The following is a 1153433-nucleotide window of genomic DNA, read 5'->3' as shown; positions in this document are numbered from 1 at the left end:
TCCCAGGTGGTACATCTCTTAAGGCCTGCAGGATTCTCTTAAATGTGTCTGGCATTGAGTTTTATCCCCAGTGTGTGTCATGAGAAGCATAAAAATGTGATCTCTTGTTTCCAAGTGTCCCCTCACCCAGGCGTGATGAGGTCAGAAATTCCACCCTTGCAGACAGCAGGGGTTTTTTGGGTTGAGCATTGACTGTCTTCCTGGACCCTCATTTGGAAGGCAACCAGTGCCTCAAAGATGAAAGACTTCCACAGCTGACCTCTAGCCTTGGGTAGGAAATTTAACACCAATAACTGTACCCTTGGGACAGGACTTCGCAAAGGTCCAGACAGTGGTGGCTTAGTTCCATTCTCAACCCGGCCTTCTAAGACTATTGCTGCTTTGTATTCATTATCTATGAGTGGTTTGCACCTTTGGTTGCATGTTAGAACCACTTGGGGAGCTTTTAAAAACCTCAAGACCAATATTCCATTGGTAGTTTCTGGGGATGGAGCTCAGGCCTTAGTAGCTTTTAAAGCTCCCCAGGCGACACCAGCGTAGCCAAGGCTGTGAATTGCAGCTCTCCTGGGAGAGCAGAGAATGGAATTGTAACCACTTCTAAGTCCACTGAGCTGAGAACAGTGTCCTGCCCACAGGAAGCAGTTTTTTAATCCACATTGCACTAACGGTGGCAGTTAGATTGAGTTCCAGTACAAGTAAAACTCACGGGACCTTACATGGCTATGCTGACCAAGCTAAGATTTATTTCAGGAAAAAAATACAAGATATTAAGACCATTAAAATGAGGATATGCATCAGGGCCAAAGGCTGCCTCATAGTGAGGGGTTCTGAGAGTCAGGGGAGAGCTCCAGTTGTTACACTGATGTGGGACAACCATGTGCTTTTTCTTTCAGATCAGGATCTACTGATGCACCTGAGATATTAGAATCAGGAAGCACACAATGGAGGGCTCATCGTGTAGGCACACATGCTGCGTTACCAGCCCCGGCACTGCACAGGGTTCCCTGAGGGAGCCCCTGAGGCCAGTTGCAGGTCGTCAGTCTCATTGTGACCCCCAAACAATGCTGACAAGCTGATATCAGACACCCTGAAACTTGTCTCCACCCATGGTCACCAGTCAGTACCCTTCATGCCTTGCCCGGGGGTCCATGCTGTGCAGGCACATCTCTTACTTCAGCAAAACAGCCCAGGCTGATTCCAGACCTGCTGCAATGAGCCCTCAGTGCACCTGGGAGGTAAATTCAACCTGCTTTTCTTGAAACCTTGATACTCAAAGTGAGGTCTTGAATGAACAGCATCAGGGTGACCTGGGAGCTTTAGAAACGCTGGATGGCAAGTCCCAGCCGAGAACTACTGAGTCAGAACCTGCATTTTCACAATGCACTTCCCCCTGGGAAGTCCTGTGCACATTGACGTCTGAGACTCACTGCCTTGAAGGCCACCACACTCATGCTGTTTCTCTTCCCACTGTTCAGGCTGGCCCTCATGCCAGCCAGGCCAGTGTGTTAAGACCAGTGTGAGCATCCCAAGAAGAGGAAAGCCCCTGCATCACGGCCCAGACCCTAAGCCCATCATGTAAACTCAGGGGGTGCAGAGTGCATCTATAGCCTGGTCCCCTTCACTGGGAACCATCATGACTGAGGGCTGGGTGACCTTGTGCTGGTGGTGCAGGGTGATTTGTGTCCAGGGAACAGGTGGGCACTTCTATCATTGCCACTTGTCTCTCACCCAACGCATATATTCAGATGAAGTCAGGGCAGAGCTGCAGCCAGTGCAGCCTTGAAGGGGAAATTCGCATGACTAATTTACTATTACCATGGCCACTCGCAACAATAGCTAACGTTGAATACCCATCTTTGAGTCACCTTACTATCAGCTAGCATTTATTTGGGCATCTGGTATGTGCCAGGCACCATGCTCTTTATTCACACTAACCTATTCATCAGCACAACTGTCACTACATTGATATATTGTTCAAGATCACCCAGACTGAAGAGGCAGTGCCAGGATTTGGATCCAGGTATCTGATTCCAAAGACTTCACTCTTAACTCTTACCCTGCTCGTCTTTGAGAACTGGCCCATCCAAACATGTTGCAGGAGTGAACACAATAGATACAATGTCTGCCTTGTGGTCTAAAAGGAGTAATTCCTGAGCATGTGTGGTGTGCACTGTATCATTTATTTACACAGCAACCTTAAAAGGTGAGGGTATTATGATCCATATTTGACACATTGAGGTAGGGCTCAGAGAGGCTGAGTAACTTTCCCCAGGGTCACACAGCTGGGTCTGGCAAGAGTGGAAGGGGTGGATGACAGCTCCAACTTGCCTCTGTGAGAGCTAAAGGGCTCAGGGTGTGTACCTGAGTACTGGGGCTTTTCCAAACTTCCCTGGCTCCTTGCCAGCTTTCCTCAGCCAGAATTTGGGAGTCCTCAAAACCCCACAGAGGGAAGCTAGCATCTTCTTTGTTACACTCTGGACTTCCCGGAGGCAGTTTCCCTGTCCCCAACGTGCTGCATGTGACTTAATCCCTCTGAGCCCCTGCTTTCTGGTCCGTAAATGAGATCTTGAGTGGTCTCATGCATGGTCATTGGCAGGGTCAGTGGGATGCTCCAATAAAACAGCCCATGGAGGAGTAGCAGCAGCAGTGGGTGCTGACACATGGCGGCTCCTTCTCTCAAATCTCAGGACGGCTGTGAGGTCTGGGAAACCCACACCCCCATTGGGAGAACATTAGCTAATAGGAAGCATGAGGAACTTTTCTTCTTTTTAGAGACAGGGTCTCACTCTGTTGCTCAGGTTGGAGTACAGCAGCACAATCATAGCTCACTGCAGCTTCGACCTCCTGGGCTCAAGCCATCCTCCCACCTCAGCCTCCTGAGCAACTGGGACTACAGATGTGCCATCCTGCGCAGAGGAAGTTTTAAACTTGACCAATATCTCCTAGCTAAGAGAGGGGCATGAAGCCCAGGCCCCAGAGACACGATTCCTCTGGCCGCAACCTTTGCTTCCAAGCATCTGAGTCTAACTGCCCATCAGGGATCAGGGGAAAGAGGCCCTTCCAACACCAATGCAATATTCTTCTGCTTGGCCACATGAGGGCAGCACACGCCCGTATAAAGCCCAGCTCTGACTACAGCTATGCCTGGGGATGAGGACGTCACTCAGCTTCCAGAAGTAAGAACCAGCTGAGTTCATGCTTGCAAAGCCACCAGAGCTCTGGGCCCTACTGTGCCCACTCACCCTACTCTGCCCAGTGTTCACACCACCCTTGTTCACAAATATCATACAATCCTCCTCCAAGGTGTTTACTTTAAGCGTTAAAGCTATAGGCTAAACACCCTCCCATCATTTGCCATTCAGCAAATATTTACTGTGCACCTGCTTCATGCCAGGCACTATTCTTTGTGCTGGAGACTCAGTCACAAAACAGGCAGAGATCTCTGTCGTCACTGAACTCAGTCTCATGAAATGTGTGGGCTGCTGTCCCCCATGCAACACTTTATTATGTAAAATGTTCAAACATGCAGAAAAGTTGAAAGAATAGCACCCACGTAGTGAACCCCATAGAACCACCATCTTTATCACATAACTGCCCACTTATATATCTCCTTATTCATTCATTCTACTTTTAAATGCATTTCCAAATAAGAAGGAGACTTCACAATATCTCTGCTTGATATTGTTACCCAGAGGTCAGTTTATTTGTGCCTTTTAAAGGTAAAATCAACATGTAGTGTGATGTACAGATCTTAAGTGACCCATCAAATGACTATTGACAAATGCACACACTTGTCCACCCAAATAGAATCAAGATAGAAAACATTGTTAGCTGCCTTTTATTAGCTCTGCAATTTTGGGCTGGTTATTTAACTTTTCTGGATTAGTTTTCAGAGTTAAAAAAATAAAGTTGTTGAGAGAATTAAATAATATGTGACAGTGCCTGGGGCACAATAGACACACGGGTTAAGCAGTCAGCCTGCCTCAGTGGAGTTCCCACTCCACTATGTTCTGGCTGTGTGACTTTGGACAATTTGCTTAACCACTCTGAACCTCTGTTTCCTTCTCTGAAATCAGCCATAAAACTTACTTTTTAGCAACATTCTTAACCATGGCTGAAAACTAGAATCATCTAAGGAGCTTCTAAATATTACTAACAGTTCCTAATTATTTGAAAATCTGTAAATATACTTTTGGATTAGAGAATGGTTAGAGTTAAGAGAACTGGGTTCCACTAACTTCTGCTAACATGGGTGTCAGCTCTCTGGGCCTCAGTTTTTCATCTCTAAAATGGATGCATCATGGGCTTGTTATGATATATGAATGAGCTGATGGGTCTGAGAGAAGGTTGAGAGCTGTGAAATGTTCCACCCTTATTAGATATCTTTATTTAGAAACATTGGCATCAGAAAGGGCCTTCTAGATCTTAGTTGGACAGAATTAGCCATTTTAGAGAAGAGGAACCAAGGCACGTGGAAGAACCAAACTTTTTATCATACCTTAGAAAATTCATTCTGGCCTTGATGATGCCTCATGCCCCAGGGGTACAGTGATCCCAAACAGGTCATATCTTACCTTCCTCAGGCAGCCTCTCCCAATCACACAGTTATCTTTCTCTTTCCTCTCTTGTCTGCTTTATATAGTTAGGAATTTGTTAGAAACTCTCATGTTTTCTACTATATAGAAGCAAAGAAATGAAATTGGTGGCACATCTACCTCCACTACCCATGCCTGTGCCCCAAACAGACATTAATAATGGATTGCTGAACTTTTTCCCACTGGGTCCATGACTGCCTTAGCTGTCTATCCTACAGAATACTCAAGCAGACATAATCAGGTAATCACTGTTGAAAGGTTAAATAAAATCTCTTTTGCTATTTTTCTGAGATGAAATTTAAATAAATATTGGCTGGCAATGTGAGTTGCTTTGTTTCCCCAAATAGAGTATCAATTCTTCAAGGACAGGACCATATATTATCTTCTTCCATATTCTAACAAATGTCCAAGCATTTTGGAAAGCAGATATCTTTAAGCTACCTTTCTTTGGCTGGAGAAGCAGTGTGCCATGGTGGGCAGCACAGGGTCTCTGGAATAGACAATCCTGACTTTTAAACATAGTTCTGCCACTCACTGGTTGGGTGCCCTGGGGCAAAATGACTTCATTTTCTGAGCCCAGTTTTCTCATCTACAAAATAGAGGAACATACTTGCCTCTTTCAAGAATATTGCAAAGATTTTGTGAGCCCATGCAGGTAAATCGCCTGGCACAGTGATTGGTACATGGCAAGCGCTCAGTAAATGACAACTTTGTCATTAGCACGATTGTCAAGGTGGAGGAAGGAGGATGTGAGCTAAGTCTATACAATCATAAGTCAGACTCACTCACTGGAACCTGACACAAAATAAAAAAGACAGCCATCGGTGCCTGGAACAGGCGAGCACATAAGTATGTGTCACTTGCACGGCAGTTAATACAGGTATTTGCCATTGCAAAGGTAACGCTTTCTGGGACAGAGCTAGATCAAGAAATGTCTGGGTGAATTTGTGCCTGGAGAGCACATGGGACCCTGGAGAGAAGGGAGTGAGGGCCTCACCATGCCAACTAGTCGGAATAGGGCAGGTATGTCGGAGTAGGGCAGGTGTTACCTGTCTGCAGGTGATGGGGAAGAAGGCGAGCCTGGCAGGTAAGACTGGGTGTGGAGAGGATGGGGGCTGGTGAGCCAGTTGGTGTCCCAGCAGGTGAGTGGAAGAACACAGCCACTTGTGAGAAGCTGAAGGGCAGAGACCCAGGCAGGTAGGTGGGAGACAGTTGGCACCCACTGCATGTGGAGGTGCAGAGGAGGGTTCCAGGTTTGGGGGCAGGGATGGCAAAGAACAAAAGAGAGAGACACTCAGTAGGGGGTTGGGTCTAAGAAGGAGGCTTCATTCAGTTTAGCAGCCAAAGGGAAGTGCAAGGTCAGAAAGCTCTGTCATGCATCCCCCAGAATCAGCAGTGATCTAGGGGTGGATGTGCTGTGAAGCCCCCCCCAAGGCTGCCCTCAGTGCTATTGAGATGCCCCAGCCCCTGGCTTCCCCAAGCAGCTCCCTCGTGCTCAGCAGGATGGCACAAACATCACTCGCTCTCCTTGTCAGCGGCTGTCACAGCAAATTTGTGGCAGCAGCGTTCATCCATGCTTCAGGAAGTTGGTGAGGCTGGGTGCTTCAGGGAATGGCCAGATTTAGCGATGCCTCATATCCTCGGATGACATCAGGGGACTCACTCCCTGACCAAAGCAGTGGAAAATGGGACTGGAAAACAAAAAAGAAGGAAGAATAAATCTATTCAAATGCTACCTCCTTCATTGCATGGGGCCTTTTAAACATGTCCTGAGCAGGGACAGAGAGAGAGGCCTCAGTTCTCATCCTTAGTTCTGTCATGAAGTAGCTGTGTGTTGCAGAAAATATCACTCTGGGCTTCAGTCGCTTCACCTGTAAAATGAAGATAATTACAGCTGCCTGGAAAAATGGGGCAAAAGTGAGGCTTGGATGGAGAGCACAGACTCACAGGCAGGGGTGACAAGTGCAGGTTCTCTCGGGTGTCGACTCTGCCTGGTGGTGGCTGCCTGATCCCTGCGTTGAGAAGAATGCTGAAGCCGAGGCCAAGCTGAGCCAGAGAGAGTGCTATGATCGATTAGCTATGCCTCCCTCAGGTGCCAGATTGGAGGGCGCTCCTGCTATGCTATGTTTGCCATTTCTGTCCTAAATGGTTTTTAGGTATCATTATTATCATTTCTTCTTTACCCAAAGCCAAAAACACCCTGAGAAGAGGCCAATGGGCAGGTCTGCACTCAGGAGGCTTTGGTGCTAATCCCACAGCCCTCTTTTTCTTCCTTTTTCTTGGTTTTGTTTATTATTATTTTTTCCTTTTTCTTCCTTTTTTAATTTTATTTTTATTTTTTCTGGGTAGCACAACCAGGTGAAGGAGACTCAGGTGAGACTTCAGGATGAGCATCAACAATGTCAAGCTCTGAAAGGCAGAAGGAACTGGAAGCCAATGTCAAGTTGGCAGAAGTCAGAGGCAGCAGAAAGAAAGCAGACAGCCAAGCCCAGCAGCAGAGGCAAGGCGCCTTTTGGTGGGCAGAGGTCAGACACACCTGAGGGCTGGAGGTGGAAGTGAGCATGAGGAAACTCGGCAAGAGGAGCAAACCCTTCCTCTGCACACTTGCAAAGAGTCCCAGCTCTGCTGTCGGCGCAGCACTTTCCAGCTGCACGGCTCAGGGGAGCTAGTTCTCTCAGAGCTTCAGTTTCCTCGCCTGCAAAACAGAGGTTGTTGTGAAGGCTAAATGACACTACATCATAGCAATGTCTCATGGCACCCCCCCTCCCACCAGCCTTTGGATCCCAAGGTCACCCTTGCAGGCCCAGCCCGTCAGCTCCATCTGGGAGACCCAGGGCCTGAGAAGTAGAGTGGGCCCGTGAAAGACAGGAAGCATGGTCTGGGCCATCAGACACTGAGAGCCTCTCTTGTACCTGCTCCCAGGCTTTGACCCATTCACCATATCCCAGATTCTAAGTTGCCTGGGATTTAGACCTGTTTCTGCTCTGGGATCTCCAGTCCCTCTAGAAGCAGCTTGGAGTGGTCTGGGAGGGAAGACACTGGTGGCTGCTCCTTTGTAGCAGTTCTGGAACTTGCAAGCACAGGACAAAGATGATCATGATCATTTTGCTCATCCCTCGGGGCTCCAGCCCCTTCCCAGAGAGTGCTGTCAGGCTCAGGGCCCTGCATGCCAGTCCCGACAGGCCACTTCCTGGCTCAGAGACCACCGGCACCACTCTGGGCCTCAGTTTCCTCATCTGTCAGCTCCCTCGCAGCTGGGTGGCCATAGGCCTAAATAAGATCACGTGAATATATGAAAGGTCTCTGTAAACTGCAAAGTATTAGCTGTACGTTAACCTCTGTCCTCCCTGAAATTCACAACTCACGGAATTACTGGGGGTCTTTTCTAACAGGACAGTGACAGGGGAGCAGATGGCCCCGGTTCTCTGAGTCACACTGCATGGTCATCCCACCCCCACAACTGCCTCATTTTCAGCTGCGTCCTCTTCCCTCCACTCCAGTTCAAAGAGCCTTTCTGTTACCCTAATCACTCTACACATTACTTGCAGGCCTCAGGGCCTGTGCTCAAGACATTCCTTCTGCCTGGAATGCCCTTTGCCTCCCTGCTTGGCAAACTCCTATGCATCCTTCAAGACACAATGCCGATGACAGTTCCTGCCTGATACCTTCCCAAGGCAAAGGGTGTTCCTCCCTCAATGGGCTCCCCAGCCTCTATTTTCGAACCAGAGGAGTGAGAACAAACCGAGTTGGCTTGACGGAGGCACCCCAGCCCCGCACACAGTAGGTGCTTAGCTGGTGTGTGGATTTGAACCTGTTGCCTTCGCCTCACTCACCCAGGACTGGTCTTGACATTCAGAGCTCAACTCACACCCTGGGCTGTGTCCAAGCCCTCTATTCTGTTTGGCTCAGATGGCCCCACGCTCCCTGGGGCAGAGCCGTCCCGAGGCAGCCTCTGCCTTCATGATGCTGTGTCTCTGTGTGTTGGGGTGTGTGGCCGTGGAGGGGCTGTGGTCACAGAGGAGCCAACCAGGAGCGCTGAAGGCCGCCCGTAGCCATGGAGACAGGGCCCCTGGGCCAGCCAGGCCCGGGCTGGTCAGTGAATGAATAAACGTGGCCCATTTTTCTGCCTTTGTCCGGAGCCTCCCTGGGGCTTCCTGCTGTCAGCCCCAGCTGTGGGGAAGGCGGAATTTGCCTGATATCGCGGAGCCGCCGCCTGGCAGCGCCGAGCCTGGCCCGGGCCGCCTCACGCCAAGATTCATGCCCGGCTAACAAGCCCCACTTTGTTCCTGTGGGAAAGTCCAGCCTCTCAGGAAAGAGCCCTCTCTCCGGCCGGCCCCTGGTCTGGGGACTCAGCGAGGCAAACAAAGCCTCCATCCGCTGGCAACGATTCTCAGGCCCTGTAGTCCACCTCCGTTCCCCGGCCAGGGGAGGAGCTGCTCTGGGAGGCGGAACTCAAGCGCATCCCTTTGTCCCACTCATCCCGGAGGCCTGAGATGCCACCTGTCTGGCAAGTCTCCCCCACTGCCCCTGCCTTGCCTCTGGCTACAAAGTGTGGGCTCTGTCAGAGCAGCTGGCCTGGGCTGGGGTACCCAAGGCCTTGGGGAGCTCGGCCTGGCCCCTGCTCCCTGAAGTTGAGGCCCAATGGACCTGCAGATACGCCCCAGGGACTGGGTGGAGTCCTGATGGCACAGCTGTCCAGACGGTGACCTTGGCCTCATCATAGCACCTCAGCAGGCTCAGGACAAGGACACTAAGCCCGGCTGCCCCCTCGGGTGTTGGAGTTATCTTCTCTAACCACAATGACAAGGAGTGGCCTTATTTAGCACTGGGCCTGTGCTGGGCTCTCCACCGAGGGCATTGCTTGGGTGAGCCATTGGAGAGGTTCTCCCATTTGTGAGCTCGGCTCAGACGTCTATAGAGGAGGACAGAAAGGTCACGGGGAGGACAGAAAGGTCATGGGAAGGACGGATGCTGCTCTGGGGATGGTGCAGCAGGCACTCCGCCCCGCCTAGCAGGTCCCCAGTGACGCAGCTCTGGCAGCTGTTAACCCGTAGAAACATGGGTCCAGCCTTGTCCGATCTTCTGATTATCTTTCAAGGGAGTTGAACATTTCTATTTTGATGTGAAACTTCCCAATTTGTAAAAATGTAAAACGAAGCAATATATCATGGCTGAAAGCCCTCAGAGTCCAAGTTTTCTTATCTGTAAGGGAGGTGTCAGAAACAGGTGGCATAGGGACTAGATGCGACCAGCAAATAGGGTTTATCTGGTCCCCAGATAATTTTACAATAATTTATTATGGAGTCTATGTCATGCATTCCAAAGAGGAATATATAATGTACATGTAAGGCATAAAGAATCATGAAATACATATCCCTGAACCCACCTCCCAGCTGAGAAAATAGACCAACCCCAAGACTGCCCCTGCCAGCCCCTCCCCCCGCACCCCAGAGAGGTAACCACTGTGCTGAATTTTGTGTCTACTATCCCCATGCTTTACATGTAGTTTTATATGTAGTTTTGTATCAGTTAGTGTATTCAAGGCCACACAACACAGCTTTTGCTGACTCCCATCTTTTGGGTCCTTCCAGAAGCAGAACCTGAGACAAGGGTATGAGGGCAGGAGATTCCAGAAAACACCAGCAGGGCAGTGTGAAGTGAGACAAGGATAGGAAGGAGGCCCATGAAAGGTGTATTATCAAGTGGCCCCTGTGTGGCAACTGGAGCTCAATCCTACTGGGGTCATCTGGGAGACTGGGTAGAGTATGCATCTCCAAGCTATCCTACCTAATGGACCAGGGAGCTGGGGTATTTATACCCCACTCCCATCAGTCACTGGTTCAGGGCTGCTCCCAGGAAGAGCTAATTCTCCAGCAGTTCTGGCCTGTTATTTGGAAGGGCAGAGTGGCTCTAGGGCCAGAGAGAGACCTCAGGAAAGGGATGCAGGGCGGGCAGTGGAAATCAGGCAGATGTGCACTGAAGGGGTCAGGCGAGGGGCTAGACCAGGACACCCACAGTGTCTGCTACACTACTTGAGCTGGCTTTGAATCCAGCAGCTGGGCTTCCTACACTATGGTTATTTGCCTGCTCAAATTCACCCACCAGAGGTGCTTTCTATCCCACACCTACTGAACAAAAATTGTGTATGGGGGAACATCTAGGCAGTCATGTTTTCAACACAGTCTCACAGCATCTAGATACTCACTGAGGTCACGAGCCACTGGCCCAGGAAATAAAGTGCATATGCTCAGCCTGTTATTCAAATCTGCTACCACACTCTGCTCCCACCCTTCCCTTCCCGTCCCTGTCCTGCTCCCTAGGCCACAGCCCTCTCAACCTGCTGGATTGTCTCTCAGAGGAACAGCCAGCCTCAGGAAATGCAACACTTTCAGGGAAGTTCATGTGCACCAATTGCAGACTGGTGGGATTTAAGAAATGACCCAAATTAAGGGTTTCTGAATTACTCCACTTATCTCTTCTTGGCCTTAAGATTGCTTTTTATAAATTGAGATGATGGAAATGTTTCTCTCTTCCCCTGAGAGGCATAAAGGGAACCAATTCCATTTCATAATCCCAAACATAAGCCTTGATTTTCCATTTCCTCTGCAGCCACAGTAAAGCTGCTAATCCTTAAACCTGTGCTGATAGTCCTCATGTTGGACATCAAAGGAATCTATAAGCTTACCCTGCTTCCCTGTGGTTTATCTGAATTGAACCCTGTACAACAGACGTGGGAAGCAAAAGTCTTGAGATTGTTAGGGGGTCCTTTAAGACAAGGGATGTATTTGCACTCTGTTGTGCAACATTTAGTGAGCAACTACTATGTGCCTGGCACTGCACTGGATCAGGGAGACACAGAGGTGAGTAAGTCCCAACCCCTACCTACAGATGGAGCAGCTGATTACTTTCTTACTATACGGTGAGTGGGGAGGTACAAGATGCAGGAGTATGACCCTGATGGTGGTGCTCTGGCCCCATGAATTACCAAGTGATGCAGCAGTCAAGACTTCTCTTTGTCCTACCCAGGGATGACTCAAGATTGAACCTATGTGGAATACAGCTGAGGCAGTTTCTACATTAGCCTTTTTCTCACTCTTTGCAGGTTCAGTTCTAAAGACCACTGGCCCATCTGGACTGTCCTGGACATTCTGGCTGCAGCCTGTCTATTCAGCAGGTGCAAGAAACTGCTACCAATCCACCCCAGCCTCTTCTTGAATGTTGACTGCTAGATCAACCCTGTGGACCACCAGTTCCCAGATGGATCATCCCCATAGAAGTGGTTCCCAAACCTGGCTGCCCATTGGAATCATGAGGGGGATATGGAGAGCTTTTAGAAAATGCCCATGCTTGTTCTGCCCACAGAGATGGTAAGGATATTGGTCTGGGGTGCAGCTTGGCCATCAGGATGGCCTTAAAAGTTCCACAGCTGATTCTAATATGCAGCTAAAATGACGAACACTGACCTAGAAGGACAAGGCAGTGGCCCCGTGGACTATCTCCTTCTTTAAAATGGACAATTCACTTGGTATTAAAGGCTCTGAGACCCTGCAGTAAAGACTCCTGTTTAACTCAGTGCTTCCAAACTTATTTAATCATGGAACCCTTTCCTCTCTGAACAGCTATTGACATTGGAAAAATAGCATTCTGCAGAACACACGCTAGGGCATGCTGGGGACGGAGCACCCATGGAGTCAGGGGTATGTGGAATAAAGAGGTTTCAGACAAGTCATCCTTTAGGGTGAGAAGGTCCTGGGAGTACTAAAAATGAAACTCTATAGAGGCAGAACTCATTCTGACCTTTGCCCATCACGAAGATTGTATTGTTGATCAAAAGATGCTCTCTCCATATGCTGGCAACTGGCTTGGCCATGTGACTTGCTCTGGCCAATGACATACAATAATAATGACATTTATCCCTTCTGGGTTGACGCTTTAAAAGCTGTTGCCTGGCACCATTGAGTTCTCTGGTTTCCTTTCATCATGAGACCTCAACATCCCTGATAGGGGCTGCTCCCTTAACTAAGGTCCCAGGGTAAAGGAGACACAGAACAGAGTACAGCCAATCCCCCATGGAAAAGTAACTTCAGCAAGAAAGAAATCTTTGTAGTTGCAAGCCACTGATATTTGGGGGCTCACTTGTTACCACAGCATAGCATAGCTTTCACTGACTGATGCACTCATGGAAATGGTGCTGGTAACATGCTTGTTCTTGCCATAAAGCACTGAACATTTAGGCTGAGCATTCAGACCATCTCTATCATTTGAATCTTTCCTCTTGAGCATGTATTCCATTAAAAAAGGAAAATGTGTTTCAAGTTTTACCCTCATGGTGACCGTTGTAGATGAAATCTCTCTTCTGCTCAGGCTGGCAGGGTCAATTGGAAGCTCTAAGTGCATTCTTTGCTCAAATAAGACAACAAAATGCCTTTCCTGGAGGAGATGCCTAACCTTTAAAAAGCATTCTTTCAGAACTTAGATGTGCAGAAGGGAACGCTTTGGGGGACATGACTTTAAGACCAGTGAATGTTATTTTTGGTCTCTGCCCAATACACACAGGCTCTGGGTCACCCACCTGGAGGGGAAATGGCTCAGTCAAAATGTCAAGGCAATAACTTCCACAAGACCTTTTGGTTTCCTGCTCTGGGGACAATTAGGCAACAGAGAGTAATGTATATCCAGCTCTAGAAGAGATGTCCAGGAACAGCATGGAGCTCGGCCTCCCGCTGGTTCACCGAAGTCAGCTGGATTCCCTAAATCTGACCCCTGCTGAAAAACATTTCCCTCACTCAGCCTATCTACTGTGGTGCCTGTGATCCCGCATTGCTGCCTTATTCCTTGAAGTTTCCCGTAAAGCTCTGTGATGGCGTTTTGCCCAATGGAGGCCAAAAGTGAGCTGCTGACTTATGAACAGGAATGTGTGATTGGTGTAAGGTTTGAGGATCAAAAGCATGGTGTTATGGGATGCAAGTGAGCCAGAGGCAGCAGCACATGCTGTTCCTTCTGGGCCCAGGCAGGGATGAGGCTAAGATGAAAATCAGCCCAACACCACAGACCTGGTCAGGGCTCAGCAACAGGCAAACTGGGATTCAGCTGGTACACACTGGGGCACCTGAGCCTGCAGCTGAAATATGGAAATACTTCCCCCATGTTGTAAATAGCTGCTGTCATTGAGGATTAAAGCTTTAGTGGGGGAGTCCCAGGTGCAGTGACAGGCAATAGGAGGGTGCCAGCTACTCCTTGAGGTCCCACTCCCACCCTCCTTACACTCCCATCCATGCAGAAACCAAAAGACATGGAGCTACCTGGTCGCCATACACCTTAAAAGTGATTTGTTTTTTTGCCAGCTGAGAGCAAGGCCCATGGAAACAGAACCTAGCTGGTAGGTTACCAAAAAGTGAAAAAGAGGCACAGGGGGAGGTAGAGGCAAGAAGAGCCCAGAGACAAAATTCTCCAGCTTCTTTATGTGCAGCAGAGCCACAGTGCACTCTGAAGAAGAAGGCAGCATCAAGCTGCTATTCAGAGCTAGGGAGGAGTCTCTTGAATGATTGTATTCAATGGTTTTCCATTGGGACCAGAACTCCTGAAGTCCTCAGGATGAAATGTCTGAGTAAGAGGTAGGGAGTCTTCATAAAGGACCTAAATACCTAAACAGTGTCCATCATAAATAAAGAGCTCCTGCAAGTCAATAAAAAGGCACATATCCCAATAGACATCTAGGTAAAAGATTCGAACAGGTACTTCACAAAATAGCCAATAAGTATATGTAAGGAGGTTCAACCTCATTACCAATCAGGGAAAGGCAAATTAAAACCACCAACGTAACATCAAAGTAAAGAAGCCAGACAGCAAACAAACACTACATACTGTAGGACTTATTCATATACAGTTAAAAAGCAGACTGGTAGAACTCAGGATAGTGGTTATGGTTGCTGTGGGCGGGGGCTCATGACTGGAGGGGGACTTTGGGTCAACAGAGACTCTAAGATGCTGGTGCTAGAAGCTTTTTGACCTGGGCGCAAGTTTCATGGATGTCTAACGATTAGTTTGTGAAACCCACTGAGTTATCACTTAGGATTGTGCATTTTCCTATATGTCTGTTAAATTTCAGTAAAGATCAATGGGGAGAATCTCCCAAGAAGATAATTCTATATTCATTCTCTCAATTTTCACACATCTGGGGACAGAAAAAGTACTGAGAGAAAGATCTTTCCTGAAAAATATTTACCTGACTACATTTCCACCCCTTTCCTCAACAGTGAGAGAACAGCCATGTCTGCTAGCTAACACGTGCTGTTTATAAAATGTGTTTGGTGTGCAGAATCTCCACATGGACAAGCCAGAGGGCTCCCTCTGAGAATTGTTTGTGTGTCCCCTTCTAGGGGACAATTGTCTATCCAGCAGCTATGCATGCTGGGAACTTCCGCCTGCGTCATCCCAAATCAGGCTCCCAGGGAGCTGTGACAGAGACTCGGTGAAGGAGAGTTGGCAGCCTGCACTTTACAGCTAAGGAAGCGGAGACTCAGAGAGGGATGGCAGCACTCACAAGACACCCAGCCATGTGCCAGGCTGGGAGGCGAGCCCCTGGGCATCTGGCTCCATGTCCAGCCTTCCTCTGTCGGGTCACAGCTGTCTATTCTCATGGGAGCAATGTTCTGAAACTTGAAAGCAATGCAAAATCCAAACCAAGCACCATCGTTTACTAATTGTACACAATTTCCCTTCCATCCATATATTTCCTTTTAATTCAGGCAAACACACATCCACATGCTGCCCAAGCAGCCTGAGCCCAGGCCTGGGGACTGGGTGCCCTGGGGGCCCCAGGGTTCTGGGGGTGGGTCATGGGGAAAGGCTGACTGGGTCCATGTTTGGGCAGTTCGAGGATGGCTGTGACTTTTTCCTGGAGAGCAGGGACCTGATATCTGTCTAGGGGCCTGACACGGCCTTCAAGACAAACTTACAGATGCCAAGCCCTGATATTAACTACAGGGAGGAACTTCTGTCCCACTGCAGAAAGTGGGGAGGGGTTTTCTGACCCTGAGTGATGGAGGGACAGATGCCTGGGATTGGGCATCAACTCCAGCCTCCTGGAGGTAGGGATGTTCAAGCCTATATGCATTCATGTTGGTGAAGCTCTTCCTTTCTCCCTCTCACCTCCTCCAGGTTCCTGGAGAGCCCACACCTCTCTCTTCTCCTGTCCTCAAGGAAAGGCCCAACCACCCTGATGTGTGACCTTGGCCAAGACCTCCTCTCGCTCCCAGCTTCGGTCTTCTCATCCAGAAAACAGGAAATCTGGACTCTGTAATGTCACAGTCCTTTTCGGCTTTCATATTCGGAAGTTTGCATGCTTTGTTAAAAGCAAAATGCCCAGGCCCATCCCCTATAGATTCAGGATGTCGTGCAGGCTCAGGCCAGGGTTGGGACTTCTGCAGGTTTCAACATCATCCCTGAGGAGTTGTCTGATGTCTATTAAAGTGTACCCTCTATGACAGTGTGTCCGGAACATGGCTGAGTCAGTCTCTTGAGAGTTCTTGCTGGAAATCAGCATTTTTTTTTATTATTATACTTTAAGTTTTAGGGTACATGTGCACAATGTGCAGGTTAGTTACATATGTATACATGTGCCATGCTGGTGTGCTGCACCCATTAACTCGCCATTTAGCATCAGGTATATCTCCTAATGCTATCCCTCCCCCCTCCCCCCACCCCACAACAGTCCCCAGAGTGTGATGTTCCCTTTCCTGTGTCCATGTGTTCTCATTGTTCAATTCCCATCTATGAGTGAGAACATGCGGTGTTTGGTTTTTTGTCCTTGCAATAGTTTACTGAGAATGACGATTTCCAATTTCATCCATGTCCCTACAAAGGACACGAACTCATCATTTTTTATGGCTGCATAGTATTCCATGGTGTATATGTGCCATATTTTCTTAATCCAGTCTATCATTGTTGGACATTTGGGTTGGTTCCAAGTCTTTGCTATTATGAATAGTGCCGCAATAAACATACGTGTGCATGTGTCTTTATAGCAGCATGATTTATAGTCCTTTGGGTATATACCCAGTAATGGGATGGCTGGGTCAAATGGTATTTCTAGTTCTAGATCCCTGAGGAATCGCCACACTGACTTCCACAATGGTTGAACTAGTTTACAGTCCCACCAACAGTGTAAAAGTGTTCCTATTTCTCCACATCCTCTCCAGCACCTGTTGTTTCCTGACTTTTTAATGATTGCCATTCTAACTGGTGTGAGATGGTATCTCATTGTGGTTTTGATTTGCATTTCTCTGATGGCCAGTAACGATGAGCATTTTTTCATGTGTCTTTTGGCTGCATAAATGTCTTCTTTTGAGAAGTGTCTGTTCATATCCTTCGCCCACTTTTTGATGGGTTGTTTGTTTTTTTCCTGTAAATTTGTTGGAGTTCATTGTAGATTCTGGATATTAGCCCTTTGTCAGATGAGTAGGTTGCAAAAATTTTCTGCTATTTTGTAGGTTGCCTGTTCACTCTGATGGTAGTTTCTTTTGCTGTGCAGAAGCTCTTGAGTTTAATTAGATCCCATTTGTCAATTTTGGCTTTTGTTGCCATTGCTTTTGGTGTTTTAGACATGAAGTCCTTGCCCATGCCTATGTCCTGAATGGTAATGCCTAGGTTTTCTTCTAGGGTTTTTATGGTTTTAGGTCTAACGTTTAAGTCTTTAATCCATCTTGAATTGATTTTTGTATAAGGTGTAAGGAAGGGATCCAGTTTCAGCTTTCTACATATGGCTAGCCAGTTTTCCCAGCACCATTTATTAAACAGGGAATCCTTTTCCCATTGCTTGTTTTTCTCAGGTTTGTCAAAGATCAGATAGTTGTAGATATGCGGAGTTATTTCTGAGGGCTCTGTTCTGTTCCATTGATCTATATCTCTGTTTTGGTACCAGCAGCATGCTGTTTTGGATACTATAGCCTTGTAGTGTAGTTTGAAGTCAGGTAGCATGATGCCTCCAGCTTTGTTCTTTTGGCTTAGGATTGGCTTGGCGATGCGGGCTCTTTTTTGGTTCCATATGAACTTTAAAGTAGTTTTTTCCAATTCTGTGAAGAAAGTCATTGGTAGCGTGATGGGGATGGCATTGAATCTATAAATTACCTTGGGCAGTATGGCCATTTTCACGATATTGATTCTTCCTACCCATGAGCATGGAATATTCTTCCATTTGTTTGCATCCTCTTTTATTTCATTGAGCAGTGGTTTATAGTTCTCCTTGAAGAGGTCCCTCACCACTCCTATTCAACATAGTGTTGGAAGTTCTGGCCAGGGCAATCAGGCAGGAGAAGGAAATAAAGGGTATTCAATTAGGAAAAGAGGAAATCAAATTGTCCCTGTTTGCAGACGACAGGATTGTATATCTAGAAAACCCCATTGTCTCAGCCCAAAATCTCCTTAAGCTGATAAGCAACTTCAGCAAAGTCTCAGGATACAAAATCAATATACAAAAATCACAAGCATTCTTATACACCAATAACAGACAAACAGAGAGCCAAATCATGAGTGAACTCCCATTCACAATTGCTTCAAAGAGAATAAAATACTTAGGAATCCAACTTACAAGGAAATCAGCATTTTTAAACACCTCCCAGAAGATTCCAATGAGTACACGTATGAAAAATGCTGGCCTCCAGAGAAGGCAATTTCTGCTGGCCCAAGCTTCCCTAGTTGGGACCCAAGTCTAGCTGCCTAACTGTGCCTCAGTTTCCTTATGTATAATGTGGAAATCATGGCTTCCTTTAGCCTCTAACAGGCAGGCAGGAGACACAGCAGATTCCTGGAGCAGTGTGGCAGGGTGCCCGATCCTGGACCCCCACTGGGGAGAATTCCAGCCTCTGTATCTCCCGGACTGGGCAGGGTTGGGCTGGGGAGGGAGGGAAGCAAGCCCAGCCCCACCTCATAAATCACAGGCCAGGAAATGCAGGGCAGGCGCCCCTGCCTCCATATATCGCACACATTAGATGCTTCACTGGTGTCCCACAAGCGAGCTTTGTGAAGCCAGGCTCAGGGAAGAGGGGTGGGCAGTTACCAGAAATGAAACCTCAGCCAGCTCTCTCCGGGGTCGTCTGGCCCCACAAGTCTCCTAGTGCAGTGGCTGGAAGCACGGCTGTTATTATTTTTTTTCTTTTGGAGGGGGAGCATTTGGCCCCAGGTTTGAGGGCACACAAAAGGCCCTCAAAAAGGAGACAGAAATCTATTACCCGCCTGGCCAGAAATAGCCCTGGGGGAGGCTGGGCTGAAGCCAAGGCCAGAAGCTGTCCAGGGGACCTCGCAGAGGCCTCTGCCAGGGGAGCAGGGGACAGCTCGCTGGCTCCCCCGTGGGGCTGTCGACTGCAGGGAAGAGCTGTGAGGGATGTTTTAGCCTCAGGAAATATTGGGTTTCATTTCAGGCTCCCTGACAGGAGGGGTTCCTGTTGAGGAGTGACTCAGGGCATCTGGAAGCCGTGACTGGTCAGGGTTCAGGTGGGCGGGCTGTGTCCTGAACTGAGGGCACTCAGGTGAGGCTGGAACCCCAGGGTTGCACCCACCAGAGAGGGCGCCCTAGTGTCATTCATCTGCCCAGAGTGACAGCCTCAGCCCCATTTAGACAAAGACTCCAACAGGCATCAGGAGACCCTGAACAGACTTCCCCACTTTGCCTGGCCCAGGGGAACGTCAAGGAAAGGGATATGCCTGTGCACCGTGGCTGAGCAGGGGTCTGCAGACCAGTAAGGGCACTGGGATAGAGATGGAGGGGAGCTGATGTTAGGCACCAGCAGATGGGGCAGTGGAGCATCAGGCAACAGGATAAGCTGCAAGGACACCCATGTCAGGGCCTCGAGGAGGAGACGCTCCTGGGGTGTGCATTTGCTCAGCCTAATTAACAGTGACTGTGCCCATTTGTGGAACACTCACTCTGTGCCGGACACTGTATTAAATGCGATTTAACATTGCATTTGGGAAACAGTTCAACTTAATGGTTAAGAACACAGATTTATTGTCAGATCTAGTACTTCCTAGCTGTGTGATCTTGGGTATATAATTTCACCTCTCTGTGCTTGAGTTTCCCCAGCTATAAAATATGGAAAATGTCGTTGCTTTGAGGATTAAGTGAGACAGACCATGCACGTGAAGAACAGAGTCTGGCACACAGTAAGTGCTCATTACTTGTAGCTGCTATCTGTATGATCCCTTTAGCTCTTCACAACATGGAGAAATGATTACATATTGGCTAGGCTAATGCCAGCTGCTATAACAAATAAACCTCCACAATTCAGTAGCTTAATGAATATTTTTTGCTCAAATAGTACAATGCTGGTGCTTCTGGTTAACAGGCAGCTCTCCTCCATGTGGTGATTCAGGGACCCAGGCTTAGAACTCTGGAGTCCCCTGCATCTGGGAGGAAGCTCAGAGAGATGGTGAAGAAGATAAGTTGGCATCTCAACCACGCTGGCCTGGAAGTGATAGGCCTCCCTTCCACTCATTTTGTGGGTGACAACTAAATGATAAATAGCAGTCGGTTCAGTGTAAGGAATGCCCAGAAATGTAGTCCCTGCCCAGGCAGCCCCCATCTCATTTTGTGCTATGGAAGAGGGGGGACAAACCATGGGGGACAGTTAGCCATCTCCGCCACATATCATTTAAGTGTTAAGATGCTGAATCTCAGAGAAATTAACTCACCCAAGGCAGAGCAGCTTGCAAATGGCAGTGCTGAGATAGGAGCACATAGCCGTCTGCCTCCTACTCTTGATATCTTTCCACCAAACACAACTGCCTCAGCCCAGGGCATTTCATCTCTTTCTGCCTGTCTGAGGTCAGGTTCTTCAACTGATGGGAGGGGAAGAGTGAGGACCTGACTCTCAGGTTGCAGCTGTACCAGTCTCATGGCCTGAACAGATTCAAGGGCCTTAGTTGATGCTGGGAATGGCTGCCACTGGGACAGATGGAGAGAAGAGTGGGATGGGCCACTCTTAAATATGGCCCAGATGATGGGCCGTATTTAAGACCTCAGTGGGCAAGACTCCAGCTGGGAGTCAGGCCTCAGTCCTGAAGGTGGCCTGAGATGCAAGTTGGAAAGGAAGTGTAGGGAGAGAGGGAGGCCCAGCTCCTAGGCTGAACCATGTGGCTGATCAGCAAGGGAGAGTCCTTGGGGGCGCTTGTCCCTGAGCTGGGGGCAGCTAGGGGATTCTGGGAATGATGTGTGCAGCTGTCCTGGTTTGGTGCTCTCTGAAATACACTTGAGACAAGCAGTCAAGCATGAACAGTTTATTTAGCAGGCGACCCTAGGAAATACCAGTTGACTGGGGCTGGGGAGAAGGAGGCATGGGCAAGAAGGCTGTTATGGAGCACGTGACCCTGTGGGTAGGCAGAGCTTAGTCTTGTTGTGGACCTCTGAAAGACACTGTAGAACATCCCTCAAAGCCGTCCCAGCAAGGGCTTTACCCACCAGTTCTCCATAGTAAACCCGCCAGCACGTAGAGGGAAAGTGGGGGGTCAGCAGCACCTGCCCACTGGGTGTTATTTTCCTGAGGCTCAGAATTGCCAGATGTGGCTGGATATTGATGCCAAGGCTGCTGGCATATTTCCTGGGTTGGCTTAGAGATTGGGGTGCATGTTCAGGCAATGAATGGCCAGGTATGACCCATGAATGGGAAAGAAGGGAAGTAAGTGTATCCTCCTGAGGCAGGAACAAAGGCAGGGGGAGGATGACCCAGGAGCCACAGCCATGCTTCCAGGGACTCCCCACCAGCAGAACGTGCCCATTCTCTCTCCCTCCCCTCTCTGTACTTACTAAGTCTACATCCAGGCTGCCTCACTCGAGAGCACACAGCAATTCTCCATGCTGCACATCAGGGCGGTCGAGCAGGTACCCATGCGAGCAGGGAAGCCGGGTGGCTGGGGGCTCCTTCTGAAGTAAGCAGGGCCCCCCATGTGGCCAGCCTGGCTCCATAGAGAAGGTCCTTTAAATCATACCTTTGAGGTATTTTCTCTCCTGTTTCAAAAGTTTCCGTGGAAGATTCAGGAATGAATGCTCCATTAAATACATTTTAAGGTAATGAAGTATAATTTCCCTGCCAGAAATACGAAGGTGGCAGGTGGCTGGTGGGAACAGCAGCACCTTTCAGCCAATTCTTGGGCTCCCAGATTTGTGTCCAGGGAGAGATGGAGAGTTTGGAGGGGTGAGGAAGGATGCTGGGTATGGGTCGGTGACTTTGTCCTACTAGAACAACACAAGGACACTCAGAAGTGCCTGGTGAGAGTAGGGTAAGTGTTCCGTGGAAAGGAGATGTGGCTCACACCAGCAGTCAGTGCTGAAGCCCCTCGGCCTGGCTGTAGAGGGCTGAGTGGGGAAGACTGCCCCTATTGGGGTTGAAGTTTCAATGTTCAAGTTGGAGAGAGCCTGAGCTTTGCACCAGACACGATTGGGATTGAATCCCTGGTTCATTACTCACATGTTCCCTGACCTTGACCAGGGAATCTCACTTCTTGAGCAGCAACTTCCTTATCTGTAAAATAGGAACTATGGTTGTTGAATCTACCTTCAAGGGTGGAGGGGGATTATGTGGGAGAAGCCATAGAAAGCACCTGACGCACAGCAGGCACTTGAATGTCATTGATTAAGGAAGACAGACGGTTGTGGTATAATAAAACGGATAGAAACTCACAAGGTGCCTACTATGTGCAGACACTCCCGAATGTGCTACAGGCATTTGCTCATTTACTTAAGCAAGAAGCTGGGATCAGACAGAAGTGGAGAATGCACAAGACTAAGCTGGCAATAGGCAGGGTCCCATGGATGGTCAGCCGGGGACAGTGGGAACACTGCTCCTGGGGTTGGTTGCAGCAGGCATCCATAGAGAGGGCGCCTGATGTTCTGGGGGTGGCAGGAGAATGCAGGCTGCAATGACACTTGAAGTCTAGCAAGCAGCGGATGTGACCTAATTGGGATGCCAAGTCTGTGGCCTGCCTGCCACCACTCTGCAGCCTATATCTCTGGCTGACATAACAAACCCATTGCAGAATGTTCCCCCTGGGAATCTCTCTGTCCCTCTCAATGAGAGTTGCCAAGTGAAGTTATATCAACTTGCCGCCTTTGTGCTTACAGATGAACCCACAGAAAAGAGGGTGGGTGTGAGAAACAGAGGCCTTCACGTGATATTAGGGTGCAGCTCTTCGACCCTAGCCTTAAAACAACTTCCTCCTCTCCCCATAACATACACAACCCTGTGGGATAGGATTGACTCAGGAAAGGATCGGGAGCTGAGTCTCCAAGTTCGGGAGCTCCAGGACTGCAGCTGAGCAAAGGCTGGGGCTGGCAGAGGCCACTGACAGCCCCTGGCTCAGCCAGTGCCTCAGTTCCCCATCTGGAAAATGCAGGGCATGTGTAGGCTCTCCAATGGCCTCCACTTTCCTAAAACCCAGCCAGCTAAGAATGTCTCCAGAGAAGATATTTGTGGCAAGGAGCCCACACTTGGGTCTTGCCCCCAGGAACTCCCCCTGGGAAAAGTTGAGGGTGCAGAACCAAGATTGGAAACCTCCACAAGTCTGACAGGAACCCAGCTCCATCAGGCATATTGTGGCATTTCTCAGAGTCTCTCCTGTTCTCCAGCTTCCTCCAAGTGTGAATTGTTCATTTTATGTTTTCCCTGATTCCATCACTCAATTAACCCCACAGCAGGTGCCACCTCCTCCATGCCACCTTTAGCACAGCACAGGAATTACTAGAAACTTCTGCCCTGCGAGGACTGGCATTCCTTCTATTTCATGTTCTGCTCCATCCGGGACACTACCCTCCCCTGCCAGTTTCTCCTGCTCACCACTCATTTCCATATGTGTCTCTTGTATTTCCTTGCTGTCACTCATCTGAGCTTTCTCAGCTCAGAGTTGTAAATTGTGACTTAAAATTCTTCTTCACCCTGTTTCATATGCATTTTGACTGATGACATATATGTTGATGCCTTTTTTTTTTTTTTTTTTTTTTTCTGAGACAGAGTCTTGCTCTTTTGCCCAGGCTGGAGTGCAGTGGCGCGATCTTGGCTCACTGCAAGCTCCGCCTCCCGGGTTCACGCCATTCTCCTGCCTCAGCCTCCCGAGTAGCTGGCACTACAGGCACCCGCCACCGTGCCCGGCTAATTTTTTGTATTTTTAGTAGAGATGGGGTTTCACCGTGTTAGCCAGGATGGTCTCGATCTCCTGACCTCGTGATCCGTCCGCCTTGGCCTCCCGAAGTGCTGGGATTACAGGCGTGAGCCATCGCGCCCGCCCTGTTGATGCCTTCTTAGAGACTGATCATGAGTCAGACTGAGCAGGTGCATGGATTTTAGGAAAGGATAAAGGAATTGTGTAGATCACAATGTGGAAGCCATTACTGAGATTGTTTTCAGTGTCTAAAACCCTTTTCAACGCCTCTGGCTTTCTCTTCCCCACAGGTGCTCCTTTCCCCTTATTCTTGTTTATTACCTGCCCAGAATGATTTCCACTTCTTCCTACCACCTGTAATCAGATCCAGGAGCTGGTGAGTGAGCTCAGGCATAGTCGGAGGCCCCAGAGCCACAGGGGTGTGAAAGGCAGGTTGCAGCCAGGACAGATGGGGAGATTATAGGCCAAGGTCAAAGAACCAGGAACGTTAGCTGAGGTTGCAGGGTGATGGCGACAGGTAATCAGTTGCTAAGGCAAAGCTGGGCTGGGCATTGAGATACAAGAAAACTACATCTTGGGGTAAGGTCTGAAAGCAAAGTCTCCAGGGCCAAAGTCCTCACTGTGCATCTCTCTATACAGCCCAGTGTCACCAGGCAACTTCCCCGGGTGTTTTTGAGAGCACACCCCATTCCCAATAACACCATTCACACAGCAAGTAGGTGTATCACCCTGCATTGCTCATCACTGTTGCATTTGTGGACACCTCATCTTGTGAGTGAGACTGTAATACTTGGTGAGGGGACACAGGATCTCTGTCTTCTTTTTAAGGCCCCAGGCACTCAGCACAGAGGATAGCGGAAGTAGCAGTGATGTAATTCTGGCTGGCCTGGGTTTGGAAAACAGGTCTGCTGCTTATGGCTGTGACTTGGGGCAATTCACCAAACCTCTCTGTATTATTCAGCTCAGGGATGAATAAGGTACACTGGAAAAGGCTGTTTTGAGGATTGAATGAGATTATATAGAAATCACAGGGTCCCTGGTTGCACACAGTAACTGTCCATTGTCCGTTCTTCTTTATCAATCAGTATATGTCTACTGATTGCTTTTCTTGGATGAATGATTTATTTATTTGCAAATGTCAGGGCACTAAGGCATAGGAAATGTTCTCATCCTTCAAGCCCCTTCTGCTATTTTGGGGTGAAAAGGAGATTCAGGAAGCAGGAGTTGAACGGCTGCAGCAAGTGTAGTGAATGAGAGATGCCATGACTTCCTAATTCCCATGATCATCTTGCCTTCTGTGTTAGTTTGCTGAGGCTGCCATAACAAAACACCATCAATCGGGGGTGGGCATAAGCAATAGACATTCATTTCCTCAGAGTTCTGGAGGCTGGAGGTCCAAGGTCAAGGTGCTGGCAGGGCTGGTTTCCTCTGAGGCTTCTGTCCTGGGCTCCTTCTATACATGGCCATTCCCCAGTATGGGCACCCCTGGTATCTCCTTCTGTTCCAGAGGGACACCAGTCAGATTGGATTAGGACCCATTGTAATGGCCTCCTTTTAACATGATAACCTCTTTGAAGACCCTCTCTCCAAATCCAGTCCTATTCTGAGGTACTGGTGGTTAGGGCTTCAACATGGAATTTGCAGGGGATGCAATTCAGCCCACAGCACCTTCCCCGCTTGCTAACTACGCCACTGCACAGGGCTTCGTGCCCTCCTGTGAGCTCAGTTCCTCGAGAGTCCCAGCACCCCTGAGCTCCAGCCACAGGGATCACCTTTTCCAGGCTCTGCTGACCTGGGCTGGCAGCAGACCTATCTCATGTACATACAGCTCACTTATGCAAGCTCTGTTCTCTCTCCTGGGGGGTCTCCTGGCCACGCACTCCCCAACCCAGAGGGCCTCCCAGGAACTGCAGCCACCTTCTCAGCAACATGGGAGGCAGGCATCAGGAAATTGCCTGGCTTGGAGCTCTCCCCCGCTCTCGAACCCTTGCATTCCCCAGTCCAAGGTCCTGCTCCTGGGAGTGGAAGGAGGCAAATCTCAGCCCCTCCTTCCCACTCCCCATGGCTAGGGTGGGGTATGGCTCATGGATCCCAAACTCCTCCTGCAGGGGCACCTGAACTGGAGTCCGAGCTCAACCTCTGGTGCCTCCTGCCGGGGAGGTGCTAGATACAAGACAGTCTTTCTAAAGCACAAAGGAGGTGGTGACACTCCCCCATGCAGCCTTCAGTGACACCTGAGGTGACACGTGAGGCTCTGCACCCTGGGGCCCACCTTCTTGCAGGCACATCTGCTGCCACACCCCAGCAAGCAAGCTGTCCGTGTGTCCCTTTCTGCTGTTTGCTCAAGCAGTCACCTCTCCCTGGATGCCCATGGCCCTTTTTCCACCTGGCCGGCCCCTACCAGCCCTGCCTTGTTCTCTGCTCCCCTAGTATGGGGGGCAGGGCTTTGGGAACTGACCTCCGTTTCCACCCCAGTACCATCATGCTGCAGCTGGCTGGTCTCAGCCACACCAGCAAACATACCAGGTCCGCTAATTTTTTTTAAAAAATCCCATTTTCAGAATACTGGGGTTAATCAGACTCACATTCAATGTCCTCCCTGTTTCTTACCCATCTTCACAGCCAGCAGAATGAAGTGCCTGGGATACCTGGCAAACCTTATCATCAAAGACAGATTCAGTGATATCCCCTGGACACATGGGTGGCCTAAGGCCCTGACTGCCACCCTGTGGCTGGAAAAAGGGGACACCCTGGGTATGGGGAGCCTGAGGCCCTTGAGGCATTGGTGAGTGCTCTGTATGACCCAGCACGTGAGGTCACCCTCTCTCTCTCTCCCCATCCTCCTTTCTCTCTCACTTGAAAGCACTCTTCGGTGCTCACTCAACACTCTTCGGTGTCCTTGTTGGTCATCTCACCCACTTCCTTCGCCTCACTATGCATGCACCCAGGCCCCAATGACTCCCAGGTATATTTCCCTCTCTGGCCTCTCCCACACACTCCAACCCACACAGCCAAGAGCTGCCTGTACACACCCACCTGGATGCCCTCTGGGCAATACCACTTCATGTGTTCAACATAAAAGTCATCATTTCCTCTGATGGCCAGTCAGCTCTTTCTCCTGGGCTCCACAGCTCAGGAATGCAGCCTGTATCCAGTCAACCAGGCCAGGGCTTGAGCACCTCGTGAAGCTCTTCCTTCACTCACTGTGTCTGGCCAAACCTACCTGGCTTGCCGAGTGGTTCTGTCATCCAGCCCTCCTCGTCCTCCGAGGTCCCTCTCTGATGTAGGCCACCTGCATCTGTCTTGAGGATGAAAGCAACAGCCCTTTTCCTCATCACGTCACAGTCTTCCACTTCACTGTCATCCAGTGATTCTTCCAGAACATAAACATCTGCTCCGGTCATTCTCCTGCTTATGCGAGTGCAAGCTGCGCTTCATGAGAGCTGGGACCTCGTTTATTATTTTGGGGAGTCATGGTCCTGGGGAGAGACAATGGCACACACACCAAGCTGAGGAACTGAGGAAAGTTTGGTAAAGGGACCACTTACAAGGATATGGGCAGAGTTTAAAGAGAACAGCAAAGATGGTGCGACACCCAGGATGAGTAATGGTGGGGATCCATTGCCAACCTAGCCTGGAGGGTCCCAAGAGGCAGCAGTTTCCTTGACCCAGAGAGAGTTGTCTGGAGAGGGCAGCCTGCCAGCAGCAGTGGCCAGGGGATTCAGTCACCGCTGGCCCACAGGGGAGGGGAATGGGGTGATAAATAGCCCATCACTCTCTCCCTTTGCCCTCTGGTCTCTTGCTAGTGCATCTAATTTGCCACCTCTAACCAGCAGCCAGAGGGCGGGGGGCCTGCTGATGTGGTCAGCCTCTCAGGTCAGAGGAGGGTGCCCAGAGGACCTGAGGAACCAGTGGAAGATTCCAGCTCAACACTATCTCTCTGGCATCCAGGGACCAACCAAGCAATGAATCAATAAAGGTTTCCAAATGCACGTGAGGATGATGCCAGACTTCTTGGCCTGGCATTTAAAGTCCTTCATGAATCTTACCCTTTCACATGTCCTATACCCAACTTCCTGCTAGGTAGGTACTACTCCTTCTCTAAGGCACAGCTCAAGTGGCATCTCTTCTGGGAAGCCCTCCCTCACTCCCCTGAAAAGTCAGCCATTCTGCTCCTACAGACCTAACTCACCCCTCACCTTTCCAATAATATGTATTGCTTTCTATTCAGATCTCTTCACAGGTCTCTCTTTCCCAGCCATGATGAGCACCATCATATTTATCTCTCTGTCTCCAGCATCTGGCACAGAGTAGGTGCTTAATAAAACATTAGTAAGTTAATTTAAAATGTCAGGATATAATTGAGATATGATCATTCCTAATGCCTACAATGGAGGCAGTGATTTTTCTATGCATTGTCAAAGACGCTTCAGGGTTTTTTTTTCACCTTATGATTTAAAAAAAATGATTGTGATATCTTACCGATCTGAGACAGAAAGTTGATTTAATTTTTTTAATGTATAATAAAAGGCCCAAAATATAAGATCAAAAGGTGCTTACATTCAGACCCAAGCAAAGCCAAAACCAATGAAGCTGGCACAGAGGGAAAGCTCCCCCATTGACCCTGAGGTGTGCCAGCTTGCAATTCCTGCTTAGCCTCTCAAGCATCATAAACTAATGGAATTGAAAGCCACTATTTGGAAGCAGAGTTTACAGTCCACTTACTGATGAAGAGGCATTTTGTGGACATAGGCTATGAAGCCTGTTTTCATTTTGATGTTTTTAAAATCTAATTTCCATGCAAATAGGAAAGGATGTGTTTAAGAGTGTCGACTTTGGGATTTGTTTGAGTGTCAAATGGCATGACTAATATTTGGTGATTGAAAAGTGTCCAAGGACACTTAAGGAATTCCAGTATTACAAAGGGAGCCAAATATGTTGTGATTAGAGCATTCACTGTCCCAAGAAAATAAATGAGCTGGCTCAGAAGACAAGCCACTTTGCACTGCCCATTGGCTTCTGAGCAATTCTGTTCCCAAGAATCTGCGATCATGGAAGTAGACCCATTGTTGCAACACTGGTTAAAAACTCATTTATTCAAGTGTTTTTAAAATGAAATTTTAAATATCCAGAGGGGAAAAAAGTTGCCGACGTTTAGGCCTGAGGGGAAGCGCTGTACTAGTAGAGTTTTAACAGGTAGTTTGTTTTTGCATTGTTTGCAGTGAATAACATTGATAGCCTGAAATTTAAAACAGTAGTAAGAAGGGAAGTAAGAGTTTAGTTGTCTGGGGTCACTGTCCTGATTAAAAAGGAAAAGAGTCATGCAAAACTAGTATGAGGAAATCGGGTATGTTTTAAGAATATTTTAAGAAATCTTTTTAGGAGTCAGGCATGGTGGCTTATGCCTGTGAGCCCAACACTTTGGGAGGCCAAGGTGGGAGAATCGTTGAGCCCAGAAGTTCAAGACCAGCCTGGTCAACATGGTGAGACCACATCTCTACAATAAATTAAAACACAAAAAATTTAGCCAGGCGTGGTGGTTCACACCTGCAGCAAAAGGATCACTTAAGCCTAGGAGTAGGAGGCTATAGTGAGCTATGATCACAACAGCTATGATCATGCCACTGTACTCCAGCCTGGGTGACAGAGTGAGACCCTGTCTCAAAAGAAAGTCTTAGAGTACAGCATGCAAGAATTCAGCTTTGCCCTTCAGGTAGAAAAAAAATTCTTATATTTGAATAGTACAGAGTAGAGGTGGGGGGTGCAGTGGGCAGAAATGAGGCAAGAGAGGTAGTTAGCATAGAAAATTCTCAAGTTGAAATCGTTTGAAAAGGGTAATTACCTCCTTCTATCTGAAAAGAGCAAATGAATAGTTAAAGGCTTTTTAAAGAAATAACTTGAAATCCTCACAGAGAGAAATAAGAAGTTGAGCGGGGGACCCAGGAGGCCCAGAAAGCCACTGTTTCTTCCTAATGTCACACCAAGGACCAACTCTACATATGCAACATTAGAAACCAGTTGAAGTTTAATACAAGAGGCTATCCAAATTGGATTTGTAATTTCCCTATTTTATTCTAAATCTGATATTAAGACTTTATAGTTTTAGAGTAGTTGAATAGTATTTGCCATTGTTCTGATAAAGAGTTGGACCTTTCTAAGAAAAAACAGACACACACACATGCACACACATACCATTTGATCTTAGTTACACACACTGGGTCTATTGCCCCAGATCTTCACGAATCACTGCCTCCCCTAGTGGTCATTTACATAATTGCAGGCTTGTGTCGTTTGCCCATTGGCAAAGGCCCCCGGGGAAATTTACTCTCAGTGAATTTGATTTTACAAAGATGTCTGGTTTCTTCTTTGTTCCAGGGCACCACTGACACAGAGGCATGAGTACCAGGGGCTCTGAAGGTTCAAACTGTGATTCCTTATCACATGCCTGGAAACTTCCATTTTGAAGTGGAGCCTCTGGTTCTGGAAAGACATTTGCCTCTTTCTTTCTTTATCTAGATTTAAATTTAATTTGCAATTTCTTTCTTCTTTCTTGATTTCTTGGTGCATAGCACGAGAAGTACAGATATGTAGCCCTTCTCTGTCCCAAGCATAAGTCCCCTTAAAGGGCCAAAGAGCTATTGGTCCTTCCTTCCCAGACAGGAAAGGCTGGTTGAACCCAAAAGGTCTGTGGCTTGACATCTATTGTTGTGAATATTGGTTTAATTCTTACTCCTGCTCACAAATCTCCCAGAGTGCATGTCTGTCCCCATTTCAGTCTGGTGTCCTGGCAACCACCTCCAGGGTTCTACTCTCTGACAGGAAATGCAGTAGGGATGGAGGGTGGCAGAAATGTTTCTTAATCACTTCCTCCAGTGTTGGGGAACTCAGTTTTCTGACTCATGCTCTATTTTAACAGCTTCCAGGAAATCCTTAGCCTGAGTATTTGGGGTGATTGGAGGAAGTGATTTCTAGAAACATTGGAGGAAACACTGAGGAAAGAAGAGGGGATGTGAGGGAGGGGAATGTGGAGAGAGTGGGGAGAAGGAGGAAAGGAGAGAGGAAGGGAGAGAAGGAAGGGATGATGGGGAGGGAGAGAAAACATGGAGAGAGAAAGGAAAACAAGGAGAAACCACAGCAGGGAAACGGAGGATTGTGGCCACCAGGCGAGAAGTCACCTACAGGCCCTAATACCTCAGTAGTGACCCAGGACCAATGAGTGGGTAAAATTGCTGCCCTGACATTTGCCCTGTTCCAGCCAAAGATGGCTCACTCAGTGACCCTGAGAACTTAGGATGGTCCCTGCTTCCTAAATGAGAGGGTTGCGCAGGCTGCTGGGCAGAGTGCCCTCTGTTAGGAGGTGAGTTTAGCTGAGGGACTCATGGCTTGGCCTGTACTTGTTTCTGAACCTGACCTTGCTAGCATCACCCTCAGATCCTAGAGGATTATTTTCTGACATGCACTATTTTAACAGCACCCAGGAAATTCTCGGCCTGAGTATTTGGGGTGATTGGAGGAAGTGATTTCTAGACTGGTTCTTTACCAACCAAAAGAAGGTCAACTCTCCTGAGCACTCCTGGTAGTAAGAACATGTACAACAGTTTTCCTTGGAAGTTGAGAGACTCCTAGCAAGCTATATTTTCCATTCTATCTTAGCACAGAAGATAGGCTTAGCAAAAGAATGCCTCAGGCACTCTAAAATATACCCCCACCCTGCTGGAAACCAACAATAACCTTTAAGCATACGCTTAACAACAAGTGAAATGTTGTCACACACTCCTGTAATATTTTCCCCCAAAATGTTGAGATGACTTTTCTGGACTTGCCCATTGGCCACAGTCGTGTGTTAATAAGCTAGAGCAAGCTCTCTGGTTCAGGAAACTTAACAGGGAGCTGATGTTCATGCTATCATGCTGAAAGAGGAATGTTATGCCATCATCCCTTGAAAAACACAACTTGCTGAAACAAAAACAGAAAAAAATAGTGAACCTGAGAAGTCCTATATTCTTTTTTTTTTCTTTAAAAAGACAACTCTTCCTACACTTTAAAAAATGCCAATCTTACGTTGTCTTTTCCAGAAAACAAAGAGGGAACATTTCCTGCCTTTTTATTTTGAGAAAAGCATACACCTGATGCCCAAAACTGACAAAGATATTACCAGCAAAGACCATCATAGGCCAATATTTATCTTGAATATAGATGCAAAATCAGAAACAAAATATTAGCAAATTTATATACAGTGATATATATAAAAGGATAACAGCATAACTGAGTGAGGTTTAATTTAAAAATGCAAGAGCGATTTAACATTCAAATATCAATATATTTTACCATACTAACAGAAAAAAATCTCAAGAGATTTAGAAAAAAAAGCCTTTGAGAAAATTAACACCTATTCATGATAAAAATCTCTCAGCATTAGGAATAGAAAGGAACTTCTTTAAACAGATAATGCATATGTACAAGATATCCACGCCTAACATGATGAAATGTTGCATTTAATAATGAAATATTGCACTCTTTCCCCTGTGGTTGGGAATAATGTAAGGATGTTCATAACCTTGCTCCCAACCTCAGGGCCAAAGCAAATAATTAGAATAAATAAGTGAAATGTTCAAGGTCACTAGATACAAAATAAATACAAAAAATTAATAAATGTAAAATAATTTAAATTATGTAAATAATGTTCTTAAATCACAATGGAATTAAATTATAAATCAATATGGAAAGAATATGGAAAATTCTAAAATATTAAAATACTAAGCAACAAAGTTCTAATTAAGCTATGGGTCAAAGGAGAAATTACAAGGAAAATTAGAAAATATTTTGAACTGAATGAAAATAAAAACACAACATATCAAAATGTGTGAGTTGCAGCTAAAACAGTGCTTAAATAAAATTTTATGCTAATAAATTTATACTAATGTGCTAATTTTATAATAAGTATAGCATTTATATTTAAAAAAGAAGACAGGTTCTATGACCTAGCTTCTAGCTTAATAATCTAGAATAAGAACATAAATGTAAATAAAAAATAAACAGAAAAAAAGATAAAGTTAACAAGATCAATGAAATAGAAAACAGAAAAATAATAAATAATAAAGGCAATCAAAATCCCTTTTTAAGATCAACAAAAGTGATGAACCTCAAGCCAGATTAATCAAAAAATTTAAAAAGAGAAGAGATAAATACAGAAATGAGAGATGGGATATCACTACAGATCCTATTGATGGTAAAGTTACTAGAGGAATATTATATACAATCATATACCAATACATTTAACAACTTAGATCAAGTGGAAAATTTCTTGAAAGACACAAATTACCAAAGCTTACTGAAGAATAAATTTATATCCTAAATAGCCCTATGCCTATTAAATAACTTGAATTTGTAGTTAAAATCCTTCCCACAAAGAAAACTCCAGACCCAGATGGCTTTACTGGTAAATTCTACGAGGCATTTAAGAAAGATAATACCAATTCTACACAAACTCTTCCAGAAAATTGCATAGAAAGGATCACTTCCCAAAAAATTACATAAGGTCAGCATTAACTCAATAGCAAAATTGAAGACATTACAAGAAGAAAAAGGAGGAGGAGGAAGAGGAGAAAAACTACAGATTAGTATCTTTCATAAACATCCTTATAAAAGTATAAAATTTTAATAAATCATAACTATAATATATAAAAAGATTATGACCAAGTATATTCCAAGAATGTAAGGTTGGTTTTACAACTAAAAATAAATTAATTCATCATACTTAAAGACTAAAAGAGACCAAAAAAGAGTGCAAGCATATAATCATCTCAATAGATACAAAAAATAAGAAATTTAAAAATTGACATAATTCAACAACCATTTATGACAGAAACTATGAATAGAAAGAAACTTCTTCAACTTGATAAAGATGATCTATAAAAACCTAGCTAACATCATCTTACTTAGTGGTGAAAGACTAATTTCCCCACTAAGATCAGAACAGGGGCAAGGATGTGCAGTCCCTCTATTTCTATTCCACATTATACTGGAAGTTCTAGCCAGTACAAAAAGGCAATAAAAAGAAACGTACAGTTTGAAAAGGAAGACGTACAACTCTACTTATTTGCATGCCAACATTCTATTTTTGTAGAAAATCCTTAGGACTATACAAAAAAATACTAGAACTAATAAATGAGTTTAAAAAGATTATAGGTTACAAAGCTAACATACAACAATTAATTATACTTTTGTATACCAGCAAGAAACAATTTAGAATTGAAATTTTTTTTAAAAAAACTTAACAATAACATCAAAAAATATGAAACACTTTGTGATAGATTTGAAAAAACTGATACACAAGTCTTGTACATCAAAAACTACAAAACACTGCTGAGACAAATTAAGTAGATGGAGAAATACATGATATTCATGAATTGGAAAACGAAATATTGTTAAGATGCCAATTCTTCCCAAATTGTTCTAAAGATGTAATCAATCCCAGTCAAAATCTAAGAAGGATTTTTTTGGAGAAATTTGACAAATTTATTATAAAAGTCATATGGAAATCAAAGGACCTAGAATACCCAAAGTAATTTTGAAAAAGAATAAAGTTGGATGACTTAGCCTATCTGATTTCAAGACTTATTATGACTCACACTGTAATCGAGGCAGTGTGGTATTGGCAAAAGATACAACTTCAATGGAACAGAAGAGAAAAATCCAAAAATAGACCCTCAGATATATGGTCAATTGATTCTCAATGAAGGTGCTAAGGAAGTTCAATGGGGGAAAGGATATCTTTTCAACATATAGTCCTTGAACAATTGAATATTCAAAAGCAAAAATTGAACCCAGGTTCTTACCATATTACTCTATGTATAGGCATTAACTCAAAATGGATAATAGACTTATATGTAAAAGCTAAAACTATAAATCACTAGAAGAAACAGTGAAAGAAAACCTTAGTAACCTTGGATTTGGCAAAGATTTATTTAAAAGGACATAGAAGAGACACGCTGTAAAGGGGAAAAAATAGGCTAATTGGACTCTTTCAAAATTTAAAACCGTTGCTCCTCAATGGATACTGTTAGAAAAATGAAAAGGCATGCTACAGACTGGGAGAAAATATTAGCAAAATATACATCCAACAAAGGACTTGCATCTACAACCCAATTAGAGATAGCCAAGAGGTTTGAACTGACACTTCACCAAAGATATTCTGGTGGCAAATAAGTGTATGAAAAGGTGCTCAACATCATTAGTCATTGGGGAAATGCAATTTCACACCACCATGAGATAGATATCACTATGCAGCCAATAGAATGACTAAAATTAAGACTGACACTCCAAATGTTAGCAAGGATATGAGGCAACTGGAAATTTCACTCTGCTAGTGAGAGTGCAAAATGACATAGTCACTCTGGAAAACAGATTGCGGTTTCTCAAACTGTTAAACATACCTCTATGACCCTAGTCATCTCATTCCTAGGTATTTTTACACAAGACAAGAGAAATGAAAATAAATATCCACTGGAAGTCTTATGCGTGAATGTTCATAGCTGCTTTATTTTTTAACAGCCCCAGTGTGGAAATAGTTAAAATGTTCATCAGCACATGAATGGATAAGTGAACCGTGTTATATCTGAACACTCAGCAACAACTGTTGATACATGAAGCAACATAAGGGATAGGAGTGTGGATAGCAAAGTGGCACAAGGAAACCTCTGGGGATGACGCACGTCTGCATTATCTTGATTGTGTGATGTTTCACAGTGTGTTATGTGCCTCGAAATTCCCCAGCTGTATACTTCAGTCATGTGCAGTTCTTTTGTACCTTAATTATACATTAATTAAGCTGTAAAAATTAATTGTATTCTATCTTACAGCTTAATTATACCTTAAGCTGTAAAAATTAATTGTATTCAACTATATTTTTATATATTAAGCAACAAGCACTGGGAAGATGAAATTTTTAAAATGCCATTTATAAGAGCATCAAAAATGTCAAATACCTGAAAATAAATCTAATAAAAGATGTGCAATCCCTCTGCATTGAAAGTTAGAAAACATGACTGAGAGAAATTAAAGAGAACATACAAAAATGGAAAGATATTCCGTGTTAATGATAGGAAGACTCAATATTTTCAAGATGTCAATTATCCTCTGAGTGATCTATAGATTCAGCACAATTGCAATCAAAACCCCCAATGGGTTGGAGGGGTGGAAATTGAGAAATTATTTTTAAAATGTATATGGAAATGCAAAATATCTAGGATAGTTAGGATAATGTTAAAGAATAAGACAAAGTTTGGTGGACTTATGTTACTAGATTTTAAGACCTAGTAAAAAAACTACAGTAGTTAAGAAAGTGTGCTATTGGCACAAGAATGAACAAATAGACTGATGGAACAGAGGGTCTTGAAGAGATCCACATGTATATGGTTACACAAGTGTCACTGCAATTAAGTCAAGAAAGGATGTTTTTTCAATAAAGGCTGCTAGCGTAATTAGATATCCACATAGAAAAAAATAATCTTGCCTTCTAGCTCATAACATACACAAAAGTCAATTCCAGATGGTTCGTAATCTAAATATGAAAGGCAAAACAATATAACTTTTAGAGGAAAACATAAGAGAAAATATATACACCCCTGAGTATGCAAAGATTTCTTAAACTGAAAAAAAGCACAAAACTTGAAAAAAATTATGAATTGCATTTCATTATAAGTAATTAAAATATTGGAAAGGAAAGCCACACAGTGGGAGAAGATATTTGTTACATATAGTTACATATATCTGATGAGACTCATACTCAGAATTTAATAAGAATTCCTATAAAAAGTAAATTTATTTATTTATTTATTTTTAATATTATTTTTTTTTTGAGACAGAGTCTCACTCTGTCGCCCAGGCTGGAGTGCAGTGGCGCTATCTCGGCTCACTGCAAGCTCTGCCTCCCGGGTTCACGCCATTCTCCTGCCTCAGTCTCCCAAGCAGCTGGGACTACAGGCACCCGCCACCATGCTGGGCTAATTTTTTGTATTTTTAGTAGAGACGGGGTTTCACCGTGTTAGCCAGGATGGTCTTGATCTCCTGACCTTGTGATCCGCCTGCCTCGGCCTCCCAAAGTGCTGGGATTACAGGCGTGAGCCGCCGCGCCCAGCCAAAAAGTAAATTTAAAAGGCAAACATCGAGACCATCCTGGCTAACACGGTGAAACCCCGTCTCTACTAAAAATGCAAAAAATTAGCCGGGCGTAGTGGCGGGCGCCTGTAGTCCCAGCTGCTCGGGAGGCTGAGGCAGGAGAATGGCGTGAACCTGGGAGGCGGAGCATGCAGTGAGCCGAGATCACGCCACTGCCCTCCAGCCTGGGGGACAGAGCGAGACTCCGTCTCAAAAAAAAAAAAAAAAAAAAAGGCAAACAGCCCAATGGAAAAATGGACAGGCAACCCGAACAAGCATTCCACAAAGGGTAATATCTAAATGGTCAATAGACATATGAAATGTTTTAAATGTCATTATCCTCAGATAAATATAAAAAGGTAAATTAAAAACCCAAAACAATACTGTTACACACCCAGGAGAATGACTAAAATGGAAAAGGCAGACAATACCAAGTGTTGACAAGAACAAGGAGCAAATGGAACTCTCCTACATTACTGTTAGGTGTTGACTACATAGCCATTGTGAAAACTCTAGCAGAATTGACTAAACAGAGCATACATATACTCCATGATTTAACATTTCTGCTTCTTGGGTATATACCCAACAGAAATGTGCGCATGCGTTCACTGAAAGACACATGGAAATATTCACAGTAGCACTTGCACTATCAGCCAAAACCAGAAACGATTCAAATGGCCATCAAACTACAGAATAAATAAATGGCAGTATCTTCACATCATGGAAACAAACAAAACTATAACTACATGGAGGAAGCTCAACCATGTGGTTATAATGTTGAGAAAAAGAGCCAGATACCAAAGAGTACATATGGTAGGATTCCATTTGCATAAAGCTCATACCCAGGGAAGAGTAATCTACAATGTTGGAACACAAGGTAGTAGCCATTCTCAGGAGCAGTAGTGACTGACAGGATATGTGAAGGGGGCTCCGGGTGCTGGCCCTGCTCCATGACTTAATCTGGGTTCTGGTTATGAAGGTGTGTTCACCCTGTGAAAATTCACCCAGCTGTACCATTGTGATATCTACACTTTTCTTATATATGTATGTCACACTTAAAAAACAAAGATTGGCTTTGCTTACTGTGGAAAGTGCTGTGATGGAAAACAACAGAGTGCTGGAGAGAGAATCTGGCTGGGGTGGTCAGTCAGGGAGGGCTCCTTGGAGGAAAGGATGTTTGGCTGAGAGCTGGAGAGTGAGGAGGAGCCTGCTACAAGAAAAGCAGCGGGGAAGAGCTTCCAAGGCAGGGGGGAACAGATGGACAAAGGCAGGAAGGCTGGGATGTGAGTGAAGCAGTGATGTGCAGGAAGCTGACTTGTGCCATCAACAAGAGCCAGTTCTGAGCATCTGGCCCCAACTGTGTTTAGTGAGGTCACCATGGTGGCTTGGAATATGCAAATGATGTGGGAAATCAGCAAATTCTATCAATCTGGATTTTTTTTTTTCTCAGAAAACCGCCAGCTGTACAGCAATGACCATAGCTTGGCAGACCTGTCGTGATTGGTCATTTAACTGTCTTTAAAATTCACTCTGTTACATCCTTGGCTTCTTCTCTCTCCTGCTAGAAAAAAAAAAAAAAAAAAGTTTCTTTGGATGCAACCAAAGAGAACCTCTGGCTTCAGCCTGTCTGTTACTTACTGTTAGCTGTTAATTCTTTTTCTTTCGTGTAAAATAAGAGTCGGCGAACTGCAGCCCTTGTGTCAAATTTGGTCCACGGCCTGCTTTTGTAAAGAGTTTTATTTGTTTTTCATATTGTCTATGGTTGCTTTTGCATTACAAGAGCGGAGCTGAGTTGCTTCCACAGAAATCTTATGGATGGCAAAGCCTAAAATATTTGCTATTGGCCCTTTAAGGAAACCGTTTGCCGACCCCTGTAGCCTGGCAATAGTCATCCAATCCCATGCATCCTTGTGGCCAGTATTTTCTGCACCCACGTCAAATACCCAGCGCAGCATGCTGCTAGTACATTCCCTTCCACAGGTACACCCTACCAATCCCCTGCTGGTTAAATGTTTAACTTTTGGGCTGTCTCTGCTCAACAGCCACCAGTGATGGGGACCTTCTCCCCAGCCAGAGGTGAGGGATCTATTTCCCAGAGCCCACCTCCTCACCTGCTCTCTCTAGACCAGTCCCGGTGCCAACTGTTGAAGGTTGGTTTCCCGAAAAGTAAAGGCTGAGGAATATTTTGAGTGCAAGATGCTTATTAGGGGGTCAATACCTGTGGAAGGAAGAGGGAAAAGTCTTGAGGGTGTGATTTTTTAGGGGGAAAGGGGAGCTCTGGTCCAGTCCTGACTACCAGGGTATCCAGCACCAGCTGAAATGGCTGGAGATCTATACACCCAACTGGGAAGGGCACAACCTCAGTGAGGGGTTCTCCACAGCTGAAGCTGACCCCGAAGGAGCCAGTGCTAGAGGCTGCTTGCAGATAGCACTCTGCCATTGGCAGCAATGTGTCCCTAAAGGAGGGGCTGGGCAGCAGGCACCAAGGTCTGCCATAATCCGCACCATGGCGTCCCTGATGTCCCCACTTTTTCCCCACCGTGGCAGCCTTTTATCATTTCTTCCCACTTCCTAAAGCACTACTTCTGAGAAACTAACCACACTGATGAAAAGGGAAAGAACTTCTGTCTGTCAGCAGGCTACTGTGTGCCAGCTGCCCTAAAGAGGTGACCTCGTGAGGGAACCCCGTTGATGCTCCACTCTGCAGATACAGAGACTGAGTTTCCCCAAGGGGAACTGAACTGCCCACGGTTACACAGCTGGGGAGTGCAGGGCTGGTATTCAGATATAGTTTGCCTGGCATTTTAATTAATCTACTGTTTTTTTCCGCCCTAGCCCACCACCTCTTATAAAGGAATTATTGTGTATCATAACCCTTTATCAATCAAAGACAAATAATGGGCCATCAGATCTTCTGGCCTGTGTGAGCTGGTCAGAGTAACTCTTGCAGAGACATAGGGACATGTTGAATTGCACGCTCACCAGGTGTCAGGTGCCACACTAAGCAGTCAATGTGGATAATCCCCACGGCAGCCCCTGAGGTAGGTGCTGCTATTATCCCACTTTACAGATGGGAAATGGAGGCTTAGGAGAGGTTGAGCAATCTGTTGAAAGCAAGACATAGGTCTGTTTAATGACTGGACACAACTTCCTCCTTTCCTGGGTGGAAGAAAGTCTACCGCCAACAAAAGCAATTACTGTGTTTTTTCCCTTGTGTCCTCAAGTGGGGATCTGCATAATCTTAAACTCTTTGAAATATTTAAAGTACCCCAAGCAGTCTCCATTGCCTTCACAGGCCTGCAGGACCCTGGGCACACAGGATGAGACCTACTTGCCTATGGTAATGACAGGGCCTGGGAACGGAGTGCTGGAGTGGTGTCCAGGTGTAAGGAGAGGTATAGGGATGAAAGCCAAGTGATCTTGGGATTCTTTTCTCTCCACTGTTTTTGTTGTTTCATTTCTCCCTTAGAGATCCAGAATTACACAAGGAAGCATTTACTTCACTTTGTTTTGTTTTGCATATATATATATGATATTGGTAAACAGCATGGGCTCTGGAATCAGGCAGACCAGCATTCAAATCCCGATTCTGCTTCTTACTACCTGTGTGGCATCCACCAAATGGCTTCACCTCTCTGAGCCTCACTTTCCTCATCTGTCAGGTCTGACTTAGAACATCCCTATCTCCTGGGCTGTTGTGAGGGAATGTTGATAAATCTAAACACATAGCACAGCCTGCAGGAACCTCAACAAATGGCAGTTGAGCTCTGGTCTCTATGGGACCCCAGCTCTTTGGCCACTCAGGTTGATGCTTCTTGTTTTCAGCCCAAGATCATCCTCTCAGCACAGAAGCGTCAGTTCATATGTGGCATCTCTTCTTCCCTCCTCAATTGCCAGAGAATACTATCTCCCTGACCAAGGATGGATTCTTCCTGTCACTTCTGAAGAACCACATAGTGAAGAAGTGAGGAGGAGTTGGCCCTTGGAGCCAGGCTGGTTTGAGTTTCATCTAAGTCATTTCTTAGCTGTGTCACCCTGGACAAGTTTCTTAACCTCTCTGAGCTTCCAACGTCTCATCTGCACAATAGGTTCAACTGTACTCACTTTGTGAGATCATGGTGAGGGATCAATGGGCATCACATGGGAAAGCTCCTTACATACTGACTGGTACACAGAAGGTGCTCAATAGATGCCTGTTCTCATCTCCTTCTGCTATTTCCACTTATTCTAAGCCAACACTTTCACAAGAGACTCCTAAGAAGTTGTATCCTAGCCCAGGCCTTTCTACAATCTTGGTATAGCTATTTAAAACGACAAAAATCAGTAATAACTTTGTTCTTTATAATGACAACAATAATAAAATGGCTACAGTATTGCATATAAAATCAGTTCCAGTTCATGCCCATATGATGCTTACAGTCCAATGGGGAGAGTGGACATTCATCCACAAACCACAATCTCTGGGAATGAGAGGTACATGTGACAGTGCACTTACTTCTCAGAAGGATCCTATAAGTTGGAGACTATAATTATACTCACATTTCAAATAAGGAAACTGAGACTTGGAGAAGTTATGCCTTTTTTCTCTGGGCCACCCAATTGGTAAGAGGCAGAACTAGGATTTGAGCCCATGTTCTTCTTCTCATATTCTAGCTGTGAAACAAATATGGGGGCAATAGATAGACCTCTCTGTTATGCAGAGGCTAGCCATTCAAAATTTTCAAGTAGGAGTCAGCTTCAGTTATTAAAATTGTTATTTGAAGTGTATCCGAGAAGGAGAGAGGGAGGACAGACCCCTTAAAAAGCCAGTGCTTTGATGTCTTGATTTATTCACAGTCACAGAGAAATCACTAGCAACAGATCACTCTTTGTGGCTATATAGCAAACCCAAGAAAAGACTTTGATTGGTTCTCATGGGTCACTTGCTCATTCTTGCACCAATCATTGTGGCCAGAGAGCAGCTATAGCAATGAAAAGGAGGGTAGAGCAGGCACCCCAAGTGACAGCTCCATCAAAACCAACCATTCCTCCTTGAGATGCCACAGTACTGGATGCTGTTCAGGGCATGGGTATGAATGTTACCTCCTCAGGAGGCTGCCCCCAACCACTTTACCAAAAGTAGACCCCACCCCTGACCCTGTTTGCCTGTTTAATGTTCTCGATAAAACTCACTACTCTGTTATTGTCTTCCTTATTTCTCTTTCCTTGCTGGGATATAAATAAACTCCTTGAAAAGAGGGGACTTGTCTGATTTCTTGATTACTCTGTTCCTGGTGTCTAGAACAGGACTTGGCTTATAAAGTTGCTCGACAAATATTTTTGAAAGAAGAAATAAGAGCCTTTATTCTTTAATCAGACAAGTCCCCTCTTTTCAAGGAGTTTATTTATATCCCAGCAAGGAAAGAGAAATAAAGAAGACAATAACAGAGTAGTGAGTTTTATCGAGAACATTAAACAGGCAAACAGGGTCAGGGGTGGGGTCTACTTTTGGTAAAGTGGTTGGGGGCAGCCTCCTGAGGAGGTAACATTCATACCCATGGTGCTGGGGAGGAGCCAAGATGGCCGAATAGGAACAGCTCCGGTCTACAGCTCCCAGCGTGAGCGATGCAGAAGACAGGTGATTTCTGCATTTCCATCTGAGGTACCGTGTTCATCTCACTAGAGAGTGCCAGACAGTGGGCGCAGGTCAGTGGGTGAGTGCACCGTGCGCCAGCCGAAGCAGGGGCGAGGCATTGCCTCACTCGGGAAGCGCAAGGGGTCAGGGAGTTCCCTTTCCAGGGGTGACAGACGGCACCTGGAAAATCGGGCCACTCCCACCCGAATACTGTGCTTTTCCGACGGGCTTAGGAAACGGTGCCCCAGGAGATTATAGCCTGCACCTGGCTCAGAGGGTCCTACACCCACGGAGTCTCACTGATTGCTAGCACAGCAGTCTGAGATCAAACAGCAAGTCGGCAGCGAGGCTGGGGGAGGGGCGCCCGCCATTGCCCAGGCTCGCTTAGGTAAACAAAGCAGCCTGGAAGCTTGAACTGGGTGGAGCCCACCACAGCTCAAGGAGGCCTGCCTGCCTCTGTAGGCTCCACCTCTGGGGGCAGGGCACAGACAAACAAAAAGACAGCAGTAACCTCTGCAGACTTAAATGTCCCTGTCTGACAGCTTTGAGGAGAGCAGAGGTTCTCCCAGCACGCAGCTGGAGATCTGAGAACGGGCAGACTGCCTCCTCAAGTGGGTCCCTGACCCCTGACCCCCAAGCAGCCTAACTGGGAGGCACCCCCCAGCAGGGGCAGACTGACACCTCACACGGCCGGCCAGGTACTCCAACAGACCTGCAGCTGAGGGTCCTGTCTGTTAGAAGGAAAACTAACAGAAAGGACATCCACACCAAAAACCCATCTGTACATCACCATCATCAAAGACCAAAAGTAGATAAAACCACAAAGATGGGGAAAAAACAGAGCAGAAAAACTGGAAACTCTAAAAAGCAGAGTACCTCTCCTCCTCCAAAGGAATGCAGTTCCTCACCAGCAACGGAACAAAGCTGGATGGAGAATGACTTTGACGAGCTGAGAGAAGAAGGCTTCAGACGATCAAATTACTCTGAGCTACGGGAGGATATTCAAACCAAAGGCAAAGAAGTGAAAAACTTTGAAAAAAATTTAGAAGAATGTATAACTAGAATAACCAATACAGAGAAGTGCTTAAAGGAGCTGATGGAGCTGAAAACCAAGGCTCGAGAACTATGTGAAGAATGCAGAAGCCTCAGGAGCCGATGCGATCAAATGGAAGAAAGGGTATCAGCCCTGGAAGATGAAATGAATGAAATGAAGCGAGAAGGGAAGTTTAGAGAAAAAAGAATAAAAAGAAACGAGCAAAGCCTCCAAGAAATGTGGGACTATGTGAAAAGACCAAATCTACGTCTGATTGGTGTACCTGAAAGTGACAGGGAGAATGGAAACAAGTTGGAAAACACTCTGCAGGATATTATCCAGGAGAACTTCCCCAATCTAGCAAGGCAGGCCAACATTCAGATTCAGGAAATACAGAGAATGCCACAAAGATACTCCTCGAGAAGAGCAACTCCAAGACACATAATTGTCAGATTCACCAAAGTTGAAATGAAGGAAAAAATGTTAAGGGCAGCCAGAGAGAAAGGTCGGGTTACCATCAAAGGGAAGCCCATCAGACTAACAGCGGATCTCTTGGCAGAAACCCTACAAGCCAGAAGAGAGTGGGGGCCAATATTCAACATTCTTAAAGAAAAGAATTTTCAACCCAGAATTTCATATCCAGCCAAACTAAGCTTCATAAGTGAAGGAGAAATAAAATCCTTTACAGACAAGCAAATGCTGAGAGATTTTGTCACCACCAGGCCTGCCCTAAAAGAGCTCCTGAAGGAAGCGCTAAACATGGAAAGGCACAACCGGTACCAGCCACTGCAAAATCATGCCAAAATGTAAAGACCATCGAGACTAGGAAGAGACTGCATCAACTAACGAGCAAAATATCCAGCTAACATCATAATGACAGGATCAAATTCACACATAACAATATTAACTTTAAATGTAAATGGACTAAACGCTCCAATTAAAAGACACAGACTGGCAAATTGGATAAAGACTCAAGACCCATCAGTGTGCTGTATTCAGGAAACCCATCTCACATGCAGAGACACACATAGGCTCAAAATAAAAGGATGGAGGAAGATCTACCAAGCAAATGGAAAACAAAAAAAGGCAGGGGTTGCAATCCTAGTCTCTGATAAAACAGACTTTAAACGAACAAAGATCAAAAGAGACAAAGAAGGCCATTACATAATGGTAAAGGGATTAATTCAACAAGAAGAGCTAACTATCCTAAATATATATGCACCCAATACAGGAGCACCCAGATTCATAAAGCAAGTCCTGAGTGACCTACAAAGAGACTTAGACTCCCACACATTAATAATGGGAGACTTTAACACCCCACTGTCAACATTAGATAGATCAACAAGACAGAAAGTCAACAAGGATACCCGGGAATTGAACTCAGCTCTGCACCAAGCGGACCTAATAGACATCTACAGAACTCTCCACCCCAAATCAACAGAATATACATTTTTTTCAGCACCACACCATACCTATTCCAAAATTGACCACATACTTGGAAGTAAAGCTCTCCTCAATAAATGTAAAAGAACAGAAATTATAACAAACTATCTCTCAGATCACAGTGCAATCAAGCTAGAACTCAGGATTAAGAATCTCACTCAAAACCGCTCAACTACATGGAAACTGAACAACCTGCTCCTGAATGACTACTGGGTACATAACGAAATGAAGGCAGAAATAAAGATGTTCTTTGAAACCAACGAGAACCAAGACACAACATACCAGAATCTCTGGGATGCACTCAAAGCAGTGTGTAGAGGGAAATTTATAGCACTAAATGCCCACAAGAGAAAGCAGGAAAGATCCAAAATTGACACCCTAACATCACAATTAAAAGAACTAGAAAAGCAAGAGAAAACACATTCAAAAGCTAGCAGAAGGCAAGAAATAACTAAAATCAGAGCAGAACTGAAGGAAATAGAGACACAAAAAACCCTTCAAAACATTAATGAATCCAGGAGCTGGTTTTTTGAAAGGATCAACAAAATTGATAGACCACTAGCAAGATTAATAAAGAAAAAAAGAGAGAAGAATCAAATAGATGCAATAAAAAATGATAAAGGGGATATCACCACCGATCCCATAGAAATACAAACTACCATCAGAGAATACTACAAACACCTCTACGCAAGTAAACTAGAAAATCTAGAAGAAATGGATACATTCCTCAACACATGCACCCTCCCAAGACTAAACCAGGAAGAAGTTGAATCTCTGAATAGACCAATAACAGGAGCTGAAATTGTGGCAATAATCAATAGCTTACCAACCAAAAAAAGTCCAGGACCAGATGGGTTCACAGCCGAATTCTACCAGAGGTACAAGGAGGAACTGGTACCATTCCTTCTGAAACTATTCCAATCAATAGAAAAAGGGGGAATCCTCCCTAACTCACTTTATGAGGCCAGCATCATCCTGACACCAAAGCCTGGCAGAGACACAACAAAAAAAGAGAATTTTAGACCAATATCCTTGATGAACATTGATGCAAAAATCCTCAATAAAATACTGGCAAAGAGAATCCAGCAGCACATCAAAAAGCTTATCCACCATGATCAAGTGGGCTTCATCCCTGGGATGCAAGGCTGGTTCAATATACAAAAATCAATAAATGTAATCCAGCATATAAACAGAACCAAAGACAAAAACCACATGATTATCTCAATAGATGCAGAAAAGGCCTTTGACAAAATTCAACAACCCTTCATGCTAAAAACTCTCAGTAAATTAGGTATTGATGGGACATATCTCAAAATAATAAGAGCTATCTATGACAAACCCACAGCCAATATCATACTGAATGGGCAAAAACTGGAAGCGTTCCCTTTGAAAACTGGCACAAGACAGGGATGCCCTCTCTCACCACTTCTATTCAACACAGTGTTGGAAGTTCTGGCCAGGGCAATTAGGCAGGAGAAGGAAATAAAGGGTATTCAATTAGGAAAAGAGGAAGTCAAATTGTCCCTGTTTGCAGATGACATGATTGTATATCTAGACAACCCCATTGTCTCAGCCCAAAATCTCCTTAAGCTGATAAGCAACTTCAGCAAAGTCTCAGGATACAAAATCAATGTACAAAAATCACAAGCATTCTTATACACCAATAACAGACAAACAGAGAGCCAAATCAAGAGTGAACTCCCATTCACAATTGCTTCAAAGAGAATAAAATACCTAGGAATCCAACTTACAAGGGACATGAAGGACCTCTTCAAGGAGAACTACAAACCACTGCTCAAGGAAATAAAAGAGGATACAAACAAATGGAAGAACATTCCATGCTCATGGGTAGGAAGAATCAATATCATGAAAATGGCCATCCTTCCCAAGGTAATTTACAGATTCAATGCCATCCCCATCAAGCTACCAATGACTTTCTTCACAGAATTGGAAAAAACTACTTTAAAGTTCATATGGAACCAAAAAAGAGCCCGCATCACCAAGTCAATCCTAAGCCAAAAGAACAAAGCTGGAGGCATCACACTACCTGACTTCAAACTATACTACAAGTCTACAGTAACCAAAACAGCATGGTACTGGTACCAAAACAGAGATATAGATCAATGGAACAGAACAGAGCCGTCAGAAATAATGCCACCTATCTACAACTATCTGATCTTTGACAAACCTGAGAAAAACAAGAAATGGGGAAAGGATTCCCTATTTAATAAATGGTGCTGGGAAAACTGGCTAGCCATATGGCGAAAGCTGAAACTGGATCCCTTCCTTACACCTTATACAAAAATGAATTCAAGATGGATTAAAGACTTAAATGTTAGACCTAAAACCATAAAAACCCTAGAAGAAAACCTAGACATTACCATTCAGGACATAGGCATGGGCAAGAACTTCATGTCTAAAACACCAAAAGCAATGGCAACAAAACCCAAAATTGACAAATGGGATCTAATTAAACTAAAGAGCTTCTGCACAGCAAAAGAAACTACCATCAGAGTGAACAGGCAACCTACAAAATGGGAGAAAATTTTCGCAACCTACTCATCTGACAAAGGGCTAATATCCAGAATCTACAATGAACTCCAACAAATTTACAAGAAAAAAACAAACAACCCCATCAAAAAGTGGGCGAAGGACATGAACAGACACTTCTCAAAAGAAGACATTTATGCAGCCAAAAAACACATGAAAAAATGCTCACCATCACTGGCCATCAGAGAAATGCAAATCAAAACCACAATGAGATACCATCTCACACCAGTTAGAATGGCAATCATTAAAAAGTCAGGAAACAACAGGTGCTGGAGAGGATGTGGAGAAATAGGAACACTTTTACACTGTTGGTGGGACTGTAAACTAGTTCAACCCTTGTGGAAGTCAGTGTGGCGATTCCTCAGGGACCTAGAACTAGAAATTCCATTTGACCCAGCCATCCCATTACTGGGTATATACCCAAAGGACTATAAATCATGCTGCTATAAAGACACATGCACATGTATGTTTATTACGGCATTATTCACAATAGCAAAGACTTGGAACCAACCCAAATGTCCAACAATGATAGACTGGATTAAGAAAATGTGGCACGTATACACCATGGAATACTATGCAGCCATAAAAAATGATGAGTTCATGTCCTTTGTAGGGACATGGATGAAATTGGAAATCATCATTCTCAGTAAACTATCGCAAGAACAAAAAACCAAACACCGCATATTCTCACTCATAGGTGGGAATTGAACAATGAGAACACATGGACACAGGAAGGGGAACTTCACACTTTGGGGACTGTTGTGGGGTGGGGGGAGGGGGGAGGGATAGCATTGGGAGATACACCTAATGCTAGATGACGAGTTAGTGGGTGCAGCGCACCAGCATGGCACATGTATGCATATGTAACTTACCTGCACATTGCGCACATGTACCATAAAACCTAAAGTATAATAATAATAAAAAAAAAAAAAAGAAATAAGTAGGTGCCAAGAAGACACCACAGGGAAAGGATAATCTTTTCAACAAATGGTGCTGGGAAAATTGAACATCCATGTGTAGAAGAATGAAATTGGATTCTTACACCATACACAAAAATTAAAATGAATTAAAGACTTAAACATAAGACTTGAAACACTACATTCTGAAAAGAGAACACAGAGAAAAACCATGTTGACATTGGTCTTGGCAATGATTTCTTGCATAGCCACCAAAATCACAGAAAACAAAAGTAAAAATAACAAGTAGGACTATATCAAACTAAAAATCTTCTGCACAGAAAGGGAAACTATCAACTAAATAAAAAGGCAACGTATGGAATGGGAGAGAATATTTATAAGCCATGTATCTGATACAGGATTACTATCCAAAATATATAGGGAACTCCTACAATGTAGTTGTAAAAACCTCTCAAATAATCTGATTTTACAATGGGCAATGAAACTGAATAGACATTTCTCCAAAGAAGACATACAAATTGCCTATAGATATATGAAAAAGTGCTCAATATCACTAATCATCAAGGAAATGCAAATCAAAATCATGATGAGATATCACCTCACATCTATTAAGATGGCTATTATTTTAAAAATAGCAGAAGATAACAAGTGTTGTCAAAGATGTGGAGAAAAGGGAACCTTTATACACTGTTGGTGAGAATGTAAATTGGTGTAGCCTCTATGGAAAAGAGTGTGGGGATTCCTCAAAAAATTAAAAATAGTACTACTATATGATCCAGCAATCCCACTTTTGGGTATATACCCAAAGAAACTGAAATCAGGACCTAGAGAGGTATCTGGATTACATGTTGACTGCAGCATTATTCTTGATAGCTAAGAAATGGAAGCAACCTCAATGTCCATTGACAGATGAATGGATAAAGAAATGTGATATATACATACAACAGAATGTTTTTCAACTTTTTTTAGAGAAGAAAATCTTGTCATTCAAGAAAACATTGATGAACCTGAAGGACATTATGCTAAGTGGAATAAGCCAGACACTAAGCACAAATATTACACAATACCACTTACAGGAGAAATCTAAAATAGTCTCATAGAAACCCAGAGTAGAATGGTGGTTCCCTGAGGCTGGGGGGAAGGGGAAACCAGAAGATATCAGTCAAAGGGTACAATGTTTTAATTATACAACATGAGTAAGTTCTAGAGATTTGTAGAGCATAGCACCTATAGTTAACAATATTGTAATCTATGCTTGAAATTTGCTAAGAGAGTAGATCTTAGTCTAAGTGTTCTTATAATCATCATCACAATAACAACAACAATCATAAAGAGGGCCCCAGGTAGAAGGAAATCTAGGAAATACCATTTGGGACATAGGCCCTGGCAAAGATTTCATGATGAAGACTCCAAGAGCAATTGCAACAAAAACAAATTGACAAGTAGGACCTACTTAAAGAGCTTCTGCACAGCAAAAAAAAAAAAAAAAAAAAAAAAAACTGTCAACACGGTGAACAGACAACCTACAGAATGTAAGAAAACATTTGCAAACTATGCACCTGACAAAGGTCTAATATCCATAATCTATAACGAACTTAAGCAAATTAACAAGCAAAAAACAAAGAACCCCCTTAAAAATAGGCAAAGGACATGAACAGACACTTCTCAAAAGGAGACATATACATGGCTAAAAAGCATATGAAAAAATGCTCAACATCACTAATCATTAGAGAAATGCAAATAAAAACCAATATGAGATACCATCTCACACCTGTCAGAATGTCTATTATTAAAAAGTCAAAAAACAACAGATTCTGGTGAGGTTGTGGAGAAAAGGGAACACTTACACACTGCAGATGGGAATGTAAATTAGCTCAGCCACTGTGGAAAGCAGTGTGAAGATTTTGCAAGTAACTTAAAGCAGAACTACCATTCAACCCAGCTATCCCATTATTGGGTATACAGCCAAAGTAACATAAATTGTTCTACCAAAAAGACATGTGCACTCATTTATCCACCATAGCACTATTCATACTAGCAAAGACAGAATCAACCTAGATGCCCATCAACAGTGGACTGGATTAGGAAAATGCAGTACAAATACACCATGGAATACTCCACAGCTATAAAAAAGAACAAAATAATGTCCTTTGCAGCATGAAGGATGCAGCTAGAGGTCATTATCCTAAGTGAATTAATACAGGAAGAGAAAACCACTTACCACACGTTCTCACTTATAAGGAGGAGCTAAACACGGAGCACACATGGACACAAAGAAAGGAACAACAGACACTGGGGCCCACCTGAGGGTGGAGGGTGAGAGGAGGGAGAGGATAAAAAAACTACCTAACAAGTGCTATGCTCATTACCTGGGTGATGAAATTATTTGTACACCAAACCCCAGTGACATGCAATTTACCCATGTAACAAAACTGCACATGTACCCCCGAACCTAAAATAGAAGTTGGAAGAAAAAGAAGGGCAGGAGGAAACTTTAGGAAGTGGTGGGTGGGCTTATGGCATAGATTGTGGTGATGGTTTCACAAGTATATACTTCTCTCCAAACTCATCAAGGTGTATACATTAAATATGCACAGCTTTTTGTATGTCAGTCATACCTCAATAAAACAGTTTAAAAAAAATGAGTGGGGTATAATTTTCCAAAGGATCTGGAGGAAGGTAAAAGGTAAAGAAACAAAGCTTCTGAGTAGACATATACTACTGCCCACAGCAGCTTACTATGGAGTTCTTGGCAATTCATTTTTTTAAGGAAAATCAATAAAACAATTATTTTTTTCAATCACAGAAAAAAGAACGTCGGTGGGAGGTCTGGGATCTTTGGCTTCTCATCTATCTCCTGGACTAGACAGAGACCTTCTTGATGGCAGAAATGGGGAAATTATTCTTCTCTGTATGTTTAGCACTTATCAGAGCCTGGCACATAGTAAGTGCTGAAATCAGCGTTCTGGATGAATAAGCCCAGCTGTAATAACTTAGTCTGGGTTTCTGAAATGTTACTGTGTATTTGAATCACCTGAACATCTTGTTAAACTGCAGACTCTGACTCAGTAGGTCTGAGGTGGGACCAGAGATCCTGCATTTCTGACAAGCTCCCAGGTGATGCCAGTGCTGCTGGTATGGACCACCCTTTGAGCAGCACATCTCAGTCTTCTGACAAGGAATCTGTGGGCGTCCCATTATGCAAAGAGGTGACATAGAGGTCCAAGAAGGGGCTCTAGGAACAAAAAGTGATAGGAGGGTCAGGAGACCTGGATTCTAGTTCCAGATCTCCCGCCTAGGAGGTGGGGAACTGGGGCAAATTTCCACACTCCTCTGAACAACAATCCCAGCAGCCAAGTCAGGATTCCCTGCCCTGCCCTGCCCTGTCCTGCCCCGCCCTGCCCTTCTCACCAGTGTCTGAGCTGCTGTAGTGAAGGCTGGGCTGAAAGGGCGGCATTTAAGGCTGAACCAGACTCATCACTGCCCTGGATAAGCTCTGAGATCACATACATTAATATGTTTTGCAAGGATGTGAGGAAAAGTTAAGATCAATCAACATACCTTGCAGAAAAGAATGCCTGAACTCTCGCAGCTGCCTCAGATTTTATATTTAGCCCTACTTCATAAATTCTCTGCCATCCGTATTCTGGTAGTCGTCATTTTTTCTAAGCCAGCTCTTTCTAACCAGATGGACCCCCTCTTTACTAAGGACCTTCTGATCTCTGACTCCCACCCCACCCTCTTCCTGAAGAAAACAAAATCAAAGCCCCTTTTATACCTTTGCAATGCCTCACAAACAATACTAAAATCATAGCTCAACATTTATTAAGTACTAACACTATGCCAGTTCTACTGATAAGATCCTTACCTAGATTATATTAGGGTTTCCCAAAATGTGGGGAACATCGATTATAGCACGTGATACAGACACGTGTTGTTTTGATCATTATATTATTTATAAGTTACCTTGTATTTACGGTAACTAGTACTGTCTTTCCACTTAGGGTAGCACTGTAAAGTCTAGTTTAAAATAAATATAAATAAAATGAGTCAACATAAGAGAAAAGCAAGTCAAAACCACAATGAGATACCACTTCATGCCAACTAGAATGGCTGCAAGAAAACATATAAACAAACAAGGAAAAACCCAGATACTAACAAATGTTGGCAAGGATGTGGAGAGGTTGGAATTCTCATCCACAGCTGGTGGGAATATAAAATGGTTCAGCTACTTTGGAAAACAGACTGGCAGTTTCTCAAAAGGTTAAATAGAAAATTACTATGTAATCCAGCAATCCCACTTCTAACTATATACCCACAAAGAAAACATATGCCCACGTAAAAATTTATACAGGGATCTTCCTAGAATTATTCATAATAGCCCCAAACTGAAAACAACCCAAATGTCCATTAACTGATGAATGGATTAATAAAACGCTATGGAACATTATTCAGCATTGAAAGGAATGCAGTAGTCATCAATGCTGCAACATGACTGAGTCTTGAAAATATTTTGCTAAGTAAAAGAAGCCAGCCACAAAAGGTCACATATTTTATAATTCTATTCATATGAAGTGTCCTGAATAGGCAAACCTGTGGAGACAGAAAGTAGATTAGTGGTTGTCTAGGGGTGACAGGAGGAGTTTTAGGTGGGGAGAATAAGGAATGACTGCTAAAGGGTTCAGGGTTTCTTTTGAGGGGGTAACAAAAATTAGGGTGTTTGAAAATTTCGTGTGGTGATGGTTTGCACAACCCTGTGAATATACTAACACCACTGAGTTGCATACTTTCAATGGGTAAATTGTATGACATGTGAAGTATGTATCAATAAAACCATTATAAAATATGTAAAGAATGTATTAGATAATACTATAGTCAGAAAGCTGATCACAGTCTCAAAAGACACAATCTCCAGTGCCATAATCCCAAATGTTGAAATCCAGAAAGATCACCTGAAAATATAATTCTGGAAAAAGAATTTTACTAAGTACTTTAAAGGTATTTATTTACATTTTTAAAAGGAGGTTTGGGGCTGGTCATGATGGCTCACGCCTGTAATCCCAGCACTTTGGGAGATCGAGGCGGGTGGATCACAAGTTCAGGAGATTGAGACCATCCTGGCTAACATGGTGAAACCCCGTCTCTACTGAAAATACAAAAAAATTAGCTGGGTGTGGTGGCACACGCCTGTAGTCCCAGCTACTCGGGAGGCTGAGGCAGGAGAATGGCATGAACCCGGGAGGCAGAGGTTGCAGTGAGCCAAGATCACACCACTGCACTCCAGCGTGGGAAGCAGAGTGAGACTCCATCTCAAAAAAAAAAAAAAAAAAAAAAAGGAGGTTTATTTGAAAAACACATAAAACCACAACAGAACTCCTCATAGGACACTTTATATAATAAAAGAGGCAATAATAGGTATATATTTTTGCAAAAACGGGTGTAACAGTTAAGAACAAACGAATCTTATTCATAAAAAATAGGTCAAAAAACAAAATGTATAAATGCATATCACTATGGTTGGTAATTGTATGCACTCAGCTCTCTAATTGCAGTTATCTGAAATACGGTGATGGACAACTTAAGCCTTTTGACAAGATTGGTCAAAAACATGGATGGGTCTGCATTGCATTATCATAGCACCAATCGCCCAATAGTCAAGATCTTGACAAATTTTAACTTTCACGAATGTAGATGTACAAAAAGGACATCCTTTCATTTATTGAGGGAGTTTTAATGTTTTTATGTACATGCACAATGCTTACACACGAAATCAATGTTGTGACAATGCACTTTCATGGAGTCACATTTGCAAAAAATGCATGGAGAGAATGAGGACTCTCTAAAAGCCTTTACATAATTTACACCTTCAGGATTGGAGATGATGGGAAGAAATACATAGCATAGTGATTGTAAAAAACAATGCTGACAATTTAAAACAGTAAAAAAAAAAAACTAAAGAAAAAACAAAAAAGAAAAAGAAAATTTGACATACGAAAATGTATATTACAGGGGTGGGTAGATTATGAGCAATCGCACAGAGTTAATCCGTAAGAGCTGGCCAGCTCTCACGATCGTTAACTCTATTTTGAAGTCATGTATCACAATGAATAGCTGCTTTTTTTTTTTTCTTTTAGGACATCGCTTTCCTTGGAGAACATATTAATATTCAATTTCTACCTGGCACTTTTCTTTTTAAAATTCTTCTATGATTCGATATACATGGACGTGAGCATTCCCTATTAAGTTTTCCCCTCTTCTGTGCCATGATTCTAATCCCGTTTTGGGTACCCAGAAATCCATTTCATGAGTACTTATACAGACCACAAATTTGGTGGAAAGAATATTGGTGATCAAACAGCAGCACCACTGCATAAGTGTCTTCTTATCCTATCATTTACCTAATTATTTTTGAACCAGTCAGTAACCGCTTAATTTCTTCAGACAAATGTAGCTTTAATTCATTAAAAGCTCCTGGAACGTCATCAGCTGGAAAGGAATGCCAACGCAGGAAAATAACACATTTTTAACCCAAAGTTTCCCTCGTATGGCATGGCCGGCCAAGCTATTCGTCTGAATTTTCTGCCAAATGCATTGGGCTGAATGGAAAAAACAAACTTTATTGGTAACACCTTGAAATGCACTTCTAGAAAGCTTAATCACACCTCATTCCAAATCTGTTTCTATGTTTGGAGATTTAAATTCGTTTTCTTCTCCATAAAGGAAATAACAAGGTAATAATTCTTCTTGACATGATGCAACTATTCTGTGATTGAGATTTTCAGAATTTTAGATGATAGGGATTTTAGACTTTAGGGATTTAGACTTTAGGAAGTTTGATATTTAGGGATTTCAACATATGGGATTATAGCTTCTGAGACTGTGTTTTCAGGATTATGGTCCAAATCCCTACAGATGGCACATGAATATTAAAAAAAAAATTGGAGAGGCTGGGCGCGGTGCTCACACCTATAATCCCAACACTGCGGGCGGTTCACAAGGTCAGGAGATGGAGAGCATCCTGGCTAACATGGTGAAACCACGTCTCTACTAAAAAAAAAAAAAAAAAAAAAAAAAAAAAGCTGGGCGTGCTGGTGAGCACCTGTAGTCCCAGCTATTCGGGAGGCTGAGACAGGAGAATCGCTTGAACATGGGAGGCGGAGGTTGCAGTGAGCCGAGAACACACCACTGCACTCCAGCCTGGGCAACAGAACGAGACTCCATCTCACAAAAAAAAAAAAAAAAAAAAAAAAAAAAGAAATTGAAGAGATAGTTATGGTAAAGTTTAGGAAACACTAGATATAGATCAGCAGTCCTTCCAATAACCCTTTGAGATAAATGCTACTTTCTTTTCCTGTTATATAGGAAACTGGCTCCCAAGAGTTAGATTACTCATCCAAGGATATAGACTTCAAGTGAGTTTTGAACCCAGACAGCTGACTCCAGAACCAGTGCTCCTACCTGACATGCTACACTGCTTCCAGGGTCCCCAACCCCCAAGTTCAGCCCTAGTCAAACTTTGTATAATGATGCCCCTTGCCAATCTCTCTGATTTGGATCTGACCTATACCAGTAAGCATCACCTACTGCTTGACATAGGCTGTAAGATGACACAGAAAATACTAGTGGTAGTTCCAGGCAGTGGGAAAGAACAAACTCATTGTACAGAGGGGGAAACTGAGGACTAGCTCATATAGATAGTCAGAGACACCACCAGGACTCCTTGGGAGAGCTCTAGGGCCAAGATGGCCAATTGTTCACCAAATATCATCCCTTCCAAAGGAAAGGCTATCGCTGGGAAAGGCCTGCTCAGCCAGGGACTTCATTTTCCAGATGCCCTTACAACTACATGTGACCTCAGTGGTAGCCAGTCTTCAAGATGGTCCTCAATGACCCCTGCCCCCTGTGTAGCCTCCTCCCACAGTGAATATGACTGGCCTGTGTAACTAATAGATATTACTACAGAAATGATGGTATATAATTTCCAAGGGTAAATCATAAAAGATACTGCAGCTTCTACCTTGCTCTCCTAGATCACTTACTTTGGGGAAAACCAGCTGCCACGTTCTGAGGATACTCATGCAGCCCTATGGAGTAGTCTATAAGACAAAGAATTGAGGCCTTTTGCCAAGTCATGTGAGTCAGCCACCTGGGAAGCAGGTCATCTGGCTCCAGTCAAGCCTTCTGAGCACTGCAACCTCATGAGAAGCCTGAGCCAAAACTACTCAGCTAAGCGTCTCCTTAACTCTTGACCCACAGAAGGTAATAATACTTATGGCTTTAACCACTAAGTTTTGGGATAATTTGTCATGTTGCAAGAGATAACTAGTATACCCTATGACTAATTCTTGCCAATGGAATGTGACCTGACAGGTTATGTGCCACTGCCAAGCACATATGGTTAAGATACAGTTTCTTCCCCCTCCCAGAGAGATTTTTTTTTGAACAGATATCTATACACCCAGGTTCATAGCAGCATTATTCGTAGTAGCCAAGAGGTGGAAGCAACCCAAGTGTCCATCAATGGATGAATGCAAAAACAAAGTGTGGTCTACACATACAATGGAATATTATTCAGCCTTAAGAAGGAGGGAAGTTCTGACACACGCTATGTACAGTATGGAAGAACATTGAAGACATTATGCTAAGTGAAATAAACCAGTCGCAAAAGGACAAATACTATATGATTCCACTTAAGTGAAGTACTTAGAATAGCCAAATTCATAGACATAAATTAGGATGGTGGTTGCCAGGGGCTCAGGGAGAGGGAATGCAGAGTTAGTGTTTGATTGGTATGAAGTTTCAGCTTGGGATGATGAAAACATTCTGATGATGAATAGTGGTGATGGTTGCATGACAATGTGAATGTACTTAATGCTACTGAACTGTACACTCGAACATAGTTAAAATGCCAGATTCTATGTTATGTATATTTTACCACAATAAAAAAGGCATTGTGTGCCCAAAAGGAGTTATTTCTTCTGCCGTCCCCTACACACTCAACTAAATTTCTGCGAGAGCTGGGGCTTGTGGGTTGAGTAACATCTTTTTCTAGCCACTATTTGCTGGGCAGGGTCCTGCTGTGAACAAAAAGGGCAGGATCCCTGTATTTAGGATCTAGGTTAAGCAGCATGTGACAGGTATCCAAAGCAATAGTGGCTTAAGCCAGACAGAAATTCATTTCTCCTGCATAGAGTCTGGAGGTGGCAGTGTCAGGCTGGCTCCTGACTCCATTCCATGAGGTTATTCAGGGAACCAGGCTCCTCTCTTGTACTCTGCCATCCCTAGGATGTTTCTCTCACCTATGTGGCTCAAGATAGTTTACTACCAAATCCACTTTAAGCAGCAAAGAGAAGAAAGAAGAGAAGAGGCATGTTTTCTGCCTTCAAGAAACCGTCATTTTTGGTCTCTGTACTAGAAGTGGAATGCAACTACCACTCGCTGTACTGTCTGTCCCTCACATCCTCCAATGGGAAGTCCCCCACAGAGATCTTGGGAGCCCCATGTTGAATATGATAGAGCCCCAGCATGGGTAGAATCTGGATCCCTGCATCACTGCATGGAAGGCTGTCTGCCAAACACCTGCATAGGACTTTGCATAAGTAAGAATAAACCTCAAAGGTGTTAAAGTACTGAGATTTCAGAGTTTATCTGGTATAGCCACCAGCATTATCTTTACTAATACAGTCTTATGATTGAAGCTTGGGAAGCCGGATGACACTATAAGACTGAGGCCAGGTTGGGCAATGAAAAGATGGTTCTAGAGTCAGGAGACCCACATGCAAGTCCCTTTGACCCCACTTACAAACTATGTGGTTTATTCAAACTCTTCCAGTCTTGGTTTGCTCAAATGTAAATTGGAGATAATGAAAATACAAACCACACTATTTGTTGTGTGGACTGAATGAGAGAATCTGCAAAAGAGACAGCTGAGAAAGATCTGCTTGGGGCAGTGACAGACACCTGTACCCTTGCCATTCTCCAAAGAGGAGAACAGATGGGCAGTTAGACTTGGGCACAGCACATCATAACTCACAGCTTGATGTGAAGTAAATGGCCCACTGGGGGTGCCTAATCTCTAAGTCACGGCTGAATACCCATACTCAGGCAGGAAACCATCTGACTTGGATTTGGCGATATCTCCAATTTGAGACCTAAAATAGCCCAGCCAAGAACTTACTTGGTTGGCTTCTGGGTACTTAAATTGGGTTTGCAGCATGGGCCAATTTTTTTTTCCCAGGTAGCCCAGGAATGAGAGTCAAGTCCTCCTCTCTTTATAGCTCAACTGGACAGTGCTGGCTTAGAAAAGCAGGCATGCTCACTGCTCGGGCTGCCACTCTGGGGAGTATGACAACCACATAGGTGTCAGGGTCAAAGCCACAGATGCTTCAGAGACTGCACAGGGAATGTAAGAGTGTGAAGATGCCAGGGCTCACATAGCAGCAAGGGGTAGGTTTTGTGAGTCATATGGCACACCAGGCAGGTCCACAGGCTCATTTCATCCCATAGCTGAACGAAAGGCTCAAATCTGAATTTACTGCCTTCTAGTGCCCCAACTTTTCCAGATTAATCCCCATTAATTGAAATATAACATGAGTCACATAAGTAGTCTTCTTAGCTTGTAGGGTTACTATAACAAAAATGCTACAGACTAGATGACTTAAACAACAGAAGTTTATTTTCCCACAGTTCTGGAGGATGGATGTCCAAGATCAAGGTGTCAGAAGGGTTGGCTTCTTCAGATGCCTCTCTCTCTGTGGCTTGTGGGTGGCCACCTTCCCCTGTGTCCCCATGTGGCATTTCCCTTGGGCATGCACATCACTGTCTCTTCCTCTTCTCATAAGGACACTAGTCCTATTGGATGGAGTCCTCCATTAACCCTAATCACCTCTTTAAAGGTCCTATCTCCAAGCACAGTCACACTCTCAGGTACTAGGAGTTAGGGCTTCAACATATGAATTTTAGGGGAATGCAATTCAGTCCCTAGTAGTAATTTAAAGTATTCTAGGAGCCATACTTTTAAAAATATGAAGAAAATAATGAGATTAATTTACTTAATTATTTAACCCAATATATCCAAAATATCATTTCAATATGTACTCATTATTAAAATATTAATGAGATATTTTACATTCTTTTAAAAAATACCAAGTCTTCAAAATCTAGACTGTGTTTTATACAGCTCCATTAGGACCAGCCACATTTAAAGCACCTAGTAACCACATGTTCTAGGTACTTGATGCCCTCAAGCCCACCAGGCACTTTCCATGTCTGGGACTTTGCCTACACTGTTCCCTCTGCCTGGAATAGCCTTCTCTCGTTTCCCCACTCATACTTCAAGGGTTTAGTATTACATGTTACCTTGCCCCCAAAGTCTTATGCAATCCCCCAGAAGGAGGGTTTCCCTTTTTCCCTGTGTCCTCACAGGACCCCGTACGCATCTCTGTTTGAGTGCCTGCCATACCAGCTTATTATCTTTTTAATGTCACTGAAAGGCCAAAACCATTTCTGAGCCACCAGGACATAGCACATTGCTTGGCACATGGTAGACACACAATAGTCATTGCTGGTTTTAGCGGCAATTGGGGGCTTGCTCTGAGATGAAGGTATTAGATTACCAGGAAAATTTCTTTTAAAGTTCCCCCATTATTGTGTGTGTGTGTGTGTGTGTGATGGGTCACAATAAAGAAAGTGGTAGAAAATATTGCTTAGGGTATTATTGTTTCCAGAGAGACTCTGAACCAAGGAGTTATGATTTGGGGCTGTATGTAGCTTTAATAGTTGTTCGGTTCTTAGTTTACGATCCTCTCTAAGAAATGTTTGGGCCTTGATATACAGCTACAAGACACTGTACATCTGAAGCTGATGGGCTTATAATCATCAAGAAATACATGATTAATTACACAAGGGTGGCAGGGCAGTTTACCAGCTGAGTGACTTAAGGGCAGTTTTGACCTATAATATGGGGCTCAGGGCCCCCCTGTTGCACAACTCCAGGGGGCACTGCAGAGTGACCATGTGAATGGTGTCCCTGGAGCTGAGCATGCACAGCCTGTGTGGCTGGATGCAATCGTCCTGAAAGCCTACCTGTAGGTGAACATCTATGACAGACCACTGACTTTAGACATCTGAGCCAGGATATCAAGGAGATTAAACACAGGGAAACTCAGAACATAAGGAACTGTGTGCGTTCACACACACAGATGCTGCCCACATCCAGAAGAACTGTAGCACAAAGGCCAAGTATAAACTCAGTGTTTGGAACTTGGAAAGCATTCTCTCATAGAAACAGGGCCCACATAGGGGCTTTTCTTCCCAGGTTAGCATCCAGGACACAAAGATTATTTTTAAAAACAAAATAAAAATATTTCACAATATTGCCCAGGCTTGTCTCTAACTCCTGGGCTCAAGCAATCCTCCCACCTTAGCCTCCCAAAGTGCTGGAATTACAGGCATGAGCCACCACCGTGCCCAGCCCAATGATTAAGTTTTAAGCTAACATTCTTGGGCTTTTCCCCTCAGATGAAAAAAAGGACATGAACTTCCCCTTTGTCCCATCTATTTTCTACTTAAATCAATTAGAGAAGACAAACCTCATGTGGGTAAAACCTCTTCTGGCTAGAAGAGGACTGAAGTGGGACCCTCTAGGATGTAGAGTATAAGTCAGAGAACTGGGTTTGAATTCTGGCTCCACCGTGTGATTTTGGACAAGTTGCTCAACCTGAGCTTCAGTTTCTTTATCTGTAAAGATATTACCATCCCTACCCCATAATGCTGTGCAGCATAATAGTGACAGGGTACATGAGGGCCTAAGCACAGGCTGTGCAAAGTGTATCAGTCAGCTGTACTGCGTAACAATCTCGAAATCTCAGTGGCAAATAACAATGAGCATTTATCTCTCGCTCCTGTGATTGTAGGTGGGCTGGGGCAGCTCTACTTCAGGCTATGGATCTGAAGTTTTGGCTAAGTTATCTCTGCTCCATTATCTCCTTTTGGGGCCCAGTCCGGAGAGGCAGCAGCTAAGTGAAGTGTGTTCTTTCCACAGTAATGAGGCAGATAAGGGGGCAAGCCCAACTATGCAAGCACATTTCAAACCTCTGCTTGGCCAAAGTGAATCATATGGCTGAGCCCAAAGTCAAGGTCTGGAGAAGCAAAATCTGTCAACCATGGGCCACAGCAGGAGTGAGGATGTAGAATATGATTATGAGGGAGTGAGAAGTTGGGACCAATAATTCGCTACTACAAATAGAAATAGTATACAAATAGAATTATCATCTATCTGTTCATGTTCACTCATCCAAATATTTCAGTGGAACAAAATGGGTAGTTCTTATAGTATTTTCTTCTTTCAAAGAAATGTCTTAGGCATTGTGGCAGAAGATGAGTATATGGTATAAAAATTCAGGAGATTGCCAATGGGTAAGGGGAAGGACATGTTACCAGGAGAGCTCGCCCCATCCTTCCATCTTGATTCTGGACCTAACAGTAAAAAGATCATGCCCCAAACCAGCACTGAGGGCATCAAAGGAAGAAATGTTTCTACAGTTACCTGGCCAGGGTAGCCCCTAAATCTGGTATGTAAAGGTTGCAAAATGATGCTTCATCTTGGGTGTTACTGTCATCAAGGAGCCCTGAGAGTTGAGAGGGTAGAGAAATCATTTTAGAATTCATCCAGAAGGTAAGGATTAACCCGGGCTTAAGAGGATGGGTTATATCTGATAAGCAGAGGGGAGCTTTCAGAAAGGGGAAGGGCATGAGCAGAAGCCAATACTGGGTGGCTCAAAGCAGCAGACATTTATTATTGTAGCTTGTAAGTCATGAGGCTGGAGGTTGGCTGATGTGGGTTGGGTTTGCTCATACGTCTTTGAGTCTGATGAGGCCTTTGCATTAGTCTGGGATTTCCTGGGGGCATCTCAGCTGGGGCCATTCTACTCTGTGTGTATCTAGTTTTCCTCTTGGACCCGCAGACTGACCTGGGGACATCCTTCTGTGGTCATGGCAGAAGTCGAAGAACGCAAGGCTTGGGATTGACACGTATCAGTGTATCAATTCTGCCTCATTCTAGTGGTCAAAGCAAATCATATGGCTGAACTTGTGTATTGCAGGGGGCGCTGCAAAGTTACATGGCAGATGGCATGCATACCAGGGAAGGGTGAAGAATTGGGATCATACGTGCAAACCTACTAGAAAAAGCCTGGTGGTAGTAACAAGATAAGGGTTTTACAGAACATTACAATTTCAGACTCTCATGATTCAGAAATCCCATCTCAGACTCCAGTGACTTGGAAGTCCCCTCATGGTATCCCTGCCTTAGGCTATGACAGCCCAGCTTCTAAGTCTACCTCTCCCGTGTGGCTCACCATGCCTGGGGCAGATTATTCTGTCACTGAATGACTTGTATGAAGTTCTTCCTGGCATCTAACTCCTTCCTGCTTCCTCTCCAATTCTGGTTCGCCATGTAGGCTTTTGGTTTAGCAGCCATCTACACATCTGAAGACAATCGACTGACCCAGTGGTTCTGGTTTATCACACCCTAAGTGAGACAACTGTGGGTGCATTGGCACAAAGTGGAGGGAGACTTTTTCCCTCTCGATGGGCTGCTGTAGCTCTACTAACCCAGGAGATGTTCTTGACATCTCTCCCCTCACCTTCATATCCAGACCTAGTCAAGTCCTGTGAGTTTAGCTTTCAATATCACTCTCCCTTCTCCAGTCTAAGCTGCCATCACCTCTTGCTTGGACCAGTGCAGTAGCTTCTTCACCGCCCCCCGACAACCACTCTACCCTGTAATCTACTATTCACACTGCGGCAGAAGTCATCTTTCTACAATGTGAATGTGCTCTCATGGCACCCACTGCTAAAAATGCTTCACCTTCAAGCACATCTTGTTCCACACCATGCTCTCCAGCCTCGACCCTGGCGAGCATCCTCCAGAACCCCAGACCCTCCTTGTCCAGTTCACTGTTCTTCCTTCAGGCTCCCGCTCATCTGTCACTTGCTCAGGGAGCTCTCCTTTTTCTCCTTGCCAAGGCCAGATTGCTGGGTTACAAGCTCTGTAGCAACGCAGCCCTTTCCCTTGTACATCGCCCAGCACCTCTAACTTTCATTTCTGTGATGGCTTGGTTAACATCTACCTCCGCCGCCATCCTGTAATGGGGCTTGCACACTGGCTGGGGAGGATAGGGCTGATCTGTGGCACTTGCAAATTCCCATGGTGTAAATACAACCACCGTGGAAGATGTCAAGACACCAACAATGGCGCCTTGCAAAATGCCTGAAAATGCAATAATCAGCTGTCATGAGCTAGTGTGAGCCAGCTCTAGCATACCATTGAGGTGGGCCTTATACCTGGTATTGCTCCCTAGTGACCGAAATTGCATCTGGAAAATAATTAAAGAGCCAAAGCAAGGCCAGGCATGGTGGATCACGCCTGTAATTCCGGCACTTTGGGAGGCCGAGGCAGGCAGATCACTTGAGGTCAGGAGTTTGAGACCAGCCTGGCCAACATGGTAAAACACCATCTCTACTGAAAATACAAAAGAAAAAAAAAAAAAAAAAGAACCAAACCATTTGGTGAATGAATGAATGAACAAGCAATGCTGAAGTTTAAATGAGCCTCAGGACAGCAACTGCTATTTCCAGAAGATGGAAGACATTGAGTACTTGCCCCAAGAAAGGAATAAGGGAGTCATGACATTTCTGTCCTCCGAAGACTGCTTATAACAAACATGTCTATATCAGGCACAAATCCAAGTGCTTTACAAATACTAACACACTTAATCCTCATGACAACTAAAAGGTAGATACTATTACTACCCTGATTTTACAGATAAGGAAACAGAAACTCAGAGACATGAAGTCATTTTCCAAGGTCATTTGGAGTTGGCTTTGAAACCAGGCAGTGTGACTGCAGAACCAACATTGTTACCCACTGTGCTCTGTTGCATTACGGCCAGCCCTGGGGATGAGATGTGTGTCCCATTTGTGTCCCAATGCCTGTATATCGACCCCACAGATAGTGTGTGCTTTTCAGCCCACTGTCCCTCAACAAAGAAATGATGAAGTGGCAAAGGTCTAGAGATGAGGTCCTGCAATGATGAAGCGGACGTGGGCTCTTCTGGTTAAGGACAGAGTAAAAAGATCAAGGCATTTCAAGGGCCATAAAATAACCAAGGAGATGGACTTTAAATATTTACTTACTAAATTCAAATAGGAAATTGACCTGGCTAACTTTTACAAAGGGAACAATTCAAACCTGAGAGGTGAGTTTGCAACATCAGTATTTGCACAATGTTCTTCCTTGCGTGTGATCTCATTTTGCCTTGATGACCACCCTGGGACATGGGAATAATTGTGCTCATTTGAATGAAATGAGGACACCAGAGCTCAGAGAGATTGGGTGATGTACCCAACACCACAGAACCATCCATCAGCAGAACTGGGCCTGGGTCCCAGACCAGATGATGGCCAGCTCCAGCCCTCTCATGCTGGTTCAGTGTTACTTCCCAAGCAGGTCTGGTAGAATCACAGCTGCTCAGAGGAAGTCAATTCCTGGAGCTAATTATGCTGAGTGCAAGCACAAAGTGAAAATGTAATTAGTTTCAAAGGAGCTTTGCACAGATTCTGGAGTGACAGCCTAATATTGCAATAGTAAGATTCAGAAATATGTCTAACTTTTTTTTTTTTTTTTTTTTTTTGAGACGGAGTCTCGCTCTGTAGCCCAGGCTGGAGTGCAGTGGCACGATCTCGGCTCACTGCAAGCTCCGTCTCCTGGGTTCACGCCATTCTCCTGCCTCAGCCTCCCGAGTAGCTGGGACTACAGGTGCCCACCACCACACCCGGCTAATTTTTTATATTTTTAGTAGAGATGGAGTTTCACTGTGTTAGCCAGGATGGTCTCAATCTCCTGACCTCGTGATCCGCCTGTCTTGGCCTCCCAAAGTGCTGGGATTTACAGGCGTGAGCCACCACGCCCGGTCAGGAATATGTCTAACTTTTGATGTACTTGTTCGTTTAACAAATTGACTCCTAGCTACTATGTGCCTACTCTGTGTAAGATCATTGAGGTTGAACATAAATTCCTTCCTTCATTCCCCATTCTATATACAGCATGGAGGATCATCAAAAAGAAAATAAAAATAATGATGTCTTAGTGTGGGAGAAAAATGGCATTCAAAAATGGTAGAAGGAAAGGTTGGGACAATTTGATTGAGGGGGAATTTTGAATATTAGGGCCAGGAATTTGGTTTTATCCTGTAAGAAAAGGAAGTCCAATGAAGGTTTGTTTGTTTTTGCAGTCAGGGTCTTGTGCTGTAGTCCAGATTGGAATGCAGTGACATGATCATGGCTCACTGTAGCTTAGAACTCCTGGGGGAGTTCAAGCTTATACCATCCTCCTATCTCAACCTCCTGAGTAGTTGGGACTATAGGTGTGCACTACCACGTCTGGCTATTTTATTTTTTTTTTAATTTTAAAGATAGGGTCTTGCTATATTGGCCTCCCATTATGGCTTTTAAGCAAGGGAATGAACTAACCATCCTCCTCCTCCTCACAATAAAAACAATAGCTACTGGCCAGGTGTGGTGGCTCACACCTGTAATCCTAACACTTTGGGAGGCTGAGGCGGGCAGATCACCTGAGGTCAGGAGTTCAAGACCAGCCTGGCCAACATGGCGAAACCCCGTCTCTACTAAAAATACAAAAATTAGCTGGGTGTGGTGGTGGGCACCTGTAATCCCAGCTACTCGGGAGGCTGAGGCTGGAGAATCGCTTGAACCTGGGAGGTGGAGGTTCCCACCTCCATTGCACTCCAGCCTGGGTGACAGAGTGAGACTCCATCTTTTAAAAAATAATAATAAACAACAATAATAGCTACTGTTCACAGAGCTCCTACTGAGGCTTTTAACCCACACACCCACCCTATGAGGTCAGAACTCATGTGAAGCCCACTTAACAGGTGAGAAGCATAAGGCAAAGATAACAGAGCACCTAAGGAGCAGAGCTTGGATGCGAAGCCACATCCATCTGAATTCAGTATACTCTCACCCTGAACACCGCAGGATCTTTGCTTTTAAACATAACCTGGGCAGCACATGGGGACAGAGGTTTGGGAGGCACCCACATTTAGTTCAGTGGTTCAAGATATGAGAAAGGCTGAATTTAAGGAGAGAGAAAGGAGAACCAGAGAAGCAGGGAGAGAAATGGTAGCTGCAACAGGCAATGCCAAGAAAATCACACCAGTGGGAATTTTAAGAAGCAAAGGAGGGAGCAACGGTGCAGAAAGTTACCTAGAGGCCAGGCAGGATAGGGATGGAAAAGGAACCGTAGAATTTGCCAAATTGAGAGGGCGTCCGGGACTTCACAGCATTTTCAGAGGAGAGGTGGGGGTGGGTGCCAGATTGCTGTGGGCCAAGGAAGTTGTGGGAGGTGAAGACAGGGCTGGCAGCCTGTCAAGTTACTCTTTCAAGAAATATGATAGTGGGGGGGAGGGGAAATGGGAAGATGGTGGAAGGAAGGGCTTTCTGGGGAGATGGAAGTTGGGAGAGACTTGAGCAGTTGTGAGCCAGAATGAAAGGAGAAGCGGAAGGCAGGAGTTTGAAGGCTACAAAGCAAGGAGCCTGTCCCTAAGAGAGCTCCAGAGGGAGCTCCGAGGGACAGATGGAGAGTAGGGTTGGTGGGGGCTCATGTGGCTGGACTTCTCCAGGCCTGTGCAATGGAAGAGGTGGAAGTGTTCATCTCTGTGGCCCCCAGCAGCTTAACAGTCTTTCCTTCTTCCCCTTTTCCTCTTCCTTCCTTCCTCCCTTCCTCTCTGGCCACAAATATTTATTGAGCACATACTATGCACCAAGTCTTGTGCTAGGTTATATGGCTATTATAATGAACAGGGCAGTGTATATCATCCTTACAACTAAGTGAGGAGACAAAAATTATACAAGAAGATGGACAAATGTATGTCTACACATTGTATAATACTAACAATGGGTAATGTTCATTGGGCACTTACAAGGTATCAAGACCTTTATAAGCATTTCTTAATAACCTTTTACCTAAAAATCCATCCCCTACATTAAAACCTACAAGATACTACTGATATTACCTTTTGGAGATCAGGAAACTGAGGCACAGAGGGATCAGATGACTGGCCAAAATCACACAACTTAGATTCACCTGTTTCCAGACGCAAGCACTTAACTGCCACACGGTCCTGACTATGTTGAGAGCTGCGGACACCAGTATGAACAAGACCTGCAGGGTGTCTAGGGCTGGGAAGAAGCCACGAATTCATTTACTCCCTTTTCCTCAAGGTGTGGTCCCTGGACCAGACATATCAGCGTCACTGGGGAGCTAGTCAGACACGCAGGCTCTTCAGCCTACTGCAACCTACTAGACCGTGATGTGTAGTTTAAACAAGACCCGCAGGTGTCTCGTGTGTAAGTTCAAGTTGGCGAAGTCTGGTCTAGAGCCCATTCCTCTTATTAGAGACAGGAGACCGAGGCCCAAGCGTTTGAAGGTTATGGACAGTGGTAGAACTTTGGGGTTTGGTGAGTGGAGCCAGCCTAGGCCTGAATGGGCGCTTCCACTCTTGTCCCAGCAGGCCAGTGGGTAGGGCTGCGGGAAGGACGGGCGCTGCAGGGGCTCGGCGCGCCCAAGGTGCTCGCGGGCTCCCGGGCCCAGCCGGGCTGGGGTGGCGTGGGCGCCCTGCGGGCCGGGCCTCCGCGCCGCGTCCCAGTCCCAGTCTCCGCGCTGGCCTGGCCCGGTCCCTCAGCTCCACCCCCTGCCTCCCCCTCCCGCCCGCTCGCGCCTCCTGAAAAGCCAGCCCGCCCGGGGCGGCGGCGCAGAGCCGGGCCGGCGCACGAGGCAGCCAGCGCGGCCATGACGGCGGAGAAGGCGCTACCCCTGGGCAATGGGAAGGCTGCTGAGGAGGCGCGGGAGTCCGAGGCGCCAGGTGGCGGCTGCAGCAGCGGGGGCGCGGCGCCCGCGCGCGACCCGCGCGACAAGCGCGACAAGGCGGTCCACGAGCGCGGCCACTGGAACAACAAGGTGGAGTTCGTGCTGAGCGTGGCCGGGGAGATCATTGGGCTGGGCAACGTGTGGCGCTTCCCCTACCTGTGCTACAAGAACGGAGGAGGTGAGGTGATAGTGAGGAGAAGGGGAGGGGGCGCCACCCGCTCGGTGGGGGCGGGGAGCCAGGGGCGAGCGCGAGACCCCCTCCCGCGCCTGCGTGGAGCGGAACCCGAGCGGAGAACCTCGACTCCAGGCACCTGGCGTGTGAGCTCGCCCCGGAGTGCGGCCCACCTGTGCCAGTGCGCACGCGCACGTGCCAATTCGCACCTGAGGGTTCCACCTGCCAGCGCGGGGACTTGCCCGCGTTCTGTCCCCAGCATGAGATGCAGACCGAGGCCAAGGAGCACTTGCTTTGGGTAGGCGCCCTGGTGTTTCAGGCACTTGGCCCCTTGGAGCCTCAGCTTTCCTAACTGGGAAAACGGCCTGTAGGGAAGGGATTCCTGATGATCAAAGTGGTCTCAGTTTTTGCGCGCTTACTGAAGTGCCGAGCACCTTTGACCATATCATCTCATCTCATCCTCTCAGTCACTTTCGTAGGCAGGGGTCTACCCATTTTGCAGGTGAGGACACTGAGGGTCAGAGAAGTCTCACTCGACCAAAAATAAAGATGAGATTCCGATGTCAAAGGCCTTGTTTTAAACTGGGACTGGACTCACAGCAGGGAGAACTTTTAGGCGAGGCATTGCTCTATGGTTTCCTGCCTAGTCTTTCGTCTGCTCTTAAGCCTATTTCTAGGGCCAATATTTGGAGCCCCTCTGGTGGAAGAATTGACAACGAACAGTTTATTTTACGGGTCTGAGAGTCACCCACGACAAACAGCAACACTGGTTTAATGTTGATGCTCTGCATAGAGATGTAGAAGGGGCGAGGGAAAGGACAGTGATGAGAGAGTCCTTTCTAGTGACAGCCTCTCAAAGTCAGTTTGGCAAAAGATGCAGCAGCGAATCCGTAACTCTCCCAGCTCAGGGAAGGGGCTCCAGCCTTCAGGACCCCCTCCTGTCATATCAGCAGGTCAGCTGGGCTGATCCATGGCAAGGGATCTTATAAAACCTCCTTCGGTGGCACAGTTTCTCGAAGGAAGAGCCTGTATCTGTATATTCTCTCTTCTCTTTGCTGTGCTCCTGCCCCTCCAGCAAATTCCCAAACCCCAGCGAAGGTGGCTCAGAAGCTGGCTGGCAGGGACCGGGCTGTGAGTCTGTGCAGAGCAGGACTTCCTGTGCGAGCAGCTGCCGGGAGAGGGAGAAGGGTACTGCTTGGCCCAGGCCCTTTCTTTGGGGACATTCATCCTGAAGGCACAGGCTGCTCCAAGCCTGCTCTGCACTGGTAATGAAGTGGCCGCCGGTGTTGGTGGCTTGGCAAGGGAGAGAGAGGGAGTGGACTTGGAGACTCCCAACGTGCCCTGTGCTCTTGGCTGTGAATCCCGCCTCTCTTTGCAGATACAGCGTTTGTAAGCTGCGTCCACTTGGAAACCTGTGCACACCTAGGGTAGTCCCCAGGCACAAATTGTTTTAACATCTTTTTTTTCCATACAGGAAATTGTTGTGCCTAAACAAAAAGCATTCCTAAAAGCAGAAAACACAGTAAATTGGGTTAATTACAAATTCTGTCACAGATTTTTTTTTTTAAAAAAAAGGTTGTAGTGAGTAAAGTTTTTAAAATAAGTCATTGTTGTTTTTTGTTTTTTTTTTCTGACTTGCCAAGAATTTCCTTGAGATTCATAGATCTCCTGGTTTGACTGAGTTTATTATCCTAAGGATTAGTAGCTTTGTGAATACACAGGTCAAAAGGCTTTCTGAAAGTGTCATACATTAAATTCTAGAGGTTTCATAGGTAAATAACAGCATGTTAGGGGACCTGCTGCAGCTAATTTTAATCACTTAGATTTCGATTCAGTAAACAGATCCTCTTATCTCCTTTTCCACACTTTTTGCTTTCTAATGTAGTTGGGATATCTGCTTCTCAACTGTTTACCTTTTTAAAAACATCCTTACTGCCCTCCTTATAGATCCCAACAATAGTTTAAAGTATTTCTTTCCCAATATGAAACTTTAAATTAGCTGCTTGCCCAGAAAAGCTAAGACCCTTTCAAACCCTGATAGATAAGGTCCTGCTATTAACCCTTGCAGTTAAGGAGACTTCATTTGGCAAAAAGCACTTTCAGTTAAAACCTTCATTTGTGAGATCAGATGGTGGCAAATAGCATGTGTTTTCATGCTTTGTTATTAGACAGGAGGGACAGAATGAGGGATTTGGAAAAATCCCCATTTTGGGTGTAATAGTTCATGCTCACCTCAGTTATTTAATTTTTTTCACAGAAAGGCCCAGGCAATGGGTATTGTGTTTCAAGATAGGAACACTAATGCTTAGGGTGGTCTTTTCCTGGACCAATTCAAAGCCAGCCTTTGCTAGATAGATTCTTGTTGCAAACTCCTTGCAAGTTGACACCACACCTGGGCCTCATGTGTAGGGGTACTTAATTCTTTAAGGCTTAAAATTGTTCCTTGTATAATTCCCTGAGAATGCTCTTCTTTATGACAAAGATTGTTTGCAAATCACTTCCAAAGTAAGAGGAAGGGGTGCCCCTCACCTGGTCTGTTGAGGTCACTTTAAAATGAAAAAGGGTGCAACATTCAGGGAGGGAATGAATTTGACCCATGCTGGAGGATGAAATGTAACAAATTTTTTTAAATGAGCCAGTGAAACAATTTCTTTTACATTATCATCTTAGCTGCATTACAATTCTATGAGGGAAGCAGTGCAGATATTAAAAACTAAAGCTCCATTTTACAGATGGAGAAGTTGAGGCTTGGAGATGTGAGGTAGACTTACACAAACCTAGCACTGTTTTCTGACTCTGGTCTTCATAATGAGAACTTGAACTCAAGTTCAAAGAACATCATGTCTGGCCTGTAGTAGGTGTTTATTGAAGAGTTCTTGAGCCAAGTATGAAACAGCAGGGACAGTTTTCATTTCATTCCTTTGCATCCTTACAGGGGCATTCCTGATTCCCTACGTGGTGTTTTTTATTTGCTGTGGAATTCCTGTTTTTTTCCTGGAGACAGCTCTGGGGCAGTTCACAAGTGAAGGTGGCATTACATGTTGGAGGAAAGTTTGCCCTTTATTTGAAGGTATGTGTTGAGTTAATGAGAAAATAAAATTGTGCCCAGGGAATGTCAACTGCAAAGGCAGATTGTTTTGAAAAGATAGACTCAAATTCCTTCCTTTCTTTTGTCCTTTCAGGCATTGGCTATGCAACGCAGGTGATTGAGGCCCATCTGAATGTGTACTACATCATCATCCTGGCATGGGCCATTTTTTACCTGAGCAACTGCTTCACTACTGAGCTACCCTGGGCTACCTGTGGGCATGAGTGGAACACAGGTATGGCCCTACGGAGGTCTCTCTGCTGGTCCTGCTGGGTGATCTGGGATTGGGGTTTGTTCATGCCCTTCAGGCCAGTCCTGGTCCCTGGCCTCTCGTCATGAGTCCAGTTTTCTAGGGTAGTCTTGCTGAAACTGGGGTCAGCTCTGTACCTGTTCTGGTACGTTCTGTGAGTTGCAGCCCTAAAGCCTGAGCTGAGCATTGGCCCAGAGACTGGCATGGTTAGGAGAATGGAGATGTTCTGTCCTCTGTTTGTCAAATGCAGAGACTGAGCCCTTTGGGGGCAGGATGGGGAAGAGCACTAGACTTAGACTCAGGGGACTAGGGCTCCAATACTAGTCTTGACTCTAGTGTCAAATTTTCCCCTGTAAAACAGGTTAGACCAGATCAAGGGCTGCAGACAGAGGACCTACAGGCCAACCAGGCTTTAGATCAGTGAATGGCAGACTTAAAAAATAGATTTGGTTGCCAAAATTAAAAAATTGGAAGACTTCACGTGAAAAATTCTGGTTTCCAGCCTATCTTAAAAACTTTAACGATCTGGTGACACCAGACCCATCTTCCTGCTTGACAGAAGTGGCTGCAGCCAAGAGGTGGCTTTTGCCTTCAATGACTCATCCGTCCTTGAGTTAGCACAAACCCCACCCAGCTCACTTTATTCATTTACTTTATCAATCCAACCCAGCTGACATTTGAATTTAGCCCCAACCCCACTCCTGCTGGAATGGATAATCTTTTAGATTATTTTTGATTCTGATGTATTGTTTGTTTTTCCATATATCCTCCTATTAGCACTGAGTTTTATAATCCAAGGAAGGCATATCCCTGCCCAATCCCTGTCTAAGCTGGCCATGCTCACAGAAGACATCACTAATCAATTGTAGCACTCTTTCCTTCTCGGTCTAGTCTTGGCCTTAGAACCCTTCTCTAATAGTGCTCCAGAGAGCTGCTGCCTTTTGACTGGAACTGGCGCATACACTTTGACCTATTCACCATCTATATGGTAACCTGTGGTTAGATTGGGTCTGGAAGTGGCCTGCCATCATGAGGGCTGAGATCCAGTAAGATTGGGTAGGATGTTGGTGACCAGTAGAAGGAACAGCAGGTGGTAGACCTAGGAGATGCTGCAGTCTGGCTTCTAGCCCTATGTGATGCCTGACTCTGCCCTACTCCCCCACTCCACCAACCCCTGGCTGTTGCATTTTGTGGAGCTTTTGCTGTTTCTCTCTTTAGGGCCCTAGTTTTTAACCTCCCTTTGGCCAGGGAACTCATAGAAATGCTTATCAAACTAAAATTCAAGGACATTTTCTTGGAGGCCTGTGAGTCCTCTAGGATAATTTAATTGTGTGTACTTATTTTGAGGATACTCTAAAAATATGCGCATGTTCTGGATGGTCTGAGCAAACACCTTATAACTGAGGACAGTCAGGAGATTCCAGTGGCTGACTTTATGCATGTTTATAATTTAAGATGCATTCATGGCAAATAGAATGATAATGGCCAAGGGAAAAAAACCAGAAAGATTTGATTCATAAATAGAGCATTAGTACTCAGTGAAGTCCAGTTGAGAATGCAACACACCATAGGAATGAAGGTTTTGCAGAAGTGTAACCAGAGGAAAATGGTGTAATCAAATCTCAAATAGTGCACGGAGGAATAAACCACCTAAACTCAACAGATTCTGCTTCTTACATGTCAGTTTCATTTTTCTGTTGGGAAAGCAATATAATTTTACCAAATAGCATTATCCTATGCATCCATTTTCTGTTATCACTTTAAATTGTGTTGGTTCTGTAGTATAGTTGGTATTTAATTTATAAATTTAATTTGACTTTTATAATTGTATGAATACTATAATCACAAAAACTTTATAACTCATTGTTTATTTGTACATGGTTAAATATTTTAATAAAAATAACTGTTCAACTTGGGTGTCCAAGAAATTTTTTTTTTAACTCTAGGATGAAAAAATAATTGAGAAATCCTATTTTAGGGAATCCGATAAAAGTCAAGGTCTCCTCTCTCCAGAAAAAGGCACAGGACACATTCAGAAATCTTGCTGACAATTTCAGGTTTCCAGGCTCCTCTCAAGCCTGACTGGGGACCCCTAGACCACCTCCTTTCAGAACATACTTAGCACTTGCCAAGAGGAGCAAGAAGCAGGCAGACAATCTGGATTTTCCCCAGTGGACTGCAAACCTCTTTCTTCAACTGGTTTGCAATCCCCTTTCTCTAAAGGTGTGTGAACACTTGCAATGTGTGAAACATCACACGTAGGAGGTGATTCCTGCCTGCAGAGATTACAGATGGGTTTGGAGCATTCATACATATGTGAGATGGAAGACAGGCAAGAGTGAAGCCAGCCAGGCTCCTGCTCCATGTTGGCCATGGTGCGGGGTGCAGGGGCCTCTGAGGTGAATGGATACAGGAGGCCTTGCCCTCGGGGAGCTCATGGTCTGGTGCCCCAGGTGTCTCTAAACAGAGGGACATGGGTCCCATGGTGGTGGACTTTTCTGGGCAATACCCGTGGCAAAGTAGATGGAGCCCTGGCTGGAGTTTATTACAGTTCTATCCACGCTGGCCAGTGACTTTATAGAGGAGGAAGAGGGTATAGGTGGGGGTCCCTTGACTGTTTCTGAACCTTAGATTCTTATTCCTCAAAATAAAAGGAGTTGGAGAAGGTGACTGCTTGGAGGGCCTTTGAATTCTTGCTTTCTTAGATTTCAGGGGAGGGAGGTTGGGGAAGGCCCCCTGGAGATGGGGTTAAGGCCCAGGGGCACTGGGCCTTGAAGGATGAACACTAGGTTGCTTTTACTTGAGATTAAATCTCCCTGGGACATCATATTTTGTGAAATGAGGAGGCATTCCGTAAGTCCTTTCTGATTGACTGGATCGAGTGAGGGAATGATGAAGAAACCAAGGATTCTTGACATATGTTGGCTCACACCATTTCCTCCAATCATCACGTCTTGATGAGACAGCTGTGGCATTAGCCCCTTTTCACATAAAGTAAAACTGAGTCTCAGCTGCATTACTGCCCCAAGGTCACCATGGACGATCCATTCCTTTAGTCCCTCTATTCCACTACAGCCCTTCAGCCAGACAGATAAATACTACTGATGGGCCTTAGGCAGGGAAGCGGAAAAAATAAAAGAAGATTTTGGAACAAGGGTATAGGAGACAGTTTGATAGGGAGTGTTGGTTAGGAATGGGAGAGAGAAGGCTCCCTGCCCCATAAACCTTTCCTCCTGTTCTAATCAGTGCAAGCCTCTTAACTGTAAAGTATTGATTTTCCCCAATGCCCCTTGACGCATGTTTACTTGGAGTGGCTAGATGAAAATGCCTAGTTGCACATCAGCTCTGAATGTTTTTCAGGATTCAGCTTTCATGGAGGTTAATTTTCTTCTATTTCTTGTCTTGTTTCCACTGTAGAGAATTGTGTGGAGTTCCAGAAACTGAATGTGAGCAACTACAGCCATGTGTCTCTGCAGAATGCCACCTCCCCTGTCATGGAGTTTTGGGAGTAAGTGGAGAAGAACTTGTCTCCCTTGGCCTGTGGGGGCTCTGTCCTGGTTCTGCTCAGTTGGTCTTGCCCCTATTCCTGGAAAAAGCCTGATCCTTCTTCCAGCCTGGCACTTCCTGGCTTCTGTGAGCATTCAACGGCTTCGGAAGCAAGAGTGCAGATCTTCAGAGGTTTCCCAAAGGGGCAGCTGAGAGAAATGTTTTCTTGTTCTTTGATAACATGTCAGCATGCATAGTGGGTTATTAGGGCAGGAAGTGCTTGGTGAAAGGATAGACAGTTTAAAAATTCATTTTGAGCAAAAGAGGAGATGCAGCCTGTTTGCAATAAGCTAAGTCAAGAGTGTATTTAGCCTGGAAAGCATAAGTCTCTAGGGGGGATGGGTTTGCTTTCTTTCAGTAGCTAAAGTGTCATATGGAAAAGAAGGAGATCAACTTTAATGGATAGAGATTATAAAGAGGCAGGTTTCAAATGTGTGTAGGGAAGAACTTGGTCTCACAGCATAGCATTGTCTGGAAGTACTTCAGAAGGTTGCGAGCACCCATCCCTGGAAGATGACCAGTATAGGGTTGCCAATCATTGTTGGGGGTGTGTCTGAATCCACTGAAATTGTAAGTAGTACTTGTGTGGATGGGCATTTTCCCAGAAATTGGCATAGTTTTATCAGAGTTCCAAAGGATCTGTGACCCTTACAGGGCTGCTAAGTGTGGTTGTGTATATTGCACACTGAACAACCCAAGGGGCCATAATTTACCTTATGAAATATACATTCCAGAATTGTGTGGTGCACGACTTGTATAACCATACACAGTGGCCCTGACTTGCAAGTTTGTTATAAAGGTAGAAGGATCCCTTGCCCCAGGTATTGGAGAGAAGTTTCCTGTATGGGTCAAAGGCTGGACTAAATGCTTTCTGAAGCTTTGCAATCTAAAAAGGCCTGGCTTCACTGAAGAAGCCTCCCTTACTCTGATGGTGATTAATAGTAGTATATGTGTGTGTGGTGGGGCAGTGGTTTATGAGTGATTTTTATTCTTTTCCCAGATACCATTCGTCTCCTGCCTTCTCTAGAGGTCATTATGCTGAATTTAGATTTACCACTCTCATATAAATCTTTATACTTTTCATATATATATGCCCCAAATAGCACCTAGGTCTTTCTTGCATATTTTTCAAATTTGTGTTACTAGCATCCATTATTTACATTTTTTATAACAACTTTATTTCTTTGCTCAATATTGGTTCTTAGATGTATCCATATTGGTACATGTAGCTTTGGTTCTTTCATTTTTCTACCAGAGTATTTCATTGTATGAATGGCCTATGTTGTATTTATCCAGGTCCTCTTGATGGGCATTTAGACTGTTGCCCATTTCTCACTATTATTAAGCACACTGAGTGAATGTCTAGTCTGTGCTTCCTCGAGTGGAATTGCTGGGTTGTAGCATACATGCATTGTCAGTGTTATCATATAACATAAAATTGCTTTAGAAAGAAATTAATCTAGGCCAGGCATGGTGGCTCACACCTGTAATCCCAGCACTTTGGGAGGCTGAGGTGGGCGGATCACCTGAGGTCAGGAGTTTGAGACCAGCCTGGCCAACATGGTGAAACCCTGTCTTTACTAAAAATACAAAAATTAGCTGGGTGGTGGTTCATGCCTGTAATCTCATCTACTCAGGAGGTTGAAGCAGGAGAATCACTTGAACCTGGAAGGCGAAAGTTGCAGTGAGCCGAGATTGCACCACTGCACTCCAGCCCGGGTGACGGAGTGAGACTCTGTCTCAAAAAAAAAAAAAAAAAAAAAAAATTAATCTAATTTACACTCCAAACAAGAGTTTGTGAGAATTTCTGCAGCTTCACATTTTGGACAGCACTTGGTCTGTTCAGTTTTTGTTTTGCCAGTGTAATGGGCATTAAATGATATCTTACTATTTTAAATTCACATTTCTCTAATTACTTGTGAGGTTAAGCACCTTCTCATGTTTTGTTTTGTCTGTTTTTTGCGATTTGATTTCTGTACCTGTGAACTTAAGGTTTACATTCTTTTCTATTTGGATTGTTTGTCTTTTCTTACAGATAGAAATTGTTGATACATTCTAGATATTATCTTTTCCCAGTGTGTGGCTTTTCTTTCTTATTTATGGTGTACAGAAGTTTCCATTTTATTGAAGTCGAATTTGTCGATTTTTCTTTTGGGTTTGCACAGTTTGTGTCTTATTTAAGATATATTTCCCTACCCCAAAGTTGAAAAAATTTTCCATATTTTCTTCTAAGAGATTTACAGGTTTTTTTTTTCACATTTAGGAATATAATCCATCTGGAATTTTATGTTTTTAATGTTGTATTAGGTAAAAATCCAGGTTTTAATATATAAATAACCTATTTTCCCAGCAGGACTTACTGATCATTCATTCTTTTCTGATTTGTAATGCCATCTTCTATACATAATTTCCTTTAAGCACAAGTCTGTGTTTGGGCTCTCTGTTCTGTTCCATTGGTCTCTTTGTCTATCTCTGTGCCCATACCACACCTATAGTTTTATTGTAAGCCTTGAGCCTGTAAGGCAAGTCTCTCACTTTGTTCTTTTCCAAAATTGTTTTAGTCTTCTAAATGAATTTCAGAATCAATTTGTTGAATTAAACAAGAATAGCAATAAAAAAATAACTGGGAATTTTGATTAAAAGTCTATTGAATTCATAGGTTAGTTTGAGAAAATTTGACATCTTTATGATTGAACCTCTCTGTCTATGGACATGGTATAGCTAGTTCTCCATTTGTTTATGTCTTTCAAAGTGCCTTTTAGAGTAGTGGTACTTAAATGTGGTCTACAGAGTAGCAACATTTTAATCACCTGGTTACCTACCCCAGGCCTACTGAATCTTAGTCTCAAATAGAGCATCCGTTAGATATGTGCTTGAAAGGAGACTTCTGTGCTGGGTGGGCCTGTGTGGTCTTTCCCAATCTCATTGGGCTGAGGTTTCCTGGAAGAATGTCAGAGACTTGTATTGGACCTGCACATTTAGGGGTCTGCAGAACAGTTTCTGTGCTCCTTTAGAGAATTCACTCTGAAACTCCAGAATGGACAAGGTCTCTGTGTTAGTTACTGTTGTTTTTGTACCATTCATTTCCTTTGTAACATATATGGAAAACCTTAATTAAATCATCATTTGTATAATGTATTTGTTCATTGTCTGTATTCCCCAATAGGCAGTCATGAAGCAGAAACTTGTCTGGTTTTACTCATCATTGCCAGGCTATGGAAGGCCCTCAGTTAATATTTATAAACTAGATGGATGGATGAAGAAGGCAGACAGGCAGGCAATATGTCCTAGGAAATACTATATGAGAAGAGTCAAAGTGGGCTCTGGCAAGAACACCTGCTGTCATTAAGCCTTTCACCCAACAGCATTGATTAATTCCAGGATCCCTTTGCAATATCCATATTATCCATTCATTTGGACACCAAGGGCAGGCAAGGGCAGTTTGTGTGCATCCTCATCAGTATAGACCATCTTGCCAGCTACTTGGTTACTCAAGATGAAAGTTCCTGGGCAAATGAACCCATGGTTCTAGTTTTCTATTCAGATTGCATCTCTGTCTGTATCATCCATGTGGTGTTGAATCCTGTATCCTAAAAGTACTCAAATACTAGTGGGACACACACCCCTTCATACAATTATGCTTTTGTCAGACACCTGTAATTCCTCTTTGCCCCTGAGCTGAGATTGGAATATAGAGATTGTGTGAGATGTTCATATTATCCTATGAAAAGCTTGTGAGCCACATAAGTTTGAGAATGGATGAAAGCTATGTCCTTCAGTAAGAATATCCATTTACCTTTGCTGAACCCAAATTTCCAAACTTATTTTCCCATGGAATAAATTAGAATCCCTTCCCTCTCTCTGCCCCTGCCCCAGTGTACTTCACCCCCTGAATGCTAGCATTCCACTAAATGCAGTCTGGGAAACATTTTGCTAGGAATAAGTTCTTCCTTAAATTCAGCCAAAAGTTGATTTCTGGGGCTTTGGTAGAGCATACCTAATTCCTTTTCTGTGTGACAGCACTCTTCGAGTATTGGATCAAGCTTCCTCAAACACATTTCTTCACCTCTCTTTGTTGTTTCCTTGTGTGGCTGGTTTGATGGGCTCCTGTTGTCCTTTTCACACTGCCTCCAACTCCAGGGATTTCAGTCAGGGCCACATTGCTCAGTCAAAGTAGACTGCCTAGGCTGTCTGCTATTATAGTTCATTCATTTGACAAACATCTGAGCTCCTGGTACACATAAAAAAAACATGGTATCTTATTTAGGGGAAGCAAAGATGGAAGATGAGGTTCCGGTCTCTAGAAGCAGAGGTGTGACAAGCCCACAGATTACCTTAAAATCATCTACAAGGCACTACTTCTCTGCCTGCATCTGGCCATGGCTTTGCCTTGGTCATGGGTACCTGGCCTGCCCACTCCCCATCTTGAAGTGTCAATTCCCTTTTCAGATGTAATTAAAATTGCTGGCTTAGCCCACGAGAGAAGTTCAGGCCCTACATCAGTCCTGGATTCTGACTCTTATGGGGGTCCTACAGGGCCAGGGCTGCTTGTCTTCCTAATGTCAGACTTCGAAATTAGGCCATCCTCGTTTCCCTTAGTAACCCATTATGCATCTGGCATCCGTGCATTTATCTAAATATGTCTGCAGTTCTAAATTTTGAGCCTGTACCCTCTGGTGGGATTGAATGCTATTAAGTGCATAACCAATATTGTGGCATCAGATGGACATTGATTCATCTTCACTTCCCTTTCTCAAGCCCACAAGTCCCATTAGTCCAGGGTTTGGGGAGCAACTCCATTCTTGCTATGTATACAATCAAAATTGTTTTTGCGCGGCGTCCCTTCAACAAGCACATGTTGAGCACATATTGTGTGCTGGGCCCAAATTAAGCTCTAAGGGTATTCAGTTCTATTTATTCGGAAGGATGAGGCCTTGTTTTTCTGATTTATCTTCACTGGAGGAGTTTCGTTTTTAGTGTTTATTTTTGAGTCACGTGAATGTTTTAATTAATTTTCTTTGGACAGGAGATTTGGGATCAGAGGAACTAGAGTGAAGGTTGGTTCTTTCTGTGGGACTGGGGTGACTCCTTGCCTCTTTCCCAGGCCTATCTTCCCCTCTGCACATTACCCTCCTCCACACTGGCCTTCTTTCTGTCCTTCAGATGTACGGGCCTTGTCCCAGGGTCAGTCTCTTGGCTTTTGCTTTTGCCAGAAGATTTCTCACCAGATCCTGTGTGTCTGGCTCCTTCTTATCATTGAGTCTTAATTCAAATGTCAATGTCATATGGGGAGCCCTCCTTGACCATGCCCATGGAACCCATACCCCAGTCCCTCTCAACCCCATCACTCTTTCTTAATGCCCCATCACTCTTTCTTAATAGTTCTTATCTGAAATCCTTGTATATTTATTTGATTATTCTCTCTTTCTCCATCAGAATTTAAGTTCCATGCTGGCAAGGACGATGTCTGTTCTGTTCATTATTGTCTTGCCAGCACATTCTAGGTGCTCAATAAATATTTGTTGAAATGAATGAATGGAAGAGTGAATGAATGAATGAATATTTCTTACCCCTTGGAGCTCAGTGTCCACATCTGTAAATTGGAAATGATAACACCCACCTGAACACCCACCTGCACGGCTGAGATGAGAATTGAATAAGACTTCTCCTGTAGGAAGCCCAGCCCATCTTAAGCTCTTTGGAAAGGTTTTAATGTGTAAGAAGATTTTTTGCCATTGGTTCTCCCATATGTGAAATGGGGTTAACCCTGTTCCTTGCCTTACCAACCTCTCCAGGCTGCTGTGAGGATTAAATGAGATAACACATTCTGAAAACTTTGATGGGTCATAAGTGGGGTGCCTGTGTTAGTTCTGGCTACTGGAGGCACAGGGTCCCTTCCAGCCTCATCTCTACAGGTACAGAGTCATGGTTGGGCCCAAGCTGCCAAGGTCTGTGCACAGTTGGTCTGTTTGCCTACAGTAGCCTTCATGCCTCCTGATTCAGCATCGGAAGTGCCCTTTGGACCCTTTCCTAGGTCAGCACTGCATGCTGTGTAGCAACATCTAGTTCTGGTACTTTGGATTACCTGGCCTCACCGTACCTCCAACCCATCACCCCATGGCTAAAGTGTAGATTTTAGCAGCAAGTTCTAGAGCCCAGTTTAAGCAGCTGCCCCTTCCTCCTGTCAAGTGTGTGTGACCCTGGGCACCCTATAGAGCCTCTATCTGCTCCTCTGAAAATAGGATGATGTATGGTAAACATACCCACCCCTTAGGCTTGTCAAGAGCATGGAATGAGATGATGCTTACCAAGCTCCTAGCATGTGATAAGTGCTAATAAATAGTAGCTGTTTTTACACAGGAGACTTTATCCAGATCTCTGCAGGTCTATGTGGATTCTTTTTAAGATTCTTTAGAGAAGGCTTATCAAGCAAGGCCTTGTTTTCCCCTCACAGTAGGCATGGTGAGCTTTCTTAGTGCATTTTTTCTTCACTTAATTGTTCTTTTGACATTTTTCTTAGTAAATACTGGGTGCTCTGCATCTTATAAGTAGCCAGAAAGATGAGGAGGACACTGGCTCTCCCTGAAGAAGCACACAGCCCAGGAGGGGAAGCTGGGAAGTAGGAAAAAAAAAAAGAGTTTTTGAATTACGAGGTAACAGATATATCTGTAGGATGCTTGCAGAGTGAGGCTGGGGAACCCTGGATACCTGGACTTTGGGGAAGGCTACATGGAGTTGGTGATACTTTAGCTGGGTTTTGAAGGATGAATAGAAGTTCATGCAGTTGGCCATGGAGTGAGTAAATGACATACCAGGTGGAGAGAATAAAAAAAGCAAGAGCACAGATACCTGAACTTGTGTGTTGCATTTACCCACAATGCTACTGCATTTAGATCCTAGGGGCTAAGGGGAGACTTTACTTACTTTACTTTAAGAGCAGGCAGGGGCCAGAGCATCTATGCACTTACAGGTCTTTATTGAGCACCTACTATATGGCAGGTCTCATTGTAGTTTCTGGAATGCAACATGAATAAAACAAAGACTCATCCTTATGGAGCTGAGAGCACCAACAACCAAATAAGCAGAAAATATTGGATTAAGTTGAGATCAGTTTCCTGAAGAAAAAGTCAGCAGGGTTAGGGGGCAGAAAGTGTCCAAGGGTCAGGGAGGGCCTCTCTGAGGAGGTAGCATGTCAGCCAGGGAACTGAGAGAAGTGAGGGAGCAAGCCATGTGGAGGTCCCAGGAGCTACAGGGCCGAGGGAGCAGCGGGGGTGGTGACTCCATAGTGAGAGGCTGTTTGGGGAATGGCAAGGCAGTCAAAGAGCCTGGAGAAGAGCATGAAGGGCCTCTGTGCCCTTCTAAAGGGTTTGCAGTGATTCTTTGGGATGCCTCCAAATGTTCTATCCCTAGAGTTGTGCGATCAGGCCTGGGGATAAGGCAGCCTCCCCAGGCTGCGGGTGGAGGCCCTGGATGTGGTCCAGGTGCAGCAACCTAAGGCTCCTTCCTCCGGAGGTGGAAGCTGGGTGGTGGTGCCCTGCACTGTTGGGAAAGAGGGTGGAAGCACTCTTGCCATGCTTGGCCATAGAATACACTAAAGGGAGTAAAAGAATGGTCTCTCTGATGTATTAATTCCTCCACAGCCTCCCACTTGCTGCGAGGTCTTCTAACCTCACACGTCCTCAGTGAACTTGTTCTGAGGCAGGCAGATGGGCAGCTCTTAATCTGCCTGAACTCTCAAGTCCCCGTTTTTTTTTTTTCTAAACAACAGCAACAGAAGCCAATTTAGCAATAACCCGCAGCACTGGGGCTGCACATAAGTTTTGTCCCCAAATCCTACTTCTGAAAGTTTCTTCTGCGATACGACCTCACTAGTTACACAGAACCTGAGCATGTCCTCAGCAGCACTGTATGTGATAGTTAAAAAGGACATGTAAAATGTTCTTAAATATGATACTGATTAAATTATACAACTGCTAAAAAAGAATGAGGCAGAAAATGTGTTGACACAGAAAAGCTAACAGTAAGTGAAAAAGGTGAGGTGTAGAATGTTGTATATGATATCGTATATATGTGTTGTATATGCCTTTATAACCATAAACCATATCTGGAAGTACACACAAGAAACTATTAACAGATTACCCAGGAGTGGGACTCGGGGGTAAGTGAGGTTATAGGGAGAGAGGCTTACTTTTTGCTTTGTACTTTTTTGTATTATTTAAATTAGAAACAATTAAAACTAAGAACATGATTATTTCATAATTTAAAAAATAGGAGCCACAGGGTTAGTGAATAAGCTGTTATGTGTCATAATGAACCCTCCTATTTGTGTAACAAATCCCATTTACAGTAGTCTGTAGGCATACATTGTGAAGAAACTAGTAGTTCTTTCTTTCTCCTATATGCGCCTGTAGGCCCATAGAGATACCTAGCCCTGAAAAGTGAAATGAAGCTTGCTTTCTGAATGGTTCATCATTTACTGTTTCCTTCCAGTGAATGGAAGATTTTAACACAAAGGAGAGTTTGCAGGCAGATGTTGAGAAGAAGCTAGTAGAAGCTTCCACCTTGTTAATCTTTATGTATTTATTTAGTTATCAAGTCATTTGTCTTGATATTAGTTCATTTAATTTTTTAAATGAACTAATGCCTGTAATGCAGGCAGATGAAAAGAATTCAATTTTACCATTAACTAAACATAATTTTGGAAACGCTGAGGGATTTCCCAGAACCCAAAGCCAGCCTCTTGGCTCCTAGTGGCCCCGAGCAGCCCTGGTGCCCCGCAAACCCACCCACCAGCTGCCCCACAGAGGATCTCTTCTCTCAAGGAGAGGGCTGTTGTTACCCCTCCCCACCACCACGGAGGCACTGGGGATCCTTGATTAGGGTTCGGGGGAACAGGAGGAGGTCCCGTTGAGGACACATACCAGACTTGTGCTGAGTAGGGGCTTGGGCCACATGCGGCACTCTCATGAGATTCGCCAATTCACTAAAGCAAACCCAGATCAACACTTTGTTGCTCTCATAGGGTGTTGTGACCTTCTTATTCTAATTGTTAATATTTAACTGATGTTAAAAATGGTGATTATTGTTGTAAGCAATGAAAACACAATAGACATATAAATGGGATATGTTTGTATGTCAGATTAAATATAACCTATAAATATGTCTCCCCAGCCCTGCTCTCTAAGAGAGAACTCTGTTCACAATTGAGTCTCCTCCTGCCAGTATTTCCCTGTACTCTTAGTACCACTCCTGTTACTCTCCTTTTTGTCCTGTCTGTCAAAGCATACAAGTTCCCAGGTTCAGAAATTTAATTCTCCTCTTCCGTCAGTTCCCTTTCATAGAAGCGGGTTTTCCAGTGAACACTTGATTTCTTTAGTGCAAAAGTGATGTGTGTCCTTTTTTGTAGAAAATGTAGGAAGTAGGTTTAAGTAAAACAAGAAAATACAGCACACAACAGGATTTGGATTTCCAAGCTGCTGAAGTAGGGAGGGGCATGCCAAAGTCTGCAGTTCCACTCCCTTGTCCCCAGCCAGACCCACCCTGGCGGCCATCCCTGAAGCAAGAGCCAGGATCCCCATCTGCCAGGCACCAAGAAACATTTCTCCATTGCCAATTATTATTATTATTATTTTTTTGAGACAGAGTTTCGCTCTTGTCACCCAGGCTGGAGTGCGATGGTGCAATCTCAGCTCACTGCAACCTCCACCTCCTGGGTTCAACCAATTCTCCCACCTCAACCTCCCAAGTAGCCAGGATTACAGGTGCTCGCCACCACACCCAGCTAATTTTCGTATTTTTAGTAGAGACAGGGTTTCACCATGTTGGCCAGGCTGGTCTCAAACTCCTGACCTCAGGTAATCCACCCACTTTGGCCTCCCAAAGTGCTGGGATTACAGGCATGAGCCACCATCCTTGGCCCACTGCCAATTAAGTGTAAGGGGTGGAGGCCTAAGGGAGAACCCAAGGTCTATTTGCCCTAAGCCGTCAATGCCAGGGATGGCTCCTTGCCTGGAACACCTTCCCAGAAGGACCAGTTAATGCTTCTGGTGATGACGCCATCCGAATACTATACTGAAGGCCCTTTAGCCGAGGATCAAGCTTCTGCTTGTATGCACGGTTGTTGAAATGCTATTTAAAAGTGCCGTGCTGTGGTGTGGTATGGGGACCTAGAGACCTGGGCTTTGGGGCCAACAGTAAGAATTTGAATCCTGCTGCTTCCACTTGTTAGTCTTGGGCTTGTTGCTTAAATCTCTCCACAATTCACTGTCTTTGTCTGCAAAATGGGAATAATTGTTGTTATAGCACTACTAGTAGTAACTGGGCTTAATAAATACTGAATAGCTGTGGTCTCCTGTTATTATGAGTTCTTGATCATTACAGTAAACATATTTGTGTATAAAATTAGCCAGACAGGTATTTGTATTTTTCACATTGGATGTCTTACAGTATAGAACAGGAAGCAGTAACTTACTGAACTGCAAGAGTTTTGTCTGAGGTTCTTTCTACATCCTGATGAGTGCAGTAGAGAAAAGGAAGTCACATTTGGTTACTAAGCACCTACTGTATACCCTGGCCCTGCACAGGGCCCTCTAAGCACATGACCTCATTTAACCCATCCACCCAGGGGATAAATGATGTGGTATCAGTATATGAGTTCTCATCTCACACGGGGGATTCTGAGGGCATGAGAGATTAAGGGACCTGACGGAAGTGCCTCTCATGGTGGGCCAGAGCCTGAGCTGGTCTGAAACCCAGCCATCTGCATCTCTCTGCCATTCCAGGCTTCTTCCTGTGTGTGAAATGTGGTCAGCTGCCTGCTTTATCCCAGGTGCAGAGTTGGACTGCTGTGTGCCGCCTCTCTGCAGCCCCGTGGACTCAGGCTCTGGAAGTAAGTTCCTTTTTTTTTTTTTTTTTCCAGCAGATGGGGAATATATTTGATAGGAAAAGGGAGGAAGGGATGAAGGAACTCATGAGAAATGGCTTCACAGAAGCCTTCAGCATCCAGCAACAACAATGTAAGCCCCGTGGGTTGGGTCCTTCCTGAGTTTCAGAAGGTTTCTTTAGGAAGTGGCTTTAGAGTCAGGACCCATAAGGAGCAGAATAACTCGACCAGGTTGTTTTTAACAAAACAATGAGGAAGTATATAAAACTCTCCAGGGTCGCACATGCACACCCAAACACACACATCCCTTGCTTGTGCTTTGCACTCTTCTCACTAAGGGGCAGACGGAAGACATGCAGGATGGGGGAGAAGCGCCAGAGCTAGGGCAACCTGACCTTTTCACTTAGGAATTGGGACCCTGAGCAGGTAATGCCGAAGCTCAAGTTTCCTCCTCTGTAGAATGGGTGTAAATACACTTAAAGGTGTAGTTGGCATGAAGTGAGCTGTGGACAGCGTGACGTTGCTGGTCAGCGGTAGCTCCTCACAATCCATTCCCCTTCCACAGACCCCCCCATCCTCACTTCCATTTTAGAGCTGAGGTGGATGAAGTGACATTCCAAAAACAGGTGACCACCTGTGGTCTCCCAGTGGGATGCACCCAGGCTGGGACCAGACCCCCCACTCCCCACTCCGACTTCCTTGTGCAGGGCTGCTCCTGATGCTCTCATGCCTATCCTGGCCACCACCCGTCCACGACACACAGTGGCTTCTTGCAATCCTTAATGCAGACCACCTCAGAGGGGCCAGGGCACAGGTGGGCCAGCTTTGCCTGAGCTTCCGGCTGCTCCTTAATGCAGATTTGCTTCCCCTCGGACACACGTGGAGAACCTGTAGGGCAGCCGTGACCTGGGCAGCATTTTTAAGCTGCTTGAGTCCTGGGAGGAGGAGTAAGGGGCAGGAATCTGAGGGCCTGGACCCCAGCCGTGGGGTGGGGGAGTCCCTTCCCACCACGTGGGATCCACGTTCTGCGAGAGCGAATGGCTGCGTTATGAACCCTTGATGGATTCCTCACAGCTGCGGCAGTTCCTCCGTCTCTCACCTTCCCCTTATGCACTTTGCCTCCTGACCTGCAGGACCTCTGTTCACTTCTCCCTGTGAGGCCTAAGTTTTGAGGCATTTCCATGAGTTCCTGCTCCTCTGTAAAGTCCCCACTTTTAGATTCACTCTCCTCCCCACACTCCCTCCTGCTGCCCTCAGTCTCACCCTCCAGCCACAGAGGGGCAGCGCAGGCATTAAACTTGGGATCAAGAGACAGGTTCAAGACCAGGCTCTGCTACCTACCGGTTTTGTGATCTTGGACAAGGTAGCTATTTCTGTGGAGCCTGAGTTTCCTCTGAACAATGATGTACAAGATAACATACACAAAAGCACCTGACACATCTTCCCAAGTGTGTGTTCTGCAGGATGTTAGGAAGTACTGCTTTGGAAAAGCAGAAACAGGGTTGGGAGGGGGAGCCCTTCCTTCTTAACTTTTTAGAAAGTTTATTGTAGTTTACATGCCATAAAATGCACCCCTTTTAAGTGTACAGTTTTGAGTAAATTTACCAAGTGTGAAGCCATCACCACAATACAAGTTTAGAACGTTTATGTCCTCCAAATAAGAGCTCTCTGCCCATTCACCATTAATCTCCATTCCCATCTCCAAGCAACACTCAGTTATTTTTTTTTATCTCTGTGAATTTGCCTTGTTTAGACATTGCATATAAATGGAACCATACAACTTATGGTCTTTCGTGATTGGCTTCTTTCATGTAGCATAACACTTTCAAGGTTTATATATGTTGTAGCATGAATCAGTACTTCATTGCTTTTGTAGCTACATAAAATACTGTTGCATGGGTAGACCATATTTTGTGTATCCATTCATCAGTTGATGGACATTTGGGTTGTTTCTACCTTGGGCTATTACGAATAATGCTGCCATGAACATTTGTGCACACATTTTTGTTTGAACATATGTTTATTCTCTTGGGCTTATATTCAAGAGAGAAATTGCTGAGTTTTGTGTTTAACTTTTTAAGAAAGTGCCAAACTGCTTTCCAAAGTGGCTGAACTATTTTGCATTCCCACCAGTAATATATGAGGGTTCCATTTCTCCACATCTTCACCAACATTTGTTATTGTCTGACTTTTTGATTATAGCTATCCTAGTAGGTGTGAAGTGGTATTTCTTGTGGTTTTAATTTCCATTTCAATGAGGAACACTTCTCAATAAATTTGAGAAACATTGAGTTAGATAAAGCTGTACAAATGTATTTGTTTCAGAACTTCTCAGAGCCTTTCGTATTCTACTAAGCATTGAACATCTCTAAGGAAGTCTAGTGTTCAGTATTTTCTCAAATGAGAGCCCAGTGTGACCTGGGAACTCAGGACATTGGAGGATTAGTGTTCTTTGGGAAGCATTAGCCTAGGACAGGGGTCAGCAAACTACTGGCCAAATCCCAGCTGCTGCCTGTTTTTGTAAATAAAGTTTTATTGGAAGAAAGCCACACCCGTTCATTTACAAATGACCTGTGGTTGCTTTCACCCTGCAGGAATAGAGAATAGTTGGGACAGAGACAGTATGCCTTGCGAGACTGAAGAAATTTACTCCCTTGCCCTTTACAGAAAAAGCTTGCTGAACTTTGGCCTGGGAGTCCCTGGTACACAGTGAGGTGCTCACTTGCTTAGCCTGGGTGGCAGGAGGGGCTGGCCCTGGGGTTGGGGTGGGGACCAAGGAAGCACTTGTGAGGCTTAGTGTTATTTGAGCTGGTGCTTGAAGGATGGTTAGAATATAGATAACTGGGGAGAATTGGGAAGGATGTTCCCAGCCGAGGGAATCACAGGAGTGAATTCTGCAATGTGAGGAAGTGCAGGATGTTTGGGGACTGATGGAGACTGGTGTGTGGCCAAAGAGTAGGATTTTGCAGGGACAGAGGGAATTGGAGAGGTAGCTCCAGACCCCTTAGGCCTATGTCGGTCCCTGATTGCACTCCCTGGCTCCCCAGGGTACTGGCTCCACTGACACTCATAATCACACAATTCCCCATCTTTCCCAAGACAGGGCAGTGGTTTTGAGCTCTGCCTCTGGCCTTGAACAGATATGGCTTCAAGATCTGTCCTCACTTTCTGGGCATGTCACCTGCCTAAGCCACAGTTTCCTTATCTGTAGAGTGGGAATAATAGCTGTCCTCACCTGAGAAGATGCAGAGAAGGTCAGATCAGATTTTACATGTGGCGTGGTGAGCAGGTGAGAAATGCAAGCTGTAACTGTCCTTGTTGATACCATTATACCCCTAGACCGTAAGTTCCCTGAGGGTGGAACAGCCTGCTTATTCATCACTGTAGCGTGAACTGAATGAGTGTGTGATGTAGAGGCCTGAAATTCCTGCAGAGGAGGCCTGGCTGAGTCCCTGGCTTGGTTTAGGGGACCCTGCCGTGGACTCTGTCGGAGTCCCCCATAAATGTGGAGAGTGCAGGGGACTGTACTTCTTTCTTCCTGGAGAAGTGAGAGCAGACTCCCCAAGGCAGCGGCCAGCTCCCCTGGCGGGGGCCAGGAAAGCACATTTGTTTTGGTGATGGGCCTTTTTTGGTTTGTGTGCTTGTTGCTTTGGGAGACCAGCAGGGCTATTTATAGCTCAGCCCCTCAGCGCCAGCTTTTAGGGCGGTCTTCAGGGCCCTGGCAGCACTTTCCTCAGTGGCAGGTTAAAGAAAGGTGATCTGTTTGCCGGCTCCGTGCACGACATGAAGATGAGGCCACCCCAGGCTGGGCTGGGACCTGTTCCCACATGGCCCTCCTGGGTGCCAGGCTGGAGGGAGTTCTGCTCCAGCTCTGCTCTCTCGGCAAACCAGCCCTTGTGCTGGGAGCCGGAAGCTTCAGGTGGGAGACTGTTTCCTTCTCTCCAGACTCAGCAGCTGTGTGTGAGCTGCCCAGAGGGAACATATGTGGGATTCCAGCCACTGTCCTTCGACCATCAGGCACAGGAGAAGGCCTGAGTGAGAGACACCCTCCCAACCTTGGGCTCACTTTCTGGTGTAGCAGTGAGGAGTGTCGGCATCAGAAGAACTTGGTTTCAACTCTCAATTTGGGGGCAGGGCATGGTTGGCTCACACTTGTAATCTCAGCACTTTGGGAAGCCAGGATATGAGGATCACTTGGGGTCAGGAGTTCAAGACCAGCCTGGCCAATATGGTGAAACCCTGTCTTTATTAAAAATACAAAAATTAGCCAGGCTTGGTGGCAGGCACCTGTAGTCCTAGCTACTCAGGAGGCTGAGGCAGGAGAATCACTTGAACCCGAGAGGTGGAGGTTGCAGTGAGCTGAGATTGTACCACTGCACTCCAGCCTGGGCTATAGAGTGAGACTCTGTCTCTCTCTATATATATATATATACACACACACACACACACACACACACACACACATATATATATATCAGTTTGGGCAAGTTGCTTCACCTCCCTGAGCTTCCTCATCCATAAAATGGATATAATCATGCCCTGGCAGTGGTGTTGCCATGAGGACTGAATGAAGTGAGATGGGGGAGGGTGTCAGGTGGTGCCGAGCACAGTTCTCACCACTGCCATCTCCTCCCAGTTCTGCTCCTTCCTCCAAGTCTCTTAATAAGGAAGGATGTAGTTTGCTTTTAAGCTACCCTCTTGGTTTCCCCCACTCCTTCCCTCCTGTCAAGTAGAAAGGACGTCTCCATGCCTGGATGGCCTAACACCTCCACCTGTGGATTCTGTCCCTGCCACCATCGTAAGGGTCTTCACTTCTTTTCCTCCTCTCTTATCCCCCATTCCCTCCTGTTTCTGAAATTTCTCCCTCCTTCCATCTCTTTTGGGTGAACTAGCCCAGTTACACCAACCTGAAAACAAATGTGGATCAAACAACCCTTGTACCCTGTGGCCCCTTTAGTTGCCACCACCTCTCCATAACTCATCGGAGCCAAACTTCCTGAAGGAGCCACATGGCTCAGGGTCTCACCTCTCATCTGCCCCCGACCCAGTCTACCCTAAGACCAAACAGTGGCTCCTGACCTCCCCACTCCTGGTCCCAAGTCCTGCAGGCATTGCCCTGTCTCACCAGGCTGGCCTGCAGCGTTTGCAGGTCGGCTACTTGCCTGCTGGAGATGCCCCTCCCTCTGCCTTGAGGATACCCCTCCTTGGGTTGCTCCCCTGACTTTCTGCCCACTCCTTCCCTGCTTCTCCAAGGGCTACTCCCTTCCTTTTGCTGCCTTGAGATGTTGGGGTTGTGGGGGCTTGGTCTCAGGCCCCATCTTTCCCCCTTCTTCAGGTCTCCCAGGATACTCCAAAGGCTGAGGGCTCAAGAATGAATCCCCTGTCTGCATGTCTTTTCTGGGTGGCATTCGGAGACCCAGTAGCCTCTGGGCATTGCAGCAACCTGAATGTCTTGCCAACACCTCCAAATCATCTTATCTAAAAGAATGATTGGCCATGATCTCTTCCTCTATTCCAAGCACCGCTTCACTCCTGCTCAGCTAAAGACCCACCCTACCCATCCAAGGATCTATGCCGTGAGCCTGGTGTCAGCCTAGCCCTGGCTCTTCCTACTGCTGGCTGCCCCAGGCAGTCACCTTGTGCCTCTGCTGTTCTCCAGTCACCCATTCCTCTTCAGGACTATTCCCTTCCCTATTGCTTGCTCAAATGGAGGCAGACTCCTCTGCCCTACCCTGACCATTCATTTTTCCCATGGCAGCTAGAGTGTTCTAAAACACACATCTGATGGGGGCTCACCACTGTTGACCACTTCCCTAGGCTTCTGTCACCCACAGGAAGCAGCCATGGCCCCTCAGCAAGGCTCACAGTCTAGTCCCTGCTCCCCATGTGGCCGCCTCCTCACCCTACTTCTCACCCAGCCCTAGCTGCACTCACCTAGCCCACCGTACCCTTCTTTGGCCTCGTGGTGTTCTCCCCAGCCTCCTGGCTTTTGCCTTTGGGGGCCTTTCTCCTGCATATGCCCCCCCCCGCTTCTTTGCTAACTTTCCTCCTACCCTTCAGGACCCCCAACCCCACACTCTGATACTGATCCGCACAAGGGTCTCCTGCTATGCCTGGGAGCTTCCCCCACCTTTCTCTGTGCCTACCCTCTCCACATGCTGCTGTCTCCTTATCTGCCTTCTCCACTAGACCATGGGCTCTTTAAAGACCCCCAGGCTTAGCTCTGTGTCTGGCACACTGATGACGCTTTCGTAAGTATTGTTTAAACAAATTACTAAATGCGTGAATGCCATGTTCCATACAATCCTCCCTCCTAGTACACAAAGACATGTAAGGCAGCTTTGGGGTATGCATTTACCGTAGCTTTAATTTGTTAAGAAGGGAAAGTGGCAGGTGATGTTAGGGTTATGAGGAATCAAGGCTGAAAGTGTGGGTTCTGGAGCCAGGATCCCTGGGCTCAAATCCAAGCTCTGTTTCTTGCTAAGGATGTGCATTTGGGCAAGTTACTTCGCCTCTCTGCACCTCAGGTTCACTGTCATTGAAATGGTGATGATAATTGTGCTCATCTCAAGGACTGTGGGGAGGGTTAGATGCATTCATACTTGAAAAGCCATTGAAGGTAGGTATCATTATTCCCATTTTACAGATGAGGAGCTGAGACTCAGAGAGGTGATGCCGCTTCCCCGAGGTGGAGCAGCTGGTAAGGAGCAGGGCTGGGATTTGAGCAGCTTCTGGGTGGAAAGCTCCAGAAATACTCTACTATGGCCCGAAAAGGGTGCTTCATGAAGAATCTGCTTTAGGGTCTGGCACATAGTAGGTACACACTAAATATTACTTATGTAAATGGATCCCTCTGCAGAGCCCCATCTAGGCTTCAGCATTTCCCGCTCCCTGAACAGTGTCGGGGGAGGTCTGTCTCTGGGTCCTTTTTGGCCAGGGTGTTGGCAGCAAACTCTTCCTTATTCAGACCTTTCTTCTGTCCCAGCGTTTCATGGGGGAGGCTCATTAAGAAAGCTTTTTCCCAGGAAGAGCTGTGCCTTCTCCAAGTCTCCGGAGTTGAGTGCCCCAGCCCCCAGCCTCTCAAAGGCTGCCCTTGTGGGTTTCAAAACAACCCCACTGCCCTGCAGGCTGAGAATCTGGCCCCTGGGCCCCCTTTCCTTTGGAAACCAAAGGTCTGTTCGTAGTTAAAGTCAGCATTGGTAAAACCTAAGGAAAATAGTTTGAGGATGTTTTCAAATAGTGTCTGGTGGAACAAAAGAGCAATTCATCCTCCGTAGCTTTTAGTAATCTGCTTCCCATTCTGGGAATTAGATTGTTCAATTAAGCGAGAGGGTGCTGGAGCAGGCTGCATGACTCAAAAGTTTGCAGCATCCACATTGTAGAAGAGAGGGAATCTGAGCCAGTTTGCGCCTGGCGGGCCTGTCCCTCTTTCTCCCTCTGTCCCCACGCGGGTTCCAGTTTTCAGGTCCCAGATTCAGAAAACAACTACTTCAACAAGAAGGCACGTGTGTGTGTGTGTGTGTGTGTGTGTGTGTGTGTGTGTGTGTGTGTGTGTGTGTGTGTGTGTGTGTGTGTGTGTGTGTGTGTGTGTGTGTGTGTGTGTGTGTGTGTGTGTGTGTGTGTGTGTGTGTGTGTGTGTGTGTGTGTGTGTGTGTGTGTGTGTGTGTGTGTGTGTCCGTCCAGTGACAAGCTAAGCATCTGGAGTGGGCTGGTGCAGAGTACACCTGGGCTGTTTCTGTCAGCAGCAGCCCTGATTCCTTCCAGCTCTGGGTTGTCCCTTATAATTCACCAGCTGATGGGCATTGGGGATGCTTTGGGTGGCCGTGTGTAAGGCAGGGTAAGCCCACAGGGCTCTTAATCTGGGCAAAGGAGAGCCAGTAGGTACCCTAAAATTCCTGCAGCATTTTGGGAGCTGGTGTTTCTCTGGGGAGAAAGTCCATCCCTTCGGTAACTTCTCAAGGGATCCATGACTTCCTCCCTCAAACCCCTCTCCTCCCTCCCTCCAAAAAACAAGTTTAAAAATGATTCGGGTGGCATTTGTAGATCACTCCTTCATTACCAAGAAACTCTACTTCTGTGGTGCTCAAGCCTTACTGTGTATGAGAACTCCTTGGGGAAATCACAAAGTGCAGCTCCCTGGGAGCCACTTTGCAAAGCTTGGGACCCAGTGGGTCTGGTGGGGGTGCAGAAAGGTTTGTATTTCTGGCAGGTGCCCAAGGATCATGCTCTGGGACATGCTATTCTGTTATACTCATAGATTCTCTTAAAGGCCTCATTTAATAAGGCCTGTAGTTTTAAAATGAATTAAAGCCAGAGACTGCTAAGACATAAGAAGCAAATAAAATGACAGTTGTTATTATAATTAAATGGCTGCCTCCTTTCTTTCATAAATAACTTGGACCTTTTTTTGGTCCACCTTATCCTAGTAGAGAGCAAGGGCCATATGATGCTTACCTTTTTTATCCTAGGGTCTAACATAGTGCCTGGTGCCTAGTAAGTGCTCAGTAAATGTGTATTGTATTTAAGTGGATGTTCCCACTTCTCCTGGCTATGGGTATGAGAGCTGATTTCCTTTTGAGTAAATCTATGGCTGCACACAGTCTGATTTTGTTTGGGGGCCTGCCTGATTTCTCTGGCGGGGCTGGGGCTGGAGGGAGCCTGTAGACCAGTGCTAATTGGTGTCATTGAGTAATTAATGCAGAATCAGGCCCCAAGCGGATTCCCAGGGAGACAGACACTGAGGGTGGCTTTCAGGCTTGGTGGGATGGGAGCTCCTTTCTCAAAGGACGTTCCCAGAGTGCCGAAGCGACTGGCATGGTCTGATGGGGGTTGGTTTGGCAGCCGGAATGGGGTTCGTGGAGCAAGCTTGGAGAGGGGGTTTGTGTTGGTGCCATAGTTCTGCACAATATGGAGCGTGGCGAGTTTGACTTTAAAGGAACACAAACCCCAGGCGTGGGTTGTGCGAGCCAGGCCTGTGTCAACTCTGAAGAATTGATGGGTTCTGAGGGAAGTGAGCCTGGTGGCATTAGCTTAGCTCACCCGGAGTCCTCCCTGTCCTGTGGCCTGGGCCCTCTGGGAAGCCTCTACACTTTGGCATGATAGTCAAGGCTCCCCGTGGTACTGCCTCTGCTTACCTTTCCTGCTTTTTCTTTCTGATCCCTGCACCCCAGCTTGCTATTCCCAAAGCACACCATCCTCTACTTCTGGCCATGCCGTTCCTTCCACCTAAAACCATCTCCACTTCCTTCTTCTTCTAACCAAATTCCACTTATCTTTCACAATTTGACTCACATATCACTTCTTCCAGGAAGCTCTCCCTGACCCCCTGTAGCAGTCAGGATAGGTTGGGTTATGCTGCAGTAATAAATGTCCCCAAAGAGCTCAGCAGCTTCAAGCAACAAAGTTTATTTCCTGCTCAGACTATGTCTCTGACACAGTGGCAGGTGGTCACTCAGGAACTCAGGCTTTTCAAGGCTTTATCTTGACACAGGCTTCCATAATGACAGCAGAGTTAGGGAGAAGAGACGATGGAGAACCATGCCACCAGTTTCTGGAAGCTTCTATCTGAAATGACACCTGTTGGCCAAACACTGGTCAAAGCAAGTCCAATGGCAGGGCAGGATGTATGGGCTCCCTTCAGGGAGGAACATAGGATGTTTATGACTGGTAATATGATCTCCTGGGAACCCCAAGGTAGGCTGGGTGCATCCCCCATCGGAGCCCTTTCCACACTGTTCTTGTACTACATCTGCAGGCTTGCCTATCTTTTCCCCCAGAGAGTGAATTCATGATCCAAGGTCCAAAGGGCTGGGTCTTGTTCCTCTTGGAGGCCCCAAGTCCTCCCCAGAGGAGACATTTGGCCCATGGTGGACGTGGGTGAATGAGCACATGGGCCCATCCCTGCTCCTCTGCAGTACTAGCTTTGCTGAAGATGGGCCAGCCCCAGCCCCAGTGACTCTCCACCCTCCCTTCTGCAGGCACCGGGTCCTGGCCATCTCCGACGGGATCGAGCACATCGGGAACCTTCGCTGGGAGCTGGCCTTGTGTCTCTTGGCAGCCTGGACCATCTGTTACTTCTGTATCTGGAAGGGGACCAAGTCTACAGGAAAGGTAAGAGGTCGATCTTCAAGCAGCTAACCGTGGCAGGGGAAGGCACAAGCTCACAGATGACCCAGAGAGTAACAGGGAGTTCATGTTGCAGAGGCCAGCACTTAAGTTGGGAGAGGGGAGGAACACTGGACCAGAGTGAGCTCTACCCACCCTACCACATATTGGCTGCCCACCTTAGGACAGTTCAGTTTTATCTTCTGAGCCTCAGTGGCTGCCCACCTTAGGACAGTTCAGTTTTATCTTCTGAGCCTCAGTGTACGCAACTATGAGATAATAAAGCCTTGCCCTGTCTGTCTTATTGAGTTGAGAGTTATACAAGGTAAGGGGGTTAAAGTGCTTTGAAAACTGGGAAATGCTGAACTACTACAAGGGTTCTTTGGTAATGAAGACAGGGTTCTAGGTGTGTGTGAGGGCAGGTGATGCTGGCTGCCTCCACTGACAGACCCCAAGATCTCAGGGGTATATTTCTCCCTCGCCTAGAGTCTGGAGGGAAGAGCAGCTGCTTCATCTTGCAGCCTTGCTGTGCCACCTGTACCATGCAGCCTCCAGGGTTGCTGCCTCACCAGGGAAGAGAAACTGGAGGAGGCTAGCTTTTAACTGCCATGGCCTGGGAGTTACACGTGGCTCTTCCACTCACAGGCTGTTGGCCAGAACCTGAGACACGGTGTCACCTACTGCACAGGGGCTGGGAAGTAGAGGGGACCATGGGGACATCTGGGGAGTGAGCATGCTATGCACTGCAAGGGTCAGTACAGAGGTTAGAAACATGCGGCTGGTGGCCAAGTCCAACTCACTTCTGTGTTTACTTTAAAAAGGCGGGGAGGGGAAGAATTCATTGACAACATTTAGAAATCAGGAGATTTCGTGTGGAAAAAAGAAATCTGATCTGGCATCCCTTGGAAAGTAAGATTTGGCAACCCTGGACTTGCCTGCCCACACAGTGGCATGTGTTTGAACTGAGCAGCTGCCATCTCCTTCCAGGGGGCTCTGGTTGGCCACAGTCCCCACCATTCCATATCACCCCCAATCCTGTGGCTAAGTGTCAATGCCAATGGTTTCCTCATTTTGCTATTCATCTTTTTCTTACGAAAAAGAGGGAAATGAAGCGTCTCTTATGCCTGGATTGCGCTGACCACATCCCTCCTTGCCGGCCTCCTTCCCATAGGCAGTTGCTCATAAACTCTAAGTTCTTGGCTGGGGCAGCTGCTGGAGAGAAAACCTCCAAGGAAACAGGAACTTAACAACTCTGGGCCCTTTTCCAAAAGATGTTCCCCTCAGCTCCCACAATGGTGGGTAGGATGAAGAAGAAACTGCTAGAAAGTTTGAGGTGGGCGGATCTGCAGGAAGGAAGCCAAGGTGCTCCATGCTACGGGCTATCTGGAAGCTGAGGGTGCACTTAAAACAGCCACACAGATGCACTGGGACTGCAGAAAGTAGAGCAGAGACTCTCATGTCCCTGCAGCCAAGGTGATTTTGCTTATATTTGCTTTTTGTAGTTTGTATCATGAAGACAATAGGATTTTTCTTTTTCCAACTATGAAATTGTGTCATTACTGATCTACTTCTTCAGACTCCACTCACAGTCTCCCATTCTCCTCCTTGCTGCCTCTTCCAGGAAAAAAGCTGGAGGTAATAAGAGCAAGGATTCAAACCCCAGGTCTGTCACTCTCTAGTCATGACCTTGGGCATGTTGCTCAACTTCTCTGAGCCTCACTTTCCTCTTCTGTAAGACAGGATTGATAAGTGAGCTTACCGCCACATGGGGTGGTTGTGAGGATGAAATGCAAGGAGAGTTGATTATGGTCCGTGCTCAACAGAGTGAGTAATAGTGAATGCTAAGTAAGTGGCAATTTTTTAAAATCTCATTATAAAGATAATTCAAGTCATTGTTTCTGAATATTTACTATATACTTAGCATTATTCAACGGGTTTCTAAAGATGAGTAAAACACAGCCTCTTCCCTACCCAGACAATATATGAAAGTGCTTCATGAACCGTGAAGAGAAGGGAGGAGGTATCATGGTTGGTATTATTACTACTTTTGCTGTGGTTACCACCTCATGGGAGTTGACACAGAGGCCTGTGGGGTTTGGCGGGGTGGTGGCTGTGCATGGGTGCAGGAAAGGTTGCCTGCACAAGGTTTGTGTATGGACATGCTTGGGCTGTTCCAGGACCTCATATGGCCTTGAGCTGCAGGCCCCAGGCTGTGGGCTACAGCAGTGCGGTTTCGCTTTAGCCATAAGGAGAAGACTCAGTCCCGTAGTGAGGCCCTTCGCTGCTGACTGGGGATTAAGTCTGAGCGTTGGAGAATTCTAATGCAGGAACTGAGTTCGAGGAAGGGCAGACAGCTATGATCTTGGAGATTTCACAAGAGACTTATGGGGAAGGCAAGGGAATAAACACTTATCCACTGCCTTCCACTCCCTGGCACCTTGCAAGTGCTGCAGATCCTCACAGTCTGGGGAGCTGCTGCCTCTACCTTACCAGTGGAGAACCTGGGGCTAAGGGAGGGTGGGCAGCCTGGCCATAGTTGCACAGTGACCCTGCCTCAACACTGACCCCAGGCTACTCCCTCCTTGCCTCTCCTTGGACTCTCGATTAAGATGTAGAACACTGTGTTGTTTTGAGTGGTGTCCTTTCACACATCTTCCCTGAACCTCCTTTTTCTCATCTCTGGTAGAAGTGGTAGTGATGGCAGTATGATAATCATCAGTAGTAATGGTTAATATTTATGAGTGCTTCCTTTGTGCTTCACCTGCCTGCTCCATTTAGGCTTTGAACAGCCGCATGAGATGGGGGCTATCATGATCTCCATTTTAGAGATGAGGAAACTGAGGCATGGAGGGATTCAATAATTTGCTCAAGGACCCTCCGCTGGGAAGCAGAAGATTGGGATTAACTTCCAGCATTGGGGACCATGCAGTCCATGTCCTGGATAGGCTACTGTCATACCTGTCATCTGCGATGTGGGGACTATGGCGATTTTCTTATGGACCGGTTATAAAGAGGTATTTAATGAGATAGCACATAGTAGGTGCTCAATGATTATTGGTTGCAGCTCTTTCTAAGTGGTACTTTTAAGGGAAATGCTGAAACCAGATGAGCCAATTAAGTATTTTCCTGAAGACTGGGTTTCTCCTCCATGTGTCCTGTGCCCAAGGCCAGCATTAGTATCTTGGATGAGATGCGGTTTGCTGGAGCTGTAAGAATGCTTAGAAATGGTTTGGGCTACCTCTGCCCTTATTTTATGGATGAAGAAACTGAGGCTCAGAGAGTGGAAGGGCCTTGCCCGAGGTCACATAGTGAATAAATGTTAGGCCAGGAGTGAGAGCCTGGTCCCCAGTTTCCCAGCTCATTATGAATGATGAGGTTCTTTGGGGTAACATCTGGCAGTTTAGAGAAACCCGAAGCCCGTGGATTGATAGGTAAGCTTTTCAGGGGAGGATCTGGCACTTTTGTTCCTGTTTATGACTTGCTTCACTTTGGAGATGAGCCCAGCATCCAAAGATTTTTTGGGGTTCTGTACAAAAACAGCAAAAAATAAAACATCAGGTCATTTGAAACTTCCCATGTGGGCAGACGTCACCCCTGCCCCTGGCCTGTGGGACCCTAGCCAGATCCTTTTTCACAAGGCTGTTCGAGTAGGAAGAAACCCATCTCCCAGCTATTGTCCAGCTGCAACTGGCTTTGTGTTCCCTCTTCATCTCTTCCCTGAAGTTCCAGCTTGCTGTCCATACTCAAGCCTCAGCACAAATTTCCATTTATAATAAATGTTCGTTAATTCAAGAAAAAGTCCCCAGACCCTTCCTATCTCCAAGGAATATTAAAACAATATCCCCAACTTTAAGTCAATTTAGTGAGCATTTCACCTGTTCAGGGAGGCAGACACTGTAGACCTGGCCTTTCAGCAGTAGACCTGGCCTGCATCTGCGATGTGGGGACTATGGCGATTTTCTAAGTGAGGATTTGGGATCAGGTCACAAATAAGTTGATCCCAAATGGGGCTATAACAACACCAGAGGTGAAGTCCCAGAAGCGCTGGCATTAGCATCTCCTTGCCGGGACAACATCCATACATGTTCTTCTCCACAAACCCCCTTGGGCACCTCCCAGTATGCCTCACAATCTTTTGATGTTAGGCATGTGGGATTTTCCCCGACCCCAGGGTCTGATGAGCAATCTGTATGCTCAGAAGCAGCTATTCTGAGCTGGAGGGAGATTCCCTACACCCCAGCTTCAGTAGGTAGCAAGATGCCTGCCACTAACTGTTGCTTAATAGACATTTGTGGAATCAGTGAATTCCCCCTGTGCTTTGGGCTCCTTGGGAGGTGCCGGGGATACACCAGAGAGACACTGGACAGCCTTGTCCCCGCAGAGCATGCGACCTGCTAAGGTGAGGTTCAGACAAGTAAACAGTTTAACTCTGAGTATTAGCTCTGGCATTAAACAATACAACTTGGGGATTCTCATGGCTGAGAATTGGCTCTAGAATATTAGAATGTAGCCTGTCAGAGTTGGGAGGCATCTTGGTTTTGAAGACCAAATTTATTTCACAAATAAGGCCCAGAGAGGTTGCAAGATTTGTCCAAGGCTACCTACTTGGAAGGAGCCAAGCTGGAATTCAGACCCAGGCTGCCTTCCTTAAGTCCAGTCTTCATCTGTATCTCCAACTTGGAGTTACTGTGCAGATTGAACACAAATGCATTGATCATAGTTCTGAGCTCACAGTAGGTGCTCATTAAGCAGTTTAGCTCCCCATTCCAGTAAAATAGCTGCAGTTTTAGTTCTTCATAGATATTTTCCCTCACTCTAGACACTATTGGAAATTTCAGAAATCTCCTATGGAAAAAAAGGCCTTTCTCAATTGTATATTAAGTCCTGAGAAAACATAGGATTCTAAAGTGCTTGCTTTCTTCAGGAGGAAACTTCCAGACAGTATCTTCTGGATGATACAAAGTTTCACTTTGGATAATTGGAATGGGGATAATTGAAATTAAGTGACCAGAAAGTAGAGACGTCTTTGTGATTTTCCTATGTCTTTGTTTTTTTTCATCAACTGAATCCATCTTGCCCATCCCTGCCACCAGCTCCTTCTCCTGGTCTCCTGGGTCTGAAACCACTCAGCCATGTTGGATACCTCTCATCCAATTATTGACCAAGTCTATTTTTAAGAAGAAAAACACCAAAAACATCCTGTCCTCTCCATTTTTGTTTCCCACGCACATATTCAAGAAACATTGAACCTTCAGTAGCTCGCTAGTACCTCCAGAATGAAAATTGCCCTTAGAATTTCCCATTTGTACAAACATTGCAGACATGCAGAATGATACAACTGAAATGCTTTATATTCTATGAAACAATAATTTCACATAAATTCAAAATTGTAAATTCTATCTTAGGCCAAAGCATGTACAACAATGTTAGGGTTTTGTGATATTTTTCTAGTATCTCTGTGCATACTTGTTGAAGCCAAAAAACAAAAAACAAAAAAAAACCCTTTTCATTACTGTGTGTCCTTCTCTTGTGGTTTTGGTAAGCCTTAATCCAATCCAGGGATTGGCCAACTGTGGTTTTAGGGCCAAATCCAGTCTGCTGCCTGCTTTTGTAAATAAAGTTTTAATGGAACACAGCCACATCCATTCACCCATATATTATCCCTGGATGTTTTTGTGCTTCTATGGAAGCAATGTGGAGTCACTGCAGTAGAGACTATATGACCCATAAAACCTAATATATCCATGACCTGGCCCTTTATAGAAAAAATTTGTGGACTGATGGTCTAATTTATTAAAATAATTTATGCAAACAAATTCCCACTTAACAAGAAGCTAATATGTAAATTGCTATCACCCGAAGTAAGAGCTATTTCAAATATTAAAAAGCAACATGATGGTTTTCAGTAGAGAGCTTTTCTAAAGGATCCTTAAAAATTTCACTCCAGCCTTCCAGCTCCAAATAGGATATTTCCCACGTCCACATGTTCACTTGCTAGAGAGGTTGCTCATTCACTCGCTCATTCATTCACTCACCCAGCAAGTGTTTACTGTGTACCTGCTACGCCAGGCACCAGGCTGGGGATTCTTTTCAATGGCAAGTGAACCAGACCATGGGGCTTACCATGGGGTAGAAAGATGGAAAATAAACAAGCAACATAAGTATAGTGAGGGGGAGCACAGGGCTGGGAGAGGGAAGCATGAAGGCAGGTGACCTCCTCAGAGAGGTCAGGGATGGCCTCTGTGATGGGAAGGATGGGATGGGGCCAGCGAGTGGCACATGTGAAGTCTCAAGTGGAAAGGACTTGGTGAACTTGTGTGGCAAAGTAAAGGCAGTGATTGAGAAAGATGGTGGCATGAGATCAGAAGGGAAGCGGCGGGAGTCAGGCATCATAGAATTTTTTCTAAGTGTGTTGGAGAACCACTACAGGTTTTCTAGCAGGGATAGCATGGTCTATTTTCATCCCTGCAAGCTGGCTGTGGCTGCTTGGTGTGAATGGACTGGTGGGGAGTGGGGGGGCTGTGGCAGGGAGCCCTGTTAGCATAGGACCAGGGAGGAGGTGGCAGGAGAATGGAGAGAGGTGGTCAGATCAGAGATACCTCTTGGGGTTTCATCCTTGTTCTGCAGGGCCTGGTTCCATATAAGATTTTGAGACCTTGCTGTCCTTTTGAACAGGGGTGGTTGACCCGGCCTTTGGCCTGGACACTGCCCTCTGCAGACAGCCACCCCTGCCCAGCGGACAGTCAGAGTGTCCCCCCACGCTGCCCCTACACCCTCCCCAGCTGGCTTCTGTTCCTTGCTCTCCCTACTGCCTGGTTCCTTCTTCTGTCCTTCTCTTGGTGGATGATTTATGGATTTTTCCCCCTCATTTCCTGGTCTCCAAGAGCAGTGGCTGGGAGGGGAGGGAGCTGCAGAAACAATTCTGGTCCCTTCCCCGCCTCCTCCTATTGCCACTTTAAAGGAAGCTGCAGGATTAGCTGGGATTTTAAGAAGAATCATGCCTTTTCACTGCTTTGGGGCTCTGTTTTTATTCTTTTCAAAGCTCTAGGACACTGAGGCAAGGAAAAAAAAAAAACCACACACACAGACAGACAGACACACTCACACAGAAACAGCTGCAAAGAGCCTTGAATTGATTTTTTTCTTTCCCTTCCTTCATTCACCCACAAGTAGAGGAATTGGAGGTGGCACAGGACTCTTAAGCAGATCGTGTTTTCTGGAGGATGGTCATTGCAAGGCCAAGGCCTGAGTGGCACCTTCTTCCCTCCAGGCCCTGCTCCAAGGCCTTAACTCATTCAGTGCTCACAACAACCCTATGCGGAAGGTGCGAGGATCGTCCCCATTTCACAGATGAGAAAACAAATGTGCATGGTGCGTAAGCCTTAAGATCATGGGGGGATGCTGTCAGAGCCCATCAGGGTCGGGGAGGAGCTGGGAGGGGCCCTTGGCCACTGGGCAGGAGGCAGTTTTTGCAGGTGAGGGCACCTGCTGCTTACCATAGGGTAAGCCAGCAGGTCTTGGATCTGCAGATGGAGGCATTTCTCAGAGGGGCTGCAGGAGGCTCCTCCCCTCCCCCACTGCCACCAAGGTGGGCTGGAGCACCAGCAGGGAGAGCCATCAGGAGCCCCACATAGAAAACTTATTCTACAGGAGCACCCTATAAAGTGTCTAATGGCTCAATGAGGCATAAAGCAGGAGTAGAGGGGAGCTGGGGAAATAAAAGGAAGGGATGTGTGAAAGAGCAGAGGACAGGCCCAGGAAAGGAACTGGGCAGCACTGTCTCTGGGCCCTCAAGTGGCCTTTGTTGCAGTTTCAAGCGAGAGGAGAGCTGCCTTGGTGGCAGGACTCTCCCAGCGGCCGGGGCCGATGTCTGCATTCAGAGAGGAAACTAGAACGTTCATGAGATGCATGCAGAACGCCTGGGCGGCCAAACAGGAGAGCCCCTGCCCCAGGGCCCTGAACCTGAGGACACCGAAGCCACCATGCCTTTGGGAGCACTTCTCACACCACTGTGGCTTGGGGAGAGCAGTAGATTGTGACTTTAAGTCAAAAGAGTTCAGCATCTTGATTCAGCCCTTTCTCTGGCCTTGAATGACAGGGCTTCACCTTTAGCGGGAACCCTGGCAGCAAGGAAGCTTGGAAAGGAGGGAAGTTTTGCGACTTGGTAATACCGTCTTTATTAAAGCACAAAGGCCCCCCAAAGTCCCAGTGATTGCTGGGTGGGAGGGGGTTCTGTGGCTGGTGGCCTGGAGAAGGCCAGGAGTCCCAGTGGCGGGGGCTGGCAGTGGTGCTGCAGTTAACCCTTACCGAGCCCCTCCTGGCACTTGGCGCCTGTGCAGCACTGTCCCCGTGCACATGGGTCTCCCTGGGAAACGGGAAGCCACCCTCCTGTTTGGCAGGCACCAAATAATCAAAGTGGCTTTGCTCTCAGTGCAGGATGAGGCACAGTGCTTTGGAGAACTAAGCCAGAAATGAGTGGGGAATTTATTTTGTATCTACTGAATATTAGCTCTGTGCTAGGTGCTATGGGGAATGGTAAAAGAATGATTAGCTCTCAAGAATTGGGGAAATAAGATAAGATGAGGCACGGATGGTGGCCAAGGGGAGTGGAATGAGCAGGAGCTGGGAGTCAGGAGCCCTGCCCCGCCACTTGCCAACTGTGTGAGTTAGCGTGGGCCATCCAGGGCTGCTTCACCTCTCTGGGCCTCAGTTTTCCCTTCTGTCAGGGTTAAAGCATGACACATGCAGTGACAGTGGAGTGTTGTTACTTGTGAAAGAACGAGCCCAGGCTGGGATGATTGAGTCGGGTGAGCCTGGCAGCCAGGGTGGGCTGCAGTGGAGAAAGGTGCCCCGGGGCCAGCATGTCTGGGCAGCTCCAGGCAGAGGGACCTGTGAGCTGCCTTGGACATATGTGGCAGCAACAGTGATGAGCAAAAGCTCAAAGGGCCATTTGAGGTAGCAGAGAGAGATGACATGAGCCTGGGACTGGATGGCTAAGCCTCAGCTGGCATGCTGCAGGGGCACCCCGCTTGCTGTTGCCTGCGGGCAATGGCCCACTCACCCCAGTGCAGTCGGGATTGATGTGGAGCTGGGTTCCCCTCCAGAGAACCTGCCAAGGCCGCCCCTCCCCTCCATCCCTGTTGCTACCTATGTCAGTTGGCATCCAACCAGAGAAGCAAAACCAGTAGGAGATATAGAGGAAGAGCTCGAGTGGAGGAATTGGTGACTGTGGGGGCAGGCCATCGGAAGGGGCAGGCTGGGACTCTCTACACAGCTGAAGCTGCTATTCACAGGCAGAACTTCTTCCTCATTGGGGGAGTCTCAGCTCTGCTCTGTAGACCTTTCATCTGAGTGACTGAGGCCCATCCCGGTTATCCCACATAATCTCCTGAACATAAAGTCACCTGACCATGGATGTGAATCACATCTATGAAATACCTTCACAGCAACACCTTGATTCATGTTTGATGGATGACTGGGGACCATAGCCTTAGCCACCTTGCACGTGATAGAGCCAGCACAGCACCTTCATGCAGGCATGCCCTGCCTCACACCTGGATGGTAGCACCAGTGGTCCACCCTACTGTGCACCCTGCCAGGGCCCTGGCTTTCTTGTGTACCATGGCCAGACTCAGCTTCCTTCTGTACGGCTTTCATTGTGTAGCTCTCTCCTCAGAACCCGACAGTAACTCCCCATCACCTGTGGCACTGACACTGATTTTTAAAAATTGTCCAAACAATATTTTTAACAAGCTATTTCTAAGCAAAAGAATAGTCTCACGTTTGTAATCCCAACACTTTGGGAGACTGAGGCAGGCGAATCACCTAAGGTTAGGAGTTCAAGACCAGCCTGGCCAACATGGTGAAGCCCCGTCTCTACTAAAAATACAAAAAATTAGCCAGGCATGGTGGTGCATGCCTGTAATCCCAGCTACTTGGGAGGCTGAGGCAGGAAAACCGCTTGAACCTAGGAGGCGGAGGTTGCAGTGAGCCGAGATCGCACCACTGCACTCCAGCCTGGGCAACAAGAGTGAAACTCCATCTCAAAACAAAACAAAACAAAAAGACAGAATAGTCTCCTCCAATCCCACCAGCATACATTCTCTAGTTGTTTATGTGTTGCCCTCTAATCCTTAACATGTGTAATCAGAGCTAACACTGCTAGAGGCTTGGCCTCAGGCAGGTGTTGTGCTAAGCACCATGCAGCATCCTCTCTGTTAATTTTCCTAGCAGCCTTCCAGGGTCTCATGCTGTTATCCCCCTCCCGCCTTTTATAAGGCAGAGAGAGACTAAGGAAGCCATTCGAGGTCTCAGAGACAGTAAGTAATAGAGCCAAGATGCGGATGCAGATCTGTCTGGTTCCAGAGTCCTTGCCTTAATATCACTCCTGAGCCCAGCATTCAAGGTCCTTCTCTGTGTCAGTCCAGTCTTCCTACCTCTTGTAACGTAGACTTAGTATATTTATAACTTTACTGTATGTTTATACACGTTTGTCCCGTTGTAAAATAAGCTCCCGAAGGACAGACTGCCTGGTGCTGAATCAGGTGCCTAACTAAAAAATGGTGAATAGGTGAATAGATGGATGGGTGCGTAGATGGATGGGTGAATGGGTGGGTAAGTAGATGGATGGATGGGTGGGCGAGTAGGCGGGTAGGTAGATAGGTAGGGAATGGGGAGATGGGTAGGGGGCCAGTGAATAGCTATGTGGTTGGATAGACAGAGGGCTAATCAGCAAATTCAGTCCTCTAACTTTACTGATGAGGCTGTGATATACTTGAGAACACACAGGTGACAATTAGCTAAGTAAAATATCTCCTGTTGACACAAGCACCCTGTGGAGTAGATACTAATCACCGCATTTTGCAGATATGAAAAACTGAGGCTCTAAAGGTTTAAGTAATGGGCTTGAGATCAATTTTTAGTGGCAGAACTATGACAATGAATCCAGAGCAACTTTCTGCCTCTAGAATACTGTACAGACCTAGATTCTTCATCCCTTACTTCTTCATCCCTTTTGTTTCTGCCACACCCTGCTGTCTTCTACTCCTGCAGGAAGCCTTCCCTGACTTCTCCCACCCTCATCCTTCTTGGCCATCTCCTCACTCCTGCCATAGCTCTTAGCAGCAGCAGCATCCAGCTAAGCATCCCTGTTTGCCTCTTGTGTCTCTGTCAAGCTTGTGGGTCCAGAGAGATTTCTTACTCCGTGAGACAAATATTAAGCCTGTCCTGTGTACCATGTCCTGTGCCAGGCACTGCAGATATCAACTCTAAACAAGATTACAGGCTGGAGTGCAAGTCAGACTAGTAAACAGACAGTTACAAAATCTCCCTGTGGTAAAGATAAACGTACCCTGGGGAGCCAGTGGCATTAAGCTGAGGGGTGAAATGTGGATAGTTGTTAATTTCCCAGAAGCAGGAGAAATAGGGGATTCCAAGGTAAAGAAACCGTGTATACAATAACCAGAAAGCTAACCTCCTTCCCTTTTCCTTCTTTCCTCTCTTCGGTTTTCCTTCCTCTTTGCCTATGTTGATTGGGAACCCATTGCATGCCAGGGACTCTTAGAGCATGTATTTTTTTATTCCTAGTGTGAGCCACATGGGGTGTGCTATGAGTGGTCACTTGTTGATTGATTCCATCAGCCAGCAAGTCTGTGATGCCTGTCATGTGCTAGGACCCATTTGATTGATTGGGGTGAAAATGCTAGCATTTCATGGCAGTCACTCAACCAGTTGCTCTTCTCCCCCACCCCTGGCGGTGGCTAAGGAAAGAGCAGAGGGAAAACTTCTCTTGGGGAAGAGGAGTGACAATCGGGAAAGGATTGATAGAAATTGTGTGTGATTCTGAGTGTGCAGCTCTAGGTGCGAGACCCTTGTCTGATAACCAGGAGCAAATGGAGGGAGACTGCAGGTTGAGAGGGAAGCAGGGAAATGATGGGAAGAGCGAGTCCCAAAAGCAGTGGAGTCAGACAGACCCAGGTCCTTCCTGCTGAGCTGAGGCACATCGTTTGCAGAGCACCTACCACATGCTGGACTTTGGCCTGGGCCCTCCACTTTCATGATTTAACTTAACCTTCACAACAGACTGTCAGGCGAGTGTTGGCAAATCCACTTTACAAATGAAGATATTGAGGTCCAAAGAGGTAAGTGATGTGCACAGGGTCACACAGCTGGTGGAGGAGTCAGGATTTAAACCCAGGTCTACCAAGGTGGAACCCAAAACCGGTGCTTTTCCCCCTGGTACCCACAGAGTCTTCAACAAGCATTGGCCCTCCCTCCTTGCCTTGGCAAACATTCACCCACCCACCAGACCAAGCGCTTATGATGTGCCGGGTACCCGTGGTGGGCTGGGTCATTTGAAAATGGGTGGGTGGAAGAGAGCAGAGCCCATGGGCTCCACCACCTCTGGAACCAGGCAGGCCCCGGTCTGAATGGTTGCTGTGTCTCCACGGTGACCTTAGGCACAGGCCTTCTTTTCCTCTGAGCTGTTTCCTCAGCTTTACCTGGGGACACTGAGAAACCCCCACCTCACGGGTTGTTATAAGGCTCAAGTGAGGCAATGTGTGGAAATACTCCCCCATGCTTGCATTGCAGGGAACACCCCAATGTTAGTCTCATCATTATTGCTTGTAGTTTTTACAAATCCATGCTCCAACTTCAAAGTGCTCTCTATTTAGTGGGGAAGTAAGATTGGATTCATTCACCTGAAGATAATCAACATGATTCTGGAGTAAGTGTTGTCAAATCCTGGCACAGTCTGTGTAGGTACCGAGTTTGGATAAGGAGGTTATAGTGGCCCGGGGTGGTCTGGAAAGGCCTCCTGGAAGAGGTGTGATTTCAGCATCACTTTGAGCAAGGGGAGGGGCTAGAACTGGACCTCACATTGGAGGAGGGGTGTGGAAAGGGAGAGCCAAGGATGGCTATAGGGGTTGGGAAGCCATAGGCTGGGCCAGACTTCAGAGTAGGGGAAGCACAATTATCAGAGGAAGGTCCCATGGGCAGTGGGGAGCCATTGATGTTCCTGAGTAGGGGGTGTATTTTGGGAAAGTGGAGGTGGCACCAACAAGCCTCACATTGTGCTCTATGCTGGGTAGCAGCTGTCTTCTTTCCTGTTTGACAACCCCTGATGTGTAATGAACTAGAACCCCCAGTGAGAACATTGGAGCAGACGATAATTCACTCGGCTGAAGCCAGAGAAGAGCCTTATCCTGAATCACAATTAAGTTGTGTCATAATTGTGATTGGCTCAGTATATTGATAATAGTACCAACACCCAGGAAACAAATGCTTACTCTATGCCATCCTTGGTGCCAGGGCTTTTACAAGCCACTCACAGACCCTGCACCCCTTGTTTGTGACAAGGATTTTGTAACATGGCTTTTGTCACCCTGAAATGCAACTCATAAATAATCTGCCTGCACAGATAAGTTCAAGAAAATTGATATGATGCCCTAGCTATATTATAAAGGAAAACCAAAAAGAGAGCAAATTATAAATAAAACAGCATGTATTTCAATATGTAAATGCTCGAGCACACAAGAAAACATAATGAAGTAGTCAGGTGCTGGCACCAGCTTGTAAGAAATACATATGGATGTGAGACAAGAGAGCCGATGCACCACTGAATATTGTCCATACTTTTTCTCCATGTTTTACATCTTTAAATAAGAACTAGCCACATATGTTATTATAGAATCACCACAAATGCAATAGCTGGAATAGTGACTAATACAAGGGTGGTTGTGTCAATCACTCACATTCTATGGACCGTACAGCCATTAGTGACATGATTTTCTGAAATGATGAACAATGCTTGGTAAAGTACTGAATTAAAGAGACAGCCTTTCCTCAATTTACATGGTAATTGCATTTCTGGAAAATTCAGTCTATATTAAAATGAGGTTAAAAAAATCTTCGAGGATATATGTAAAACAGAGTTAGCTTCTCACTCAAATAATTATAAACAGCTCCCCCCCATCCCACAGGAAGTGGAACATGCAGAAATCTTGAGAAGTAGGAGAGTTTTTTGCTGTGTGAGGATGGTCCCACACACTGTAGGATTCCTAGCATCTCTAGTTATTGGCCATCAAATGCATCACCTCCATCTTTATGATGACTCGAAATGCCTCTACATGTCTCCAGGTTGCCCCTTGGAGGATGTACTGCTCTTGTTGCAATCAGTAACTTATGTTATGTCATTTAATCTTCACAATAATTCTTTGAAGTAGGTATTTTTGTTTCCAGTTTATAGGTGGGCACACTGAGAATTAGCGAGGTACAATAACCTGCTCAAGGTCACAGAGCTGGGACTGGAAGCCCCTCTGTTTTTCTGTCTCACTATGGCATTTAATACTGAGTTATTGTTTTACGGAGCTATGTGCCTTCAAATTAATTCAACATGCATTTATTAAACACCTACTGGGTTTTAGGTATTCTGGTAAGTCAAGGAGACATAAAGGCAAATATCTAAGACTTGGTCCTGTGCAGCATGTGGGATTGTCCAGAGAGAGAGAGAGAACATGGCTCTGGAAAGGAATGGAACATGTTCTTTATGCCCAGAATGGGCAGCCCTCGAGGGTGTATGAAGAGAAACAGGCTGGATTGGTAGGTAGAGATCAGTTTATGAAGGGCTTGTAGACAAGCCTAGTAAGAAATTGCGAGCAATGGAGAGGCACCAAAAGGCTTAAAGCCAGGGGATTCTATGACCAAGCTTTATAAAAAGGCCACCATAAAATGTGGCATGTGGAATGAATAGGAGGGGGCTGAGACCAGGACACATGCCATTAAGTAGTTTAGGTAGGAGATAGTGACAACTTTGAGGTAGAGAGAGAGGAAGAATTTGTGAAATAAGCAAGAGTATGAGTCAGCCCTCTGTGACCCAATGTAGAGGGTAAAGGAGACACAGCAGCCCAAGATGAAGCCCAGCTTTCTGGCTTGAGTGCCCAGTGCTCAGTGGTGCTGGTAGGCGAAATGGAGAAATATGGTAGGAGGCAGTGTTTTGGCTGGAGTTGAGGGAGACCATTCTTTGGGGACCCATTAAGTCTGCAATGTCTGTGACTCTGCAAGTAGAGATGTTTGGGTAGCAGACAAGTATGTCTGAGCTCAGGTGAGAGATGTGTGCAGTGGAATCGTTAGCATATATGTTAGGATTTCTTTACCTGGAGCCTGTGGATGTTTCAAGGTATCCATGAACCCCTTGGAATTGTATAAAAATTCTGAGATTGTGTGATATGTAGTTTTTTCTGTACATATTTTTTCTGTATTTTTTCTGTACTTTTTTCACTGTAGATATCGTCTTATTTTTAAGGGACCTGTGTCTTCCCAAAATGAGAAACCTCTAATATGCCATATTTTGTCTAATCTAAGTTACATCATTATTTTATGTACCAGAAGGTACATAATGCTTTCAATTAAGAACATTTACCAGAAGTAAAAACACTTCCAATTAATCTACTATCCACTGCTTTAACATTATTCCTGTGTGACACATGGAATAGTCACACCAGACTCCATTGTTGCTTTGAAGTTTCTTCCAAAGGAATTGGCAGATTCTTCTGATCTCAGGTGTGTTTTCTGGGGTATTTTTTGGCAATCAGTTTGTGTGTATTGTGGTAACAGAATGTAACATAGCTTCATTTACTTGGGGATATCTTCTTTTCTTGGATCCATAAAGTAATTGGCTGTTTCTTTGCAAGAAAATATGGAAGCATAATCATCTCACCAATGATTTCTATTTTCTTTACAGTATCAAAATTTATCCCTATTTCTGTGCCTTTCTGCAGAGACATAGTGTAATCTTTTTAAAAGACATTCTAAATCTCACACAGCAATTGACTAAATTAATTTAAAATATTTTATCCAACAAAACCCTTAGCTCAGCTATAGTGATGAAATAGGAACAGCTATGTCCTTGGTCCCTTCCATTCTGGCAGTGGAAACTACATTGCAGCTGCCATGTGGGAGCCATCCTGATTTCAGAGATAAGGTGAACCATTTTTAAAACATGTATCTTAGAATTGATGGAATTGAAGCTCTGGGAACAAGTGGGACAGCCAGGAAGAGAATGCAAGAGAGAAGAGCACAAGAGTGAAGATGGGACTTGGGGAACACCAACATGTAAGGGGCTGAGAGGAAGAGGAAGCTGAAGGGTTCCCTGAGAAGAAGGGAAAATCCAGACTAATGAGGCTTCAAGGCGGGAGAAGGAGGGCGAGGGTTGTAAGATGTGTGCTGGGCTGGGCATGTCCATTGGAACTGGCCATACTGGGTAACAGCAGCTTCCATGGAGTGCTGGAACTTCCAGGAAGTGGAGCCAGATTATGCATTCCTCCCTGTCAAAAGGTTTATCCTTGAAGAGGGGGAAGCAGGGAGGCTGAAATCAAAGAAGACACATGGAGGTTGTAGCTTGGATGACATCATTATCTAAAAGGGGGACACAGAAGGAGGAACAGATTTGGAGGAGACAGTAATAATTTTGGTGTTGAGTATGTAGAATTGTAGGTCTTCATAGGAAATCCAGGTAGATATATACACAAGAGAGTTGAAAATATGGGTCTTAAATTCAAGAGATACTACTGCGTGAGGAGGATTAAAGAGCATCAGTACATTGGTGGCTCCTAAACCCATAGAAATAGGAAAGAAAACCCAGGAGAGTGTTTAGAGAATAGGATCCAGGTGAGGCCCCACTTCTGGGAAGCAGTTTGGAAATCTGTAGAGAGCAGCTTCCTTTGAGAGCTACCTGTGAGGCAGGACTTGTTCCTATGCCTAACACAGTAGCTGGCAGATAACAGATGCTAATTGAAGTTGATTGATTGATTGGCTATTTGATTAATTGATTGAAAGAATGCATGAAGAGGCCGGGCATGGTGGCTTAAGCCTGTAATCTCAACATTTTGGGAGGCCAAGGTGGGAGGCTTGCTTGAGCCCAAGAGTTCAAGACCAGTCTGGGCAACATAGCAAGACCCCATGTCTACAAATAATTTAAAAAATTAGCTGGGCATGGTGGTGAACACCTGTAGTCCTAGCTACTTTGGAGGCTGAGGTGGGAGGATCACTTGAGCCCAGGAAGTCAAGACTGCAGCAAGCCGTGATTACACCATTGCACTCTAGCCTGGGCAATAGAGTGAGACCCTGTCTCAAAAACAAAAACAAACAAACAAACAAAAAGCAGGAAGTAATGAATCTGTGAAAGAGACTTAAAAAAATCATGGAGAAAGGAAGCAGAATACTAGAAAAGTCCAATGAAGGAAAATTTTAAAGCTGCAAAGATAGGAGATGAGCAAGCATGAAGAAGCCATTAGGTTGGACTATTTTAATAGTCCCTGGGGGACCCTGGTGTCCTGTGGGATGGCTGCCAAGTAGAGAAATGAAAGAAAGAGGATAGACAGCTTTCAAGTGAGGCGAGAACAAGAGGTGAGCATTGATTCTTCTTCCAAGAAATGAAGCAGTTTTGAAAGGAGCATGTTGCAACCATCATGGGTGAGCTGGGAGGGATCCATGTTGCTCAGGATCCCTGAGGAAGGGCCCAGGAGAGCCCAGAGTCCTTGGCCAATTGGATGGATGGGAGGAGAGTCTGCCTTTCAGAACAGGGGATGCTTGCAGGAACAAGGCAGCACCTTGCTCTTTCTGGCTCCAAATGCAGCCCCTGAGTATCGGATCCCTCCTCTCCACAACTCCATCCCAAGTGTGTTTAAGGGAGTAAGAGGACATGGGGTGGTGCTTCTCATCTGGCAGTGTCCCCCCACTGGCACATCCTTGCCTGGGGAACGTGTGGTTTAATGGTGCCCTTGGTCGCCATGGTGACACCAGCCTTCTAGTCTAAGAGATGGATGGGGTTTAAATCATTATTAGCCAAGGTTCCGAGTATGTTTTCCAGGCAGTAAATAATAACTCCTAATACCAGTGTAAGCTTGGCTGGGCACTGTGTGGAATGTTTTTGTTGCTTGGGCTTGTTTTCATTTTGGGTTTGTTTTCTTTTCATGGTCTTTATGGTAGAGCTATGTAAAAATCAGTAGCATTGACTCCCTAGCTAACCTTAATTCACCATGAAATAGGCTTAAACACTAGACTCCCTCATCCAGTGAATTTTAGATAGCCTGTGGACAGGGATTTAAATTGGGCTCAACCTTCTTAATGAGCATGGTTACTATTTAAGTATCTTGTCACTGTTGCATACAGTGCTTGTGTCTTTCCTTGGAGGTGATTTTTCCCAGCCTGGAGAACTCTGCCTGCTTTGTGTCCTGGGTTCTTCTTGCTTTAAGGACTTTCTTCATGTAGCACATTCTAGATCCGGACTCTGGAGCAATGGGAACATGCTGTGCCTCCTTCAAAGTTCAGCTCCAGGAGGAGCTCTCTGGCACACCACTGCCAGCCAAGCTGCTCACATCACTGTGCATGTGCCTGAGGCCCTCTGCTGCCATTCTATGAACTGTCAGTCATATACATCTGTTCTAGGGTTAGCTCACACACCCTTGAGGGCAGGGACCCAGGTCATTCATCAGCATGCTCTCAGAATCCAGCACAGGGCCTGGCACACTGTGGGCTCAGTGGATGGATATGAATGGAATTCAACTGCGAGTGTTTTACTCTCAGATGGAAAGGCTGAAATGAGAACAGGGACTGTTCACACCAGAGCCTATTGCAGACATATGGGGTTATGTCCTGTTATGTTCTGTTTGTTCTTACCGTGTTATTGAGGTCTGAATTTATTCATTCATCAACTATTTGCAGTCTATGTAGGTCTTCCCAGGAAGTGTTTCAGAGCCTGTAGAGATGAATAAAGCCCTTGCCTTTGAGTAGATAACAAGTAAAGAGAAAGCCAGGTCTGTGAACAGCTGACCGTATTACAAGGCAGAATGAAATAAGGGCTAAGTAGAAGGAGGAAGGGAAGCTACTGTCTCCTGAGGGCTGATTTGTCAGGTCACTGTACCTGGTGCTGTGTAGACATGGGCTCATTTAATCCTTACATCTACCAAGAGAGGTGGGAACTATGGTCTATGATTCACAGATTAAGAGCCTGAGGCTTAAAGGGATTGAGTTCATCTGCTGCATTGCTATCCCCATTTTACGGAAGAGAATATCAAGACCTAGAAAGATAATAGCTTGCCAAAGGTCAGCCACATGCATACAGAGTGCCAGAGGCTGGATGTGAACTTACATTTTCTGAAGCCAAGGTGGCTCCCCGTATCTGTATGCCACATTGCTCAGTGTGTTGCAGGCTGTGACAGGAGTGTTTTGTTCTGCCTGGATGGCCTCTTACTGAGTCCTAGAAGACATGGTCATTGAACTGGTCTTGAAGGTCAGCAAGATTTTCATAGGTAGAGAAGAGGAAAGGACCTTCCTTTGCTCACCTCCACTGTCCCACTCAGGTGAAGGGTGACATGAAAGCAAAGGTTTGTAGGCAGGGAAGTGCCCGGTTTGTTCAGGGGACACAGGAGGACATGGTGTGAGATGAATGTAGTTGGCTCATAGGGGAACTTGAACTCCCGAGGGGTCCGTTCGGGGCTTCGGAGTTGAATGGCTCTGAGCTTGAATCCTGCCTTTATCTAGCTTTGGAATCATAGGTCAAATGCGCAACTTCTGGGTGCTTCAGTGTCCATCTCTGTGAAATGGGAATAATATTTTCTGTCTTCTAGAATTGGATAATGTAAGAATAAGGCACATCAAGGAAATGGTAAATGTCAGTCCTATTATTATTAGCTATCTTCTGATCTTCCATTTCTCCCAAGTGAAGCATTTTTCCCTCTTGAGCCCTCTGTGTCCAACTAGGATGTCTCTCATTACCAAATAATAGAGTCTTGGACTCTCAGGGCTGGAATGAGCCATGGGTGTAGGTGATCTTTATGTTCTCAGCCATCAGTGAGAAGAAAGAGTGACACTATTCCCTAAGCTCTTAGATGTTTGATTTCTTATCCCAGCCCCGATGATGCCTGACAGGAAAACACCCCTCCCTTGTGACCTCTCAGGGTTGGGAGGGGCATTTTCCTGTCAGTATCTGAGAAGTCTCAGCAACTTTCCCCCCATAACTGCGCGTGAGCCCCTAGCAACCATGTACCCCTCACTGGAGAGCCCCCAAGCTCCTTCCTCACCAGGTTCCTGGCATATCCCAAAGGTTGGAGATATTCGTTGACCTTGGCTACTCCTGAAAGCCTGGCATCCCTCTTTACAGGGCAGGCTTCCTCCCTGTTGCGTGTGTCTGTGATGGTGCAGTTGGGTCCCCTGCTTCCCTTCAACTCAGCTTTGATTTCCTTCTATCCTTTTAAATTGGAGTATGATCTTATTTGGTTTCATCCAGATATAATTTTTTCCCTTCCTTCTAGGCACTGTCCGCACCCTGGCCCATCAGCCACCACAGTTAGGACTTCAGAGAGGATTCTCATCCATAGTGGCCGCTCTGGCTGATTCCCTCTGTCCTTCATTTGAGTCTGGCTGCTGCAGCTCCCCCAAACAGCTGTGTATGCTTCTCCTCTGTCCAGAGGTCTTTCTTATCTCTGGGTTCTATTCACTCAGATTTTCCCAGCCAATGGATTATCACCTCTTAACACCAGCCTTCCACTGCTGCCCCTATCTATCAGGGAGAAGATCCATAAGGATTGTCAAGAGCCATTTCCCAGTGCCCCTCACAGCTGAGACAGAGCTGATTCCTGCCTCTTTGTCTGTAGTCTTGAACCCCCAGATATGTTGTTCTCTGCCAGCCAAGGCCACTCGCTCACTGGGTTGGAGAGGCATTGCTTATTGCACAGTGATGGTGAGTAAAGGCAGTCACAATCTTTCTAATTATTGAGCAGTCTTCATGTCAGATGCTTTGCAGAGTGATCTCTAACCAATCCTCATGACATCATTTGAAATAGGCATTATCCTCATTTCACACAGAAGATGGAAGCTTAGGAAGGTCTCATGAACCGCCAAACCTTGTGCTTGATGATGGGGCCCATGCCAAATTTGGCCATCCCATCAGGCCCATTTTAAACTGGCAGAGAAGGCTAAAACTGTGGTGGCCAGGCACGGTGGCTCACACCTGTAATCCCAGCACTTTGGGAGGTCAAGGTGGGCAGATCACAAGGTCAGGAGATCAAGACCATCCCGGCGAACATGGTGAAACCCTGTCTCTACTAAAAATACAAAAAATTAGCTGGGTGTGGTAGCATGCACCTGTAGTCCCAGCTACTTGGGAGGCTGAGGCAGGAGAATCGCTTGAATCCAGGAGGTGGAGGCTGCAGTGAGCTGAGATCACACCACTGCACTCCAGCCTGGCGACAGAGTGAGATTCTATCTCAAAAACAAAAACAAAAAACCTTGTGGCTTCCCAAGACATGGTGATATCTTTGGTAAAGCTGTTCTAACTGCTCTTTACACAGACAAAACTTTCTGAAGACTTCCTGATTCCATTTATTGCTGTTCCAGGTTGACTCCAGGTATAGAAGGATGGTCACTCTTAAGGGTCCACCTTCAGCCCCTGGGTTGTCCTCAGAATCTTCTCTTCCTGTCTGAGTAGAAGGAAACAATGTGGATCATTTGGGCTAGTGCCTCCATTTGGTGAAAAACAACAAACTCAGGGCAGCAACAGGACCCACCCAAGATCACAGAGGCAATTGGTGGTTAGATATTTAGCTTCCATGTTTGACTCCTTATAATGGAGACCTCAGAGAACAGAAGCATAAACAAGATAGTTTATTTCTCTCTCCCATAACAGCGTGGGTGTGAGCTGCCTGGTTTCAGGGACCCAGACTCCTTCTGTTCTGTTGCTTTGCTTTCCTTAGGGTGTTGCCCTCATTTACATGGCCTAAGATGGCCCAAGACTGTTTTCATTTCAGCCCATGGGAAAGGCAAGAAAGGAAGGATGGGATACAGCCCTTCCCTTTAAGGACATGACCTGGAAGCTGTACATGGCACCTTCATTTCTATCTTGTTGGCCAGAACATAGATGGCCACGCCCACCTACAAAGGAAGCTGGGAAATGTCTTTATTTGGGGCAGCCATGGGTCCTTTTGAAAATAAGGGGTTTTGTTACTGCAGAAGAGGGAGAATAGAGTCATGGTCTCTGTGCTGTGGTGGGATGAGGACCACCTGCTGGGCTGTTCCCAGCTCCAGTCCTGCCCCTCAACACCTTTCTTCTCTTCCTCCTCAACCCAGCCCAGGGATAGTGCCCTGAAATGTGGATCCCACATGGGTCAGTGTTTAGTTAGATTATTTTAGGCCCCACACATGGGCTAATTTCACAGCTAATGATACACCACTTGCACTTGTACAAAAATTATAACTTTAGCTCTTCATGGAAATACCACTGCATTGTTAAAATACCATTACCCCCTTGAAGAAATGCCACTGTTTTCTTGTGAAAACATGACTCTACCTATTTAGAATTTGGTTGCTTAAAACAGAAAGTTTTCCCCTACATTTACTATTTCTGTTAGAATGTTCTAGAACAACACCTCCAACAGTGGTAAAAATTGTGAGGAGGCCAGAAGTGTCCAGGGTGGCCTTCCTTCTTTAGATATGCATTCTCTTGCATTTTATTCCCAAAGATAAATAGTATCTTTGTGGGAGTTATGCCAGACTGTTAGTTGACTGCTCAAGTGTTCTTTCCTGGGAATGCAGGTAGTGGTCTCTAAAAAACCAAAGGGGAGAAAAATCAGTTAATATTTAAAAGAGTGATTGTCCAGGGATTGGATGTTCAGTGCCATGCTTTCTGGCCATATGGGATGGGCAGATGCACCTGAGAGATAGAGGCGAGACTGGCTGGAAGGGGATGCAGGGGAGAGGCGAGACTGCACAGTGTCCCCCTGGCTGGGAGAGTGGGCGATGGATTATGAGTTGCTGCCAAATGTCAGGCAAGCTGAACACTTGAGGTTAAAAACAGCCAGAGGAGACGACAAGATGGCAGCACCTGGCCACATGTGTGGCAGAGTGCAGCATGTGTGCTGGAGAGAGCAGACTTCTGAGCACTTCCAGCTCTGTGACCTAGAATTCCCTAGGCTTGGAGAGATTTTTGTCTGCCTAGGCTCGGAGGAATTTTTGTCTGCAAAGTGGGGAAAGAACCTACTCAAGTGGTGTGAAAATTAGTTAGAGATACTGTATGAGATATTTCTGGCACCCAGTAGGTGTTCAGTTAATAGCAGCATTTTCCAAGGCTCTGGGTAGCAGGTTCACAGAAGGTTCAACCCAAATCCGTGTCAGGACCCTGGATAGCTCCAAGGAGTCCTGGTCCTTTGTGGCTGAGAGAGCAGGGAAGGATCTCAGAAACCATCCATCTGGTCCTTTCCCACAAATCCAGAAAGAGTTCTTTCCACTGGTGGTCCACGGGATGATTTCGGTGATAATCCATGAACCCAGACTGCAGAGCATCCAATTACGAAGTGAGACAGCTCTTCCCTTTTCATGTCCCTTAAGGTGAAAGGTATGCTGAGGTGCTGGTTTATCTTTAGCACCTCTCTATAACTTGCTTCTTCTGCTTTTGAACAAAGACAGAACACAGCTCAGACTCAGAGCCTTTGGCTAGAATTTAATCACATTTTATTTTCGTCACATTTATTTTTGTAGTTACTTTCCATTTGCAGTAAGAGATCATAGTTTTCTGTTTATGGTGGTAATTCACAGTTTTCTCATTACGTATATTTGTTTAACATAAAAGAGTGTACTAATATATAGAAAATATTAAGTTAATAATACAAAGGTGATATGTGTATATGGCAAAAAAAAAAAAAATACTGGGAAGATGCTATGAATGATTGAAGTTTGGATTAGTCTATCCTTGCCTCTTTGTAGATGGTAAATGCCAGCCCAGAGAGGGTGTGGAACTGGCCCCAGCTGCCCAGCACATTGGATCTTCTGATTTTGTGGTCCTAGGTTCTTGCCCCACGCTGCCCTGCTTTTTTGGATGCCTTTTGAACAAGACTTGACTTTCCAATTGACTCCATTATCCTGGAAAACTTAGGATGGGGTGGCCCTTCTACAACGTTTGTGGCATTCCAAATGATCAGACAATCTCCTTGCTCTGAAATAAATGGCCGTGTCCTGGATGTAGAGGGAAAACCACCCCACAATCCCAGTATTGGGATGTAAATGAGCAATTAGCGTCAATTAAAACAGGATACAGTATAATTACCACCAATTGTGCTAACCTTTGTATTCAGAAAGCCTTGACCTGTGAAAAGGGAATTAAACAATAGTGAAAACTCTTTCTTAACCAAGGGGTGTGTTTTGGGCAGTGATGCCTCCTTTCATGGACTGAGGGTTCTGACAGATTAGACCTTCCTTTCTCCACGCCCACCCTTCTGGGTCTGGGCCACTACTGGCAGTGGCCAGGAACAGCCAGGCTTGATGGTACCTTGTCAGAGACCTTATTAGGCCCATCACCAAATGCTGCATAATTCAGCATAATGCCTGAACCCTGCTGTGGCCTCTTGCCTCTTCCAGACAAATTCTAGGGCCTCAGACATCTTGAAAGGGACACTTTGCCAGGAAGCACCTTGCACCTGAGCTGTCCTGCCCTCTGTATATGACCTGGTCTGTCTTTTAAAGCCAAATCCTTTGTGATGTCCTTGTTTATAAATATGCCTCTGAAAATCCGATTCAATTTTCTGAATTCCGTTTTATGTGGACCCAGCATCACATATGGATGCAGCACAAAGCAGTGTTCCTAATGACCTGCATTGTAACCTCAGAGTTCCAGATCTCAGCCTGCTTCTTTGTTCCTCTGTCCAACAAATATGTATTGAGCACACCTTATGTGCTATATACACTGTTCTGGGTGCTGTGGATACAGCAGGGAAAATAAAAGACCAAACCCTTATATTGTAAAAATCTTAAACTTACAAGGCAGGAAAATTGCTGATGGAGAGCAGCTTTAGGTGCTGGGAGGATGCGGGAATGACAGGGGTGATGAGTGTGGGATGGGGCTCAGGGAGGACAGGGCGATTCATCCTCTCAGCTACATCTGGGCAGACAGTGTGGTTTATGAGGCTAAGAGGGTGGCTTCTGTAGCCAGACAGACATTTTAAATGGACCACTCTGAGCCTCGGCTTCCAGACCTTTAAGATAGAAAGGACAATGAGTTCTCAACTGGAGGGCAGGGCCCTGACTTGGAGGAATCCTCCGCCTGTGGGGACTCAGACACACACAGGACGAACGTCTTGGGTGGCCGAGGAGCTGGGGATGGACTCTGTGGACAAAGAGAGACTGAGAAAAGGCAAGGAGGCCTAAGAGGCCTGGCACGTTCCCCAACAGCAGGGAACCTGGTAGTCTGGGGAAGGGTGGAGACTAGCCAAGTCACACGGCAAGCCCGGGCAGAGCCAGGACTGAACCAGCGTTATCCAGCTCTAAGCCCAACCCTTTCATCATATCCCACAACCTTGAATGCGAGGCTGAGGAGGTTAGACTCAGGAACAGGGAAGAGACATGCAGGATTATTATTTTTGTAACTGCAGCTGCATTATGGACAGTATAGGCTGTCAGTGACCAAGAAGAAAGGTGATGAATGGCACCAGCAATGGGGGTGAAAAGAGGGTGTAACTTCAGAAGGTAGTTGGAGATCTAGTTGGCAAGACTTGATCACTGATTGAATGTGGGAGAAGCTGAGAAGAGAGGTGAACCTAACTCTGAGCACACCTGAGTGACAACCTGGAGGTTCCTGGATATACGAGGGGGCAGACAATACCCTCTGCCTATTTCTATGTCCTTGGCTAGTTCCACATCTTCCCTGCCTGACCCAACTTCTCCCATTCCTGCTTATCTTTGAGGACCAAGCTCCAGCCCATGTTCACAGACAGGAGAAGGCTGGATCCCTTCCCAGAGACTCTGGAAGCACCTTCCCAACCTGTCTCCATAGCCTCCTTTTCTTGTATGACCCTCGTTGTGTGGTGTCATGATCCCAGGAGTTTCATTCCTAGATGCTCATGTGCATAAATTCCTTCCTCAAGGACTAGACCTGGGTCTTACCATTCTGTTGACCTGCAGGAGAGTCTGAGAAAGCATAAATGAAACATGGACTAGACCAAGGGTAGCAGATAGATGGGTTTCATCCCAGCTGTTTATGGCAGGTTGCCTGGGGTGCTGTGCGGAGGGTTCTGAGGCTGCATCCAAGCTTAGCTGCAAAGAATGCTGTGAGCTATTAGTGATGTCTGGCAAGGCACAAGAGGGAAGAGTGGCAGTATGTGTGTCACTTATGTGCAGTCTCTTGATGACAAGAATCTGTATGGTTTTGACAATGCACAGCTGTTCTCAGGAAAAGTGAAAGATGATGTCCAAGTGTCTGGCATGGCCAAGGGTAGAAACAGATTAGAAGTAGCTTTTACAGAGCCACTTTTTAAAGCGGCTTTAAAAGAGCTATAGACACAGGCTATCCTCAGCATTGAATTTCAACCTTCATACCACTCTCTGCTTGTGTGCCTTACATAACGATGCCTCTAAACCACCTTTTGTACCCTGACTCAAGGCTCTCAAACCTCAGCTTACAAATGATTTTTTCTGAGCTAATGCCTGCCAGCCAGTGGTTTCATTTTGGCAGCCTATCTCTTTGTCTGCCCTGTGATCTTTGGGCAATTCATTTGAATATTTTATTTCCCTTGGTTTCATTTCCCTTGGTTTATGATTTTATAAAAGAAGTGTAAAATGAAGGTGTGAATAGCAGTGGAGGGAATGTAGTTCTCCTAAATATAATGTAGAAGCAGAGCATCGATTCAGAACTCTAAACAATGGAATTGCTTCAAAATTATCATCAGCCACTTAATAAACTATGTCACTGTAGTAATTGAGGAGCAGTGTTCTGTACATGGTGCCTGGGAACAGTGAGGGTACATTTGGCCAGGTTATAAGTGACCCTCTTAATGACACCCCACTGGCTCAGTCTACCCAATATAGACTGGACATAGCATAACCAGCAAGCATAGTCACATCAAAGTGGTCCCACAGGTGAAGGACACATTTTTATGATTTTTGAGTTGTTCTTATGTTTTACATGGTAATGTTCTTTTCCTTAAATTTTGCGAGCATTGGGAATTAAGATAGCTGAGTTCCAAATATTATGTATCTGGAACAGGTCAGCTCCTGGACATTCTGGATAATTAATCTTCTGCCACACAACAGAGACAAAAGTGGAAATTACTAAATGAAAGCAATGGGTTATTAGCCTCAACCTGATGTTTTATAGACTTAAGCTGATTGGCTTTGGTGGGGGAGGGGGGGGTAATTTTGAAGGAAATGAATCAAGAATGTATATGAAATGCTGAAGATCTATCCTAGATGCTGCTAAGTGAAACTGGAGATTTTATAGCACTTTTAGCTCTCTGCAGAAACCATCAAGCCTTGTTGATTACTGGCCTCTTATTTTTATTAATATTAATATTGATTTCTGCTCTTTTATAATGTATTTGATCTGCGCCTTTTCTGGATTACATTGCATATGATAACAAGAGATTGTGTTGGTTATGTGACATGTCAATTGAGCCGATGGTTGATTTGGAAACAGGGATGCAGAAATTGGTGGTGCAGGGGCCATGAGTGGGCTGGGGAGGTTGCCATCATTGCAGAATAGAGACATTGTCTGAATAAAATAATCCAGCCTTTCAGGATGTGTCCACAGGACCCACTATCACCAACCTTTGCTGGTTCTAATTTCCTATTTTTGAGGACTGGGTTTAAAATCTCTTCTTTGTCATTTACAAATGGAATGACTTGACTTTTCTGAAAATCTCATCTCTAAAATGGGAAAATAACACAGGGTTTGCATGGCTGTCGTGAGGGTTGCAGATTGCGTACATAGGTAGCCTGGTGGTTGAATGTGTGACCTTGGAGTCAGGCAGGACTTGCCATGACCCCCATATCTGGTTGTCGTTCATTCACTGGGCAATCCTGGGCAAGTTATGAGTAACTTCTCTGACCTTTGTCATGTGTAAAAAGAAGATAATCATGCCTACTCATTCTTGTTGAATGCTTCATGTGTGGAAGTGCTAAGTAAATGCAGCCATTGTTATTATCATGTGTAAAGGGCTGGGCATGGAGTGAGGATGTCTTGTTCCCTTCTTCCTTCCATCCCCATTTTCCAAGTAATGAATTCCTTATCATCCTTTATGGGCTGACACTTCTTTGGAGAAGCCCTTCTGGACTGCTCTTGCAGTGAGGGACTCACTCTGTCTGTGCTCTTCCATTCTTTTTGCTCCCCTGATGACATGAGGCATGACCTCCTGTCTGTAAGTCTTTCTTTACTACTAACTGGAAGTTGCTTGAAGCAGAAATTCCCCTCCTGTGATTCGGTCTTATTTTAACCTTCCAGGACCTAGCTCAGTTCTTGGTGCCTGAGAGTGTTTGAGTGAGTGAGTGAGTAGGTGGATGAACTGAGTCAATAAAGGAATACATGAATGAACAAATGGGTGGAGGACTGAAGCACTGGTCAAAGAAACCCTGGGTTAAACAGGAGCGAGAGGCTAACTTAGAAAGCTGGAAGTCTCAGGGCATAGATTCTTTATCTGGGAAATTGGAGTCTCTGAACCAAAGCTTGCATGCGTATCTGCATCTGAGCACATTTGGAGGGAAGGTCTTCAGATTCTCAGAAGTGTCCCTGGACCCCAAATGTTGACAAGTTGCTGATCCGAACAGACGGAGGAGGCAGGCCCCACTGAGAGGACAGAACCAAGTGATTGGAGGAGTGAATGTGACAAAAGAGAAAAGTCAGAACTGGCAGGACACTGAGTCCTGCAGGGACCTCAGTTAAGGGGTGTGGCCGGCATCACAAGCAGCCCCTGGGACGGGAACTCCTACAGTCCCTGCGGGCCTTGATGCCTCCTTCTAGGCTGCTCTTGTGCGAGGAAGCTCAGAGGAGGTTTGTGTCTTTCACTGTCTTGATTCTTATCCAGAATCCGCTAGCTAAAAGGATCTCTCGGGTTCATTGGGTCCAATCACCTGCCTCCAAATGGACCAAGCCCAAATGGTTCCAGGCAGGCACTGAGTTTTTTCTACCCCCAAAGTTTTCTGCCCTTTTCTTCCTTTCCCTCCCCTCTTCTCATCTTCATTATTTTATCCTATCCTATCCTATCCTATGCTATCCTATCCTCCCCTACCCTACCCTACCCTATGCTATCCTATCCTATGCCATGCCATGCCATGCCATCCCATCCCATCCCATCCCATCCTATCCTATCCTATCCTATCCTATCCTATCCTATCCTATCCTATCCTATGCTATCCTATCCTATGCCATGCTATCCTATCCTATCCTATCCTATCCTATCCTATCCTATGCTATCCTATCCTATCCTATGCCACGCTATCCTATCCTATCCTATCCTATCCTATCCTATCCTATCCTATGCCATGCTATGCTATCCTATAGTATGCTCTGCTCTGCTATGCTATGCTACCCTATCCTATGCTATGTTATCCTATGCTACTCTATGCTATCCTATGCTATGCTATCCTACACTATCCTATGTTATGCTATGCTGTGCTATGCTATGCTATGCTATGCTATGCTATGCTATGCTATGCTATGCTATGCTATGCTATGCTATGCTATGCTATACCATCCTATCCTATCCTACGTTAGTCTAGCCTATACTATCCTGTGCTATCCTAGTCTCTCTTTAACTATGAATACTTAACTTTCAGTAAGAACTGTGGCTTTAAAAATGTGGGTATTGACTCAACAGTGAATTCTAAAGTGGATTTAGAAGATCATGACCAGCTTATTTTAAAAAAGAATATAATAGAAAATATTAGCACGTATCACACATGTGTTATTTTGTGAAACTTCCTTTTCAGCTCTATATGTGCTGGATTGTGATATATATTTCTTTCTGTGTTGTGGTCAAAAAAATTCAACAAGCACCACTCTCAAGCACATCACAGGCACTCAGTAGATAACACTGAAAGACCTAGCGTTTGGTGAGGTATGAGGCAGGAGGACAGGCCATGTTAGGGGTTAGTTCTTGTTGCTGCACCAGGAAGCCCTTCTTTCCTTTACCCCCTCTGTGGCCCCCTCCTATCACCCCTGCTTCCTTTTCCTTTTTAATTTTATTTATTGTGGTAGAACACTAAACATGAGATCTGCCCTCTTAACGTATTTGTAAGTATCCAATGCATTGTTGTTGACTGTAGGTGCAATGCTGTCCAACAGGTCTCTAGAGCTGATGCATCTCACTACTGAAACTTTATACCTCTTGATTAGTGATGCGCCATTTCCCCCCTCCCAGTTCCCCACAACTGCCATCCCACTCTTTCATTCTATGAATTTGACTCTTTTAGGTACCTCACGTGAGTGAAGTCATGCAGTATTTGTCCTTCTGTGACTGGCTTGTACAGATGAATGGATCAAGCAAATGTGGTCTATACATGCGGGGGAATGCTTGTCAGCCTTGGGAGAGAGGGTCCTGGTGCAACATGCGACAACACAGATGCACCCAGAGGATGTTGTGCTGAGTGAAGTAACTCCATTGCTCTCACCCCCTTCTTGATTCTCTCCTCTCCTCTTGTGCACAGGTTGTATACGTGACCGCGACATTCCCCTACATCATGCTGCTGATCCTCCTGATACGAGGCGTCACGTTGCCCGGGGCCTCAGAGGGCATCAAGTTCTACTTGTACCCTGACCTCTCCCGGCTCTCTGACCCACAGGTAAGAGTCGCTTGCTCAATGTGCAGCATCACCCACCACCACTGAGAAGCCTTCTGCAGAGCCCCTGCCACCGGCCACTGAGATTCAACAGCTGGTTGAACAGTGGAAAGCCTGTGGACTCTTTCCCAGAATAATTTTAAATGCATAAATTAAATACATAGGAAATCAAATATTTTGAAATACCGTTACCAAAACATTTTAAAAAGGCAAATTTCTGACATGGTAATAGATGCACATTTTAAAACAAGGACATTACATAGCCAGATCCAGCAGCGAGTCTGATGACTACTGTGATTTTAAAGCAGCAATGAGCATAAGTGACATTTCAAGATAGCTCCACCATGATATGAAAATATCTTCTATTGCTAACAGGACTGCAGTTCGTTGCCTGCATCTAAAATTGAAACAAATACTAAATTTCAGTTAGAAGTTAATTAAAAATTTTAAAAAAATTTCTACCCCAAATCACAGATCTCTGCAGTAGTGCATCTCGGTGAGAGAAACTGGGTCTTTGTTTGTGATTGATTTTCTTTGTGGGAGTAGCTCGTAGTAAAAAAAGAGTTGGAGAAACTGGCTAAGCTATCAGTTGTCTTTGATAAGGCATTGGTTGTTCTGAATGGTGAGTAGTAACTGTGCATAAGGTTCTCTAAGTGGGTACATGGTGGTGTGCCTTGGACTACATTAAACAGATAAAAACAGAACATCTCACAATGCCTGGTGGTTCTCAACCTCAACTACATGTCAGAAGCTCTTGGGGAGTTTTTGAAAACCCTAATTCCCAGAGCACAACCCAGACCAATTAAAATGAACTCTCTGGGTGTGGGTTGCAGGTGTAAGTATCTTTTAAAGGCCTCTAGGTCATTCTAGTATGTGAAGTAACTTAATCAAAGACATTTGAGCAGGCGAGCAGGCACTCATTTTTCTGTTAAAACACAGAACACATGGAATCAGTACAGTTTCCAAATAGGAAATGAGGCTTGCAAGAAGTTTCAAGTCTGCGATCTGTGGCTTCCAGCCACCTCCTGTTAGGGGAGCTTGTGGGGGAAGCGTTTGTTGAGGGATGGTTAGTGCAGCTCAGAGGCCCCTCATCACAGTGGGCAGAGTGGGAAGTTAGCTCATTTTTGTCTCAGTTTGCCATGCCTTGCAGGGCCTTGAGGCTGAGGATACCACTAGGCACCTGCATGGCATTCTGAATTGCAGGCAGAATCCCTGGGAAGAAGGAAATTAGCTTCACCTGTTGGCTTTGCCAGTTCCTGATCTCTGATGGCAAAGGCTCAGTTGAAGGAGCAGTTTTGGAGAACATATTCTACAAACCACTGGTCGGTGTGTTTTTATGAGGTCCATGCATTCTGCCTTGATCCAAGACAGATTTCCCCGTCTCTCCTCTGCTTATGGGCTTCTTTCTTCCTGGTAGTCATTCAAGAGCCACTGAGTGTCACCCAGAGTTTCCAAATCTGGCTGATCATCCGAATACCTTGGAACTGGTTAAAAATGCTGATTCTAGGCCCTACTCCTGGAGATCCAGTTGCAGTGGGTCTGTGATGGCACCTGGGCATCCATATTATTAAGAACCCTCAGAGGTGATTCTTATAATCAAAAAAGTTTGGGAAAATCCAGGTGGCACCTACAACTTCAGAGCCCCCCTCCCCCACCTCCCACAGAGAGAGAGAGAGGAAGAGAGAGAAACGAATGAGAATGAACACAGAGGTGAGGCAGGCCAGGCTGTTTTCTACCATCTGCTTCCTTTTAGACCCTGGCCACCAGCCAGTATTAAGTAGCGGAGAGCACATTGGTCTGAGAGTTGGGACTTGGGTTCTCCTGGTTCTGCCATGGAACCTGAGTGCCTGTGGACAAGCTCCTTCGCCCTTCCCTCGTTCTGGGCCTCAGTTTCTTCACTGGTGACATGAAAGCGTTTTCAAAGTGGATTTGGAGAGCCCCCACTTTTCCATGAGCATAGGCTGGCAAACTATGGCCTTCAGGCCACATCCAGCCCTCTGCCCATTTTTATAAATAATGTTTTATTGGAACACAGCCTGTTATTTGTTTACATATTGTTATCCATGGCTGTTCTAGCACTCAAAGGCAGAGTTGAGTAGTTGAGACAGAAACCCTGTGGACCCCTGTGTCGGGGGGTGGTCCCAAGATTACCTACATATTTGGTAATTTAGGATTCACAGGACACAGAAGCAGTTATACTCATGGATGTGGTTTGTTTCCATCATCAGCAAGACAAAGACACTCACCAGGCAGAATGTGGAGGAATCCATGCACAGGCTTCTCACTTTCCCTCCCTCCTGCCTGGAGTGGGTATGCAGACTGTGTTCCTTCCTCCAGCAAGGAAATGCAGCAGCATGTGTGCAGGGTTTCTGCCCAGAGAAGCCTTCCTACGATGCAGAGTCCAGGTTTTTAGTGAGGGTGTTTTATTGACTGCACAGGTACTCCCTGCCTCCATGATCAGCCACAACCCTCTGACTTCCAGACTCTCAGAAGAAACACAGGTGTTCACCAGAAATCACATTGCTATACAAATGGTCTAGGCAGGCAGACTTTATGGGATTCAGTGTTCCAGGCATACAAAAACAACTGTGTCAATTTGTACCACAGGGAGCATCCTAAAAGCCCAATTCCCAGACACCAGGCAAGAGCCAACACTACAAATGGGCCGGACTTTGGAGCAACATTGGGCCTGCTCTGTTGACTCTTTCCTACAGGCCTGCAAAATCTCAAGTGTTTACCACTTGGCTCTTTCTAGAAAAAGTTTGCTGACAGTGCACTGGGGTACCCTCAGGGGCGTGTGAGCAGGGGCTGATGGGCCCCACTCCACCTGACCCCTGACTCCATCCTTGTTGCTCTCCACCCCTGCTGCCACCAGCCTAGTCCAGGCCACCACCATCTCCCACTTGAAAACTGTAGTAGCCCCCTAACTGGTCATCCAGAAACAGCTGCTTGACCATCTAGGCCACTCCCCACCCAGCAACAGAGGGATCTTTTTGAAATGTAAATCCGATGGGCACCTCTTTTGCTTAAATCCTCCTGGGATTCCCTGTGGTCTTTGGAATAAGATCCAAATGGTGGAGTCCCCACTGTCCTCTGTGAGCTGCCTCCTGGCTGCATCCCCTACCACTCTCCCCCTCTTTCAGCTCATTCCAGGTATTGACCTCCTCTCTGGGCATCCAATAGATGTGGCCTTTCTACCCCAGGGCCTTCACACATGCTGTTTCTCTGCTGGAAACACTCCTTCTTTCTTCCCCAGACACTCCTTCCCCAACTTGACTGACCAACCATCCACTCATCCACTCATCCTTTTTTTTTTTTTTTTTTGAGACGGGGTCTTGTTCTGTCATCCAGGCTGGAGTGCAGTGGTGCGATCTCAGCTCACTGCAACCTCCTCCTCCCAGGTTCAAGCAATTCTCCTGCCTCAGCCTCCCGAGTAGCTGGGATTGCAGGAGTGCGCCACCACACCCGGCTAATTTTTGTATTTTTTTTTTTTAGTAGAGATGGGGTTTTGCCATGTTGGCCAGGCTGGTCTCAAACTCCTGACCTCGTGATCCACCCACCTTGGCCTCCCAAAGTGCTGGGATTACAGGCATGATCCACCGTGCCCGGCCCACTCATCCTTTAGGACTCAGTTTAAACATCACTTTCTCAGGCAAGTCTTTTCTGACTGCCCACCATGCACTACCCCCAGCACCCCATACTTATTTTCCAAAGCACCTACATATCCTATATATTTACAGTAAGATATTTATGTGTGTATATAATTGTGTGTGATCTTTATTTGTTCAATGTCCATTTACTTGTTGAACAGGTATTTTCTGAGTGCCTACTCTGTGTCAGAGATTATTGTAGGCATTGACAATTTTCCACAGGGTGGCCACTGGCTGAGAAGGCAGCTTGGGAGCAAGGTCTGTATCTGCCTTTCCTACCATTGTATCCTCAGTCCCTGATGAGCTCAATGCCTGGTACACAGTAGGTGTTCCTTAAATGTTTGTTGAATGATAGGAGTAAGGGCTATTTTCATTTTTCATGAGAAGGTTCTCTTTAACAAAAAGTCTAATAACCTCCAGATCACCAAATCCGTGAGCTGTAATATTTTTTGATTCTCTGTTAGTGATGGCTAGGAAGCGTGTATGTGTGTTTGTGTGTGTCCCAAAAGCAACTATGTCCCCAAAAAGCAACTGCTGATTTTCTGTGGCATAAATAAGGATAGCGACCCCAAGAGGGAAAGGAAAACAAAACCCCATATATGTTGGTGTGTTTTGGCAGCTGGGGTATGCTGCAGGAAGAAGCCCAGTGTGGCCTAATTCCAGCTGTCCCCATTTGTGAATACCCAGCCCATGAAGAAGCAAGAAGTACTGGTTTCCATTCCTGCTCTCTGCCAGTGGTGATATGACCTTGAGTAAGGCTCCTAGCCTCTAGGGGGCCATGTCCCCTCCTCCCTCAATCACAGGTTGCACCTGCCTGCACCAGCCAATGGCCTTGAAGGTCAAGTTTGATGGCCCGGTCACGGAGGAATATTTTTTCTTTTGAATTATGTATGTATGTTAATAGGCATTAGGAATAAAACCGGGACATAAACCATATCAAAATCATGGCTTTATTGCTATCATTGCTAGAATGAGACTATATATATGATATGTATGATCTCATACACACACATATATACATACATACATATATATACAGGTTGAGTATCCCTAAACACTCCAAAGTTTGAAACTTTCTGTGTGCCAACATGGCTCTCAAAGGAAATGCTTCAATGAGCATTGGAGCTCATTGGAGCATTTCAGATTTTCAGATTAGACATACTCAACCTGTACATACATACTTACACATATATGTCATATATATGATTAAAAGTGAGGCTAATTTAAAGGCAAATGTTCAAAAAATATTAAGACAAACATGGACATGACAAATGTAGTGCAGGTGGAAGGTGGCTGGCCAACATCTGAGGCACAGTGCTGTGGGGGTAGAGAAACATCCTAAGCTAGACTTAGGACTTCCATAGCCACATGGTCACCCTACAGACAACTGAGGCACAGCTCCCAAAGTTAGGAAGAGTAGATTAGGAAGAGGGGTCGACTGGAAGTATTTTGTCAGGAAGTCAGTGAAAGTTTCCATCTTGTGTCTCTTTGTAGTGTTGTCCTCTTAGCAAGTCCAGATTGTTTGTTTGTTTTCTGAAAATGATCCTTAGTTTCCTGTACTTCTAGAAATGATCCTGCACTTCAAATTGCACCACGAAGAAAAGTTCCCAGATAGTGTCCCTAGGCCTGGCTGTTGGGCTAGTCTGGGAGCATGGGCACCTTTGTGTCTTTGGGATAATCCAGCAGTTGCAGTATTCAGGCCTCTTGCAGCTATGAGAAATTTAAATGGGTGACTCTATAGCCAGTAAAATCTCTCCCACAAGTGGAGAAATAGGAAATAGGAAGGAGAGGTGATTAGGGGAGGAAGAGAAGCCTGTGGGGAGTCAGAGGGCTGGGCCTCAGGCTGAGCTCCAGGACGCATTCAGGTCTCCAGCCTCTGAGCCCCGTTGGTCCCCAGGGCTGCTCCATCTAGTCCCTTGGAGGATGAGGGTGAGCTCAGGTGGACTGAGGGCCAGGAGGGGGTGAAATGAGCACTTGGTGGGGAGTCCTTCCTAGTCTGTGGACTCCAGGATGGCAGGGATTACAACAAACATGTGTCCCATTCATCTATCACCAGAGCCCAGCAACCCTTCCTTAATTTGTTCCACTGGTAGTTATTGCAGCCCTGCCTGTGCCAGCTACTCAGCATGTAGAATGAGTAAGAGCCTCCTTGTCCCCAGGGAGCACGCAGTCTGATGGGAAAGGGTGGAGTCTCACCTCTTCTGGGGTTCCCTCCCTAGAAGAAGAAGGAAGTGGGGTTGGATGAGACCAGAAGTTCTCCTCCATTCTTACAGTCTGTTGAGAAGGAGTAGCAAATTGTTGTTGGTAATCATCTGAGTACCAGAGCCTGTGAACGACTTGTGCCTTTTATACATTAAAGTGGGCTTAAAGTGACTGCATTTAGGCTGGACACAGTGGCTCACCCCTGTAATCCCAGCACTTTGGGAGGCTGAGGCAGGCGGATCACTTGAAGTCAGGAGTTTGAGACCAGCCTGGCCAACATGGTGAAACTCCATCTCTACTAAAAATATAAAAATTAGCCAGGTGTGGTGGCACACACCTGTAATCCCAGCTACTCTGGAGGCTGAGGCAGGAGGATTGCTTGAACCTGGGAGGTGGAGGTTGCAGGGAGCCAAGATAACGCCACTACACTCCAGCCTGAGGGACAGAGCGAGACTCCATCTCAAAAATAAATAAGTAAATAAAATAGAGTAGCTGCATTTATACCATCACTTTCCCTCTCTTGCCTTTCTAGGAACTTCCTGGAAAGGTCCACTGGGAAAGTCAGGAGGGCTGTTAGCTGGTGCACCTTGCATTAGAACCCCAAAATTGCCTTGTCTCTTGTGGTTCCGTGAAGGGCCAGCCTGCCATCATGCTCCAGTAATAACCGTGGGGATGGCATTTTATCAGCAGAGTTTACTTCTCTGCAAACATGTGTGGGGTTCATGAAGCCTGGGCCTGGGCCAGGACAGGTGGGCATGTGCAGGTCAGCAGGGAGAGGAGAGTCCCCTGGCACCTTCCCAGAGGATACTCTTCTGCCCACATCCCCACCAGAGCGATGAGGAGCCCCAGTTTAGCCCTGTGGCCCCTCCATGATCCAGGATCTCCATTAATTCCAGACTGATCCCCAGCTCCCCTTCCCTCAGGATTACAAGGGGCTCAGACATGCCTATTTGCTGTGTCATTTACATTTCTAAAGGGGAAACAGGGCGTCTGACTGGTGCAAAGCCCTGGACTCCAGCTTCCAGCCTTATACAAGGACGTTCCCTGGGAGGGTTCTCCTGCCCCTCCACATGTGGGCAGCAGGGATTCTGCATGAAGGCTGATAAAGTGTTGAGCTGGGTGGCTGTGGCTGCCTTCATGGTGGCCCCATTCGTCCTCCCTCCCGGCCAGTAAAGCCAGAAAGGGTGAAAAGAGCTCAGCTGGGAAACCTGAGGGCTGAGACGGCACAGCAAGTCATTTCTACTCCTTCTTTGGAGCCTTGGGAGCCATTTTACTTTCCTGCTTTTTATGCAGAAGTGGGGAGAACACGTTCTTCACTGATCAAGAGAGAGAACTGTGAAAATTGTTTGAAAGTCTAACAGGGTGCACACCCGACCAGTGCAGTCACAATGAAGGTCCCAACCACCTTATTTAAAATCGCGCCACCACCCCCCGTGCTCCTGGTGCATCTCATCTGTCCTCCCAGCTTGCACTCATCACCATCGCAGATACCATTCATTTTGCATCACCGTTCTCCACCCACTAGGATATATGCCCCATGCAGGTGGAGAATTTATCTGTTACCTGCCCTGTTCAATCTCCAGACCTGGAACAGTCCCTGCAACACAGGAAGTGCTCAGGAGATATTTTTTGAATGAGTCGAAGGAAGGACCAAACAAATGAACAAAGTAAGGAAGGAAAGACAGAAGGAAGAACAATTTCTAGTACAACCAGTGTTATTTTGCGTTATGGTTGCAGTTGTGGGTGTGCTCTTCAGAAAGAGGTATTCTTGGTGTAGTGGGATCTGGTGTGGAGGCGAGGAAATGGGAGTAACTCTGCTGCCACTGGCCAGATGGTGACCAACAGCCTGCCCCTTGACCTCTCTGGGCTCCAGGTTCTCACCTGTGCATTGTGGGTAAGAGTATCGGCCGCACAGGGAGGCAGTGGGGCAAGTGTACACATGAGGCCCAGAGCACCTCCACTTTTCCCTTCTGGCACCCAGCCTAGGGCCTGGGAGCCAGAAGAGCTCTGGAACACCAGCGGCGGTCTTCATTTTTGCCTCCACCTTGCTAGCTCTGGGCAGGACGAGTCAGGGCCCCACAGCCCAAGGGGGCAGTGGGGGGAGGTGGGGGGGCGCTTTGAACTTGGAACCAAGGACCTTTATTGTGGATCCAGTAAATTAAGTTTCTCGTCAAGAACTTGAAACAACATAGCATCTTGCCGCTTTTGTCCCTCAGCAATTTGCATTCCGTGGTCTATTATAACTTTCTAAACATTTGTTTGTCTTCACTGTCAGCCCCATGTTCTCTCTGAAGTGTGAAGTACTTCCACTCTATTTTTCCCCTCAAATTTTTACTTTCTGTCTTTTCAGTCTTTGGGGAGCTGAGGGGATCTTGCAAGAAATCACGTTGTTTCTGCCCCAGATTCCCGCTCCTCTCACTCTTCATTGTGTTTCAAGTGTGTGTTTTCAGGGCAAGAACAGAAAGGCCTGTCACAGATCCAAATGGTGGGGTCTGCTTTCTCCGGGTACTGGTGCACCAGTTCCCCAGATCCACCTCCTCTGTGCAGGGAACTGGAGCCTGAGGCTAAGGTGTCCAAACGCTGGAGCTGGGATGAAAGATGCCCACACTATGAGAGCACCTCAGAACACCAAATCTTCCCTGCCTCCCCACCCCACAAAAAGAGAATCAGGGAAAACAAGACCCCAGTTCAAGACCCTACCTGCTGAACCTCACAGATGTTACCATGGAATTGCTGCCACCTGGTGGCAGTGTACTCTGATTCTAACCAGGGACCCAAAGAAAATTGGGCCTTCTGGCTGTTGGACTTTCAAACCAAAATGTCCATATTGACATCAACATAGAGACATTATATATGGTTTTGAAAATATTGCAAGCCTCACTGAGGTGGGGGCCACTACTTGAGACTGAAAATCCCCCAAGGTTTCCTTTCAATGTATTTGTTTCTGAGTTAGGTTCATTGTTCCTAATACCAAGCACTGAAATGTAAAATCAGATCATCACACATGACTCTTATCTTCAAGGAAATGACAGTCTCTTGACACAGACACATGATTAAGACAATGACAACAGTGGTGCCAGGCGGTGCTGGGGTTGGAACTGACCTGACAGGTGTACTCCTAGTCAGAGGGTAAATTCCTCCGTAATTAGAGACGCATCACTGATCTAACATCATGCACGCTTAAAGGTAGTGGATATTTATTCTTTTCTTGTTTCATTCCTGGCTGTTTCAGCAGTGTCTTATGATCCACAGTCCTGGAGGTTGAAACGCTGCTTGGGTACTCATAAAACTACTGATGCTAGTTATCATTGATTGATTGCTGACTTAATGCCAGGTACTGTGCTTTAGAAACTTGTCTTTTAATTTATCCAATCAGCAAATAGTTGAAAATTATTATATTTTAGACATAGGAGCTAAATGTTATATATAGGTAAAAATTCTCATGACCCATAAGATAGGACCTGAGGTCTTTATACATTATCTTATAAGTCATGAGAATTTTAAAGCCTATGTCTTAAACGTTTTAACAATGCGGGGACTGAGGCTCTGAGGGGCTGAAGCTTGCACAGCCAGCAGCTGAACCCAGGTGAGTCTGACTTGGCTGTGTGAGGGATACAGTGCTGAAACTGTGTTGTGTCTGATTTTCCTGACCTCTCTCTATCCCTGCCCAGTCCTGGGCTGGCAATCTGGCTCTGGAGTCTCTGAGCATCCCAAACCTATGTGACAACTTTGCAAGAATCCTAGAATCTTAGCCTTGGGCAGCTTTAATCTCCATTCAGTGCAGGAATCTTCTCTGTGGTAACCTGGTCAGCCTCCGGTTGGCCCCTCTGAGAGGGAGGCCTGTCACCTCTACTTTGGGACAACGTTCCACTCACCTGGTTCCCAATGTTGAGACATTCATTAATTCTATAATTTGATTATTCTTTCTTCACTTACCTGCTTTAGTTTGTCAGTCCCCCACTTTGAGGGTATCTACCAAGGTTGAGCATACTAAGTTAAGTGCAGCCTGAACAACTGAGGCACAAGTCGGACTCCTCTGAGTGAATAGAATAGAATCAAATCACCTCCAAGGTGGGCTTCTATCTCCTCTTGATCACCGCTGCTTCCTTTCTCACATGGCAGACCAAGCAAGCTTGTTAAAAGGGATCCTGGATCGTACAACCTTCTGACATTGTTCTTTGAATGTATTTTCCTTTAATTATTTGAATGCATTTATATTATATATTTATAGTAGCTTCTTTAAAATCTTTTATACTATTTAGTTTGATTACTAGATGACCACCTTAACCTTGTGTAGGCTCAACTTTGTTTTCTTAGCGCAGGTCTGTAGAAATCTGGACTGTTCCCAAGCCCCTCTAACTCAATAGGACTTGATAGGATTCCAAGCTCTGCCTCCCCTATAAATCTCATCAGGGTTTGGCTTTAGACTTAATTAGGATGGGTGTAAAGTCATTCTGACTCTAGAGCATGGGTCTCAACTGAGGAAGCTTTACCTCCCAGGAGACATTTGGTAATGTCTAGAAACATTTTTTGATGGTTACAATTGGGGGATGTTACCAGCATGTAGTGAGTAGAGCCCGGGGTGCTGCTAAACATCTTACAATGCACAGGACAGCCCCTATGACAAAAAAAAAAATCAGGTCCCAGACGTCTGTAGTGCTGAGGTTGAGATACCCTGCCCTAGGACATGGTTCTTGCTCCTATGATAAGGTCTTTCTGTGTCTCAGCTGGGTGCCAAGCATGAAAACTTGGGGTTGACCAGATCTCTCCATTGTGGCAGGGTGGGAGCCCCCATCCCCTTGCCTCCCTCCCCCTGCCGTCAGCATCCAGACTCCAGGGTCTCTATTCCACTCATCTCTGTAGCAATGCTCTCTGGTGAGCCTTGAGCGGTCCCACCTAGCCAGCCCTCAGCCCAGCCTCACGGAGAGCCTCCACATGGGCTTCTGGGTCCCCTCTGTGCACAGCTCCCTTTCCAGCACTCCCACTGTGGATTCCAGCTATTCCCACTGTCCTCACTCTGGCACTGCCTCCTCTGCCCAGGGAGACTGCATGCTATGCTCAGACTCAGCTCTCTGCATGGTGGTCAGGAAGTTGTGACCAAGCAGCAGGCTGGGCAAACCCTCTCAGGGGTTCCCATCTCTCAGGATTTCAGTCTAGCCCTGCACGTTGTCTACTACCTGAAAATAGTGGTTTCCTATATTTTGTCTGCTTTAATAGTTGCTATGGCAGGAGGGCTGGGCTGATCCCTGTTACTCTGGTGTGACCAGAGGCAGAGATCGACTCCCTTGCTCACCACTCCATGGCTGCATCCTCTTGCTTCAGGATTCAAATCAAGACTGCTCCCCGTGGCCATGGTCAAGGAGCCCTCTGTGGCCTGGTCCCTGTCCCATACAGCCTTGGGCATTCCAGGATCGATTCTATTGCAGGGCTCTGACTTCTGCCTGGATCACTGTCCCCTCAGATATTCCTGTGGCTGGCTCCCTGTCATCCTGCAGATCTCAGCTCCAAAGTCAGGTCACCTCTGACCAGATGAGCTCAAACATCCCTCACTAGGCTGGACGTGGTGGCTCACGCCTGTAATTCCAGCACTTTGGGAGGCCAAGGCAGATGGATCACTGAGGTCAGGAATTCGGGACCAGCCTGACCAATATGGTGAAGCCCCATCTCTGCTAAAAATACAAAAATTAGCCAGGCATGATGGCATGTGCCTGTAGTCCTAGCTACGGGGGAGGATGAAACCAGAGAATTGCTTAAACCAGGGAGGTGGAGGTTGCAGTGAGCCAAGATCATGCCACTGCATTCCAGCCTGGGCAACAAGAGTGAGACTCCATCTCAAAAAAAAAAAAAAAAATTCCCTCCCTAGACCCTATGACATAACAAAGCCCTTGTTTTATTTTATTCACAGGGCTGATGGCTGTCTGAAGTAATCTCATGCTTATTTGTTTATGTGTTCATTGTTAGTATCCCCATTAAGAAAGTGACTTCCATGTGAGCAAAGAATTTGTCTTATCCGCTGTGAACTTCTCAGCACCTGACACAGAGCCTGGTGTATGAGAGGCTCCCAGTCAGCACTGGATGAATGTATGGACAGATGGATGGATGGATGGGCGGACAGACGGATGGACGGATGGATGGATGGAAGGAAGGAAGGATGCACAGATAGATGATAGATGGACTCATGAATGTGTAGATGGATGATAGATGGACAGATGGATAGATGAATGATAAATGGATAATGAATGGGCAGATGGATAGATAGATGCATGGATGGATGATGAATGGATGGATGGTTAATGAATGGATGATGGATGGATGGATGGATGGATGGATGGATGGATGGATAGATGGATGGATGGGTGGTGGATGTCATATAGTGATGCCAGATAAAGGAACATAGACAATCAGAGAAGAACAACATTATTTTCAGTCACATGTCCTGGAAAAGACTTTATGACACACACAGTCTTTTCTTTTTTTTCTTTTTTGAGATGGAGTCTCACTCTGTCACCCAGGCTGGAGTACAGTGGCGTGATCTCAGCTCACTGCAACCTCTGTCTCCTGGGTTCAAGTGATTCTCCTGCCTCAGCCTCCTGAGCAACTGGGATTACAGCTGTGCGCCACCACATCTGGCTAATTTTTGTATTTTTAGTACAGACAGGGTTTCACCATGTTGGCCAGGCTTGTCTCAAACTCCTGACCTCAAGTGATCTGCCCGTCTCAGCCTCCCAAAGTGCTGGGATTACAGGTGTGAGCTACCGTGCCCTGCTGAAACAGTCTTTGATTTGATCTCTGCAGGATTAGGAAGAAAAGTCTTTTCAGAAAGAAGCAAAGATCAGAGGTGGAAAGTCTGCATATATGCAGGAAATGGTCTGTAGTTCAGTGTAGCTACAGGATAGACTTTGTGATAGGGAATCATAAGAAATAAGATGAAGTCAGTAGACTGAAGCCCCTTCATTAAGAACCTTGACTGCCAAACCAAAGAGTTCAGATTTCATTTATTGGTCTGGAGAGAGCTGTTGAATGTTTTTGAGCAAGAGATGACTGGCATGAAGAGAGCTGTAACTTCAGAAGATTACTCAGATAAGAGAGAGGCTCAGCAAAGCTCATCAATGAAGAGTATGAGTTTTCAGAGCAGCATGTGAATGCCTGCTCTTCATTCTCCACTGTGTGACATTAGGCAGGAGGCTCACCCTCTCTGAGCCTCAGTTTCATCTCTCGTAAGCTTCTAGAGGAGAAAGCCTTATCCTTTACACATCTGCTTCCTCCAGGCAGATTTGGTAACGTTAGGTGAAAAAGCACATATTAGCTGTTTAGAAAGGGCAAGCGAATAGAATGAATTTGGAGAATACAACCAGTTTGGAGGAAAAGGAGGCTGCTATCAAATGACCTTGAGTTTTGAGGAGTATGGCAAGGAAGAATCTGACTGAGGATGGAGAAGGCTTTGCAATGTCATGGGGGTCTGGCAGCTGTGATGTTACAGCCTATGGACAGTTGTGGCTGGAGCTAGTACCATCGTGTGAGTTTGTCTGGCTACCTCCAGAAGTTCAAGAAGATCAACACAGGAAGGAGACAGTGGAGTCACTTCAAAGAGATGTCAGCAAACATTCAAGGTGCACGTACTGTGTGCAAGGCCCAGCCAAGCAGTGAGAGTACAGGGATGAAATGATGGTGTTTTCACCCTTGAGAATTTTGCTGTCTCATAGAGGAGAGATGTTGCCATGGCAGGGGATGGTGAGAACCTTGGAGAGTCATGAGCTGAGCTGTGCCAGCACAAAAGAGGAACAACTGAGTGCCTGTCTTCAGGTATCCTCGGGCTGTTTTGTTAGAATTCCCACCTCATGTTTATTCATCCACCAAATATTTGTTGAGTACCTACTCTATGCCAGGCATGATGCCAGGCTTTGCTTTTTAAATTAATCAGGAGAAATTTACCAAGTATCCATTCTTGCTAGATATTTCCTGGGCACTGTGGGAGTGGGGTGGAGGTTGGGTGGGGAGGATGAGTAAGACATTTTCTGTTTTCTCAGACAGGAGTTTTTAAGTGGGGGAGGATCTTTAACCTCCCTCCCCAAAATTGCACATTAAATTTTGCAGATTAAGTATAGTTTTTTTAGATTAATAGATTTGTATTAATTTTAGCTGTTTTAAGTTTACAGAAGAATGGAGCAGAAAGTAGAGAAAGCTCCCATATACACCCCACACCTCCTCCCAACGCCCATTTCCCGTATTAGGAACATCTTGCATTTGGGTGGTACATTTGCTACAATCAAGGGGCCAATATTGATATATTATTATTAGTTAAATCCATGGTTGACATTAGAGTTCTCTCTTGGTGTTGTACCTCCAAATGTGCAATGTTGTAGCTCCAGTGAATGTGTAATGACACGCACCCACCATTGCAGTATCACACAGAGTAGTTTTCCTGCCCTAGAAGTCCCCTGTGCTCTGCCTGTTCAGCCCTTCCTTCCCCTGAACTGATCTTTTCCCTGCTTCCATAGTGTTGACTTTTCCAGATTGTCACATAGTTGGAATCATACAGTCTGTAGCCTTTTCAGAGGAGCTTCTGTCTCTAAAACCTTATTACTACTCAAAGTGTCTCCAGGCCTAGCACCAGCCTTATTTGGGAGCTTGTCAAACATGCTGACTCCCTCAGGCCCCATCATATAGTGATTCTCAAGCCTGCTCAATCAGCCTGCTCAAGGCTGCTCAATCAGAATCTGCATTTTAGCAACACCCCTGGTGGTTTTTATACACATGAAAATTTGAGGAGCACTGGTCTAAGAGAGCACTGAAGGCAGGCTGAGGCCTGTCAGACAAACCAGTTAGGGCTTGTGGTCAGGGGAAGCAGAAGTTCTGGGGCCAAGTAGTCTAGGCAAGAAGGAATTCCTGGGTGTTGGGGCCACCCACCTGCCCTCGCTCCCACTCCAGCAAGGAGAGAGAGAGAGAGGATCACCTCAGAGCTTCCTGCAAAGGGAATGGAATGGATCCCTTCAGCAATTTCCACTTTCTAGAACTACATTGTCCCATACAGTACCCATAAACCACATCTGTCTATTTAAATTGAAATTAAATAAAATTTACAACTCAGTTCCTCTGTTTCATTAGTCAAATTTCCCATGCTCAATGCCCATCTGTGGCTAGTGGCCACCATAGCAGAGAGCACATATATAGAACATGTCTATCTTCATAGAACATTCTATTGGACAGTAGTGCTTTATAGGAAAAAAGTCCCAAGAAGCAGGAGGGTGTGTAGAAACTGGAGCTCCAATTGTGCCAGGTGCTGGAAATGGAGCAGTCACTCCTGGTGCCCTGAAGTCACGCTGACAGCCCTTGTGGGTTTCCTTCCTAAGAATGAAACAGCAGAGTTCTAAGAATGCCCACTGAAGAGTCAGGACCAGAACCATGGCCACAGTTGTCTTTGGAAGAAAGGACTGCAACTAAAGTCCATCTGTGAAGTGCTGTGGGAGGCTGTGATAGCTGTACGTGCAGCACCACTGGGTTGGGAGGAAAGGGTCTATCCCTGAGTGCAGTGCAGAGATAGGAGTTGTGGTGCTGACTCAGTCAGCGTGGCTGTCAACTATCTTTTTCCTCCTTCTGAATAAGAAAAAATACTCTAGCACACAAATTCTGCTCCAAATCCCATGCTCTCATCATCCCTGTGATATTTACTTTTTGATACTGCCTTATTACTTCTTAAGAGTTGATACTTGTATTTCACAACATGCTTTACTGATTTCTTTGCTCCCCATTGTTTTCATTCCTTTCTACATGATTACATTTTCTTCTTGTTGGAGTTAATCCTTTAGTAGTTCTTTGAGCAAGGGCCTGGAGTAACTAAGCTCTCTTAGTCTGTGTATTACTGGAAACACATTTATTTCACTTGAGTGGTAGTTTAGCTGGGTATGGAATTGTAGGATGGTAATTTTTAAGTTACATTTTGAACTTGGATGCCCATATTGCAAGAGTAGTGTGTAATCATACCCATATCTGGCGCTTTCATGGTGAGCTGAGGGGTAGTTTCTAACTTCTGGCTCACTATGGGACAATCCTTTCTAACTCCCAGCTCTTTTCAGTAAGCCTAATTAGCTTTTGGTCATACCCACAGCATGCAATCTTAACTCTACCATTGGGCAGGAATGAAACCTCAGCCTCTCAGACTTCTATTTGCTCAGATGTCCCTATGGGTTGCTAGGTCTGTTCCTCCTCCTCCTCAACTTCAGTTTTGACTTCTCATTTCTAGCATCTGGGAGAATTTTTTATCTTCCTTAAAATGGATTTAAAATGTTACAGATTTAAAAGGCTGTGATTTAAAATATTTCATAATTATCTGTTTTCTGTCACTGTCATAAAAATATTAACCCTCAGCATTTACTTTTCTTTATCTGCTAGTCTTGAACATGATATATTGAATGTTCAAGTAGCCAATTAATATTAAGGGAGATACCCTTATTCATGCTTAATTCAACAGCTCAATTTTATTCACAAAGTCATGTGTCAGTGGTGGTGATTTCATATTTCATAATTTCCATGGTTTTATATTCTGACACTAAATTTGTTTCTTACACATAGAGTAAAATTATACTCATGAAGGTATTTGGCAAAGAACTCCATAAAGCTCATTTATTTGCTATTTTAATAAGTTTAAGAGCCAGTATGTAGGTCCAACTTCTTCTTTTGTTGATGAGTACCTGAGTGCCAGAGAGAGGATATGGCTCACCCAAGGCCACAGCTGGTGGAGAACTGGACCAGGACTGAGAACCTCCAGTTGAAACATTTGCCACTTTTCCACCCCTTTGAGTCTATTTGCTCATCTATGAAATGAAGAGGTTAGACCAGACATGGAATCAGGTCCTGTCTCACTAATTTTGTGTCATTGGGCAGGTCACGTAACCTCTCTGGGCTTCCATATTAGTAAACCCTACTCTGCCCACCTCAAATGGCTGTGGAAAGCATCAAATAGGCAGATGTGTGTGAAAGAGCTCTGAGCAACACAAGGGCTACAGAGCAGCTCTTGTTATTAAGTTGCTATAACTGGTTCCTGCAGCTCCTCCATAGTTGGGAAGACGTGTGCTTTGCAGATGCAGTGTGTTCTGATGATTTCTGATCTAGCACAGCTTTGTAAGAGAGCAGGAACTTCTTCTGTGAGCAGCAAGATGACGGGTCTTTGATACCTCTTAGTTGGCTGGGATTGTGACACTTGATGTCCTTCTCTGAAAACTCATTGGTGTGTGAATCTCATGTTCCATTTCTCTCACTTCTCATATACAAGCCAAGCACTGGAAAGCCCTACAGGGTGAGTGTGGCGTCCTGCATAATGTTCACACAGAGGCCAAACATAGCTCTGCCTCCTTGCTTAGGGTCTCAGTGACGTTCCAAACAGTAGAGGCAAGTGGGTGCTGCTCAGCCTCCTATGCTGTACACATCTCAGTCCTTCATGTCCCACTGCTTATCCCAGGAGGCATTGTTGCATGGTACAAAACTCCCAGCCTAAGAATCAGGAAACCCAGCTCCACACCGACCTTGAACTGTCACTGTTCACCTCCTTGTGCCAGAGTTCCATCAGCTGTAAAATGAGAGTGTCTAGTAAAATCACTGTCTTCCTTTTTTTTTTTTTTTTGCTATCAATAATCCCTTTTATTTTCCCCCTTATGATCCACCAACATGGGCCATGTTGTGCTGACAGGAAGTTCCTATTAGCAGTTGTGTGTGTCTGATTAATAAAAGCTGGCAAAGCCCAGGAATTAGTCTTTAAAATGTCCTTTGGAGGAGACAAAGCTCAGAGAGAAGAGATGATTTACCTGTGGTCATGAGAAGATTTTTATATCATAAATCACCTGGAAGGGAGAAACTGCACATCTCCAAGGTTATAGATGACAGTGCATTAGGATTTCCCAAAGCTGTGGAAGTGCGTGGGGGAAACGGGTTGGGTGAATGTCATTCAAAGCAAGCGTATGATTAACGTTCCTGGGGGTTAATCCAAGCTACACTTGACCAACCCTTCCAGAACGTGAACATTTTATTCAACTCTACCTCTCCTATGATGGCTTGCAAACTGCCTAGCACATAGTAGGTGCTCATTAAGTGCATATTGTAGCATGTGGTTGTCATCTCAGAGTTAAGCTCCTGCCTGGGATGGTGAGCACCATAATTGTCCTTCTTCTTCAGCCCTGTCACCTGATTGGAGCTTTAAAGAAAATATTCTCTAAGAAAGACAGATGAGGAAAATAAATAACAGATACAGACCTCTTTAGTGAATACCTCAGAGACAGAATATAAAATTAATCCATAGGTTTGTGCAAGGTAAGGTTGGAGGAATGCAAACTTCTATCTTCTCATACTTGCTCCCCTTTCTCTCTCGACTCGTGGAAGACTTCTACCTCGCCCAGAAGGGAAACAGCGGAAAATGAGGCTTAACAACTGCTCAGATGAATCTCTGAATCACAGAGGGATAATATCAGGAGTTCAGAGGTGTTTTTAATCTTTGAGGGGATGTCAAGGAGGAGACAACTGATCCCAGAAAACTCAGTTTTTCTGATCTGAGACTGAACATTGGTTTTGGTTTCTGACATCACCTGGCAGGGTAGGAGTTTCCTGTTTCCCCCCACTGATGCAAGCATGAGTTACTGGGCACAAAGCATAGTCTTCTCACCAAAGGATTCCTGAGAAGTGTCGTGAACACGTCTCTTCCAGTGAGGCCTCCAGTTCCCACTGTGGGACGAGAGTATTCCTTCTGCTGTCTTGTGGGTTGGTTCTGCCTGCACAGAGAACCCCCACATGCCCACCCCCGGTCTCTACTATGGGTGTTTCACTATGTCAGCTTTACCACAAACCTTTCTAGCCCCCATCCATGTATTCTATTTTATTTTTTGATACACTTCAAAGTAAGTTGTAGACATCAGTACACTTCAGCCTTAAGCACGTTGGCATTAATGTCTGTAACTTACTTTATTTTTACCTGATCATTCTTAGTTTTATGGCTCAACCCAAAGCCCTGAAAAATCGCTGAGGGAAGCATGAGAAATGAAGGCAGCCCCTCCCTCACAGTGGCTTTGCCCCAAAGCCAAGGCCACTGTGTCCCACACATTATCCAGGAGGGCGTGTTGTGGTGGCCTGCCATCTCCCGTTAGTCCACCGAGGTTAGCTGCCCCTCCTGGTTTCCTGCCTGACACAGCCCTGCATGTTTACCCATTCCCCCAGGCCCCTGGGTCCTGCTGCTCCCACTGGCCTATGTGAACCAGGATGCTCCGTTAGTCAGATTCCCAAGGAACTGGCGCCATTTAAAGCTGTCACTGCTTCCATTCAGATGAGCATAAGAGAGGCCATGTGAGCAGGTGGCAATGTGACCCTGAAGGCTGGCAGGACCTGAGAGGTGGAAGGAGAATGGTATCTAAGCAGGGCAGGGAGGTCAGTGAGTGTCAAGCAGTGAAATCCGTTTGGACATTGGGCCTGCAGAGAGCAGAGAGACAGGTAAGATAAGAGCGTTTGGCTCCAGGCTCATTTACACCACCTCTCCTCTTGGTGAAGATGATGGCAGTCTACTGGGAAGACGAAGGTAAGCAGCAGCCAGGCAATGCACAGAAAGACAAATATCATGTGATCTCACTTATCGTGTATGTAGAATCTAGAAAAGTCAAACTCACAGAAGCAGAGAGTAGAATGGTTGTTCCCAGGGGTTGGGTGGGCAGGGTTGGAGAGACTGGGTCAAAGGATATAAGATGTCAATGCCATAAGTGGAATGAGTTCAGGAGATCTATCGTACAGCGTGGTGACATAGGCAATAACATGCAATACAATCAATCATGTGTACTTGAAAATCGCTAAGAGAATAATTTTAAGTGTTCTCGCCACAAAAAAAGTAAGCAAGGCAATGCATATGTTATTTAGCCTGACTTAGCCATTCCATAGTGTTTATGGATTTCAAAACATCATGTCTAAACCACAAATATATAGAATTTTTGTCAATTAAAAGTTAAAAAATAATTTGGAGCATATTTTTTAAAAAGTGAGGGCTTTGGGATCATACAGATCTAGGATTGAGTCTTCCAGGTATCAGCTGAGTGATCCCCCAGGGCCTCGTCTTCTTCCTCTGTGAAGTGGAGATGATAATAGTACCAGCCTATGGTGTTGTTGTGAGAACTCAGGGAGATAAACAGCCTGGAAGTGCCTAGTAAAGAGAGGGAGGCCCATGAGGATTCCAAGGGCTGGTTTTCTGCTGCTGAGATAATGCAAGAGAATCCACTCACCTCTTTTAAAACTTAATTTTTTTAATTTGAGAGAGTGCATTTTATTGATTAAAAAAGAGAGTTGGTAATACTACTTTTTGTAGAAATATGAAGACAACATGAAGTTTGGACTAATGACTCTTGGGAACTTGGTACTTTTTTTTTCTAATCTTATTTAAGTTCCAGGATATATGTGCAGGACATATGCACTATGGAATACTATGCAACCATAAGAAGGACTGAGATCATGTCCTTTGCAGGGACATGGATGGAGCTGGAAGCCATTATCCTCAGCAAACTAACACAGGGACAGAAAACCAAACACCTCATGTTCTTGCTTATAAGTGGGAGCTGAGCAATGAGAACACATAGACACAGGGAGGAAAACAACACACACCGGGGCCTGTTGGGGGGATAGCAGGAGGGAGAGCGTCAGGATAAATAGCTAATGCATGTGGGGCTTACTACCTAGGTGATGGGTTCGTAGGTGCAGCAAACCGCCATGGCACACATTTATCTATGTAAACTTTTTTAGGAGCAAGGGTTGTCTTTGCATGTGCAGGTAATGCTCATATGGGTAGCTTGCATGGCTTCTCAAAGGTCGGGAGCGCATCAGGATAAATAGCTAACGCATGTGGGGCTTACTACCTAGGTGATGGGTTAGTAGGTGCAGCAAACTGCCACGGCACACACTTATCTATGTAAACTTTTTTTAGGAGCAAAGGTCGTCTTTGCATGTGCAGGTGATGCTCATGTGGGCAGCTTTTGTGGCTTCTCAAAGGCCCATGATGAGAGGATGTCTCCTCCTTTCTCCTAATGCTGCCCAAGGTGAATGCCTGCAGAGAGACCGAGAGGCCCCAAGGCCCGGTTCCTTAAGGTCTGTCCACTGGGCCTGGCAAAGGAGGCATTGACCCTGCAGTGAAGGCTGGGCAGGGCGAGCTGTTGTAGCATTTCTGGGACAGAGCAAGTGGGCCTGGCCTCCTGCCCTTTGTAGAACATCCACACCAGGGTGGGGAGGAGACAGTCAGGGCCTCTGAGGCCAGCTCCTCCCAGGGCTAGAAAAGCTGGCTTTTCTTCTGTTACCCCAAGTGGGACCTGCCTAGTCAGCCCCACACACCCTTCAAAGATGCTTTTTCAGGCCCAAAGGAATGACCCCTCTCTAGCCACTTAGCATTTACTGTGAGCCAGGTGCTCTGTGCACACTCTAAAAACCTAGTCTCATTTTGTCTTCAGAACAACTCTGGCAGCTTGGAATGATGATTTTCCCCATTGTACCCACAAAGAAACTGAGGCTCAAAGAGGTGACCTCCTCAAGGTGGCCCAGCAGAGCTGGAACTCAACCAGATCTGTCTGATTTTGTGAGATTTTATACTTGCTCCCCTTTCTCTCTTGATCTGTGGAAAACTTCTACCTTACCCAGAAGGGAAACGGCTGAAAATGAGATTTAAGAACTGCTCAGATGAATCTGTCAGTCACAGATGGATGATATCAGGGGCTTGCTTGACTTTCTTTTTCCTCATATGCTTTCTAGATTGCAAGGCCCTGAGCACAGGATGGGGAGCTTTATTCTTTCTATAGTCTCCATGTGCTATACAGGGTGCTCAGGAAATGTTGAGGAGCATAGACCCACTAACATTAAGCTTCTTAGCAGCAGAAAGCCCCAAACACCTTTTGCCCTAACTTCCAATGAAATACATGTATTAGTCCATATTCACATTGCTGATAAACACATACCCGAGACTGGACAATTTACAAAAGAAAGAGGTTTATCGGTCTTACCGTTCCACGTGGCTGGGGAGGCTTCACAATCATAGCAGAAGGTGAAAGGCACATCTCACATGGTGGTGGTAAGAGAGAGACTGAGAGCCAAGTGAAAGGGATTTCCCCTTATCAAACCATCAGATTTTGTGAGACTTATTTACTACCATGAGAACAGTATGGGGGAACTGCCCCCATGATTCAATTATCTCCCACCAGATCCCTCCTATAACACGTAGAAATTATGGGAATACAATTCAAGATGAGAGTTGAGTGGGGACACAGAGCCAAACCACATCATTCTGCCCCTGGCCCCTCCTAAACCTCATGTCTTCACATTTCAAAACCAATCATGCCTTCCCAACAGTCCCCCAAAGTCTTACTTCAGCATTAACTCAAAAGTCCACAGTCCAAAGTCTCATCTGAAACAAGGCAAGTCCCTTCTGCCTATGAGTCTGTAAAATCAAAAGCAAGTTAGTTAGCTCCTAGACACAATGGAGGTATAGGCATTGGGTAAATACAACCCTTCCAAATGAAAGGAATTGGCCAAAACAAAGGGGCTACAGGCCCCATGCAAGTCTGAAATCCAGCAGGGTAGTCAAATCTTAAAGCTCCAAAATGATCTCCTTTGAGTCCATGTCTCATATCCAGGTCACGCTAATCCAAGAGGTGAATTCCCATGGTCGTGGGCAGCTCCACCCCTGTGGCTTTGCAGGGTACAGCCTACCTCCTGGCTGATTTCATGCGCTGGTGTTGAGTGTCAGTGACTTTTCCATGCACATGGTGCAAACTGTCAGTGTATCTACCATTCTGGGGTCTGGAGGACAGTGACCCTCTTCTCACAGCTCCACTAGGCGGCGTCCCAGTAGGGACTCTGTGTAGGGGTTCTGACCCCACATTTCCCATCCGCACTGCCTTAGCAGAGGTTCTCCATGAGCACCCTGCCCCTGTAGCAAACTTCTCTCTGGACATCCAGGCATTTCCATACATCTTCTGAAATCTAGGCAGAGGTTCCCAAACCCCAATTCTTGATTTATGTGCACTCCCAGGCTCAACACCATGTGGAAGCTGCCAAGGCTTGGGGCTCACACCCTCTGAAGCCATGGCCAGAGCTCTACATTGGCCCCTTTAGCCATGAATGGAGTGGCTGGGACGCAGGGCACCATGTCCCCAGGCTGCAGAGAGCATGGAACAGGAACTCTGGGACCAGCCCAGGACACCATTTTCTCCTAGGCCTCTGGGCCTGTGATGGGAGGGGCTGCTGTGAAGACTTCTGACATGCCCTTGAGACATTTTCCCTAACATTTGGCTCCTGGTTACTTATGCAAATTTCTGCAGTCGGCTTGAATTTCTCCTCAGAAAATGGGTTTTTCTTTTCTATCACATTGCTACAAATTTATCACATATCACAGGCTACAGATTTTCCAAACTTTTATGTCCTGCTTCCCTTATAAAACTGAATGCCTTTAATAGCACCCAAGTCACCTCTTGAATGCTTTGCTGCTTAGAAATTTCTTCCACCAGATACCCTAAATCATCTCTCTTAAGTTCAAAGTTCCACAAATATCTAGGACAGTGGCAAAATGCCACCAGTCTCTTTGCTAAAACACAACAAGAGTCACATTTGCTCCAGTTTCCAACAAGTTCCTCATCTCCATCTGAGACACTTCAGCCTGGATTTCATTGTCCATGTCATTATCAGCATTTTTGTCAAAGCTATTCAACAAATCTCGAGGGAGTTCCACACTTTCCCACACTTTTCTATCTTCTTCTGAGCCCTTTAAACTATTCCAGCCTCTGCCTGTTACCTATTTCCAAAGTCACTTCCACATTTTTGGGTATCTTTTCAGCAGCACCCCACTCCCAATACCAATTTACCGTATTAGTCCATTTTCATGTTGCTGATAAAGACATACCTGAGACTGGGCAATTTACAAAAGAAAGAGGTTTATTGGACTTACAGTTCCATGTAGCTGGGGAAGCCTCACAATCATGGCAGAAAATGAAAGGCATGTCTCACATGGTGGCGGCAAGAGAGAGAATGAGAGCCAAGCAAAACAGGTTTCCCCTTATCAAACCATCAAATCTCATGAGACTTATTCACTACCATGAGAACAGTATGGGGGAAACTGCCCCCATGATTCAATTATCTCCCACTGGTCCCTCCCACAACATGTAGAAATTGTGGGAGTACAATTCAAGATGAGATTTGGGTGGGGACACAGAGCCAAACCATATCAGTGCAGAAATTTCCTCTCTGCATCTCCAACTGTGCTTGGTTCCTTCTAGCCACATGAGCTCACCCCAGGACTGGAGCTCTCAGCCAGGGAGGAGACTCTTCCACTGTTGACTATGCCTGTTCCCACCCCCCAGCCACCACAGATATCCCCTGGGAGCCTCCTTGGGGCATAAATTTGAGTGTGTTCCCATTCACTGTCAGAATTCTGTTTCACATGGAATTGAGTAGTATCTTCCTGCATCCTTGGTATGGCTACCATAAGCATTTTCCTACTTGGGAACTTTGAGTGGTTTCTGCCCAAAGATATAGTGATGAATGAAACACAGCTCTGAATTCCATGAGATTCTGGAAGATCTATTCCATTTCCCCTCTCAGCCTCTTGCTTAGAAGCATTTCTGCTGGGCAGCTTCTGACAGATTTCTCCTTTCCTGCCCTCTAGGCCTTTGCTGGTAGCATTTATTCCACTGGAATAGCCTGCCACTTTCTGCCAGCCTTCCAGGCCAGCATAAGTGCCAGAAATCCACTAAAAACACATATCTCCATCAGTATGGTGTCATTTTCCTCCTTCCTTTCTGTGTCCCTTGTGTTTGATGTGAAGTTTGTCCCTAGTATGGAGCAGGAGCTTAAATACAGGTGTTCCAGTGTCTTCCTGGGCTTTTAAAACTGCAAGGTTGAAATGCCCTATGGAAAATGGGCTCAGCTGACCCAAAACCATAACCCTATTATAAAGCCTGGGATGGCTGGGCTGGATGATTCTCTCTTGCAGGTTTCTGCTCACTCACTCACTCTGACAGGTGGTGGATGTCTTTCCCCATAGCTACACTGAAGGCAGAAGAGTGCTGTGATTGATTAGTAATGTCTGCCCTGGGCAGAAATGGGGGTGGGATGTGCATGTCACGTACTTGCCATCTCCATTGCAATGTAGTTCCCTTATTTTACAAGTTGGAAAACTGGGGCTAGGAGAAAATAATGAACTTTAGGGAGAACACACAGGAACTTTAAGGGCAAGCTGCAATCGGAGCCAGGTGTCCTGTCCCTCTCAGTCCAGTATGTTCTCCACTTGGCCTGGTAGTTAGGACTTGGTGTGAGCTTTGAGCACCCCTTTCCTGTGTGCTGGAGACCCTAAGCAGCTGTGGGCACCCTACAGACATTTCTTGAGTGCTTATCATGTGTCAGCAATGTGCAAAGGGTTGGGGATTCAAAAGTGAGAAAGCAGAGCACCCTGCTCTCAGAAAGCTTCCATTCTAGTTGGGGGAGACAGACAATAAACAATGAATGCCACGATGTGATCTTAGATATTTATTTCTCTATCTGCAGCCAGACACAGAAGTGGCTATCTTCACCATTGTGGCTGTTTTCTTTTCCGTTCTCCTCCCAAGGACGTCTTTTCTATTGCTTGAAGTTTAGCTCCCATTCGGCTCCTCCAGGGCATGGAGCACCCCGGCTTGCCGTTTCATTTCCTGGCTTTGAACAAGTTCCATGGTTATTAGCAAAGAAATGTGGTTCTAGGGGGAGATGATGAGGCTTCATCCTAACTGTCTGCTCGGCTGACACAAAAGAACCTGCCTGATCAGGCTGGGATTGGAGGCAGAAGTCTGGCTTGATCTGGGAGCGCCTAGCCCAGTGCTGCCTATGGGATGTGGGTTCTGCAGCCCCACCATCATTGCCCGCTCTGACTCCCCCTGCCTCAGTGGCTCCTAGCCAGGACTAGGCAGGACTGCTGGCCCAGGGTCATTTAGAAACAAGCGGGGGCATAGTTTTGGCTGCTAGAATGAATGGGAGACTTCTAGCATTTAGAGAGTGGGGGCTGGTGGGCAGACATCCTACAGGGAGCAGGACAGTCCTGCACAATGAATTATCTTATCCAAAATGTCAAGAGCCTCCCCCTTAAGGAACACTCCTCAGGGGAGAGCTTGGCCTAAACTGTCTTTCCCTGAGTCTGTGTGGACATCCTGAGTCTGCGTGGACATCCTGAGTCTGCGTGGAAGAGCTTGGGGCTAGGAATTGCCGTCTTCAGGCCTTGCTCAGGCTCATCCTTCTCTGAGCCTCCCGCATTTAGTACTTTGGTAAAATGGGGCTTAAGCAACTGATGTGATGGATTAAGGGGAGGCCAACTGCCCATCTGCCCTATGCACTCTCCATGCCTGGACATGGCTATCCAGCCTCCTGGGCAAAAGCTCAGCCACAGTGACCCTCGTTCCCTGCTCCACACAAAGGGGCCACCGGGGTCAGCCTACACACCCAAACTCCCCCTGCACAGGATTGAACAGCTCCTCACCGCCCGCAGCGCAACCCTTTAGCCCAGTGACACTTTACTGGCAGGGCCCTGGTTGGCCCCAGGGCCGGCTGCCCAGGGAAGGGCTTGGCACCAGAGCGAGAGGCTGCAGAACATATTTCCAGTTGGGCTTACAGGCCAAGAGCCTCAGCCCCTTCCCACCACTGTTCCCACTGGCCCTGCCCGCCTGCCCAGCACATTAGCATTTAAATATCTCCAAAGTCGTCTCCACCGAAGCCCTCTCCCCCCATGGAATCCACCAGGGAGGGAGCATTTGAATCCCTCTCCCAGACTCCCCTTTCCTCATAATGGCCATACTGTATTCATCAGCTTCTGTATGTGGCATTAGCCGAAAGAAGGAGCAAGGGCGCCTAGCAACCCAGAGGAGGCTGAGAAAGAGGTGGGAAGGAAGTGATTTTCATGTAATCATTCACTTCTACAAAAGCCGTTGTCAGGTACACACTGGAAACACAGCTGTTTTATTATTCTCCTAACCTACTTTTAATCTTTTGAGAATCCTTACCAATATAAAAGGCAAAAAGAAAGAGCTTAATTCAGCCATTTTCTGCCAGGCCATATAAGTTATATTTTTGCCTCAAACCAAGGCTCTGCTTACAAAAGTTGTATGTGCATGTGTCTATGTGTGTGTGGGTCTGTGTGTGTGTGTGTGTGTGTGTGTGGGTGTGGTAGCTGTCTGTTTGAAAGAAAATGTTGAAGAAAGAAAAGGCTGTGGGTTGGAAGCCCCAGGAGGGCCCCAAGCTCTGTTCTGGCTTCTTGGATCCAAAAGCCCCCCATGTGCTGTTGGGTCTGACGGTTTTCACACATCTTGGCCAGGCGCTGGAACAGCAAGGAGCCTAGGAGGGATGAAGTATTGGTTCTTCCCATCCATCCCTGTTGGACCCAAGCTGGTAGCCCTAAGAGGCATGTGTATCTGCTTTAATGATGGGCAATTCAGCATTTGGTGCTTCTCAGAAGTCTGATTAGTTCACCTGATGGGAAGGGAAGCTGGGATGTTGGAAAGGACGTGGGCGCTTATTTGCATAGTATAGTTGAGAATCGTCAGCCACCAGAAGAAACCAGATTAAAGGGATGGTACCAGGTACTCCACTACACACTTTACATTCATTATGTCTTTCTTTCACAGGCAAAGAAGTTGAGGTTCAAAGAGGTGAAGTAATTTGCCCAGGGTTGCATAGCAGTAAGCAGAAGAGCAGAGCTCCAAGCTGGGTCTGCTGACCCCAAAGTTTTTGCCCTTTTCATTAAGCTCCTGCAAGGCTCAAAGCATGGAGCCTGGCTAGAGCTATCTCGTTTAACTTAGGCCCCTTTTGCTTGGTGTTTCAGTGCCTTCTTCCAAGGTGGGCCAGATTCCTGGGGCAATTAGGAGATTCATTTGTTCGTAAGCCCAAAGTGACTCCTCACACTGGCCAGTGTGTACATTTCTCTAAAGTAAATGGACAAGTGACTTCCTCTCCCTGGGTGTTAGTTTATTCATCTATAAAAGGGAGATAATAAATAACAATGGCACCCACCTTAACGGTGTGGACGAGGTGAGTTTAATACCTGTAAAGCACTTTCCATCTGGTATGTCATAGGTGCTAATAAAAGTTAGTTGGTGTCATTGTGATCATCAGCATGACTATCATCATACACCCTCTTACTGGTGCTTTCATGGCAGGATGGGTTAATGCTGCATTTGTCAAAGACCTAAGGCATTACCACAGCAAACACCAGCCAATTCCAGGACATAGAGATGGATTTAGTTGGTTGGTCGGCTGATGCTGGCTTTGGTGACAAGCAGAGGCATGCCCTTCTGCTCTGATTGACAGCTCTCTTTGCAGATTTGAAAGCACATTTCTAGGGTAGCTTTTTTTCTGTAAGCTGTTTTGCCATAGATGCTGTATAAAATCCCAGAGCAGCATCTGTACCTTCATGGGTAGGCGGGACCCTGGCCCCTACTGCCACTGAACTCACTACTACACTGAACTCATCTCCCATACCCCTCCCCCACAAGTTGTTCCTCTCTGCCAGATGTTGTATGAGAGCTTATCTGCCTTTGCTTGCTGTCTGTCTCTCCCACTAAAGTGTAAGCTCCTTAAGGGTAGGAGCTCTGTAACATTTAGTGACAGCTTCAGCCTCCATTCCTGGGACTTGTGCCTGGCACATGGTAGACACTAAATGCATGCTTATGGTGGGGGGAAGAGGGAATAGGCTTTTTTGTTTCCTTCAGGTTTTTGAGTACTGGAATATCCTGGGAGGGAATGAATGTTGACTAAGCACCTGCTGCTCATGAGGGCTCCTGGCTGGGTTTCTCAATACTCTCCAGAGTATTTCTCAATGCTCTCCAAGAGCCAGGACGGTACTGAAGGTTTGTTTCACAAATGTTATTTCAACTTCTGTGTGTGAGACAGACATGCTGCCCACATATGCACGATGACCGTCTCCCCAGTCTCCCCAATTGGATAAGTCACTCCAAGAGGTAGGAAAAAGAAGTAAAGTTTCCTCCCCCAAACATCTAAGAAATTAGACATTCTACTTGCATGATCAATGTAGGAATGTGGAGAAAAGGTGAGCGTGTTTCCAGCAACCCACCTGTGTCTAACCTGGGGATGATGATGCTCACCTCAGGGCAGTGTGTGGGACACACAGATCATAGGACATACAGTATTGTAAACTGTAAAGTGCTGTCCATGTGGACTGGGACAGCGTGTGCTGAGTATCCATCATGATGACTGTAGCTAAAGTGTGGGTGGGGAAAATTTGTCCTTTTCCATCCATCCTTTCTTGCTTCTCCCAGCAAATGTCATCAAGGAGCTACTCTGTGCAGCCCTGTGGCCCTAGCTGGGAAGGTGGGCTACGCCATTATTCATTGCTCTCTGTACCTACTGTGCACCAGGGCTCATTGGAACCAGTTGCCTTGAAAGAGGTGAGGTTGCCCCAGAGCTGGAGGCGGGACCACCTCTCTTCTAAAGGGGCCCCACTCCCCTGTTCCCATGCAAATCTGTCCTCCAAACCTCTGAATGTGGACCGCCCACAGCTGCACTGCCAGAACGCCCCCCATTCATTGCTGCAGAACATGGAGAGTGATCCCTTTCTCAGCTACTGACCCAACTTCCTTAGGGTTTGTTTTGTTGAGACTGTTTTCCCTTCAAATTGTGTTGAGAAATAGGAAGCCCTTTCTCCGCTGAGCTGCTCCCTTTGTAGCATCCTGGGAGATGCTGGTCAGTAGGGCTCAGTTGCCTGGTCTTCCTTTCATTGAGGTGGGGTTGCCTTTGTTCTGTTTGACTTGACAGCTGCAGAGCTGTTTAAATCCCAGCTGAGACTACAGGCCTACTCAGCAGACCAGGAGGTCCTAGCTTTTCTCTGTAAAGTGTAGAGCCAGAACGCTCTGGGTTCAAACCTGACTCTCTCCCTTATAAGCTGTTTGACTTTTCAGGAGCCTATTTCCACTTCTGAAAAAATGGAGACAATAATACTTACCTAGTAAGATCATTATGCAAATTATGAGATTGTGTACATGAGCCTGTAGTACGCACTAGGTTTCAGCAAACATTAACTCAAGGTTTTCACTTCTTAAGGCATTACCAAACCTATGGAAGGGCTGGTTCATGAATGTTCTGTTAGCTTATTTTACTAGACTTTCTTTCTCCTTTTGTCAAATCATTCTAATGCCCACCATGATTTTGTTTGTCTGTGCTTGTGGAATTTTTAGTTGAAGAAAGTAGCTGTAGGTGAAATAGATTTGGGATAATGCTTTGGCAGAGATAATGCTGTGTTCATCAGTCATTTATTTTTCTCTTCTTGAGTAAATGGGAAGACTACATTCCCCAGAGTTCCTTGTATTTAGTTTGCAACCAAGTCACTTGGGTGTGGCCAATGATACGTATTTGGGAATGAAGACAACCCTCAGGCCTAATCCTTAAAACCTTCCCAAGCAAACCTCCAGTTTCTCTGCCTCAGAGGCTGTGCTGGAAGCTTGTGTTGAGGGACGGTGGTGTCATAAAGGAAAAACACTTAATATCACAAATCATTGGGTGCAAGAGAGCCCCTTCACAGGGGCTATGCTTTAATCTTTGTGTGGGTGAGAAATAAACTTTTATTGTGCTAAAATACTGAAATCTGTGGGTTTATTGTTTAATACAGCGTAATCTAGCAGTAATTATCTTAACAAGTACACCACCTCACTGATGAGTTCATTAGTTCCTTTCTAGACTGAGAGGCAAGGATGACATTTGGAGCCGTGTTGCATTTTCACAACCACAGGCATCTGTTTAAGAAACAAACATATATCAGTTATGCTTTCTGTAAAGAGCCTAATGATGCAGACTCCATGTAAAGACATCCCATGGTTCTTCATGGGATGTTTTCAAGAAATCTAATCCTGTACATTCTCAGGCTCTGCTATGCCCAAATGAGTATGTGTCTCAGCAGAAAAGCTGATCTCAACATTGGTTTTTCAAATGTGAAAAATAGAAGAGGCAAGAGAAGAAAATTTTAGATCTGGAATCAGAGAGATGTTAAGTTACTGCTAAAATCCTGGTGATGATCAAATATATGTCTCTAGCCCAGACATCGATATGTAGCCCTAGACTTTCCATGTATCTCTTGAACATCTCACTTGATGTCTCAAACTTCCCTTCTCCAAATTAATACCCATTTCCCCACTTTATACCTTCAACCACCCTTAAAAACACCTGGATCATCTAGTGTTGCACCCCCACCCACCATATTGCTCAGATCTGGGTATTCGTCTCTCACCTCCAGCCAAGATCAATCTTGTATAACTTGCCCTCTAAAGATTTCTTGAGAATCAAGAAGATAAGGTGGCAACAGAAAAAAAAATTATTTTAACTTCCTGGAATCTTCTCACCCAAACAGAGAAACAAGGGTAGTAAAACAAAAACCCTATGGACAGCACCTTCAGCACAGTTAGGTGACACCATGAACCACAAAATGTGAATAGATGGGGCCAGATGCCAACAGCAATGATATCTGCATGATGTCAGTTCTGTAGGATAAGATGAAGATGAACATAAAGGCAAAGAGAATTCTGAAGATCCAGCACCAGGAAACCCAGAAAGCTCTAACATGTACTGGGAGAGGACTCTCTTTGGGGGTAGAAGCTTAGTGGACCTATCTGAGAACATCACCTCGAATGAGGAGGGGGTCTATGCAGTCTCTAACCCCTAGGTAAGTGGGGGAGGACTGCAGCAAATCTGGGCAGAGGTCTGGGCCCTGTGAACACTACGCACTAACCAGTTGAGTCTTCATGGTCATTAAGGAGAAATTATGGGAAGCAGAATCCAAATTGAGCAGGACAGAGACACTAGAGGAAATGAAAGGAGAAATTTTGGATAGGAGTGGGAGAAAAGAATAGAGAACAATAATTTCAGAAAGTACTATCTGTATGGCCATAGTTTTAAAGAGTTTTTGGCAATAAAAGAAGAAGGAAAGTTCAGACTGCAAGTCTAGAAAAATCTATCCTGGACCACTCTCATTCCTCTATGCAAGGAAATCCTCTCCTAAGAGTACAGGAAAATCTATCTCACCTAAACGTGAGCAACAGAAGAGGACTGTGATAAAAACTTATGCAAAGCTATGATAAGGAAAATAATTATGGGGAGAATATTGTCCCAAGGCATTGCACAAAGACAGAACCACAAAACAGTGTAACACTGAAACTTAATATTTCAAAACAAGCTAAAGGAAAATAATAAACCAAAGATACTATGAGACAAATAGCGTAAATGAAATTGTTAGACAAAAAGACTATTTAAAAAGAGAGCTGACAGGAAGGACAACTTACAAAAGAAAAACTATTTCAGAAAAAATAACTAAAATGAAGGAATAACAGTGAATACAGACCATGGATGATATGACAAAGTAAACAGAAGATGGAAAGGAGGAAAAATGTAAAAATAAAGTCAGAAATGAACAAAGACTTTTTAAAGAATGAAAGAAACAGTGATAGGTATAGAAGGTGAGCAAAGAAGGTCCAACATACATACAAGTCCCCAAAGAAGAGACCCACAGCAATGGAAGAGAATAAATACAGCAGTAATTTTGGGATCTTTTTTCTCCTGAAAGAGAAGAATTGAACTTGCATCCTGAAAAAATATACCATGAGCCTGAGAAAATCAACACAGATTAGTCACTGTTGGACTTTAATAAAGTGTAGAACAAAACCTGTTGGACATCCAAACCAAAAGAATAAGTGCTTTATAAGGGGAAGCAAGTTATATTGGCACCAGACCTTTCTACCGCAGCACTTTGTGCCAGAAAGCAACTAAGCAATATATTCCAGATACTCGAGAAAAGAAAAAGAGAGCCAAGGATTTTATATACAGCCAAATTGCCTTTCAAGTATGAAAGTCACAGATCAACTATTCTAAACATGCAAGAACTCAGCTAACATTATTTCCTATGAGCCTTTCCAGAAGAATTTACTGGAAAACAAGCTACAGATAACAAAATTGACTGGAAAGGTATTAACATAAGGGCTGGGGGTGATCGTTAAATTCATAGTTTCCTATCAAATTCACATTAAGTAATGACTATAAGGAGCCTGGCATGTTGGTGCATGCCTGTAGTCACAGCTACTCAGGAGGCTGAGGCAGAAGGATCATTTGAACCCAAGAGTTCAAGGCTGCAGTGAGCCATGATCACACCACTGCACTCCAGCCTTGGCAACATAGCAAGATCCCATCTCATTCAATCAATCAGTAAAGGCTATTATGTGATGGTTGTATGTTCTGATAATCTAGATAGTATATTAAAAATGTGAAGATAATAACATATATATGAAAAGTAGAAAAAGTTTACAGATTGACTTGTAAGTATTAACTGGAAGCAAATGGATATTTCTTCAAATTGGATGCTAGTGGGTAGGGAGGGAAGACAAATGGAGGCTGTAGCTAATTTCAGTATTCCTCACAGCAGAGAACCAACAGACTGTCAAAAAAGGGGAGGATTAAGGATATTGTGTAAAGGTGCTGGTTTAATGGTGAACATCAGAATAAAAATGACAGACTTTTCCCCATAGAGGTAGGAGAGCAAGATGGAAAAATCATTTGAGAACATACCCTTAAAGATTCATGTGAATCTTTAAGCCCAACATGCTCTCTTTCATCTCTTCTCCAATCTCAAAAGGTATGCCTCCTCCAGGCAGCCTTCTCTGATTGCCTTAGCAATCAGAGAAGTTTCTCTTTCCCCCCCATCTGTCTCTCCCAGCTACTGGGCACCTTGTTTTGTGAATGTTTTATCTCACCTGAGGACAGAGATGGAGTGCTATGTAAAATTGAGTGGTATCTCTTTCAGAGTGTGACACAGGGTTCTGCACAGTACACAGGTGAATGCACTCAGTGAATGCTGGTCCATCAGTAATTTGGGATTGATTAGAGGATTTGGGCTCATACCTTCTGGGTTTTTCTAAGAGCTAAATGTTGCTATTAGCTTGAGTTTGAAGTGAGAACAATTCAATCCAACTTGACTTAAATAAAAGAGGAATTTATAGGCCTCTGAAATGAAATGTTCTAGGATAGGTCTGATTTCAGGTCTGATCCAGGGAGTCATGTGCTAATATTGGTCTGCCTTTGCTCTAGACTCTGCTTTCCTGTGTATTGGCCTTAATTCTCAGGTAGACTCTTCCTTCATGGTCAGTGATGCCCCCAGCAGTTACAAGCTTAACATCCCCAGCAAAAAAAAAAAAAAAAAAAAAGTGTCCCATTGACTTGCCTTGTATCATATGCTCATCCATAAACTAGTCACTGTAGCCAAGAGAAATCCTTGGATTGGCCAGGCCTGGGTCATGTGGCCAGCCCTGAATCTACCTCTGAGTAGAGAAGAGGTAGCTTTCCAAAGTAAAATTGAGGTGCCGTTACTGAAAAGGGAAAGATGGATGCTAAGTAGGCAAAAACAGCAGATGTCCATTTCAGTGTTGATGTGCCCAAAGGGCAAATTAAAAAAAAAAAAAACCTGCAAGTGAAAATTGTTGGTTTGGGGGACATATCTTTGGGGCTTGTGGGTCGAAAGCTTTCTTTGGTGTTTTTCTAACTCACAGAGCATTTATTTACCATGTTACGGGGAGGGCCTGCTCCAATGAGTGATGGGATTCAGTCAGGATTGGGGAGCCAGCTCTCCCACAAGTCTGAGGGCTTTGCTCACTCTGGCCTGCACACTCTGGCCCAGGACATTGAAGGAGGGACACCTGGTTTGTGGCTGCATTAACAAGTGTGACTGGAGGCCCAGTGTCTGGTCAGGCACTGAGTAGCTCTGAGTTGCCACTGGGATTTGGCCTCCCATTTCCTGGGTCTGCTGACCTGCTGCACTGCTTTTTGCTTCCCCATGTGGCTCACTGGCCTTACTAAGCAGAACAGGCAATCCACTGAGGTAGCAAATGGGGAAACTGAGACAAAGCAGGAGGAATTAAAAATACAACTACTTCTTCTCAAGTCTTTAACACTTTTTTCTCCACTGGACCCTTCCTACCAACATTTAAGCATCCTTAAGCTTCTATCATTTCCAAAAACCTTCCCCAAATTGTATTTGCCCTTTTACTACCAGCCTATCTCATACCCCCCACACATCGAAATGTCTGGAGTTTGTTCTTGTCTTTCCTCTTTCCAGTTTCTCCTACCCCATCTCAGTGCACTCTGGTCTGCCGGCACTACCTGCCTCCCCCTGCCCCTGCACTTCATGAAAGAGCTCTCCCTAAGTTCCTCACAGAGCTCCAAGACCCTAAACCCAGTGATACTATTGTTAGAGGAGAAAAAAATACACTTATTTCTCAGGTTCAGAGGCAGCATTATGATTTTCCATTTTAATAGGCAATTTGTTGAATGACTTAACACAGTTGAGCAGACCCACAATAGAAAGACTTGTACCATGTAATCCAGTTCTGAAGAAGGAGGAGATACAGATACTTTGCCTGGAAAGGAAAGAGTTCTGGGGTCCAGTGGGCATGAGTATTTTCTTTGAATCTTTAAAATGCTACCACATGGAGGAGAGGGATGTGGCCTGGGTGCCCCCAGAACGAGGAAAACAGAAAGAGAGAGTTCATCTCATCTTAAAAAATGTTCTAATAGTCAGAGCTCTCTGAAGAAGAAAGGGTCTGGGTCAGGAGATAGTGAGCTCCTGGTCGCTGGTGGTAAGCAAGCAGAGACTATTCTGTCAGAAGTACTCAGAAGAGAGTCCTGTGTTGAGTGAGAGGTTACACCACAGGCCTTCTGAGGCTGATTCCACATTGGAAATTCTGGGACTGCATGAGCATACATCTCTAGAGGCAGACCTCCATGGACTTGCATCTGCCACTTCCCAGCTGTGTGGTTTGGGCACATTACTCAACCTCTCTGTTCCTCAGTCTCCTCAGCTGTAAAAGGGGGCCAATAATAGCACCTACCACATAGGGTTGCTGTGAATTTTTTTTTTTTTTTTTTTTTTTTTTTTTTGAGACAGAGTCTTGCTCCGTCACAAAGGCTAGAGTGCAGTGGTGTGATCTGGGCTCACTGTAACCTTCGCCTCCCAGTTCAAGCAATTCTCGTGCCTCAGTCTCCCACGTAGCTGGGATCACAGGCCCCTGCCACCACACCCAGCTAATTTTTGTATTTTTAGTAGAGACAGGGTTTCGCCATGCTGGCCAGGCTGCTCTTAAACTCCTGACCTCAGGTGATCCACCCACCTCAGCCTCCCAAAGTGCTAGGATTACAGGCATGAGCCACCCACCGTGCCCGGCCGGGTTGCCGTGAATATTCAGTAATGCATGAAGGGCAGTAATGCGTGGTGCCTGTACATTGAGAGGTCAGTGTTTCCTGTTTTTTATATTTAGTGCCAGCCCTGTTCTGTAGATGGCATTTGATACCTAAGCATGAGTCTCATCAGCTGCATTTTGATTTGAGCTCTGGATTTTCCTTGGCAACTTCTAGGGGCTGGGATCAAAGGGAGCCTGGAGAAAGTGTTCGAGAAGCCACTGTCATTTCTGTTGTGCATGTCATGCTGTCCACAGCAGTTTTTATCAAAAGGGAGCTTGGGTACTAGGAAAGTAGTTATCTTGTGTACCACATAGGAAGCCTAGAGTGGGGGAATCTGTTCTGAAAGTGAGAAGGACATGGTGGGCCTCCCTCACTCCTCCCCTCCCTGCCACCTTTTATGCTGAGGTCAGCTATGCAAATGTATCACCCTGGACAGAATCTTATGACACTTTTCTCATGGTGGCCTTAATCACAAGGAAAAGGAAGCATTCATTTTACCTTAAACATGACTTACCTTGCAAGCAGGCACTAGATCCCAGGGGCTCATGGTCCTTCTTGCATGAATCCTTGCAACAGTCCTGGTAGGGAAGTTTCTTCCCTACTTTGCGGATAAGGAAACAGCCTCAGAGAGGTTAAGTAACTTGTCCAGGGTCACACAGCTGAGGCTGGGGTCCTAAGCATTCAAATTCTTGCTATTCACTGAGCTATTATTCATAACCTCTGGCAAATTCTGGAATTAATTGAGGACATTTACACTTGATCATATGGTCCCCAAGAATAGAACTCTTTTAAAGGGAGTCCTGGGTAGGTTAGGAAGTTTAATTATCCCTTATGGAGTTTTTCTGAAGGGTAGAGTGTGGGTGGGGGATTTCAGAGACCAGGGCCACCCTCTCACCACACATCTGACTTCTGTTTATGCCAACATCTTTGTGCCTTCCTACAGGTCTGGGTAGATGCTGGAACGCAGATCTTTTTCTCCTATGCCATTTGCCTGGGCTGTCTGACCGCTCTGGGAAGTTATAACAATTATAACAACAACTGCTACAGGTGAGCATTTCCCTGGGCCCTGCCAGCTCTCCACCAAACCCTGAGAGCCCTCTAACCTGCCAGGCTAGTTTATGTTTGTCTGCCCACCTTGCAGGGCCCCAGGAGGAGATAGATAGGCTGTTGGCCTCCCGCTACCGAAGGAAGGGTCAAAGAGGGGCCACCAAGGAGCTAGGAGAATAACAAATGTAGTCAGAGTCTCTCTCAGGCTGCAAAGCCAATCCCCCACCACTACTGGCATCTCATTCAGGTCTCAGTGCCACCTCGTGTGGTAAAGACGTATTCCAGGGTGGATAAGTGACTTTCCCGAGTCACAGAGCTAGTGCATACACCAAGGGCCTTGTTCTCTCGGCTACTATTTAGAAACCTGCTTCCTGCCCTTCGTACTTGACTGTAGGGTCATCTTCTGCCCCACCTGGGGCCAGTGCCCCACTTTGCCCCTCAGCCTAACACGTCTCTCTGGCCTCCTGTAGCTGGCTGCACCAGGGCTGGGAGGGGATTCAGGTGAGGAGGTGAGCCCCAGTGTCTGACCCTTGGCTGCCTGGCCTCTCATGCCTGCAGATTGAGTTCTACAGCAAGGCTGAGACCCGTGGAGGGCGGGGGACCTGCCCAAGGTCACCCAGCTGTGTGTGGTGGAAGTGCTGATCTAGGATGATGGTCAGTCTATTGAGGTTTCGGTCTATTGGGGTCTCTGCACCCCTGAACTCAGTGCCTGGTACACAATAGGTTAATATTTCATGGTAGATGGACAGTGCATCTCTTCCTTAGAGTCTAAGAGCTCCTTAAGCAGGGATAAGACCATGGAATCATGACAGTGCAACGATCCCTTATCACAGAGTAGTGGAGAAAGGAAGGAAGGTTGCTTTTTTTTTTTTTTTTTTTTTTTTTAACAAATGGTTCTGAGATAGGATAAGTATTTTGGGGAAATCATCAAATTAGATTCTCATATATCATCCCATCTTTCCACCGTAATAAGTGTCAGATTGATTAAAGAGTTAAATATTTTTTTAAAAGAAAACCACCCTATAAGTAGGAATGAAATACTGATTTCAGAATGGGAAAAGATGTAGAAAACATCAAAAATAATTAAAGAAATCACAAAAGAACTAAGTGGCAGATTGGTCCACATAAATATGGAGAACATCTAAATTTCTGGAAAGAAACACAGAAACTGTTCAAAGTAGCCACCTCCATAAAGTGAGACTGGGAAGTCAGGGGTTGGGAGGTGGGCTTTTCCCACTTCTACCTTCTATACAGCTTAAATGGGTACGTTTTGTTTAGTTTCTTTTGTTTAACTTTGAGTACGTATTGCTTTTATAATTTTTAAAAAATTGTTAATACAAATACAAATATCATCTACATTATTTTATTTCCAAATATGAGAATTTTCTATAAGACTAACGAGCATCCCAACAACATACGATACTCAAGGGGTTTATATCCACAATATATAAAGAATACAAACAAGTCTATGGGAAAAACACTAAAACACCAGTAAAAAAACAAGCAACACACTCTTTTTTTTCTTTTTCTTTGAGACGGAGTCTCGCTCAGTCACCCAGGCTGGACTGCAGTGGCATGATCTCGGCTCACTGCAAGCTCTGCCTCCCGGGTTCATGCCATTCTCCTGCCTTAGCCTCCCAAGTAGCTGGGACTACAGGCGCCCGCCACCACGCCTGGCTAATTTTTTGTATTTTTAGTAGAGACGGGGTTTCACCGTGTTAGCCAGGATGGTCTTGATCTCCTGACCTCATGATCCGCCTGCCTCAGCCTCCCAAAGTGCTGGGATTACAGGTGTGAGCCACGGCGCCCGGCCCACACACTCTTAAAATATTGAGAGTGTTTTTCCCAAGTCCTGTTAAACATAGGTGAGGGTAGGTGAGCAGGTCATGCCATACCCCTGCTGGTGGGACAGGAACTTGGAATTAACCACCACATCACTGGGTCATCGTGTGGCTCAAGTGGCACCGTGCATTTGAAAGAACTTTTACCAGTGATAGCATCCCTCCCACATTACCCCATCTTTGAGACAGGGAATGTGAAGCTGGTGGAGGCGGTACCTTGCTAGACGTGGCAGGGCCTGGACTCTGACTGGGGTCTCTCGGTGTCCATCCTGGCCTCCCCACTACATCCTTTCTGAGAGCTAGCTTAGCGGTCACATTATGAACTCACCTGTTAAGTCGGCAGTGTTTACTGTGTGTCTACTAAGTGCGAGGCCCTGGAATCGGTGCCATGGGAGCTGCAGACAGCAGTGGTGCAGCCTATAGAATTTGTAACTTGGGGAAATCAAGACAATGGGGAAGTTAATGTGGGCAGGTCCAACATGCTGAAAAGAGAAGCTGTTGTAGAATCCAGTGTGCCATCAGGCCGCCGTGAGTTCTGCTTCTAGGGTTCTTTGGGTGAGAGGTATTTGGGTGACCGGATGACAATGAGATGCTAAAGACAGACAGTCAGAGCAGGCTGTCCAGAAGAAGGCGTCTAGTTTTGTGGAGGATGTGGGCATGGGGGATGAGAAGTAAAGCTCTTTGTCAGCCATAATGAAAATGTTAACCATGGACAGGAAGAGAGAGGCACCCAGATGGGAAGAACAGCACGTGCAGGCTTCCGAGCTGGGCCAAGTCTGACCCCCTTGGGAGTTCTTTCAAATGTACACTGTCTGTGTACAGTATCACCCCATCGGTGGCTTACGGTCAGCATGGGGACCTCTGTGCTGGGCCCTTCAGAGATCACTTGGTCACTGTCCCCTGCAGCTAGGCTGTCAGCACCATGAGGACATGGGCCAGATGTTCTTGTTGTCTGCTGCATCCCTTGTACTTAGTTTAATGCTGGCTTCCATGCAGGGAAGTCAGAACGAAACCACCCCATTACACAAGCAAGGAGACAAGACAGCGGCCCGTGGAGCTCGAGTCCCTTACTCCTGTTTACATTGCCAGGGATGGAGTGTGGCTTTTCACCTGAGTCTTCCTGGCTCTTGCACCCCTATTCCTCACTACCAGGGGTGGCCAGCTCTTTCCCAGCTACTGGAGTTGAAGAGGGTTTGGCCAAAACTGCCTTGTCTCCAGCCTGTGTCTTGGGGCAGTGGCAGCTTCATTCCCCACTGAGTGCATGGAGGATGTATGCTGTCAGCCATGGGTCCCTTCTGCTTCCCCCTCCAGCAGGCAGGTTTTATTCCATCTCTCCCATCAGCAGAAGAAAGCAAATTCCCTGGGTGGCAATGCAAAAATTAGAAGATTCATTTTATTTCCTTTTCCAAATTGTTCTGCAAGTGGGTCTTCTCAACTCCAGTGGAGTAAATTAGTACCCTCTCTCCTGCCAGCATAATAGCTTCTGGAGGTCTTAAAAGCCCAGCTCAGCGCCTGCCGACTTCAAAGCACTGTTACATAAGCGTTTTACCTAGACGTGGGAGCTGGGGAAGGAATTAGAGGGATGGAAATGGAGCGAGCCAAGCAGGGAAAATCCTTACTTCCGAAGACACCACTAAGCTCTGTCTGCTTGAAGGGGTGGGTGTTCTGAGGACTGGAGGGGAGAAGGGACAGGTCATGCATGGGGCTGGAGGGACCTCAGGTCCCTAAAGAGCTTCTCTGTCTCTCCTTCTGTCTCTCCATAATGTGAGGAAGTCACTCAACAGACCTGTGCAGGGAGATGGGAATTTTTTAACAAGGGACATTTGTTTTTCAACACCTGTGTGGATGCCCAGAGACAATTTTTTAAAGTCAGGATTTGTTCATCTTAATTTTTAGGGTGCATCATTTTTGTTTAGCTCCTAACAAAAACATGGGCTTTGATCTATGTGACTCATCTCCCTCAGCCTCAGGATTCAGTGAAACCTAGTCCAGGGCTGGCATACTGCAGGTCCTGAAAGCATCATGTGGGAGAATTCCAGAATGGAGAGGCTGTAGACCAAGGCTTTCCTCCCTGGTATCATCCAATGTCCACTGTTTGATATAAGTCAGGGCCATTTTGCCTCAGACTTCAGGAAACAGGCACAAGGAGCAGATGTATCCCAACCTTAGGAATAACTCTGCCCTTACCTGGGCATAGCTGAATTTCTTTTTGAGCCGAGGTAAATCAGACTTGCAGATAAAGTCCCCACTTATACCAGCCCAGCCAGCATTCACAATACCAGAAGAGTTATTTGAAGGGACCTGTATCAGTCATCTATGGCCACAATACTGCTATGTAACAAACAACCCCAGCACACAGGGGCTGACCACAGCGAGTGATTGCTTGTATTGCTCACAAGTCTGCTGGTCAGCTGGGGAGACTCTCCTGCAGGCTGTAGACTGAAAGACCCTGGGTTTGGCTCCAAGGTCCAAGCCAGGGTCAAGTCAACTCCACGTGTGTACATTCTGGGGTCCAGGCCGAACGGATAGCAGCTCCCCTGGGGAAGTTCTCATGGAAAATCACAGAAATGATATAGGACAAATCCAATCATGCAAGCCCATCTCAAGCCTCTGTTTATGTCACATCTGCTAACATCCTGTTGTCCAAAGCAAGTCATGTGGCTAAGCCCAAAGTCGGTGAGGGCAGGGAAATATACTTCACTCCAAGGAAGAAGGTTGTGAGAGTGACTCCTTGCTGAAAAAATGATTTGATCTAGCACAAGGCCAAGAAATTCTGTTATCCAAGCACCTTGTATAGCCAGTGAGATCAGGTTCAAAGAAAAAATATTGCAGGGAGAATTGGAATCCAAGGCTCTCAATCACCAGTTCAGTGCTCTCTCTACTTTACCCTTGATTCCTAGGGTCATTGCAAGGCAACAGGGTGTTACAACCACCACCAACATTAATGTAACCTTTGGTTGCTTTATAAAAAGTATGACGTCAGAAGAAGAGGAGGTGAGAGTCCTGCTGTATTATTGAGAATAGTTCTGGATGTGACAATTGAGGAGGGACCGGATAAGCTGGAGTGTATTACAGATTTCAAGCAAAATAAGGAATTTGTAAGGGAACTGGAATGTGTAACGGAGAACAGAAAACTGAAGGGGCTATAGGGCCATTATCTTCAGATCTCCCAAGCCTGAAGGAACTCCAGGCTGTTTTGGAGGGTAAGGCTAACTTTATCAGAGAGAACAAGCATGGGTGAATACAATATGAGAAAGTTCTTAGCACTCTAAGCAGTAAGAGCTGTCCAACAAGGGGAAAGTACTACTGGAAAAAATGGCCAGCTCCTCATGCCTGGGTGTGCAAGCAGAGGTCAGCCGGCCACCCGCAGGGATGCCATGGAGGCTAGTCATGCCTCTGGCAGGAGGTTGAACAAGGTCACCTGGCAGCTCCTCCCCTATAAAATGTGGTAGTAACATGGATTGTATGCCTGAGTCTCAGTCCAGGCACTGCAGTGGTTGAGATTCTAAGAGGCCAACTTCCTGACTTGGTGATTTTAGGATGCCGGGCCTGAGGCAGGACAGGCCGGGACTCGAGGGTACCGTCTTCATCTTGACAAAGTTCCATTGTTTCTAGTCTGATTTCTCCTGGGCCATGGCTTTATGCTGGTGCTTCTTAGCTGGTGAGTCCCCCCTGCCCAAGAGCAGGGGACAGTCACTGCTCTGATAAAACTCTCCATGCAAGGGTTCAACCTGGAAGGGGCTGCTCCCTCGCAGCAGCAGAGCAGAGACAGACTAAGGTCTGGCAGATGCTGCTCCAGTAAACAGCTTGGCCAGGATGAATGTCACCATAAAGCCTCTCCCCCAGAGGCTGCCGGAGCTTCAGGTGCAAGGCCCTTCATTGCTCCCCTGGCTGAGAAGCCCCCATTTCTCCCATGGAGGCTTCTCCTGCCCTCCTTGCTTTGAGCTCGCAGAAATACTTTCCCAGGCTTTCTCTCCTACCAGGGACTTGGAGGAGTGTCGGTGTGTTTTGGAGTATTTTCTCATTAGTTCTGCACTTTCCCATATGCCAGCCTCTCTTTCCATGCTGGCTCCATGCTTCTGATTCGTGACCTACCTTTACCTTCTAGAAATTCAGGAGAAGCTGTGTGACCATGGGCCGGCCACCTAACCTCTCTGAACCATGAGTGCTCCATCAGAAAAACAGAGCTGCCTGTGCCCGCACTTCCCTGCCTGTCCCACAGGACAGCCATGGTGCTCGGGTGGAGAACGTTCGAGCCGTGCACCGGTTCTGCCCGCTCTGACCCTAGTGCCTCTCGCTGCTTCCCCACAGGGACTGCATCATGCTCTGTTGCCTGAACAGTGGCACCAGCTTCGTGGCTGGGTTTGCCATCTTCTCAGTCCTGGGTTTTATGGCGTACGAGCAGGGGGTACCCATTGCTGAGGTGGCAGAGTCAGGTAAGTTCGCCAAAGGTGGGGATGGAAAAGGCGGCGAGGGAGGCCGGGAGTGATGGTCATCATGGAAATGCTATCTTCCTCCTCGGCTCACACATCTCCTGGATTCAGGCCTCAGAAAGGGGCCCCACCGTTCATCCACAATCCAGGATCCTGGGAATTACCTAGGAAGAAAGTCTTGACACCTCCTCCCTCCCAAATCCAAGGCATCCCTAAGTTTTGTAGATGCTGTCGCCCACTTCATTCATTTCTCCCAAGCTTCACTGTCTCCCCACTAGCCCAGGCCACCATCACTGCTCACCTGGATGGCTCAGAAACCTTTCACTGGACTCTCTGCTTCTGCTATTGTCACTTCCACTCCATGCTCTACCCTGCAGAGGGATTTTTTTTTTTTTCAAAATGCAAATCTGAACATGTCTTCTCTGATGAAAAGCCTTTCTTGGCTTCTCATAGTGCTGGACTCAGCATGGCCACAAGGCCCTGTATTGCCCGGCTCCTGTGGCCCCACCAGCCTCACCACCCATGATTCCCCCACATTCACTCGGCCCCACCACAGCAGTCTGCTTCACTTCTGCAAGTTAACTCTCTCCTCCTCCCTTAGGGCCTTTGCACATGCTTTCCCTTTGCTTGGAGAGCACCTCTCCCTCCCTCCCTTTCCCTGTTCTAGACATAGAATCACCATGAGTGTGACAGCCTTAAGTATAGATTGACATGTGTTTGTAGCAAACCCACCACGAGCAGGGTTATCATTGTTTGAGTGATTGTGCAAAATGGTGAAAAACTCTTTCCTTGATTTACATGGTATTTGAATTTCCAGAAAATTAAGTGCATATGAAAAAGTACATAGTTTGTGTTTACATGACAAATGGAGTCTAACCTCAGATAAGTATAAATAGGTTTTTCACCTACAAGCATGTCCAGTGGGACATTTTTTTAAAGAGCAGCACAGGGCATCTGGCCTCCCTGGCCTCCATCTACTCAAGGCCAATCCTGCCCCCACTCATTGTGACAACTGACCCGCCTCCCTCTCAAGCCCCAGTCCAGGGTGTAGCTATTTAGGTTTGGCGTGTGCAGTCAGGGAAGCACCCCTCTGACCCACCAAGATCGGCAGGCCAAGGGGTGTGGATGTCAAAGGAGGCAGCTGATCAGCAAGCTCTGCTCCATGACTGCTAAGAGTCCACCTTGCTCTTGGTCATGTTTATCAGAGATGCAGGGGCCCCTGCTGAAATCAGGGGTACAAGCTAGACCAGAGGATACGAGTATGATCAAAGCTCTCAATTGCTGGGCACCTACTCATTGGACAGGAACTGTTACACACATCATCTTACATGATGCTCAGCTCAGCCCTCTGAAGTGGCATTTTTGCTACTCCCATTTTACAGATGGGAAAACTGAGGCTCAGGGACGTGAGGTCACTTAACTAAGGACACACGGGCTGGAAGCAAGAGAGCTGGAACTTAATCCAGGCCATCTGGCTATCAAACTCATGTACTTCCCACTGCATCCCACTGTGGCCGGGACACCTAGCCCTTCACAAAACACCCCTGCATCTTCCTCATGTTCAACCACAGGCAGCTCTGCGAGGAGGGATCATTGCCTTCTCAATAGTAGCGTTGCTTTCTGTGAGAATCCATGTCCTCCTCTGTAAAGTGTGCACCCTGAAACTCCCTCGCAGTGTTGCGTGAGACAGAGCATCCACAGCACTGTTGTTGCTCATTTTATCATTGCTCCCGTTTTGGAGGGGAGTCCTAGAGAGGAGTAATAGGAAGAAAAAAATCCAACTAAAATTAAATGTTGGACTTTTTCTTATTCAAATTGAAAGAATACTCATTGTGGAAAAAACAGAGAAACATTAACAGAAGAAAAAAAATTCAAATCCAACGCAACACCTTGGGGTTATCCCGCTAGGATTTTTCATACATATATAGCTATAAGCGTGGTGATCAAAACTGGATCATATTATCCTTGGCGTTATGTAGGCTGAGTTCTTCCATTTATAATAAAGCATGAGGAGCTTACCCCTCAGTAAAAATAGATTGCTATCGTTGAGTTGTGTGGTATTCCATTGAATTGATACACTGGAATTGACTTTCTCTGTCCCACTTCTCAGGCCGTAAGATAGTTGTTTTTTCATATACTACCTCATGAAATGCTCCTGGCACCTCTGCAACATAGGTTTTACCAGGGCCTCCATCGTGGCTGTGCAGACTATGCCCTGCACAACTCCAGCAGGCACTATTCACGCAGCAGTCCTAGCTTTTACAGTGCCTATTACAGACGAGGACCTTGTAGCTGAGAAAGATGAAGTGGTTCATCCAAGAGCATATAGTCCATAAGCAGTGCAGCCTGGATCTGGTCTCTTCTGCCTTGCTTTTTTGTGTTGCTGTTGGCATCAAGCAGGAAAGCCTGCTCTGTGCCCCTGGTTGGGGGTGTGGATCACACAAGACCCTCTTTAGGAGTCTGCCAATTGGCGAAAATGCAAGTTACAGCTGAATATGTAGTCAGCTCACCTTTCTCAGAAGGACCTGGGCTCACTTTCTGAGGCATGATTTTTGGAAAATACTTAATTAGATGCCAGAACACTCAGTGGGATGTCCCAGAACACCTTGGAGACTGAGCCAGGGAGACGGAATGTACTTTTTGCAGGGTTCAGATTTTGTTCTGTTCTAAGCCTAGTGCCTGAGATTTGCTGACCTTCCCTGCATGCCCTGCATGTGTCTCTCTGATGCTGTTACACTCAGGATGCTCTCTCCTAGGGAATGATTTTACACAGCTTATAGTTGGGTCTTGCCTCTTTATCCAGCCTAATAATCTCTTAACTGGAGTATGTGGTCCATTTGTATTTTGTAATGATTGATGTGGTTAGGTCCTGAGGTCTGTTTTAGGGCAGAAAATGTCCAAATAATAATCAGAAGTGGGAAGTGTCAGATGTGTGGTAAAGTGCAAAGTGATATGTTATTAACTCGAATAAGTTATGACGTATAGTCTTGGTCCAATTGCTTACAGAAAAATAATAAGAGGTAGAGCTAAAAAGCTAGTAGATGAAACAAAACTGAAAATTAAAAATATTTATTAACCCAAAAGAATGCAAGAAAGTGCCACAGAGTAAAACTAAACAAAATAAGCAAACAAAAACAGAAAACCAAAAAGAAAACAAATACAAAATAGTAGACTTAAATCCAACCATATTAATACTTATATTAAATTTAAATGGACCAGATACACTAATTAAAAGGCAGAGATTATCAGACCAGATTTTTTTTAAAAAAAGACCCAACTATAAAATGTCTAAAAGAGACACACTTTAAAGACACAGATAAAGTATAAAAGAATGGGAAAAGATATACCATTCAAACAATAAACATAACAAAACTGGCTTGACTATTAGTGTTGGACAAAGTAAACTTCAAGTCAAAAAATATTAGCAGAGATAAAGAGGAACACCTCATATTGATAAAAGGGGCAATTCATTGAGAAGACATAACAATCCTAATGAGTTTGTACCTGAAAGCAGAGATTTGTTATATAGGGAACTAAAACTAATAGAACTAGAGGGGAAAACAGACAAATCCACAAGCATAGTTGGAGATTTTAACACCCCTCTCTAACTAATGACATGAAATGTCATTAGTTATATGAAATGTCAATAAAGACATAAAGATCTGAACAATACTATCAACCACAGTGACTTCATTGATATTTATCAAACAGTGCACTCAGTACCTGCAGAGCAGAATTCTTTTCCAGTGGACATGGAACATTCACCAAGATAGACCACATACTGTGCCATAAAACAAGCATCAGTGTATTTCAAGAAATTGAAACCCATTAATATAATGTACCATGTTAATAGATCTAACAAAAAAACATAAGATTAGCTTCATCGATGCTTAAAAAGCCTTTTACAAGATTTAACACCAATTTACAATATAAAATAATCAAGAAAATAGAAGTTGAGGAGTACTTTTTGAAATGATGTGTGTGTGTAAAAGTTTTTAAAAACCAGATGTCTATAGTATCCTACCCATTATGTGAAAAAAGAAGGGGAGAAGAGAAAATATGTCTACTCATTTGTGCAAAAGAAATACAGAAAGGATTAACTAGAAACAAACAAGGATGGTTATCTTCGGGGTGGTCGGAAAAGGGGTGGAAAGAAGGGAGGAATGGGAATGAGGGAGGAAGAATGAGAAGGAAGCAGTGCTTCTCTGAATATATCATTTTTTTATTCACTCTGAGTCTTGGTAATATTTCACATACCACTCAAAATAAACAATGATTTTTTTGTGGTGGAACCCTAAATGGAATACAAACAGTAACAAATGAACCTAACTGTACTACAAATGAACAATGTCACCATGCTGAAGGGAATAGGGAAGGAAAAACTAACCTATGTAACTTTGAGAAACAGCATCTTGACTGGATATTTTAAGGCTAAAGACAAAAATAACGGCACTGTGCTCCTGTTAGTACGGGGTAGCAATTCCACAACTGTTGTAAGTGTGTATATTAGGATTGAACAAATAGGTAAATATTTTATAGATAATTAGTCAGATTTCTCACTGAGAAAGAAGTTATAAATAAGGAAAGGAGAGATGCTAGAATGTCTTTTATTGGAATTGGAAGTATCAGTATATTAAAATTCATGGTTTTCATCTATGTACAGATAGATATAGAAATATTCATGTGTATATGCATGGATAAATATACATATATTTCCTATCTTTGTGTGCTGAGAGGGCCTAAAAGCAATAATACTCCACAGTTATGAGCACACCTAGGGCTCAGATCTTGGTTTCTAAACACTATTTTTCAATTAAAAAAAAAAAAAAACAGGGCTCCTTGGCAAAGCAGTTGATTTCAGGGCTAGGGCAAGACAAGGTGAAGCTAGAACATTTTTGTGATGCCAAAAAATAAGGACGTGCTCAGAAAAAAAGGTTGGAGGCATGTCAAAAAGCCATGGAAATCAACCTGAAGGAACTCCCAATGGTCAAAACTGAAATAACTTGAACAGCAAAATAAATAATGATAGTATTGGATTGTAACCCATAGAATAAACTACCCAGGAGTCCATACTCACATACATAAATAATTGAATAAATAAATGGTGTGAAAGGACAGCTATTCCTTGGAGAAGAATTATAATTAATAAATATAGAAGGAATGAGGGAAATATCAAATCACCATTAGGCAAACACCATTGTAATCATGGTTGCAGGCAAGACCCACCAGTGGATACTAAAATCAGTAGGTAAAAGTTGGAGTAGAAACATGGATGTTTTCATAATCTCAAAATATTTCCTCCTGCAGGAGCGTTAACAATTACAAAGAGAAAAAGAGTAATTGTTATAGTGGAGAAACCTAGCAGACGACAGTTTAACCTTAACCTTAAGTGATCAAGGTAAACATCACCAGTAATAATATTGATTGACATGTACCCCCTGATATAATACACCAGAAAGGATATAACATCACTGCTGTGGTTTTCTAGCCAAAAGATGTACAACCTCAGCATAAGTCTTGAGGAAACATCAGACCAATCCACATCAAGAGACATTCTGCAAAACAACAACCAGAACTCATCAAAAATGTTGAGTTTAGGAAAGACCAAAAAAAGGCTAAGGGACTGCCACAAACTGGAGAAGACTAAAGAGATACAACCAATAAACAATGTGGAGTTCTGAATTAAATGTTGGAACAGAAAAAAAGGGGGCAAAAGGAGAAAAACTGGCAGAATATGAATAAGCTCTGTGGCTTAATTAATGGTATTATACCAATATTAATTTACCAGTTATTAAATATTGAAAGTGTTCCCCTAAAATCAGAAACAAAGCAAGGATGTATGCTGTCTCTGCCTCTATACCATATGGCAATGAAGTTCCTAGAGAGTGCAATAAGGCAAGAACAAGAAAAATAATTAGAGGGAAGAATAAAAATTTTCTTGATAAACATACTGAGTGAGTCAAAAATCCTAAGGAACCTACAAAAAAAGTAATAAGTGAACTTAGAGAGGTCAAAGGACAAAATAGATAAAATCTATTATACTTCTTTACATGCTAGCAGGAAACAAGTGGAAAGTTTTTAACTTCTGCTCTTCACAAGACACCATTAAGAAAATGAAAAGGCAAGCCATAGACCGGGAGAAAATATTTGTAATAACTCCTCTGATAAAGGATTTACATCCTAAACATATAAAGAACTCTCACAATCAAATAAAAAGAAAACAACCTAATGAAAAAAAATGGACCAAAAAATCAAGCCATCAGTTCACAAAAGAAGACATATGAACAGACGATAGACATGTGAAGATACTCGATGTCATTAGCTATCAGGCAAATGCAAATGAAAACTATGATATAACATCTCACTCCCACTGTAATGACACATCTTAAAAGACTGGCAATATCAAGTGTTGGCAAGGATGGGGAGCCACTGGAAATTGGAAACATTGCTGGTAGGACTGTAAAATGGCATAGCTACTTTGAAAATCAGTTTGGAATTTCTTAGAACGTTAAACATATGATTGCCATATGACCCAGCAATTCCACTCCTAGGTAGAATAGGCAAAACTAATCCGAGGACGAAAAAAAATTGAATTGATGGTTGCCCAAAGTGAAGATGAGGAACGGAGGCGAAGAGACAGCAGAGGGTCCCAAGGGGCCAATGGCAGTGTTCTATAGCTTGATTGCCATGGCTTGATTGTCGTGGTGGTTATCTGAGTGTATACACTTTTTAAAACTTCATTAAACTATTGTATGTAAATTATACCTTAATGAAGCTGCTCTTTAAAGTAAAAAATCGTCAGATTTCATGTCTATTAAGCATTTACCTGCTTCAGTGCTTTCCATTTATTGTGTCATCTCACTGAATTCTCAAAACCACTTTTTTTAGGTAGGACTTTATTATCCCCATATTTCAGCTAAGAAAACAGATTTGAGCCCAGGCCACCTGGCTACAGAGCCTGTCCTCTTGACCACTGTGCCACAGGGCTAAACTCTCAGGTATCTGTCTGCTGACATTGATAAAGTTCATCCAGAGGACACGCTAACCCAGCCCTCTATGTGAAGCAACTAAAACAAGGGAGTGCAGACCTGGAAATGAGAGTGGAAACCAAAGGAAGAGGCTGCCAGGGTGGAAGAGCATTTCTCCAGCCTGGACCCGACCTACCTACACCACAACCACTGGGTACCTGGTCCTTGCCTCCCCCTGGGCAGACAGAGTCAGAATCGCTGGGTAGGCCTGAGAATCTGCATTTTAACAAGAAACTGCACCTTGCCCCTTGATAACAGTAGAGAAATGTCCAGAGGAAGGTCCATGGATCAGCCCAACCTAGGCTTGAATCCTGACCCTTCCAAGGCCCTTGTTTACCTCTTTCTGCCTCAACTTGCTTATCTGCAAAATGGGCATCAGAATAGCACCAACCACATGGGGTGGCTGGGAAACAGAAGTGATTTGAGTGAGAGGCAGGCACAGTGCCTGGCGCCGAGGAGGCACTCAGTAAACACTGGATTAAAATAGCAATTGTATGAGGGATGGGACTCCACCCAGTGGCTTTCTCTCTCTCCCTCGCTCCAGGCCCTGGCCTGGCCTTTATTGCGTACCCCAAGGCGGTCACCATGATGCCTCTCTCCCCACTGTGGGCCACCTTGTTCTTCATGATGCTCATCTTCCTGGGCCTGGACAGCCAGGTAAGGGGCCATGGGGAGAGGGAGCCCAGGAGGGAGGGGAGCCTGGGCCAGGAGGCCAGACGCCACCCTTAGGAGTGGCTCCCCAGGCCCAGCCACTCCTACCTGGCCCTGGCATCAGGGCCCTGCCACTGTCCCCCATTCCACCCTCCACTTCCCTCCCAGCAACCCTTGCACCCCCCCATCCACCAGGTGGGCTCCATGCTTACCCACAAATGTCTGTTCCGGCCCCTCTAAGCCTTCCCAAACACTGTTTTCCTTACCGTAATTCCCAACTCTCAATTCAGGTTTAGAAAAATTTGCTAAATACTTCCCTTCTGCTCAACCAGTCCTGCCAACAGCACTGCCTGGCACAGCAGAAGAGAGTCTCAGAGAGTGAGTCCCACAGCATGCATGTCCCCATCCCAACCCAATCATTGAGGACACGGACACAGAGAAAAGCACCTCCTCTTCCTCCATCTCTGTCCTGGATGCTACCACCAGCTCTGCCCTGCCACTGCCTGCCTGCCTCTGTGCTCGGCCCTCCCTAGAGGCCCCTTGCCAACCTCCCCCTGCTTGGCAGCCTCCTTCCCTGATGAAGGGGGTAGACCTGGAGCTGGTAACTCACCCATGCACTCGGTTTCCCTTTGTTGCCACACAGCGCGCAGGCGCTCGCTTCCCGCACTGAGCACACTCCAGACTCCCATCCCAGGTGCCCGGCCTCTTTCCCAGACCATTCCCCCAACAGTCCCTGAAACCCACCCTTTGCCTGCTGGTCCTCACAGCTGTTTTCCCTAGGAGCCCTGGAGAACTTCCCCCAGCCACAGCCTCCCTGCCTCAGAGACGGGTCTCTCGGCCAACCAGTGCTGTGCTGTGCAGGGGGCTCTGCAGGCAAAGCAGTCAGACCCCCAGGGAGACACACCCAGCCCAGCCTGTGGGAGTGCTGCCCTCACCCATGACCTTGTGCCAGTTGAGTCACTTGGCACCCAAGCCCCACAGCCAGTATGTCTGTCAAGCCATCAGAGTCCAATTCAATTTCTTCGCCTGATCGGTTTCCCAGAAGCTGCTAAGCCAAATCACCGGGTGTTTCTGCTGATAATCTTCCCTTATTGTTGCTGTTGCGGGCAGAGGCCTCGGAGGGATTGGCAGCTTATGCGTGACAGGCCAGGCCTGCCTGGCAGAGGGAGGCAGGGGCTGGGGCCTCGGCTTGGCGAGTCCCTGGGCTGAGCTAAACCAGCACTTGGGCCTGGGGGCCCGAGGTCTGGCACAAAAAGTGGCGGCCACTCTGCCTACCCCCATGCATGCTGCCCTTGCTGTGTGCCTTGGATACATTCTCAGTTCATTGTCACAATACCACATGGGCTGGGGGCTCTTTTTTCATTGCCTCCATTTTATAGAAAAAGAAACTGAGGTTCAGAGATACTGAGTGACTTGCTCGGTCGTGCACCCGGGCCCGTCTGCCTCTTGGCCTACACACTGCGGTGTCTCGTCAGTTTCGATCCTGGATAAACAACCTCCTTTGCATCCCATCCTCTTCCCTAGGACCTGGAGAAAGGATAGACAGAGCCAGCCCTTGCTGCTGAGGCAGAGCAGCTGCGAGGCCACAGCCTGGGCTTGAGTCCCAGCCCCATGACTTGCCAGCTGTGTGCCTTGGGCTAGTCACCTCGCCTCTCTGTGCCTCATTCCCTTTGTCTGCACAAGGATTATTGAAACACCTTTTCTGGGGAGGCAGAGGTGAATCAGAAAGGATTTGGAGCCGACAAATGGCTCCAGGGAAGGGGCGCGTCCCAACAAGGTGGCTGGCAAAAGAACCCTTGACTCCTCCTCCCTCCCTCAAGGCAGGGCAGTGGGGTGGGTAAAGCCCAGCTCTGGAGTAAGATCACCTCGTTCAAATCCAGGCTTTGCCACTTATCGCCTGTGTGACCTTGGGTAAATTGCGTACTTCCTCCTCTGTGCTTCTGTGTCTTCATTTACAAAATGGGAATAATAATAGTACAGACCATGCAGAGACTACATAAATTAATGTACGCTAACTGCCTAAAACAGCCTGGTACATCGCAGGTATGATGTGTTTGCTATTATTCCTGTAATTATTATTAATTTAGCAAACATTTCCTGAGCCTCTCCCTCCTCTGTGCCAGGGGCCCTGAGCTAGACACAGGAAATAGACAGATGACAATGATGTGGTCCCTTCCCTCCAGGATCCCACCTGCTTGTAAGGAGACAGATATAAGCAGGCAAGGACCCCCAGAGTGAGGGGTGTGCTCAGGGCACAGAGGAGAGGGATGGGCTGTCCTGAGTGGGGGACAAGAGTGATCAGGAAAAGGTTCATGCAGATCTGCCCCCAGTGCCATGAGAACCAGGTGAGGGGGTGGTTGGTATCCTAGGGTATTCAGGCTGGCTGTTAATGTGTGGGTAGGAACTGGGCAGATACTGTGTACCTGGCCCTGTACTCAGCACACAGGATACAGATGCTTAGTGGCTCAAACTCAGCCATTGATGCCTGCGTCGTTTGGCTGGGGCCCAAAGACACCCAGCAGAGACAAAGAGCTGGAAGTTGGCTCACCTCTGATTGCCCTCCACCCAGCAGAGGGGCCTCATCTGCCAGAAACAAAGGGCAGGGAAGCATCCCAACCCCAGAGACCACAGAGACAGACCAGAGCCTGCCATCAGCAGAGCACGTAACTCCCACTATGGGCACAGAAATCCCAGCCTTGCCTCAAGGGCAGGGGCTGGTCTCATTTAAGTTGTCGACCCCAGCACGGAGCCCAGCACACAGGCATGTGACAGGCAGCATGTGGGAGAAGGAGTAGTACTAGATTTGGAGTCTGAAGACCCCAGCTCAAGTCCTGACTGCCACGTCTTTGCTGAATAATCTTGGGCAGGTCACTCCCCACCTCTGAGCCTCAGCATCCTCATCTGTTAAATGGGCATGACTAGAGCTCCCCTAGTGCTGGGATGACTGTTATCCTCAGGCCCCTCGTCTGCATCAATGGGTGTGGGAATGAAGGAAGCCCAGGGTTCAGGCCTGCTGCGCTTGCCCAGAGCCTGGGCCACCAGGAGCAGCCTTGTCCTTGAGTTTCACACCATCGTATCTCCCCGTCCAGTTTGTGTGTGTGGAAAGCCTGGTGACCGCCGTGGTGGACATGTACCCCAAGGTCTTCCGGAGGGGTTACCGGCGGGAGCTGCTCATCCTAGCCTTGTCTGTTATCTCCTATTTTCTGGGCCTCGTGATGTTGACAGAGGTGAGTGGCATGGTTCGGGCTGCACGGGGTGAAGTGGGTGTGTGACATCAACTCCCAACTCTAAAAGTGACCAGCTGTGTGACCCGGGTCAGGTCTAGTGCCCTCTGCCACTCGGTTTATGCTTCCTCCTAGCGGGTCATGGTGAGGATCTAATGGAAGTTCTCATCAAGCCCTCAGCACAGTGTCTTCATGTGCAAGTGCTCAGCTAAAGGCCGCGGCTGTTATTCACAGAGGGGAGTCACACTCACCAGGGGAACGCTGGGTTGATCTGTCATGGTGAGCACATGGACGCCTGGGCCATCCCTAAGAATAACTTCTGGGTGAAGTAACAACGTCAGCTACTGGCCTCTACAGCAGTTACCTATGACTGGTCTCACGTTCAAAGCAGGCTTTTCTGGGCATCTCTGAGAATAGGCTCCCATGATGATATTGGCACCTTCGGGCACCGTGTGCACCAGCCTGGGACTTCTATGTGGGCCCCTCTTCTCATTGTCTCTGCTGGGCCCTCAGGTTAGGAGAGGCTCTCCATGACCTCCAAATTAAGACCATCTGATAAAACCATATTTTTCTCCCCCACCTCCCATAGCCATCCTGTCAAATAAATACCTTCTTATGTATCTTGGGAAGGTAACATTAGGTATTTTTCTCCCCATATGCACACAATTAATTAATTTAAAAAGAAAAAAAAGAACTGTTGCCTAGAAACAAGAATCGGCTTTGTAAGAAACATGGAAAGAAATGAGGGAACTCAGAATCACTAAAAGCAGCTGATGTAATATTGAGGTCAGGCTAGAAAGCATTTGGGTTCATGCCACCTTGTTGTGTCTACTCATCCCCCCACTTTCCAACTCATATGCTACCTCCTCCTGGAAGCCTTCTTAGCTTGCCTTCCCTCATTCATGCCCTCAGCTCCTAGCACTTTGTTTGCAGCTCAGTTCAGTCTCTTCCCCATTACCGTGATCTACGGTCCACCTGTTCACCTGTCTCCCCCACCAGACCTCAGGGGCCGTGAGAACAGGAACCAGCCCTCATTTGGCTTCATGCCCTCAGAGCCAATTCAGCACCTGGCACGGGGTGGGTGCTCAGTGGACAGTGGCTGACATCATTACCTTGCCCAGTCATTGTCACATTAATGAGAGTGATAATCAGTGTTGGAGCAAATAAATGTTACGGCGCTTCCCAGTTTCCACCTCACTTCTCCCCACTCGGAGAAACCGGGCGCTGCAGTAAGCAGGGCCTCATTAAGCACTGATTAATTAGAGTCTCTCATCACAGTCTTGTCACATACAAATCGGGGGGTTAGCCTGATGCGTTAAAGAGGCTAACGGACAGAATTCCAAGAGGAGCAGATGTTGGCACGGGCATCAGCTGCTTGGAGAAGGCAGGTGGTGGAGGGTGCTTCTTGAACCGCCTGCCCCAGGTGCCCCCAGCTCACCGAGTCTCTGATACCCAACCTCTGACTGAAGCCTCACATCTGCCCAAGGGGTGTTTCATGGCCCCCAGAGGCCATCAGGGAGCCAGCAGCACAGTCACCCAAGACTGTTAATCAGCAGGCGCTTGGGCTTCACATGCCAACCTTCCGCCTTCTCGGAGGAATATCTGTGATCAATTGCAGTGGAGAAGTTCAAATTGCCAAATGGGCCGTGCCGCCTTGGCCTTCATGGTAATTGCTGGAAGGAACTTTCCCTCACTTATACACATTTAAAGCTCAGCTCTAAGAAAAATAGGCCACAAACTTCTTTTCTTCCACCAAGGCACTGTGATGAGTGGTTGAGAGTATGGGCTTTGCAGACAGATGACCTGGGTTCAATCCTTAGCCCTTGACTAGCTGGCTGGATGACCTGCAGCAGGTGTTGTCGCTGCTCTGTGCCTCAGTTTCCCCATGTGAACAGTGGAGATAACACTAGTGGCTGCCTTGTAATTGCACCATGAAGGACCAACTGGATTAAGACACAGGAAGCAGTTTAATACAGCCTGCTACTTGCTGAATGCTGCATTAAGGTTTCTTTGTTCCTTTGTAAAGTATGATGTTCATGGGAGGAGAGCAACTGGAGGTGGGGGTGGGTCTTAGGTATTAACTCAGAAAGCCAAGCCCCGTACTCCACAGAGAGGTGCCTCAGACCTGCTCCTGACCCCCACAGACCTGAATATTCACTGTAGTTGTCACAGATGGGAGAACCCAGGCCAGGCATGGCCCGCTGAGAGATCCATTTTGTTTCACCTTCTCTGTGTTTTTTAAAAACACGAAGTTGCCAACAATTATAACAGAAAAATTTCCCATACAAATCTGCATTTCTGGTGTCTTCCAGAAAATCTGCAGATCTGGCCTCACAGCTGCATTCCCCAGCAACTGCCCTCCAGAGGTGTGTAGCTAGATGGGGCCCATACTCTCCAGTTAGCCATGGTCCCCACCACTCCCTGGTACCACACCCACCCCCCTTTTCTCACTTGTATCGTCTGTCTGGCCTTGTGGGCATTGAGATGTTTCTCCCTGTCTAGATGAAGACATGAACGAGTCCCATGGTGTGTGGTCTGTGAGTGACAGGAGGAGGCCCAGGGCACCCTGGGAGCACAGAGGGGAAGCAGAACTCCAAGGAAGTCCCCATGGCAGACGCACAGGAGGCTCTCCAGGTTTCATTCCAGCCCCCTAATGCACTGTCCTGGTATTCAGACTACCCCACCCCACCTGATCCTTCCTAGCTCTTTGACACTTTTATTTCCCCTGCGTTTGATTGCATCCCCTAAGGACCCTCACTGTATTGTAAAGATTTTCTTTAGAGACCCCCGCTGTCCCTATATCTGCGGCTGGTGTCCTCTCCCCTTCCCTCCCTCCTAGAAAACCTTTCCAGATTACCTTGGTCAGCTGAGCTCACACATTCTAGGACATCACTAAACTCAATCATCACGGATTTGTATGCTACAGAACTGGCCTGTGGTCATTTCTTCATCCCATGAAGATGGACCACATACCTCCTGCGTGCCAAGCCCTGGGCCAGAAACTGGGACCCAGCACTGGGCAAAGCCAGTTGGACTCCCTCCCCCATGGAGATCACACTCCACAGGATTTAACTTACATTTATCACCCCCTACTGTGCGCCAGCCCCACTCCCCTCTTTTTTAAATTGTGAGTCCACAAAACATGCTATGAAGGCCCAAAGAAAGAATGAGGCCATCAGAAAGGGCTTCCTGAAGGAGGTGGCATTTGATCTGAGCTTTGAAGGAACTTACCAGGTGAAAGGGAATAGCATGTGTAGAGGCACAGAGGTGAGGCTGTCCCTTGGTCTGTCCAGGAGGGGCTGTGGGAAGGGAGATGAGGCCGATGAGGAGGGCAGCAGCCATGACTGGCAGGCTGAAAGGAGCCAAAAGGTCACTTTAAACTACCATGTGTTTGGTTGGATTTGCACGTTTCAGAGAAAGGTTCCTCTGAAAGCTGGCGTGCAGACAGATTGGAGAGGGTGAGGCTGGAGGCAGGGAGGCCAGTCAGGAGGCTGTTATAGCCATCCAGGGATGGGTGCTGAGCCTCCCCCATCTCGATTTTCTGTGTAGTCTCTGGCCCTTGGGGAGCTGGAAAGTGAGGGGCTGAGACAAGACAAACCATCTGCAGTCCCAGCAGCCCCCAAAGGACAGGGAATTAGGGGGCACCCAGCTGGGAGGGTGCAATTTTCAAACTGGGAAAACTAGGGAGAAACAGATTCCTGGCAGTGGTAGCCACAGAGCAGAGAGAGGGACCTTCCTGGGGCCAGATGGCTGATCCTGCTCTCCCGTGTGTCCGTTCACCTACCATCGGTCTGTGTGTCTGTTCCCCGACCTGCAGGGTGGCATGTACATCTTCCAGCTCTTTGACTCCTATGCTGCCAGTGGGATGTGCCTTCTCTTCGTGGCCATCTTTGAGTGTATCTGCATTGGCTGGGTGTATGGTGAGTAGCAGCCAAGCCCGTCCACACCCCAGCTGCCCACCAGGTGCCCAGGATCCTGGTGCTTGGACTCTGGTTGGCTCTGGTTCTCTGTGGCTTATCTTGGTCTATACTGGCCTCTTCTTACTCTTCAGGGATTCCTTGGCCTTTTCCCACTGTTGGTAGACCTTCTGCTTTCATGCCATGCAGCAGAAGAAGGAGTTCAGGGCTCAGGCACTATGATCTTGGGCCAGTTCTGCCCCTGAGGCTCAGTTTTCCCCTTTGTAAAATAACAGTAGTCATCAACATGTCTCCAAGTGGGAGAAAGTGTAGTTGAGCAGCAGCCTGCATGGTGCCTGGCCTTCCATAGACAACCACCTCAGGTCCTCCTGCTCCCCAAGCCCAACAAGTGGGTGAGGGTTGCTGGGCTCAGTGATGGTCACTCCTGCCATGAGTGTGGCTTGGGAATGGATGCCTCTGCAGGCCCCCGCTCTGTAGCAGCCCTGCCAGGCCCCTGCCTTCGAAATCCTCATCCCCACCCCTGATTGCCTTGCCTCCAAAGGGATCACCTTCTGCCTTTCTCCCAGAAATTCATCATTTCCTGGGCCTGAGGCCAGGAGAGCTCTCTCCAGTAGGGGGCCAGCATCCCTCCTGCTGCTCTTTATTCTGAAACCTCATACATGTAACAAGATGGTCATTATTTAAGCAGTACAAAGGTTCCTGCAGCAGTTTTTCTGTCTCAGGCTGGAGAAAGCAAAGACTCCTAGCCATTCCTCTGACTCATGTACAAAACTTCTCTGGGGTGTGTATGTTCCCCTCTGATTTATTCCGGACAGGAAGCAACCGGTTCTATGATAACATTGAAGACATGATTGGCTACCGGCCACCGTCGCTTATTAAGTGGTGCTGGAAGATCATGACCCCTGGGATCTGCGCGGTAAGGGCCCCACCAGGAGCCACCTCCAGCCATCTACCCACCCATCTACCCGCCAACCCATGTTTCCACTCTGTAGCCCCCAGCCTGGCCGAGGCTGGACCTGAGGAGGCTGATGTCCCCTGGTTCAGGCCACCTTACAAAGCTGCACCCATGGGCACAGGCTCTGGGCTTGGCCAAGGAGTGGCCTCATTGGGATCCCAGTGTTGCTGTGTGACCAGGAGCACAGTGCCTCCCTTCTCAGGACCTCAGGTTCTGCATACACAAATCGGGTGCTGGATCCGCCTCAGAGGGCTGAGGACTATGTGGGGAACAAAGACCTGTCCCCATCTTATTGTTAACCATGAAGGCAGCAGAGCCGAGGGTGACACTGGGGTTCATGCTCTGCCTGAGACCAGACCACAGCGGGGCCTTTGTGAGCAGACATTTAATTAAAAAACACCCAATCACTCCTTATCCATTTCTTGGCACTGGAAGTAACTCAGCATCTTCACAGACTGTGGTAGTTGTGAGAAGCAACTTTGAAACCAGTCCCGAGGAGTAACTAGAAAAAATAAAAATTCCTAACTGGGCAGAGGCCGGGGAAGAGGCTCCTGGGGGTGGGGAGAGGTCCTCACAGCCCAGCGAGGTCCCAGAACCCAGGGCCACATTCCCTGAGCATCTGTTGCCTGTGGAATGGGGCTCCAGCCTGCTGTGCCTCAAGCTCACTGTGGTCCTGGCAGGGCCTCACTTTTCACGGCTATGAAACAGGGCCAGCTTCCTCCCCTGCCAGCCTCCAGCTAGTCTGTGCCTGGGCCTCAGACCCCTCATGGCCTAGCAGGGCTGAGGGCCCATCCCCCAGGCACCTGCCCCCATCTCTCTGCAGGGGATCTTCATCTTCTTCTTGATCAAGTACAAGCCGCTCAAGTACAACAACATCTACACCTACCCAGCCTGGGGCTACAGCATTGGCTGGCTCATGGCCCTGTCCTCCATGCTCTGCATCCCGCTCTGGATCTGCATCACAGTGTGGAAGACGGAGGGGACGCTGCCCGAGGTGAGACCGCCCCAGGAGGGCTGGTGCGTGTGGGCAGGGTTCGCGCCTTGGGTCCCAGTTTCCTCATCTGCATGGTGCGCGATGATGGCCTGCGCCCACCTGCCTCAAGGGGACGCTGTGGCAAACTCCTCTCTGGCCAATGCGCATTATCGTGGTTGTGCCCAAGGTGTCTCTGTGAGGTCTTTTGGCTGAGCCAGTTTCTAGGAGTCCAGCCTCTGTCTTCCTGTCTGTAAAATGGGATAACCACAGTACCTAACTTATAGAGGCTGTGAGAACTCAGTGAGTTCAATATAGGAAAAGCCCTGGGACCTGGACCTGGACCAGAGGGTAACAAGTGTTAGCGCTGACTGTTTTGTGAATCCCAATCATTCTGACATGTCACTGTGCCAGGCTGTCTACCTGCTGTATCTCCTGCCATCCTCAGAGCAAACTGGGGCGATAGGCATCATTTTCTGCAGTTAGCAGGTAGAGGAAACAGGTTCAGAGAAATCAGGTCACTTGCCTGAGGTCACACAGCCAACAGTTAGCAGATCACATTGTTAAAGACAATTTCATCAAAGTAGATTTTAGATATCCTAAAATTAACCCATTTCAGCTATACAATTACACAATTTTTAGTAATGTTCCACATTGTGCAGTCATTGTCGTGAATCCGTTTTAGAATACTTTCATCATCCTAATAAGAGTCCTCATGCCCATTCACTGTTAACCCCTGTTCCACCCCCAGACAACCACAGATCTACTCTGTCTCTGTGGATTTGCCTGCCCTGGATGTTTCCTGTCACTGGAGTCCTACAGTGTGTGGTCCTTTGTCAGCAACTGAATCGTTACCGAGCCCATCTTACTCCAGAGCGGCACTCCCTATTCACTCTCCTTCCCTACCGCTGGCAGCCCGATGGTTTGAGTGGGTTTCTGCTTATTTAGTAAACAGCACAGGGTGTTTGTTGTGTGCCAGACGCTGTTCTAAGCAGTTTACAAATACTAAGTCATTTAATCCGCATAGCAATCCTGGCAGGGGGTGGAGATTGTTTTTGTCTCCATGGATGAGGAAACTGAAGTACTGAGAAGTGAAGCAACTTGCCCAGGGGCACACAGCTTCTGAAGGATACAGCAGAGACTCCGGCATGTGTGGTCCTGTCCCCTGAATTTCGCTGCCTCACCTTCCTCTGCTGAACCAGTTGCACTCCACTGTGCGGCCCTGTCTCTGCCCCAGGGCCACACCCCAGGGACTGCAGGAGTTGAACTTGGCCACCCAGGAGGCGATGGGGAGTGGGGGTATGCAGAGCCGGAAAGCAAGCTCCAGCTCAGAGTCAGCTGCACCCAGCCCACCTGCCTGCCCACCGAGGGGCCTGGGCTCCAGAAATAGTCATGCATCCAGCCAGAAGGAGCCAGCCACAAAGGAAGGTCTCTTTCTCAAGCCTGCTCATGCCCCAGAGCAAGTCAGGCTCCTCAGCGCCTGCAGGGAATGTAGGTCAACGGCAGTTGGTTAATTCTGATCTCAGGCCAAACACGTCCAGAGGGAAGCTGACCTGGGGCTTTAAAACCTTGACCACTGGAAGACCCCTGCCCAAACTTCCAGATGGCCTTTTGGTGTTCAGAAATGCCTGGTGTTGCCTGCTAAATCCTCCAGAGATCATCTCCGGCCTGGTGTGGGCGGGAAAGCAGGGGAGGGAGCCTTCTTTCCTAAGCCCCCTCCATCTCCCTGAGCTCACACATCTGCCGACGTGGACAGCAGGGTTTATAGGACTTCTTTGGAGGTGTCAGACCCAGTTTCCAGGCCCTCCTTACCGAGAGTCCTTGTGCCAGGTAGTCCACAACCCAAGCCTCAGTTCCCACAAAGCTGCTGCTGGGAGACGGGAAGGATCTAGAGGGAAAAATGAGGACAGAGGTGCCTCAGTGATGTGCTCTGAGGATGCATCCTACTGATAGAAGGTAACATGGTGGCCGCTCAACTAATCTGATCCTTATACTAACCCCGGAAGGCAGGTACCATTATTATCCCCCTTTACAGATGAGGAAACTGAGGCACAGGGGGTTAAGCTTCTTGCCCTTGTTAAATGGTAGAGCCTGGACACAAACCCAGGCACCTGGCTTTGGAACGCGTGCTCTAGCCCCAGATCTGTGCCAGAGCCTGGCACAGTGCCTGGCACAGAGGAGGCACCTATTAATCGCACAGGTGAGTCTGCCTGTTAATCCTACCTGGACAGTGTGCCACAGCAGGTACAGCAAGATCTGAACGAGAACACAGAACCTCGATCCTGAGAAACCAGCCACCCAAAAGACTTTGCAACCTTCCTTGGGAAATGGTTTATGCCCAGAAAGGGCCCCCCAAATCCTAGCCTGGAGTCTTCTCCCAGGAAACTTGGGGAGTGCAGATGAAGCCAAGGGATAGGGGCCTGAGGCAGGGCCACATCTGGCCTGAGGGGCAGGGCTGTGGGGCAGAAGTCTGCATCCATCAGAGCCAGCCAGCTGGTGCGGACTGCTTTGCAAGGCAGCCTGAGGCTGTGAGCCTTGGGCTTTATGATAATGCTTCTACCTTTGAGCACAGCTGGAGGAACACCCAACACACACTACACCTTGCCCCACATGATGGCACCCCTTCCAAGGGGAATGCACCCAGGTATCCAGCAACTGTCCTGTAAACAGCGCTGGAGATGCATTACCACCCAGCAATTCACACCCCAGCTTCTCAGTGTCCCCCGAGGGCAGGCACCAGGCAGTGGACCCTGATGACAGCTCTGAGTCCCAGCCACCTTTCCTAGCCAGGTGCGAGGCTAAGCACTTTCCATAGCCTCTCCTTACTCTTGACCTAATGCCAGGAGTAGGGACCTCTATGGTCCCCATTTTTCATAGGAGGAAACTGAGACCCAGGGAGGTTGTTCATCATCCAGGACAGAGCTGTAAGAGGCCAAGCTGGGGCCCGGACCTTGGTCTGAGAATTCTCCAGCACCCAGGTGTCCGCCGTGTGCTTGGGAGAGGCCAAGGCAGACCCTGGACCCTGGCAGCTAATCACTCAGATCTTCCCCTCCTCTCCAACCATCCAGAAACTCCAGAAGTTGACGACCCCCAGCACAGATCTGAAAATGCGGGGCAAGCTTGGGGTGAGCCCACGGATGGTGACAGTTAATGACTGTGACGCCAAACTCAAGAGTGACGGGACCATCGCAGCCATCACAGAGAAGGAGACGCACTTCTGAGCGGCCACCAGCCACCTGGGGCTCTTCTTCCTTTCTTCCCCCCGTGTATGTAAATGAATTCCTGAACCCCATACTTCACCTAATGGTAGGGGCTTGCTTGTTTTGCACAGGATTTATTAACAAGTTAATTTTAAGGTGGCCACTGTACACTGCTCTAAAGTCATATCCCCTCCCCGCCCCCAGTCGTCATGGAAGTAACCACTACAAAGAGATAACACTGTACAGGGACTGCCAGATCTTCTGTCCTAGGGCAGTTTTAATCAATGTTTTCTAGGGATTAGGAAGAAGTGTATAATATTGTAAAACTTTTTTTACTGGGGTTGTGGGCCAGGTGGGGTGGGGAGTGATGGCTGTCCTCCTCTGTCAGCCTTTTAATGACTGTTCTGTGTCCCATGTTTGTCTCTGACCATCCACAGCCGCCCCTCCTCCATACCCCAGGGATAATTTTTCCTTCAAACCTTCCCTTTCCAAGGGACACTGGGTTTGCAGACAGCAAGGCTATGTGGCAGAGAAGAAAAAGTCCAGCAGACTCAGGACTACTGGGCTGCAGACCCCCCTCTGCCCTGATCCCATGAAGTGACCTTGGGCACTCCCTTTCCCTCCCTGGGCCTCAGTTTCCCCATCTCCCAAATGGGAGGAGAGCCGGATTGGGTTATTTCTTAGGGATTCTCTTTGTGTACCTTGCTGGCTTCCAGACCTGCCGTGGACCTTGGCTTCCTCTGAAGACTTGCAGGCAATAATCTCCGCCCTCCCAGTTGTGCCTCCTCCCCGCCTGCTTATTTAAAATCAAGTTTATCGTAGAAATGGTGTGGTGTTGATGTGTGTTTTCCCTAAAACTCTAATTTCATCTCATCTGTGGGTAGCTCTGCTCTCTGGACACCAGTGGGTCCTCAGCCCCCATGGCAGGGGCTCCTCTGTCTGGCCTGCCTTTTTTTCCTGGTCAGCTGCTCTTAGCCCCAGCTCTGCCTCTCCACCCTTGGCAGGACTGGCTGGAGTTGCTGTGGGGACTGATTTTCTGGGTGGGGAAGCAGCCATCTATTCTTGCAGCCACCCCAGCCAGGATCTATGTCTTAGGACCTTCCTCCGGCCTTCCATGAGAAGCAGCCACAGGGGGCCTGGTTTCCTCCTAAGGCCCTTCTCTGTCCCAGGCCACCTCTTCTCCCTCCTCCTGTCCCCTAACCTCCACCTACCACCATCCTCTCAGTTCTCTCCCATCCTTGCCCCTGGTTCAGGAGCCATTCTACCTGCCTCTGTGGCCAGGCGCAAGGCTACAGGTGCAATCACCTGTTCCCTGCCACCTTCCCTCCCTTCTTTGGCAGAGAGAAGTCTCAGCTCTCACTAGAGGGAAGACCTGGACATCCTGCTGGCTCCTGTCTCCGTGGGGCCTGGAGTCTGGTGCTGTTCCCCAGCCAGACTGGCTGCAGACCTCTCTGGCTGATACGCTCTTCTTCTTTAATTGGACTTCATATCAAGCCTCTGCCTTGGTTTCTGAGCTATATGAGGGTGGGGAAGGCACACTCTTTTTTCCGTTTTCCTTAGGTTCCCAATATTATTTGGTGGAAACGTGGGCTTTCTCTAAACCAAGGCTTTAGTTTCCTGTAAGGGTCCTCTGTGTTTGATTCACCCAAAAGTCTGCAAACCCTCAGCATCTCTGCTCTGGCCAGCCCTGATCTGAAGCCTGTGTCTACTAAGAGGGATGCCCAGTGCCCCACTGGGCAGGACGGGAAGCCTAGCCTGGGCCCCCTCTGTGCACGCAGCTCAGGCCTGCCCAGCTTCTTATGGGCAAGCCACTATCTGACTCTCGTCTCCCTGAGCTGTCTGGTTCTGCGGATCCAGGAAGGGGCAGGCTGGGGCCCGCTTGTGTTTATCCTTGGCTGCTGTCTTCCCAGCAAGCCCCGGGCAAGAAAGCTTCCCACTGCTGCTGCTACCGGTTCTCCACACCAACTCTCATGGACACACAGATCCCTGTGGTCCGCCATCGCCAACACACACACACATCGTACATGTGGCTGTTAACACTTGACTCACTTAACACTACTCATGGGGCAGGGCGGAGGGTGGATTGTTGTTTTTTGTTTTTGTAATTTCCTACTAGTACTTGGGTAACTTTTGGGGCGGGGAGGGCAATGTGGGGGCAGGGGAACATGTCATTGTGATGACTTTTTTGATATTCATTAGAAACAATATATCCTTTCTGAGATATTTACAGTATTATTAAAAAATGAAAAAGGTTGTACTGTTTTGCATAAGGAACATTTTTATTGGGCATTCAAAGGGTACAAGATTGTCTGCTTACTCATTTTTAAAAATTAAAGAAATGAACAGTCAGTGTGGCTATTCCTAGCAAGGTGGTATTCGTTGGGTTTTTTGTCCTGTTTTTATTCCCTCCATGATATGCCTGCAAAACCATCCTGGTTCCCTGTGTGGAAGCTGCAGTCTCAACTCAGCACTACAAATTAGAAACAAAAGCAGTGGTGTTTTAGGAGCCCAGACTTCTTTATGTTCATGTATTTACCATTTGCCTACTATGTGCTAGATGCTTTACAGAAGTTGTCTTTTTAATCCTTACAACAACTCTGTAAAGTAGGTACTTCTCCACTTGATTTATGTATTGCTTCATTTCTTTATTACTTCCCCTATTTTACAGATAATTCTTGCAGCCACCCCAGCCAGGATCTATGTTTTAAGACCTTCCTCCAGCCTCCCATGAGAAGGAGCCACAGTGGGGCCTGGTTTTCTTCTAAGGCCTCTGTCCCCAGCCACCTCTTCTCCCTCCTCCCTCCTCCTTACAGATGGGGGATTTTGAGGCACAGAAAAGTCAAGCAATTTGCCCACAGTCACACAGCTAGTAAACATCAGGACCAGAAAGAGAACTCAGGTGTGTCTGACCCAAAAGCCCTGTCTCCTGACCACAATGCCTTATTGTTTCTCATGCTGTGAGGCCTATTTTCACCCCTCACAGTGGTGAAAATAGCTGCCACAAAACTTATGCTTGTGTCCTAGTAGGCAGACACTCATGTTTGAGGCAGGCAAGACAGATCACAGAGAGATGAGGATTTGGAGTATGCAGCCCTGGGTTAGGCTCCAGGATCTGCCCTTGCCAGCCTCAGTTTTCTCATCTCTAAAATGGGGATAATAGCTCCTGTTTCAAATACAGAGTCTACCTCTGATGAGGTAATGCAGGCATCACGGGATCATGAAGATTCCGTGAGCTCTGTGTGTGAATGGTAAGGTTCTGAATTCACACTAGTTATTATCCTGAATAAATAATGTCTAAGCTCAAAAAGTGTTTGTAGCATTGCCTAGAACTTAGACTAAAGCCTCTAAATTTGTGTCTGAGATTTCTAAACGGCCACTCGAGACCAGAGGCATGTTTTGTCCTGCCAGCTCATGACAGTAAGATCATCTCATGCAGTGTCTACTCATTCCTGTCTGGTCAACCTTTTTGCTTGAAATCCCTGATCTCAAGTCTACCTGACCCTGTCTTGGCCTTTGATCCTCTCTGAGGTGGTAATATCTGCTCATAGGAAAGCATCCCACAGACTTCTGGAATTCAGAAAGTCTCTGTGATCCACAGCCAGGGTCCCTGAGTAATTCCTACCCTCACAGAGCTACAGGGATTGCTGCATCTGTTCCCTGCCATCTTTCCTCCTCATGTCTGAAAGTGTCTTGCATTAAGCAGCTGTCATATGCAAGAGGAGGCTGGGTCACAGAAATATGAGTTTCACTCATTCCCAGGAAACTTCATTTGCAGACTCTTGAGCCTATAGAATTAATAGCATGAGGAATTAATTGACGCACTAGACCCCTCCAGGCTGCAGTGTGTGCTAGTGGCCCCTGCTGGCCAAGTGGGACACTGCAGGCTGCCTCTACTAGACACTGCCAATAACCAGAGAAGGGGAAAGGAGCTTTGGAAGTGAAGTCAAGGCTACCTCAGGCCTAACAGCATTTCCCATGGGGGAGGGGATCAGGCACCAAAGAGCAGGCATATTCTGCTGAAAGTGGCCAACTTTGGAAAATTGAGTCCTTTCATGCATTCAGCAGCCCTTTACTGAGCAGCCACCATATTCTTTGTGTGGACTTAGGACTAACAGCCCCTTCCCTTGAGTGTTCCTACTCTTAGGAGGAGAGGTATCCATATGCTTCTGGACAGGAGTAAGTTCACAGGGAGATGCTGTTCTAATTCTGACCTCCTGTTCCTAGCCGTCTTCCAGCCAGTTAGAGTTCTTCAGTGTGGCACCGAGCAAGTCTGCCCACTCCTTGGGCCTCAGTTAGCCACTGGTAGAATGGCAAAGAAATGAGACCCAGAGAGGGAATGTGATTTGTCCAAGATTCCCCTAGAACTCTGTATTCCCATCTCATAATCAGTCCCCTGCACCATCTCAAGCTGTTAAAAAGCAAATGAGCTTGGGCCCCTCATTACCCATTAGGGAGAAAAGTCAGCCTTTGTTGCCAACTCTGGCCACTTCTCTCTCATTTTTAAATAATGCCCACTTTGTGAGGGATACTGGAAAGAGTAACACATGCAGCACTCTCTGAACATCCAGCGTGGCTCAAGTGTCAGAGCCACTTCACAGGAAACCATATGGCAGGATGTGCCATGGACTGAGTGCTGGGGAAGTACTGCAGGCAAGAATAAGAACTGTTTATGGAGCACCTGCTGTGTTCCAGGGTCGTGCCTGCATTACCTCATCAGAGCCTCACAACAAATCTAAGAGGTAAGTGTCATTAATCCCATTTTTCATAGGAGGAAACTAGAGTTCAGAACTGTAAATAATTTGCTCTAAGAGATACAAATTACACCTCCTGGCAAGTGGAGGAGCTGGGCTTGGATCCAGGTTTGCTGCATCTAAATAAGGCCCATGCACCCAGCCACTTAACCAAGGATGTGGGACTTGAGTTGCACCTTGGGGGATGGGAAGATTTAGGCAGAGAAGGACATTTGAGACGAGGGAACATCCCGAGTGATGACAGAGGCTTTGGGAGAGCAGGGAACCAGGGTACTCCATTCACTGCAGCCTCCACTTTCTGGGCTCAGGTGATCCTCCCACCTCAGCCTCCTGAGTAGCTGGGACAACAGGTGTGTGCCACCATGCCCAGTTAATTTTTTTTTTTTTGTAGAGACAGGGTTTCACCCCAGTCTACTTTCTATAACCCCTCATGTATCTTCACCAATCTCTCTGGCAGAGCAAGATCAGGTAACACCATGCTTATCATGGAATGGCATCTGATGCAGGTCCCTCCACAGGACAGGATCTTGGATGAACAAGTGCCCAGCTTGCCCCAGAGTGGGGAGCCATGGGAAAAGGAATACATAGGCATTGAAGGCCTACTCAGTGCTGGAGACCACACCAGACACTCTCCTATGCATTACCTTGCCCTCAACCACCTTGTAAGTTGGCATGGTGTTCACATTCTACCAGGAATGAGGAAACAGGCTCAGAGAGGTAGATTCAGCTACCCAAGGTCACAGAGCTGGAAAGTGGTAGAGCTGGGGTAACAGCCCAGGTGTGTCTGGCGCCAAGGCCTGTGCACTTTCCACTGACCACCTGTAGTAGTCAGGCTTCTCTAGAGAAACTTCTGTAAAAATTGGATATAAATATATAGAAAGAAACTTATTATAAAGGATTGGCTCATGCGATTATGAAGGCGGAGAAGTCCCATGATCTGCTATCAGCAACATGGAGACCCGGGAAAGTCACAGTGTAGTTCCAGTCCAAACCCAAAGGTTTGAGAGCCAAGAGCACTGACGTGCAATGGCAGGAGAAGATGGATGTCCCAGTTCAAGCAGAGAAAAATTTTCCCTTCACCTTTTTGTTGTACTTGGGTCCTCAAAGGATTGGATGACGCCTGTCTGCCTTGGTGAGGGCAGGTCTTGTTTACTAGGTCTACTGACTCAACTGCTAATTTCTTCCGGAAACACCTTCACAGAGACGTGAGGAAAAATGTGTACCAGCTATCTGGACATTTCTTAGCTCAGTCAGGGTGACACATGAAATTGACCATCACAGCACTGTTGGGAGCCACTGAGTGTCACCACAGCCATCAGCATTGAGAGGTTAATTAAGGCCATGGAGAAGCTACGGATGGTGGTGGAGGCCATGTGGGGAAGGTCTGAGGGTCTTCAGGGGCTTTGGAATGCCTTTGGTGACACTAGGGACCTCTGGAAACCTTCACAGTTTCCCAGAAACGATAGAAGGCCATGAGAGTTCACTGATAAAGACAAGGGGATGTTAAAGCCAGTGAGAGGCATTGGAAGTACCTGGGAACGCCCAGAGACCTGAAAGAGATGTTGCAAGGGGAGGGGGCCTGGAGACCCAGTAGAATTATGTGGAGCCATTTGGGAGTTATGAGAGACTGGGAGTGACAGGAGTATATGAGAGTCATAACGGCTACTGAAAAAAAAAAAAAAAGAGGCTCATTGAGAGGTGCTGAGAGCCATCAAGAGTTATAAAAAATATCTGGGCCCTTGGTCATGACTGGGGGTTATTTTAGTCATCCAGAGTCCTAGGGAGTACTTGGGGTCACCTTGGGGGGCCCTGCCTGGAGGAGCAATATGCAGGATGTAGCCTTGAGGAAAGGGGAGGAGGGTAGCTCGGAAATGCTCTTACAGGGGGACGCAGAGACGGGGGAGCTGGAGCCAACATGAATAAAGGGGCCAGATGCCCAACTGGCAGAGATGGAAAAGCCAGGCCAGAACTCTGCAGACCACGAGAAGCGGCCAGCAGGTACATGATGGGACAAGGACTTTTTGACCTTGATCTTCCTAGGCTTGTACAGGCCTGAGTTTTCTTGAGATTCCCAACCTGGATGTGCCAGATCCCCCATCTGGGTCTAGCCAACACTTGGCTTTTCTTATTCTCCTGGGAATTTTCTCTGCCGTTCTTTTCAAAGCCAACCATTCCTGAAGTGAGGAGGCTCTTGTAGCCCAGGCTGAGCCAGGAGCTCAGCCCCCCACCAGAGGCAAAGGGTTTAGGGGAAACCTAACCGAGGAATCTGGGCCTGAGCTCTGGGAGCCCCTGGTCAGATGATGGAGAGAGGGGCAGAGGACAGTGTAGACTGAAGGCAAGTGTTATTTATTGAGCACCTACCATGCACCTAGGATGAGGTGAATGTTTTCCATAACCCTCAAACCAACCACTGGAACTGTGATTTATTCTCATTTTACAGATATGCACACAGGCTCGGAGAGCTAAATGGAGGAACTTGCCCAACATCACACAGGCTGTGCCAGAATTCAAAGCCAGGTGGATCAAACCCAGAATTCTTGGCTTTTTTCCTCTATACCAGGCAACTATTGGCTTGGCCCAGGTCTCTAGCAGGGAAGAATGAGCCCTGAGCCTTCCTGCCCTTATCCACTCTCCCCCACCCCCACCCCTCCATCCCAGTCCTGGGCTCAGAGGGGCCTGTGGCTGGCAGATCCAGGCTCTGTTAGTAGCAAGTCAGCCACCAGGTGGCACTGCTGCTAAACCCAAGCCCCCTCCCTGTGGTCCAGGCTCAGGCCAGTGAGGTCAGGACTGGAGCTGGGACCCCACAGTTGAGACTAGAGAATCCAGAGGTCTCACTCTGGGTGCCCAGATAGGGAACAGAAAGCCTGCCCTTGTCAAACGCGCACAATTCATCCTTCTCACCCTGCCCCCTCCCTAGCTCACGTTTGCAGCACTACCCCAACAGCCAGAAGTGAAAGTTCTTCACTCTCTCACTCCTTCGCTGTGTGACCTTGGGCAAGTGACTTTCCCTCTCTGACTTCAACGTCCTCTTCTGTACAAGTGGACAGAATAAGCCACTCAGGGGTGCCAAGGGGATGAGATGAGATGATGGTGTATGCCAAGCGTCTGGCACACAGGGAGAACGTGGCTCTCCCAGTGAGCCTCCTTCCTCGGGGCCATGGTCAGAAGCCCCAGCCGGTGTCAGGAGACCTGCACCCTAGCTCTGAATTCGCTGTGTGCCTTCGAAAAAGACACGCTGCCTCTCCAAGTCTCGGTTTCCTCATCTGTAAAGCAGTACTAATCACAGGAACTTTCTTTTTGGTTATTCTGAGGAAGAAATGAGAACATGGCTATATGGCATTTGTTTTATAAAGCCCCACATGATCAGGAAAGGTGATTATTGAAAGTATTTCTGCAGCAGCTTTCAGGGGGTGGGGTTGGGTGAATGTGTAAATGGTGGTGAGGTGGGAGAGGTGACCGGGCACATGGGACAGGCTGCGGGTTTTGCTCTGTGTACCTAGCAATGACACAGGCCCCTTGTGCCACACCCTACTTGGCATCTTCCCAGCCATGCCCCAAGCCCCTATCTTGCTCCATCTATCCTGGAGTCTTGCCCCAACCCATTTAAACACAAAAATGTATGAGTGCCTGCACGGAACGAAGATGAGAGGCAGAACACGGAAATGCCGATTGTGATTATCTCTGAATGATAAGGTTTGGGCTGATTTTTATTTTCTCCTTTTTCTTTTATTTTTTCTGTACCATCTAATTTTTTTTAACAAAGAACATCTATTGCTTTTATATTCCAAAAACCAGAATCAATAAAGCTATTTTTAAAAATCCTTTCCTTGCCATCAAGAGGTTGGTTATAAATGAAGGCTCCAGAGAAAGAAACGATGATTCTCCTGTGGCTGGAAGATGTGCCCAGAGGGAGATGGGAGGGGAGAGGAGACGTCACCACGTAAGCTGCCTTCAGTCCTGTCTCCAGCCTCCCCTGGGAAGCCAAGGAAGAGGCAGATGCAGCAGGACCCCTCCTCCGGGTCACAGAGCTCCCCGTAACATTTATGGGCCAGCATTCCAGGGGCCTTGAGCTTGCCGCTTGTCTCTGGGAGCTCGTCGTGGTTGTTGAAGGAAGAAGGGAGCAAACAAGCCGGGAAGCCATGCTTGGTTGAGGGCTATTATCTAAGTGCTGCCGCCTCTATTAACTCGTCAGACCTCCCTCCCCACACTCACCTGTTGAGGGAGCTGGGCTTATCAGCCCAGTTTACAGATGAGAAAACTGAGATATGAACTTACGTATCTGACTGCCTTCTGGATCTCTCCTCTTGAACATCCATTCAGCATCTCAAACCCAATTTTCCCAACTGAATTCACCTCCTCCAACCCTTACCCCTGCCCAGCCTATTCCTTCCTATCTCAATAAGTGACACCGCTGTCCAACCACTTCCTTTATTCGGCAAATATTGATGGAGCATCCACTATGGCCCTGCCCTCGGGGAGCTCGCACTCTCGCCAGAGGAGACAAGACCATGGACATTTTGGAAAGTAAAATTATGCAGTGTGGCAGAAGATGATAAATTATCTGGCTAAAAATAAAGCAGGGAAGAGGTATAGGAAGGGTCAGAGTGGGGAGGTTGGAATTTTAAACAGGCTGGTCAGGGAAGGCCTCATGGGGAAGGTGAAGGACGGGGGCGGTGGCTGTCCCAAGAGGAGTGTCCAGGCAGAGGGATCAGTGTGTGCAAAGGCCCTTGGGTGGGCACTCATCTGCAGTGTTCCCGGAGCAGCTAGGAGGCCAGGGTTGCTGATGCAAAGTGAGCAAAGGGGCACTGGTGGACGGGGAGGCCAGAGAGGTGGTGGGCAGATCACGGAGGGCCCCAAGGCCAGTGCAGATGTGCAATGAGGATGAGTGAGGGTTCTCAGCAGGAAAGGGACCTGCTCTGATTCCTGTTTTAATAAGGCCCCTCGGACTGCTGGCAGGGGCTTGGGTGGAAGCATGGAGACCAGGGAGGAGGCTGTTGTCCTCCAGGAAAGAGATGATGGTGGCTGTACCAGAGAGAAGGGGATTCGGTTTCTGATTCTGGGTATATTTTGAAGGTAAACCAACAGGGTTTCCTGGTGGATTGACAGAGAGAGGAGTTGAGGATGACTGAGGTTTGGGGCCAGCTTGTCAAGCGAGAAAACCTCCTCATTCCCCGCATTCAATCCACTGGTGAGTCTCATTGGCTCTTCCTCCTTTAAACCTCTCAAGTTCACTCACTGCCTCCGCCCCAGCCACTGCTTTGACCTCCCACCATCCCCTGGACTGCCGTTACCTCCTCCTGGCCCACTTGCCCTGCCTTCTCCTCCAAGGTGCCTTCCCCTCAACCCCTGTGATGGGGTGGTTCATGCCTGTTAGCACTCATGGCAGACCTGAGCCAGAGCCCACCACTGTCAGGGAACTTCCCTTCTGCCTGAGAGTTACCACCCCAAAAGGAAATCAGAGGGCCAACAGATGGGGGATGATGCTGGCTCACCAAAAACCCACCATGTCCACCACCAGGGCCAGCTGCATGACAACCAGGCATCGTTCAGCAGGGAGAGGAAGGAGGCCCCAGGGTCGGCAAAGGCTGGGCCTTTGAAGAAGTTCATAGCTCAGCGTGGTCTCTGGCATCTCAAAGGTGTGGATCTGAATCATGGCTCTATCTCTTACACCATCTGGGTGACCTTGAGCAAGTCTCTTCACCTCTCTGAGCCTCCCTTTGCTCATCTGCAAATTGGAACCAATAATCTCTGAGCCTCAAGATTTTTGCAAGACCTGGGAGTTCCATTAGGGTGTTGGCTTACGTTAACCTAAAACAATGCCTCCCAGGGCCCAGTGGGCCCCCCAAGAAAGGAATGGACACAGCTTTGGAGCCAGACAGACTGGATTCCCATCCCAGCTCAGCTGAGTGACCTTGGGCAAACCTCTTCCTCTCTGAGCCTCCATCTCCTCCCCTGCAAAACAGAGCCCCCGTCTCACAAAAGAAGCAGGTGTACATGCACCCAGCACACAGTAGGTACTCAGCCACCATGCTAGAGAGTTTGGACTTCACCCTGGAGGCAGCTGGACCCACTGCTCCCACGCCCCACTTCCTGGGCCAGGGCAGCTGCAGGCCTGATGGGGTGTTTTTATCTCCAAGCCGCAGTGGGCTCCGCAGAGCTCGGCAGAGTCCCTGGGCGCATGGACAAAGAGCTGTTGTTCCCTCGAATCTAAAATTGCCTCCCTCTGATTGCCGCTATACAAACCCAGGCGGCTGCTCGCTTCCCCCATCCAGTTGGGTCTATTTCAAGAACACGCTGATTAGCGCTGATTGCGCCTTGATTGTGGCGGGCGCCTTGCCCAGCCCCCTCCCCGTGTGCAGAGTACATGCTCCTGCTCCCCCACCACGGCTCCTGCTGTCACCCAGGGGCCACCAGACCAGGAGACCGGGCGAGTGGTGCAGCACACATGAGCTAGGGTCCTCATTCTTCCTTTGGGCAGATGACCTTCCCTCTCTCAGATCTCTACTTCGTCTTCTGCAAAATCCTTCTGGGCTCAGAAGGGTATGGAATAAAATAGTATGTGGAGGAATGCGGCTTTCATGGTGGGCATTTAGACACTGTGACGGGTCAGTGGCCAGGGGAAGTGGCTCTTCAAAACACCCCATCACACACACACTTGGACACACATATGCACACACATGCAGACACACACACAAACTCACAGAAGCCATTCATGCCTCTGGCTGCACTTGAGGCCACCCTTGGTAGGGGCGGGATGGAGCTTTAATAATTAGACTTCGCTGAACTGGCATCTGACACTTGCCTTGGGCACATCATCCATGCAAACCCCACAACCATCTTTTCAGCACATATTTTGTGCCCATTTTGCAGATGAGGACCCTGAGGTTAACAGAGGTAATGTGACTTGCCTCACGTCTCGCAAGGAGGGAATGGTGATGTCAGGATTTGGCCCAAGCTCCGTGTGAGGCAGAAGCCAGTGTTCCCACCACCCCATAGCCTGCTCGGGGTTTGCGCCCGTTTGAATGGAAACTATGAGTGGGAACAGCTTATAAGACATCTTATGCTGGTTATTTTTACTGTATTCATCCTGTGTGATCCTGGAAAAGTCTCTTCTCCTGGTGGGGCCTGTTTCTTCCTCTGTAAAATAGGGTGCCCCTGGTCATGGACTGATTCTTGGACTTTCCTGGAAGCACATTTCAAAAATGCAGATTCTCAACTATGTCCTTAGAGGTCTGGAATCAGTAGGCCTGGGACGGGCCCAGGAATCAGTATTTTAAGACACTCTCCAGGTAACAGTGGGCACCAGAGGGACACTGGTTTGGGGAAAGTCTCCTCCCTGGCGAGTTAAGCCTCCTCCCTGGCAAGATGGTGAGTTAAAGCCATCTTGTGGCCCAAGCCAGAAACCCAAACATCAATCAGTCCTGTCCCAGACTCCCTCGAGCAACTGCAATCATTGCAAGATCTACCTGTTTACTCTCAAAGGGGCCTCTCTGCACCCCTGCTGCCCCCTCACTCACCCAGCCCAAGCTCCATCACCCCCACACCTGGATCACTTCAGGGGCCTTCTTCCAGGACTCCCTGTAGCCACAGTGCCCACCCCCACCCTCCACTTCGGTCCATTTTCTACACAGCAGATAGAATGATCTTCTTGAAATGCAAATCTGAGCACCAGCCCTGACCATTCCCAGCTTAAACCATCAATGGCTCCCTATTGCTACAAATATTAAGATTAAACCCTACATAGTGGCCTACAAGGCTCTGCAGAGACTGGCCCCTGTCCCTCTCCAGCCTCATTTTACACCACTAACTCCCTGGTCTTCTCTCAGACTTAAGATTTTAATCCACTCTGCGCCTGTCCACCAGAGGGCCTCTGCCTTGCCGTGTTTTCTTCCTGGATAGAGGATCTTGTCTCCCTTCTTCTAGTTAACTCTGGCCCATTCATTAGACTGAGCTCAGCCCTCACTTCCTGGAACTATCCTGAGACGAACTCTGCTGTCCCGGGGATACTGAGCTCCCCCAGTAGGGAAAACACCATCAAATTCTGCATATCTGCCTGACAGGAGGTCATGGAGAGGATGTCTGCTTTGGGCCTGAGCCCTGGATCCTTCTCCCTCCTTAGGAGAGCCTGTGGTTCTCTAGGACTAGGGAGCCATGCCCTCCTGTGATGGGGGGAGTCAGGGGGGCAGCAGAGACCTGGCCTGGGTCCTTGGAATCCCAGGCAGCCTAAGCCAAGGCCTGTTGGCAACAGCAGGAGCTCCAGAGCTCTGGCTCAGGGACTGGAGTTCTCACTGGATTTTCCACTTGGCCCCCAGGTCCTGGGCAGCGCTAGTAAGTGGCATAATCTGAAGACCTCTGACTCCTGGTTGGTAGGTCCTTGCAGCCTCAGTGGCTTCTGAGGGGCACGCATCAGTTCCCTCCCCTCCGCTGTCTACTTCTGGGAGAGCCCTTCTCTCTCAGGCATCTCCCACCCCTTTCCCACTCCCTTCCTCTGTCTCACTGCCTCTTTTTCTCTTCAACACCTCTGCTCCTCTCCCACCTCTCCCTCTCCCCTCCTCTCCCTCCTCCCCACCCCTACTCCCCCAGGCTCCTTCCTTTCCTCTCCACACTCCTGTTGCCTCAACTTCCTCCTCCCCTCTTTAGGCGCCCCTCCCTGTCTGCTACCTCCATGCTGCTTATCTCCCTACCTCAAACTCTCTCTCTCTCACACCCCACTCTGTGCACCATACTGAGGAGGCCTGCAAGCGCCCTGCAGCCCTTGGGGATGTGGCTCCAACATTCCATCCTGAGGAAGAAGAGGAGGAGGGAGACGTGGCTTTCAGAAGTCCCTCCCTGCTGTCCTGGAGCAGAGCAGAGCACCTGGGGAGTGGGGAGGAGGCCTGGGCTGTGGTGACAGGAGGCTCAGAACAAAACAGGGACTTAGGGGAGGTCTCATCAGGTGCAGGTTCAAGAGCACAGGCTCTGGAGTCACACAGGACTGGGTTCAAATCCTGGCTCTGCCACTTCCTGGCTGTGTGACTCAGGGCAAGTCACTTGAACTCTCCGGGCCTCAATTTCCCCATCTGTAAAATGAGGATGAAGCTAGTTCCTGCCTCCTGGGGTTGTTGTGAAAATCCAGGGAACTCATGCAAAGTGCTTGACACCAGGCCGAACATACAGGGGGCGATCAGTATCATGAATAGGGAGTCAGCGACTGGCCTTGGCCCCAGACTTCACATCTGGGGAGTGGGCTGGGCATCTGAGCCATGCATTTCTAAATGAACCCTCAGAGGAAGGAGGGGGGGTCCAGGGTTAAGACTCCCAAGGCACCTCCACACCTGCCATCACAGTGAGGACTGGAATGACTTGCTGCCATATTCTTCCAATGCCGAGAAAGGTGAGGCCACTGGCCCCATATCTCACAGCACGCTTAGCAAGGCCAGCACTTGAACTCAGTGGCGTGGCTCCTCCAAACCTGTCTCCCTCCATCACCTGGAATTGGGTCCCAACTCTGGGGATCCTCCTGAGGTTGGCACAGATGGGCTCTTCAGGGCCCATGTGTGGGATGTGGGAGACAGACAGGATGTTTGCCCAGACTCCGGGATTCTGCAGACCCCCGCCCCCTACCCCCTGTTGCTAGGCAACAGCTGCTCATTGCTGAGGGTACCTGAAGAGGTGGAGCAGAGGGAGGTGGAAGCAGCTGGCTCTGCCCTTCACAAAGAGTCCTATGGATGCTGCTCCCAAGTCAGGTGCAGTGAGGATCAGAACCTCCAAGATGAGCATGGACTTGCCCAAGGTCACTAGAGATGTGGGCTAACACATCCTACTGCCAAATGCCAGAGCAGGCAGGACCTGTAGAAAGCTGGCTAACACGGGGCACATGTATTACCCTTAAGTGCTGAGCCCAGAGCAGACGTCACTAAGCACCGACCATTCTCCTTCCTACCCAGCCCAGCCCTAGCCTCAGAATTCTCAGCACAGCAGTCAAGCAGCTGCTGCAGCAATGGATCAGTGCTGGCATGCAAGACAGACCTATTTATCATTTCTTATCTACCCCAACCCTGTTATTTTACAGATGGAGAAACTGAGGCCCAGAGAGAAGATGCAGTAGAATGAAGTGCACATGGGGCCTGGGAGTCAGATGACCTCCAGGTCTTAGCTCCGTGCTGTCTCAGCTCCGTGCTGTCTTGCTGTGTGACTGCGGGCAAGCCCCTCTACTTCTTTGAACCTCAAACTTTATGTGTATAGAATGGGTCTGAGGAGAGCAAGCCCTCCCTGTTAAAATTAAATTGGGGAGTGGGTGCAAGCACTCCCTGGGTGGGAGGCACAGAGTGGCACTCGGGCGTCTTTCCACCCTTCACTCCTTTCTTGTCTCTCATCCAGGTCCTGGCAGCAGCAGGCTAACATGCAGGCCTTCTCCGCCCCCAACACACCTCCCTCAGTTCCAACTTCACCAGCTGCTCCATTCCTGGGCAGATGTTTGCCCCACAAATGGTTTTAACTGTCAGGGGGTGAGGGAAGGGGTCAGATTTGGAGCTCACGGGCTCTGAGTGTAGTGGGAGGAGGATGGAAAAGGTGGTCACCCAAGGGGCTGAGACAGGTATCTGCTGGAGGGGGATGGTTGCCTGGAAACCACCACGGTGCGCACGAGTGTCTTGCTGGCTGCGGGGAGGTTTGGAGTCAGCAGTCCCCTCTCCCTCTCTTCTCTTTCTCTCCTATTCCCCTGGCTCAGCCCCCACAGCCAGCTCTGCTTCCATCATGGCTGCTAGGGGAGAACTCAGCAAGGCTCCCCCAACACACACTCTTAAGTGAGCTCATTCACCTCCACGACATGGGGAGAGTCACTGGCCCCCAAACCAGGCACTTACCATGGGATCTCACGGGATCTCCTGGTCTCGGCTTCTCTAACCCTGTGCAGGACACGTCAGGCACTGGCCCACAACGAACTCCACTCACCCCAGGCCCTGCAAGCTCCCTTTCCCCAGCTGCTCTCAGCACAGCATGGAAGGTCTGAGTCCCCCTCTCAGGGCTCACCCAGTCTCCACATCCAGGCAGGGTCTCCGCTTAGGTGTCTCCGTTCACCCTGACACACAGTAGATGCTTTTAGCAAGTGTGCGTAGCTGGCACTCAGGGAGCATTGCTGTGTGAATGCATCAGTGAATGAATGAAAATGAATGAATGAACACTGCTCTGGGCCATGGATTGGAACCTGTGTTGTTCCCCTGCAGGGACTGTAGTAGTTCAAGCTTTAAATTGAGAGTCAGGAGACAGGATTCTGCCCCTAGGTCAGCCCCTAACTGACTGTCCAAGCTTGAGCAGTCCCTCCCCTCCCCAGGCCTTGGTTTTCTCATCTGTCAAGTAAGAAGGTTAGCATAAACGGTCGGGTTCTGCCATTAGGAGTGTCTATGGATTTGGTTTTTATTCCCCACAGTCTTCCCACCCCACCATGGATGCAGTTTGTTTAGGAGCAGTTGACGTGGGTGAGAGGAGAGAGGAAGTCTTCCCTCCCCAGTGAGTCCACACTTGGGACATCCTTTGTTAGAGACAGGCCCTCTGCCTGGATCAGGAAGGACACTGTGATGTTTACTGTCCAGTGGACTGGGAGGTGAGTGTTGAGGGGGCTGTGCAGAGAATGGTGTTGGGGGAGCTTCCTGTAAAGATCCTCTAAATGAGGAGGTGAGATTTGAAATGAAAAGCTCCAGGGGAAATGTGCCCACATGTACAGACACACCATGCACACACTACATGCATGCACACATGTAAACATGCATGCACACGTATGCACACACCACATGCACATGCTACATGTATGCACACATAAACACACATGCACACTACGCACATGCATTGCATGCATATACACATGCTGCAAGCATGCAGACATATAGACACACCACACACATGCACACATACACACACATGCACCCACACACACGGACCACACTGCATACACACACACTCGCTGATTTTCCCTGTAGAGCTGTTTAGTTTTTTCTCCCCTGAGATGTTTCCACTGTCTTCTTGATCTTTTCATCTCAAATATGATCATTCCAGACCCAGCCAAGGAGAACAGACAGTTTCAATGTTGAGCACTAACCACCAGGGCTCCAGGAGGGGTGGGTGACAGTGGAGGGGCCCTGGCAGCTGAAGGCAGGGGAGCAGGCACCAACTGCCCACCAGTGGTCAGCTTCACGTGGCCCAGGTCTTGGCACACTTATCCAAACTGCAAGGAGGGGGCCAAAGGCCTTACTAGGGGAGCAAATGTACCCTGACTCCAAGCCTTAGGCAGCCTTCTTTGCCCAGCCACTCTGGCTGCGCTGGTTTTCATTGCTCCTCTTTGGACGAAGGACTTCCTCACAGCCTTTGTGTGTCTGTTTTGATGGGTTTGAGGACTCTCACCAGAACCGTTGTTTGCCAGATCTCTCTATATCTTGTCAAAGTCATCTTTTCACTCTGATGTGTCTGCTCCTTTTTCTCTTCCATTTTCAAAGGATCCAGAAGCGGCAGTGAGCCAGGGGCAGGAGCAAAGATCCCCAGTTAGCAGCTCAGGTTTGAGATCATTCACTAATCATTCATTAATTCACTAAACGAAATCTTATTGAAGAGTGTTCTGAGCCAGCCACCATGCTGGACACTTGTTTCTTGCCTCATGGAGCAACAGAGGAAATACACCCAACAGTAAATAAATTATGACAATGATGTGTGCTCAGAAGGGTTCCTGGGCCTGGGAATCCTAAGGCTGGACACAGCTGTTCCTGATGGGATGATGGGCAGAGGCCACCCTGAGAGAGATGCTGTGGGAAGAAGGAGCCAGCTGGGAGGCATGCAGAGAGCAGCATCTTGGAGAGAGGAAACTGTGAGTGGAAATTCCTCGGCAGGACACAGCAACAGGCGGCTGAAGTGCAGAAAGGAGACCAGGGTGACAGGAGGGTTTTGAGTCGCGGAGAGGCACGACAGAGCTCAGACAGTTGAGCAGGGCCAGTGATGGGTCAAGGCGCAGGGACATGGAAGAGGACAGAACCACAGGGGAGTCAGTTTCTGCCTTGGGCACTGCAGGCCATTCCTGCACTTTGTTGAGGGCCTACTACGTGCCACAGCCAGACACTTGGCCATGCGTCTCCTGTTCCCAGGGAGGCCATTCCAGGCAACCCATAACCATAGCCCAGGCCAGGACTGAGCCCTCTGGCCAGATGGGGCCTCAGCCAGTGTTCAAAACAGCAGCTGCAAAAACATCTCCTTGCTGCCTTAGCCTGACCCACAGCCTCTCCCAGCATGCAGCCCCCGGCAGACTCTCGACGGAGGTTCAAACCTGCTGAGATTGAACGTGGATAGCTTAAAGGAGGTCTGGCACCCACAGAACAAATTCCCTCATGTTCCAGGCATTTCTGTCTTTGTGTTTCCTAATGCTGGGAATTTAACCCAGGCAAGGACAGAAGGACACCTGGTCCCAGTTACTAGGACCCCACACCCTGAATTTACCTTCTACATTCACACTGGTTCCTCCTTAAACTGAAGCTGCTGCCAGGACCCCTGCCCAGGCCTGGCCACCCCCAAGCCTGGCTTTGTGGCCTCTGTTACACTAGAATAGGCATCACAGCTTATCCCACCAGAAACTTCCAAAAAATCCAGACTCCCACGCCCATCCCTTACTTGCCAGTTCCAAATCTCCCAGGGAATTCTGTTATTTTTAACAAGCTTCCTTGTGACCAGGAACCACAGCAAGCCTCAGCAGAGGACAGAAGAAAAACCTGGGGCTCTGGAAGTAGAAAGCCCCAGGCTTAAATCCTAGTAGACTCACTGTGTGATCCTAGGCAACTTGCGTAACCTCTCTGAGCCTCCCTTTCCTCATGTTTCAGGGGAGGTTGAATATAACACTGATCCCTCCATCCATTGCAAGGAATCTTTACAAGGTATGCCAAGTTCCCGGCACATAGTGAGTGCTTAATCAATGGCAGGCATTTTCACAGTTGTCTTTGAGGCACACCCGTCTTGTGGATGTGTAGACAGAAAACATGGGCTCATAATGGCTCCCCAGATAATTTCCAGGGCCAGCGAGCCGCTCCTTGTCCTTGCTCAGATGAGCATGCTGGAATCTCTCAGGCAGGTCACTTTGGCCGCAACTGAGGGTGTCAGGCACATGCTCTGCCCAGCAGATGCAGAAGCAGGAGGGAAAGATCCTCCCAGTGTCCCTGGCTCCCATGTGGGTGGGGGACAAGCTGACTCCCCCAGTCTGACAGGAAGGGGAGGAGGGACCTGAAAAAGGCTTACAGAGAGGAAACAAGCCCCAAAGTGGGTCAGCACTGCCCTGGACACTAACCCATTTCCAGTCCCTCCTGCCCACAGGCCCGCTGGCCATGGGACTGTCATCTTGCATTCTCTCCCATCCTGCTCGGGCCTTTGACCCTGTTTTCTACCTCTTGCCAGTCTAGGGAGAAGGAGGCTTGAACACTCAAATACAGACCATGGGGGCTGCAGGGAGGGCCTTCTGGTTTGCATTGGATGTTCTAGGAGTATTTCCCACCCATCGTCCTGACTTTATTTGCAGTGGGGCTGATGTGGGGATAGGGGAGCAACGTGGTGCTCAAAACAGTACAGGCTTTAGGACCACCAGATGCAGTTCCAAACCCAGCTTCCCCATTTCCAGGCTTCACAGTCTTGTGCAATTGGTTCCGTTTCTTCCAAGCCTCTGTTTCCTGACCCATACAACGGTTCAATGAGATGGTGCCTACACAAATCCTAACTTGGGGCTTGTGGAGAGGAACACCCCGTAAACAGTAGCAGTGATGCCCGCTATTCTACTGTAACAGAGGCCACAAGCTAGGCTTGGGATGGGGCCAGACCTGGGCAGGAATCCTGGCTCTGCCCTCCTGGCTGTGTGATTTGGGACAGGACTCTGCCTTATCTCCAGCACTTTCTTCATCTGTGAAACGGAGACGCTCACCTCCTAGGCTTATGTGAGGATACGTGCATCGATGTTTGAAACAGAGCCTCGGCAGAACAAGCTGTCACCAGTGCAAGCCGTTCACGGTGATAATCGAGAACGATGTGTGAACTTACTCACCACATGTTTATTGAGCATCTTTCTGCGTGTGGGGCCCTCAATCCAGCAGGGAGGCAGACGCATGAGCTCCAGGCTCACCGACAAGGGGACTGATGATCCCAGTACAGGTTCTCACCCCGCTCCATGACCCAGGACCCTGAGTGGAGGACACCTGGCTTAGTCTAAGCTATTTGCTCACCAGAGGGGTCTCAGGGAGGGTGCTGGACCCCAAGTCAACCAGCCAGGGAGGGAGGCCAGGGGCCCCAGCACACCACACTGCCTCACTCACAGCATCTACCCGCTTGATAAGCCTTGGCCACTGCCCAAGTGGGCTGAGGGGAGCTGGCCTTGAGCTCTAGGGAGTGGGGCATTCAGAAGCAATCAGTGGCACTTGTGGCTTGGCGAGCTTCCCAGCTATTTGTGACCCAGCAGCTCTCCTTCCACAGCTGCTGGAAATTGAGCCATGGAGGCCACTTGATCTAGGCAGCTATTGCTCAAGAGTTCCTGTGCCCACATCTCCAGGACATGAGCACCTATTCCCATCAGCCATGGATGGGTGGCCAGAGGCAGAGGGAGAAAGCCAGGAGGGACCTGCAGAGAGTGGCCCCACGGCAGGCCTGAGGGGTTAGAAGGGACACCTACAGGTCCTGAGGACCAGGGAGCCTATTCTTCCATAAGTGCCAGGGACGTGCTCTTCCCAATAACCCTCCCCAGGAAGTGACCTGAGCCAGTGGCTGGCCATGTGCTACTGAGGTAAAAATGTCCCAGGACTCCTTCTGGGGGTGGGCAACTTAGAATTTGGGATCTCATAAGAGAGGAAGTAGAGCCTCAGGCTCTGGAGCCAGGTTTGTATCCAACCATTGCCACTTACTACTCGCTGGGTCTCAGTTTTCTCATCTGTAAAATTGAAACAATAATAACAGTACTGACCTCGCAGGGCTGTAGGAAGGTTTAAATGAGTTCATACAAATAAAGTGACTAGAGCAGGGCTTGGCACATACCAGGGACTTACTGAGTATTAGCTGCTATTGTAGTTCCCCCCCTTATCTACACTTTCACGTTTTGCAGTTTCCGTTACCTTCAGTCAACTGCAGTGTGAAAATATTATATACGATAATTTTGAGAGGGAGAAAGACATTCTCATAACTTTGACTACAGCATATTGTTACAATTATCCTATTTTATTGTTATTGTTAATCTCTTACTGTACCTGATAATTTGTCAGTTTTTAAGCTTCATCATACGTCTGTATGGATAGGAAAAATCATAACACATATAGAGTTTGGTACTATCTTTGGCTTCAGGCATCCACTGGGGGTCTTGGAAAGTATCCCCCACAAATAAGGGGAGACTGCTGTGTTACTATGCAGAGTGAACAGTCCTGCCAGGGGCAGGGAGCTCAGGTGAGCTGAATTATCAGGCAGTTACCTAATGAAAGCAGATGGAAATACATGAGTGTTTTGCTGCTGGAATGCATTTGATACCTCTGCTCTTGACCCCTCTGATCTCACCACAGCTGTCTATGCAGGCTCTTCCTTTGCACTCACAGGTTATGCTTAAGGACGTGCCAGAGTCTTTGCCTATATGTGGTGGCGGGTGTGCGGGGGGACACCCACAGAGCTCACTGGGGCCCCATGCACGTGCAACTCAGAAGTCCAGGGAAGTTAGCAGCCCGTTCACTGCACCCCTTGAGAAATGAGGGACTGGAGCTGATGGGCAATTGTGGAAGGGCTTCTGTATGCCCCTCAAAGATCCTGGCAGATTCGCATCCCTGTTGCTACCATGGCAGCCTGGACTGCACGGCCTTGTATTGGCTTCTCTCTCCCTGCCTCACTTTTCTGGCTCCCTCACTCCTATTCTCAGGTGTCACCTCTCACACCTCTCACACGAACTACCTCAAGCCAGTCCTTGCCTGAGATTCTGATGTCAGGGGAACCTGTGTCTGGTGTAGAAGCCTGGGTGCTAGCGCTGGCTCTGCCATGCACACACAGTGTGGCCCTGCACAGGCCAATGCCGTCCTTTGGGTTTTGGTTCTTTTGTCAGCCCCATGAGTGGGTTGGATCTTTGTGACCATGACCTGTGGCATGGATGACACAGGTATTAGGGGAAGTCTGGATGCTCCCTAGGTGGCCTCACCCTCCCTGCCAGCCTCAGGGCCTCTTCTTCCCCCAACTTCAGTCCAAATCCCTTCCTCATCCTCCAGCTTCCTCCCACCACTTGCCTTCTGTCTGCCCCAGAGCAGTGTGTGATGATGCAGAGGCCAGGAGCCAGGGTCTGTCCACACACAGTTTCACACATGCATATGCTCATGCCCCGTGCACGTGCAAGAACATGTGTCTGAACACGTGGGCCCACGTGCGCGCGTGCAAGAACATGTGTCTGAAAGCGTGGGCCCACGTGCGCGCGTGCAAGAACATGTGTCTGAACGCGTGGGCCCACGTGCGCGCGTGCAAGAACGTGTCTGAACGCGTGGGCCCACGTGCGCGCGTGCAAGAACATGTGTCTGAACGCGTGGGCCCACGTGCGCGCGTGCAAGAACATGTGTCTGAACGCGTGGGCCCACGTGCGCGCGTGCAAGAACATGTGTCTGAACGCGTGGGCCCACGTGCGCGCGTGCAAGAACATGTGTCTGAACGCGTGGGCCCACGTGCGCGCGTGCAAGAACTTGTGTCTGAACGCGTGGGCCCACGTGCGCGCGTGCAAGAACATGTGTCTGAACGTGTGGGCCCACGTGAGCGCGTGCAAGAACATGTGTCTGAACGTGTGGGCCCATGTGTGCATGTGTATGCGTTTTGCTCAACCTCCAGACTATGGCCCCACATGGCCTATGGGCCCTCAGACAATCCAGCCACAACTACAATTAGGCAGAGGGGATCCAAGGTGCCCTCTGCCTGAGTGAGAGGCCTGCAGATCACCTTTTTGCACGCAGGCCTGGCCAGTCAATCCCAGGGAGAGCAGGTGGGGGCATGAGGAAACAAAGGTGCTCTCAAGGGGATGGACTAAGTAGGAGAGAGGGAAGAAAGGACCTCAGTTACTGGTACCAAGTGTTCACAGATGTCATCTCCTCTTGTCCCCACAACCAGGAGGTAGGGATTGAGACCCCACTCTATAGATGGGGTAGTGGAGTGTGGCAGGGGAGGGGGGGTGTATGTAGACTTGAAATTCAAATCCTGGATCCATTACTCACAGGCTTTGGGAAAGGGCCTTGATATCTCTAAGTTTCAGCATCCTAGTCTGTAAAATGGGCCATTGATTTCTCCTCCTCAGGATTCTACTGGGTGTCAGGGGGGAAAATGAGCACAAAATGCTTTTATAAAGCCCAGCATCTGGCACAGAGAAAGTGGCTCTAAAGAAGGACTATGATTATAGATAGGGGCTAAGATGACATGAAATGGGAGTCAGAGACTATGGACCCAGACTCCCACCTTCCCCCATTACTGTCCCTTTGGTGGCGCTGGTCAGCCCCTTGTCCTTGATGCAAGGTGGAAGGTGAGTTCCTGGGGGCCTCCCCTTTGCCCTGCCACAGGTGCACCCACCGCTCATAAGCAGAACATTGGGGAAGGCAGCTCTGGGTGGGTGCCTGAGCCCCTCCCACCCTCAGAGACAAAAATAAAGTGTATAACTGTCAGAAGCATTATGGAACTGTCAAAGGTAAATGAAGTCATTCCCGTGAATTATTAATAAGTCACGAGCCTACCTATTCGATGACAATATAAAAAAGAAAAAATGTTTATCAAAAACTTTTTTAAAAATTAGGGTGGACAAAGTGGCTCATACCTGTAATCCCAACACTTTGGGAGGCTTAGGTGGGAGGACTGCCTGGAGTTCAAGACCAGCCTGGGCAACATAATCAGGCCCTGTCTCTACAAAAAATAATTTTTGAAAAATTAGTCAGGCATGGTGGTGTGCACCTATAGTCCCAGCTACTCAGGAGGCTGGGGTGGGAGGATCACTCAAGCCCAGGAATTTGAGGTTGCAGTGCACTGGCTGTGATCACGCCACTACCCTCCAGCCTGGGTGACAGAGTAAGACCTTCTCTCTTAAATAAAAAAGAGATATTTAAAAAATATATAAAACCAAAAGGAAAAAAGAAATGCTGTGGGCTGTGGGAATAGTTTGCCATGAGTTTGCAGAACCCAGGAGCCAAGTGTTAGGAGAAACCATGGGCCCTGGGCACAGAATGTTTCAGAGCCATGGAAAGTGATGCCCATGCGAGAAGAGGGGCCCATCAGCTTCACCTAGGCACTTGGTCCACATGGAGCGCTAGATGAGCAGTGAGAATTGCCCCTGACATCGCTTGTTTCCTGTCCCCATGGCTCATTGAATCTGAGAGCAGCAGCCTCAGCTGTCTGGATCTTCATCCATCCTGCTCCAACCTAATTGCCTTTGCCTAGACCACAGTCAGAGTTGGTGATTTTGCCAGCTGGGGCCTCACCTCCCTAGACTCCAGCTCACTGTGGAAACTACAGAGCCCAGTGACCCATCACTTCCACTGCAAGAAAGGCTGGAGATGCACTCTGACAATAATTGCCTTTCTCCGAGCAATTCAAGGTAACTAATCAGCACCATGATGCTGGCAGCTGTGACTGCTAATGGAGCTAGAAACTGTCAAACTGAAGGTAATAATTGTCTCCTTAAAAAAAAAAAAAAAGAGAGACAGAAAAAAACGAGTTAATTAGCATAATCAGGGAATAAATGGGCCAATATTCCTAACCCAATGTGGGAGATGAATATGAACTATGGGGCCTTCAGGGTTTCCAGTGGAGAGAGCAACACCAGCCAGGAAGTTGGGGGCTACCAGCACAGAAGGGAGAGGAGAAGAGGGTAGGAAATGCCTGTGTATTTGGAGGTATTATTGTATAAGTGCTTCTGGAGATGTTATTTTATGTAAAATGCATGCCTGTCTTCAAGGCAGTGATGTTCATCTTGGCATTTCTCCAATCCATCCCTTTGATGTGTACTTACTGAGCACCTGCTGGGAAGGCAGCCAGGATTTGTTCTTGGCAAAAAAAAAAAAAAAAAAGTAGTTCACAAAGCGTACTCCCATCCTCTAAGCTGCTTATCCACCTTCCCACCCCAAAGAAGGGTCTGTTCTCTGGGTTGTCAAGGTAAGATGAGAGCTCATTCGAAGTCATACGTGACTGGTAAGGACACCTAGGGGGCCCTGGGAATTGAAAAACAATCTCTCAAAGTCATCTCTCAAATCATGGCAGGCATTGACTGCCTGATATTTGTACCATTCTGATGGGTGTGTTCAGAGAGACTGGGGAGAGGCATGAACTAATCAGAGTAAAGCAACCCTTCTCTAGACTCACTGTGTGCTGGGAGTTTACCATGACTATACATACATTTTTTAAGTCCTCCTCATGAGACTGTTAGGTGGGTACCATCATTATCCCCATTTTATAGAGGAAGAAACAGAATGATTCTCATTCCTGTGTTATTTCGAACTCAGCACATCACTTCTCAAGCTCCAGATAATAACACTTGCTCTGATGTTCATATGAGCCCAGAAACAGACTGGGAATGGGAGCAGGTTATGTCAAAAGTTCCCGCCAACTTCCGCATCCATGAGATGTGTAGGGCCCTGGGAGCAATGTGGTATCAGCACCTTGGACAGCTTCCAAAGGCGTGGTCCTGGCCCTGGTTGCTCCCCTCCTTCTTAGCAAGGACTCCACAGTACCTGAGGCCCTCCTGTGTGTTAGTAAAGTGATTTGTCTGGGCTCCACAGCTAGAAAGGGGCAGAGCCAGGACTCATACTGTCTTTGAGAAGTGCCTTACCTCTCTATTCCTCAGTTTCCTCATCTGTAACATGGAAATAAGGCAGGCTCCATGAGTATGTGACTTAGTTTATGCACACTATGCTCTGCAATCACTGTCTTGAAATTCTTAGCAATTTTTAAACAAGGGGACCAGCATTTTCATTTTGCACTGGGCCCCTCAAATCACATAACCAGTCCTGCAAGAGAAGAATAATACACCTCCCTCTCCCGGAGATGCTGTTTCCCCTTTTCGGCCTGCTCTCCACTCTTCTCCACACACTGTATGGTGCGTGAAGGAGGCTTATAAGGGCTACATCGACAGGCTCCTTTGTCTTCTGATGTGTATAGTTGGGTTCAGCTGATGGGAGGCCCTGGCAGGGGACAGGAGAGCAGGAGGAGTGGGTGCTTGGATCCAAGGACATGCTACCCACTCCCCAGGGGAATGTGTTTCCCCTGCTCCTTCCCTGCTGGGTCACAGAAACTTGGCCACATCTCTGTCCCTGCATGGAAGCAACAGCTCCATCCCTGCATGGAAGTCTGTGTGGAAGCCACAGCTGTGTCAGGCAGCCCTCTCCTAGAGCTACGACCACTTTTGCAATGCTCCAAACATCTCCTTCCCTTGGTCCACTTAAATCCATGCTTGCTGACCTCAGACACCTCATCATCCTCTTGTTAAATGCTCCTCAATTTCCTCCTGTGTGTGCGTCTTATATTTCCCACCAGGACCCTGCCTAATATACTCTCTTGTGGAGCTGATGGGAAGATTAAATAAAATCCCACATGTAGCACACTCAACACAGTCCCTGGTACATGATCAGTACTGGGCAGAGGTTCACTGTTACTATTGGCTACCTAGCTGCAAAGGCCCAAAGCTCTGAACCATTATCCTACACTGCCACACCCCTCCCAACACACACATGTGCATGCACACATGCACACACATGTGCCCCACTGTAAGACAAACAGGTGGTTTGGTGGAGTGCAAAGAACAAAAGACCTGTAGGGAGTGAGGTTTGGAACCTAAATTGTCCCTAAAGACCTCTTGTTTCCAGCCCATGGGCTCTGGGCCACTCTCTGACTCTCACTGGAAATTTATCTCTCAGGCTTGGTTCTCTATACCCTTGATTCTCTTCTGGGAACACAGGCTCTGTTACATAACAAGGCAGAAGCCAGGACTTGGTTTCTCTCCCCACTTGGATGAGCAAATCATGTCACAGCTCTATTGCACTTTCAAGTAGGTAATTAGGGAAACTTGCAAGACCAGGAGGTATAAAAGGACCTCCACGATGTGGCCAAGATGGTACCAACACCACCAACCAAGGGTGCAAACAGTGATTGATGCTGCCATGGCCAAGAGGAGTGCTAGGGACCCTAGGAGGGTGGGCTCAGTTCCCTTCTCCAGAGCCCCAGTCCAAGAGACTCCTAGACTCCTGCAGCCTGGAGCTACCACAGCCCTTGGGGTGGCCATGTTGTCCCAGGGCCATGTCTGTCCTGCTCCCCGATGCAACCTTGGACCCTGACAGATGGGGTGGAGGCTCATAAAAGTATGATGAATAAATGAATGAATGAACACTTGAGTCCATAAGGTAGTTCAGGAGGCAGTGGAGCTCTTCCTGTATTTCAGGCCAAATGTATTTCAAAGTCCCTCCCCGCACCACATATGGCCTGAGGATTCTATGGAAAAATCCCCCTGCTATCCCCACACACAAGACATTTTCCTCTTAGTAGTCTTTTGATTCAGCCAAATAAACACTCGCCAGGCCTATGACAGTTCTAGTTGGAAGGAAGAAAATGCTCCACTACTTTCATTAATTCGTCCTCTCCCATGTTGTCCAGGTAGAATTTCGCAGGAAAACCGCAAGGGCACTTTTAAGAAAACCACAGAGAGAGCTGTTGGCTGGAGAAGCTTGGCCAAGCTGGTGGGGAAGGGATGGTGCATGCTCCCCATGAAGTGCTCACCCAAGAATCCACCTGTCTTCAGGGTTGGATTCTCCCAGAAACAGACCTTGAGACAAGCGAGCAGTTAATTTAGGAGGAAGCACTAGTGGGGCAGGGAGGAGGAGAAGGAAAGGAAGTAAATAGCCTATTTCAGAGCAGGCTACCACCAGTGGCAATGGGGTCTCAATCCCTCCTACACAGACCCCACCTTGGGGCCATCCCACAGAAGGGCAGCAAGCTGGGTACTCATCCTTCACTTCTGTCCCTCTCCCTCACTGTTCAAGAGCTGCCACCAGGGCTGAGAAGCTCCCGCATGTCCAGCCTCCCCTGCACAGCCAAGAGAAAGCCCTTGGGTGGAGGGGTGCAGGGCATTGCAGGGTGAGCTACCCACACCACCATCACCTGATATGCACCATTAATCAATTAATCACCCATCAGCAGGCTGGAGCCTCCCATGATGCATGTGCGCTTAGGCTGTGTCTGCAGGTCTGCCCTTTATAGCCCCGGCAACAGAGCTGTGAGATTGTGAGAACTGCTGTCTGCATTTTACAGATGATGAAACGGAGCCATAGAGGTGACTTAACTTTCCCAAGGTCTCATCACTAATAGGCAAGAAATAAAAATTCCTGCACTAATATAGCTTAAATTCTAGGAGAAGAAGACAAACAATAAATAAAATGGATAAATAAAATGTGTGGGATTTTAAAATGCAATAAATGCTACAGAGAAGGGGGCAGGGGACAGGGAATACTGGGGTGGGGAGAGGTAGAGAATTCAATAGAATTCAATAGAGGTAGAGAATTCAAAAAAGGGTTCCCAAAGATGACAGCATTGAAGCCAAGACTCGAAGGAGGTGAGAAGAGAAGGGATCCATGTGGCTACGTGAGGGCACCGAGTCCCAGGTAGAGGGAACAGCAAGTACAAAATGCTGAAGCAAGAGTCTGCCCAGGGCTGGGCATGGTGGCCCACGCCTGTAATCCTAGCACTTTGGGAGGCCAAGGCTGGCAGATTGCTTGAGACCAGCCTGCCCAACATGGTGAAATCGCATCTCTACTAAAAATAGCAAAATTAGCCGGGAGTGGTAGTGCACGCCTGTGATCCCAGCTACTGAGGAGGCTGAGGCACAAGAATTGCTTGAACCCAGGAGATGGAGGTTGCAGTGAGCTGAGATCATGCCACTGCACTCCATCCTGGGCAACAGAGCGAGACTCTGTCTCAAAAAAAAAAAAAAAAAGAGTCTGCCCCCAGGGTGTCCAGAACAGGAAGCCAGGAGGACTGTGTGGCCGAGATTAGGAGCTGGTCATCTCAGGAGATGGGGGCCGGGTCATACAGGTCACTACAGGGACTCTGATTTCTACTCTGAGTGAAGTGGATTCGGAGCAGAGGAGCAACGTGGTCTGACTTGCATTGAACAGAGTCACTCTGGCTACCAGGTTGAGAGGAAAATAAAGTAATGGGTGAATTAATGAATGAGCGAGTGAATGAAAGAATCAATGAGTGTCCTTGTACCTTCTTACAGATGAGTCTGAGCCACTTACTTTAATGGAGAGACAAGGGGCAAGACTTTAAAGGGAAGCTGGTGAAACCCACACTGCAAAGGGTGGAATTCAAGCCCAGCAGACAGCAGCTGGGCCTGGCGGGAGATGCTGGTCTTGGCTGTGTCTGCAGCTGCCCCTCCACCCCTGTGTTTCCGCCCTGCCAGCACAGCCCCAGGGAGCAGCTGTGATCACAGACATGAAAGCAAGCCCCGTGCAGAAGATGATCAGAAGCCTTGTGACAACAGTTGTCCCTCAGAGTGCTGCTTTCAAGAGGCCTCGGGCCATCCCAGGGAGTCCTTCTCATCCTCCTCCAGCCCCTGGGCTGCAGAGCCCAGGCCATGACACTCTTACTCAAAAACAGCACACAGTTTCTGAAATAATAACACAGAGATTAAGGCTCCCCTGCTCTGAAGTGGGGGAGACTCACAGCTGCCTATGAAGACACCTTAGGGGTACTGGTCAAAAATGTGGCTGACAGATGCTGAAATCTACCCCCCATCAGAGCATTTTGAATCAAGCATTTTTTTTCTCCTCCTCCTCCTCTGTCTCTCTCTGCCTTTGTGTTGTAAATTGGGAAGTTAGAAAGGAAGGAAGACAGGAGGTGAAGGGAGAGAAAAATGAAGGAAGGAAAGGGAAAAGAATAAAAGAAACGGAAGACCCTTGTATGAACATCAACTAGGGGCAGGACACATTACTGAATACTTTCTATTCTATTCATTAGTTCATTTAATCCATTCAACAGCCCTACAAAGTAATTCCTATCAATAGGCCTATTTTGCAGATGTGGAAAATGAGGCTCAGAGAGGGTTAAGGCACCTGCCCAAAGACACAGAGTGCAAAAGTGATGGAGCTGGGGCTGTGTGTTCTAATGCTGATTCTGCCTACATGCAACAGTCTGATGGGGGGCATGTTCTGTGCCCCATTTCTTGGCAGGGTCAAGAATGGACACCCTGAGATAGCTGCATCCCAGGCTCTGTGCCTGAGGGAGTGATGGAGCCTGGAGAGGGAAAGATACAAGGTGAAGGAGCCAGGGCTCTTCCTCTTTTTAGCCCCCTGAGCTCCCCTCTGGTTCAGCCACCTGGCATCACTCAGCTCCATGTGCCCTGGTTTCTCCACTCACCCACCATCCATGAGCTGAGCCATGCTGTGGAACCCAAGAGGATGCAAACCTCAGCCCTGCCCACATGGGGCTCTAGGCCAGGAGGCACACGCAAGTGAAATCCAGGGTGAACATTTTCAACTATTCCCAAAGGACGTCCCTTCGATCTCCCACGGGATTTGACTAATTCCATTTATTCCCCACCATTCCCTAAACACCCCTCCATGACATGCTAGTGTCTGACCCTGGGGCCACAATGGTGCACAAGACAAGGTACCTGCCCTCTGGAGCTCTCAGCCAGGCTACCAGAGGAGGCAGATGTGTACACCAACAGATCCAGAACAAGATTATAAGTGCCTCAGAGGCAATCTTTTGAAAGTTGAGTGAAAACTCAGAAAGAGCTCACTGTAGAAGGTAGAGTAGACATTGGAGCTGGGTTTTTGAAGCATAATTAGGAGTTTTCTCAAACCAAGAAGACAAGCCTGGGCATTCCAGGTGGAGGGAAGAGCTTGGGCAAAGGCCCAGGGATCTGAAAGGACATGGTGCAGCCCTGGAATTTCCAGAAGGCCACGGCAGAAGGAGGCATAGTGTGCCCATGTCTCTTCTTTTTTCTTACTATGCAGTCTCTAAAAATCCCCTCTACTGCTGGAGCAATTCCACTCTGCCCTCAATGTGCATCCCTCAAATGGTAATTAGTCCGGCATTCCCACTGGAGATCTTACCCCTCGTCTCCCCCAAAAAGTATACAAGCATTCATCCAAATAAAACAGGTCTCTCCCTTGGGGGAGGTCCGCTGCTGAGAGCATATGATTTTCCTCACATTGTTACTCAGAAGATTGGAGAGGTTATTTCCTCCCATTGGAGGGCAGGAGTAAGGAGAGAGGCTGCCATTCCAGCGAGGAGGCCGAGTGACTTGGCAGTGCTATGGGAGTGGATTGGGGAGAAAGGAAAAGTGATGGGTGGGATGGAGAGAGAGGCTGGATCCAGATGGAGGAGGCCAAGGGCCCAGGCTGGGCTGCTAGACATGCTGATGGGGTAGGGGGTGCGTGGGCAGCTTGGTCAACCTAGGCCCTGGATGGCACAGCCAATGGCACCCCAGCTTTGCTTGGGGTGAGCACAGAGTTGGCTTTTGGAGCTGTCAGAAGTGATTAATTCATCAAAAACACAGCACACTGGAAAACTGGCTGTGACTCAATGGCTCATTAATACTCAGACTCTGATCAGCCCGCAGATGCTAATTAAAGCCACTCCGAATAAAGGGCGGCCTCCTGAGAGCTCCAGCATGAACCTTTCCCTCACTCCCCTTGGCAGGGCACCCTCAGAGCCTGGGGGAGGTGAGCATAGTGGGTGGGCTCTAGGCCTCCAGTGAGGACAGACTCATTCTTGGTAGCTCTTGAGTGACAGGGCCCAGTGGCATTTGGAGAGGATCTGTTCCAATGCCTGCCATTTTGCAGATGGAGAAACTGAGGCTCAGGGAGGAGGAGGGGCTTTCTCAAGGCCACTTAGCAAGAATGTAACCAAGCCTGGGCTCAACTGAGGCCTGAGCCCTTCCTATTCTGTTCCTCTTGACACTGTGCAGGCTGAAGGAAGGACAGGAAGGTGAACACAGTGTAGCCACAGCCCTCAGGTTGATTACAGGTCAACGGGAGGTCATTTCTGGGAGGGTTTCAATCTCGCCTTGTTCAACTCCACACCACAGCCCCCAGCCTAGAGCCTGGTACAGAGAAGGTGCTTAACAAAATGCTGAACAAATTTATGCATGAGTGGACTATAATTTATGCCAGAATGTGAACAGATGCTTGAATCAGATACAAAGTGCTCTGTGAGTATGCAAGAAGAGGAGATCAAGGAACACTTCCTGGAAGAAGAAGCATCAAAGTGAGCCTTCAAGTAAAGAGGCACCGACTGGCCCTGCCTGAGCCTGCTCTGAGTATCTTCTCATTTCATCCTCACAACAACCCAACCATGATGATAGCAATGATTATACCCATTTTACAGATGAGGAAACTGAGGTCCAGTCAAGTTAAGTCCTTTCCCCAAGGTCCCACAGCCAGAAAGTAAAGGAGTTGGGACTTGGATCCAGGTCTTCCTGGCATCAAAGCCCATCCCTCACCAGTGTCTGGAAGCTCAGCTAAAGAAGTCCTGCCAGAGGTGAGTCTTCCCAAACTCCCCCAGGATGTGGCGGGATGCCTACATCCCTCCATCCCAACATCATGCCTGCCTCCTCCTGTCATAGGGTCTAGTCAGGTGTGTCTGTGGAGGGGATCAGGATGGGATCACCACGTCCACATCCAGCACAGGTCTTGCAGCCTGGGAGCCACCCACCAACATCTGTTGAGGGGACTTTAACCCAAACACCTCCGCAGAGGTCTGCTGGGAGGATTCCATGAACCAGACTCACAAACTGAGCACTGGGCATGCAGTGAGTGCCTTCCAGGAGGAGCAAAGGTTGCATTTGGGCTGTTCATTGTTATTCGCATTTGACCTGCCTCCCTTCCTGGATTCAAAGTCACTCTTGTCTCCAGAGAGGAGCAGACCAAGGACAGTCATGGGTCACACAGCCACGGGAGGCTCAAAGCCAAGTTTTCCAACTGCTGACTCCCCAGGAAAGGTTCCTTGTTCTCAGAAAACTGCCCACTCAGCCAAGGTTGAGGTCTGTGTCCTTTGACAACATAAAAGCCCCTTCTGATGAAATGATTCAACTGCATTTCCACCAGAGAGCCAACATCTGCTTCCCACCTCATGCTGTCCCCACTCCTCCCTGGTCCCGATCAGAGGCTGGAGGCACTGCACGTCAGACTCACCTGGAGTGTGCTGGGGAAAGTGCATGAGCCCAGGGGAGTGTGTGTGTGTGCCCAGTGTGTGTGCCCAGTGTGTGTATGAGAGTGTGAGGGTGTGTATGAGCTCAGGGGAATGTGGTTGTGTGTACCTAGTGTGAGCCTGTGTGTGTGCATGAGTCCAGCAGGAGTGTGTCTGTGAGCCCAGGGGAAGCATGTGTGTGTGCACATGCCCAGTGTGAGTGTACTTGAGTGTGTGGGTGTGTGTAAAGGGTGTGAGACCGATGTAAGTCTGTAGGTGGTGTGTGTGAACCCAGCAGTAGTAGGGGGGTGTTGTTTCAGTCAGCTAAGGCTGGTGATGCTGCAGTTGCAAATTGCCCCCAGTCTCAATGGCTCACAGCAGCACAGATTTACTTCTCAGCATCTACTGGTTAATTTGCAGATCACCTATGGCTCTGCTCTCTGTCAGCTGCATCCCAGGACCTAGAGTAAATGGGCAGCCTCTAGCTGGAACACTGCAGGTCACTGTAGCAGAGGGAAAAGAGCATGAAGGAGCCATGAACTGGTTTTTAAGGCTCCTGTGCAGAAGTGACACCTCGCTCTTCCACCCTATTCTATGGCCAGAGTGGACACACAGCCGAGCCTGACTGCAACAGGATGGGAAGTGAAATCCTCTCTTGGGGAAGGCCAGGAAATACCTGTGAACAAGGACACAGGCTACACCCCTGTGATTCCATGAGGAAAAGCACACGGCTTCCTTGACTTCTCCCTTGCATGTGGGTCCAAGTGAAAAAGAGCCAGTGTGCAAATCTGCCCTTTGGGGTGTCTTGCTTCTGGGTGCGAACACATATAGGCTGGTGTTTCTGGATTACATAAATGTGTGATCACTGTGTGCAAAAGCCCGTGGACCAATGGACAGGTGCCAGAGCACGTGTGATGGGAAGAATGCGGGAAGGCAGTGCGTGTGTGTATCCTCACCCTCATCGCAGCACTGTCTGAACCCGTCTGTATATACACCGAACGCCCCCCACATTCACACCCGAGCATACGCTCCCTTCCACAAGGAAGAGGCTCTCGCAGTTGGAAGGTGAGATGCTCAATTTCCCAACTGATGATTTAGCAGGTTCATTCACCCCTCATTTGTGGCCATCTGTCACCTTCCACAAGGTGGCTGTCTCCACCTGGCCTGCACACTATGGTTGCAAAGGAATGGCAGCAGGACCAAAACGCACAGCTTCTGTCCTTAGCTACCAACTCTGAAGATGGGATCCCCCTCCCAGTTTCAGGACTGTCCTTCTAAGAGCTGCCCTGAGGGTTAGAAGCCCCGTAGGAGACAGGTCAGCCTTAAGCCTCCCCAAAAGATACATCTCTTAATGCCTTAGACTCCCCCAAATCTCCAGCAACTTTTCTCTCCTCCTAATCTGTCCCCACCTTCCTTAAATGGGCCTCCGGTGGGAAAAAGCCAGCCCCTAATAATCACTGAATCGCCACTCCTTGGGTGCTGGTCCTTGTGCCAGCACTTGACACGTCTCATTGACCTGTCATGAAACCCGGCAGACAGGGACTTCTGTTGTTCCCATTTGACAGATGAAGAAACTGAGACTCAGAGAGGTGCCCAACCTCACACAGCCCACTTACAGCTAAACGAGGGCTTCTACTAAGGCCTCCCTGTTCAGCCTTTTTCAATGGGTCCAGGCTGCTCAGGTCACCTCCTCCAGGAAGCCGGCCGGACCAACGGCCTGGAGGGGCTGTGGCAGGACAGGAGCCCTAGATGTGGATGTTGAGGGAGGGAGAGCAAGCAGTCCAGGTCACTGTGTCTTCTTCTCTGGCAACACTCACTCCTCACCCAGGGAGAGATCCTCCCTCAGATAGACCTCCCTTTGGCCCTGACTCCAGCCCCTAACACATCCTTAAAAACAGCCTTCTGAGCTGTGGGTGATTTTATCAAGTCCCATCTCAACCACCACCTGCCCTGGTGCCCCATCCCCCTTGGGATGAGACTCAGCCTCACACATGCTCTATGAGGCCTGCGCACCTCTCCAGCCTTGGCACTCTATGCTCCCTCCTCTCTTCCCTCCTCACACCTCACATCCGCTGCACTCCTTACTCCCTGGTCCCCTACCAGGAGCCCCTTTCCTTCTCCTTCCTGCTTTCCCTGCCCAACTCCTGACCAACTCAGCAAAGTCTTTCCACAACAGGGACCCCGTAGTTCCCTACCCCACCCAACAGTGCAATAGCACCCCTCACTCCACAAGGCAACCGCATCTCCACTGCTGAATTCCAAGTTCCCTGTTAACTGCCGCATCCCTGGCTAATCACTTAACAAAGATCCTTGATCTCCCCCACCCCAGGCCAGGTATTACTATCCCAGAGGCCAGCGTTATAAGAAAACGAAAATGGAAGGCAGGATGGAGAGTGACTCAGACTGGGCAGCAGCTGTCAGAAAAGTGGTCAGGGAAGGCTGGCAGTGACAAGCGTGCAGAGACCCAAACGATGAAGGGAGCCATCCCATCCGTGCAAAGCTCTGAGAGGAGGGCATGGCTGGCAGACGGAGGAATGGGCTTGGCATATTCAGGGCACACTCATGTGGCTGGATTTTAGGCAGCTGGGGGAGGACAGGGTTTCAGCAAGGGAGCAAAGAGTTTCAAGAACGTTTTTATTCCATCTTTGAATACCCCAGGCCACCTCCTCCAGGGAGCCTTTTCTGATTGCCCATCCTTCATGTCTCTGAGCTCTCCCAGCCCCGACCCCTGAGGTAGGTTCCCGAACACCTCTTGGCCCCCTTAAGATGGACAAGTCTCAGAGGATGGAAAAAGCATTTTACAACAGGGCCTTCCTCTGGTCCCAGGCACCATGGCCAGGAGAGCATCTGTGGGGTTTGGATAGGGTCCCAAATGGGACAGTTGTCCTCTATGTCAGCTCCAGCTCCAGTTAGCAGGTCCTTCGGGGAGGCAGGCTGGACTGGCTGGAATGTGAGGCTTGGTTATTTATGGATTTCAATTTCCCCACTCCTGCATCTCCTGGGTGTATCACAAGGAGGCTGCAGAAAAGAATTTTGCCTCAGACTAGCAGAGGGATCCAACTGCCACGTGAATCAAACACCCCTAGGGGACCCATGGACATTTAGGGGTAGTGTCTGAGAGATAAAAAGAGACTGCACAAAGGGCTCTAGGCTGGGAGTCGGAAAACCAGGTTTCTAGTTCTGGCTGTGCCCCAACTTTAGGGAAACCCTTCTCTGGGCCCCAATTTCCACCTTAATAAAGAAAGACATTAATCTAGGTCAGGGATCAATGAGTTTTTTTGGTAAGATGCCATATAGTAAATATTTAGGCTTTGGGGGTCTTATGGTCTCTGTCACAACTGCTTAATTCTGCTCTACAGCCATAGACAGTATGTGAGCAAATGGGCATGGCCGTGTTCCAGTAAAACCTTACTACAAACAGGTGGTAGGCAGAATTTGGCCTGCGGGCTATAGATTGGTTTCCTGTGACCTGGGTGACCCTTCTGATAGGTTGCAAGCAACAAAATTCCAATGCCAACTGCTGTAAGCTAAACATTATCTAGGTCAGAAGGACTTACCAGGTCACATGAAAGTCCCAGGGAGGTATCAGACATGGCTGGATCCAGGGACTCAAATGATATCATTAGGACTCACTAAACACTCTTTTATGGGGGAAACATGGCTGTCAGCATCAAGAGTTCCAGGATTTATTCTGATTGGACCAGCTTGGGTCATGTGCTCCTCCCTGAACCAATCACTGTGGTGGAAGAGATGACGTTCTCCTGATTGGCCAGGCTTGGGTCATGTGCCCATCTCTAGCACTGGAGGTGAGTCGAGCCCCACCTAAACTGCGTGACCTGGACAGGGTAAAGGGGTGGTACTCCTGAGGAAATTTGGGGTGCTCTCGCTGAAAGAAAGGGCAATATACAGGGCTGCACTTGCATATAGTGAACCTTCATGTAAATTAGAACGGCACCCCTCTGGGTGGACGTAGCCCCATGCTTTGGCTTGGCCAGTGGAGCACAGACGGGATTTCAGCCCACATTCCCCCCACCCCCGGGTCAGACACCTGTGTGGGGAATGACATGCACTCATAGTGTATGGGACGGCCCTGGGAGTAGACACCACCAGATGTCCATGTGGCCCTTCCAGGTGGAGAGTCAGGGGTTCATTGCATGGAGTTTGTTCTCAAAGTTTTTTGTCACGATGTCATTGTTTCTCTCTGGATAATAGTAGGCACCTCCTGGATGCCTCTTAGTCCCCAGTCACTCTTCCCATCCAACCCATACACACACCATCACCAGATTAATTTTCCCAAAGCTTCCAAGTCAATCCCCTGCTCAGAAAACCTAGTTAGCTTCCCATGGGCACCAGAGCAAGGTCCTCATACCTCAGTCTCATGCTCAAGGTATCCAGTGGTCCCTCCTTAGTTTCTCTTCTCAGGCTCATCTCTTCCACTTTTTATGCTGGACTAAGAGTTCAAGACTTGAGTTGGCCCCATCATTCATTAACCATGTGACCTTGAACAAATCCCTGTCCCTCAACCTGAGGAGGCCCGCAACCTCCTCATCTGTGAATTTGGGGATTACCATTGATGTATCTTGAGAAACATGAGTCATTTTTACACTATAAAATATTATACAAACACCAAGTGTTACTATTATGTCTCCTCCCCTCGTAACAGAAGCCCTCATAACAGTCATAATTCACATTTCACTAGAGTGCAGGCCCCAGATTGACCTGAAAATTTCACCCAAATATGTCTGGGAAGCCCCAAGAGACATCTCCTAGGTGCTCACCAACCAGCCTGGCAGCACCAGTTGCCTGTGGCAGCTGCCACCCTCTATCTCTCCAGCATCTACATTTGCTGTCCCTGCTGATGCCTGGGCTCAAGATGCTGTCCTCAGCTGTCTCTCAAGATGCTGGACTGATGCTGTAGCCAAGCATACCTGGGGACAAGAAAGGGCTCCTCTCTTTCACACCTGTGGGGCTGGGCAGAGCCCCCTGGGCCCAGGGCCTCATGCAGACCCCTGTGGAAGAGACCTCTTCAGCTTCCACCGTAGCCTCTTCCTCTAACAGCCCAGCTCAGGAGTTTCTGGCCTGCCATGGTGCAAAGAGAACTCAGGAGGTCCATGAACTTGCATGGAGAAAACATTACAGCTTTATTCTCATCCATTTCCTTACAGTAGGAATAAAGATAGCAAGCCACAATGGTGTTAGCTGTACCTATGACTCTGCAGCCAGTAGCAATCACGTGTTTTCCTATCACCTTGCAGTTGTTACAGCAATCTTTTCAATATCGTTTACATTCACCAAGACTTTGAAATCACAGTAGTGACTAGATCCAATGTTAGATCTTGTTTAACACATTGATGGAATCGTACATATTTGTATGTGTAACAATTTTGATTTTTAAGGTATTTTGATAACCATGTTCCTTTGTTATCCGGTATATTGTATTTTATGCATTTAAAAGAATTTTTCTCAGAAAGAGCTATATACCAGCATGCTAAAATGGCCCATGGCACAAACAACGTCGTTAGATGTCAGGATTCTTACCATCCCGGCTCTCCTTTGCCTTCTCCTCTTTTCTTCTTCCTCCTCCTCTTCCAAATGCATGCAAATAAGGGACGCACACTTCATCAAACAGCCCTAAACCTGTCAGAGCCGCAGCTGCTAGCAGAAGCCAAGTTCATGCCTGGCTCTCTCCCGTCTCCTGTGCCAGCCCCCACTGCACGCCCTCCCAATCCTAGTGCTTTTTAAAGTGAAAAGCAGGTAGCTACTGTGCCAGTGATAAACAGCCCCTCCCCCACCTCCCCTCAGCCTGCGCCCTCTTCCTCTCTCTGCTCACCAGGGCTCCGGCATCACATTCCTGTGCCTGGAGACAGAGCGTGGTTCTGTAAACAGGGCTGTGGGCTATACCACACTCCCTCCCTCAAAGCACTGACCTTCTCCCCACTGCTGAAGAAAGGGACTTGTGCCTGTGGCCCCCTGGGAACTGAGTCTGACCCAGAAATCATGATGACTGGCAGGCTCACCCCAAAAGAATGAGAGGCATTTATTTCTCCTCTGTTCTCTGAAGAGGAAGAGCTCAGTTATGTGTTCTGAAGATTGCAGGCTTCCCCACTCTGTCTGAGATGGAAGGAATCTACCACAAGGAAAGCAGGCCCCAAACCTGCCAGAGAAATGGGGCAGCCGTGTCCAGGCAGACCTGGTTGCAAGCACAACTGCCTCTCTGTGAGATGGAGTATGCAATCTCATGGAGACACGTCACCCATCTCGGTCTGCATGAGCAGCTGAGATTGTATTAAAAGAGGTGTATCAGCCAGGCATGGTGTCTCATGCCTGTAATCCCAGCACTCTGGCAGGCTGAGGGAGATGGATCACCTGAAGTCAGGAGTTCAAGACCAGCCTGGTCCATATGTCTCTACTTAAAATATACAAAAAACTAGCTGGGCCTGGTGGTGCACGCCTGTAATCCCAGCTACTTGGGAGGCTGAGGCAGAAGAATCACTTGAACCCGGGAGGCAGAGGTTGCAGTGAGCCAAGATCGCGCCATTGAACTCCAGCCTGGACAACAAGAGCAAAATTCCGTCTCAAAAAAAAAAAAAGAGGTGTATCTCCAAGGGATCTTGTTTTGTAAAAAGAACACAGTGAAAACTGGCGGGGCCTGGGGAAGAAAGGATAAAGGGAAAGGGAAGGAGAGAAGTTCTGTAAACAAGAGTCCCCTGCAACCCAGTCTGCAATGGCAAAGAATTGAAAATGCCTGAATAACCATCAATGGGGAAGTGCATATGGCCCCTCTAGGCTGCACTTTGGAATACTCACAGCAGTTCAAAGAAAAAAAATGAAGAAATCTGTTTATTGCATGGCAAAGTGCAATATCACCGAAACTATTGAGTGAGAAAAACAAGTGGCCTAATGACAGCATAGTATGATGCCATTTTTATAATGTCAACACACACAAACACAAAAAACCCACCAGCATGTGTTTTCTAGGTACATATAGATGAAATCGAGTGGAAAGAACCAAGCCTGGAAGGACATGCCGTAAACAGTTCATGGTGGTTCTATCAGAGGAGGGACGAGGAGTGAGCGATGATTACGTGTGATGATCAAAAAGAACTGTCTTAAATGTTGTAATAGTTTACAAGGAGTAAATGCCTGAAATGCTTGCATAATTTTTATTATTATTATTATTATTTGAGACAAAGTCTCACTCTGCCGCCCAGGCTAGAGTGCAGTGGTGTGATCTCGGCTCACTGCAACTTCCACCTCCTGGATTCAAGTGATTCTCATGCCTCAGCCACCTGAGTAGCTGAAATTACAGGCATGCACCACCACGCCTGGCTAAGTAGTAGAGACAGGGTTTTGCCATGTTGACCAGGCTGGTCTCAAACTCCTGGCCTCAAGGGATCCACCTGCCTCAGTCTCCCAAAGTACAAAGATTACAGGCATGAGCCACCACACCCAGTCTAACTTTGTTTTTTGTTGTTGTTGTTTGTTTGTTTGTTTTAGAGACAGAGTTTCGCTCTCTTGCCCAGGCTGGAGTGCAGTGGCGTAATCCCAGCTCACCACAGCCTCAAACTCCTGGACTCAAATGATGCCCTCCCCACAGCCTCCTGAGTAGCTAGGACTACATGTGTGCGCCACCACACCCAGCTAATTCTTATAAAACATTTTGCAGAGATGGGGTGGGGTCTTGCTACTTTGCCCAGGCTGGTCTCAAACTCCTAAACTCAACCAATGCCCCCACCTTGCTTGGATTATAGGCATGAACCACCATGTCTGGCCTGTAATTAGTATTTTTAAAGAGGGAAAATGAAAGAGAACAAAATAAGAAAATAAAGGAGAGAGAGTGGGGGAAGAGTGAATGAAAGTTAAAACTGGAAGTAGAGAGAGGAGGGGAGGGGGAAGGGACGAAAGGGGTGGGAAGGAAACAGGTGCAGAAACACCCCGTGGTCCTCTCTTCTCCCACCTACCAATCTCTCCCCAGTCCCCATCAGCCTGGGGCAGACAAGCAGAAATCCAAGGGCTCTGCAGGTTTCTCTCCCATTAAGATTTCAATTCCTGTCCTGGTGCCCGCCTGCCCCCAGCCATGCCTCCTTTGGAGTGCTTCATTCCCCTTATCAGAGAGGACCAGTAAGGACCTCAGCGCTGGCCCTGTGCCTGGCCCACTGATTGCCAATTGTTTCTGAAGGAGCATTTAACGGTGGGCTTTCCCTCTCCCAGAACTATTCTAGGAATGTCAATAGCTTCCGTTTGGGATAAAAATGCTGAATCCATTTTTTTCTCCTAAATAATGATATTGTGATTAGCTGCCACTCTCATGGCAAGTAATGAGAGCAGAGCGAGCGTTTGCTGCTTCTGGATTTCCTAAGATAGAGATGTTTGGATGCCATGAGCCTTAATGGGACAGCCACTCCATGCTAGGTCTTGAGTGCACAAACTCCTTCCGCCTCTCAACACCTCTCTTGAGTATTCACGGCTGTGCCCATGAGAGAAAGGAAGAGACTGAGACCCAGCTAGGAAGTCCTACAGGAACTGGGGCCTTCTGACTCCAAGGCCAGGATTCTTGCCTCTGGATTCCACTACCCACTACTCTTGGAAGGTGAAAATCCCAGAAAATGAATAAGGTCTCAGGGTAATTCTCACTGGCACAGCCCCATCAGGCATAAGCTACCTTTGCAGTGCCCACCCGTTTCCCACTAAAGGAGATGCAGTGTGCCACTCGTATCTCTAGACTTTACCTTTCCCAGCTGGTCTGGCCGACCTTCCACCACCATTGCCTGCACCTCTGTGCCTGGGGGCTTTTCTACAACCCCAGAAGGCTGTTGTGCCCAAGTGATCACTAGTCCAGAAGACTGAGAAACTAACACCCTGAGAAGCAGCCCTCAACTGATGGCTGGTAGGAGTTGGTGTACAAATACCCCAGCTCCCTCTCTCCTTAAGTAGGATAATTCTGAGGTGCATGTGCTACGCTATTTCCTAGAGTTTCCTCCAGGCAATTAAACTCTGGTTGCCCACCCTGGTAGCTGGCTCAATCGTACACCCTACATTGGCTGCCTTCCCTTCCCAATCTCACTTCCCTACCCAGGTTCCCTGCATCTCCCAAATAAACTGCCTGCACTCAAGTCCTCATCTCAGGGTATGCTTCTGGGAAAGACCAAACAGTAACCTCCTTCAGAAGCTGAGATCCAGACACACTCTAACAGAAGCTTTGGTCACCAACAATATGTCTTCTAGAAGGAACTTTCTAAGACTCAGATCCAATCACATCCTTCTCCAGGACTCCTACACTAAGTTCAAACTCTTTCAAGTGGTGACTGGACATATATAAAGGTTTTGCCTGTTCAGCAACCATTTTCCCTGACCTAGTTACAACCCTCAATTGGGCACGGGGGTAGGAAATTACTTCTCCAAATTCAGTCCTAACAGGACACAGGATAGTATCATGGTCGAGACTATAGTTAAGAGTGTGTGGATCTGAATCCTGCCTGGGCAACCTAGGGCAAGTACTTCACTTCACTGAGCCTCCAGTCTTTATATGATGGGCAGCAAGGATGGGACCACCCACATGGGGTCTCGTGTGGATTAAATGAGTTCATACACACAAAGGGTTGAGTATAATAGCTGGCAGTACCCGGCATGTGGTTCAGGTGGGTTAATTCCACCCCTGGTTCCGTGGAAATGGGGTGGATGTGACTCAATCTTAGCCAGAAAAAGACAAATACCTCTGACCACAATGACTGGCTCAGGAATGAGTCTGTGGGCCAAGTTAGCCCCATGAGAACCAGCCCTAGGAATTTGCCGGAAAGGCTGGGAATGAAAGAGTCTTTCCTCTTGAGAGGATAAGGGTGTTTGTCTAGAACTGCTGACAGCCATGCTGTCAACACGTGGGGAGAATGAAGCCAACTCTCAGGGAAGCAGAGCTGAGAAATGGAGGCGGGGGGGCGGGGATGGATCCAGCCATGCTGACAAGATATACTCCTGGCATTTTAGCTGTGCAAGTCGATAAATTTCATTTGATGTTTCAGGTGGTTTCAGCTCAGATTCCATCTCCTGCAAGCAAAGGAATTTAGGATGGAGTCACACTCTAGATCTGAATTGAATGAGTCAGATGGCCCTTTGACATCCTAAGGCCAGTGACTTCTAGGTTTTATCTTTAGCCAAATAAAAATTGTATCGAAATAATCAGTAGCCCTTTGACATCCTAAGGCCAATGACTTCTAGGTTTTATCTTTAGCCATGCAAAAATTGGATCAAAATAATCAATAGCCCTTTGACATCCTAAGGCCAGTGACTTCCAGGTTTTATCTTTAGCCACACAAAAATTATTTCAAAATAATCAGTAGAAGTCCAGCTTATAAAAGTGCAACTGTACTAGTTGAATTCAAGATAGATACCCTTGAGCCCCTCAAATCATGCCCCTCAAAGTAGGGTGCATGATTAAGCCAGCTACCAGGGTGGGCAATAGGAGTTTAATTGCATGGGGGAAACTGTATCACACAAGGAAATATCACTCACACGTAACTGTCTCCCAGAGGCACCTCCACAGGAAGATCCAGGGATCACTGGGGTCCCAGGACTGGGACCATTGTCCTGTACCACCCCTGTAACAATCCAGCTGAACAAACAGAAAGTCCAAGAGGGAAAGTGACTTGCCCAGAATCACATGTTTGAGTGACAGCTGGAATCCAGGTGAGCCACTCTCTGCACATCCCCTGACCGTATTTTTTAAGTTTCCGTGACTCACACGCCACATCAAAAAGGTTTTTTTGAAACGTTCATGCCACTGTTTAGGAATTTTGCCAGGACTGCACGTACTCAGATTGTCATTGACTTAATATCTTTCTTTAAATAAATCCCTACTTTTAAGCTACAATAAACTTATTTAAAAGGAAACATTCCACCACTGCCACTACAAATAGAAAGCCAGTATTTCTTGCCAAAATAGAAATTGTTAAAATAAATACAACAAACATAACAAACAAAGAGCAATGTTATTAAATTCTAGCCAGACTCCGTTTCAGGAAGGAAGCTGAGGCCAGCTCTGTCTTTATTGAAAAAGGAGATTAGCAAGGATTGGAGGGGTGTTAAATTCATGGCAGCACCATGGTGAGACTTTCTTTTTCATGTGAGCAGAAGGATTAGGTGTGAATTGAAGAGGAGGTCACTTTCCACGTTTGCCAGTCTGTGTCATCTAGTGCCAGGTCCAGGTCTCACCCGGAATCCTCTCCTGGCCCTCTAGTGGTAGAATCTGACACTAGGGAAAATTCTGCCATAGGCCAGTGCTTCTGCAACTTTAATGTGCAGGTGAGTTTCCTGGGGTTTTGTTAAATGCAGATTCTAATTAAACAGATTGGAGATGAAGGGCCGAGATTCTGCATAATAGTAAGTTCCCAGGTGAGGCCGGTGCAGCTGATGGTCCATGGATTACACTTTGAGGACAGTCTAGACCAGGGGTCAGCAAACTATGAATTATCAGCCAAGTCTGCAGCCCCACAACCTGTTTTTGTGACTAAAGTCTTCTTAGAACACTGCCATGCTCACTTGCTTATATATTATCTTGTGGATTACACAGCAGAGTTGAATAGTTGCAACAGAGATCTTACGGCCTGCAAGCCCTAACATATTTACTACCTGGTCTTCTTCCAAGGAAGTTTGCTGACCCCCTGGTCTAGACAGCAGACCCTTAGGCCTTCACAGTTCCCTGACTGCCAAGGCCATTGGGAAAGGGGCCCGGCAACATGTCCAACTGTCATCTTGGCCACCCACTCCTCAGCAAAGGCAGGTGCTAAAAAACTTTTTTTTTTAATGTAAGTAAAGATGCCTGTATAGAATGCAGTATCAACAAGAGTAGCAATGGGTAAATATTTTAATAGGTTAAGGATCAGGGCTGTCAGATGAGGAATTAAATTGCCTTTGAACCCTCTGAGTCAAAGGGTTGCAGACCCTCCCTTAGCACCGTGGATGTGGAGCCAGAGCCCTGTGCATGTCACCTTCGGCCTCAGAGCCCCTTCTTGTTGAAAGAGGCAGGTTTGGCTTCTTAGTAATGGAGACTCAGAGCTCTTAAATGGGCTGCTGGCATATCTACCAAAGTTCAACACACACCTCCCCAGGACCTGCAATCCCACTCCTAGGTATTAGAAAGACAATTCTGCAAGTGAGTCTTGGCCTAAAAATGCATGGCTTTTTATCATGAAATCGGTAAGTGTGGAAGAAGAACCACTGAACAGAAGTGCATTCACATGTGCACCTGAAGGCATGTATACAAATGTTCTCAGCAGCACTATTTAGAGTACCCTGGAGCAGAAAACAATCCAATGTCCATCAACTGGAGAATGGATAAATACATTGCAGCATATCCGTACAAAGGAATACTATACAGACCTGAAAATAACAAATGATTGCTACATCCAACAGCATGGATAAATCTCACCAACATGATGTGGAATGAAAGAAGCCAGGCACATGAGAGTATGACTCTATTTGTGTGAAGTTCAAGAACAGGCAAAACTAACTTATGGTAATGGAAGTCATTATAGTGGCTACCTCTTGGGGTGATATATTGACTGGGAATCTCTGGAAGGTAAAAGTGTTCTACAGCTTGCTCCAGCAGTAGGTACATGGATGAGTGTACATGTAAAATGTCACTGAACTATACACTCAGAATTAGAGCTCTTTCTGCACTTTATTGTATGTTATACCCCACTTTGAAAAAATTTTTCATAGGCTGCTGGCCAGCCCTGCAGATAAGGTGTGTTGGCTGCTGTGGGTCACTCCAGCCCCATGGAGAGGCAAGAAAGCAACTTGATGAGATCTAGTGGCTGGTGGCTTTTGTCACCACCAATTATGGGCGCAGTGGGGTCAGGGAGGCACCCAAGGGCCTGGCAGCAGGGAAGTTATTCTCCCACCTTCTTCTTAGAAGCACATTCTTCACAGATGCTTATCTCAAGAGCTGCTTCCAAGGTGATATCATTTTTAAAAGCCACCAAAAGCCCTCTCCTAGGACTGCCTTTGTATAAACTGCCACATTTGGCTGGGCACAGGGCACTTGGTATGCATCGCTCTATTGAATCCAGGCAACCAGCCCTAGAAGCAGAGACACAAGCAGGGATGTTGAGGAACTTGCCATAGGCCACACGGCTGTGAGGACATGCTGTGATTTTTAACTCTTTCCTTCCTTCCTTCCTTCCTTCCTCTTTTCTTTTCTTTTCCTATTCTTTCTTTCTTTCTTTATCTTGGTAGATATGGGCCCTCACTATGCTGGCCAGGCTAGTCTCTAACTCCTTGCCTCAAGTGATCCTCCTACCTCGGCCTCCCAAAGTGGTGAGATTACAGGTGTGAACCACTGTGCCCAGCCACCCTTTCTTAATTACTCTAACAGCCATACTTGCATCTGCACCACACATCAGTGCTCTATAGATAAGACCAAGAAAAAATCCTTAGAGAGGTGTGACACTTTATACATATGAAGACACTTTCTACATAGTAAGAAAATGGTTAGAAGCCCAAGCTAAACTACTTGGTTTCAAATCTCAGCTCTAGCACTTCTAGGTGTGCCTTTGGGCAAGTGATTTAACCTCTCTGTGCCTGTTTCCTCACCTGTAAAATGGGGCTATTGATAGTACCTATCTCACAGGCTTGTCTAAGGATTGCTGTACAGCCGCTTGAATATTCTCTGGCACAGTAGGCTCTCAGTAATGTTAGCTATTTGCATGTTAGTCAATACAAGTCAGCATTTACCGAGCCCTCTCCACTACTGCAGATGACCTCATTCAGATTTCAGGGCCATACTGGGAGTCTTTATCTCATTCCCATTTCACAGACCATGAAAAAGAAGTTTGAAGAAATGAGTGCCTTTCCCAGAGGCCCCAAGAGAGTAAGCAGCTCACCAGGGTTTAAACCAGGTCTTACTGGCTGTGTGACCTTGGACAAGTTGTTTCACCCTTTGAGTCTTTTTTTTTTTAATATACTTTAAGTTCTAGGGTACATGTACACAACGTGCAGGTTTGTTACATATGTACACATGTGCCGTGTTGGTTTGCTGCACTCATTAACCTGTCATGGAGTCTTAATCTATAAAAAGGGAATAACACCACCCATTTTGTGGGGTCTTTTGGAGGAGGATTGCAGTGGTTCATGTGAATGGCTCCAGCACTAAGAGAACCTCCATAAATACTTACATAGTTACTTGGTATTTTGAAGACATGACTTGCCCATGGTGGCATAGCTCCTGGATAACTCTCTGGGATGTGAATCCAGTCTTCCCTCCCCAATGCCCACATTCTTTCCACAGCATGGACTGCCTCTTTGTGCCTTCCTTCCAGGCCTGTCTTTCCTCCAGCCCAACCACCTCGCTGCCCTCCAGATAAGCCTTGGGTTTCCAGATAGATGTGCATCGGTGTCCTCCGTGTGCAGCATGCAGGACCCAGTCTGGGTTAGTTGTCAGACACCACAGGTGACCGGTGACATTCCAATCCTTGCCAACTGGGCAGGGCTCTTATTCCCAGGAGGCTGGCACTGCCCGGGGAAGAAAAAATAAGGGTTTTTGAACTCTGAGCCCTGCTCCTCACATCCTGTCCATTGAGGGGTGGATGCCCAGGCCCTCAAAAATTTATACTTGAGTGAGACAAAAATTCATGGTTTTCCTTAGTACCTTCATCTATTCATTACATATTTATTGCATGTTTCCAGCTGGGGGTGGTGGCTCATGCCTATAATCCCAGCACTTTGAGAGGCCGAGGCAGTCGGATCACCTGAGGTCAGGAGTTCAAGACCAGCCTGGCCAACATGGCAAAATCCCATCTCTAACAAAAATAAAAAAATTAGCTGGGCATGGTGGTGCATGCGAGCCTGAAATCCCAGCTACTCAAGGGGCTGAGACAGGAGAATTGCTTGAACCTAGGAGGCAGAGGTTGCAGTGAGCCAAGATCATACCACTGTACTCCAGACTGGGTGACAGTTTGAGACTCTGTCTCAAAAAAAAAAAAGGATATTTATTGCGCGGGCCAGAGGTGTCCCAGTGGCACCCAAGCTGAAACCTGCAGAGTAAGAAAGAGTTTACCAGGAGAAGAGAGAGGATGAGGGAACAGCGTTTCCAGCAGAGGGAACAGCATATATGAAGGCCCAGAGGTGGAAGCCTTTTGAGGGGCACTGAAAGTAGCCTCATTTGGCTGGATGCAGGCAATGAGCGTGGAAAGGAATTCAAGAGTCCCAGGCACCCTGCAAGAGGATGTAAGGGTGACAGTCAACAAGTATTGAGCCCTGTTGTGTGTAGTAGTCCAAGGGAAAACAGTCCCTGCCCCCACCAAAGGGAGAGTGGTAAGAAGCTGAAGGAAGGCAGTAGTAAGGTCTGTGTGGGAGTTTCAGTGGAGAAGAAATCATATGTAGTTGGGAAAAAATCAGTCAAGATTCTTGGAGGTGGTAGCATTTGAGATTGACCTTGAACCTCAACTAGAATCTTGTCAACTGGGGAGGTAGGGCATGGAGATTCCCTGCAATTCACAGCAGAACAATTAACATATACTGAGCATTTACCACATACCAGGGCATTAGCTGGCTTTCTCCAAGCAACCTTCTGAGGTAGAGACTACTATCATTCGCATTTTATAGACAGAAAACTGAGGCCTAGAAAGGGGAGGTCACATGTCCAAGGTCTGTCTAGCTCAAAGCCAGCATAATACCTATAGTACAATGTGCCGTGGAGAAATGTTTATGAAGCCATCTCCTAGGGGGCAGGCTCATCTCCATGGATGCTCCTGGCCTGTCTTTTCATTGGTTGCCCATTTGGAGGCATTCGCCTGTTGAGTGTTTAAGTATTGATCTCAGCATGGTATGACAGGCACAAATATTTAAACATTCAGCAGTGAGGCCTCGCTGCCCAAGATCTGTCCCAGCGTGACTCGGGGACAGAATAACAAAATGAACTTAGGTCTTATTATCTCCTGCGAGGCTTATTGTGGTTTCTTAAGTGATTACGCACATTAATGCAGGGACTCCTTTCGCTAATGGGGGAATTACTGGCATGGAGGGGGGTGTGGTTAAGGTAATGACATTTCTTCTGAAAACAAAAAAACGAAGGCCCGCTTCCCTACAGGGGATATTTTCTTAGGTTGAAGGGGGGCTTCTCAGTGTTACTACAATTTTGGAAAGCCTGGAAGATGGGATTCTTTGTTGTCATGGAGACAGAGGCTGCTATGAGCAGCAGATGGGGTCCTGGACGGGGGCCTGGACAATGGGCAGGAGAGCAAAGCAGGTTGGTGACAAGTCTAGGGGTCCTGACTCCCAGATTGGGTCTCTTCCCAGAGCGTCACCTATAGCCTAATGAGAGGCTCTCTGGGGCGGCAGAAAAACTCCCTGGCAGGATTCATGAGCTTACAGGCCCAGAGCCCTGACTTTGGAGGAGACCAGGCCTGAACTGAGATCCAGTCTCTGCTCCTCTCCTACTGTGTGTCTCTGGGCCAGTGGTTCGTCCTCTCTGCACCTCTGTTTCCCCATGTGTCAACCATTACCATGCAGCAAGTGCTCAAAAATGTAGCTAGTAGGCATGGTTTTCATGGCTTTGCCAGCAGATAGCCAAGTACTGTCAGGTAAGTCAGTGCCTCTCTCTGGGCCTTAGTTTACCTGCAAAAGCATTCAACTAGCTAATATCTAAGGACCATTTCTAGCCTAATGACCTGTGAGTCTATGACTCCATGAACTCTCCCAAGTTGAGAAAGAGAGAGGACTATGATAATGACATTCACAATCATCATTTCCACCATCTATTGGGTGCCTACTATGTGCTGGGAACCCTGCTGGGCACCAGGTCCTCCTCGTCTCACACCTACAGTGTAGCCTCCTGACAATCTTCTCACTTCTCATCTTCTCCCTTTTAATCCATCCTGCATACCTGGCCAGTTTCAGCTTTCTTAAATCCTGCCTGCTCCTTTGCTCCAGAACACTCAGTGGCTCCCCAGTGCACCTCAAGGTCAAGACCCAACTCCTTAATGTGACAAGCGAGCCTTCCATGCTGAAGCTCTTCCCTTTCTCATGGACTCTCCGACAGACTGTGTTGTCTCTTTGTCTAGTCCTCCCCATTCCTTCCTCGTACTCAGTAGGTGCTCAATAAATATTTGTCGAGTGAATGAACACATGGATAAAATGTTTCTCTAAATTAGGCTACTCAAACTTTAGTCCTTTGCAAAGCAGCCACAAGAGTTTTGCAAAAATCTGCACACCATGTCTATTTTTATTTACTTAAATATTTTCCTTTTTTAGATTAAATAAATGTATCTCAAAAGGAAACTTTACATCATGCTATAACTAGAAGGCCAATATTACTTGCCAGAAATAGGTCTCCATTAAAATAAATACAAGGACAAATGAGCAAAGCATTCAATTCTAACTAGATACTGTTGTCTACCCAAGCTGGCGGCCTCTCAGTTAAAATGGGATTAGTCAGTGCTTTGGAGAGGTGTTAAAGACTAAACTAGCACCAACCTGAGACTTGCCCATTGACAGAAATCACAACATGTAACAAAGGGATGAATAGGGAAGAGCTGTTTCACTCCAAGTTATTTCACTCCACTGAAAATTACCCTACCTACCATCAGAGGCTGGCAGCCTACATTTTGGAAACCTTGTTCTGCAGAGCCCACAGCTCCAGCTCAGGAGGTATGCATATGAGTTCTCTGAAAGACTTCAACTCAGGCTTTTTGAAAGAGTATTGGAGGCCCTGCATGCAACTGCCTCGCCTTCACAATATAGTGTCCCTATCTGAAGTCTCATTGCACCAGAGACAGCTCTCAGAGCTCTACTGTGATAAGAGTTTGTTGGAAACCATCTTCCTGGTGGAATAATGAGCTCTCCCCATCCTTGCAGAGATCCAGACATATGCTGGACAGTCATGGGTGTAGGGCAGGGACAGGGAATGTCGGCGGGGGCAGGGAATGTCGTGGAGATAATTCAAGCATCAGACGGTCAGCCTATGAAATTGACCTGATAGCTAGAGTTTGCTTTCATATGTAAGCAAAACAAATCTAGAGGGATGAAAAGAGAGAGGAATTCATTTCTGGTCAGCAACGTAGAAAAAACAGAGAGACAATTGTGAATGGGGTTACCCAGAAAACATGAAGGACAAAAGGGGGATGGGAATGGCTATTATTATTCCTTTTTATAATGCTTCATAATTCTCAATCCAACACTGGATTCATGAAGACTATTTTGGTTTTAAGCAGCATAAACTGAATTCAAACTTGTGTAGCATAGGAAAAACAATTTAATGATATAAATAGCTGACACTGCCTTCAGGTATGGCTGGATCCAGGGACTTGATATACATCAAGACTCACTCCACTCTCTGTCTCTCAGTTCTGCTTTCTTCTATGTTGGCTTCATTTTAGGTAGGGTCTGCTCAAGTTCTGCAAAGATGGCTGCCAACAGCTCTATGCTTAGGAGCTTTGGTGGAGATTGAGTTTCTGTTTGACAATAGTTTTAGCAAAAGTCCCAGACAGAGTTCTCATTGGCCCAGCATATGTCACATGTCCCCTCATTGAGGTCAGAGTGATGTGCTCTGATTATCTGTGCCCTGGGTCACATGTCTGTCTCCAGGAGGAGGGAGCCCCACCCAACCACATGAATATGAGTGAAGGAGGGGAAGTTTCCCAAATGAAAATTGAGGTTCTGTCACCCAAAGAAGTTGAAATGAATGTCAGGCAAGCAAGAGTAGCCTTCATTTTTGCTACCCTTGTACCTCCACTCAAGGCTATGCCCCACATCTCCATCCAGACAGCTCCTACTCGTCCTTCAGACCTCAGTTCAAATGGCGCTTCCTTGAGGAAACCTTTCCAAACCATCCCACACTAGACTGGAATCCCCTGCTGGACTAGAATCCCCTGCATGTGTGCTCCTGGCAGAGCTTGTCATTCTGGGCTTGTGCGGTTATCTGATGAAAGCCTGTCTCCCATACTGGACTGGGATCACCTTGAAAGCTGTGGCCTGCCTTGCCCATCGCTCTGTCCCTGGAGCCTAGGACAGTGCCTGGCACACAGGTGGAGCTCAGTAAATATTTATTTGAAATACCAACGGAAGTCCACAGCACATATGACCTGGTGATCTGTGGTGGGAGGTGAGTGGGTCAAGAAAGACACCAAGATTCCCTGCTCATGAGTGAGAGTGTGGGGAAACAGGAGAAGTCAGGGTGACCTTGGTGAGCACTGCCTTGGGAGACTCGAGGATGGATGAAAGCGGGGAGGAGGCCAGATTAGGTGGGGTGGAGGACCGGAGGTCCATCATCAAAGGCCATCCCTGGGGACAAAGAGAGGAGGGGAAGAGTAGGTCAGGGCTGGAGAGAAAGAATCTTTTCTCTGGGTTCCTGGGGAGCCCAGAGGGAAGGGCAGATGTGGCCCCATTCCCAGAAGCCTTTATAAAAGAGGGTGGGGAGGTCAGGCCTTGGCAAGGACAAGGGAAGGAGTCCCTACGTGCTGGATTGGGATTGGCTGGAAAGGGGACTTCTCTGGGAGAATCCCTCAAACCTCAAGAACTGAGAGAAGGGTGTCTGGGGCTCCTGCCACCATCCCTGTTTCCCTTTTGAGTAATCTGTTTCCCCATCTGTCCATCCATACACACAGCCACTTGTGTCTCCACGACCAACCGCTGGCAGTGGAAGGGTGTCCTTCCCACCCCCACTCTTACACACACTCGCAGCTGGTACCCAGAGCCTGGTCACCCCAAGCCAGGCCTGTGTTTCCAGGTGTAACAGGCAGGAGACGCTGCCCTAGGACTAGAGCAGGGAGGGGGCACGGGCCCACCCCCAACCACAGCGACCCACAGAGGGCGAGAAGAGGACGACCGCAGAGAGAAACGGAAAGGACAGGCCAACGGAAGCAGTGCTGCAAGGCTGGAAGGAGAAAAGCCAGGAGGGGAGTGCTTGCTGTGAAAGACAGGGAGACAGAGACCAAGACGAACAGGCAGACAGGCTGGTGACCCAGGATGAGGCCGGGAAGAGTCATCAAAGGAAGGAGAAGGAAGGAGAGAGATTGGAGCGGGACGGCGGGGCAGGCGAGGGAAGGAGGAGGTGGGGAGAGGGAGGGAAGAAGAGAGAGGGGAGAAGGAGGGAGAAGGGAGCGGGAGAATGCGAGAGGAAAGAAGGGAGAGGGGAGGCGTAGAAGGGGAGAGGAGGTGAAGGGAAAAGGAGAGAGGCTGCTGGCGGTGAAGCTGCAAGAGGCAGCTGTGGAGGGAGCGCGCGGCGCGGGCCGGGGGAGCGCTGGGCGGGGGCGGGCGGTGTGGGCACGGCCCTCCCCGAGCTGGGCGGGCTCCGGGAGCCGCGGGCCCCGCCCTCCTCCTCCATCCCTCCGGTCTCACTCCCCCCTTCTCTCCCTTCCCCGCGTCCCTCCGCCCGCCCTCGGAAGACCGAGACAGCGGAGAGGTTGCGGGTGAGCTGCGCTGAGCCTAGGAGCCGAGGAGTCGGGAGGGCAGCGCAGCCCGAGCTCGAGTGGCCCCGCGTCCCAAGCGCATCCGAGCGGCCGAGCCGCCCGGCGCAGCGCCCGTCCCGGGCAGCGCAGCCCCGGCTGCAGGTAGGAACGGGCGGCCGGCGTCGGGGCGCTGGGCGCAGAGCCTGGGATAACGGCGCAGGACTGGCCAGAGCCCCGAGCCGCCGCCGCGAGCCGGGCAGGGTGGGAGGCGGACACCTAGAGATTCAAGCCCCCGCGCCGCACCTTCCCTGAGCCACATGAAGGAGCAGGGGCGCCACTCGGACCCCGACGTGCGCCCAGGCCATCCGTCCCCTGGGACACGCGGGAGGCAGGAGGGCTGGAACAGAGGCGAGAATTGCATGCCCCTTCCCTCCCGCGGTGCCCCACTGGCCCCGCAAGTTGGTACTGGATTCTGCTGGAGCCGTCGAAGCTCCCTATTCATTCCCCAGGGCATGGAGCGGACGCGGAGTGAATGACACGAGCAGCGTTGGGGGGCCGTGCGCCACTTTCCCAATCCTGGGGTCAACTGAGCCGAGTTAGAGCTATGCCCCTCATTGGTTCTCTGCGGGCTACGGCGGGGTCGGGTGCGACTTGAGGATGGGACACCTCTGGGACAGCCCAAGCTCTCAGAAACGTTGGCTTAAAAGCACACCGCGGCTTGGGCTGAGTGCACCGGAGCTAAGCCTAGTGCACCAGAGCTCGCGCCGCGCTCCCCCAGCCCCGACTTTCTCCAAGAGATGTGGGGTGCGGGCGGTACCTTAGAGGGCTGGAGGACTGTGCCTCCTTGCTGCTTCGGGAACTGCGCTCCCCTTCTTGCTTTTGGTCTCTGCGTTTACTCCCCGGCGCGACACTGCTCACCACGGTAGCCTCGGGCAGTGCCCATTGGGTTCTGAGCACACGTCCCCACGGTTGGCACCCACAGATGTCCTGTTCTAGGCTTGGCTCGGTCTTCAGACAAGAAACTCAGACCGGGCAGTCCCCTATTGAGGCTCTGAGCTAATATCCTCCCAAAATAGACATAAACCTCAAGGAGAATTTTTTAAAAGCCAAATGATAACACCACGTTCCTTCCCGATGTGGGGCTGGAGCGCTCATTCCCTTTCCCAGGAAGCTCAGCCTTATCCCCATGAAGAGCTGGGGGGGCGGGGAGGGAGGGAATAAAATGGCTCCTGAGATTTGTGACACCCCAAAAATCAGAGACGGTATCAGAATGAGTGGCATTGGGGATCTACCTTTGTTTTTCTATGACACACAAGGTGGGTGTTTGGCAAGAGAGTAGGGATGTTAGGTGCTAGATAGTGCCTAGATTCTGTGTCTTTGGGAACTTTGGGGGAAGTGTCCTCCTAAGGGAGCCTAAAAAGGCTACTACCCCAGTCCCCCAAATTCCAAAACAAAAGAGGTCAGTGAAAGCTACTCGCATTTTGCATGTTATCTCTTTATCTTTGGAGCGCATTGGGAAGGACTGACCCAGCTCCAGATCAGGGTCTGGTTGGAGCAGGCACAGACCCTCTCCAAGGCAGGGAAGGGGAAAAAGAACTTGCCCTTAGAAGTGGGAGTCCCTGGGGTAGTGGGACAGACCTTTTCCCAGAGCAGCCCTGGCAAAATGGCCGAGCCTCCCTTGAGCCTCAGAAATAAATCGTCAGGCAGGCAGCAAACAAAGAAAGAGCTCTGTCTCCAGCCAAGCACTGGCTCAGTGGCCAGTCCTTGGAGGACAAACAGTGAGCCCCAAGCAGAGAGACGCAGCCCGGCCTGTCTGGCAGAGCATCTGGAAAGTGGGGTTCCCCTAGGAACACACAGGAGAGAGGCAGCCACTCTGGAAGTAAAATCAGGGACCCTCTGTCCTGATGTGGGACACTTTATTTCAGGTCTGGAGGCTTGATGAGAAGTGGGTCTCCAGGAACTTAGATGGGGCTGGGAAGGATGTCTGGAGACCAAGGAGTAGGTAGCTTAGAGGGTAAAGATGAGGCAAAATCAAGTCCATCGAAGTCGAAAGATGCACAGTGGCCATGTCTCTCCTGCCTGCCACAGATTTTACATGCCTGGTGACCCCAGAGCAGCAAAGGCTATAAATTTTTTTACACGTGGCCCAGCACACAGCAGGACCTCAATAAATCTCTTAGAATAAAGCCTGCATGGATGGAAGATGATGCTATCACTGGCATGGACCTACCTGCCATCTGTACCTGTCTCACTGAGCCAGAAAGCCTATAAAATGTGGCCCCTTAGTCCATAGCCAGGAATGAACGAGCCCCAGATGAGGGTTCGCTTTGAGCTGGGGCATTGCCATTTCTGGCCAGGTGACCTTGGGTATGTTCTTGTTCCTGTTGGAAGGAAGGAATGGAGTACCCAAAGCTTCCAATGTGCCAGGGATTATTCCTACAAGAACCATGTGGAGCAGGCACTATTCTAATCCCCACTTCAGAGGCAATGAAACTGGATGCAGAGAGGGGAAGTGACTTGTCCAAGGTCACATAGCCAGGAGGAGGAAGGGCAGGGAACTTAACCCTACTGTTCTAATTTCCAGGCCAACTTTGTCCTATCGTGGGTCTCTGGGCCTCGGTTTTTCCATCTGTAAAGTGAAGTGATGGGGTGGTAGTTCCTGTGGGATTTCCATTGGAGCAGTGGCTGGTCTTCTACCTTGGTGGCATATGACATGCGGAGAGCACCATGAAATAAATAAAGCACCAATATCAGGCCACTTCTTGCCATCACACAAAGACTCCATTCCTTGGCTTGGCTATGAGCTCTGCAGCTGAGATAGAGTTCCACGCTACTTGGAATTTGGAGATGTCTTTTCCACCCTCTTTCTTGTCTGTGGGTCACAGGCAGAGTGTTAATGACCGTTGATTCAGCCTTGGCACCACCTTTAGCCACCTGCATCCTGAAGTCCACCTCCTTTGTCCTTAGGAGCCCATCCCTGTTGCCTAGCCCAAAATGTGCCCACCTTCCCCTTGACCACCACCCCTGCCCCAGCAGCCCCTCTCCTCAGCCACAGCCCCAATGCCAGACCCAGTTAGAGCCACTTCATCGCCTCTCTGCCCAAATGGAAACTAAAATGCGAGCGTCAGCAGGCCTGTCTATGCCTATGTCGGGACTACCCCTTCAATTCACCCGTGCAACGTTGCCTAAGCTTCTCTGTGCCTGGAGAATGGTGGGCAGGGTATAGCCCCGCTGAATGACAGCAACCTCGAATTGACTTCAGTTGCCAAGAGCACTGGGCACTGCCCCCACAAGGTGAAAAGATCATCATGTGTCCACTGCTCTGTGGCTTGGCGTGCCTCGATGCTGGCTTCTCAGACAGGCCCTGCTCGGGTGGCTCTTCTTGCCAACTTTACCCCATTCTCTGAAGGGCACTGGGAGATGGAGGGGAAGAGGTTGGTGCTTGAAAAAGAAAAGATTGGGAGGCCAGATTTGCACCCCAAAATAGGACTTCCCAGGAAATGGGTCTCAGTGAGCGTATCAACATCCAGCATCTTCATCTACTCCATGCTCACCTAAGACCTCTGGGGTCAGGGGAAGGGGCTATGGAGTCAGCGGGAAGTGGGCCAGTAGCAGACAGGAGAGTTGCCTGGCATAGGCAGTAGGTGTGAATGCAAGCTGTGATATTTCAGCAGAGACCTGGAATTCAGTCATAAACAGAAAAGGAAGAAAACACTAAATATTGTTCCAATGCAATTGTATCAAAAACAGTAATAACTGTCAGTTACTGCATGTTGGCAATATGCCAGGGACTATGCTGTGTGCCTTACTTATATCGTTGCAGTTAATTTTCACAAAACTCTGTGAGATACGTAGCATAATGATCCCTGTAAGGGTGAGGAAACTGAGGAGGAGAGGGGCTAAAGCACTTGCTGCAGGATCACTGGGCTAGTAAATAGCCTTAAAGCCCAAACTCAGTCACAGCATGCTTAAATCCCTGCCACTGAAAAGCCCCTGACACTGCTTACTTGGCAGTGACCATGAGCACCCCCCGCTGCCTCCACCTCAGTTAAGGAGCTGCACAGTTTACAAAGCGCTTCTTCATCCATTCCATCTGTGGAGCTTTGCCACAGCTCTGGGAGGCTGGGTGGCATGATAGCTTCTGCGTGATAACTGGGGAAGCTGACTTGCAGAGAGATGAATTTGTGCCCAAGGTCCCTCAGCTGCTAGGTTGCAGAACTGGGGTTCAAATTGAGATGTCCAGCCTGTTACAACGTATTTGGGACCTAGATTTTAAATTCATTTGCAGCTAGTGCTAATGTCGTGCACTCAGCCACCTTTCCCTAACTCTTGGGTATCTCCCAATTTTGTCTCCACCATCTTACTGCTCAGGAAGCTATTGAGAGTGCCCTGACAAAGCCATCAGCTGCGTTTACCATGATCTGACATGACACAAAAGTGGCATCCGATTCTATGCAAGCTGCCTGCAGCGAATGGCCTTCTATTTTTACATTTCTCACAAATTGGAAATTACAAGGAGGCCAGGTCTTGCAGAGAGATTGGCTGTGGTGCTCTGAAAGCAGAGGATGTACAACTAGATGGAACAGGCCACTTTAGGATGCCAGGGGCCCTGTTGGCTGTGAAAGGGGCCCCCTGGCTGCTGGGGCTGGATGGGATCCTGGCACACAGGCCAGGCTTGGGGATGCAGGAGTTAGTGACTGCCTTGGACGGTGACCTGCAGCTCTGCCCACCTGTCGGCTGCCTGGTGTCTGCAAGATCTGTGTCTCGTGCCAGCTCGTGAGATAACTGAGCCCTGGCCAGAGGGACATTCAAGGTCAAAGATGCCCTGAAACATCGACAGCAGGTTGCTTTCATGGATGTGTTGTTTGATAAGGAGATTCTGTGCAGGGAGAGGGCAGCAGCCACAGGGAGGTTAGCAAAGACATTTGGTATCAGTGTGGCGGTTTGCTGCAACTTAGTGCTGATCACGATACTCCCGGTCATCAGAACCGCACTTTATACTTTGCTAAAAATGCTCTTGCAGCTGCTCTTTCTTTTGATCATGTATGAAGTATTCCATGGGAAGAAAATATGGTCCTTGAGATCCTGGAGAAGAATCCTCTTTCCAATAAGAAGTGATTTTTTTTTAAGCTAGTTTTCTCATAAAGCCCAAATCAGAATGACCTTGACCCAAATGAGGCTCCTTTGCACACATGTGCGTACATGCACACGTTAACACTTATGTAGAATTTCAGTTTTCAAAGTGTTTTCTCAGTCGAAGCTTGTGACAGCCCTGGGAGCTTCAAGTGAAGGTAATTTTATTGTTATTATTGGTACCATTATTATCCCCATCCAAAAGATGAAACTGAGGCTCAGTGAGCCCTGACTCCTCCTGTCCCCTAGTTTCCCAGCTGATGGAAATCACCTTTGCTAGGCTGAAATCCAAGTTCACCAGGTAGCCCCTTGAGAAGGAGCCCAGATGAGGCCAGATCTGGTAGGAGGCAGAGCACAGAGCACTCAAAGATCGAGACTTACAAGAGAGCGTGGGAAGGCATGGCTGTGAGGCTTGGGAGAAAAGGGCCGTGGCATCTTGTTGTAACCTTACCTGAGCTCTGGCCAGAGATTAACATCTCCTTGGTTATGCCCAGAGTTTGGGGTCCAAAGTGTGATCATTTGGCTGGGGGGGTCCCAGCAGTAACCAGGCCTGGAGGGAGAGGAAGGGATGGTTGCTCTCACACACCTATGTGCACACAAGAATGCTTTTCTCGGTGAATTGGGGGAGAAATGAACACCAGGGGCCCCATAAGATTTCATAGAAGGATCTAAAGGTCTTGGTAGCCAGGAAGGTTGTGGGGAGTGTTTGTATGTGAGCCTCAGCTCAGACCCACTGGAGGAGCAGGCTATGTGCTTCTGAGCCATGCCCAGGCAAGAGGGCAGGGATCACTCACCTCTGCCTTTGGACTGTTGCCATGCTGGAGATTGTGAAATATCACGAGTTCTAGGAGCTTCCCTCTGGGGTGCAGGGGGAGGCAAGAGACCTGAGGGTTTGACAGTTCCCTGGCTGGATGGTGGGGAGAGAACTTGTCCAGCTGGGCCCTGACAATGAGTTCAGAGGGCCTGCTGGGCACTGGTCCCTGAGCCAAGGCTGATACTAGATGATAGGTGCTACTCTCTCCTTCTGCCAGAGGGGACCCTGAGCCCAAGGGTGGTGGAGTCACTCGCCACAGGGTGCACAGACCAAGTTTGGACCCAGGTCTTAGTGATGCCAACCTCATGCTGCTTCTGAAAAGCACCTGAGACAAGATAACTGTGGGGGAGCCAGGGGCTTTTTCTCTGTATTCGCCATTTCTGGCTGTGCCATGCAAGGGCTGAGAAAAAGTGAAAGCAATACAAAATAAAAGTGGCCAAAAGCAAAAGCCACCAGCTTCCTGGGCACTGTCTGAGCTGCCAGACTGCAATCCAGGCTTCACTGCTGCCTGAGCTGACTAAGCCCCTTTCCGCCCAAGTCAGATGTTTCCAGAGCTTAAGATCAAGGACCCACCTATGATTAAAAAAAAATAATAAAAAGTAGGCCTGGGGAGAGGGAAGAAGTCATCTTACTGAAGAGTATTTTGTAAAGATGGAATTTAAATGCACGCATGTATTACATATGCATTTTTAGCAGGTTGGTTCAGCATAATGACACAGAATGATCTGATATGTACATCTCTCAGTCTTGGGCTCTGCCTGTGACCTAGGCACTGAGCCAGTACTTCACAAGCATTGTTCCAGGATCCTCAATAAGGAAACTGAGGCTCAGGGAGCTCAAGAAGTTGCCCAAGTTCATACCACTGACACGGGGCAGAGCTGGGTATCAGATCCAAAGCTGCAGGGCTCCGAGGCCTGGGCTTGCAGACCTGAGAAAGAAGTGGGAGAGCTGCCTCCTGCTGGGCCTCAAGCCTGTGGGGGACCGTGGGCAGGTTCTTTCCCCTCTTGGCTTTGCATACTCAGTTCATACAGCCAAGAAGTTTGGACCATTGGATAGGACGGTCGGCTGCTCCCCGCGCCAGGCGCCAGTTCTCCAGGCAAGGGGAGGGAAGTTGCACGCCCCACTTCCTCCTCTCCTCCTCCATTTCCCCCATAATAGCCTCCCCGAGACTAATGACTGAGGAAGATAAGAGCCCTTTCTCCAAATGGCAGTGAATGCCACTAATGACAGAGCAGATGCAGCACTGTTAATTATTCCACGGGTATTAAATGAAAACGCCAGCCCTGGAGGAGTTAAATAGCGCCACTGATCGGGCAACGTCTGTGCTTAAAAGTGGTGCCATCAGCCCGGGCTGGGGCAGAGCAGCCCCCTCCCCAAACTTGGAGCTAGACAGGAGTCACAAAGTAAGGGTCCCCTCATTGGTCACAGACCCCTCTTCAGCTCAGGGTCCGAAGCAGCTCCTTGGAGACATGGATCAGTGGCTGCTTTGGGAGAGTTTCTTAAAGGCCCCTGGGGGGCCTAGACTAGTTATCCTCAGGGGCAGATGTGGACAAACAATTGGACCGAATAAAACTCTGAGCACCTACTGTGTGCCAGGTCCTATTTTGGATTGTAGAAAGAAACTGGATGCTGTTCCTGCCCTTTGAAGATCCACTTGCAGTGAAAACCGTAGATTCCTTAAGAGCAGGAATGCTGTGTTGTTTGGAGTCTCTGGTCCTGTAGTCAAGAACACAGAGTGGGTACCTCTGTATTACTTTGATTATCTGCTGGTTCCTTGAATGAGAGCCAGAGGCCACACAGATTGTGGCCAGAGCAAGATCGGTGGTCAGAGGGACTGGGCCAGAGTCAGGCTGTCTTCTTCAGGTACAAGCAACGTGACCTTCATGGACAGCTTAGCCCCAGGTTCTGAAACAAGCCATGACGTGGATGAAGAGCTGGGTTTTCCACTTGCTGAGGCGCCACAGGCAACTCCTTTGCCCTCTCTGAGCCTCAGTTTGCACATCTGCAAAATGGGGAGGATAAGGGCTATGATGGCTGCAGGCAAAACAACTATCTCCTAACCAATCCTGGCCCTGAATCTGGAGGATCACAGAGACCTCATGAATGTTTGAAGAGTGACATTCTGGAGGCAATTCAGCAGACAGAGAGAGTGTAGTCCCCAAAGGCAGCATCTGATTCTTCCTGTGGGTCTCACTCAAATCTCACTCCAACCCCCAATTCATCTCCAGCAGCTCAGGTCACTTGTTCCCAGCTTCCTGGACCTGGAAAGCTGTTTCTCAGGTCTCTCTAGGCTAGAGAACATCACAAAACCTGCCCATTTCAGACACACCTGTGTTATAGATGGGTAAACTGAGGCCTAGAGAGGAAGAGTCCTAGGTCTTGCAGAGGCTAGGACCCAGAGCTTCTAACCCCTAACCCAGTGCTCTTTCCCTTCCACCAAGCCAGCCCAGCTCCTCCGTTAAGAAATTATTAAATAGAGTTGGTGGAAGGACTCTGGTTGCCGTGACAACGGAGCCTGTGTCCTCGGGAGATAATGGCGTTGCACAAGGCAGAGTGATGTGTGTTGAATGCTGATTCAGGAGCTGCTAGAGTGAGAGTGAGTACAAGAGGAGAGTGGAGGGGACCGTGTCTAGAACTCGAGCTTCCCCAAGAAGGAGGTGCGGGACTGGTAGGGGTGGGGCAAATCGCCTCCTCTCCTTCCATCCTTCCTACAGCCTTGTCAGAATGGGATACTTCCCTGCACTTCGTGGAGGTGCAGAGTCAGGTGAGGAGAGGTGAAGTGACTCACCCCAGGTCACGCAACCAGGAAAGAGCCAGAGCTGGGATTATACCTCCAACCAACACGGGGGCCTAGGCTATAGGGAGGGCCTGGAAGGAGGCTCATCTGCAGGGGCAGGGGATGGTTGATGGAGACCTCTCTAAAGTCTTAAGTGCTTGTGGAGGTCCTAATGGTCCAGGAATAACAATTCCAGCCCAAGAGGAAGAGAAAACAGAACATCAGGGTAGCTAAAAGTATCAGCTTTGGAGCCAAAGTCACATCTCTCCCTGTCACTTCCTAAACTGTGTAATCCTAGATGAGTCACTTTCTCTCTGAGCCTCAGTGTCCTCATCTGCAAAATGGGGATAATACCAGCACCTACCTCATAGAATTGTGGTGAGACTGCATATCATGAGGAAGATAAAGCATCAAGCCCCAATCCTGGCCATAGCTCAATCATCAGCAGCTGTTGTTATGAACCAAAGGGGAGAGGCTGGGAAAAGGGTCCACTCCGAACCATGTATCAGCTTGTAATTTGTGGTGTTGGAAGAGTTAAACTGGCTAACACAGTACAAGCATGATACATAACAGGGCTCTTCATTCCAGGCTAGTAAATATCACTAGAACAAATGAACAGCTCCATCACCAAAAATATACATAAATATTTTGCATTTGAAGAGTGTGAATGTTGTACCTCACTGCAAATGTACTGTCCTTAAAAACCTCGATGCACACCTCACTGGGGGAATTTGTGTTTTCTCTATGCCAGCTATCTAAATGACCCCATGCTGCAAACGCTTTTGGAAAATAAACACTCTCACCCACACACCTAGTTTCTCTTCTAGAAGCACAGCTGGTGCAGTGTACTTACCTCCCTAATCAGGGATTGGAGAACATGGGGTTAATACCCTGTGAAACCCCAAAGTGCATCATTTGCATGCTGGCAAAGATGCAGGCTGGCAGACAACCCCATTCCATTTTGGAAGCGGAAAGAGGGTGCTGGACTCAGGCATTTGGCTGTTTCAAAAGCGCTGGTAAGAGCTGGGATCCTAATGATTTAGATGCAAGCAACCATTTTGTTTGTTTCCGCAAACCTGTTTGATCAAATCCACCCCCAGAGATAGCAACCTGTTTCTGGGTCCCCTGAGAGAGAGAGTCATTTGTTCGCTGCCGTTTCTGGGGCTGGATGCCAAGCTATGAGGCAATGAGCTGAAGACCTTGGATCCTGACACCCCTATTCTATGCGGGCAGGAGAGGGGTCAGGGAGACTGATTCAGCGGACAAATAAAGACAGTTGACATTTAACCAGGATTTTAACGGGTGTGCCAAATTGCAAGATACATACACATGTCCACTTTGGGAATCGTGTTTAATAAACAATTTGCCCTAAGAATTTGATTTGATCAGCATCTCCCAGTGACTCCCACCATTCCTTTATATTGATGGCCTATAGGTTAAGATAGCACTGGGCCTGGCGCAGTGGCTCATGCCTGTAATCCTAGCACTTTGGGAGGCCGAGGTGGGCAGATCACGAGGTCAGGAGATCGAGACCATCCTGGCTAACACGGTGAAACCCCGTCTCTACTAAAAATAGAAAAAAATTAGCCAGGTGTGGTAGCAGGCGCCTGTAGTCCCAGCTACTCGGGAGGCTAAGGCAGTAGAATGGCGTGAACCCAGGAGGCAGAGCTTGCAGTGAGCCAAGATCGCGCCACTGCACTCCAGCTTAGGGTACAGAGCAAGACTCCGCCTCAAAAAAAAAAAAGATGACACTGGCCTGCCTTCCACCCAGGACTTTTTCCCATCACTAACTAAAAATATAAATGGAAGCCCTGATCAGGTGGTTTATTATAATATCTGCCAGGTATCAAGCATTTACTATGTCCTAGATGCTGTACTAACTACATATTTCCCCATTTAATCCTCATAACAGCCCTAGAAGTAGGTGTTATCACTTCTGTTTTAGGCAGAGAGGGTAGGTGGCTAACCTACAGTCACACAGCATTGAACCGGAGGTGAAACTCAAAACTAGGTGTCCTTGCCCCTAGGGAAGGACAAATTTTCTTTAAGTCCCACGAACAATGAGCATACTTATAAAGAGCTCCTGCTTGGGATATCATAGAGTGATCAGAAGTTTGTTTGTCGGAAGCCATGGTAGGGGCAGGCAGAAGAGGGCATTGCTCATTGTTCGTGGGACTTAAAGAAAATTTGTTCAATAAAAATCTGATTTTTAGCCAGACATGGTGGCACATGCCTGTAGTCCCAGCTACGTCGGGGGCTGAGGTGGGAGGATTGCTTGAGCCTGAAAGGCAGAGGTTACAATGAGCTGAGATCATGCCACTGCACTCCAGCCTAGGTGGCAGAGTGAGACCCTGTCTCAGAAAAAAAAAAAAAAAAATCTGATTTTACCAAATGGGTAGACTCGTCTTGCTACACAGGTGTTTCCACTTTACAAAAACAAGGGTCTCTATATCATAAAATTCCTTTCCACAGCTAAGTGAGTGAGTCAAGAACAGATGCACTGGTGAACGTGAGCATTCAAGTCTTTTAAAAATAAAATTAGCCTTTATATTGTGGGAAAATATTTTAGGCCCTGGAATCTGACCCTTAATTGACTCTGAAAATACACGCCTCCCTCATTCTTGCAGAATATTCTAAAGCAGAGTCTCTCTGCAGTTTTTAAAATCCAACTGAGCTTTTATTAAGAGAACAATAGGATTTGTTGTTTCCCAAATATAAAACTATAACACCAAACATGCTCTTTCAAACTTCGCCACCCCCAAGAGTTTGACATATCCCCTAGGGAAGGGGCAATATTAACCCTCATCCATCTTCCACTGCTTAGAGAAAGAGTTCTACTGAGTGACTAAGATTGCACCGTGTATACAAGGATTGCAAATTCAGGGGCCATTGAGGGCAGACAGGTCACAGAAATGAGTAAAGAGGTCAGTGATAGGATGACAGTAATGGTGGGACTTGTAGTAAACTAGAAAACACATCACCACTTCCCTTCTCCAAATCATGCAAATTCAAGTTCTAAAATTCAAATCTGATACCACTCAACCAAACATATTTGTGGGACCCATTCGGCTCAAAACCACCACATTGAGATCCCTGGTTGTTCTTATTGTGACCTTGTGTGATCTTGATCCAGACAGTTTCTCTTTGGGGCTCAGTCTGATTGTCTCTAGAAGGGGCTTATAGAACCTGCAGAGCTGTTGAGAGAGAGAGATTCAGTCCCAGGTGTGGACACTTGATAAAGAGCCGTGGCACTGTCTGCAGCCACTGTCATGGATGTGCCTTCTGCAACGCTAAGCCAGCTCTCTGTTTGGGCTATGCTCCTGCACGTGACTTATTTAGTTCATCGTTTAGTTCAGCCAGCCCTTGCAGTGTTATTTTTTCTTTTCCCCAAATCTGAGTTCTTAAAGGGCCTTTATCTTAATGCCCGTCGCAGCCTTCCAAGCACATCCTGAACAGGAATGAACAGCTGTTTTAACCCCACGGGCTTCTTACAAGTGTGTTTTAAAAGGCAAAGAGCGATGTAAAAGAATGGCAAAAGGTCATCGTGCTGCTCTTATTTCCTGGTCTGAGTCAATCCTTTCTGGCCGGTTGAGCACAGGGCTTTTACAGAGGCATCCCCTGGAACTGAAGTCCTCCAGAAAGCCCCACACCCCTCAGAGGCAGGAGGAAGAAAGGAGCCTGGAACAGGTGGTGAGGGTGCAGAGGGTGGGCACCCAGACCTGTTCCACAGGGGCTTGCCCTCATGCCCAGCACAGGGTTGGTTGCTCAAGCTGGCAATGGGAGGCAGCTGCCCTGAGTGGAAGGTTGAGACTAATGGGCTGGCCCCCAGCAAATACAGTCAGAACCAACTGAAGGAAGTCAGTGGAAGAGGCCCTGCAGCCTGGGTTCAAAAATCCCGGCTCCTCAGCTGCTTTTGACCTTGGCCTCTGCCAACCTCAGGCTTCTCTTGGCTGAAAGGTAGGCTCCTTCCCTCCCTCCTTGGGTTCAGTGACCTGACACAGCGGAGCCTTGCACAGCTTACAAGCAGTGAATGGCACATCTGCTTTCTCTTCTGTCCTTCCTTCCTTCTGCCCTTGTTTTTCCTCTTTCCCCTTTCTGATCCCTTCCTGTGCTCCTCCTTTCTTCTTCCTGTTTTCCTCCTCATCACTCTGCTCCTTTACCCCAGCCTCCTCCTTGTGTGTTTCTCTTCTCCTCTCCTTCCATACCCTTTTGTCTCCTTTCCCCCTCCTTCCCACCCTCCTCTCTCTCCATTCCTCTCCACTCTTTCAAATCCACCCAGGGAGATGCCTCTGAGTTCCTGTGTCTGATCCCAGGATTCAATGTTCCTCATCCTGCAGCAGACGTCTCTGCGGGCACCCACCAGCCCCAGCATGCGCTCCAGGGCCAGCCCAGGGGTTGACGTCCAGGGCTTTCCTTACAGGAAGCAATTAAGAGGGTTTCCAGCATTAAACCACTCAGGAAGCAAGGCCAGTTTCTGCCCGAGAGCATGCCTCCCTGGCCCCACAAGAAGAAACAGGCCTAAGGCTCACTGGTGTGCTGGAGCCTGCTCACAGATGGCACATACCCAATCCTATGACCTCATATTAGTACCTTGCACAGGCAACGGTGGGAGTGTTTACACCACAGAAATCAGCAGATGCTGCAAATTGAGGCTTCTGTTTTGTTTCCTGAGAGCCCATTGTTAAAGCTTACCAGCACACCATCTCTCTGTAGACCTGCCACCTTCTCCGAAGCAAACGTTTCTGTGCTGAGGCCTTGTAAGAACAATGTCCTCTGCCATAGAGGGCAGAACCCAGAAGAGCGCATGCATATCTAGCAGTGTTCAAGCTGCCTGCTGTCGGGGAAGCAGAGCAGGTGGAAGACCTGGGCCCCGTTCTTGCATAGGTGACAGTGCAGCTGGGAAGCTGAGACAGAAGAATCCGTAATTAGTCAGGAGAGAAGCCACATTGTATAGGGCAACCAGGCCTTCCTCCTCACCCTCACCATGGTCCTGGCTCAGGCACTGTCCCTCATCCTTGCACCAGCCCTGTTACAGCAACCTCCACCCATGCTCCCTCTCCTCTCCTCCTCCCCACACAGCTGCTGGGCGGTCTTGCCACGTCACCATCACATCAAATCTCCCCACCTTCCACGGTTCAGGTGGCAGCCCTGGTGACCACCCCATGCCCACAGTGGAGAGGGATAGTTAAGAACATGGGTTTGGAATCAGACTGCAGTGTCCGGGAGCTGGGAAGTTGTTTTACTGTCTGAACTTCGGCTTCCTCATCTATACAGTGTGCAGTACAGAAATGCAGTAAATATATTAAGCACTTCCTCAGCCTTCCGTGTGATCATCATTCTCATTACAGGGTAAGATGTGCCCTCTTTTCCTGCATCAGAGCTCTTTACTACTACTGGAGGCTTCCTGGCCACATTTTCCTAAATCACCCCAGATTCTAGCCCCCAACAAGCCTCCTCACTGTCTCCAAATATGTTCTGTATTTTGGCTTTGTTCTCTCTGCTTGGAATGGACCAGGAGCAGTTAGGGTTGCAGTTAAGAGCAAGGAGTCCAGTCCTGCTCCTCTAGCTGTGATTATTTTTGAAATATCCCCACTTCTGCTCCCTTTTCCACCAACTGCAATGCTACCCCTCCCAGTAGCCTGCCTGAACCCAGACCCTGGGGCAGGGTGCCACCTCTCCTTCTCTGCGTGCTGTGGAAGAACTTACCCCGTGGATGTGGATTGTCCATGGCCCATCTCCCAGCTGTCCCGAGGGCTCAGTGGCAGCAGGACTCAGACTCCAACTTGCATCTTTGTCCCTCAGCACCCAGCGTGAGACCTGGCTCCCCGGAGGTGCACAGTCGATGCGGATCAGATTGAAAATTGCCTTGACAAAATGAAGTTCTCAGTTGGGCACTACAGATAATTAGGGGCCAGAACAGACGTTAGTAAACCACTGATCGTGTGAGCGAGACAAGCAGGATTGGATCAGAGTGAGGTGCAGCTGGAAATTGGAGTCTGACTGTCCTGCTTGCACACAGAAGCAAGCCGAGGCACAGAGAGGGGAAGGGACTGGCATAAGGTCACACAGCTAGTAAGTTTAGAGTGAGATTTCAAACCTGTGTCTACTGGACTTCAGGGCGTCAAGCTAACTGCCCTTCCTCCTCAGGTCAGCTCCTTGCGGCAGCTGCAAGGCACAGGCCATGTCTGCAGTTGGAGGAGAGCTGGGGTCTCCAAGAGGGGAGTGCTGCCCCTAGAGGCTGGCTGCCTCCTGGGGACTGTGATTAGAGCCTCCAGCCCCACAGCTCAGCCAGAATCCCACGTGACCTCCCAGGGACTCCCTGGATACCTGTAGGGTTTGTCCAGCACAACCATAGGAGCCATTTTGGAGCCAGAACTCAGAGGCTCTCATGTTAGCAGCCTCTCTTCGGTTTCTTAAAAAGAACAGCAGGCCTCGTCCTTGTGGAGGTTTGTCCTGGAGGGAGGTGGCTGCTGGGGATGGGCCATACTTGTACACCCCAAATGGAGGGCTTGGGGGGTTCCACAGGTTACCCTGTTAGAGACAGCAGAGTGGTTAAGAGTTTGGACACAGGAGCCCAGCTGCCTGGGTCAAGGCTTGGCGCCCCTAGCTCCTAACTGGGAAACCTTTGGCACGTCACTTTAACCTCTCTGTGCCTCAGTTTACCCATCAATAAAATGGGGGCTAAAAGCAATTTAATAGACAAAAAGCATTTAGAGTGGCCCCAGCACATTAGTAAGTGTGTCCAGCTCACTTCTTCCCTGTACTGAGCTCTTCTTTTTCTTTCACTCGTTAATGAAAAGTTGGGGAATTTTTCTTTTCTGTAGGCAGCTGCAGAAGAAGGAGAACCATCCTCCTCGAATCTGTTTCACCATTGGATGGGTCTGTTATATTCCAGTAGTTGCAAAGTTGAATTTGTTCTCGCCTGGGTTGTTGGGGTGGGGATGCCCTCTGGCCTTCTTCCACATTGTGGTTTCAGAGGTGTCCTAGAAAGCCTGACTTCTAGGCTCTCAGAGGCTGAGAGCAGAGGGGAAGGGCTAGAGCTTCCATTTATTCATCTGTCCTAGGACAGTGAGGCTAGGCAAACTCATCTCCACGCAGTCACATTTCTCTCCCTCTGGCATCCAGCAGTCATGCTTGGGCAGGTCAGGTCATGAGGCCTGATAGGTCTAATGGCTTCAGGGAATTTCACACAGGCCAGTGCCTGGGAGGCACTTCCAGGACAAGCAAATAGCACCAGACTATAACTCAGAGGGCCTGGGTCAAGTCCTGTGTGACCTTGGGCAGGTCATTTGACCTCTCTGGGCCTTAGTGCCATCATCTGCAAAATGGGACCAGTGATCATTTTAGCATCAATGTATTTAGCACTTGCTGAACTGGGCACAGTGCTAGAAAATTCAAATCCAGTCATCACAGAGTGGGAAGTGCTTATTATTGACCTCTTTTATTGATGAAGAAACAAAAACTTTTTTTTTTTTGAGACGGAGTCTCGCTTTGTTGCCCAGGCTGGAGTGCAGTGGTGCGATCTCAGTTCAGTGCAAGCTCCGCCTCCCGGGTTTACACCATTCTCCTGCCTCAGCCTCCCGAGTAGCTGGGACTACAGACACCCACCACCACGCCCAGCTAATTTTTTGTATTTTTTAGTAGAGACAGGGTTTCACCATGTTAGCCAGGATGTTCTCGATCTCCTGACCTCGTGATCTGCCCACCTTGGCCTTCCAAAGTGCTGGGATTACAGGTGTGAGCCACCGCGCCCGGCCAAAACAAAAACTTTGAGAAAATAAGTAGCTTACTTGAAAGTCACAGTGGGATGTTGTGAAGAGTAGGCATGCAATAAATACTACTGACAAAGACACCTGCTTCTGCAAATTCCCTCTCAGGTACGTTGAGGCAGCTGAGGGATTTATACCAAGGCATGAAACTGCTTTCCTTCATCTCTTGAGTAAGAGTATGCAGCTGGCTGGGAGTTGGGAGTCCATAAGGTTCAGGCCACTCTCATGCTGTGTGACCTTGGGCCAGCCACCAGTCCTCGCTGGGTTTTTTCTTCATCTATAGAATGCCATGGTAGACCAGGTGCACCGGTTTGGCATGGAGCAAGTCTGGACCAGGAAGGAGGCTGCTGGGTCTTGGCCCTAAGCACCACTGTGCATGGGGCTGAGGATCCAAGAATGGAGGCCTCCCATTTAGACCCCAGGCTGTCCCAACCAGCTCATTTCTCCTGTAGCCTGCATCCCACCACAGGCCTGGCTGGCCTCTGAAATCTTGTTAAAATGCTGGGCCTTGGAGACCCTCTCTGGCGGCTCCCTTTCCATTAGGGCACCTTCTCCAGGGAGCTTTCCCTGACCTCCAGGACAGCGCATGGCAAGCGCTGCCCACAGCACCGGCTGTCCCACACAATTCCAACCTCCCTCTAACCTTCTGTACCTGATCATCCACTATTAATTGGTCTTCACATTTGTATAACATTTTTCAATTACAAAGCACTTTTGCGGCCATTCATCTCTTTGAGTGGCAGCCTAAGCTGCTATTTATTGACACTTCCTGTGTGCCAGGCCCTTCGCTGGCCTCTTTCCATGCATTATCATGCAATTCTCAGAGCAATTCTGTGAAATCCACATTTACAGATGAGAAAATTGGGACTCAAGCAAGCCAGATATGTAGCCCTTTTACACAGAGATTTGAACGAAGTCCCATGAAATAATCTGGGTCATCCCTAACAACAGCTTCTGAAGCTTTCATATGTGCCTAAATCACGGGACCTGGTTAAAACTCAGCTTCTCATTCCACAGGTCTTGAGTGGGGCCCAAGATTCTGCATTTCTGACAGGCTCCCAGGTGATGCTGATGCTGTCTCTTGAAGAACCGCACTTTGAGAAGCAAGGCCCTGAATCACTGGGCAATTTGAGACCCCAGGCTGGCAAGGCTGTTGTTTCCTTATCTGTCAGATGGGTGAAGTAGCCCTGGCTTACATAGATGGAATGACTCCTGGATGATATAGTGCCTGCGAAATGCCTGGCACACAATAGGCGCTCAATAAATGCTAGCTCTTCTCCTTCGATAGGAGCTGGCATGAGTCTGGGTACACAACAGATGCTCAATAAAGCCTTGTCCAATGGATTGAGCCTAGCATTTTTCCCGAAGGCAGAGAATAACTGTATTATGTTTCCCCTTGGAATGAAGCCAAACTCAATATTAATTTCTTTCTTGAACCACGGAGTTTCAAAAAGAAATAAAGGCAAACTAGAGTGATTGCAGTCTGAAGCGAGCCTCTGTAATTTCTGTAATTACAGAATGAGAGCAAAGCAAAGCAGGCATGAGCACAGTCTCATGGAGGGAGTGGGGTGGGGGTAGGGGGAGGGGAAGAGCAGGCCCTACTCCCAGACCCACTGCTCCCCCTCCTCACTTCCCTGGCTTTTCAGGGCTCCCCACTCACTCCGTGGCGGGGCCATGGCCTGGGACAATGGCAGCCCTGAGACTCCAGCCCTGGCCTCTCAGTCTCTGCCTAGGTCCCCACCCCACGCAGCCGCCTGTCCCTCTAATGCAGTGGGACAGAGGGAGATTGTCCGAGGCAGCTTCCACGCACTTCCCTCCCCCTTGCCTGCCATCTGGTCCAGGGCTGGGCTGCTCATAGCCAATCATCCAGCAAGGCCCATGGCCCACGGGCCCCACCTCCAGAATAGATCCTGGGTGTCGGTGACACTTCCCCCCACTTCTGCCCATGCAGCCACCCCCATGCAAGCCGCCATCATCTCTCTGAACTGGCAGCCTCTGATCATGTCTCCCTGCTTCCCCCTTGCCCCTATACAGCCTTTTCTGGGCATCCAGAGGGAGACTCTTAAACTAACCGTAAGTCAGATCTCCCCCACCACTTCAACCCCCACTTCCTCCCATCCCACTTAGAATGAAACCCGAATCCTTGCTGTGACCTCTGAGACCTGTGTGACCTGGCCTCTGCCCACCACCTCCGCCTGAATCCATTTCCTCTCACACTGGACTCCGACCACCTTGGCCACCTTAGTGTCTTTCAAAAGTGCCAGGCTCATTCCTGCCTCAGGGCCTTTGCACTTGCTGCTCCCTCTGTTTGAAATACTGTATCCCAGAGAGTCCCATTTCTGGCTCCTAATTCAGACTGAATTTTTTTTTTTTTTTGCTCAGGCCAAATAAAACAAGCCCAAGGGCCAATTTTGACCCATTTTGCCACTTCTGATGTAGGGCTTCCAAACTGTACATGTTTTCTTTCCCTTACAAAGCATCTTGTCATTCAGAGATTGGCAGAGGAATTCTTTGTGCTTGGTTTGGCCCCATTTTTATCAATGGCTTTAACACTTGGTCATAGAGCATGCACTGAGGAAGGATGGGATATCCTGGGAATGTTTTACCATCTTCCTGCCTGGAGTGTCTTTCACTAACTCCGTCCTTCCCAGAGGCCCCATGAGGGAGTCATCTTCTGGTTTACGAATCTGATCCCATTATCAGCCCTGCCCTATCCCTGCAGCTAGTCCCCAGGTTCCTTAGCCCAGTGTCCAAGACCCTTCATATACTGACCTTCCTAGCTTCACACTGTATACTTTATTTAGTACATGTGTTTCCCTCCACTTGGAACGCCTTTTCTCTCTTTTTAAACCTGATGAACACCTATTCAACCTTCAAAGCCTTGCTCAAAGGACCCCTCGCCTAGGATACTTTCTCTGGCTGTATTAATGCGTTTCTTCTAGGCCTACCGTGTCTTGTTCTTACACCCCTTGCAGCATTTATCACAGGGTATTATGATCAGCTATAGGCAGAAATATTTCTCCTTCTAGGCCATGACCTTGACAAGGGCAAGGGTTTTGTCTTATTAAATTCTCACACCCTGAGTGTCCACACCAGCTCCACCCACATAGGAGGCCTTAGTAAGTATTTACAGAAATGAATCTTTCTGCTGGAACCTGTTAGTTCACTGATTCGGATTCTGGTGACCAGGGTGTAGTTCAGAATACAAAATGCTTGAAGAGATGGCTCCATTGTTGTTTCAGCACACAGCATGTGCTTAGTAAATACTTGCAGAATGAATGTGTTAGTGAGTACAGAGGACCTGACCTGTCATCACTGGTGGTCTCACATTAATAGTGCCCTTTGAATGTGGCTTTGGTGGAATTAAGTTAATCATGGTATAGTATGCACCTGAAGGAATGTGGAGCCGGATTCTGGGTCTGCAGAATGTTGTCACCTGATGAAGAAGAACTGGAAGACGCTGGAAGAAGGCTTTGGAAAAATGCCCAGATCATGAGAAGGTGAGAGGTGTTTCTTCTGCCTGCTCCACCAGCAGGTAAAGGAGGCTGATCACAGGCTGGCACTCAGGGTGAGGTGGAAGAAACGCGTGGTCTTGCCACTACAGACCCGCAGAGCTGTCCTCCAACATGATCCAAGAGAGCCACAAAACACAGGGGTGTGTCTTGGGAAACGAAAAGTAACAACTTGCAAAAAGGTTGGTTCAGAGAAATGTTCTAGAAAGACAGCCAAGTTGCCCTGCCGTGAACTCACACACACCTGTGCTTTCTGCATGTTATTTTCATAGGAGAGGGAAGTGCCAGGAATTAAAATTGCTGATGCACTGTTCCCCAGGTGTGTGGGTGAGGCATGCTTCCTGGGACCACTCCATTTAAGCATTGGGTCTCAGGCGTGTTCACTAGCAGGAGGCTCTTTATCAATTTCCTCCCATGGACCAGATGATTGGGATATTTTTTTCCACCAGACTTTATTACAGAATGATTATTTTTGTATTAACTAAACAAACAAATGTACCACTCCCAGCTTCTGACTGGCCCAAGGTGCTGAGCTAGACCTCTTTGCTTTGGTACAAAGAAAGCCCAAAGCCCAGAGATTTGGCATTTCTGTTAGCTGGTATTCCCCAGGGGGACTAAAAGGATGATTTCCATTGGAGTTTTTAAAATGCTGAAGACACTGAAAGACCTGAATAGTAAGCCCTTAATAAACATTATTCGGTATTATTATTGTTGTTGTTGTAGCCTTCTGGGAAGTTGCGAATGCCAGATTAAGAACAATGGACCCATACCCAGATGGTGGCGATTGCAGTGATAACAATGGCTGAGATTTCCTAAGCCCTAACTATGTGCCAGGCATAGTTGTACATGCTTTACACACATGATCTCATTTAATCATCACCATAACCCTCGGAAGGAGGTATTATTATCTTCCCATTTTATAGATGAGGGTCAGAGAGGTAAAGTAACTCATCCTGCATTAGTAGGTGTTGGAGGAAGCCAAGGTCTGTCTGACTCAGCACCAGGGTGGCTTTGCTGCTGTGTAAGTCAAAGAGTCTTCTCAGTTCTAAATCCTCAAAGAAGTATGAGTTATATCAATTCATGGCTTTACTTTGTTCATCTTCATATGTGCCACATCTTCTAAAAGGAAAACTCCAAATATAGTCATGTAGCTCCTCCTAGGGAATTATAGGCATTTGGCTGAATCTGAATACGTATCCCCGTATTCCAGAAATTGGAAATCACATGTATGTCTTCTTTATGGTGAGGTCTTCAGAGCAGCCACCATCTCTGATCGTTCAGGGCTTGGCATGAGGATGTGCTCAATATAGTCATGGAGAAGAACTCATGGACTGAACTTCCTGGTGAACCAGAGGGATGGTGCAGAGATTTAAGATTGCAACAGGAACCCCCAAGCCAATGTAAGCAAAACATCTATTTCATGACTATGGGAATGTTTTGTAAAATCCAAGCACCAGCCTGAAGAAAGCCTGGAACTGCAAACTAGGAGCTTTGAGACACTCTCTCTATCTTTTGATGTCTAGTTTTCTCCTTGCTCAGCAGACCAAATCTCACTCTGAGTACAAGATGGGCAGAGGATGGCTGCCCCAGAGTCCCCAAGTCACTGGCAAAACTGCCCTTCTTCCTGGGTCCCATGCCAAATTTCCAGGGAAGGAATTTGATTGGCTAGCCTGGGTCAGGTGGTCAGTCCTGATCCAAGGTGATTGGATCATTTTGAACAAATATGGCAGCTGGAGCCCACAAGGGTAGATCATGGGACAGTTAAGGGCCTCATTGTTATGAGAGTTAATGGCTGAGGCTGCTCTCTCCTGCGTATCCCAAGACTCCCTGGTAGACCACAGAATCGGCCGCCACCTACTATCCTGCCATTCTCCAGAAGGGGAGGCAGGCACCCTACTGAGTCCAGAGCTCTCTCTAACATTGCCATGCCCAGGCCAGGATCTAGATGGGCATCCAAGACCAGCCTGTGTGCGGTGAAGTAGTTCAAAGTGAGCAGGCCATCCCTGAGAACGAGGAGCAGGGGTGTTAGGAAAGTTTGGATTATCTGAAGATGGCCTGGTTCTCCGTGAACTCTGGGAGGAGACGATGGTGTTTGGTAATGGGGACTGCATGTGAGGGGCTGGAGGGCGAGTGCACAGCAGACTGGGCCCCCGCCGGGCAAAGCTGAGGGGAGGAGGGCACGTGGGAGGGCCAGGGCCAAGCCGCACCTTGCTTTGGCGCAGCTCCACCTCTGAGGGTCCGCAGACTGGTGCTTCACATGTTCTGGTTTGTTCTGAGGGTTCCATAAGTTTATTTTTTGTTATATTATTAATTTAAATTGGTTTTGTAGAGCATTATAGAAATTAAAAAAGCACAAAGAAGAAAACAAAAGTCACTCAAAAACTAAGCATTGTAACCATCTTTGGGTATATCCTTTTTAAAAATAGATGTGGGGGGAGGGGGCAAAATGGGTTAATTCGAAATAAACTGTCTGGAAACCTGCCTTTCTCACCCCAAAACAAGGTGCTTTTTCTCATGTTCTTACGTGGTCTTTTTGTAACATTTCCACAAGTTTGGATGGAGGACAGAGAAAAGTCTCAGCAGCCCCTCTGTTGGTTTCTCTTTTCCTCTGATAAAATTATGGAATGTCTTCTCCACGCTGCCCTCATCCCATGCCCACAGCTGTCCCTAGGGCAGCGGGCCCCACTCCTGCATGTTCCCAGCACCCCAAGGGCCAGTGCCATGCTGCATGGACTCGCTGCGGCCACCCTGGCTGGGGACGCTCTGCGGGACACGCGCACAGCCCCGACGCCCTGGCAGGCTTCCTGCACCCCTGCTGCCCTCTGTAGGAGCTGCCTGCATGCCCCATAGCTGCTTCACCGTCCCTCCTCTCCTCCCCTTCTCTGCTTTGCAGGATCTCACCCAGGGTGGCAGAAGGAGGCCTTCTGGAGCTGACCCACCCCCGACGACCATCAGGTAACGTCAACAGCCCCGGTAACAACATCCATGAGTGGAGTTCTCTCTCTTAACCAGGTTGGCGAAAAGCACTCTTGCAGCGATTACAGCTGAGTTTTGATGCAACTCTACAAGCCGGAGGGGATTGCCCCTATTTTATACACGGGGAAACTAAGCACACACAAGAGCAGTACTTAGTAGTAGTATTGAGTAGTAGTACTGAGCAGTAGTACTCAGCTGGTAGAAGGCAGACTGGAGATTTGAACTCAGGACTAGTCTCAGCCCAATTTCCTCCACTGTACTGTACCCGACGCTGCCCCTGGAACTAAAAAGTTAAGAAGGCTGCAGAGTGTCAGTAGAATATCTTGGGGTGACTGAAGGCTGAAAGAGGTCGTCTAAACCAGTGGCCCTTAGCTGAGAGCCAGGGCTGGGCTGCCAGTATAAGAATCTCCTTTGGCAGAGCTTGTTAAAAGTATAGACTCAGGGCTTCCTGCAACCCAGTGAGAGATGTACCAGTGCCATCCTCATTTTAAAAGATAGGGGCACACAGAGGTTGAGTGTACTTAAAGTCACACAGCTCAAAAGTGATAAAGTCGGGGCCGGGCGCTGTGGCTCACGCCTGTAATCCCGGCACTTTGGGAGGCCAAGGTGGGTGGATCACAAAGTCAGGAGATCGAGACCACAGTGAAACCCCGTCTCTACTAAAAATACAAAAAAATATTAGCCAGGCGTGGTGGTGGGCACCTGTAGTCCCAGCTACTTGGGAGGCGAGGCAGGAGAATGGCGTGAACCTGGGAGGCGGAGCTTGCAGTGAGCCGAGATGGCACCACTGCACTCCAGCCTGGGCGACAGAGCGAGACTCCGTCTCAAAAAAAAAAAATAATGTGGTAAAGTGGACTGTGATCAGAGGTCGTAACTCCTAGGCTCTGTCGTCTTCACCCAGACCCCTCCGTAGCGGGGACACCTTTCTCCCCATTCAGCCACAGGTTGAGCTTCTTTCTTGCTCACCCTGGCGATGGCTAGTATGGCCGCAGAGTGTGACAAGGCTCCCAATTGCATCCTTGGAGGCAAAGTTAAAGATTTTATGATTAAATACTTAACATTTCCTGTTGGAAGTTTGATGGCCTCAGATTTCTCCTCTGAGCAGGACATACAACAGAGGGTTGGACACAGATGGCCAGAGTTGAAGCTAGGCCAGGAAATATCGCTGTGTCTTTGGAAACAAAAGTCACCTTCCTTCCTCCAGGAGCAAGGGCGGGTGAGAGGAAGAGGGCTTACAGAGAGCCTTTTCAAGCCCCTAGCTTGTTTATGGGTTATTTTGTTTTTGTCATTTTAGGGTGAGGCAACTCCAAGGTCCTACTCTCTTTCTGTGCCTGTTACCCACCCCATCCTCCTAGGGTGCCCTTGAGCCGCAAAACTGCTGTCCACGTGGACCGGGGGTGACATCGCACGTCCATCTGCCAGGACCCCTGCGTCCAAATTCCGAGACATGGCGACCAACGGCAGCAAGGTGGCCGATGGGCAGATCTCCACCGAGGTCAGCGAGGCCCCTGTGGCCAATGACAAGCCCAAAACCTTGGTGGTCAAGGTGCAGAAGAAGGCGGCAGACCTCCCCGACCGGGACACGTGGAAGGGCCGCTTCGACTTCCTCATGTCCTGTGTGGGCTATGCCATCGGCCTGGGCAACGTCTGGAGGTTCCCCTATCTCTGCGGGAAAAATGGTGGGGGTAGGTGCTGGCCTGGGGACCTCCTGGCTGGGTCTGGACCCTGCAAAAAGGATCTTGCTTAGGCATTTTTCTGGGGCAACTGTAGGAGAAAAGCCCCCCTAAAGACTCCAGAGGGAGCACCAGGCCCCATTTCTTGTTTCTTGTCCCTTTATCAAAAGATTCCCGAAGGACAATTGTCCTCTGTTAATTATACCAAGAAGTTCATCTATTCACCTGCAAAAAATGGGATGTATTTCACGTAAGGCTGTCCTTGGGCCTGTGGTTGGCTGTGGGTCCTGCTTCTGAGGCAGGTATAAAGAAATACTGGTTGGGGACCCAGACCCACGGCACTCCCTCTACCAGGGCGGGTCTTGAAAGTCTTGGGGCCACGAGCTCTGTCTTCTTTACCTGCAGGAGCCTTCCTGATCCCCTACTTCCTGACACTCATCTTTGCGGGGGTCCCACTCTTCCTGCTGGAGTGCTCCCTGGGCCAGTACACCTCCATCGGGGGGCTAGGGGTATGGAAGCTGGCTCCTATGTTCAAGGGTAAGTCTGCAGAGCAGGGGCCTGGGTGGTGGTGCCCCTGCTCACACACACCTCTTGCCCTCTGGAGAGAGCGAGCTGTCTACCCAGACCAGGGCTGACATCACATATCCATCCACCAGGTGCATATATGAGCAGAGTGAGGGCTGTTGCAGGGGGCCAGGTGGCAGATGACAGTGCTGGTCAGAAACTAGGGAGGTGGAGGTGGAGAGGCCCAATCCAGAGTCCCCCGCATATCAGCCTGCTCTGTCCTGTTAGCCCATTTATTTCCCCTGCAAGGGCTGGGTGTGACTTTCTTTGCCTCCTGCTCAGTGCCTGACAGGCACCCAGGTAGATACATGGTGAGTCATGCTCACTGACCGAAGGCCTGGGCCCCACCTCGTCCGGCAAGCTGAGACCCCAGCCCTGCCTGCCACCAGTCTGCACTGGGCCCCAGACATGAGTCCTGGCCCCCTGGCTTGCCAGATGTACATGACCTTCAGCAAGTCACTGCCTCTCTCTTAGCCTCGGTGTCCTCAGTAATGCCTGTCTCCGAGATCAATAAGATTGTAGAGGTCATGGAACATGCCCGACAGTTCATGTTAATTCTGTATTAAATGGATGCGTGTCTGTGTTCCGCTCCCAGGCGTGGGCCTTGCGGCTGCTGTGCTATCATTCTGGCTGAACATCTACTACATCGTCATCATCTCCTGGGCCATTTACTACCTGTACAATTCCTTCACCACGGTGAGTGGTCCCTTTGACCACCCCCTCCAGCGGAAGCCCACCACGGCCACTACTCTGCTGACAAGGCCGTTCCTCCAGGAGTGGGGAACTTGGTTTGTCTTTTGTGGGCCTTGGTCTCCCCACAACAGCCATAGCCTCACAAGTTTAGCATCTCCTGTGAGCCAGGCACTCCTTGTAGGCTCACATCCAATCCTCATGACACCCCTCTAAAGTGGGTATTGTTAGCACATTTTATATGGACACAGACAGCCTGGGTTCAAATCCTGACTCTAGTATATACCAGCTATGCAACTTCAGAAAAGAGACTTAACCTCTCTGAGTCTCAGTGCCCTCATTTATAAAATGGAAATAAAATTAGAACCTGCCCCAGTTCCTCAAAAAATTAAACATAGAATTACCATATGATCCAGCAATTCTGCTTCTGAGTAGATACCTGAAGAATTAAAAGCGGGCTCTCAAAGAGATATTTGTACACTCCTGTTCACAGCAGCACTATTCACAGTAGCCAAAAGGTGGAAGCAAGCCAAGTGTTCACTGATAAATGAATTGGTAAGCAGAATGTGGTCTATACATACAATGGAATGTAATTCAGCCTTTAAAAGGCAGGAAATTCTGACGCATGCGTCAACATGGATAGACGTTGACGATATTATGTCAAGTGAAATAAGCCAGTCACAAAAATACAAATAGTGTTTGATGTTGCTTATATGAGTTTCCTAGAGTAATCAAATTTATAGAGACAGAAAGTAGAATGATGGTTGCCAGGGGCTGTGGGTAGGGGGATGAGGAGTTGTTGTTTAGTGGGTGGAGTTACAGTTTTGCAAAATGAAAAAAGTTCTGGAGCTGGATGCTGACAATGTTAGGCAACACATTTCTCACAATGTGCTCCCATTGTTAAGTGACACATGACTGTATTTGCAGAGGTGTGGCAGGGTTCAAGGAGCTACATTATGGGTATACTTAATGCTTCTAAACTCTACAGTCACCAATAGTTAAGATGGTAAATGTTCTGTGTATTTTATCAAAATTAAAAAATGAAAGAAAACAAAAAGTGAAACCCACCTCATAGGGTTCTTGTGAGGATTAAGGAGCAGATATGTGTAAGGAACTTAGAACTGCGACTGGCAGAGAACAAGCCCTGTAAGTGTTTGCTGGTGTCGTTGCAGTGAGAGTTAGATGGGCAAGGTCTCTTGCTCAAGGTCACATGGTGGGGAAGTAGCCCCGGCTGCAGCTTGGAAGGCTGTTCTCATAGTGAACAGGTTGAGGTTCAAATCTCAGCTCTGGCACTTAGTAGCTGTGCATTCTCAAGCAAGTCACTGTCCCTCTCTGATCTGTCAAATGGGGATCATAATGCTACTTACCTCCCAGAGCTGCTGGGAAGGGGAGGTGTGAGGAGGCTTGGGGACCATGAGGGTGGGCAGGGTGCACTGGGACCACTCATGCCAGCCCCTGGGAGCCCAGCAGGATGCGTCCTCATGACTGTGTCCTTGCAGACACTGCCGTGGAAACAGTGCGACAACCCCTGGAACACAGACCGCTGCTTCTCCAACTACAGCATGGTCAACACCACCAACATGACCAGCGCTGTGGTGGAGTTCTGGGAGTGAGTATGGGGCCATCAGGGGATGGCAGGGACGGGGCATGTCAGCCAGAGCCCGGCAGGAGACAGAGGCCCCTCAGAGGGGTAACAGAAGAGGTGGATAAAGGGGCTACAGTCATGTGTCACATCATGACATTTTGGTCATCAGTGGACCACATATGCAATGATGGTCCCATAAGATTATAATACCATATTTTTACTTTACCTTTTCTACGTCTAGACATGTCTAGTACCGAAATGCATTGTGTTACAGTTGCGTACAGTATTCAGTACAGTCATGTGCTGTACAGGTTTGTAGCCTAGGAGCAATAGGCCACACCGTGTGGCGTAGGAGTGTAGCAGGCTACACCATCTAGGTTTGTGTAAGTACACACTATGATACGCACACAACAACAAAATTGCTTAAGAACACATTTCTCAGAACATATCCCCGTTGTTAAGTGACACATGACTATATACTTGCAGAGTTATGGCAGGGCTAAGGCAGCCACAAGGGATGCTGAAGGCCTTTTCTCCCCAAAAAGAGTTGGACCATAGATAGAGCCATGAGACACACAAACTCTGACCTTTGATAGCAAAACCCAGCTACTCACAAAGTCAAGGTCCAGCAGGGAGAATACATTCCCCAACATCTCTGCCTCTAATCTCCTGCCAGCGCCTCCCAATGGTCAAACCCAGCTAGAAGCCAGAGGGCAGGGGACCAGATAATGTGGCCATAGTCGTCAGCATCCTGGGGCCTGGCACAGAATGGTCAAATGGGAGAGTGGATCAGAGAGGCAAACGGAGGGGAATAACCAGCATAGCCCATTAGAATCACCTGGAGAGGTCGAACACTTCCTGATTCATCCTGAAAACCAGCCCGATCTACTTACGAACCTAGAGTCACTCGGAATAAACGTGCACACACACTCTGGCCATAGTGAAGGCCGTGCTGATTGTATCTTCAAGGGAGTACCTTGTAGAGATGTGTGTTGGGGGGCACTGATGTGACACAATGAGGTGCTGGGGCCCAGATCTCTCTGGCATGAAGGAAGCATCCGTGCTGGACAGCTCAGAAGGATCCGGGAGCAGTCTAGAAGGTCTCAGAGCACCTTGGATAAGCTCCCAGGAGGAGCTGTTCTCAGGCAGTGTCAGAATCAGAGTTGCCTGATCTCTTCATGGCCAGTGTCTGTGGTTACACTGTTTCTTTACAAATCAAAATCAAATTCTGCTCCGGTAGGTTCTGCTTTCTGGCATCTCCCGCATGCCGCTCTCAGGCACGTTCGGACTTTTCATTCAACCATTTATTCAGTAAACACTTCTTGAGCTCCTACTATGTGCCAACTGATGACAGGCACGGACATGCAGACAGGCAATGGCACCACCAGGCGGCCAAGCAGAGAGGAGGAAAGCCCAGGCGGCTGGGTTGCGGGGACCTCAGGGAGTCCCCTGGACCAGCCCACGTCAGGAGCGGCATCTAGAGGAGAAAACTGCAGGGCAGGCAGGTGCTGGAGAGGAACAGTGTGAAGGCTGGGAGGCAGATGAGGTCAGGCCAGGCACCGGCAAGCAGCTGCAGTGAGTGCTGAGAGGAAAGAGAGATGCAAGGGCCTTGAAAGGCTGGCCAGGGAGTTTGGGCTTCATTCTGAGAACAAGCGGGTGCTATTCATCGCAGTAAGCAGAGGAGTGACATGATCAGACTTGCAATTTAGAAGGCTCTCTGGGGCTGGAGGGGGGACAGAGCAAAACTGAAGGCAGGGTCCCACTAGGAGGCCACCGGGCCATCCAGATGAGCAGTAGTGGTGGCTGACTAAGGCCCTGGCAGGTCCTGTTCTCTTTGATCTCTTGACCAAACAGCACTTTCTACTGATTAGTATAATGGGCCTCACAGTCCCCAGCTACCTCTTGAATCACGGTGATGACGGTGTCAGCACAGTTCTAGGGTGGAGATATCGTCTGTGGCCATGCCCTGGGCACCCTTGGGTCACTCCAGCTCCCACCAGCTCTGTGTGACTTTCTCCTCCCTCCACTGTTTGACCAGGCGCAACATGCATCAGATGACGGACGGGCTGGATAAGCCAGGTCAGATCCGCTGGCCACTGGCCATCACGCTGGCCATCGCCTGGATCCTTGTGTATTTCTGTATCTGGAAGGGTGTTGGCTGGACTGGAAAGGTAAGGGATATATGTGCACAGTGGGGACAGGAGGGCACTGGATAGAGAAACAGGTCTACAAAGGAAGCTCTGCCCACAACTCCCAGGAGTCCCATCCAACCTTGAGTTAAGCAGGTCCCTTCATCACTCGGTGTGTCAGTTTCTTTTACTGTGAAATGGGAATAATAACATTACCTTACCTTCTAGGGCAGTTGTGAGGATGAAAGGAAATAGTGCAAGTCAGGTACGCAGCACAGTGTGAAGCTCACAGCGAGTCCCATGGGATTCCACTGGGCCCAACAGAGTCATCTCAAAACAGAGGGCAAATGTTGCTCCCGGACTGTTGAACAAACTTTCCCAGAGCATCTGCACTGCATCAAGCCTTGTGCTAGGTGCAGAAACTCCAGAGATGACAGCTTCACATCCTGACCCTTGAGGAACAACAGAGACTCAGGCTCTGTATTAAGCAGTCCATGAGTTAAGATCCCAACCTCACCATTTACTAGCTGTGAGCTCAGGCAAGTCACTTTGCCTCCCTGGAACTCAGTTTCCTTCTCTGTAAAACAGGGCTAATAATTATACTTATCTGTTGGTTTATTATGACAATCAGATGAGATGGTGATTTTGTCAAGCACTCAGCACCTAGCAAGGAGAGTTGTTATTGCTCTTGTTTTTATTATCAGCAAGTGCAGAGCAAATGCCAAGCTGGGATGTTTAGCCCAGGGACACCCGGGAGGTGGAAAACTGGCCTTACTCCACCTCTTCTCCCTTTCAAGCCCTACCCCAGGAGCTTGGGGGCAGAAGATGGCAGTCTCTCACTGGCCCTGACCTGAAGGGAACACAGAGGACAAGTGTGTTGTCTCAGATTTTATGGCAAGTCAAGGGCAGAGAAGGGATTTGTACTGAATAAACTGGGAGGCAGGAAGGTCAGAACAACCCAAGAAGTGGATGCAAGGTTCTAGAAGCAGTAGTAGAAACGAACCAAGCAGAACCTTAACAAATTCCACACTTGGGCAGGGCAGAGCTGATGAAAAGCTACCCTAGTTTCATCTAGTGGGAACTTCTGGACCCACTGGGTTCTCAAATCCAAGGCTGGTGTAAAAGTATCTCTGATCCATTCCTAGGACTAGGGACGCCGGAGGAGTGCACAAGTATCTCCCAGTCTAACTTTCAGGAGCAGAAAAGTATAGGGCTTGTGGGCTTTGGAAGGGTTTGAATCTCAGTCCCTGAGCTTCTAGCTCTGTGCACTTGAGCAAGCCATTTCATCTCTCTGAGCCTCAGTCCCCTCATCTGTTCCATGGTCACAATAACAGTACCTTACAGGGTTGTCCCAAAGACTGAGGGAGATGAGTAGAATGCTTAGCATATGCCTTACACATAGTAAGCACTCAATACATAGTATCAATTACAATCATTTTGGTGTGGTAATTAGAGTTCCTGCTACATTAGGAGACTGGCCACTTCTTGGGGACAGAGAGTAGGGCCCCCTCACTGCATACATTGAAGATGTCAACAAATCCATCCACAAGCATTTATTGAATACCTACTATGTGCCTGGCTTCATGCTGAACATGGAAGGCACGGGGAAGTACGAGACAAAGGCGACATATAATAAGCTTGCGGCATGTCCTGATGTGACTGACCTTTCTGAGCAGTAGGTGTGACTGTGCCTGATTCCGGACAAGAGAAAGTGAAGCTAAGAGAAAATACGACATTGACCCTAAGTTACACAGCTTGTGAGTGACACAGATGAGTTTGAATTCCCTTTTCCTAGCTCCAAGTACAATGAGTTTTCTCTTGGATTGTGGCTGCCTTCCTTAATCCTGCAGAATCTCGGGATCAAGTCAGGGAGGTGAAGCTAAGCCAGTGAACTGTCCATGCTGACCGGGAAACAGGCTCACATTAGACTCTGAGATACAAAGGTCATCAAACTTGAACATTGCTCTTCCTTACTAGTGAGCAAAGAAATGCAATTTTAGACAATGATGATCAATTTGACAAAAAATAATTGTTTAAATGATGATACCCAGTGCTGGCCTTGTGACAGGAAGACACTCTCTGTAATGCCAGCTAAAGTTCCATTTCTCGAAAGCAACAAGGTAATATGGATCAAAAGCCTGTGATGAACTTATTCCTTTTAATTCAGTAATTCCACCTCTAGAAATTTTTCCCAAGAGCGGTATAATAATTTTGTAGCTGAAGATTTATATACAGGGGTGTTTAATGTGATGTTATTTAGAGTCACATAAAATTGGAGGTAACCTAAATGCATAACAGTGGGGAAGCTTAAAAGAGAATGGTAGGACCTTCTGAGAGACTGTTTTGTGCAATTAAAACGTCAAATTGTTCATGAGGCAATAAAACAATGTTTAGTGAACAAAACGCGAAACAAACCTGTATGTACTGTGTTTTTCTTTTTAACTCTAAACATGTTACATGGAAAGGCAAGTACCTAATTTGAACCTCATTTTGTAAGAAAATGTGATTACATCTGCAAAGGAGAGTTTCAGAGGAGCATTAAAGTAGGAACATCCCTGCATTTATGTGTTCGTCAGACAATTCTTGAATGTCTACTATATACGGTGGACTGTTCTAGGCATGGGGATGTGAACGACACAAGCCCTGCCCCCCACATAACTTACATTCTAGGTGCTGGTGAAGGGAACTTTCATTTTATGTGTGTGTGTGTGTGCATATGTAATTTAAAAGTTTTCCTGTCACCACATGCATTACTTGGATAATTTAGAAGTCAAAAAATAGGAGGGGACAGGGGAAGGGAAAAACCAAATGTGAGCTGGTTGGCTCAGACTCCAAGGAGGAGCTTCAGATAAGTGGCCAAGGAGAGCAAGGATCTGGGAAGGCTTTCTGGAGGCGGAAGAACAAGCCCAGAGCCACAACAGATATGGATGTAGGGGAAATGGGGGAGGAGGAAGCAAGGGTGTACAGGAGGAGGGGTCACCAGTCACTCACTTTCCTCCCAGGTGGTCTACTTCTCAGCCACATACCCCTACATCATGCTGATCATCCTGTTCTTCCGTGGAGTGACACTGCCCGGGGCCAAGGAGGGCATCCTCTTCTACATCACACCCAACTTCCGCAAGCTGTCCGACTCCGAGGTGAGTGCCCCTCCCGGCCCGGATTCTGAGCCACCACTTAGCAGCTTTGAGACAAGCTTTTGCATCTTTCTGACCCTCACTGTAGACCGGGTTTGTTGCCAGGGAGAGCTGGTGGGCACATGGAAAAGGCCCTGGGTAGCTGTGGCTATGATGATTACTTTTGACAGTCTTTGATAATTCTGCCTACAGGTGTGGCTGGATGCGGCAACCCAGATCTTCTTCTCATACGGGCTGGGCCTGGGGTCCCTGATCGCTCTCGGAAGCTATAACTCTTTCCACAACAACGTCTACAGGTTCGAGAGGACAGCTGCGGGAGCCCCTTCCTTCCTGGCTGAGCCCCTCGAGTCCACACCCCGCAGTCATGTGTTAGGGGCCTCTTTGGCCACTTGGCACTCTCAGCTTAACCTCTCCCTGAGCCAGTCCTTTGTGTCACTCCTTCTGGAGACACAGACATTCCTGTTGTCCCCCTTTCCTGACCCTGATCCTCTGGCTCTGCCCTCCTCTAGCTTGCTCTTAGGGACTGTGCTTCTGGGGCCCATTGTGTAGCCCTGTTCCCAGCCTCCTCCTCCGGGCCACCCCTCCATAACCACAGCCAGCAGCTACACTATCTGCCAGCCCCACCCTCCTCACCCCACCCCTCCCTCTCTCCAGGGACTCCATCATCGTCTGCTGCATCAATTCGTGCACCAGCATGTTCGCAGGATTCGTCATCTTCTCCATCGTGGGCTTCATGGCCCATGTCACCAAGAGGTCCATTGCTGACGTGGCGGCCTCAGGTCAGTGCAACACTGTGTGGGGCCGGGCTCCTGGTGCGGGGGCACTAACCATGCTGGCCTTTGCCGTCATCACCATTACCACCACCACTGTTGCTCACTGGCCTTGAACACCTGCTATGTGCCAGGCAATGCACTGACCATGTTACATGGACTGTACCCGTGATTCTTCTCAACACTTTGCAGTACATGCTGTTGTTAGCCCATTTCATAGATGAGAAACTGAGACTCACCTCCTAAGGGCATGGAGCTAGAAAGATGGTGGATCTGGAGTTGGACCCCAGGTCTGGCTGACTCCCAAGCCTGGGCTCTTAGTCTCTTGGCTATACTGGCATGTCCAGCACAATCCTGGACATTTTGGGGAGGAGATCCACTCTTGCCTTGGGAGTATAAACTTTGGTATTGGGGGAAATTCACCCCCGATATTTCACATAGGTTCATTTCTATTTTCCCTAAGTGTCAGCTGGTCTGAGAAATAAAGGGAAAGAGTACAAAACAGAGAAATTTTAAAGCTGGGTGTCTGGGAGAGACATCACATGTCAGCAGGTTCTGTGATGCCCCCAAGCCACAAAACCAGCAAGTTTTTATTCATGATTTTCAAAAGGGGAGGGAGTGTATGAATAGGGTGTGGGTCACAGAAATCACATGCTCACAAGGTAATAAAATATCACAAGGCAAATGGAGGCAGGGCGAGATCACAGGACTGGGGCGAAGTTAAAATTGCTAATGAAGTTTCGGACACGCATTGTCATTGATAACATCTTATCAGGAGACAGGGTTTGAGAGCAGACAACTGGTCTGACCAAAATTTATTAGGCGGGAATTTGCTTATCCTACTAATCCTGGGAGCGCTACGGGAGACCGGGGCTTATTTCACCCGTTATCTACAATTGTAAAAGACAGACGTCCCCAAAGCAGCCATTTCAGAGGCCTCCCCTTAGGGACGCATTCTCTTTCTCAGGGATGTTCCTTGCTGAGAAAAAGAATTCAGCACTATTTCTCCTATTTGCTTTTGAAAGAAGAGAAATATGGCTCTGTTCTGCCTGGCCCACAGGCAGCCAAACTTTATCTCCCTTGTTCCCTGAACATCACTGTTAATCCTGTTTTTTTTTTCAAGGTGCCCAGATTTCATATTGTTTAAACAATTTGTGCAGTTAACGCAATCATCACAGGGTCCTGAGGCAACACTCATCCTCAGCTTACAAAGATGACGGGATTAAGAGATTAAAGTAAAGACAGGCATAGGAAATCACAAGAGTATTGATTGGGGAAGTGAAAAGTGTCCATGAAATCTTCACAATTTATGTTCAGAGATTGCAGTAAAGACAGGTGTAAGAAATTATAAAAGTATTAATTTGGGGAACTAATAAATGTCAATGAAATCTTCACAATCTATGTTCTTCTGCCATGGCTTCAGCCGGTCCCTCTGTTTGGGGTCCCTGACTTCCTGCAACATTTTAGCTCAATTCATACATGTTCATCACCATACTACAAAGACCCCTAAATCCATGCTTTTGTCTCAGCTCCAAAAATGTTCTCACCAAGTGGGCCATGCCCACTCTGCTCACCACACAGTCATCAATGCCACAGAGCCCAAGGAAAACCCCAGACAGCCCTTCACTGCACGGCCAAGCAAGCAGCCAGTGGGAGGAACCTGCTGTGTGCAGGGCAGAGGCCCCTGAGGCTCATGGAGGCCACACGACTGGTCCCTTGAAGAAGTGGGCTGGTTCCATGAAAGGAGCATTCTCTGCTCAGGTTCTAATCTCCCCTTCAAGGGCAGCCACCATCTCATTTCTCTACAACTCCGCAACCATTCCCCCACCCCCATCCAGAGCCAGACCCAGGGAGGTTACAATCTCTTTCCTTCTCATTCCATGATTTCCTGATCTCTTAGACACCCCCACCAAATACTCAAACACAACACATGCCAAACAAGGCTCCAAAGCCTTCTCCTCCACTATGCTCCCCATCACAGAAGGGTCCCATCATCCAGTGCCCAGGGTGGATACCTCAGCATTGTCCTGGGCTCTTCCCTCACCCTCATCCTGCAAGCCAGCCAATACCAGGACCTGCCCCTCCACCCCCCACATATCTCTCTATCTGGTTGCCTCTCTGCACCTGCACTATCCTCACCACTGGCCAAGCCATGCCGTCCTCCATCGAGATGATGGCCACAGCTCCTCACTGGTCCTCTTGCCTCTGGGCACAATTACTAAGGCCCCTCATCCCCCACCCTCTTTCTGCACCTGGAAAAAGGGACTGAAAACACTCACTCAAAAGGTTACTCTGAAGATGAAAATGAAATAAGGCTTAGAAAACGGGCAGTGTGCTGGAAAGGCTGTAGGTGCTGAGTACCTTTTATTTTTCTTCTTTTTTGCCCTTCTCTGTTCAGGCCCTGGGCTGGCGTTCCTGGCATACCCGGAGGCGGTGACCCAGCTGCCTATCTCCCCACTCTGGGCCATCCTCTTCTTCTCCATGCTGCTGATGCTGGGCATTGACAGCCAGGTGAGGGCACCCCCTGCACCCCAGGAGCTCTCCATCCCCAGACTCCTCAGTCCCCGAGTAAACAGGGAGAGGAGGCAACTCTTAGGCTGCCAAGAAGATGACCAAAAATTCCAGGTCCCTAGAATGTTCCACTGCATGAAATTTCAGGAAACAGCTCAGCCACCTTCTCCATTTTCCAGAAGGGGAAACTGATGCCCAGAGGGGAGGGACTCTCCTGAGGTCACAAAGTGAGTCACAGGCAGAATCAGGCTGGACCCTGGGCTCTCCTGGCTCGGTGCTTCTGGGCCTCCCGTCCTTCCTTAGAGGGCTAGGCTTTGGGTGGGTTGGGGCTGGGGCTGCTGCAGGTGGCTGATCTCTGTTCCCACCTGAAGTTCTGCACTGTGGAGGGCTTCATCACAGCCCTGGTGGATGAGTACCCCAGGCTCCTCCGCAACCGCAGAGAGCTCTTCATTGCTGCTGTCTGCATCATCTCCTACCTGATTGGCCTCTCTAACATCACTCAGGTAAGCTCAGTAAGCACCTGGCACTCCCCCAGCACTGCCCAGAGCCACTCCCAGGGCCTCCTTTCCCCTCCTCTGTTGTATCCCACCTTTCCTGCCTTCATTGAGCATCATCTCTGTGCCAAGCTCTGGGCACATAACAGTGACTCAGACGGGGTCCCTGCCCTCCAGAGGCTCCCAGGCTGGTGGAGACACAAACATTGAGCTAGGACATATAGGACAGAGCTAGAGAATGCAGCACCTAACTGGACTTGGGGCACCAGGGACTGCTTCCTGGAGGAGGGGATGTAGGAATTGAGCTTTGAAAGGCCCACAGAGGGCCTGGCATGGTGGCTCATGTCTATAATCCCAGCACTTTGGGAGGCAGAGGCCTGCAGATCACCTGAAGTCAGGAGTTTGAGACCAGGTTGGCCAATGTGGTGAAACCCCGTCTCTACTAAAAAAAATAAAATAAAATAAATAAATAATACAAAAATTAGTCAGGCACTGGGGCAGGTGCCTGTAATCCCAGCTACTCGGGAGGGTGAGGTAGGAGAATTGCTTGAACCCGGGAGGCGGAGGTTGCAGCAAGCTGAGATCACACCATTGCACTCCAGCCTGGGCAACAAGAGCGAAAAACTCTGTCTCAAAAAAAAAAAAAAAAAGACAGAAAAAGAAAAGAAAGGCCCACAGAAATTAGCCAGAAAGTCAAATTGGAGTTGAGCCTTTGAAGTTGACACTGCCCAAAGCTTTTTTTCATTCCCATTTTTCTTTTGTATTGACATGAATGAGAAATGCTCACATAGCTGGTGAATTGTGCAATAAATATAAACGACTCTAACAACATGAGTTCAGCACTGCGGGTCTGATTTTTATAATCCACAAATCACGCCCCCCCCGCCCCAGATCCAAATGTGGTTCTGCTCCAGAGTTAGTATTCATTCATCCCTTCATTCATAGTTGTCGAACACCTACTAGGGGCCTGGCATGACCCTGGAAATTCGGCAATTAATGTGACAGATACTACCATGTCTGCTGTCTTGGAGCTTACATTTTGGTGGACAAGACTGACAGACAAATTAGATGATTTTGGAGAGTGTCAAGTGCGCTGGAGAAAAGAGGATAGCAGCATAGAGAATGGCCAGTGGGACAGGAGGGGCACTCCCTCAGACAAGGCAGTCAAGGGAGGTCTCTCTCTCCAAGAAAGCGACAGTTGAGCTGAGACTTAAATGATGAGAAAGAGCCAGCCAGAGAACGATCTGGGGAAGGAGAGCAGCGTAGGTGCAAAAGCCCTGAGGCATTTGAGGGACGGGGGAAGCCAGTGTGGTGGAGGCAGAGGGAGTGAGGCAGTGGGTGGGAGACGAAGAATCAGCCCATGTGGGCCTTGCAGGCCAAGACATTTGGATGGGATGGGATGGGATGGGATGGGATGGGATGGGATTGGATTAGATCTCTCTCTGCTTATTTATGTGTTATATTATTGTCTCATTTAAGTCATGAAAGGTTTTAAGTGGGGGAGAGACCTGACTGATTTACACTGTAAAAAGATGGCCCTGGTGACCAACTCCTCTTTCTGCCCTCCAACCTTACTAGAAATTAGCATTTTCCTCTACCACCTGGACAGTCCAGGGATTGGGATTTCCTTCCCAATCCCTGGACTGTCAACATCCACATCCTCCCGTGGTCACAAAGCCCTCAGTGCTTCATCTAATCTACCCTGAAGCCTAATCCCAGCCCCATCAGCCTCCAGAGTCCATGTCGTCTGTGAACTGGATGCAGTGGGCACCAGGGGCAATGCACCTGTTCTCACCTCTTTTCTTCTTGCAGGGGGGTATTTATGTCTTCAAACTCTTTGACTACTACTCTGCCAGTGGCATGAGCCTGCTGTTCCTCGTGTTCTTTGAATGTGTCTCTATTTCCTGGTTTTATGGTGAGTATCAGCCCCTCCTCCCTTATTCATTCCCTCATTCATCCATTCATTCCTTTCTTGAGTCATCATTCAACAAGTGCAATTTGAACCCCAGGTCTTCTCCCTACATTTATGTATTTATTTATTCTTCACGTTACAATTCAATGAGGTTAATCCAGGGGCCCCATGTTTAGAAGCTATAAGAGCAGTTAAATGAATTCATTTAAAATAGGTGCCAACATTTCTTTATAAATTTTGAAATAAAAAGGGTTTTTGGAGATTTTATCCAGAAAAGGGAAACCAAAACTACTTTTTAAAGTTTTAAAGTTATATATTTAACAAAAGCTAGGCTGTAATTAAAAGTGTGTGCTATCTTAAAACAAATAACAAAAGAAACATTGATTTTGTTGATTTTGTGGCCTAGGTTTCTTAAGCCAACTGCATGATGGTAAAAAATGACGACATCCTTTCCTGCACCTTTGATTGTCCCATCAAAGCAAATATTTTTAAAGAAACATGATATTTTGTGTCCCCCTTTGCAATATCTGCCACCTCGTCCCCCTTGTCATTGTCCCTTCTTTTTTGTTTGTTTTATGTTTGTTTTATATGCATAAATTTAAGGGATACGAGTGCAATTTTGTTACCTGGATATCTTGTGTAGTGGTGAAGTCTGGGCTTTTAGTGTACCCATCACCACATAATGTACATTCTTTTTTATTTTTGTTTTATTTTATTTTTTTTTTTTATTTTTTTGACGGAGTCTTGCTCTGTCGCCAGGCTGGAGTGCAGTGGTGCAAACTCAGCTCACTGCAACCTCTGCCTGCCTGGTTCAAGCAATTCCCCTGCCTCAGCCTCCCAAGTAGCTGAGATTACAGGCATGTGCCACCACGCCCAGCTAATTTTTTGTATTTTAGTAGAGACAGGGTTTCACCATGTTGGCCAAGATGGTCTCGACCTCCTGACCTCATGGTCTGCCCATTTCAGCCTCCCAAAGTGTTGGGATTACAGGCATAAGCCACCATGCCCAGCTGTACATTCTACCCACTAAGTAATTTCTCATCATCCACCCCAGCTCCCATTCTCCCACCCTTCTGAGTCTCCAGTGTCTATTATTCCACCTGTACCCAGTGTTTAGCTCCCACCTTTAAGTGAGAACATGCAGTATTTGACCTTCTGTTTCTGAGTTGTTTTGCTCAAGATGATGGCCTCCAGTTCCATCCAGGTTGCTGCAAAAGGCATGACTTCATTCTGTTTTATGGCTGAATAGTATTCCATTGTGTATGTGAACCGCATTTCCTTTATCCAGCTATCCACTGATGGACACTTCGGTTGATTCCCTATCTTTGCTATTGTGAATAAACACATGAGTGCAGATATCTTTTTGATATAATAATTTCTTTTCCTTTGGGTAGATAGCCAGTAGTGGGATTGCTGGATCAAATGGTGGTTCTATTTCTGATTCTTTGAGAAATCTCCGTACTGGTTTCCATAGAGGTTGCACTAATTTACACTCCCAATAACACCTTCTGTCTCTAACTGTTCTAACATGGTCAGATCCTCACTGGTCAGTGACTCTGCTTATAATTTGAGCAGTGCCCGAAGCCACTCTGGTGAACTTCAAGACACCAGTTTGGGGTTTGGGGTTTTTCTTTTTCATGAGATTTGCTGTTCTTTGCAATTGATTGTCAATTTCTTTTTCATTTATTTATTTATTTATTTATTTTTATTTTTTGAGACGAAGTCTCGCTCTTGTCCCCCAGGCTGGAGTAAAATGGCGCGATCTCGGCTCACTGCAACCTCCACCTGCCAGGTTCAAGCAATTCTCCTGCCTCAGCCTCTCGAGTAGCTGGGATTACAGGCGCCTGCCACCACACCTGGCTAATTTTTGTATTTTTAGTAGAGACGGAGTTTCACCATGTTGGCCAGGCTGGTCTCGAACTCCTGACCTCAGGTGATCCTCCTGCCTCGGCCTCCCAAAGTGCTGGGATTACAGGCATGAGCCACCGTGTCCGGTAGATTGCCAGTTTCTTATAGCATCTGACCATCAGGGAAAAACAGCCCCTGCCCAGGAAAGCCTTTGAAGGAATGGCTGGGATAGATGTTGAGTGGGAGGGACATTGAGAGTGGCAGGGGTGGGGGGGATCATCTTGTCAGTCTCCTTTTGTTGGTAGATATCTTCACATTAAAGTGACTTGCTCACCTACACAACCCACTTGCTGTGAGAATTGGGCTATTGAAAAATACTCGCTAACGAGGACCCCCAGAGCATTACTCCCATGGTACAGACAAGGAAACTGAGACTCAGAGAGGTTAGGTGATTCACCCATGGTCACACTGTGAGAAAGTGGTAGAACCAGGCTTTGACCCTGAAGCACCCACAGCTCATCCACCCCTCCTGCTCCCAATGTCACAGGTGTCAACCGATTCTATGACAACATCCAAGAGATGGTTGGATCCAGGCCCTGCATCTGGTGGAAACTCTGCTGGTCTTTCTTCACACCAATCATTGTGGCGGTAAGAACAAGGCCTGACTAGCCCTGTTAGGATGAGGCTAGACCAAGCCCTGGGGGGACTCAGGTCCAGGGAGAAACCTCTAGAGGCAGAGGCAGGTGGAAGAGGCCCCCAGAAACCCTGTTCCTTAATAATACTTCTCTCTACCATTTGTCGGGCATCTATTCTGCACCCTGCATGGTACAAGACACATCCTCCACAAACCTCAGAAAGGAGGCATTATTGTCCCACTTTACCGCTGCAGGATCTGGGGCTCACCTAGCCAGCATCACCCAGCTAGTCAGCACTGGGATTCGAACCAAGCCCAAGCTCTTGGCACTTGGAGACTCTCCTTCTCAGGGTCCCTCATCCCCACAAGCAGGAGCTGAAGCAGCAGCGGGCCTGGAAGGGGCCACCCGAGGTTCTTGAGGTGGGGGCAGAGCCACTGCGTATGTCGTGTCCCACAGAAGGGGACCCTGCCAATGGCACACTGGGAGCTGATACCTCACCCTTGCTCTGCTTTTGAAGCTGGGGACTTAGAGGAAGGGGTTCCCTTTTCTAATTAGTCTCCCTAGAGGGGTTGCCTTTTCCTACTGATCTTCCCTGAGAGGATGTCTTTTTCTGTCGTGCACAAGGGCACCTTATGTGCTAGCAGTGGTGCTGACTGCAGGACTCCCAAGACCTTGGGCCTCTGTAAGGGTCAGCCTCGGGTTGAGGGTGGAGGGCAGTCAGCCTGCTGGCTTCAGGGTGGTCCATAATGGGTGACTGACTCCTCCCCCTTCCTCCTCTCCCCTCCACCATCTCCAGGGCGTGTTCATTTTCAGTGCTGTGCAGATGACACCACTCACCATGGGAAACTATGTTTTCCCCAAATGGGGCCAGGGTGTGGGCTGGCTGATGGCTCTGTCTTCCATGGTCCTCATCCCTGGGTACATGGCCTACATGTTCCTCACCTTAAAGGGCTCCCTGAAGCAGGTAAGCCCTTCCCCACCCTTCAAATTGCCAGTGTCCTTCTCCCACTGTGCCAGGCACAGCCCCACCCCTTGTGGAGCTCACAGTCTAGCTGGAGAGACAGACAAGTCAATAGCCAATGACAGTAGATTATTAGAGACACTGAGATTAGGGAAAGCGAAGGGGGTGGGAGAAAACAGCCCTGCCTTAGCCCTACCTGGGTTAGGGGGGACTAAAGAAGGCTTTCCAGAAGAGGGGATAACAAAGGAGAGGCCTGGGGATAAACCAAACTTAAAAGTAGAGGCAGAAAGAATGTTCCTAGAAGAGGGAGGGGAGGAGAGGTTGGAAAGCATGTGCAAAGGTCCAGGGGTATAAACTGCATTGGGTGAACTGAAGGGAGATCAGTGTGGCTGGAGGGTAAAGTGGAAAGGGGTTTGAGGAGGGGGCGTGACAAGAGATGAGGTTGGGATGCAAGAAGGTCCAGCCAGATCATGAAGGGCTTTGAAAACCAGGACAAGAACTTTGGACTTTATCCTGGCAGCAATGGGGTGTCATGAAGGGCTTGGAACAGACAGAGGGTGGGATCACATTTGCCCAGGGCTCACTCTAGATCTCATTTGTAGGGTTGATATAGAGAAAATGTGGTCTTACCCACAAAGAAAGACAAAGCACAAAAGACCTGCTGCCTGCAGCAAGGGCCTCACCATCACATAGGGTTCTCTGTCCATGCCCGCACTTTGTTAAATTGCACTAAATTCTTGAGGGAAGCAAAGAAGTGCTGGAGGTGCCAGGCAGGTGCCTCATTGATGAGGTGTGTGCAGGCTGAAAAGATGCCACTGGGAGAAGTGGAGAGTCAGAGCGTGAGGGCCGCCCCAGAAGGCCCTGGATGAGTTGCTGTCCACTATAGTTCCCTGGGAAATGCACCTGCCAGACCCAGGGAAAGTGCTCTCAGGTCCGAGATACAGGGAAGCCTGGCTGCAGGTTATGTGCCACCACGGAGTTACTGGCCCATCTTCCTCCAACCTCAGATGAAGAAACTGGGGAACCACAGAGGTTGAGTAAGCAGGTTCCCAGCTCAGGAAGCTGTGAGCAGAGCCAGGGCTTGAAGCCCTTTCTTCCCAATGCAGGTCCAAAGCTTTCATTTTCCATGACACACTGGAGAGCCTCAAACAGCAGCTGGGTCTTAGCGTGGCAAGAGGTTAAGGGGGTGCCCTTGCAGAAAAGAGCACAGCTTGTGCAAAGGCCCAGCAGTAGGAAGGGCCAAGACATACCTGAGGCCAGGGTGTGAGCTGATGGGGCAGGATGGCGAAGGCAGTGGGGGATCCATCCATTCAGCACACATGGATGGAACCCTGATGATGTACCAGACACTACTGTCAGTGCTGGGGACACAACCATGAACAAGATAAGCAGAAATTGCACCCTCCTGGAGTTCCCATTCTGGGAGAGGAAGATAAGCAACTAACAAAATAAAAGCACGTGAGGTGGGGAGAAGCACTATAGAGAAAAATCAAGTGGGTAGAGGGTTTAGGGAGTGCCGGATGAGGCCTCACTGAGAAGGCGAAACATTTGAGCCAAGACCTAGGGAAGTGGAAAGCGAGCTGTCGCTATCTGAGAGGAAGGCTGTGCCAGACAGAGGGCACAGCCTGTGCAAACGCCCTGGGGTGGAAGCGTGCCTGCTGTATTTGCAGGGCGTCGAGGAGTCCCATGCAGATGAGGTGGATGCGGGAGGAAGAGGGGAGGACACTGAGGACTGGGAGGTGGCAGGGGCCAGGTTATGTAGGGCCTTGGAGGACTTTGGCTCTGCCTCTTGGTGAAATGGGAGCCTTCATTCGGTCCTGAAGAGTACAGGGGCATGATCTGAGTCTGGTTTTCACAGAACTCTCCTGCTGCTGTGTTGACGACAGAAAGAATGAAGGGGTGAGAGGACAGAATGAAGGGGTGAGAGGACAGAATGAAAGTGAGAGTGGAAGCTGAGGGCTGATTGGGAGTTGTTCCGATAACCCAAGTGAGAGGGCCTGTGGCGTGGCCCATGTGAGGCAGTGGCGGGGGTGCAGGAGGTGGGGATGTGGCTGGAGTCTGGGTGTGGTTTGGAGGCAGAGCAGACAGGATGCACTTGAATAGAGGGCAGGAGAGGGAAGCGGCCAGTTCCCCACCATCCCAGGCTGGGATTTTCCCCAGAGAGCCTCACACCTTCCTCCCCGGTACCCACAGCGCATCCAAGTCATGGTCCAGCCCAGCGAAGACATCGTTCGCCCAGAGAATGGTCCTGAGCAGCCCCAGGCCGGCAGCTCCACCAGCAAGGAGGCCTACATCTAGGGTGGGGGCCACTCACCGACCCGACACTCTCACCCCCCGACCTGGCTGAGTGCGACCACCGCTTGATGTCTGAGGATACCTTCCATCTCAACCTACCTCGAGTGGCGAGTCCAGACACCATCACCACGCAGAGAGGGGAGGTGGGAGGACAGTTAGACCCCTGGGTGGGCCCTGCCGTGGGCAAGGATACCCGGTGGCTTCTGGCACCTGGCGGGCTGGTGACCTTTTTAATCCAGGCCCCATCGGCATCCCACGATCAGCCTTCGTAACCGCCGCAGTAGATCATTTTTATCCCGCCAGGGAGTGTGATGCAGCGAGGCCACACGTGCTCCTGGCTTTTAAACCTGTTCCTGACTGTTCTCTTACTGCTGAAACCCTTGACTGTTATCTCGGACTTTGCAGGAGTTCCTTTCCCTCCGAACGCTGCTCCATGCACAGGAAAAGGGCATTTTGTACAATGGGGACTTCCCGGGAACGCTTGCTCTTAAGTACCAGAAGCCGGCGGAGCTCTGGCTTTCGTGTTTTTGGTTTTCTCCTTCCCAAGGCAGCTGGATCAAAACAAAACAAAACAAAACAAAAAAACCCAGGGGCCTCAGTCGATATTCCCAGGGCCGCTTCTCCTGCAGTCTGTGGAGCGTCCTTGTCCCCGCCGCCGGAATGAATGAGCATTCTGCAGCCCGATGTCCCTGTCCCCTCCCCGCCGGGCCATTCTGATTGGACCTGGCCCAGTGCAATCCGTCCAGACAAGCCCTGCTTGCTGGAAAACTGCCACAAGCACAATTGATCTCTTTTTATCACCATTCCAGGGGCCTCAGGTCCTACTGGGGAAACTTCCTATTCCGGAGCTCCAGTTTCTCTTAAGATGCCCAATTTCACAGAGTACAAAATAGTTGTAGGGGAAATCAAGGTGAAGGATCTGTCCGACAGTCAAGACGGATCCACAGTTATCTTTCGGTCTCCTTCTTAAACTACCACCCTCACTGCCACCCACCCCAAGCGGCTGCCACCTCACCTTCCTTGAAATTCCTCAGCGGGAGTCTCCTCACTGCCACTAAAACCCACCCAGCCCACTAACTGAGGAGCTAGTGTTAATCCAGAGAACCCCCCACAATGTGCTTCCGAGATTCAGACTGCTTCATTGGGAAGTATGATTTGTTCCTTTCTGGAATTGGGCTCCGTGGTGGCGGCGGCACTTCAAGCAAAGACAGTTTCTTGCAAGCTCCAGTAGCTCCGCGTGTCTCATTTGCCAGGAAGATGGGTTCCCACGTAGCAAATCGTACATTGTGCCCTGTAGCTCCTTAGCTAGTTAGCTCACAAGCCGTGTTTTATGACTAATCCTTAATAACTATGGTAAATAACTGTGACTGTGGGGTTTTTAATCTCTTGTCATTCTCATCCGAAAGTGACCAGCATACCAGTTCTTGCAATAAGATATTACCCTCAGAATATTAAGCACATTATTGTAGAGAAAAAAAAAATATGTGTACACATATCAACGCACAACATGCACATTCATCCTCACGTGTGGCACGTAAGGTCTCATTTGATATTGTGTAGGAAATCTGAAGCCTTTTCCTGAGGTCATCTGTAAAATAGTCTCATTGCCAAGGCATCCCCAGTGCCAGCTGGTGAATCCATGATCAAAATGCATACGTATTGTTAAATGATAAGGTTTAGAATGACAGGAACCCATCACTGTGTCTCATGGTCCCACTTCCCCATCTGTGTGTGAATTCCTTTAGACTAAGGGCAGGAAGACTTCCAACTTTCTCTTTGTTCTTCAATGTGAAACTGAGACCAAGTCTCTCTAAGATAAATGCAGTGTATTTAATGTTTGTAAGCAATTCTAAGTGAGATGTTTGGCAAGAAATCCCCTAACTGATTTCCATCCAAACCTACCTTATAGAGCACAATATTAAGTGTCGTACAATTACTGTGAGAACTGTGAATATGTGTAACTTTTTTTTTAGTATTTGCCCGGGGGGAAAAAGATATTGTATTATCATATATGCTTTTTTTGCAATAAGGATTTATTCTCAGAACACCAAGTAAATCTATCTCTATATAAAAAATATATGTAATATATACATATTCAAAGTATATACAGAGCCTGTTTTAAAAAATACAGTATTATTTAGTAAAATTATCTGTTCTATGGACCAAATGTAAAATATTTATAAATGAAGATGCATTTTAAATGTCTATAAATGGTGTCATAACTAGAGCACGGGCGTTATGTAAGTTTCTAAGAATTTAGAGGATAAATAATAAAGGTTCTATGATATACAACATCAGATCTTCAATTCTTTGGGGTGGGGGCACAATATCCTCTTTCATCAGAACAACAACACATACACATAGATTTATTTCTCCCCAGCAGAGAGAGATTGGGGCTCAAAACCCAACAAAACGGAGCTGGACTTCCCCAGAGTCTTAGAGTCATAGAAAATGATTGTGCGCTCCACGAAGGAGGTGCTTTCACTGTGCATGGGGTCAACTAAATAAAGATCTAAAACCGCAGGAGACCAGGAGCACATTTAGTGAACAACGGCACTCATTCATTCACTCACTGATTCCTTCCTCAACATTTTTATCTTTTTAAATCGTATTTAGAAAAATGTGAATTCTACAGAGAAGTTGTAAGAATAGTTCTGTGGACACATCTGCACTTCACCCAGATTTGCCAGTTGTTAACACGTCGCCACTTTTATCTTCACTAACTCTGTCAGTCAAGGTTTAGCCTGGCAAGTGGAGCCACTGGATATGATGGAATCAGGGCTTTATTACAGGAACGGACCTTAGACCACTGTAGGGCAGTTGGAAAGTAAGAGTCTGCAGTTTCTCTACCTGGTCTGCTCTTCCCAGGCTGTCCTCACCACTGGTTCCTTCCTTTCATTCAGGTCTCTGCTCAATTGTCACCTCCTCACAGAGGCCTTTCCTGACCACCTTCGCTAAAATAACATGCTCCTTCATCTCTCTCTGCTCCCTCACCCTGCTTTATTTTTCTTATTCTCAGCGTTTGCAAGCTTACTAATTTAATCTCTATCTCTCCCCACTATAAAGGAAGCTCTGGGGATGGGCACAGTGGCTCACACCTGTAATCCCAACACTTTGGGAGGCCGAGGTGGGTAGATCACTTGAGGTCAGGAGTTCGAGACCAGCCTGGCCAACATGGCGAAACCCCATCTCTACTAAATATACAAAAATTAGCTGGGCATGGTGGCGGGTGCCTGTAATCCCAGCTACTCGGGGGCTGAGGTAGGAGAATTGAGTAAACCCAGGAGGTGGAGGTTGCAGTGAGCCAAGATCATACCACTGCACTCCAGCCTGGGCAACAGAGCTCAAAAAAATAAATAAGTAAAATAAAAATAAAGGAAGCTCTGGGAAGATAGGGACTTTTGCTGATTCACTACTGTGTCCTCGATGCCCAGAACAGTGCCTGACACACAGTAGAAGCTCAACAAATGCATGCATGAATGAACGAATGAATGAATGAATGAATAGATGGACGGATGGATGGCAGGATGGATGGATGGGCAAGGAATGGCGATGGAACAGCCATCGCGGGCACTGGCTTTGGGGTCAGACAGCTCACCATGTGAGTTCCGGCTCTGCCGCTCACTCTCTCAGCAACTCTGAACACGTTGCTTAAATCTCTTTGTGCCCCAGTTTCCTCACAAAATTGTTGTTACAGTGAAATGAGTTAAAACAAGGAAAGCACATAGCATGGTGCCTAGCCCAAACTGAGCACTTAAAAAAAAATAGTGGTTTTATTACAGCAATGGTTCCTGAAATGCTCCCTTAGAAGAACCTCCTTAATCAGGGTCCATCCCCCACCCAGAGCCCCATGTTTTGAAGGATTTTGTCTACCAAACTGTCGCTTAATAATGAAGCAATTTCCCCCCTTTTTATTAATCAGATGTGGCTGCTAATTAGAGCTCCTGATTAGCATGAGGTAACCAGGGTGACAGCACTAAGCTGATATCATTCCAGGCAAAAGCAAAGAAATGTGGCATTTGGGGTCCTCAGCTTACCCAGATGGTTTGTAATTATGTGATTTCCTCTGGGCTCTATAATATGGAAAAAGAGGTTCTGGATGTCCCATTGACTTTTCCAGGGACACTCACAGGTTCAGGACCTCAGGTGGGGTCTGTGTCTCACAAAATGTTTGGCTGCAGACTTTGTATTTCTCTTTCTTTAAAATCAAAGGTTGCTTTGAGGAGTAAACATTTTCCGGGCTAGGTGACCACGACCTTTGATCCAGCTAATACAGATCATGAAAATGGCTCACAGTTTTGAAGCTCAAGTTTTGTGCACATCTCTATTTCTTTCTAATAAACTCCCAGCAGTGAAATTGCTGAGTCAAGTGGTCTGTGCATTTTTAAGGCCATTCATACCTAGTGCCAAACTGTCCTCAGGGAAAGTGGTGACCATTTTTATTCCTCTCAGAAGTACATGGTAGTGACAATTTCCCCACACTTTTTCCAAAATTACGTCTTACTATTTTTAAAAATCTTTTTCAATTTCACAGCTAAAGTTATCTTAATAGTTGAGCTTGTACTTCTTTGAATTTTACTGATGCTGGACTTTTTTTTCATGTCCTTTCTGGCCTTTTGTATTTATTTTGTGAATTTATAGCTCATGAGCATCTTGTTGTTCTTTAGAGACGGGCTCTTGCTCTGTCGCCCAGGCCGGAGTGCAGTGGTGCAATCACAGCTCACTACAGCCTCAAACTCCTGGGCTCAAGCCATCCTCCTGCCTTGGCCTTCCCAGTATCTGGGACTACAGGCATGAGACACCACGTTCAGCTAATTTTTTAATTTTTCTTTTGTAGAGACAGAGTCTCGTTGTGTTGACCAGGCTGGTTTCAAACTCCTGGCCTCAAGCAATCCTCCTACCTTCGCCTCCCAAAGTGCTGGCATTATAGGCATGGGCAACTGTGCCCAGCCAGAATCCTGTTTTTGTATTTGTCTTATTTGTTTGGAAGAGTTATTTTTAATATATTGAGGATATTAACCCTATCTTATGTATGTTGAAAATAAATCACAGGATGTATATGGATAGGTATATGTGTATGTATATGTACATGTATATGTATATGCATATGTACATGTATATGTATATCTATATGTATGGATATATGCATATGCACATGTATGTGTGTAGATAGATATAGATCGATAGATGATAGATAGATAGATAGATAGATAGATAGATAGATAGATAGATAGATAATCTCTTCTCCTAAGGAAGTCTTTCTGTTTTCTAGTTCCTGGCTTCTCTACATCCAAACCTTTTACAGTTTGAGCCAAAGGCTGGGAAAACATTTTCGGCCATCCCCTTTTCCAACCCTGTGCTAGTGTAGCCCCTCTCTTGGGTGGAAATGTGAGAGCAATTGCATCTTCCACTCAGGGCTGAGGATTCATGGCTTAGTAAGTGTCAGGTGTTTAGAACAGGGCCTGGAACGTAGGAAACACTCATTATTGGGCCATTCTGATGACTTTCTGTGACCACACAATAGCGCCAGCTGCTTATTCTTCTCTCTGTCCTCACAAACCAGCCCTTTTATGATCCTCATGGAACCTTCCCAGGGACACCCTTCAGCCTCACTGAGCCACTGTCAGGGCTGCTCAGAGAAGGCTGGTGTTGAAGTAGTGGCAGTTCATGACAACAGTGATAATGATAACAACTATTCATTCAGGCCCTACTAAGTTTGAGGCTCTGTACCAACCACCCCACAAGATTTTTCTCACTTCTCCCTTGGGACCACCCCATGAGGTATGAGTGACCCCTCATGTCTGTGCTCCAGCCATAGCACTGAAGTCCCTTTTCCATCTTCATTTTTGTACACACTGGCTCCCGCCGTGCCTGCACTCTGACATCCAGCACTTCTGTCTGCGTTAGACACGAACATTATTTTTATAATAGGAAATACATAATAAACTATATTTTTAAATACACAGAGTCATGGCTAGGCACAGTGGCACATGCCTGTAATTGCAGCACTTTGGGAGGCCAAAGCAGGAGGGTCGTTAAGACCAGGAGTTCAAGACCAGCCTAAGCAACATAGCAAGGACCCATCTGCAAAGAAAATATTTGAAAAGTTAGCCAGGCATGATGGTACATGCCTGCGGTACTAGCTATTTGGGAAGCTGAGGTAGGAGGATGGCTTGAACCCAGGAGTTCAAGGTTGCAGTGACATGTGATTGCACCATTGCATGCCAGCCTGGGCAACAGAAGGAGACCCTATCTCTAAAAAAACAAACAAAAAAAAAAAAACAGACAAAGTCACATGGGCTTGTCAATGTGGAGGACAATTTACTGACAAGGCATCTCATTATAATGCACATACAATTAAGGACTGTGTATATTTTGCTTTTGGAGGAAAATTTTCTTTTACCAAAAAATGCTAATGGGACATGGGTGAGGAGGCCAACCATGACAGACAACTCTAATAATATCCTAACATGAGCAAGGGAGAAATCAAGGGTTCCAGTGATGTGTTTACTGATGTTTCACCTGATACTGTCAAAGAGAATGTCTTGGTGTTTTACTTGAGGTTGGTGTCAGTTCAGGTCCACCAGGAAGCAGATGCCAAGACAAATGTAGCAGCAAAATGGACCTGTGGGTAAACACCTTGAAATTTTTTATTGATGTATAATAATTGCACATATTTATAGGGTACGTGTGATATTCTGATACATGCTTACAATGTATAATGATCAAATCAGGGCATTTAGGATGTCCATAGCCTCAAATGTTTATCATTTCTTTGTGTTGGGAACATTTCAGATCTTTTCTTCTAGCTATTGGGGTAAACACCCTTAAATGACACAGGGGAGAAAGGGCAGGACCAGGCAGGAAGACACCCAGCCTCATTGATGGTTGGACAACAGAAGAAGGAAGGAGGCATGTGCGGGAAGAGGCATAGACCGCAGTGCAGTGCTGGGACAGTCTCAGCCAGCCCGCCAGGGAGCCCCATTGCAAAGGCTGTCCTTTGAAGAGTTCCACATTGAAGAAATGTCCAGGCCCTATTAACTCCACTATGCATTCAGTGCTTCCAGGGACAGTGTAAACTTGGCTCAACACTGTGGGACATCCCAAAGGCACTGCAACTGGGGGCCACTAGCCTACTGTACTCTCCACAGCAGTTCTCCAAATTACAGGAATGTAGAGGCAAGGAAAAGATATCCTTATTTCCTGAATGCCTTCTGTGTGCCCAGCACTTTCTCATGGAATACTGTTTACTCCTCATCACAAACCTACAGAACATTGCAGGTAATTACTGGCATTTTGATATGGTGTGCATGTTCATCTCCTTCAAATCTCATGTTGAAATGTGATCCCAAATGTTGGAGGTGGGCCTAGTGAGAGGTGTTTGGGTCATGGGGGCAGATGTCTCATGAATGGCTTGGTGCCCTCCCCATGGTAATGAGTTTGCACAAGAGCTGGTTGTTTAAAAGAACCTGGCATCTCTCTCACTCCCTCTCTCATATGACACACTGACTCCCCTTCCCTTCCACCATGAGTAAAAGCTTCCTGAGGCCTCATCAGAAGCCGAGAAGATGCTGGCACTATGCTTCTTGTACAGCCTGAAGAACTATGAGCCAAATAAACCTCTTTTCTTTATAAATTACCCAGTCTCAAATATTCCTTGATAGCAGCACAAAAAGGACTAACCCACATTTATAGATGAATATCCTCAGGCTCAGAGAGGGAAAGCAACTTTCTCACAAAGCCACAGAGCTGAAAGTCACAGGACTGGACCCCTGAGCCCAGATCCTTCCACTATAGCACAGTGGCCTCCATGGTCACAAACATGGAACAGGGTATAAGGCAAAGATCTAAGACCAGGCAGAGTTAAGGCAAGAGGGGGATCAGGAAAAGCCCATGGCATCAATATGGGGGGTGTCTGCCCCTTGCCTGCTGGAGTCTTGTTATAGCCCAAAGGGGTTCTTCTTGCCCACTGCAAGATAAAGCCAGAACATTGAGACAGCAGTGTTGCTGTAGAGAAAGGGTTTAATTATCACAAGGTAACTAAACAAAACGATGGGAGATGTTTTTCAAATCTGCCTCCCCAAGAATTCAGAAGCTAGGGTTTTTAAGTGCACTTGGGCAGGCAGAGGGCTGGGAAACTGAAACAATTGATTGGCTGGGGACAAAATCACAGGGGTCTCTAAACTGCCTTTGAACAGCTGAGTCAGTTCCTGGGAGGGGATTTCAGGATCATGTGGCATCTCTTAATCTCCTGAAATGCTAAATCTGAAAAATATCTCAAAGACCCGTCTTTTAGGTTTCACAATAGTGAAGTTATCTATAGGAGCAGTTGGGGAAGTTACAAATATCGCGACCTCCAGTTATGTGACTCTGGGGCAGTAAGCAACTTCTAGAAAAGCAAACTAAACAAGCAATGGATGGTTATAGTTCAACCTATTCTTTAGCAAAGTTGTAGGCCTCTAGCATCATTCTAACCTTGTTACCTTTTGTTAGTCTTTACAAATACGATTGCAATTTCCAAACAAAGAAGGGAACAGCTCCAGAAAGGGGCTACTATGGCCTCCGCACAAGAATGAACAAAAGCAAACTAGCCTGGTAGAAGCAAGATGAAGTCAGGTATGTTCGATTTCCCTTACTACTACAATTTTTGCAAAGGTGGTTTTAGCTTCAGAAATTAGCCCTGCATCTTCTGCTAACCCCTCCAGAGGCAAGGGCCTGCACTGACCTCGTGGGCCTGCAGGGGCTTCAGGGTAAAATGCACAGACTGAATTTACAAGGACCATGCCAGGAAACACCGGCCCAGAAGCCCAGTGCACAAACCTTTAGCTGCATCTTCAGAAGAAGAAAGCTTTAACCCAGCAGTGCACATAAGAATCAGAGAGTGTGCTGGGCAGAAAGCTGATCCCCAGACCCCATCCCAGACACTCTGATGCAGGAAGTCTAGGCTGGTGCCCAGAAATTACATTCTAATAAGCACCTCAAGCCTTTCTAGTGGAGAAAGTCAGCCACACATCACATCAAGAAATACTGTTAAAAGCAATCCCGGAACCAAAATTGAGGAATAGTATACAAAGCAACTGGCCTATGCTCTTGAAAAATGTCAAGGTCATAAGAGACAAAGACCAAAGAATTGTTCAGATTAAAGACACAGCAACTGAACGCAATTTTATCCGGAAATGGATCCTGGACCGGAAATTTTTTTCTCTTGCCGTAAAGGACATTAGTGAAACAATAGATGAAATTTGAATAAGATATGTAGATGAGATAATAATATCATATAATAATGTGATAATTACATGATTTTGATCAATACACTGTGGTTATGTAAGAGAATGTCCTTTATTCAGGAAATGCATGCTGAAGTATTCAGGCTAAAGGGGAAACTTGTCTACAACTTATTCTTAAATGACTCAGAAAAAAATAATACAGTATAGGCTGGGTGCTGTGGCTCACACCTGTAATCCCAGCACTTTAGGAGGCCAAGGTGGGTGGATCACCTGAGGTCAGGAGTTCAAGACCAGCCTGGCCAACATGGTGAAACTCCATCTCTACTAAAAATACAAAAATTAGCCGGGTATGGTGGTGGGTGCCTGTAATCCCAACTTCTCAGGAGGCTGAGGCCAGAGAATCGCTTAAACCTGGGAGGCAGAAGTTTCAGTGAGCTGAGATTGTGCCACTACACTCCAGCCTGGACAACAGAGTGAGACTCTGTCTGAAAAATAATAATAACAGTACAGTATATACATATGTAATATGTGCATGGAGAGAGAGCATAAAAGAGAATGATAAAGCCAGCAAATGTGGAAAATAACATTTGGGGAATCTGGGTAAAGAGTATACAGAAACTCTTTATAGGAGTTTTGTAACTTCTATTTATTTATTTATTTATTTGTTTGTTTGTTTGTTTAGAGATGGAGTCTTGTTCTTTTGCCCAGGCTGGAGTGCAGTAGTGCAATCTCAGCTCACTGCAACCTCCATCTCCCGGGTTCAAGCAATTCTCCTGCCTCAGCCTCCCGAGTAGCTGGAAGTACAGAGGTGCACCACCACACTTGGCTAATTTTTATATTTTTAGTAGAGATGGGGTTTCGCCACATTGTCCAGGCTGGTCTCAAACTCCTGACCTCAAGTGATCCACTGACCTCAGCCTCCCAAAGTGCTGTGATTACAGGCATGAGCCACTGTGCCCAGCTGAGTTTTACAACTTCTAAGTCTGGAATTATTTTAAACAAACACACAAACAATATAGGAAGAAGCTGGGTATCACCTTCATTTGATGAGAAAGGTACAGGGTTTGGAACAGGTTCCCACGGTGGGGAGGGGGATGGTGGAGCAGGCTCTAGCTTTCACCAGGACCTGCCCCCACTCACATATTCCCTGTCATTGCCCCTCTTTTCCTGGTAAACTTCTCCTCAGGTCCCAGCTAAGAAGTCACCTCCCAGGAGCCTGCCCAGGATGTGCCGGGCACCCTGCTGTGCTCCAGGCTCCTTGGCACTGTGCTCCTCCCACCCCAGCCTATGAGCCTCTTGGGGGCTGAAGGTTGTTGGGGGAGACTGTGTCTCCATTTTATTTGTGTCCCCAGGCCTGGCACAAAATTTGCCACATGCCAACGATTAAAAGAGATCCACTTTTATTAATAGTTTCCTATTCCTGAGAGCCAGCATTTTGCAATACACACCAGCTAAGTGCTGCCTAACCTCTGTGTCATTAATACCTATGAAAACCCATAGAGCAGGTCTAATTACTCCCACTTAACGATGCTTAGAGAAATGAAGTGACTTGCTTTAAAAAAACATTGAATGAATGCATGCATGCGTGCATGAAGGAAAAAGGTGCAGAGTACTCTGTGACCCTAGAGGAGCCACAGGTGTGTGTATTGGGGGTAAGAGGGGAACTTCAGGAGACAAGCTCCAGCACCTAAGGAACTGGACATTCTCATGGTCAGGACTGTCCAACAATAGAACCAGCTGCCTTGGTAGTGAGTGAGCACCCTGTCCTTGGAGGTGTGCAAGCAGAGGGCCCCACCTTAACAGGAGTAAGAGGATGGTGGCTGGATGCCTGGGAGGGGCTGACTTTACGATTCTCCTGGCAGCAGGTGGCTTCTGAGTTGGTCCAATGGGAGAAGGGACCTGGGACATGGGGTAAGACCCACATTGGCTCTTTTCACCCCCACCTCATGTATCCAAGTCCTGGCCCATTGAAACATTCACTTTAAATTGGCCCTTGCACTTAAGGAATTTTTAAGCTGAAGTTTTGCAACAAAACAATAGCCTCATTAGACTTTAAAGAGGGAAGTGATCCCCAAACAGACTAATAGTGGTCATGTGGGCCTGCAGTTGGCCCCATCTGGGGCTTGACAGCCAACTGGGACATTCAGAATCTCACCTCCTCAGCTGCAGCCAGACCCCGGCTCCCCAGCCCCAGACTCCCACAGCCTATGATGTGGGGCCCTGACCTGGGCTTCTCCCCTGCCCCGCCCCATATATCTCAAAGCAGGCCTCTTCTTTCCAGCTCCCCCTGCCAGACCACTGCTAGGGTTCACCTGGCAGCCATAAGGCCAGCTTCCACTCAGTGCTCCAACCCATGGCCAGAGAGCTCTTTCTAAGGCACAGCCAGGAGGGTTTTTGCCTGCTGAAAACCCTCCAACTGCCTCCTATCATGCTGATAATCAAGTTCAACTTTCTCTCCTTACCCTGCAAGGCCCTGTCTGATCTGGTCTTCCACCTTCAGCCCCATCTAGCTGCCCATGCGCACTCATCTGGCTGCTCTCCTCTCTGAAAATTCCATATGAATTTTAAGAACAGCTTACCAATTTATGCAAAAAAAAGCTAGAATTTTGATAGGGTTGCATGAATCTTTCAATTGATTTGGGGTGTATTGCCATCTTATCAATATTACCTTTTCTAATCCATGAACATAGGATGTAGAGGACTTTGCCCTCTGCCAGATGTGCCCTTTTCAACTCTCTGGTCCCCTTGATGAACTCCTGCTTCTACTCCTGGATCCCTGGAGGAATGAAGGATGCACCAACCCAAAATATGCCAGATTGGTATATTGATTACTTTGAGTTGAAAACACTGGAGTAATTGTAATTTCCAAAAGGGCTAGCTGACCTGTCTGTTCCTGCATGTAGCAAGTGATAAAGATTCCTCTGGGAGGGGGACCCTTTGCTGTACCAGGGTGAGAAAATAGCCCTTGTAACCACAGACTGAGACTTAGGGGCTGCAATGGATAAATATGACTGAATATACATACCATAGTAACCCTCAACATCCACTAGTTCCACGTGCCAGTACCCCATATATATCCTAGTGGCTCCCCTAGAAAATTTGCTGCTCCTATCAAGATTTTCTTTGTCCTGTCATTTCTTCTCAAATTTATAGTTGTCTAAAAAGAATAAAAGCATCTTGCTTTGGCCACTTCTGACTTCACTTTCTTGTGAAGATCCCTGGGTACATGTAAAACTAATACAATGTGTACACTTTCCTCTTGTTAATCTGCCTGCTGTCAGTTTGGTTTCTATCCTGCATAAGAGCTAAAGGAGTTTGGAGGTGATCTCTGCCCCGCTGCAACCCTCTGGAGCATCCTCTCCCCCAGAACCTTTCCCTGCACCAGGCCCTCCTCACTGTGTTCTGGGGACCTCTGGACTTGCCCATCTGGGCGCAAGTGTACCCCATTAATCTTTTCCCATTTTCATTCCCTAGCTAGACTTGTCAGTCCCATGAGGACAAGGACTGTTTTTCCTGACATTGCTTCCCCAGCACTGAGCACATGCCTGTTGCATTGTGAAGATTCAACGACTATGTGGATTGCAATGGCTGGCTGGAAGAACCAGTGAGAATACCTAAAGGCACATTAAACATGCTTCCCCAACGAAACAAACAAACAAGTATACACACAAAAGAATGAATGAACTGATGCATACACAAATGTAGGTACATAATTAAGTGACAGAGCATTCCCCCAAGCTTTGAAAGCAATGGTTCTGAACCCTGGCTCCAGGTTGGAACCACCTAGGCCTCCATCTCAGATCAATCAACTTGGAATCTTTAGAGGTGGGGCTGAGCTTCACCTTTTTTTAAGTTCCTGGTAATTCTAGCATGCAGTCAGGGCTGAGTGGTTCCCAAAGTGCAGTCCTGGAGCAGCAGTGTGAGCGTCACCTGGGGACCTCAGAGTTTCTCAAGCTGCATAGAAATCACTGGAATTGGGATGCCTGGGGTGAGGGGTGGGCCTGACTATGTGTGTGTCTAACAAGTTCTCAGATGCTGCTGAGGCTGCTAGTTGGGGGGTCGCACTTTGAGACCACAGGTCCAGAGGTCTTCTTTCTCTCTAGTCCTTTAGTGAAAGAAGGGTTGGAGGAGGTAACAGATACTGCTTCCTGGTCCAGGGACGAGAAGCCCTAAAAGGGCGGGACAGAGATTGCTCTAACAATTGTTCTTCTTCTTTACTTTCCCATTTTTTGTAGATTAGGAACCTGAGACCTTGGGAGGAGCAGAAACTTGCCCAAAGCCCAGGATCAATCTTGGAAACACTGACTTAGCAGAATATTTCCTGAGCACTTGTGACGTGCGAGGGGCACATATGCTACATGCTAAGCATTCAAGGGCTGGCCTCTTAGCTCCACCCCACCTCTTCCAACTTGACACCAGCACCCCAAGATCAGAACCCTAGGGACGGGTGGGGGCTCAGCTCCAACTCACCTGGCCTGCCAAGGAAAGCAGGGCTGGGTGCCAGGCATCCTGCTTCCCTCATGCCCTGATGGGAGAAGCTGATCTTCCCCCTGCTCCCTGAGCTCCCTGAAACTGCCAAAGCCCAAGGGGAACGTCAGGAGGAGCAAATGAGGCAAGGAAGCCAACTGTCGGCTCCCACTCGCAGCCGTGCAGGAGACGCCTCCTCTCCCTGGGGGAAGCTCAGGTCCCACACAGCCCATTTTCTTGCCTGTCGAGGTGGTCTCTGAAGATGGTGTGAAAAACTCAGTTGAGTGGTGAAGCAACAGCCATTTCCCTCTTCCTCCTCAATACCAGACTCTGATCTTGCTCAGGTATCAGGTGGCCTTGTGCTACAGAGGGGTGGGGGGCAGGGCTCTGCCCTCGTTCCGGGGCGTGACTGATGCATATCAATCATGCCACTCCATTTCCCTGGAAGTGATTGGTGGAGTCATGGGCATGGGAGCAATTATAGCCAATGAGGTGTAAGGACGAGACACGGGAAGTGAAACTGGAAAGGTTTTTGCTCTTATAAGTAGATACTGGACCAAAAAAGAAAGAGAGAGAGATGGATGAATAGATGGATAGATGGATGGACAAACTATGAAGATAAGATAAAGTAATTACAGTAAAATGCAGAGTGCTAATGGTATAATCTAGACGGTTAAGTACACAGGTGCTCACTCTATTATTCACTCAAATTTTCTGTATGTTTAAAACTTTTCATAATGATGTGTTTTAAAAGCATGATGCCTGAGTGTCTACTAAAGTTGAATATATGCAATTCCACTCCTAGGTATATGCCTAACAGAATAACAGAAACACATACTTTTTTTTTCTTTTTTCTCTTTTTTCTTTTTTTTTCTTTTTTTTTTTTTTTTTTTTGAGACAGCGTCTTGCTCTGTCACCCAGGCTGGAGTGCAGTGGCACAATCATAGCTCACTGCAGCTTCCATCTCCTGGGCTCAGGTGATCCTCCCACTTTAGCCTTCCAAGTAGCTGGGACTACAGGCATGCCACCATGCTCAGCTAATTATTTTATTTTTTGTAGAGCTAGGGTCTTGCTATGTTGCTCAGGCTGGTCTCGAACTCCTGGGCTCAAGCAGTCCTCCTGCCTCAGCCTCCCAAAGTGCTAGGATTACAGGCGTGAGCCCCCGTGTCCAGCCAGAAATGCATTCTTAACGTTCACCAAAAGATATGTGCAAGAATGTTCATAGCAGCACTATTTATAATAGCAAAAACCTGAAACAGTCGAATGTTTGTCAACAGAAGAATGAATAAATTGTGATGTATTCGTGCAATAGAATACTACACGGCACTGAGAATTAATGGCAACTACACACAACGACAGGGTAAATCACACTAATGTAATGCAGGGCAAAGACACTATAAGTACAGAATGCATGATTACATTTCTATAGAGCTCATAGCAGGCTGACATGAACTGTGCTGTTAGATTTCGGAGATCGGTGGCCCTTACTGGAAGGTAGCAACTGGAAGGTAGGGCAATGGGAGCTCCTGCAAGGCTGGTGATATTCTGCTGGCTGAGCTGGTGCTAGTTACAGGGAAGCAACTGAGATGCATGCTTTTTTTTTATTTTTTTTGCACCGTTCTTTATGTATGTTATGCTTCGATTAAGAGTTCAAGATGCATATGCTTGAAGGGAAGCTTCCCCCTTCTCTGATTCTCCGTATAGCTAGGTGAAGTGAAGATGCTGGAGTTTCTGCTGGCATCTATGATGCCAAGGAAATGAGCAAGCCCCCCTAGATGGCAAAACAGAAAGATGGAGGCTGAGCCTAGGTGACATTGTTGTCAACCTTGACACTGGCACAACTGTAAGAGGTGGGGACTATCATTGTTCCCGTCTAATCCCCCAGGACACCGAGGCTTAGAGAAAAAGCTTAGAAAGTCCCCACCCCACCTCGGAGTGGACATTCTGGTTGTTCCTGGGTTAGAGGTGAGCATTCAGAATAACAATACAAGGAACGTCCCACCAAAAGAGGAGCTGGACAGTTCAGTGGCGGTGGAGACCACTGTGGGCTGTGGTGTCTGGGGAGCTTTCCAGCTAAGATCTTGTTCTCCGGTTCCTGCTGCTTCTCTCACTATTCACCACTCCCTTCTCCCAGCCACCTACGACCCAGTCTCTGCTCAGCCGCACGGAGTTCCCCGAAACTCTACTGCTCTTCCCCTGTTGGCCTTTGCACAGCCTGTTTGCTCTGCCTGGAGCACTCACCTCCTTCCCTCCAGCAGCCTAACTCCAACCTCTCTCTCAGTCTTGGCGTTGGTGCTCTTCCTCCAGGAAGACATCTTGGACTCTCTCTTAGGAACCTGAAGCCCATGAAGCCAGAAGAAAGACAGTAAACCCCCACACTCGCCCACCTCTGGAGAGGCAAGTCCTTGTTCAGTCCTTCCAACAACCTTCCAAGGCAGGCAACACTGGTGTTCTCAGCCGCAACTGGCAGATTGAGAAACTGAGGACCAGAGAAGACAAGAGACTTCCATGAAATCACACAGCACTCTTTCCATCAGGAGACAGGCCCTGAATTATGCCTGTAGAATTTGGCAACCACAGCAACAACGATAATGATATCCACTAAGGTTTATTTGGCATTTGCCAGGAAGGGCTCTAAAAATTTCATCTGTATTAACTCATTTAATCTTCACAACATCCCCATGAAATGCATATTATTATTGTCCCAAATTTACAAGGAAGAAACCAGAGGTGCAAACAGATGAGAAACTTGCTCTCTTAACTACCAAATACTCATCATCAAATACCAAAATACTTACTAGTCACCAAATACTGAAAGCAATCAGAAAGATCTTCCTCATCCATCAAGTCTACAGATCTTTCAAAAATCATAACTGGCAGCATCAGAATGCAGAGAAATAAACACATCAGAGACATAGTACAGATGCATAGGTTGATTTTTTTAAACTTTCTGATCATAATTTGGTAACAGTATTTAGTAAGAATTACTCTTTTTTTTTTTTTTTTTTTTTTTTTTGAGACAGAGTCTTGCTCTGTCACCCAGGCTAGAGTGCAGTGGCACGATCTCAGCTCACTGCAACCTCCGCCTCCCGGGTTCTAAGTGATTCTCCTGCCCCAGCCTCTGGAGTAGCTGGGATTATGGTGCCCACCACCATGCCCGGCTCATTTTGTATTTTTAGTAGAGATGGGGTTTCACCATGTTGGCCAGGCTGGTCTCGAACTCCTGACCTCAGGTGATCCACCCGCCTCGGCCTCCCAAAGTGCTGGGATTAGAGGCATGAGCCACTGTGCCTGGCCTGCGTATTCCCTTTGACTCACCAGTTCTATGTCTAGGAATCTATTTCTTGGGGAAATACTCAGAGACCTTGACTCAAATTTGTACTCGAAAATATGCTTTGCAGTATCACATTGAACAACGGCAACGAAAGAAAGGAATTCACCCAGAAGTTCAGCAATAGGGTTGGTAGGATAAATGATGACACTCCCATCCCATGAAACATGACTCAGTCATTAAAAGTAATATTGTAAGAGAAAAGTAAATATCATTTTTCTAAAGTGTCTAAAATTCAAGGATGAGTAAAAACAGAAAACAAAACTATATGCACACAGTATTATTTGCACTGTATTGCATGATATTATTATACACCCGAAGGAACCCTCTCCAGGGTTATAGATGTGTGCAGCAATACTGGTTGAATCTGTTGAGCAAGGCCAGGATGCCTTCCTGCTCATAACAACCCCGTGAGACAGCCGCTACAGTATCATTCCCATTCTGCAGATGGGACCCCCGAGGCATAGGAAAGTAAGGTCCTCACCAAGGCCAGGACTGTCTGACTCCAGAGTACACATTCAGGCCCACACCAGCCTCTGGGTATGACATTATGGGTGGATGGTTAAAAGTTTTTGTATACTTTTAAGAAGCTATTTTCCAAGCTATTTCCAATGAACATCTATCAATTTTATAATCAAGGACAGGAGGCAATAAAAATCATTTGTTTGTGCAAAGTGTCCAAAAAGTTCCGGAAGGCTGTACATGCCCAGGTGTTAGCGACAATTATCTCCAGCTGGCAGGAGGCCTGGAGCACTATGGGCTCTTCATTTTGCTCTATTTTGTCACTTTTCTGCAGAAAGTGAGCACATGAGTTATTTAGAATTCGGGTGTTTGGTGCCTGGGACTTCCGTCAGGGTCTGCGGTGTCTGGAGTGGGGCCGGCTCTGATCTGGTTGGAGGTACCTCTAGACCCCTGCCCACCTTCTCCCCACAAGCCTAGGTCATGGCCACCCCCGTCCCCACCAGAAAACCATGGCACCAACACCAGCTTGTGCCTCTCCTCGTCCCCTCCCAAGAGGGCCGTGTCCTTGTTCATCTGTAACTTTCAATTAACCAGGCACCAGGCTCCGGCTCAGAGGCTGAGCAAATGTTCCAAGGAGGAAAAGAAAATCCAGCCCAACAGCTCCAGGAGGACGCTTCCTTTTAATTAAAGTGAGGATCATGGCGGCTCTAAAACCCTTTTCTGATGAAACGTGAAGGAGGCCAGGGAGGCGTCCTTGAGAGCAGGGCTGGGTAAGGCAGGGTGGCAAAGGTGTGGTGAGGGAACCAGCCTCCCACCCCTGCATCCGTCATTAGGCTCCTGCAGGGCCGGGGCCTTCTAGCTGCGCTGAGGAAGGGCGGCTGATGTCAGAGGGCCCTGACAATTAGAATCCAGGACCCCCGAGAGGGCTGCCACAGGATGGTTGCTAACACTATCCGTTAGGGGTGTTTGGGAGGGGAGAGCGTGTGCTGATCAAATCTGGAAACGAGGCTCTGGACTTGGCCCGAGCAGAGCTCCAGGCTTCCTTGCTCCTCCTGTTCCCAGGGTCAGCCTGGCTTCTCTGGTCTTCTGTTTGAACAGAAGGGAGGGAAGGAAGGACTGTGCTCACTTCTTTTGAGCCCATTTCTCAGAGGCCCTCAGACAAAGGATGTATCCAGCCCCAGCTCAGAGGAAAGAAGGCCCTTGCCTTTGTGTCTCACTCACATCACTCCCTGCAGCAGGGCTGGAGGTTCCCGCAAGATGGTGAATGGTGGTCACGGTGGTGGCTGCAGTCATACAGCCAAGGTCTGTGGAATGTAACTACTGCTCCAGCGGGGCATCAATAAGATGGCGGATTTGGCAGCTTGGCCTTCGTGGGTTTGAATCCCAACTCTGCTACTCCCTAGCTATATCACTGAGGGCAGCTTCATTCCCCTCTCTGGGCCTCAACCTCCTCATCTGTGAAACGGAGCTGACAGTGATGCCTGCCTCACAGAGCTGTGTTGTGAGGATTAAATTAGTGAACATGTGTAAAGTGTAAGAACAGTGTCTGGTTCGCCTGTCCTCAATTAATGTCAGCTGTTACTAAGACATTTTACATTTATTCAGATTAACTCATTAATTCTTCCCAATACCCCACATGGTAGTCACTTTCATTACCCCTTTACATGCAAAAATAGGCACAGAGAGGCTAAGAAATTTGCCCAAAGTCACACACCTTTTACTAAGGAGAAGAGCCAGGCCCTGTAGCTCCATAGCCCACATGCTTGGCTATCATTTTATTTAATATTTTGCTCCTCATCGTGGACATATAGATGTAGACATGTAGGCATGGATGGTATTCTGTGGCAAATTTTTACAAGATGGCGAATATTAAGGGAGTGGTTGGCAGAGTTGAATAGGCAGGGGCTCTGGGATCAGGCCAGCTTGAGCTCAAGCCTCGGTTCTGCTGCTTTCTGGGTGTGTGCCTTGGAGCAAGACACTTTTCCTTCCTTCCTCGTCTGTAAAATGAGACTTATAGTCGAGTCCCTTCTGAGGGAGGCAATGGAGTAAGAGGAGGTGAGCAATGGTCTGCAGGAGGGGTTGTGGGAGGGGAGAGGGAGGGAGGGAGGAGGAGCACAGGGGAAGGGCCTGTCCCCTGTGGGTTCCAGACCCCTGCCCCTGAACAGGCTGCCTTTCCTTCTCTGCTCCCTGCCCTTGCAGCAGCCCAGAGCCCATGGTGCAGCTAGAGGCAGAGCCCCAAAGCCCCAACCAGCATATCACTCAAAGTGATGAACTCTGGCTTCAGATCCCAGAAAGGGCGTCACTGGCAGCTGGAAGGGGTGCTGCTAAGGGCCGCTGGAATGAGAAGGGTCCAGTGAGGACACCCGTCACTGGACCATCTGGGTCCTGAGGATTCTCCTAGGAACACACTTGTATCCAATGCCTCTTCTTCTTCGCCTGGCTCCTCCCTATCTTCCGCCTCCCGGCCCACCCCCTCCAGTCCAGCCTCTACACTGCAGCGGAGGGATTAGCCTAAAATGCAGACCTTATCAGGTTGTTTTCTGGCCTAAAACCTTCCCATGGCTCCCCACCACCCAAGATCTTTGCCTTGACCCATGAAGCCCCATCCACCTGTTCTGAGGTTGCCTGTGAGTCCCTCTTCCATCCTTTGGCCACTGCACTCTCCCCCTCAAATGCTAAACTCCTACCACACTGGACATTTCTTTGTGCCATGTTCTTGCACCACACTGGGGCATTTGATCTTACAGATCCCTCTGCAAGAAGCACCTTTCTCCCCTTCTGGCCACCACCACCCCCAACCAAAACACATCTTCTGGGTTTTCTCCTGTTTATTCTTCAAGGCTGCACTTAACACACTGCTTCCCTGAGGAAGCCCTTTCCATACTCCCCTGACCCAGCTGGGTCAGCTGCCCTGCTTCGTGTTCCCACAATCTCCCAAGCTTCCCTCAGGGAGCATTTACCATAGTCTATTGTAATTATTTAAGAGTGTGTCTCTTCCACTGGACATAGGGAACCCCTTGAGGATAAGGACTGATTTTGAGTTGCTTATTATTGAAATTATGATGCTTGAGACAGAGAAGGGGCTAAAGGGTCTGCTGGGTGGATGGATGGATGGATGGATGGACGGATGGATGGATGGACGGATGGATGGATGGATGGATGGATGAGACCATGGCAGGTAGGTGGGTGGGTTGGTGGTTGGATGGATGAACGGATGAGTAGGTGGGTGAATGGGTGAGTGGATGGTGAATGGGATGGATGGATGGAGGCATGGTAGGTAGGTGGGTGGGTGAGTTGGTGAATGGATGGGTGGGTGGGTGGATGGATGGAAGGATGGAAGCATGGCAAGTAGGTGGGTGAGTGTTTGGTGAACGGATGTGTGGGTGGGTGGATGAATGGATGGAAACACAGAAGCATCGCAGGTAGGTGGGTGGGTGGGTTGGTGAATGGATAGGTGGATGGGTGGATGAATGGATGGATGGAAAGATAAAAGCATGGCAGGTAGGTGGGTGGGTGGGTTGATGAATGGATGGGTGGGTTGGTGAATGGATGGGTGGATGGATAGGTGGATGGATGGATGGGTAGATGGATAAATGGATGGATGAATGGGAGCATGGCAGGTAGGTGAGTGGGTGAGTGGGTGGATGGATGGATGGATGGAAAGATAAAAGCATGGCAGGTAGGGGGGTGGGTGGGTTGGTGAATGGATGGGTGGATGGATGGATAGGTGGATGGATGGATAGGTGGATGGATGGATGGGTAGATGGATAAATGGATGGATGAATGGGAGCATGGCAGGTAGGTGGGTGGGTGGGTTGGTGAATGGATGGGTGGGTTGGTGAATGGATGGGTGGATGGATAGGTGGATGGATGGATGGGTAGATGGATAAATGGATGGATGAATGGGAGCATGGCAGGTAGGTGAGTGGGTGAGTGGGTGGATGGATGGATGGGTGGTTGGACAAATGGAAGTATAGGCAGGTAGGTGGGTGGGTGGGTTGGTGAATGGATGGGTAGATGGATGAATGGATGGGTGGATGGATAGGTGGATGGATGGATGGGTAGATGGATAAATGGATGGATGAATGGGAGCATGGCAGGTAGGTGAGTGGGTGAGTGGGTGGATGGATGGATGGGTGGTTGGACAAATGGAAGTATAGGCAGGTAGGTGGGTGGGTGGGTTGGTGAATGGATGGGTGGATGGATGAATGGATGGGTGGATGGATAGGTGGATGGATGGATGGGTAGATGGATAAATGGATGGATGAATGGGAGCACGGCAGGTAGGTGAGTGGGTGAGTGGGTGGATGGATGGATGGGTGGTTGGACAAATGGAAGTATAGGCAGGTAGGTGGGTGGGTGGGTTAGTGAATGGATGGGTGGATGGATGAATGGATGGGTGGATGGATAGGTGGATGGATGGATGGGTAGATGGATAAATGGATGGATGAATGGGAGCATGGCAGGTAGGTGAGTGGGTGAGTGGGTGGATGGATGGATGGGTGGTTGGACAAATGGAAGTATAGGCAGGTAGGTGGGTGGGTGGGTTAGTGAATGGATGGGTGGATGGATGAATGGATGGGTGGATGGATAGGTGGATGGATGGATGGGTAGATGGATAAATGGATGGATGAATGGGAGCATGGCAGGTAGGTGAGTGGGTGAGTGGGTGGATGGATGGATGGGTGGTTGGACAAATGGAAGTATAGGCAGGTAAGTGGGTGGGTGCATGGACGGGTGGGCAAGTGAGGAAACAGAGGGAATGATACATTGATGGATGAATAATAAAACAGATAATAAAATAAATGGTGGAAGAATGGATGGGTGAGTAGGTGAATGGATGGATAGATGAATGATGAGAAGGCTGGATGGATGCACAGACAGACAGACGGATGGATACAGTCCTTCTTCAATCGTTAGAGAGAGAAAAGCTCCAGTCTTTGGATTTCAAGGTTTGGAAGGTCATTATACCTCTCCCAGCCCTTAACTTTAATGGTCACAATGGCAGTAACATATTTTTAAATCACGTTTTTAAAAATTAAGGTCAAATTTACATAACGTGGCTGGGCGCAGTGGTTCATGCCTGTAATTCCAGCACTTTGGGAGGCCAAGGTGGGCGGATCACTTGAAGTCGGGAGTTCAAGACGAGCCTGGCCAACATGGTGAAACCCTGTCTCTACTAAAAATACAAAAATTAGCTGGGTATGGCAGCGTGCACCTCTAATCCTAGGGCAGGCTGAGGCAGGAGAATCGCGTGAACCCAGAAGGTGAAGGTTGCAGTGAGCTGAGATCGGGCCACTGCACTCCAGCCTGGGCAACAGAGTGAGAATCTGTCTCAAAAAAAAAAATTCACATGATGTAAAGCTAACATTTTAAAGTGAACAATCCAGTACATTCACAATGTTGTACAATCACCACCTCTATCTAGTTCCAAAACATTTTCATCATTCACAGAAGATAACTCCGTTAAGCAGTTTCTTCCCATCGTCCCCTCCCTCAGCCCCTGGAAACCACTAATCTACCGTCTGTCTCTGAATTTGTCTTTTCCGGACATTTCAAAGAATGCAGTCATGCAATTTGTGACCTTTTGTGTCTTAAATAAGGCTTTTTGTGGGCAATAAAAACTAGTTTCTGAGGGCGGAGAGGAATCTGTAAAGTGGGCATATGACACCCCCTGCCTGGCCACTCCTGCTTAGGAGACCAAAGCGCTCCTGGAAGCAGCAGGGGCTGACAAGCAGGTGGGGGAGGACCCCATGGACGCAAGCTCTCCTGTGACAACCACTAGCAAGCTGGACAGGGACTGGAGACATGCTAAGGTCCCTGGTTGTCTACCACCTGGCTTAGGGTCTGGCACTCAGTGGAAACTTAGTAAGTAGGAGCTGGAGTGGCCTTCACTGACTGGCGTGAGGAGGGATAAGGATTCCCCACCTCCTGGCTGTGTCATGGTCCCAGAGGGAGCCTCTCTTTCCCGTGCATCAGTCCCCACAGAGCCTTGCCGTGTGCCAGGAGCCTCAGCAAGCCTCTTCACTTAATGTCCCAAACAACTCTGCAGAGCGGCTGTCAGAAGACGCATTAGCAGAAAGGTGGCCAAGCTGGGTTGAGTGTGTTCCCCAAGTATACAGCAACAGCCCCCGTGCTCTTTCCGCTGCAACATCCTGTCCCTTCTCTCCTCTTCCTCCTCTCTGCGGGATCCCTGCTATCGACACATGATTCAAACCCTAGGGGATTTAGGCCCCTGTGTCTCACCCACAGCACCCTTTTTCTTAATCATTTCCTGCTGCCTCCGAGCCCCAGACAGGCTCCCTCTTTCCCGGCATCTCTCTATGCTCCCCTCTGCAGGCAGCAGCCAAAGGCATCTCCATGATACAAGTCGGCCATCTGGTGTCTACATAGAGTATAGCAGCCACAGAGGGAAATCAAGGGTGAGAATTCCCTGCCAGGGCAAGAGCACGACCTCACCTCACAGCTCAGGGAGGAAGGTGCAGGGGATGGGGCCCTAATTTAATCTGGGCTCTCCATCTGTGACTTGCCCTGTGCTAGATGCTTTACCTGCATTGATCTCAGTTGATCCTCACATTAGTGCTACAAGAACTACTCCTTACTGTATGTAGTAGGGGCTCCAAAATACTTGTGATTAAAGGACAAATACTCTATGATTCTACTTACATGAGATCCCTAGGGCAGTCTAATTCATAGAGACAGAAAGTAGAATGCTGGTTTCCAGGGGCTGGGTGGGGGAACAAGGAGTGAGGGTTTCATGGGTGCAGTTTCAGCTGGGAAAGATGGAAAGAGTTCTGGAGATGGATGGTGGTGACTGCACAGCAATGTGAGTGGACTCAGTGCCACTAAGCCGTGCACCTAAAAATGGTTAAATGGTAAATCGTATGTTACATATATTTTACCTCAATTTTTTAAATAACTATATGTGAGTGAATCAGCTAAGAAGAAATGAATAAATGCATAAGTGAATTGATGAATGCATAATGAAGATAATAATACCATTTATGGAATACTTAGTATGTGCCAGTCATTATGCAAAGTGTGTTTCAACTGAGAAGTGTTTTTATGAAGCCCCAACCCTGGCAGGCCCTGCTTGCGACTTTTGGGATACAGCAGTGAGCTAAGTTGCTACCGCGCTAGAGCTGACATTTTGTGGGCGAGATAGTAAACAAGGGATATTAAAATGTCAGAGGGTGGTACTTGCTATAAAAGAAAAAAAGGCAAAGCGAAAGGATGGAGAATGGCTTGGAGGAAGGTGGGAGAGCTCCTTCTGATGGGTGTCATTTCAGTTTCACAGATGAGGCATGGGAGGCTCGGGGGCTCATCCAGGGTCACACAGCTAGGAAGTGGTCCAGGCAGGAACTGAACCCAGGTCTGTCACAGCCCAGCCCTGGAGCTCCTAACCACGCCGTGACCACGCCAAGGAACGGTGTTGTCTCTTGGCTCATACCCTGAGGCACGCACTTCAACCCTCTGAGGGCCTCAAAGCTGAGTCCCAGGGTATGAGCGGGGTCTTCCTCTCCCACAGGCCGCCGGCTTCTGGAGGCGCAGATGGATCGTGTGTCCAGCAGGTGGCGCCGCGGCCCTACTCGGGTGCCCCAGCAGAACCAGCCTGCCAATTGAGTCTGTGCCAGGCTGGAGAGCGGGGCGCGGGCAGTAGGTACCTGAAGCAAGGCTCGGCCGGAAGCTTCAGGCAGAGATGTGCTGCTGTCAGTCGGGCAGGCCAGCTTTAGAGGCTCAGCCCTGCGGGTCACTTCCAGTGATGGGACTTCGGCCCACTGTGACCTTCCCCCTCTGAATGGAACCGGGCTGTCCACCCCTTCCTCCAGGCTGCCGGAAAACGGCATGAGCCCACGCCTTCATCCCTTTGACAGGTGACAGCGTGCTGGCAGCCCTTGCTCGCTCTTGGAGCCTCCTTGGCCTTGTTGCCCACTCTGGCTGCGCTTGAGGAGCCCTTCAGCCCACCGCTGCACTGTGGGAGCCCCTTTCTGGGCTGGCCGAGGCCGGAGCCAGTTCCCTCAACTTGCAGGGAGGTACAGAGGGAGAGGCGCAGGCAGGAACCGGAGCTGCGCGCGGGGCTTGTGGGCCAGCGCGAGTTCCGGGTGGGCGTGGGCTTGGCGGGCCCCAAACTCAGAGCGGCCGGCCGACCCCGCTGGCCACGGGCAGTGAGGGGCTTAGCACCCGGGACAGCAGCTGCGGAGGGTGCGCCGGGTCCCCCAGCAGTGCCGGCCCACCGGCGCTGTGCTCGATTTCTCGCTGGGCCTTAGCTGCCTCCCCAAGGGGCAGGGCTCGGGACCTGCAGCCCGCCATGCCTGAGCCTCCCCCAAAGCCGTGGGCTTCTGCGCAGCCCAAGCCTCCCTGACGAGCACCACCCCCTGCTCCACGGCACCCGGTCCCATCCACCACCCAAGGGCTGAGGAGGGTGGGTGCAAGGCGTGAGACTGGCAGGCAGCTCCACCTGCAGCCCTGGTGCAGAATCCACTGGGTGAAGCCAGCTGGGCTCCTAAGTTTAGTGGGGACTTGGAGAACCTTTATGTCTAGCTAAGGTATTGTAAATACACCAATCAGCACTCTGTGTCTAGCTCAGGGTTTGTAAATGCACCAATCAGCACCCTGTGTCTAGCTCAAGGTTTGTAAATGCACCAATCAGCGCTCTGTGTCTAGCTGATCCAGTGGGGACTTAGAGAACCTTTATGTCTAGCTAAGGGATTGTGAATACACGAATCGGCACTCTGTATCTAGCTAATCTAGTGGGGACTTGGAGAACTTTTTTGTCTAGCTCAGGGATTGTAAACGCACCAATCAGCACCCTGTCAAAATGAACCAATCAGCTATCTGTAAAACAGACCAATCGGCTCTCTGTAAAATGGACCAATCAGCAGGATGTGGGTGGGCCCAGATAAGAGAATAAAAGCAGGCTGCCCCCAGCCAGCACTGGCAACCAGCTGGGTTCTGCTTCCAGTCTGTGGGAGGTTTGTTCTTTGCAGTAAATCTTGCTGCAGCTCATTGTTTGGGTCCACGCTGCCTTTAGGAGCTGTAACACTCACTGCAAAAGTCTGCAGCTTCTCTTCTGAAGCCAGTGAGACCACGAACCCACCAGAAGGAAGAAACTGTGAACACATCAGAACATCAGAAGGAACAAACTCTTGACACGCCGCCTTTAGGAACTGTAACATTCACTGCAAGGGTCTGAGACTTCATTCTTGAAGTAAGTGAGACCAGGAACCCACCAATTCCGGACACCCATTCAACAGTGTTTCATTGAGAACTTCCTGGGTGCCAGGCCCTGAGGACTCAGCAGGAAATAAAGTCCGCAAACCCCACTGCCCTCTCCTCGGGGAGGCTCTGTTCTGGTGGGGAGACAGACAATAACCTAGAGGAACGAAGTGCGCATTATGCTAGGAAAGGGGACATGGAGCAAATAATGAGACGGAGAAGGCAGAGGGGAAGTGTGTGGTCACAGGTTAGACATGTAGATGGTCAGGCGCCAAGGAAGACCTGCTGAAAAGCGACCCTGGCGGAAGGGAAGTGAATGGGGAGCTGCACAGATGCACAGGGAAAGGCACCCGGGCAGAAGGAAGCCAAGGGGGTCAGTGGGCTTGGAGCGCTCTGAGCCAGACGAGTGCGGAGGGAGGGAGGGAGGGGGGAAGGTCACAGCAGGGGCGGGTGGTGCAGGGCTGTGGAAGTCATGGTGGGAGGAGTTGGACTTGGACTCTGAGAGGGATGGGAAACCAGTGGCATGATAACCCCACATCTCAGTGGCTTAAGTAAACAAGTTTATTTCTTGCTCACATCATCAAGAGGGATTGACCTGGGTGGGCGGGGCCCTTCACTTAGAGACCCAAATGATTTTATGAGGCCGTCATTTTCTTGCAAAGCATCAGCGTCCCAGCTGGGGGATGAGAGTGGTGAAAAGTGGAGCAGCAGCAAGTAAATGCTTCTGAATGGAAGTGACATTCGTCACTGCCTCTCATATTTCGTGGGCCAGAATTTGAGACAGGCCATGCCCCATGTCAAGGGAGAGGGGACGCATAAGCCTCCAGGTGCTCAGTATAGAGGACATCAGATTAGTGATGGACAGCACCTGCTAGTGCTGTGATTTCCACGATAAGCCTCCATTCCCGGCTCAATTTTACTTTTTTTTTTTTTTTTTTGAGATAAGAGTCTCGCTCTGTCACCCACGCTGGAGTGCAGTGGCATGATCTCTGCTCACTGCAAACTCTGCCTCTTCACGCCGTTCTCCTGCCTCAGCCTCCTGAGTAGCTGGGAATACAGGCATGTGCCACCATGCCTGGCTAATTTTTGTATTTTTAGTAGAGATGGGGTTTTACCATATTGGCCAGGCTGGTCTAGAACTCCTGACCTCATGATCTTCGCCCCCCCCCCCCCCCCCAAAGTGCTGGGATTACAAGCATGAGCCACTGTGCCTGGCCGGGAAATTTTTAAAAGAATTTCCATTTGCAGTTTGAAGGAGCCCAACTGGGAAAGGGAAGCACCTTGTTTTGGTGAGGACACTTTGGGGGCTTGTTTGTTGCTGTAGCAGTTGGATTGTGTTCTGGTGATTGTGTGTGTGTGTGTGTGTGTGTGTGTGTGTGTGTGTATGTGTATGTCATGAGAAATTAGACTTCAGTAGATTTGATATTCTTTTGCAATACTTTCGGCCCCAATATTGTTTGGAATGTGGAGTTTGCTATTGAATGGGAGAGTGAGATATGGAGTCCATGTAGCCAGGCTTTTGTGCTGCTGTTCTAAGTAGGGTTGGTCTTGGTTAGTATGTGATGCTCTCCCTTGGTGCCGTTTGACCCCAGTGTTCTTTGGAGTCTGGGGAGGTTTGGCCCTTGAAAAGCAAACTGCCATGGAAACTGCTTTACCCAAAACTTGGTTCACAGCCTTCACTGGATTACCTACTGGGGCAAAAAAAGTATAACCATGTAAAACCGGTGAGTTTGTATTGCTATCTCATGGCTAGAGTTCCAAGGTATTATAAAAGCTGTTGAATCTTTGTGTGTGTGTATTCATGTCTAGATGTGTTTATGTGTATGTAAGTCACATGTTGTATCTACCAAATTGGCTTATAAATAAAACAGCGCTAAAAAATTAAGAAAATAAATCCACTCAAGTTCACATGACTTAAGTAAAGGTTTGCTAAACAAGCTGGCTTTAAAATTATTGTTAAAATGAGGCCTGGCGTGGTGGCCCATGCCTGTAATCCCAGCACTTTGTGAGGCCAAGGTGGGCGGATCACCTGAGGTCAGGAGTTCGAGACCAGCCTGGCCAACATGGTGAAAACCCGTCTCTACTAAAAATACAAAAATTAGCCGGGAGTGGTGGCCTTGCCTATAGTCCCACCTACTCGGGAGGTTGAGGCAGGAGAATTGCTTGAACCTGGGAGGTGGAGGTTGCAGTGAGCCACGATGGTGCCACTGCACTCCAGCCTGGGCAACAGAGCAAGACTCTGTCTAAAAAAAGTTATTGGTAAAATTGAATTGTTAGCATACGTTTTTGTCTGGATTTTATATTTGTCTCTGATAGATATTTTGAGGTGTCAGGGTTTGGCATAGAAGCTTATAAAACTATAAACCCAGCCAAAACAAAATGATCTTTGTGCAAATTTTTGATAACTAAAACTAATTATGTTATTGGTTTAATGAAAACAGCTGAATCTTCTGAATTACTGGTGAAAATGTCCATGTAGTTAACTTTAAGATTCTTATTTTGATGAACACCTGATATTCACAGATTATACAATGGTTAATAAGGAAATAACTAACCTTAAATGATGGTGCCTAATATCTCAGTTTTCAGAAGTAATCTAGATAAACTGTTAAAAATGAAAGAATTGAGTATATGTAAATGGAATAAAGGTTTTAGATAAATTTTTTGTGTAATTAAAAATCTTAAAATTATTTTTGATGCTCATTGGATATCTGGGTCATCTTCAATTAAGAAAGGGTTATGATATGGGGAAATATGTTTCCAAAGATTATGTAATTTTTGTCTATAAAATGCAAATATCTGATTGTTCAGGATTTCTTCCTTCCTAGGGTTTCACTACAATTTTAGGGTAAGAATTCTAGTTGACATATGATTCTATATAAAATGCACCCAAAAAGATATTATTAGTGAGAAAAAGCATAATTTTGTCTAATTCAGAAGTTATCTAAAATTACTTCAAATTATGGACTTGAAAATGGTTATTTATGAAAACAAGGTAGTAAGAAACCAGTAAGTAAGAGAGAGAGATGTGAAGAAAGTTGAATATGAAGATGTATTTTTGGTAAAAATGATTATAAAGAAAAGATAATAATTTTGTATGAGAGAGGATCTTACATAGTTAATTTTCCTCCTGGAGTAAAATGACTGTTTTTTAAGAAAAGAAGAAAAAGAAGAAAGTCTGGGACTGAACAAAAAGTCCGGTCGTGTCATGGATGGTCTGTATAAATCAGATGTAATTTTTCCTGTTTCTCTGTGTGTTTATCTTCATGCACATACAGAGAAAATAGAAAGTTGAAAAAGTTTAGCTAATAAAATATTCTTTAAAACCTGATAGAGAATTGGAGAAATTTGGCTAATTAACATTTTCATAGTTAAAGCTCTTAGTCTTGATGATTGGGACAGAAGGCAGGGAAATATTAGGTAAAAAAGGGCAGGGTCCCTGGCGAGGGCTTCATCCTCAAGCCTGGACCCAGGGCACAAAGTGAGAACATCCATTCTTGTTTTCCCACCCAAATGTTGCCTTTTCCAAAACCACTGTGGCCCACTTCTCCCCACATCCTATACCCATAAAAACCCAAGTCTCCACTGGCAGAGTGGTGCAGCAGAGGAGAGAAGAGAAGAAGCAGCGTGACGTCAATGAGAAGCAGCTTAACTTCAGAGGGATGGCTTGACAGTGGTGCCTCAGAGTCCCTGGCCAAACTCCAGGGGAAGACCACCTTCCCATTCCATCCCCTTTCCAGCTTCCCATCCCACTGAGAGCCACTTTCATCAGCAATAAAATCCTCAGCATTTACCATTTTCAATTCATTTGTGCAACCTGATTCCTCCTGGACGCTGGACAAGGACCCTGGTGCATGTGCAAGATGTTGTCAAACTGACCCTCCACTGAGCTGTCTAACACTTAAGCTGTCCATGAGTGGCAAAACTCAAAGAGTGCACTGTAACACACGGGGCTCTGGGGGTCACGGGCAACCCCTAGACGCTGCTGCAGGCCTGCACAGAGTTCTGCTCCTGCCAGTTGCCCAGAAGCACTCCTCCTTACCTCTGCACCTGCTCACCTGTGTGCTCCCCCTCCCATGAGGGGTTGAGAGCTGTGGGCTGAGTAAGCAAGCCACCCCTTCATGAATCCCACAAAGGGGTCAAGGGAACTATCTCATTTCATTGATGAAGGTAAAATAAGAAATAATGTAAAGAAATGCATAGGCAATTTGACAATTCTTTTGCACTAGAATACTTAAAAATAATTACTAGTCATGTGTCTAGAGTGCATTTCTGGATTGCACAGGATGTATAGTAATATTGGTGGACTTAAGGATACTGAATTGTGTATCACGAATAAAATATTCATTATGTGGAGTTTTGGGGCTCTAGGTAACACTGTAGCCTCTGGGGTAGACCGAGTGGGGGAAAGGTTGGAGGTTTGGAGGTAGGTCTCTTGTTTATTTGTTTTTGCTTCTTTTTTTTTTAGGAGTCTTACTCCGTCCCCCAGGCTGGAAGTGTAGTGGTGCAATCTCAGCTCACTGTAACCTCCACCTCCCAGGTTCAAGCGATTCTTCTGCCTCAGCCTCCCGAGCTGGGATTACAGGCACGTGCCACCACACCTGGCTAATTTTTGTATTTTTAGTAGAGATGGGGTTTCACTATGTTGGCCAGGCTGGTCTTGAATTCCTGACCTCAAGTAATCCATCCACCTCCGCCTCCCAAAGTGCTGGGATTACAGGCATGAGTCATGGCACCTGGCCTGTTTTTGCCTCTTTTATTTGTTGTTCATTCTTCTTTGGATTTTGTTTGTGCATGCATATATACTATAGATTTTTTTTAGCATCTAGTGGAAGGTTTTTATTTGGTTCTGTGAATAGTTATTTTGTTTCATATGAACTTCTAACAAGTTGTCATTTATTCTATTTATCTGGAATGCCTAGGCTGCCTTTGTTGGGCCCGCAGAAATTGATGGTGCACACCAGCCATTTGGAATTTGGTTCGTTTTGCTTATCTCTGATGATGTTGAAATCTATGAGAGCTTTAAGGATCCTGGCAAAAATAAAAGACTTGTTTTTACAAGTTCTGAGCAGAAATAAAACATTATGTATTTCATTATTTGGAAAAGTAGGTATGTTTAAATGTAATAAAGTAGGTATGTTTTAAAGTAGTAGAAATGTTTAAGTGATGTTTTTTCCAAGGTAATTCAGTTAAATCAATGATTTGAGTTGGTTTCAGATCTTTTCCTTTAATGAGGAAAAACTGTGATATGGGTACAGTTTTAATGTTCAAGAAAGACTGACTTTGTCCTTAGGGAAATTATATTGGTTAGGATTTCTCTCAAACTAATTGAGTTGTGTTGATCATTGTTAAAATTAAGGAACATTCATTTGGATTAAGTACTAATAAAAAATTCTGAGACTTTCTAGTGATCTCTGATCCCAGGCCATTTATCACTGATGGACCTTCATGTGTATACTTGAAAACAAAATATGTGCAGGCATTGCACTGGTTTGAAGATTTTGGTGGTAAAAGTTACCTAATCAGCTGTCACTACTGTCTCTAGAAACCAGTCTTGGAAATGTGGGATGATGCTCTTTTAAATAACTGAAAAGAAGTTATTGTGTACTTGTCCTTACTTTGTCCTTGTGGTGTTGTATGATATTTAAGTGAAAGGAGATTATTTATCCTCTTACGGAATTGACAAAACTGACATTTGCATTTATCATTTTTTTAATGATGGAGAGAAAAGCTGGCTGTCTTATTTTGCCATAGGACCTATCACTTTTTGATGCTTTTGGTCACAGTTTTGTCACTAGAATACTAGCAATTAGATATATTCGGTGAGTAACCTAACTATGGTTTGAAGTGCTGCAGGCAGTAACTCCTAAATGCCAAATTTCAGTGTTTTAATTTGTAACATGTTAGTGTGTCCAGAATTGGTGGGTTCTTGGTCTCAGTGATTTCAAGAATGAAGCTGCGGACCCTCGCAGTGAGTGTTACAATTCTTAAAGATGGTGTGTCCAGAGTTTGTTCCTTCTGATGTTCGGACATGTTCAGAGTTTCTTCCTTCTGGTGGGTTTGTGGTCTCGCTGGCTTCAGGAGTGAAGCTGCAGACCTTCACGGTGAGTGTTACAGCTCTTAAGGCAGTGCGTCTGGAGTTGTTCGTTCCTCCCGGTGGGTTTGTGGTCTCACTGGCCTCAGGAGTGAAGCTGAAGACCTTTGCGGTGAGTGTTACAGCTCATAAAGGCAGTACAGACCCAAACAGTGAGCAGCAGCAAGATTTATTGCAAAAAACAAAAGAGCAAAAGAGCAAAGCTTCCACAGTGTGGAAGGGGACCCGAGCAGGTTGCCACTGCTGGCTCAGGCAGCCTGCTTTTTATTCCCTTATCTGACCCCACCCACATCCTGCTGATTGGTCCATTTTGACAGGGTGCTGATTGGTGCATTTACAATCCTCTAGCTAGACATAAAAGTTCTCCAAGTCCCCACCAGATTAGCTAGATACAGAGTGTTGATTGGTGCATCCACAAACCCCAAGCTAGACACAGAGTGCTGATTGGTGCATTTACAATCCTCTAGCTAGACATAAAAGTTCTCCAAGTCCCCACCTGACTTAAGGAGCCCAGCTGGCTTCGCCTAGTGGATCCCGTGCAAGGGCCGCGGGTGGAGCTGCCCACCAGTACCGTGCCATGCGCCCGAACTCCTCAGCCGTTAGGCGGTCGATGGGACCGGGTGCCATGGAGCAGGGGGCAGCACCTGTCGGGGAGTCTCGGGCTGCACAGGAGCCCACAGTGGGGAGGGGGGCAAGCTCGGGCATGGCGGGCAGCAGGTCCTGAGCCCTGCCCCACCGGGAGGTGGCTGAGGCCCGGCGAGAATTTGAGCGCAGCGTGGGCAGGCTGGCAGTGCTGGGGCACCTGGCGCACCCTCCATGGCTGCTGGCCTGGGTGCTAATCCCTTCACTGCCTAGGGCCAGTGGCGCCTGCTGGCTGCTCCGAGTGCGGGGCCTGCCAAGCTTGTGCCCACCCGGAACTAGTGCTGGCCTGCAAGCGCCACACACAGCCCCAGTTCCTGCCCGTGCCTCTCCCTGCACACCTCCCCACAAGCAAAGGGAGCCGGCTCCGGCCTCAGCCAACCCAGAGAGGGGCTCCCACAGTGCAGCGGTGGGCTGAAGGGCTCCTCAAGCATGGCCAGAGTGGGCGCTGAGGCCGAGGAGGCACCAAGAGCAAGCGAGGGCTGCCAGCATGCCGTCACCTCTCATTAGAATGATAGAACTTTCCGTAATATAAACATTGTATTAATGAATGCTTGTGCTGTTAAGTTACAGGGCTTTGACTCTTGGGTCTGAAGAAGGCACCAGCCCCTGCTAAATTTTGTGCATTGACACCAGTTGAAGCTTCATCCTCAGACTTGGAAGAAGGTAACAATACAAATGAACTGTTTTTGTGAGACACAGGCCAGAAATTAAAACTATTCAATCCCTCTAGGCCCAGAGACTATTGCAGAAGAGGTAGGCATGTGAACTTATAAGGGCTGATTTTGAGGGATAAGATTAATTCAGAGTTTTTCTATAAATTAAACATTAATATCAAAAGCTCACTGATGAAAGGCCAGCATCTGGGCCCACGTGTTGGAATAACAGGGTTTTCTTGGAACATTTATCTGTTCTTTAATAGAAAATTGGAAACAATTATTAAAAGTTTATGGAAATCTCATCTTATGGTCAAACTGATTGCAATTTGATTTTTATAAGGTTTTATTAAAATTAGCTTTGACATTAGTAATATACCATACAAAGGTAAAATATGGTTTTCTCTTTTGAATAAAATGTTTGTGTAATACTGAGAGATAAAAGATGATGTTGACCTTCTGAGTACACTGCAGGGAGAAAATGGAGTGGGGAGAGAGATTTAGTTGGCCTCATGCTGTCTTTATTAGGTCTTACTGTTTGGGAAACAATCTATCAAAAAGTAAACATCTTTATTTTATCACCTCTGTTAAATGAATGACTATTTTTACAGTGACTTGTGATATAATTTTGTGCCTAAAACTTTGATATTTGGCAAACTTTTTTTTTCTTTTGAGACGGGAGTCTTGCTCTTTCGCCCAGGTTGAAGTGCAGTGGCGCCATCTCAGCTCACTGCTAGCTCCACCTCCTGGGTTCACACCATTCTCCTGGATATTTGGCAGACTTTCTAAGAGCAAACTTTCAAGTTCTAAATTCAGTCTCTTGACCTTAAACTAACTTTCTTGGATATTAGGTTCCCTGAAGTCTGAGAGAGACATATTAGGCTGATTTGTTATGTTAGGATTATGCAAGAAGCATTGCCAAATCTGAGATGATATTTAACTTCCTTTGGGTTATATGTATATAGATGTATTGTTAGTATGTGTTCCAGGATTGTATGAGAGTCCTAAAATTCTGATATGTCTTAATATATGTTGTCGGTAGTAATTATTATTATATTGTTTTATGCCACAGAAATAATTAAGTTGCCTTGTCAACTGTGTCTTTAACTATGGCTGTCTGAAGACTTTTGTCATCCACAATTGACGATTTGCTGTGATCCTTCTCAAAAGAAAAAAAGTGACTTACAATCAGCTATAATCCAAAGCTTCCTTCTTTGGAAGAGTTCATGAAAAAGACTCTTGAATGCAGGTTTCTGATAACTTTGGAGATTGTGCCACTAGATTAGAGAGAAAATTTCCAGGGCACTAATTGAAAGGCTGATGTGCTCATAAAGATTCCCAATCCAGTATGAAGCAGAGCAGGAGATGATTGCATGGACTGAACAAATGCAGGACAGAAAGAATTTTTTATGGCTTTTGTTGTTTGAAATATTGCTGATTCTTTTTGTTTTTCAGAGTCTGGAGAATCTTTTTCTTTTGAACTATTTATTTATAGCCTTTAAGTGTATTTATAGTCTTAAAGGGTATATACTTCAAGGATATTGAATGGAGTATGCTTTTATAAACAGAATTTGAGAGATACTTCTCTCTCTGCTTAATTTATCCAGAATATGGAAACTCTTTGAGAATATTCTTAATTCATGTAACATGTTTGTTTGCATACAATTAATAACATGTTTTCTTTTGTAATGGGACACAGTTGGAGTAACTGGTTATTTTCTCAAGGTTTTGACTAAAATGGCCTTTTGAGATTCCAGCAAAGCCCATTGGGGAGTCTATATGGACGATGATTCTTATTGCACTTTGTGGGTTATCAGGCCAAGTATATGGAACTGAAGCGTATTTTGCAGGTAGATTGGTCCTGCTGTGATTGTCTTTGGTGGAAGTGGGGAACTGGAGAGAGAAAGATTGAGTGTCAGAAGAAAACTCTATATTAGATTAACCTTTGATTCCTGGGTGGCCACTGCCTTGGACACCCATCCTCAGAATGAAACAGCCAGAAATATTGAGACCAGACTCCTCATGATTGAGGGATTGATAAATAGAAAGGGGAGACTGAAACCAGCCCAATTGCCCCATAGACTGTTATTTTCAATAACTATAGAAATTGATCCTTCTGGGCTTAAAGCTTGAAATTTACATCTGTTTTATGTGAGTTCCTTCCTCAGGAAAGGAACTTCAGGCCTCTCAAAAAAGTATCAAAGAACTGAAACTCACCAGATCACTGCACCAGATAGTACCCCTTATTCTCATGATTGCTTCCTTGCCCCCCCCAGTTCCTGTTTTATTACATATAGTTACATTTCTTCCCCGCTATTTAAAGCCCCAGTTTTAGTAGGTCAGAGAGATGGATTTGAGGCTGAGCTCCCATCTCCTGGACTGCAGCACCCAATTAAAGACTTCTTCCTTGGCAGTACTCATCTCGGTCATTGGCTTTCTGTGTGGCAAACAACAGGACCTACATCAAACCCTTGGTGTTTTGGTAACCAATTGAGGGACCTGATATCAGTGAGCAGCTTCCCCTCCAACTCAGCTTTCCACCTTAGGGACCCAGGCACCAGGTTGGACGCTTCCACACCCTCCCTCCCCATATCCAGTCATTAGCTCCTGTTTATTTTACCTCTTAAAATACTTCCCAAGTGTATCCATGTCTCACAACCCCAACCACAAACCACTGCCCAACTCCCATGACTGCCATCCCTTGCTGCAAAGCAGCTGAGCCTTCCACTGGCCTCTCCACCCACATTGCTGCTGTGGTCTGGTGTCTGGAATTGGTTCCTTCCAGTGGGTTCTTGGTCTCACTGACTTCAGGAATAAAGCCAGGGACACTCGCGGTGAGTGTTACAGTTCTTAAAGATGGTGTGTCCAGAGTTTGTTCCTTCAGATGTTCAGATGTGTCCGGAGTTTCTTCCTTCCAGTGGGTTCATGGTCTCGCTTGACTTTAGGAGTGAAGCCGCAGACCTTCGCAGTGAGTGTTACAGCTCTTAAAGGTGGCGTGTTGGGAGTTGTTTGTTCCTCCCGGTGGGTTCATGGTCTCGCTTGACTTTAGGAGTGAAGCCACAGACCTTCGCAGTGAGTGTTACAGCTCTTAAAGGTGGCGTGTTGGGAGTTGTTTGTTCCTCCCGGTAGGTTCATGGTCTCGCTGACTTCAAGAGTGAAGCCGCAGACCTTCACAGTGAGTGTTACAGCTCATAAAGGTAGTGCAGACCCAAAGAGTGAGCAGCAGCGAGATTTATTATGAAGAGTGAAAGAACAAAGCTTCCACAGAGCAGAAGGGTACCTGAACAGATTGCCACTGCTGGCTTGGATGGCCAGCTTTTATTCCCTCATTTGGCCCCGCCCACATCCTGCTGATTAGTCCATTTTGCAGAGCACTGATTGGTCCATTTTACATAGTGCTGATTGGTCTGTTTTTACAGAGTGCTGATTGGTGCATTTACAAACCTTTAGCTAGACACAGAGCACTGATTGGTGCATTTTTACAGAGTGCTGATTGGTGCGTTTACAAACCTTTAGCTAAGCACAGAGTACTGATTGGTTTGTTTTTACAGAGTGCTGATTGGTGCATTTACAAACCTTTAGCTAGACACAGAGCACTGATTGGTGTGTTTGCAATCCTTTAGCTAGACAGAAAAGTTCTCCAAGTCCCCACCCAACCCGGAAGCCCAGTCGGCTTCACCTCTCAGTCCTTTTAAAATGCCACTCTGGCCATGTCGTGCCTCTACTTTCTCTCTAGTGGCTCTACACAGTGTCATAAAACAACCCAGTGCTTTCCCTGGCACCCAAGGCCCTTTAGGATCCAGCCTCTCACCCTCCAGCCTCCCTGCCCATGCTCCAGACCCCGCAGTCACCTAGCTCCTCTCTGTTTTCCCACCTCTGTGCCTTTGCACATGCTCTTCCTTCTGCCTGTGGTCCCTTTCCACTGTCTTTAGTGGGAAAACTCCTGCACATTTTCAAGCCCCCAGTTCAAATGCACTTTCTGTGTGAAACCCCCCTGGTGTCGCCTGGCAGAGGGACTGAGCTCCACCAACACCCCCAGCACATCTTCACTGTAGCACCCGGCATGCAGTATTGGCATCTGCTTCTGTGCCCGCTGTCTCCAGCGCTCTGCCCAGAGATACATTGCACGTTGAGATCCTTTTCCCACACTCACATGCACAGTGGATACAAAGGTTTCCCAAACATCATTTTCCCCTGCTGCTTGCTATGCACACTAATATCTTCTATTATAGTCTGTTCTGTTTCTTTTTTAAAAAACATGTTAGTCCATCCATTAAATTCATTTTGCTACAGTTTGAAAAACATTGCCCTGGAACCTCCTGTAGGGCGGCAGGGACTGTATCTGTAATTATCTCTCTATCTCCCAGAGCTTAGGACAGTAATAAATGTTTGTTCTAATAAATGAGTAAATAAATGAGAGAGTGATTATTTAAATGTGAGTGTATTATTTAAACAATTATTTAAATGTGGTTTGATGTAACGGAATACAATGACAAGTGAGTAGGTGAATGAATGAGTGAGTGAATGAATAAATGAAGAGACTGGTTATGTCGTGGGGACTGGCAGCATAATTCAGTGGGTTACCTCGGTCCCTGTACCCCTAGTGCACGGTTTCTTCAAGTGTGGTTCCTGGACTTCCCCCATCAGAATGTCCTGGAGAGTATAGTGAAAACACTGGTGCCTGGTACCCACCTCAGGCCTACTGAATCAGACTTTCTGAGTGGGGCACAGAAGTCTTCATTTTTTGAAGCTGCTCAGGTGATTTGGGGGTGTGTTAATGTCTGAATGGCTGCCCCAGGACCTCCCTAAGCTGCTGTTGGAGGGGGCATGGTAAGAGGAGCAGAGCAACAACAACAAAGACAGGTAACAGCTCCCCACATCCTCCCTTCCTCCCTGACCTGCTTCAGAAGGAAACGGACTTCGGGTGAGCCTGCTCCTCCTCCACCTCGCCCTGCGCCCAGCAGTGAGAGGACACCACAGCCCCGTCCAGCACTGCTGACAGAAGAGCAGAAGGCAGTGATTGCCATGGCAACGCATTAAGAGATGCGGAGCCACCTCCAGTTTTAGCATCTGGAAAGGGGTCAAGCCTTTGGGGCATAGAGTGGGAAGGGAAATTCACTCCCCCAGAGTCTTCATAGCTAACAAAGCCATGGCACAGTGCATGTTACAAAGCCCTTTCACACAAGAAAACTAGGAAGTGGTATCCCCATTTTACAGATCAGAAAACTAGGGTGGGAATCTCCTGCCAAGCCAATCAGTGGCAGAGCTAATGTTTGAATCCAGCCTTCCTGATTTCAAAGTCGACACTCCTGCTTCTCTAATAGTTGCCTGTCTTGGGTAAATTGACAAGACAAGGACCCAGAGACCCCAGAATCCTGCTGGTGTGAGGGTTTGGGAGCACATGTGTTGGCCCACTCTACTTGACACAATCCATGGCCCACTACACTTGGCACCTATCTGGCAAGGCTCACACCTGCACAGATACACAAGCAGGAAAGCTTCCAAAATTGTTCATGCATGCATGCATGTTGGACATGTAGACACATCCAAAGGAAGTGTACACACAAACAGCCTCACATACATACACGGATGCCTGAACACACACATTCACCAATATAGACACATATGTCTGCAAACACATACGCAGGCACACACTGGTATATACATGGAAGCAGATGTAAAATTAATTGTCTTCCTGGTCCTGAGTCATCACCCCTCCACATACCCACTTCTTTTGACATATGACTTTGCAATTCCTCTCTTCTGAGAGGGAAGATCTATTTCTCCATCCACTGAATCTGGGCTTGGCAGTGTAACTTGCTCTAACCAATGCAATATTAGCAAATACGATGCAAGCAGAACCTTAAAAAAGTGCTTGTGTGGTTCTGCGTCTGTCTCTTGGTCCTTGCCATCACTGTGAAAACATACTTGGGATGTAAAGGAGGAGACACCTGGTGCAGAGGCAAGGCACCTCATTTGCCGCAGCTGAGGCCATCCTAGATCAGACAGCCCATGGCCAACCACCATAAGTGGGAGATGAGGCTGGGCACAGTGGTTCATGCCTGTAATCCCAGCATTTTGGGAGCCCGAGGTGGGCGGATCACAAGGTCAAGAGATCAAGACCAGCCTGGCCAACAGGGTGAAACCCCGTCTCTACTAAAAATACAAAAATTAGCTGGGTGTGGTGGCATGCGCCTGTAGTCTCAGCTACTCAGGAGGCTGAGGCAGGAGAATTGTTGAACTTGGGAAGCGGAGGTTGTAGTGAGCCAAGATCATGCCACTGCACTCCAGCCTGGGTGACAGAGCAAGACTCCATCTCAAAAAAAAAAAAAAAAAGTGGGAGACTAGCTAGCTAAAACCAGAAGAACAGCCCAGCAGAGTCTAGCTGATTTGTGAGCCAAATAAATATTTATTGTAGTGTGCCACTGAGGTTTTGTGCCACTAAAGTTCTGTGGTTGGTTGTTACAGAGTATCTACTCTACTGATAGATAACTGATACACATCCCCAAACTGATACATTCCCAAAGGGTAATTTATCATGGGAGAAGGCCCTAGCTATGTGTTTACCTGGTCACATGGTTTTGTAAAACTCACAAAAGTAAAAATCTTTAAAATAATAGCTTGATTGAAATATAATTCACATACTGTAAGATTCACCTTTCGACGTGTACAATGCAGTGATTTTTAGTATATTCACAAAGATGTACAACCATCACCATTATCTAAGTCCAGAACACTTTAATCATTCCTAAAAATCAACCATTAGCAGTAACTCCCCATTTCCTTCCTCCCTGGCAACCACTAGTCTTACTTTCTGACTCAATACATTTGCCGGTTCTGGGCATTTCATATGAATGGAATCATACAGTTTGTGGCCTTTTGTGTCTGTCTCCTTTCATTTCACATATGTTTTCAAGATTCATATGTGTAGTAGCAGGTATCAGTGCTTCATTCCTTTTTTGTAGCCAAAGAATAATCCATAGTTTGGATATGCCACATTTTGTTTGTCCATGCATCAAATGATGAACATTTAGGACAAGCAACACATTCTATCCACAACTGGTTAAGACTCCTAGCTCATTCTACTCACACTTCCCCTCATGACAGGTGGCATTTGGGGAGAGTTGACTTGGTGATACATTTAGTTTGAGATCAGAGCAGATATGGATGTGGTTCACCACCTCTTCCATATATAGGTTATTATTATTTATTCTAGCTCCTATGGTTTGAATATTTGTCCCCTCCAAAACTTGTAGTAAAACTTAATCCCTAATGTGGCAATATTAAAAAGTAGAACCTGTAAGAGGTGATCGGGTCATGAGGGCTCTGCGATGGGTTATTATGGGGGTGGGACCGGTGGTTTTCTAAGAAGAGGAAGCAAGACTTGAACTGGCACACTCAGCCTTTTTGCCATGTAACTAAAAAGTGGGACCTGTCAGAGGTGATTGGGTCATGAGGGCTCTGCCCTCATGAATGGATTAATCCATTCAGGGATTAGTGGATTAATGGGTTATCCTGGGGGTGGGACCAGTGGTTTCCTAAGAAGAGGAAGAAAGACTTGAAATGGCACACTCAGCCCCTTTGCCATGTAACTAAAAAGTGGGACCTGTCAGAGGTGATTGGGTCATGAGGGCTCTGCCCTCATGAATGGATTAATCCATTTAGGGATTAGTGGATTAATGGATTATCATGGGGGTGGCACTGGTGATTTTCTAAGTAGAGGAAGAAAGACCTGAACTGGCACACTCAGCCCTTTTGCCATGTAATGCCCTGAGCCACTTTGGGACTCTGCAGAGAGTCCCTAGCAGCAAGAAGGCCCTCACCAAATGCAGGCCCTCAACCTTGAACTTCTCAGCCTCCATAAATGTAAGAAATAAATGATTTTTCTTTCAGGTATTGTGTGATAAGCAACACAAAATAGACTAAGACACTGGCATAGCAATGACCTCCAGAATAGCCCTATTGCCCCCATGCCAACTTGCCCTGCATCATGATATGAAGGAGTGAGGCCTGTGGCTGTACCAAAATATCTCAGTGTGTGGTCTGGTGCCCAGTACCAGAAAGGTGTGGGCCAAAGAAGCGAAACAGTGCTGGAAATGGACAGAGCCAGAAATGGATATAGAAAATTATTCAGATCATCACAGACAGTATTATAATTGGATTCAGTTCTCACTGACACCTAATCAAAAAAAATTTTTTTCCATTTAGGCATATGCTTGATAATGCAGCATATCCCCAATAAGGTAATATATAGCATTATAAATATACCATACATTCTTCTTTTTGTGATGGAAAACATACAAAGTTGAATTTATCAGAATTCTTGAGTCTACAGGACCCAAACCCAAAGCTGTGCTGCAAGAAGCAAGTATGTATATGAAGTTACATCTTGTGCATCCTAACTCTTGGTGAAAAAACAAATTTCAGTCGACTATGTCAGAGGAAAGGGTGACTTATCATTCTTTTCTCTATTAGAAAAGATTATTAAAAATCATAAACATATGAAGAGTATGTAGCAAAACTAGCATGAAATGCATTTCAGAGGGTATCAGGAAGTTAATTAATACATGTCATTTTTCTAGATTTTGTGGTGTTTCTGACCCTTGTCAATTTTTTAAAATTTTGTAACCTTATGATTTCTTTTTAAATTCTAAATATGCATATGCATACCTAAATTAGTATTGATAATTTTGAAATCTTTTCCTTAAAGAGGGTCCCCCAAATTATATAAACTGAACCCCCTTCACTGCAAAATGTGGCTCCCTCCTGATACACACACCAGTGCATGCACACACATACCTATGCACCCCGAAGAGCCGACGCTGCCCAATGTCAGGGATGGAAGAGGAATCACAACTCTGCCCTTAGGCGGTGAGTGACTCCTTTGGTCACAAATAGAATCCCACCTTTGAGAAACCACAGAGCAGCTCAGAGACACACCCTACCACTGGCTCATCTTGGACAAACAACACGATAGCTTTTGCAGGCTGTGGTGCTCTGCCCTACTCAGACACCTCCCATCCATAAGGCCCAGCCCTTACCTCTCCCTCCATCCCGGCTTTTGGAAATCTTCAGCAGCCCTGTCTGCCTCCAGAATGATCTCTTCAGCTACTCCATACTCAGGGTATAAATCAAGGTGAAAAACTCTTCTCAGAGGAATATTTGTGAAAGCAATGCTTGTCCCTAAGGAATAAGCCACTGATGGTGGAGTTTTGTCATGGTGAAGAATGACAAATGGAAATATTTTTGGGAACTGCAGCCTTCCCACCTCACGTATTTTGGGGGACTCCTCCTCTCTCTCTCATTTTCTGTGTGCGTTTTGACTTCACTCTTCTTTCTGCTTCTGGCTGCTTGTATCTGCTTGGTCTCTACACCAGGGGTCAGCACACTTTTTCTAGAAAGGGCCAGATTGTAAGTATTTTAGGTTTTATAGGTGGCACAGTCCCTGCTGCAACTACTCATCTCTGCCACAGAGTGAAATCAACCCTAGACAACACTCAAAAAAATAAGTGAAATCAACCCTAGACAACACTCAAAAAAATAAGTTAAATCAACCCTAGACAACACTCAAGACAAATGAGTTAAATCAACCCTAGACAACACTCAAACAAATGAATGAAATCAACCCTAGACAACACTCAGACAAATCAGTGAAATCAACCCTAGACAACACTCAGACAAATGAGTGAAATCAACCCTAGACAACACTCAGACAAATGAGTGAAATCAACCCTAGACAACACGCAAACAAATGAGCACAGCTGTGTTGCAAGCAGGCCAGAATCAGCCCACAGGCTGGACTTTGCCAACCCCTGTTCTAGACTTTAAGCTCCCTGAGGGCAGGGCCTGAGTCTGTCTGTTACACCACTGAATTCCTAGGGCCTAACGGCATGCCTGGCATGGATTGAGTGCTCAGCACATATCAGCTGGCTGTGGCTCTCTGTGTCTGTCAGTCTGTCTTGTTTCCTTCTCCTCTGTCTCCTCCATCCATGAAAACTCACTAAGCCTCAGCTTTTCAGAAATGAACCACCTGCTCCCAAGCGAGTCAGACAATAAAAACAGCCTCACGCTCTAGCAATCTGCTGCTTGGCACAGCTCTCACAGGGCATTTAGGCAGTGAAGGGAGCCTAGCACTTAATTCAGCCTCTCTCAAAAGGCTCAACACCAACCTGGGAGAAGCATGAAGATGGAGAGGCTGAGGGAACCTTTGGAGGGCAGGGCTGGTGTCTCTGCAAGATGGACAGCCGCCTTGCAGGCACACTATGCTGCTGCTTCCCTTGCACACAGCCCCCAGTCCCTTTCTCCCTTCCTGTCATCCTTCATGCACTCATTCAATATTTACTGAGCTCCAACCCTGTGCTAGAAAATTAGCCCTAGCACAGACATGGAAATCCCTCCCCAAAATAACTTGTTAACAAATAAATGAATGATCGGTTGGACAAAAGAGTGTTTAGAGGTAAGAACTGGTTCTGCTGGCAGCAAACAGGCACGTTTTTCTTATTTTATTTTATTTTTTTCCAAGATAGAGTCTTGCTCTGTCACCCAGACTGCAGTGCATTGGTGCGATCTCGGCTCACTGCAACCTCTGCCTCCCGGGTTCAAGCAATTCTCCTGCCTCAGCCTCCTGAGTAGCTGGGATTACAGGCACACACCACCACGCTCAACTAACTTTTGTATTTTTAGTAGAGACAGGGTTTCCCCATGTTGGCCAGGCTAGCCTCAAGCTCTTGACCTCATGATCCTCCTGCCTCAGCCTCCTAAAGTGCTGGGATTATAGGCGTGAGACACCGCTCCCAAACAGGCACACTTTTTCTGAGGATAATCACCCTGAGATCTCTCAACAAAGGGAGGCATTAGAAAATGACCAGAGTCATCCCCAGTGTCGTCCACAGGGAGCCCAGAACAACCTCACCCCAGATTCTGCCCCAGAGCAGGAGGCTGTTCCAAGGGCATGGGGTAGTAGGCACATTAGAGATGGGGACATGAGGGCCAGTGGCAGAGGTGACTGTCAGAATCTCACCACCACGATGTCCAAAGTGAAGCTGAGAATGCTTCAGAGAAGATGATGTGATATAAACGTGTGTTCTTGATTTTTTGCTATGACTCCAGCGTAGTCAGTTGCCTCTCCTAGAATTCACAGTCCAGGGGTGGCCAGCTGCCATTTTCACTGCAGTGTCATCTTCACTGGCTCCAGAAGCCACGAGGACAAGGGTTTCGTTTGTCGTTAGTGCTGATCAACACCAGTGGCTCAGCTGATTAGCATAATGACTGTTAAAAATAAATAAGTTTTCAGAGGTGAAATCAGTGGCTTGTTAGCCACCTTAATGGATGCTGGAAACAGGCACTTGATAAAATTAGTGGGATTCAGAATATACAACTCGGTTAAAATATTTTAGAGGCACTTCCTTCCCTGGCACAAATTAGGTTGAAGAATCCAGCAAGCCCCAGGGATGGCACTTCAGGCTGCTCCCTGGTAGGTCCTGGGTCCAGCCACTGGTTAAGAGTGATTCTGGCCCGGGCACAGTGGCTCACGCCTGTAATCCCAACGCTTTGGAAGGCCGAGGTGGTCAGATCACTTGAGGTCAGGAGTTTGAGACCAGCCTAACCAACATGGTGAAACTCCATCTCTACTAAAAAATACAAAAAATTAGCTGGGCATGGTGGCAGCCGCCTGTAGTCCCAGCTACTTGGGAGGCTGAGGCAGGAGAATGGCGTGAACCCAGGAGGCGGAGCTTGCAGTGAGCCGAGATTGCGCCACTGCACTCCAGCCTGGGCGACAGAGCGAGACTCCGTCTGGAAAAAAAAAAAAAAACTTAGCAGGGCATAGTAGCATGCACCTGTAATCCCAGTTACTCGGGAGGCTGAAGCAGGAGAATCTCTTGAACCCGAGAGGTAGAGGTTGCAATGAACCAAGATTATGCCACTGCACTCCAGCCTGGGCAATGGAGCGAGACTCCATCTCAAGAAAGTGATTCTGGTTACCTGATGTGGCCTGTAACAGTCACAGAATGTGGCTCTGGAATATTGTTACGTCTGCCTTGAATCTGCTGAGTTTAATAAATACATGTTGCATGAACTGTCTGGGACCTGCTTGCTCATAACAGTTGCCTACTAAATGTCTTTATGGGGGCAGAATTCTGTCCACAACTTGCTTTCATGTGAACCTGGTAGCAAGACTGGGGGAAGCGGCAGTTCCTCATTCACTGCTAATTGTTGGCTAACACCGCTGGCCACCAAGAAGAGCCTAGAGTTGTGCACTTCAGATTGGCTTAGGTCTTTTTGCAATAATGGCTCAAGGAGTCACTGGGCCTAGAACCAGATCTCCTCACTGCCGGCCACTGCTCTGTCTATGTCATTTGGGAGGGAACAAAATGCAGCTAACCACCTCCCTGCAGGCATCTTCCCTCCAGCCCCTGGACTTGGCCCCTGGCCAGAAGCTGTCAGCCTGGTACACAGGATAGTTTAGGGAGAGTAGACAAGGGTGGGGAATGCCTTGGGCTTCCTAAATTTCATTAGAGTTATGCCATACATTCCTTTTTTTGGGGTTTCTGTGGGCACCAAAAGGCTTTCTAGAGCTGGCTCACATGACCCAAACCCCAGGCCCAGGCAGCCTTCTGTCTTCTATAGGTGGTCTGGAGATTTCCTGCCTTCTGAAGCTTGTCTGGGAGGCAGGAAGACCACGGCGGAGGAGAAAGGAGCACTTCTACACACCTCCTCGTTGACACCCCTGCCTGCCTTTGTCAGACCTGCGGAGGAGGCACTCGGTGGAGAAAGTGCTCCAGCTGACACTCTGAGTCGTGCAGCGTGGGGTGGGGTCCGGAAGATGTACTGTTCCAGGAAACGATTCCACTCCAAGATGGGGGGCCAGCAGAATCGCCCAGGCCAGGCTGTGGCAGATGAGCCGTCCCTCTTACAGGCAGGTGAATCGGGAGCTGTCCCTCTGCCTGGAATACTCCCCTAAGGCCCTCCAAGCTGCATGGAAAATGTCACCTGCTGCAGCTGACTCATCTGGGCCTGAACTCTGGATGGGCCGGATGGCTGCCCTTAGGTTCCTTTGACTGGAAGGACACTGGGAGAGGTGCCTGGGCCTCCCTTGGTGATGTCCCTTGTCCCTTTGCATGGACACTACCAGGAGGCCCTCTGTCCCCTCCTCAGGTGGTCCCAGGCATAGCCAGTCCAGCTGCCCACAGGAACGACCCTGATTGCAACCTTTATGCTGGCCTTCCTCCTGCCTGGTCTCACCTCCCCACTCCTCCCCTGCTGCTCCCTGGGTCCGCTCCCAAATAAACCCCCGCACCTAGGTCTCTGCTCCAGGCTCTGCTCTCAGGGGAGCTCAAGATGAGCCTCCTCAGGGAGGTCTTCCCTGACCACTTAGAGGAGGCTGGGTCACCCTGTTGGACACTCTAGCCACTCCCTGCACTTCCCGTACTCAGCACTTAATGGCCTTGTGATTAAGAAACTTTTGGTATAGTTAGTTATTCTTCTCTCTCTCCTGACTAGGCTATAAACTCCCCAGGCAGAGAAGAGTCTGTCCTGTTAACCATTTTTGCTCAGAGTGCATAGTAGGTGCTGAGAACTAAAAATCAAATCCTAAGCCCTACAACGGACTGAACAGACCCACTCTTGGCCAAGGGGACCCAGGAGAAACCTTAAAAACCAAGTTGCTGGCCATGATGGGACAGAAGGCTAAACACATCTCGGTATGCCCCTTATTTATTGACTTTTAACCAAAATTCCTTCCTAAGGAGTAAGCAGATCTGGAAAACAAGAAACAGATGACTCATTCCTTTATCACCTTTAGCCAATCGTGACCATACCAATGAGGCCATGACCAGACTCCCTCTTCCTCTTTGCGGTTTTGACATGACAGCTCACCAGTTTCATAATGGTATCCCTTCCTAAAACCTGACCACCCTCCAGCTTTAAAAAAAAAAAAGAAAAGAAACAGCCAGTGACCATCTCTGGGCCAGTTTTGGCCAACCTGTGGAAGATGTGCAGTGAGGGTTTTCATGTTCTTTGCTTCACCTTTTGATGTCTGAGGACCAAAAATTCCACCCTCGTGGATCATACTAACACTGTTATTATTTGGACATGCAACCCATGAAGAGGCATGAAGCTGGGCCACGCATGTGCATATTTCTCCTTTCATCAGTATTCATGGCTCCTCCGGTCACTGGTTACGTGTGTATATTCAGCCATCTCACTCAGCATAAGTTCCTGTTCCCTTTACCCTTCCCTCAAACTGCTTGCTCTCTGCAGAGCCAAAGGCCATGCTGCCCAGCCTATGGGATGGCTGGCATGCAGGGTGCCTCCGTTTATGATAAATAAAGATCTCCTTTCCACATGTGTGAACCTCATCATTCTTCAGTTGACAGTGCTTAAGAATATTCCTTGAATGAATGAATGATGGATGGGAAACAGAGTGGACACAGTTGTTATCGCATTCCAGCTCTGCCACATTGACGAAGCCACTGAAAGTCTCCCTGGTAAGTTTCCTTCCCTGCATGTTTGGAACAAGGTGTCCTAGGCCACAATGAAGGTTGAAGGAGACCACGAGCCCTTAAATTTCCTAAAGGACTGAGCAGAAGAAAATGATGACTGCCATGTCCAAAGAAGTTCTGAGGTCTTCTCAGACCTGCCTGTGTGAGGTTGGGGGAGCAGGAATTAGCATTTATTGAGCACCTACTACTTGCCAAGCACTTGATTGACATCATGAGATGTCAATGTGTTAACTCACGTCCTACTCCACTCCCCAGAGCCTGGTGAAGAACTATGAGAGGGAAGTCTTGGCTCTGCTCACTCTGCTGGGGCATTCATTATTCGGTCAATAAACCATGTCAGACCCATCTTTATCTCTAATAGCAATAATAGAAGACAACACTTACTGGGCACAAACACAGTGCCCTAGTAACGCTTAGAGGTAAACACTGTTGTTACCTTGTTATTGAGGATCAAAGGGATTGCCCAATGGCACGCATATTTAAAAGAACAAGACTGAGATCAAGCCCAGGTCTGTCTGACACCAAAGCCCAGACGCCTTGCCTTTCCCTGGAGCAGGCCTCCTTTGCCAGGTTTCCTGATGGCTGGAGGAGCCAGGAATCCTGATGGTTTCCTGAAACCCAGCCCTGCTCCCAGTCCTTGTCCTTAGGTCCACGTGCAGACAGCCTGCAGAATAAGCACACACCAACTTTGCATTAATGGCAGTGAGTTGTCATAATGCCCTGGAGCCAGAATTTTCCTGCCATGGCAACTATAGAGCACAATGGCAAGCCAGGAAACCATAGGTTGTGGGAAGCGGATCCTGGGCCAGAGGGTGGGCTGGGAGTTGGGCCCCCAGGGTCCCATGTCACTGTCAGAGAAACCCCGCAAAGTTGGCATAATTATCCTTATTTTACAGAGGAGGAAAGTGAGGTCCACAGAGAGGAAGTGACTTGCTCAGGTTCACATGGCCGGTCTATGACTGCATTGGGACGCAACAGTTTAAATCTTTTCAGTGGCCGGGCGCGGTGGCTCACATCTGTAATCCCAGCACTTTGGGAGGCCAAGGTGGGTGGATCACGAGGTCAGGAGATCAAGACCATCCTGGCCAACATGGTGAAACCCTGTCTCTACTAAAAATACAAAAATTAGCCAGGTGTGGTGGCACACGCCTGTAGTCCCAGCTACTCGGGAGGCTGAGGCAGGAGAATTGCTTGAACCCAGGAGGAGGAGGCTGCAGTGAGCCGAGATCACTCCACTGCACTCCAGCCTGGCGACAGAGTGAGACTCTGTCTCCAAAAAAAAAAAAAAAAAAAAAAACACTTTTTCATGTTCCAGAAACAGAATAATTTTAAAAAGAAAAAAAAAGCTGCTATAGTATTACTGAAATTCAGTTCCATTGCTATAACTGATTAAAGCTCAATGATATTGCTCTGATTGGTAGACAGCAAAATTGAAGAATAGAGAATTCTTAACCATTGTCACCCACCCAGATGATGTCTGCGTCCTACCACTTAAGAATTTTCGTTAGCCTCCAGTCATTTTATTTTTTCATATCTGTTATCTCAGTGCTATCCAACCACTCTATAAAATCGATTCCAGTCATATCTATAGTTTACAGATAAGGAAATGGAGGCCCAAAACTTAAGCAGTTTCCCAAGTTAACACAGGCAGGAAATGGTAGAGGCGGGATTTGAACCCAGCCTGAATCCTGGGCCCATTCTTTTAACTACTGCACTTAACCAGGCTCTGTTCAGTGCTTTGCAATCATTACTCCATTTAATCCTCACAATAATCTTCTAATACTTGTGCTTTTATTATCCCATTTAAAGTTAAAGCAACAGAAACTCAGAGAGGAGAAGGCATGGTTCAGGGCTCTCAGCAAATCTGAGAGGAAATCTCAGCAAATCTGGCCACAAGGAAAGTCCCAGAGACAAAGGCCACCAGGAAATTCCAAAGTCATTTCGCATGGGAGAACAACAGCCATGTTCTTCCATCACATGTGCTGAGCTTTTCGCCTTGCCCTGGGGCTGGACAGGAGGTGAATTATGGGGATGCCTATGGAAACTGCCTGGCTTGCCCAGGATCTGGGATTGGGGGGGCTTCAGTAACTTAGCAAGTCAATGAGTTGTGGCTGGTGACTTCTCAGCCATCAGCCAGACCAGGGGAAATGACTCTTCACCATCCTCCCATTGTTGTCCCGTTGGATCCTTGAAATCTCCCAATAGAAATGACTCTGCATTTTGCAGAGGAAGAAACTTAGGCTCAGTGGGTGAAAACGACTCACTCAAGGCCACACAGCTAGTTGATGAGGAAGCAGGGATCTCAACCCAGGCTTGCCCAGCGAGCCCACTCCGTCCTTTGCTCCAGACACCCCAAATCTTGAGGCCCCATTCTAGCGAGTCTCCCGAGGTCTTGAAAAGTCCATGAAAACATGGCAGTTACCTACTTAGGACCTTTCTCTTTTTCTCGTGGCTCAGCTTCCGCAGGCTCAGCACCAGGCTGGGGCTCCACTCCAAGGCCGTGTGACACCAAGGCCCAGCTCCATGACCTCTGGACCACATAAGCCTTGCCCTTTTCCTGGCCTCCGTTTCTGAGATAGGAGCCCAGGGAAATCTATGCAGACAGACAAGGCCAGGTACCAGAGTCCTGAAAGGCATGAGGCTCTTGCCAAGGAAAATTTCAAACTTCATAGGAAGAAAATGGCCTCCCACACACCCCAACCCTGACTCTCACTTCCCTACCTTTGCTTCTGCCAGAGCCACCCCCTGTCTTCAAGCCACTCTAGGCTGTAAATCCAAATTTATAACCAAGAATGATGTATTAAGTATCCACTGCATGCCAGGAAATGTGTCCCCCAACACCATTGTAAGATAGATGCTATTATCATCTTCAATTTACAGAGGGGGAAACTGAGGCTCAGAGAAGTGGTCACTTGTCCAAGGTGACACAGCTACAAAAGGTCTGAGCCAAGATTTGAACCCAGATCCATCTGAATTTCTGCAGCTCTTCTATTGCAGTAAAAAGATAGAAATAAAGGAAATCACTCCTGGAATGATATCTTGGGGCTGGTAGACTAGCATCTCTGCAAGGCTACCTGAAAAATACTTAACCCTATATTGTGTTTTCTGGCATGTCAGACCTTGGTGCAAACAGATTGTTTCTTGTGAATTATGTTTTTCTCTTTTATGAACATTTGTAAATCCATCTCACTTCATAATAGACAAGTCTTTGACAACTTGGAAGTAAATTGTATTATATACTCTTGGGGGATTGTATACATAGAAAAACTGTAAGTTTGGGCAACATGGCGAAACCCCATCTCTACTAAAAATACAGAAAATTAGCCGGGCGTGGTGGTGCACGCCTGTGGTCCCAGCTACTCAGTAGGCTAAGAGTGGGAGGATCACCTGAGCCCAGGAAGTCAAGGCTGCAGTAAGCCGTGATTGCACCACTGCACTCCAGCCTGGGCGACAGGAGTGAGACCCCATCTGAAAAAAAGAAAAGAAAAGAAAAACTGTAGAAATCCTTTTAGGAAGTAAAGGATTAACTTTTTCACATCTGATTAAGAGATAACAGTGAGATATGGCGAGGGGGAGATAAACAGCCCCAACTGGCCAGAGAAGTAGAAGACTTGATTTGGCCTTAGTTCTGACCTGACAAACCTGTGTGACTTTGGACTAGTCACTTTCCTTCTCTGGGCCTCATGTGCAAAATAAGAAAGTTTAGACAGATGATCTCTAAGTTTCCCTCCATTCATCCCTGACATCGTGTTTACTGAAATTCAATATTCTCTACATCTATTACGCTTAAACTAAATTGGCTCTTGTCCATCAATGGGAAACTGTATAAACAAATTGTGGTATAGTCATATAATCCAATACTATTCAGCAATAAAAAAATGGTTACTGAAAAATGCAACACCATGGATGAATTTCAAGTAACACTATTGATGAGTGAAAGAAACGAGACAACAGGCTGCGCAGGTGGCTCACGCCTGTAGTCCCAGCTCTTTGGGAGGCAGAGGCAGGCAAATCACTTGAGCCCAGGAGTTTGAAACCAGCTTGGACAATGTGGTGAAACCTTGCCTCTACAAAAAAACAAAAAGCAAAAATTAGCCAGGTGTGGTGGCACATGCCTATGGTCCTAGCTACTCGGGAGGCTGAGGTAGGAGGATCGCCTGAGCCTGGGAGGTCAAGGCTGCAGTGAACCATGATCAGGGCACTGCACTCCAGCCTGGGCAACAGAGTGAGACCCTGTCTCTAAACAAATAAATAAATACATACATACATATGTAAACAAACTAGACACAAAAGACTTTAGACTATGATCCCATCACACAAAGTTCAAAAACAGGCAAAACTGAATTGGAGTGATAAAAGCCAGATGGCAGTTGCTTTGTAGTAGGTGGTGGGTAATGCTATTTACTATGAAGTTGCACAGGGAACTTTCTGGGGAGATGGAAATGTTCTGCTCCTTGATCTTGGCAGGGGTTACAGCAGTATAAACAGAGGTAAAAATTCATCAAGCCATACACCTAAGATTTACTCATTTCATTGTACTGTAATCATAATTCAATAAGATACTATGAATATACAATTATATATAAATCCTTATAGATATGTAAATGTTTATATGTTTGTACGTGTATGTGTGTGTGTTGCTTCCAGAACTACGCACAATAAAAACCATTAGGAAGTATCCAAATGCCAAGTTTTCACAAAACAATTAACGAAGTCTGTCCCCTGGGTGTGATCATGCTCTAAAAGGAAGAAAAATGATCTGATCCCTCCTGATAAGAACTGGTTTTGATGTGACCAAGCTTTGGAAAATGCCACCTTGTCCAAGAGACAGGAGAAAAGCATGCTTCCAGTGGGAGGACGTCTATTTACAGCTCGGGGAAGCTATGACAGCACAATGTGGTGTGGACACGTCGGAACGTGGCTGGCTGCCCCCACGGGCTGCCAGAGCTATTTTCCAGATATGGCAGCATCCCCACCAAGCCCTGCCCATCTCAGCACAGCCAAAAGCCCAGACGGGGAGCCTGCATGTCTGGCCTCAAGCCCTGACCAGCCTCCAGCCTCCAAGCGCCTCCTGAGGCATCTGCCCTTCACCCCCAGGCCACGCCCCACCCTGTGTCCACTACATTCTTGTCCCACCAGCCCCTTTGAAGTCTGCATCTCTGACTGCAGGTTCCAAGTAAAGCTCCTCACCAACCCTTCAGGATTCCAAAGAAAGGACAGAGCTTACTGGCAAAGGCCCACCCCCCATGGCCAGGTCATCTTTCCAAGAAAGGAGCAGCTGAAAGGGGGACAAAGAGGGCGCTCATCTAATAGTGATGGCCATGGCGGGCCGTCCAGAGCAACCACTGCTATCACGCTGGCTGCAGCAGGGAGGTACGGGCGGTGGCAGCAGGAGCAGCTGCTAGAGCAGCGGTGGTGCGCCCTGAGTCCCCAAGGCAGCTAACTATGTCACCCCCACCCTCACACAGCTGGACAGGACCTGCTCCCAGGCCTGGAGCCTCCACCACGGCCTCAACCTCACTCCCTGCTGCGTCTTGGGAGCCTGCGAGCACCCAGTGGAAGGCGCAGCCGGGACTCGTGGAGCCAGCCCCAAAAGCGTTGGGTTCATTTGTGCGGAGTTGGCCAGGGCCACCGTGCCACCTGCATCTCACCCACCACCACCCGTGGGAAAATGCGGAGAGGAGGCAGGCAGTCCCCAGAGCCTGCCCCCAGGAGCCTCCCGGAGCCCGCCACCCTGGGAGCTGCCACAATTGAGCTAGTCTGAGTGACCTGCTGGCAGGGGAGCAGTGTGGTTGGACACTGAGGGGTGGACAGAGAGGGCAGAGCTGGGCCTGGGGCAGTGCTGCTACTCCACGGAGCCACAGGGAGCAGAGAGCAGGCAGGGGCACTGCCCTCCTGGGCACAGCTGCAGACTCCCAGCAACGGCTGCAAATCCAGGCATCTCTGCACTCTCTGTCAGCCCTGTCCCTGCAGGCTCGGAGATGTCTGTTCCCACTGCCTACTCCCAGTGCCCACTCTGATCTCAGAGTAAGTATGGGGCTGAGCTAGGGCACCGTTGCAGCCCATCCGGGCTTGTTCGCCTTGGAAGAAACATCCTGGGCACTACGAATGGCAACAAGAGGCAGACAGGCTCCAGTGTCAAGGGGGTGGGTCCCTGGTGAAGCCCCACCCTCAAGCTGGTAGGACCTGATGCCTGGAGGCCAGGCTTCCAGTCCTGTGGACTGGAGTGGGAACTTGTGGTGCCTTTTCTGGACCCACCTGTGGCCTCCCATGTACCAATCTGCACACACTTCCTCCCCTCTGAGGCCCATAGAAAGCCTTGGACTTAGCCAGACCCAGGAGACAACAGTACAGCCAGCTGCAGAGAGGAGCTACTCACCCCAGGATCCCCTCTCTGCTGACAGCTGAACACTTGTTGGGATCACCTGCCTGCAAAAAACAGCTACCCTCTCTACTGAGAGCAGAACACTCGTCTGGACAACCTGCCTGCAGAGAGCAGCTACTCTCTCTGCTAGGAGCTGAACACTCGTCAGGACACCCTGGCTATAGGGAGGAGCTACCCACTGCAGGTTTCCTCTGAGTGGGTCTCCTCTGAGCTGTTCCATCACTCAATAAAACTCCTTTTCATCTTGCTCCTCCACTTGTCTGCGTACCTCATTCTTCCTGGACACAAGACAAGAACTTGGGACCCCCCAAATGGCAGGGCTGAAAGAGCTGTAACACAAGCAGGGCTGAAACATGCCTCTTGCTCATCACATTGTGGGTGACCAGAAGGAGAGAAGGAGAGAAGAGCTGTGACCCTTTGGGGAGCCTAGACCTAGGAGCTCCCTGAGCCAGGGCTGTGACCCCCTCCTTAGGGCTCTGAGGTTCCTGGTGTCTCCAAGCTTCCAGCCACCACCACCACATTCCCCATTGTCAGCCATGGAAGCTGCTTATGGTATGCCTGGTCCAGCTGCAGCCTCACAGGGACCCTGCACCTATGCTGGCATCTGGAGTTGCCTGCCCCACCACAGTGGGTATGCCTGGCTGTTCACAGTGGTCAGACCACACACTCGCACACACACCCCTCACCGTTCCACACCTGGCTCACCCTTGAGATGCAGGCCAGTAGTGCGAGCCAAATGCAGCCCTCCAGGCTCAGTGGGCAAAGCAAGCCCAACGGGCCAGAGCAAAATGCAGGCAAAGGCGCCACACTGGCCACAGAGGTTTCCAGCTGGCGAAGCAACATCCTAAGAATCCCGTAATAATAGCTATGTCTATTTCTTAGGAAGTAATTAAGCCTCTGCAGTGCAGTTCCTGGAACTGGGGCCTGAAACTGACAGGATAAGGGATTCCTCCTCAGAGACTAAAAGGGTCCATTAGGATCTAGAAGCAGGATAAGCCTGCCCCTCTAGTGTGAGTGGTGAACCTATGAAAGTGGAATCACTTCAGAAAAGAAAAAGGGGGGGAAAGCTAACATTTACCAAGGGCCTACTATCTGCTGCTAAACACAATATATGACAGGCTCTCAGTTCTCCTGAGAGGTGACAGCGTGCTTGCAGCCCTCGCAGCCGTTGCTCGCTCTCGGTGCCTCCTCAGCCTCGGCGCCCATTCTGGCCGCGCTTGAGGAGCCCTTCAGCCTGCTGCTGCACTGTGGGAGCCCCTTCCTGGGATGGCCGAGGCCGGAGCCGACTCCCTCAGGCTGCGCGGAGGTGTGGAGGGAGAGGAAAGAGAAGCACCGGCAGAACTGGGGCTGCGCGCGGCGCTTGTGGGCCAGCTAGAGTTCTGGGTGGGTGTGGGCTTGGCAAGCACCGCACTCGGAGTGGCCAGCCAGCCCCAGGCAGTGAGGGGCTTAGCACCCGGGCCAGCAGCTGTGGAGGGTGCCCCGGGTCCCCCAGCAGTGCCCACCCACCGGCGCTGCTCTTGATTTCTCACCAACCCTTAGCTGCCTCCTCGCCGGGCGGGGCTCGGGACCTGCAGCCCGCCATGCCTGAGTCTCCCCTACGAGCACCGCCCCCTGCTGCACGGCGCCAGGTCCCATCACCGCCCAAGGGCTGAGGAGTGCCAGCGCCCGGGGTGGGACTGGCAGGCAGCTCCACCTGCCTCCCCTGTGCGGGATCCACTGGATGAAGCCAGCTGGGCTCCTGAGTCTGGTGGGGGCTTGGAGAACTTTTATGTCAAGCTAGGGGATTGTAAATACACCAATCACCACCCTGTATCTAGCTCAAGGTTTGTAAACACACCAATCAGCACCCTGTGTCTAGCTCAGGGTTTGTGGATGCACCAATCGGCATTCTGTATCTAGCTAATCTGGTGGGGACTTGGAGAATCTTTGTGTCTAGCTCAGGGTTTGTAAATATGCCAACCCACATTCTGTATCTAGCTAATCTAGTAGGGAGGTGGAAAACTTTTGTGTCTAGCTCAGGGATTATAAACGCACCAATCAGCACTCTGTCAAAACGGACCAATCAGCTCTCTGTAAAACAGACCAATTGGCGCTCTGTAAAACGGACCAATCAGCAGGATGTGGGTGGGGCCAGATAAGAGAATAAAAGCAGGCTGCCTGAGCCAGCAGTGGCAATCTGTTGGGGTCCACCTTGTATGTTGTGGAAGCGTTGTTGTTTTGCTCTCTACAATAAACCTTGCTACTGCTAAGTTTTTGGGTTCATGCTGCGTTTATAAGCTGTAACACTCACAGTGAAAGTGTGCAGCTTCACTCCTGAAGCCAGCGAGACCACGAACCCACAAGGAGGAACGAACAACTCCAGACGCGCCACCTTAAGAGCTGTAACATTCACCGTGAAAGTCTGCAGCTTCAATCCTGAACCAGCGAAACCATGAACCCACTAGAAGGAAGAAACTCCAAACACATCCGAATATCAGAAGGAACAAACTCTGGACACGCTGCCTTTAAGAACTGTAACACTCACTGTGAGGGTCTGCGGTTTCATTCTTGAAGTCAGTGAGACCAAGAACCCACCAATTCCAGACACCCTCCCAGTAACCATTCTGAGCAGGCATCATAGTTTATCCATGTCCTCAGCGCAGGAAGCTGAGGCTCAAAAAGGAAGAGCAACGCGAGCGAGATCACACAGCCCACAAATGGCAGAGCTGGATTCAAACCCAGGTCTGTCTGACTTCAAAGTCAGTGTTCTTTCCTTCCGTGAAGTACAGTGGGCTTTTAGAAGGAGACAGTGACATCCCAGGGACGTTTCTAACTCAGTTTCTGGAAAGCCCCATCCAAAACAGACTAATGTGTTGGATAGACCAGGTAATGCCCAGTGGCCAATTCTCAAGTTGCAGGTAGTAATCAGGGGAAAGGGTGTAAGCAGGTGACCAGATCTTCCCTTGAGATACATGGCCTGGCTCAGGATAGGTGTGCACAAACATTTCCAGGTGCGTGGAAGTAAGGCAGGATGATGGGCAAGCTGGTGACACCAGATGGTAGGCAGCCACTGTCCCAAGTCCCTGAGGGCCTCCCACCACTACCCCAACCACTTTCCTTGGTCACCCCAAACTGCCTTATGATTCAGGAACTAAAGGGAGCCTCCAGGCCTCAGCTGCTCTGCCAGCCTCTGGCTGTTAAATATGTTTGATATTGCTCCTGCTTAGACACATAGACTAGATTCTCAGCCTGCCCTGGGGCCAACCGTGTTCAATCTACAGTAGGCAGGACACATGCATTTATGTTCCTAAGTCTTCTTTCTCATGCAGCTGAAATAGACTTACTATTTCTTCACTGCCTATTTTGTGACGTCACGTAAGTTCTGGGCAGTGGGTATTTTACCCCCTGTAGGAGTCGCCGTTGGGGCTGCAGAACCAAGCCAGTGTGCCTATCCTCCAGCTGTGTAACAGCTTGCAGCTGTCCCCATTCTCCTGTCTCTTTTAACAGGAGCATACACGGTTGGGAACCTCCAACAGCATCCCATATTAATGACTGACATGGGGGTGCAAAAGTTGCCCCTATCTCAGCAGGGGCAGGAACAACTTTGTAGGGTATGACCAATTCTATAGCCCCCAGTGGGTCAGACCAAAGCCAAACTTACTTAAGGCTGCTTCAATGCTCATCCAATTCCCCTTCCATATCCTGCTTTCCCACCCCTTCACACCTTCCCCTAAAGAGCAGCCTTTCAATAACTGACGTGTACCCAAAGACCTAAGGTGTCTCCGCTCCATTTTACAGATGTGGAATCTGAGGCTTGCATAGGATGTCCTCTAGCTTGGTCTGTCCCTAAAATTCAAGCCCTTTCTGTTCCTTCATCCTGCCTGGATGGAATAGAAAGCAGACAGTTTGGGAGCGGAAACCCCACATCCCCGCAGGGATGGGCAGCTTTTCCTCCCACAGCTGCAGCCGACCTCCCTGGGCAGAGCAGGCGCCTCTCGCCTCCTCCCCCGCAGTGAGTCATCACCCACGCTGAGCGAGGAGAAAGCCTGAGCGGGCGCTGGGCTGGCGGTAACACTCCAAATGAGATTTAACAGAAGCCTCCGTCGCGCTCTGCTTAGGAAAGCAGGGGCTGTGGCTGTGGGGGAGGCTCTTCACTCCTGGTCCCCCGGGGGCTGGGGACGGTTGGGGGAAGAGGGGTGCCAAGGGTGCCCTGCCTCCAGCTGAGCCTCTCCTCAGAAACAAGCTTTCCAAGGTGTTGCAGGAAGGAGGAGGCAGATGAGAAAGCCCAGGCACTGGGGGCTAAGCTGACTCAGCCACCAAAGCAGCAGAGCTGAGCTGAGGGAGCCACAGTGTGCCCGGAACACATGGCAATACTCAGCCAGGTCCTCCTGCCACCTGTTTCAACACCTCCCATGGCTCCCCAGGGCCCTAGAACACTAGAGTCAAACGCTTTAGCCCCGAAATTCTGGCTCTTCTCATTGGGCTCCAGACACTGTCCCTTCAGTCATCACATCTGCCCCTCACTTTTTACATTTTTTTTAATTGAAGTGAAATTTACATATATTGAGATGCATGGATCTTGGGTCACAGATAAATGTATTTTGATAAGTGTATACACCTGTGTACTCAACACAGTTCTCAGGGTAGAGGACATTGCTGCCACTCCAGAGGGTTTTCTCATGTTTCTTTCCAGTTAACTCTTTTAGGCAATTGCTGTCCTGATTTCTATCACCATGAATTGGATGTACCTGTTGTGGAACGTCATATAAATGGAACTACACACTAAGTACTTTCAGGGGCTAGCTGCTTTCACTCGACATCATGTGTATGAAACTCATCCATGTAGGGCTGGTCACAGTAGCTTCTTCCTTTTTTATATTTATTATTTATTTATTTAGAGACGGAGTCTTGCTCTTTCGCCAGGCTGGAGTGCAGTGGCGCGATCTCGGCTCACTGCAACCTCCGCCTCCTGTGTTCAAGCGATTCTCATGCCTCAGCCTCCCAAGTAGCTGGGATTACAGACACGTGCCACCACACCCAGCTAATTTTTGTATTTTTAGTAGAGATGGGGTTTCATTATGTTGGCCAGGCTAGTCTTGATCTGCTGACCTCGTGATCCACCCGCCTCGGCCTCCCAAAGTGTTGGGATTACAGGCGTGAGCCACTGTGCCCAGCCAGCTTCTTCCTTTTTATTACTGAGCGATATTCCACAGTATGAATATGTCACAATTTGTTTATCCATTCTCCTGAGGTAGACGTTGGATTGTTTCTACTTTTGGCTGTTATGAATAAGGCTGCTATGAACATTCTTGAGCAAGTCTTTCTGTGGGCATATTTTCATTTCTCACAGATTAATAGCTAGGAGGGGAATGGTGGATCATAAGGCAGGTGTTGTTTAACTTCATAAGAGACTAACAAACTGTCCTCCAAAATGAATCTATCATTTTCTACTCCTACCAGCAATATTTGATTATTTGAGCTGCTTTATATCCTCAAAACATTTGGCTTTTCAATGCTTTTGCTTTCGGGAATGCTAGTTCCCTGAAGACTTATGAAGTTGAGCACTTCACATGCTCAGGGGCCATTGGTGTATATTATTCGATGAAGCATCTGTTCAAGTCTTTTGCCCATTTAGAAACAGCCTTCTGGTTTATTTGTACTTTTTGTTAACTTTTTTTTTAAACTAATGAATAGGAGTAAAATGTTCTATAAGTCAACTTTTCTTAACTCATTTGTGCTGCTGAGCTAACATAATGCAATTCCAAGATGGGATTCTCCTTGTTCTGAGCTAACATGTTTGCTAGATGTCCAGTGATTGGAGAAGGGAACCTCCCTGGAGAATCTCTGGCAGGGAGGATGGCGATCATGGTGCATCTTTGATTGGTACTATTTCATCTTAAATCTCCCTGGAGAACACTGGATTTAATATTGTCCATGTACTTTCTTCTAGCTCATTGAATACATTGATATGAGGTCAAATATATAAAAATTGAATTAATCATATGCTATTGAGATAACTTAATAAAGGTATTGCCTTTCTATCCAGCATCTATTTCTCCCCATCCTTCCTACTTCTTACTTTGTTCAGTTTCCATCTCCTTCTTCACCCAGCCAGTCATTGCAGTGAAAGTGGACATCACCCCAAGATCTAGGCTAGGCCTCAACAGTCTGAAATTAATCCCATTCCTGTTTGCAGTGATTATCTTAGGATGGGCACATGAACCAGTTCTGGCCATGAGATGTAAGTCCCAATCTGTTGAGGGCTTTGGGGAAATTTTTCCTCCTTCTTAAGAGAACAGCTTAGGAAAATAACTATTTTCTTCCTAAGGACTTTGTTTTGTCCAAATGTGATGTCTGGAATCATTTGATGTATCTCACTATCAGTCCAAAGATGAAACTGACCCTGATGACTACAGAGCAGAGATTTTTTAAAATCAGGGTTTTGACAGCAACATTCAGCTACTGAATCAACTAATCCTGAAGGTTCCTTCTACCTCTGGACTCCAAGTTTCATGAGTCAATAAATTTTCTTATTGATTAAACTAGTGAAGGTTGTATTTCCAATACCTGCAGCTAATAACCTAATACAAATGCTGTGCATGCATGTTATTCTTTTAATCCTTTTATTGATCTATTTAACATTTTAAATGAAGTATATTGCATATTATAGCATTTGCCCTTTTAAAGTGTACAATTCAATTTTTTAGTATTAATGTATTCACAAGGTTGTGCAACCTTCACCACTACCTAATTCCAGAACATTTACCATAAGGAAACCTCATAATCAGTAGCAGTCACTTCTAAATCTCCTCTCCCACAGCTCCTGGCAATCCACTTTCTGACTCTACAGATTTGCCTACTCTGGACATTCCATATAAATGGAATCATACAATATGCATCATTTTGCACCTGGCTTCCTTCACTTAGAATAATGTTTTCAAGGTTAATTCATGTTGAGCGTGTATCAGTACTTCATTCCTTTTTATTGCTGCTTTTTTCTTTTTTTTTTTTTTTTTTTTTTTTTTTTTTTGAGACGGAGTCTCACTCTGTTGCCTAGGCTGGAGTGCAGTGCTGCAATATTGGCTCACTGCAACCTCTGCCTCCTGGGTTCAAACGATTCTCCTGCCTCAGCCTCCCGAGCAGCTGAGATTGCAGGTGCCTGCCACCATGCCTGGCTAATTTTTGTATTTTTAGTAGAGATGGGGTTTCACCTTGTTGGCCAGGCTGGTCTCAAATTCCTGACCTTAGGTGATCCACCTACCTAAGCCTCCCAAAGTGCTGGGATTACAGGTGTGAGCCACAACACCCAGCCTATTGCTACATTTTGTGTATCCATTCATCAGTTGGTGGACATCTGAGTTATTTCTGCTCTTTAGCTCTTATAAATAATTCCACTATGAACATTCGTGTACAAGTGTTTTTGTGAACATATGCTTTCAATTCTCTTGGGTATATACCTAGAGGCAGAAATGTTGGGGTCATACGATAATTCTGTGTGTAACTTTTGAAGAACTCTTCTACAGCAGCTGCACCATCTTACATTCCCAGGAGCAATGTATAACAGTTCCACATTCTCCACATCCTTGCCAGCATGCATTATTGATATTTTGTTTCTTTGATTGTAGCCATCATAGTATATCATAGTATTGTAGTACATCATAGTAGGTGTGACATAGTATCTCATGTTTTTGATTTGTATTTCCCCAATGATTAATAATGTTAAGCATATTTTCATGTGTTTATTGGCTGTTTCTTTATCTTCTTTGGAGAAATGGCTATTCAAAGCCTTGTCTATTTTTAAAATGAGTTATGTGTCTTTTTATGATTGAGTTGTAAAAGTTCTTTATGTTCTAGATACTAGAATATGATTTGCAAATATTTCTCCCATTGTGCATGTTTTATTTTCACTTGTTTGATAGTGTCCTTTGAAGCACAAAAGTTTTTAATTTTTAAGAGGTTTTCGTTTTTAATTTTTTTTTAATTGAGACAGAGTCTTGCTCTGTCACTTAGGCTGGAGCGCAGTGGCGTGATCTCAGCTCACTGCCACCTCCGCCTCCTGGGTTCAAGCGATTCTCCTGCCTCAGCCTCCTGAGTACCCGAGACTACAGGTGTGTGCCACCACTCCGGGCTAATTTTTTGTATTTTTAGTAGAGACGGGGTTTCACCATGTTAGCCAGGATGGTCTCCATCTGACCTCGTGATCCATCCACCTTAGCCTCCCAAAGTGCTGGGATTACAAGAGTGAGCCACCGCACCCAGCCTTAGTTTTTAATTTTTAAATAATTCCAACTTATTTATGTTTTATTTTGTTGCTTTTGCTTTTGGTGTCATATAGGAAACCGATGTCTAGTCCAATGACATGAAGATTAATACCTGTTTCTTTTAAGAGTTTTATGGTTTTAGCTCTTACACTTAGGTTTATTATCTATTTTGACTTAATTCATATATGGTATGAGGTAGGATCATTCTTTTGCCTACAGCTGTTCAGTTCTCCCAGTAGCTTACATTGAAAAGACTTCTTTTCCCATTGAATTGTCTTGGCTCCCTGTTGAAGATCAATTAATCTAACTGTTGGGCAGTATTCTGGATTCTCAGTTCTATCTCATTGATTTACATGTCTGTGCCTATTCCAGTAAATGTAATCTTGGTTATTGTCATTTTGAAGTAAGTTTTGAAATTGGGAAGTGCAATTTATCCAACTTTTTTCTTTTTCAAGACTTTTTTTGGCTAATCTTCATCTCTTGCATTTTCATATGAATTTTAGGATCAGCTTGTCAGTTTTTTGCAAAAAAAAAAAAAAAACCAGGCAGCTATAATTTTGATAGGGAATGCATTGAATCTGTGAATAAATTTGGGCAATATTACCGTCTTTACAATACTAGGCCCTCCAAACCATAAACACACGTCTTTCCACTTATTTAGGTATTCCTTAATTGCTTTCAAAAATGCTTTGTAATTTTCTGTGTACAAGGCTTTTGCTTCTTTTGTTAAATATATTAAGTATTTTAATCTTTTTATTATAAATGGAATTGTTTTTTATTTTCATTTTTGGGTTTTTGTTACTAGCATAGAGAAGCACAGTTGATTTTTGATATATTGTATATTGATCTCACATCCTGAAACCTCCCTGAATTCATTAGCCCTAGTTTCTCTTTCTTTCTTTCTTCCTTCCTTCCTTCGTTCCTCCCTTTCTTCGTTCCTTCTTTTCTTTCTCTTTCTTTATTTCTTCCTGCCTTCCCTCCTTCCTTTCTTTTTTTTTTTATTTTATTTTATTTTATTTTTTCTTTTATTATTATTATTATTATTATTATTATTATTATACTTTAGGTTTTATGGTACATGTGCGCAATGTGCAGGTAAGTTACATATGTATACATGTGCCATGCTGGTGCGCTGCACCCACCAACTCGTCATCTAGCATTAGGTATATCTCCCAATGCTATCCCTCCCCCCTCCCCCCACCCCACAACAGTCCCCGAAGTGTGATGTTCCCCTTCCTGTGTCCATGTGTTCTCATTGTTCAATTCCCACCTATGAGTGAGAATATGCGATGTTTGGTTTTTTGTTCTTGCGATAGTTTACTGAGAATGATGATTTCCAATTTCATCCATGTCCCTACAAAGGACATGAACTCATCATTTTTTATGGCTGCATAGTATTCCATGGTGTATATGTGCCACATTTTCTTAATCCAGTCTATCCTTGTTGGACATTTGGGTTGGTTCCAAGTCTTTGCTATTGTGAATAATGCGGCAATAAACATACGTGTGCATGTGTCTTTATAGCAGCATGATTTATAGTCCTTTGGGTATATACCCAGTAATGGGATGGCTGGGTCGAATGGAATTTCCATTCGACCCTCCTTCCTTTCTTTCTTTTCTTCCTTGATGGCAGAATTTTCTATATACAAGGTCATGTCTTCTGCAAATAGAGATAGTGTCCTTCCTTCCTTCGTTTCTTCTGTCTTTCTTTCTTTCTTTCTTTTCCATCCATCTTTCTGGGTGCCTTTTATTTATTTTTCTTGCCTAATTTTCCTGGTTAGAACCTGTAGCACACTGTAGAATAGAAGTCGTGAGGGCAAACACCCTTGTCTTGTTCGTGAACTTGTTGGGGAAAGCTTTCAGTCTTTACCAATAAATATACTGTTACCTGTGTTTTTTTTTAATCAATGCCCTTTATCAAGGTATGTTCATTTCTATTCCTAGTGTATTTTTTTTTTAGCATGCAGGGGTATTTGATTTTGTCAAATATTTTTTCTGCATCTATTGAGATGATCTTGTGATTTTTTTATTCTATTAATATTTATTCTATTCTACTTTTATTGTTTTTATTATGTTGGTAATCTATTGGTTGATTGTCAGATGTTGAACTAACCTTGCATTCCTGGAATAAATACCACTTTGCTATAATGTATAATCCTTTTTATAGGTTGCTGGATTCTGCTTACTTGTATTTTGTTGAAGATTTTGCATTAATATTCACAAGGGTTGTTGGTCTGTAGCTTTCTTTTCTTTTTTTACCCTTTGACTAGCATTTTCCCAACCCCCAACCCCTGGTAACCACCATTCATTATCTACTTTTATGAGTTCAACTTTTTTATTTTTATTTATTGATTTTATTTTATTTTGAGATAGAGTCTAACTCTGTCACCCAGGTTGGAGTGCAGTGGCACGGTCTCAGCTCACTGCAACCTCCGCCTCCTGGGTTCAAGCAATTCTCCTGCCTCAGCCTCCCGAGTAGCTGGGACTACAGGACCACCACACCCAGCTAATTTTTTGTATTTTTAATAGAGATGGGGTTTCACCATGTTGGCCAGGCTGGCCTCGAACTCCTGACCTCAGGGAATCTGCCTGCCTTGGCCTTCCAAAGTGCTGGGATTACAGGCATGAGCCATCATACCTAGCCTGAGTTCAACTTTTTTAGATTCCACATATAAGTGAGAACATGCAGTATTTGCCTTCTGGTGCCTGGTCTATTTTATTTAACATAATGTCCTCCAGGTTCATCTATGTTACCACAAATAATAGGATTTTCTTCTTTTGTAAGACTGAATAATATTCCACTATGTATATAGACCACATTTTCTTTACCCATTCATCTGTTGATAGACACTTAGTTTGATTCCCTATTTTGGCTACAGTGAATAATGTTACAATTAACATGGGAGTGCAAATATATTTTGGACATATTGATTTCATTTCCTTTGGGTATATACCCAGTAGTGGAATTGTGGATGATATGATAGTTCAATTTTTATTTTATTTATTTATTTATTTATTTATTTATTTATTTATTTATTTTGAGACAGAGTCTCGCTCTGTCGCCCAGGCTGGAGTGCAGTGGGGCAATCTCGGCTCCCTGCAAGCTCCACCTCCAGGATTCACCCCATTCTGCTGCCTCAGCCTCCCAAGTAGCTGGGACTACAGGTTCCCACCACCACACCCAGCTAATTTTTTTGTATTTTTAGTAGAGATGGAGTTTCACCATGTTAGCCAGGATGTTCTTGATCTCCTGACCTCGTGATCCACCCCCCTTGGCCTCCCAAAGTGCTGGGATTACAGGTGTAAGCCACTACGCCCAGCCCCTCAATTTTTAATTTCTTGAGGAACCTCCATTTTATTTTCCCTAATGGTTGTACTAATTCACATTTCTACCAACAGTGTGCAAGAGTTATCTTTTCTCTACAACCTTGCCAACACTTGTTGTCTTTGGTCTTTTTGATAACAACCATTCTTACAGGTGTGAGGTGATATCTCATTGCAGTTTAAATTTGCATTTCTCTGATAATTAGTGATTTTGAGCATTTTTTTTTACTATAACTGTTCATCGTTTATATGTCTTTTTTGAAGATATTCAGATCCTTTGCCTTTTTTTTTTTTTTTTTTTTTTGAGACAGAGTCTTACTCTCTCGTCCAGGCTGGAGTACAGTGGTGCGATCTTGGCTCACTGCAAGCTCCCCTTCCCGGGTTCACGCCATTCTCGTGCCTCAGTCTCCCAAGTAGCTGGGAGGGACTACAGGTGCCTGCCACCATGCCCAGCTAATTTTTTGTGTTTTTAGTAGAGACGGGGTTTCACCGTGTTAGCCAGGATGGTCTTGATCTCTTGACCTCGTGATCCACCTGCCTCAGCCTCCCAAAGTGCTAGGATTACAGGCATGAGCCACCACACCCAGCCCTTTTGCCCATTTTTTAATCAAACTTTTTTTGTTACTATTGAGTTGTTTGAGTTCCTTGTATATTTGGATATCAACCCCTTATCAGATATGTGGTTTGCAAATATTTTCTCCCATTCTGTAGATTGTCTCTTTATTCTGTTGACTGTTGCCTTGGCTGTGCTGAAGATTTCTACTTTGATGTAACTTTATTTATCTATCTTTATTTTGTTGTCTAGGCTTTTGGGTTCATATCTGTGATGGTTAATATTGAGTGTCAACTAGATTGAATTGGCAGGTGCAAAGTATTGTTCCTGGGTGTGTCTGTGAGGGTGTTGCCTTCATCTTTCTCCTGTGCTGGATGCCTCCTGCCCTCGAACATCAGACTTCAAGTTCTTCAGTTTTTGGACTCTCGGACTGGGGCTCTCTGGCCTTTGACCACAGACTGAAGGCTGAACTGTGGGATTCCCTACTTTTGAGGTTTTGGGACTCAAACTGATCTACTACTGGCGTCCTTGCTCCTCAACTTGCAGACGTCCTATCGTGGGACTTTACCACTTTACCTGATTGTGTGAGCAAATTCTCCTTAATAAACTCCCTTTGATATATACATATATCCTATTAGTTCTGTCCCTGTAAAGAACCGTGACTAATACAATATCCAGAAGATCATTACCCAGATCTAAATTTTCCTCTATGATTGGTTGTTGTATATGGTATAAGGGTCTAATTTCATTCTTCTGCATATGGATATCCAGTTGTCACAACATCATTTATTGAAGAGACTAGCCTTTTCCCATGGTGTGATCTTGGCACCTTTGTTGAAAATTGATTCACCATAAATGTGTGGATTTATTTCTATGTTCTCTATTGTGTTCCACTGAGCTATATGTTTGTTATTATGCAAGTACCATGCTATTTTGATTATTATAGCTTTGTAGTATATTTTGAAGTTAGGTAGTGTGATGCTTTCAGCTTTGTTCTTTTTGCTCAAGATTACTTTGGCTCTTTGGGATTTTTTATGTTTCCATATAAATTTTAGGATTATTTTTCTGTATCTGTAAAAAAATCATTGGAATTTTAATAGAGATTGCGTTGAATCTGTAGATCACTTTAGGTAGTAATCCATAAACCTGGGATATATTTTCATTTTTTGCATCATCTTTAATTTCTTTCATCAATTTTGTTTTGTTTTGTAAGAGACAGGGTCTCACTATGTTGCCCAGTCTGGAATGCAGTGGCTATTCACAGGCATGATCATAGCACACCACGTGGTCTTGAACTCCTAGACCCAAGTGATTCTCCTGCGTCAAGTCCTGAGTAGCTGGGACTACAGATGCGTGCCACCACATCCAGCTATATCAATGTTTTATAGTTTTCAAGTAAAGATCTTTTGCCTCCTTGGTTAAATTTGTTTCTATTTTTTGTAGCTGTGCAAATGAATTTTTTTTATTTCTTCTTTAGATAGTTCATTGTTGGTATATAGAAAGACTACTGATTTTTGTATGTTGATTTTGTATCTTACAACCTTACTGAATTTGTTTATTGGTTCTAACAGTTTTTGTTTGGAGTCTTTAGGTCTTTCTACATATAAAGGACATTTTAACTTCTTCCTTTCCAATTTGGATGCCTCATTGCTCCTTTCCAATTTCTCTTGCCTAATTGTTCTGGCTAGGACTCCCAGTATTATGTTCAATACAAGTGGCTAAAGTGGGCATCCTTGTTTTGTACCTGAACTTAGAGGAAAAGCTTTCAACTTTTCACCATTGAGCATGATGTTAGCTATGGGTTTGTCATATATGGCCTTTACTGTGTTGAAGTACATTCCTTCTATACCTAATTAGTGAGAGTTTTTATCATAAGGTGTGGTTTTCTTATTATGCATTTTTCTGGGTTTTTGTGTCAAAGTAATACCAGCCGTTTATAGTAATTTTTATTCTGTAAAGTTGGTAGTAATGGTTCATCTTTTATTCCTGATTTTAGTCACTTGAACGTTCTCTCTTCTTTTTCTGGTCATCTAACCAAAGATTTGTCAATTTTGTTGATCTTTTCAAAGAAACAACTTTGATTTTCGTTAATTTTCTCTATTGTTTTTCTATACTTTATTTATTTCTACTGTAATCTTTATTATTTCTTTGCTTCTGATTGCTTTCACTTCAACTTGCTTTTCTTTTTGTAGTTTCTTAAGGTATAGAGTTCAGGTTTGGATTTACAATCTTTCTCCTCTTTCATGGGCATTTATAGCTCTAAATTTCCCTCTGAGCACTGCTTTGCTGCAGTTGTCGCATAAGTTTGGTGTGATGTGCATGCATTTCCATTTATTTCAAAATGTCTTCTAATTTCCTTTGTAATTCTGCTTTGACCATTTGACCATTTCGGGGGGAGTGTATTGTTTAATTTCCATATTTGTTAATTCTCTAAATTTTCTTCTGTTAATGGTTTCTGATTTTATTCCATTCTGTTCAGAAAGCATGTTTTATGTGATTTTAATCCTTTAAAATTTATCAAGATTTGTTTTAAGCCTTAATATGTTCTATTCAAGAGAATGTTCTATGCACACTTGAGAGCATGTGCAGCCTGCTGTTGTTAAGTGTTCTATAAATGTGTGTTAGATCTAGTTGGTTCATAATATGGTCCAAGTCTTCCATTTCCTTTCTAGTTGTTCTATCCATTATTGGCAGTGTGGTATCGAAGTCTCTAACTTATTGCTGAATTGTCTATTCCCTCCTTCAATTCTGTCAGGTTTTGTTTCATCTATTTTGGGTCTTTGTTGTTAGGTGTATATATGTTTATAATTGTTATGTCTTCTTGATGCATTGACCCTTTTACCATTATAAAATGTCCTTCTTTGTCTCTAGATTTTTAAAGTCTGCTTTCTGTCTAGTAGCTTTGTGGTTTTAGCTTTACATATAGCTTGGTAAGTCATCTCAAATTACTTTTTCTGTATGGTGTGAGAGATTGAGGTTCACTTTTTCCATAGGATTATCCAGTTGTTCCAACACTATTTTTAAGGTATCTTCTCCATTGACATTCCATATCATCTGGTGTCAAAAATCAATTATCTTTACATGTGTGAGCCTATGTCTAGACTGTCTAGTCTATTTTATTAATTTGTTAGTCTGTCACTGTGCCAATACTACACTGTCTTAATGACAGACTTCATAGAAAGTCTTGAAATCAGGCAGTAAGAATCCTCTAATTACACTCTTTTAAGATTGTCTTGCTTATTCAAGACATTTTGTATGTTCATATACATTTTGGAATCACTTCGTCAATTTATATACTTTTTAAAAGCCTGCTGAAATTTTTGATTGGTATTGCATAAAATGCAGGAATCAATTTTGGGAGAATTGATATTTTAACACTACTGTTTCCTAGTTCATGAGCATGGTATTAGGTTCATGCAAATGTAATTGTGGTTTTGCGGCAATTAACCATTAACCATTAACCCATTAACCATTATTTTAATGGCAAAAACCACAATTACTTTTGCACCAATCTAATGTATCTGTTTTTTATATTTTATGGTTTTCAAGGTAGAGGTTTTACAAATCCTTTATTACATTTGTTCCTAAGGCCAGGTAAGGTGACTCATGCCTGCAATCTCAGAGCTTTTGGAGGCCGAGGCAGGAGGATCACTTGAAGCCAGGAGTTTGAGACAGCCTGGGCAACAAAGCAAAACCCCATCTCTACAAAAAATAACATTTAAAAAAAAATAGGCAGGAGTGGTGGTGTATGCTTTCAGTCCCAGCTACTCGGTAGGCTGAGGCAGGAGGATTGCTTGAGCCCAAGAGTTCAAGGCTATAGTGAGCTATGCACATCACTGCACTCCAACTTGAGTGACAGTGTGAAGCCCTATCTCTAAAAATAAAACAAATTGTTCCTATTTTAATCTTTTTGATGGTATTATAAATGATATTGCTTTTAATTTTTATTTTTCTATTTTTGCTGCTAGTATATTGAAGTATGATTGATTTGTATATATGAATGTTGTACTCTGCAAGCTGTTACATTCACTTAATATTTCTGATAGATTTTCAGTAGTGTCCTTAGGATTTCTTCACAAACTATTACTTTTTCTGCAAACAGAAGTGGTCTGACTTTTTTCTTTCTAATATTTATGCTTTTGATTGCCTCTTCTTGCCTTATTACACTGACCAAAAAACCTCCAATACAATGTTAAATAAAAAAGGTAAGAGTGGACATCCTTGCCTTGTGCTTAATCTCCAGGGATAGTGTTCAGTATTTCACCATTAACTGTGATGTTAACTGTAGGTTTCTCATAGCTGTACCTATCAAATTGAGGAAACACTCATCTATTTCTAGTTTGCTGAGAGTTTTTAAAACATTAATGCGTAATGGATTTTGTCAGTGCTTTTTCTGCATCTGTTGAAATGATCATATTGTTAGTCTTTTTTATTTTGTTAATGTATAAATACACATTGATTTTTAAAGGCTAAATAAATCTTGCATCCCCTGGGACAAATCCCAGCACACCAAATAAATATATTATCCTTTTTCTATATTGCTGGATTCAATTTGTTAATATTTTGTTGAAGATTTCAAATCTTCAAACAAATATATTGTCCTTTTTCTATACTGCTAAATTCAGTTTGTTAATATTTTGTCAAAGATTTCTGTGTCTTGTTTGTAATGGATATTGGCCTCATAAAACAAGATAGAAAATATTCCTTCATCTTCTAATCTCTGAGATCATTTGTATAAGGTTGATATTATTTCTTCTTTTAAATGATTAATGAAATTTACCTCTGAAAATATTTGGACCTGAGTTTGTTGGGAAGGTTTTTGAGGATCGATGCAATTTCTTTTATAGATATGGATTTTCTGTTGCTTCTTGAGAAATTTTTATAATTTGTATTTTTCTCAGTTTGTCAATTTTTTCTAAGTTCTCAAATGAACTGGAATAAAGTTGTTCATAATGTTTCTACCTTATCTTTTTGATATCAGTAGGATCTCTAGTACTATCCCTTTCTGCATCCCTGACGTTAACAACTTTTGTTTTCTCTTTTTTCTTGATCAGTCTTTCTAGAAGTTTATCAATTTTGTTAATATTTACAACAAACCAACTTTTGGCTCTGTTAATTTTCTCTTTGGTTTATCTGTTTTTTAAATCATTAAATTTATGTTGCACTTATGTTGTTATTTTCTCTTTCCTACTTGCTTCTGCTTATTTTCTCCTTTCTTCTACCTTCTTTGGGTTTAATTTTCTCTTTTTTGATAGCTTCTTAAAATGAAAACATTTTAATTTTTGTTTGCATAGTAAAAGTTACTCTTTTTGAAGTTGTGAAACCACAATCACAATTAAGATATACACAAAAAATTCCCTTTTGCTACCCTTTTGTAGTTAACACTTCTCCCCTTTCTCTAACTCCTAGCAACCATTGATCTATTCTCTGTCCCTTTAGTTTTGCCTTTTCCAAAATGTCATGTAAATGGAATCATACAGTATGTAAACTTTTAATTCTGACTTATTCAACTTACCATAATGCCTTTGAAATTCATTCGTGTTGTATTAATATTTTGTTTCTTTTTTCTTGCTAAGTAGTAATGCCTTGCATATGTGCCACAGATTGTTTATCTCTTTCCCATTTGAGGAACATTTAATTGCTTGGCAATAATGAATAAAGCCAATGTAAATATCCACAGGTAGATTTTTATGTGAACATCGGTTTCCACTTCACTTAAGTAAATACCTAAGAGTAGGATGGCTGGGTCATATAGAAAGTGTATGTTTAATTGTATAAGACATTGCTGAACTATTTCCCGAAGTGGCTGTACCATTTTTTTATTCCCATCAGCAATGTGTGACAATTTCAGTTGCTCTGCATCCTTGGCAGCACTTGTCAATTATTTTTATCTTAGCCATTCCTATAGGTATGTAGTGGTATCTCATTGTGGTTTTAACTTACATTTCCCTAAAAACAGCTGATGTTGAGCATCTTTTCATATGCTTATTTATCATCTACATGTTTTCCTTGGTGAAGAGCTTGTTCAAATTTTTTTTCTATTTTTAAATTCAGTTGTTTCATTTTTTATTGTTGAGTTTTGAGAGTTCTTTGTACATTCTGGTCACAAGTCCTCTGTGAGATTTGTGATTTGCAAATATTTTCTATCAGTCTATGGAGTTATCTTTTCATTATCTTACTAATGGCTTTCATGAAGCAAAAGTTTTTAGTTTTAATGCAGCCTAGACAATCTTTTATTTTCATTGCTCATGTTTTTGGTGCCGTAGCTGAGAACTCCTTGCCTAAACCAAAGACACAGCAATTTTTTCTCCTGTGCTTTCTTCTCCAAATTCATGGGTTTTTTTCCCTGCTATGTTTTCTACAAATTTTAGGGTTTTATGTTTTCCATTTAGGTCTCTTCCATTTTGAGTTAATTTTTATATAAGCTATGATGTATAGACTGAAATTCACCTTTTTGCATATGGATATCCAATTGTTCCTACATCTTCTGTTAAAAAAAAAAAAAAAAAAAAAAAAAAAAAAAAAAAAAACTATCCTTTTCCATTGAATTGTATTTGCACCTCTGCCAAAAATCAGTTGACCATGACTGTGGGTCTTTTTCTGGACTCTTTATTCCCTTTCATTCATCTATATATCTGTCGTTTTGCAAATGCCTCATGGTGTTGATTTCTGTAGCTGTATAATAAATCATGAAATCAGGTAATGTTAGTGTTCCAATTTAGTTCTTTTTCAAAATTGCCTATTCTAGTTCCTTCACCTTTCCATATAAATTCCAGAATCAACTTGTCAACATCTACCAAAAAAAAAATCTTGCTGCCATTCTAATGGGAATTGCATGCAATCTATATAAAAAGTTACAGAAAATTGAAATCTTAACAATCAAGTCTTTTAATCCATGAACACAGCATGTCTCTCCATTTTAGATTATTTATTCTAACCCTTTTTGTTTCCTAATATAAATACTTAAAGCTATAAATTTAAATATTTATAGTTGCAGCATATAAATTTTGATAATTTTGTGTATAAAAATTACCATTTAGTTCAATAAATTTCCTTAGTTTCCTTGTGATTTTTTTCTTTGACTATGGCTTATTTAGAATTCTTGTTTAATTCTGAGATTTATAAATTTTTCTAGTTTTACTTATTGTTGATCTTTTGCAGTTTATCAAGACATTTTAAGGCTCATTTTATGGTCTATCTTGGTAAATGTTCTATGCACCTGGAAAGAATAGGTATTCTGCAGTTATTTTGTGTAGGTTCTATAAGTGTCAATTAGATCAAGGTGATTGATAGTGTTCAAAGTTTCTATATCTTTGCTGATTTTTGACTACTTTTTCATCAGTTACCGAGAGAGTTGTTAAATTGCCAAACATGGTGGTAGATTTATCTATTTTTCCCTTAAGCACGGGGCTTTGTTTCATTTATCAAGAAATTATGTTATTAGGTGCATAATACATTTGGGATTGAACTGACTCTTTTATTCTTATGAAAAGTCTCTATCTCTGATAGTACTCTTTGTCTTAATGCTTTGTCTGATGTTTACAGGGTAACACTAGCTTTCTTTTGTTTTGTTTTTTGTTGTTGTTTTTGGTTTTGTTTCGTTTTGTTTTGTTTTTTGAGATGAAGTCTCACTCCATCGCCCAGGCTGGAGTGCAGTGGCATGATCTCAGCTCACTGCAACCTCCTCCTCCCAGGTTCAAGCAATTCTCCTGCCTCAGCCTCCCAAGTAGCTGAGATTACAGGCGCATGCCACCACGCCAGGCTAATTTTTGTACTTTTAGTAGAGATGGGGTTTCACCATGTTGGTCACGCTGGTCTCAAATTGCTGACCTTGTGATCCACCCGCCTCGGCCTCCCAAAGTGCTGGGATTACAGGCACAAGCCACCGTGCCCGGCCAAGTTACATCAGCTTTCTTTGGCTTACAGTTTATGTGGTATATATTCTTTCATCCTTTGACTTCCAGCCTATCTGGAATACTACTTGTAACAGGATATAATTAGGTCTTACCTTTCTTTAATGTAGTTTGACCATCTCATCTTTTAACTGGAATGTTTAGTCAACTTACACACAATGTAATTATTGATACAGCCGAGTTTTAGTCTACCAATTTGCTATTATTTCACACTTTTCTTTTCTGCTTTTTGTTCTTCTGTTCCTGCTTTCATACCTTCTTTTGGGTTAATCATATATTTTTCTATATCCCATTGTAGTTTATCCACTGTCTGCTGTACCTTTTTGTGTTAGATTTTAATGGAACTACAATATGGGTCTTTAATTTATCACAGTCTACTTAGAATGTTGTATTATTTATGTAAAATATAAGATCCTTTAAACAGTGTGTGTCTTCTTACAACAGTATGTGTATATGTATACATATATATATAAATACACACACTATTCCATCCCTTGGAAGATTAGTGTTTTATATTTTACTTCTACATATATTATAATCGCATAATATAATCTTAATATTTTTGCATTTATCAGTTGTCTTCTAAAGAAACTAAGAGAATTTTTAAAAATTGTCTTTTATATTTACCCCCGCCCCTTTGTTATAGTCCTAGGGCAGGGTTTTGAGTGATAGAGTGTGCTGGGCAGTAGTGGTGAGGAGGGGCTGGAAAGGGAGAAAGACATGGGCATGAGCAAGGACTTCATGTCTAAAACACCAAAAGCAATGGCAACAAAAGCCAAAATTGACAAATGGGATCTAATTAAACTAAAGAGCTTCTGCACAGCAAAAGAAACTACCATCAGATTGAACAGGCAACCTACAGAATGGGAGAAAATTTTTGCAATCTACTCGTCTGACAAAGGGCTAATATCCAGAATCTACAAAGAACTCAAACAAATTTACAAGAAAAAGACAACCCCATCAAAAAGTGGGCGAAGGATGTGAACAGACACTTTTCAAAAGAAGACATTTATGCAGCCAACAGACACATGAAAAAACGCTCATCATCACTGGCCATCAGAGAAATGCAAATCAAAACCACAATGAGATACCATCTCACACCAGTTAGAATGGTGATCATTAAAAAGTCAGGAAACAACAGGTGCTGGAGAGGATGTGGAGAAATAGGAACGCTTTTACACTGTTGGTGGGACTGTAAACTAGTTCAACCATTGTGGAAGACAGTGTGGCAATTCCTCAAGGATCTAGAACTAGAAATACCATTTGACCCAACCATCCCATTACTGGGTATATACCCAAAGGATTATAAATCATGCTGCTATAAAGACACATGCACACGTGTGTTTATTGCGGCACTATTCACAATAGCAAAGACTTGGAACCAACCCAAATGTCCATCAATGATAGACTGGATTAAGAAAATGTGGCACATATACACCATGGAATACTATGCAGCCATAAAAAAAGGATGAGTTCATGTCCTTTGTAGGGACATGGGTGAAGCTGGAAACCATCATTCTCAGCCAACTGTTGCAAGGACAGAAAACCAAACATTGCGTGTTCTCACTCATAGATGGGAATTGAACAATGAGAACACTTGGACACAGGAAGGGGAACTTCACACACCAGGGCCTGTCATGGGGTGGGAGGAGGGGGGAGGGATAACATTAGGAGATATACCTAATGTAAATGACAAGTTAGTGGGTGCAGCACACCAACATGGTGCATGTATACATATGTAACAAACCTGCACATTGTGCACATGTACCCTAGAACTTAAAGTGTAATTAAAAAAAAAAGAAAGAAAGAAAGAGCTGACTGGTCAGGAGGATACTGTGGGCCTGTGCCTGGTACGGGAGATGAAGACGTGATATAGTGGATATTGAGAGGGAGGAAATAGGCTTTCCCAAGGAAGGATTGATGGGACAGGTTAGCCACCACCTCTGAGTGTCACATCCAGTTTTAGGTAGCACATTTTAAGATGTCTGTAAACAAGAAGTTGCATACTGCTGCCCAGAGGCTTTTGTTTGCCTGCATAGTGTTAACGCATATAGTTCTGTCTTCTTATTAATTAGCAATCAACTTAAATTATACGGACATTTTAAATATAAATTTGAATTCCTTGTTTCTACTGGAAAGTGAGATCTGACAATGCTGAGTCCTCACTTCTGCATGGCAACAATTGGCTGAAACTCCTTTTGGCCACAGTCCCCACCGTCCCTGTTGTTATACTACACGCACCAGTGATCTTGGTTCACTGCAACCTCCGCCTCCCAAGTTCAACTGATTCTCCCACCTCAACCTCCCGAGTAGCTGAGACTACAGGTTTGCACCACCACATCTGGTTAATTTTTGCATTTTTACTAGGGACAGGGTTTCATCATGTTGGCCAGGCTGGTCTCAAACTCCTGGCCTACAAGCGATCCTCCCATCTCCGCCTCCCAAAGTGCTGGATTACAGGCCTGAGCCACTATGCCCAGCTTTTTCCTGACACATTCTGTCTTTTCCTACTAAAGTTTCAATTACATGCATATTGGACTGGTCACTGTGCCTCTGTTCATTTTCTTATGCTATCTTGTTGTTATTCACATTTTTTTTTACTTATTTTTAATTGACAGATAATAATTGTGCATATTTATGGGGTACACTATGATGTTTCGATCTATGTATACCCTGTAGAAAGATTCAATCAAGCTAACTAATATATTCTTTTTCTCCTGTTCTTCAGATTGGAAAATGTCTATTGATTTGTCTTCAAGCTCATTGACCCTTTCTCCTGCAGTCTCCAATATATTGTTAGATTCACCCAGTGAATTTCTTATTTCTCATATTGTATTTTCCAGTTCTAGAATTTCCATTTAATTCTCTTAGCTATTTTCCATTTCTTTACTGGATTTCTAATATGCCCTCTCTAAAGTTCACCTTTTCTTTTAGGTTTATGGACATATTGATAATAGCTATTTTAAGGTCTTTATCTGCCAATTCCAACATCTTGATCATTTGGGGATGTCTGTATCTCTTAACTGCTTTTTACTTTGATGTGGATCAGAATTTCCTGCTTTCTCACATGGCTATTTTATTCTTCACATTATTGATAATATTGTAGGCATTTTAGATGAGGTTTTCTTCCTTTAGAGAGTATTGAGTTTTGTTCTGACAGGAAGTTAAGTTGCTGGCACATCCTCTTGGCCCTGTCAGGTTTGGTTTGGTTCTTGATTATGGCTACGGTTTTTTGGTTTTGTCCTCTGTACTAGAAGGTGGACCTAATGCTTAATCCTTCTGCCTAATGTGTGGACTTTCTGAAGTCTCAACTCAATGTCCCAGCTATTCAGTGAGGCCTCTTCACTCTGGCTGGGATGAAGTTGCATCATGTGACCACCAGGATCTCCACTCAGCTCTCGGTGACAGCGTTCACTGTCTGTGGGGCTTCATGGAGTCTCACCCTGTACATGTGCACACCAGCCCTTGACCAAGATCCTATGAGAAATCCTCCTGCAGACTTCTTCTCCTCCTGCCACCCTCCCCTGCATAACTCCCTCCTCCCTTGTATTCTGCCCTGCAGATGTCACCTGCTCCAGCAGCTTCAAACTCCAATCTCTCCCACCACCCCACACTATGGTCCAGACAGTGTCTCCAGGCTAGACATCCGGGGACCTGGGGCTTCCCTCATGCCCTCAGGTGCCTCTCTTCTTTCAAAGGTTACTCCTCCATTAATGAAAGTAAAATTCCCATCATTATTTTTTAATTTCATAAATTAAAACACACAGTAGAAAAAATAAAAGTATACAGAAAGTTACACAGTGAAGAGTGTCTCAACCATCTTGACCCTAAATATTCTACTTATTCTCCCCAGAGGCAACACCAGAATGTTATCTGTCTCTTCAGAGTTATTCTCTATATCCATATAAAGATCAATTCCTTGGTGAAGATGGAAATGGCAGTGCACCATAAGCAGTGCGTAACAGACACCAGCAAGGTCCCCCTCCCAGTCACCATTTCCATGAACACCAACCCTGCTTCAAACCCCAGTGCCTGAGATTCATTGCACTAAGGCAGTCTGAAGTGCCAGGAAGTCAGTGCTCCCCCTTAAGAGCCAATCTCAACCAGCGATTCATGGGAGTTGGTATAATTGCACCATTCTCCTGCCTTTCCTATTGGGACAACTTGGAGACACATCCTACACCATCTCCCAGCAGTCCCCATAGGGATTGAGCCCAAGTTTTGCAAAGCAGTAACCTGCTCAATAACACACCTTTGCTGGCTTCCTTCTCTCCCTGTCTTCCGTCCCTCTCTCTTCCCAGTGCTTCCTGGGATAAACTGTTTTCATTCCTTTCCTCTCAAGGTCTGCTTCTGGGAAAATGTGGCCTAATACATTGTCCTTTACATCTTGATTTGTCGGTTTAACAGTATGACTCAGATCCTTCCACATCAGTTCATATTGATCTGCCTCATTCCTGTATCCAGCAGCCACCCACTTCACACCACTACCATCTGGCGCAAGCCACCACCACCTCCATCTCCCACCAGGATGACTGCAGTGGCATCCTAACAGGCTTCCTGTCCCCCGCCTATCCCTACCAGAGCAGGAGGGATCCTGATACCTCATTCAATGTCACTCCTCTGCTCAGAGATCCCCCAGTGGCTCCCCTCTTTCAGTCTCAGAATGAAGATTGAAGTTCTTCCTGGCTCTCAGGGCCCCACCCTCTCGTCCTTACTCACTTCATTCTGGCCACACCGGCCTCCTCGCTGTTTCTGGAACAAGCCAAACACTCTTCATTCTTGGGCCTTTCAATTCACTGTTGCGTTTGCTTGGGGAACTCTTTCCCGGGTATCCCCGTAGCTCCTGCATCACTTCCTTCAGGACTATTGATATGGACATTCCTGGCGAGGCCTCCCCTAGAAACAAGCTAAATTTCAACACTCCTCCCTCACCATTCCTGCCTTCCTTCCCTGCCTTACCATTTTTTTCTCTTTATCACGTCTGACTAGGACACATGCCCTGGGATACTATGATCTCCTCACTAGCCAAATAGGAAACAATCCCAGTATGGTCTGTTTGTTAGTATCACCGTCACCGGCATCACCATTCCTGTTCAGATCTGGTTCATAACCTGGGCACGCCACACTGCAGTTATTCTCATGTCTGTCTTCTTCACACCAGGTCCTCCTCCCGGGGTTGGCGAAGAGCTGTTCCAGCTCCATGTCCCCACGCCCAGGACAGAGATTAACAAAACAAAGGCCCTCAGAGTGTTTGCTTAATGAAGCCAGGAGGCCCTTTTCTGGCGCCATAATGAGACAGGACTCAGATAACCAGACCAAAGATGAAACCGGAAGGAGAAAGCTTTCTTGGGACATCTGGGATTGACCTGGCTGCCCTCAGGGCAGCAGGAGGAAGGCTCCAATTCCCCAGGCTTAGCTGGTGAAGTCCTGAGCACACATGTTAGGACTGCTGGGTGCCAAGGCAGACACAGGGCTGGGGACTCAAGAGGAGCTGGGTTTAAACCCAGATCTGAGCCCAGCGGTGCGACTGTGGACAAGTTTCCATAGCATCGTTGCCTCATCTGTAAAGTGGGCATCATAATACTCACCTCAGAGTGGCTGTGTGCATGCGGGAGCCACTGTGGCACCTGACACAAAACAGATGCTGAGCAAATGACGGTAAGGATGGGCAAAATTGACTGAGCCCCTGCCATGCGCCAGGCACCACAAAACAGCACTGTACAAACATGGTCTCCTTTAATCCTCACAGTATCCTCATCAGGGAGATGCAGTGTTATCTCTGATAAGGTTCTATTGTCATCCCCATTTCACAAATGAGGAAACCAAGGCTCAAGAAGTAATGTGATTTTGCTGAAAGTGATGCAGCTTATTCATCACAGAGACTTGGAGCCCAAATCTGCCCAATGTTCTTAGCCAGCACCACACTGATTAGTCAGCAAGCACACCCTGTGACTCTCCTTACCCTCAGCCACTCCACCACCACTCTCAGGATCCTCCTCCCCTCCTGCCTCTCAAGGAACAGAGGGCAGCACTGCCTCCTCTGCACCCCAGCTCTGTCACTTACAGGTGTGTGGCCCTGGGCACGCCGCATGCCCATTCTGACCTTCAGTTTCTGTACGAGTCTCCCAGGGCTGCTGTGATTAATCACCACAGATTGGGTGGCTTAAAACAACACAGGCTTGCTGTCGCCCAGTTCTGCAGGTCAGAGGCCCAGGGCGCTCAGCCAGGTACTTGGCTGTAGGGCTGAGGTCCTTTTCACTGCCAGCTGTCAGCTGGGACCAGTCTTTGATTCTATGGCTGCCCACATTCCTCTTCTGCTTTCCATGTGTCCCGTCCAACCACAATGGGTCAAGTCTTTCTCAGGCTTTCAAACTCTCCAACTTCTCCTTCTGCTGCATCTTTCTGACTCCAGTTGGAGAAACTTCTCTGCCTTTAGCAGCTCATGTAATTAGACTGGGGCCACCAGGATGATTTTTGTTAATCCCCTTATTTTAAGACATGTAAGTTTAATTATATCTGCAAAGTCCCTTTGCCTTGTAACACAACATACTCACAAGTCATTGGAATTAGGGCATTGATATATTGGGGAGGCCATTCTGCCTATCACCGTATCTTTTCCTTTGCTCATTTTTTATTTCTTTTTTTTTTTTTTTTTTTTTTTTTTTTTTTGAGACGGAGTCTTGCTCTGTCATCCAGGCTGGAGTGCATGGCGCAATCTCAGCTCACTGCAAGCTCTGCCTCCCAGGTTCACGCCATTCTCCTGCTTCAGCCTCCGGAGTAGCTGGCACTACAGGCACCCGCCACCACGCCTGGCTAATTTTTTTTTATTTTTAGTAGAGACGGGGTTTCACTGTGTTAGCCAGGATGGTCTCGATCTCCTGACCTGGTCGTCCACCCACCTCGGCCTCCCAAAGTGCTGGGATTACAGGTGTGAGCCACCGTGCCTGGCCTCCTTTGCTCATTCTTTCAACAAGTATCCATTAGCTTTGTAGCAGACACCATGGGTGCCCTGCTTCATGTCTCCCTCTATGTCCTTCAGTGCCCACCCGGTTCCCCACTGCCACACCCACATCACCTGGCCCGAGACTTCCTGACTGCAAAACCCATAGAGTCAGACAGAAGTGCTAGGGAATTCAGCCCCACCTAAGAGCAACCCTCAACCTAAGACTGACAGGATTTGGTGGATAAATACCCCAGCTCCATCACCCTTTCGGGGGGATAACTAGAGGTGTGTGCCTATACTGGCTCCTAGCAAACTTCCTCTCCAGGTGTTCATAGTAGCAACTCAATTCCTAAAGCATCCTATTGGTGACCTTCCCTTCCTTACCTCAAATCACCCCAAACAAAATACTTACACTAGCATCCTTGCCTCAGGGACTGCTTCTGGGGTAACCAAGACAAGCACTTGCTCTATGACAGACACTACTCTATGCTCTGTTATTATCTCCATTTTACAGATGAGGACACTGAGGCATGGAGAAATTAAGTAACTTGCCTGTGTGGTTAGCATCTGGCAGAGCTAGGATTCAAACACAGGCAGTCTGGCTCCTGGGTTCCTACTCTAAAATAAAATTATACCAGTTTTTTCCTTAGCTGCAATTTGAGGGTAATATTCCCTATTTCATAGTGTCACCGTGAGGATTAAATGAGATAGTGCTTGCAAAGGGTTATTTGGGATGTGGTACACAGTAAGCATTCAATAAATAACAGCTTAAAACAACACTACAGCTACTATTACCCTAGTGCCAATGAGAGCTGAAACCAAACTCTGAGGCCAGAGGTTGGGCTGGTGGCCTGCCAGCTTAAGGGGACCGGTCACTCGGAAGGCAGATCCATTATCTAAGAGGGAACAGACAGCTAAGTGCAGAAGAAGGTGGTGGGTGTTGTTATAGCAACTGGTGAGCCTTTTTGTGTCCTCATAGCCAAGAATGTGGTGGAGCAGGAAAGGAAGAAGCTCCTGCCAGCACCCAAAGGAAGCCAGCAGGAAGTTAAGCAAGGCTAAGACCCATGGGACACCCCCCTCCCAGCCAGACAAGCCCCATCTCTCTGCCCTATCCTGGCCAGGGAGCCCCGACTTCCATACCCTGGGCTGGGAACAGCAGGGGGCCAGGCAGGTGCTTCCTGGCTGAGGCTGGGGGAGAGAGATGCTCAGGCCAGGCAAGGAGAGAGAACAGGGCAGGCCACAGCCCCCAGGCCTCAGCTGTGGGCAACCACAGGCAGTAAGCTTTGTGGGCCAAGGAAAGCACATTCCTTGCCCTGGGTGTGATGAGGGCTCCAGAAGCACCGTTCAAGCCCAAGGTCTGGCAGCTCCACAAAGGAACAGCCTGGCCCTCGTGGACTCCGACAGAAGAGCCTGCCAATGGCTAACAGCATAACCATCCAAGCTGAGAAACCAAGTCACTTCCCTTCTCTCTCTCTATCTTGTATGGTACTGATTTATATCTATGCATTGTCTTCCTCCATGACTGTGAGTTCCTCATCCATCCATCCAGCCAGCCATTGATTCATCCATCTTCCTATCCAACCTTCCATGCATCCTTTAATCCATCCATCTGTCCACACATCCATCCATCCACCCATCCATCCATCTATCTATTGATTTGCCCATCTATCCATATATTGAGCTCTAATATATGCCAGGACCTAGCTAGGCATGCAAGATTTGGCTGTAAGCAAGAGAATCATGATCTTGGCCCTCTCAAATCTCATAGTCTTATGGGAAAAGCAAATAGGCAGACAGGCATTGACCACACTGAGAAGGAAGCACACGATGTCAATGGTAGGCTGGGAGTTTCAAACTGGTGGCCTATGGGATAGATTCACCACAGATGTATTTTAATTTGGCCTTGAGACTGACTGAAAATAAAGAAAACTTTACATAAATTTAAATCATGTACAAAAATTTACATAAAATTAAATTTAAATCATTTACATAAATTTAAATTTTCAGGTTTTCATGAAAACCCAGGATATCTGGCCACACTGAGCTTTCATTCTTACATAGCACCAATCACTAGAACCTAACAGCAGAAACTCTCAAGTTCTTCCCATTCACCACCAGTCCCTATTGCCCTACACCTGGCCCGATCCCTCCAGACATTTTAGCCAGCCTGTCCAGGAATGGGTTCAAGAGGACTTACTATGGCAGAAAAAGGACCTGAACCTCAAAGGTTTTTCTTCAGAATGGCAAACAAGGCTGAGCCATGGTGGAAATCACAAGCCCTCAACTCTGGGGATGTCATGGATAGTAGTATGTAAGCTGGGATGGGAAATTGGACTGGAGTGTTCAGGTAGCATCAGCCTACACACAGGCTCTGGGGCCCTCAGGATGAAACTACCAGGTATGAAGCCTCAGGAACATAAACCACCCCAGTTAAGCCTCCAACCCAGGTGTCCTGGCTGCCTCTCCAAGGCCACATCCACCTCTCCAGCATGCCTGACTCAGAGCATTCTCAGAGCTCACGTCTCCCCTAAGATGTTCTTGGCTCTCCTAGAACTCTGGGCTTGTCTTATCAGACTTGGCATTAAATAATTAATTATTCAGTTTGTGGCTAAAGGTCTATGCTTCACTTAAGGGTCTTAGGGTGCAAGCAACAGAAGTGGACTCAGGCTAATATTAATATATGCCAAAGGGAACTTACTGGAGTCATACTAGGGGCTCATAACCAAGTGAAGACTAAAGAACCTGGCTGGAACCAAGGCAGGAAGCAAAGAAATGTCTGAGGGCTGGCTGATGGGCCACGGGTCAGCCCCTTCAGGGAAGAAGGAGGGTCCTAGGCTTTACTCCCATTAGCTGTAGCCAAAGAGTGGAGGTAAGCCCTCAAAGGGAAATTGTCAGGGAATTAATCTGGATGTGCCCTGGTATAGATTTCAGCTGGGAAGTATCCATCCAAGTATCTTATACAAATGTAAGACAAAACCAAAATTTAAAAAAAAAACACTACAAGTAAAATGAAACAAACCTACAAAAACCAACCACACAAATCATTTTTTTAAAAGAACAGTAATTTGATTATACATCCTTGGTAGGATATACCCTGAAATCCTTAAGAACAAAAATAACTGCAAAAAAGGAGAAAGGTACTTGGTACCCACCATACATCATGTCTCTGTAGATGCTATGAAATGGTGATAAATAAGCTAGGCATCTCTACCCTCCTCTCTACCCTCCACCATCCATATCCCTTTCCAATAGCATCCTAATTTCCTTAAAAACGTTATTATGGAAAACCTCAAACACATACAAAGGTAGACAGAATCGCATAACAAACACTCATGTATCCACCACTCAGCATCCCCCATTATCCATCTTACTTCATTTTACCCCACCCACTTTTCCCCTCCCATATAATTCCGAAGCAAATTCCAGACAATATAATTTCAGTATACCTTTATAAATATTTCAGTATGTCTCTCTAAATGATGACTTTTAAAAAAATAAACACAATACCATTATCACACCTAAAACAAATAAATCCTTAATATCATCAAATATTCAGTCAGCATTCAGATTTCCAATTATTTCATAAACATTATAAAATGTCTCACAGATGGTTTGTTTCAACCAGAAAACAAACAAGGTTCACACACTGTGACTGCTTGATATGTGTCTGAAGGCTCTATTAATTCGTAGGTTCTCTCTCCAGTGCTTTCTCCACCTTATAAGGTATGCCTCAAAAAAAAAAAAAATGGCCAGGTGCAGTGGTTCTTGCCTGTAATTTCAATACTTTGGGAGGCTGAAGTAGGAGGATTGCTGGAAGCCAGGAGTTCAAGATCAGCCTGAGCAACACAGTGAGATCCCACTCTACAAAAACTTAATTAGTTGGGCATGGTGGCACACACCTGTAGTCCTACCTACTTTGGAGGCTGAGGCAAGAGGATCACTTGAGCTCAGGAGTTTGAGGCTGTGGTGAGATATCATGGCACTCCAGCATGGGCAACAGAGCAAGACCCTGTCTTGGAAAAAAAAAAAAAAAAAAAGCTGGCTTGATTTTCCTGTAGAGTTTCCCACAATGTAGATTTTGCTGATTGCATCCCTGTGGTGCTGTTTAACATGTTCCTCTGTCCTCTGAATTTCCTGGAAGCTGGTAGCTGATCTAGAGCTGTGCTGTGCAGTGCCATGGCCACCAGCCATATGTGGCTACTGAGCACTTGAAATGCAGTTGATCCAAATTGCAATGTGCTGGAATTGTAAAATACAGCCCAAGTTTAAAGACTTCATATGAGAAAAGAACAGAAGCTATTTCATTGATCACTTTTTCTACTGATTATATCTTGGAATGCTAATATTTTTGATATATTGAGTTAAATAAAATATGTTGTTAAAATCGACTTCACGTCTTTCTTTGTACTTTTACAAATGTGATTTATAGAGAATTCCAAATTACAGGCATGACGTGTGACTCCCACTGATGTGTTTCATTGGATAGTGCTGGGCTAGAGGCTTGATCAGATTTAAGTTCCATTTTCTGGCAAGACTCCCTTCAAGATGATGCTGTGTTCTTCCACCAGGAGCCACAGAGTGTCTCCTGGCCTCTCCTTCTGTGAGGTTTGCAGTCACTGGTGCCCAAAGCCTGATCCATTAATCCAATGAGGTTTGCAAAATTATGATATTCTCCTTCTACTATTTTATCTTTATTAGCACTTTTCTGTAAAGAACAACTTCTTGTGACCTTAGGGAAATTAAGTCACTTCCTCAGAAATGTCTTCCTTGATGTCCCTGTTGAAGGGAATCCACAGTAGTTCCTTTCAGTGCACTATTTGTCTCCTTCATGGCCCTCTCTCCTATTGGCCATTATCAATGTATTTGCTTGCTCGCCTGTTGATCGATGGCATCCTCCACTGTAGTGGAAGCCCCATAAGAGGAGGGTTTTCCTCTGGCTTGGTCATCCTTGAAGGCTTAGCCTCCCAGCCCGAGATGCCAGGGGTCTATGTGTGGAAGGGATAGAGGGATTCTGAAGCAGACAGAACCCCAGACCCTAACACGGGAAACCTGAGTTCTAATCTTGACTCTGCCATTTACTGAGGGACCCTGGGTCAGGCCCAACTTCTGTGGGCCTGGGTTTCCTCAAATGGAGCAGGCAGGTGGGCAGTCCTGGTTGCTGAAGCATGGTTGCAGCTCTGAGGGGCCCTCCCTCTGCAAGACTGGCCTTCTATTAGCTCATGCTTCTAGAGGCCTCTCTCCCACCAGGGCTGCACAGGGGCCAGGTGGCAGATGATTAAAGAGACACCCTGCAGCTAAGAAATCCAAAAGCTAATTAACCCCTGCTTGGCCGACTCAAGAGAAGCCAGTCTGGTACTGCACTGATGGCGGGTGGCATTAATACCTAATGGTTCATAAATTGCCCTCCTTCCCGAAATTCCTCCTGTTTCCAAAAGCACTTTCAATCAAGCAAAAAGCATCCACAAAGTGCCTCTGAGCCCTGTCCCCTGGGAGAAAGAGGCCATGAAACAGAAAGCCACCCCACCAGGAGCTAATGAGGGAACTGAACAGGCAGGATTTAACATTCACACACGTGTCAAGCAGAGCAGGGTGAGGAGTTTGCTTTCCCCCATCTCGCAAAGTTGTTGGAAAAATTCAGGGAAATAAGGGATGTGAAAGCTTTAACACTCTGTCTGGAGCATTCTAACTGCTCACAATCAGTCTTGGTCTCTCACAGTCCTGCAGGGTCATCTCAGTAGACAGGAATATCCCCACCTGGCCTTTTGGGAAACTGAGGCTCAAGATAACTGACTTGGCCAAGGTTATACAGCTACTGGATGGCAGAGCCTAACTCATGCTGACTTATGCATTCACTAAGAAATACTTCCTGGGCATCTTCTGTGTGCTGGACCTTATGCCAGGCATTGAGGACACACAGGTGTGAGTCAGGGACTCAACTGGTCCCACTGAGAGGCAAAGAGACAGGATTGGTATCCCATTCCCATGTCAGTCACTGGCCACAGTTTGTCCTGGATATGAAAGGTAGGAGCTCCCAAACAAGGGGTGTATTAGTCCATTTTCACACTGCTTTGATAAAGACATTACCTGAGACTGAGTAATTTATAAGGAAAAAGAGGTTTAATGGACTCACATTTCCATGTGACTAGGGAAGCCTCACAATCATGGCAGGAGGTGCAAGGCATGTCTTACATGGTGGCAGACAAGAGAAGAGAGCTTGTGCAGGGAAACTCCCCTTTATAAAATCATCAGATCTCTTGAGACTTATTCACTATCATGAGAACAGCACAGGAAAGGCCCGCCTCCATGATTCAATTACCTCCCACCAGGTCCCTCCCACAGCACGTGGGAATTGTGAGAGCTACAATTCAAGATGAGATTTGGGTGGGGACACAGTCAAACCATATCTAGGGGGCTCCCATTTGGCTGAGGACAATTCTCAAAATGGGAGGGGCACCAATGGCACCCACCACAGACGATAAACAAGACAAGATGCAGCTTCTACTCCCAGGGGCCTCACAGTATCAAAAGAAACCCTCAGAAAACTCACTAAGGCCTCCTAATACCAATTTATCAAGGTTGTCCCTTTTTATGGGAAGCAAGAGGGATTATCAGTCATTAAAGACAACTTTGTGAGAAGCTACTGCATGCCAAACACTGTTGTAAGCCCTTGAAACAGAAGTGACAAAAGGGAAAAAGCAGAGGTTATATTCCAGTGGAGGGCAGGGCCACCCTGTTGTCCAACTCCAGGAGTTGCCATTGCTGCATTACATTGAAGTCAATGAGAATGGTGACCTCTATGGCTGTACAGTGCACAGCCTGTGCAGCAGGACATGACTGTCCCAATTGGGAGAGGCAAGTAACAAACAACATAGATAAGCATAAGATATCACGTTAGGTGGTGATAAATGTTGAAGAACACAAAGCAGGGACTCCAGAGAGGATATGGGCATGGGTAAGGGTGCTATTTTAGATAGGGTGACCAGGGACAGCTCACTGAGAAGATTACTGCATCAGTCAGGGCCCAACAGAAAGTGGGTCATTGGAGGAGAGTTAGCAAAGGGACTATTTACAGCGATGTAGGCAGGATGGAGGGAAACTATAGGGAGAGTGGGGCTATTCTCCCCTTGTGGCAGAAAGGGGAGGACACGTGACAGACCACAAAGAGAGAGGGCGGTATGGAGAGCCCACTTGACCGTCACCTGGAGAGCAAGCCTGGGAATAAATGTCCTGGCTTAACCCCTCTCTTCCGTCTGTCAATCTTTACACAGTGCCCCCATGGGTCAAATCCAGTGGAAGCCAGAGGGCCAAGAAGCATGTTGATTTAATACTAGTCAACACCTGGGGACACAGCAGAGTGGACACCGGTATTGAGTGGATGGACCAAAGACACTCCCACAGGACACTGAGCAAAGCCCCAAAGGAGGCAGGGAGCAGGCCAGTGACGCCTGCAGGAGAGAACTCCAGGCAGAGGGGCAGCATGGGCGGGTCAGTGGACGCCTGCAGGAAAGTGCCCTGGGTGGAGGGGACAGCCTGGGCGGGTCAGTGATGCCTGCAGGAGAGCACCCCTGGCAGAGGGGATGAACTTCGCCCTGAGGTGGAAGTGTGCCTGCTGCATCTACACAATAGCAATAGCGTACAGGCCTCTGTGGCCACGGTAGAGTGAGAGAGGGGTGGAGGAAATCAGAAGAGAGCGGGGTGCTGGGCGGGGCTGATTGTCTCGGCTTTTGACTGAGATGAGAAGCCCTGGAAGGATGCTGAGATGGGGAGGGGCATGGTCTGACAGGTTTTAAGGGCTCCCTCTGGCTGCGGTGTGGAGAACAGAGGGTACCAGGGCAGAGGTGGAGGCAGGGAAGTCAGGGAGGAGGTTGTTGTAGAGGTCCAGGAGAGAGATGGTGGGGAGGTGCTGAAACAGGAGTGAGAGGAGTGAGGTGGTCACACATGGTTGGATAGTGATTCTACTTGAAAGTAGAGCAACGGGATTGGGCTGAAGGGTGTTCCTATGGTTTGAATGTTTGCCCCCCACAAAACTCATGGTGAAATTTCATCCCCATTGTGGCAGTATTGACAGGTGGGGCCTTTAAGAGGTGACGGGATCATGAGGGCTCTGACCTCATGAATGGATTAATTCATTCATGCATTAGTGAATTAATAGGTTAATGTAACGAGTTATCATGGGAGTGGGGCCAGTGGCTTTATAAGAAAAGGAAGATAGACCAGAGCTGGCATGCTCAGCCCCCTCACCATGTGATGCCCTGAGCTGCCTCTGAACTCTGCAGAGAGTCCCCACCAGCAAGAAGGCCCTCACCAGTTGCAACCCTGCAACCTTGCAACCTTGGGCTTCTCAGCCTCCATAACTGTAAGAAATAAATTCCTATTCTTTATAAATTACCCCGTTTCAGCTATTCTTCTGTAAGCAACAGAAAACAGACTAAGACAGGTGTGAAAGAAAAAGAAGTTGTGATTCTCGGCTGGCGTCCTTAAGCAACTTATCCACAGCCTGTATACGCCCCTTTTCAGACATGGCTTGCTTGTAATTGGTGGAGAAGGAGAACCTATAATGTCTGCTAATTCCCTGTAAAGTCTCTGGAGATGACTGTTGGCTGCAGGTAGGGGAAGAAGCATAATGTTAGTGTTATGGTTCTGCTTAAAAGAGGACGTCCTTGTCTCTTAGAGTTACATTCTGAAATACTTGCAGCTGAAACGATGAAAAGATATACTGCAAAACTATCTTTGCAATATATACTGCAAAATAGTTTGAGGGTAGGTGAGGCTATAGAGGAAACAAAATTGGACATAGAGAGTTTTGAAGTTGGGTGACGGTACATGGTTGCTTATTATACTATACTCTTTACTTTTGTGTAGTTTAAATTTTTCCAAATAAAAGTTTGGGCCAGGCGAGGTGGCTGGCCAGGCGCGGTGGCTCATGCCTGTAATCCTAGAACTTTGAGAGGCCAAGGCAGGTGGATCACCTGAGGTCAGGAGTTCGAGACCAGCCTGGGCAACATGGTGAAACCTCATCTCTACTAAAAATACAAAAATTAGCCAGGCGTGGTAATGGGCACCTGTAATCCCACCTGCTCTGGAGGCTGAGGCATGAGAATTGCTTGAACCCAGGAGGCAGAGGTTGCAGTGAGCTGAGATCGTGCCACTGCACTCCAGCCTGGGTGACAGAGCAAAATTCCGTCTCAAAAAAAAAAAAAAAAAAAAGGTGGTTTTTTAAACCCTTTTTAGAGACCCATGTGATGGAATTGTTCTGTATTTACACTGTGGTGGTGGTCACAAGAATCTACATATGTGATAAAATTACAAACATTAATTATACACATGCACACACACACAAATGAGTGTATGTGAAACTGGCGAAATCTGAATGAGGTCAGTGGATTCCATCAATGCCAATATCCTTGATGTGATATTGTACTATAGTGACATCAGATGTTAGCACTGGGGAAAAATGGTGGGAAAGGATATGGAACCTCTCTGTAGTCGTTCTGACAAGTAGCTACATGTAAATCTATCATTATCTTAAAATTTTTTTAAAAAATTCCCAAAATAATAGGGGAGAAAATAAAAAGTACTGGCAAGGATGTGGAGAAATTGGAACTTTTGTAAATTGTCGGTGGGAATGTAAATGGTGCAGTGGCTGTGGAAAACAGGATGACATATCCTCAGAAACTTAAACATAGTATTACCATATGATCTGGAAATCCCATTTTGGGTTTATACACAAAAGAGTTGAAAGCAGGGACTCAAACAAATATTTGTACACCCATGTTCATAGCAGCATTACTCACAATAGCCTTTTAGCCAAAAGGCAGAAAAAACCAAGGCTCTATTGATGGATGAACTGATAAGCAAAATGTGATCTCTCCATACAATGCAATATTACTCAGCCTTAAAAAGGAAGGAAATTCCAATCCATGCTACAACATGAATGAACCATGAAGACATCGCGCTAAGTGAAACAACCCAGTCACAAAAAGATAAGTGCTATATGATTCCATTTATAGGAGGTACCCAGCGTAGTCAGATTCATGGAGACAGAAAGCAGAATGGGGGGTGCCTAGGGCTGGAGGAGGAGAGGTGTGGGAGTGTAATGGGTGCAGAGTTTCAATTGAAGATGAACACGTTCTGGAGATGGATGGTGGTGATGCTTGCATAACAGTGTGAATGTACTTAATGCCACAGAACTTTACACCTAAGAATGGTTAAGATGGGCTGGGTATGGTGGCTCACACCTGTAATGCGAGCACTTTGGGAGGCCAAGGCGGGCGGATCATCTGAGGTCAGGAGTTTGAGTCCAACCTGGCTAACATGGTGAAACTCCATCTCTACTAAAAATACAAAAATTAGCCAGGCATGGTGGTGATGGGCGCCTGTAATCCCAGCTACTCGGTAGGCTGAGGCATGAGAATCTATTGAACCTGGGAGGCAGAGGTTGCAGTGGGCCAAGGTTGCACCACTGCACTCCAGCCTGGGCAACAGAGTGAGACACTGTCTCAAAGAAAAAAAAAGAATGGGTAAGATGGTAAATTTTATGTCACGTATATTTACCATTAAAAAATGATTAGGGGAAACGGATCCATCAGTTTCTCAAAAAAAGTAAAAGTGGGATATAATTGGATGCTACCAGGGCCCCTTGTTTTCTGCCCTGAATGACACAATAAAAGGCAGAGGGAAAGCCTTTGACAGACTCTCTGGGTGCCCTGCATTTCCATTTCGATGCCATATAAAGAATCCCAGGCAGTGCTCTCTCAGACAAGGGCAACATCCCTGATGTGGGAGTCCCTACAACAGTGAGGAATCAATTGTCAGTCAGCCCACACCGTGGTGACAGCCCTCCAAGACAGGTCCCTCCGCTTTGAGAACACGTAGAGGGAGCCTGAGCAACCAGCTAACTGCTACACAGCCTCCAGATCCTAGCTCCAGTGCCCCTTTCTCAAGAAAACCTGTGATTTTCAGAACTAGGTCATGTTTCTATATCTCAGGATCCCTATATATCCCAATTCTCCAGGAGAGTCCCAGTTTATGCCAGTGTCCAGGCATAATTATTAACGGCACCCACTTCCACTCTCAAAGCGTCCAGGCTTAGTAAGTAAATTATGTGGTCACCCCAGCTATTACAGACTTACAGAGCTGCTCATAATTGACTAAGTAAGAAGATGTAATGTCTGTCTCCCTGGGTCCTAGAGGGCAGGGACATGCCTGTCTTCTTCACTGTCACATGTGCAAGGCCTAGCACAGAGCTTTGTGTATAGCACTACATGTACTATAGCATACAAGAGTTCTCCCAATAAATCCCCGGCACATCTGCTGTCTCAGTGTCTGTGTCTTAAAGGATCTGAACTGGCCCCCCAGCCATTGCAATAGCACTGTGAGGTGGGAACCCGAGTCTGTTTCTCCCGTGCCGGCCAAGGCGCCCTGCTTCCCTCGGTAAGGAGGTGAGACCTTGCCCAGCCCCCTCCTCCAGTGCTCACAGCCAGCAGTGGAGAAATGCAGTTTCTGGCTAGTGCCCTTGTACCTTCACAGATTTTTCTTTTCCATTTCTCCACCTTGACCAGTTAACTCAGGAAAATACCATTCTCTCTCTCTCTCTCTCTCTCTCTCCCTCTCTCTCCCCCACCATCCCTCTGGGTCTCAACCTTTGAGAGTTTCTCGCCAACTCTTACGTCCTCCCCCGCACCCACATTTAACTCTCCCATCCAAAATCAGCCTTATAAACATGAGTTTCATCCATGGCATAAGCTAAATCGAGAACACATATAACAAGAATTACACGACATGTGAAGCTCTTGAATGTATCCAGACATTGTCATCTGCATCTTCACAAATGTCTGGCCTCCACTAATTAAATTTGCCTTTCTCCAGCTGCAATATTCAAGATCAATGAGATAGAAAAGGGCATTGATTAAACTGCTGTAGCTCTAGTGGTGCATAAGCCTGGCTGCACTTTAGAATCCCCAGGAAACTTCTAAAAAACAGCAATGCCCGGGCCCCACCCCAAGAGATTTAGATTTAATTGCTCAGTGGTGGGGCCTAGATATCAACTTCGCTGGGGTATGAGAGTGCGGCCAAATTAAGAACAACAGTTGCAAGAAGCTTTCTACATGCTTTAGCTAATTCTGTCAGGTGAGTGCTAGGATCTCATTTTGCAACATGAGGGAGCTGGTGCCTAGTGACCTGGAAGGAAATGGAACTCAGATGTCCCAAGTCTGTGCCCAGTGCTAGCCAGAGGCAGCCTGGGAGCTAGGAAGAAAGCACCAAGGAAAGCATTTCCCCTCTCCCTCCCCAGTCCCCTCCACCCAGCAAATTATCCAGCTGTTGCTTACGGAGCTATTCTTCACCTTAAGACACCAGTCCCTGGGTTGGGTTGGGGTTTTCTTATGCGAACATCCTGGAACAATTATTTATCCAATTATACTGAGGGGAGAGAGAGACCCTCTCATATTGTTTTATATTGTTTTATACTTAGTACCTGTTTTAAGAAAAAACAACAAGGAAGTAAAACCAAAGACAGGCAGTCCGGCGCCAGGCCCAAAACCAGGCCTAGGCCTGCCTGGCCTAAACCCAGTAGTTAAAAATCAACTCATAACTTAGAAACTGATGTTATTCATAGATTCCAGACATTGTAGAGAAGAACATTGTGAAACTCCCTGCCCTGTTCTTTTTCACTCTGACCACCGGTGCATGCAGCCCCTGTCACATACCGCCTGCTTGCTCAAATCAATCACGACCCTTTCATGTGAAATCTTTAGTGTTGTGAGCCCTTAAAAGGGACAGAAATTGTGCGTTCGGGGAGCTCGGATTTTAAGGCAGTAGCTTGCCGATGCTCCCAGCTGAATAAAGCCCTTCCTTCTACAACTCGGTGTCTGTGAGGTTTTGTCTGCGGCTCGTCCTGCTATAAGATAGTGCTTAGTTGTCATGTCTGTCTTCCTCGTCCCGGAGATCTGGGTCTTACTGTCATGGATTTGACTGTAGAACCCAGCACAATGCTTGGCTCACAGTAGATGCTCCAAGAATGTTTGTTAAAGATTGTTTGGGCACATGTGGAATGGGACAGAGCGATAGATGGGCAGTCAGACAGGCAGGAATGGATGGTTGGGTGGATGATAAACAGATGAATAGATGAATAGATATAAAGGAAGGCATGGCAATCAATTGGACGAGTGGATGGGTGGATGAAAGAATGAATTTGTCTGTGCCCTGGTTTGTGTCACAAAGGATTTGAGATGCTTATAGTACAATTTAAAAATAAAATTTTAGCGCTCTCTCTGTACCTGGCTCTGTTCTAGGCCCTTGGAATACATCAGTGAGCAAAAGATAAAGATTATTCCCCTTGCAAAGCTTATATTTTAGCTGCATGAGATAGACAATGAACAATAACCATAATAAATAAGTGGATCATGAAATATGTTAGAAGGTTAAGGGCTAAGAAACAAGAGAAAAGTGCAAGGAAGTGAGAGTGGAAAAGGCGAGGAGGTGGGGGTGGGACGCAAGTCTAAATGGGGAGGTCAGGGAAGGCCTCGTTGAGAAGCTGAGCAAAGAATTGAAGGAGGTGACGGAGGTGCCTGCAGAGAGCAGGGCTTGAACTGCCCAGGTGGAGGAAAGGCTTGGAGTAGACACGTGCTGCTGTGTCTGTGGGACCATAGCAAAGGAGCCAGAGTGGCTGGAGGAGCAGAGAGTGAAGCGGGGAGTAGGAGGGGGTCAGAGGTCAGGGGGTGGCCAGGTCCCATAAGGCCTTGTAGGTGATGGTGGGGACCCTATGCCAAGTGACATGGGAGCCATAGAAGGGTGTTGAGCAGAGGAGGGCTATGATCTGGGGTATATTTTTAAAGGATCCCTCTGGCCACTCTGTTGCAAATCAGTAAATCATAGGAGGTCAGGGCAGAATTAGAAAGAGGCACACGAAATTTGTCCAGCTGAGAAGGGATGGTGGCTCTGACCAGGAGAGAAAGTGGTCAGAGTCTGGATATATTCTGAAGGTAGATCCAGTCTTCATGGTGGGTATGGGGTGTGAGAGAAAGAAGGGGGTCAAGTTTAATGCCAGGGTTTTTGGACTGAGCAACTGCAAGAAAGGAATTGTCATCAACTGAAACGAGAAAATCTGGGGCCAGGTCAAGGGGCAGGGAGGAATTGGGAGTTTAGTTTTGTACACAAGGGGTTTAGGTGGGCATTGGCTACCCACTGGAGATGTCAAAAAACAGTCAGAAGCCAGGCGCGGTGGCTCACGCCTATCATCCCAGCACTTTGGGAGGCCAAGGTGGGCAGATCACTTGAGGTCAGGAGTTTGAGACCAGCCTGGCCAACATGGTGAAACCCCTTCTACACTAAAACTACAGAAATTAGCCGGGCATGGTGGTGGGCACCTGTAATCCCACTTACTCGAGAGGCTGAGGCAGAAGAATCATAGTGAGCCACGATTGTGCCACTGCACTCCAGTCTGGGCGACAGAATGAGACTCCATCTCAAAAAAAAATAAAAATAAAAACAGTTGTATTATTAGTCAGAATTCAAGTGAGAGGACGAGGCTAGAGATGTAAATGTGAGAGTCACATGTAAATGATATTGCAAGCGATGAGATTGGGTGAAATTACCAAGAGAGTGAGTACAGAAGGATAAGCGAAGAGGATGGAGAACTGAGCCTCAGGTCATCCCAACATTAAGAGGTTGGGGAGAGGAGACAAAAGACAGAGGGTGAGACCAGTGAGGTAGCAGGAAAACTAGGAGAGCATGAGGCCTGAAATCAAACAAAGCAAGGGCAGTCAACTGTGCCAAGCCCAGAAGGATAAGGGCTGAGACTTGACCATGGATCTTGCCATGTGGAGGTCATTGGTGACCTGGATGAAGGGCACCAATTGAGCAGTGGGAGTGAATGCCTGATTGGAATGTGTTTAAGAAAAATGGGAGGGAAGAACTGGAGAGACTGAGGACGGACAGCTCTTTGGAGGAGTTTTGCTGCAAAAGGGAGAATGGTGGTTTGTGGCTTGGTGGCCCACAAAAGAATCTCATCTCTTGGTATTCAAGTCTTTGTGCAGTTTCCTCCCCTTGAATCTGGGCTGTCCCTGTGGTTTGCTTTAACCAATAGAATCTGGCAGAAGCAACACTGTGTCAGTTCTGACCTAAAACTTAACAAGGGTTTTTGTTGGTGGTATTGTTGTTGTTATTTCAAAGATGGGAGAAATAATAGCATTGTGTACGCTTGATAAAAATGATCCAGAGGAGGTAAAAAATGATGCTGTGGCAAGAGGGACAATCGCAGGAGAGATGTCCTTGAGCAAATGAAAGGGGCAGGGTCTAGGGCACAAGTACAGATACATAAGTGCACCATCAATTCATCTCTGGTGAAGCGTGTGGGTGGAGATGCTGATGGGCGGGGAGGTGTGTGGTGGGGTCTCAGGACATTCTGATTGCTTCCATTTTCTCAGTGCATAGGAAGCAGACAGGACAGGAGAGGAGGCATTAAGGGTTTAGGGGAGGAGAGGAGTCAAACAGTCCCTAGCAGAGCTGGAGAGAGAATGACTAGGGAGGCAGAGTATAATTGCTAGGCAGCATTGAGAGTGCTCTCAACATTCAAGGTCATGACTCAAGTGAACACAGTCAAAATGGTTGTGAAACACCATGTGAAAAACATGGCTTTTTTCTAGGCATGTTCTGCTGCATGGGGGTAAGGGAGGGTTGGCAGAAAGTGGGATACATTATGACCAGAGTGGTGGCTTAGCCAAGCAAGTTGGAAAACATTGATAATAAATGAGGAAATAAAGAACCTGAGAAAATGTAATTCAGATTAAAAGCCCAAGACCAGGGGCAAAATTAGAAAGCAGAGGGAGAGAGAAAGAAGGAGAGTGGGAGAGAGTAGAAGAAAAGAAAGAAGGAAATGTGGTCATGTTTTACATAGGGTTTTGTTTTGTTTTGTTTTTGAGAGAGAGAGATGGAGTTTCGCTCTTGTTGCCCAGGCTGGAGTGCAATGGTGCGATCTTTGCTCACTGCAACCTCCGCCTCCCGGGTTCAAACAATTCTCCTGCCTCTGCCTCCTGAGTGGTTGGGATTACAGGCACCCGCCACCATGCCCAGCTAATTTTTTGTATTTTTAGTAGAGGCAGGGTTTCACCATGTTGGCCAGGCTGGTCTGGAACTTCTGACCTCAGGTGATCGAGGCCTCCCGAAGTGCTGGGATTACAGGCCTCGTGAGCCACCACACTCAGCCCTACATTGGTATGATTAGGTAACTGTGCCTTAGTGTGCATGAGTTCCAGATCTTGTATAGAGAAAATGTTTTCATAGGAAGGGTAAGGAGGGGCCTGAAGCAGACATGGAGGTGACAACTGAAGCACCTCCCCCTGTCTCCACCCCACCCACAACAAAACCAGCTTTTTTGTTGTTGTTTTTTTGAGACAGCATCTGCTCTGTCACCCAGGCTGGAGTGCAGTGGTGTGATCTCGGCTCACTGCAACCCCCACCTCCTGGGTTCAAGCGATTCTCCTGCCTCAGCCTCCTGAGTAGCTGGGATTACAGGTGCCCACCACCACACCCGGCTAATTTTTTGTATTTTTAGTAGAGATGGGGTTTTGCCATGTTGGCCAGGCTGGTTGCAAACTCCTGACCTCAAGTGATCTGCCTGCCTCGGCCTTCCGAAGTGCTGGGATTATAGACGTGAGCCACTGCGCCCGGCCCTAAACCCAGCTCATTTTAAACATTGGTTTCAATTCCATTCACCCTATGATGGAGCATCCTGCCCCTCCCCGACAACTCCCATACACCACTGAGCTCCCCCTACCCCAGGTGCCTGCAAGCCCCTCAGAGACCAAGGCTGTGTGCCAGGGCTTTTCTCTCCCAGAACATCCTTGATAGCCAAATCTAGACAACAGTCGCCAGAATGGCCTCTGTATTCCCAGCAGTTTGGCAGTGGGAAAGCCAGTTTTTGGCTTCCAGACAGGAAAAGCAAGGCAGGCTGACCACACACAGCCTGCACCTCAGTGACTCTCTGGCCAGAGGCTGCCTTGGGATTCTGGGAGGAGAGCTAGACCTGGTTCCCAGCAGCAACACCTCGGGAGGTTAAAAAATACAGATGACTTGGTCTCTACACCAACTCAGCAGTAGGATCCAGGGATCCTTATTTCTAACAAACTCCCCCGATGATTCTAACACACGTCAAGGCTGGAAACAACCGATTCGTTTCTTTGGGCCTCAGTTTGCCCATCCAACCTAAAACTCATACAGGAGTCTAGATAATCTTCTTTGAGCCTCACGGCCATCTAAAAAATGTCATTATTCCCACTTTTGAGATGGGAAGAATGGAGGTTTATAGAGGCAAAGGGATGAAGGGGTGGGCCACATGGTCATTAGTCTTTTTCGGCGCTGGGGTTTGAAGATCCTAAGACGATCTAAGGAAGGCAGCTGAATCCACCTTCCAAACCCCTGGGGTAGACTCAGGCTCTCACACACCCAGGGGAGTCATTTCTAGGCACATCTTCTCGGGTGACTCATGAGCACCAAGGCAGGACTGTGTGTCCAAGTTCCTGCACACGCAGAAGCGAGGCTCCTTCCCCTAACCGGAAGGAACCCTTACCGTGCCCCTAGCAAACTCCCAGCTCTTGCCTGACAAGTTACTGCCTAACCCGTGACTTATTTTGGGAATCCCTGACGCATTTCTTTACCGTCCCTCATTTCAGAGCACACCATGCCGGCAGGGCTTGGAGGTGGTATGTGCTGGGAAACTGACCAACAGTTCAGTCAGACTGAGTCACTTCAAGGAGGGGAGTGGAGACAGCAGTGGGTGCCAGATGACACGGAGCTGTCGGCTTCCGTGTGCATTTTCTTTTGACAGTAGCTGTAGAGAAGTTGTCAGCCAGGCAGCCCCCTAATGGGATTTTTCATTTAAGAAAAATCACTCTGCTTGTGCACTGATGGAGAAATGAACTACAAGAAGCAAGCCCTGAGGTCTGGAGGCAGGAAGCTACTGAAACCAGCCAGGTGAGAGGCAATTACCGCCTAGACTCCGCTGGGACGTGGGGAAGAGAATGGAGGGGTGACGGGCTCTGGGGGCTGATTAGATGCTGGGATGATGGTGGACGAGTCACCATGGGCTGAGGTGGCTGATTGGATGCTGGAGTGATAGGGAGGAGTTACTATGGGCTGTGGTGACTGATTGGATGGTGGCACAAGGTGGGAGGAGTCATCATGGGCTGTGATGGCTGATTGGATGGTGGAGTGATGGGGGAGGAGTCCAGTCAGTCCCCAGTGTTCTGGCTTGAGCGTCTGAGTTATTGATTGAGTCCTTCTTGAGGATGGGGAACAGGGACTGGAACGGACCCTGTTATCTTCAGATTCACATCCTCCACGCCTGGCACATAGCAGACCATCTGTAAAGGTACTGAGGTACTAAGTTGTCCTCTTGAGTGAGGCCACTGATACACTTTCTTTTGTTGTGGCGGGAGAGTATCTGGTGCTCTGGCTGAGGAACTAAGGTCCCTACCAGCCCAAAAGGAGCCCCGGTGTAAATTAGAAAAAGGCAGTACCCAGAGAATGGGAGAAAATACTTGCAACTCATATAGTACACCTGATACAGGTGTACTATCCAGAATACACAAGGAACTCTTTTTTTTTTTTTTTTTTAAATACAGAGTCTCGCTCTGTCGTCCAGGCTGGAGTGGAGTGTCATGATCTCTGCTCACTGCAAGCTCCGCCTCCCGGGGTCACGCCATTCTCCAGCCTCAGTCTCCCAAGTAGCTGGGACTACAGGCGCCCGCCACCACGCTTGGCTAATTTTTTTTTTTTTTGTATTTTTAGTAGAGATGGGGTTTCACCGTGTTAGCCAGGATGGTCTCGATCTCCTGACCTTGTGATCCGCCCGCCTCAGCCTCCCAGAGTGCTGGGATTACAGGTGTGAGCCACCGTGCCCAGCCTACACAAGGAACTCTTACAACTCAACACTAAAAAAACAAACAACCCAACCAAAAAATGGGTAAAGGACTTGAACAGACATTTCTCCAAAGATATACAGATGGCCAGCCACAATGAGGTACCACTTCACACTCACTAGGAGGGCTATAAGAAAATGGACAATAACAAATGTTGGCAAGGATGTGAAGACATTGGAGCCCTCAAACATTTCTAGATGGAATGTACCACAGTGCAGTTACTTTGGAAAACAGTTTGGCAAGTTCCTCAAAAAGTTAATCATGGGATTACCACATGATCCAACAAGACCATCCCCTGGTATATACCCAGAAAAATGGAAAACATCTGTTCACACAAAAACTTGTACAAGAATGTTCATAGCTGAATTTTTTTTTTTTTTTTTTTTTTTTTTTGAGTGCAGTGGCACGATCACAGCTCACTCCAGCCTCCATCTCCCAGGCTCAAGCAATCCTCCCACCTTGGCCTCCCAAGTAGCTGGAACTACAAGTGTACACCACCATGTCCACCTAAATTTTTCATTTTTTATAGAGACAGGGTTTTGCCATGTTGCCCAAGCTCCTGGGCACAAACAATCCTCCCACCTCAGCCTCCCAAAGTGCTGGGATTACAGATGTGAGCCACTGTGCCTGGCTATAGCTGCATTATTCTTTTTTTTTTTTTTTTAAGACAGAATTTTGCTCTTGTTGCCCAGGCTAGAGTGCAATGCTGCCATCTCGGCTCACTGCAGCCTCTGCCTCCCAGGTTCAAGTGATTCTCCTGCCTCAGCCTCCCAAGTAGCTGGGATTACAGGCATGCACCACCATGCCCAGCTAATTTTGTATTTTTAGTAGAGACGAGGTTTCACCATGTTGGCCAGGCTGGTTTTGAACCCCTGACTTCAGGTGATCCACCTGCCTCAGCTTCCCAGAGTGCTGGGATTATAGGCGCGAGCTGCCTGCCTTTTTTTTTTTTTTTTTTTTGGCGGAATCTCGCTCTGCTACCCAGGCTGGAGTGCAGTGGTGCAATCTCCGCTCACTGCGACCTCCACCTCCCGGGTTCAAGCAATTCTCCTGCCTCAGCTTCCCAAGTAGCTGGGATTACAGGCACCTGCCACCACACCCAGCTAATTTTTATATATTTAGTAGAGACAAGGTTTCACCATGTTGGCAAAGCTGATCTAGAACTCCTGACCTCAGGTGATCCGCCCGCCTCAGCCTCCCAAAGTGCTGGGATTTCAGGCGTGAGCCACCGTGCCCCACTTATTCTTAACAGCCAGTGGATATAACCCATATGTCCATCAACTCACGAAGGGATACACAAATTGTGGAATATTCACACAATGCAATGTTATTCAGCCATAAAAAGGAATGAAGTACAGACCCATACCACAACATGGGTAAAACTTGAAAAGTTTTAATGCCAAATGAAAGAAAACAGTCACAAAAGACAGCAAATTATAGAACTCCATTCATATGAAAGCTCAGATTCATGGCTGCCAAGAGATGGGGAAAGGGGGGAATTAGGAGTTGTGGAGTTGTTTTTTGGGATGATGGAAATGTTCCAAAAACTGATAGTGGTGATGGTTGCACAACATTGTGACTCTACTAAAACCACTGAACTTTATACTTTAAAGTGGTTTAAATGGTAGATTCTATGTTATGTGAATTTTAGCTCATAAAAAAAATTTTTTTTAAGAAAAGAAAAAGGAAGCATTCCCTCTGGGCAGGTGCAGCCTTGCAGGCACATGGCTTAGTAAACAAAGGGCAGTCCGGATTTCAGTCCCTTTTGGCATAGTGCCCATGTACAGTGAACGACCCGCGCAGCTGTTCTTAGCTGCCCTGCAATGGGACATAAAAGCTTCTGCCCACATCTGGACCTCTATCCACCCCATCTGACAGAGAGAAGTAGTGAAGATTGAATGCATTTGCTAAGGCTGGATGAAACCCCGCCCCTCCCCCAAGGAGAACTAAATCACAGGAATGATTTTCACCCAAGAAGCAAAATAAGCGCCTTCTTCCCTCCTTAGGCATGGGAGTTGACTTTGGCCCCAATACCAAGACCTCTCATTCTGCACACACCCTCCAGCTGCAATTCCACCTGACACACCAAGCCTCTTCCACACGCCCAGGCTTGCTCATTCTTTCCACTCCAGCTATGTTCGCCTCTTTGCCCTCATACACCCTGGGAGCCCCTAGGGACTCACTGTGTTTCCTTTCAAACCCTCCCAGGCACGATCCTCTCCCCGAAGCCACTTCCCCATTCTCAGAACCCTGCTCCCGGGTGACCTCTTCCTGGAACCTCCCTCAGAGGAGCCCTGCCTACCTCCTGTCATACCCTTAGCACTTGTAAAAACACCCAGTTACTGGGTTTTACCTGAACTCTGCCACTTCTAGGCTGCTTGGCTCTGCAAGAATCACACAACTTCCCTGGCCTCAGTGTCCCCATCTGTAAAGTGTACAGGGCCACGCTTACCTGCCAGGTGTGATTCCATGGAATTAGGGATGTATAAGGCTTTGTAAGTGCAAAGTGCCAAGCCCTTAAGATGGGTTGTTGCTTTTCATTATTACTGTACAGGCCTGTGTGTGTTTCTGTGCAGAGAAATACCACACATTATGCGTAAGCATCTGAACTTTCTCCCCTTGATTAAGCAGGTGCTCAAGGGCAGGGAAAGTGTTTGCTGCCTTTGGAGTGTACCCTCTGTCATCCCAAGCTATGAGGCCCAAGTAGAAGCCAGAATCCAAAATTCCTCTCCCTCTCCCCATCCTGGGATCTCAGAGGCATATTTTGCCTAGAGTCATAGGTTTTTGAGCTTCTGTCTCTCAGATCTGACCATAAAACCCTTAAAGTCAGGGACTCTGCAGGGAAGAGACTTCACTCATTCTGAACCTCAGTTTCTTTGTCTGTAAAATGGGGATAATAAACATACCTATCTCACAGCATTACTGGAAGGGTTAAATGAAAAATCACACACTATGCTCCCAATAAACATCAGTAATGAATACAAGGGTGATGTATTCATCATCTATTGCTGCATAATGAATCACCCCAACATGTAGTGGCTTAAAACAACAATAATAATTTATTATCTTTCATAATTTGGGGGGTCAGGATTTCAGGAGCAGCTTAGCTGGGCAGTTTTAGCCTGCTGTCTCTCATGAGGCTGGGGCTTCAGTCATCTGAAGGCTTGACTTGGCTGGAGGATCCACTTCCAGTTGGTTCACTCACATGTCCCAAGCTGATGTTGGCTGTTGGTGGGAGGCATTGGTTCTCCTTCAAATGAGCCTCTCCACAGAGCTTCTTGAGTGTCCTCACAACATGGCAGCTGGCTTCCCCCAGTAGGTGATATAAGAGACCAAAGTGGAAGCCACACTATCTTTCATGATCTAGATTGAGAAGTCACATACTGTCACTTCTGCAGTATTCTATTGGTCATAGAAATCAGCCCTAATTCCGTGTGGGTTACCCAAGAACATGAATACCAGAAAGTGTCAGGGCCATCCTGGACACAAATTATCCTAGATGATGCTATGTACATTCTTCATCTGTTATCACATGTAGGGCAACTAGAAAGTGACATAGCCAAGATTTGAATTCATGTCTGCCTAGCTCTTGTTCCCAGCTCTTAACACAGCCCTGTGTTGTTATCCACTATCTTCATGCACGCAAAATCTTACTCTTTCGACAAGCCTTGTCTGAGCACCAAATGTACTAGATATGGGTAATGCCCTCTGCCCTCAAGTACCCCTTGGTCTACAAGGTATGTGGGTGGCAGAGCTAGACCAGGTCCCAAGTTCCCTGGCTTCTAGTTCACTGCTCTTTCTACCCTGGCATATGCACCAGAGGGAAAATCAGCAAAGACTGGCAGCCCCTTTGGCAGAAAAAGGTGGAAGAGAATTGCGGAAAATGAACTGACCTTAGAGGCAGGAGTCCTGGAGCCTAGGTCTGTCTCTGACATTGATTTGTAGGACACCTTTGACAAGTCCCTTCTCTTCTCTGGGCCCAGCTGCCTTATTTGCAGAATTGCCTAAGGACTTTGCCTATGCAGATAGTTCATTCAATTACCATTTATTGAGGACCTACTCTGGGCCAGTCACTGCTCTAAGTGCTGGGGGTACAGTGAGGAACAAGATAGAAACCCTGTGTTTGAGTCATTTGCATTCAAATGGAGGCTTAGACGCAATAAACAAGTAAACAAAGAAAAAAGACAATCAGAGACAGCAGTGAGGACTAAGAAGGCCAAGTGATAGGCAGGAGCACTACCCTTACCCAGGAAAGTCTTCTCCAATGAGCCACAAGTGAGCAAAGATTGAATGATGAAGCCAGGCATGGTGGCTCATGCCTGTAATTCCAGCACTTTGGGAGGCCAAGACGGGCGGATCACGAGGTCAGGAGTTCAAGACCAGCTTGGCTAACACAGTGAAACCCTGTCTCTACCAAAAATACAAAAAATTAGGTGGGCATGGTGGCAGGTGCCTGTAATCCCAGCTACCTGGGAGGCTGAGGCAGGAGAATTGCTTGAACCAGGTAGGTGGAGGTTGCAGTGTGCTGAGATCACGCCACTGCACTCCAGCCTGGGCAACAGAGCAAGACTCTGTCTTAAAAAAATAAAAGATTGAATGATGATGAGGTGTCCGTGGCAAGATCTGGGGGATGAGTGTCCCAGGCATAGAGAACAGTGAGTGCAAAGGCCCCAAGACAGGACAAAAGCTTGCTGTGTTTGCAGGGCTGCAAAGAGCTGGAGGACAGTGGGCCCAGGGAAGAGCGAAAGGAGGTGAGGACAGAGGGGACACAGGGGTCAGATGATGTGAAGCCTTGTAGGCCACAGGGAGGTGTGTGGAGTTGCTTCTAAGTGGGGCGTTTCTAAGTGGGGTGCTATTAAGTTGCTTATAAGTGGGGTGAGAAGTCTCTGTAGGGTTTTCAGTAAGAGTGATCTGATGTGTGTCCACAGGGCCCTCAACCTGCTGTGTGGAGAGTGGGTTGCAGAAGGCAAGGGTCTTGGTTCTTTTTGGTCAAGACCTGCAGATGTCCCAGCCTGAGAAGGCTTGTATGACTTGGGGCAGGAGAAGGGAGGGACATTACCACCCTGTATTACTGGGACAGTTCACCAGTCCCTGAGCTCACCATCTATCCAACTCCTGAGAAAGCTGATGGGAAAAACAACATGGAGTTCTCACCCCAGAAGCGATTCCTTAAATTCCCCACGAAGTTTTCCCAAACATCCCTGGAACTTCCAGATGCCTATTCTAGTCCACAGGTTCATTGGTTGGGTTAATCCAAACTCACCCTGGCATTCCAGGCCTGCCTGGTCTAACCCCTCCAGTCTCCCTTGTAGAGGAGTAGATGAATGGTGACCCCTGGTCTGGTCCCTGCCAATGAGTCTGCCTGGAAGACTCATCTCCCCCACATTCTCCAGTGTGGTCAGGCCAACCTGACTACCCACCATCCCCTGAGTGTTTCCTTTTCTTTCCTGCCTCCAAGGGTTTGCTTGTGCTGTTCTCTCCTCCTGAAACACATCCTCCCACTTCAAACCAGATCTTTTTTAGGTATCTTCAAGCTCCATCCCAAAATGCATGTCCTCCATGAAAAGACATTTTTCAAAAGATATACAAGTGGCCAAAAAACATATGAAAAAAATGCTTACCATCACTAATCATCAGAGAAATGCAAACTGAAACCATAATGAGATGTCATCTTACACCAGTCAGAATGACTATTGCTAAAAAGTCAAAAACCAACAGATGATGGTAGGGATGCAGAAAAAGGGGACCACTTACACAATGTTGGTGGGAATGTAAATCAGTACAACCTCTATGGAAACCAGTATGGAGATTTCTCAAACAACTAAAAATAGAACTACCCTTTGATCCAGCAATCTCACTACTGAGTATCTACCCAGAGGAAAATAAATTGTTGTATCAAAAAGACACCTGCACGCGTATGTTTATTGCAGCACTGTTCACAACAGCAAAATCATAGAATCAAACTAAGTGTCCATCAATGGAAAATTGGTCTAAAAATGCGATATGTATATGAGTGTGTGTGTGTGTGTGTATATATATACATACACATATATACACACACACACATATATACACACACACACATATACACACACACACACACACACGCCACACACATACATACACATCATGGAATACTACTCAGCCATGTCAAAGAATAAAATCATGTCTTTTGCAGCAACTTCAAGCTGGAACAAGAGGCCATTATCACATGTCCTACAGCCCAGGGATGGGGTCACCACCACTTTAGCTACATAGCCTGAGAACAGGGAGGAGCAGGTCTTCCTGGGACAGAGTTCTGACTAAAGCAAAAGCAGAAGCAGGAGCCAAACAGAGAAAAACAACATCTGGCCAACCGCGACAACACTTATAAATGTAGCTCTTCCTGAATTGCTTGAACCTGGGAGGCAGAGGTTGCAGTGAGCCAAGATCATGCCACTGCACTCCAGCCTGGGTGACAGAGTGAGACTCCATCTCAAAAAATATAAAATAAATAAATAAATAAATAAATAAATGTAGCACTTCCTATCTTTTTCTCAGTAAATAGCTCCACCTTGCCATGAAAGGCAAGAACCCATGAGTTTCCTTAATGATTTCCTCTCCTGTCCTGCTATATTGCTGGTTACCAAAGTCTTCCTCCTAAGTATCTCTGGAAGCTCTTCTCCCAGCCCCAATCCCCATGGCTGCTGTGCTAGTTCAGGCCACATACCCCATCTGTGGATTACTGCAACCACCTCTAAACCGCCTTCCTCCCTTCCTCCAGAGTGGCCTCCTTAAAGTCCAACTCCAATCACAACTCTTCAGAGCCTCCCTTGGGCCTCCCTTTGGCTTGTGAGGCTGTCAGATCTGACTCCCATTGACATCTGTGGCTTCGTCGTTTGTCCTTTCCCCACACCCTCCTTCTCTCAGTCAACTTCTTTTGGGATGCTATGAGTGCCCTTGCATGCTGTTCCTTGAGCCTGGAATGCCCTTAGCCTTCTCTTTGCTTGACTTTCAGTACAGGTCCTTCAATGTTTAGCTATAACCTTTCACAGGAAGCCCTCCTTGAGTGTTTCTCTGTCCCTACTGCACCCCACACACTGTGTGTCTAATGCCTTTTCCAGGCTCTCATAGTAGGGCTGCCTGCTTGCCTCTATATCTCATCTAAGGTGAGATATTGTTTTTGAAATGTTTGCCTCTGTGTTTTTTTAAGGAAAATGAGATTTTTTAAATTGAGGGACAATTTGCATATGGTAAAATGTATAAATATTAAATGTAAAGTTCAATGAATTTTTGCCTATCTATACATCTGTGTAACCATCCCAAAGATCAAAGTATAGAATTTTTCCAGAACTCCCTTCTCAGTCAGTAACAGTACCCCTCCTTCTCCTCCAGAGGTAACCACTTCTAAAATCATAGATCAATTTTACTAATTATTTAGATAACTTCATATGAATAGAATGATATGTTTACTTTTTTGTGTTTATAATTATCAAAGTAGTGATTTTTACTTTCTTTCATGTTGTTGTAGGCAGTAATAGTTAGTCTACCTCACTGCTGTAGAGTATCCCACAGTATGAATTTATTCAGGCTTCTATTGGTGAATATTTAGGTTGTTTGCAGTTTGGGCTATTATCAACAATGCTGTTCTGATTTATGTACAGTCTTTTGTGGGTATGTATTTTCATTGCTCTTGGAGACATGACTTAGAGTGGAATTTCTGGATCATAGGGTAGATTTATGTTTATTAAAGTTGCCAAGGAGTTTTCCAAGGGATCGGTATCATTTTGCATTCCCATCAGACACGTATGGAGTTCCAGTGGCTCCACATCCTGTCCTACACTTGATGTTGTCAGTCTTTTACATTTCATCCATTCTGGAGGAGACATGGAAGGAGCTCATTGGGTTAATTTTCATTCTTGATGATTTCTGTTACCCAGGAGACTTACCTCCCCCTATTTTAGGCTATTGTCTTGAGGCTACTGTCCTTTTCTGGCTTTGTAGAAAAAGAAAAACCAGAGTCTTTTCCAGGCTTTTGAGTTTCAAAAGACTAGCATCTCAGGGGCAACAAGAAAAGGATCTTGTGCATTGATGAGATGGTCCCTATGGGGAAATGCAAGGGATTTAGGAGCAAGGCTCTGCCCCCCTGAAACTAAAGAAGTGTTTCCAGACAAGAATGAGGGAGAGAGCTGGAGCAGCCACAAGGGATGGGAGTAGGGTGCAGGTCCCCGAGGTAGGAGGCACCTGAACCTGCTCCTTCTCTAGGCATGGTCCTGAGCTTGGAGACAGAAACCAAAATTCCCAAAGGAGTTTGAGAAAATTAAATGTAGAAAGCACCTGAGCACTTCCTAGGCAGAAACTCTAGAGGAGAAATGAATGGGTGTTTGGGGGTGGGCAGAAGAACCTCATATGTCTACCAGAATTCTCTGTGTCCTGGCAGCCGTGGCAGCTGATCAAACATTCCTGTGCACTTGAAAGGGGCTCTGGAAGCAGCTGAGAGAGGGAATGAGACCTAAGAATAAGGGACAACTCAGCAGTGACCTGTGTGGATGGGTGGCCCCTCCTCAGATAGGAATGAAGATGTCTCAACAAATGATAGTGTGGGTAAGTGATGATAAACCCCAAAGAAATAGGAAAAACTTGACTTGCCAAAGGTTAAGGTTTCCTCATGTGTGATGGGAGATCTTAGCAGAGACTGAGTTCACTTACCAGGAAAGTTACCATTCTCACTCACCTGAGTTTGCAGACTGAAATTGGACCATGGTCCCACTTTTCACACTGTACTATGCTTATTTGTTTTCCTGTTCTCTTCTTGAGACTCAAGGGCAGGGATAAGGTCTGATTCTTCCTGGAATCGGCAACCTCCTGACCCAGGGCCTGCCACAGAGCAGGGGCTTAATGAGGATTTGTTAAATATTGTTTGTAAGCCCCTTAAAGAAAGGGAGAGAAAGAACCACACGGTTGAGCACCCACTACATCTAGAGTCCTGTGCCTTTTAATACACATTGACCACTCTATGAGATAGGACTATGAACATCCCACTTTATAGATAAGCACATAACAGCCAGTATTTACTCATTTACTAAGGACCCACAATATGCCATGAAGCGGACAAGAATATGCCCTCAAGATATTCCAGCTGAGGAGAAAGATATCCAAATAAGCTACCTCAGCTATGATATGAGGTCAATACTAAAACAACGATGCGACAAGACTGCGATCCCATTCCGGTAGGTGTAGGAAAAAAAAAAAAGACTATGGTTTGCCTCTTAATAACCAGTCTCTCAATATCATTGTTCTAGGCACGTTACATGTATTAACTCATAAGATCCTCACTACAACCAGATGAAGCTGATACTATTATTATCCCCATTTTACAGTTGGAGAAACTGATGTGTAGAGTGGTGAAATGACTTTCTAAATATCATGATGGACTTTAAGCCCAGGCTGTTTGATTCTAATGCCCATGTTCCTTATTCCAGCCCTGTTTCCACACTCCCTGCCTGGTCCACTCTGTTTGAAACTCTCTTCTGGCCAGGTGTGGTGGCTCACGCCTGTAATCCCAGCACCTTGGGAAGCTGAGGTGGGTGGATCACGAAGTCAAGTGATCAAGACCATCCTGGCCAACATGGTGAAACTCTGTCTCTACTAAAAATACAAAAATTAGCTGGGCATGGTGGTGCACACCTGTAGTCCCAGCTACTCAAGAGGCTGAGGCAGGAGAAACACTTGAACCCGGGAGGCAGAGGTTGCAGTGAGCTGAGATTGTGCCACTGCACTCCGGCCTAGCAACAGAGTGAGACTCTGTCAAAAAAAAAAAAAGAAAGAAAGAAAAGAAACTCTTCCTTCTCAATCCTGCCCATCTCACTGACTAACTCTTCACAACCTTCACATCACCTCTGACTTCCTCAATGCCCAAGAGTGGGAGATATTCACTCCTCCCTACCTTCACCACTGTTCCCATAGCACTTTATTTTTAGGATTCATATAAGTTAGGATCTGGTTTATCTGCATGTAAGAGAACATCCAAAACATCAGTAACATATGCAAGACAGAAGTGTCTTTATCATGTAAAAAAAAAAGTATGGAAATAGACAACCCAGGGCTAATATAGCAGCTCCATGGTGTCAGCGACTGAGGTTATTTCATCTTGCTGCTCCATCATCTCAGTACATGGTTCCTTTCCAAGGTGACACAAATGTGACTCAAAATGGCTACCAAAGCTCCAGGCATTACATCTACATTCCAAGCAGCAGAAAAAAAGAAAGGAGAGTTTCCTTGTTCCCTTTAAAGAAACTTCCCAGAAATCATCACAACACTTCCCCTCAGATCTCCTTGGCCAGAATTTGGTCACGTGGCTACACCTTGCTACAAGGGAGGCTGGGAAATATAATATTTTAGTTGGATATTGAGAGAATAGTTATTAAGAGACAAACCACAGTCTTTTTTTGTTTGTTTGTTTTTTGTTTTTTGCCACACCAGCTGGAATGGGATCACAGTCTTGTCACATCATTATTTTGGCACTGATCTCATATCACAGCTGAGATAGCTTATTTGAATATCTTTCTCCTCAACTGGAATATCTTGAGAGCAGATCCTTGTCCTCTTCATCCTCATATCCCAAAGGCTAGCACAAGTTGTAGACACTTGAGATAGAGTGACTAGGTGTTATGTTGCTTTGCATGCTCTGTGGTCAATAGCACGGTTCTCTGCCCATAGCAGGCCTCCAAAAATTGTTCAACTGAAATAAATTTAAATGTTCTTGACCTCAGTTTCCCCATTTGTAACACAGGTATAAATGGCCACAAAGGTCAACCCAGTTTGGGTATTCTTAGTATCTATTATATAAAATTTGCAAACTATATATATATTTTTAAAAACTAACCAGAGATAGCCACTGTGTATAGCTTTTGCTCTCTCTTATTTCTTCTGCATAAACACATATACATGCTTTGCATATAAATAGAAGTTCACTGTACATACCATTTTATAATCAGCCATTTTCACTTAATAACACAGGAAGAGACTTTTGCTTTTGCCTATGAAAAAACTAGCTTGTGAAGATCAATCTTCTCCATAAACAATTAGAAAACCTGGGTAGAATTGTTCAAAGAAAATAAAAATCTGTTAGAAGGCACGAAAGAGCTATCCAGGAAGCCAGAACTTGAGGGATCAAGATCTCAGGGTGAAGAGAAATGCATGGAGCAGGGGCCTGACATTCTATGTGCTCTTTTCCATGAATTTGCCAATTCATAAACAGCTAAACGGAGAGACGGAGAAGCTGAGAAGAAACCAAATGCTAAGAAGCAGAGAAGCTGAGCAGAACTTTCAGCAGTCTCACAGGACACGAAAGACAAACAGAATTTATGCTGAACACATTTCTGAGCCATTACATGTTCTCCTACAATGTATATGAACATTCACTAAAGCTCAAAGACTATCCATATGGAGAATTCCTGGAAAGAACTCCAGAAATAATGAAACCAAACATCTAGCAATAGAAACCCAGAGACACTGAGTGACTTGCCTAGGACCACAGAGCCAATTGGTCCAGCCTCCTGGTCCAGTCTTCATTCACTGCAGTGCTCTGCAGCTGTGGCTTCTGCTCCCAGCATTCACCTCCCCATTTCTCCCCACACATCCTTGCCAGAGAGAAAGATCAACTTAATTTCACTTCTCACTGTGATCTTTTAATAAATGAAAGTGCCTTTCTGAAAGGAAATCAAACACAAATCCTTTTATAAAAATTACTGGTCATTTTTTCTAATTGCCAAAGTAATACAAATTTGCTAAAGAAATGTTAGAAAATACAGATAAGTAAAAGCAAGCAGAAACCAAAACTCTGGAGCTGAATTACAGCCAAGTTGAAAATGGTCCATTTTGATCACTCTAAATAACATGCTGGCCCCTTGGCCACTTTGGTCCTGAAGGATGCACTTTGACTCTCACAAAGTAAGCAGGAAACAAATCAAGAGAAGGGCCATCCTGCCCACTTGGGGCGGCTGCATGAGAAAGAGCCATTTGGATTTCTCAGCACCCAGAGGGTGCAGTCCCCAGAGGAGACGGCTGACTCCATGATGCGATGGGTGGAGAGCTGGACCAGGCTCCCTGCCTGGACATCTCAGTCCACAGCTTGTTGCACAGCCTGGGAGCCCAATGTAGTGACACTCATTTCCTCTGGACCTTAAGGGCTTTGTGATTTTCCCATCTCCTCTGTGCAAATGCAAAGATGACTCCCTTGGCTAGTGGAGGATTTAAAGTTATCAGCGAAGACTTTAACTGGAACTTGTTTCAGAGTTCGGGGACATGGGTTCTGTGGCTAATTAACTGGGCAACTTGGGCAAGTAACTTCCTCTCCCTGGGCCTTCCTCGATTTCCCCATGTGAACAAGGAAGCAGTTGGGCTGGATTTGGTTAGCCATGATTCCTGTTTCCTAGAGGAGGGAAGAAGGAAGGGGATTTGGTTACTGAGCATCTACCAGAGCCAAGCACCGTGCTGAGCACTTTGCCTGCATGAGCTTATCTAATCCTGACAACAGCACTGTGAGGGAGAGGACATCTGTGTTCTTGCCTGTCCAGAACCCCTGTTATTCTGCTAATAGCACCTCGATTTTCTTTTAAGGAACCATCTCTCACCCACTCCTAGTTCCAGTGGCCTACAGCAGGCTGACTCTACCCCTTGACTTCAGATACAGGCATGTGACTCAGGCTTAGCCAACCAAAACAACTATAATGGTTTCAGGACTGGGCATGTGATCCAGGCCAAGCCAATTGGAGTCAACCCTGGGATTTTTGCTGGAAATATTTGGAAAGACGTGATCTCTTTGCCTTGAGGTTGTTTAGCCATTTCCACCTCCCTATGGAAAGAGCCAGCCTGCTAATAAAAGTGGCACATATGTATAAAATAAAGCTGACAGAAAAGAAAACAGAGTCAAGACAGAGGGAGACAGATTTATGACAATTACCTTTAAGCCTCTGAAGCATCTGAATCCAGGCCTACCTCCTAAACTTTTTCATTCAAGAACACTTTATAACCAAAGCCGGTTATAATTGGGTTTAAGTTACCTCTATCAAAAGAAACATCATGAAAATTCTTTTTTTTTTTTGTGGGGGGTGGTGGAGGGTACAGGGTCTTGGTCTGTGGTCCAGGCTGAAATGAAGTGTTCAATCATAGCTCACTGCAGCCTTGATCCCCTGGGCTCAAGCAATCCTCCCTCCTGAGCCTCCTGAGTAGCTGGGACTACAGGCTCACACCGCCACGCCCAGCTAATTTATTTATTTTTTGTAGAGACAAGGTCTCCTCCCCGTGTTTCCCAGCCTAGTCTCAAACTCCTGAGCTCAAGTGATCCTCCCACCTTGGCCTCCCCAATCCTACCTGGGGATTACAGGGGCGAGCCACCATGCCCGGCCCATCACTAAAATTCTGGGTGTGACAAAGGCATTACTATTCTTATTTTACATACAGATGAGGAAACTGAGGCTCAGAGAAGCAAAGTAAACACAGAGCTAGTAAGTGGCAGAGCAGGTATTTTTAATCTACTTATTTCTTCTCATTGCCTTCAGCCTCTACTCAGGCATTGAGGTTGTCCCTTTTTTCTGCTTCTTCCACAAAGCAAAGAAGTAGGAGTGGGGCTGTGGGTCCAGACTGCTCCAGGCTCCAGATCTGGCTCAGCTGCTTCCCACCTGTCTGATCTTGGGAAGACTTACTAGCTGTATACTCTGAACAAGCTCCTTCATCTCTTTGTTTTCTCATTTGCAAAACGGGATGACAACAGTACCTACCTCATGGGATTGTGAGGAATTGGTGCATTATTTAATTATGTAAAGCTCTTAAATCAAGCCTGACACCCAGTACGCAGTAAGCATGGGGCTGTTACTTTTCTGCTGCGGCCTGTATGTTGTTAGTAAGTTGATTGTGCCCTCCTGCTCCCCAACCCCTCATACAGCCTGGGGTACCTCCTGATCTGTCAGTTCCAAATGCCACAGCAAAACAACCCACACTCTGCTAACCAGGGGCTTGAAATCATGTCTAACATGTTGTTTCTAAGATGCTGATTTTTCTAAAAGTGCTGATCACCATGGGTTTAGCAGGCCTAAAACTAGCCCAGGAAGTGAAACTTTGGGGAGGAATTCCAAATAACCAAGCCTTTGCTGAAATGCAGAATGGAGAGAGGAGGGATGAAAGTGGACGCAGCCATTTCCCAGGCTTCCCCCACCAGCCCTGCCCCCATCCCCCCTCCCACCTCTATCCCCCGCTTACCTCCCTTAAGCCCCACAGCTATAGAGAGAGGAAATGTATTTCCTTTAGAGTTTATAACAGTTGCTATCCTGAGTGCTAACTCAGTTCCAAAGGGTGCATTAGTCTGGTAAAGTGTAAAATATGGAGGCCCTGGAGAATCACCAGGGAGTGGGAGAGGGCTTTCGTGGATCCAGGGTGAGTCTTGGCTGTGGGGTTGTGCTAATGTGCAGAGAGCTGGCCAGAAAAACAAATGGGACATCCCTGACTTCTCGAATCCATAATGCCCAGGACAGTGACATGGCCTGCCACTATCCCAAGGCCAAAGTCTCATATCACTGGGCATCACAAGGGCGTTTAATCCCCACCTTGCAGATGGGATCAGTGGTCTCTGAGCTACCATTTATGGAGCATTAAGCCCTTTATAGAAATGGCATCATGAAACTTTCCAGCAGCCCCACAGAGATGAAGTTATAACAGGACCTTGGACCTTGGGGCCAGGCTGTGTAGGGTGGATCCTCAGTTCTCCTACATGTGACCTCGTGCAAGTTACTCAATCTCTCTGTGCCTTCATTTTCTCATCTGTAAAACAGGGATAATAATAGTTCCTACCTACTAGGACCTATTATTGTTGTGAGGATTAAATGAGTAAGCACCTGTAGCACTTAGAAGAGCATCTGGCACAATGGCCTCTGTCTTTATGAACCCTTGTGTTACCGACATGGGCCCTGAGGCCAGGAAAAAGGACCATGGACCTACCATATACAGCTTGTGAAGCTGAGCCTCAGACCCAGCTCTGTGTGGTCTACAACCAGGTCTGGTGGAACTGCTCCTACCGGGAGGAGGCTAAAATACCCCTCTGACCCCCACCCCCACACCCCAACCCACCATGTCCCACCTTCTCAAACAGCCTCCTCTCCCTGTGAGCTTAGGTGGTCCCTTAGAAAGTGCTGGGGTAAAATCTGAAATCATAACTGTTCAAAGGTTCAAATGGAGTTTTCCCGGCACTGAGAAGGGAGAAAAAACTCGACCTCTCTCTCTCCCAGCTCTGGAAATGAAGGCAGCCAGGAAGAATCCACAAGCTCCCAGAGCCAGGGACAGAGGTTCCCGGGGACCTGCAGAGGGGCCTCACCCCCACCCCACTCCTCCCCTTGCTGCTCGGGGTGGCACAGGATGCTAATTAAAACACATCCTATTTTGAAATGTGGGCTCATTCATCAGGACGGGCTAGGGAGAAACAGAAGAGAGGTGTGAGGTTGTAGACTCTGGGGTCTCTTTAGTTCCCGAAACCTCTAGGGGTAGGGTCCCTATCTGTCAGTCTTGTTCCACCTCTGTCTGACTTTGCCTTTTTCGATTTTGTCGCCCCTAGCAGGAATGAGGGACGCAGGTATCACTATTTGTCTTTTTCAATCTATCTGTGATTGACTCTGCCAAACATCGTTTCATCTCTATTTCCATCTGTGCCTCTTTGTCTTGATTTATCTCTGTCTGTCGTTTTGTGTGCCCGCAGGTGCGTGGGTGGGGGTGGAGTTGTCTCACCAAGGTTCTGACCCTTCTGCCACCCCTCTTTCCAAACCCAAGGAGCAGTCTGCCTCACAGAGCCCGAGCCCGGGTACCCAGCGGGAGCAGCTCCAAACCTGGGGCGCGAGCTGGGAGAGGGTGTCCGAGCGAGAGGCGCGCCCCTAGCGCCCCCTCTCTCCGCGGGGGCGGCCCTGGGCTCGTGGAACCGGGTGCGGGGGCGCTGCAGGCCCGCAGGGCCCAGGTCCCCGCCTTCCCCGCTGCTTGCGGGTGGGCCCCTCGAAGCGGCTCCTCCTCCGGCGCCCCGCCTCCCCGAGCGCTCCCCGGCGCCCCTGCCGACGCCCCCGCGGCACACCCAGCAGCTTGGCCGCCGCGGCCACCGCGCCACCAAACTTTCCCCGGAGCCGGCGCCGGTGAGTCGCAGCGGGGCGCGGGCTTGGGCGGGAGCAGGGCCGCCGCGGCGGGGCGAGGCTGCGCGCTGGCCAGGCTGGGTTCCGGGCATCCCTGCAAGGCGGCCGGGAACCCCGGAGCCGGCGGCTTGAGATGGGCGCGCTTGGGTACCCTCGCGACGCGGGTGGCCTGGGGAGGGTGGCGGAGCGCGGCTTGCTCGGTGGCACCGCTCCCCTCTCCACATTGTGGCCCCAGCACTCGACGCGCAGACACCTTTAGCCTCCCCGGGCTTGGGCAGGGTGCGCGCCCTGAGCGTCTGTCTTTGGGCTCGGGCGCGCAGAGGGGGAGCCTCGTTTTCTTTGAGCCTCCCCAGGGTCTGAGTTTGCTGCTAACCGTAGTGCCAGCCAGTTGAGTGCGTTCTCTGTGCCAGGCTTTGGGCATCCATTATCTGTTGCAATATTGTTATACTCATTTTACAGAGGAGGAAACTGAGGCTCGGGGAGGGAAAGTTGTTCCCAGGAGCATCAGCTGGTTAAGGGGAGAGAGTCAGGGTTTTGCTCGGAGTCATCCTGATCCAAATCACTTGAATACACTGAGGTAAGCCCCAGGCTCAGCGTCACCTGGAGTCGGGGGTGGGAAGTGTCCGGACCACCACCCGCCCTTCCCTTGCAGTTTGGCTGCAGCTGGGGGTGTGGAGCAAGAGGCGGATCGCCTCCTCCTCATTGTACCGAGAGAGGAGGATGCTTTGGGAAAATGAGTGGATATTATGGCCAGGGAGTGGATTCTGGTGACAGAAAAGCATCGGGGCTGCTCTTTCAGAGATCAGATTCTAGAAGTTGCTCTGTTTTTCTCGAAGGAGCCCAGGAAGCCAGGAGCAGGAGCTGGAGTACAGCAGCTCCTCAAGGAAGTCACGTCTCCTGCTCTGCTACCCCACCCCCAGCCCCCAGTCCTCCATGAGGATTCCACCTCTTCCCTCCTAATTCCCTGATCCCTCTGAGGTGTCCGCTTGCCTGGCAGCTGGTAGTGCAGAGATGTTCCAGGCAGAGTGGCTGTCCTCCGGCAGAGGGCTCCCACCTCAGTCTGGAGCAGACAGGACGAGGCAGGCTGGGAGTCCTGGTGAACAAGGTTTTCAGGCTGGAAGGTGCCTGAATAACTCATTTCATGGTTGGGGGGCCAGAAACCTGTGACAGGAGCACAGACGGAGTGTGTCCCTGGAGCATGAAGGAGAGGGGAATTGAGGGTCTTATAGGAAGAGTCTTGGAGGCAAACAGAAACCAGCAGAGACTGGGAGAGAGGGAGGGTGGACACATGAGAGCATCATTATTCATTATCCCATCACAGCATTCCTGGAAGGTTAAGTACTATTATTGAACAGATAGTCTACTGAGGTTCAGAGAGGTAAAGTAATTAGCTTGAGATTGCCCAGCTGGTCCATGGCAGAATTGGGGTTTGAACACCCGTGTTGCCTGACTCCTTCTAGATTATGAATGAAACTGAGGTGGCCGATGGGACCTTAGCTCCTTCTGTGCTTGTGTCTGGCAGCAGCAAAGGATGAATAGAGGAAAGCCAGGCAGCAGGTCCGCTGCTCACAGGAATCCCGGACAGCCCCATGTAAATCCCCGAGTGTGATTCAGGCATTTCTCCTGGTGTGGGGAGAATCTATGGAGAAGGGCAGGGGATGCCTGGCATTGTTTTCGTTTTCAAATGTGACAGAGAATCCCGTGGAGGCAGGAGATGGAGAAGTGCTGCCTGTCCATGATTTCAGGGCTGGGTGGAGGCCGGAGAAGCCTGCCAAGAGACCCTGCACCCCAGAGTGGTTTGGCCAATGCTGGGCTGGGAGTGGTCCTTCCTGACCCTCAGCTGAGTGTCCAAGGGAGGAGGGACTTATACATGAGCCTCCTCCTCTTCTACGCTCTCAGAATTCTGTGTTGGCACTTTCCTCTTCACAATGAAGGAGTGCCTGGCTTTTCCTTAGCAGAGAAAACATATAGCAAAGACATCAAAAGTGTGAGATTCTGGAGCTCACCTATCTGGGTTCAGATCTCAGCACTGTTGCTTATGAGTTTTGTGGCCTTGGTCCAGTTGCTACACGTCTCCGTTCCTTGGTTTCCCCATTTTTAGAATGGGGGTATTCCTGACACCTTCCTCACTGGGTTGGTAAGAGAATTAGGTGTGTTCATGTGCATAAAGCACTTCAGTGGTGCCATGTAATACCTAAAAGTGTTAAGAGTCCATTGTTATTGTTGTTGCTATTAAGGTCAAACAATCCCAGCTCTGTATCCTTTCTCTGCCACCTTCAAATTGCCCAGCCTCTGCAGGCCTCTTGTTTTCTCATCTGTAAAGTGAGAGTAGGTCTGGTTAGATATAGTGTGTGCCCCAAAGTCTTACTGCAGTCTCAAGCTTTAAATAGCCTGAAACTTGAAGTCTCAGTGTGGACCTGTATAAACTTCTGATACTCTGCTAGACACTCAGCAAACGCTGGCCATTGCCACGAGTGTCACTAGTGTGGATGATATTGCTGCTACACAGTGCAGCTTGAACTTTGTACTCTGGCTTTGTTCTGACGAGCATGGATTTGGGACAGTTTTCAATCAGATGTTTTCTAGAGGGACAGAAAGCTTAGGGTTGGAACCCCAGCTCTTGCCCTTAGAACCGAGAGACCTTGGGCATCGGCTTCCTTATCTGCAAAATGGCCATTCGTTCTATTTGCCAGTATCTGTTTCTCAGGATTAATGTCAGGATGGAAATGTGGAGAAAAGAAGGAAAAAAGCGGATGGTATAAATTGCAAAGAATTACATACAATTGTAAGTAATTCTCATTAGCATTCAGGCCGGGAATTAGCTATAATTGCTCCTGATCCAAGATGTTTTATCTGTAAGATGTACCTGGCAGAGGATCATTCAAGCCCCAGTCACCTGCTGCCCTCCCTTTCACAGTGACACTGAGCATTTCTGAATCTCGGGATGTAATTATAATAAAGCTCCCATATCTCATTTATAAGTGACTCACTTCTGCCATTAATGGTTGTAGAGGACTAAGATGCATACTCTTAGGGAACAATGCTGCTGATGCTGTTGGAGGGGGGGCCAGGATGCCTTGCCTCTTTTATGCATTCATCCTCCCTGCTGTAATTCTCCAGTGATAATGCAGGGGGATCACATGGGCCAGGATCGAAGCTGACAGCTCTCAATTTGTGCAACAGCTTGGATGGCAAGGGCCATTGAAACTTGCTGTTGCCAGCAGAATGCATGTTAGAAACTATCACATCCCAACAGAGAAATGAGCAGAAGAGGTTGAGGAAGCTGCCCCTAGGGAGTACTTAAAAGCACAGACTCCAATGTCCAACAGACCTGAGTTTGAATCTTAGTTCTGCCAGTGTATTCGTTGAGGTGTGATTTCTGGCTGTCTTTCCAACCATAATGTCAGCTCTACTAGAGCAGGGAGTACATTTGTTTTATTCACCAGGACATTCACAGCTCCTAGCACGTAGAAGGTATTCATGAATGTCTACGGAATGTATGAATATGTGAATGACAAATTGCTTAATTGGGCCTCAGCTTTCTCATCTGTAAAATGGGGCTAATATAGCACCTTACAGGTTGCTGTGAGGTCTGAATGAAGAAACGTTATGAACAGAATAAACAGTCAGCAATGCCCTTGATGATAAATAGATGGGCATAAGCAAGCAAGTTGGCTTAGTCTGGGACATTTAACTTTTTTCCCACCCTTGGACCAACAAGGGACAAAAATACTAGTTGTAAGAATCTCCTGTATTTATACAGCACTCTGCAAAGTGCTTTCTTATCCATTGACTTCTAACAAGTAGGCGGAAATTATTATCCTTGTTTTATAAGAGAAGAAACAGGCTCAGAGGGGTTGGTTAAATAAGTTACAGAGTTTAGAAGCAGCAGAAATTGGAATATAAATCCAGGTTGCTCTGATTTCTAAATAGCAGCTGTTACACTGAGCTTTCCATTGCCCTCTAGAGGGTGGAAGGTGTAGTATTTAGTCTTCCATGAACATGGTATCTCTCTACTTATTTAGGATATTTTTAACATCTTTAATATCTTGTGGCATGGTTTCCTAATTTTTGTTTTGTGTTTTTTTATATCTTTTGTTATATATATTTCTATTATTTGATAATTTGTATGCTATTATACATTTTTGTTAGAAAAATTCATGTTCTGTTGGTTACTTGTTGGAGAAATATACTTGGCTTTTGCATATTGATTTTGTATCCAGAAATCTTGTTAAACTCTCTTACTAATTCAAAAAAATGTATTTGTAGATTCTTTTGAAAACACCATATACAATTGTAAGAGGTACAAATAACAGTTTTGTTTCTTCCTCTCTAATCCTTGTATTCTTTCCTTTTTATTCTTGCCTTACTACCCTTCTAAGACCTTAGTACAATAATGAATCGAAGAATGGCCGGGCATGGTGACTCGCCTGTAATCCCAGCACTTTGGGAGGCCGAGGTGGGTGGATCACCTGAGGTCGGGAGTTTGAGACCAGCCTGGCCAACATGGCAAAACCTTATCTCTACTAAAACTACAAAAATTAGCCAGGCATGGTGGTGCGTGCCTGTAGTCCCAGCTACTTGGGAGGCTGAGGCAGGAGAATTGCTTGAACCTGGGAGGCAGAGGTTGCAGTGAGCTGAGATTGCACCACTGCACTCCAGCCTGGGTGACAGAGTAAGACTCTGTCTCAAAAAAACAAAACAAAACAAAAAGACACTGGACATCTTACCTTTTGCAGCTCTTATGGAAGAGCTGTCCACATTTGATAATGAGGTATCATGTTTACTCTAGGTTTTTGGTAGATACTCTCTATCAGATTAAAGAAGTTCCTTTCTATTCCCAGTTTGCTGAGTGTTTCTTTTATTTTTAGTTATAAATGGAAATAGAGTTTTAACAGATGCTTGTTCTGCATCTGCCCAGATGGTCACGTGATTTTTCCTTTTCAATCCATTAACATGATGCATGACATCGACTTCTGCGTTTCTGGAATAAACCCAATTTGAGTCATCCTGTAGCATCTTTATTTCCAGCTTATATTTACAAACCCTTTTGTTTAGGATTTTAAAATCATGAGTTCATGAGTACTGTTCACCAGTGATTTCGTTTCTCATGCTTACTTTTCAGGCTTTGGTATCAAGGTTATGCTGGCTTCACAAAATGATGTGGGCAAGAGTCCGACTTTTCTGTTCTCTGGAAGAGATTACACAAGATGAGCATTGTTCTTCCTTGAGTGTTCAATGAAACTCACCAGTGAGGCCCCCAGTGGATGGATGCTAACATGGAGGGTAGGGAGGAAAGCCAGTTTTGAAGGAGGAACTTGCTACCAATCAGAGGCTCAGCCTGCCTCTGGTGGAAGTAAACAGAGACTGCGAACCTGTCTGTCCTGAGTACCATGGGGAGAGCCCAGCCTTGGACTCTGGATGAGAGTTCTTCTCTAACCAGACATCCAGATGAAGGGGACTCACCCTAGGGTGAAACCTTAATATCTGCTGAAGTCTCCATCTGCTTCTAAAATTGCAGCTGCTGCAGACAGTATACCTGTGTATTGTTATTCCCTGGTGGCCACAGATTCAGGGACAATCAGATTCCACTGACCATTCCTGTGCCAGTTTTTAGGCCAGGCTCTCCTTCTCTGTCATGTTATCAGTTTTTGTGGAATCTCCATATTATGACCTAAGGACCATGCCCCTCTCTGCAAATTCACCTTTTCCCTACCCCCAGGATAACTAGAGTTGAGCAAGTTTCTTGGCTGGAATCTTGCCTCAGTCCTCTTTTTAATAAAGTGCCAGGCACTGTCCTAGCTTGAATCATCTCTCTTAACTCCCATAACAATTCTATGAGGTAGTTACTATTATTCCAATTATTCAGATAGGAAAACAAGGTTTCTCATTGTCGTTAGTTTAATGGTTTCATATTTTAGACTAAATTATCGCTCTCTAACCTATTTGGGTTTTGAAGAAAGATAAAAGTCTAAATTAATTTTCCTTCTCACATATTTAACCAATGGTCCTCATCCTGTTCCCCTTCCTGTTTATTAAATCTTTCTTTCTTTCTTCCCCACCTTTCTTTCCTACGTCACCTGCAGCAGCACTAAATTACAATATATCTTTGGAGGCAGAGCCACCAAATCACACTCAACTCCAGGGAACACCATTTGCACAGTTCTGTATCTTGGGCCTTAGGGCATGTAACCTGGAAACCCAGTCATTGACAGTAGATCTCTTTCTGAGCTGTCTGTTCTGATCTGTTGAACCATCTGCCGATTCTAATAGCTGACTATCAGACAGGGCCATGGCAAAAAACAGAGGGTACATCCCAACTGGGTGATTGAGAAAAGTTTTGATAAAGAGCCTGTTACCTTGTATAGACTTTTTGGTCTGGGGAGCTAACATGAGATAGTGCAGTACCCTAGAGTATCAATGGGAAGAGGAGAGTTGTTTCTGCCTCCAAGTTTGGAGGAGCAAGAGAAGAGAATAAACACTCAATGTCATTCTCCTCCTGCCCTGCCTGTGGCCAAACCCAATGAGAAGTGGGTGGACAACAAGAGAGCCTTTGATGTGGTTCAGGGGCACAGAGCACAGGAGGAGGACCGGAGATCTGTGCCATGCTGGTTTGATGATTGTTTCTATAGGTTGTATTTTAATAGCTAACAAAAGGCATCTGCTTTCCCTTCTTTTTTCATTTCTTTCAAACTTTTCCAGGCAATTTTCACTTGGTTTGCTCTTTCAAGAGTGTTCCTTTTATTTACTTGCTAGCTTTTCTTTGTTCCTGGAGAGAATCACTAATCATCATTAAATAAGTACATCCTGCTGCCCCTTTCCCTCGGCCCAGGTGAGGCACAATTCCACCACCAGCCCACACCTGTGGTCTGGAGAGTCTGTGGATGTGATTGTTGATCCCAGGCTCATATGGGAAGCCTGGTTTTCTTTCCTCTGTCCTTGGCGTCTGACTACTTGAGTGGCGGGGCCACCCTGATGAGCCTAACATGGGCCTCTGGTAGGGTCTGCATTCATAACAGAGCGCCTGGCACTTCATGGTGCTCACAAACCTTTGAATGGAACGGCTTTCCAGGCATCTTGAAAGTGGTAGGAAACACTGGGCAAGGATAAGTTATTTTCCCTGTTGTATCAGGAGCTCAATAAATATTTTTCAGTTGTTTATTGATTGATTCTCACAGCAGCGGGTTTCACCTAGCCTTGAAAACCTCCATTAACAAGCCAGGAACTCAAGATGGAGTTTTCTCCCACTGGTCTCTCCTGTAGGGGGCAGTGGGAAGGGCCGATGAATAGCACTCCTCTGCCCAGCCTGAGCTCTGTACCAATCGAGAATGAAGACAAAAGGCAAGACAAGGCAGCTGGAGAACAAAATGTCATGGTTATTACTAATCAGAGTGACAGTGGAGCGTGTGGGCTCGCAAATGCTGAAGGCCAGGATGGGCTAAGTTGCCCACTCAGATACAGGCAGTGCTGGGCTCGCAGGAGGTGGCCCCTCCCTGTCCTTCCTGGGAGAGAGTGGAAAGGAGGCATGCTCCCTGCAGGCACACTGGCTCCCAAAAGAAGGGGCTGAGTTATACTTACCTATTTCATCTCTCAGATTCACTCATAGATACGATCACCATGCCCGGAACCAGGGGAGGAGCCGATGAGGAGCTGGGGAGAGACCTGGGTTATAAGGTGATGATGCTCTCATCGAGTGGCAGGATATATGAGGAATGGGCAAGAAGCATTTTCCTCTCCTTGATGGGGGAGTGCGGGCAAGGGGGTTGGGGTGATCCAGAGGTCCCTAGCACCTGCTATTATCTGGTCCAGCAGGGTATGGGAGAAATAGAATCCCTGACCTTTCTGACCCTCCTGTCCTGATGACTGATGAAAAGAACTACTATCTGTTGAGAAAGCACTCCGGGGCTTTCCATTTGTGTTGTCACCCAGTCCTCAACAGCTCTACGAGATGCATATTCATGTGCCCATTTTATAGATGAGACAACTGAGGCTAGAGACATGGAGTAACTTATGCTAGAGTGTAACTGGGGAGACAAGTAACGAGGCTATTGCTGTCATCCAGATGGGAGAGGACAGCTGCTTGGACTGGCAGTGGCCAAGGAGAGAAATTGAGACTGGTTGGACAGATTGAGACTGGTGTGGAGTCCATGCTTAGGACTGGACAGGTGGCTGTGTGTGGTGAGGCTGAACGAGCTGTCACTAGGAGGCAGGGTTAAAGCAGTATCTTGGGTAATTTGTGGTTATTCTTGTGTTTTGTTTTGTTTTGTTTTGTTTTTTTGTAAAATAGATGTGACCCTCCTAGGCAAAGATTATTCAAAGAATTAAGAATTCCACAGGCACCACCACATCTGCACATCTTAGTGGAGCTGAGGCTGCTGCTCACTTGCTCTTAATTGGAAGTGCTAGCTGGAGCATGCTTAGGGGGAATTAAAATGTGCAGACCTGGAAGAGGTCTAGTTGGGAAGGAGATCCTGAGACAGCCTCCCCCACTGCCTTCTTGCCCTTCTGATCACCTTAGAGGTGGTCACTGCTGCATCCCGCTGCACCGCGTGTTTCCCGAGCTCCTCTCCACTGTGCATCTCCCCATCCCAGCCTCAACGTAGGCCTCCTCCTCCTTCTGCACACCCAACACAGGCTTCTCTACCTCCAGGCAGCCCCCTCCTATCCCCAGAGGTCCCTTTCCCAGGGACATATCTGACCATTTCACTTTCCTGCTCAAAATCCAGTGATATCCTCTGCAGCCATTAAATAGAAGGAAACCTGAATTGTACCATCTGGAAAGATGTCCCTGATAAATGCATTGGACAAGAGCAAGTGGCAGAATGACCTGGCCAGCCTCAGAAGGCAGAGCATAGTGGTCAAAACATGGGCTTGGAGGCTACAATGAGTTTGAACCCGAGCTCTACCACTTAGTCACTGTATGACCAGGAGCAAGTTCTGAATTTCTCTGTGCCTCAGCTTCCTCATCTGTGAAATGGGAATGATAATAGTCCTCTCCCCTATAAGGTTGTGAGGCCTCACCCCTATAAGGTTAATATGTCAAATGTGCTAGTCCAGTGCTGCTCCTAGTAGCATCCAATAAACACTAGTTATTACGTTAGCATATAAGTACATGTGAACACATATAATCATAGGTCACATCGATGCCTATGATTATATGTGTTCTCATGTATTTATATACACCTCTCTCTCTTTTCACCTCATTCTTCAGGACTCAGAGGTATTCTCTTCCAGGAAGTCTTCCCTGAACACCCCCCCGCCCCGCCCCTACGGCTGGATTAGGATCCTTCTCTGGCCTTACAACACCCCCAGACTCACATCTTCCGTACATGTCCTTATTGTCACCATCGGTCCCCCGGTGGCTGTGAGCAGCTTGAGGACATAGGCTGTAACTGATTTCCCTCCATATCCCTGGCACCCATCGACGTGCAAGGAACATAGTGCACTCTCTGGAGATACTTGTTGAATGAATGAATGAATGAATGAGTGAGCAGGACTTTGAAACATAAGGGATCAATGGGTAAAGACATGGAGGGAGAACAGCCAGGTATAGGGGATGGCCTGAGACAAGGCATAGAGGTAGAAAGGGATGCTCCAGAAACAGCACACGGCCCGGGCTGGCCATGCCTTAGAGAGCGACAGGGAGGTTAACAGGAAGTAATTAAGATGCTCAAGGTGGGTAAGGGCCAAAGGAATGTTCTGTGTAAAGAAGGGAAAGGAGATGTGATGGGGTGGGCGTGAAGAACGGAGGGATGGATTGAGGGACAGTGTTGCTTCTTTCATTTAAATCCTTATCCCCCAGGCTAGTTTAGATGCTTCCATGACACCGTGCACTCATCAGGATGTAAAATAAATACCTGGTTTACCTGTTTCTACCACCAGCCTGGAAACTCCTCGAGAGATGGAAATTGATGGTATTTTTTTGTTTTGTTTTGTTTTTCTAAAAATCTTGCACACAAAGATAAGCTATTTCCTCCTCCATGCCTACTTTTTCTCTGCCACGTAGGGCCACAGATGTAGATGGTGTTGTGCATTCTGATAACTGGATATTAATAGAAGTTACTCCAGTTCTTGCAGGAATAGAAAATTTATAGCTTCTCCAATTCAGTGGAACCCATTCTGTCAACCCTACTTCCTTTATTGAGTCCTTGAATCAAGCTGGAAACAGAAACAGCAGTGCAGTACACTCCTGGGTCAGATGCAGACGCAGGCATTTTGAGCAGTGACTCGCCAAAGAAAAAGTTCTCACTGAATTTCTTGGTGCTGAACTGAATGAACTTGAACTGCTTGCCACACCCAACAGGGAAGGGTCCCAGCAGCAAGGTACAGGAAGGTAAAACAGGAGTTGGAGTCTGTTCATGGTGATCGTGTGCCTGCTGTGCGGTGGGGATGCTGGGACAGACATGGCTGCTGCCCTTACAGGTGACAGAGTGAAGAAGACAGCTGCTAGGCAGGCCAGTAACCACAAAGCAGGATGTGACATTCTCATATGAGAAAGCACAGTGCTAAGAGAGTCTCAGAGAGGCTAAGTGACTCACATAAGGTCACACAGCTCATAAGTAGCAAGGTTGAAATGGAGATCCTTGACTCCTTTACACTGTGCTGCAAAGCCCCTCAAGGTATGATGCTAGCTGCCTGAAACATTTGGGGCAATAGCCCAGCACTTTGTAATCCTTCTCATTCTCTGCTTGGTATCTAACATTGCAATCATCCATTAATTCCCTCCACCTATAAATATCAAAAGTGCCTATTTCTAGGTACTGGGCATATATCCTTTTTCCTGAGTTCCAGGCTGGATAACAGGAATAAGTCCCAAAACTAATCCTTGAGTTTCTGATATTGAGTGCTCTCCAATACCCAGAGATTTAGGGGTTTTTTTTCCTCTGTTACAGAGAAAACACACACACATATGCAAGAAGAGAAGAAAAAGCAAATGAGCAATTAGCTCTGTAGATCGAAGCACAAACTTTGAGGAAGTTTCAGGGATTTGAACATTCAAGGTTTGGAACTGACATTGGGCTGGGTTGCCCCATCAGTGCCAAGAATCGTTACGGTGATCTCACAGTGCCAGTTCTGAATACAGAGGGCTTTCTCTGCATTGGTCACTAGGAGAAACGTCTCTCTGGAATCAAGCATTTTTCTGATGAATGCATTTTACTTCCTTTCATCCCAGACACAGAGCTGTGTGTCTATCTGTGCACTAAATGTTACTTTGAAAACACTGCAATTTGGAGCTGATCTCAGCTTCTGTGCTTATTAGTTTGTAATATTGCCTTCCTGAGTTTTCTTGGCATTGCCTAACACGGAGTAAGGGAATAATGGTGTATATTGAGCATCTCCTGTGCTGAGAACTTTATATTTGTGTCTTTGTGCTGAGAACTTTATATTTGTCGCTTCATTTGCTCCCCTAAACAACCTTATGAGGTCAGGACTATGGTGATCTGCATCTTGGCTCTAAGCAGGACCCATAGGCTCTCTGCACCCTGGCCCCTCCACACTGAGCAACCAGCCCTTCCTCAGACACATCTTGTGCATCCTCATCACTGCCCACATATGCTCCCACCTTCTCAGCCCACACAAACCCCATGGCCCCATTGACTTGTAGACTTAAAACAAGTGAATTTTGGGGTATTTTTTAATTGTGATAAAATATACATAACAACATGAGTGACTGCTAAAATATGTGAATTATTACCCCATGAAGCGTTGAAAAGGAAAGACAAGAAGGGGAGAAACGCACTTCCCAAGTTCCCCGGTCCATGCACATACCAAATAACTCTCCTCTATTCTCCACTCCACCATTCATTCAACAACATCTATTGAGCACTTCTGGTGTATGAGGTGCTCCTCTAGGCAGACCGGATTCCTGCAGAACAGAGCAGACAAGCATTCCTGCCGTGGTGAGGCCTACATTGTACTTTCCGGCTTCTCCAGGCCCGTGACATCTGCTGTCCCCTGGATTCTCCAGACTGTGACATCTGCTGTCCCCTGGCTTCTCCAGGCCCACGACATCTGCTGTCCCCTGGCTTCTCCAGGCCCGTGACATCTCCTGTCCCCTGGATTCTCCAGGCCCACGACATCTGCTGTCCCCTGGCTTCTCCAGGCCCGTGACATCTGCTGTCCCCTGGCTTCTCCAGGCCCCTGACATCTGCTGTCCCCTGGCTTCTCCAGGCCCGTGACATCTGCTGTCCCCTGCATTCTCCAGGCCCACGATATCTAATGTCCCTGGATTTTCCAGGCCCACGACTTCTCCTGTCCCCTGGCTTCTCCAGGCCTGTGACATCTGCTGTCCCCTGCATTCTCCAGACCAGTGACATCTGCTGTCCCCTGGCTTCTCCAGGCCCATGACATCTGCTGTCCCCTGCATTCTCCAGGCCCGTGACATCTGCTGTCCCCTGCATTCTCCAGACCAGTGACATCTGCTCTCCCCTGCATTCTCCAGGCCCATGACATCTGCTGTCCCCTGGCCTCTCCAGGCCCGTGACATCTGCTGTCCCCTGGATTCTCCAGGCCCATGACATCTGCTGTCCCCTGCATTCTCCAGGCCTGTGACATCTGTAGTTCATGGTTTGTGCAGCCTCATGGTTTTTGATTTCTGCCCCTGAGCCCAATCAGTCGGTACCTCCCTGTATGTTTCACATTCAACCTCCAAAGAGGGAATTTGTTTAGTTCAGTCAGCAGGTATCCACTTGGCTAGAAATGTTGCTGTAGGCTGCCCTGTAAATAGCCTGTGAATGATTGTGTTTGGGCAAGTGCTCATGGGTAGTCATGACATCACGTGCTCAGCTCTCCTGAGAGGGAGGCTTGGGGCCTGCCAGGCCTTGCCCATTCACTTGACAAATATTTATCAACAGTTAATATTTTCTCTGCCCAATAGGTGTCAGGGATTGTTCTGGGTGCTGAGATACAAGGATGAACAAGGCGGGAGAACCTGCCTTCCTAGGGCTTCCATTCCAGCAGAGGGACATGCAGGAGAGGAACCAAGGTGTAAGGTAAAATGCAGTGGTGAAGATGAGCGAAGAGCGTGTGGAAGAATGGAAGGGGTCCTTCTACATAGGGTGGGATGGGCAATGTTCGAGTCAAGAGAGGATTGAAGCATGCATGCCCGTATCTCAGGGGAAAGCATTCTGGGCAAAGGGGACAGCAAGGCCCAGCTAGAAGGGGTTTGGAATGTTCCAGAAAGAGTGAGGAGGCTAGAGTGGCTGGGCGCAGTGAGTGAGGGTGAGTGTAGGAGATGGGGTCAGAGGTCACAGGGCCAGACATGGAGGGCATTGCCAGGCACTAGGAGGACTCGGCTCTTGTTCAGAAGACACTGAGAGCCTGCAGGGTTCTCAGCCTGCAAGGATACAATGGGATGTGTGGACGACGCACAGAGGAAGCAGGGGACCCCACTGGAGGCCAGTGCTGTCCAAGCCAGGGTGGCAGGGGCCTAGGCCAGGGTACAACGTGGGGGCAGTGAGAAGCGAACAGCTTCCAGGTCTGTTTCGAAGGCAGAACTGAGTGTAAGGGACATCTCTCTGATGTGCTTGCCCCAGTCACCCCGGTGGACTCAGGCACTGCCGCCACACGGTGCCACAGTTGGTTGCCTCATCTATAACATGAGTGTAATCATTTTGTCTGCGTCCCGGGGCAACAGTGAGCATGCAGGGCCCTAGCAGGACTCCTGGCACAAAGCAGACGCACAATGATGAGAGGTGCTCCTGCTGTGAGGAACTCCAGGGCTGGGGGTGCAGGCTGTATGTAAAGAACTCCTCTAATATGGAGTTTGCCCCATGGATTTGGGGCACCGCCTAGCAATGCCCCATCCAGGAACCTGGGAATGAGGTCTCTCTGGTTGGAAATGAAGGGAGAGACCCCTTTGCTGAGCTCCAACCAGGAGCCTGGGGTTTTCTCCAACTTATTTAAATCCCCACAGCCTTACAGAGCAATGGGACTTCCAGTTCCTTTGCAGAGCCTGGGGGAGTGAAGGGATTCACACACAGGCCTGCAGCAAGGAGCTGAGCTCTCACCTGAACAACTGACCCCTAGCCACAGGGCAGGGTGGTGTAGTGATTAAAGGCCTGGGCTTGAGGTCTGCAGGAATCTGAGTTTGAATCATGGCTTTGCCACTGACTGGCTATGTGACTCTGAGCATGTCCCTTCTCTCTGTGCCTCAGTCTCCTCCTCTGTGGAATAGGATCATACTGGGCTCCTCGCCTGGTGGGGGTGAGGAGTAAGGGAGGTGACAGATGTAGCGTCAGACAGAACCCATATGTGGGTGCTTAACAGATAGGAGCTCCCTTTCCTCACCCCCAGGCCTGTGTCTCGGGCTCCTGTATGGTATCCCTGCCAGCAGTTTGAAGTAGACGCCTCATTGCCAACTGCTATCATGGAAACGAAGAGATGGGGGAAGTAGGAGAGGTCCAGAGGAGTGAGGAAGGGCCATCATTCCATTGCTCACACCCCAGCCCACCTTATCCAGCTCACTATAACAGGGGGGGCTCAGAGCACAGAGTGGGGGCTGGAAGACAAAGTAATGGAGGGGACAAAGGCTGGCTGGGGCCTTTGTTCCTATAGACAGTGTGGGGTAGGGAGCAACCCCTATGAGGTATGGGCAGGCTGGAACCCGGATGTGACTCATTCTTGAAATCCTCATCTGTTGGCCCTTCTCTCTGCACTCTTCAAGAGGCAATACATCCTATTTCCCTTTGATAAAGCTCCCCATCCCATCTCCATCAAGATGAAGCTGATGAGCCTTCCAGCTACTTTTGTGATTCAATATCCACGTGAGTTGCTAACTGTCTTGCAGACAAGAACTGCTCTGTTTGGGGTTTGGACCCAGCCTCCCTCATCCAGGTGTCCTTCAATAACTAGATCCCTTTTTGACATCTCATCCTTAGAAAAGGGTCCCATGTCCCTTCTCCATGCCCTAGCCCTCTGGGACCCCATCCCGCAACTCTTACTGTCTCCTCCTCCCCACAGTATGCAACCCTTGTTAGGCCCAACTCCCTCACTAGGAATGCAGATTCCAGCTTTGCAGGCCCCAGAACTCAACAGAAGGGTACCTTGGAGCCACCCAGAGCTGAGCTGGAATCCCTGCTCTGCCACCACTAACAAGCTGTGTGACAGGTGAACGACCCTGCTGAGTCTCAGTGTTACGATCTGTTCAAGGGATTGAAAGCTGGAGCTGCTTTCCATGAGTTAGCCCAGGCCAAGCTCCTGCAAACTATATTATCATGATTGTCATTTCATGCCTTTTTAAAACTCAGGAACAAAAAAAGAAGCGAAAAGCAAACCACAAACATGCTTTGTTTATAAAATTAAGTCGTTTCTCTTAGAGATGGAAAGAAGCTGCTGAACTCTTCCCTTGGAGGAGATGTCACCAGCTTTGGATAAGCTTGCCACATATTTATTTGTGCACCTACTGTGTGCCACACCCCACACTGGGCAGTGGGAAGATAAATGGGGACAAGGCATGCTCCATGATTTTGAACCTGCGGCCTGGTGGGGAAGGCAGACCCGGAACGGGCAGTATCCCACGGGCGAGGAGCCCACTATGATCCTATTCCACAGATAAGGAGACCGAGGCACAGAGAGGGGAAGGGACATCCTCAGAGTCACACAGCCAGTCGGTGGCAGAGCCAGGATTCAAGATTGGTATCATAGTCAGATGAACACAAGGGTTACGAGCACACAGAAGTTGTCAGGGAGCACTTATCTCAGCCTGAAGACCCGGGGAAAGCCCCCTGGAGGATGAGGTATGCCAGGAAAATTTCAAAGAGGAATAGGATTTAATTCAGCTAAGTAAGGTGAGAAGGGCTTTCAGGCAGGAGGTATAGCTGAGATGAGTACAGTGGTCTGAAATGGCATGGTGTGTGCAGGAGGCGGTGAGGAGATAGGTTAAAGTCAAGCATGAAGTCAAGGTTAAGGGCAGGGTTGTGGGAAATGAACAAACTAGAGAGATAAGCAGTGTCATATTGTTGGGGGACCTTTCATAATGAGGGATTGCCTCCCTCCCTGTCTTTTTCTAACCTAGAATCTCTTCATCAAAATGAGTCTGTTTAAGGGACACCAGGAGACCAAGAGGAGTTGCAGTTGCAGGGTTTTGGGTTTTTTTTCCTTTTCTTCTCTTTTTTCTTTTTTTTTTTTTTGAGACAGTCTCACTCTGTTGCCCAGGCTGCAGTGAAGTGGCACAATCTCAGCTCAGTGTAACCTTCTACACCCGGGTTCGAGCAATTCTCATGCCTCAGCCTCCCAAGTAGCTGGGATTACAGGCATGCACCACCACACCCGGCTAATGTTGTATTTTTAGTAGAGACAAGGTTTCACCATGTTGGGCAGGCTGGTCTCAAACTCCTGACCTCAAGTGATCCACCTACCTTGGCCTCCCAAAGTGCTGGGATTACAGGCGTAAGCTACTGTGCCTGGCCAGGGTTGCAGGGTTTTGACTGCCCATTCATTCTCTGGGATCTTGCTCATCATGCAGTGGCCCCCGCAGCACCAATGTGACTCAGGAGCTTTTTTTAAGAAATGCAGAGTCCTAGGCTCCACCCCAGACCTGCAGAATCAGAATCTACATTTTAACAAGCTCCCCGCGTTACAGATTGAAATGCACTGGGCTAGCCCATGCAGTGCCAAGAAGCATTCAGACATCTGCCTCTGGCATCCTGGCAAAGATGAACTTCTCACTCTTCAAACAGTCCAGGACCCCTGAATAACCATGTGTCATTGGTCTTAGAGGACTAGGAGGGGACTCCCCCAACTCTGGGACTGCGCTCAAAAGATGTCTGAACCCCTTTTATTACCTCCCTGTGTTCCTATCTCTGTTATCTCATCTGAAGCAGGATGAAGTAGGATATCTAAACTCAACTTGCTTGCTTACTCAGTAAGGGGAAAACTTTTTTCTGTGTTCTGTGTTATGGTCTCCAGAGAAAATATATTTGTGCAGGAGATTTTGTAGGTGCTACTTGGTTTCTTCGATGAGCTGATTTATCTTCAAGGACAGGGCACCTAGACCTTGTGTTGTATCACTTGTATCACAGCCTATGTTTGTTCATTTGTGTTCTCTTGAGAAAGGGAAAATGATGACACAGTCTCCCCAATCTCCAGAGACCTTGAAAACCAGGCCAAGTGTTTTGGATTTTTTGCTGGGGCACTACAGAGCCATTGAAGAATTCTGAGGAAGGCAGTGTCAGGTTCAATGTTGTTTATTGAGACACCACTCTGCCAGCAGTGAGAGAGTGGCAATGAAAGTCTGGAGATCTCAGGGTGGAGGTGCAGGGGCCCAAGTAGGAAAGATAAGGCCTGGGTCCGGACAGTAGCCCTGTTGGGTCACACTGCCCCAGCCCTCAGAGGGCCCCTGCTTTCTCCTACTAAGCAGGCAGTGGCTTCGGGAATTCTGAATTCATTTTCTATTTTGTCTGCTGAACACTCAAGCAGCAGATAAGCTTAAAGCAACAATTTAGAACTGAGAATAGAAATTGGAACCCTCTATGGGTCATATATGACTGATGAAGTCATCTATTTAGATCTGAACAATTTAGGAGCTGCTTGCTAGAATCTCGACCTCTCCTGGGAACCCCTCCTCATGTTTACACCAGCCCCTGGGGCCTGCTAAGAGACTCAGGACCCCCAGACCCAGCTGAGAAGGGGAAGAAAGAGAAGCAAAGCCTTGAAAATACTTTTGTGGCTTTTGGCGAATCTTTTTTTTTTTTTTTTTTTTTGAGATGGAGTCTCGCTCTGTCACCCAGGCTGAAGTGCAGTGGCGCGATCTCGGCTCACTGCAAGCTCCGCCTCCCAGGTTCACGCCATTCTCCTACCTCAGCCTCCTGAGTAGCTGGGACTACAGATGCCCGCCACCACGCCCAGCTAATTTTTTTGTATTTTTAGTAGAGACGGGATTTTCACCGTGTTAGCCAGGATGGTCTCGATCTCCTGATCTCGTGACCCACCCGTCTCGGCCTCCCAAAGTGCTGGGATTACAGGCGTGAGCCACCGCGCCTGGCCAGCTTTTGGCGAAACTTCTAGGAGAAAACTAGAGCAGTGTTTCCCAAAGTCCCTCTGTGGGGCCCTGGATGAAGAAGTTCCCTGGCTGAATAAGCTTGGAAATGCTGAGTATCATATGCCCTTCTTAGGGGCTTGCCATACTTAGTAAAGAGTGGGGACTTTGGGTCAGAGACTACCTGGCTTTGAATCTCAGCTCCACCATTTACTGTATGATCTTGGAAAATGACCTTTTCTTGGGTTGATTCATTTTTCTTGTCTGTAAAATGGAAATAATGATCATGCTGATGAAATAAAGTTATTATGATAATTACTGACGTAATACATAGCACAGGTCTGGCACATTAGGAAATAGTCAAGAAAGGGTAGCTGTCAAATAATAATTATATATATATATGGGTTTTTTTTGTTCGTTTTACTTTGTTTTGTTTTTTGAGATGGAGTCTCGCTCTGTCGCCCAGGCTGGAGTGCAGGGCGGATCTCGGCTCACTGCAAGTTCCTCCTCCCGGGTTCACACCATTCTCCTGCCTCAGCCTCCGAGTAGCTGGGACTACAGGCACCTGCCACCACACCCGGCTAATAATTATATTTTTGATATTTATTATTAGATTATCCTTTATAAAAATGTATTTTAAATATATATAAATTAGTTTTTGTTTCACTCTTAAAGGCTCTGAGAAGTCCTGTAGTAGAATCTGCTTGACTTAACTCAATGTTTGTAAATTTATTTGATCTTGGAGTCTCTTTTTTCATATAACATAGAGGAATTTCCTGAGGAATTCATCTTCTGTGGGACTCACTTAGAGAAATACTGATTTTGTGTTTTGGAAACAGTTTGGGGAGGCCAATGTGTCTGAGCCAGGATTCAGTCCAAACACAGACTCTGCCAGGTGTAAAGAGTTGTGTTTCAGCCTCAGTTCTTTCTTCATTTCCTCTTCCCGCAAGACTGTCACTCAGGCATGGGATAACCACGCCAGAATTGTAGGGCTAGGGGTGAGGAGTAGGGCTTGAAGATCTAGCTCAGCCCTGGGACAACTCCTACTCATCCTTCAATACCCCATTCCAATTTTAACTTCTCAGAAGCCTTCATATCTTGCCCAGGCAGAATTAGTGGGCCATTCCTGCAACCTCCAAGGCCTACAACCTCCAGTAGAAACCTCACAATCAATATGTACCACATTGAACTGTAGTTATCTGTTAGTGACTGTCTCCCCAGCTCTTTAGGGAAGCATCATGTGTGTGTCATCTCAGTAATACCTGCTAGCACTTGATCAAGACCAGATTCCATGGCTCACCTTCTAGGGATTTCTAATAACTCAGCTGGGGCAAGAGGTAGCCCTGGGGAGAGGCCATCTCAGCGCCAGCAACTCTGCTGACTCCCAGAGCCTTGAGGGAAGAATCAGAGCTGATTCCCTCTGATTGCCAAAGGCGTGGCTCAAAGTCTTTCTGGGGTCTCTGAATGCAGGGGCCCAGGGGGCAGGAGATGATGCCTGTTGGGACTTCTTTTGACATGGACTTGTTTAGAGAAGAGAAAAACACAGCTTCTGTGGTGAAAAAGCAGAGAGAACCGCAAAGGAAGGATGATTAAAAAAAAAAAAATTCCCAATCTCCACTCCAAAGTTCATATGCCAATGACTGTAAAACTGGTGGCGTGTTTAGAGTTAGGTCCATGGATGTTTATCTTGGAGGAAGATAATTGTCTCCAGTGCTCTGAAGACTGGGGGTGTCTGTCTTGCAAAGGGGCTGGAACATGGGAGCCTGCTCCCAGCTGGCCCCCACGGCCTCGGGATTCAGATCCAGGCATGCCAGGGCCCCAGCAGTGCTGGTGAGAAGCTGGAAGCCAGTGCGGGGTCTGGGTAGCTGTTGGGCAATAGACTGCCCCTCCATCACTCCTGCCCAGGGCAACATTCAGTAAAGGAAGAATGGGTCCCGGATTCAGGCCTGGATCCAACAGGGTCCCACTTGGGGTGTCTTGGTTTCATGGTTCATGTGGATTAGGACCCCTCTCCCCATCAGTGTTTGGTGATACAGAATGCTGAGCCAGGATACAGTAGACAGAAAGTGGGAGGGCAGGGCTGGGGTTGGGACACTAAGGATTGGTCAGGTCTCAGAGTCCCAGCTGGGGAGGATTCCTCAGAGAAATAACAACAAAAATAATCATGATAATAGCAGCTTCTGCTATTGAGCACTTAACTTGTGCCATTAAACCCTTTGAAGTAGGTATTTATCCCCATTTTGCAGATGAGGAAGTTAAGGATCAGCAAAATTATTCAGACACCCCCAGGTCATTTAGCTGGTAAGCAATAGAGCTGGGTTTCAAATTTAGGTCTTTCTGGCTCCCAAACTCTGTCTCCTGACCATTAGGCCATCCTGCCTATATCCCAGGGGAAATGGGATGGGTTCCCAGTTGTATAGATTATGCTAGTGGGTCTGAATCCTTCAAACCCAGTGTCCCTTTTATAACAAATAGTTTGCAAAGCCCTCTTCAGCACCCTGAAATGCAGTTAATAGATTATATAATCCACCTACAAATACCAAAAGCAGTAGTAATAATACTGATATACTAACCACACAGTAAAGGAGAAATAAAAGGAAAGCCATTTGTAATAAAATAAAATAATAATACATATTTCACTACATAAGTATTTGGGCTGCCTACACTGGAAGATTTTCTGAAGCAGTCAGATGCCTGTAACCACATCTAGAATCAGGTTAACAAAAATGCAGATGGATACACACATATGTCGAATCGACAATTCAAACACCAACAAGGGACTCAACCCATGGTGAGGCCCTGAACAAACCCATGTATCATCTTCCTTCAAGTTACGTGATCAGAGCAATCTTAGAAAATTCAGAATAGGCCGGGCGCATGGGCTCACGCCTGTAATCCTAGCACTTTGGGAGGCCAAGGCGGGCAGATTGTCTGAGCCCAGGAGTTCTAGACTAGCCTGGGCAACATGGCAAAACCCTGTCTCTCCAAAAAATAAAAATAAATAAATACAAAATTAGCCAGGCATGGTGGTACACACCTGTAGTCCCAGCTACACGGGAGGCTGAAGTAGAAGGATCACTTGGGCCCCGGGAGGTTGAGACTGCAGTGAGATCACACCACTGCACTCCAGCCTGGATAACAGAGTGAGAACCTGTCTCAAAAAAAAAAGAGAAATTCAGAGTAGATTAAAACTATGTAATGAGTTTTTGCATTTACAGGTAAATGGAATGATGAACTCTGGTCTCAGATAATTATAAAAAGATTTTTCCACCCACCTATAGTCCAGGGAACATTTGAAAGGTGGACAGGACAAAGGACAATTCTTCACCAGATGCCAGTTGTGCCCCCCATGTCATCGTGATAATCCAAAACGCCCCCTCCCACTATTTCCAGATGCCTCATGGAAGGTGTTACACCCCGCCCCATTGTGCACCATTCTCCTAGGCTAACGTGGGGTGGGGTGGGGTGGGGTCTGAGGATTTGTGAAGCAGCTGGGTACCAATGGTACCCACCCCTCCAACACACACTGTGAACTCCAGGGCTCTGGCTACTGCTCCAGGTATGGCCTACTAGCGGACCTGAAGGTGCCTAGTGTCTCTGGTTGGCTCAGGAAATCGGCTAGCTAAGCCTACAGCCAATCAGGATTAGGGAAGGGAGAGGAAAAATTAATGACTATCGCACATCTCCTCTCTGCCAGGCCCAAAGTCATGCTGCTAATTATAAAATAATAGAATTCGAACAGGACTATCTAACTCCAAATGAGATGCTTCATACTTTACTTTTAAAAATTAAGATAGTAGGCTGAGCATGGTGGCTCATGCCGGTAATCCCAGCACTTTGGGAGGCCAAGGCGGGTGGATCACTTGAGCTCAGGAGTTTGAGACTGGCCTGGCCAACATGACGAAACTCCGTCTGTACGAAAAATACAAAAATTAGTTGGGCGTGGTGGCACACGCCTGTAATCCCAACTACTGGGGAGGCTGTGGCACGAGAATCGCTTAAACCTGGGAAGCAGAGATTGCAGTGAGACAAGATTGCGCCACTGCACTCCAGCCTGAATGACGCAGTGAAACTGTCTCAAAAAAAAAAAAAAAAAATTAAGGTTGTAGTCAGGTGCAGTGGCTCACTCCTATAATCCCAGCATTTGGGGAGGCTAAGTAAGGTGGGAGGATTGCTTGAGGCCCAGGAGTTCAAGACCAGCCTGGGTGACAGAGTGAGACCTTATCTCTATAAATAAATAAATAAATAAAGTTAAGCTTGTAATTTTAGGGACTAATGGTGTGGGAGTCTAGAGATAGCATCATGCAGTATCCAGCGCATAACCAGGACTCAAGTACAACCCCAGACCTACTGCCCATCAACCAAGTAACCTTTGAAATGCACTTCTCTCATTCTTTTACTGATGAACTCTTGTGCATCCCTTAAGACCCAACTCAAACATCACCTCATTCGTGAATTATCCCCATTTCCTCCAGGGGGAAGGAGTGTCCTCCCCTCTGGGCTTCTGCGCTCACATCCATAACTCTTACCACAGCACTCGTACCCCTGAGCTGTGATTCCTGCTGTGTCTATCTTCCCTTCTAGATGCTGAGCTCCTTGAGAGCAGAGACTTTGTCCAATTTATCTTAAGGCCCCCAGCCCCCTTCCCTCCAGTGCCCAACATAGTGCTGGCCTAGTACATCCCAGGCATTAATCAATGCAGAATGAATGAATGTTTGATGGAATGAATTCACTTTGCTTGCTAAGTTGCTCATGGAGCAGACCCTTTGTGCTGAGTGACTAAGTGGAGCAGGTCCCAGTCACCTGAGATTCACCAGCTGTTGATGGCCTCTCTCCAAACAGCAGATTCTCACTTGGCACAAAGGCAGGAGTCAGAGTGTTCCTGCTGCCACCCCGCCTCCCTCTGAAGAGATTTGTCCAAGAGTTCCGTCGGTGGGGTTTCTTCCCAACATGCACGCAGCCTGCCATCATCTCTGTTATCTGGGTCCATCCACTCCCAAACCAGAGCTTCTAGCAGCAGAGAAGAGGTGGTGTGATGACATTTAGATCCAGGCCATGGAGGGAGAGTGCTGCTTGCCTGACCCTGTCATCGTCCTTCAGCTCCCATCACTCTATCTCATGCATACTTCGTTCCTCTCTTGTCCCCTCTGGGGCCCAGGTTCAAGTCCCTCGCCAGCTTCTGACTGCTGGGCTCAGCCCTCCTTTCCTTCTGGTTCTAGCTCATCATCCTCTCCTCTGTGACACACACATTGGGAATTTCTGCCAAGCTTAGCCTATGGATGATCCTTCTTGAAAAGGCTGGGGACTTGATGGGCTTTGGGGACAAATGTGGTTTCAAATCCCAGGTCCCTTATTTCCTCGTTAGGTGCCTGGAGGTAACAGTGTTAGTGTTCTGCCTAAATCCCCTTGGATCTCTTTACAGTTTCTGCGCAGCCCTCTTCCAACCTGGCTGTACCTTTGCCTCCAAAGGCATGCACCTGTGATCTTTCTGCAGCGGGGTGCTGTGAGGCTGGGAGCCATTTTGTCTGCAAGTGCAGAGTCCAGAAATGCCCAAGAATTTCTACCTTCCACCCCACCCCCTGCAACCTTTGACAGACGACTGTTGAGTCCAGGGGCATGAAATCCCACCTCCCTTGCCTTGGTTGGGCTAACTCCAAGCTGTGAGTTACACTTCAGGGTCCTCCTGCGGGATGACACAGGATTTTACCCACCACCCAGACCCTTTCTGCTTTCTCCAAGAGCCCTTCCTTCATACGTCCCTTGTCTCTGGGGTGGCGTCTGGGGAACCTGAGCTAAGATGGCGACTTGGGTAAATCACGTCACCTCTTGGAGCCTCAGCTTTCTCCCTTGTAACTGTGAGTTAGGAACTCATACTTTTTAGAGGTGTTGGCAGGATTAAGTAAAATAGTGCCTGGCGTGTAGTAGGCCCACAGTTCCTTTAATGATCCCTCTTTTCAGAAGAAAGTCAGCCAGGTGGGGCACAGTGACTCACGCCTGTAATCCCAGCACTTTGGGAGGCCGAGGCAGACAGATCACCTGACGTCAGGAGTTCAAGACCAGCCAGGCCAACATGGCAAAACCCTGTCTCTACTAAAAATACAAAAATTAGCTGGGTGTGGTGGCGCACACCTATAATCCCAGCTACTTGGGAGGCAGAGGCAGGAGAATCGCTGGAACCCAGGAGGCAGAGATTGCAGTGAGCCAAGATCGCATCACTGCACTCCAGCCTGGGCTACAGAGCGAGACTTTGTCTTTAAAAAAAAAAAATTAAAATTAAAAAAAATTTAAAAAGAAAGTCAGCCAGAAGGATATTGCCCTGGAAGGTAGGGGGCCTGACTTCAGTTCTGAACTCACTTATTTGAGTAAGTCTCTTTGCCTCCCTAGGCCTCAGTTTGTTGCTTTTGTTGCGTGTGTGTGTGTGTGGCTTTTTTTTTTTTTTTTTTTTAGAGACAAGGTCTCACTCTGCCACCCAGGCTGGAGTGCAGTGGCACGATCATGGTTCACTGCAGCCTTCATCCCCTGGGCTCAAGCAGTCCTCCCACTTCAGCCTCCTCAGTAGTTGGGACCACAGGCATGCGCCACCATGTCTGGCTAATTTTTTGTAGAGATGGGATCTCACTGTGTTGCCCAGGCTGGTCTCAAACTCCTGGACTCAAGCAGTCCTCCTGCCTTGGCCTCCCAAAGCGCTGGAATTACAGGCATGCACCACCACACCCGGCCCTCTTTTGTGTTTTAAATGGCCTTATTAAGATGTAATTCACATACCATATTATTCACCTATCTAAACTGTACAATTCGGTGGTTTTTAGTGTGTTCATGGAGATGTGCAACCATCACCACTATCTAATTTTAGGACTTTTCCATCACCTCAAAAAGAAAGCCTCCAGCCATTACACTCACTCTCTACTTCCTCCTACACCAGCAGTCCCCAGCCTTTTTGGCACCAGGGACCAGTTTCATGGAAGACAATTTTTCCACGGATGGGGGGTGAAAGGGATGGTTTGGGGATGAAACTGTGCCACCTCAGATCATCAGGTATTAGTTAGATTCTCGTAAGAAGCGTGCAACCTAGATCCCTCGCAATGCACAGTTATCAATAAAGTTCGCGCTCCTATGAGAATCTAATGCCACTGCTGATCCGACAGGAGGCAGAGCTCAGGTGGTAATGCTTGTTTGCCTACCGTCCATCTTCTGCTGTGTAGCCCAGTTCCTACAAGGCCACTGACCAGTACCTGTCCTATACCACTCTCACCTCCAGCCCCTGGCAACCTCTATTCTACTTTCTGCCTCAATGGATTTGCCTGTTGTGGACATTTCATACAAATGGAATCCTACAATATGTAATGTCTGTGACTGGTTTTTGTCACTTAGCATAATGTTTTTAAGGTTGATCTATACCATAGCATGTATTGGTACTTTACTCCTATTTATTGCTGAATAATATTCCATTGTATGGATAAACCACATTTTGGTTATTTATTCATCAGTTGACAGATATTTAGATTGTTTCTACTTTTTGGCTATTATAAATAATGCTGCTATGAACAACTTTCTGTGTGGACATACACTTCTCTCAGGCATACACACACACACACACACACACACACACACACACACACACACGGCCAGGCGCAGAGGTTCATGCCTGTAATCTCAGCAGTTTGGGAGGCCAAGGCAGGAGGATAGCTTGAGCCCAGGAGTTCAAGACCAGCCTGGGCAATATGGCAAAATCCCATCTCTACAAAAAATACAAAAATTAGCTAGGCCTGGTGGCATGTGCCTGTAGTCCCAGCCACTCAGGAGGCTGAGAGGCAGGAGGATCTCCTGATCCCGGGAGGTTGAGGCTGCTGTGAGGGGCTGTGAGCCACTGCACTCCAGCCTGGGTGACAGAGCAAGACCCTGTCTCCAAAAAATAGTAATAATAAAATATATACACATACAATATATCATTCATGTATATATAATGTAGGAGTGGAATTTCTGAGTCATATTGAGGAATTTCCTGTTTTCCAGAGTGGCTGGACCATTTTACAATCCCACCAGCAAGGTGTGAAGGTTCTGATTTCTCCACATCTTTGCCAACATTTGTTATTGTCTGTTTTATTTTAACGACCCTAGTGTGTAGGAAGTACTATCTCATTGTGGTTTTGATTTGCAGTGATGGCTAATGATGTTGAGTGCCTTTTCATGGGCTTATTGACCATTTATATATCTTCTTTGAAGAAATATCTATTCAGATCCCTTGCTCATTTTTTTTTTTTTTTTGAGATGGAGTCTCGCTCTGTCGCCCAGGCTGGAGCACAGTAGCGCGATCTCAGCTCACTGCAAGCTCTGCCTCCCGAGTTCACGCCATTCTCCTGCCTCAGCCTCCCGAGTGGCTGGGACTGCAGGTGCCTGCCACTGTGCCCGGCTAATTTTTTGTATTTTTAGTAGAGACAGGGTTTCACCATGTTAGCCAGGATGGTCTCGATCTCCTGACCTCGTGATCCGCCCACCTCGGCTTCCCAAAGTACTGGAATTACAGGTGTGAGCCACCACGCCTGGCCCCCTTGCTCATTTTTAAATTAATTTGTCTTTCCGTTGTTCATGCGTAAAAATTCTTTCTTTTATGTTTTTGAGGCGGAGCCTTGCTCTGTCACCCAGGCTAGAGTGCAGTGAGACAATCTCGGCTCACTGCAATCTCCACCTCCCTGGTTCAAGCAATTCTCCTGCCTTAGCCTCCCTAGTAGCTGGGATTACAGGTGCCCACCACCGCACCCAGCTAATTTTTGTATTTTTAGTAGAGACGGGGTTTCACCATCTTGGCCAGGCTGATCTCCAACACCTGACCTTGTGATCCACCCCGCCTCGGCCTCCCAAACTGCTGGGATTACAAGTGTGAGCTACCACGCCCGGCCTGTAAAAATTCTTATATTTTCTGGATATTGCCCCTTATCAGATATATAGGGTCTCAGTTCCCTCGTCTGTAACTTGCTGTTGTTCCTAGATTAAATACAAAGTACGTAATGGGCCTGACATACATCAGGTGGCTGTTAGCTGTTACCACTAATAGAACATTCTTTTAATTCATGGAACTTCAGGGCCATATAAGCCTCCAGATGTCATCCAGTCTGACCCTCCCCTATCTACCCATTTCATGGATGAAGGAACTCAGGCCAGGGAGGGAAAGTTACTTCCTGCTCAGGCCTTCAGCAGTGGTTTTCAGCACATCTGGAATGAGCCCAGCTGCGTGCCTGTGGGCAGGTCATCTCAGTGTATGCATCTGTGAAATGGAGGGGAGGGAGGATGCTGCAGCAAGCCTGTATGGAGCTTCTCCAGTGTGGTAAGCACTGCCCCAAAGCATCCTGCCCGTATCCTGTTCAGTCCTCCCAACTGTCCTGTGATGTTCCTGTTTCACACAGGTGTAGAAACTGATACTCAGAGAGGTGAAGTTTCTTACCTAAGGGCTCATGTTTAGGAAGTGACAGAATCAGTATCAAACCCAGGATTTTCCAGCCCCAGTGCCTGTCCTCTCTTTTGCTGCCACACCTTGCCTCCTAGGATACTCCATCTCCTGGGACCCCTATAAAGCACTTTTCCCTTTTTTTCCTTTTCTGATATTTGTTGTTATTATATCAGAAATGTTCTAATAACCACAGAGCAACCTCAAGAAAATGGAAGATGCACTCCCCCCACCCCCTGGCCATCTCTGATGCTTTCATCATCTCTTAGACCCACTAGAGCTGAAACTTTCTAATGCAATCCAGGCTCAGCCCATTCCCACCTTTTTAAAGTGGTGGCCTGAGGAGGCTTGGAATGTAACCATGTCCAAGGCCAACCTCAGCCTAGACAGTGCTGAGTTTGGGGGACAAGTATTCCTTGGGGCTGTCCTGTACGTCAGGCTGATCTGCTTCCTCACGGCGGCAGGGTCAGGTGGAGGTGTCCTTTGGCAGGAAACCTCAGATTCTAAAGCAGTTGTTGTTAGCCAGAGGTGATCTTGACCCTAGGGACACTTGGCAATGTCTAGAGGCATTTTTGGCTGTCAGAACTCGCGAAGGAGGGTGCTACTGGCAACTAGTAGGTAGGGGCTAGGGATGCTCCTAAACCTCCTACAATGCACAGGGCAGCTCCCAACACAGAATTTTCCTGCCCCAAAGGGCCTGTAGTACAGAGGTTGAGAAATCCTGCTCTAGGCAAACACAGCTACAGAACTGGTCCTGCTCTCCCCGTGGGCCCCGCTGAGGCGGCGGCAGGCACGTGCATGAGGGTGAATCCCACAGCTAAGGAAGACCTTCTTTCCTTGATTTCCAGGGCATCTTTTTGTGCCCTGTTTGCCTTTCCATGCTCTAGGCTGGAAATTTCCTTTTTTTTTTTTTTTTTTTTTTTTTTAAGAGGGAGTCTCGCTCTGTCGCCCAGGCTGGAGTGCAGTGGCGCAATCTCGGCTCACTGCAGGCTTAGGCTGGAAATTTCAAATAAGCTTGTGATGAAACCCACAGTGGGAAAGCTTGCTTTTTTTTTTTTTTTTTTTTTTTTAAGCACTGGCCATCTTGTTCCCATGGCAGGTCCTTGCTGCTCAGACAGGCAGGCGGTGTGACAGGTCCTTGGTGCTCAGAGAGGCAGGCGGTGTGATGGTTTTTGCCATTTCTCTGTGCCTGGGACCTCCTAAGGTCAGGCACTGTGTCTCATTCACTGCTCCATCTCCAGTGCCCGGCACAGTAAATGAACAGAGCCAGTGCTCAGGCAGAGGGTGCCAAGTGAAAACAGGATTAAAAGTCCCCCAGTCTTGGCCATAGCTGGCCCCCACCTTCCACCTCCAACTCAAATCTTAACATAATGAGAGCAAATCATTACATAAAACTTACTATATCTGACAGGCACAATTCTAAGTCCTTTACATATATTAACACAGTTAATCTTCACACAACCTATGAGGCAGATGCTATTATTATCCCCGTTTTACAGATGAAGAAATAGAGACACAGAGAGGTTAAGTAACTTGCCTAAAATCGCACCACTCAGGAGTAGCAGCAGAAGCGGAATCTGAATGTAGGCGGTCCATCTCCAAGCTCTTCACCACTGAATGTCTTGCTTCCTCTCTTAGAATGGCCAGTGGAGCACAGCCTACCCTCTTTTGTGTCTGAGGTCGGCTTCTTCCCAGACAGGCATAAATTCTCAGAGCTTAAATTCTTCCCTGTCGTGTCAGGTATTATCAGGAGTAGGAGAAGTGCTTTCCTAACACGCCGAGATAATAATTTCTAAGCACAAGGAAAAGAATCAGGCTAATTTTGGCCGGGCCCGATGACTCACACCTGTAATCCAATAGTTTGGGAGGCCGAGGCGGGCAAATCACCTGAGGTCAGGAGTTCAAGACCAGCGTGGCCAACTTGGTGAAACCGCATCTCTACTAAAAATACTAAAACTTAGCTGGGTGTGGTGGTGGGCACCTGTAGTCCCAGCTATTCGGGAGGTTGAGGCAGGAGAAATCACTTGAACCTGGGAGGCAGAGGTTGCAGTGAGCGGAGATCAGGCCACTGCACTCCAGCCTGGGCAACAGAGCCAGACTCCATTTCAAAAAAAAAAAAAAGAATCAGGCTAATTTTGATAGGCTCTGTGGACATGGGGTTTAGCCATCGGCTTTGTTTTTCCATTGCATTTAAAGTTTTTATTAAAATGAACAGTACTAATTTAAAAAAAAAACAAACCCCTACCAGTAGCTTCCCATTGTATCGCGGGCCCCAAATATACATCCTCAGGTAAAAACTTGGGGACTGTGAAAAAACAATTGAAGTGCCTGGGCCCTAGTGCTATAGATTCAGATTCAGAAGGTCTGGGGTAAGGCACGCCTGGAAATTCTAAAGGATAGCCAGAGAGGGCAGGAGCCTGGAGCATAGCACTGGGGCTCAGGAACCTGCACTTTCACTCGTTGAGGACTAAACTGCTTCTCACTGATGAAAACATCCTTCAAGTTCTGGCTTGTAAGTCACCTCCTCTGGGAGGCCTTCCCTGAATTTTCAAAGTAGTAAGTCACTCCCCTGACATCCCACAGCACTTTGTATACCCATTAAATGTGGCACTGCAGGATAATTATTTATTTGGTTCTTTTGAGCAAGAACTGTGTCTCACCTGCCTCTGTATACCCAGCACTCTCAGTGTTGAGGATGAAGTTGGCACTCCGTGAATGCTTATTGAGCAACTAGAGGACTAAACAGACACCCCACTTTGGCCCCTGTCAAGAGTGCCTTGTGGTCTGGCCTTTAGACCAAGAAGACCTAAGTTGTAACTTTGCCACTTTCTTGGGTGACCTCTGTCTGAGTCTTCATTTGCCTATCTGGAAAATGGGGATAATGACAGTCCCTCCCTCCTGGGGGAGCTCCGATGACACAGGCCAACAGTGGTGATGGTGTTTGTAAACTCTGAGGTGTCGTGTTGGTGCACATGTGTGGAGGAGGTGGGGTGGGGCCTGTTATTCCTGTCCTGGAATGTTGGCACTCTGAGATGTTGTTTACGGTGACTTCTGGGCTCTGTGCCTGACTTCCCGGGGCTCCGGCACTTGCTGGGGTAGATGGCAGTTCCATGTATGGGCATGTGGTGCCTCCCAGGAATGGCATCACCAGATTTGTTAGGTGTTCTGTGGAAGCCCCGACCTCCAGTCTCCTGCAACCCCCTTCCAGATTTCCTGCTCTGCCCAGAATTCCCTTGCTCCTCCTGCCCACCTTGCAGAGCCTCCAGTGGGTTCCTGGGCCCCTCCCAAGCAAGATCGAGCCCTGTTTTAAGCCCTTTCAGTGCTGAGCTTTGAGTCAGGCTTGGCATCCGGACAACTCCACCCTTTCCTGTTTCTAGGGACCTGCCTGTAGGAGTTCTATACCTTTTGGATGTGGGCAGCCTGACCTTTAGATGTACTGACCAGCTGTCATAAAGCTATGCCACTTGCGCCCTGCTAAATTGCAGCCAAAGTGATGGGCATTATTTGCTTCAGAACAGGAGAGAGCTGTTCTGCCATCATGCCAGTGCCCTTATTCATCATAACCACAGCTTTTACCATTGCACCTTTGCCCAGTATCAGATGAGTGGATCCTTGCAACATGGCATAGATATCATTATTATTATAACCATTTTGCAGATGTGAAAACTGAGGCCCCAAGAGGTGAGCTAACTAACCCAAGAGTAATCTACCCTTGAGCCACTCACTGTTTCATTTACTCACTGAATAAATGAAGAGGAAGGAAGAGCTGACTTTAATGCTTGGAGCGTCTCCTTGCCTTGGAGGTCAGGATCTGAGACCACTCTGATTCCTCTCACAAGGCTCAGGGACCATCATCACATAGTTATGGGTGTTCAAGTAGCACAGGCTGGGGGACCTAATTTCTAGTCTGTTGTGTGCCACAGGTTGTTTTGGGCTAACACGTTCAGGTCTGAGAGTGCCTGGATCTGCTCTAGGTAATCAGGCAGACAGGCAGCACAGAAGACAGTTCAGAAACAGACTCAAATGCAGATAGGAATTTAGTATGTGTGAAAGGTGGCATTACAAATCACTGGAGAAAAGATAGATTATTCAATAAATGGGCTTGGAGCAATTGAAGAACCACGTGGAAAATATTAAGTTGGATTGCAAGACACACCTTTCTCCAGAATTAATTCTAGATGGATCCAAAATTTAAATTAAAAAAGATAAAATTATACAAGTACTGGAAGATATGACGTCTTAAAATAATCTCAGGGTTATACAATTCCAGACCTTCCCTTTCCCAAGCCTCAGAGGAGGCTGGGGCCAGAGGGGATCCTCTGGCCTGGAATAACCCAACTTCAGGATCGTAAGTGTGAGCCCTACTTTCCACTACTGACAGAGATATCTTTTTCTCTGCTGAACAGAATTATTAATACTTAAGCAAAGAGTTTCAGTCTCCTGTGACACAAACACAGATATTTGTTAAAAGGGTATAGGAGGCTCCTAAGAAACTCGGATGGGCCATTTGGAAAGTCAGCTGAAAATCTGTCCTTAATTTTTGTTTTCTTTTAACTACAAAGGTTATATAATAGAATTACAAAACATTTTGAAGAGAAAAATAATATCTAAAAATATAATAATATATAAAAATAATAAAACACATGACCTTGCACAGACCACTCAACCTTACTGAGCCCATTCTGTAAAATGGGGGCAAAACCTTCCCTGCTCACTCAGAAAGTTTCTGGGAAGGTCAGAAGAGATAACTGATGCAAATATACTTAGTTTCTAAGTCCTGCACACGCTGTAGAAAAGTCAGGTATGCATTATTTCATATTTGGCAAACTTATGCATGAAGGAACAGGAATGAGGAAATTAAGTCTAATGATACTCCTGTCTTCAGGAAGCATCAATCCTCAATCCCAACCCTCAATCCCAACTCATACTATGATTTGTATTTTTGTGTTGTTGTAAACATGTAAACATGGTATACATTCTGTTTTCTATCCTGCTCTTCTTTCTTTAACATATGTCCTAGGTGTTTTTCCATGTTGCCGAAGTCTCTGTAGCCTCCAATTGTAATGGTTGCATAAGGTTCCATCAACTGCTTTTGCCTCGATTGACTTAACATTTCCCAATTGCTAAACATTTCAATTTCATCTCATTTTTCCTGTTATTAAAATGTGTGATGCAAAGCTTTCCTGTGTATAACAAAGAAAATAATTCTTTAAGGGTATGTTGTTCAAGCCAAGTCAGCAAAGAGATACAAATGGACAGAAAATGTTTGGGGGAAAAATAGCCACCTTCATTAATAAGTAAATTAAAATTAGGATACATGTGAACTATCATTGTTTAACTTTATCAAGTTGGCATTCAATTTTTTTAATTGACAATATTTAATATTGGTAAGAATGCAATCAAAGCATAAAGCAGCATGGCTTTTAAGAAGAGCAAATTGATTATATGTAAAGACCTTTAAGAATATCCATGCCTTTTGATTCTGTAATTCCACTTGTAGGAAGTTATAAAGAATCAGGCCAGGTGAGGTGGCTGACACCTGTAATCTCAACACCTTGGGAAGCCAAGGCGAGTGGATCTCTTGAAGCCTGGAGTTTGAGACCAGCCTGGCCAACGTGGCACAACCCCGCCTCTACAAAAAATACAAAATTTAGCCAGGCATGGTGGCACCTTAGAAGGCTGAAGCACGAGAATTACTTGAACCCAGGAGGTGGAGGCAGCAGTGAGCTGAGATTGCGCCACTGCACTCCAGCCTGGGTGACAGAGCAAAACCCTGTCTCAGAAAAAAAAAGAAAAAAAAGAAAGAATCAGATACACACCCAAAGATTTATATATAAGGACGTGCATTACAATTCTATTTATATTAAAAAATGAGAAACACTCTTGAATGTTCAACAATAAGTTAATGGTTAAGTAAATTATGGCAAATCTGTATGATAGAAATTTTAGGTAGCTATTAAAAATCACGTTCTTGAAAAATATATGATGACACGGAAAAAAGCTTACAATGTCGTGTTTAGTGAAAAGTAGAGGATGTAAAACCAAGACAGCCAAAATGGCATCATCCTAATTTTAGAAGAGACGTATGTTAACAGATCAGGTCCACAGAAAAAAGTGGGTGTCTGGTTTGCCCTTCTTCTTCTTTAAGATCTGAAGTGCTTCCTGAAGACAGGAGTATCATTAGACTTAATTTCCTCATTCCTGTTCCTTCATGCATAAGTTTGCCAAATATGAAATAATGCATACCTGACTTTGCTACAGCGTGTGCAGGACTTAGAAACTAAGTATATTTGCATCAGTTATCTCTTCTGACCTTCCCAGAAACCTTCTGAGTGAGCAGGGAAGGTTTGGCCCTCATTTTACAGAATGGGCTCAGTAAGGTTGAGTGGTCTGTGCAAGGTCACGTGTCTCCTGTGTAGATGCGACCCCAGATTTCTGTATCCTCAGACTAATGTATTACCCTTCCGAGTCCAGGAGACACGCTCAGACTTATGTCATAGACCAGCTGAGTGGGTAGGAGAACAGCTCTGGATTCATAATCACCTTAGATTGAATCCAAGTATTCAATCCTTCTCTGACTCAGTTTTCTTGTCTGTAAAATTGGGAAGATAATAGTACTTACCTCAAGAATTAAATAACCTAATACATAGAAAGCTCTTAGAATAGTGCAGGGGACATCGTTAGCCCTCAGTCAGTAGTGGTCAGTATAACGAGATCCTTGGCATCTGTGGATGTAACAAGTTTCGCAATTCTCTAGGGACCCCTCTGGTCCATGACAGGTAATGGTTTGTTGTTTTGCTGAGACAGAAGTTAACTGCTCTCATGGAATGATATTATGACAATTTGAAAACACACACGTACACTTCTTTGTGAAAAGTGGCCACTGGCTGGGCGTGGTGGCTCACAACTGTAATCCCAACACTTTGGGAGGCCAAAGGGGGTGGATCACTGGAGTTCGAGACCAGCCTGGCCAACATAGCGAAACCGCATCTCTACTAAAAAAATAAATAAATAAAATTAAAATAAAAATAAATAAATAGCCAGGCATCATGGTGCACGCCTGTAATCCCAGCTACTCAGGAGGCTGAGGCACAAGAATCGCTTGAACCCAGGAAACGAAAGTTGCAGCAAGCTGAGATCATGCCGCTGCACTCCAGCCTGGGTGACAGAGTGAGACTCTGTTTCAAAAAAAGAAAAATGGTCACTGAAAGAGCGAGAGTGGTAAAAACGCAGGAAATGTGGAGGAGAGGAATGCTATGCCTCTGAAAGACTGTGATCCGGAGAAGCCTAGCCTTTCTGGTGTGTTCTAGGGTGCCTTTGGGACACCCTGATGGATGTTTATACAAGGGTGTCATCAGGATGATGTTTAGCCAAGGACCCAGGAATGCCTAGTCCTGCCCTCGATCAGCTGTCCCAGCCCAGAATGTCCAAAGAGGGAATGTAAGTACCCAAAGAACACTGACTAGTCTGGGTGTGGTGGCTCACACCTGTAATTCCAGAACTGTAGGAGGCCAAGGCAGGAAGATGGTTTGAACCCAGGAGTTTAAGACCAGCCTGAGCAACACAGTGAGACTCTGTCTCTAGAAATATATATATATATATATATATATATATATATATTTTTTTTTTTTTTTTTTTTTTTTTTTGTAGAGACGGAGTCTCACTCTGTCACCTAGGCTGGAGTGCTGGAGTGCAGTGGCACAATCTTGGCTCACTGCAACCTCTGCCTCCCAAGTTCAAGCAATTCTCTTGCCTCAGCCTCCTGAGTAGCTGGGACTACAGGCACATGCTGCCATGCCCAGCTAATTTCTTTTGTATTTTAGTAGAGACGGGGTTTCACCATGTTGCCCAGGCCAGTCTCAAACTCCTGAGCTCAGGCAATCTGCCCACCTCGGCCTCCCAAAGTGCTAGGATTACAGGCGTAAGCCACCACAACCAGCCAAAAAAAAAAAAAATTAATTAGCTGGGTGTGGCCTGTGGTCCCAACTACTCGGCAGGCTGAGGTGGGAGGATCGCTTGAGCCGTGAGGTTGAGACTGCAGTGAACCCTGCTCACGTTGAGCAGCGAGTCACTGAAATTGTGGCTCCAGAAACCCTCCTGGCCTCTAAGTGAGACAGGAAGATCCTCCTTCCTGGTCCACACTTGGGCCTCAGTGCTTGCCACACATGCTGCCTCTGAGGCCACACTGACCTGAGCTTCTTGTTCAGGTCTCCCGAGGACAAGGTAGCAGGCCAGTCATCACATGGAAGGAAGAGTTCACAGTGCGCCCCCTTTCATCCCTTGTTCAGCACCGCGCAGCCTCCACCCCTGGCTCAGTGGCCAGCAACCTCCTTGGCCTTGGAATCTGGCATCCTTAGTAATACGTCCTTCCTCCTCAGTCGCTTTGTCTTGCTTAGGGAATCAAAGTTCAGGAATACTTAAGGAATTAGAATGTTGATATGTCGGACTGTGCTAACAGGACCTAATTATCTGTAATGGGGTATATGCTTGCAGTCAACATATCCTGCTACTAAAACCTGCAGTGAACAGAAAGGGGTGGGGAGCCATGAACAACCCTTTGATTGTCCATGTCAAGCATGTTAGTTTCTCAACACACCTGAAAGGGTCTTAGTGAAGGAAATGTCTGGTGGAAAAGGAGAGGTCAAAGACCCACCTCCCCCTCTTCCCACAGCACCAAAGAACCATATTCCAGGAGCTTCGGGTGTTAGTGGAAGGCTGAAGATGGAATTGGTTTGGCAAACCATATCTCTTAACTTGCCTGAGTGTCTATAGAAGCCAAGTAGAGAATCTGTAATTCCGAGCAACTGTCTGATCTTCATATGCACTCCCCACCTGACTGGGCTCTTTCTATGGGAAAGATAGTAGGTGCCAAAGTCCCCAGACCCCAGGGGCCAGGATGGAGACAGCCCCAGACTCAGTTACTACATCATTGCTAATGAACTAAAGGAATTAAGTATGTAAATCCAGCCAACCCTTGTGGTTTAACTCAGGGTTTCCTCACAAGAGCACAGTTGGCATGTCGGGAGATAATTCTTCACCTAAGAAATGTGGGAGCCCCTGCACATTCCTGGCCCAGCCCATTAAATGCTATAGCAACCCTGGTCCCTAGGACCACAAAAATGACCCCATGCATTTCCAAACATCCCTATGGGGCTGGCATGGCCCCTGGCCTTGTTGAATTGAATGCAGTGCTAGACTCTTCTTATGGGGAAAAGAGGCCCACGGGTTTAAAAGATTGGGGTGGACAAAGATGGACGTGGTTTGAGCCCCCTGTCCCCTTGGGTTTCATTCTGACTCCCACTGGCCAGACATTGGCCACTGGGCATGATGAGTCGCCTATCCATGGACCTTTATTAGTAGCAGTGGTAGTAGTAGTACTTTTTATTGAACTATAATATACATGAAAGTATACACATGTCGTATGCACAGCTGGGTAAATTTTCACCAACTGAACACACCTGCATAACCAGCGTCCCAGTGAAGAAAGAGAACATGACCAGCACCCTGAAGCCTCCTAAGGCCCCCTTCCAGGGCAGCCACTATCCTGATTTTTAATAACATAGATGGCTTTTGCCCGCTTTTATGCTGGTTTTTTTCTCTTTTAGCTCTACCTTATGTTTGTGATAACCATCCATGTTGTTGTGTATAGCTGTAGTTCATTCATTGTCATTGCTGTGTCATATTCCACAGTGTAAATACACAGAAATGTATGCATCTACTGTTGAGGTAGGTGCAGGGTGTCCCGTTTGGGGTGATGATAAATAGGGCTGTTGTGGACATTCTAGGTCTTTTGGTGAACATATGCATGCATCTCTATTAGGTCACAGGTACTTGTTTTTGTTTGTTTGTTCAATAAGAGTAATCACTTGCAGTCCCAGCTACTCAGGAGGCTGAGGCAGCAGGATCACTTGAGCCCAGGAGTTTGAGACCAGCCTGGGCAACATAGTGAGACCCTGTCTCTAAAATAAAATTTTACAAAGAGCATTCACAACAATTGAGTCGGGTCTCCAAGTATCATCTAAGCAGATAAGATGGGCACTCAACAGGCCACCTATCCTAGATGGAACCCAGTCTTCTTATAGTTCTCTGTCCCTTCATCCATCAGAGCTGGGCCTTGCCATCTTGGGTTCATCTCTCCCAGGGCTATTAGAGGTACGGGCTAATCTCTTATTAACGTCCTTCCCTCTTAGAGTCAGTCAGAGAAGCTATGGCTCAATCATTATAGACTCAGCTGCTTTATCATGTTTTAGGAGACCAAGTTTAGTAATAAATAAAAGTTAAAGCATGTTTATTTTCTGGTTGGGCTGATCAGTACAAAATTATTTCTAACTCATCATATATTATAAGCCAGAACATCAACAACATCTAAATATAAGCGTGGTTGTATAACTCACATTTTACTCTCCCTGAGGGCAAGCTAATCATAGCAAAATCCTTTCAGAAATATGCCATATGCAGGCTGATGCCTGCTCGTTTTCTCCTCTTCTAAGTTAAAATAATTGCAAACAGAACTTTTAAAAAATATCTGATTCAGTTGGCAAAATGAAGCTAGCAGTAAATTACAAACTATTAATATCAGGCTAGCAGTTATTCTGCCTTATGGTTTTGAGGTGCTGTCTTTTTAAAGTGGGTGTCTCAGTCCATTCAGGCTGCTATAACAACGTATCATAAACTGGGTGGCTTATAAACGACAGAAATTTATTTCTCACAGTTCTGGAGGCTGGGAAGTCGAAGATCAAGGCACCAGCAGATTCAATGACTGGTGAGGGTCAATTTTTGGTTCATAGACCGAACCTTCTCACTGTGTCTTCATGTGGTGGGAAGGGTGTCTCAGTCCATTCAGGCTGCTATAATGAAATGTCATAAACTGGTGTCTTATAAGCGACAGAAATTTATTTCTCACAGTTCTGGAGGCTGGGAAGTCCAAGCTCAAGGTGACAGCAGATTGAGTAAATGGTGACGGTCAACATTTTGGTTCATAGACTGAGCCTTCTCACTGTGTCTTTGCACGGTGGGAAGGGTGAGGAGTCTCTGTCAGGCCTCTTGTGTAAGAGCACTAATCCCATTCAGGAGGGGTTAGAATTTCAACACATGAATTGATGAGGAACAAATATTCAGACCATAAGCAGCTGGATAGGGAGAAAAGGGAAAAGATTTAGGGCAACTTCACAAGGTATCAGCTTACATATTTACTACAGTGATGAGTTGTTTTCTGCTTTGCAGAGGAGTGTTCTTTATGAGGTTTGTGGGGAAATAAAAATTATGTTGCTGGTCTTGAAGTTTGTTGGTTTGGTAATTGGTTTCCAAGCATAAATGCAAATGTATGTGTAGTATAAGCGTGTGCATAGGGATAAAATGGGCTGTGCCCCAGACCTGGGGCCTTTATGAGATGCTTGTATGAAGGACACCTGTTTTTTCTAGAAGAGAGAAAGGATACTTTCTTATTAAGGGTAGTACAGTGTAGTTGAAGAGTCAGAGAACTCAAAGCAAACAGACCTAGGGCACCTTCTGACTGTATGCATTTGAGCAAGTTTTTTCATTTCTGCAAGCCTAGCTTTTTCAACAGTGAAATAGGAATAACAATTCCCACCCTATCTGTTGTGAGGATTAGAGATAATAAAGGCACTCATTAAACAGTGGTGTCACCTCAGGCTCCCACCCCGTCTCAGACTCTGTGCCAGACACTTACCCACGCTTCATCTCAATGTTACATAAATTTCACAACTTTTGCCTCCTTCATATATCAACTGTACTATTATTTACTTAATAACTTTTAAAGTCAGCTCACAGCAGGGTGTGTTGGCTCACGCCTGTAATCCCAGCACTTTGGGAGGCCGAGGTGGGTCAGGAGTTTGAGACCAGCCTGGCCAACATGGCGAAACCCCATCTCTACTAAAAATACAAACAATTAGCCAGACATGGTAGCATGCACCTGTAATCCCAGCTACTCGGGAGGCTGAGGCAGGAGAATTGCTTGAACCCAGAAGGCAGAGGTTGCAGTGAGCTGAGATCGTGTCATTGCACTCCAGCTGGGGCGACAGAGCGAGATTCTGTCTCAAAAAATAAATAAATAAATAAATAAGTAAATAAAGTCAGCTCAGTTTTTAATTTAAGCCTCATCCTGAGCAATAAAAGCTGTGAAATTGCCAGTTTGATGTGTTTTTTTTCTAATATGCCTTAAAATTGATGCATAATCCTTAAAACAACAGCTTCTTTGTGAGATACGGAAAAAATAATCACTGTGCTTACCAACATTTCTATGCATACCACACTTTGGGGTGCTCCAGATTCCCCAGAGACATCCTGGAAAGAGGAGCACTACCCACTTCTTAGAGACACTGAAATGGGTTTCCCCATCAATATCACACATCCAGCTGAAACCTTTGAGAGGGCAGTTTGGCATCCCTCCAGGACATTTTCCTTTTAAGCAGTATCTCTCAGATTCTGAATCCTCTTGTTACCTGTAACCAAGAGGAGCAAAACATCGTCAAAAGTGGTTCCTTGGAAAACAGGCAGCTTCTGCAAAGTTGTTTTCCCTTTGAAAAGATTCAGTTTCCTTTTAGTCCCTTGTAAATCAAACTCAAACTGCCAACGTGAGGAGAAACCATAAACAGCTGTGCCTGGGGCTAGCTGGACAGTCCCAGCCGCTGGTCTTGAAAGCCAACTGTACTTCCAGCTGGCACCACATTGAGGCATATCTGCCATGTGGTTCCTCAATCCCCCACCACTGGAAGTTCCCTCCACTTCAGCGTATAGAGTGGGAATGCCTTGGTGTGGCTGTGCTCAAGGGTCTACGTGTATTCAGCAGAACCAAGTGACTCTCATGACAGTGTTGGATGAAATGAGCTATCTGGATAATCTCTTCCTGGTGTCCTGCTTCTTGCCCTTTTGAAAGCCTCAATTCACGTGCGTTATCCAGGACTCTCTAGGTTGCAAGGGACATAAACCACCTCAAGGAGCTCCTCATAGGGATACAAAGCCGTCCCAAAGAAATCAAGGCAGAGCTGCAGATGAGCTTCAGGAAGGGCTGGAACCAGGGGCTGAAATGTGCAGACCACCCCCCATCCCATGCTTGTCCCCACCCCAAACATGCTGTCTCTTTTCCAGTTACTTCCTGTGTGTCTGATTCATTCTGTTCTTAGCAGACTGTCTGTCACTGTTTCCAGCATCCTGTGGCAGAAGGCAGCCAGCAACAGCTTTCGAGTTTTATGCCCCCCAGGGAGAGACTAAAATGCTTTCTGTCTCAAGCCTAGCTCCACCCTCCCAGGAAGGGACTCTGCACTCTGGCCCCCCCAAGTCCGTTCTCTTTCCTGCAGCCAGAGTGATCTCTTCAAAATGTAAATCTGGCTGTATTCCCTCCTCCCTCTTAAAACTCCTCGGTGCCCCTGGTGTTCTTAGGCTGGAGGCAGAACTCTCCACACGATCTTGCATGGTCCAGCCTCTGCCTAACTCTCCAGCCGCATCCCTCCCTGCCCCTGCGCAGCAGCCTCACTGCGGTTGCCCAGCTCCTCAGCCAGGGCTTTGCCTGTGCCATTCCTTCATCCTGGAGCACCCTTTCCTCCCTCTTCAGCCTCCCTAATCAGGTCACATCCCCATCTTATAGACATTCCTCACATTTGTCACAAAGGCACTGTTACATTTGTCCATGTGATTCCTTGATTTTTTTTTTTTTTTTTTTTTTTTGAGACAGTTTTGCTCTTGTAGCCCAGGCTGGAGTGCAGTGGCGCGATCTTGGCTCACTGCAACCTCTGCCTCCCAGGTTCAAGCAATTCTCCTGCCTCAGCCTCCCGAGTAGCTAGGATTACAGGCACGTGCCACTAGGCCTGGATAATTTTTTTGTACTTTTAGTAGAGACAGGGTTTCACCATGTTGGCCAGGCTGGTCTAAACTCCTGACCTCAGGTGATCCACCCACCTCGGCCTCCCACATTGTTTTTTTTGAGATGGAGTCTTGCTCTGTTGCCCAAGCTGGAGTGTAGTGGTGTGATCTCTGCTCACTGCGCTCTCTGCCTCCCAGGTTCAAGTGATTCTCCTTGATTTTTACTCATCTACCCCTCTTCAACTGCTCACTCCATTACGATAGGGACATGCCTGTTTACTCACCTAGCACATGGGAGTTGCCCTATACTGATGGTGAAACTTAATGCTTGCGCCTTTTGTTGAGTCATCTCTCAGAGCCCTTCAGCCCATATAAAATATTTGAGAAGCTTCCCTTTTGGAAACTGTGTATGATGCTGTTACAGGGTATTATATCCCCAGTCATATGTAGCTGTTCAGCTAAAGTGTGATCCATGGACTAGCAGCATCAGGATCACCTGGCAGCTTGTTAAAAATGCAACATCTTGGCCGGGCACGGTAGCTCACGCCTGTAATCCCAGCACTTTGGGAGGCCGAGGTGGTCAGATCACGAGGTCAGGAGATCGAGACCATCCTGGCTAACATGGTGAAACCCCGTCTCTACTAAAACTACAAAAAAAAAAAAATTAGCTGGGCATGGTGGCAGGCGCCTGTAGTCCCAGCTACTCAGGAGGCTGAGGCAGGAGAATGGCGTGAACCTGGGAGGCAGAGCTTGCAGTGAGCTGAGATCGCGCCACTGCACTCCAGCCTGGGCTACAGAGCGAGACTCCACCTCAAAAAAAAAAAAAAGCAGAATCTCAGGCTGGCCCAGCCATATTCAACTGGAATCTGAAATTTAACAAGATCCCCCGGTGATTCATGAGCGTGTTAAATCTGAGCAGCATTGGGTTAGGATACCCTTTTTTATGTTCCTATAACTTCCCTTGATTTCTTTCAATTTATAATTGCTTCTTTGTGTTTGACTTCTCTCCTAGGCAGTGAGCTTCCTGAGGGCTGGCATCCTGGATGTTTTGCCCAACTTTATAACTTCAGTGCCTGGTACAGTGCCTGGCATCTATAGGCAAAGATATTTCTCCCCCTAAAATTATCCCCCAGAAAAGGGGCCATACAGAGCCTTTTATATTACAGGATGCTGTATAAATTACTTTGTTTTGAGCAAAAGCTACTGTCTGGGAAAGGCACATTAATCTGAAAATGACCTCAGTGCCAATTTGGATGTTTATAGCGGTCAATGAATTCAATAAAAAATAGGTAAAGAAATGCAATCCAATTTAGTAATCATTTCTGGAAAGTATGACTTCACAATTGTAATCACTGGTCATCACTGTAAACATGCCTTTTAAAGACCATCTTTTAAAAGTATTACAGTACATGGTTACATTCTGGGGTCAGGACGTACATCCACAAAACTAATTGAAGGAAAAAAACAGCTCATTGCAGGCTCCTCTGCTGTCTACACTGTTTGTAGCCCTCCAGCATTAACTCTTGGGAACTGAGGAAGGACCACATTTGGCAGGTCTGTGATTGGGAATTCCTGCTCTGCCTTTTATTAGCTGGTAATTGGAGGTGTGTCTCTCAACTCCAATCTCATTCCCTGCCTGGGAAATGCGGAGGCTGCGCTCGACTCTTCTTGTCTTTCGGCATCATTTATTCTACTGTTTAGCTGAAGCCTCAGTTGCCCGGTTCTCCTTGGGCCCTCATTACTCCCCAATACCCTCAGTCATCTACCTCCTTTCACTAGCTTTAGCATGGGGGAAGTGGAAGCTTCAGGCTCCGCGTCTGCAAAGCTGTGAGGTCCTAACAGCTGCAGTTTGCTGTTTGCATCCTCACGTGTCCTGTCCTGGGACATCCCCTACCTTGCCTGCCGAGGAGTTTGGGCCCATGGTGCCTGCTCATTCCCCTGAGTGTCTGCCCTTCCCCACAAAGTCACACCCAAACCAGCTTCCATCCCCCATCCCCCCGCATTCCAATTCCCCGTGCTCTAAACATTCTCTCCCTCTGATCTGTATCATTTCCATTTTTCCTGCTGCCAGGATTTTATTTAATGAAGGGACAAGATGACAGTAGCAAGTGAACGACTGAGAGACCCAGCTCTTATTATTATAATAATCGCTGCTGTTCATTGAATGTCTGTTTTTGCCTGGTTTCTGGATTAGAGGTGCAGGTAAATGGTAGTGCCATTCTCTGAGATGGAAAAAAGAGAGTGGAGACTTCCTGTCAAAATGCCTGACGGAGACTGGGCACAGTAGTTCACTCCCATAATCCCAGTGCTTTGGGAGACCAAGGCAGGGGGATCGCTTGAGCCCAGGAGTTCGAGGTTACAGTGAGCTGTGATTGCATCACTGCACTCCAGCCTGAGTTAAAAGAGTGAGACCCTATCTGAAAAAAAAAAAAAATGGGCTGACTGTTTGAGCTGACAATCTTCATAATAACCATAAGAAGATAATTACAATAGTTAAGAATGTACACTGTGGTGAAAACTTTATAGATGTGAACTTTTTTGAACCCCACACCACCCTGTGTATTGTAAACTCTCTCTCTCTACACACACACACACACACATTTTTTTTTTTTGAGACAGAGTCTCACTCCATCAGTCAGGCTGGAGTGCAGTGACACTATCTCAGTTCATTGCAGGCTCTGCCCCCCAGGTTCAAGCGATTCTCATACCTCATCCTCCCAAGTTGCTGGAATTACAGATGCATTCCACCACATCCGGCTAATTTTTGTATTTTTAGCAGAGGGATTTCACCATGTTGGCCAGGCTGGTCTTGAACTCCTGGAGGCTGGAACTCCTGGAGGCTGGAACTGGAGGCGGGAACTCAGCCTCCCCAAGTGCTGGGATTACAAGCTTGTAATCTCTATATTATAGGTGAAATAGTTCAGGGATAGAGCGGTTAAGCAGCTTGCCTATGGTTGTATTTTCCATTAGTGGTGACTAATTTGAGCAACTCTCCTTAGAGGTCTAGTGCTTACTTATGAAGCACACTGCCGGTCCCAGGAGCTGCCTCATTCGCCCTCACCTCAGGGCCTTTTCTCATGCTGTTCCCTCTGCCTGCAGTGTCCCACTATCTCCTTGCCTGGCTAATGCCCGTTCTCCCCTCAGGCCCTGATTTTGACAATGCCTCCTCCAGGAAGCCTTTCCTGCGCACATCCTTCCTGTCCTGGGCAGTGAGCTGCCTCCCCAGTGCTCTCACAGTCCCCACTTCCCTGCTGCAGCACCTGTCCTGCATGTTGTAATTGCCTGCCTGCCTATCTGTTCCCCTCCTAGGCAGAGGACTGTGTCTGTCTGGCCCCTCCTAGTCCTCCCAGCACCTGGCACAGAGCCCGGCACACACTGGGGACCCAGGCATATTTGCCGCTTGCTGTTGATGGATCTAAGAGCATGCTTGGCTGGAGAGATGTACAGTTGACCACATTGCTGGCTCCATTTCAGGTGCTCCCCAGATGAGGAACCTGAGAAATGGTCATTTGGGTTGGTTCATATGATAGTCACAGTTGGCAGCCATCCCCCTGCCTGCTGGTTAATAGAAGCTTCGTCTTGTTCAGGTAACTATCCTTCAGAGAAGGTGACCCCATTCTCAGCTCAGCCCATCATGGGAAACCTAATCCTGTTGCTGGTGATTTGTTCAGTAGTGGACATGACACATGTGGGAGATTGGTGAGGCTGGGGTCCAGGTGCCTCTAGAAAAGTTCTCCTTGGTCTTAAGAAAGAGACGCAGAGAGAAAGATCCTTGGATATTGTGTCTGGGTGTGACCTCCGGGGCTGTGGCAGCCATCTTGCAACCAGGAAGCGATCTGGTTTGAGGACACGACTGACAGATGCAAAGAATGGCAGAACCAAATATGGAAAGGACAGGAGTCCCTGATGATGTCTTTAAGGTGTGAAACTAACCAGCCCTGGAGACGCCCTAACTTGGGACTTCTCATTAGAGGGAGTATTCATTTCCTTATTACATAAGCCAAGTGAGTTGGGGTTTTCTATTACCCTTAGCCTAGATCATCCTAATGACTACTCTATGCCATAGAGAGACCATATGGTCTGTGACTGTTTGGAGAATAGAGCAGGGACGTGGGCTCAGCTCTGCCATTGAAGAGCCTGGGACATCCTTTGTGCACAGATTGGATGACACTTCTCCACAAAGCTTCCTAGAGGCCAGGCCAGGAAATCATTCCTCCCTCCTCTGTCTGGCTTCTCCATGATCCAGGCATTCATCTCTTCCTGCAGCTTGTGAGCTCTCCAAGAGCAGGAACTATGTGCTGTTCATTTCTGCATCCCCACACTTATACCTTGCACAGAGTAGAAACTTGAAAACTGATTAGGGAATACATGGAAGGGTGAGGAAATTAATATTAATATATTACCATTACCTAACCCCTAAGCAGAAAGTCATTTCCCCTGATCATTCCATTTGGCTTACAAATGAGTAAGGCATTTCCCTGCTCTGGGGCTCAGCTCCTTCATCTGTGAAACGGGAAGGCTGGACTAGATCACCAGCTAAAAAAAACTCCATGACTTAATATCATTTTATAGTAATGGCCTACTATGTGCAGGGCTGTGAAATAGAGGAAAAGATTAGACATATCCCCTTCCATTGAGATGCTGAGGGTCTGGAGTAGAATTCTTTGTTTTTTAAGGGGGAATAGATCCCTTTGAGGGCCTCTCCTCAGAAAGATGCTCCTGCCCTCAAAATGCTGTGTGCAGTTTTCGGGGATCTATCAGTGGATTCGCTAGAGAAAGGTATCCAGAGGCCCGCTGCTGCTTACTGGCCCTGTCCAAACTGGAGCTCAAACAGAGGAAACATGCCATCTTTCTCAGATGATCCCCTCAGTCTAGAAGGGGAAGCAGATGCACATAAACCAATTGCCCTACGGCTGGACAGGGGCTGACAGAGGCAAGCCTCTGATGTGCAGGAGAAGGATTTGACTTGCCCTGCTTGTATGGAAGTTAGGTGCTCAGATGGAGGAAGCCCTTTTATAGGCAAAGGGGACGGCATGTGCACAAGCTCCAAAGTGTGAAAGCGCACGGGGTATTATGGGATGGTGAGTAATTGTGCAGCCAGAGCAAAGTAGAGAGACTAGACTTGGGGGACGGTAGAGGGCGGTGGGAGGGGCAGAGAAAGGCATGAGGGAGAGGAGCTAAGAGGAAGTCACTGTGTCTTGGATGCTTTGGGTTGTGTGCCTAACAGTGGGGATCAGAGTGAGGGAAACCTCTGCAGAGGTTCATAAGGACCTGAGGTTAAACATGGGGTTCCAAGAAACAGGCTGAAAAAACAGCATATCCTTAGACTAGTTGGAGAAGGGCTGTCTGAAAATTCCAGGTGTCACCAGGGCTGTTGCCACACCCTCAAGGGGGACATGCCCAGGAAGAAAGCTAGCCTGTTTGGGCCTTGCCAAGTGCCTGCTGAGTTGCTCACAGGAAGCATGTCCAGCTCGGAAAAATAAAAGCAGGGACCTTGCCCCTCTCTGTGAAGTCCAGGCTATTGTTAACTTTTCCGAGAAGTTAAAGGAAATCATTTATCTGCCGCCCAGGCCTGCGGCAGTGTTGGGGAGTCTCTTGTTTTGCCAAATTGCCTGGGCTGGCTGTCTCCGCATACTCCCCCTCACCAGGGGCAGGCATCAGGACGGAAGAGCTGGAGGTCTTGGGGTAATTCAGAGGTGGGGAAAATGGATTCTTCCTTAATACATGCGGTTGAGTTTTGTGGTAGATAAAATTATTTCTAATTTCTAATAAAAGGAAAGATTAAAAGGAAACTTCGAGGCTGGCCGCTGTAGCTCACGCCTGTAATCCCAACACTTTGGGAGGCCAAGGGGGGCAGATCATCTGAGGTCAGGAGTTCATGACCAGCCTGGCCAACATGGTGAAACCCTGTCTCTACTAAAAATACAAAAATTGGCCTGGCGTGGTGGTGAGCGCCTTGTAATCCCAGCTACTCGGGAGGCTGAGGCAGGAGAATCACTTGAACCCAAGAGGTAGAGGTTGCAGTGAGCCGAGATCACACCACTGCACTCCAGCCTGGGTGACAGAGCAAGACTCTGTCTCAATCAATCAATCAATCAATCAATCAATCAATCAATCAAAATAAAAGGAACCTTTGTTTGGGAGCCACTTTAACTAGATGATTTCTAAGACTTCTTCCAGCTTTTAGCATCCTGACCCTATGTGATATTGACCTCCTGGCCCCCACCCTCCTCCATCCCCTAGCCAAGATGTTTTGTTTTGTTTTAACGAAGACTTTATTTTTCTTCAAGCAGTCTTAGGTTCACAGCAAAATTGTGCTGAAGATATAGGGATTTACATGTACCCTCTGTCCTCACATATGCACAGTCCCCCGCACTGTCAACATCCCCACAGAGTGGTGCATTTGTTACCACAGATGAGCCTACATGACACATCATTATCACCCAGAGCCACAGTTTCCATGAGGGCTCCCTCTTGATGTTGCACTTTGTGTGGGTTTGGACAAATGGATAATATGTATCCACCATTCTAATACCGTGCATTTTTTACTCTCCTAAAAATCATCTATGATCTGCCTATTCATCCCTTCCCCTGCCCAAATCCTGCTAACCATTGATCTTTTTACTGTTTCCAAAGTTTTGGCTTTTCTGGGACATCATACAGTTGGAACCATATAGTATGTAGCGTTTTCAGATGGGCTTCTTTCACTTAATGGTATGCATTTCAGTTTCCTCCATCTCTTCCCATGACTTGTTAGCTTATTTATTTTTAACATTGAATAATATCCCATTATCTGGATGAACCATAGTTTACCCATTCACTTACAAAAGGACATCTTACTTGCCTCCAAGCTTTGGCAATTATAAATAAAAATAAAGCTGCTTTAAACACCCGTGTGCAGATTTTTGTGTAGACACAAGTTTTCAACTCTTGGGTAAACACCAAGGAGTATAATTGCTGCATGGTATGATAAGAGTATATTTAGTTTTGTGAGAAACAGCCAAACTGTCTTCCAAAATGGCTGTACCATTTTGCCTTCCGCCTTCTCAATTAAGTATTTCTTTCAAGGAGCATGCCTTTGGTATTGTATCTAAAAAGTCATTGCCAACCCAAGGTCATCTAGGTTTTCTCCTGTGTTATCTTCTAGGAGTTTCATAGTTTTGGTTGTTGCTTAGGCTTATGGTCCATTTTGAGTTACTTTGTCTGAAGGGTGTAAGGTCTGTGTCTAGATGTACTTTTTTGCATGTAGATGTCCAGTTGTTCCAGCAGCATTTGCTGAAAAGAATTTTCCTCCATTGTATTGACTTTGCCCTTTTGTCAAAAACAACTTGACTATATTTATGTAGATTTATCTCTGGATTCTGGATTCTGTTCCATTACTCTGTTTATTCTTTCACCAATACCATACCATATTAATTACTGTAGCTTTATAGTAAGCCTTAAAGTTGGGTAGTGTCAGTCTGCCAACTTTGCTCTTCTCCCTCAATATTGTGTTGGTTATTCTGGGTCTTTTGCTCTCCATATAAACTTTATAATCAGTTTGCTTATATCCACAAAATAACTTGCTGGAATTTTGATTGGGGTTGCATTAAATCTATAAATCAAGTTGGTAAAAACTGACATCTAGACAATACTGAGGGTTCCTATCCATGAACATGCTGTCCTTTAAGCTACCTATATGCCTGCTTCTAACTTTTCCGTAATTGAAAGGCATGGGAGAATAGGTATCTCATTCATCAAACACCTAGTGTGTGCCAAAAATCATTTAATGGTTTCACAGCACCATAAGGATGAGATTATGGCTCCCACTTGACATTCGCTGAGGCTCAGTGGGATGTTCATATCCATCCATTAAACAGACATGAATGAGACCTACTATGTTATAAGCCCTGAACCAGGAGCTGGAGATGCAACAGAGAACACAATAGAAGTGTTCCCTGCACTCATGGAGCTTACTGTTTGTGGGAGAGAGAGGGACACGTATTAAATAATCCCATAGATAAATTATGTTAGGAGAGTTTATTCTGGGGCTAGGGAAGGCTTCCTGGAGACGGTGCTATTTGAGCTGAGATTGGAAGGATGAGTAGGTACTAACCAGGGGTCAGGTGTTCCAAGCAGAGGGAATGGCACTTGCAAAGCCCACAACACAGGAAGGAGCTTAGAGCCTTCCCAGGACTCAGAAGTGTGTATGGCCAGAGCATGGAAGGGAGGATGAAATAAGCTGACGCTCACTGAATCACCGAAGAGGAAGGCCGGGATCAGCTCTGCACAACCTCGTGGGCCTCAAAAAGTGAGGGCATGGAGAAAGAGAACAAACTACGTGTTAGATGCTTTACCAGGTGCTAACACACACGCGATCACCTTTGATCCCTGCAGCTACCCCATAGTAAATGTTATCACCATCTCCATTTTACAAATGAGAAAACAGAGGCTCAGAGAGGGTCAGTCCTCCACTGGTCAGAGGCAGAGGCAGGCTTCCCAAAGCTCGATTCCAAATCCCATAGTCTCCTCAGTTCACGAGCCTTGATGCACCAGGTGCAGTCCCCGCTGGGTAGCGCCTGGCCCCTCCTTTCCCAGATGCGAGGTTTCCTGCAGGGAGAGCCCAACCAGGCTCCCTCCAGCCCCACGTTTTTGGCTTCTGGCCTGTCTCTGTGGCATCTTTGCTTGAAATCAGAGAGAGAAACGTGGGGTCTGGTAAATGTATTCCATTAAGCCTAATTAAGATGCAAATTTGCACAGTTAATGAAGAAGGCAATTTGGAAGCAATTTCACCAGTGACACAGGACTCTCATCAGCGCGGCTGTTCTTGGTAGGTAGGTCTGAGGAGATGGGAATGTATGCACTGCCACCCACCAGGCTGCATCTGGCCAGTCTCCAGGGAGAAATTCTTCCTTCTAGAGAAGGACAACCCACCCTAAATAGAACGCATTGTACGGAAACTGCTTGTGTCACGTGATCCCCTGTGTGTAGATCATCCAGCTCTGGACGCCTGGAGTCCCACCTGTAGGCTCTGCCCTGCCCTGGCCCCTTGATAGGGGCAGGAGGGCCTGAAGCAGTTCTCTGGAAACAGACTGCCTGGGTTCAAATCTCAGCTCCACCACTCACTAGCTGTATGTCCTTGGGCAAGTTTCTTAACTTCTCTGGGCCTCAGTTTACTCCTCTCTGAAATGGGATAACAACATCAACTGAGAAAGGCTGCCATGAGGATGAAATGGAATTATGCATGGGAAGCACTCAGCAAGCGCATGGCACATGAATGATGTACATTTTCATGAGCTCTCCCAGCACCCCATGTTTTGCATGGGCAAGAGCTCTGTCCCCCAGCCCCCAGGTTCACAGGTTTTCTTTTTTTTTTTTTTGAGACAGAGTCTCATTCTGTCGCCCAGGCTGGAGTGCAGTGTCACAATCTTGGCTCACTGCAACCTCTGCCTCCCAGATTCAAGTGATTCTTCTGCCTCAGCCTCTTGAGTAGCTGGGACTACAGGCGTGCGCCACCACACCCAGTTAATTTTTGTATTTTTAGTAGAGACGGGGTTTCACCATATTGGCCAAGCTGGTCTTGAACTCCTGACCTTGTGATCTGCCCGCCTGGGCCTCCCAAATTGCTGGGATTACAGGCGTGAGCCACTGCGCCTGGCCCACAGGTTTTCTTTTGCTGCTATCAGATGGCTGCCATTTGGGGCTGGATCTTCCTCGGGCCCTGGATGCCCCGTCCCTGAGGTCTGTCTGGCTTGAAGCTGGGGCACACCGTGGTTGGCTGTTTTCACATCTTTGTTTTTTTGTTTTTTTGTTTGGAGACAGGATCTTGCTCTGCCACCCAGGCTGGAGAGCAATGGCACAATCTCGGCCCACTGCAACTTCTGCCTCCCAGGTTCAAGTGATTCTCCTGCCTCAGCCTCCCAAGTAGCCGGGATTACAGGCACATGCCACCACACCTGGCTAATTTTTGTATTTTTAGTAGAGACAGAGTTTCACCATGTTGGCCAGGCTGGTCTGGAACTCCTGACCTCAGATGATCTGCCTGCTTCGGCCTCCCGAAGTGCTGGGATTACAGATGTGAGCCATCATACCAAGCCTGTTTTCACATCTTTGTATACCAAAGTTGGCCTGCTGGCCTGGACATCCTCCCAGCACTTGACTCCACTTATTCACTGCTCCTCCACTTCAGTGGCCAGTTTTGTTTCTAAGTAAGTTACTTAACTGACATTATTGTTATTATAGCTAAGATTTGTGGACTGTTCACTGTGCCAGGTGCTTTACCTATAATTATGTAATTTCATCCTTACAGCAATTTATAGATGCAGGGACCAAGGCGCAGAGAGGAAGAGTGACCTTCCAGGGTCATACAGCTGGCAAGGGGTGCCCCTGGAAGTCAAACCCTCTGTGCCTGACTTCCAAACTCATTGTTAAGCCTTCTATTCAACCTCTTCTGTAGTTCCCAGGTACCTGTGCCTGGCACGTGGAGCAAAGGAGATGCAGAGACCACCGTCTGCACCCTCGAAGGGCACCAGGACCTGTGGAAAGGGACAGACAAGGGAAACTCAATGACAGAACAGGGTGGGAGAGCTGAGGAGGGGGAAGCTGGAGGAGGAGTGTGGGGAGGTCTGAGGAGGGCTTTTGTCTTATCAGGGCGGAGTCAAGGAAGGAGGGATTACAGAGAAGGGCACACTTGGCCTGAGAGTTGAAGGACGGATGGAAGTCTCTGGAGGTTTGCAGTGGAACGGGCTTCAGGGAAGGCACAGCAGGCACAGTAGCATGGAGGTGTGAGATACTGGGGTGTATTGAAGTTTGGGGTTTGGGGGTTGATGGTGGGCAGGGGGCAGCAGTGGGAGGGGAAGACGGGAAAGGTAGACAGCAGCCAGGTCATGCTGAGCCCTGAAGGCCAGGCTCAGGCAGAACTTACTAGAGGTTCAGAGTGATGGGTCCTAGAAAGAGGCTGACCTGGGCTGGGCACGGTGTCTCATACCTGTAATCCCAGCACTTTGGGAGGCCGAGGCGGGTGGATCACAAGGTCAGGAGATCCAGATGATCCTGGCTAACACAGTGAAACCCAGTCTCTACTTAAAAAAAAAATACAAAAAATTAGCCAAGTGTGGTAGCAGGCGCCTGTAGTCCCAGCTGCTCAGGAGGCTGAAGCAGGAGAATGGCGTGAACCTGGGAGGCGGAGCTTGCAGTGAGCCGAGATCATGCCACTGCACTCCAGCCTGGGCAACAGAGCGAGACTCCGTCTCAAAAAAACAAAAGAAAGAGGCCGCCCTGAACTGGAGTGTGAGCTCCTTCGCTTACTTGCTGTGTGATCTTGGACAAGACCCTTGACCTCTGTGTGCCTTAGTTTCTTTTTCAATAAAATGGGGGCAATCAAAAAGCTTCCCTCGTAGGGTGATTCTGAGAAGGTGTGCAAGAAATTTCAGCTCTTTGTACATAGTGACCCCTCCATCAACAGAACTGCTCCCCCTACTTGGAGGCCCTCGGGAGCCACTGCAGGATCAAGGGAGAGGAGTGGGCATCACCATGTACCCAGCAGGCCTGTCTGGCCCATGCCCTGACATCTGTCAGGAAGGGCGGGTGTCATGGACCACCAAAACTGGGTCAATGGATAAATAAAAGAAGAGGTTTTCCCACTAAGATGTTTATCACTTAGAAGCAAGAGCAGACAGTCTTTCCACACAAGAGCAAGATGAAGAATTTAAAACTGTGTTTGCCAAACTTTCACACTCCCCTTTGCCATTTTGTCACATCTCTTTCCTGCCTGTTCTATTATTTCCTCAACACTTTTCTTTAAAGCAATTTTAGATTGACTCCAGTTTTTTCTTTTTTCTTTTTTGAGACAGGATCTCACTCTGACACCCAGGCTGGAGTGCGGTGGTGCAATCTTGGCTCACTGCGACCTCTGCCTCCCAGGTTCAAGTGATTCTCATGCCTCAGCCTCCCAAGTAGCTGAAATTCCAGACATGTACCACCGCGCCCAGCTAATTTTTGTATTTTTTTGTAGAGAGAGTTTCACCATGTTGGCCAGGCTGGTCTCCAACTCCTGAGCTCAAGAGATCTACCCGCCTTGGCCTCCCAAAGTGCTGGAATTACAGGCATGAGCCACCACTCCCGGCCACTCTAGTTTTTTGTTTTTTTGGGTTTTTTTTGCTTAGCTTCCTAACACAACACTATCTGTTAAATCAAAAGTTTGAAAAAATATCACTTGAAATCCTTCTACCAAGATAAAGCCACTGTGAACAATCCAGGGAATATTTTTGTAGACTTTTCTGCAAGCATACACACCCATACATACGACGTTACAGAAATATGATTATGTACCGTTTTGTCATCTTCTTAATTTGACAAACTATTATGGACACTTTCGCATGTCAGCAGAGAAAGCCGCATGATTATTAATTGTTGTATACCATCCCAGTGTTCTTGTGTGCTAACATGGGACCAGTCCCATAATGACTGCTGTTTATATTTTGTCCCATTTTCAAGTAATAAAAACAACACTATGGTGAACATCTTTTTGTACCCTGTGGGATGAAAGATTCTCAGAAGCAGAATTGCAGAGCCAAAGAATATGTACATTTTAAAGATTTTGAGTAAAAGCTACAAAACTGCCCACAGAGAGTAATAATTTGCATCACCCCAGCCGTGAGATGCCAGTTTCCTTCACCGTCACCTGCCTTGTATTGCCCACGTAGACGCTAAAATCTAAACAGCCCAATCAAGAAATACTTATTAACAGAGAGATTTGAAAATAATTGATTTGTGATGGTAATTTTTTTAAGAGTCTTGCTCTGCTGTCCAGGCTGGAGTGCAGTAGTATGATTATAGCTCACTGCAGTCTCAAATGCCTGGGCTCAAGCAATCCTCCCACCTTAGCCTCCCAAGTATCAGGGACTACAGGCTTATGCCACCATGTCTGACTACTTTTTATATTTTTTGTAGAGGTAGGTTCTTGCTCTGTTGCCCAGGCTGATCTTGAACTCCTGGCCTCAAGTGATCCTCCCGCCTCAGCCTCCCTAAGTACTGGGATTAGGGGCATGAGCCACCGCACCTAGATTGTGATGCTAATTTTTAATTGCCTAGAGATTCTTGACTCTTTTTCTTTGTACCTTTAGTTTGATAATAAAACTACTTCGGATCTGTGTGATGGAATTAAATGTATCAGTGGTTCACAGTGTTTGGCTAGTAGACCTAACTTCCAGAATCACTACTGTTTTAGTTCAGGCTGCTGTATATAACAAAATATCATGGACTAGGCAGCCTTAACAGCAAACATTGATTTCTCACAGGTGTGGTGGTTGGAAGTCTGAGATCAGGGTGCCCCCGTGGCCAGGCTCTGGTGTGGGGCCTCTTCTCGTTTGCAGGTGGCTGCCTTCTTGCTGTGTCCTCACATAGCAGAGGACCGGTGACTTATTACTCCATTATTTTGGTGAATTAGTACTCCATTTTACAGAGGAGGGAGCTGAGGCTCAGCTAGTAAGGATGAGGCTCAGATGTGGAGGTGAATTCTAATTGCTTGCTCATCCTTATTCTGCTGTGCTGCCCAGATAGAACCTGAACTTCTGGCATCAGGGACCTTGTCTTGCTTGTCTCTGGATCCTATCCCAGTGTCAACACAAGTTAGATCGCATCAAATGCAGTTGTCATGAGACACAGTGAAGACCTTGGCGTTAAATGACTTCAGTTTGAATTCCGCCTCTTCCCTTACTGGCTGGGTGACTTTGTCATTGGTTTTTATGTCTCTTATGTGGAGTTAATAGGGCCACATGCAGTGGCTCATGCCTGTAATCCCAGCACTTTGGCAGGCTGAGGCAGGCAGATCACTTGAGCCCAGGAGTTCAGAGAAGCCTGGGCAACATGTGAAACCCTGTCTCTACCAAAAAAGATACAAAAATTAACTGGGCATGGTGGTGAGTGCCTGTGGTCCAAGCTACTCGGGACGCTGAGATGGGAGAGTTGCTTGAGCCCGGGAGGTCGAGGCTGCCGTGAACTATTGAACGCGCCAGTGTATCCAGCCTGGGTGACAAAACGAGACCCTGTCTCAAAAAAATAAATAAATAAATGGGGTTAATAATCCCGACCTTGCAAAACTACTCTGAGGATAAAATGAGATGGTGTGTACACCCAGTACATAGTAAGCACTAAATAAAAGCAGCTATTGGCTGGGTGCGGAGGCTCACACCTGTAATCCCAGCACTCCGGGAGCGGATCATTTGAGCCCAGTTGTTTGAGGCCAGCCTGGGCAACGCGGTGAAACCCCATCTCTACCAAAAAATACAAAAATTAGTCAGGTGTGGTGGTGCGCATTCACAGTCCCAGCTACTGGGGAGGCCGAGGTGGGAGGATTACTTGAGCCCGGGAGGCAGAGGTTGCAGTGAGCCAAGATTGTGCCACTGCACTCCAGCCTATGCAACAGAGCAAGATCCTGTTTCAAAAGAAAAAAAAAAAAAAGCAGCTGTTGTTATTTTTTGTGTATCTGCTTAGTCCCCAAAGACCACTGGATCCAATAAGTAGAGCATCATGCAGTTAGAGATGACTCCAGGGCCCTCAGAGCATTGTAACATTCATTCATTTATCATTGATTGATTCATTCAGCAACTATCAGTTGAGTGCCTGTTATGTGCAAGGCATCAAAATACAGTGTTGAACATGACAAGATCATAGCTCTTAAAGAACTTACCTTCTAGATGGATTGAGGCAGATGATAAAGTAGCAAGCAAATAAATCAATTTGTAATTCAAGTAGCGGTGGATGCTCTAAAGGAAAATAAAGTAGGCTAAGAGGTTAGAAATAACAAGAGAGGGGCACTGGGGAAGAGAGTCATTTAGACCAGTGGGTAAGGAAGATGGCATCTGAGCAGAGATCTCAACGAAGTGGAGTGCACCACAGGAAGATTTTAATTAGCAATGTTGGTGCCCAAAGCCAGCAACTGACAGGGCCCTCAGACCAGCTTTGTAATTCATGAGGAAGGGGTGTGAGCCAGGGCTGCATCTGGTGGCTCCTTATTCCAGTAAATTACAGTAATAATAGATGCAGGACCCTTTTGTTTCCACCTGCTAAGGCAGTACCTACTGTCAACATGTAACTTCAACAAATTAAGACGTGAAACAGTGTTTCATAATCACAATTAGGCATTTCTGTTATACTTCATGATCAGAGGCTTAGGCAAGGTCTGGCCCCCTCTCCAGCTATGGCTTGTATCCAAGACCCAGGGCAGCTCCATGCCCCAGCACCGGGGCCTTCCTGGCTATGAGCCAGAGAGCAAATGCTGGGCAGAGTCCAGAAGCTCAAGTCAGGAAGATAAATGAAGAGAGTTGGAATGGACAGGGGCAAGGACTGGGATTTCAAGATTCTCCACCACTCTGATCTGGCCAGGAGCATTCTGACCTCTGCCAGGAGCTAAAATGTGCCTCTCTGTGGTCTGAGAAAGGATTGGAGTCACTTCATCCTTTAAGCATAGATGCAGAAGGCCGGGGCTACTGGGACTATTCCTGTGGTTTGGAGAAGTGTTTCTTAGACAGCCTGTATCAGAATCATTGGAGGTTCTCTATTTAAAATGCAATGTCCAGGCTTCCTCCCAGACCTCCGGAATCAGAGTTCCCAGAATCTGCATTTTAACGTATGCGCTCCCAAGTCTGAGAATAGCTGGTTAGTTGGCAGTGGGGTTGGGGGAGGGGGGCAGCCAATCAGAAGAATATTTGCTATTGGGATTGTCCTGGGAATGCCAGGGCACAAGCTTGCTGTCCTGCCGTCAGATGGCCACATCCCCAGATATGATATCCTTTTGTCTCATAGAATTGCGACAGGAATAAGGACAGGAATTTCAGAAGTTTACAGAGTAGATTTTCCTGCTGTGAGGCAGTGTATGTGAGAAGGCTCTGCCTTCCTTCAAATGAGAAGGAAAAAGAAAAGAAAAAGCTTTATATATGTGTATATATATTTTGGAGGCAAATGTGTCACTTTCAGATAGGTTCTTTTCCAGTCTGGGCACAATTTTCATTTCTCTCTGGTGAGTCATTGCAGACATTGGCTTTTTCTCACTGCCTCTTGTTAGCAAAGGACATATTTCATGGAAGGGCTGAGACCCATCTGGCGCAGGCCTGGAAAATCTACTCTGCAAATCCAGGTAGAAGACCCACTGGGGCCATCACAGGGCCCCACACAGTCCTGCGCTGTGGGAGCCTCAGAGACTCCCGGCAACCAAGGCAATGGGCACTTCCCCCATTCCTAATTAGCCCTCCTTGTTAACTCACATCTTGCCCTTCCATGGGTTGTTTCTAGACTCTCTGGCCACCATCCTGCTGGTTTTAATGAGAAAAAGTCCGCAAGTACCTTTTGGCATTCATTCGTGTAATCCATCAGTAGTATAGCATAGCAATTAAGGACATGGGTTCTGGGAGTTGTCCTTTAGTGGCTCCCTGTTTCATCAAAGTCAAAACCGAAGTTTCTGCCATGACCACGAGGCCCTCCATGATCTAACCGCTGTCACCTAAGTTTATCTCCCCTCACTCACTCAGCTCCAGCCACACTGAACTCCTTGCTGCTTCTCTAACATATCATAGATGTGCCCACCCCACGGCCTTTGCATAGGCTGTTCCCACCTCCTGTGATGTTTTTTCCTGCAGATCTCTGCATGACTCATTTCCTTTAGATCTCTGCTCAAATGTTGCCAGATCACCTTGACCACCCTATATAAACAGCAGACCCACTTCAGCCATCACTAACCCTCTGTCTTCCCCATAGCATTTATCACCACCTGACACAGTATTTATTGACTTGTATTTTTCTTTAGGATATGTTTCTTCCCGCTAGAATGGTAGCTCCTTGTGGACGAGCACTTTGACTTGATTACTGTTATTTTCCCAACATCTGGACTTTGACTAGCACATTATAGGCCTTTAATAAATAAGTAAATATTGGTTGAACACATTAATGAATTTATTAATGAATGAATGTCTGGACCTGTTCCTTACTAGCTGTGTGACCTTGGGCTCCTTAGCATCTCTGAGCCTCAATAAAATGGACATGGCTATAGAGGTTTGCAAGATAAAGGAGATAATACAAGTCTGTTTGTATGCTTTAATAAAATACCCAAGGCTGGATAATTTATAAAGTACAGAAATTCATTTCCTCTGAAGCCTAGAAAGTCCAAGATCAAGGTGCCAGCAGGTTAAGTGTGTAGGGAGGGTTCCTTCCTCATAAATGGTGCCATCTAGGCGTCCTCCTGTGATGGAAGAGATGGAAGGGACAATGTGTTCTCACATGACAGAAAAGACAGAAGAGCCAGGCAGCTCTCTGGAGCCTCCCTTATGAGGGCATTAATCGCATTCACGAGGGTGGAGCCCTCATAGCCTAATCACCTCCCAAAGCTCCAACATGAATTTTGGAGAGACACAAACATTCAAACCATAATGGCATGTAAGTCCTTTGCATGGTGACTGGCACACTCAAAGCTCTCGATAAACAGTGGCTGCCCTGGACTGTTACTACTTTAGACCAGCAAAATAAGGTGGAATGTGCTAAAGAAAATCGAAGGTGCTTACAAAGGACTATCACGTGAAGAGATGGCAGATTTTCTGCCCAGGTGGTTGGAATGAGGGAAGGCTCCTTGGCGGGTGGCATCTGAGGTGGGCCTGGGGCCGGGCAGGGTCTCAGTGGGTCAGCGTGGGGTTTGTGGAAGGGTGGTGTGGGAAGATGGAACAGCACAAACAAAGAGGCAGAAGGGAGAATATTCAGGGACAGGTCAGATATGTTCCCCGAACTCCAGAGGCTACAAAACAGGAGGGGGAGGGGAAAGCAGAATAAGGAGATGGAAGCATTTTTTTCCTTTCTGGAAGAAGAGAGGCTGGTCGGTGCTCCCCAAAAGCTGTACAGCAGTGAAATAAAACAAGAAGTCTGATTTGCAGCCCCTTTCCTGGGGCAGAGTGCTTCGCAGTTAGTAACGCAGTCTTCTGGGAATCATTTTGTTGGCGTGTCACAGCCTTCCTGAAGAGAGGCAGAAGTTATTAGTTGTTTATGATTCTGGTATTGAGGTCACCTGCAAATAACCCTGAATGGGATATCACATCCAAAAGAAACCAGTCGGCAATGGTGGGATTTCTGGGCACTATGGCCTTCTGCTGTCCTATAGACTGGGAGGAAATTCAGAGCACAGGTGTCGGGGAAACTAAGAAGGATGATGTGAGGGAGAAAGACTGAATGGTGAGCTTTGGAAAGCAGGAGACCATGCATTGTCATTCATTCATTCATTCATTCATTCATTCATTCAATGAACACTGAATGCTTACCATGTATAAAACAGTATATTCAGTCCAGGGGCCCAGGGGCCAGGACTTTAGACACTTTGTATATGTTTAATTTTCTACCTGATTTTTTTAAAGCCTTCTGTAACCTGAGGAGGTTGGGGAGGCAGCATAGGTTTCATGTCACATGACATGTCATCTCCAGTTGATTTGTTGTGGCTAACCAGAGAGTTCTGATTCTACATTGTGGATTTAGCAGGATAAAATCTGGTGATGGGTTCATGATACCAGCCATGGGTTTAGGATGGGAGAATGGTAGGACAAATGCCACATATTTGCCACTGCAGGAATGAATTCTATAGACACCTATAATATGCTGACCTGAAGGTTTGCAACAGAATAAAAATAGTCTCTTGACTCTACATAGTTGGTGACTATGATGTGGCTGATCACTTACCATGGAGAGCTGTGAAAATTCAGGACAATAAAGGTGAAAAGAATTGGCACTCTAGGTGATAACTCAGAAAGATAGTTCCCCTCCAAGAGGTGGTGTCCCAGGCTTTTACCCTTGTCTCATCCACCCCTAATTTAACACTTGTTTAAGACATCTTCTCCAAATATTTGACTTTGCTCCCATGGAGACTTTTTGCACTCATTTCACCTTCTTGTGTCATGTGTAATTCATTCATACCATATATAATACAACTAGAATAAACAAGGTTGGAAACAACTAACTTGGGACTAAGGTGACTCTTACTCATTGTACAACTGAATAGTTGGGAGCGGAAGGTGTAAAAATGAAAGCTGTTGGGGTACTGTGTTTTTGTTTTTTGTTTTGTTTTGTTTTGTTTTTTTTGAGATGGAGTCTCGCTCTGTCGCCCAGGCTGGAGTGCAGTGGCACGATCTCAGCTCACTGCAAGCTCTGCCTCCCGGGTTCACGCCATTCTCCTGCCTCAGCCTCCCAAGTAGCTGGGACCACAGGCGCCTGCCACTACACCTGGCTAATTTTTTGTATTTTTTAGTAGAGTCAGGGTTTCACTGTGTTACCAGGATGGTCTTGATCTCCTGACCTCGTGATCCGCCCGCCTCTCAGAGTGCTGGGATTACAGGCGTGAGCCATGGCGCCCAGCCGGGTCACTGTGTTTTACAAGTGGCAGGAGTGAGGGACTTTGACTAATTCAGTGAGTCAGTTAAGTGAAGGTCAGTTAAGACAGCTCTTCCTACTAATACACAGTTGTCTTTTTACCAAAACTATGGATTTACCCTACACATACACATTCTGTTTTGTAGCCTCCTTTTTTTTTAACTTAAACAAGTATTAGCGACATCTTTTCATGTCATCAAATACTCTTCCACAACAATATTTTAAATGGCTACATGGGATTCCATGTTAGGCATCTACCATTTAATGGATCCCCTGTTACTGGACTTGCATGTAGTTCCCAGTTTGGGACTATTAGAGGGAACATTATTACCTTTTGGATCCCAATATGGTTAGTCGAGGGCCCTGAACACTCCCTGAGTGGTGAGTGGTGGAAATGAACATTAAAAGAGCATAAAGGATGAGAATCTAAAACGGTGCAGCCACTATGGAAAACAGTATGGCAGCTCCTCAAAAAATTAAACATAGAATTACCATGCCACCCAACAATTCCGTTTCTCAGTATATAACCAAAAGAATTGAAAGCAGGGTCTTGAAGAGACGTCTATATACACCCATGTTCATAGCAGCATTATTCACAGCAGCCGAAGAGTGGAAGCAGCCAGTGTCCATCAGAGGATGAATAAATACACAAAATGTGGCGTATTCATACAATAAAATATTATTCAGCATCCAAAAGAAAGGAAATCCTGTGATATGCTACAGCGTGGATGAAACCTGAGGACATTATGCTAAGATAAATCAGCCAGTCACAAAAGGGCAAGTAGTATATGAATCTGCCTATATGAGGTCCCTGGCGTACTCAAACTCATAGAGACAGAAAGTGGAGACCAGGTGCAGTGGCTCACACCTGTAACCCGAGCACTTTGGGAGACCGAGGCAGGTGGATCTCTTGAGGTCAAGAGTTCAAGACCAGTCTGGGTAACATACTGAAATCCCGTATCTACTAAAAATACAAAAACTTAGCTGGGCGTGCTGGCATGTGCCTGTGATCCCAGCTACTTGGGAGGCTGAGGCAGGAGAATCACTTGAAGCCAGGAGGCGGAGGTTGCAGGGAGCCAAGGTTGTACCACTGCACACCAGCCTGGGTGACAAAGCTAGATTCTGTCTCAAAAAAACAAACAAACAAAAAAAAACAAAAAAAAAACAGGCCGGGTGTGGTGGCTCATGCCTGTAATCCTAGCACTTTGGGAGGCGGAGGCAGGCAGATTGCCTGAGCTCAGGAGTTCAAAATCAGCCTGGGCAACACGGTGAAACCCCATCTCTACTAAAAATACAAAAAAATTAGCCAGGCATGGTGGGGTGCACCTGTAGTCCCAGCTACTCAGGAGGCTGAGGCAGCAGAATTGCTTGAACCCAGGAGGCAGAGGTTACAGTGAGTCAAGATTGCACCACTGCACCCCAACCTGGGGAACAGAGGGAGACTCCGTCTCCAAAAACAAACACACAAACAAACAAAACAAAAAAAACCAGAAAAACAAAGTGGGGCCAGGCACAGTGGCTCACACCTGTAATCCCAGCCCTTTGGGAGGCTGAGGCAGGTGGATCACCTGAGGTCAGGAGTTCAAGACCAGCCTGGCCAACATAGTGAAACCCTGTCTCTACAAAAATACAAAAATTATCCAGGCATGATGGCAGGTGCCTGTAATCTCAGCTACTCAGGAGGCTGAGGCAGGAGAATCGCTTGAACCCGGCAGGCGGAGGTTGCAGTGAGCCAAGATGGCGCCATTGCACTCCAGCTTGGGTGACAGAGCGAGACTCGGTCTCAAAAAAAAAGAAAAAGGAAGTGGAATGGTGAGTGCCAGGGGTTGAGGGAGGGGGAAATGGAGAGTTGTTCAGTAAATATAGAGTTTCAGTTTTACAAGATAAAGAGAGTTCTAGAGATTGGTTGCACAATAATATGAATGTACTTAACATTGCTGATCTGTACACTTTAAAATGGTTAAGATGGTAAATTCTGTATTATATATATTTTACACAATTAGAATTTTTAAGAGAACAGAGGAATAGATATAGGTATTAAGTATAACAGCTGCTAAGATTATTAGAAAATGAGACAACCAGACATTATATACCACCTAGAGAAGCCAAGCCCCACCTGCAGTCTGACCAAAGGGATCAATCCTGAGCCTGAGCCAGTCTCTGGATTCAGCTGGCAATTCACAGGACGATCACAGGACAGAGCAGTGTGTTGAACAGAACCTCGAGTGTGCGGTCAGCAATGTCAGGCCAAGGGAGATGCAACAGTCAAACTTCCAGATTCTTTCAAAGAAAAAGTATGAGGAAATAAAAGGATGAATGAGGAACCCACAAATTTAAAAAGAATTAAAAGGCAGCAGATTTTTCAAATGATCAAGAATGTAGTATCTAGGTATGTACATTTGAGTAAGAAAACAATTTTAAGGTCAGACAGTGGCTCACGCCTGTAATCCTAGCACTTTGGGAGGCTGAGGCGGGTGGATCACAAGGTCAGGAGTTCGAGACCAGCCTGGCCAATATGGTGAAACCCCGTCTCTGTTAAAAATACAGAAAAAAATAGCCAGGCATGGTGGCAGGTGCCTGTAGTCCCAGCTACTCAGGAGGCTGAGGCAGGAGAATAGCTTGAACCTGGGAGGTGGAGCTTGCAGTGAGCTGAGATTGTGCTACTGCACTCCAACCTAGGCAACAGAGTGAGACTCCATCTCAAAAAAAAAACAAAACAAAACAAAAAAAATTTTAAAAGACACAAGAGTGATTCCTTAAAAGTCAGGACAGTGGTTTCTTGTGGGGGCCATGGGTGGGACGGGACACATATGAGGGGCACACAGCAAAGTTCTCTTTCTCATTTATTTATTTATTCTTGAGATGGAGGCTTGCTCTGTCGCCCAGACTGGAGTGCAGTGGCATGATCTCGGCTCACTGCAGCTTCCACCTCCCAAGTTCAAGTGATTCTCCTGCCTCAGTCTCCTGAGTAGCTGGGATTATAGTGTGGGCCACCACACCTGGCTAATTTTTTGTATTTTTCATAGAGATGGGCTTTCACCATGTTGCCCAGGCTGGTCTCAAACTCCTGACCTCAGGTGATCTGCCCGCCTCGGCCTCCCAAAGTGCTGGGATTACAGGCGTGAGCCACCGTGCCCAGCCTTATTTATTTATTTACTTACTTATTTATTTATTTTTGGAGACAGAGTCTTGCTCTGTTGTCCAGGCTGGAGTGCCGTGGCATGATCTCGGCTCACTGCAACCTCCCCCTCCTAGGTTCAAGCAATTCTCCTGCCTCAGCCTCTGAGTAGCTGGGATTACAGGCATAAGCCACCATGCCCAGCTAATTTTTTGTATTTTTAGTAGAGACGGGGTTTCACTATGTTGGCCAGGCTGGTCTTGAACTCCTGACCTCATGATCTGCCCACCTCAGCCTCTTAAAGTGCTGGGATTACAGGAGTGAGCCACCGCACCTGGCCTAAATTTTCTTATAAACTCATATTGCCATGTCTAAATACCTCAGGGAGCAGTGACTCCAGAAAACCATAAAAACCTAGCACATGAATTAATGGATGATTATAAGAATTCTGGAGATGGATGGTGGCGATGAGTTCATGGTTGCGTGGTTGTGAATGTAGTTAGTATCATTGAACTGTGCATATAAAATGGTTAAAGTGGTAAGTGTTTTACTGTAGGTATTTTGCCACAGTTAAAAATAAATAGGCTGGGCATGGTGGTTCATGACTGTAATCCCAGCACTTTGGGAGGCTGAGGCGGGTGGATCATGAGGTCAGGAGTTCAAAACCAGCCTGGCCAACATAGTGAAACCCCCGTCTCTACTAAAAATGCAAAAATTAGCTGGGAATGGTGTTGCGTGCCTGCAGTCCTAGCTACTTGGGAGGCTGAAGCAGGAGAATCGCTTGGACCCAGGAGGTGGAGGTTGCAGTGAACCGAGTTTATGCCACTGCACTCCAGCTCGGGCAATAAGAGTTGAGACTTCGTCTCAAAAAAAAAAAAAAAAAAAGGAAAGAAAATTTAATTTAATGTGTAACAATTCAATCAATGCACCAATGCACTGGTATCTGCTGCAAGACACGTCCATTCAGTCTACCCTGAATTCCCAGGAAGATTTCTTCCTAAGATGACCTTAAATTGACAAATCCTTTAATGTCAGACCTTGTCAAAATGCTTTAAGGAGCTGTGTAGTTTCTTTCTTATTTATTTGAATTGTGGTAACTTAATGTTTTGTTTTGTTTTTTTACCAAAAATTTTCTGAAAAAGGAGGGGAGGAAGTATTGGCTACAAACAGATAGAGTAGTCACGCAGACCAAGGTTAAAATCCAGATTCTGCCTTTTGTTAGCTCCGTGACTTTTGGCAAATTACTTAAGCTCTCTAAGACTCAATTAGTAATCTGGAAAAGTAATTGTAATAGTAATTACCTCCTAGCATTGTGGTGGGACTTTAATAAAACAATACCTATCAATCCCCAAGCACCACGCCTGGCCTGGGGTAACTGCTATAAATGTTAGTTGTTTGGTTCCAAAAAGAATTGGACCTGGGTCTAAGAAACCCCAAGTGCCACTGTCAGCTCCACCCCTGACTTGCTGTGTAGTCTTGGTAAAGCCGCCTGTCTCTGAGGCCGGTTACCTCATCACTGTCCTGAGAATCCCTGTCCTCTGTGAGAACAGTACTGCTGAGGTGGAGGGTCCTGTTTGTTGATACGCAAGGGGCTTAGGAATGAGGCTGCTGGTGCTTGGGTTTCCTACAACCCAGTGCAGAGCCTGCAGCCACTCCAGTAGGCAACCAGCAAGAGGCGGTGTGGAGCTGCAGGGCTGCCCAAGCACACCGGCGAGCGAAAATGCGACTTAGACACACAGCTGAGACGGTATATTGGTTTCCGTCATCCTGTGCAGGGAAGACCATGCTTGTTTTTCCCTTCTTGTTGGGCTGCCTCTTGTAAACCTTGTTTGCCCTCCTTTATCGGGCTGTGCTGAACTTAAAGAACAGACAAGTTGAGGTTCATTATAGCAACCCCGGGGAAGGGTGGCCTACCTCTCAAAGATTCACTTTTTCCCCCTGCATTTCTCTGTTTTATATAAGTAGAATAATAATGTACATATTATTTTGCTGCATTTCATGATTTTGTGATTGTTCTATGTCAATAACAAAAAAAGAAAACCAATCACAGAGACAGTCAGTTTTATTCAGAATACTGCTTCTCCAGAAGCATAAAAGAGACCAATCCCCAATTCTTTAACTGAGATGAGAAGGAGAAATCAAGTTCAATGTTAAATAGAGTGTCTGGAGTCACTACCCCCAAAGTATCTGGGCGTGGGAATATAAGAAAACTTGGTTTAAAGTGTAACAACTCAATCAATGCTCTCTACCACAAGACACCTCCATTCAGTCTACCATGAATTCCCAGGAGGATTTCTTCTTAAGATGCCCTTAAGTTGACAAATCCTTTAATGTTAGACCTTGTCAAAGTGCCTTAAGGAGCTGTTTAGTTTCTCGTTTATTTATTTTTAATTGTGGTAAAATATCCATAACACGGGGCCAGGTGCGGTGGCTCATGCCTATAATCCTAGCACTTTGGGAGGCCGAGGTGGGTGGATTACCTGGGCTCAGGAGTTTAAGACTAGCCTGGGCAACACGGTGAAACCCTGTCTCTACTAAAATACAAAAAAAAGTTAGCCGGGCGTGGCAGTGTGCACCTGTAATCCCAGCTACTTGGGAGGCTGAGACAGGAGAATCGCTTGAACCTGGGAGGCGGAGGTTGCAGTGAGCTGAGATCACGCCGTTGCACTCCAGCCTGGGCAATGGAGCGAGACTCCATCTCAAAAAAAAAAAAAAATATATATATATATATATATATATATCCATAATAGTTACTACGTTAACCATTTTATATGCACGGTTCGGTGACACTAACTACATTCACAACCACACAGTCATGTGCCCATCACCATCCATCACCACCATCCACCTCCAGAACTCTTCACTTTGCAAAACTGAAATTCTGTGCCTATTAAACACTAACTCCCCTTTCCTCCTTCCCGCAGCCCCCGGCAGCCACTATTCCACTTTTTATCTCTATGAATTTGATGGCTCTAGGGACTTTATATAAGTGGAATCATGCAGTATTTCTCTTTCTCTGATTGGCATATTTTACTTAGCAGAATGTCCTCAAGGTTCATCCAGGTGATACCACGTGCCAGATGCCCTTCCTTTTTTAAGGCTTAAAAATATTCCATGGTATGTGAGGACCACATTCTGTTTCCCCATTCATCCGCTGATGGACATGTGGGTTGCTTCCACCTTCTGGTTATTGTGAATAATGCTGCTATGAACATGAGTATATCAGTTTCTCTTTAAAAGTGTCCAGTAATCCTTTATTCCAGTGATGGTGTAGTTGTTCAGATTGTACAAGGGAGCATCTCGGCTAGATACCAATAGTCACTTAATACCTCTCTTGAACACCCACAGTCAGGAACTGGGTAAATAGCAAGGTGGCAGGAGGCACAGGACAGGGTGGGAGTGAGGGTGGGTGCAGCCACAGCTGGAAGTGTGCACAGCTGTAACTTCCCAGCATTGAGCAGGTCCTCATGGGGACAATTTATAAAAACTATGATTATTTTTCCATTTCCTAGACTCTGTGATTGTTTTCACAAGAAGCTAAGTGGTTTCTGTGTGATTATATATCCCAGGTGTTGTGTGGAATTTTAACTAAAATACCAAAATCTAGGGCGATTTGCCTATCACGCATCCATTTATTCAACTTCCTCCAGCAAGTTCACAGCACTATGTAAAATGCTTAGAACCAGTGGAGGTTTTTGTGAGTTCTGGAAAACAAGAGGAGGGAAAAATCAATGGAGAAAAGTAGGAGTGAAGCAGATAGACACTTAGAAGAAGAAGATGGCAGGCTGACGGGAAAGTACAGCGGCCAAGTGTCTGCTGGCGAGCTGTGCATCAGGGCCCACTTGCACAAATGGTAAGGCAGAACTAGTGGCCCCCTAGACCCAGGGGGGTTTGGAGGCCCTGGGAAACATAAACTCTCCATCCTAAGACAACACTACACCCTCCCACTCCTAATCAAGGCCCTTACATTCCACCATTCAAGCGCATTAAATAATAGTTGTCCAAATGTGTGGTAAAGGATTTTCTCTTTTCAGAGCCCCTCTTTTAAAATGCAGATGCTCCAGCCGGGTGCGGTGGCTCATGCCTGTAATCCTAGCACTTTGGGAGGCCAAGGCAGGCGGATCATGAGGTCAAGAGATCAAGACCATCCTAGCCAACATGGTGAAACCCTGCTTCTACTAAAAATACAAAAATTAGCTGGGCGTGGTGGCGCGTGCCTGTAGTCCCAGCTACTCAGGAAGCTGCGGCAAGAGAATCGCTTGAATCCGGGAGGCAGAGGTTGCAGTGAGTCGAGATCGCACCATCACACTCCAGCCTGGCGACAGAGCGAGACTTCGTCTCAAAAAAAAAAAAAAAAAAAGGCCAGGCACAGTGGCTTATGCCTGTAATCCCAGCACTTTGGGAGACCGAGGCAGGTGGACCACGAGGTTAGGAGATCGAGACCATCCTGGCTAACATGGTGAAACCCCGTCTCTACTAAAAATACAAAAAAAAATTAGCCAGGCATGGTGGCAGGCGGCTGTAGTCCCAGCCACTCGAGAGGCTGAGGCAGAAGAATGGTGTGAACCCGGGAGGCGGAGCTTGCAGTGAGCAGAGATGGCGCCACTGCACTCCAGCCTGGGCGACAAAGCGAGACTCCATCTCAAAAAAAAAAAATGTGGACGCTCCTTACAAAGCTCTCTGAATTTCAAGGCCCTTTAGAGTTCAGCCAGCTTGACTGTTCTCAAGCTGCTCTGAGGGGCCTCTGGGGAGTGTGGGGCAAAGAGGGGGAGTCAAGTAAACAGGGCTCTGGGTTCCCCCACTCCACTCCAGCTACAGCAGCAAGCTGCTTCTATCTGTCTTGTATAAATTGTTACATAAACGAGTAGTTGCGCTACCAAGAAAAGGGGGAAAGGGGAATGTTTGAAAAATCCGTGATCTTGAGCAACGCCCTTGTTTAACAGAGGAGGCCTGGAGAAATTGAGAGAAGCGTTCAGCGTCACACAGCAAATTCATTCAACAAATATTTTCTACTGTGCCAAACACACAGTAAACAAAGATGAGCACACAAATCCTTGCCCTGAAGACTGGGCCCTTCTCTCCAGGATGACTCTTCCACAGCCTTGAGGGGACACAGAGGGCACTGTCAGCAAGGAGGGGGATGGCCATCCCCCATGACATGTTCCAGCCACATCATCCTGACACCCCAAATATGATTGAGGCCATCTCTCCTGTGCATGCAAAAGGGAACACACATTTGTTCTGTTCAGTGTATTGTGCCTCAACCATCTCGTTTCACTCTTTCTGAAGCCGTGCAATGTGCATGCCTACCATGTGCCAAGCAGTTCTAGCATGTGAGGCTGAATAAGACATGGCATCTGCTCCCATGGATCTTCCAGCCAAACGGGGGAGAGAAAAGCTCTACATAAATGATCACAGTACAGAGTCAGCTCTACACACTGACAGCTTATCAGCCTTGGAGTCTGGGTCAGGGAAAGAAAAGATACATCTAGCTAGGGGAGGAAGCATTAGAATAGGGCCTCACTTCTCTTTCCAAATTTCAGGTTAAAAAATTGGATGTTGGAGGGCCGGGGCGCAGTGGCTCACGCCTGTAATCCCAGCACTTTGGGAGTCCGCGACAGGCGGATCATGAGGTCAGGAGATCGAGACCATCCTGGCTAACATGGTGAAACCCGGTCTCTACTAAAAAATACAAAAAAAAATTAGCCGGGCATGGTGGCGGGCACCTGTAGTCCCAGCTACTCGGGAGGCTGAGGCAGGAGAATGGCGTGAACCCAGGAGGTGGAGCTTGCAGTGAGCCGAGTATGCGCCACTGCACTCCAGCCTGGGCAACTGAGCGAGACTCCATCTCAAAAAAAAAAAAAGAAATTGGATGTTGGAGTCAGGCAGCCCTTGCTTTCAAGCCCAGTGGGCCTCATAACTGTGTGAGGTTGGAGCAGGGGCATAGGTTCCCAGAGCCTCATCTGAAAAATGGAGGTGCTAATTATACATACAAAGGCTGTACCCAGGCAGGGAGAAGAGAGGGGAAAGTAGGCAACGTGAAAGTGGATGCTCCACCTGCGGCTGCTAAGAGCCACTCACAGGAGGAGTGCTGGGAAGTGCCACAGGAAAGGGGGAGCAGGGCCAGGAGACCGAGGGACCCCTTCAAGGCCAAACTGAGGACTTGGGCCCCTGGAACTCATTTGTGAGTTCTAAAACTTTTCTTGTGGATTCTCCAGGATTTTCTACAAACAAGACCATGTTGTCTTCAAATAGTCTTACTTCTTTCCTTCAAGTCTGGGTGCCTTCATTTCCTTTTCTTGCCTAATCGCTTGGCTTCTTTTAACTCCTTTTATTTTTGATGCTATGAGAACCAGGCCTGGCCGGCTGGAGTCGGAAAGAGGGACAGACTGCTCTCTGGAAGGCTGGCCAGACACGGGAGGATATGTAGGCCTAGTCAGGTGATTGCCAGGGCAGATCTCTCAAACTCTGATCTGGCAGGCACTCCAGGTATCCCCGAGGGATGATCAGGGAAGGGGTGACAGGTGAATGCCTCTTTGGAGAACTCAGTGACGGGAACATATTTCTGGAGCATTCAGTAACTTCATTAAGCACCTCCCCAGTTCTTGGCTCTGAGGACACAGAGATGACTCAGACCCACATGTGACACCCACAGTCTAGTGAAAAAAGTCTGATCAGTAATTAAGGGATTACAACCTAGCTTTATTATTTATTTATTTATTTACTTACTTACTTTTGAGACAGAGTCTTGCTCTGTCACCCAGGCTGGAGTGCAGTGGCACGATCTCAGCTCACTTCAACCTCTGCCTCCTGGGTTCAGGCGATTCACATGCCTCAGCCTCCTGAGTGCTGGGATTATAGGCATGAGCCACCACACCCGACCACAACCCAGCTTTATAAGGGTTGTAATTGAGATCTGTGCAGAGTTCAGCAAAGCCCTGGAGAAGGAAGTGAATTAAACCAGCCCGGTGGGACGGAGGAATGCCTAAAAGGAAGTGACATCAGAACTGGGTTGTAAAGAACTAACTGAATGTCTTGCCAGGGTAAGAGGATGAGAACAGGCATTCCCGGCAGGAGAGCAGCATTTGTAAAGGTATGGGGTGTAAACAAGCAGGGCCTATTTGGGGAGAGTGGAGAATCAGAGATGAGGCTGCACAGTAAGGTGAGACCAGGTGGAAAAAGCTCTGTGTGATGGGTCAAAGATATTGAGATATACTAGCCACTGCCCGGCACCCTCCCTCCGTTTCCAGAGTAGACCTGTTTGCTTATCTCGTGGGCATTTGCCAGGCTGATTGGAGTAATGAGTAAAGAAAAGAGGGCACTGGGAAAGCTAAGTTCATTTGTATTAGAAATTACGTGATACCCTTCAATAAATCAGAAAGATTGAAGAGTGGGTGAAAGAAGGGAAAAGGGAATTAAAGGGAAACCAAGGCAACCTGAAGTTTTTGAGAGAGAGAGCAGGAAGATTTGAGGATGAGCAGCTGATGCTGTAGCTGGCACTATGTAGCGACAGATGGGAAAAGAAGTTCTTTGTGATGGTTTTGCCTCTTTGAGAGTCTTCAGTAAAGGTTGAAGTTACTCTTCCATATCGTTTTATTTTCTGGATGTTGGACTTGAATTTCTATTTAACGTGATCATGGGGCCGGGCGTGGTGACTTATGCCTGTAATCCCAGCACTTTGGGAGGCTGACGCGGGTGGATCACTTGAGGTCAGGAGTTGAGACCAGCCTGGCCAACATGGTGAAACCCCGTCTCTACTAAAAATACAAAAAAATAGCCAGGCGTCATGGTGGGTGCCTGTAATCCCAGCTACTCAGGAGGCTGAGGCACGAGAGTCACTTGAACCTGGGATGCGGAGGTTGTAGTGAGCCAAGATGGCACCATTGCACTACAACCTGGGTGACAGAGCAAGACTCAGTCTCAAAAAAAAAAAAAAAAGAAAGATACCATGGGTAGACTGGATGCAAAACAATCCAGTTTTATTTGGGTTGTTACCCTTGTATCACACATGTGGGGTCAGGGGGCTTCTGTATATCCTGACAACAGTGGCCAGCCATTAAAGAGTTTTGAGTAGGGGAATTGGATTTGTGGTTTTAGAAAGATCATTTGGCTTCTGTGTGAAAGAGGCCAAAACCAGGAGCAGAAAGACCAGTTAGGAAGCTGTGACAGCAGTTGAGAGAAGACGTTGTCAAAGTCTGCAGCAGAACAGAACAGGGGTGACCCCACATGTACATCATCTCTGCTCTTCAGTCACCTGTAGTGCAGAGTTTTGAAGTAGGTCTTAGCGTGGGACCGTAGTGGTTGGGAAGGAAATGCCATTTGCCTATGGGGTGATTAAGATCTTTTTTTTCTGTTTTCTGAGACGGAGTCTCGCTCTGTCGCCCAGGCTGGAGTGCCGTGACGCGATCTCAGCTCACTGCAGCCTCCGCCTCCCTGGTTCAAGCAATTCTCCTGCCTCAGCCTCCCAAGTAGCTGGGATTACAGGCGCCCGCCACCACGCCTGGTTAATTTTTGTATTTTTAATAGAGACGAGGTTTCCCCATGTTGGCCAGGCTGGTCTCAAACTCCTGACCTAGGTGATCTGCCCACTTCAGCCTCCCAAAGTGCTGGGATTACAGGTGTGAGCCACTACGCCCGGCCTTACATTTTCATTATGTAAATACACACCCAGAAGGAGGCCTGTCTGAGCTGTACAGGACTTTGGTCTGCACCTGAGCATCTCCCTTTCACTTCTGGAGTGCTTGGAGAGATCTAGACAAGACCACTTTCTTTGTGGTTTCTTGACTTGCCCATACCCCCTAGGAACTTCCTCTTTCTGAGAGTGAATAGAGTCTGTCCTTAGATAGCACTTGCCCGAGGAAGCAGCCAGAAGTAAGATTTGCTATCAGTTACTAGGGAAATGATTGCTGTTGGAGCTGGCCAATTAATCAGCAGGACAGAAAGTTCTTGGATGAACTAGGACAGGCCCCAGCCATCCCTAAGGCATATCAAAAACAAGGGGAGAATTCGGAGTCTTATTCACATTTCCATCTCTAGTGGCTTGGCCTAGCATAATACCTGGTACCACATTATTGTTTAATTAATAGTTCCTGAATATATTAATGAATTAGCATAGCATGAAACTCTGAATGTGGTCATGTTGGGTCAGAACTGTGGTGCCTTAAAGGCAGGATTCATCTACTTATTCATTCATCACTTACTGAACTCCTCCTACCATAATTCAGCTTTAGTTAGGAAAGTGATTCACAATATTGGTTGCATTGGAACCATCTGGAGAGTTTTAAAAATCCAGGCCAGGCACAGTGGCTCGTGCCTGTAATCCTAGTGCTTTAGGAGGCCAAGGCAGGAGAATTGCTTGAGGGCAGGAGTTCAAGGTCACAGTGAGCTGTGATCATGCCACTGCACTCCAGCCTGGGGAACAGAACGAGAACCTGTCTCTAACAAATTTTTTTTTTAATCCTGAAACCCAGACACACCCCAGACCAATTACATCAGAATCAAATCCAGGAGTGGTGAGTCCTCAGCATCAGTATTTTTTTAAAGCTCTGTTCATGATTCCAATGTGCAGCCAAGTTTGAAAGCCACTGGGCTAGGTGCTGGAAATATAAGTGAATATCACAGTGCTCCTGCCCTTGTAGGGATCAAAGTGTACGTGAAGGGCACCTGAAATCATTCCGTAGAATATAGTGGGCCGGGCACAGTGGCTTATGCCTGTAATTCCAATACTTTGGGAGGCCGAGGTGGGTGGATCACCTGAGGAGTTTGAGACCAACCCGGCCAATATGGCAAAACCCCATCTCTATTAAAAAAATACAAAAATTAGCCAGGCGTGGTGGCGCGTGCCTGTTGTCCCAGCTACTCGGGAGGCTGAGGCAGGAGAATTGCTTCAACCCAGGAGGTGGAGGTGGCAGTGAGACGAGATCTTGTCATTGCACTCCATCCTGGGCGACAGAGTGAGACTGTCAAAAAAAAAAAAAAGAATATAGTGTTAAATGCCCTAATTGAGATATGGAAACAATACTGTGGGAACCCAGAAGAAGAAATGCTTAGATATGGCTAAGGGATACAGGAAAGCTTCAAAAAAGAAGGAACAGTTAAGATGGACTTTGTAGAATAAATAGAAGTTCATTGATATTTTCCTTCCCTCTGCCTCCCTCCCTTCCTTTTTCTTCCCATCTTCTTTATCAACCTTTCCACCTCTCCTTTGTCCTTTTCATTCTTCTCACCTACTTTGTTCCAGGTGGGCTCTGAAATAGGCCCATAAGGAGACAATAGTAAGTATAAATGAAATGCTAATCTGCAAGACACATCCTCTTCCTGGAGAAGAGAATACTGTGTGTAGAGCCCCCAAAAACTGAAAGAACCGGGGGTGTTTGGGGACAGCGAGTTCATTTTTGCTGGAGTGCTGTGGGTCAAAATATGGAGGAAATGTCATACCAACAGCCTAAGGAGTGTAAACTTTTCCTTCAAGGCATTTAGGAGCAAAACAATATATGACGAGATTTAAGACAGTGTTTACCACATCTTGGGTGTTACCTGAAGTGACTGTAAATGGTGCAGAGATGTACCATTAATTAATATTGACTCACACAGATTTTCAAGTCTTACTTGTATATTTCAGTCCTGATTACTTCCAAGAGAGTCTCAATTTGGTGCTGGGAGGTTTTTAACACCCATCTTACTCTTGCTAAGGTTTCTCTTTAACAAAGCAAAGCCTTCCTCACAATATCTAGCTAGAATTAAATCACATTGTTTTATTGTCATCTTGTTTATGCCTATGGAAATTTCTGTAGATAACAAAAAAATGATAACTTGTTTTTCATATGTGGTAGTGAAATAAACTTAACCAAAAAAGTGGATCCATTTAAATACATATATAAAGTAACTGGTGGTATAGGAAAGACATAGATCAGCAAAAACTATAATGGGAATAAGTTAGTAACTGAAGGAGAGAAATGTGGATTTAGAAAGATTGCTTGCAGTTGACATGGGTGGGGACTAGAGGGAGTGAGATTGGAAGCAGGCTGGCCAGATAGGGGGCTGTTGCAGTATCCCAGGTGAGAACAAACTTGAGCTTAGACCAAGGCAGCCTCCAAAGGATGAACAAAAGGAGTAGGCGGCTGGCCTCTAGAAGGCCAGTGACGGACAGGAGACACCAGAGCATGTTCTAGGGAAGTGACACTGACTGAAGTCCACTGGGTAGGTTCAGGGGCAGATGAGAGAGACCAAGTTCCAGGGCCTGACTCCAGGTCTAAGGTAGTGAAAGTACTGGGCATGAAGACAAGAACTTTAAATTCCATTATTGGCCTTGGGTGCCAAGATGAGCTCATACACAGAGGAATCAAGGAGCAGGAGGCAGCTTGCTGCTGGATCCCAAACCTGGCTGGGCACCACATTTCACCAGGGGAGCTATTAAAAAACAGAGTCATCGGCACCAGTCCAGACCTACTGGATCCTACTGAATCGACTAAGCTGGATCCCAGTGTATGATATATTTCACAGTTGCTCTGATAATTCTTATGAACCCAACCTGGATGTAACCATAGTGTAAAAGCCCTTGCTACGCAGTGAGGTTCGTGGGCCAACAGCATGAGCATCACCTGGGAGCTTGTTAGAGATGCAGAATCTCTGGCCCTACCTCAGACCTCCTGAGCCATTTTAATGAGACTCTCAGAAAGTTTATTTGCATATGAAGGTTTAGGAAGCACTGGCCTAGACCACTGATTTTTTTTTAATCCTGGCTGCACCCTGGATCACCTGGGGACCTTTAAACCATAGTGGCTGGGAATTTGGGAGTGCAGCCAAGGTATCAGTATGAGGTTTTTTTACATTAAGCCTTTTAGGAACACTTAGTTGTAGGAAATAATATAGAGCAATCCTGCATACACTTTACTCAATTTCCTCCAGTGGTAGCGTATTGCAAAACTGTAGTAAAATATCACAACCAACATATTGACATAAAGACAATGAAGTACAGAAGAGTTCTATCACCAACGTTGCCCTTCTATAGCCACATCCCCTTTCCTTCTCACCTCCCCCATCTCTAACCCCTGGCAACCACTAATCTGTTCTCCATTTCTGTAATTGTGTCATTTCAGGAATGTTATATAAATGTCACACAGTTAGTAACCTTTTGGGACTGACTTCTTTCACTTCACATAATTCTCTGGAGACTCATCCAAGTTGATGGGCATAGGACTGGTGCATTTCTTTTTACTACTGTGTAGTATTCCACAGTTGGTTGGTTGCTCGTTCACCCATCAAAGAGTATCTGGTTGTTTCCAGCTTTGAGCTATTATGAATAAAGCTGCTATAAGCATTCATGTTCAGTTTTTTTGTGGGCAAATACGTTTTAGTTTCTTTGGGATAAATGTCCAGGAGTGCAATTACTCAAGTTTATGGTAGTTACATGTTTAGTATTTTAAGAAACTGCCATACTCTTCCAGAATGGTTGTATCATTTTACATTCCCACCAGAAATATATGAGTGATACAGTTTCTCCGCAGTCTTCATCAGCATTTGATGTTGCCACTGTCTTTTAATTTAGCCATTCTGATGGCTGCGCAGTGATATCTCATTGTGGTTTTGATTTGCACTTCTCTGATGGCTAGTAATGAACATCTTTTCACGTGCAGATGTGCCATCTGTATCATCTATTTGATGAAATGTTTCCTCATGTCATTTGCCCATTTTCTCATTGGATTGTCTGCTTTTTACTGTTGAGTTTTGAAAGTTCTTTATATATTCTAAATACTAGTCCTTTGTTAGATATGTGGCTGGCAAATATTTTCTCCTTGTCTTTTTATCCTCTTAACAGGGTCTTTCGTATAAGGTGTAAGGAAGGGATCCAGTTTCAGCTTTCTACATATGGCTAGCCAGTTTTCCCAGCACCATTTATTAAACAGGGAATCCTTTCCCCATTGCTTGTTTTTCTCAGGTTTGTCAAATATCAGATAGTTGTAGATATGTGGCGTTATTTCTGAGGGCTCTGTTCTGTTCCATTGATCTATATCTCTGTTTTGGTACCAGTACCATGCTGTTTTGGTTACTGTAGCCTTGTAGTATAGTTTGAATTCAGGTAGCGTGATGCCTCCAGCTTTGTTCTTTTGGCTTAGGATTGACTTGGCGATGCGGGCTCTTTTTTGGTTCCATATGAACTTTAAAGTAGTTTTTTCCAATTCTGTGAAGAAAGTCATTGAAGACTTAAACGTTAGACCTAAAACCATAAAGACCCTAGAAGAAAACCTAGGCATTACCATTCAGGACATAGGCATGGGCAAGGACTTCATGTCTAAAACACCAAAAGCAATGGCAACAAAAGCCAAAATTGACAAATGGGATCTAATTAAACTAAAGAGCTTCTGCACAGCAAAAGAAACTACCATCAGAGTGAACAGGCAACCTACAAAATGGGAGAAAATTTTCGCAACCTACTCATCTGACAAAGGGCTAATATCCAGAATCTACAATGAACTCCAACAAATTTACAAGAAAAAAACAAACAACCCCATAAAAAAGTGGGCAAAGGATATGAACAGTCACTTCTCAAAAGAAGACATTTATATAGCCAAAAGACACATGAAAAAATGCTCATCATCACTGCCCATCAGAGAAATGCAAATCAAAACCACAATGAGATACCATCTCACACCAGTTAGAATGGCAATCATTAACAAGTCAGGAAACAACAGGTGCTGGAGAGGATGTGGAGAAATGGGAACACTTTTACACTGTTGGTGGGACTGTAAACTAGTTCAACCATTGTGGAAGTCAGTGTGGCGATTCCTCAGGGATCTAGAACTAGAAATACCATTTGACCCAGCCATCCCATTACTGGGTATATACCCAAAGGACTATAAATCATGCTGCTATAAAGACACATGCACATGTACGTTTATTGCGGCACTATTCACAATAGCAAAGACTTGGAACCAACCCAGATGTCCAACAATGATAGACTGGATTAAGAAAATGTGGCACATATACACCATGGAATACTATGCAGCCGTAAAAAATGATGAGTTCATGTCCTTCGTAGGGACATGGATGAAATTGGAAATCATCATTCTCAGTAAACTATCGCAAGGACAAAAAACCAAACACTGCATGTTCTCACTCATAGATGGGAATTGAACAGTGAGAACACATGGACACAGGAAGGGGAACATCACACTCTGGGGACTGTTGTGGGGTGAGGGGAGGGGGGAGGGATAGCATTAGGAGATATACCTAATACTAAATGACGAGTTAATGGGCACAGCACACCAGCATGGCACATGTATACGTATGTAACTAACCTGCACATTGTGCACATGTACCCTAAAACTTAAAGTATAAAAAAAAAACAAAAACAAACAAAAAAACAGGGTCTTTCACAGAACGAAATTTTTCCTTTTGATGGGGTCCAATTCATTGTTTTTTCTTTTTATGGATTTTTATGGATCATGTTTTAGTCACAAGTCTAAGAACTTTTAGCTTAGCTGTGGATCCTGAAGATTTCCTCTAATGTGTTTTTCTACAAGTTTTGTAGTTTACATTTTACATTTAATGGTCTGTGGAGCATTTTGAGTTAATTTTTTTTTTTTTTTTTTTTTTTAGACGGAGTCTTGCTCTATCACCAGGCTGGAGTGCAGTGGTGCCATCTTGGCTCACTGCTACCCCTGTCTCCTGGGTTCAAATGATTCTGCCTCAGCCTTCCAAGTAGCTGGGACTACAGGCGCGTTCCACCATGCCCAGATATTTTTTGTATTTTTAGTAGAGATGGGGTTTCACCATGTTGTCCAGGATGGTCTCAATTTCTTGACCTCATGATCCGCCTGCCTCGGCCTCCCAAAGTGCTGGGATTACAGGCATGAGCCACTGTGCTCAGCATGAGTTAATTTTTTTACAAGACATAAGGTTTAGGTTGTTGTTCAGTTTTTGCCTGTGACGTCCAATTGTGCCAGCACCATTTGTTGAAAATGCTTTCTGTCCTCCATTAAATTAATTTTGCACCTTTGTCAAAAATCACCTGAGAATATTTGTGTGGTTCTGTTTCTATTTCTTGACTCTCTGTTCTGTTCTATTGATTTATGTGTCTATTCCTTTGCCAGTACCACAAAGTCTTGATTACTGTAGCTATTAATATATAGTAGTTTTGAAATTGGCTAGGTCGATTTCTCGTATTTTATTCTCTTTTTCTCAAAATTATTTGAGTTATTCCAGTTTCTCCACCTTTCCCTATACATTTTAGAAGAGTCTTATCTATATCTGTAACATCTTGCTGATATTTTGATAGGAATTGCATTAAATCTGTATGTTAATTTGGGAAGAATTGACATATTTACTCTGTTGAGACTTCTGATCCATACACACTCTCCATTTATATACATCTTTGATTTATTTCATCAGCATGTTGTAGTTTTTAGCACACAGTCCTGTACAAGTTCGTCTGAGATGTGTTGATTTCCCTTTATTCCTTGTAGATATTTTCACTGAGTATAAGAGTCTGGGCTGACAGTTCTTTGCTTTCAGCATCTGAAAACTGTAATGCCGTTTTCTTCTTGCCTCTATGTTTTCTGTGGGAAATCCGCTGTCATTCTCATTATGGTAAGATGTTTTTCTCTGACACTTTCAAGTTTTTTTGTCTTTCTTTTTCAGGAGTTTAATTATTATGTGTTTTGGTGTATATTTGGGGGGCTTATCCTGTTTGGTTAACAGCTTCTTGATTCTGTAGATTTAGGTTTCTTGCCAAATTTGGGATGTTTTCAGCCATTATTTCTCAAAGCACATTATCATTGCCACCCTCTTTCTCATCTCCTTCTGGGACTATGATTATATGAATGTTAGATCTTTTGTTATAGTCCCATAGGACCCTGGAGTTCTGTTTGTTTGTTTGTTTATTAGTCTGTTTTCCCTCTGATGTTCAGATTTGGGAATTTCTATTGTTTTATCTTCCAGTTCACTGATTCTTTCCTCTGTTCCTACCTTCTTGCTTTTGAGCCCATCGATTGGGTTCTTTTTTTTTTTCAGGTAGAAATCATGTTTCCTTTTAATTGAATACTTAATTCACAATGTTCCCTCTCTTGCTGCTACTCTGGTAATAATTAGGTCCCCACCTCTCAAGAACATTGCACCTGACCAGACTGAGAGCCTGTGTGAACATGGGCCCCAAACCAGGGCTTTCGGAGTAAGAAGGAACAGCCAAGCCAGCCTCTCCCTTCACTTAGAAAGGGACTGTGAATGGGAGGGTCAAAATCTTCGTTGTCCAAACACAGAAAACCAGGAGCTCAACGCCAACATGGAAACCAAAATGTATTGGGAATGAAGTACAGTACCCCTTCACATATTCAAGGTCAACATGGGTTTGCAGAAATCATATCTGATCATCTGGCCCCTGCTAGTAGAGGCCCAACCCCAGCATTTTTAAGAGAAGACGTTTTTGTTTCTATTACTTGTATTATTTCCCCAAGGGGTATAAAATCTACTAAAAGGAATATAATGAATCAGAATAAATCAGCTCACTCACAAGAAACCGTCCTGGGTAATGGTTTTCAGTTGCTGAGCTTATTCAGCACATGATTTAAAAGTGGCAAAATTCACGGCAATCTGAGAAGAGAATTCAAAAGTGGCGGCCACAGGTTTGGGTAGGACACACATACATACAACCCCCATTTTTTTTCAGTGTATATGTCAAGAGGTCAAGACCCCTGATCATCAAAATAAGTTATTTTGTATATTACAGTGCACAGGACAACAGAGGGAAAGACACTTTCTTGAAAGGTGACGACAAGGCCTTTTGCAAAAGGTCCACTCTGAAAGGACTGGAGCCCAGTGCCTTGTGGCCTTCATTAACTTGACCCCTCCTCTTCTTTGGTTGCAGTGGCCTCAGTGGGAGCTGTTTCTTCTGCTTGTTCTGCTGGCTTCTTCTCTCTTTCCTCTTCCTCATCCTCATCCTCTTGGGGATAGAGGTCTGGGTATTTCTGCATGCATTCCTGCATGGCCCGGAACCGGTCTACACAGTCTGACCCCTTGATCTCATCCGTGCTATAGTGGAAGCAGGAAAAGGCCAACTTGAACTGTTCCCCACAGGAGCTGCTGGCCATTCCCCCAAGGCATGGGCAGTTCCAATTAATGTCTCCATTGGCAGTATCAATCCATGCTCCTCGTATGGATCGTTGGGGTCATCAGCCACCAATTCTGCATTGCTTGGAGCTTCATGGTCTTCTTTGGTTGCAAATATGATTTGATCCTTCCCTTCCTGCCGGCAGTAGGACATGGCTGCAGCCCTGCCCTGAGACCTTGCAGAAGCGGCGGCGGCAGCAGCTGCAGCTTCACACCATGACCTCCCTCTCCTCAGGCAGGGCGGGCACCTCTGGGTTCTTATTTCAATTATTATTTCTGTTCTAAATTTCCATTGCTTCTTCTTTATATTTTCTGTTTCTTTGCTGAGACTTATTTTTCTCATGTGTCTCAAGTGTGTTCACATTTGCATGTTGAAGCATTTTTATGATGATTATTTTAAATGTTTTGGCCAGGCACGGTGGCTCACGCCTGTAATCCCAGCACTTTGGGAGGCCAAGGCGGGCGGATCACAAGGTCAGGAGATCGAGACCATCCTGGCTAACAGGGTGAAACCCCATCTCTACTAAAAATGCAAAAAATTAGCTGGGCGTGGTGGCATGTGTCTGTAGTCCCAGCTACTTGGGAGGCTGAGGCAGGAGAATAGCTTGAGCCCAGGAGGCAGAGGTTACAGTGAGCCGAGATCGCGCCACTGCACTCCAGCCTGGGCGACAGAGTGAGACTCCATCTCAAAAAAAAAAAAAAAAAATCCTATTTGAAATCCCTTCTCATTTTTTGATGTGAAAAATGATTTTCAATTGAAATATGGAAATATTAGGTATTATAAGACCTAGGATCATATTTAAATCTCCTGATTTATCTGCTTTTGACTGACACTGCTGTAGCAGGGGAAGCCGGAGGACATAAGGGGAGAGTATGCTGCCTCATTACTTCCAGGTGGAGGTAGATGTCCTGGCTCCCCACTTTGCTTCTCTTGACACTTGAAGGGCATGGGTTCCTCACTATTGCTGAGCAGATGTGGGAGCTCCATCTCTCCACTAGGGCTCTGCAGATAAGTCCCCAGCTGGGAGGGATGAGAGTGCCTTCTCACTGATCCCCATGCACCCCTACTGACACCGTGGGGGTGGGTGCAGGGCTTGTCACCACCTGACAGGATGCAAGTCCCGGCTCCCTGCTAGGAATGGCAGGGACGCCACCCCAGCAAGGGGAGTTGAGTCACTTCATTACAGCTTGACAAGGGTGGAAGTCTTGGCTCCCTTCCCCACTTTGCCTCATCTGGCTAGGACAGGAGCGGAGCACAGTGTTTTTCTGTGGTGTTTGGCTGAAATAGAGCAGGTGTTGTCTAAAAGTTTTCTATTTTGCTAGGCAGCCCCTTTCCCAGTCCTTTGGCTAGACACAGCAGGCTTTTGTTTTGCCTGTGCCGATTGCCATTTCTGAGCTGCCAGCTTCTTCAGGTCAAAATCTCTGATGTATGTGGCCAAACAAAAGCCCAGGGAACTCATCACAGTGTCACTCATTGGGCCCCAATATTCCTCACTGCTTTGCCTTTGCCTCTCCACCTGTCAGAGTCTTCTTGTGTTTGCTTTAAATATAACATCCAGAGTTTTAGCTGTACTTAGCAGAATAGAGAAAAGTACCTCCACTCAATCTTCCTGAAAGAAGACATCTCAATATGTTTTAAAAGCTTTTGACGCAGTGGCTCACGCCTGTAATCCCAGCACTTTGGGAGACTGAGGCAAGTGGATCGTTTGAGACCAGCCTGGCCAACATGTTGAAACCCTGTCTACTAAAAACAAAAATTAGCCAGATGTGGTGGCAGGCACCTGTAATTCCAGCAACCTGGGAGGCTGAGGCAGGAGACTCACTTGACCCCAGGAGGCAGAGGTTGCAGTGAGCTGAGATCGTGCCATTGCACTCCAGTCTGGGCGACAGAGCAAGACTCCGTCTCAAAAATAACAAAACAAAACAAAGCTCTCAGGCAGGCAGAGTCAAGAATTACTGGTATAGGCTGGCACCTCCATGAGAATAGGAACTGTATTCATCCCGTGGCTATCATAATATCTGTACCTGGCAAGAATATTCATCAGTGAAGATTTTGTGGATGGTTTGATGGAAGGAAGGGAGAATGAATGGATAGATAGATGAATGAATAAATGAATCATCTGTGAATGTCAGAATAGAACTAGGAACCAGATCGAGTCACACTCATCTATGCCCCTATATATAAATAACTTCCATATATAAATATATAAATAACCCCTGTATATGAATACCCTGACCCCAGAACCAGCAAGAGGGCTTGACCAGCAGGTGGTGCTAAAGAGCCCCAGGTGTGGGATGAAGTGGCAGCTTCAGGCAGGTGTCCATCAGGTCACCTGACTGAAAGAGACAAAAGTTACAGGAACTGGTAATCACCTGGGAGCTCTCTCTTATAAATGCCGCATCTGCCTCTCTTTTTCTGCTGCCAGCTCTTTTATTTAGTTCAATATCATCAATCACTTTTTTTTTCCTCAAGAAGAGAACAGCCTGAATAACTTTGGTCTTTGAAAGTATATTTCTCAGAGTTTAATCTCCAAGGATTCGGAACAAAATGAAAACATTATTCATCATATCCTGAAATGATACTTGTGTGTGTGCTGGGTTTGGTGTTGTAATCACTGTGTCCTTGTCTCATGTTAGCACGGATATCCATATTTTCGAATTCCTTGGAATCTTTATTTAAAGTGTTTATTTTCCTCTTTTCACAGTGAAAAAGAGGATGATGTATTCACTGTATCCTTTTCTCACGTTAGCACGGAAGTCCATGTTTTCAATTCCCTGGAATCTTTATTTAAAGTGTTTATTTATTTCCCTCTCTTCACAATGAAAAAGAGGATGGGGTGGGGGGAGTATGTGAAGTTCACTGGAAGGTCTTAGCAGATGGGTGCCACTTGGGCCTTTAAGTGAAACTTGCTCTTCAGTCACTCTGTGATCTCTTAATGCAGGCACCAAGCCCTAAAAACTCCAGAAGCCTCTGTTTCCACGTCATTAAAATGGGAGGCTGAGGGCAGAATTATTTTGGTGAGGTTACCAGCACGGTGAGGATTAAACAATGCGATATGGAAAATCTCCCAGCCTGATGCAATCCTGAAAATATTTCTTTTCTTTTTCTTTTTCTTTTTTTGTTTTTTTTTAGATGGAGTCTTGCTCTGTCGCCCAGGCTGGAGTGCAGTGGCGCGATCTCAGCTCACTGCAACCTCCACCTCCCAGGTTCAAGCAATTCTCCTGCCTCAGCCTCCCGAGTAGCTGGGATTACAAGCATGTGCCACCACGCCCTGCTAATTTTTTTGTAGTTTTAGTAGAGACGGAGTTTCACCATATTGGCCAGGGTGGTCTCGAACTCCTGACCTTGTGATCTGCCCACCTCAGCCTCCCAAAGTGCTGGGATTATAGGCGTGAGCCACTGCGCCCAGCCTCTCCCTTGCTTTTTGAGGTCAGAAAGTAAGAAATAACTGAGCTGGGCTTTTAACGCTGCCTTTTTTTTTTTTTTTTTTTTTTTGCCATTTAGTGATAATATCCTTCAGCTTCCCTTTCCTGCACTTAGCTTTAAAAATCCTAGCTTGTCACAGCAGGGCTGGGGGTTGTGGCGAGTAGACAAACAATCAAACAAGTTCAATCTCTTAAACCAAATTATAAAATGAGAGATCACAGACGTGCGGGAGGAAAGGGTTTGATGTAGCTCAGTCATTCCTCTCCTTCTACTTCTGATGACTAATTTAGAAGTTACGCATAACATCTCACTGCCCCTTTAACAAGAAACCATGAGATCTATTTTATCTAAATCTTGGTTCTGGCTAAAGCAGTTCTTCTACTAAGCAACTAGTTTGTTTTCATATAAATGACACTGAGGAATCTTATAGCTGATCCTATTTCCCAGCACTGGTGTAGTGAAATAGATTTTAAAAACAGACAGATCTGGAACCCAAAGCAGCCTCTTTCTTAATCCACCGAAAAATTTTAAAAACAACTTGATTGAGGTGTAATTTACGTATCATAAAATTCACCCATTCTAAGTGAATCATACAATTCAGTTATTGTTAGTAAATGTACAGAGTTGTATAATTATCATCAGAATCCAAGTTTAGAACATTTCCGTCTTTTCCAAAAGATCCCTTCCTGTTCCCCCCTCCACTACCAGGCAACCACTAGTCTATTCTCTGTCTCTATAAATTTGCCAATTCTGGACATTTCATATAAATTGAATCATTCAATGTGTTGCCTTTTGTGTCTGGCTTCATTCACCTAGCATGATGTTTTTCCAGTTCACCCATGTTGTAGCTTGGAACAGTACTGTGTTTCTTTTTATTGACAAATAGACCACATTTTAATCAAAATCCATTTACCAGTTGATGAACATTTGGGTTTTTTCTACTTTTTGGTGGTTGTGAATAATGCTATGAGTATCTGCGTACAAGTTTTTCTGTGGTCATACGATTAGTTCTCTTATGTATATATCTAGGTGTGGAATCACTGGGTCATATGGCAACTATGTTTAACCATTTGAAGAACTGTCAGATTGCTTTTCACAGTAGCTGCACCATTTGACATTTCCACCAGCAGTGTTTCAGAGTTCTTCTTTCTCCACACTTCACCAACACTTGTAATTGTCCTTCTTTTTAAATTATAGTCATCCTAGTACATGTGAAGTGGTATCTCACTATGGTTTTGATTTTCATTTCCCTAATGACTAATGATGTTGAACATCCTTTCATGTGCTTTTGAGCCATTCCTCTATCTTGTTTGGTGAAATGTCTATATAAATCCTTTGCCTATTATAAATTGGGTTATTTATCTTCTTATGATTGAGTTGGAAGGGTTCTTTATGTATTTTGGATACATCAGATATATGATATATCAGATATATGACCTATAAATATTTTCTTCCATTCCATAGCTTTTCATTTTCTTAGTGGTACCTCTTGAAACCCAAAAGTTTCTCATCTTGATGAAGTCCAATTTAGCAGTTTTTTAAAATTCCTTATGCCTTTGGTGCTGTGTCTCAGAAATCTTTGCCTAAATCAAGGTCACAAAAATTTTGCTCTTACATTTAGGACTATCATCAATTATGAGTTAATTTTTGTATATGATATGAGGGAAAGGTCTAAATTCATCCTTCTGCTGGTAGATCTCGGTTGTTCCAGCATATGAATTATTGCATTTTGTCTGCTGCCTTCTTCTATCCCCTCCTCTATTTTAGCATTCCCAGAGATAAGCAACACTCCCCCTCTTGCCCCCAGTGGCAGACCCCCACCCCCACTTATAAAATCTGGAGTTTTTGCATGAAATCTTTTAGTTTTTAAATGCTGTCAATTATTCAATTGTTTCATTTGTCTTCTTGATACATCAGATATATGATATATCAGATATGTGAGACCAACAGACTGTCTTGATGGCACAACTCCAATTCCAATGTTCTAGAAGAGAGAACTGGGCTGACTGGTCTGTTCTGGGTCAGAGACAACTTCTGCTTCAATCATGTGTGCCCAGGGGTCAGGGTTACATAGTATAACTATGGCTGCCAGAGCCCACCCAAGGTGAAATGATGGTTTTCAGAGAGGAGGCTTGACTTGAGCTGGGCAAATACCCCAAAAGGTGTCCACTCCTGGGTCATTATCTCATATTCAGCATTCTGCATCCCCTATGAACCAGCTTGAGGTTTCTACCTGGGGGCTTACAAAATTTGTTTTGTTTACCCTGTGTAATGTTCAAGAAGACAAATGAAACAATTGAATAATTGACAGCATTTAAAAACTAAAATATTTCATGTAAAAACTCCAGATTTTGTGTTTCCTTTTAAAAACAGGCAGATCTGAGTCTGCAGCACTTGGTGGCATGTGAGTGGCAGCTGCCCTCTTCAAGCACAGAACAGGCTCTCCAGGTTGCCCCGATCCCTACCACTCCCTCTTGCTCCACACACAGTCCTCTGTTCTTAGCAGCTTTTCTTCTCTGACTCTGTAGACTCTTTGCATGTGTACCTCCACCCCTGGAAAACCCACTGGGGCCACTGCCTGTCCACAAGGTCATCTGCCTCTTGCATCTTACCCAGAGGCTGACTCTTAAGCCAGAACTCCTCCAGATTCTAAGTCAGTCAGGTTCCTGTAATACTAGGCCCATAATGGCATTTTGCTATTTGCAGTCTGCTCTGTTCATCACAACCAGTGGCACTGATAAGCCTGGGTGTTTCATGGAAATTATGACCTGGCCAGACTTAATGAGATTATGCAGTACTGCAGCACCTTCATGCATGACACCTCTTTCTCAGAATTAGATACAAGAAATTAATGTTCTGACTTACTTGACTAGAATAACCAGCCTACAAATGAGGAAGAGGATAGAGCAGTTTGGACTGGGGAGTAGCAGGTGAGGCAGTTTAGAATGAATCAAGAAAGGATTCCCAAACTCTCACTTTGTACTAGAGAAAATAAAAGATGTGCTAAGCATGTGGAAAACGTTTCTTTATTTTTATTTTTTTATTGAAGGAATCTATATTTTGTTTTATTTTTTTCAAAATGAATGCAGTTAGCTCTTATTGTCCCTTTTATAAAATGAAGACAATCTCATTGTTGAAATCCTGAGAAATACCAAATATAATAAATATCATCCAGTACCCAGAGAAAACCATGGTTGATGTAACATAACAAAGATTCACCCTGGATAGAAGCCTGTTAGTTAACAGAATTGACATTGTCCTGTACAAATAAACCACGTCTTCTATAAATGTAATTTCATCATAAGTATTTTACCACCTGATTGCTGGTGCTCTGTAGTGATTATCAAGGGCCCAATGATATTCTATTCTGTAGCTACTGAGAGGTGAAGCCAGCTGGACTTCCTGGATGGAGTGGGAATTTGGAGAACTTTTCTGTCTTACAAGAGGATTGTAAAGTGCATCAATCAGCACTCTGTAGCTAGGAGTGTAAAATGCACCAATCAGCGCTCTGTAGCTAGCAAGGGGATTGTAAAATGCACCAATCAGTGCTCTCTAAAATGCACCAATCAGCACTCCGTAAAATGCACCAGTCTGCACTCTCTAAAACACACCAATCAGCAGGAGTCTAAAAGTAGCCAATAGTGGGGACGACTGAAAAAAGGACACTCTGATAGGACAAAAACAAAACAGAACATGGGAGGGGACAAATAAGGGAATAAAAGCTGGTCATCCCAGCTAGCAGAGGCAATCCGCTTGGGTCACCTTCTAGGCTGTGGAAGCTTTCTTCTTTCGCTCTTCACAATAAATGTTGCTGCTCACTCTTTGGGTCCTTGCCATCTTTAAGAGCTCTAACACTTGGCCGGGCGCGGTGGCTCATGCCTGTAATCCCAGCACTTTGGGAGGCCGAGGCAGGCGGATCAGGAGGTCAGGAGATCAAGACCATCCTGGCTAACATGGTGAAACCCCGTCTGTACTAAAAATTCAAAAAATTAGCCTGCCGTGGTGGCGGGTGCCTATAGTACCAGATATTTGGGGAGGCTGAGTCAGGAGAATGGTGTGAACCTGGAAGGCAGAGCTTGCAGTAGCCAAGATCACGCCACTTCACTCCAGCCTGGGTAACAGAGCAAGACTCCGTCTCAAAAAAAAAAAAAAAGCTGTAACACTCACTGCAAAGGTCTGCGTCTCCATTCTTGAAGTCAGCGAGACCAGGAACCCGCCGGAAGGAACCAACTCCGGACACACTACCTCAAGATACATTTAGTTCCCAAATGCCAGCTCATTTCCCTCTGTTTCCTATCATAAATAATGTTGCAATGAGCATCTTTGTGCATAGATCTTTATTTACATTTTAGATTACCATGAGATAAATTTTTAACTTTAAAGTGTTCAGGGAAAAGTAGAAAAGTGGACCAAAAGGTATGGTACAATATTCGTCAATGGGATAAATCCTACCTCAAACTTCAGTAAGTCTGAACTTCCTTTTGAAAATTATGCTTACACTTTCTGCATTTAGTACATCTCCCCTAGCTTCTGCTGCTCTATGTTGGTTTGGGTCTCTCTTTCTTTTTTTTCCTTTCCTTTTTTTTTTTTTTTTTTTTTAGATGGAATCTCGCTCTGTCACCAGGCTGGAGTGCAGTGGCATGATCTTGGCTCACTGCAACCTCTGCCTCCTGGGTTCAAGTGAGTCTCCTGCCTCAGCCTCCCCAGTAGCTGGGACTACAGGTGCCTGCCACCACGCCTGGCTAATTTTTGTATTTTTAGTGGAGATGGGGTTTCGCCATGTTGGCTAGGCTGGTCTCAAACTCCTGACCTCAGGCAATCCACCTGCCTTGGCCTCCCAAAGTGCTGGGATTACAGGTGTGAGCCACTGCGCCCGACCCTGGGTCTCATTTTTTCAGGGCTCATCCAGTAAACCTCTGTTGAGCACCTATCATGTGCCAGCCTGGTGCCAGGCTCAGGAGAAATGACGGCAAACGAAAATGCAGGGTCCCTGCTGTCAGCGAATGGGACGTCCCCATGGTGTTGCACTTCAGAGACAGAAATAGTGGACATCCTCCATGCCCTGGAGTTGCTCCCCATTTAGTTGGAGGAGAATAAGCTAAAGAATGATAATCCCACAAGAAAGTTGATATAAGAGAGGCATGTTAGAAGTTGAGGATACCAAGAGAAAGGAACAAGTAAGAGTTTCAAGGCAAAAGAATGTTCCAGGCAGGGGAATGGCATCAACGTGTACAGGAGCTTACTTACACCTTGGCCCCAGCATGTGCTTCCAGACTCATCGTTCTGTGCTCCAGGCACTTCCAATGACTTCTCCCAATTCCTCAAACTCAGCTGTGTACTTTGAGTCTTTCTTCTACTGAGCCTTAAATACCTCTTTCTTCCTGCTGGCGAAATTCCACCCATCCTTCAAAGCCTAGCTTGCATATCACTTCTTCTCTGATGTCCTTTCTGACATCCGCATTTTGCCTTGAGAGAGGCAGTTCTTCCCTCTGCTGTCCAGCTACCTGCCTTGATCTTACGCCAGTCACCACGTTTGTCCCAGCTGCATTCTAGGGTTTTTAATTTAATTGTTTTGATGCTGTTTATCTTGTGTATTTCTTCGCATGCTAATTTATCAACTCCTTGAAGTCAGGGACAGTGTATCAATTAGGATTCGAGTTGGCTGTATGTGATAGAAAACACTAGCTAATAATGGCTTCCGTGAAATAGACGTGAGGTCCAGAGGTGGGCAGTCCTAGCTGATATGGCAGCCCCATGATCATCAGGGACCTCAAGTCTGTCCCGATGGCTGCTTCACTTTCCTAATTGTGTGGCTTTTCCTTATGGTCCCAAGATGGCTGTTTAAGCACTACTCATTATATCCACATTCCAGCCAGCTAGAAGAATAAAAGGCCAAAGAAAAGTACACACCTTTATTTTAAGGCTGTTTTCTGGAAGTTGCAAACAACACTTGCATTTACATCCCGTTGGAATTTAGTCACATGGTCACACCCAGCTACAAAGGAGTCTGGGAAATGTAGTTTCTATTCCAGGCAGCTGTATACTCAGCTGGGAAGCAGAGTTCTAGTCTTAGACATGAGAGGAGACTATTAGCAGCTTCCACCACAGTGAAAAACAAGGAAAGGTCAAGGATGAGTCCTCTGATCCTGAATGGGCCAGGTACAGGATGGTGGTGCTCACCAAGAAATGGAAGAAAACACAACCACTGCTATTAATTGAGCACCTCATGTATGCCAGACACTGTACTAGGTGCTTTATCTAAAACCAATGTTGCTGAGCTTTATTTAGGTAAATAATTGCATTGCCCTTGAGAAAGTTTGGAGTATTTCTAATTTGGAATCAGATCCAGGTTGCCTCTTCTTCCATGCTTCCCATGTTGGGGAGCTTACTGCCTTTCTCAAGGTAACTTGTTGCATTGTTGGATAACATCTTTTTTAGAAAGTTCTGCCTTACTTTGAGCTGAAAGCTGCACTCTTGGGTTGGCAATGGAGTGTAGTAGTTCAGGGTGCATGTTCTTCAGTTAGATCAGTGGTTGTGTCCCCCAGGGGATACCTGGCAGTGTCTGGTAACATTTTGGGTTGTCATGACTGGGGGCTCGCAGCTACTGGCATCAAGTGAGTGGAGGCTAGGGATAATGCTAAATGTCGTCACCCAGTGCACAGGACAGCTCCCCACAATGAAGAGTCATGCAGCCCAAATGTCAATGGTAGGACCAAGGTTAAGAAACCCTGAGTTAGGGCCAGGTGCGGTGGCTCATGCCTGTAATCCCAGCACTTTGGGAGACCGAGGCCGGCGGATCACTTGAGGCCTGGTGTTTGAGACCAGCCTGGCCAACATAGCAAAACCCTGTCTCTACTAAAAATACAAAAATTAGCCGGGTATGGTGCTGCACACCTGTAGTCCCAGGCACTCAGGAGGCCGAGGCAGGGGAATCACTTGAACCCGGGAGGCAGAGGTTGCAGGGAGCCGAGATCATGCCACTGCACTCTAGCCTAGGTGACAGAATGAGACGTCATCTAAAAAAAAAATAGAGAAACCCTGAGTTAGATAGACCTAGGTTCAAATCTTAACTTAGCAACCACTTCCCAGCTGTGTGACCTTGAGTAAGCTGCTTCACCTCCTGAGCTTGAGCTGACAGTTTCCTCCTCTCTGCCCAGATATGCCTCTTGGGCTTGCGGGCATTTAGTAACTGATGTGTGAGAAGCTTGGCTCCTTACTGTTTCAGCTGCCCACATTGGTGTCGCAGGATGTGCAAGGAGCGCTGACTGGGTTGTTTGCTGGCACATGGGCTTGATGGAATTAGACTGTAATCACTCTAGTAAAAGCCCCTCCCCACCTAATGGTTTCAGAATGGAGTCATTGCCTTAATTCAAAAATGATGGTTTGCTTGTACACTCTTAGAGAATAAGAGTCCATTTCTGCTTTTTACCAAATAATTGCAGAGCTTTCCCACTCCACTGTCTCAGTTGATCCTCCCAATGGCCCAGGCAGGAGGGCTTACTATTCTCTCTACTTTAAAGGTGAGTAAACTGGCACCCCAAACTGTTTACTCAAGGTGCACATGCTCACACACATTCTTACACACTCACACATACACACACACTCACTCATACACACTCATACACACACTCCTGTACTCAAAAACCACACACACACTTAGACATATACATACATACACTCACACTCATACACACATTCACACACTCACACATACACACACAGACTCTCACACACAATCACACACATTCACACTCACACACACAAACACACATGCACATACACATTCACTCACACATTCACACACACTCATACAGCCCAGCAAGCAGCAGAGCAAGGGTGAGGACTCAGCTTCTGCCTCTAGAGCTCTCCCTAGGCTGCTACTCTGAGGACACAGAGCTAGGGAGGACCTACAGGTGACCGCCTTCCTTGCAGACAAGCCCTCATCTCACATGGCTCCTCTAGCTTTTATTCTCTCTGCCCAGAGCACACCCTCTGTCCAGCACTGTTTTCATAAGCATGGCTTTATCCTCAGAGAGGGCACCTCAGACCCAGCAGGGTCTCCTGAGTGACATGTAGTGACATGGGATCCATGTCCCCAAATATCTCCCACACTCTTGGCCATAGTATCGGACTTTTCTTTGAAATTTATGCAAGGAAAACCTCAGGGACCAGATTTTTCAGAATGCAGGTCCCCGAGAGAGGGAAAAGCACCTTACATTAGTCATCTCACTGACCAGAACTATCCATTCAAGCTATTTGTTTATTGATTTCACAGTACGTTGGAGACATTGTTAGATTTCACCACTAAATGTTTAAAATGCTACAGTAATTTTTAGTTTGGTGATGTCAATTCAATCATAACTTTTCTTTCTTTAAACAAAAAGGAAAAATACAGATTCTTTTTAATAAAAACAAATCATGGCTGGGCACGGTAACTCACACACCTGTAATCCCAGCACTTTGGGAGGCTTAGGAGGGCAGATGGCTTGAGCCCAGGAGTTTGAGACCAGCCTGGGCAATACAGTGAGACCCTCTCTCTACAGAAAATACAAAAAATTACCCAGGCATGGTGGTGCGTGCCTGTGGTCCCTCCAGCTACTCAGGAGGCTGAGGTGGGAGGATTGCTTGAATCATTTTCTGTCAAATATAATTGTTAGATGATAAATAGTGTATACATAATTTTTAAAAAATGTTTTCTCCAACGGGCACAGTGGCTCACACTTGTAATCCTAGTACTTTGGGAGGCTGAGGCAGGTGGATCACTGAGGTCAGGAGTTCGAGACCAGCCTAACCAATATGGTGAAACACCATCTCTACTAAAAATACAAAATTAGCCAGGTGTGGTGGTGCATGCCTGTAATCCCAGCTACTTGGGAGGCCGAGGCAGGAGAATTGCTTGAACCCAGGAGGCAGAGTGTTAGAAACAAGTGCCTGGTGCCGTGAAGAAAAACAGCACGCAGGCAGAAAATTCCTCAGCAAGGCAAATTTCCTTCTGCAGGAGGGTGCAGCTTGCATCAGTCACGATCGCAAGAGCACATTGAGCAGGGTAGGGCAGGGGTTTTTATCCTTAATGCAGTTCCTAGCACTTCTGTGTCCTTTCCTCATTGGCTAAGGTTGGACCTCCCAATCTAAGCTGATTCAATTGGCTAAGGTTTAAAATTGAATAGGGTCTATTAGGCGGGAAGGAAGAGGGACTGTCCGTTACTAGGTGGGAAGGCATATGTGGATTTGTCTGGGCGTGGCAAAGGCGGGAAGGTTGTTTACAGAACAGGTAGCTAGGAGACAAGGAAGTATAAGGAAGTTGGTCTAAGAAACAAAGAACAGGGAACTAAAGCTTTCTGAAGAAGAATTTATCATCTCTGACAATTTCCCCCTCTTGATTTTATAGTTTTTCCTCTTCAAAATGCCTTAGCATATCTAGGCTCTGTTGTTCTTCTTGGGTGTCAAGAAGGAAGAGTTTATCTGAATAAGGTGGGGGGGAACTAAGGGAGGTTTTGGTGAGCGCTGTTTCTATAAGTCTTTGCACTAAACCACAAATACAGGGTATGATACAGCATCCTACAAGAATGAGCACACCTGTAACGATTATAAGGGAGGTGAATATTGAGGTCATAATTCCTTTCCATTTCCCGAACCATTTCTCCATGAGGGTTGTAAAGGGGTCATCTATTCTAGAATTTTTAGCTAACTCATTTATTTGATAAGGAGATAAGGCCTTGTAAGGCTTTTGTTATTGTTGCATCGGGGGTGGTGTTATTAGGAATAAAAGTACAACATTGGACTCCAATCATGACACAAACCCCTCCCTTTTTCAGCTAATATCACGTCAAGGGCTATTCTGTTTTTCCCAGGCCATTTGGCTGGTAAGGCCTAATTGTTCAACTGTTCCTTTAATTGCATCTCCAGTAAAATTAACAAAGTGTTGTTGATTATAATAGATATAATTTATTCAAGCTACATTCTTGTTTTACAGTTGACCACCAGAACAATATAAATTTGAATCCTGCAGCTGTTTGATTTTGGGCTTTGAATTCATCTGGTACCCCTAGTGGTACTCCGATAGCATCTATATAAACATGAGGATCAAAGGATCCATGAGGGACATCTCTCTTTTTACGATATTCTGTCTTCAGCTTTCTTGGTCGATGAAATGCCAAGGTGAAAGGGATAGCCAACTGAATTACAGCACAAGTGCTGCTCCAGGTACTTGGCAGAGTACCCAACAATAGTCCCCCACAATATCACCACACATCTGCTCCGGAATGAACAAGGGCATACTGATTGGTAAGCTCTTGAAAAGGCTTGATTTCACTGCACCCTGTTAGGTCTCCAAGGAATGCTAACTTCTCCCCCTGCCATGAAAGGCAAGAGGTGAAGTTAACATCAGGGGCTGCAGGCTGGATGGCCCTCAGGGGCTGACCTGCAGGGCTTTTGACTTCAGGGAAGAGCAGTGGAAGAATCTTGCATGACTCATTACACCAGGCTGTGGGGTTCTGGAAGAGAGCTGTCACACAGCTCATGCCTCGTTGGTCAGATGACCATCCAAGCGGGAAGGGGACAATTTGGGTTTCTGGCCTACCTGTCGCACAAGCCTAACAGTCGCTTTTATTTAGCTTGCGGATGGAATAGTTAATCCCTTCCAACCAGGCATTTGGATCTTGACATCCTGTTTCAATAGCTAGAGTTTGCTTTAAATCTTTAACTTCTATAATGGCAACTTTAGTTTTATCATTGGGTATGAAGTGAGAAAAGATTTGGTTAGAAGAGGGTTTAGGGCCGGGCACAGTGGCTCACACCTGTAATCCCAACACTTTGGGAGGCTGAGGCAGGTGGATCACGAGGTCGGGAGATCGAGACCATCCTGGATAACAACAGTGAAACCTCGTCTCTACTAAAAATAAAAAAAAAAAAATTAGCTGGGCGTGGTGGCAGACGCCTGTAGTCCCAGCTACTCGGGAGGCTGAGGCAGGAGAATGGCGTGAACTCGGGAGGCGGAGCTTGCAGGGAGCTGAGATTGTGCCACTGCACTCCAGCCTGGGCAACAAAATGAGACTCTGTCTCAAAAAAAAAAGAAAAAAAAAAAAAAAGAAGAGGGTTTAGGAGGAGAGGAAGAAGGGGGTGAAGGAGGTGGAGGAGCGATGAAGCACATTTCGAAATATATCCTGTAGGGTCTGTCCATGAGACTTCTGCTCCTATACCATAAAAACGACTCAAGGAAGGGTAAGAACCTTGGGAAGGTGGGATAGTAATGGAAATTTGTACAGGATTACACTGGTTATATTGGCAATTGGGAGGAGTACTCCCTTTAGTGAAACCAATGTATGGTTTCAGGAATATACAACTACTCGTTGTGGCAGTCCATCCCTGGTTTTTGGTGGTCAATAGAACATTGGACCAACTATGGCAGAGATGCTTAGGCTCTGCTTTAGGAGGACAAGATTCCCAATTAACGGAATCTCCGTTAAAATCTTCCCAGACTAATTGATCCCGGTTAACGGATTTCCAGTCTGAGGAGAGCCAGGAAGGACAAAGATACTTTTCTGAAGTAGAGTTGTCTTTGACCCTGCAGATCTCCACAGGGTATAACAAGACAAGCATTGAAAGTGATAGTTTGAGGTGAGTTAGACTTAGTAACATTAATAATAAGATGTGGGGTAGCTGGGGTAAAGAGGAAAAGGAGGAAGAGGCAGATTAAGCTTTTCTGTCTTTTTTTTTTTCTGAGACGGAGTCTCGCTCTGTCGCCCAGGCTGGAGTGCAGTGGCTCGATCTCCGCTCACTGCAAGCTCCGCCTCTCGGGTTCACATCATTCTCCTGCCTCAGCCTCCCGAGTAGCTGGGACTACAGGCGCCCGCCACCACGCCCGGCTAATTTTTTTTGAATTTTTAGTGGAGACAGGGTTTCATCGTATTAGCCAGGATGGTCACGATCTCCTGACCTCGTGATCCGTCCGCCTCGGCCTCCCAAAGTGCTGGGATTACAGGCGTCAGCCACCACGCCCGGCCGCTTTTCTCTTTAACGTTACTTTGTCGGGGGTAGGTACTTTGGAGAGGGGTACTCGGGTATGATGCGTCCATCCTCTCTCAACGGTCCGGACTGCTGTCTCAGTTGTGAGGAGCACTAGGTAAGGTCCTTCCCAAGTGGGTTGGAGCTTTCCCTCTTTCCAACTTCTGATAAGGATGTGATCTCCAGGCTGGTGTTGATGAACTGGTAATTCAATGGGTGGAGTTTGTGCTAGGAGGCCTTGAGTCCTGAGGGAGGAAAGGGTAGAAGACAGACCTAATACATAGTTTCTAAGAAACTGATCTTTTGTTTCAAATGTGGGAAGATCAGTAGTAGAATGTAGATAAGGCAATCCAAAAAGCATCTCATAACGGGGTAGACCTATGTTTTTTCAGGGAGCAGTTCGGACTCTCAACAGGGCAATAGGCCTTTCTACTCTCCCTAATGAGGATGGATGCACGGCATGTGGTATTCCCATTTTCTTTAGGTTGTTTGTTGGTTTTTCTGTGCACTATGAAACTATCTGCAACTTGTCTAGCAAGGGTATAAATTCCTATGCATCCATAAACTCTGAGGACTGCATCACACATAGCTTGGGGGCCCCAGTGAGTTCCTTGATGTCGCTGTGACAATGTCTCTGGCATGAAGGGCCTAGACAGCATTTCCCTCTTGTCTGGTTGTACCCATTTTCCCTCGTGGCTTTCTTTGGCTCCTATTTCTTTTAACTTTTCTTCCTGTCTGCGGGAGAAAATAGGGACTGCAGCCAGAGGGGGAAGATAAGGGGTTAGGTGGAAAATGGGTGCTGCTTGAGAAGAGGCAACTTGTTTGGCCACTTGGTCAGCTAGATTATTCCCTCGGCTCTCAAAGGAAAGATTCTTCTAGTGACCTGGAACATGAACAACTGCTGTCTCTTCTGGCGGCTGTAAGTTCTCTAGTACTTGGATTATCAAGTCTCTATGGACTGTTTTGGCCTTTACCGTTAATAAGGCCTTGCTCTGCCCAAATTTTCCCAAAGGTGTGGACTACTCCAAAGGCATACTTGGAGTCAGTATAAATAGTTCCTTCCTGGTTTTGCAGAAATTTTAAGGCTTGATTTAGTGTAAACAACTCACATGTTTGCTCAGACCAGTCATTAGGTAGAGTGTCTCCATCTACTACTGAGTACCTGTTATGCCTTTTCCCTTTTATTACTTGAGAAGAACCATCTACAAAAAGATGTCTTCCGGTTTGAAAGGGAGTTTATCTAAACATCTATGCCCAAGTTCTTCTGGTCTGGGGCATGGGTTTTTTTCTGGGTTTGAATTTCCTGTTAAGAAGGCAGCAGGGTTAAGTGAATCAGCAGTAGTTAGGATTAAATCATCTTTTTCTAACAAGATAGCCTTGTATTTTAAAATTCTTGAGTCAGTAAGCAATCTTTCTGCCTTCTGATTTAGGATAGTTCTGACCTGGTGAGGTGTGCTCACAATGGGGTTTCCTCCAAAAGTTATTTTTCTACTTTCTTCTGTTAGCAAAGTAGTTGCCGCTGCAGATTGAATGCATTTGGGCCATCCGTGGGTTACTGGGTTAAGAATTTTTGACAGGAAGCCTACGGGTTGCGAGTGGCCTCCGTGATTTTGGGTAAGTACTCCCAAGGCTACGCCCTTGTTTACATTGACAAAAAGATGGAATGGCTGCTTAAGGAGGGCAAAGCTAGGACAGGGGCAGTTACTAATAGATGTTTTAACCTTTACACCTGTTGGATTTCTGGTAATTGCCAAATGATGGGGTCTGGCTCGTCTTGTGTGAGCTTTTTGTATGAGAGTTTTGTTTCTAGGGCATAAGAGTCTATCCATAGATGACAGTATCTGACTAATCCTCCTTCAATCCGTTCAAGCCCAATTTTCCGTTTGCCTTTGCTAATTAAATGCCCTAAATATTTTACTTCAGGTTCTACAAATTGGAGTTTGTTTTTCAAGACCGTTGACTCTTCATCCCACAGAAAATTTAAGACATGGGTTGAGAAGGCTGCTACTTCTTTTCTATCATCTCCTGAAATTAGAAGATCATCCATGTACTGGAGGGGGCATATGCACGAGGGCAGGGAAAATTTCTCTAGGACTTGTTCTAATATTTGACTAAGTAAATTTGGAGACTCCATAAACCCCTGGGGTAAGACTGTCCATCAGTATTGCTGTTTTCAACCGGAGTGAGGGTCTTCCCACTCAAAGACAAATAGGTCCTGGCTGCCCTCTGCTAATGGACAAGCCCAGAAGGCATCATTTAAATCTATTACTGTACTATCTGATTAATAGCTCTAAGGTCTTGCACTAACCAGTATGACCCGTCTGGCTTCTTTAAAGGCAGTATTGGAGTGTTACAGGGAGACATACAGGATTTAAGAAGCCCACCATGGAGAAGACCTTCAATTACAGGTTTTAAATTTACCCTGGCTTCTAAAGGAATAGGGTATTGCTTTCTCTTTACTACTTCCCCAGGGGTTTTAAATTTAACATGAATCAGAGAAATCTGTAACTTTTCTTGATCCCATCTTTTGACCATACCTCGGGATAAATGTGTTCTTCGTCTGTGGTGGTGAGCAAGATTAGGGAGGGGAGGGGAAGGAATTTTACGTGATTGATTTGGAGGCCTAAGCCTAATTTTAGTATTAAATCACTTCCTAATAGATTTGTCCCTACTTCTGGAATTAACAGAAATTTGCTACTAGCTGACCAGTTTTTACATTTCACTTTTGTCTCCTCTAAGATTTTCGCTCTAAATCCTTCTCCTTTTACCCCAGAGATAAAAAGTTTTTCTTGTGAACAAGTTACACTAGATGGAAGATAACAAACTGAGGAGTGAGCTGCTTCTGACTCGTAATAAGCTCAGGTTTAGGTCCCACTTCTAAATTTACCAAGGGCTCTTGGTGGGACTCAAGATAAAAAGATAGAGCCCCTGACTTCCCTAGTCTTCAAAAGCCATAAGTGGGATGACTTTTTCTTCTTTTTCTCATTTGGGACATTGTCTTTTAAAGTGACCTATTTTTCCACATTTGAAACATTTGTTCTGTGATTTCTTAGTAATATCTGGCCAGCTATTGGTGACAAAGTGAAGCTTTAACATTCCTTGTCCAAGGGGGTCTTCTGATTCTAGGCCAGCATATTTTTCTCATTTGCTCTTTAAGCCTTTCTAAAAATTCTATCGGTCCCTCATCTTTTCCCTGTTTTATATTAAAGGCCTTGGTAAGATTTTGGGTGCGGGGCACTGATTCTCAAATTCCTTTTATTACCATCTCCCTAAGGTCTCTCATATTTCCTCGATGGGCTATATTGTTGTTATCCCATTGAGGATCCTGGGCTGGGAATTATGTTCAGCCGCTGGAATGTTCTGACCGGGAGGGTGTTCACATTCCCAAATGGTCATAGCGGCCCTGTGTATCATGCTCCTTTCTTCTGAGAATAAGATGCCAAAGATAGACATTAACTCGTCTAAAGTATATAACTGGGGTCCTAAAACTGATCAATTTGATCTGCCACTCCATAAGGGTCATCTAAGAGTGGTTTAAGCTCCTTTTTTAGGGTTAGGGGAAGGGTCTGTGGTGGCAGCTGCTTGGGGGAGAGGAAGGTTCTTCAGTCCAAACAAAACAGCAGTATTTTATCATTTGCTGCTTTTTCTTGTGTTTGGTCCTTCCATTATCCTTCCAATATTCTAATGTTAGGCCTAGGGGACTATCAGAGAGGATATTATCATGATCATGACATTTCCTATCTTTTTTCTTACTTGCTGTATTTCCCATCCTGGAGAAAGAGTTTTTCCCTGAGTCCGTGAGGCTCAATCTCTCTTACTAGAGATTTTTTTTTTTTTTTTTTTTTTTGAGACAGAGTCTCCCTCTGTCACCCAGGCTGGAGTACAGTGGCGCGATCTCGGCTCACTGCAAGCTCCGCCACCTGGGTTGATGCCATTCTCCTGCCTCAGCCTCCCGAGTAGCTGGGACTACAGGCACCCACCACCACACCCGGCTAATTTTTTTGTATTTTTAGTAGAGACAGGGTTTCACCGTGTTAACCAGGCTGGTCTCAAACTCCTGACCTTGTGATCCACCTGCCTCTGTCTCCCAAAATGCTGGGATTACAGGCGTGAGCCACTGCACCCGACCTTCTCTTACTAGAGATTTCTTGCACCCTAGCGAGTCTGTGGGGCTCAACCTCTCCTACTAGAGATTTTTCACACTCTTCAGCTTTTGCTTTATCCTTCTCCATCTGCTTCTCTTGTGGGAATTTTCAAGTCCCTCTTAGCATAGGCAGTTTGGTATAAACCCCACAACAGGCAAGCTGCCTTTAAGCCATATGAGGTGACTACAGAACCAGATCCGGACTCTGCATTTGCTCTGCACTCAATTGTGCATCTTACTCACACATTTTCAACCTCCAGGATGTCCTGACCACCAAGAAAATACTTTACTGCCCCCAAGGTTTTTCTTACCTTGGTCTGTGCACAGAGTTACCTGGTCGCCACAGTATCTGTCTGCCTTTTCTTCCTGCATTGCTAGAGTCCAAGTCTGTTCATCACACCAGGTGGGTCTAGATCCCTTACCCTTGAGGCCACCGCAGCAAAGCAGCGGGCTGCATCTTCTCACGAGAGATTATCTGAGACCCTCCCTGGAGGAGAATGGGAATCCCAGACGAACCCCCAAAATTTGTTAGAAACAAGTGCCTGGTGTCACAAAGAAAAACAGCACATAGGCAGAAAATTCCTCAGCAAGGCAAATTTACTTCTGCAGAAGGGTGCAGCTTGTGCCAGTCACAATCGCAAGAGCACACCAAGCAGGGTAGGGCAGGGGTTTTTAATCCCTAATGCAGTTCCTAGCACTTCTGTGTCCTTTCCCCATTGGCTGGGGTTGGACCTCACAATCTAAGCTAACTCGATTGGCTAAGGTTTAAAATTGAATAAGGTCTATTAGGTGGGAAGGAAGAGGGACTGTCCGTTACTAGGTGGGAAGGCATATCTGGACTTGTCTGGGCACGGCAAAGGCAGGAAGGCTGTTTACAGAACAGGTAGCTAGGAGACAAGGAAGTACAAGGAAGTTGGTCTTAAGAAACAAAGAAAAGGGAGCTAAAGCTTTTTGAAGAGGAATTTATCGTCTCTGACAGGAGGTTGCAGTGAGCTGAGATTGCACCATTGCACTCCAGCTTGGGCAACGAGAGTGAAACTCTGTCTCAAATTAAAATTAAAATTAAAAAATAAAAAATAATGTAAAATAAAAAACGGTTTCTCTCCCCTCTATGTGCGAGACAATGAGGAAAAGAGAAAAAGGAGACACCTCTGGAAGCCAGGGAGCTGAGAGCCACCTTGAGAATGCCAAGCTGGGGAAGTGTCTAGGGGAACTACTTCCTGCTTCCTTCCGAGCAAAACAGTAAAAAATAAAAATCCCTGAGACAATACTTCCTTAAGCCTTATGAACCCCGAAAATCTGAGACAGGTCTCAGTTAATTTGGAAAGTTTATTTTGCCAAGGTTGAGGACGCACGCCCATGACACAGCAACAGGAGGTCCTGACGATGTGCCCAAGGTGGTCAGAGCATAATTTGGTTTTATACATTCTAGGGAGACATGAGACATCAATCAATATATGCAAGATGAACATTCCTTAGGTCTGGGAAAGGCAGGACAACTGGAAGCCGGGAGGAGGCTTCCAGGTCTTAGGTAGATAAGAGACAGATGGTTGCGTTCTTTTGAGTTTCTGATTAGCCTGTCCAAAAGAGGCAATCAGATATGCATTTATCTCAGTGAGCAGAGGGATGACTTCAAATAGAATGGGAGGCAGGTTTGCCCTAAGCAGTTCCCAGCTTGACTTTTCCCTTTAGCTTAGTGATTTTGGGGCCCCAAGTTATTTTCCTTTCACAGCCTACTTTCTTCCTTCCAGAAGTGACTGTGGACAATTCCACAGGGTTTGGACTTGATCAGGGCAGAAGGTGAAGCTGCAAGGTATTAGATGTGGGAATGGAGAAAAATACAGGCTGGAGCTGTGGGTTTGAGTGTTGTCCTCATAGGAGGTGATGGCTGAGGGGTAGGGAAGTGAGAGGATGAGATCCCCGAGGCCGACAGCACAGAGTGACAGGAGCACAGGGCAGGACTTTGGGTCACCCAAGGAGACAGTGATGCTTTTGAAGAAGTCAGAGGAGGCCCCATCAGCAATCAGAGGATTGCTTTGATTGGCAGCTCAGAGCTGGAGGACATCAAAAAATACCGCTGTAAGAAAGAGATCTGGAAAAGTCTTTAGAGATTGTCTACCCCACCCTACCCATATGACACATGAGAAGATGGAGGCCAAGAGATCACTGAGAAAATAAATGGTAGAGCTTGGGCAAAATCAGTGCTGCCCAAAATGGGGTTTTTCCAACAAAGACATTTAAAAAGTTCCTTTCACAAGTATCAGACACCTTGGGGTTTTGATTTTTATCTGAAAAAATTATATAAATTTAGCCTTCTACAGGCCAGGCACGGTGGCTCACGCCTGTAATCCCAGCACTTTGGGAGGCTGAGGCGGGCGGATTATGAGGTCAGATCAAGAGGATCCTCGCTGATATGGTGAAACCCCGTCTCTACTAAAAATACAAAAATTAGCTGGGCGTGGTGGTGGGCGCATGTAATCCCAGCTACTCAGGAGGCTGAGGCAAGAGAATCACTTGAACCTGGGAGGCAGAGGTTGCAGTGAACCGAGATTGCGCCATTGCACTCGTCTGGTGACAGAGCGAGACTCCGTCTCTACATAAATAAATAAATAAATAAATTAATTAATTAATTAATTTAGCCTTCTACTCAAGAACTTATCTGGCTTTGTCTTAATGTAAAAATAATTTCTTTTTGCTAAATTATTGAGAGAAATTTACTATTTATTAGTGTTTATCAGTTTTCTTTAAACTCACCACTTTTTGATGAATATGAAAATCTAAAAACTTGGCCAGGCGCAGTGGCTCGCACCTGTAATCCCAGCACTTTGGGAGGCCAAGGTGGGCGGATCATCTGAGGTCAGGAGTTCAAGATCAGCCTGACCAACATGGTGAAACCCCTTCTCTACTAAAAATACAAAAATTAGCTGGACGTGGTAATGGGTGCCTGTAATTGCAGCTACTCGGGAGGCTAAGGCATGAGAATCACTTGAACCCAGAAGGCAGAGGTTGCAGTGAGCTGAGATGGTGCCACTGCACTCCAGCCTGGGCAACAGAGTAAGACTCTGTCTTTAAAAAAAAAAAAAAAAAAAAAAAAAAAAATGCTGGGCGTGGTGCCCCATGCCTGTAATCCCAGCACTTTGGGAGTCCAGGGTGGGTGGATCACCTGAGGTCAGGAGTTCAAGTCCAGTCTGACCAACATGGTGAAACCCCGTCTCTACTAAAAAAATACAAAAAAAAAAGCCGGGTGTGGTGGCACACTCCTGTAATCCCAGCTACTCGGGAGGCTGAGGCAGGAGAATCGCTTGAATTTGGGAGCTGGAGATTGTAGTGAGCCGAGATGGTGCCATTGCACTCCAGTCTGGGTGACAGAGTGAGACTCCATCTCAAAAAAAAAAAAAAAAAATCTTAAAAACTCCTTCCAGAAGATTTAATACTTACTTTCACCCAACCACCCGACTTGAGGATCACCAATAACAGAGGATACAGTCCGTTTTCAGTAGAGCCTTAGTAGCAAAGGGTTTTTGTTTTTGTTTTTCAGATACAGGATCTTGCCCTATTACCCAAGCTGGAGTGCAGTGATGTGATCATAGCTGACTGCAGCCTCCTGAGTAGCTAGGACTATAGGTGTGTGCCATCACACTGGGACAATTTTTTAAAAATTTCATTGTAAAGACAGGATTCCACTGTGTTGCCCAGGCTGCAACTCTTGGCCTCAAGTGATCATTCCACCTTTAACTCTTGCCCTCAAGCAATCCTCCCACCTCAGACTCCCAAAATGCTGGGATTATGGGTATGAGCCACCATTTCCAGCCTACTAGCAAGGGTCTTGTTACATATTACTTGGCATGATTTATGTAATTTAAAAAAAATTGTTTGTTTTTCAAATAGAAAAGTAAAATAACAAATACGCTTTTCCAAATAACATAATCCCCTTCTCACTCCAGAATTTTCCTCTAAAAAGATATGCTAGATTTATTTCATGCTTTATGTGCCTCTTGTATGTCCCCTTATAACCTCCTCCATATCAGGGATGGTTTTAGCTGCAAGTAAGAACTCCCACAACAGTGATGTAAGCAAAAAAAAAAAAAAAAAGCAAAGCAAAACAAAGCCCATTTAATTAATTCCCATAATAATAAGTCTGGGAGAAGAAGATTCCAGAGTTGGCTCAGCAGCTTTGTGACAGCAAGGCCCTAGGCTGGCATTTTTTTGGCCTTCCCAATGGTCCCAAGATGACTCTCATGGCCTCAGACATCACTTCCTCACATCCTGTCAGGAAGAAAGAGGCAAGTGAGCAACAACAATTTTTCTTGTTTTGCTCATTTGTCAGAGAGGAAGCACGTTCCTAAAAACTCCACCTCTGCTGTTTGACATCCTCATCCTATTCCTTGGCCATGGTGGTATCTCATGGTCACTTGTCTATCTGCCACTATAAAGAGGAACTAGATTGCCATATTCCGCTTAGACACATGAGGATGCAGCCCACCTTCCCAGAACATGTGCAGAATTAGATTTCTACAAACTCCTTATTTGTCTTTGTTCTGCCCAACTCTCTCATTAGAATGCACATTCCATAAGGGCAAACATTTTTGTCTGTTTTGTTCACAGCTATATCCTCAACACCTAGAAGAGTGACAGGAATTCAATAAATAGTTGTTAAGTGAGCGAATGAATGCATGAATAAGGAAAAGGGGACATGGCTGTTGAGTAGGTAACCAGCAGTGTCTGTCACCCTTAACAGCATACAACTCCAGTCTGATGAACATCATGCTACTAAGTGGCCACTCATCACCCAAGTCTCTGACCTTACTTTTTCTCTCTTTTCTCCCAGGGAGTGAGTCATAACTGGCGGCTGCTCTTGTGCCAATGAGCCTCCCCAATTCCTCCTGCCTCTTAGAAGACAAGATGTGTGAGGGCAACAAGACCACTATGGCCAGCCCCCAGCTGATGCCCCTGGTGGTGGTCCTGAGCACCATCTCCTTGGTCACAGTAGGGCTCAACCTGCTGGTGCTGTATGCTGTACGGAGTGAGCGGAAGCTCCACACTGTGGGGAACCTGTACATCGTCAGCCTCTCGGTGGCGGACCTGATCGTGGGTGCCGTCGTCATGCCTATGAACATCCTCTACCTGCTCATGTCCAAGTGGTCACTGGGCCGTCCTCTCTGCCTCTTTTGGCTTTCCATGGACTATGTGGCCAGCACAGCATCCATTTTCAGTGTCTTCATCCTGTGCATTGATCGCTACCGCTCTGTCCAGCAGCCCCTCAGGTACCTCAAGTATCGTACCAAGACCCGAGCCTCGGCCACCATTTTGGGGGCCTGGTTTCTCTCTTTTCTGTGGGTTATTCCCATTCTAGGCTGGAATCACTTCAGGCAGCAGATCTCGGTGCGCCGAGAGGACAAGTGTGAGACAGACTTCTATGATGTCACCTGGTTCAAGGTCATGACTGCCATCATCAACTTCTACCTGCCCACCTTGCTCATGCTCTGGTTCTATGCCAAGATCTACAAGGCCGTACAAAAACACTGCCAGCACCGGGAGCTCATCAATGGGTCCCTCCCTTCCTTCTCAGAAATTAAGCTGAGGCCAGAGAACCCCAAGGGGGATGCGAAGAAACCGGGGAAGGAGTCTCCCTGGGAGGTTCTGAAAAGGAAGCCAAAAGATGCTGGTGGTGGATCTGTCTTGAAGTCACCATCCCAAACCCCCAAGGAGATGAAATCCCCAGTTGTCTTCAGCCAAGAGGACGATGGAGAAGTGGACAAACTCCACTGCTTTCCACTTGATATTGTGCAGATGCAGACTGTGGCAGAGGGGAGTAGCAGGGACTATGTAGCCATCAACCAGAGCCATGGCCAGCTCAAGACAGATGAGCAGGGCCTGAACACACATGGGGCCAGCGAGATATCAGAGGATCAGATGTTAGGTGATAGCCAGTCCTTCTCTCGAACAGACTCAGATACCACCACAGAGACAGCACCAGGCAAAGGCAAATTGAGGAGTGGGTCTAACACAGGCCTGGATTACATCAAGTTTACTTGGAAGAGGCTCCGCTCGCATTCGAGACAGTATGTATCTGGGTTGCACATGAACCGCGAAAGGAAGGCCGCCAAACAGTTGGGTTTTATCATGGCAGCCTTCATCCTCTGCTGGATCCCTTATTTCATCTTCTTCATGGTCATTGCCTTCTGCAAGAACTGTTGCAATGAACATTTGCACATGTTCACCATCTGGCTGGGCTACATCAACTCCACACTGAACCCCCTCATCTACCCCTTGTGCAATGAGAACTTCAAGAAGACATTCAAGAGAATTCTGCATATTCGCTCCTAAGGGAGGCTCTGAGGGGATGCAACAAAATGATCCTTATGATGTCCAACAAAGAAATAGAGGACGAAGGCCTGTGTGTTGCCAGGCAGGCTCCTGGGCTTTCTGGAATCCAAACCACAGTCTTAGGGGCTCGGTAGTTTGGAAAGTTCTTAGGCACCATAGAAGAACAGCAGATGGCGGTGATCAGCAGAGAGATTGAACTTTGAGGAGGAAGCAGAATCTTTGCAAGAAAATCAGACCTGTTTCTTGTAACTGGGTTCAAAAAGAAAAAATAATGAAAATAAAAGAGAGAGAGAATCAGACCTGGGTGGAACTCTCCTGCCCCTCAGGAACTATGGGAGCCTCAGACTCATTGTAATTCAAGCTTTCTGAGTCAAATGATTGACAACTGAAGGGACACGTGGCTAGGGTTCCACTGGAGAATTGAAAAGAACTCTTGAGCCCTCCTGGAATGGAGCTGTATAACTGTGCAGAGACTTTATCCATGCAAATAGTTGCTGTCCCCTTCCAGGGGTCACCTTGAGAGGCATGACAGCTGTTCCACAGGGGCTACCCCTTCTCAGAAAACTTCTCTTCTGAGCCTCTTTTACAGCTTTCTCCAGGACCAGTGTCTGAACCACCCTGGAAATTCTGCCTTATTATTTCTTACTCAAACATGTTTAGAGTGGATAGAAAATTATGCAGCTTGCACACCCATCGTCTTTAACCCCAAATTTCCTTTGGCTGTTAAAAAAAGTGGTGGCAAAAGCCGTCTTCAAAAGAAAGAGAAATGAAATATTTTTGAATGGTTGCACGTTAAAAATTAAAAGAAGGAATGGGGGCAGAATGCCATATTTTTGAGGGCTGTACTAGGTTTATCTCATTTAAGCCCCACAACATCCCACAGGAGGGTAATTTTCTAACTCGAGTTTGCAGAGGAGCAAATTGAGGTTCAGCAAGGTGAGAGAGGTACCCAAGGCCACACAGCTAGTTACATGAGAAAGTTAGAATACAAATCCTCTGAGGTTTCAGCTTATTGTAGCATATTTTCTCCGAAAGGCAAAAATGTGCCCTTTTGGCCAGGCGTGGTAGCTCAAGCCTAGAATCCCAGCATGTTGGGAGGCCGAGGTGGGCAGCTCATTTGAGGCCAGGAGTTCAAGACCAGTCTGGCCAATATGGAGAAACCTTGTCTCTACTAAAAATACAAAAATTATCTGGGCATGGTGGGGCATGCCTGTAGTCCCAGTTACTTGGGAGGCCGAGGCACGAGAATCACTTGAACCCGGGAGGTGGAGGTTGCAGTGAGCCAAGATCACGCCACTGCACTCCAGCCTGGGCAACAGAGCAAGACTCTGTCCCAAAAAACATAAATAAATACAATATTTTAACAATGTGCCCCCTTAAGTGTGCACAGATACACATACACAGTATTCCCAAGAGTGGTGGCAGCTCAAAATAATGTTGAGTAGACGAACAGCTGACATGGAGTTCCTGTGCACCTACAGAAGGTGATGCTTTGAAGGAACCAATTGCATTTTTATCTGTGAGTTCTGTTGTGTTTGTCAAAAAGTCATTGTAATCTTTCATAGCCATACCTGTTAAGCAAAAACTAGTAAAGACGTAGGAACATATAGTTTTACTTGGTGTTTATGTTGCAATCTGGTTGTTATTTATATTTTAAAACTTGATGCTAAACTATAATATGTATAGCAAATGGAGTGCCTGTACAAGCTGATATTTTGTATTTTGTGTTCCTCTTTGCATGATCTGTTAAAATGAGATATTTTTACCTACCTAAAATATGATGTTTAGGCTGGGCGTGGTGGCTCACACCTGTAATCCCAGCACTTTGGGAGGCCGAGGCAGGCGGATCACGAGGTCAGGAGATCGAGACCATCCCGGTTAACACCATGAAACCCCGTCTCTACCAAAAATAGAAAAAAATTAGCCGGGCGTGGTGGCCAGCCACCTATAATCCCAGCTACTCCAGAGGCTGAGGCAGGAGAATGGCGTGAACCCGGGAGGCAGAGCTTGCAGTGAGCCAAGATGGCGCCACTGCACTCCAGCCTGGGCGACAGAGCGAGACTCCGTTTCAAAAAAAAAAAAAAAAGATGTTTAAAAGCATACTGTATGTGATTTATTTATTTCTACCTTTCTAAGTCTCTTGGACTAAGAAGATGTATTGAAATGTACCATCAAATGTTAACAAAGTTTGATATGGGGTTTCTCTTTGGTTTCTCGTCACATTTGTAAGTGTCTTTTCAAAAGGATTTACTTTTTATAAAAAGCTTCATTCTCACTCTGCTTTGCATCCCCCAAACTTCTTGTTCAAAACGGGGGGAGTTTAGGAGACTTTAATCCCGGTTTCAGAAGCTGCAGCTGGTCTGTTTCCAGGTCAGAAACCATTGTTCAGAAGACCTCCCTGTGAGAGAGTTGCTCCTCAGGGTCCCTCAGGACCAAAGAACACTCAAAAAGAGCACTTCACACAGACAAGTAGCTAAGTGTCCATTATTTATCATGAACAATCAAGGCAACTAGTGGAGAGAACTGATTGTGAGCTCTGCTTCTGGGTCAAAGAGACCTGGATTTGAGTCTGACAAGAACAAGAAATGGTCAATAAATATAAATTACCAGAGTCTAAGGAACAAGCTCTATGCATTATTGTATACAGTGTCTCTAGTGCTTGTATAGTGTCTGGTATACAGAGGGTACTCCTATGCATTTTTAAAACATGCTGAGCACATATCATGTGCCAGGCTTTGTGTTTTATCTAATGTTATCTAATGGTATTGTTGCCGTTATGTAATGTTGCCTTTACAACAACTTCATGAGGGAGATTTCCATCTTTACAAATAGGCAAACTGAGGCCCAGAGAGATTGAGGAACTGCTCCAAGTTCTGATTCTGGAATGTGCTTCCTTTCCACTTTATCAATCTGCTCTTCCTACTCCTGTCTGAACGATGGAAATTAATTTTTGAATGTATAAAAGACAACAGACTATAATACAGAAATGTCAGCCCCAGCCCACTAAGAAAGCCCCAGCCCATCAGTGGCTGATGGCTTACACAAAATCCAGATGAAGTGAGGCCTTCTTCCCTAAATACTAAAATAAGCACCTCATAAGAGAAGGCTGTCATAGGGACCTTGATCATTAAGTAAGAACCTTGCAGACCCAGAAACTCCTTCAGGATTCTTTTCATGGGCTTAAGGCTGATTAACTTCAAGCCAGTTCTTCAAATGACCAATTGCCCAATTTACCAATTTACCAAACATTGGCTTCTTTGTAACTATTCACAAAGTTTAATACAATTCATATTGGATGAGGTTTCTAATCACGTTTTCCTACAATGGTTGTGAAGTTGCCGTAAGTGGTTTTGGTTTTTCTCATGGCAGCACATTGAAAAATGTTCAATTTGTCTTTGCCTCCAGCTTGCTGCTACTGCAGGGAGAGACAGGAGAGGAGAAATAGAGGTAAAGAGACTGCAGATGACAGAGGGGAAAAATAGGAGGAAATGGGGGTGGGAGACAGGGCATCAGAGAGGAAGGACTAAGGGGAAAAGGTGGGGAACAGTGAAAAGGAGAGAAAGGGCAAGGGATGTGCAGGAGACGAGGATACTGAAAGGCAGAGATGGGGAGTGAGTGTAGGAGGAGACTAAGGTAGAGAGGAGCTGGGCATGGTGGCCTATGCTGGTAATCTCAACCCTTTGGGAGGCTGAGGTGGGAGGATCACTTGAGCCCAGGAGTTGGAGGCTGCAGTGAGCTATGATCACACCACTGCATTTCAGCCTGGGCAATAGAGCGAGACCCTGTTTCTAAGGAAAAAAAAAAGAGAGACAGATGAAGATATGAGGAGGAGGCAGAGGGAGAAACTGAGACAGGGAGACAGAAGAGAAGCAGAGAAAGGGAATGAAAAGAAAGTAAACTGAATGGCATAATATTAATACACTCAAGAAAAATCCACATTCAGGAACATATTCTTCATTAATGTATTCATAAGTTAAGTATATTCAAAGGCAGAATAAACCACCCTTATATTTTGATAAATAGAAAATTCCTTAAGATACTCCTCTGAAAATAAAATGAAAACCAGTCAATTACAGTATCACATCAATCTTTAAAAGCTTGTGAAGCCCTTCCATTCAATAGAAATTGCTATAAACCTTATACGTTGGTAATGTTAGCAAAGTGTTCATTCAGAAAATCTGTGAACTAGCAAATTGTCCATTTAATAAATTGGTCATTTGGCTACTTGGCTTGTGGACAATCTCTGACCTCTTTTGAAGATGGGCACTGCATGGACTTCCAGGAGGTGGATTTAATAGTCTTAACTCAGCATGAAAAAGTTGCTGGGATGCTCCTGGCTGTTTATGTACCGTAAGTGCCATAGAGACATGCTGTTGGCCAGGCATGGTGGCTCATGCCTGTAATCCCAGCACATTGGGAGGCTGACGCGGGCAGATGGCTGGAGTCCAGGAGTTCAAGACAAGCCTGGGCACTATGGTGAAACCCTGTCTCTACTAAAAATACAAAAATTAGCCAGGGGCTGTGACACACACCTGCAGTCCCAACTACTTGGGGGGCTGAGGCAGGAGCATCACTTGAGCCCAGAAAGTTGAGGCTGCAGTGAGCCAAGATTGGGCCACAGCACTCCAGCCTGGGTGACAAAGAGAGACTCTGTCTCAAAATAAAATAAAATAAAATAAAATAAAATAAAATAAAAAAGAAACATGCTGTTAAAGATCTTATTTGCCAATATTTATCATTCCACAATTTGTCAGGCTTTCAAAGCCTAGCTTGACGTGACATATAGTTCTCATTGTGGGGAGCATGTACTCTTTTCAACTGAGATGCAAGACAAATGATGAAGGTGGATTGACCTGAATCACTGTAGCCTTGAATAAGTGTCACAGGGCCTCATGACCCTGCTGTGTCTGAGAACATTCTCTGCATTTTTAAGTCTCCTGGGTCTGCATCTTTCTTAATGCTCCATGGTCTTGGAGCCCCAATGGTCTGCCTACCCCATTCCAGGCAGCAGAGGCAGGTCTTCTTCCTTAGCCTCACCCTATCTTCCTGCTAAGAAGGAAGCCTCATTTGTCATCTGAGCAATCATTAGCTCTGGTCCCCATATCTATTTTGGATTCCCAGACCTTATCTGTTAATTAACAAATATTTTTCCAGCACTTCTTATGTCTGGCCTGAGACAGAAAGACATGATTTCAACCCTGTGGAGCTACTTCAGGTTTGCAAGTGACAGAAATCAACTTTGTGAATAGTTACTAGAGTATCTTAGTCTGTTTTGTGCTCCTATAACAGAATATCACAGACTGGGTAATTTATAATGAATAGAAATTTATTGGCTCACAGTTCTGGAGGCTGGTAAGTCTAATATCAAGGTGCTGGCATCTGGTGAGGACCTTCCTGATGCATCATGACATGATGGAAGAGCAAAGAGAGGGCAAGAGAGAGCAAAAGGGAGCAATCCCACTCCCGTAATAAAGAACTTACTCCCATGATAACAACATTAGTGCATTCATGAGAGTGGAAACCCATGACCTAAACACCTCTTAAAGATCCCACCTCCCAATATGATCACAACGGCAAATAAATTTTGACATGAGTTTTTGAGGGGACAAATGTTCAAGCCGCATAGCATTGCATGCTTTGTGGAATCTAGTGATACTTTGGATGACTGCCTTGAGGAGGGCTTGAGTCAGGTCAGCCATAGGATTCTCAAGCTCAGAATTCAAGGAAACTCCCTCTCTAGGATACTGCCAATGATCTACATAAACTAATCCTATTCCCACTCTATGAACATCAGTTCAAAAGTCCCACACTCAGGATAAAGTATCGTCCCGTGTCCACTTTACTCCAGTCAACTCTGGAGGGGGTGGAGGCTGGGGTGGCACAGGTGGTACAAACATAGCTGGAGAATCAGCAGTTCCCAGAGAAGCAAGGATTACTGTGAGTTGGGCAGAAGCTCTAAAAGGTGTTCATTATAAAATCACAAAACCCAGCAGTGGAGTCAAACTTATAAAGAACTAACTTTAACTTAGGCTCATATATGCTCAATAGAGTAAAGCCTAGAGGTGGTGGGTATGAGGCATGCCTTCATATAGGAGGTGACATCCCTACTGTTTGTTTTTAAAATCAGCTGGGTGCGGTGGCTCACACCTGTAATCCCAGCACTTTGGGAGGCCGAGGAGGGGGCAGATTAACTGAGGTCAGGAGTTTGAGACCAGCCTGGCCAACATGGTGAAACCCTGTCTCTACTAAAAATACAAAAATTAGCCTTGTGTAGTGGCACATGCCTGTAATCCCGGCTATTTGGGAGGCTGAGGCAGGAGAATTGCCTGAGCCTGGGAGACGGAGGTTGCAGTGAGCCTAGATCGTGCCACTGCACTCCAGCCTGGCTGACAGAGTGAGACTCTGTCTCAAAATAAATAAAAAAATAAATAAAATCTAGTTTATTACACACAATACATACAATAAAATGCACCCATGTTAAAGGCAGAGTTTGATGAGTTTTGATAAATGTATATACCTGTGTCAGCCCTACCTCACTTAAGTTGTAGAACATTTCTATCACCCAGAAAGCTCCTCATGCTGGTTTGTAGACCATGCCACACTCTGCTCCTGGGAACCACTGATCTACTGATCTGACTTCTATCACTGTGTCAGAGGCATTTGAACCAGAGCAACTCCACGTTAAGTAGTGGCTGAGTAAAGTAAGGCTGAGACCTATTGAGCTGCATTCCCAGGAGGTCAGGCATTGTTGGTCACAGGATGAGGTAGGAGGTCGGCACAAGATAGAGGTTACACAGACCCTGCTGATAAAACAGGATGCAGTAAAGAAGCTGGCCAAAACCAAGGAGTGGTTACGCATGTAATCCCACGCATGTAAACCAAGGATTACGCATGTAATCCCAGTACCTTGGGATGCAGAGGTGGAAGGGTCCCGTAAGCCCAGGAGTTTGAGAAAGCCTGGGCAATGTAGAGAGACCCTGTCTCAATTATTCTTTTAAATAAGTTAAAAAAAAAAAAAACCCTGACCTCTGATCATCCTCACTGCTGATTATACGTTAATTATAATACATTGGTATACTAAATAAAACTCCCACTAGTGCCATGACAGTTTACAAATGCCATGGCAACTTTGGGGAGTTACCCTATATAGTCTAAAAAGGGGGCCAGGAACGGTGGCTCATGCCTGTAATCCTAGCACTTTGGGAGGCTAAGGCAGGTGGATCACCTGAGGTCAGAAGTTCAAAACCAGCCTGGGCAACATGGCAAAACCCTGTCTCTACTAAAAATACAAACGTTAGCTGGGTGTGGTGGCGCACGCCTGTAATCCCAGCTACTCAGAAGGCTGAGGAAGGAGGATCGCTTCAACTCCGGAGGTGGAGGTTGCAGTGAGCCGAGGTCGCGCCACTGCACTCCAGCTTGCGTGATGGGAGCGAGACTCCATCTCAAAAAAAAAAAGTGGGAAGGAACCCTCAGTTCCATGAAATATCCGCCCCCTTTTTAGCATACAATCAAGAAATAACTGGCCAGGCAGGATGGCTCACACCTGTAACCCCAGCATTTTGGGAGGTGGAGGCAGGCAGATCACTTGAGGCCAGGAGTTCAAGACCAGACTGGGCAACATGGAGAAAACCCATCTGTACTAAAAATACAAAAATTAACCAGGTGTGGTGGTGCGCACCTGTAATTCCAGGTACCAGGATGGTTGAGGCATGAGAATCGCTTGAACTCAGGAGGCAGAAGTTTCAGTGAGCCAAGATTACACCACTGCGCTCCAGCCTGGGTGACAGAGTGAGACTCTAACTCAAAAAAAATAAAGAAGTATAGGTATATTCAGTCAAACAGCCCATAACGTTGCTGTGCCTATATAGTAGCTATTCTTTTTTATTCCTTTTTTTTTTTGAGACGGCATCTTGTTCTGTCACCCAGGCTGAAGTGCAGTGGTGGGATCTCGGCTCACTGCAACCTCTGCCTCCTGGGTTCAAGCAATTCTCCTGCCTCAGCCTCCTGAGTAGCTGGGACTACAGGTGTAAGCCACCACGCCCAGTTAATTTTTTATGTTTTTGTATAGACGGGGTCTCACCATGTGGGCCAGGCTGATCCTGAACTCCTAACCTCAGGTGGCCTGCCCGCCTTGGCCTCTCAAAGTGCTGGGATTACGGGCGTGAGCCACTGCGCCCGGCCTATTCCTTTTCTTTCTTAATAAACTTGCTCTCATTTTACTCTACGGACTTGCCCAGAATTCTTTCTTGTGAGAGATCCAAGAACCCTCTCTTGGGGTGTGGATCGGGACCCCTTTCCGGTAACAACTATAGAGATTAGTTTTGCTGATTTTAGAACTTTCTATCAGTAGAATTATTTAATATGTACTCCTTTTTTCCATCAACATTTTGTCTAAGATTCACCTACACTTCAAATGGGTTGTGAAGACTGAGAAAGGCTTACACAAGCACAGCAAGTGTGAGAGCATTGCAGGGATGGAGATATAAAAGAGCAGAGTGTGCTTGACCAGAATTAGTTTAGTGTGACTCATGCATGCAGTTTGAGAGGGCAACGGCAGGAGAGGAACCTGATATAGTCAAGAGTTGGCAGTGTTGAATTTTACTTGGACTTTTTGCTCTTGGAAAACAGTAATGTCACTGGAAAGGGGTCCTAGCTGGGTGCAGTGGCTCACGTCTATAATCCCAGCACTTTGGGAGGCTGAGATGGGCAGATCACTTGAGGTCAGGAGTTCGAGACTAGCCTGCCCAACACAGTGAAAACCCATCTCTACTAAAAATACAAAAATTAGCTGGGTGTGGTGGCGCATGCCTGTAATCCCAGCTACTTGGGAGGCTGAGGCACGAGAATCACTTGAACCCAGGAGATGGAGGTTGCAGTGAGCCGAGATCGCGCTACTGCACTCCAGCCTGGGTGACAGAGTGAGACTCCGTCTCTCTCTCTCTCTCTCACACATACACAAAAAAAAAAGAAAGAAAAGAAAAGAAAAGGGGTCCTGATCCAGACCCCAAGAGAGACTTCTTGGACCTCACACAAGAAAGAATTCCAGGAGAGTCCATAAAGAGAAAGAAGGTTTATTAAGAAAGCAAAGGAGGCTGGGTGCGGTGGCTCACGCCTGGAACCCCAGCACTTTCGGAGGCCGAGGCGGGCGGGCCACCGGATGTCAGGAGTTCGAGATCAGCCTGGCCAACATAGTGAAACCCTGTCTCTACTAAAATATAAAAAAGTAACCGGGCTTGGTAGCATGAGGCAGGGAAATCGCTTGAACCCAGGAGGCGGAGGTTGCAGTGAGCCAAGATCATGCCACTGCACTCCAGCCCGGTGACAGAGCAAGACTCTGTCTCGGAAAAAAAAAAAAAAGAAACCCCATTTGTATTAAAAAATACAAAAATTAGCCAGGCATGGTGGTGTGTTCTTGTAATCCCAGCTTCTAGGGAGGCTGAGACAGGAGAATTGCTTACCAGCTTCTAGGAAGGCTGAGGCAGGACAATTGCTTGAAACCAGGAGGCGGAGGTTGCAGTGAGCAGAGACGCGCCATTGCATTCCAGCCTGGGCAACAGAGTGATACTCCGTCTCAAAAGGGAAAAAAGGAAGTAAAAGAATGGCTACTCCATAGGCAGAGTGTGGTGGCATGCGCTGCTCAACTGATTATGCTAATAGTTACTTCTTGATTATATGCTAAACAAGGGGTAGATTATTCAGGAGTTTTCTGGGAAAGGGGTGGGCAATTCCTGGGACTGAGGGTTCCTCCCCTTTTCAGACTACATAACGCAACTTTCTGACATTGCCTCGGCATCTGTAAACGGTCATGGCAATGGTGGGAGTGTCTTTTAGCATGCTAATGCATTATAATTAGCATATAATAAGCAATGAGGATGACCAGAGGTCACTCTCGTCACCATTTTGGTTTTGGTGGGTTTTGGCATGTTTCTTTAGCACAACGTTTATCAGCAAGGTCTTTGTAACCTCTGTCATACCCCGATCTCCAGTTTTACCCTGTGAGTAAGAATGCCCAACCTCCTGGGTATACAGCCCAATAGGTCTCAGCCTTACTTTACTCAGTCCCTATTCAAGATGGAGTCACTCTGGTTCAAATGCCTCTGACAGTAAAGGTTAAGAAATCCTTCTTGGCCGGGCGCTGTGGCTCACGCCTGTAATCCCAGCGCTTTGGGAAGCCGGGGTGAGCAGATCACCTGAGGTCAGGAGTTTGAGATCAGCCGGGCTAACATGGTAAAACTCCGTTTCTACTAAAAATACAAAAAATTAGCCGGGTGTGGTGGCGTGCACCTGTAATCTCAGCTACTTGGGAGGCTGAGGCAGGAGAATCGCTTGAACCCGGGCGGTGGAGGTTGCAGTGAGCCGAGATTGCGCCATTGCACTCCAGCTTGGGCAACAAAAGTGAAACTCCATCTCAAAAAAATAAATTAAAAAAAAAAAAAGGCTGGGCGCGGTGGCTCACACCTGTAATCTCAGCACTTTGGGAGGCTGAGGTGGGTGGATCATGAGGTCAGGAGATCGAGACCATCCTGGCTAACACAGTGAAACCCCGTCTCTACTAAGAATACAAAAAATTAGCCGAGCGTGGTGGCAGGCGCCTGTAGTCCCAGCTACTCGGGAGGCTGAGGCAGGAGAACGTCGTGGACCCGGGAGGTGGAGCTTGCAGTCAGCCAAGATTGCGCCACTGCACTCCAGCCTGGGCGATAGAGCGAGACTCCATCTCAAAAAAAAAAAAAAAAAGAAAAGGAAAAAGAAATCCTTGCTGGGCAAGGTGGCTCACACTTGTATTCCCAGCACTTTGGGAGGTGGAGGTGGGAGGATCACTTGAGTCCAGGAGTTCAAGACCAGCCCTGACAACATAGCAAGACCCAGTCTCTACAAAAAATGAGAAAATTAGCCCGGCATGATGGCATGCACCTGTTGTCCCAGCTACTCAGGAGGCTGAGGTGGGAGGATCCCTTGAGCTCAGGAGATTGAGTCTGCAGTGAGCTATGATCACTCCATTATACTCCATCCTGGGTAACAGAGGGAGACCCTGTCTCAAAAAAAAAAAAAAAAAAGATAAGGAAGAAAAAGAAATCTTTCTTAACCTTTTTGTGCTTCAGAAAATGTTCACTACAAAGAAATACCCATTCTCATGTCACTTAAATGACTCATGGTTGCCTCCCTTGTTTACTGTGGCAAGGTCAAACACAGTCCTTCTGAATTCCCATTCTTTGCCTCATAAATGATTACAGAGCTGCTTGTCTCCATTGACCAGTTGGAAAAAATGCTTATTAACCAAACTTGGGTTAAGCTTCTTTCCTTTCCCCAGGCTCCTTACTTTAACCCACTCTCAGCTTGAACTAGCATATTGTCTCATGTGTCCATGTGTAGAGACTACCAAACAGGCTTTGTGTGAGCAACAAGGCTGTTTATTTCACCTGGGTGCAGGCAGGCTGAGTCCGAAAAGAGAGTCAACAAAGGGTGGTGGGATCATCATTGGTTCTTATAGGTTTTGGGATAGGCGGTGGAGTTAAAAGCAATGTTTTGGGGGCAGGCGGTGGATCTCACAAAGTACATTCTCAAGGGTGGGGAGAATTACAAAGAAACTTCTTAAGGGTGGGGGAGATTATAAAATAATCTTCTTAAGGGTGGGGGAGATTACAAAGTACATTGATCAGTTAGGGTGGGGAAGAAACAAATCACAATGGTGGAATGTCATCAGTTAAGGCTATTTTCACTTCTGTGGATCTTCAGTTGCTTCAGGCCATCTGGCTGTACATGTGCAGGTCACTGGGGATATGATGGCTTGGCTTGGGCTCAGAGCCTGACACACACAACCCCTGAGAACAGGTTGGCCTCAAGATAAAACATTCTCTAATCTACTATCTGATCAAGCCACCCCTTCATCCCACTTCCCATATTCGGTTGTTTCTAGCCTTGTTTACCTGCCTTTGGGGAGGGTGGGGGGTGGGGGAATCCTCTTTTTCCCTAACCATTGAAACATCTGAGGATTTTTTGGTCAGAGTGATCTCACTATTGCAATAGTCTCCCTCTGCTATTGCACAGTTCCTTCTCTCCCACCTCTCTCACTTCTTGCAGTAATCCTTTCTAATAAGTATCCTTATTAGTCTGGATTTGTTTTCTTATTTGCCAGAATCAAACAAACTTCAGATAACGTTCCTGGCCCAAAAGCCCTTTAACTTTCAGCAAGCCACCTAACTTTTCTTAGATTCTGTTCTTTCATATATAACTTGGGGATACGTTTCAGGACTCTTGTGAGGATTAGAGATGTAAAACCCTGAAAACATGGTGGCTAGTCAATTAATAGCAGTCATCGCTCTTGTTGTTATGAGTCTAGAGTGGTATATCAGAGTTAACATCGCTCTTGTTGTTGTGAGTCTAGAGTGGTATATCAGAGTTAACATCGCTCTTGTTGTTGTGAGTCCAGAGTGGTATATCAGAGTTAATTTGTGAAAGGCCTTGCAGGCCAGACAGAGAAACTTGTCATAATCACTGCTGTATCTTCAACATCTGTCCAGTGCTTTGCACGCGCAGAGTATCCAACCAACAAGTATTGAGAGTGAATAACTTTATCTCACTGACAGTGAGGAGCTGTGAGAATGATGGCTGGTTTAAAAAGGGCAGGTTGGTCACCGTCGACGTTCAATGGCCTTTTCCTACTAAAATTCTCATCTCCTGGCTCTCCACACCTGCCACCCTGATGGCCCCTGTGCTGCGTTTGATGCCGCCTCTCCTGGAGAATGGCCATGGTGATCATTCCTGTCATACTCTGAAATCAAAAGAGAGAACGTGGGGCACTTTCTTAAAAGCCTGAAGGGAATGTAGACACTCCGACATCTGGTAAGGGAGACGCTCTCCATCGCTTCCCCCGGGGGCGTCACCGCCCCCTGATGCCCCGCCCTCCCCACGACTCAAGCTCCTCCCACTTAGCTCGGTGCTAGGGGCGCATTTCCCCGGCTTGCCTCTGCTCCTTTGCGCACGCGCGCCGCTTCCCAAGTGGCAGGCGCGGGGAGGGCCGCGTTGCGTCATCGGGGCGCGCGCCTCAGAGAGCGCTGTGGTTGCCGGAAGTTGAGCGGCGGTAAGTGAGCCGCGGCGGGCGAGGGTGTAGTGGGGTCTTGCTGGGCCGGTTTTGGAGGCCTGGAGTCAAGGGGCGAGCTCGCCAGGGAGGGCGAGGGTCACAGCAAGTCTCAGGATCCTCCTATGCCAGCTTCTGGGTGGTCCTTTCTCCTCCAGGGACTCACTGATTCCGGCTGTCGCCCTTCGTCTGTAGCCGCGTCCCCTCAGACTGGTTCATTCCGGGGTCTTCTTACTTGGAAGCTCGTGCCGATTTCCTAAGTCAGCCCCTCCTGTCCTCTTGGTAGGCAGTGCTCAGAATCTTCAGTGTTGGAACACGGGAGATGGGACATTTGGATTCCCAGCCTGGCTGTGTCTGGATTTGCTGTCTCTGGCACGTTCCTTCCCCATCTAAGCTGCTTTTCCCTCATCTGCAAAATGGGAATGATAATCCGCCATTTGTTAAGTGAGGAGGTTAAATAAGTTTACTTTCTGAGAAAGAAGATTCTCGATTCCTTGGTTACAGGGTTAGAACCTAATGCACAATAAGAATCAATCCGGTAAGGTAAATGTAGGTGTTAGAACATTTGTCAGAAATAGAGTCAAACTTTTAATTTTATCGAAATGAATTTTATAAGTACAGTACTAACGTACATGATGTTGGAGAAGTACAAGCCAAACCGTGTGTGTGTGTGTACGTGCGTGCAGTTTCCTGATTTTTAAACACTGGCGACTGATGCCATTTTTTAAAAAATTGGCAAGTAATTCTGGGTTTTAAAAACATTGGCAACTCAGTTTTTACAAAACCCTGTTCAACTGTAACCAGTCATATCTGTGGGTGTCAGTTTGGGACCTCTGGATCCCAGACTCCCTTTTTCATTGACTACTTAGATTTTTTTCTCTGACACCTCTGCCCACTGGCCAGATTTGTTCAGTGACAGAAAGCTTTCTACTTCTGGTTGCTCCTGTTTGGTCCTCCCCCAGTTCTGACTCTTAGGTTGAGCTGAAAGCAGCTACTCGGTAATCTTAGCTCACTGTTCCTCCTTCAGGCTCTTGGAATCACCCCTGCATTTAATTGCCCTATACATCATTGAAAGCTACTAGTTTGTCTTCCTCTTCTCACCTTTTCTTCTCTAGGCTAAGTATATTTAATGTATTTGCTCATAGTAAACTTAACAGTGACAGCAAATATTTGTCATGTTTTGTTATATCCCCAGCATATAGAGCAATGCCTAGCATATTATATATGCTCAATAAATATTTGTTGGATGAATGAATAAAACAAATATTTGCCTGTTATGTGCCTGGCATTATTGTGGGCACTGGTGATCTATCAGTAAAATAAGAAGAAAAAGAACCCTGTTTCATGGCACCTTCTAATAATAGAGGCGGTGGTGGCATTGTCAGTAAGGGTTGGTAGGTGTTTCCGATTCTGAAACGTACAGGGTCATGGGATGGAGAGTAATTGGGGGGAAGCATAAAAGCTAGCTAGTCAGGGATGGCTTCCCTGAGGAAGTGACCTAACACTTGAATAAAGAAAAGTCCAGTCTTGGAGTGGCTTATGTTGCTAAACTGCTCTCCCATCCCCCAACGCTGCTCCAGTCTTGTTAAGCTGCTTGCAGGTGTGTCTCACCTATAGCCCTTCGCTTCTGCTGCTTCGAACATCTCCCCTTCCCCTTCCATTTATCTTGGCCAACTCCTTCCTGCCCTCGTGTGACATGATTTTGAAATCCTTTAAGAGCTGAGTACTGGACTTTCCATTACTCAACCACAGGTTCCCTTTTTTGTTCCCAGCCAGCATCTCATTATAGAGAATAAACATTTATTGAGCTTCAGCTATGTGTCTGGCACTGTGCTGCAAGCTGGGAATACAAAAATGAGTAAGATACACATCCCTGTCCTCAAAGAGTTTACTTTTTTTTTTAAGTCAAGGAGATAGCAATGGTATGGCATGAAGCTATTGCAGAGATTTGGTAGAGGAAGACTTAGGGTAAGCATAAGTCAGGCAGACTCATCAGAGGTTTCAGTGAGGAGGTGCTGCTTTAGTCAAGACCTGAAGGATGAACGAGATTTGACAGGTGAAGAGTGGTTTGAAGTGAGATGAGCAAAGGGCTAGAGGTGAGAATGCATGGCCTGCTTGTGGTTCACCGGAGTGGCAGTGTGGAGGTGTAGGTTGAGAGGTGACTGGAAAGGTAAGCACCAGCCACATCGTGAAGGGCCCTGTGGACAATAGCATGTTAAGCGCACATAGACTTTGGGATCCAAGATAGCTGCATACTGATATTGCCATTGCCACTGAACTAGTTTTGTGACCCTGGGCAAGTCACTTCCTTTCTAAGCTTCAGTTTCCTCATCTCTAAGAAGGGGAAATAAAAACTGAATGAGGTGATATGGTGTTACTCACTTGGCACTGGTAGATGATAAATACTCAATAAACAGTAGTCATTAATATTGCCAGGCCCAGAAGTTTGGACTCTAAAATGTGGGGGTGGGGGCGGGGATGGAGAGCAGGACACTGAAGATTTTAAAACAGATGCGACATCCTCTCATCTGTTTTAAATTACCCAGGCAACAATGTGGTGATTACACTGGACAGAAGAAGACAAGCAGGGGACCAGTTGGGTATAGTTGCAGTGATCCAGGTGACAGGATGAAGATCTGGATGAAGGCAGTGACAGTGGAGATGGAGAGGAGTGGGAGGAGTTGAGAGATTAAGGAGGTGGAATTTGCTGGACTTGGTAACTGATAGGATGAAACAGAGGAAGGGGACAAGAATCAGGATCCTGATGGCGGGAGGGCAGAAATGAATTTGCTGTGTGGAATTGAGCAGTAACAAAATTATTTGACTAGTGTCTCTAATTGATTAACCCTGACCTCTGATTTTATTTGGAAGTCAGTTTGCCTCTGTCGTCCACTTCTACCCATGGAAATGACGTTCACTAATGTCTTCCAGTCCTCTTTTTTTTTTTTTTTTTTTTTTCTTTTTTTTGAGATGGAGTCTCCCTCTGTCGCCCAGGCTGGGGTGCAGTGGCACAATCTCGGCTCAATGCAAGCTCTGCTTCCTGGGTTCAGGCCATTCTCCTGCCTCAGCCTCCTCAGTAGCTGGGACTACAGGTGCCCGCCACCATGCCCAGCTAATTTTTTTTTTTTTTTTTTTTAGTAGAGATGGGGTTTCACTGTGCTAGCCAGGATGGTCTCGGTCTCCTGACCTCGTGATCTGCCCGCCTCTGCCTCCCAAAGTGCTGAGATTACAGGCGTGAGCCACCGCTTCCTCTCCTCTTTCTATCTCCTGATCTCCCCACCCTTCTCCAGTGTGATTAAGGCCTGATTGTATAATCAAGGGAGAATAAATACTGGAGGTGCTGCTCTGTTAATTGGTAGTCAATAGGTGTTGAATAGACTGAGGAACAGCCTATTCATTCCATCTCAGACCGGCTTCAGAATGATCACTTTTGGGATTTCCTCACACCTTCATCCCAGTTACCATCCTTGAACTTGCTCCGGTTTGTCAGCCTCTCTTTGAGTGTGTGATACAGAAAGGAAATCCTCTTTCCTTGAGGACTCTAACCATGCAGAGCAAGACTGCACTTTTCTTGTGGTAACCTAAAGCCCTGCCAGCTCCATTATAGACACATTGTGCTTTTGACACTGTTACACTAGTGTGCCACCAAATAGGCCCTCAGCATGGCTCAGCCCTCCCCATATCCTCAGGCAGCTCTCTTGTCCATTTCCCTTTATTGTCTTCCTCATATTAATTCCTCTCCTCAACCTCCTGCCTTGACTTTTGCTCCACTAAGTTGCAGCCATCAATTAAGGCATCTCAGCTTCCTCTTCTATCCTTTACCAACTGATCTTTAGCTGACCCTATCCTTTTGCCTTTTATTCTAATTCTGTGAAAGAAATGGTGTTTTAAGACTAAGTCCTCTATTTGTGCTTGAGATCCCATCTCCTGCTTTGCCTCAAGGACGGGGTTCCATCATTTGTTCATTTTCTTTCCTGTTTCATCAACCCTTCTCATTTAAATATTCTCTGTTTACTCTCATTTTGGAAAAAACAAAAACCCTCCGATTAACCTATGCTGCACCCTGTCACGCCTCTTTTACCCAGCCACCTTTCTTGGAAGAGTTATCTAGAGTTGCTACCTGTACTTCCCTAAGTCATCACTAAAATCCTGCTCTCGTCCCACCACTCCTCAAAGTCATCAGACCTCGACATTGCCAGAATACCTGACCATTTTTCCTTCCTTATCTTTCTTGGCACATCTGACATTGCTGACCTTGCCCCTCACTTAGGAAAACCCAGTCCTACTTTGTATTATCTCTCTGGCCATTTGCCCCTCAATTTCCATTGTGGGCTCCTTTCTTCCCCTTTGTCCCTCACATGCCAATTTTTGCCAAGACTCTGCCCTCTACTATATTCTTTTCAACCGCAGCTTCAAACTTGTTTATATGCTCATGACCCCTGTTCTGTATCATGATCCCGAATTTCTCCTGAGTGCTACCCTCAAACTCAAACAAGCCTAAAACTAAGCTCCTCATCTTCCATTTGAACCTGCCGTTCTTTCTCCATTCTTGAATCTTGCCAATTCCCCTCCTTCCATTTAGTCACCCAAAACAGAACCCTGAGAGTCATCTCAGACTCTTCCTCTGGTACTATCCCTCCTTTCCATCTTCCAAGTCCAGGTAGTCATCAGAGTTCTACAGATTCGACTTTGTTGCTATCTCCTGACACACATCTCCTCCATTTCCTCCCTTGTTCCCTCAGTTCAGGCTCCCCTCCCTTCCTGCCTGTCTTTCTGCACAGCCTCCCAGCTGGTTGCCCTGCCTCAACAGTCTGGTCCTCACTGCTGTGGATTGCCTTTACTAAAATAGAGATCTATGCAGAAATACAGTTGCATAGCTTTTCACATAAGGCTCTTCATGATATGGCCTTTGCCTGCTTTTATGGCATGGTCCATCTACTCTGCCCCATGTGCCTCTCCTTGCTGCCATACAGAACTCTATCAGGGGAACCCGCCCCCAATATTTCAACGTACGTTCTTTCTATTTTCCATAAGTGTCAGCTGGCTGAGAAATAAAGAGAAAGAGTACAAAGAGAGGAATTTTACAGCTGGGCCCCTGGGGGTGACATCATATTTGTAGGACTGTGATGCCCACCTGAGCCGCAAAACCAGCAGGTTTTTATTAAGGACTTCAAAAGGGGAGGGGGTGTGCGAACAGGGAGTGGGTCACAAAGATCACATGCTTCTGAGGAAACAGGACAAGGACAAAATCAGAAACTCCTGAGAAGGATCTGTGTTCAGCAGTGTATGTATTGTCTTGATAAACATCTTAAACAACAGAAAACAGGGTTCGAGAGCAGAGAACTGGTCTGACCTCAAATTTACCAGGGCGGGGTTTCCCAATCCTAGTAAGCCTGAGGGTACTGCAAGGAGACCAGGGCATATTTCAGTCCTTATCTCAACTGCATAAGACAGACACTCCCAGAGCGGCCCTTTATAGACCCTGCCCCCCCAGGAATGCATTCCTTTCCCAGGGTCTTAATTATTAATATTTCTTGCTAGGAAAAGAATTTAGTGATATCTTCCCTACTTGGACGTCCATTTATAGGCTCTCTGCAAGAAGAAAAATATGGCTGTATTCTGCCCGACCCTGTAGGCAGTCAGACCTTATGGTTGTCTTCCCTTGTTCCCTGAAAATCACTGTTATCCTGTTCTTTTTCAAGGTGCACTGATTTCATATGTTTAAACACACATGTTTTACATTCAATTTGTACAGTTAATACAATAGTGGTCCTGAGGTGACTTACATTCTCAGCTTACAAAGATAACAGGATTAAGAGATTAAAGACAGGCATAAGAAATTATAAAAGTGTTAATTTTTAGAACTGATAAATGTCCATATTAAAATGAAATCTTCACAATTTATGTTCAGAGATTGAAGTAAAGACAGGCATAAGAAATTATAAAAGTATTATTTGGGAACTGATATATGTCCATATTAAAATGAAATCTTCACAATTTATGTTTCTCTGCCGTGGCTCCAGCTGGTCCCTCCGTTTGGGGTCCCTGACTTCCCGCAACAGAACTCATTTGTATTTTCTCAAACATACTGTCCTGGTTTGTTCATTCATTGTTTCAGTCGTCAACAAGTATTTACTGGGCACCTATGAGGTACTAAGACTGGTGTTAGAAAAACAGTGATGAATAGGGGAAAATGAGAAGCTGGCACGGTTCCTTTCTCATAGAATTTTTATTTATTCATTCATTGTTTCAGTCATCAACAAGTATTTATTGGGCACCTATGAGGTGCTAAGTCAGGTGCTAGAAAAACAATGATGAATGGGGGAAAATGAGAAGCTGACATGGTTCCTTTCTCATAGATTTTTTATTCTACTGAGGAGGATAACTGCATATGTGCTATGAAGGTAAGGTAGTTGGTGCTCTTTGAGGACTAGAATACAGGAGGATCGACCTAATCCGGAGCTGAGGGAGTCAGGGAAGGCTTCCCTCAGAAGTGATGATTGAGCTGTGATTTGAAGTGAGCAAAGAAATTCACTAGATGATGGGTATGTGGAGGTGGCCAAGAAAATTCTAAGCTTATGCAGAGGCCATGGGGTGTTTCTGTAGTTGACAATGTGGAGCTGAGTCAGCTTCCTTCCTTTGCCTGGAGAGTCCCCACTCCCTACCTCTAGCCTCCTCATCCAGGGGTCCTTGCATGGGGCTAGTGCTGCCATCTAACCCCCCCTTTCTCAACCATCAGGGGCGGGTTTAGAAGTTTGTGGAGCTGTTTTATTTTGCTTTGTTTTGTGACATTGACCAGAGGGTATTACTGCATTTATTGAGAGAGAGCCAGAGATGCTCAACATTCTGCAGTGTGCAGGGATAGCTCTAAACAAAAAAGAATTGTCCCATCCAGCATGCCAGTAGGGCCCCTGTTGAGAATCTACTTGGATGTTCTTAAAACCTTGGCTTAAGGGTTTCTATAGGATATTCTTAAAACCTTGGCTTGGCTGGGTGTGGTGGCTCACGCCCGTAATCCCAGCACCTTGGGAGGCCGAGGCGGGCGGATCACAAGGTCAGGAGTTTGAGACCAACCTGACCAACATAGTGAAACCCTGTCTCTACTAAAAATACAAAAATTAGCCAGGCATGGTGGTGGGTGCCTGTAATCCCGGCTACTCAGGAGGCTAAGGCAGGAGAATCGCTTGAACCCGGGAGGCAGAGGTTGCAGTGAAGCCAAAATTGCGCCACCTCCCTCCAGCCTGGGTGACAGAGCAAGACTCTGTCTCAAGACTCCGTCTCAAAAAACAAAAAATAAAAAGCAAACAAACAAACAAACAAAAAAACCCACCTTGGCTTAAGGGTTTCTATAGGAAACACTGTTGCCTCATCAGTCTAATTTAGATGTCCCTCCTCCTATAACATTCTGTACAAACACCAGGCTATACTGTATTTGTTTTACCTCCAAATTGCTATACTCCGATTCCTCTTCTGTTTTGCTGTTTTGGCTTCAAAATTGTTAGATCTTTAAAGGTGGGGACCATAGTTTTTTTTTGCCATTGAACCCTGAAATGTAGCACAGGGACAAGTATGTAACATAACTGTTTATTGAAGAAATAACTAATGGAAACCCTAATTTCTTTTCTTTTCTTTTCTTTTTTTTTTTTTTTTTTTTTTTTGAGACAGAGTCTTGCTCTGTCACCCAGGCTGGAGTGCAGTAGTGCTATCTCAGCTCACTGCAACCTCCGCCTGCTGGGTTCAAGCAGTTCTCAAGCTTCAGCCTTCCAAGTAGCTGGGATTACAGGCGCCTGCCACCATGCCCGGCCTTTTTTTTGTATTTTTAGTAGAGATGGGGTTTTGCCATGTTGGCCAGGCATGTTATTGGTAAACAATATGATGTTAGTCCTGCTTTTTGAGTGTCTCCTATGGGCCAGATGTATGCATTTTCTAGTTGAATCTTCACACTAATTCTGCACGGTAGGTGGTATCCCCGTCTAACAGAAGAGGAAACAGACTCGGAGAAGTTGAATGACTTGTCTAAGATGGTGTGGCTAGAAAGTAGCAGAGACAGGATTTGAACTCAGGTCTCTCGGGCTCATGAACCTATGCCCTTTCCAGTCTAGCAGACCATCTGCCTTGTCCAGTTGTTTTCTTGAACTTAGATTTAGGGCCCTAGATTTACCTCTATGAAATTTCAAATCTTGTTAAAATAGGCCTGCCATTCCAGATGGTCGGAATTTTTTTTTATCCTGAATTTTAGTCACTTGTATTGCCTGTTTCTTCTTGTGTCATGAAATAGATAAGCAAATCTATATCATTATCCAAGTTATTGGTAAAATATGGTAATAAGAATACTTTATTGAATATATTTATTTGCCTATTCCGCCTGCTCTTAGCCCCAGCACAGGGTTCAGTGCACATGAAATACTTAGTAAATGTTGATAAATATTCATTTCATGTGGATAAATAAAATAAATTGGACAGGCCCAGAGACTAAGCCAAAGACCTACTGCTATTAGCTCTTTCTAATTAACACTAATTAATTCAGTAACCAAGATCCTTTGAATAAGATTATTTTACCAGTTCTTAATACCTCTAATTATGTCAGGATCCAATTCCTGTATCTTCACCTTGTCTACTGGGATTTCTAGAGCAGCCTTGTGAGAGACATTTCTGAGACCTGTATGTCCTGTGTCTATGATTCTTCCCTGATCAAGGTAGGAATGCAGTTACTCTGTCATGACTTTTTCTTAGAGAAACCATATTGGCCTCTTGTGATTACTTAGGGCTGCCTCATACAATTATGCAGGCTGTGCACTGCACAAGAGGCCACATCAAAGGGGGTTCCATTTATATCATAGGTATTGTGGGTGCATTTTTGTAATGACAGTGGCAGAGAAGGCTACTATGTCTTGAGCTAACCTAATCAGTATATTACAACATTTCTCTAACTAAAGGAAATAAAATCTTGAAGCAGGGGTGTAATTTTCTGATTGTACAAAGGTGCTAAGTGGACTAGAGTGGCCCATATGGGCCTTTCCTGGGAGCAAAACTTCTGTCCAGTGGTCTTTAGAACGCATCTTTATTCTTATCTTTGAAAAATCAGGCCGGATGTGGTGGTTCACGCCTATAATCCCAGTACTTTGGGAGGCTGAGGCAGGTTGATCGCCTGAGGTCAGGAGTTTGAAACCAGCATGGCCAATATAGTGAAACCCTATCTCTACTAAAAATACAAAAAATTAGCTGGGCGTAGTGGCAGGCGCCCGTAATCCCAGCTACTTGGGAGGCTGAGGCAGGAGAATCCCTTGAATGTAGGAGGCGGAGGTTGCAGTGAGCCGAGATCGTGCCATTACACTCTAACCTGGGCAAGAAGAGCAAAACTCCATCTCGAAAAAAAAAGAAAAGAAAAAAAGAAAAATCAAACATTTTGAAAATCGGAAATCAGGACTTTGCTTGGCCCAGTTTTTCAGTACTTCTCCCATTTCTCAGGATTCTTTAAAGATCACCAGAAATGTTATTATTTAGAAGCAAGCCTTAATAACTCAGCCAGCTTTTAGGAAACCATCATAGATTTTAGTTGTTGGTTGGCATAGGGCTCCACAGTGATTCAGACAAATCCAGGTGGCTGTCTCTCAGATGAACAGAGAAATGGGCAACAGTTGGTCAGTGGAGGTAACAAAAAGACTCAGAAGGAGGCACACTGCCCTCCATCTTCCTGGCAGTATTGCTTCCTCTCTCCTCTTTCCCACATTTTCTTAGCCGTCACTGTCCCTCCCATGTAGGCTTCTCAAACCCCATAATGCTGGTATCCAGTGCATCCATTCTCAAAAACTGAAGCTGATGGACACCAGATTGCATGTGAAGGTGAAGGATATTATAGCAGAAGGAAACCAAAATAAAAGAAAAACAGCTCCTGGAAGTAACCAATGAGAAGGACAGATAGAGTTTGAAGACTGTGGATGTGACTGCTTGTTCTCTGGTTGACCCACTGAAGAAGAAATCACGCTGATTCAGAGTTGGCTCGGAGGTGAGGAGGACAACTCACCCATCATAGCAATTTTCCTAACTGCCAGTGTGATCAGCTGTTACCACAGAAATCACCTGAAAGCACAGTCACAAACCAATTTGGCTGACTTGATGACTTGATGTCTTGTGGAGATGTTAGTTTTGCTCAGGGACATCTTGACTCTAATGCAACTTTTAAAAGGAAGTGAGGTTTCTGTACCCAGCTGGTTTCCCTGTAGGAGTCCTGAGTTCTCATCTTCCGGTAGAGCCTACTCTTTCTTCTAAGTTTAGAACTTTTTTCCTTCTTTTGGAAGAGAAGGCTTTAAACCTCCCTCTTTAACAGCCTTGCAGATTGTTTCCGAAACTCATGAGGTTGCAGAAGCATCATTTGTCTATAAAATGTGCATTGGCTCCGTATGCCAAAGCAGCCCCTTCCCGACTTCTGGTGATCTCTACCTCCTTTTTACACATCAGCAGCTAAGAACATATGCTGTTTGTCAGCGGGACTTGGTCATGTGGTTTGGTGCTTATTTTAATGACTGCCAGAGCTTGCAGCCCTGCAGCTGGGAAAATGAGAATAGAAGCCTGCTCTGTGTGCTCCATTTTGGCCCAGAGAAGGCACTTCAGGGCCAAATTGCAGTTATTCTGGCACTTCTGCTAAGTGAATGGCCCCACATGGGCTCAGAGAAATCGGACACTGAGTGCTCGCTGCCCTTTAGAATTTGTTCTTTTGGACTTCTTGATGACCTGTAGTGGGAGACTGACCATTTCCTTTTAATTAAGCCTCTGTTGTGATTGCAGAGCTCTTTTGAGGGAGGTAGGCTTTAAATGAGGCATGTTTCAGGCAGAGGAAATTTTCATAGTGAGCATGGGGAAGGGGAACCACATTAGTCAGGCATTGTTGGCTAATATGGGGCAGTGACGAGAAAAACTACCAGCAGCTACCATTTATTGACTGCTTGCTGTATGTCAGGCACTGTAGCAAGCACATCACAAACATTTAGCCCTCCCAGCAAGTTCTGGAGTAGGTATACCTGTCCTTATCTTACACCTGAGTAAATCCAGGTGCAGGGGAGTGAAGGAACCTGCCCTAACCTGCCCTAGGCTTCTCAGCCAATAGGAGGTGGAGGTGGAATCCACACTCGGGTTTATCTGACTAAAGACCAGATTCCTGACTGCATTACATTACCTCTCCTTTTAGCATCCTTTCCCTGAACCATTAAAAACTCTCCTGCTGTGGTGGACATGGCGGCTCACGCTGTAATCCTAGCACTTTGGGAGGCCAAGGCAGGTGGATCACCTGGGGTCAGGAGTTCGAGACCAGCCTGGCCAACAAAGCGAAACCCTACTAAAAATACAAAAATTAGCTGGGCGTGGTGGCACATGCCTGTAATCCCAGCTACGTGGGAGGCCAAGGCAGGAGAATCGCTTGAACCCGGTAGACAGAGGTTGCAGTGAGCCGAGATCACGCCATTGCACTCCAGCCTGGACGACAGAGCGAGACTCTGTCTCAAAGAAAAACAAACCAAAAAAACTCCCCTGCTCTCCTAAAGCAAACAGACAAAAAACTAAAACACACACAGAAAAATTAGAATGTGATAATTTTTAGCATTGTCAGGCTGGTTTATGGAAACTAGAGGCCTGTGTGTCTAGCTTCCCCTAAAGACAGTTCTTTTTGTTTTTTTCTCTCCCTCTGTTTTTTATTTTTACAATTACTTCTTCACTTTAAAGTGAATTACTTTTTCATTTAAAAAATCCTGTATTTCTTCATTAAAAAATATTCTACATTTCTTCATTTAAAAAAATCCTATACTGGCTTGATTATTTGCTGTGTCCAATCCTAGAGGGAGAATGGTTGGGCAGTCTCACTCCAGGAAGCACTCCTGCTTCAATTAATTCTATAAGCAGCCAAGCCAAAAGACTTCCATCCTTAGCTTCTTTAATCACAAAATGCCAGAAAACTTTATGGAAATGATTTCTCATTTAGCTCCTTATTTAGAGTAATGAATTGCTTTTTACCAAAGCTAAATTTAAGTAGGTCATCTGTTAACTGTTGGATGAATAAATGAAGGTTCTCTTCGTAGGACTGGTATAGTTTAAAGATAGGGATTTTGTTCTACTTTTTTATTTTATTTTATTTTTTGAGACGGGGTCTTGCTGTGTTGCCCAGGCTGGGATACAGTGGTGCAGTCATGGCTCACTGCAGCTTGGATTGCCTGGGCTCAGGCGATCCTCCTGTCTCAGCCTCCTGAGTAGTTGGGACCATAGGCGTGCACCACCACTCCATAATAATTTTTTTAAATTATTTGTGGAGATGAGGTCTTACTATGTTGCCTAGACTGGTCTTGTCTGGGCTCAAGTGATCATCCTGCTTTGGCCTCCCAAACTGCTAGGATTTCAAGTGTGAGCCACTGTGCCTGGCCTTTTTTTTTTTTTTTTGAGATGGAGTCTCGCTCTATCGCCCAGGCTGGAGTGCAGGTGCGCAATCTTGGCTCACTGCAAGCTGCGCCTCCCGGGTTCACGCCATTCTCCTGCCTCAGCCTCCCGAGTAGCTGGGACTATAGGCGCCCGCCACCATGCCCAGCTAATTTTTTTTTTTTGTATTTTCAGTAGAGACGGGGTTTCACTGTGTTAGCCAGGATGGTCTTGATCTCCTGACCTCGTGATTTGCCCGCCTCGGTCTCCCAGAGTGCTGGGATTACAGGTGTGAGCCACCACGCCCGGCCTTTTTTTTTTTTTTAATTCCTTCCTGTGACAGGTTCTCACCCTGTCACGCATGCTGGAGTTCAGTGGTACAATCATGGCTCACTGCAGACTCGACCTCCTGGGTTCAAGTGATCCTCCCACCTCCCACCTCAGCCTCCCAAGTAGCTGGGACTACAGGCGCCTGGCAAATTTTTTTGTTTTTTGTAGAGATGGGGGCCCACTGTGTTGCCTAGGCTGGTCTTGAACTCCTGGGCTCAAGCAGTCCTCCTCCTTCAGCCTCCCAAAGTGTGGGGATTACAGGTGTGAGCCACCGCACCCGGCCCTATTTTACTTCTTTATTCATGGATAACATACATAAAGTGCACTGATAGCAAATGTTTAGCTTGTGGCTTTTTACATAGATATATGCCTTGTAACCACCACCCAGCTCAAGATATAGAATATTTCCATCTCCCCAGGAGCCTTCCTCGTGGCTTTCTCAGTCAGTAGCTCCACCTCACCCTGTAATCACCATTCTAACTTCTGTCAGGTTGATTGGTTTTGCCTGTTGAACAAAGTATAAAGCTGTATGTATCTGGGTGATAAAATTATTCTTACTATTTTATTTTGGAACAGTTTCAAACTTACAGAAATACTGTAAGAATAAGACAGAGACCTTCTATTTATCCATCTCCCAGAGACTCCCATTCAGTTTTTGTCTCAATAATGCCCTTTTATAGTGGAGCATCATCCCAGGATCACACGTGGTCCCCAGCTGTCACGTCTTTGTGGTCTCTTTCAATCTGGGACAGCTCCTTGTCTCCCTTTGACTTTTAAGACCTTGGCACTTCTGAAGACTATAATCCTGGTCATTTTATAGAATGCTTTTCAACTTGGGTTTATCTGATGTTTCTTCCCATGAGATCCAGGTTGTGTATTTTCATCCAAACACCACAGATGCTGTGTTCTTTCCATGGCATTCTATCAGGTAGCCCACAGTGTCTGTTTGTCACGTTGCTGCTGGTGTTAACTTTAATCTCTTCATTAAAATGCTATATTAATGACCAGATATTGTCACTAGTAGCTACCAGAATGCTTTCAGAAAGAAACATTTATACTTGACTACTTTCATATGCAGTTGAGTAAGGTTTTATTTGCACTGATTTGTGCATGCATGTTTCCTGCCCGCTAAGGTCTTAGTCCTGAAAAAACAATAATAGGTTTAGAGACCTAAGTTATATGGCATATTGTCATATGTTCTTCATGATTCCTTACTCCATATTCTGTGGTAATTGGCTTCTGGGGTTTGTTCTCATAGTCATAGAAGTTTGGGTTATTTCTTGCTTTTGTTTCTTTTTGGGAGGATATCTATAGAAAGTTCCTTGTTTTTGTTTTGTGTTTTTTTTGTTTTTTCTTTTCTTTCTTTCTTTTCTTTTTTTTTTTTTGAGACAGGGTCTGGCTCTGTCACCTAGGCTGGAGTGCAGTGGTGCCATCTTGCCATCTTGGCTTACTGCAGCCTTAATCTCCCAGGCTTAAGCGATCCTCCTCCTGAGTTTCCCAAGTAGCTGGGAACACAGGCGCATGCCACTGCCATGCCCAGCTAACTTTTAAAATATTTTTGGTAGAGATGGAATGTTGCCCATGTTGTCCAGGCTGGTCTCAAACTCCTGAGCTCAAGCTATCCTCCCGCCTGAGACCCCCAAAGTGCTGGGATTGCAGGTGTGAGCCACTGCACCCAACCTTTTTTTTTTTATTATTATTATTTTATTTTTAAGTTAATTTTTTCTAGAGATGGTGTCCTGCTATGTTGCCCAGGCTGGTCATGAACTCCTGCCCCCAAGCAGTCCTCCTGCCTCAGCCTTCCAAAGTGCTGGGATGCAGGTGTGAGCCACCGTGCCTGGCTGATAAAAGGTTTCTAAAATTTATCCTAGTAATGTTTGAGAGCCACTTACAAGGGACTAGGGACATTGAAAGGAATATGAGCCAGGATCTGTATTTGTAGAGTTTACAATCAAGTTTGGTGGAGGCAAACAGGTAAGCAAAGAGTTGAAAACCATACCAAATGTCTAGGTGGCTTAGAGGCAGGAGTGATTAAATATAGCTGCCAGGGGAGGAGTATGAGGCGAGTGAAGACAGGCGAGGCACCTCTGAGAAGGCTTTCCCGAGCAGGTCACCTCTGAGCTGGCTTTTCAAAATGCCAGGCAGTCACAGAAGCAAGGTGAGGGAGAACAGGGAACGCTTTTCAGACAGAGGGGCTGTGGGTTCTAGGCCATGGGGGCCTGAGAGCTGCTGTTAAGGAGCATCAAGTCAGAGGTGAGGGGTGACAGGGCCGTGGGGTAGAACTAGAAAAGTTGGAAGGCAGCAGCGGGGGTCTGGGAGAAAGCACAAGGAAACCATCAGAGGTGTAGTCATATGCCTGCTTAGGATGTAGAATGCTGCTGATGCAGTCTTTCCGGAACGTTATGAGCCTTAATAAATATCAAATGAGCTTCGTCTTGGCTTAATGATGCTGAGAGATGTGTGAATGTTTTGAGTAGACTATATTTACCAGTTCATAAAGAAGTATTTGCAGCATTACAAGGTGCCTATTGCAGACCAGCAGATGTGGCCTTAGAATCTGGCCTTCGCCCTCAGCAGCCCTCACTGATCTTTACTGCCCTTTAAAAAGATTATGCCAAAAATATCAGTCTTCCTCAAAACAAAATACATTATTGGCACCTTCAAAGAATCAAAAGATAACAGGTTTGGAAGATCATTTAGTCCAGGAGTCAGCAAACTATAGCCTGTGGATCAAGTCCTGCCCGAGGCCTTTTTTTGTGCAGTCCAGGAGCTAAGAATGGTTTTTGCATTTTTTTAAGGGTTGTAAAAAAATAAAATACACAGCAGACTGTTTGAGGCCTGCAGTGCCTTAAAATATTTACTATCTGGCCTTCTTCAGGAAAAGCTTGCCAGACCCTGGTCTTGTCTGACTGCCTGATACAGCAATCCTTTGTGCAGTATTACATGGCAAATAATCATCCAATATATGCTTGAACACTTCTACTAATGGAGAACTCATTATCTCTCTGATCTATTTCCTGTTTGGACAATTCAAGCTATTAGTAATTTTTAAACTCTGCTGAAATTTATCTTACTATATAGCATCCATCCATTGGCCCTTTGTGGGAAAAGAGAGCTATTATTTCATTTCAACCTTTACTGAGTTCTTAATGTGATCCAGACACTGTGCACAGTCTTGAAGAAAGATGAGTAAGACATGGTTCTTGTTTCAAGGATCTCCCAGCTATGATTTCTTGGAACCAAAGCAGTTGAGCTGCTAGTCTTTTATCTCTCTCTTTGTCTTCTTGCCATTGGGTTAGGACTTTTTTCTTTAATTATTTTAGTTATTTCTGTATTGTTATTTTATACACATAATACAAACTTTAAGAGGCAAAAAAGGTCATGCAGTGAAAATAAGTCTCCCCACACTCCTCTCTCCTGACCCCCTAGCAGCTTTCTTGGGAGGCAACCGCCACTGCACATTTCCTGTGGGGATTTGATCTTAAAAAACAAAAGATTTAGATCCATTTGGACAGACACTTTTAATAAGTACTCATTCAGTGACATTTTCTGAGCTCCTACTTATGCTGAGTGTGACTGAGTTTTATTTTCATTAAAGTCTGAAATTTGCACCAAGTTTGGGTGGTAGACAGCCCCAGGGGGGTTGTATTGGTTAACCACACATGCTGCTATTTCAGTTTAATCTTGACTGAACTTCTTGGCTACTGCAGGCTTTCTTACACCGCTAGAGTTCTTGCTCATTACAGTGTTGAATCACTATCAAAACCTTTCCTGTTTAATTGGCAGTGACACAATCCCATCTTGTGTAACTCAGGATGTTTCACATCCTGAAATAGTTTGAAATAAAATTGAAACACACTTACATTGATGCCTATGTTAATTTCTTTCCTTGACTGTGTCTGAATATGATGTTGAAGTGTGATAGAAACAATCCTTTATCTTTCTAAGCTAAGCAGAGGCTGAAGTTTCACTTGCACTGTCCAGGGTTATACAGGCAAGCCTTACTTTTTCAGGAAGCAGGTAATGTTTGGATTTAGATTAGTGACACATGAATAACTCTACCTATGACTCACTTCCCCCCAAATTCCCCTCCGACCATTACTTCTTAAATCTTCCCTTCCAGCTTAAGCACTATAGTGATATGACATAGGTGTGTATGTTCCTAAGTGATACCTTTACCATAGATTGTCCTGTTTAGGTATTTCCAGAAGATTCCTCATCATACTTGATGTTGCTTAAGACTTTTCTGTTTTCAGCCTGTCAGGGAACAGTTTCAGCAGCTGAACATCAACTATATCCTCTTATGAAATAGGCCCTTGGGTTCTGTTCAGAATTTCCCTAAGGCCAAATAAGTCAGAAAATATTTGAAGGATGTGCCTCTTATGCAAATTACTTTTGTGCAATCATGGCTCACTGCAGCCTCAACCTCCTGGTGGGCTCAAGCTATCTTCCTACCTCAGCTTCCCGAGTTGTTGGGACTATAGGTGTGCCCTGCAATGCCCGGCAAATTTTTAAATTTTTTTTGTAGAAATGGGGTCTCACCGTGTTGCCCAGGCTGGTCTCAAACTCCTGGGCTCAAGCGATCCTCCTGCCTCAGCCTCCCAAAGAGTTAGGATTACGGGCATGGACCACTGCACTGGGCCTTTTTTTTTCTCTCTTTGTAAAAGTAGTTTATTTGTTCTGTTTACAAAGTACAGGGAAGGAATAAGGGCAATACCTGGAACCCCTTTGGTCGCACATCTTCCCAGTCTCTGCTTCTATAAATAACGTTTGTACAACAGCAAACTCATATTGTCCCCATGTGTTTTCTCACATCCTAGTAGCTGCAGTCTATAGTGTAGACTGGTTGGGAAATAGATGACTCATTCACAGGGTACGGCTCCCCTCCAATTAGTGTTCCAGCTCACTTTTGCTAATATTGAAACAGAAGTAACTAGTTGTTCTTAAAAACTCTCTCATGAACAAGTAGGTCATAGGCAAGTTATGTCTGCACAACTCCTAGAATTGTTTCAAATAACTTTATAGAAAGGCAGTGACTAAGGCCCTTTCCTCTTTCCCATCTTTCTAAGTCCCAGGCTGCCTTCAGCACCTGGACTGCCGCCTGGGTCCCCCACATCCCAGCGTGGTGATGGAGGAGGGGCAGGCCAGGCCAAGCATGAGGAATAAGCAGTCTTTACTGGGCTCAGACCAGGAGCCCATGGTCTTGAGGAACTCTGTATTTATCAGTTTTCTTCTCCACATTCTCTTCTGCCTGTTTCTGCAGCCTCATGGGCTGTTTTTACTTCTGGTAGTGGATCTTGGCCTTCTCCTTCCTCTTCTCCTCCAGGTAGCTGTCACTGCCTGGTACTTCCAGCCAACCTCATGAACCACCCACCCCCAGCTAGGCAGACTTTATTTTAGGCTTCAGACGCACAACCTTGAAGGCACCAGGAACCACTGTCTGCAATTAATATACAAAATGTCTGTTATCTTTTTTTTTTTGAGATGGAGTTTCACTCTTGTCGCCCAGGCTGGAGTGCAAATGGCACGATCTCAGCTCACTGCAACCTCTGCCTCCTGGGTTCAAGCAGTTCTCCTGCCTCAGCCTCCCGAGTAGCTGGGATTATAGGCATGCACCACCATGCCCGGCTAATTTTTGTATTTTTAGTAGAGACGGGGTTTCGCCATGTTGGTCAGGCTGGTCTTGAACTCCTTACCAAGTGATCCACCCACCTCAGCCTCCAAAGTGCTGGGATTACAGGCGTGAGTCACTTCACCCGGCCATGTCTGTTATCTTCTAAGTAGTCATCCTTAGTCACTTTTACCCAGCTACCTAAGTGCTGTAGAATAGAGTTTTCTTTTTTGTCTTTGTGATTCTGGCACTGGTAAAATTCCATCTTGATGTCCTTTAGCAGGTCATCAAAATTATGATGAAAACAAGTTACATTTGTCCTTTAAGAGAAAGTTGTGGATGACTGACATATGTAGGGACTTGATGATCTGTCACACAGAGGATTTTAGATGAAATCCTTTTGTACCACTGTCTGCAACTGTGTTGATTTCCTTCCACATTGGATGATGGCTCTGGCCAGGGCCTTTTTGTTTTGACTGTTGGAGAGGAGGTTAGCTTGTGAATGTTTTTCGAAACAATTGGTTATTTTTTAGCATGTGTGAGGCTGATGGGCAGTAGAAAGTTCCTGAAAAGAAGTTTCTTCCTTCAAGGCAGTGTAATATAGTGACGAGAATAGGGGCTTTGAAGCTAGCAGACCCGGGTTATCATCTCAGCTCTACCACTTCCTGTGTGACTGGGCAAGTTACTTAAGCTCCCAGTGCCTCAGTTTTCTCTTCAGTAAAGTAGGCATAATCTTACCACTGGGGTTGTCAAGGGAATAACATGTAAACTATTTAGTGTAGTGCTTGGTACAGAATGAACATCTAATAAGAACAGTTACTAATATGACTATTACTACTGCTGTTATTTAAATAGTTTTTAACAGTATTATCAAAACAGCAAGCACAGTTTTGGTGGTAAATGCCCTAATGGAAGTGTTCATCTGTCACCATTGAGAAGGGAACTGTTAATATCCACTGACTGTTACTGACAGCTTCATAAGGACCTTGTAAGATGAGAAGTACTTTTCCTGGTAGAGAGGGGAAAGGTTTCCTAGGAACATCAGCCATGCAGAAGATCAGAAAACTAGCAGGCTAAAGCTGCAGCACCTTATTCTCTGTGTAGTAAGGCCAGTAAGCTTTCGTTTGTTTGTTTAAACAAGGGAGCCACCTGTGCAGATCATTCCTGGTGGCAGTTTGTCATCTTGTTTGGAGGAGACGGGCCAAAGGCAGTGACCCATGAGTATATCACTGCAAGAGCCGAGGTGTGAGTTGATGGAGACTGGCATGTAGCAGCAGGAATGGAGAGAAGGCAGGCAGACCTAGACAGGAAGTCATGAAGTTGCATGAGGAGCATGGGCTTCAGAGTGGCGTGAATCTGGAAGCTGAATCCTGGTTCCCCCACTTTCCTAGCTGTATAGTCTTGTGAAATTTTTTTTTCTTTCTTTCTTTTTTTTTTTTTTTTTTTGGAGACAGAGTCTCGCTCTGTTGCCCAGGCTGGAGTGCAGTGGCACGATCTCCATCTCGGCTCACTGCAACCTCCGCCTCCCGGGTTCAAACGATTCTCCAGCGTCAGCCTCCCAAATAGCTGGGATTACAGGCGTGCACCACCACACCTGGGTAATTTTTATATTTTTCGTAGAGATGGGGTTTCGCCATGTTTGTCAGGCTGGTCTCGAACTCCTGACCTCAGGTGATCCGCCTGCCTTGGCCTCCCAAAGTTCTAGGATTACAGGTGTGAGCCACCACACCCGGCCTCCTTGTGTGAATTTCTTACCTCTCGGGACCTCAGTTTCTTCCTCTCTAAAATTGGAGCTATTCCTTCTTAGGGCTTCTGAGAGAATTGAATTCAATTGAACAACCCTTGCTGCTGTGCCTAGTTTTGGTCTGTGTTCAGTAACTGTTAACCTTCATCTCATTCCAGAGGACTGTTTAAGGTTGAGCTTCTAGGAATTAGTGCTTTATTGCATTGAGAGAGAGAAAAATTGAAGATGACTTTGAGATTTCTCTCTTGAACGTAAGGTGATACTATTAAGCAAACTAGGAAATACAGAGAAGGGGGCAGAATTTAGGGAAAATATATGTTGAATTTTGGATTTGTTGAATTTGAGATTCTGAGGAATCTAAGTCCTGGCTTTAAAGGACACTTAAATATATGTTTAGAGGTTAGAGCTAGAAGTATAGTCCTGAGATTCATTGGCATATAGACAGAAATTGTTGTAGAGAGTGAATGATTTGGCCAGGTGCGGTGGCTCACGCCTGTAATCCCAGCATTTTGGGAGGCCAAGGCGAGCAGATTGCTTGAGGTCAGGAGTTTGAGACCAGTCTGGCTAATATGATGAAACCCTGTCTCTACCAAAAATATAAAAAACTAGCCGGGTGCGGTGGTGCACGCCTGTAATCCCAGCTACTCAAGAGGCTGAGGCAGGAGAATCACTTGAACCCGGGAGGTGAAAGTTGCAGTGAGCCGAGATCGTGCAACTACACTCCAGCCTGGATGACAGAATGAGACTCTGTCTCAAAAAAGAAAAAAGAAAAGAAAGTGAGTGACTGGTCGGGCGGGGTGGCTCACATCTGTAATCCCAGCACTTTGGTACATCAAGGCGGGTGGATCACTTGAGGTCAGGAGTTTGAGACCAGCCTGACCAATGTAGCAAAACCTGTCTCTACTAAAAAATATAAAACATTAGGGCCGGGCGTGGTGGCTCACGCCTGTATTCCCAGCACTTTGGGAAGCCGAGACGGGCAGATCACAAGGTCAGGAGTTTGAGATCAGCTTGGCCAACATGGTGAAACCCCATCTCTACTAAAGATACAAAAAGTTAGCCGGGCATGGTGGTGTGCGCCTGTAATCCCAGCTACTTGGGAGTCTGAGGCAGGAGAATCACGTGAACCTAGGAGGCAGAGGTTGCAGTGAGCCAAGATCATGCCATTGCACTCCAGCCTGGGCGACAGAGCAAGACTCCGTATTGAGAAAAAAAAACCAAAAAAACATTAGCCAGGCATGGTGACACACACCTGTAGTCCCAGCTACTTGGGAGGCTGAGGCAGGAGAATCGCTTGAACCTGGGAGGCCGAGGTTGCCGTGAGCCGAAATCGCACCATTGCACTCCAGCCTGGGCGACAGAGCAGGACTCCATCTCAAAAAAAAAAAAAAAAAAAAAGAAAATGAATGACTGAATGACTGAGGAGAGGGCTGAGCATGGAACCCTTCAAAAACCAACAGTAGAAACAAAACGCTAGCTGCATTGTAGAGGAAAAGAGGGAAAGGGAGAGATTAGAGGCCCAGGAAACAACAGGAGGCTGTGAGAGTGTTTCTACACATGTGTGCCTCAAATTCTCAAATCACCTGTTTTCTTTTTATTTTATTTTATTTTATTTTGAAATGGAGTTTTGCTCTTGTTGCCCAGGCTAGAGTGCAACTGCAACCTCTGCCTCCCAGGTTCAAGAGATTCTCGTGCCTCAGCCTCCTAAGTAGCTGGGATTACAGGTGCACTCCACTACACCCGGCTAATTTTTTTTATTTTTAGTGGAGATGGGGGTTTCACCATATTGGCTAGGCTGGTCCTGAACTCCTGACCTCAGGCGATCCCCCACTTTGGCCTCCCGAAGTACTAGGATTACAGGCGTGAGCCACTGAGCCTGGCCAAATCACCTGTTTTCCATTGGGCAAAATTATAAAAATTCTTTCAAACAATTAAAAGCCAAAAAATATTTAATAGGAGTTGAGGGTGCATTCAAATACATTTGAGGTGATTTTGAGGTGGGGCCTCCAATAATAAGTGCCAGTGACCTGTAAGCATCAAGATAGCACCAAACCTACAGCAGCATTACCTGAGGCGCTAGGCAAACTCCAGACTCCTGGCCTCCATCACTATCCCTTCTCTTATTGAATCTTCTTTCCTCCACAGGAAGTGGGAGTGAGACCCAGGCATCCTCATTTTTTAATAAGTGCTCAAAGGCCGGGAGCAGTGGCTCACACTTGTAATCCCAGCACTTTAGGAGGCCTGGGCGGGCAGATCACATGGTCAGGAGTTTGAGACCAGCCTGGCCAACACAGTGAAACCACATCTCTACTAAAAAACAAACATTAGCCGGGCATGGTGGTGCACACCTGTAGTCCCAGCTACGCAGGAGGCTTAGGCAGGAGAATCGCTTGAACCCGGGAGGCGGAGGTTGCAGTGAGCTGAGATCGTGCCACTGCACTCCAGCCTGGGCAACAGAGCAAGACTCTGTCTCAAAGAAAAAAATAAATAAAAAATAAATAAATATGTGCTCAAGATGGTGAATGTTTGAAAACGCTTGGTCAGGCACTATCTGGGACGTGATGCTGCAAGCCATACCGAGGCAGTGGAGAATTTTGTTGTCTTTTGTGATCAATGAAGCTTATCAGTTATATAGAAAAATATTTATTATAATTCCCACCTCATTCCTTCTGTTTGCTTTTCAGTTTTTTTAAGCCCTCGTTGTGAGTCTTTCATTCATTCAAAATTGGATTTCTGTTGCCAAAACATCTTTTTAAATGTGGAAAGCATATTCATCCTGTTGAAAAATAACAACAAACCACCCACTAGGAATCCAATGGCAAACTAACCTGCCCCCCTGGAACTTGCTAGGGACACAGTCAGTTACTCCCCTCTGGTGATTCTGCCTTTATAGCTTGTTCTCTTTTAAGCAATCCACAATGAAATTGCATTTTAGAAAGCCACCACCACACTCCTTTTAAACATTAAATACAATGGCATTGACCAGTCATTTTCTTTGATTCCTAGTGTCCATCATTACTCTTCTCAAAGTTTTTTACTGCTTAGAGTTGGTAGATATATGTAATGTCCTGGTGTTCCAACTACAGCTTTCTTTGTTTTACTGGTTCTATTTCTTTCTTTTCTTTTTCTTTCTTTTTTTTTTTTTTTTTTTTGAGATGGAGTTTTGCTCTTGTTGCCCAGGCTGGAGTGCAAGGGTACAATCTCGGCTCACTGCAACCTCTGTCTCTTGGGTTCAAGCAGTTCTCCTGCCTCAGCCTCCCAAGTAGCTGGGATTACAGGCATGTGCCAGCACACCCAGCTAATTTTGTATTTTTAGTAGAGACGGGGTTTCACCATTTTGGTCAGGCTGGTCTCGAACTCCTGACCTTAGGTGATCCACCTGCCTTGGCCTCCCAAAGTGCTGGGATTACAGGCATGAGCCACCGCGCCTGGCCTACTGGTTCTGTTTCTTTTTACTCCTTAACTGCGGACGTTCTCTAGGACTTTGTGGGGCTTTTCTTTCTCTGAGTAACTTCTAAGAACTGATCATTGTCACCTGTGTTAGCTGTTCTCTCAATATCCATGTCCAGTTTCCTTGGCTTATCTTTGCCCTGCTGTTGTCCATAGCTGAAAATGTCTTTCATTATTACTCTTCTGAAACTTGCTTTGCCTCTCAAGGTCTTCTCTTTCACTCAAGCTGCCATTCTCCTAGCCATTTGTGGCTTGACACCCCAAGAGCTTTATTGTCTCTTTTCATTTATTGAGTCCACCAAGATACCAAGTTAGGTCACCTTTTATTTTAAATCAGCCCCAACAAGGGTCCCCTCCTTTTCAGTTTTACTCCTCTGCTCTAATCCAGGTCTTCATAAATTTTTGGGCTCTTAGCTGATTTCCCTGCCTGCCTCCTTCAAAGCCCTTTACCCACTGCAGAAACATATTCACCATGCAGGACTACCACTGGCTTCCGCCTCCGAAATTCGTTAGCCTCACACTTGAGGCTTCTCCATAGGTGTTCACCCATGTCACCTGCTCAGCTCTGTGTGTGCTGCTCCTGCACAGCACAAACCCTTCACATGAGGACAGCTGGTTTCACGTGTCCCTATTTCTGGCATGAGTATTCCTCTGCTCTTCTTGTTCCTTCTGCCCTCCACCCATCTTCCCACCCCTTATCCATCCTTTTCAACATCACTCAGTGCCCATCTGCTTCATGGTGTCTTTCCCAGGGCTCTGCCCCACATTCATCCCATTCTTCTTGATTTGAATACCTTTTATGTAGGAGCACTAACTTTGTATTTCATTATATAGTTTCTATCAATCCAAAGCTCCTTATCTCTAATTCTAAATCCAACAAGTTTGGAAAACTGAAAGCTTTTTAATAGTCTTGGCACAAAACTCAAGCAAAACCTCCCTGAGTAGATATGAGCTGTTTTTAAAAAATATATCCCATTTGGCCAGGTGCAGTGGCTCATGCCTGTAATCGCAGCACTTTGGGAAGCCAGGGTGGAAGGATCACAAATCCAAGAGCTCGAGACCAGCCTGGGCGACATGACAAGATCTGGTCTCTACTACTGAAAATACAGAAAGATTAGCCAGTCATGGTAGCCCATGCCTGTAGTCTCAGCCACTCGGGAGGCTGAGGTGGGAGGATTGCTTGAGCTTGGGAGGCTGAGGTTGCAGTGAGCTGAGATTGTGCCACTGTACTGCAGCCTGGGCAGCAGAGCGTGACCCTGTAAATGTATCCCATTTACAGTGACTGTTCATATGTTCTGCTGTAGAAATACTTGTATGTCTGGTTGTGGGGTAATTGGACAGAATGGAAAGTGAAGGGACCCCATCAATTTGCTTTTTGGAGCTGCCAGATTTCTTTAGTATTGTTCTTCTCAAACTGGGGTATGTTACCCCTGAGAGTGTGTAGGGATTGTAGAAAGTTACAGTATATGTATGCATGATTGCCAGGAAGGTCAAATTTATTAGATGATTTGAGGGGGAAATGAAATAATAAAATATATATCATGGCACAAAATACAAAATTTCCATGCATTGAAAAGATAAAATATGAGATTTCAAAGAAATTTAGGCACTGTGGGAGGTGGGGAGAAATGTATCCTCATTATCTGCTTCAGCTAGAGGTGTTAAAGCACTGCTCTCAGACAGACAGAATTCTGACAGTTTGGGTTGTTGCATTTCTGAGTGGCTGGATTTAGGATTTTGTACTTGCAGAGTTCTCCAGGACCACACAAGATGGCAAAAACTTCTGAGACAGTGTCTGTGTCAAAGAAGGAATAACAGTAGTGCATCAGTCAGACTGACTCAAGGAAGGAAGAAGCATAAACATTAAGGCCACAAAGGTTACTTAGAAAAATCACTGTGTCATTGGTGAAACCCTGTCTCTACCAAAAATACAAAAAATTAGCTGGGCGTGGCGGCACGCGCCTGTAGTCCCAGCTACTTGGGAGGCTGAGGCAGAAGAATTGCTTGAACCCGGGAGGCAGAGGTTATAGCGAGCCGAGATTGTGCCACTGCACTCCAGTGCAACAGAGCGAGACTCCATCTCAATTAAAAAAAAAAAATCACTGTGTCATGAGGAGAATCAGCTTGACAACACAGGCCAATTAGGATGGTTTTCAAAGTTGTGTCTTAAGTGAAATAAGCCAGTCACAAAAACACAAATACTGTATGATGCCATTTACATGAAGTAGTCAAACCTGTATAGACAGAAAGTAGAATGGTGGGTGCAAGGTCCTAGGGGAAAGGAAATGGGGAGTTATTGTTTAAAGAGTATAGAGTTCCAGTTTTGCAAGATGAAAAAGTTCTGGAGATCTGTTTCACAACATTGTGATTATACTTAATACCACCTAACTGTATACCTCAAAATAATCAAGATGGTAAAGTATATGTTATGTGTTTCTTACCACAATCCAAAAAGAAGTTGTGTTTCAAGGTAGCCTGTAAACATCTCGTTACTTTTTGTTTGTTTGAATTAAACTTCATTACAAATGTTCTTTCTCACTAGGTTTTGCATGGATATGTTATTTTGCTGTGTTCTGTTTTGTTTTTTAATAGGCAAGAAATAATGGCGTCAGCTACGGGGGATCCTGGACTCTCTAAACTGCAGTTTGCCCCCTTTAGCAGTGCCTTGGATGTTGGGTTCTGGCATGAGTTGACCCAGAAGAAGCTGAACGAGTATCGGCTGGATGAAGCTCCCAAGGACATTAAGGGTTATTACTACAATGGTAGGTGATTGTAAATTTCATTTTCCAACATCTTGTGTTATCCTCTCTGTCCTCCAGTATAGTGTCAGCTTTCCTTTAGAAAGAGACAGCCTTGTCTTTTATAATCAGTGCTCTTCACTAGTTTCTATTTTACTTTCTGACTTTTTGATCCCAGTTCATTTTCATTTATTTTCTCTTGTTGTGGGGAAAAAGAAAGAGAGTAGTGAAACTCAAATTATTAATCCAAATAATACCCATTACTTAGCATTGCTGTGGGAAGAGATTGGAAATATTTTTTCCATTGAATCTTTTTTACATTCTTGGCAAATGTCTCATATTCACAAGAGCTCTGTCACATTCTGCCATTATCTATCCATAGATATATTATCTATATAGCATAGATAATCAGAAATTGGATGGGGCGCCTTGGGCTCAACAAAGAGAAGAAAACTATTCATAAGCATTTTTGTTATGAACGCTGCTATTTCTGACTTGTCATTGAAAATGTCATAATGCTTCTGTCCAGGTGACTCTGCTGGGCTGCCAGCTCGCTTAACATTGGAGTTCAGTGCTTTTGACATGTGAGTATTTATTTGTTCAAAATCTGAAGTAAAGAGTACTACTTTTGGCAAGGAATAAGCATGCTTACCTCCCTCATAGGTGGACCACAGGAGGACTAGGGAAGTTCCCGGTGAGCAGAGTCAGCCCCCCTCATGATTCTCTTATACCTCCCATAGAGATGAGTGCTAGATACTTAGGTCTGTCTGGTTCATTTTTCACCACCTATTTATCAGAGCCAATTAGGTGCCAGGTGCCATCTAGATTGATTGAGACATAGATAATATCCCTCTTGATTTTAATTGTAGTTAATATTTTGTGATCTTTTCTTGATACCGCTCTCGATTCACTCCTTTAGTCCATGGGCATTGATCAATGAATGTTTATTAGGCTACTTCTATATACAAGCCACTGTGCAAGGCATTATAGTGCTATACAAAGGAATATGATAGATATATCCTTGAAGGATTTTTTTTAATCTGCTTGGGAGCTGTGGGGAGTTGCTGGAGAGAAGAGACACACTTTTTTTTTTTTGAGACAGGGTCTCACTCTGTCAACCCAGGCTGGAGTGCAGTAGTAACAATCTCAGCCCACTGCAACCTCTGCCTCCTGAGTTCAAGCTATTCTCGTGCCTTAGCCTCCCAAGTAGCTGGGACTACAAGCTCACGCCATCATGCCTGGCTAATTTTTGTATTTTTTTTGGTAGAGACAGTGTTTCACCATATTTGCCAGGCAGATCTTGAACTCCTGACTTCAAGTGATCCACCTGCCTTGGCCTCCCACAGTGCTGGGATTACAGGATCGAGCCACCACACCCAGCCAAGAGACACATTTATTGAGCACTTAATTAGGCATTTTCATAAACATCTGTTCTTTCAGACTCGCCAGGTGTGATTTTTCTCTCTTTTTTCAGATGAGGAAACCATGGGACAAAAGGTAAAAATGGCTTGCCCAGGGTCACACCTAGCACAATTTAGAAAGCAGGGGCGAGAGAAAAAAATGTATTTATAAATGTATTTCTGAAACCCAGTATGAGTAGCTGCAGGGATTTTGCTATCTTCTACAGAAATAGAGAAACCAGGAGGGGGATACAAATTTAGGAGGAGACAAGTTTGGTTTAGAATATGTTGAGTTTGAGATGACAGTGTCTACTAGAAATGTCCAGGAGGAACTGGAGTCGGGGAGAGAGGATCAGACTAGATTTGGGAGACATCCAGGTAGTGGAGAAAGAGAATAAAGATAGTCTCCAACTTATGGTGGTTTAATGACTTTTTGACTTTATGATGGTGAGAAAGCGATACATATTCAGTGGAAATTATACTTTGTGGACTCATACAGCCATTCTGTTTTTCACTTTCAGTACAGTATTCAATAAATTACCTGAGATATCCAACACTTTATTACGGAACAGGCTTTGTGTTAAGATGATTTTGCCCAACTCTAGGCTAATGTAAGTGTTCTGGGTACGTTTAAGGGAGGCTAGACTAAGCTATGTCTGGCAGGTTAGACGTATTAAATACAGCTTTGATTTATGATTTTTTTTCAATTTATGATGAGTTTATCAGGACATGGTAAGTCGAGGAGCATCTGTATAGTATAAGAACAAAAGGCGCAAGCGGTGAATGGTTGTAATTAGGGAGGTGAAAGATGATACAGAACTAGCGAAGGACACAGGGGTTGTCAGAGGAAAACCAGAAAAGTGTTACAGAAACCAAAGGAGGCAATGCTTTCCGGAGGGAAAGAGAAACTAACAGTGTCAGAAGCACAGAGGTCAATGCGAGGGCCATCGTGTTTGTTGATTAAGTCATTGTGGTCCTTAAGAATTCAGTTTGAGAAAGGGTGGAGCTGAAACCATGATGAGGGCCTTTAGGATTATTGAGAATTGAAAAAGGCTACAGTGTTTTTTCTGCTTTATTGTACCTCAGCAGTAGCAAGATGGGGAATTTTAGGAAGGTGAAGAAGTTTTTATAAGGTCTTTCTGGCTTTTGAAAGTGGCAATGGTCAACTATTAGGATATTTAAAATAAAGTGTCCCTAGAATTTTTTTAATCTCAGAAAATCAATACTTTTTTTCCGTTTATCTCAATCCAGTTGGAAAATTTGAAAGCACGATGTACATCCACAATGATGTTAGTATTTGTATCTTTAAAAATGTATGTGTTGGTGTTTCTTGTTCCCTTCAGAGCTTTCTTGCTCCATCGTAAACTCTTTGTGGTTACCTGTCAAAAGAAATAAAATCCTAATAATCTCTCTCTTGTTTTGGCAAACTAACTTATTTTGGAGCCAGTAAGATATAACGAGGAAAATACTGGAAATGTACAAGCATTAAATTGTCTGAAGATGGTACGGGGGAGCATCAACAGTCTGTTTTGTGTAATCTGGAGAGCCTCATATTTACCTCAGACTAACCTCACTCCTATCCTTATCCCTCTACTGCACTGTTTGTTTTATAAGGTTTTAATAATTTTATTCTTTAGAATAATTAATTAGAAAAACGCAGTTCACGGAAGTTAGGTTTGAACTTACTACAAAATGTGAGCATCTTAAACTTAATTAATCTAAAAATTTTGGTTGAAGGAGATAAGAAAATCTGTGATCCTGCAGCTATGACTTTCACACAAATTGCTCATTTTCACTCATCATATTTTTTCTTTAACCATTGAATACCCTCAGTGTGTGAGGCACTGTGGTAGACAGTGGGAGGTGAGCAGAAATAAGATGTGGTCCCCATTGTGTGAAAATAGTCCTGGATTCAAAGTTTGAAGATTTGGAATCTATGGCTAATTAACTGTGCTACTTCAGTAAGCCCTTTTAGTTTTCTCAGCTTTTGTTTCCTCATCTTTAAAATGGGTTCTTGCTTTCTAATGTTCTTTCCAGTTTTAAAAGTCTGTCACTTTCTGAATCCCTATTAGGATGGCTGGGAAGTTTAATGAAAGTGCTTGGGACTTCTCAGAAGGCCTGATTTCTTTATTCCAAATTATTTCCTTTATTATTACGCCATTTTTGTTTTGATTGCTGTATACCTGCATGGGTTGGTAGAGAAAGTCTTTATGAATTTATTTATCAAAGAAGGAATATCTACAATGTGCAGATGTGTGAGTGTTAGGAATACAAAGACTTATGAAATATGTTCTCCAGAGCTCCTCTACTGTATGAGAGAGAGAAGTAGAAGGCAAATATTTGCATTATAGTGTGCTCAGTGCTGTAATAAGCATGGAGAGGTAATCATTATTTCAGGAAAACTTATTGATTGCTTCCTCTGTGTCTTGATAATAGAATGTGCTAGGTGCTGGGCATACAGACAGGAATGACATACAGTTGAATAGCTAACAATCCCAGTACTCACTTGTAGATGTCAAGAGTATCTTAGCTTTGCATAGCACTGGATAAGTCTCTTCTACTCTGTGCCCCCGGTAGTCTTATGGATCTCTGCACAAGGATCCTGTTCTCTGAATTGTATTAGACGAATTGTCAGTCAAGTAGTATTTTATCAGGCACCAACTGTCTTAAACTGGAGTATGCTGTCTTGAGTTAGGGTATCCTGCTGAATCAGACCCAAAAATGTAGGGGCCCAAACACAAAGAAGTTCATTTCTTGCTCATCAAATAGCCCAGGGCTGCTGGTCCAGTCTTCTTCCATGTTGTGGCGCCCTTGTCCCTGAGGACTTTGCATTTGTGTGCTGATTAAGACAGTTGTCACTTTCAGGTAACAACAGATTAATGAGGAAAGACAGCTAAGGTGCAAATAGGTGGAAGAGACACACCTAGTCTCTTAAAGGCCCTGGCGAGAAGGGACATGCATCACTCCACTCAGATTCTACTGAGGAGAACTCGTGGCCTCACTTGTCTTGCAAAGAAGACTGGGAAGTGTGGAACCCAGCTAAAACGTTATGTGTGCTTTCTCTTTCTGTTGACAAGGAGGAAAATGGATTTTGATTGACAATCTCTGTACCTATGTGAAGCTGATAAAAAAAAAGAAATTTTCCGCTGGGTGCGGTGGCTCACGCCTGCAATCCCAGCACTTTGGGAGGCCGAGGCAGGCGGATCACGAGGTCAGGAGATCAAGACCATCCTGGCTAACACGGTGAAACCCCGTCTCTACTAAAAATACAAAAAATTAGCCGGGTGTGGTGGTGGGCTCCTGTAGTCCCAGCTGCTCGAGAGGCTGAGGCAGGAGAATGGCGTGAACCCGGGAGGCGGAGCTTGCAGTGAGCCGAGATCCCGCCACTGCACTCCGGCCTGGGCGACAGAGTGAGACTCCGTCTCTAAAAAAAAAAAAAAAGAATTTTCTTTTCTCTGGGCTTTAAATGATCAACATTTGAATGAAGAACATTTCTGTGGGTTTCTTTCCCTTGAGGAATATTTGTCTTTATTCATAAGAAATTTTCTTTTCGGCCGGGCGCGGTGGCTCACGCCTGTAATCCCAGCACTTTGGGAGGCCGAGGCGGGCGGATCACGAGGTCAGGGATCGAGACCATCCTGGTTAACACGGTGAAACCCCTTCTCTACTAAAAATACAAAAAAAAAAAAAAAAAAAAAAAATTAGCCCGCCATGGTGGCAGGCGCCTGTAGTCCCAGCTACTCGGGAGGCTGAGGCAGGAGAAAGGCATGAACCTGGGAGGCGGAGCTTTCAGTGAGCCGAGATCGCACGACTGCACACCAGCCTGGGAGACAGAGTGAGACTCCATCTCAAAAAGAAAAAAATATTTTTCTTTTCTTTGCCTCAAGTTGGACCTAATTAGAGAAATAGGAGGCATAATTCTTGCCCTCAAAGAACTGAAAAGGTAGTGAAGGAAGTAGGAGTCTTACGCACACTCATATGTGTGGGGCAGAGGCTGTGTCTTTCTTATTCTCTGTTGTATCACCAGCACCCAGCACAGATCTGGGGTGTACTATTTGCTCAATAACTGCCTAATTGAATTACAAGCGGTCTAAGCACATGGCTGTCAAAATGATATGTGGTGTGGTTGATGGAAAGACACCAGTGGACTGTGTTAGAGGATGTTACAAACAGAAACTCTGCAATTGCTAGGGAAGTCAGGAGATGACAAAGAAACATGACCCCCAACTGACTGTGACTTTCTGGGTTCCCAACGTTCCCTGTGGGCATGTGAAGCTGTGTGCAAAGTAGATTCCTCCAGGTATGAAGAGCACAGGTGCTCTTCCAGAGGATTTATTCCGTTCTGACCACCTGCCTGCCTGTTGGCCAAGTGTAAATAACTGGTGCAACACAGCCCCAGCACTTTCCTGAGTCATCACTGTAAGACTGAGTGAAGTGAAGGCCAAGTGTCTAGCTGTAATGTCCCCAAAGCAGGTCCAGTCTTCCGGCCTTTGTGAGATCCATTTTTACTAGGTTAGTATATGCATTATTGCAAGTTCGCTGTTGGCCTTAGTATGTGGAGAAAATTTCTAATTCAGATTCTTTTTAGCAGCTATGTTGAGATATAATTCACATACCATAAAATTCACCCCTTAGTTTAAAGGGGTACAATTCAGTGGTTTTTAGTAAATTCATAGAGTTGTGCTGCCATTCCTATTAATTCCAGAACATTCCCATCTCCCAAAAAAGACACCTTTAGCAATTACTCCCCATCCCCCCTCCTCCATACTCACCAGCCCTAGCCAACCATAACTCTACTTTCTGTCTCTGAGGATTTGCCTATTCTGCATATTTCATGTAAGTGGAACCATAGGAAACTAAACTAGTAAGTGTCAGAACCAAGATTTGAACTAAATTCTGTCTCCAAGTCTCAGGCTCCTTCCCTCTCATTATCACTTTTTAAATTCATTTTCCTGCCACCTCCCATGGTGGAACTTTAGTCATGAAAGATGCTTCTCCTTCGAAGCTTCCGATTGTCCTGGCTAATTAACTTGCATAAGTGCTGATGCTCCTAAGAGCCTAGCTATCTTGCAGTTGCTTGAGTTCTTGGTATGCAGTCTTCTCCTTTCACAGAGTGAGGCTTTGGTATGGATCTCACACACCTGGGAAGTTTGGGAAGAAGGGTACCTTCCTCCTCTGTGCTTGTGTCCAAATTAGATCATAGCATCCTTCCTTCTGTTTCCACATCCTGTTTCAGCAGTAATTGCATGAAGCCAAGTCTGAATGTAGAAGGCCTAGTTTACCAACTGCTCTGCTTTCTTTGCCTTCCCTCTGGGCTTAATCTTTTCCCTTTGTGATTTCTCTCTCTTCAAGACCAGCTTGGATGTCCTCATCTCACCTGGATGAAAAATATTCTTTTATTGGATGAGCATGGTGACAAACAACTTGTGATTTGCTGACTCATACCTCCCAAGAGAAGGTTCTGGCCATTGAAAGCTAGCTCTCCCTGAGGACTTGGCGTTTGAGCCTGATAGACGGCATTTGACAGAGCCATGTCATTCATTGCACCCCTTCATACCTGTTCTAGGTTTAGATTTCTACTCCTTCAGCCCCATAAACCCAATTTTACATGGACTTTAAATGAAAAGACATAGGTTATTCTAAACTATGCAGCTGTCATCAGTGCAATCAGTAAGAAGGCATTCTGTCTGCATTAGCTGTGACAACATTAGTAGGCTACTAATGAAATGAATATTTTCATTTAACATCTGTAAACTCTGAAATGCAAGTTAATCATTTCAGAGAAGAGACCAGATTTGTCCACATCTGAATTCGTATTCAGAATCAACTCCTCTTCTCTTCTCCTGACTTTGCTTACTCTGAGGACTGTGAGGCCTTTGGGGGTAATGTAGAGTGTTTTGTAAACCTGGTGGCACGACAGATTGACAGGTAGCCCAGGTGTGAGACATTTTGTCTGTGAGACTCAGACAACCATCAGGGGCTTGCCCAGCAGCAGTTTTATGCAGAGCCCCGTTTGGGGTGGGCTAGGTTGTGGGGCAGTCAGGAGAACACGTACTTTCTATCCTCAAGGAGCTTACTGTCCTCCAGCTGGGTGGGTATGACTGTAGTTCTTGAAAATGCTCGAAAATATTATGCTGAGTTTTATGTGCCAACTCTTAGCAGAGAAAGTGGAGATAGCTTTCCGGAAGAGGAGAGATTGATTGGGGCAGGACCTTGAAGCCTGGGAGGGTCTGAGAGGTGGCGTAGGCACAGCACGGTACCTTGGACTCAGCTAATTCTGGTTTTAGATTCAAGCTCTGCCTATTATTATGTGACCTTAGGCAAGTTGCTTAAACCTTTAAATGGGGGGAAAGAGCTGTTATGAGAATTCAAACTGTGCACAGCTCAACAAACAATATTTCCCTCAGGTTAAAGATGGGAAAGAAGAACAAATAGGAAATGAACTTCTCTTTGGGGGACAGTAGAAGAACAGCATCCTGATAGGTTAGAGTATAGGGAATATATAGGCTTTTGGGGGGGAATGGTGCCTGTTTTTTAGTTCTTGAGTGATGATATTCATCTTTTTCCAAGAAAACATACAGTTAATCTTCTGTTTGCCCTACAGAGCAATACCCTTTTTATCCCACTACGGTGGTGGTTAACTTGTCTCTCCCTGGCTGAGTCCCAGCTGTGCCTGGCTAACTGTGTTTCTCCTGTATCTAGGAGTGCTCCCACCCCAGCCCGTTGCTGCCCAGCTGTTGGAACACTGTATAACACCAACACACTCGAGTCTTTCAAGACTGCAGATAAGAAGCTCCTTTTGGAACAAGCAGCAAATGAGGTTAGCTGGGAAAACGTGATGTATGTGTCATATTTCCTGTGGTCCTGGCAGGTGCAGTGTTTGTGATCAGGCACGTGGGTCTGCTGCAGAAACTGGCATATGAAGGGAACTTAAAGACACTTGTGGGCTTTGGTATATTTCTCCAGAGAGAGTACTCCCAGCTGTCTCCTTCTGTATTGGTGGGAAGGTCAGGGAGAGTCCATCCAGGCTCTCACCTGGGATAGGCTGGAAATAACATGGCAGGGCAGAGATTAAGTAATCAGTTTGCTGCTCATCTCCAGCCAGCATTTTGAAGCAGCCAGACTTCTGAGAGTTGTGTTCCTGTGGCTGAATGCCTCTGGGCACTCTGTTTATTGTGCCTTGGAGAGGCTTGGCAATCCTGTGCACCATGGCGGTAGAGGAGATTATCATGTAGTCTCTCCAGTCTCTTCACTTATCTAATCTATTGCATCTGATTTTCAAGGCCTCTGTGTCCTGGCCCTGTTTTCCTCTTTTCCTTTCTGACCTCTCTACTCTTGCCCTTGCATTCTCTGAGTCTGTCATAGCAAATCACATGTAATTCCCTCCACCTACTTTCTGTTCTGTCCTCTCTCCTTGGGAATACAATATCCTCTCTGCCTGGAATGTCTTTCCTTTGCTTCTTTACATTGGAGTCAGTGAGAGGAATTAAAATGGGAGATGGGGGCAGTTTATCCCAATCCTGTCTAACCGCTGTAATCGAGGAGTCTTTATACCAGTCTTTATCACGACATGAATCTTGTTGGTGTGGGTGCAGTGGTCAGGTCCTGAGGCAGGCTTCCCTCACATCCCTCGGGATGGACGCAGCTGTGACTCAGGAGAGGATGGTCGTTTTTCTTGACCTATGGCTTGACTGCTCCTGGGCCTCCTGCTTTGGCTGCACATTTAAAAGGGAGTCTCCAGAGTTGGGTCAGGCCTTAATCATCTTGGAAAAAAGCAGGTTCCCCCCCACAGGAACATCCCACCCCTCAACTGGGGCCCAGAATTCTCCTGGCAGCTCCTGCCCCATGCCCCCTTGGCTTACCAGAAACTGGGGGCCTCTCTTCAGTGGTCCAGCTCCTCCAAGGCCAATATGTCAGTAGCAGGAACTTACTTCTGCTTACTTATTTCCCTCTTCCACCCATACTTAGGGAATGATTCCTATTAGTGCAACTGTTTTGTCTTGCTTAGTAACACCAAGTTTAGCTACGAATCTTAGCTACAAAAACATCTTGTGATCCACAGCTGCTGACCAGCACCAGCGTTTGCTCCTAGTCTCAGTACTTGCTGAGTATACATAAATTTGAAGTTCGTTCTTTCTTCATCTCTCATGGCAAGATAATCTCAAATAAGGCTTTAGGAAACTCCTATGTGTATTTCACAGCATTTCCTTTGAGAGCCCCTCCCAGGCTCTTTACCCTCCCAGTTCCCCAGCAGAGTCTGCAGAGAATTCCTCCCGTAAATTCTACCTACTTCTGTGACAGCAAATCCTACATGGTGGTGAAGTTATACATTTACGCCGGTGTGTTTCTAGACTGCGAGTGTCTTGAGGGTAGGGACTGACTGTGTCTTTTATTTCTGTAACCCTGATATGCCCGGTATATAGTAGACAATAAGTAAATATTTGCTGAAGGAGATTGTGAAGGCATGAAAATGGCCTGGTTGCCCCCTCTGTGCCGAGATCTGCTGAGAGGAGGCACCTGGGCTCCCTCACTTGGCTTAGATGTTGAAGGGAGTGTGGCTGGGAGAGAGGCAGTGTGAAGTGGGCAGAGTGAGGTAACAACCCACTTCATTGTTTGGGGTAAGTGGTGCTGGGCCTGTAGGAAAGAAGAGCCTGGTGCTTTTCAGCTCCACACTTCACCTGAGAGTGAGAAACTCAGAGATGCCTGGTAACCTGCCTTGACGCTTTTCTTCTTCTGGCAGATATGGGAATCCATAAAATCAGGCGCTGCTCTTGAAAACCCTGTACTCCTCAACAAGTTCCTCCTCTTGACATTTGCAGTAAGTAAATGGGCCCTCGGTTGCACTGAGGTTGGTGAAATCCCCTGGCTTAGCCCAGTGTACCAGTAGAACAGTCTGCTCTTCTCTCCAAAGCTACTACCTTCTGTTATTTAAATAATAGCTGTTAACGAAACGCTCATTTGATTAGTGGCCAGTTAGTGCTGGCACCTATTACCAGTGCTAACTTAATTCACCCCTATGGATCATACTGGCAGTAATGCATCCGTATGGATCATACTGGCAGTAATTGCATAGTTTATATAACACAGGGCATGATAAAGTCAGGTTCAGGGAATGTGGTTTCATTGTTGCTAACGCCTTTGTTAAATACTGTCCTAAATACCATCTAAATAAAGGAAAGGAGCTTCTGGATTAAAGGAGATCACACTGCATAGCTTGACCACAAAATTGCTTGTTGATTTTTTTTTTGTTTTTTGTTTTTTTAAAGACAGAAACACATTTTCTGTAAGCAAAATCTAATTAAAATGAACATTAAGGGCAGCCTTGAAAAGGAAATCGTATTAGGGTAACATGTGCTGCCCAGTGAAGAAGGGGTGGGATGTAGATGGAAGGACCTGGCCTTGGTGAGGGAAAAGGTAAGGGTTGATTATAGAGATACCAGCTATGCGTGCATGCGTGTGTGTGCGCACACACACACACAGATACCAGTTATACACACAGGCACATGCACACACACAGCAACACACAGATGTGTGTATATATATCTGTGTATATAAAACTAATTTATATCCTTTATTATTATATTGACTATATAACATTCTGTCAAATGTATGTTCCATAGATTCCTGTTATATATTTAGGTGGTTTCTAATATTCACTATTATAAAAAATGCTAGTCTGGGCACAGTAGCTCATGCTTGTAATACCAGCACTTTGGGAGGCTAAGCAGGTGGATCACTTGTGGCCAAGAGTTTGAGACCAGTCTGGGCAACACCTTGTCACTTCAAAAAATACAAAAATTAGCCGGGTGTGGTGGTGCCTGCCTGTGGTTCCAGTTACTGGGGAGCTGAGGTGGGAGGATCGTCTGAGCCTGGGAGATTGAGGCTGCAGCATGCCATGATTGCACCACTGCACTCCAGCCTGGACAACAGAGTGAGACCCTGTCTCAAAAAAAAAAATACTGTGGTATATTGAAAAATATATAATATTAGCCATATTGATCTTTTCTCCTGCTCATTTTACTTCTTTAGAATAAGTTCTTTGGAGCGGGCATATAAACACACTAATGTTGCTGTGTATTAAGTGTGCTGTTTCACCACAGCATCATCAGCTTTGGACATTAATCCTCTTTCCCACTTCTTTTTCTGGCAAGTTCTCCTTCCCCGACCTCCCACCGTTCCTCCTAGATTCCTAGATGCAGGGGAGGCCTCTGATTTATTGCCCAAGGCAAAGGAGGGTATGATAGCAATCAAACAAGGCCAGTGGGTGGCTATCTACAAGGAACACATTTTCTAACAAGTTATAATGCTTTCTGTGTAATAGTGGAGGAGAGAGGAAAATGTTTAAATTTTTTGTCTGATTACTTGGCTTAATTTGGCATTAATAATTTGTCTATACATTTGGGTAATTCTGTAGATTTTTTTTTTTTTTTTGAGACGGAGTCTCGCTCTGTCACCCAGGCTGGAGTGCAGTGGTGCGATGTCGGCTCACTGCAAGCTCTGCCTCCCGGGTTCACGCCATTCTCCTGCCTCAGCCTCCCGAGTAGCTGGGACTACAGGCACCCGCCACCACACCCGGCTAATTTTTTGTATGGATCATACTGGCAGTAATTGTTTATATAACACAGGGCATGATAAAGTCAGGTTCAGGGAATGTGGTTTCATTGTTGCTAATGACTTTGTTAAATACTGTCATAAATACCGTCTTAAATACCATGTAAATAAAGAAAAGGGGCTTCTGGATTAGAGGAGATCACACTGCATAGCTTGACCACAAAATTGCTTGTTGATTTTGTTTCGTTTTGTTTTGTTTTTTTAAAGACAGAAACACGTTTTCTGTAAGCGAAATCTAATTCAAAGATTAGATTTAATTAGAGGGGGTTTCACCGTGTTAGCCAGGATGGTCTTGATCTCCTGACCTCGTGATCCGCCCGCCTCAGCCTCCCAAAGTGCTGGGATTACAGGTGTGAGCCACCGCATGCAGCCTGTAGTTTCTTTACTGGGATAAATGGTAAGCATTGCTAGTTAAAGATTTCTAGTTACTTGAACGTCAGTACGCTTTCTGTACCAAGAATTCTCATAGTAGAACATGCTGACAGTTTGCATTTAATGAGAAAAATAACATTAGCTCTTACTTAAAGTTTTAAGGTTTGCCTAGAGTCAGTATGTGTGTTGGTCTTGCTGCCTTGTTTACCGAGCATTCTTAGCCTGGCTTAAAAAAAATTGTAAGTATGTACTTTTTAAAATCTTCACACACTAAGGACTTTATGTTTAATTTAATGGAGTTCATTTCTATCCTGAAAAAAATCCTAAGGAATGCAAGCCTTTTGGCTTTTGAAGATGACCTGATAAAGTTTCTTAGAATTTGTGAGGTCCCGCCGGGTGTGGTGGTTCATGCCTGTAATCCTAGCACTTTGGGAGGCCGAGGTAGGCGGATTGCCTGAGCTCAGGAGTTTGAGACCAGCCTGGGCAACATAGTGAAACCCCGTATCTACTAAAATTAAAAAAAAAAATTAGCTGGGCATGGCAGCCTGTAGTCCCAGCTACTTGGGAGGCTGAGGCAGGAGAATTGCTTGAACCTGGGAGGTGGAGGTTGCAGTGAGCCGAGATCATGCCGCTGCACTCCAGCCTGTGTGACAGAGCAAGACTCCGTCTCCAAAAAAAAAAAAGAAAAGATTTTGTGAGGTTCTTCATCTTGAATTGTTTAACCTTTTACTAAAGATCGGTTATGACAAATCATTTAAGTACAAAGAAGAGAAAATAATCTCTGGAGGTGTTTTTGCTTTCCTTCTGCTGTTTTTAGGACTCATAGGACTAGACAGTTCATTAATTTCAGCTTTGCAGTTCATTTTGCCATTGTGAAGAGGGAATTTGTTCTTAGTTGATCAATGAATAGCAGAATCAGAGACTGCAGAGATTACAATTATTAGACTTTCTCATCTGTACACATGATTACATATACATTTACATTTTAAAAGTCATCTAGTATGATTTCATTTATATGAAAAGTCCAGACTAGGAAAATCCATAGAGACAGAAAATAGATTAGTGGTTGCCAGGGGATGAGAGGAGGGGGAATGGGGAGTCTCTGCTAATATGTATGAGATTTCTTTTTGGAGTGATGAAAATATTCTGGAATTAATAGTGATGATGGTACAACCATATCACTATACTAAAAAGAAACCACTAAATTGTATACTTTTTAACATGGTGAATTTTATGGGATGTAAATTATATCTCAATAAAAAGTCATCTAACAACCATCCAATTTTAATTCTTAGCAAGATTCAAGAAGAAGTATTAATTAGCTACATGAACTGCATTCATATTCAGTGGTCACAGGCTTGTAGGCAAGCTGCCAAATACCCACATATGTCTGGAATGCTACCATGAATTTAATTAAGGCCCCAAAAGCTGTAGTAATTCTGAAGCAAGAGCCATTAGTGTGAATGGGAACAGTGTCAAAGACAGCCTCACAAATCCTTTCCCCTGGGTCACCTACCCTGGTGGGGGATCGGTCAGATACACCCGTGAAGATGTAACCTCTTCTATTCACCCATCCAGCTTGCTACTTAGAGCCTCTCCGTGGCTCTAATCATGTACTCGCTTTATCTCTGCTCTGTCCACAAAGCGAGTTGCCTGGTGTCTGGGACTGGGGTTTATTCATCTTATTGTCAGTGTCTTATGTTTTGCCTTGTACATAGCAAGGACTTGATAGTTGTTGACTTAAATCCACTAAGCCATTTCCAAAAGCAGTATTGTATTATTTCAGGCATGCATAGGTATGTGAATAGCACAGCTTCCTTAATAACATGTAATTTATTTGATTGTGAAGAGAATGGTAACTGTTTGGAAGTTGTGCTTCTGTAGATAGTACATTAAGTATGTATGGTCAGTGGAAAAAAGCTTAAGTTTTGGAAGCAGAGTTCTGATCTCTTCTCTGCCCCTTGCCATCTTTTTTGTTGTTGTTTAGGTTTTTTACCCCTTTGTAAGATTCAGTTTTCTGTTTATAAAATGGGATAATAATAATTACCTCCCAGGGGGGTTTTGTAGGTTAAAGGGTGATGACGATAATATCAATTACATATTGCACATTTTCTTTTAGCAAGTGGCCAATAAAGTATATTATGTTTGTCATCATATTATTAGTGGTGATATATGAGACTATTTTGGGAATACAAAAGTCCTTTATTCGATCATGAGTTCTGTTGGGGGTGAGGATATTTGATAAGCTGGACAGACTTTGTTTGCATCAGCTTTGCTATCGTAAGTGGCCTTGAGAAGCTACATTAATAGATGCATTTCACCTTAACTTAATGGTGCTATTCTAATAACCTATTTATATTTTTTATTCTAGGATCTAAAGAAGTACCACTTCTACTATTGGTTTTGCTATCCTGCCCTCTGTCTTCCAGAGAGTTTACCTCTCATTCAGGGGCCAGTGGGTTTGGATCAAAGGTTTTCACTAAAACAGGTATCAACAAATAACCAAAATGCACATAAAATTGGGTTGAATGTGCAAGAGTAGTTATCTAGTTCTTTCCAAAGACAAACAGGTACTTCTCCGGATGAAGAGGTGGTAACTGAAATCCTCCAAAGGTGGTACTAGGAGCAGACTTACTTAGAAAATGTTTGTAAAGTCATTTTTTTGTATACATATTTATATATATTTTGAGAGTGGGTCTCACCCCCATTATGCAGGCTAGAGTGCAGTGGCACGATCACAGCTCACTGTAGCTTCAACTTCTCAGGCTCAGGTGATCCTCTCATCTCAGCCTCCTGAGCACCTGGGACTACAGGCATCCCATCACACCTGGCTAATGTTTGTCTTTTAATAGATATGGGGTTTTGCCATATTGGCCAGGCTGGTCTTCAACTCCTGGGCTCAAGCAATCTGCCTGCCTCAACCTCCCAAAGTGCTGGGATTACAGGCATGAGCCACCCTGCCTGGTCTGTAAAGTCATTTTGAAGATGTAGTGAACAGTAATTTTCCAGGTTTTCAGTGGTATTTGGTGAACTGCTAAACCAGTAAGGGGGAATTATAGGAATATTTTGAAACACCAAAAGAATTTACCAAAATGTGGTCTTCATTTTCAATATGGGGAAACATAAGGCAGTATACTCTGGGAAAGAGTCTTTGAAACAAAACAGAAGGCATTCTCCTACCCTCGTACCAAGTTGCAGAACTTTTCTACCTGGAGCGGTACATGCAGAGTTAGTTGGTGACATTTGGGATAGATAATAAGTTCATTAGAGATGGTTCCCAGAAGAGCAGTTAAAATAATCAGGCTGGTAGAACAGAGACCCTAAACTAGAGAATTCTGATTGTTGTTAAGGCAAAGATTATGTGTCAAGATGATTTGAATTCATGAAACACATCAATCACTAAAGCCCTGAATACTGAAGCCATCATTCAGGGAGATTTCTTGGCGCTGTTCAGGGAGCAGCCATTATTGATTACATTTTTTTGTTGTTGTTGTTCGTACAAATCCAAGGTTGTGGTTTTGTGGAACTAATTTCCCAAGAAGAAATATAAGTAGGGAAAAAGGATTTTGGATGAGGATTGACTGCTGGCAGGTATGGGGTTTCTTTTATTGAGGACAAAAATGTTCTGTAATTATTATTGCTGTGGTGGTTGCATAACCCTGTGAACATACTAAAAAAACAAACAACACATTGCATTATGTACTTTAAATGGGTGAATTGGGTCAGGCCCGGTGGCTCACAACTCTAATGTAATTCCAGCACTTTGGAATGCAGAGGTGAGCATATCACTTGAGCTCAGGAGTTCAAGACCAGCCTGGGCAATATCGTGAAACCCCATCTCTATAAAAAATAGAAAAAAGTTAGCAGAGCATGGTGGTGTGTGCCTATGGTCCCAGCTACTCAGGAGGCTGAGGTAGGAGGATTGATTGATTGATTGAGCCCAGGAGGTCGAGGCTGCAGTGAGCTGTGATTGCCTGGGTGACAGAGCAAGACCTTGTCTCAAAAAGTAATAAATGGGTGAATTGTATGGTATGTTAGTCATGTCTCAGTAAAGCTGTTGAAGATTATGGAAAGGTTCGGGGTAAAATTCATCAGGGGTAGATTCATGTTGGGTTATCATAGGAGAGAAAGAATGTTTGGTTACCGCTCTAAAACTCTGATTGACAGCTTAGGGAACTACCATGTTGTACCATAAAATGTCCCTTTGTGCCCCTAAGACACACACCACCATGCCCCTGGAAAGTGTTATATAAAAGCTAAGTGGTATTATTTGGAGGCATTTCTGTGTTCACTTGCTGTAATAGAGTAAGAGGAGTGTGATCAGTCATTTCTAGTCTTCTGGTTTTAAGGTACCTTTTTTTTGAGTTAGTTTTTAGCCCAGAACTAGATATGTAATTTTCTAGAGAATAACGATGTGTTTTCTGTTTTCAGATTGAAGCACTAGAGTGTGCATATGATAATCTTTGTCAAACAGAAGGAGTCACAGCTCTTCCTTACTTCTTAATCAAGTATGATGAGAACATGGTGCTGGTTTCCTTGCTTAAACACTACAGTGATTTCTTCCAAGGTCAAAGGACGAAGGTCAGATAAACTTTGAGTATCATTTTATTATATAGTTTTTTAAAAAATCTGAAGTTCATGTTACAAGAGACCACTGCAAAATTCAAACTTGTTTAGATTTCCTTAGCCTTCAAAGGATGTTTAAGAACATTTCCTTATCTCTACCTTCTCCCACCCCTGCAGTTATCGAATCAGCTCCTCTAGGTTTTTCTAGCTCTACTACAGCTCAGAGTAATTTTGATACCTTACTCTTTTCTTTTCTTTGTTTGTTTGAGACGGAGTCTTGCACTGTTGCCCGGGCTGGAGCACAGTGGCGCGATCTCGGCTCACTGCAATCTCTGCCTCCCAGGTTCAAGCGATTCTCCTGGTCAGCCTCCCGAGTAGCTGGGACTATAGGTGCCCACCACCATGCCCGGCTAATTATTTGTATTTTTAGTAGAGGCGGGGTTTCACTATGTTGGCCAGACTGGTCTTGAATGCATGACCTGCCTCGGCCTCCCAAAGTGCTGGGATTATAGGCGTGAGCCACTGTGCCCGGCCAATACCTTACTCTCTATTAGTGCTAAAGTTATTTCCATTTTCCCTCCTGATGTATTTTACCTCTGTGTTTTAATTTTTATTCCCAGAACTACCCTGTAGTTCAGGCCCCTCATATCACACTCCTGGACACTTAGAATCTTGTTTCCATCTTGTGCAACACTACTATAGAAGAATCTCCCTTGAACTACCCACATTTAGTATATCATTCATTGACCAAGAGCCTAATGGTGTCTTCCTTCTGGCTCCAAGCTGCCTTTCCTGCCTTATCTTCCACTATTTTCCTCATAAAGCATTGCTCCAGCTAATCTTATCTATTTTTCTCCAGAATCTCCATCCCTTTCCCATCAGATACACCTGAAACTTTTTTTGTTCTTTCTTTTTCCTCATGTTGTATCATCTTCCTAAAACATATTCTACTTGTGAAAACCCTAAGAAGTTCTCTCTGTCTTATTGAAATTCTATCTCCACTGTGAAGCATTTTCATGGTGTGGCCATATATGATCTATCCCTATCTGAAGTCACTGCATTTATTCCCTGATCCTCATTTGCAGGTCCAGTACCTTGTACAAGTTTCTTTTTGTGCCATATTAGACTGTAAGCTCCAAGAGGGCAGGGCCCAAGTCTTATGAATTTGTGTCTGCATAGTGTCTAGTACTTGTCTGAGGCCCTCAATAAAATTCTTTTGAATGAATGAAAGAGTACTGTAAATGTCTTTTAGAAGTGATCAGATATATAGGAAGCTGTCTTAGCCATACAGGAGACTATGAATTAAAAATAACAAAGATTTATGAGTGTTATGAAGTTGTGAAATCAAATAGAATCATCTCCATAGCCATGTGAATATATCAGAGCTGAAAAAAGGGAAGCCTTTAACTGACGGTCTGGTTATTCTTTAGCCTGAACTTAGGGTGACTTTTTTTTTAAAAGCACATTTTAAAATCTACTACATTTACATTTTATTTTTCAGAGGAAGCCCCCCTCCCCTTTTTTTTTGTATTTTTATTAGAGACGGGGTTTCACCGTGTTAGCCAGGATGGTCTCAATCTCCTGGCCTTGTGATCTGCCCACCTTGCCCTCCCAAAGTGCTGGGATTACAGGCATGAGCCACCACTCCTGGCCCAGAGGAAGCCCTTTTTAAATTGAGGACTGAAGATTGAATTTTTATTAAAATTGTTTCCCCCAGGTGATTTCACAGAACCACAGCTAAATTCGTATAGCAATAAGACTGTTAATAATTTAAAGTCCAATCTAGTGTGAAGTCCTGTTGTCATAGCAGGCAGGATTAAATGGCCTGTGTTTGGAAGCGACCGTAGGTCAGGTTGTATGTGGTAAATAAGTGGTCCTCCCCAAAGTGCAGCTCTGCCAAAATAATAACAGTTTGAACAGTGCTTTACAATTAATTTAAAAGGGACTTTCACATACTTGATCTTTTTATGATAAGTCTGTGAAACAAGTGTTAGTTACTAACTGTGGTTAGTTAATTAGTATCTGCATTTTCTGTTTGAGACTCAAACTCACACGACCACATTGTCTGATTCCGAAGCCTATGCCCTTTCCTTTTTTTTTTTTGTTTTTGAGGCAGAGTCTTGCTCTGTCGCTCAGGCTGACGTGCAGTGGCACGATCTCGGCTCACTGCAACCTCCGCCTCCCAGCTTCAAGTGATTCTCCTGCCTCAGCCTCCCAAGCAGCTGGGACTACAGGCACGCACCATCACGCCCAGCTAATTTTTGTATTTTTAGTAGAGACGGAGTTTCACCATATTGGCCAGGCTAGTCTCAAACTCCTGACCTTGTGATCCACCCGCCTCAGCCTCCCAAAGTGCTGGGATTATAGACGTGAGCCACTGTGCCCGGCCACAAGCCTATGGCCTTTCTACCATTCCCTTGACCTTGGGGAAACTGCATAACTTCTCTTTGTATTAGTTTATTTGTTGAATGGTGGTAATGCCACCTCCTTATAAGGTTTTGTGAGGATTAAACATGATAATGTGAATAAAATGCCGAGCACATGGTAGATGCTCAATATGTATCCACTTCCTTTATGTTTCAACAGCAGTATATTTTGAAAGACAACAAATCTCTGGGGTTTCCTCTGAAGTGCTCTGGGGGATTCACCAGTGTCCTGTCCCTGAGACTAACTGCCTGTCTGCTTGTCGGATTCAGGCACGTTGTCCTTCACTTGGTTAGGGTAGTATCTCAGGAAAGCCTGGAATTACTCAGCACATGTGATGAACACCTCCTTATGGGCCAGAAATTTTGAGATACAGTTGTACTTGTTCTTACACCACCTAAGGTCTTCTAGAGGAGATGAAACATTGACCTGTGGAAAGTTAATAGAAATTCAAGTAATGGAAGATAAGTTCAAAGAATTGATACGGGTGATACTTTGGTTGGTCTTCTATGCCTTATCTTATTCTAGGAAAGATCACCAGAAGCCTTAGAGTGTGATGGCCTCATAGCAGTTTTATAGCCTTCATGCTGCCTTTCCTACCTGTGGCCCTGAATGTTCCTGCCTCTCCTCCACACTGCTGTCCAAGTACATTTTCTAACGTGTAAATTTGATCATGTAACTCTTCTACTTAAAACCCTTCTAAGGTTCCTGTTGACTTCAGGATAATGTTGAAACTACTTAGCTTGGCATTTGAGGTCTCTTCAGTTCTGGTTCCTGTCTACCACTAGCCTCATTTGATATTTCCCAAGTTACATCCTGTGCTCTGGCTACCCCTGTGCCCTCCAAATGCCGCATGCTTTTCCCCCATCTCTCTGCCTTCAGACATCTCTCTGTCTCCCTTCTGTCACCTGGCTGCTGCCTCACCTACCTTTCTGATTCATTACCGCAGGAAGCACTGGCTGATTGCTTGCACCATTTCATTTCTCTCTTCTGTGTTCTGGTAGCAGCCTCCCTCCTAGCACTGACCGGTCTCCAAAGTAATTGTTGATTCGCTTTTCTGCCTGCCCCATATCCCCAGACTGTGAGCAACTTTAGCACAGACTCTTGTTTGTCCCCACTCTGCAGCCTCAACATTTAGTGCAATGCTGGACACTTTAAGAGACATATGATGTGAGAATGCTGAGAGGAAAGAGAGAGAATTGTGGACTGGTATGAAAATTAAAGAAGGCTTTCGCTGGGGGAAGGGCCGAACCCCAGAGATAATTTCTAGACATCATTTTCCGTGGTTCTTGCTTTTATTGCATTAACCTCGTTCACTCTCTTTGGCATAATTCCAGTTTCCCTTTGAGCCACGACATTTCCTTGAAGGTTTTCACCCTCTTTTTTCAAAAATAGGCATTCTTTTCAGTATGAAATCCTGCACTTGTGTTCTGGCTTCATGTTTTACTCGATTCTGCCCCCTCCTCCTCCTCCCAGCACTTTGTTCCCTGAAAAGTCACTGCTGCTCTTTGAGCCCTGTGTTCTCATGTGTAGGATGGAGAAATGTTGGAATCCCTCTGAGTTTCTGTCTTCAACCTGTTTCTCTTCTGGGTTATCTCATTGTGCCTACAACTCCAGAAATCATTTCCTCCCAAGTAATTCAATTTTCTCCCACTGGCCTGAACCTCCCTCTGGACCCCGGGCCATATTATCCAGCCGCCTGCTTGCCTCCTTCTGCACCTTATAATCTTTGCCCCAAGGCTGGTCCTTTTCTGGCTTCATTGGCTCAGAATGATGCTGCTTCAGTCCAGTCACACGAGCCAGAAATCTGGTTATCCTACTGGACAGCTGTCTTCCCCCTACCACCCCTGTGTCTTGTGGATTTCATGTCCTGAATGTCTCTCAGCCTGCCACCTTGCGTTTCTTCTGCCACCACCTCAATCTCTGCTATACTGCAGCAGCTTCCTAACAAGCCTTCTTGTATCTACCGTGGGCCTCTCCAGTTCATTCCCACATCATCCCCACAGTTTTCTTTAGAAAAGCAGATCTGATCGTGTCCCTATCATAATGAAACACCTGAATGTCTTCTTCCCTGTGCTCTAAGAATAGGGGCTAAATTCTTTAATACGGCCTACAAGAGTCTGTGTGGCCTGGCCCTTGTGGGCATCCAGCCCCAAGTCATTCCGTGTTCCCTGCCACAGGGCTTTTGCATGCACCTTTTGCCTGGAACTCTCTTCTCTCTCTTTTCTTTACTTCTACCTCTCCCTCCCCTACCTCCCCTTTGCTCTGTTAAGTGCTCACTCTTTCAAGGAAACCTTCCCTGAGCTCTATAAAAAGGTTTATTCCTTCTGTTATGAGCTCTCATAGCACTGTGTATCCCTTCCTCTTTTTTTTTTCTTTTCTTTTTTTTTTTTTTTGAAACGGAGTTTCACTCTTTGTTGCCCAGGCTAGAGTGCAATGGCATGATCTTGGCTCACTGCAACCTCCGCCTCCTGGGTCCAAGTGATTCTCCTGCCTCAGCCTCCTGAGTAGCTGGGATTACAGGCATATGCCACCACACCTGGCTAATTTTTTTTATCTTTAGTAGAGATGGGGTTTCGCCATGTTGGCCAGGCCAGTCTCGTACACCTAACCTCAGGTGATCCACCCACTGCAGCCTCCCAAAGTGCTGGGATTACAGGCGTGAACCACCACATCTGGTCCATAATTTTACATTTTCTTGAGTGATCTTTGATTAATATATTTTTCTCCCATTTAAATGTAAGCTCTACCAGGACAGGTACCCTATCTTTGATTTCCCACCATTGTGTCTGCATCCCATAGCATCATGTTTGGTATGTAAAATGCAATGGAAGGATTAATTCGTACATAAATGAGTTGTGAAGACTGGAGATTGCTCATGGGAAGCACCTGGGTCAGTGCCTGGCACATAGTAGGCCTTCAGTGAGTAGAGGGTAGCTCTTATTATTAGTTCATTGTAAGTGTTCTCTTTAATGTGAGCATTCTGTTGTTAAGGCCATGTATTTTACAAAGACTTTCCCAAATTGTCTGTACACCTCAATTTATGTCTAATGAGTTACACACATGATTACTGGTGTGACAGGAGACAGAATACAGGGGAGGTATATGATCTGCATGGCTGATTCAGAGCAGGGGTCCTTAATTTGGAGTAGGGTGCAAATGCATAATGTCTGATAATTTTTTGGAAGCAATGGATCCTCACCCTAGAAAAATACACATCTACACACAGTTCTGCATCTAATGTCAGAGATGCACAGAGCACTGACATGCTTGGAGGCCCTGGCTTGGAGGAAGATGAAGGAAAAGACAGGAGTTACCCTGCCTAGTGGGGAGCCTCTGGATTGTTAAGGTCAGGAGGTGAATGAGTCCTCTTTGTTCCAAGTCGGAGTGGGAGCTTTGCGTGTGAAGGTACTATTCACTTGTATGTGAAGCCTTGGCTGACTATGAGAGAGTGGGTACCTGCCCCTGAAGAGGACACATTGCCAGCCACCAACAGCTGGGACTGCCATGGTCTCAGTTTTGACCATGTGCCCAGCATGCAGCTAGTCACTTATACATGTTATCACTTGTCCTTACACGCCCTGCAAAGTGAGTAGTGTTGTCTGCATTTTACAGATGAGGTGAATGGAAAAGAGACTAGGGAATGGAAGCCTCTTCACATGTGAATGATCTTACCTCCTATGGTCAGAATGCTTCCTATAGTGAAAAAGGAGGCAGCCATTTTTTTCTGCTCAGCTCACAGTGTGTTGGGGTAGAGTAGGAAGGCCAGACTTCAGTTCCCAACAGCTTAATGGACCGAACCCTCTGAGCCTCAGTTTCCTCAGTGTGTATAAGCATACAGTAACAACACCCCCTTCCTTGTAGGTGGCTGTGAGAACTAAGAGTCATTAAGTTTCACTCACATGTTCTAATTGTTCCCACTATATTTTCTTAGAATGTTTTTCAGTTTTCATTTTCAAGGAAAATTTTCTTTGTATTAATCCCAGTTTCCAGCTATTCCATAGAAATGGAGTTTTAAGGTCCCGAGTCACACAGCCAACTCTGCCTTTACCAAAGGAAGGCACAAGAGAAGCCCCTCCTGAGACTGGCAGGGTTGCCAGTTCAGCGGCCCCCGGGACATCCAAGAAAGTTTTACCAGTTCACTGATGGTACAGTCTTTAAGTGAAAGCTCAAAAGCAAATGCACCTGTGATTGGTTTCATCTCACTTCTTGGGTGATGTATGGTTGTTACTGTGATTGCTTAATGCTGGAGTTCTTTGTCATTTATAGTTAAAAATACCTGTTATAACCCAATATATGTCTTTGAATCTGCACCCACACATACGTATAACAAACAAGACTTTTGCAAAATAATGCTTTCCTTTATTCTGTTTTATCTTTTTGAAAAATTCTAGTTGTGACCCAGTAAATGATTTAAGAATCGCAAATAGCTCACCACCTGCAGTTTGAAAAATGCTTTGTGACCGTTTTATGACCATTTTGGAAATACTGGCAAATAAATGAACTGTACTAGATGAGGTTCCATTCATTAGTTTTATTTCCAGCTGTATCTCTCTGTTTTTAAAATGTCACAAAAGTTTTCAGCTATTCTTTTATGTTTTCAGATTTTTTTAATATACCAACTTTTTGTATATTTCCTTCTAATCCTGTGCATTTTTTAAAACTAAGATTGTACAGTATTTTGTTTTATTGTAGCATTTTAGCATAATAGTATTATATTCTACATCAACATCCTTTTTAATGGATGTATGATAGTATTTTTACCAAGGTTTTGACATTTATATTTCTCATAATTTTTTCACTATTAGGACTGCTTTGTGCATCAAATTTTTCCTCTGTCTTTTTCCTCTCCTTATCCCCTGTATTTTTAATTATTTCCATAGAAAAGATGTCTAGATGTGGAATTACTGCATTACAGAGTTTGAGGCTGGGCGTGGTGGCTCACGCCTGTAATCCCAGCACTCTGGGAGACCGAGGTGAGAGGATTGTTTGAGGCCAGGAGTTCAAGACCAGCATGGGCAACATAGCAGGACTCTGTCTCTACAAAAAATTTAAAAATTAGTTAGGTGTGGTGGCACACACTTGTAGTCCAAGATACTCTGAAGGCTGAGGCAGGAGGATTCCTTGAGCCCAGGAATTTGATTCTGCAGTGAACTGTGATCGTGCCACTGCATTCTAGCCTGGGCAACAGAATGAAACTGTCAAAAAAAAAAAGTTTGAACATTTGAAGGTTCATAATCAGCGGTGTGCTGGTAAATGTTTAACAACCAGCTCTTGTGAGGTGGGAATAGTCCTGATTTTGTAGTGTTTTCTTACTTGTATGGTACCAGTACTCCCACAATGGCCAATTGCAGGCTACCAGTGTGAAGTCCTGGAATGCCAAATTGAAAACATACATTAACAGTTGGCTCCCAGAAGCCTGTACGGGCCAACTCCAGCACAACACTGCTTATCATAAATGTTTCCCCAAGACCCTGCCAGCTTCCCTCCTACCAGCTGTGTACCCTTACCAGGATCAGATGTTGTAGTATTGTACACATGTGTTAGGTTGAAAATGGGCCTTAAGTTCTTCTCTCAATGAAATGTGGATTCCACAGTCGCACTCTATTGCTACAACAGATCATCATCTTTCAGGCCAGTTCTTGTGATTACGTTAAAAATAGCTCATAACGTTGTCCCATTACCAATCTTTTGGGGAAGGTTACTGGACTCTTCTACTTCATTCAGAGCAGTTATTGAAGATTGAATGTTTGGGAAATGTTGTGTAATTTCAACAACATTAGCCTTTAATTCTAGGGCTTTAAAATCTGTGGACAAGAGCAATAGCCAAGAAGCAACGATTTATATGCTATTAGTTGGGCTCTTTCTTCACTTAGTGATCTCTCCGCATCTTGGCAGCTGTCTGTGACTTTGAAGTGCATTAGGTATTTCAATTTTTTCCCCCATACTTTAAAAACGTGTAATCTCCTTTGTGCATTTCCTGTTATATCAAGTGTTTGAGTTATAAAGACAGCCATTTGTTAGATTAGCATGTTTTATGGGATCGTTGTGGAAAATGTTCTTGCTGAAGACAAGCAAGTTGGCAATTTTGCCCTCTTTTCTTTCTCACAGTGTACTTTTTCAGCAAATTGCTTGGCAGACTGATCATGACGGAATCATTTCAATGAATTGTATGCTCTCAGCCAAGTAGAAAGGAACATTTATTTCATAAAGCTTCTAAACAAAGTTTTTCTTCAGTTACGTTGTGCTTCTTTCTGCTGATTTGTATTACAAAAGGAAGTGATTTGCCCAAGTTCGCACAATTAATTTGTGGCAAAGCCAGTTCTAAAACCAGAACTCCTAGTCAGTGATTATTTATGAAAAATATTTTTAAAAAAATTCTGTTAACCGTAGTATAAGCTGGCTTACTTAGCATTGTGCCAACTAATCATTCCTCCAATAATTAAAATAGATTCTGAGTTGATTCCTAAAGCACTTAAATATTTTGGGGTCACTTTTGAATCATCAGAGAAAGATTAAATGATGTTCGGCTTAGTGTTAAATGGATTTTTTCATTTTCCTATTTGATGCCTGCCTTCTGCACTTATGCCTCATATGGGTGGGAAAGTTACCTTAAACCATTTTCAAGCTGACCTGCTTTTATGGGTAAGTGGTAGATTTTCCTCCTTAGCAGATCATTCCTGCTGTCTATAGCCCATGTTAGGTTAGGTTGCTCTAAGAAACTTATTCCTAGTCTTTTCTGCTCAAAAAAAGATTTGTTTTCACTATTCTACCCCATTGCCCTTGTCCTTAGGGTAAGAAATATGCTTATTCTTTGAAATTAAGCATCCACTTGTAGCATCTAACATAATATTCTTGTTTATATAATTTAGATATTATTTAGTTCCAACTCTACATTTGCACATGATAAAGCCTAGACTCTGAGAATATTTGATAGACTAGAACTTATCCCTTTATTTTCTTTGCCAGTTAAGAAAAAATAACCTTGAAACTGAAGACAGCTAACTATGTACAGTCACATGCCACATGATGTTTCGGTCAACAATGGACCACATATACGGCAGTGGTTCCATAAGATTATAATACCGTATTTTTACTATACTTTCTATGTGTTTAGATTTGTTCAGATACACAAATACCATTGTGTTACAGTTACCTACAGTATTCAGTATGGTCACATGCTCTCCAGGTTTCTAGCCTAGGAACAACAAGCTATACCAGGTAGCCCAGGTGTGGTGTAGTAGGCTATACAATCTAGGTTTGTGTAAGAACACTCTGATGTTGGTATGACGGTGAAATTGCCTAACGATGCATTTCTCAGAGTGCATCCCCGTCGTTAAGCATGACTGTCATGGTGATGGATTGGACTGAACAAAGAGGTCAATGAAGTTACTGCAAGAGAGCGTATTTATGTTGTTTTTGTAGTTACTATTTGTTGAGTGCTGGCCTCATTCTCAGTTTCTGTGCTAAGTGCAGTTAAGAATTATCCTATAGGCCAGGCGTGGTGGCTCATGCCTGTAATCACAGCACTTTGGGAGGCCGAGGTGGGCAGATCACCTGAGGTCCGGAGTTTGTGACCAGCCTGACCAACATGACGAAATTCTGTCTCTACTAAAAATACAAAATTAGCTGGGAGTGGTGGCACATGCCTGTAATCCCAGCTACTCGGGAGGCTGAGGCAGGAGAATTGCTTGAACCTGGGAGGCGGAGGTTACGGTGAGCTGAGATCGCGCCATTGCATTCCAGCCTGGGCAACAGGGGCGAAACTCCATCTCAAAAAAAAAAAAAAAAAAAAAAATTATCCTATAGATGAGAAAATTAAGGCATAGAGAAGTTAAGTAAATTGCTAAAGGTTACACAAGAGCAAGTGATCCAGAATGTTTGATTAAGGGCCCAGGTTTATGAAGTCATTTGCAAATTACAACTCAGTGTCTCTGTAGGAATGGCATTTTCTAGATTGATACTGCCTAGGTTCTTCCTAAGTAACCCTATTTAATAGCCTTTGTGTGTTTTTTGTTGTTTTTCCTTTGCTGGTTTGAATACCCTTTAGATACTCTGTAAGATTGAGCTTTGATATAGTCTGTGTTGTTTTGTGACCTATAGGGTATTTTCTTCTTAAACATTCTCTAAAGTTCTGTGATTCTGGAGCCCGAAGAAATCCTTTGAGATGAAAGGTTCAACCCCTTCATCTTGCAGGAGAGGAAGGAACTTCCCCCAATGTCTTAGCTGCAGAATTAAAACACATACCTGCTTACTATTAAGCAAGTGAGTTTTTCACTACATCAGGCCATTTTTTAATTGTAAGCTGTTTCAATGTTTTGGAAGTAGAAATGCCAGTTTCTCCCTTCTCCCCCTTTTTACACTGGATAGGGTTGTAAATGCTGCTTTTTTTTTTTTGAGACGGAGTCTCGCTCTGTCACCCAGGCTGGAGTGCAGTGGCGCGATCTCGGCTTACTGCAACCTCCGCCTCCTGGGTTCACGCCATTCTCCTGCCTCAGCCTCCTGAGTAGCTGGGACTACAGATGCCTGCCACCACACCTGGCTAGTTTTTTGTATTTTTAGTAGAGACGGGGTTTCACCGTGTTAGCCAGGATAGTCTTGATCTCCTGACCTCGTGATCCACCCACCTCTGCCTTCCAAAGTCCTGGGATTACAGGCGTCAGCTACTGCCCCCGGCCTAGAGTTGTAAATGCTTTTTATGAATAAAAGCAATGTGATGTTGAAGTGACGATTGCTAAATAAATGTAGTTGTCTGGCAGACGCTATCTGTCATGATTGGCAGAGGGGAACAAAATAAAAAGATGTCCCTGATGGAAGAGTAGCAGGTGGGGTGGCCACATGGACCAGAAGAGCTCAAGGAAGACAACTTCTTAATTCGGTGGAAGCCCTAGACTGGAAATCTTGTTCTCAGAGTTCTCTCGCTTCTCATCAGAAGCCCTCTTTTTTTAAATCTTACTTTCACATTCTCACCTAGGAGAATCCCAGGGTGAAAATGCCATGAGACCCTGTAATGTTGAGAAAGGAAAGAAGGAAGGAAAAGGAACTTGCTGAGATGCTGCATCACAGTTTTGTATGGAAGCTTCAGGTCTGCATCAGTCAGGCATCACTTTTCCTGCTCTAGCTGCCTCCCAGGATCCCTGCTCAAGATCTTTGCAGAGGGGGAGTCCAGGTATTGAAGCCTGGAGAAATTTACTAGTCTGTCATCTATTCAGTAGATACTTGCTGACTCTCAGGCACTGTGCTTAGGTAACTAGAGATGGAAAGATGAATACACTGCTCTTGCCTTCACAGAGAGTTCTAAACCAGCAAGACATCAAATATAAAATGCATCCTGTGTTTTCTTTATTCTAAAATGCTTGTTTCTCCATATTTTAATTTTTCTACAGTCAGGAATTTCTTACAATTGTGTATATTTATGCGATGAACCCTCTTTTAAGTAAATATTTTCTTCTTTTGACTCTAGACAGCTAGTGCTAAGATGATAGTGTACATAAGAATCACATGTGGTATTCATTGGACATGCAGGTATTGGTTGGTGGTACCTAGAGAGGTCTGGGATCAGATTGAGTGTATGTATGTGTGTGGATAGGGTGTTGTGCAAGTTCATCAAGCTTCTAGGCAACTCTGCTGCAGGTGATCTCTGCTGGACCATACTTTGAGAAATTGCTGCAGACAATCAAGAAGTTTGTAACTTGCACATTAGAATCACCTGAGGATCTTTTAAAATAACCAGTACTCAAGCCAGACTCCAGATCGATTAAACCAGAACCTCTGGAGGTGGGACCCAGGTGGCAATATTTTTGATAGCTCCCCAGGTGATACCCAAGCATCTTCAAGTTTGATATCCACGGCCATTAAAAGGTTGAGGAGAGCAGTGCTTCTGAAACTTCCATGGGTGTATGAATCACCTGGGTTCTTACTAAAATGCAAACTCTGATTCAGCAGGTCTGGGGAGGAGGCTTGGGATTCTGCATTTCTGAAGGCTCCCAGGGAAGGCTGATGCATGCATGCTGCTGGGGCATGGACCACATTTTGAGGAGTATGGGAAGATGTAGGGCCAATCCAGAGTTTTCAAGATAATGACAGTTCAGAGATGTTTTCTTTTGTCTGTAAGAGCACCCTCTCTAATACACCCCAAATTCAAGTCCATAGAGTGGACCAGCTGCATCAGAATTATTCAGGAGCCTGGTACAGATAAAGATACAGATTGCTGGGCTCACCACTGGAGATTCTATCACCAATAATGATATTAGTAGCTCTATGTATGTGCTGGACTTTTCATGTTTAGTATCAGCTCATTTAATCCTCACTACAGCTCTATGAAACAAGTAATATATTATTTCCTCCATGATTAAACTGTGGCTTGGAGGGTTGAGTACTTTTCCCTAGGCCTCATTTAGTAAGGGACTACTCAGCGTAGTAAGCTCTATTTTTAAAAGTGCCCTAGATGCTGAAACCTTATCTCTGTGGGAAAGGAAATCTCAAATAAAAGTATTTCCTGAAAGGATGACCATATCTATGAACCTGTTTGTATTAAATTAAATATGAATCTGTCTATTTGCATTTAAGAAATGAACATGCATTTAGACAAAAAATGCTTCAATTTCAGGAATAAGAAAATTGTGTATAACGGAAAAGGTAGCAAATATTTTAAAGAGTGTCTTTGAAATAATACAGTAAATATCTGCTAAGACCGTAGTAAAATTCATTTTCAGAGATTGAGCAGATGAAGACTACTTAATTGTCCTTCAAAAGGAAATAGAAAAAAGTTTGGTACATCAATACAATGGAATGCCATTCAGCCATTACTCACAATGGTTATAGAACATTTACTAGCATAGAAGACAGTTCACAATACAATAAGAGATATGAAACAATATTTAGGCCAGGCGCAGTGGCTCATGCCTATAATCCCAGCACTTTGGGAGGATAAGGCCAGTGGATTGCTTGAGGTCAGGCGTTCGAGACCAACCTGGCCAACATGGCGTAACCCCATCTCTACTGAAAAAATACAGAAAATTAGCAGGGCATGCTAACGCCTGCCTGTCTGTAGTCCCAGGAACTAGAGAGGCTGAGGCACTAGAATTGCTTGAATCCTGTGAGGTGGAGGTCGCAGTGAGCCGAGATCGTGCCACTGCACTCCAGCCTGGGTAATAGCGTGAGACTCTGTCTCAAAACAATAACAACAAAGTATTTATAGCATGATCCCATGTTTGTTTCAAAGTCCTAGTAATTAAAATACATTTATGCAAAGAATAAGTTCATGGGCAGTTATACACCAAGATGTTAATAGTTCTCTCAGGATGGTGGGGTTATGGGTATTCTTCTGAATATTGGTTAAGCTCCTACTTTGTGGCTGATACTATACCAAGCATTGTGGGAAATAAAAGGGAGTGTTTAGGGTGATTCCATTCTTACAGAACTAACTGGATCTAGATTTAACAAAAATTTATCAGCCATGTTTTCATTTAACCCATGCTATGCTTATGAAGGAAACCTACGGGTCAATTTATGGTTCTCTGCCAGCAATTTCCCTCCCTCACCGCTAGTCACTCTACATTCTTCCTTTCTTTCTTCCACCCATTTATCCATCCATCTACTTTTTTATCATACAAAAAACATTCACCGAGTGTCTGCTCTGTATTTATGAACTGATCATGGAGAGATGAAAAAGATACTTTCTGCTCTCCAGATGCTCTTTGTCTTCCTTTTATTAAAATAAACTTTTTATTTGGGGATAATTTTAGATTTACAGAAGATAGTGGCAAAGACAGTACAGAGAATTCCCATATACCTTCACCCAGTTTCAGTTTTCTCTAATGTTGTCACATTATATCACCACGGTTCATTTGTGAAAACTAAGAAGCCAGAATTCTTACATTACTATTAACTCAGTTCTAGACATTTCTGATTTCACCAGTTTTTTCCCGTAATACTCTCTTTCTGTTCAGGATCCAGTCCAGGATACTACATTGCAATTCGTTGTTATGTCTCCTCCTTAGTTTCCTCTGATCTGTAATTGCTTCTCAGGCTTTCTTTGATTTTTTTTGATGACCTTTCCATTTTTGAGGAGTACTGATTAGTTATTTTTATAGAATGTCCCTTAATTTGCGTTTGTCTGATGTTTTCTTGTGATTAGACTGGGGTTATGGGTTTTTGGAAAAAATACCACTGAGTCAAGTACCCTTATCACCTGATATCCACATGACATCCTTGGTAATGTGAAATTGATTGCTTTGTTAAGGTAATATTTGCAGGTTTCTCCACTGTAAAGTTACTATTTTTTCTTTGGAAGTAAATCACTAATTCCAGCTACCTTTAAGGAGGGGAAGGTTTAAATTTTGCTTCTGAGGAGGGCAGTATTTGCATATATTATTTGGAAATTTTCTTTAAGGAAGACTTGTCCCTTCACATTTATTCCATTCTTTATTTATATCAGTGTGGACTCATAGATGCTTATTTTATACTTTGGGTTATAATTCAACATCATATTATTTATATTGTTACACAAATTGTTCCAGCCTTGGCCATTGAGAACACTTACAGTTGGTGCCTATATCCCCTTGGCATGCCCCAATTCATTTGTTTTTTGAGTACCTCTTCCTTTCCTGGTATTGTAAGATGCTCCAAGCTTCTCTTGTATTTTCCCTTCCTGAACCCTAGAATTAACCATGTGTCCAAGGAGCCCTGATTTATTTTCTTGGACAATGGTATTTAGAAGTCAGTATCTGGGTGCTGGGTGCTCATTGTCTTTGAAAGGAAGGAGACAGAAAATGAAAACTGTTATATACAAGGTACAAAGAGCTATGAAAGCAGCAAGGACAGGTCGACTACTTCTGCCAGCAGAAGTCTTCACTGAAGAAATGGTATTTTAAATTGAGTAGAGTTTTCCAGATGAAGATCGGGATTGGAGTGGGATGGGAAAGGAGAGGGAGGAAATATATGTTAGCAAAATCAAGAGTAACTGGCTGTTTAACTTGATCTGACTGTAGACTTACATTGGTAGTGGCCCTTCTTTGATTTTCTCATTACATAAAAATGGGCCATTTTCACAGATTATATTTCTTTGTTTACAAGAGGATTTTCTCTACAAGCTCTCTTGACTGTCCTCCTTCATTCCCCATCTTCCTTCCAGTCTTTTTTCCTTCTACATGTATTTAGCTCCTACTTTTGCCAGGCACAATGCAAGGCACAGGGGGTGCAGACAAGAATTTGATAGCCCCTGCCATCAAGAAGTTCTGTAGTGCAGTGTGAGATCCTGTGGCTTTCTTCTCCTCCCCTTAGCCCTTTACCAGACGTCTAATTTTAAGGCTTTGCAGAAAACATAAAAAAGCAAAGAGGAAGTATGAGCAATGTCTGTATTGTGAAGCTGACATGATACTCAACTTACTCAGAAAGTCTTTTTTGTTCACAGATAACAATTGGTGTCTATGATCCCTGTAACTTAGCCCAGTACCCTGGATGGCCTTTGAGGAATTTTTTGGTCCTAGCAGCCCACAGATGGTATTTACAAGAGTGTGTGTTTGTCTGTCTGTCTGCCTTTGCCAGTATGTGTTTTACAATGTGTCTGTTTCTATTTGTATCTCTGTTTTCCTAAATGCATTTTTTTTTTCATTTTGGACATGGAAACCAGGTAATCAATAAATCAGTCATAACCCAATTTCCATACTAGTGAACCTTAAGCAGGTCTGTTAGGGACCTGCATACTCTGATCATTGTATGCTAAACATGTTTTAGTGTATGGTAGAGTTGGTAGCCAGAGGTCCTGACACAAATTCTGTAGCCCTCCCTTCTAGCTGTCTGGGTTTCTTTCAGATAGGATTTTCCTACTGCTGTCATTCTCCATTTTTCTTAACCCTAAAATAATTAAAACAGAGGATATCTTAAAAGCCAATATACATTTGAAAAGATGCCGAACATCATGTCATTAAGGAAATAAAAATTAAAACCATAATGAGATGCTACTACATATCCACCAAAAGTATTTAACAAAAACATCTGTACCAAGTGTTGTCGAAGATGTGGAGCAAATACTGCTGGAAAAATGTTGGGCAGTATCTACCAAAATTAAAAATATCTATGGCTCAGCAATGTTACTCTCAAGTATATTACTCACTGAAATACCTACATAGATAGAAGCAAAACACATATACAAGAATGTTTACAGAAGCATTATTCTCAATAACCAAAAGCTGGGAATAGCTCACATGTTCTTCAGTAATTAAATGAATAATAAATTTTAGTATATCCCTTATGATGAAATGCCATGTAGCAATGAATCTGAGTGAACTATTAATACAGAAATCAACATGGATGAATTTTAAAAACATAATATTAAGTGAAATAAGTTGGACCTAAAATAGTACATACTCCATGATTCCATTTATGTAAAGTTAAAATAGGCAAAACCAATGTATGGACTTAGAGTAGTTGTTACTTTTGAAGGCAGTGCTTAATGACTGAGAGAAGGCATAAGACAGCCTTCTTTATACTTGGGATTTGTGTAATGTGTCTGCTTTACTTAAATAAAAATGTTTATTTAAAAATATGAAGATAGATAAATTATAGGTTGTTCTCTGAGGGAGACAATCCACAATTATCCAGGTGGTAAGTCTACACAGTGCAAATGGGCTTCCTAACTACTGACTGAGGTACTATTGCTTAATTTGGAAGTTCAGATGGGGAGAGCAGAGGGAACCAAAAGAACCCACGTCCTAGAGGATTTTTTCTAAATGTCTTGTGAGCATTTTTTCCTTGCATTTAAAAGATTTACTTGTCAGAATTATTTATGTGCAATATGATTGTAGAAAGAAATTCACCTAGAAAGAAATCACAGCCAATTAATTGTTCAGCCTCTAAACACTTGGACAGAGGAACCATATATGAACATGTTCAAAAGAGTTAAGGCCATCTCCTGTGGGTATCAGAGAGGCATAATTACAATGCATTGAATTCTCTCCAACTGGTTTGCTGAAGCTCTTATGTGAGCTTTTTCTTTTCCTTCCTTTAAAAAAAAATAATAAATAAATAAAAATCCGGGCATGACAACAGGAGTAGCAGTTTCCAGTCTGTTGAAGTTCTTTGCTTCCGTGACCGTACCATGCAGGGGGCGAGAGACGTTGCCCACAGCATCATCTTCGAAGTGAAGCTTCCAGAAATGGCATTTAGCCCAGGTAATTTGCCGGTCTTTGAAAATGCATATAATTATCATTTATCAGAAACGGAACCAGGTTTACTTTCTTTTCATCTCTTCACAATGGCAGAAGAAAGGAAGAGAAAAGTACAACTTGTGCCTCTTTGCCAATGCAGACACCTACTTCGAACAGAGAGCATGCTCTGCTATTCAGACTGGAACAAAGGCAAAGATTGTGACCAGGAAATTTTCTCTAGGCAGTTTTTTCAGTCTTCAGGATTTGTTCCCCTCTGCTCCCCCCGTTTTCAATTTTACTTTTCTTTAACACAAAATCTTTATTCCTGTCCATTCTTAACAGAAGGATGAAGTATTAATGCACTTAAATATTTATTTGTTATATACTTAAAGTTGTATGTGATCCTGTTCTCCATATAGTAAACCAGTCAGGAAAAATGCCATTTCTCCTTCCACATTTAATATCTTCATTTGATCCTTATGTGACAGTTATCAGCTTTTACCCCCATTTTATAAATTGAGAAACTTAGACTGAGAGACATTTTATCTATAGAGAGATATATGTGTGTGTGTATATATATACACACATATATATATTTACATATGTCACAGAGATGGAATACATATTCAAGTTTGAGTAAAATAAGGATATAATGCCCAGCTCTGGGAATATTTCTTTTCTTTTTTTTTTTGAGACAGAGTCTCGCTCTGTCGCCCAGGCTGGAGTGCAGTGGCGCAATCTTGGCTCACTGCAAGCTCCGCCTCCTGGGTTCACGCCATTCTCCTGCCTCAGCCTCCTGAGTAGCTGGGACCACAGGCGCCCACCACCACGCCCGGCTAATTTTTTGTATTTTTAGTAGAGACGGGGTTTCACCATGTTATCCAGGATGGTCTCCATCTCCTGACCTTGTGATCCGCCTGCCTCGGCCTCCCAAAGTGCTGGGATTACAGGCGTGAGCCACCGTACCCGGCCAGCTCCGGGAATACCCGGAATCCATGTCCTATGTCAAAGTCAGAGCACAATGTCTGGCACATCATAGGTGCTTAATAAATGTTATGTAAATTTCCTAGCTTACATAAAGTCCAGCACTTTCATACTTCTTGCCAGAATAATTCCTCATCTCTATGTGATTTATATGCTTTTCAGAGCACTTTCACAACATTTATTATTATTATTATTGAGGCAGAGTCTAGCTTTGTCACCGAGGCTGGAGTGCAGTGGCATGATCTCGACTCACTGCAACCTCCGCCTCCCAGGTTCAAGTGATTCTCCTGCCTCGGCCTCCGAAGAAGCTGGGATTACAGGAGCCCGCCACCACGCCCAGCTAATATTTGTATTTTTAGTAGATACAGGTTTCACCATGTTGGTCAGGCCAGTCTTGAACTCCTGACCTCAACTGATCCACCCACCTTGGCCTCCCAAAGTGCTGGGATTACAGGCATGAGTCACTGAGCCTGGCCTCACATACATTATTTAACTTGTTTTTCCTTACATCATCCTCATGGTTCCAAGGCACATTTCTTTCCTTATGCCATAGATATGCCTTAAAATGTGTGTGTGTGATGGGGGAGGTGGTGTCAAAATCTCTTCCAAGGCCAGGCGCCATGGGTCATGCCTGTAATCCCAGCATTTTGGGAGGCCGAGGCGGGTGGATCACCTGAGGTCAGGAGTTCGAGATTGGCCTGGCCAACATGGCGAAACCCCGTCTCTACTAAAAATGCAAAAATGAGCTAGGTGTGGTGGCGGGCGTCTGTAATCCCAGCTCTCAGGAGGCTGAGGCAGGAGAATCGCTTGAACCTGGGAGGTGGAGGTGTAGTGAGCCGACTGCGCTGCTGCACTCCAGCCTGGGTGACAGAGCAAGACTCTGTCTCAAAAAAAAAAAAAAATCTCTTCTGAAATATCTTTTGTAGAGTGCTACAGTCAGAAGGATTCAGGATTGGCCCACATGACATTTTTTCAGCGATTCTATGCTCTAACACAGATGTCTTTACACACTTCTCAGAAAGATTGACAGAGTACTTCTGCTTGATCAAAGGATGATGCTGCTTTTCAGTTTAGAGCCTTTGCCTTTCTGCTGTTTTTAGATATTTGCATTGGATGTAGCACCCTCTCCTGGCAAATTCTAAAATAGCTCCTGTGTAATGTTAACTTACATGCTATACCTTTGTTTTATTAAACCACACTTAAAGATAGTCACAGTGGTGTCCAATCTTTTGGCTTCCTTGGGCCACACTGGAAGAATTGTCTTGGACCACACATAAAATACACTAACACTAATAATAGCTGATGAGCTAAAAAAAAATGCAAAAAAATCTCATAATGTTTTAAGAAAGTTTATGAATTTGTGTTGGGCCACATTCAAAGCCGTCCTGGGCTGCGGGTTGGACAAGCGTGGTCTTAGGGAATAGGTGAGAGTTAGCTAAAAAGTAATGTGGGTCTGGTCTGTGTGTCTGACAAGCTGCCAGGCACCTTCCATGAGGTAATCACTTAATTCTGCCAACTACTCTGCAGAGAGGCAGTTTTCTTTCCACTTTTATGACAAAGTCACTGAGTTATTCTTACATCCTACTCTCTATGATGAGGCTCATGCTTGATGATGCTGACATTTTTTTTTGCTTTTTTTGAGACGGAGTCTCGCCCTGTTGCTTGAGGCTTGAGTGCAATGGCACAATCTCGACTCACTGCAACCTCCGCCTCCTGGGTTCAAGCGATTCTCCAGACTCAGCCTCCCAAGTGGCTGGGATTACAGTCGTGTGCCACCACGCCTGGCTAAGATTTTGTATGTTTAGTAGAGATGGGGCTTCACCGTGTTGGCCAGGCTGGTCTCGAACCCCTGATCTCATGATCCGCCCGCCTCGGCCTCCCAAAGTGCTGGGATTACAGATCCGCCTGCCTCGGCTTCCCAAAGTGCTGGGATTACTGGCATGAGCCACTGTGCCCGGTCATTTTTTTTTTTTTTTTTTTTTTTTTGAGACAGAGTCTTGCTCTGTTGCCCAGACTGGAGTGCAGTGGCAGGATCTCGGCTTACTGCAATCCTGAGTTCAAGCAATTCTCCTGCTTCAGCCTCCTGAGTAGCTGGGACTACAGGTGCACACCGCCACACCCGGCTATTTTTTTGTATTTTAGTAGAGACGGGGTTTCACTGTGCACCCAGGCTGGTCTTGAACTCCTGAGCTCGGGCAATCTGCCTGCCTAAGCCTCCCAAGGTGCTAGGATTACAGGCGTGAGCCACACGTCCAGCCGATGCTGACATTTAAACCCAGGAACCACACCGTACATTTCCATTTGAAAAAGGTTTTCTGTCGTCCACTAATGCCTTTAACACATCTTCTTTATGCCTGATATTAAATGTAGATTATTTATCTTAGGAAAGGCAAATGTATTTCCTGTTTTTCATGTAAATTAATATGTTCCCTCTTAGCTGTAAATAAAACTTTATGGTAAATACAACTTTATAAAGAATTTTTCTATATCATAATGTAAACTGAAAATATAAGTATGGTTGTACTTTTCAATACTTCTAAGACATCCCATAGTTGCCTAGGTAATGGTATAAGGAGTATTATTTTAAATTATTTTATTTTATTTTATTTTTTGAGACAGGGTCTCGACCTGTCACCCAGGCTGGAGTGCAGTGGCAAAATCATAGCTCACTGCAGCCTTGACCTCCCAGGCTTAAACCATCCCCCTAGCTTAGCTGCCCGAGTAGCTGGGACTACAGGCATGTGCCACCACACCCGACTAATTTTTGTATTTTTTGCAGAGACAGGGTTTCACTATGTTGCCCAGGCTGGTCTTGAACTCCTGGGCTCAAGCAATCCTCTAGCCTCAGCCACCCAAAGTGCTGGGACTACAGGTGTGAGCTACTTTGCACAGTCGAGGAGTATTATTTTAAATATCGTATGTCTTATTTTGCTTCCTCATGGTGTGTTACAGCTCTGGCACCTGCTGGAGGAAGATGGCAGACATTGCTGCGGGTAGAGATCCCATCATCTTAACTCTGTTTTTTCCTGTGCTCCTCCTGCTTGCCCACTATGGGAGACAGCACCTAATTTTTCCCTAAAAAATATTTTCTTGGCCAGGTGTGGTTGCTCATGCCTGTAATCCCAGCATTTTGGGAGGCCAAGGCAGGCAGATCATGAGGTCAAGAGATTGAGACCATCCTGGCCAACATGGTGAAACCCCGTCTCTACTAAAAATACAAAAATTAGCTGGGCGCGGTGGTGCACACCTGTAGTCGCAGCTACTCAGGAGGCTGAGCAGGAGAATTGCTTGAACCCGGGAGGTGGAGGTTGCAGTGAGCCAAGATAAGTGCCACTGCACTCCAGCCTGGCGAGACAGCAAGACTCTGTCTCTCTCTCTCTCTCTCTCTCTCTCTCTCTTTCTCTCTCTCTCTATATATATATATAAAATTTAATTTGGTGTATGTCTTATAGGTATAGATTATATGGAGGCAGGTATGGTAAATTAAATACTATTGTCATATGTGGTATTTTTTTCATTATTAAGTTTAAAGGGCATCTAATTTTCTTAGAAATGGCTATAGCCTTTATTATTATTATTTTTTTTTGAGAGATGAGGTCTTCTTATGTTGCCCAGGCTGGCCTTGAACTCCTGGGCTAAATCCTTCCTCCTGCTATCTTTCCTCCTGCCTTAGCCTCCCAAGTAGCTGGGACTACAGACATGAGCCCAGCATCTGTAACCTTTTGAGTATGGAGAGCTTTTAATTTGAAATTATGTCTTATTTTTGTCTAATAATTTCTTACCTGTATCAAGAGAAAACCTAGGCTGGAGTTACAGATTACAATACTAGGCTGTGATTCTGTAGTTCTTGTCAAGTTCCTGTGCTATGTATCAAAGACACATTAAAAAAAAAAAACTTTTATTTTCGGTTCAGGGGTATATGTGGTTTGTTATATAGGTAAACTTGTTTCCCAGGGGTTTGTTGTACAGATTATTTGATCACCCAGGTACTAATACCTAGTACCTAGTATTTTTTCTGATCCTCTCCCTCCTCCTACCCTTCACCCTCAAGTAGGCCCCACTGTCTATTGTTCCCCTTTGTGTCCATGAGTTCTCATCATTTAGTTCCTACTTATAACTGAGAACATGTAGTATTTGGTTTTCTGTTCCTGTGCTAGTTTGCTAAGGATAATGGCCTCCAGCTCCATCCATGTTCCTGCAAAAGACATGATCTCGTTCTTTTTTATGGCTGCATAGTATTTCATGGTGTATGTGTACCACATTTTCTTTATCCAGTCTGTCATTGATGGGCATTTAAGCAGACTCCATGTCTTTGCTGTTAAGAGACACATTTTTAATTCAATCTAAGTAGTAATAAAATCAAACAAAATATCAATTAATGGCAGGTGGGAACTCTTTTTTTTCCTCACAGAAAAACAATTCTGAAATCTTAACCTCTTTATGAAACTCAAATCTGACTGGGTATGGTGGCTCATGCCTGTAATCCTAGCTGCTCCGGAGGCTGAAGCTGGAGGATCACTTGAGCCCAGGAGTTCAAGACCAGCTTCAGCAATATAGCAAGACCCTGTCTCAAACAAGAAAACTCTATTATTTCAGTTTTAATTTTTCATGGCATTAAAAAATACCACATCAGAGTGCCCTATTTAAAAGGGGGAAGGACGTTTGTTTTCTGGCTTCTTGCTGTGAATGATACCCTCAGCCAAATTGGGGCCCAACTAGTTTTCAAGGGTAATTGGCCCTATGGTTTCTCATTGGCCATCCTATCCCAGAAACAAAAGATCCTGTAAAGGAAATCAGTACCTTCTAGGTCCCATAATTATATTGGGCAATACTATTTTTTTAAATGTCAAAAGCTGAAAAGTTTCCCAAGGAAAGGAAAATTGCGATCTTGATAGAAATTCAAAAGTAGGAGAATGGACAAAGAAAACCAGTGTACAGGCCGGGCGTGGTAACTCATGCCTGTAATCCCACCACTTTGGGAGGCCAAGGTGGGTGGAGCACGAGGTCAGGAGATCAAGACCATCCTGGCTAACACGGTAAAGCACCATCTCTACTAAAAGTACAAAAAATTAGCCGGGCATGTTGGCGGGCGCCTGTACTCCCAGCTACTCGGGAGGCCGAGGCAGGAGAATGGCATGAACTCAGGAAGCGGAGCTTGCAGTGAGCCAAAATCGCACCACTGCACTCTAGCCTGGGCGACAGAGCGAGACTCTGTCTCAAAAAAAAAAAAAAAAAAAAAAAAAGGAAAAAAAAAACCAGCGTATAATTAAAAACAAAATTTAAATTCCCTCAGTCCTATACATCTTAACTTCAAGGAGTTTCTGTTCCCGCAGAGTCTGTTGCTTAAGGCAGACAGTGGAGGTGATGCTGGAAGTGCAGGCTGTGGTGGGGTGAATTTCTTGCTTAGGAGTTCAGGCTTTATTGTGAGCAGTGGGAATTAAATGAGAAAGGGACAGTAGCAGAGGTCCTGAGATGTAGGGAGCGCAAGAGAGTGGGATCCACTAGCAAGATTTACAAGGCTGTGGTTCCACCAAGGCAAGCAAAGCTTTCATTAACATGAGAAGGTAGCAGGCATGTTCTGCAAAGCAATTGAGATGTTTAAGAGAATTTTGCAGCAGTAGAATAGAGCAATGTTTCCCTGAATGTGTTCCTTGAGATTGTAATTGGTATACAGGGAAATGAAGGGAGATATGGAGAGCCATGTAAGTTTGGGAAACACAAAGCCAAATCAAATCACGTGGGTTCTATACTGCAGGTTTCTCAGAGCTTTTATCTCCCTCATGTGCAATGTGAATGACCAGGTTTGAGTGGTAGTGGGGGCTGGATATAGAAGATATATACAAGTATAGAAGCATTTCCCAAGTCTGTTTAGCTACAGGATCCTTATCCTCTGAGATTATTGAATAGGACACACTTTGGGAACTGCTAGAATTGGAGTTAATTGGAGTTACAGAGGCTCCCATAGCAGGGATTAAAAGAGGGCAGCGGGGAAGGGAGAAGTCAGGGAAGGGAAAGTTCTGAATGGATAAAGATGAGCTTAAAGGAAAGGGCAGCTTAATCAAATGACAGTCACCTTGGACTGTGATCCATTCACAGGTGCAGTGACAGAAAGGCTGAGCAGAGGGACATGGTAAGGATAGGCAACAGAAGGGACATACTTAATTTAAAGGTTCAAATCCCAATAGGAACCTCAGTGAAGGGGTGCTACAGTTACATTGGCTTGGGTTGCTTAGATAGAGAAGCCTCAGTGAGGTTATACCTACCCCAGATAAGATTGTCTTTTTTTTCTTCTTTTTTTTCAGCAACTTCCAATAACAGTAAAAGTTGAGGCACCTTGGGCCAGAGTTGAGGGCTATTTCAGAAGCTTCTGTACAGGAAAATTGCTTGGGTTTGATGGTCCCTAAAGACTCCCAGTAGTTGAGAAAGATGGAGAGGCAACCGTGGCAAGTCCATAGAAATTCAGGCCCTCAAGTCTCTTTTAGAAAGAAGCAAACCAAAAGCTTGTCAATGCATGGGCCATTATGAATGTCGATCTTTTTTATGTAAGGTTGCTGCTTGATCTGCTTGTTTTTATTCTTCCCTCCTTCATTAAACTTTGTGTTTTATTTGCCTTAAGATTGTCCTAAAGCAGTTGGATGGGAAAAGAACCAGAAAGGAGGCATGGGACCAAGGATGGTGAACCTCAGTGAATGTATGGACCCTAAAAGGTATATTTGGGAAGCTGTTTTCTCCAGTCGGGCTTTTTGTAACCAAGACACACACCAAGTTCTGTCAGGCCAACACAACATTGTGTAATTCAGCCCAGGGGGTGCCAGTCATGCTGCCATGTGTTATTCTGCTCTTTAATTGAAGTTTGATTGGGAGAATTAATATTAACAATGCATATCCTGAAGGGCACACTGTTCATCTGTTCTAGACATTCTAAATTTTGTTCTTGTTTCAAGCTCATGCTCTCAGACCACCAGCATACCTGTACTGTCTTTCAGTCCTTTATGCGTTGTCCTCTAGCTTGGTCCTATTGGCCCACTCCCCCCCGCCCCCCGCCCCGCCCCAGACGGAGTCTTGCTCCGTGCAGGCTGGAATACAATAGCGCGATCTCTGCTCACTGCAACCTCTGCCTCCTGGGTTCAAGCGATTCTCCTGCCTCAGCCTCCTGAGTAGCTGGGATTACAGGCACATGCCACCATGCCCTGCTAATTTTTTGTATTTTAGTAGAGACAGGGTTTCACTGTGTTGCCCAGGCTGGTCTCGAACTCCTGACCTCGTGATCCACCTGCCTCGGCCTCTCAAAGTTCTGGGATTACAGGCATGAGCCACCATGCCCAGCCCTTATTGGCCCACCTTGAAGGATATTAGAAGAATTATTTCATGGAAACCAGTATTGTGTTTAAGGACAAATCTGAGTGCACTCTTTTTTTTTTTTTTTTTGAGACAGAGTCTCGCTCCTGTTGCCCAAGCTGGAGTGCAGTGGCATGATCTCGGCTCACTGCAACCTCTGCCTCCCGGGTTCAAGCAAATCTCCTGCCTCAGCCTCCTAAGTAGCTGGGATTACAGGCGCCTGCCACCACACCCAGCTAATTTTTGTAATTTTAGTAGAGACAGGGTTTTACCATGTTGGCTAGGCTGGTCTCAAACTTCTGACCTCAGGTGATCCGCCCGCTTTGGCCTCCCAAAGCGCTGGGATTACAGGCATGAGCCACTGTGCCTGGCCTGAGCGCACTCTTTATTAAGGAGATATGGGAGAAATTTCTGTTTTCAGTACTAGGAGAAACTTTCCTCTTAATCAGATGGTGTGTTTTTATTCATGGACACCATGATTCCTATAACTGGTCATGCTCTTCCCTTTTCACCTTGGCTGCTGGAACTCAGTATCAAATTTGTGGCCCCCTCATTGCAGAGGACTCCAACAGCATGCTGCTGGGTGGGAAGCTTTCTCCTCCCTGCTTACCCTCCAGTTTCATTTTCTTTTTCCTTTGATCCCAATTTCCTTATTATTTCTTATTTTCTCGCATAGCCACTTGAAATCTTTCAGAACAAGATTATTGCACAAAGGAGTGACTGAATAAGTAAATCTCTCCTTTTCTAGGTTAGCTGAGTCATCAGTGGATCTAAATCTCAAACTGATGTGTTGGAGATTGGTTCCTACTTTAGACTTGGAGAAGGTTGTGTCTGTCAAGTGTCTGCTGCTTGGAGCTGGCACCTTGGGTTGCAATGTAGCTAGGACGTTGATGGTAAGTCGGAGGTGGGGGGTGCAAATGGCACCTTTGAAGTTGTAGCTTCTCTTCTTGTTTTACTCTTCATGATTGCCTTCCATCTCCCAGCTCCCCATCCCCTCCATCTCTCCCTCCCTTCCTTTTTCCTTTTCTTATCTTTTTAAGTGTAAAAGAAATACAAGCTTTCATCATCAGATAGAAACAGAAAGTCCTCCACACCCATCGCAAGTCCCATTTCCTATTAAGCAGACTTTGTAGATTAGTATGCACCCTTTTTCCCAGATGTTATTGTAGACATATCTAAATACAGAGAAATCAGTATCTTTGCTGATATTTATTTGTATTTATAAAGATTAGATCATAGCATACTATCTATAACAGGTTTTTATTTTTAACTACATAGAAAAATGACTGTGGCTACCTTTCTGTGTTTCCATAGTATGTATATGTGGTATTTTGTTGTATGACTATGTTCTTTATTTAATCAGTTTCAGATTACTTTCTATTTTTTTCTATTAGATACTGTTCTCTATTAGAGAACATTCTTATACTTGTATGTTTATATATCCATAGGATTTTTTTTTTAGGAAAAAAGCCCTAGACATAGAATTGCTATGTTAGAGATAGTATAGAATTTGAATGTCAGTATTTTATATATTTGTTTGTCATTAATTTTTTTTTTTTTGAGACAAAGTCTCACTCTGTCACCCAGGCTGTAGTGCAGTGGCATGATCTCAGCTCACTGCAACCTCCACCTCCTGAGTTCAGCGATTCTCCTGCCTCAACTTCCCGAGTAGCTGGGACTACAGGTGTGCACCATTACACTTGGCTAATTTTTGTATTTTTAGTAGAGATGGGGTTTCACCATGTTGTCCAGGCTGGTCTCGAATTCTTGCCCTCAAGTGATCCGCCTGCCTTGGCCTCCTAAAGTGCTGGGTTTACAGGTGTGAGCCACCGTGCCTGGCCAAAAATTTTTTTCAAATGAAATTGCCTTTCAAAAATGTTACACATATGAGACACAGAACTTTTTTTCCACGCTCTTGCCAAAATTGGATATATCAACTTTTGAAATCTCAGTCAGTTAAGTAACATTTATTGTTTGAATTTGTGTTTCTTTAATTAGCAAGGGTGAGTTTAATTTTATTTCTTTTGGGAGTTTTATTTCTTTTATTCATGTTCTTTGGGTTGTGTCTTTTATTGATTTAGAGTTCTTTTTATTGGGGCAATTAACCTTTTTTTTGTAATATGATGCAAGTATTTTTCTCAGTTTATCTAAGGTGTCTTTAGCCATATAAAAGTTTTTTTCAGCTTTATGTTATTATATGTGTCAGTCTTTTCCTTTGTGGCTTATGGAACTCTTGTTTTTACGTTAGAGCTTTATGAATGTGGAAATTTTTTGGTTACATGATAAGGGGTAAAGATCTAGCTACTTTTGCACAAAATGGATTGTTAGTTGTTTTAATGGCATTTATTCAGTAATCTAAATCATCATTTTTCTGTCTTTATCAAATGCTAAACCCCCTTCTATACCTGAGTCTCTTTATGGATTCTCTATTTTGACTCATTGATCTATTTTTTTATTCCTATATTCATACTCACTGTTTTAGTTGAAATTACAATGAATTTATGGATAAATTAGAAGGGATTGATGTATTTTTATGACATTCATCCTTAGTTCTGGGAGCATGGTGTATCTCTTAATTAGATCATCTTTGTCTTTCAGTAGCATTTTCTTTATATAGGCCTTGCATGTATCTAATTGAGTTTAAATATGGTATTTCTACATATTTAATGATGTTTTTTCCTTTAGAGATACTTTCTCCCATTAAACTTTCCAGTTGACTGTTACTGGGATATAGGAAAAATAGTGAATTTTGCATATTTATCTTTGGCCATCTTTCTAAACTCTCTTAGTTCTAAGAGTTTTTTGATTCTTTTGTAGCTTAATAGTATTCCTCACCAACACTTATATCTTTCTTTTCCTTGTCTTATAAGATTGGCTAGAACTCCACAGTAATGTAGAAGAATGGCAGTGAGAGTTGATATCTTTGTTTTATTGCTGACTTTAATGAGAGTGCCTCTTGTTTTTACCTTTAATTTTGATGTTGGTTTCTGGTAAGTGTTCTTTGTAATTTAAAGAGCTGATTTCTGTTTCTGCACGTTTATATCAGAAATGTTGAGCTTTATCAACTACGTTTATCAAGACAAAGTATTCTAATGTTGAGCATTCCTAGAATAAACCCTATTTGTACGTGGTATCTTATTCTTCTCATATACTCTTGAATTCAATTAGTAATGTTTTGTTTTTAAATGTTACATCTCGGCCGGGCATGGTGGCTCACACCTGCAATCCCAGCAGTTGGGGAGGCCAAGGTGGGTGGATCGTTTGAGCTCAGGAGTTCGAGACCAGCCTGGACAACATGGTGAAACCCCATCTCTACAAAAAAAAATATAAACATTAGCCAGGCTGTAGTGGCGTGTGCCTGTAGTTGCAGCTGCTTGGGAGCTGAGATGGGAGGATTGCCTCAGACCAGGAGGTTGAGGCTGTAGTGAGCCAAGATCGTGCCACTGCTCTCCAGCCTGGGTGATAAAGCAAGACACTGTCTCAATCAACCGATCAATTAATAAATTTTACATCTCACTTCATAAGTCAAATTGGTTTATAGTCATGTTATTCCTTGTTCTATCTTTGTATATTTTATAGCTACATTATGCTAGCTTTATAAAATAAACTTAAAACGTTCTGCCTTTTTCTAAGCTCCAGAACAGTTTAAATAATGAATTATCTGTTCCTTGATGGTTAGGTAAAATTCAGTTATAAATCCGTCTGGGCCTGATGCATTTAAGAATTTTGTTGGACCGGGCACGGTGGCTCACGCCTGTAATCCCAGCACTTTGGGAGGCCGAGGCGGGTGGATCACGAGGTCAGGAGATCGAGACCATCCTGGAGAACATGGTTGAAACCCCGTCTCTACTAAAAATACAAAAAAAATTAGCCGGGTGTGGTGGCAGGCACCTGTGGTCCTAGCTACTCGGGAGGCTGAGGCAGGAGAATGGCATGAGCCCAGGAGGTGGAGCTTGCAGTGAGCGGAGATAGCGCCACTGCACTTCAGCTGGGTGACAGAGCAGGACTCTGTCTCAAAAAAAAAAAAAAAAAAAAAGAATTTTGTTGGTTGGGGCAGTAGGGGTGGTGGGAATCTTTGTAAACTTTTACAGATGTTTCTGTGTTGACTCACCTTTTTAGATTTTGTACTGCTTTTCTAGCTTTAAAAATTAATTGACATACATATGGTATTCTCTTATTTTTTAAATCTTCCTTTTATCTTTTAAAAAATCTTTTCATATTCCTAATGTTGTATATTTGTGTTTTCTCTTTTTTTCTCATATTCAGCCTTGCTAGAGAGGCTTGTCTATTTATCAGTTTTTTTTGAGCATTACTTTATTTATTCTATAATTTTTGTTTTCTATCTCATTTTGCTTTCAGATCCGTAAATATCTACTTTTATCTTTATTAATTTTTTCCTCCTTCTGTGGAATTTATTTTACTGTCTTTTTCTAGGTTCTTGAATTTTTAGATGCTTAGATTTTCCTAACATTTTTCAAAATTTCAAAGTCAACATAAAACCATTATAGAAAATATAAAAGTCATAAAGCAGGAAAGAAGACACTCATTTTCCTACCACTTTTTCACTTGTCACATTTCAGTGTTTAATATGTATTTTAACATTTTATTAGATATATAATAATGTCCTTTGCTGTTACCAATTAACATGTCATTAAAAATGATGCCTGTCTATGAGGCCTTTTTATTTTTTGAGACAGGATCTGGCTTTGTTGCCCAGGCTGGACTGGACCTTGTGATCTTCCCACCTTGGCCTCCCGAGTAGTCGGGACTGCATGAGTTCACTGCAATGTCTGCTAAAGCTTTATGACTGTAGAATATGCCTTCTGATATGATGAAACATAACTTACTGAACCCTTCTCCTAATGTTCAGCATTAACATTGTTTCCAGTTTTTTAAAATTGTAAATCGTGCTGCAAAGAACATCTTTGTGACTGCATCTTGGTCAGTATGTGAGATTATTTCTTAGGATAAATTGCTGGAAATAGGTCATAGGATATGGGTATTCTTAAGATTCTAGAAACATACTGCCAAATTGCTTTCCAGAAAGATTAGACCACTTTAACATTCTCAATCAGTAGGATGATTTTCTCCCTACCACATCCTCACCAGCATTGAGTATTGTGATTTTCTTTAATCTTTGCAGATTAGCCATTTAAACTGTGTAGCATTCCAGGAAACCAAAAGTTAAGTGTGTGAAAATACACCTGCATGTGACTAACCTATGGCATGTTTGTAATGTATCTGGCTTTCTTCCCACTACCCAGCATGTTCCCAGACTGCCTTCCTTGCTATCCACTCATCAGTTGCTTTAAGGAATGCAAAACTACTTCAGAAATAAACATTCCCAAAGCAAGCACAAGTGACTTTATTCTCCCTCCATGGTAGGTTGCTTAGATGATGAAAATAATTTACAAAACTGTTTGGGTAGACCAAAAGGTTACCACTGGGCTTCAAAACAGCCAGTCTAACCTATGCCTATGAAAGGCAGATTCTGGCCTGTCGTTCTCAGCACGGAAAACGAATCTTGGGTCCTCGTTGGCTGGATCTCTGAAACCTTCAATCTAATTGAGTCTCTCAGTTTCTAATGGAAAGATATTGAAATAAGAGAGAGCAGAATCTTAACCTTGTAGCCAGTCATGGCAGGACATCTCTTAGGTCACTATGTTTATTTATGATCTACTAAAATATACCCACTGTACCCTACCCCAAGAAGTAGGCAACTTCATTTGGTTGCACCTCTGAAGAGCTCATTCATTCCCACAATTAACCAGATGTATCCCTTAGGCAAATCACTTATCTTTCCTGGGCAACAGTTTCCATATCTGTAAAACAAAGTAATTGGACTAAGGATTTTAGAGATCTCATCTACCTTTAAAATCATATGGTTTTATAAAACTGTTATAGGAGACATAATTGAAGCCTATAAAACCATGAAAACTATTTCTAAGAATAGACTTGTTCCCTAAATTCCAGATTATTAATAAGGCTTTGCCTCTTGAAGAAATGGTACAAAATGTTCTAAAATATCATACAGTGGGAAATAATTTGTGAGTCATTTTTTGGAGGAGTTCATTCAGGCTTTAAATGAGCTTCAAGAGTAGTTGTTATTTGTACTTAATTATTCGTTAAGGGAAATCAAGGACATTTAGCGGCTATTGCTAATCTTTTTAAAACAACAACATAGACAATTCTTATGGGATTCACCTCCAAATCTTTGGTGACACTGTCAAAAATAATGAATTATTAGTCTGTCCCACTTGACATTTTTTAGTCTCATTACAGGAAACCAGGCGCTGAGTATATAATTATGTCGTTTTTTAAGGAAAGTCAACATTCTGTTTATCATAACCTGAATTTGCACAATTCAGTTTCTGAAGTTTCTTGTATTTTGAGGTTCCCAAGCTTCTCCAAACCAATATTTTTTTTGAGATTTCAAGAGACAGCACCCTGTGAAATGTTCATCAGAAACACACCATGATCTCCTGTTTCCACACAGGGTTGGGGCGTGAGACACATCACATTTGTGGACAATGCCAAGATCTCCTACTCCAATCCTGTGAGGCAGCCTCTCTATGAGTTTGAAGATTGCCTAGGGGGTGGTAAGCCCAAGGCTCTGGCTGCAGCGGACCGGCTCCAGAAAATATTCCCCGGTGTGGTATGTTGATACTTTTGCAGAGGTTTTCTGTTATATCTATAAATGTTTAAGTCTTGGGAAATGAGGCCCTGTGGCATTGAAGAAAGAGAGTCAGATATCTGTCACTTTCTACTAGCCACTCGCTATGTGGCTGAGCCTCTGTTTCCTCATCTCAGAGAGGGATAAAAAAACATAACCAGGCCAGGCATGGTGGCTCATACCTGCAATCCCAGTGTGTCCGGAGTTGGTTCTTTCAGTGCGTCCTTGGTCTTGCTGACTTCAAGAATGAAGCCGCGGACCTTCATGGTGAGTGTTACAGCTCTTAAAGATGGTGTGTCCGGAGGTTGTTCCTTCAGATGTGTCTGGAGTTTCTTCCTTCCGGTGGGTTCGTGGGGTTCCTTCTGGTGGGTCCTTGGTCTTGCTGACTTCAAGAATGGAGCTGCAGACCTTCGCAGTGAGTGTTACAGCTCTTAAAGATGATGTGTCTGGAGTTTGTTCCTTCAGATGTGTCTGAAGTTGGGTGGGTTCGTAGTCTCGCTGACTTCAAGAATGAAGCCACGGACGTTCGCGTGTTACAGCTCTTAAAGGTGGTGCAGACCCAAAGAGTGAGCAGCAGCAAGATTTATTGTGAAGAGTGAAAGTACAAAGCTTCCACAGTGTGGAAGGGGACCCAAGCGGGTTGCCACTGCTGGCTGGGGGGACCCAAGTGGGTTGCCACTGCTGGCTGGGGTGGCCAGTTTTTATTCCCTGATTTGTCCCCGCCCACGTCCTACTGATTGGTCCATTTTACGGGGTGCTGATTGGTCCGTTTTACAGAGTGCTGATTGGTGCGTTTACAGATCTTTAGCTAGACACAGAGCGCTGACTGGTGCCTTTTTACAGAGTGCTGATTGGTGCATTTACAATCCTTTGGCTAGACATAGAGCACTGATTGGTATGTTTTTACAGAGTGCTGATTGGTGCGTTTACAATCCCCCAGCTAGACACAGCACTGACTGGTGAGTTTTTACAGAGTGCTGATTGATGTGTTTACAATCCTCTAGCTAGACACAGAGCGCTGATTGATGGGTTTTTACAGAGTGCTGATTGGTGCGTTTACAGTCCTCTAGCTAGACACAGAGCGCTGATTGGTGCATTTTTACAGAGTGCTGATTGGTGCATTTACAATCTTCTAGCTAGACAGAAAAGTTCTCAAGTCCCCACTCGACCCAGGAAGTCCAGCTGGTTTCACCTCTCACTAGCACTTTGGGAGGAGCCCAGGGGTTTGAGACCAGCCTGGGCAACATAGTGAGACTCTATCTCTTTAAAATAAAATTAGCCAGGTGTGGTGGTGGTGTGCATCTGTAGTCCCAGCTACACTAGTGGCTGAAACAAAAGGATTGCTTGAGCCTGGGAAGTCAAGGCTGCAGATTTTGAGCTGTGATAATGCCATTGCACTCAAGCCTCAGTGACAAAGCAAAACCCTGTCTAAATAATAATAATAATAAATAATCTGTCTCACATATTCTTGTGAAAACGAAATGAGGAATGTATGAATAAATATTTTGTAAGTTGCAAAGCATTATGAGTTTAAGTGAGGAATTTAGGAGTATATATATTTTTATATCCTGCCTGGTTCCAAAGAGATTTACAGTGGCTCAGATCTAAGGTGTTATTTTTCCTCCATCAACAGGATACTTGGTAGTTACTTAGTACAGGTTTATGAAATTAAATTGAATGCAAGTCTTCATGCAGAAGAAAGATTGGGCTGAAAGTTTAGCTTTTTGCTCTAGCTGCTTCTGGTTTTTGAGTTATATCATTAGAAATACCAGATAACAAGAGAAAAGTCATTCAGCTCCTTTCATTTAAAATCTTGACAGTTTTCTTTTTTTAAGGTCAACCAGCAAATGATATCCTGCCTCTTGAAAACTTAATCATTTTATCTGACAGGAGTTAGATTAGGTGTCTCCAAAGCATTTGCTTATACTTAAAGGGCCAGAAGAGGGTCTCAGTTCTAACAAAACAAACAAACACACAAACAAACAAACAAACCCACTTTCTCAAAGTTTCTCTCTTTAGTCACTTTGTATTAGATTCATCCATTTTAAAAATCTTTGCTTTAGAAGCATTGTTAATGTTTTCGTCCATTTCACTAGAGTCCCTGAGGAACATCATTTATTGGGTTTAACAGTATTAATTGACCACCCACTATGTAGCCAGCTATGTGCTAAATGCTGAAAAAAATAAGAATAAGTTGCAACCCTGTCATTGAGGAGGCATATTAGTTAGATTTCTGCTGTGACAATATTGCATGTCACGCAATCCCAAAATCTCAGTGGCTTACAGTTGCAAACATTTATTTAATGTTCATGGGTGTGCAGGTTGGCTGTGGTTCAGCTGTGTCACCAGGCTGAACTTACTCAATAAGCCACATAAATTCGAGTCAGGTTCCAGTCCATTGTATGTGTTATTTTCAAAATCTAGGCTAAAGGAGGAACAGTCATTTGGGTCCTACTCTTCCTATGGTAGAAGGTTTAAGCTTAAAAGGGTTGGTGATTATTATGCCTTAAAGTCTTAGCTCAACAATGGTACAGTGTGATGTCTTCCATTTCTGTTACCAAAGCAAGTCACAGGACCAAGCCCAAAGTCAATGACGTTAGTCAATGTACTCTTCCTGGTAGGAGGTCTTGCAAAGGTCATGTTGCAAAGAGTGAGGATATATAATATTACTAGAGGGAGGAGGTGCCTAGTTGGGAAGAATAATACAGTCTAGGCTGCGCACAGTGGCTGAAGCTTGGAAACCCAGTGCTTTGGGAGGCTGAAGTGGGAGGAGATCGTTTAAGGCCAGAAGTTCGAGACCAGCCTGGGCAACCTAGTGAGACCCTAGCCACCCCCCCCGCAAAAAAAGGGAATAATCCAATCTATCATTGGAGAGTATTATGAACTCCCTTTAGGACCCAGACAGACCTGGCTTTGAACCTGAGCTCTGTCACTTATTAGATGCCTGAAATTTTTGTTTACCCAAATCCTAGTCATTGTCAGTGACCCAATACAATTCCCCCTTCCCACTGTTTATTTGTTTAGTTGCTCTATTACTTACTTGTGTGTCAGGTAGTGTATTTAAGACCTCCCGTGTTCCAGGGACAGGGGAACTAGACAGACATGTGGAGCTTAAAGTCTAGTGGGGGATGGTCATTAACAAATAATTTCACAAATACTTATCATTGTAATACATGCAGGAAGCAGGAGCTCAGTTGCCATGAGAATATATAACAGGTAGGCCTGACCTAGATGAGGGGTGGACTGGGAAGACTTGAGGAAACAAACCCCTGAAGGATGAGTGGGAGTTAGCTAGATTGAGGGTAGCAGAGCTGTCTGTGCAAATGCCTGAGGTAGGATGAGCATGGTACTTTTGTGGAACCGAAAGAAAACCAGGGTGGCTGCAACATAGACGTCAAAGAAGATGAGGAGGAAGAGAAGGCTGAGGTGGGAGCAAGGGCCGCCATGCTGGGCCTGAGAGAGCAAGTCCAACTGTTCTTGGAAACAGCCCCCTGGCATCGAGCCTCTTCCTTCACACTTATATTGTGTTACTGTGTTTTCCCTGTTGGACTATTAAGTCCCTCAGGCCACGGTCCAAGTCTTTTATACTTTTATCCTTCATGTCTTATAAATAATAGTAGGTAATATACACAACCCATCAAAGTACTGGTGTAATTAATCACATTCATGAAAAATACTTGTGAAACTATTTAACTTATTGGTTAGCTACCCTTAAGGGGCTTTCCTTATATGCTTGATTTAGTGTAGTTTCTTTTTTTTTTTTTTTTTTTTAATTGTACTTTAAGTTCTAGGGTACATGTGCACAACGTGCAGGTTTGTTACATATGTATACATGTGCCATGTTGGTGTGCTGCACCCATTAACTCGTCATTTACATTAGGTATATATCCTAATGCTATCCCTCCCCCCTCCCTCCACCCCACGACAGGCCCCGGTGTGTGATGTTCCCCATCCTGTGTCCAAGTGTTCTCATTGTTCAATTCCCACCTATGAGTGAGAACATGCGGTGTTTGGTTTTCTGTCCTTGTGATAGTTTGCTCAGAATGATGGTTTCCAGCTTCATCCATGTGCCTACAAAGGACATGAACTCATCTTTCCTTATGGCTGCATAGTATTCCAAGGTGTATATGTGCCACATTTTCTTAATCCAGTCTATCATTGGTGGACATTTGGATTGGTTCCAAGTCTTTGCTATTGTGAATAGTGCCGCAGTAAACATACATGTGCATGTGTCTTTATAGCAGCATGATTTATAATCCTGTGGGTATATACCCAGTAATGGGATGGTTGGGTCAAATAGTATTTCTAGTTCTAGATCCTTGAGGAATCGCCACACGGTCTTCCACAATGGTTGAACTAGTTTACAGTCCCACCAACAGTGTAAAAGTGTTCCCATTTCTCCACATCCTCTCCAGCACCTGTTGTTTCCTGACTTTTTAATGATCACCATTCTAACTTGTCTGAGATGGTATCTCATTGGATTTAGTATAGTTTCTTCATTCAACAGATACTTATTCATTACCTTCCTTCTACCAGGCCATGGAGAAAAGGCTTGACCTAAGTAAACAAGACATGGTTCTGCCCTCATAGAGCTTATATTTTATTGAATTATAATTGAAATACTAAATGCTAAAAAAGGATAAGTAGACATTGCTCAGGAAATATAGAAGAGCAGGACCTGGACAAGTGTGGGGCATGTGCCAGGGAAAGCCTTCTTAAGGAAGTAATATTTGGTCTAAGCTCTGAAGGAATTAATCAGAAGGGGTCTTGGGGAGGGAGGCAAGGACCAGAGAGTGGTGGGAAAGGCCAGGGGCCAGGAGGAGCATTCCAAGGAAGAAAATTGGTCTTTTGAAGGTAAGAACTGTGTTAAATGCAGACTTCCTAGATATTTGCTTACCTGGAAAAGTTAGAAAGATTGGTTTTATTAATGCAAGATTATCTAATTTGGGGTATTCCTTACTTGTTAAGTTATTGCAAGATTCTAATCTCAGTGCTTGAAGTCGATTGACATTTGACTTGGAAAAGAAAAAAATAATGGGTGATAGACCCTTTAAAAATGTTTAAATTTTGGGTCAGGCACAGTGGCTGATGCCTGTAATCCCAGCACTTTGGGAGGCTGAGGCGGGCGGATCACGAGGTCAAGAGATCGAGACCATCCTGGCCAACATGGTGAAACCCTGTCTCTACTAAAAATACAAAAATTAGCTGGGTGTGGTGGCGTGCACCTGTAGTCCCAGCTACTCAGGAGGCTGAGCAGGAGAATCATTTGAATTGGGAGGTGGAGGTTGCAGTAAGCTGAGATCGCACCACTGCACTCCAGCCTGGCGACAGAGCGAGACTCTATCTCAAAAAAAAAGAAAAAAGAAAAAGTTTAAATTTTGAAATAGTAAATTCATAGGAAGTGATTTGATTTGGATGTTTGTCCTGTCCAAATCTCATGTTGAATTGTGATCCTCACTGTTGGAGGTGGGGCCTGGTGGGAGGTGTTTGGGTCATGGAGGTGGATCCCTCATGAATGGCTTGGTGCCCTCTCCACATTAATGAGTGAGTTCTCGACCTCTTAGTTCACGTGAGTGACAGCTAGTTGTTTGAAAGAGCCTGACATCTCTCTTGTTCCCTCCCTTGCCATGTGATGCATCTAATCCCCCTTCGCCTTTCACCATGAGTAGAAGCTTCCCTCATCAGAAGCAAATGCCAGCACTATACTTCTCATACAACCTGGAGAACCATAAGCCAACTAAACCTCTTTTCATTTAATTGCCTCAAATATTCCTTTATAGCAGTGTGAAATGGACTAACACAGGAAATACAAAGAAGTGTACCAGGAGGTCATGAGCACCCTTTACCCTGCTTCTCCTGGGTGACAGACCTTAAGGACAGGGTGGTTTCACTGGATAGCTGGCCTGAAAAACCTTAAACACTCCCTCAGAACTAGAGTTTGACTTTTGTTTTTTGCTTTAAAATATATTTATCCCAGACTAACCGTATTCTGGCCCCAGACCTTCCAGTATGTCAAATGTCAGCTCATAAGAAACCCTTGCATTTTATCTGCATGGTATTCTTTCACTAATTCCTTCTCTTCTACTCCAGGACATAGGTGTCACATTGACCCTTCCTTTCCAGGTGCCTTTGAAAAAGCTATGATAAAATTACATGAAAAGAACTGATCTGCTACAAATATCACACCTGATCCTGGGGAAGAGTAAATTGAATAAGAAAACAACTGATCTTTTATAAATCAAATAGCTATTTGAGGCAATAAGATGTCAGATTATGAGGCCAGGCGCAGTTGCTAACGCCTGTAATCCCAGTGCTTTGGGAGTCTGAGGCAGGTGGATCATGAAGTCAAGAGATTGAGACCTATCCTGGCCAACATGGTGAAACCCCGTCTCTACTAAAAATACAAAAATTCGCTGGGCTAAAAATTAGTCTCAGCTACTTGGGAGGCTGAAGCAGGAGAATTGCTTGAACAGGGGTTGCAGTGAGCCGAGATCACGCCACTGCACTCCAGCCTGGCGACAGAGCGAGACTCTGTCTCACCAAAAAAAAAAAAAAAAAAAAAAAGATGTTGGATTATGGAGCCACACTTGAGGTTTTAAAACCCAAATTTGGACATCTGCTTCAACCCTGATGAGTAGTGGATACTGGACTAGCTCTGCCACCATAAACAATTACACACTGGGACAAAATACGTAAAATGACTCTTTTCAGACAGTGAACGGTAGGTAGTGAAAGACTGTGGTCATAGGTAGTGAAAGACTGTGGTCCCAGACAGAGGGAAGGAAAAATTTGTCAGCTTATTACATGAAGGCACTTTCTGGCCCATGCCATAGCCCGTGGGAGCCCAGGGAGATGCTCTTGGTCTCGGTGAGCTGAAGAAACAACCAGAGTTCAAAGCAGCTGAGGTGGCTGGAATTTGCAGGACATAGTACCAGAAATGAGGGAGCTATGCACAGGAGTGCCTCGGTAGCACCTTGAGTTTTTGACTGAATAGTGAGCTGTGTGTACTCACAGCGCGACTCTGTCAGACCAGGCAAAAACACACTACCAGAGAGCTATGAGCAGAATGGAGATTCCAGAGTTCACGCAAGCTGGGAGACACTGAAGTTCTGTATACAGAGTGGAGAGACCTCATTGAATACTCTGAGCCCTTAAGTCATATGCAGAATGGCCCCTATAAAGTTTCGAGGGGAAAGCATCTTAGTGGTTTTGTGATTAAAGATTTCTTAGGACCTAGTAAATACTATAAACAAAAAATGGTAACTTAGTTAACTTTATAAAAATTTAAAACTTCTGCTTCTCAAAAGATGCCTTTCAAAGAAGGAAAAAACCAGCCAAACTGAGAAGACATGTGCAAGATAAACAACTCCTACCACTCAAGACACACAAACCAACTTTTTTTTAAGGGGAAAAAAGCTTGAACAGGTACTTAATTTATGGCGAAGATCTATGAATGGCCATTGAACATGTGAAAATGCTCAATGTCAATAGTCATCAGGGAAATACAAATTAAAAGCAGAGAGATATATCACTATACACCTACTAAAATGGCTAAGATTAAGAAGCCTGACAATGCTAAATGTTGTCAGGGTGTGGAGCAACCAAAACACTTATACATTGCTGGTAAAATAACTACTTTGGAAATCTCGCTGTTTCTCATGAAATTTAACATATGCCTACCTTGTGACCCAGAAATTGTACTTTTAGATCTCTACCTAAGAGAAATGAAAACATATACATGAAAATACTTATACAAAAGTGTCCATAGCAACTTTATTCAAAACAGCCCAAATCACCATCAACAGGAGAATTAATAAATAAATTGTAGTATAATTATACCACGAACGGAATGTATTATTGATACTTAACAATATGAATGAACCTCAAAAGCAGTATGCTGAGCAAAAGAAGCCAAACACAAACAAGTATATACCCTAGCATATCATTTATGTGATATGTTCTAGAATAGTCTAATCTATGGCTTATGAAGTCAGATCAGTTGTCATCTGGGGGCAAGTGGGGACCGACTGAGGGGGAGCACAAGACCATGTTCTGGCGTCATGGAAATATTCTATATCTTGATAACTGTATGCAGTGGTTAATCTATCATTTGTCAGAATACATTGAACTGTGCATGTGAGATCTGTGTATTTCACTTTATGTAAATTATGCCTCAACCTGGCTACACCTTTGAATCATCAGGGGAGTTTTAGAAAATATTGGTGCCTGGGCTCATTCTTAGAGATTTCCATTTAAATGGAAAAGCCTGGCCATTAAACTCTGGGGAGGCTTTTCCATTTAAAAATGGAAAAGCCTGGCCATTAAACTCTCTAGGTGGTTCTGATATACAGCCAAGTAGAAAACCACTGTGTTGAAAGTTGCTGAATTCCAGCCTCTGGGGTGTAGACATAACTGATGGGCTCTTACGTTAGCTTACTGACTGAAATTTTAGCAAGTACAGATTTATTTAGGTTAGCAAAGTTATTTTATTATTCAAAAGTTCAGAATTGGTATTGCATGATTATACTTCCATCTTGGTGTCATGAAAATATATACTTAATAGTTATGTGGATCAAGCTACCACCATTTAACATGCTTTGTCAATTGTAGTATGTCAGTAAGGTATTGCAGGTATTGTTATTATTACTGTAGTTGTTGCTTTTATTATTGCTTATTACAGCATTTGGTACATAGTAGGTGCACAATACTTAATGGATTAATTAATGAGATCCTGATAGCTGTGCTAGTCTCATTGTTAAAATAGATGTGTTTTTGCACCTTTCTTCTTCCTGAAATCCTTTCTGCCTCAGGTCCTTTCCTGCTTTGCTTGCCACTCTTTTTTACATTCCTTTTGAAATTGTTGTTTTTCCTTTCTTGAATTCCAGAGATTAGGTTTAAAGTTGAAGATAATAAAAAAAATCCACAATCTGCAAATTTGATATTTCTTTGTAAAAAGATCTGCTTGCCCTGTCCCTTGAGCTATTTTTCCAGTAGGTGACGGGTTTTGGCAAATGAGTGAAAAAGCTGATGTTTTCAAACACTTCCCTATGGCCAGTGGTATACAGGGGTTAAAGGTACAGTTTATGATCCTAGAACACATTTTTTGTGGAAAGTCAGTGTCCCTGGCTTCATTAGCACCCATATGTGGCTCACTGTTAATGTGCCAAAATATTATGTGGTCATCAAGGGGCAGATGGTAAATTATAAAGCTGTTCTAAAGCCTGTGTAAAAAATCCCAATTCAGGGGAACTCAGGTTGATGGACAGCTTCTACTTTTGGACAGAGAGTGAAGCCTTACTCTGTCCCACACTCTGACATCACCCACCGTAACTCCTGCCCCGATAAAAATGTCTACATACTCCTAAGTAGATTTTTTGGCTCTAAGTTAGCAAGTAGAGTTTTTTGTATTTGAGGTTTTTTAAAATGCATATACCCCCTGAAAGGATTAAGACAAGATCATCAGTCATTCTAACCTTATGTGAATGTATTAAATCAAATTATATTTGCTAGAACACTCCATATGGAGGTGTTTAACACTGAGGAAACAGAAGGGAGGGCAATTTAGAAGCAAATAGGAAGAGATAGCCCAGTTGGAAAGAGGTACTTAGTCAGGGTACAGTGGCTCATGCCTGTAATTCCAGCACTTTGGAGGCCGTATCAGGAGGATTCCTTGAGCCAAGGAGTTCGAGAGCAGCCTGGGCAACATAGTGAGACCTATCTCTACTAAAAATTAAAAAATCAGCCAGGTGTGGTGATGTGTGCCTGTAGTCCCAGCTACTTGGGAAGCTGAGGTGGGAGGATCCCTTGAGCCCAAGAGGTCATGGTTTCCGTGAGCTATGATTGTGCTAGTGCCCGCTAACCTGGGTGACAGAGTAAGACCTTGTCTCAAAAAAAAAAAAAAAGTAAAGAAAAGAAAAAAAAAAGAGTTACTTGGGTAGGCAGAAGGTGCTGTGATAAAGTTTCTTGGCCTTGGATGGCTGGAAAGAGCCAAAGATACACAGTTTTCTCCAGTGTCCTTACCTCAGGTAGGATGTGCCCCCTCCACTTTGGAACTGAGATCCGTATGCCTCTGTTTGCTGCCCTGCCCTGCCTCAGGGCCCTGGGGTGATAGGTCAAGGTGTTCTAGGATGCAGAGGTGAAGAAGAGAGAGGGCATGGGAAGGGTGCAGCATAATAGTGCACAGGAGGTCTCATGTAAGTGAACACAAGTAAGTGCAGACAGCTGTGGGAAGTGTGGGCTCTGAGATGTTACCTATACCGTTGCTCCAGACATAACTACGTCCTGGTGTTTCCCTAGAATGCCAAAGGATTCAACATGAGCATACCTATGCCTGGGCATCCAGTGAACTTCTCTAGTGTCACGCTGGAGCAAGCCCGCAGAGATGTGGAGCAACTGGAGCAGCTCATCGAAAGCCATGATGTCATCTTCCTGTTGATGGACACCAGGGAGAGCCGATGGCTTCCCGCCGTCATTGCTGCAAGCAAGAGAAAGGTAGGCCCTGTCTCTAATTATGATTTATGATTTAATGCACCACCACTCCAGAGGGAGGAGTGTCCCTAACCTTCCCTTCCCTAGGGCAGAGATGTGGTTTGTGTGACCTGGTAGCATAGTGCCAAAGGGCTTCTGCTTCAGACTCTGTCTTTGCCTCGCACACCATCACCCAATGCAATAAGTACTATTTACTGCTTAATTTTCATAATAATCTTTTGAGATACTCTACACTGAAAGATATACTGTACTTACATTAAAACGTAAGCTCCAAGAGGACAGAGACTTGGTCTTATTCACCACTACTTGGTCACAGTGACAACTTCAAGGGCCAACAATATTGAATAGTGAACTAAATCATGGTGCATACCTATGATGGAATAGTATGCAGCCATTCACAGTTATGTTTTCAAAGGACTTTAATAAGATAGAAAATGCCACATTATATTAAATAAGGAAGATACAATATTGTATATATTTATACCAATTACGTTTATATATAGACATTGATATGTATTTTCTTATGTATCTACTTATCTGTCTATTGAGAGAGGATAAAGAGGACAAGAAGAAGGGAGAAAGAGAGGGAGAGGATGGGAGAGAAAGGGAGAAAATAGTAGGAAAAAAATACCCCAAACTATTAATAGTAATTTTTTGAGCTGTGGGTTGTGAGTGATTTTTGTTTTCTTTTGTAGTGTGCTTATTCTTATTTTTCAAACTTTCTATATAATCAGAAATTTGGGATAATAAGTTAAATTAGAACTATGAAAAGTTGTTATAGTATAATGAAAAAAATGGTTTCTTAAAAATTTATGTGTTGGGCTGGACATGGTGGCTCACATCTGTATCCTAGCACTTTGGGAGGATTGCTTGACCCAGGAGTTTGAGACTAGCCTGGGCAACATGGTAAGACTCTCTCTCTAGAAGAAAAACAAAAAATTAGCTAGGTGTGGTGATGCACACCAGTGCTCCCAGCTACTCGGGAGGGTGAGGCAGGAAGATCACTTGAACCTGGGAGGTCGAGGCTGCAGTGAACCGAGATCACGCCATTGCATTCCAGCCTGGGCAACGGAGTGAGATCCTGTCTCAAAAAAAACCCAAAGAAACAAAAAAAAACAAAAAAAACCCAACTATGCGGAGCCAGGCATGGTGGCATGTGCCTGTAATTCCAGCTACTGGGATACCAAAAAAATTCTATGTGAAGAGTGAATTATATGGTATGTGAGTTATATCTCAATAAAGCTGTTATAAAAACAAATCTATGTGGACATGACAGTATAGCATAATGGTGGAAAGAATGTGTTTGAGAACTATGTGGACTTGGTTTTATATACCTACCTCTTGCCAGATAAGTGACCTTGGGCAAGTTATAGAACTAACTTCTCTGACTTTCAGTATCCTCATCTATAAATAAGAAATGTTTATTATGAGTTTTTTTGTTTGCTTTTTTCTTTTTTGGAGATAGAATCTTGCTCTGTCACCCAGGCTGAGTGCAGTGGCGGAATCTCGGCTCACTGCAACCTCCATCTCCCAGGTTCAAGCGTTTCTCGTGCCTCTGCCTCCTGAGTAGCTGGGACTACTGGTGCAAGCCATCATGCTTGGCTAATTTTTTGTATTTTTAATAGAGACAGGGTTTTGTCATGTTGCCAGGCTGGTCTCGAACTCCTGACCTCAGACAGTCTGCCCGCCTCGGCCTCCTAAAGTGTTGGGATTACAGGTTATGAGCCACTGTACCTGGTCTGTTATGAGTTTCAAATGAAATTAAGTGAGATAATTTATATTCATCACTTATCAAGTCTGTTGTACTTAATAAGCCCTCAGTAGTGGGTAGATTTTATCATCATTAGCTTTTATAATCTAATTACACTTACATGCAAAAAATAAATTTTAAAAAGTTGAGCAAATATGGAATTAGCCACAGCTTGAAATATATGTATCTTTTAACTCTGCTCTTTCATTCCTTGAAACCTGCAGCTGGTCATCAATGCTGCTTTGGGATTTGACACATTTGTTGTCATGAGACATGGCCTGAAGAAACCAAAGCAGCAAGGAGCTGGGGACTTGTGTCCAAACCACCTTGTGGCATCTGCTGACCTCCTGGGCTCATCACTTTTTGCCAACATCCCTGGTTACAAGCTTGGCTGCTACTTCTGCAACGATGTGGTGGCCCCAGGAGATGTAAGTGGATTTCTCTATAGTTCCAAATATTTCCTATCACCAACTTGTGCACTGAGGCAGACAGACTTGGCCCTTTCATTTATGACTATTTAAATATTATCTTTTAACAAAGAGAAGAATTCTCCAATTTGGGGAGGATGGCATTATCTCATTATGAACCTTGACTGGCATCATCGATATAAACGCGACTACAAACCATATTTTTGGAAAGCTTATTGAGGAAACCACAGCAGACTAGTCCCTGATAGCACTCAGTATTGTCTCCGGTGCTTCTCTTAGTCAAGATAACATTACAAATTAGGAGTCTAAAGACCAGATTCCATCAATGCTTTGACACTGCCTCCCAGGTAATTCTAAAAAGTCTCTTAGGTTCCCTCTACCTTTGCAAAATAGGAGTGGTGTGTAGGCTTGTCAGATTTAATAAGTAAAAATATAGGATTCCCAGCTAACTTTGAATTTCAGTTAATAATGAATTTTTTTTTTTTTTTTTTTTTTTTTTTGAGACAGAGTTTCGCTCTGTCACCCAGGCTTGAGTGCAGTGGCACAATCTCGGCTCGCTGCAACCTCTGCCTCCTGGGTTCAAGTGATTCTCCTGCCTCAGCCTCCTGAGTAGCTGAGATTACAGGTGTGTGCCACCACACCCAGCTAATTTTTGTATTTTTAGTAGAGACGGAGTTTCACCATGTTGGTCCGGCTGGTCTCGAACTCCTGACCTCGTGATCCGCCTGCCTCGGACTCCCAAAGTGCTGGGATTACAGGTGTGAGCCACCAAGCTCAGCCAATAATGAATAATTTTTTGGTATATTTCCTATGCAATATTCAAGACCCACTTATACTAAAAATTTATTTATCTGAAATTCAAATTTAACTGAGTGTCTTGTATTCTCCCTAGCAATGCTAATAGAGGAGGGAAGAATACTTGCCCTGTCAACTCACAGTGCAAAGTGGGTCAAGTGCAACAGTGCGTTGAACAGCAAGACTACACTGTACAAATTAAGATTCTATGGCTTTCAGAACTCCACACAAGTCAGTCTGTATGTAGGGCTGTTCCTTTATCAGAACAGATAACAATTTCCAGTGAAACAATGCAGAGATGTTTTCTGTAACCTCCCCTCTATTTTTCCTTTGTTTTAAAACTTTTCCCTTAATAACTCATATCTCTTTTGGATGGCTGGCTTTTATGTCCTCCCAATATAAAGAAAAGAAGATGACCATTCTCTTTTATAGAGGAAGATGGCTTGATGATCTCTGTCATGGTGTTATAATGTACAGCTGGTCTTGTTATTTAGTTATTGTCAACAAATACGATTAGTGGTCCCTTGCAGTAAAGTCCCATCTGCTCATAAGGTAAAATTTTTATGGAGTCAAAAATATCTCTAACAACCTCTTAATTTGCCCAGAGTTGGATGGTTAGACTCTCTTTGGTTGAACCAGCAAAGGCTTGTGCTTAGAGCCATGTTGTAGAAAAAAAAATACTTGTAGTAAACCCTAGAATCACACAGAGAAGTGATGCCCATGTTGTGAGAGGCACATAGGAACTGAGGGCTGCAGGAATAGTAAATTGTTGCTCCCATCTCATGGTCAGTTTGAGGTGTTAGCTCAGTTAAAATGGCAGGGCAGAATCATTTGCACTTTTCAAACCATTGTTCCTTTCTGTGTCTCTGTCACTTAACTACCAAGCACAGTAGAACTGAATTGAGTCACTTAAAGGAACACATGATGCAGTTCCATTATATGAGGCAGCTAAGCCCTCATTTTTGATTGATATCCCCCAATGTGTTTAAGCTACTGATCCTTTTTAGCATATTACCTCATTTAGTTACCTAAATTGTATATTTTATCTTGATAATCTCAAGAAATGATGTACTTGAGGCTGGATGTTCTTTGCCAACAATGAGCATCTGGTTATAATTTAAAGCTTTGTCACAGAGGATTTCATACTTGAGACAGCTAGAGTTGAATGGAATAGAACGTTCAGCACACACCAATGATTGTTTCTTTGCAGTCAACCAGAGACCGGACCTTGGACCAGCAGTGCACTGTGAGTCGTCCAGGATTGGCCATGATTGCAGGAGCCCTGGCCGTGGAATTGATGGTATCTGTTTTGCAGCATCCAGAAGGGTGAGTTTGCCTAGTAGGAGATGAGTATTTAAACAAAGCTTTTGTAGGCAGTCGTTCATCAGTGTCTCCCATAGCCTTTTCTCAGTCTGACTTTACAGAGAATTTTACTACTTTACCCTCAGAAAAACAAGACTAGAAAAAGCAGGTCTCGTTCTTTGGGCTGAGATAACTTGGCATGTTTCCTTTGTGGCCACATTTCTGCATCTTTCCGGACAAAGTCATTATGGTTTATTTTATTTTTCCAACGCTTATATAGGGCTTACTTTGTGCTAGGCACTGTTCTAAGCACCTTAAAAATATTGCCTCCTTCAATCTTCTTTTTTTTTTTTTTTTTGATGAGATGGAATTTCGCTCTTGTTGCCCAGGCTAGAGTGCAATGGCATGATTTTGGCTCACTGCAACCTCTGCCTTCTGGGTTCAAGTGATTCTCCTGCCTCAGCCTCCCAAGTAGCTGGGATTACAGGCATACGCCACCATGCCTGGCTAATTTTTGTGTTTTTGGTAGAGACGGGGTTTTGCCATGGTGGTCAGGCTAGTCTTGAACCTCTGTCCTCAGTGATCAGAGGTGATTCACCCGCCTTATACTCCTAAAGTGTTGGGATTACAGGTGTGAGCCATTGCACCCGGCCTCCTTTAATCTTCATAGCAAACATATTAGGAAAGAACTATTATTATTAGTCGCAGTTTTGATGGGGAGATCAAGGCATAGTGAGGATAAGTAAGTGGCCAAATTTACATAGTAAATGGAAAAGCCAGGGTTTAGCTCAACCAGTGTGGCTCCAAACTATGTTTAATGACTTTGTTGTGCTGTTTGCAATACAGGCAGCAGAAAATCGAATTTTTGAAAGATTTATTTTTCCAGTTCTCAGAAAGTCAATATGCAAATTAACATGAATATTCTATTTCTTGTGTGACTCAAAGCTTGCCTCAGCAGTTGAAAATTGTGGTTGTATATGTAACTAGTATGAGTACTCTGAGATAAACGAAAAGCAGGGCTTTTTTGTCTTCCTCTTTGTCATGTACCTTAGCTATCTGTCATTTAAGTTTATTGCCACCCTCTGACAGGAAGTATTTGGGATAAAATCTTTGAGAGCTGACTTTATGCTTCCTTGACACTGACCCTCTGTCTGCCACATTTGCCCTAGTCATAGTTTAAACACCAGGTCCTGTGTCACATCTCTTAGGTGACACAAGTATCACTCCATTGTTCAGAGAGTAGTGTATTAGTTCTGCCCAATTCATTCTTCACTTTTATTTCTTCCATTTCATTAGCATTTATATCAGCTCAGGAAGTTAAGGTTAGAAAATTTTCCACTTCAAATTTTCAGTACAGAAATGTGCTGTGATGTTTGAGAAGACTATCTCATAGTAAGTGAGTTAATGTTTATTGGCCTCTGATATGCCAAACATTGCACTCGGCAATTGATGTAGTAGATTCCTCATTTATTAATCAGAGCTCCCTCATTCCTACTTTATAGATGATGGATCTGAAGCACAGAGAAGTTAAGCAACTTGCCCTATGGTCACAAGCTCAGGTCTTTCTGACTCCAAACCATGCATGTTTAAATTACTCTTCTTGCCCTTTGTCCCAGGGAAATTAGTTTTTTGCTAACTTACACTGCCCAGCAAGGGGCATTTTAGTTATCCTTATGAATCTTATGTAGACTTCTGCTAGATCATCCTCCCATGTGTTAAACTTGGATTAAATGAGCAGCTCTGATTGTTTCCTGTCCTCAGGGGCTATGCCATTGCCAGCAGCAGTGACGATCGGATGAATGAGCCTCCGACCTCTCTTGGGCTTGTGCCTCACCAGGTTAGTGATTTGGAAGTGAAATCACAATTCTTTTGGTGCAGGGGGAAAGCATGTGGGGTTTCTTTGCCATTCCATCTGCCCAGCCCACTTCATATCCACCCCACTTACCCTGCAGCTGGGATTTCAATGGGAGAGCTTTCTGACCACCTGGAAGGTATTCCATTCTGTGGGATAGTGATGGGAGGAAATCACGAACGAGAAGCATTGCCCAGAGTCTTTGATGCGTTTTGTAAACTGACTAGAGGCCTCATAATGCAATAGGAACAGAAAAAACAGGCTTTGGAATCAGCCATACAATGGTTTAAATCCCAGCCCTGCCGTTATAAAGATGGCCTTCCTTGGCCAAGTCACTAAACTTCTCTGAGGCTTAGTTTTCTTATCTGTAACATAGAGAAAGTAATACTGATATCACCTGGTAGTGTATGGATTATGGATGGTTGCTAGAAAGGGCTTAGCAACAGTGTATATCATAGGCCCTCAACAAACAATGCCTGCTGTTTCTTTGCTGTTGTTCGTTATTATTATTGACTCTGAACCCAAATAGAAAACCTTTATAGGCAGACATGGGAAAAACATTAAAAGCATGCAGGGTCACCAAAAAGCGGGGTGTCTTTTCAGAAAAAGAATCCAAAGCATCATGAGGAAGTTCCATCCCTTAGGGAGTAAAAAGAAAAAGGCAGTGGGATGAACATTTAGAATTCATGTTGCCTCTTCAGTCATTTTCATTACTATATTTTTGGGAGATTGAAGAGGTTTTCCAGTCTTATTTGGAAATCATTTTTTTAGATTCCATGTAAGTATCCTCTCCTCTAATGTGATGACTGTCCCCATCAGTGAAATGGTGATGGTGCCCACCAGTCCTCTCTGAAGATTTGCAAGGACAGACTCAGACCTGAGTGCAGAGAGCAGAGTGACTCAGCTCATGCTTGTCTGTCTCTTCCTCCTCGCCACCCACCTTCTGCGAGCTAGGACGGCACTGTCATATTCAGTTTAGGATGAGAATCAGAAGAGGGGAAATGACTTCTTCATGGTCACAGAGACTTAGTGGATGAGCCACAATCCATACCTAAACTTGGCAGTCTGACAAATGTTCTTTCAAAGGTCTTGTGAGTTGAAAGATCCGTGGCCTGCATGTTGGGAGATTTTGCTTCCTGTTGGTACCCAGCCCCCTTGCACAAAACCACCCATAATAGAACTTGTGGGCCAGGCGCGGTGACTCATGCCTGTAATTCCAGCACTTTGGGAGGCCGAGGCGGGTGGATCACGAGGAGAAGAGTTTGAGACCAGCCTGACCAACATGGTGAAACCCCGTCTCTACTAAAAATACAAAAATTAGCTGAGCGTGGTAGTGTGCGCCTGTAATCCCAGCTACTCAGGAGGCTGAGGCAGGAGAATCGCTTGAACCTGGGAGGTGGAGGTTGCAGTGAGCTAAGATCGCGCCATTGCACTGTGGTCTAGGCGACAGAGTGAGACTCCATCTCAAAAAAAAAAAAAAAAAAAAAAAGAACTTGTAGAGTTCACTTAGCCTCCCAGAGTCTCAGTTTCCACATCAAGAAAAGCGGGTGCTTTACTTTGTGTCCAGGATTACATCTGACACAGCCTTGAAAACCACAAAACACTATGAAAATGTGCCGCCCTCCGTCCCCCACACACAAGGTGGCATTTTTTTTTTGACATGCATGTGTTAATCTTCTCTACAGAGACATTTCATGTAGGACCCAAAAGACACGGTAATAACCATCTATCATAAGGAATCTGACCTCCAGAGCCGACCTCTGCTATTTATGCTATCGTGTCTCATTTGAATCTTTCCCAAGTCTCCCCCCTTCTTCTGACCTTGAGATGTGCCCTCATCTCCTTTACAGACTTTATACTGAGAAGGGCCTTAATTAAATTTTCAGTCATGCCCCTGCACTGGTTTCCTTCTTTAAGTCCTTTATGTTAAATTACTGCAGTTGTAGTTTTCTCAGTGCTGAGGCCAGAGGGCAAAACAGTCTCTTTATAGAAGGGGCCCAGTGTCAAAATGCATGTGCCCATGTTTTTAAAGTACTATGGCAACTAATCCCTCTCGGTGTTATTTATCCCCATTGAGCCTCACAATTGTTTGTCATTCACCAACTCTTCTAGTTCTTTCTCCTCGTTTTCAAATGTCTGAAGGATTATTTTGGTTGTTGGCCATCTCTTCATTTGCCCTTTTCAAAGACTGAAGAATAATGCAGCCATATATGGGAAAAGCCCAGCGTGTGTGTGTGTGTGTGTGTGTGTGTGTGTGTGTGTGTGTGATTACTTGCTTACATTATTACAAGTTTCAAGCCTTTATTTTTAGCTACTTTCTAAAAAAGAAAGTGGAGAAAGAACTTCAAAAATTAATCAGGGTTGTGTGGTCCCCATTTATAGGCTTTAAACAACTTTTTTTTTCCCCCTAAGTGGAGTGAGTCCATTTATGCAACCATGTTTTGATTAGGGGAACATCGTTTCCACAAAAACACTGGGCTGTGTTGCAATGCCCTGTTGCAAACTCAGCACTTCCCTCCTCCTCTTCCTGGCTCTTAGAGACAAATGATTTCCTGTTGGAGAGGAACTTGGTAAACTCCTTTGTGTACTTTGTATGCAAAGAATGACCAGTGAAGTTTACTGGGCTCATTTTTCTCATTTCCCTAGAGGAGAAGTTTTATTAATTGGCCCCTGTGGAAGAGATGTAGTAGAAAAGTGATAGTCCTTGGACTGAGAATCACAAGGCGCCCCACCAGCAACTCATTGTGTAATTTGGAGAAAGTTCCTTAACTTTTCCTGTGCTCTCTGGGTCTTTGCTCTCCTCTGTGTCAGACCTAGGAGGCCTGAGGATTACTTAGTTGTTCTGTCTCTGGGTCCACAGGCAGAATTTGGCCCATCCAAAGACTGGCCAAGTGCCAAAAAAAAGGCCTGATTAGGCCCTGAAATTCAGTGAAATTCTGCCTGAAGAAACCTCTTATTGAATTTGAAAACCATAAACCATTTCAGGTGAGCTTATGGGTTTGTTTCAGGTTTGTTTTTTTTTTTTTTTTTTTTTAAGTCTCTGGCCCAATGTACGTGGATTAGATTCTGCAAGCAGGCAGCAGTAAGTATAAGCTAATTTCTGTCTATAAAAAGAATGATTTAAAAAAAATCACTTTGTTGATGTGTAGAATAGGTATAGATTATCACACACATCATTAAGTGGTAATGTGATGAATGCTCACAAAACGAACAGTCATACCCAGCACACAGATCAGAACAAAGTAACTATCAAGCACCTTAAATGCCCCCCTCATGCCTCTTCGGATTATTATTGCATCCTTCCTATAGAGAGGTAAGCACCTCTTGATTATCAACACCATGGGAGATGTTTGTCTGATTTTGAACTTCTGTAAATGAAATCATATAGTATATACTCTTTGGAATCTGTTGTCTTTTGTAGAGGGAACTTTTTCATTATGAATCTTATAGTAGTGTTGTTCCTTCTTCCCATCAACAGTGTTCTTTTACTTAAGAAGAAGAAAGAAAGACTGATTTTTCCTGGCTGGTGGCTGAGCTCTGCAAGGCCAGATCCTTTTTCTGGTTCTTTGGTGTAGGAGGCACAGTTCAGGATTTATAAAATGTACAGGCCACTCTTGATATCTCCAGGAAGTTGGTTTGCCGGCTGGTGAGAGATCCTGGATGTGGCAGAAATTAACAGCCTGTTGGCCTGCTAATTCTTTGGCAGTACATCCTCAAAGGATGATAACGAGGTGACAAGGCTAGGCACAGTGGCTCACCCCTGTAATCCCAGCACTGTGGGAGACTGAGGTGGGAGAATTGCTTGAGCCCAGGGGTTCAAGACCAGCCTGAGTAACATAGGGAGACCCCGTCTCTACAAAAAATTAGCCAGGTGTGGTAGCACGCACCTGTGGGAGTTTGAGGCTGCAGTGAGCCAGGATCACACTACTGCATTCCAGCCTGGGTAAGAGAGGGAATCCCTGTCTCAAAAAAAAAAAAAAAGGAATCAAGGTGACGCTACAACGGTTGTCCAAACACCAAGGTAATTGATGGGGCATTCCTGCTTTATCCCACTTGTGGACCAAGCAGTTCACATCTTTTGTCTTTAGGTGAATGAACTCTTGGTTCTAAAGTACTGATAAAAAAAGACCCTGAATGTGTATAGGCCATTCTTCTGAGCTTGGAATTGCCAACCCCAGAGTTTTCTCAGCTTCATGAATTCTTTTAGCTTCAGAAAAGTAATACAAAGCCAAAACGAGGGCAGGACCCTGGGAGGGACCTGGCCTGGGAAAACTCTAATTAAGTCACATGCTGAGGTGGAGCTGGGATCTCTAGCCATATCTCGGGATATTTGGCCTTTCTGCACAGGCTGTGTCCCCCAAATCCTCAGGCCTTTAGATTTTGAAAAAATCTCTTTACTGTGTTCAGAAATACTTATCTCAGTGTGCTCTTAGGGACATGGACAGATGGACTGCTGAGGAGGGAAATCTTAGCAGATAAGCAATAAGAGCATATTTCCTGAGATGCAGCCCAGGAAAGGAGCCTCCTTTACCTCTCTGGTTCTAAACCTCTCTGGTTGATGATGATGGATATAGCAGAAAAAATGGGCAGGCCTCATGTTTCATTGTATCAGGTGTTATGGTTTGTGACCTCTTCATCTTATTTCCCTCCTTCCAGCCATCCCCTTAACAGGTAATCTGACTCTGCCAAGTGCCAAGCACTATGAAGTTCAGAGAAGTAAAGTAACTGGCACAAGATCACCCAGTGTTGAGTTCCATTTGCGTTTGGGGTAATCTAAGGTGATGGATGTATCCCAAGCCATTTGGATGTAGTAGAGTCTGGTTCCAGTGGGGAGGCCTCTGAATACAAGGAAGGATCCGGGTATAGGTCTAACAATGTCCAATGTCTGGGCTTCCTCTGTGAGGTCCCAGAAGAGTCAAGATTGCTGTTTCCCTGGAGGATAAATTATAATGTCAGCGTTCAGAAGCATCTCAGATTGCATCTCTTGTCCCAGGAGGAGTTGGGCCTCACTTTATAGGTTGAAGGATGTCACTTTGCCCCATGAGTTTTACCCACTGGATGAGGCTGTCCTGTTTAGGAGGTGCGTGTTTAGGAAGGCAGCCTGAAGGCTTTGTGATCATACAGATCTGATTAGAACCCCAGCTTTGTGTCTTAATTTCACATTCACTATCTCATTTTACAAAACCAGTTGAGGCAGCTCTTAGCACTTGTCCCTGTGTGACCTTGGGCACGTTACGTATCTTCTCTGAACCTCATGTTTTATATCTGTAAAATGGGGATAATGTAATAAGCTTCTGGAATTCATGGATGGATTAAGTCACACGTACTAAGCATTAGCACAGTTCTGGGCACATAAGAGACACTTGTAAATATTGGTTTCATCTTTCACTTTTAATGAAAATGGAAACTTACCCACTCTCCTAAAAAGGAATTTATAAAGACTCTCATAAAGCTCTGAAAGCAATGAGTAGAGAGGGAGTGGTTGGGAAGATTTGCTCCATTCTGCAGTGTTTTTCTAAGGGTAACACTGGCTCATGTCCAGCTTAGTTTTTCTGCCCCCTTGGTGACTCTAGCTTAATAGTGAGAGATGGGTCAGTGGTGGGAGCTGAAGCTCTTAGCTGAAACAAAGACCATTCTGGTGTGCTTAGGGTTTTGCAGTTGCTACACTCTCCATTTTGGCATTGAACTTGATTAAGACTTTTCAGCATCCAAGATCGATCTGGAGTTTGGAGTTAGTTTTTATTTATGCGAACTCCAAGCTTTAGAAATATAGCCAGGCCTGCTGGAAGCTAGTGTGAAGTTAAAGCAGCAAGTTCCAGTTGTGGCTGCAACTGTGCTTTCTCAGAATGGCTGTTTGTTGCTGGGCATTGGATCTTAGCCTCCCATCGAGGCCTGGGTCTGAAGCTAATTTTATTCAGCTTAGGTGAAAACACCACCAGGGGTGGGTGGCCCAGAAAGAAAGAGGACCCTATCTATTCCTGATCTATTTATTTTGTGGCCAACTGGGGATAATTGACTAAAGATAATTGAATCCACCTGATAGGTATTAAGCCATCTGGGTGTTGAGTTTTTGTTTGGGAGGTTTTTTTTTTTAATTCCTCTAGCCTCTTTCTTCCTTTCCACCTCTTTGCTTTTCAGCTATATTCCTCAGGCTTTAGAGCCAGAAAGAACAAAATTCAGATTCCTGGCTTTGCCACTTGGTAGCTGTGGACCCTTGGGCAAGCCATGTCACTTCCCTGAGCCTCCTATGTTCCTATTTGGAGATCTGTGCCACAAGATGGTAGTGAGGCCAAAATGAGATGCAATGTGTGAAAACACCCAGGAGCCCTGAACACAGGCATGGAATTCAGTAAATTTTAGTGCTCTCCTCCCTCCATTCTCTGGGGTATCATTTTCCACATTATTCGAGGTCATGCCTTCCTGCCTGGCTTCTAGGGTTAAGAGGGAACATTTGTTTATTTGAAAGGGAAAAGGAAGAGAAGTAAGTGCTTTAGCAGGGGGACATAGAACAGGCAGAAACAATGGCTGGGAAAGGTGCTCAGTGAGTTTGAGGAAGGGAAAGGCCAGTTTACCTGTGAGATAGCGAGTAGAAGGGGCACAGCAGAGAAGGCAGGAATGCAGAGGCCATTGGAAATGCTTGGACCTTCAACCCAGGGGCACTGGGAGTGAACACTGAGGTGTGATATGATTAGATTTGGTTGCTGCATGGAGAATAGACTGGAGGTGATACGAGTGGCTCTGGGAATAGGATTTGAGTCGTTCGGTCTTAAATCAGAAGACAGCCTAATCCAGGGATTCCCATACCTGGCCTTCCATCAGAATCACCTAAGGAGCCATTTCAAAATACACATTTCCCAGCCCATCCCAGAGCCACTGAGCAAAAACCTCCAGGGACATTAGGCATTTGAGAACCACTGCTTCTGTCCATGAAAAAATGGCTTCTTGATAGCATCACCTGGGACAAAGTACTTAACTCCTTAAGGTAGCAGACCAAATCCTGCTTTTTGAATTTTGTGCTTCCACCAACACTAGTTGTGTTTCTAAAAGGACCCTTGACACCTTGTCCCCAGTGCACATCTCCAGCCCCAACAGGTGTTCCTGCCTGAGAGCCTTTGGAAGCTAATTAGACACGCACAGGTGTGCCTAATGAATTCCTGCCGGAGCACACGCTGTCCAGCTGGGAACAGCCCAGGAGTGAGGCCAAACGACCATTTAAAGGCCCTATTCTGATGCATTTTGCATCCTGTCTGCCGTGTTTTCATTCCCCACGGTGAGGACTGTGTGTCCTGTCTCCTAAGGCCCTGTGAGCCAAGCTCAGCTACAACCTGGTGCCCCACATCTTACAACAGGGATTTCCACTCAAAGTGCTTGGCCCTTTTGGGCCTGGGGGTGATGAGTGGGACTGGAGCCAAGAAACCACAGGTAATTGGGATTCTTCTAGGCTCTGTGATTCCCAGGTGGGTTTTTTTTTATATTCAGGGAGTAGCAAAGATACAAATATTGTAGAGCTAGTTTAGGCATACAGTTTTTTTTTTCTAGACGTTTCTACGGAACACTAATGTTGGTGATTATTTTGCAGGGAGAGGGAATGGAGGTAACAGGGACTTAGGGTTTTCATTTTGTACTTTTCTGCACTGTTTTGAAAAATTAAGATTATAAGCCATTTTTTACAACCACCTTTTTCAAGACATAACTGATATATAGTAAAATAAACCCATTTTAATATGATTTGACAAGTGTATACACTCACATAACTATCACTTCCACAAATGAGATACAGAATTTTTCTGTCACCCCAAAAAGTTCTTTTGTGCCTTCTCCCAGTTCATCTCCCCACCCTCAGCCCCAGGCAACCACCAACCCAATTTCTATATGGACCATTTTTATTTTTTTCTGTATATTTTTCTGTACTAAGGGAAAAAAATGTAATGGAAATCTTAAAATGTGCAGAGGGAGGCAAGGTTTGCCCACTCTGAGGAATCCCTCTTACTAGCTACAAAGTTGGTAGGTAAGGGGCGGGTGTGTGTGTGTGTGTGTGTGTGTGTGTGTGTGTGTGTGTGTGAAATTGGCCGTGTTTTCCCCTTGTGGGGAGAGGGGAGAATGAGAAAACAATATTCAGGGGAGGCTGTTTAAAAGAAAGTTAAATGTTTAGATAATTTTTTAAAAAATAGGAAAATGGAAGTAAATATGGGAGTATGGGTTATTGTTTGGTTTGCTTGTTTGTTTTGTCATGTGTTTATCGTTTTTATTACAGAAAGTTAACTTTTTTTTTTTTGAAAAGCTGTTTAATGCTTACCCTACTATAAGGAGAAACTGACAACAAATAGGAGTAGAGCAAGAGTTGAGAGTAAGCTGTGTGAGACTTAAGTTATGACTAACTCCAAAAGGTAGAAAATTTACTTTGAGCAAGAGGCTTTAGTTTCCTGTGTGGATGGAAAAATACCTTTGATATCACTTTATAAAGCCTTTTAATTTAAATGTTAATTTAACATGAGCTAAATTAGGTGGTGTGGTGGTGCTATTTTTAGAAAATGCACAAAGAATTGGAGGCTTGCTAAGTGCTTCCATCCGTTTTCTGACAGCTAACAGGTGATGCTGAGTGGTACAGCGCAAACCACAGGAGAGTGTAACTAAGGTTAGTAACAAAGCATCCTGTTTCCCTTGCTTGCCTGATGGGAACCACCTGGAGCTCTTGTTAAACCTGCAGATTCTCAGGCCTTTCCCCAGACCTTTTGAATCACGTTCCAGGGGCTTCTTCTGATGAGGCAAGTTTAGAAAAACACTGAGCAACACTTTGCTTTAAAGACTTTGCACACTTCTAAGTAGGAAGGTCATGGTGAATTTTTCTCCACCCAAGCAAAGGACAAATCTTTTTAACTTCTTTGGGAGTTGCAGCCTGGCCTCTCTCAATAGGTATGTGTATATTTATTAGGACCTTTGCATAAGGTACTTGGATTTTAGATTGCTCTGGGATTTCTATGCATATGTAAGTAAGGTGCAACTTTTGCTCTTTAAATTTTATGCAGTTCTTGTAAGATTGAGGGAATGCAATGCAGAGCATATGAATGGTGGCAAGTCAGAGTTTTTCTTGTGGTTTGTGTGGGACCTGTTTTCTCTGTATAGTCCAGATTTGAATAATTTTGTAAGCTTTGGGTTGTTTTTGTTTACTTGATTATTCATTTCATAATTTATTGTCTTATGAGCAAATCACTGTGCTGTGAGTAAATACAAGTAGCTCAGCCTGTGTCTTGTCCTCTAAAAGCAAGCAAGAAAAAAACATTTCTTAATTATAGTTTTCAGACTGATCCTCAAATTCATATGGAAATGCAGGGGACCCGAATACCCAAAACGATCCTGGATGTGAAGAACAAAGTTGGAGGACTGATACTTTCCAGTTTCAAACTTAGTACAAATCTACTGTAATCAAGACAGTTAAGTACTTGCATAGAGATAGAAATATAGATCAATGGAAAGAATTGAGAGTCCAAAATAAACCCTTAATGGCCAACCGATACAGTTCAGTTGGGAAAGAATACAGTTTTCAACAAATAGTATGGAGACAGCAGGAGTCCACATGCAAAAGAATGAATTTAGACCTTTATTTCATACCATGTTAAAAAATTAACTCAAAATAGATCATAGTCCTAAATGTGAGAGCTAAAACTGTAAAAATTCCTAGAAGAAAATATCATAAATCTCTATGAACTTGGATTAGACAATGGTTTCTTATGTAAGATGCCAAAAGACCAAGCAATGTAAGAAAAAATGGTAAGTAGGACTGCACTAAAATAAACTGTTGTGCTTCAAGAAAGCGCAAAAAGGCCATGTGCGGTGGCTCACGCCTGTAATCCCAGCACTTTGGGAGCCCGAGGTGGGCAGATCACGAGGTCAGGAGATCGAGACCATCCTGGTTAACATGGTGAAACCCTGTCTCTACTAAAAAAAATTCAAAAAATTAGCCAGGCGTGGTGGCGGGTGCCTGTAGTCCCAGCTACTCGAGAGGCTGAGGCAGGAGAAGGGTGTGAACCCGGGAGGCGGAGCTTACAGTGAGTGGAAATCACGCCACTACACTCCAGCCTGGGCAACAGAGCAAGACTGTCTCAAAAAAAAAAAAAAAATGCTGGGCATGGTGACTCATGCCTGAAATCCTAATGCTTGGGAGGCCAAGGTGGGAGGATTGCTTGAGCCGTGAGTCCAAGACCAGCATGGGCAACACAGCGAGACCTCATCTCTCTAAAAAAAAAAAAAAAAAAAAAAAAAAATCAAAAGAATTAGCTGAGTGTGGTGGTGTGTTCCTGTAGTCCCAGCTACTGGAGAGGCTGAAGATCGCTTGAGCCCGGGAGTTCAAGGCTAGAGTGAGCTGAGATCACACTGCTGCACTCCAGCTTGGAGAACAGAGCAAGACACTCTATCAAAACAAACAAACGAACAAAAAAACCAGAATGGGAGAATATATTTGCAGATTATATATTTGATAAGAAACCTTTATCCAGAATATGTAACAAACTTACAATTCAGCAATTTAAAAAATGTTTAAAACTTGGCAAATGATTTGAATAGACATTTCTCCAAAAAAGACAAGTGGTCAAGAAGCACATGGAAAGTTGCTTGACATTACCAGTCATTAGAGAAATGCAAGTCAAAACCATAGTTAGATACCATTTCATACTCACTAGGATGGCTATAATCTGTAAGAGACAATAACAGGTGTTGACAAGGACGTGAAGAAATTGGAGCCCTCACACTTTGCTAGTGAGATTTTTTTTTTCCCCCTGCCCCCAAGATGGAGTCTTGCTCTGTCATCCAGGCTGGAGTGCAGTGGTACAATCTCAGCTCACTGCAACCTCTGCCTCCCGGTTTCAAGCAATTCTCCTGCCTCAGCCTCCCGAGTAGCTGGGATTACAGGCATGTACCACAACACCTGGCTAATTTTTATATTTTTTACTAGAGATGGGGTTTCACCATGTTTGCCAGGCTGGTCTTGAACTCCCGACCTTGTGATCTGGCCGCCTCAGCTTCCCAAAGTGCTGGGATTCAGGCGTGAGCCACTGCGCCCGGCCAAGATTTTAATATAATGTGGTCACTTTGGAAAACAAGTTGGCAGTTCCTCAAAATGTTAAACAGTTGTCATATGACCCAGTAATTCTACTCCTAGGTATATTTCCAAGAGAAATGCTCATCTACTGATGAATTGCTAAATAAGTGTGTTATAGCAACACAATTGAATATTATTTGGCAGTAAAGAGTAATGAAATGCTGACATGTGATACCATGTGGATGAAGATATGCTAAGTGAAGCCAGTCATGTGTGATTTCATTTATAGTAAATAAGCAGAATAGGTAAAACAATAGAAAGAGAAAGTAGATTAGTGGTTGCCAGTGTCTGAGAGAGGGGAAAATGAGGACTAATTGCTGCGTTTCTTTTGGGGGTGATGAAAATGTTCTGAAATTAGATAGTGATGATGGTTGCAAAACTGTTCATATACTAAAAACCACTGAGCTGTACAGTTTAGAAGATGAATTTTATGGTATGTGAATTATATCTCAAACCTGCTAGGAATTTTAAACTCCAAAAGTATTCCTCAAGGTATTTTGGGCATAAAGATCAAAAGGATTTCAGAGGTGAGAGATACTATTTCTAGGTTGGGTAGTAGATTGCGAATTTGTGAACGAGGTGTGTTTGAGCTGAGTGGTTTTTAAGGAAGGTGAACACTTAGATATGTAGCTGTCACCAAAACGAAGAGTGTTGAGTCACAGAATTCAGCATGAGGCAAGCTCAGGAAATCAAGAATATCTTTGGGAGGGAAGTTGTAGTTCAGCTTAGCAGTTGTACAGAGTCTGTAAAAAAAAAATTCAATCCAAAATTTAATTGGAAAGGTGGGTTGGGCCTAGAGCAGAGGGACCTTGGAGTGCAAGGAATTCTCTGCCTTATTTATTTATTTATTTATTTTTAATTTTTTGAGACGGAGTCTTGCTCTCTCCACCAGGCTGGAGTGCAGTGGCACCATCTCGGCTCACTGCAAGCTCCGCCTCCCGGGTTCACGCCATTCTCCTGCCTCAGCCTCCTGAGTAGCTGGGACTACAGGTGCCCACTACCACGCCCGGCTAATTTTTTGTATTTTTAATAGAGACGGGGATTCACCGTGTTATCCAGGATGGTCTCGATCTCCTGACTTCATGATCCGCCCTCCTCGGCCTCCCAAAGTGCTGGGATTACAGGCGGGAGCCACCGCACCCGGCCTTGTCTGCCTTATTTTGTCAGCTATAGGGAGTGGGTAAAAAACGATAGGCCTCGGAGTTGTGTATTAGGAAAATTGACAGCTGAGCCTTTGCATTAGCTAGAAGGGGGGGAGCCCACCTGTGGAAGTGTACCCCCTTAGGAGTCTTTTGCAGTCGGGTTGAGAAGAAGGGTTTCCTGTCTTAAATTATCTAAAACTGGAATTATTTTGGTTAAATTGTGGGCCTTCTGATACAAACTTGGTGAATTTGAAAGTCCTCACACACATATTATTCTACTTCATTTTCTGGGAAAATCTGTTTCCTAGTAAAGAACTGCCTGGGACTGCTGAACAGTGGTGTGTGGACCCTCACTCAACCAATCGCGTGCGCAGCATCTCCTTTTTATTCCATTCCTCGCCACCTGTGTTGTTGTTGTTGTTTTTCTTCTCTATTTCCTCTCTCGCCTTCTACCACAACTGGATCTACTTTCTCCCTGTCCCTCAGCTTTACCTGCTCACCTCCAATGGTAAGACAGTATCAGAGAAAATTACCAGTATTTGTGCAACATAAAGTAAGTTTGATGAAAACCATATTAGAGAAAACAGCATGCAGAAACCTTTCCGTGAAACATAGATGGACACATGACTTGTAGGCCATGTTAAAAAAACTTTAATGGAAAAATATGCTAAATGTGATGAAGTTCTTTTCTAAGTAAACTTAATATAAAAGTAATTGGGGTATAAGTATTCTCAAGCCTGTAACTTCAGAGCTCATGAAGATTTCAGCATTCCCATTTGTGACTTGCTATTAAACTCTTTTCTGCTATTTTGATGTCTCCTGTTTTGACATCCTGAATAGCAAACTTATGACCCTGATTATGCCTCAGGTCATGGATTATGAAATGGTTACCACATTCCTGAGATGTTAGGAACTAAATAGTTGTCATATTTTCGTATGTTTATAATGAGGCTATCTAACATACCAGTTACCAAATTTATCTTTTTTTTTTTTTTTTTTGAGATGGAGTCTCGCTCTGTCACTCAGGCTGGAGTGCAATGGCGTGATCTCAGCTCACTGCAACCTCTGCCTACTGGGTTCAAGTGATTCTCCTGCCTCAGCCTCCCGAGTAGCTGGAATTACAGGCGCCCACCACCACACCCAGCTAAGTTTTTTTGTATTTTTAGTAGAGATGGGGTTTTGCCATGTTGTCCAGGCTGGTCTTGAACTCCTGGCCTCAGGTGACCTGCCTGCCTCAGCCTCCCAAAGTGTTGGGGTTACAGGCGTGAGCCACCGCGCCTGGCCCGAATTTATCATTTCTATCAAACACTTGATCTTGTATTGCATTAAAAAACACATAGCATATTGATAAAGACATTTTAAAAATTTGGCGGGGCACAGTGGCTCACGTCTGTACTCCCAGCACTTTGGGAGGCTGAGGTGGGCGGATCACCTGAGGTCAGGAGTTTGAGACCAGCCTGGACAACATGGCAAAACCCTCGCCTCTGCTAAAAATACAGAATAATTAGCCAGGTGTGGTGGTGCGCCCCTGTAATCCCAGCTCCTCGAGAGGCTGAAGCAGGAGAATCACTTGATTCTGGGAGGCAGAGGTTGCAGTGAGCTGGGATCACACCACTGTACTCCAGCCTGGGTGACAGAGTGAGACTCCATCTCAAAAAAAAAAAAAAAAAAAAAAAATTGCTGTAGGCATTTTTTTCCAGGTTTGATTTTTCTCCAGAGAGAAGTATGCACAAACAGTTAACACTGTTACAGTGTGAGCATCAGGATGGAGTTATCCAAAACTCAGAAGAAGCCTTTTTCTTTAAAGAGTTTGTCAAGTTGTTTGTTTTTCGGGGGGTGGAGGATTTGAGGGAGAGGGCATGGTGTTAATACGATGGCTAAATGGTGGTGGATTGGGTCTTTTGTTCTATTCAAGTGAGAGTTAAAGTTGTGAGGAGACCTAGTGTTGAAGACAAACGGTGTGATATTCTGAGAGGGTTGGAAGCAGAGAAGCTCAGGCCTGGGGCAGGTTCACATCAGGAGGTCCATTTTTGAATCTTGGCTTCATTACTTACTGTTTACCTGAGCCAAGTTGCCATTCTTCCTGAGCCTGAGGTTTTTCAACACAAAATGGGGTATTTGAAAGGTCAAATAAATTAATTCATAATATTTGTGTTGTCTGGTTTATTATAAACGTTGAGTCCTATGAAGACTTTAGAGATGTTACCATTCATATTTTTATCATATATAGAACAGCTTAAAGCTCCCCCTTTGGTGTAAGTATAGTATATAGAGGTATAATGTTCTGAATAAATTACTTCAGTGATAGTTTGTGAAACCTGATTATAGCTGATACTCTGGAAATGTAACTCAGTTGTAGTCCAGAATTTTATGCTCAAGGTGGTGCTGTTTCCCCATAAATCTGATGATTTACATTTTATCTCTATCTGTTCCAAATCAAGTAAATAACTGGATATGTCTAGGGCCATTTCTGCCTTCCACAGTCCCCAAGCCATCTTTCCTTGTGAGATGTCGTAGAAATTCATGTCGTAGAAATGTGTATTTACCCCATATTCACTAAAACACATGTAGGAGCTTAAGAGTTGAGTATACCAGTGGACCTGTTACATTTTGGAAGACATTTATTAAAAAATACTTAGATACTACAGCTTGCTTTTTGTATTTTAGATTCAGTTTGTTTTTAGGTCAGAAATATTTGAAAAGCTTGTAAGCCCTAGCTCCTAATGGAATAAAGGACCTAATATAGTTCTTCTGCAGACTGATTACAAGAGAAAATACTCATTTCGAACTTATTTTTGCTCATAATCTCTATCCGAGCCGCCATATTAATCATTTCCTACTTCTTGTCAGAAACCAGACATGCATTTCATAGATGTGGTCATTGTGTGTTTGATGTGAATTGTTTTGTTTTGTTTGTTTTTAGATCCGGGGATTTCTGTCACGGTTTGATAATGTCCTTCCCGTCAGCCTGGCATTTGACAAATGTACCGCTTGTTCTTCCAAAGTAAGTCATTTTGTATTGGAGGGACTTGTTTTTAAAAGTGAGCCGATAGCATTTGACCACAGCCTCACCAGCTGGAGCCATTGAAACCAACTAAGGGCTTTTTGTGGGGGAAGGGTGGGGTCTAAACCCTCAGAAAGGACTTTGTTTTCATGGATCTGTATTCATTCTCACAGTGTTTTAAAACCAGCCTGAGAAAATGTGTAGGGAGACTGAGTTAGAATATTTCAACTCTGTATCAATACTTGCATCATGCTAATTTTGTCTTGAATTTGAACTTTACTGCTCTTTGTTCCTACTCAGAGGGTTCCCTCCTACCCGGGACCCTCATAGAGCAATTTTTTAAAGCGTTACTCTGAGGGTGAGGCGGCCCTGGCTATGCATCTTCTGCAGATCCACATAATTACAAAGAAAAAGTAAACAGAGATTAGGGGCCTGGATGGGGAGCCACTAAAAGGGCCCCTTCAGCTTTGATCTTTCCAGAAGCTCTAAAAATAGAGCTGGTATGTTAGCCGTCGTAATGGGAAACGGCTGATATATCTCAAAACTACAGTGATGGCATCTCATGTTTTAGTAGGCTTTCAGATACCGTCTGAGTGATTTTTACATGTACACTGTATGTGATAGCTGATTTCCTTTCAAGTGTCCCTTTCAGCCTTCTACTGCCCAGTGACTTGACCTGGGCTTTTAAGGCTCATGATTGCTGATAAGTAAAGATTTTCATGTTGAAGTGCTATACAAAATAATGTTGGTGACCACTAATCCCCAACTGTGGCTTCTCAGTTATAATTTGGGACTATTTTTCGTGTAGCCTTCATCTGTCTGCCACTGTGGAAGAAAGAGAATTCTAGGGATGTTTTTCTCTATTCTGAGTTGACAAGCTTCCTTTGAAAACTGTACTTGGGCTATATTTTATGGGAAGCACAATCCTGACCAGTTTCTCTAAAAATTGAATGTAGAATTGACAAGCAATGTTGATAAATTTGGTTACGTTTAGATGCTCAAAAATTTAGACTAATTATTTTCTTTTTGCTTCCGAAGTAAAATAAGCCCGTTTTATTATGCATCCCAAGTGCCTATGTTGAGATTTCAAGCTTAGACTTTGTCAGTAAGTTACCCATGAGCCCATTCTTTCTGTAGTTTCCTTTAAGATATATCTGCTCAAGCCAGGGCCTCAAGGATGTCTGCATGCACCCCCATCTTCAGAAATGCAAGTTTTAGGGTTGTATACTACATCTTTAGTGGAGCAGATTTTTTTTTCTTTGAATGGTTGAGCTAACTGGTCTCAAAATAACTTGGTAGTATTAATTTTCATACTGAAATAATTTAGCACAGGTGCCAGGTTTTCTATGGCTTTATGTTGGTCTGGCTAGTCAATGAAATAAAGATAATTGGGTTCTCTAAGTGAAATGCAAACACTCATTCATTCTTGTTCTATTTCTAATTAAATTAGCCTTTGAGATACTGTTTATAAAAGAATCACAAGCATACCAACTAACTGGGCGTTCCTCATATACTTTAAAAGAGAATAGCTTAGCATTTTTCTTTCACACTTATTGTAAGCTTTAAATTAAATATAGGTATCACTTTTTTGTTAGCAAAATTATTTCCTCTTGGTGATCATTCTGAGAGTCCTGCTTTACATAAACATGTTGGACGATTTAATACAAACTGACTTGGATTTTAACAGCTGTGCTATTCCCATAGCGATCACTTTTCATGTGGTCTGAGTATTAAATTTCTTTTGTGCTGGAAAGTTTGCTTCATTGGTGCACGTATTTCCTTACAGTAGAAACGCAGCATTTACTTACTTGGCTACCTTCTTTATTCGCTTAGGAGATTGTCATTCTCTATTATCTGCAAACCCAACATTAATACTTTAAAATGACAAATCCAATTACATCTTCATTTCTGTGTATGTGAATTTTTCTTAATGTATATTTAGTATAATACATGTTATACAGAGTCATGTCATAGTTGTTGTTTCAAAAGATTGGGGCTAAAAATGACTTTTAAAAATGTATCCTTTGACATTCATGAAGTAATTTTTTCCTTTGGTAGTTTTCAGTATGTTTCCTCCTCCCCGCCAGGATCAAGGCCATGCTTGTGTCTCGATTTAACCACAAATAGAGACAGATTGGGGAAGTAGAATAAGTTCTGCTGAATAGTAAAGCACTTGTTCATTATCTTATTTATTAAAAACAAACAAAGCAATACATTATATATATACACATATATATAGAGAGAGAGAGAGAGAGAGTGAGCACGCGCGCACGCAAGTGAGAGCTTTTCATGTAGCCTGAGGTGGGGAAGAATACAGTGCTTTGCTTCTAAAGCAGGAAAGTTGGAACATTTACCCACAAATCATTTCTTATCCTATTTGATCTTAGGTTGGCACATAACGAGGTGAATCGTTCCATCTTAGGGGAAAAATATTGAAGAATGGTGGGGAGAGGTGGGTGGTGAGGAGTCACTTTCATTCCAGTTTCTACCTATTGTCTTGCAGAACTTTCTAAACAGATGGTATTTGTCAATGAACTTTCAAAAGACCTTATTTGGAGTTTATATGAGTTGCTCTTTACTTCTAAAAGAAATTCCAAGCTAACTAGAGTATTGTGGCATTACTATCAGAGGGAAAAGTATAATTTTTAAAATCAATATTCCTGAAAGAATTTCCTGTTGTGCATTAAATTACTTTGTTATTGTTAGACTTTCACCTAAATGTTTTTTGGCGGTAGAGTATTTCTGGGTAACTTTCTATTTGATATAATTTTAAGCTTAACAGAAACATTGCAAGAATATTACAAGGAACTCCGGTATACACTTTACCCACATTCATCCATTGTTAACATTTTGCCCCATGTATATGTGCTGTCGTCCTCCAATCCCTCCTTCTTCCCTTCCCCTACCCCATTTTTTTCTTGAAATTTTGAGAGTAAGTTGGAGACATTGTGATCCTTTACAACTGAATACTTCAGTGTAAATTCCAAAGAACAAAGACATTCTCTACCTAAACACAATACCCTTATCAAATTCAGGTAGTTTAATGTTTGCACAATACTATTTTCTAATCCACAGTCTGTGTATTCAATGTTATTGTTTATACCAGTTAATGTTCATTATAGGTTTTTTCCTTCCAGACCAGGATCCAGTTGAGGATCAAACATTGCATTTAGTTGTCGTGTCTCTGGCTCCCCTCAATCTGGAAAAGTTACTTCATCTTTCTTTATCTTTCTTAACTTTGATGTTTTGATATTTTGCCAGTTATTTTTGTAGAATTTCTCTCCATGTGGATTTTTCTGATGTTTCCTTATGATTCGATTCAGGTTATGAATTTTTGGTGGAAATACCAAAGAAGTGATGCTGTCTTCTCATGTCAGGAGTTATATAATATATACCTTTTGGTGATGCTACTTTTCCCTTTTCCATATTTCTGACTACCTTCTCCAACAGTGAGAAACCTGCGATCTCGGCTCACTGCAACCTCTGCCTGCCTCCCAGGTTCAAGCGATTCTCCTGCCTCAGCCCCCCCCAAATAGCTGGGATTACAGGCACTCGCCACCATGCCTGGCTAATTTTTTGTATTTTTAGTAGAGACAGGGTTTCACTCCGTTGGCCAGGCTGGTCTCTAACTGCTGACCTCGTGATCCGCCCGCCTCAGCCTGCCAAAGTGCTGGGATTACAGGCTTGAGCCACCGCGTCCAGCCGTATCCTGGATATATTTACTCACTTGCTGAAGTCTAGAATATACAGGAAGTAGTTTCAAAATTGCTAGCCCATACTACTACAGAAAATAAACCTAGAACCTACAGTTCCTATTTGTGCATAGTTCTTTTTTTCGTAGGTAAAATTTATATATGGTGAAATGTATGAATCTTAAAACAACTCTGTAAGTTTTAACAAATGTATACACCCATGAAACCCACACTCTTCCCATCAAGATATTAGAGTTTTTCCATCACTCCAGAAAGTTCCCAGGTACCCTTTCCCAGTCAATTCTGGGGGAAGGGGAAGTATGTTGTATATTATGACTAGTCCTTCTCTAAAAGGAGTAAAGCTAGGCACCTTCAGGTGTTCTTTGCAATAATAACCTTGTTTCTGGGACCCAGAAGTTGACCAAAACCTTTTTTCAGACCTGCAGAGTCAGGAGCAGGACTGTGCAGGAGGAGACTGTGTGCAGAGTATTCTTGCTCTTGTTGCACAATTCTATTACTCACAACCTTCTTGATATTGCAGGAACAGCCTGTTGTGAAGAATCAGGCTCCAAACTTGGTTTGCATACCATCTGGGACCTGCGCAGATGCAGCAAGATGTGCCCAGAAACCTGATCTTGAGATTTTAGTGATTAGCAACCCTAACAATACACTCATTCTGGTGTTGACTATGCAATAGGTTCTTCTGTTGATGGGTTATGATTAAACTCCTCAAAGTGACTTGCTATTAGCTTTCTGTGTGTATCTGGGCATATCTTGAAGAGTGATAGGGTAAGGGTTGGGTAGGAATAATAAATGTCAGCTGGTAAATCGTACTTTGTTTTGGCCTTTGTCCTCTAGCCAGCCTGTCCATTTATTTTTTGATATTATATAATCCTACCTACCTTCTATCATATTTTCTTGTTACTTATGAAGCATGAAGGGCTAGGCATGGTGGCTCACGCCTGTAATCCCAGCACTTTGTGGGGGCTGAGGTGGGCAGATCACCTGAGCCTAAGAGTTCGAGACCAGCCTGGGCAACATGGTGAAATCCTGCCTCTACAAAGAATACAAAAATTGGCCAGGCGTGGTGGCCTATGCCTGTAGTCCCAGCTACTTGGGGGGCTGAGGTGGGAGGATCCTTGAGCCCAGAGTTTGAGATCATGCCATGGCACTGTGGCCTGGGCGACAGAGCAAGACTCTGTCATGCCCATGCCCCCAAATCCCCGCCAAAAAGAAAAGAAGCATGAAATACCAAAAAGTCAACTTAGTTACTTAAATAGTGTTTTTTTTTGGGGGGGGCGGGGGACGGAGTTTCCCTCTGTTGCCAGGCTGGAGTGCAGTGGCGTGATCTCAGCTCACTGCAGCCTCTGCCTCCTGGGTTCAAGTGATTCTCCTGCCTCAGCCTCCCGGGGAGCTGGGACTACAGGCGTGCGCCACCACACCCAGCTAATTTTTGTATTTTCAGTGGAGACGGGGTTTCACCATGTTGGCCAGGATGGTCTCAATCTCTTGACCTTGTAATCTGCCCACCTCGACCTCCCAAAGTGCTGGGATTACAGGCGTGAGCCACTGCGCCCAGCCAGCTACTTAAATGTTTAAGAGAAACCTCTGTCCCAAAGCAACTTGTCACCTAAGGGCTTTGCAAATGCACCACTTAGAAAGGCAAATCATAGATTTGAAAGGAAGGGTTAAACTGTTACCGTGTGTCTCTTAGCAGTCATTCATTTAATTCAACTGATATTTGAGTCCCTGCTGTGTGCCAGAGATACAAAGATGATTAAAATAGCCACTGTCCTCAAGGAACACTGTCTAGAGGGTGAGACAGACTTATAAGCCAATAACGATCTGTTCCGTTGTGAAATGCCCTACAGCAAGTCTGTCTTCTTGTTATGGCATCCCAATACCAATTAATTTTGTAAATGTGATGACCAGGGAAGGCCTTGCAGAGGATGACTTCTGAGTTGATGTTAAAGGGTCAAGCAGGAGTTTCTAGAAACACCTGGGGGAGAGAACACGAGGAATTCCAGGCAGTGGAGAATTGCATGTATAATAGCCAGAGACAACAAAACATGGCACAGTTAGGAAGTTGTTGAGTAGAGCAGTTGTGGCTGAGCCTGGGACACCCAATTTTCTACAAATCGTCCTCTTTGTGAGTGCCATTTTAATTTTGGCCAACCTTGGAGTTGGAATCTGGTATACGTTGTCTAACGCTTAAAGCTGCTGTTCTGAATTTTACAATAATGTGTAAAACTCTTGCTCACCTAGCACCGAGCTTTTTAGGGGGTTTCCTAGCCTAAGGAATCCGGCAGCTGCAGCAGGGTGGTGTGGAGGGCAGGAAGTCAGGGGATTTCCAGGGTCCTGGCTCTGCATCCCTTGCTGGACTGCCAAGTGACCACAAGCAAGGTGCTCTCCCACTCTGCCCGCCTTCATTTATTTTCTTCAATGAGTCAGTTGAATGAGATAAGTTCTGGCTCTCTATTGACACTTTATTAGCTTTTATATTTTATATTTCCTTTATTTCACAAGCAATGGATTTTTAATTGCAGAAAAATCAGAAAATATATTTAAGAAAGAAAATAACCACGATCCAGCCATTTAGATCACTGTTAATTGGTGATGTCAACACTTCTTGACTTAAAAAATATATATGTATATAGGTATACATAGACATCATTTTTCCCTGAACATTCCTACTATAAGGGATTTATGGTGCCGTACTGAGGATACTCCCTGCTTCTCAGATTTGATAGGGTTTTAAATCTCAATCATTTACAAGGACTGGCCAGAGCCCAATCGGAAGAGCTCTCCACAGCCTGTGCCAGGAATCTTTGCATACAGCTTCTCAGTGGCAAATATTACTCAAAACTGGGCTGCAGCCAGATTTTCCTTCTTTCCAAAAGGGATATAAATCTGTGATTTGGAAAATGATGAGTAACCCTCAGGTTCTCTTTTCCTATCTCATTTACCCAGCAAGGCCTCAAATCTTCTATTTTAATGTGTGATGGATTCCATATGTATGATTGTGTGGTGTAAAATGTATCCCACATCTTGTCCTTAGCAACTAGTGTTTTCTCCAATCTCCATAACTGCTTGGTTCCCAAAAGGAGACGGAATATACAGCCAGAGCTGGTGAAGAGTATTTAGCTACAAGCCTTAACCTCAGAACTCTTGGCTCTTCACCGCCTTGAAAAACCTTGGACATTTCTCCCTTTGCTTCTATTTCCTCATCCATAGATGTTTCCCAGGGAAATTGCAATGGCTGACGTGTATCCAGTTCCCTGTGGCCAAGTACCAAGGCCTTTGCCCACTCCTGGGACTGGTGTTGACATCAGAAATAAGAAAACAAAGACCCCTCTGATTGTGTTAGGTCTCCTGAGGTACATGCAGCCTTTTGTGGGCTCACTGTCCACACACAGGTATAATGGGAGGAATTGAATCAGGGATTTGAAGGCCAAGGCTGCCCTGGCTCTGAAAGGCTGCAGAAACCTTCCGTTCATGTCTCTTGACAATGACAGCCAAAACCTTTTCCATGATTCCAGAGAACATGGCCTTGCTCGTTACTTTTGACCTGTGGTTTTTAAGACCACCTAATTAGTAGTTACAGCTTGTGATGATTACTCCTTTCCCTGTCACCTGTGGTCACAAACACATCTAGTTTTCCCAGAAAATTTTTTCTTACAGGATCCCTTTTGCCACTCAGACCAGAAAGTTGAGGGCTGTGTTTTCCTTAGATGGTTCCATTGGCAGCCTGGCCCAAGCATAGTCTTCAGGGTATTGAAAACTTGAGTTCCTTTTAGTTTGGAATTAATCTCATTCACTTCTAGTCTTATCCCCAAGCCTATTCTTAAATTTTTTTGAGTCATGGATTGTGTTCCGACTGATGAAAGCAGTCACCACTGTTCCCCTTAAAAATGCAAAGCTGGCTGGGCGTGGTGGCGCACACCTGTAATCCCAGCACTTTGGGAGGCTGAGGCAGGTGGATCACGAGGTCAGGAGATGGAGACCATCCTGGCTAACATGGTGAAACCCTGTCTCTACTAAAAAGGCAAAAAATTAGCCAGGCGTGGTGGCAGGTGCCTGTAGTCCCAGCTACTCGGGAGGCTGAGGCAGGAGAATGGCATGAACCTGGGAGGCAGAGCTTGCAGTGAGCCGAGATCGCGCCACTGCACTCCAGCCTGAGTGACAGAGCAAAAAAAAAAAAAAAAAAAAAAAGCAAAGCCACACAGTTTTACAGACAATTTCAGAGGCTTCATGAAGTCCCTGAAACTTATCTGTGGATCCTCATAAAGCACCGTTGCTCTAGGAGTGTTTCTTTGGTACCATTCCCAAGCTCTCCTAGATGAGACAGTAGTAGGATATGAGAGTTGCAACCAGTCCCAGTCCCACCATGGCTGCCCCTATGGCTTTGGGAACTCAACCATCTATCTCTGGGGACTCCTTTTCCTCAACTGTAGTAAAGGGAGATGCAGGGGCTGATTTACCACGAGTTTTTGTGTCTCTGAGATTGTGCAGTCTCTCGATCAACTGTTTCATTTCTTTAGGCCCAGCTGTATCCAACTGGGTGATGGAGGACGGTACTAACTCTGCTCAAAGGGTTAGTTCTCCCTCTGCTAGTAGGGTGCATTGACTTGACTCCTGATGGGCAAAGGTCCCCAACTAGCCACTGTTTATGTTCCTTCTTTTTTTTAAAGAAAGAGTCTTGCTCTGTCGCTCAGGCTGGAGTTCAGTGGCATGATCTCGGCTCACTGCAAGCTCCGCCTCCCGGGTTCATGCCATTCTCCTGCCTCAGCGTCCCAAGTAGCTGGGACTACAGGTGCCTGCCACCACGCCCGGCTAATTCTTTGTACTTTTAGTAGAGGCAGGGTTTCACCGTGTTAACTAGGATGGTCTGGATCTCCTGACCTCATGATCCGCCTGCCTCAGCCTCCCAAAGTGCTGGGATTACAGGTGTGAGCCATCGCGCCCGGCCCCTTCTTTTTTTTTTTATTTATATAGTACATTCATCTTCATCCTCTTGCCTATACCCTCAATAACTTTGTAAGATAGGGAGGGAGGAACATGGACTTGTAACTGCTACCCAGCTGCTGAAACAAGGGAGCCATCAGCTGGAACTGGGAAAGCTTTTATGGATATATATGCTCTTACACACAGAGGCTTTATACAATATATATATATCATTAGTTAAATAGATTATCTTAAATACCTAAATATAGGCCGGGCATGGTGGTTCACGCCTGTAATCCCAGCACTGTGGGAGGCTGAGGCGGACAGATCACCTGAGGTCAGGAGTTCGAGACCAGCCTGGCCAACATGGCGAAACCCTGTCTCTACTAAAAATACAAAAATTAGCCACACATGTAATCCCAGCTACTTGGGAGGCTGAGGCAGAAGAATCTTTGAACCCAGGAGGTGGGGGTTGCAGTGAGTCGAGATGGTGCCACTGTGCTCCAGCCTGGGGAACAGAGAGAGAGACCCTGTCTCAAAAAAAAAAAAAAAAAAAAAGAGATGTGAAGAACTGTTTGAGAATGTCTTATTCCTGAAGTTATCTTTATGACTTGTTCATATAACATCTTATACTGTATTTATGATAGTGATATGGATATGAACTTAATCATAGTTTTCTAGAGTGTCTGACCTTCTCTAGTTTTGTATTAATTCTTTCATTATGAAAGTTTTGTTAGTGCTTTTTGTTTTAAACACAGAATAAGCTACATGGTTCTCTTCTCTAGAATATCTAATGACTGGTTAAATCACATACCAAAGTTAGACATCTTGAATTTACAGCCATCAGACTAAGATGGGAAAATACCGCCTGTGTGGGCCTTAAGCTACTGCAAGTGTGCCAAATGTGAACAGTCAGTGGGAGAATACACATGAGCAAGTTTTGCAAATTAGAGGAGTCTTCTTGACAGTACACAAGTGTGCATTCAGAGTCGAGTAAGGGCAGCATCATTGGAATATATGCTCAGCCTCCCACGAGGACTACTGTGGAGCGTGTGTTGAATTGTAATCTGAACTCACCTGTTGTCATAAGTCTAGGCAGCTAAGGTGTCTTTGTAATTGACTCTGGATTCATTGAAGCATTTGGATATTTTAAAGAACTCTATTGGCCTTCCACCTTGGGATAGGAATCCATGCCAAAGCATATTTTTGTGTTATGTGCGAAGGCCTGGGAAAAATTTGGATTTCTCTTAGTTCTCAGTTGTACTTTGCATTTTCCTTTCTTTATATGTCAGCTCTTCCACAAAGGACCTTGAAGGGAGAGGGTAACGAAAGTGGGGATTGAGGCAAGTGGTAATTACTCTGTTGTGTTGAAACCTCCTACATATCCCAAACGTGGAATGTGAGCTCAACATCGCTGTTGCTTAAAGAAGACCATTTATTTTGTTGCCCGAGTAAAACCTTCCATAAAATTGCTAATACGCCTATGTACAATATTTTCATTATTTCAATTTGACTTGACTGATAAGGAAGATTGATTTTAATCATAAGGCACACAGATTTTTAAAAAAAGAGTGCAAAATGACTTGCTAATAGACTAATGTCTGAGTAAGAAAACAAAAACATGTGTGTCTCCCAGCTCTATTGGAAGAGCAAGAGTTTCATTTAATAATATCTGCTGTCTTTGCCTAATCACTCACTAGTTGCTATTTTTGAGAATATTCCAATAGGCGCTGAAAGTATACCTGGAAAATGAGACCTATGTCATCCTATCCCACTCAGCAGAAGGACTGCAGTCCCAACAAATGCACCCTGTCACAGTGCTCCCTGGGGGAGACTGTATGTTTCTGTTGGGCTGTGCTAGTTTGATATGTTCTTCTTGGGAAACTGCTTTTACTCTCACAGTATTTTCCTCGTAATAGCCTCATCAGTGGTAACTTTTTGACCTTTCTGGGTGGGTTTGATTTTTTTATTTTATTTTATTTTTTTTCGGAAAGTAATTTGAAGCTGTGTGTTGTGAATAAAGAGAATGAGCAATTTGCAGGAAATTTTTTAAAAACTGTTTAAGGTACTGCAAGGCTTAAAATGGCACATGGGTGTGAACAAATGAGAACGTTAGAAGGGAATTCGAAAGTATCCTATCTTTTGAGCTAAGAGCTGGCAGGACATTTTGATATGGCTAGTGCAGCAGCAGTGAGCACTGGCTTTATCTGCTGCCCACTAACCATGTGTCCTTGAGCGAGTATCTCAAACTTTGAGCTTTAGTTTCCTCAGGTATAAAGTAGTTGCAGTACCATAGCCATGAAGTTGGAATAAGAGCTCGTGTGATGGGTGTCATGTAGTTGGCACTGTCAGTGTTTTCCGTTGGTCCTTCGTCTGAACAGAGATCAGGTGCCATTCCCATTTCCTTTCCTGAATATACTCATTTTTGTCATTTACAGCCATAAAAAACTTTCCATCTTTAGAAGTGGACAAAAAAGGAGGGGAACAAAACAGGGCCTGGCCTCAAGACGTGAGCAAATACTAATGTGCAGGTTTTTAGATTCTTTGTCTTTTTTTTCTTTCCTTTTCCCTTTTCTTTTCATGTCAGCTGTAAATCTAGGAGCTTAATTATTAACCAAAATGAAGCTGAGGTTTAATGTTCCCCGGAGCATGCACTGATGGGGAAGGATGAATTCTCATCTCCTGGAGGCTGAAGATCTGTGCAGGTATCTGTGGCCAATGTTAAGCCTATGACTTTAGATGAGCTGGCATAAATCTTGGGAGAGGTTTCTTGTCTGTGTTCCCTCTGAATTTGTCTGTCCTGTTAGAGGCAGGGACAGAAGAGAACCAGCATGGCAGTGCTGGGCTCGGTGATGCCTGCTGCCTGCCAGCACAGCGGTTTTTGTCCCTGTCCCACATTGCTTCTTGGAAGCCTTTTTACAGCCTCAATCATTTGCTTTTTCTACCGCAGCTATAAATGGGTTGGAAGCCAGTGCAACATGGGCAGGGAGGACTTGGTTTAATCTTTTCAAGTGCTACAGCATTTCTCTGTTCCTTTGGCATCGTTTTATGGATGTTTTCCCAGTATCCCTTTCCAGTGTCTTATGAATTGGCTAGCAAGAGCGCTTCCCAGTCTATCAGATGGAGAGAGCATTAGGCTCAGAGAAATTACATGAAAGTCCAGGATTTCCAACTTCTTGTTCACTTTTCTACCATATTAATCGTCTCTCAGACAGTGATGTGGTAGGATTCATATGCATAGAATTCCATTGTACTTATTTGGGGGGGGGGGGAATAATTTCACTTTAAATTTTTAGCAGCTTCGAGGACTTGATTGGTTAGGCCCCTTCAGGCTGTCTTTGGAAATCTTGTCCTTTGAAAAGGGAATGCTGATACCCGGAGGAATGTATTTCTTATGGTCATGTTTCAGACTGTAGCATCTTGAAAGTCATGTGGGCTAGAGCAACTTCTAGGTGTCCTTTAGCACAGATGCAGGCTGGGGGTTGAGAGTTTAAAAGCTTTTTCTCAAACTGTTTATGACAAACATAGTTCATCTCCCATTTTGGTTAATTTTCAGCTTAAGTATTTTAAGAAACATTTGGAGGGCAGGGACATGCAGCTGCTAAGAATCCAAGACAGTGCTGTTTTGAAAATGCAAATATTTCTGGTTTGCATTTACTTGAAGTAGGGTAGCTTTCTCCCATGTATTCCCTTGAATACAGATATTCTTTAAATGACATCATTTTGAGTAGAATACAGAGTCCAGGTGGTTTTGGGGAAATCATTTAAAAAAAAAAAAAAAAAAAAAGCTTAGGTATCATTGCATTCTAGGGGCCAAGAAACAGAACGATGGTATTTTTGGCAGGCGCCCAGGCCCAGCAAAACCCACACCCCAAGGCTGTCTCTGTAGCTTCCTGTGGTTTTCCCACTGAAGAGAAACAGCCTTTCTCTTGGAGGGCCTGGGATGGCAAATACGTATATCAGCTTGATCAGAATCATAATATTCCTGCTTTGAGGTTATGTCCCAACAGGCTTCATTTAGGAAATTTGATGCACCACAATTGTTGCAAACTGAGCTGAACTGATTTTGTGGCTCCTAATGGTGCAAGTTTTTTGTTTGTTTGGTAGAAACTGGTAACGTCCTATATTAGAAGTTATGCTACCAGGTGATTTGTAACAATAAAGTCAAGTCTCAGACTAAATTTTGCCACAGATAAGAACATTAGCAAGCAGGCACAAAAGTTAGTCATTCAGCATGTTCCTGTGGACTGGGAAAGGCCCCAACCTGTCCTTTGGATATGTATCTCACATCAAAGGTTAGGTAGAAACAGATGCAGAAAAATTCTCAATACAGGACACATCTAAACTTTTCATTGGCGCAGGTGATGGAATCCTCTGTTAAGTGTCCAGACCCAGGACCAGAGTGCCGCTGCAGAGAGTGTTAGGCTGCCTGGTTTGCCAGATTCTTATAACCCACATATATATGCAAGGTTAGAGATCCCTGTACAGTATTTCCAGCCAACACATACATATATTGAATTCTATTGTTTTCATCGGAAAAATTATTTCTACCATCCTTTATACTTGTGAGGAAATCCTCTAGTATAGATTTCAAAGCTGTAGCTGATGCTTTTGTAATAGCCACACCTGGGGTATGCACTCCTGATTAGGGTACCTCAGATACTAACTAGCTACCCATAAGAGGAAGGGAGGGAGGGAGGGAAGAAAGGATTTGTGTGTCTTCCCATATACTTGCATGCATTCACACTGTGTATTCAGAAATACTTAAAAATAAATTACAGATAACAGGTATCTCTTTATTTGACCCTGGAAATATTATGTCTTGTATAATGTTGCCGCCATTCATGAGTGACTTGAAATGTCAACTGACCTTTGCTTTGGCATGCCATGGTGTTTTAGTCAGAGCCATTGATGAATGGCTCGCCGTGGGGCAGAGAAGAGAGAAGAGAATGATAATTTTTGTTAGTTGTGTAGGTTTTTTTTTTCTTTTATCTGTTTCTTGAGACAGTCTCGTTCTGTTGCCCAGGCTGGAGTGCAGAGGTGCGATCTTGTCTCACTGCAACCTCCACCTCCCAGGTTCAAGGGATTCTCGTGCCTCAGCCTCGCAAGTAGCTGGGAATACTGGTGCATGCCACACCAGGCTAATTGTTGTATATTTTGTAGAGATAGGGATTCGCCATGTTGCCTAGGCTGGTCTCAGACTCCTGAGCTCAAGCAGTCTTCCCCCCTTGGCCTCCCAAAGTGCTGGGATTACAGGCATAAGCCACCACGCCTGGCCAGCTTTGTAGGCTTTTTCAAGCTTTGTTGCATTCTTTCATTTGATATTCTGGTATTGTGGAGATGTTGTATCCCCCACTCAATTTTATACACAAATCGTTGTCCAGGGTCATAGAATGAGTAAATTACAGGAACTATAACTTGAACAAACTCTCATCCTTTATAGTTCCTCTGTACTATAAGGGCAAGTTACTACCAAGAAGAGCTATTACTATTCTTCAAAGAATACCATAGAACTTTTTCACCTTGGGGCAGTTACTGCCAAGGTAAGACCACGTACTAAGGATATATTATATAACAGAATGCTGGGAGATTTCTGTCTTAACTAGTGATAGGACAGGTGATTTAAACCAGCTCTCTTACTGAAGTCACCTTAAGAAACTGGATCAGTTGCTTCTAAAATTCTTCTTGAACATCAAATCACTATTATAAGGAGATACTGAGTTGAGCTTTGAGAGAGAGTGTAAGCACAGAGGAGCAAAGCCGTAGCATTGGGGCCATTTTTTGTTTTATGGCCATTTGCTGATCAGGAAAAGGAAGTTGAGAGCGTGAGCCACACCTTTAGTGTCCTTTCAAGGTGAAGGAGATAAAACTTGTAGTCTGGGTGCTTTCAAGCCTGAGAACCCTTATAAATCATTCTTCACTTTGGGTTGGAACTCCATCAAGAGATACACCTAGGAGTAAGGGTGAAGTGGAAGTAAACCATCCCTCACATTGGCTGTAACAATTTCACATTATTTAAGTGGCCCGGAAACCTTAAGGCTTACTTGCATTAAGATAATTCTATTTAGCTAATGCCCATAGGTGCCAGGTAAAAGCAATGAAATCTTACAGGGAAATATGATCCTAGTCCTAAAATTATTTATATAGATAATTTTGCTGTTACAATATCCAGCCACAGAGGTAACTAGGCACACAAGAAGAGAAGGTACCATAAGTGAGAGTTGGCAGAAGCAAAGACAAAAGAAATACAGACATACAGATTCTAGATAATAAGACATAGTGTATGTCTTATTAGACATACACTATGAAATACTATTCTTACAGCATTAAAGGAAGTAAAAGCCCAAATTTTAGTTGTATTGGGGACTGGAAACTCTAAAATATGGCTTTTCAGATTTAAAAAACTGAAATCTAGAACTGAAAATTCAAAAACAAAATGAATAGGTGTATAGGCAATTATATACATCTAAAGAGCAAATTAGTGAAATGGAAAATAGGTTAGAAGAAACTTCAGAGTGAAGCGCTATATACACAAAGATGGAAAATATAAAAAAAAAGGTAGAAGATAGAGTGAGAAAGTCTAACAGTCATAATTGGAAATCTAGAAAAAAAGAGAAAGAATGGTTCTATAGCAATATTGAATGGGATTATAGATAAACTTTTTTTGAAACAAATGAAAAACCTCAAGCCTCAAATCCAAGAAGTCCAACAAATTTATAACAGTACAAATAAAACTAAATCCACACCAAGACCCATCATAATCAAACTTCAGAAAATGGAATATAAAGACATCTTAAAAGCAGCGGGGGATGGGAAAAAGACATTAACTTCTGAAGAATAATGGTCAGGCTTACAGTTGACTTGCAGAGTGTGAGCCAGATGACAATGGAAATAACTTCTTTAGTGTGCTGAAGGAAAGAAACACATCCCACAATTTTAAACCCAGCAGAAAATACTGTTCAAGAATGAAAGGGCTGGGCGCAGTGGCTCACGCCTGTAATCCCAGCACTTTGGGAGGCCGAAGCGGGCAGATCACGAGGTCATGAGATCGAGACCATCCTGGCTAACACGGTGAAACCCCGTCTCTACTAAAAATACAAAAAATTAGCCAGGCGTGGTGGTGGGCGCCTGTAGCTACTCAGGAGGCTGAGGCAGGAGAATGGCGTGAACGCAGGAGGCGGAGCTTGCAGTGAGCAGAGGTCGCACCACTGTACTCCAGCCTAGGTGACAGAGCGAGACTCTGTCTCAAAAAAAAGAGAGAAGGGTAAAAGTGAAGGTATAAAGATATTTTATATAGACAAGAACAGAGTCTACCACTAGGATGTTTATATAGACAAGAACAGAGTCTACCACTAGGATGTTTACACAAAAAGGACTTTTATTGGGTCTTCTGCAAGTGGGAGGAAGGTGATCCAAAATGTTAAATCAGAAGTATAGAAGAAAAAAAAAAGTATAGAAAGTGGTTAAAGATGGGGATAACTCTAGGCCAGGCACGGTGGCTCATGCCTGTAATCCCAGCACTTTTGGAGGCTGAGGCAGGTGCATCACTTGAGGTTAAGAATTCGAGACCAGGCTTGCCAACACAGTGAAACCCCATCTTTACTAAAAATACAAAAATTAGCCAGGCGCATGCCTGTAGTTCCAGCTACTTCAGCAGGTTGAGGTGGGAGGATTGCTTGAGCCCAGAAGTTTCAGGCTGTAGTGAGCTATGATTGTGCCCTGTACCCCAGCCTGAGGAACAGAGCGAGACTGTCCCAAAAGAAAAAAAAAAGTGGGTAACTCTAAATGAACATTTGAACATTTACTGTATAAGAAAATACAATATTGAGTGGGGTTTTTTTTTTTCAAATAGAAATTTAAGGCCGAGGTGGGCGGATCACTTGAAGTCAGGAGTTTGAAACCAGCCTGGCCAACATAATGAAACCCCGCCTCTACAAAAAATACAAACAAAAGTTTAGCCGGGCATGGTGGCAGACACCTGTAATTCCAGCTACTCAGGAGGCTGAAGCAGGAGAATCACTTGAACTTGAGAGGTGGAAGTTGCAGTGAGCCGAGATGGCGCCACTGCACTCCAGCCTGGGCTACAGAGCAAGACTCTGTCTCCAAAAAAAAAAAAAAAAAGTATAAAAACTTGGAGGATGTGATTGGAATTAGTCTGTTCTAAGGTTCTTGCATTGTCTTGGAAGAGGTTAAAGATACGAATTAATGCTTGACTGAGATAAGTCAAAGATATATGTTGTAATTGATAGACTAAACAGTAAACAAATAGAAAAATTGTATAACTTCTGATTAAAAAGGAAAAAATTGAAAAAGATGATTTAAAGAAGAAAAAAGTACAAGATACAAAGCACAAGAAGTGGTGGTAAACTGAAACCCACATGTATCAGTAATTATATTAAACATAATTGGTTAAATGCTGGTGGTAGAAAGATTGTCAAACCAGATTTTTAAATTTATATGCATTATACAAGCAATATATTTTAAACTTACAAAATGACTGAAAATAAGATATAAGAACATAGTATTTTAGTATTGAATTTTCAAAAATCAGGTGAAAATAAACTTAAATACTAACCACAGGAAAGCTGCTGTAGCTATATTAGTATCAGACAAAACAGATTTTAAGGCAAAAAGCATTAATTACTTTGTAATACAATTACTTTATAATAATTGGTTTTAATTCAGGTAGAATTCTAAATTTGTATGTATTTAATAACATGTCTATAAAATATATAAAAAATTTACAGAACTACCAGAAATAAATGATTTTTTCCCCCCAAGATGGAGTCTTGCTCTGTCACCCAGGCTGGAGTGCAGTGGTACGATCTTGGGTCACTGCAGCCTCCATCTCCCAGGTTCAAATGATTCTCCTGCCTCAGCCTCCGAGTAACTGGGACTACAGGCGCATGCCATCTTGCCTGGCTAATTTTTGTATTTTTAGTAGAGACAGGGTTTCACCGTGTTGCCCAGGCTGGTCTCGAACTCCTGACCTCAAGTGATCTGCCCACCTCGGCCTCCCAGAGTGCTGGGATTACAGGCGTGAGCCACCACGCCCAGCCCAGAAATAAGTGATTTATAATCATAGTAGAAAATTTTAATGAATCGGCTGGGCGCGGTGGCTCATGCCTGTAATCCTGGCACTGTAGGAGCCTGAGGCGGGCAGATCACCTGAGGTCAGGAGTTCAAGATCAGCCTGGCCAACATGGTGAAACCACATCTCTACTAAAAAATACAAAAATTAGCTGGGCATGGTGGCACATGCCTGTAGTCCCAGCTACTTGGGAGGCTAAGGCAGGAGAATTGCTGGAACCTGGGAGGCGGTGGTTGAAGTGAGTCGAGATCATACCACTGCACTCCAGCCTGGGGGACAGAGCAAGACTCTGTCTCCAAAAAAAAAAAAAAAAAAAAGGAAAATTTTAATGAATTATTCTCAGTCATTGATGAAAAAAGGATACCAAAAGAAATCAGGAAGGGTTATTGAATTTGATTAACATGATTAATAAGCATATTCTAGTGAATACATATAGAATACTGCACCTAACTGAAGTACATATTCTTTTCAAGCACACACATAATATTTTACAAGAATTTGCTGGAATAGATGGGATAATTAAACAAGTTTCAACAAATTTCAGAGTGAAATTATACACATGTATACTGATTCCACTGTAATTATGCAAGAAATCAGTAATAAACGGATAACTAGAAAATCATCCCCATGTGTTTGGAAATTCAGATATATACTTATAAAACTCATTAATTAAGGATGACATAATGGAAATTAATAACTATTTTAACTGAATGATTTAAAAAATTATACCAAAATTTGTAGGATATATGGAGAAAGCAGTACTTAATAAAAATGTGGCTCATGCTTGTAATCTCAGCACTTTGGGGGGGTCAAGGCAGGAGGATTGCTTGAAGCCAAGAGTTTGAGACCAGCCTGTGCAACATAGCAAGACCCCGTCTCTACAAAAAATTAAAAAATTTGCCAGGTGTTATTGCACATGCCTGTAGTCCTAGCTACTTGGAGGCTGAGACAGGAGGATTGCTTAAGCCTGGGAGTTTGAGGTTATAGTGAGCTCTGATCATGCCACTGCACTCCAGTGTAGGTGACAGAGTGAGTTTGAGCCCTTGTCAAGAAAAGCCTTAAAACAGGCCCAAAATTAATGAGCAAATATTTGTATCAAGAAGTCAGTAAAAGCAACACAATAAATGCAAACAAGTAGAAGGTAGAAATTATTACAGAGAAGAGCAGAAAGACCTGTAAAATTGCTAAACCTATGATGAGGCTGAGCAAAAGGAAAATTAACTTGTATCTTAGCATTGAATTTTTAAAAATCAGATGCAGGCTGGGCGCGGTGGCTCACGCCTGTAATCCCAGCACTTGGGGAGGCTGAGATAGGCGGATCACTTAAGGCCAGGCATTCAAGACCAGCCTGGCCAACGTGGCGAAACTCCTTCTCTACTAAAAATTAAAAAATTAGCCAGGTATGGTGGCCTGTACATATAGTCCCAGCTACTCAGGAGGCTGAAGCAGGAGAATCGCTTGAACCCCAGAGGCAGAGGTTGCAGTGAGCTGAGATGGCGCCACTCTACTCCAGCCTGGGCAATGGAGTGAGACACTGTCTCAAAAAATAGAAAAATATAAATCAGATGCAAAAGAATAAATTTATAGTTCAACATTAAAAGACAAAATGAAGTGATAAGGAGGCAGGCAGATTTAGGTGAAAAATTATAAGGAAAAAGTAGAGAAATTATTATATAAGTCACTGGTTTTAAGAGGTAACTAAGGAGTTGTAATTTAGAAGTGGCCTACCTTTCCTTCCTTCCTTTCCTCCTTCCTTCCTTCCTTTCCTCCTTCCTTCCTTCCTTTCCTCCTTCCTTCCTTCCTTTCCTCCTTCCTTCCTTCCTTTCTTCCTTTCTTCCTTCCTTTCTTTCCTCCTTCCTTCCTTTCTTTCCTCCTTCCTTTCTTTTCTTCCTTTCCTCCTTCCTTTCCTCCTTCCCTCCTTCCTTCCCCCTCCCCCCTCTCCCCTCCCCCCTCCCTCCCTCCCTTCCTTCCTTCCTTCCTCCCTCCCTCCCTTCCTTCCTCCTTCCCTTCCTCCCTCCCTCCCTCCCTCCTTCCCTCCCTCCCTCCCTTCCTTCCTCCCTTCCTTCCTCCCTTCCTTCCTCCCTTCCTCCCTCCCTTCCTCCCTTCCTTCCTCCCTTCCTTCCTTCTTTCCTTCCTTCCTTCCTTCCTTTTTTGACAGAGTCTCACTCTATCACCCAAGCTAGAGTGCAGTGACACAATCTCGGCTCACTGCAACCTCCACCTCCCGGGCTCAGACGATTCTCCTGCCTCAGCCTCCCAAGTAGCCGGGATTATAGGCATAAGCCACCATGCCCAGCTAATTTTTTATTTTTAGTAGAGACAGAGCTTTACCATGTTGGTCAGGCTGGTCTTGAACTCCTGACCTCAGGTGATCTGCCCACCTCGGCCTCCCAAAGTGCTGGGATTACACGTGAGCCACAGTGCCTGGCGTGGAAGCGACTTTGTAGGGACTTTGGATGTAATGTGTTGATGATCTTGACTGGGTTGTAGTTACACAGATGGTCACTCTACACTACTTGTAGACTATAATGTAGCCTATAGACTATATTTTACTTTTCTGTTATTTCACAATGAAAAATGTTAAGATAATAAATAGGTGTTCGGTATGTATGCTTCTGCTGGTGTGCCCATCATTTACACTATTCTTTATGCCAGACAGGAAGGGTCACAACCTGACACTCTATCTTTCAGAGAATGCTCATCCCAGCTTGAAGGCTCTTAACACAAGAATTTCCAATTAGTAGAGGTAACCTGCTGGTGGATCATACAACTCATCAACCTTAGGCTGTAAGAGACTGAGTCCAATGTAAGTTTTCAATAATTTACCCACCCACACCATACTTAATTTAAGCCAGTGTATATGAACTTCTTGAAACTGAAACCGTTCCCTCTTATGCTGAGTACCCAGATATGCAAACCTATAGGGGTAGGCCAATAAATAAATGAGCAGAGAGGACTAGCTTGAAGACAACAGAAAATAAATAGGGACTGTGGCCAACTAGAGCTCAAGTTCTCTCTGTGGAGCAGCTGCAACCAAACTCTGGATGATTGTTACTTGCAGACTACTGGGAATAACGTTGCCGTATTTTCTGATTTTTTTTTCCTTCGAAGAGTAGATAGAAATGTGGATTTTAATGTGCAAGTACCTGATTTTTAAGTGTTGGTTCACACCGCACCTCCCACCCCGAAATACTGCTTGAGTCAAACCAAACCTGTACCTGGGATATGTCCAGTTAGTTATGAGAATAACCTCAACAGCCATGCAGATTGGAGAGAGAGAATAATGTATAAAATAATGTACTATAACCTTCTTGATGGAACTTGCCTGCCAAGCATGTTCTTATACAATTCTCAACTTCAAAATTAAAAGAAACTCAACAAAAATTCATACATTATAAATGTCACTCAGGGTAATAATTTTCTTAGTGAAACCTGGCTCTCTCTGCAGGGGAATGAATTTTTTTTTACCGTAAGTAATTTATTAAAGGGATTGAGTAAAACTGCTAAATAGTGATATCATGCAAAGCAATTTCTTTTAGGAGAAATAGCTAAAGATGGACTTTAAAAATGTGCTGCTTAATGGGTTGAATCCCAAGATGTTGTGCTCCTGTTTAGATGTAGCAGGCATTTTCAAAGTGGTCCGAGCACCATCAGCATCAGTGCTATCTGGGAACTTGCTAGAAATAAAAATTCTCAGACCCCGCCCCAGACCTAATTAATCAGAAACTGTGGGGTTGGGCCCAGCTACTTTTGTTTTGACAAGCCCTCCTGGGGATTCCGAAGCATGCTCAAGTTTTGAGAAACCACTGCTATAGCTTTTGTGCTTTGTTACTTTTTTTGTAGAATGACTTTAGAAAGTTAAACTTTGTTATTTTAAGGTTTCAAGTGAATATTTTCTTCAATGTTAACATCTTCCAAGTATCCTTCAAATAATATCTTTGGTTTGTCTTATGTCAGTAAAGCATGTGTTGGTTTAAAAAGATGACTGAGAACAGAAAGTTGTATCTTCTAAAAATTCATTTTAAAGTGAGATTCGTATGTAACAGCAGACACAATTTTATCCTTTTTCTGCCTTTCTTATCCACTACTCGTGATATCCACTCACAGCCTCACTAAGGAAGTTAGTCCACTTTATGCTCAGCTTTTAACTTAGGGGTTTTTTTAATGTATGCATAGGATGTATCATGCACAGAATGCCATAGAATCCTTCTCTGACCCCTCCTTCTGTTTTATAAGCCATTCTGTGCATAAGGCCACAGTGACTTCACACTGGACTCTGGTTCTGCCTCCTACTAAATGGCAGAGTCCAGGAGGGTCCCACAATCTGTGTACTCCAGGCCCACAGACTATAAGCTCTAAGTAATGGATGCTCGGCAAATATTTTTTCTTTGCTCTAGGGTGTCAGCTCTCAGCAGGATTAATAGCTGTTTAATGTACGGTGATCCTTTTATTAGTTTGTTACAGTAAGAAATGCATGTTTTAATTGGATTGGAAGCCTTGAACCTTTTCTTAAATAATAAACATTTTTATGTTGAGGTATAACTTACAAACAGTAAGTACACAGATGTTAAGTGTACAACTTGGTGGGTTTTTTTTTCCACATGTAAATGCCCATGCAACTGAGACAGGAATAATAACAGGGTGGTCGCAGGAGAATAGAAAATTCCAGGCAGCAGTTTCACATGACTAGCAAAAGGAAACTTGAAATAGCTGCATAGACTGGGCGTGGTTGCTCACGCCTGTAATCTCAGCACTTTTGGAGGCCGAGGCAGGCAGATCACTTGAGGTCAGAAGTTCAAAACCAGCCTGGCCAACATGGTGAAACTTGGTTTCTACTAGAAATACAAAAATTAGCTGGGGTGTAGTGGCAGGTGCCTGTAATCCCAGCTACTCAGAAGGCTGAGGTGGGAGGATTGCTGGAATCCAGGAGGCAGAGGTTGCAGTGAGCCAAGATTGTGCCATTGCACTCCAGCCTGGGCAACAGAGTGAGACTCCGTCTCAAATTAAAAAAAGAAATACTGGATAAGCTAGGGGCTGATAAGACCCTGAGAAACCAGGGTGTGAGCCAAGCTGGCTAAGAATGACTGCACCCAACATGGCGTGGATTTGACCTAGGTTTCACCTAGAATGCCATTATACATTCATTAACATATCACACATGCACTAGCCCGTGAAAGTCAAGGCCAGCCTGGGCAACATAGTGAGACCCCATCTCCAAAAATATAAAATCACAAAATAGAAGGAAAATCAACTGTCAGATGCTGCTGAGAGACTGAATAAGATGAGGATTATAAATGGCAAGATACAGGTCTTCAGTGGTCTTTTTATATTAATATAACACATTTTTTAACAATTTTTTTTTAATGGAGTCAGGGTCTCATAGCCACCACACCCAGTTTATTTAACAATTGATGTCAACAATTATCTGGTTACATAGACTTACCAGATTAATTTATCAATTTAGCAGTTAATCAAATTAGATTTCTCCTGTTTTAAAAATATTGAATATAAATTTCAATGCTTTTAAAGTCTTAATTAAAATCAGGAATCTATTCCTTAAATGCTTAAAGTACATTAAGACATATCAAATAAACACTTCACTGTAGTGATTACAAGGTTGAATAGTACACTAACATACCATTTATAAATATGTTGATGCTGTGGATTTAAATTTGTGTTTCTTAAAGATTTTCTTATTCAACAGCTTTATTGAGGTATAATTTACATACCATGAAATCCACCCATTATAAGAATAGAGTCTGATAATTCGTAGTAAATATGAACTGATGTGCACCTATCAATCTGAGGAAGTCTTGACAAGAGTCTTTTTTGGAGTGCAGAGAGGAAGTCCTCATTGGAGTCAGTTAAAGAGAGAATGGAGAATAATATAGATGTTTCAAGGGTTTTCTTTTCTTTTTCTTTTTTTTTTTAAATCTCTTAAGGGTATTGGGGGAAAGTAGTAAGGAGAAGGAGATTAAGAGGGATTATGTCTAAAATAATTGTTTCATCTTGTTTGTGTTCAGAGAAAATATTGAGGGATAGCTTGTCTGATTCCTTCTGTTTATATAATAAAGGATGAAAAGACATTATCTAAGAAATAGAAACTAGCAAATGTAAACTTTTATGTAGTTTTTAAGGTCTTTTTTTTCTGGCGAGTTACTTGCATTTCATTGGGAGAAAAATCTTCCTTTAAATGTTACTGGTAATCAATTATTAAGTAGGTGAAGCAGTCTGGTTCCTTTTTCCTCACATTGCTTTAAAAATTAATATGAATGCTAATGAAAAGGCAAGGAAAATAAAAACCAACAACATATTAATGACCCTGAGGTCGAAGTATGAATATTACAAGGGCAAAAATAGTTCTACACATTGGGCGTTTCAGTGGATATTGGTTACTCCTTGACAAAAGATGGCACCCCTTATGCAGAAACACACTGGATTTCCCAAAGAAGCATATAAACTAGAGCAGGTTCTCTTAAATCTTTGAATGAATGCACTGAGTTAGTTTTGGCTGTTACTGCTCTTGGAATGTCTTTTTGTTTGCATTTTTCCGATTTACCTCCTTGTTGACATATCAATATTTAAAAGAAATCTCCCCTCAAATTTTTGACCTACAATAGTATAATCTCAAAAGATTGGATTAATTGGTCAGAGCATCCATTTAAACATTTTGATTTTTATAATGTCCTGCTTATTAATGAGCTCAATTTTTTTTTTTTTGGCGATAGAGTCTTACTCTGTCGCCCAGACCGGAGTGCAGTGGTGCGATCTTCTCGGCTCACTGCAACCTCCACCTCCCGGGTTCAAGTGATTCTCCTGCCTCAGCCTCCCGAGTAGCTGGGATTACAGGTGCTCGCCACCACGCCCGGCTAGTTTTTGTATTTTTAGTAGAGATGGTGTTTCACCATATTGGCCAGGCTGGTCATGAACTCCTGACTTCAAGTGATCTGCCCTGCTTGGCCTCCCAAAGTGCTCGGATTACAGGCATGAGCCACCATGGCCGGCTCCAGCTCAAATTTTTTTTAACCAGCCTTCAGTGCTCAGCAAGCCATTAATACCTCTGTCTTGCCTTTTATTGCCTGCTTGCATTCTTAAGGTCAGCTAGACTGAGTTTAGGGCCTTCTCAGATCTTCCCTGAGCAGGTGTGTGGTTTTGGGCATGTACCTAGCTTTGTGCCTGTGCCATGTTGTATTAGTCTGTTCTCATACTGCTAATAAAGACATACCTGAGACTGGGTAATTTATAAGGGAAAGAGGTTTAATGGACTTACAGTTCCACATGGCTGGGGAGGCCTCACAATCATAGTGGAAAGCAAAAGGGAAGCAAAGGCACATCTTATGTGGCAGCAGACAAGGGCTTGTGGAGGGGAACTCCCTTTATAAAACCATCAGCTCTCGTGAGACTTATTCACTATCATGAGAATGGCATGAGAAAGACCCGCCCCCATGATTCAGTTACCTCCCATTGGGTCCCTCCCACAACACGTGGGAATTATGGGAGCTACAATTCAAGATGAGATTTGGGTGGGGACACAGCCAAATCATATCACATATTTTCTAGATTCTCAAGAATATGCTTCAGCTTTTCAAAGCCTCCTTTAGTATTTTCCAGATTTTTTTTTTAAGCTTTTTGTTGGCTTATTGTTACTTCAGCTGTTACATACCAAGTCAGGAGATCATGATGTTAAACAGTTGCCTCTGATAGTTTTCAACAGTTGGCCCTGGAAAAAAAGGCTGGGTGAATTCTGAATCAGGTCAAATGAGGACATTTTGTCAGTGGATCTTCCTGACACCATACTGGTGACATTTTCTAAAAATGGAGATTTACAGAAGCTCTGACCCTAAACTCCACCCCTACCCCCTTGCCCCCACTGACTATTGGGCTGCCGGTTTTCACTGTGATTATGTGTTACTGATGTTCAAGGCTACCATGGAGCTTGAGGGGGTGAGGCGATGAGAATAGGAGAAGTTGAAATGCCAAAAAGCTTATTGCTTTATCAAGATTCAGTTTTTCTTGAATACGCAGCCCCAGATTTTGTCAGCATTCTCTTTCCCCTTATAGAAAGGATTTTCAGAGGTTCTTACTCCACTATTTTTGCTGACATCACTATGTGTCATCTTGTCATGTATTTTCTGTTTATCAAGGCCTATTTGGCAATAATTATATTTTACAAGTAATAAGTGTGTAGCATTTCTTTTTTTATTATTTTTATTTTTGCGACAGGATCTCTCACTCTGTCATCCAGCCTGGAGTGCAGTGTTGTGATCATGGCTCAGTGCAGCCTCGACTTCCCAGGCTCAGGTGATCCTCCTACTCCAGCCTCCCAAGTAGCTGGGACTACAAATGCATGCCACCACACCTGGATAATTTTTTGTAGAGATGGAGTTTCGCTATGTTTCCCAGGCTGGTCCTAAACTTCTGGGCTTCAGACATCCACCGCCTTGGCCTCCCAGAGTGCTAGGATTATAGGCATGATGCCTGTAATCCCACTGCACCTGGCCATGTGTAGCATTTCTCTTTTCCTTCCTTTCCTCCTTTTCTTCCTTCCTTCCTTGCTTTTTTTTTGTTTTTGTTTTTGTTTTTTTTGGAGATGGACTCTCACTCTGTTACCCAGGCTGGAGTGTAGTGGCATGATCCCAGCTCACTGCAACCTCTGCCTCCCAGGCTCAAGCGATCCTCTCACCTCAGTCTCCCAAGTGGCTGGGACTATAGGTGTGCACATCCCCATAATTTGTGTATTTTTGGTAGAAATTGGGTTTCATCATATTGCCAAGGCTGGTCTCTAACTCCTGGACTCAAGTGATCTGCCCACCCCAGCCTCCCAAAGTGCTGGGATCACAGGCATGAGCCACCATACCCAGCCGATATGTAGCATTTCTATTGCCATGTTTTTTTGAGACAGTTTCTTGCCCCATCACCCAGGCTGGAGGGCAGTGGTGCAGTCATGGCTCACTGAAGCCTCAAATTCCTGGCTTAAGTGATCCTCCTGCCTCAGCCCCCCACCAAGTTACTGAGATTACAAGCATCTGCTACTGTGCCTGGTTAATTAAAAAAAAAAATTCTGTAGAGATGACATCTTGCTATATTGCCCAGGCTGGTCTTGAACTCATGGCTTCAAGCAGTCCTCTTGCCTCAGCCTCTGTATTAGTCCATTTTCACACTGCTGATAAAGATATACCCGAGACTGGGTAGTTTACAAAAGAAGGAGGTTTATCAGACTTACAGTTCCACATGGCTGGGGAGGCCTCACAATCCTGGCGGAAGGTAAGGAGGAGCAAGTCACATCTTACATGGATGGCAGCAGGAAAACAGACCTTGTGCAGAGAAACTCCCATTCTTAAAACCATCAGATCTCATAAGACCCATTAACTATCATGAGAACAGTATGGGAAAGACCCACCCCCATGATTCAGTCATCTCCCACTGGGTCCCTCCCATAACGTGGGAATTATGGGAGCCACAAGATGAGATTTGGTTGGGGACGCAGAGCCAAACCATATCATTCTGCCCCTGGTCCCTCTCAAATTTCATATCTTCACATTTCAAAACCAATCATGTCTTCCCGACAGTCCCTCAAAGTCTCAACTAATTTCAGCATTAACGCAGAAGTCCACAGTCCAAAGTCTCATCTGAGACAAGGCAAGTCCCTTCTGCCTATGAGCCTGTATAAATCAAAAGCAAGTTAGTTACTTCCTAGATACAATGGGGGTACAGGCATTGGGTAAATACAGCCATTCCAAATTGGAGAAATGGACCAAAACGAAGGAGCTCAGGCCCCATGCAAGTCTGAAATCCAGTGAGGCAGTCAAATCTTAAAGCTCCAAAATGATCTCCTTTGACTCTGTGTCTCACATCCAGGTCATGCTGATGCAAGAGGTGGGAAGGCATGATTGGTTCCCATGGTCTTGGGCAGCTCTGCCCCTGTGGCTTTGCAGGGTGCAGCCTCCCTCCTGGCTGCTTTCACAGACTGGCGTTGAGTGTCTGGCTTTTCCAGGTACACAGCACAAGTTGTCAGTGGATCTATCATTCTGAGGTCTGGAGGACAATGGCCCTCTTCTCACAGCTTCACTAGGCAGTGCCCCAGTAGGAACTCTGTGTGGGGGCTCTTACCCCACATTTTCCTTCCACACTGCCCTAGCAGAGGTTCTCCATGGAGGACCCCACCCCTACAGCAAACTTCAGCCTGGGCATCCAGGCGTTTCCGTACATCTTCTGAAATCTAGGCATAGGTTCCCAAACCTCAATTCTTGATTTCTGTGCACTTGCAGGCTCAAAACCATGTGGAAGCTGTCAAGTCTTGGGGCTTGCATCCTCTGAAGCCACAGCATGAACTCTGTGTTGGCCCCTTTCAGCCACAGCTGGAGTGGCTGGGATGCAGGGCACCAAGTCCTTAGGCTGTACATGGCACAGGGACCCTGGGCTCGGCCCTTGAAACCACTTTTTCCTCCTAGGCTTCGGGGCCTGTAGTGGGAGGGGCTGCCACAAAGTTCTCTGACATGCCCTGGAGGCATTTTCCCCATTGTCTTGGTGATTAGCATTTCGGCTCCTAGTTACTTAAGCAAACTTGTGCAGCTGGCTTGAATTTCTCCTCAGAAAATGGGATTTTCTTTTCTATTGCATTGTCAGGCTGCAAACTTTCTAAACTTTTATGGTCTGTTTCCCTTATTGAAACTGAATGCCTTTGACAGCACCCAAGTTACCTCTTGAATGCTTTGCTGCTTAGAAATTTCTTCTACCAGATACTCTAAATCATCTCTCAAGTTCAAAGTTCCACAAATCTCTAGGGCAGGGCAAAATGACACCAGTCTCTTTGCTAAAACATAGCAAAAGCCACCTTTGTTCCAGTTCCCAACAAGTTCCTCATCTCCATTTGAGACCACGTTAGCCTGGACCTTATTGTTTATATTACTATCAGCATTTTTGTCAAAGCCACTCAGCAAGTCTCTAGGAAGTTCCAAACTTTCCCACATTTTACTGTCTTCTTCTGAGCCCTCCAAACTGTTCCAACCTCTGCCTGTTATTACCCAGTTCCATATTTGCTTCCACATTTTGGGTATCTTTTCAGCAACACCCCACTCATGGTACCAGTTTACTGGATTAGTCCATTTTTATGCTGTTGATAAAGACATACCTGAGACTGGGCAATTTACAAAATTAAGAGGTTTATTGGACTTACAGTTCCACATGGTTGGGGAGGCCTCACAGTCCTGGTGGAAGGTAAGGAGGAGCAAGTCACATCTTACATGGATGGCAGCAGGCAAAGAGAGAGCTTGTGCAGGGGAACACCTCTTTAAAACCGCCATATCTTGTGTGACCCATTGACTATCATGAGAACAGCATGGGAAAGACCCACCCCCGTGATTCAATAGTCTCACACTAGGTCCCTCCCATAACACGTTGGAATTATGGGAGCTACAAGATGAGATTTGGGTGGAGACACAGAGCAAATCCATATTAGTCTCCCAAAGTGCTTGGATTACAGGTGTGAGCCATCTTGCTGGCCAGAGCATCTTTTCATATGCTTACTTGTATATCTTCTTTGGTGAGGTATCTGTTAAGATCTTTGGCTCATTTTTTAATTGGGTTGTTTGTATTTTTATTGTTGTGTTCTAAGAGTTCTTCATGTATTTTGGATAATAGTCCTTTATTAAATGTGTCTTTTGTAAATAGTTTCTCGTGGCCTGCAGCTGGTCTTTTCATCCTTCTGATGGTTTCTTTTTCAGAGCAGAAATGTTTAATAAAGTCCAGCCTACCAGTTACAGATGGTCCTTGACTTAACAATAGTTTGACTTAATTTTTCAATTTTTCAGTTTACCATGGTGTGAGAGTAATAGGCATTCATTAGAAACATATTTCAAATTGTGAATTTTGATATTTTCCCAGGCTAGTGATATGTGGTATGATATTCTCTTGAGATGCCAGGCAGTGGCAGCAAGCTGCAGCTCCACTCAACCACATGATCGTGAGGGTAAACAACTATTGACTAGTACTCTATGTTGCACTGTGTTGCCAGATGATCTTGCCCAACTGCAGGCTGACATAAATGTTCTGAACACTTTTAAGGGAGGCTAGGCTCAGCTATGATGTTCAGTAGTTAGGTGTAATAAATGCATTTTATACTTAGGGTGTTTTCAACTTATAGTTGGTGTATACCCCCATCATAAGTTGATGAGCATCTGTTTTTCTTTCATAGATCATGCCTTTGGTGTTGTATCTAAAAAGACATCGCCAAACCCAGAGTCATCTAGATTTTCTCCCATGTTATCCTGTAGGAGGTTTATAGTTTTGCGTTTTATATGTAGGTAGGTCTGTGATACATTTTGAGTTATTTTTTGTGATGGGGTGTAAGGTGTGTGTCTAGGTTCTTTTTTTTTTTTAATGTGGTTGTCCAGTTGTTACAGCACAATTTGTTGAACAGATTATCTTTTCTGCATTGTGTTGCCTTTGCCCTATTGTCAAAGATAAGTTGACTAAGGTGGGTCTAATTCTGGGCTTTCTATTCTGTTCTGTGATATATTTTTTTATTCTTTCACCAACCACACTGTCTTGCTGACTGTAGCTGTACAGTCGGTCTAGAAGTTAGGTAGTGTCAATCCAACTTTGTCCTTCTTTAATATTAAGTTGGCTAATCTGGGTCTTTTGCCTCCCTATAAAAACTTTACAATCAGCTTGTTTTATAGCTACACAATACATTGCTGTGATTTTTGATGCGATTGCATTGACTCTATAGGTCAAATTGGGAAAAACTTGACATGTCTACATATTAAGTCCTATCCATGAACAAGAAATATCACTTAATTTTTAGATTGTCTCCAACTTTTCTCATCAGTAGTTCTCCATATGTACATCTTGTACATATTTTGTTAGATTTGTACCTAGGTATTTTTGGGTGTTGCTAATGTGAATGATATTGTATGTTTTTTTAAAATTAAAATTTGATAGTATTTGAACATCAGTTCAGAAATTTGTCTTGTTGACAAATGTACTTTATTCATAGATTTTTCTTTCAATTTTTTAATGTGATAAAATACATATAAAATTTGCCATTCTGTTTTTAAATGTACAGCTCAGTGGTATTAAATTCCTTCATAATATTGGCAGTTATCACCACCACTTACCTTCACAATTCTTTTCTCTTATAGAACTGAAACTCTGTAACCATCAAACAGTAACTCCCCATTTTCTTCTCTCTCCAGCCCTGCCAGCCACTTTTCTAAGTCCCTCATAAGTAGAGTCATACATTATTTGTCTTTTTGTGATTGGCTTATTCCACTTAGTATAATGTTCTCAAAGTTCCTCCATGGGGTAGCATGTGTCAGAATTTCCTTCCTCTTTAAGGTTGAATAATATTTCATTGTATGTAGCATATACTACATTTTGTTTATCCATTCATCCCTGGATGGACACTTGGATTGTGTCCACATTTTAGCTATTGTGAATAATGCTGTTATGTACATGAGTGTACAACTATTTCTTCAGTTCCCTGCTTTTAATTATTTTGGGTGTATAGCCAGAATTGAATTGCTGGATTCTTTTGGGTATATATCCAGAATTGAATTGCTGGATCTTATAATTCTCTTTTAATTTTTTTTAGGTAACTGCCATGCTATTTTTCATGGTGGCTGCAGCATTTTACATTCCAATCAGCAATGTAGAAGGGTTTTTTATCGTCACATGCTCATCAACACTTGTTATTTTTCTTTTTTCTTTTAAAATAGTAGCCATTCTAATGTATGTAAGATGGGGTCTTACTGTTTTACTTGCAGTTCTCTAATTATTAGTGATGTTGAGCATCTTTTCATGTGCTTATTGGACATTTGTATGTCTTTAGAGAAATGTCTGTTCACATCCTGTGCCCATTTTTAAACTGGGTTGTTTGTTGTTGAGTTTTAGAATTACCTGTATATTCTGTATATTAATTTCTTATCAGGGCTGGGCACGGTGGCTCGTGCCTGTAATCCCAGCACTTTGGGAGCCCAAGGTGGGCGGATCATGAGGTCAAGAGATGGAGACCATCCTGGCCAACATGGTGAAACCCCGTCTCTAAAAATACAAAAATCAGCCGAGCATGGTGGTGCGTGCCTGAGTCTCAGCTACTCAGGAGCCTGAGGCAGGAGAATCACTTGAACCCAGGAGGTGGAGGTTGCAGTGAGCCGAGATCACGCCACTGCACTCCAGCCTGGTGACACAGCGAGACTGTCTCCAAAAAAAAAAAAAAAATCTTATCAGATATGATTTGCAGATTATTTTGTCCCATTCCAGAAGTTGCCTTTTTACTCTTTTGATGTTGTCCGTCTATGAAATTCAGTCTATTTTTTTTTTGTTTCCTTTGCCTTTGATGTCATATCTAAGAAATCACTGCTAAATCCATTGTTGTGCAGCTTTTGCCCTATGTTTTCTTCTAAAAGTTTTATAGTTTTAGGTCTTCCATTTAGGTCTTTGATCTATTTAGAGTTAATTTTTTAATATGGTGTGAGGTGAGAGTCCAATTTCCTTCTTTTGCCTGTGGATATCCAGTTTTCCCAGTATCATTCATTCAAAAGACTGTCCTTTTTTTACTGAAACACCAGGTTTCTGTCTAGGTCCTGCTGCTGCTTGGTGCACAGAAAGCCAATCACTGAGACAAATATGGCCAAGAAAGAAGGCTTTAATCCAGTGCTGCAGCCAAGGAGATAGGAGCTCAGTCTCAAATCCATCTCCCTGACTGACTAAAACTAGGGCTTTATATAGCAGGGAGGAAATGTAACAATATGTAAGAAAATAAAAACTAGAGAGGGGTAAGGAGGCATCTGGTGCCGTGATCTGTTGAGTTCCAGTTGTTTGATTCTTTTTTTTTTTTTTTTAATAGGCCTGAAGGTCCTTTCCTGAGGGAAGGAACTCAAGATAAAACAAATATGAGTTTCAAGCTTTAACAGCAGAAGGGTCAATTTCCATGTTAATCCAAAAACAACTGTCTGTGAGACTCTTGGGTTGGTTTCACTTTTTTTCATTGGATGATCTTGGAACCCTTGTCAAAAATTGAGATTGTGAGGATTGTTTCTGCGCTCTCTATTCTGTTTCATTGGTCTATGAATATGTCTTGTCTTTATGCCAGTACTACACTGAACTTTATAGCTTTGTACTATAGTAAATTTGATTACTGTAGCTTTGTAGTAAGTTTGGAAATCAGGAAGTGTGAGTCCTCCAGCTTTGCTCCTCCTCTTCAAGACTGTTTTGGCAATTAAGTGTCTCTTAAGATTACATATGAATTTTAGGATGGCTTTTTTTTTAATTTCTGCAGAAAACACCATTGGATTTGTATAGAGATCACAATGAATCTGTAGATTTCCTTGGGTAGGATCTTAACAATACTAATTCTTCCAATTCATGAATATGGGGTGTGTTTCCATTTATTTATGATGGGTTGTATTTCCATTTATTTATGATGTCTTTAATTTCAGCATTGTTTTATAATTTTTATTGTATATGTCTTTCACCTCAAGTTAATTCCTAAGTATTATATTCTTTTTGATGCTATTGTAAATAAACTTACAGTTTCTTTTTTTAGATTGTTCATTATTAGTGCATAGAAATGTAACTGGTTTTTATGTTAACTTTGTATCCTGCTGCTTTGCTGAATTCAGTTTTTGTAGACTGTAGGGTTTTGTACATGTAAAATCATATCATTTGCAAGCAGAAATCGTTTTACTTCTTCCTTTTCAATTTGGATGCCTTTTATTTATTTTCCTTGACTAATTTCTCTGGCTAGAACTTCTAGTACTGTGTTGAATAGAAGTGGTGAAATTAGGCATCCTTGCCTTTTTCCTGATCTTAGAGAGGAAGCGTTTCTTCTTTCATCACTGTGTATATTTGCTGTGGGTTTTGTTGCATATGGCTTTTATTATGTTGAGGCAGTTTCCTTCTATTCCTAGTTTAAGTGTTTTTATCATGAAAGGGGCTGAATTTTGTCAAATGCTTTTTCTGCATCAATCGAGATGATTGTGTGGCTTTCCCCCCGCCACTTTCTTCAGTTTATATGGTGTGTTACATTGGTTTTTCATCCTGGCATTCCAGGAATAAATCTCACTTGGTCATGTTGTATAATCCTTTTAATATAAGATATGATCTAATATGTAGAAAACTGTAAAGGTGTCACAAAAAACTTTGACTTAATAAATGAATTCAGCAAAGTAGCAGAATGCAAAGTCAACGCAGTTTACTGTTATTTCATTGAGGATTTTTGCATTAATTTATAAGTGGTATTAGTCCATGGTTTTCTCATAGTGCCTTTGTCTAGCTTTGATGTCAGGCTACTGCTGGCCTCATAGAATGACTTAGGAAGTGTTCCGTCTTTAATTCCTTAGGAAAGTTTGAAAAGCAGTGGTACTAGTTCTTTAAATGTTTGATAGAACTTACCAGTGGAACCATCAGGTGCAGGGCTTTTGTCTGGAGATTTTTGATTACTGATTCAATCTTCTTATTGGTTATAGGTCTATTCAGATTTTCCATTTCCTTGTGATTTCATTCTGATGGGTTTTGTGTTTCTAGGAATTTGTCTGTTTCCTCTAGGTTATGGTATTATGTTTGTAATTTCAAATTCCACTTGTTCATTGCTAGTATACTGGAAAATAATTGAGGTTTTTTTTTTTTTCCTTTTTGACATGGAGTCTCGCTCTTGTTGCCCAGGCTGGAGTGCCATCTCGGCTCACTGTAACCTCCACCTCCTTCCAGGTTCAAGTGATTTTCCTGCTTCAGCTTCCTGAGTAGCTGGGATTCCAGGTGCACACCACCACACCTAGCTAATTTTTAAATTTTTAGTAGAGATGGGGTTTCGTCATGTTGGCCAGGCTGGTCTCAAAGTCCTGACTTGAGGTCATCCACCCACCTCGGCCTCCCACAGTACTGGGATTACAGGCATGAGCCACTGTGCCCAGCCTAGTCTTATTTATTGACTATGTATCCTGCACCCTATGTATCCTGCAGTGTTGCTGTGATTGCGTGTTAGTTCCAACAGTGTTTTTATTGATTTGGATTTTCTACATGGGCAGTCATGTCATCTATGAACAGTTTTATTTCTTCCTTCCCAATCAGAATACCCTTTATTTCTTTTTCTTGTCTTATTTCATTAGCTAGGCTTTCTATAATGATGTTGAAAAGGAGTGGTAAGGGGATTTTCTTGCCTTGTTCCTGTTTTCTTGCCTTCTTGCCTTGGAGAAACTTCTGGTTTTTCACCATTAGTTAAATTCTTAGATGTAGAGATTTTGTGAATGTTCTTTATCAAAGTGAAGTTTCCTTCTATTCCTAGTTTACTGAGAGTTTTTTGTCATAAATGACTGTTCAATTTTGTAAAATGTTCTTTCTGCGCCTATTGATATGATGTGATTTTCTTTTGCCTATGGATGTGATGGTTTATATTGATTTTCAAATGTTGAACCAGGCTTGTGCACCTGGGATAAATCCTACATGATCGTGGCATATAATTCTTTTTATATACAGTCATGTGTTGCTTAATGATGGGGATACATTCTGAGAAATGTGTTTGGTGATTTCATTGTTGTATGAACATCGTAAAGTGTCCTTATACAAACCGTGACAGCCTAAGCCTACTGCACACCTAGGCTATATGGTATAGCTGGTTGCTCCTAGGCTGCAAGCCTGTACGGTATGTAACTGTAACGAACACTGTAGACAACTATAACACAACGGTAAGTACTTGTGTATCTAAATGTATCTCAATATAGAAAAAGTACAGTAAAAGTATGGTATAAAAGATTTTTTTTTAATGGTACACCTGTGCAGAATACTACCATAAATGGAGTTTGTAGGGCTGGAAGTTGCTCTGGGTGAGTCAGTAGTGAGTGACTGTGAAGGTCTAGGACATTTTGTAAACCACTGTAGCCTTGATAAACAATACTAAACCTTAAAAAACATTTTTCTGTCTTCAGTAATAAATTACCTTTAGCTTACTGTAACCTTTTTCACTTTATAAATGTTTTGATTAAGAACTTTTTTTACTCTTTTGTAATAACACCTAGCTTAAAACACAAACGAATTGTACAGCCATACAAAAACATTTTTTCTTTATATCCTTATCCTATACACTTTTTCCTTTAAAAATTTTTATTTTATTATTTAAACTTTTTTGTTAAAAACTAAGACACAACATACACATTAGCCTAAGCCTACACAGGGTCAGGATCATCAGTATCACTGCCTTCCACCTCTACATCGTGATCCACTGGAAGGTCTTCAGGGGCAATAACATGCATAGAGCTGTCATCTCTTACGATAGCAATGCCTTCTTCTGGAATGCAGTTAACTTTTTTTTAATAAGTAGAAGGATTACACTTTGCTAAAATAATGCTAACATGTATAGTATAGTAAATACATAAACTGATAAAATAGTTGATTATCAAGTATTATGTACTATATATAATTGTACGTGGTATCCTTTTATAGTACGGGCAGCACAGTAGTTTATTTACACCAGCATCACCACAAACATGGAAGTAATGTGTTGCACTATGACATTGTGATGGCTACAGCTTCACTAGGGATTAAGAATTTTTCGGCTCCATTATAATCTGTGGGACCACTATTGTATATGCAGTTCCTCCTTGACTGAAATGTCATGTGGTGCATGACTGTATCATTGGATTCGATTTGCTAATATTTTAAGATTCTTGCATCTACGTTCATGAGATATATTGGTCTGTAGTTTTCTAGTAATGTCTTTATCTGGCTTTGGTATTAGGGTGATGCTGGCCTTATAGAATGAATTAGGAAGTATTCCCTTTGCTTCTGTCTTCTGAAAGAGAGATTGTAGATGATTGGTATAATCTCTTTCTTAAATGTTTGGCAGAATTCCCCCAGTGAGCCTATCTGGGCCTGGTGCTTTCTGTTTGGGAAGGTTATTAATTATTGATTCAATTTATTTTATAGAAATAGGCCTGTTTAGAATTTCCATTTTTTTCTTATTTGAGGTTTGGTGGATTCTGTCTTTAAATAATTGGTTCGATTCATTTAGTTTATCAAATTTCTAGATACGGAGTTGTTGATAGTATTCTTTTATTATCCTTTCCATCAATACAGATCTCATAGACATGAAAAGGATAATAAAGGAATACTATCACTAAAAAGCGATTCTCTCTTTTTATCTTAGTCTAATTGGAGGCTTATCAATTTACCTTGTCAAAGAACTAGCTTTTGGTTTTATTGATTGTTTGTTTCTCCATTGATTTTCTGTTTTCAGTGTCATTGATTTCTCCTCTAGTTTTTATTCTCTTTTCTTCTGCTTACTGTGGATTTAATTTGCTGCTCTTGTTACCTAAAGTGTAAGATCAGATGATTGATTTTAGGTCTTCTTTTCTAATATATTATTTCAGTGATACAGATTTCTCTCTCTAAGCACTGCTTTCCCTGCATCCCATGAATTTTGATACATTGTGTTTTCATTTCTATTTAGTTCAAATATTTAAAATTTCTCTTGAGATTTTTTATTCATGTGTTATTGTTTAACCTTACATATATTGAGATATTCCAATTATCTTTCTGTTGTGAATTTCTGGGTTCCATTGTGGTCTGAGAGCAGACTCTATATGATTTCTATTCCTTTATATTTGTTAAAGTATGTTTTATGGCCCAGAATGTTCCACCTTGGTGAATATTCCATGTGAATGTGAGAAGAATGTGTATCCTGTGGTTGTTGGATGAAATAGAGAGGTGAATTCTATCCAGTTGATTAATAAATAGTGTTTTGAGTTCAAGTGCGTCCTTTTTAACCTTCTGTCTGCTGGATCTTTCTGCTTCTGATAGAGCAGTATTGAAGTCTACAGCTACAAAAGTAGATTCGTCTATTTCTTCTTGCCGTACTGTTAGTTTTTACCTCATGTATTTTGATGCACTGTTGTTAAGTACAATACACATTAAGAACTGTGTCTTACTGGAGAATGGAGCCCTTTATTATTATGTAATGCCCTTCTTTATCTAACATTATTTGCTTTGAAGTCTGTTCTATCTGAAATTAATTCAGATACTTCTACTTACTTTTGATTAGTGTTAGCGTGGCGTATTTTTTTCCATCTACTTTTAATGAATAAATGTCTTTATTTAAATTGGTTTTCTTTTAGATATCATATAATTGGGTTTTATTTCTTGTTCCATTATAATAATCTGCCTTTTAATTGGTACATTCAGATCACTGTGATTATTGATATAATTGGATTAATATCTACCATATTTGTAACTATTTTCCATTTGTCACCTTTGTTCTTTATTGCTATATTTGTCTTCTAGTCCTTTTTCTTGCCTTTTATGGTTTAATTGAGCATTTAAAAAAATTATTTGTGTGTGTGTGTATATGTGTGTGTATATATATATATATATATATATATTTTTTTTTTTTTTTTTTGAGACGGAGTCTTGCTCTGTCACTCAGGCTGGAGTGCAGTGGTGCATCTTGGCTCACTGCAAGCTCTGCCTTCCGGGTTCACGCCATTCTGCTTCAGCCTCCTGAGTAGCTTGGACTACAGGCATCCGCCACCATGCTTGGCTGATTTTTTGTATTCTTTTTAGTAGAGACAGGGTTTCACTGTGTTAGCCAGGATGGTCTCGATCTCCTAACCTCGTTATCCACCCGCCTCGGCCTCCCAAAGTGCTGGGCTTACAGGCATGAGCCACAGCGCCTGGCCTGTATATTTTTTAAGGTAGGGTCTCACTCTGTTGCCCAGGCTGGAGTGCAATCGTGCGATCTCAGCTCACTGCAGCCTCAACCTCCCGGATTTAAGCCATCCTCCCACCGTAGTCTCCCAAGTAGCTGGGACTACAGGCATATGTCACCATACCTGGCTATTTTTTTAATTTATTTATTTTGTAGAGACCTGGTCTACAAAATGTTGCCCAGGCTGGCCTTGAACTCCTGGACTCAAGTGATCCTCCTACCTCAGCCCCCCAAAGTGCTGGGATTACAGGTGTGAGCCACTGTCCCCAACCAACATATTTCAATATGGCTTCTTTTATCTCCCTTTGCAGGAAGCAAAAGAGATTTTTCTCGAGTATTTACTGAGAGAACCTGGTTTAGCTCCTATAAGTAAAACTCACAAAAGCCTGGGGGCCTCCCTATAACTAGGTCCCCCTGGAGTTTTTATCACTGGGACTTGTCCACACCTAGCAATTTGTCAGCTACAGTTTGTTTCTGCTCCAGCCTGTTGTGATTCTCTGTATCCACCTGACTGTCTCTCCAGTTCTGGGAGCAGTGGTGTATTAGTCCGTTTTCACACTACTATCAAGAACTACCTGAAACTGGGTAATTTATAAAGAAAAGAGGTTTAATTGACTCACAGTTCCACATTGCTGGGGAGCCCTCAGGAAACTTACAATTATGGTGGAAGGGGAAGCAAGGCACTTCTTAATGGCGGCAGGAGAAAGAGAGAGCAAAGGGGGAAGTGCCACTTTTAAATCATCAGATCTCATGAGAACTCGATATCACAAGAACAGCATGGGAAACTGCCCCCCTGATCCAATCACCGCCCACCACGTCCCTCCCCTGACACGGGATTACAATTTTAGATGAGATTTAGGTGGGGACACAGAGCCAAAGCATATCAAGTGGTTTCTCCTGTGACCTCACTGAAGTTTTTGAGAAATACATGCATGTGTATTTTTTAAATCATCAAGAGCAAGTAAGTATAATGCTAAACAAGTTAATAGAAACTTCATGTTTCCTCCCCTCTTTGAAAATACATTAGCAATTGTTTTTAGATAGAGTGTACATTTCCTGGAGTCATTGTTTAAGAATAATAGACAAACAAGCTGGGCATGGTGGCTAACACCTGTAATCCCAGCATTTTGGGAGGCCGAGGTGGGTGGATCGCTTGAGGCCAGGAGTTCTGAGACCAGCCTGGGCACCATGGCAAAACCCCATCTCTAACTAACAATACAAAAATTAGCCAGGAATGGTGGTGTGCGCCTGTGATCCCAGCTACTGGAGTGGCTGAGGCAGGAGAATTGCTTGAACCCAGGAGGCAGAGGCTGCAGTGAGCCAAGATCACGCCACTGTACTCCAGCCTGGGCAACAGAGTGAGACTCTGTCTCAAAACAAACAAAAAAAGACACTACAAACCCATTTTGCTTTTCATGAACTGAAAATCATTATATGGTGTTGTCAGGAGGTCTTAGACTCTGTGAAAGGCATTTTCCAGAGAGTTGCCAGAAATTAGAAGGGTGTGGGGGGTGCTGAAATGCCTAGGCAGAGAAGATAGGTTTGATGTAGTAAAGAGTAAGGAGTCACCAAAGTGTCTTAGCAAGGAAATACTCTAAGAATCATGTTTTAAGAAGAGATTCTACCATCTTTGTCCGGGGTGTGTGTGTTCATAGAGAAAACCTAGCCTCCCAAAACAAGCAAGGAAAATCATGGATTATGAAAGGATCTTTCTACTAAAAGAGTCATTATTACTTCTCTATTTTGCAAACTCTCTCAGTACCTTCAGAATATTTACAGCCTTCCACAAATGTAATGTGTAACATTCTCAGGACTATGCATAATGCAGTTCACTTAAGAATTGTGCTATGTTTTACATAGACTGACAGGTTCTTGTTCAAATTCTTTGTGATAACATCTTTTCATTTTCTTTTCTTTTTTGGGTAGTTTTAAATACATTTTCCTTTTTAAGAAGGCTAGGATGTTTGGGGGGAAAAATCCTTGTACTTTTTGTAAGCCACTTACAACACAGATTAACTTCACAGCACATAAAAAGAATACTGGAGAACGCTTACATGATTAAATATGCCCCTAGAGGATTAAGTTTTTCCACATATTTTTAAGCCAATGCTATTAATAATGTTCCAGCATTAAACTTTCTGTACATCCTCATTATGGAGGAGGCCTTTTTATTTTTATTTTTTTCATTCTGCCCTTGCTGGCTGTTAGTTTTTCCATGGTCAGATATGCAGCACTATAAAATTATCTGTGGAAACATACAATCTGAATGTTTAACTGGAGTCTAACAAAATATCATGTCTAGGTCTGTTCCAATTTTTATTCAAAGATGTTGTCAATTTTTCAAGCTTAATTGTTCTTTTGTCTTACTGGAAACCTGGCAGAAGATGGCTATTTACAGGCATATCTTAGATTATGGGGCAGACCACCACAATACAGCTAATATCGCAGTAAATCAAGTCTCACAATTTCTTGGTTTCTCAGTGCATATAAAAGTTATATTTTTACTATACTGTAGTCTATTAAGTGTGCAATAGCATTATGTCTAAAAATATATGCATACCTTAAATAATACAAAATACTTTTTTTTTTTTTTTTGGAGACAGAGTCTTGCTCTGTTGCCCAGGCTGGAGTGCAATGGCGCGATCTCGGCTCACTGCAAGCTCTGCTTCCTGGGTTCATGCCGTTCTCCTGCCTCAGCCTCCTGAGTAGCTGGGATTACAGGTGTGTGCCACTTTGTCCGGCTAATTTTTTGTATTTTTAGTAGAGACAGGGTTTCACTGTGTTAGCCAGGATGGTCTCGATCTCCTGACCTCGTGATCCGCCTGCCTCGGTCTCCCAAAGTGCTGGGATTACAGGCGTGAGCCACCACGCCTGACCACAAAATACTTTTTTTGCTAAAAAAAATGCTAACAATATTGAGCTTCCAGCAAGTTGTAATGTTTTTGCTGGTGGAGGTTCTTGGATTGATATTGATGGTGGCCACCTGATCAGGGTGGTAGTTGCCAAAGGTTGGGGTGGCTGTGACATTTTCTTAGAAAAAGACAAGTTTGTTGCAGCAGTTGGCTTTTCCTTTCAGAAGAGATTTCTCTGTAGCATGCAGTGCTGTTTGATAGCATTTTACCCACAGCAGAACTTCTTTAAAATTGGAGTTGTCCTCTCAAACCCTGCTGCCACTTTATCAACATGATGTTCTAAATCTTTAGTTGTCATTTCAACAATGTTCACAGCATCTTCATCAGGAATAGATTCCATCTAGAAACCACTCTCTTTGCTTACCTGTAAGAAGCAACTCCTCATCTGTTCAAGTTTGATCCTGAGATTGCAGCAATTCAGTCACATCTTCAGGCTCCACTTCTAGTTCCCTTGCTTTTTTCACCACATCTACAGTGACTTACTCTTGAACCCCTCAAAGTCATCCATGAGGGTTGGAATCAACTTCTTTCAAACTCCTTTTGATGTTGATATTTTGACCTCCTTCCATGAGTCACGAATATTCTTACTGGTATCTAGAATGGTGAATCCTTTTCAGAAGGTTTTCAATTTACTCTGATCAGATCCATCACAGAAATCACCCTGTATGGCAGCTATTGCCTTATTAAATGTATTTTTTAAATAATAAGACTTGAAAGTCAAAATTACTCCTTGACACAAGGGCTGCAGAATGGATATTGTCTTAGCAGGCATGAAAACAACATTTATCTCTTTGTACATCTCCATCAGAGCTCCTGGGTGACCAGGTACATTGTCAGTGAGCAGTAATATTTTGAAAGGAACCTTTTTTTCTGAGCAGTAGGTCTCAACAATGGGCTTAAGATATTCAGTAAACCATGCTGTAAACAGATGTGCTGTTACCCAGATTTTGTTGTTTCAGTTATAGAGCACAGGCAGAGTAGATTTAGCATAATTTTTAAGGGCCCTAGGATTTTTAGAATGGTCAGTAAGCATTGGCTTCAACTTAAAAGTCACCAGCTGCTTTGGCCTTGACCAAGAGAGTCAGCCTATTTTTTGAAGCTTTAAAGCCAGGCATTGACTTCTCCTCTGTAGCTACAGAAGTCCTAGGTGGCATATTCTTCCACTAGAAGGCATCTTCTTCCACTAGAAGGCGGTTTCATCTATGTTAAAAATCTGTTGTTTAGCCACATTTCTCAATTTTCTGAGCTAGATTTCATAATAACATGTTGCAGTTTCTACATCAGTACTTGCTGCTTCGCCTCTCACTTTTATGTTATGGAGACAGCTTCTTTCCTTAAACCTCATTAGCCAACCTCTGCTAGCTTCCAGCTGTGCTTCTGTAGCCTCCTCTCTCAGCCTTCATAGAAGTAAAGGGACTTTTAGCTTTGGTCTGGGTTAGGCTTTAGCTTAAGGGGATATTGTGGCTGGTTTGATCTTCTAGATCACTAAAACTTTCTCTGTGGCTCTTTTACTTTATTTTTGTGTGTTCATTGGAGTAGCACTTCTAATTTCCTTCTAGAACTTTCCCTTGGCATTAACAACTTGGCTGTTTGGTGCAAAAGGTTTAGCTTTTTTTAGCATGTCTCAGCTTTTGACATGCCTTCCTCACTATGCTTAATCATTTCTAGTTTTTTTTTTTTTTGGAGACAGAGTCTCACTCCGTTGCCCAGGCTGGAGTGCAGTGGCGCAATCTCAGCTCACTGCAACCTCTGCCTCCTGGGTTTAAGTGATTCTCTTGCCTCAGCCTCCCAAGTAGCTGGGATTACAGGCGTGCGCCACCATGCCCAGCTAATTTTTGTATTTTTAGTAGAGATGGGGTTTCACCATGTTGGCCAGGCTGGTCTTGAACTTCTGACCTCAAGTGATCCACCCACCTTGGCCTCTCAAAGTGCTGGGATTACAAATAGGCATGAGCCACTGTGCCTGGCCTATTTCTAGCTCTTGATTTAAAGTGAGAAATGTGTGACTCTTCCTTTCACTTGGATACTTTGAGGCCATTGTAACTGGCCTACTTTCAGTATTGTTTTGTCGCAGGAAATAGGCCCAAAGACAGGGAGAGAGATGGAGTAATGGCCAGTTGGTGAATCGGTCAGAACACATACAACATTTATCTGTTAAGGTCACCATCTTATATAGGTACAGTTTGCGGTGCCCCAAAACAGTTACAATAGTAACATCAAAGACCACTGATCACAGATCACCACAACAGATATAATAATAATGAAAAAGTTTGAAATATTGTGAGAATTACCAAAATGTGACAAAGAGACACGAAGTGAGCACTTGGTGTTGGAAAAATGGTATTGATTCCTTTGCTTAATGCGGGGTTGCCACAACTTTCAATTTTTTTTTTTTTTTTGTAATCACTAAACACATAGTACTTACCATTTCAAAAAAGATCACTTAATTTCAGTGCACATTTTTTCCTGACGTAACATTCTGGTTTATAAGGAATCTTGTTATTACTGAGGGATTGAGTTATTTATTAAATGCCTTTTTTTTTCCCCCAGGGGTTAGGTTGTCAAATTAATTTCCCATGGCTAATCAGCCTGGGCTTGATTCTACACACGTAATGGTCCTCCACTCCCCGCTCTCTAGGACTTGCAGTCTCTCTGATCCCAACAGCCTGCAGGTCTTTTCTTACCAGCCAGAACTCTTTCCCAGTCCCTTCAGTGGTGCTCACCAGCCCCTCAGTTTCTCTGATCTTAACCTTTTGATCCTTATTCTGCCAGTCCTTCGGCTTAGATGGGTTCTTAATTTCTTTTCTCCCCAAATTTGTATCTTTCTGTCCTGACCAGAGGTGTCAGATTGTTCCACACGGTTTAAATGTGCCAGTCAGCCTCTCTTCTCTGACTCTCTGCACAGCTGGGCCTCAGGGTCACCACTCTTCTCAAGCCCCATAGTCTAACCCTTCTCGGGTCACAGAGGACTTCCTGCCTGCTATCTAGACCCTAGAGCTCCCCTGCCCCCTGTCCCCGGTCCGTTCACTTTTCACTGCTGCAGCTTTGCTCATCCTTCCCTCCTCATTCCTGCCCCTGGTGGAGAGCTGCCCCTCCTTGCCAGTGCCAACCTCTTCATCAGTGCTTTAGAGTTCTGCCTCAGCACTAAACAAAAACACAAACCAACTAAAGATTTTAGTATTTTTATATTAATATTTAAAATTGTCTAATTTTAATAAATGTTAAATAACATTTGGTTTTTAAGAAATATTATTAAATATTTTATACTACAAGGCTACAGTAACCAAAACAGCATGGTACTGGTACCAAAACAGAGATATAGATCAATGGAACAGAACAGAGCCCTCAGAAATAACGCTGCATATCTACAACTATCTGATCTTTGACAAACCTGAGAAAAACAAGCAATGGGGAAAGGATTCCCTATTTAATAAATGGTGCTGGGAAAACTGGCTAGCCATATGTAGAAAGCTGAAACTGGATCCCTTCCTTACACCTTATACAAAAATTAATTCAAGATAGATTAAAGACTTAAACGTTAGACCTAAAACCATAAAAACCCTAGAAGAAAACCTAGGCATTACCATTCAGGACATAGGCATGGGCAAGGACTTCATGTCTAAAACACCAAAAGCGATGGCAACAAAAGCCAAAATTGACAAATGGGATCTAATTAAACTAAAGAGCTTCTGCACAGCAAAAGAAACTACCATCAGAGTGAACAGGCAACCTACAGAATGGGAGAAAATTTTTGCAACCTACTCATCTGACAAAGGGCTAATATCCAGAATCTACAATGAACTCAAATTTACAAGAAAAAAACAACCTCATCAAAAAGTGGACAAAGGATATGAACAGACACTTGTCAAAAGAAGACATTTATGCAGCCAAAAGACACATGAAAAAATGCTCATCATCACTGGCCATCAGAGAAATGCAAATCAAAACCACAGTGAGATACCATCTCACACCAGTTAGAATGGCAATCATTAAAAAGTCAGGAAACAACAGGTGCTGGAGAGGATGTGGAGAAATAGGAACACTTTTACACTGTTGGTGGGACTGTAAACTAGTTCAACCATTGTGGAAGTCAGTGTGGCGATTCCTCAGGGATCTAGAACTTAGAAATACCATTTGACCCAGCCATCCCATTACTGGGTATATACCCAAAGGACTATAAATCATGCTGCTATAAAGACACATGCACACGTATGTTTATTGTGGCACTATTCACAATAGCAAAGACTTGGAACCAACCCAAATGTCCAACAGTGATAGACTGTATTAAGAAAATGTGGCACATATACACCATGGAATACTATGCAGCCATAAAAAATGATGAGTTCATGTCCTTTGTAGGGACATGGATGAAATTGGAAATCATCATTCTCAGTAAACTATCACAAGGACAAAAAACCAAACACCGCATGTTCTCACTCATAGATGGGAATTGAACAATGAGAACACATGGACACAGGAAGGGGAACATCACATTCTGGGGACTGTTGTGGGGTTGGAGGAGGGGGGAGGGATAACATTAGGAGATATGCCTAATGCTAAATGGCGAGTTAATGGGTGCAGCACACCAGCATGGCACATGTATACATATATAACTAACCTGCACATTGTGCACATGTACCCTAAAACTTAAAGTATAATAAAAAAAAAAGAAATATTATTAAATATTTAACGTTAATAAATATTGTTTATTAACATTAAATAAAGGTGGGAGGATCACCTGAACCCAGGAGGTTGAGGCTGCAGTAAGCTATAATTGTGCCACTGCACTCCAGCCTAGGTGACAGAGCAAGACTGTCACCAAGGAAAAAAACACTGTTTGCAGCAACAAAAGTTAGAAAGCACTACCCTTTAACAGAGAGCTGATTAAGTTATGGTGTATTTATTATCAGTGGCAATTAAATAATTTTAATTTTAACAAATATTAATTTTTAATATTAAATATTTAAAAACCTTATTTTAATAAATATTGAATAATTAGTAACACATGCACATGGATTTAAAAGTTAAAGTAGTATAAAATAATCTACAGAGGCCACTATTTGATGTCAGTTTGTGTGTATATGCATTCTGCCAGAGATATTCTTCCATAGATGATACATGCATAATCAAGTATGTACATCCATGCATTTCTTCTTCCTGTCTCCTCCTTCCACTCTTTGAACACAAATACTATCTATACACAGTCTAGATATTGCTTTTTAAATATATTGCTATGTTTTGGAAAACAATTTGTGTCAGTACTATAGACCTGCCTCATTCTTTTAATGGATACAAAATATGCCTTTTTTTTTGTTTTTGAAGACTCTGTCACCCAGGTTGGAGTGCAGTGGCATGATCATAACTCATTGCAGCCTCAACCTCCTGAGTTCAGGTGATCCTCCCACTTCAGCTTCCCAAGTAGCTGGAATTACAGGTGCACTCCACCACGCCTGGCTAATCTTTAAATTTTATTGTGGAGATGAGGTCTCACTATGTTGCCCAGGCTGGTCCTGAACTCTTAAGCTCAAGCAGTCCTCCTGCGTTGGCCACCCAAAGTGCTAGGATTACAGGCGTGAGTCATCGTGCCTGGCCCAAACAGTGTTTCAGTAAGCATCCTTACAACATAAGTCTTTGTGCCCATGTACAGCTTTATCAGTATGAAGTCTTAAAAGTGGAATTGCTGGATTAAAGGGTGCCTGCATTTTCATCTTCTGAAAAGAAAAAAATTCTAGTATTATTACTGTTTTGGTCTGTTTATGCATTGTTGATTTCTTAGATATGTCTTCAATGTCTGCTATCTTTTTAAAGCATTCATCTCTTTATTTCTTGTGAGTTCCCAGAGAATTTCTGAGGCATTCTGGTTCAGCGTTCTATGTTTCACAGTCCCTGTGATCACTGAATTCCTAAATGTGATACTCATTGTTTCTAAGAACTCTTTACTGTTCTCATATTCTCCTCTCAAGTGTATAGGCCTTTTATTTCTTAACTTTCTATGTAAGGATAACATATACCCAAAAAAACACACAAATCATCTGTTCAACTTAATGAATTCTCAAAAAGTACACCTTATGTAACCAATGGTTAGGTAAATAAATTATTACCAGCACCTTGGAATATCCCTTGTGCGCCTTACAGTCTGTCTATGGGTAGCCACTATCTTTTCTTTTACACCACAGATTCATGTTGCCTATTTCATTTTAATTTTATATAAATGTAATTGTACAGTACATACTGCTTCTCCTTTCTTTTGTGTAACATTATGTTTGAAGGTAGTTTGTTCTCACTGATATATAGTATTCCATTGTATGACTATACCACAATCCATTTGTTCATTCTACTGTTGATGGTCACCTCAGTGGTTTCCAGTTTTGGGCTATCATGAATAGCGCTGCTATGGACATTTTTGTTTGTGTCTTCTGGTGCACATATGTACACATTTTTGTTGGGTGTATATACACATAGAGTAGAATTGCTGCATCATAGGGCATAGAGTCCTGGTTGTTCCACATCCTTGCAAGCACTTGGTATTTTCTTTGTCATTTTAGTCTTTTTGATAGGTGCAAAGTAGTGTTTCATTGTGGTTTCAGTTTTCATATCAACTACTCATGCCATGGAGCCCATTTTCATGTTTATTGGCTCTTTGGATATCCTCTTCTGTGAAGTACCTATTGAAATTTATTTTTCCATTTAAAAATCATTTTTAAAAATATATTTGGCTAGCTCGTATGTCACACTTTTTTGACAAAATCCTTTCTCCCCTCCCTTCTCATTTATCCTTTTAAATTTATTTTCTTGGCTTTTCTCTCACCTGTTCTTTTCTAACCAGTGAACTTTAGAGCCACTAACTAATCCTAACTTCTAGAATTTTTAGTGAATTTGCATGAAATTTATTTTGAGAAAACATTGGTACTCAAACTGGAAGATAATGTTGTTATCATTCTAAGAAGGGAAAAGATGATAAATACTAAGCCGTCCTAGTTTTTTGGCCACTAGATTGCATTATTATTCCCATATTTAATTCTCATTTTAATTTTATTTTTGACAAGAGCTTGTTAGAAGTGAAAGTCTTTTAATTTGCATTTTAAGTCTAGAGCCTCCTTTTTTAAAAATGTAAATGTTTTACAGGTTCTTGATCAATATGAACGAGAAGGATTTAACTTCCTAGCCAAGGTGTTTAATTCTTCACATTCCTTCTTAGAAGACTTGACTGGTCTTACATTGCTGCATCAAGAAACCCAAGCTGCCGAGGTAAGAACAAAACAAGCTTTCTGTAGTGAAGACTGACATGCTTAAAACTATTTGATATTCGCCATAATGGAAAAGGAAGAAAGCAATTAATTTTAATTTTTGTAACTCAGAGCAAATATCACTAAATAAGTCTGCTAGTTACCAGAGAATGAATAACCTTCAGCAAGTGCTGGATACTGATGTGTGTAGGTTGCTGTCCAGTAGGTGCCTAATACACAAAATCACTGTGATAAAGGAAGTATAGGTTGTAGATTTCCAGGCACCTCTTGTCCTTACTGAAGATCTGCATGTATATGACCATTGGAGAGAGTTGGCTTTAACGTCCATATATTAAAATGTAAGTTGGTAAAGACATTGGACTCCAGCTATGTTCTTTAGAAAGAAGGTATTGGACTCTGGCCATGTTCTTCAGAAAGAACATGCCTGGCTTTTTCACGATTTGATCAGTCTTCTTAGACCCTGAACTCCACCATGAAATGGCTTCCCCAGACACAACCTGAGAGAGTTATGCTTTGTTTCTCAGCTAGAATATTTTGCAGATCTTAATTTCCTGGGTCATTGCATCATTTTTTTTTTTTTAAGACTGAGTTTAAGAAAAATTATCAGCCGGGCGAGGTGGCTCACGCCTGTAATCCAAGCACTTTGAGAGGCCAAGGTGGGTGGGTCACAAGGTCAGGAGTTTGAGACCAGCCTGGCCAACATAGTGAAACCCTGTCTCCACTAAAATAAAAAAATTTGGTGGGCATGGTGGCAGGCGTGTGTAATCCCAGCTACTTGGGGGGCTGAGGCAGGAGAATTGCTTGAATCCCGGAGGCAGAGGTTGCAATGAGCCGAGATTGTGCCACTGCACTCCAGTCCGGGCGACAGTGCGAGACTCTGTCTCAAAAAAAAAAAAAAAAAAAATTATTTTGTTTTTCCAAATGCTCGCTGTTCTTAGAAAAGGGAATACTGTGTATGGTGGTAGAGCTATTTGGATCACTTGGCAAAATGTGCAATTCCTCCCAATTGATGAGTGAGATTAAATCAATATCTCTTCCCCTTAGTTACCTGGATAAAGAAGCCATGAGGAGAAATGTAGCTTATGTTGTGTTTCCACAAACTACATAAGGAAAACCTTGACTTCCTGTGTCCTGCAGGGGTAGTGCACTTGCCATTAGTCCTTTTAAGTTGCAATTCTTCCCATCAACTAAAGAGAAATATATAAATTATTTCTAGCTAGGTGGCAAAACTTCCCCCAGCCATCTTGTCAAATGATTGCATGGGTGCAAAGATCTATAAATTCCTCCATAGGTTGCATATCCTCACCATTCAGGGAGGCCCCAAGTTGTCAATGAATAGATGACCAGGCCCAATACTGGACCAGCCAGTGGTGAAAGGGCTGCTGTTTGGAGAGGTGGAGCTAGTGCTGAGTATAGGAAGACCATGTAGAAATACCAAAGTCAGACCCATTGGAGCTTTGAGCAGATTGTGAGATTTTCAGGTACAGCAAGGAGGCAAGATAGTACATCTCTAGTGCTGGACTTACAATTGAAGGCAGTCCTTCTTTAAATTGTTTTGGTGTCCTCTGGGCATTAAACAGATGCAGTCTTCCACTTATGGCCAATAGTTAGAGCCACAAAGAGTCTATTTCAAGTTTCAGGAGATGAATGGCATCTCTGCTGCTCTTTGAGAGACTTTAAGGTATTTTTCCCCTGAATTGTGATTGGGTTCCCAGGCAGGGTTCAGAACATTGTCTTTATTGTCTGCTGTATTATCTTTTAAGCAGTGCTGTACTGCCTGATGGTATGGAAGAGGTAACACAGATGTTTGTAAACATGCAGTCATTTGATGGCTTAAGGAAGTTTTGCCACCCAGCTAGAAGTAATTTACGTATTTGTTAGCTAGAAGAATTTCAACTTGAAATTGACCCAGTTTTTCACTCTTTAAAACAGAGCAGATGCTAGAATAGTGGGTAGGTTTCTAGATTTAACCTGGTTTATCTTACATTTTAGTTGGTCAAACCTTAATGGCTTTTTCAAAGAGTTAGAGAAAGTTTAAAAGCAATAGTGACTAAATAGGTGGTGGAGCAGAAGGGAGCATGGTTTCATCCACGAGCCTGAGTTTTCTTTTTGAATTTTCCTCTACTAAATTATATCTTTAGTTTTGGAATCATACGTCACGTCAAATTTTAGATTAGAGATGGTAAACTGTTTGGCCTATGAGCCAGATATGGCTTGCAGGTATGTATTTTTTGGCCTGCCCTGTATGTTAAATTCTGAATAAAGCCATCGTTTAAAAATCACAAGTTTTAGGCTGGGCGTGGTGGCTCACAGCTGTAATCCTAGCACTTTGGGAGGCCGAGGGGGACAGATCACCTGAGGTCAGGAGTTCGAGACCAGCCTGGCCAACATGGTGAAACCCCGTCTCTACTAAAAATGCAAAAATTAGTCGGGCATGGTGGTGCATGCCTGTAATCCCAGTTACTCGGGAGGCTGAGGCAGGAGAGTGACTTGAACCCGGGAAGCAAAGGTTGCAGTGAACCAAGATTGCGCCACTGCACTCCAGCCTGGGCAACAGAGCAAGACTCCATCTCAAAAAAAAAAAAAAAAAAAAAATCACAGGAGGGTCTGAGTTTTCCCATTTCCAACTTTGAAAAATCAGATCCGGGAACTCCAGACATGCATCTCTTAATAGTGATGGTTAGCTACTGCCACGAAGCAAAGTTTATAGATAATGCACTTTATATAAAATTAAAATGTATTACAAAATATTCTGGGCTGGGCACGGTGGCTCATGCCTCTAATCCTAGCACTTTGGGAGGCCAAGGCTGGCGGGGTGCCTGAGCTCAGGAGTTTGAGACCAGCCTGGGCAACACGGTGGAACCCCATCTCTACTAAAAATACAAAAAACTAGCCCGGCATGGCAGCGTGCGCCTGTAGTCCCAGCTACTCAGGGACGAGGCAGGAGAATTGCTTGAACCAGGGAGGCAGAGGTTGCAGTGAGCTGAAATCACACCACTGAATTCCAGCCTGGGTGACAGAGCGAGACTCTGTCTCAGGAAAGGAAAAAAAAAAATTCTGTGAAAAGGGAATCTTCCTTCTATACATGTCCCTTAGCTCCTCAGTTCCTTTCCTGGAGACAAACACTGTTGTTACTTTTCTGCCCAGAGATATTCTTTAGGTTATATTCTTTATTTAGATGATGCCCTTTAGTAGGTGACCCTTAACAGGTATTTGAGTTTATAACCCCTGTCTTCAAAAAGGATCATTATTTTTCTTAACTCTGAATAGGACTGTGTTTTAAGATAAGGTTTGAAATACAGTACTTAGTAGAGGACCTCATAGCAACAAAAATTACTGTTCTAACTACATCATTTTATATTTGAAAAATGTGTGCGTATAAGCAAAATATATAAATATATGTTAAAATATATATATATCTTTACATATATCTGTGTAAAAGTAGTGTTTTGATTTACATACTTGATTCTCAATGCATTTACAGGTGGTCAGTAATAGAAACACAAAATTCTTCATTCTACGTAGAAAGGTCTCCACTTACTTATTTTAGCAACACAATCAAGATGCTAAATTAATTCTCATTTTGGGTTAACTATTTCCATCAATCAACATTGGAATTGCAAACGATTCAACTAGATAATTATATGTGACATTACCATTATATACTTTGTTTATAAAATATGTGTTTAAAAAATATACTGAACATCTTTTGAAAATCTGATACCAAGCACTGTGCTAGTAACTGAATACAGAAGTTAATGAGACACTGACTTTCAAGGGCTCGTAGTCTAGTGTGAGAAGCTGACATGTAAATAGTGAGCTCTAATGCGATAAAAAATGTTTTAGTCATTTGTATATTAAGTGCTGAGAGAGCAGTTACTTCTGCCTAGGGGAATAGGGATGTCAAGAAAAGCTTCACAGGAAGAGAACAAATATTTCACTTAGTTTTAAAGGATGACTAGACTATTTTTAAAAATAAAAGTTGGATTTTGGCAGAGAAAGAGTAGAGAAGGGAAGGGCAAGAAGCCTAGGGCGTTCTAGACTGAATAACGGTCTCTGAGGCCAAGTCTTTAGTGTATTACTCAAAATCATGAGTAGTGTGATGTACTTGGAGCCAGAGTTACCTGAAGTCAACATAATGTTTTTTAATAACAGCTTTATTGAGTTAATAATTCACATACCATAAAACACACCATTTTGGCTGGGCGCAGTGGCTCACGCCTGTAATCCCAGCACTTTGGGAGGCCGAAGTGGGTGGATCACTTGAGGTCAGGAGTTTGAGACCAGCCTAGCCAACATGGCGAAACCTTGTCTCTACTAAAAATACAAAATTAGCTGGCTGTGGTGGCATGTACCTGTAATCCCAGCTACTTGGGAGGCTGAGGCAGGAGAATCACTTGAACCCGGGAGGTGGAGGCTGCAGTGAGCTGAGATCATGCTGTTGCACTCCAGCCTGCAAGGGCGGGGGGGGGATAAACAACCACCACACACAACACACACACACACACACACACACACACACACACACACACACACACACACACACACACACACACACACACCCCTTTTTAAAGTGTGCAGTTCAGTGGTTTTTAGTATATTCACAGACTTGTGCAACCATTACCACTCTCTCAGTTTAGAAAATTTTCATCCCCCCCACCCAAAACAAACTCTGAACCTATTAAATGGTCACTCCCTGTTCCCTCCTCCTTCCAGCCCCTGGCAACCACTAATCTTCTTTCTGTCTGTAAGGATTTTTCTATTCTGGACACATCACATAAATTATCCTTTGTGTCTGGCATCCTCTATTTAGCACAATGTTTTTAAGGTTTATTCATGTTGTAGCAAGGTACGTAATTGTTTTTCATTTAAAGAAAAAGTCTCAATGCTATTACAATTTTCCATATTCTTTGCACCTGTGGTCTGTCTCCCTAAATATAGCCCCTTTATGAAGGAAGAGTGCCAAGCTGATCCAACTAGAGACTACAAATTCCTTTATATTCTATATTTATATAGAAAGGGGCACATAGTAATGAATTGGAAGCCATATCCAAGCTAGAATCATCTAGATTTAGTGCGATTGACTAATGCAACCCAATTTTTTGCGCTCATCCCCTGTCCATCAGATACCTGAAAATGATTGCAATCATTTTAAACTAGGTTACTAGAATAATCATACTGCTGTTGAGGTTAGCAGGCAAATTACCAAGTTAGTTTTTATTGGAGGAGAGGTCAATGTGCGAGGGTGCATAGTGGAGACTGGGGACCAGGCTGACAAAGATGAATTGTTTTAGGTAGTGATGACTTGATGACTTTGAGGTAATGGGATAAGTGAGTGAAAATGACTGGTTGGCATTGGAGATGGGATGGAGATGGAGCTTGGAGAAAAAGAATAGCACTAGTCAATGGATTTAGCTAGACAAAGGAGATTTACTCTATTCCATTTAGCACAGTGAGGAGAGGCTAGAGAGCTAGGATGCAATAAAAAAAAGTTTAATGAGAATATCTCAAGTTATAGATTAAAAATTTTAAATACCACATAAATGCCATTTGCCTTTGCTAATGTTACATTTTTATGAAGAAGGAGCCTTGCATAAGAATGATATAATGGACTTTGGGGACTTGAGGGAGAAGCTTGGGAGGGGGGTAAAGGATAAAAGACATATTGGGTGCTGTGTACACTGCTTGGGTGACAAGTGGACTAAAATCTCAGAAATCACCACTAAAGAACTTATCTGTATAACCAAAAATCACCTCTACCCCAGAAACTATTGAAATAAAAAAAAAAAAAAAAGAAGGGGACTTGGACAGATAGCCATATTCTTTGCCAAATTATAGTTAACATTCTGCTCATGGGGGATTAGGAGGTTTAATGGAAGAAAGGCCCCACTCAGTTTTCTCCCCTCTTAAAATGTTGCCTTGTGAATTAGGGAATTTCGCATAAAGCTCTAACCTTTACTTCCAAGGCCTTTACTGAGAATGGGTTTGGATACTTGGAGATTGATCCTGACTCTCTGTCCCTCCTAGATCTTTATTTATCCTATTTGGAACCCAGGGAAATGGCCTTAAAGTTGATGAACCACAGGGTGTCCAAGTCATGGAGCTATTGAGGTTCTCACCAAGTATCTTTTAAATTGCTGCATTTGGGATGGGCGCAGTGGCTTACACCTGAAATCCCAGCACTTTGGGAGGCTGAGTTGGTAGGATTGCTTGGGTCTGGGAGTTTAAGGCCAGCCTGGGCAAGATGGTGAGCCTCTGTCTCTATTTAAGAAAATTAGAAATTAGCCAGGCATGGTGGCACACCAGCTACTTATAATGCTGAGGCAGGAGGATCACTTGAGCCCAGGAGTTTGCGGCAGATAGTGAGCTATGATTGTGCCACTGTACTCCAGCCTGGGTGACAGAGCAAGACCCTGTCTCTTATTTAAAAAAAAAAAAGCTGCGTTTGTTGAAGAAATGCTCAGTCTAAATCAAACGTATGAACACCTTAGCCATGTTGCCAAAAATTTGCTGTGACTTACCTTCTTAGAGTTATTTCTCATCCTATGAGTAGAATAAGTATCAGTTCACATGTATTTATTTGTTCCAACTGTGGGTTCAACATCATACTATGAGAAATGCCAGAATATTTTCGAACTGAATCTAACTAGAGATAAGACTAATTTATAAAAGAGTTAATAGAACAAGCTGTATTGGTATATCCCTGAGAAATTCAAATTCCTAAGTCCCTTTACCCAATTTCCCTGAAATACTTCATTCCTATTCGTGAAAGTTTGCACGTTCCATGATTCCTGGATTAATTTTAGGCTGTTTTACTTCCTTGCCTTGACCATATTGTCAGTATTTGATGTTGTACCATGCAGTTATGATTTCAGGGTTGCAATTACAGTGCACCATTAATATAATTTGCATTTTGTCAAGGTTCTACTAAATAGAACTTCCTTTCTGCAGATTTGAGGATTAATGAATGATCATCTAAAAAGAAAGTTTAGCAACAACCATAACGTAGGCTATAAAATCATAAACAGACCAGCAGAAATGAACAGGGCTGAGCTGATTAATTGATTATGAATTAAAATGTAGATTGTGATTCATTCACTGTAGAACTCAGAATTCTAGAAAATGCCCATTTCTCTCATAGCCAAAAAGTCATATGAAAAACATTACGGTCATGTGATATGACTTCATTGGCACAGCAATTTACTATTCAGCAAAGTAAATAACACAATTAACAAGTGTTTCTGCTGGGCCTTTTGCACTTACACTGAGATTTTGGCCTCTCCCCCACACAGCTGGTTTTGATTTGGTTCCTGTGGAATATTTTTTTTTGTTTTGTTTTGCATTTAACAACAGTCAGATATTTATGTACAGCTTCATCAAGAGCCTCTGATGACAAATATGCCTTTGGAGGCCAGTAGAAGCTGTGGGAAACCCCCGTGTCAGCACTCAGACCTGTTTCCAGTGGAGAGAAATCGCTCTGGGGACTGAACTAGCCTGCTCATGAATCCAGTTCCCTTTTCCCAGAGCGTTCTGCTAGCTCACTTGCAACCCGCGCTGGCCATCCTGGGACTGTGCCCTGCCTTGATTTTTCCTTATGAAGCAATCCCTCAAGACACAGCCTTGGCTCTCTCTCCTGAGTGAGGGAGGAAAGGCAGAAACAGGCAGAAAGCCATTTACTTCTTAGATTGGAAACTAGAGCCTGGTTTTTGAAATAAAGCTTGGCAGTGTCTCACTTATAACTTACTTTATAAAATGTGTACCTTTTATTTGCTGTCAGAGTTATCTACATGAATTTGAGATGTTTGGATAAATTGTTATTAGGGAAAGTTGCAATTGGAGAATAGACAATGAAGTCTGGGCAGAGTTCCCCACCCTTTGGAAAAGAGTCTCAGATGGTATAATCCGCTTGGAGAAGTCTTAAGGGAGAAAGAAGGGGGGAAATCATAAATGCTAAAAGCAAAGCAAAGACAGCTAATATTAGGAAATAGAACATGGGAATCCAGTCCTTACATTGTACTCCTGGTTCCGCCAGTGTTCTCATGAATGACCTTGGATGAATCCTTCAGTGTTCTGTGCATGCTTCCCCACTTAAAATGAGAGAATTGAATCATGTGAAATTCTTTTTTTTAAGCCTCCTTTCTAGAAAAAAATGAAATGCTTTTCAACTCTAATTTAGTGATTTTGATTCAAATATATCATGTATAACCAAAAAGGAAAAAGATGGACAATTTTTACATAAAAGTGTTTAAAAATATATCAAAGTACTTACTTTTTATACATTTTATAAATATTCTTTGGTATCTATTATATCTATCTACCATTGCCAGAAACAACTTTTGCAGATTTTGAGATTTACATCTACTTTGAGCCTTAATAGAACATTGCTTATACTTTGTATTGATGTGTGTCACTGTACGTATAAATCTAAAATGGTATAATTCAGCCTAATAATTTACCTTCTTCACCAGACTCGGTGCCACTTTTGACTTCTTTATAAACTCAAACTCACCCTGGCCGTAATTGGGTATGTTCACGAAACATGCTACTCACTACCTCTCAGTACAGCTTCCAAAGATGAGTTCCAAAGCCCTCTTACTTTAATAGCATCCTTAGAATGCTGAATGTGTAATAACAGGGGAGTTTCTTTAATAATCAGCCATATTACATTAGAATACTCATAAAGTGTATGAGTAATCCGAATCCTGGCCTGGTCAGAAGGTCTGAGTTCATACCCCAGCTCCCACACATTGCCAGGACTGCCATGTTCCTCTGTGTGGGCCGTGTCAGGCAGGACCATGTGCAGCAGTCATGTGAGACCTTGGGTTATTTACTTCATTGACCTTCGTTTCCATCATTTTATAGGACATGATTAATAATTCCTACTCCTCACAATTACCATATTAAGAAAGCACCTTACAAAAGAAAAAAACTGGACTCCATCAAAATTTTAAACTTTGTTCTTCAAAGGACATAATCAAGAATATGAAAAAGTGGGCCACAGTATAAGAGAGAACAGCATTTTGCAAATCATACCTGATAAGGTTCTGATATCTAGAATATAGAGGGAACTCTAAGCTGGGTGTGGTGGCATGTGCCTATAGTCCCAGCTGCTTGGGAGGCTGGGGTGAGTGCATCGTTTGAGCCCAGGAGCTGGAGACTAGCCTGGGCAGCACAGTGAGAACCCATCTCTAAAAACAACAAAACCCAGAATATATAGGGAACTCTTACAACTTAATAATATAAAGACATAGAACTCAATTAAAAATGGGCATTAGATTTAAAACAACATTTCTCCAAAGAAGATATACAGATAATCACATGATATCATAATCAAATAAGATGCCCAACATCAATAGCCATTGGGAAAATGAAAATTGAAACTACTGTGAGATGGCATTCATACCCAGTAAGATGGCTATAATCAAAATGACAACATCCAGTGTTTATGAAGATGTAGGGAAATTAGAAGCCTCCTACCTACTAGTGGGAGTGTCAAATTTTGCAGCCACTTTGGAAAACTGTTTAGCAGTTCCTTGAAAAATTAAACATAGAATTACCATGTGACCCAGGAATTGTATCCCTAGATATATAGCCAAGGCTACTCTGGACACCCTGCCTATAGGGTAGCCCTGTTCCACAAGGAGCAGTACCAAAAATTGTATATGTGTGTGTGTGTGTGTGTATAAATATAGCCCAGAGAAATGAAAATGTGCACACAAAAAATGTACACAAATGCTCGTAACACCATTATTTATTCATAATTGTCAAAAAGTGGAAACAATGCAGATGTTCATTAGCTGATGAATGCATGAATAAAATGTCAGCTATCACACTGGAATAATGGAGTATTCAGCAATAATAAGGAAGTACTAATACATGCTATAGTATGGATGAACATTGAAAACGTTATGCTAAGTGAAGAAGCCAGTCACAAAAGGACACATTTTGTAGGATCTCGTTTATGTGAAGTGTCCAGAGTTTTAAAATCCATGTAGTCAGAAAGTAGATTAATGGTTGTCAGCAGGTGGGGATGGGGGATTAGGGGAAAATCAGTGGCTACTTAAAGATAAGTGTTTCCTTTCAAGGTAATGAAATGTTCTAATCTTAGATAGTGATGATGGTTGCACAACGGTAAATATACTAAAACCATTGAATTCTATACTCTGAATGGATGAATCATATGGTGTGTGAATTATCAATACAGATGTTTAAAAAGCAAGCCAAAAAGTGCCCATAGTTGGGGCATTTTGTTTCTCCTTCCCTCTCTCCTTTCTCTGGTTCTCTCTGCATGCAGTGTTGATTTTCTGTCTGTGACAGGCTGTCGTAGGATGTTAGCTCATTGTTTTTAGGAATGCATTTTCTGTAGATTATGACAAGGATCTCTTCCGTTTTTATTGGGCCTCAGTTTTCAAAGCCTTAGTCTCTGTGCACCTCCTTTAGCCTTTTCTTATGCTATGGATAGCCTGTAAACCCTGGGGGAAGAGATGGAGGGGCCTACCAACCAAATGCCTCCCCTCTGTGCTTGCTGTGGGGAGAGAAAGCCACAGTTGGCTCCATCCATAGAAGACATCGCAGATAAAGGGGTTAAGGGAAGATGAGAGCACTTTGCTTTCTACTTGTGTAAGTTTAAGCAGGTGTTTAGAGGATCTAAATCCCAACCTGGATCTGAATTTTTAAAATTTCCCTGTTTACCACACGATTTTTCCCCCAAGAATTTTTAGCTTGAAAATTCCCAAATATACCAGAAAGTTGAATGAAAAGTACAGTGGATACCCACATACCTCCTACCTGGATCCAGCAATTAACATTTTGCCACATGTGGTTTATCTCTCTGTGTATGTGCATGCACTCCCCCCACATCTTATCACAGTTCACATATACACTTGCTCGTTTTCTCTTTTAAACCATTTGAAAGCAAATTTTATATACAGTGGCACCTCACCCCTAAATTTTAGCATGAATCTGCTAAGAATACAGACATTCTCTGATGTAAACAGAGTACCATCATCACAGAACAACAAAGAATAATTCCAGAATACCACCTAAAATCCAGTACATGTCCGAATTTTCCCAGAAATGCACAGGATTTTAAACTATTGTTTGCTTTTTCCTCAAATTGGTAATGTTATACTTAGAGTTTTTTCCAATAATACTTAAGCACTTAATACTTTATCACCAAGTGATATCCACTTGAGCATATCTTTTTAATTCCCTTGACACCCTTACGTTCCTCTCTAAATGGGGAGACACAATTACCCTATTAGGCAACATGCCCCTGAGGTCCTGCTGCTCCAGCAGGCCTCTTCTAGGTGAGCATCTTCTCTGGGTGTCACCAGGGCATCCTGGTCTGATTGAAGCAGCCCTGAGAGCCAACCAGCCCTGAGCAGTGGTTCCCACCCATCCTCCATCCAGGGTCCCCAATGGTGGAGGCTTTTAAGGAGGTAGGAATGGGACTATGAAGGCTATTTTCAATATTTTGAAAAGTCAGACAGGAATAAAACATTTAGGACTTGAAAAGATTTCATTGACCAACTAAACTATCAAGATTTTAGCTGGGCATGGTGGCTTGTACCTGTAGTCCCAGCTACTTGGGAGGCTGAGGTGGGAGGATCGCTTGAACCCAGGAGGTGGAGGTTGCAGTGAGCCAAGATTGTACCACTGTACTCCAGCCTGGGAGACAGAGGAAGACCTTGTCTTAACTAAAACAAAACAAAAATAAAGTTTTTTTTTGTTCTTTTTAAACTAAATTCTGTTGTCTCAGAATGGAATGGCATACTGTTATCTGACCTGGCCAGAAGCTCTGATTGGTAGTTATGAATCCCTTTGAATTATTAAAAAATTAGGTAAATTAGTGCATTTGATGGGTAGGAGGGGTTTTTCAAGATCTAATGTGTGAGAGAGAAAGTGAAAACTAAAGGAATTCTTGGAGATTAGGAAGTGGAGAATCTCTGGCCTGTGGCGCTGCTGAGCCTAACTTCCTGACTTCACATCAGCAGTGGAGGCTTCCCTGGGAGGTGTTCTTGCAGTTTGCCCTGTGACCGCTATTCCAGGGGCTGTATTTTTACAGCTGACCCTTCTCACTTGCAAACATAACAGCTGCTATGTGTTGTATTTGGGGAGTTTCCATATTTTGAGACTGTAAAATTAAATTGATATTTAGTTCTGAGCTCTTAGTCTTATTTTCTTTTTCTTTTTCTTTTTTTTTTGAGACAAAGTCTCACCCTGTTGTACAGGCTGGAGTGCAGTGGTGTGATCTTGGCTCACTGCAACCTCCGTCTCCCAGGTTCAAGCAAGTCTCCTGCCTCACCCTCCCGAGTAGCAGGGACTACAGGCGCCCACCACCACGCCCGGCTATTTTTTGTAGTTTTAGTAGGGATGGGGTTTCGCCATGTTGGCCAGGCTGGTCTCGAACTCCCTACCTCAAATGATCTGCCTGTCTCGGCCTCCGAAAGTGCTGGGATTACAGGCGTGAGCCACCGCACCGGGCCTGAGCTCTTAGTCTTGATCCATCTTACTTCTCAGCTGTAGGGGAGCAGGGAGGGAAGGGAATGTGAAATATCCTAAGGTGTATGTTTTTTAAAATTAAATATTGTTGATCTTTTATCATGGCTTCTATCAGTCAACAGATATTTATTGACCCTTTGCTGAGTTCATGGTGTGGGAATCAAAGAGGTACAAGCCAGGCTTTTAGGAGGCAGACGCAGTATAGTTGGGGAGATAAGACAGGAAAGTCACTAGAACTGCAAGGCAGTGGGTGTGCGCTTAGTGCAGTAAGTTCTGCAGGGTTTCAGGAACATCAGGTGCAAGAGAGAGCTCCAGGCAAGAGTTAGGTTTTGAGCTGGGTCTTGAAGGTTGGAGCTCCAAGTGCAGGAGAGAACAAGGCTTTCCAGAAGGGCCTGTGGCATGACCACATCCAAGTCTCTGATGAAGAGTACCAAGAGAGGTATAGCAACTAATGTTAATTGCGTTATCTGTGATTTTCAGGGCGCTTTTGTACCTGCCCTTTTGATGCCCATAACAATCTTATGAGGTGGCTATTATCCCATTTTATGGATGAAGTTGTCAAGACTCTAGCTATGCTCAGGATTTATCTACATCTTGAGGTTTACAGTACACTTCATAAGGCTGGAATCAGAGAGGAAGAAGTGCATAGGGTGATGCAGAGGCATTCTGCTTTATAGAGCGTATCTCTACTTTCATATTGAGCCGTTTCCAAAAGCGGTTTTGCTTTTTGTCTGTGTCCTTACAACTGCTTCTCAGATAGCATAGTTTCTTTCACTGTACCATCCTGGGGCCTGGTCAGCCAGCATTACTGTACTTTCTTACTCTTAAACTGGCTTCTAATAAAATCTGTGGGAATGAGATTTTACTTGTAGATGAACTTGTGACTCCAATTCCAACTTACCATTGGGAAAAGAGCAGGTAACAGATAAGTCCTTTCTTTTTGGCCTTTACTCTTAATTTCCCTTTACAATTTAGGGAAGAGTTGGTCTCCATTTGCTTTTTTTTTTTTTTTTTTTTGAGACGGAGTTTCGCTCTTGTCACCCAGGCTGGAGTGCAATGGTGCGATCTTGGCTCACTGCAACCTTTGCCTCCCGGATTTAAGCTATTCTGCCTCAGCCTCCCAAGTAGCTGGGATTACAGGCGTCCGCACCCATGCCTGGCTAGTTTTTGTATTTTTAGTAGAGATGGGGTTTCGCCATGCTGGTTAAGCTGGTCTGAAACTCCTGACCTCAGGTGATCCACCTGCCTCGGCCTCCCAAAGTGCTAAGATATAGGCATGAGCCACTGTGCCTGGCCCCCATTTGCTTTTATTCAGCTATCTGGTGAAAAAAATTCAGCATTAAACTAGAAATATTTATATCGTATTGTTGCAGGACAAAGTTGTTGAGGTTCTAATAACAAATATGTAAACTGCTGTGTGATATTTTTGTTTTGTTTTAATTTGCTTCTAGCTTTAAAGCATTTGTGTTTATCCTCCCTTAATCCTCTTTGAAAGAGGCCGTACTTAATTTTATCCAACGCTTTATTAAAAGGAAAGAAAGTTGGATTTTTAAATTTTTTAATTATTTATTTTTTCAGATAGAGTCTCACTCTGTTGCCCAGGCTGGAGCGCAGTGACATGATCTCGGCTCACTGAAACCTCTGCCTCCAGGTCTAAGAAATTCTCTACCTCAGCCTCCCGAATAGCTGGGATTACAGGTGCATGCCACCACACCCAGCTAATTTTTTTGTATTTTTAGTAGAGACAAGGTTTCAGCATCTTGGCCAGGCTAGTCTTACACTCATGACCTCGTGATCCACCTGCCTTGGCCTCTGAAAGTGCTGGGATTACAGGCTTGAGTCACCGTAACCAGCCTGCATTATGTTTTAAAGCACCAGTTTGGAACCAGTCTTTTAGAGGTAACTGTTACAAGTTTCTGTACCCAAATATTGGTTTATCTGTACTCTGTTTCCTCCTTCCCCTTTCTCCTTTTTTTTTTTCATTTAATTTAATTTTTTTTTTTTTTTTTTTTTTTTTTTTGAGACAGAGTCTTGCTCTGTTACCCAGGCTGGAGTGCAATGGCATGATCTCAGCTCACTGCGACCTTTGCCTCCCGGGTTCAAGCGATTCTCCTGCCTCAGCCTCCCAAGAAGCTGGGACTACAGGCGCCCGCCACCACACCTGGCTAATTTTCATGTTTTTAGTAGACACAGGTTTCAGCATGTTGGCCAGGCTGGTCTTGAACTCTTGACCTCAGGTGATCCACCCACCTCGGCCTCCCAAAGTGCTGGGATTACAGGTGTGAGCCACTGTGCCTGGCCCAATTTTTGTATTTTTTATAGAGATGAGGTTTCACTATGTTGCCCAGGCTGGTCTTGAACGCCTGGCCTCAAGCCATTCACCTGCTTCAACCTCACAAAGTTCTGAGATTACAGGTGTGGGCCATCACACCCAGACTCTTCTCTTTCTTTCAACAGTAACCTGTGGAAATACAATGTTATCATCCAGTACCATGATCGCTAGGCTGAAGTAATAGTAAGCCAAGCTCTCTTCAGCCCTTAGCAGTGTGGGCCCAGAAACAGGGTGGTCTTATGGAAGGGAGCATAGGATGTGGGTCCTGAAGAGAAGGTATTCACTCCTGGCCCCATCACTAGTTGCATCACTTCATCTTGCCTGGGTTTCATCTGTAAAATTGGATAACGCCTACTCCACAGAGTTGATGTGCTTTGAAATCTTTAATAAAAACATTCATTATTGGAAACTAAATACAAATGAACCAAATGGAAAACTAGATTATTTTCATAAAAATGTTTCTGGATATATATCATAGGCCTTTGAACGCAAATATCTTGAACTTTAAACAATCATTAGCCATTAACATTTTAATGTGTATTAAATGGATATTATTAGAGTGTCAAAGTGATTAGCAATAGGTGGTTTCATTGTAGAATAACCTATTTTAAAGTATTTTAGGGCCAGGTGCGTGGGATTACATGCCTGTAATCTCAGCACTTTGGGAGTCTGAGGTGGGAGGATTGTGTGAGACTAGAAGTTGAAGACTAGCCTGGGCAACATAGTGAGACTCCATCTCTACAAAAAAAAAAAAAAAAAAAATTAGCCAGGTTTGGTGGCACATGCCTGTAGTCCCAGCTACTTGGGAGGCTGAGATGCTGAGATGGGAAAATTGCTAGAGCCCGGTAGTTTGAGGCTGCAGTGAGCTAAGATTGTGCCACTTCCCTCCAGCCTGGGCCACAGAGCAAGACCTTGGCTGTACAACAAACAAAACAAAAGGAAAAACAACTATTTGATTTTAGTCAGGGTATAAGAATATGTATTATTGTCCCCAAAAAATCTGGGTAAAAACTTCATAGTGTGAAACAGTGGCAACTGCTTGATTAAAACATCATTTAGAAAAGACATTCTTCCCTGTTTTGAAATTGACTCCTCAAAAGGACAGCTGAACATGGCCTCTTCTCCATGTGTCGCCATGCACTCCCTCTGTGCCACCATACACACTTCTGTGTCGGACGTGCTCCCACCTCCAGCCTGCTCAGCTGATCTTTTGTTCGGCAATGCCTGTCTATTTCCCCATGGGATCCACCTGGCACTCCTACTAGTCTTAAGCCATTGTCTCCCTTGAAAAATGAGTTCTGGCTCACTCCTTACTACTAAGGCTGAGGGGCAAAAGAGATTATATAAATGAAAGCACCATGCATGTTTGAGGTGGTTTCCTTTTCTTCGTTGTTGTTTTTTTGAGACAGGGTCTCACCTTGTCACCCAGGCTGGAGTGCAGTGGCACAGTCTTGGCTCACTGCAGCCTCAACCTTCCAAGCTCAAGTGATCCTCCCAACCTCATCCACCTGAGTAGCTGGGGCCACAGGCATGTGTCACTATGTCCGGCTAATTTTTTGTATTTTAGTAGAGACAGGGTTTTGCCATGTTGCCCAGGCTGGTCTTGAACTCCTGGGCTCAAACGATCCACCCGCCTCAGCCTCTCAAAGTGTTGGGATTACAGGCCTGAGTGGGATTACAGGTCTGAGTCACTGCACCTGGCCAAGGAGGTTTGTATTATTACTTGCGAATAAAGGAATAACTTGAGCTTTAGAAAAGTTAAAATGACAAAGATCAAGAAAATTTCCCCCCTGCCTTTTTCTCTTATATTTTAATATTTTCAAATGAGCTGTAACATATGCAGAAAAAAGCTTAAAACATTTTATATAGAGAACAAGTATGATTTAAACACCCAGGTCAAAAAATACTCTATTGCCCTTCACCCATCTCATATTTTACTTTCTGACCACAGGCCTAGAAGTAACTAGTAACTAGAAACAGTAAACTTTTCCTGTACAACTTCAGTCTGGTATATGGGTCCTTAAACAATATAATTCTATTTGCCTGACTTTGAATTTTTCAAACAGAATTATGCTATAATATGTAGATTCTTTCGTGTCTTGTTTGCTCAATATTGTAAAGGTTACCCATTTGGTGTGCAGCTAAAGTTCATTTTCATTGCTATATAGTGTTTCATAATTGGATATATTGAAATTTCTCCTCTACTGTGGCATTTCTAGTCTCAGATTATAATGAAGTGTGCTGTTTGGAGCATTCTGGTATATATCTCCTGGGGTTCATGTGTAGCATTTCTCTGGGTGTTTCTCAACCTTCTTTTCATTATCACTCCTTCTAGGGGGATAATTTAATGCCAACAGTTTAGAATTTAATACTAAAGAATAGGGTTTGTCAGATAGGGCTGAGCTTTGGAGAGCCACTAAACACTGTCATATCTAAGATTTCTTTTGCCTGCCAAAGACCAATTTTTGCTCCTTTGGGGGTGATATCACCCTCTTTGTGAAGGCATACTATAAGTTATTTACCTCGTACTAGAATTGTTGGGTCGTAGAAAATATGCCTCTTCTGGATCATGGACTTAAATGTAAAACCCCAAACTATTAAAACCCTGGAAGACATCCAGACATCCTAGCCCTTAATTCTGGACATAGGAACAGGCAAAAATTTCATGATGTTATCAAAAGCAATTGCAACAGATGCAAAAATTGACAAATGGGATCTAATTAAACTAAAGAGCTTCTGCACAGCAAAAGTACTATCAGTAAATAGATAATCTACAGAATGGGAGAAAATTTTCTCAAACTATGCATCTGACAAAGGTCTAATATCCAGCATCTACAAGGAATTTAGACAAATTTACAAGGAAAAAACCCCATTAAAAAGTGGGCAAAGGACATAAACACACACTTCTAAAAGAAGACATACATGTGGCCAAAAAGCATATGTTAAAAAGCTCATCATCACTAGTCATTAGAGAAATACAAATCAAAACCACAGTGAAATACATCTCACACCAGTCAGAACGGCTATTATGAAAAAGTCAAACAATAGATGCTGGCGAGGTTGTGGTGAAAAAGTAATGCTTATGCACAATTGGTGGAAGTGTAAATTAGTTAAATTGTTGTAGAAAGCAGTGTGGAGATTCTTCAAAGACCTAAAAACAGAAATACCATTTGACCCAGCAATCCCATTACTGGGTATATACCCAAAGGAATATAAATCATTCTGCCATAAAGACACGTGCACACAGATGTTCACTGCAGCACTGTTGACAATAGCAAAGACATAGGATCAACTTAAATGCCCATCAGTGGTAGACTGGATAAAGAAAATGTAGTACATATACACCATGGAATACTATGCAGCCATAAAAAAGAAGGAGATCATGGATGGAGCTGGAGGGCTTTATCCTTACAAACTCATCGAGGAACAGAAAACCTAATACCATATGCTATCACTTATAAGTGGGAGTTGAATCATGAGAACACATGGACACACAGAGGGGACAACACACACTAGGGTCTGGTGGAGGATGGAGGGTAGGAGGAGGGAGAGGATCAGGAAAAATAACTAATGGGCACTAGGCCTAATACCTGGGTGATGAAATAATCTGTACGACAAGTCCCCATGTCATGGGTTTACCTGTATAATAAGCCTGCACATATACCCCTGAACTTACAAATTTCAAAAAAAGAAAATATGCGTCTTCAATTTTATTAAATCATGACTGTTTTCCAAAGCAGTTCACTGACTTACATGAATACCAGTAGTATATGGTAGTTTCTGTGGTCCCATATCCTTGCCAGAATCTTGGTACTGTCATATTTTTAAATTTTTGCCAATCTGTATAACAGTATCACATTAGGCTTTTACTTTACATTTTCCTGATCACCAATGGAGTTAAACATCTTATGTATATTACTTATTTGGATTCTTCTTTTCTGACAGTTTCTCTACTTCAACTCCAAAAATTTTTGTATGTTACGCTTGTGTAGCCCCTGTGAAAAGAAAGCACAGTAGGATGACCTAGTTATTCACTTGAAAAGTATGATGGAGCCCGGCGACCTTTGTTCTAATCCCAGATGTTTGACTTGGTCAGAGTCCCACACCTCTGGCCCTCAGCATCCTCGTTTGCTAAATAAAAGTATTGGCTGGGTTAGAGCAGCAGTTCTGAGCCTTGGCTGCCCATCAGAATTATCTAGGATGCTTTAAAAAAAATGTTTAGACCACACCTGCACCAGAAAGCCTGATTAAATTGGATTAAAGGTTACTATATCCCTTTCAACATTCTGTGATAACGATAGAATAAGTCTTTAACACCTAGATTTCATGGTTTCAATCATCTTCCTTGTCTGCAGCCTGAATTAAGTACGCCAGAGACTCTTTATTTGTAAGACTATAATCTAGTTTTGTAAATGAGTTATAAAAAGGAGGAGACTCCTTAATTTAGTCCGTAGGGGAAACTTGGTGTCATCATTCAAAATACTTTCTTGTATCTGGTTTACTTTTAGCACTAAGAAGATTTTCTTACATTGGTACCTACTGTGACAAAACACACATCCAATGACAGTGTTAAAATGTCATAAATGAGCCTTTAAAAGAATGAGGCACATGATACATCATGGTACTTGAGCAGACTGCAAGCCTGACCAGACTGAATTCATGAATTCCTGACTTTTGACTTCTTCCTGTAAGATGTTACCCTACTGCCAGGGACTCAACCTCTAAATCCAGTCAAGGGGCTACTTGGGCCTGGAACCAAGGCACAGTCAAGGTGAACCAGCTATGCTCCAGGGGGAGGTGGTTGAAATCACTGCTCTCCTGGACTGGGCCATGAGTGATGGTTATTGGGGCTGGGGAGGTATGAGAGACATCATGTTGTCCATCTACCTCTGTGTATCTTCAAAGGTCTCTGTAATAAAAAGTTTTCTGAAATTTACTGCCTGACATCAAGTCAGTGGTGTTTTTTAGTGCCCATCTGTCACATGTAACCATATCACATGTGATCAGTATCTGACACTTGGGTGGCACCTTGTCTTTTTCAGAGGGCATTTACTTGCATTTACTCAGTTGATCATCATAGAAGTCACTTTCAGTGAAAAACCTTTTGTAGCCATCCATACCCTGGTTACAAGTGATAGAAACCAAAAGCTTGAACTCTTTTTAGCGTAAAAGAGTAATTTATTGGCTGGACACAGTGGCTTACACCTGTAATCCCAGCACTTTGGGAGGCCGAGGCGGGTGGATCATGAGGTCACAAGTTCGAGACCAGCCTGGCCAACATGATGAAACCCCATCTCTACTAAAAATGTGGAAAAAATTAGCCTGGTGTGGTGGCAGGCACCTGTAATCCCAACTACTCAGGAAGCTGCGACAGGAGAATCACTTGAACCTGGGAGGTGGAGGTTGCACTGAGCTGAGATCACACCATTGCACTCCAGCCCAGGCAACAGTGTGAGACTCCGTCTCAAAATAATAATAATAATAATAATTTATTGCTTAATGAAACCAGGTCATGAAATCTGGGCTTCAAGGACTCTAGATGGGGGGATTTAGTGTCAAGACCATCTTAGTGTTGATCAGCTCTGTTCTTTGTTGGCTTTATTCTCTCTCACTACCAACAAGTTCTTTTCTTCCCCATATAGCAAGAAACATGGACTCAGGCAGTTCCAAAATCTCATTCTTCCATTAAGAAATCTTTCCTAGTGGCTCCAAAAAGAAAATCCCAGATAAGGACTGTGATTGGCCAGGCCTGGGTCACATGCTGTCTCTGGACAGCTGGCAGTAGAAAGGGAAGGGCTGCCATGATTGGCCAGCTTGGGCCAGGGGCAGGTCATAGTGATTGGCAGCCTCCCTCAGAACTACATGGTTGGAGTGATGGGGGATGGTTCTCCTCAACAAACTGATGCAGGTGGATGGGTGTTGGGCATATATGATAGAAGTCCATTATAAGTTCAGTCTCCTCTTAATTCTATTCCTGTGTCTGTTCCTGTCCCTTCCAAACAATGCTGCTTTTCTATCAGCAATTCATTAAGGAGTTGAGTGAAAGTCATGAAATTCCAGTCCCCAGATTTGTCCTCAAGCTTGACTCACTCTGCTTTCTGGATTTACCCCCATCTTCTCACCTAACCACAGGTACCAGAAAAGAAGTCTTTATTCACTGAGGCTTTGAACAAACTAGCTGCATAGTCTTCCTTACCACCACCTCTGAAGAAAGAACTTTCTCTGAGATTGGAGCACAGTGCCTCCTCCTTTCTCCTGCTACACAGAAGCCTCATTCTAGGCTTTTCCTCCTTCCAGGCTCCTCCATACTATCCTGAGGCCACACCTCTTGGGGCGGGGAAGGGGAGTGCTCTGGCTGCTTTTGCTCACCCAGGGTGGACTCAGGAGCTGGAGCCCCTGAGGTCAGCGTGAGGCTTCATCTCTCAGCCCAGATGGCCAGGCTCAGTGACAGCATCTCTGCTTCAGGACATGTGCCTTTAGTCTCCTCCACAGTCCAAAAACTTACTTGCCATGCTGAAACTTGTTGATAAACCCAAATCTGTAATTAGGAACATAAACCGACACAATACAGGCCTTGCACAAATGAGCAGTTGTGGGGTATTATGGGCCCCTGTGGATTATTTGACTGAAGAGAATGATGGAGGAAAAGCTGGTTGTTGTTGAACAAATTACTACCAGATGTAGATTTCAATAAACACCACGCTGTTGTTCCCCTGCCCGAAGGTGCTATGAATTTCTTGAGGCAACAGAGGAATCAGTAAACGGGGCAGTAGGGTGGCTTAGGGGGTCGCTGTTCCAATACGAATGGAGCCTCCTAGTGTTTTCTGTCCCTGGATGTTTGTCCACAGAATCCAAGGCAGGCCCTGGGGGCCTCTCTCCCTTACCTGACATTTTACACCAGAGTAATATACTTAAATTGTAGCAACCAGACTCTGTGGAACCTAAAAGAAACCTGGAATTAGGGTAAAAATGTCACACAAAGTCTGTATTGGGGGTTAACTGTAAGACATGATGAACAAAGCACACCATCCTTCCCTTCATTGAACTTACAAATGGGAGGGAGATGAGTGCTAAAGCAGTAATTACAAATAAATAACAGACAAGCCTTCAAACATCCTGTGAAGGAATGCAGCGTGAGCTTGTAATGCAGAGGCCACTGTCTCTTCCTTCACCATCTGCTAAGTAATAAGCTAGGTGGGCCAAAATATGAGCCTGTTAGCTGGGCATGATGGCTCATGCTTGTAGTCCCAGCTCTTCAGGAGGCTGGGGTGGGAGGATTGCTTGAGTCCAGAAGTTTGAGGCTGCAATGAGCTATGATTGCCACTGCACTCCAACCTGGGTGATGGAACAAGACCCCATCTCTTAAACCAACAACAAAAAAACCCCCTGAGATTTGGGGCCTGTAAGGCCCCAGAGTCTTCACTACCCTTGGTGGCTATACTTTTAAGGGAATGGAAAGGAGAGAGAGATTGAGATTGAGACTGAGAGGGTGAGAGAGAGTATGATTGGTTTTAGTTAGTATACAAACAAGCTTCTCATGTTCCATACAACGGAGTGATTCTAGAGAGAATGATTTTCCCGACCCTTCCCTTGGTTATGGCTCACTAAATCAAGCATCAGATGAACGCTTGGCCTAAATCTAACGCGTGTATTTGGATCACCAGAGAACTATGTGGTTTTCTAATCCCGTTGTCCCAGTTAGATGCAAAGCTTCTGGAGGACAAGGGCCACACCTTTCCCGCTTTGTGCCCTCAAACACTAACAGGCGCTTTGCCATAGTACTTGGAAAAATATATATTAGTTGAATGAGAGGACAAAAAAAGTGATTGTAGATGGAAAACACGTTAACTGCTGAGAACACGTTTTCATTTTGAGTTGTCTATAAGAGTTTAAGGGGCATGGAAGCCCTGGAGTTGAAGTAAATTCAACAGCATCAAGTTTCTGTTTGGCCCTCAATAAACTAGTCTCTCTGTACTCCTGGCAGGGGGTGGGAGGAGTCCTGGGGGAGCTCCCTTCCAAGTCTTACAGGGTGGTCTGTTTCTTCTTTGGATAATAATGATGTAATGGCTAGTCTCTTGAGAACTTGCTGTGTTCCATACATTGTACTAAGCATTTATTTGGATTATCTCATTAAATCTTCACAATCACTTTATTTAACAGATGGAGAAATTAAGGCACATGGAGCCTAAGTTGTTCAAGGTCATGGAGCCAGTAAGTGTTAGAACCAAGTCGTTTGGCTCCAGAGCCTGTGTTCTTAATACTACTTTGTAGTGTCTTTCTTACAAATTAGTTGGGCCTGTGTATTGCTAGTTGAATTCCTCTTCCCAGTGGCAGGCCTTCACGTGTTTGACCATGGTTTTCATGTTCTCCAAACCTCAGTTCTCTAGATTTGTACTTTGGTAGGTCATCATTTTCCACAGATCCTACATCTTTAGGTCAGAAAATCTTGCCAGTTTATAAAGACTCTCTGGGACTAACTCCCACAAAGCAAGCTCACAAGAGATCAATGTACAAACGAAGCAGTTCAGTGTGTTTTGTCTACCATTCTCCATAAGTACATGAGAGACAATTGGTGATTGGAAGGTTTGGTGTTCACCTCATGGAGCTGTGATATCTCACTCACCACAGAGATCTGCTCTTCTGAGGGACCATCTTGCCAATTTCCAGAGAGTTGCAGGGATATTAAATTTTTGCACATTAAGCTTCCTCTTTCCAAGCTCCACATGGGCCCTGCTACCGTTTGTGAACAGTCTTCTAGAGTGATATAGGTTCTAGCTTTCTTAGTTAAGATCGTATTTTCTGAGGCCACTCCCTTGTCACTTTGCCTGAAATGAGGAACTCCCAACCTCAACTGCTTTTCTAGTCTCTTCCAATGAATACCTTCCAAAGGGCTGGTGTCCTCCAGGGTCTATTAGTTGTTACTAATTTCATCCTCCAAGGCTGATCTGATTTTCAAGATCTGCAGAGAGACCTTAGTATATCGCCTTGCCTGTACCAAATACAGTCATTATGGCACAGGAAAATCTCAAATACCTTATTGGAAACCCAGGACAAATATTTATTTGACCTTAATGAAATGAAAAAGACAAATTGGATGCATACATTTAAAGACAACCCAAGACTTCGGAATCTTTACCAAGGAGGGTATATTTTGAAAAGGACAGGCTGGTACAAGAACTTGATAAAATAGAAGTAAAGGTTGACACCTTTTTTTTTTTTTTTTTTTTTTTTTTGAGATCTATATCACTCTGTCACCCAGGCTGGTGTGTAGTGGCACGATCTTGGCTCACTGAAACCTCCACCTCCTAGGTACAAGTGATTCTCATGCCTCAGCCTGCTGAGTAGCTGGCACTATAGGCATATGCCACCATCCCCAGCTAATTTTTGTATTTTTAGTAGAGACAGGGTTTTACCGTGTTGGCCAGCTGGTCCTGACTTCCTGGCCTCAAGTGATCCACCCGACTCGGCCTCCCAAAGTGAAAGTCGATATTTTACTAGCCCTGTTCAGCACATGAGACAGGGCACTGGATGGTGTCTACCTAATGATGTTCAACCCAGGGGCCCTTGGCCCAAGCGTATCACTGGTATAAAGGGCCTCTGCCAGCTAATGTGAGTGTGAGTGTGGCTGTTGTGTCCATGAGAGAACTCCTGGGAGTTCTACATTCAGCAAACGTTTGTTGTTGCACTATGAAGGCGGACACAGATTTTATACGAATTTGTGATGCTAACATCTAGCATAAGAATTGGCATCCATAGAAAATACTACATTTATATATATATACATATTATATGTGTATATATATGTGTGTATATGTGTATGTTCGTGTATATATGTATGTGTATATGTGTATATATATGTGTGTGTATATATATATGTATATAGTCTCAAAAAAAAAAAACCCCCAGGCTGCCCTGTCTCCTCTCTCTCTCTCTCTCTCTCTATATATATATATATGCCTTTACATACACACACACACACACACACACACACATATATATACATATATATATATCTCTTAGATTCTATTTTTGTGAAGTGTTCAGAATAGACAAATCCATAAATATATAAAAACAGATTCATGGTCACCAGGGACTTGGGGGTTGGGGGGGCGTGGGAGGGAAATAGGGAGAGACTACTAATGGGTACTGGGTTTCTTTTTGGGATAATGAGAATGTTCTGGAGCCAGGCGTGGTGCCTCACATCTGTAATCCCAGTACTTTGAGAGGCTGAGGCAGGCAGATTACCCTGAGGTCAGGCGTTCAAGACCAGCCTGGCCAACACGGTGAAACCCTGTCTGTACTAAAAATACAAAAACTAGCTGGGCATGGTGGCACATGCCCGTAATCCCAGCTACTTGGGAGGCTGAGGCAGGAGAATCACTTGAACCCAGGAGGTGGAGGTTGCAGTGAGCCATGATCACGCCACTACACCCCAGCCTGGGCGACAGAGTGAGACCCTGTCTCAAAAAAAAAAAAAGAAAATGTTCTGGAATTAGTAGTGATGGTTTACACAGCTGTGACTATACTAAAAGCCACTGAACTGTTAAATTGGTGAATTTATGCTACGTGAATTATATCTCAATAAAGCTGTTACTTTAAAAATGAACAAGAAAGTAAAACCCATAAAAAGGTCCTCTAGGCACTTCAGCAAACAGCATGGTAGGGAAAAGACCAAGGAGTTCTTAGCCCTGGAGGAATGGAAAACCAGTTAACATAGTTTATTCACCCAGGCCTGAGATCCATAATAAAGGCCATTTTTAAAGTTGAGTCACCATAGGGTTGAAGACTGGTTAGGATTGGAGGACTTGAGGGTTAGAGAGTGAAGTAGAAGGGATGGCACTTTTCTTGATAGGAGACAATTATTGCAGATATTAGTGTTAAGACCTATTCTTTTTAGTGTTTTTTAAAACACAAAGTAACACCTCCATGTTACCAGCAATATTTCACATTTCACCAGTGTTCACTAAGCACCTATTGTGTGCCAGTTCATATCTGTTGGAAGTGCACGATTCCGTGGGCTGTAGCGAGCACAGTAGCAGTCCATTGGGCCCAATTACTGCTGACGTGAGCAATCTGTTAAAACCTGGAAAGGGTATTGGAAGCAGACAGTCCTTCCTTTCTTACCAAGCCTGGAGGATCTACAGCTCTGTCCACCACGCCTTTAGAGAGGCACACCCAAATTGGAAGATTCTCTGTACAGTAAAAAGAGGGAATGTCCAGTTCAATGTTGAGGGGGCTGAGAGTTCTCTGGGTTCCCCAGGCGGAGAACGGACGGGGGGCGTGGGCCTTCTTGCCATGTGGTCTGAGCACTGAATGTCCTGAAAGTGTGGAAAGGCCTGTCCCCAAGCTTTAGTAACTTTTTTTCCACCTAGAAGCAAGCCAAGTAGTTTCAGAGTAATTCTCAGGGTAATCCAGAGCCATCTTCTGAAAGATAATACTAGAAAACTCAGAGGTATAAAAGGATATGCTTGCTGAGAAGATTATTTCCCGCCGTGGCTGTCCCTGCAAGCCAACAATAGTACACCCTTCGTCAGGATGTAACCAGTGAGAGAGAACAGCTAGAAAAGGGTGGAGAAGTAGGCGGGAGGAAGCTATTTAAAAGACCCTAAAGTGCTGCAGCTGTTTTGGCTAATTTTTCTCATTTCAGTGATGTTCCAAGCTCTTTGTCTTCTATGTGGGGCGACTTCATTTAGCTCTCTTATGAGTCATCCTTCCCACAAATAATCTCTCTTGGAGTAGCCCTTATGAAAACAGACAAATCACATTGCATTGTGTGAATTGGCAATTGTGTGTCCCTTCCCTGGGTGGGCCATCCTGCATCTGCCTGCATCCACACATGTAGGACTTCTAAGGTCTGAGCAAACCCTCAGTGATGGGGGAGTGCAAGGGGGGGACATCTGGAGCCTGAAGCAGGCATGGAAAGCCACCAACAGTGTGCCCGGGTCAGCTGACTGCTCCATCTTAAAGGTTTCTAGATACCATAGTTGTTACCTTTCCTCACAAGGGTTTTATGAGAATTATCTAGGAAAAAGCAGACATCAGAGGAAATTCCATGTAAATAAATGTGACTGCCACTTCAAACCTCAATCTTGCTAAACTGAGCTTTTCTTTTTAGATAGTCTTTTCTTCTATCTGGCTAGCAGATCTGACCAGCATTTTAATTAAGGCTTCCCTAGAGAGACACTGAGCTCTTTAAGATAGAAACTAGACTGGGTATCTGCTGGTTTTTCTACCTAGGAAAATGTGCTCTCTTTCTAATGGGTACCTTGATTTTTACCCAGAGAAGCACAGGGTCTCACTCATCCCATGTTTTTCTGGTAGAGTTGACTCCTCCCTTGGCCCATGGTTGGGGCAAGGTAGTTGGGACCCCAGGCAATCAGCACATCGTGTTTCCCTGGCCAAAATGCTTGGGTCAGAAATGGGCACGTGACCCAATCTTAACTAATGAGGTGTGGTGAAACTTTGGCGAAGAGGCTGCGATTAGAATTTGGAATTTGACGACATGAGTCTGGGCTGGGGCAGCCTTCTGGTGATTGTGAGTGGAGAGCCAGTTTGAGTGTGGAGACCACACGTGGAAGAGAGCCGAGCCTGATTGGGCTGAGAGAGTGAGAGGGTGGTCGTGGTATTGTTCTCTAAGCCCAGAACCAGGCTTCCCTGAAGGTACCATTATCCTGGTCTTTCTGGGCATATGAGGCCACATTTCCCTTTTAGCTTGAGTAAATAAGGGTTGAGTTTTCTGTCCCTTGCAACCACAAGTTCTGACTTGTTCAGGGGCAGCGTTTCAATCTACCTAACATCTAGCAGAATGCCTGGCAGGTAGAAGGAAGCTCAGTGTGTGTTTACTGAATAGATTCTCATTGAGTTAAACAGATGTTTATGAAACACCAATGAGGCTAATGGCTACCATATTGGATGGTACAGATATAGAACACTTCCATCATTACAGAAAGGTCTATAGGATAGCACTACTATAGAGAGGACAAACTCAAACCCTGCCTCCCAGAAGCTCTATTTTTGAGGGTTTTTAAAATATTATCAAAACTAGATAGCATAACATATGGAAAGATAGCCTGATTTACTGATTTATAAAAGTACAGCTTTATTTCTCGAGTACAGTTATTTACATATAAATTCTAATGAAGGAGTTTAACAACAATTACTATACAGATAGAGTCACGCATTATATGAAGTAAGGTATGCCTAAATATTCTTTTACATATGAGGAACTAGATAGAATTTACTGGGCCTAGAAACTAAAGCAATGTAGAATGCCTTGTTGATTTTTTGCAGCCTTTTCATGAAGCAAGTTATTGATTTTAAGTAGAACTTAACTACAGTAGTAAAGTCCTAAAATTTCTCACAGAACCTATTCCATGTCCTTACCCAGTAAGACTAGCACTTGCCACCCAGAATGATGACAATTCTAGAATAATGTGGTTTAGAGTAGTCAGTTTTTGCAAGTGATTCCTGGACATCCCAGTGCACCTGTTCTGCTCTTTGCTGGTCCACATCTGGTGGTCCACTCATACCTCCTTCAGAGTAGGGCATCTGAGCCTATTCTGGCCTCCAGCCTACTCATTTTGTATAAAAGCCATCCCTGTGCACAATTCCTTCTTCCGGTGACATCCATTTTTCCTAAAAGTGATGTGAGAACAACTGATCATGAGCTTGTCCATGTATTGTTCCTTGTTGGCCTGAAAACCAGGAGCACTTGTAAGGCTGAATGGATTCTGCCCAGACCAGGGCTGTCTTAACCCCTCAGAGTTAGCCCGAGCTGGCCACAACTACATCTTCGGCCTGATATCTTTAGTTCTACAGTTACAGATCCCACCTTAATCAAGCTGATTTACTCACTGTCCCAGAGCACCTCTGACCTTGGGCTCACACCCTTCCCTACTCATCAACCCCACAGATGGTTAATTACTTCTCCTCAAAACTTACCTCGAATACCTAACCTGTCTTATGTTCTTTCAAACCATCTAAGCCAGAAATTCTGTATCGCTTCTTTGAACCCCGATAGCATTGTCTATATTCTTGTTTTGTTGTAGTAGCTTTATTTAGATGTAATTCATATGCCCTACAACTCACTCTTCAAAAATATACAGTTCAATAATTTTTTTTAATATTCAGAATTGTGTAACCATCATTGTCTGTTTAGAACATTTCATCACCCCCAAAGGAAACCCTGCTAAAGAGCAGTCATCTCTCAGTTCCCCTCACACCACCCTCCGGCCCCCTAACCCTGAGCAATAACTAATCTTTCTGTCTCTTCGGATTTGCGTGTTCTGGACATCTCATATAAATGGAATCCTGTAATATATGGGCTCTTGTGACTGGCATCTTCCACTTAACATGTTTTCACGGTTCATGCATGTTGTAGCATTATCAGAACTTCATTCCTTTTTAAGGCCAAGTCATATTCCATTGTAGGATCCACCACATTTTGTTTATGGATTCATCAGTTGACAGGCGTCTGGATTGTTTCCACTTTTTTGCTGTTATGAATTGTGCTGCTGTGAACATTTGTATACAAGTTGTTGTAGGAAGTACATGTTTTTGTTGTTTTGGGTATATGCCTAGGAGTGGAATTGCTGGATTGTGTCGTAACTTTTTTGTTCTATTCTTTTGGCAATATGATATATTCTGATACTTAAACCCATGGTGTTTCGCTTAACACTAATACACCTTGCCTCCCCTAGGAAATCTAAACCCTTGAGAGCTGAAAAGAAGCCTTATTTCTTTCTACTCCCCCCACTACTGACCACTGTGTCTAACAAAAGCCACAATCACTGTTTGGACTCAAAAATGTAATGGAAAGAAGTAGACACTTGTGAAGTTTTTTTTTCTCTCTTCCTACTTTAACCCTAAACTGTGTCACATTTTTTCGTGTTCACACTGTATGTGTACTCTTTTCTGAAAGTGCTTGTCCTCTTTGAGGCCCCAGTATTGGAGGCGACTTGATGTGTAAGTAGTTGGTGTACAGCACCTCTCAGGTGTGACCATTCCAAGGGAGGAGATCAGCTTCCAGCATGTCTCCTCCAGACAACAATACACGCTGTCCTGCTGAACAGTCAGCTGTGGAGTAATAATGCACCTCTGCAAGGCTTTGCAGGGTCTTTACTCACGTATCACCAAGGATGAAAATGGGGCAGGACACAGTAGAAGACGTTAAAAGGAAATTATGTCTTCTTGCCTTTTCTCCCTTGATCAGACCCTAAGAAAACAGCTTACCCAAATGAGCGGAAAGATGCCAGGTTTATAAAATGGAGTCAAGCAGCTGTCTTTGATTCTACCTTGGGATGAGGTTAGAAGTATTGTTTCCCAAACTCTTGCGGCAGGAAGATCTGTACTAGGTGGGACTGCCGGTAAATGGTGCTTTTCTCAGCCGGTAAATCACTGGGGAGGAGAAGCAGCTGCTGTGAACTGAGTGGCGTGGCAACTCTGGCTTTTGATTCCCCAGCAGCAGATGGCAACTGTGAGTAATGACACACATAAGATAGAGGCTGTGCTTCCTTATCTGAAATGGGAATTTCAAGTGAAAGATAACTGGAGTCTCTTCTTGGGGCATAATTGATCTTTCATAAGCCATTATCCAGGGTTTTTACAGTACCTACAAAAATTGTTCTGTACCCAGGAGTTCAATAAACACTAAATGTGTGAAAGAACTTGCATTCTTTGCCTCCGGATCAGGGGGAAACATTTCCGGAACATACATTAAGAACTTCAAATTGCATAGCATTTAGTAGGCACAAAGTGACTATATTAGTTAAGGGATGACAGATCAATTTCAATTTGTGTGCCCCTCGCATATGGGTGTTTGGAGGGTTGTATTGGGAAGGATTGCTGAGGCCAGTTAATAAATAAATTAATACATTGGTTATGTCTGTCATGAACACCTAAGAGACTGTGCAGTGGTAGCGCTTGTGTTGAATATTTTCCCTAGACCTTGAGCTCCTTGAAGGGCAAGGACTGTGTCTTAGATAACATACCCTCAGGACCTAGTGCATTGCCTGGTATGGAGGAAGTAACCAGTAAGTATATATTGGTTGAATGAATGATTTGATTTCCTAGTTTTTGGAACTGGCCCATGATTCTAAGTGAATGAGCTCACCTCAGATGCCTTAATAGTAAATGAAATTTTGCAGCAGAAATATTTTCTAAAATACATTGATTTTTATGGAACTAGTGTCTTGTTTTCAAAACAGCCCTCTGTTTTGCTACAACAAAACATTTCAAGAGTTTCAAATTTAAATTGGCTACTCAAAGCCAATTTCTTCATTTTTTTCCTAGCTCAGTGGTCTAGAGGGGCATCTTGGTATTTTAAGTGGAACACAGGCTTAGAAGTCAGACTTGGGTTTTTTTGTTTTGTTTTGTTTTGATGGGGTCTCGCTCTGTCGCCCAGGGTGGAGTGCAGTGGCACCATCTCCGCTCACTGCAAGCTCTGCCTCCTGGGTTCACGCCATTCTCCTGCCTCAGCCTCCCAAGTAGCTGGGACTACAGGCGCCTGCCACCACGCCTGGCTAATTTTTTGTATTTTTAGTAGAGACTGGCTTTCACCATGTTAGCCAGGATGGTCTCAATCTCCCAACCTCGTGATCCGCCCGCCTCTGACTCCCAAAATGCTGGGATTACAGGCATGAGCCACTGTGCCTGGCCTAGATTTGGGTTTTACTTACAGCCAGCTCAGCTATTAACACATTGTGTGACCTTAGCTAGTTACTTTTCCATGCTGGAACTCAGTTCCCTCTAAAAAATTGGAGAACTGAAGCAAATGAGCTCTGTAATTCTTTGAAAATAAATGCAGAGGATAAAAAAAGAGAACTTGTTTCAACAAGATAATTCTCTGTCTTTGGCCTAGTTCAGGGGTCCCCAACCCCCAGGCCATGGACCGGTACTGGTCCGAGGCCTGTTAGGAACCCGGCCGCGCAGCTATAGGTGGGCGGGGTAAGTGAGCATTAACGCCTGTGCTCTGCCTCCTGTCAGATCAGCGGAGCATTAGATTCTCTTAGGGGCGGGAACACAGTTGTGAACTGCTCATGCAAGGGATCTGGGTTGCCCACTGCTTATGAGATTCTAACACCTGATGATCTGAGGTAGGACAGTTTCATTCATCACTCCCCCATCTATGGAAAAATTGTCTTCCTCAAGACCGGTCCCTGGTGTCAGAAAAATTTGGGACTGCTGGCCTAGCTGATCGCTTCTCTGATTTCAGCTTAACTTTCTGACACAGGAGCAATAATCCTAAAGTGAGGAGGGGGAGTCACTTTAAAAAAAAAAAACAGCAAAAACATCAATCATTATGGTGAAATGTCAACATAGTAAGTCTTTTTTAATATCTCTGCAGAATGCTACACGAGATTTGCCCTAATTCATAGATGGCTATGGTATGTGTAATACATAAAAATATAATGTATCATCTCAGACATATGTTTTGGCTGACATTCAGCACCAAGAATCTGACAAATGTTTTTATATTTATGTACATTCTGCCTGATTTCAAAAACAGATTTAAGATAGCTATACTCAACATCGTAGAAATAATTAATTCTGGAAGTCTTTAGAATGAGAATGAAAACAAGAGCCAAGTGTTTTTTTTTTTAAGTGATTATGTTAGGAAACTTAAACTCTGAGAGCTTCCAAAATTCAACATGAATTGTAACTTCATGGTTCCTGGCAGCCAGAGCATACAGGGAAGTAATGGCCTACCTAGCTCTTCTTGTCTGATAACAGCCAGAGTAATGGGCTTTGTGGGGAAAAGGAAATATACTGGCACAATTCTACCTCAGGCCAGTTCTGATAGCCTTTTGTCGAGGCAGTAGCCATTAGTTTATAATGAAACCATTGAGTTACAAACAAGAGTGGCAACATAGACCAAGCCTTATTTGTTTGTGGGGATTTTACTAGTTGTTTGGTAGACTTTAGCCAGGCCACGTATAGTAACAGTAGATGATGCTTAATGTGCCAGATGCTATTCTAACCATATTAACATATTAAATCCTTACAAGAGCCCTGTGTGTTAGGAAGAGTGCTTTGGGGTCTGTGCTCTTATCCACTGCACCATACTGCCTTTTACATGTCTGAAATCGTACAGAGATTTATCTTACTGCAGTCACACAGCTCAGCATCCCAACTCTGGGTGATCTCAGGAAAGAACATCTCATTTAAAGCAATAATAACCAGTTAAAATGTAGGCAGCCTCAGTGCTACACAATCAACCAGCTGGATCAGCTGTTTACTCATTGAGCCCACTGGTTCTTTTGGCGTTGTTTTAAGGTGGCTTCTTGAATGTTAAAGGAACAATCTAGGCTCTATCTGAACCTCCTTTTGCATCTTTCATTGGTGACATGAGGAGCATACATAGCCCATGTGTCCTCTTGTCCTTCAGTATCTTATCTACCTTTGGGCTGCTAAATATGCCAAATCAGCTTCTCTTGTGTGCCAGCTCACTCAGCAGGGGTGGCTGACTAGAAGACCGTGTTGAGAAGGGCTCTCAGGCCTGGCTCAGATGTTGCGAGAGAAGGGGTCATGACTGAGTAACAATGCCTGATGTGGGCAAGGGAGAGGGTAGCACTAGAGCGTTGCTTTTGCCAGCCATGGCCTAGTTCAAGATGAGGGCTTGCCTCTATGCTGCATGGCTTCTGAGGTTATTTTCCCTCAGAGTACTTCCTATTCAAGAGGAGAACAGAATGTAGCAATTTACAGAATTCATTCCATAAAAATGGAATGAATTCCCTCCCTGTACAAGACACACAATAGGAAGATTAATAATTCAAAATCCCTGCCCTCCCTCTCCCAAATTTCATCCCAGTCAAAGACATATAAATTTTGACAAATAATATCTATACAGTGAGATAATGATTATTCTTATAAAGTACTGAGGGAACACAAACAAAAGAGTCACTGTCTATGCCTGGTAAGGGCAGACAGGTCAGGCTGCATGGAGAAGGTGCCAGTTGGCCCTAACCCTGATTCCATCCATGTGTATGGAGCCCAGAGGGTGTGTGTTTTGAGAGCCACCTGGTATGACCAACATCCTCAATATGTCTTTGCAACGTTCCTTTTCAGAATATATACAGTACCACCAGTAGTAATCATCTTTTTGGAGTCTTGATATAATGACACACCTGAGAGGACGGATGAATCCAATTTATCACAATGGGTCAATATTTTAGAATTTTAGCTGTGGCAAAGACCTTTAGGGAAGGCAAAGGGTGGGGCAGGGTTTGTGGAAGCCATGGATATAGGGGGTCAGTGCTGGACAGGTTGAATAGACTTTTCTAAAACGAAATGGAAAAATAAATGCAGAGACAGCCTGCACTGGCATTTTACCCAAGGCCATTCTGTGTCCCTTGGGAAATGTGTTCTTTACAGGGATTTGAAAACTGTACGGAATAGTGATTGGGGTCAGAAATGGCATCACTGGGGCTAAGAAACCAAAGATAAAGTCACTTTGGAGCTAACCTTTGTATTCAGAGAGCTTTGTCTTAATCCTGCTTAGAATTTCCACAGCATCTTTTCTTCCCTTAAGAGAAATCAAAAGGCTTTCACTTTTCCCCTCTCTGCCCTGTGAAGACAGGCATTCAAAACCTCGTTTTGCAGGTAAGGAAATTGAGTTCGTGGTCTAAGATCACACAGTGAATTGAACAGACTCAAAAGCAAGCATTTAATCTCTCTCACTCTAGCATTTGCTCTTAAATGTAGTTCTTAGAATGAGAATTCTCAGTGGTTTTAAGAAAATGGTAATGTTTGTATTATAATTAACCCCCAGAAACAGAACATCAAAACCAAGACACTTTGGCGATCGTCTTATCCAGTGTTCTCATTTTAAAGATGTGGACTCTGGGCTGGGCACAGTGGCTCATGCCTGTAATCCCGGCACTTTGGGAGGCCGAAGCAGGCGGATCACGAGGTCAGGAGATTGAGACCATCCTGGCTAACACAGTGAAACCCTATCTTTACTAAAAATACAAAAAAAAATTAGCTGGGTGTGGTGGCGGGCGCCTGTAGTCCCAGCTACTCAGGAGGCTGAGGCAGGAGAATGGTATGAATCCGGGAGGCAGAGCTTGCAGTGAGCCGAGATCACGCCACTGCATTCCAGCCTGGGCGACAGAGCAAGACTGTCTCAAAAAAACAAAAAAACAAAAAGAAAGAAAGAAAGATGTGGACTCTGAATCTAAGGGACAACTCCAAATAACTCGAGGATATCTGGTCATTAAAACCTACTCGGCTCTAAAGGTTTCCATTTCTAACTGGAAGCCATTGCCTTCATGAGCTGTTTAAGAGCCTCTGCCACCCTTCTAGAACTCAGTTTAAGGACTTCTGCTGGAGCCTTGGAAGGTTCAGGGCCCTCTCGTTACCATTGCTAAGGGCCGTTTTATGTTCTTTTATGAAATGGTCTGTTAGGTGCAGCCACAAGAAGGAGACACAGGAGAGGCTCAGGAAGACAAAGTTTATCGTGGTCACAAGTCCTAGAGGCAGGAGGCATGGCACACCATGCAGGGCCACAGGGGAAAGACACCAGGGCAGTCAGGAGGCAGAAGACAGGAGCAAGGGGAAAGCATTAAGGTAAAGCCATGATGGGGGTTTCCTTGGAAAAGGCAAGGCAGGGCAGGGTGAACACTTTAGGGTTGGCTAGTTTGAATAATCTCAGGGGGCCCCTAAGCTATAGGAGTGGTCCCTAGTTGACTGTACCTGGCCCTGGGATGATGAAAGCAGAGGAATTTTGCCTCTTTGGGTGTTGGGCCAGATAGAGTAGGTGTGGCTCTGAATTGGTTAGTTCGCATGTCAGAAGTGTACTCCTGGCTGGGCCCTTTGCTGGCTCTAAGAATTAACTATCCTCTCGCCACCCCACCAGGGGCAGTCTCCCCAGCTAGAAAGGTTTTTTAAAAGATGTCCAAACATTGTAACATACATAAATATGTAACACAAGGGCCCTGGCTCCTCTCAGATATATTTATTTATTTATTTATTTTTGAGACAGAGTTTTGCTCTTGTTGCCCAGGCTGTAGTGCAATGGTGCGATTTCTGCTCACTGCAAACTCTGCCTCCTGGGTTCAAGCGATTCTCCCACCTCAGCCTCCCGAGGAGCTGGGATTACAGGCATGTGCTATCACGCCCGGCTAATTTTGAATTTTTAGTAGAGATGGGGTTTTGCCATGTTGATCAGGCTGGTCTCAAACTCCTGATCTCAGGTGATCCGCCCGCCTCCGCCTCCCAAAGTGCTGGGATTATAGGCATGAGCCACCACGCCCGGCCCCTCTCAGATATTTCTATTCATTGTCATACTCCCACTGTTTCCCTAACTACTACTGACTTCAGCTTGCAGTAGAAAATTCAGCCTTTGTAAGCTCGAGAGGACTCAGGTTGCTGACCAAAGGCAGAAGAGGCCTCCCTTCAAAATGTATGGAATGTTGCAAAAAGTAGACAGTGATCCTCAATAATCAGATACTTTCCTCAGAATGGTCTGCTAAACCTTCAGTCTTGTTGAACCAATTGGTTCAGTACTTTGTAACAGAACTTGGGAATTTCTCCACCCTGGATGGGATATTTCTTATGGCCTCCCATCCCAATTCATGTCAGCCCTTCCCGCATTTAGACTCGGTTACTTTCAACTCTCTACTCCTAGCATTTTTAAATGATTCAGGACTCTTGGTTTCAAGTGACATAAACCCACCTTGAATTATCATAGGTGGAGGAGAGCATTGGAGCATTGAACATAATGGAAAGAACAGTTAGCTTTTTTCTACAGTTCTGATAGGAACAGGTTCTCTCCCTGCAGACTGGCGTCTTCTGCTAGACAGGAAGTGTGACTACTGGCAGCTCCAGAGCCTCATAATCCATAGCTTCAGTTGCCTGGCATGCACTGGCCCTGGACTTCTCACACCCCAATCTCTCATATGTGGGCCCAGCTGGCTCTCTTGCTCATTTTGGGACCAGTCAAGTTAGACTAGAGATGCAGAGTCTGTAAAGGAACGTGGTTGGTGTGGGGGAAAGAACAGTTTCCATAAGAAGGTGGTGGTCCCAGGAAGACAGGATGGTGGCAAAACCAAAGGTGTCCGTGACAAACCTGAGACCATATCAGGAGAAGGAATGATTAAATCATTTAAGTAACAACAGCAAGTTGAAAAACAACAGGTGTAGTATGCTTTTGTAAAAAAATTGGCCAGGCATCGTGGCTCACGCCTATAATCCCAGCACTTTGGGAGGCCAAGGCAGGTAGATCACTTGAGCCCAGGAGTTTGAGACTAGCCTGGGCAACATGGTGAAACCCCATCTCTACAAAAAATACAAAAATTGGCCAGGCATGGTGGTATGCACCTGAAGTCCCAGCTACTTGGGAGTCTGAGGTGGGAGGATTGCTTGAACCCAAGAGATCGAGACTGCAGTGAGCCATGATTGCACTACTGCGTTCCAGCCTGGGTGAAAGAGCAAGACCCTGTCTCAAAATTAAAAATTAAAAAATTATGTATTCAGTAAATCTTTTCTAATTGACTTTCCATTAATGGAATGTCCCAGTTGATTAACTCTGCACCCCCTCGGTAAAGCATGGGGGGAGGCTGAACATTCTTAGCTGGCAGCCTGGTTTCTAGGACACCAGCACACTTCTGCTCCCACCGGCTGAGGCCTGGGCTTTCCAAGAGTCATTCTTGTTTCTTGCCAAACCTGGGAATGCCAGATGGACTTGTTGTTTTAATTATACAATTTAATTAAATATCCCCCAAACGAAAGACAAATACAGAAAGTTATTTCTGTGAAAATCATTGCGAGTAGCTAGAAGCAGTGGCTTTTTGCAGAGGGGAGAGGGCTTTTACCTTTTATTGCCGAATAGGTTCTGGAATCTGACCCCCTATTTTCAAATTCTAGCTCCACTGCTTCTTTGCTGTGTGACACCTTGGGCAAGTTGCAGAGTCATCCTAGGACTTGGCCTGTTTACTGTAAAATGGAAATAGCAACTTTGTTTGGGTACTGTTAGGATTAAGTAATATAATGTATTTGAAGCACTTTGCACAGTTCTTGGGCACATAGTAAACACTCAACAGATGCCACAACTATCATCATCATCAACAATCACAGCCTTGTTAAAGATGTAGAGAGAAGTCATTGGCTGTAAAGGAAAAAATTTTTTTTTTTATCAAATCAATCTCTAAAAACCTAAATTGTGTGTGTGTGTGTAAGTGTAAGGACACCTCCAGAGAGTTCTAGAGCTGAGTGAAAACCTGGTTTATTAAAATGAGCCTGGGCTGGGCATAGTGGCTCCCAGCACTTTGGGAGGCCGAGGTGGGTGGATCACGAGGTCAGGAGATCGAGACCATCCTGGCTAACACGGTGAAACCCCATCTCTACTAAAAATTCAAAAATTAGCCAGGCGTGGCGGCGGGCGCCTGTAGTCCCAGCTACTCGGGAGGCTGAGGCAGGAGAATGGCGTGAATCCGGGAGGCAAAGCTTGCAGTGAGCCAAGGCAAAGCTTGCAGTGAGCACTCCAGCCTGGGCGACAGAGAGAGACTCCGTCTCAAGAAAAAAAAAAAAATGAGCCTGTAAGTCTGGGTGCACACCTGTAATCTCAACGCTTTGGGAGGCCGAAGTGGGAGGATTGCTTGAGGCTAGGAGTGTGAGACCAGCCTGGGCATGAGTGAAACCCCATGTTTACAAAAAGTTAGTAAAAAAATAAATAAATAAATAAAAATTAGCTGGGCGTGGTGGCACACGCCTGTAGTCCTAGCTACTTGGGGAACTGAGGGAGAAGGATTGCTTGAACCCAGGAGGTCATGGCTGCAGTGAGCAGTGATTGCACCACTGCACGCCAACCTGGGCGACAGCGAGACCCTGCTTCAAAAAAATAAAAATAAAAAAGCCTGTAGCCCCTCTTCCTTCCCTAATATATTTGGCTTCTGTAAAAATTAAAAACCCAGGGATAGGAAGAAGGGGAGAGAATTGGAAAGCCCCTGGTTAGCTTTAAGGGCCTCTCAGTGTAGCAGAACCCATGCTGGCTCTATTCATAGCTTTGCTCTCTGGATCAATATTCTGAAAGTTGGTACATTCTTTTCATTTGTGTCTTTCACAGAGGGCAGTAAAATTTAGCTCTAATTATATTTAGGGCATCTGGATTCTAGTCAGCATTTTCTGGCTCCGTTTTAGAACCTAAAGTCTGCGGCTTATTCCTAATGTGGAAAATGGAATAATCCCCCAGGCATGAGAAGAACTCCAGCATTGAGGCTGCTGTTCCTCTAGCGAGAAGCTGCTGCAGACATCACAAGACTTGTTATACAAGGAAACATGATTACAGTGGATTAAAGAAACTTGCCAGGGGCTTGAAGGATTTATTGCTTTTTGAATTCTGAATGAGACATAAATATGTTTTTCCCCTCTTAATTTTGGACCCCATACGGATAAGGTGAGAAAATTTTTCAGCAAATTCTAGAATGCTTAGCTGCTAAAGATCAGTTGGTTTTGTGTCCACGTCATATTGCAAAGGGCATGAATACTTGCTTGGCAGAGACACAAAACAGTCACTCATTTCTTTCTGTTCTGCCAAGTTAGTTACTGCCTTGTCTCCCAGTGGGAGAAAAATGTAACTCCTTGGGGACTCTTCTGGAAGGCAGCATGGTGTAATGGAAAAAGCACTGTAGTCACAGGCATGAGGCCTAGACTACAACATCCATGCTTATAAGCTCCATTATTTCCAACAGGTTTCTTAAACTCTCTAAGCCTTTGTGCTCTTACTACTCTTTTCTGAAAAAGCAGTTCTCAGAGGGTTGTATGAAGGATTATAGCACGTTTATGTTCAATATCATCTATAGAAACTCAAATGTTGGATGCATTAGCATCAGAATGACAGCTTGTAGTACACTCGTTTGTGTTCACAGATCTCAGAATTTTTATGTTCTAAATGGAGGGACTTTTAAAAATAATGATGGGGCTGGGCGTGGTGGCACACACCTGTAATCCCAGCATTTTGGGAGGCCGAGGTGGGCAGATCACCTGAGGTCAGGAGTTTGAGACCAGCCTGACTAACACGGTGAAACCCCATCTCTACAAATATAAAAAATTAGGTGTGGTGGCGGGCACCTGTAATCCCAGCTACTTGGGAGGCTGAGGCAGGAGAATCACTTGAACCCAAGAGGCAGAGGTTGCAGTGAGCTGAGATCATGCCATTGCACTTCAACCTGGGCAACAAGAGCGAAACCCCATCTTAGAAACAAAACAAAACAAACAAACAAAAAAACTGATGGCTTCTTAACCCTATCACTTCTGCAGATTCTTTGGTTTCTCAGGAAGCCAAAGAGATAGCATGGGGTAGTGGTTAGGAACAACTCGAGAGTCAGACAAACCTGAGTTTAAATTCACTACTTATTAGCTGGGAAGTCTTTGAACAACTCACCTAACCTGTTGTCCTCATTTTCCTAATCCGTAAAATGGACATAAAATATTACCTCAACTGTATTTCGTTTTGTTTTGTTTTGTTTTGAGATGGAGTCTCCCTGTGTCACCCAGGCTGCAGTGCAATGGCGTGATCTCGGCTTACTGCAACCTCCGCCCCCCAGATTCAAGTGATTCTTCTGCCTCAGCCTCCCGAGTAGCTGAGATTACAGGCACCCACCCTCATGCCTGACTAATTTTTGTATTTTTAGTAGAGACGGGGTTTCACCATGTTCGCCAGGCTGGTCTTGAACTCCTGACCTCAGGTAATCCACCTGTCTTGGCCTCCCAGAGTGCTGGGATTACAGGCGTGAGACAACGCGCCCGGCCCTGTTTTTTTATTCCTTTGTCCTGTTTCCTATGTGGCACTTATCACCGTTTGGAATTATTATTCATTTGTGTTCTGTCTCCCACCCCAGCCCCACTCAAATATAATCCCCATAAAGGCAAAGACATTATATGTCTTATTTACTGCTTTATATGTCTTGCCTAAGATAGTAACTGGTACATTATTGTTACTTAATCTTTTTACCTTTGAATTTTTTTTGCCAAAATAATACAGAATTAGAAAGAATTCATCCCCCAGTGTCATGGCTAAATTTATATACAGTAGCTGACTTGGAAACTGGGCAGAGTTGTTTTGCGTTTGGAAATACTGGTGTTCTTACAGTTGAGTTTCTATTTCCAAAAGATGCTTACTCAGCCTTTGATGGCACAGTTTGACTTGTGACATCAGAAGGTTGACAGGCAGAAGTCTGACTCAGAAATTCAGCTATGGAAGAGCATGACTTTCATCCCTGCTCCGCCCTTTGAGGTATGGCTGGACACAGCTCAGAAAGGTCTTGGATTTCAATTTATCTAGGAAGGTATTTAGCAAATTATTTTTACCATTTGGATTTGGTACAAATCACCCAAGGAATCTGCAGTCTCTGTGTTAAGTGAAGAATGAGACTGGAAGGAGTAAGTGGAGCCCAGTGGGAGAGCACAGGCCACCCTGCCACTTCCCTGGAAGAACTGATGGCTTTTTCCAAGGCCTGGATCATGCCTCCCCTATCCTTCTCCCCACTCCATGCCCCCAGTCCATCCTCTGACTTTTATTTACTTAGCCCCTCGGAAGTCATAAGATTCTGAAGTTTTCCACAGCTGCTGGGACTTAGGCACTGGGCCACTGAGGACAAGCTGACAGGTCAGTGTTTGGGCTCTGGATTTCACATCATTCATTAGCCCTCTCGATCCCCACAGGAGGGGACATTCATGCTATGAACTGTGTCGTGGAGAAAACGCAGCCCTAGAAAGAGGAACTCTTGATCCCCCACTACTTCATTCTTCCAAGCCCTGTGACCTGTTCCTCTAAATGCCTGTGGGACCACAGGTGGGCTTGGGATGGGGATGCTTCCTGAACGCCCAGGGACTGTACGCAAAATGTTGCATGTGTGTGTATTATGGGCAGCCAGGGAGGCTCGGTTTCATCAAACTCTCAACAGATACCATCTTTGGTCTAAAATAGATTTGGAACCATGACCCTGAGTGGACCTAATATATTTTTGTAATGTTTGTAGACTGCACACTTGCCCCTCTGGCCCTCCAGGCTGTGTGTGGGCAGATTGAGGATGGAAAAGCTGAAGCGGTGCACAGCTGCCCGATCTTGTTGGGTTGTTGCATGATGGCTCTCTCATCTCTTCTTGAGTTTGCTTATTTACACAATTAAGCTAGGCCCATTCTGAATCAAGTCCTGACCTGTCAACAGAAGATGGGATGGTTGAAGAGGGTAGCAGGCAATTCTGTGAATAAAATATAGCTATAGATCTGGCTTTAAGAGTAAAATAAGGCCGGGTGCCAGTGGCTCATGCCTGTAATCCCAGCACTTTGGGAGGCCGAGGCAGGTGGATGATCTGAGGTCAGGAGTTCGAGACCAGCCTGACCAATATGGAGAAACCCCATCTCTACTAAAAATACAAAATTAGCCAGGTGTAGTGGTGCAGGCCTGTGATCCCAGCTGCTTGGGAGGCTGAGGCAGGATAATTGCTTGAACTCGGGAGGTGGAGGTTGTGGTGAGCCAAGATCGTGCCATTGCACTCCAGCCTGGGCAACGAGCGAAACTCCATCTCAAAAAAAAAAAAAAAGTAAAATAAAACCACGCCACCAGCAAACCTACCTATTAGTCCACTGATTTTCTTTCCTCAGTGACAAAATGTTCATCTCCATACTCTTAAAGGAGTGATGATACACTTGGCCTTTCACCTGAGGAAGTGTAGGATGGGAGCTGCATGTCCCTGCTCAGGAGTATTGACGTTCCTCTTCTCAGTTAGCCCTGTCCACTGCAGCCTAGCTAATGTCTTACAGGCCATTAGAGATGGTGTACTGGGGCCAGGCATGGTGGCTCCCGTCTGTAATCCTAGCACTTTGGGAGGCTGAGGCGGGGTAGATCATTTGAGTTCAGGAGTTTGAGAACAGCCTGAACGACATGGTGAAATTCCAACTCCACTAAAAATACCAAAAAAAGTAGCCAGGCATGGTGGCTCGTACCTGTAATCCCAGCTACCTGGAAGGCTGAGGCAGGAGAATCTCTTGAACCTGGGAGGCGGAGGTTGCAGTGAGTGGGATTGTGCCACTGCTCTCCAGCCTGGGTGATGGGACAAGACTCTACCTCAAAAAAGAAAAAAAAAAAAGGGAGAGAGAGATGGTGTACTGGGCTGTGCGTGCCTCAGCTACCCAACAAACACCTCTACCTTGTGCTTACAACGAAATTCAGTTAACTATAAGATCTGGAAATCCCTGGCAAGTGAAAAGCTGCTGCCTGGTGTGAGTATGTCTTTGTTTTCTAGCAGTGCAAATTACTTCATTTTCAGCAGGAGTGTGGCACCTCTATAGTCACACATCACTTAACGATGGGGATGCATTGTTAGGCGACTTCATCAGATGTCACCTTACACACCCCTAGGTGGCATAGCCTGCTACACACCTGGGCTATATTGTCCAGCCTATTGCTCCTGTGGTGGAAACCTGGATGGCATGTGAGTGTACTGAACACTGTGGGCAACTGGAAAACAATAGTAAGGATTTGAGTATGGAAACATAGAAAAGGTACCACACAAATGTGGATTTTGTAATCTTATGGGGCCACCATCATATGTGCAGTCCATTGTTGACCGAAACGCCATTATGTCGCGTGTCACTGCTTATTGAGTGCTGATAACATGCCAGGCTATGTGCAGGGTGCTCTACAAAATCTGTCATGTTTCATCCTGTCCTTATCCTGAAGTAAATGTCAGCATTCCCATTTTACAAATGGGGAAGTTGAAGCTCAGAGGTGTCTCAGTGAACAGGTCTAAGAAAAGGTGTGGGCTGACATAACATGAGGGCCACAGGGGCCACCAGAGGACATGGAGTAGAGGCCTTCCCTGAAGGACCCCGGGAACTGAGCTGAGCCAGGAGAGGAGATGGGATTTATGCTGAGGAGAGAACACTTGGGAGGAGCTGGGACTCCAAGTCTGAGGAAGGCACTGGCATTTATTACCTTCTTGCTGTATTACTCTCGTTCAGTCTTTCTCCTTAGAGGTACAGATAGTCCCCTTCTCCAGAATTCTTCTCCAGTCATCTGCATGGGATTCGTTTTCAGTGTTTTTTGAATTAGAACTGTAGACACTTCCCTCCTAGTCTGGCTTTTCTCCATCAAACTCCCCATAGCCATTTCTCATTGACTAGAGCAGGCCCTAGCGAGCCCAGCCCTTAGTCTCTATCCCCTCCAGGCTACCCTCCATGATAGCAACCAGGCTGCCCTTTTGGAAACACACATATAAGTATGTTACTCAGGGACTTCAAAGGCTGGCTAGCCTTTGCTTCAGAATGAGATCAGCTCTTCAGCATGGCAGCGGCAGACAGCTCCTACTGCTGGCCCCAACTTCCTCTCAAGCTGGCCCTGGCACTCTGGACTCTTCACGCTTCTGCCTGGCAAACACCTACTTGGTCTTCAAGCCTTCATTCTTCCTAGAGGCTCCTCGGGTTCTGCCCCACACCTGTCACCTGAATTGTCATTATGTGTGAGCTCCTTGAGAAAAAATATATGACTTGGTCATCTTTGTACCCTCAGTACCTAGCATAACACCTGGCACATAGTCAGCACTTAGTAAAAACATTAAAAAAATTTTTACTCTCTCCATTTTGCAGATGAAAATAAGAAACTTTAAATGAATAAATGTTTGACTCTTGGGGTCAAGGCCATAATAATTAGAAAGTCTCCTTTCACTGTGTGTTGTGTCATTTATATTCCCCAGGTGATGGTCAAATGGTATAAGAAATGCAGGTGGTTCCCCAGTCTCGGTGTCTCACATATTCCAACTCTTTTTTTTTTTTTTTTTTTTTTTAGAACTCAGAAAAGTACTTCATAGATTAGCTTTTTAGATTTCTTTTTTTTTTTTTTGAAATGGAGTCTCTCGCCCAGGCTGGAGTGCAGTGGTACAGTCTCGGCTCACTGCAACCTGTGCTTCAGGTTCAAGTGATTCTCCTGCCTCAGCCTCCTGAGTAGCTGGGATTATAGGCGTGTGTCACCATGCCTAGCTAGTTTTTGTATTTTTAGTAGAGATGGGGTTTCACCATGCTGGCCAGGCTGGTCTTAAACTCCTAACTTCAAGTGACCTGCTCACTTGGCCTCCCAAAGTGCTGGGATTACAGGTGTGAGCCACCACACCCAGCCTTTTTCAGATAATTTCTTCAAGATTAAACTCTACAAAATTATTGTATTAGTCTCTTTTGTTTGGAGGTTAGACTCTCACACAGATTTAAGCAAACATGAGAATGTGTTTGTTCTTGAACCTGAAAAATTCATGGAGAGTTCTAATGTAACCTCCACTAGATCCAAGTGTTTAAAAATGTCAATAGCAAACTTTCCATCTCCCCCTCTTGCCTGGCTTTTCCTTGTATCGCTTCATTTTTAGGCAGGCTTTTGCCTCCTGGTAGCAAGATGGCAACTGGTAGCTCCAGGCTTACGTCCCCAAGCTAAGTGACTCCTGTGGAAAGAGCGCTGTTCCCAATGGCACTAGCTAACATCCTGCTTGACTCATCCACCAGTGACCCTGTCACTATGATAGAGGAAGGGGGAACTGTAACTCTTCTTGGTCGGATCTGGGGTATATTCTTATCTCTAGGGTTAGGGGTGGAATAGCCCCACCTAAGTCACATGATCTGAGAGCCAGGGAGAAATTGGTGAAAAATTAGAAAACCGGTGAGATTATCAAAGGGCTGAGCAAGCAAAGCAACAGATGTCCTCTGTGGTTATCTTACCTTTCTTTTTTGTTGCTAATATGTCTGTTATTTCCTAGAATGGTATGATAGACCCCAAGTAGGTGGCTTGTGTTGTCCTTTTTCTGTAAATGCATACCTCCCAGGACTTTTGAAAATGGTTCAACTGCTGTCTTTGACTTTTTTACCCCAGCCTTTGTGATTGGTCTGACAGCTCCAGTGTTTGTGCTGGAGCCTTGGAATGCCAAATGTGCTGATTTGCACACCGTTTTTCATGAAATCTTATTTTTCTTGATAAGATCAGGGAATCCTTAAAATTCCCAGTGGTTTTGAGCTAGAATCCTATTGTGAGTTCTCCGATATTACATAGATTTAAAGCAAATGCATTTTTCAGGAGCATACTTCCCCTTCACTGTTTTTTTGTGACTAATCAATGATTTCTGACATTCAGTGACTGCTTGCTTCTGCTATTAGGTGACTTTCTGATATTCAGCCCTGACTGCCACTTGTCCCTCTGACCTAGCCATAAAATACTAATATTTGCAGCTCCCTCTTATGTGGTGAGGAATAATAAAACATTATAGCACTTTGGGCTTTATTTTATTTCTTCCCATTGATAGCTTTTTTCCTGCCACTGTCAGCATAGCTATTTCCCAGCATGTTTTTCCCTCCAGTTCAGCAGCCACATAGTATTTTCTGACTGCTGTCACCTACCCAGGAAGAAAATTGTCACTTACTGAGTACCTGTTTTCTGTTAAGTATACCAACAGGACTTTCCTGCAAATCATCCCATTTATTTTTCATAGCATCCCTTTGTGGGATGGGTATCATTATCCCCACTTAAAAAGATGTGGAAAGTAAGGCTAAGGGGAGGATAAATAATTTGCCAAATGTTTTAGAATGGATGGAAAAACCTGGGATTCAGTTCTGAGTCTACTAACCCTGAAAGGCCATTCTCCAAGAATAAGGCTAGAAGCTTTAAGATACTGGAAAAGTATGAGACCCCATTTCTGACCTAAAGGCAAGGACCAAGACTAACACATTTGAAACAATGAGAGTGAATTTAAGATAGAGTCATTTCTAAGTGCTATGTGTGATATCATCTAATTTATAGTGCTATTCAAATTCAGAAAACAGTTCTGCCTCCAAATTCTATTTATTTTTGAACCTGACCAGGAATATATATTAATATTAAATCAAGACTTTATTTTTAAATGTAACCCTAGTGCCAGTTTCATAATATACCAATTCACTATTTGGTTACTGTGTTCTGAATTTAGACATTTGTGTCTCCTCAGACTTCTGTTGAACCCCAAAACATCAGCAAGCCCTCAATATCTATGCATACGTTCAAACCTCAGGTCCTCTGCTTTGTAGATCCCTTGAACTCCCTGATAAGCACAGGTCACATTTACGAACTCTTCATTATACATCTGATTTGGCAAGACAGTGGCCAGGGGAAGATGTTAATCTGTGCCCAGGATATATGCCACTTAGTTGAGTTCAGTTCAGACTTACCAAGTGTGTAGTAAGCTAAGTGCCACCACCTGGCAGGTGATGTGCAGGGCTCACTGGGGGATACGACATATTCATCCAGTGTCTTCTGAATGCTCAGCACTCTTCTAAGCGCTGGGGACAGTGGCAAGACAGACAAGGCAGGGCCTCTGTTTTCATGGAGCCTACTTTTCTAGTTCTATAAATAAATGAAAAAGGTCACTTTTGGCTAGTGATGAGCACAGTGATTAAAATAAAACAGAGGCTGGTGCGGTGTTTCACACCTGTAAACCCAGCACCTTGCCGAGGTAGGCGGATCACTTGAAGTCAGGAGTTCAAGACCAGCCTGGGCAACATGATGAGACTCTGTCTCTACAAAAAATACAAAAATTAGCTGGACATGGTGGTGTGTGCCTGTAGTCCCAGCTACTCTGGAGGCTGAAGTAGAAGGCTCATCTGAGCACAGGACTTGGAGGTTGCAGTGAGCCAAGATCATACCACTATACTCCATACTGGGTGACAGAGTAAGCCCCTATCTCCCCATCTCAAAAAAAGAAAGAAAGAAAACAGAGTGTTTGGATGAATTGGTGTGGAGGGTGGGAGTCGAGAATAGATGTCAGGAGTTAATTTAAACTGGCAGGTTGTCAGTAAAGGTCCCTCAGAGTAAGTGGCTTCTGAGCTGAGCCCGGAATGCAAAGAAAGGAGCCAGACACGTGAGGAGCTGAGATAACCCTCGTCTAGGCGGAGGGAACATCCCAAGTGAAGGCCTAAGCAGGGAATAAGCATGCTCAGTCTAAGGATGGGGTGGAGGTGGGGGGCCGGAGCCAGTATGGCAGCAGTGCAGTGAATTAGTGGGGAGTGGTAGGAAGTGAGGTTGGCAATAGAGGGAGCAAGTGACACAGGCTCTTGCAGGCTGTGAGACCTAGCTTATGTTGTGTTTTAAGCAGTAGAGTAACAGGAGTGACTTAACTTTTTTTTTTTTTTTTTTTAAATCCTGGCCACTGTGTGGGGAATGGATTGGGTTATAGAGGAGTAGAAATAAGAAGGTTTGGGGTGAATGCTAGGCAAGGTAGATTATGTTGTTATTGTTATTGACATCATAGACCAGGCCAGGGAATTTGGATTTGCTCCTAAAGCTAAAGATGTATAACAATAATAGCTCCCATCTCTTGAACACCTACTGTGTTCCAGTCATGTGGGTTTATGTGCATTCCCTCCTCAAGTCCTTATACACACCCACAAAGCCCCTATCCACTGGGCTTATTATTAATGTCACCTCCTAGAAAGGAGGAATCTGAGGTGGACAGAGCCTAGGTTCTGAGCATTTCTTAGTGAGGAAAGGGAACCAGAGCTGCATGAAGGGCAGGGGGCTGGCGAGATGCGTCAGGATGCACATGGCAGGACCTGGAGTTTGGCAGGGACTTTGAGGTGCAAAAGAGAAGACCCCTGTTGGGAGCACACATCCCAGGGCGGCCTGCATGTAAACTGCTGGGGAAAGGGCTGCGGGGGAGGCTTAGATAAAACAGATGCGGATGCTACCCTCTGCAGTCTGCAGATCAGCAGATGATCAGGTGATCAGGTAGACCTCTCACCCAAAGCAGAACATGGCAAGCTCCTGAAGGACAATTTGTTGATACTCTTAACTTAGAATGTCAGAAGAATGTCCCAGTGTCAGAATTGAATTCCTATACTTGCTAGGTCAGTTTTAAGCTAAAATGATCTTGCAAAACCTGTTGACCCATTGATACCCTGTACCCTAAGTAGGCAGTTGGTATTATTTCTTAACTTTGGTTTGTCTGTGTCCATCTGACACACACACACACACACACACACACACACACACACACACACACACACACACACACACACACACACACACACACACACACACACACACACACACACACACACACACACACACACACACACACACACACACACACACACACACACACACACACACACACCCCTCCCTCCCTCCCAGAGTCCAAGCATTCTAGAGTTTCCTAACAGTACCAGGGCAGTTGTCCTGTCTGAAATGTTTACCTTGGGGAAAAAATGAACCCCTTCTGTGATTTTGTTTCCCCACAGGCTCTAGGGGTCTTTTTATAGCCGCAAGACATCATCACAGCTTCCCAAGGACTAGGGTGTTTATGTGTGCACAGAAACCACACTGCAAAGGGTCAGGTCCTGCTCCTTTGTACCCTAAGGTGTAGAGAAAGCTGGACCTCAAAATGGATGTCACCTGTAAGAACAGTTTTTGCTTTGGTTCTGGCTTTTTCTCTTCCTTCTTCCTTGAGAGGGCTTACTATGTTGCTATTAGTTTTCTCCCAGCATTCATTCACTCTAGCAAAATCTGGCTACATATCAGTTTGTAGAAAATGGGCACAATTCTAGGAATAGCTGTCCTAATGTGTTAGCTCAATACCCTGGATGCATCAACAATGGCTGGTAGCTGCCAGTTGACCTGAGCTTTACGTGGTTTTTTTGTTTGTTTGTTTGTTTTCCCTTAGATGAGAACTACTGTTTGCTAGAGCTGAGATAAAACTGTTTCAATTAGAACCTTGTATCAGAATATAATTACTCCTCCCAGAAATAGAGTCCTGGCCTGAAAAGTGAGGACAAAAAATAAATAGGGACAAATAGAAGGAGAATGATTACTGGTACAAGGTAGATGGAATGGTAACTCACTTTATTTTCAATGATGTTATACAAATCAAATAAAACCCTATTCCCATTTATTTTATTTTAGCCAAGTATTCTTGTCCAAAATGAAAATCAGATGTTTTTCTTCTTTTTCATTTTTTTCCAAAGCAAATGGTTACAAACACTTACTTAATATAATTTACTGGAGCTTTTTTCTGAAAGAACATTTATGTTAACTTTCTTTTATGCATGTAGTAACTTTTGATCAAAACATGACTCCACTCCCTTGTTTAATGTTGAGCATCTGGATTAAAGGCTTCTTTTAATCTTAAATACAGATTATGGCCCTCTTTCCCTTTAAGCAAACTGCCATAAAACCCTGGCACCTTTCCAGTTTTCCTTATTAAAGCCCTCTTTATTACAGTGTTTTCGGATGGCAGTCATTAAATGATTGTTATGCACAATGGGCACTTGATTATAATTATTTAACTGGCAATCAGTTATTGCAGCAATTTGGTGGTGTAATTAAAAGGGAGCATGTTTGTACCTGCCAGCATCTTTGAGATCTTCGGCTCTGGATGAAGCAGGAGAGGCAGAACATAAACAAATGGACGGAAGAATCAAGCACTTCTGTGAATGGAATCTTTTATTCCTCGCCAATCTGATTCTTGGCTTCTTTTTTCCATAAGGTAGATGAACAATGATGATAAAATAAAATGTAAATAAGAATTTTTGTGCTACAAACTCCTGAATCAATAAATACGTTCAGTAATGAACGTAAGTTTCTCCATGTGCTGTGAAATGCTAAATGGATAGAAGTGTATTTATATAATTCTATTTCTTTTAAACACAAGCATCGGCATGTTTTCTTCCTCTAATTTATAAATGTCAGCACTTATTTCTTGATATATAAATTGATACAGGATGCCACAAACAAAAAGTTGCCACAAACAAAAAGTTGCCGCAAAAGATAAGGGCGTTTGTTAGCACACAGCTGGAAAGCTTTTAGTCACTATAGAAGTTAGCAGGAATGTGATTCCAAAGTTAAGATGGCCCTCCTGAGTTACTCAGAACTCTTTCAGTTGTAAGTTGCAAATTTTAACCAACCTGAACAAGGGGGAATTTTCTGCTTATGTAGTTGGAATGTTATTGGAACTACTCATAGGATTACAGGAAGAACTGCAGGAACCAGGACTCAGGGCTAGGAACTAGGAATCCATACGGCCTAGACGCATTCTCTGTCCATGTCTCAGCTGAGCTTGCCTGTGTTTGGCTTCATTCTGAGAATAGGCTCACAGCTTCTTTCTCCCTGTTGCAGGAAACAGGCCTGATATCAGTAGCCCCAGACTCCCATCTTCCTAGCTTAACTCCAGTGGAAAGCAGTCTCTATCTTCTACCTTTCATAAATCGGTCTCGGGAAAGGATTCTGATTGGCCCTACTTGGCTCATATACCCATCCCTGGACTAATTCCTGTTGCTAAGTAAATGGCACAGTATGATTGTCCTGCCTGGATCCCATGTAATACCTGTGGGTAGGGCAAGGAAGTTGGAGTCCTGTGACCGACAGTCTTGTTAGAGACATTATTAGTATGACCCCATCGGTGGTAGCTAATGACTGAGAAAAACATGGTGATTATTTTCAAAAATGAGTATGAAAATCTAAAGTATCCAAACTTAAAAAAAAATTATTTAAATGTTTTCCCAGAATGAATCTCCATCTCTCTTTTAGAAACATCCCATTTTGTAAGACCAAGGTATGAAAGTATTCATCTGAGTTTCAAATGATTGCCTGATCTTACCTGTAATCATTATTGAGAATCAAACACCCATTAATGGTGTGGTCTAAGGACAAGGTCCTGAAGAGATGAGACTGGCGCATATTAAAGATGCCTGCTATGATGATGTGGCTGTCATGGCTACATTATCATGAGGGATTTGGAATCTGGGGTTCCAGAGAGCACGTTTTTAGCCACTATCTCTGACTATTAAATCACTTACAACAGCTTTGGATAATAAAATTCTCTGTTTCTCTCTTGATTTGGTTCCATATTAGAATCTGCAAGTGCAAAGGCAAAACAGTCAGCAAAACAGCAGACTTAAATAGAAAAAAGCCCCAAAAGGAAAGGAAAACAATTGAAAATTTAAAAGAAAAACACCCCCACCCCCGAACATGATCTAATCAGTCTTCCTTATGGAGAAGTTATGAATCATCCTACTTAGCAAATAAGACAATTGAATGTGCAAGCTCAAACTTGAATTAAAATAAAGTTATTCTCAACTTCCTGTTTCTCTTATTAACGTGCATTTATTATTTAATAAGTATTTATGTATATAATTGAGATATTTAAGCTCTGGGTAACTTAAGTGGCTATAGAATACTACCTGAACACACAGGAAGAAATAAGTTTTGAATATATGCCTGTGTATTTACAACACACACACACACACACACACACACACAGTTTTTTACTTTGTGGATACTGGCCACCACTCGAAGAGTTTCTTGGGAATCTAATCTTCTCAATGGCAGGCTCCAGCATTGCCTTTGCCAGTAGTTTAGTTCATATGGACTTGATGCCAATTTTCTTTTCACATATGTGAAATAACAGTTTGGCACATAGCAAATAAAACAGTGACTGCACAGAGAAGACTGGCACTTTTCAAAAAGTGAATTGGGCAGGTTCAGAGCTAATTTTTTCTTTAGGTGAACTGAGTTTAAATTAAATGTTGCAAGAGATTACCATATTTGTGTGAATCTCAAGAAGTCAAAGGCCATGGCAATAAAGTATTTTTATTTTATAGAGTTTTTCTTGGAAAGGCCACACACCATATGACAGCAGAGTGCTTAAAACCCAGAGCCTGGTGCCAGCACAAAATCCAAACATCGTAAAGTTACTTCCAAAGCCCAGATATTGACCGATCCCCTTTCTCGGAGCAGTGCATCTCTCAACTAGTCCAAGTTCACCAGCCCAGAATCACCCTCCCAGCCTCAGATTTCAAGTTGGAAGCCCAAAGTAAGGCATGTTTTCTAAAAAGGAAAGGAAAAGCTATTCGATAGCAATTGTCAAGAGTCAAAAAATAAATAAAAATACAAATAAAATCATCCCCAATGGAGGAGCTTTAGCAAAAGAAAAGGGAGACAGGCCATTGGTCACTGCTGCATGTATGCATGGTCCCTCGGTTGGTTTTTAATAAACCCAGCTAACCTCCCTCCACCAAATTGCCTATATCTCTCCTTCTCTACTTAGGGCTGTGTGCCCTTACTAGAATATGAAATACTGATTTGAAGGGGTCTTTGTTCAGGTTTTCCAGGCTTCTGCACTGCTTGCCCTGGAATCAATTTTTTGAGATGGAGTCTCCCTCTGTCGCCCAGGCTGGAGTGCAGTGGCACAATCTCGGCTCACTGCAAGCTCCACCTCCTGGGTTCACGACATTCTCCTGCCTCAGCCTCCCAAGTAGCTAGGACTACAGGTGCCCACCACCACGCCCAGCTAATTTTTTTTTTTGTATTCTTAGTAGAGACGGGGTTTCACCGTGTTAGCCAGGATGGTCTCGATCTCCTGACCTCGAGATCCACCTGCCTCGGCCTCCCAAAGTGCTGGGATTACCGGCATGAGCCACTGCACCCAGCCTGGAATCAATTTTTAAAACCTGTCTGGGCGTGGGTGGCTCATGCCTGTAATGCCAGCATTTTGGGAGGCTGAGGTGGGAAGATCGCTTGAGGCCAGAAGGAGTTCAAGACCAGCTGGGCAACATAGCAAGACCCTGTCTCTACAAAAACATTTAAGATTGGCTGGGCATGGTTGTGCATGCCTATAGTCCCAGCTATTTGAGAGGCTGAGGTGGGAGGATTGCTTGAGAGCATTGTTGGGACGGTGGCGATGGTTTGCAGTGGGGGGCCGAGGCTGTAGTGAGCCATGATCACATGACTGCACTCCAGCCTGGGCAACAAAGTATGAGACCCTGTTTCAAGAAACAGACAAAAAAACCTTACAATCTGTGCTCACTGGTTTCCTCGACTTCACCTAAAGGGTATCTGGGAAGGTTTTGCCTCCCCTCTGGGCTGGGAATGGATGCAGAAGTCCTCTTTGAAAGCTTTGCTCACAAGGACTTGAAACCCAGGCTTCTCAGTGAATTTCCATAACAGTTCACTGCCAAGTCACACAAATCCGTCAAGGAAGGCTTTCCTGGGAGAGCGAGGAGGACCTATCCACTGGGTGACAGCTCGACAAGTAGCCTCCAGTCCTGGCTGGCTGGGCCTCTCTTCTTCCCAGTCCAGCATTAGACTTCACTACCACCTGCTAATACATCTGAGGAGAGCAAGAGGTCCTGGTCACAGCAGATGATCAGAGTTGGTGCCAGGAGTGTAAACAAGTCATAAATTACTCTTAATTCTTCTCGGCAAGGGATACTATTAGTCTTCAGTTGTGGAAAAAATGTACTCCCTTTAATGTCTTATTTATATAATAGTTGATCCTCTTGTATGACTATAAATGTGTTTTCTTCGGCAAGCATTTCCCAAGCATGTGCTTTGTGCAGAGCACTGTGTAAGCAACTACTGTTGAGAACAAATATAGGAGTTAGGGTTTAACCGGTACAAGGTTTCAGGTGGGGGCAGATGAAAAAGTTCTGAGATGGATGGTGGTGACAGTTTCACAACAGTGTGAATGCACTTAACACTACTGAACTATACAGTTAAAAATGGTTATAATTGTAGGTTTTGTTAGATATATTTTACGATGATAAAAAAATTTAGGGTTCTTACACTTTAAGTTAAGGTGAACTATGTATTTGCTGTAAGTTTTAAGTTTCACATATTTCCCCTAGCAAAATGTAAGTGTATGTGACTTACCACAAAGACCTAGAATTTCACATTTCTTACATTTTACGTGCAGGTGCTGAGGTCATTATTTCTCAGATTTCTCCTATTATGAGAATATTACCTAAGATCTTATTTAAGTTAACAAATGATTATCCTTTGCATCAGAAATAAGAGCAGGATCTCCTCTAATGAAGTGTATAACCTTTCCTGAGTTGGGCCTTGGACTTAATGTCAGCACCACCACAGTGCCAAGAATGACGAGAGCTTTGTTGAGCTTGGAGCACAGGGCTTCAGCTCCTATCTTGAGACTTGGTGAAGTGGATAAAGTCCTGAGCTTTAGGCTCTGGTTCCTGCCTCTGCCTTTGAGTAGGGGTGTGACTGTGCACCAGTCATTTAATCTTTGTGGACTGCAGTTTCTTTGTCTGTAAGATGGGAGTGAAGGCCAAAGGCCTTCGGCCTGGCAAGAGTTGTCAGGCCCAAACACGGGAACATTTGTGAGAGCACTTAGTGCTATGCTGGGGACCTAGCAGGTAGTAAGTCAGTGTCATGCCCCTTGCCCTTGAGGCTCCTCCTGTGACAAAGGGCTGTAATGAAATGGGGCTTCAAGGAGCCCTTAATTCTCCGCGTGTGGGAACTCATGAGCGGTCCTAAGAATCCTCGTTTCTCTCTCCTGATGCCCTGGTCCCTTCTCTCATCACTGCTTTTTGTGCTCCACTCTGTCCCGCTTCCTTCCAACTGGAAAGTTCATGAGAGAAGTATATTGATGTTGTGTGAGAAGGGGAATGGCCCTCCCTGAGCCCTTGGCTGGGCGCCACAGCAGCTGTCGAAACACAACAGTGCTCAGCATCTCCTGGTGTTTGGGCTCTGAGCTCTTTCAAGAAACACCCCACGGCCTCACCATCTCACTCCTCAGACCCACCACCTTTCCCTTAGGTTGGAATCTCTTCCCTTGGCTTCTTCTGACCTCTTGTCCCTCAGTCTGTAGCCAGCAGCAAAGAAAGATGCTTATTACTACCATATCTTTTTGGTGGGTACTTTGGCCTGCTGACTCCTTCAGTAGAATGGAAAGTTGTATCTGGGGGCTGTCACCCTTCCCTTCTTCCTTGTAGGTCCCCCTGCTCCTCCTGGCTCTAGGGTACAGTTGGGCCTTACTGAGAGCTAGAATTCCATTTGTTGAAAGACTAGAGTACTTTGATAGGTGGTGTAATTGATCAGCCTCCCCCAAATTTATAGTATCCTTGTATATGTTATAAACATCTGAGTGATAGAGAGCTGACCTCTTCCATACTAGCACCATGATTTATAGGGGATATCTAGTGCCAGGCTACTAATCCAGTGCTTTTCAACCCTTTTATTATCATTTTTGTACCTTTTTATTTTTTGAGGTTTATATCATTTGTATACAGTTAAGTGCATATATCTTAAGTATACATCTCACTGAATTTTTATTATCTATATACCTGTGTAAATACCACCCAGATTGGGAGATAGAACATTTCCAGGACTTGAGAAGCCCCCCTTGAGCCTCTTACAGTCAGTACCCCTAATGATAACTACTATTCTGACCTCTATCACCCTAGTTACTTGGGATTCTCAACGTTTTTCCACCTATACCCACCTTTAAGTCCCACCTCTCCCATTTAATATGCAAGAATGCAAAATTATCATCTATTGTGGCAAAAAGAAACCAAAGTAGTGGTAAATTTAGAAATCCTTTTTCTGCTCTCCTTGCCCCTCACATTTTAATAAGCATTCTCCCCGTCCCCCTGCCCCTAACCCAGGTCATGGAGAGGTAAAGTGATATCCCCATCCTGTCTGGTCAGTCTTGCCATGACAGAAGCTTGACGAGAAGAGAAACAGACACCAGGGCACCTTCATCCTATTTTCCAACTGCCTAAAAGTCACCATATAGTCTTTCTAAGAAGAATCAGACTGTGGTTCTTAGAATTGTCAGATATCCACTGAGCTCCCAACACGCACAGATCTTGCTTTCCTTTTTCTGTCAAAGTAGGATTATCTTTCCCTTGATTATGTTTGTTTGAGTTTTCTTGGGGGTAGGAAATACATTTGAAGAGGAGTAACCACTGCACTCCCCTTCCGATGTGCGAATGTCAAGCATGTTGAATTGTCACTGGCAAGGAATGTGATGAGCAGGTTATTTTACAGGAGGTACACAGAAAGCCCCCATTTTGGCTGCTTCTGCCATATTCAAATCCTTGTATATAGAAGTGGAGCTTAATCTGTTTATCCTACAGTAAAAATATCTACAAGACACTATTATTATATTGACACTGGAGCCAAATAGGAAATCGGAGGACTCACAGATGTTATCTGCTTTAATGCAGTGGGTTTTGTACACAATGACTCTGCAGCCAATCAGGATGGACTCTACGGTAGAATTTAAAGAACATCTTATTGGCACAATGTTTATTCCTTGGGCTTCGTAGGCTACATTGTGTTCCCAGCATTCTGAGGGCAAGAAAGATGGAGAGAGAGAAAATGAACCTAGCAAGAAAATATTGGGATAAATTCCATCATTACCCTAAAAATATAATTATAGCACTCTTTGATATAGGGTAGAATTTGGTATAATTTGACAATTATATATGGGTATTTATTATATGGGTAATATTGCACAAGGGAAAGTTTGCAGCCTAAGAGGAAGGTGATATGCCAAAACGGTTAAGTCTTTAGGCTGGGCATAGTGGCTCACACCTGTAATCCCAGCAATTTGGGAGGCCGAGGCAGGCGAATCACTTGAGACCAGCCTGGCCAATACAGTAGAACCCCGTCTCTACCAAAAATACAAATATCAGCCAGGTGTGGTGGCGTGCACCTGTAATCCCAGCTCCTCAGGAGGCTGAGGCAGGAGAATCACTTGAACCCAGGAGGCGGAGGCTGCAGTGAGCCAAGATCATGCCACTGTACTCTAGCCTGGATGACAGGAGACTCCATCTCAAAAAATGAAAAAAACAAAAAACAAAAACGACAAACCCAAAAGGGTTAAGTCTTCAAAGCTGTCTTTTCCAGCATTTTAATCCATAATTTAGGACAAAATTGGCACATCTAGCAGATTCATGGTGATCCAGGATATTTTCTTGACACCCTTTGCTGAGGGACTCGCGACAGGGGTTCCCTGTTTACTCAGTCTGTCGTGTTCAACTCCTCACGGGAGGGAGCACGTGAATGAATGAGTTCAGGAACCAGCTGCTGCTTTGGGTGCTGGCAGGAGCAAACTCCGTTAACTTGGGCCCACTCACTCCACCCTCACTGGAGGGAATGCATAGGTGAGCAAATGCAGGAACCAGCCGGTCACTTTGGCACTGGCAGGACCAAACTCTCGTTTCCTCAGGCCCATCGCACTCCACCCCTTGCAGGAGGGAGCATGTAGGCCAGCGAGTGCAGGAACTGACTGGCCACTTTGGTGCCAGAAGGAACAAACTTCGTGCAGGCCCCATGGCAGTGTCCAGATGGGGGTGCCTGAAACCCCCAGGCCCCAGAGGGCATGTTACAATGCTCTCTTAGCTCCGCCGTCCATGGACAGCAGGGTGTTATCAGCTCAGTGGGCCCTTTGCCTTGTCACATGGGGCAGATGCCCTCCACCAGCAAGGGCAAAGGGCCAGTGTGACAGCCTTTTTGGGTACCCACACTTGGTGGGTCCCAAATTGTTGTCCAGTGCCAAGGAAGAATGAGGTCACGTAGACGAATTGAAGTTATGGTGAATGCGGAGAATTTTATTGAGTGATGAGAGCAGCTCTCAGTGGAGAGGGGAGCTGGAAAGGGGACGGGAAGGTCAGGTCACTCTCCCCTGAAGTCAAGTCACCTCTCTGCCCCTCTTCTCCAAAGTCAAGTTGCCCCTCTCTTTTCCATCCAGCCATCATCCCTGAAGGCAAGTCGCCTCTCCCCAACATCCAGCTGCTTCTCCTCTCTACCAGCTGAGCCTGGAGTCTTTATAGGCACAGGATGGGGGGACAGGGCTGGCCATAGGTAGTTTTGCAAAAGGCAACATTCAATTGGTAAAAAGATATTATTCAGAAAGAATGACTCAGGAGAGAGCAGGCAAACAGGAGAATAGAAGTTCTCACCCTGGGCCAAGGGTTTCAGGCTACTTCTGGCTTGAAGGTGGAGTTTCCACTGGGGACCTGCCCCTGTCTGCCTAGAGTTTCTCTGCCTTCTGCCTCTCTCAATAGGTGATGCTAAACCGGGAAGAGTAGTAAAATCAGGATCCAGAGAGATCAGGACAGATAAGAGCCTAAGCCTAACCAGGTAAAACACAGCAGGCACAAGGTAGGTAAATACTTAGATACAAAAAAACAAAAGTTTCCGTGATATAGCCTGGGGGAAACATGACTAAGTAGTCCTGTGAAGAAGAGGTTTTTGATGCTTGCAAGCACAATCTGGGGCATCACAAAGAGATTCGGTACCAAGTTAAACTTCTAGAAGTTGAATGGACAGAACCCATGCCTAGAGGACTGACTTCACTGCAGATTACTACACTTAAAACTGCTGAGGGGTATTGAGAACCATGATTGGAAACTATGTTATAAGAAGCATTCTCAAATGTAAGAAGGAGTAGTTAGGTGAAAGAGAAAACCAAAGAGACACCAATATCCCATCCTCAAATGCAAGGTGTTACCAAAATGCCAGGGATTCAGTCTAGGTCCCGCGGCTCGCCACACAGAAAGCCAATCACTGAGACACAATGACTGTTGCCAGGGAAGAAGGCTTTAATCAGGCGCTGCAGCAGACAAGATGGGAGATCAGTCTCAAATCCATCTCCCTGACTAAAATCAGGGGTTTATATACCAGGGAAGAAATGAAACTACATGCAGGAAAACAGGAATTAGGGAGGGGTAAGGAAGAGGAATTGGTCAACAGGAAGCAGGTGGTCACTTAGGCAGTCATGATGGGTGAGGGCTCTGGTGTCTCATTGTCCAGCTGCAGTTATCAGCTCCTTGATACCATCTGGGTAGGCCTGATGGTTTTCTGAGAAGGGAACTCAGAAAAGACAAATGTAACTTTAAGTTTGAAAACTGGGAGAGTCCATTTCTGTGTTAATTCAAAAGAAATCATAAACATTGGTTCTATGGGACAGTTGGGCCGGTTTCAACGGGCTGTTCTGTATGTGAGGCAGGTGCCCTAGAAGGCAAAGCTAGGATTAGGAAGAAGTTATAGGAAATAGTCTTTGGTTCCATTTGGCAAAGTCCTTTTTCATCACTTTAAGCTGTTGAGCAGAGCAGAATAGATCATCTCTTGACGGAACACAGATGTGGAGGACTCACATTTATGGAGGTTGTGTCAGATACTAGTCATAGGGCTTTGGCAGCCATTTGTCAGAGGTGTTGAGGAGGGGACTCATGCACTCTGTAAAGGCTTGAACAGGCCAGGCGTGGTGGCTCACGCCAGTAATCCCAGCACTTTGGGAGGCCAAGGCGGGTGGATCACGAGGTCAGGAGTTCGAGACCATCCTGACCAACATGGTGAAACCCCGTCTCTACTAAAAATACAAAAATTAGCTGGGTGTGGTGGTGCACACCTGTAATCCCAGCTACTCGGGAGGCTGAGGCAGGAGAATCGCTTGAACCCGGGAGATGGAGGTTGCAGTGAGCCGAGATTGCACCACTGTAATCCAGCCTGGGTGACAAAGCAAGAGCAAGGCTCTGTCTCAGAAAAAAAAAAGGCTTGAACAGATGTTCTCTAAGGCCCTATCCAAACCTGACAGTCTATGACTGCGTATATGCTCATGTAATCAAAGCAGACAGGGCAGGCTCAGTTGAGTACGTGCTTTAGACTCCCCAGGGAAGGAGGCGGGGATTGTCATGGACCTTGAAGTGTGGACAGAATTAAGGATCATGGGATGAATGATGAATAAAAGCTGGAAAGTAGGAAATGGAGACTGGGGCTTCCTGCTACAGGTAGTAGTGTACTGCTAAAGCTTTACCAGGTGAGGGATAAAATGTCTCATCCTAAGGAGAGATGAGGCACTGAAATCCATGGACACCCTTGCTCTCAAGTGGTCTCATACAAGGAGACAGGCTGGCAGAGACCCCCAGACGTCTTGATAATGCCAGCAACTCCCTGCGCTATTGGTCGATAGAGAGAGGGTGCCCAGACCAAGCCACTCACTAGTTGTGCTCCAGAAGGGTGCAGGCAGTTTCCTAACGACTGGAAAAAGACAACCTGTTTTGGAGATGAGGAATTAGACTTAATGATCCACCTATGGCCGTATTTGAGGTTTCACGTTTCTCCTAATGCTGTCTTTAAAACTATCTGAATCTGTAAGTCAGTCATGACTGATGGCCATCATTCTAACAGCCGTGGATATCACCAAGTTTCTATTTTGCCATGTTTCATAAATGTGGTTCTAGAGAACTCTAGCTTTGTTCTAGCCACTAGCACACATTTTCAAGTTTTATTTAACTTCCCACATTCTCCCTTTATTTTCTCTTAATGGAGTGGCCAACAGCAAGATGCAAAATATATATAATGGATGTTAACACAGTTCATGTGCACTGTAAGGACTTATACTATATTGTGTCATTTTCACAAGCGCGTCACGCTTGCATTTCCAGGCACTTTCCACACAGTAGCCCTATGCCGTAAGTAAATTTGGGCATGCTCCCTGCATCACAGATGAGGAGGCTAAAGCAGGAGAGGTTAAGTGACACAGTGAGAGTGGGTACACAAGTACGGAGAATAGCCCATTCCATGAGAGGAAAGGCCATTGAAAGGAGGACGTTATCACTCTTTAACTAAAAAAAACATCCACAGAGAAAGGGTTTGGCATTGGCAAGGCCAAGTTAAACAGGATGCAGCATTCTCTCCAAGCGTTTCCACTGCTATGCAGCCTCTCCTCACACCGGTGCTTTTGGGTCACTTCCTAATCCCTGAATGGGTTCGCTGACCTGTAAGGAGCAGTGGGAGGTGGAGATTGCTTGCATAAACTCATTGAGGGAAGTGATCCTGCAAGTTTCCCAAGGATAAGAGAATGTTTTTCCCTCCCTCCCTTCCTTTCTACTCTCCCTCCTCCCCCACTCTTGAAACAACCCTATCCTACCTACCATAGCACAAGCTGTAATACCAAGTTGCTCTTCTCTGAGGGCTGCTGAGGCTGGGACTTTGTGTCTTCGCTGGGCCAGTGCATTAGGGACTATCAAAGAGATTACAATAGCCAACGGCCGTTTAAAGAAACCAGAGAATGCCTGCATGACTCTTCATGAAACCCTGACATTTAATAATCCCATCACAGGAGGGGGTCCCAAATACTGTCTCATTTGATCTTGTTGTACCCTGTTTGAGTAAAGAATTGAGAGTGTTTTATGGGCTAATTCTGTGGGATGTATTATCATACTTTCTGAATCTGGAAAAGAAAAAGCTGTTAATACTTGGATCTAAAATAAACAAAAATCCGTAGGCCTTTCCTTATGTCATTTCTCTTTATTATTTTTTATTTTATTTTATTTTTTGAGACGGAATCTCGCTCTGTCACCCAGGCTGGAGTGCAGTGGTGTGATCTTGGCTCACTGCAACCTCTGCTTCAAGTGATTCTCCTGCCTCAGCCTCCCGAGGAGCTGGGATTACAGGCATGCACTGCCATGCCCAGTTAATTTTTGTATTTTAGTAGAGACGGGGTTTCACCATATTGGCCAGGCTGGTCTCAAACTCATCAACTCAAGTGATCCGCTTGCCTCGGCCTCCCAAAGTGCTGGAATTACAGGAGTGAGCCACCACGCCCAGCCCCTAATGTCATTTCTGATAAAACCTTTATTGTGTATTTCTCATGTTTGTAATTATTTCAGGTTCAAAATATGTTATTCTGGCCGGACACGGTGGCTCATGTCTGTAATCCCAGTGCTTTGGGAGGCCAAGGTGGGTGGATCACTTGAGATCAGGAGTTTGAGACCAGCCTGGTCACCATAGTGAAACCCCGTCTGTACTAAAAGTACAAAATATATATATATACACACCCATATATTTTTTATCCAGGCGTGGTAGTGGGTGCCTGTAATACCAGCTACTTAGGAGGCAGGAGAACTGCTTGAACTTGGGAGGTGGAGGTTGCAGTGAGCCAAGATCACACCACTGCACTCCAGCCTGGGTGACAGAGCGAGACTCCACTTAAAAAAAAAAAAAAAAAAGTATTCTGTCCCCCTATTTCCCCTGATTTTCCATAGTCTTTACCCTATCTCACTTGGATGTTATTCTATCTTAATGCAGCTCGTACAGTGCTTGTCTAGTCCCTCGAGATACAAAGCAGATCAGTTACTTAATTTTCATTTTAAATGTTGTTTGTGAGCCGTTGTCGAAGGGCAACTTTGGTACATGAGGCTGGTTTTAGTTTCCCATGTCTCTGCCAATATTCCCATCTGCTGTATACATTCACTGCTATTATAATAATAATAGTTCACAGGAGCCCAGATTACGATATTTTAATAATATAGAGCCCTTTGTTGACATAAATGGTTCACGAAAGTTGAAATGAAATATTAAAGCCACAATTTTGGTTTTACTTATCATTGCATGGAAAAGACTGGACCTGACTCGTCGGGTAGACGTGAGCCTTCTTTGGAGATTTAATATTTCTTTGCATCACAAGTCATTGAGTCCTCATTTTAAGAGTGAGGTTGAGGGCTAGGACCCTCTTTGGTGGTCAAATTAGAATTCAACCCCATGTCTCCTGACTCTCAATCCAGTATTTTTCCTCCTATTCCATGAAATCCCTGTATATATACACACATATACATAAATACGTATGTACATAACCCACCTCTTTCTCTAGAATTGAGGCTGTAGTCTCCAAGCAGAATTTCCAAAAATTTGATTCCAGTGTGCCCCTATTAGAATTCCAAAACAGCAATCTTCCCAGCACAATCAAGGGACACAATTCCTGCTATCTGGGATGATATTTTTGGCAGCTTTGCAGTGCAGTCCCCTGTATGGCACTGCTGCTGAAGAAGGTGGCAGGCAGCTACTCTGTATTGTCATAGGCTTTTGCTGTGTTGGTGAATGGCTTTTTTCAGGTGCTATAATTTCCTTCACCTGCTATATGGGCCACCTGCCTCTACCTTCTCATTCCTCCAATCCATCCACCACCTCCACTAGGATTAATCTTCCAAAAACATTGGTTTTCACCGTGTCACTCCTGTGACCAAACCCCTCCCCACTGCTACCAGATTAAAGCTTCTAACTCCTCAGCTGGTCTTCCAAGACCTGCTGGCCAGACTGGTGAGGCCAGGTGTCCTCACCAGTGTCCTCACTGACTCTAGAAGAGGCTGTGTTAATTCCCAAACCTCTTTTTCCTCTTTTCCCTTCTACGTGCTCTTTCCCCTTTCTGTGGGTCAGCCCTTCATACCACACAGGGGCCAGGCCTATCCCACTTGTTTGACTCTGTCCTAGGCTGGGCTCCAGGCCAACAGTGCTCCTCCTCTCTCAACTCCTGAAATGGCTGCTGATCCTAGGAGAGTGTATGAGCCTAACTGTTCACATCCTCATTGATCACTGCCATGACTTCTGGTCTCTGAGTTCAGCTATGAGCTCCTGCAGAACAAGTTCTCAAACCTGTTTGGTCCCTGCTGCTCCTAGAGTCTCAGGAATTACTCCACAGAGCCCTAAAAAGAAAAAACAGTCCATAGCAGTTCCATTTATTAAGTAGTTAGGACCAAACAATTTCATAGGTAATTATGTCCTAACAATTTAGTAGCCATTTGGAAAACTGCACATAAACTGAAAGAAAATACAATCATTTTATTCTGAAATAACCACAGTTATTTACTAATGGGCTGTGTGCTCCTGTTGGGGACTACACAGCTTCCCAAACCTTGAAATCAGATGAGACATTGCCACATTCCTTTCCTGTTCTACATGGGTTTTCACACAATACTTGCTCTTATGAAACGACTGCCAACAATGCAGTTTTCCAAAGATATGAGATCATCAGAAGGAATACAGATTGAACTAATGTTGAAGCTGTGACCCACCTTGATCTAGTGGTTTGTGCAGTGCCTGACAGATGTTAGTATCATGTTGCTTTCCTTGAAAATCTAAAATATGCCTGGGCGCTGTGGCTCACGCCTGCAATCCCAGCACTTTGGAAGGCCGAGGAGGGCAGATCACCTGAGGTCAGGAGTTCGAGACCAGCCCGGCTAACGTGATGAAACTCTGTTTCTACTAAAAATACAAAAAATTAGCCAGGCGTGGTGGTGCACACCTGTAGTCCCACCAACTCGGGAGGCTGAGGCAGGAGAATTGCTTGAACCGGGAAGGCAGAGGTTGCAGTGAGCCAAGATCACGCCATTGCACTCCAAATTGGACAACAAGAGTGAAACTCCATCTCAAAAAAAAAAAAAAAAAAAAAAAATCTAAAATATCCCATGGTGCAGATTCACTGCAGTGTCCAGGGCACCTCCACACACAGTTTGGGAGCCACAGTGCTAGCTCTGTTACACAGGTGTAGTATCATACCAGTCTTGTGCATCCCCCAAGGTGCATTGGGCAATGCAGTCCTCATAGTAGGTGGCCAACAAATATTTTATGAGCATCTTAATCCTTATTTCCTGATGGGCCACAAACGCCACAAGTTTAGGAGTGTTCTGAGTTCCCTGGTCCAGCAATAATTCAAATAAAATCCATTTTAACATCTTTTGGGGATGCTGTAAGGGAAATATCTGTACTAAGTGGAGGTTGGCTTAGATGAGCTTTTAATTCCCTTCCAGGGCTAATGCTCTTTAATTCAATAGCAACAATATGCAACATAAAGAACAATATGAACACAGTTCTATGGCAATGGTGAGGATGTAATGTCTCAAACCCCCATGCCAAAATATTAAAAATTTGAATTCTAACATGTAGAATTTGGTTGGAGTAAGGAGGTGGAGACATAAAACTCCTGTTTAATTAATACGATATTAATGCATTAATTGATGACTCTTCTTAGTTGCCACAAAAATTGATCATATCGAGTAGGACACCAAGAAAACCACAGTAAATGCCAAAACAGTAGAAATAACAATAACATATCTGATCACTATGCAATACAACTAAAAAATACAAATTAAAAGACTAAACTAGAAAATAAAACTCCACCTTTGGGAAATTTTAAAACTCCCCTTAGGTCAACAAGGAAATCAGAACCAAAACTCTAGGCCATGTAGAAAATGATGTGAAAGTTCTACACGTAAAATTTTTGAGTATAGATAATACAGTGCTTAGGAAAATTTCTTCAACTTAAGGTTTTTTTGTTTGTTTGAGATGGAGTTTTGTTCTTGTCGCCCAGGCTGGACATCTCACTGCAACCTCCACCTCCACCTCCCAGGTTCAAGCAATTCTCCTGCCTCAGCCTCCAGAGTAGCTGGGACTACAGGCGTGTGCTACCACACCCAGCTAATTTTTGTATTTTTACTAGAGATGGGGTTTCACCATGTTGGCCAAGATGTTCTCGATCTCCTGACCCTGTGATCTGCCCATCTTGGCCTCCCAAAGTGCTGGGATTACAGGCGTGAGCCACCGTGCTGCCCAACCTAAGTTTTTGTGTAAATAACAGAAATGAATGAAAATAATAGGGCCGGGCATGATAGCTCACCCTGGTAATTTCAGCACTTTGGGAGGCCAAGGTGGGAGGATCACTTGAGGCCCAGAGTTCAAGACCAACCTGGGCAACATAGCAAAACGCTGTCTCTACTAAAAATAAAAAATTGGCTGGGTATGGTGGTACGCACCTGTAGTCCCAGCTACCTGGGATGCTGAGGTGGGAGGATCACTTGATCCTGGGAGGTTGAGGCTGCAGTGAGCCATGATCGTGCTACTGCACTCAGCCTGGGCAACAGAGTAAGACCCTGTCTGAAAAGAAAAGAAAAGCATAGAAATTTTGTATCACGCTTAGGGAGTTATAAGAGGAACAAGAAAATTAACCCAGGGATATCAGAAAGAAAACCTGAGAAAAGTGCCTAATATATAAAAAGCACTTAGTAGATACTAGCTGTTATTATTTGTCAGAAGGATTGAGAAGTTTCTATTTCAGTGGTATTTTTGAGTGGTACAGAAAAATCTACAGTGTTACATTTAGAAAGTAAAGTTCATTTTTGAAACAGTTGAGGAAATTTAAGTACGGACTCCATATTATTAATAGATAATGATATTGCATTGATGTTAATTTTCATAGGTATGATAATGTTATTATGGTAGTATAGGAAAATGGTTACATAGGAAATTATGTATTATGGTTGTATAAGAAATTCCCTTTATTCTCAGGGAATATATGCTGACGTATTCTGAGGTTAAGTATCATGATGTCTGCAATATACTTTTTATTTTTATTTTTTAGACAGAGTCTCCCTCTGTCACCCAGGCTGTAGTGCAGTGGTGCAATTGTGGCTCACTGCAACCTCTGCCTCCCGGGTTCAAGCAATTCTCCTGCCTCAGCCTCCTGAGTAGCTGGGATTACAGGTGTGCGCCACCACATCCGGCTAATTTTTGTATTTTTAGCAGAGACAGGGTTTCACCATGTTGGCCAGGCTGGTCTAGAACTCCTGACCTCAGTTGATCCACCTGCCTCGGCCTCCCAAAGCGCTGGGATTACAGGCGTGAGCCTGGGTTTACTTTTGATCCCTCTTGAAGCTTCCTAAAATGGTAGCAAACATATATACACACATACACACACACGTATGTTTATATTTTTGCTGTCATGTAAAATAACAGTAACATATGTCATGTGATATATGCAAAACTCTGAAGGATAGTGAGAGAATAAGAGTACAAACAAGAGCAACAAAAATTTTGGAGCCTGAAAAGATGGACAAGAACGTTAAATTCTAAGAGGACCAGTAGAGAAAGCCAGTATTTCCCATAGAGCCTCCTAAAGACTTGGATTTGGGACCATAGATGCATCTGAAAGTGTGAAATATGGGGCTTAAATAGGAGAGTTGGTTGAACTTCTTAAGAAACAATTAGATCCCCAGGCCCCCACCTTAGCTTTTGTGCAATAGGACAGACAACTGCCCTCTCTTATTCCATTTTGGAAACTGAAAGGTTACTTTCTGTTTTTGGATTAGGATACACCAGCCAGAGTTGAAAGTAGCGTGTATACCACTGAAAATATGGGATTAAATGAATGTTTACATACCAGATACAGGGGTATCCGAGCTTCTCCCCACACTGGGATCCAACAACACAGGTGGTCAGGCTCAAATACCTTCCAGGCAGGAGAGTGGGCAATCCTTCTCAGAGCCTCTGACCAGCTCAAAAGAGCAGTTGTCGGGGGCTCTTTGAATGACAGTCGGCCAGATAACCCTATACTGAAGGCCATAGTGGACTTTAGACAGCTTTTGAGTACCTTCTTCTTAAGTAGGAGCAGAAACCAAGTATTCCCAGATGTCTAACTCAAAAGAGACTAGACTAAATTTGAAGAAAAAAAGACAATGCAAGGAGATAAAAATGTTACATGTCCCAAAAAAATTCCACTATCATTTATGTTCTCAGTAAGAACATATAATATGTACATATATCTTATCCCTCAGTGAAAGAGATACTACATTCATGAAACAAAAAATACTATTAAAAAAAAAAAAAAGGATATTCAGGCCAGGCACAGTGGCTCACGCCTGTAATCCCAGCACTTTGGGAGGCTGAGGCGGGTAGATCACGAAGTCAGGAGGTCAAGACCAGCCTGACCAACATGATGAAACCCCATCTCTACTAAAAATACAAAAATTAGCTGGGCATGGTGGCGCGTGCCTGTAATCCCAGCTACTCAGGAGGCTGAGGCAGGAGAATCGCTGGAACCCAGGAGGCGGAGCTTGCAGTGAGCCAAGATCACGCCATTGCACCCCAGCCTGGGCAACAGACCGAGACTCCGTCTCAAAAAAAAAAAAAAAAAAAATTCAAATGATTGAAAGTACTCTTAGAAATTAAATATATAAGTTTAAAATTCAGTAGAAGGATTGGACAGTGAAATTTAGAATATCTTCCAGAAACTAAGCAAAAAGACAAAGAAATGGAAAATAAGGGAGAAAAGATGGATCAGGCTAGAAGCAGTATTCAATAATAGAGTTTGTGGAAAGGAAAACATAGAAAACAGGCCAGAAAAAATAAGGAAGAAATTAAAGGCAGTTACCCACAATTGAGAGAAACAAATGTCTCCAATGGGAGAGTCTACCAACTGCCCAGAATAGTAGATGAGACTACACCAACACTAAGGTTCATCATAGTGAATTTAAAAACAGTGGGAACAAAAGACAGTCGGCGGGGGCGGGTGGAGGATGGTTATATACAAAGAATAAAAAATCAGAGTTGTTTTTGGACTTCTGAATAACTACACTGGAAACTGGAAATCAATGCAACAACGCTTTCAAACAATAAAGGGAAATTATATCTAATCTACAAGTCTGTATCAAGCCAAACCATTCATTGAACATGAACATAGAATAGATACTTTCAGATACACAAGATCAGATAAACAAAACATTTGCCTCCTAGTCACCCTATGCAAACCATTGGAGGATGAACTCCAGAAAAGTAAGAGTAACCAAGAAAGGGAAAGAGATGGAATATAGGGAATGGGAGATCCCACAAAGGAGAGATTGAAAGGCATCCTCAAAACAGTAGCAAAGGGAAGCCTGGGGTGGCAGCTGGGCCTGAAGCACTGAGGACGACTAGAACAGACTGGATCAGGCCAGAGGGCTGCAGGACAGATTGTGTTAAGATTAAATGGCTTGAATACCTAATGTGTCTGAACATATATTTAGGAGGTTTAGACAGCTGGCAGAGAGTTTGTGATTAAATTATTGATAAGTACATAGAGACAAAGTAGAACAACAGAAAAGACAGTTGTTAATTCCAGGGAAAACAAAGTTGTACAAGAAAGAATAAGTAATCCTAGTATATTACATGGCTTACCTAGATACAGCAATTAAACAGTCAAAATAATGTCAACACTGGATGTAGATCTAACCAAAATTATAGTATAATTATGTTGAAATGGTGGAAAGATAGGGAGGTAAGAGTTTGCCATGACAGGGGTAAGGGGGCTCACAGCAGTGAAAGAGCCAAATCCTCATTTACCAAGCAAAATGGGAAATATATATAATGCCTAAACCTGAAAAGATCGAGAAGTTAAGAGGTAACAATATGAGCATGTTATTTTAACATACAGAGGTAACCAAAACTATCAGGTAAGTCTCTATGGAGTATAGTATGGAAGCTGGGAGCCTGTTAATTTTCATAACAAGCCTTGGGATTATTTGGCTCTTTAAACTATGTTCATACATAATTTTACTCAAGTGAAAACGTTCTAAAAAGAACAAACAAAAGTGCTATGAGAATGGGCAGACTGGGTTTTTAAAGGATGAGTATGAGTTCTATAGGCCTAGGGAATGGAGGAGTGTGCGCGCAGGTAGAGAAAAGAAGACTAGCAGTAAGCCAGGTGTAGCCTGGCTCTAAGGAAGCTTGGGATGTAGGATATAGTCACACTTAAGTATATGGGCTTTTCTCCCTTTGGTGTCTGTGTTGTTTAGAATTGAAGACATGGACCTTTTGTTACTGAGAAAATTATAACCTATTACTATTTTTGGTTATTGTTTTAACATAACATTATTCTTTGAATTGATCTCAAAGAGAGGAAAATCAGAGGTCACTGAAATGATGCTGGCAGTAAAATTTGCTGAAAAGCAGCGTCCTTTACAAGTCCTTACCTCGGACCGCAAAAGAGTCTTCTAAGGACCACTCTCAGCCCTCAAGGGTCCTTGCAAGTCAGTGACGCCACAGGAAATGGGAACCTTGCCAAGAATTAGGGAAATTCAGGTGTCTGCAAGTCCCTAAACCCTAGGGCCAAAAAAAGGATTTAGCAGATGTTGGTGTGTCCTGGAGGCAGATGGATGAAAGTATCAGTAGGCTCTGTGGCTTAAGTGCTAGTCAGTGCTCGCCATTGGTCTTTTGCAGTCTTGTCACTTCTGACTGTATGGAGGCATTCAGAGAGCTGAAAGGTACACAGTGCAGTGGTAACGTCTGGAATTGACCCCTGGCTCCACCATCTTCATGATTAGTAAAGTCACCAAGCCCCTTTGAGAGCAAGATCAAGGCAGTCACAGTCACGGGGCATTATGAGTATCACGTAAAGTCATATATTCATATATGGGAATGCTTTGTAAATAGAACATTTCTGTATAAATCTTGCTTTCAGTTAGTGAGTTTGTATTTTTTGAGTTGGTCTCTCTATAAATGTGCCTTCTTTCCCTAGCACATTTATGATTACTGAGTCCAGGTACGTTTGTGTATTAGTTCAGGTATAGGCTAAGGTACTATAATAGATCCCAGAATATCACAGTTTAAACATGATAGAAATTTGTTTCTCCATGTAACAGTCTAGAGCTGCACCATCCAGTGCGGTGGCCACTAAGCACATTTGACTATTTAAATGTAATTCAAGCAAAATAAAAAGTTAACTGCCTCAGTTGCACTGGCTGCATTACAAGTGCTTAGTAGCCTCTTGGCTAGAGACTACTGTATTGGACAGCACAGATGAAACATTTCCATCATTGGTTGGGTGTGGTCATCCTATGTGCTCATGCCTATCAGCACTTTGGGAGGCCAAGGTGGGCAGATCACTTGAGGTCAGGAGTTTGAGACCAGCCTGGTCAACATGGTGAAACCACATCTCTACTAAAAAAAAAAAAAAAACCCAAAAAACCCAAAAATTAGCTGGGCGTGGTGGCAGGTGCCTGTAATCCCAGCTACTCAGGAGGCTGAGGCAGGACAATCACTTGAACCCAAGAGGCAGAGGTTGTGGTGAGCTGAGATTGTGCCACTGCACTCCAGCCCGAGTGGCAGAGCGAGACTCTGTCTGAAAACAAAACACAACCAAAAAAAAAATGCTTCCATCATCACAGAAAGTTCTGTTGGGCAGCCCTGGTCTAGAGGAGTGGTCTAGAACTTGATGGGTGCTCTGCTCTACAAGGTCATCCACAGGCCTGAGTTCCCTAAATATTATTGCTCTGCCATTCCCTAGGTAAGGATTCATAGCATTTTCTGTGCCATGGATCCCTTTACAGAGTGACAAAGCCTAGGGACCACTTCACAGACTAATGCTTTTAAATGTGCAAAATCAGGCTGGCCGCAGTGGCTCATGCCTGTAATCTCAGCACTTTGGGAGGCTGAGGCAGGCAGATCACTTGAGGTCAGGAGTTTGAGAACAGCCAGGCCCAACATAGTGAAACCCCGCCTCTACTAAAAATACAAAAATTAGCCAGGTGAGGTGGCACGCAGCTGTAGTGCCAGCTACTCAGGAGGCTGAGGCAGGAGAATCGCTTGAACCCAGGAGGTGGAAGTTTCAGTGAGCTAAGATCACACCACTGCACTCCAGCCTGGGAGACAGAGTGAGACTCCATCTCAAAATAAATAAATAAAAATTTTGTTTAAATGTGTAAAATAAAACACAGAGTTACAAAAGAAATTAATTATGTTGAAATACAATTATCAAAGTATTTAAAAAACCCAAAACTTATGAATAGTAATATGTACTTTATTAATACATCAAATAATGATCTAGTGTCAATTCTAAAGGCTATTGTAATTCCAAAGTAGTGATGAGTATTTGTGATATTTTAAGACAATCCATAAGTATAATGTGATATGAAAATACCTATAATTTCGGTTATTGACAGAGTCATGGACACTGCTAATAATGTGGTTTGTTCCCTCCATTACAGCTGAAGGAAATGCTAAAGTTATGGGTGTCTTTTTTTTTTTTTTTTTTGTCCTTCCTAATTTAAAGACCAGTAAATTCTATTCATGGACTCCTTGAGGGTCTGAGGACCCCAGGGTTAAGAAGCCTTGCTGGGAATTATCAAAGCTAGTCCAGCAATTTTAAGTCCACACTCTAAATGTGGGAAGGAAGAGAGGAAATGGAAGGCAACTATTTCCTGCTTAAAGGACTGGACCTGGCAGTTGCTCACATCCCATCTCATTGGCCAACATTAGTCACATGGGGTGTTAAGGCATGCTGGGAAACACAGTCTGTAGTTGGGCAACCCTGAACCTTGCTGGTAATTTAGAAAACAAAACAAAACAAAACTGGGAGAGTTCATCAGTAAAAGGAAGAAGGGAAGAATGGCTAGTAGGATAAACAACAGCCTCTACCACAGCTTGGCTCATCTCTATGGAATTAAAACAAAAGTGTTTTTTCAAAAATGTGCTGTTTACTCTCTGACACTTTGTATACCTTCAGGTCTATAGCAGATGTCAACAGGAAGCATTTCACTCTTACTAGCTATGGACAGGCCCCTATGGTGGTGCCAGTTCGTGAGACACAGTGTCTAAGGTGGGGGTGTCCAATCTTTTGGCTTCCCCGAGCCACATTAGAAGAATAATTATCTTGGGCCACACATAAAATACACTAACACTAACGATAGCTGATGAGCTTAAAAAAAAAAAAAAAAGGAAAAAAACTCATACCATTTTAAGAAAGTTTACAAATTTGTGTTGGGCTGCATTCAAAGCCATCCTGGGCCACATGCATTAGACAAGCTTGGTCTAAGGGATATAGCTTTATTTTTAAAATAAGAGACAGAGTCTTGCTCTGTGGCCCAGGCTGGAATACAGTGGCCTGATCATAGCTCACTGCCTACCACAAATTCCTGGGCTCAGGTGATCCTCCTGCTTCAGCCCCCCAGTAGCTGGTGCACCACCATGCCTGCTAATATTATTATTTTCTTGTAATAGAGACAGTGTCTCACCATCTTGCCCAAGCTGGTCTCCAACTCCTGGGCTCAAGTGATCCTCCTATCTTGCTTTCCCAAAGCGCTAGGATTACAGGTGTCAGCCGCCATGCACGCCCCTATGTAGGCTATTTGGAACTAATAATCCTCAGTTCTGTGCCTGTAGTTGCTGACAGAACCAACACTTCACAAGTGTTGGCTTCTGAAGTGTGTTTGTCTCTTGCTTGAAGCAAACTTGGTACAACGTGATCTGCATTTACAAAACTAATAACAAATTAATAACAAATTAGGTCTCTGCTCCTGTTACCAATGACCAATATTCTATGGGCAAGAGAGCATAAGTAGAAGGAGACAGACTTTTTCCAAACAAACAGATCCCTTGAGCAAATGCCCTTTAAAGTTTAAAATAACAAGCCCCTTGGGTTGTGCAGGCCTTTAACTTTTCAGAGAGCTTTAAGTACCTTAACTCTTCTTATTTTATTAAAACACCCAGGTCATGGGTTGGTTTTTTTTCGTTCCAAGTTAGTTAAATAAATAAGCAATTATGACGCAGCGCCACATGGCCAACAGCTTTTAGCTTATAAACATAGAGTTTGAAAAGCAGTACTTAGAGGCCAACTTGGTTGGCTACTGCCAGCAGGAGGGAACAGAGCTGTTCCCGGCCCAGATAACACTTAAAGGGCCAGGCTGGCCCTCATGCATGCACATTTGTCTACATCCAGGGAGTTGGTTTTTTTTCTGATGCAACATGAATTTCAGTGTTTTTTTTTTTGTTTTGTTTTGTTTTTTTAAGTGCCAAATTGTGAGTTCCTGATGGCCAGACACTTGTGTCTTTATAAGCCTCCACAAAGCCTGGTGCAACTCCTTGTATGTCACAGGCATAGACATGTTTGCTGACAAATTGTTTGTATTTTATGAGTGTTTATAATGGCCTTTTAAGTAAGTGACGTTTCAGAGTTTGCTGAATGAAGGGTGATTTTTATTTAGTCTCAGAGGCACAGTTGTTTGGTGTGGTTGGTTTTTTTTGGCCACCCCTCCCCCAATCTATCTCTAATTTTAAAATGTGATTCACTAGGAAAATATGATTCTGTTAATTGAATTCATTTTAGAGCCAACTTTTCAGGAACCTATCTATTTCTGTAAAGTGAGAGCCACTTGTAAATGTACCGTTTGGTGCCAACACTCAAATTTTCCCTGACTCAGTTGCTCCAGTGGCGTTTAAATATCTTCCCATAAATCAGGCAGCGAGCGCTCCATACTTATTTACTGGGTCTTGTGATTCAGCCCAGGATCCTGATAGTGATCTTGGATGGGTGATATAAATAGACTAGGATTTGCCAATGGCTATTTTTATAAGGGAAGCTTTCTAAGTTGATTTCTTTGAACCCAGAACAACTTCCTCCCTCTGGCTTCCCCTGTTTTCCTCCAAGACTAGGGAGATCCTTTCTTTATTCTGCCTGCCCATCTTCTGCCCCTCCCCCAGCCAGCTGGTGTCTGCACAAATCCGAAGGAGGGTACGTGCCTGACACAGAGTTGCCTGAAACCATATATCTTTACCCCCTTTCGGGATCATCTTTCTTTCATCCGGCCCAAGAATGGCACCTTCCCCGCCCATCAGGCCACCTGCACTCAGGAGTCGGCTGCCTGTCCTGAAATAGATCTCTACCAGCTCTCAAGCAGAACAATTCCTTGCATTCATACTTGAATGTATAATTTATGTTATTACCTCTTACGTGTCTTTGTTAAGTTTGTCCCTGCCCCAGTTAAAAAAAAAAAAAAAAATCTGAGTTACTGCTACTGAACCAAAGGGCCTCATTTGAGGTCTTCTTTCTCCCCACCCCCTCCCCCATCCCAGTGATACAGATGCTGCCTTGTCTGGTCAGGCCTTCAGGGAGGATGTCCTGACCCCCTCAACCCCCCATCTCCAAAGCTGTCCCCTCCCTCTTTGTGCAACTTGCCGCCCACATCCAGCACAGTAAAAGCAGGCTGTCAGCTGGGAGAGGCTTGCCTGAGAGGACTGTCCTTTCTTTACAACTTCTCCCTAGGTCTTCATGCTGCAAAACAGCACATTCTCAACATGAAACAAAAATGGATTCTGTTTTCTTTTTCACCTAGTGTTTTTGGCCATACTGTTCATGACAGTCAGACTTCCAGGCTTGGGGTAGAATCGATAGCTTAAAAGATAAATGTTTACACTGGTCAGCAATGTGCCATTTGGAACCTCGGTGCCCCTGGCTAACTTGCCAGAGTCTGTGGCTTCACCCGCCCAGTGGCCTTGAGTCTCCTTAACTTTCCAACTAGCCTACCTCCCAGAGGTCCCCCACGCCCCTCTCCCCTCCTTCGGCCAGCCCTGAGGGCCAGGCCCTTTCTCACTTCCTGAACCAAGTACTGGAAGTAGAAGAAACTGTTGTCAGTCTCCGAGTTCCACCCCTGGGTCAAGGGCTCCAGAGCCTGGTGCTGCAGCTTGGCCAAGGGAACCCAAAAACCAGGTCAGCAGTACATCCACTCTCTGAGCTTTGGTTCTACCATTGCACGGGATTAATGTTCCATCTCAGATTAACTCTGAAATCAAATGAGGTAATGTATTAGTACTTGTGTGTTGAGAATTGGTGGGTTCTTGGTCTCACTGACTTCAAGAATGAAGCCGCAGACCCTTGCAGTGAGTGTTACAGTTCTTAAAACGGCAGGTCTGGAGTTGTTCGTTCCTCCTGGTGGGTTCGTGGTCTCGCTGGCTTCAGGAGTGAAGCTGCAGACCTTCACGGTGAGTGTTACAGCTCATAAAGGCAGTGTGGACGCAAAGAGTGAGCAGTAGCAAGATTTATTGCAAAGAGCGAAAGAACAAAGCTTCCATAGTGTAGCAGGGGACCTGAGCGGGTTGCCACTGCTGGCTCCGGCAGCCTGCTTTTATTCTCTTACCTGGCCCTACCCACATCCTGCTGATTGGTCCATTTTACAGAGAGCCGATTGGTCCATTTTACAGAGAGCTGATTGGTCCGTTTTGACAGGGTGCTGATTGGTGCATTTACATTCCCTGAGCTAGACACAAAAGTTCTCCAAGTCCCCACTAGATTAGCTAGATACAGAATGTGGACACAAAGGTTCTCCAAGTCCCCACCAGAGTTGCTAGATACAGAGTGTCAATTGGTGCATTCACAAATCCTGAGCTAGACATAGGGTGCTGATTGGTGTATTTACAAACCTTGAGCTAGATACAGAGTGCCGATTGGTGTACTTACAATTCCCTAGCTAGACGTAAAGGTTTTCCAAGTCCCCACCAGACTCAGGAGCCCAGCTGGCTTCACCCAGTGGATCCCACACTGGGGCTGCAGGTGGAGCTGCCTGCCAGTCCCGCGTTGTGTGCCCGTACTCCTCAGCCCTTGGGTGGTGGATGGGACTGGGCAACGTGGAGCAGGGGGTGGTGCTCGTCAGGGAGGCTCGGGCTGCACAGAAGCCCGCAGGAGGGGGAGGCTCAGGCATGGTGGGCTGCAGGTCCCGAGCCCTGCCCCGCAGGGAGGCAGCTAAGGCCCGGTGAGAAATCAAGCGCAGCACCAGTGGGCCGGCACTGCTGGTGGACCTAGCGCACCCTCTGCAGCCGCTGGCCCAGGTGCTAAGCCCCTCATTGCCTGGGCCGGCAAGGCCTGCCGGCTGCTCTGAGGGTGGGGCCTGCCAAGCCCATGCCCATCCGGAACTCCAGCTGGCCCACAAGCGCGGCTCGCAGCCCCGGTTCCTGCTCCTGCCTCTCCCTCCACACCTCCCTGCAAGCTGAGGGAGCCAGCTCCGACCTTGGCCAGCCCAGAAAGGGGCTCCCACAGTGCAGTGGTGGGCTGAAGGGCTCCTCAAGTGCCGCCAAAATGGGAGCCCAGGCAGAGGAGGCACCAAGAGTGAGCGAGGGCTGCGAGGGCTGCGAGGGCTGCCAGCACTCTGTCACCTCTCACTTGGAGTGCTTTATGAAAGGTAGAGAGCATAACAACAGCAAGAATAAAAATCGTAGCTGCTGTCTTATGAACCTCTACTGTGTACCAGGCACTGGGTTTATCTTTTTTTGAGGCAGGATCTTGCTGTGTCACCATTGTGCAGCGTCGATCTCCCACGCTCAAGCAGTCTTCCCACCTCAGCCTCCCAAGTAGCTGGAAGAACTATAGCTACTCATGTGCCACTATGCCAAGCTAATTTTTTTTGGTTTTTTAGTAGAGACAAGGTCTCAGCCACTGTGTTTAGTGCAACACATGACTATCTCATCTAATCCTGATAAGTACCCGTGAAAATATTAACACCCCTCTTTTATAGGTCAGGAAAGTTAGGCTCAAAAAGATGAAGTAAGTGGCCCAGGATGACAAACCCAAGGAAAGTGGTTGAGTCAAGATTTGAATCTGGCCAGTGTGACTTTTAGACCCATGTTCTCATCTACTAAGCAAACTGTTTTCCTTCCCATAATCAGGATTTGCAAGAGAAGCATAATTAACTTTGAAGATGGGTGTTTGCAATTCATTTTCTTGGGATACCCATCTGACCTTCCCTTTTCAGATCAGCAGGCAGTTTCCTGTGCTTAGGCGTCATTCCCCTCTGCAGAAGGAACTCTGGTGATTTTCCCACTGGGAGAGGGAGACATGAGATGTGGCTTCCTGTTCCAGGAAATACCGCCCAGTCTTTTTACCCATCCTCAGCCACCCCATGCACTGACTATGTTAGTCATAGTCAGTGCATGGCGCTAGCCAGTTCTATGGTGATTCTGCCAGGTAAGCCACTAGCTGTCGAGATGACCAAAGCTCAGAAAGTGCTTGCTGCATTTCTGTTTCTGTTGTCGACAGTGGCCTGATATGCATAGCATACTTACATAGCTCCACTTTTCAGAGACTCTGGCAGGTACAAATTAATCAATCCCCTGGCACAGCACAGTGCTAACCACAAGGAGAAAAGAAAGAGAAGTATGTTCCACGCAGGAGAAACTGCCAAGTGCATCTGGTCTAGGTTTTTTTTTTTTTTTTTGGAGACAGAGTCTCGCTCTGTCGCCCAGGCTAGAGTGCAGTGGCACGATCTCAGCTCACTGCAACCTCCACCTCCCAGGTTCAAGTGATTCTCCTGCCTCAGCTTCCTGAGTAGCTGGGATTACAGGTGCGCACCACCATACCCAGCTAAACTTTGTGTTTTTAGTAGAGACAGGATTTCACCATGTTGGTCAGGCTAGTCTTGAACTCCTGACCTTGTGATCTGCCCACTTCAGCCTCCCAAAGTGCTGGGATTATAGGCATGAGCCACCACGCCTGGCCTAGGTTTTAAAATGCTTCTTTCCTGAGAAGATCTGATAGAAGTTGAATTTTAGTTTTAATTCAAGAAAAGGGACACTATAACACTTACCCACTTTTCAGTGTGTTCATGTCTCAACTGAGAGGTGGTGTCGGCGTTTCTACTCACTGTGTCTCTTGCGCGCGCGTGTGTGTGTATGTGTGTGTATATGTATGTATTTTTGAGACGGAGTCTTGCTCTGTTGCCTAGGCTGGAGTGCAGTGGCACCATCTTGGCTCACTGCAACCTCCACCTCCCCGGTTCAAGCGACTGTCCTGCCTCAGCCACCTGAGTAGCTGGGATTACAGGCCCGTGCCACCACGCCCAGCAATTTTTTGTATTTCTAGTAGAGACAGGGTTTTGCCGTGTTGGCCAGGCTGGTCCTGAACTCCTGATTACAGGTGGGATTACAGGCAGGAACCACCCCTCCCAGCCTCAAGTGTATATTGACAAGACATTGTCCCAGGGGTAATGGACAGAATTGAAAATGGTGACATGGGGCAGTGGGCTGCATGGCCACATGTATACATTAAGCCTCATAGAACTGTTCTCTCTGTCTCTCTCATACACATACACATCAGTTTTATCACATGTGAATTTTTATTTTCTTTAAGTAAGATAGACCCTTTTCCTCAAAGAGTGTAAGTACAGTTTAATGGGGGATAAGACAATGAATTCTCTTGCTGGGCTAAAGACAGTGTAAACCACAAGAGAAGTTGAAAAAAGCAGTGCTGTGGGGCTTGAAGCCAGCATGAGACACTGCTGGCCACGGGAAGTCTCAGCCTTGATGGTTGGGTAGTGTGTGCTCAAGATCAGAAAGTTTGTGGAAGGGCAGGGTAGAAGCATGGGGGAAGGACATACGTTTTGGGAACAGCTCACATTCCTTTTTTTTTTAAAAAAAAAAAAAACATGGGACATAGTTCCTAAGCTGATGTTTGTTGAGCACCAACTCTGTACCAACTGCTATGTTAGTTTCTGGGGATTCTGAGATGGAAAGAATGCATCCCCAACTCATCAGGGAAGATATACAGATGGCAAATAAACACATGAAAAGATGTTCCAATAGCATTAGGAGATATACCTAATGCTAAATGACGAGTTAATGGGTGCAGCACACCAACATGGCACATGTATACATATGTAACAAACCTGCACGTTGTGCACATGTATCCTAAAACTTAAAGTATAATAATAATAATAAAAAAAAGATGTTCCACATCATATGCCCATTCAAATGACTAGATACCACTAAACACCTACTAGAATGGCCAAAATCCAAAACACTGACAACACCGAATGGTGGTGAGAGTGTGGAGCAACAGAAACTCTCATTCATTGCTGGTGGGAATGCAAAATGGCACAGCCACTTAAAACTAAACACACTTTTACCATATGATCCAGCAATTGCACTCCTTGAGATTTACCCAAATTAGTTGATAATAGGTCCACACAGAAACCTGCACTTGATGGTTATAGCCGCTTTATTCATAATTGCCAAAACTTGGAAGCAACCAAGATGTCCTTCAGTAGGTGAATGGAGAAATAAACTGTGGTCTATCCAGACAATGAAATATTCCATAATAAACATAAATGAGCTATCAAGCCATTAAAGACATGGAGAAAGTTTAAATGCGTATTACTGAGGCTGGGCGCAGTGGCTCACACCTGTAATCGTAACACTTTGGGAGGCTGAGGCGGGTGGATTACTTGAGGTCAGGAATTCAACACTACCCTGGCCAACATGGCAAAACCCCGTCTGTACTAAAAATCCACAAATTAGCCGGGTATGGTGGCACGTGCCTGTAGTTCCAGCTACTCGGGAGGCTGAGGCAGGAGAATCACTTGAACCTGGGAGGTGGAGGTTTCAGTGAGCTAAGATCGCGCCACCACACTCTAGTCTGGGCGACAGAGCAAGACCCTGTCTCAAAAAACAAACAAACATATTACTAAGTGAAAGAAGCCAATCTGAAAAAGGCAGCATACTGAGTAATTCCAACTGTATGACATTCCAGAAAAGGCAAAATTATGGAGGCAAAAATTAGTTGGGCATGGTAACGCATGCCTGTAATCCCAGCTACTGGGGAGGCTGAGGCAGGAGAATCGCTTGAACCCAGGAGATGGAGGTTGCAGTGAGTCGAGATCGCACCACTGCACTCCAGCCTGGGTGAAGAGCCAGACGCCACCTCAAAAAAAAAAAAAAAAAAAAAAAAAAGAAAAGAAAAAACAGTGATGGAGACAGTAAGATCACTGGTTAAGGTTAAGGGAGAGAAGAGGATGAATAGGTAATGCACAGAGGATTTTTGAGGCAGTGAATTAAAAGAAAAAAAACTCGATCCCTGTCCTTATGGATCTCTGGTCTAGTCAGAGTCAGCAGGCACAAAGAGGCCTGCTGAGATGGAGAATGACGCTCAGATTCTTCCTCTGTATCCAGAAGAAGCCAGAGGGAGGGTACTGTCTGGCCCTGGGAGGCTTCACTAGAGGTTTTTGAGAGGAAGATGCACGTCTAAGGTGTGATGGGAAAAGGCCAGAAAGAGAATGAGGGAAGAACATTCCAAGCCACAGAAATGACACGTGGAAGAGAGCAGAGATGAGAGGAGAAACCATCTGTGACTTAGGTGGCTCAGCAGAGCTGGAGAGAGTCGGGCAATTGAGTTGAAGCACAGGCCGGGGCTGGGCCATGCAAGGCTTTGCCAGCTATACAAGGGCCCCACATGCCGTGGGGAGAACCAGAGTGTTTTTAGCAGGGTGGTGTGATCAGATTCCTACTTCAGAAAGATGGGCACAGTGTGAGGGACGGATTAGGGGTGATCAGGCTGGCTCAAGGAGTCCCGGTCAGAGAGGGCAGGCTAGAAAGAAGTAGACAATTGAATCAATATTGAAAAGATAGAATGTACAGGCTCTGATGATTGGTTGGATGGTGAGTGGGAGAGAGGGAGGGGACCAAGGTGCTTCCCTGGGGTCTAGTTTAGATGGGTTGAGGGCGGGGCAATCAGAGAAAGACTAGTTGCAGAGAGAGGGAGCAGGAAAAGGGAAATACAGCTAGAAGGTTGATTAGAACCATGCTGTGAGGATACTGAATGCCACGGTCAAGACTGTATTGAAAAACCTGAGACGAGGCTGGGCACAGTGGCTCATGCCTGTAATCCCAGGACTTTGGGAGGCCAAGGCGGGTGGATCACAAAGGCGGGTGGATCACAAGGTCAAGAGATCGAGACCAGCTTGGCCAACAATGGTGAAACCCTGTCTCTACTAAAAATACAAAAATTAGCTGGGCATGGTGGCATGCGCCTATGGTCCCAGCTACTTGGGAGGCTGAGGCAGGAGAATCACTTGAACCCAGGAGGTGGAGATTGCAGTGACCTGAGATCGTGCTACTGTACTCCAGCCTGTCAACAGAGCGAGACTCCCTCAAAAAAAAAAAAAAAAAAAAAAACCTGGGACAAAACAATCTTAGTGCAGATCACTCTTTGTTACTCTGTTTCTTTGCTACATCAGACTTTGACCAGAACCTGAGATAGAGATGGACATCTGGGAGTTGTTGGATTCTAGAATAAACATTTGACGGCCTTTCCCAGAGTGGCCCATACCCAAATTGATAATCAGGATTGTGGAAGCATAGGGAAACACTTGATAGGAGCTGAAAAGCAATGTACTTTTAAGAGACTAACTTTCACTGAATTTTAACAATTATTTCTGAAAGTATTGAATTCAACTGGTAAGGTAAACAATCTTAATCTCTTATGACCCCAAGTTTCTCAGCTGGTAAATGAAGGAAAAAGACCTGTTGATCTCAGAATTCTCTTGCAGCTCTGCAATTCTAGTCTAATAAAAATTTTCATCAAGATTTAAAAAAAAAAAAAATCCTTATATAAGTAAATAGAGTCCAGTGCTATTTTTCATTGATCTTCAAACATTTTTTTCCCCAAATTTTAATTCTGAGACACCAACTTGCCAAATTCCCAGAGTGCAAATCCCCTGCCCAGTGAGCTGTTATTATTTGAAAATATTGTGGCCTCTAAAGCTGACTTTATCTTTAAAAAACAATTTTTTTTAAACCAGCAAAAGAAATAAAGTTCCATGTTTATACCAATGAGTTTCCTGAAACTAAGAAAAACTAACCATTATATTGTTTCATGTAAGGAACTTTGGTACTATCATAATCCCCATTTTAATGATGAGGAAATAAATAGGCGAAGGTAATTATTTCAGACTCTGTTTCCTTGATGCAGTATTTCTGGATGGTGAATGTTACTCAGATTTTGTTTTGATGCTATTCTTGGGATTGACTTGAGAAGCACCAGCGGCTGACTCTTTCTCAGTGCAGAGGGGCAAATTGGGAACAAGCTGTCTTGCTTTCATATTATTTGCTGTCATCATGAAAGGCAGGCAGTGAGAGGAGTTTTTTGTTTTGTTTTGTTTTGTTTTGTTTTTGAGACGGAGTCTCTCTCTGTCGCCCAGGCTGGAGTGCAGTGGCGCGATCTCGGCTCACTGCAAGCTCCCGCTCCCGGGTTCACGCCATTCTCCTGCCTCAGCCTCCCGAGTAGCTGGGACCACAGGCGCCTGTCACCACGCCCGGCTAATTTTTTTTGCATTTTTAGTAGAGACGGGGTTTCACAGTGTTATCCAGGCCAGGATGGTCTCAACCTCCTGACCTTGTGATCCGCCCGCCTTGGCCTCCCAAAGTGCTGGAATTACACGCGTGAGCCACCATGCCCGGCCGAGAGGAGTTTTTATACTACCTTAAACATCTTTTGTTTCAAACCAAATCATCTTCACTTTATCCTTCCCCTCCCCACTTGCAGATAATGACAGATTTTTTGGCATCTTAACCATGGAAATAGCTTTGGGGCCACCTTCATACAGCTCAAGGCTGTGCTGATGTTGCAGGAGTGAGGGAAGGAGAGATCCCGTCCCATCCCCCAGATGGCAGCTGTGTGCTTGAGACTTTTGCACATGAATTTGTTTAATTTTCACCAAGGTCTTGTGAGACAAGGAAACTGAGGCTCAGAGAATGTCAGTAAACCCACCCAGAGTCACACAGCTAAAAGATGGCAGAGCCAGGATTCTAACCCACTTAGGCAGACCCCAACTCATGCTCCACACCTCGATATGTTCCTCTACCATGAGTGGGCAAGCCCTGGTTTATTAAAACTTCTCCAGCAGTGTTCAAGTAGAGAACTCCAATGTCCGAAAGGCCATTCTCTTCCATTAGTTTATTCACTCAGTAAACAAGTGGAGCTGATACATCTACTTCCCTCCTATTTTGAGGGATATTTTGAGGATTAAAGAGCTATAATTCCGCTTATAGCTCAGCAGTGAGTGTGTGCTAACCAGTAGCTATTATAGCTACTGATGGTGTCTGCCGTGCCAGGCACCATACCAGATGGGGATGAGGAAGATGCCGTGCTGGCCCTGGAGGAACACACACACAGGCAGCAGAGGAAATGGCCCCACAGCAAACAAGTGTGGGTGAAAGCAGGGCCTCAGCACACACATTCTACACTTCTGAGCTCGCCCCGTATCTCACAGCAGCCATTATGGCCACCTGATAAGCTTGGTCTCACAGTCCTCATTCTGTGGATCTGGGCCTTGGCTTGTCAGTAGCCGGCAATGTGTCTGGGAAGTGATTTTTCCTTCATTATGTCAGCATTTAATAATAATAAAGAAAAAGTCAGCATTTAGTAGGAGCTGCCCCACACCTCACCCGCCAGCATTCTTCCCTGAGAAGTAGGCACAGTTGGTTGTGAGTCTTCTCCATGTGGGGCCAACCTTCTGTAAACAAGTGAGCATTTCCTTGCACTTAAGGCTGCCTATTAGCATCAGGGGAGTAGCAGTTGCTCCAGGCCCCATGCAGGAACTTGAGAGGGAGAATAGCAGAGTGGACAGCTGTAGACCGTTGGGTTCCCTGTTTCCCCTTCCATGACATGGGGATCATGGTAAAAATGCCTGTCTCGCAGCAATGCTGAGACATAGTTCCAACAGATGACAGATCATGAGATAATATGTGTGCAGCATTTTCAGATCAGTAGAGCCCTAGGCAGACATTGGTTGCCATAGGCAGTCATGAGTTGAGAAGGCCAGTGCCACGGGAGCACAGGGGCTTAAGAACGCTGGCCATATGTGCTAGATGCCGACAAAGACCAGGGGAAAGCAGAGTGTGACTGGGACCGGCACAGGAAAGGGTGGCTAAGAGTCACAGAGGGTGACCTCACCTGGGCTCATAAACCCAAAGATGAGGGACATGTGGTGGTGGAGAAAAAGAGGTGATGCTCTAGGTTGGGGAAAAGGCACATCGCACAGCAGGGCAGGGGGAAGGAGCGAGCCAAGCAAGGGATCTCCCCCTGGTCTGCTGCCAGGGCTGCCGCAGGAGCAGCATGGCCCGGCCAGCCCAGGAAGGGCTTTTTTTTTTTTTTTTTTTTTTAAGATGGAGTCTCGCTCTGTCACCCAGGCTGGAGTGCAGTGGCGCAATATCAGCTCACTGCAAGTTCCGCCTCCTGGGTTCACGCCATTCTCCTGCCTCAGCCTCCCGAGTAGCTGGGTCTACAGGCGCCCGCCACCACGCCTGGCTAATTTTTTGTATTTTTAGTAGAGACGGTGTTTCACCATGTTAGCCAGGATGGTCTCGATCTCCTGACCTCATGATCCACCTGCCTCAGCCTCCCAAAGTGCTGGGATTACAGGCGTGAGCCACCATGCCCGGCCCCAGCCCAGGAAGTTTTGTGGGGAATTTTCCTGACATGGAATGACTCTAGACTGCTGCCATTGCCGACAACAATAACAAAGTAGATAAAGCCTACTGGTATTGCACTCAACTCTTTATGCCATTGGTCCTCACTGCAGTCCTGACGTAGCTACCGTTGTTATCTGCATTTTGTAGAAAGGGACACTAAGGGCCATAGAATGTTAAGGGACTTGCCCCTAGGTCATCAGCTAATAAGTGATCAAGCCAGGGTTCCGTTTCAGATCTGTCTATCCCCAGAACTCAAGCTCTTAACCCGAGCATTACAAGGTTATTCTTGGGAGGAGAATTGTATGCCTTCCAAGTGCATTCACCTCCTTTCAGCTAGCTGTGCCCTACTTGGGAACAGCCCTGTGGAAGAGGTAAGTCACCACGCAGAGGCTGGCAGATCATGTTGATGGAGTATCAGGGAACCCTGACACCCTGAAGCTGGGAGAGTCATGTATTTTTAGAACTTCCCACCTTTTGTGCCTTCACTCCTTTCTCCTAACTATAGGTGGGTTTACAGTAATTTGGAGATGATTCTGGGCTTGCTAGGGGACACTGGGGAATTCCGGAATAAGCTTATGATTTATTAATGAGATGAGCGAATGAGCCTCATACTGTTCACAGTTCTGCAGGTCGGCTGAGTTAGTCACCAGGACTTAGGCAAGGCCACTGAGACACTCCTGTAAGAAGCTGGACAGAGCTGGGAGGGGCTTGAACCAGAAGGAGTCGTGCCCCAAGGCAGCAGACATAATTATTCATAGAATTTAGACTAAAATTCTAGAGATCATTTATACCACAATGGTCTACCCAAAGCTTTCAGTGGGTAATTTCATATGACTGTGAACAATAAATTCAAGTAAACCATAACCTTCAGAATCGCCTGTCAAATGCCCACCCCAGGCCTAGACTGCTTTGAGCTTGTGGTGCAGACTGTGAACATGCATGCTGTTTTGATTTAGTGTCTGAAGGCTCCCTTTCACAAATCAGTAGACAGTTCTGGATCTAGAACCAAACGTATCTGAGGTCAGGTCCCAGCCCGCCACCTACCAGCCGTGTGACCTCAAGCCACTTGCTTTTCCTCTCTCAGCCCTGTTTTCTCATCTGTAAAATGGACACAATGATACCTTTTGGGCTTTTCAGAGGTGCTGATGAAATAGCCTGTACTTTATAAAGTATGTTGTTGTAAATGTTGCTGACATAATTTTGTGTCCTGTAGGAAATGCTTCCTTGGGTGCTTGTATTATAGCCCAACCCAAGTCATTCCTGAGAACATCCCCAGGTTGTAAGGATTAGTCAGAAGTCATGATGACTGTTCTATATAAATGTTTGGCCTATTAACTAAAATTAGTACCCTTCCATTTCTTCTCTTTCTTGGGCGGGGCAGCGGGGGAGCGCAGGGGAGGGGAAGTAGGGAACGTTCAATTGTGTTTTAAGTAATCCTCTTAAAATTCTTAGTCAAAGATAATCTTGCCCTCCACCTTGGCGACCCACCGCATACGGGGTACATCTATCTGGCCTGTCTCTAGGCCTAGACAGAAGAAACAGGGAGGATTATTGTTAACTTTTACCATATGTATGACTTGTTCCCGGACAACCCATTCTTCCTTTAGGCAGAGGTGATGTGCACTGAAGTGTTTGATTTAGAGTGATGGAGAAGTCTGTGCTGCCATTCCTCAGGGAGTCCTAAACGTTGATTTGCCTTTGGGAGGGCCGGGCTTCACGAAAACCTGATTTACGGTGTTGCTCTGGGCCTGATTTTCTTTGCACACTCTGGAGGAAGTGCTCTGGTGATGTTGGCACTGAGCAAGCAACAAAGGTTTTAAAATCTCGGCCCTGGAAACAAAACTGTACCTTGTGATGTTAGAATAATTATACCACACTTGATCTCTGATTACGGCCAAAACAGCAGTTGCTAAATCCAGCTAACATGGAAAAACTAGAAAAAGTGAGGGGAAATCAGCCAAATGCATAGCAAGGGATGGGGAAAGCGGACCTGGACTGGACACAGAATCTTCTGTTTCCACTTGTCTGGTAATAACTGCAACACTCCATGGTCCCCAGCCCCAGCCCCCATCCCCCAGCCCCCACCCCTTCTTTTCTAGAGCCATTGCCTCTGCATGTTGACACTAGCTGTGGGAACTCTGTGATTTAAAGTTGAGTTTAAAGAACTGCTTTTATCATTTCAAGTATGCAGCCCCAGGCCAAAACAGACAAAACAATTTTTTAAAGTCTCAGTTCAAAAGCAGCTTGAAATATTCTGTTCCATCAAAAGGAACCCCAAATCTCTCCACTGTTCTGTGGGCCCCCTTCCTCTGATTGTCTACCTGGCAGGCTCCCCTTAGCTAGCTGTGCTGTGGCTTAGTTAAGCTGAAGTTGAAACACAGACGAAGGAAGGCATTGCTTTCCAGCCACAATGGAGAAGCCCATTCCCACTCTTGTCCCCACTGGAAAACTGGGTTAGAGTTCTGAGAAATGGGATTTGGGGTTTCCCTTCAACTGTGAAATATTACAGAAATACACAAGTTCCATACAAAACGGTGACAGCTGCTACATATTTCTCAGAAAAGCAGAATTCTAGTAAAGAATGTATAGTCTGTTTTTTATGCTTTAATAAATACCAGGCACAGTGACTCACACCTATAATACCAGCACTTTGAGAGTTCTAGGCAGGAGGATCACTTGAGCCCAGGAGTTCCGAGACCAGCCTGGACATCATGGTGAAACCCCATCTCTCCTAAAAATAAAAATAATAATAATTAGTCAAGAATGGTAGTGCATATCTGTAGTCCCAGCAACTCAGGAGGCTGAGGTGGGAGGACCAGTTGAGCCCACAAGTTGGAGGCTGCAGTGAATTATGATCATGCCACTGCGCTCCAGCCTGGGCAACAGAGAAAACCCTGTCACTTAAAAAAAAAAAAAAAAAAAAAAAACAGAAAAAAACAAAACAAACAGGCATTCTGAGTCGATAGCAGATCTCATTGTCCTGTCATCCTCCAGGTGAGGTTCTGTGTCTTACAGATTAAGAACATGACCCTAAATCAGCAGCAGATGTTTAAAATAACACAGAAACCTCGTATATTCTGTATTTTCCCTAGCTGCTTCAGAATTTGCTATGAAATTTAAGGGTATTTATTCCTCTGTCTGTGCAAATCTCACTTTATTTATTTATTTATTTATTTATTTATTTTATTTATTTATTTTTGAGACTGGCTCTGTCATCCAGGCTGGAGTGCAGTGGTGCGATCTCAGCCCACTGCAACCTCCACCTTCTGGGCTCAAGTGATTCTCCTGCCTCAGCCTCAGCTGGGACTACAGGCATGCACTACCACACCAAGCTAATTTTTGTATTTTTAGTAGAGATGTGGTTTTGCCATGTTGGCCACGGTTGTCTCGGACTCCTGACATCAGGTGATCTCCCCGCCTTGACCTCCCAAAGTGCTTAGGATTATAGGTATGTGCCACTGCACCCAGCCAGTGAAAGTAGAAATTATTTATTTATTTAATTATTCCTTGAAAAGAAGAAACAAAATGTCCCCTCTTTAGCCTGAATGATTAACTTTACTCATAAGAGGTTCACAGTAAGACATGTGATGTTATTTTTTTTTACTCCTTTGCCGTTGTATGTGACACTTATTTGTTTGTTGATGAACACCTTTTACGCAGCCAACATTAATATCTAGTTATAGCCTTTTTTTTTTTGAAACGGAGTCTTGCTCTGTCGCCCAGGCTGGAGTGCAGTGGCGCGATCTCGGCTCACTGCAAGCTCTGCCTCCTGGGTTCACGCCATTCTCCTGCCTCAGCCTCCTGAGTAGCTGGGACTACAGGTGCCTGCCACCACACCTGGCTAATTTTTTGTATTTTTAGTAGAGACGGGGTTTCACCATGTTAGCCAGGATGGTCTCGATCTCCTGACGTTGTGATCTGCCCACCTCGGCCTCCCAAAGTGTTGGGATTACAGGCGTGAGCCACTGCACCTCGCCAGTTATAGCCATTTTTAAATCAAAAGACCACTAGCAGCTGCTGAAAAGTTCTGTCACCTTTAATTCCTCATGTATAAAGTAGAGACTCTACCTCTCTCACAGGATTATTTTGAGAATTTAAAATGTTATTGTGATAGTTGACTAGACTTGGTAAACTGTTCAGTGCTGTGCTGATATAAATGTGATAACTGCTGCTGTTTCCCAAATTCACAGGCAGAATATGAAATTCTGTACTCTTGAATCATAATCTTCATCAAGGGCCAGGCACCATGGTGCATGCCTGTAATCCCAGCACTTTGCGAAGCCGAGGTGGTCAGATCGCTTGAGCTCAGGAGTTCAAGGCTAGCCTTGGCAACATGGCGAGACCCCATCTCTACAAAAAATACAAAAATTAGCCGGGCCTAGTGGTGCATGCCCGTAATCCCAGCTACTCAGGTGGCTGAGGCAAGAGAGTCGCTTGAGCCCAGGGAGGCCAAGGCTTTAGTGAGCCGTGATCACTCCACTGTACTCCAGCCTAGGTAGCAGAGTGAGACTCAAGTCTCAAAAACAACAACAAAAAACCCCAGACAACAAGAAACATAATCTTCATCAAGAACTCTTACCATAATAGAATTTTGACTATTTTTTAAGATGCTAACTTATAAGCAATAGGATTATTAGCAATGTCCCTGATTCTACTACATTTTTTCAAAGTGGTTATTATTGGTGTATAGCAAAACTATTGATTTTCGTATGTTGATTATATATCCACCAGCATTGTTGACCTATCTTGTTAGTTGTAACAGTTTGAAAATTCTTTCAGATTTTCCACGTAGACAGTGATATCTTTTGCAAATAACAATAGTTTATACTCTTGTTGTCTGTGTACCTCATTTCTTTTTCTTGTTTTACTGCATTCACTAAGGCTACAAAATAATGTTGAAATGAACTACTTATGGAAGATTCCTTAAATTGTTCCTGACTTTGTTAAGAATGAATCTAAAGTTTTACCATTTACCATCATGTTTGCTGTAGATTTTATTAAGGAAGTTCCCTTTTGTTACTGATTTTGTTTTATTAAAATTGTGAGTGAAGATAAAAAACCTTTTCTGCATCTTTTGAGATGTTTAATTTTTTGTCCTCTTATAAAAACTAATAGTGTGGTATATTACCATATATATATATATACACACACACACACACACACGTGTACATTTTTTTGAGGTGGAGTCTCACTCTGTTGTCCAGACTGGAGTACAGTGGCGTGCTCTCGGCTCACTGCAACCTCTGCCTCCCAGGTTTGAGCGGTTCTCCTGCCTTAGCCGTCTGAGTAGCTGGGATTGCAGGCACATGCCACCACACCCAGCTAATTTTTGTATTTTTAGCAGAGATGGGGTTTCGCCATGTTGGCCAAGTTGAACTCCTGACCTCAGGTGATCCACCCACCTCGGCCTCCCAAAGTGCTGGGATTACAGGCATGAGCCACCAAGCCTGGCTTTTTCTTCTTATAGTGAACCATCCTTGTCTTCCTGAGATAATGTCATTCTCTTCTACCTGTCCCTGGGTAACTATTTAATACCATAGTTAAGAATTTGCATTCCTGGGAACTCATGGGATATCATTAGTGGCACTGAACTATTTTTCATGCTACATAAACACCTCAATTATCAGTATTATTAGGATTGCATGGGAAGGAACACAGAGATCTGTGGTCATAGGCATGACAGTTACAGTATATGACCCACAATCATATAGAAGGCAAACATATCAAAGTTTGAGAAAACTCTATCCTAGAAAGGATTTTAACTGCTTTAAGATTGTCTGTAACAAATGGGTTATAGTTTAAAGAGGCTGAGTAACACTCTTAGTTTTAATATAAAAAACTCACAAGTTACAGTTATATAAGGCCTTTCAGATGTCTTTTCTATTTCAGATGTTGTAACAGCCAACATAGGTAAGATTTTGTTCCAAAGAAGGTATTTTCATTTCCTTGTTTGTGACTACAGACACAGTAATTTATTGCCCGTATCCATGCAGAAATGCAAGAGTGGGCTGATTTGTGATGCATCCTGTAGTCCTGCCTGTCATCTTGAATCATTAAATCTTCCCTGCTTTGCCTGTTACTTGAAGATCACCCATGTGTGGTCCCTTCTGTTTCAGTTGTGGGCCTTCTGTTGCCTTCTTGTGTTGGGGACCAACATGAGAAGTAAACGAACAGTTTAATGAAGTAAAGTTCTGTTTACTCTTCTGGTTTGAAAGGGCAACCATTTCCCAGGGCAAGGTTTTCTGTACTGAATCTTCTTTATAGCCCGCAACAATATTGACTTCATTCAACAAATATATCCTGAGCTGCTGTTATTAAATCAGCAAGGAGCAGCCCCTGCTTATGTGCCCAGGTTTATTGAAGTCATAATGGCACATACCTTAAAAAACGTAAGATAGCTATCTTACCTTCAGAGGAATCGCAGTCAGTCACTTATAGTCACCAATATCCAGGAAGTCAGATGGTCACGTACCTCCTGTGTGTTGGCCATCATCAGAGACCTTGAGAAGCCTACAGAGAAAAATGCTTACCTCTGATATCACAGTCTGACATAGAGCCTACCAGAGGACACAATACAAAATGCATATAGAAAGTTAAAACAGTTCGGGCGCAGTGGCTCATGTCTGTAATCCCAGCACTTTGGGAGGCTGAGGCGGGAAGATCCACAAGGTGAGGAGTTCGAGACCAGCCTGGCCAATACGGTGAAACCCCATCTCTACTAAAAATACAAAAATTAGCTGAGCATGGTGGCGGGCACCTGTAGTCCCGGCTACTCGGGAGGCTGAGGCAGGAGAATTGCTTGAACCCAGGAGGCGGAGGTTGCAGTGAGCCGAGATGGTGTCATTGCACTCCAGCATGGGCGACAGAGCGAGACTCCATCTCAAAAAAAAAAGTTAAAACAACATTATGAGAATAAAATCACAATTCAGGGACACAGCAGAAGATAAGTCATAAATAAGATGTTGGATTCATGACTGCGTATCCAGTCAGACTGTCAGCTGCGGGGAGAGAGGTGCAGAGAGGCTTTCTGCAGAATGGATGGGAACTGCAAAGGTGGGCTTGGAGGACATTTCAGGTAGAAGAAATACCATATGGAAGGCACTGTGGAAAAAAGGGAGCAGTACATTCAGGTGACAGTGGAAACTACTCGTGTAGGTGGGCAGGAGGGCACGGGAGGGGGACGGGGCAAGGAAGGCCTGGGAGTGAAGAGGCTGAGGCTGACATCCTGGGGCACCTCCAAAGCCAGCCAGCGTAAGGAGCTGGGGGTTTGCTTTGTTTTTTTGAGACTTAACAAATAAATATTTAGAGATAATATATAGCCCTCTTTGAAAGTAATTAAGATCATTGATTGGGAGGAAAAATCCAATAACATTTAGGAACCATAACACAAGAGAAGCTGCTTACTATACCCCTCCTACCACAAGCAGCACAGCCTATAGATGACATTGATTTTATGTTCCCAGATACGTGGCTTCAAACAACAGAGAATTGCTTTAAGTCTTAGTCATATGGATGAAAGGCCTTCTTCAAAATCAGGACTTAGAAATACAGCAGCTTGTCCTGTTGGCCTTGGGCTGGTAGTCAGATGAGGTCAAGGGCCTGTTTTCATGAGGGAGACTTGTAGATACTTGGAAGTATACGATGTTATCAGCAACATGAAGTTTGTCCCTGTGACCACCTGGCTCTTGAATACCACAGCCTTAAAAATAGGGAACTTCTTAATTTTTTTCTCATAATGTGAGGCTTCACCTGGTTAGCAACGTCCTGGGTCTCTTCAGTGGCTAGCATGGCAGGGGACACCCCACACATCATCGTGGTAGCAGTGGGAGGGGACGGCAGAAAAGACCAGAGAGTTTATGTCTCTGCCCAAAGGTACCAAGGATGCTGAGATGGCTCTGTGGTCGTCAGCCCTTCAGGTGTTGGCTCTGTCACCTTTTGCTCCTTTGCCCTTACTCACCCTAGCATGACCCATCTGCACCACCATCCTCTTCCCCGGGAGACAGGAGGGGCCCAGAGACTTCCCTCTCACTCCTTTTCGTTTGAAAGTGCATGTATGTGTTTTGGACAGAGGAGGACCTTCTACTTGGATCAGAGGTGTCGTTGGCTTTTTTGAGGATGCCTCTCAGTCTTGGCTGGAGGGTGGTGGTTGCAGGCAGGCCTGAGAACTGGATGACCCACGCAGAAAGAGCCAGCACAGATGTGTTATAATACTCTTCCCACCTCAGCAGACATGACTAAACAAACTCTGTCTGCTTTGAACAATTAAAGCATTTGTCAGAGCGGCTCCCAGAGAGAGCGAGGCCCTGCAAGCAGTGGCATGCTCTCAGAGGAAAGCAGTGTGTGTGCGGTGCGTGTGCAGTCCCTGTGCTGTTAGCAGGCTGCCTGGCCGTACTCTGAGAAGCACTCTGCATTGCCACCTTCTGCATTTAAACAGCCAGAATGATCTGAGCTGGGTACAGGAGTGTAGCTTCCAAACTGTCTTTCATCAGTTTTGAGAAACTTGGATGCTGAATTGGGAAATTATGATTTGCTTTAAAGAAATGCAAGAAATGCAAAGATAAATGCAAGAAAAACCCCAATTCTTTCCAGTCGGCGCCCGTTCCAGACTTGACGGTGAAATGAATCCCCTCCTCTGAGACCAACCGCTGTTGCCCTCCTGACCCCACCTCCAGCAGTGACCCCCATTGAGCCAGTATCTTTCTCTCTTCAATCCTTCTTAATAACAAATAATAATTTCCACATTCTACCTTTAAAATGAAGACTGAGCCTGTAATCCCAGCACTTTGGGAGGCTGAGTCAGGCAGATCACTTGAGGTCAGGAGTTCGAGACCAGCCTGGTCAACATGGTGAAACCTTGTCTCTACTAAAAATACAAAAATTAGCCAGGCGTGATGGTGCACACCTGTAATCGCAGCTACTTGGGAGGCTGAGGCAACGGTGTTGCTTGCACCTGGGAGGCAGAGGTTGCAGTGAGCCGAGGTTACGCCACTGCACTCCAGCCTGGGTGACAGAGTGATACTCTATCTCAGAAAATAATAATAATAAAATGAAGACTGCCTTCCTCACCGTGGTCCTGGCTAAGTGTCTGCTCACCACAGGACTATGGAGTCGGCAGAGCGGGCTTCTTGCCTCTCTGGCTGGTTGGCAGGGAAGGGCTGAGGCACAGAGAAGTTCTTCTCCTGCCTGGTGCTGTCAGCAGTAGGTACAGAGTCAAGACTAAAACCCCGTTGTCCTGCCCCAGGTCTGGCAGTCTAGAAGAAAGGGGCTATGCAGGGTACCCAGCCAAGGCAGAGTCCAGAGGAAGTCAAGGAAGAGTATGAATGTGAGTGTGGGACAGGGAGCACTGTGCATTAGCCTGAGAGGTGGGGGGCACAGAGGAACAGGTCACTTAATGCTTGGCACTTAGGTCTGAGCCTGTTTATGAATGCACTGGGGTGCAACCCACCTGGCGAGGCAAAGCACCTTCCTGAGGTCCCACCACCCCCTGTGTGCCAGTCCATTACTGGCTGGCATTAGGGTGCTCACTTGTCTGTAGAATTCCTGAAGCCCAAGGGGCAATCACAAGGTCTGCAAGTCTGCATATTGGTTTGCACTAAACTCTACCCTGACAACATACCATAAAAATGGTCTAGGCCGGGTGCAATGGCTCATGCCTATAATCCCAGCACTTTGGGATGCCGAGGGAGGTGGATTGCCTGAGCCCAGGAGTTTGAGACCAGCCTGGGCAACATGGCAAAACTCTGTCTTTGCAAAAAATTAGCCAGGCATGATGGCACATGTCCGTAGTCCCAGCTACTCGGGAGGCTGAGGTGGGAGGATCACCTGAGCCCAGGAGGTTGAGGCTGCAGTGAGCCCAGATCCCACCACTGTACTTCAGCCTGGGTGACAAGAGTGAGACCCTGTCTCAGACAAAAAAAAAAGTCTAATAACAGAGTAGCTAACATTTATTGAGTGCTTACTGTGTGCCAAGCACTGCGCTAAACACTTTGTTGGCATCATTTTATCAAATTTCTCCCAGAATCATCTCTTAGAAAATGATTACTTGTTTTGACTTAGAAACTAAAATATTGGATTTTATTCCTCCTCCTCCTCTTCCTCCTCCTCTTCCTCCTCCTCCTCTTCCTCCTCTCCGCCCCCCCCCACCCCGCTCACCACCCCGTAAGGGACTATGGTCACTGCAGGGCTGGGGTTCTTGCCCCCAAGGTTCCTAAGATTCAAAAGAAGAAGAAGATTTGCTCATTCAACAAGCATGTATTGAGTATGATTTCTGATTTGTTGAGCATTTATTGATGCAATGCACCACATGAGATGCTGCAGACACAAGACTAATGCATACTCGCTGATCTCAAGGAGCCGGTACACATCATCTGCAAGGGATAAACCGGAAGTGTTGTGTGCTGTGGCCCAAAACAGAGGAAACGGAGGAGGACAGAGCTGAGTCTGGAAAGAGGAGGTGGAGGCACAGAGGGGGAGATGGAACCAGTGGTGAGGAACACAGGCTTCTCAGGCTGGGTGCAGTGCCTCATGCCTGTAATCCCAGCGCTTTGGGAGGCCAAGGTAGGAGGATTGCTTGAGCCCAGGAGTTAGAGACCAGCCTGGGCAACATGGCAAGGTCTTGTCTGTTCATAAAATTCAAAAATTAGCCAGGTGTGGTGGTGCACACCTGTGGTTGCAGCTACTCAAGAGGCTGAGGCAGGAACACTGCTTGAGTCCCCAAGGCCGAGGTTACAGTGAGCCATGACTGTGCCACTGCACTCCAGTCTGGGTGACACAGTGAGACCCTGTCGTAAAAAACAAAACAAAGAACACAGGCTTCTCTCCCAAGAAATGAGGTTAACAATAACACCGTCTCCCCTTGTGGCAAGGATGGGTCTAGATACTGCATGAGGTGTGGTTAGCATGGTGCCTGAAATGCAATCAGCAGTTGGTAAAAATGAATTATTTTGTTGAGAGTTAAAAGTGCTTTGGAGGAGGACCTGAGTCTTGTTATCTTTGCACCACCCCAGCCCCCAGAGTCAGCACTGCCTCACATGAACACCGTGCCCCAGGATGCTAGCTAGTAAGGTGTCGCAGACAGGGTGGGGAGGAGAAGCAAGCCCCAGCCTGCGCGGGAATGACTGGAGGAAAGGCCAGAGACAGAGCAGCCTGGAGGTGCGCTGGTGCGCAGAGCAGAGAGTGGAGGGTTCAGTGGGCAGTGCTCTTCACCCCGGCTCTGAATAATGCCCGGGGCTTGGGAGGCCCCTTTGGCTGGGCACTTTCTCAGAGTGGCCATGCTGAGCTGCTGACCCCCAGCCCTCCTCTCCAGCTCCCTTTCATCATTACCGTGAGTGTTCATTTAAACTCAGCAAGACCCATGCCAACAAAAACAAAGAAAATGATCTCTTAGTGGTTATTTATATTGTAAACCTCCTCTGGGGTGATTTTTTTTCCAGTCCAGCTTGCAATAATTTCTTAAGAAAAGACAAAGTGATTTTTAAGTGTAATTTTAAAGAGCAGGCCCATACGTTAGCTTGCTTGCTGTTATTCTTCTGTTAGGGTTTGATGTTATTCACAACATGAACTTTGATTTGTCTTCTCTGGGTAGTTTGGGACCACAGAGAAAAATCCCTATTCTGTAAAAAAAAAAAAAAAAAAAAAAAAAAAAAGGCCATTACACAAATACTTGAAAGCAGAAACTCTTCTCTGAAATGACGACAAACTCATTAAAAACTGCTTCCTGAGAAGGTAGAACAGATGCAAGGGAACACATGGAGCTGATTCTTTAAAGATGTTATTTTTTTGAAGGCACAGTTGTTATTTCTTTTCTGTTATCCAAAATGTAGCCTTCTGAACTTAGCACCTCATATTTATCAGCAGAGAAAGAGAAAAGAGTAAAACAAAAGAAAGCAGAAAACTTTCAGAAGCAGAAAATTCTGAATTGTTTATAAAATGGGCTTTAAAAATACTTACTAAGAGAATGAACCATGCTTTCCTATTTTGCTCTTAAAAATTTAAGCACTTTCAAGTGATGGCTGATTAAAAAAACTTGGAGCGCATCTTGAGGCCCAGGTTTCCCACCATCAGAAATGTGCAGCTACAAAGGAAAAGTCCAGAATTTCAGCACTTGTGAGCCGTGCCACTGTCAGAGTTGGAAATGTACTAGCCAGCAGAAAGCCTCCTCCTCCTCCTCCTCCTCCCCCCACAGGGGAAAGCTGCCAGCCTATCCAGTTGGCACAGCCATGCCCCTTTGCTCAGGGCTTGTCACCTGCACACACACATGAGGATGTTCAATCTGAATGAGAAAGGAACTGGAGATTCCAGCAGAACCCTAGGTCTAGGAGTGAAAAGCTCCCAGAGTCTTAGCACTGTGCCCTTCTGCCGTAAACTGGACTGAGTCGATTCTGCGGCAGCAGGCAGATGCCCGTTCTGCAAAGGCATCTATATTTAGGTAGGGACACCAGCTTGCCAAGGTAAAGAAGGGCATGATGGGTGTCGCCTCAGAATGCTGTTGGTCTTGGAACAGAGGCCCTCAGCATCTGTCCTCACATCTTCTGCTCACAGGCAGGTCCTGTGTTGCCCTGTGGGTTAGACATGCTCATGGAGGAGAGGACGGCTCCCCAGAGCCAAGGCGGTCTGGAAAGCATCAGGGTTCTTCCTGAATGTGCGTCCTTCATGCCGGGTGGCTACGTGCTGCCAGGCAGGGACTGCACACTGCGGTTTCGTAGTTGCTGTGCTAAGGGGAGCTGCCACACGCCGTCTGTTAGCAGGACATAGAGTTGTGCCCCAAATGGCCCTAGTGGTGTCAAAAGCAGATGTCTTCAACCCACAGTGGGAAGCTGCTCCCTCCCAGCGCAGTCTGGTGGGCCTCTTGACCACCTGGGGGGAGTCACTGTCTGCCTCGACGCACCTGGCCACTTGGGGACTGCACAGCATCCCTTCTACCCTAGGGAGGAGTAGCTCAGCTCAGCTCTTCTTCCCCAGGCTCAGCCTAATGAGCTTCAGGCCCACATAGGCGCAGCCCTGCTGCGGAGGCCCCTCTGCCTTTCCCTTTGTGACTTCCTGGCAGGAGCCTCCACTCCAGCTGCAATTCAGTGCTCGTCTTACACATTCTCACCCCAAGGTCTTTGCTCCCTGAATGGCCCCAGCTATATGGTCCTATCCCTGCCCTTGCGGGTCACCTCCTCAGGAAATCTGTAAAGGCCCAGTGGATTCTTCTTAAGATGTGTTGGTTGGGGGCCTCCCTTGAGGCTGTGCTGACATTTCTGTTGGAATATTTCATCCTTCGGGGCCTGGACCCAGGCCGTGCCCTGCTGAGCCTTAGCTGAGTGCCCAGCCCTCTGTCCCCTCTAGCTCAGGCCAGTCTTTGCACCCCTTCATCAGACACCCTGCCTGGTGTCATCTGAGGTGTCCTTTATCTGCCTGGCCGGACTGAAGGCTCTCAGAGGGAAAGGCCATCTTGTGTTACTCATCTCTGTCTCCCAGTGGCACCCAGCATGGTGCCCAAGTCCCTGTGGAGGAACCCTGGCTTTTGTGATTCTCAAAGTCATCTGCGTCGGCCCTCCCTGAGCAGGTTTGTATGGCAAGCACAGGGGCCACGCAGGTCTCACGGCAGGCTCCCTTTGATGGATTAGGGGGAGGTGGTGACAATGGGACAGGAGCCCTGCCTGGAGACTCTCAGGCCAGTGAACCGAGGGGACAGTTACAAGCCCTACAGGAGGACTCAGCTCTTCAGCAGTGGACTTGACAGATGATTGACAGATGAGGCACACAGGGTCCCTCTGAGGAGGGCTCAGCCCTCTCTCTTTTCAACCAGGCTCCTTGGTGAAGAAGTGGGGGCGTGCGCTTGGGGGAGAACCCTGTGTTCTCACTCTTAGGAGAGCTGTTCTCAATTCCCGCCTTCCCAAGAGCCCTCTGGGGCATTTCAGAACTTCCCTGGACCTGCCAGCTTCGCACCCTTGCTTGAATGGTGAAGCATATCAGTCCTTTTTAAAGAGTGTCTGCAGATCCACTAAAACAGGAGCCCCAAAGCTTATGCTCCTTAGCAGAGAAAAGATGATTCCATGTGGGATGACGCAGTGTTGCCTGCCAAACCAGCCATCAGGCCATCCAGTGCAGCTGTGGGCCCAGGCCCAGGAGTCCCCCAACTGCTGGGGCCTCCATCTCCATGGGTTGTAAAGGAAAGGGGCCTCATAACTGACTAGTTGGGGCAAGGAGACCACCCTCCCAGCCCAGCCAGACTGTTTTCTCAGGGCTGGTCTGTGGGTGGGAGGAATTAGAAAGGACTGCCCCCGGGCCAGGGAAGTGAAATTGGAGGAGAACCGAGAGGTTTTCAGTAGATTGAGAGGCTCATTAGGGGTGAACTAGGTAGCCAAAGAAACATCTTTAAGAACTGCAGTTACTGAATACAGCCCCTCATCAGTGCTGAGGTTGGTCCACTTAACCTTTGGTCCACTTAACTTTGCTATCAATGTGGGCTCAGGGAATGTGCCTGCCAGGACAGGAAGACAGCCTTGGGCTACAGGCCCCACCTGGCCAGTGCCCTGTTCCCACAGCAGGACCAGCTCTTTCCTAACTGCTTTTGTTTTGTCCTGGGACAGAGCCTGGATTTTGGGTTAAGTTTGTGCCTTCCAGGCTGGGGAAGAAGCCAAAACTTCTGTTTCCCATGCAAAACGCCACCACACACCTAGGGAGGATGTTTGTGTTCCACGGAGGTCGGCACCCATCTGTTTTCAGAGTAAACGTTTGTGTGAGCGCACTCCGGTGGGGAGTCCCGAGAGCGGACCCTCTTGCCACTGCACCCATAGGCGCGGAACGAACCTGCTGCCCTGACCCTGCGGCTCCGACCGGGGCCGAGCAGCGAAGGACCACCCCTGGTCTGGTCCCCTAGGATTCTGGGTCCAGCTCAGCTGGTGACCTTGCTTAGGCCACACCCCTCTCTGAGCCTCCATCTTCCCTTCAGCAGCTGTGCAGGGTGAACTTAATGTTGTGCAAGATCATGTCCAGCTCTGGAATTTTAGGATTATGAGCTTATTTACGATCAGCCTGTTGATTCTACCTCTAAAATATAATCTGAACCTATACACTCCCCTCCATGTCTCCTGGTACTCCATGATCTTGTCGCTTCCTGCCCGAGTTCTGCAGTTTAGAATAAACCCAGGCCCCTGTCTGCGGACCCTCTGATGGCAGACTTCCATCCCTCTGCACAGGGCCTCACCCACCCAGCCACGTGCTCTGCCGTCAGCCCCCTGGAGCCCCTGGGATCTTTGCACCTGCTGTTTTCTCCGTAGAGAGCTGCCCTCCCTCCACTCCTGGATGGGCTGGCTCCTTCCTTCCTTCCCATCTTTCAGAGCTCAGCTTCAAGTGTTGGCTCCACTGAGAGGCCTTACCCCCAAGTCCCTTTCTAAAAGAACTGTTCCTCCATCATTCCACCTCTCACCCCATGTTTTTTTCTACATTTTGTAGCTCTTTCCTTGGGTGGATCTGGTTTTGTGTTAGTCTCTTGTCACCTCCACTAGGCAGGGACCTCCCAGGGCAGGGACGCACCTGTCCCAGTCATGGTTGATCAGCGAGACCAAACATATCATAGCACATGGGGTACTGTAGGTGTTCAAAGAATGCTGGCTGAATGGATGGAGACTTCCTTCATAGAGCCCCATTTTCCTTCCTGATTTCTTAGTCTCGGTTCCTATTTTCTCTCAAAGATCCAGGGGTCACAATGAGAGTGATTATAAAACAAACTACACATGCAACATGAACTCCTCAGTCAATCCCAAGAGGGCTTTCACTCCACACTTCATCATCTGCCCTGTGGCCTCAGATTAAAACTCAGGCTTAACATTTCCTGAGGCCCTGCTCGGTGCCAGGTTCTGGGTCTGTGCTTTCCAGTTGTTTTATGTATCTTTGATAACCTCTGTATGGTTGGTGGTAAAATGGAGAGATGTATCTTCCTGTGGGGAAACTGAGTCCCGAGAAATGAGCTAGCCCACAGAGAGCCGGTGGCTGGTAAAGCCCAGATCCAAAATTGGGAGCGTCTTGCCACAAGTCCAGTGCTGTTTCCTTTATACCCAATGCCACGGAGCCAAAGTGGTACCTGGCCGAGATCTGGCCCTGAATGTAGAAAAGACCAGGGAAGGGTAGAGGGAAGAGGGCACAGGTCCCAGTCTGGGATTCCAGATGACCCGTATTGTCCAGCTGGCTAAGAGATACATGGACCCCAGGGCTGACAGATGTTCCTGAGGGCCACGGGGAACCTGATGGAAGGTCGGTGGCATTTCTAGAGGCATGTGGTCAGAAAGAGCATGGGGGATTTGTGGGGACTGGGAATAACCGAGGGCCTCGTGGCAGGCTGGGTGGCACTGCCCTCTCAACGCTGACCTGTCCGCTGGTTCAGGAAGGCCTTTCTGAGGCCAGCACAGACTCTATCACACCATGGCCCTTCAAGAGATAGCTCTCTTGGCAAAACACCCTTTTGCCAGACCTAATTGCCAGAAGCTGCAGTGGAAATGAGAACCCAGGACATAGGACGAGACAGACCTACGTGTGGATCTCAGCTCTGCCATTTGCTAGCTGTGTGGCCCTGACAGTCACCTGCCTTGTGAGCTCTGAGTTCCTTAACTGTAAAAATGCCATGGTATGGTAGAGAGGAAAGAGACTCATATTTGAATATGACACAGAATAGGCCCTTAGTGCCAGCCTCAGTGGCTCACACCTGTAATCCCAGCACTTTGGGAGGCCGAGGCAGGCAGGTTGCTGAAGCCCAGGAGTTCGAGACCACCCTGGTCAATGTGGTGAAACTCCATCTCTAAAAAAAAAATACAAAAATTAGCCCCCTCAAAAAAAAGCCAGATGTGGTGGTGCAGGCCTGTGGTTGCAGCTACCCAGGAGGCTAAGATGGGAGGATCATCTGAGCCTGAGAAGGTCGAGGCTGCAGTGAGCTATGATTGTGCCACTGCACACATACTGGGCAACAGAGTGAGACTCTTGTCTCAAAAAAAAAAAAAAAAAAAAAAGGAAAAAAAAAGAAAAAGCCCTTAGTAATTCTTGAGAATGCGTGACTGAAGGAAAGAATGGACACGTACCTAAGACGTCCTCCTGGAAGACAGCATGGAGAAGGGATCTGAGCTTCTTGCTATTTTCAATGTGAAAAGCTTTAATTTGGCTGTAATACAAGGGCGATTACCCACAGCTTCCAAGAACTTACCACAAAATGTTAATGATATCAACTGAGATTTTTTTTTTTCAGGTTGTAAAGTTGTGTTCTCCATCCTTGTAAGCAAGTAACAACACAGATGTCCCTGCATCAGGCACAGTTCTGAGCACTTTATGCCCATTAACGTATTTCATGGTCACAACAGCCCTATGACGGAGATAGCATTTTTGTCTTCATTTCTCAGATGAGAAAACAGAGGCACAGAGAGATTAAATAAATAGCCTGAGGTGATATAGCTCGTCAGTGACAGAGCAGGACCCAATCCTGGAAGTCTGGCTTCAGAGACTGAGCTCTTAACTCCACCTGATAGTGATTAATGGCTATAGCAGAATCAGATCAGGGTAAGAGAAGGCATGGCACTGAGCCGGGGAGGCCAGGGAAGGTTGGGCTGGAAGGATTCTGTTCTCCTTAAAATGGTTGGGAAATAAGACCTCTAACTAAATGAGTAGGAGAATGTGTTGGTGCTTTAGGGGAAGTGGGCCCGCTGGGGGGGGGGGTCGCCTACCTTCCACCTTTGGTTGTTCTGAAAAAGACACGATATTTCTCTTATGACATTTTTGGTAATTATTATAAATATGTTTTTATATTGTGAAACTCCCCCCATCTTAAGCTATATTCGTTTTCTCTTACGAATTTAAAAAATCAAATCTATTGATGCACATACAATAAAATATATGTAAAAGTGCACATTTCTGAGCTTCAAGAAACGTACTCGCTTGTGGAACCAGCACAGTTCGGCGACATCGAGCAGGTCTGTCTGGCCTGTCCCACCCTGCACAGCCGCCTGGAGGTTCACCTGCATCATTGTGTGTGTCAGCACTTGGTGCCTTTCTGTCGCTGAGTAGCGTCTCGCTGTGTGAGTGTACCAGAATTGTTTACTCACTCACCTGGTGAGCTGTTCTTGGGTTGTTTCTAGTTTGGAGCTGTTACAAATGAAGCTCTGATGAGTGAGTGTGTTTTCACTTCTCTTGGGAGATTAGGACTAGAATTGCTGGGTCCTATGGTGGAAGTATATGTTTAACTTTTAAGAAACTGTTATTTTTCAAATTCACTGTGCCGTTTTTGCTGTTCCCACCAGCAGAGTGTGAGAGTTCTGGTTGTGCCATGTGCTTGTCAGCACTTGGAAGCTGGTAGTCCTTTTCATTCTGGCCATTTGAGTAGATATGCAAGTGGCATCTCATTGTGGCTTTTATTGTAGTTCTCTGATGACAACATCTTTCCCACATCTCTGATGGGGGACATCTTTTCATGTATTTATTTGCCACCTACAGATCTTATGTGACCCTTCTTTCAAATCTTTTGCCCATGTTTCCATTGGGTTATTATCTTATTGAACTGTAAGAGTTCTTCCAGTTTGAGCAACATGGCAAGACCCTGTCTCTACAAAAAATAAAAAATAAAAATAAATTCACTGGGCATGGTGATCCACACCTGTGGTCCCAGCTACTCAGGAGGCTGAGGTGGGAAGATCCCTTGAGACCAAGAGGTGAAGGCTGCAGTGAGCAGTGATCGCACCACTGTCTTCCAGCTAGGGCAACACAGTGACACCCAATCTCAAAAAAAAAAAAAAGTTCTTATATTTTCTAGACATGAGTTTTTTGGTCAGATATTGGTATTGCATATATTTTCTCAATGTCTTTGGCTTGCCTTTTCATTTTCTTGATGTTGTCTTTAAGAGAGAAAAAGTTTTGAATTCTGAAGTTCAGTTAATGATTTTTTTCTCTTACAGTTCCTGCTTTCAGTGTCCTAAGAAATCTTTGCCTATGTCCAAAGTCTTACTGATTTTTCTTTTTTTTCCTAAAAAATTTATAGTTTTAGCTTTTTTTGCGGGGGGGGGGGGGGGGCGGAGGGGTGGAGTCTTGCTCTGTTGCCCAGGCTGGAGTGCAGTGGTGCGATCTTGGCTCACTGCAAGCTCCGCCTCCCAGGTTCACGCCATTCTCCTGCCTCAGCCTCCCCAGTAGCTGGGACTACAGGCGCCCGCCACCACACCCGGCTAATTTTTTCTATTTTTAGTAGAGACAGGGTTTCACCATGTTAGCCAGGATGGTCTCCATCTCCTGACCTCGTGATCCACCCGCCTCGGCCTCCCAAAGTGCTGGGATTACAGGCATGAGCCATCGTACCTGGCCGGTTTTAGCTTTTACATATATATTTGTGATTGATTTCAAGTTAATTTTCATGTAGGGTATGAGTTAAGGGTGAAGGTTCATTTTTCTCTATGTGGTTATCTAATTGTTCCAGCAATGTTTGTTGAAAAGATTGTCCTTTCTCTTCAAATTACTGTGGCACCTTTGTTGAAAGTCACCTGCCCATGTTTGTGGGTCTGTTTCTACCTCTGTATTCCTGGTTATCCTCATCTCAGTACCAAACTATCTGCTGCCTGAAGCTTTATAGAGTCAGTGAGTCAGTGTCTGCCTTGTTACTTGGTCTCCGATGGTCCGGCCCAGTGGCAGAGGATGTCATCCTGCCAGCACATGCCTCCCTAGGATTGGATCATGCCCCTCTCCTGAGAAGCCATGTCACCTGCATTTGCATTATTTGAAGGTGCAAGATGTCCCTTCTCACCAAGTGAAGTTGGTGTGTTTATATCCTGCGTCCTCCCCACCTCACCCTGGAACTCTGAGCTCTCCAGTTTTCCTCCTCCTCTTCTCCCTCTCTCTGATGTTGACCCCAAAAGCCCTTTGAGGTGGAGAACAAACATGTAAAAGTGTCCGCCTTTTTAAAGGGAAACTTTTTAAAAACTTTTCTAAGGAACTGGAAATAAGAACTACGTAACAGAAACCATTTCACAACCTTCAGCATGGCCATTTATCTCAACCATTTCATTTAAAATGTGGGCCAAACATATAAATCATATCTTGAAAGAAAGCATGTTGGTGCCACAAAAATCACCCTGTATTCTTACCATCTAATTTTAAAAATGTGTTTTGAAGCCGGGGAGAAGGCAAACAAGCCTGGGGCCCGTGCCTTCCTCCCCCAGGGCCAGGGATGCAGTGGACAGGCCGAAGCACTGAACAGCACACCCTGTTGTTAGCCATTCGCGTCAGCGGCGGGAGCCACTGCTCTTGAAACCTCCCTCCTCTGAATGTCACTTGGTAAATTAGGAGCTGAGAGCCCCAAAGCCAGTTTGCTTCTAACCAGTGCTTGGACAAGCCCTTGCTCTTAGGCAGTAAACACTCCGGGAGAGATTGTAGATATTGGTGCTTATTTAGCGACATCCCCAGAGGGAGGGCGCTAAATATAGCGGGACCCTAAGGTCCATTTTCCAGACTAATAAGAGGGGGAGACCTAGAGCAGTGGCCGTGGGCTGGGAATTCCAGAGTCTTCTGCTGGAAGCCTCACTAAGGATTGCAAGGCTAAGATGTCAGCATTTCCTCTTGGCAGGTTTCGTATTTGCTTCTTAGTACTTCCTGGGAGGGAGAAACAAAAGACACCGGCAGATGTACCTTGCCATGGGCCATGGCCCTTTCTGTGGCCCGTGTACCTCTCACCTGGGTCCCTGGAGACACCAGTATCCCCACTGCTACACTGACCCTTTTTTCTCATCTGGTCTTCCATATTTCCTCTTTCCCAGCCTAGTAGCTGCTCTCAACCACCCTCTGCTTCCCTCTTACTCCTCCTTTAAGATGACAGTCCCCTGGGCATCCTCCGGGGCACCCCCTCCCGGGCGTCAGGTCTCTGTGTTTCCAGCCTGGGCTCTGTTCTTGAGAGTGAAGAAGGTGACGTTTGGAATGGCTGAGCATAATCTGCCTCGAGTGTAGCTCGGAGGTGCTGACCACCTTCTGGGTCTAGGTTCTGAGGCATGAGACTGTTCCTTCAGACTCCTCGCTCCTTGTCAGTTGCAGCCCTGAGCATCTTTGTAGGGGGAGTGGGGAGGATTTGGGGGATGGAATGCCTCTGGAGGTGGCATGCCAGCCCACACGTGTGCACAGGCCCGGTCTGCTGCCCCCCTCCCTGGATGTGCCTTTAATCAGCTGCACAGGCCACAGTGAGATGGTGGCGTCCTCCAACTGACCCCACGGTGCGGGAGCAGCCCCACCCTGCCAACATGGAGCCTGTCGTTTTCTCCTTTTAATCTCCTCATCCCTGGCTGCCTGATGTTCCTTGTGTAAGTCACGCTTTACCTCTTACCAGCTGCCTTGGCCATGACTGTCTTTGTAGTAGAACCTTAACCTTGTTCCTGGAACCCCGGAGCAGTGGGTGTCATGGGGCAGTGCACACACACTCTGGAATGGCAGCAGGGGGCTGGGGTTGGAAAGGCTGGGAGAACTCCTCCCTCAGAAGACTCTAGAAGTAGACCCCACAGTTCTGTTTCCTTCTTCCTCCCATCTTCCCCTCTGCCTCAGCCCTCAGCTGCCTGTGTCTGGAGAGCTGAGTTTGGGGCAATGGTTCCCTGAGAAGAGGGATTTGGTCTTAATTCCTCTGCCAAGTCTGGTGCCCAGGCTCAAGGAGGCAGTGAGTGCTCAGAGTACAAGAGTGGGAAGGCAGGCGGGTATCTTTCCAAAGGGAGGCACCGGGGTGGTGTGTTAGGAGGAGCACAAGGCCTGCCGCGGTGGCTCACGCCTGTACTCTCAGTGCTTTGGGAGACTGAGGTGGGCGGATCACCTGAGGTCAGGAGTTGGAGACCAGCCTGGCCAACATGGTGAAACCCCATCTCTACTAAAAATACCAAAAAATCAGCTAGGCGTGATGGCGCATGCCTGTTAATCCCAGCTACTCAGGAGGCTGAGGCACGAGAATTGCTTGAACCGCAGCCCTCTGGGGACGGGAGGGGGAGGACCCATTTCATCTCTGCTGAAGGATGGCAACAGGCTGGGGATGGAGGGTGGGCAAGGGCTGGGGCTGTTGGCAGCAGACATCAAGAGCACCCAAGTCCCTGCAGGGTATGAGCCATCAGCCCCAGGCTGGCCTTGCCATCTGCTCTGGCCTTCCCTGCTTTGTGCAGGCTGCCTGCTCCCTTCCCTCTTGGTTCACTCCTTCAGGCTGCTCATCTGCCCGCACCAGCAGGCCGAAGGAGTCACGCTGGCCATCCTTGGCCCAGGGGTGAAGGGATCTGGGAGCTTTTGCTTCTGGATTCATTGTGAGAGTAGGCAGGGCTAATTCTGAGTTGCCCCAGGTCCCCATGCTGTGATGGGGCTCTGGGCAGGAATCTGGGAGCCAGGAAGTCAGACCCTGGGCCTTTACCCGGCAGTACTTCCCTGTGGCCCTCTCCAGGGCCCAGGTATGGCCGCAAAATTAGACCAGGGTCCAGCAAGGGAACTGGTTAACCCGTGAGGCCTCCCTGTCTGCAGAGCCCCACAGCTGCTGCCTTGCAGAGCACCCTTTTTCTGACCAGCCCTGATCCTGCCTGGGGCCTCTTAGAGTCCAGAAGCAAGAAGTACCCACCGCTGTGCGTCCCTGTGGCCTCTGGCCCAGAGCCAACCCACAGTGAGGCTAGGAAGGAGAATGAGGGCGTCAGTGGCTTGGGACCCAGACTTCTCTCAGAAAGCTGGCCTACCACCCCACCTGCTCCCGCCTGGGGATGCCCACAGTGCTTGCCCCCACCCACCCCCGTCCTTCTGGGCCCTAGAGTCCAAGGGCCTGACATGCTGGAGTCCTCAGAAGCCAGCTGGGCTGAGGGGCCCGCCCTTTACTGTATGTGTCTCAGGTATTATGGTCATACCAAAAATCCCCCTTTATTTTCTGCCCTGTGGAATCATATCCAGAACAGATGGTTCTGAATCATTGTTCCTGTAAAGCCTCTCTACTAGGCCAGGCTCTGAGCCGGGGCTGGGGACACAGTGGTGACCAGACAGACCAGGCCCTACCCTCACGCGGCACGCAGCCCCCTGGGGAAGTCAGACAGATGGACAAGACTACAAGGTGACAGCAAATTATGGTGGGGTCGCAGGAGGAACCAAGAGGGCTGAGAATAAGGTAGGCCAGCGGGGAAGTCGCTGCAGACCCAGCGGAGCCAGCTGTGCGGGAGGGGCTGCGGAGAGGAGCCTTCTAAGCCAAAGAAGCCTGTAAAAAGGCTGAGCAAGGGGAGAGCCAGGAGGCGGCGGCTGCTGGAATCTGGTGGGCCAGAGAGAGGTTGCGGGGTGGGGAGCTTGGAGGGGTGCGCAGCGGCCCTGAAAGGAGTTTGGACTAAACTCTCCCTCTGTGCAAGGGGAAGATTTTGAAGGCTGTAAAACTTGGGAAAGACACGATGGGATTGTTTTTTTGAGAAACTCAGTCTGATGCCCTGTGGGTGGGAACAGTGCCAGAGGCTTATGGAGACATCAGAAGAGCCAGGGTGACGGAAACCTGTGGGGACAACAAATCCTTCTCTTGTGGGCATCGAGAGCCTGCGCAGTGACCCTGGAGCGAGCCCTGCCTCCCATCCTCGGCTCCTGGCTGGGGAGTCTCCATGGCCTGCAGCCGCTCCCTCCTCCTCTCCGCTCTTTCCTGCCCCTGCCAGGCCACCTCCTCCCTGTCTCTTCTTGTCCATAAACCTGACCTAGGACTTCACAGACCAAGCCCTAGCCCACAGCCTGCTGGCCTTGGGAGCCCTGCCAGCCCTGTCCCCACTCTGGGCCTCGGGGCTGTGCTTGGGCTCCATGTCCCGATCAGCCCTGCCAGGCCCAGCTCTCCTGGGCGTGTGTCTCTCTGTTGTCAGCCCCACCAGCAGTTCTTTCTTGGAATCATCTTCTGGATGTCCCCTCTCCTTTTTCTCCCCTAGTCCCTGTAGCCACCCCCTGGCAGTGCTCAGTAAGGGCTAGCAAACTAGCAGCCTCCTGCAGAAGAAGTAGGGGTTAGCACCCCCATTGTTTCCTGGAGGCATTTTGGGAGGCCAAGCCAGAGGACTGCTTAAGCCTAGGAGTTTAAGACCAGCCTGGGCAATATAAGGAGACCCCATCTCCACAAAATATAAAAAATTAGCTGGGTGTGGTGGCATATGTCTGGAGTCCCAACTACTAAGGAGGCTGAGGTAGGAGGATTGCTTGAGCCTGGGAGGTGGAGGCTGCAGTGAGCTATGATGGCACCACACTCCAGCCTGGGTGACAGAGTGAAGCCCTGTCTCAAAAAGTAAAGAAATGCCAAATGTGGATTTTTTTTTTTTTTTGAGATGGAGTCCTGCTCTGTCTGTCACCCAGGCTGGAGTGCAGTGGCCCAATCTCGGTTCACTGCAACCTCTTCCTCCCGGGTTCAAGCGATTTTCCTGCCTCAGCCTCCCGAGTAGCTGGGATTACAGGCACATGCCACCATGCCCAGCTAACTTTTGTATTTTTAGTAGAGAGGGGGTTTTGCCATGTTGGCCAAGCTGGTCTCGAACTCCTGACCTCAGGTGATCCACCTGACTCGGCTTCCCAAAGTGTTGGGATTACAGGCGTGAGCCACTGCACCCAGCTTTATTTAAAAGTGTACATTTAACAAATGAACACTTTTAGCGGACACACAGAAATATAATTGTGCCATTCACAAGGTAATTACAGTGTTTATAAAAGAAGAACCTTAGTTCATGGCATGCTTCAGGCAGTGTGGTCCAGAAATGGGACCCAAGTTTGAAATTGGATGATGAGGGCTCCTTTCAAACCCGTCTGTCTCCTTTGGAGAGAGTTAAACTTCAAGGCCCTTTGGGTGTGTGCGGTCCAGGCTGAGCCTTCTCCCTCATTCCTTGTGATGGGCCCAATTGAAAGGTCTTTCTTCCCCTAATGCAGAGTGGCAGCCCAGCCCTGCCCTCTTCTACTGCAGGGCAGTGGCCAGTGGGGAGCGCTGAGGTGCTCAGGTCAGGCTGACCAGAGGGGCTGAGCCCACCCTCGCCAGTGGAGAGCAGTACAGGCTGATGCCATACTCTCCCTAGCCGTCCAAGCCACGGGCTCTGCCTTCTGAACTGGGTCATACCAAGGTGGGGACTCGGGAGCCAGGTCAGGAGCTGGCCTGGCCTTGCCTTTTGGCGGCCCAGGTTTATTCATGGTGCTGGTGGGTGTGTGCTGTTGCTCTTGGGCACCTATTGCGCATTCCCGTGACAGGCGGTGAATGGAAGAGTGTCTGGGGCCCAGGGGGCAGAATCAGAGACCGTCCTTAATCGTCTTTAGAGGGAATTATGTTTAACAGGAAGTAGTGAGAGAAAGTGGAAAAGGCCTCTTCCTTCGCCCTTGCTAGCTTGGTCTCCTTGACAAGTTCTACTGTTTTCTCTGTGCTTCAGTCCCCTACTTTGTAAAATGGGGGCAAACTTGTGACACCATTGTCCTCAGGGCTGCCGGGAAGAGAGTGGAGGCAGGGGTTTGACATTCCCCTGTGTGGACAGACCACGTTTCGTTTATTCATCAGTTGGTGGAAACTGGATTGTTCCCACTCATTTCCTATTATGAATTCCACGTTTAACTTTTATGAATACTTTCCTATGAATACTACTGTGTTTGTGTACAAGTTTTTATGTGGACATGTTTTCGTTTCTCTTGGGCAATTACCTAGGACTGGAATTGTTGTACCATATGGTAACTGTGTTTAATTTTTGGGTGAACTGCCAGCTGTTTTTTATGAGGTGGCTGAACCATTTCACATTTCCAGCAGCAATGTATGAAGGTTCTAGTTTGTCCACATCCTTGTCAACACTTACTATGATCTGGCTTTTTCACTGCAGCCATCCTAGTGGGTGTGAAGTGGTAGCTTATGGTTTTGATTCACATTTTCCTGATGACTAATTATGTTTGAGTATCATTTCATGTGCAATTTGTGTGTTTTTCTGGAGAAATGTCTATTCAACGTCTTTGCCCATTTTTTTGTTTTGTTTTTGAAACAGGGTCTTGCTGGAGTGTAAGTGGCATGGTCATGGCTCACTGTAGCCTTGACCTCCTGGGCTCAAGGGATCCTCCCGCCTCAGCCTCCAGAGTAGCTGGGACTATAGGTGTGCACCACCACACCCAGCTAGTTTTTAAATTTTTTGGTAGAGACAGGATTTCCCTATGTTTTCCAGGCTGGTCTTGAACTCTTGGGCTCAAGTGACCTTCCCACCTTGGCCTCCCAAAGTGCTGAAATTACAGGCATGAGCCACCACGCCCGGACTTTTGCCACATTTTTAAATTGTGTTATTTGTCTTTTTATTATTGAGTTGTAAATGGCCTTTATATTTTTTCTTTAATTTCTTAAAGATGGGGTCTCACTATGTTGCCCAGGCTGGTCTCAAACTCCTGTCTTTATATATTCTAGATACAAGTCTCTTATCAGATACATGATGTGCAATTATTTTCTCTCATTCTGTGCTTATCTTTTCTCTTTCTTAATAGTGTCCTTGGAAGCACAAACATTTTAAATTTTGACTAACCCCAGTTTACTTATTTTGTTGTTGCTTGTACTTTTGGTTTCCTTTTTTAGTCTTTAAAATATGTAACGTATATGATTCAAAATTAAAAGGCATGCTCAGAGCAGTTTCACCTTCATCCCCACCTGCCCTCTGTAGGGAAGCATTTAAATTAATTTCTCCTTTTATAGTTCCTGTGTTTATATTTGCAAAATTAAAAGCCTTTTTTTCTTAAAGGTGGTATGCTACAGATACTCTGCATTTCTTTTATTTTCTTTCACTAAAGAAATCCCGGAACTGAGCCCCCATACCAGCTGATTGAACTCACTGTGTTTCAGGGCCACAATAGTTCAGGTGTGGATGTGCATCAAATGGTTTAGTCAGCTGGTTCCCCGTTGAGGGCCTTTTGGGCTGTTCCCAGTCTTTTCCTGTAAGAGATCATGCAGCAGGGGATAATATCCTTTTGTATAGTAGAGGTGTGTCTTCAGGACAGACTCCTAAAAGTGAGAAGGCCGGGTCAGAAGTTAAGCCGTAGGAATCGTGGCTGTTGCCAGACTGTCCTCTGCAGGGGTTGGACTGTTCTGTGCGTCACCAGGGAGGTATGAGAGTGGTTCCCCAACAGGCTCACAAACAGAACATATTGTGAAGCAGTGAGATTCTTCCCAGCGTTATCTCAGTGCAGCTTTTTTTTTTCAATCAGCTGTATTGTGTGATTTACATACAATGAAATACACCCACTTTAAGTGTCCAGTTTGTTGAGTTGTGACAAATTATCTACTTCCCGTCACCACAGATGGGTTTTTGCCCTTCTAGGATTTCATATAAATGAAATATGAAGTATGATATCTTTTGTGTTAGGGTTGTTTTCTTAAACACTGTATATATTCAAAGTGTATAAGATATCTTGATATCACATAGTGAAATGGTTACTACAGTCAAGGAAATTAACACATCTATGAACTCACATAGCATGTGGTGAGAGCACCTAAAATCTACACTTAGCAAATTTCCAGTATACAATCCAGCATGATTAACAGTAGTCCTGTGCTGTATATCAGACCTCCAGACTATTCATACTACGTAACTGCCACCTCGTACCCTTCAACCCCATTCCCCACCCCTTCCAGTTGGGCTTCCTTGACCCAGGATAAAGACACTGAGATTCACATGTGTTGTTGCATGCATCAGTACTTTAATGGCTTAGGAGTATCCATTGTACGGATACACCACAATTTCTCTGCTTTCCCGTTGATGAGCATTTGTGTGGTTTCTAGTTTGTACCTATTCTGAGTAAGACTGCTGTGGACATTCTGGTTCAAGTTTTTCTGTGGACATGTGTTTTCGTTTCTTTGGAGTAAACAGGAGCGGAATGGCTGGATCACATGGTGAGCGCACACTTCAACAGTCACTAGACCTTTCTCCAAAGTGGTTTTGCCACTTTCCATCCCCACCAGGAGCAGTGTGTGGGCCCTTCCTGCTCCACATCCTCACAGACATCAGGCGTCGCTGGCCTTTAGCTTCAGCTCTCCGAGGAGGTGGGGTGCGCTGTCTCTTCATGGTTTTGATTTGCATTTCCCTGAGGACTGCAAGCTGCGTGTCTTTTCTTATTTGCCATTAGATTTCCTCTTTGGTGAAGTTTCTCTTCCAATCTTTTCCCCAAAAATCAAGTTTTTGTCTCTTTATTATTAAGTTTTAAGAGTTGTCTTTATTTTCTAAATACAAGTTATTTTAATTTAGAGATACTTTCTCCTAGTCTGCAATTTGCCTTTTCATTTTCTCAGTGGTATCCTTCCAAGATCAGAAATTTTAATTCTTGTGAAATGCAAACCTTTTTTGTTTTTCTGGTTAGTACTTTTTGTGTCTTAAGAAACCTTTGCATTTCCTTTATTATGAGTAAGGCTGTGCATCTTTTTTCTGTTTAAGGGCGATTTGCTTATTTTTTCTGAGAACTGGCCGTGTCTTTGGCCACTTTTTAAAAATTTGGTCTATTGGTCTTTCTCTTCTTGATTTTTATTTATTTTTTTGAGACAGGGTCTCACTCTCTGTTGCCCAGGCTGGAGTGCAGTGGTGCAATCACAGCTCACTGCGGCCTCTACCTCCCAAACTCACACCATCCTCCTATCTCCTGAGTTGCTGGGACTACAGACACATGCCACTATGGCTCATTTTTAAAAAATTATTGTAGAGAAAGGGTCTCCTTATGTTGCCCAGGCTGGTCTTGAACTCCTGGGCTCAAGTGATCCTCCCGCCTCAGCCTCCCAAAGTGCTGGGATTATAGGTGTGCCTGGCCTCTCTTCTTGATTTCTAAGAGCTCTTTGTCTATTACTGAGATGTGCCCTTTATGGTATGTTGTTATGTTTTCTCTCAGTTTGCCTTTTGACAGTTTTCCTGTGCATATTGCATGCATGTGTTTTTGCAGAGTCCAGTGTATCCATTTTTTTTATTGCTTATGGATTTGGGATCATAGGCCTTCCCTACTCCCAGGCTATAATGAGCTCACCCGCATTTGTATCTAGTATTCTTATGGTTTCATTTTCTCTAATGTTTGGATCTTTATCCCATTTGGAGTTGATTCTAATATGCGGGGTAAGGCATGGAATCAATTTTATCTTTTTCCAAGTGACTCTCTACTTCTTTTCATATCATTTATTTAAAAAGTCTATCTTTTCCTAATGAGCCAAGATGGCACTCCCCAGGCCATTATCATTAAAATCCTTGATTTCCACATGTTCTTGGACATGGTCTTCTCTTGTTTCTGTACTCGTCGTGTCCTGCGGGCCATCTGAGTGTTCTGTGCTGACGCACTCTCTCCTCCTCGGGGGTTTCATGGCGTCTCCCTCGGCCCATGGTGGGGGCTTCTCACCGCTCTTCTGTTCGGAGGGTTTCCTGGGTGTCTCTCCTTCCTGTTTTTCCACATAGCCTAGAACCAGCTCGCCCGGCTCCAGAAAACATTTGTTAACTTTGAAAATTGAGACTTTGTTAATGTATTCACTTTGAGAAAGCTGACATCTTTATGGATGTTGAATCGTCCTATGCAGAAACAAGGGGTGTGGCTCTATCTACTCCAGTTTACGTCTTTCCAGGTGAGATTCTTCTAGGGCCGTTGCAGCTGTTTTAGAGGCTTCATATGGATTCTGTACATCTGATGTTAGGTTTATTCCCATGTGTTTATCTTTTTCACTGCTTTTATAATTTTTTTTAAATTTTTATTTTTATAGAGACAGGGTCTTGCTCTATTGTCCAGGCTGGTCTCAAACTCCTGGCCTCAAGCAGTCCACTCGCCTCAGCCTCCCAAAGTGCTGGGATTACAGGCGCGAGCCGCTGTGCCCAGCCAATATAATGGGTTCTTTTCTTTTCTTTTTTTTTCTCAAGACAGAATCTCACCCTGTCGCCCAGGCTGGAGTGTAGTGGTGCGATCTCAGCTCACTACAACTTCCACCTCCTGAGTTCAAGCCATTCTCCTGCCTCAGCCTCCCAAGTAGCTGGGACTACAGGTGCCCACCACCACGCCTGGCTAATTTTTGTATTTTTAGTGGAGACGGGGTTTCACCATGTTGGCCAGGCTGGTCTCGAACTCCTGACCTCAAGTGGTCCACCCGCCTTGGCCTCCCAAAGTGCTGGGATTACAGGCGTGAGCCACTGCGCCTGGCCTTTTTCATTCTGTTTTGAACTAAACATTGTTTGTACTGTATGTGGTGGGTTATAATTGGTTGTTGTCAATTTTGTATCTTGCTCTTACCAAATACTTTTTCATTTGTATTCTAAGGATATCTTAGCACTTATTTTATTGGGGTTTCCAGGTGTGCTTTGATATTACCTACAAAGAGATCATTTTTCCTTAGGGTTGAACGTTTTTAAAGGTTTGTATTACATATTGCCAAATCTTTTTAAAAATATGGTACCAATTTATACCTCTCTTGTGGCAGTGTTTTGCCATACCCTTGTCGGCACTGAGTATTGGTATTTTTAAAAATGTGCCAGTTTACTATGAGCTTCATTAAGAGGACATTCACTGTGCCCCTTCACACCAGTTGCACTGCCAAGGACACAGCTGCGGTGAGCACACAGTAGGCAGCCTGCAGATCCCAGCCCCCCGTCCCACTCCAGTCCCTGTCCCTATCCCCAGGAGTCCCTGTTCTGGTTGTTTCTTGAGGTTTCAAATGAAGACGGCTGCTGCCCTTTGAGCCCAGCCAATGGGACAAGGCCAGCGGAGAGCCCGTCCCTGCCCCAGAGATTCGCTCTGGAAAATCCCTGAGTGGTTTTGTAAAATGCATTTTACAAAATAATAAGCCCCGCACAATAAGCCTTCTGGGTGTCTCACAGGATCCCCTGCACAGCTCAGGCACTGCCAGCAGCTGCAGCCCCTCGAGTGGCTGAATCTGTCCAGGAGCAAGGGGTCAGCCAGGCACCTTCCAGGGCCAGTCCCAGGCCACCCAGTCCCAGTGTGGCTGAGCACCTATGCCTCTTCCCCATAGCTAAAAACCCAGTAAAATGGATGATAAAATGGGTAACACCTCTCTGAAAGTTTCTACTTTCCTATAAAGCCCAGCCCTGGCCCAGGCCCTAGTCCTCTTATGAACAGAACAACCCAACCACCCATTTGCAGAGGGCGCTGCTGTTTGGTACTGACCCTGCCCTGCCCAGGCTGGCAGCCCTCCAAGGAGGCTGGGCAGGAGGTCCCAGAGGACATGGCCCACAAGGCTCACCCTTTTCATTCTCCATCTTGCGCCATCACGTCCCACCTTGGCCCCTTCCTCCAGGCAGCCCGCCCTGCCCTTTTCCACACACCCCTGGTTCCCAGCACTGAAGCTTGCTTGCTGTGTGATCTCAGGCCAATTGCCTTACCTCTCTGGGCTTGTTTCCATCTTCACCTCACAGGTAGATGTGAAGAGTGAAAGAGGGAGTATTCGCAGCAGGTCTACACAGTGCGTGGCACAGAGCAGGCTACATGAATGTGTGTTTGTTGAATGGGAGAGTGAAAGAATGGATGGATTGTGCTGGCAAACCCTCCAGGGGCTCAGTTTCTTCCACTCAGACCATCAGAACCCAGAGATCAGATCCAGGAGCTCCTAAATGCAACCTTTGTTAGAAACACAGCTACCCTGCCCTGCACTGCTCAATCCCACCCTGGGGGAGTTTCCAGCCGCACTGAGGATGAGCTCGGTGGGGACCTGACCCAGAGAAAGGGACACCTGGTCGCTGGACCCCAGACTGGCCCATCCATAGCCTGGCTGGGCTGGCATCTAGACCTCGCTTGGCAATCCCCTCCCGAGAGCTCAGGTAGTTTGGCCTCAGGGGAGACAGGGGCAGTGAGAAGGCTGCCTCCCCTCAGCCTGGGAGCTGGGTCCTCAGGAGAGAGGAAATTTCCTTCTATTTATTTTCGACGTCCTTGACTTTGAAAACCAAGCTGGTGTTGATATTTACCTTGGCCAGGCCTCCCGTCTCCCTGGCCAGCCTCGTGTAAACACGCTGTTCCTTCTCTCAGCTCTGCTAGCACTGAGGTGGCCTTTTGCAACCAATTCTAGGAATTTTGAAAGTCTGAAAGCGTAGGTTCAGGGACTGGCCCTCCAGGGAGCCCTGGGTGCCAGGGGCCCTGGGACCTGCTGTGCTGGCCTTGGCTCTCTCCCTGGGGGTTCATGCCAAGGACTGCAGGGAATGAATGGGCCTGGGCCCATGGGGGTGTCGGCCAGGGTGGCTCTTGCTGGGTCCCTCAGTTCTCCTCAGTTCTCCTCACAGCCACATTGGGGCCTCCCACTCCCCAGGTTCACTGCGAGGCTCAGACTAGGAGGACACACGCATTGAGGGACTGTGGCAGGATCTGGCTGTCTCCACTGGCCTGCTCCAGGCCACCTCCACCCTGGCTGGTGGCGAGGGCCTGCTCTTGAGCCAGCTCTCTAGTGTGAGTTGGGAGCGTGAGCAGCTGGACTACAGTTAGAGGGAACATGGAGCAGGTGCCCAAGGTGCAGCCTCCCAAGGCAGCACGTGCCCACGCCAGAATCCCTGCCCTCAGGGAGCTTGCCTTCCAGAGGGCAGGTGGACCGCAAGGAGAACAAGCTGGCTTGGGGTGGGGGTGAGTGCTGCAGAAGCCAGGATGAGCAGAGGCTGGCTGGGTCAGGGATGGTCCCCTGAGGTGGACATGCAGGAGGTGAGCAGAGGCACATTCCCCAGTGCAAATCCCAGCCCTCCCGTTGGTTCCACCAGGTGGTTCACACACTAGTGATGCCTTGGCAAGTCTGAGATTTGGTTTCCTTGTACAGAAATGGGGTGACAGTCCCTCAGAGACAAGGGAGTGGTTCTGCAGGTGGGAGCTGCCATGACAGCTGCGGTTTTGAAGCATCTGTGTGCCCCTCACCGGGCAGTGGGACATCTCGGCTGAGCCTCTCCCTTTCTCCACGCAGATCTGGGACATGAGCGACGACGAGACCATCTGAGATGGCCCCGCTGTGGGGCTGACTTCTCCCCGGCCGCCTGCTGAGGAGCTCTTCATTGCCAGAGCAGGACTGCTGACCCCAGGCTTGGTGATTCTGGGCCCCTCCTCCATACCCTGAGGACTGGGACCCCCCCTCTGCTGCCCAGGAGCGGCCAGTGTTCGGCGTTGCTCGGGATTCAAGATGCCACCAGTTCAGAGCTAAATAATAACCTTGGCTTTGGCCTTGCTATTGACCTGGGACTTGGTCCTCCATGCAGTTTTTATTTCTTGTCACAGTGACTGATAGCCATCCCCCAGGATCCTTTCCTCTTGGCCCTCAGGGGGTGACCCAACGCAGACCAAATGGGGAAATGAGCAACCAGCTCCTGCCCAGAGCCACTGCGGGAGGTGGCACCCTCATCCCCAGAATGTGCTGCCAACCGCACTGCAGGCTCCTCCTGTGGGGGCCCTAGGCATGGGTGAGGGTGGGACCCTGTGAGCGCACTGTTACCCTGGCCCTGGTGGAGCGGGAGGAGGAGGAGAGCCGAGCTGGGTGCGAGACTAAAGGGCCCACATGACCCAGTGACCCCAGATTTCCACTGAGGACGGAGTGAGCTGCCCAGACATGGCTTTCTGCTTCCCAGCCTGTCCTCCACTGTGGGCATAGCATCTGTGCCTGCCTGCTTGCTTGAGGGAGAGGAGTTTCTGCTGCTGCCTTAAGCTGGGGGAAGAGCCCAGGGGCAGATCCTGGCAGCTGCCTGGATGAGGCTCCTCCCTGCCCTTATGAGCATGCCAGGCCCAGAAAGGCCGAGCCTGGGCTGCTTTCCTGCCCCAGCCGAGGGGGAGGGGTCAGACGGCTCTACCATGGGTAACTCAGGCAAGAGCTGGTTTTCCTCTTTATTCGGGTGTGTGCAGCTGTGAGGCCCCAGCCCAGGAGAGGCCATGGCCTAGGTACCTCTGACCACCCTGCCCCGTGTAGAAGGCATCGTCTTTCCTGCTATTTTACTCTTTCAGCTTTCGTCTTAGGCCCAGAATCAAAGTGAAAATTGAGTCCAGCTGACCCTTACAACAGTAGGATTTAGTAGGGTAGATTTCAAATGAGGCTTCTCCCAAAGTAGCCAGTCCAAGTTCCAGTGGCTGTCGTTCAGCTCATGGGAGCTTCATGGGGACACAGCCGGCACAGGTGCAGGGCCCGAGTCCGCCCACCCAGCCTGGCGCTGAAACTCTGGGGTTGAAGATGCACACGTGTACACTATGTGGTTTAAGAGCACTTTATTATTGTTCTTAAGGCTACTTTTAAGTACAAAAAAAGATGGCCTGCCAAACCTTTTTTTTTCTTCTTCCAGGAAAAACAGGCCACAGAGAATGGTATATTACAGATTTACACATATGGAGAGAAGGTCAGAGCGCACTGCAGGCAGCGCGGCTCTGGGAAGAACTTCACGGAGCCCCTTCTTTGAGCAGGGAGGGGGCTCTTTCTCAGTGAAATGTTTGGTTTTCTGCTGCCTCCTCTGCCCCAGGCCCCCCTCCAGGGTACTGCCTATCCCAGATAGGTCAGTGCACCAGGGACCTGGCCGCCAGCACCGCCGACCCCTCCCAGAGTGACGCCCTTGTTCACTGACAAAGAGACCTGTCCCAGGAGTGTCCTCCACCGAGCCGGTCAGCAGTGGGTTGTTTTCCTGTTACGACGCTCAGTAGCCTGTAGCAATAACAAACTAGTGGCTATGAATGCAGATGCAGTGTTCTCATAGAATAACTGTGTTCCTGCACTTTTACAGACAAATCTACGACAAAAAAAGATCAACTTTTTTTTTCCAAACAACAAAAAAAATGAATGATTACAATAGGAAAGGGAAAAATTAAATAGCTACATATCATTAACAAATTAATGTTCTTCAAAAAATACCTACAAATTTCTCTGTACATTCTTTACGCACAGCGTAATGATGGTCTTAAAATTACCTATATAAAAAAAGTGTTCTCAACGATTTTTCCTACAGAAAATATAGGGGCCTGAATGCCAAAGCTTGGAAGCCCAGTACAGTGGGAGTGAAATGTGTGCGGGGCAAGGAGAAGGGCTTTTCTTTCCTCCACTTTTCAAAGGCCTGCAGCCACTCTGTGACTACAAGAAGAGCCAGTCCCTCCGACCTTTTCACCCAGTGCCAATTTCCAAAATTCAACAGCTAAACTGTAAAACCAGGGGTCGTACAGTGTGCAGAGTCCACAAAGCCTTGCAGGTGAGGTGACCACGCCCGCGTCACCTGCTCAGGTGCCATCGTCGTGAGCCTCTGGTGGGCCAGGTGGGACACAGCACACCCCAGGGGGCGGGGATAGAAACGCTCATTGACCAAAAAGGAGCAGCTGTGACCTCCACAGCTGTGTCTGTCATGCTTGCTTCATCTAATTTCTAGTTAGTAGCTATTAATATAGCAAATAATAAATGCAATAATAACAGTATAAAGTTAGAGGAATGTATACTGCCTTGGCCCCAGCGTACGAGGAAGCGTATAAAACACCATATCACAGATTGTCAGTAATCTGCTGTTCAGCCAAGAGAGTTCAAAGGGAGCAGTTTCTGCATGTAGGGAAGTTGGAAGACGCAAACCCCACCTCCCCTGGGAGCTTGTAACAAAGCAGACAGGGATGCAAAAATAAATGATGTCAGCCTGCAGCCAAACTCCAGCATCCCACACCGCAGCTGACCCACTGCTCATCACGAGGGCCTGCCAGGAGCTGGCCTCCCGCACTACTTGTGAGTAAAGTGAATATCAAATACAAATCTTAGAGTACAACTGTACCAGCAGTAAGTATATCTAGGACTGTAACTGACAAAAATAAACTAATTCTGAAAAGAAGATAGTAAGTATTAAGGTTTTTGTTTACTGTCTATATAATTAATAGAAACCAGCTATTTTTTTCTCCATTAAAACATGCATCACGTTTAAAGCACTATGGAATCCTCCAACCTCAGCTCTAGTCTAACAAACTGCAGTGTTCAGAGAAGGTAAAATGCCCGTGATTGGTAGAGTCTGCAGTCCAGTTGCAAGCACCTGAAATCTAGAGAGAAAGACCTATAACCTGTATGAGACTTCCCCTTCCAAAGCTGTATTGTCTAGATTAAAAAAACAAAAACAGTAACAACAACAAACACACAAATGGTCAGAAATGTCATCCTTAAACCCTTTGTTTTTCAGCAGTTTGCCCTCAAGAGTTCTGGCATCACACACAAAGTTGTCAGGCAACTTTAGTCCTCCTCCAATAGTGCAAATCAGACACGACAGTTCTCTTCAAGTATACACACGCGCACACATGGACCGAACCAAACACGCCGTGGAAGCTGAGCCACACACACCCCGGTCTCAAGAAGCAAAGGAAAAAGCACAAAGCGTCTGAGTCACCAATTCATCATGGCTTGTGACTGAGAAAGCGCTGTGGAGTCCTGGCCCCGTCGGGGCAGCAGACCTGCATCAGAGGTTTCTTTGGTAACTGAGGCAGGAAGTAAGGATGCTACATTAGACAGATGTTCCACACGTAGTTCCTGCTATCATGTTTGAGGGCCCCCTTGTACGGATACCAAGCAAGTACAAAAACAGAACAAAAATCCCAACAACATGGTTTTTGCGAATAAACCATCCCTTCCCTTCCCCCCACCCCACCCCCATGATTTTTTTTTTTTTTTTTTTTTTTAAGTACTGACTGTTCAAAGCTCAGGCAAACCATGCAGATCCACGTGTTGTTGGAGGAGGCGCTCCCTTCAGGAGACCACAGAAGGGGAATGACTGTGGTTGACCATGTGGGCAGAGGGGCTGGCAGGCTGGCCCCTGCGAGAGGCGGACTCAGGGCTGCTGGATGCTCCGTCCTTGGCCGCTTTGATCTGGAGCCACGTGTCACCCAGAGCTTTGGCAAAGTGGTCGTCCACGGAGCCCGTGATGGACACAGAGTTGGGTGCCGGCTCGGGCTCCTTGTAATTCTTGCCCAGGCTCCTGCGGAAATGCTCCTCCACCACGGGGTCACAGGTGGTGGCAGCTGCAGGCAAGCAGGAAGGCAGTCAGTCAGACACAGCTGGCTGCAGACCGGCACAGGTGCAGCACTCTCCCTCAGGCAGCCCAGAACTGGACTGGCTGCCACCATCAGTACTGGCTCTGCAAACAGAGAACCCACCTCCCCCGGCTAAGTCAGGCACTTGGGCAGGTCACTTTTCTGTAAAATGGTGATGTACCGACTGCACTGGGCCAGAGTCCAAGTTCAGAAAGAGAATGTGGCATTAAATTTAAATAACAGTAGCTGCTGCCCTCCCTGCAACTAGGGCATGAGATCCTGGAACTGAGTGGGGCAGTGTGTTTCTCCTGCCCTTCCCACCCAACTCATGCGCAACGCTAGGCGCACACTGGACGTGCTCAAAAAATACTTTTTCAACCTCAGCAATAGATGGGCTCAGGGGCAAGAGGTTTCGGCCAACAGCATGACAGAGAAGGGCTCTGCGGCCACTAGCACAGCTGTGACAGGTGAGGAGGCGCAGGACACTCACCACTCGGTGGCCTCCGGTAGCTGGCGGGCCCGGGCGTGGCACAGCCGCTGTGCGCGATGGGGCAGTGGGAGAGGTTGCAGTTGCGGGCGCCAGCCGAGGCACAGGTGATCACGGAGGGCCGGTTCTGCGGGGAGGAGTGGTGTCAGTATGTGGAGACCTGCCTCAGCACTGGGCACCACCCCTGGGGCCCTCCCCAGCACCCTTCAGGCTCTGTCCTGGTGCCCTTCCTGACCCAGTCTGCCACCTCCCACTTCAACACTGGAGTCCCGTTGCTAAACACAGCCAATCCAGAGTGAGCGCAGCTCCAAGGGTGTGTGTAGTGGCCCTTGGTCATGGGTGTCTGGATCAGTGAGGGTACAAAGGACAAAAGCTCAACTGTTGAGTTGGTCTGTACCCATCTCTCAAATCTGTTAAGACAAACACCGGGCATCTTGTGGAGGGCAAAGGGTTGCAGGAGGGACCTCGCTTCTCCCATTAACGTCCCCAGAGCCCTTCCCATCATGTCCACTGAGCCGCGGGTGTGCCTGGAGCCATCCAGGACACTTCAATACACGGCAATTAACTGGAAGCATTTTGCTTGAGCCAAAGCCAGCTCGAGTTGGCCTCAGTGATGACCTACAAATCGGGACAGAGAGGAAATGGAGGAAATATGCCTAAGTGTAGAACGGCACACATCCCACCCCAGCCCGATCTGCCCTGTGCACAGCCTCACTCTCTCCTTCCCCGCCACCCCCACGCTGTCTGCCCCACGCTGTTCAGATCTCTCTGTGAAGCCTTTCACTGGCCACCGCCGCCCCCCACCACCGCTTTTCACTCCTGCTCCCCTAACCCACCAAGATTCAGCAAGTGCATCAGTCTGTCCAGGTGCTCCCGTAAGACCATGCACACCACGCTGTATGTCTGGCCCCCCAGCTTTGGTGCGGAACCTGGGACAGAAAATATTTGTGAACTAAACAGAACTTCCTCAGGTTCCCCCCAGGAAAAGTATCTTCCAATACCCCCAAGGACAAGGTGATGGAGTATGTGGGCTGAGTTCCAGGACAGCCAGTAAGGAGCTGGTTGAAATCACCCCACAGGGACCAATGGTGACAGCAGTGTCAGCCAGAGGGACGCTGGGCCTTATCCTCCCCAGCCTGCCCTTTCCATTAAAGTCAGAGCAGTAGCTGGTATAAAAACACAAAAGGCTTGCATGCCAGACCTTCTCATGATAGACAGTGATTGGGAATGGCGAAAATGGATTCTAGGATGAAAATGTGGATCCACAAGGATGAACTGGGATTAAACATAAGGGCCTGTGCTTGGGTCTAACAAGAAATGACACACGCCAGGGTAGGGGGAGATGTGGCTTAGCAACAGCAGACAAACCAAGAATTCAGGGTTTCTTAGTGGCGCAACACTTCACCAGTGGGACAGAGCTGCCCAGGGTTCGTATGGCCATGGTGTGCACAGGTGGCGGCGCAGAGAGAACCCGGGCAGGTGGAGCTGGGCTGAATGTCCACGTTCTGCCTGTGGACAGGGCCTCAGGTGAGGGACTTCACAGTGCTGAGCAGACAGGCTCAGAAAGGGGGTTGGGGACCGAAAGATGAGGCCTGGAGCAGATCTCACACTGGCTGACCACAGGGGTCAAGCAACAGCAAGAGAGCAGGATACCGAGACCTAGACACGCACGGAGCCAGGAGGAAGAAGGGCCCTGCCCCTGTCCAGCTCTCAGTGAGACGGCCAGGCCCTTCCCGAGCCTGGCTGTACCCATGACCTTGGGCTCTAGGAGACCCCCCCAGGGTCCTCCCAATAAGACTCCCTTTTGTGCTCAGCTGGCTTGTTCTTTGCAGCGAGCGTGTCCTGACCCACGCAAATGTGGGGAACTGGGGAGACATTTCGAGCAAAGGGAGGGGCAATCAAGGAAGATGAAATGAGCTCACTCTCCAGCCTTTATGTCAGTCTATCCAAGGCAGGAAAGGCCACCTCAGAAGAGACTCTCTAACAAGGGACCAGCAGGGCAGGCTGGCTGACTGGTATCAGACCACCTTCAGGGCATCTCCTGACCTGAGCTGGGGCGAATCGCCTTAACCGGTCACCTACAGATGTGAAGATGTTCAGTGTCTGGACATCCTCTCCTCCTTCCTACAACCCAGGCTGCAGGGTGGCCCGTGAGCCCTCCTGGGACTGGCTCCACCACCCGTCCTCCCGAGCTGGAGTCAGGCATCTTGCCCCCGCCTCTGTGGTTGAGTGCAGGCTGGGATTCGTCCACCTAGAACAGGCCCCAGGCCTCTAGATGGTGAGCGTTTATGGGATCCCGAGGCTCCCCTCCCCCACACCCTTCTTTTCCAGATGGGGAAAATGAAGACCAGAAACACCCTGCTGGAAGTTACGCTGCGGATTTGTGGCAGGTCCAGGATGAGCCCTGTCACTACCCCCTTCACCCGCTGCCCCACCCACCTGTGACTGTCCTCAGACAGAGGCTGCCCCGGGGGAGAGGGCTCCCACCACCTCTCCTATCTGAAAGCAACCCCCGAGGCTGGCTGCGACAAACTTTTTTTTTTTTTTTTTTTTATTTTTAAGACAAAGTCTCACTCTGTTGTCCAGGCTGGAGTGCAGTGACGCGATCTTGGCTCATTGCAAGCTCCGCCTTCCGGGTTCAAGCGATTCTCCTGTCAGCCTCCCGAGTAGCTGGGATTACAATAGGCATCCACCACCACGCCTGGCTAATTTTTGTACTTTTAGTAAAGACAGGGTTTCACCATGTTGGCCAAGCTGGTCTCGAAATCCTGGCCTCAAGTGATCCGCCGCCTCAACCCCCCAAAGGGCTGGGATTACAGGTGTGAGCCACCACGCCCAGCTCTCAATGTGCGAACCTTAACCCCATCCTGCTCTCCTCACTGGCTGCTGCCCAAGGCAACCCTCTTGGTGTTTGTCTATCCTGAGCTGCTATCACAAACATGAAATGGGGGGACACTTTCTGTAGCCTCCCCATACATGCCCCTCTGGGAACTTTCCTGCCCCAGTTCCCAGAGATCTGAGTCACATTTTCTGCCACACAGAGGAAGGCTTCCACTGTGTCCACCCCACAGGGCTGCAGCATGCGTCCTGCCTGCCTGTGGACACAGAGCTTTGCTGTCAGCCCAAGAAGCCCCCTCCCCACTGCCATTTCCCTGGCTCTGAGCTGCAGGATGACACCCAACAGACTTCCAGGAAGGGGCCTCGGAGCTGCTGGAGCACAGGCAACGTGGCTGCTTGGTGTCCTCAGCAGGGCGCCCGAGCCCAGCTCGGATTGGAGTGCATGGCCTCGGCCCCGCCACGCTGCCGCAGGAAGGAGCCCCACGAATGGTTACGACATGAATGACATGTGCTGACAGCAGCCACAGCAAGGAGGGCAGGATTGACCAACCCCAGCCTAAAGTGACAGCTCCAGCCAGGGCCACCGTGCCCTTCCCAGGAAAATGGGCAGCTTGGCCCCTGGCTTTGTCCTCAGTCCAGGCCAGGATCCCATAAGGACATAGCTGGGGAGTCGAGGTTCTTCCTCCTAGGAAAGCTGCTCAGGAACCCCAAGGCACGAGAAGGGGCCCTTGCCACGTGTGCCGTGGGCAGCCAGGCCCATTCCAGGTTGGGGAGAGGGGGACAGGGTAAAGAGAGTCAGGCCACTCTGTTCAGCAGTTCAGTTTTTGCAAAGCAACTGTGACCGAAAACCAACTGCAAGATTCTCAAGAGCCCTGAAGAGTCAAGGAAATAAATCATCCAAGGAAACACTAAGCCCGCCAAGGGCCCACCCTGACCCTGTGGGCAGAGACAGCTTGTGAGGCTCACAGTGACGTCCCCCAGGTCATCAAGGGCCAGAGGCTGGATGTGGGTGCTCTGAGATTACAGCTGAATCCTCCCCTCCATACCCGTGTCCTTCAGGGACTCCCCAACAGCAGTGGCAATGGCCAGAGAGCCAGGTTCTGCCTGCACGGTTCAGGCCATGGCTCATGGCATCATTACAATGCCTGTTGAGCTTCACAAAGTAGAAAGGTCCACTGCCCACCCCGGGGGGCAGTGAGCGGGTCCCTGTGGGTCGCACTGCCCACACGCCTCTGTTCCAGCCCCTGCTGCTGCCCAAGAGCACAATCCTCTCTTCTCACGTCTATTTCCCCAACCAGACTGGGAGCTCCCTGTGGCCGTGACAGTGTCCACACACACATCTCTGGCTGCCCACAGCTCTGCTCTGCAGAGGGCTGGGTAAAAATGGTGAGCACTAGTAAAACGTTGAAATGAACAGCAGTGATAACTTGGCCCCGGGTTCCATCAGACACATCAGCGATCTTTCCTCCAGACTAAAACTGAGCGTGCTGAGAACAAAAACTGCATCTTGCTTGACTGGCTTCTGGTACCCCCTGGCACACAGCAGGGGTCTGTGCCATTTTGTTAAATGGATGAATCAAACAAACAGGATTACCATGTCAGGCTCTGAGGCAAGATGGGCAACTGTTCTCAGCTTCACCGGGATTCCCAAGCACCAGAACCACCTCTCCCAACTCCCAGGGCCTACCCCACCTGCAGTTCCAACAGACCCCATCAGAGACGGACACCAGGCAGTGCTGCTTGGAGGGAAGCCCTGGTGGGACCACAGGGACACAGAGGCTCTTGCAGCTGAATGCACAGAGCCCGGAGGCACCCCCTCGGGGCACGGCACCATCCTCTCTGTCAGTCTTAGCAAATGCTGACTACTGACTAAGGACCTATTAGGTCGCAGTCCCTGGAGGTTCAGAGAGCTCAAGCAGTGATTCTGAGCCTTCTCAATGCTGCTGCCTTCTCCCATATATTTCCCCAGGAACCCCATTTTTAAAAAGATTTGTTTCTACCAAGCAAGCTGTGTTTATTAAGCAATCATTTAATTTCCTATTTTCCTTTAATAGAAAAAGATCCCTATGTACCAATCATAGGCTTCTGACCAGCATGGGCTCACAACCCTGTGACCATCAACTGTGCAGGACCCCAGCCCCAGGCAAAGCAACCTGACATTTCCCTTCACCCGTGTGACCTTCTAAAGGAGAAATGTAGGAGCCCCCCTGAGGATGACTACATTGATCCTAAGAGAATCAGGCCTGCCACAGAAGACTGCTGGAGGAAACACCTCAGTACACCACCCTTGTACTGGGGGAGGAAAGAGATAAAGCCCCAGTGACATTCACCTTGCCCAAGGCCGTGAGTGCTAAGAGGCGAGGCCCGGGCAGGTCTGGGCAGGAAGTAAAAGCAGAAGAGGACTCCTGTTCTGCTGTCCCTTGTCCCAAGTGCAGAACAGAGGCGAAGGGTGGCATCCCTCACCACCTCCCTCCCTCACCACCGCCCTTGGGGTCCTCTGCTCGGGGATCTCCATCCAGCTCAGTCCCCCAGCCCCTGGACTCCCCCTGCCACCCTCCCAGATAGAGGCCCACCTGCTGCCGCTCCCCCGGGGTCAGTGTGGGCGAGAGGCCGGCTGGCCTGCTGGCGTCCAGGCTGTTCTTGGTCAGTGCGAGGGGCTGCTCCAGGCCAAGGCTGGGGAGGGAGGTGTACAGGTGGCTGCCGTGCAGGCTCATGGTGGGGGCCACGGCACGCTCGATGGGGCTGCGGCTCCTCTCCCGGGGGTCTTTGCGGCAGTCTCCATTGGCAGTCTTGTTCCTGAAAAAGAGGAATGAGCATTCAGGGGGCGTTTTCTGAAAGGCAAAGGGGACAGTGACTGTGTGCCAGGCACTCCGTGTTGCTTATTTAATTTTTTACCCTGAAGCTCAGGTTGTGTGGCTGGGCAGCAAGATGAGGAGCCGGTTGCCAGCCCGGGTCAGCCGGACACCAAAGCCTCTGGGTGCCGGAGAGGCTGCTGCCAGCGGAGTCCAAAGTCAGCTCCATAGAAGATGGAGCCCCTGACTCAGTGGCGTCCTCTGCCTGATTCTCTGTTCACTTCTATAATAATCTCCACTCCCTGGGAGCCTGGGGAGCTGGAGGCCAAGCTGGTTTGATAAGGACCTGCCATTTGGACAGGACGGGGACACTAACAACGATCCAGATTCACTGGCTGCGTCCTACATGCGGGGCCCTATTCTAAGCCTCCACAGTACTGCTCAGCTCATCTTCCTAACAGCACTAAGCAGGCAATGCCGCCACCATCCCCTTTCCAGACGAGAACCCCAAGACTCAGAGTGGTGGAATAATCAGCTCAGGCTCCTGGCTGACAGTGGTGGCGTGTGCTCTGGTGCTCCTGGGGCGTTGTAGGGAGCCAGCGCGCAGCTCTCTCGTCCAGGACACACGAGCAAGAGTGACCTGCGTCCAGAAGGTCCATCACTAGCCCTGGCCACGTGCTGAGCACCCAGGCGACGCCACGTGGAATCCAGGTGAGACAGTCAGCACCACCTCCATCTGATGTGTTAGTCTGAAGGTAGCGTTACGTGTTGCATCTATGAGACACCAACCCCACATAGGTAAGGCACGGCCAGCCCTGGTCCACCCTCCCTGCTTTATTCCAGGGGTCCCACAGTTCCATCTGCCTTGGGTCTTGCCCCTTGAATCCACCATGTTCTCCGCTGACAGAGTAATCTTTTTCCATAACTAATGAGCTTGTCTTTTAAAGAAAAATGTGGTGAATTATGATTTGAGTGAATTTTAAGAAATACAAATTATTTTCAGAGTCTGTAAGTAGTCACCTGTCTTAACTAGCAGAAAAGCCTGGGCCTGCCCTGGTGAAGCAGCAGCCATAGCCCCCGTCCCGGACTGGCTGAATATGTTACACACACAGACTGAATATGTTACACACACACACACACACTGAATGTTACACACACAATGTTAACGCATGCACACAGAATGTTACACTGAATGTTACACATGCACGCACACACTGAATGTTACACAAATGCACACACTGAATGTTACACACACACGCACACACCACACACACACGTATGTGATAGGCATACCTATCACTGTATGACTGTAGATTAACTTCAGCTGTCAGAAACAACACACAGCCATCCCATGTACCCTTTACCTTGACTCTCCCAATGGTGACATCTTGTAAAACTACAGTACAATATCACAACCAGGATATCGACAATGAGACAGCTACCAACCTTATTCAGATCTCCTGTTTTGCTTGTATCCATTCCAGAGCAATCTCTTTATAAAGCAAATCCAACCACATCCAGCCCTTAGTGAATGTTTTTAGCAGCTCAGCACGGGCCTTGGTAGCCTCTGGGCCTGACCACCTTCCCATCCTCATCTCTGGCTTCACGCCTCCAAATGTTGTGTTCCGTAGTTCCAACCGTCTACTTGCCATTCCTCAAATAAGACGCAGCCACTCTATTCCTCTGCATGCGGTGCCACTCTAGCCTCCCTCCTCCCCCTGTCCTGCACTGCCAACAACCACAGCTGCAGTGTAAAATCCCAAAGTGCCCCGTGCAAACCTTTAATATAGAACCCATCACCCACTGTCAACGATATCTTCATCTATGCACCCGCCCCTCCTCACACATGGGAGCCTCTGAGGGCGCTGAGTCCCTCCTGTCTCATTACCTTTGCTACCGTGGGTGCACGGAGACTTAACGAGTGAATGAAGAGAAGCAGCGCATGGGTGACCGGGTAAGAAAGGCAGGTATCATGGAGTGGAACTGTGGATGGGCAGAATCTTGGAGAGCTGGAGGGCTGAGGAGTCAACTCTGCAGCCCAATCGGTGAGCTGTTAAGGGCTGAGCAGGAGAAGCACCAGAGGGGGCCTGAGCGCAGCCTCAGCTGTGATGTTGTGACATCATTCTGCGCCATCTCTAGCAGGGGCATGCGCTCAGCTTAGTGCCCCGAGGTGTTCCGAGCCTCGGCGTCCCCATGTAACCCTGTGGTCGTAGTAAGATCCACCCAGAGGACTCTAAATGGGGGACAAACAGCACACAAACCAAAACAATCACAGCGGCGCAGGGCAGCCCTCAGTGAGCGCCAAGAGAACCCTGTCAGCTCTAAACCGAGTGTATTGATTATAGGGTGATTAGCTGTACAAGACCCAGTATTCGTTTACGGGTTTTTTTTCTTCCCCTTTATTCTCTGGCTGATGACACAGAATGTCTTAAAAGCAATTAAGGATTAAATGTTCAGCCCATTAAGACAACCATGGAAGAAAATGTTCCGGCCAGAGTCTAGATAGTAGGTTCCATCCACGCCACACAGATCCTGGCGATTTTCAAAACGTTAAAATACTAAAAACCTTAATACTGAAACAGCCTGTCCATAATGTCATCTGTCTGTGGCGATTCAGAAGACAGCACAGGTTTCTGCAATGAATGCCTCAAGGGTTATGATCCCAGACGCCAACGTCACCAGAAGACCTTCCGCTGAACGGACGTCAGGCCAAGCAGGCCTGAGATCCGCTGGCTTCTACCTAAACGGGACTTGGTTCCTGAATACTCAGTTCATCAGTGTCACCACACATCCTCATCTTCAGTGTCCCGCTCCCTTCTAAATTCAGATAAAGATACAATTTCATAGTTAACAACATGAGTGAATGGCTTCTCTCCACCCCAGCTGATGCTTCCACGGGCCGCTTCATGAAGTGCAGAGACCTGGGGACTCATGTCCCAAATTCAGGAGCGCCTCAGACACAGTCTGCCTCCGCATTTAGACTTCTGTTTACTCGACCAGTGCTAGTTAAGTCCCTATTCTGTGGAGGTTACAGAACTGCAGGGTTACAGCCCTGCCTTCTCATGGGCTTACAATCTAGCAGGGACAGAAAGGCCCGGGAGGGGTGGCAGCTCCCAAGTGACAGCTCTGGCTCCAGGCAAGGTGGCACCGCCGCCATGGGAGCTGGCACAGGGCTAAAGAAGTCCAAGGATAAAGACACCCCTGGGTGGCATGGAGGAGCAGCCTAAAGGTCAGGCCGCGTCTGCCCACGTCCAAAGCCAAGGTTGTGGTACATAAGGCATTGCCCACTCCTCGCACCTTATGTCCTAGGGGCACGGCAGAGTCACGCAGATGACTCAGCTGCGCCTCAGGAAATCCAAGCATGACTATGAGACCACATCACAGAGGAGAGGGTTGCTAGGGCCGCCAGCTGCCAGGGCAGAGGTAAGGACGGGGCAGCCCTGCACCTAAATCTGCCATCTGTGCTCCCACAGCCCCACTGTGCGCCCACCCCACGCAGGGCAGCAGGGAGAAGGGGACTTCCAGGCACACTAACTGGAAAGACAGTCCGTGGAACACAGCACAGTGGGCACTATGGGTCAGACAAAGACACTGAAACCAGCGAGCAAAGGCCTGGAGAACTGGCTGGTTAATTTTAGTAAAATTATACATTACTCACATTTCCAGCTCATTTTCCTGGTTCCCGGAGCTTCAAGACAGACATTGTTTTCCAGGCCTGGCTCGCCCGGATGAATCACCTCCCGGCCACTGCTTCCCAGGCGTCATGTGCTCCCGGGGACGGCAGAAAACCGCACGCATCCTGACTGGGAGATGGAAGTCGCCTCCGCTCCTGGTCAGGACTGTGCCCGAGAGAGCCCACGGCATCCCCGTGAACACCCAAAGGACTCTGAGTGGCTCCGTGCCAGGCCCATCGGAGCCGCTGAGGCTGCACGGCACCCGGCCCTGCCCCGGGCCTCATCCCCATCCTAGGCGGGCACTTCCAATGCCAGCTGCCCACGCAGAGAAAGATGGAAAGAGAAGGGAGGGAAAGAGAGGCCTACGACACTATCATCCAGGACAGAGTTTTCTGAGGACTGAAGGCCATGCGCTCTCTAAGCTGAGAAACCAAGAATGTCTTAACATTTGGGGAAAAGTAAACCAGATTCCAAGCAGCGACATTGAAAGAATCCATCATGTGAAAGAAGTGTGCTGCGTCTATCTGATGCTCATTAAAATGAGTTTCCCACCCTCCAACAAACACGCCCTGGGATGCTTAGCCCTTAGCCCCATCACCTGACGTTCTGAGCCTGCGCTGGGCTTCATTCACCATGGACCGCCACAAGCTACACTGATCTGAGTCTGAGTTCTTCTGCCTGAGGAGGGGGTATGGGTACAAGACATTTTGAGGATATATTCTGGGGTCCCCAAAGGCCCCTGAGCACCATGGCATGGCAGGTGCTCCCACTTGGTGAAAGAGATGAGGCCCAGGGCAGCCTTGGGCCCTGGCCTCCCAAAAAACAACATCCTGAGGCGGCAAAGCAGCCCGTCCCCATGCCAGGCACTGCCTGGCAGGAGTAGACTGAAGGCTGTGCAGAGACATCCCCCAAGCACCAGAGTCCAGGTGGAGACAAGAGATTCAAAGGAGGAGGGGCCAGCACAGGGCCAGTGAGTGGGCCAGGACACAGCCCCATCTCCAGCCCTTTCGTCCTCTCTCCCCCACCGCAGCAGTTACAGGAGAATCCGACCTCTGAGAACTGGCAGGACAGCCAGTCGTTCACACAGTCTTAACACATCATAATGAGGTTGCTGGCTGGGCATGGTGGCATGCACCTGTGGTCCCAGCTACTTGGAGGCTGAGGTGGGAGGATCGCTTGGGCCCAGGAGGTGGAGGCTACAGTGAGCCATGGTCACGCCACTGCACTTTAGCCTGGGTGACAGAGCAAGACCCTGTCTTTAAATAAATAAGACTGCTAGCACATCTTTAATCTTAAAAAGCTTCCTCAGAAAACAGACTTCATGCCACTGAACGGTGCCCTTAAACCTGGTTAAAGTGGTCAGCTGTATGCTCTGCTAATTTACTATAACTTTTTAAATAATAAAATTTTACATGTATAATATAGAAAGAACTTCCTCCCAACCTTTACCCGCTGCCCCCTGGGGTTTCTGATGTGCACAGGGCAGGTCAGCAGCATCCCAGTTTTACAGAAGAGATGGCCAAGGCGGAGAAGATGAAGGCTTTGCCTAGACATGCCACCCACCACAGACACCGGCCCTGTGGCATCAGCCGCTCAGGGTCGCCACACCAGGCCCACCAAGAGACTCTCCATCACCTCCCAGCTCCATCCCAAGTTTCCAGGAGGCCTTTCTGACCCACCAGCACCATTTCCACCCACCTTCCTGCCCCAACTGCAGAGATGCAGGAAAGGAGCAGTGCGGAGATGCCGGCCACCAAGACCTGTCCCCAGACAGTCCTGCCGTGCTGGCTTTCTCAGTCAGTAAGCTCCTGAGGCACAGCTCCCAGGGGACCCCCGTCCCTGGCTGGACCGTGCACTCCTGGGAAGGCTGACACTGCAGCCCCCATGCCCTAATCTCCTTGGTTCTGCACAGGTGACCACATACCAGATGTTCTAATAACTGTCCATAGAGTGAATGGATCATTAAGGTACACATAGTATGTGTGAGTCCAGTTAACAGCGTTTGTGGCAAATGACAAGGGAGTTAAGGAGATTTCGGAGAAAATGACTGGTGGAAAAGACTTTTCTCTGAAAAAGCAGAATTTAAGGAACATTTAAATGTTGGGCATAAACAGTGGGAGATGTCTTCTCCCTTTAGTTCCTTCCTTCACCTTCTGTTGTCCTCCTCACCTCCTCCCTGCTTCTAAATGTCCCCGAGCTCATCCAAAGCGCCCCACAACACACACACAGGAATGAACTCATCACCGTGGCTTCTCTCCCCCTGTGAGTGGGAGAATTCACTGCTTCCCAGCGAGCAACAAGGTGCCTGGGTGTGTCCCCAAGACATCCTGGTCAAGCTGCGTCACTCCTCTGTGCCAATTTTAGACGGGAAGTGAGGGAGGTGGTTGCAAAGGAAGGCCTGGGTGAAGATGATGTTTGCAGACGTGGCGGAGGCTGAGGCAGAGACACCCTCCTAGGTACAAATGGCAAGAAGTGTGTCGTGGGCAGGAAAAAGCTGGGAAAATACTGGCATTCGGACTGTCCCAAAGACAGAGATGACCCTGAGGCTCCTGGCTTCAACAGCGGGACCCATCCTTGCCGGCAGGGACACAGGGCGGAGACTGTCTCTGCCTTCTATGCGTCAGCAACTACTGCCATAGCTTAACATTGCTTAATAATTGAGAAAAAGCCACCAAAACGTCAAGGGAATCAAACCCGAGTGCGAATGCCACCACTGCAGCCAGCATCGCTGCCACAACCATCCACCCACGTAACGTTTCCCCCATTAACTCTCTACAAAGGGGCCAGGCACAGTGACTCACGCCTGTAATCCCAGCACTTTGGGAGGCCAAGGTAGGTGGACTGCTTAGGCCCAGGAGTTCTAGACCAGCCTGGGCAACATGGTGAAACCCCGTCTCTACAAAAAATACAAAAATTAGCTGGGCATGGTGTTAATGCCTGTAATCCCAGCTACTCAGGAGGATGGCTGGAGCCCGGGAAGTTAAGGCTACAGTGAGCCATGACAGAACCACTGCACTCCAGCCTGGGCAACAGGGTGAGACCCTGTCTCAGAAAATAAAAATAAAATACTCCCCACAAAGGTAGTGTCCCTCTTTTTGCTGGTTCAGATTTCAGAAATCAACTCCATGGACCAGGCAACACAGGACTCATTTGCTCCATCTATCGCAAGACAGCTGTGGCTTGCAGTCCCAGAGTGAGAAGCGTATTGGCCGGGCACAGTGGCTCACACCTGTAATCCCACCACTCTGGGAGGCTGAGGCCAGCAGATGGCTTTAGCCTAGGAATTCAAGACCAGCCTGGGAAACATGGCAAAACCCTGTCTCTACTAAAAATACAAAAATTATCTGGGCGTGGTGTCACGTACCTGCAGCCCCAGCTACTCTGGAGGCTGAGGTGGGAGGATCACCTGAGCCCAGGAGGTGAAGGTTACAGTGAGCTGAGATCTGCACCACTGTATTCCAGCCTAAGTGACAGAGTGAGACCCTGTCTCAAAAAAAAAAGTTGAGGAATCTCTGAGTAAGTGATTGACGTTGATTATCTTTATTATCATCAGCTCTCATTTACTGAAGGACATGCCCAATCATATGCTAGGACCTTATCTTAGTAAATTCACTGCCCCACTGCAAAATAAGCATCATCTCCGTTTTACAAATAAGTAAACTGAGCTTCAGAGAGGCTAAGTAACTTTTCTAAGTTTACAAAACTAGTACAACGATTCCAATATATATTGGACTGGCTCCAAAGCCTTTCCATTTTCCAGGAGGGAGGAAAACACAAAGACCCATGTACCTACCACTCAGAACTAGCAAATGAAAATGCGCTCTCATATTTGCTTCGGGCCTTTTCTTTCCTCTGGCCATGATGAAAGCAGCAGAACATGCAGACGCATGAGGTCCCTGCTCCCGGCCCTCCTCAGTCCCATTCCCCTCTCTTCATCCCCTGGGGCATCCTCTGTTTTGTATTTGGTGCCTCCTGCTACCTGACTGTCGTCCTCTTGCCACACGTGGATGTGTCTGGAAGCACATCCATAGCATGCCTCACACTCCAGCATGCCAGCACACTGTATGTCTTGTTGTACAACCGTGTCTTTCCCTTATGTGGTCTTGGAGCTCTACCCATGTTCCAACACAGAGACCTGGCTTATCCATGTTATTTGCCTGCTCTGTGGTATTTTTCCATACGAATACACCACTGCATATGTACCTGTTCCTTTACGGACTGGCGCCTGGGCACTCTTTGGTTTTTCCTTATGAAAAATGGCCCCCATAGGCCAGGTGCAGTGGCTCACACCTGTAATTCCAGCACTTTGGGAGGCCGAGACAGGTGGATCACCTGAGGTCAGGAGTATCACCTGAGGTCAGGACTTTGAGACCGGCCTGACCAACATGGTGAATCCCCCTCTACTAAAAATACAAAATTTAGCTGGGCTTGGTGGTGGGCGCCAGTAATCCCAGCTACTCCAGAGGCTGAGGGAGGAGAATCGCCTGAACTTGGGAGGCAGAGGTTGCAGTGAGCCAAGATCGAGCCATTGCACTCCAACCTGGGTGACAGGGCAAGACTCTGTCTCCAGAAAGACAGAAAGACAGAAAGACAGACAGACAGACAGAAGGAAAGAAAAGAAAAGAAAAAAGAAAAGAAAAGAAAAGAAAGAAAGAAAGAAAGAAAAAGGAGAAGAGAAAAGAGAAGAGAAGAGAAGAGAAAAGGAAAGAAAGAAAGAAAATGGCCCCAGAGTGCTTAAGTCCTCAGACATGTCTCCTGGTGCTGGGGACCAGGGCTTCTGACATTCTTTCAGGTCAGTATTTGCAGGTCATCCACCTTCGACTTCAACACATGTGGCCAGAAACCTTCCGAAGGCGGCCATCCACTTTGCTGTCCCTCCGATGGCCGTGGCTGACCACTGCTGCTGCTGTGTATCCTCGGTGACATCTGGCCTTGGCAGCCTATGGATTTCTGCCATTCTCCTGGCATGAAATCACTCCTTCTTGTTGTTTTAATTTGCATTTCTTCAGTTACCAGCGCAGTTGAGCATCTTTTCATACACTTACTGACCATTCTACTTTATTCTGTGAATTGCCTTTAATTTCTGTAATGGGTTGAACTGTGTCCCCCTGAAAAGACACTGAAGTCCTAACCCCCTAGGTTCTCTGCATGTGAGCTTATTGAAATAGGGTCTTTACCGAATACCAAGTAAGCTGTGGTTATGAGGGTGTGCTCCAATCCAATATGACTGGTGTCCTGTTAGAAAACATTGGAAATCTGGATACAGTGACAGACACATACGGAGGGAAGAAGATGTGAAGACAGAGAGAAGACCGTCATCGACAAGCCATGGAATGCCAGAGGCCACCAGCAGCTGAGAGAAAGGCTGCACAGACGCTCCCCATAGCCCTCAGAAGGAGCCAGCCCTGCTGCCACCTTGATCTCAGGCACCAGGAACGGTGAGACCATATGTTTTTCTTACCCTAAGCCACCCAGTTTGTGGCCCTGTGTTATGGCAGCCCTAGCAAACTAATACAATTCCCTAGGCTGTACCCACCCGCTGCCTTGCTTTACACGGCTTTAGATATTCGCCACACCCATGTTTCTTCTGCTTTATCTATGATCAACCTAAAAGTTTTTAAAGCTTCCTCTGGACATTTAAAGAGAGGTCCTGAGATCCACTGGGCCTCGGTCACCTGTCCTGTATGCCTGTCATCCTGAGGCACTGCACAAGCACCACACAATGACAGTCCAAACAGAGACCAGAGCTGGGGAGGCCAGGTCAGCCCAGACCTGCCAGTAAGAAGCTGAGGGTCCCAGAGGCTGGGAAGGGTAGGGAGAAGGTAGGGGCTGGAGAGATTTGCTAAAGGATACAAAATTACAGCCAGGTAGGAGGGGTAAGTTCCAGCACTATGGTCACCTAGACCACTGTAGGGTGACTGCAGTTAACAATAATACACTATATAGTTTCACTGTAGGGTTACTGCAGTTAACAATAATACACTACATAGTTTCAAAAAACATCCATATATTGGATGTTCCCAGCACAAAGAAACGATAAATGTTTGATGATGGAGGCTAACCACCCTGAGCTCGTCACTCTACATGACACATGTCAAAACTTCACTATGTACCCCATGACTATGTACAATTACTGTCAATTCAACTATATGTGTGTGTGTGTGTGTATATATGTATGTGTGTGTATATATATGTGTGTATGTGTGTGTGTGTGTGTGTGTGTATCTATTTTAAAAGCTGGAGGGCTAGCTGCCCCCAAATATGGTTCAGGAAGCCAGGAAAAAGAGCCCCATCTTATGCGCCTACATACAAGAGGGAAGAAGCTTGTCGGCCGAGTTACCATCCAAAACCCTTTTGGCTCGGCGGTGTTTGGGGAGGATGAAAGAATAAAGCCGCAGATCTTTTCACTACTCCTGCACCTCCTCCTCTCTCTTCTTCAACGCTCGTGCCAACCCCCATTCCCACTTTACACCAAGGAAAAGTGGATTGAGAGGTGGAGGGATCTGCCTGGGGCCATGTGGCTGGCAGGTGGCGGAGCAGGGACTCAGGTCCTTGCTCCCCTGCTGCCAATGCCCGGAGGGTTTCAAAAGCAGCTCAGGTCTGTGGTGCTAGAGGGAAAGCGGCCGCACTGAGTGCTGTGAGAGCAAACGGGCATCCACTTCTGCTGCTCTCCTGTCAGTGTGGACTCTGTCTCTCTAACTGCGCCAAGGGTTTCCAGTCACTGTGCTCTCAAAAGTGACAGTCATTAAATCAGCACAGCCAGCATCTCCACATGCTCCAGCCTTCAAGTTTCTTTTGACTCCCTCCAGCAGCTCAGCTGGAATTTGCATCGTGTGTGTCTGCCCCTCTCTCTCCTTGAGACTGGAAGGAGCTCTGAGGGCAAAGTGGGTCCCTCCTTTCCTTGGGCACAATTGGTCCTCAGATCTGTGCAAGGGAAGGAAGACACTTGGGAAACCTGGCGGATCCGGAACCACACTGTGCACTTACCCAGAGGCAGCCGCTTAAAGAAAGATCCCAGACACCAGCCTTAGGAGAGAAACTCTAAGTGATTTTAGTTAGAGACCTGTCGGAAACGCTGCTGCTGGTAGTCTCCATCTTTCCATTCTCCCTATGGTGGCCCAAAAAGCCAGGTGGCTGGTTTGGCTAGAATGAGGCGTAAAGTCAGAGCAAACAGGTTCTGAGTGAGTCCGGGGCCAACCCCTGCAACTTTCCCATATCCAGTTCCAGCATTCAGAGACCCTCTTCGCTTGGGAATGTGTGCAGGCTTTCCAGACCTGTTGCCTCTAGAGAGGCGTGACTCACGGAAATGCTGGCCAGAGGCGCGGAGCCCGTCCAGGTTGCCCAGATCCTCAGGTCACATTTCTGAATAGCTCAACTCTATGTAAATAAGGTACCAGTTTTCTTTAACCAGAACTGTCTACATGTGTTTTTCATTATTAGCTTTAGTTTTTTAAGAAAAACTGATGTTTGAGAAACAGGTCATGGCTGAGAACGTGACCGGTAAAGCATCTCATCTGCCCCCACGTTAGCAACTGTTGCCAGGGAAGTAGCTGTGAGAGCACAGCCAGTAGTGGATGCCCACCTGCGGCCGGGACCCCCAGAACTTAATTCAGATGGGGCAGGAATCCATGTGCATGCTAAGCACTGTTTACAGGCAAAACAGATGTGTCCCACATTAGAGTTTTCAAATGAATGGAGATGTTGCTGAGATTAATAAAATTGAAAAGAATTTAAAATTCCTACTGCTGCTAATTTGTAGTTGTTTTTGTCATTATGTAATCTCTCAAGGAATATGTTAAAAATACAACCACTATCATATTTTTGAAATTAAATAGAGCCCTTGTATCATAGAAGGGATGAAAAACACTCTATCTTTCCTTCCTCACTGAGCTGCAGTATCTGAGGTGGACAAAACCCTGGGAGAGACGGCGATCTCTGCACAGCAGCAGAGGCATCAGCATGTCGACATCCTGCCTTGCCATCCTCCAGGGACTACTTGAGACAGCTGAGGCAAGGACTAGAGGGAGGGGTGAAGAAGAGGCATTTGACCACTAAGACCACTCAGTGCTAGTCAACCCAGAAGTCCCGTTCTCCCTGCTGCTTCACTCCACCCCGCACCCTCAATCTGACTCTGAGCTCCGCTGGAAAGGCCTTCCCTGTGCTGGAAAAGTGGAGGGCAGGACCCACTGCCTCCAATGCCCACCTCAGGAAGGCAGAGGGTGGAGAGAGAGCCCATCCGCCAACTCAAGGCTAGGAGAGAAGACACATTCCCTCTAGACACTCCTGGAGGGAAACGGGAACAGTGACTGCTCGGTAGGCTGCTCAGAAGTGTCTGCAAGTCAGTGTCTAGAACAGTGCCTGGCACACAACTATTTTATGAATGAGCCAACCAAAAACTAAACAAATTCTCAGGAGAAACCAGCAGCAACAGGTTAGAGTCAGACAGAGGAACTCATGAAGCTGGGTGACCCAGGGCTGGCCCATCTATGGCCCTGGGGCTCCTGGGGAAACCCAAGGAGGACAGCCCTGGCCAGCGCCAACCCCCCAGAAATGAGTGGTCTGAGGAGACCAGACCTTCCGCCGTTCCCTCTCTTGTTCTTCCGGCTGGCACTGTCATCTTTCATAACTTCAAATTCTTTTGAAGACTCACTCTTGTTTTTACTCCATATTATACAGCAAATTGCTGGAAAATATTATAAAACTGTTTAGTGGCCAGGTGTGGTGGCTCACGCCTGTAATCCCAACACTTTGGGAGGCTGAGGTGGGCAGATCACTTGAGGCCAGGAGTTCAAGACCAGCCTGGCCAACATGGCGAAACCCCGTCTCTACAAAAAATACAAAAATTAGCCAAGTGTGGTGGCACACGCCTGTAGTCCCAGCTACTTGGGAGGCTGAGGCAAGAGAATCTCTGGAACCTGGGAGGCAGAGGCTGCAGTGAGCCAAGATCATGCCACTGCACTCCAGTCTGGACAACAGAGCAAGACCCCACCCCCCAAAAAAAACTGTACAGTGTAAAGACTGGATGCTTTGTCCAACTCAGGAGAACACTTCACACTAAAATGGTTTTAACAGGAGAGAGATGTGGAATCCCAGCCTCCCTCAAGGAGCGCCACACAGCTGCTTCTTAAACACTATCCAGACGGCTGCCTACCTCCTTCCTAAAGGTTCTCCCTCCTAATGAATGAACTCTGCCTTCAAATACAATTCTTTGGTCCCAGGTCTGCCCTTTGGAAAAATTCAATGACTCTTATTTCCTCTTCCAACTACTGAAAAGGACTTCTATGTCAACCTTGCCATGCCCAGAATTCTCCTTCAAATTACTCTGACATAAGACCCCTTATCCAACCTGTCACCCACGGGGCACACGACACAGGTGAACATTCATATTTAAGAGGGTCACACTCCAGAAGCAGCCTAAGGAAATAAGGCACACAGGTAAGGACTCACTCCCTTCCATTTATTGTAGCACGTTTCTGAACCAAACACCAGCATAGACAGTCTAACAAAAACTAATCTTCAGCATCAGGATTATTCCAAGACCTGCAGTCACCAGTACTATCCTTTCATCAAAACAACCCAAGATGCCAGTAGGCGCTTCCACACCCATGTTGCACAGTGTGGTCGCATAAAAGTCTCCAGTCCTTTTCTTCCTATTATTTCAGCTTTGTGGACCCCATACTGGCTAAGGACCAGACATGAATGAGTGCGTGCAGACATATCAGAGACAAATAATCAGACTTCCTTTCTGCGTCACGTGGTGTGTGGCAGTCTCCTCCTCCCCACACACCAGAGCATGGTCACAACTGCCTGAATGCCAGCCGCCTTCCCACGGTCCAGCCCTAAGGTTGGTAGCAACCAGTTCGAAATTATTTTGCGGACTTCTCCGTACTACAGGAAGACCTCTGGTTCAATAAATTTATTCAGCACTAAATAAAAATATCAAATCTGATTTTCCTCTTAAAGTTACCGATCTACCCTGACTGAACTCAGAAACTCTGCAAAAAATAATAATAATAATAAATAAATAAACCCCAAAACTATTGAGCTAAATTATCACACACCCATTGAAAATCTGAGTATTGAGTATACGAAGTGATTAAATGCTCATCTAGTATAAGATTTTGAGGCATCTACTGTATATTCTTTTTTTTTTTTTTTTTGAGACGGAGTCTCGCTCGGTCGCCCAGGCTGGAGTGCAGTGGCGTGATCTCTGCTCATTGCAAGCTCCGCCTCCCAGGTTCACGCCATTCTCCTGCCTCAGCCTCCCAAGTAGCTGGGACTACAGGCGCCCGCCACCATGCCCGGCTAATTTTTGTATTTTTAGTAGAGACGGGGTTTCATCGTGTTAGCCAGGAGGGTCTCGATTTCCTGACCTCATGATCAGCCCACCTCGGCCTCCCAAAGTGCTGGGATTACAGGCGTGAGCCACCGCGCCCGGCCTCTACTGTATATTCTTTAAAGTACTAATAGACTGTAAGGACCTTCCTCCCGAGAGCCAATCATGTAGTGTGTTAATTCTCAACACGAACTGCCTCTGAGCATCCAGGTAGTCAGGGCTACGCTCCATCTTTCCAAAACTAGGGGGAAAGGGTTGGCCAAGCTAATTTTCTAAAAAAAAAAAAAAACCAGACACATTACAGAAATAAGATTTACATTACTTAAAGAAAAAATTATTTTGAGGACCTCCAGGTGCTTAGCAAGGCTACTGCTTTACTGACAATGGACACCCTAATGACAAATAAAGCAGAGTTCCTATGGGAAAAAACAGTACTGAGAGCCTATTTCATTGATCTGAGTTATAAAACTGCATTTCTTTTAAAATAGTCTCGTTTTCAAATTCTGCAAAAACTTCAGAACTAACCTGTCTACGGAGCTTCACTGTAACATCACTCACATCTAGATGCGACCCCCTGGCTATAAAATCATATTTCACCCAGAAGCGTTCATCTGTGGAGTGTGCAGTGTGGAAGACTGAAAAGAACGTGGGGGGAGTTCAATCATTCCATTTAACACTGAAGTGGCATCTCTTCCCCCAAACTCCTGAGTTGATGATTCAAATAATGCCTCCAGAGAATTCAGAAGCACCCTCCCCCCAAGTTTCATGCACCCCAAGTTTCATGCACCTTTCCTTTGTACGAGGGCTTCCAAACCAGATGGTAATGGTGACTCTTAACTACTCTTTAAATTAAAATTACCACCCCCAGTGGTCATCACGCATCATATCTGTTGATTATTAGGCACCAAATACTGTATTCCTGGAGCTCGGTCTGCCCTCCAAGGTGCCTGACTCTCCTTCACAGCCTCAGTCACCCCAGGTGAGTATGGAATATAAAGGATTCACACACAATTGACTCATTAATGTTTATTCAGCTGACCTAAGTTGGTCATCACAGTTTTTCGTATTTTTTTTTACTATGGTAAAGTACTATATACATAAAATTCACTTTTCAGTGACAATAAGTACACTGGTATGTTGTGCCACCAACCGCACCATCCGTCTCCAGAACTTTTTCCTCTTCCCAAACTCTGCACTCATTAAACACCAACCTCCCATTTCCTCCTTCTTGCAGCCGCTGGAACCACCATTCTACCTTCTAGGACTTTCACTACTCTAGGAACCTCATGTCAGTGGAGTCATACAACATTTGTCTTTCCGTGACTGGCTTACACAAGGTGCATCTGTGTGGTAGCGTGGGTCCGAATCTCCTTCCTTTTTAAGGCTGAGTAATATTCCATTGTGTGTACAGACCACATTTGGTTTCTCCATTCGTCCGGTGATGAGCACTTGGGTTGTTTCCAACTTTTGGCTATTGTGAATAATGCTGCTATGAACACGGGTGTGCAAGTATCCATTCAAGTCTCTGCTTTCAGTTATTTCGTGTGTATACCTATAAGCGGAATTGCTGCATCATATGATAATTCTGTTTAATTTTGAAAACATCATTGGTAGTAAAGGAGGTGGGAAGTATAGGATGCATTTTTCATTTGTTTGGCCCTCTCTACTAGAGAAAAATTAAAGGTTTCCAAAAGGATGGATCTTGTCCACAACAATAACTGAAATTGTAAGCCTTTGTGAAAACAGCCCAAGTGGTTCATGAGAGAAATGAATGTTCATGAATAATGTAAACACTGGACATAAAAGTTAAATCAGCAAAGCATATCCACCACCCAGCTCACTAAATCCAGCAAACTTGGGCACACAAGGGGCCCACTGCAGTCAATGATGTTGTAATCAACAGTGAGCATTTCAGAGACTTATAAGCTACATATTTGTGGTTCTCATTTCTCACTGTGAACCTTTAAAAATTGTTTCAAGTCATCGGAGGATGGCTAATGTTAACAACAGCAATACATAGTGACCATTTGTATAACATTGGTGTACAGTGTCACGAAGTGCTTTGCATACACATTATGTTAATAGATCCTCTTCAATCTGCAACTCCTTTAAAAAAAAAAAAAAAAAAAAGATAACTCTTGCCCTGTCGCCCTGGCTGGCATGCAGTGGCACGATCTCAGCTCACTGCAACCTCTGCCTCCTGGGTTCAAGTGATTCTCCTGCCTCAGCCTCCCAAGTAGTTGGGATTACAGGCATGCGCCACCACGCCTAGCTAATTTTTATATTTTTAGTAGAGACGGGGTTTCACCATGTTGATCAGGCTGGTCTCAAACTCCTGACCTCAGGTGATCTGCCTGCCTCGGCCTCCTGAAGTTCTGAGATTGCAGACGTGAGCCACCGTGCCCAGCCATGCAACTTCTCTTTAATGGCCAGAAAGTGCATTTCTCGAATGATGAAACTAAAACCCGGAGGGTCCTCATCTGTGCAGGCAGGTGAGCATACCTAGACACCCGGCCCTCAAGCAGTCACTTACTCCACTCTCCATTTTCAACCTAGCTTCATTCGGAACAAGGAGGGGACAAAAGGGTGGGAGGAGAGGCTGCTCTGTGGAATGACTGTACAAGTTACTGAGAGATGAAACAAAAGCATTCATTTTCTATTAAATGTGAAAGATCTCTCAATCTCTAATTGGTCCTGCACTCTAAGGCAACTTAGGAGGGACTCAAGTACAATTTCCACGAAGGGAAGTGGTCAAATAGCTGAGGTCAAACCCTCCGGACTCCAACTGTGGCCAAGTGCTTTTATTTCCCTTGTAATTTTCTTTAAGAATAAATGTTAAACCTAAAACATACCCCCTTTTGGAGGCGATCTTGGCAGCTGGACTGAGTGGGAAGAAAAAGCACCTTGTACTCCCTGAATCAGCAGCCAAACTATGCACCATTGTCTAGAGGCGGTCACATGACAGCCATCACCTGAAACTTGGTTACTTCCAATCCATGAAGGAAACAATCACTAGTGTGCCTTAACCCTTCCAGCTCCTGCAGGGAGCCATGCTGCAGCTGCTCTCAGCAGCCCTCTCTCCCCTTCCAGTCCCCGCTTAGGAGAAACTGTGCATGGCACAAATCTGATTGGGACAAGGTGGCGTTTGGGGAGAAGGGAGGGACGAGAAGGAAAATCACTGCTGTCCCTTCTAAGCAAAGACTACTCTACCTCTCCCAGCACTTGCTGTCTCGCAGTTTAAATTAATTACAGCTGAAAATACAGGGTTGCCATCTGCTTTGAAAAAGCAAGGATAAGGGAATAAAATGAAAGGGTTCTTGGTACTAACCTCACTTTAATCATTGCCAAAGAGCATGAAGACAGCCCAGCGTCCTCCCACAAGAAAGCCTTGGGCCTCACAAACTTGGCAAGCAGTCTCAGGCACAAAACTGGATGGGCGGGCGCCTGTCAGAATAAAAGTCCTCCCTGAAAGGAGGGTTACGAGGTAAGGGGCCTGCTTGCCCCCTGCACTGCAAGAAAAGTTTCCTATGGGTCCTGGGGTAGGTCAGGAACTCCTGGGAGGGTTTATTTACAGAGGGTGCCTTGCCAAAACGCTACACGCATCATTACAGTTGCATTTGGTGAGAAAATAGATTTGCTGTCAGAATTACAGCATGCGATTTCCTCTTTCTTTGTTTCTCCATCTTCCATAACATAAGGCTTTTATAAAACTTCAAAATAAGGCTAAAGAAAACACAGGAGAGGAAGGTTGCTGCAGAAGTGGAGGAGCTCCGAAGGCAAGATGCATGCAACTCCACAGCAGGGCTGCAGCCAGCCCCTCAGAGAAGGAATGCCAGAAATCCCCTATTCTCTGCTGCAGCCGCGGCTACAGTCTCACTCCTGCACTGTAGGAAGCAACTTCCTTCTGCCTCCCTTCCACCAGCAGAATCCTAGGTGAGAAGCTTTTCTCTTAGGACTCAGGCTGCCACAGATGGTGACTCCAGGCACTGGAGAAGCAAAGGTGCCACAGCCATCCTAGGTTTGTCTTGGTGAACTTGTAGATTGGGTGCAAGAAGTTGCCAGGTCTGCAGATGTCTTAGCCATATGCCAGCATCAAGTAGCCCAGAGAAGTGAAGCATAAGATTTTCAGCCCAATTTAAATTTCCGCCTGCCCACTACCTGAGTTCTTTTACACCCAGGTCAGTCTTGCAAACAAGACCCTGATATACCCAAGCTCAGCTGCTTTCAGAAAGTAACACCAATTGAAGCACCATGGTATTTATCAGAGTAAACTCTGATCAACCAGATATAGTATTTTATAAACCAGAGGTTCGAATTATAAAAGACAAGATAAAAGCAGATTATGAAAACAGCATTTCTGTTCTGGTGAAAAACACATCTTCAACCCCAAAATGATGTGAAAATTGTCTTCCAAATCCTGCCCTGACAGAATCACTGTCTATAGCAACAGTGTCCATAACATTCCAAATCTCAGGAGTGTAACTTTCTAGTAAATGGTACATCTGTCAAGCCACAGGAAACATCTGGTAAAATGGTTAAATAAAAGCAGAGTTTAAACTTTTCTCGTTTCAGAGCTTACTAATGGTACTCAACAAGAGACTATCAAATACTCTAAAAGCTCAATGTGACAGTGAAAAATATCCTGGAGGGGACCAGGTGAGAAAAAGAGGACAAAAAAAGAAGACAACCCGGGAAGGAATGGGCTGCAATCCCACTCTCGTCACGATGACGATGCTCCCATTCCAGGCGTGCCTCTGGGAGACAGTGGCCATAGCCCCCTCAGCTCCGCCAAGGATGGGCACATTCCTGCCCATCACCGTGGCAGAAACCTTCTCCGGCCTAGTCAAGTTCCTCTCTACCCAGGGCTGACTCCCCCAAGCATACTCATGTCTCCCCAACACACCCAACCCAGGAGGCCCTCAGGAGAGGTTTGGGGGGATGGACTGACGAAGTGATGACACACAAACAATAAGCTTCCCTCCATTCCACGGCAGACGTGTGTATTAAACACATAACGATCATTCTACCATCAAGACACATCCTGGCCAGGTGTTACGCAATACATTTCAGTCCCTTCCAGAACATTTTACAAGGCTTTTCCATTAAATAAAAGATTTAATGATTTGGCCACATCCAAATTTTAAAAATCTGTATTTCTAAAACACAGTAAATAATGCTGAAAAGCAAATAACATTACTTATTTTCCCAACGCATTTGACAGAGCATCCTTAATATGAAGAGTCGTAACATATCAAGCGAAAGAAGATGAATACTCTAATTTACAAAAAAGACAGGGTATAAACAACATCATAGTCACAGAAGAAGAAATGCAAACGGCCAATAAGGATATGAAAAGATCATTCAAGTTCTCTAGTAGCAGAAACAAACAAACAAACAAAAAAACACACAATAACAATGTTTCTCCCCAAGAAACTTGCAAATATTATATAAATGAATAAATGGTAGCAGTCACCTGTGAGACGATGCCGAGAAAGAGACAAATGCATACAGTTGCTGGTGGGAACAGATCAGTAAACCATATAGAGCGAGAACACACCAGCAAAAACAGACATGGAAGACCTCTGATCCAGAAATTCCACTTCTATAAAAGTGGGAATATATGAGATAGGAGGAAGGATGGAGATATTCGAAGTTCTGCAAATGACAGTAAAACAATGTAAACAACCCAAATATCTGTATTTGTTAAAAAGTTCTTTTGTTTAAAAGCAACATAAAACAAACCTAGTTTAAGGAAAAAAGGGCAACGTACTGGAAAGATACTATGATATTTCTTGGAAATAAAAAAATGCTGAACAACCAATCCTTGAAAAGAGAGAAAAAAAAAAACGAGGTGGCCCCAGGGATCTGGGCTTCAGGAGGCGGAAGGTGCCCACGGTGGGTCCATGTGCAGCCTCTCACCAGAGCCTGCCTTCTGCCCTCTCCCAGCACCAGGGTTCCACCACCACCACCACCACTGGCTCCAAGTGTCACAACTTGGTCACCTTCCTAGGTCCTACGTACATATCATCCTCCAATCACAGCTCCATTAAGGAGTTATTAACATCAAGTCAAAATCCCAAGAACTCTTTTTATTATAAATCAAATATGCTGCTAAAAACTAGAACATGCCCCAATACACACTTAAATGCTACCAGTTTTCACAGTCAAGAGACTTCACTGGACTGGACACAGTGGCTCATGCCTGTTATCCTAGCACTTTGGGAGGCCGAGGCGGGCAGATCACTTGAGGTCAGGAGTTCGATACCACCCTGGCCAACATGGTGAAACCCAGTCTCTATTAAAAATACAAAAATTAGCTTCACATGGTAGCGCATGCCTGTAGTCCCAGCTACTTAGGAGGCTGAGGCAGGAGAACTGCTTGAACCTAGGAGGCAGAGGTTGCAGTGCACCGAGATTGCGCCACTGCACTCCAGCCTGGGTGGCAGAGTGAGATTCCATCTCAAAAAAAAAAAAGAGAAAGAGAGAGAGGGCGAGAGAATTCAGTGGAGACTTGAATGAATTATTTATAAGTAAAAAATTGAGGGATCTCCCAAGACAGAAATCTATTACAGTCTTGTTTCAGATTTGTAGGTTTAAGGAGAAAAAGGGACAGGGGAATGTTCCACCTCTGCCATGAATAAGATACTGGATTTTTTAAAAAAGTAAAACTGCTGGAATTGTTGGCTAGAGATGAGCCTTTGGGGGCAGGAAATCAAATTTTATGAAAAGGTGATTTATCTTAGAGCAGGCATGAGGTGTTTAATTTATTCCATGTATCTCGCCATCTTGCATTCCAAATCTTCTGCCTCCTCCGACAGCTCTCTTGCTTCCCTTGTCCCCTCTTTCCGAATGCACACTTCCCACCACAGAGGAACCACACATATCCTAAATCCCTCCTTTATCATATATAACGTCACCCCTCCCAGTGCTGATGGACAGGCGACCCCCTGCCTTTGGTCCCTGGGTGTTTCAAAGAGAGGCCCCGAGGACCTGACACTCCAGAGCAGTCTCTGGGTCCCCTCTTCCCTCCCCATGAAAGCCCCCATCCCACGAAAGCCCCCAACCCTTCCCCCTGCAAAGTGGGACAACTCCTAGATTAAAGATTGCTAGAAAATACAATGACTAAATGTAATGTGATTCATTACCGATTCTTGAATTAAAAAGAATATAAAAGAATTTTTTTAAAAATCTCATAGTATAAAGGGCATTACTGAATATGAAAAGATGATGTGAGATCGTATCATTGTCTGCACACATATGAAAGAAAGATAAAGCAAATACAGGCAAATGTTAACAACTGATGAATGCAGGGAAGGGTATGTGAGTGTTCACTGTGCTAGTCCTTCAGCGTTTCTGTAGGTCTGAACTTTTTCTAAAATAAAAAGTATCTATGGTGAGGAAACGGTGCAGGAAGGATACAAAGAGGAGATTATCACCAAATTTGGCTGGAATATGTAGAATGATGTGACTTAAAGTGCAGGTAATGTGGTATACACTGCCCTCCATATCCTCAAGTTCTACATCCACAGATTCAACCAATCATGGATGGAAAATGTAGTCAGGCCTCTGATGGTATAGACTTTTTTCTTGCTATTATTCCCTAAACAATACAGTATAACAACTATTTCCATAGCATTTACATTGTATTAGGTATAAGTAATCTAGAGGTGACTTAAGTATACGAGAGGATTTGCATAGGTTATCTGCAAATATTATGCCATTTTACATGAGGGACTTGAGCATCCTTAGATTTCTGTATCCTCGAGGGTCTTGGAACCAATCTCCCAAGGATATCCAGGGATGGCTGTATATGACAATTGCTTTGTCGGGAGCCCTCGAATTCCCCAAGAGTTGGCATGGGGATACCAGGAGGCGCCTGTGTGATGGAGAGAGTCCTGACATGCATGAAAAGATGCCACTGGCGACAAATATGTTAGTTTCAAATATTAGCCTCAAAATGAAAGTCACAAGGGAAGTTGGAGAATCCAAACTGCTTGCCCTGAATTGCATGAGACCTGCTTCTTACACAGACAACTCTGTGTAGCTTGCTGAAAGTCGAGAAATAATAGCAGGGATTTAAATAAATTATTTTGGAATTAAACCATGGCTAATGGCCAAAGAGACTTTCAAGGAAAGGCCAAGGAGGCCATCTTCTGAGTAATAATACTGGGAGAGGGAGTTTGGGAGCAGATCATCAAAGTCCTTGATGGTCATCCTAAAGAAACTGTATCTTATTTCATAGTCCAAAGGGAGCCAGAGCCACAATCCACTGATAAACTCAGCAAAGTCCTCCAATGAGGTTCTAGAGAAATCTCTGCCGATGAAGGAGCTGCACGGCTCAGGCGCCTTTCTGCAATGCCTCCCCTACCAAGCGTAGCCATGGTGGACAGTCAGCTCCTAGGTGACATGGAGTGTCTGTGTTTCTATCACTGGATGTAACTTGCTCAAAAGCCAAAGGCCTAAGACAAAATGATGTAGTGTCATTCAAAACCAACACACAGAGATGACAGCTATTAGTGATACAAGCACAAAGCTGTCACACAAAAATAAAATAAACACAACAACAAATCTACTAGAAAACAGCTGAAAAACACTTTGGCTTTGAGGACTTTTTGGAAAAATCTGAAAAATACCAGAACTAGTACATACTTGGGCCGAGATGTGCTTGCTTTTCTAGCAGAGTATGAGCACATCTGTACTTTGGGTCAATTTCCACCCAAACGAAATGTCTGGTCATCTCTCTTCCCTGTGAGACTCAACCCAAATGCACTGAATTCCTCACTTCCATATACCTCACTTTATGTTCACACTTGGACTGGAGCCAGATGCATAAGCAAGAAATATACAGGAATGAAAAAAATCATTTCATCCACACAAGAAACCGGGGGGGCTTCTTACTGAGAGTTAACACCAGGATGACATCACGTGCCATGAAAGAAGCATCACGGGCAGGGCTGGTGCTACCGACGGAACTTCGTGCATGTGTGCATTTCCGCTTTTCTGTTTTCAAGAGCTTAGCAGGGAAAGGAGGGCAGTGGGGCTCTGTTCTGGCACTTGTGGAAGAGTAAACATCAAGGCTACAAGGGAGAAAATGGAAGTATACTAAGTGGTGCCACTCAGGGTTTATATGGGTTTAAAAGTGATTCTTAACATCTGTCCCAAAGGGAAGAGTGTTTTCACAGAGCTCTCCTCATGACTCCTTTTTCATTCATACATTTACTCAGCACCTAGTTGGTGTCAGGCACTGGGAGGGTATAGTGCTACAGACCTGAGCAAATTCAGCCCCTGGTCTGGTGGAACTTGTAGGCCAGGGAAGGGGACGGACAGCTGGACACCCAATTGTAGCAAAGTGTCATCATTTTACACAAAGTAGTATTCACCTTGAAGCAGGAGGAAGTGCCACTTGCCAAAGGAGGTGGCTTTCAGAACCACACTGGAGGATGGAGTGTGCAGGCCCCCAGTTGGGCTGCAGCCCAGGGGGTCCTACAGGCAGACACCCATGGAGATGGGCCTTGGCAGTGTCACCCTGTGGTGGACTGGGACCGTGGAAGGATTCCAAGCAGAGATGAATACTTCAGAAACCACCTTCTGACACTCGAGCACCAGTAAGACCAGTCAGGAGGGCACTGCCATGCAAACGGGGGTCTAAACTACAGCCCCAGCCAGGGCCTACTGGGAAGTTAGCAGGCTGATCCACAGGCAATGACCGGAAGAAGGAAGAGGCAACGTCCCAGACAAATGGAAAGAGACTTGTATCAGTCATGAATAGGGGGACATAAGACAAGGAGTAGACTTGGTGAAGTGCTGGAAGAACAACGGAGCAGCTGATGCCAATTCCAGTGAGGCAGTGCTGGATTTAGGGCACACATACAACACCCAGTGAGAGGGTGGATCTATGGGGTGTGAAGGCTTGGTCTAGGCTAGAGGTAAAGATATGGGACTCAACCTATTGTGGCAAGTCCAGCCACGGGTTCACGTGTGACTTGGTTAGAAGGGTCTGTGCAGGCAGAATGCCAGAACCCTGGAGAATGCCAATAACTACGAGTCTCTGGAAGATCCTGAGGAGCGGCCACAGAGGTGGGAAGGGACCAAAGAAAGCCAGAAAAGGGCCCTACAGGAAGCAGGTGAGGAGAGCCCTTCAGGAAAGAGGAAATCAAATAAGACAAGGGACTGCACTCTTTCCTGAACCTGGCAACCAGTAGGTCACTCCTGAATGCAGGGAGAGGATTCAACAGAATTGTTGGTATGGATAACAGCACTGGACTAGGGAGTGGATATCAAAGAACAGGTGATCTCTCTAGAAATAGCTATGGAGGCGGGGAGAGGTAGGGATGGAAGATAAGCAGGCACGGGGTCAAAGGAGGACAGAACCTCAAGTTTCCCCAATTTCTCCGGCCTCAGTGAATTTCTCTGAAAGCCCCAAGCATTAAAGATGGCACCCAGCAGCCCCAAGTCAAGGAATTAAACACCATTTCATGTTCATACTTAAGCTTTACAGCACCAGAGCTTTGCAAGTCTGAAAGTTTGTGATAAGAGAATTTTGGAACCAAATAAAATGCTCCTTTTGTTAGGCAATATTTATGGGGCAAGTATACGCCAAGGAATATTAAAAATAGGTCTTATGAAAAGGGGATGAAGGATTCTGTCTTAGCTTGAGCTGCCATAACAAAATACTGTGGACTTGGTGGCTTAAACAGACGTTTGTTTTCTCACAGTCCTGGAGGCTGGCAGCCTGGGATTCGGATGCCAGCATGGTTGGTGTCTGGTGAGGGCGCTTTTCCCGGCCTAGAGACAGCCGCCTTCTTGCTGTGTCCTTATGTGGTGGGGAGACAGCAAGCGAGATCGCTGTCTCTTCTTATAAGAGCACTAATCCTAACAGACCAGAGCCTGCCCTCATGACCTCATGAAACCCTCATCACCTCCCAAAGGCTTCATCTCTAAAGAGCATCACATTGGGGGTTGAGGCTTCAACACGCGAATTTTGAGGGGACACCACTCAGTCCATAACAGATTCAATGGCCAATTCCATTTGAGAAACTCGGCTAAACAGTGTTTCTGTGCATAAGACTTCTCAAAGCCTGAAAGGTGCTAACATGCAGGAGCAGACCCGGGAGACTGAGTTTGGGACCTGCTAAACTTTGACCAGGGAACACTTCCATTTCCCTTAGAACATCTTGAGAGAAGAGTATTTTGAGACAATCTGAGCAGTGGCGAGGGGTGTCACTCCAGTTGTCAGATGCAGCTGAGGAATGACTCCTAACAAGCTAGAAAACTCATAACCATCCCCAGTTGGGTTCAATGACATGGAAATTTAGGGATTCAGCAAGATTTCAGTTTTCAGATGTGCTTCTACATTGACCTGACCTAATAGGAGTTGGTTTGTCCTTTCTACTTGGCGTTGACCCAGTTTCTGGAGCTTGTTTCTATGTAGATTCATTAGCTGCATTATTCTTAGGTCTCTTCAAGAAGAAAGGCAAGAGGTAGTATAAGAAGTTGGAAGAGAGGGCAGTAGCAACAGTTGCTTCCTTCTATTCTGCAGTATGTGTTGCCTCTGCTGGGGCTGGAAGGCTCGGATCCAGAACTCAGATCCCTTGTCTGGCACAGTTTCTAGCTACTGCCAGACCCAGAACATTACTGCAACATTAAGCCCTCTAATTATGTTTTGGAGACAATCTGTGAAGAAATTTCAAAATGAAGACAATGTGTGTGGGTATGTGTGGGTGTGTGTTTTAACCCAGAGAAACAGCAAAATGGACAGAGAGCAAGACCTGCTATTTAAGTAAAAACTATACCAGATACAGAATGTGGAGCTTGTAAACCACCTTGCTATGTTCCAGCTGCATGTGACACAGGCAAATAATTGCTTTATCAGCAAGAAATTAGAGGAAAATAAAAGAACCATCAATAGCCACACCTAGCCAAATTTCTTAGCATCTCTCTTCCCAGTCTTCAATCAAATCTATTAATGTAGATTTGGGACAGCACTTCATATACATTCAGGACAAACTGATTTTGTGTCACAGTAAGAGGTCTATGAAGGTCATAGGCAATGTCGGGGTTAATCCTCTAGCTACGGATAAAAACAGCTGCTACATATGTGCCCAGAGCAGAAGCATCTTCGCAAAGACAGCATTCCAAAAAGCACACTCAGAGGATCAGGAAAACAGCAGAATCCTGGGTTGTTTTGTTTCCTTACATTTTGAATACACTTGCATCATGTTAAAAGGTGACTCTGCACAGACCAATGCACATTCTGTCACATACCCCAAACGTCCTCTAATAGGCATTCCTCTTTGAGAAAAAAGTCCTTTCAAGGTTTTCGTCCCACTTTTATGAACTTATGGCACAGATTAGAACCACAGAGGCTAAAGCCTAAGTCCCCAGTGCAGCCTGGAACAGCCTTTGTTCTGCTTCTCTGACTCCTGCCCCTTTTGGCATTTCTTCATTCTGTGTCGTCGTTTGGCCAGAAAAAATGCCAGCAGCAAGATGGGGAACTGCCTTCCCAGCTCTCTGCGAAGACTCTTAAGGCAGAAGCGAGGCCTGCTGGGAGAAGGCTGATGTCAGCTCTTAAGAGCACAGCTCCCTGCTCGGATAAGAAGGCCTTTGTTTTCAGCTCAACTGTGAAAATGAGAAAATGCCTCTAGCCTGACAAACAAGAAACCCACACAACACAGGTCAGGCCTGTGACCTTTACTTAAAGGTACCACACTCCATTAGCAAAACACTTCCAAGAAATCTGCAGATGCAAGAGTGGCCCTCAGAGAAGAGCAGCTCTGCTTCCACCTCAGGAAGGCAGGTTACAACTCTAAAGCAAACCTCACAGAGAATCAGTTCCTAGGTGATGATACTCCCTAATGTGAATGGAAACAAACACAACTGATATACAAGGGGCGAACTGAAGGGCGGTGCTAAAAAAATTAAAAATCCCGATGTAACAACAATATTGCAGTTTCCACATTAGTAATTTAGGACAACTACATTTATGACCATAAAATATCCTCTTAAATCCCCAGAATGCCTTTGGGAATACTTGTAAGATAGCGTATGAAAGTAAAGAATATAGAATTTCAGCACTGACCCTACCAAGTTTAGACTATGCCAAGGAGGCGTGCCAGAAAGAAAGAGCAGATAGTTGGAAGGATTCCATTCCATAGGCTTTGATTTATGAAATCTGGAGGGAAAAAAAAAAAAGACATGTCTTCAAATACTTAAAGCAAATTATAAAATGCTCTAGTTTGAATCTTTTAGGCTAAGGTTACTATTGGCTTGGGCCACTAACTTAAAACTGAGCCACAGATTTTAAACAAGAATTAAAACAATCGAAAAAGCAGCTTCCCGAGCATAAAGAAAACCCTTGTTTGTTCCTGTGGGATTCTCACCTGTACAAAGATTCATTTCAGGCCTCTTGGGGGCAGCTGGATAGCACTCCCCCTTCCACAATCCCTGAGGGAACCCTGTTGAGGCTGTGGGGACCTGGAGTGTGCCGAACTACTAACGTCCCGGGGCCTCCACCCCTTTACTTCCCTCCATCCTCCTTTGTGCGTACTAAAATGAACAGTCCCCACCTCCCAAATATCCTCAGTAGTGTGTGGTTTGAGAGTGCTTAAGCTGCATCGCCCCAAACTATCAGGCATTAGGGTCCAGTATCGAATGATTCATCGCAGTTGGATATGTGTGCTATTAACATAAATACCCCATGGTGGCTGAGAGCACTGGCTCTAGGATCAGACAGCCTGAGTTTTTAATCCTGGCTCTGGTACTTACCAGAGTGTGTGACCCTGAACAAGTTACAGAACTCTCAGTGTTACCATCTGTAAAGGAGGGATAACGATAGTCTCCACGTCATAGAACTGAGGATAAAACGATCGTGCCCATGAAGTACGCAGCACAGTGCCAGCGCACAAGGGTTCACGAGTTGCTGTTATTAACAAGCCCTGAAACAAAAGCCCTCCCAATTCTCTGGATGCTGAGAATCAGGACCTACCATCATTCTCCATGATGAAAAGTTCACCTCTCTCTAAGGCTTATGTAGACATGAACACAATAACATGTTTTGCCTATAAATACACATTACTGTTTACAACGTCCCAGTTACTAGCAGGGTCAAGGGACTAAAATAACCTCAGCTTTTCAATTTCCTCTGGGTTCAGTTTTAACCTGAAATGAAGAATTGCTTCCTTCACTCTCATGCAATTTGTGAAATAGTCTCCTGGTAACTGGTCCATATACATCCAAACTAAAGGCTCTAAAGACATAGAAGCAACAGCTGCCAAAGAGGGTATGATCATGTTGCCAAAGATTTTACGTCCAGATACCAAAAACTACAGATACTGCAGAACATTTGAGGTCTCATATATATAATCAACTCTTCTGCAAAAAATAAAGAAAACCCAGGGAAAACTCCCAATCCCATTTTAGCCAATCATCAATTTCTTTTTCTTACTGAGTTCCTATTATATGCCCAGCACTTGATTTCAAAGGCGTCCTCCAACCTTTTGTCAAGCTGAATGAATTCGTGGTTTTGAGTTTGTTTTTCCCTCTTTTTCTATTCACCCCTATGGTGAGAAAAGTGAAGTGACAGGGCCAGGAAAAAAACAAAACAAAACAAAACAAAACATCAGATGAACAATGAAGGATGAAAGGACAACGCAAGCAAAGGAAGAGGGAGGGAAGAGGAGGAAGAGGAGCTGCAACAGGAACCAGAGAGCCCAAGCCTGGAATATACACTCAAGGGCACACCAGAATAGGGACATCGGACTCCAGCAAACACTTCAAAGGAAGCGTCATAAAAGCAAAGACAACAAGGGGCCCATCTCACACCAGGACGGTGTTTCAAATGCCCCCCCCATCAGCGAGGGGAGGCTGCGTTTTCTTTCACTGGGCCCTTCCTCGTTCATTATGGGTTGCTCAGTGGGTCTGTGGCAAACACAGCTGGATGGAGCACAAGGCTAGTGACCATGGCTTTGATCCCAGTGTGAGCCTAGGGGCTCTGCCCTATTCTGTGGCCGGGGGCAAACACACTGTAAATGTATACTGCTGATCAAAGAGAGGATGCCTGCTCCAACGGGAACGCGGGCTCAAACAGCACTTCCCCTGGAGACAGGGTCCAATTCAAGTCAACATAAAATTATTTAGCACCTAACACATGCCAGACATTGGACTGGTCAAGTGTCATCTTAAATACATGATGTGTACCTCTAAAGCTGCATGTAATTCCCCAGGGGATGTAGCTATGGCATCATCAAATGATCACTGGTGTTGGTGTCACACACAGCAGGGTTAATCCCAGCTGCCAACAACTTAGACACATCATCCTCTCACAACCTCAATTTTTGCTTTTATAAAATCAATCTGATATAGACAAAAAGAGATAGACAGATAGATGTAGAAATGTGCCTACCTAGTTTAAAGGGTCACAATTATTGTGAGAGTTAAATCAGATAATATATTTCAAGTGTCCAACCCACGGCCAGTCCGAAGTAAGCACTCAATAAATGTTCCCTTCCTCACAGGTGACACGTCCCACTCTAAGTCTACACACACACAGGTGACAACCTCTTCATTTCAGCACAGAGCCCTCTCAAGGTTCTACCCGCCAAGCAGCCTAGAATAACTCTCACAACCGATATGAATCTACCATACTGTTACACTGCACCCATTGTTTGCCTTCAAGAGTTTTAATTCTATTACAAATAACACAAGATATTAAAATGCATAAGGTCATCCACTGCAGCATTGTTAGTATTGTAAAGCACCTGAAATTGCCAAAATGTCCAAACATAGGGGACTGGTTGGATGAGCTTCAATGCATGCAGGTAATGGAGTGCCACGCAGCTGAAATCCAGAGTGAGGAGCTGGTAGGAAAATATTTCCACGATGTGTCATTGAAAAACACAAAGGTGTCCAGGCACGGTGGCTCACGCCTGTAATCCCAGCACTTTGGGAGGCCGAGGTGGGTGGATCACCTGAGATCGGGAGTTCGAGACCAGCCTGACCAACATGGAGAAACCCCATCTCTACTAAAAATACAAAATTAGCCGGGCATGGTGGCTCATGCCTATAATCCTAGCTACTCAGGAGGCTGAGGCAGGAGAATCGCTGGAACCCAGGAGGTGGAGGTTGTGGTGAGCTGAGATTGCCTCATTGCACTCCAGCCTGGGCAACATGAGTGAAACTCCATCTCAAACAAACAAACAAACAAACAAAACACCAAGGCTAAAGTGAGTATACACAGTAGGCTATCGCACATGTAAGAAAGAAGGTGAAATGATAAAACATTCATGTATTTGCTTGATTTACCAAAACAGAAACACAAGAAGGATGCTTTGCTTCCAGGGAAGGGAGTAAAAGGCGTGAACAAGACAGGGTAGGGAGTAACATTAAAAGTACACTTTTTAGTACAGTTTTAACTTTGGGGAGCATGTTCATATCTTACATATTCAAAAAATAAAATTTGAAAGGATGGAAAAAGTATAAAACTGAATGCAAACAGAAATGAATGAACCTAACAATATATTTCAATAACACGACAATACTGAGGAGAAAAGGGAAAGTAACTCTCAAATTCATCCTGTGACTATTATACCCTCAGCATGGGAGAAGGAAAAACCATAAACAAATCCTGAACTCTTTTTAGTTTATTTTTCAAAGTGGTATTGGCACCGTGCTTCTGAAACTACCTGACGTGCACTGCAGGAGTGGACCACGAATACATGTGTGGATGTTGTTCTTACTGGTGAACCAGGGAGATACGGTATGGAACGGGGAGGGTGAGGAGGAGCTCGGGAGAGCTGGGTTAGCCCTGGAGCATCGCCAGGAACTCGTTATCTCCTAGCTCTTTCCATGGAAAGGATCTAGAAACAGTGCTGTTCAATAGAACTTCTTGTGATGATAGAAATGTTCTGTATCTGTGCTGTCCGATATGGTAGCGACCGGCCACATGTGGCTACTGAGCTTGAAATGTGACTCCTGCAGCTGAGGAACTAGATTTTTAATTTTAATTTTAAATCAACACCTGTGGCTGGTGTCTGCTGTACTATTAGACAAATCAAATCTAGAAGCAATGTCATCATAGTAACAATAAGTTACCATGAAAAACTATGTAATCCATAGTAACGATAACACCTAGCACCTGGATCTGGGCTTCTAAATCCTATTTCCCACTAAAAGGATCTGGAGTCTCCTGGAAAAACGGCTAATTCCATGGCTGGAGCAGGTAGGCCATAAGATGAGCCTAGAACAACTTGTAGGCCAGAAAATAAGAAAGTGCTCAACAACCACAACAAAATAATGGAGGTTACGACAAGGACATAGGACCAGTGGACAGGGTTCTTATTTGTCAACTCTGGGACAGCTACAATTCATTCAGTAAGACAGGACCCCCGGAGTCCATATGGATAATAAGTAGATAAATAGGCAGGCAGGCAGGAGAAAGAGGAAGAGTTCTTTCTTACCAGATTGCACTTGAATATCAAGGGCCATTAAAAAAAAAAACTTGTTGATTTTTCCACAAGATGAATCCCACTCTACCTCTTCCCATCCTTTAATCCACTCTTTCCAAACACAGAGTACTTTTCAACTTCCAAATAGATGTTCATGTTCTTAAGACTTTTCTTAAGAAATAAACAGAAATAATGTATTTCTCAGGGTCACCGTATTGGAACCAACCCAACAGTCCCATAGATAGGTTAATGGATAAACACAGAAATTGACCTTTCTAGTCTTAAAACTTACATTTGTTTTATCTGAGGTCCTTAGAAAAAGACCTTCAGTCCTCTCAAAAAAAAAAAAAAAAAGTCAAAGAACTGAAGCCCACCAGGTCACTACATCCAGACAAAGAGATGCAGGACCCTCCTTCATTATGAGTGTGTCCTTGTTCCTCCCAAGTTCCTATTTGTTAAATCTTGTTTCATTTCTTCCCTGCTATGTAAACCCCTAACTTTAGTCCATCAGGGAGATGGATTTGCCCCATCTCCCGGACTGTAGCACCCAATGAAAGCCCTCTTCCTTGGCAATACTCCTCATCCCAGTCATTGGCTTTCTGTGTGGTGAGCAGCAGGACCTAGACCAAACCCCGGGTGGTTCGGTAACAATATCAACAAAAAAAAATTTATGATGAGTCCAAATACGCCAGGTCCTAAGAGGCTGGAATAAAATCCCAGGAATTCTAATTTTCAAAATTCTGAAGAAATCACTAAGGGAACCGCTTTTTTTTTCCCCTTCCCCTAAATCAAACTGGATAGATCTCAGTCTTATTCTCTGCTGCCTCTCTTTTTTTTTTTTTTTTAAGACATCATCTCGCTCTGTTGCCCAGGCTACTGCAACAGCGTGATCTCGGCTCACTGCAACCTCTGCCACCTGGATTCAAGCAATTCTCCTGTCTCAGCCTCCTGAGTAGCTGGGACTACAGGCGCACACCACCACGCTCAGCTAACTTTTTTTGTATTTTTAGTAGAGACAGGGTTTCACCATATTGATCAGTCTGGTCTCAAGCTCCTGACCTCATGTGATCCGCCCACCTCGGCCTCCCAAAGTACTAGGATTACAGGCACGAGCCACCTCGCCCGGCCTCTGTCGCTTGTTACTCTGGCTCAGAGCCACCTGATCTCTCCATCTTTCTACTAGAAAATGTCTCCATATGATGCTTATAATAAAACGCAGCCAAACCACACACCTTTCAGGCCTTGTTAGCTAGCTACCGAAACTATTTTTCTTTCTTCCTCTCTCTCTCCCTTCCTTCCTTTTTTAGAGGCAGGGTTTCCCTTTTGTACCCTGGCTGGAGTGCAGTGGTGTGATCACACCTCACTGCAGTCTTAAACTCCTGGGCTAAAGCTATCCTCCCACCTCAGCCTCCCAAGTAGCTGGGAGCAAAGGAGCACTCCACCAGGCCAAGCTAATTTTTAAAATTTTTTGTAGAGATGGGGGTCTTGCTGTATTGCCCAGGCTGGTCTCAAACTCCTAGGCTCAAGCAATCTGCCTGCCTCAGCCTCCTAAAGTGCTGGGACTTACAGGCATGAGCTAGCACACCCAGCCAAAACTCTTTTCCAATAACACTCCTTTCTCCAGAATTATTGTGATTGCTTTAGTGATAAAATACATCACATTTTCATTACGTTATTAACAAACTCTAAGAAGATAAAGCACAAAAACCATTTTGTAATCTCCTTAAAGAGACAGATACACTAGGCTATTCCTTTTCAAATAATTATGAATCTGTAATTTATTGCAGGTAACTTCTTAGGCACCAAATATAAAGGAGGGAGCATGCTATAGCCCAAATAGGAAACATTTCATCAAACAGCAGCACTAAATACCCTACAACACGAAGAAGTAAGACAGGCAGCATCTTTCCAATCTGCCTGTGAAATCTATCATTAGGCTCTTAGAAAACACAGTACAAACGATGGTAATGTTACTAAAATAACTATCACACAGTAAACAAGTTAACACTCAGAAGGACCTAACCACACACCGATTGCCTTTCCTCCTTACACTGTACACTCAAAAACAGCTAAGAAAATACATTTTATAATATATATATTTTTTACCACAATAAAAAAAAAATGAGGGGGGAGTCACCTGGCTGGTGTAAGGGAGTCTGAGAGAGGAGGTTACTCCTGTTTCTATTTTCCTAAAACTTTCCATAATAATGTCAATTGTGATTTGCACATAAAATTTGGCGATTCTATTATTTACACTTAAAATTATTTATAGTGTCATCACAGACCCATACATCAAAGTCTTATCTGTAGCCACCAAGAGAGCTACAAAATTATTTTTTCTTTTCCTTTTTTTTTTTTTTGAGACAGAGTCTCGCTCCGTCGCCCAGGCTGGAGTGCAGCGGTGCGCTCTCGGCTCATTCCAAGTTCTGCCTCCCGGGTTCATGCCATTCTCCTGCCTCAGCTTCCCAAGTAGCTGGGACTACAGGCGCCCGCTACCACGCCTGGCTAATTTTTTGTATTTTTAGTAGAGACGGGGTTTCACGGTGTTAGCCAGGATGGTCTTGCTCTCTTGACCTCGTGATCCGCCCGCCTTGGCCTCCCAAAGTGCTGGGATTACAGGTGTGAGCCACCGCACCCAGCCTTTTTTTTTTTTTTTAAAGACAGAGTCTCAGCTGGCTCACTGCAACCTCCACCTCCAAGGTTCAAGCGATTCTCATGCCTCAGCCTCCCAAGTAGCTGGGATGACAGGCATGCACCACCACACCCAGCTAGTTTTTTGTATTTTTAGTAGAGACAGGGTTTCGCCATGTTGCCTAGGCTGGTCTTGAACTCCTGGCCTCAGGTGATCCACCCACCTTGGCCTCCCAAAGTGCTAGGATTACAGGTGTGTGAGCCACTGCGCCTAGCCACAAAATTATTTTCTGAACATTTTAATATTCTAATAATAATATTAACAATGACTAAAGCTGAGTACTTACTATCTGCCAGGCACCATACTTAAGTCCTTACAATAATCCTATGAAGAAGGAATTAATATTATCTGTGATGAAAGATAAAGTGGGAATTGAACCCAGGCATTTTGATTAAAAGGCACATACTATCAAACATTAAATCCACCATATATACATATGTATATATTCTTATTCTCTATCATCATAACCACTATCTGAACAATGGAATAAAAATAACAGCTCCCATCAACTAAGTGCTATACCATGCCAAGCTCTTTGCATATTTTAACTCTAGTCCTCATAATAGCTCTATACATTATCATTGTCATTGTCATTGTCCAATGACAAGGATATCACTGTCAAGGATACTGGGCCCAGCTAAATTAAGTGACTTGTCCAAAGCCTCACAGCTGTTGTGTGGCAGAATCAGGATTTAAATTAAGGCATGTTTGTCTGCAGGCTACCTTCCCCTTTCTTACTTATGAAAAGAAAAAAAAAAAAAAAAAAAAAGACCAAATGCTCTTATTTGGGTTTGGGAAAAGCGGATGGGAAACTATAAGAAATTCGTAGGAATAAAAGAATGAACTGCAAGAGCTGAGCACCCAGGAGTTAAGCTAGCCCTGCCTGTGGAGTGCATTGTTTGCAGGGCCTTCCTGCTGGATTCCTGATGGTAGCAAATTCCAGGGCTCCAGACTGCAGGCTCAGCCTCTGACTAACACTGCAGTGATTTATTTGAGGATAAATACCTCTGTCAGTGTCTTATGACTGAACACAACAGTCCAAGCTGACTGGAACGAGTGGAATGCGAGGACGCTGGAGCTGAGGCAGCAGAGGCGGGAGCTGGGCCACCTCTCTGCGGAAGCTCTGCCTCCAAGGAGGAGCCCTCCCTGCTCTACCTTCCTGTGGGGAAACAGCAGTGCCCTCAGGAATTGGAGCATCTTGAATAATGAGGAAACACTGACTCATGCCAGAGTGAGCGCTTGGGAAGGGGGAAGGAGGAGGACCTCTGTACCTGCACACGCAAAGCTACTCCCTCCAATACTCAGTGCAACCTTGCGAGGATTGGCAGGATAACTCCGAGAACACCAACTGCCCTCACCACTGTACCTGTAGACTCTCTGGGCAGCTGGTGTGGCGTCTCCAAGTCCTGAAAACTGGGGAGAAGCCTCTCCCTCTGCGAGGAGGGTGTGTGCCGAGAGGAGAGTGCAAAGGGGAGAAGCTGGGTGCACGAAGCGGGAGGCTTTTCCAATGGAAACATGGTAACGTTGCACAGATTCAGAGATCTGTGGTTTCAGCCTGTGTTTCACAAATAACAAAACTGAGGCCCAAAGAGTTGAAGCAATTCGTGTCAAGAAGGTAGACAGTGTCAGTGGCAGATCAAGGACTGGCTGGATGTGAAGAGTGGCACCTTGTCATGAGCATAGGAAGCTGGCTTCCCTTTATGGGAAGGTCCCAAGTTTGTACCAGGGGCACATAAGGTGGGATGAACACCTCTTCGTGTGTACAATCCTAGACTCCTGAGTAAGAACTTTACAGATGTCTGCTCGGTCAAAAAAGGTGCTGAGCTTCCCTTCTATTTGTCTGGTGCATAATGACATTCACTAAATGTTGATTCTCCTAAAAACAATCAATATGTACAGGCAAAAAAAAGCGAAGCTTAGCAGACGACTACTCGACTACTCGCAGAAGCTCTGAGGGGACATTAACTTATATGGAGTTTAACATGCGGAAGGTCCTACAAGTAGGCTGGAGGGAAGCCAGACTTCCACCTCACCACGAGTTATCAAAAATGAGTTTACTACCTTCTTTTTGGCAGATGAACACTATTTTTCTTTTGGAAATGATATCCTTTTCAAATAAAGTATGCAAATGATAACATCAGAATTAGCACAAAGTTGCAAAACAAATAGGGCCCCAGCATGGAGCACCCTTAAGCCAAAATAAGAACAGAGGAACTCACAGGTGGGGGTTGAAGATGCGACTCATCTTGGAGACGTGGTCGTTGTCACAGTCTAGGTCCTCGTCACCTGGCTCCATGCTGAACTTCCTCTTGCTGGGGCTGATTGGGGGAGGGCCGGTGCGGTGACTGCTGAGGGCAGAGGCCACCGGCAGGGTCTGCATTCTGGGTTCTCCCCTAAGAGCAGCTTCACCTACACAGAGAGAGATGATGTAGTCACTAAGCAGGAGAAGGCCCCCATCTCAGTCCCCCAGGCTCCCCGCCCGCCCAGCCAGCCCCTTGCAAAACTACTCCCAGTGGAAAGTTTTTGGCAATGGGACGGGGCCGCCTGCCATCCTCTGAACATGGTTTGAGTGTGGTTAGCTGCCAACCATAAGACATTTTACATCAACGTGGTTTTCTAGCACAATCACTCTTTAGGGTAGAGTTTAAAATAAAAAGTTGCAATAAAATAGCAGGAGGGAGGCAAAAAGCATTTGCTATAAACAATTTCAAAAGTTAATTTAAAACACCAAAGGTCTTTTCACGTGTGGGTATTCCACTCGATATGGATAGGAGAATGACCTCACTGCATTCATGAAACCACTATGCCCAACTCACTTTTCCTGCTTGTTCTGTTTTTTTTTTTTAATATAGTCTTGGTATTTAATTTCTTTTAAAAGAATGAGGAAAGTTTATGGGCTAATAGTTCACACATTTGTCCCTAAAGTTAACAGAAATATAAATACATCGTTTAATGGGAAATAAATGTTTAATTATTAATAATTAAAAATAATTAATGGGAAATAAATGTTTAATTCTCATAGTACACTAAAAATCGCACATTAAAATATTATCAGCACAAAGCTTCAGCATATAACTTATGACAAGCATAATATGTAGGTAGGTGCAGTTCTGAAACATGTTTCGAAGTTAGGCAATCAAATTAGGGTCCTAATGTCCATTTGATTTGACATCTTGGTGTTTTTCATTACTATTTTAAAAGGTTTTATACTAGGCAATCACTTTGTGCCTCGCTGTGAATTAAAATAAGCATAGCCTTTCATAGTAATAAAGGTTGTGTACCTTCTAAACTTTATAAAGACGAATGATTAAGAGAAAACTTCAAACTTTCTAAGTCACATGGGGGGAGCACCTAAATTTTTCACAAATAATAACCCTTTTGTTGTGCTGTACATTTTGGTCTCTCGGACCTGACCAATTTTGTTTCCATTTGGTCACAATTTGAGAGTAATACGAGGATAAAGTCAACTTCATCTGAGGCCTTGTGGTACCTAAGAAAAGGAATCTTTGTTTGCCACCACTAATTTTCATATCATCACAGATGTGTGGACAGTGTTAACAGTCATTTACTTCATACACATATGACAAATATGATTTTGTTGGAGAAAGGAGTGAGGAAAAACCCTCTGAATATTTACCAGGAAAAATAAAAACTTGGCCAATTTACTCAGCAAGATATAAACTAGCAAATATACAGTGACCCATAATACTCCTCCAGCCAGGATTTCTTTTAAGGATTCTGGCCCCAAGGCAAACTGGAACTTTCCATTTTAAATGAGATACCTAAAACACAGGCCTCACGCTGGCCTGCCACACTCAGAAACTCAGAAATTCAGTATGATCTTGGTTGGCCTATACTCCCTATTTAGCAATTTTTCATTTCAAAAAAACAAAAAAAGCAGTGCTCATCTTTATACCTTCATAAATTAGAAAAATATCCTTTCTAATTATCTCTCTTCTTTGTGATACTTCCTCCTCCACAAAGAGAGAAGAGGGTGTTTCCAAGGGAAAGCTTCAGAAGCCCAAGCCCAGCTAACTTTCTGGGAAGCCCTGATGATACCCCCAGGAACGCAGCAACTGCAAATCAAACCTCATCAAAATGGCACCAGCTGACCCTCCTCTCCACCCAGGGTTTCTCAACACCCCTGGCAGGATGCGAGGGGATGAGGAATCCTCGGGCTTGGACCCCCGAACTGTGGTCATCATTTCATCAGATGCCAGCTGTGTAGCAACAAGAGTTGCTATGGAAAACAACCACTACAGCAACAGACTGAAATCACTCCAAAAAAGGAGCCGTCACTCATTCCACCAGCATACACTGTGACGCGGAAAGCAAAACCCTTGGGTTAAGAACAACATTCCCACTCCCCTCCCCAGTTTCCATCCTAGTAAAAATTCTCGTGCTTGTTTGCATTTTTAAGTTCATCCAACGGATGCAGTGCTTATCTTTAAGACTGAATCACTGATGTCTAACATAGAAAAAAATTCCACAAGAATCCTCAAAAAACACTGGAGATTTCCAACCCACGGGTGGGGGTGGGACTGGGGCTGGGGCTACAGGCCCCATGAAGGCACTCCAGGTGTCCTTCACCAGGGACTGTGACAGAAGCCTCCACCAGGTCCCCTGGAGACGGTGGTAAATGCGTGCTGTAGTACTTCAGCATCTCAGTTTGCCAGCACTGGAAGGAGCCCAGGAAGCATGGCTTGCCTCATTTGATGGATGATGAAGCTGTGCCCCAAAACATAGCGTGACTTACCCAGGATCCTCCAGTTAACAGGTTAGCTGGAGGCAAGAACCCATGGCCTCTGCAATCAGACAACGCCTCATCGTAAGACTGTGCAGCCTCACACAAGGCTTAGAGCAAAGGAAAAGAATCCGCACATAAGGTCAGGGACAGGTCCGTTCAGTTATGTGCCTTTATGCATCTTTGGGGCCCCTCGCTAGATGGCCCTAACCCAACACTTGTATTTTAGACAAGAGTGGTTGGTAACTGTTGTATGTGTGGTGGGGTTAAAATTATTTTAGTAAAACTGAAGCAAACATTTGGTCTGGGAGACAAGACACTTGCATTGCAATCTTGACTCTTCCTTTATTTAGGATGGGGTGAATGTGGGCACGTGCTTCCCCTCTCTGGACCTCCCTCCATACAACAAGGGGTTGGACTAGCTAATGTGTCATGTTCTTTCCAGCTCTTAGAATTACTGATGTAATTCTATGATCAACAAGTGACCAACCAACTAACCAACATTTACTAAGAAATTGTTACTTGTGTAATGGTGAACTAAGACAGCCAAACTCAAGGTATGTACCTCAGATGTTATTCATTGAAAAAAACAAGGGTGACCCTGGGGTCAAATAAATTTGGAAACCGTGAGATTGAACAACTTTTACAGGAGTTTAACTACAGGCCTTTCTGTCTTCTAATGCATCTCAGTCTCTGAGATGGAAAGCCAGCACAGCTGCTTTCAATCCCCCCCCGCGCCCCCGCCCACCCCTAATCCTACACAGCTCTGTGAATTCCATCTTCCAAAGCGCCATTCTCACCATGTTGGCCCATCCTCACCCCAGATATCCAGTGACTGCAGATTTCTTCTGCATTCGAAACCCCAACTGCCTTTCTCATTTTTATTCCTAGTATTCCTCTTTATGAGCCCTGAAAATTTCAGCCCAAAAAGTTAAACCAGACTCATCACCATTCCACAGAGAACTTGTTCTTCCCCCAATCTTCTCATTTAGGTTCACACATCCTGCAAAACCACTTAAAATGCCTCCTCCGTCAGGCTGTCCTCCTTGATTCCTCCAGCTGAAGGTCATCTCCTCCTCCTCTGAACATCTATAGAAACATCACTCTGGTGCTTCCCTCCCTACTTTATTTTGTGCTCCTGGAAGCAGGTGGCATTTAATTCATTTAATAAACCTCAGAGTGCAGAGCACAACTGACCTACTGAATCAATGAGGCAAGGTGACAGGGCGGGCAGTTTACAGAGCTTTAGGATATGTTAAAGATCAAAGATGCTATAGAATAAGGAGTGTTAAAAGATCTATTTAAAAATATATGAAGAACTCTTACAACAATTTAAAAGATAACAAAAAACAGAAAAGGATCTAAATAGGCATTTCCCAAGAGAAGATATGAAAATAGCCAATAAGCACATGGAAAGATGTTATATTAGTCTGTTCTCACGTTGCTGATAAAGACATACCCAAGACTGGGTAATTTATAAAGAAAAAGAGGCTTAATGGATTCACAGTTCCACACGCCTGGGGAGGCCTCACAATCATGGAGGAAGCCGAAAGGCATGTCTTACATGGTGACAGACAAGAGAATCAGAATGAGAGAAAGGGGCGTTCCCTTATAAAACCATCAGATCTTGTGAGACTTACTACCACAGGAACAGTACGGGGGAAACCACCCCCATGATTCAGTTATCTCCCACCGGGTCCCTCCCACAACATGTGGGAATTATGGGAGCTACAATTCAAGATGAGATTGGGTGGGGACACTGCCAAACCCTATCAGATGTCCAACATCGTCAGCCATCAAGGTAATGCGAATCAATACCACAAAGAGATACCACTAACACCCGTTAGGATGGCTATGATCAAAAGGCAATACAAAAGCGTTAGCAAGGATGTGGAGAAGTTGGAACACGTGTATGCTGCTGGTAGAATTGTAAAGTGGCATTGAGAGGTGAAGCCAGCTGGACTTGTGGGTTGGGTGGGGACTTGCAGAACTTTTCTGTCTTACAAGAGGATTGTAAAATGCACCATCAGCACTCTGTAGCTAGGATTATAAAACGCACCCAATCAGTGCTCTGTGGCTAGCTAGAAGTTTGTAAAATGCGCCAGTCGACGCTCTGTAAAAACGCATCAATCAGCTCTCTGTGGCTAGCTAAAGGTTTGTAAAATGGACCAATCAGCACTCTGTAAAATGGACCAATGAGCAGGACATGGGCAGGGACAAATAAGGGAATAAAAGATGGCCACCCCAGCCAGCAGTGGCAACCCACTCGGGTCCCCTTCCACGCTGTGGAAGCTTTGTTCCTTTGCTCTTCACAATAAATCTTGCTGTTGCTCACTCTTTGGGTCCGTGCCACCTTTAAGAGCTGTAACACTCACTGCGAAGGTCCCCAGCTTCATTCTTGAAGTCAGCGAGACCAAGAACCCACCGGAAGGAACCAACTCTGGACACAGCATGGTCACGGTGGAAAACAGTCTGACAGCTCCTCAACTGATGAAACACAGAGTTACCACATAACCTAGCAATTCTAGTCGTGGGTACATAACCAAGAGAAATGAAAACATGTCCACACAAAAGCTTGTACATGCATGTTCATAGCAGCATTATTAAAATAGCTAAATAGTGGAAACAACCAAAATGTCCATCAACTAATAGATGTAAAAAATGAAATATCCATGATGAAATATTATGCAGCTATAAAAAGGAATAAGATACTGAGATTCATGCCATGGCACAGATGAACCTAGAAAACAGTATGCTGAGTGAAGGAAAGCAGACACAAAAGGCCACCTACTGTCTGATTCCATTTCTATGAAATGTCAGAAGAGGGAGGCTCACAGGCAGAAAGCAGGTGAGTCAGTGCTGGGGGCTGGGAGAAGGGGGAAGGGGAGGTGACAGTTCACGGGTGGCAGGTTTCTTTGGGGAATGACAAAAACCTTCTAAAATTGATTGTGATAGAAGTTGCATAACTCTAAATGTGCTAAAAACCACTGAAGTGTATTGTAGACTTTAAATGGGTGAATTGTATAGTATGTGAATTATGTCTCAGTAGTAATGTTACCTCTTCCTCCTCCAAAATAAGAATATATTTATAAGCAGTATAAGGCTCCAATATCATTAGATTCTTTTTTCTCTCAGGCTTTTCACACTAAACTATTAAACAATTAAGAACAGGCATTCATGAATTTCCCCAGAAATAAAAACAAACCTTTTGTTATTATAGTTACATCTCCCTGCAATATTAAAGTCAGATAATTTTTAAAACATTATTTATTAAGCTAAAAAAAAGTCAAAAGTCAAATCAGTGAACCACTTGAGGTGACTTAGGCTCTTGGATTCATCAGATCCTATAAAGCTGCAGCTCAGCTTTTAATCAGTGTGTCGAGTGCCTGTGACACGCTGAAGGCTGTGCAAAGTACTGTCACAAAAATAAATGATGAAATGTATACAGACCCTGACCACAAGGGTAGGAGGCAAAAGTACATACACCAAAAGGAACTTATCTTGGGAGTGCAAGAGGCTTTTTCCTCTTGTCCTAACATGTATTCTAAATTTCACAATGGTCTGGCAATTGAAAAGGGAGAAAAGATTATCTTTCTTTTTCAAGAATAAACAGAAGGAAGATTTGAGCTGAGTAACCCCGTATTTTAAGCTTTACAAGTTGGCTTAACTACAACTGTCAGTTTTACTTCTTTCAAATTCCCAATGACAACTAAAGAAGTTTTATTTTTTAAATGCATTTGGCCTTTTACATGAAGATAATTTTACCTAGGCACACATTAGAAAAATGCCTAGATAAAATGAAGAAAAATGCCTAATATATACAAAATTAACTCCTGTGGTTTTTTGGCATGGTGGCAATTCTAATATATGGATCAACAATATTCCTTCAAATTTCCCCAAAGAAGATAAGCAAAGATTTTGGCCTAAGATTTCACAAGAATCAGCATGCTTATTTCAATGGCAGAGAAGTTTAACAGTGAGAAATGAAAAAGAGAATCACCTTGCTTTATGCTGTGCTATATAATATGATTTTGATAAAATATCACAAGAAAATTCTGCTTTCAAAGTCAAAATGGAAAGAGGGGAGGAGGACAGGGAGGAACTGTGGCCAATGTAACCCCATTGTATAATCCTGTTATTACCGTATCTCAAAGATTCTACGACTATTTCCTACATTTTAATATTGCTAAGACTGAAGTTTATCTTACAAATAATTGGCATATATTAACAGCCAAGATTGCTTCTTTTTCAGTGGCACATAAAATAATGATTCACACAGAACCTAACTCCAGAGGCTTCAAAACAGCACTGGTCTCTTCAACCTCCATTTCTTTTTTTTTTTTTTGGAGACAAGAGTCTCACTCTGTCACCCAGACTGGAGTGCAGTGGCGAGATCTTGGCTCACTGCAACTTCTGCCTCCTGGGTTCAAGTGATTCTCCTGCGTCAGCCTCCTGAGTGTAGGTGGGACTACAGGCACTCGCCACCATGCCTGGCTAATTTTTTAAAAATTTTTTAGTAGAGATGGCATTTTACCATGTTGGCCAGGGTAGTCTAGAACTCCTGATCTCAAGTTATCTACCCACCTTGGCCTCCCAAAGTGCTGAGATTACAGGCCTGAGCCACCGAGCCTGGCCTAACCTCTGTTTCTTTACTCATAAAATTAAGTGGTTTGATTAGATCATCTTGACAGCCTACTTTTGGCTCTAATGGACTACATCTTACATAATAGATATATCTTCTAAAGTTAAGTTTCCTTTTACTGCTAATCAAGAAATACTTTCCAAACTTTTACAGAACACACTTTACATAGTGGTAGAAAAAGCAGATTCAACAAAGTAATCAACTAACAAAATTTTTTGAGATTGGCTAATTATTAGCATCTCATGATTAAGGGAGATTTCATTAAAAAATAAGGACTCCTCTAGTTCTCAAAGTTCCAGCAACATTCATTTATTCGAATACTACAAGAAAGTTGTAGCCAGCTGAAACCTGGACAAACAGAATCTGGTTCACCAAATGCAGATTCGATTTTCATAGAACAGAACAATCAAGGCCATGACCTTCAACACAGAGATGGGGCGAGTGATTGGGTTTCAGGGGGATTAATGGACTCTCTCAGGGATAAGGCGGCGTTAGCATGGGAACCCGGGTCTCGGCCACATGGCCCCTCACCAACTGTGTGGGCCCATCGCCAGATTGGGGTGTAGGCTGCATAGGAGGTGATGGCATGGCTCCAAGCAATTAATCAAAATAATGGTATTTATAGGCATTTTCTGGAGATTAGACCAACAGCACAGGGTGAAATGAGAATGTCTTTATGGAGAAGGAGAGGGTAAACTATAGTCAAATGTATCTTGCTATAACTTTTAAGGACAGATTTTTGACAAAGATCTCTATGCCGTGCCGAACAGAGAGTTTAAGTCCACAACTTAAATCTCCACTGTGTCTAAGGCTTTATGTTCAGCCCCCCTCCCAGCCCCTTTATCATGTTTGAACCTAAATCAAAGAAGCAAAACCATAGCTCAGTCGGCCAAGCCAGCCGTGCTGCACTGATGTGTCTCCTTCAGGCTGACCACAGCCCATGGCAACCGACTGACATCATGTCCTGGCAAGAGGGCACCCTGGTAAGAGGACCCTGCTCCCACATTCCACGCCCCTCTCACATCTCACCCTCTCATCACTGTGCAGGGCAGAAGCCCCCGGCAGCCAGGGCTTACTCACTTTCTTTCAAATAATACTTCTTTGTCTCACGGTCGAGCAGCTGGGGACAAGACACGGTGAAGTCAATCTCCTTCAAATTGTTCAACTTGTGGCTAGCCCCATTCTGGCTCACTTTTTTCTTTTTTTATAGGACGCCCATTGCAATGCGAGCCGGCAGATAAAAGCCGTGACGTGCTGTCTGCCCAAGCGCAAGGATCGCCTGCAATTCCCCCAGCCCTTGGGTGGCAACACAAAGCACCTCTCATACTATAATGCTCCGGGCGGCCCCAGGCTCAGCTCTAATCGTGCAGAGCCCGACCTCGCCTCGGGGGAGCCGGCTGGACTGGGAAGGGCTGTGCAGGGGCCACACCCTGGACTGGGCTTGGTGTGAGCAGCTCTACTCTTTTTTTTTTTAACAGCAAAGATGAGATTGTGTTGAGAGAGTACAGCCTCTATCTTGGACTGCTAATAATATAGTTAAGGATAACAACAGCACAATAAAACTGGCAGAAGTGAAGCATATGCCATCTTCACTAGAATTTCAAGGAATCTAAATCATTTCATACACACTATACTTTGTAGAAGCCTTCCTGTATCTTCTATGAGTGTATTTTATTTTACAAGCATATTACAACATGATCTATTGTTCTGACTTTTCTTAACGCAGCCCTGTGAGGGAGGTGGGGAAGAAGAGCTCCCGCCTTGCAGCCGAGGAAACTAGTGTTTCAAGAATTAAGTGAATTTCTCAAGGTCGCAAAGCTGATTAATGGAAGCACTGGAAGTAGAAACCTGGGATTTAGACTCCCCAACTTCCATCATCTTTCTAGGTGTGCAAGATGCTTCACTGGTTGAGGAAAATAAATGGGAGGAAGACAGTTGAGGAGGGAAGAAGGCGGAGAAGAGAGGGGGAGGGGGCGAGAGGAAGGGGAGCTTATTGGCCGAACCATGCCCACCCCTGGAATTAACACATTAAAGTCCCGAACCCCAGTACCGCAGAGAACATGGCTGTATTTGAAGACAGAGACTTTAAAGAGGTAATTAAGGTGAAATGAGATCATTAATCCAATCTGACTGTTGTCTCTATAACAAGAGATTAGGACAAAGACACATTACAACAAGGCCACCATGCGAGGACACGGGAGAAGGCAAGGCGGCCATCTGCAAGCCAAGGAGAGAGCCCGCAGGAGAAATAAGCCCACTGACTCTTTGATCTCAGACTTCCAGCCTCCAGAACCAATGAGTTAATACATTTCTGTTGTTTAAACCACCCAGTCTGCAGAATTTTATTCTGGCAGCCCCAGGAAACTAATCCAGAGAGGAAAGAACAGAGGGCAGGACTGAAACCTGGTTCTGACACCAAAGATGAACAGCTGCAACTGTCCCATCTGTCTGACCTAACATAGTGGGACTGAGATGAAAGCAACTGAACATACAGATGCTGCTTCCAGACCAGAACCACCTGAGCACAGGAGGAAACAAACACATGGGCTGGCAAGGGAGGAGAATGGGTTTCCTGGCTGGGCACTGGGGAAGTGTACAGCTGCGGCCTGCCCCTCTGACTTGGTGATCATCTGCCCTGCACTAGCCAGAGGAACCTCGACCTCCCAGGAATTCTTCTGCTTGCCTGTAAGAGAGGAGGACTAGGTTTGTCTTCACAAACCAGGCTGGGGCCTCCTTTGGATGGGGAGGCAGTGGGTCTGAGGTGGGACCTGCTCCCAGACATGTTGTACTGATGATGCTGGTGCAGGAGGGATGGTGTCTGCCGGCGCCTCTGGTTTTAAGTATTAATAGCTATAATTTTAACAGGGGCTTAAGGGGAAAAGATAAAAGAATGCCAAAGAAATTATGTCTATAATTCTCAACATCCATTGTGAATATACACTAAAGTGTTTTTTAGTGAACTGAAGTTACTCTGAATACCAAAAAGCACTAAAAATACTTTAAATTAAAACTTGTTATCACATCCACATATTGTTATTCATTTAATTAGGAAGTTCTATACTGCTTAAAATGATTTTATTGTCTTCAGAGCTAATAAAAGTCCCTGCTGTCTCATCTACCCTGTTGGATTTAGTTTACAACTGAACTGTATCTTGATAGACTATGTAATACCGCAACCTCCGTGGAATTAACACTGAGTAAGTGGGGTCAAACTAATGTCTTACCATACATATCATTTTGGCTTGAAGAAAACTCAGGTGTGTAACAACACAAACAGCCTGAAGATCAGCAGATCTAGGTTTGAGGTTGGGTTTTAGCTTTGTAAATCTTATGTAAGTAAATCATAAGATTCAAAAAGATCAAACACAAAACAAACAAAAAAGATTGAACACTCATCCACTTCCCTGGTTTCCTGATGCAGATTTAGTAACGACACCTACCTTCTATTCTCGGTCCTCCATTCCCTAGACTCCGGCTCTCAGGCAGCCTCAGAGGCCTCTGAGTAAACTAGGAAAGTGCAGTCCCCGCTTAGAGTGCGAGCTCCGCTGTGGCTGTGCTCCTGCAGGCTAAGGACTGGCATCCGCCTGAGTATTAGAACAGTGGGCCAAAGGGTCACATGCACTGACAAGGCCCCGATACATCACCGGTGAACCCCAAGGAGACAAAGCCAGCTCAGAACCTTTAACACCAAGTGCACGGTCCTCCTTAATGGAAAAGGCTCTTAAAGCCTGGCAGAAATTCTGCACTATATTTACTTGCAAATCTACTTTTGTAACATTTTACTGTTAATGAGAAGGAGGAGAGTTATGAAAGTAAATTGTTAGCAGATGGTATTGCAATCAGGCACTTTGCTAGGGGCTCAATTTCCTCCCTGGTAGAGCTTATAAATGTTTAGAAGGAATAGCTGGATGAGGGTAAGCAAAAAAAAAAAAAAGAGGCTTGTTCAAACCTCTTCAGCAGTTGAGCCAAGCGTCCGTAGGGACCCTGGTTGCCACGTAACAGAGGGATTAAGCTGGTAATGGTATGACCTCTTCGAAATGTAAGTGTTTTGGTAAAAATACTCAAAAAACTTCTGTCTGCAAGCCCTGTACCAAGTGACAAGTTAAGCACCGAAGGTCATATGCTACTATCCGCATTTTCAAAACATTCCTTAATTGGAGGGAATTCCAGAGGGTACGACTTTGCCACAGGCCCTGAGATGGTTGAGTCCTAGAATCAGTCACTGATCACTAGAGGAGGAAAAAAGAGACAGTCTTGGAAGTGCAGAGAGAGAACGGAAAACTAAACTTTCCCTCTTCTGATCTCCCATTAACACTCCGAGCCTCTAGAATGGCCCTGCCCACAGGCTGCCTAATGGAAGAATTCACCACGTGCTGCTCTTCTCTGTAATACCTCGCACGTGGTCCCGGGTACTGTTCTGGGAGGCACGGAGCAGCTCATTCATTTCTGTATCCCTGACCACTCTGCCAGTGACAGAGAAACATAGTAGAAAGTGGGCTGTGGAGTCAGAAAAATGTATGATCTTAGCAATCTCTTCATCTCTCTTGAGCCTCTATCCAACTACCATGAGGGATTTCTATGCGAATCAATGAGAATTCATATAAAGGTCCCAGCCCAGAACAGGCAATTTATTTATTACAGTTTGTTGGATTCCATATGTTGGTGCAATTCCCATTTGAAGGATAAGATGGCTGAACAAAGGAAACCTCTAACTGTCCTTCTCGCTACTCATGAGAGGCCCCTGCCTCAAATACAGTCAGCACCAGCCGATGGAAGGGGTCAGGAGACACAGTGCCCAAGAGCCTGGGTTAGTGGGTGCTCCGAATCTGCTCCACCAGGAGCCGGCTACGTGATCTCGGAGCAGCTGCCTGACTTGCTATGACTGTTTCCACATGTGTGAAAATGGTAGTGTGAACCCACACACAGGCTCAGAGCGATACTCGGCACAGGGCCGCCTCCTCCCCACACACACTCTAAACTTACAGGCTTTCTTCCATGCACCTTTCTCCCTCCCTAGAATGTGTTCAGAAGCCCTCTCTGCCAATGCATACTCATCTGCACTTTCAAAACCCGACGTGAGTGCCTCTTGTCGGCCTCAGCCCCAAGAGCACCCCTTTTGGTGCCATCTACCTGGGCTGAGCTGCCTGGCAGCATCCTATGTGACGTGCTGCTGGCTCCAACTCACAAACTACTCATTTCTCAGCAACACCATCGTGTGTGCTACTGCCAAACAGGCGATCTTGCTCTCTGCAGTAGGTTCCAGTCCAGACCCTGAGGAGTAAGATGGTGGTCCCGGAAACCAGTTCAAATTTCTCCCTGGCATACAGAGTGCTGAAGGAAGGCTGTGTATAGGCCCCCTGATTCTGATAGTGAAAATCTCATTATCAGTTCCAAGCCCCCCAAGGAGCTGCAGCGGGCAGGTAGCTGGCACTGCAGCGGGGAGGTAGCTGGGACGAGACACATTCCCAAGTCAGATATCTCAGCCAGCCATTCAGGTTTCCCACAGAAATTCATTAACTCACTGTATTCCTTACTATTGCTAAATATGCTGGTTTCAGAAGCCACAGAGTGAATTTTCCAAGCATTAAAATAGGACACGAAGTTCAAAGATGTCTCAGTCCTGACACAGTGGAAGCAGCATTAGGGACTTGGGCACGCACACCATTCAAGAGCCTGACAACCCTGAAGACAGGTAAAGCGAGTAACTTAAAGTCAGCTTCAGTCAACCTTACTGCTGAAACAGCTAAGTGCCCAAGTAAATCATTTTAATTTTTCCAACTTTTAATTTCAAAAAATGTTAAAGCTACCCAAAAAGTTGAATGAGAACAAGAACATCCCATTCTCTTTACCTTGATTCACCTATCATAAGCATTTTTGTCAGTTTGTTTTAGCTACATGCATACACGTTTTCTTGCTGTGATTTTTGAAAGTATTAATAAGTGGGAGACATCTTATTTCACCCATAAATACTTAAGAACAGGGACATTCTCCTTCAGAGCCACAGTACCATTATCACACCCAACAAAGTTAAAGTTGACATATTGTCATTAATATCCAGTTCACATTCCAACTTCCCCAACTGAACTGTCTCTTTTTTGGTGGCAGGGAGGGTTGGGGGAAGACTTGATTAATTAAGGATCATATGCTGCTCAGTGAAGTTGTCATGTTTCTTTAATCTCCTTTCATCTAAAGGAATTCCTTTCTCTTTCGTGACATTGATGTTTTTAAATAATGCAGACCAATGAGCTGTCCCTACAAATTTTGGTGGCCTAATCATTTCCTTATGATTAGATCTGAGTTAAATCTTTTTGGCAAGAATACTACCCAGGTGATACTCGGCGCTCCCACCACACTGCACCACACCGGAAGGACCTGGTGCCAGCCCATCCCATCACTGGGGAAGCAGAGTCTGCGGTACACAAAGACTGCTCCTTGCTCTGTTAGAAACAAGCTCCTCCCTTTTGTAGTAATAGTTTGGGGGTGTGAATCCTGTCATTGTCACTCAATCACATACTCATTTTTTTGTTTGGGTTTTGTTTTTCTATTATTTTTATTTCCCATACTCATTTATTACACACCTTTTATCTGCAGTTTGAGAGTGCAGAGCTAAGCTGGATTAAAGACAGGGTCCCCAGTTACAATTCAGCACAAGTCCAACTGGGGACACATTTTCCTACAAAAGACATTGAAAGAAAAACAGACAATACAATCAGGAGTAACTTATACTCTGCCTGGAATAAAGCAGGTGTTTAGCAAATATCTGTTGAATAAGGGACCTGTATGGTTCAGGCAAACAAAAGCTATTAGGCCAGACTGCATCCTTTCCATTCTTCCTTCTCACATCACCTCACCCCTGGAGCTGAAAGGAAGTCTTCCAACGTGGCCACCCTGCCTCCCCCCATGAGATCAGGGTCCCTGACTGATTGGATTGCTGGAGTAAAGGCTAAACTGCCTCAACCTGATCAGCCCATCTCACCCTATCTCTCTAGCCTTACCCATCTCTCTTTCTCTTCCCTCCCCAACCCCTCAGACTCCACTGCTCCTGCGGTCTGGTCTGCACACGCAGGGGATGCCTCCCACCTGCCTGGAACAGTCCCTCACTTGCAGGTCTGGTCTAGAGTGCAAGCCTCACCTTCTTCAAGCTCTTCCTCAGCAAGTAAGTGTTCCTTGGTCTTCAGTGTCTGAAAACATTTACAAGCATCCTGCGTTATGGCTCTTAATCCTACAGCCTAACTGTGGTACTATTTACAAACATTTTCACAAGGCTAGGAAGCCTTCAGACCACTTCCTAGACCCAGCTCATTCCCTAGGGCCTCCTTTCCTTTCCTAGAGCAGGCTCCAGGGGTAAGCCCTGTCCTTGTCCTTTGCTATGTCCTTTTTTTATTTTTTTATGGTATAGATTTTTTTTTATTATACTTTAAGTTTTAGGGTACATGTGCACAATGTGCAGGTTAGTTACATACGTATACATGTGCCATGCTGGTGTGCTGCACCCATTAACTCGCCATTTAGCATTAGGTATATCTCCTAATGCTATCCCTCCCCGCTCCCCCGACCCCACAACAGTCCCCAGAGTGTGATGTTCCCCTTCCTGTGTCCATGTGTTCTCATTGTTCAATTCCCATCTATGAGTGAGAACATGCAGTGTTTGGTTTTTTGTCCTTGCGATAGTTTACTGAGAATGATGATTTCCAATTTCATCCATGTCCCTACAAAGAACATGAACTCATCATTTTTTATGGCTGCATAGTATTCCATGGTGTATATGTGCCACATTTTCTTAATCCAGTCTATCATTGTTGGACATTTGGGTTGGTTCCAAGTCTTTGCTATTGTGAATAGTGCCGCAATAAACACACGTGTGCATGTGTCTTTATAGCAGCATGATTTATAGTCCTTGGGGTATATACCCAGTAATGGGATGGCTGGGTCAAATGGTATTTCTAGTTCTAGATCCCTGAGGAATCGCCACACTGACTTCCACAATGGTTGAACTAGTTTACAGTCCCACCCGTTCCTATTTCTCCACATCCTCTCCAGCACCTGTTGTTTCCTGACTTTTTAATGATTGCCATTCTAACTGGTGTGAGATGGTATCTCATTGTGGTTTTGATTTGCATTTCTCTGATGGCCATAAAAGCTGCCACCCATGCTCTCTTATTGAGACAGTCCTCATCCCAAAATGATAGTGAAGTGGGACTTGTGTCCCTGCCACATCACTCCAAAAACTGACACATGGACATGGAACCCTTATTTAAAAGGCTAATTGCTGAATCCAGTCCTGTCTAAAGAATGTATACAATTTAGGACTGGCAGAAAAAAAATCAAAGGATGTGGTTCATTCAAAGGCATTGTTGTGGCTAGGATGTTTGTAGGACTACTCCAGGAACTAAGGAAAACACACAGATGGTTTGAGATCTGGTCTTTGCCTCAAAAATTTTAGTTCTAGTGGGAGTGATAAGTTATGGAGATAAAGAACTGTAAGGATGGAACATTATAAATGCCAAAATAAATCAGATGCTCTTGAAATGGGTGAATTGCATGGTATATTAGTTATATCTCAATAAAGCTGTTACCAGTCAAATACTGAGGACCCCCAAAGAGCTTCTGGTTATGTAGGTTAATCTACTAACATTTATCATAGTAGGAATTAAAATGGGGAAAGTTTTAAAATATTAATTTGAAATAAAAAATAAAAAGAGATGCACTTTTTATTTTAAAAAAAAGAGAGTGATGCCATACACATTTTATATGAGGAAGACAATAATGCTAACTCTAATAGGAGTGGGATTTGAAAAACAGGCAGGATTTGGACACTTGGAAATGATGAGTATGAGCATTCCAGGCAGGTACAAGAGTATGAGGAAATGATGAGTATGAGCATTCCAGGCAGGTACAAGAGTATGAGGCAAGGCAGAGAGCAGGAATGATGCCATCTTTGTGCGAGAGCAATGGGACTAGAACAACGGGTTTGTTTCCTTAGACTTCAGGCTGGATACAGAGAGGTGGGTCAGATAATAAAGGGCTCTGAACACAGGTGAACGGCTGACACCTGACGAGGCAGGCCACTGACAGGGAGCCACTGTAAGCATTGACACAGCTACAGGGAGGCTTCCGTGAGGCGTGCTCTAACACACCATGCCAGATGGGTGCACACACCTGAGCCAGGGAACAGGGCAGGGATGCAAGCGTTAGGTGAGCTTCAACAATGTTCCTATCAGTGAGGATGAAGAAGTGGCAGGTTGAAGACACATTTTAAGGAAAGATCAGAGAGCTGGTATTCCAGCTAGTATTAATACATTCACCTGATCTTTCCAAAACAGGCCACCCTCAGCTTCTTCCTAATAACTCTCTCAATGTTGATCCTTCCTTCGTATAAATTGAGAAACTGTGAGATGAACAAGCCAGGAAGCTACACTTGTTCCCTAGCTTATCAATATGTAACAGGGAAAAGAAAGAGTGAGTTAGTGCTTAGAACTCCATATTTTAAGTTTCACAGATTGACCTAACAAAGTCTAATTAACCTCTCATATTTACATTTTAATCACTGTCAGGTGACGTTTTTATGTCCTAATAAGATTCCATTTTTATTTTTGGAGAAAACTGTCAGTATACTCATTTTCTTTAAACAATTTAGATGTCTACTGTTTGATGGCAGGGGTTGTGCTAAGAGCTTCCATTTATCCATGATTAATCAACATTTATTCAACAGACATTTCCTAAAATCTGAGTTGTGAAGAACATCAAACAAATCAAATAATAATGCATACTTATAGAGGGAAAAATCTGAATATTGATTTTTAAAAACTGACTCCAATGAAATCTACCTATATTAAAATAAACCAATTCTAAAAAATCATCATCCTTCATTAGATTGGTGTCAGGCTAATATACAGATATGTTGGGTTTTTCACAGCATATGGTATATTCTGGAGTGCTTTTACAGATAAATTTTACTCAATAATTATAGTTTATGTAAGCTATTATTAAAAGATGTCTGTATTATCCAATAAAAAAACTAAGAGGCTATTAGAACTGAAGTCTAAAAGTATATGACTAGCTTGAGAAAGTATTAAAATATTTATTGGAGAGTTACTGGAGAGTCAAACAGCTAATTTCATACAAGGGTAAGTAATTAAATACCAAAATGTATTTATTTCTTAAGAAAAATGGCTTAATAATGGTGTTCAGCATAACCAAAGAATAGGTAAATCTGTAAGCTGCTTTTTAAAGGCACGATGGCAGACTTATTCCGCAGATTCTAATGTTAATGGGAAATCATAAGATCCTTACGCAAAAATTATACACAATCAAGGACTTTTTGTTTCCTTACCAAGCTCCAAGAAAAGAGACTATTAAATAATAAAGTAAAAAAGTCATAGAATTTAACCTGAAAACAAATATTCCATTAGCATGTAAAATTTAATGTGTTTCCTAAACAAAATCATCCCCATGATGCCAAGAAGTTTTCTACTCGAGTGTGAAGGTGAAGGAGGTTTCCCCAAATTAATCAACCTAAAATATTGGGGGATGGGGATGTTGCTTACTTTTTATTTCTGTTTCTTTCTATCCTCCCACCTCTCTCTCTTTTTACATTTACATTACCCAGTGAGCAAATTTTATCAATGAGAAGCCAGGAAGGGCTGACTCCCTTTGGTATATTTACTTAAGATATAAAGGCCAATCAACCATTGTGCTCAGAAAAGTTGCGGCCGTTTCTGGGCCTACTTCAGATCTCTCCTTAGCTCCAAGTGACTCATTATGAAGCCAAAGAAAGAGGAAAACTGAGCTGATCAAAGGCCGGGCTGTCATTAAGTGAAAATGATGGAAGATGAAAGGCTTGCCCTGCACTTCAAAGGTACAGCTGAGCTCGGGTGAGCTGACAGCAAGCGTTCAGGGATCAGAGAGGCAGGCGGTGGCTTAATGGACTAGATGACATTCCTAGAGCCATTCATCTTTATACCAATCATGAAAAATAGAAACATAACGACAAACATGCATTTAAATGCTTTCCTACTGGATATAAAGAAGAGTGGGTAACCCAAAAACATAAAGTGACATACATCACATCTACACTTGCAGAATATAAAATAAAGTAATGAGGTCCAAGAACTGTTGAAGAAGTTGGCATCTCTAAGCAGTGCAGAATTACATGTTAAGTTTTTCCTTATGCCCTAGGGTGTGTAATGCAATGAAGCTTAATTTTGAGAGACCATAGATGCAGCAGTCTCACTTCCCTGGTGGGCTAACGCAGAACACTTGGTGTGTTGACGCGGAAGGGCAGTCAAACTTGCTTAAGACTTTGGGGTTAGAGCTGGTCTAGAGCCACCATAGGGCTGGGGAAGGAAGGTCCGAAAAATCAGGCCGATTGATGATTACACAATATTCCCCTTATTCCACCCCATTCAACCCTGCACAGTGCCCTCCCACCCATACACAGAACCTCAGCAGACAGAGGTCCCTCTAGGCAGCAAAGATGTTACACTGTAAGAGGCCTCAAGCCATTAACTCGAATCTCCTTTCTTTTCTTTTTCCTCTGTAGGAACCAACATGCATCTAATCTTCTAAGGCTCCCTAGAATGACTTTAACACATGCAACAATATTATCTACACTTCTGGTCACACTGGAGACTTTTCAGGGAATTGACTGGGTTTTTCCTCCCTATAGTTTATAGTTAGTGACGGCAGCACCTGCAAAGAGCAGAGAAAGAGAAGAGGAGAGAGTGCCACCCCGCCCCCACCCCCCCCCCGCAAATTAGTAATCAGGATGTTGGGTACTGAGAAGAGATGCTCTAGAAGCTTTATATATGTGAATTCATTTCATACTCCTATTTACCTGTGAAGTAGGCACTATCATTAGTTTCATCTTCAGGAGGAAATGGTCACCAAAAGTGGCTCAGCAACTTGCCCAAGGTCACAGCTAGAAACAGGAGAGACTGGATTTACACCCAAAGGTCTGGCTCCAGGGACTATGTTTCCAACTCCTATACCACTCGGAGAGGTTTCACAGAGCAGATGGTGAAGGGTCAGCAGGAGTGGGCCAGTGAACAAAATCCTGCAAGGTCAGCACAGCCTGAGGGGGCAACAGCACAGCACCCCTGAGCCAGCAGGGTGAGGGCAAGGGTGAAAGAGCAGCAAGAGGTGCCGGGGGGCAGGGTGAGCCTTGGCCATCCAAAGGCGTTAGCACCCCAGGGCCCCTAAAGTAAACATTGATCATATGTAAAACCTTTGCTTGCACCTCTTCCAATCAGACCTGCCACTACCAAAACTCTCCTTCTCTATGGAAATTCCAGAGCTACCTTTTCTACAGAGCCACGCTAAATAAAGAGCTGAGACTTATTTCGCGGACTATTTGGGAGCCAATGACAACATTCAAGCTGGACAGCAACAAATTCACAACTCCCCTTGGCCGTCTCTTTCCTGGGCCCTTGCTGACCGCGTTCACCTGGAATTCCATCCCCTCCTTCCCTCTCACCCCCAGGACCCGACGGTCCCACCCTGTGTGCACATATCATTCTCTGTAAAGATCATCTGAATGTACATGTAGGATGTCAGTTTGCTTCTTGTAAGATAGCTAGCACTGATTATAAAGAAAACAACAATTCCAGATTGTCAGCTTCTCAAGAAGGGCCCTGGGTGGGGTGTCCAGAGAGCAGCAGTGAATGCCCCTTACCACCAGACACAAAGCCTGGCAATCAGGTGTTCTCTGAATGACCGATAGGTGCCATTAGTAAGGTTTATAATTGAGCTAATACTTTGCACAATATTTTAATGTAAGCAAATGCACACACAGAGAACTTTGCAAAGAATGGAATGAATGGAGCAACAATATTCTCCACATTAAGTCTCCAACTTTTATAATAGCTTTATTGACATATAATTCACATGCCATATAATTCACCCATTAAAGTGTCTGACTCAATGTGTTTATAATTGTGGGGTTGTGCAACAATCACCATGATCTAATTTTAGGACATTTCTTCACCCCCAAAAGAAACCCATACCCATTAGCAGTCACTCCCCATATTCTCCTCTCTCCAATGCCTAGCAACCACTAACCTACTTTCTGTCTCTATAGACTTGCTGATTCCAGACATCTCATATAAACTCAACCATACAATGATTTGGTGTCTTTTGTGTCTGGTTCTTTCACTCATAATGTTTTAAAAGTTCATCCATGTTGTAACATATGTCAGTACTATATTTCTTCATATTGCCAAATAATATTTCATCATATGGAGAGACCTCATTTTATCCATTCATCAGCTGATAGGTATTTGGATTGCTTCTACTTTTTGGCTATTATAAATAATACTTCTATGGACATTTGTGGACAGATTTTTACAGGGATGTTTTCAATTCTCCAGTATGTACCTAGGAGTAGAATTGCTGGGTCAAATGGTAACTCTATGTTTAACATTTCCAGCAGCTGCAAAACTGTTTCCAAAACAGCTACACCATTTTACATTCCCACCAGCAACGTATGAGGCATTCCAATTTCTCCACATCCTCACCAACACTTGTTATTGTCTTTTTTATTTCAACCATTCATAGTAGGCGGACCTCACTGTGGTTTTGATTTTCATTTTCCTAATGATGATGAGCATATTTTTCTGCAATTGTTGGCCATTTATCTTCTTTGGAGAATTGTCTATTCAAACCCTTTGCCCATTTTTAAATAGGAGTATCTGCCTTTGTATTGTTGAGATGTAAGAGTTCTATACATATTCTTAATACAGGTCCCTTCTCAGACACATGATTTATAAAAATATTTTCCCATTCTGTGAGTTGTCTTTTCCTTCAAATCTATTATTATAGTTACCTACAGCCTTCAGAGGTACCAACAAGAAACCTTTACAAAAACCTAACCTTCATCTTACATCTTTTACAAAGCTTATGAATTTGATTACAAATGTTCTTCAAAATGTCATTATCTTCCCATCCTGTTTCTTGATAGGCCAGCCTATGCTGAAGCCCCAGCCATTGCTAAATACCCACCACCTACAGCTGGGTAGCAAACTCCTGGATAATAAGTAACAATGATATTTACCACTGACATTCTGGCATTTCAGAAATTCAATCTGTTTTCCCAATGCCTTATTTTAATGGTTTTTACAAAAAAAAAAAATCATACTATTACTAGATGGCGAAACCTAATGTGTGTCTGGCCAACCTATTTTCTTTAAAGCCATGCTGACAATGATTGTTAAAACTGCTCCCATGCTAGAATGCTCCTCAATTGTTTCGGTCTTGACACAAGGTCAATGGGGACTAGAGTAATGAAGAAATAAAGCAAAACTAAAACATTTTAATTTGGGGTCTACAAGACTATATTAACTTCTAGCAAATTAAATGGATGAGTGGTTTGCAGCCACTGACATTTATATTTCATGATTAGTTCTCTAGGCCCCTTATTCTGTCTGTGCCATTAACCTTTAGGGTGTAGCTCTTTGTCAGTCTCACTTCAATTATGCTTTCAAGGGATTATAGAATTAGCAATTCCAGTTTTGATGGCACGAGCTCTGTCAAATCAGAAAGGCAGATGTGAGCTCATGTAACTGAGAGGCTTCCATCTGTTGGACTGAGAACTGAAGCCTGGAAAGGCTCTTGTATTTCCTTTCTTACGCTTCCTTGGGCTGTTCCAGCTTGGAATTACTCATTTACTTACACACTTGGTATTTGAGCAAATATCTTAAATAGCTGAGGTAGCAACCTTTCTTGCCAAAGGTGGATGGCTACTCACCATCCACCTTTTAGTTATGGATTCCAATGGTGGTGACAGAGGAGAAAGTGATGTCACCTCATACATATCCAAATCCTAGCATCCACAGGAACCCACACAGAATCAAGGCCCCTCACTAAGTTAACAGGTCATCCACTGGGATCGCATCAAGGCTCTGTCGACTGGCTGGAAGGAACAGAAGGAAGAGCCCATGGAATAGAAGCAACAAAGGATTTTAGTTTCAGCAGAGTGAAAATTAGGTGTTGTATACTAAAGAGAAATTAGTCATCCTTTGGTATATATACTCAGGGGATTGGTTCCAGGAATCCCACCAATGCCAAAATCTACACATACCCAAGTCTCAAAGTCCACTCTGCAGAGCCCGCTTATAGGAGAAGCTGGGCCTCTACACACATGGGTTTCACATCCTGCAATATTTTCTGTCTGCAATTGGTTGAAAAAAAAATCCTGAGTTGAAGTGGACCCTCGAAGTTCAGATGGTATTGTTCAAGGGTCAGCTGTGTATTCTTTCTGTCAGGGTTTTCTGTAAGTTGGGAATGCTGAAAATTTCTACAACTGTCTAGGTGTAACTGTCTGCATGTGACAAATGTATTTCTGAAAATTAGATAGTAAATTAAATCTGATCGTGATTTAAAGGCTCTACTGAGCTCATATGTAAAGCAAAAGTGGTTCTCAGTTTAATTTCACCAATCTGTGAAAATTTTTCTCTTTTTTTTTTTGAGTCAGGATCTCTGTCACCTAGGTTGGAGTGCAGTGGTGCCATCATAATTCATTGCGGCCTCAACCTCCCAGGCTCAAGTGATCCTCCCACCTCAGCCTCCCGAGTAGCTGGGACTACAAGCGCCCTCCACCACGCTTGGTTAATTTTTTGTATTTTTTGTAGAGATGGGGTTTTACCGTGTTGCCCAGGCTGGTCTCGAACTCCTGGGCTCAAGTAATCCTCCCACCTCTGTCTCCCAAAGTGCTGGGATTACAGGCACCAGCCACGGCACAGGGGGAAATTTTCCTTATTGTTTTTCATCCAGCCACTCCTATTTCATGTCTAGTACAATGCTTTCCAAAGTGAGTTCCTGGATGACCTATGTCAGAATCACCTAAAAGACTTATTTAAAATACATATTCCTAGGTCTGGCTCCAGTCCTAATAAAAAGTTGTCCAGGGACCCCCAAGATATGTCATTTTAGCATACCCCAAGGAGGTGTCTCTTCTCATGCCTCTTCCACTTTCACAACTGACCAATACCAAGATCAGTCAACATCACATCAGACATTTCTAAGGACGTGTCAGCAGTGACGTGGCACATGAGAGAACTGATGATGTATCTTAGTGCTCACATCCACTCAGGAAATGCCTGATGAACGAGTTTCAGAAAGCAAGATTTAGGCCGTCGTGGTTACCTCCTGCCAACACTAACACGTGAAACAGCTCAAGACCAGCTTTAGGAAGGCTCACCTCTATTTTCAAACAATGACGTCATTCTCTAATTTTTTTCCTAATGTTTGCCTCTTTAGAGATCAGGGACTTCATTAAGTGACCATCCCATGCCTCTGTTTCCCCATATGGAAAATAGCTATACTATCCCACTGCCTTCTATTCCTATAAGGCATACAATCATATACTTCCTATTTGTCTTTCGCACAACAAAACAACTCATTCCCCAAAAGCTTTGAATTAGGCTTGCAAACATAGTCCTTAACTACCAAACTGTAAATTTCTCAAAGTCTAGAAAAATGAGAGGGGCAAGGAAAGAAACAAAAAGAAACTTAGGCTTAACTGTACCAGCTAGTCTCAACTTGATCCGAAGGAACACTGCTAGCATTCTCTCAGCTAGCTTCTCACGATTACATTTAAAACCACCACAAAGCCACCACGATCACGCTCTGAGAGGCCGCCGCAGGTAAACAGAGGGATAGGGTAGGAACAGCCCAGCATAACTGACAATGCTCTTTAGCAGATCTGCAGATCCTGCCTTCTCAAACATCTCATTTCACTTCATGAATATTTACAAAATATTTGCAAAAGAAGAACTAAGGCAATGAACATGTCCAGAAAGAATCACATGCTAACTTCTAAAGGTTTCTCTCTCCAAAAATTCAGTAGTGCCAGAGGCTTGTTCTTTTGTCCCAGATTGTTTTTCAAGTGCTACCTCATGACAGAATGGATCACTCATAATAACTAGACGTTAGCATTTGTGTCACATAATTCATCTCTGGCAGTCCACTTCTTTTAAATTCTAATAGTAGGCCTCCTAAATAGGATTGCTAGCATTTGGCATCTCATCTGACTCTATGACAACAAAACTCTACAAGACGTAGTTTATAATACATTATGGTTTCAGCTGAATGACATTTGGTTCTAAAGTCTTTGAAAGTACAAGTTTGAAAATGCCAAATTTTATCTATATCCATATCTATAGCTCCATCTGAAATTAGACAGATTACCAAACAGAAAATGTCACTCAGATGCTAAAAATAAGCTATACTATTGCTCCAGACAGGTTACACCAGAGGGTTAGGACCATGACATTTTGCTGGGGTTCAAGTGCAAATCAGCAAACAAAATGGCATGTTTTTCTCTTCCTTTTTCATAGCTAAAGATTAGTGAAGAAGGCATTGTAGTCTGTGTAACTGCTCAACCCAACCTTTATCCAGGAGCTAGTACTGCTTCTTTAAAAACATTTTTTTTGGTAAATAAAATGTGGTACAGCCATACAAGGAACTACTACTACTCAACAATAAAAAGGAATGAAGTAACAAAAGACCAAATATTGTATTATTCCATTTATATGAAATGCCCAGAATAAGCAGATCTATATAGAGAGACAGAAAGTAGATCTGTGGCTGCCAGGGACCAGGAGGACAGGGGAATGGAGAGCGAAACGGGTCAAGGTTTCTTCTGGGAGTGATGAAAATGTTCTAAACTTTGATCACAGTGATAACTGTACAACTCTGTGAATATATTAAATACCATTAAATTGTATACTTTAAATGAATGAATAGCATGGTATATGAATTATATCTCAGCAAAGCTGTTAAAAATATTAACTTAAACTATCATCTTTTAAAAGCTATAGCAGAAAGAGAGCCAACACTGGAGAGAGTAAATATGGTGGCTTTTCACATTTCCAAGAATCTCAATGAGCCCTGGGCATTGCAAAAATTAGTCAAGCAACTGTCACAACTGCAGTGGTAACCAAATACGGAAGCTGAATCAAATACGGAAAGGAAATTCTTTTGAACTCAAAGACACAACCTTTCCAAAAAAATACACTGCAAGCACACAAAGACCACACAAAGTCAAAACAAAACAAGTACCTGCGTGGGTGGAAATGTATCCAAGTGCCACTCTTTTCTTCAAGTCTTTCATTCTCCTCTTGTTACTTCAAAGATAAGCCCTGGATGGGCAGGAACTAAGTTGTTTTGGTTTTTTCTCATGACACAAAAGATCTGGCAGAGCTGGAGATTTCATTACCTTTAAAGGCAGTAATATTTGAAGGTACCATGAATATTCCCTGAACAGTGCTCTAAACACATTGTGGTGGCTAAGAGCTATGGTTATCCCACCTCTTCAATGAGAATGAGGCATTCATTCTACAGAAAGCCACTTACAGACCAAATGGGTATCACATCATCCATAAAATGAAGTAAAGAACAGTTGGCTGAAACTTCCCAAACAGCCAGTTACTCCATGTGATATAAATGGGTTTGCAAAGCTGAACAAAGGAAGACAAGCACTAGGAAGGCAAAGCCAGTCTTCCTAGCATGATAACCAAAAGTGTCTCAGCCCTCTGGAGTAAGAGCTCTAGGATCTCAAACCATGTGCACGATACAGAGAAGTGCTAATGGTAGAGGGGATGCACAAGAGATGGTAGATGTCTTGCCCTCAAGGAATTCATACTTTAGATAGGGTGGCTGGGGGTGGGGGTGGGGAGCAGTGAAACTGGATTATTTTTTGGCAAACATGCAAACGAGTGTTATCACTTAAAGGCAGTCATACTAGAATGACTTGACCCTATTCCAAATAAAATTGCCACTGATTAAAAGACATCTGCAAACTCCACTTGTGGAACTGGCTTCAGAATGACAGAGAAAAAACTAGCTCTTCACTTTATAGGCATACTTACGTAGAAGCGTGGCAAGGAGTAAGCACTGTGTTTGTTTTACACACACACACACACACACACACACACAGTCTCTCTCTCTCGGTTTCTCTCTCTCTCTCTCTCTCTCTCGGTTTTTAAATTACTGGCCACTGTTTAGAAAACCATCAATGTGCCCAGGCGCAGTGGCTCACACCTGTAATCCCAGCACTTTGGGAGGCCGAGGCGGTTGAATCGTCTAAGGTCAGGAGTTTGAGACCGGTCTGGCCAACATAGTGAAACCCCATCTCTAATACTAAAAAAACAAAAGTTAGCTTAGGTGTGGTGGCAGGCGCCTGTAATCCCAGCTACCCAGGAGGCTGAGGGAGGTGAATCGCTTGAACCCAGGAGGCAGAGGTTGCAGTGAGCCAAGATCGTGCCATTGCACTCCAGCCTGGGTGACGAGTGAAACTTCATCTCAAAAAAAAAAAAAAAAAAAAAAATCAGTGTTCTGAGAATAAGATCATCACAGTATCACGTTAAATGTATAATTTTCCAAGGTAACTATTACTTATTTAGATGTGTAGGTTGTTACATTTGTTTGCTTTTCATCAGTCACATTTACATTAAAGACAATAAAATACAAGGTGATATAACTGCCAAATGTATATTACAGACTATAAACTCAACAGAAATCCAAAAGAGGATGATATAAACATATCACACATTGAAGGAGGACAAAGCATCTTGCTAGGCACTGACATTTTAAAAGGTTAAAGTACAAAAGTTACTTTAGATAGGAGGAATAAATTCTGCTGCTCTAGTGCATAGGAGGATTACTATGGTTAACAGTAAAATATTGCATATTCTAAAATAGCTACATGAGAGGCTTCTGAAGGCCCTCACCACAAATAAATGATAAGGTAATGAATACAAGAACTACCCTGATTGTATCATTATACAACACAAATACGTATTAAAACATCAAATTGGCCCAGCACGGTGGCTCATGCCGGTAATCCCAGCACTTTGGGAGGCCAAGGCGGGCAGATCACCTGAGGTCGGGAATTCGAGACCAGCCTGACCAACACGGAGAAACCCTGTCTCTACTAAAAATACAAAATTAGCCGGGCATGGTGATGCATGCCTGTGATCCCAGCTACTTGGGAGGCTGAGGCAGGAGAATTGCTTGAACCCGGGAGGCAGAGGTTGCGGTAAGCCGAGATCGTGCCATTGCAAGCCAGCCTGGGCAACAAGAGTGAAACTCCGTCTCAAAAAAAAAAAAAAAAGAAAAGAAACATCAAATTGTACCCTAAAAATAGATACAATGTGTTCACTAAAAAATTTATCAAAAAAAGTTTAAATGTTTTCCCAAATATGAAAAGTTAATAAGCATTAAAAAATTAATCAATCTCAGCCGGGCGCGGTGGCTCACGCCTATAATCCCAGCACTTTGGGAGGCAAAGGCGGGCGGATCACGAGGTCAGGAGATCGAGACCATCCTAGCTAACATGGTGAAACCCTGTCTCTACTAAAAATACAAAAAATTAGCTGAGCGTGGTGGCGGGCGCTTGTAATCCCAGCTATTCGGGTGGCTGAGGCAGGAGAATGGTGTGAACCCAGGAGGCAGAGCTTGCAGTGAGCCAAGATCACGCCAGTGCACTCCAGCCTGGGTGACAGAGTGAGACTCTGTCTCAAACAAAAACAAAAACAAACAAACAAACAAAAATCAATCTCACTGCTAATAACTTTAAATTTAAATATGAGATACTACTTTGGACCAAACAATTGCCAAAGATTTTGGGGAAAGCATGCTGATTAGCATGCAGTAAAACAGGCACTTCCATAATCTATTAAGACCTTTCAAATATAGGAAATATCCTTAATGACCAACTACAGAGAGGTGTTTGCATAAATGATGCCATAGCTATAGGAAAAATAAGCAGACATTAATGATTTTTTTGTAGAATTTCAAAACCAAAGCCAATTTTCACAATACTGAATGAAATAAAATTCAGAATATAAAATTTTAAACACACTATGATTTTGGTTGTGTTAAATTATATATACTCAGGAGAAAAGACTGAAATCAATAGTGCAATATGGTTGTTTCTGGGGTGTGGCCAATCTTTTCCTATTCTTTATACATGCCTGTGTTTTTAAAAGATTCTACAATTCTCTATATTTCTTTGGTATTCAAAAATAAAAGCAGACAATAGGAAGAGATATTCTTCCCAAAACATGTAGATTAAAAAAAAAAGGGTTAAGGTCCAATTCCTGCCTATAAGATCTTCCAGGTAAAGTTTCATAAGACGAGGTTGGGCCACACCTTGAAAGATACGTAGAATCCACATAGCTGGGGCCGGAACTGGGGGCTCACGCCTGTAATCCCAGCACTTTGGGAGGCAGAGGCAGGTGGATCACCTGAGGTCAGGAGTTCAAGACCAGCCTGGCCAACACAGTGAAACTAAAAATACATAAAATTAGCCAGGTGTGGTGGCAAGCGCCTGTAATCCCATCTACTTGGGAGGCTGAGGTAGAAGAATCACTTGAACCCGGGAGGCACAGGCGGAGGTTGCAGTGAGATGAGATCACTGCACTCCAGCCTGGGCTACAGAGCGAGACCGGTCTCAAAAAAAAAAAAAAAAAAAAAAAAAAGAATCTACATAGCTGGAAAGGAGTAGAAAGGGCATTCCAAATGGGAGAAAAAACTAAAAGAATCTAAAGAGGGAATGGTTGGCAAACCAGAAGATAAATCAAATTGGAGCTACGAGAGCTTAATCCTTGAGCTTTATTTTAACAGGCCAGTGGTTGGATGAATCACTACCAAATAAGAAATAAAGCAAAGCTACGCTAAGCTAAAGGAAAGTGTTCTCAAAAAAGAGTCTTCTGTGCCACGTTGGTGTTTTTTCACATCCCTCAATCTGGCTGCCTGCTGGTTTCCATGGCTTAGATTTACCCATTTGGAAAAACAACCCCTCCCCTGACAATACCAAAATCACTACCTCTGCCATGAAATTTGGCAAGAAATATACATACTCCAGCCTCTAATTTAGACAATAAACTTGCCAAAAGTACAGAATATATCTTTTTTTCACATAGTACCAATCAACGGTGTCATAATAGGCATTCCAATAAGTAATGAATTACAAGTTAACAATGAGCAACACCTTAATACTGTCCATAAATCCCCACCAGAACTGAAATTTTAAAAGTTGGCAATATCAATTATTGGTAAAGATTTAGAGTTCCTGGCCGGGCGTGGTGGCTCACATCTGTAACCCCAGCACTTTGGGAGGCCGAGGCAGGTGGATCACCTGAGGTCAGGAGTTCGAAACCAGCCTGTCCAACATGGTGTGACCTCGGCTCTACTAAAAACACAAAAAATTAGACGGGCGTGGTGGCAGGCGCCTGTAATCCCAGCTACTGGGGAGGGCGAAAGAGGAGAATCGCTTGAACCCAGGAGGCGGAGGTTGCAGTGAGCCGAGATCACGCCACTACACTCCAGCCTGGGCAACAAGAGTGAAACTCCATTTCAAAAATAAAAAAAAAATAAATAAATAAATAAAGATGTAGAGTTCCTGAAATGCTTATACACCGCTGGTAGAAGAGTAAGATGTTATAACCACTTTGGAAAACAGTTGTGCAGTTGCTTAAAAAGTTAAACATACCCAATAATCCAGCAATTCTACTAAGTATTTACCCAAAAGAAATGACCACATATGTCCACAAAAAGCTTGCATAAAAATGTTCGGAGATTGTACAACAAAGTATACATCTAAAAATGGTTAAAATAATACGTTTTATGTTATATATATACTTGACCACAATAAACAATTCTGAGCAACTTCATTCATTACATTTGAAAACCGGAAACTTAAAACATCATCCATCAAGTTTAGAAGAGATGAGCAAATTGTGGTATACTCATAAGATGACAATGCCAAAGAACAAACTACTCCAGGAACATGCATGAATCTCAAAAACACTATGTTAGGCACAAGAAGCTGGATCCAAATTACTTTATATGACGTTAAAGACCAGGCCAACCTAATCTATAACTACAGAAGCCAAAACAGTGGTTCTCTTTGGGGGATGTGCGTACTGACTGGTAAGGAAGCTCGAGGAGGCTCAGGGGTGATGAGAATGTTCTCCCTCTTGATCTGGGTAGTCAGCCCCAATCAAAAAGACTGTTAACAATAAATACAGAATAATGGAGGCCACAGTTCAGACAGCCCAAGGCCAACCACTCATAACCAAAACTTAAGTCATCCTGATTTCCCCAAACACTAAACCTAAATATAAAAGAAACACAAGTCCGAGTTTTTTGTCCTTATCAGTAGATAAGGACAAAAATAAGGTTTGATAAGGATCAAACCCATCAGCTAACAACAGATCAGCTTAAACAGCTGTCTGCCTTAAGGATATATACATGACAGCCATTCATGAAAAAGGTCAGATCATTCCTCCTTTATGCTCTAAACTGCACCGTAACTGCTATAAAGTGAGACTGTGACATTTTTGGGTTTGAGGTCTCCCAGTCCATGAACTCTCCTCTTGTATGTATGAGAAACACTTAAAATTCTAACTTGATCTAATTTTACGTTTGACAAAACATGGGGGGAAAAAATTCACGAAGCTATACCCTTAGGAGTTCATCATAATTAATTATGCCTCAATAAAAATAAAGGAAGAACGAAAACAGAACAGGTGGAAAAATCCCAGTCCATTATCCCAATTAAGCCCAAGGTTTGCATTTTATCTAGCCCTCACTAAGTACTCCACTATCATGAGGTCAGAGCTCATAATCAGAAATCCCCCTTGGAGTGCTGTAGTGTCTGTCCTATTCAGGGCACCATTAGGTCTGACCACAGTATTTTCAGAACATACAACTAATCCATCAATTTCTTAAGCCTTTTAAAATTCACTGAACTTGGCCGTGCGCAGTGGCTCACACCCGTCATCCCAGCACTTTGGGCAGGCAGATCGCCTGAGGTCAGAAGTTCAAGACCAGCCCAGACAACACAGTAAAACCCTGCCTTACTAAAAATACAAAAATTAGCCGTGTGTGGTGGCACGCACCTGTAGTCCCAGCTATTTGGGAGGCTGAGGCAGGAGAATGGCTTGAACCCAGGAGGCAGAGGTTGCAATGAGCTGAGATCGTGCCACTGCACTCCAGCCTGGGTGACAGAGCAACACCCTATCTCAAAAATAAAAAATAAATAAATAAAAATAAAATTCACTGAATTTAAAAGTTCTACATATATTTCATTCCTATGAAGACCCAAGGCGAACCATTTCATCTTTCCTTTTAAAAAAGGCTAATAACACTTAAATAAATGCTAGTTCCCAGTATAGTGACAGATACAATGGAGTGAGGCAGTCCAACTCTGGCCATAGTTAACAGACCAAGGAAAAAAAATCCCACACTCCTAAGATTCCAAAGAAATTTTCTGCAAGTTTCCTTAATGTACTTTAAAATCCTTCAGAAGACCATGGGGAAAATAAATCATCCTCTCAAATTTATATTCTGAAGTTTGAAAATAAAAGCAGTTCCTTTTCATGTTTGGATATAGTCACTCTGAATAGTAAATCAGCTAACAGACATCAACCTGGCTTAAGACTCTTCATAACCTGTAGTTATCTTCTTTATTTCCCTGTGACTCATCTGTCTCCCCTGCTAGAACATACACTCCATACAGTCAGGGATCTTGCTGTCTGTTTTGCTAGCAGCCATATCCCCAGCACATAACCTGGCACATAATGGGTATTAAATATTTTCCCACCAGTGATCAGTTCGTTTAGCAGACTGTCCTAAGTAACTAGAAAGCAAGACGAACAAGGGCAGCTATCTGTAATCAAGCAGCCAACTTCAAACATTTTCCTACAGAAGCTAAGTCCTAAAGAGTTTTTCTTCTCTCTCTTCCCCTCTTATTAATATTCCTCCTTTTCCCAGCTATCTTTCCTGCCTCTAAGAACAGTATTCTAAGAATTAAGAAACTCACTTGTATCACCAACTCGCTGAGTATCCTTGGGCTAGTCACACAATTTCAATGTTTATCTTTAGTCAAAAGACACTGGAGTAGAGTCATTTATAAGGAAACAACACTTGCCTGGTGTGAAGAACGAGGAGCTGCAAAACAAAATCCTAGCCCTCCCAGAAATTAGAGTAAGCCAGACAGAGGAGGGAGGTAACACAGCGAGATAAATTCCATGGCAGAAGTATGCACAGCATGCCATGAAAATACAAACACCTAATCCCTCCAAGAAGGCAGAGGAGGGCAGGGAGCGGTGGCTCACACCTGTAATCCCAGCACTTTGGGAGGCCGAGGTGGGCAGATCATGAGGTCAAGAGATCAAGACCATCCTGGCCAACACGGTGAGACCCCCGTCTCTACTAAAAACACAAAAAATTAGCTGGGCGTGGTGGCACGCACCTGTAGTCCCAGCTACTCAGGAGGCTGAGGCAGGAGAATCGCTTGAACCTGGAAGGCGGAGGTTGCAGTGAGCCAAGATTGCAGCACTGCACTCCAGCCTGGGCGACAGAGCAAGACACCGTCTCAAAAAAACAAAAAAAGATGAAAAGAAGGCAGAGGAGAGGAGGGTCACTTTCCAGAAGAAGCCCTTGCCCTTGAGGGACTAATAGGAGCCACGAGAAAGGAACAGGGAGATTTCAGATAGAGGCAAAAGGGCTTGCTCACAGGAAGCAGTTTCACGTTATGTGGACCGCAGGGTGTGAGGGAACATGGAAAGTAAGGCTGAAGAGGTAAGCCGGAATGATATTCTGGTAATATTACAGATGTAAACCTAGAAGGAAATGAGATTAGAGGCAGGGAGCAGTTTAGAGATTATTTTAGCAATTAAGAGGAAAATTAATGGAGACCTCATAAGAGAGGAGTTCCCAGGACCTCTTCAACCTGTTCTACCCTTTGCCCCTAGATGACCGTGCTCACTCAAAGCTTCAAGTATTCTCTATCCAAATATCTCCAGCAGCAGCCTCTCCTGAGCTCTAGAACCATATACCCAACTTTCTATTATTTAACTCTTCTTCGAAATCTCAAAGAGCCTTCAAACTCAACGCAGCTGAAGCTAAGCCTATGATCTCACCCCAGAACCTAGTCCTCTTCCTGTGTTTCCTGTCTCTGCAGATGGCAGCACCACCCATCCGCTTGTAGGAGCTGGAAACCTGGGAGGCACCCTTAGTGTCTCCTACGTCCTCTCCCTCATCCGCTGTTCAATCCATCACCAAGCCCTGCCAGGCTCCTCCCTAAGGATCTCATACATCTATCCACTGCTTTCCTCTGTGGCCACAGTCAGAACTTGGCTTACCCCTATCTCTATCTCTATCTGTGAACCAGTGCAACAGGTTCACATCCTCTCCTATTACTATTTCATCTCTTATTCCCTTCCAGTCCATTCTCAAACTGCAACAAAAGTTTGTTTTTAGTGCTCATCAGCCTGCGTCACCCTTTTATGCCCGCCTACTCACCCCGAGGAGCTCCATCAAGCCCCTGTTCACTGGTGTTGCTCACCATATGTGCACCAGCACCTTATTCCTGAAGGAATGGGGACTCAGGTTTGTTTTTTTTTTGAGACCGAGTCTCACTCTGTTGCCCAGGCCAGAGTGCAGTAGGATGATCTTGGCTCACTGCAACCGCCGCCTCCCAGGTTCAAGTGATTCTCCTGCGTCACCCTCCTGAGTATCTGGGATTGTACACCAGCATGCCTGGCTAATTTTTATATTTTTAGTAGAGGCGGGGTTTCACCACATTGGCCAGGCGGGTCTCAAACTCCTGAGTTCAAGCAATCTGCCTGCCTCAGTCTCCCAAAGTGCTGGGATTACAGGCGTGAGCAACCGCCCCTGGCCAGGACTCAGTATTTGAGCAAAGGGAGGCAAGAATTTTAAGAATTTGTAAAAAGTCAGTATTGTATGGCATAAAGAGACTAAGGTAAAGACTAAAAAAGACTGAACTTGCCACTAGGATATCATTTAGTGACCGTGTCAGGAACAAATTCAACAGAGTTGTGGGAGCAGAAATCAGAGGACAGCAGATTAAGAGGGAAAGGGCAGAAAGGGAGTAGAGGTGAGCTGGCCTTCTTCCAATAACGTGGATGGCAAGGACGATACAGTCTAATGGCTGGAACAAACACAAGATTTAGGGAAGGGTTTGTTTTTGTTTTAAAGTTGGGAGAGACTTGTATAGGAGCACACGATGAAGAGAAAGAAGCAGGAGAGGAAGAGGAGAGTATCAGAACAGAAAGAGATCTGTGAGCACCAACAGAACAATCTGCCTTCATTTCCCCTGAAGGAAGGAACACGAATGGTGATGAATTTAGAAGAGCTCGCAGGCAGGGAAGCAACACATGGTTCTTTTATTTTCTCCTTAAAGGAGATATAGAGTAGATTCTTCCAGCTCCACAAGAAGGTCCTCTCCCACTCACTCTCCCTTTATTGGACAGAATATAGAACCAAATACTGTATGTACTGTATCAAACACCAAGAGCGCAATCCTTGATGTCCACTGTGAGTTCTAGAACTTTACCTTGTCCCCTACCAGTATCAGCCCTCTTTTATTGGTATGAAGCCTCATAATAGAAAAAAGCCTCCCAGCCTGGTCTCCAGAAACTGGTGTTAACTGCTCCGAATTTTGAATTCAGCAGAGCTGTGCTAGAAAACTGCACAGAAGGTTTATACTGAGAATGACAGCTATTTTCCATTCCCTTTACCTTCTAGTCAGTAGAACTTAAAGCCTGGCACAGCTGCTATTACATATTCCTTAAAAAGCAAACCAGATCATTCTCGTTGGTGATTTTAAGCATTAGCAAAGAGGTCATAACTTTTCAGCAGGAAAATAAAACAAAGGTTCTTTCTGGGGTCAGCCAATAGTTTATCAGTGGCTCATCGGAAAAACAATAGTTTAAAAAGACTTGCATAGTAAGAATGGAAGAACATCGGTAAAGAAAAAAACTGCTGATATTAAAATAAAATTTTAAATTAATCTCTTGTCATGTTAATAGTACTGCCACATAACGGAAGATGTATTTATTTTCTAAGGGGAAAATGTCCAGAAACTTGCACTCATCACTCCCTTAACTGTTATCAGGGAAGAAGTATAGAGTCTTCCAGCTGGATTATGGGTAGTGTAAACACTTTGCTAAATTGCTTGGCAGAGCACATCTGCATCAAACCATTAGAGTCTGGAATTCACTCTATTAAAATCAAATCATTAGCCAAGAAGAATTAACAGGCAACTATTTTCATGCAAAACAGATATAAAATAAAAATCAAGAGCAATACATGAGTAATTCTTTTTCATTCACAATTTTAGATGGTGCATAATGCAGAGTATTGTTTTAGAAACGTGCTGCTCTCTAACAGCCATCTCTATACAATATAGGGTATTGTTTGGATACTGGAGTAATTTAAGCTTTTTCTATGTATCCAAAAGTCCCTGGATTAAGATCCAAAGAAACCTGGCACAGCAACAAAGTTGACTTGTAACACATCTCAGCCTTTAAGCAAATTGCTTATTAATGCAGCAGGAAAGTCGCTGTTCAGACCCTAAGTAAGCTATGTATCTCCAGAAGTGTCCCCCATGTTGCATTCTCCAAAATTGTGCAGAATTTTCTCCTAGTTTTCCATTACACCATGGATGGTGGGAGGGCTTCACCAGGTGATGAAGAATGTGAACAAAATACTAACTGAAAAAAAAGTTCTTCCCAAAGTATCACCAACTCTGTTTAATAAACACTGGAGCTGCAGATGAATGAGAAGGGAGGCTGGGACATATATTACCTGTATATAATGTCTGTATATCCCACAGCCAAGAGTTCTCACACTCGAAGAGATGCTGGCTTCACATGGAGAAAACAACCTCTCAGGATGTGTGCACTACTTTAAAAGATCTCACAAAAAAGATACAAAAGAAGGCATACAGGCATCTCATTATACAGGGTAAAAAAAAAAAAAAAAAAAAAAGCTAGAATTTGTTTAGAATTATACACATGGTAGTAAAGGTATAAAGAAAAGCAAGTTACAATTGTGGTGATCTCTTGGGGCTGGGAGGGATCTGATCAAAAGATAACACCTGGAAGGGGCGATTTACTGTTTCTTGACCTGGCCATAGTCACCGGGTTGTTCATTTCTCTAACCATAAAATACACATTTTTATGCACTTTTCTGTATGTATATTTTATTATAAAACATGTTGAGAGATCGATCACTAATACATTCCTTAGTAGAGTACAGGCATTCCATAAATGTTTAATAACAGAATGGATTTGGGATAACAAAATGGTACTAGTACTAAGTTTTCTCTAATCACTTACTAGATACATTACAGTTTGTCATGTTTACAGACTTCTTTGCAAACAAAAGAGTGAAATGTTAAGAGTCTGGAACAGTCCTATGCATAGCCACACATTAAAGAGGACTTTTAAGAATAGATTTTCTATTTTATTTAGAGTAAATAAACATTCTTTCAACTAGTCATGATTCACATTGACGGGATTAAAACATTCTATACATAATACCTTGAAATTAAAACAATCTACAGAATTAAAAAAACAATGCGGAAAAGGCAAGACAGCAAAGCAAAGTGACAAAAATAATTCCTTCGAACTTACAGAACATGTAACATTCAGAAAGGAAAAGAGAGTAAATGAAGAAAGCAAAATCATTTTCAGGCCCTGCCTTTAAAAATAAGCAGCCACGGTTAGGATTTTTTTGTGGAGGCGGGGGGTGGGAAATGACACGAGTTCATTAAAAAATAAAAGACAGAGAGAAACCTGTTTTGGACTACAAATGTGTTGCAGAGCAAGTCTTAAAAAACAGTTGCCATGAGCTTAAATGTGCAATAATAAATACCACTAAATAGAAACTGCCACTGAATAAATGTCAGATACTTTGATATGACAAAGATGGCCAGAAACATTCCCTGGTCCGACTGTTTTTATATATTTGTATACATGCGTTAAGTGCTAAATCTGGATCTAATTTCTTCCTGAAAAAATCCAGTTTTCTGCAACATCCTCACAGTCAGGGAGAACTAAATTATATTGAGAAGTTTGGAATCTCCTCACGTGCAAAGGAGGATTGCTTTCTATCTTTACTGCATGTTTTAAAAAATCTTCACAGCAACACATCCAGGCACCCTAGGAATACAAGGCCACACAGACAACAGGGAAGGGAGGAAGGAGGCAGGAAGACAAACCTGGCCTCCAGAAGGAGCCAAGTGTAGGCTCCAAGAGATAAACAGCCAAGTACAATAATCTTTCGAGAAGCGGGCTGAGAAACAAGGGTGGGAGCTGGAAGGAAGGAGGGTATAATCACACCTTCCTTCACAAACTGTAATTAGGAGAAAGACACCAGTCAGGCCAGCTCTCTCGCAGAGCTCCTGGGCTCACCTGGGCATGTTTCACTAACCAAGCTCTTCCTAGTTTCTTTCTCTCTCTCTGTCTCCCCCTTCCTCCCTAACCCCCACCCGCCCCCACTCCCTACCCTTTCCTGCAAGTAAAAAGCTAAAGTAAAATGACTTTCCACAGCAAAACAGTTACAGATGTTCTACCTCGGAATACATCCCAGATCAAGAGCTCGTCACTTGATATGCAGGGCTGGGGACCAGGAGAGGGTACGAAATGGCCCTGCGCTGTGGCCTTTTCACCTACCCAAGCCTCCTAAGTTTCCTGATGCCTCTGAGCTCATTAGACAAAGAACAATGAAGCCAGGACTCCACTCAACCGCTGGTGGTTAGACTGGCGGAAAACAAAAGATCACAGGGTCTCACTGAACTCAGTAACTCTCCAGTGTGCGTCTTCCCTTCCATTCCAGAAAATTAATTTAAAAGTTGCCTGTGATGAAACAAGGGATAACTGTGTCTAAAACAATGAACGGTTCTAAAACTTGAAGTCAGAATAATTCGCTCTTGAGCTTTGAGAGGATCACAACATGCAATGTATTCCTACTTTCTCCCAATATAAATCACGCTATTAAATTAAAAGGAGAGAATTCTTCCACTAATGGCTCTTAACCCATAATTAAAGTATCGCTACCAGCAGCGTAAAGCCCCAGCCAGCCAGGGCATGTTTGGCAGGCCCAGGTATCAGCCCCAGGGATGATGTCAGTGCAGCGACAGCCATCTTGAGGAAAGCCCGTGGTCTAACCTGTCCCTGCTCCCTGGGGACTGGCTCTGGAGCTGGCATCCACGCAGGCCTCCTCCTCTGCACAGGCAGACAAAAGGAAAGCAAGCCCAGTGCCAGAGCAGCATGAAGAGCACCTTCCAGCGAGGCCGGTCACTCAGAGGTGTCTCACCTACCCTTTCCCCAACATCACAACAGCCTTGGAATGTGGACCAGCAACTGGCTTCAGAGCAAGGAGAAGTGGGAGAGGCTCGACTGTGCGCTGTAATCCAGGGTGTTATCCCCGTGCTAGGCCATGAGGGCACCCAGGACGGGGCATGACCCTAACACCACGGAGCTAATGAGGAGATAAGTGCCTGTAATCCCAGCACTTTGGAAGGCCAAGGCGGGCGGATTACCTGAGATCAGGAGTTTGAGACCAGCCTGGCCAACATGGTGAAACCCTACCTCTACCAAAAATACAAAAATTAGCTGGTCATGGTGCAGGGCACCTGTAATCCCAGCTACTAGGGAGGCTGAGGCAGGAAAATCACTTGAACCCGGGAGGCAGAGGTTGCAGTGAGTGGAGATGGCGCCACTGCACTCCAGTCTGGGCGACAGAGCAAGACTCTGCCTCAAAAAAAAAAAAAAAAAAAAAGAAAAAGACATGAAATAATTCTGGAGAGGCAGCACGGCACAGGAGATTCATAGAAGAGTCAAAACTCAATTCAGTCCTGCCACAAACTTTCTAAATAAACTAAATAAACTCTCTGAAAAACAGTTTACCTCTCGGAGCCTCACTTTCCTTGGTGAAAACAAGGCAAAGGTATTAGATGATGTCTGAGGCCCTGGATAGCTCTGCAATAATTAGATAATTAGAGAATACAAGGCAGTATATAATCAAGTATTAAATTATACAGTAGCAACTACAGCTGCCATTGAGAGCTTGCACTGATTTTTTTTTGAGTCAGCCTTTATTCTAAACCACTTCCCGAAAGCCCACTCAGACCCTGTGCTGGGATTCAGGGATGCAGCGGTCACCAAGACAGAATGCTCTGCCTTCACGAGGCTTTCACTAGTCTAGTAAGGTATTCTCAGGTGTTCAGAGGAGGGAAAAAATGAGGGCTGGGGTTGGCCTATGACCTTTGCATGGAGACAAGAGGCAAAACTGGGCTTCAAGTGGGTATCATTTGAGCATTCAGTGGGGTGACGATCGACGCAGTGGTTAATTGCTGCGTATGGTAGTAATAAGCCATGAGGTTCTGAACACATTAGCACAAGCACAGTTCTACTAATCTGCTCATCATTAGTGAAGGTAATTAGTTAGCTTCCAGAAGTTAGCCAGACTTCGATTCTTCCGGCCCTCTGCCTAACTTCGCCTTCTCCCACCCCAAACCTGCTAATTGTGGTTAACTTTTTCCCTTTATTCTTTTCAATTATTCTTGCAGACAACTATGGTGGAAGGCAGGAGCCAGGAAGCAGTTACCAAGGAGGGAGTCCACATCTAAGCAATATGGAGTCAGTCAGGAAGGAAGACCTTGTATGCTACAAGGTAAACGGCTAAAAAGATCGATTTGCGTATTAAGTCACAAGAGAGGTTTAAGAAAGACGGTACAGGCTGAGTGCAGTGGCTCACGCCTGTAATCCCAGCACTTTGGGAGGCCGACCTGGGCGGATCACCTGAGGTCAGGAGTTTGAAACCAGCCTGGCCAACTTGGTGAAACCCATCTCTACTAAAAACACAAAAATGGGCCGGGCGTGGTGGCAGGCATCTGTAATCCCAGCTACTCAGGAGGCTGAGGCAGGAGAATGGCTTGAACCTGGGAGGTGGAGGTTGCAGTGAGCCGAGATCGCGCCATTGCACTCCAGCCTGGGGGACAAGAGCGAGACTTCATCACAAAAAAAAAAAAAAAAAAAAAAAAAAGACCAGACACATGGTTTATTTTAGAGTAGAGCTATGTCTCATACAACTAAGGAATATGGTATAATTTAGCTGGTAAGACTAATTAACCATCCGCATGTTAATTTTTAAAACTAAAATGTCATAAAATTAATTTGTCCCTTATTCTCAAGGGGCATGAAACTTGATTGTACCCTAAATGAAATCAAATGTTGCCTACCAACAGTACATTCCATTTTCCAAAAAACTTCCCTGGAATGCTGGGGAGCTGATATGTTTGAAACGAATATTCTCCAAGTCCAAGTGTTGGATTTAAAAGAACCATAACCTTTCCAACTTTTCTTACAAAAAAATCCCGTGTATGATTTATGCCCATCTTCAAAACACCCTCTGGAGTTCAGACCAGATGTGTGCAGTGTTTACACTGAGAAAACCACTAGGACATCAACAATTCACTATAAACACCACTCAAATTTTGCTGTGCTTTCCTTCATTTCCTCTGTATTTATTCTGGTGTTAAAATAATGTTAACTCTCATAATAAGGAAAATAGGAGCAGATGTTTAAACCAAACAGACTTTAGCCCATTATCCCATATAGCTACTCAACCTTCAAAATCAAAGTTTCTTCCTCCCAAATACCGAGAGAGAAGAGAAGAGAAGAGAAGAGAAGAGCACTCTAGTTTCCTGTGTGTTGCATGCTACACAACAACTCGACCTGGGCTCGCTGTCCATAACCTGGTCCTCACCAATCGGAGACAGGAAAAATTAATCTGGTATCTGGTATCAATTTCCTAACAATCTTATATTTCTCTCTTAGGCCATTATGTTTTGTTTTTAAAATATCATATTACTTGTTGGCAAAGACAATACAACAGAAATTGCCTCAAAAGTTTTTCTTTCTTGTTGGGGGAAGCGGGGATGGTGAAAAAAAAAAAACAACAAAAACAAAACCCTGACTGCAATGTGTGAATGTCACGGGAAACAAGCCCAGCAATGGCTGCTTATGGCTTTCTAAAGTCGGCTGCCTTTTTAAAGTGAGTTCAGAAGCAAGATGTTACTTAACACATCAGATGCAAAGAAAGCAATTCACCAAAATTCTTATAGCAAAAACTAGTAGGAGTAAAGAAAAACAAATACCCTTTTTAAAAAACGTTAAATACGAGATCCTCATCCACAGAGTTTTAAAAAACAACGTGAATGAGGGTTGTTGTTTTTTTTCCTTGAAGGGGTAAGTTTTCAACTGATTAGGAAACAGGCCTTAAGTTTTTAGATTAAAAAAAATACGAGGGAATCACCCTCCCAAGTTTTTGTAACTGTTTTCTTTTTCAAGAGAAATGTCCCGTGTATTATTGGAGAAAAAATGGAAACTGCTCCTGCTGAATGAGAAAGAGAAGAGTCCCGGATGTGTGTGTGGTTACAACAAAAAATACTCTTCCTGCCAGGCCGAACTCCCCCGGAGATGCCTCTCGGCGGCAGACCCAGGCCATTGCCACTTTTTCAAATCGCACGTAGAGGATGTTCCAACAGCTTAAGAAATAGATTTTTCTCTTACAGCTACCAGAGACAGCTTGAAATACAAGACAGTGGGGGAAGCACCTCGCGGGCAGTAGGAGGTAATAAATAAGAGTTCAGCGCGGCTCTCTCTTTTTCAGGGCAGGCTGGGGGTCGGGGTGTTGTGTAATCGCTCCCACAGGGAGCAGAGCGCGAGGAACACCCCCCCCAATGTCAGCGCTCCCCGGGCTGCACAGGAAGCGCCAGCGAGACAAAGAGCCGGCCTGTGCTCGCTGACACGGTGCCCTTCCAGCCCCACGCGGGAGAGGGACATTCTCCGCTGTTTGGGACACTCACTCGCGAGCACAGAAACTCGCTGTAACTTTGGCTCCCCCTCCGTGAGCTGCAGGGCGCTGTGGCCCACAGCAGGGTACAGTAGACGGTGCAATCCTTACCAGCCCCTCCCCCAAAGAGGCTCTACTTTTACCGGCGTCCTACAAGTCCTTTCCGTAAAGACAATATTAACGGAAATCAAAAAGACATACATTTTAAAGAGTTAAAAATGTAAGGCGCGAGTACGCTGCAAGCATAAAGCAAACTTTGAAGGGTTTCTACTTCACTGCCTCCCCGTCCAGCCCCCTCCACCGCCACCCGCAGCCTGAGATCCGAACCCTCTCGGTGCCAAACCGAACCGAAGAAACGCCGGCCTTTCAAGCGCCCTACAGCCCGGAGGAGGACAGCAGGCGCTTAGAAGGCAGGCACCCAGCACATTGAGGAGGAGTGGCCGGGACGAACAACGGGCAGTAGTTCTACAACGGGACATCTACCTTCGTAGCACAGAATGCCGATATTGTTGTTCATCTTGTCCAAGTACTGATAGTTCAACAGGTCCATCTTCATAAATAGCATTTATTGGGCTAGCAAAGAAAACCAGCTCTTTGCTTTTGCCCCAAAAGAGTTAAGTTTCAAAAATCAATTGTTGCTGAGTAGCTCCTGGCTCTTCAACTTCACAAAGGCAGAGGCCCAGCCTCAGACTATCAAAACAAGTATGCAAAAGTTAAAAAAAAAAAAAAAATCAGGCACAAAAAAATCGAGCTCACACGAAACCCTTCAAGGGCTTACTGGTAGACGGTGTCTGTACTGTATCCCCGATCGAGTATGAAAACAGCGTTTCAGAAGTCCTTACAAGTCCTTCCTGGAAATGGAAAAGAGTGAAAAAGAAACGCGCAGCCCGTTTCCTAGGACAAAGCGGCGCCGGCCCCGCTCACAGCCCGCTGCAAGCCGGCAGCGCTGACATGCGGGCTATGCTTGGCATGACTCCTATGCGGCCGCTTCCTCTTCCCGCAGGAGGCCGAGCATGCTCACTGCGCCGCGCTGCCGAGGCAGGGAGGGCTTCTGCACAGGATCAGCCTCTCAATGTAGCAAGTGTTGGAAAGAAAGAGAAAGGGGAGGGGGAGAGACTCTAGAGACGGGGCCTTGGCAGAGTGGCTCTTGACAGGAAGCAGCCCGGCCCTGCAAAACCGTAGGAGGAAAAAAGAAAACCCAGGAAGTTTCTTTTTCAGGAGCTGAGTACAAAGTAAAAAATCCATCATGGAAGCAAACTTCCGTGGAATGCAACTTTCGTGAAACTTCACGTTGGGGCTTCGGAAAACCCAAATGCTAGTGATGCATAAGCCATATATATATAAACATATATATATATATATATAGTGTCTTTGTTTCTTTTAAAGATTGTTTTATAATGTCCATTTACACTTTAACTGGATATTTAAATTTCTGATGTTAATGTTACATATAACGTCTTCCATAATCCCCATAACAACGGAGATGGACAGGGCAGGGAGGGTATCACCCTTTCACAGCAGAGGAAACTGAGGTTCAGGTGGATTAAATGACTGGCCCACAGCCCCCAAAATAGTTGACAGAACTACTTTTAAAGTGTTTTTTCCCACCTAATATTATAACTTTATTTTAAAAAACAAGGGGGCCGGGTGGCTCACATCTGTAATCACAGTCGAAGCAGGCGGATCACTTGAGGTCAGGAGTTCGAGACCAGCCTGGCCAGCATGGTGAAACCCCCGTCTCTACTAAAAATACAGAAATTAGCCTGGCGTGGTAGTGCACACCTGTAGTCCCAGCTACTCAGGAGGCTGAGGTGGGAGAATTGATTGAACCTGGGAGGAGGAGGATGCAATGAGTCAAGATCGTGACACTGCACTCCAGCCTGGGCAACAGAGTGAGACTTTGTCTCAAAAAAAAAAAAAAAAAAAAGAAAAAGAAAAGAAAAAAGGGAGACAAGCAGAGAAGAGATGGAAGAGTGTTTAAGTAAATAAGGCTATAATATCAAAAATTGAAAGTGTACTTGAAATTATAGAGGGAAAGGGTAAAATTATTTTCATTTGGCATGTATGACACCCACCTGTGTGTAAGAAGTTAGTGGCATGCAGCTGTACTATTTGCTATTGGAAGAACTTGGGGCTTAAACTTCGATTACCCAGTGCCTAGCACAACCAAGTTTAGGTGCCCAAAAACTGTTTACTGAACGAGTGAACCACTGAATGTTCAGTTTTCAGCACATGAAGAACGTGTTAACAAAATAGAAAAGGCCGGGCGCGGTGGCTCACGCTTGTAATCCCAGCACTTTGGGAAGCCGAGGCGGGCTGATCACGAGGTCAGGAGATCGAGACCACGGTGAAACCCCGTCTCTACTAAAAATACAAAAAAATTAGCCAGGCGTGGTGGCGGGCGCCTGTAGTCCCAGCTACTCCGAGAGGCTGAGGCAGGAGAATGGCGTGAACCCGGGAGGCAGAGCTTGCAATGAGCCGAGATCGCGCCACTGCACTCCAGCCTGGGTGACAGAGCGGGACTCCGTCTCAAAAAAAAAAAAAAAAAATTTTTTTGAAAAAAAAAACCTCTAAACATTTGAATGAATATTCTAAAAATATATTTTTAATATTCCAAAATAATATTTGAATAAATAATTTGAAGGAGTTGTATGTTAAAAATCCAGCAATAATTGCATTGGGTATATTAGGCACACTCATGGCAAGGTGTTCTAATGAAATCTTACTTGGGAGTCCGGATGCGGTGGCTCACGCCTGTAATCCCAGCACTTTGAGAGGCTGAGACGGGCGGATCACTTGAGGTCAGGAGTTTGAGAACAGCCTGGCCAACATAGTGAAACCCTGTCTCTACTAAAAATACAAAAATTAGCCGGGCATAGTGGCATGTGTCTGTAATCCCAGCTACTTGGGAAGCTGAGGCAGAAGAATTGTTTTAACGCGGGAGGCGGAGGCTGCAGTGAGCCAAGATTGTGCCACCGCACTCCAGCCTGGGTGACAGAACAAGACTGTCTCAAAAAAAAAAAAAAAAAAAAACTATATGACATCTAAATACTAAATACTGTTGCTGTCATTGCTCCAACAGTAATCACTGAGGTGACATCAGGGGAAGTAAGTAATAGGGGAATCAAGATTTCACAAGCTTTCATTTATAAGAATATTTATTGATGCTATATTACATGTAATAAGCCATAGTGAAAGATATGTATCCTATCAATTGTAATTAAAATACTTAATGGTATTTGGTGGGGAGGGTTGAAGAAAACTCAAAACTCGTAACATCCAGTATACACAAGATCATTGCACTGAAAACAAACAATATCAGGTATCAGATTTAAATTCAACTGATAGTTTTGGAGTACTCTTACTGTGCTATGTTTTTACATAAATTCTCAATCAGAAAACTTTATCCATCATTAGAATATCCCACATGGGAGAGAGGTGGCTGCACATTAGAACTAGGGGGGAGCTTTTAAAAATCTTGATGCTGAGGTTGCATCCCAAACTCATCTGAGGTGGGAACCAGCAGCAGTAGCCTCTAAAGTCCCAGGTGATTCCAATATGCAGTCAAGGTTGAGAACCATTGCTTTCATCTAGGGAGGAAACAAACAAACAAACAAACAAAAACCCCTGCCTTAAGATATTTCACTTTATTCACTTATTTTGACATGAAGAGTTTTTTTTTAAATAGTAATTTAAGCACATGATTCAAACAATACCATTGTAGAAAATGAATAAAATATTTGGTAATGTCCCTTAAGTGACTCAGCATCACTTAGAACAGCAGTTCTCAGCCTCCGGGTGGCAACCATTTTCGTGGACACCGTCTCACAGGTCTACCTTGACTATTGTAACATTCCCAGCCACAGCCACCACGTCTTTCCCGCCGATTCGGGAGGCTAGCACGCTGCTACCCAAGTGTGATCCAGAGGGGTTCGAGCACCAGGTGTTCCTAGTCCCCAAAAGCTAGATACAGAAACTGAGAATGAACATTTAAAACTTTTATAGCAATTTGACAGACTAATTTTATGTCTCTCAAATCTCAAAGAAATTTGAGGGCTGTAGTTTTCGTATTTCTAGTTATTGCGCTGCATTACATTTTATAAACTATCAGTCTGCAACAAAGTCTTGGGGAAAAATGAAACAAACCTGGTTTCACAGAGAAGCTTGTGCTCCAGAGGGGCCAGCTACAACTGCCAGCCTCTGCAGGCTGGGAGCGCCTCCTGGACCGGCTCTAGCCCTTTCCATCCCAGCTCCTGACAACTTTCACCTTAGTTTCAAGCACATTGGATGACCTGCAGTGACTTATTCCACAAATCACATCAGTTCGCTTCTCAGTGTGCAGGACGTCTCTTCTTTCCCAGCCTGTCTACTCAGCAAACATCCACTCTTCCTTGAGACTTGTCAGAAAGCCCCTCTTGTCCTGTGAAATCTCCCTACGACCCCATCCTACCATTTCCTCACACCCTACTCCAAGCTATCCTTTTACAGGGTAAGTAGTCCTTATCCAAAATACTTGGACCAGAAGTGTTTTGGATTTCGGACCTTCTTGGATTTTGGAATATTTGCATTATACTTACCAGTTGAGCATCTCTAATTTTAAAGTCTGAAATCTGAAATGCTCCAATATGAGCGTTTTCACTTGAATGTTGTGTCAGCACTCAAAACTGTTCGGATTTTGGAGCATTTTTCATTTCAAATTTTTGGATTACAATGCTCAACCCATACCTTATATGTGCTTCTTTCCTAGCCTAGACCTTCGGAGCAAGGACTATGCCCTCCTCACCTTTTCAAGGTCAGTCTGGCAGAAGCCTGGTGCATGGTAGGCCATCAATAAATACCAGCGGCCATCAATAAATACCAGCTGAATAAAATCAGTAAACATCTAAACGGCAGATTCTTCATTTCCCCATCCCTATTTCCAGCACACTCTGGATTATCTTCCTCGATGTCATTAGGTGGCTGTCAACATCTCTTGGAGACCACAGGTCCTTGCCTTTAAGAAACACCATGTAGATTCTGATTGTACTTCAGGGTACAATCAGCTCATAGATTAAAAAAAACAAAAAACAAAAAACCCAAATACTAGAAAATATCAATCCTTCTCAGATTCATTCATAGGATAATATATTCATAATTAAAAGTACCAACAGGATAGTTTTGTAGGGAATTGGAAAGATGGGTCTAAATTTTATCCACACACACAAATGAGATGGGAAAAGCTAGTTCTTTTTTTAAGAATGAATAAGTTTGATCTATCAAATATTTAAAACATAAAGCAAAGAACATTTTTTGGAGTGTTATTGGGTACAGACTAGGTAGGACCAGACAGATACTGTGTATATAGGAATCAGAAATCCAGGACAATGGGGAAGAAGTGGATTACAAAACAAGCATTATTGAGAAAAGAATCCAAATAGCACTTTGCCTTATACTGTACATCAAAATAAATCCCAAATGTTTTAAAGATGATTTAGATGCTTTTAAAGTAAGGTTTTTGCTGCAAAAACTTACAAAACTATAAGGATATGTTCAGACTATCTGATTTGGAATAGGAAAACATTTGCTAAGCCAGAAATAAAATTTTTAACCAAAGACAGAAGCCACCAAGGAGAATGTAGAATTTGATTGAGAATACAGATTTTATGCTTTTATACATCTAAAAACACCAAAACCAAGTAGAGGCAAAACACAAAACTGAAGAATATATTTGTATCATATATTACAGTGAAGGATAAATGTTCTTGGTATACAAAGAACATTTAAAAATAGAAAGAGCAAAGGAAAAAATTGAAAAACCACTTGATCTGAATAACATTTTTTGAGTAAAGAGCATGAGAAACAAATGGCCAACACATTTTTGAAAAACTATTCAACCTTACTAATAATCAAAGAAATATAAATTTTAAGAAATTAAGTGATTTTTCCAGCTATCAATTTAACAAAACGACTTTTTCAATCTTATTTCTTGCTGGTGAAACAGGATGCCATTGGAATCTTTGCTCACTGCTAATGCAGTATAAACAGATAACACCTGCGTATAAAGCAGGTTGGCACACACTAGACTATTTTATGAAAAATGTCCATGCCTTTGTCCTTGCATTGGCCTCTACTTCTAGACTTCTGTCTTAAGAAAACAAGATTTGATGAGTTTCATAAAGATGCTTATCATACAGCTATGTGTAAAATGAAAACCTGAAAACCTAAAGTCCGAATAAGAGGATGCATTAAAACTGTGGCTTATCGATGACAGAATATTATGCAGCCATTACAACACCTTCAATAATCTATAATGACATGAGAAAATGCTATGCTATATACTGTGTGACAGTACTACATTTGTTAACTGAAAACAATAAAAATCGGATATAAAACTAATACACACATTATTCACCAACTGTGCTAATGTATTTATGAAAACATACATATATATAGAAAAAAGTATACATTAAAAAGACTGGAAAGTATATCAAAATGTTAACAGTGCCCATCTTTGAATGGTGGGCATTTTTTACATTTTCCTGAATTTCTAACTAGCCTACAAATAGTTTATTCTTCCTATAATGAAGATGCGGATAAGGAAAGTTCTTGATTTTTAAAAAGCAGCAACACAATGAAATAATATTCCCTGGTGAGACATAAGCAATGGATATGTATATCTTATTAGAGCTTACATATCTCACGATATCTCCTTTTGATTTGGGTTTAACAACTTAAAAATAATAAGAATCCAAACATTTCTTTAGAACTTTGGAACATTCAAAGATGTTTAAGATGGGGTATCTGTCTCAAAGAGCAAAGTCGACAGAGACAGCTCTACACTTGCAGAGCTTATAGACGTGTGCACATGCTTTTTATCTTCTACTGCTTACTAATTATGTCATATGTTCACATGCTTTTTATCTTCTACTGCTTACTAATTATGTCATATGTTCAGTACCAATTCCCCTAAACTAGACCATAAGCTTCTAGAGGGAAGGAAAGCTAAGCCTCAGTCCTTAGAGTAAAACTCCCCCACAGCACACAATAAGTGCTCTATTTAGTTTGGTTTGGTTTGATTTGGTTTTTTTGAAACAGGGTCTCCCTCTGTTGCCCAGGCTAGAGTGCAGTGGCTCAATCACAGCTCACTGCAGCCTTGACTTCCCAGGCTCAAGTGATCCTCCCAACTCAGCGGGACCACAGGTGCATGCCACCGTGTCTGGCTAATTTTTTTTTTTTTTATCATTTTTTGTAGACAGGTTCTCACTATGTTACCCCGGCTGGTCTTGAACTCCTGGCCTCAAGCCATCCACCCGCCTCGGCCTCCCAAAGTGCTGGGATTACTGGCGTGAGCCACCATGCCTGGCCCAATAAGTGCTTTATAAATGTTAATTATGGTTGTGCCTCAGCATCTTTGTGGAATAATGGCGATATGACGATAGAAGAAAGCCCAGGCTAATTACTAGGCTGATCTGTTTAATTTGCTAGAGGTTTGACTACCACTTTAGAATAGATCACCAAAACTGCGAGCTGCGTAATAAAAGCCAAATAATCTTCTATTTAATATCAGCCTGGGGAAAGAAGCCAAATGATCAAAATCACTCCTCAGACATTTATTTAAAATAGAATGTTTTCATTTGAGCACTTGAAGAGAGGGGAAAGTTTTAATGTTAAGTCTAACATAACATCTCCAAATACCGCATTAGAAAATATGAGTAACCCTACTGCGCTATTTGGTTCCCCCACTGGGTTCTGTTGTGCTCTTCCTCCCAGGGTTTCAAGTAAGCTGGATATTTAGTTAATGCTTTCATTTTAAAGTGCTTTTTTTCTCTTCTTACTACACATAGAAAACACACACACACACACACACACACACACACACACACTCTTTAACCTGATGTAAATAATATTCAAAACAGACCTTACTAATATAACAAGAAAATAAGTTTGACTATTTCTTGAGCTAAAGCATCAGTTAAACAATAAGTTGGAGGTGCAAAATTGTCATGTTTCAGAGGATCTCTAGGTCCATCGCAATTTACCGGCACGTTCCTCAGTATATTAAAAACAGTACCAACGATGACGATGATGGTGGTGTTTGTAAAACACTACATTAGTCAACACATTTTTGCTTCGTAATCTACTTATCTTAATTACTAAGCTAAGGCTGTAAGAAGGAAAGCATAGAAAAGGGTTTAAGGGACCAGGCGCGGTGGCTCACGCCTGTAATCCCAGCACTTTGGGAGGGCGGGTGGATCACCTGAGGTCAGGAGTTCAGGACCAGCCTGACTAACATATTGAAACCCCATCTCTACTAAATACAAAAAAATTAGCCAAGTGTGGTGGCAGGTGCCTATAATCCCAGCTACTTGGGAGGCTGAGGCAGGAGAACTGCTTGAACCCGGGAGGCAGAGGTTGTATTGAGCCAAGATTGCACCACTGCACTCCAGCCTGGGCGATAGAGCGAGACTCAAAAAAAAAAAAAAAAAAAAGAAAAGAAAAAGAAAAGGGTTTAAGGTAAAACCTAGCATTGAGTAATAAAAAAGGAAGACTTAAGAAACCAGACTTTCTTTTCTTTTAAACATTGTTTAGAATGCAAATTCCTTAAAGGCCTAGCTGAATTACCAGCCCCCACAACCAAGAACCATTAGCTAGGATTAATCTCTTCATCCTGCATTATTTTAGGTTTATTCTGTACTTCATTCTAAAACAAAGCAGACTATAAGACAGTTTCTGTGTCTGTCCCCTACCATATTATAAAGACTGCTTTGTACACAGTAGGTCAACAACTAAGCTGCTGAATTAAAGAAGAAACCAAAACAAAACAAACTTCAAATGCCTTAAATATCAATGATGTGCAGTAAGTACCAGGGAGTAGCTAATTAAAAAAAAAAAAAAAATCAGCAACATAAACCAAATATCTAATAAGCTCCCTTTGTTGTTACTTTAAGAATTCCTAAATATATCATAAAGTAGTGATTATTTATACAACTTGGGGTTGCTCAAGGATGATTTTTTTAAAAGTACAGTATTTTGTGGAATTTTTCACAAAAGCAAATATCATTAAACTATGTCTTAGATTTTATTATTTATAAAATACTACCATTTGTAAGTTAAAACACACTCAACTTCTATTAAGTAGCGACTGATCATTCTCTGTAATATAAGATTTTAACACAAATCTATGCACTTTTCAAAAAGTTTAAATGGGTCGGCAGATCATATTTAAATTTTCAATACAACAGCACCCTCTAGGGGTGAACTTTAAATTACAAAGACCATTTTGAAAAAGCAAACTGCAGAATTCGTGCTATTCTTGCCTGATGTGCATTATATTTCAAATACAAAAATAAACCTTATTTTATTTAATATTAAAAATCATAGAAAATATCTTTTAACAAATAGCTTAATTCTTACTAAACTCTGCAAAAGTTAAAACAAAATACAAAGCCAATTAAATTGATACCAAATGATTAAATAGGAAATGTGCTTTAACATAAATTTAACATTAATAATCCTAAAAAGTGCAGACTGGGAATGGTGTTTTTTTGTTTTTTTGTTTTTTTGACATGGAGTCTAACTCTGTTGCCCAGGCTGGAGTGCAGTGGCACGATGTCTGCTCACTGCAACTTCTGCCCCCCGGGTTCAAGCGATTCTCCTGCCTCAGCCTCCAAAGTAGCTGGGATAACAGGCACGTGCCACCACGCCTGGGTACTTTTTGTATTTTTATTAGAGATGGGGTTTCACCATGTGGCCAGGTTGGTCTCGAACTCCTGACCTCAAGTGATCCACCTACCTCAGCCTCCCAAAGTGCGGAGACTACAGGCTAAGGAATGGTGTTTTAAAGAAATCAGAATAAATCAGTGTGAGGGAAGGGAATTTAATTAGATTAGCATCCCCAAGAAAAATCTCTTGCAAAACACTTTAACTTGTTAGTTTTACAACTACTGTCTTATATGTTTGACAATACAAATATTTTCTTGCAAACATACATGATTATTTTAGTGATTTTCACTACTACAACCAATTTAGGTTCAATAAGTCCCATTCAAAGAACATTCACAATTAAAACGCTATTCTGATATTCACTTTGTACCAAATCATAATTACCCATAGATGTATTCCTGCAAGATTGACTAGAACTGACTTCCATGGTAAAAATAGGAGAAGAACTGGAGAAAATGTCCCAAATATTCAACAATTGAAGGGCTAAGTTCGCTGCTAGCCCCAATGTGTGACCCAACTTCATTTCACAGGTCAGTCTGACTGCACAGTGCTTCATTCATTATGCAGCATGCTAAGCACCTCCAGAGTCATCCTTCCAACCAGTTAGGGTGCCGTCCAGGAAAGAGAAATCACGGCTGTTATTTTAATAGGGAGAATTTTAATGTACCCCACCTCCACCCATTCCTTCTTCCAGTAACTGCCCCGATAGGGTAACTTACTATCCCAACCTTTAAGAACGTAGATCAGTTGTAAAACACTTTATAGAAAGAGAATCGTATGATGCTAGCTACTCTTGTGGCTGGATTCCTTCACTCCACATATTTTATGAGTGGTAGCATTATTTTTATGTGCAGTTGCATAGCATTCATTTGCACTGCTGTCTAGTACTCCATTACTCTAATATATCACAGATCCTTCATTCTACCACTGATGGGCATTTAGGTAGTTTCTACGTGGGGGTTATTATAAATAGTGCTGCTATGAATATTCTAGTGTATGTCTCTTGTCAGCCTCTGAATGCATTTCTGTTGCACATGTACTCAGGAGCAGATACATAGAAAGTGTATGTTCAGCTTAAGTAAATATTGCCAAATAGTTTTCCACAGTAGTTGTACCCATTTATACTCCTACCAGCAGGGTATGAGATTTCAAGTTGCTCCACATCCTCGCCAACAGTTTTCCAACTCTTTCATTCCTGTTATTCTGGTAGGTCTGGAGCAGCCACACTATGACTTTACTTTGCACTTCTCTGATGGACAGTAAGAACTCTGTGACACTTGTAGCAGGCAGAGGGATAGAATTCACGAGACAACAGACAGGGAAGGGCCCCAGCCAGAGGCTCTAAACCAAGGAGATTTTGCCCTCCTCAGGAGACATCTGGCAATGTCTGGTTATTTCAAATTTGGGGGTGTTATTAACATCTAGTGGTTAGGGGCCAGGGATGCTGCCAAACATCCTACAATGCACAGGACACCCCCCACCACCACCACCACAGCAAAGCATTATTTGGCAAAAGTGACAATAATGCCACAAATCAAGAAACCTAAATCAAGCAAATCATTATTGGGCATTTTCTCCTTAGCCAAATCATCGTTCTCTGATACAGCTCAAGAGGTCAATGTCCTGTTGTCTTAAAATGTTATTTTTCCTAGAGTTGAGGGGATAGAAAGACAAAAAAGGACACTAAGTGCCACGCTCCATGGCACAGTACATATCTTCTGCACATCCTGTTTCTTTCTCAATTCTCGCGACAATGCGGAGATGAGGAAACAGATACCAAGCAGGCTCCTTGGCTCCTCTAATCTCACGCAAAGAGCAGCAGAGCTGGGACCAGAAGCTGTGATTTTCCACTGCACCCAGGGTCTTACCTTTAACTAAACATAAGGGGAGTTTTTAGAGTCCACAATTACTGTTAACTTGCAAGGCATGGATTTTAACTTATTAGCTTTGCAAAAGGCAGGCAAATAAAACGAGGTATGAGAAAAAGATCATCTGCAATGTTAAGATTATTAACCTGCACCTGTAAGTATCTTAAAATACTTCAACAAATCCACCTGCCTCATCACACTATGATCTCTTTGAAATGAAACCCATATCATATTTTTCCTTGTCTATGCCCAATGCCTGTAAGAGCAGGCATTCAACAGTTAACATGTCCTGGATTAATTACTGGCCTGAAACCCCAGTGAGAGAAGACAAAAATCTTCACAAAACGAGCAGGTGGTTTAGATTTTATTTCATCACCAACACAACTATATTTAGTAACATAAACTACAATAAACAGTTTTTGTTGAAAAAAATTCAATTAAATCAAATAATGGCCAATACCACAAAATTCTTTTTGAAATGCAAACAATTCAATTTTTCCAAGGATGAGTTTGCCAGCATTACCTTATCCTCCTGTGGATCTTCTATTTGAGGCTTCTATTTGTGAGGCCATTGGCATTATTAGGGCCAACAGAAATCCACTCACTATTAGAGCAGTTTTGAACCATGGCCATGCATTACAATCACCCAGGAGGTTTTGAAAGCCATAGGTGTCCAGGAGGATAATTTGCTAAATCTGCAGTAGATGAATTTTGAATTTATACCCAGGAAACAACTACACTTAGCAGTATCATTTGAAAATAGCTACCCACGTAATTTTTGCAAGCTCCCCTCCCCTTAGGGATCAGGACCACTACCCTGGAGATTCTGAACTGAACTGAGGAGGGCACCTGGCTGCTTTTCATACCCACCAGAGTTCAACATCCCAATGAGTTAGTTGCTCGTGGGCAGGACTAGGGGGCGACGCGAGCCCACCTAACAAACAGCCTGGCTTCCTTCCCACAGGGATGGCACTACCTGGTCATTTGTATTTAAACAATTCCCATCTGCTTTACACAGAAGGGGCAAACGAAACCCACCACCCCCATTCTCAGCCTATCTTCTTAAATGATCAACACCCAGTAGCTGGAATAGGACTTGAAATGGATAAACCTACCAACACTTGACTGCAGTGCGCCCAGAAATGGACAAGGCAGGATTTCCTGTTTACCCCACATTGGGTGGGGAATGCGGGGACTAAGCGGTCCTAAGAAGAGACAGCATTTGCCAGAGGAAACAGTGGGGTTTCCAGTTTGTGTCTGGTTCCGGCTGGTGGTGGGGGGTTTCTAGTGACTCGTCTCACTGCATAGGAGCCTGCCCTCGGAGGACGCAGGCAGGTGTCATTTCAGGCCTGTGTACTCCTCTGATGAACGGCCATCTCCCTCCCATTCACAGCCGTGCTGTTTTGCCTTATCATTGTTTCCCCAGCACCTAACACAAAGCCTGGCACTGGTGGATGACCACTAAATATTTCTCGAAAGAACAAATGGGAAGGGAGAGCTCCAGAATCTAAGCTGGGAACAGAGGAAAGCGAGAAGCCTAAGAGAAGGAGCGAACTGAAGACTGAAGGAAGTCAGGAGGGAGCACATGTGCACAGCTTTGTGATGCTCTGTGTGGTTACAATAAAGAGATGATCAAAGTATGATTTCCTGAAGCACACGGTCTATTGCCGTACAAAGGCTCATGATCCCTAAGGAGGGGAGAATAATGAGAACAGGCCTCGCAGGGAGCACACACAACAGACGAGGTCCATTCACCACACAGGGAGTGCTTCCCAAATATTAAAGTCCAGCTGCTCACTTAGGATGGAAGCAGGCCTCTGTGGAAAGTGACATCTGATTGAGTTTGAGGTGTGCCTTTTATATGAGTGGTTCTCTCCAGAGATGGTGTCCAACACAGGGAGGAATCCACGGAGACATATAAGGCCCCCAGAGGCTAGAGGAGTTCCCGGGGTGCCGGTGTTGGCAGGCCCTTTAGGCTGGAAGGCTAACAGGCTAGGAGTACCTGAGCTGGGGATCTTTGCAGAAGCGGCTGGCAGAGCCCAGCCTGCTGTGGCTAAGCCCTCAACGTATCTGTCAAACTCTAGAGCTGAGATGTCCACTGGGGTGCAGTAGCTGAGGTCAGTAACTTCTATAGGGTCTGACAGGGTGTGGGGTCGCATTCTCGAGGGAAGGGAGAGCACACCCCAAGTTCTTACCACAGCAAAGCAGGCCACTTGCATAGCAAGCCAGGTAAGCACTGGGAGTCACTTCAAAGCTCCATACCATGTGAGAACCAGGGATGGCTTTGAGAAAGAACTAGGTTTCTAGCCAGGCTCTGAGGGCTAGCCACAATCCAGGCTCTCAGAGAAGCAAGACGACTGTGACCCCAGCAACAATGAAGCACGGCCCTGGTCAGGGAATCAGATGCCAGGAAAGAGAAGAGGGGGTGTGAGAAGGAAGGACTGACCCGAGGAGGAGAGGACTGTCCTAAGAGCGTCTGCAGGGAGGCTGGGAGTAGGCAGCAGGGAGGAGAGGAAGGCCGGCCTGGAGCTGAGAGCAGTGATGGGCCTCCCAAGCCGAGCCCTCTGTACTCTTCACACTGCTTTCTAGCAAAAAGAGCACTGGATACAGAGTCAGAAAAATCCAGTTCCCAGGCCATAACCTTCGCTAGCCATGCAATCTTCATCAAGTGATTCTACCTGTCTAAGCCTGGATGTCCTTCTCGGCAGCCTCTGTGGTGCCTGCCCCAGCCCTAAAATCCAAGGGCTCCAATCATTCCTCTTTTCCCTCCCCACTCCTCCCCACCCAACCACAAGCCGCCACTCACTGCAATCTCAAGACAGAATGTCATGTTTTATAGAATACACGACGGTAACTGGTATTTCTAGGAAGGTTGGCTCCTAGGTTTATGCTGTTTTTCTTACAAATGTGGCAAGCAAATGAGACCTTCACCTCCCAAGACAAAAAAATAAAAAAGAGACATTTTCATCGTAACAATCGGCATGAAGAATACTGTTTGGCTCATTTTCCTGCTGGTCTGAATTAACAATAACAATTACAGGGAACAATGGTGAGAGGACTTAACTAACCCAAAGTTCTCTGTGTCTCTGGACAGAACACTGAGGCAAGACAGCTGCTAACTAGGAGGAATCTGGCTTTCTCTTCCATAAAATGAAGAGATCTAAAACTTCTGGCTGTCACTAGTTCTAGGTAAGTCTGGCTACTAGAGGGTTAAGGAGACTAACCCCTTCACCCATAAAAGTTTCAGGTGTAATCCTATTACTCTGGAATGGTTAGCAGTGTTCTGCGAAACTGATTATTCAAGGATTAAGGTTAGAGAATGCCTGTGCCCTATGGTACAGGCTGCCATAAAGAAAATTATGATCCTAGATGCAGTGATGCCAATTTACATGGTATCTACACAAATGATTCTTCCAGCTCTCTCTTCTCCATTTTCTCAGTAAAACAAGTTTTTTGTTAGTTTGTTTTTCTTCTTGAGACAGGGTCTTACTCTGTTGCCCAGGCTGTAGTGCAGTGGTGTGAATCCGGCTCACTGCAGCCTCAACCTCCAGGACTTAAGCGATCCTCCAACCTCTTAGTCTCCGGAGTAGCTGGGACTACAGACGCGCACCACCACACCTGGCTAATTTTTGTATTTTTTGTAGAGATTGTGTCTGGCCCCGTTGCCCAGGCTGGACTGGACCTCCTGGGCTCAAGCGACCCACCTGCCTTGGCCTCCCAAAGTGCTGGGATTACAGACGTGAGCCACCACACCTGGCTAAAACAAGTTTTTAAGAGGGAGAGAAACAAGCAAATACAGCATTGCACCTGCACATTCAGGACTGTCTACTCCCCAAAGCAATAATCAAACTACCATATTTAATTTATAGCTGCTCTCAAGGCACAACTGCTTCCAAAGTACAAGCTAGAACATTTCTAGTTTGGCCTGGAACCACAAAGGAAAGGTTCACCAACATACTGTACCTTGGAAAGCTGACCTGTAAAATGGAAGCCTTCTTCCTAATATTTAACCAAACACAGGGCCTGACACCTTCCAGTCATCTTCTGACAGATCACTGCAATATGTTTGCTGTTTTAATACCATGATTAATTAAAGAGCCAGCTGACAATTTTACAAACTAGGAAGGACACAGAGGAAACAGAATACACGAACTATTCCTGGATCTTTCCTTTCATCCACCCGGCACGTGGCACACTATTCTTCATGAGTGAGAAAATCCATGCCCTAAATTCTCACTCATAGGTGCATATTTAGTTAATATTGAACAAAAAGAAAATAGTCCAAATAATTTGTCAGATATGCACTTATAAAACGCACTGAGTCAATGAATGCAAAAATATTTTGAAGAGCCAAAAAGTGCTATCAGCTGCTAATAGAAGACACTAGACAAAGTACAGCATCTAGAATTGTTTTTATTGAGAGAAGAATGTTGCCGAGCCCAGAAGCAGAGACATCCAACATAGGTACCTAACACCACACACATACAACACCTCCAGGCCTCAGGCACAACTATCCTGCCCAGAGCCATGATATAGGTGAACACCTAGAAGTTAAACCCAATATATATACAATTTCCATGCTTCTAAGAACTACTTACTTGTGTCTGGGACCCCAGACATACGGCCAGCAAGGCATTCAAACAACATGAACAGAGTACCACATTAATGAAGATCTCACTCCACTGGCCCAGAAGGGATTGGGATCCAAATATAAGTAAGACACAGTCCCTGTCCTTGAAGAGCACATCACAGAGGGCAGAACATAAGACCTACAAACAAACAATAGAAGGCAGAGGGAGGACAAATCCTATTTTCTTTTTCTTTTTTTCTTTTCTCTTTTCTTTTTTTTTTTTTTTTTGAGACAGAGTTTTGCTCTTATTGCCCAGGCTGGAGTGCAATGGTGCGATCTCGGCTCACCGCAACCTCCACCTCCCAGGTTCAAGCGATTCTCCTGCCTCAGCCTCCCGAGTAGCTGGGATTACAGGCATGCGCCACCATGCCCAGTTAATTTTGTATTTTTAGTAGAGACAGGGTTTATCCATGTTGGTCAGGCTGGGTCTTGAACTCCCGACCTTGGGTGATCCGCCCGGCTCGGCCTCCCAAAGTGCTGGGACTACAGGTGTGAACCACCACGCCCAGCCTCAAATCCTATTTTGAAGGGACTTAGGTATGGATTTCATAAAGAAAGCGGTATTGGCATGGGCCCTTAAAAGAACAAGATCTCAAAGCAGGGTTGAGGAATGAGGTATTCTAAACACAGGACACTTCAGTAGACACAAACAAAGTATTTGCTATAACCCATTGATTATTGCATGAGCAGATTAAGTGAATTTTAACTGATTATTAAGAACAAGAGTTCCGTAAACTGTAAAACTATTTAAAATTTCCCATCTTGGCCGGGCACGGTGGCTCACGCCTATAATCCCAGCACTTTGGGAGGCCAAGACGAGTGGATCACGAGGTCAGGAGACTGAGACCATCCTGGCTAACACGGTGAAACCCCATCTCTACTAAAAAATACAAAAAATTAGCCAGGCATGGTGGCAGGCACCTGTAGTCCCAGCTACTCGGGAGGCTGAGGCAGGAGAATGGTGTGAACCCGGGAGGCGGAGCTTGCAGTGAGCTGAGATCACACCACTGCACTCCAACCTGGGCAACAGAGCGAGACTCCAACTCAAAAAAAAAATTTCCCATCCTGCCAGCCAGCAGTTAGCTAGAAGCAGGTTCTCATCTTGGTTCTGCCACAGACTGGCTGTGTGAGTTTAGGCGTGTTACAGAATCTCTCTGATCTACTTCTGCATCTTTGAAAAATATGGATAATGATACAGCCTGACCATTCTCCTTTGATCATACCACTTTTCTCATGGCATTTAATATGGCCTATAATTACACATGGCTTTATCTCCCCTGTAGACCAAACCAAGAGCTCCTGAGGGCAAAGGCCTTTGCTTATTTACTCTGAAACACAGCCCAGTGCTAGCTGTGCTAGCAGACACATTGTCAGTGCCAGCTTCTACCCTTTCTGTTGGATTCCCACTCACTATGAAAATCCTTTCCTTTGTTCTACAAAGTACACTGTTCTTCAAATCATGAAGTAACCCAGTTTCAAAATTTTAATTTTACTTTGTAAGTTTCAGCATATCTCTATCCCAGTATGGTGGGGATTTTTGTTGTTGTTGTTTTGTTTTGTTTTGTTTTTAATATTGTAAATGTTATAGGTTTCAAAGATTATCTATTTGGGAACTTGGGCATAAACTCAACATATACACTTCTCATGCTTCCAAGTACTGGAAGCATGTGGAACCCGAGTGGAAAAATCATTTAAATTTAGCTCTAAAAATTAAAAAATTAAATAACTTTGGGATCCAAAGGAAAGACTCTTAAACTTTATGTTAACTGAACTTTCACTTCAGCCTTGTTTCCAATAGATCGAGAAAAAGACTGAATACCAAACAGCAACAAAAGCAGCCCGTGACGCATTTCAGTGTCATCAGGGTGGCCGTGGGGCTGGATTGTAGGATTATCATGGCCAAAATTCTTTACAAAACCGAACACTACCCTGCTTGTTGATCGATTCAAACACAAAGTGGGAGCAGCAGTCAAAATTCCTTCTGTCCTAGAGAGGAGAAATGCCCTCAGGATGGAGGGCTGGAAAGAAAGCTCTCTGAGGTGGCTGACTGCAATGAAGGTTGCCAGCGCCCCCCCACTCCACCCCAGCTCCTCCCAGTCACAACCACTCAGCAGGCTGGTAACCCAGAAAGAACCATCCACATTGAAAACTGAGTCATCGTGAGAAAGGCTCCATCACAGACGATGCAAATAAGGTACAGGACAAAGGGAGGAAAAGAATATTGCCAAGAAAAGGTCAATGAAGACACACCAGACAGCCAGAGAGATTATGCTGGAAAGAATTGGAAAGTTATGAACCAACATTTTTCCTTTTATTTATTTATTTATTTTTGAGAGGAAGTCTTATTCTATTGCCCAGGCTGGAGTGCAGTGGCATGATCCTGGCTCACTGAAACCTTTGCCTCCTGGGTTCAAGCGATTCTCCTGCCTCAGCCTCCTGGAGTAGCTGGGACTACAGGTGTCCGCCACCACGCCCAGCTAATTTTTGTGTTTTTAGTAGAGATGGGGTTTCACCGTGTTGGCCATGCTGGTCTCCAACCCCTGACCTCAGGTGATCTGCCCGCCTCGGCTTCCCAAAGTGCTGAGATTACAGGTGTGAGCCACTGCACCCAGCCTGAACCAATATTTCTCTATGAGACTTTAAAAAATAGGCATAGCCTCCCTGAAACAGGAACTCAAATAAGAAACAGGACAACGAGGGGAGATTAAAAGGTAGCAAAGTTCAGGGAAGAAATGAAGTTCAGGAAGAGTGAAGCAATCCCGGAAACAGATGCCACACTAACAGCAATAAAGGAAGTAGAGACACTAATGGAAACACAGCCAAATATGGAGGATGCATTCCAGAAAATCCCAGTGATTGGCTCAAGAAGGAGCACATGACTCACAGACGTTAGCTGCAGACTTTCTGGAACAAAGCCCAAGAAAGCTATCAGAAGAGACATTCTCCCTGGCTAACATGATGTCGCCATCTGCTACCACGGTGGAAGTCAGCCCAAAGACAAGGCCACATAACAAGAAAATCACAAGAGAAATGAAGTCAGAACCTGAGAACACCATGATCCTCTGAGTCAAACAGCACCCGAAGCCCACCAGACCTTCAGACTTTTCAGCTATGTGAATCACTAAATTCCTTTTATTTTAAAAAATTCATTAGAATAAGTTTTCCATTACTGGCAATTGAAAGCTTCTTGATACATTTAAGAACAGCTGAAATGAAAAAAGCAAAATGTTCACAATTCTAAAACAATACATTGGGAAGGCAAACAACTGAAAAATTATTCAAAACAGGAGAATGTAGTAAGGTGGCTTATTATAAAATGGATTTATCAAAATCCAATATGAAAACAACATTTTATGTGCAGTAGGCACAATCCGATGGCCAACTCAAAATATACTCCCAATTCCCTTCTCCCACTGCCTCCACTAGAGGGACTGAGAAAGTTGAATGCTCTCTATTCCAGAATTTCTCCTAACTAGGAGTGCCATGTAATACAGATCTGGCCAATGAGACAGGAACAGAAGTCTGCTTTGAGCTTCTGGGAAAGTTTTTGCTTTTCTTAATTAAAAAAGGCCAGATATGGCTCATGATATCTCATTTTCTCTCTCCTTGTCTTACTGCCTGGAATGCAAATGTGATGCCTGGAGATAAGGCAGCCATTTTGTGACTGTGACATGAAAAGCAGGAGAAGGCTACAAAATAAACAACAGTGATTACCTCAGAAAAACTAGGAACTTGAGATGGGAGGGACTTTCTTCACAAACCGAGTTTTCTTTTTTTTAAAACACATTTTATAACACAAACTAGGAAATAAAATTATTTTGGAAATATAAAGGAAAGATTATTAGGGTTTACTCGGAGTAGTTAGGAGGTTTCAGAGAGGGAAAGAGTAAAAGTTGGGAAAGAGAGGCAGCAGAGTAAAAGGTGATCAGGCTATGAAAACAACACTAGCCAGGAGTTTACTGAAGCAGTGTTTTTCAAAGTAGAAAGCAGTAGAATATACGAGTGAAAAGATAAAGGGAGCTGGAGGATGAGGATAAGCCAGACAGAAATCAGACCTGACTCTACAGTGATGGACACTCCTGAATAGTCCCTAGAGGTTCCTTTTTAGTGGGGCTGGGGAAGTGGTACAATAAAAACAAAGTTTGAAGTCCAGGATACAGAATAAGTTGGCGTTTAAAGCTAAAGAAAACAGAAGTGAAAATCAGAACAAATTAATCCAATTCAGTTCTCAAGATTTCAAGATTAAAACAGCAACATTTAACTGTAAGAATTCTAGGCAAGGCACGGTGGCTCACGCCTGCGATCCCAGCACTTAGGGAGGCCGAGGCGGGCAAATCACCTGAGGTCAGGAGTTTGAAACCAGCCTGGCCAACATGGCGAAACCCTGTCTACTAAAAATACAAAAATTAGCCGGGCGTGGTGGTGGGCACCTGTAATCCTAGCTACTTGGGAGGCTGAGGCGGGAGAATAGCTTGAACCTGGAACACAGTGGTTGCAGTAAGCCGAGATCATGCCACTGCACTCCAGCCTGGGTGACAGAGCAAGACTCCACCTCAAAATAAAAAAAAAAATAAAATAAAGAAAGAATTTTATTGCTGTACACATTGAAGGGTTTGGACGGTTCTGTTATTACATACTTTTTTTACATATCCTTGTTTCTGAAGTAAGCAAAACAATGGAATTTAATTTCTCTGTGCTGTTAAGAAAACACATTTGTCATTTCTTTTTACATTTCATTAAAAGTAATGGCAAAAAACACAATTACTTTTGCACCAACCTAATACAATGTAATGTAAAAAGAAATGTAGGCTGGGCGCGGAGGCTCACAGCTGTAACCCCAGCATTTTGGGAGTCCGAGGCGGGCGGATCACCTGAGGTAAGGAGTTCCAGACCAGCCTGGCCAAATCTCTACTAAAAACACAAAAATTAGCCGGGCATGCTGGTGCACGCCTATAATCCCAGCTACTCAGGAGGCTGAGGCAGGAGAATAGCTTGAACCCGGGAGGCGGAGGTTGCAGTGAGCCGAGATCACACCACTGCACTCTAGCCTGGGCGACAGATCGAGAGTCCGTCTCAAAAAGAGAAAAATAAAAAAGAAATGCAGTTGCAAATAGAACAGAAGCTGGACACAGACTGGTCCCTGGAAGGAAGGCAACCAGAGTCCAGTGCACTACTTTTGGATAGGGAGGTAATCAAGAGAGCACTCTATGGGGAGTCCAAAGACCTGGACTCCGGTTTCAAGTCTACCTCTGGCTCCCATGTGGCCCTTGGCAGTCACCTCTGCTTTCTGAAGCTCAGCATGCTCGTCTGTAAAATAAGGGAGTTGGACCAAAAATTCGCTATAGTCCTTTTCAATTGTAAATTCTGTGAATAGTTTACTTCAGCCTTGGAGCTGGCAGGCACAGCGGCTGAGAGAAGAATCTGGGGACCATGGCTAGAGAACCAGGGCTGAATTAACGTGGGACTGTGCAGTAAGGGGTCACCCATGAAACCTGGAGTGTGTATCCATCTAATAACACCATTTACATTCTTGAATATTCCAGAAGTCCTACACTTAGGAACAGGTACTACCAAATTCCCTATTTGCCCTGAATATGGGGACACATAAGAGCTATAGTAACTATAAAATATGTTTTATAGGACCTCGTGATCCGCCCGCCTCTGCCTCCCAAAGTGCTGGGATTACACGTGTGAGCCACCGCGCCCAGCCGAACATCTTAATCTACTCTAAAAAATCCCCCATATTGAAATCCCAACACGCCTTCATACACCTGCAGCTTCGCCAAAGCTACTTCACACTGTGCTGCCAGCCACAGCCTGAGGCTGAGTGACTCTGGAGTGGCAGAAAGAGCCTGCTGAGCAGCTGTGGGGGAAGAGGGCATCGAGCATTGCTCCCTGCAAAGGAAGCCAAGTCCTGACCATGCCTGAAGGCGCCTGACAAAGTCTCCACAGAACACCACGGCCAGGAGAGGCTGTGACAGCACTCATTCATTCAGCATATATTTACTGATCACCTCCCAGGTGCCAGGCACTGTCCTAGGCACTGGAGATTCCACAGTCAACAAAATGAGACAAAACTCCCTCCTTTCATGAGCTGCACATTCTAGTGCATGGGAAAGACAAATGAGAGAAATCAAAATAAAGCAGGAAAGTGCAAGCACGGCACAGGGAGGGGCAAGACACAAGGAAGGCTGCTCTGAGAAGGTGCCTCTGAGTGAAGACAGGAAGGGAGGACACAATCCTCGAGGATTAGAAAGTTCATTCTGTGCTGCGGAAAAGCACATGCAAAGGCCCCGAGGCAGGAGGAGGCCAGTGTGACTTAGAGGTCATGGAAGAGCCACAGTTCTTATCTCTACATGAGACGGGAAGCTCCTGGAGGGCTTCCGAACAAAGCATGGCCAGAATCTGAGTTCCCATTTTAAAGGCCCACTCCAGCACCAGCGTGGAGAACAGAGAGAAAGGAGATGGAGTTAGAAACGGGAAAGCAGCTATCTGTGGACTAGGGTGCTAGTCACAGTGATGGCAAAAAGTGGTCAGATGTGAGATATATCTGAAGGTAGACCAAACAGAATTTGCTAGCAGGCAGTTTGAGATGTGAGAGAAACAGAATCAAGGATGACTGTAAACTTTCTGGGCTCCATAAAATACATGCATATCTGGGCATAATTACTACTCACACTGGACACAGGCTTGGAAATCCAGAGCCAAAGACAATCTGTAAACACTAAAAGGGCATCTCTAAGTACCTGAAAACCTACAGGCATCTAAGGCTCCTTAAAACTCCAACCTTACAAAGAAATTCACTGTAATAAGTTGTTACTTACAAAACATGAATGCTACAACCATCCTGTGTGCTCCCCTCCACTCCGGTGTGCATGCACTCTCCTATCTGCGGCACCTGCTCTCAGGTTCCTCCACTCCAGCCTCCTTCCTGACTCCACTTCCTCATTCCACACACCTTGATGCAGATCTTCTCCAAAGATCTAGCCTCATTTGCCTTTTCTTCTATCTCTACAGTCTTTCACTCAGCAATCTCAATCACTTCCAGCAACAATCTCTTCAAAGAAAAGACCCCATAAATTTCTATCTCTGGCCTCTTTGCACCACAGGTTAAGAATTCAAATTACATCCTTGATACTACTACTTAATATGCCTGCCGCATCTCAAACTCACAAAGCCCTACACTGAGACTCCAATCTTCCCATCTCTTTGGCTAAAGCCAGGGGGTTATGACTGAGTGACAGGTTACAGAGCGTGGACTTCATTCCATAGGTTAACATGGAGCAAAATACGATTGCTGAGTTTTGCAATGATCTGTCCTTATCTTTCCTTCTGAATGTTCATACATGTTATCTGTTTAACCTCTTTAGCATGTTACTTTCTACCTTTATATTAGGTAAGATGTGACATTTACTATTTACATATTGACATATAGTATATGCTATGATCATTTATCATATACCATTTATCTGCATGTTTTATCTTACCTATTAGGCTATATCACCATTTAGGATCTATTGGATTTACCTTTACGTAACTTTTGTGTAGTACCAGTGTACAGGTGCTGCCCATAGAAAGGCCTCAATAAACATTTGTTTGATACAAAACACATGTGTAGAAGACCATGTAAAGTGACCAAACATCAAAGCCATCTCATTACAAATTTCTTCAAAAGGTGTTTCCTTTAAAACTCCCCCAGTATCATTATCCCTTGGGTTACATTTTCTTTGTTCTACAATTAACAAACGTTCCTTACAAATAGAGAACCTTTCTGACTCATTTCATGGGGTCTTAAATTTCTATCTTCTTCTTCTTTTTTTTTAAGATGGAGTCTCACTCTATTGCCCAGGCTGGAGTGCAGTGGCGCAATCTCAGCTTACTGTAACCTCCGCCTCCCGGGTTCAAGCATTTCTCCTGCCTCAGCCTCCCAAGTAGGTGGGATTACAGGCACACACCACCACACCTGGATAATTTTTGTATTTTTTTGTAGAGACCGGGTTTCATCATGTTGCCCAGGCTGGTCTTGAACTCCTGGCCTCAAGTGATCTGCCTGCCTTGGCCTCCCAAAGTGCTGGGATTACAGATGTGAGCCACAAATCCAGCCTCAAATTCCTATCTTCAAGCCACAGGAAACAACTCATTTCTTCAAGATATAAAAAAAAAAGCAAACAAACCCCAAGACTAGTATTTTGGAGGGAGACAGAATTTCAAACGTCAAAACAACTTTGCTCTCATCTTCTGAGATGCCCTTTAGGGTAACCATTTTTTCTAAATGCATCATGCTTACTATTGCTTGTGGAAATTTGCTTATTCAAATGATCTAATCCCTTCTCCTTGCTACTAAAAGTGCAGCCACCTACAGCAGCATCAGTGGCAGCTGGGAGCTTGTCACAAATGCAAACTAACGAGCCCTATCCCAGCCATACTGAGTCAGACTCTTTGGGGCCCAGGAATATTAATTTAACAAGCTCTCCAGGTAAACGTTTGAGAAGGACAGGCCTATCCCATGGCCAGAGTTACCTTTTGAAAACCCATCTCAACGTTGTCATCAGAAACCTTCAATGGCCACAGTATAAAGTCCAAGCCTCTGCAGAAAGTGAAGGATCTTATCGTTTAATTGCCACAATCTTTCCATTAAGTCAATCAGCATGTGTTGACCACCTGCTCACATGCCAGGCTCTCTTGCAGGTTTGGAGAAGATAGCAGTGAACTTGGCTGACAGCCCTGCTCTCATGGAACTTACCTTCTCAGAGGGAAACTGACCTCAGAACTCATCTCCCAACCAACCATCCCATTACCTGTGTTCTACTCACACTGCTGTCTTCACCCTTCTCCAAGTACATCCACATATTTTACAGACTTCATGCCAGGGTTCATGCTGTTTCAAACTCAATACCAACCAGGCTGAAATCATTCTCCTTACTCTGGGCTTCTGCTCGTCCTCTAACACAGCAAAGGCTGCACCCCTAGACTGTGATTCATATTTAAATGTCTTTTTCTCCTCTGCTGGGCAGTGTGAGCCTCAGGGGCAGAACCATAGATCCTTCATCCTTGTATATGTGGCACCTAGCCACATGGCTTAGAATAAATAGCATTTAATTAAATATTCTTAAAAATACAACTCAGGGATAGAATTTTGGCAGTGTTCAAAATGCTTCCTTTGGAAATCTTTAAATTTTCCTCTAAAGCCGGTGTGGTGGTGAGAGCCTGTACTCCCAGCTCAGGAGAAAGCCAGGAGGATCCTTGAGCTGAGCAAGGTTGTGATGAGCTGTGACGCCACCGCACTCCAGCCTGTGCGACAGAGTAAGACTCCACCTCTAAAAAAAGAAGAAAGTTTTCCTCTAAAGTCTAAGACCTTCTTTTTTAATGACATTCATTTAAATAGTGGAAAATATCCTTTGACAGTATAATCAGAATTTTGGCAATGGTCTAATAAATGGTGTAAGAGGGTGATGAAGATGGGCAATGCAACTGCTATTCTAAAACAAACTTTAAATATTAATAGAACTGATTATTTTGGTACATTTTATTACTGAAGGCAACTCCAAAAATGTCTTGCACAGTGACAGCCTCACTGTAATATTTTTATTCTAGAGTAAGGCATTAGAATAACATTTTTTTTTTCATTTTATAGACACAGGGTCTTGCTCTGTAGCCCAGGCTGGAGAACAGTGGTGTGATCACAGCTCGTTATAGCCTCGACCTCCTGGTCCCAAGAAATCCTCCCATCTCAGCCTCCTGAATAGCTGGGACTACAGGGCACACACCACCATGTACTGCTAATTTTTTAATTTTTTGTAGAGATAGGGCAAGACTCCTGGCCTCAAGTGATCTTCTTGTCTTGGCCTCCCAAAGTGCTAAGATTACAGGCTTGAGCCACCACACCCAGCTAGAATAACACTCTTTTCAATGTTTCAATTCTGCCATGCTTCGGTAAAACTAAACAGAATCCCTCTTCCAGCAGGTAAATCTTCTGTTAAGACAATCATACGTGTTTTCAAGAATGCATTACATATGGGAGGAGGGTGCAGGGAACATGTCTGTTTCTAAAACAAAAAAAAAGCAAGAATATTCAGATGCGGATGGGCTACCGTAAGTCCTTCCTATCATCCTCCCTTTTTCTACCCCCTTCCCACAACTTGGCACTTGAGGCACCTCCAGTGTTCCCTGGAAGACATTCAAAAGAAAAATAAATAATGGAAAGAAAACTGAAGTCTACGTTGGAAAACCTTTGTCCTAATCCCAAATATTATGACCTCAGGAAAGTACTTCTACTGTCTGGACCTCAGTTTCTTAAAAGGAAAACTGAGGTTCCTTCCAGTTTAAAATGCTACCACTTTCGAATGTTTTCATCTCTAGAGATGAGAGAACGTGCCAATTCACCTGCGTCCCAACAGCCCTTTTGGGAGGTATGCACGCAACTCTACTTAAGATTTGATTGAATGAAGTCACACACCATTAAACATTTTCAACATTCCCATCCTAAATATGCCTTCATTTTTGCATTATATATAAGTAATATAACCAATAGCTACAGTAAACATTACTGAGGCTTTCTTTTTTTAAGACAAAAATAAGTAAATGTCTATACTGACTTCCCATACTGTCTTTGGAACCCACTGATTGAGAGAGCAGTATCCTGCCTGGATATTAATGGGCACCTGCCACATAAAAGAGAGAGTGGTGAGCCAGGCACAGTGGCTCACGCCTGCAATCCCAGCACTTTGGGAGGCTGAGGCTGGCGGATCACCTGAGGTCAGGAGTTTGAGACCAGCCTGGCCAATATGATGAAACCCCACCTCTACTAAAAATACAAAATTAGCCAGGCATGGTGGCGCATGCCCGTAATTGCAGCTACTCGGGAGGCTGAGGCAGAAGAATTGCTTGAACCCAGGAGGCAGAGGTTGCAGTGAGCTGAGATCGTGCCATTGCACTCCAGCCTGGGCAACAGAGATTCCGTCTCAAAAATCAATTAAAAAAAGGAGAGGGTGGTGGATTAAGGAGAATTGACAGCAGCTGCCCCCATCCTTAAGACCACAGTCAGGCCTCAAGCATAAACAGTGTTTTCATGAAGTAACGAGGCTTTAGATAAACATACCACACTTTTCTTTGCAATACTATTTTGCAAATTAATTAATTTCAATTAAGAAATGTCAATTAAGAAAATGTGAAAATCAGAAGGACATTTTTACCATGGTGCAGACCTGGATGTCTCCAATTTTTGAGTGCACAGGACTCAGGGATTTTGTCAGAATGCGTATTCTCAGTCATCAGTTCCGCAGTGAGGACTACGATTCTGCATTTCTAACAAGTTCCCAGGTGACATTGTGGGCCACATGTAAGTAGCAAAGAGGTAGAAAACACAGTTGTCCCTCAGTATTCGCCGGGGATTGATCCCAGGACCCCCAGGTGTACCAAAATCCATGCATACTCAAGTTTCGCAGTCCGCCCTGCAGAGCCCACCTGTATGAAAAGTCAAGGGTTTCACATCCCACAAATACTCTATTCTTGATCTGCTTTGAAAAACATTCCCATATGGGCAGGTGGACCCTCACAGATCAAACACGTTGCTCAACGGTCAACTGTATATGCCAGGCAGCAATATGCTTCCTAAAGGGACTCATTCTGAAGATACATGATCTAAAAATTCACTTTTTTTTTAAATAACTTCAACTGGGAAAATTCCACGAAGCCAGACCCTGGGCTCAAAGCCCAGGATCCCAGCCACACATCTCTTAAAAATAGGTTTTCAAAATGCCTTGCATTTTTTAAAAAAGAATAGCATACTTGCCTAAAATTCTAGCCAAAATTCTTGATATTCACCACTCTATTATTATTTTTTGACTAACTTCTTCCTTGTTCAGTTCTCACTTCCTCCTTACCTGTCATTGAGTCACAAAGCTGTCAATGCTTTGCTGCTTGCCAGGTAGATGCAACTCCTTTCTCCATTTGTTTACCTCCTGCAAAGCGGAATAATTTTTCTAAATTCACTCAGATTCCCTGTGGCACACAGTATCATGCAGAACAGTTGTGGAATTAGGAAACCAATAAGAAATTTTGTACTTCCTGAAATTTTGTGGTTACTTCAAATCATCATCCTATAAAGGTAACAAGGATGAGTCCCTTTGCAAAGCAAAAATGCTAGTTAACTACAAAACTGGAATTTAAGTACAGAAGGTCAATTTTAAATGAATTCAGGATGCAAAAATCTTTCAGACACCTGAGAAGTAACTCGACTGTTGAACACTGTACTTGTAGAGTTAAAATAGCTCAAGAAGAACGCATATGCTTCTATTTAGTGTTTTTTTAATCCTGTTGCAAATTCCACTATCCTAGTTTTTTCTTACATTTAAAAATATCTTAATTCTCATTTACTATCCCTGGAGCAATATCCCTGGCAAATTCTTCATAATTCCCCATGAGTCGTCCAGCACAGATGCAGCTTTCCAAGTCAAAACTTGTACAAACATCATCTGTCAAACTTCTGCAAGGTAATGACATACTCATTCTGAGCTGTCACTTCCCCTTGCAGAGACTTTGCTAAAATTCTCAGCATAGCAAGGACTTTCAAACAACTTTCTCCAGCCCATTCATTGTACAGGTGAGGACACAGAGAACCAGTAACTTGCTTTACTTCTACAAAAATGCTACAATGCAAATCTATAATGCTACGGAAAAGATTATCCTGGCTTCTTCACTTGCGCATTTTCTAATAATCTACAGAAGGCAGAGACAGCCAATTATGAGAAATAAAAGCTCTCTATTTATAAACATGTACCTAAGAAGCTACTAATAAAAAATTCTATAAAAGGAAAACGAGAACGCTGAACTCTCTATCATATTTGAAAAAGAAAGGGCAGACGTCGCACAGTTCAAACCCAGCTTCCAGACTTCAGGGAGCTCTAGAAACCTGACCAGCCCACAACAAAAGACCCAGCCACCGGACTGGGGGTTCCACAGTCAGCCCTCAGAGATCACCCAACATTGGGGCTCAGAATATAAGTTTTGCACACCCCCTTTTTTGAACTCAGGAATGTCTTGCCTGCCCTTAATCACAAGCAGACAACCAGATATCTGAGGAAAGCTACTGACGTGGAAGACAGGGACCAAGTTAAACCAGAAAAGCAAATCAGAGGACACAGAGACGATACAAGAAGGAAATTTAAAAATATATATATACCAAGTACCTCAGAATTACAGTATCCATAAAACAGGGTGTGATTTTTTAAATAGTTCTAGAAAACAAAAAACACAATAGCAGAAGTTTTGAAAATATTGATAGAAGGATTAGAAAATAAAGTTGAGAAAAATCTTCCAAAAAGCAGAACGAGTCCGGAAGGGAGAAAGGGGGAAAGGGGTGGAAGTAGACTAGTCCGGGAGGTCCAAAAACTGAAAAGTACAATTGCCAGAAGAAGAAAAGAAAGGAAGCTGAGATATGAAAATGTATCAGTGGAATCTAAGAAATATCCCCCAGGAATGAGTTTCTAGATTGAAAGGGTTTACTGAGTGCCCAATATAATAGTTGCTTTTTCTTCTAAACCCCCAAGTCATGGCATTGTGAAATTTCAGAACACTAGGGACAAACAGATGATCCCAACAGTTTCCAGAGAGAAAAAACTGGTCACACACCAGCAGATACAAAATCAGAATGGCCGGATGTGGTGGCTCACGCATGTAATCCTAGCACTTTGGGAGGCCAAGGCAGGTGGATCACTTGAGGTCAGGGGTTCGAAACCAGCCTGGGCAACATGGTGAAACCCCGTCTCTACTAAAAATACAAAATTAGCTGGGCGTGGTAGCAGCGCCTATAATCCCAGCAACTCAGGAGGCTGAGGCAGGAGAATCACTTGAACCCAGGAGGTGGAGGTTGCAGTGAGCTGAGATCGTGCCACTGCACTCCAGCCTGGGTGACAGAGAGAGACTTTGTCTCAAAAAAAAAGAAGAAGAAATCAGAATGGTTTCACATTTCCCAATGGTAACACAAAGCCAGAAGGCAATGGAGCTCGCCTCCAAAACCCTGAAGAAAAATCTACAACTGGGAATTCTACACTCAACCTATCAATCCAATGAGAATGGAGAATAAAGATGTTTTCTGCAATATCTCAAAATTTAAAATTTATCTTCCACACACTCTTTGTCAGGATAAGCTCTTCCAGCATGGAAGAGTGACCCTAGAAAGAGGACCACATGAGACACAGCACATGGGAGAAAAGTGAAGGATTCCCCAGAACGAACGCGAAGAGGGATCCCAGCATGGCACTTGTGTGTCCCAGACACGGAACTGCGGCTAGAGAGCCAAGACACAATCCCTGAGAGTTACTCTGTGCAGTCACTGTGCTAAGCAGTGCACAGACAGCATCTCATTTAAATTCTACAATAACCCTGGAGATCAGCAATTATTAGCTGCTATTATGGGAATTTTAAAGATGGGGAAACTGAGAATCAGCTAGGTTAATTTCCCCACTGTCACAGCTTTACGTGGCAGAGATGAAAATTCAAACCCAGGCCTGCCACCCTTTTACACCTATACACGTGTCCACTGCAGGATTCTGTGAGATAAAACAGAAACCTGGAAATGTGAAGGAAAGAAAGGAAGCACGGACTAAAAAGGCAAAGAGGACACACACGTGAAACGGGACACCCAGGGAGAGATGAGCGATGGGTGTTATGCTGTTCTGTATTTATTTCCTATTTTAATGATTTTTCCAAATTGAAAAAGGAAGGGGAGAAAGATAACTGAACAGGAGGAGAAGAAAGTAATAAGGGAGGAAAATGGAAAGACATAGGAAAAAGACATGAGACTAAAGAATACAACTGGAATGACACTCTTTGGCATTCAGGAAGCGTAGTCTTAAATAGCATATTCTCCCTCGATGTGAAGTGATACATCTCATCCATTACTAAATGTTCAAATCCAAGGGATTCCCAAATTCCTTCCAACCATCTTTTCGGTTTTAATCAAAATGCAACATAGACTGGGCACAGTGGCTCACGCCTGTAATCCCAGCACTTTGGGAGGCTGAGGTGGGTGGATCACCTGAGGTCAGGAGTTTGAGACCAGCCTGGCCAACATGGCGAAACCCTGTCTCTACTAAAAATACAAAAATTAGCCAGTCGTAGTGGCAGGTGCCTGTAATCCCAGCTACTCGGGAGGCTGAGGCATGAGAATCGCTTGAACCTGGGGGGCGGAGGTCGCAGTGAGCCAAGACTGCACCACTCACTGCACTCCAGCCTGGGGGACAGAGCAAGGCACTGTCTCAAAAAATAAAAATAAAAAAAAAAAAAATGTAACATAGGCCAGAACAGGCATGAACTATGCATGACGTGCTTACCACATTCAGGGGTCCTAGGGCAGTATGGGGCTTGTCCAACTCCATGGACTTCTCTACCCATACGCCAACTCAGATGTGTTTGCTCAGATGCTTTTAAACAAATAAAATGTTTTACACAAATGTAAAACCCTAGGGAGAAAGAAAAAATATAAAAGTGTAATATATAAGTTATCCATCCCATAGACCTTTATAGAAGCTCACCTTAACAATGCTGTTACTTAGATATGGAAAACTCATTTGCCTAACATCTGCAAAACTGCTCAGAGATAACAAACTTAACTCTTTTTAGATGCCTTTCTTAAGAGATTAGGCAATAAACATCATTTAGTTAATAATTTTCAACTAAAGCAAATACTTTATATAAGCTATACCCAATAGAGTTGAAATATCCAATTCAGTAAAACAAACTGTTCAGTTAACTAGATTAATGGCAGACTCAATAACAGATGTTCTGACTTGATTTGCATGTTTTTCTTACATTTTACTCTCACACAAAAATGTCTGCTTGCCTTACATAAAGATATACTTTGACTTCAACAGAACCTAATTTACTTTATCATATTTTATTCTTTACTCTCACTTTATCTTAGTTACACACCATATGTAACCTCCAAAAACCACAGAGAGCCAAGGACTATGAGCAGTTCAGAAATACCATGGATTTGTATAATTAAAAATAATTTTCGGCCAGGCGCAGTGGCTCACGCCTGTAATCCCAGCACTTTGAGAGGCCAAGGCGGGCGGATCACGAGGTCAGGAGATCGAGACCATCCTGGCTAACACGGTGAAACCCCGTCTCTACCAAAAATACAAAAAATTAGCTGGGCGTGGTAGTGGGTGCCTGTAGTCCCAGCTACTCGGGAGGCTGAGGCAGGAGAATGTCGTGAACCCGGGAGGTGGAGCTTGCAGTGAGCCGAGACTGTGCCACTGCATTCCAGCATTCCAGCCTCGGCGACAGAGCGAGACTCCATCTCAAAAAAATAAATAAAATAAAATAATAATAATAATAATAATAATAATTTTACAACACCTATAGGCTATTGATCTAAGTTAATAATTAAAGAAATAAAAGAACATGGTGCTGAAGTATAATATTTTATCTATTGAATCACAAATCTTGAAAAGAAAGGCCAATATCCAATACAGGTGAAATTAATACAACTGTAACTATTTTGTGGCATGATAAATTGTTACAAACCATTTAGAATAGTTTGAATATATTTGGATATAAATATAAAAGGTTTGCATATAAATATAAAAAACATTTAAGAAGTGTTATTATTTTATTCAGTAATCTTCCTAGAATTAGGAAATAACTGAAAAGAAGAAAAATAATATTAAAAAATAGTCCCTACAATAATTATTAAAGCAGCCTACTTAATAAAAAGGGTAACGGATTAATAAGTAAATTCTATTACATCAACTTCACATAATATTATGCTGCCACAGTAGCACTGTAAAATGGTTTAAAGCATTTGATAACTTTGTATTTAACTATTCATTAAATTTTCTAATATAGAAAAAAATTAAAGTCATGCATAATTCTACCACTAAGAGATAACTACAGCTAAAATTGTTATACTTTTTTACTGTGCAACACATGCATTTATGGCAGAGTTACTATCATACTATATATGTAGTTTTATTGTTAAATATTTTGGTTGTTTTCAGTATTTTACAACACTACAATAAATATCACTGTGCAAATCTCAGATGATTTTCTTAGCATACATTCCTAAAAGGAGAACTATTGAGTTAATGGTATGAGTAGTGTGCCAACTGGTACTTCCATAAGTGAGTGTGGGTATAATTTGTAATATTTTTTAAAAGAGCAGACTGCAATTTTTTTTTTTTTTTTGACAGGGTCACACTCTGTTGTCCAGGCTGGAAAGCAGTGGTGTGATCATGGTTCACCACACCCTCAACCTCCCAGACAAGTGATCCTCCCACTTCAGCCTCCTGAGTAGATGGAACTACAGGCAAGTGCCACCACACCCAGCTAATTTTTTTTTGTATTTTTTGGAAAAACATGAGGTCTCCCTATGTTGCCCATGGTAGTCTCAAACTCCTGGACTCAAGTGATCCACCCACCTTGGCCTCCCAAAGTGCTGAGACCACAGACATGAGCCACCGCACCCAGCCCAGACTGCAAATTTTTAGAAGTGCTATAGCGCATATGAACAAAAACTAGAATATACAAGTAACCATGTTTTAAAATTTCAGTTAGGCCAGGCACGGTGGCTCACGCCTGTAATCCCAGCACTTTGGGAAGCTGAGGCGGGTGGATCACGGTAAAACCTAGTCTCTATTAAAATACAAAAAAATTAGCCGGGCGTGGTGGCACGCACCTGTAGTCCCAGCTACTTGAGAGGCTGAGGCAGGGGAATCACTTGAACCCGGGAGGCGGAGGTTGCAGTGAGCTGAGATCGCACCACTGTACTCCATCCAGCCTGGTGACAGAGCAAGACTTTGTCTTTAAAAAAAAAAAGAAAAAAAAAATCAGTTAATGTGTAGCCATATTGCTTTACAGTCTAAATGAATAACTCCTGGGCTAGCTTCAACGGATGCCATCATTCTCAGATTTTAGTCCTCAAGAATAGAGGCTCCCTAGTTTGCTTTTTGTTCTTGAGGCAATAGAGTCTCACTCTGTCCCCCAGGCTAGAGTGCAGTAGCGCCATCTCAGCTCAGTGCAACCTCCCACCTCCCAGGTTCAAGTGATTCTGGTGCCTCAGCCTCCCAAGTAGCTGGGACTACAGGCGTGCACCACCACATCTGGCTAATTTTTTGTATTTTGTATTTTTAGTAGAGATAGGGTTTCACTATGTTGGCCAGGCTGGTCTCAAACTCCTGACCTCAAATGATGCATCCGCCTCAGCCTCCCAAAGTGCTGGGATTACAGGCGTGAGCCTCCGCACCCAGCCCAAGTCTCCCTAGTTTGATTCACACCACATAAAATGCCTCTGACCCACAGCTAAATTCTTAGCGTCATGGTATTTTCCCTCCAGAACACAGAGTAGTAATTCTGACCTAATGACCTTTCTGCAGGAATGCCGCTCGTGGCAGCAACATTCCTTTCCTTTAAAGTGGCTTTTGTTTAGCTGTGACCTTAGCATTTCATCCTAACCCAGGTGAGGGATATAAAGTCATTCATTATAATATTCTCCCTCAATCACTTGAGTCCAGGAGGTTGAGGCTGCAGTGAGCCATGATCGCACCATGGCACTACAGCCTGGGTAACAGAGTGAGACCCTTAATATACATACGTTCTCCCTCTTTATGTTGAAAATTTTTTATAATAAAAAAAATCTAAGTACATTAATTTTAAAAACAATTCATAGCAAAGGAATGTTCCTAAGAAATGCCATCTAATTTTGTAAGTACAGCCATGCCCTGCATAATGACATTTCAGTCAATGACAGACGGCATATGCCACGGTGGTTCCATAAGGCTATAAAGAGCTAAAAAATTCCTACTGCCTACTGACATCATAGCTGTCATAATGTTGTGCAACGCCTTACGTGTTTGAGGTGATGCTGGCGTAAACACATCTGCGCTGCCAGTCATATAAAAGTCTGGCAGATACAATTATGTGCAGTATATAATAATAATGATAATAAATGACCCTGTTATTGGTTTATGTATTTACTGTACTTTTTATCACTCCTTTAGGGTACACTCCTTCTACTTACATGTATTTTTTAAAGTTAACTATAAAACAACCCCAGGCAGGTCCCTCAGGAGGTGTCCAGAAGAAGGCATTGTTATCACAGGAGGTAACAGCTTCATGCAGTTACTGCCCCTGAAGACCTTCCAGTGGGACAAAATGTGGAGGTGCAAGACAGTGATATTGAGAATCCTGACCCTTGTTTAGGATAATGTGTGTGTTTGTGCCTGAGTTTTTAACAAAAAAGTTTTAAAAGTAAATTTAAAGAAAAAAAAATTTAGTAGAAAAATGTTTACAGAGCTGGGCGCAGTAGCTCACGCCTGTAATCCCAGCACTTTGGAAGGCTGAGGCGGGTGGATCATGAGGTCAGGAGATCGAGACGAGCCTGGCCAGCATGGCGAAACCCCGTCTCTACTAAAAATACAAAACTTAGCCAGGCGTGGTAGCATGTGCCTGTAATCCCTGCTACTCGGAAGGCTGAGGCAGGAGAACTGCTTGAACTTGGTAGGCGGAGCTTGCAGTGAGCCGAGATTGCACCACTGCACTTCAGCCTGGGCGACAGAGCGAGACTCTGTCTCAAAAAAAAGAAGAAAAATGTTTATAGCATGAGAATATAAAGAAAGAAAATATTTTTGTTCAGCTGTACAATGTGTTTGGTTTTAAGCTAAGTATTATTATGAGTCAAAAAGTTTTTTTTTAAAAAGTTTAAGTTAAAGGTACAGTAATCTAAGGTTAGTAATTTACTGTTGAAGAGAGAAATATATTTTTAAAATAAAGTTAGTGTAGCCTTCATGTACAGTGTTTGCAGAGTCCTAGGGCACACTACTGTCCTTGGCCCTCCCATTCACTCACCACTCACTACTCACCCAGTGCAACTTCCAGTCATGGTAAGTGCCCTATACGGGTATTTCAATGCTTATCTTTTATACTGTATTTTTACTGTAACTTTTCTATGTTTAGATACACAAATACTCATCACTGTGTTCAAACTGCCCACAGTATCCCGTGCAGTCGTGTGCCACAGGGGTTTGTAGCCCAGATGCAACAGGTGATCCCACACAGCCTAGGTGTGCAGTGGGCTGAGCGCAGTGGGCTGTGAGCCTGGGTTCGTCAAGCACGCTCTGCGATGTTCGCAGATGACACAATTGCCTAAGGACGCATTCTCAGGAGTATCCCTGCTATGCAAAGCCTGACTGTACTCCCTGTTATTATAACCACGAGCTGTTTTCCACAGCAGCATGGTCATCACTATCCCCAGACACCACCAAATTTACATCTACTCAGAGAAATAATTATATTCAATTTAAAATTTTAAATAAGTACTACACAAAGATACTCTGGAAGGTCAAAAGCCACATCATCCTTGGCCTGAGGAAATCAAGATGATCTCAGGGCTGTGCGGGAGACGAGTAGCGCCAAAACACAAGGTCCAGTAACACACTAAGACGAATCCCAGGAGGGCAGCGGGAGGACATCGCACAACGTCTCAGTGCACACCATTCGGCCACTCTTTTCTCACCCACACACTGATGCCAAGTTCCTGAGTAACATTCCGAGTAAAGCGTGCACGACTCACTCCAGACAGTCCACTTAGTGTCCACCCACACTCATGCGGCATAGTGGAAAGGACACCTGCTAGGAAGTCAGCCAGGCCTGGTTTCCCATCCCATCTCTGCCACCGACTTGCTGTGAGACCACAGGCAAGCTGCGAGCCCTGCAAAGCAGAGATGACGCTTCCCAACTCAGCACTTAGCATGGCACCTGGTGTGGCACAGGCACGCGATGAGTATCTGTTGAGTGAATGGGAGGGTGGCGGAATCCCCGCCGTGAAGCGCCTACACGATTTCAATGGGAGCCTCCCACTCCCCCGCCCCCACACCTCCCTTCCCTTCTCTTTCTATGGGTCTCTACCTTCCCTCCCTCAGAAACGTGCTATTCCCATGGGGTTCATAATTGTTCTTTCTAAATACATTCCAAATCATATTTCTTTTTTTGTTTGTTTTGTTTTGTTTTGAGACGGAGTCTCGCTCTGCCGCCCAGGCTGGAGTGCAGTGGCGTGATCTCCGCTCACTGCAAGCTCCGCCTCCTGGGTTCACGCCATTCTCCTGCCTCAGCCTCCCGAGTAGCTGGGACTACAGGCGCCCGCCACCACACCCGGGTAATTTTTTTGTATTTTTAGTAGAGACGGGGTTTCACCATGTTCGGCAGGATGGTCTCAAACTCCTGACCTTGTGATCCGCCCGCCCCGGCCTCCCAAAGTGTTGGGATTACAATACCCAGTGTGCCTTTCTTCATTCATTCATTCAGGAGCCTGGCTGTGCTCTAGACACTGCGAACACAGCATTAAGTAGGCTCGGCGTTGGGAGCCCGCTATGATACAGCCCAGCGGCTCATGGAGGAGCTGACCTTCCACCGGGCACCATGGGCACAGGGCCTTGGGCCCACAGCACTTTTGAGGCCCATGAAAATTGTTTGTTTCCACAATCTCAGAAGAAAAAACATGAACTATTAGGATGAAAAAATGTTTTACTATATAGTATTAATATTTCATTTGCATACCAATGCAGTTGTAAAATATAATTTGTAATATCTTTTTAATGAAGGAAGGGGCCTACAGAGGCACAGATGCCTCAGGCTCATGAGTGTCGGATGCAGCCCAGGGAAACACATGCTAAGGATGGAATGCAAAGGAGCCAGCGAGTAAGATTCGAGAAGGGCGTTTCAGGCAGAGAGCATAGCTGCTGCACAGGTCCTGAAACAGGGCGATGGCCATAACAGCGTGAGGAAACGGGCGACATGACAAAGGCCGGGTGTGGCCACATCTCCAAGGCATAAAGACAAAGTGGGACACAGTTAAAAATGATACGGGATTTAGGCCGGGCACAGTGGCTCACACCTGTAATCCCAGCACTTTGGGAGGCCAAGTGGGTGGATCACTTGAGGTCAGGAGTTCGAGACCAGTCTGGCCAACAAGGCGAAACCCTGTCTCTACTAAAATTACAAAAATTAGCCAGGTGTGGCTGGGTGCAGTGGCTCATGCCTGCAATCCTAGCACTTTGGGAGGCTGAGGCAGGTGGATCACTTGAGGTCAGGAGTTTGATACCAGCCTAGCCAACATGGTGAAACCCCATCTCTACTACAAATACAAAAAATTAGCTGGGCATGGTGGTGGGCACCTGTAATCCCAGCTACTTGGGAGGCTGAGGCAGGAGAATAGCTTGAACCCGGGAGGTGGAGGTTGCAGTGAGCTGAGAGCGCACCACTACACTCCAGCCCAGGCGACAGTACAAGACTCTGTCTCAAAAAAAAAAAAAAAAAAAAAATTGGCCAGGTGTGGTGGTGGGCACCTGTAATCCCAGCTACTCAGGAGGCTGTGACACGAGAATCACTCGAGCCCAGGAGGTGGAGGCTGCAATGAGCCAAGATCTCACAATTGCACTCCAGCTTGTGTGACAGAGTGAGACTTTCTCCGATGAATAATATAACTTTCTCTGATGCTATCGAAATGCCTCCTTTCAATAGCGATGGAAAGTGGAAGAGTACCAGGAGTAGTTACGAGGGTGTACATTTCCACATAATTGAACTTGTCCAACTCCTAAAACTGTTTAACAATGGACAGTTTAGCGAAGTAACAAACTCTCCATCTCCTACATCCAAGCAGAGGATAGAAGCCAAATGTCAGGAATCTTGCAAAGCGAACCCTGCATAAAAAGGAAGATTGAACAAGAGGACAATCAAGGTCCTATCCATTCCTACAGGCCTAAATTAATATCTTCTGCATGGAAGTCTTCAAAGGGAAGCAGAGGTTTCCTGCAAGTGGGGCAAATTAAACCACACGAGAGGCCAGGCGCGGTGGCTCACACCTGTAATCTCAGAACTTTGGGAGGCCGAGGTGGGCAGATCACCTGAGGTCAGGAGTTCAAGACCAACTGGCCAACATGGTGAAACCCTGTCTCTACTAAAAATACAAAAACCAGCCGAGCGTGGTGGTGGGCACCTGTAATCCCAGCTACTCGGGAGGCTGAGGCAGGAGAATTGCTTGAACCTGGGAAGTGGAGGTTGCAGTGAGCCAAGATCATAACAGAGTGAGACTCTATCTCAAAAAAATAAAAACAAACCACATGAGATATGACCTTACCCCAGTCAGAATGGCCATTTATTAAAAAGTCAGGAAACAATAGATGTTGGCATAGACATGGTGAAAAGGGAACACTTAAATACTACTGGTGGGATAATAAATTAGTACAACCTCTATGGAAAGCAGTATAGAGATTTCTCAAAGAACTAAAAGTAGATCTACCATTCAATCCAGCAATCCCACTACTGGGTATCTACCCAAAGGAAAAGAAGTCGTTATATTAAAAAGACACCTGCATGTGTACATTTATTGCAACACAATTCACAATTGCAAAGATACTGAATCAACTTCAGTGCTCATCAATCGATGAGTGGATAAAGAAAATGTGATGTGATAACCTGAGGTCAAAAGTTCGAGACCAGCCTAGCCAACATGGTGAAACCCTGTGTCAACCAAAAATACAAAAATTAGCCAGGCATGATAGTGCATGCCTGTAATCCCAGCTACTCCGGAGGCTGAGACAGGAGAATCGCTTCAACCCAGGAGGCAGAGTTTGCAGTGAGCCGAGATCAGACAACTGCACTCCAGCCTGGGTGACAGAGAAAAAGAAAAAAAAAAACTCAACCTTGTAAAAATAACTCTTACCTTTGATTATGGTATCCTGTAATAGAAAATTTTAAATCCTATATATTCTAAAGGTTTTACTTTTTAACTTCTGGGTATTAGTCTTACTTAAGGACTTCCCAGACAGGTGTGATAGATCACACCTATAATCCCAGAACTTTAGGAGGCCAAGGCGGGTGGATCACTTGAGGTCAGGAGTTCGAGGCCAGCCTGGCCAACATGGTAAAACCCCGTCTCTACTAAAAATGCAAAAATTAGCTGGGCCTGATGGCACTTACCTATAGTCCCAGCTACTCGGGAGGCTGAGACAGGACAATTGCTTAGACCTAGGAGGTGGAGGTTGCAGTAAGCTGAGATCACACCACTGCACTCCAGTCTGGGTGAGAGTGAGACCCTGTCACAAAAAAAAAGGAAGGACTTCCCTACCACAAGTTTGTTATTATAATATATATGAAGAATATAAACTTTTAAATATATGGTTAAGTTCTTTAATCCATATGAAATTTATTTTAGGTAGATTTTGGGATGGAAATTTATGCTAACAAATTTAGCATGAGGTAAAAAACTTTCTCTTTTTTTTCTTTAAAAAAAAGACAGGGTCTCACTTTGTTACCCAGGCTGGAATGCAGTGGCATGATCATGGCTCACTGCAGCCTTGAACTCCCAGGCTCAAGTGATCCTCCCACCTCAGCCTCCCAAGTAGCTGGGACCACAGACATGCACCACCATGCCCAGCTAATTTTTTTGTTTTTTGTAGAGACAGGGTTTTGCTATTTCGCCCAGACTAGGCTCAAACTCCTGAGCTCAAGCTATTGGACCACCTCGGCCTCTCAAAGTGCTCGGATTACAGGTGTAATCCCACACCTGGTCCCTAACATAACTTTCTTCCAAATAACTGGCCAACTGTTTCAACCTTTTTCTGTGTTTGCGCGCGCATGTGTGTGTGTGTGTGTGTGTGTGTAAACAGAAAAGTAAAATTTCTATTTTCATTTGCAGTTCCTTTTGGTTTTCTTTTCCATTTGTTTGCTTTTTGAGTTTTTTGTGATTTTTTTAAGTTTAGGAATAAATGTGCAGGTTTGTTTTATAGGTAAACTTGTGTCACAGGGTTTGTAGCACAGATTATCTTGTCACTCAGGTACTAAGCCAAGTATTCAATAGTTATTTTTTCTGATCCTCTCCCTCCACCCGCCTTCCATCCTCAAGTAGGCCCCAGTATCTGTTATTCCCCTCTTTGTGTCATGAGTTCTCATCATTTAGCTCCCACTTATAAGTGAGAATGTGAGGTATTTGGTTTTCTGTTCCTGCGTTAGTTTACTAAGGATGATAGCCTCCAGCTCCATCTATGTTCCTGCAAAAGACATGATCTCATGCTTTTTTGTAGCTGCATAGTATTCCATGGTGTTTTTTTTTTTTTTTTTTTTGAGATGGAGTCTCACTCTGTTGCCCAGGCTGGAGTGCAGTGGCGCGATCTCGGCTTACTGCAACCTCTGTCTCCTGGGTTCAGGAGATTCTCATGCCTCAGCCTCCTGAGTAGCTGGGATTATAGGTGTGTGCCCCCACAGCTGGCTAATTTTTGTATTTTTAGTAGAGACAGGGTTTCATCATGTTGGTCAGGCTGGTCTCGAACTCCTGACCTTGTGATCTGCCTGTCTCGGCCTCCCAAAGTGCTGGGATTACAGGTGTGAGCCACCACACCTGGCCACATTTTCTTTATGTAATCTGTCACTGATGCACAGTTAGGCTGATTCCAAGTCTTTGTTATTGTGAATAGAGCTGCAATCAACATTCACATGTGTCTTTATGGTAAAATGATTTATATTCCTTTGGGTATATACCCAGAAATGTGAAAAGATAATCTACAAAATGGGAGAAAATATTTGCAAATCATTCATCTGATGAGAGTCTAGTAGCCAGAATAGATAAAGAATTGTTACAACTCAACAACAGAAAGACAAACAACTCAACTCAAAAATGGGCAAAGCAAGAGGTCAAGGCGGTGGTGAGCTATGATCGCACTGCTACACTCTAGCTTGGGTGACAGAGCGAGACTCCATCTCAAAAAAAAAAGTTTTTTTAAACGGGCAAAGGACTTAAACAGTCATTTTTCCAAATCAGCTATACAAATAGCCAACAGGCACATGAAAAGATGCTCAACATCACTAATCATTAGGCAAATACAAATCAAAACAACGAGATACCACCTCACTCTTACTAGGATAGCTACTATCTAAAAAACAAAATAACAAATGTTGGTGAGGATGTGGAGAAATTGGAACCCTTGTATATGGGAATATAAAATGGTCCAGTCTCTATGGAAAACAGTAGGGCAGTTCCTCAAAAAATTTTCAAAAAATTTCCATATGATCCAGCAGCTCTGCTTCTGGGTATATACCAAAAAGAACTGAAAGCAGGCTCTCAAAAAAAATATTTGCACACTCATGTTCATAGCAGCATTATTCACTTGGTTCTGTTGATCTGTCCATCCACAGATAAATGAACAGTGGCCTATACATACAATGGAATATTATTTCGTCCTAAAAATGAAGGAAATCCTGATACATGCTACAATATGGATGAACCTTGAGGATATTATGGTAAATGAAGTCAGTCAGTCACAAAAAGTCAAATATCGTATGATTCCACATATATGAAGTACCCAGAATAGTCAAATTCCTAGAGAGAGTGGAGTGGTGGTTGCCAGGGGCTGGTAAATGGGGAAATGGGGAGTTACGTGTTCAAGGGATGTAGAGTTTCAGTTCTACACAATGAAAAGAGTTATGGATGGGTGGTGGTGATGGTTGCCCATCACATGTATTTAATACCACTGAACTGTACACTTAAAATGGTTAAGATGGTAAATTAAATATTATGTGTATTTCATCACAATAAAAAACAATTTTTTAATCATTCTTCCTCCATGGATTTTAAATTTTGTCCCTATGACATATAAATTCCTATATCTCATGTGTATACGTGTTTCTGAGCTCCATCCTGTTTCATTTATTCTATCTCAGCATTTTTCAAACAATAAGGCACAATCCATTGGTGGTTCCTAAAATAGGTTAAATAGACTATAACCACCATTATTGTTGTTATCTTCTAATGAAGCAGAATAGGATAGAAAACAGAATACGTCTAACATAGTAAAGTATTAACCCATGAAATTTGTTTATATATATACATATGTATAGGTAGTGTTGGCTGAGTTGTAAAATACATTTGTTACTATGGATTTGTAGCTCAAAAAGTTTAAGAAATACTGCTGTAATTATCCCTATGTCAGTATTATCCCATTCCAACCACTTCATAGCAATAAAATTTATAAAGTGTTTTAATGTCTGATATTAAAATAAGCAAGAAACTTCCTTCCCTCCCCACCTTTTTTCTTTCAAAATTTTTCAGGTAAACTTAAGAATCAGCTTATCAATTAAAAATAATACTTTTGATATTCCAATTAGGATGTATTTAACGTATAGATTAATTTGAATGTAACTGACATCTTTGACTGAATTTTCCTGTGTAGAAATATAGTAAGTATTTCCTTTTATTCAGAAAAGAAAACACATGCCATATTTCTATTTCAGTAGTTTTATGATTTATTCACAAAGGTCTTAACATGTATCTTGTTAGATATTTCCCTAAATAATTGAAGTCTATGGTTGATATGGGAATGAGTTTTCTTTTTTTTGTTGTTGTTTTTTTAAGAGATATGGCTCTTGCTATGTTACCCAGGCTGGTGTCAAACTCCTGGCTTTAAGCAATCCTCCCCCTCAGCCTCCCACAGTGCTGGGATTACAGGTGTGAGGTGCTGTAACCAGCCCTGAGACTTTTGAGATAATTTCTAACTGATTATTTCAAGTGAACAGAGATAATATTGATTTTTACATATCACTCTTATAACCAGCTGCCTTACTTAAGTCTCTAATCAGTCCTAGGAGGTTTTTCCCCCATTTATTGTTAAGATTTTCTGGTAGGCTATTATGACATCTGAAAATTATAGTTTTTCCTATATCTCTTCAGTTTTTAAATATCCCTTTTTTAAGAAAAATCACTAGCTAGAACATCAAGTTCAATGCTACTTGAGTTGTGTCTTGCTCCTAACTTAATCTGTTCCACCATTAAACATATTCACTGTAAGTTTCTATCAGATATATTTTATTAAAGACAGTTTCTTTTGATTTACATCTTATTGTTTTTATCACAAATAGGTGTTGAATTTCATGAAATACTTTTTTAGACTTCTGTCATAAATATATTAATTTTTCCTTTAATCTATTAAAGTAATATAATTTATTACATTACAAAAGTTACTATTACTGAAACATCCTTGCATTCTTGTGATGCAAATGGCTTACTTTGACATAGGATATGTTACTCTTTCAATATAATTGCTAGCCTGAAATTTTAGTTAACTTTGTACTCTCATATCTATGTACTTGATTTAATATACATACAACTTTGTGTTTTATTTGGCTTTAGTATCATGTTATATTAGCCTCACAGAAAGAATTACAAAGTGCTCTATACTATAAAATAGTCTTATAACATAGGGAAATCTGTTTCTTAACGATTTGGTAAAATTCACCTATAAAACCATACGGGCCTCACATCTCTGACTACTTGTTAAATTTTTACCATGATTATTGACCAATTTAGGTTTTTAACCTCTTTCTGATTCAAACAGAATCATCTATTTCATCTATATTTTCCATTTTTTGGTTACATGTGCATATATTTGTATAGTATTCTCATCTATATACATAGTAATGTCCCTTTTCTTGTTTCTAATGTTCTATAATTATACATTTTCTTCTTTTTCTTAATGAATTCACCAAAGGTTTGTTTAATTTATTGTTCTATTTTAGAAAACAGTTTTTGGTTGTATTTTTTAGGTTTATTGGTTTATCTTCATTTATAAAGATAAAAGTAGACTGGGTGTGGTGGCTCATGCCTGTAATCCCAGCACTTCGGGAGGCCGAGGCGGGTGGATCACCTGAGGTCAGGAGTTCAAGACCACCCTGGTCAACATGGAGAAACCCCGTCTCTACAAAAATACAAAAATTAGCCGGGCATGATGGTGGGTGCCTGTAATCCCAGCTACTCGGGAGGCTATGGCAGGAGAATCGCTTGAACCCGGGAGCCGGAGGGAGGTTGCAGTGAGCTGGTATCGTGACACTGAACTCTAGCCTGGGGACCCAGCGAGACTCCATCTCAAAAAAAAAAAAAAAGAGAGAGAGATCAATTTTTTTTCTTTTGGAGGGATTGAGGAGATACTGGTCAAAAAATACAAAATTTCAGTACAATGAAAAAATGTTCTTAACTGAAAACAGAGGAAAAAAGTCGTCTTCTTTCTGCTTTGGGTTTGTCTTGTTGTAGTGAAGGGTGTTCCTTTGGCTCATTTACTTCCCATTTTTCTAATAAATGCATCTTCTTCTCAATGTTTCTTGGCCTCAGCCCACCAGAACATGCATCTGATGCATGTTAAGACTCTGGGGTTGATCTCCATGCCTGTTCCTTTCCTTGTCCTACTTCCCATCTCTGACTTTTTGATCGTTCTGCAATGTTTTGCTATCTATCTTCCAGATCACTAATTTTGTCTTTAATTCTATTTGCTTCTCAAGCCAACCTAGTTAACCTTTTAAGTTCAATCATCACATTTTTAATGTCTATGAACTTTGTTGTTCTAAATGATCTTTTTTCACAGCAGGCTACTTAGATTTATTATAGAGTAGTTCAAATCTCTTTGAAGACACTGACTAACATGTTTTTAGCTTCTGCTATGCTCCCCAAAGTCTGCTTACTCTAGGCCTTTTATTTCATACTATTTATTCTCCTCAAATGTCTGGTGATCCTTTGATGTGCATTCACACTTTGGAATAAAAGACTGGGCCAATCAACAAGGGAAACCACTGCATGCTTCCAGTCTGGTATTAACACTCCCCTGGGGAAGGCCAGCTACCTGCAGGCTCTGTGTAAGAGGACAGAAAGTGTCCAATGATGGGCTTTGCTTTAAGGTATACAAGTAAACAAGCACGGAGGCAGAGTGGGGGACAAACACCAAATCTGCCAAAACAGTCTCTCCTCCAGTGGTGAAGGACATTCACAGACACTGCCTGCTAGAGGACCTACATTTCCTTCCCAGGACCCTTGTTACTGCAGGAGCCCACAGGGATCTGACGCTCTGCTCGATTTCTCTCTCAGGCCCCAACACCCACTCAAGGATCCCTCCCCAGACAGTTCTCAGTTTTTAGCCAGAGACCATTGTATAAAGGTAATGCTTTGATTTCCTAAATATTACTCTAGGGCCCCTTCCTGTTGGTGGTTGTTAGTCACTGTAAACTCAGCTTTTAATTCCCCCCTTTTCTTTTGCACCTGTGTTTTGAGTTGCAATTGTTTTGTTTTTATTTTCCTTTTGTCAATATAATCCCATCTGTTTTCAGTCTTCCAGGAATTCTTCATAACTTTTAGTTTAATAGAGGTAGGCATCCTTTCAAATTTTCCAATACTGTTACAGATGTTTCAAAATATTTACCTTTTGTTATTTAAAAAGATTTTTGGCAAGAGGGAAGCTGGATGCATGTGTTCAGTCTGCCATTTTACACTAAAAATCCAGATTGTCCTCCTGAATGCCTAAATACTTTTTTCTAATTTAAAATGCTTTATTCAAAGCACCCTAAACTAGTACTTTGCTAGGAAACTGAAAAATATTCCTCTTAACTCTGCTTGCTAGTGAACAGAACAGACTTTTGGCCTCTTGAATTCATTTTAAAAGTAACTACAGTCCAGTTAAACAAGGTAAGGTCCACAAAAGAAAAGACATTTAAGTAACATTTTCCAAAGAGAGGAAAAAAACACATATATGTAAGGTTTGATGAGACAGGCAGTCCTAGAAGAACAAATGGTACTTCAGCAGATTTCAAATGTAAAGATTTATTCATTTACAAGGAATCAAAAGTTTGATCCAATAAAAAGGCAGTTACAATAAATCTAAAGCCACTAAGGATGTAAGTTTGATTTTTCAAGCTTGATTTGATTTCTATAAAAGTATAAACCTCAAATATATTGCTTCTACACATTATATGCACATCAGATGCCAAGTCAACAAGTATTTCATAAATGTATAACATAAATCTTTAAGAAAGCAAAAGAGTATAAAGAAAAGATGTGGCCTTTGTCTTTTAAAAACAGAACATCTGAATAGGAAAAAACCACACACGTATCTAAATTTCCACACAGAGATAATGATAGATGTAGAAGATGGTGTCATGTTACATCCCACCTTTTCAGCTCTTACAGAATTGCTACAGTAATTCACAAGTATGGTGAGGGAGGGAGAGTAGCTGAAACAGGTTGTTGTTGTTGTTGTTGTTTTTTATCTGTTATTTTAGGTTTTACTAATGGAAGTATTGAGACTAGAACAAAAAGCACATACTAGACAGATACTTACCTGACCAATCCTGGCAAGAGGACTATTGTCTCACTCGCATGGAATTTTAAACATCTGGAAGTCTTACATAAAAATCCAGGTTTCCAGTTTGTCTTGAGTAATCAGAAAAGCTGACAAATCCAGCCCCACATTCCTATGGGAAATCATCAGCTGGTGTGCTGGTAAATGTTAACAACTGGCTCTCTATAGAAGAAAAACAAAAGCAAAAGCCCCTGACCTGTATAGCATTTGCCATGGTGTAAATACTCCCATCATGGCTGATTTCAAGCTCTCAATGTGATGCCTGGAAATGACAGGCACAATCAGCTCATGGACAACAGTGGCCGGAGCTGAGTGGTGGCTGCTCCTTGGACAGGAGTTACGGGCCTTCCGTCCTCACTGCTCCCTACAGTCTTACAGTGGCTGCTCCCTGCCCTGGCACCAGCCCGCCCCGCCCCTTTCTCTCTCTTCACCCCCAAGAACTCCTGAGCCAGATCCAAGCGGGTGGTAGTGCTGGGCACAATTGTCCTCCTAATCCTCATCAGATCACATGGAAAAATCATTGCTTAGGTACCACATTTTAGGAGGGGCACTGCCAAGCCTGAGTAGGTGAAGACAGCAATGAGCTCAGAAGACATCTCCAACACAGGATGGCTGACAGCGCTGGAGATGTTCACACCAGGTACTGACCGGGGCAGTGACTCTCAAAGTGGGGAGAGGAGAGATGATAGGGAGGGAGAAATGCACCAAATGAAAAAAAAAAAGAACTACTTCATCCAAAAATTCTTAACTCTGATATGTTAAATTGAATTGCAAATGACATTAACCATCTATAACACTTTTATGTGTATTAAAGGAAAATATGGATCTCTAAGGATTGTGAAACATTTGTTTAAAGGAAACAGTCACCCTCCTCAAGTGTCTAAACAGCTATTCAGTGGAAGAATCTATTTTCAGCATCCATTATGCTAATTAACAAGGCATGTTATTTTCACCAGTGGATATCCAATTTCTAACATTTATTATGCTAATTTGATCTGATATAAAACTATAAAAATAGCAGAGACACTGGTAGTAGCTATCTCTGGAGGGCAGCCCTTCTGATTAAAGGCCAGATGTCTAGCCCTCCCTGGATGCCCCCACTTAGAGAATGGCTTAAATAAGCACCTAACCCACCTGATGTTTTATGAAGCTTTTTGAATTAGAAGAGACTACTGGGAGATGGTATTTTTTGATGTCATTGTTCACAAAAGGGAAGTAACTGAAAGCGCCAACCTTTAGAAAGGACAGAAACATCAGCGCTTATTTTAAAACTAAGGGGAGCTTAGGAACATGGTCCAGTCAAAGGAGGAGTGCTCCCCTGTGGTGCCTGAAGCACTGCACTGTCCACAGCTGCCGACACTCACCTGGGAACTACTGTTCTGATGATCCCAGCAGCAATGCACAGTTTAGTGCGCCAGCACCAAAGGAGGAAAGAAGACAGAGGTTTGTTTGGGTTGGTTTTTTTGAGGGGGGTGGGGGGATGTTTATTTTACTTTAATCTTGAATTAGGCATCCAACTTCTCCTAATTTTTATTCTCTTAGTTTTTTCTCTGATACCTCCCCCACCCAGTCTACTGCAAAGGCTCTTGCTATAAGAAGTAATGAAAATAGGCCAGGCGCAGGGTCTCATGCTTGTAATCCCAGCACTTTGGGAGGCTGAGGCAGCGGAGTTGCTTGAGCACAGGAGTTCAAGACCAACCTGGGTGACGTGGCGAGACCCTATCTCTACCAAAAATACAAAAAATTAGCTGGGTGTGGTGGTGTGCACCTGTGGTCCAAGCTACTCGAGAGGCTGAAGTAGGAGGATCACTTGAGCCCCACGGGGTGGAGCCTGCAGTGAGCCGAGATTGTGCCACTGCACTCCAGCCTGGGCAACAGGGCAAGACCCTGTCTCAAAAAAAAAAAGTAAATGAAAATGTTTTGTAAACTACAAAGTATTATCAAATAGAAATAGTATTCCTTGGAATTTGTAATTAGTAGTAACAGTGACATTAAAATGAGTCATTTCTGCTAGTGTTTAATAAATTAATTCCTTAGAGATAAGTCTCCCTGCAGGGGCTACTTCATTACCAATAAATGTTTACTAAATGCCCACCATATGCACCAAATGGTAGATGCTTGGAATACAAAAGCAGAAGGGAGCAGGATTCTCGCCCTCAACAGGCAAGGATCTGCTATAGACTCACAGCATCTTAGGCCATCCTTCAAGTCTGACCACCCTCCCCATGACAATCCCTTCTATGTTGCCTCTGGGTTATCTTGTCTCTAATTAAACACTTTGGCAAAGTAGGATCTCGTTACCTGGTGAAGCAGCCCTTTTCCCCTGAACCAGCTTCCTTTCCTTCAGTTAGCTGAGGTACTTACTGGGAAAGAAAACTCCATACATATGAAGGGGGGTCCTATGGCAGCGTGCACCTGAGCCATCCACACACACAAGAGGGCAGAGCCATGAACCGGGGATGAAGGACAGTCCCCGAGCACATGCTACCACATGTCCTGAACGTACGGCTGGTTACAGCTAGTTAATATTTTGGAAATGCTATTTTATTGGCTAGGAAGCCTTTTCCAAATGAAAATCTCTTTACTGATAGATTAGTGAAGGTAGTATAGAGGAGTTTTATTTTGTTTTTTTGTTTTGTTTTGTTTTTTTAAAACAGCAGAAAAGTCTTTCCCGTCCTCTGGGCAGACAGATAGCAGAGAATTACGGGCTTAGGTTTCACAGCCAGGCTGTTTCCGTTCAATTCTCAGCACTGCCACAACCAGCTAAGTGTACCTGGGCAAACTATAGAAGCCCTATAAACCTCAGTTTCCTTATCTATAAAATGGGACTAATTATAGTACCTACTTAATAGGGGTGTTCTGAGAACTGAATGAGATGATACTGTAATCCTTAAACTGTGGTCCCCAGACAAATGCTCAGGAGTTCATGAGAAATGTTTACTTTCGTTATTTCATGGAGAATCTTTTTTAAAATTTGACATAAGCATCCTCTGAATCAGATGGCTAGCTGCTATGTCACCAAGTATTGCTGTATGATTTCAGTGACTATGTTTGTATTTTTCTGGTCTAATGAAGAAAGGGGTCAGGGGCGGTGGCTCATGCCTGTAATCCCAGCACTTTGGTAGGCCAAGGCGGGTAGATCATTTGAGGTTAGGAGTTCAAGACTACCCTGGCCAACGTGGTGAAACCCTGTCTCTACTAAAAAATACAAAAATTATCTGGGCGTGGTGGCCAGTGCCTATAATCCCAGCTACTGGGGAGGCTGAGTCAGAAGAATTGCTTGAATCTGTAAGGCAGAGGTTGCAGTAAGCCAAGATTGTGCCATTGTACTCCAGCCTGGGCAAGAGTGAGACACTGTCTCAAAAAAAAGAAAGAAAAAAGGACAGAGACAAACCCAATATGAAACTGAGGCATTTGCACTAAGAAATAGTCAAATTATGTCACCACAATCTGTATGATGAAAAATTTTACAAGAGTTTGCAAGATGAAAGTGGAGGGGAAATTGCATTAACCGGCAAGCGGCATGATAGGTAGGCTAACATTACAGAATCAAAGCCAGCAGACTGGCAGCAGATGCCACAGTTGTGGAACAGAGGTTTGGTTGCAGCAGATCTTCATCTATTGTGTCACAGCTAGCTTTTATTGGCTATATTTAGTTTATAAATGTGTATTCTAGTTATGAAGTTGTAAAGAAACTGCAAGCATAAGGGCCAGGCCCATTTTTATGCTTTATATATTCAAGTAACATAATAAAGATTATCATATTGTACTTATGTAAGGGAATGTTCTCATTCTTTTTTTTTTTTTTTTGAAATGGAGTCTCGCTCTGTTGCCCAGGCTGGAGTGCAGTGGTGCAATCTCGGCTCACTGCAACCTCTGCCTCCCAGGTTCAAGCAATTCTCTGCCTCAGTCTCCCGAGTAGCTGGGATTACAGGTGCCTGCCACCACAGCTGGCTAATTTTTGTATTTTTAGTACAGACAGGGTTTCACCATCTTGGCCAGGCTGGTCTCAAACTCCTGACCTCGTAATCCACCCGCCTCAGCCTCCCAAAGTGCTGGGATTACAGGTGTGAGCCACCGTGCCCGGCCCGGGAATGTTCTCATTCTTAAGAAATGCACACTGAATTCTTTAGGAGCAAGGAGGAATGATACTGGCCACTTACTCTCATATAGAAAAATAATATGCAAATATATATACATACCTATGTGTGTATATATATATAAAACATGTACCAAAAGACAGAGAGAACATGTGCATGATGAAGGAAATAGGGGGAGATAAAAACAACTGGTGAATCTGGTTAAAGGACATGTGGTAGCCAAAGAACTATAGCTTCTCATAACTACAAGGACTGCACTTAGAGGTTCAGATCCAGAGTTCCCCTAGGAGGATCATTATTAGACCAGTGACTCATGTGGGGAAAGGGACCTGATGTCAGATGCACCTGGGAAGGCTTTGTCAGAATGCCAGCAAGTACCCAGTCTCCTCTCTGAGGATCGCGGATAGCAGCGAGCCACTCTTATGGATGAAAATGCACAGCACACCCCTCTGGAATTTTAGGATATGAAAGTAAAAATCACTGACACAGTGATCAGATAAGCCTCCAAATTATCCGAAATGATCACAGAAGGAAGTACTTAATGAACACTACAGAAAAGCTGGCAGAAAAAGGATCCAAAAGCCATGTTATATTGAGCATTATTTTTAGACTTAACTTTTCTAAAGTGCAACTTTACAAAACCAGGAGTCCTCGAATACACAGAGAAACAGACAGACATAGACAACAAAACAACTGCATTTCCCATTTGGGCTTTCCTGATGAAATTCTCCCACAGTTGCACACACAGTTGGTAGAAAGCAAGAGTACAGTGCTCTTTCCCTCACTAAAGGAAAACCAGACTCAACACCAAGACTCCAAGGGGAATGGGCAGGAATGACATCATATGTTGTTCTCTTTCCAGGGCACCAGAGGACTTGGCACTCTGATCACAAGCAAACACAACTACTCCAGTAGAGGGAGTTCCTCCCTATTCTAAGCCTTTATTATTCCTGGGTTTTAGAGTCAGTACTCCAGAAAATGGTCACTCCCTTTGGTGAAACCTATTTGTCTCCCTCCTGTGCTCTGGGGCATGCCTGCCCCTTTGCTGTACCATGCCTCAATCGAGTCCACCTTGTAGACGCATGTCTAAATACTATTGGCTCCTTTTATTTTCATGGCCCACGTAGCAGTCAGATCATCCCAGTACGTACAATGGAGGAGCCAGGAGTAAGTTTATCCCACGAAGGAGATGTAAACCAAATCATGTTTTTTCAAACTGTGGGTTCCAATGCATTAGTGGATCCTAAAATCAATGTAAGAAGCCATGACTCAACTTCTATTTAAATAGAGTGCAAAGACCAGAAAAGACACATCAAACTGCACTGTGCAAAGTAAGGGTAACCATTGTCTCCTCTTTTTATTTTTTTAAACATATTTTAGAGACAGGGTCTCACTCTGTCACCCAGGCTGGAGTGCAGTGGCACCATCATAGCTCACTGCAGCCTAGTACTCCCAGGATCAGCTGATCCTCCCACCTCAGCCTCCCGAGTAGCTGGGACCCCGCCGGGTATGTGCCACCCACACTCACCTAATTTTTAAATTTTTTGTAGAGATGGGGTCTCATTTTGTTGCCTACGCTGGTCTCAAACTCCTGGGCTCAAGTGACCATCCCACCTTGGTCTCCCAAAGTGCTGGGATTAGAGGTGTAAGCCACCCCCTGAGCCAGTACTGTCTCTTAAAACTTTTGGATTGGTTATCTCACTATATGTATATGAAAATCACAATATGAAATGGCTTTTTTGAGATGGGGTCTTGCTCTGTGGCCCAGGCCTGAGGGCAGTGGTGCAATCATAGCTCTCTGCAGCCTTTAACTCCTGGACTCAAGCCATCCTCCTGCCTCAGCCTCTGAAGTAGATGGGACTATAGGCACACACCACCACACCCAGCTAATTGTTGTTGGTTTTTTTTTTTTTTTTTTTTGGAGAGATGAGGTCTTCCTATTTTTCCCAGGCTAGTCTCAAACTCCTGGGCTCAAGCAATCCTTCCTCCTCAGCCTGCCAAAGTGCTGGCATTACAGGCATGAGCCACCATGCCCAGCCTAAAATGCTTTTTTACTGTGTGCCACAGTCAACAATATTCAAAAGCCACAGTATTAGATGCTGAGAGAAAAGGAGAGAGAAAGAGACAGAAAGATCAGGAGTGGGCCCAGCTGAACTAGTCACAGGAGCAAACGCCATAAGAGGTTCACTTGGCTGATGCAGAAGCCAACCAGAAGTCATCATGATCTTGAGGAAAGAAATCAATCAGAGAAAAGAGTATATGAGTGCAACTAAACATTACGTTATCATTAATCTGATCTGGTTTGCTTTCCTTTTTTTTAAGGCAAATGTAGACCACAACCTAGAAATATAAACATATTCCATACAAGAGGGCCATGTGTCCCCATTATAATAAAAGCTTGGGTTCTTAGGAATGCTTACTTGAAAGGATTATGGTAATCAATGCTTCATCAATTAGTCAACCTTCAATAATCATCTCCAAACAAGGAGTTGGTGAATTTCTTGGGGCAGATGCAAACGCAACCCCTGCAAAAGCTGCTGTCCTTGCCACATCACTCACACCAGCTCCATCCAGCCTTGCTGATCATCTGCATGTTCATTCAAAAGCATTATTCCCTCCACCAAAACTCTCAAAGTTTTAATTTAAAGTTATTTTAATCTAAGTGAGGAAGTCAGCAGATGCAATTAGATCTTAAAATTAGAAGATATGGTTACCAAACTTAACCATTTTGTAAACATTGCAATAAAATGGAACATCATGTTAAAGACATGCCAAGGTGTTGTTTTATACATTAGCACCAAGCACCTTGCCCTCCCATTTTCATCAATTTACCCTATTAAGAAACAGCTGGAGGCTGGCACAGTGGCTCACACCTGTAATCCTAGCACTTTGGGAGGCCAAAGCGGGTGGATTGCCTGAGCTCAGGAGTTCAAGACCAGCTTGGGCAACACGGTGAAACCCCACCTCTACTAAAATACAAAAAATTAGCTGGGCGTGGTGACATATGCCTGTAGTCCCAGTTACTCAGGAGGCTGAGGCACAAGAATCATTTGAACCCGGGAGGCAGAGACTGCAATGAGCCGTGATCGCACCACTGCATTCCAGCCTGGGCAACACAGCAAGACTCTGTCTCCAGAAAAAAACAGCTGGGAAAAAGTTGGGACTTCCCAGCACCAGTATCACCAGTCACTGAAAGGAGAGGTTCCTCAAGCACAAGGAAGAACAGCAATCTCAAGTTGTATTTCCATTCAGTACCTTTCAGGGTTACCCTAGACACTGATTACATCAATGTCTCATGAGCAGTGGAACGATTATTTTAAGTAAATTTATCCCTTCTAGGCCATCCAGATAAGTGACTATTGTGTTACTACAAAACCACCATTTTACCATTTATTTTAGCTCTACAGTGTACTATTGAAATATTTCTTTTATTCTCCACTAGTAGACATACTGAAGCCTTAATACTATCAGGTATTATAGACTCAAGTCATAATAGGTACTGTTCCCTGCAAAATGCTGAAACAATAACATCCTCACAAATGCCCAAGTTTTCAGTTCTCCAGGAGCAAAGGAAAAGAGAATCATTTAGGTCACCTTAATGAGTTGGGAAACTGATCTCAAGTAGTAGAACATTTTTCTGTTTGTAATAAGAGGCCCAAATCACATTATATTCACAAGGCTTTTTTAAAGTGTTGAGGAGAATGTTAACCTCCCCTAAAGTCTGAGAGCAATTTACAACAAAAGCTAAAATAGAATTAATGTAGGGCAGAGAAAGCTGAGTCAGGCTGAACCAGCCCAAATAAGTCTAAGAAATCAACTGAAAGACACTGAAACCTAATGTTCAACTTTGTCTATAAATTGTATGACTTTTCACACACTTACATAATAATACATGACTAACGAATTAGGTAACAGAAAATACAATGCCTGGTTTTCGAGCTCGGCATACTTGAGAGTGGTACACATAACACAACAGTAAGAAAGGTCTCCCAAAAATGTTAATAATAATTAAAGACATCTTTGGACTTTTTTCCTCTTATTCAAATGTAAAAAATGATCCTAAGAAGCTGAAACCATGACACAGGGATTCTAGAATTATGCCAGCCCATCTCTAAAGCAACTGGAGTCATTTGAGTCAAAAGAATGTTCAGCTAGGCATGGTAGCTCACAACTGTAATCACAGCAGTTTGGGAGGCCAAGGCGGATGGACTGCTGGAGGCCAGGAGTTTGAGACCAGCCTGGACAACATGATGAAACCCCATCTCTACAAAAAAAAGAAATAGAAAAATTAGCCAGGTGTGGTGGCACACGCCTGTAATCTCAGCTACTCAGGAGGCTGAAGCAGAAGGATTACTTGAGCCTGGGAGGCAGAGGTTGCAATGAGCTGAGATCATGCTATTGCACTCCAGCCTAGGTGACAGAGCGAGTTCTGTCTCAAAAAAAAAAAAAAAAAAAGGAGAATGATCTAGGATAAAGTCTACAGTCTATTCTCTGATTGTTACAGCCTTACAAGTGAATTTATCCTCATTCTTCAAAAACACCAATGGGCTGTGTTCAACACAGAAGGAAAGTAAGAGTTCCTCTTTCCCTTAGCAGTATCATTTTGTTTCTCCGAAAACAGCTCTCCCAAACCATATGTTCCAAAGGGAGTCTTGCATCTACGTTACCAGCTGTGCTTGTCCCCCCTTCTATACATTTTACAGCCATAAGTGTCTGCACACAAATGTATTAATGAGTCCCATGAAGGCAGGGACTGTACCTTCTTTATATGCCCCTTATACATAAGGGTTCGATCATCACTCACTAAATTGGAAACTAGGTAGGCCTCCAACTGGAACAGAATAATCAAAAGAGGAGAGAAGAAAGTCTTTACTCTCCCCACTTAAAGACACAAAAGGTTACCCTGAGGTAATTATTTCTATTTTTCATTGTATAAACAGTATTTTGTTTTATTGTTCCTAACTAAAGTTGGGCATTGTAAAAGAGAGAAATTCAAACTACTACCTTATATAAAAACTTCTAAACTAACTACATTGACGCTCAACAAAGTTTGCAAATAGCTATTCAAATCAGCCACTTCTCCAGGGTCCTTACTGCTCCCTACAGTCTTACAGTGGCTGCTCCCCACCCTGGCACCAGCCTGCCCTACCCCTTTTTCTCCCTTCACCCCCAAGAACTCCTGAGCTAGATCCAAGCTGGTGGTAGGCCTGGACACAATGTCCTCCTAATCCTCATCAGATCACATAGAAAAATCATTGCTTAGGTACCACATTTTAGGAGGGGCACTGCCAAGCCTGGGTAGGTGAAGACACAGCAATGAGCTCAGAAGACATCCCCGACACAGGATGGTTGACAGCGCTGGAGAGAGGTGCTATCCAATTGTAGAAAGTCATATTTATTGCAATCTTAGATGAATAAAGGAGTTTTGTTGTTGTTTAGATAAAAAGCCTTCGGCCTGAGCTGCCTCTCCCGAGCTCCAATTCCTCAGATTCCCACTTAACATCCTTGAACCTCAATTTCTTTAGTAAGAGATAATTATACCTCACCATCAGGTGGTTACATCCTCACAACAATCAAAAGCTAAGTAAATGTGAATTATACAAGAGGTTGAAAAAACCTTACTAGATACCTCACCCAATCACTGGTAGAATGATGATCTTGTAGGGGTGGTTGCAGGAGGGTGGGAAGACACAGACGCATGATGATAAGGTTTGGATATTTGTCTCCTCCAGATCTCATGTAAGAATGTGATCCCCAACGTTGGAAGCAAGGCCTAGTGGGAGGTGTTTGGATCATGGGGGTGGATCCCTCATGAATGACATGGTGATGTGTGAGTTCTCACTCTATTAGTTCACTCAAGAGCTGGTTGTTTAACAGAGCCTGGCACCTCTTCGCACCTCTTCCTCTTTCTTGCCCCTCCTCTCTCATGTGACATGCCTGCTCTCTGTCACCTTCTGCCAGGAGTAAAAGCTCTCTGAGGCCTCTCCAGAAGCCAAGCAGACACTCGTGCCATGCTTGTACAGCCTACAGCACCGTGAGACAATTAACCTTCTTTTCTTAATAAATCACCCAGTCTCAGGTATTCCTTTACAGCAATGTAAATGGACTAAGACACATGTTAATACAGAAGACTGGGAGAAGCCCTATCAGAAGCCAACAATGTGCCAGGAGAGAGGGCAAGGCCGTCCCAACCAGGAGTCAAAAGCTAATTAGTAAGTTCAGTGCACACGACAGCCCATTAATCCTCATGAACACTTTGTAAGTAGGTATTGTTGCTCCATGTTACCAATGAGAAAACTGAGACTTAGAAAAATAAAAGTCTAACAGCCAGTAGAGAGGTAGACCTCAGATTTTAAGAACATGCACTTGCTGTCTGCCAATCCATGAAAGACTAAACTGGAAGGAGCTCATCTTCGAGAACTTATAATGTATAAAACATCAACCTAAATGTTTGTGTTGTTATTAATATTTTAGTGCTTAGAAAAAGAACTGCTCCTACATGAAACAGTAATTCTTACAATATTGTTTAGCAAGTAACCTTAACTTTGAACAAGAACGTTTAAAAATAAATATATTGTTGGATGAGCCGGAAAATCACTTTAAAATGTTGTAGAATAATCTTCCAATATTGTTCCTTTCACTCATCCCTCAAACTACACTAATGAACATTTTTTTCTCCCAGTATGTGCTCTTTCTCAGCAATGCAAACATAATTTTCATGACTGTTTTCCATTATGACACATACTGTACATTTCCAGCGACATAAATGACGTTCGATGATTTTTTTCCCATCTCTAGCTCTCTACTGGTCAATTAGTCTATCAACTAACACATATTTATCTCAACATCTGAGACACACGAGTATTTTCATTCCAGATCACTGATAGTAACCTGAGAAGGAAAGAATGACCTACAATTAACAGTTCAAACTCTAGCATACAAAGTTAAAATACTGATTAAGGCCAGGCGTGGCAGCTCCCGTGTGTAATCCCAGAACTTTGGGAGGCCGAGGTAGACGGATCATTTGAGGTCAGGAGTTTGAGACCAGCCTGGCCAACATGGTAAAACCCCGTCTCTACTAAAAATACAAAAGAAAAATTAGCTGGGCATTGTGGCAGGCACCTGTAATCCCAGCTACTTGGGAGGCTGAGGCAGGAGAATCACTTGAACCTGGGAAGTGGAGGTTGCAGTGAGCCAAGATTGCACCACTGCAATCCAGTCTGGGTGACAGAGTGGGACTCCATCTCAAATAAATAAATAAATGAAATAAAATACCAGTTAAATACCAGTACCCATGCTTGAGTCCAGGAGTTTGACACCAGCCTGGGCAACACAGCATGATCCCATCTCAAAAAAAAAAAAAAAAACAACAGTATCCATAGTTACATGCCAGTTAAAAGACTTACATGTTCTGGAAAATACAAATGAGTATGTGAAGCTGTTATCTCTAAGGAAAACCACCAAAATTAACAGCAAATAGCCAGAAAACCATGTAGAGAAGCATGTAATTTTGTTATGGAGCAGGAGACAAGGGATCAATAAAGCACTTAGGCTATTTTATAATAGACTCCTCACTTACGTTTTTCGTCATCAGCATGCACCAGAGATGCTGCCCTGGACAAAACATCCAATGGCGTCTCCATTCCTGGTTGGAGCCTAAGAGGAAAAAATAAAAGGGGAAAACAATAATTTAAACAGAATTCAAAAGACTCTTAGAATCCTAGTCATTAACAGAATGAGTCCTCAACCAAATGCAAATCATTCTTCTAAGGATGAAATTCTTCCCACATGAGGAAACAGAATGGGCTTGGTTCAGGGAGAGAGAAAAGGGTTAAATTCCATTTAGTCTACTAAGCTAAACTTTGCCAACTCCAGGAAGCAGCTGATGTAGGAACTAAAAGAAGGGATATTGTGAATATTCATGCCTATGTTATTTGGTGCTTATGTTTATGTGCATGCATAACATGCCTGTATAAACATGCCCAATAAAAGAAAGGTTTTCAGAACAACGGCTGCTCTATGAAGACAGCATCACTACCAGTGAGGTGGTGATGCAGCTTAACAGAGGTGCAGCTTAACACATGCCACACACTCATGGAAAGCTGTGTGAGAAACCCACTGGTGGGTTAAATGATATTTTAAGTCCAATAAGAATCTTTATGTTAAAACGTCATGTTTTGTGTAATAGTATATTATATAATCACCACCTATCAATTTATCTAGCATCATGTTTTTTAATAAGACTGGATTTTTATTGCTGTTTCCTTAAATTACAGCATACTATAAAAGCTAAAACAGCAAAAGATTTAAAGTTCGAGGAAAGCCCTGGAAAACCAGAATGCTTTTTGCCCAGTTTCCCTTTTCTGGGTTATTCAAACACACACACACAGTTACTGGCACACACACCCTACTAGCTCACCAGCTGAGAAAAACAACTCCTTAACTGTACCACTTTACAGACACTTGGAATTTACTCAGCATTCTTCAACACTTATGGAGTACCTACTACGTATGCACCGGTCACAACATGTGGCAGACCAGCTTTTCTTTGTAATATTCATACCTCAGGCCTCCAAAGAAACATTGATCCGCCAGGCACGGTAGCCCACACCTGTAATCCCAGCACTTTGGAAGGCCAAGGCGGGCAGATCACTTGAGGTCAGGAGTTCAAGACTAGCCTGGCGAACATGGTGAAACCCCATCTCTATTAAAATTACAAAAAATTAGGTCGGGCACGGTGGCTCACGCCTGTAATCCCAGCACTTTGGGAGGCCGAGGCGGGCAGGTAACCTGAGGTCGGGAGTTTGACACCAGCCTGAACAACATGGAGAAACCCCGTCTCTACTAAAAATACAAAAAAATTAGCCGGGCATGGTGGCCCATGCTTGTAATCCCAGCTACTCAAGAGGCTCAGGCAGGAAAATCGCTTGTACCCGGGAGGCAGAGGTTGCAGTGAGCCAAGATCGAGCCATTGCACTCCAGCCTGGGCAACAAAAGGGAAACTCCGTCTCAAAAAAAAAGAAAAAAAGAAAAGAAAAGAAAGAAACATTGATCCCTGATCATGCAATATGACTTCATTCAGTAAACGTTAAATATCTACAAGGAGCTCCAGGCAGGAAAAATAAACAAAGCCCAGTAGCTGCCTTCGAGGAGCTTTCAATCTGCATGGGAGGCAGGCCACCGAGACATCTAGTTTAAGGCAGCATTCTTGCAAAGCATTCTGCACTGGGTGTTCATATTTTGTAAGAAAAAAACGTTTTTCTATGGTAAATAAGTTTGAGGAAGCCTGGAGTAAACCAAGCTAAGCACCGTATTTTCCTCCCCGTGCCTTTAATCTCCCGTTGTGGGGACAGAAAGCCCTGTACACGCGAAACCTCGTAGACGTCATGAGCCATTTTTAACCTGAAACGCATCTCAGGGAACATCTGGGGAAAATACTGGCTTAGGGCAAAATGTGCAAAGCGTCAAAACAGTGCTAGAAACAAAGTCCTACAGAAATACAGATAAATTCTGAAAGGCTTTGTGAAGAAAACAACTTGAGCGGAGCCTTTGAAGAACGAATATAAAAGTTCCTCCCCCAGAAGGGAAGAACAGAAGCAGAATCGGTTTAACAACACGCTGCCCAAATCGCCTACAAGAGTAAAATGGGGACAGAAAGTAAGCGACAAGGTTGGAAATTTAGACTGGGACCACATCGTGAAAGGACTGAGGGCTTTGATGGGACCGCGGCTTGACACGCATTAAGGAGCCACTGAAAACTCCATCTGAGCAGAAAAGCGGCTTAGTTGTCCATGCGTTCTGGGCAAGTTATCCTGGCCGCACCACGTGGAACGGAGTAGAGCTCGGGAAGCTGAGCGCAGGGCGGACAACAGGAAGGCCAGAGCCGTGGACAAGCACGCAGAGGGCAGCGAGGGGCACTGGCATCGGAGCCGTGGGGATGCAGGAAAACGCAGAGGCGGAGCTCACTGAGCTTGGCAGGCAGAGAGGGGAGGGGAGGGCCATGGAAGACTAAGAGTGGCAGGGAGGCAACGATCTCCTAATACACGCACATGTCTTCTTTTTCAGAGAGAAGGGAGGATGGGTAAAAGCAGCAGTCTAAGAGGGAAAACCCAACAGCGCTCACATTCCTGATCTTCTTTGTAAAACAGAAAAGACCATCTCCTGAGAGGAAGGATTTGTGAACTTGTTCAACAATGAAGAAAACCAACAAGATATTGGAACTAACAGAAAAAAGTCTGCTGAACTCCCAAGAACTAGGTAATAATATTCTCTTCACCCAAGCCAGTTTCCTATTCAGGAAAGATCTGGGTTTAAAGTCTTGTGATTTGGTCGAGACCATCCCGGCTAACACGGTGAAACCCCGTCTCTACCAAAAACACAAAAAATTAGTCAGGCGCGGTGGCGGGCAACGTAGTCCCAGCTACTGGGGAGGCTGAGGCAGGAGAATGGCATGAACCCGCGAGGCGGAGCTTGCACAGTGAGCTGAGATCGCGCCACTGCACTCCAGCCTGGGCGACAGAGCGAGACTCCATCTCAAAAAAAAAAAAAAAAAAAAAAAAGATCTTGTGATTTGGGGTAGTAACTGCTGATAAGCATCCTACTCTGCAATAATACAGCATTTAGACTCACAATTCTCTAAATTAATTTTACCCCATTAAGTTGAAGGACAATGCTTTCAAAATTCTAGACCTAAATAGATTAATACACACCTTAGGTTATATAAAGTATGCACAGAAACAAAATATCAAAGCATAAAAGCATCGAATGACATAAGGTAGACCCAGAATTCTAGCACAGTGGAAGATTAGACATTTAAGTTTATACAGATGCTATGAAATCCTAAACCCCCAAGCAACTTACATTCAAAGTAGGTAGATAAGACAATAGGTATTAAAGGTTCATCCACAAGGCACCTGCCATCTGCTGCAACCTTATTAATGAAATCAATCAATGTTTATTACACAATTATTCTAAGCTCAGCCAAGTGCCCAGGAAAGGTTAAGGAGAAACAGAAGATAGATCTCTGCTTTCAAGGAGTCACGCTCTTGTTTGGAAACTAAAGTTTATAAGATAGGATAATGACAGGCAAAATTAAAAAGAGGATAATCAAAGACTAAATATTATTTAAAACTAAAATGGGTATTGTGTGATAAAAGAGATCAATGTCAGCTAATGTGTTTGCCTTGTGCACATCTATTTTTTGTTTGGGGGTGGTTTGTGGATGCGTGTGTGTTTCAAAAAGCCACTTTGAAAATTTCCTTCCCCGGTTGCCCTGCCCCAGGCAGTCACTCTCCTCTCTGGCCTCCCTTACCTTCCTGGATCACACTGTGTTTCTGTATACTTCCTAGGTGCAAGGACCCTGTCTTATCCCCAGTGCAGTCATCCTGAGTCAACAGTCTGAGAAAAGGCACAGGGGCAGGAATGAGCACCTGGGACAGGTGGCCGGACCTGCCTCGCTAGAACTGAAAATCCATGTTAGGAAGCAGCAGAAGCTAAATTCAGGTGAGCCTGATGCAGGTGGCCTTAGGAAACAGCTGACAACTGGCCTTCAGGTTTATACTTAATGTCATAGGCAACAGGCAGTTGTCATTATCTGTCCCTGAGCTGGCCCGTGACATGATGTTCACACTATTTTAGTTTAGAAGTTCCATGCGTCTAGGCATGTGGCTCACGCCTATAGTTCCAGCACTTTAGGGAGGCTGAAGCAGAATTGCTTGAGCTCAGCAGTTGGAGAACAGCCTGGGCAACATAGTGAGACCCCATTTCTACAAAAAAAATTTAAAAAATAAAAAATGAGCTGGAAGTGGTGGTATGGGCCTACGGTCCCAACTACTCAGGGAGCTGAGGTGGGAGGATCACTTGACCATGGAGGGTTGAGGCTGCAGTGAGCTGTAATTGCACCACTGCACTCCAGCCTGGGCAACAGAGCCAGACCCTGCCTCAAAAAAAAAAAAAAAAAAAAAAAAAAGAAAGAAGAAGAAGAAGTTCTGTGTAGGATGGTTTGACTGGAGAGGGTGACTCCAGAAGTTACTGGAAGTGGATGAGTTAAGAGGCTTCTATAGGAAGCAGGTGCGAGAAAAGGACAATACAGCTGGGAAATGAGGGACGGGGACCAAGCATTATCTAGCCACAGAAGAACAAAGCAAAGGTGGAAGATAACAGTTATTAAAAAAAAAAAAAAAAGGTCTTCCAGGCGGGTGTGGTGGCTCAGCCATGTAATCCCAGTGCTTTGAGAGGCCAAGGCAGGAGCATCGCTTGAGCCCAGGAGTTCCAGACCAGCCTGAGCAACATAGAAATTTAGAAATTTACTCATTTCTACAAAAGATTACAAAATTAGCCGGGCATAGGGACATACACCTATAGTCCCAGCTACTCGGGAGGCTGAGGTGGGAGGCTTCCTTGAAGCCAGGAGGTCGATGCTGCAGTGAGCTATGATCACACCACTGCACTCCAGCCTGAGTGACAGGGTGAGACCCCATCTCTAAAAAACAAACAAAAAGTCTTCTGCATTTTATGTCTTATATACATCCTATCCACAGCACTAAATAAACCCAATAAAACATACTGATAATGTGGGAGGAAAAACCATGGCTACAGTATTAGATGGAGGATCGCACCACATTGACAGGCAAATCAGCATCATGATTATTTCAGCATCAAATTAGCATCAGGATGAATATGAACCCAGGTAAACCACTTCCAATCTATGTAACCCTGGGAAATGACAACCTCTGTGTGTCTATTTCCTCATCTGGAAAATGGAGATATTAATATTACCTCCCTCATACGGTTTTCTGAGAAGTGAATGGGCCTTATAGGTATTAAAATACTTATTTGCCAAAACATATGCAAATATATTAAATAAATCACAAATGACAGTAAATGTACTGAAAATGACAGGGCACTGTCCACTACTTTAGCTAGCGTGGTCTGGGAAGATTTCGCTGAAGACATGAACGGAAGTTGAGACCTAAAGAATGAGAAGAATTAGACCCAGAAAGAGCAGGGAGGGTGGGGGAAGGTGGGAGACAGCAGCGCATGCTGAGACCAACACACAAAAGCTGGGCAGGTGATGTAGGGGGCGGCCAGGGTGGCTGCCCTGAAGTCAGCAAAAGGGAGGCCTGAGGTGGGCAGCACAGGGCCAGGTCACCTGTGCCTGGAGGGCCTGCAACACCGATACTTTAAGTCCATGAAAAATCCTGGAATGGCCCGAAAAGCTTTAAGCAAGGAGGTGACAAGTTTATTTTATTTCCTTTATGAGCCACAAATTATCCTCTACCTTGCACAAAAAATTATGCTGCATCTGAAAAACAAATCTAGGTCTATCTCAATAATGTCTTATTTCTGTGGTAGTTTTGCATTAGGATATAGTGATAACCAAAAATAATCCATTGAGGACCAGGCATGGTGGCTCACACCTGTAATCCCAGCACTTTGGGAGGCTGAGGCGGGCGGATCACTTGAGGTCAGGGGTTCGAGACTAGCCTGGACAACATGATGAAACTCAGTCTCTACTAAAAATACAAAAATTAGCCAGGCATGGTGGTGATGGCACTGGTAATCCCAGCTACTCAGGAGGCTGAGGCAGGAGAACTGCTTGAACCCAGCAGACAGAGGTTGTGGTGAGCCGAGATTGGGAAAGTGCACTCCAGCCTGGGCAACAGAGTAAGATTCCATCTCAAAAATAATAATAATAATAATCCACTGAAATGTTGACACCTGGAATGTAACAACATTTAAGTGAGAGGAGTGTGGCTCTAGAAAAAGATACAGACGGCCAGGTGTAGTGGCTCATGCCTGTAATCCCAGCACTTTGGGAGGCCAAGGCGGGTGGATCATAAGGTCAGGAGTTCAAGACGAGCCTGGCCAACATAGTGAAACCCTGTCTCTTCTAAAAATACAAGAATAGCCAGGCATGGTGGCGGGCGCCTGTAATCCCAGCTACTCGGGAGGCTGAGGCAGGAGAATCGCTTGAACCTGAGAGGCGGAGGTTGCAGTGAGCCGAGATTGCACCATTGCACTCCAGCCCGGGGAACAGCGCAAGACTCTGTCTAAAAAAAAAAAACAACAAACAGATACAAAGTACATTGTGTGCTCCACTGCACTGCAAACCAGTTTCTGGTCTATCCATTCACCTTTTTCGTGGTTGTCAAATGTGAACATAATTCATCATGAATAGATATATATTTTGTTGTGGATTTTTTTTTCAGGTAATGGTCATATATTTTCTCTGCCAGTCCATATGCCTTTCCTCACACTCCCTTAGCCTCAATTAATATGTTCTTCCAAATAACTAAAGGTTGAGAATTAGGGAACAAGAGGTATCAACTTTAAAGCTACAAAAACTTAGGGGCATTCAGTGTTAACAGCAAGCTCAGCTATAAATCTGACAGCCATTTTTTGGCCTTCCACAAAGAACTGTCCCTTTTTAGTCAACAAGGGGACACGAGTACCTATTTTGGTGTGTTAGTCCGTTTTGTGTCACTATAAAGTAATATCTGAGGCTGGGTAATTTATAAGAAAAGAGGTTTAATTGGCTCATAGTAGACTGTATAAGCATGGTGCCAGCATCTGCTCAGCTTCTGGTAAGACCTCAGGAAGCTTCCAATCATAATGGAAGGCAAAGCAGAAGCCGGCACATCACACGGCGAGGGCAGGAGCAAAAGAGGCAAGAAGGTGCCACATTCTTTTCAACAACCAGATCTCCCATGAACTACCAGAGAACTCATCCATCACCAAGGGGATGGCACTAAACCATTCATGAGGGATCGCTCCCATGATCCAACCTCTCCCACCAGGACCCACCTCCAACATTGAGGATCACATTTCCATATAACATTTGGAAGGGACAAACATCCAAACCAAATCACTTGGGAACAGCACTGTGGGGTATATTAGATTATATTGTTTTTCAAGCAATGGAACACAACTCCAAAATATGTTATAGAAGTTTTCCAAGAAGACTTGCACAATAAAAGCTACAGCACCAGGCATGTTCACTCCATGTCTGTCCCATGGCAGTGGCTAGATACGATATACTTTAGGTAAGAGTAAGAGAACATGGAGAAACTATCTTGTCTAGATGTGGAGGCCAGGGGGGTGAGCATCAGAGGAATCACATTCAAACTGCCAGGTGTTCCTGCCACACACAGTAATGGGGCCAAAAGTCAGAAACAGACAGACATCGCTATCCTCAAACACCTGATGGCCTCTCCAACTTCCAGATGCACACAATAAAATACCCTAATTCCTGTTGGCCCTGTTCGATCATAAGTCCACACTCTGGCCTCCCCAAGACCACTCCCTGAGCTAAAACCAATTTGGTTTCAGCTACTAATATACAATGGTAGGACGAACCCAAAAGTATGAACTATCACACCATGGCATGGGGTGTACTTCTTGGCCATCAAGAATTCAGAGATGTGGCCGGGCACCGTGGCTCATGCATATAATCCCAGCACTTTGGGAGGCTGAGGCAGGCAGATCACTTGAGGTCAGCAGTTCGAAACCAGCCTGGCCAACGTGGTGAAACCCCATCTCTACTAAAAATACAAAAATTAGCTGGGCGTGGTGGTGAGCACCTGTAATCCCAGCTACTCAGGAGGCTGAGGCAGGAGAATCACTTGAACCCCGGAGGCGGAGTTTGCAGTAAGCTGAGATCGCACCATTGTACTCAGTGTGAGCAACAGAGTGAGACTCCATCTCAAAAAAAAAAAAGTATTTAGAGGTGGCGGGGCACAATGGCTCATGCCTGTAATTCCAGCACTTTGGGAGGCTGAGGTGGGCAGATTACCTGGGCCCAGGAGTTTGAGACCAGCCTGGGCAACATGGCAAACCTCATCTCAACAAAAAATACAAAAATTGGCCAGGCGCAGTGGTTCACCCCTGTAATCCCAGCACTTTGGGAGGCTGAGGCGGGCAGATCACCAGGTAAGGAGATCGAGACCACCCTGGCTAACATGGTGAAACCCCATCTCGGCTAAAAGTACAAAAAATTATAATATATAATATAATATAATATTTATATTATATTATATATAATATTTATATTATATTATATATAATATAAATATTATATATAATATAATATAAATATTATATATAATATAATATAAATATTATATTATATATAATATAATATAAATATTATATTATATATTATATAATATTTATATTATATTATATATTATATAATATTTATATTATATATTATATAATATAAATATTATATTATATATTATATAATATAATATTATATTATATATTATATAATATAATATTATATTATATATTATATAATATAATATTATATATTATACATATTATACATTAATGTATATTAATATTATACATTAATATTATACATTATTATTATATTATACATTGTATATTATATAATATACTATATAGTATATTATATAATATACTATATAGTATATTATATAATATATAATATATAATATACTATATAGTATATTATATAATATATAATATATAGTATATTATATAATATATAATATATAGTATATAGTATATAGTATATTATATAATATATATTATTATAATATATAATATATATTATATAATATATAGTATACATTATATAATATATATTATTATAATATATAGTATACATTATATAATATATATTATTATAGTATATATAATATACATTATATATAATATATATTATAGTATATATAATATACATTATATATAATATATATTATAGTATATATAATATACATTATATATAATATATATTATTATAGTATATATAATATACATTATATATAATATATATTATTATAGTATATATAATATACATTATATATAATATATATTATTATAGTATATATAATATACATTATATATAATATATATTATTATAGTATATATAATATACATTATATATAATATATATTATTATAGTATATATAATATACATTATATATAATATATATTATTATAGTATATATAATATACATTATATATAATATATATTATTATAGTATATATAATATACATTATATATAATATATATTATTATAGTATATATAATATACATTATATATAATATATATTATTATAGTATATATAATATACATTATATATAATATATATTATTATAGTATATATAATATACATTATATATAATATATATTATTATAGTATATATAATATACATTATATATAATATATATTATTATAGTATATATAATATACATTATATATAATATATATTATTATAGTATATATAATATACATTATATATAATATATATTATTATAGTATATATAATATACATTATATATAATATATATTATTATAGTATATATAATATACATTATATATAATATATATTATTATAGTATATATAATATACATTATATATAATATATATTATTATAGTATATATAATATACATTATATATAATATATTATTATAGTATATATAATATACATTATATATAATATATATTATTATAGTATATATAATATACATTATATATTATATATTATATAATATACATTATATATTATATATTATATAATATACATTATATATAATGTATATTATATAATATACATTATATATAATGTATATTATATAATATATATTATATACATTATATATAATACATAAAAATATATTATGTATATTATATATATTTGCATATATATTATATATAATTTATATATATAATATATAAATTATATATAATATATAATATATAATTTATATATAATACATAATATATATAATTTATATATAATATATTATATATAATTTATATATTATATATAATATATAATAATTATATATAATATATTATATATTATATATAATTATATATTATATATTATATCTGCATATATAATATATATGCAGATATATATTATATATTTATGCAGATATATAGAATATATATCTGCACATATATATATAAAAATCCTATATAAAAATGTATGCAGATATATATAATATATATATCTGCACATATATATAAAAATCCTAATTAGGATTTTTTTCAGCTACCTGCCAACCTCAAGTGAGAGCCCCAGATCATACCCTTTCCATAAGGCTTAGCACCCCTCCTGTGAAACCTCTGCAGGAGGCAGGTCTACAGGCTGGGCAGCCATCAATCTCTTACCCTCCAATGTAGGCTGGAGGCTGTATAGCAGGAACAGGTAACCTTAGGTGCCTCCACCTCCCATGACCTCAACAGAAAGTGAGACCCCCATTAACTCAGACCAAATAAAGGGCTAACACTCTGAATGGAAACCCTGAATGAATGCTCTGCTCAACCACTCAAGGTTTCCTGATGCTAACGTGGCTCAGGGCTTGAGACATCTCAGCCCTGTAGGAGTGCAGGGGTACAATATTTAGTCATCACAACCACTCTGGCAACAGGAGCTAACAGTGCCACCACAAAGTGACAAAAATCCTCAGTTATTACAATACAGTTTGGTATCAGTGTAAACTATGCAAATGCACAGACTGTATGAAAGTTGATCATGTACCTGGTGAGGGACATCTATACAGGCTCTGGGCTGCAAAACCCAACCTACATTACAACACATTTCATGGCCCTGTGCAATGCTGCCTGATGCTGGTGCAAAATTCTTACTGCTGGCTGAAGTCCACCCATCTCCCTAAAGTGTCCCATGGAAAGTGACTATATGGTGGGCCCACACTGAAACCACTGTATCTAAGGGGGACAAATAAAAATAAAGTCTGAACTTTCTGAGCAGACTACCAATTCCCAACATTTTTCAACATTGTTGTCAGCCCAAATAAAAATGAGGCCAGGCACGGTGGCTCACACCTGTAATCCGAGCACTTTGGGAGGCCAAGGCAGGTGGATCGCTTGAGGCCAGAGGTTCGAGACCAGCCTGGTCTACATGGTGAAATCCCATTTCTACTAAAAATACAAAAAAATAAAATAAAATAAATAAATAAAAATACAAAAAAAAAGAAAAAAATGAACCATGTTTTCCTTTTTCATTTTAGGCTATTATGAATCTCTCTCTCTTCATTTTCAAGACCTCAGTCTTATACAGCAAGGCATACGATATAACAGAAACTCTTTGGCATTTTTAGTTTACTCTGGATATGCTTACTCTTGCATTTATTTGAAGACTTAAAATTTGAATACTTATTTCAATAGTATTTCCTATTCACAAGTGCTAAAGCGACACATATTCTTAGGGACCTATTACTCCCAAGAATAAAAGATGAATTTGGGCCAGGCATGGTGGCTCACGCCTGTAAGCCCAGCACTTTGGGAGGCCTAGGCAGGCGGATCACGAGGTCAGGAGATCGAGACCATCCTGGCTAACACAGTGAAACCCCGTCTCTACTAAAAATACAAAAAATTAGCCAGGCGCGGTGGCGGGTGCCTGTAGTCCGACCTACTAGGGAGGCTGAGGCAGGAGAATGGCGTTAACTGGGAGGTGGAGCTTGCAGTGAGCCGAGATCATGCTACTGCTCTCCAGCCTGGGCGACAGAGTGAGACTCCATCTAAAAAAAAAAAAAAGATGAATTTGCATCACAGCCCAAGTTAGCAGTTAGCAAGCTTCCCAGAATAGCCCAGGTCTAACTCTCCATTGTTCCAAAATCAAATCTCAGCTCTCAGCCTATTAAAGCCTACATAAAGTCATCTAATTCACGACACAGTGCAACATTAGGTAGCACTGTAGTTATTTCCGTCAGTAAACATTATTGGTTTTTTCTTTTTTTGAGACAGAGCCTTGATCTGTCGCCCAGGCTGGAGTGCAATGGTGCGATCTCAGCTCACTGCAACCTCCGCTTTCCGGGTTCAAGCAATTCTCCTGATTCAGCCTCCCTAGTAGTTGGGATCACAGGTGCCCGCCACCATGCCCAGCTAATTTTTGTATTTTTAGTAGAGATGGTGTTTCACCATGTTGGCCAAGCTGATCTCAAACTCCTGACCTCAGGTGATCTGCCTGCCTCGGCCTCCCAAAGTGCTGGGATTATAGGCGTGAGCCACCGTGCCCGGCCTAGTTCTTGTTATTCACAGTAGTTGTGTTCTGTAAAATCTCTGTGAACACTGAATTAGTGGATATTGAACCACTGTTCCTAGGGGAAATGAGAGTGAGATTCCTTCCAGCTTCTGGTCACATTTTTGCAAACTGATCAATACACAACCTTGTTTTACGTATGTTTCTGTTTAAAGACACCTTATTTAATACCTATCGTTGATTCATTAATGTTGAACTCAAGGCCAACAGCACCATAACTCAAGCCTGAACGAAGCTCATCTAACATGTATATTTTCTCCATGAGGCTCATCACAGTCTTCTTGGCTGAGGAACATTAGACAGCATTTTAGCACCATACTTGGGGGCCACTGTAAATAGCAAAATCCCCAACAAAAAACACAAAAATGGGCAGGGTGCGGTGGCTCACACCTGTAATCCCAGCACTTTGAGAGGCCGAGGCAGGCAGATCACGAGGTCAGGAGTTCAAGACCAGCCTGGCCAACATGGTGAAACCCCATATCTACTAAAAATACAAAAATTAGCCAGGTGTGGTGGCGGGCGCCTATAATCCCAGCTACTCGGGAGGCTGAGGCAAGAGAATCACTTGAAACCAGAAGGTGGAAGTTGCAGTGAGCCAAGATCGCGCCACTGCACTCCAGCCTGAGCAACAAGAGTGAAACTCCGTCTCCAAAAAGAAAAAGCACAAAAATATATAAAAACATGTTACTAAATAGACTGCAAAAAGCATACTTGTTTACAGCATGAGAGCTGAAACAAGCAGGCAGGGTATTGCCTTGCCTGAGCTCTGCTGGGAACATGCGCATTGGGAGGCTCAAATTTTTCCCACGCTGCACATGTCCACAAATGTCGAAGAAAGTGTCAGAGGTATTGATTTGGGGCTTACAAATAAATTTTAGTGAGTAGACAAATTCATAAACACGGAACCCACGAAAAATGAGGATCGACTATATCTGGTTATCAGACCTGAGGCATGAGACACACAAAGTACATGCTACAAAGTTTTCTCTCTTTGCAAAAGTGCTATTATTCTGTATTTCAAGTAGGTAAAATTGTTCTGGTTTTAGCACCTCCTGCACTCCTTTTCCTACCTTGGCAGTTTGTATCTGCCAAATCTTACATCAAGATTTTGCAATCTTGTTCTTACGGTATTGGGGTTTTTTTTGGGGGGGGGGGTTAATGTGGACAAATCCTAAATGCTACAGATTAGCAGCATTCACTTTACTCTTCTATTAAACACCCACCCATAGCTTCACTAACTTTAGATGAGCTCCCTGAAAGAAGCACAAATGGGCCTCAGTTAACATACCTCGAAGAAATTTCTTAACGCACACATACAAAAAACTTCTCTTTCACCAGGTTCTCATAGCTGCAACAGCTCATCTCACACAGGCAATAAGCAGACACATTGGTATGTTAAAATCACCACACTGTCACAATTTCAGTGACATTAAAATTTTCCCGTGTATTTTATTTTTCCCTCCCGAGCTTACAACTTTTAGTACTTTTGTTAGGTCATGTTCAAAGTTACAAAACAACTTTTACTGTTAACCTACTCATTATTTTACTAAGGCAAAAGCTGCACAGCAAAACTCTCCGAGAGATACCTAGAAGAGACATGAAATAAAATCTCCCTTTGGATTTGTTTTGGCAACCACCAGAGACTGGTAACAGGGCTGCCTCCATAAGGGGTTAAGAGGAATTTCCCACTACAGAATTTTTTTTTTTTTTTTTTTGGTACAGTTGGGAGCCAGAAGTCTCTCTGTTGTCCAGGCCGGTCTGGAACTCCTGGCCTCAAGCGATCCTCTTACCTCAGCCTCGCAAAGTGCTGGGATTACATAGGTGAGACACCGCGCCCAGCCCAGAACATTTAAAAGTGAAAGTTTTTACATAATTATCATGTCCTTAAGAAGTGTTAAAATCTTCAGATAAAGTCATAATTTTAAATCAGTTGGGGGATAACAGTAACAACTGTGTTTATGTACCTCTTTCAAAGCTTCAAAGAATTTATAAATAACACAAAATACTTTCAAAGCACATTATTCTCTGTAATTCCTGAAACTCTGTGATGTATTGGAACTGATATTACCACCCTTTTACAAAGGAAAATAAGACACAAAGTTTGAGTATGAGTAACTTATTTCTGGTCATAAAGCTAGTCGGTGACACTGATAGGACTAGAACTCAAGTCTCCAGAAATAATAACCCAGAGCTGTTTTTACTACAACATTCACAGTTTTGGAATGTAGTCCATAGTTATTTATAGCAGAATTATCTTCTTAATTGTACTGTGTTTTGGTCAACATCAAAATTAGTTTGCATTCCCTTCCAAATGGAAAGCAAAGGCAGGCTGCCCAGAAGTGTGAAAAAACGGTGGCAGGGGAAATTAGCCTAGGATTAAACTTTTGCCAAAGTTAAACAACGAATTGAAGGGTTTACATCATTTCCACCGTGGGGCAGATGACTTTTCAGGCCAGATGTAACAGGAAATACAAGAAAAAATTCAAAACTCTCTTGAACGTAAGACAAGAAACTTCTGAATCAAGTATTTCTAAACCCTTCATTTAAACTGAGAGCATTGGGACTTAGAGATAATAAATAACTTGTCCCAAGATCACACCATAGGGACAGCTTTACTGCTCTGACCCCAAAGGTCTCCCTAAACTGCCCACTCTACTCCCCTCCCAGTCATGCGCAGACTCTTCATTAGATGCAAGCAGGAAACAACGAACAGTACAAGTCGGTGGACTCAGCGAGCAGAGAAAGAGTTAAAGTTTGGTATGCTAACATGGTATGCAAAACTGACCTTCAAATCCTAATAGGCAAATTAATTTTTTTTTTTGTCTTTGACTATTTAGAGGAAACAACTACCAGACTCCTTCTGAGTCGAGGTAGGCTTGGGTATAGAACAAGATATTAAAACTCCACAAACTGGGAGACAGTGCCTTTCAAAGAGAGGGCAACCAGCTGTTGATAAAACCCAGCAGAGCCGCCTCCACTTCCCCCACACCCCTACCCTCCCGCGCCAGGCTGCTGGTTCTTATTAATCACAGAGAAGGGACTACAACTAGCAAACATACAGCACCGACGATCAAAGTGAAACCGATTTTTTAATCATCTAACTTAAACAGACGAACACATGCCAGCAACGTACATAAATACTAATAGCCCCAGCAAGCACTGTCTTCATAACCTAAGACAGTTAAATGTCTCAGGGTGATGAATCAAAGGAGACTTCAAGCAAAACAAAAAGTGAACAGCCCTGTGCTCTTCGGCGAGGCCTGCACTGGGTGCAGGGAGAGTGTGCAGTCCTGTTTCGGGGACGGGGCAGGAAGCACACGAAAAGCGACGGTGCCCCTTCCCGCAGTCCACATCACAGCCCTCCCTGAGGCCGGCGGGGACCGCGGGGATGCCAGGCGCGGGCCTCCTCGCCCGCCCCGCGCCTCCGACTCCCAGGACGTCCTCTGGGAGCCTAGGTGCTTCCGCTCCCACCGGCGCCTCCCGAGCGGCTCGGCGAGGACCCGCCACCTCCTCCCTCCCGCAGGGCATCCCGGTTCTGCTCCGACAACCCACCCCAAGGCCCCTCTCAGGCCAGCCCTCGCCCAGCCCGGGTCCCGCCCCGCCGACCGGGTCAACCGCACTCACCGCCCGGCGGCTCTGGGCGCGCCCGCCTGGGGCCGGCCTGGCCCTGCGGGGGACCCAGGGGCGGGGACGGGACCTGGGGACGCGGGGCGCACCCCGAGGGCGCGCAGACGCACAGGCGCGCTCGCGCCCGAGCCCCCGCACGGGCCCTCGCCAAACACGCACACGCACAAGCACGCGCGGGCCGGGCCGGCGGACGCGAGCGCGGGAGCGCGAGGAATCCCTGGAATGAGGCACCGCCCACCCTGAGCCGGGCTCCGCCAGGCCAGCCAGGCCACGCCCTCGGTCACGCCCCTCACGGAGCAGGTGGGGGCTGAGCCCAGGTGAGCCGGGAGGGAGACAGGGGCGGGGCCTGCCGCGGCAGGGAACGGCCGCTTTCCCTCCCCCGCCAGCTGCGCGCCCTGTGCCAGCTCGCGCCTCCCGGGCCGATGACGGCGCGCTGGGGCAGTGAGGTTTGCCGGGGCGGGCGCTCCCGAGAGGCGCCAGCGGGCAGGGCGAGAGGACATGGCGCACACTGCTGTGGACACGGCATCTCGCACGCCCCCGGCCCCCGAGGCCCCGCCAGGGGACACAGCTCCGTGCAAATGCACAAACACAAACGCACATTTTGTGCGCGCCCAGGTGCGCGCCCAGGTGCCCGCCGGGCTCCCCACGCGCGCACAGTAGGTCCCCGCTCCCGGGGGACAGCGCACGGGACGCCGACGTTCACAGTCCGACCAGACCCGTCCCGCGGACCTGCTGCCCTTCCCGCCACACACAGCCCGCCAAGTGTCCGGAGTTCAGCCGAACCTGCGGCACCCACGCCGCCCTCCGCTTCTCCCGACTCGCCGAGCAGCCGAGGAAGGGCGCACCACCCGCCCGCGCCGGTTCGCCGTCCACACCCACTCACCCCCGGAACGAGGCGCACCTTCCCTCCCCCGCCTCCTGGGCCCCGTCGCCCCCTCTCGGCACCCGCATGCCCGAGCCGCGCTCCTCGACGGGCCGACGGCCACGCACCTGAAGGGACAGGTCACACCGGCTGCGGGAGGGGCTGCTCGGCGCCACTGCGCTCAGAACGGCCGCGGCGGTCCAGGGCGCTCCGATGCTGCTCGGTTTCCTCCCATTACAGCATGTTGCACTCCAGCGCTGCACTTCACACTCGCACACGCACACGCGCACAACTCCAGGCGCTCGGCGGCCTCCTTCCCCCGCCTCGCCCGGAGGAGGAAGTCCTAGTAAATCAAAACAGGCTGGGAGGGAGGGAGATCGGAGTGGAAAGAGTCCCCTTCAGCTGCTCACACACCAGTGTTTGCTGTGTTTGGCAAACTCCTGGCGTCCACAACCCGGCCTGCTCTGAAATGTGCCCGGGGAGGGGCAGGGAGGAGGAGGTAAAACGTTTCTAATTGGCGCAGGTTCTTATATTACAGCAGCAGGGCAGACATGTGACCACGAAAAGAAAAGGCCTGTCTTTAATTTTTTCCTGTCTTTCTCTGGGGATTTGGTGGTGGGGGGCCAGGGGATAGAGGCCTGATACCCGCCCCCCGCCATCCCCAGCAACCCTTGCCCTATTGTTTTCTTGTACTGCCACAATTAAGAAAACATTTGCTTAGCATATCCAGCCGCTAACTTAATAAAATAAATAGAGACTGGACTTCCTCTGGTTTGCTTTAAAAGGCTTCATGTTGCTTGCCTTCTGGCTGTTCTCAAACCTCAGTCATTATTAGGAGCCCCTACTGTAAGGGCTTTCCCTGGGAGAGGGCTCTGCTCAAAGGGAATGATAACAATGAAAACAAATACCAGCTTACATTCGTGCTGGAAAAAAAAAAAAAATGCTTTGCAGTTTTCAAACTGTTTTCCCATCTGTTGCCTCATCTGATCATATCAAGGAACAGCACGGTGTCTCACTGGATCTTAGCCCCTGTTGGATAGTAAAGACAGGTATGCGTAGTTCCATGTTTCAGTGAAATTAAATGGTTTACCTAAAGCAGGTGGAGGTGTTGCCCGAAACTTGGGGCCCCTTGTGAAATGTACTCTCCTCCATTCCATACAGGGCCCCTGGAGATGGGACAACCCAACTGACAAGTCAACCTAGGCATAGATCCCCTGGCTTTCCCGATTCCTGGATTAAAATTCACAGATTAAAGCTTGGAAGGTTCCCAGTCTTCCCAAAGGTATTCTTACATAGACTCTGTTTTAGTCCATCAGTAATCTTAGACTAGGAAAAGAGAAATCCTGAGAAAGACTGTAAATAGGAGATGCATCCTGCCAAACTCAGACAGGGAATGAGGAAGGAATGAGGACTGCCTGGGCAGATTCCAGGAAATGTGGTAACACAGAAAAAGGGTTTTAGATTCAGACAGAATTTGAATCCAAACTCCGCCTCTATTTGTTATAGGACTTGGGGCAAGTTATCAAACCTCAGTTTTCTCATCTGTAAAACAGAGATAATGCTTCTTACTTCGAAGAGCCGGTGTGGGGTTACAGGCTTCGCAGAGACGTTTAATGAATATTCACATCTTCCTTCTCTTCTGACTTAAATCCAGTCCAGGTGGGCACCTTATAAACAGAGGAAAATGAAATGCCCAGACAATGCAAATGAATAATGATAACAATAATAGTGCAACTGCATATTTATAAAAATGGCCCACGGTTTACAAAGTGTTCCCACATATTATTATCTCATTTGATCTTTATGACAACATTGCCATTTGTTTGCTGCTAAATGATTTCCATTTTGGGTCAGTGCGGAGGTCCTAAAGCTGCCTCTTTAATTTCCATCACTGCTTGGAGCGAACCTTACTCTGCAAATAAATCATGGGGACAGAAGACCTTTTCTCATGGATGTGACCAGTCTTCGACCTTTGCAAGGATTAATCTCACTCTTTGCCTTACATCAGCATTAGCGTGACTTAGCTCTGGCAACATCTAAGCCTGGTCGTTTTAGTCTGGCTCTTTTAGTTGTGCAAAGGAGAGACACACTCAAGTTACCACTGCAAGAAAAAAGGGGGGTTGTTTTAAAGGTCTAGGGGGACTGGAAGTGGAACATGGCAGACACATAGAATATTATACAGTAACCTAAATTAAAATGACTTACAGTGACCTGCAACAATACAGATGCATCTTGACAATGTTAACTGAAAAAATTAAGTCCCAAAAGATTACATACAGCATAATACTCTATTTGTAATGTTAAAAATAAAATTAAAAATAATTTTAGCGGTACATATATCTGCAATAAAATGATATAAAAAACAAGTCAGGGCCAGCCTGGCCAACATGGCAAAGCCCATCTCTACTAAAAATACAAAAAAAAAAAGGTCAGGCATGGTGGCTCACACCTGTAATCCCAGCACTTTGGGAGGCCAGGGTGGGTGAATCACGAGGTCAGGAGTTCAAGTCCAGGCTGGCCAACATGGTGAAACTCTGTCTCTACTAAAAATACAAAAATTAGCCAGATGTAGTGGCACACTGCTGTAATCCCAGCTACTCAGGAGGCTGAGTCAGGAGAATTGTTTGAACCCGGGAGGCTGTGGTAAGCCGAGATCATGCCATTGCAGTCCAGCCTGGGGGACAGAGTGAGACTCCGTCTCAAAACAAAACAAAAAAATTAGCTGGGGATGGTAGTGCGTACCTGTAGTGCCACCTACTCAGGAGGCTGAAGCAGGAGAATCGCTTGAACCCGGGAGGCAGAGGTTGCAGTGAGTCGAGATGACACCACTGTACTCCAGCCTAGGCGACAGAGCTGAGTCTCAAAAAAAAAAATAAAATAAAAATTGAGGGGATGATGATGCCAGGATTACCTGGGTGGGGGTGGGGGCAGGCATGGGATTGGATGGGAGGAAACCATTTGGTTAAACATTGTTATCTAGGTCCTAGTTTGGTAGGTTCACAGGTTCTCTATTAAAAATAACTACCTAGGCCAGGCGCAGTGGCTCATGCCTGTATTCCCAGCACTTTGGGAGGCCAAAGCGGGTGCATTGCTTTAGCTCAGGAGTTTGAGACCAGCCTGGGCAACACGGGGAAACCCCATCTCTACAAAAAAATCCAAAAATTAGGTGGGTGTGGTGGCACATGCCTGTAAGTCCCAGCTACTTGGGAGGCTGAGATGGTAGGATCACCTGGGTCCAGGAAGTTGAGGCTACGGTGATCTGTGTTGATACCACTACATTCCAGCCTGGGTGACAGAGTGAGACCCTGTCTCAAAAAAAACAAAAACAAAAAACTTCAGTGATGGTTGTACAGTAGTGTGAATGTACTTAATGCCATACTGAACTAAACACTTCAAAATGGTTAAAGTGGTACATTTTATGTTATGTATATTTTACCACAAGTTTAAAAAATATATAAGGAACATAACTGGGCAAATCAAAAAGAAAACAATACTAATTAAGTAGCTAATAAATAAAGGTAGGCTGTACATAGACCACTGATGAGTATATATTTCAACCCAAGGATTTTATAAATGCACCAGATGTGTATTTTAAAAACAAAATAATCAAGGGAGTGACTGAGTGGAGGTAGCAAAGACACAAGATTGGCCCAGAGTTGATCGTTGTTGAAGCTGAGTGATGGGTGCAGAGGAGGGTGTTGAGGTTAGCCCCTCAGTGGGGGACAAGGGGGGGTTACACTACTCTATCTGCTCTTACATGTTTGGATTGTTTCATAGCAAAACATTTTATTTTATTTTATTTTTATATTTTTATTTTTATTTTTTTATTTATTTTTGAGATGGAGTCTCACTCTGTTGCCCCGGCTGGAGTGCAGTGGCACGATCTCGGCTCACTGCAACCTCCACCTCCCAGGTTCAAGCAATTCTCCTGCCTCAGCCTCCTGAGTAGCTGGGATCACAGGCATGCACCACCGTGCCCAGCTAATTTTGTATTTTTAGTAGAGATGGGGTTTTACCATGTTACCCAGGCTAGTCTCAAACTCCTGACCTCAGGTTATCAACCCGCCTCGGGCTCCCAAAGTGCTGGGATTACAGGTGTGAGCCACCGCGCCTGGCCTATTTTTTATTTTTATTTTGAGACGGAGTCTCGCTCTGTCACCCAGGCTGGAGTGCAGTGGCTTAAACTCGGCTCACTGCAACCTCCACCTCCCGGGTTCAAGTAATTCTCCTGCCTCAGCCTCTTGAGTAGCTAAGATAGCAGGCGCCTGCCACCACACCCAGCTAAGTTTTGTATTTTTAGTAGAGATGGGGTTTTACCATGTTGACCAAACTGGTCTCGAACTCCTGACCTCAAGTGATCCTCAATCACCTCCCGGACTGAGGTGATTCTCCACTTCTGCCTCCCAATGTGCTGGGATTACAGGCATGAGCCACCGCACCCGGCCCTGTTTCATTGTAAAACATTGTAAAAAGGAAAATGAAAAAAAAAAGTGCAGAGTAGGAAGGACGTGTTGTGGCTGTGTTGTGCTCTCACCCATCGACTACACAGCTTCTCGGTTTCCCTTTTGCTCTGTTTCTTTGCGCGTCCTCCCCAATCTAGTTCTTTCTTATCTCTCTGCCAAGGACTTTCCTCATAGCTTTGGCTCCCTTATTACTCTCTCTATTACCCCTTTTAGCTTTTGCCCCCATATGTAACTGACTCCTTCCGTATCTTCATAGTTCAAATTGCTCAGAGAATCTGATTCTTCTCTTTCTTCTTCCTGTTCTTCTTCCTCTTCCTCCTCCTCTTTTTCCTCTTCTTCCTCTTCCTCTTACACTTCCTCCTCCTGCCCCTCCTCCCTCTCCTCTTCTCCTTCCTCTTCTCCTTCCTCTTCTCCTCCCTCCTCCTTCTCTTCCCTCCTCTCTTCCTCCCTCCTCCTTCTCCTCCTCCTTCTCCTCCCTCTCCTTCTCCTTCTCCCCCTCCTCCTTCTCCTTTTCTTCCTCCCTCTTCTCCTCCTTCTCCTTATTCTCCTCCTCCTTTTTTCTTCTTCTCCTCCTCCTCCTTTTTTTCTTCTTCTTCTCCTCCTCTTCCTTCTCCTTCTTCTTCTTCTCACTCCATCACCCAGGCTGGAGTGAAGTGGTGCAATCTCAGCTCACTGCAGCCTCAACCTCCCAGGCTCAGGTGGTTCTCCCACCTCAGCCTCCTGAGTAGCTGGGACTACAGGCATATACCACCATGCCCAGCTAATTTTTTGTATTTTTAGTAGTGATGGGGTTTCACTGAGTTGCCCAGGCTGGTCTTGAACTCCTGGGCTGAAGCGATCATCCCACCTCAGCTTCTTAAAGTGCTGGGACTACAGGCGTAAGCCACCACGCCCAGCCTGATTCTTCCCTTTCCACTAATCCGTAGAAATGATTGCCGGCTGATCTCCCTGGAAGCCACACAGCCATGAGGGTCAGTGAAGTCAAGCACAGTCCAGTGATGAGAAACATGGTCCATGTGGGCGTGGGGTGGAATGGCTCTAAGATGGGCACAACCAATGCCACATGTGGAAGGGGCTAAGGAGTTCAGTTCATCAGTTAACAATTTCTCAAGGCTGTTCAATGGGTGAGTGTTATAAAAAAAAGTTTTCCCTTCCACGCCAATTGCCAATAAGTAGTTTATATTCCAGTTTGTCCTCCCATGTCATACTTCTAAGGGGCAAATAAGGGGAATATCAACAGCTGCCAATCTGAACTGCTTGCAGTACATATAGACTTCTACTGTTGCCCTCACTGCACTAACCTGGCTGTGGAAAATGTGTTTTTCTACTCCATATCCCTTTGCTTATGATGTACTTTCATGAATCTCTCCTGTTTTCTTCTCTTCACTCTGACTTGTTCCACAAAAAGCACTGAGGAATCAGAAGATGTGGGTTCTAGTTCAGACTCCTCTCTAGGTGACAAAGTGAGTCATTGTATAAATCTGCATCTTCCAAGTCTCCCCCTCTGTGGGGAGCTGAGACCAGATCAGGTTTGGCAAACAGGTTTCCTTTTGAGCACCTGCTCTGCCTGGAGCCCTCTCTTGAGAAGGGCTCTGGCAGCACAGTTGAGGCTTAGTGACAAAGTGTCAAGATTGATTCTTAATGTCTGCTATGGGCAGGGAATAAGAATGAGTGAACCTGGCCCGGTGCAGTGGCTCATGCCTGTAATCTCAGCACTTTGGGAGACTGAGGCGGGCGGATCACTTGAGGTCAGGAGTTCGAGACCAGCCTGGCCAACATGGTGAAACCTTGTCGCTACTAAAAGTACAAAATTAGCCAGGCATGGTGGAATGTGCCTGTAATCCCAGCTACTTGGGAGGTTGAGGCAGGAGAATTGTTTGAACCTGGGAGGTGGAGTTTGCAGTGAGTTGAGATCGTGCCGCTGCACTCCAGCCTGGCAGCCTGGGCGACTCTGTCTCAAAAAAAAAAAAAAAAGGAAAAGAAAAAAAAGAAAAGAATGAGTGAACCAGATGTTTGCCATTTTTGGTGGAGGAGCGCTAAAAATCCCATCTAGCAATAACTTCTTTCTTTTCTCATAGTGTGACAACAGGTGCATTTCTACTTTTCTGGGAACCAAAGTACTCAGTGGAAAAACAAAATGATCTTATTTCAGGGAGAGAGGAAAGAATAAGAAATAATCTAAAATAATAATAATAACTAATGTTTGAGGAGCACTCGCTATGTTTCAGGCACCACTCGAAGTGCTTTACGACAAGTATCGAATTTTGGCCTCATAACAATGCTATTGTAAGGTAGGAATTATAGGCATCCTCCTTATGCACACAAAGAAAATGAAACATGTAGACATTAAATTACTTGTCCAAGGTCTTAAAGACAGTAAGAGTGCAACTAGAATTAAACCCTGGTGGTCCAATTCCAGAGTCCACCTGCTTATGCCCCTCACTCCTCAGGATTGCCTACAGACTAATTGCATCCGGCATCCCCTGAGAGCCTGCTAGAAATGCAGGCTTGCAGGACCCACCCAGACCTGCTGAATTGGATCTGCATTTCAGCAAGCTTCCCAAGTGACTCATATTCACACTGCACTGAGAAGCAACTGCTTGCTAACAGATGTTACTATTACTATTATTATTTCAGACAGGGTCTTGCTCTGTTCCCCAGACTGGTGTAGTGGTGCAATCTCTGCTCACTGTAGCCTCCACCACCAGGGCTTCAGTGATGCTCACACCTCAGCCTTCTGAGGAGCTGAGACTACAAGCATGTGCCACCACACTAGGCTAATTTTTGTATTTTTTTCTAGAGACAAAGTTTTGCCATGTTGCCCAGGCTGGTCTCAAACTCCTGGACTCAAGTGATCCTCCCGCCTTGGCTTCCCAAAGTGCTGGATTACAGGCATAAGCCACTGTACCTGGCCTATTTCTTTTTTTTTAATTTATTTATTTTTATTTATTTTTTATTTTTTTGAGACAGAGTCTAGCTCTATCGCCCAGGCTGGAATGTGATGGTGCGATCTCGGCTCACAGCAACCTCCACCTCCCAGGTTCAAGCAATTCTCCTGCCTCAGCCTCCTGAGTAGCTGGGATTACAGGTGTGCACCTCCACACCCGGCTAATTTTTCTATTTTTAGTAGCGACAAGGTTTCTCCATGTGGGTCAGGCTGGTCTCGAACTCCCAACCTCAGGTGATCCGCCCACCTGGACCTCCCAAAGTGCTGGGATTACAGGCGTGAGCCACCGCGCCCAGCCCCTGGCCTATTTCTTATAATCACATGTGAATCTGCAACTATTTCAAAAGAAAAAAAATGAAATATTATGTAGGTTTTATTTTTCCTACTTTTGTTGTTGAGGAAACAGAGCTTTGAAGAAGCTAAATAAGCAGCCCACTTGGTAATTCAACCTATGTATTGAGGCCATACCTGCTGTGTGTAAGACACTGCTCTCAGCAGTGAATTTCCAGCAGTGAACAAATCTTGCCCTTGTTGAGCTATCATTCTAGTGTGGGTACTCAGAGTTCAAACCCACATCTGGGTGCCAAGTCCTCTACTGTTCAGAAATATGGTCACAGACTCAGAAAGTAGTAAATAGTAAAGCTACACAAGGTTTAAATATTTGCAAAATGTCTATACAAGTGTATATGAAGGCATTAACAGTGCTAAGTACACAGTAAGCACTCAATAAAAATTAATCCCCTTCCTTTCTTTCTTGCAGTTGCCTCAGAGCCTGGAAGGAAGCTCATCTCCACTGTGGCCCAACTGGATGGAGTCCACAATGGGCCCATTGTGAGTAGTTGTGACCTGAGCTTCATGCCCCTTTGGCAATTAGTCGAAGAGCTGTGATTGAGGGCGATGTCCCCAGGTCTGGAGATGGACCCTTTTAAACCTGACAGGGAGGCCAGGCACGGTGACTCACGCCTGAAATCCCAGCACTTTGGGAGGCCGAGGTGGGCAGATCACCTGAGGTCAGGAGTTCGAGACCAGCCTGGCCAACATGGTGAAACCCTGTCACCACTAAAAATACAAAAATAGCCAGGTATGGTGGCAGGTGCCTGTGATCTCAGCTACTCGAGAGTTAGAGGCAGGAGAATCGCTTGAACCTGGGAGGAGAAGGTTGCAGTGAGCTGAGATCGCGCCATTGCACTCCAGCCTGGGAGACAAGAGTGAGACTCCGTCTCAAAAAAAAAAAAAAAAACTTGCCAGGGAGTTGGTGGTGTGTGTTCCTCTGAATGTCAGTTCTTTTCACAGCATGGCTCTGAAAAAGTTCCCTTAAGCAAGACCAAATTTATGGCCAGAAGGATTGCTCAGACCCAGACACCTGAGTGGCATCTAACACTATTCTAAAGACTGACTTTGTCCTCACACAAGGAATTTTCCTTTAAATACTATAAGAACAATTCAACATGCAATATATTCTTGCTGTCTTTCCTATAAATAAACTTCACTAGGCTGGGACGGGAAATAAAAGCCTTTTTCAACACACTAAAAAATTGTTGCAGATGCTGGATTCAAAGCCAGTCAGAATTTGGCCACAGCTCACTAGCTGCTCTCAGACAGAGAGTGGTTTGAATGAGGAAACTTACCGAGAATGAACGTGTGTTTTCTTCCATAGGTGGAATGCAACAACACCCCAGAGTGAAATTCTTCCAACTGGGATTGCCCTGTTACCCTGTCTCTCTCTCTTTTTTTTTCTTTCTTTCTTTCTTTTTTTTTTTTTTTATGAGACAGATTCTCACTCTGTTGCCCAGGCTGGAGCCCAGTGGTGCGATCTTGGCTCACTGCAACCTCCACCTCCCGGTTCAAGTGATTCTTCTGCCTCAGCCTCCAAAGTAGCTGGGATTACAGGCGCATGCCACCACACCCGGCTAATTTTTGTATTTTTAGTAGAGATAGAGTTTCACCACGTTGCCCAAACTGGTCTCGAACTATTGACTGCAAGAAAGGAAGAAAGGAAGGAGGGAGGGAGGGAGGGAGGGAAAGAAGGAGGAAGGAAAGACAAGGTTATTGGGTGCCAAGTGTGTGCAGTGTTGAACATTCTCATTTAATGCAGTGTGATCCTATGAAAAAGATTGTCCCATTATACAGATGAGAGAACAGGGGCTCAGAGAGGGTAGGACATTTGCATGAGCAGTACAACACTAGGATGCAAACCAGCTGGTCCAACTTCTCATTGAACAATCTTTCAATAATATCACTAAATTCACTCAGAAAAGACCTTTGGAGAATCTCTAAATAAATAATTGCATTTGGCAGGGCGCAGTGGCTCAAGCCTATAATCCCAGCACTTTGGGGCACAATGGCTCAAGCTTGTAATCCCAGCACTTTGAGATGCCGATGTGGGTGGATCGCCTGAGGTCATGAGTTCAAGACCAGCCTGGCCAACATGGCAAAACCCCATCTCTACTAAAAATACAAAAATTAGCCAGGTGTAGTGGCACACACCTATAGTCCCAGCTGCTCTAGAGGCTGACGCAGAGAATCGCTCGAACCTGGGATGCAGGATGCAGTGAGTCAAGATCACACCACTGCACTCCAGCCTGGGCGACAGAGTGATAGTTCATCTCAAAAAAATAAATAAATAAAATAAAATAAATTGGCTGGGCACAGTGGCTCATGCCTGTAATCCCAACATTTTAGGAGGCCAAGGTGGGTGGATCACGAGGTCAGGAGTTCAAGACCAGCCTGGCCAGCATAGTGAAACCCCATCTGTACTAAAAATACAAAAAATTAGCCGGGAGTGGTAGTGCGCGCCTGTAATCCCAGCTACTTTGGAGGCTGAGACAAGAGAATCGCTTGAACCCGGGAGGTGGAGGTTGCAGTGAGCCGAGATTGCGCCTTTGCACTCCAGCCTGGGCGACAGTGTGAGACTTCATCTCAAAAAAAAAAAAAAAAGAAAAATGAAAAACAAAAAGAAAAAAAATTGTATCTACTTTCTTACAAAACTGCTTCCATTCTGAAGGGAAACGTCTCCTCCTGGTTTCCCATCCTCTCTGCACCACCACATGGAGCTGGAATTTGCTGGGGTTTGAATGTCAGCGCCATGTTTACCAAAGGATGGAAGCCCCTGGCACAAGAAACTTGCTGATACGTTGGTACTGGATGGACCTGAGTTCAAACCTGGGTCCTACCTGCCCAAGCCTCTATTTCCTCACCTATATGATGGGGATGACTCCTACTTAGAAAAGTGTGTGTATGCATTAGAACAGCTACATAATCAGTAAAAGTGGGTCCCAGGTCAAAGTCATGTGAGCCCCCACTGCATGTAGTGCTGCTGGATTACCCAGCAAGCAGGCTATGTCTGTATTTAGGGCACCACAATGTACAAAATGATTTTTGAAATAATTTGATATATATAACTAAATGACCAGATTAGTCATCTTGGGTAAAATCAGATCTTCTTTAGACTATTTTATAGTTTAATATCCTTCTAAGTTACATATATAAGGAGACATCATCATCTTTCCAGGACATAGAGGCTTTAAAACCTCAAATTCCACAGGGCACAGTGGCATGTCCCTGTAGTCCCAGCTACTTGGGAGGCTGAGACAGGAGGATCATTTGAGCCCAGGAGGTCGAGGCTGCAGTGAGCCATGATGGTGCCCCTGCATTCCAGCCTGGGTGACAGAGACCCTGTCTCTAAAAAAATTAATAATAATAATAAAAGACTCAAAAAAGTGAAGTGCCCTGCTACTTTAGACCAAAAAGAAACCCTCTCCTCCTTACAGCAGTAAGGGAAATGGGTCTAGGTCCCAAATAAATGAGATTTTAGTACAGACGGGGGAAAAGGAGAGCAAGGATATGTTTGTTTTTATTTCCAGAGTGGGAGAGAGGCTTTCCAAAGACTAGGAAGCTGATGCCCCATGGCAGTGGGTAATGTCATATCTAGATCTTTGAGGCTGCTACAAAAGCCACAGTGACGCCCAGTCCAGCTTCCACATGTCTCCCCTGCCTGCCCCTCCTCTCCCCAGGGACTTTATGTGAATCTTGGGGTTGCACTGTGAGGGGTCTCAATCTAATTAGGGCATTTTTTTTTTTTTTTTTTTTTTTGAGATGGAGTCTCACTCTGTTGCTCAGGCTGAAGCACGATCTCGGCTCACTGCAACCTCTCCCTCCTGGGTTCAAGCAATTCTCATGCCTCAGCCTCCCACATAGCTGGTATTACAGGCATGCATCACCATGCCGGGCTAATTTTTGTATTTTTAGTGGAGACAGCATTTCGCCATGTTGCCCAGGCTGGTCTCAAACTCCTGACCTCAGGTGATCCGCCCGCCTTGGCCTCCCAAGGTGCTGGGATTACAGGTGTGAGCCACCACACTTGGCCCATTAGGGCAATTCTTCTTCCTTCCTCCATGTCTCCCTTTCTTCCTTCCTCTCTTTCTTCCTTCATCCCTTTTTTTGCTCTCTTCTTTCCCTTTTTCCTTCCTTCCTTCCTCCCTCCCTCCCTGCCTTCCTCCCTTTCTTCTTTCTTTCCTCCCTCCCTTTTTCCCTCTCTCTCTCCCTCCCTGCCTTCCTTCCTTCTGTCTAGAGCACCATCTGTTTGCCATTTACATTCTAGATGTTGATGTTACAACTGTCAGTAAGACAAGCAAGGTTTCACTCTCATGGAGCTTCTCCTCTAACAGGGAGGTGTTGGGGAAGAGGTGGGGAGAGAGACCGTTAGCCAGGAAACATAATTTAAGTCATGTAAGTTAACATAAAAGAGATCATTCAAAATAGTGAAAAAAGACCACTTAAAATAATAACAAGTGCTATGAAGAAAATAAAACAGAGCAATGAAATACAGGGTGATGAGTTGTGGCAGCAGAATAGCATCACTCCAGTAGGGTGATCAGGGAGGGCCTCTTTAAGGAGGTGACATTTGAGCTGAGGCCTGAATGATGACAAGGAGACAGCCATGCCACAATCTAGGGGAAAAAGATTTCCAGGCAGAAAGAATAGCAAGCACAAAGACTCTGGGATGGGAACACAGTTGCCATGATGGAAGGATGGAGGGAAGGCCTAGGTGGCTGGACCATAGGAAATAGGGGTTGGGGGGACAAATTCAAGAAAAATCTGGGAAATGGTCCAGCTGTGGTAAGGAGCTCTGACTTTATTCTACATGCCAAGGGAAGCCACTCGAGGGAGTTTAGGGATTAGGGTAACATAATTTGAGTTTTTTTTTTTTTTTTTTTTTTTTGAGGTGGAGTCTTGCTCTGTCGTCCAGGCTGGAGTGCAGTGGTACGATCTTGGCTCACTGCAACCTCCACCTCCTGGGTTCAGGCATTTCTCCTGCCTCAGCCTCTGGAGTAGCTGGGACTACAGGCGCCCGCCACCATGCCCGGCTAATTTTTGTATTTTTGGTATAGGCAGGGTTTCACCATATTGGCCAGGCTGGTCTTGAACCCCTGACCTCAAATGATCTACCCACCTTGGCCTCCCGAAGTGCTGGGATTACAGGCATGAGCCACTGCACCAAGCCTATGTGAGTTCTTAAAAGAGCTCTCTGATGGCTGTGTGGAGAATAGACTGTCGGTGGGGCACAGACAGATGCCTGAGGCCTTTTACCCTTCTGCAGGGACCTGGCTGAAGCATAATGCTAGTAACAGCTATTCATCTGGAAGGGGGTGTTGCATGACTCAGCATCCAGGCCTTATAAGGAGTTTTTGGAGGGGGGGAGGGTTCCTGAGTTTTGTTGTTTTTTTTTTTGAGACAGAGTCTTGCTCTGTCACCCAGGCTGGAGTACAGTGGCACCATCTCGGCTCACTGCATACTCTGCCTCCTGGGTTCACACCATTCTCCTGCCTCAGCCTCCCAAGTAACTGGGACTGCAGGCGCCCACCACCACGCCCAGCTCATTTTTTTTTGTATTTTTAGCAGAGACAGAGTTTCACCGTGTCAACCAGGATGGTCTCGATCTCCTGACCTCGTGATGTATCCGCCTCGGCCTCCCAAAGTGCTAGGATTACAGGCGTGAGCCACCGCGCCCGGCCGGGGGGGTCCTGAGATTTTTAAATTTTCCTTTACAAGTCTAAACAGGTATTCTGGAAGAGCAAGTGGCTCTCCTCCAAGTAGTGACTCAGGGACCCAAGATCCTTCTATCTTGTGCCTCTGCCAGCCTCTAGGGCCCCAGAGTTCATTGCAAGACCCTCTTTAGCCAGCAAGCAGCTGGAGAAAGAGCATGGAGAAGGCACACGTCCTTCCTCATTATGTGGGCCAGCACACAACACTTTATATTCCATTGGTGAGAACCAGTCACATGGCCTCACTGAATGAAGGCGGGCTAGGAAATGTAGTCCCTGGGTGGGCAGCCACTTCCCATCACCGGCTCTGTGGAAAGAGAACACGGGCCTTTGGTAACCAGCTGGTCATCTCTGTCAGCAAACCTTCTGGAAGGAACGTGAGGCACCCGGGACGACAACTTGGCTTTTGGCCTGAGGAGAGATGAAAGGTGATCCTTAACCAAAATGGGAAGTTGGGGGAGGAGCAGAATTATCCTTGGGGCAGAACCAGGAGTTCCATTTTGCACGTAGTGTGAGCTGTCTGAGAGACATCTGAAAGGAGACATTGGGAGGGAAACTGGATATATGAGACGGGTACAGAGGTGGGGTCCAGACTAAAGACTTAAATGTGCATTTTCCCGTTCACCCAGTGGCTTCTGATCCTGACAGCTCCTCTTATAGTCATATGGGCCCTTCACTGCCTTTGACGCTGAGTGCACTAATTACATTGGTGTAATTCACTCCTCTATTAGAAAGAATGTTTGTAATTCTCTTACTCACTAAAAGATAGCTCTATTACATGCAGCCACTCATTCAACATATAGTTCATTGAGTGTCTACTGTGTGCTGGGCACTCATGATTAGCAGGGAAGAAGATCTACTCTCTGCCTAATGAAGACTGCATTCTAGTAGGAAAAGACAGATAATAAACAAATTAAAAAGTAAATATGGGCCGGGCGCGGTGGCTCACGCCTGTAATCCCAGCACTTTGAGAGGCCGAGGCAGGTGGATCACAAGGTCAGGAGATCAAGACCATCCTGGCTAACACGGTGAAACCCCATCTCTACTAAAATACAAAAAAAAAAAATAATAAAATAAAATAAAATTAGCCGGGCGTGGTGGCAGGCACCTGTAGTCCCAGCTATTTGGGAGGCTGAGGCAGGAGAATGGCGTGAACCCGGGAGGCGGAGCTTGCAGTGAGCCGAGATCATGCCACCGCACTCCAGCTTGGGCGACAGAGCGAGACTGTGTCTCAAAAAAAAAAAAAAAAAGCAAATATGACTCAGGCATGGTGGCTCACACCTATAATCCTAGCACTTTGGGAGGCTGAGAAGGGAGGATCACTTGAGGCCAGGAGTTCAAGACCAGCTGGGCAACAAAGTGAGACCCTGTCTCTACAAAAAATAAAAAAATCAGCCAGGCATGGTGGTGCGTGCCTGTAGTCCCAGCTACTCTGGAGGCTGCAGCAGGAGGATCACTTAAGTCCAGGAATTTGAGGCTGCAGTGAGTTACGACTGCACCACTGCATTCCAGCCTGGGTGACAGAGTGAGATCTTGCTTCTGAAAAAATTTTTAAAATTATTTTGAAAAGTAAATATGGGCTGAGGCAGGCAGATCACTTGAGCTCAGGAGTTTGAGACCAGCCTGGGCAACATGACAAAACCCCATCTTTACAAAAAATACAAAAATTAGCCAGGTGTGGTGGCGGGCACCTATAGTCCCAGCTACTTGGGGGTGCTGAGGCAGGAAGATCACTTGAGCCTGGGAGGTGGAGACTGCAGTGAGCTGTGTTCATGTCACTGCCCTCCAGCCTGGGTAACAAAGTGATACCTTATTTCAAAAAGGAAACAAAAAAGAAAGTAAATATGTAGTGAATCATGTGCCCTAGAGAATAATGGAGAAAGTGCCTGGGAAGTCAAGGGTAGGATTAGTAGAAACAGAAAGACTTCTATAATAAGGCAACATTTGAGCAGGAACATGAAGGAAGTTGAGGGAGCAAAGCACGTGTATATAATGAGGGAAGAATGTGATGTGCCAAGTGAGGGCGCAGCAGGTGCGCGGGCCCAGAGGCAGGGGAGTACCCAGCATGTTTCCAAACCATGCAGGGGCCCAGCGTGGCTGCAGTGGGGTGGGAATGAGAGATTCAAATGGGGTTAGGGGCTGAGTTCAGAGAGGCAGGGGGTGAATACATCATGCAGTAGCCAAAGCAAAGGGGTTTTCTCCAACACCTTCATGTAACTGGAGAAGAAGGGAGAAAAACAAACCTATTTCCTCATGCAGAAATCTCTCCAAAGAGAGCAATGTACAATATCAGGAACTTCCTGTGTAGTTTCCAAAATGAAACACCTTCGAAGTGGAGGATTTGCAGCCCAAATAAGAAAGGGTAACCGTCTCATGATGTGGAGTACAGAATACACCATCTCTCTCTACGGCCATACCACCCTGAATGCGCCCGATCTCGTCTGATCTCGGAAGAATACACCATCTCTCCTCGTGCAGCAGTTTTCTTCACAGTTAATTGCAGCCACATGTGCCCATGGAAGGGAAGCATTTTTAGCAAGTACTATCAGAGACCTGGGCAGGCGCTTCCCATCCCTTATGCTCAGAGCAAAACCAATCATGTGACTAGCTCAGGAGGATGGGAATGTAACAGTGCTATAATGATAAATACTCTGTTTTCTGAATTTCAACTCCAAAATCTGAGCAAGATGCCTTTTATTAGCTTGTTTTGATAAATGTCAGAAGCAGCAGGTTTAAATCAAGGAAGACACAGTTTCTCATGGTTTCTGTTAGGTTACCTTGGGCGGTTCCTCCTGATAGGCCCACTGTAGTAAGGGTCACGAAACAAAAATACCAAGGATGGCGTCTGGGTCTTTTATCGCTGTTCTTGATCACAGCGGGGCCTCGGCGCACCCTGCTCCAGCAATTACCACAAACGTGTAGGCAGGACTTCAGAGTGGCTGCTCGCCAGTTTATCTCATTTAATGCTGACATCCCTGGAACTGGTCCCATTTTCTGTTCTATACAAGAGGGTATAGAGTGAATATTGGTGTGGGTTTGGCTCCCAAGCGTCTGGCCACTCTTCCTATTTAAGGGAAATTCTTCCATAGACTTGGTCTACAGAAGCCAAAGGGAGCTGGATAATCCCTCCCTGGGGCTAAGACACAGGCTCAGCCAACTGGATGCACCTGCCCAGGACCAGAACTCTTGAGGGGATGATTCGAAGGCTTGGTGGTGACAACATCAAGAGTCCAGGAATGGCAGTGCCCAGGCTGCAGTGCAGGGAGAGTCAGGAGTCCGTCTCCACCAGATGGCTCCCGGGGCAGCCCTGGCCACCTTCTCTAGCTCCTGACCACTTTCTCAGACTGATTCTCCAGCCTTCCCATCTGTTCTTCAGCCACCCAACACCCAGCCAGTGGGCTCCGTTTCTGCTTACCTTAACCAGAGACCACTCCTGTTGTCTATAACCCAGAACCCTGGCTTAATCTTAAGTAATTTCCAGACACCCACCCCCACCTGCCCCCCACATTAAAGAACAGAAATTCCTGTTGGCTTACATTATTATTATTGTTATTATTATTATTATTATTATTATTATTATTTGTAGACAGAGTTTCACTCTTGTTGCCCAGGCTGGTGTGCAATGGCACAATCTCGGCTCACTGCATCCTCCGCCTCCTGGGTTCAAGCGATTCTCCTTCCTCAGCCTCCAGAGTAGCTGGGATTACAGGCACCCACCACCACGCCCAGCTAATTTTGTATTTTTAGTAGAGATGGAGTTTCTCCATGTTGGTCAGGTTGGTCTCGAACTCCTGACCTCAGGTGATCCGCCCGCCTTGGCCTCCCAAAGTGCTGGGATTACACGCATGAGCCACCACGCCCAGCCAGCTTACATTATTTTTGTTATCATGTAACTCAAATATGTATACCATCAAACTAAATATAAACGCCTTAGAGGCTTGTAGCTTTTAAGCAGCTATAAAACACAAACACATTTGCAGGCAAAACACAAGCAATACCACAAAGTCAGCAAAGTTGAAATTAACAATATCAACTTGACATGACAGATGATGCGGTTTTGTGAAACTAAATAGCTGTTCCAAATGGAGATATGGAACTGACTGGTCGCTGGGCACCTGTAGTTTTCTTATTGCCATGGGCCATTTGACAACATAACTCTTTCACTTTTCTTCTCCATTGAAACCACTGTGCACACTTCATTCACACTGCACGTTACTCACAAATGAAAACTGCTGCTGCTCTTCTGTCATTTAGCTAGTCTTATGTCATTTAGCCGGGTGGCCCCAATACCATTGTAAACACAAAGGCAAAAGCAGAGCCTGAAATTAGATGAAAAGGTCCTCCAGATGAGCCACTACTTGAACATGTCCATTTTTAAAAGAACATCAAAAATAGTAATTTTTTTAAACATCTCATAGAAAACCATAAATTCCTAAGAGTACATTTGTAAACTCCAGTTTCAGAAATCATGAGAAAATAATTAGGAGCATAAGCTGTGGAGTTAAAAAAAGAAATTCCTGGTTTTGAATCCCAACTCGACCCCTTTGCTAGTCTTAGAATCTTGAACAAGTTATTGAATATCTCTGAGCCTTAATTTTCTTACCAGTGAAATGGAACAATAATACCCATCTTTTAGGAAAGTTGTATTGAATAAGATGATGTGTGTAACTGGTCAATACATGGTGCTAGTTATTGTTCCTGATGTCCTATTCAACTTCCAGATTGGCTAATGTTTTTGCCTGGTTCATACAGCCAGCTGGCCACAGAGACAGCCCTGGAACCAGAGCTCTAAGCCCCGGTCCTTAGGAGTACCCACCGACCTTTTAGGGCTGTGCTCAGAGGGAGTTGCTGTATCTGAGGGGTTTACACTGTGTAGAGAATCACTCCATTCCTGGGTAATTCTGTGGATGATCCTCCCCAAAAAACGAATCCCACTTTTCCCCTACGTGGCAACTTCTGTCCATCCCCTATTCCTTATACCCGTGGTTCTCATGATGGGGTTTCCTGACCAGTAGGAGACTTGGCAGAAACGCAAATGCAGATTCTCAGGCCTCATCCCACACATACTCGGTGGTGGCACCCAGCAGCCTGTGTTTTGGCAAGCCCCCGCTTGACGCTGACTCAGGCTGCAGTTTGAGAATTACTGCATTCTAGGACCAAGTTCAAGTTCTTAGCACAGCATCCAATGCTGCCTGTTCTGGGCCCAGCCCACCTTTTGGCCTCTTCACCCATCACTCCTGAAAGCACCTTCCGCTCCAGCGACATTAGACTCTACTCTCTCATGTCTCCAACAAGACAAGCCCTTTTATGCCTCTATGCTTTGGTGTATGTGGGGCAGTTCCCTCTACTGGGCATTTCTTCAAAAGGTCTCCTCCTCTTTGAACCCTTCCCTGATTGCTTAAGGCTGAATCTGTGGCTCTACAACTTTTCTGTCACCTTCTATTACCATCACAGTTACCAGGCTATACTGTCACCAGAGTTACATTCTTGCCTCCTTCCCTAGATGATAAGGTCCTTGTGTTTGCAGCAGCTAGTGACCAATCCATATCCACTCTCCCCTTGCCCTAACCAGAGAATCTGGATTTCCCAGCTCCCTTGCAGACAGGAGTAGTCAAATGACTGAGTTCTGGGCAATGAGATGTGAGCAGAAGCTGATGGCTCCAGCTCCCAGGGGCTGGCTCTTCCCTCCTGCCTCCTTACAGTGAGTGGACATGCCGTGGCCATCTTGCAACCAAGCAGTGAACTTAAGGATAGAAGATGTGTTAAGGGCTGAGTGCAGTGGCTCACTCCTATAATCCCAGCTACTCGGGTGGCCGAGGAGGGAGAATTGCTTGAACCCGGGAGATGGAGGTTGCAGTGAGCCAAGATAACACCACTGCACTCCAGCCTGGGTAACAGAGCAAGACTCCATCTCAAAAAAAAGAAGAGAGACATGTTAAGGATGGAGCAAAAAGATGAGGATACTGGACATTCAGGGTGTTGTACGCTCACTGCACCAACTCTGGACCTTTATACCCAGACTACAGGTTCCCAGAGACTCAAATAAATTCCTTTCTTATTGGAGCCATTGTTTTTTTTCCCCCAGCTTCTAACAACGCAGTCTCAGGGGCAAGATTGTGTTTTATTCACTGCAGAATCCAGTGCCTGGCACAGAGCCTGACTCATAACAGATGCTTCACGCATGTTTTTGGAAAGAATGAAAGAATGAATCCTTCCTTATTATTTCTGCTACAAGAAGAATCAGAGCTCATGTATTGGGCCTAAAATTGCTTTCTTGGAGACTCTGGAAAACCACATAAGGCAAAAAAACAAACAAAAAAAAAAAAAACACTCCAGATATTTTACATTTTATTTTAAATTAAAATGTCATAGTTTTAACTTAGACCGGAATAATATTATCCCACCATTGGACAGAAAGTAGGTGTTAAATGAAGATGCGTGTCATTACTGCTGAAAATCCCTCAATAGTTGCTCACAGCTCTTAAAATAAAGTCCCAAGTCCCTAGTGTTTTCTGGCTTCTCACTGCTTTTTCTTTCTTTTTTTAAGTGGATATAATTGCAGATTCATAGGTGGTTATAACAGATGATACAGATGGGTCCCATGTAACCTCTGTATCATTTGCCCCAGTGGAAACATCTTGCACAACTCTGGTACAACATCATAAGCAGGATATTGCCATTGACACAATCCACCAATCTTGGTTTTCCCCAGTTTTACTTGAATTCATGTATGTGTATCTGCATATTTGTGCATGTGTGTGTCCTAGTCCTTTTGTGCTGCTATGACAAAATACCTTAGATTGGTAATTTTCTTTTTCTTTTTTTTTGAGACAGAGTTTTGCTCTTGTTACCCAGGCTAGAGTGCAATGGTGGGATCTTGGCTCACCGCAACCTCCGCCTCCTGGGTTCAAGCCTCCCGAGTAGCTGGGATTAGGGGCACCCGCCACTGCGCCCGGCTAATTTTTGTATTTTTAGTAGAGACGGGGTTGCACCATGTTGGCCAGGCTGGTCTCGAACTCCTGACCTCAGGTGATCCGCCCGCCTTGGCCTTCCAAAATGCTGGGATTACAGGTGTGAGCCACTGTGCCCAGCCTGACCGATAATTTCTAAGGAACAGAAATTCATTTCTTACAGTTCTGGAGGCTGAAGTCAAATATCAGGGCTCCAGGCCGGGCGTGGTGGCTCACGCCTGTAATCCCAGCACTTTGGGAGGCTGAGGTGTATGGATCACGAGGTCAGGAGTTTGAGACCAGCCTGGCCAACATGGTGAAACCCCATCTCTACTAAAAATACAAAAATTAGCCAGGCGTGGTGGTGCGTGCCTGTAATCTCAGCTACTTGGGAGACTGAGGCAGGAGAATAGCTTGAACCTGGAAGGCAGATGTTGCAGTGAGCCAAGATCACACCACTACACTCCAGCCAGGGACAGAACAAGACTCCATCTCAAAAAAAAAAAAAAAAAAAAAAAAAAAAATCAGGGCTCTGGCACTGGTGTCTGGTGTGGGCTAATGTTTCCAAGATGGTGCCCTGCTGCATCCCCACACAGCAGAAGGTGGAAGGACAAGAGAGCTGAATTCACTCCTTTAAGCACTACTACAAGGGCACTGAATCCCATTCGTGAAAGTGGACTCCTCATGACTCAGTCACCTCCTAAAGTCCCCACCTCTTAATACCATCACCTTGGGAACTAAGTTATCCCCTTATCCTCAGAGGATACGTCCCAAGACCCCCAGAGGATGCCTGAAACCATGGCAATCAGAACACATTTCTCTGCATGTCTTCCACCCACTAACTAAGCACTTATCATTCACTGTGGCCATAACTTTTGCAGTTTGAGGTGCAACAGCAAAACTAGCACAAATTTCTTTTTCCTTGTCCCCAATTTCATGGGGAGAAAATTTGTTTTTACCATAGATCTTGGCAACTTCAGCATATGATTTTTTGTTCATTCTTTCTTATGTTGGGAACTTTCACCTTGTCACTTAAGTGGCTTCTCTTTGGAATATCCGAATTGCCAGCATTGCTACTCTGGTGCTTAAGGTCATTATTAAGTAAACTAAGGGTTACTTGAACACAAGCACTGAGATACCTGACAGTCAATCTGATAACCCAGATGGCTACTAGATGACTAACGGGCAGGGAGCGTCTGCAGCTTGGATATGCTGGACAAAGGGATTATTCACGTCCTGAGCAGAAGGGCACAAAATTCCATCATGCTGCTCAGAACAGCAATCAGTTTAAAGGGTATGGGATTTTCCATTTAATATTGACCTTGGCAAGTAAATAAGGGGGTCTACCATATGAATTTTAGAGGAACACACACATTTAGACCATAAGAGTGCATGTATGTATTTAGTTCATGTGTGTAGGCCCATATATCCAATTCCACAGTCAAGACTCAGAACGTTTCCATCACCACAAAAATCCCTTGGGGTGTTCCTTTGTAACCCCACTCCCCTCCCCTCCCACTGTGCCCTCTCTCCTCATCCCAGACCCCTGACGACCACCAATCTGTTTTCCATTCCCAAATTGTTGCCATTTCAAAATGTTATATGAGTGGAATCATACAGTATGCAACCTTATAGGACTGGCTTCTTTAGCTTGGCCTAATTCCTTGAAGATTCATCCCAGTTGTTACATGCATCAGTAGGCCTTTCCTTTTATCACGGAGGAATCCTCCAAGGGATGGAAGGACCACAGTTTGTTTAACCACTCACATTCTCACTGACACCGGTACCATTTCCACTTGCTGGCTGTTGCAAATCAAGCTGCTATGAACATTTGTGTATAAGCTTTTATGTGAACATGCCCATTGCTTGCTTTTTTTTTTTTTTTCCTGAGACAGGGTCTTGCCCTGTTATGCTGGAGTGCAGTGGCATGATCATAGTTCACTGCAGCCTTTAACTCCTGGACTGAAGCAATTATCCTACCTCAGCCTCCTGAGTAGCGGGGACTACAGGTGTGCACCACCACACCTGGCTAATTAAAACAATTTTTTTTTGGTAGAGACAGGGGTCTTGCCATATTGCCCAGGCTGGTCTCGAACTCCAGGACTCAAGTGATCTTCCTGCCTTGGCCTCCCAATGCTGGGATTGCAGGCATGGGATTGCAGGCATGGGCTGTGCCCAGCGACCCAGTGCTTTTTGAACCCCTTCCTATGACTGGGGGGCTCTCTCCCTTATAAATGTTGCCTACTAAAGACTAAAGCCAGAAAAACTCATTTTCCCAACTTCCCTTACATCTGGGGAGTGTAGGCCCCCCAACCAGACACAGCCATGAAAGATTTTACACAGAAGTGAGCAGTGTGAGGAAGCAGGCACTCCAAAGAATCCATCTGAAGACAAGGATGAGAGCAGAGGCCACCAGCTTTTGGGGATCAGCAATAATGGAGGTTTGCATGTCCATGTCGCTGAAGCCAGTGAGCTTCGGGGTCTATACCAGCAGAGTGGTGGCAGTGGAGTCTTTACTGAAAGTCCTGTGGGGTGGTTTGGGCATTGTTTCTGGTCCCATGGTCCTCCAAACCCCATTCTCTGGCCCTTTCAGAGATGTAAACTACCTAATAATCTCTTTTTTTGTTTGTTTGTTTGTTTTAAGAGGAAGTCTCACTCTGTTGCCCAGGCTGGAGTGCAGTCACACAATCTTGGCTCACTACAACCTCTGCCTCCAGGGTTCAAATGATTCTCGTGCCTCAGCCTCCCAAGTAGCTGGGATTATAGGCGCCCACCACCATGCCGGGTCAATTTTTGTATTTTTAGCAGAGACGGGGTTTCACCATGTTGGCCAGGCTTGTCTCGAACTCCTGACATCAAGTGATCCACCCGCCTCGACCTCTCAAAGTACTGGGATTACAGGTGTGAGCCACCCTGCTGGCCCCTAATAATCTTCTGTAAATTTATTTTCTGCCTATATAAGCTGGAGTGGATTCTGTTGTTCACAACTGAGAGCTCTAACCAGCCTCCCTCCATCGCCTCACTTCTGGCCACTCTTACACCCAGTGCTCCCACTATACAGCACTGCTTTCAGTTTCCCGGAGGTACCTTAGGGCCTCAGGTGCTTCCTGTGGCACACTGGAGCCTCTTCACTTAGCCTCCCTCATGGAACTGCAGACCTAGTATCCCCAGCCTCTGTCACCCTTCCATTGCCCTCAGTATATGTTCAATCCATGCCCAAATGAACCAATCACTCATCTTTATCACTGATGAGATAAGAACAGCCAGTACAACCATAGCCAGTGCTATTATGGTTGCCTTCTCACTCTGCACTACAGTCCCCTCACCTATAAATGGAGTAACACTTAAAATTTTTTATTTTTTATTTTTTGAGATGGAGTTTTTGCTCTATTGCCCAGGCTGGAGTGCAATGGTGCAATCTCAGCTCACTGCAACCTCCGCCTCCTGGGTTCAAGCGATTCTCCTGCTTCAGCCTCTCAAGTAACTGGGATTATAGGCGCCCATCACCATGCCCAGCTAATTTTTGTATTTTTAGTAGAGATGGGATTTCACCATGTTGGCCAAGCTGGTCTCGAACTCCTGACCTCAGGTGATCCACCCACCTCGGCCTCCCAAAGAGCTAGGATTACAGGCGTGAGCCACCATGCCCGGCCAAGAATAACACTTCTAAGAGAAGCATGCTTTAAAAGTTAGTGGCAGCCAGGCACAGTGGCTCACACCTGTAATCCCTGCACTCTTGGGGGCCAAGGCTGGTGGATTACAGGATGTCAGGAGTTTGAGACCAGCCTGGCCAACATGGTGAAACCCCATTTCTACTAAAAAAAGAAAAATTAGCCAGGTGTGGTGGCATGCATCTGTAACCCCAGCTACTCAGGAGGCTAAGGTGTGAGATTCACTTAAACCCAGGAGGTGGAGGTTGCAGTGAGCTGACATCCTGCCACTGCACTCCAGCCTAGGCGACAGAGCAAGACTTTGTCTCAGAAAAAAAAGAAAAGAAAAAGAAATAAAAGGGAAACAAAATAGGTTGGGCATGGTGGCTCACGCCTGTAATCCCAACACTTCGGGAGGCCAAGGCAAGAGGATTCCTTGGGCCCAGAAGTTCAAGACCAGACTGAGCAACACTGCAAGACCTCATCTCTACAGGTAATTTTTTTTTTTTTGAGATGGAGATGGAGTCTTGCTCTGTTGCCCAGGCTGGAGTATAGTGGTGCGATCTCGACTCACTGCAACATCCACCTCCCAGGTTCAAGTGATTCTCCCCTCTCAGCCACCTGAGTAGCTGGGATTACAGGTGCCCACCACCACGCTCGGTTAATTTTGTATTTTTAGTAGAGACGGGGTTGCACCATGTTGGCCAGGCTGGTCTCCAACTCCTGAACTTAGGTGATCTGCCCGCCTCAGCCTCCCAAAGTGCTGGGATTACAGGTGTGAGCCACCACACCTGGCCTACAAATAATTTTCAAAAATTAGCTAGGGTGGTGGTGCACACCTGTAGTCCCAGCTACTTGGGAAGCTGAGGCTGGAGGATTACTTGAGCACAGGAGGCCTAGGGTGCAGTGAGCCGTGATCGTGCCACTGCACTCCAACTTGGACAACAGAGTGAGATCCTGTCTCAAAAAATAAATAAATAAAAGGGGAACTCAAAGAGATATTAGTATATCCATGCTCATAGAAGCATTATTCACAATAACCAAAAGGTGGAAGCAAAGCAAATGCCCATTGATAAATGAATGGATTAAAAAACTGGTCTATGCATACCATGGAATATTATTCTATCTTAAAAAGGAAGTGAATTCTGACACATGCTACAACATGGATGAACCTTGAGGACATTATGCTAAGTGAAATAAACTAGTCACAAAAAAACCAAATGCTGTATATTTCCACATTTATGAGGTACCTAGAGTAGTCAAATTCATAGAGACAGAAAGTAGAATAGTGGTTGCCAGGAGCTGTGGGAAGAGGAAATGGGAAGTTATCATTTAATGGGTACAGAGTTTCAGATTTGCAAGATGAAGAAAGATCTGTGGATACATGGTGGTGATACGGGCATAGCTGCGTGAAAGTATTTAATGCCACTGAACTGTACACTGAAAAATGATCAAGATGCTAAATTTGAAGTTATACCTATTTTACCAGAATTTTTTAAACATTAGTGGTAAACTACAGTTAATTACCACTTCATATTCACTGAAATGGCTAAAAGTAAAAAAGCCTGACAATACCAAGTGTTGCCAAAGATCTGAAGAAATTGGAACTCTCATATACCGTTTGGCACTTTTTATAAACATTTAAAAGTTTAGGCCGGGCGCGGTGGCTTACACCTGTAATCCCAGCACTTTGGGAGGCCGAGGCAGGCGGACCACAAGGTCAGGAGATCGAGACCATCCTGGCTAACACAGTGAAACCCCGTCTCTACTAAAAATACAAAAAAATTAGCCCGGCGTGGTGGCGGCGCCTGTAGTCCCATCTACTCCGAAGGCTGAGGCAGGAGAATGGCGTGAACCCAGGAGGCGGAGCTTGCAGTGAGCCGAGATCGCACCACTGCACTCCAGCCTGGGTGACAGAGTGAGACTCTCTCAAAAAAAAAAAAAAAAAAAAAAAAAAAAAAAAAAAAAAAAATTTAAACATGCACTTACCATATGACCCCAGAAGTGTACAGTGAGATATTTACCCAAGAGAAATGTAATGTTACTAGAAGACTTGTGCACAAATGTCAGAGCAGCTTTACCAATAAGAGCCAAAAGCTGAAAATAAGTTAAATGTCCATCAACAAGTAAAGAGATAAACAAATTGGGGAATATTCCTACAATGAAATACTACTGAGCAATACAAGAACTACTGATACACACAATATGGGTGAATCTCAGAAACACTATGCTGGGGAAAAAACATATATCAGAGGCTGTATATTCTAGGATTGCTATGTATTTTTTTATTTGTTTTTAAGGCAGAGTCTCTCTCTGTTGCCCATGTTGGAGTGCAGTGGTACAATCACAGCTCACTGCAGCCTCAAATGATCCTCCTGCCTCAGCCTCCCGAGTAGCTGGGACTACAGGTGCACACCACCATGCCCAGCTAATTTTTTGTATTTTTTGTAGAGACAGGGTCTCACTATGTTGCCTAGGCTGCTCTCGAACCCCTGGGCTCAAGTGATCCTCCTGCCTCAACCTCCCAATGCACTGGGATTATAGGCATGAGCCACTGTGCCAGGCCCATGCTGTATGATTCCATCTATATCTAGAAATTCTAGAAAAGACAAATCTAATCTGTGGTGATAGATATTAGATCAGTGGTTACCTGGAATAGGGCTTAAGAGAGACAGACTACAAAGACATGTGGTAGAACTTCATTTATTTATGAGACGGAGCCTCGCTCTGTCGCCCAGGCTGGAGTGCAGTGGCATAATCTCGGCTCACTGTAGCCTCTGCCTCCCAGGTCCCAGCAATTCTCCTGCCTCAGCCTCCTAAGTAGCTGGGACTACAGGCGCATGCCACCATGCCTGGCTAATTTTTGTATTTTTAGTAGAGATGGGGTTTTGCCATGTTGGCCAGCTGGTCTCCAACTCTTGAACTCAGGTGGTCCACCTGCCTTGGCCTCCCAAAGTGCTGGGATTACAGGCATGAGGCACCATGCCCGGCCAGTGTGATGGAACTTTCTAGAGTGCTAGAAATAATTTATATATTGATTGGTGGTTACATAGGTATATGTGATTGTCAAAAGTCTTCGAACTGCACACTTAAAATATATCTAAATTATACTTCAAAGATGGGGCACGGTGACTCACACCTGTAATCCCAGAACTTTGGGAGGCGGAGGTGGGATGATCGCTTGAGCCCAGGAGTTCAAAACCCCTGGGCAATATAGCGAGACTCCATCCCTACATAAAATTCCCAAAAACTAGCTGGGTATGGTGGTGCGCGCCTGTAGTCCCAGCTACTCAGGCGGCTGTGGGAGGACTGCCTGAGCCCAGGAGGTTGAGGCTGCAGTGTGCTATTATTGTGCCACTGTACTCCAGCCTAGGTGACAGAATGAGACCCTGTCTCAAAAAAATTAAAAAATAAAAAATGTTATACTTCAATAAAGTTGAAAAAATATTGGTGGGATGCAGATGAGAAGAGTCTATTCAAGTCTATTCAATATTTACTATTTATTTATTTATTTTTTGAGACAGGGTCTTGCTCTATCCCCCAGGGATACAGTGGGGTACAGTGGTTCAATCTCAGCTCATTGCAACCTCTGCCTCCTGGCCTCAAGAGATCCTCCCACCTCAGCCTCCCGAGTAGCTGGGACTACAGGTGCACACCACTACGCCTGGCTAATTTTTATATTTTTTGTAGAGATAAGGTTTCTCCATGTTGTCCAGGCTGGTCTCAAACTCCTGGACTCAAGCAATCCTCCTGCCTTGGCCTCCCAAAGTGTTGGGATTACAGGCAGGAGCCACCACGCCCAGCCTCTGTTCAGTATTTATGAATCAAACACGAGTATCTCCCTCTTCAGCTTCAAAGTAATTCACGTCTCATATTAATGTTATTAATATTTTCTGTACTCTTTTATTTATTTATCTTTTTTTTTTTTTTTTTTTTGAGATGGAGTCTCGCTCTATCACCCAGGCTGGAGTGCAGTGGCATGATCTCGGCTCACTGCAACCTCTGCCTCCCAGGTTCAAGCAATTCTCATGCTTCAGCCTCCGAGTAGCTGGAACTACAGGCGGCTGGCACCATGTCTGGCTTTTTTTTTTTTTTTTATTTTTTTATTTTTAGTACAGTGCAGTGGTGTAATCTCTCCTACCTCACCCTCCCAAGTAGCTGGGACCACAGGTGTGCACCACCACGGCTGGCTAACTCTTTTATTTTTAGTAGAGATGGGGGTTTCACCGTGTTGCCCAGGCTGGTCTCAAACTCCTGACTTCAAGTGATCTGCCCCCCTCAGCCTCCCAAAGTGCTGGGATTACAGGTATCAGCCACCACGCCTGGCCTGTTTTTTTGTACTCTTAAATGCAGCAGTGAAATAACAGAGAAAGAAAAGGAACAGAAACTGACATTTTTGAGAACTTTCCTTTCTGTAGGCACTACCAGAGGGGTCATGTGGATGGTGTGGTGGAGAAAGTGAGATTTGTATCTGTGACAATGAGAGCCTGGAGGCCCCAGGGCGTCCTGCTTGGAACTTTCCCATGCGTTATCATTTAACCCTCAACACCCTAGGAAGTGGATTTTTTTTTTTTTTTTTTTTTTTTTTTAGATGGAATCTCACTCTGTCACCCAGGCTGAAGTACAGTGGTATCATCTTGGCTCACTGCAACCTCTGCCTCCTGGGTTCAAGTGATTCTCCTGCCTCAGCCTCTCGAATAGCTGGGATTACAGGCATGCACCACCACGCCTGGCTAATTTTTGTATTTTTAGTAGAGATGGGGTTTTGCTATGTTGGCCAGGCTGGTCTCGAACTCCTGACCTCAAGTGATCTGCCCACCTCGGCCTTCCAAAGTGCTGGGATTACAGGCATGAGCCACTGTGCCCTGCTAGAAATGGATTTTTATTGCACTCATGTTTACAGTTGAGCAAAGAGGCTCAGATTTGTTAAATTACTTCCTTGTCACATAGCCAGTAAGTGGTAGAACCAGGACTTGAACCTGAAGATGTCTCTAGAGTCCATAATCATTTGACTACAAAACTGGACACTGGAATCTTGTATACATAATCCTTGGGTCCTGGCCACCAAAGCCTGTTTCCTGTGCTTTACAGTGATCAGGGTCCCCAGGAGAGCCCCCGAATTCTGTGCAACGCCAACCTACACGAGTAAGACATGGGGAAGCCAGTCCATTGTTTAGTACTAGAGTTGCTCAGGCTCTGTTGACTGACCTTTTTTTCTCTTTCTTTCATTATTTGTTTTTATTTAGTTGTGTTCAACACAAATCAATTCCATACCATGAAGTTACTATGAATCAGAGCATAAATATACAAATACAACAGGCAATGGGAAACAGATGCAGGATGCCCAGATATGAAGCGGAAGGGAGGGCTCATTCACACCCACAGTGCCTCGAGATCCGCTGGGTCTGCTTGTTCACATGTTGGCTTCTAGGGATGGCAGAGCTGGCTTTGGTTAGTGAGACCCACTGTGGCCATTTGGATACCGGAACATCTCCACATGCATGTGTACTCATGTGAACATGAGTGTCATGGAGTGTCTATTTCTTTTTTTTTTTTTTGACGGAGCCTTGCTCTGTTGCCCAGGCTGCAGTGCAGTGGCACGATCTGGGCTCACTGCAAGCTCTGCCTCCCAGTTCACGCCATTCTCCTGCCTCAGCCTCCAGAGTAGCTGGGACTACAGACGCCTGCCACCATGCCCGGCTAATTTTTTGCATTTTTAGTAGAGACGGGGTTTCACCATGTTAGCCAGGATGGTCTCGATCTCCTGACCTGGTGATCCATCTGCCTCGGCCTCCCAAAGTGCTGGGATTACAGGCGTGAGCCACCGCGCCCAGTCTGGAGTGTCTATTTCTAAGAAGGTTTCTCTGGACTGGGGCCATTGTGAAAGATTAACTTTACAGAATTGAGCCTACTTTAGGCTCAGGACTAACCCTCTACAGTAACCCTCAGGTTCTAACCATTGAGGGACAGGGCCTTACTCTGTTGCCCAGGCTGAAGTGCAATGGTGTGATCATGGCCCACTGACTGTAGCCTCGAACTCCTGGGCTCAAGGGATCCTCCCGCCTAAGCTTCTTGAGTAGCAGGGACTACAGGCGCATACCACCATGTGCAGCTAATTTTTATACTTTTTTGTGGAGATAGGGCCTCACTATGTTGCCCAGGATGGTCTTGAACTCCTGGGCTCAAGCAATTCTCCTGCCTCAGCCTCCCCAAACTCTGGGATTACAGGTGTGAGCCACTGCACCCAGCTTCCTCTGAAATATTGACTGCTACTGACAAATCTGGAGAATACTGACATCATTCTGGTGGCTGAAGTCTTATGGCTTGGATTCACATCCTAGCTCAATAAAATCTGTTTGAGAGCCTGGGTATCCACAAACTAAAGTCCAGTCCATCCGCAACTCACCAGGTGCACAGGTTGACAACAGTTTTATTGGTCAGGACTCTTTTTCATTCATAAAGAGACTTTATTGATGCATGGAACTGGTGTGTTCAGAGGGAACTTGCTCTAGATGGGGCTCGCTCCTGTCCCCAGGTCTCCGTCCCTCTCTCCTTCTCTCTCCTGTTTGGAGGGCTTTGTTTATTTGGCAGTGCCAGGCTAGATAATGTCTAGCCTGGACAATAAAACATCGTCCAGGAAGCACAATGTCAACCACAGGTCCAGGGTGCACACTCTCATCCCACAATGCCCGGAGGAAGAGGAAGAGTCCTTTCCAGGAGCTTAAAAAAGATATATATATATATTTTTGAGACAGAGTCTCACTCTATTGCTCAGGCTGGAGCTCAGTGGCGTGATCTCAGATCACTGCAACCTCCGCCTCCTGGGTTCAAGCAATTCTCCTGCCTCAGCCTCCCGAGTAGCTGGGATTACAGGCATGTGCCACCACACCTGGCTAATTTTTGTATTTTCAGTAGAGACAGGGTTTCACCATGTTGGCCAGTCTGGTCTCGAGCTCCTGACCTCAAGTGATCTGCCCGCCTCGGCCTCCCAAAGAGCTGGGATTACAGGCATGAACCACCACGCCCGGCCAAGACTTTTCCTTATGAGCCCAAGCAGCATCTTCTTGGACATCCTTAGCTCTGATTTGGCCACACAAATAGCACTGAGCCAAATGCCTTGGGAGGTAACCCCGTTGTCGTGGCCAGTCAGAGCCTGCCCTGCTGGGGCCAGGCCTACCGAACCTCATGGTTGAGAATGATAGAGAATGAATCTCTCTGAGGACAACCAGGGCATTGTTGGCAGAAGATGGGGCCAACCCTGGAGGGCCACCGGCGTATTTCCTCCACAGCTGCATCCTCCTTACCTTGAACTGACCGGCTTACCCCCGAAGTGTGTCAAGTCTGGACATTGTTCAGGCCTTAGACTGTGAAACTCCCTGCCGCATTTGCCACTGCTGATCCTTCTTGAAATTCTCTACTTTAATGGTTTTTGACCCTGTCTGTCTTCTGACTACGTTAATGTGGAGAATTTTGCACTTATCGATAGCTGGGGGTTCAGATATGATGGGTATGAAATTGGGGTAGGGTTCAGGTGTCTGTTCGCTTACAGAGAGTCCTGGGTGACTTTGATGCAAGTAGCTCCTACTGGGAACCACTAGGCTTCTGTGGCATCACCCTCTCCTGGTCCACTGTGCAGGTATTTACTGAGTATGTGAGGGACACTCAGGCAGGTGCTGAGCATCAGAGATGAACAAAACAAGGTTATTGTGTGTTCAGAGTTTGTTCCTTCCGGTGGGTTTGTGGTCTCGCTGACTTCAAGAATGAAGCTGCGGACCTTTGCTTTGAGTGTTACAGCTCTTAAAGGTGGTGTGTCTGGAGTTTCTTCCTTCCAGTGGGTTCGTGGTCTTGCAGATTTCAAGAATGAAGCCATGGACCTTTGCGGTGAGTGTTACAGCTCTCAAAGGTGACATGGACCCAAAGAGTGAGCAGCAGCAAGATTTATTGTGAAGAGCGAAAGAACAAAGCTTCCACAGCGTGGAAGGGTACCCAAGGGGGCTGCCGCTGCTGGTGGGGGGTGGCCAGCTTTTATTCCCTTATTTGTCCCTGCCTACATCCTGCTGGTTGGTCCATTTTACAGAGTGCTGATTGGTCCATTTTACAGAGCACTGATTTGTCCATTTTACAAACCTCTAGCTAGCCACAGAGTGCTGATTGGTGCATTTTACAATCCTAGCTACAGAGTGCTGATTGGGGCATTTTACAATCCTCTTGTTAGAAAAGTTCTCCAAGTCCCCACTCGACCCAGGAAGTGCAGCTGGCTTCACCTCTCAATTGTTCTTACAAAGCTTTTTTTTTTTTTTTTTTCTTTTTGAGACAGGGTCTTGCTCTCTGTCACCCAGGCTTCGGTGCAGCTGTACAATCATAGCTCACTGCAGCCTCCAATTGCTGGACTGGAGTGATCCTCCTGCCTGACCCTTCAGAGTAACTGGGACTACAGGTGCTATAGGCGCATGCCACCATGGCTGGTTAATTTTTATTTTTTAATTTTTTGTAGAGATAGGGTCTTGCTATGTTGCCCAGGCTGGTCTTGAACTCCTGAGCTCTAGCAATCGTCCTGCCTTAGCCTCCCAAACTGCTGAAATTATAGGTGTGAGCCACCACGCCTGGCCCTTATGAAGCTTATATCACAGTGGGGATGTTGAGAGAGACAACTAAATAAGTACATGTTCGAAGGGCTTCAGATAGTGCTGTCAACTATCAGGATGAAGCTGATAGGAGGAATGGAGGAAGTCAATCAGGATGAAGTGATAGGGGGAATGGGGAGCTGTCTTAGATAGGATGCTCAACACTGGCTGCCCTGGCCAGTGCAGTGGCTCATACCTGCAATCCCAGCACTTTGGGAGGCTGAGGCAGGAGGATCACTTGAGCCCAGGAGTTCAAGACCAGCCTGGGCAACATGGTGAGACCCCCATCTCTACTAAAAATACAAAAAAAAAAAAAAAAATAGTGCGGCATGGTGGTGTGGCCTTGTAGTCCCAGCTACTTGGGAGGCTGAGGTGGGAAGATCATTTGAGCCTGGGAGGCAAAGGATGCAGTGAGCCAAGAATGCACCACTGCACCCCAGCCTGAGTGACAGAGCAAGACTGTATCCAAAAAATATAGGCTAGGCGCAGTGGCTCACACCTGTAATCCCAGCACTTTGGGAGGCAGAGGCATGTGGATCACATGGTCAGGAGATTGAGACCATCCTGGCTAACCCGGTGAAACCCCATCTCTACTAAAAATACAAAAAAAAAAAAAAAAAAAAAAAAGTGGGCGTGGCGGCGGGCGCCTGTAGTCCCAGCTACTTGGGAGGCTGAGACAGGAGAATGGCATGGAGACAGGAGGCAGAGCTTGCAGTGAGCTGAGGTTGCGCCACTGCACTCCAGCCTGGGCGACAGAGCAAGACTCCGTCTCAAAAATAAAATAAAATAAAATAAACTGGCTGTCTTGGGAGGTGATGAACTCCAGGAGGAGCAGACCTAAAACAGGAGTGTGCTTGGTGCACCCCAATAAAGAAGGAGGTTGTATGTCTGACGTGAAGAAGGAAGGGCAAGGGGCGAGGAAACCGATGACGAGATAAAGGGGGCATGGCCAGATCCCACTGAGTGCTTCAGGATGCAGCAAGGAGACCAGATTCATTCTCAGTGCAAGGGGCGGCCTCGTGTTCTCCTCACATCCTTGTCCATCTCTGTTTTTTGCCAGCTGCTGTTTCTCCACCTGCTCCTAAGTGCTGCTGTTTTCCCAGCTCCTCTCATTCTACCTGAAGGAATCTTGGTTACTTTCACGTGGTAACCGAGAACCCCTGCTCCTCGGCTATGGACTCAGGTATCAAACACTGGCAGGACCCTCTGTCCGTATATCCTGTGGGTTCCTCCTTGTGGGGAAGGAATGCGGAAGGACTAAAGGGATTGGGGAAGGAATGTGAAAGGACTAAAGGGATTGAGGAAGGCCTGTTGCAGGAGAGAAAGAAGGTGATCAAGACCAGAGGCTTTGTTTCTGAGGGACCGTGGCAGGATGGTATGGTGCTCCAAACACTGGAGTCAGAGAACACATTCCTGTTAAGGAGCTGGGGAAAGGAATTCACACGAGTAGAACCACTGCCGAACACTCTGAACATTCTGTGTACTGTCAGGCGGGGATGTCCAGCTTGAACCTAAAAAGAAGGGCATTTCACGTGCCCTTGGTCATGACCCATGTGCACCGGATGGCCAGCACTAAGGCTGCCTGGCAACGTATCCCTCCCTGCAAGCTCACAGTGCCACAAAGGCCCTGTCAGGCTCTGCTCTCCTCCCACACACCTCTCCAGCCTCACCCTCTCACCACTCCCAGAACCAGCTCTTACACTCCTTAGGGTCCACACATGCCATGCTGTTCTCACTGTCTGCAATAATTTCACCCCATGAAGCACTTCCTCCCTGAGCTTTCTCCTGCCTGCTGTCTGTTCGTCCCCTGACTGATGTTAGTATGGACGAGTATTATATAATGGGGGGCAAAACATGTTTGGGCATCACACAGTCTTGGATTAGAATTCCAGCTTTCCTCTGCACTCCCTTTAAGACCTTAGCAATCACTGTGTCCATCTTACTGTGAGTGAAATGGAGTTTCTTCCAGGACTATTTGTGGCTCAAATGACTTATATAAAGTGCTCTGCACATAGCAGGTGCTCAATAAATGTTAGTGCCCCTTCTCTGCCCTTGAGGCACTCGATTAATGCTTTTCAATTCTAGAGTCACTGAACAGCTACCATTTGTTGGAAGCTACCAAGTGTCTGGTGGCACTGTCTTTGCTCCTTTTCCATGACCACTCTTACTTATCCTGAGCGTGATTCTCTTTGCTCATGCATTGGAACTGATGTGCTGGTCATGCAGAGGAATAGGCAGGACCTGTCATTTACTGGGGGTCCACTCTGTGCCTGACCTTCATGAGGTGTTTTCCAGAAAGTCTCTCAGTTAATATTCACAATGACTCTCTGAGGTTTGTTGTATTAATCACTATCTTATATATGAGCAAATAGAGACTCTGGGAAGTTAAATAACCTTGCTGAGATTAAACAGCCAGGACTGATAGACCCAAGATAGAAATCCGGTCTTCTGCGGCCAGGTGTGGTGGCTCATGCCTGTAATCCCAGCACTTTGGGAGGCTGAGGCGGGCAGATCACATGATGTAGGGAGTTTGAGACCAGCCTGACCAACATGGAGAAACCCCGTCTCTACTTAAACATACAAAATTAGCTGGGCATGGTGGTGCATGCCTGTGATCCCAGTTACTTGGGAGGCTGAGGCAGGATAATTGCTTGAATCTGCGAGGCAGAGGTTGCGGTGAGCTGATATTGTGCCACTGCACTCCAGCCTGGGCAACAAGAGCGAAATTCTGTCTCAAAAAAAAAAAAAAAGAAAAGAAAAAAGAAATCCAGTCTTCCAGATTCCAAAGCCCACGTTCTTTCAAATGGACTCCATTTCCTGTCACAAAGGATACTATATACTAGCAACAGTAATAAAAATAGTTAACACTTAGTGATTACATATGGACTGGGAACTATTCTAGCTGAGTACTTGTGTTAATTTAATTAACCTTTGCAAACATCCCATGCCATCGTTCCTATTATTATCCCATTGTACAGATAACTGAGGCACAGAGGGGTTAAATAACCTGCCCAGGTCACTGAGCTGAATCTGTGTGCATAGAAATTACAGTCTTCATTCTATTTTCTTCTTTCGATGAGCATGGTAAGATCCATGTTCACATGAGAGAGAAAAAGTGGAAACATTTTACATACTGTAAAGTGTTTTAGAGTTGTTCGCTGTTATGTTGAAAGTTGAGTGAGGGGAAATTCTGTGTGGACTCAAGAGTTTGAAAACCAGGCAACGAGAGCACTGTTCTCCTGGAACTCTGAGAGTCCAGGGGCAGCCGTCTCCCCCAGGAAAGCAGGGTAGAGTCCGAGAATCATGCAGCGGTCAGAGGAACTCAGAGACTGACATTTGTCCCTGTCCCTGGAGAGCTGCAGAACCATAAGCCTTACAAAGATGATTAGCAGCCCACGAGACCACAGACAGCTCTTCCAACCAGCAAACAGAGTTGGCACTCTTGCACAATCCCCTGGGAGTGTGTCACCATGATGTCACCTTGTTTGTTCCTCGCGTGGATATCAGGCCCCAGTGGGCCTGATGAACTGCCGGCCACAGACAGCAAAATGACAACGCTTTGTAACTTATCCTGGTGCTTTAATCTTTGCTCTGATTCTGCGATTTAGAAGCAATTCTGTGTCACTTCCCCTCAATCACTGGCCATGTCACCATAGCAGTGCAGGGTGCAATCATTCATACAGAAAACATGTAGGCGCTGAGAGCCTCTTTCTAATCCTGTTCCCTGAGCAGCTGCTCAGGAGGCGTTGGTGAATGAGAATAGCAGGGTCCTCGTTGTTTAGGAACTGAGTCCAGCAGGGTAGGGGGACACTGAAGAAACCAAGTTGTACCGGGGTTTTTATAAAGGGGAGTTACAGAGAGCCATGGAAGTTCAAGTCTGGGGCCCCCATTCAGTCTTGGGAGGGCAGAGGATGCTTCCCAGAGGAGCTGATGTCTAAGCTGAGCCAGCAGGTTAAGTAGGAGTCAGTTGGGTGAAAGAAGGAAAGAACAGCACAAGTGGTGGCAGCAGACAGCAAAGCCCCAGGAATGGAGACGATCCCAGTTGTCTGCAGGTTAGAGAGCCCGCATCTCAAGGTGAGCGGGAGCTGCTAGGACACAATGCTGGAGGCCGAGGTGAGCTGTTAAGGGTTCTGTTAAGGCCGAGGTGAGCTGTTAAGGGTTTGTTTTTGAAGGGCAATGGAGACATTCCAGGATTTTAAGTTGGGAGCAACATGATCGGATCCGTGGGGTTTTTGTTTTGTTTTTTTTTTTTTTGAGACGGAGTCTCGCTCTGTTGCCCAGGTTGGAGTGCAGTGGCACGATCTTGGCTCACTGCAACCTCCGCCTCCCAGGTTCAAGTGATTCTCCTGCCTCAGCCTCCTGAGTAGCTGGGATTACAGGCACGTGCCACCATGCCCGGCTAATTTTTGTATTTTTAGTAGAGAGGGGGTTTCACCATGTTGGTCAGGCTGTCTCAAATTCCTGACCTCAGGTAATCCACCCACCTCGGCCTCCCAAAGTGCTGGGATTACAGGCGTGAACCACTGCACCCGGCCAGATCTGTGTATTTTTAGTTTTTAATTCTGTTTTTGTTTTTGAGATGGAATCTTGCTGTGTTGCCCAGGCTGGAGTGCAGTGGTGCTATCTCAGCTCACTGCAACCCCTGCCTCCCAGGTTGAAGTGATTCTCCTGCCTCAGCCTCCTGAGTAACTGGGATTACAGCCATGCACCACCACGCCCGGCTAATTTTTGTATTTTTGGTAGAGATGGAGTTTCACCATGTTGGCGAGGCTGGTTTTGAACTCCTGACCTCGTGATCCACCCGCCTCCGCCTCCCAAAGTGCTGGGATTATAGGCGTGAGCCACCTTGCGCAGCCTGAGAAATATAATTTACCATTATATTCTTTAATCTCCCCCAAATCCCATTAATGATTGCTCTTAAATAAAGAGCATTATATTCTTTAATCTCCCCAAATCCCATTAATTATTTAAGAGTAATAATTTTTAAGAGCAACAATTAATGGGATTTGGGGAGATTAAAGAATATAATGGTAAAAAATCAATTATTTTTCATCTTTCTCATTAAAAAAAAATTTGTCAGAGACCCACCTGCATGTGCTTGGCACTACTCAGCCCCACTCCATACTGCTCACGTGGAAGGAGTGATCGCCATCTAGGAGCTTAGGGGGTGATCAACGGCACATCCATTCTTTCAGGAAACACCTAAATGCTTAATAGTAAGCATCTCTCATGTGCCAGGCACTGCACGAGGCCCTGTAAACGAGATGCCAACTCCGCTTGGAATTGGTACAGTGGAAAGGGTATTGGGCCAGGCAGACATGGGCTTAAGCTCCTACCCCAGCACCTCCTGAGAGAACTCCTTTGACCTTTTAGGACCCTGATGTCCTCACGTGTGACACTGGAATAAAGACACCTGGCTTCCACAGCCCATATATGGATGAATGGGAATGCATACAGAAAGCAATTGCTCAATACATACGAATTCCTCCCACCCCACCCCAGTTCCTCCACCTTCCAGGTTTTAGCATCTAGATGAAAACCAAATTCTATAAATCAGGTTTAAGAAAACATTCCTGGCTGGGCATGGTGGCTCATGCCTGTAATTCTAGCACTTTGGGAGGCTGAGGTGGGTGGGTCACTTGAGGTCAGGAGTCCGAGACTAGCCTGGCCAACATGGTGAAACTCCATCTCTACTAAAAATATGAAAATTAGCTGGGCGTGGTGGCACGTGCCTGTAATCCCAGCTATTTGGGAGCTGAGGCAGGAGAATCACTTGAACCCGGGAGGCAGAGGTTGCAGTGAGCCGAGATCGCGCCATTGCACTCCAGCCTGGGGGACAAGAATGAAACTCCATCTCAAAAAAAAAAAAAAAAAAAGAAGAAGAAGAACAAAACATTCCTGAGTAGAAAACCCACACAAAGTGGACAGACTTAATAATAATATTTCCAGAACACATCTATTGTCATCAATTTGGATGGGCAAGTAGCTGCCCTCTCAGGAAGCTTTTTTGCCTTAAGGAAATATATTAGCTTACCTGTCAAACTTGTTTTCTTCCCTGTAATGCAAGCAATTGCCTATGCTTCCCAAAGCCTGGAGGCCAATCTACTGCCACTGCTGACATTGACCCAATAGCCAGTTAGACTAATATTCCAGGACTTGCCAAGGTGCTCTCTCCCTGGAGGCCTCCTAAAATTCTTAAAGCACTAACTCAACATTTCCTTTTGAGCTCTCTTCAAGTCGAATCAGTTGCTTCATTTTCACTTCTTTATAAACTTAGTTGTTAATAATTTTATTTTTCATTTTTAGCATTTGCTTGTTTTTCTAATTTCTTCCAATTTTAATTTTCTAATGTCTTGACCTTTTATAAAAGAAATGGATGATGATGCTATTCCTTCTTCTATCCCTTAGAGGACTGTAAATACAATTTTTTGTTTTCTTTTGTTTTGTTTTGTTTTCTTGAGATAGAGTCTTGCTCTGTTGCCCAGGCTGGAGTGCAGTGGTGCAATCTTGGCTCACTGCAACCTCCACCTCCCGGGCTTAAGCAATTCTCGTGCCTCAGCCTCCTGAGAAGCTGGGACTACAGGGGCCCGCCACCATGCCTGGCTAATTTTTGTATTTTTAGTTAGGGATGGGGTTTCACCATGTTGGCCAGGCTGGTTTTGAACTCCTGGCCTCAAGTGATCCACCCACTTTGGCCTCCCAAAGTGGTGGGATTACAGGTGTGAACCACTGCGCTCGACCAAGTCATCTTAAAATTATCTTCAGGGCCAGGCGCAGTGGCTCACATCTGTAATCCCAGCACTTTGGGAGGCCGAGGTGGGCAGATCATGAGGTCAGGAGATCGAGACCATCCTGGCTAACACGGTGAAACCCCGTCTCTACTAAAAATACAAAAAATTAGCCGGGCATGGTGGCAGGCACCTGTAGTCCCAGCTACTTGGGAGGCTGAGGCAGGAGAATGGCGTGAACCCGGGAGGCAGAGCTTACAGTGAGCCGAGATCGGGCCGCTGCACTCCAGCTTGGGTGACAGAGCAAGACTCTGTCGCAAAAAAAAAAAAAAAAAAAAAAAAATCTTCAGGTTGTTGTTTTATTTTCATTTTATCTGGAATGAATTCATCTCTTCTTGATTGTTGATTTTGTTTGGTTCTGTATCTTATTATCACTGATTTTCCTAATAGACTTTGGGATTTTGGTTTGCTCAGTCTTCTTGAGGGCACTTTTCCCCTCTTGATCACCCCAGTCTCTCTGCTGCACTCCGTCTTTCCTGTCTAGCAGTTTCTAGTTGCTTCTATCCAGCCCCTCTGGCTCCTAGTCCAGAATTGAGTCTCTGTTGGTGCCTGGGCTGTCCACTCATAGAGGAGAAATGCAGTTCCAGGCCCCAAGTCACTTCAAAGACTGGCCCAAGTCCTGGTTTCTCTGTCTCCCGAGAAACATAAGTTTATAAGCCATAGTTCCAAATAGCTGCCAACTGCAGATTTCTTAGCTTCCTTTCACAGATGCAAGGTATCTGTGCACGTGCATGTGCGTATTTGAATAAAGAGACCCTTCCCCTTTCAGCCGCGGTGGCTTACACCTGTAATCCGAGCACTTTGGGAGGCCAAGGCGGGTGGATCACCTGAGGTCAGGAGTTCAAGACCAGCCTGACCAACATGGTGAAACCCTGTCTGTACTAAAAATACAAAAATTAGCCGGGTGTGGTGGCAGGCACCTGTAATCCCAGCTGCTCGGAGGCTGAGGCAGGGGAATCACTTGAACCCGGAAGGCGGAGATTGCAGTGAGCCGAGATCATGCTATCACACTCCAGCCTGGGCAACAGAGCAAGACTGTCTCAGGAAAAAAAAAAAAAAGAAAAGAAAAAAAGAAAAAAGAGACCCTTCCCCAGGCCCCAATTTGAAGCAGGAGGTCTGAGTTGTTCTTGCACTTTGCTTGGTGCCCTTGCCGTGCCTGTCACTGCGTAAAAACCCAATTCCTGCTTCTCCACCCAGAGCCCTGCAGGCCCATTTGTCACTCATGTATCTTTGTTACTACTCCACAGAGATACGTATTACATGTTTCAGTACAGTGGGTTTTTTTCTGTCTCTTTTTATCATTTATCTGTCATTTCATATATTTGGAAAAGGGAAACCCTCAAAGCACAATCTTAAGAAACTATCTTGACCTGAGCTTCCCACACTGCCTGCACAGACCTTTGCTAGTGCACTTATTACATGGAATTATAACTGTCCACGTTGCTGACACCACCAGTTCCCCAAAGCCATGGGTCAAGTGGCAGAGCAAGGATTTGAACCTCAGTCTACTGACACCAAGTCCTCTTACCTAGAACACCGATGGATGAATACAACCATTTACATCTTCCCATCCCTAGTGCCTTGCACAAGCTCTGGCATAAAATATGTGCTTAGTTATTATTTGTTGAGTAACTTAGACTCCCACTACTGTCTTTTAGATTTATCATAATTCTCTTGTCCTTTTATTCCCCCTAAATCTAGCACAGTATCCCTCTATTTAGATATGCAAGGTATGTGAACTCCTGGCTCTCTCCCTATCCGGGCCTTCCTGTGCCCGTAACAAACATCATGGCCAAAGAACTCTCTTTCTCATGGGTCTGACCCTTTCTGTACAACCTTTTAAGAAACTGATTTTCCATGTACCATAGAACCTAAAGTATAATAAGAATAATAATAATAATAATAATAATAATAATAAAAAGAAAAAAAAAACAGAAAAAAAAAACAAAAAAAAAGAGGTGAAAGAGCTAATATTTGGAAAATAATATAGCAAATAAGAGTGTTTGGAAAAAATCTATGCTTTAATATCTTGTAGCAAATTTTTAAATAAAATCCATTTTTTCTAATAAAAAAAAAAAAAGAAACTGATTTTGAGGCTGGGTACGTTGGCTCACTCCAGTAATCCCAGCATTTTGGGAGGCCAAGGCAGGTGGATCATCTGAGGTCAGGAGTTCGAGACCAGCCTGGCCAACATGGTGAAAACCCATCTCTTCTAAAAATACAAAAAATTATCTGGGCAGTGGCGGATGCCTGGGGATGCAGGGGAATCACTTGAACCCGGAAGGCGGAGGTTGCAGTAAGCCAAGATCGCACCACTGCACTCTAGCTGGGGCACCAAGAGTGAAACTCTGTCTCAAAAAAAAAAAAATAAATAAATAAATAAAAGAAATTGATTTTGATAATCATTTGCCCTCCCAGTGTAGACACAGATTTCTCTTTTGCCAATTGGAAATCCTAAAGCCATCCTCCACCTTTTTTTTTTTTTTTTGAGACAGGGTCTACCTGTCACCCATGCTGGAGTGCAGTGGCCTGATCATGGCTCACTACAGCCTTGACCCCTTGGGCTCAAGTGATCCTGTTGCCTCAGCCTACTGTGTGGCTGGTACTACAGGCATGTGCCACCATGCCCAGTTAATTTTTAAAAATTTATTTGTAGAGACGAGATCTTACTGTTTTGCCCAGGCTGGTCTTGAACTTCTGGGCTCAAGTGATCCTCCCACCTTGGCCTCCCAAAGTGCTGGGATTACAGGTGTGAGCCACCACACCCAAGTCCCTTAAAGCTTTTGAAAGGAAAAAGATGGGAAAATTGATAAATTAAGCTCATACAGTGGTCTGAAGGAGTGATCTGGAATTTTACTTCTCTCTTTAATTTTGGCCTAAAATGTGAAAAACAAACACATCTCGACATAATGCAATTGTGTGATCCTGGGTTATCTATAAGCAGCCTCCAACTAAGAAAATTCACAGTAATTTCCCATAGTATTACTTTATATTTCAATAACACTCATCTCAATTTCATACCAAACCAATTACGTGGGTGTTCTCGTTCATGTTTTAACACATGATGAAACCGAAGCAGAGAGGTCAAGTGTCCTGGCAAAAGTCACACAATGGATAAAGGGCAGAGCCTGTACCCAAACCCAGATCTTTCTTTCCATTTCTAAGCCTTCTGTTGTCTGATGTATCACTGCTATACACTAATTTTCAAGTGCCAGAAACATGAAGGTGACCTCCACAGTCATTTTTGTTTCAATATTATCTTTGAATAATATATAAAGCATATGAAGGTCACTGACTTTTATTTATTACGTGTCTCTCTGTCTTTTTGTTTTGTTACTTTTTTGGTTCTTGTTGAGACAGGGTCTAACTCTGTCGCCCAGGTTGGGGTGACGTGGCGTGATCTCAGCTCACTGAAGCCTCTACCTCCCAGGCTCAAGCGATCCTCCCACCTCAGCCTCCCAAGTAGCTTGGACTACAGGTGCATGCCACCATGCCCGGCTAATTTTTTGTAGAGACAGGGTCTCACTATGTTGCCTAGACTGGTTTTGAAGTCCTGGGCTCAAGTGATCCTCCTGCTTCAGCCTCCCAAAGTGCTGGGATTACAGGTGTGAGCCATGGCGCCCAGCCCCGTTCTATTCAATTCTGTAGGTGCAATGCTGTGTGTGCCTGGGGTCAGGGACTGCTTTGCGTTCCCAGTGGCTTGTGAAGAGCCAGACCCTGACACGTTTGCAGAGCTCCCAGACCTTTATCCTGAAGGCCACACAACCTGAAGGCTCAGGTTAACCAGCAAGGTCCCAATGTCACATAATCTTACTCTTTTTCAATAAAGACAGCTAGGTAAATGTATAACCAAATTTGACGTAAGTTATATACAAACCTTTTCATATATAAAATACCACAAGTCACACGTATTTTTACAATTGTTTTTGAAACTCAGTTTTCCTGCTTTAGCCAGAAAAATAGTCATTGTCAGATCATGTGTTGTATAAAATGCTTTGTGACTCAGTCAACTACCAGCTGACCTCGCGATACAAACCTTAGTTGGCCTCACCTTTCCTGTGGTTTTCCCACACTGTTTTTATAGGTTTCATTTAAAATAATATTCAGTTGAGCCTCCAATGAAACCAAGCCTTTGTTCTCTTCCTCCTGTTTTTCCTCCAAAAGAACTTAACTCTGGCTCTGGTTAAGTACAAACCCAAGATCAAGTGGACCCAGGGACTTACTGGGTTCCAGGCTCTTACTACCAGCACCCTGACAGTCAACCACAAATACCCGTCACCGCCATCCTCGGTATTTCATCATCACAATAGCCACCACTAGCTGAGCCCTTACTATGAGGCAGGTACTTACTGAGCTTTCACATGAATCAGGAATTCATGTAATTTTAATTGCCACAACAACACTATGGAGTAAATACTACAATGTTCTTTTAATATATAATGAAATTGAGACTCAAATAAGTTAAGAAAACTTCTCCAAAGCCACAGAGCTACAAGCGGTAAAGACAGGATTCAACACCAGGTCATTTCCAGTTTCGAATCCTCAGGATACCCCATATTAAATATGCAGTCTGTACATACAGACATACAGACATATGAGAATTCAGTTGCAGCTATTTGATATAAGACCATATTTTAGAGACATTTAAACATTTGTTAATGGTGTTATTATGGTTATCTTTTCACCTTCTGGAGTCAAATTTTTTTTTTTTTGTTTTGTTTTTTTTGTTTTGAGATGGAGTCTCCTTCTGTCGCCCAGGCTGGAGTGCAATGGTGTGATCTCAGCTCACTGCAAGCTCTGCCTCCCAGGTTCAAGTCAGTCTCCCAAGTAGCTGGGATTACAGATGTGTACCACCACAACCGGCTAATTTTTCTATTTTTAGTAGAGATTGGGTTTCGCCATGTTAGCCAGGCTGGTCTCCAACTCCTGGCCTCATGTGATCCACCCACCTCAACCTTTAAAGTGCTGGGATTACAGGCGTGAGCAACCACACCCTGCCTGGAGTCAATAAAGATTTTTGCTCCATCCAAAACTTTGGTCAGCTCTTGAGAGACTCATAGGGTCCACAGGGTAGGCCTAGGATTCCTGACAAATAAAACAATGCCATCAAATAGCGACATCATATAAAGAATACAGACATGCTACTGCTGGGAAATTCTTTTTTTGTTGTTGGTTTTTTTTGAGACAGGGTCTCACTATGTCACCCAGGCTGGAGGGCAGAGTGAGGACCACGGCTCACTACAGCCTCAACCTCCCAGGCTCAGGTGATCCTCCCACCTCAGATTCCCAGGTAGCTGGGGCTACAGGCGTGCACCACCATGCTCGGTGAATTTTTTGTATTTTTTTGTAGAGACGGGGGTCTTGCTATGTTGCCCAGGCTGGTCTTGAACTTCTGGACTCAATCAATCAGCCCATCTTGGCCTCCCAAAGTGCTGGGGATACAGGTGTGAGCCACCGTGCCTAGCTGGGAAATTCTTATTTTGGAAGGAGAAGTACAGAAAAGAGGTAGAGTATGTTTTTATTTTTATTTATTTATTTTATTTTATTATTTTCTTCAGGCCAGATGTTTTTATTTTTATTCTTTGAGACAGAGTTTCACTCTGTCACTCAGGCTGGAGTGTCGTGGGTACAAATGGCTCACTGCAGCCTTGACTTCCTGAGCTCAAGCAATTCTGTTGCCTCAGCCTCCCTTGTAGCTGGGACCAGGTGTGTGCGCTACCACATCTGGCAAATTTTTTTACTTTTTTGTAGAGATGAGGGTCTCACTTTGTTGCCCAGGCTGGTCTCAAATTCCTGGCCTGAGGGGACCTTTCTGCCTCGACCTCCTAAAGTGTGGGATTACAGGTGTGAGCCACTGCGTCCGACCTAGAGTATGTTTTTAAATTAAGTTTTTTATTTTGAGATCATTGTAGATTCACATGCAGTTGTAATAAATGATAGAGAGTGATCCCATGTAACTTTTACCCAGTTCCCCCCACTGGTAACATCTTGCAAAGCTGTAATATTAATACAATTTCCCAACCAGGATATTGACAGATTCACTGATTTTAGCTCTTATTTGATGTAGAGTATCTTTTTTGGGGCGGGGGTGCGGAGTCTCACTCTGTCGCCCAGGCTGGAGTGCAGTGGTGTGATCTCGGCTCACTGCAACCTCCACCCTCTGGGTTCAAGCAATTATCGTGCCTTAGCCTCCCGAGTAGCTGGCACTACAGGCGCGCGCCACCATGCCTGGCTAAATTTTGTATTTTTAGTAGAGACGGGGTTTCACCATATTGGCCAGGCTGGTCTCGAACTCCTGACTTCAAGTGATCTGCCCGCCTCAGCCTCCCAAAGTGCTGGGATTACAGGCGTGAGCCACCATGTCCAGCCAGGGTACTTATCTTGTTTCTACTAGCTTGCTATTATGAATGATGTTGTGATGTTGCTATGGATATTGCTGCATGAGTTTCTGTGTGGACGCATGTTTTCATTTCTCTTGTATATATACCTAGAGGCAGAATTCTTGGGTCATATGATGACTACACAGAACTATCAAACTGTTTTCTGTAGTAGCTTTACTATGTTACATTCCCACCAGCAATGTACGAGGGTTCCACTTACTCCCCAATCCTTGTCAACACGTTGTGCTTTTTTTTTTTTTTGAGACAGGGTCTTGCTCTTTTGCCCAGGCTGGAGTGCAGTGGTGCAATCTAAGCTCACTGCAACCTCTGCCTCCCGGGTTCAAGCAATTCTCCTGCCTCAGCCACCTCAGTGCCTGGGATTACAGGCGTGTGCCACCACACCTGGCTAATTTTTGAACTTTTAGTAGAGATGGGGTTTCACCATGTTGGTCAGGCTGGCCTCGAACTCCTGACCTCGTGATCCGCCCACCTCGGCCTCCCAAAGTGCTGGGATTACAGATGTGAGCCACTGCGCCTGGCCATCTGTCCTTTTGATTATAGATTTTGATTATAGATCAAAATTGGTGCAAATCAAAGCCACAGTAAGACGCCACTTCACACCTGTGGGGGTGAATAGGTGTGAAGTGGCATCTTACTGTGGTTTTATTTGCACTGCCCTGATGGCTAATGATGTTGAACATCTTTTTATGTGCTTATTGGCCATTTGCATATCTTCTTTGGATGTAGGTGGAAAACTTTTTTGTTTTTTTTTTGAGATGGGGTTTCATTCTGTAGCCTGGCTGGAGTGTAGTGGCATGACCTCAGGTCACTGCAACCTCTGCCTCCAGGGCTCAAGCAATCCTCTCACCTCTGTCTCCTGAGTAGCTGGGAATACATGCATGTGCCAGCATACTAGGCTAATTTTAAAAATTATTTGTAGAGATGGGGTCTCCCTATATTGCCCAGGCTGGTCTCAAACTCCTGGGTTCAAGTAATCCTCTTGCCTTAGCCTCCCAAAGTGTTTGGATTACAGGCGTGAGCCACTGCACCCAGCCAAATCCTTTTTAAAGTCTTGAATATACTTGATGATAAAGTGAATGTGATAAGATATTTCCCACAATTGTATGTTAGAATAGAAGAAAAACATATGTTTTATGCAATTACATACTCACTCATTCATTTTCCAAGTACCTATGCTATTCCAGACACCAGGAAATTTAGAGAAGAAGGAGAAACCAGTTAGTCGATTATCAGAAATGGCATAGACAAGATGTTATAGTCCTCCTGGCACTTTTGTAACAGTCTGCTTCTGACTTATCCAAATGGTTCAGCTCCATTCCTGGCAGGGCAGAAAAGGCAATGAGACAAGGTTCCTGATTTCCAGTAGCTCACTATCTAGTGGGAGAGAGAAACACATAAACATGTCATTGCAGTCACAGATGGTTATCTACCCACAGAGCTTAGGAGCACAGAGGAGGGAGCAGGTAATTCTGCTAAGCACCTAGGAGGGGTGCAGGAGGAGGTGACATTTGAATTTGGTCTTAAGAGATATTCAGACATTTGACAGATGGTGAAAGGAGGACATTCTAGCCATCAGGCACAACCTGGTCAAGGGCATGGCTGAGGATGTGAGAGCTGAGGGTGAGCAGAGACAGAGGGTGGAGGGGAGGAGTGGAAGGGAGTGGACCAGGTCATGAAGAGCCTCACTAAGGAGCATCCATCTACAGACAGTCTCACTCTGCGCCCAGGCTGGAGTGCTGTGGTGTGCTCTTGGCTCACTGCAACCTCTACCTGCCGGGTTCAAGCGATTCTCCTGTGTCAGCCTCCTGAGTAGCTGGGATTACAGGTGTGTGCAACCACACACAGCTAATTTTTGTATTTTTAGTAAAGATGGGGTTTCACCATGTTGGCCAGACTTGTCTTGAACTCCTAACCTCAAGTGTTCCATCTGCCTTGGCCTCCCAAGAGACTTTTTTTTTTTTTTTTTTTGTAAGCAGAAGAGTGGTGTGGTTCGATCTGAGGTTTAAGAGGTCACTCAGAGGCAGCCAGGTGGATGGATTAAGGGGTCAGCAGGCCAAAGGGTAAATATTTGTGGCCTTGTGGACCACACAGTCTTTGTCACAACTTCTCAACTCTGCTGCTGTAGTGTGAAAGCAGCCATGAGACAATACATTTAAGTATTTCATTTAAGAAAGAACCCAGTTGTGTTCTAATGCACATGTAGTTACAAAGCCAGGAGGTATGGATCTGTCCTGAGGACCATCATTTACCAACTCCTATATTAGACTATGGTGGGAATGAAGGCAAGGAGACCACTGACTACGTGGAAGTTCTCTCATGAATGGAGAAAATCAGAATGGGGTGAGGGAAGTGTGACCGAGGCAGAGGGTATCTTTCAGCCTCAAGAGGAGTCAGGTCCTCTACCTCGGCTGTGCTGAAAAGTGTGACTACACTCCTCACGGCCCAGCTCGCATTTCCTACAAAGCAGGCAGAGCACCTAGTTATGCAAAGAGCATCACTCACGGCCACTGCAGCCACCTGGGAGGTGTGGAGCTTCTATCTGTGACAAGCCTGCCAAGGAACTCACAGGCCCAGGCAAGGAGAAGCCTAGAAAACAAGGCAGAAAGTCTTGGAAAAGCCTCATTTGGTCTGCGATATAAGAAAACTTGATTCCAGTTAATTGAAGTAAAGAAGAATTGGTTCAATCTCATAGAATCCACAGGGGAGATGTGTGATTGTTCCCGCACTCTAAGAGCTGGAGAGGGAGAAGCAGGTGCCTCTTCTGGCCTCTCTGGGGCTGCACAGACTCTCCATCTCTCCTGCAAAATTGGCATCCATGTGTGGACTGCTCATCAGTCAGTGTGGGGTGGAGACACAGAGAAAGTTCAGGAGTACATAAGTGGCCCCATAAAAACACGCACCCTACCACTACCCTGGAGGGCAGCTGACCGGGGGTGTCTGGTCCAGCCTCTCTAACAACTCCTGCACCTCTCTGGCCAAGCCCCTTCCCCTTGCTGGGCAAAATAAAGGAGGCAGGTTCGATCACTGGTTCTCAACTGGGATTTCTCCCAAAGTAGTAATGAGGTCGACTTGCAAGCATTTTTGGCTTTCAAAAAGCCATTTAAAATGCTCTGCTTGCTGATGAAAGCTGTGGTTTCTTTGCTCTCAGCTACGATTGTGTCAAGATTCTGTCAACTCGGGGTAGTAACACTGCTGAGCGCGTGCTGATCCGAAGCTCTGATTGGCTGCTGGTGACATAATAGGAAGGTCAGGAACGATTGGCTGGCAGCTGAGACTGGCTGAGCCACATACCAGGAAGGTGTGTTGGGCGTGAACAGAGCACGCTTAGAGCAGGAACAGAAGTACCAGCGACAGTCTACCAACATCCTTCAAGCATGGGGGCAGGGGAGGCATGTGTTAAATAACAGAGTCTTCAAGATAGTGAAAACTATGCATCATTTCTAGGGTCCTCTTTTGTGTAGCTCCTGTCTCCCCCTAGTCCCATGTGTCTCTCCCCAGAGGGCTGGAGGGTCAGGCCAGGCTCGCAGACAAGTGGGTACATGTACCCCCTTCACTCCCAGTTCCCTCCTCTCTGCCCAGACCTGCTCTCCGCAGCCCTGAGGCGGGCAGCTGGTCCACCCTTCTCCCCTGCAGCTCTCTCTAGGCTAAGGACCCAGGTCCCTCCCTGCTCTAGGTGGTCTCGATGTCAGCATCTCAAGCTGCGGCCTCAGGCAGCAACAGGTACCCCCTTTATGAATTATCTGAGCAGAGCACAGCCAGTGTGAGGAATAAAAATAACAAGAAACACAAAAGGTGCTTCCTTGAACAGAAGAGTCACTAGGGATGGGGGACTGGCTCACCTGGTGAGTCACCCTGCGTTCCCTCTTCTTGGCTGGTTATCAAAAGAGAAGAGAACACAGGCAATAACCTGTGGCCTCCAGGGACGGGCTGGGCATTTTAGAAAGGCCCTGGGTTTGCAGAAGAGAACAGCACGCATGGTGGGGAGGCTGCTGGAGGTTGGGATTCTATGTCTGGCTCATGGCAAACCTGATGGATGACTTTGGGCTCTTTTCAGAGTCTCTGTTGCCCATTTGTTTGTTTATTTTTGAGACGGATTATTTATTTATTTGAGTCGGAGTTTTGCTCTTTGTCTCCCAGGCTTGAGTGCAGTGGTGAGATTTGTTTGTTTGTTTGTTTTTGAGACGGATTATTTATTTATTTTTGAGACAGAGTTTCGCTCTTTGTTGCCCAGGCTGGAGTGCAGTGGCAGGATCTCTGCTCACTGCAACCTCCGCCTCCCAGGTTCAAGCGATTCTCCTGTCTCAGCCTCCCAATTAGCTGGGATTACAGGCGCCCGCCACCACGCCTGGCTACTTTTTGTATTTTTAGTAGAGATGGGGTTTCACCATGTTTGCCAGGCTGGTATCAAACTCCTGACCCTCAGGTGATCAACCCGCCTCGGCCTCCCAAAGTGCTGGGATTACAGGCGTGAGCCACCATGCCCAGCCTGTTTGTTTATTTTTAATTTTTAAAAAGTTTATATATTTAAGGGGTACAGGTTCATTTTTCTTACATGTGTATATTTTGTAGTGGTGTACCCATCATCACCCAAATAGTGAACACTGTACCCAACAGGTGATTTTCCAACCCTCACTCCCTCCCACTTTTTATAGTCTCCAGTGTCTGTTTTTCTTTTTCTTTTCTTTTTTTTTTTTTTTTTTTTTTTTTGAGATGGAGTCTAACTCTGTCGCCCAGGCTGGAGTGCAGTTGTGCGATCTCAGCTCACTGTAAGCTCCACCTCCCAGGTTCATGCCATTCTCCTGCCTCAGCCTCCAGACTAGCTGGGACTACAGGTGCCTGCCACCACAGCTGGCTAATTTTTTTTTTTTTTTTTTTTTTGTAGTTTTAGTAGAGACGGGCTTTCACCATGTTAGCCAGGATGGTCTTGATCTCCTGACCTCGTGATCCGCCCTCCTTGGCCTCCCAAAGTGCTGGGATTACAGGCGTGAGCCACCGCGCCCAGCCCAGTGCCTGTTTTTCTACTCTGTATGTTCATGTGTACCCATTGTTTAGCTGTCACAAGTGAGAACAAGCAGTATCTGGCTGTTTCTGAGTTATTTCACTTAGGATAATGGCCTCCAGTTCCATGTTGCTGCAAAAGACGTGATTTCATTCTTTTTTTTAATGGCTGAGTATATCCATGGTGTGTGTATGTATCACATTTTCTTTATCTGATCCTTGGTTGATGGACAGTATATCTGTGCGATTGTGAGCAGTGCTGTCATAAACGCATGAGTGCACGTGTCTTTTCCCTTTGGGTAGATACCCAGTAATGGGATTGGAGTCTAATGGTAGTTCTATTTTTAGTTATTTGAGAAATCCCCATAATGTTTTTCATAGAGTTGTCCTGTTCTTTATTAAGCCTCCTATTCAGGACGAGGCACTGTGCCAGGGGCTTTACATACGTTGATGCTAATCTTGAGAATCATCCTGCCAAGTAGGGTCTTTATCGTCTCCATCTTAAAGAACAGGAGGCGGTTCCGAGAGATTAAGTAACTTGCCTGCTGTCACACAGTATACTCTTGATTCAAACTCAGGTCTTTCTTTCTCTCTCTTTTTTTGGAATGGAGTCTAGCTCTGTTGCCCAGGTTGGAGTGCAGTGATGCGATCACAGCTCACTACAACCTCCGCCTCCCGGGTTCAAGCAATTATCCTGCCTCATCCTCCCGAGTAGCTGGGATTACAGGCACACACTACCATGTCCAGCTAATTTTTATATTTTTAGTGAGTCGGGGTTTCACCATTGGGCCAGGCTGGTCTCAAACTCCTAATCTCAAGTGATCCACTTGCCTCAGCTTCCCAAAGTGCTGGGATTACAGGTGTGAGCCACCGTCCCTGGCCAAACCCAGGTCTTTTTGATTCCAAAGCCCCCAAGTATTGTTTATTTTATTTTTGATTTGCTTTAAAAAAAAAAAAGCTAGTTAATGACTAGCACGTTGTGAACTATTTTTCTCCCAACATTTTAAATTTTTTATAAAATTTAAAAAATAGAGGTGGGGTGTCACTATTTTGGCCAGGTTGGTCTTGAACTCCTGGCCTCAAACAGTCCTCCTGCCTTGGCTTCCAAAAGTGCTAGGATTACAGGCGTGAGCCACCGTGCCCAGCCCCACCCCAACATTTTCTTTGATGACTACCATCAAGTACTAGCAGAACATCCAGACCTGTTGGCAAACAAGCAGTAATGGAGACGCTTGGAAACTTGACCCTGAGTAGCTCAACAGCTTGTTTTCTCCATGAGCCAGTAGGCTTCTAGCTGTGATTTCATTAATTTATAACAGTATGCACATTTAATTAAGCAGAATGTTTCTTGCACAACCTAGATGCTAAATCCATCAATGTGTTCCGAGCTAAATTATGGTTCATACAATGAGAAATAGAAAAGTCAGTGTTGGGGGCCGGGCACGGTGGCTCACGCCTGTAATCCCAGCACTTTGGAAGGCTGAGGTGGGAGGATCACCTGAGGTCATGAGTTCGAGACCAGCCTGGCCAACATGGCGAAACCTCATCTCTACTAAAAATACAAAAATTAGCAGGGCATGGTGGTGCATGCCTGTAATCCCAGTTACTTGGGAGGCTGAGGCAGGAGAATTACTTGAACCCAGGAAGGGGAGGTTGCAGTGAGCCAAGATCATGCCACTGCACTCCAGCCTGGGGGACAGAGCAAGACTCCATCTCAAAAAAACCAAACCAAAACAAACAAAAAAGAAAAGTCAGTGTTTCATCATCTTATGCAAAGGAAGCTATAATTTCCAGGTGTTCTTCCACCTAAAACAGGTTTGAGCACTCTTGTTCTCTGACTCTATGAACGCTCACTTTGTGCACAGGAAAACTTCCTGGATAAAACAGAGCCAGGGAGAGCTCTCTCACCACCTTAGAATGAAAGTTGCTTTCTTTGCTTCCTTGGGAATCAGAAAGGTGCTCTGCCCCTTTCTATGTGCACCTGGAAAGTTCTCCATCAAACCAAGCTGACAGGGAGGCTCTCCACCCTGCCAATAAGAGCAATGACTGAGTGCCCGAGGGACTGTTACCTAGATGGCCAGGCTAGCCCAAGATGGACAGAAGAGGGAGCACTTTCCGTAAAACAGCCACATGTCACAGGCCCCAGCTGCTGCCTGCAATCCTCTGGCGCCCAAGACTGCCCAGGGCCCTACTGCTCTCCCTGGGAGGTTTGTCTTGGTCTGTTTGGGTTGCTATAACAAAATGCCATAGACTGGGTGGCTTATAAACAACAGAAATGTATTTCTCAGTCTGGAGGCTGGGAAGTCTGAGATCAAGGCACTGGCAGATTCAGTGTCTAGTGAGGGCTTATCTGGTTCATAGATGGCCACTTCTCATTGCAACTTCACATAGAAGAAGGAAGAAAGGATCTCCCTGGGTCTTGTTGATAGTGTCCTAATCTGCCCTCAAGACCTAATAAACTCCCAAATCCTCATCTCCTAATACCATCACATTGAAAGCATTTTTTTTTTTTTTTTTTTTTTTTTTGAGACGGAGTCTCGCTTTGTTACCCAGGCTGGAGTGCAGTGGTGCGATCTGGGCTTACTGAAATCTCCGCCCCACAGGTTCAAGCGATTCTCCTGCCCTCAGCCTCCTGAGTAGCTGGGATTACAAGCGCCTGCCACCGCGCCCGGCTAATTGTTGTATTTTTAATAGAGATGGGGTTTCACCATCTTGGCCAGGCTGGTTTGAACTCCTGACCTCGTGATCCACCCCCTCAGCCTCCCAAAGTGCTGGGATTACAGCCATGAGCCACTGCGCCTGGCCTTTTTTAATATTAAGATGCATTATTTTTGTACAGGAATTTTTTTTGGTTAGGGGACACACAAAATTCAGACCATAGCAAGGTTCCAGCCATAAGCCAGAATACTTTCCTTATAACTATCACTGAAGGACCATTGGTCAGCTCCCATGTTTGCCAGGCTTTGGGGCCCTAGTCCCCCTCTTCCTGTCACATTCCCCGCCACCACCCTGGTGATTTCCGAAACTCATGTGAACAACTTACCCCTCGACTGTCTTTCAGGACAGTGTTACAATTTCACCAAGGTGGCCAGGACCTAGCCATTCTGCAGTCATGTCTCCAACACTTGTGTGCAAATGGTTATAGATTTAGAGAGATGTGTGTGCTGAGTTTAAATAAAGTCACGCCACTGCACTGGTGGAAGTAACTTAACTCAGATTCAGATATAATAATTATTTACTGAGCTCCTAATGTGAGCTAGGTGTGGCCATCTCTGTCGTCCCATTTGATCCTAAAGATAAGTGTTGGCGCAGCATTATTCACAATAGCCAAGATATGGAAACAACCTAAGCGTCTGTTGACAGATGAACAGATCAAGAAAACGTGGGGTGTGTTTATGTATATATACAGCCATCCACTGCATAACGATGTTTCAGTGATGGACCACAGACACAACGGTTGTCCCATAAGATTATAATACTGTATTCTTACTGAACTGTTTCTTTTTTAAGAGAAGTGTGTGGGTTTAAGATTAGAATTTCAGTGTCCCCATGAACTCAGTACATTCTACACTTGTCTTCCACCTGTTTGCAAATGTTTTTCTTTTGGTTGGTAATTTTTTTTGAAATAGATCTTTTATTTTTTAATTTTGTTTGTTTTTTTTTTTTTTGAGACGGAGTCTCGCTCTGTTGCCCAGGTTGGAGTGCAGTGGCCTGATCTTGGCTCACTGCAAGCTCCACCTCCCAGGTTCACGCCATTCTCCTGCCTCAGCCTCCCGAGTAGCTGGGACTACAGGCGCCCGCCACCACGCCCGGCTAATTTTTTGTATTTTTTTTAGTAGAGACGGGGTTTCACTGTGTTAGCCAGGATGGTCTTGATCTCCTGACCTCATGATCCGCCTGCCTCGGCCCCCCAAAGTGTTGGGATTATAGGTGTGAGCCACTGCGCCCGGCCATTTTAAATTTTTTTTTTAGAGACAGGGTCTCACCATGTTGCCCAGGCTGGCCTTGAATTCATGAACTGAAGCAATCCTTCTGCTTCAGCCTCCAAAGTAGGTGGGACTACAGATGTGGACCACTGTGCCTGACTTACTGTACCTTTGCTATGCATAGACATGTCTAGACACACAATGCTCACCACTGTGTTACAACTGCCTTGGTATTCAGCACAGTAACCTGCTGTACAGGTTTGTGGCCTCGGAGCAGTAGGCCATCCCATGTAGCCTAGGTGTGCAGTGGTAGGTTAAGCCATCTAGGTTTCTGTAAGTGCACTATATGACGCTCACATGAGAAGAAAATTGCCTGACAATGCATTTCTCAGAGGGTATCCCTGTCATTAAGTGACACATGACTGCACAGACAGACCATCCAGGACTTAACGCTCTTTCGACTTCACGACGAATTTATGGGGACGTAGCCCCATTGTAAGTCAAGGAGCTTGCAAACATTATTTCACCATAAAAAAGAAAGAAATCTTGCCATTTGCAACAACATGGATAAAACATTGGAGACATTATGCTTAGTAAAATAAACCAGATATGGAAAGACAAAGACTGTGTGATTTCACTTCTGTGTGGAATCTGAAAGTATCAAACTCATAAACACAGTAGAATCGTAGTTCCCAGGGGTCAGGTGGAATGGGAAGATTTTGGTGAAAGGGTACAAACATTCAGTTCTGGGGATCTAATGTACAGCATGGTGAGTACATTTAAAAATAATGTATTGTCTACTTGAAATTTGCTAAGAGAGTAGCTCCTAAGTGTTCTCACCACACAGACAAAAATGGTAACTATGTGAGGATATGGGTATGCTAATTAACTTGATTGTGGTGATCTTTTCACAATGTATACATAAATCAAATCATGAGATTGTATACCTTAAATACATATAATTTTTTTTGGTCAATTATACTTCAGTAAAGCTGGAAGAGGAAAAAAAGGTAACTATTTGAGCTTTTACTTCCTCAATTAGAGCTAATCTAGCTAAAAAAGGGTTTGGGCATTTCCAAAAAGGAGTTGAGGTACTACTAAATGATGTCAGGATTAATGTTCTAACCAACCAAGAAGCAGCATTGAAAAACTTTCTAACAGCTTCACTGAGATATAATTTACATACCATAGACTTCAGCCATTTAAAGTGTACAGTTCAGCAGGCTGGGTGCGGTGGCTCACGCCTGTAATCCCAACACTTTGGGAGGCCTAGGCAGGTGGCTCACTTGCGATCCAGAGTTCGAGACCAGCCTGGCCAACATGGTGAAACTCTGTCTCTACTAAAAAATACAAAAATTAGCCGGGTGTGGCGGTGTGCACCTATAATCCTAGCTACTCGGGAGGCTGAGGCAGGAGAATCGCTTGAACCTGGGAGGCGGAGGCTGCAGTGAGCCAAGATCCTGCCACTGCACTCCAGCCTGGGTGAGGGAACGAGACTCCATCTCAAAAAAGAAAAAAGGTGTAAATTCAGTGTTTTTATTTATAGAGTCGTACCGCCATCATACAGTTTTAGAACATTCCCATTAACCTAAAAAGAAAACTTCCCGATTCTTAGCTTCACTCCCAAGCCCCCCATTACCCACCTCCAGCCCTCAGCAGCCACAAATCTACATCCTGTCTCGATACATCTGGCTATTCTGGCATTTCATGTAAGTGAAATCGTACAGTATGTGGTCTTGTGTGAGGCTTCTTCCACTTGGCATCATGTTTTCAAGACTCATCCATGTCGTAGTCTGCATCAGTATTTCACTCTTTTTTATTGTCGGTTAACAGTCCATTGTCCAGTTTTTGTGTGGACATATATTTTCATTTCTCTTGGGTATATATACCTGGGAGTAGAATTTCTGGGTCATATTAGAACTCTATGGTTTTTTTCTTTTTTAGAGACAGGGTCTCGTTCTGTCATCCAGGCTGGAGTGCAGTGGTGCGATCACAGCTCACTGCAACCTCCAACTCCTAGGCTTGTCAAGTGATCCTCCCGCCTCAGCCTCTCAAGTAGCTGCGGCTACAGGCACACACACCAAACCCAGATAATTTTTAAATTTTTTGTAGACACAGGGTCTTGCTATGCTGCCCAGTCTCAAACTCCTGGACTCAAGCAATGGCCTGCCTCTGTGTCCCAGGAACTCTATATTTAACCACTTGAGGAACTGACAGTTTCCTCAGCAACTGCCCCACTTCACATTCCCATTAGCAGCACATGAGGGCTCCACTGTCTTCACGTCTTTGTAAAATAACACTTGCTTTTTTTGTCCTTTTTTTTCTTCTCCTTTAATCTCTTTTTTGGAAAAAACATCGGAAAATGACTATGTGTCTTTTTTATTTAGCCTTCCTAGTGGGTGTGAGGTGGTATCTCATTGTGATTTGATTTGCATTTCCCTGATGATGAGTGATGTTGAGCACCTTCTCATGTGTTTATTGGCCATTCGTATATCTTTTTTGGAGAAGTGTGTGTTCAGATCCTTTGCCTATTTTTAATATGGTTGTCTTTATATCCTAGTTATAAGTACCTTATCAGATACATGATTTACAAATATTTTTTCCCATTCTTTAGGTTAGCCTTTCACTTTTTTGAGGGCGTCTCCTATGCTACGGTTTGGATGTCTGTCCCCTCCAAAGCTAATATTGAAATCTGATGCCCAACATTGGAAATGGGGCCTAATAGGAGGTGTTGGGTCATGGGGGCAGACCCCTAATGAATAGATTAATGCCCTCCCTCAGTGGCAAGTTCTCACTCTGTTAGTTCCTGTGAGAGCAGGTTGTTAAAAACAGCCTGGCACTTGCCTTTTCCAGCTCTCTCTCGGGCCATGTGACCTCTACACACTGGTTCCCCTTCCCTGTCTGCCATGAGTGGGGGCAGCGTGAGGCCCTCACCAGATGCAGATGCCCAATCTTGAACTTTCCAGCCATCAGAATCATGAGCCAAATAAACCTTTACTCTTTACAAATTAAAGGGAGAGCAAAGAGAGGAGGAGGAAGGTGTCAGGCTCCTTTTAATTGCCAGGTCATGCAGGAACTAAGAGTGAGAACTCACTCCAGTGAGAATGGTAAAGCTCTTCATGAGGGAGCCAGCCCCGTGACCAACACACCTCTCACCAGGCCCTACCTCCAACACCAAGGATCCAAGTTCAACATGAGATTTGGAGGGGACAAATGTCCAAACTATACAGTCACCATCCATCTCCTGTGACTTGACCCCTGCTCTCCGTGTTTTCCTCTGATTACCTCTTGGGTTTGTTTGTTCTCTTCATGCTGGTGTTTGTTGTTGGTGTGCCCTTGGGTCTCTTCTCTTTGTACTCCACAGACTTCCTGAGAGATCCTCATTCACTCCCATGGTGTCTTTAATCACTATCTATTAGCTGCCAATTCTCACATTTCTATTTCCAGCTCCAGACCTGGGGAGCCAACTGTTTACTCAACATCTCCCACAGACATTCCAAACGCAGCATGTTCAGACCCGAATTCATCACCATCCTCCTGCTATCCCCAAATATGCCCCTCCTCCTGGATCCCCAGCTGAGGAAACAGGCATACCATTCTCCCATTTGTGCCAGCGGGAGCCTTGGCAAGCCCTTCTTCATAGTCATCAAGTTGTACTGAGTCCACTTCCTAGACATCACTTCAATCTGTCCCTTTTGGTCCATTCTCAGTGATCCTGCCCTGGACCACCATCATCTCTCAACTAGATGACTACAGTCTTCCCCTTTCTAGTCTATTCTCCATAGTGAAGCCACACTGATGTTTATAAAATGCAAATCCACTTCTGTCACTCTCTAGCTCAAAAATCCCTGGCTGGCTCTCCATTGCTCTGGCGATAACAATGAACAGACTAACAAGAATCCTAAGACCTTTCATGATCTGGCCTCAGTCATTTCTCCAGCCTCACTCCTGCACAGTATATGTCTGGCACTTTATTCATCTTGAACTAACTTTAGTTCCCTCAACACATTGTGTTCTCCTCATTTAGGGCTTTCGAATATCCATAGTCCTATGTCTGGAATACTCTTCCTTCTCCTCTGGCTAACCCCTACTTGTTCTTAAAGTAACAGGCTAGACATCACTTGCTGCTTCCCTCCAGATTGGGAGAACACCCAAGTGACTGAAAGACAGTTTAGCCAAGAGGTTAAGAGGGAGAGCTTTGCAACCTGATGGCCCGGTTTGGGATCCAGGCTGTCCTGTTAGTTTTCTGTGCCTCTGTTTCCTCATGCATGTAACAGGGAATAATAAGAGTCCCTGTTACATAAGGCTGTGGTGAGGATTAAATGAATAAATATATAGAAAGTGCTTAGAAGAGTGCCTGGCACACTGTAATGGCTCAACCAGTTTCCTGTCACTTTGAGGTATCTCTATAGCACCCTATAGTTACCCCTATAATTAAGTACTTATCAGAGAAATCTAATTCACAATTTGCTTTACTTTTCTGCAGTGTAAGATCCTTACAATTGGGACAACTCTCCAGGGCTCCAGCTCTTGGTATGCAGAGGGCATTTATTACATTTTCGTTAAATACTTGACCAAATCAGTGAATGAATGAACTTCTGTTCACAGCATTGATCGCTTCTCACCTTGCGTTATGAGAGTGGATTTTATCTTCTCTATTTGATTTACTGTAAGCTTACTGAGGCAGCACCACAGCACTGTCATCTTGGCATATCCCATCTCCTCCAACCAACACTGTCTGGGAACATTTTATTCCTGTAATTCAACTAATACCAGTTGAACTAAAGCCTCCTCTCTGGGAATAGCCTTTAGACTTCTCCTGCTTTTCATCTGCCACATCCTATCATCCTCTTCTATGTAACCCACTGCAACCTGGAATTTTAGGGAGTTTCTTGTATCTGTAGCTCAATTGTCACAGTAGGATAGTTATACAAGAAGGAGTTGGGTACAATGACATTCAAGTTAGTTAGGAGTTAAATTTAGGCAGATGTCCTGTAGTGTTTGGAAAGAATGATGGGCTCAGACGTTTTGTTCTTCCTGATCTCAGAAATGCTACTGAAGCTCTTAGCCCTGTTATAATTGACCCATATGTGGGGTGGGTAGAACAGCATGCTGAAGCGAAAGGGGAATTAAGTAAAAAGTAAGAGACCCGGTCAGGCACGGTGGCTCACGCCTGTAATCCCAGCACTTTGGGAGGCCAAGGCTGGCGGATCACCTGAGGTCAGGAGTTCGAGAGCAGCCTGGCCAACATGGAAAAACCCCATCTCTACTAAAAATACAAAAATTAGCCGGGCATGGTGGTGCACATCTGGAATCCCAGCTACTCAGGAGGCTGAGGCAGGAGAATTGCTTGAACCTGGGAGGTGGAGGTTGCAGTGAGCCAAGATCATGCCACTACACTCCAGCCTGGGCGACAAAGTGGGACTCCATCTCAAAATAATAATAATAAATAATAATAATAATAATAATAATAATGGTAATAATAATAATAATAGACCCAGGTTTTTGTCCCAGCCATCAACAAATTGATGTGACCTTGGAAGTCACAGCCTACCTGGGCTGACTCATCCCACTGGTAAGGTGAAGGAGTTTAGATGGTTTTAAAGTTTCCTATTAATTCTGACATATCATGCATGTGTCATCTCTTCCGATGCAGCTCATTCTAGGAAGGAATTTTCTATGGTCCCACTTCATCTCAGAAGGAGCAGAAAAAAGAAAGAAATGACACCAGGTGTCTTTAGCTGCATGGCCAGTGATGGATGAAAATAATCATGGGTCAGATCACCTGGATATACGTGGAGAGACCACATCCTGCAGGCATGGCCCAAAGATGGGGTGTGATACTGGAAAGTGAATGGATTTTTGAGTCATACAGAACTGAATTCAAATCCCGCTATGGGGCTAAATTAACCTCTGTAATCCAGTTTTCTTGGTTGTAAAATTTTTCTTTTAAAGTTGGGCTGGGTGTGGTGGCTCACACCTGTAGTCCCAGCACTTTAAGAGGCCAAGGTGGATGGATCACTTGAGCCCAGCAGTTCAAGACCAGCCTAGGCAACATGGTGAAACCCCATCTCTACTAAAAACACAAAAAATTAGCCAGGGGTGGTGGTGCGTGCCCATAGTCTCAGTTACTTGGGAGGCTAAGGTGGGAGGATGGCCTGAGCCCAGGAAGTCAAGGCTGCAGTAAGCTGAGATCGTGCTACTGCACTCCAGCCTGGGTGACAGAATGAGACCCTGTCACACACACACACACACACACACACACACACACACACACACACCAATGGGATCGTATCTATGTTGTAGGAGTAGGATAAGGATTAAGTGAGGCTGTTTATGTATCACAACTTCCATAAACCATAGGCCTTCCATAAATTTTAGGTTTTCTCCATTTTTATACAATCTACTAGTTCAAAGTACTTTCACAGATACTGGCCTGTGCCTGTGAAACTTTAGTTTACTCCTTTACTCCTTCCCACATGGTTGGAGTTTGAGGCATGGACCTTTCTGTGGGTTCAAGAAGCTCAGTGATTTTTTGGTGGGACAGAGTGCCTGGGTCAATGAACATCTTCCCTTAGTCTAATGCAGTGTGTCTGATGAGATTCAGTCCTTTGTGTCCTCTAGCTCACTGAGGGTGTTTTGGAGGGAGAGGGTTCAGGTAGGACTTGGGGCTTGAAGACTCACTGCCATGGAGAGCCCCAAAGGAGTAAGGATCCATGATTCAGATGGAGCTGCAGACCAGGCCTCTGGCCATGGAGACCCTCAGCAACCCCGAGGGTGCTGGAGAAGAGCTTCTCCTTTCTAAAGTCCTGCTTATGTGCCAGAGTATAAAACAATCTCACTGAGCACATGGCTATTTTGACTCTCCTTTAGGGGTCACTTGGGCTCTGATATTATTACACTTGTGGGCAGAGGCAGCTCATCAGTGCTGGGCTCTCTTGCATTTATGGTTTTGCCAAACCACTTTTTCTCCAGTCTCCCAGGGACTGATGATTTTGGAGCACAGTGAGGAAACTCAACCATCAGCTCCAAACATCACCTGGCTCAACCATAAAGCCCAACATCACCTGGCTAATCTGTGACAGAGCTGACCTGGGGGGTATGACTAGCCACCTTCGGTCACCAAATCCAAAGCTTTTTCCAGGATCACCTGGCTAATAAAGGGAAATGTTATGATTAGAAGCCAGGGCAAGCAACCTGGAGACAAGCTCTCTTTTAGGAATCAGACTTTTCATGAGATAGTTGTAAATTCTGAAACAGTGTTTTAAGGAATTCTAGCCACAAATCAGGATGATGTCATTTGCCAGGCATTGTTTAGTCAACTGGTTATTTTTATAAGTGAGTATAAGATTCATAACTCCAAGAGAGAGTTATCAAATGGCAGTAATATCAACAATAACAGCTACCATTTACTGAGCACCTATTGTGTGCTCAGCTGTGGTATGGTATAGAGAAAACACCTGCCCATGGTGACTGAACAGTGGTTAAGAGCACTGAGACCAGATTCAGACCATTCAAACGTGGGCTTGAATCCTGGTTCTACCACTTAACTAGCTGTGTGACTTTAGGCAAGGTACTTAACCTCTTTGAGCCTGTTTCCTGATTTGTAAAGTTAGAATAATAGTACTTGCCTTATTGGGTTGTGTAAGGATGAATGAGTTAATACAAGAAACATTGCTCCGAATAGTAAGCACTATCAAATTCTCACTACTCAAAATGTAAAATGTGGAACCATGTTCAATAAAAGTTAAAGACTACAACAACCCGATACAGACAGGACCCACAGGGACAGCTCTTCAGTAGTGGAGATTTGGGCCCCAACCAGGTAAGGAACTCTGTGCAAATGAAGTACAGGCTGAGGGCAACAGGAACACAGAATGGGTAAAGGGAGAAAGATGTCGTATCTACTGTGATATCATAAACTTTTTAAAAAATGATGTGGTGGCTCATGCCTGTAATTCCGGCACTTTGGGAGGCCGAGGAGGGTAGATCACTTGAGTTCAGGAGTTTGAGACTAGCCTGGTCAACATGGTGAAACCCTGTCTCTACTAACAATACAAAAAATTAGCCAGATGTGGTGGTGTGAGCCTGTAATCCCAGCTACTCAGGAGGCTGAGGTGGGAGAATCGCTTGAACCTGGGAGGTGGAGGTTGCAGTGAGCCAAGATCGCGCCACTGCACTCCAGCCTGGGCAACAGAGCAAGATTCTGTCTCAAAAAACAGAAGAAACCAAAACCAAAACCAAAACCAAAACCAAAAAGGTAGGCATATTTCCTTCCTTGCGTGGTAATGCGTATATACATACTCACAGACAGGCACACGGGTATTTTTAACCCCTTCCCTTCAACTATTTTCTATAAGGAGAGCAGGTGGTGGTTAATGTTATAGGCTAGTTTCTAAATTATACAATATCCAGTTGGGATTCTAATTAAAAGAGGCATTAACATCACCCAGAGATCAATACAGTAACTGTAGGGACTTTGTTTACTCTTTCCTGCCAGAAAAGTGAGAACATTTCTTTCTCTTTTTTTTTTTTTTTTTTGAGGAGGAGGAGTCTCGCTCTGTCCCCCAGGGTGGAGTGCAGTGGCGCAATCGTGGCTCACTGCAACTTCCGCCTCCCAGGTTCAAGTGATTCTCCAGCCTTAGCCTCCCAAGTAGTTGGGACTACAGGTGCCCACCACCACCCCTGGCTAATTTGAGAGCATTTTCTTTTGTACAAAGGATAGCTGCATCACGTTGGGTGGAAACAGGAAGCTGCTGTTGGTGTATGGAAATTTACATATGATTGAAGGGTGGATCTGGATGCTCAGTCATCACAGGCAGGTGTTTCTCTGGTGAGCTCAGCCATTCCTCTGTACTCCACTCTCTACTGCTGGGTAGGAGCCTGCAAACCATGTTGCCCAGGCTTTCTTACCAGGTGGCTTTCTATTAGGTTTTGCTGATTGGAGACCATGGTGTCAGATCAGAAGGCAGGAGGAAGAGAAGTTCCTGGGTTTGACTCCAACTGCAGCAGCAGTTACTGGTGGTTGTCAAGTGGCAACTGGTTTTTGTTTTTGTTTTGTTTTGTTTTGAGATGGAGTCTTGCTCTGTCACCAGGCTGGAGTGCAGTGGTGTAATCTTGGCTCACTGCAACCTCCACCTCCTGGGTTCAAGTGATTCTCCTGCCTCAGCCTCCTGAGTAGATGGGACTATAGGCACCCCCTACCATGCCCAGCTAAGTTTTGTATTTTTAGTAGAGATGGGGTTTCACCATGTTGGCCAGGATGGCCTCGATCTCTTGACCTCGTCATCCACCTACCTTGTCCTCCCAAAATGCTGGGATTACAGGCGTGAGCCACCATGCCCAGCCTGTTTTTTTCAGAGTCTCGCTCTTTCGCCCAGGCTGGAGTGCAGTGGCACGATCTCTGCTCACTGCAGCCTTGACCTCCCGGGGTTCAGGTGATTCTGCCATCTCTGCCTCCCAAGTAGCTGGGACCACGGGTGCGCACCACTGCACCCAGCTAATTTTTTGTTTACTTTTTGTAGAGATGAGGTCTCACTATGTTGCCCAGGTGGGCCTCAAACTCCTGAGCTCAAGCAGTCCACCCACGCTGGCCTCCCAAAGTGCTGGGATTACAGGTGTTAGCCACCGTGCCTGGCCCAAGTGGCATCTGGGCAGTGGTGGTGACTCTGGCAGCTCCAGCAGTGGCAAGGGCGTAAGTTTTCAGAGGACTTGTACACAGTATCTAATGCTGTGTATAAGTCTTCCGAACTGTGTACAAGTCTTCTGAAAACTTAACGACTTTTTAATCTTTTTGAGAGACAGAGTCTCGCTCTGGTGCCCAGGATGGTGTGGGCTTGTAAGTTCCAGTACAGGGCTGGTAGCAGCTTCCTGATGCGCAGCTTCTCTGCATGTCATCCCTTCTTCCTCCTCCAGGGTACCCCTTCTTTTTTGTTTGCCAGCCCTCCCAACATCTTTGTAACAAAACCCCTATATTAAGTTCCATTTATTTATTTATTTAATTTTATTATTATTATTATTTGAGATGGAATCTTGCTCTGTCACTTAGGCTGGAGTGCAGCGGCACAATCTTGGCTCACTGCAACCTCCACCTCCCAGGTTCAAGCAATTCTCCTGCCTCAGCCTCCTGAGTAGCTGGGATTACAGGCATGAGCCACCACGCCTGGCTAATTTTTGTATTTTTAGTAGAGATGGGGTTTCACCATGTTGGCCAGGCTGGTTTCGAACTCCTGACCTCGTGATCCACCCACCTCAGCCTCCCAAAGTGCTGGGATTACAGGCATGAGCCACTGCAGCCAGCCCCTTCTATTTATTATACTTACGGTTGTTTCCATTTTTCTTGACTAGATTGTGCAGTGGCACAATCACAGCTCACTGCAGCCTCAACCTTCTAGGCTCAAGCAATCCTCCCACCTCAACCTCCTGAGTAGCTGGGGCTACAGGTGTGTGCCACCACATTTTAAAGTTTTTGTAGAGATGCGGAAGTCTCACTATGTTGCCTGGGCTGGTCTCAAACTCCTGGGCTCAAGCGATTCTCCCACCTCAGTCTCCCAAAGTGCTGGGATTACACGTGTGAGCCACCACGCCTGGACAACTCAATGACTTTAAATTACAATGATCATTTTCTTATTCTCCCTCAGACTTTCAAAAGCTGACTGGGCTTGGCTAGGCAGGTCCTGCTTGGGTTCTCTTGTTCTGTCATAGTCACAGTGGCTGGGGCTGGAGTTAAAGGCTTGCTCACTCGTCTGGCAACTGATGGTGGATGTCAGGCCAGAACACCTACATGTGGCCTCTCTCAGTGGCCTGGGCGCCCTCGCAACATGGCAGCTGGGTTCCAAGCCAAGTGTCCTGAGAGAGAGCTGGGTGGAAGTTGTGTCACCTTTTAGGACCTAGCCTTGGAAGTCATAGAGCATCTCATCTGTTATATTCTATGTGTTAGAAACAAGTCACTAAGGCCCGCCAATATTCAAGGAGGGAAAATGAATGCTACTACTAGGAGGAGGGCCAAAGAATTTGTGAACATATTTTGAAACCGCTACAGGGAGCATCTCCAGCAACACAGCAGCAGGTGTGGGCTTGTAAGTTCCAGTCCAGGGATGTTAGCAGCATCCTGATGTGCAGATTCTCTGCACATCATCCTTTCTTCCTCCTACAGGGTACCCCTTCTTTTTTGTTTCCTAGCCTCCCAACATCTAACAAATTCCCTGTATTAAATTCCTTCTATTTGATATACTTAGGGTTGTTTCCATTTTCTTGACTAGACTGACTAATATATGAGGGACTATCCCATGCCATCTAAACTCACCATCTGAACTGGATAGCAGAGATACTATCATGATGTGCCAAGAACCACGTTAGGTAATTTACATGTTATGTCATTTAATTCTAACACCAAACCTGACAGATGAGTGTAAGAATACCTACATCATGGATATAGAAACTGAGGCTCAGAAGGGTTTAGCAACTTGACCAAGGACACAGCTGGAAAGAGTTGAGAACCAACTCTAGGTGTGAAACCAAAATACATTTATTTCTTGAGCCTTCTGGAATGAGAAGAGCTACTTACCCCTGAAGAGTTCCACTTTCCTCAGAGAAAGTCTTACCTCTCCTCCTTATATGCCTTTTTGACGAATCACCTTAGATTGAGGAAAAGGAAGAATACATCTACGGGCAGTGGAACACAAAGACACAAGTATTCATCATTTGTGAAAGCTGCAGGCTGTGTGAGAAAAGGCACTACACCGGAGTCTGGAGGCCGGGGTTCAAGCCCAAGCAATGTTACTCACATATGTTATGACCCCAGGCAGTCACTTCCTCTCCAGAGGCCTCAGCTTCTATGCCTGGAGAGTGACCCTGGTGTTCTGTGCTCCAATGAGTATCTAGTTGGTAAAGTATCTACTTTGGGAATATAAAAAGCTCTATCAGATATAGAGGACAGAAGTTAAAGTAAAATAAAGCCAGATTATAGTGGGTCTTGAATAGGCTGAGGAAAAATTCGTATCGCATAAGCAGTGGAGAATCCATTTTGTCGCCCAGGCTGGAATACAGCGGCACAATCACAGTTCACTGCAGCCTTGACCTCCTGGGCTCAAGTGGTCCTCCCTCCCAAGTGGCTGGGACCACAGGCATGTGCCACCACATCTAGCTAATTTTTAAAAAACTTTTTGTAGTGATGTGCTCTCGCTATGTTGCCCAGGCTGCTCTTGAATTCCTGGGCTCAAGCAACTCTCCAGCCTCAGCCTTCCAAAGTGCTGGGATTCCAAGCATGAGCCACCATGCCCAGTCTATTTTGGGTTCTTAACGAAAAAACTTACACAAATAAACAAAAAGGCTTACAGAAGAAAATAATCGGCCAAGCGCGGTGGCTCACACCTGTAATCCCAGCACTTTGGGAGGCCAAGGCGGGTGGATCACCTGAGGTCAGGAGTTCAAGACCAGCCTGGCCAACATGGATGAAACCCTATTTCTACTAAAAATAGAAAAAATTAGCTGGGCATGGTGGCAGGCACCTGTAATCCCAGCTACTCGGGAGGCTGAAGCAGGAGAATTGCTTGAAGCCAGGAGGTGGAGGTTGCAGTGAACCAAGATCATGCCACTGCACTCCAGCCTGGGCAACAAGAGCGAAATTCCATCTCAAAAAAAAAAAAAAAAAAAAAGAAAGAAGAAAAAAAAAAAAAGAAAATAATAACAAAACCAATAATACAAAGGAACCACAGCAGCAACAACTATTTGCTCAATGCTAGGCACAAGGCACTACCCAGGTGTTCTACAGGGGTGAGTGCACAGACCAGCACAACTCTAAGAGGTCTGTAATGTTATTTCCATCTCACAGATGGTGAAACTATTCAGAGGCTCGATAACGTGCCCAAAATCACATAGCTGGTTAGTAGTGGGGATGAGATGTAACTCAGTTTGGCTGAATCTGAAGTCTGCACTCTTCACTATGCTATGGGTTAGAATGAGCTGAACTCAATAGTAAACAAAAAATAAGTAGACAAGGGATTGTTCAAATGTACAAGAGAGCCTACGGGTCTGCACTAGAATACTTGGCAATGGAAATACAGAGTGTGAGGTGGGACAAAGACGATTTGCAGGAAAAAAAGACAAGCTGAGGTTCAATCAGATAGATTCGTATGGCTTGTTAGGTGGATGAGGTGGGAGGAGGTCGTTGCTTCCCAACAGCCCTTCCTCCTCAATTCCCATTTAAGTGTTTACTCCTTCTCTGAAGCTTGTGAGCCCGAGGGGAGGGAAGTTACCTCTTGGGCTGGGGCTGGTGGCTCAGGCCTGAGCCTATCAGCTTAGTTCCATCCTTTGTCCATTAACTGGCCCTGGGATGGGCATGTCACCCAATCAGCGTCCGTGAAACCAAAGAGAGGCTTGCTAGGGGCTGTTGGGAAGGTTTCTTGCTTTTCTAAGAGGCCATCTGAAAGGAGTCTTCTCTGTGGCTCCCAATTGTGATTTGGAAGCACACAGCCCTTGAAGCTGCTGCCAGCAGTCTCATGACAGAGCAAAGCCAGCCTCGGCACGATGCTAACACTGCAGAGGACAGAGAGATGGAGAGAAACTGGGGTGCATGATTCTGTCCTTTGTTGTTCAAGGCACTCTGCAGTGGGTTTCCTGTTGCCCAAACACATCCTAACTGTTACAATAAGGCAGGCTCTGCAAGGTGTCTGTTTCAGGCTCCTAACCCAAAAGTCACTGCCATACACTTTAGTGGAGAACAAAGAAAAACACAGAAAGCCTAGATCCAGGGAAATGTTGATGTGACACTTGCGAGCCCCTGTTGGAAAAAAAACAAGTCAACAGGATGGAGACTAGAGACATAACAAGCCAGGCAGAGAAAGCCAAGCTTCCTCACCCTGTAAGTTTCCCGGGCTGCGTGTTCACAGCATACATGCAATTTGTCATGTCTGACTCTCACGTACCTACAGAATGCAGGACAGGCAAAGCTATTCTGCAGGACCCACATGGCTTGTACATGGAGAGGGTTCTTTTCTTCTGATGCTAAGCCCCCTAATATATTTGGGTCCCAACTGAGTAAATGTCTGATGCATACATTTAAAAAACCAAGTATTATACAAACCAGGGTATCTTCGAATTCAAGCAATGGGTAAAAGTAACAAACACTGTTCTGTCAAAAAGGATCAAACACTTTATTCATCTATACATAACACATATAAAAGCAAGCAAATCAGGATGTTTTCCTCAGCCACCCTTTCCACATTTTGTGCAGTTTTAGTGAACTATAAATCACTGACTTCTTCAGGCCTAAAAGAGAAAAGATGAGAAAGTAAGAAAATGGAGGCTTGTTGAGTGGATGCTCAGAGTTTCAGTGACATTCTGAGCAGAGACTTGTCTTTGGAGGAGGGCAGTGAGGGGCTGACCAGTGGCTCTAGGAGACCAGGGAGCTGAAGGTGATTAAAGGTCACTGTGATCAATGTAGGGGGAAATGATTCTGATTTCGGCATTTTCCGATTTAGGGATATGGATGCCAACGGTTCCTAAGTTACTGGGATAAGTGATCCTTTTGAGTTATGAACATATTGGCAGCCTCTGAATTTAGCTCTTTCAAAAAGGTAGGACAAGGATAAAACTCTGTATGCCACTGGGTCCCCATTCTCTCAGGCCTAAATTCCAACCCCACCTCACTGTTTCTATGTCACTGTGAAAGGCACCTGTCTGACTATGACAAGTGCTGTTCCCATCACTTTCTGCCTCCTTGACTTGGAATCCCTGTTTGGATTTCTTCTCTAGGAAGTGCTTCCCTGGACCCACAGGGTGGCCCCACAGCATCTGTGCTCACTCAACACACTGTGCAGTACGTGTGGGCCAATTCACCCATGCCTCTGCCTGGACTGGGAGCTTCCTGAGGACAGGGACCTTGTCCTATTCACCTAGGTGGCCTTGTCACCTAGTACAGGACCCAGAACACAGCAGGTGCTCTGTAAAAGCTTTTGAAATGACAAGACAAACGTGCCTCATTCGGACAGCTGGCCCCCTAGCACCCCCACCTACTTAGTCATGAGTGTGTGATGAAACTGGAGAAAGGTTCTCCGGGGGCTTAGGGGAAAGAAGAAAAATGGAATAAAATAAATGGGTGTTATTTGTCAGATCTAAGAGTATCCTATTTGTGGATGCTATTATGGACTCAACTTCCTTTGTATTGAGGGTGGAATCATTCAGTTTGTGTTTCAGGGTGTGGCCCAAAGATATGAACAGTCTTTTTTCACTGTGAGACACAAACTGTGATCTGTGCTATGAGCGTGAAGTGCACACCCCTGGCAGTGCACTTTGGTGAGCATGCCGACAAGGTAACAGGTTTCGCTCTGGACATGCCTAGCACTGGGGTTTGAGTGATGGCTTGAAAATATCTGGCCCTGTTACCTGTAAACTGCTTAGTCCACTTAGAGCCTTGGAAAAGACCACTGCAGACAGTGGCAGGGGAGCAGTAAAATCATTAATGAATACTTCTAGACACTCTGGCTTCGTTTGTCTACGAGCTGACTACTTGCAAACCAACATAACCTAGTCAACAAACTCAAGAGTTCCTTTCCCTGCCTCCACCCCTTTTAATTTTCTCCCTGGAGCAACCACTCTGGTAAACCCCACCCACTTCAGCACTGAGACTAGAAGCTTATTATATAAGGTGGTTTTTAAAATTCCAGCCAGAACCAACCAAAAGACCAAGCAGAATACAGGTAGTTGTACATGGAAAGGTTCATATAGCAACCCCAGGGCACTGAGTCACAGCTAGAGGAGGATGCATGGGCCATGATAATTCCCATCTCAACTTCAAAAAGCAGTTCCTTGGAGCTTAAACATTTAAGGTAAATACATAAAGTAGAAGAGTGTCACCATGTAGCCATTTTTTTTTGCTGCTAGTGGACAGAAATCTCCCTTGACTAAAACATTCTCCCTTTCATGGTTCTGCCAGTGAGGCATTTTCAGAAAGACTGCAGCAGGGAAATCTGTTAGAAAGAGCACTAAAATCGGAGTCAAGAGACCTGGACTCTAGTCCCAGGTGGGCCACAAACTAACAGTGGCCTTTCCCTGGGCCTCAATTTTCTTATCTGTAAAATGACTGGGTTGGAATAGATGAGGGGTTCTCTAACAAGGGGTCCACAGATAAGTCTGAGTGTCTGTGAACTCCCTAATACTGCAGGAAAATCTACTGTGTGTGCATATGTGCACTTCTGTGCAGGGCGTCCAGAGTTCTAGTCAGATTTTCACAGGGATCCTGGACTTGCAAAAGGCTAAGAACCAACAGATCAGAATGAAGAGTCTTTTCTGCCTTAATATTATAATTTCAACAGAGGTGGAGAACTTAAATTTCATGATTTTGGAATAGGCAAAAATTTTCTAAACAGGACACAAAAAACTGCTAAACATATAGAAGACAAAATGGATAAATTGGACTACATGAAATTATCAACTTCTTTTCACCAAAAGACACCATTAAGAGAGTGAAATGACATGGCTTACAGCTATAATCCCAACACTTATGGAGGCCGAGGCGGGTGGACTACGAGGTCAGGAGATCAAGACCAACCTGGCCAACATGATGAAACCCCGTCTCTACTGAAAATACAAAAAATTAGCCGGGCATGGTGGCATGTGCCCGTAATCCCAGCTACTTGGGAGGCTGGGACAGGGGAATCGCTTGAGCTCGGGAAGTGGAGGTTGCAGTGAGCCAAGATCACGCCACTGCACTCCAGCCTGGCGACAGAGCAAGGCTCCATCTCAAAAAAAAAAAAAAAAAAAAAGGGAGTGAAATGACAAGCCACGGAGTGGGGGATTTTGACATCACATGTATCCAACAATGGAGTTGTGCCCCGACTACAGAGAGAATTCAGTAAGCAAAACAGACAACTCAGTAGGAAAATGAGCAAAAGATTGGAATAGATGCTTCACAAAAGAGCATATCCAAATAAACAAATGAAAAATGCTCAACTTCCTCAGTCATGAGGAAAATGTAAATTAAAAGCCCAATATGATACCACTAGTCACCCACTAGAGTGCCTGAAATGAAAAAGACCTATACAGGTATTCAGGGAGGTGCTGCAACAGAAGCTCTGCCAGTGCAAGTATAAATGTGGACAATTGTTTAGCAGTTTCTACTAAAGCTGAACAGTCACATGCTTTATCATCCAGGAACTCTACCCCTCAGTATCTACCTGACAGGAATGCATACACCCACCCACCAAAAGACAGGTACAAAAATATTCACAGCAGCACTATTTGTTATAGTCCCAAGCGGGAACAACCCAAGTATCCATCAATAGTAGAATGGATAAATTGCGGTATATTCACACAGCAGCATACTGCGCTGGGCAGAAATGAACCACTGCTACTCCCAACACGATGAATCTCCCTATGTTATAAATGAACAGGGAAAGACACAAAAGAGGACATGCTTATACATGGTTAAAAAATGGGTAAAACAGAACCGTGGCACTGGGAGTCTGGCTGCTGCTTACTCTCAGAGAAGCAATGCCTGTGACGGGCATGAGGGGTACTGGGGACTGGAAAGGCTGTATTTCTTCATCTGGGCACTAGGTCTATGAGGTGTTCCCTTTGTGAAAATTCATCAGATTTATGATTTTTGCACTTTTCTATCTATATGGAGATATTTCCTACTACCAGAAAATTTAGAATATTTCATTTATTTGGTCACACATAGAACAAATATTTATTGAGCACCTGTATAAGCAAGACACTGAACTAGTTGCTAGGGATACTGGTATAGACAATAGCTATGGTCTCTGCCCTCACAGAGTCCACAATCCATAGACTTCTACTTGGTCTACATTAAGCTTACTTTCTTCAATTTTTTTTTTTTTTTTTACTCTGTCGCCCAGGTTGGAGTGCAGTGGCATAATCAAAGCTCACTGGAGCCTCGATCTTCTGGGCTCAAGAGATCCTCTCTCCTCATCTTCCTGAGTAGCTGGGGCTACAGGTACGTGCCACCAGGCCCGGCTAATTTTATTTTTGTAGAGATGGGGTCTTGCTTTGTTGCCCAGGCTGGTCTTGAACCCTTGGCCTCAAGCCATCCTCCCACCTTAGCCTCCCAAGTGCTAGGATTACAGGTGTGAGCCACTGTGCCCAGATTACATTAAGCTTACTCTTTCTAAAGGAAAGGATGATGATTTAGGAATTCTGCTCACTCCTTCCCCAGTGGATAAAAATGCAACATCTCTTTAGATGCATCCCCTGTAGAGAGATCCTTATTTACCTAAAGCTAGTCATTATGAATTCTGGTTACAATCTAAAGTCAGGATTTTGTTTTAGAAGCATGCCGAAAGCTATGTCACTATATGGCTCCTAAGGTTTCTCTTCTGATTTCCAGCTTGTTTCACATGACCTACAGCAAAGTTAATAAACACATAAGACTATGAACTCCCCGTGTGATCTTAAAACAGATGGGTCTACTGACAAACTCTCCAGGAAACAATGTGAGGTAGAAATATGGCTAGGCTGTGAAAGATCTCTACCATTCCATAATCTTACGTTTCAGACCTTTGATAAAATTAGTATCCCCAAAACATCCTTCCAGTTCATTTCCAACCATAAGCAGATATACCTACAAAGAAAATCTCTTCTGAGGCGAAAGTACAACTTATTTTAAGAACTCACAGGCTTAAGTGATAAGCAAATCGGCATCAGAGCACCAGTGTTCTTCTAATTTAAATATATAGGTACCAACAAATGGAAGAAATGCTTCAGGTGTAAGAAATCAGAAGCAGAGGATAATGACTAATCCATTCTGCTGTGTCCCCGGAAAAGGCTGGTAAGGATCAACTGAGGCATGCCTTTTAGGAGCAAGACTGAACCTGTCTTGTTAATTTAGTTTAGTTGAATCTTTTGAAGCTAGAGAGGTAAACAGGTATTTGTCCTCAGAGTTAATTCTGATTGACCACAAAGTCAGGTGGGAAAAAATAAGATTTAAAAATTAAACTCATCATCCTCGCCCAACCTCCCTCTCTGCTCAGGGAATGAATGGCTCTACTGCTTCCCAGGCCAAAAACCTGGGAGTTAGTTCTGACTCCTCCTTCATGTCCCATATCGCTTTAGTCACCAAGACCCAGTCGTTCCCTTCTAAACACGGTGATCTTTCCTGCCTGAACTGCAATGACCTGAGTTCAGGCTGCTGTAACTCCTCAGCTGACTGGCTGTAGCCATATCTATTCGGTCTCCCTCGCAATAGTTTTACTGCCCTTCCATTTGATCCCTATACTCTAACTACAGTAGTCTTTCTGCAGTCCTATGGTGACTTCCCTCTGCCCTCAAAAGAAACCCTGAATTCCTTAACATGGCTTTTAAAGTCTTTGTTTGGCCCCTGCTTATCTCTCCATCTGATCACTAAACTTCCTCATTTCTCACCTACCTGTTCCCACACCAGTGTACTCAGACAGTTCCCCTTCTCTCCACTCAGTTAGAAACTTTATAAAAGGCTGCTGCTCGAATATGCAGTTGCTTAGCTGGTCTTTTGTTGCCAGTTTGAGATGTGAGGTCATCTGCTGCTACCATGAAAGGAAGAGCAGGCAAGTTTTAGGAGGCTAAATAGTCTTTTGGTACTCCTAAGCCAGCTGGCTTCAGTTGCTGATCTGATGAGAATGATGTTATTCTACTAGCAGCACAGTCTAAGGGAAATTAAAATGATTTGCTAAATAATCAACTCCCAGGCTAAAGTAAAAGGAAAACAGTGTTTGGTTTTGGAAGCAATTCTCTAGTCACATTTGAACATGAGTGTATATGATCGTCAGGGAATTTCAAGGGAACTAATAAAGACAAAGCATCAGTGAGACCGCATTGAGGACATACTGCCATGTTATCCAACAGTGTTTACTAGGAAGGGCAGTCCTCCGAGCTGGTTATAGATGCCTGGCTTCCATCTTTTGTAGGAATAGAGTGAAATTTAGATCTACATTCATCTAAATTTATAAAGCACCTCTGGATAATACCCTGGATGCTCTCATGTAAGCCTCGGAACACCTTGTGAGTTGGGTATTAGTATTCCCACCACCTCACAGAAGAGAGAATAACATATCATAGTCACAGAGTGAAGAAATGAATAATTCAGAACCCCAAAACCCTATCCTCTGACCCCAAGCTTAGCTCCTTCACTAAGTGGATTCCCGGAATTTAACTGAATTTGACCTTTGTATTGGCTGGCTAAGGGGAAGACCAAATCTTCCTTTTTTTTTTTTTTTTTTTTAACAAAAAGAATATTTATTTTCATTTCTCATGTGATATTATTTCCCATTTATGAGTAGGAGGTTGCACAGGGGAGGAGGGGTAATGGCTACAAAAGAATAAAAAGTAAACCAAATATCCTAGGGTTTTCTCATCCTACAGATGACATACGAGCTGGCTGAAAAACTGAACAGAGGCAGAACTTGAGAAATTTTGGGGAGAAGGACCTAGAAAAAGTAAGGCAGAACAACAACAGCTATGATGACAACAAAAGGACTCGTAAAGAGCAAGGTGGATCTCAGCTCAAAAGCTCCTTCAGCTGATAAACAACTTCAGTAAAGTCTCAGGATACAAAAATCAATGTGCAAAAATCACCAGCATTCCAATACACCAACAACAGTCAAGCCAACAGCCATAATTATTCCTATGAAGTTAAAACTCAGAAAAATTAGGTAACTTGCCCAAGTCACGCTGGTTAGGCTGTAATTAGAGCTCTAGTCTCTGCAGCTCACAAACCTCTGCCCTCAGCACTATGCTAGGAAACCTTTGTCACAGCCCTTGGCCATAATAAACAAAGAAGCCAGAGCATAAGGCCATTTAACCCACAGAATCTGAAGGGGTGCTCATCACTTTCCATGCTTTATGTCACCTCAGTGTGAGGTAACATACATTCTGTCATTCTGGACTTCCACAATGCAATGTAGCATAATTAGAAGTGAAGAAAAAGCTGAGCAGGAAGAGAGGTTAAAATGTTTAGAAAAATTTATTTAAAGAAATAATCAATGAAAGCTTCCCAAGTCTAGCAAGTGTGTCAGATATCCAGATACAAGAGACCCAATGACCCCCAGCTGAATACACTGCAAAAAGGACTTCAACATAGCATATTATAATCAGAAGGTCTAAAGTGAAAGTAAAAGAAACAATTTTAAAATAAGCAAGAGAAAAGCATCTAGTCACCCATAAAGGAAACCTCATCAGACTAACAGTGGACTTTTCAGCAGAAACTTTAAAGGCCAGAAGAGAATGGGATAGCATTTTCAAAGTGCTGAAGGAAAAAAACCCTGTCAGCCAAGAATTTTATATCCTGCTAGAATAAGCTTCATAAATGAAAGAGACTAGTCTTTCCTAGACAAATACTAAGGGAATCTGTCACCACTAGACCAGCCCTATAGAAAATGCTCAAAGGAGTCTTAAACATGGAAATAAAACATTGATATTCACCATCACAAAAATGCACAGAAATATAAAACTCACAGTTCTTATAAAACAATCTCACAAAAGAGGAAAAGAAAGAAATCAAATGACAGAATTTCATCAAAACACAAGGACAAAAAGAGAAAAAGAAAGAAAACAAATAATTTATAAAATAACTTGAAAATAACCATACGACAGAAACAAAACCTCACATATCAATATTAACTTTAAATGTAAATGGATTAAATGCTTCACTTAAAAGATACAGACTGGCAGAACGGATTAAAAAAACATAATCTATCTATATGCTACCTGCAAGAAATTCACCTTACCTGTGAAGACACAAATAGACTGAAAGTAAAGGGGTGGAAAAAGATATTCCATCCAAAAGGAAATCAAAAGGAGAACTATATATATGTCAAATAAAACAGACTCTAAATCAAAAACAGTTAAAAAAAATAAAAGCCTAAGAAGGTCATTATATAATGATAAAGGGATCAGTTCACCAAGAGGGTATAGCAAATCCTAAATATATATGCACCAACATAGGACCACCCAAATTCACAAAACAAATATTACTAGCTCTAAAGAAAGAGACAGACAGCAATACAATAACAGTGGGGGACTTCAACATTCCACTCACAGCACTATACAGACCATCGAGGCAAAAAATTAACAAAGAAACACTGGACTTTAGACCAAACAGACTTAACAGACGTTTACAGAACATTCCTCCCAACATCTACAGAATATATGTTCTTTTCATCAGCACATAAAACATTCTTCAAGCATGGGCTACATAGGGAGACTTTGTCTCTACAAAAAATAAGATTAAAAATAAATGTAGCCAGGCATGGTGGTACGTGCCTGTGGTCCCAGCTACTCAGGAGGCTGAGGTGGGAGAACTGCTTAACCTTAGGATGTCAAGGCTACAGTAAGCCATGATCACACCACTGCACTCCACCCTAGGCAACCAAGCAAGACCCTGTCTCAACAAAGAAAAAAAGAGAGAAGAAACATTCTTAAAGATAGATCACACATCACACATTAGGCTACAAAACAAGTCTTAACAAATTTTTAAAAATCAAAATCAAGTATCTTCTCAGACAATAGAATAAAGCTAGAAATTAACATAAGAGGAACTTCAGAAATGATACAAATACATAGAAATTAAACAGCATGCCCCTAAATAATCACTTAATCACTGGGTCAATGAAGATTTTTTTTCCCCTGAGACCCCTGAGACAGGGTCTTACTGTGTCACCCAGGCTGTGGTGCAATCATGGCTCACTGAAGCCTCAAACTTCTTTGGCTCAAGTGATCCTCCTGCCTCAGCCTCCTGAGTAGCTGGGACTACAGGCACATACCACCATGCACAGCTGCACAGCTAATTTTTTGTAGAAATGGGGTTTTTCCCTGTTGCCCAGGCTGGTTTCAAACTCCTAGGCTCAAGCAATCCACTCACCTCAGATTCCCAAAGTGCTGGGATTACAGGCATGAGCCACCATGCCTGACCTTAAAAATTTTTGGAAACAAATAAAAATGAAAACACAACATACCAAAGCCTGTGGGATGCAGCAAAAGCAGTGCTAAGAGGGCATTACTAATGTTTACAGCATTACATGTCTACAAAAAAAGTAGGAAGATCACAAATTAACAACCTAATGCCATACCTCAAGGAACAAGAAAAAAAAGAACTAAACTCAAAGTTAGCAGAAGAAAAGAAATAACAAAGATCAGAGCAGAACTAAATAAAATAGAGACCAAAAAACAATACAAAGTATCAACAAAATGAAAAGTTGGGACCAGGTACAGTGGCTCATGCCTGTAATTCCTGCACTTGGGGAGGCTGAGGCTGGCAAATCAAGATTCCAGGAGCTCAAGACCAGCCAGGGCAATGTGGCAAAATCTCATCTTGACAAAAAATACAAAAGTTAGCCAGGCATGGTAGTGTGCACTGTAGTCCCACCTACTCGAGAGGCTGAGGTGAGAGGATTGCTTAAGCCTGGGAGGCAAATATTCTAGTAAGCCATGATTGTGCCACTGCACTGTAGCCTGAGCGATAGAGCCAGACCCTGACTCAAAAAAAAAAAAAAAAAAAAGTTGGTTCTTTGAAAGGTACACAAAATTGATAAACCACCAGCTAAGACTAAGAAGACAAGAGAGATACAAATAAACAAGATACAAGACAAGAAGAGATACAAATAAACACAATCAGAAATGAAAAAGGAGACATTACAACTGATACCACAGGAAGATCATCAGAGACTATTATAAACAACTAGATGCCCACAAACTAGAAAACTCAGAGGAAATTGATAAATTCATGGAAACATAATCTTCAAGATTGAACCAGGAAGAAACAGAGTATCTGAAAAGATCAGTAATGTAGTAGCAAGATTGAATCACTAATAAAAATCTCCCAACAACAAAAAGCAGCCCACGACCTGATGGATTCACAGCTGAACTCTACCAAACACAGAAAGAATGAATACCAATCCTTCTGAAACTATTCTAAAAAGATCAAGGAGGGAATTCTCCCTAACTCATTCTGTGAGGCCGCTATCACCTTGGTACCAAACAGACAAGGACACACCACCACCAAAAAAGAAAATTATAGACCAATATCCCTGATGAACACAGACACAAAAATCCTCAACAAAATACTAGCAAATTAAATCCAACAGCACATCAAAAAGAGAATACATTATGATCAGGTGGGATTTATCCCAGGAATGCAAGGATGGTTCAATATACACAAATCAATAAATGTGATACATCACATAAACAGAATTAAGGACAAAAACCACATGATCGTCTAAATAGATGCAGAAAAAGCATTCAATAGGCTGGGCACAGTGACTCATACCTGTAATCCCAGCACTTTGGGAGGCCGAGGTGGGCAGATCACTTGAGATCAGGAGTTCAAGGCCAGCCTGGCCAACATGGTGAAACTCTGATTTGACTAAAAATACAAAAATTAGCCAGGTGTGGTGATGCGTGCCTGTAGTCCCAGCTACTCGGGAGGCTGAGGCAGTAGAATTGCTTGAACCCAGGAGGCAGAGGTTGCTGTGAGCTGAGATTGCACCACTGCACTCTAGCCTGGGTGACAGAGCAAGACTCTGTCTCAAAAAAAAAAAAAAAAAAAAAAAAAAGCATTCAATAAAGTTCAGCATCCTTTCCTGATAAAAATCCTCAACAAATTGGGCACAGAAGGAACACACCTCAACATAATAAAGGTCGTATATGACAAATCCACACCTAACATCATACTTGATAGGGAAAAGTTGAAAGCACGCCCTCTAAGAACTGGAACAAGACAAATATGCCCCTTTTTACCACTGTTACACAACGTAATACTGGAAGTTCTCACAAGAACAACTGGGCAAGAGAAAAAGTAAAAAGGATCTATATGGAGGCCAAACGCGGTGGCTCACGCTTGTAATGCCAGCACTTTGGGAGGCAGAGGTGGGTGGATCACGAGGTCAGGAGTTTGAGACCAGCCTCACTATGGCCAACATAGTGAAACTCTGTCTCTACTAAAAATATAAAAATTAGCCGGGCATGGTGGCATGCACCTGTAGTCCCAGCTAGTCGAGAGGCTGAGGGAGGAGAATTGCTTGAACGAACCCAGGAGATGGAGGTTGTGGTGAGCTGAGATCACGCCACTGCACCTGCACTCCAGCCTGGGCAACAGAGCAAGACTCTGTCTCCAAAAACAAAACAAAGTATCCATATGGGAAAAGAGGAAGTCAAATTATTCCCATCACTGATGATATTATCTTATATCTAGAAAACCCTAAAGACTCCACCAGAAAACTCTTAGATTTGATAAATGAATTCAGTAGAGTTTCAGAATATAAAATTAATGTACAGAAATCTATAGCATTTCTATACATCAATAACAATCTAGCTGAAGACAAAATCTAGAAGGCAATCCCATTTATAATAGCCACAAATAAAGAAGAAAGACAACCCAGGAATATAGTTAACCAAGGAGGTGAAAGATCTCTATAAGGAGAACTGCAAAATGCTGATGAAAGAAATTGTAGATGATACACAAAGAAGGAAAAATATCCCATACTCATGGATTGGAAGAATAAATATTGTTAAAATGACCATATTGTACAAAGCAATCTACAGATTCAACACAATACCTATCAAATTACCAATATCATTATTCATAGCATCAGAAAAAAATTATCCTACAATTCATAGGGAACCAAAAAAAAGTCCAAATAGCCAAAGCAATCCAAAGCAAAAAGAACAAGGGCATCACATTATCCGACTTAAAATTATACTACAAGGCTATAGTAACCAAAACAGCACAGTACTGATATAAAAACAAACACATGGCTGGGCGCCCAGTGGCTCACATCCATAATCCCAGCACTTTGGGAGGCCGAGGCAGGCAGATCACCTGGGGTCAGGAGTTCGAGACCAGCCTGGCCAACATGGTGAAACCCCATCTCTACTACAAATACAAAAATTAGCCGGGCTTGGTGGTGTGTGCCTGTAATCCCAGCTACTCGGGAGGCTGAGGCTGGAGAATCACTTGAACCCGGGAGGTGGGGGTTGCAGTGAGCTGAGATCGCACCACTATACTCCAGCCTGGGCAACAAGAGTGGAACTCCATCTCAAAAAACTAAACATAAATAAATAAATAAAAACAGACACACAGATTAGAATAGACAACCCAAAAATAAAGCCACATACCTACAACTAACTGATTGTTGACAAAGTCAACAAAAATATACATGGGGAAAAGATACTCTGTTCAATAAATGGTGCTGGGGAAACTGCATAGCCATATGCAGAAGAATGAAACTGGACACAAACTTCTCACCATATAAAAAAATTAACTTAAAATGGATTAAAGACCCAAATGTATGACCTGAAACTATAAAAATCCTAGAAGAAAACCTATGTCTTCTGGACACTGGCCTAGACAAAGAATTTATGATCAAGTCCTCAAGAGCAAACACAACAAAATAGATAAATGGGACTTAAACTAAAAAGCTTCTGCATAGCAAAAGAAACAATCAACAGAGCACCAAAAGACAACCTACAAAATGGGAAAAAAAAATATTTGCAGAAGAAGGCACCCAACAAAGGCTAATATCCAGAATCTATGAGGAACTCAAACAACTCAACAAGGAAAAAAAAATAACTTCATTAAAAAGTGGGGAAAGGACATGAATAGACATTTTTTCAAAAGAAGACATGCAAACTACCAACATACATGAAAAAAATGCTCAATATCACTTATCACAAGAGAAATGCAAATTAAAACCACAATGAAATACCATCTTATACTAGTCAGAATGGCTATTACTAAAAAGTCAAAAAAAACAACAGATGTTGAGGCTGGGCATTGTGGCTCATGTCTGTAATCCCTGTACTTTGGAGGCTGAGCTGGGTGGATCACTTGAGGCCAGGAGTTTGAGACTAGCCTGGCCAATATGGTGAAACCCCATCTCTACTAAAAATACAAAAATTAGCCAAGTGTGGTGGCACACACCTGTAATCCCAGCTACTCAGGAGGCTGAGGGGCGAGAATCACTTGAACCCAGGAGGTGGAGGTTGCAGTGAGGTGAGATCGTGCCACTGTACTCCATCCTGAGCAACAGAGCGAGGCTGTTGCTCTGTCTCACAAAAAAACAAAAAACAAAAAACAGATGTTGGTGCAGATGTGGAGAAAAGGGAATGCTTATACTGTTGAAGGGAATCTAAATTAGTACAGTCTTTATGGGAAACAGTATGGAGATTTCTTAAAGAACTAAAAATAGAATTAACCTTTGATCTAGCAATCCCATTACTGTGTATACATCCAAAGGGAAAGAAATCATTACATCAAAAACAAAAACAAAAAAAAACACTTGTATGTTTACTGCAGCACTAGTCATAATAGCAATGATATGAAATTAACCAAAGTGTCCAACAATGGAGGACTGGATAACAAAAATGTGTGTATATCTACATCTATATCTCACCTTGAATACTACTTAGCCATAACAAAGAATGAAATCATGTCTTTTGCAGCAAGATGGATAGAACTGGAGGCCACGTCTCTAAGTGAAATAACTCAGAAACAGAAATTCAAGTATCACACATTCTCACTTTAAGTGGGAGCTAAACAATGTGTATGCATGAGCATAGAGAATAGAATGACACTGGTGACTATAAAAAGTGTGAGGGTGGGAGGAGGTGAGGGTTGGAAAATTACCTATTGGGTACAATGTTCACTATTTGGGTGATGATGGGTACACTAAAAGCCCAGACTTCACCACGTAAGAAAAATGCACTTGTATTCCTTAAACATTTTAAAAATTAAAAAGAAAAAAAAAGTGAAGGGGAAGCAAGCAGTAAGCACTTAGGGGAAGCAGCATCAGCACTCCAGGGCCACAAGGACAGCTGAGCTGTGGGTTCTGTGATCAACTGCCCTCTGCTGGTGAGTGGAAATAATGAGTGGAAAGAGGACCAAAGGCTCATTTCAGGTTGAAGGTGTCAAGATCTTTTTCAGCCTTTTATTAGAGAAAAATTCAAACTTAAATAACAGACAGAAGAGTATAAAACAGCCCCATGCATCTTTACCTAGCTTTGACAATATATCAGCTCATGGCCAATCTTGTGTCATCTACCTATTACCCACTGCCCTCTGCCATGTTTTATTTTGAAGCAAATCCCAGACAACATATCATTGCATCTGGAATTATTTTAGTATGCATCTCTAAAAGAAAGGGAATTTTTTAAAAAGCTCCATAGCACCACCATTGTCACAACTGAAAAATAATTAACAATAATTCTAATAATTCCAATAATTCCTTATAGCATGGGATGCCAACAACAAAACAAATCATTAAGCCTCACCCAATGAGGATCATGGCAAGGGAAAGACAATCATGCAAAATTCAGATTAACAGCATGAATCACCCAAACAAACAAAAGTACCTTGTCTTCGGTCTTGCCAGAGTAAACCAGTAGGAACATAGATTAAATGAATATCTTAACTGGAAATGCAAAGCCATGCACCCAAACGGTAGGAAAATCTTTAGTTCAGCAGATGTGACACAAGTACTACTAAGTCTTTGTTGAAACTTTTAATTTATACGATATTTTTATTATTATAATTTTTTTTTTTTTTTTGAGACAGGGTCTCACTCTGTCACCCAGACTGAAGTGCAGTGGTGCGTTCTCAGCTCAATGCCGCCTCGACTTCCTGGGCTCAGGACTACGGGTGCGCACCACCACGCCAAGCGCTTTTTTTTTTTTTTGAGACAAAGTTGCCCAGGCTGGAGTGCAGTAGCACAATCTTGGCTCATTGCAACTTCCGCCTCCCAGGTTCAAGCAATTCTCCTGCCTCAGCCTCTCAAAGGTGGGACTACAGGCATGCGCCACCACGTCCAGCTAATTTTTTGTATTTTAGTAGAGATAGGGTTTCACCATGTTGCCCAGGCTGGTCTCAAACTCCTGAGCTCAGGCAATCTACCTGTCTCGGCCTCCCAAAGTACAAGGATTACAGGCATGAGTCACCACACCCAGCCTATTTTTTGTATTTTTTTGTAGAGACGGGGTTCCACCATGTTGCCCAGGCTGATCTCGAACTCCAGGACTCAAGTGATCCTCCTGCCTTGATCTCCCAAAGTGCTGGGATTATAGGTGTGAGCCACCGCCATCCGGCCTATTTTTGTTATTTTTAAAGAGACAGGGTCTTGCTGTGTTGCCCAGGCTGGTCTTGAGCTCTTGAGCCCAAGCAATCCTCTCACCCTGGCATCCCAAAGTACTGGGATTATAAGTGTGAGCCACCACGCCTGGCCTTGTTGAATCTTTCCAGTGATTCAGGAGGGCAACATGGTCCTTGAGGGCCAAATGCTCAGAGGAGTATCCAAACAGCTGGGCTATGAGACACTGAGAGGTGTGACCACACCAGCTCCCCAGCAATCTCAAACCCAGGGATTAGAATTAGGTTGAAAGATCACTCCCCTTTTTGGGCTACCTCTGTGCTATTTCTCCCTCTCTTGCAAATTTCTGTTAGCACGTCTCTTTTCCCTTCTAAATTATAAGCCTCTGGAAGTCAGTGCAGCATTTGATATGATTTGGCTCTGTGTTCTCCCCCAAATCTCACCCTGAATTGTAATAATCCCCACATCGTGGGAGGGACCCGGTGGGAGGTAATTGAATCACGGAGGCAGGTCTTTCCTGTGCTGTTTTCATAATAGTGAATAAGTGTTGCGTGATCTGATGGTTCTATAAAAGGGAGCTCCCCTGCACATGCTCTCTTGCCTGCTGCCATGTAAGACATGATTTTGCTCCTCATTCACCTTCCGCCATGATTCTGAGACCTCCCCAGCCATGTGGAACTGCTAATCAATTAAACCTCTTTCCTTTATAAATTACCCAGTCTGAGGTATGTCTTTATTAGCAGCGTGAGAACAGACAAATGCAGCATTGTGTTCACTTTTGTATCCTGAGCAGCTGGCACATGAGAGATGCTCAATGGATGCTTGCATGAAGAAAGCCTGAACTAGAAAAGTCAATCACTTGATGATGCCAAATGTTGGAAAAAATGGGAAGAAAAGAGTATTCTCCTACTCTGCTTATGGGACGATAAACTGATACAGCCATTTTGTCTTCCAAAGAGATGTCAAATATTTAGGCCATAAAACAAGAATAGGATGCAAAAAACAGGAGCATTCAGAGAACAGCAAGAAAAGAGGGAGTTCCTGGAAATTATAAACACTCAACAGAAGGGTTGGAAGCTAAAGTTGAGAAATCCGAGAAAATCTTCCAAAGCAGAGCAAAAGAACAAACAGATAAAAAATAGAAGACGAAAGAAAACCAAAGACTAATCTAGGAGGTGCAATATCTGAATAAAAGGAGTTCCAGAAAGAGAACAGAGAAAACAGATGGGACAAAATTAAAGAAAAAATTTAAAACATTTTTCTTATATGCTTATATTCTGAGTTTCCCAACAGAAAGGGCAATGAGTTCCCAGTAAAACAGATAAAACAGATAAAAACAGACTCACATCAAAGCACATCACTGAGAGAATTCAGAGCACTGGGGAAAAATAAAGGCCTAACATGCTTCCAGAAATAATATACACAAAGGATTAAGAATCAGATTGGCTTTAGACATAGACAACAATCCTAGAAGTAAAAGATAAATGCAGCAATGATCTCAAAATTTTAAACGAAAGTGATTTCTAATCTATATCCAGCCTAAGTATTAATTATGGGTGAAGACAGACCAAAAAGACTTTCGGACATACATGGTCTCCAAATGTGCCTTCCATGTTCCCTTTCTCAGGAAATTACTGGAAAATGTGCTTCACCAAAATGAGAGTGTGCACCAAGCAAGTGAAAGACATGAGATACAGGAAATGGGGGACCCCCTAGAGGGGACAGTGAAGACACTCTCCATGAGAGAAGAACATTGTGCAGGGAAGGAAAGGTGTACTCTGTGGCTCACCATACCATCAAACTGAAAAGTAATTAGCCAAAACCACAAGACAACTATATTAGGAGGACAGAGGGATAGGAGGGCGCATACATTTGATGAGGGTGGGTGCCAGAGTTGAATTCTAACCTCCCATAGAGAGAAGTCAATAGATGATACCTAGAAGGAGCAACTAAAACTTACCATTTAGAGAAATGGCAGTAAAAACAAAAATAACCCACTAAGACAGATGGAAGCAGTTGTCTCAGAGAAGGGGAAGAGGAGAGGGAGCACAGGTGCTGCTGTTTTTGCAATCCTATGCATCTGTAACTTTGATAAATAAAACAACATGAGGGAAAAACCCTACACACAGGAAGTTTCTCAGAAAATTCAGAAGGGCAGTAAAGCTTCCAACAGCACTGCCAATGGTCTGACATTGTTAGACCACCAGATTCTGCTGCTGTTATGCCTGTTTGTACCTTACTGTAATATCCCAGTTTATGGCCATCAAAGCTCAGCATTTCACAAGCACTTAAAAGATACAAAGCTTTACACTGTAACCAAGACTGTGGAAGCCACTCAGTCAGCAGGTTATGTTATACATGGATTTCCAAAGCTCTTACCAGCAGTAAAAATGCCTTTCGTGCTCTGTCTTATACTAGATGGTCTCACGATTGCTGAAAGCCCTGTGAGAAAAAATCAAAAAGGAGACCAAAAAAACCCAAAACAGATGTTAGTCATCTTAACAGTTTTAAAACTTGAAACTAAATATTCTTTCTAGTCAGCCAATCAAACCATCAAATCTATCTCTGTCCCGCTGTCACAGTGACAATGAAAAGGGCATTGGGATTGAGGGCCAGGAGACCAGAGCAGCTAGCCGTGGCACCACCCAGCTGTGTGAGTCCAAGCTGATGACCGAACAGCTCTGTGCCTCCTCCCCTTAAAATGAAGGGATGGGTTAGCTGACCCTCAAAGGGCATTTTATGACTTATATCTGCTTGAGATTTCTGGTTCTCAATTCTATAACATGAAAAGATAAAAACCAAATGATTACATCTACGAGAAAAACTTTCATTCTGAAAACACACATATGGATTCCACAGTGAGGAACAAGTTTTACTCCCCTCAAAGAGACAGCCCAGATCACACTGTTGCCAGGATCATGTTCAAACAAACAACAGTGTGCCTCGTACAGAGCTATCTTCAGGATGGGGAGCTGGTGACCTAAACACACACTCTGCAAACCTAGTGCAGGCCCAGGAGGAGAGTGGGAGTGGAGCGCCTGCTGCAGTTCATGTTCCACTGCAGTGTGATGGTCTTTGCAAAGCATTACTGGAAATTCTATCTGGCACCCGGAGGAGCTCAGTAAATATTTACTGAATGAAAACATGAGAATGCACTCAATTGACAGAGGGACTCATTCTCAATTTCATAAATATTTATTGATTGACTGATCTCATAAATTACCTTTAGCACTTTAAAGGGAAGTTAGTCTCTGAAGATAAGGTTCAGGCTGTTTTGTTTGTTTGTTTGTTTTTTAAGAGATATGGGCTGCTCTATCGCCCAGCCTGGGGTGTAGTGGTGCGATCCTAGCTCACTGCGGCCTCCAACTGTTCAAGCGATCCTCCCACCTAAGACTCCCAAGTTAGCTGAGATTACAGGCATGTGCCACCATGCCCAGCTACTTTTTTAATTTTTGCAGAGACAGGGTCTTGCTCTGTTGCCCAAGCTGGTCTCAAACTCCTGGCCTCAAGTGATTCTCCCTCCTGGACTTCCTAAAGTGTTGGGATTACAGGCGTGAGCCACTGCACCTGGCCTGGGTTCAGAGTTTTGGATAAACATCAGGGCAGTGCTGGGGAAAATGCTGTGGAATGTGGGCCATGTCTGAGGGAATGTACTGAACACTGTATGAGACACATCAAATGGAGTTGATTGAGGAAAGCTGTGTTCTCGATGTTATAAAAGCACAAAAAAATGCCACCAATCTCTTTTCTCAGACCACCACAAAACACAGACACATCTTTTAAATAAATTCTAGAAGTTGTGCTCTAGGAACCAAAAGAAACATTGTTTCTCCCTTTGACAGTGATTTAGGATCAAGGAATTTAAAAATAGAAGTATTTTCACCATCTTACTTCAAAACAAGTAATAATTCAGATTTAGAAAACCCTCAAATTTTTAGTGCTTTCTTCTTCTGAGAGGCAATCTCTCTATCTCGCTAAACAAAAAGGAAGAAATAATACATTCCAATCACAAACAAAGTCTGCTTTTCCCCACGGCTGCCATTTCCTCAACATCAAATTCATAAACGTACCTAGTCGCACCACATCTCCACAGTCGGGATCATGAGCCACTTGGAATAAAGTTTCTTCCACATCTCTGTTTTTTCCAGGAGGGTCCATAATATGATTTATCTGTTGCTGTAAGCTTTTGGGCAATGTCATCAGCTGAGTGAACTGTCCTTCTGGGCTTTTATCTATCTGAAGGGGGAAAAAAAGGACGATGTCTATGGAAGTGCTTTAAATTCTACAAATACTCAAAGACTCAGGGCTTCTCTTTAAAAATCACACAAGCACATATGCACCCACACCCCTGGCGAGGCAGCAAGCTAAGGAAACTCTCTTTTTCTGAAACTGAATGGATAAGTGTTCAGGAGTCTAAGTCCCTTCAAAAAGGTTAATTCTTGTCCTATAATACCCCATTTCTACCTGAGAAAAGAATAGAAGCCACTCTCAAGGATCAATTTCTGACTTTTGGTTTTAAAATTTATATTTGTCTTAAATCCAGCTGTCAAAGGAAGTGGCGCTGCAGTTGACACTCATGGAGGCCGCGTCAAATCCAGGCACTGAGATGACGCCTCCCATTTCAAACGCAGGGAGACTGGCGTGCCCTGATCACATCATCGATGAAAGTGAGTGGAATCTGAATTGTGTCTCCTGCCCGTAGGGCCTTTTAGTATGCTGTATTTCACAAACTGTAGGAATACACTGATGACAGAAACTAATCTTACTCACTTTTAATCCCTGGCACACAGTAGGTGCTCAAAAAACAATAAGGAAATGAGTAACTGAATCAATACAACTTAGTTGTCCTAAAGCTACTATGCCAGTGGCTTTGGTTCCCAAAGTATTCTAAAACATATTAAGGTGTGAAGATAAATCTATAAATAAAACATGTAAAACTATTGTCAGACTTTACTCAGAAACCCTTGAATCAAAAATTAGCCACAGAGCTGAGGCGAGACCTAGCTTTCCTAACTCCCAGTTTCATACACTGTGCCTCGTGGAATGAATTTTTAAAAATCTTGTAAACATTGATTTCCTGCCAAGTGCAGAACCAGTAACACTGCCCTCAGAAGCTCATCACATTATTTCCCAAGGAAGAATCTGTCTTGTATCCTTTTAACAAATATTTAGGTTTTAACTTCAACTAAGAGAACAGTAAGAAAAAATCAGATGAATGTATTACATTTTAGGCTTAGAGTTTACAGATATGACAACTTTCTTAATAATTAGAATCCACTCATTCTACCATTTTTTTAATTGAATAAATATTTATTAAGTATATACCAAATGGGCCAGGCGCACGGGTTCACACCTGTAATCCCAACAGTTTGGGAGGCTGAGGCAGGAGAATTGCTTGAGCCCAGAAATTCAAGATCAGCCCTAGCAAAAGAGTGAGATATCCAGCTCTATGAAAAAAAAAAAAAAAATAGCCAGACATGGTGGTGCAAGCCTATAGTTCTGTCTACTTGGGAGGCTGAGGTGGGAGGATCATTTGAGCCTAGGAAGTTGAGGCTACGATGAGCGATGATTGTGCCACTGCACTACAGCCTGGGTGACAAGACCAAGACGTTCTCCAAAAAAAAAAAAAAAAAAAAGTATATACCAAATACCTGAATTTTCTAGTTTTGTCTATAAAATCTAAGCAGAGAAGGAGAAAAATGTTATTATTTAATGGCTCCATAAAGGGAGAGGAGTAAATATTTAGGTTTTTATCTAAATATTTGACATTTATCACTATGATGGTTCTAAATTCACAGGCCCCATCCTCTACTTAGCTGTGGCTACAAAAATGACAACAAATTTGAGTATTTATGTAAAATAATCTTAGAAATGACATTTATGGACTTATGTTTTGAGGCCACATATTGGGATTAGTTAGAATAAACTTATATTTAAGTTATGCTTTACCTGTGAAGCTTCCAATGGCTTGAGTGACATATAAAAAAATTAGAAAGTAGTATTTGCCACTGCTTTCTCTTGAGGAAAATAACGCACTGGAATTTTCACTTGAAAGCATGTGTGTAAAGATAAAATACCAGCTGACATGATTTAAAAATTTGGTAAATTCTCATTTTCTTTACACTAACTCTCATTAAAATAATGAAAGTGAAAGCATTCAGCTAAATTGTGAAAGTCAAATTGCATTTTAAAAGCAGACATGGACACAATTATTATATGTCAACTTAAGAAAAAAGCAGATATGGAAAAAACTTTATATGATTCCATTCATATGAACTGTCCAGAACAGACAAATCTACAGAGACAGAAGTGGATTAGTGGTTGCCTGGGGGAGGGGAGAGCTGGGGACTGCTAATGGGTATGGAGTGACAGAAATATTCTAAAATTACACTGTGGCGATGGCTGTGCAGCTCTGTGACTGTACTATAAACACTAGCTTTTATGGTGCATGAGGTATTCATCAAGAAAGCTAATATTTTGCTATTATTATTATTATTTTTGAGACAGAGTCTCGCTCTGTTGCCCAGGCTGGAGTGCAGTGGCACGATCTCAGCTCGCTGCAACCTCCGTCTCCTAGGCTCAAGTGATTCTCATGCCTCAGCCTCCCGAGTAGCTGGGATTACAGGCGTATGTCACCATGCCTGGCTAATTTTTGTATTTTTAGTAGAGACGGGGTTTCGCCATGTTGGCCAGGCTAGTTTTGAACTCCTGGCCTCAAGTGATCCACCCACTTCAGCCTCCCAAAGTGCTGGGATTAAAGGCATGAAGCTGCCATTCTCTCCCCCTGGCCAAAAGAGTAAAAAAATAAATAAAACCATATCCCAGGAGGAATGGCAGAGATGAGCACCACCTGTAGACCTAAAAGATGCCGGGGTAAGGCAGATAATTTTATGTGTCAACTCAGAGCAGTGGCACAGCTTGAAGACACTGTCCTGCGAGGATGAGCTGTGCTACACATCCTGAATCAATCACCATTACACGGTACTATATTCCCAACTGGCAGAAGACATGGGCCTGGGGACCAAGGGTAAAAGGAGAAGTGACCTTGCTTATTCCCAGGGACCCACTTGGGAACACTTTGCTTCCTATCACCACAGCTCTAGACCTGTGGGTCTAGAGGTCCCAGTTCCCAGAGAAGGGATGCTTCTACCAGAGAACATAGTAAGCATCCCATTAACTTTAAGTTACGACTGCCACCCAATCAATTTAGAATCTCATGCCATAAGTCCAGCAGACAAGACAATGAGTCACTACACTGGCAGAAGCAATCGGCCCTGGTCATCAGGAGCTGGGGTGCTGATACACATCTCTTGGAGTACCCCTTACCCAATTTTGATGGTAAGTGGACAAGCGCGGTGGCCAGGGTCCTCCAGACTCCTCCGAGATGAGGGTCTGGGCCACCCTGTCTAGATAAGCAGAAGTGATAGATGAGGGTGAAGGGAATCTGGATGAGTAGCAGAGATGGGAGAAGATGAGTCTCAGTTGCAGCCTCAAGGCCAGATACAGCACTGGGAGCTGTAGCTCAGTCCCCCAATCTTATTCTTGCAAGTTTCCCAGGAAAAGAAACCGATGCGAAACTAGATCATGCAGGCTTTTACAGGCCATAGGGAGGATTCTGGATACCTTTATCTTTATAGTTAGAGAAAACTCCTAGTCCTTTTCCCTTGCTCGGTTTCTAGAAAGTTGGTAGACAAGACACATTGTACTTCCCTGTCCTCTAGCCAGAGAATAGAAGATCTCTGGAGAAATTCTACAGACACTGATATTTGAGATCCTCCAATAAAACAGCTAGGTCCTTGGCCAGGTGCAGTGGCTCACACCAGTAATCCCAGCACTTTGGGAGGCCGAAGTGGGCAGATCACTTGAGGTCAGCAGTTCAAGACTAGCTTGGCCAACATGGTGAAACCCCGTCTCTACTAAAAATACAAAAATTAGCTGGGTGTGATGGCGCATGCCTGTAGTTCCAGCTATTTGGGAGGCTGAGGCACAAGAATCGCTTGAACTTGGGAGGCGGAGGTTGCAGTGAGCCGAGATTGCGCCACTGCACTCCAGCCTGGGCAACAGAGAGAGACTCCATCTCAAAAAATCAAAACAAAACAAAACAAAATAGCTAGGTCTTTGCCTCATAATCCTATAGTCAAGCCCACCAGTTGGCAAGCCTGATATATCACAAAGAACTTCCAGCCTGTATTTTAGTGCCTCATTCTTTAAAAACAGGCCAGAGCCAGGCACGGTGGCTCTTGCCTGTAATCCCAGTACTTTGGGAGGCCAAGGTGGGAGGATCGCTTGAGCCTAGGAGTTTGAGACCAGCCAGGGCAACAAAGTGAGACCCTGTCTCTACAAAAAAAAAAGTTAATGTCTCAGATCATATGGGTACAAATATATATGTGTGTGTATGTGTGTATATATATATACACATATACATATATATGTGTATATATACATGTATACATATATATATATACACACATACATATATATATATGCACACACACACATATGTAAAAAAATCAGCTGGGCATAGTGTCATGGGCCTGTAGTCCCAGCTCCTCAAGGGGCTGAGGTGAGAGGATCACTTGAGTGCAAGAGTTCAAGGCTGCAGTGAGCTATGAGCATGCCACTACACTGTAGCCTAGATGACAGAGTGAAATCCCCTCTCAAATTGATTAATTCATTAATTAATTTAAAAAATCAGGCCAGGAAGGAAACTCAGACATTTGAAAAAAGCTTCTAACATAACAGACTAGAGTAAAAACAGACAAGAGGAACTAAGAGAAAGAAACAATGTGAGAGAACAAGACAAAATCTTCAAAAGTTATAATAAAGATCATTAAAGAGATTAGGAGAAAATAACGCATCCATAATACAAGAATAGGAAGCTATAAGAAAGAACATTTTGGGAAAATTAAAAATTCAGTAGAAGTGTTAGAAAACCAATCAGAAATATTCTCCCACAAAGCTAAATTTAAGAAACAAAGAGGAGAGAGAGAGAGAGAGAGAGAAAGGAAAAAAGGTTAAACCAGGAGGTCTAGCAACCACCTAACAGGAATCCCAGGAAGAACAAACTAAGAAAACGGGTATGAAGAAATAATTACAGAAATAATTTAAAAAATTTCTTAGAATTGAAGCTTATAAAATTCCAGATAGAAAAGGCCCACTGAGGCTGGGCACTGTGGCTCACACCAGTTAACCCAATACTTTGGAAGACCAAGGTGGGAGGATGGCTTGAGCCCAGGAGTTGGAGACCAGCCTGGGCAATATGGTGAAACCGTTTCTACTAAAAACACAAAAACCAGTCGGGCGTGGTGGCGCGTGCCTGTAGTCCCAGTTACTCAGGAGGTTGAGGTGGGAGAGTCACTTGAGCTTAGGAGTTTGAGGTCACAGTGAGCCGGGATTGTGCCACCGCACTCTAGCCTGGGCAACTGAGCAAGGCCTTGTTAAAAAAAAAAAAGGGAAGGAAGGAAGGAAGGAAGGAAGAACAGACGGATGGACAGATGGATGGAAGGAAGGAAGGAAGGAGCCCACCAAGTGACTGAATAATGAATGGAAAACAGATATAAATAAAGAGGGAAAATTATTTCTACCCTAGAATTTGATATTTAGCCAACACTATCTATCAAAGGGAGGGCAGAATTTTCAGAGGTATATAGTCTTAAAAACTTACCTCCCTCACACCCTTTAAGAAGGTAATAAAAGACAAACTTCACTAATATCAGAGTGTAAACCGTGGAAGAGGAAAATGCAAGACCCACAAAACCAAAGACTAGCACAGGGGAGGCAAATGGAATTCTCGGGGTGATAATGAAGGGAAGGTGGAGGAGTGCAGCTGTGCGGTGAGCTAGAAAACAACCAGTCGAGAAAGGAACAGGGCAGGGGGCTCCAGGAAAAACATTCCTATGAAAAACAAGAAACAGAAAATACCCAATAAATCTGTCTATAATGGGAAGAGTTTTATGGATCTGTCAGAGTTTGAGGATGACTGACCTAAGCAACTGAAAAAATAAGACAACTATTAACTCCAGGAGAAACAAAGTGGTACAGGAAAAGGAACTTCATAATGCCACAGCTCATCAATAAAGAAAAGGCTGTCACAATAAAATAAATATTGAATATTAACCTAACCAAAAATTATGAAGTAACTTTATGTGAAGCATGAGGGCATGAGGTAGAAGGGGAAGAGAATGTGTGTGCGTGTGTGTGCCTGTGTGTACTGGTATATGAATTGATGGGGTAGTGTAAGACAGTAAGAAAAAATCCCCATCTTACAGGATGACAAAAATAAAGTGTAAGATTGAAAAAAAATCAAGAAATAATAGTCAAAGCATATTATTTAGAACATGGAGGTGAATATCAGAAGAATCTGTTATAGAGACGAAAGCAGCTGCCTCTGGTAAGCAGGGCTGAGAATGTGGGAAGGTATGCAGCATGGAACTGCTCTTTTTGTTATAAACTTGAGGTATCATTTGGCTTTTAAATCATGTACATGCATAAAACAGAAAACCTCAATCTGAACCAAATGTGGCAAAATCTGTTAAACTGAGTGATGGGTATTCTCGCATTTCATATGTCACTCTCTATTCTTATTTTAAAATAATTCCTATTTTTTTGTACTCCCTTTTTACCTCTAGAAATTCCATTAATCTATTACTCATTACAATGTTAGTTGCCCCTATCATGTAGATGGAGAAGAGCATAAATGAAGTGTTCTTTACATTAAAGGAAAAAAAAAAACCCTGTGGCCCGGCCTGGTTTTTATTTTCAAACAAACACTTAATATTAATTTAAACAACACCTTGATAAGAAAGTTTTATTTGATATATCAAAAAGAAAAATTCCCAGATGTAATAAACATAACAAGTGGGGAAAGAAGAGAATTTTGAATATGTATGAGCCCATTAATGTATAACAAAACCAAACCTCTTCATATATGCATACAAACATATACAAAAGTACATGTGAAAAGATCTGGAAGAACAGACAGCAGGCTAGGTGCAGTGGCTCATCCCTATAATCCCAGTACTTTTGGACGCTGGGGCGGGCACACTGCTTGAGCTCAGGATTTTGAGACCAGCCTGTGCAACATGGCAAAGCCCTGTCTCTACAAAAAAAAATACAAAAATTGGCTAGGCATGGTGGCATGCACCTGTAGTCCCAGGTACTCAGGAGGCTGAGGTGGGAGGATGGCTTGATCCCAGGCTGGGGGGGTGTTGAGGCTGCAGTAAGCCGAGATCGTGCCACTGCACTCCAGCCTGGGCAACAGAGTCAGACTCTGTCCCAAAAAAAAGAAAAAAAACAAAAACAAAAACTAGACACCAAACTGTCAGTACAGTTACCTCTGGGGAGCTAAATGTGTCTGGGGATGGAATGAGAGTGATCTAAAAGTTTATCTTCACTTGTTTTGATTGGTAATTGATAGACATGGTAATAATTTCCAATGGCAAAAAAGATACAGATAGTCAAAACAAGTCCCTCTCCCACTTCTGCCCCTAGTTCCCTTCTCCAAAGGCAGCCTCTTATTACTAGTCTGTTACCTTTTAGCGTTATTCCAGATACACAGAAGCCTATGTTTACATATAGTACTTACTTTTTAAACTATAAATGTTCTCACATCACTCATGCTGTTCTACCCCTGACTTTCCTCCTGCAAATAGCCCTTGTCTTAGAAACAATACAAGCTATTTTCCACATACAGTTTACCTCCAGCCAGCCTTGCTGGCTTTTATACACCACTTGAGGATTCTCCTGTAGTATGCTGCCATAGAGCTCTCGAAAGTGGGCTATATTGGGCTTCACAATATTCAACACTTTTGTTTTATCTTCTCCAACCACCATCCGAAAGTCACCTAGTTAAAACAAAGAGATAAACACATCTTCCATTAAGAATCCACACTCTGACCTATCAACAACACTCTCCACACTGATACTGCACGGCTTCACTCTGGCAGGATCCCTCATCAAAACACTTATTTTTCCTCCTCAAAACGTGGACACTTTACCCCAAGAAATGTGAGCACTTGTTTGGAAGAAAAGAGGGTCTCTCAAATCACAAAGCCCTTTATGCCAGTTAAATTATAGTTACCTAGGTACACAAGGTAATCACAAGCGAGTAGTTAACTTGTTTTAGCTTTTCCAATGCAGAAGCTTCTGTATCTACAAAGTCTTGCCTTATGGGCTAAATTCTGCCTGTGGCCAATGAAGGAGACAGGAGCTGTGCACCATCACTATAGACTTGTCCTTGCCATTGCTTCCTCATCGTTGACCTGTCTGTTTATGAGGGCTTTTGAGGCACTTTATGAATATAATCTTATCATATTTTACCAGGGCAAAATAAGGCTTAAAAGTTCTGTAAGAGGAGGTTTGCATTTAAGATGAAATTGAAAACGGATATAACTTCTCAAATTGCAAGTGATGAGAAATGAGGAATGTTACATTTGCCTATGGGATGAATTGAGCTGAAAAACACATAATTCTGAAAGACAAAAGCATTTCTGAATCAAATGAAAAGTGCCAATGACACTGACAACCATCGGCAAGATGGAGGAGAAAGGAATGGGAAAGTGGACACACTTAAGTGCATGCCTACTGGGCTAAGGTGAAATCAGAAGAGGCTGGACACATGCAGAACCTTCTGAGTCAAGCGTGGTGAAAGCAATGTGGCTGAATCCTTTGTTGGGGAGACAGCAAGTTGTCAGGGGGAGTAGAGAGGTGGCAAGTGTAGGCAGATAACCCAGCTGCTGAGGAATCCCCTGGGGCTAGGATGACGATGTAATTTATCATCCGAACTAGGTCACTTCTGAGGGTGAAGGGATCGCTATAAATAATTACACTAGGACAAGTATAAACTGAGCAAACCAGGACATATGGTTACCCTCGCCAATTTCTTTTTTCTGGAGAGGGGAAGGGATCATAGAGGTCATTATTTGCCACAATGGATTTTCCTAGTGCAAACTGTTGGCTTGTTTTAGAAAAAGTAAAAATACAAGGAAGAACAACAATATGTACTTCATTGAGTAAGGAATAAAATATGCTAGGTTTTAAGCTTCAAAGGACCAACTTACACTACAATTTGGTGGAATGCAACTGGGGACTGCAAGCTTAGAAAAACAGACTTCCAGGCTGGGCGCGGTGGCTCACGCCTGTAATCCCAGCACTTTGGGAAGCCGAGGCGGGCAGATCACGAGGTCAGGAGATCCCGACCATCCTGGCTAACACAGTGAAACCCCACCTCTACTAAAAAATACAAAAAAATTAGCCAGACGTGGTGGCAGGCGCCCGCAGTCCCAGCTACTTGGGAGGCTGAGGCAGGAGAATGGCGTGAACCCAGGAGGCAGAGCTTGCAGTGAGCCGAGATCGTGCCACTGCACTCCAGCCTGGGTGACAAAGCGACACTCCGTCTCAAAAAAAAAAAAAAAAAAAAAAGACTTCTAAAGAGCCTCTGGAACCTGACCTTGGTGTAAAGGCGGTCTGACTGTTCAGGTGAGTGAGCAGAAGCGAGTCCCAGTCCTAAAAATCTGCTCAAATATGGATGAACTTGTTTTTTTCACTATTATTTTGAAGGGAAAGAGAGTTAGATAGTTAAAACCTGGGATCACTGCTAATAAGGAGGTTGAGAAATCCGTCTTTTCACATATTGCTGTTGACTGCATAAACTGCTAACATTCTTCTGGAAAGCACTGAAGCAAGAAACCCCATCTCTGGAGAAAGCTTAAAGAAATAAGCCAGAAACACAGAGTAAGAGGTAACGTTTACTGAGCATCTGGTAAATACCAGCCACTGTGCCAAGTGTGTTGTGGTATTGCTTCATTTAATACACACAGCTCTCCTCTCAGGTAGATAGGATTCTATCCCCATTCATACACAAGGGAACAAAGACAGTGATTAAGAAACTTGCGTAAGGTTTCCAGGAAGTAAAAATATACTACATACGTAAAATTGCTCACTGAAGCACTACTTATAATATTGAAAGCATCCCAAATGTCCAACAACAGGGGAAAGGATGCACTATGATGGCATACTGTTACTATCACAGACAGTAATCACACATAACAAGATGGAAAGTGATCATTTAATATGCAGTAAGAAACAAAGATACAAAAGTATAACAGGCTGGGCATGGTGGCTCACATCTATAGTCCTAGCGCTTTGTGAGGCCAAGGCCGGAGGAATGTTTGAGCTGAGGAGTTTGAGACCAGCCTGGGCAACATAGTGAGACTCTGTCTCTACATAATTTTTTTTAAGCATACCAAAACAAAAAAATCTTCATAAAAAATGAGAAAAACAAGACAAAGAGACTATATAAAAATGCTTATTTTTGCTCTAATAAAATACATTTATTGTGGGTTTTTGCATGTGTGCTTTAATTTGCTATCTCATTTGGTCATGACAAAGCTCCATAAAATAGGTACTATTATTCTTAATTTTACAGATGAGGAGATGGAGGTGCAAAGATAACACGCCCCAGGTCCAACTGCCTCTCGGTATTAGGGTAGTGAAATTTCAGGTGATGATTTTACTCTATAATTTCCCTCCATTTCCCTCACCTCTATAATGCTGGCATATTACTTTCTAGCATTTTAAAACAAATTTATGGGATACACAGATGATGACTTGACAAATGTGAATGGAGTGGTGGCTGAGTTAACTTTCAACTGTGTAAATCCTGACGTGTATAAAAATGGATTCCATTAATCTTTGAAGAGATGAAATGTCATCAAATTCTGACTCTAGCAAGGCTGGCCCTGAAGTGAAAGATCAGTTTCTAAAACTGTTGAATTCTAAATATTTGTGTCATTCCTTCTTTCTGTACATTCCACAAACATAAAGTTCCTCAATTTTAGAGAGTCACTTTCTGAGAGAAGGATTTACCATTTTAAAATATCAAGGATTATGTTTTACAATCCAAATCTTCCCCCTAAAAGAACAATTGCATGCCATGATTAAAGGACCTAGAAAACACTCCAGGCTCTCGGAGAACAAGGACTGGGGCTTATTTATGTCTGCATCCTTAGCTCCTTGTGCACTGCCTGGCACAGGGAACACACACATCAATAAATGTGTGCAGAACTGAATTTCTCTCACTGCTGTGCAGCTGAACTAGCTCAGCCACAGGGGATAGGAAGCAAATGGGCTTATGACTCATTTCTTCAGAACAAAATGAATAACATCATGGGCACAGCATGAACCAGCATCTGATCATAACAATCAATTTTTCTTACCTTCGGAGATTTGTTTGCAACAAAACAACAGCAATGGATTAAAACTGACTGCTGACTTTATTTTATGCCTCTAGAACTGCCAGTAAAATAGGCATCCGAAAGGATAATTTCTCCTTGACCTTGAAATGATACAAACTCCAAGGCCTGTAAGCCACCTACCTGTAGGTGGCCTTCCCTGTGATTCAGGCATGCAGCCTGCAGTCAGGGACCTCATTACAAGTATGCAGATGTGAAGGGCTGCATAGTACAGTGGCAAGACCCTGGCTTTCAAGTCTGGCAATGTCCCAGGGTGACTGAGGTCAAGTTACTTAAACTTTCTGAGTCAGCTTCCTTCTCTGTAAAATGGCTTAATCACACTAACCTTACAAAGTTGCTTTCAGATTTAATGAGCTAGGGCAGCAGTCCCCAAACTTTTTGGCACCAGGAAGAGGTTTTGTGGAAGACAATTTTTCCATGGATGTGGGTCCAGGGGACAGTGGTTTCAGGATGACTCAAGTACATTACATTTATTGTGCACTTTATTTGTTATTATTACATTGTAATATATAATGAAAGAATTATACAACTCACCATAATGTAGAATCAGTGGGAGCCCTGAGATTATTTTCCTGCAACTAGACAGTCCCTCTGGGGGTGATGGGAGACAGTGACAGATCAGGCATTTGATTCTCATAAAAAGCCTGCAACCTAGATTCCTCACATATGCAGTTCAAATAGGTATTGTGCTCCTATAAGAATCCAACACAGCTGCTGATCTGACAGGAGGCAGAGCTCAGGCAGTAATGCAAGTGATGGAGACTGGCTGTCAATACAAATGAAGCTCACCCACCACTCACCTCCGGCTGTGTGTCCTAGTTCCTAACGGGGTTCCCAAGGGTTGGGGAACACAGAGTTAAGGTATTAGAGAATGCTTTGTAAGTAGTAAAGCAGATACTACTTATGATATGTATATAGCACAGTCGAAAGATGGAGGGTAGAGGAAGCGCTGGGTCTTGGAGATAATAATTACCGGCTAACTTTTCTCCCTTTAAACGAATTGCAAGACTGCTGTCATTTCAGTTCAGTGAATATCTGAGTGGCTACAAAGTACCGGGAGCTGTGCTAGGCAATGGAGATCCAGGTTGGGCAACCCTAATCTGAACACCAAAAATGCAAAATACCCCCAAACCTGAAACCTTTTGAGCACTGGCATGACACCACAAGTGGAAAATTCCACACCTGACCTCACGCAGTGAGTCGCACATATTATTAAAAATATCATATAAAATCACCTTCAGGCGATGTGTATGAGGCGTGTATGAAACATAAATGAACTTCGTGTTTAGACTTGGGCCATCCCCAAGATATCTCATTATATATGTGCAAACATTCCAAAATCTGAAAAATTCCAAAATCTAAAACACTTCTGGCCCCAAGTATTTCAGATAAGGGATACTCAGCCTGTCCAGATATAGGCTCTACCTTAGGCAGCAAACGGTATGAAAAAAAGATCATTTCAGTGCAGGTTTTTATGTGGTAGTGTTTAAGGACTGCAGCCCAAACTGGATATTGATATGGCAAAATAATATTCATTTTCATGACTGTTTTTCAGATATAATTCACATACCATGTAATTCATCCATTTAAAGTAAATAATTCAGTATTTTTAATTCTGTTTACAGAGTTGTACAATCATCTCTCCAATCTAATACTAGAATATTCCAGCCTCCCCGCAAGAAACCCCATACTCCTAAGTGATCACTCCCCATCTCCCTTCACTCCCCATCCCTAGCCTGAATTGAAACATTGCTGTCATTTTGGTTCAGTGAATATTTGGCTGGCTACAAAGTACGAGGAGCTGTGCTAGAGCCTTCACTCCCCATCCCTAGCCTGAATTGAAACATTGCTGTCATTTTGGTTCAGTGAATATTTGGCTGGCTACAAAGTACGAGGAGCTGTGCTAGACAATGGAGATCCAGGTTGGATCTAATCTATTTTCTTGCCACAGATTTGCCTATTCTGGACATTTTATACACATTGAATTATAAACTATCTGGAGTTATTTTTATGACCTTAGCAAAATGTTTTCAAGGGTCATCACACTGTAGCATTTATCCGTACTTCACTCCTGCTTATAGTTAAATAATATTCCATCGTACAGATGCACGAATTTTATTTATCCATTTCTCAGTTGATGAACATTTGTGCTGTTTCCACTTTTGGGCGATTTGTTATGAATAATGCTACTACGTACAAGTTTTTGTGTGGACATATGTTTCATTTCTCACAGGTAGATATATAGGAGTAGAACTGCTGGGTCATATGGTAGCTATGTTTAATATTTGGAGGAACTGCCAAGCTTTCTTCCAAAGCAGCTGTACCACTTTAAAATCTAATCAGCATTTGTATGAGGGTCCCAATTTCTCCACATTCTCAACACTTGTTCTTGCCTTTCTTTTTTATCACAGCCATTGTAGAGGTATAGAATGGCATCTCTGTTATTTGTATTGGTATTTCCATTTCCCTAATACCTATGATGTTTAACAACTTTTCATGTGCTTACTGGCCATTTGAATACCTTTTCTGAAGAAATGGCTATTCAAATCCTTCTCTTGTTTTTAAACTGGGTTGTCTTTTCAATGTTTTGTTGTTGTTTTGTTTTTTTTTGAGACAGAGTCCTGCTCTGTTGCCCAGGCTGGAGTGCAGTGGCATGATCTTGGCTCACTGCAACCTCTGCCTCCTGGGGTCAAGCTATTCTCCTGCCTCAGCTTCCCAAGTAACCGGGATTACAGGTGCACACCACCACGCTCAACTAAATTTTTGTATTTTCAGTAGAGACAGGGTTTCACCATGTTGGCCAGACTAGTCTTGAACTCCTGACCTCAAGTGATCCACCAGCCTTGGCCTCCCAAAGTGTTGGGATTACAGGCGTGAGCCACTGCGCCTGGCCTTTCCATTGTATTTTAAAAATTCTTTATATATTCTGGATATTAGTCCCTTATTAGATACATGATTTGTAAATATTTTCTTCCATTTTGTTAGCTGCCTTTTTACTTTTTTTTTTTTTTTTAGACAGAGTCTCACTCTGTCACCCAGGCTAGAGTGCAGTGGCATGATCTCAGCTCACTGCAACCTCTGCTTCCTGGGTTCAAGCAATTCTCCTGCCTCAGCCTCCCTAGTAGCTGGGACTACAGGTCAGGTGTGTACCACCATGCCCGGCTTTTTTTTTTTTTTTTTTTTTTTGAGACAGAGTCTTACTCTGTCGCCAGGCTGGAGTGCAGTGGCATGATCTCGGCTCACTGCACCCTCCGCCTCCTGGGGTCAAGCTATTCTCCTGCTTCAGCTTCCCAAGTAACTGGGATTACAGGTGCACACCACCACACCCAATTAATTTTTTGTACTTTCAGTAGAGACAGGGTTTCACCATGTTGGCCAGACTGGTCTTGAACTCCTGACCTCAAGTGATCCACCAGCCTTGGCCTCCCAAAGTGTTGGGATTACAGGCGTGAGCCACTGCGCCCGACCTTTCCATTGTACTTTAAAAATTCTTTATATATTCTGGATACTAGTCCCTTATCAGATACATGATTTGTAAATATTTTCTTCCATTTTGTTAGCTGCCTTTTTACTTTTTTTTTTTTTTTTTTAAGACAGAGTCTCACTCTGTCACCCAGGCTAGAGTGCAGTGGCATGATCTCAGCTCACTGCAACCTCTGCTTCCTGGGTTCAAGCTATTATCCTGCCTCAGCTTCCCAAGTAACTGGGATTACAGGTGCACACCACCACGCCCAACTAATTTTTTGTATTTTCAGTAGAGACAGGGTTTCACCATGTTGGCCACACTGGTCTTGAACTCCTGACTTCAAGTGATCCACCAACCTTGGCCTCCCAAAGTGTTGGGATTACAGGCGTGAGCCACTGCACCCGGCCTTTCCATTGTATTTTAAAAATTCTTTATATATTCTGGATACTAGTCCCTTATCAGATACAGATACATGATTTGTAAATATTTTCTTCCATTTTGTTAGCTGCCTTTTTACTTTTTTTTTTAGACAGAGTCTCACTCTGTCACCCAGGCTAGAGTGCAGTGGCATGATCTCAGCTCACTGCAACCTCTGCTTCCTGGGTTCAAGCAATTCTCCTGCCTCAGCCTCCCTAGTAGCTGGGACTACAGGTGTGTGCCACCATACCCGGCTAATTTTTTTTTTTTTTTTTTTTTTAAGACAGAGTCTCGCTCTGTTGCCAGGCTGGAGTGCAGTGGCACCATCTCGGCTCACTGGAACCTTCGCCCCGCCTGGCTAATTTCTGTATTTTTAGTAGAGATGGGGTTTCATCATGTTGGCCAGGTTGGTCTCGAACTTCTGACCTCGAGTGATCCATCTGCCTCCACCTCCCAAAGTGCTGGGATTACAGGCATAAGCCACCGTGCCCGGCCTTCCTTTTCTATACATTAGAAAATACAAAAGTAGGGAGCAATAGGGAGGACTCAGGTTCACTATATTGGTTCAGGAAGGAAGCAGTATATCCACTCATCAAATATTTACTGAGCACCTAGTACATGTCACATACTATTGGAAGCATCCAAACAGAAGGAGCAAAACAAGACAAAAATTCCTTCCCTCCACATCCTCAGTGGTGGAACAAAGACCAAAGATCAACCAGCCAACCAACAATAAGATACAGTGTAGCCGACTACGGAAAGTGCTATGGGGAAAACAAAAACAGGGAAAGACATAGGGAGTGGTGGAGTTGCAGTAGCGGTCAGGGAAGGTCTCCAGGATAAACCAGAACTGAGGCCCACTGGGGTGGGTGGCGGGAGGGGAGGTGTGACCCAGTGGGTACTGGGGAAGGAGCGACCCAAGTGTGAACCAGGAGTGACGCCCACCACCAAAGACCTTTCATAGAACAGTAAAGTGTTAAGAGCAAGCATTCCAGGAAGAAGACTGCCTGGGTTCAAATGCTAGCTGGGCATTTACAAGCTATGTGACCCAGGGCAAGCCACTTATCTGGGCATCAGTATCCTCAAATGAAAAAGGGGTGCAATAACTAGTTTGTAAATTTCAGGGACTGAATGAATGTTACAATACCTGACACACAGAACTAGTCTAAAAAGGCTGGGTATTATTCACGCTTTCTATCCCTTCAGGAGTGCTGTGTTCTCAGAAATTAGCAAGTGACTACTGAGTACCCTGAGTTCCGGCTGAGGCACAGAGAAGCAGGCTTCCACAGTCCTGAGGCAGTCAGCTCCCGTATGCTGATCCAACCACACTGTAAGGTTTCAGATGGCTTCATCACCACAGAATAAATCTTACTAGCTTCCACTCCAGAGAAAACGTTTCTTTACTGGCTTCTACCAGAATCCAGAATCCACACTTTAGAGAGCTGGCACTGAATGCTAATTTTTTTCCCCAAGAATCACTCAACTGGCAACTTCCTCACTGCTTCGTCTTATTCCTCGAAGTAGCTGAGGCTGTGTTCAGACAATCTGGCAATTAAAGAAACCCATTCTCTCTCATAGAAGAGTGCCCGAAGGTGTTTTTCATTCCATGAGGACCTTAACCAGCCAGATGAAATGGGGCTGTCATGTTTCAATCCATCTGATCTAAGTCCTCAGCTAATTTTTTTTTTTTTTTTTAATTTAAGAAACAGGGTCTGGCTCTGTTGTCCAGGCTGGAGTGCAGTGGTGTGATCATAGTTCACTGCAGCCTGGAAGTTGGGATTACAGGTGTGAGCCACAGCACCCTGCAAATTTGGACAGGCATTATTGTAATTATGTGTAACAAGTTTTATAATTTTTATAGCTGACAACATAATTCCACTTTGGAGAACACATCCACGGAAGTCAGTGCCTCCTTTGCCCCTTTCCCAACGAAAGTAATCTGTACAAAGTGATTCATAGCAGTGTTGATAATAAAACAGTGATAAATGGAGCTAACATAAGTGTCCATCAACCACTGGATGATTGAGCAAATAACAGTTTCTCAACCTGAGGAAAACCCATGTGACCAACAATAATACATAAAAATAATAATAACAGCAATCATTTTCTGAACACTAACTATTAATGAGATAAGATGCTGGAGGCAGCCAGGCACAGTGGCCCACACCTATAATCCCAGCACTCGGGGAGGCTGAGGCGGGAGGATCGTTTGAGCTCAGGAATTTGAGACCAGCAGAGGCACAGAGCGAGCCCCTGTCACTACACAAACAAAATCAGCCAGCCGTGGTGGCGTGTGCCTGTGGTCCCAGCTACTTGGGAGTCTGAGGTGGGAGGGTTGCTTGGGCCCGGGAGGTCGAGGCTGCAGTGAGCTATGATCTCACCACTGCACTCTAGCTTGGGCGACAGAGTGAGACCTTGTCTCGCAAAAAAAAAAAAAAAAAAAAAATGTTGGAAGCTATTATATGTATTACCTCATTGAAAATTTCTTTGTGAGATAGTTATTTCTGTTTTACAAATAAGAAAACTGGTGGCTCAGAAAGGTTCAAGCTTGTGTTTCACGAAATAAAATAATGAAAAACAAATAAAACAACAAAAAACAGAAAGGTTCAAATACCTTTAGAAAGCTGGTATTCAAACTAGTCCATCATGCACCAGATGAGTGACCTTAGACAGGGAACCACTCTGGGCCTCAGTTTTCTCATCTGTAAAATGGGGCAATGATACAGCACCCAAATCAAAAGGTTATTATTGTGAGGATTAAACTAGTTATCAAATTTAAAGTACTGAGAGTAGTCCTGGGCACCCAATAATAAAGGCTATTTTCCCTGCCATTAAGCCACAGACTTCAGTCACACCAATCTACTGCTTTCCTCCTAAACATATCATGTTCTTTCACACCCTTCTTGCCTTTCACACGTGTTGTCTTTCAAGTCTACCACTGACTCACTGTGACTGCATGTTATTAATGTGAAGCTCCTTAGAGCAGAAATTCCATCTGCAGTTCTTTAGGGTATGGGATGCTGATTTGCTTGATAAATATTAAACCAAGGACCATTGCCTAAAATTAGTCATTTTAATAGTTGTACTGACATAACAAAGTTCAAGGTGACTCTTTAAAATGCATTTGGTGCTCCTTTCCTGTTCATTTAAATGCTGACTTCTAAGAAAAACTAAAGGGTTAGAAAGCTTTCTTTCTTTCTTTTCTTTTCTTTTTTTTGAGACACAAGACATAGTCTCACTGTGTCACCCAGGCTGGAGTGCACTGGCATGATCTCGACTCACTGCAACCTCCACCTCGCCGGTTCAAGTGATTCTCCTGCCTCAACCTCACAAGTAGCTGGGATTACCGGCATGCACCACCACGCCTGACTAATTTTTGTATTTTAGTAGAGATGGAGTTTCGCCATGTTGGCCAGGCTGGTCTTGAACTCCCGACCTCAAGTGATCTGCCTGCCTTGGCCTCTCAAATTGCTGGGATTACAGGGCCACCACACCTGGCTGGGTTAGAAAGCTGTCTTAAAACAGAAAACAGAAAGAAAAAAAAAAAAAAAAAGGAGGGGGGTGGAGGAAAAATAATAAAAATAATAAAAATAAAAAATAAAAAAAGATAAAGCTTTCTCCTTCCCAGTTTGCAGCCTCTCTTCCTCCACCTACTCTCTTCTCACCCATCATTTATAATAATACTGACCTCAGGGCAGTCAAAGGAGTCCTAAAATACTATATAAAATGTAAAGGATGTTACTGCTACAAATAATACCAATCTCACCTCTGCCTAATAATTACTGGCTGGAACTTGTCCAACAACATGGACAGACATGGTTTTTCTGTTCCTTCTCCTGCCCACTCCCAGGAAAAATACTGAACTTCACAGATTAGGGACCATATATAATCTCACAACTGGAAAAAGATGGACAATGCAAAGTTATAAATAAAAATGAGATTAGTAGACAATATGAATTTTGGCATATTCTCAGGGCTTGGGAGATTTGGGTGGTTTGCCAAGGGATAGAAACCAATCAATTCTAGGACACTGGTTTCTCAGAAGCCTATAAAAGTCAGGAGGAAAATGTGCCTTTCAACACTTTGCCTGGGGTAGGTCTCACACCTATGAAAGAGATCTACCTACAGAGCCGATGTCATTTTCTACCCTCATTATTCTCTTCTAGTTCCAGCAAAAATCAGCTAAAATTGGTAGCAGCTTGAAGGCTAATTTAAAAGTCTTCAAAGAGGTGAAAGCAGCTATGTCATTTGGTAAATTTCCTTAGTAATATTCAGAATTTAGAAGGAACTCCCAGAATCCATCCAACGCAACGAAGATGTTGACTAGAAGGGAAGAAATGGAGGACTGGTAGTGGTAGGGGCAGAGTAGAGAACAGTCCTGCATCTTCTCCCACTAAGTCAGCTTTCATAAAAGGCTTCCGTTCCATCATTTCTCACAGGGGAGTATGGGAAGGTAATCACTCTAATAAAGTGACTTCCTCTGCTCACACAGTGTGCATGTGGCCTGCTCATTCCAGCACAGGGCCACGCCACTCTTTGCCCCTATGTCTTTTATTGGAAGGCAGGAAGGCTGCCAGGTGAAGCTGGAAGCACCCAGAGACCAAGGTTGCTTCAACGCCTTTCTCTACAGTGTTGCAAATACAGCCGTAGTCATGGTAGATGAATTTTGGGAAGATGGAAGAACAAAACCTCTAAGGTCTCTTACAGCATTAAATTTCCATGAAATCTTATCTGTCTGTACTGGGATTCGGAGACTAAGTAAACTGCTTTTCCAATGTTCTGAGCATAAAGTTCTTTGACTCATATTTAAAAATCGGGAAAGATGATATTTTTTTAAGATGGTGGTTTTCAAACTTTTTAAAAAGTGGCAGAGCACTTGTTTTGTAAATGAAATCTTAAACGGAACCTTACTATAGTAAACAGATAGATGGCGGCTCCTCTGGTTGCAGCGAGGGTGAGGGGCCAGGGGCTCTACCCTCTCAGTTGTCTCAGTTTGGGACATAATATGTGTGACCTACTCTCAAACAGTTTAGAAAATAAATATATATACAGTATGTTTACACATACGGAGAAAACAGTGGTTCTCAAAGTGGGACCCCTGGAGGGGCATCAGCATCACTTGGGAACTTGTTTCTAAAAATAAAAATTATTGGGCCCTACCTCAAACCTATTAAATCAACTGTCCGGGGTAGGGCCCAGGAGTCTGTGTTTTAACCTGAGACTTCCTAGTTGTTCAGACACAGGCTAAAGTTTGAAAACCACTGATACAGAAACAATGAGAAAACAAATATGGTGAAATGTTAAAACTAGCGAATCTGGGAAAAGGGCATAGGGAGTTTTCTGTATTATTCTTGAAACTTTTCTGTAAGTTTGAAATTACTTCAAAATAAAAATTAACAACAACAAAATTACCCTGGGACAATAAGCATGGAGATGTGGAGAGGGGACCCGGGAGGTAGGGAGGCAAATCACAAGGTCAGTGCAGGAACCGATCAAGAGGTGATGTGATTTACAACTAAGACTGTAGCAGCTCCAGTGTCGAGTGAGAACAGGATATCTGCAGTCTTCAAATATAAATCTCTTCCTTGTAGAACATCTGGGCAGCAACCATACTAACCTGAATAGGAGAGACCAGCAATCTCTATGAAGAGGTCTTCTTCAGAAAAGCTTTCGGGCAGCATGAGGAAAGCAGCGGTCACAGCACTCTTCAGATTTCTATCGAGGGCTGATCTAAGAGTGACATCCTCGTTCATTGAGATAATTTTCACCTGAAAGAAGCAGAACATTGAGAAGAAAAATTCCAGAAGTGGAGTATTGCTCAACCATGGGTTACACATGCACAGGAACTATCTCAAACTCTTCCCACTGAAGATCTTGGAATATTGGTTCAGGTGACACAAAATTGTTCCTCTAATAAATAATCCCAGAATCTCCTTGTTTTATGCCAAGGTCAAAGAAATCATGACACAGGAAAGGATCAAAATGCCAAAGAAAACAAATATTCTTCTTAAATGAGGAAACGCATCACAGGTTTAGAAAAAGAGCAAAAGTCCTTTGGAAACTTTAATATTTTTAAATTTTATAATCTCACTGTCGTCACTTAATTTTTTAGTCGACAGAGGCATTTTACCTCTTTATTTAGACCTCATCTGTAATCTTGGACCATATCTAACATAGGAAGTTCATGCTCTATTTCGCAATTTCTAGATACATCGATTTTGAACTTGACTAAGGAAAAATGAAAGAAAACTAGCTACAGTAGAAAAAGAATGGGTTTTAGAGATAGGTATGGGCTCAAGTCCAGGTACTTATTAGCTATGTGAGTTTGGGCAAACGATTTGCATCAAAGAACCGTCACAAAGATTGACTATAATAATAAATGTAAAGTGCCTAGAATACTAGCAACTGCTTCGCTCAGAAAGAATTTTTCTCCTCAATACAGAGTAGAAGCTTCCATCTGAGACTTTCTGCAAATCCATTAAAATACAAAGAGTGACTGGGTGTGGTGGCTCACACCTGTAATCTCAGCACTTTGGGAGGCCAAAGCAGGGGGATCATGAGACCAGCCTGGGTAACATAGTGAGACCCCATCTCTATAAAACAAAAACAAAAAAAAACAAACACCTAGCCAGGCATAGTGATGCATATGTGTGGTCCCAGATACTCAGGAGGTTGAGGTAGGAAGACAGCTTCAGTTCAGGTGGTTGAGGCTGCAGTGGGTTGCAGTGAGCCATGATCATGACACTACATACACTCCAGCCTGAAAGACACAGTGAGACCCTGTCTCAAAAAAAAAAAAAAAAATACTAAGAGCTCCAGCCTGTTCTGAGATTCTTACTTTTAAAGACTGCACTGTAGTTAAGAGATGTGTTCAAATCCCAACTCCATCTCTTACTAGCTCTGTGACTATGGGCATAATTCCTTAACAGTAAAATGGAGTAAATAACAGAATCAAGCTCATAAGGCTGCTAGAAAGATCAAGTGAGTTACTGCACACAAACCCTTCAGTGAAATGAGCTTCCTTGTTTGTGCTTCTCAGTGCACAAGGCAAGAGCTTCTCTGGGCCAGGGGTTCTCATCTTTAGCTAGCATTAGCATCACCTGGAGAATCTGTTAAAGCGTGTATTATCGGATGCAACTCCCAGAGTTCTGTTTCAGGAGGCCTGGGTAAAGGCTGAAAAATGTACATTTCTAACAAGTTCTTAAGCAATGCCCAGGGACCACATTTTCAGAATTATTGCTCTGAGGCGCATACTTAGCACTGTCAAATTGCTCTTCAGAGTGGTTATACCAATTTACACTCCTACCATGATCTTTCAAAAACATCATACTGTTTCTGATTGACTTTCTATACAAAGGAAAGGGTCTAGAAGTCCCTAATAAGGACTCCCATATGTCTAAAATATATCTACCATCTCTAAATCATTTGGTACTATCGACACATTTTCTACCTATTCTAGAAAACAGGGCATAAGTTGACTTTCATTTGTCAAATACAGATAATTTCTGACAAAATTAAGATAGCACATAAAAGACACACTATGAGAAACTCCAAAATAAATATTAGAAAGCAAGGAAAGAGTAGAATGCTGCAGTATCCCAAGGCATAGCTTCTTCTCTTCTAATTGTAAAAAACAGTGTTATAAAACACATAACTACTATTTTATAAATCAGGCTTCAGAATCTAAATTCTTTTATCTTTTTTCGCTACTTTTTTCTAAGGGAATATTTGTAACATACAAACATCATATATGGTAGGTAAGCCACTTGATTCAATAACACCCCCTCCTCCCTTAAAATTCTGAGGACTTAATGGACCTTAATTAAGCCTTTCAGCACTTAGGTGAGTTTGGTATTACTGCAATCATCTGCAGAGAGTAACCCATGACCAGCCAGGAACATGACTTGCCTACAGTTGCATAATAAGTTGACAACAAAAATCAGGATCACATCCTTTTACTTGGCAAATTCAGCTCTAAATATTCTGAATTATTCTCATGCATTCATTTAGGGTTATATTCTGGTTAACTTATCTTGAAAGATGATTAAAACAAATTTTAAGGTCCTATAAAAACACCTATGCTTATTCCTTGAATAACTTTCCTGAACCTTATAGAGTTGGCTCTTCGTATCTGTGGGTTCTGCACCCATGGGATTCAACCAATCACAGATGGGAAACATTCAGAAAAAAAAAAAAAAAAAAAAATCCACAAAGTTCCAAAAAGCAAATGTTGAATTTGCTGCCACATGCCAATTACTACGTTGAAGGCAGGCGAATGATGTGATGTGTAAGCACGGTATTAGGTATTACCAGTCATCTAGAGATGATCTAAAATATACAGGAGGATGTACATAGGTTATATGCTAATACTAGGCCATTTTATATCAGAGACGTGAATTCTGAGGGTGGGTGCAGGTCCTAAAACCAATCCCCATGGACACCAAGGGATGACAGTATTCCATACTGAATGATTAATCTAGGAGGGCAACTGCTTCATCTTACTGACAGAAAACTTAGGCCTGGAGGGGTTAAAAGATTTCTCCAAGAGAAGTAGTGGCAAACTGGACCGGGATCCAGTCCCAGGATTCACCCAGTGCTCTTTCCACAACTCTGTGATGTCTCTCTACTTCCACATTCCCATTCTTCATCCCCATTTATCACACATCCTTCTCAATAATTCTTCACTTCTGTTTTTGATGGCTTTTACAGAAGCCCAGTGAAATTAGAAGCTATTTTGAGATGCTAACTATTCAAAGATGCAAAGAAAAGACTAAGTTTTGGGAAATTTTCCTAGTTAACAAAATACCACTTGCTCTCCAAGGAAGTTGTTCTACATAGGCTGTAAGAAAGCAGTCTGTTTGCTATTTAAGATTAAGAGGGTGAAAATAAAAGCATCCTTACTCAAAGGAAAAATGTCAGTTCGGAAGATTCTGCTACTGTGCTGATCTGGTTCTTCAATGAAAGGTGAACTAGGAACTTGTCTCAGCAGCACTGTTATTTGTTGTTCAGAGTGAAAAGCCAGTGAACTCTTGGGACACTGCCAGAGAGGCCTGGGAAAAAAAGAAAGTGCTCAGATTTGTGAATAGCTGTTTGTATCTTACTGGGAATGCCCCGACCTGAACTGCATAGATAACATTAGCACAACTGCCAGGGAGGAAAATCTGTACTGGAGAGAAAGGGGCATTGCTTAAAGGGACTTTCAAAGGAGAGATTTGTGAGTACCTTTCAAGACAGGAAAAAAGAGAAAGTCACATGTGGGCGCCTCTAAAATTGTCACAAGGAGAGACTACTTGAATTGCAGAGTGAAATTTTAATCACAAAGACCACAGCCCTACCTACTGTTCAAATACTCAACCGCCCACCAGAACGTTTCCATTCCAAACGACCAGGAGGTTTAACTCTTCTAAATAGTCACTGCTTAAGGATGAAGAAGAAACGCTGAACATTAGAGCTGGATGAAACCTTACTCGATATCTACCTGCTGGACTCTGGGCTCTTCGAGGACAAGCAACATGGTATCATTTTTAAAAATTCCTTTGGCATACACAGAGAAGAAACAGTTGTCTTTTGAATAAAGAAATGAATGACTCAATCTGTGCATTTCAAACGCTAGCGGCCCAAACATTTGCTTATAGTAGGGCAGAGCCAAAACTAGTAAGCCAGGTTTTCCAACTCCCAGTTTAGGGATCTTTTATACCACTGGGGGTTTTTCTATCCACACAAAAAATTAATCAACAAAGCTACGATATAGTGATGGTTGAACTCTGTGAATATAGTAAAAATCATTGAATTGTACTCTTTAAATGGTTGAGCTGTGTGGTATGCGAATTTTATCTCAATAAAGCTGTTATTAAAAAATAGGCCAGACATGGGGGCTCATGCCTGTAATCCTAGCACTTTGAGAGGTTGAGGCAGGTGGATCCCTTCAGCCCAGGAGTTCAAGACCAGTCTGGGCAACATGGCAAAACCCCATCATCACAAAAAAATACAAAAATTAGCTGGGCATGGTGGCACGTGCCTATAGTTCCAGCTACTCAGGAGGCTGAGATGGGAGGATTGGTTGAGCCCGGGAGGTCGAGTAAATTGTGTTCATGCCACTCCACTTCAGCCTGGGTGACAAAGCAACACTCTGTCTCAAAAATAAAATTAAAATAAAATAGAGCTACATTACTAAAAGGCAAAATATATTGCAATGAATACATTAAATCAAAATCCTCTTGACAAGGTGGTAAAAAAACCACTGCATGTCAATATAAATGCCTTAAAAACTCAAGCACAATTATCTACACACTAAAAACAATGTAAAATACAAAAATCCAAAATTATGTTAACGAGGGAAATAACTATTAATTATTACTTTAGAGGTTTCTTGGCTTAAAAAAAGTTTGGTCACAATGCTACATTAAACACTTTAAATTCCATGGTTTTTTACTTGGGAAAATATTAGTAAACTCAGAAACTTAAGGTTGTACTGGAAATAAAAATAGGGTATTCCATCAATTATGAGATAAGTTAATGGTAAAGTATGATAAAAATTTAATTTACACTCAACTTTTCCCAGAAAGTCCATCTTTTCTAAGCAAGATACTCATATATATATATTTGGAGACAGGGTCTTGCTCTGTCACCCAGGCTGGAGTGCAGTGGCATGATCTTGACTCACTGCAACCTCCACCTCCTGGGTTCAAGTGATTCTCCTGCCTCAGCCTCCCTAGTAGCCACCATGCCCACCATGCCCGGCTAATTTTTGCATTTTTTAGTAGAGACGGGGTTTCACCATGTTGGCCAGGCTGGTCTCGAACTCCTGACCTCAGGTGATCCCCCTACCTCGGCCTCCCAAAGTGCTAGGATTATAGGCATGAGCCACCACACTCGGCCTATATCCCTTTTAAAGACTTAAATTACTAGTGATTGAGAAATTCTATTTCAATTTGCAAGATGCAAGACAATTCTGGGGCTTTAGACAACATAATTTAATGTGACTCCTTTTAAAACACATAAAGATAAAGAATTCATACTCATATTCTCATAATTCTTTCTTAAGATATTTACCCAACTTTCTTGTCCAAGATACTACCACCCTCTTTTCATTAGATTTGTTCAAGTCTGATTAATATTTGCTGCCACCTAGAGGTACAGAGAGTTTGTTTAAAAATCATCATTCTGGTTAACAGTGATTTCCACATGTTGAAAATTGGGAACAAGGTGGAAGAGAGAGTTAATTTGCCCATTTATCATTCTCAATTAAGAAAAAAAGTGTTCAACACTTTCAAATGATTTTATGATACCCTAATTTTCTTGTGCTAGAAGCATAAAAAGCCTTAGAAAATAATCATTGCTATCAGTACATTTTCTTCTCCAAGTCAGCTGAGAGATGCAGAGTTTTGCATGAAATGAGCATGGCTGCTACTACTTATCTTGAATTGCTGTTTTTGTTTTATAAGGATATAACAGTTAGATAAAACCTGAGGTCATTTCCAGTGCTTACATTCTGAGATTTCATGGCATTTCAGGTTTCTAAAGCCTTTTTAAAAATTTTGAAATATTCTAAGCATAAAGTATAATACAAAGAATAATACATTTTAACATTCAATTTCATTTCTATCTCAAAATAACTGAGATAAGCAAAGGCACAGAGAGAAGGGAAAGACCATTTTCTGAGTGTCTACTAAGTACCAGGCATTTCAAAACCCTCTGAAGTCAGCGCCATCAGACTCATCTACAGATGAAAACACCCCGAGGCTTAGGGAGACTGTCAGTGGTGCAGGGTCACAACATTAGGAAGCATCAGAGCTGGGATCCTAACCCTACATCTGTTGGATTCTGAAACACTGTGTTCTTCCCAGCAGTACTACTCTGCTTCCAATATTCCTTTTCCCTTTTTTTTTTTTTTTCTTTTTTTGAGACTGGGTCTCGCTCTGTCACCTAGGCTGGAGCGCAGAGTGCAATGGCACGATCTCGGCTCACCTCTGCCTCCCAGGTTCCAGCGATTCTCCTGCCTCAGCCTCCTGAGTAGTTGGGATTACAGGTGCATGCTGCAACGCCCAATTAATTATTGTATTTTTAGTAGAGATGGGGTTTTGCCATGTTGTCCAGGCTGTTCTCGAACTCCTGGCCTCAAGTGATCTGTCTGCCTCAGCCTCCCACAGTACTGGGATTACAGGCATGAGTCACTGCACCTGGCCCTGCTTCCAATTTTCAATACCTTTGTGGACCTTTATTCTACAGATAAATTAACTGAAGTTCAGAAAGATAAAACAAGATGCCCAAGTTTATGTAACAGCTAATAGGTGGCAGGACTGAATATGACTCAAGGCTTCTAATTTAATGTCCATTATTCTTCCCATCAAGCTACATCTTATGTTTTTGTTTGTTTTGAGACAGAGTCTCGCTTTGCCACCCAGGCTGGAGTGCAGTAGCTCAATCTCGGCTCACTGCAACCTCCACTTTCCAGGTTCAAGCAGTTCTCCTGCCTCAGCCTCCCGAATGGCTGGGATTACCGGCGTGCACCACCATGCCCGGCTAATTTTTGTATTTTCAGAAGAGACGGGGTTTCACTATGATGGCCAGGCTAGTCTCGAACTCCTGACCTCAAGTGATCCACCTGCCTCAGCCTCCCAAAGTGCTGAGATTACAGGCGTTAGCCACCGTGGCTGGCCCATCTTTTGTATATTTAAAACAAACAAAACAAAAAACAAAACAAAAAACCCTTGGAAATAAAATATTTACAAATTTCCAATTGCTCAATTATGAGCTTTACTAGTTATCCAACTTAGAAATGAGAAATGTATCTGTATAGATATGATATTTCAGTAAGCCTATCATTTCTGGACTTTAAAAAATGTTTTTAATTAAAGTAAAAGTTACAGTGAAGTGCACACATCTTAAGGGTACAGTTTGATAAATCTGTCCATGTGTATACCTGTGTAATCTCTGCCCGGAGAGTGTTTCTGGACATTTTAAGGAGCTACACTATGAAACTGTAAGCCCAGGTGCAAAGCAGGAGAATCCTGACAGCCCACGCACATCAATAAAGAGATGTTTATGACACAAACCAGTGAGCTAAGGCTATGGAAATCTGTCATTTTTCCCGTAGATTGCTACAGAAGCAGCACATCACTGTCTGGGGAGACACTCGAGAACAATCCATCGGCCTCTTGTGGAGCCTGGGACCCTCTCACACATAATGAAAATCTTCCTTATAGTTGGAAGTGTGAGATTAGCAACTGTAACTATTTAACACAGTTCTCAAACTATGGAAAGACCCTTTCTCAGAACACAGACTGATTATCTGAAAAAAAAAAAGAAGAAAAGTGATACTGCAAATACTTGTTAAAAGTTTAAGTTCTCTCCCACTTTTTTCTCCCCGTTTTGTGTTTGTTTCCTGTTTCTACTAAAGCCCAGGGAGAAGCCTACTCCCCACAGCCTCCTCTAGCTGTGTCCCAAAAGAGCTAAGACAATAGAGAAAGCATCACTACTGGCCTGAGAAAGAGAATAAATGGGATGGGAACACCAGTCCCTTGGAATGACTACTTGGTGCATTCATTTATTCAACGGTTACTGAAGGATCCCACGACTCAGGCACTGCCCTTGGGATGCATCAGTGGACAAACGGTGCCTCCGTGGTACATGTCCTAGGAGACAATGTGACTGGGTGGTGCTAAGGGAGGCTCCACTGAGGCACTAGGCACCTCCTCTGCCATCCTCCCCTAGCCCAGATGGGTCAACTTGGAGCCCGATCCAGTCATTGGAGAATCTTGAGAGGGAGGGCAGCAGGAGGGAGAGTGGACTGCGACCCAGCTTCTACGCCCAGCACTTCTGACACCAAATGTGGGTGTCACACCAAGCAATTCTCCAGCCCTCCAGACACCAACTGAGTGTCCTACAACTGAATTCGATTCTGACCCTAGCTACCTGGAGTCAGAGTCAGATCCCACAGGTTACGGGCTCAGTTCCACAAGCCTCCCCCACTTCAGACACCAATCACAAGTTCAGGCTGCCTGTACTCTGATTGTTCACTAGAAAGGAATGGGGGCTACTTCCCGTTTCCTCTGGTTTCATAATTTGTTAGAATGGCTCCCAGAGCTGAGGAAGGCACTTTTTTTTTTAGACAGAGTCTCACTCTGTCACCCAGGCTGGGGTGCAGTGGTGTGATCTCGGCTCATTGCAATTTCCATCTCCCAGGTTCACGCAATTCTCCTGCCTCGGCCTCCCCCAGTAGCTGGGATTGCAGATGTGTGCCACCATGCCCAGCTACCTTTTTTGTATTTTTAGTAGAGACGGGGTTTCACCACTTTGGCTAGGCTGGTCTTGAACTCCTGACCTCAAATGATCCGCCCACCTTGGCCTACCAAAGACCTGGGATTACAGGTGTGAGCCACTGCACCCAGCTGGGAAGGCAGTTTTCTTGCATGTACTCGGTTATTATAAAGGACACAACTCAGGAACCGCCAAATGGAAGAAATGCTTGGCAAGATACGGGGTAGCAGAAGGGTGTGGAGCTCCACAACTTCTCCGGGCACACCACCCTCCCAGCACCTTGATGTGCTTACCAACCCAGAAGTTCTCAGAACCCCTTTGTTTTTTTTATGGAGGTTCCACTGCCTATGCACAACTAATTAAATCATTGTCCATTGGTGATTGGCCCAATCTCCAGCCCTTTTCCCCTCTGTGAAGGTGGGAGTGCGGGGCTTGAAAGGTCCAGCCTCTCATCACATGGCTGGCTCCCTGGCAACCAGCCCTATCCTGAATCTATCTAGGGGCCCATCAAGAGTCACTTTATTAGTATAAACTCAGGTATGACTGAAAGGAACTTGTTATGAATAATAAAAGACCCTCTCATCCCTATCACTTAGATATTCCAAAGGTTTTAGGACCTCTGAACCAGGAGCCCAAGGAAAAAAACCAAATACATATTTCTTCTTATATCACAATATCACAATAGAATATGTGGATATTATTTGGCAATAAATTTTATAGGGAATAGGAAGAGTCAGAAACTCATTTCTATTTCCAGAGTTCCATCTCATTGCAATCACAATGATCAAAGTAAGGTTAGGCTCAGAGAGGAAAGGCATCCTTAACTGTGCAGCCTATAAAACACTCACCGGTTTTTGGAGTCGTCCAGCAATGTATAAGTTATTCCAGTTGAGGAGATCTTCAATCAGAACATTAGTGCTAATAACTCCATATTTGATAAGCTGAAGGAAAAAAGAAATGGCACAAAAAGGAGTAAAATACCATGTTATTGCTTATACAAGTATAAAATATAAGGAAATAGATAAAATTCTTGACCAGAGCAGTACCTTGATTCCAAAACCACTCAAAACACCTGCCTTGTGAAAACACACATCTGCACCAAAACCTTTAAGAGGTTAAGTGTCCAAGACTGATTTAGCCCCTAGGGTATGTAAGGGGAGGTTGCAACTGTCTTCACAAGATTATAACAGTGAGAGAAGTCTAGCATGGCTGACTCCATCTTGCTGCCAGCCTCACAGGCTGGCTATCCAAGCTCATGCCTGGGTGTAGGTCAAGCCAACCAAGGGGGAGGAATATAGTTTATAGTTTAATTTTGAAGCAAGGATGATAATAGTCCCTCCCTAAAACTGTTCCCCTCCCCAGTCCAGAGCTGAAATCCCCTTTGTAAAACTAATGAAAGTCCACAAGATTAGGATTATGGGAAGGGCCTGAATTCTGCTAAAATGTTGGCATAGTTTCTATGATGTCTTACTGCTCAGGAGACATGTGTCCAGAGGTCATAAGACTTGTGAGTTCTCCAATTAATCCTATAGATAACATCACTACTGTAGAACCTAAGATTGGTCTTTTGAGATGTTTTCAGACTTTTGCATTCTGGCAACTGACTGACCCCACCCAGAACCATGACTCAACACTCAGTTGGTCCTGTTGCCCCTCCCTCACCAAAAGGCCCACTCAACCCATGAGGACTGTTTTCCACACCTGTATGATTGCATCCCCAACCAATCAGCAGCACCCATTCCCTAGTCCCCTGCTCACCAAACTATCCTTCAAAAACCCTAACTTCCAACCTTTCAGGGAGAGTGATTTGAGTGACAACGCCAGTTCTCCTGTGTGCCCAGCCTCACGTTAATGTTAATTCAAGTCTTTTTTTTTTTTTTGAGACAGAGTCTCACTCTGTCACCCAGGCTGGAGTGCAGTGGCGCAATCTCAGCTCACCACAACCTCCGCCTCCTGGGTTCAAGCCATTCTTGCACCTCAGCCTCCTGAGTAGCTGGGATTACAGGCGTGCAGTACCACATCTGGCTAATTTTTTTGTACTTTTAGTAGAGACAGGATTTCATCATGTTGGCCAGGCTGGTCTTGAACTCCTGACCTCAGGTGATCCATTTGCCTCGGCCTCCCAAAGTGTTGGGATTACAGATGTGAGCCACCGCGCCCCGCCTAATTAAACTCTTTACGGCAATACCACAGTCACAGTGAACCGATTTTGTCCACGCGACAGGCAGGAAGAACCCACCAGGCAATTACAAGGTGACCACTATTTCAACTTAGGTCCATGTGATGTTAAAGGTGGAAAGGCTCTTAGATGCTATCTAGTATTGGTCCTCAGTGGATTGCGAGTAAAAAAAACTGGTCCTTCCCCAAAGACAGTTTGAGAAGTGATAATTTAGTTCATGTTCCTCATTTGAGAAATAAAAAACCTAAAGCTCAGAGAGAACAAATGACATGCTCAAGGTGGCACCAGTAGTAGCAGAGTCAAAACTAGGTCCCAGAATTTCAGTCTGGTCTTCCAATGCTCTTTTCATTACAAAGTACAAGAAACTTTAATTAAAAGTTTTCACTGACATCCTTTACATAGTGAATTTCTCTTTTGCTATTGACTATTTCAAACACTTTTGTAATTACAAAGCAACATCCAAAAATAAAACTTCTTTATTCATGCTAAAAAAAGAAATTATAGTTCAGCCCATTTCTATTTTTTTTTTTTTTTTTTTTGAGACAGAGTCTTACCCTGTTGCCCATGCTGGAGGGCAGTGGCATGATTTTGGCTCACTGCAGCCCTGAACTCCCTGGGCTCCAGTGATCCCCCCACCTCAGTCTCCAGAGTGGCTGGAACCACAGGCATGCACCATCATGCCTGACTAATTTTTGTATTTTTTTGTAGAGATAGGGTTTCACTATGTTGCCCAGGTTGGTCTTGAACTCCTGGGCTCAAGCAATCCACCCACCTTGGCCTCCCAAAGTGCTAGGATTACAGGCATGAGCTGCCGTGCCCAGACAGTTAAGCCTATTTGAATAATAATCTGTATAAATCCTGTAGATTTCCCAGGTTACAAAGTCCCATTTGCATAAACAAGTATCTTCAGACCCACTTTGCTGAACTTCAGTATCCAAACAGCCTTCTCAGGCTGCAAATATATAAAAAGTAGCTAAAAATTGTCAATTAAAAAGTAGTCTTTTGGCATATAATTATGCCCAAACATTTGATTACTGGAACTTATAATATTGCTTGAAAATTACTAATTAGAGATAGGTTTGGCATAATATTAACTGTGGAGAAAGAACAAAGCTAAGTGTCCTGCATGACTCAAGTGGATCTAGAAGGCTGTGCTGAGTGTCAGCCTTTTTCCCCCCAACTCCAGCAGCAGCAGCACTGCAGAAAGCCCTTCTAGCTGCAGGCAAGTAACCACTGGTAGGTAATGGAAACATCACGGGCCTGGAAGTCAGGGGACCTGTTGCAAACTAGCTGCACAACCTTATGGAAGTCATTTCCTTTCTCTGAACTTCAGTTTCCTCAACTGCAAAATACAGGTGAAGCAGGGGTTGGATCTCAACCGGAAAAGCAAATATATGGCTCAAGGGGTATGCAGACATCACCAGTCAATCACAACACTCACTCCTTAGCCAAGTTCAGACAGACCTTCAAATCCTTCCCAAGTCAGTACTCCAACCTCCTGCCCTTTAAAGCGTGGGCCTTTGACCAATGGCATCGGCATCACTTGGAAGCTTATAACAAATGCAGAATCACGCCTGTAATCCTACCACTTTGGGAGGCTGAGACAAGTGGATCACCTGAGGTCAGGAGTTCGCGACCAGCCTGGCCAACATGTGAAACCCCACTCTACTAAAAACAAAAAAATTAGCCGGACATGATTACAGTAGGGGGCTCTGTAATCCCAGCTACTCGGGAGGCTGAGGCAGGAGAATCACTTGAACCCGGGAGGCGGAGGTTGCAGTAAGTGGAGATCGCGCCATTGCACTCCAGCCTGGGCAACAAGAACAAAACTCCATCTGAAAAAAAAAAAAAAAAAGCAGAATCTCAGGTTCCATCTCAGACCAACTGAGTCAGGATCTGCATTTAAATGGGATCTCCAGGTGGCTTGATGCCTGTCAAAGTTTGACTGCTTTGAGCAATGAGTGGCAGGGCTGGCACAGCAAGTGAAACCCATATGTCATCCCTGGCCCAGGGAAGCTCTAGGAAGCATCTGATTTAGACCCCTGCTGATCCTTGCAGGTTGGGGTTCTGCCTAGGTCTTGACAGCGCTCTTGGAGACTGGGAGGCTTCAGCTGAAAGACAGTTCAGCAAAGTTCCTGCTGTCAGATGACCCACCAGCAGGAATCCATGCAACTTACCTGCTCTCCAACACCCCACTGTCAAATTCCACTCAACTCCTGGCACCAAGAGGTTCCCATCTATCACCTGACACACATGCTGTCAATCACCTGTGATACCCTCTTCACTTCCAACTTCTTCCTGGGGGTGTCTGCCCCTCCTTCTAGATAAAATCAATCTCCAACCTGACCCTAAATTGGCCTGCCTATTCCTCCCACTAACCAGACCAATGGTTCTAGACCAGCAGCTTCAGCACTGTTTGGAAGCGTGTTAAGAGATGCAAATCTTCAATCCCTACCCCAGACCTAGTGATCAGAACTCTGGGGGTGGGGCCCAGCAATCTGTGTGTCCAACAGACACACAACCTAGGGGATTCTGATGCACACTAAAACTTAAGAACAACTTGGCCAAAGACAAAAAAATAAAGTCAGTCTGGCTGGGCTCAGTGGCTCACACCTGTAATCCCAGCACTTTGGGAGGCTGAGGCGGGCAGATCACCTGAGGTCAGGAGTTCGAGACCAGCCTGGCCAACATGGTGAAACCCTGTCTCTACTAAAAGGTGGCACACGCCTGTAATCCCAGCTAACTGGGAGGCTGAGGCGGGAGAATCACTCGAACCTGCAAGGCGGAGGTTGCAGTGAGCCGAGATCACACCACTGCACTCCAGCCTGGGCAACAAGAGCAAAACTCCGTCTCAAAAAAAATAAAAAATAAAAAAAGTCAGTCAAACCCAACCACCTCCTCACACTGCCATGACAGTTAATGGGAGATGAGGAAGGACTCCAGTCCCTGCTCTGTCCCCAAGGTCAAGACATCTGGCAGGAGTGTGAATGTTTCCTGACTATAAGAACATACATACTATAAAAACATACATATTTCCTGACTATAACAATGTCCAGCAGGAGTGTGAATGTTTCCTGACTACAAGAACATACATATTTAGCTGGCACTCTAATAACCCAGGTTAATAACCAGCCAAGTTAAGACAAAGGCCAGCAGTCACTTACCCTACCATTACACATGATCAATGAATTGTAGTAAACTCCAGCGCCATAGTTATTCTGGATGGATGTGATAATCTTGGGCCCTAAAACTTTTAGGAAAGAGTAGTGGCTCCAATTTTTCTTCAGGTTCTTTGAATGCCATGCGACAGGGTCATCTACTGTGAACACAAAGTCCAGCATAGCATTCTGTGGAGTGAAGAAAAGAGAATAATTTCAGTATTAATTCCTAGAAAGGCAGCAAGAGAGCATGGAAAAGCTCTAACATACTACGCAATTGTGATCAATAGTCAGAAGGCCTGGTGCTGTCATCAGAAACGTAAGCGAGTCTCTGGAACCAATATGAGCTTTGTTTTCATCAATGTAATAACAGCAAACACTTCTTTAACATGTATTGTTGTGCCAGCATTCTTTAAACACTTTATGGGTAACATACGTAGTCACTCCATTTATCCTCAACACAACCCTACAAAGTAGCTACTGCTATTATCTCAATTTTATAAGAAACCAAGGCACAGGGGATGCTCTTTGCCCAAGGACACAGAGCTTGTGAGTGGCAGACCTAAGTGGTCTGGCTCCAAATTGTGTGTGCTGAACCACTGCACTACACTGCCTTTCACAAATGTAACTAAATGTACTCCGCTTTTCTTCCGGATCAAATTAGCACCATCTGGATAAACTCTACGAAATACTATATAAAAGGAAGTCAGTTATTTTATCTCTTACCCATTCACCAACCACTCATTGAGTATACAAGTAATGAGCTCTGACAGGCCCTAGAGCTCTGACATATAAGTAATGAGCTCTGACAGGCCCTAGAGCTCTGACATATAAGTAATGAGCTCTGACAGGCCCTAGGTTAGAAGTATAGAGCTCAGAGTCTACTGGAGAGAATAAACAAATTATCACTACATTGACTTGATAGAGGAATGCAAAATGTACTAATTGCACTCAGAATAGGGATCAGACCAGGGGCACAGGAGGGAGAAATTCTCCTAGAGATGACAAATCTGACTCTTGAAGGACACGTGAGTTAAACAGACTTGCTAGAAGCACTGGGGGAAGCACAGGGAAGGGTAGGGAGCCGTGTTGGAGGAAAGTGCTCTGTGGATATGGGAGCCAGCATGTTCTGGAAGCTGCCGTCAGATATGACTGAAATAGAACACATTTATGCGGTGGGAGATGAGATCAGAAAGGGAGGCCGTTTGCCATGCTAGAAAATTTTCCTGCAGAAGAGCTGACTGGAGAGAAGAGGGACTAAGGGGGTGGGGGGAATTAGATCTGAAGCCATGGCAAGATTCCAGGTGAGAAATGAAATTATATTAGCTAAGGCACTAAGGATGGGGACTGATGTGAGAAAGATGTAGGTGTTGGAATCTACAACTTGTTCACTTGAATGTAAGGAATCAAAAGTGAGGAAATGGGAAGGAAGGACCTTTTCTTGCAGGGAATTCCAGGTCTACTCAAAGGAAAACCTCCATGGAAGAATGAAGAGGTGGCCATCAGGAGGCTAACGCCTGCTCTGTTTCCCACAGTGTGACTCTACAGACCACTGGGGACACTTAAGATTTGGTGGCGAGGCAGGTATGGAATAAACATGTTTTTTAAAAATGTGTAATTATGTTAAGGTATATTCGGGAAAAATAACTAGCCTATAATAACCTATAATTTCTCATATGCTGCCAATTTAAAGAAAAATATTAAATAGTAGTATAAGTGGGAAACAGAGGAAATCCAAGCAACAGCATAGATGGCCTCACCAGGAAGTGAACAGGCAGGATGTTAATCAGAAGACAGACTACAGCCAGGTATCCAGACGCAGGGGGCCCAATTAAAACCTGCACACTGAATTCTGCAAATTACAAGGAAAACTGTACCCTTACTGAGGCTGTGCTGAGCCAACTCTGAAAAGTAACAATGCCTAGTCTCAGACAGACCCTTGTTAAAAGTGCTGAGCGAGGGTAAATATACTGGTCACGCACTAACTTTTGATGTTAGTTACTTTCACTGCACCTGCCCTGGCCCTACAACCAGTCCGCCAACTTCCTGAAGTCAGAAGATCATTTTGCATTTTCTCCTACATTTATAGAGGGGACTCTCAACAAACTTGGCTGCGCATTAAAATCACCTGGGACGTTTCTTAAATTCCTGAAGCCCAGGCCTCATCCCAAACCAATTAAATCAGAATCTCCATCGGCGAAACCCGAGCATTAGTATTTTCTTAAAAACTCCCCAGAAAATTCCGATGTCCAGCCGACTGAAAACACTGAAAGAACCTGATAACAATTTCTTTTCCTTTCTTCCACTTGCCCCTGCAGCAGTTTTTCCTTCTGCCTAACTGCTTCTCCTGCTCTAGACCCACGTGGATTCCTAAGTATCCTTCAACACCGTCGCTTCAACTCGCGCTGTCGTTATACTAGGAACGCAGGCCTATGGTTCACTCTGCTAGTGGACACGTGGAGTGTGCAGAGCGGACAGGCACCTCTCCGGCTCTGAAGGAATCGAGGGCAAAACGGGACTCGTGAGAACAGACAGTTCCCCGTCGTGGGGCTGCCCGGGCTCACCTTCTGGTCTGAACTGGGCCCTGCCTGGCGGTACACCCCGGAGCCGTAGACGAAAGCCAGACTCAGCTCCTCGGGGAAATGAGACAGGATCTTGCGGAAGGTCACCCACGAGCTCTGCAGCGTCTGCAGCGCCATGGGGTCGAGGCTAACAGGGCACCCTCAGCGCAGCAGGGCGAGGACAACGGGGCGGGGAACAGACACTGAGTAGGCGGTTTAGGGTGGGAAATGGAAGTCGGAGACCGGATCGAGGGACACAAGGCTGCGTGTGGGGTGGGACTGCAAGGACAGGCAAGGATTGGGGCGTTGGGCCACGAAGAGCAGCGGCGGCAAGACGCAGCCCAGATAGGCTCGGGTGGGCAGCGGTCGTGCCGGCAGAGCTTCCGTCCCTTGCTACGCCCCACGCACTCACAGGCGCTTCCAAGACGCAAGAGGCGGTGCTCGCCTTAGTGTGGGGAATGCGAGGCTTTGCATTGTCCCCTCGTGGTCGGAGGAGTGCCCTACAGGCTGGCGGCTCGGTTGCGACTTGGACAAATCGGCGGAGCCGAGCGTCACCGGACTCCCCGGGCCCTGAGCCTTGATATCCTCTGTACTTCTCTCTTCAAACCACGGTTTAAAGAATTACTATAAAATCGTGAGCGTATTAAAGGTTTTTAAGTGAGGCGACACTCACATAATATGGAACTAGCCGTTCTGAAATGGACAGTGTAGTAGCATTTAGTACCTTCACAATATTGTGCACCCATCATCTCTCTAGTTCCAAAATTGCAGATTTCGAAGATTTAGAAAAACACAAAATTAAAATGATGCCCAATCCCACCATGTAGAGAATACCACCGTCAAGATTTGACCGAGACTTCTTTGCGTTAAAGCCCTTTTCAAATACAAGGGTGGATATGGGAGTGCGTGGTAAAGGACTGCACAGACGTTCTCTGATACTTGCATTTAATTTCAATGGTGGATAATAGTTTTTGCCCCCTTGCCTTGGGGATTGGTCTCACAAAGGGTGCTTCAAATGCAGTTTCTGGAGGAAACAGGACCCTAGGAGTAGAAAAATCTTACAGCTCTCCTCTTTGTATAACTAGAGAAACTTGCTGAAGATTACCATTCAGGAGGTGGTTTGACTTCCAGGACAGAAACTTTTTCAGCTACCCTCTTCTTCCTCCCCAAAATACACTACCTCTCAAAAATAATAGAAACAGTAATAGCTAACATTCAGGTAATGTTGATACATTTTCACATGCACTTCTCACTGAGTACCACCCTCTAGTGCCCTGTGGCAGGAGGGCCTTGGTTTTACTGATGGCCAAGCTAAGGCTTAGAGAGGTAAAGCCAGGTGCTTAGGATCACATTAGCCTGTGGCAAAACTAGAGCTCAACCCAGGTCTGGCTCCACCTCTGGGATTTTTTCGAAAATATTTTCGAAAATTCTGCTCTGTCCTTGAAGGGTTTTGAGCAAGGACTTATGTAATTCACACGTTAGCCTGAATTAGGGGGGACTAATTAGACAGTTGTTATCATAGTTCCCCCGTGAACTGGAAACGGCTAGGCCAAGGTCTTAGAAGCAGGGATGGGATTAAATCAATTGGAAAAATGATTACTTGCACTCACACTCTGGGCCTGCACTGAGATGAAGAGATCTGAGCTGCCTGCTGCCCTGCAGGAGCTAGCGGTCTATAGAGGAGAGGAGACAGACCTGCAAATCAGAATAGAATTTGGGTAATGCAGCCAGGTACCCAGCACAGTGCGGGAATGTAATGTCCCTCCAATGGGAACCTCAACCAGTTCTGGGTGTTCGGGAAAGGGACCAGAAGAGGTTTCGCAATGATGGCATTTCGAGCCAGGCCTGGAAGCTGGGTAGGAGTTTATCAGGCAGAAGATAGATGGGAAAATTCTACCAAGAAAGAATTGAAAGGACTCAGTGACAATAATAATACTAATAATAGGTATCATTATTAAGCACTTAGTATGCCCAGGTACTTTTTATACTTCTTTGGGGTTTTTTTTGTTTTTGTTTTTGTTTTGAGACCGAGTCTTGCTCTGTTGCCCAGGCTGGAGTGCAGTGGCACGATCTCAGCTCACTGTGACCTCCGCCTCCTGGGTTCAAGCGAGCATGCCTGGCTAATTGTTGTATTTTTAGTAGAGATGGGGTTTCACTATGTTGGCCAGGCTGGTATCGAACTCCTGACCTCTAGTGATTTGCCCACCTCAGCCTCCCAAAGTGCTAGAATTACAGGCGTGAGCCACCGCACCCAAGCTTTTTATACTTGTTTCTTTTCATCACTCCAAAGATCCTATGAGGCAGGTTCTCTAAGATGATGATATTTTTCATATGAGGAAACAGAGGTCCTAAAAGGAGCAGTAAATGTTCCAAAGTCACACAGGAAAGTGGTGAAGTCGGGGTTTGAACCTAGGGCTGCCTACCTCTAAAGGCCAAGGTCTTTACCACCATGTTTAAGTGTCCTCTACAGTGGCTTGCAGGGTGAGAGAAGGAAATCGGAAGAAAGCTGGCACTCAGGCATCAGCCAAGGGTCAGGAGCAGCAGCAGTAGCCACAGCAACAAGCAGGAGACCAGGGCAAGGGAGCGGAGAGAGGCCATTTGTCTGCGGCCCCTGGTGTAGGCATGGTCACTTCCGTTCATTTTTACTACAGATCGCCCTTGCCCAGGGTGCTGGAATCAGAGTGTACTCACCGTGGAATTACACTGAAGCCTCTCACCCAAAGACAGTGAATAAATCCCATTACCAGCCGGTTCCTTTTTTATTTCCTTCCTTCCCTTGGGGAAATAATTCAACTTCATTGGATTTTTCCTGTTTGCAAAAGTAATCCATGTTCATAAAAATGTAAACATTATGAAATACATACATCATGCCCCAGAAATAGCCACTGGTAATCTTTGGCACATATTCTTTCCGATATTTTTCTATGAATTTATTAACATTAAAAACAATTTTAAGTGGATTCCTAGGATAGATACTATTTTGCAATTTGCTTTTCTGCACTGAGCATATCAGGGACAATGTTCTGTGTCAGAATATATAGATTTCCCTCATTCCATGTATTAGTAGCAAATTATTCTAAAATATGGATATGCCATAATTTTGTTTAAAATTTTTTGTTTAAAAGAAAGTGTTTAAACATTTTCTTTCTTTCTTTCTTTCTTTTTTTTTTTGAGACCAAGTCTTACTCTTTCACCCAGGCTGGAGTGCAGTGGCACAATCTAGGCTCCCTGCAACCTCCACCATCCGGGTTCAAGTGATTCTCCTGCCTTAGCCTTCCGAGCAGCTGGGATTACAGGTGCCCGCCACCACACCCAGCTAAGTTTTGTATTTTTCGTAAAGACAGGGGTTTCACTATGTTGGCCAGGCTGGTCTCAAACTCCTGACCTCAAGTGATCTGCCCGCCTCAGCCTCCCAAAGTGCTGGGGTTACAGGCGTGAGCCACTGCTCCCAGCCTGTTTAAACATTTTATTGTTGATAGATGTAGGGTATTTCTAGTTTTCACACCTGCAAACAATGCCATCATGAGCATCCTTGTACATTTTTTGTGTATGAACAAGTATTGCTGTAAGATAGATTCCTAGAAGGGAATTGCTGGGTCAGAGTGTCAGCACACTGCTAAATTCCCCTCCAAAAGATGATGCCAATTCACACACCCGCCAGCAGAGTTCAGCCCGTGATAGAAATAAAGATTCTGCAATGTTTCTCCATTTGTCTCCCTTACAGGCGTTCACACACAATTATCAGCAATTTTCATGTTCACAAACACTTTTCTTCCTGCAACGCAAAACCACCAGCTGGAAGTTTCCATCACATTCCTGTGTGCATTTTGCCTTTCCCCAGAAAGAGGCAGAAGCAATGTAGCCACGAACACGTTTGTATTCTTCAGCAGAAATCTCCCTACTCCTGACCCTTCATCCACCCACTCTCTTTTAAATTACCATGGCTTGTGAAATTAGAGGCTATTAGGAAGCCCCAGTGTTCTATATAATCGCTTTAGGGTTCTGTTGGAAAGCTTATACCAATGAAATAAACATGTTAGAGAGCCACTTACAAATATAGATAAATGCCTGGTGACTCGAGTGAATATTGGGCCTCATTCTTCTGATTTATCTAGCAGTTGTCTTTGTATTCCTTAATAATGACCTTGTCAGGCTAACTTTCACTAGGAGAAGGTTCATCTAATCCATCTAATCCATTTTTCTAAAAAGCCCTGTAAAAAAATGTCTGTGGCTTTAATGCTTTTTTTTTTTTTTTTTCTAATCAGTGTTTAAGTACAGGAGAGAAAAATGTTTGGGGAAGAATAAAAATCCAGGCTCAGTGGTTCTTACAATTAGCCACATGTTCAATTGGTCAGCTGATGGAGGGGAAGGAGAGGGGTCTTGATCTCCATCTTGTCAGAGGTGGGTCACCCTGTCCCATTTGTTCATTCTCGGCTGATTGATGGTTAGAACTGGGACAGACTGGGAGCATTTTTTCGTTTTTTCTTTTCTTTCTTTTCTTTCTTTCTTTCTTTCTTTTTTTTTTTTTTTTTTTTGAGACTGGGTTTCACTTTGTTACCCAGGCTGGAGTGCAGTGGCATGATCTCGGCTCACTGTAACCTCTGCCTCCCAGGCTCATGTGGTCCTCCTACCTCAGCCTCCTGAGTAGCTGGGATTATAGGCATGTACCACCACACCTGGCTAATTTTTGTATTTTTGCAGAGAATGGGGTTTCACCATGTTGCCCAGACTGGTCTTGAACCCCTGAGCTCAAACAATCCACCCACCTAGGCCTCCCAAAGTGCTGGAATTATAGGCGTGAGCCACTATGCCCAGCCGACTGAGAGCATCTTAATACATCTTTAGTGTCTGATCAGGGGCTCGGAGGTACCACCTGGGTTGGAATCCAGGCCCCCAGGATTTAATAGCTGTGTGACCTTGGACAAGAAGACTTAGCCTCTCTGTGCTTTCCTTTCCTCATCTGCAGCCTGGGGAGAGTAATGACACCTCACTCACAGGGTTGTTGTGACAGTGAATGAAACAGTATCTAGAAAGTACATAGAATAGTGCCTGGAGTAAGCTTTCAATAAATGGAGAACATCCTCCTGAATTCTTAAGAGACAATGTACAAAAGGAATTAAGAAGCATAATTATACCTACATCTTTATGGCATTTAGCATTTTACACAAAGCACTTTCCAGACATGATTTTATTTAGCTCTTAAAACAAATCCTGGGAAATTAGTGGCTATTATTTCAGTTTTACAGATGGATAAACTGAAGCTTAGAAAAAAGAAGTGATGAGCCTGAAGTCACAGGGCTAATGGCAGCTGCTAATACAGCCTCCAAATCCAATCCCTTTCCTCTTGCAAGAGAAAAATAACACAGGGTGTTCATTTCACCAAGGGACCCATTCATTCATTGATTCATTCTCCCATTGAAACCTTCCTCATCCTTTAGTCCTAGCTCAGCTATCAAAGTGTTCTGTTCTCTGTGCCTTCCTAACCCTTTGCTTTTAGCTCTCTAGCTCTTGTCTTAAATATCAGATATGTCCATCAAGTACAGTTATAAAAGGTTTAGGGGCCCTTTGAGGTCAGGAACCATATCTTATTAATCTTTCTATCCTTTAGTGCCTAGTACAGTGCCTGAAACAAAATTTCTGCATTTGCAAATGTGATAGTCTGGTGGCAAAAAATTCACATGCATGCAAAAAAAAAAAAAAACCACTATGGAGAGTATAAACCAGATCTATACCACCGCAGTGGTAAGACAGCAGGGGTTACTTTGTCTTCAGGGTTTCTGGGAAAGCTTCTTAGAGGGATGACATTTGGGTTAGACCTTGGAAGATGACCAGCAGTTCACCAGAGAGTACACCATGAAAAAATCCTAAGGAGAAAGAATGGCCTCCATACTGGGTCTTAGAATCCTCATTCTAGGAGGACACTGTTTTCCAGTGGAGTTCAGGAAGACCATGGACTCTTACAGTACCAAAGAAATGAATAAATAATGGTGGAATTCCAAAGAAGAGAGCAGGTATCTCATCTGAGAGGCAGAATGTGGAATCTGGATTCAGACTGCTTGGTTTCAATTCTCAGCCACTGATGATCTGTGTGACCTGGCACAAGTTGGCTCTGTGTCTCAGTTTCCACAAGTATAAAATGGGGATAATAATAGCATCTACTTCCCAGAGTTGCCATGACAACTAAGCTGGTTAGATCAATCCCTGACATGTAGTGAGTACTACCTATGTGTTTGCCCTTGTGAGTCTCCACTATCCCTGAAATTCAAGCTGGTCAGCAGCTGCCCACTTTATCTCTCTGTAGAACTGGTCCTGAATTTTGGGAGAAACTGAATTGGCAAAGAACTGAGTTAGAAGAGAAAGAATTAGTTACCATATACCAAGTCTGTCTCTGGCATGAATGCCTGCGATCTGGGTTTAGTGTAAAGCAGCTTGTCCCAAGGAGGGTTATTTGATAAAAAAAATTCTATCAGCGCTATAGCTTCCAGCGTGAACGACGCAGGTGATTTCTGCATTTCCATCTGAGGTACCGGGTTCATCTCACTAGGGAGTGCCAGACAGTGGGCGCAGGACAGTGGGTGCAGCGCACTGTGCGCCAGCCGAAGCAGGGCGAGGCATTGCCTCACTCGGGAAGCGCAAGGGGTCAGGGAGTTCCCTTTCCTGGTCAAGGAAAGGGGTGACAGACAGCACCTGGAAAATCGGGCCACTCCCACCCAAATACTGCGCTTTTCTGATGGGCTTAGGAAAGGGCGCACCAGGAGATTATATCCCGCACCTGGCTCGGAGGGTCCTACGCCCATGGAGTCTCGCTGATTGCTAGCACAGCAGTCTGAGATCAAACAGCAAGGCAGCAGCAAGGCTGGTGGAGGGGCGCCCGCCATTGCCCAGGCTCGCTTAGGTAAACAAAGCAGCCTGGAAGCTCGAACTGGGTGGAGCCCACCACAGCTCAAGGAGGTCTGCCTGCATCTGTAGGCCCCACCTCTGGGGGCAGGGCACAGACAAACAAAAAGACAGCAGTAACCTCTGCAGACTTAAATGTCCCTGTCTGACAGCTTTGAGGAGAGCAGTTGTTCTCCCAGCATGGGGCTGGAGATCTGAGAATGGGCAGACTGCCTCCTCAAGTGGGTCCCTGACCCCTGACCCCCGAGCAGCCTAACTGGGAGGCACGCCCCAGTAGGGGCAGACTGACACCTCACATGGTGGGTACTCCTCTGAGACAAAACTTCCAGAGGAAGGATCAGACAGCAGCATTCGCAGATCATGAAAATCCGCGATTCTGCAGACACCGCTGCTGATACCCAGGCAAAAAGGGTCTGGAGTGGACCTCTAGCAAACTCCAACAGACCTGCGGCTGAGGGTCCTGTCTGTTAGAAGGAAAACTAACAAACAGAAAGCACATCCGCACCAAAAACCCATCTGTACATCACCATCATCAAAGACCAAAAGTAGATAAAACCACAAAGATGGGGAAAAAACAGAGCAGAAAAACTGGAAACTCTAAAAAGCAGAGTGCCTCTCCTCCTCCAAAGGAACACAGTTCCTCACCAGCAATGGAACAAAGCTGGATGGAGGATGACTTTGACGAGTTGAGAGAAGAAGGCTTCAGACGATCAAACTACTCCGAGCTACAGGAGGAAATTCAAACCAAAAGCAAAGAAGTTGAAAACTTTGAAAAAAATTTAGACAAATGTATAACCAGAATAACCAATACAGAGAAGTGCTTAAAGGAGTTGATGGAGCTGAAAGCCAAGGCTCGAGAACTACGTGAAGAATGCAGAAGCCTCAGGAGCCGATGCCATCAACTGGAAGAAAGGGTATCAGTGATGGAAGATCAAATTAATGAAATGAAGTGAGAAGGGAAGTTTAGAGAAAAAAGAATAAAAAGAAATGAACAAAGCCTCCAAGAAATATGGGACTATGTGAAAAGACCAAATCTACATCTGATTGGTGTACCTGAAAGTGACGGGGAGAATGGAACCAAGTTGGAAAACACTCTGCAGGATATTATCCAGGAGAACTTCCCCAATCTAGCAAGGCAGGCCAACATTCAGATTCAGGAAATACAGAGAATGCCACAAAGATACTCCTCAAGAAGAGCAACTCCAAGACACATAATTGTCAGATTCACCAAAGTTGAAATGAAGGAAAAAATGTTAAGGGCAGCCAGAGAGAAAGGTCGGGTTACCCACAAAGGGAAGCCCATCAGACTAACAGCGGATCTCTTGGCAGAAACTCTACAAGCCAGAAGAGAGTGGGAGCCAATATTCAACATTCTTAAAGAAAAGAAATTTCAACCCACAATTTCATATACAGACAAACTAAGCTTCATAAGTGAAGGAGAAATAAAATACTTTCCAGACAAGCAAATGCTGAGAGATTTTTGTCACCACCAGATCTGCCTTACAAGAGCTCCTGAAGGAAGCACTAAACATGGAAAGGAACAACTGGTACCAGCCACTGCAAAAACATGCCAAATTGTAAAGACCATCAATGCTAGGAAAAAACTGCATCAACTAACGAGCAAAATAACCAGCTAACATCATAATGACAGGATCAAATTCACACATAACAATATTAATTTTAAATGTAAATGGGTTAAGTACTCCAATTAAAAGACACAGACTGGCAAATTGGATAAAGAGTCAAGTCCCCTCAGTGTGCTGTATTCAGGAAACTCATCTCACATGCAGAGACACACATAGGCCCAAAATAAAGGGATGGAAGAAGATCTACAAAGCAAATGGAAAACAAAAAAAGGCAGGGGTTGCAATCCTAGTCTCTGATAAAATAGACTTTAAACCAACAAAGATCAAAAGAGACACAGAAGGCCATTGCATAATGGTAAAGGGATCAATTCAACAAGAAGAGCTAACTATCCTAAATATATATGCACCCAATACAGGAGCACCCAGATTCATAAAGGAGGTCCTTAGAGACCTACAAAGAGATGTAGACTCCCATAAAATAATAACGGGAGACTTTAACACCCCACTGTCAACATTAGACAGATCAACGAGACAGAAAGTTAACAAGGATATCCAGGAATTGAACTCATTTCTGCACCAGGCAGACCTAATAAACATCAACAGAACTCTCCACCCCAAATCAACAGAATATACATTCTTCTTAGCACCACACTGCACTTATTCCAAAATTGACCACACAGTTGGAAGTAAAGCTCTCTTCAGCAAATGTAAAAGAACAGAAATTATAACAAAGTGTCTCTCAGACCACAGTGCAATCAAACTAGAACTCAGGGTTAAGAAACTCACTCAAAACCACTCAACTACAGGGAAACTGAACAACTTGCTCCTGAATGACTACTGGGTAAGTAACGAAATGAAGGCAGAAATAAAGATGTTCTTTGAAACCAACGAGAGCAAAGACACAACATACCAGAATCTCTGGGACACATTTAAAGCAGTGTGTAGAGGGATATTTATAGCACTAAATGCCCACAAGAGAAAGCAGGAAAGATCTAAAATTGACACCCTAACATCACAATTAAAAGAACTAGAGAAGCAAGAGCAAACACATTAAAAAGCTAGGAGAAGGCAAGAAATAACTAAGATCAGAGCAGAACTGAAGGAAATAGAGACACAAAAAACCCTTCAAAAAATCAATGAATCCAGGAGCTGGTTTTTTGAAAGGATCAACAAAATTGATAGACCGCTAGCAAGACTAATAAAGAAGAAAAGAGAGAAGAATCAAATAGACGCAATAAAAAATGATAACGCGGATATCACCACTGATCCCACAGAAATACAAACTACCATCAGAGAATACTATAAACACCTCCATGCAAATAAACTAGAAATTCTAGAAGAAATGGATAAATTCCTCGACACATATACCCTCCCAAGTCTAAGCCAGGAAGAAGTTGAATCTCTGAATAGACCAATAACAGGCTCTGAATTTGAGGCAATAATTAACAGCTTACTAACCAAAAAAAGTCCAGGACCAGGCGGATTCACAGCCGAATTCTACCAGAGGTACAAGGAGGAACTGGTACCACTCCTTCTGAAACTATTCCAATCAATAGAAAAAGAGGGAATCCTCCCTAACTCATTTTATAAGGCCAGCATCATCCTGATACCAAAGCCTGGCAGAGACACAACAAAAAAGGAGAATTTTAGACCAATATCCCTGATGAACATCGATGCAAAAATCCTCAATAAAATGCTGGCAAACTGAATCCAGCAACACATGAAAAAGCTTATCCACCATGATCAAGTGGGCTTCATCCCTGGGATGCAAGGCTGGTTCAACATACGCAAATCAATAAACGTAATCCATCACATTAAACAGAACCAACGACAAAAACCACATGATTATCTCAATAGATGCAGAAAAGGCCTTTGACAAAATTAAACAGCCCTTCATGCTAAAAACTCTCAATAAATTAAGCACTGATGGGACGTATCTCAAAATAATAAGAGCTATCTATGACAAACCCACAGCCAATATCATACTGAATGGGCAAAAACTGGAAGCATTCCCTTTGAAAACTGGCACAAGACAGGGATGCCCTCTCTCACCACTCCTATTCAACATAGTGTTGGAAGTTCTGGCCAGGGCAATTAGGCAGGAGAAGGAAATAAAGGGTATTCAATTAGGAAAAGAGGAAGTCAAATTGTCCCTGTTTGCAGATGACATGATTGTATATCTAGAAAACCCCATCATCTCAGCCCAAAATCTCCTTAAGTTGATAAGCAACTTCAGCAAAGTCTCAGGATAAAAAATCAATGTAAAAAATCACAAGCATTCTTAAACACCAATAACAGACAAACAGAGAGCCAAATCATGAGTGAACTCCCATTCACAATTGCTTTAAAGAGAATAAAATACCTAGGAATCCAACTTACAAGGGACATGAAGGACCTCTTCAAGGAGAACTACAAAACACTGCTCAACGAAATAAAAGAGGATACAAACAAATGGAAGAACATTCCATGCTCATGGGTAGGAAGAGTCAGTATTGTGAAAATGGCCATACTGCCCAAGGTAATTTATAGATTCAATGCCATCCCCATCAAGCTACCAATGACTTTCTTCACAGAATTGGAAAAAACTACTTTAAAGTCCATATGGAACCAAAAAAGAGCCCGCATTGCCAAGTCAATCCTAGGCTGAAAGAACAAAGCTGGAGGCATCACGCTACCTGACTTCAAACGATACTACAAGGCTACAGTAACCAAAACAGCATGGTACTGGTACCAAAACAGAGATATAGATCAATGGAACAGAACAGAGGCCTCAGAAATAACGCCGCATATCTACAACTATCTGATCTTTGACAAACCTGACAAAAACAAGCAATGGGGAAAGGATTCCCTATTTAATAAATGGTGCTGGGAAAACTGGCTAGCCATATGTAGAAAGCTGAAACTGGATCCCTTCCTTACACCTTATACAAAAATTAATTTAAGATGGATTAAAGACTTAAATGTTAGACCTAAAACCATAAAAACCCTAGAAGAAAACCTAAGCAATACCATTCAGGACATAGGCATGGGCAAGGACTTCGTGTCTAAAACACCAAAAGCAATGGCAACAAAAGCCAGAATTGACAAATGGGATCTAATTAAACTAAAGAGCTTCTGCACAGCAAAAGAAACTACCATCAGAGTGAACAGGCAACCTAAAAATGGGAGAAAATTTTTGCAACCTACTCATCTGACAAAGGGCTAATATCCAGAATCTACAAAGAACTCAAACAAATTTACAAGAAAAAAACAGACAACCCCATCAAAAAGTGGGTGAAGGATATGAACAGACACTTCTCAAAAGAAGACTTTTTTTTTAAATTTTATTTTATTATTATTATACTTTAAGTTTTAGGGTACATGTGCACAATGTGCAGGTTTGTTACATATGTATACATGTGCCATGGTGGTGTGCTGCACCCATTAACTCGTAATTTAGCATTAGTTGTATCTCCTAATGCTATCCCTCCCCACTCCCCCCACCCCACAACAGTCCCCGGAGTGTGATGTTCCCCTTCCTGTGTCCATGTGTTCTCATTGTTCAATTCCCACCTATGAGTGAGAACATACGGTGTTTGGTTTTTTGTCCTTGCGATAGTTTGCTGAGAATGATGGTTTCCAGCTTCATCCATGTCCCTACAAAGGACAGGAACTCTTCATTTTTTATGGCTGCATAGTATTCCATGGTGTATATGTGCCACATTTTCTTAATCCAGTCTATCCTTGTTGGACATTTGGCTTGGTTCCAAGTCTTTGCTATTGTGAATAGTGCTGCAATAAACATACGTGTGCATGTGTCTTTATAGCAGCATGATTTATAATCCTTTGGGTATACACCCAGTAATGGGATGGCTGGGTCAAATGGTATTTCTAGTAAAAGAAGACATTTATGCAGCCAAAAGACACATGAAAAAATGCTCATCATCACTGGCCATCAGAGAAATGCAAATCAAAACCACAATGAGATACCATCTCACACTAGTTAGAATGGCAATCATTAAAAAGTCAGGAAACAACCGGTGCTGGAGAGGATGTGGAGAAATAGGAACACTTTTACACTGTTGGTTGGACTGTAAACTAGTTCAACCATTGTGGAAGACAGTGTAGCTATTCCTCAAGGATCTAGAACTAGAAATATCATTTGACTCTGCCATCCCATTACTGGGTATATACCCAAAGGATTATAAATCATGCTACTATAAAGACACATTCACACATATGTTTATTGCGGCACTATTCACAATAGCAAAGACTTGGAATCAACCCAAATGTCCAACAACAATAGACTGGATTAAGAAAATGTGGCACATATACACCATGGAATACTATGCAGCCATAAAAAATGATGAGTTCCTGTCCTTTGTAGGGACATGGATGAAGCTGGAAACCATCATTCTCAGCAAACTATCCCAAGGACAAAAAACCAAACACCAGATGTTCTCACTCATAGATGGGAATTGAACAATGAGAACACTTGGACACAGGATGGGGAACATCACACTCCAGGGCCTGTTGTGGGGTAGGGGGAGTGGGGAGGGATAGCATTAGGAGATATACCTAATGTAAATGACGAGTTAATGGGTGCAGCACACCAACATGGCACATGTATACATATGTAACAAACCTGCACATTGTGCACATGTACCCTAAAACTTAAAGTATAATAAAAAAAATTCTGGATTAAATAGAGGCAAATCGAGATCTTTGATGTGGGATTCCTCAGAGCGTTAATATATTAATACACATTGTGAATCTCCAAGAGAGAAGCAGAACATGTAGCATTTTCCAATCTCCCAGACTAGGTTTTCTTCCATCCCCTGCTCTCTCCACCTTCTCTCTCAGTGTCTCCTGGGATTCATATTCTGTGGCATAAATTTATGAAGCGCTGGTGCCAAGCACTCCCTTGCTGTCCCAGAATCATCTCAGTGTCCCAAACCAATCAAGACTAATTTTCACGGACCTCTTTTGCCTGAAGGCACCAGGGGATCCTATAGCCTAAGAGAGAGATTGAGAAATTTCTCAACACATGAATTACAGTTATAACTTGTGGGTGTAAAAAGCCAAGAATTTCTATGCTTTGGACTCTGAGGATGTCTTTGTTCAGACCCAGAACTGACAAAACTCTAGGTACAATCTTCCTAGACTTACTTCCTACAAAGTGTTTAGAATGACACTTTCCAAACCTCCAGGGTCTGAATATGTAAACCTTTTGTGAAGTCCTAATTAGAGAAAAGGAGATAGGCTGGTGGGAGCATGGGAAAGCAAAGAAAGAAAGCAGATAAGCTGTGAATCTGCCTTTCTTTGTGGTCCAGGACACGTAGCCCTCCTGCGCCCAACTTATCACCAGACACCTGCAAGTTAGCTCACTGTAACCTTGGTGTTATCAATACTGCACAAAGCTCTTTTCAGTACACAGCAAAGAACCATCCTATAAAATCTCCAGCAAGCCTTTGTTTCCTTGCAGTCAGCTTCTCTCTTGCTGATTCTGCCTGTTGCTCCCTTGCAATGTACTTTCATACTTTCTCTACTAAATCTGCCTTTCTTTACCTACAACTGTCTTGGTAAAGTCTTCTTACCCCCACGCCACCAGCTCAGATAGTTGCCACTTACCCATGACACCTTTCACCTGGGTGAATTCCTCTCTTTTTGGGGTCCCAAAATATCTTGAGCTTCCTGGGCCTGTTAGGAAGCAACATTCTTTACTTACCACACATCAGGAACCTTGTAAAGAAACCATGTAGACAAGGTACCAGGCAATCTTTTGTTTGTTTGTTTGTTTTGAGACAGGGCCTCCCTCTGTTACACAGGCTGAGTGCAGTGGTAATCAGAGATCACTGCAGCCTTGAACTCCTAGGCTCAAGCATTCCTCTGCCTCAATCTCTCAAGTAGGTGGGAGTAAACATGTATGCCACCACTCCTGGCTTTTTTTTTTTTTTTTTTTTTTGTAGAAACAAGGTCTTGCCATGTTGCCCAGGCTGGTCTTGAACACCTGGCCTCAAGTGATCCTACCACTTTGGCCTTTCAAAGTGCTGGGATTACAGGTGTGAGCCACCATGCCTGGCCTAGGCCAGTCTTTTCAAGGGGGTTTTTATTAGCACTGTAAAGTCAATGTCAATTCCTCAACATAGTCTGGTCATATCTGAAAATAGGTCATTCCAGTCAAAGCCTTGGTAACATAACCAGTTTCTCTAATTGTGTCATGTTACAAAAGAAAACAGATTCTTACTGAACTTATATAAATAACTGTATTGTCATAAATTAAGAGTACTCATAAATAGTTTCTAAATTCCAAATAAACCAGGTAAAGAGAAAGATATCTGTTTTAAATTTTGCTGACGAAGTATACTTTACCCAATTTGTTATAAGCTACAAATAGCTAAAACAAAAAAGTTTTTTGACTCTGAAAACAAAACATTAAAAGGACTGGCAATGTTTTTTAAAAAAGAGTCTGTGAAAAAATCAGTTTAGTCTTTTATTAGTTTAGTTCAATGTAATTAACCTTGTTCTGCTTGATGTTGAGTTAGCTATCTTTATAAACACATCAGCCTTTTAGTTAGAGTCCTGGAAGTTCTTTCCTAATCTAATGGTATGATAGCTAAAGTTATCAGAAACCTGTATTTAAAAGTCTGTGGCAGAGCCTTTTCTATGATTTTTTTTTTTAAAGAAGCAGATTTTGGACTGTAGCTGATCATAAACCACTTTTTGAGAATAACCAAAGTAAAACAGTAATTGTCTGTGGTTAGGAAAGACAATATTCATGGTTAAAGACACAATTTTGTCAAGGAAATTTGATTGTTTTTGTGGCATACTGCAATTAAGCATAATAATCAGAATTATTCCTGATGACAAATACTAAGACATATCAGAATTTTAGGAATCTTATACAATTTTGGAACATATATTAATAGCACACATATGAAAATATAACCCAGAGAAAGTTAAACAGCAGTTTTTTTTGTTTGTTTTTTTGTTTTTTTGAGACAGAGTCTTGCTCTGTCACCCAAGCTAGAGTGCAGTGGGGTGATCTTGGCTCACTGCAACCTCCACCTCCCAGGTGCAAGCAATTCTCCTGCCTCAGCCTCCCCCGTAGTTTGGATTACAGACGTGCACTACCACGCCTGGCTAATTTTTGTATTTTTAGTAGAGATGGGGTTTTGGCATGTTCGTCAGGCTGGTCTCAAACTCCTGACCCCAAGTGATCCACCCACCTTGGCCTCCCAAAATGCTGGGATTACAGGCATGAGCCACTACACCTGGCCAGCATTTCTTATTTGATAACATTTTTTGTATGATTTTAACATACCAAATAAGCTTAATATGTCTCTCTTGGACTTCCAGGAACCCTAATACCCAAAAAGTTAGTTTGAGGTCAAAAAGACCAAATTTAGAATTCACTGCTGCAAGGGAGGTGGGGCTGGAGATTATCCTCTATAAAAACTCTTGAACAACAGATTTGATTAGCTTCTAGGTTGGTGAACACATCAAGGTGCTGGAAGGGTGGTGTGCCAGGTCAGGGCATGTAAGCCTCAACTTCCTTTCTCATACTTTGCACTGTGTACCTCTTCATCTTGCTGGTAAGTGTTGTTTCCTTGAGTTCTGTGAGCTGTTATTGCAAAATATTAAGCTGGAGGAGAGGGTCATGGGAACCTTTGATTTGTAGCCAAATTAGACAGAAGAGTGGATAACCTGGAGACCCACTGTTTGCAATTGGCATCTAAAGTTGGGGAGGTGCAGTTTTGTAAGACTGAGCCCTTAACCTGAGAGGTCTGTGCTAACTCCAAGTAGTAAGCATCAGAATTGAAATAAATTGTAGAATATTCAGCTGGTGTCTGGAGAATTGGAGATTTGTTGATTGGCATTGGAAAACACCCTAGACACCTGTCTGTTAGTAGCTTCTATTTATGAAACACCAAAGTCCTATGAGAGAAGTATCATTATTATAGTATTATTTTTGCTTTTAAATTATGTAGCAAAATAGACTTTCTGTTGATGTATATAGTTCTGTGAATTTTAATACATGTAGATTCATGTGAATATCACTACAATCAGGGTATAAAACAATTCCTTCAACCCCCTTCCCCAAAACCTCCCTGTGTTATCCTTTTGTAGTCCTATCCTCCCTCCCATGCCCCAACTCCAGGCAACCATTGATCTTGTCACTATAGTTTTGTCCTTTGTGGAATATCATAGAATATGTAACCTTTTGAGTCTGGCTTTTGTCATTCAACATAATGCTTCTGAGATTCATTTAAGTTGCTGCATGCATCAATAGTTTATACCTTTTTATTGCTGCATAGTATTCCATTGTATTGCTGTACCAGTTTGTCTATCTGTTCACTTGCTGAAGGACATTTGGGTTGTTTCCAATTTTTGGTGGTTATGAATAGGGTCGCTATAAACATTCGTGGATATTGTTTGTTTGTTTTGTGTTTTGTTTTTTGAGATAGAGTCTTGCTCTGTTGCCCAGGCTGGAGTGCAGTTCAGCTCACTGCAACCTCCGCCTCCTGGATTCAAGCAATTCTCCTGCCTCAGCCTCCCGAGTAGAGTACCCAGGACTACAGGCATGTGACACCACACCCGGCTAATTTTTGTACTTTTTTTTTTTTTTTTAAGTAGACATGGGGTTTCACCATGTTAGCCAGGCTGGTCTCAAACTCCTGACCTCAAGTGATCCACCTACCTTGGCCTCCCAAAGTGTTGGGATTACAGACATGAGCCACCGTGCCCGGCTGGATGGTTTTTGTTTTTGTTTTTTTTCTGATACAGAGTCTCATTCTGTTGCCCAGGCTGGAGTGTAGTTGCACAATCTTAGCTCTCTGCAATCTCCAACTACGGGGTTCAAGTGATTCTCTTGCCTCAGCCTCCTGAGTAGCTGGGATTACAGGCGCGCACCACACCCGGCTAATTTTTGTACTTTTAGTAGAGATGGGGTTTCACCATGTTGGTCAGGCTGGTCTCGAACTCCTGACCTCATGATCCACCTGCCTCAGCCTCCCAAAGTGCTGGGATTACAGGCATGAGCCACTGCGTCTGGCCACCAAATGATTTTTTAATAAACATAAGAATTCATTTCTCCAGGGTAAATATCTAGGATTTGGGTGCGGGACCATTTGGCACATATTTAATTTTATAAGAAACCAACAAACTGCTTTCTGTCATGGTGACCTTTTTGCATTTCCAGCAGCAGTAGCTGAGCATTCTAGTTGCCCTGCAGCCTCCCCAGTATTTGCCTTTGTCAGTTATTTTAGCCATTCTAATAGGTGTGCAGTGGAATCTCACAGTGGCTTTAACTTGCATTTCCTTAATAGTTGCTAATGTTGAACATCTTTTCATATGCTTATTCGCTATCTGTATATTCACCTTGGTGAAGTGTCCGTTCAAATTTTTTGCTCATTTTGTTGTTGCCAGTCAGGATTGTTTGTTTTCTTGATGTTGAGTTTTGAGAGTTTTTTATTCTTGATACCAATTCTTTGGCAGATACGTTGTTTACAAATACTTTTTCCTACTCTGTAGCCAATCTTTTCATTCTCTTGACAATGTCTGTCACAGAGCAAACATGTGTTTTTAATTTTTATTAGGTCCAATTTATCAACAGGAGATAAATTTTCCTGCTAATGATCATGCTTTTGGTGTCATCTCTATGCGCTCTCTGCCCAACTGTAGATCACAAAAGTTTTTCTCCCTTATGTTCTTCTTAAAACCTCATAATTTTAGGTTTTGCAAACTAACCTATGATCCATTTTGAATTAATTTCTGTATAGGCTGTGTAGTTTAGGTTGTAGTATAAGTTGTGCAGTTTAGGTTGAGGCTGATTTTTTTTGCAAATGGATAATTTTTCCAGCACCATTTATTGAAAAGTTTATCATTCTCCATTGAATTGCCTTCATACCTTTGTGAGAAATCAATTGGTCTTATGTTGTGTGGGTGTGTTTCTGGACTCTCTATTCTGTTCCATTGATTTATATTTCTGTCCCCCAACCAGTACTACACCATCTAGATTAATGGAGATTTATAATATCTTAAAATTGAATAGTCTTAAAATTGGTATTCCTTCTATTTTATTCTTTTTCAAAATTGTTTTGTATTCATGTTCCTTTGCCTTTCCCATATTTCATTTTATTTTAATGATGTTATAAATTTTTTATTCATTTTATTTTTTTAGAGATGAGGTCTTGCTCTGTTGCTTAGGCTGGAATGCAGAGGTGTGATCGTAGCTCACAGCAATCTCGAACTCCAGGGCTGAAGTGATCCTCTTGCTTCAGCCTCCCGCCGCCCCCGCCTTTTTTTTTTTTTTTTTTTAAGGAATCAGCTTGTATATATTATCAATAATCCCTCTGAGATTTTTACTGGAATAATGTTAAATCTATAGACAAATATGAAGAGAATTGACTTCTTTACTATGTTGGGTCTTCTAATCCATAAAGATGGTATATCAGTCTCTCCATCTATTTAGATTTCTTTTGAAGTTGCTTTATTTTAACACTTTAAATCCCTCCCTCCACTTTCTTCTTGTTTGCCTGATTTCTGACAAGATATCAGCTATAATTTTATCCTTGTTCCTCTATAGTTAGGCATTCTCCCACCCACTCCCCAGCTTCTTTCAAGAGTTTTCTGTCATTGGATTGTTGTCTGTCATTAGTTTTGGAAGATTCTCAGCCATTATTATAATACTTCAAATATTTCTTCTTCATCTCTTTTTCTTCTTCTCTCTTTATTCTTCTAGAACTTTAATTGTTTTACTTCGCTGATATATTTCTTCTTCACACATACACACACAGTTTAAAATCTAAGCCAGATATAAAATGTATAACTCACAATAATTTTCTAAGTAAATTTTTTTAATTTACAAAAATAGAAACAAAAATTTTTAAGACACATGATTCTATTTACACGACATTTTAGAAAAGTCTATTACATGACTATAAAGGGACAGATGTCAGCTTTTTGGTTTGCCAGAAATGGTGGTTACGTAACTGTATAAATTTGCCAAAACTTATTGAGAGACATACCTATAAATAATACATTTTATTGTATATAAATTATGTCGATAAACTTAATGTTTTCAAAATATCAGTTATTAAAATGATGTGCACATGCCAGGCATGATGGTTCACACCTGTAATCCCAGCACTTTGGGAATCCAAGGCACTTTGGGAAGCCGAGGCAGGTGGATCTCTTGAGGCCAGGAGTTCGAGACCAGCATGGCCGACATGGTGAAACCCCATCTGTACTAAAAATACAAACATTAGCCAGGCATGGTGGCACACATCTGTAGTCCCAGCTACTCAGGAGTCTGAGGCATGAGAATCTCTTGAGCCTGAGAGGCGGAGGTTGCAGTGAGCCGAGATCATGCCACTGAGCTTCGGGAGAAGTTGGATCTGCAACATTATGTTTTGCCATCACGGTTGCAGGCTTCCTAAGTAAAGTTGAAAAGTAAAGGACGAGCAAGGTAAAGAGTTCATGGATAATTGCCACCCTTTTCCTCACATAGGATGTCACAATTCTCTGACATCCCACAGTCAGAGTTGGAGCTTAATACTTACAACTACAAATAATGGTACTATTATGACACTTACATCTAGTATTGTATAGTGTTTTAAATTACATATATGTATGTGAGTATGTAGGTGTTTATGTATTTTCTTAGCCATTCAGATCAATCCCAGACAGACTACAGTGCAAGTTTATTAGCCATCTTATACGTGAGGTTGTCATTTGCTCCAGGGTACATGGCTACTAAGCAGAAACTCCGATCTTGTAAGTTCTTTTCTGATAGGTAGAAGAGTAACTTTTTCCTCTCTGCTACTTGTAGTTCCTCAGGAAATCAAGAAAGCAGCGTCAGAGCTGTATTATTCTCCTCTTTGATGTAATAAAGTCAGCTATTAGATATGAGAAAACCATTTCAGAAGCCTGGATTAAGGTGAGATCTTTGGAACTTTGATTATCAAGGAGGAAATCAGTGGCAATTAGTGACAGATGTATAACTAAGATAGATTGAAATAAAAATCTCAAAAGTCATTCAAGTGGAAATGATAGCTGATGGTTGCCATATGGACACATTGGCTCTTAGATGAGATAACAGGGCATGCTGAATAACGTGTTTTGCTGATGTGTCGTAATATTTTTGTGACTCTCTCTTGTTTTTTCAGGCAATTGAAAACACTGCCTCAGTGTCTGAACACAAGGTAATGTTCATGTACTATGCATTTTCACTATTGCAGACTTAAAAGTAATGACATTGGCTAGCTTGCCTTCCCACTTTCTTTCTTTCCCCTCCCTCCAGTCACTCTTTTCTCTCTTCTGTAGTTGCTCTAATAAACATTAGCTGTCTGGGGAAGATAATCTGAGGTGGCGACTGGCCAGATAGCCTGCCCCTACTCACTCTGGCTATAAAATAAGCCTACAGTATCCACAAGGGGAAATACTAACAGTATAAACAAGCACATCAAGATGCAGTCAAAGAAGCCAAGTCCCCAGTGATGAGATGAAGAAAATAACCACCTAAGTCTCAGGTCCCTATATCTGCCTAATTGCCCCTCCTTCCACCCAGCACCACTGTCAAGATAATGGCATTCCATGTTTTACTTTACTTTGCCCATGTAGACCTGACTGGAGTAAATCAGTCTGTCCATACTTTGCCCATGTAGACCTGACTGGAGTAAATCAGTCTGTCCACTGTCAAGGCAGTGGTACTGGATCTTATGTCTCTATTAATTCTAGAAATATCTTCCATCAAAAAGCCAGATGATTGGCTGGGCGCGGTGGCTCATGCCTATAATCCCAGCACTTTGGGAGGCTGAGGCAGGCGGATTGTCTGAGGTCAGGAGTTTGAGACCAGCCTGGCCAATGTAGCAAAACCCCGTCTCTACTAAAAATACAAAAAAAAAATTAGCCTGGCTTGGTGGCACACGCCACTGCACTCCAGCCTGGGTGACAGTGCAAAAGATAAAAAGCCAGATGATTGAGTTCCTTAGGTGCTGATTGGTTGCCTTTAAAGATTTTTCTTTGGTTGGAATCTGTTTTGTGGGATTTTTGTTAGTTGTGTTAGCTAATTTTTGGATGACTATCTTAAAAGCTTTCATGATGCTGAATAAAGCAATGAAAATTCATATTTTTTTGTGGTGAAAAATATCAAAGTACTCCAACACACTGTTTTTGGTTTTGGATAAACATAAATTTACCACCTTGGCTGCCTGCATGCCTATTTTTACATATTTGTAATCATTGTATAAATATAGTTTGTATTATTTTTTCTCTTAACATTTTTTTCTCCATGTGCTTCTGCATTGTCTTCATTGTTATCTTTAATGACTGTATTCTGGTCTAATGACTCTCAATTTTGGTGTCCTAAGGAGTGGGGCATTCAGTTAAGAGAAGTAGTAAAATTTGTTTTGTTTTTTTCTTTTTTGTCCTGCTTACCTGTTTTTTTGTTTTTTTTTTTTTTTGACAAGAGAAAACCACAGGTGAATATTTATGCAAACACAGGCTAAGAAAATCACTTTTTTAAATATAAAAGAAAGAAATTATGTTAGAGAATGTTGATGAATATGATCATATAAAATTTATGGTTACAAATATGAGTTGAATTGACCAATTTGCTTCTTGGAAAATATGAAAATTTGAATGCTTCTTGAAAGCACTAGAAGAAGGTCTGTTCAATGATCTATTTTTTAAAGTGAATTCCCAGGATAAAAGGGATATACTTTTTTTTTTATTATTATACTTTAAGTTCTAGGGTACATGTGCACAACGTGCTGGTTTGATACATAGCTATACATGTGCCATTTTGGTTTCCTGCATCCATTAACTCGTCATTTACATTAGGTATTTCTCCTAATGCTATCTCTCCCCCAGCCCCCTACCCCCTGACAGGCCCCGGTGTGTGATGTTCCCCGTCCTGTGTCCTAGTGTTCTCATTGTTTAATTCTCACCTATGAGTGAGAACATGCGGTGTTTGGTTTTCTGTCCTTGCGATAGTTTGCTGAGAATGATGGATTCCAGCTTCATCCATGTCCTTACAAAGGACACGAACTCATCCCCTTTTATGGCTTCATAGTACTCCATGGTATATATGTGCCACATTTTCTTAATCTAGTCTATCGCTGATGGACATTTGGGTCGGTTCCAAGTCTTTGCTATTGTGAATAGTGCCGCAATAAACATATGAGTGCATGTGTCTTTATAGAAGCATGATTTATAATCCTTTAGGTATATACCCAGTAATGGGATCCCTGGGTCAAATGGTATTTCTAGTTCTAGATCCTTGAGGAATCACCACACTGTCTTCCACAATGGTTGAACTAATTTACACTCCCACCAACAGTGTAAAAGCATTCCTATTTCTCTACATCCTCTCTAGCACCTGTTGTTTCCTGACTTTTTAATGATTGCCATTCTAACTGGCATGAGATGGTATCTCATTGTGGTTTTGATTTGCATTTCCCTGATGACCAGTGATGATGAGCATTTTTTCATGTGTCTGTCGGCTGCATAAATATCTTCTTTTGAGAAGTGTCTGTTCATATCCTTTGCCCATTTTTTGATGGGGTTGTTTGTTTTTTTCTTGTAAATTTGTTTGAGTTCTTTGTAGATTCTGGATATTAGCCCTTTGTCAGATGGGTAGATTGCAAAAATTTTCTCCCATTCTGTAGGTTGCCTGTTCACTCTGATGGTAGTTTCTTTTCCCGTGTGGAAGCTCTTTAGTTTAATTACATCCCATTTGTCAATTTTGGCTTTTGTTGCCATTGCTTATGGCATTTCAGTCATGAAGTCCTTGCCCATGCCTATGTCCTGAATGCTATTGCCTAGGTTTTCTTCTAGGGTTTTTATGGTTTTAGATCTAACATTTAAGTCTTTAATCCAACTTGAATTAATTTTTGTATAAGGTGTAAGGAAGGGATCCAGTTTCAGCTTTCTACATATGGCTAGCCAGATTTCAAGCACCATTTATTAAATGGGGAATCCTTTCCCCATTTCTTGTTTTTCTCAGGTTTGTCAAAGATCAGATGGCTGTAGATGTGTGGTGTTACTTCCGAGGCCTCTGTTCTGTTCCATTGGTCTATATCTCTGTTTTGGTACCAGTACCATGCTGTTTTGTTTACTGTAGGCTTGCAATGTAGTTTGAAGTCAGGTAGCATGATGCCTCTAGCTTTGTTCTTTTGGCTTAGGATTGTCTTGGCAATGTGGGCTCCTTTTTGGTTCCATATGAACTTTAAAGCAGTTTTTTCCAATTCTGTGAAGAAAGTCATTGGTAGCTTGATGGGGATGGCATTGAATCTGTAAATTTCCTTGGGCAGTATGGCCATTTTCACGACATTGCTTCTTCCTGTCCGTGAGCATGGAATGTTCTTCCATTTGTTTGTGTCCTCTTTTATTTCATTGAGCAATGGTTTGTCGTTCTCCTTGAAGAGGTCCTTCACATCCCTTGTAAGTTGGATTCCTAGGTATTTTACTCTCTTTGTAGCAGTTGTGAATGGGAGTTCACTCATGATTTGGCTCTCTGTTTGTCTGTTATTGGTCTATAGGAATGCTTGGGATTTTTGCACATTGATTTTGTATCCTGAGATTTTGCTGAAGTTGCTTATCAACTTAAGGAGATTTTGGGCTGAGACGATGGGGTTTTCTAGATATACAATCATGTCATCTGCAAACAGGGACAATTTGACTTCCTCTTTTCCTAATTGAATACCCTTTTTTTCTTTCTCTTGCCTGATTGCCCTGGCCAGAACTTCCAATACTATGTTGAATAGGAGTGGTGAGAGAGGGCATCCCTGTCTTGTGCCAGTTTTCAAAGGGAATGCTTCCAGTTTTTGCCCATTCAGTATGATATTGGCTGTGGGTTTGTCATAAATAGCTCTTATTATTTTGAGATACGTTCCATCAATACCTAGTTTATTGAGAGTTTTTAGCATGAAGGGCTGTTGAATTTTGTCAAAGACCTTTTCTGGATCTATTGAGATAATCATGTGGTTTTTGTCATTAGTTCTGTTTATGTGATGGATTATGTTTATTGATTTGCATATGTTGAACCAGCCTTGCATCCCAGGGATGAAGGTGACTTGATCTTGGTGGATAAGCTTTTTGATGTGCTGCTGGATTCAGTTTGCCAGTATTTTATTGAGGATTTTTGCATCGATGTTCATCAGGAATATTGGTCTAAAATTCTCTTTTTTGGTTGTGTCTCTGCCAGGCTTTGGTATTAGGATGATGTTGGCCTCATAAAATGAATTAGGGAAGATTCCCTCTTTTTCTATTGATTGGAATAGTTTCAGAAGGAATGGTACCAGCTCCTCCTTGTACCTCTGGTAGAATTTGGCTGTGAATCCGTCTGGTCCTGGACTTTTTTTGGTAGGTAGGCTATTAATTATTGCCTCAATTTCAGAGCCTGTTACTGGTCTATTCAGAGATTCAACTTCACCCTGGTTTAGTCTTGGGAGGGTGTATGTGTCCAGGAATTTATCCATTTCTTCTAGATTTTCTAGTTTATTTGCGTAGAGGTGTTTGTAGTATTCTCTGATGGTAGTTTGTATTTCTGTGGGATCGGTGGTGATATCCCCTTTACCATTTTTTATTGCATCTATTTGATTCTTCTCTCTTTTCTTCTTTATTAGTCTTGCTAGCAGTCTATCAAATTTGTTAGTCTTTTCAAAATTCCAGCTCCTGGATTCATTGATTTTTTTGAAGAGTTTTTTGTGTCTCTATCTCCTTCAGTTCTTCCCTGATCTTAGTTATTTCTTGCCTCCTGCTAGCTTTTGAATGTGTTTGCTCTTGCTTCTCTAGTTCTTTTAATTGTGATATTAGGGTGTCAATTTTAGACCTTTCCTGCTTTCTCTTGTGGGCATTTAGTGCTATAAGTGTCCCTCTACACACTGCTTTAAATGTGTCCCAGAGATTCTGGTACATTGTGTCTTTGTTCTCATTGGTTGCAAAGAACATCTTTATTTCTGCCTTCATTTCGTTATTTACCCAGTAGTCATTCAGGAGCAGGTTGTTCAGTTTCCATGTAGTTGAGCAGTTTTGAATGAGTTTCTTAATCCCGAGTTCTAATTTGATTGCACTGTGGTCTGAGAGACAGTTTGTTGTGATTTCTGTTCTTTTACATTTGCTGAGGAGTGTTTTACTACCAATTGTGTGGTCAATTTTGGAATAAGTGCTATGTGGTGCTGAGAAGAATGTATATTCTGTTGATTTTGGGGTGGAGAGTTCTGTAGATGTCTATTAGGTCCACTTGGTGCAGAACTGAGTTCAAGTCCTGGATATCCTTGTTAACTTTCTGTCTCGTTGATCTGTCTAATGTTGACAGTGGGGTGTTAAAGTCTCCCGTTATTATTTTATGGGAGTCTACATCTCTTTGTAGGTCTCTAAGGACTTGCTTTATGAATCTGGGTGCTCCTGTATTGGGTGCATATATATTTAGGATAGTTAGCTCTTCTTGTTGAATTGATCCCTTTACCATTATGCAATGGCCTTCTGTGTCTCTTTTGATCTTTGTTGGTTTAAAGTCTACTTTATCAGAGACTAGGATTGCAACCCCTGCTTTTTTTTGTTTTCCATTTGCCTGGTAGATCTTCCTCCATCCCTTTATTTTGAGCCTATGTGTGTCTCTGCACGTGAGATGGGTCTCCTGAATACAGTACACTGATGGGTCTTGACTCTTTATCCAATTTGCCAGTCTGTGTCTTTTAATTGGGGCATTTAGCCCATTTACATTTAAGGTTAATATTGTTATGTGTGAATTTGATCCTGTCATTATGATGTTAGCTGGTTATTTTGCCCATTAATTGATGCAGTTTCTTCCTATCATGGATGGTCTTTACAATTTGGCATATTTTTGCAGTGGCTGATACCAGTTGTTCCTTTCCAAGTTTAGTGCTTCCTTCAGGAGCCCTTGTAAGGCAGGCCTGGTGGTGACAAAATCTCTCAGGATTTGCTTGTCTGTAAAGGATTGTATTTCTCCTTCACTTATGAAGCTTAGTTTGGCTGGATGTGAAATTCTGGGTTGAAAATTCTTTTCTTTAAGAATGTTGAATATTGGCCCCCACTCTCTTCTGGCTTATAGAGTTTCTGCTGAGAGATCCGCTGTTAGTCTGATGGGCTTCCCTTTGTGGGAACCTGACCTCTGGCTGCCCTTAACGTTTTTTCCTTCATTTCAACCTTGGTGAATCTGACAATTATGTGTCTTGGGGTTATTCTTCTGAAGGAGTATTTTTGTGGCGTTCTCTATATTTCCTGAATTTGAATGTTGGCCTGCCTTGCTAGGTTGTGGAAGTTCTCCTGGATAATATCCTGAAGAGTGTTTTCCAACTTGGTTTCATTCTCCCTGTCACTTTCAGGTACACCAATCAGACGTAGATTTGGTCTTTTCACATAGTCCCATATTTCTTAGAGGCTTTGTTCATTTCTTTTTACTCTGTTTTCTCTAGTCTTGTCTTCTCGCTTTATTTCATTAATTTGATCTTCAATCACTGATACCCTTTCTTCCACTTGATCGCGTCAGCTATTGAAGCTTATGCATGTGTCACGAAATTCTCATGCCATGGTTTTCAGCTCCCTCTGGTCATTTAAGGTCTTCTCTACACTGTTTATTCTAGTTAGCAATTCATCTAACCTTTTTTCAAGGTTTTTAGCTTCCTTTGGATGGGTTCGAACATCCTCCTTTAGCTCGGAGAAGTTTGTTATTACCAACCTTCTGAAGCCTACTTCTGTCAACTCGTCAAAGTCACTCTCCATCCTGCTTTGTTCCGTTGCTGGTGAGGAGCTGAGATCCTTTGGAGGAGAAGAGGCACTCTGGATTTTAGAATTTTCAGCTTTTCTGCTTTGGTTTCTCCCCATCTTTGTGGTTTTATCTACCTTTGGTCTTTGATGTTGGTGACCTACAGATGGGGTTTTTGTGTAGATGTCCTTTTTGTTGACGTTGATGCTATTCCTTTCTGTTTGTTAGCTTTCCGTCTAACAGTCAGGTCCCTCAGCTGCGGGTCTGTTGGAGTTTCCTGGAGGTCCACTCCAGACCCTGTTTGCCTGGTTATCACTAGTGGAGGCTGCAGAACAGCAAATATTGCTGCCTGATCCTTCCTCTGGAAGCTTCGCCCCAGAGGGGCACCCAGCTATATGAGATGTCTGTTGGCCCCTACTGGGAGATGTCTCCCAGTTAGGCTACACAGGGGTCAGGGACTTACTTGAGGAGGCAGTTTGTCTGTTCTCAGAGCTCATATGCCATGCTGGGAGAACCACTGCTCTCTTCAGAGCTGTCAGACAGGGACGTTTAAGTCTGCAGAAGTTGTCTGCTGCCTTTTGTTCAGCTATGCCCTGCCCACAGAGGTGGAGACTATAGAGGCCTACGCCTTGCTGAGCTGTGGTGGGCTCCACCCAGTTCAAGCTTCTCAGCTGCTTTACCTACTTAAGCCTCAGCAATAGCGGACACCCCTCCCCCAGCCCAGCTGCCACCTTGCTGGTCAATCTCAGACTGCTGCATTAGCAGTGAGCAAGGCTCCGTGGGCATGGGACCTGCTGAGCCAGGCCCAGGAGAGAATCTCTTTGTCTGCCGGTTGCTAAGACCTTGGGAAAAGCACAGTATTTGGTTGTGAGTTTCCTCATATTCCAGGTACAGTTTGTCACGGCTTCCCTTGGCTATAAAGGGAAATCCCCCGACCCCCTGTGCTTCCTGGGTGAGGCAATGCCCCACCCTGCTTTGGCTCGCCCTCCGTGGGCTGCACCCACTGTCCAACTAGTCCCAATGAGATGAACCAGGTACCTCAGCTGGAAATGCAGAAATCACCCGTCTTCTGTGTCAATCATGCTGGGAGCTGCAGACCGGAGCTGTTCCTATTCAGCCATTTTGGATAAAAGGCCCTGCTTGCCTTTTTAACTGTTTTTGTTTGTTTGTTTGTTTTTGTTTTTTTTTCCTAGAAGCATAGACTCAAGTTGCCCTGAATATACTCCCAACGTTTTCTCTTTTTTTTGTTTTGTTTTGTTTTTTAAGAGACCAGGTCTTGCACTGTCACCCAAGTTGGAGTGCAGTGGCAGCACCATAGCTCACCAGCAGCCTCTGCTTCAGTGGGTTCAGCCACTGGGTTCAGTGGCAGCACCAGCAGCCTCAGACTCCTGGGTTCAAGTGATCCTCCCACCTCAATCTTCAGAGTAGCTGGGACTGCAGGCAAGCACCACCAGGGCTGGCTAATTCTATTTATTTTTATTTTTTTCTGAGACAGAATTTTGCCCTTTCGCTCAGGCTGGAGTGAAGTGGCACAATCTCAGCTCACTGCAACCTCTGCCCCCTGGTTTGAAGTAATTCTCCTGCCTCAGCCTCCCTCGTAGCTGGGATTGTAGGTGCCCACCACCACGCCAAGCTAATTTTTGTATTCTTAGTAGAGACAGGATTTCACCATGTTGGCCAGGCTGGTCTCGAATTCCTGACCTCAGGTGATCCACCTGCCTCGGCCTCTCAAAGTGCTAGGATTACAGGTGTGAGCCACCACACCCAGCCAATTCTTTTATTTTTTATAGAGGTGAGGTCTTGCTGTGTTTCCCAGGCTGGTCTCAAATTTTTAGCTTCAAGTGATCCTCCTGCTTGGACCTCCCAAAGTGCTGGGATTATAGCATAAGCCACTGCACCCAGTCCTCATATTTTTCTTTTTTAAACGTAGATAAACAAGCTAATTGTGGAGAAAAACCTGCAAGGAATCTACAGATGTAAAAAATACAGTTTTTCTCCATTCTCTGTCCCATTCCTCAGGGATAATCATCCTTCCAAATTTTTTCTGTTCATATACAAGCTATAATTATGCACAAGTACAGGTATACTCTTATGCCTACACATATGTATGTTTATATATTGTTTTTACAAAAGCAGAATCTTAACTATGATTATGGGTGGTGGTGGTGGTGTTTAAAGAGACAGGGTCTTACTCTGTCACCAGGCTGGAGTGTCACAATCATAGCTCACTGTTGCCTCCTGACCTCCACCGCGCCCAGCCTTGTTTTGTTTTTCAAGAGACCAGGTCTTGCTCTTTCACCCAAGCTGGAGTGCAGTGGCATAATCATAGCTCACTGTTGCCTCCACCTCCTGGGCTCAAGTGATCCTCCATCCTCAGCCTCGCAAAGCAGTGGGATTATAGGCATGAGCCACCATGCCAAGCCTGATTATCCCTTTGCAGGTTGCTGTTTTTTCCACTTCATGTCAGGAATGTCTTTTCTCTGTCAAAAAATACAGTATGGCTCAGCAGACCCTAACCTTTTTGGCACCAGGGACTGGTTTCATGGAAGAGAGTTTTTCCACAGATCGTGTCAGGGCACGATTTCAGGATGAAACTGTTCCACCTTAGATCATCAGGCACTATTTAGATTCTCATAAGGAATGTGCAGCCTAGATCCTGTGCATGTGCAGTTCACAATAGGGTTCACACTCCCGTGAGAATCTAATGCAGCCGCTAATCTGACAGGAGGCGGATCTCAGGTGGTAATGACCACTTGACCACCCCTCACCTCCTGCTGTGCAGCTTGATTCCTAGCAGACCACGGACTCCGTGGTCCAGGGGTTGGGGACACCTGGTCTACCTTTTTCTTTTCTTTTTTTAATTTTGTAATTAAAAATTCTTTTTTAGACAGAGTCTTACTGTGTCACCCAAGCTGGAGTGCAATGGCATGATCTCGGCTCACTGCAACCTCCACCTCCCGGGGTTCAAGTGATTCACCTGCCTCAGCCTCCCGAGTAGCTGGGATTACAGGCACCTGCCACCATGACCAGCTAATTTTTTGTGTGTATTTTTAGTAGAAATGGGGTTTCACCATGTTGACCAGGCTAGTCTTGAACTCCTGACCTCAGGTGATATGCCCACGTCAGCCTCCCAAAGTGCTGGGATTACAGACATGAGCCACCATGCCCAGCATGGCTTATTCTTTTTGATGACTGTGTAATATTCCAAAATCTAAAATTACTCCATCATAATTTATTGAACCTTTCCCATATCGATGGGCATTTATAGTCTTTCCAACTTTTTACAAAGTAATTTCCCTAATAACAGTGAAAATATATACTGGAGTTAGCAAGTGATTGAATCTTTCTTTTAATAAATGTGAAGATGTTCAAAGTTACTTCTGTAATAGTATCACTTTCATGTATATTGCAATGTATTCTTAAGAGATACCAGTGGCTAATAGTTGTGGCACTTTATTTCTCTGAAAAATATTTCTGGGTTTTGTGAAAAGTGTAGATAAGCCTAAGGGAGTATGTGGGACAAATGAGTATCATCCGTCCTGTGTTTTAATGGGGAAAAGCTGCTGTTTCATTGTAGCAAATGTACTGATTGGTTAACTTTTTCTATTATTGCATATTTATTGACAATAGGTTTTTGACCTGGTGATGCTTTTCATCATCTATAGCACCAATACCCAGACAAAGAAGTACATTGAAAGGATGCTAAGAAATAAGATTCAATCAGGCTGCATTCAAGAACAGCTGCTCCAGAGTACATTCTCTGTTCATTATTTATTAAGTGTCAGAGATTACTGATCTTTAATGTAAAAAGGAAAGCTTTACAGCTCCCATGTAAAATTTCATCTTGTTTCAGTCCATTGTTCAAATCCATTGAGATTTTCAAATTTTATTTTTGCATTAATTATTTTAATTGTCTATCTCAACGCAGTTTGCAACTTTGACAAACTGACCATCCATATCCTATTCTAAGTAGCTTGTAAAAACCTTGAGGGGAATAGGACCAGCCTGTAGAAACTAGTAGAAACATAAATATGAACCTATTTGAACTATCACTCTTTGGCCATTCAAAACTGTGGACTTCAGGTGATAATTCCTCTGGAAATGTAAGTTATTCAAACTCAAATTTTATAAGCTGGGAATAGTGTTTTGCTGGCTGAACGTTCAGGATATTAACAGTATAGAACTTAGAAAACTGGATGGGCCAGTGGTTTGGGGTTTGGTTTAGCAGCTAATGAGAAAACCTTGTTGGGTCTTAAATTTTATATTTAGGAATAGATTTAATATTGGTATTATTTTACCTTGCAGTTCTTTCTGTGTTTATTTCTGCCAATGATATATGTTTTGGGCTGTAATTTTCTAGAGGGCAGAAACCATATGTAATTTTTTATTGCATTTTCCCCAATAAAGCATTATACCCAGCTTAGTACTAAATATAAGATTTTTTTAAATTATGGCATCAATAAGGAAGCTATGTTTATTAACTAGTTATTTAGTCTGGGTTCATTAATGTCTATGTATATTGCATTATTGGTAGAGCATGATCACTTCTCTTCTTGATCTTCTTTTTAAAAAATCAGTTTAGTTAGCATTGAATCTCATAGATCTATTTCAAATTATAACCAAAGTGGAGCATCCCTGGGGGGTAGTGTGATTGCGTGAGGAAACTGGGATTTAGAAGATCTGGCCTCCAATCCCAAATTGAGCAGATAGGAACATAATATTAGGCTTATAATTTAACTTCTTTGAGCTTAAAGGTCAATTAATATCCAAATGTGGAATCCCATTGATCCTGAGAAAAAACTCAGAATGGTGAAGGATTATTCTGTGTAAAACAAAGATTAAGATTTCTTAAGTTAAAATGAGAGTTGGGGAGGAGAGGTCTGACATTCCAAAAGGATAAGCAACTCTTAGCTTGTGTACTAACTGTTTCCTACAGCTTCTTTTCTCTCTCTACTCTTCCCCACTCAAGGTGCTTAAGGATATGTGTTCATCCATTCTGTCGCTAGCTCAGAGTTTGCTTCACTCTGTAGACCAGAGTATAATTTCATTTGGCAGTCTCCCATACAAATATGCATTTAAGTTTTTTGACATGTACTGCCAGCAGGTATGTTGAAACACTTATTTTGGCAAGGAGGGAACAGGGGAAGGGAAAATAATCTGATGTTTATTTCTTGTTGGTTGGACCTTACTGAAGGGAAAGGAACTCTGAACTGGGTCTCAGGAAAGCTCAATTCTAGTCCCAGCCTTGATGAAATGAATAGACTTGACTGGTGGATCTAACTCTGTGTTCTGAACTCTTAAATTCTGTCTGAAATTAAGATCCAGATCCAGTTTATGTCAAAACATGAGACATGTTGTTGTTGTTGTTGTTGTTGTTGTTGAGACGGAGTTTCGCTCTTGTTGCCCAGGCTGGAGTGCAGTGGCGCAGTCTTGGCTCACTGCAACCTCTGCCTCCAGGGTTCAAGCGATTCTCCTGTCTCATCCTCCTAAGTAGCTGGGATTACAGGCACGCACCACCAGGCCCGGCTAATTTTTTGTATTTTTAGTAGAGACAGGGTTTCACCATGTTGGCCAGGCTGGTCTCGAACTCCTGACCTCAGGTGATCCACCCGCTTCAGCCTCCCAAAGTGCTGGGATTACAGGCATGAGCCATCAGGCCTGGCTGAGACACATTTTAATAGCATATATCCAGAGAGGGAGGACTGTATTTGTGGAAAACGTTTATGAAAGCAAGTAAAGAACAGTGTCTTATTTTGTATTTTTACATATATTCTTCCTATTATAACAATGTTAAAACGCATTTGAATGGAACTTTTAAAATGAAGATTTGTAAAAAAAAAATTTTTTAATTTAAAGTAGAGCAATAGTTGCAGCTGACATGAGGTAGCTGTTGCAGTTGAGAATATAATTCTGTTATGACTATGATGGAGTGACACTATAAAGGGACAATGGCATCTAAGACATTTTTGAACCCTCTTAATGTCTTAGAGACACTATCATGATCTATGTTTGCTTGGAAACATGCAAGTCTAGCCTGTACTATATAGAGAAAACCTTTAAAGCTTTTAGCCCCTTGGGTGCCATCTTTTTGAGAAATTTCAACTGATCTTGTACAACCTCAACTTAAGGGGTAAAATTTAACCCATATGGGAAAAAGAAAGAGGAAAACTATGCCAAGGAGCAAAATCAGGAGGGCTTAGGTAGTGCTCACTGATAAAATATGGGAAATAGGTCAAGACGGGATGGTAAAATTACACTGGCATATTCCTAAATCTCCTGAAGCCAGCATCAATGAAAACTAGATAATAGGTGGTGGGATTGGGTTGATTGTGATTTTAACAAAGTAGAGATTGGAGAGGCCTCAGGGGTGAATCCCTTTAGAATGGCCATCCCATATTTTGTTTTACACTGTCCTATTGACTCTCCCCTGTAGAGGAAGTGGTTGGTGCCTTAGTGGGAATGAAGCTGAAGTTGATACTGCCTTAGATGGTCCTTCTAGAGTTGGTAGTGTTAAACCCATCTGCTATGATGATGAATGCTGTCTTTGTAAAGGTATCTTATTGGCTTCTTGTACTTTAGATATTGAGTACTATAATTGGTGGGAGGAGGTGGGATGGAGGTGAAATAATGGGCAAGTAATATAAATAAAAAGTGACTATTCTATCTATGTGTTAATTGATTCAGCAAACACTTCTTTATATCTAACCCACAGACTAAGCTCTATTCTGGGTGCTGTGAATGTAAAGTATGTCCTTGCCTTTGATGTTAAAGACGAAGACACATAAGCAAGTCACTATAAATACAACATGATGAATTCTCTGGTAAAGTACTATAGATACAACAGAGCAAGAATAATTAAAGTTAGCCTGGGAAGCTGGAGAATTCTTCAAAGAGGTGATTTGAGTGATTGCTGAAGGATGGGAATGACTGACAAGAGAAAGTATGGGAAGTGCTTTCAAGGCAGAGAAGAGTTTGAGCAGAAGCAAACTGGTGCCCAAGTCAATGGTGTGACTGAGGAATGAGAAGCAAACAAGCATGACTGGAGAATAGGATATATATGGAGAGGAGTGATGGGAGGCAAGGCTGGTAAGACATAGGACAGGCCCATGTTGCAAAGAGTTTCAAATAACATGCTAAAGAGTTTCAATTTTATTTTCTGGACAATAGGGAGCTATTAGCAGTTTTTACATAGAGTTGACCTAATCTACTCGGCGTTGAGAGATAACTCAGTAGGCTATATGATGGGTGGATTGGAGACCACTGAAATGGTCTAAGGGAGTGAGAATAAGGGCCGGATTTTGGTCACGGGAATGTAGAAGAAATGATGGTTTAAGAGACAATTTGGTGTTAGAATTAACATGACTTGGTGACTGTTAATACGTGTCAATGAGAAACAGAAAAACTAGGTCCAAGTGTTTCCTCTTAGGAAACTAGATAAACAGCCGTGCCATTTTCTGAGACCAGGAGGGGAGTGCATCTTCTGTAGGAAGTATGATGAGTTCACTATGGGATAGCCACGTGTAGGTGGTTAGTGGATACTTGGAAATTCTGGTTTGGAACCCTGTGGGGCACCCTTTGGTGGAAGATTTAGTTTGGGTATTCAGAACCATATAAATGTGAGCTCAACTGAGGCAATTTTGAGGCAGAAGACCATAGAAGCTTAGAAGAGCACAGACATTTTGAGAAGGTTAAAGTTTAAGTGGCAGACGAAAGCAAATGTCCATAGAAGGAAAATGAGAAAACTAGAAGATGAATAATGTGAGCTTGAAGGATGTCACGTAGCAAAAGCCCAGGAATCAGTTTCAAGAGTGAGGGATTTATCTCCAGTGTTGGATACTGTAGAGGTTGAAGATGGAGCACAGGCTATTGGCTTTGGCAATTAGGATACTTCTGGTAACCTCTGAGAGAACAGTGTTAATTGAATTATAAGGGTGGAAGCCAGAGAGCAGTAACTTGAAGACTTGGGGAATACAGTCAATGTCGAGAAGCCTCAAGGAGGAGAGAATAAGAAAAGTAGCTTGAGAGAGAAGCTGGTTGCAAGGAAGATATTTTTTAGATGAGGAGGTTTGAGATTGCTTGTAGGCTGACAGAAAGGATTCAATAGAGAGGAAGAAATGGAAAATTTAAAAAATTAGTTAGAAGTTTACAAAGCTGTTTTATTACTTTATCTTCAGACAAACCATGAAAGGTAGTATAGCTATTATTATTGCCCTGTTACAGATGAGAAAAGCTGAGATATTTCCCAAGGTCATAAAGTAAATAGTTTCCTTGTGACTCCTTCCAGATCTGTAGAGAAAGGAGAAATAATTCATGGAGTAGAAGCTGGGGAGGGATGATATGGCAAGGAATAATAAAGACATAACTTTTTATAGAATATTGTTTTCACTGAAGAAAAGGGAAAGGTGGAGGTAAAGAACACGGAGAACTAGGAGGTGCATTAGAATGACTAAGCAGTAGATGATTAAAGCCCAGTATTGTGGTTCAGAGTGAAGAGGATAAAGAAAACTTTATCTTTCCTGATAGTTAGTTCCTAGTCGCTGATAATAAGAGATTTAGAAAGCTGTAAGAGTTTTCTCAGTTTATATCCAGCCTATCAAACCTCTGGGCTCTGAGCATAGCTTTTAGAACTTAAACTTTTAAGGGAGCTAAAAAGTTTTAGATACCTGGCTATCTATGTTGCCTCTCTTACAGGGATTTTAATTTTTTGATTCTTAAGGGAAAAAATGTTAGCTGCCAGCCTCATTGTTGGCATCATTTTTTCTGCAGGGCATTTTAGATTATCTGGATAACATATCCCCTCAGCAAATACGAAAACTCTTCAATGTTCTCAGCACACTGGCATTTAGTAAACAGAATGAAGCCAGCAGCCACATCCAGGTAAGAGGCAATATGTTGGGAAAGATTCTTTTTTTTTTTTTTGGCGGAATCTCCCTCTGTTGCCCAGGCTAGAGTGCAGTGCATGATCTCGGCTCACTGCAACCTCCGTCTCCCGGGTTGACACAATTGTCTTGCCTCAGCCTCCCGAGTAGCTGGGACTACAGGCGTGCGCCACCACACCCAGCTAATTATTTTGTATTTTTAGTAGAGAAGGGGTTTCACCATGTTAGCCAGGATGATCTCGATCTCCTGACCTCGTGATCCACCCACCTTGGCCTCCCAAAGTGTTGGGATTACAGACATGAACCACTGCACCTGGCTTTTTTTTTTTTTTTTTGTGACACGGAGTCTAGCTCTGTCACCCACACTGGAGTGCAGTGGCATGATCTCAGCTCAGTGCAACCTCTGCCTCCTGGGTTCAAGCAATTTTCCTGCCTCAGCCTCCCAAGTAGCTGGGACTACAGACACATGCCACCGCACCTAGCTAATTTTTGTATTTTTAGTATTTTGTATTTTTAAACCTCTTTACTTGAAATTTGCTGGAAAAAAATAAGCAAATGATAGATTTGCTAGTGTGTAGCAGTGGAAATGGAGTACACAGCCATAGTTCCAGCATTTTTTTTTATTCTTACCACAAACATTAAATGCCTATCCTGGGCCAGGCACTGATATATTAGATCCTCTGCCCTCAAAAAGCTTTGTCTATTAGGGAAGAGATGGGTCTGTGATCAGCTAACCATGAAACTATTCAGGTTCTGAATGCAGTGGGGACACAGAATTGCCTTGTTTCCTAAGAAACATCTCCATCTAATGTGAACTTCACGTGGGCTTGCTTTTGTTTGTGGACACCATTCGCTGAAAAAGCCAGGCTGTAATCCCAGCACTTTGGGAGGCCAAGGCAGGCGAATCACATGTGCCCAGGAGTTTGAGACCAGCCTGGGCACCATGGTGAAGCCCTGTCTCTACAAAAACATACAAAAATTAGCCAGGTGTGGTGGCACACACCTGTAATCCTAGCTACTCAGGAGACTGAGATGGGAGGATCCATTGAGCCCAGGGAGTTGAGGCTACAGTGAGCCATGATTGTGCCACTGCACTCCAGCCAGGGCAACAGAGTGAGACTCTATCTCAAAATAAATAAATAAATAAATAAATAAATAATAAAACAAAAGGAAGAGATTAGGTTGGAATCATAACTTGTAACTCGTTTGTATCTTTAGTGCTACCTTATGGCAGTAATTCATACTGGACTGTGACTTTGAACAACCAGCATATTTTTTATCTTCCCCCCCACCCCTTTCTTGGATCCCCAATCAACACATTTTTATAATTAAAAAAATTTTTAGACTAGGTAATATACATGTGTCATACAAAATTCAAAACATATAGAAGGGTATCCAGTGAAAAATAACTCTCACTTCTTCTCAGTCCTCTAGGCACCTGGTTTGTCTCCTACAGGGGCAATCACTTTATAACCTTCTGAGATGTTCTGAGAATTTACAAATTTGTATTTACCTGTAGTTTCCTTTCCCCTCTTGTTCTACATCTTACCTTCTGCATTTAGCAGTTTATTTGGCAGATTGCTTCAAATCAGTAATATAAAGCTACTTCATTATTTTATTTTTGAATTGATAAAATATACATAACCTAAAATATACCATTTAAATTGTTTTTAAGGGTACAATTTAGTAGCAGTAAGTATATTCACAATGTTATACAACTATTACCACTATCCATTTCTAGAACTTTCTGATCATCCCAAACAAACTTTGTACCCATTAGGCAATAATTTGCTATCTTCCTCTCCCGACCTCCTGATAATCACTAATCACATTCTGTCTATGGATTTGTTCATTCTAGATGCCTCATATAAATGGAATCATACAATATGTATCTTTTTGTGTCTCGTTTATTTCACTTTAGCATAATATTTTCAAGGTTCATGTATGTTGTAGCATGCATCAGAACTTTATTCCATATTACAGCTGTAATAATTCCATTCTTTGTTTTTGTTGTTGTTGTGTTTTGTTTTGTTTTGCTTTGTTGAGTCGGAGTCTCACTCTGTCACCCAGGCTGGAGTGCATTGTCGCGATCTCATCTCACTGCAACCTCTGCCTCCTGGGTTCAAGCAATTCTCTATCCTCAGCCTCCTGAGTAGCTGGGATTACAGGCATGCACCATCACGCCTAGCTAATTTTTGTATTTTTAGTAGAGATGAGGTTTCACCATGTTGGCCAGCCTGGTCTCCTGACCTCAGGTGATCTGCCTGCCTCAGCCTCCCAAAGTGCTAGGACTACAGGTGCGAGCCACTGCGCCCGGCCCCCATTCTTTGTTTATACCACATTTTGTTTATCCATTCATCCATTGATGGACACTTGAGTTGTTTCCACCTTTTGGCCATTTGAATAATGTTGCTGTGACCATTGGTTTACAAATATTTGTTTGAGTCCCTGTTTTCAGTTCTTTAGAGTATATATCTTAAGAGTGGAATTGCTGGATCATATGATGACCATATGTTTACCATTTTGAGGAACCACCAAACTGCTTTCCATAGCAGCTGCATAATTTTACATTCCCACCAACAATGTTTGTAGGTTCCAATTTCTCCATATCCTTGCCAACATTTATTTTCCATTCTTAAACAAATTTCTTTTAATTTTAATTAATTAATTTATTTCTTAATAAATAAAAAATTTTTTTTTTTAGATAGGGTCTTGCTCTGTCACCCAGGCTGCAGTGCAGTGGTGTGATCATAGTTCACTGCAGCCTCAAACTCCTGGGCTCAAGCAGTCTTCCTGCCTCGGCCTCCTGAGTACCTGGGACTACAGGTACCTGCCACGTCGCCTGGCCCTATTTTTCAATTATAATCATCCTGATGAGTACAAAGTGGTATCTCATTGTGGTTTGATTTGCATTTCCTAATGACTAATGATGTTAAGCATCTTTTCATGTACTTCTTGGCCATTTCTATATTTTTGTAGAAATGTCTATTCAAGTCCTTTACCCATTTTTTTTTTTTTTTTTTTTTTTTTTTTGAGATGGGGTCTCACTCTGTCACACACATTGGAGTACAGTGGTGTGATCTTGGCTCACTGCAACCTCCACCTCCCAGGCTTAAGCGATCCTCCCATGTTAGCCTCCTGAGTAGCTGGGACCACAGGTGTGCACCACCATACCCAGCTAATTTTTTATATTTTTGGTAGACATGAAGTTTCGTCATATTACCCAGGCTGGTCTCGAACTCTTGAGCTCAGGAGATCCACCCACCTCTGCCTCCCAAAGTGCTGGCATTACAGGCACGAGCCACTGTGCTCAGCCCTTTGCCCATTTTTAAACTGGGTTTTTGTCATTGTTGAGGTTTAGGAGTTATTTATATATTCTGGATATTAATCCCTTATCAGATATATGATTTGCAAACATTTTCTCCCATTCTATGGGTTTTCACTCCCTTGATAGTGTCCTTTGATGCACTAAAGTATTTAGTTTCAATAAAGTCAAATTTATCTACTTTTAAAAATTTTTTTATTTTTACTTTTTTTTATTATTATTATTTTTTGAGATGGAGTCTTGCTCTGTCGCCGAGGCTGGAGTGCAGTGGTGCGATCTCAGCTCACTGCAACCTCCACCTCCTGGGTTCAAGTGATTTTCCTGCCGCAGCCTCCCAAGGAGCTGGGACTATGGGTGTGTGCCACAACACCCAGCTAATTTTTGTATTTTTAGTAGAGATGGGGTTTCACCATGTTGGCCAAGATGGTCTCGATCTCTTGACCTCGTGATCTGCCTGCCTCGGCCTCCCAAAGTGCTGTGATTACAGATGTGAGCCACCGCACCTGGCCTTATCTATTTTTTTCATCTGTGGTTTTCTTTTTAATTATTTTAAGTCTTATGATCACACATAATGTTAAAATTTGTGTATATCTCCTCTACTTTAATCCTTTTAAGTTGGCAAAAGCACTATTCTCAATCACAAATACACAGCAGTTTCACAGTTTTATGTTTCTGAATGGCTCCTTTAAAGACAATTCTAAATTATAACTTAGTTTGAGTTAGATTGTAAAGAATTCAAGAGTGAAGTTTAACTTGCTACTATTTTAAAAGCATGTGACCTTATAGATCATCTATAAAATGTGAGAAGTGTTAAATAATCTTTGATATTACACATAAACCACACCAAAATGCCTTTCAATAAGTTAAAGAGACCATTTTAAATACAGGGAATTCTAATTAGATTGGCATAGTTAAGGCCAAAAATATAAACTAGACATTGCTACCTTATTTATCTTCAACCCTTGCCTTTAAGAGGCAAATGAACACAAAACACAGGTGAATCTTGCTTGGTTCTGAGACAGTGAAGGAATTTCCTCAGTATTTAAATGTATTCACATAACGAGTTATATAAATCTAAATATAAAATCAATCCCCATTAAGTTTTTTGTTTTGTTTTGTTTTGTTTTGTTTGTTTTGAGATGGGGTCTTGCTCTGTCGCCCAGGCTACAGTGCAGTGGTGCAATCTCAGCTCACTGCAAATTCTGCCTTCTGGGTTCAAGCAATTCTCCTGTCTCAGCATCCCTAGTAGCTGGGATTACAGGTGCCCGCCAGCACGACCAGCTAATTTTTGTATTTTTAGTAGAGACAGAGTTTCACCTGATGTTGGCCAGGCTGGTCCCGAACTCTTGACCTCAAGTGATCTGCCCACCTCGGCCTCCCAAAATGCTGGGATTACAGCTGTGAGCTACTGCACCTGGCCTCCATTAAGTTTTAAGATAGCACTCATCATCTTTGTGAAAAGTTGAACATTACTAAGGAAGTCTAATCTTATCTTTAGGAGGGGTAAACAGTGATAGCATTTACCGAATTGGAATTACTATTAAAATTCAAAAAAACATATTCATTTAACCACAAGCCAGTCTTAGTTTTAAATTATGACTGCCCAACAAAATATTCTGTCAGTCATTCATGATCTGAATTCCTATGTATGAGATCTATTAAAGTATGGAATACATAAAAAAGTCATGAGACATTTGTTTTGTAATAAATAAGGCAGTGGCCAATTATTACTCATTAGTAGCTTTTTTTTAGATAAGCTATCAAGTCTGCCCTTTCTGCCTTCTTAATGCTGGCAAAGATCATTTTTCTTCCAGGAATGTACTTCTCGGGATTCTCCAAATACTCCATCAGTGTATCCTCTCCCCAGGTGATGCCTTTGTTATTCTTGGCGTCTGTGTAAGAAAATCCAATGGCCCGAAGAGACCATGGAGATTAGGCCCAGTCTTGTGCTTGCCTCCCTTTTCCACCGTGTGGCACTGGGCACACTTCTGAACAAAAATCTTCTTGCCTTTCTCAACATCACCCATATTTAATTCTCTTTTTCATCGCTGGTGCCACAAAGGTTGCCACTCCAAAGCTGTACGACCCACTCTCTATCAATTTGTTTTCTTGTGTTGCTTGTCCTTTTAGTTGTCATGCTTAACATACCATTGCTGAATCCAAGGTCATGAAGGTTTTCTTTTATTTTCTTCTAAGAGAAAGTTTTAGCTCTTAAATTTAGGTCTTTGATCCACTTTGTGTTAATTTTTGTGTATAGTGTATTGTAAGGATTTAACTTCATTCTTTTGCACATGGATACCCAGTTTTTCCAGTGCCATTTGTTGAAAAGATGGTCCTTTCACAATTGAAATGATTTTGGAACCCTTGTCAAAAATCAGTTTGTCACATATATGAAGGCTTATCTTTGAACTCTGTATTCTATTTCATTTGTCTATATGTCTGTCCTTCTGTCATCACCACACTGTTTTGACTACTGTAGCTTTGTATTAATATTGAAATCAGGAAGGGTGAGCCCTCCAACTTTGTTCTTTTTCAAGGTTTTGGCAATTTGGGGTCCCTTGAAATTCCATGTGAGTTTTGGTATGGATCTTTCTATTTCTGCAAAACATGTTGTGGGACTTTGATAAGGATTGCATTGAATCACTTTGAATGGTATTTTCATCTTAACAATTCTGAGTGTCTTCCAATCCACAAAGACAATAGCTCTTTCCATTTACTTATGTATTTAAAGTTTTTCAGCAATGTTTATTTTATTTTATTTTATTTCGAGAAGTGTCTGGCTCTGTCACCCAGGCTAGAGTACAGTGATGTGATCTTGGCTCACTGTATTCTTGACTTCCCAGGCTCAGGTGATCCTCCCACCCCAGCCTTCCGAGTAGCCGGGACCACAGGCATGCACCACAATAGCTGGCTAATTTTTGTATTTTCTATAGAGATGAGGTTTTGCCATGTTACCCAGGCTGGTCTTGAACTCCTGGGTTCAAGCAATCTACCCGCCTCAGCCTCCCAAAGTGTTAGGGTGACAGGAATGAGCCACCGTGGCTAGCCTTGCCTCCATGTTTAAATCTGTACCTAAGTATTTTATTCTAATTCATTATTTTAGCTGAGCAGTCATCAACATTATAATTTTCATATCCTTATAGAAATAATAACAATTAAAGCTATTATTATTGAATGTCTATCATGTGCCAGGCACTGTTCTAGAAGTTTTTTATAATTTATCTCTAATCCTTAAAACAACTTTCTGCATTTCACAGATGTAAAAATTAAAACTTGGAGAGATGAAATGACTTGCTAAAGACACACAGGGCTGGGTGTGGTGGCTCACATCTATAATCCCAGCACTTTGGAAGGCCGAGGTGGGTAGATCACCTGAGGTCAGGAGTTCAAGACCAGCCTGGCCACCATAATGAAACCCCGTCTCTACTAAAAATACAAAATTAGCCAGGTGTGGTGCCAGGCACCTGTAATCCCAGCTACCCAGGAGGCTGAGGGAGGAGAATTGCTTGAACTCGGGAGGTGGAGGTTGCAGTGAGCCGAGATTGCGCCATTGCACTCTAGCCTGGACAATAAGAGCTAAACTCTGTCTCAAAACAAACAAACAAACAAACAAACAAAAAACAGTAAACGATAGAACCCTTTATAGTCTAGCTGTATGGCTCAATATCCGTACCTTCTTTTGCTGTGCCATTCCAGCATTTTCATCTTTCTTCATCATCTCATTGCAGGATGACATGCACTTGGTGATAAGAAAGCAGCTCTCTAGCACCGTATTCAAGTACAAACTCATTGGGATTTTTGGTGCTGTCACCATGGCTGGCAACATGGTGGCAGACAGGTACACATGGAGATTCTGATTTCTGTGGTTTAAGATCAGTTAATCTTGCCAACTAACAGTGTTACATCGCATAGACATCATTTTAACAGTAGACGTTACAACTGTAAGAGAAATGAGCAGGCCAGCCTCAGTGGCTCACACCTGTAATCCCAGCACTTTGTGAGGCTAAGGCGGGCGGGTAGCCTGAGGTCGGGAGTTTGAGACCAGCCTGATCAACATGGAGAAACCCTGTCTCTACTAAAAATACAAAATTAGCTGGGCATGGTGGTACATGCCTGTAATCCCAGCTACTCGGGAGGCTGAGGCAGGAGAATCACTTGAACCTGGGAGACGGAGGTTGGGGTGAGCCGAGATCGCACCATTGCACTCCAGCCTGGGCAACAAGAGTGAAACTCAAAAAAAAGTAAGAAAAAAGAGAAAAGAAAAATATGTATAAGATAACAATCTTTTGCTCTAATCTGTATTTTCTATGGACAAAATAAATACTCTTCTCTGCCTTCATGTACTTTTATCTTTACCCTACCCTAGGGAAGTCAGAATTCTTAAACTTATTGGAAATTGTTACAAAATATTACAAAAGTGAAATTAAAATTCTTTGTTTTTAGAAGTGGATCATCTAGTTTGACCCGAGAGAGCCAATCTGAGTGATGAGCAGTGCACACATGTGAGTTCTTCTCTAAAAATACAAAAAAAAGTTAGCCAGGCGTGGTGGTGGCCACCTGTAATCCTAGCTACTTGGGAGGCTGAGGCAGAGGATTGCTTGAACTTGGGAGGCAGAGGTTGCAGTGAGCCGAGATCATGCCACTGCACTCCAGCCTGGGCAACAAAGCAAGACTCCATCTCAAGAAAAGGCAAAAAAAAAAAAAAAAAAAGAAAAGAAAAGAAAAAGAAAAAGAAGTTTTCCTGAACTCCTATCTTTGTGGTTTTCTGATACTTGGAAACTACTGGCTTGGGTTGCATTTTTTTTTTTTTTTTTTTTGAGATCGAGTCTCAACTCTGCCACCCAGGCTGGAGTGCAGTGGTGCCTCCCGGGTTCAAGCGATTCTCCTGCCTCAGCCTTCCAAGTAGCTGGGATCACAGGCGTGCACCATCACGCCCAGCTAATTTCTGTGTTTTTATTAGAGACGGGGTTTCACCATGTAGGGGTTTTGCCATGTTGCCCAGGCTGGTCTCAAACTCCTGATCTCAGGTGATCTGCCCCCCTCAGCTTCCCAAAGCACTGGGATTACAGATGTGAGCCACCATGCCCAGGCTGGTTGCATTTATTTCTATATCCATTTAATCTCTCCAATTAAATTATAAAGTCTTAGCAAGAAAGGTATGCCATATCTATGGAATAACACTTTGGTTGAAGCATGGGGACAAATAAGTGTATAACTGGAAAGTGGGACATAAAGCTAGTTCAGGCAGGGCACGGTGGCTCACCCCTGTAATCCCAGCACTTTGGGAGGCTGAGGCAGGAGGATCACTTGAGGTAAGGAGTTTGAGACCAGCCTGGCCAACAGGGTGAAATCCCATCTCTAATGAAAGTACAAAAAAATTACCCATGCATGGTGGCAGGCACCTGTAGTCCCAGCTACTCAGGAGGCTGGGGCAAGAGAATGTATTGAATCCAGGAAGCGGAGGTTGCAGTGAGCCAAGATCACACCACTATACTCCAGCCTGGACGACAGAGCGAGACTATCTCAAAAGGAAGAAAGAAAAAGCTAGTTGAGAGAGAAAACAGAGAGCCTTGCATGTAAAGCAATATATTTTTATTTCGTTCTTTAGGCAGAGGTATTCCTTAAGGGTTTCTTAGCATGGAAATGGCAAAATCAAACTTTGCTTTAGAAAAATTAATCTGGCTGCAGTGTCTGGCAGATTGGAAAAGGGATGATATCAGAAAGAGACAGACGGGTCAGAACATTCAGGAAAACTTCAGGTGAGACCTAGAGCTTTGCCGGTAAAATCAGAAAGTGATAAAACAGTCTTGAATGGGGCGAGTGGAGTTTGGGAAGGATTGACAGCCCAAGGTTTAAACCGTTCTTCCTCTTTGCTCCAGGTGACCTCCTTGTTGCAGTTGGTTCACTCCTGCAGTGAGCAGTCTCCTCAGGCCTCTGCACTTTACTATGATGAATTTGCCAACCTGATCCAACATGAAAAGCTGGATCCAAAAGCCCTGGTAAAGCCAATTGTCTTTTCTTAAAGCAATAAAGCATGAGAGCTGCTTTACTACACTCTTCAAGCCTTTCTGTTGCAGTGTGAAAATAGATCATCCTGTGACCTCTCCTAAATTCTAACTGGGAAAGGCTTTTCTGCCCTACCCTGCCTCACGGCTCTTCTCTGAGGCCTCCTTCACTTAATAACAATCACAATAGTAAAGAAGAGGTTGACTTTGTTAATGATGATGGCTACTATCTGTCTGAGAGCCCTATTCTATGCTAGGCCTTGTGCTAAGTGCTTTTTATGCACTCTCTCTTTTCTACTTCACAATAATGAGATATTTATTATTACTTTCTTTTTAGAAATGAGGGAACTGAGACTTAGAAAGGTTAAGAGTAATTTATCTAGGGCTCTACAGCAAGTACACCCTGCACTGCCCTTTTTGTTTGTTTGCTTCCTGAAGGAATGGGTTGGGCATACCATCTGTAATGATTTCCAGGATGCCTTCGTAGTGGACTCCTGTGTTGTTCCGGAAGGGTAGGTATTGTTTACCTGCTGGCTTGGTTGTACTGGTGAAGTTACATCAATTCTGTCAGTAGCTGATACAAACTTCAGAATACCCTTGACCTCAGCCACAGCTGCCCAGTCCCACAGTCTCTTTCCTCCCAACCCCAGCACCCCTGCACCCTTAGCTCCAAAATTCCTAAAAGGCTCACTGTTTGTTCTTCTGTTTCTAATTTCTCCCCATGATGTTGTGTTTGAAATTGGTTTGCTCTAGTGGTTTTCCCTGTAGCCTTGCGTATTCCTGAGCTGCAGCATCAGATTCTGGTTTTTCTCCGCAGTGACTTTCCATTTCCTGTGAAAGCGCTGTATGGACTGGAAGAATACAACACTCAAGATGGGATCGCCATAAACCTCCTGCCGCTGCTGTTTTCTCAGGACTTTGCAAAAGATGGGGGTCCGGTGACTTCACAGGACTCAGGCCAAAAGTCAGTATAGTTTTTCTTTTCTAAACCTGTTAGTGTTTTGAATGTTCACGGGGAATTCCACAGTTCTTAGTGGGGAAGTTGAGTCAAAAAAGTTTCTCTCGGGACAAACGGTATTTGGAGAGGTTAGGGAGAATGGGGCAGATTCCTTGTTTTTTCTTGGATCCTTGGCTTGAGATTTATATTGCCTTGTGTAAGCCAACAGATATTCTAAGACTACTTTCTTTTCTGTTCCTTATTATTTCCCCCCCTTGAACATCCTTGGCTACCTCTGCCTCTCTTACCTTCTCTTTCTATCTTATTTCTGGTTTTCCTAACACATGGACTTTCACTCCTGTTACCTCTGCCTTCCTACAATTCAGCTCATTATATTTATTTTCTTAATGGAGCATCCATTAAGTTCCTTTCCATTTTTTCTTAAAAGTAGACATTTGTTTTGAGGAAAATTCTTAATAAGTTGGTGGCCGGGCATGGTGGCTCATGCCTGTAATCCCAGCACTTTGGGAGGCTGAGGTGGGTGGATCACTTGAGGCCAGGATTTGAGACCAGCCTGGCCAACATGGCAAAACCCTGTCTCTACTAAAAGTACAAAAATTAGCCGGGCATGGTGGCATGCGCATGTAGTCCCAGCTACTCAGGAGTCTGAGGCAGGAGAATCGCTTGAACCTGGGAGGCAGAAGTTGCAGTGAGCTGAGATCGTGCCACTGTACTCCAGTCTGGGTGACAGAGCAAGACTCTGTCTCAAAAAAAGAAGTTGTGCTGCCTATGTACGTGGAGTAATATACCTATGAAATGTGGTCTAGAAATTTATTTTTTCTTCTCAGATTGGTGTCTCCACTGTGCCTGGCTCCCTATTTCTGGTTACTGAGACTTTGTGTGGAGAGACAGCATAATGGAAACTTGGAGCAGATTGATGGTCTACTAGGTATGGGATGAAGTCATCAGATCCTTTCTTCTTTATACTCTTTCTTTGGTAAACTTAGGGAAAGGGCAGATCAGTACATGGTATATGTGGGGAGGAATTTTCTAACTTCAGCAGAATAGTTTAGCATTGGAATTCCAAAGACAAAATAGTACGTACAGAATCCCATTATGTTAACAAATCAATTGTTGCAAAAACTTTCTAATTATATTTGTTGATTGCTATATGATATGCAAATATTTTAATCAGATCTGGGCCTTCAAATATTAGTTAAAGGGGAAAGTAAGTAGCAAGGAGAGCTAGCTCCAGAGGCAACCTCCAGGTTTTATTGCCTTGCACTAAAGGTAGTTGGAAATGTTTGTTCTCTCTCAGATTGTCCTATATTCCTAACTGACCTGGAGCCTGGAGAGAGGTTGGAGTCCATGTCTGCTAAAGAGTGTTCATTCATGTGTTCTCTCATATTTCTTACTCTCAACTGGTTCCGAGAGGTGAGCAGAGTTAATAGGATGTTTCACTTATTGTGCATAGTTTTTTTCAAAACTATTTTCTTAGTTCCCTCAAGACTCCCTAGAAGTCCTCACCAAGCACTAACCTCCGTGTGCTTCTCTAGCTGTTATGTCCCACCACTCCCCAATTATATGAACCTCCTTATGTAGCTAAATTAGAATACTTAGAATTCACTTCACATTGCCCATGCTTTATTTTCTCCAAGCCGCCTTCTGCCTAGAATGACCTTCTCACCTTCTTCACTGTGGAACTACTGTTCATCCTAGCACAGGCATATGCCTACTGTTTTGATTCAGTGAGTGGTGGTAATTTCCCTCCCATTAGAACATATTTGTGTTTAGTGATAATGACAACGATGGCAACATCTTATATCTCTACCTCACTGTCTTCCTCTCACATATTATTTCAGGAATGTTTGTGCACTTGAATGAGCTTATTTGATTACCACAGCTCTATTATGATGTGGGCAGGATAGCTATTGTCCTCATTTTACACATACTGAATTTCAAGTACAGGGAGTTCAAAGTCATTAAAAAACTTTAAGTACTTACACTGTACCAAGTGCTGGACTCATTTCTTTATGAAGAAATACTTAGAAAGGTTAAAGACTCAGCCAAGGTTATACAGCTAGTAAGTAGCAGTATAGAACTTGTTTCACCAAAGTATGTGCTCTCTGGCTATTCCACCTTATAACATAACTAGTAATAAGTAAAACTAGGGTCAAAAGTCAAATCTCCTATTTTTTTCTTTTCTTTTTTTTGGGACAGAGTCTTGATCTGTCAGCAGGCTGGAGTGCAGTGGCCCAATCTCAGCTCACTGTGACCTCCGCCTCCCAGGTTCAAGCAATTCTCCTGCCTCAGCCTGTCTAGTAGCTGGCATTACAGACATGTGCCACCATGCCCGGCTAATTTTTGTATTTTTGGTAGAGATGGGCTTTCACCATATTGGCCAGACTGGTCTCGAACTCCTGGCCTCAAGTGATCCTCCTGCCTCGGCCTCCCAAAGTGCTGGGATTACAGGCGTTAGCCACCGCGCCTGGCTGAATCTCCTATATTTTGGCCAGAGATTTTTTTTTCTCTATACCACCTTGCTGCGGACACTTCTATTATAGACTAAACTCAAAGATCCTGCTGTTCATAGACATCTCTCAGCTCTGGATAAATAATACAAACAAGGTTAAAATCTGAACATTTGGAAGTATGAGAATGTAATTTGTACTTTGCAGATTGTGAATGCCTTCTGCCAGGAAACGTCACCTGAGATGAAGGGGAAGGTGCTCACCCGGTTAAAGCACATTGTAGAACTGCAAATAATCCTGGAAAAGTACTTGACAGATAAGGGAAGTGTCCTATACTGGTAGTCCTACTAGGCCAGTAGTGAGGTGATAAAGCACTTAGCTTTCCCTGATAACCAGAACCAGACAAAGACACATCAAAAAAAGAAAATACAGGCCAATATCCCTGATGAACGTTGATACAAAAATCTTAACAAAATACTAGCAAACCTAATTCAGCAACACATTAAAAAGATTAGCCGGGTGCAGTGGCTCACACCTATAATCCCAGAACTTTGGGAGGCCAAGGCAGATGGATCACTTGAGGTCAGGAGTTTGAGACCAGCCTGGCCAACATGGTGAAATGCCGTCTGTACTAAAAACACAAAAATTAGCTGGGCATTGTGGCATGCGGCTGTAGTCCCAGCTACTCAGGAGGCTGAGATAGGAGAATCACTTGAACCTGGGAGGCGGAGGTTGTGGTGAGCCAAGATCACACCACTGCACTCCAGCCGGGGCAACAGAGCGAGATTCCCATCTCAAAAAAAAAAAAAAAAAAAAATTCTTCATGACCAAATAGGACGATTTATCCTAGGGATGCAAGGATTGTTCAACATACGTTAATCAATGTGATACATCATATCAGCAAAATGAAGGACAAAAACCACATGATATTTAAATTGATGCTAAAATTTTTTTTATAAAACTCAACATCCCTTCATCAAAACTGGGTATAGAAGGAACACACCTCAACACTCTAAAAACCATATATGACAGACCCATAGCTACTATTAAATGGAACAGAGAAAAACTGAAAGCCTTTCCTCTAAGATCTGGAACTAGAAAGGATACCCACTTATATAATACCACTATTATACAATACAATATTGGAAATCCTAGCTAGAACAATTAGACAAGAGAAAGAAAGAAAGGGCATCCAAATTGGAAAGGAAGATGTTAAATTATCCTTGTTTGCAGATGATATGATCTGATATTTGGAAAAGCCTAAAGATTCCACCAAAAAACTATTAGATAAATTCAGTAAAGTTGCAAGATACAAAGTACTCATATAAAAATGAGTAGCATTCCTGTATGCCAACAACTAACAATCTGAAAAAGAAATCAAGAAAGTAATCCATTTACAATAGCTACAAATAAAATAAACAATAATTACAAATAAAATATCTAGGAATAAACTTAACCAAAGAAGTGAAAGATCTCTGCAATGAAAACTCTGAAACATTGATGCAAGAAATTGAAGGGCACACAAAAAAAGGAAAGATACTTCATGTTTATGGATCAGATGAATTATTATTGTTAAAATTTCCATACTACCCAACACAATCTACAGATTCAAGGCAATCCCTATCAAAATACCAATGACATTCTTCACAGAAATAAAAAAAAATCTTAAAATTTATACAGAATCACAGAAGACCCAGAATAGCCAAAGCTGTCCTGAGTAAAATGAATGAAACTGGAGGAATCACATTACCTGACTTCAAATTATACTACAGAGCTATAGTAACCAAAACAGCATGGTGCTGGCATAAAAACAGATGCATAGACCAATGGAACAGAAGAGAGCCCAGAAATAAATCCATACACCTACAATGAACTCATTCTCAGCAAAGGTGCCAAGAATATACATTGGGGAAAGATGCTTTCTTCAATAAATGGTGTGGGGAAAACTGGATATCCAAATGCAGAAGAATGAAACTAGACCCCTATCTCTTGCCATATACAAAAATCAAAATGGATTATAGACTTAAATCTAAGACTTCAAATTATGAAACTACTAACAACAACAATAACAAAAAACATTCAGAAAACTCTTCAGGACATTAGAGTGGGCAAAGATTTCTTGAGGAATACCCTACAAGCACAGGCAACCAAAACAAAAAATGGACAAATGAGATCACATTAAGTTAAAAAGTTAAGTTTCTTTCATCTGCATAGCAAAGGAAACACCAAAGTGAAGAGACAACCCACAGAATGGGAGAAAATATTTGCAAACTATGTATCTGACAAGGGATTAATAACTGGAATGTATAAGGATAGGAAAAATATTTTATTCTGATTGAAAAATGGGTAAACGGTCTGAATAGACATTTCTCAAAAGAAGACATACAAACGGCGGATATATGAAAAGGTGCTCAACATCATTGAGCATCCGAGAAATGCAAATCAAAACTGCCATGAGATATCATCTCATCCTAGTTAAAATGGCTTTTATCCAAAAGACAGGCAGTAACAGATGCTGGTGAGAATAAGGAGAAAAGAGAACCTTTGTACACCGTTGGTGGGAATGTCAATTAGTACAAACACTGTGGAGAACAGTTAGGATGTTCCTCAAAAAATGAAAAATAGAACCACCATATGATCCAATGCCACTGGTAGGTATATACCCAAAAGAAAGGAAATCAGTATACCAAAGAGATATCTGCACTCCCATGTTTATTGCAGCACTATTCACAATAGTCAAGATTTGGAAGCAACCTAAGTGTCCATCAGCGGGTGAATGGATAAAATGTGGTCCATATACACAATGGAATACTATTCAGCCATAAAAAAGAATGAGATCCTGTTGTTGGCAACAATACAGATGGAACTGAAGGACACTATGTTAAGTGAAATAGGCCAGGCACAACATATTTGCACATATTTGTGGGAGTTGAAAATTAAAACAATTTAACTCATGGAGATAGAGTAGAAGGATGGTTACCAGAGGCTGGGGAGCGTAACGGTGGTTGGGGGACTGGGAGAAATGGGGGTGGTTAATGGGTTCAAAAATATAGTTAGATAGAATGAATAAGATCTAGTTGTTTTTCTTTTTGAGATGGAGTCTCGCTCTGTCACCCAGGCTGGAGTGCAGTGGCACGATCTTGGCTTACTGCAACTTCCGCTTCCCAGGTTCAAGCAATTCTCCTGCCTCAGCCTCCCGAGTAGCTGGAACTGGAGGCTGCACCACCACACGCAGCTAATTTTTGTACTTTTAGTAGAGATGGGATTTCACCATGTTGGCCAGGCTGGTCTCGAACTCCTGACCTCAAGTGATCCACCTGCCTCGACCTCCCAAAGTGCTGGGATTACAGGCACAAGCCAGCGCACCCAGCCAAGTTTTTGATAGCACAACAGGGTGACTACAGTCAACAATAACTTACTGTACATTTTAAAATAACTAAAATAGCATAATTGTATTGTTTGTAATACAAAGGATAAATGTTTGAGATGATGGATACCCCATTTACTGATGTGATTATTATGCATTGTGTGCCTGTATCAAAATATCTCATGTACTCCATAAATATATACACCTTTCTTTTTTTTTTTTTTTCAAGACAGGATCTTGCTTTGTTGCCCAGGCTGGAGTGTGGTGGTGCAATCTCTGCTCACTACAAACTCTGCCTCCCGGGTTCAAGCAATTCTCCTGCCTCAGCCTACCGAGTAGCTGGCATTACAGGTGCCCGCCACCGCACCTGGCTAATTTTTGTATTTCTGGTAGAGACAGGGTTTCACCATGTTGGCCAGGCTGGTCTCGAACTCCTGACCTCAGGTGATCCACGTGCTTCGACCTCCCAAAGTGCTTGGGATTACAGGTGTGAGCCACCCTGCCTAGACACAATTTAGATTTTAAATGTTATTTTCCTCTTGTCTTCTGTCTCCAAATGAACTGCATTGAATTAACCTAAAAGTTATGTATATCATGGCATCAGTAATTGGAGCAATTGTATAACTGAACCCTTTCTTTATTAGATTTATAAATACACTGTAATTTAGGGTTATAAAATTACCTTTTCTACCTCTAGGCAGTTTCCAACAGGTTGTTTTCTGAGGGCAATGATATTCGGCAAACATGATTATTAATTACTTGAGTCACTTTTCTCTTTTTAATATAAAAGAAAGGAAACAAAAAACAGATGGCAGCAATATCCTCTTCTGACACACTTTCAGAAGAGAAAAATTCAGAATGTGACCCTACACCATCGCCTAGAGGCCAGCTGAACAAGGTATTGGAATGATGGGTATCCGTGAAGGTTTGTGACATCCCAGTGAGATTAACAGAAACCAAGCTTTATTCTCTGCATTTTACAAAGAAAAAAAAATTAGGAAACAGTGAGCCAAAACTCTCTTAGGCCTTGGAGTAATCTCCTTAGTAGCAAAGTTCAGATTAGCCTTTAGGTCCTTATTCCTGCCATACACTGTTGACTGTTTTTTCTAATTATTTTCTTGACTGTTTTACTCCCTTTTTTTGTACCCCAGCAGTACATTGAATTCTCTCTTGAGGTACTTGATTATCAGTAGTTCCCTTTTACTTTACCTTTGTACTGTTCACAGAATGAGTTTCATGTGTTTGAAATTGCCTGGACCACATGGATCCCAATTATTTCTGTTGATCAGCCACCATTTATTGTATATTTATTAGGTATAGTTTCTGTAAGAGCCCAAGTTTCATATTAATACTACATTTAATAAAGGAGGAAACTAAGACACAGGGAGGGCAAGTGACTTGCCCAAAGTCACACAGTTGATAAATGCTGGAGCTAGGGTTTGAAGCCAGATCGTTCTGGCCCCTAAGCTCATAGTTTTCTATACTAGACCTAAATGCCTTGATTTGCCTAATAGATCATCCCTAAGTAGAAACCAGCTAAGGGTCTTGATGTGTGACTTGTATCCCCATCTTTTCTTTTTTATACTTTAAGTTCTAGGGTATATGTGCACAACGTGCAAGTTTGTTACATATGTATACATGTGCCATGTTGGTGTGCTGCACCTGTTAACTCGTATTTACATTAGGTATTTCTCCTAATGCTATCCCTCCCCCACTTCCCCCACCCCACGACAGGCCCTGGTGTGTGATGTTCCCCACCCTATGTCCAAGTGTTCTCATTGTTCAATACCCACCTATGAGTGAGAACATGCGGTGTTTGGTTTTCTGCCCTTGCAACAGTTTGCTGAGAATGATGGTTTCCAGCTTCATCCATGTCCCTACAAAGGACATGAACTCATCATTTTTTATGGCGGCATAGTATTCCATGGTGTATATGTGCCACATTTTCTTAATCCAGTCTATCATTGATGGACATTTGGGTCAGTTCCAAGACTTTGCTATTGTGAATAGTGCCACAATAAACACACATGTGCATGTGTCTTTATAGTAGCATGATTTATAATCCTTTGGGTATATACCCAGTAATGGGATTTCTGGGTCAAATAGTATTTCTAGTTCTAGATCCTTGAGGAATCGCCACACTGTCTTCCACAATGGTTGAACTAGTTTACAGTCCCACCAACAGTGTAAGTGTTCCTATTTCTCCACATCCTCTCCAGTACCTGTTGTTTCCTGACTTTTTAATGATCGCCATTCTAACTGGTGTGAGATGGTATCTCATTGTGGTTTTGATTTGCATTTCTCTGATGGCCAGTGATGACGAGCATTTTTTCATGTGTCTGTTGGCTGCATAAATGTCTTCTTTTGAGAAGTGTCTGTTCATATCCTTTGCCCACTTTTTGATGGGGTTGTTTGATTTTTTCTTGTAAATTTGTTTAAGTTCTTTGTAGATTCTGGATATTAGCCCTTTGTCAGATGGGTAGACTGCAAAAATTGTCTCCTATTCTGTAGGTTGCCTGTTCACTCTGATGGTAGTTTATTTTGCTGTGCAGAAGCTCTTTGGTCTAATTAGATACGATTTGTCTATTTTGGTTTTTGTTGCCATTGCTTTTGGTATTTTAGTCATGAAGTGCTTTCCCATGCCTGTGTCCTGAATGGTATTGCCTAGGTTTTCTTCTAGGGTTTTTACGGTTTTAGGTCTAACATTAAGTCTTTAATCCATGTTGAATTAATTTTTTTGCAAGATGTAAGGAAGGGATCCAGTTTCAGCTTTCTACATATGGCTAGCCAGTTTTCCCAGCACCATCTATTAAATAGGGAATCCTTTCCCCAATTTCTTGTTTTTGTCAGGTTTGTCAAATGATAGGATCAGATGGTTGTAGATGTGTGGTATTATTTCTGAGGTCTCTTTTCAGTTCCATTGGTCTATATCTCTGTTTTGGTACCAGTACCATGCTGTTTTGGTTACTGTAGGCTTTTGTAGTATAGTTTGAAGTCAGGTAGCATGATGCCTCCAGCTTTGTTCTTTTTGCTTAGGATTGTCTTGGCAATGCAGGCTATTTTTTGGTTCTATATGAACTTTAAAGTAGTTTTTTCGAATTCTGTGAATAAAGTCATTGGTAGCTTGATGGGGATGGCATTGAGTCTATAAATTACCTTGGGCAGTATGGCCATTTTCACGATATTGATTCTTCCTATCCATGAGCGTGGAGTATTCTTCCATTTGTTTGTGTCGTCTTTTATTTCATTGAGCACTGGTTTGTAGTTCTCCTTGAAGAGGTCCTTCACATCCCCTGTAAGTTGGATTCCTAGGTATTGTATTCTCTCTGTAGCAATTGTGAATGGGAGTTCACTCATGATTTGGCTCTCTGTTTGTGTGTTATTGGTCTATAGGAATGCTTGTGATCTTTGCACATTGATTTTGTATCCTGAGACTTTGCTGAAGTTGCTTATAAACTTAAGGGGATTTTGGGCTGAGATGATGGGGTTTTCTAAATATATAATCATGTCATCTGCAAAGAGTGACAATTTGACTTCCTCTTTTCCTATTGAATTAGGAATTCCTAATTGAATACCCTTTATTTCTTTCTCCTGCCTGATTGCCCTGGCCAGAACTTCCAATACTGTGTTGAATAGAAGTGGCGAGAGAGGGCATCCCTGTCTTGTGCCAGTTTTCAAAGGGAATGCTTCCAGTTTTTGCCCATTCAGTATGTATTGGCTGTGGGTTTGTCATAGATAGCTCTTATTATTTTGAGATACGTCCCATCAGTACTTAATTTATTGAGAGTTTTTAGCATGAAGGGCTGTTGAATTTTGTCAAAGGCCTTTTCTGCATCTATTGAGATAATCATGTGGTTTTTGTCTTTGGTTCTGTTTAATGTGATGGATTACGTTTATTGATTTGTGTATGTTGAACCAGCCTTGCAACCCAAGGATGAAGTCAACTTCATCATGGTAAATAAGCTTTTTTGATGTGCTGCTGGATTCGGTTTGCCGGTATTTTATTGAGGATTTTTGCATTGATGTTCATCAGGGATATTGGTCTAAAGTTCTCTTTTTGTTGTTGCTGTGTTTCTGCCAGGCTTTGGTATCAGGATGATGTTGGCCTCATAAAATGAGTTAGGGAGGATTCCCTCTTTTTCTATTGATTGGAATAGTTTCAGAAGGAATGGTACCAGCTCCTCTTTGTACCTCTGGTAGAATTCTGCTGTGACTCCCAGTAGTGGCCAACTGACACCTCATAAAGCCGGGTGCCCCTGAGAGACGAAGCTTCCAGAGGAAGGATCAGGCGGCAACATTTGCTGTTCTGCAATATTTGCTGTTCTGCAGCCTCCACTGGTGATACCCAGGAAAACAATGTCTGGAGTGGACCTCCAGCAAACTCCAACAGACCCACAGCTGAGGGTCCTGACTGTTAGAAGGAAAACTAACAAACAGAAAGGAATAGCATCAACATCAACAAAAGGACATACACACCAAAACCCCATCTGCAGGTCACCATCATCAAAGACCAAAGGTAGATAAAACCACAAAGATAGGGAGAAATCAGAACAGAAAAGCTGAAAATTCTAAAAACCAGAGCACCTCTTCTCCTCCGAAAGATCTCAGCTCCTCGCCAGCAACAGAACACAGCTGGATGGAGAATGACTTTGACGAGTTGACAGAAGTAGGCTTCAGAAGGTCGGTAATAACAAACTTCTCCGAGCTAAAGGAGGATGTTGAACCCATAGCAAGGAAGCTAAAAACCTTGAAGAAAGACTAGAGGAATGGCTAACTAGAATAAACAGCGTAGAAAAGGCCTTAAATGACCTGATAGAGCTGAAAACCATGTCATGAGAACTACGTGACACATGCACAAGCTTCAGTAGCCGATTTGATCAAGTGGAAGAAAGAGTATCAGTGATTGAAGATCAAATGAATGAAATGAAGCAAGAAGAGAAGTTTAGAGAAAAAAGAGTAAAAAGAAACAAACAAAGCCTCCAAGAAATATGGGACTATGTGAAAAGACCAAATCTACATTTCACTGGTGTACCTGAAAGTGACGGGGTGAATGGAACCAAGCTGGAAAACACTCTTCAGGATATTATCCAGGAGAACTCCCACAACCTAGCAAGGCAGGCCAACATTCAAATTCAGGAAATACAGAGAACACCACAAAGATACTCCTCGAGAAGAGCAACCCCAAGACACATAATTGTCGGATTCACCAAGGTTGAAATGAAGGAAAAAATGTTAAGGGCAGCCAGAGAGAAAGGTCAGGTTCCCACAAAGGGAAGCCCATCAGACTAACAGCAGAAACTCTACAAGCCAGAAGACAGTGGGATCTCTCAGCAGCAACTCTACAAACCAGAAGAGAGTGGGGGCTGATATTCAACATTCTTGAAGAAAAGAATTTTCAACCCAGAATTTCATATCCAGCCAAACTAAGCTTCATAAGTGAAGGAGAAATAAAACCCTTTACAGACAAGCAGATGCTGAGAGATTTTGTCACCACCAGGCCTGCCTTACAAGAGCTCCTGAAGGAAGCACTAAACATAGAAAGGAACAACTTGTATCAGCCACTGCAAAAATATGCCAAATTGTAAAGACCATCCATGATAGGAAGAAACTGCATCAATTAATGGGCAAAATAACCAGGTAACATCATAATGACAGGATCAAATTCACACATAACAATATTAACCTTAAATGTAAATGGGCTAAATGCCCCAATTAAAAGACACAGACTGGCAAATTGGATAAAGAGTCAAGACCCATCAGTGTGCTGTATTCAGGAGACCCATCTCACGTGCAGAGACACACATAGGCTCAAAATAAAGGGATGGAGGAAGATCTACCAGGCAAATGGAAAACAAGAAAAAGCAGGGGTTGCAATCCTAGTCTCTGATAAGATAGACTTTAAACCAACAAAGATCAAAAGAGACACAGAAGGCCATTGCATAATGGTAAAGGGATCAATTCAACAAGAAGAGCTAACTATCCTAAATATATATGCACCCAATACAGGAGCACCCAGGTTCATAAAGCAAGTCCTTAGAGACCTACAAAGAGACTTAGACTCCCACACAATAATAATGGGAGACTTTAACACCCCACTGTCAACATTAGACAGATCAACGAGACAGAAAGTTAACAAGGATATCCAGGACTTGAACTCAGTTCTGCACCAAGTGGACCTAATAGACATCTACAGAACTCTCCACCCCAAATCAACAGAATATACATTCCTCTTAGCACCACATAGCACTTATTCCAAAATTGACCACATAATTGGTAGTAAAACACTCCTCAGCAAATGTAAAAGAACAGAAATCACAACAAACTGTCTCTCAGACCACAGTGCAGTCAAATTAGAACTCGGGATTAAGAAACTCACTCAAAACCTCACAACTACATGGAAACTGAACAACCTGCTCCTGAATGACTACTGGGTACATAACAAAATGAAGGCAGAAATAAAGATGTTCTTTGAAACCAATGAGAACAAAGACACAATGTACCAGAATCTCTGGGACACATTTAAAGCAGTGTGTAGAGGGACATTTATAGCACTAAATGCCCACAAGAGAAAGCAGGAAAGGTCTAAAATTGACACCCTAACATCACAATTAAAAGAACTAGAGAAGCAAGAGCAAACACATTCAAAAGCTAGCAGAAGGCAAGAAATAACTAAGATCAGGGAAGAACTGAAGGAGATACAGACACAAAAAAACCCTTCAAAAATCAATGAATCCAGGAGCTGGTTTTTTGAAAAGATCAGCAAAACAGACCGATAGCAAGACTAATAAAGAAGAAAAGAGAGAAGAATCAAATAGATGCAATAAAAAATGATAAAGGGGATATCACCACCGATCCCACAGAAATACAAACTACTATCAGAGAATACTATAAACACCTCTACGCAAATAAATTAGAAAATCTAGAAGAAATGGATAAATTCCTGGACACATACACCCTCCCAAGATTAAACCAGGAAGAAGTTGAATCCCCGAATAGAACAATGACAGGCTCTGAAATTGAGGCAATAATTAATAGCCTACCAACCAAAAAAAGTCCAGGACCAGATGGATTCACAGCCAAATTGTATCTCCATCTTAAATTAGGTGCTCTGTCTTGGGAATATTTAGGTACTTTGGCTAGAGGAAGTTGCTGTTATAATGAAAATGTCGTTTTTTGCATTAAAGAAATGCATATTTGCCCACCCCCCTCCACACACATCATGAACCTCCCCACCAGAGTGTGCATCTGTTACACTCTGGGAGCCTGCAGGACACGTCAGTATCACCCAGAGTCCCCAGTTTCCACACCAGCTCACTCTTGCTGTTGCACAGTCTGTGGGTTTGGACAGATTCATAACAACCCTTAGTCACCATTACAGCATCACACAGAATAGCGTCACTGCCCTTAAAGTTCTCTGTGCTCTGCCTGTTCAGCCCTCTCTCCCCCAATCTTTCTTTTTTAATTGTAAATTTTGGAATAATTTTAGATTTATAGGACAATTTCAGAGCTAATATGGAAGGGTTCCTGTAAACCATCAGGCAGCCTCCCCTAATACCGACATCGCAGGTAACCAGGTATATTTGTCACAGTAAGAGATTACCATTGGTACCTGACTACGCACTAAACTCTAGACGATTTCAGCTTCACTGGTTTTTCCATGAAGGTCCTTTTTCTGTCCCCAGATGGAATCCAGGACCCTGCGTTTTATGGATTTGTCGAGCCTCGTTAGTCTCCTCTGCCCCATGTGACTTTTCTAATTTGTCCTCGTTTCCACATTGTTTTGTGTACTTGTGTGTGGGAAGTTTAACACTCTTCAAAAAACACCGTAGGGCCCTAGTGCTGTCAGCAGTTGGACACAGTGTTTCCAGCGGGTATGGGCCGTGTTCACAGGCACCAGCTTCCCGTCTCCCGTGTGCGCTTGTGCCTGCTTTGCTGTCTTCTGGGAGTCTGTGCCGTGCTATTTTCTCGGAAGAAATCCACGAGGGGCCACAGACGCACTTCTCAGGGTGTAGATTGCTTTCCTTCACTGATGGGTGCGGCTCATTTTCCATGAACTTCCAGTAGAGGTGGTCCAGGCTATAAGGTCCGTCTGCAGGCCACACGTGGCCGGGCGGTGTTGGAGTAGTCGGCGTGCTCAGGTGTGTTGGAGGGCTGGCCCCCTGTTGCAGCCTGGCCTGGAGAGACACTTGGCATCCAGCCAGAAGGTGGAACGTCTGTCTGGGTGTGTTCCACACCATTGCTTTTTGACGCCAGGCAGTTTCTGAAAAGTCTCCTTCAGAATACCCCAGGCTGTGTATGTGCCGGTGAATTTAGGCAAAGTTGAGGAGGATGAGGAAACCCTGGAGTGTCTGCTCTGTGTCGGGTGCTGTGCTGGGTGCGGCCCAAGAGATAAGCACCAGGCACTGCTCAGTGGCCCCTCCTGGGGCCTTGGTCACACTGTAAGCTGAGTGCAGCACGGCCGGCCACTTCCCATGGCCCTGCTTCACCCCAGGTCCTGCATTCCCTGGGAGGCTGCACACTCCACCTGTGCGCCAGGCCTGAGTGCCCATCTGCAGACAGCATGTGCTAGCTGGGGACGCTCAGTGTGGAGTCAGCTGTCCTCTGCCGCTCATCCCCCTCTCATCTGGGCCTGGGGCTGTTATCCCAGCCCATGTCTAAGAAATCAAGGCACTGACACCAGTTAGCTACCCCCCGCTATACCCCCAAACACACATGCATGCACACACTTTGCTTCCTCCTGTTATCCCCCCTAGGGAAATTGGCTCACAGACTGTCCAGGCTCATTTGTGGATGTGTTTATTTGCCTGTGCCCGCACCATAGCTATAATGTCTGCTCCGCAGGTGCTGGGAGCTCGTGCTCATGGTCATCATTACAGGCAGTGATTTCCAGGATTAGTAGAACCTGTTGGGGTTGGAAGCTGACACCTGGAGCTTGCTGTGTGCCTGGCCTGGGTTAGAGGTCGGCCAAGATGCCAGTGCCCCCTCCCTGTGCCACGTGTCCCCTCACGGGATCCCTTGAGCAGCTTTCCTGCTGGTACTGAAAGACTCCCACATCTGCAGGAGTCTTGGACAGTGGCCATCTGTTGAGCCTTGAGGTCATTTCCAGGTGTGAGGTCTCCTGTTTGATTTGCTCCATGGGGACTGTGTGCACAGGCCCGGAGCCCTTATCTTGTGGAGGTCTTAACTGGAGAGGCCTTGGCAGGGCCCCACGTCTCCTCTGGGTTTGAAGCTGGTGTTAGACGGCCTACCTCAATTCTGTCTTTGAGTCCAGGACTGTGCCCTAGACGGGAGCTACAACCTGGTGTCTGGACCCTGCTGTGCCTTGCAGCACAGCTCCAGAGAGTAAATGCTGTCTTTTTCCACTGCAGCTTGTCCACCCGGCCGGAGGTGGCCAGCATCAAGCCGCTGGGCCTGGACGAGCAGCAGTGCTCCCAGAAGGCAGTGGTGCAGGCCCGCCTGACCCAGCCTGCCCGCCTCACCAGCATCATCTTCTCAGAGGACGTCAGTAAGGGCTGAGTGCCCTTACAGGCATAAGCCACCTCACTCAGCCTATTTGTAAGGCTTTTGATACATGGGACTGTATTGCTTTCCAACAAAACAATGTTAACAATGCACAAGTACCTGGAGAAGAGTCAGAAAAATGTTGTATCCTGCTGCTATCCTTACATTTGAGAATTCCGCAGGTAATGCCATTCACGTACCTTTTTTATGGAGCAAGTAAAAAACATCTGTATGAGTGTCCATGCGCCCCTTCTACATTATACTTGATAATCATATAAATACACCATCATAGGCCGGGCACAATGTCTCACACCTGTAATCCTAGCACTTTGGGAGGCCAAGGCAGGAGGATTACTTGAGCTCAGGAGTATACGACCAGCCTATGCAACAAAGCAAGACCTTAGCTCTATAAAAAGTTTTTAAAAATTAGCCAGGCATGGTGGTGTATGCATGCCTGTGGTCCCAGATACTAGGGAGGCCAAGGCAGGAGAATCACTTGACCCCAGGAGCCACTTGCACTCCAGCCTGGGCAACAAATTGAGACCCTGTCTCAAAAGAAACAAAAATAAACAAAATCACTAGTGTAATCCCTAATCTCAGTGGAGGGACAGGGCTCTCATCTTTGGGTTGTGAACTCACCCATATTGTAGCCCTCATCACTTCACGGAATGCTTACACCCTGAACAAAATGAAATTTTCCTGGAGTTTCCTTTGCCCACAGCTTTACATGCTGGTGCCCCACTGGAAAAGCCAGAATGGGTGGTGACAAGGACCCCACAGCCCTTCCTTTCTGGTAGTCCCTGCTAACTGTCAGCAGGGCCATGTGCGAGGCAGCTGCTTGGCTTCTGAGGGTGAAGCTGGTGGTCGCTGGGGTCTTTGCCAGAGTGTAAGCCTGCAAGGCTTGGAGGTGGAGCCAGAGGCAGGTGCTGTCTTCAGTGCTGACTTCTCCCTGGGGTTCCTCCAGCCACAGACCAGGTCCTGCACTGTGACGCCACCGTGGACCTCATCCACAGCATCCAGATCATCTCCACCACCCGCAAGCTCAACCTGGAGGACTTCCCCCTGGAGCTGAAGATCCAGGCCCTGGACTCCGAGGGCGAGGACATCCCCCTGCCTGTTTGTCCTCTTCAGCCCATGCTGGATCATCCCTCTACTATGAACCTGGCCTCTCTGTGTTCCCCACTCCTCTGGCATCCAACCCTGCAGGTCCCCTAGAGGGCAGCTTCAGTCAGGGAGGTGAAGTTGCTGCTGGTAGAGGTGCTGAAGAGACAGAACCCACCTGTGAGGTGGGCCCCAAGCCCTTGGTAGAATCGAGCCGTGGCCACTCCTGGCGCTCAGGGGCCCCTGCAGCAGGGCCTGTGTGCTCAGAGCTGTGGTGGACCCTGGAGCCAGACCCTGCTGGCCACAGCGCTGGTCCTTGGTGCAGCGCATCTTGGGGAAGCCAACATTCTCAGCCATGATGAGAAGCTAGGAGAGGCTGGCTGGGGCCATGCCTCCTGCTCCGTCTCTAGGGGCAGGTTTTGCTTCCTGGTCCAGACCTAAGAGCCAGTGTGCCAGGCAGGGAAGGTCCTTTTATTCTGGAGGGGACTGAAGCATGGAGTGGGGTGAGATGCAGGGTGTACAGGGTCCTGCCTCTCAGCGTGGGATTCACCTTTTTTCTCAAAGCAGAGGGAAGCTGAGGAAAGGGTGGGTGCAGGAGGTGATGGGATCCTGTCTGCAGGGTTTGTGGGGAGTATAAGCTGTTCTTGGGAGCAGAATGAGCGAAGTTTGAGTCCACCTTGTGGCCAGGCATTCCTAGGGGCACTTCACACACCCTAGCTCATCTCCCGTATGGCGACTGGACGATGCATAGAGAATGAACACACCCACACGCTCACCAGAGTGTGCACACACACAGAACAGATGTGGAGCTAATATGCAGCCAAGCCTGGCCCCAGAGTTTACCCTCCTGGGCAGGAGGTGGCAAGCGTCTGTGGAGGGCTGGATGTAAATATTGTGGGCTTTCCTGGCCACATGGTGCCTGTGGCAACTATTCAGCTCTTCCATTGTCCCACTACAGCAGCCTTAGATGATGTGGAGATGAATGGGCATGGCTATGTTCTAATAAAACTTTATTTATAGAAATAGGGGGCTAGATTTGCCCCAGGGGCTGTAGTTTGCACTCCCTGTTCGTGACTACTCTTCTGTTTCCTGCCTTAAGTCACTGTTTAAAAAATAGGTGTTTATCAACATTTGTATCACATGAAATTCACCCATTTTAAGGATACAATTCAGCATTTTTTGGTAGATTCATACAGCTGTGCAACCATCACCAATATCCAATTTCAGAACATTTTTCATCACCCCAAAAAGGAAGCTCCATACTCATTGCAGTAACTCCCTATTCTCTCCTCTCTCCAGCTCCTGATAACCACGAATCTGCTTTCTGTCTCTTTGCATTTGCCTGTTCTGGACGTTTCATGGGAATAGAATTGCACAGTGCATGCAGCCATACACATCCATGCGTACGGTGTTTTGTGACTTGTTTCTCTCACTGAGCACGTTTTCAAAGTTCATCTGTGTTGTTGCATGTGTTCACACTTTGTTCCTTCGTGTTGCTAAATAACTTTCCATTGCAGAGATCAACTGCGTTTTGCTTCTCTGTTCATCCTTTGATGGACTCAGGTTGTTTTTACATTTTGGTGGTTATGAATAATGGTGCTGTGAGCATTCACATGTGGATGTGTGTTTTCCGGTCTCTTGGGTAGACATGTAGGAGTGGAATTGCTGGGGCATAGGATAACTCTGTGTTTAACTGTTTGGGAGCTGCCCAGTGGTTTCCCAAGTGGCTGCCCTTTTTCAGATTCCCAGGGGCAGTGTGTGAAGGTGCCACCATCTCCATGTCCTGGCCAGCACTTGCTATGGCTCATCCTTTTGGTTCTAGTTAAGCCCCTTTAAAGTCACTTCTTTCCTGAGTGTGCGTCTGTTCTCCCCAGGCGGGTGGTGGGGATGTCAGGACTGGGGAGGTGCCTGCTCTGGGCCTTTCCTGGCCACCATCATGCCACGACGTCCCAGCAACCCTGGTGGTTTTCTCTTACACTCCCCCCACTCCTGAAGGGTTGATGGCACCTGCATCCAGTTCCAGAGTAGGATGTCATCTGGTCTCCACAGACTGGGTCATTTACCAGCAGCCCATCTCAAGGCCCCACCTTTGCAGCAAGGAAATAGTTAACTCCCTTCCTTGCCCACTGTGAGGGTGTCATGCTTTCTACTTGGTCCTCCTCGCCCCAAAATACTTTGATGAGTATTTTCATCATCCCTTTTGCCTTTTT

The 1153433-nt window shown here is 44.8% G+C and overlaps 6 protein-coding genes, 2 long non-coding RNA genes and 2 pseudogenes across 40 annotated transcripts; 6 read left to right on the top strand and 4 right to left on the bottom strand.

The window, feature by feature from the left end:
* Window positions 1–5900: 5900 nt before the first annotated feature.
* Window positions 5901–9102, bottom strand: LOC103890126 (uncharacterized). Of its 2 annotated transcripts, XR_008523672.2 has the most exons (3): window positions 8429–8954; window positions 7569–7665; window positions 5901–7290 (listed from the first exon to the last, which is right to left on the bottom strand). It is a non-coding gene; the product is annotated as an uncharacterized LOC103890126 (long non-coding RNA). The 2 variants fall into 2 exon arrangements; XR_008523673.2 differs by lacking the exon at window positions 7569–7665 and having other exon boundaries at window positions 8429–9102.
* Window positions 9103–68274: 59172 nt separating this feature from the next.
* On the top strand, window positions 68275–192649 carry SLC6A11 (solute carrier family 6 member 11). 2 transcript variants are annotated; one of them, XM_002813433.5, is made up of 14 exons: window positions 68275–68582; window positions 71512–71646; window positions 71759–71899; window positions 75332–75422; window positions 96320–96452; window positions 126909–127043; window positions 164073–164176; window positions 170329–170453; window positions 178023–178135; window positions 181219–181356; window positions 185171–185273; window positions 186086–186186; window positions 187049–187219; window positions 190264–192649. In XM_002813433.5, the coding sequence occupies exons 1-14, from the start codon at window positions 68327–68329 to the stop codon at window positions 190414–190416; spliced, it is 1899 nt and encodes a 632-aa protein (XP_002813479.3). In that variant the 5' UTR covers window positions 68275–68326; the 3' UTR covers window positions 190417–192649. The 2 variants fall into 2 exon arrangements, with proteins under 2 accessions (XP_002813479.3, XP_009236973.3); XM_009238698.4 differs by lacking the exon at window positions 71512–71646 and having other exon boundaries at window positions 68279–68582.
* A 50928-nt stretch (window positions 192650–243577) lies between these two features.
* On the top strand, window positions 243578–290149 carry SLC6A1 (solute carrier family 6 member 1). 5 transcript variants are annotated; one of them, XM_054551717.2, is made up of 17 exons: window positions 243845–263668; window positions 264928–265080; window positions 266574–266635; window positions 267951–268341; window positions 268735–268866; window positions 269489–269589; window positions 271083–271192; window positions 273207–273339; window positions 276300–276434; window positions 276624–276727; window positions 277086–277210; window positions 279600–279712; window positions 280084–280215; window positions 282019–282121; window positions 284514–284614; window positions 285398–285565; window positions 287756–290141. In XM_054551717.2, the coding sequence occupies exons 4-17, from the start codon at window positions 268104–268106 to the stop codon at window positions 287858–287860; spliced, it is 1800 nt and encodes a 599-aa protein (XP_054407692.1). In that variant the 5' UTR covers window positions 243845–263668; window positions 264928–265080; window positions 266574–266635; window positions 267951–268103; the 3' UTR covers window positions 287861–290141. The 5 variants fall into 5 exon arrangements, with proteins under 5 accessions (XP_024100461.1, XP_002813478.1, XP_054407692.1 ...); XM_024244693.3 differs by lacking the exons at window positions 243845–263668; window positions 264928–265080 and adding an exon at window positions 243578–243838 and having other exon boundaries at window positions 268012–268341; window positions 287756–290149; XM_002813432.5 differs by lacking the exons at window positions 243845–263668; window positions 264928–265080 and adding an exon at window positions 243578–243838 and having other exon boundaries at window positions 287756–290149.
* Window positions 290150–314280: 24131 nt separating this feature from the next.
* LOC134760997 (uncharacterized) lies at window positions 314281–336292 on the top strand. Its single transcript, XR_010139159.1, has 3 exons — window positions 314281–314552; window positions 321861–321959; window positions 334577–336292. It is a non-coding gene; the product is annotated as an uncharacterized LOC134760997 (long non-coding RNA).
* Window positions 336293–387474: 51182 nt separating this feature from the next.
* Window positions 387475–514224, top strand: HRH1 (histamine receptor H1). Of its 6 annotated transcripts, none has more exons than XR_002914470.3 (3): window positions 387475–387778; window positions 397145–397308; window positions 399965–401612. XR_002914470.3 is itself a non-coding variant. In XM_054551713.2 (3 exons), the coding sequence occupies exon 3, from the start codon at window positions 510137–510139 to the stop codon at window positions 511598–511600; it is 1464 nt and encodes a 487-aa protein (XP_054407688.1). In that variant the 5' UTR covers window positions 387522–387778; window positions 397145–397308; window positions 510102–510136; the 3' UTR covers window positions 511601–514224. The 6 variants fall into 6 exon arrangements, 5 of the variants coding, with proteins under 5 accessions (XP_054407688.1, XP_024101069.1, XP_054407690.1 ...); XM_054551713.2 differs by lacking the exon at window positions 399965–401612 and adding an exon at window positions 510102–514224 and having other exon boundaries at window positions 387522–387778; XM_063721885.1 differs by lacking the exons at window positions 387475–387778; window positions 397145–397308; window positions 399965–401612 and adding exons at window positions 404800–404870; window positions 417745–417859; window positions 510102–514224.
* LOC100449361 (mitochondrial intermembrane space import and assembly protein 40-like) lies at window positions 485217–485853 on the bottom strand (annotated as a pseudogene).
* Window positions 514225–524551: 10327 nt separating the features above from the next.
* ATG7 (autophagy related 7) lies at window positions 524552–799193 on the top strand. Of its 17 annotated transcripts, none has more exons than XM_063721875.1 (20): window positions 524552–524678; window positions 550802–550971; window positions 551477–551531; window positions 559050–559167; window positions 561088–561165; window positions 565702–565818; window positions 567762–567911; window positions 583735–583823; window positions 585372–585493; window positions 593070–593160; window positions 594540–594684; window positions 600288–600446; window positions 610761–610955; window positions 612927–613130; window positions 615136–615251; window positions 616989–617064; window positions 620117–620161; window positions 632240–632320; window positions 680783–680905; window positions 694987–700225. In XM_063721875.1, exons 2-20 carry the CDS (start codon window positions 550812–550814, stop codon window positions 695023–695025), a joined length of 2163 nt encoding a protein of 720 aa, XP_063577945.1. In that variant the 5' UTR covers window positions 524552–524678; window positions 550802–550811; the 3' UTR covers window positions 695026–700225. The 17 variants fall into 17 exon arrangements, with proteins under 17 accessions (XP_063577945.1, XP_024101066.1, XP_063577946.1 ...); XM_063721876.1 differs by lacking the exon at window positions 694987–700225 and adding an exon at window positions 798922–799193 and having other exon boundaries at window positions 524604–524678; XM_054551703.2 differs by lacking the exons at window positions 620117–620161; window positions 694987–700225 and adding exons at window positions 534437–534681; window positions 798922–799193 and having other exon boundaries at window positions 524644–524678.
* A 994-nt stretch (window positions 799194–800187) lies between these two features.
* On the bottom strand, window positions 800188–963551 carry VGLL4 (vestigial like family member 4). 4 transcript variants are annotated; one of them, NM_001131575.1, is given in 6 exon segments: window positions 800188–802958; window positions 803461–803584; window positions 808869–809091; window positions 845450–845639; window positions 946336–946412; window positions 963420–963551. In NM_001131575.1, coding segments are annotated over 5 exon segments (873 nt in total). In that variant the 5' UTR covers window positions 946400–946412; window positions 963420–963551; the 3' UTR covers window positions 800188–802686.
* A 67245-nt stretch (window positions 963552–1030796) lies between these two features.
* Window positions 1030797–1088877, bottom strand: TAMM41 (TAM41 mitochondrial translocator assembly and maintenance homolog). Of its 3 annotated transcripts, none has more exons than XM_063721874.1 (8): window positions 1088446–1088851; window positions 1085888–1086070; window positions 1081393–1081485; window positions 1071903–1072053; window positions 1058849–1058994; window positions 1051222–1051387; window positions 1049531–1049593; window positions 1030797–1031618 (listed from the first exon to the last, which is right to left on the bottom strand). In XM_063721874.1, the coding sequence occupies exons 1-8, from the start codon at window positions 1088578–1088580 to the stop codon at window positions 1031494–1031496; spliced, it is 1062 nt and encodes a 353-aa protein (XP_063577944.1). In that variant the 5' UTR covers window positions 1088581–1088851; the 3' UTR covers window positions 1030797–1031493. The 3 variants fall into 3 exon arrangements, with proteins under 3 accessions (XP_063577944.1, XP_024101151.1, XP_054407674.1); XM_024245383.3 differs by lacking the exon at window positions 1030797–1031618 and adding an exon at window positions 1032215–1032350 and having other exon boundaries at window positions 1088446–1088877; XM_054551699.2 differs by lacking the exons at window positions 1030797–1031618; window positions 1049531–1049593 and having other exon boundaries at window positions 1051245–1051387; window positions 1058842–1058994.
* An 18423-nt stretch (window positions 1088878–1107300) lies between these two features.
* LOC100447404 (FANCD2 pseudogene 2) lies at window positions 1107301–1137596 on the top strand (annotated as a pseudogene).
* The last annotated feature ends 15837 nt before the right edge of the window (window positions 1137597–1153433 follow it).

This window comes from Pongo abelii, chromosome 2, assembly GCF_028885655.2.
Source record: "Pongo abelii isolate AG06213 chromosome 2, NHGRI_mPonAbe1-v2.0_pri, whole genome shotgun sequence".
In the NCBI taxonomy this organism is placed as follows: Eukaryota; Metazoa; Chordata; class Mammalia; order Primates; family Hominidae; genus Pongo; species Pongo abelii.
This window is presented reverse-complemented; position numbering and strand designations above follow the sequence as displayed.

Bases quoted from the DNA above. Each gene is read 5' to 3' on its own strand.
- SLC6A11 (XM_002813433.5), top strand. From the start codon at position 68,327: ATGACGGCGGAGAAGGCGCTACCCCTGGGCAATGGGAAGGCTGCTGAG. The intron at 170,454-178,022 runs GTAAGTTCGCCA...CCCTCGCTCCAG, and splicing joins TGCTGAGGTGGCAGAGTCAG to GCCCTGGCCTGGCCTTTATT. The intron at 186,187-187,048 runs GTAAGGGCCCCA...ATCTCTCTGCAG, and splicing joins TGACCCCTGGGATCTGCGCG to GGGATCTTCATCTTCTTCTT.
- HRH1 (XM_024245301.3), top strand. From the start codon at position 510,137: ATGAGCCTCCCCAATTCCTCCTGCCTCTTAGAAGACAAGATGTGTGAG.
- SLC6A1 (XM_024244693.3), top strand. From the start codon at position 268,104: ATGGCGACCAACGGCAGCAAGGTGGCCGATGGGCAGATCTCCACCGAG. The intron at 277,211-279,599 runs GTCAGTGCAACA...TTCTCTGTTCAG, and splicing joins TGCTGACGTGGCGGCCTCAG to GCCCTGGGCTGGCGTTCCTG. The intron at 280,216-282,018 runs GTAAGCTCAGTA...TTCTTCTTGCAG, and splicing joins GCCTCTCTAACATCACTCAG to GGGGGTATTTATGTCTTCAA.
- VGLL4 (XM_024243986.3), bottom strand. From the start codon at position 887,855: ATGCTATTTATGAAGATGGACCTGTTGAACTATCAGTACTTGGACAAG. The intron at 809,092-845,449 runs GTGAGTTCCTCT...CCTCTTTTTCAG, and splicing joins CGCATCTTCAACCCCCACCT to GAACAAGACTGCCAATGGAG. The intron at 802,959-803,460 runs GTGAGTGTCCTG...GCTTGCCTGCAG, and splicing joins CTACCGGAGGCCACCGAGTG to CTGCCACCACCTGTGACCCC.
- TAMM41 (XM_063721874.1), bottom strand. From the start codon at position 1,088,580: ATGGCGCTGCAGACGCTGCAGAGCTCGTGGGTGACCTTCCGCAAGATC. The intron at 1,086,071-1,088,445 runs GTGAGCCCGGGC...TTCACTCCACAG, and splicing joins GGCCCAGTTCAGACCAGAAG to AATGCTATGCTGGACTTTGT. The intron at 1,049,594-1,051,221 runs GTACGTTTATGA...TTTTTCTCACAG, and splicing joins TGGAGATGTGGTGCGACTAG to GGCTTTCAGCAATCGTGAGA.
- ATG7 (XM_063721875.1), top strand. From the start codon at position 550,812: ATGGCGTCAGCTACGGGGGATCCTGGACTCTCTAAACTGCAGTTTGCC. The intron at 593,161-594,539 runs GTATATTTGGGA...CTCCTTTTCTAG, and splicing joins GAATGTATGGACCCTAAAAG to GTTAGCTGAGTCATCAGTGG. The intron at 615,252-616,988 runs GTGAGTTTGCCT...TCCTGTCCTCAG, and splicing joins GTTTTGCAGCATCCAGAAGG to GGGCTATGCCATTGCCAGCA.